Genomic DNA, 977393 nt, shown 5'->3' on the forward strand with positions numbered 1-977393 from the left:
TTGGGTGCTAAGATCAAGTGGCGTGGTCGCGCTAGCAAATGTTGCGACAGTCTTTCTCCACCGGAGCTGGCTTCGAAGACTACAGTCAACTGTCTTCCCAGGTTGCTACTGCAAAACTAAACCATGAGCTTCCACCTGAATTTTTCTGGTCGCACGCGTTTCTAATTACACCCACATTCATCCAAATGAGCGCTCTTCCATATTTATGACAGATAGTACAGATAGTACGAGGGCTGATCAACAAAGACTAAATTTTTCCCGTACCTTCTGTGCCTACCTGTACCACTAATATTTGGAAAGAGTGGGTTTTTATGTATAATGTCCATAGGCGGATGCGCTGTCATGTCGGTAAATTGGTACTAATGCTCGGTTTTCTTGACGCTCTTTGCATTTCGCGTACCAAACAGCGGAGCTGGCGCGAGAGCAGCAGTACGGTGCAATAAAATTCTGTGTGCGTTTAAACCATACAGCCACTGAAAGTTACAAAAAGATGCAGCAAGTGTACCATGCAGATGCAGTACTTCGTGGAACAGAGTTCAGGTGGTTCAAGGATTTCGAAGGAGGCCGATTTGTCTTTACGATTATGCATGATCATCTCCATATGATCCGTGTTAGTGACCTTTGGGTGGCACGTCTGTTTACTCGCGAAAAAGGCTGTGCTAATGGAGACAAGCCATGATGTCCTGATGGAGGGGGTGCGGTTCTGAAATCGATTATCGCCGATGATAAGTCATGGCTGCACCCTTACGGTCGCCAGGTTCTCCAACACCAAAACAGGCGAAGGTTGTTCCAAATGCAGGAAAAGTGAGGGCGAACACTTTTTTTTTTGACTGTCATGGAATTATTTACCAGCATAAAGTTCCCCATCACACTACTGTTACAGCATCGTACTACAAATCAAGCATTGGCTTAAGTGTCCGCAGCTCGTGGTGTACTTCCTGGCGTTGCTGCCTCTTGATCACGGGGTCCTGAGTTTGATTCCCGGCCGGGTTGGAGATTTTCTCTGCGCTGGGTGTGTTGTCATCATTTCATCACCACTACCATCATCATCATCATCATGTGACAGTGGCTAGATTGGACTGCGAAAAAGATTGGACTGTGTAAAAACTGGGACTTTGTATGGGCGCTGATGACCACGCAGTCGAGTGCCCCATATACCAAACATCATCATCATTGGCTAAACTGAGCAAACACATTGCAAGGAAATGATCAGAACTTACTTCGACTGGGTTGCGACTTCACATCACAAATCATACAGTTTCTGGCTCAATTTAACATTACCTTTGTACTACATCCTCCTTATAGCCCAGATTTTCTACCCTTTGATTTTTTATTCCCATTACTAAAGTCAAAGAGAGGCGATTGTCAAGGGCATGACAAAGAATGGCCTGCTCTATGCGATCAAAGAGTGGCAGAAGCGGTATAAAAAGTACGTCCAAGTAGGAGGGGGAGTACTTTGAAAAGGATTATGTAAGCAGTGAAACGGAGTAATAAACATCTGTGAAAAAAATTCGTCTCAGTATTTCTTGATCAGCCGTCGTACATGTTGTGCTGATTATCAATTTTAATAAAAAAAAATATGAAATACATTCAGGTTAGGTTTCGAGGGTGACCTGCCCCCCACTGGCATCGAAAACATAAGCAGAAGAAGCAGGGAAAAGATACTCTGCTGAACTTGATAAAACGGAAACACGTAATGATATGAGGTGGATCGATTGACGCCTTCCAACTGCATTCACCCAGTATCCTGCCAAAGTCTTCCAAATGCTTTACCTACCGCTGAGCCGTGTACATAAAGTTCCCTGTTGTGAGGAAAAGCATCTGCTCCCAAGAACAAATGAAATCTGCGAACTTTAAGTGCTATTATAAATGAGTCGCCAATGTTGAGTGGTTTTAGCAATGACAATAAGAAAATGAATTTCGGTTAAATCAAAATGAAAATAAAGAATGAAATGGCATCACTGTAGTTTGCAGAATTTGGAAAAAATGTTTTGAATTTAGTTAATGAATAAAGAAGATTAACGGTCGACAACTGACTAGGTGAGCAAAATTACTGTTTCTGTAATTATTAATTCGTAATACTGGTAAATTTACACCTATGAGCCAAAACACTATGACCACCTGCTCAGTAGCTTGTTTGTCCGTCTCTGGAACGGAATACATCACCGATTCTGCATATCGGGCATCAGACAGTTTCTTGGTAACGTTGTGGGTGTACGTGACATTAGGTGTCTACGCATAGGTCAAACAATTCGCGTAAACAACGGGCCGCTGATTACCGTACGCTGTGGTGGCGCCCAATAGTGACTCATATGGGTTCCTTAGGATTTACGTCAGGCGATTTTGGTCGCTGACACATCAACGTGATATCACTATACCGCTCCTAAAATCAATGTAACACGGTTCTGGCTCCGAGACACAGGCAATTATAATGCTGAAAGATGACATCGCCGTCGGGTGAGACAAAGTGTGGAGGGATGCAGAAGGTTCCCAGCGTGTCTTCTATTAAATCTCTGTTGACCCATGATCGACAGGGGACAACAGCTGTTTACTTAATTGTCAATATCAGTGAAATTCTCCAACAGTCGTGCAACTGACGTATTTCATTTTGTTTTATTCTGACGACTACCAATTTCGACATTCCTCTATGCCATCTTCAGGCATCTTGATGAGTTACTTTCAAGTCTCCGAAGCACTAGTAAAAAGGTTGAATTCATGACAACCAGAGATATATGGCACTATATGACATTATCGTTTATTTGGAGAAATGCATTAGGGGCCAGAACACGGCACAGTGGAATGCCGAAACTGAAAGCCGTCAAAATAAAATAACATCTCAGTTACACGGTTGTTGGTTAATTTCATTGGTATTGATAATTGGCTCCTATTACTACCAGAGGTCCCATGCCAGCGCAGGAGAATGTGTTCCGTGGTATAACACTGCCCCCACCAGCGTGCGTCCATGCGGCGCTGCACGTTTCGAGCCGCCGTCCACCTTGGCGTTTGTGGAGACTACGAGCTGCATTCAAGTTCTAAGGCCTCCGATTTTTTTTCTAATTAACTACTCACCCGAAATCGATGAAACTGGCGTTACTTCTCGACGTAATCGCCCTGCAGACGTACACATTTTTCACAACGCTGACGCCATGATTCCATGGCAGCGGCGAAGGCTTCTTTAGGAGTCTGTTTTGACCACTGGAAAATCACTGAGGCAATAGCAGCACGGCTGGTGAATGTGCGGCCACGGAGAGTGTCTTTCATTGTTGGAAAAAGCCAAAAGTCAGTAGGAGCCAGGTCAGGTGAGTTGGGAGCATGAGGAATCACTTCAAAGATGTTATCACGAAGAAACTGTTGCGTAACGTTAGCTCGATGTGCGGGTGCGTTGTCTTGGTGAAACAGCACACGCGCAGCCCTTCCCGGACGTTTTTGTTGCAGTGCAGGAAGGAATTTGTTCTTCAGAACATTTTCGTAGGATGCACCTGTTACCGTAGTGCCCTTTGGAACGCAATGGGTAAGGATTACGCCCTCGCTGTCCCAGAACATGGACACCATCATTTTTTCAGCACTGGCGGTTACCCGAAATTTTTTTCGTGGCGGTGAATCTGTGTGCTTCCATTGAGCTGACTGGCGCTTTGCTTCTGGATTGAAAAATGGCATCCACGTCTCATCCATTGTCACAACCGACGAAAAGAAAGTCCCATTCATGCTGTCGTTGCGCGTCAACATTGCTTGGCAACATGCCACACGGGCAGCCGTGTGGTCGTCCGTCAGCATTCGTGGCACCCACCTGGATGACACTTTTCGCATTTTCAGGTCGTCATGCACGATTGTGTGCACAGAACCCACAGAAATGCCAACTCTGGAGGCGATCTGTTCAACAGTCATTCGGCGATCCCCCAAAACAATTCTCTCCACTTTCTCGATCATGTCGTCAGACCGGCTTGTGCGAGCCCGAGGTTGTTTCGGTTTGTTGTCACACGATGTTCTGCCTTCATTAAACTGTCGCACCCACGAACGCACTTTCGACACATCCATAACTCCATCACCACATGTCTCTTTCAACTGTGATGAATTTCAATTGATTTCACACCACACAAATTCAGAAAACGAATGATGGCACGCTGTTCAAGTATGGAAAACTTCGCCATTTTAAGTATTTAAAACAGTTCCCATTCTCGCCACTGGCGGTAAAATTCCATCTGCCATACGGTGCTGCCATCTCTGGGACGAATTGACAATGAACGCGGCCTCATTTTAAAACAATGCGCATGTTTCTATCTCTTTCCAGTCCGGAGAAAAAAAATCGGAGGCCTTAGAACTCGAATGCACCTCGTACTATCGACCTAGTGCAGCAAAAATGTGATTCCCCCACCCCCCAGAAGCAACACGTTTCCATTGATCGAATGTCGAATCCCGATGGTCCCGTACCGACTTCAACCGTAATTGACCAGGTCGTTGAGAGAATATGCAAACAAGTAGGGATGGTCTGCTGCAGAACTCCATGTTCAGTAATATAAGATGAACTGTGTTTTCCAATATTGTTGTGCGTGCAGCAGCATTGTGCTCTTTCGGCATAGATGTCACAGATCAAAGCATGTACCCTACTTTACAGAGCATACAAGTCTCCGAACCTCACCTTCTGTGAACCGTTGTGGACGTCGAACCATTTTTCGCCTAGTGGTAATTTCACTGTCCTTCAACCTCTTCCCACAGATGTTCGCTACAGTAGCACGTGGACATTCGACCAGTTTCGCTGTTTTCGAGATACACCTTCACAGGCTCTGCGTAATAATAATCTGTCCTTTGTCAAAGTTTCTTATCTACATCTATCTAGATCTACTTGGATACTCTACAAATCACATTTGTCTGACAGAGGGTTCATCTAACCGTCTTCACAATTCTCTATTATTCCAATCTCGTATAGCGCGCAGAAAGAACGAACACCTACATCTTTCCGTACGAGCTCTGATTTCCATTATTTTATCATGATCGTTTCTCCTTGTATAGGTCGGCGTCAACAAAATATTTTCGCATTCGGAGGAGAAAGTTGGTGACGGGAATTTGGTGAGAAGATTGCTCCGCAACGAAAAACGCCTTTGTTTTAATGATGGCCATCCCAAATCCTGTATCATTTCAGTGACACTCTCCCCCCTATTTCTCGATAATAAAAAACGTTCTGACCTTCTTTGAACTTTTTCGACGTACTCCGTCAGTCCTATCTGGTATGGACCTCACACTGAGCAACAGTATTCCAAAAGAGGATGGACAAGCGTAGTGTAGGCAGTCTCTTTAGTAGAGAAACGATCACAATTAGTGAGTTATTGTGATTGTTTCTCAGTTTTAGTTACTGATAATAACTTGATACCAGTGCCTATGAGTTCAATTTGTACACCACAGCACTGAAGATGATCACTATGTGATTAAAAATCGATTTTGTTATCAATAAACCATTAATATTACGGCCAACGCTGACCTCCCTTTTAATTTAACATATATGGTCGTTGTGTACACAGCACTCCACGGAGTCGCCAACCAAATAAATAGTTGTTGCTATTAAATTTCCAACCTTCGTAAGTAGTTGTATCATCTGCTAAACGTCACTACGGTTTTCATTTTTAATAAAAACAGTAACAAGTATTTATTTTGTGAACTAAACATACAAATACTTGTTTACAAGTCAACATAACTAATACGCTGTCAAGCCAAACTTATGTGGCAGACAGCGATGATCGACTAACGTCTGGTACGCAGCAGTGCTGCTCCCAACTGCTGCCCCTATGTGAAGCGATTCTGCTTAACATCAGCTCCAGCTGTGTCACTATCACAACATTTTAGACAACATTACTGTCGGATGAAAGACAGAGACACGCGTAAGAAACTGGACTGCTATTCTAAATGGTATCCTGAACAAAAGTCACTCTTTTGATACGGAATCATTATTTACAATTATTTTATTTTATTTGGTCTACGACATGCACCCTACATGTGTCAAACGAGAAAAAAATATTTTTCCCTTCAAAATTTAGAACTATTGCGTGAAAAGGCTCTTCTTGTTGTTAATATCATCCTATGAAGTATGTGATTCGTGAGATGTTTAAAATTTGTTGATGTGGCTATTTCAAACAATTCAGTAATAATTAATAGCCTTTTAGTAGCATGCGATTACCTATTATCAAATGGTTTCCTCCGTGACATACTCTGACATACTCTTGCACGTGGTGCAATCAAAATCTTGCAAACACTTATCAGATGTCACGGATCACGTTAAAGAAGTAATCCTCTACAAAACCTATAATGCCAGTGAATTACTCCCGTCTTCCATTAAATGTACACTTACGGTCCAAAAATCCACCCAGAACACCTTGAACGACTGGAAACAATGTTCATGTTCACAGGGCGTGTACGTCAGAATGTTCTGCAAAAATAATTAGCATTTGAACAACGTTGGCCCGCGGGTTCCACGTCAACATCGTCATCGCTTCGCAACACCACCTACCGGTAAAATGTGCCTATGACTCTCGTTGTCGTTATAAACCGAAGGTAATGGATCAGGGCGACTTGAGAACACGGAAGGATACCTCGCAGACGTATGCGCGAGCTGCACCGTCAAGTCAGGGAATTTGACAGAGGGCACATTATTGGCATGAGGGAATATGACGCATCCATCGAATACATTGCTGCTCGTGTGGGACAAAGAGTTTCGGCATAGCAGGACAATCTGCGTCCTCCTTGGCTCTAGCGCAACAGTGGAACAGAGTAATACATCATACACTACCAAGGAATGAACGGCATCACAGTGACTGCATTCGCACAAGACATACAGCGCCTACTCAGGGCCTTCTGGTTTGGGGTGCTATTGGGTGCAACCACAAATCGCAGTTGATGCGTGTCACGGACACTGTGTCCAGAGTGACCTATGTCAACGACATTCTGCGACCAGTAGCCATACTCTTTCTGCACAACACACCATTCTTCAGCAAGACAATGCACGACTACTTGCTGCTGCACGAACACGTGTCTTCTTGTTTTCACAGGGCGTCAGCTTTTTTCCCTGGTCCTCCAGATCACCAGAATTGTTGCCAGTCGAAAATGTATGGCGTGTAATGAAACGATGGGTGCAGCGCTGCGACCCAGTCATCACAGATGAACTCTGGAGCCGGGCAAATGCAACACGGATGGCTACACCACAAGACACCATTCGCAGCTTATAGGCATCGATGCCATCACGCATAGAACAAGTTATCAGAGACCATGCCGAATCCTGTGCTTACTAGGCAAGAGTACACATGCTGAATCGAGGTGACGTAAATGCTAATCATTTCTGCAGTACTAATGCACAGTCGAGGACAAAACGAGCGAGACCCCTCGCCTTTTCGTTATGCTGATCCGCACAGCTATAAAGTCTGCTACACAGAATAACAGGCAAGGCGACGATGTGCTACCAACATACTACGCACAGGCGTGAAACTGAAAATCTATCTGAACTTTGTCAGACTGTTAGCAATCATGTGTAAGACTATATTAGTGCTGATTAGTGTGTTAAACACAACACGTAAATGTAAGATATAAATGAAAGGAGACACGCTAATTAGTATGAACTGTACTAATAAAAATGAATTTCAGCTTATCGAGATAATGTAACTGTTTTAGTAAGACAAAGTACCCCAGATGGTTACGAATTAGCGAAATATTATGTGCATTCGGCCGCAAAACGGTCTGTGTCAACGTTCAGATCAGTCGTACAAGATTACCGTTGCTGACCTACCATGAGAGCGTGCAAATTTAGCAATGCGTGAAGATTCATAACGAAATTCGGTTAAAAATAATTCAGTGCCACACTTAAGTCAATTCATTCATTGACAGAAGCGGAAAAAGTAGGCAGTAAGTATGAAATTCTACAAGATTTTCATATTTACATCCGCAGGGCGCCGGTACATAATAAACGTAGCAATAAAACCTATTGGGGGCACGAGTATTTCTTACAGTTCCTTTACTGGTAGCCTATCTGCCTCCATCGAGATTAGAACCGAAAACAAACCAGACCTCCCTTGCAGTAGCAAACACCTTTCACAACGCTAGTAGACAACCCAGGCAAACAGCAATCTATTATTACCCCACACATGAATAAGCCGGCAATTTCGCACTGAAAATGGCAAAATGATCTGCAACTTCAGTTGCATAGAGCTTTCTGGAGTCAAAAACATGAATTTTCTGCCTTTATGTCACCGCGTACGTGACAATCATGCGGGATGTTTGTCGAAATAACAAAATGCTGTTATTAGCGAGTAAATTTAGTAGAATAATTCTGCACCACCCCAGGAAATAAACGGCTACATAGCTGCCAAACGTATTCTCCAATGTTTCGAATTCTCCATTAGACTAACCACAGCCAAAAAACGTTCATTAGCTGAAGTGTTTCTTAAGCCAGCTAGCAATGGAAATGCTCGCACTTCTAAAACGCGGTGGCATTAATACTGGGATCTGAATTACCACGTGTATAGGCAAATGGATTTTATCTGCATTCCTGTAAACGTGATTTGGATCGAAAGCGTAGCTACGATTAATATGCTGATGTATCGACAGCAACTGGAACATTTCGAATTAAGAGTGGGGGGAATTATTGATGCGGCCCTCATCTTCAGTAAGTGCTGTAGCTATTTTCGTTGTTAGGATATCGTCACCTAAATCGGTAAAAATGGAACCCAACTAGCCTCACTTTCTTGACCGCTATCTGTCTACCCAATCCTTAAAACCAATTTACCTCGAATACAGGTAGACCTAATATGCGGAAATGTATAGCACGTCCTGCGGTATACGGTCCCTTGGTGGTGTAAGAAACTCATTTTTATTAGTACAGTTCATACTAATTAGCGTTTCTTCTTTCATTTACATCTTATATTTACGTGTTGTTTAACACACTAACAAGCATTAATATAGTCTTACACGTGACTGAAAACTGTCTGACAAAGTTCGGATGGTTTTTCAGTTTCACGCCTGTGCATAGTATGTTGGTAGCACTTGGTCGCCTTGCCTTGTATGCTGTGTAGCAGACTCTAAAGCTGTGCAGATCAGCATGACGAAAAGGCGAGGGGTCTCGCTCGTTTTGTCCTCGACTGTACATGTCCTATGAACATGAACGTTCTATCTATAGTCGTTCAAGATGTTTTCCTAAACATGAGTGTAGGTATAATTTGGTGTGTACATGAAACTGAGACCTACAGGTGGACATTGGATTCACTCACACATATACAAAAGGGTAAATGTTCAAATGTGTGTGAATTCCTAAGAGACCAAACTACTGTTATCGACCCCTAGACCTACGCACTACTTAAACTAAATTACTTATGCTATGAACAACAGCAGCAGAAAATGGTATAACAGGTGTACGATTCGTTATGAATAGGAAGGTAGGGCAGAGGGTGTGTTACTGTGAATAGTTCAGTGACCGGGTTGTTCTAATCAGAATCGACAGCAGACCAACACCGACAACGATAGTTCAGGTATACATGCCGACGTCGCAAGCTGAAGATGAACAGATAGAGAAAGTGTATGAGGATATTGAAAGGGTAATGCAGTATGTAAAGGGGGACGAAAATCTAATAGTCATGGGCGACTGGAATGCAGTTGTAGGAGAAGGAGTAGAAGAAAAGGTTACAGGAGAATATGGGCTTGGGACAAGGAATCAAAGAGGAGAAAGTCTAATTGAGTTTTGTAACAAGTTTCAGCTAGTAATAGCTAATACCCTGTTCAAGGATCACAAGAGGAGGAGGTATACTTGGAAAAGGCCGGGAAATACGGGAAGATTTCAATTAGATTACGTCATGGTCAGACAGAGATTCCGAAATCACATACTGGATTGTAAGGCGTACCCAGGAGCAGATATAGACTCAGATCACAATATAGTAGTGATGAAGAGTAGGCTGAAGTTCAAGACATTAGTCAGGAAGAATCAATACGCAAAGAAGTGGGATACGGAAGTACTAAGGAATGACAAGATACGTTTGAAATTCTCTAACGATATAGATACAGCAATAAGGAATAGCGCAGTAGGCAGTACAGTTGAAAAGGAATGGACATCTCTAAAAAGGGCCATCACAGAAGTTGGGAAGGAAAACGTAGGTACAAAGAAGGTAGTTGCGAAGAAACCATGGGTAACAGAAGAAATACTTCAGTTGATTGATGAGAGGAGGAAGTACAAACATGTTCCGGGAAAATCAGGAATACAGAAATACAAGTCGCTGAGGAATGAAATAAATAGGAAGTGCAAGTAAGCTAAGACGAAATGGCTGCAGGAAAAATGTGAAGACATCGAAAAAGATATGATTGTCGGAAGGACAGACTCAGCATACAGGAAAGTCAAAACAACCTTTGGTGACATTAAAAGCAACGGTGGTAACATTAAGAGTGAAAAGGGAATTCCACTGTTAAATGCAGAGGAGAGAGCAGATAGGTGGAAAGAATACATTGAAAGCCTGTATGAGGGTGAAGATTTGTCTGATGTGATAGAAGAAGAAACAGGAGTCGATTTAGAAGAGATAGGGGATTCAGTATTAGAATCGGAATTTAAAAGAGCTTTGGAGGACTTACGGTCAAATAAGGCAGAAGGGACGGGTAACATTCCATCAGAATTTCTAAAATCGTTGGGGGAAGTGGCAAAACAACGACTATTCACGTTGGTGTGTAGAATATAAGAGTCTGGCGATATACCATCTGACTTTCGGAAAAGCATCATCCACACAATTCCGAAGACGGCAAGAGCTGACAAGTGCGAGAATTATCGCACAATCAGCTTAACAGCTCATGCATCGAAGCTCCTTACAAGAATAATATACAGAGGAATGGAAAAGAAAATTGAGAATGCGCTAGGTGACGATCAGTTTGGCTTTAGGAAAAGTAAAGGGACGAGAGAGGCAATTCTGACGTTACGGCTAATAATGGAAGCAAGGCTAAAGAAAAATCAAGACATTTTCATACGATTTGTCGACCTGGAAAAAGCGTTCGCAATATAAAATGGTGCAAGCTGTTCGAGATTCTGAAAAAAGTAGGGGTAAGCCATAGGGAGAGACGGGTCATAAACAATACGTACAACAACCAAGAGGGAATAATAGGAGTGGACGATCAAGAACGAAGTGCTCGTATTAAGAAGGGTGTAAGACAAGGCTGTAGCCTTTCGCCCCTACTCTTCAATCTGTACATCGAGGAAGCAATGATGGAAATAAAAGAAAGGTTCAGAAGTGGAATTAAAATACAAGGTGAAAGGATATCAATGATACGATTCGGTTATGACATTGCTATCCTGAGTGAAAGTGAAGAAGAATTAAATGATATGCTGAACGGAATGAACTGTCTAATGAGTACACAGTATGGATTGAGAGTAAATCGGAGAAAAACGAAGGTAATGAGAAGTAGTAGAAATGAGAACAGCGAGGAACTTAACATCAGGATTGATGGTCACGAAGTCAGTGAAGTTAAAGAATTCTGCTACCCAGGCAGTAAAATAACCAATGACGGATGGAGCAAGGAGGACATCAAAAGCAGACTCGCTATGGCAAAAAAGGCATTTCTGGCCAAGAGCAGTCTACTAATATCAAATACCGGCCTTAATTTGAGGAAGAAATTTCTGCGGATGTACGTCTGGAGTACAGCATTGTATGGTAGTGAAACATGGACTGTGGGAAAACCGGAACAGAAGAGAATCGAAGCATTTGAGATGTGGTGCTATAGACGAATGTTGACAATTAGGTGGACTGATAAGGTAAGGAATGAGGAGGTTCTACGCAGAATCGGAGAGGAAAGGAATACGTGGAAAACACTGATAAGGAAAAGGGACAGGATGATAGGACATCTGCTAAGACATGAGGGAATGACTTCCATGGTACTAGAGGGAGCTGTAGAGAGGTTAACACAGGAAAGGAATTCGTGGCGGGCGGCATCAAACCAGTCAGTAGTCTGATGACCAAAGAAAAAAAAAAAAGAACACACACACACACACCCATGCCCGAGGGAGGACTCGAACCTCCGGCGGGAGGGGCCGCGCAATCCGCGACATGACGTCTCAAACCACGTGGCCACTCCGCGGGACAAGAGTAAATGCATATAACGAGCCTGGTATCAAACAAATCGGAAAATTACAACCGAATTTTGGCAGTCAAAATTTTAATGAAATATTACGTAGATGTAGGCTATGAACCAAAGGCATTATAGTCTGCACCAGTCAGTGAGTTACTGACGTTGAATATGCATTTCATCCATTACCTGCGAAAATGAGCAAACAATTAGAATTATACCACAAATTGTCTGGCTTGTAAATTTTCCCAGGCATCCAAGTGCAGTACAGTTTCTACGACGTTGGCTGTTTTTGTTGGAAGGTTTCCAAGTTTCTTCAATCTATTTATTTATTGTGCAAGGGAGATTCAGCATAATCAAGAGCATAGGTGTTCAGAGCAGAACGAAATATAGTGTGAAAAAACCTCACCCATCTGCTATTGAATATTCAACGTGCTGCATTGTTAAAGTAACTAGGCAATCACGTGTTAGCTTGTAAACGCAATTGAATGTAGGCGTCTGCGAGAAGACGTAGAAAAAGAAAAATCTGGACTCTTACCACCAATTATTTCAGCACGGCCTGTACTTCAATTTAGGACGGTGGAGGTAATCGAAACAGGTTGTAAATGAGTAACCGACTTTGAAATGGTCGTAAATTATCCCGGACTGCCAATCAGAATGAACAGTGTCTGAATGTATGTACCGTGGCGGAGCATCGGTTGCGAGACCTGTTCAGTCAAATAACCTTGAAGAGGTGATCCCGGCGCACAGAATGCAAACTACAAACTTGTTTTCTGTTTATTATTTTGATCCCACAGCGAAACTTGTTAAGTGTTAACGCAGTCTCGTTCCATGAATATTTTACATCATGTAACACGCAGCAGATAAATGACTGGGGCGCTTCAACCTGCTATTTGGCACGGAAAACAGCTAAGATTTTAATATAATTGCATCGTCCGAATTCAAGAAAATTTAATTGAATTAAAGCGTCATATTTAATTTATCATATAAGTAGGTAATTAATATGTGACAAAAATCTGCATAAAAATTTTGTCTTCCCGAGACGACATTAAGAGGAAGTCTACATTTTGTTATTAAATAGCTGCGAAAGTATCCAAAACTCCTTGCGTGTAAAAATTGCTAACCTGATGGAAAAAGGTAATTAAGAGCCGGGGACGCCTTTAAGAGGCAGGCTGTGATTATTGTGCACAATAGAATGAATAATGCAAGGAATTTAAGGACCTTGCTATGGATCCTACAGTGGAGAATTAGAAAGAATTTGATACGAATGGCAGGCATTAACAGAAACAAACTTTGCATTATTGAATCAAAAGATATATTAAACGCATCTAACTATGAACGAATATCAGTTGATTTTACAAACATCCCGTGTGAAATTCTTCAAAGTAAATTCATTGGTCGAACGAATAAGAAAACATGCCCCTTAGAGCCGCGCGGTACTAGCCGAGCGGTCTGAGACGCTGCAGTCATGGACTGTGTGGCTGGTCCCGGCGGAGGTTCGAGTCCTCCCTCGGGCATGGGCACGTGTGTTTGTCCTTAGGATAATTTAGGTTAAGTAGTGTGTAAGCTTAGGGACTGATGACCTTAGCAGTTAAGTCCCATAAGATAAAAAATAAATAAAAAAACATGCCCCTTAGAAGCAACCGACGTTCTGGAAACTTCTCACGAACCTTTATCCTAACGAATAGAGTGAATGTTGGCCTGACAGGTAAACTGAGCAACTACTGAAGGCTGTAATCACTTGAGCAAATGCGGACCAACAACTGTCCTACGAAGCCGGTGCTGCTAGGTATGCTGACTGGAATGAATCAGTATGTGACGAGCAGAACGCCGCCGTCGTCCGCTTGTCGACGTTTCTGTTTTCTTTCTGTAGTCTTGGCAGCTGTCATACTATACATTGGCTATAGAATATGAGGTAACGACATATTACTGTTCCAAGTAAATGTGATGAACAGTGAGAGCAGGTTAGATGCCGGATAGATCTCTCACAGAAATGAAAGCATCAATAAACGGATGTCAACTATGTTACAACAAAGGAAATCAAAAGTCAAAATTTTATAAGTATTAAAAACATGCGGATTGAAGAGTTCCTAGATAACAGAACGCAGGATCTCATTCTCAATGGAGAGAAGTCTTCCGAAGTAAGTGTGATTTCAGGTGTGCAGCAGGGGAGTATCGTAGGACCGTTGCTATTCACAATATACATAAATGACCTTGTGGATAGCATCGGAAGTTCACTGATGGTTTTTGCGGATGATGCTGCATTATATAGAGAGGTTGTAACAATGGAAAATTGTACTGAAATGCAGGAGAATCTGCAACGAATTGACGCATGGTGCAGGGAATGGCAATTGAATCTCAATGTAGACAAGTGTAATGTGCTGCGAATACATAGAAATAAAGATCCTTTATCGTTTAGCTACAATATAGCAGGTCAGCAACTGGAAGCAGTTAATTCCATAAATTATCTGGGAGTAGGCATTAGGAGTGATTTAAAATGGAATGATCATATAAAGTTGATCGACGGTAAAGCAGATGCCAGACTGAAATTCATTGGAAGAATCCTAAGGAAATGCAATCCGAAAACAAAGGAAGTAGGTTACAGTACACTCGTTCACCCACTGCTTGAATATTGCTCACCAGTGTGGGATCCGTACAAGACAGGATTGATAGAAGTGATAGAGGAGATCCAACGGAGAGCAGCGCGCTTCTTTACAAGATCATTTAGTAATCGCGAAAGCGTTACGGAGATGATAGATAAACTGCAGTGGAAGACTCTGCAGGAGAGACGCTCAGTAGCCTCGGTACGGGCTTTTGTTGAAGTTTCGAGAACATACCTTCACCGAGGAGTCAAGCAGTATATTGCTCCCTCCTACGTATATCTCGCGAAGTGACCATGAGGATAAAATCAGAGAGATTAGAGCCCACTCAGAGGCATACCAACAATCTTTCTTTCCACGAACAATACGAGACTGGAATAGAAGGGAGAATCGATAGAGGTGCTCAAAGTACCCTCCGCCACACACCGTCAGGTGGCTTGCGGAGTATGGATGTAGATGTAGATCTGAATACAGATAACAGTCATGACCGGACGGACAGTTCATAATTTTATGAAAAGAAAGTAGCTCGAGGGAGGTTTCAGTGCGGATCTGTCGCTTTGTAGTTCCACATCGTGACACATAACGACGACGCCGTTGCTTTTCTAATTCTCTCGACGTCGCACATCTTGAGCTTGGGCCGTTCACTGTTTCCATTTTGCTTCTTTTCTTCACGGATCAGCACACCTCCTTCCTGTCTTCATACTCGATCTGTGTTCAGTTTTTGATGAGCTATCTACTGGGCCATCTTACCAGTAAATCTGAGGGGGATGGGATAGGGAGTTTCCCTTGTAAGACACGCGGCAAATGGGCCTCCGAATGGAACGCTGCTTCTACGCATAAAATGCGCTCGCTTCCCTTTCTACCAGCGAACCCCCAGATCCTTTTAGCTGAACCGTACAGCGTGCTGATCCTTCCCCCATGCTCGTCCTAGGCTAGGTTCTTATTTTGCTGCAAGGAAACGTAAGACTCATCTTCCGCAGGTACTCTTCAGAACCAGACAAAGCGCCGGCCTCCATCTGACAAGAGTCGCTTGCTTCCCTGGCCTCGGGCGCGGCTGCAGAGCAGCGTCCGTTCGTAGACGCACGCTATCTGACACCCTCGTGGCTCACGCAGAGACTACACCAGAGGCTGCTCGCCTGTGCAGATACCAAAGGGGCGCTTTTTTCGTTACATCGGTCAGTGCCTTGCCTATCCCAGATCCCGTGTGCTTTCCTTTCCCCCACACTCACAGAAAGGGTAGAGGAAACCAAGCAATACTTGCACAGTGTTAAATGTATTTGATATGAAGTTAGTAAGAAGTCAGTAAGTACAGCCACCGTAATCCAGGTAACTTTAATAAAATATTACTATCATTTTCTGCCCGTTATCATTCTTTAATTAGTGCGTTTTGCACATATTAAGCGGAAAGGGGCGTGTAAAAGGGCTCGCTGCTTTTCAGATACTTTCGATTATTTTAATTTCGATGGAAGTGCTTTCAATTTATAATTGATTTTCACCTGGAGGATGCGATCATTGGAAAGGCTCCTTTACACGAAGGAGAATACCGTGAACACAAGCATACTTCTCTCAGACGATTAATCACCATGCCGCAGCTGGCATCTAGTCGTCGATGACAAGAATGCTACTACGGTCGCAGGTTCGAATCCTGCCTCGGGCATGGATGTGTGTGACGTCCTTAGGTTAATTAGGTTTAAGTAGTTCTAAGTTCTAGGGGACTGATGACCTCAGATGTTAAGTCCCATAGTGCTCAGAGCCATTTGAACCATTTTTTGATAAGAATGCATCGGCCTGGGCGCACAACAGAAGGTCTTTAGTGCTGTACCGTAAATTTAACTAACTGACTAAAGATCGTATGTAAGTGTGTTCTATCTTAGTCCAGAATGTTTGGTTCGTAAGAACACAAGCTCCTTGTAAACCACAGCCAGTAGTGGGCTAATAAGCCGAGAACTAGTTCATACAAATAAAAATCAGTAGAACTGAACCCGCCTAAGTGTTATTCACCCCTCAATATATAATTCTTCTATCAAAAAGTGACGGAAGAATCCACAAATTTATGAAACTTCTAAAACATGAATACATTCACACACACACACACACACACACACACACACACACACACACACACACACAGGCGCGCGCGCGCGCGCGCGCGCGCGCGCGCAAAGAGAGAGTGTGAGAGAAGAGGGGGGGGGGGGAGAGAGGGGGAGAGAGAGAGAGACAGAGAGAGAGATGTGAAAAGTCACACATTCATTCTAAAACCCCAAAGCTAAAAAAAGAAAAATTCAATGTAGAGAATAAAATTATTGCAGCAGACGCCGGAGCTGGCTGATCGCCGGAACAAAAAGAGGAAATCCACTCTGCAACTCACTAAATCTCCAACCTGAAAGTTCAGGCTGGTGGCCGGACACTTTAGAAAATTTTAAAAGTTTCACCACACTAGTCCCATCATCAGCTAAAACAGACGCCTACATAAGTTGCTTCTTCCTTGTCATCACAGTACACCATTCACCTAGTTATAATGTTATGCACAGTGAGTGCGTTGTAAGACACAGAACTTACCTACCTACAGTAAACACTCTGCAACCATAATCAGCCACAGTCGCACGAAGGCTCTGCAATAAATACGGTGTCTATTTATTGGGAAGGTGAACCCTGAAGAGACAGTTAGTTAGGGAATGTGACTCAAAAGCCAATGGCTATCTAAAAAGCTTAAAACAAAAATTTAAAGGTTAAATCTGGAAAATAATTTAACTCAGAGCACTGTGCCTCCTTAGGAACCAAAGAAATCTGTTGGAATCTTGGTGTAAAACTTTAAAATTAGCCGCAACATCCTCTTCGTGGGAGTCCCATAGGGCAGCGTTCCTGTCGACTATTAAGCACTCATTACACTGGCACGCGAGTAACGGGGTGGTATTTGAGTATCTGTACAAGTTCAACAATGTCATGTAATCCTGAGGACCTGTCAGCTGGTGTTCAGTGGTGAACCGTGATTTATTTTCAATGAATATTCTTAAGAATTTCTTTTATTTACTAGCGATTCATCAAGAAGAACATTAACACATTTAATGACACTATGTAAGCATGGAAGTAGTTGCCAGAGAGTAACTGATGAAATCATATCCAAATTCCTTTTAACAAATGGGAATTTTATTCAATTTAATGGAGCCTAAAAGCATATTTTAAACGAAATAAATTTAAAATTATAATCAGAAAGCACCCTCTAAATAGCAAAGTTACAATTTATTCAGAGGCAGAAAGAAACAAGTTTTGACTATGAGCTTTCGGGCAGAGAACCTTGCCGCTCCCTTTTGACACGGCCGTAGTTACGACTGCTCACAACAGCCTCTGAAAGACTACACTGGTGCAAATCTGCAACACACCAGATAACTTTCAACTAAGAGTTTTAACAATTTACACAAGCACACAAACTATACACCCTCTGTAGGAGGTATCAAAGTGGTACAAAACACTAACAATCAATATATTTACCTTGCCACCGAAGGTGCAACTTGATTTTAACTTCTAAAAAAAGTCTTACGTTGAAAGGGTGGCAACTTTATATACTAAAATGATCATTTAAATAAAAGCCCATGAAATGCAATCTTATATAAAATTCTACAAGGTAGGCCAAACAATAGTTACGATGCTCTACAGTACACAGATACCGTCTCTCAAGATCATAGGCAATAATATCAAAGTTTCCAAAGATCAAAACATATTTAAGGTATTAGGCCGTTACACTCCAAGCAATAAATTCGTGAACACTCCAAATCCGACAAACATGACAGAGGCAGCTACTAACGTACGTTAGATTGATAGGGAGATTACCGAACAACCCGAACCGCAGGTTGCTCTATCCCGCCCCTAGTCCACAAGGAAAAAACGGACCACCCAATTTATAAACAACCACCTTCCCGCGGGTGGGCAAACGGAGAAGAATGGTGGGACGACCCCAAAGCAAAACGGCTAGTGACCTCACCAAGAAAACAAGTAGAATTTAACAAGAGTAAATCAAACAGCATATCACCAGTCACTTAACTTCTAATAAACTGCGATTTCTCGAGAAGACCTGGCGCAGCACCCCCAAATAGCTCTCCCGAACCGTCAGCTGCCAGCCGCTTCAACGGACTCAGGAAGGCTCGCCGAACTCCCGTCTCACGGCGTCGCAGCTCGCACCGGCCAGACCGATGTCGTGGGTTGACTCCTGTTGCTCTCGTGTCGGCCGCGAAGCCACTATGCCTCGCTATACGCCGCGGCCCACTTGACTCACGTGGCGACCTCACATGCGACGACGCTCAAGACGGACAAGTCATCTTGTGTCTCACAAGGGGAGGCCGCCAATTGTGAAATTCAGATTCGATTCATACTGCGCATAATAGAAGCTCATGGCCAGAGGTGTAATGTGGCAAAGCACCAAGATGCACTTCTCAGCCGTTGTCGAGAAAATCGACAGTTAAAAGAAACCGTTGCGGTGAAATACTCTCGACTATTAGTAATGTTCTACAGCGTCGTGGCGCAGCGGTAAGCGCTCGGGTTCGTAATCCGAAGTTCGCCGGATCGAATCTCGCGCCATGAATTTTTTTTTATCATTAGTTTCTTGTAATTCAAATATATATATATATATATATATATATATATATATAATTAATGAATTACTTATGCATGTTGGTGAAGGCGGATCGCTCTCCAATTCTACGGCCTCCATTTTTCCGTTTTTTTTAACAGGGTGTACCAAAACTCTCCCGACCGAACTGATTTTCGACAATGTTATAAGTTGCGCTAGGGACCGCATCTACCTTCTTTCGAAGTTAGCAGGCAACTACGCTGTTATGCGGCGGCTCGTTTCGACCCATTCAACATCTGTCATTCAAGTGTAACGAGCGAGTAACGGAGTTTATATTTCATACCGGCCACAGCAAATTTGTGTTCGTGGGGTCTCTATTCTAATTCGAACGTTTGACTTACGCTATACGTATTCGTTTCGGAATATCGTTTCTACGTCTTCCGTTAACTATGCGTGGTTAACATTATGAAGACAGTTAATAACATTTGTGAAATACAACTTTGTTTGCGGAAAACATAATGATGTTCGAAGTCGCCAGTTTTTCCACGACAAACGACTTTCAACAACTTATTATATGCATAATTGTTGCAACTGATTGCCGGGAATTATATATATATATATATATATATATATATATATATATATATATATTTGAATTATAAAAAACAAATACTAAAAAAAAATGTGCATAGCGCGAGATTCGATCCGGCGACCTTCGGATTACGAACCAGAGCGCTTACCGCTGCGCCACGACGCTGTAGAGAATTATTAATCGTAGAGAGTATTTCACTGCAACGGTTTCTTTTAACTGTCGATTTTCTCGACAACGGCTGAGAAGTGCATCTTGGTGCTTTGCCACATTACACCTCTGGCCATGACCTTTTATTATGCGCAGTATGAATCGAATCTGAATTTCGAAATTGGCGGCCTCCCCTTGTCAGTGCGCGACCGACCAACCGATCGATCCAACCGACAATGACCACTGCCTGAGCAAACTCGAGCCAACTGGCGGCCTAACGCGCGGACTCAGATGCAGGAACTAAGCCCCGACCGGGCGACCACTCGCTGAGTTTTCTTACTGGCGGAGTGGAAAGACTCTCATTAAGCCGGCTTTAAAGATTGATCCGAACGACTGACATGCTAGCACTAACTGCCTAACAAATGCGGACGATAGAGAGACTAGCAAGCTGGGGACGAGAGACTGACTCAGACTGACTCTTGGCGAGCTCATAGCGCCCCTTAAATGCACGTGAACAGGCAACCTTTCCCCTTTCCCACCAGAGGGAGACACCAAAGCTGCGATTGCCACAGCGGCGCCACCGCCAGAAACGGAGGGCGACTGCTTTACACTACGCGCTGCGGCGCGCTCTTCAGAACAGAAATTTTTACCACGGCTCAAGTGGAGGCTCAGCAACCTCACTGCTGAGTCTTATTACGCTGCTGGTTATAAAGGTCCCAGTGGGCAGCCTATTTCTTTCATGAGGCATCGCATCCATTTTTAAAAAAAAAAAAGAAGTAGATCTTTTAGACCTATACACTGTACAACCATAATCAAACCACAATCGTACGAAGGCTCTGGAAAAAGGTTTTGCACCTCATGAGCTACGTCTAATACATTTTTAAAAAATTGAGTATTTTAAGGGAGTTCCTTAACATGTTGCAACCAGTTAAGTTTAAAATCACATGCCAGGGCGAGAAAACACACAATTTTCTCAAAATAATAACTAACTCCCTCATCTTCACCTCAAGAAAGGCAATAACAGAATGTGGACGTTTAAAAGGAACACACACAGACTTGAGGAACTGAATCATCTCTTCTCCTTCCATTCGTCCAATCTTCTAACAGTCTGCAGCAAATCATGTAAGGCTGGGGGAGGAACAAAAGAAGTCATCCAGAAACAAAGAACACTGGACGGGACCGTTTAATGTGGGCGTCATGCTATTAAGAGCTGCGGCAAAGACAGTCATTCGTTTGTCACGGGATACCTATTTCTTGTTCACAGTGATCAGAGAAAAAGTCAACGACTCGATATTTAAAATTATGGGAGAGATAGGGAGGTGTAAAGATGGGAAGACATCCTCGAAAACCAAATTAATGGCGCTGTCCGAGTATATCATGCCTCCAAGTAGTAATGTAGGCCTTCTTGAAATCAAAACAATATAGCTACGATTGCGTGCTGGATTGTAATGCCTCCGAATTTTTACTCTGTTTTCATCATCATTTGAGGTATTACACGTCGATTTACACACTTCACTGACGCAATGTTGTAAGCCTGAGCTGCTAGAGGCCTCCGAAATGTAGCGGCCAACATGGGGGTGTGTACAAAATTATTAAGTCTTTCCTGGCATCGTGTTGACAAATTTTCTGTTGGGTTCTCAGCACTATGGGACTTAACGTCTGACGTCATCAGTCCCCTAGAACTTAGAACTACTTAAACCTAACTAACCTAAGGACATCACACATATCCATGACCGAGGCAGGATTAGAGCCTGCGACCGAAGCGGTCGCGCGGTTCCAGACTGAAGCGCCTAGAACCGCTCGGCCACACGGGCCGGCGTTTCGGGTTCTCCGGCCGAAAATGTTATTAACGTTTCGCGAGCACGAGCGGCTGGCACTGTGAAAGCTTCACCCTCGATTGCTGGTGGTGGAGGGTGAAGCTTTGACCAAACCGGCCGCTCGTGCTCTAGAAACGTTAATAACATTATCGGCCGGATAACCCGATACAGATCCCAAAAGGCAATTTTTCGTGGCTGTACATAATGCATGTCGCTGCGTGAGAAACAGCGTGCTGCAATCAAGTTTCTAACTGCAGAAAAGGGGCCTCTAATTGAAATCCACAGAAAAATGAAATCTGTGAACCGATTCCAGGCGGTCGATTAGCTCGCCTACATACATACGCGTAGTGATACATGGGGGAACATGTCGACTTATATCCCCCCCCCCCACGAGGAGTTCTGCACGCTGTCCACTTTCACGGCAACCATCGGAGGTCAGAAAGGCGATAGTGTAGGGTTGCCTTTAAATTTCTGTTTATCCACCTATTTCACTTTCAGAATCGGGATGCCACATCTACGCACGACCGTGTTATATTTCAGATATCTTCTGATTGCATCACACATAACAGAAAGAGGGGAAAAAATAGAGACACGGCAAGTTTGTCTCTTCTGCGCTGCTGCAGCAGACGACCTTTCTCGGCGTGGGCGATGGTCATCGAAGGGCTGTGGTTCCTGTCTGCGTGCAGCACGAGCGACATACGCGCAGCAAGCGAGCTAGCGCCGGAGCCACACCATCGGCCTGCTAATCTCGTCGACTCGAGATCTAAACTGAGCAAGTGGTCAACAGCCGTGCTTGCAACACCTGTCAGGCACCACACACACACACACACACACACACACACACACACACACACACACACACACATACACGCCACTGTCGAAGCGAGAGGAGCTGAAAAATACGGCCGCAGCCCCCGGCAGCTGTGCCCGCCCAGTGACTCAGCGCTGCCGTCCGCATTCGGTGAGGCTGTGAGCTCGAGACAGATCCGTGCGCGACAGAAGTTAAGAAGCCGGCAGTCAGTTCCAGCCGCCCACGTGTCAGATGCCGCTCTGAAATTGGCGACGCCGCCGCAGCAGTTCTCCTGTTCTGTCTTAATGTAGTTTTATCTGTCTGGTGGTCCGAGGCAAGCAGGACATACAAAGCGCACCAGCACGTGGAAAGCGGGCAAACCTCGCCATCGCTACATATTTCTACACCTACGTTATCGGTTGGGGATTTCTAGGACTCGATAGACCAGGGGTGTACTACACAAAGGGTAGCTGAGTACTTGTGGAGTGCACATGGGGGTTTCTTAGCCTAGGCGGTGGTTTGAAGCACTCTGATGAAAACTCGCCAGTCGATACGCAGCAAGGTTCAAATGGTTCAAATGGCTGTGAGCACTATGCGACTTAACATCTGAGGTCATCAGTCCCGTTGGCCGGCGGGGTGGCCGAGCGGTTCTAGGCGCTACAGTCTGGAACCGCGCGAGCTACGGTCGCAGGTTCGAATCCTGCCTGGGGCATGGATGTGTGTGCTGTCCTTAGTTAGGTTTAACTAGTTCTAAGTTCTAGGGGACTGATGACCTCAGAAGTTAAGTCCCATAGTGCTCAGAGACATTTGAACCACTTTTTTTCATCAATCCCCTAGAACTTAGAAACCTAACTAACCTAATAATATCACACACATCCATGCCCGAGGCAGGATTCGAACCTGCGACCATAACAGTCGCACGGTGCCGGACTGAAGCGCCTAGAAACGCTCGGCCACCGCGGCCGGCACGCAGCAAGGGAAATCGAACAGGGTTCGGAATAAAGACACTTCCACAGCCAAAAAAATTTTAACTGTAAACTGTCGAAGTATTCGCAGCAGAGTTTTAAGATCGAAACTGAATATGACAGTGAAGTTATCTGGTCGCGTATAACAGCTCCAGATATTTTTGCCGACCACCCGATTCTGCTGTGACAGTTCTAGAGTCATTCAAAGAATGTCTATGGTCAGTAGATTGTAACTAACCTGATCAAGCATGGCTAGCTGGCCGAAGTGGCCGAGCGGTTCTAGGTGCTACAGTCTAGAGCCGCGCGACCGCTACGGTCGCAGGTTCGAATCCTGCCTCGGGCATGGATGTGTGTGATGTCCTTAGGTCAGTTAGGTTTAAGTACTAAGTTCTAGGGGACTGATGACCTCAGAAGTTAACTCCCACAGTCCTCAGAGCCATTTGAGCCATGCATTGCTAGTTGGAGGCGACATTAACCTACCGAGTATGGACTGGGATGTCTATGGATTCATTGCAGAGCATACGGACGGACAGTAATGAAAAGTACTTTTGAACACATTTTCTGAAATCTGTCTTGAGCAGCCAGTTCGACAGGCAGCAAACAATGGGAACCTCTTGGACATTGTAGCTACAAATAGGTCGAGCCTTACCGACAACATCAATATGGAAACGGGCATTAGCGATCATGTCACAATAGCAACTATGGTTACGAAAGATAATAAATCAGTTAAGAAGGCTAGGAGCGCATTTCTCCTAGAAATAGCAGATAAGCAATTATTATCACCTTAGACTATGAATTGACATCAATTGCTTCTAGTAATACGAACGTAGACGTTGCCCGAAGTTTAAGCTGATTTTTAATCTTGGTCGGGAGGATTGTGTGCCTGGTAAGTGGATTAAGGACGGAAAATATCCACCATGGTTTAATAACGAGATTCGGAAAGCACAGACTATTGTACTCCCGGTTCAAAAGAGAACGCGCAAATAACGACAATCAAAGGTTTCCAGAGACTCGTGTGTCTGTGAAAAGATCTATCCATGAAGTACGCAACTAATATCTTAGAAGAAGATCTGACAGAAAACCTGAGAAAATTCTGGCCCTACGTAAAATCGCTAAGTCGATCTAAGGCTTCCATCCAGTCACTTGTTGACCGTTCTAGTTTGCCACATGAAGACAGCAAAATGAAAGTTTTAAATTCCACGTTTAAAAAATCGTTCACGCAGGAAAATCGTAAAAATATACCATCGTCTGAGAATCGGACATAATCCCATATGGACGACATCTACTGAAAATGGAATAATGGATGCGAATACAGAAATTTTGCTATTCGTACCATCTGTTTCTGAAAGTGCTCCACGCTTGCAAATTTATTACAGAGTAGTTATTGATGTACAGAACAATGACTACAATCTGTCGATCGTTGTAATTTTTTTGCTCTTTCATTGCATCTACAGTGAAGCGCCAAAGAAACTGGTATGCTTATTCAAATACAGAGATGTGTAAACAGTGTCCTTGTAGTCGGCAACGCCTATACAGGGTGAGTCACTTACTATTGCCACCAAGAATAACCCCGAAAGTATGATAGGAACTGAAACGTTTGTGGGACGAATGTTGCATGGGTCTACGGGGGCCATAATATGACGATTGTTTTTTGTTGCTAGGTGGGGCCGCTTCAGACATATGAAGGTCAATTTTATTTTTAAATGGGATGTTATAGTTTAGTACTGTTTTTCTGATAGTGGGTTTCAAGACGAATCCAATGATATGTAACAGTAGGATCTTTGAAGGTCAATGAAGGTCAAAAAGATGGCATGAACATCCATTTACAGAGGTGTTCGAAGTGATGACCATTGGTATCAATGCAGTGCTGCAATCTTCTATCATGGATTGAGTGGTATTCCTTATCACACTACCGAGCGAGGTGGCGCAGTGGTTAGACACTGGACTCGCATTCGGGAGGACGACGGTTCAATCCCGCGTCCGGCCATCCTGATTTAGGTTTTCCGTGATTTCCCTAAATCACTCCAGGCAAATGCCGGGATGGTTTCTCTGAAAGGGCACGGCCGACTTCCTTCCCTCATCCGATGAGACCGATGACCGCGTGGTCTGGTCTCCTTCCCCAAACAACCCCAACCCCCCTTATCACACTCCGTACTCAAGCTACTGAATTCGCCCGCCCCCTCCCCCCACCCCCGCTTTGTGTGAACTCCCTTTATGGAGGATATATCTGAGTGCATTTAAACTGTGTTTTCCTTTGTATTGCAATTTGTTCAGCATTTCGGTGATTTTTGTCACTACTACGTGGATGCGAAATTAATTTGGTTGTAATTGTTCCAGAGCATAACATATGTTAGTGACCAGTGAGTTCGAACATCGAGCCTAATCTTTGAAGTGGCAAGTTCTTGCTTGCCTGACTTGTGCGTGAACTGTAGCATCGGGCATAGTCGTTATAAGCAAAGATGCCCGATGGAAGGTCTCTTCGAGATCCAGCATTTCTCTTTAAAAAAGGAATTTTTTGCTACCGTTACATATTTTATTACTTCTGTGATCTCGTGCTTATGTATTAGCGCTCAAGCATTTCTTCCTACTTTTAAGTTTATTAAAAGGAATTAGTGTTTTGCAGGATTTGCTAACAGTTGTCTGTTAAATCGAACTAATCACTGTGTTTCGTCATTACTGTTAAACGATTAACCGGTAAATCACCTTTGCTACAATTATGCAGTGGTTGTATAAGTTATATTTCGGGCTGTGTCTGCGGCAGAATTTTCATTTTATATTGTTGTGTAAGGCTTTGAGAATTTACTTATTTTGATGCTCAGCCTTGCATGAGTTATGTGTCTGTTTTCCGTCGGCTTCCCGACTTGTTCGCTGCAGCCACGGCTTGTTGTCCACCACCCGCCGACTCGCCGGGCGTGGCTACTCCACGTCGGCTTTGCACGCGTGTGCCGCATGGTTTTCCGCCTCCTGTCTTGCGGCAGCCACTGAGGCGGCGCGCAGTCCTCGCTTGCTACGGCATCTCTCTGTAAGTTCATGGCTTTCAGGCGTAAGTTTAAATCAAAGTGTCCGCTACCCTGAGCCTCCTAGCAAAGCCTTGCCTCGACCAGCCCGGCCTTGTCTTGTTCTTGCTGCCTTGACGTTTGCTTGATTTTAAGATCTTCCAAACCTTAATTGTGGATTACCGTAAATTTTACAATCGTTGTTACCTTTCTGTTCCAAATGGAGCTCCAAATCTTTTATCGTAATCCTGGATCCGCAAATTTTAAAATATCAAATCCTGAACTTGTAAACTTGTAAAATTTTGAGTACTGGTACCTTCCTGTTTGAAAAGTTCCTAACGACAAAGAGCTCCAGTCTTGTGAAACGCTAAACCTGTAACTTCTTTAAAAAAAATTAAAAAAATAAAAAAAAACATGGTCGTACTTCGGTTTCTAAATTGCTGGCGTCAAAAGCACCCTAAAGTTGTTTTGATCCTAATCCTGACCTTGTAAATTTTTTCCAAATGAGGGCGACCTTCTTTGTTTGAAGTTTATTCTCTAATGAGTGGCTCTCAAATAGCTATGGTAACGGTGTTTCTCTAATTTAAAGACGCCACATGTGACTGGTTGAAATTTTACGGTTGCCTAAGGGCTCCCGCGTTGCATTTTTATGAATGTTGAACTTGTTATTTTAAAGAGGCTTTACTTGTCCTGGGAAAGAAAACAAATATTCATTGTAATTCTAGTCTTTCTGGTTTGTCGCCCTGAAATAAATCTGAAGCAGTTACTATTGATTTATATGTTGACCGATGTTTTAAGTATATCCTGTTAAATATAGGATTACTAAGTATTGTGAAGCAACAAATGGCTATCCGTGCACTCAGCCTGCACATTCCTCCAGTCCGTTAAAGTGTTGTCGTATCCTAGTGAAGCAACTTAAATCACTTAACAAAAGCAAGTCTTCTGGTCCAGACTGTACACCAGTTAGATTTCTTTCAGAGTATGCTGATGCAATAGCTCCATACTTAATAATCATATACAACTGTTCGCTCTACGAAAGATCTGTACCCAAAGACTGGAAAGTTGCACAGGTGGCACCGGTATTCGAGAAAAGCAATAAGATTAATCCATCAAATTAAAGTCCCATAACATTAACGTCAATATGCAACTGGATTTCGGAACATATACTGTGTTCGAATATTATGAATTACCTCGAAGAGATATGTCCATTGACACATAGTCAACACGGACTTAGAAAATATCGTGTTTCTGAAACACAACAAGCTCTTTACTAACGTGAAGTGCTCAGTGCTATTGATAAAAGATTTCAAATTGATTCCGTATTTCTTGCGCGGGACACTTTCAATTATTTATTGCACAAGAACTAAACGTTCTACAGATGTCATACACATTGCATTTTGAAGAGAAACTCTGAAAGTTTCTTTTTCTTTGACCAACATTCGATGTGCGAATGTTTGAGTGACGCGGCAGAAGTCAATACGGTAAACGAATTCTTGTCATACCCGTCCCAGCACGGCATAGTCGACTGCGGCGGTCGCTTCCCGTGTTCTCTCCCGGAGCTCTGCTACATCACAAGTAGAGGCGGTACACACACCAGATCTTTAATGTGTCCCCACAGAAAAAACTCACAGAGCGAGATCTGGTGATCGGGGAGGCCATTTCATGAAACAGCAGTCCCATTCTGTAGCATGGCCGATCCATGACTATGTTTGCTACTAGCGCTATCGGCAAATTACCAAACTACGCTGTGCCGATATACTTTCAGGGTTTCTCTGCAAAATGACATATGTATGATATCTGCACAATGTTTGGTTCTTCTGCAATAAATAATTGAAAGTGTTCCCGGACTTCATGCACACCCTGTAATCTGGAGAACATTCACGTCGGCATCCATGGGTCCGTGGATCCTTACGATCACTTTTTCCAGCGGCATTGTCATTGTTCAACAATATAATGCGCCCATGTCACAAGGCCAGGAGTGTGACGGAGTGATTCAGGAACACACTGACGAGTCCCAGATGATGTGCTGACCCCCAACTCGTCAGATCTGAATCCCGTCGAACACATCTGGGATGTAACTGAACGTGGCAACACAGCTCATGTCCCCCTCCTCCGGAATTTACGGAAATTAGGTGACTTGTGTGCGGAGATGTAGTGCCAGCTCCCTCCAGTGACCTACCAAGGACTCACTCCTTCCACGTCACAGCGCGTGGCCGCTGTCGACCGTGCCAAAAGTGCGCATGCCGGCTGTTAGGTAGGTGGCCATAATATTCTTGCTGGTCAGTGTATTGTTGTTGTTGTTGTTGTGGTCTTCAGTCCAGAGACTGGTTTGATGCAGCTCTCCATACTACTCTACCCTGTCCAAGCTTCTTCATCTCCCAGTTCCTACCGCAACCTACATCCTTCTGAATCTGCTTAGTGTATTCATCTCTTGGTCTCCCTCTACGATTTTTACCCTCCACGCTGACCTCCAATACTAAATTGGTGATCCCTTGATGCCTCAGAATATGTCCTCCCAACCGATTCCTTCTTCTAATGAAGTTGTGCCACAAACCTCTCTTCTCCCCAATTCTACTCAATACCTCCTCATTAGTTATGTGATCTACCCATCTAATCTTCAGAATTCTTCTGTAGCACCACATTTCGAAAGCTTCCACTCTCTTCTTGTCCAAACAATTTATCGTCCACGTTTCACTTGCATAGATGGCTACACTCCATACAAATATTTTCATAACCGACTTCCTGACACCTAAATCTATACTGGATATTAACAACGTTCTCTTCTTCAAAAACGCTTTCCTTTCCATTGCCAAACTACATTTTATACCATGTCTACTTCGACCATCATCAGTTACTTTGCTCCCCAAATAGCAGAACTCCTTTACTACTTTAAGTGTCTCATTTCCTAATCTAATCCCCTGAGCAGCACCCGATTTAATTCGACTACATTCCATTATCCTCGTCTTGCTTTTGTTAATGTTCATCAGATATCCTCCTTTCGAGACACTGTCCATTCCGTTCAGCTGCCCTTCCAGATCATTTGCTGTCTCTGGCAGAATTACAATGTCATCGGCGAACCTCAAAGTTTTTATTTCTTCTCCATGGATTTTAATTCCTATTCCGAATTTTTCTTTTGTTTCCTTTACTGCTTGTCTAATATACAGATTGAATAACATTGGGGAGAGGCTGCAACCCTCACTCCCTTCCCAACCACTGGTTCCCTTTCATGCCCCTCGACTCTTATAACTGCCATCTGGTTTCTGTAATTGGAAAGATTGTATTCTACCCCTGCCACCTTCAGAATTTGAAAGAGAGTATTCCAGTCAACACTGTCAAAAGATTTCTCTAAGAATCAGTGTATATAGAAAATAATAGCGGTCCTATGACGCTTCCCTAGAGCATGCTGGCCGATACCTTTGTAGCCGCCGGCCGGTGTGGCCGAGCGGTTCTAGGCGCTACAGTCTGGAACCGCGCGACCTCTACGGTCGCAGGTTCGAATCCTGCCTCGGGCAAGGCTGTGTGTGATGTCCGTAGGTTAGTTAGGTTTCAGTAGTTCTAAGTTGTAGGGGACTGATGACCTCAGAAGTCCCATAGTGCTCAGAGCCATTTGAACCAACCTTTGTATCCGTAGAGGACAATGTACTGAATTCCATTACCTAAGAAGTTTGAGTCAGTTATCTGGGAACCTATAGCATATGCTAGTAGCTTCGCTAGCAATTTGTCCATTTTACCCTCTTCGTTTCTCTATGAAAATTCGTTCAAAAATTTTCCCAGAAATCGGTAATTCAGTTGGTCTTAGTTACGCTGATTATTTTTAAGCAATTACTTCGTTTTGCGCAAAAGCAGACATCACGGTGGAGAATATTTGCCCCATTTATTTCTCAGTCTTCGTTTGGCTATGAAAATTCGCACAAAATTCGATAGTGTAATTTCTTTGGAGGTCTGTTTTCGCTCCCCTCAAACGTTTGAACAAAGTAGTTGTGGAGTGTGGTGTGCATACTGTAAGACCTTCGGCACACACACCATCAGATTATTTGACTTGTCGCTCTAACGAAGTAGGCAAGTGTCACCAATATGTCCGTTGGTCTTATCGTGGCGTGTTTATCTTCTGCCGTTAGGTCAGACGATAGAAATGCCACTTGCACGCTTAGAGTAGCAGATTGACAGTGACCAACTTTAAACAGAACTTGATTAATTTTCATACATATTTATTAAAATAATAAAAATCATAAACCTTACTTAACTTGATTCTGGATGCTATTTACAATTGACAATCTGAAGTTCCTTTGGTCTTGGTACGTTAATCTTATTCTCACATATCTCTGATACTTGACAAAGTGTCTATACATTTCTCTTCATGGCTATGTACAGGAATATGATAATCTTATTAGTCGCAGACTGAAACTTGACTAATCAGAGGTCTGTACACTCGTTATAATACCTCGCGCGTTCAGGTATCACTGCGCGAGTGTGATCCGCGAGGAGAAAAGGTTCAACGTTAGCAGCAATCTCATTGGCTGCGTTACATATTAATACGCGGATCGGCGGAAGCAGAATTTGGTCCGTCTCTAAGGCAGCGCCATCTCGTAGTGCGGAGACGGACGAGCGCTGCGCCTGCGCTGTTGTGCTTAGCGGGGCGCGCTCTAGTGGGAAAGTTGTGTACGCGCTGACTACGCAGAACTATGTACACAACATGGAGCATTAGTTATTGAACGACAGCCGTCGTGATTTTGAACGGGCTGCTGCAGTCTGCGCGCGTCGCCGGCCGCGGCCCAGCCATTGAGAGTCGGGCGGGGAGCGCCCTGCGTGCCTTCACGGCCCGCCGCTGCGCCGCGCTGCTGCAGCGGTGCGAATGAACGGCGCTGGGCAGTCTGCCAAGGCGGACCACGGGGTGGGGCGGGACAGCACAAGTACCTGCCTGCCTGCCTGCCTCTCTCTGTCTGCCTGGCTGCCTGATTCCACACTTGTCGATGACCCTGCGGCGCCTCCCTCCCGGGGACCACGGCGCTGCACTGCCAAGTGCCCGAAGCCGTGCGCCAGCAAACCGCACTGCGCACACCTAACGTTGACCACCGACACAATCTCCGAGTCCGGACACATACGAAGTGTGTTCTTAAAGTATCGCCAATTACCAATTTTTTGGAAATAGTTTTATTTATCTCCTCCGAAGCTGTCCCCATTAGATATTATACATGTAATTACAATGAAATGAATACCCTTAGCTGCTTACAGGAGTTGACATACGTCAACGGGGACAGATGAAAATGTGTGCCCCGACCGGGACTCGAACACGGGATCTCCTGCTTACATGGCAGACGCTCTATCCATCTGAGCCACCGAGGACACAGAAGATAGCACGACTGCAGGGATTTATCTCTGGCACTCCTCCCGCGAAACCCACATTCTCAACGTATTGTCCCGCACTACATTCGTTTTGCCTCCCGCCCATTATACTACGAATGTAGTGCGGGACAATACGTTGAGAATGTGGGTTTCGCAGGAGGCGTGCCAGAGATAAATCCCTGCAGTCGCGCTATCCTCTGTGTCCTCGGTGGCTCAGATGGATGCAGGCACAGTAGCTCAGCGTGTTCGGTCAGAGGGTTAGTTGCCCTCTGTAATAAAAAACTGAGTTACTCTATCAACAACGAACTTAAACGGATGTCTTACGACGTCCGCCCCGAGCAGATGCAATGAATTAAAGCGAACAAAATGAGATTGGAAAAAAAAAAACAAGCCGGCACGGTAGCTCAGCGTGTTCGGTCAGAAAAAAACTGAATGACTGGGTCAATAACGAACTTCAATGGGCGTCAGAGGACGTCCGCAACGAACTATAACGAACAAAATGAGATTTAAAAAAAAAAGATGGATAGAGCGTCTGTCATGCAAGCAGGAGATCCCAGGTTCGAGTCACGGTCGGGGCACACATTTTCATCTGAGCCCGTTGACGTATGTCAACGCCTGTAAGCAGCTAAGGGTGTTCATTTCATTGTAATTTCATTCTAACGAGCTGCTTGGTCAACGATGGTGTCTGTTCTTTCGGACATGTCCGAAAGAACAGATACCATCTTAGTAAAGATATTATACACTTGCGCCCGCGCTTCTTCCAGCCCCAAAACACTTTGGAATCCGATCGTTCGCATATCAGTCAGCTCCATGAACAAAGCACTTTTACGAGGGTCACTCCAAAAGAAATGCACACTATTTTCTTTTAAACTCCATCTTTTGTTCTACATCTTTAAAAGTTTTACAGTGTGTACCTACATCCTATCGGAACAATATTTTCATTTCTCCATATAATTTCCATCCCTCTCAACTGCCTTACGCCATCTTGGAACCAGAGCTCTAAGCCCTACGGGACTTAACATCAGAGGTCATCAGTCGCCTAGAACTTAGAACTACTTAATCCTAACTAACCTAAGGACATCACACACATCCACGCCCGAGGCAGGATTCGAAACTGCGACCGTAGCGGTCGCGCGGTTCCAGACTAAAGCGCCTAGAACCGCTCGGCCACGCCGGCCGGCACTTGTCTTGGAAAAGAAAACAAATATTCATTGCAATTTTGGTCTTTCTGGTTTGTCGCCCTGATATCAATCTCAAGCAGCTACTATTGATTTATATGTTATTGATGTTTTAAGTATATCTTGTTAAATAAAGGATTACCAACTATGGTGAAGCAACAAATGGCTTTCCATGCACTCAGCCTGCACATTCCTCCCGTCCGTTAAGGTGTTGTCGTATCCTGGGGCGTCCACTGAGATCTCAGAAATACTATCGGTGACAGTGCTGCTAAAGCAGAGTTACTGAACACAGCCTTCCAAAATTCCAACACCAAACAAGACGAAGTAAATATTTCAGAATTCGTATTAAGAACAGCTGCCAACAAGAGTAACTTAGACATCCTTGGAGTAGTGAAGCAACTTAAATCACTTAACAAAGGGAAGTCTGGTTCAACTGGCTGATACCTTGACATCTTTTCTGATGTTTTGCGTATGAAACATGTGACAGCAAAATTTGTGCCAATGCACCTGCTCACACTTCATTCGTTGTTCGTGAATTTTTTGCCAGAAAACACACAGTACTGATGCTTTAGCGTTCATATTCGCAAGACAGGCTCCCGTGTGACTCTCTTAAAAATAGAGTCCCTTAAAGGGCCACTTTTATCCAAGCATAAATGATATTACGAGGGTCACTCTAAAAGAAATGCACACTATTTTTAATCAAAATATCCACGGGTGTGCTGCGGACTATATGGCGCCGTCACAGCATGTCTTCAAGATGGCTGCTACACTTGACGTTCGTCAGAAGTAACGTGCTGTCATAGAATTCCTGCACGGTAAAATTCTGGACCAACCTGTTGGAGCCACTGTTTGGCAGCGTGCATCATCTTCAAACCTTGTTCCACAAAGAGAGTCTTTCAGTTTCCCAAAGAGATGACAGTCACATGCACCCAGCTCAGGACTGTAAGGCGGGTGTTTCAGTGTTGTCCATTCGAGTTTAGTGATCGCTTCCATGGTTCTTTGACTGACATGTGGCTGTGCATTGTCGTGCAACACCGAAACATCCTGCTTTTGCCGATGTGGTCGAACACGACTCAGTCGAGCTTGAAGTTTCTTCAGTGTCGTCAGATATGCATCATAATTTATGGTGGTTCCACTTGGCATGATGTCCACAAGCAAGAGTCCTTCTGAATCGAAAAACACCGTAGCCATAACTTTTCCAGCAGAAGATGTGGTTTTGAATTATTTTTTCTTGGGTGAATTTGCATGATGCCACTCCATTGATTGCCTCTTCGTCTCTGGTGAAAAAAGATGGAGCCATGTTTCATCACTTGTCACAATTCTTCCAAGAAATTCATCTCCACCATTCTCGTACTTTTCCAAAAGTTCGCTGCATACCGTTTTTCTTGTTTCTTTGTGAGCCACTGTCAACATCCTGGGAACCCACGTGACACAAACCTTTTTTAACGCCACACTTTCAGTATTCTGCAAACACTTCCTTCCCTTATCCCAACGTAGCGTGAAAATTCGTTCACTGTGATGCGTCTGTCAGTAGTCACCAATTCGTTAACTCTCTGCACATTGTCTGGAGTGTGTGCAGTACGAGGTCTGCCACTGCGAGGGCAATCCTCAATATTGCCGTGCCCGCTTCCACCACGTAACCTGCTTGCCCACCGACTAACTGTACGACAGCAGCATCTCCATACATCTTTTTCAACCTTTTGTGGATGTTTCCCACTGTCTCGTTTTCGCAGCACAGAAATTCTATGACAGCACGTTGCTTCTGACGAACGTCAAGTGTAGCAGCCCTCTTGAAGATATGCTGTGACGGCGCCACTCACGGGAACAAGTTGAACTAAGTTTGAAAACAAGCGGGAAGGAAGTATCTACACACTGTGTAACTTTCACACATGCAGAATGAAAACTGTATTTTTACAAAAATAATGTGCATTTCTTTTGGAGTCACCCTCGTAATATCATTTATGCTTGTATAAAAGTGGCCCTTTATAGGACTCTCTATTTTTGAGAGTGTCTTGCGAATATGAACGCTGAAGCATCAGTACTGTGTTTTTTCTGGCCAAAAATTCACGAATAAGCAATGAAGTATGAGCAGGTACATTGGCACAAATTTTGTTGACACACGTTTCATACCCAAAACATCAGAAAAGATTTCAAGGTATCAGCCAGTTGAACCAGTTCCCATAACATCATCAGCAAGTTCTCTGACTGTGATTCGGCGATCGTTCATAACAATTTATTTCATTTTTTCGACGTTTTCATCTGTTGTCGACGCGCTGCGGTGTGCAAAACGCTCGTCACTTCAACGTCTTCGCTGCCATTTTGGAAAAGCATACATCACTCGTAAACGCTTGTCAAAACCAATATTCCACATTTCTAAAACGTCGTTACATTTTATATCATTTTTACAGCGAAATTTAATGCAAATTCTCACCCATTTGTAAAACAAATCAGAAATCACCACTCGTAATCAGACACATTTAACCTTCTTGACAACTGACGACGGACTAAACCGATAGAGATACCAATGTAGACACACCTTTCAGACATGTTTTGTCAACACAGCAACGAAAAGTCGCGCGAATCAGAATAATACAACCCGCAAAATTACAAAATTACCGACATTTCAGAAAAAATATCATACGCACAATCCAAAACATAGAAAGGGGTGGTAAGTGCGAGAACTGTCACTCAATCAGCTTCACATCCCAGCCATCGCACCAGATGATAATGATCATAAAGATGAAAATGAAAAATTGTGAGTAGTTTGGCTTTCCGAAATGTAAAGACATCAAACAGGCAGTTCTGACATTACGCCTTATAACGAAAGCAAAACTCAAAAGGATCTAGACACGTTCATAGAATAGAAGAAGCTTTGTAATGTTGCAAGATGTTCCTAATTCTGAGGATATTATGCACAAGCTATATGGAGAGAGTAGTACAAGAACCAAGAGGAAGCAATGAGAACGCAAGACCAAGAACGAAGTATTCCGATTAAGAAGGGTGTAAGAAAGGGATTTAGTCTTTCGCCCCTACCCTTCAGTCGATTTATCAAAGAATCCACGTCGGAAATAAAAGGAAGTCTCAAGAGTGCAGTTGAAATTCAGGACAGAAGGTTATCAATGTTAAGATTCGTTGATGACTTTGCTATTCTCAGCGAAAGTGACGAGGAATTATAGGATATGTTGAATGGAATGAACTGTAGGTGGGGTCAGTAGTCAGCTATGAACGGAATATGGGGTGGGAGGTAATCCAAGAAAGACGAAAGTAACGTGCATTAGTAGAAATTATACTAGCGAAAAAGCAAAGTACACGAAATGAAGGCCTTCTGCTACACTGCAAGCAAAGTAACACGACAGACGAAGCAAGGGCATAACAGCCTAGCGCAAGCAAAAAGTGCATTCCTGGCCAAAAGAAATGTACTGGCATTAAACATAAATCTTCATTAGAGGGAGAAACTGCTGAGACAGTACTTCTGGAGCACAGCATTGGATGGTAGTAAATCATGGTCTTTCGGAATACAGAAAGGACACAAATTAGATGGATCAATAATGTAAAGAAAAATGAGGTTCCCTGCATAATCAGCGAAGAAACGGACATATTACGGAAAATACTGATAAAAATTAGAGACGTATTTCAAGATATATATAGGGGTATATATCTTGAAATACGTCTCTAATTTTGAAGATAGACGTTTGACTGACGATATTGTATCAAGACACAGTCTCTTTGGCTGTTTTGACTGTTCAGAGATATCTCTAAACCCATCCAAAGACGTAAACAACCATGCATGAGCAGCGCCTATTAGACGGAGGGGGTCCGACATTCGACCAGGAAGAAGGTATAAGGCTCGTGTTGTTTGCAATTCAACCATGCCTGGATGGTAAATACCGCGGTTGGATCGCGTCTGCATTTTTGCTTTGTGCCAGGAAAGTCTCTTAACAAGGGAAGTGTCCACGCGTCTCGGAGTGAACCAAAGGGATGCTGTTCGGACATGGAGCAGATACAGAGAGACAGGAACTGTCGATGACATGCCTCGCTCAGGCCGCCCAACGAATACTACTGCAGTGGATAACCGCTACAGATTATGGCTCGGGGAAACCCTGATAGCGTCGGCCGGAGTGGCCGAGTGGTTCCAGGCGCTACAATCTGGAACCGCGCGACCGCTACGGTCGCAGGTTCCAATCCTGCCTCGGGCATGGATGTGTTTGGTGTCCTTAAGTTAGTTAGGTTTACGTAGTTCTAAGTTATAGGGGACTGATGGCCTCAGCAGTTGAGTCCGTCAGTGCTCAGAGCCATTTGAACCATTTTTATGAACCCTGACAGCAACGCCACCATGTTGAATAATGCTTTTCGTGCAACCACAGGACGTCGTGTTAAGACTCAAACTGTGCGCAATAGGCTGCATGATGCACAACTTCACTCCCGACGTCCATGGCGATGTTCAGCATTGCAACCATGACACGATAAAGTGCGGTACAGATGGACCCAACACCATGCCGAATGGACCGCTCAGAATTGGCGTCACGTTCTCTTCACCGATGAGTGTCGTATATGCCTTCAACCAGACAATCGTCGGAGCGTGTTTGCAGGCAACCCGGTCAGGCTGCACGCCTTAGACACACTGTCCAGTGATTGCAGCAAAGTGGAGGTTCCCTGCTGTTTTGGGGTGGCATTATGTGGGGCCGATGTACGCCACTGGTGGTCATGGAAGTCGCCTTAATGGCTGAACGATACATGAATGCCATGCTCCGACCGATAGTGCAATCACATTGGCGGCATATTGGCGAGGCATTCATGTTCATGGACAACAATTCGCACCCCCATCATGCACATCTTGGTAATGGCTTCCTTCAGCATAACAACATCGCTCGACTAGAGTGGACAGCATGTTCTCCGGACATGAACCCTATCGAGGAATCCTGGGATAGATTGAAAAGGGCTGTTTATGGACGGCGTGACCCACCAACCACTCTGAGGGATCTACACCGAATCGTCGTTGAGGAGTGGGACAATCTGAACCAACAGTGCGTTGATGAATTTGTGGATAGTATGAATGCTACTGCATATTAGAAGTACCGGCGTGTACAGCAATCTGGACCACCACTTCTCAAGCTCTCGCTGTATGGTGATAGAACATGCAATGTGTGGTTTTCATGAACAATATGAAGGGCGGAAATGATGTTTATGTTGATCTCTATTCCAGTTTTCTGTACAGGTTCCGGAACTCTCGGAACCGAGGTGATGCAAAATAAACATTCCACTTTAGCTCGTTCTGGGTCCATTACAGTAATTACTGTTTCCACAGAGTTCACCAAAACACTGACAGAGCAGTAGTGGATTTCTTCAGATATTTATTTGCGGTACGTTATATTTATTTGCGCTCAGGTAAATTGCCAGTCTCTGTGTACAGAATACCAAAAGTTTCTAAAATCTGGAGCTTTTATAAGGTTCATTGTGACTGCCAACTGGACTGTATGTTCAATATCTTCTCGCGAAGCGATACGGATCTTACCGCAGGTGGACTTCAAACAGCCGTTCCAATCTTCTGTAAATAATTGGTAAGTCGCTTACTGTTTCTCAACAATAAGTTGTTAAGCGATGGGTCTGACAATGCTGACGAGTGTCAGCACCTGCCTTCTTTGGTATTAAGATTGTTCTTCGAGGCAGGGCATTTAGAGTGTGTTACATATCCCTCATTACAGGTAGTTTATTTTCCAGGAATCCTGATAATTCAGAGAGAATCTCATCTACCCCAGACGCCTTGTTTCCAATTAGAAGCCGCGCGGGGTAGCCGTGCCGTCTAGGGCGTCTTGTCACGGTTCGCGCGGCTCCCCCCGTCGGAAGTTCGAGTCCTCCGTCGGGCATAGGTGTGTGTGTTGTCCTTAGCGTAAGTTAGTTTTAGTTTAATTAGTGTGTAAGCCATGGCACCGATGACCTCAACAGTTTGGTCCCATAGCCCTACCACCAATTTCCAATTTTCCAGTGAGACTTTATAGTTTCTCAAATTCTACTCCCGTTTTTGGGTCCATTAATTCGACGTAAGGAAGGTGGGTTTCTAGGACATTGCGTTACCGTAAAGCCGTCCATACTGATTTACACTTGCAGATGTCTAGCCGCAACCAACCTTCGGAGAAACTGAGCGTGCTTAAAACCGTACTACACAGCACTTGTGTACTGTCTGACGCTGCCAGCAACAGCACGACCTGCTACACCTGAAGGATTTATTGAGTAGGTGTGGGTACACAGAACGTCAGATCGAGAGAGAGCTCTGCAGACGAACCAAAGAAAGAGCAAGAGAAAAGAGAAGTAAAGTCTACTGCCTTTCTTACGTTGGTGGGAAATGCCTTCAAAAGCTGACAGAATAATGAAGAAGCATAAAATGGATTCGATCTTTCGCCCATCAGCCAAAAAGTCAGCTCTTGCGCGATCTGTGAAAGATGATCCGCCAGAGCGAAATTTTCACTCTGTAGCGAAGGTTGCGTTGATACGAAAGTTCCTGGCAGATTAAAACTGTGTTGCCGGACCGAGACTCGAACTCGGGACGTTTGCCTTTCGCGGGCAAGTTCTCTAACGCATTTTTTTTTCCTCTGACACACACGTGCGCGCACGCAAAAACACTTAAGTCTCCCCCCCCCCATGCCCCCCTCTCCCTCCCCACTTCCGCAGCAGATGAAACAAAACAAAACCGAGACTGAACATTCAGAATTGGCACCATTCCCACATAGAGCAAAAAGAAATTATAGAATGCATGGGTATGCCGACGGAAGATTTCTCGCAACTTTTGTTTTTGTATATGGAAACGTGAGATGCCAGGTGAGAGGGAAGGGGTGAAAAACAGAGAATGGAGTTCCCGTTGCATTTGTTCGGGGCGGACGTCCCATAACACCCGTTCAAGTTCGTCGTTGACCCGTTCACTCAGGTTTTTTTTTTATTACAGAAGGCAGCTAACCCTCTGATTGAACACGCTGAGATACCGTGCCGGCTTCCTTCAGAGGTAGCTAAGCACGACTCACGCCGCGTCCTCACAGCCTTAATTCTGCCAGTACCTCATCTGCTACCTTCCAAAATTCACAGAAGCTCTCCTGCGAACGTTGCAGAACTAGCACCCGTGGAAGAATGGGTATAGCGGAGACATGCCTTAGCCACAGACAGGGGGATGTTTCCAGAAAGAAATTTTGACTCTGCAGTGGAATGTAGCTGTGAGGACAGGGCGTGAGTCGTGATCGTGCAGCTCAGACGATATAGCACTTGCTCGCGAAAGGTAAAGGTCCCGAGTTCGAGTCTCAGTCCGGCACACAGTTTAATCTGACAGGAAGTTTCAATATGATCTGCTTTATCCGAGTGGCGACTGTTCGTGATATTCCTTGCCACAGTGGTAAAAGTTACACAGAGCAGACAGTACGCGCTGTACGAGAACGATGCACCAAACACCAGAGAGACAGCCGCTTTCTGCAGCCCAACAGTGATCCGTTCTATTCCCACTGGACATTCCATAGATTAAGGGAAAGTCATGATATTGACCACATCCTCGTTCTATCCGTATTCTGTGGTCGAGGAAGTTGTGGATACACAATTAGCAGACAACCTGCTGAACCGGTACGGGTGTTTCCAGCTCGAAAAATAATGGAAACCGCCGATTTCATGTCTGCGTCGTCAGAGGAATTATTATTCTGAGTTCTCTGACTGACGTTCGAACTCATGTCCTCCTTTTTAATAATGAACGGCATAATTCGTAAGCGACGTGGACTTGCTGTCTCGGCATCTCCTATATTTTATTCGAACACTCATTAAGTTCTGTCTGCGACTGAGGCTCTTGCGGCAGCTGACTTGTCTCTCACGCAGTCGCATTTATCAGAAGTACCCAGACATTTATTTAATATGTGATGTCCCCTACCATCGCCTTTCTGACGGCTTGAACCCCGCTGGATTTACTTTCAATGAGATAACTGGATATCTGAGGAGAAATGCAGTCCATTCTCCCTCAAGGGTGTAAACCAGAAAAAGTAGTAATGTTGGACGCAGAGGTCATGCGCGAAGTCGACTTCCTAACTCATGCCATAGGTGTTGTATCGGGTCCAGGTGGGGACTCTGGGCAGGCTAGTCCATTTCAGGAATGTTGCTGTCTTCAGACCATTGCCTCATAGACAGGGTACATTGTCATGCTGAAACAATCACCATTGTCGAACTGCTTCTCTGTTGTACGTAGCAGATAATGCCTGTAAGACGTGTATATTTCTATTGCCTATTGTCAGACCACAATTTATGGAAGATGTTTATATTTTATTAATAGGATTAAGTAGTAATAATTAATATGTGTCATTTTTGTGGTAGCAGGATATGTCTGCAGCAAAGTATTGTTGGCGGGAGAGACCGCACATTGATATAATTTTAAAAAGGGCGGGAGAGACCGCATATGGATACATTTTAAGAAAAGAGCGGGAAAGACCGCGCATTGATACATTTTGTAATGGTAACAGGGATTGTATGCACCAGAAAGCATTGTTGGCGGGAGAGACCGCACTTCAGCGTTGGTAGGAAGTCAGCAGTAAGCGAGAAGTGAAGCGAGTCTGTAGCAGGTCTGAAGCGAGAGGTTGAGGGGAGCAGTGTGGCTGCCAGCCACCAGCAATCATTTACAAGAGATTATAAACGGATGTACAGAGACATCAGCTAACTATTATCATAACAGGAACTAAAATTATTGAATTTTTTTTTTCAGTCAGATGGCGATCCAGTAACAGTAAGAAAAGGTAAGGAACAGTTTTGGGTTATTGCAGGTAACGACTGAGGTCCACGACGACGCACAATGTATGTTTCGTCGAAATAATCAGGAAATCACTCTTAATAAGCAGCATTTAGATTTGTATGAGAAGATTGAACTTGTTATTATTGAAAAAGAGAATTAATTTCAAAGGCGATTTCTTCAGCGCCATAAAGGGACCATGACCTAAGCACAAGAAACACCCCCTTACCCTAACACCACATAGTCTGTACTTCATTGTTGGCACAATATATCACGGTGGATGAGGCTCTTCAGGCATTCGCCCAACCGAAACCCTTTTTATCGCATTGCCACAGAATATAGCGCGATTCGCGGCTCCAAATCGCTCCTCTCCATTCATCCACAGTACGGCGGCGTCGCTCTTTACACCCCCTCAAGTGTCACCGAGCACTGACTAGAGGAACGTACGGAGTTGCTCGACCACTGTAGCCGGCCGAAGTGGCCGTGCGGTTAAAGGCGCTGCAGTCTGGAACCGCAAGACCGCTACGGTCGCAGGTTCGAATCCTGCCTCGGGCATGGATGTTTGTGATGTCCTTAGGTTAGTTAGGTTTAACTAGTTCTAAGTTCTAGGGGACTAATGACCTCAGCAGTTGAGTCCCATAGTGCTCAGAGCCATTTTTCGACCACTGTACCGCATTATTTCCAACTCCCCACACACAGCCATTGTGCCAGCTGCGCTTCCGTTCTCACGAGTGGTTTTTTCCGCTGATTTCATACGATTGGTTGTAACCACCCTTCGCAATGCTCGACAGTCTGCCTGGACTTGATTTGGCTGCGGTCGGTGCTTCGCGTTTCAACTTCGTAGTCACGTCAGCAACAATTGGCGTGGGCGGTTTTAGAGGGGTTTAAATGTCCCTGACGGATTTGCTACTCCGGTGACATCCGATGACCAGTCCACATTCGAAGTCACTGTTTTTCTACTGACAACTCAATACTTCCCGCCTCCTTTTACATTTGCGGGTTTCCCTCTCGTGCCCTACGTAGGGATACTTTTCATAATGAAGTGTATTACCGTGTCAAGTGGTTTTAAGTCAATCAGCGACTAACACTGAAGATGTCTGTATGGTTACCACTCGAAATGTCGGGGGGAGAAATAATTCTGTCCCGGATGGACGAACAGAAGACGACGGGACGCACAAAATCCGTTCAGAAATGCCTCACGTGTATTGTGTGACATTCGGTGGTGTGTTCCACGCACGTGCGTGGGCGTGTGCGCGTGACGTGCCGGCCTTGTCCGTACGCGTAACGCATTCGCAGCCGCACGCAGTGCCGCGTCGTCATAAAGACGGGCCGGCCCTGTCACGGGAGAACGACTCCGCGGCCGTCACCCGCGGACGTAAATCTCGCCGAGTCCCGGAATAGCAGTGAGCCGGCGCTCCCTCACCAGAGATGACGCGCGATCGCTTTCGGGAGCGGATGGCCGGAACCTATAAAAGATACGCGCGCTGTCAGTTCGGTTCGGAAAACAATTGCTTCGCATTTTTCTAAAATCAGCACTGGGTTACGGTGTTCTTCTCGCAAGTGGAGCCCTGTCATACACCGCCCATCTGTCACCACGTTCACACGAGACGCGGAAGACGATCATCTAATTCCGAAATCCGAATACGAGACCCACAGTCGTGTTTACATGTTAAGCCTGAACTTACTTTGCTAACGCTCCGCCAACTACTGGGACATGTGATGCCCTTTCCTGGTCTGAGACGACGTATCAGGATGTCCTCTTTCCATTAATCGCAGAAGTTGCTAGTCTGCCACATTAAGATTAAAACATTCGAGGAGGACTTCCTTTGACACGGCGAACAAATGTCGAAACATGCAGTACCAAATTTGGTGGTGATTGGGTGCAGTGTCACGAGTATCAGACACTGTCGATTCTAACTCGCACGTGGAGAAAGTAGAGTTGTAAGACTCAGAATTGTTGGATCTCTCAAGTCCAGCTTGATCCTCCGTGCAGTGGCATGGTGGCGTTGAGACGCTGGATCGTGGCCGGCATCGGCAGTAATTTTCGCTAAATGCTCCGCCGGCGTTTGAGAGACGGTTCTGGTCGTTGTTTGGAGACACTCCTCTTTCAGCACTGCTGCTTTTTGTAAACGGCTGTCTTTGCCAGAAATCCTCCGGATGGCTTCTCATATTTCCATAGAACAAGTGGAGAGGTTGATGGAGTTCAGGTGCGCTTACCGTGACCTTTTCTGGCTCTTGCGACTGCAATGCCGTGAGGTAGTCTGCTCTCAGGCGGCACTTAAACCGTCAAATACCCGCACGCCTGGCCCAAACTGTTGAGTGAACTCTCTGGTAGACCAAGCTACAGGCTGCCTCATAAGATGACCTGGGGCTTTGGAGATGGATAAGTCAGTGGCATGATGCATGTTCAAATACAGTCAGTCGGATGAACAGTGTCCAGTTAGTCCTGCTGACCATATTCAGGTAATGCTCCATCCAGTAAGTGAATCTGGGGTGGGAAGTGATTACTAGAATGAAGGTCGTCAATGATCTCCCATTGAACAGAGTCTACGAGGGCTGTGGAGCAGAAAGACAGGTTTGAACCTGAGAATGACCCAGCAGAAGCATAGAAATTGGTGGGAGTAAATGTAATCGGGATACACAGTTCGTGAGGTGTCACTTAGAGGTCGAGCCTCACAAAATACTATGGGCATTGAAGTCTCCTAGCAGGAGAAATGGTCGGAGGAGTTGTTGCATAGGATCATGAGAGTCTCACAGTCTTTTGCTTCTTGCAGAGGTAAATACAGGGAAAAACAGTGATCCTCCGACGCATATGAATTTCAGCTTCAGCTGCTTGGAGGTCTATAGCCAGAAATGGAACAAACCTCCGACGCATATGAATTTCAGCTTCAGCTGCTTGGAGGTCTATAGCCAGAAATGGAGCAAAGGAGTGGTGTGCCCTATTCACAAACAAAGCGACCCCTCTCTTGGTCCTTTCCCCTCTCAGCTCATCCTTGCAATGGAGGGGATAGCCCCACAGTACAGGGGCATTAGACGTTTTAAAACACGATTTCTGTGAACACAAGCACAGCGGCGTTCATGTGCTAGTATTTTCAGTTCCTCCACGTGTTTCCTGAACACACGTGTTCCACTGAAATACGGGAGCTATGTATCGTGGCCGTTACACTGTCACCCTGTCTTTTGGACAAGGAAAGGGGCACGTAATGAATGGGGGCTCAGCCTTGGAGGGAGATGATTGCCCCAGTCCAACATCGAGATCCATTAACTCTACCTAAAAGAGAAGAGAGATGTCAGATAGGATTACATCGACGTCAGCGGACAGCTTACTGTCCGTTGGTGGTGCAAGCTTCGCCTTTGATTTTTGCCTTGACAGGCTTCGGAGCGACAACCGTCACAGTGCTGGTCGCAGCGTTGGACGGTGGGTCAGATTGAGCCTTCGGAGAGGGAGGGAGCTCCACAACGTAAGCGATGACGGACTTGTCTGATGTTTTGAGAGGAAGTGTAGGCATTGAAGTAACTGCAGCAGCACAAGTTCAAATGGTTCAAATGGTTCAAATGGCTCTGAGCACTATGGGACTTAACTTCTGAGGTCATCAGTCCCTTAGAAAGTAGAACTACTTAAACCTAACTAACCTAAGGACAACACAACATCCATGCCCGAGGCAGGATTCGAACCTGTGACCGTAGCGGTTGCGTGGTTCTAGACTGTAGCTCCTAGAACCCCTCGGCCACTCTGGCCGGGGCAGCACAAGTGCACTGGCGAACACACGTGCTAACCTCCATTTGTGTAGAAGCATCAGTCTTCTGAACTAACTGTTTAAGAATGGATGCAAAGGAGGCTGCGTGGCCTTGTAGATCGTTTCGACCTCACCATATGAGATAAACTTATTTGTTTTGATCTCCTGTATCTTCCTTTCTTCAAGGAAGACAGGGTGATCCTCAGAGCAGTTTCCACACTTCGGAGGAGACGAACAACCACCACCTTCATCGGCGGCCTTACCACACCTGCCACAAGTGGCTGCTTCCTTACAACCTACTGTGGTGTGCCCAAAGCGCAGGCATGCGGAGCAGCGCACTGGGATAGGAAAATAAGTGTGCATGCTGAAGTGAAGGAAACCAGTCGTAAAGTGCTCTGGAAGTTCCGTGTTGCTGAAAGTAACTATAAAAGTGTCAGATTTAATGAGATTGAATAGGTTATATATATCTGTAGCCAGTTGTGTGGAGTGTGATTATCAGAACCTTCGAAATTTCTTTTTTATTTTATGGAGACGGGAGGTTGCTGAAGACGAAATGTTTAAAACTCTTATCCATGCGAGACTCTTCTGTTACTGCGTCCAGATTATGCCTATAATGGAAATCAATAGCGATGTGATCTCTGGTCTTATTGCAATCAAACATTTTGCACACACAGTAACTAGAGATATGCCGAATGGATAAAGACATCGCGAATGATCAACCAAAAGTATCTCGCGTGAAACTGTACACTCTGGAGCGAGGATGTCCAATCGGCTGCCCGCAGGCCGGACGCGGCCCAACGCAAGTATCAGTGTGGCCCAAGAAGCGAACACCTATCACACGATCGGTATAAACAAAAGTTCCATAAAATTCCATCTTTATAAAGTTACGATAATTTGAATATTTCTAATTTGAAACTGCATCTACACGAAATCATTCTCTCATTACTCGCTGGTCCATCCAAACCTATTCGGTCTTGCCAAAAATGCGGCCAAAAATAGTATTCTTCCAGTGTGGCCCAGATAAGGTAAAAGGTTGGACATATATGTTGTGGAGCGTTAAAATTTTGTTGTCCTGAGCAGTGGCACAGTGTAGACGATATAGTATAGGGTGTATCATAATTCAGCGTGTAAACGTAAAGAGCTGAAAGAGCACGATACTAGGAGCAAACAAATCTCAGTAAGCATGGGTTCTAAAATGCATACTTTAGGAGCTATGCCCACTTGTTCAGTAGGAGATGTGTGTTTCACAGTAGGGATATAAAAACGTGCTCATAGCTCTTGTATACACATCAGCGTCCATGTTTGTTGTTGTACATTCTTTCTTGTTTTGGTCCATACTAACTCCTCCCAAAAATGGAATGCAAAAGAGCTTGCAGCAGAGGAGATTTGTTTCGCTGTACCGAAGACGAAGAAATGTTTTAGCTCTTAAGACATGCGTTTCAGAGCCCATGTTTAGTAGGACTGTTTTGCTTGTAGCATCGTGTCCTTTTAAGTGTATGCGTTTACACCATTAGTTATGATACACCCTGGGTATTCCCGACCACGAATAGCTTGTAAGTACGATCCGCTTCAGATGCTTTGAAATTTTTATTTTTAAATCCGAATGACTTTATCACTATTTTTATTCAATCAATTGTATTCGTTTTATTACTAATCCTTTGCCGTATCGTTTTATTCAGTGTATTAACTTTTTTATTGGTCCACCACCTTATATATTATCAAAGTCCGGCATGTTAAATCTATTTCGATACAGACAGTACCTGCGGCCTTATTGCATACCCTGAGATCTTCGCGTTGAATGCAACAACTAAAGTCAATCGCCATGTATCGGCTGTGTTACGCATTACAGAAGCAGGCGACCTCCCAGAAGGAAGTCAGTACCTGTGTCACACCGCGAGGGGTGGCGCAGTGGTTGGACATTGGACTCGCATTCGGGAGCACGACGGTTCAAACCCGTCTCCGGCCATCCTGATTTAGGTTTTCCGTGATGTCCCTAAATAGCTTCAGGCAAACGCCGGATGGTTCCTTCGCAAGGGTAGGGTCGACCTCATTCCACATTCTTCCCTAATCCGATGGGACCGATCACCTCGCAGTTTGATCTCCTCCCCCAAAACAACGAACCAACCAGCCTGTGCCCCAGTGTTCTCTAGTGAGATACACCGACGGAGTTGTCATTTGTGGACGTTGTACTCAACCAAACAGTGCAATGCCACGTCTCAATGCAATGCAAGGGCAGACTGTTTGATCAAGAAGGATGGACTCTGGGTCGTGTCGCTGCAGATGCCAGTGCTTCTCCATCTGTCATCCACAGGTTGCGGGCGCATTACGGGAGACACAAGGCAAGTTACTGAAGATCGCCCGCGTATTACAGCCCCACGAGCATATCTGTCCAACTCTACGCTGTGGCGTCGTATGGCTACCACCAGAGCACTGCAAGGCGGCCTCAGAAGGGCCACCAGAGCCTCTGTGTCGGGTCGTACTGTAACGAACAGGTTACGACCCAGACGTCTTGTTCGAGTACCCGGCTGGACACGACAATTCGCAGCACACCCTCAGTTCTGCCGTTCCCTCGTGAATTACACTATTGGCCGTTAAAATTGCTACACCAAGAAGAAATGCAGATGATAAACGGGTATTCATTGGACAATATATTATACTAGAACCGACATGTGATTACATTTTCACACAATTTGGGTGCATAGATCCTGAGAAATCAATACCCAGAACAATCACCTCTGGCCGTAATAACTGACTTGATACTCCAGGGCATTGAGTCAGAGCTTGGAGGGCGTGTAGAGGTACAGCTGCTCATGCAGCTTCAACACGATACCACAGTTCGTCAAGAGTAGTGACTGGCGTATTGTGACGAGTCGGTTGCTCGGAAACCATTGGCCAGACATTTTCAATTGGTGAGAGATCTGGAGAATATCCTGGCCAGGGCAGTAGTCGAACATTTTCTGTATTCAGAAAGGCCCGTACAGGACCTGCAACATCCGGTCGTGCATTATCCTGCTGAAATGGAGGGTTTCGCAGGGATCGAATGAAGGATAGAACCATGGGTAGTAACACATCTGAAATGTAGCGTCCACTGTTCAAAGTGCCGTCAATGCGAACAGGTGACTGAGACGTGTAACCAATGGCACCTCACACCATCACGCCGGGTGATACGCCAGTATGGCGATGACGAATACACGCTTCCAATGTGCGTTCACCACGATGTCGCCAAATACGGATGCGACCATCATGATGCTGTAAACAGAACCTGGATTCATCCGTAAAAATGACGTTTTGTCATTCGTGCACCCAGGTTCGTCGTTGAGTACACCATCGCAGGCGCTCCAATCTGTGATGCAGCGTCAAGGGCAACCACAGCCATGGTCTCCGAGCTGATAGTCCATGCTGCTGCAAACGTCGTCGAAATGTTGCTGCAGATGGTTGTTGTCTTGCAAACGTCCCCATCTGTTGACTCAGGGATCGAGACGTGGTTGCACGATCCGTTACAGCCATGCGGATAAGATGCCTGTCATCTCGACTGCTAGTGATACGAGGCCGTTGGGATCCAGCACGGCGTTCCATATTACCCTCCTGAACCAACCACTTCCATATTCTGCTAATAGTCATTGGTTCTCGACGAACGCGAGCAGCAATGTGGCGATACGATAAACCGCAATCGCGATAGGCTACAATCCGACCTTTATCAAAGTCGGAAACGTGATGGTACGCATTTCTCCTCCTTACACGAGGCATCACAACAACGTTTCACAAGGCAACGCCGGTCAACTGCTGTTTGTGTATGAGAAATCGGTTGGAAACTTTCCTCATGTCAGCACGTTGCAGGTGTCATCACCGGCGCCAACCTTGTGTGCATTCTCTGAAAAGCTAACCATTTGCATATCACAGCATCTTCTTCCTGTCGGTTAAATTTCGCGTCTGTAGCACGCCATCTTCGTGGTGTATCAATTTTAATGGCCAGTAGTGAAGTAACTTCGCCGCTAGTGAAACGTTCAAAAATGGCTCAAATGGCTTTGAGCACTATGGGACTTAACTTCTGAGGTCATCAGTCCTCTAGAACTTACAACTACTTAAACCTAACTAACCTGTTGTGGTTGGCAGGACAGCCTACACCGTGTTACTAGAGGAAGCATAAAGGCACGCGTTTTAGCTCACGCAGGCTGGCGTGAGGTCTGGAACAGGACAAGGAAATTAGAATTTAGAAAAAACGGACGTAGCTGGTGGAATACTTAACTTTAACCCATTAATGGTGAACGTCGCTCTTGACGGTACATGATTCACAGTATCAATAGTAACTGGTAATGGCGCCATGCTAGGTCGTAGCAAATGACGTAGCTGAAGGCTATGCTAACTATCGTCTCGGCAAATGAGAGCGTAATTTGTCAGTGAACCATCGCTAGCAAAGTCGGCTGTACAACTGGGCCGAGTGCTAGGAAGTCTCTCTAGACCTGCCGTGTGGCGGCGCTCGGTGTGCAATCACTGATAGTGGCGACACGCGGGTCCGACGTATACTAACGCACGGGGCCGATTTATAGGCTACCGCATAGCAAGTGTGGTGTCTGGCGGTGACACCACATTCCTCCCCCGCAAATCGGCGTACGGTTGTGGCATAAGGCTTCCGCCCGCCGTGGGGAGGACCCCATGTTGACGTATGCGACGAGGTGGGGAGCCTAACAACAGGCGAGGCTGTGCCACCCGCACCCTGCCATTCGGACCGCGGGGAGCTAGGAAACGCCTGAAAACCTGCTCCAGGGTGCACGCCAACATGCTGTGTATGCGCTCGTAGAGAGACAGGAGGGGCCGAAGGGTCGACCAACATCGGGCCGGGGCACCCGACGGGTGGAGACGACACATGGTCCGGAGCGGGCAAGAGTTCCACGTCGGAGGACAACTGGTCACGGGAAGCGATCGGCGGCGCGTGACCCAGGGAGGCGCCCGGCGGTTGCAGCGACGCGTCCACTGCGGGCGTCGCCGGCAGGAGAACAGGCGGCAGCGGCGGCGGCGGCGGCGGCGGCGGCGGCGGCGCGTCGCCATGGGGCAACATGGAAGGCAGCGTCTGTAACACCTGGCGCCGAGACGAGCCAGTAGATGGGTCCCCAGGGCGCTGATCGGACGGCATCGTCGCTGAAAGCAGATGGGGAGCGGCAGATCCCGTGCGACGACAGAGGCGCAGCTGATTGGGATGCCGACGCACCTCACCAGAGGCCCCCAAAACCAGATATATAACGCGGCCGAGGCAGCGAAGAATGCGCCCTGCGAGCCAACGCTGTGAACCTCGATAGTTGCGGTAGTAGACAACGTCGCCTGGGGCAAAAGCTGAAGTCTGCCGCTGCACAGGAACCTGATGAGGCGGATGTAGCAAAGACATCAAGGTTCGATGAGGGCGACTGTGGAGCAACTCAGCCGGCGAGCGACCATCTCGGGGCTGAGAGCGATACGAGTACAAAAAGAGCAATAACGCGTCCTCCCGAGAATGCGACTCTTTCAACTTCAACATCTGTGACTTGAAAGTCCTGACCACTCGTTCAGCAGCACCGTTGGACTGAGGCGAAAACGGCGCGGACGTCAGATGTTGCATACCATTGGCCTGGCAGAATGACTGAAATTCTGCGGACATGAATTGTGGGCCATTGTCGGAAACAATAGTCTGTGGAGGACCTTCAATGTAAAAGATAGCAGATAACGCTTGGATGGTGGCAGATGACGTCGTGGAAGACATCCGGACAACAAAAGGAAAATTACTGAATGAATCTACCACAACCAACCATTCCAGAATGGACCAGCAAAATCGATGTGTAAGCGTTGCCAAGCGGAAGTGGCTTTTGGCCATGCAAAGAATTTCCGTGGTGGTGCTGATTGTTCTTCGGCACACACCATGCAAGAAGAGCACATATTCGTAATCGCGGCATCGATTCCAAACCAAGTACAGTGCTGACGAGCAAGTTGTTTCGTTCTCACTGTACCCCAATGTCCTTGGTGGAGAAGCTGTAAGACAGAGGGCTAACGAACGTGGGACCACGACCCTGGACTGATCATTATCAGAACGCATCAGCAAAACACCACGTCGTACAAAAAGTCTCTCCTGGTGAGCAAAAAATCGGCGAACCAACGGATCCCCGATCCGTGACTTTGACAAGGGCCATTGCGTAGCAACAAAATGCAGAACGGTAGCAAGGACAGGGTCGGCAGCTGTGGCTGTAGCTACACGACGAAAATCAATCGGAAACGATTCGACCACGTCATCGGTTTCCGAATCAATGAACATGCAAGCAAGTTCGGAGGAATCGAATGCTCTATCCTCAGCAACAGGCAAACGGGACAACGCATCAGCGTTTCCGTGCTTAGCAGTGGACCGATACAAGATATCGTAGCGGTACTGCGAGGGGAAAATAGACCAGCGAATGAATTTCTGCACTGTACGTGGAGGTACAGGCTTGGTCAGATGAAAAAGCAATGTCAAAGGTTTGTGGTCTGTGATGATGGTAAAGTGCCGACCATACGAGAAATCATGAAGCTTTGTAACACCAAATACGAGATCCAATGCTTCTTTCTCGATCTGTGAATAATTTCTTTGTGCAGACAAGAGCAATTTGGACGCAAAGGCATTAGGGCGATCGTGCGATCTATCTTTGTGCGCAAGCACAGCACCGATCCCGAAATCCGATGCATCCACCATCAACAAAAGGGGCTTCCGGAGATCGAATGGCGTAAGGCAAGTATTGGAAAGCAACGCCGATTTCAACTGGCGAAATGCGCGTTTGCATTAAGTCGTCCAGACGAACGGAACACCTTTACGGCGTAAGCGATGAAGCGGAGCTGAAATGGAAAAGGCATGTGGAACATATCGGTGATAATAGTTAATATTTTTCCAGCACACTCTGTATCTGCTTCAAATTCTGCGTGGGGAACATTGCGCGCTCTGAAAAATTTCGGTTGCGCATTTACTTTCAGTTCCGAATGTGCTTTATAGTTCTTACCGCAGCCGAGGCCCGGTGCAAAAATGTCTTCAAATTCTTCACAGAGACGAGAACCACTGTCGGAAGGCACAGTCTGGTTCACTGATAGGACCTGATTTACTATAGACAAGTTAAACAACTGAAATAAATCGAAACCAAACAAGTTCACTGCAGAAAAAGAACGAAGGACATAAAATGACACAAGTTTTGTTTGTCCCTTGTATGTAGCAAGAAGGCTGCACTGTCCTAACACAGGGATCTCTTGACCTGAATAGCTAGTTAACTTAACAGTTGCGGCATGCAACCGAGGTGTGCCCAGCAGTTTTTACGTGTCTTGATTGATCAGTGAAACTGCAGCCCCCGTATCGAGCTGGAATGGTATCACTTTGCCATTAATGTCCAAGTCCACAAAAATTTTATTGCCCTGCTGATGACAGAGCGACTGTCTCATGCAGTGTGAACTGACACTGGTACAAAATCACTTGCGACTTGACGGGAGTTCTGGCGATGTCGACACACACTATTTGTGGGACAAACACAGTCATGGTTAGAGAGAGTGGCCCTGGGCGGGGTGGAATGAACTATATGAATTTCCATGGGCGAAGTTTCGTGAGCCTGAGTATCCTTGGTTCGATTCCGATTCCGGCGCGAAGCAAAGGGCCTGGAATGATTTTGAGTTTCCGATCTGAGCTTTTTCTGGCAAACACTTTGATCATGTCGTTTTTTATTACAGTAAAAGCAAATAGCTTGGCGTGACGGGCAATTCTCACGCGAATGTCTAGTAGCGCATCACGGGCATAATTTTAGCACTGCATTTGCTTGCCAGCGCGGTACACGTGGCTGAGAGCCTGGCGGCAGCGGCGCAGCCGGGCGCGAGGGCTGTTTACTGCTCCATGCAGCTCGCTCGGTGGGCCGGTGAACCTGACGCACGGCTGGTGAAGTTTCAAATGATTCCTGAGCAAAGTCAAGTGTGTCCTGCCGATCCAATATGTCCATCACTTGTTGAAGGGAGGGATTGACTAGTTTCAAAATCTGTTCCCTTATACGAACATCAGAAACATTCTGTGCAATTGCATCACGTACCATAGTATCTGAATAAGGGAGTCCACATTGACACTCAAAACCAGAATCCCTAGTAAGGCCTTGCAAGGTTGCAACCCACTCCCAATTAGTCTGACCTGCCGTACGTTTTGTACGAAAGAAGGTATACCGTTTGGCAACTACATTGACTGATTCTTTGAAATATGCATCCAAATGCAGACAAAATTTCGTCGTAGGACAGAGTTGCTACGTCGCATTGGGGAAATAATTTGACTATCACACGGTACGTTTGTACGCCGACCAACAAAAACGGCTGTTGCTCGTAACCTCGAATTCTGTAGGCAGCGAGATGGAATCCAAATTGGCGTGACCACTCCGTCCAGCTTTCCAGTGCAGCATCAAAAGGACGAAAAGTTGGTGCAACTGCGTGTTGTGGCTGCATTAGCGGTGGAGCGGCGGCTGCCACGTCGTTGACCCTGGACGAGCTGTCCAAGGGCATCCAGTAATGCCTGCGTCTGCTGATTCTGTAAGCGATAAAATTCGGACAGTACATCTGGAGATGGTGGCGAAGCCATGACACAAGTAAATCAGGGCAGTATAGTTAAGAACGCGGTACTGCCTCGTCGCCAATGTTGTGGTTCGCAGGAGAGCCAACACAGTGTTACTAGAGGAAGCCGAAAGGCACACGTTTTAGCTCACGCAGGCTGGCGTGAGGTCTGGAACAGGACAAGGAAATTAGAATTTAGAAAAAACGGACGTAGCTGGTGGTATACTTAACTTTAATCCATAATTGGTGAACATCGGTCTGGCGGTACATGCATCACAAGATAAATAGCAAATGATAATGGCGTCTTGCTAGGTCGTAGCAAATGACATACCTGAAGGCTATGCTAACTATCGTCTCGGCAAATGAGAGCGTATTTTGTCAGTGAACCATCGCTAGCAAAATCGGTTGTACAACTGGGCCGAGTGCTAGGAAGCCTCTCTAGACCTGCCGTGTGGCGGCGCTCGGTGTGCAATCACTGATAGTGGCGACACGCGGGTCCGACGTATACTAACGGACCGCGGCCGATTTAAAGGCTACCACCTAGCAAGTGTGGTGTCCGGCTGTGACACCACACTAAGGACATCACACACATCCATGCCCGAGGTAGGATTCGAACCTGCGACCGTAGCGGTCGCGTTGTTCCAGAGTGTAGCGCCTAGTACCGCTCGGCCACCCTGGGCAGCTGGTGAACGTGTTAGTGCAGACATGTCCAGATTTCCTCTAACGCAAGGCGATGACCGTTTTCGTGTGCGAAGATGCCGTGATGAGCAGTACTTGCCAAATATTGTCCAGGAAACCGACAGTCCAGCCAAAGTCCTGTGATGGTGCGGCGAGACACTAGTATTGACAGTGTCGTTGTTCGTGGTCGCCTCACTGCCAGGCAGTACGTCGAACCTCGTTGGACCGCGTGTGGCTGCTGCACACTGCAGTGCCACCCTGACTCCCATCTCGTGCGCGATAATGCTAAGAAGCGTGTGTCGCAAGTCAGCAGCGGTGTCTTCTGGAGCCTGGACAGTTGTGAGTTCCGACCTAAGCTCCAATGACCATGTGTGAAATATGTTCAATGGAACATGTTCGTTGTCGTCCTGTTCCGCCACACACTCTCCAAGAACTCTCATGGGTTCTCATCGAAGAATGGAAACCGGTACCACAGGGCGACCTCCACAGACTTTTACGGAACATACCACATAGGTGGCAGGCGCTGATCAGCGCTCACGGAGGGCGTACACTTTACTGAGGCTCTCATAGTCCGATGAAAAGCACCCAGGATGACGGGATGAATGATTGTTTCCACTTTTCGTTTCTTTTTGTGTAAACGGTCGACGATGTAATGACTTTTTTGTGTACTTAATTCATGAAAAATGAAGGTATAATGTGGTAACCTACCAGGCCCTCAATCATTGCTCAGTGGAGTATGACAGATGAGGAAAATTATGTTCCGTAATTATTATGAGCAGCGTATATTGTTTCAAATGATCGATCCCACCACTTCCCTTGTGCGTTACCAAATATTCTGTCACTAACAAGTTAGTGCAGAGGAAAGAGCTTGGCAGTAAGAGAAAGTGGGTATAATAATCCACAAATTACCATGTTACGAAGGACAATACGGTTCTCACCGATTACGATTTTTTTTTTGTTAATTCAGAAAATATTTCGGGCAACGGCCTTGCCGCAGTGGATACACCGGTTCCCGTGATATCATCGAAGTTAAGCGCTGTCGGGCGTGGCCGGCACTTGGATGGGTGACCATCCAGCCGCCAAGCGCTGTTGCCGTTTTACGGGGTTCAATCAGCCTCGTGATGCCAATTTAGGAGCTACTCGACCGAATAGTAGCCGCTCCGGTCATCAAAAAAACGACCGGGAGAGCGGTGTGCTGACCACACGCCCCTCCTATCCACATCCTCAACTGAGGATGACACGGCGGTCGGATGGTCCCGATGGGCCACTTATGGCCTGAAGACGGAGTGCTGTGCAGAAAATATTTCAGCACTTGTGTATCTTGTTTCATCAAAGAAACATAAAAAGTGATTCACCTCAAATAGATAAAGACATCATGGTCAGCACAACACTTTTTCACTCCATGCATAATCACTTCATCCAAATATTCAACGGTTTAAAAGACAAGCAGAAACCACGCAATTTAGTGATACACATTTGCGAATAGTCAGCTTATAAATTGTTGCCTGAGAACACATTTATCCACATCCTCGACGGAATACTTGTTCTGAGCACTTTTCTTCTCCTCTTTTGGTGCAGAAACTTGATCTCTACTGTGCACGGCTTGGCGTCCCCCCTTCCGCAGTTTACAGACCATACTGCTGTTCAACCTTTAACGCTTCGGCTGCGCTTTCCTTCTCTCATCGTCAACAAAATAAATCGCTTTCACGGCAAACCAGTGCGCCTCTCCGCGAAGACGTTTCTCCTCGCCCACCTTCCACGCTTGCACTGCGACGTAAAAACGCGCGTTGTTTAAACCGCAGCCTGGCTCTGACTGGTCACGTGACCAAGTTAGCTCCTGTTACTTGCCGAACATAAATAGTGTTCACTCGGAAATGCCCGTGTTACTCGAAAACGTGCACGAAGTATTTTCAAAAATAAAGAGAAATTTTTTCTTTTCTTCTTTTGAAAAAGAATTTTATTTGTCTGCCTACTTCAACGTAATCAAAATTACTCAACGGTTAATCCGGTTCATGATGCAAGGTAGCAGTTACAGGTAGATTGTCTAATGGCTTCCAAACGAACAAAAATCTGATTTTCAATCTTTCATATAGTTGTCGACCGAATTTAAAAATTTTAAATGCCATCGTTATCTATTCGTTAAGAAGTGTAATCTTACATTAAAGGTTTAACACACTAGGACAAGAGTTACAGTCAGAAACGGTGTCTGTGGCTTGAGACAGCGCAGATGCTCAGACATTATTTATCCAGGACTTGAGAATGTGACTACTTAGTGACTTGCAACTAGCTTTCCACACAACGCCAAACCTCCCAGAATCTTTTTATAGCCGACACCACCCACAAAATGATGAAAGTGAAAACTTAATACATTTTCGCTGTTCGTGTATTAACAAAAAATGGTTCAAATGGCTTTGAGCACTATGGTCATCAATCCCCTAGAACTTAGAACTACTTAAACCTAACTAACCTAAGGACATCACACACATCCATGCCCGAGGCAGGATTCGAACCTGCGACCGTAGCAGTTGCGCGGTTCCGGACTGCGCGCCTAGAACCGCTAGACCACCGCGGCCGGCGTTTGTATTAACACTGCCGCGTTTTAATCAATTAGTTCTTTACTACCAATTCTATTCGGAACACATTTATCATTGATTGAACTTGCGAAATTATATCGCTGTACGACACATACTTCGGGGATATGACGTCATAAAGATCGAGATAAGTGTCAAACTAGCTTTTGTTTAAAACAAAGCACGAATTACCCAAACTGTATTCATCAGGTATTTCATAATGATGGTTCTTAATGACTTCCAAAAAACCTTACACAAAATTATCAAAACTAGACATGATTGTCTCAATGGGAATTCCGCGATCGTTCATTAAATAAAGTATGGCGTTTCAGTCTTCGATCGCTATTTTTTATTTTCAGTTACCGGTTTCGGGCTAGCTGCCCATCTTCAGATCATATATTGTAGTTACAGAGTAACTGTACGGACAAGTTACTCTGTAACTACAATATATGTTCTGAGGATGGGCAGCTAGCCCGAAACCGGTAATTGAAAATAAAGAACAGCGATCGAAGACTGAAACGCCATATTTTATTAAACAAAATTTCAGACTTTTTCCAAAATTTTTCTCGCTTACATGGTTAACGTCATTCAACACATGGACTCATTTGTTAAGTAATCAGATGAATTGAAGCTGTTTTATACGAAGGACTTAGAATCTTTGAAGAAGGAGTTGGGAGAGACAGATGGAATTTACTGGTTCCCTTCAAAGTACTCTCCTTTGTTATATATTTTTGCCAGAGCTTTTTCGAAACCCCCAAAACACGTCCGGAAATCGATCTATGGCAAAGCATTCAGTTCTATCAGCGATGCGCTTCGGATCTCATACACGCTTGTAAAAGGTTTTCTTTATTTATGTGAACAGCAGGAAGTCACACTGGAGCATGTCTCGTGTGCATGGAACGTGGAGAATCATCACTGTTCTGTACGTGGCTAAAATTTCACGAACAAGCAACGAACTGCGAGCAGGTAATGGCGAGTGGGGAAGCAGAAATTGTGAAGGGTTGGGTCGTTCAAACGAACGCAGGGTGCGGTACAGTAGCTATGCAGATAAGAAAGGCCTTAAACAAGGTTGACTAGCGTGGTGAAATGGATCAGCCCAGTCCCTCGCATAACGCCTGCTATTGATCCTTCTGCTGCTAATACTAAAAGTAAACTCCACCCGAACAGGTCGTGAAGGCCCAACGGTACCGACCAGCCGCCGTGCCATTCTTAGCCCACAGGCGTCACTGGATGCGGGTTTGGAGGAGCATGTGATGAGCACACCGCACTCCCAGTGTCAGTTTACGAGACCGGAGCCGCTACTTCCCGATCAAGTAGCTCCTCAGTCTGCCTGACAAGGGCTGAGTGCACCCCGCTTGCCAACAACGGTCGGCAGACCGGTTGGTCACCCATCCAGACTACTATTACTACATGATATTAATACTTTGCAAATCTTTTCTGACAAAAAGGCATATTGGTGACGATAAAGGTAATTTATTTTCGTGATTAGCTCTCAGCAGTATCTTTCACAATAAACAATAAGCAGATATAAGCCTTAAGTCTTATAATCTCCTTCCATATTCTGAAGATAGTACATCTGTAAATCGAGTTTTCTCACTTTTCTTCTTTTAAATCGTCTATCGCAAGTTGTGATTTATGTGCAGCCCATATAAAACTGTCTACGTCCTGTGTTTCATTGTGTGAGTAAACTTGTAGCTTGTGGAAGTTGTTCTACGAAAGATACCGAATTGCATGAATCGTTTGTGGCACGTATTGTTTAATGGCAGTACATCTGTTTTGAAGAAATTTTGGTGTTTTCAAATATTTTACTAGCTGCCTTTGCAGTAAGAGTACTAACACCACCTTTTATTTCCTCACCATGTCTGCGATATGGCTTTAGAAACGTCGCACACTCTGCAAATTAATGCGACAAGATACCCGAGAGGATTTTATTCTGATGACTCATTTTCATAACGTGTACAATTTTTCAATTCCCTGTGTTTATTGCAATGTTATCGACATGGAACTGATACATTCCGCTTTCTGCGATGCAGATAAAATAAAAACAGCGAACCTTTTGTGTATATTACTCTGTAATATTTTGACTCGTTCGTGATGATGATGATATCGTTTTTGTAGGGTTCAGTCCGAAGACTGATTGACGCAGTCTATTCTCTGCAACCTCCTCCATTTCCGAATAACTGCTACAACCTGCATACATCTGAAAACCTGCTCACTGTTTTCATCGTTTGGTCTCCCTCTGCAATGCTTACCCCTTCCACACTTACTTCCTCTACCAAATTAACGGTTCATTCATATCTCATGACGTGCCCTCTCAAGTCATCCCTTCTTTTACTCAAGTGCCACAAAAAATTTCTTGTTTCTCATTTCGATTCAGTAGCTCCTCATTGTATACTCGATCTATCCATTTAATCTTGACCACTCTTCTGTAGCGCCACATTTCGAAAGCTTCTATTCTCTTTTTGTCTGAACTGCTTATCGTCCAAGTTTCACTTCCACACAAGGCTACACTCCAGACTTTTAGAACTGGCTTCCTACCGTTTAATTTTATGTTAGATGTTAGCCCATTTCTCTTTCTCAGAAGCGCTTTGGGTGCTACAGTGAGTTTGCGTTTCACTAATAATGGTTCAAATGGCTCTGAGCACTATGGGACTTAACATCTAAGGTCATCAGTCCCATAGAACGTAGAACTACTTAAATCTAACTAACCTAAGGACAGCATACACATCCATGCCCGAGGCAGGATTCGAACCTGCGACCGTAACGGTCGCGCGGTTCCAAACTGAAGCGCCTAGAACCGCTCGGCCACACCGGCCGGCGTTTCACTTATACTTCGCCACCATGAGTTACATTGCTGCCCAAATAGCAAAGCACATATATTACTTTTAGTGTCTCATCTCCTACTGTAATACCTTCAGCATTAACCAACGTAACTTGAGGAAATTCCATTGCCTTTCTTTTACTTTTGTTGATGTTAGCAATAAAAAGTCTGAACAAACTCACAACATATTCTCAATAATAATAATTTTATATTTTTTATTCTAGTGTCACATGTATAAACATAAATGTGGCATACTCAGTTGGACAGTCCCTTTTGAAATCAAAATTATTTGCTACTGAGAATGTACCTCTGTACCGTTTCATGCTTTAAAACTCTACACAATTTTGACCAGGGAGTGGCAAACCGCGTTAGACCAATGATAACGTGGCTTCAGCAGTACTCGTTTAAGGTTTCACTCTAAATGTAGCTTTATAAAAGTCCCTTGTAAACGATCAAACTTGTTTGTAAAATTTGCAGGCAACTACCAAAGGGTTTGTCAAAGAAAGGTGCCGACGCACCAACCCAGTTTGTCAAATTTAATGTGACATTTGAAGCAGCTTTCACATTGCAGGTATTGTGTCGCAAACAATTTAGATGCTAGTAGACAATGTAGGATACAAGCTTTAAATTTTATAGATGTGCTCCAGTTGCCAGATATCTCAAAGTTATAAACAACATGCGACAAACAAATGGCAATTGTTTGATTAACGCATACGTAAATGGTCACTCTTATTTGTCAAATCGGCGATCAATAAAAATTTCTAACGGACACGTCAGACGCAGTCTAAGGTTTGACAGACTCATGAAACAAAGCAGCACACTGCCAAATTATGTGACAAACACGTCAAATTTGACAAACTATTAGATCGTCTATGTGGGTCTCTATGGATATCCGGAAAAGAGGGAAGAGAGAGGACAACACTTTCGTATTCTTTCCTTTTCTGAGACATTCCTGGTCGTACCTGAGGAGAAAGCTGAACGCTGTATGTGGGGGCACTGGCTCAGAGCACAGGCCATTGGGATGCCACGCCGGGACACTGGTATCACGCACCCGAGGCGCATCTCAGACAAGCGTGACGTCACGCGGGTCACCTTCAGCCTGCTTGTTTTCTCCAGCTAAAGCTCTTCCGAGCCCGTCGCACTTGACTAAAGCAAACTATGGCCGCAGTCTTTGCAGTAATTAAGCTTGGTCATGCATACAGATACATTTGCTTTCAAGACTAATGCAATGTGTGTTGTTACCTCCGCAATAGGCACTGAGTGAATACTGCAGTAAATAAAACATGTTTTTAACTTTACGTTTGTGACTGCGACTGTTCCCAAAAATTTTGAGGCACCAGGAAAATTTCTGAAACAATGGTGGCCCATATATGCGCAACGATCCTTCTAACATGCAAACGGGTGCATAAATAGAAATTTACAGTCGACTAGTACGAGATGGCAGAGGAGGAAAACCTGACGCCGACGATCAGGATCGTTCTCGGCGAGATTGTGTAATATTTACGTTTTGTAATGTTGCCATTGATGAGTGAAAAAATTCTCATTCCTGATCTACGACTGTTCCAGTATCCAGCGCACTGAATTCTCAGTGAACGATGCCAGAACTGCGACCGACATTGCTTCATCCGCAACTGTTTTGAGTTGTCTATCTTCCGGTTTGTCTGCAATAGAGCCACTTTCCCGGAATGTCCTCGACGGTGAACGTTCATGGGAGCTTAGGGTATCGTCTGAAGTGCCCCAGGGAAGTGTGGTAGGTCCGCTATCTACATAAATGACCTTTTGGATAGGGTGGATAGCAACGTGCGGCTGTTGGCTGATGATGCTGTGGTGTACGGGAAGGTGTCGTCGTTGAGTGACTGTAGGAGGATACAAGATGACTTGGACAGGTTTTGTGATTGGTGTACAGAATGGCAGCTAATTCTAAATATAGATAAATGTAAATTAATGCAGATGAATAGGAAAAAGACTCCTGTAATGTTTGAATACTCCATTAGTAGCGTAGCGCTTGACACAGTCGCGTCGATTAAAAATTTGGGCGTAACATTGCAGAGCGATATGAAGTGGGACAAGTATGTAAGGGCAGTTGTGGGGAAGGCGGATGGTCGTCTTCGGTTCGTTGGTAGAATTTTGGGAAGATGTGGTTCATCTGTAAGGGAGACCGGTTATAAAACACTAATACGACCTATTCTTGAGTACTGCTCGAGCGTTTGGGATCCCTATCAGGTCGGATTGAGGGAGGACATAGGAGCAATTCAGAAGTGGGCTGCTAGATTTGTTATTGGTAGGTTTGATCATCACGCGAGTGTTACGTAAATGCTTCAGGAACTCGGGTGGGAGTCTCTAGAGGAAAGGAGGCGTTCTTTTCGTGAATCAGTAGTGAGGAAATTTAGAGAACCAGCATTTGAGGCTGACTGCAGTACAATTTTACTGCCGCCAACTTATATTTCGCGGAAAGACCAAAAGATAAGAGAGATTAGGGCTCGTACAGAGACATATAGGCAGTCATTTTTCCTTCGTTCTGTTTGGGAGTGAACAGGGAGAGAAGATGCTAGAGGCACCCTCCGCCACGCACCGTATGGTGGACTGCGGAGTATGTATGCAGATGTAGATGTAGATGTCAATAGAAATTTTACCACAAACGCTGTGTGTAATGGGAGGTCTGCTTGGTGGAGTTAGTTGAAGTCTTCTGTCATATCACGAGTACTTCCCTCTTCTGATATCACGACCCTGTTCGACTTGCATTATCACCATCGTTTTTCATTGTCATCTGCAAGGAAGAAACATTACTCAAATCTCGGAAATGAGTAAAGCTATGCTCAAACCCAAGGCTTCGTTCTTTTTCTCGCGTAATCCTCTATCTGTTTGGTATGAAACATGACCACCTTTCCATTGAAAGTCACATGTTGCATCCAAAATGGTGGCTTCCAAGTTGGCCAGCGTGTTGGTGACGTACCTTCACACATTTCTCCCGTCTCCCATCTCATGCTAGTTGACATTAAATTTATATTTACACACCTCTTTTAGTTTTAGAAATGCGCTCCTACACCTATTGCTCACCTAGTACTAATGATGATGTATGTTCGATATTGGAAGAAACCAAGTATCTAAATATGAGTTTACCTTAACACTGCAAACAGTAGAAAAGGTCGCTATAAAAGGAAAGACAGTCAAGAAAACTCACTTTATCCATGAGATTCCATTTTAGAAGGGACTGGAGCTGAAGTGATACCTCACAACAAGGATAAGATTAACTTCAAGGAAAAACACATGGAAGGTGAACACACATACTTCATGATTTGTTGTTTCATGGAGTACACTTAATTGCTTAACAACAATATTATAATTACAATTTAAGAAAACCTTGTTAAAAGAAAAACAATACTCACAACTTTTTTTTAATTTGAACAGGCTCTATTCACTAATAACAAACTTTAACTATTTATACCATTAATAGCAGGGCTTGAAACAAGGAGTATACAACTCTCAAGTACAAGAAAGAAGTCACATCAATCAGGCGTGACTGCAAGCGCGTTCATCAAACAATTTTGTCATTAAAACGAATTACAGCGACAGCCACAAAATGTACTAACAATTTCCAAGAGTGGGTGACAAGATACACAAGTGGACAAACGCCCATTCAAAATAAAGAAATGGAAATCAAGCCATAGATTGTGGCTATTGTAAAGCCCTTAACAATGTATAACTCTTAATAAAAATCCCTTAAATAATAAAATACACAATTCCCCAAAATATAGGCAAAGCAGGGAAGGCATACAATTAAAATACGACTCCCACCTGTTATACACCAGCAGAAACGTTGACAATGACCTTTAATCAATATACAATTGTTCAAAATACAAGGTAAGCTGAGAATTACAGCAGATAGCTATAACAGCCAACAACGAGGAAGCAGGCAAATTTCACAATGATTGGGGTTAGCTAATGACTATTTTATATTGATAAGTAAAATGCCTTAAATCTTAATGCATTCCAGAAGTAGCAACAAGGTTGCAAGGTTTAAACAACTAGTTAAAGAGCAGGAGTAATTTTGGTCATGCTGAACACGCTTTATAAACCTCACGAGCTTACTGAATTCACCTGTTGATGTTATGATTAAGACATACTCATTTTAAAGGGCGCTTTACCTCTGACACAGATTATGTTACAAAATTAATTTCGTCAATTCAGTTTCTAACAGAAAATACTCGTACACTTGCACGGAATTTGGCCTGGAACAATAAATTGCGATCAGCTACATAAACCGATGATAATACGCAATATAACTCGGAGACACTTTAAACCAACAGGTCTAGTTTCACATCCCGCTGCGGGTCCGGAGGTTAGAGTAAGCCCGAGGTACCTTTATGTGATGGACCCCTGCAGGGTTTGACCTCCATTTTTCAAAATTTTCCCGAAGAGCGAGCCAACTGGGGAAGGGCGCCTTACATGGTGCATCGTGTCCATTGTGCAGTGATATCTTTAGCCCACTTTCTCGTCGTGGCACTGCAGTCCCGCTCATCCTCCATCTCTTGAGCGACGACACCTTCCTGGGTCCGTTTTCCTCCACCCACTGTGCAGTGTCGTTTTCTGTGCCAACGAGTAACATGCTATTCTTTGTACCTCATATCAAGCACGGTAGCCAGTCCGTTGCGGTGGAGCCGCCATATACCCTGCTGGCTGTAGACCGCTGAACACACAGGGATCGCTCTGCTGATGCCTGCGCCTTAACTCCCCACGTATGCCAGAGAGTAGATGCCCATCACCCTGGGGCAACGGGACTCCTGGCAATGGCCATCCTCCACATTCGGAGAGCGCTTGCTCTGTTTTCTGTATCTCTGCCTACATGCACGCCTCGTGGACGGCTCCCAGAACCCGGTCCCATCGGCTGGTGGACCAAACTTCGAGCATAGAATTCTTCTCCGGACGTAACGCGTGCTTGGTCCACCCGCGATCCCGATCACGGATGCTGCGTATGGTGGATCCGCCTCTCGGACACAGCTCCGGATATATAGTACGCAGCAGATACACACTCGAACGCTAACTCGGGTATTGAATACTGTGGATCTGCATTCGAATACAGCTTGCTACCTTGCGCGAGGCGGATCCACCTTCAAACACTACCCCGTGCGCGGCGTATTGTGGATCCGCGTCTGAACACCGCTCTCCATATAACCCACCGGCGGATCCACATTCGTACGTTAACCCTACTCTACCGCCGGTCCTGCGAGCCTTCCGCAAGGCGTGCATGTACATAGAGATACAGAAAACAGAGCAAGCGCTCTCCGAATGTGGAGGTGACTGGATACGCCTTGGTTGCATTTAGAGACAATTTCAGAACACAGAACGATAACTTATGTCGCGGTCGCATGGATGGATCTGACATAAAATCGAAAGAAATGCGAAAACTGATTAGCGCATAGGTATAAACTAACCTAATATACACCGAAATGCGGTGAAAATGAGAACGTACTTGCTTATCTTCTGGTTCGCAGGGGGGAATTTGTACATGGAGTCAAGTACGCTGCAACAAGAGGAATGCAGGAAAACGACGACATCGAACGGAGCGGACTAAGGAAGGTAGTCAATTTTTTCTCGTGGAGTTCGTATTATAGTGTATGTCTACTGAGGTAGCAGTGATACACGCGAGTTGAATACTGTATTTGATGCTTTTGAGGAGGACAGAGAATCATTCACGTCTAAACTTACTCACCTCTGTGTTAAAGGATAACAGAAAGTGTACGGGATGATCGATTGAGACAGAGCTGTAACTAGGTAGGATTTAAACATTGACTCATTTATTCTGGAGAAGGACAAGTTGCTGAAGGTCGATTTCTTTTCCAGTGTTCCATCTGGATGCTTTAGTCACGTCATATAGCCTGCGTTCTAGCCATATGCAGCTACAGTGTTTTACACATGATAGATTGGATGATTCACGTAAATATGTATCGAACTACGTTGCGTATAAATATCACGCCGTTCTTGTTCTTCTTAACTGTATGCTATTAAATTAAGGCACTTTGAGATCTGTTACTATAGATCGATATGGTGTGCTAAGCTCCAATACTTGCGTACATCTCGAGAAATGTGGTGCACTTGGAGGGGTTAGGTCTAGGAAAGCTCTATTCAGACAAGAGAGGTGAAGTGTAGCTATATTCCTCCGCTAGGTTCAGGATTAATTGGGTAGCGACGTTGTGGGGTAGAGTGGTCAATGCCGAAGTGAGGATGGTCTTTTATCGTAAGAGGGCGAGATTGCTCTGTGACCGCATAGGCAGAGAGATTGTTCGAGTACTATGCGCGAGGTCTTAGAAATATGTATATCGTTGTCTGGTATACTTTGGTCGTTTTTATGTGTTCGAGAATTAAGTGTGAATGGACGTACTGAGCAGTCATCTATCAATGCTCGCAATGATACTTGCAAAGTAGAGGAGGTGTGGTTTAGCTATGACATTGAAATTAGGAAAACATGCTGTCAGATGATTGGCCAGTGTGCTTTATTACGAGGACAAGGTGTGCGTCGGAATATGGTTATCATTGGTGTATAATATTAAATGCCCTATCCTCAGTGAGAGGTGTGTGTATGTCAGTAAAAGTATTTGCTTATTTGATTACATGTGTGCGTAATTTAGTACATTTAAGTGTTCACCGAATATGGCTGTCTGTGGAAAAAGGAATTATTATGTTCTATTGAGCTGGGTTGTATGTGGGGGCGTAAATGCTTGTTCAAAATCATTATAACAGGGTGGGTGGCATATAAGTAGAACAAGTTCTGTGAAAGTGTGTGTAGAAGGAGTGAGCGAGTGGATGACACGACTCATCTACGACTGTATCATTAGGACACGTAAATAAATGTCGGATAATCTAAATTGAGGTCATTTTTTTTTTCTTTTTAATCATATGTATGACTTCTGCTTGGAGTTATGTTTGTCTATTTGTTCTAAATGAATACTCATCTTTGCTTAGAAAGTGAGTTTTGACAGAATTGTCGGCGCAACGTGAATGACGACGGGTTCGCTGGCTGGGGGAGACACTGTGTACATGTCGAATTGGAGATGCAGGGGAGGATAGAGATCTGCGCTATTCAGGATTCCGTCTGTGCAGTGTATGTCGTTAGACAATAGCTGGAGAGCAGGTACAGAGAGAGAGCCCACTACGGCATGCTGGTCCTGGGGCTTAGTGGACGGCTGTTTAGATGGTCAGATATGTGGCTTTGACATGCCGACGGTGGCGCTTGAAATTCAGGCGAATGGTCAAGACAAGGTCCTGTTGCAGTAACTGAGGTCATTCTGCTTGTAGACAGGCTGCAGAAGGTAACTGATATGTCTTTCTCCGACCTAAATTGCATATATCAGATGCGCAAAGATCTGTAAATGGGATCAGTTGAACGATGTGTAGGGTGTGACTAAAGCCAAGTTGGAATTGTAATGTATCATTCAGGTTCGGGAAAGGTGACACGTTTCGCACTGGGTGCAGCCGTCTTGAATGATGGTAATTGCGTGATCAACTGACGTGATGGCAGAGCGCTCTGGTGGTTGTCATAGGAGCTAAACACAGTTGGAGCCATTTTTGTTACGTAACATGATATAAATAATAATAAATCATAATAAATAATAATAAATGATCATAAATGATAATAAATAACTGGAGCAGCTGTCCGAATGCAGAAACCTGTTGGGGTGTATGGATCTGTAAGAGCGAACTTTGATGTCCTCTGGACGACCGAATAGCAAAGCAATATTATGGGTTGGGTGGCTTTGGTGATCAAGTCAGAATTTGAGAAGATGATTGATTTGGGTTGAAGTGTTATTAGATGGGATGTAGATTGTTCCGTTGACTACTTCTGCACATTTGCTTCCTTTATTTAGCTGAATGAAGATAGATTGTGGTGTGTTGGATAAATGCTTGTCTGTTCTCTAGACCTGGGACTGACCTTAGTTGACGTGTAAATTATAGCCAAGATCTCGAAAATGTTACATGACTGAGACCGGTATTCGAGAGTGGAAATATCATTTTGCGTATGTTTGTTTCTAGTTAGTTAGTGGTTTACAGCATGCTGCACATAGATAAAGTTCGGCGTTTGTAGAGAATTAATTTGAAGTCTATATCTTGGGAATTATGATGAACTAGTGATCGGTAGGGTGTAGCCTAGTGCATGATATTGAGAAGTGCAGCTAAAATGGTGTAATATTATGGAGAAAGTACATGTGTTCTTGCAGTCTATGAGTCTGAGGATGTTTAAAGAAAAGCGAACAGATAAGGAAGGAGAGACAGTAAGGCGTTTGTGCTGAGGGGGAACGATACCGAATTTGTAAAAAAGAGTCCTGAAGGTGACTTAGGTCCGCTGATGTAAGAGGGAAGATTAGCTCTGAGTGCCGGGTCTGTAGAGAGAGCAGGTTGACGGTGCTTTCGTAGGATTGGGGAGCATTGCTGTATATAGACGCTGTAGGGATAGGATATTTTTTTCGCATGCTGTAGAGATATACTGGATAAGTGCACTGTTTTGTGTCAAATGTGTATGTACTGTATTGTGAAGTTAATGTGGTTTACATTGTGTAGCGTTTGTATATACTGCACTATAAAGTTAATATTGACTATGTTATGTGACGAGTAGAGAGGAAGTCGTAAGGACGGTAGAGATATTTCCAGAGAAACAGCGGTCAAGGGAGTGTATTTCCGATACTTAGCTCATTGTGGAATGCCAGTCAAATGAGACCGCGATCGTAAGATTTAACTGTATAAGTATAATGAGATCAACGACTTCGGTATTCGAGAATGCGAATATAATTTTTTGGTCTGTTTGTTTCTAGTTATTGAGTGGTTTAAAGGATGCTGTACTTAGAAAGAAAAATTGGTGTGTTCTTGTAGTCTATGAGTCTGGATAAGTTTGTAGAAAAAAAGCGAGCAGGCAAGGAAGAAGAAGAGAGAGTAACGCATTTGTGTTGAGGGGGAACGATCGCCGAATTTGTGGAACACTTCTGAGAGGGACTTCCGTCCGTTGATGCAGAAGGGCTGATTACCGCTGAGTGTGGCGTGTGTAGAAAGAAAGAGCAGGTTCACAGTGCTTCCTTAGGAATTGAGAGAATTGGGGCATGTAGTGGGTTTTGTGAAGTTAATGTGGTTTACATTGTGTAGGGTTTGTATATAATGGATTGTAAAGTTACTAATGCTTATGTTATGGGACGAGTAGAGAGGATGACCGTATGTGTGTGTGTGTGTGTGTGTGTGTGTGTGTGTGTGTGTGTGTGTGTGTGTGTGTGTAGATTGAGGGGGGCTGTGGAGGTAATTTAGCGATCTCTATAAAAGTAAGCACAGGAAGCCTCAGAAAGAAAAGCAGGATGGTACTTCGATAACGGGTCCTTAGGAAATTAGACCAGTAAATTCGATAAGAAGGAATAATAATGATTAATCGGTTGTGCTGGGATATAGGAGGGCTGAGAACATTTGCGTATGTTGAGAGCTGGAATGGAAGGAGGTGGGGAGCGCATTCAGTATTATTTTGGTGAACAAGTTCTGTTAAGGTAAGAATGTGAATTTACAAATAAGCTTAGAAAACACGAAAGCGACCGTTAACTATTTTTGGGGGCACTATACAATTTCGGAGAGGTTGACTGGGCTCTTATTATTCTATTTTTTTAAATTTTCAAATGATTGTTTTAGATTGAGAGGGGAGAGAAGCGCTGGGATGTGTGCGGACGGTGTGTGTGTGAACTCGCTCTCGGCTATTCTGACAACAGACGTGAAGGTAGAAATGTGTCCCATATAGGCCAGCGAGCAATGGAATGCGGCCTTAACATGTGTGTTGGACCGCACTGAGTTAGGACGGTGACAGACGACTCTCGTGGCCTGGCTTGGATAATGTTCGGCGTGTAGGTGACATGAATTTCTCAGGTGTTCGGTGTGAATGCGGCTGTCATCAAGTCATGTTTGAAGGGTCGAATAGAGGCCTTTGAGCGAATTGAGCACTGTCGGACGTGTGACTTAATGTGGGATAGGTTGATTGCGCGCGTCTGTTGAGTTACTTTGCTGTGCATTATTTGGACATATTACGAGTACTGATGGTGTTTACAGTTATGTGTACTGCATTATTTAGAAGCAATTTGATATTGTGCACTGAAATTAGGAGCTGTTTGCGTGTCGGCCGACTGTGCAACATGACACCAGGTATATCAGGACGAGTGTTTTTTGTATGAGAGTGATAGGTATACTCGATGCGTAAATAAAATGTACGTTAAGTATTTGTGGGACGATATAGAATATGAGAGAGTTCGAGTTGGTTGTTATTTTTTCTACTTAGAGGGTTTGTTAGATCGAATTTCTGAGGTGAGTAGCTACGAGAGCGCGAGGGATGTCATTGCAGCATATCTCTGTCTCTCAGCGGTTAACTAAAGATGGGGCGAGCAATGTTCTCAGCTTAGGTACTGGGGGTGTGCTCTGGCCATGTGCTAGACCGTGTGGATTGAACAACACTATTAGGGTCATAGTTTAGCTAGAATATTTATACAGGAGTATGTCCGACTCCAGTATAAAGGTCCAGACTGTGATGTGGGCGGTCTCGCGCTCATGGTGTGTGAGAGAGGCAAAGCAGACGATTTTGAGTCGTCACAAATGACTTAGGTTAGTGGCTTCGTTTGCCACAATTTTCTTGTGTTTGGTAGTGAAACACGAACTGACCATCAGAATTGAAGCTTGGCTTACTTGTATAGACAGAATGTGATATAATTTAATGTGGGTTAGTACACGTTAGTGCACCTTAGTAAACGGATGCAAGCATTAGTACATGTTAGCCAACGAACATGGGTCGGTAAAAGGACGTGGTAGTCGGTAGGGACTTTAACTATTTCATTTCAAGTCCAGGTGGGTGGGTGTGGCAGTGGCGAAAATTGATTCCAAGTCTAGGTGGTCGTGGCAGTTTTCCGCATCAGAGAGGTTAAATAATTGATCAGATTAATTAAATAGTCATGTGGACTTTGTTACATTCACTTGCGGAGGTACTAAGCTAGGTGCGCGCGATGGCTCATGTGTACGGACGTGTGTTTTCGCCAAGATCCTGGATTAGATAATCGAAGCATGTGTGCTGAATAATGAGAATCAGGTGTTCAGTTAACTTAGTGAGAGCGTTCTTTGTCTGACAGAGACACGTGGTCGATCATGCGTTGTGACGTCAAGGAAGTTTTCAGCTCGGTAGAAAAAACATTCCGTTTACCAGAAACGTGTAGGAAGAGGTGGAGTGCTGGTGGCTTAGTTTGAAACAATTTTCTTAGGTTGGTGGCGGAGGTGCAAGTGAGCTTTGTTTAATGACAGATTTCAAACTTGGAGCTGGTTCCTAGGAGGAGGAGGCGGCGCTCTGGTCCTCGAAAAGTAATTGATATTAGGGAGTTGAACACGTTTGAATATGTGTATGAAATTGTAAATGGAATTATTTAATATAGCGGGGTGGTGAGAGTGAGTTATCGAGCGTTCTCGCGATGAGCAAACGCGCACGGCACGCGGTCGACAGGAAACATCGTGTCCGTGTTAAGTGCTCGCGGCCGACCGTTTGTGGCGCCGCCGCTACCTGGCGTGCTGGCCGTGGGGGCTGTGCGGGCATCATATACCGCTTGACGTCAGCCGGCCAAGGAGCGGGCTCAGTCGCCGCGCGTACGTCAGCTGCGCTCTGGAGTATCGCTGTGTGAGCATGGACCGTAATGTCTCCAGGTATTTACAGAAGGCTATGTCTGTCGTTTGCATGGAGGGTGTGTGACGTAAGCGGGGTGGTGGCGCAGCGATTGTACAGTTATTACGCTCGCGCAAGAGCGAGTCAATTAGCGGGCGTTCTAGTGCAGTCCAAACATGATGTTATATAGTCATGGCGGATTTCACTGTCGAGCTAACTTTGCCGCCAAAATTGTAGCACAGCATTCTCAATCGCACAAGGACACGTGGCGAACAGCTGTGTGAGGTCGGTATCTGCAGGTTCGGACTTGCTCAGGGAACAGTTGACCGTTGTGGGGTTCAGTAATGAGTTAAAATTTCATAGAGTGGCTATAGGTCCGCCATGTTTGAAGCAAATTGAAGTTCTGGCCGCCATGTTTTCTTTAGTCAAGGCATTCGTCTGCTGTGTCCCGCCCCCTTGTAACTGCGTTTGACTTACTTGAAATAGCCCATACTAGCTTTATTTTTTCTAAAACAAGCAATAGACAGCAGTGATTTCAGTGTACACTGACAGCAAAAAGGGATGTTTTTGTCGAAATATGGCTAAACTTTTCGATGTAGATAACACTACAAGACAACTCAAATAAGTCTGTCCATCCACTATAACGTTACTTGTTGCCCATAAATTAATGCAATTAGAGCTGGTACCACCAGAATATTACGGTGAAACTTCTAAACATGCTGTGGTTAACTATTAGAAACAGTAACGGTCGCAAAAATGCGATATTTTTGTCGCTATGCCTTGGCAGAATAAAAGTGTAGGGTCAGGGCAAATTTCCTTATTTGCTGAGAATAATGGCATACTTTAGCACTGCACTGAAGTTCCAATAGCTCCTTCAACGAACCAAATACATGTTCACTGTTTAACATATCAGAAACTGAACTGCATAGCCTTCTTCTCAAACCAGCAACTAAAGTCTGTAACTGCACTATTCTTCTTTTATGTTGTGCACTAAGTTGCTTCATTTGCTTTATCCGCTTCTTTAGTCGCACATTCTCTACTTGTACTCTGTTATATTGTGTTTTCAACTTCTTAGGGCTTGGTAGACAGTAATTGTGGTCAGCAGAAACAGATGTAGGTCCGACAGGCACTGAAAGAATGCAGTTACATCATAAGTTTATAACAGAGTTACACCATAAGATTATAATAGAAAGTATGTAATTCAAAGTAATAAGAACACGGAGTAAAATTAAATTATTGACTTACTTTGTGCTAATGATGTCAATGTAATAGCACTATCTTGCAAATTGTCGAAAGATCGCTTTCTGGGTTGTGGTCGTAATATTTTATCTTGCTTTTGTAAATGTGGTGGGAAGTTACAGATAGTAGGTACTGGTTTTGACAAAAGGCGCCTCTGGACATTTGTGTGGTACATATATTTCTCTTCAAAATGAGCTGAACAGAGGTAACTGGCTGTAGTAGGAAACCAGTTTTCTCGCTTCATATTTATAACCCATCTTTTTGTAATTTCCTTATCTTTTAAAGGAAATCTGTAATCAACGATAAATAAATTACTTCCTGCATTTGTCTTAAGCATAATTACAGTTCCAATGCAAATGACTCTTTAATAAACATTAAAAAACGTGTGTCGTATTTCGTTACTAATATACTTACTTATAATATGAAATATTTGTTGTTTTATCGCTGCGATTTGTGCAGTTGAACGCTGAACACACTGCAGGCATGTTGACTTTATATTTTGTAACAAAAAAGTCAACTAGAAAAGTTAAATATTGCAGTAATATCACAACAGCTGACACACTTCCAACACAAACAACAGTAACGCTTTCCTAATGTTTTGACTAAGGAGAACATGGCGGCCGAGTTAGCGTTGGTTGCCGCTAGGAGCGTTGTAACTAGTATCTCAGCCACTCTATGAAATTTTAACTCGTTGGGATTCAGCCCCGAGGCAGACAATTTTGGCGGGAAACGTGTGGAGGTGACTAATACACGTGGAGAGCGGACAAGGGGCTGCTGTGACGTCAAACTCGACAAGTTCCAGCGTGTCCAGCGAAAACATGTTTACGACGTGGGAGCGATCGCTGAGCTCGCCCTCCACGCTAGTGGCCGGGCGCCTCACGCGACAGGCGTAGGCAGTGTCTCTGCGCGCTGGCCAGGGGGTGGCGAGGACTTGAACTAATTCAGTTGGAGCACGGACGTCGTGGTGACAGCACTGCGATATCAAAGATGTGTGTGCTGACTGTGTTGGAGAACAAGTGATGACCGTACTGCTTCAGTCCCTTCCCCCCTGCAAAATCAAAAGACGTGAATTACGTCACTATTAAGTGCAGTTTATTATTTGACGCGATTATAGTAGGTTACCCGTGGAAAAAGATAAGTGACGGAGAAAGCTCGTACATGCAATCAATTATGGTGTTGGGAATTTGAACTTGTGATAGATTATTGTTATGGATGTAAGGAGAATGGCTTTCTCACCGAGGAAATCGGACATTTTGAATAAATAATAAATGATAATAATACATAGAAGTACAGTTTTCGAGAGAATATCGTGTTGGAATTTGAATTTGGCGCAATTTTCTAGTGGAGGTAGGCCTATAATAATAAATGATAATGAATGATAATAAATGATAATGAATGATAATGAATGACAATGAATGATAATGAATGTTAATAAATGATAATGAATGATAATGAATAATAAACAAAAGTAAGGTTTTGCAGCCATTATCACGTTGGAATTTGAATTTGGAGGGAATTTTCTAGTGGAGGTAGGTCAATAATAATAAATGATAATGAATGATAATGAATGATAATAAATGATAATGAATGGTAATAAATGTTAATGAATGCTAATCAGTAATAATAAAAAAGACAAGTACGGTCTTTGCATGCATTATCCTGTAGGAATTCAAACTTCCTGCAATTTTTTTTTCTTCTGGAGGCTTAGGTTAGTGGACGTAGCACAACTGGACTATTTTCCCGCCAAAATTCAAAGGTCCCGCCATGTTTTCTGAAGGTTAGGTTAGTGGACCTAATAGCCTTTAAGCGGCTCCGTGCCCGCGTTCGCCTGCTTATAAAACGACGGAAACAGGTGTGCCGGCCGGAGTGGCCGTGCGGTTATAGGCGCTACAGTCTGCAACCGCGTGACTGCTACGGTCGCAGGTTCGAATCCTGCCTGGGGCATGGATGTGTGTGATGTCCTTAGGTTAGTTAGGTTTAAGTAGCTCTAAGTTCTAGGGGACTGATGACCACAGTAGTTAAGTCCCATAGTGCTCAGAGCCATTTCAAACGTTTTTGAAACAGGTGTGTTAGGAGAGGTATGTGTCGACCATTGTGTCCCATACGTCACCTTCCCAAGCCTGGATGAAGATCAGACGTCTTTTTGGGTACCAGACCCCAACAGGTGTCGCTGAAGTTAACATTAATGGCGTGCTCTCTACCGACGCAAACGCGATTGCCGGGCACTTTGCTGAGCACTATGCTCGAGCCTCTGCGTCGGAGAACGACCCTCCCTCCCCCCCCCCCCCCCGCGCCTTTTGCACCCTCAAACAGCAGATGGAAAGGAAAGTTCTCTCGTTGACTACACGCCACAGTGAACCCAACTACAGCGTAGGAGCTCCTCAGTGCCATTGCACATTGCCCTGACACAGCATTGGATCAAGAGTCAGATGATTAAACAGCTCTCTCTCGTCTGACTACAAGCGATATCTCCTCATCATCTTCAACTGGATCTGGTGCGATGGCTTCTTTACGTCGCAATGGCGGGAGACCACCATCGTTCCGGTGCTGAAACCCGGTGAAAATCCGCTTGAGGTGGATAGCGATCGGCCCATCAGACTCACCAACGTTCTCTGTAAACTGCTGGAACCTACAGTGTGTCGGGTGTTGGGTCGGGTCCTGGAGTCTCGTGGCTTGCGCCAGGGTCGCTCTACCACTGATAATCTTCTGTCCCTCGAGACTGCCGTCCGAACAGCCTTTTCCAGACGCCAACATCTGGATGCCGTCTTTTTTTACTTAAATAAGGCATACGACACGACATGGCGACATCATATACTTGCTACATTGTATGAGTGGGGTCTCCGGGGCCCGCTCCTGGTTTTTATCCAAAACTTCCTGTCGCTCCGTACTTTCCGTGTCAAAGTTGGTGCCTCCCATAGTTCCCCCCGGTATTCAGGAGAATGGCGTTCCACAGGGTTCCATATTGAGTGTAGTGGCCATCAACGGCCTAGCAGCAGCTGTAGGGCCGTCGGTCTTCGCTTCCCAGTATGCAGATGACTTCTGCATTTCGTATTGCTCCTCTAATACTGGTGGTTGCTGAGCGGCGCCTACAGGAAGCCATTCACAAGGCGCAGTGATGGGCTGTAGCCCACGGCTTCCAGTTTTCAACCGCGAAGTCGTGTGTCATGCAATTCTGAACTTTATATTCATAACGATACACTCACTGTAGTGGAGATGTATCGATTCTTAGGACTGGTTTTCTTCGTCTGATTGACTTGGCTACCTCACCCTTGTCAGCTTAAGGGGGAGTGCTGGCAGCACCTCAATGCCCTCCACTGCCTGAGCAACACCAAGTGGGGTGCAGATCGCTCTACGCTGCTGCAGCTCTACAGAGCCCTTGTTGAATACCGCCTTGACTATGGGAGTCTGGTTTATGGTTCGGCGCCACCCTCGGCGTTGCGTTTACTCGACCCAGTGCTCCACTGCGGCGTTCGCCTAACGTTGGAGCTTTTAGAATGAGTCCGGTGACCAGTGTCCTAGGCCGGAGTACCTCCACTGCGGATCCGACATGCACAACTGCTGGCCAGCTATGTTGCAAACATTCGTAGTTCTCCTGAGCATCCGAATTACCGTCTCCTTTTCCCGCCCGCGGCAGTCCATCTCCAGCATCGGCGGCCCAGGTCAGGGCTCACGATTGCAGTTCGCGTGCGATCCCTTCTCTCCGAACTGGAGTCCTTCCCTTTACTACCTCTACTCTAGGTCTGTTCACGTACACCTCCATAGTGTAGACCTCGGCCGAGGCGTCGTCTGGACCTTTTGCGTGGCCCTAAGGACTCCGTCAACCCCGCCACTCTCGATTCTTGACGTGTTCCGGGGCTCTGAAGTTGTTTACACTGACGGCTCGATGGCTGATGGTAATGGGCTTCTCCTATGCCCACAGAGGCCACATTGAACAGCATTCCTTGCACGCTGGCTGCAGTGTATTTACTGCAGAGCTTGTGGCCATATCTCGTGCACTTCTGTACACCCGTTCCTGTTCTGGTCAGTCGTTTCTTCTCTGTTCTGATTGAGCAGCTTACAAGCTATAGACCAGTGCTAACCTCGCCATCCTTTGCTAACGAACATCCAGGAGTCACCTCTGCCCTGGAACGGTCCAGTAGTTCAGTGGTGTTTGTGTGGCTCCCAGGACACGTCGGAATACCAGGAAACGAACTTGCTGACAGGCTGGCCAAACAGGCTACGTCGAAACCGGCCCTGGGATTGGGCATCTCTGAAACTGACCTACCTTGTGTCTTATGCGGTAAGGTTTTTCGGCTTTCGAAGGCGGAGTGGCGTAACAGTATGTACAACAAACTGTGTGTCATTAAGGAGACTACAAATATGTGTAAGTCCTTCCTGCTGGTTTCTCGCAGGGAATCAGTTGTCCTTTGTCGACTCCGGATTGGCCATACGTGGCTCACACATAGTCGCGAGGACCCACCTCAGTGTCGCTGTGGCTCCCAAATGACAGTCGTCCACCTCTTGTTGGACTGCCCAGTTTTAGCTGCTCTGCGGTAGACTTTTAACTTTTCCAGCACCCTACCTTCCGTGTTGGGTGACAGTGCCTCAACAGCAGCTTTAGTTTTACGTTTTATTCGTAAGGATTGGTTTTATCATTTGATCCGAGTTTTGGCGCATGTCCATTGTCCCTCTGTGTCCTCCACCCTAGAGCTTTTATAGTGGAGGTTTCAATGTGTTGCAGAGTGGCTGGTTTCTCCTTTTTTATTCTCATGGTCAGCCAGCCATGGTAATGTGCTTTCTTGTTTTTTATCTCCTCTCCCTGTTTCTTGCGTCTCTCTGTGGTTTTCTTGTGCTATTTTGTCCATTGTAGTGTTTTTTGTCCTTCTATCGTTCTTCTGGTTCTTCCTTTCTTTTGTTATTGTGCTGTATGTCTTCTTTGTTTTCTTCTTTCCCTTGGGTAATTGTTCTACTGGGAACAAGGGACCGATGACCTCTCAGTTTAGTCCCTCCCCCCCCCTTTTAAACGATCAACCAACGAATTTTACAGACTTGGCCTTGCCATATCAACTACCGAAAAAATAGGAAAACGACACAACTCCACTCAGATATAAAGGAGCCGTGACTTCTAGGATTCCAAGCTGGGGTGTTATTTCCTCGAATCCGTACAGGCGCAGGTTGCACTCGCCGCTACCAGCCGGCAAGGCCGGCCTCCGACCGATTCAACCAGCTGCGGCCTCTCGTGGCCCGTGCCGGACCTGCGGAGTTCCCCAAAACCAACAAATTGTCAGCCAGCCAACTGACTGTCTCAGAACGCGTGAAACCAACAACACACGCTTCGACCAAAGATCCTAGCTCGCGTCAGATAATCAGATCCATATCAGCAGCCCTTGTAGTTAGTGGCACCAGAGGACTGCCATTCCGCCAAAAATTAAAGCCATCACGGTTCATGTGGCAAAATACATAAAGCAGGAAGCAGCTGCAAAATGTTACCTCAGCACATGAAAAACCATACAGGCTACAAAACACTCTGACAGCCTCTAACAATGTTACTCTTGTTCTAGTTCGCCGAAGCACGGCCAGAGACGTAGAGACATTACAGTAGAGTCGAATCAAAACCATTTGTTCAACTTTAACAAATTAACGCTCACCAGACTCAACATAGTCCAGTTGCGTTGATCAAATCCCAGTAAACCATCAGTGAAATATGCCCCAGGAACTTTCAGCGAAGAGTTTAAGGCCTGCTAAGTGGTAACCTTCAATCCACAAAGGCATTACTGTGGCCAAATGCCACCCCCCATCGCCAGCCGTTGTGGCCGAGCGGTTCTAGGCGCTTCAGTCAGGAACCGCGCTGCTCCTACGGTCGCAGGTTCGAATCCTGCCTCGGGCATGGATGTGTGTGATGTCCTTAGGTTAGTTAGGTTTAAGTAGTTCTAAGTCTAGGGGACTGGTGAGGTCAGATGTTAAGTCCCATAGTGCTCAGAGCCACTTGAAGCATTTTGAACCACCCTCCATCCCAGTACCCCGCACTCCAACCCACATGGGATGCCGTCAGTCCGATGCGCAGCATACTGCCTCAGCCCTAAAGCCCAATCTACACCAAGAGGCGCATTGAGCATGACAGATCTCGGTTTAAATTTTCTTAGCTTCCTCTTCACAGCCACGAAGTCCATCACCCAGCGAAAAAGTTACGAGTTATCTGGTGGAAGTACACGGTTCAATTTTCATGTGATATGGGTTCACATGCTAACAAAACACGTCAAATACTATTCTCCAATCATAACGAAGCACGAGGTTTACGTAATGAGTTGTATGTCGTCTCCAACGTGCACAGTTGTTGTCTGCGCAAGCAGAGTCTGTGTCTTAGGCCGCTACAAAGACGAACGAATCAGATCAGCACCAGTCTGAAGAAGGTCAGAACGTGTAATGGATATTAAAGAGAAGCGAGTGTATCCCGGACCATTTGTTGTGAAGTCTCAAAACTATTTCGATTTTCACAGGTGTTCTCCTTGCAACGCAAATTTCAGGTGGCACTGTATTCTAAAAGCTTCCACGCCTACAATTTTGCGGAGTTTTCTCTCGTGTTACCAGTCATTATGAAAAACTACTAAAAATGTGAATATCAGCGTTTTGCTAGAAAAATACTAATATCACCTGCTATATCACCGCATCATGCAGAGCGAGATATGAAAAAACTTAGTTATGATTTACTGTAACTGCATAAAACTATTGTAAAATAGTAAAATACAGAAGAAAAATAGTAAAATACAGAAGACAAAGGTTACACACTGAAGCACCAAAGAAACTGGTATAGGAATGTGTATTCAAATACAAAGACAAGTAACTGGTAGAACACGGCGCTGCGGTCGACAAAGCCATCATAAGCCAACAAGTGTCTGGTGCAGTTGTTAGATCGGTTACTGCTGTTACAATGGCAAGTCATCAAGATTTAAGTGAGTTCGGACGTGGCGTTATAACAGACGCACGAGCGATGGGACACAGCATCTCCGAGGTAGCGATGAAGTGGGGATTTTCCCTAACGACCATTTCACGAGTGTACCGTGAATATCAGGAATCCGATAAAACATCAAATCTGCGACATCGCTGCGCCTGGAAAAAAATCCTGCTAGTACGGGACCAACGACGTCTGAAGAGAATCTTTAAGCCTGACAGAAGTGCAACCCTTCCGCAAATCGCTGCAGATTTCAGTGCTGGGGCATCAACAAGCGTCAGCGTGCAAACAATTCAACGACACATCATCCATATGGGATTTCGAAGCCGAAGGCCCACTCCTGTAGCCCTTGATGACTGCACGACACATATTTTTACGCTTCACCTGTGCCCGTCAAAGCCGACATTCGACGACTGGAAACATGTTGCCTGGTTGGACGAGTCTCGTTTCAAATTGTACAAAGTGGATGGACGTGTATGGGTATGAAGACAACCCCATGAATCAATAGATCCTGGATGTTAGCAGGGGACTGTTCAAGCTGGTGAAGGCTCTGTAATGGTATGGAGTGTGTGCAGTTGGAGTGATATGGGACCCCTGTTACGTCTAGATAAGATTCTGACAGGTGACACGTACGTAAGCATCCTGTCTGATCACCTGCATCCATCCACGTCCATTGTGCTCTCCGACGGACTTGGACAATTCCAGCAGGACAACGGGACACTCCACAAATCCAGAAATACTATAGAGTGGCTTCAGGAACATTCATCTGAGTGGCGACCAAACTCCCCAGGCATGAACATTATTGAGCACGTGATTCTTGAGCTTCTCCCAGCGTATTTGATAATCAAAATATCCACGGGTGTACTGCCGGTCCACAGTGTCCAACGGGCACAATATTTCGGCCATCATACATGTCGCCATCATCAGGTGAACTGACGGACTGAGCTCCTGTGAACGTGCCGGCACGGAGATCCGTACGCTATGGCTGCTCAGAGGGAACTGGGTTCGGTCGCGGCGCCGGCCGATTTAAATACCCTCCGCCCGCGGCGCGCTCACTCCGCCGTCCGCGCCCCGCGCCACGGTTGCGCGGTGGAACAAATTGCGACGGCGTCTGAGATGACGTCGGTGTGATGGCTCTGTCCGCCGTGGTCGTCACAACTATACGATTGCTCGATTTACTCTTGATTAACCCAATCGCTGGTTCCCAAGCCTTGCTAAAATTATAGCCACAGTCGCGGTTTATGAGGTCGTCATTGGTGCGAATTTCGATGGCCTCTTTAACAACGCTGTCCCAGTATCTCGATGTCTGTACCAGAATCCTCGTGCGTTCATACTCCATAGCGTGATTTTCCGCCAAACAATGCTCAGCGACCGCCGACTTCCTCGGATACATCAGTCGAGTGTGTCTCTGGTGTTCACGGCATCGATCCTCGACGGTACGCATTGTCTGACCCATATACGACTTGCCACATTGACACGGAATCTGGTACACGCCGGCCTTCCTCAAACCGAGGTCATCTTTGGCGCTCCCCACCAGTGGAGGACAAAACACAGTTCCGACCCGGTGTTTCTTCAAAATGCTGGCGATTTTCCCCGAGAGTGCGGCTGTATATGGAATAAACGCAGTGCCTACCTCCTCCCTCGTGATTTCATCCATCTCCACAGCTTGTGCTGTAGTGGTTGGGTGGAGAGCACGTTGAATCTGCCACTCTGAGTACCCATTTTTTCGAAATGCCGTTCTCAGATGTTCCAATTCCTGGGGTAGACTCTCTGCGTCAGAGATGCATGTCTTGACTTCCACGTATTTTCTTTTTAATGGAGAATACTACGAACAAACGGAGGGAGTCGCCATGGGTAGCCCACTCTCACCAGCGGTAGCGAATTTGTACACGGAGAACTTCGAGGAGGAAGCCCTGTCGTCATCCGTATGGAAACCTACTTGCTTTTTCCGTTACGTGGACGACACTTTCGTCATCTGGCCACATGGTATGGATAAACTCCTTGACATCCTTAAACATCTAAATTCCGTACACCCCAACATCAAATTCACTATGGAGACTGAAACGGAGGGTAAATTACCTTTCCTTGACGTCTTGGTCAAGAGAAGGGCTGACGGCACCCTAGGTCATGGGGTGCATCGGAAGACAACGCACACTGATCTGTATTTGCACGCAGACAGCTGCCACCACCCTTCACAGAGGAATGGGTTACTTAAAACTCTAGTACATAGGGCTCGCACTATCTCTGACGCAGAGAGTCTACCGCAGGAATTGGAACATCTGAGAAATGTATTTCGAAAAAATGGGTTGTTATCAATGGAGAGACGTCTACAGACGTTAAGGTAACCTCTGGCGTGCCACAGGGGAGTGTTATGGGACCATTGCTTTTCACAATATATATAAATGACGTAGTAGATAGTTTCGGAAGTTCCATGCGGCTTTTCGCGGATGAGGATGTAGTATACAGAGAAGTTGCAGCATTAGAAAATTGTAGCGAAATGCGGGAAGATCTGCAGCGGACAGGCACTTGGTGCAGGGAGTGGCAACTGACCCTTAACATAGATAAATGTAATGTATTGCGAATAGATAGAAAGAAGGATCCTTTATTGTATGATTATATGATAGCGGAACAAACACTGGTAGCAGTTCCATCTGTAATATATCTGGGAGTATGCGTGCGGAACGATTTGAAGTGGAATGATCACATAAAATTAGTTGTTGGTAAGGCGGGTACCAGGTTGAGATTCATTGGGAGAGTCCTTAGAAAATGTAGTCCATCAACAAAGGAGGTGGCTTACAAAACACTCGTTCGACCTATACTTGAGTATTGCTCATCAGTGTGGGATCCGTACCAGATCGGGTTGACGGAGAAGGTAGAGAAGATCCAAAGAAGAGCTGCGCGTTTCGTCACAGGATTATTTGGTAACCGTGATAGCGTTACGGAGATGTTTAGCAAACTCAAGTGGCAGACTCTGCAAGAGAGGCGCTCTGCATCGCGGTGTAGCTTGCTCGCCAGGTTTCGAGAGGGTGCGTTTCTGGATGAGGTATGGAATCTATTGCTTCCCCCTACTTATACCTCCCGAGGAGGTCACGAATGTAAAATTAGAGAGATTTGAGCGCGCACGGAGGCTTTCAGACGGTTGTTCTTCCCGCGAACCACACGCGACTGGAACAGAAAAGGGAGGTAATGACAGTGGCACGTGAAGTGCCCTCCGCCACACACCGTTGGGTGGCTTGCGGAGTATAAATCTAAATGTAGATGTAGATGTACTCAGAGTGGTGGATTCAACGTGCTGTCCGCCCAACCACTACAGCACAACCTGTGGAAATGGATGAAATCACGAGGGAGGAGGTAGGCACTGCGTTTATTCCATATACAGCCGCACTCTCGGGGAAAATCGCCCGCATTTTGAAGAAACGCCGGGTCGGAACTGTGTTTTGTCCTCCAAATAAAACTCGTGCACTGGTGGGGATCGCCAAAGATGACCTCGGTTTGAGGAAGGCCGGTGTGTACCAGATTCCGTGTCAATGTGGCAAGTCGTATATTGGTCAGACGATGCGTACCGTCGAGGATCGATGCCGTGAACACTAGAGGCACACTCGACTGATGTGTCCGAGCAAGTCGGCGGTCGCTGAAAATTGTTTGTCGGAAAATCACGCTATGGAGTATGAACGCATGAGGATACTGGTACAGACATCGAGATACTGGGACAGCGTTGTTAGAGAGGCCATCGAAATTCGCACCAATGACGACCTCATAAACCGTGATTGTGGCTATAATCTTAGCAAGGCTTGGGAACCAGCGATTGGGTTAATCGAGAGTAAATCGAGCAAACGTATAGTTGTGACGACCACGGCGGACAGAGCCATCACATCGACGTCATCTCAGACGCCGTCGTAATCTGTTCCACCGCGCGACCGTGGTGCGGGGCGAGGACGGCGGAGTGAGCGCGCCGCGGGCGGAGGGTATTTAAATCGGCCGCCGCCGCGACCGAACCCAGTTCCCCCTGAGCAGCCATAGCGTACAGATCTCCGTGCCGGCACGTTCACAGGTGCTCAGTCCGTCAGTTCACCTGATGATGGCGACATGTATGATCGCCGAAATATTGTACCCGTTGGAAACTGTAGACCGGCAGTACACCCGTGGATATTTTGATTATTATTGAGCATGTCTTAGATGCATTTCAACGTGCTGTTCAGAAGAGATCTCCACCGTCTAGTACTCTTACGGATTTATGGACAACCCTGCAGGATTCAAGGTGTCAGTGCCCTCCAGCACTACTTTAGACACGTCGTGATAGACACTTAGGAGTGCTTGCGTGGGCCGTAAAAGATATTAGGTTAGCGTACCAATTTCTTTGGCTCTTCAGTGTAGAAGCTTCTTGAGACGCAGAAAGATTTTTGTTTCGTGAATGTGTCACACAGTCTTCTCGCGTGGTGTCCGGTTTGCAGTAGTCCGTGGCCCGGTCCTCGCTCTTCACAAGCTCCGTTGTAATTTATGCTCTTTCACAGGTCGCTCGTGTTGACAAAAGCGTTTACCTCCACTGCAGATTCACTGTGACTGGATTTCTGTCGTCTTTTTTGTGATTCTTGGCATGTATTATCACCAGAACCGCGATAGTTCCGACCAGAAAGTAAATAAGTAAAACCGGATTTGCCAAGTCTTTCAGCTTTCTTACGTCAGTCAGTGCTCGGTTTTACTCTTCTTGCATCACTGTACAATGTGATTTCTGAATGATCAGTCTATTTATTTGTTGCGCAGAGTTATCGCCCGTACATCACAATCGCCAATACCGAAGGTCGCGGAGCTGTATCGTAAACTCCGGTTCGGTGTCCTCGTTAGCTCGCCGCGTGCGACGAGGTTTCTTGTCGCGCGATAGCGGTATCTGCGTGCGCTCGGTCCGTAATTTAAGGGCGACATTTACGCTTCGTCAGGTCGGCGAAGATAAAACACCCGCTGACGTTTTACGGCCGAAGAAATGCGGCCGCTTTTGTGTGCGCTGGGACTGCGATAGTGCGAGGCGCGGACGGCGAGGCGGGGTTATCGCTTAGCATTCACTGCCTGCGGACTCGACTGGGCATTATCTGCGTGTTTTATTCGACACAATAACCAGTGTAGCGTTTGTTTGTCAGTTGCGGCTGGTAGTTACTGAAGTGAAATTTGAGTTACCTCCGCCATATTTATAGATTTAGAACGTCCTCAGAATAGATGGGGTCGAGGTATGTGGTTACGAAAATTATCCTCCTCCTTGTTTGCACTTGGTTGGCATGCAGGTTAGTCGACACCTAATGAGAAGCTCCCGATAAGTAATACCGTTCAGAAGGACTCTCACAATCAACTATGTTCGGTATTTTATTTTTTTACTGCGCTGTCAGACGAGTGTTTGATACGGGGTTGCGACACTTGTGAGGAGACCCGGCCGAACAGGTAGCGGCCGGCCTGCAGGGACACCAAACAGGGCAGCGCGCCGCAGTTCAGTACTGCATCGTCACTGCCGTCACACAGGAGTGCAAAACGATCGCTGCAACGCATCAGGCAAAAAAGCATGGGATCTACACAAGATCCGACCGATGCTACAGGAATATTTCTGCAAGAACATCATTTGCTAATAAATGATGGGAGAAAATTTTTACTTGCAGATGACGACAGAGGACCAAATGATAGGATATTGGTGTTCGCCAGACAAAGGGGAAAATCATGTTTAACAGACTGCAATTCGTTCTTTGTCGATGGAACGTTCAAAAACTCCAGCAAGCAGTTTGGACAGTTATTTATTGTTCATGCCGATATTTCTAGTTCTGAGGAGGAAACACACACAACCGTGTACGCCTTGCTACCCAATAAAAACCGAGAAACGTACGATCGCTTTTTCACAGCTGTTGAGAGCAACGTACCTGGATGGAATCCTACAGCTATCGTGATGGATTTTGAATCTGCAATCATTCAATGAGTAACACGTTTGTTTCCTGATGCAAAGATTAATGGTTGCTACTAACATTTCAACCAGTGCTTGTGGAGGCCAGTGCAGAATTGCTGCCTTGTTGCTGCCTACAAGGATAACGAAGAAACTCTTTTTCACATAAGATTGTGTTCCGCTTTGGCTCACATTCCCCTAGACATGTTAGATGATGGGTGGCTATGCATCCAGGAGAGCACGCCAGATAATGAAAAACTGCAGGATTTTTACGACTGTTTTGTTAAACAATGGCTGGATATTGAAGACATGCCAAGAGATATATGGAACTGCGCAGGAAGGCGTCACCGCACCAACAATGTTTCAGAAGGATGGAATCGGAGGATACATACATTAATTACTCCTTAGTAAAAATTCTCAGAGAAGACGCAAAATATCAAGGGCACCGACTAGTTTTAAATCTAGGTGGGATAAGAAGAAAGAAGTCCGCAATTTAGACAGATGAGATAGTTTCTAAGGCCCTTACAAGACTCCAAGTTGACGGCAATATGAAATCATTTCTTACTTACGTGGCTTATGCAGAGAAATTACAATGAAAAGGAAATGGCTGAAGCTACAGCAACACTTGTAAATATTGAAAAGGGCTTCAGTTCACGCCGATAGCCCTATTGTAAAAATTGTAAATAAATAATCATCCTGTAAATATTGTAAATAAATATAATGCGTGACGAAGAGAGACTACCTCCACGTGGTGTTCCATGGAAATGACACAAAGTCAGCTAAATGTCTCTTGCAAATTGTAAAAGATTCACTAATGAAGTCTGAAAAGTCATAGCTTTTCTAACAATCACAATCTGCATTTTTGTCTAGAGAATTTTAGAAACACTGTCTGCTTGAGTGGACGATGAATACATCTTGTTTCAATACATAAATTGCATTCCTTAAAGCTAATTGCTACCAGGACTCACATTAGACCTCAGTACACTTCCCTGCGTGGTACGGGAAAATTGAGGTTTATTTCGAAATAATTAAAGAAAATGTTTCTACAGAGAACCAAATTCTTTACTTGGTTCCTCTTAATATATGGTAAAAGGTTGCGACTCCTATCATATTAAATTTTGGGTGAGGGGTTGAAAGAAACATTTTCGACTTCTATAGTTTCTGTAAAATAAATCGTTAAGTACGAGGTTGAGCGAAAATTATGCCCTATGTAAGATTAATCAGAACAAAAATTCCAATGAAAAAGGTTTTACGCATAACTGTGCTGCAACTAATGACTGACGTGATATCGTGGGGGCAAAATCAACTCCGATTTTTAATTTGACTAAGGCTGCTCTCCCTTGCCCAAAAAAATTCTGAAATAATGTAACCTGGATGCATTGGAGGAGTGTGAATGTCCCTCGGCAGCTGCCCGGGCCGGCACAAGGCGAGCGCTCAGTCACACCAAGCGGCAGCAGGTAGTGGCCGAGCAGGTGGTGGCGCAGCGTTTGTGACACACCCTGTGGCGGTCCCTTAGCATCCCGGATTTCTCACAAGTGTCGCCACATTCCAGTTTCTCACAAGTGTCGCTTCTCACAAGTGTCTACAACTCGTTTGATACTGCCATAACCAGTTTTGACCAGCCAGTGATTATCTTTATGAGGAGAGATCGCGGCTGTGTGGAAGACTGAAACTTGTGCACCGAAGTCGAAACAACAGGTATACCAGCTTCAGGAAAATCCCAATGACCTTTTTCTTTGACTTTCTGGAACAGGGCGCCGCAATTAATGCACAGCGGTACGTGGACACTTTGCAAAACTTGAACCTTGTCATCAAGTCCAAATGCTGAAGAACGTTGTTGGATGACATCATTCTGCCACAGAATAATTCCCGCCCACATTCTGACAAGGTTGTTTCGACTTTACTGCAGAAGTTCAAATTTGAAGCCCTTACACATCGCTATTCCCATATGATTTCTATATTTTTGAAGTTCTTGAAAAAGACATTCGTGCCCGTCGATTTGCTTCAGACTAAGAGGTTTACACCAGAGTGCAGTGATGGTTCAGTAGACAACTGCAAACATTTTTACATTAACACACTGAACGCCTTGTCTGACAGTGGGATAAATGTATCAGTAGTTACGGTGATTACTTTTGAAATAACAAACAACTTACTTACTTTTTTCCATTTGTCTCGTTTTTCTCGTTTTCCTCTGAGGGTCGCTTATAGTGTTATAACTTGGGTAAATTAACCTGACACATATCTGTTAACACTGTGTTATCACGTATCAATACCACCCCACGGCATATCGAGGTTGCTGAAGGCATGGCAAGTTTCTGTCTGAAACCAACAGCTGCCGCACGGAATCTGCTGGACCCAATGGCGCACGCCCGCTGAGCCACGCCTGAATGAACTCTGGACCTCAGGCGCACTCTGCCACCACAAGAGAGGACGGCCGCCGGCAGACACACAGCCCGCCCACGTTCGCAGCCATTTCATCACGTGGGGCTACGCAGACACCGTACTTCGTACTTAGTACAGCAAGACTCTTCCTTGTTAATATTGATGAGAGGCACTCTGTTTCTTGCTAGCTTGCTTGTAATGAGTCTTCATATGCTTGGAGAAATACAAGTTAAGTAAATCTTCTCTTTGCTGTGTTATCTTGTTCACTAACCATTTCTGCTCCTGTCCAGCTTTTCTACGACTACACTTGCTGTACCACTCTGTAGTCCACCTCCTCTTACCACCGTGTACCAAGTTGTACACAACAAACGCAAAACATATATAATAATTACTTACATTTGGGGGAGAGTTGCCTAAATTGTACCCTTTTGAGATTTTATTTATTATAACATCAAGAATAAATTACAAAATTATTTAAACAATGCCATCCTCACTTGCAAGTTACTCTTGGTACCTAATTTAAAGAATGAGATTACTCAGAAAAATAAACCGACTACACTGGCTTTTGTAAACATCCGCAAGCAGTAAAAATAGCAACCTAGTTCCTAACTTGTACTAGTGGATGCGTAAATGGTACCACGTATGGCTCAGAGCTTGAAGATACGTACTAGTCTTAAGTTTAAGGAATGCTCCACATTTTGTTCTTACATCACTATTTTCAGGCATTACAATATAATTTTTCCTCTCTTTCCGTCGCTTCTGCACACTATCCACAAATGCACATTTCGTATTTCATGCATCTCATCATTTTTCCATTCGATCTTCCTCGATGACCTCGTTATAGATAAACTCTGCTCTCCCTTCCTTCGATCTTCTTCGCACAACTCACTATACCATTCCTACATTTCTATGTATTCCAAATTATTTCCTGTGGTGGTTTCTCCACGAGTCTTAAATTCTCCTTTGCTTCGGTTAACATTGTTTTCCTTAGCCTACTCGTCAGCTCACAGTCTCCTTGACCAAGCCTTGACGATTTGCTTGGAGCTTTCGTCATTTCCCTCGCTTTCGAGATATTTCTTAGATGAGTAACTTAACCTTTTCTACCATGGCTTTTTCTGCTTTGAAATTATGGAGCAGTCAGTATCGTTAAACAGTGTCGGAAGCAAGTTTTCTTGCATCGACAAGCACAACCTGGACATCATCTTTGCAAATGTAAAAACATCCTGTTCCAACTTGTTTTCCATTTCGTTGGAGAACACTTTAATGTGGCCAAAAATTTTCGTATAGCCGTTTACATTTTTATCTTCATTTTTAAGGTTCATCTTAATTGTTGGTTTAGTCACATTCTATTAAGCGAGGACGGTCTCTTAATCCATGTTCCTTCTTTAGATATACTGTTACGGAAAAGTGTTATTGATCTATGCTCCTCTTTCGATTATGATTTAGTGCTGCCATACTGTAATATAAAACAACTATTTAATTAATAACTTATGATAAATAACGCATTAGAAAATTTACCACATCTTTTCTAAACACGCTGTTGCCCTAAATGCCCCAAATGCATTTTTAAAGATCGCTATACGAGCAGGTTTCTAAAACTGTGCTGTTACAATATCAGAAATTTACAGCGGTACATTAGTCGCTATTTTCTCTTTTTGTCAGTTTCCTACAAACGAATCACAACAAAAACAGATCCATCACTGAAAAGAAGATACTTTCATTTATATTCGCCCATAAATAAAACATTATGTTAGCACTTCCATTGTGAAAACAACTCTCTTCGTCACACACACAAAATGGTAGATGACAGAACTCACAGCTGACAATATGGCTCCAAGAAGCACATAGTTCAAGATGTTGGATAGGGCAAGAGGTACGAATTTTGTAGCAGTGCTACAAATTAGAACCTGATGCAACATAGGTGACTCTCCCTTAAATGTTACTTAAAAATTGTCATGCACGTTTCATGTAATTGGATGTACATTGTACTTATTATTGTTAGTATTAATACTGACTGCAAAAAAGTTTGGAAATAGTCACTTATGAATGAACAGTAAATGAAAATCTGTTCTGTTAAAACGTTAAGGCTGAAACTGTTGGAATAACTTTATAATGTAATATTGATAAAGCCGTGTTCTTGGTGGGGAAAAGGTGTGATTGTGTTGAGCATGTGTGGCAAAAAGTAATACGTTTAGCCTCGTGATGTTTAGTTCTACTGTGAGAAGAACTGTATAGAAAGCATTTGTAAAATGTGGAGAATTCTAGAAAAATACAGAAACAGTTCTAAAACCTGGAATAAATATTGCAAGCAGGAATACCAAACCAATTAGACTATAACTGTGCCAGAAACAAGCAGGGTGGACTTGTAGCAAAGCGAACGCGCGTGCTGCTGAGGGATTCAGTATAAAATTGATAAGGTCCTACAATGCCGGAGCCGCAAAATACTGTACCAGTACTGAAATCTGCAGCACGTCGTCGGTAGGCAGCGTCCTGATGATGTAGGCGCCGACTTCTGCAGTGCAGCAACTCTGTGTCAATCCCTGGCCGCAAAGGCTGTCCGAGAATTCAAAGTTTATCCGAAAACAAGCGACCAGGTCGCAAGACCATCCGACTCCGATGAATATCAGACCCCGAATGCCCTGCTCCCGCACAACGCAAGAGCAAAGACAACATTGCTCAGTTCTCTATTATTCTCGAAAACCGAGAATCAGCATTTAGTGCTGATTCCAGAATTCCCCGTCTCAGAACATCATTCGCGCCAATAGCGACCATTCCCTCCAATTTCAAGCAGGGCTTTATGACGTCAACTAGCCTCAGTTTAAGTTGACCAATCATGCCTCTGCTATTGAGCTGGGGGCACTGAACTTGCCGTTTGACCGGCTACGAAAATAACCTGCCTAGACCACCGGCCATCCGGCGCCAGACAGTCGCACTCAGCAGGGCCCGGTCCACAAGTTTTCTCCAAAGCAAGAGGACAATGCAGTCAGTCGGTGCCAGGAATCTTCGTTCCATACTCGCCGGAACGGTAAACACACAAACTGCGGCGACACTCAGACGTCTCGCAGGTCGTTTCGCCCTGCATACAATAGGCGAAACTCGACCGACGTCAGTCGTTCCGCCAGGCGCTTAAGCCTATTGTACGAACCCTTCAGAATTCAGGGAATTGCAGCCTCCAACCGGGAACGCAGTGTGCCGCGTCCTCCGATGCTCACCTCGCACAAGCCACCCACGGAAGTAAAACAATATGTTTATGAATCGAGTGAAAAGTATTTTTTGAGCTCTCAGTACAAATACTCTCATTACAATAACCTTATTCGGTCTGTTACTACCGTGCAATGACATAGAACATTAATAAAATTGATAAAAATGGAAGGAGACATGCAGAAGAGGGCATAGAACTTCTCAATTATAAGGTTATTAATTTTTCATTTATTCTATATTTCTGTAATTCGCAATTGTAGCAGACTCGTACGCTATTTGACCGCAGGATCACAGCTACAGGTTATTACCTGCAGCGAGCTAGCTGCATGGCACGAAAGCACATGGGTGCAGCTCGACCCCATGATTACATCAAGCTATTCTTTTTAAGCAGAGCAGTGGATAGCGCAACAACCTAAGGTGCGAGCAACGTCATGTAAACTCACACCTGCTCTGCACGTCTGGAGTGCTGTTTAGACAGCCACTACTCAGCAGAAAAGCAGCGTCGTAGCGTTGCCATTGCCACATCACAAATGGTGCCTATTTTCATAGCATGTGATGCGAGTTAAGAACTTGGAGAGATGTTCTGTGCTCTTATGTGTGTCTATCTTCTGTACGTCTTGTAGTTTGCACGCAGTCGTCTTCTGAAACAATGGAGTTACTTGCGAATAACTGTGTAGTAACATATGTAACATATAAGAGAGTCCGCGTCTGCACTTGGCGAGCGATGCGGGAAGAACAAATTGGTGCGTAGTTGGTGTGCGTGGCACGGACGTGGATTTACGACCTGCCGCCACGGCTGTAAGTACGTGTGCTGGCAATGTATTCCGGCTCCTTTCGAAGCGTTTTACAGACCCTGCGCGGAGCTCGCGTGTGCGCCCCCACCACATGCATAGCCAGGAGCAGCCGCCCGCTGCGGCCGTAGTAGGTGCGTGCGCGGGTGGGGCCCCACGCAATCGACAAGTCCTCGCTCGCCCAGACAGCCAGGCAGCTGCAGTGGCGGCCACACCACTGCACTGGTGGAGGCCACTGGCGCTTCTGTACTGCTAGAGTATCAGTCGTAAATATTTCTTTTTCCCCACGGTAAAATATTAATGTCTAATATACACTACTCGCCATTAAAATTACTACACCAAGAAGAAATGGAGATGATAAACGGGCATTCATTGGACAAATATATTATACTGGAACTGACATGTAATTATTTTTTCACGCAATTTGGGTGCATAGATTCTGAGAAATCAGTACCCAGAACAACCACCCCTGGCCTTGATACGCCTGGGCATTGAGTCAAACAGAGCTTGGATGGGGTGTACAGGTACAGCTGCCCATGCAGCTTCAACACGAAACCACAGTCCATCAAGAGTAGTGACTGGCGTATTGTGACGAGCCAGTTGATCGGCCACCATTGACCAGACGTTTTCAATTGGTGAGAGATCTCGAGAATGGGCTGGCCAGGGCAGCAGTCGAACATTTTCTGTATCCAGAAAGGCCCGTACAGGACCTGCAAGATGTGGTCGTGCATTATCCTGCTGAAATGTAGGGTTTCGCAGGGATCGAATGAAGGGTAGAGCCATGGGTCGTAACACATCTGAAATGTAACGTTCACTGTTCAAAGTGCCGTCAATGCGAACAACAGGTGAACTGAGACGTGTAACCAATTGCACTCCACACCATCACGCCGGGTGGTACGCCAGTACGGCGATGACGAATACACGCTTCCAATGTGAGTTCATTGCGATGTCGACAAATTCGGATGCGACCATCATGATGCTCTAAACAGAACTTGGATTCATCCGGAAAAATGACGTTCTGTCATTCGTGCACCCAGGTTCGTCGTTGAGTACACCATCGCAGGCGCTCTTGTCTGTCATACAGCGTCAAGGGTAACTGCAGCCATGGTCTCCAAGCTGATAGTCCATGCTGCTGCAAACGTCGTCGAACTGTTCGTGCAGATGGTTGTTGTCTTGCAAATGTCACTATCTGTTGACTCAGGGATCGAGACGTGGCTGCACTATCCGTTACAGCCATGCGGATAAGATGCCTGTCATCTCGACTGCTAGTGATACGAGGCCGTTGGGACCCAGCACGGCGTTCCGTATTCCGTATTCCATATTCTGCTAACAGTCATTGGATCTCGACCAACGCGAGCATACGATAAACCGCAATCGCGATAGGCTTCAATCCGACCTTTATCAATGTCGAAAACGTGATGGTACGTATTTCTCCTCCTTACACGAGGCATCACAACGTTTCCCCAGGCAACGCCGGTCAACTGCTGTTTGTGTATGAGAAATCGGATGGAAACTTTCCTCATGTCAGTACGTGGAAAGTGTCGCCACCGGCGTCAACCTTGTGGGAATGCTCTGAAAAGCTAATCATTTGCATATCACAGCATCTTCTTCCTGTCGGTTAAATTTCGTGTCTATAGCACGTCGTCTTCATGGTGTAGCAATTTTAATGGCCAGTAGTGTGAGGAAAAACATTAACTACAGATTGTTGAAGAACGATGCGAGAAGAACGATGGGATAAGAAAAATCCTTTTTATTAATATTTTTGGAGGACGTCCAATACGTTTCGTCACCTGAGAACTTCCGAGCCACCACCCAGCTTACAAGCCTACTCGTCGTCACCATTTCGTCCAGATTTGCGGATTATGAAAGGTTTGCTATGACATGAAATGGGCAGAAATGGCAGCCGCAGATGGCCGTTTATAAAAAATTGTATGTTTGACGGTGGTCGGGCGCAGCATGAGCAGTTTACATAAATGTTCTTTCCAGGCAGGGCTTGCCATAGCGGAAAGAGTACAGAACGGTAATTCGAGGGTCGTGGGTCGACACCGTATTCAGAATTATTTTAGTTTGAATTTCTGCTTTACTTCCACTGCCAATGAACCGAAACAATGTGCACTATGTTGCATTTACTAATATTTTCATATTAGGCATGGGAAGGAAAGACAAAGAAAAATTTGATACTGAAAATAAATTTCCGAGGACGGAGTTTACGATATAACTTTTCGAGAACGGACCGTAATTAAAGCGGCCGATCCAACTGGTAAGTCGAGAATTCTCAATCGTCAAGGTCAATGAAAGTGCTCTCTTTAACGTCAAGTACAATGAAATGTTTACACTGCTGCGTTCTATTTCTACGTTACCAGTACCAATGGACTCCTAACCGAAGTCTAAATCATCGAGGGTCACAAGCAGTTCTCGTGAAACGACAGGAAATGAATAAAGTAGCCTCCTCGCGTACAATGTAATACGCAAATTATTGCCGACAGTCCATGTATGCCAACAGTGTACGTGTACTTGCAAGAGAGTACAGGCTCTCTCGTGATGAGGATTCAAAACGTGTTGGATGAGTACCCGGCAAGACTTGGGAAATACAGTCATTACTCATCGAAATCTGGAACAATTTACAACAACCCATATAGAAACAATTTTTAACTGATGTCATGGAGTCTATATTCGAGAGAACAAACATATTCTGTTAACTGACTAGTGAGGAGAACAAAAAGGTTCCCCACTACACGATCAGATTTTTTAACATGGAGTGATGGTGCCAATCTGCAGTATGAAACTGAGCCCCTTCACTCCACATTCTGCTAGTGCGATCCTGTTTTTACCTTCGGGTATAGAATTTGATCGAAAAGCTTCAAAGCTCCTCTTCTCTCATCCAGAGAGGAAAATAAATTGCATCCCGAGAACACTGCATCAAAATACATTCCCTTGTACATGAGCAGCTATCACCGCCAATATTTGGCTAGAAGATGCGTTATGCGTGGTTTGCTGCCGAAATGTGCGATGGGAGAGAACCTGAAACAGAAACTTTGAAACTACCTTGTAATTATAGAAGTGTATTGTTTATAATAGTGCAACAGGCCTCGAAAATTACCGCTTCGGCTGTTTTTATAAAGAACAGCAGCCAGCAAGTGGCAATTATCAACGGTAAAATAATAAAAATATCTAATTTCGTATACGAAATTATCGTGTACAGCTTTCAGTTCCTTCTTGGAAATATATTTCCAATCCAAAATCTTCCTTTGTCTTTTCTTATCAAGCCTGTTATGAAAATGTTAATAAATACAATACATTATCCATTACTACGGTTTTTTGCAGTGTAAATAGCTCAAAAACTGAAAATAAAAACATACATTTTATGAAAATATTAATAAATGCACTATATTAACCATTATTAGAGTTTTTTCTGTGTAAATAGTGCAAGAATTGAAAATAAAATAGTCTCTGCACAAGGACTCGACCTCGCCGACTTTCTTTTCCCTAGGTTAACAGACAAAATTTCAAGACCCTCCAGTTTCCCGTCGCAGACGATACTGTTTTTTACGACCTGTTGGCGTGCAGGCACGCGTTTCACCGCCTTTTTTTAAACCTTACAACTTGTTACTGAAATAAGAATAAAACACTATCCAAATTAATCCTACATGGCACTGTCACTGCCTCTGTAGAATATTTTTTCCCTTTCTAGTCACTGTAGACAACGATTTTTTCTTTATTTTTGTTAAAAAAAGAGACTAACAGGACCACAAAAACGAAGTAACTCAACCGATACCTTGACGACGAAACACAACGCAAGCGCAAACACTTCCAGTATGCAGTGGTGCAAAGTGAGTAGGTCCCTCCATCTACAACGTAGTGACCCAGCGACCATGCAGTCGTATCTTGCCCTCGGAAAGTAAGTATGGACGCAGCAGGACACTGGCCATGACAGGTAAATCTATGTTGTAGCGTCTCTATGGCGAGACAGTGACTCCACTGATCCACGACTCTAAGTCCAATACGAAATATGCGCTCAGTGGTGAATAACAGGTTTTGTACCACTTGATGCGACTAGGAGGCTATCCCCATTGGTAGATCAGGAAGGCTAACACGAAACCATACCTTCTTCCAACAAGGTTTCGCCAATGCCCGTTCAACAGGTGCCCTACAGCCAATCCCTCTCCCGTGCATTAACAAAAATGTGGTAGTGAAAAGCTGCCTCAATAGAATATCGGGCTTGAATGTGTGGACTGTACGAGAGACAGTAGCCCGGTGTGCCGAGTAAATAACACGACGCTTCCCTTTGTATTTCGGAAAAACACAAACACCCGAAAGAAGGCAGACACTTAACCACCTCGTATCGTAATGGGAAAATGTGGTTCCATAGACAACCACTAGACAGCAGCTTTAGCTTCCTACCTATCATCACGAGAACGGGGACGGGAAATACGCTTTGCAAAAGACGTAGGTATTGAGGAAGAAAACTTTCCGAAACGGATTAAGGGAACGCCATTCATATTCCAGGGTTGATCATTGTAGCTTCTCCGTAGCCGACTTGGTGTGGAAAGCGATCCGTTATTGCTCCCAATGATTTATATCTAGCACTGTCGCCCACGAAATGTCAGCATTATCCAAACCCCGTAATTTTATCGGTCTACATTTACCTTCGTTGTTGCAGACAACAAGCCACATGACAAAAGGCATCCAAAGTAGGCTTGAGCAATGGTATTTGAGCAGGAGAACGTAGTAACACCTTCACAACACCCGCGTATGGGCGCATATTGAAACTGGGCAACGATTCTTCAAAGAAGTGGCACAAGTGATAAAACAAACAACGACATTGAAAACGGAATCATCTAAGGAAAACATCTGACGATGTTAGTTGGCCATTGGCAGCCACAGATGCTTGGATACCCGTAAACAAATTAGACAAGACCGTGGGCACGACGATTGTGAACCCAGTGGCCTCCAGTACCTGCAAAGGGAAGCCACTGCTGAACCGCTCGAACGCCTTGTCAAAATCCAAAAATGCTAGAGCTCCGGGAACAGAAAAAACAGTGACCACCGATATGAAATCACGACATTCAGCTACCGGGGTGAGAATAGTACGACCAGGAATAGATCTTTAACGGTCAACAACAACTTTCCTCAGGAACGCAAACAACCTGCTATTCACCGCCTTCGCCACAGTCTTACAATCAAAATTTAATAATGTAATCGGGACAAATTTATCAGTTGCTGCCTGACCAGAGCTTTTAGGAATTAACACAATTTTGCCAACTTTAGACGAATCGGGCACAATCCACGCCCCCCCGCAACACTTCGTTCAAAAACAAAAGTAAAAGTAGGACCAGCAAAGGCCAAAACATTAACTCCTTCGGCAGGCCATACAACCCCAGCGACTTACGAGGTGGCAATCTGACAATAAGCTCGTAGGCATCATCACATTGAAAAGCATCTAAAAATGCAGCATTGTGAGCAGGTGTAAGTCTACGATCCAGTGCCAGAGTAAAGGAATCGGATGGTATGTCGACAGAAACGGGTACCTCATACAGTCCAACATAGAATTAACGTAGAGCATGCAATGTGTCCTTTCGTGGGTCGCATCATTGCCCCCTCTGTCTTGACAGACATGATACATGCATGTCGACGAGGAGTCTGATGTCGAGCCAGGTGATACAGAGAAATCAATTCATGCAGCAACACAGAACGTGTATTGGATCGCTTCCTTAGGGTTTCCACTTGACGCTGCCTCAACCGTAACAACTGCACCTTTACACGCCTGACGGCTGCAGTGCCTGAGCACTTCCGTAAAGGTCATGTAAGAGTAGTAAAATTCTTGCGTCGTCTGAAATTAGCGCAGAACTGTATCAACATTTTTTGGAGCCTCGGCTTTGCCAGTTGAACCCACCATTCCCAAATGGAGGCGTATGACGCAGTTGAACGGAGAGTACGGTCCCGCACTTCTTAGAATTAGGGCCGCGCGGGATTAGCCGAGCGGTCTGGGGCGCTGCAGTCATGGACTGTGCGGCTGGTCCCGGCGGAGGTTCGAATCCTCCCTCGGTCATGGGTGTGTGTGTTTGTCCTTAGGATAATTTAGGTTAAGTAGTGTGTAAGCTTAGGGACTGATGACCTTAGCAGTTAAGTCCCATAAGATTTCAAACACATTTGAACATTTTTTGAATTTGAACATTTGAACTTAGGAAACTGACCTACATGATCAACACACAGTTAAAGTCACCACCTACCAAAATACTCTGCTGACTTTTCCGTAACAAATAAACCATGTTTTCCTTATAAAATCTGTAACGATCCAAATTGTGTCTGGTACTAGACGGTACATGAAGGAGAACCAAGGTCAGGTGAAGAAAAGTACACCCTACTCCTTTACCACTATCAAAAACTTCACTCCTTTGAGTGGGAATGCCCTGCCTATAAAACAACGCAGACCCCGTGGAACATTAGGGAGCTACAAAACACAGTGCACAGCCAAGGAGAGAAAAGCGCTTAAATTGTACTTCTTGTGAGAGTACGAAATTCGCACAAAAATCATAGATAAATTGACGCAGCGAAGCGACCCACAGGTGCGTTTCCACATATTAAAAGAAGGAAACGTATAAGCCTGAAAACTTTAACAATAGCAAACGAAATTCGATCTGCTGACCAACAGAATTATGTTCTGAATTCGCTTCAGATAATGAATGGAGCCAGCCGCGGTGGTCTAGCGGTTCTAGGCACGCAGTCCGGAACCGCGCGACTGCTACGGTCGCAGGTTCGAATCCTGCCTCGGGCATGGATGTGTGTTAGTTAGGTTTAAGTAGTTCTAAGTTCTAGATGTTAAGTCCCATAGTGCTCAGAGCCATTTGAACCATTTAATAAATGGAAATGCATCCTGTGGGACCAAACTGCTGAGGTCATCGGTCCCTAGGCTTACACACTACTTAAACTAACTTATACTAAGGACAATACACACACACTCGAACCGCCGAATGGGGGAGCCACGCGAACCGCGGGAGCTGCCCTAGAGCGCGCGGCTACCCCGTGCGGCAGAATTACGTCATCTGTGTGTGTCAAGACCTACTGCTGAGTCCATTGACGAGTCACAGAGGGAGGGGGGGAGGGGAGGGACAGCACCCAAAACCTCTGCGTTTCTTCTTTTTAGCAGCCACCGCACACTCAGGTTGCGTGCATTGTTTACAACAAGGAAATATAGCACCGGCAGTTGGGGACGTAGTTGGTTCTTGAACATTCACCGAAGTAGATGACAAAGAAGGAGCTGCAGGATGAAATCATTGAGATTCAGATCGACGGACAAAAGAGAGGTCAGGCATCACAACAATTGGGTCGACAGCTGCGTCTTCCTGTCCACCACTCGCCGCCACTGGAGTAACAGCAGTTGGTCGTCACATGAATGGGTAACATCAAGGGAACAGGTAATTTTAGGGGCGCCTCAGTTTGCTGCTGTTGAATCATTGGAACACCAAAAGGCTCGACAACTTCCACATTCTTGGGTGGTTCCCGAGAAATTACATCAACCGTGGGAGGAGTAGTAGGCAAAATACTAGAGGTCTCAGCAGGTGTTGTCACACCATTGACTTCGTCAGGAATGCAACGCTCTGCACCACAAGATACATCAATCGACAAAGTTACATCAGGGAGGGGTGGGTGAGGAGCAAAGTAACCGATTCCTCAACGTCCTCCGACGTCTGTATCTTTTCTCGTAAGACACTTGCAACCCAAGGCGGACGTTATGTGCTGACTATGCCGCTACCAAAGCTCGCACACAACTAGTAACGACACGGACCAACACTGAGGAGAAGCTGTCCAGGGGCCCGCAACGCCGCGGTGAGCCAGTAAAGGAAACAATTTTCTCCCTCGGCTCTCGAGGTAGAATACGCAACCCTGTGATGTCTCTTTCTATCAGGTAAGGAATTTGACAGAAAATCTTCAAAACTGCTCAACTCTCTTCGAGATAAGAAAAGAAATCACATCGTGAGAAGACTGCATCAAAGTACATTCCATTGCACACGACCCGTTATCATCGCCAATACTTAGCGAAATGATGCGTTACCTGCGGTTTTCTGCCAAACCGTGCGATGAAAGAGAACCTGTTATACATGTAAACGAAATTTGTTTTGTGTAGAAACTTTAAAACATCCCTGTAATTGCATAAATGCAGCATTTATTACGTGTGCAACATGCCAAGAAAATTACTGCCTCCTCAGTTGTTAGAATGAATATCAGTCAAGCAACTGTAAATCATCAATTGTAAAATAATAAAATTATCCAAGTTTTCAGTAATAATCTCTCATGTACGTTTACCTATTACAGTGCCTTTGTGGAAATTTATTTCCAATCTAGAATTTCCTTTTGCCTTTTCTCATAATGCCTCTTATGGAAATATTATAAAATACAACATATTGGCCATTGTTACAGTTTATTTGCAGTGTAAGTAGCGAAAAAATTGAAAATAAAAAAAAACTCTTCTAACAGGGTGTTGACTCCACTACCGCTTGATTACTGCTCTGTACTCTTTCCACAGCACCAACCGCAACCTGGAAACGACCCTATCAAAAATGTTTCACCCCCCCCCCCCTCGACCTGTGTCAAAAATGCTATTTGCTCTAAATGCTCGGCCATCTGGATCACCCACCTCTCATTCTCATTTCTGTCCAAGCCCGGCATATACCAAAAATTTTGACGAAACAGGTGTGATTAGTAGGCGTGGTTCCCGTGCAAGCGATGTTTTACTTAGTAGCAGTAACAGTACTTTTATCCAGCCGTATACCACTTTCACAAGGATATTGCACGTGTGATGGTATTACAATTAAAGACCTTCTAAAATAAAATAATTCACTTACACACGGACTTACATACTTACATATCCAGTTTGACAATGGTGTGGCAGGTAGTCGGCCGTGCCCTTATATCGTACGATCCATCCTGGCTTGTGCCTGAAGCAATTTAGGGAAACAATGGAAAACCAAAATCAGCAAAACGGGATAAGGACTGAAATGCCCATGCTCCTAAATTCACGGTCAGTCTGTTTAAAACAGTGGTACGTCGTTGAGTTTATCTCTAGTGTACAAAACTGTTTTGCATAGAAGTTGCTTAACAACGTAAAAGACTATCGCTAGACTTTTCATTCCTTTATGACACCGAGACACTGCACACATTACGTACACTATACACACATTATCCCTTAATGTAACATTACACCCTCTATATCCCCACGTTCGAACTGTAGCAATTATATTTGGTTTTGTCATTTGCTGTCCTGAAAAACTGAATCAGCATCCATGCACAATAAGATGTTGAGCTCAGAAACAGGATAAATTATTTTATTATACACTGCACAGCTTTGGGAGTAAGGTTTTCCAGACGAGGAAAAGGTGTTTAATAAAAAAAAAAAAGTACAGTAAAAGCTTTATGCGAAAAGGTAGATATTTTGTTATTGTTTTCGTTCACTTGTTGTGTGTACAACGTCATACACAATTACCTACACAGGTGGGCTACAGAGTGGCGCGGCGAGAGGCATCGTAGGAAAAGTGGACAGGAGCAGAAGTGATTAGTGAACAAGTTAACTCAAATAATACAGCAAAAACAGAGAACAGCTCCCACTGTCAACCAGGAAGGGGCTCCTTAAGCTAAAGCACGAACAATGGTGTCATAGCTGGGACTAGGCGACGTCTGCGTAGCGTTACGTACCGAGAGGGTCCGAGTGCGAATGTGGCTGCCAGTGGCCAACCTCTGGTGTGGCAGCAGTGGTACGGAGCCGCAGGACACATGCTCAGATGGTGTGCTCCACCAGTTGCCGCACGACTGCTGTCGGCGTCTGACAGAAACTTGCAATACAGTTGCCAACTTTGCCATCCTTGGGATGGTATTGATATGTGATACTACACTTGTGTTATGAATGTACTGCTTGACAGGTACTTTCTAACTGTCTTTAACTGCATTTTAGTAATCTTTACTACCTCGTGTGCCATTTATTCTACAGTATTATTCTTTGTTGTTTTGAGTTTTATGTTTAATCTTTCTTGGAAAATGTAAGGTCAGTTTAGGTGTTATTGCATTGCCGTTGATAGCACTGTCAGGGTTACTTTTGATGTGCATGTTGTTGTTGCTGCTGTGGTCTTCAACCCGAAGACTGGTGTGATGCAGCTCCCCGTGCTGCTCTATCCTGTGCAAGCCTCACCGAGTAACTGCTGCAACCTACAACTTTCTCAGTTCGCTTGCTGTATTCATCTCTTGGTTTCCCTCTACGACTCCCTCCCCTCCCCCCCACCTCCCCCCCCCCCCCGACACTTCCCTCCAGTGCTTCACATGGTGCAAATGGCTCTGAGCACTATGGGACTTAACATCGGAGGTCATCAGTCCCCTAGAACTTAGAATTAGTTAAACCTAACTAACCTAAGGACATCACATACATCCATGCCCGAGGCTGGATTCGAACCCGCGACCATAGAGGTCGCGCGGTTCCAGACTGAAGACTCTAGAACCGCTCGGACACTCCGGCCGGCCCTCCAGTACTCAACTGGAGATCCCTTGATGTCTCAGAATGTGTCGTACCAATCGATCCCTTCTTCTAGTCAGGTTGTGCCACAAACTTCTTTGCTCCCCAACTCTGTTCAGTACTTCCTCAGTTACGTGATCTACTCACCTAATCTTCAGCGTTCTTCTGTAGCACCACGTTTCAAAAGCTTCTAATCTCTTCTTGTCTAAACGTTTACCGTCTATGTTTGACTTCCACACATGTATACCCTGCATAGCAATACTTTGAGAAAAGACTTCCTGACACTTAAATCTACAGTTGACGCCAACAAATTTCTCTTCTTCAGAAACGCTTTCGTTGTCATCGACAGTCTATATTTTATATCTTCTCTACTTCGGCCATCATCAGTTATTTTGCTGCCCAAATAGCAAAACTCATATACCACTTTAAGTGTCTCGTTTTTTAGTCTAATTCCCTCAGTATCACCTGATTTAATTCCACTATGTTCCATTATCCTTGTTTTGTTTTTGTTGATGTTCACGATATATCCCCCTTTCATTCCGTTCAACAGGTCTTCCAAGTCCTTTGCTGTCTTGGCAATATTACAAGGTCACCAGCAAACGTCAAAGCTTTTGTTTCTTCTCCATGAACTTTAATTCCCACTAAAATTTTTCTTTTGTTTACCTTACTCAGTGTACAGATTGCATAACATCAGCTATTGACTGGTTCCCTTTCATACCCCTCGACCCTTATAACTGCTGTCCAGTTTCTGTACAAGTTGTAAACATGAGAGGTTCCACGCCCTCTTTTGCACGTCGCCTCTCAGTTTCATCAATTTTATTAATGTTTTATGTCATTGCACGGTGGTAACAGGCCAAATAAGGTTATAGTAATGAGAGTATTTGTACTGAGAGCTCAAAATACTTTTCACTTGATCCCTATGCATGTTGGGTTACTCCCTGGGTGGCCTGTGCGAAGCGAGCGCCGGAGGACGCGGCACACTCGGTCTCCGGTTTGGGACTGCATTTCTGCGAATACTGAGACGTTCGTACATCACGGGCTTAAGCGCCTGGCGGAACGACTGACGTCGGTCGAGTTTCGCCTGTTCTATGCAAGGAGAAACGAACTGTGAGACGTCTGAGTGTCGCCGCAGTTTATATGTTTACCATTCCGGCGCGTCCGGAACGAAGACTCCTGGCACCGACTGACTGCATTGTCCTCATGATTCTGAGAATACTTGTGGACCGTGCCCTGCTGGGCGCGACTGTCTGATGCCGGATGGCAAGTGGTCTAGGCATGTTGTTTTCGTAGCAGGTCAAATGGCAAGTTCAGTGCCCTCAGCTGAATACCAGAGGCATGATTGGTCAACTTAAAAATGTACAAATGTGTGTGACATCTTATGGGACTTAACTGCTAACGTCATCAGTACCAAAGCTTACACACTACTTAACCTAAATTATCCTAAGGACAAACACACACACCCATGCCTGAGGGAGGACTCGAACCTCCGCCGGGACCATCCGCGCAGTCCATGACTGCAGCGCCTCAGACCGATCGGCTAATCCCACGAGCTTCGTCAACTTAAACTGAGACTAGTTGACGTCATAACGACCTGATTGAAATTGCAGGGAATTGTCGCTATTGGCACGAATAATGTTCTCAGACAGTGTGGGGGAATTTTGGAATCAGCACTAAATGCTGATTCGCGGTTTTCGAGAATAATAGAGAGTTGAGCAATGTTGTCTTTGCTCTTGCGTTGTGCGGCAGCAGCGCATTCGGGATCTGATCTTTGTCGGAGTCGGATGGTCTTGCGACTTAGTCGTACTTTTTCGACAGAACTTAGAATTCTCGGACAGCCTTCGAGGCCAGGGGTTGAAACAAAATTGATGCACAGCAGAAGTCGGCGCCTACATCATCAGAACGCTGCCTACCGACGACCTGCTACAGATTTCAGGACTGGTAAAGTATTTTGCGGCTCCGGCATTGTGGAACCTATCAATTTTTATACTGAAGTCCTCAACAGCACGTGCACTCGCTTTGCTACAAGTCCACCTTGCTTGTTTCTTCATGTGATCCCGTTCGAGCTCTCACTACTAATCGCCATAACACAATATACTTAGGAGAGTAATATTTGAATCGTTAGGACCTCCAGTCATTATTGCCAGGTTATTGCATCACAGAGAGTAGGAGCCCATTGTTCTCGAGCCAACTGTTATTCTCATAATAGCCCAGCATACACACTCCTTTAACCTACTGTGTATGTCGATAATCATGTGCCTTTATGTTCTGATGTATAATAAATCTCATTATAATATTTAATCCGCATATCATTTCGTAGATATATGCAGAATCCTATTTCCTGTTGTCTGCTATGATAGAGTTCTCTTTTTTTCTGAGTAGATTACGATTTTTATTAAATTATTGTGAGTGTGCACTCCTTATTTTACCAACTAGTAGGGCACACCATCATTTCCTTTCGTTAGCGTTGTCACATAATTAATTAAGTGGTTTGTAAGGAGAGCTGACAAGTGCGAGAATTATCGCACAATCAGCTTAACAGCTCATGCATCGAAGCTGCTTACAAGAATAATATACAGAAGAATGGAAAAGAAAATTGAGAATGCGCTAGGTGACGATCAGTTTGGCTTTAGGAAAAGTAAAGGGACGAGAGAGGCAATTCTGACGTTACGGCTAATAATGGAAGCAAGGCTAAAGAAAAATCAAGACACTTTCATAGGATTTGTCGACCTGGAAAAAGCGTTCGACAATATAAAATGGTGCAAGCTGTTCGAGATTCTGAAAAAAGTAGGAGTAAGCTATAGGGAGAGACGGGTCATATACAATATGTACAACAACCAAGAGGGAATAATAAGAGTGGACGATCAAGAAGTGCTCGTATTAAGAAGGGTGTAAGACAAGGCTGTAGCCTTTCGCCCCTACTCTTCAATCTGTACATCGAGGAAGCAATGATGGAAATAAAAGAAAGGTTCAGGAGTGGAATTAACATACAAGGTGAAAGGATATCAATGATACGATTCGCTGATGACATTGCTATCCTGAGTGAAAGTGAAGAAGAATTAAATGATCTGCTGAACGGAATGAACAGTCTAATGAGTACACACTATGGTTTGAGAGTAAATCGGAGAAAGACGAAGGTAATGAGAAGTAGTAGAAATGAGAACAGCGAGAAACTTAACATCAGGATTGATGGTCACGAAGCCAGTGAAGTTAAGGAATTCTGCTACCTAGGCAGTAAAATAACCAATGACGGACGGAGCAAGGAGGACATCAAAAGCAGACTCGCTATGGCAAAAAAGGCATATCTGGACAAGAGAAGTCTACTAATATCAAATACCGGCCTTAATTTGAGGAAGAAATTTCTGAGGATGTGCGTCTGGAGTACAGCATTGTATGGTAGTGAAACATGGACTGTGGGAAAACCGGAACAGAAGAGAATCGAAGCATTTGAGATGTGGTGCTATAGATGAAAGTTGAAAATTAGGTGGACTGATAAGGTAAGGAATGAGGAGGTTCTCTGCAGAATCGGAGAGGAAAGGAATATGTGGAAAACACTGATAAGGAGAAGGGACAGGATGATAGGACATCTGCTAAGACATGAGGGAATGACTTCCATGGTACTAGAGGGAGCTGTAGAGGGCAAAAACTGTAGAGGAAGACAGAGATTGGAATACGTCAAGCAAATAATTGAGGACGTAGGTTGCAAGTGCTACTCTGAGATGAAGAGGTTAGCACAGGAAAGGAATTCGTGGCGGGCCGCATCAAACCAGTCAGCAGACTGATGACAAAAAAAAAAAAAAAAAAAAAAAAAAGAAAGAAAAAGGAGGGGTTGATTGCACATCTTGTTCTCATGCAAAATTCGTCTGAATTAAAGAAGTACAAACATTTATCCACCCCGGCACCTTACAAGTATTGCGAAAATCTGCGTTCTACTACAAAGTACCGTTATGCAAGATGGCGGCCATGACGTCATCCAGTATGGCGGATTTTGAATTTTGAATTTTGGCGGGAAAATAGGTCCATTGTGCTACCTCCACTAACCAAACCCCCCTTCCAACCCCTCTACCACAATAATGGAGGGAACATCAAATTCCAACAGGATAATGCATCACATCACGGTTATCTCTACTAACCTAAGGACATCGCGGGAAAATAGTTCAATTGGGACACCCCCACTCTGCAGATAGGTCTTTGCTCCCGTACAGTCGCATCAGCAAAGGTCCCTATGTGAACACATATTCCAAGAGGAATTTCTCAAGTACCAAGTATGAAAGTGATGTCACCACCTCATGATTATGGAACCTGAATGGGCACCTGTGCATGGTTCCTGCATCACTTTGCGTGGGGCTGCCGGTGGCCTCCTCTCCTTTTCCCACCATTTCCCCCACCCCAGACTGTCATCTTGGATTATGTCACAGAATGGACGACAGTGCCCTCTGGTGGTGGTACTGTGTTCTACACCCAGACGTCCTGATGAACACACTGCATCCCGCCATCTTGGATAATGGTACCTGCATCATCAGCTGATGTCATGGTAGCCATCTTGGATTACATCATGGATGAGAGTGCTCTCTGGTGGTGGTACTGTGTACTAGATCAGTTGGAGTCCAGACGCAATGGCAACCACACTGTTTCCCACCATTTCCCCCCACCATCTTGGATTACATGACAGGAGGGAAGACAGTAACCTGTGGTGGTGGTAGTGAGTACTATGTCAGTTGGAGTCCGGACCCCTTGGCTACCATGCTGGATGGTGGTAGTGCCTCTAATTGTTTAAACAAAATAGTGCATGCAAAATAATAAAGACTTTTGTCTAGCACAGGTCGAGTCCTATGCCCGCCAATCCATAGGAGGAGGTGGCAGTCGGGTGACTTAGGTTAGTGGAGGTAGCCCACCTGCCATTTCTTCCCTGACATTTTCTTACGTTAGTAGAGATAGCCCAATTGATCCATCTTCCCAACAAAATTCAAATTTCCTGTGAATTCCTTGGGTGAGTTGGCTGTTAGATGATTTAGGTTAGTGGGGGCAGTCCAATTGAACTATTTTCCTGCGATTTTCTGAGGTTAGTTGAGATAAGTGTGGTGTGATGCATTATCCTGTTGGAATTTGATGTGCCCTCCATTTTTCTGGTGGAGGGGTAGGGGGGGTTTCGTTAGTACAGGTAGCCTAAGTGACCCATCTTACTGCCAAAATTCAAACTTCCCGCCAAAATCCGCCGTCTTGGATGACTCACAGCCACAATCTTGGATGAAGTCATCGCCGCCATCTTGGATGACGTCATCACTGCCACATTCGACAACGGTACTTTGGGGTAGAATGCACATTGTCCCAATACTCTCTCAAACAGCCTTTCATTCCCAATACTTTACCTGTGCTATCCTCAGAATTTCAATGAACTGATGACTAAGTGCACTCAGATGGTGTAGTTACAACCATTGGGGAGTGGTTTGAACAGATCTGTACTCTAATTAACCTTTTCTGTACAGTAGTTTGAAAACTGTGCATTTATTCCACAGCTAAGAATGGAGTGTGAACAGCATATAATTAGGAGACGCTGCCCGTTACACAGTGCTTGCAGCACTGAACACTGAGAGATCCATCAGATCAGTGTTCGGACTGGAGATCACCACAACTGTACTACAGCAAAATCGTACGGCAGTATTGGCTGCGTTGCTCTCATGAGGATGTTCAGCATTCTATTTGCAAGTTCTTTGGACCGAAAGGCATTTTGGCGACTTGCGTGTCCCTAATCTACCCCTGTTACTCAACCGGAGGAAAGCGACGTACAGTTTAACGTGGTATCCGAACCACGTGTCGCTCTGGCGAATCTTCAGATCACTGAGACTTGACGGCTAGCGTAAAGGAAGACCCGTCTCCGGCCATCCTGATTTAGGTTTTCCGTGATTTCCCTAAATCGCTTCAGGCAAATGTCGGGATGGTTCCTTTGAAAGGGCACGGCCGATTTCCTTCCCCATCCTTCCCTCACGCGAGCTTGCGCTCCGTCTCTAATGACCTCGTTGTCGATGGGACGTTAAACACTAATCTAGTCCTACTCTACTCCTACCGTAAAGGAAGAGTGATAAATGCTGCTGTCGGACCAGAATCCGTAGCCGTAACCTTCTGGTACCCGCGGCCACTGTTTAACACGAGGCCCCACGCAACGACGGCGTAAGCTGTGCGGCATCGCCGTGTCCGGGCAGGTTTCCTGCAGTGGTGCGACGGGTGACGGCGGAGCTACCGATTCGCTGGCGCCAGAGGCAGTGGCGCGCGGGCGCCCATCTGCACACAATGGGGTCGCCAGCTGCCGGAGCGCGCAAGAAGCGCGGCGCGGCCCGATAAATCCCACCGATCCCACACGTCGCGCCGCCTCGTGGAGCACAAAGGACCTGCGCTCGGCCGGCGCGTCGTGTTATCGCGCCTCACCTGTAGCCTGACAGGAGCCAGATAATCCTCACTGTCACCTCGTGCACACACCTTACGTGTAAGTATTAACAGAACTTGGCATACTCGTCGCTAGATATGGACAGCAACTCGGGCCAGTTTTTATTAAGGTAAGTACGTATTTGTATACAAAACAGAGTGATTCTCAATTTGAAACTTACATTGGCTGCGTTGGAACGCGCCAGGATAAAGCATCATCCCACCCATCTGCGATAGCAAGGACGAAATTGGTACCTCATTCATCCTGTTCCCCAGGCGTAGTCCCCAGTCACTTCCTCCTGTTCACTGACTTGAAACTTTGGCTTACCGTGAAGAAACTCTCGTGAAATTATGGAGTCATGTTTGCAGACAACAGTATTTTGCAGAGTTTGACAGAACCTATTTTTCCGATGGGACGAAAAAGCTAGAGGGTCACTGGGCCAAGAAAATATCCTTGGACGGAAACTGCGTCGAGAAGTAAGGTGAGTTGTTTACGAAACAAACATTTTTTTCTTGCGTTTTAAACAGACTTAGGCAAACCTAAGTTTCTAGCATTTGTAGACTTACAGAAATATTTTGACAATGTTGATGGGAACACACTTTTTCAAATTCTGAAGGTGGCAAGGGAGCGAAAGGCTATTTACAATTTGTACAGAAACCAGAAGGCAGATACAAGAGTCGAGGGGCATGAAAAGGAAGCAGTGGATGGGAAGAGAGTGAGACAGGGTTGTAGCCTATCTCCGATGTTATTCGATTTGTATATTGAGCAAGCAGTAAAGGAAACAAAAGAAAAATTCGGAATAGGAATTAAAATACATGGACAAGAAATAAAAACTTTGAGGTTCACCGATGTCATTGCAGTTCTGTCAGAGACAGCAAAGAACCTGGAAGAGCAGTTTAACGGAATGGACAGTGTCTTGAAAGGAGGATATAAGATGAACATCAACAAAAGCAAAACGAGGATAATGGAATGTAGTCGAATTTAATCGGGTGATGCTGAGGGTACTAGATTAGGAAATGAGACGCTTAAAGTATTAAAAGAGTTTTGCTATTTGGGGAGCAAAATAACTGATGATGGTCGAAGTAGAGAGGATATAAAATGTAGACTGGCAATGGCAAAGAAAGCGTTTCTGAAGAAGAGAAATACGTTAACATCGAGTATAGATTTAAGTGTCAGGAAGTCGTTTCCGAAAGTATTTGTATGGAGTGTAGCCATGTTCAGAAGTGAAACGTGGACGATAAATAGTTTAGACAAGAAGAGAATAGAAGCTTTCGAAATGTGGTGCTACAGAAGAATGCTGTAGATTAGGTGGGTAGATCATATAACTAATGAGGAGGTATTGAATAGAATTGGAGTAAAGAGAAATTTGTGGTACAACTTGACTAGAAGAAGGGATCGGTTGCTAGGGCATATTATGAGGCGTCAAGGGATCACCAGTTTGGTATTGGAGGGCAGCGTGGAGGGTAAAAATAGTAGAGGGAGACCAAGAGATGAATACACTAAACAGATCCAGAAGGATGTAGGTTGCAGTAGGTACTGGGAGATGAAGAAGCTTGCACAGGATAGAGTAGCATAGAGAGCTGCATCAAACCAGTCTCTGGACTGAAGACCACAACATCAACATCAAACCATTCTTTTGATTGGGTGGTCACTGTATCCAATACTCCAATTCTTGTTTGTCATATCACCGCGTGCTGCCCAGGTGGAACAGAACGGTCATGAGATGGTCAAGCGTTGACTGCAGATGTCTTCAGCAAACCCGCGCGGGGTAGCCCCGCGGTCTTGGGCGTCATGTCACGGTCAGTGCGGCTCGCCCCCCCCCCCCCCCCCGATATATTCGAGTCCTCCCTCGGGGTCGGGCATGGGTGTGTGTTTTGTACATAGGGTAATTTAGTTGAACTTAGATTAAGTAGTGCGTAGGCTTAGGGACCGATGACCTGATGCTGGAGGGATGATGCATTACTGAAACACTTCCAAGAAACGTCACGTGCTGAAAATTCGATCTACATATCACAAGTAAAATAGCTTCAAATTTCTGTTTGCTTGAATGGCTAATATCTTTACTTTTTTACAGAAAATTGAGGCACAAATAGCATTTTGACACTTAATTTGAGGGTGCACAGTCATGATTTAGGTGCCAAGCGCAGTTTACATATTAAGTGAACTCTTCCAGTAGATAACACATTATTTTAACAACACTAGACTTTTTAGAACAATTTAGAAATGGTAATTGTGGTGTCACAGCCAGACACCACACTTGCTAGGTGGCAGCCTTTAAATCGGCCGCGGTCCATTAGTATACGTCGGACCCGCGTGTCGCCACTGTCAGTGATTGCAGACCGAGCGCCACCACACGGCAGGTCTAGAGAGACGTACTAGCACTCGCCCCAGTTGTACAGCCGACTTTGCCAGAGATGGATCACTGACAACTACGCTCTCATTTGCCGAGACGATAGTTAGCATAGCCTTCAGCTACGTCATTTGCTACGACCTAGCAAGGCGCCATAGCATTTGATATTATTTTATATTGTGGTTATAACATGTACCGTCAAGAGAGATGTTCTACAATTGTGGACTAAAGTTAAGTATTATATCAACTACGTACTTTCTTTGCTACTATTAATTACTTTACCTTGTTCCAGACCTCACGCCAATCTGCGTGAGCTTAAGCGCCTGCCTTTCGGCTTCCTCTCATAGTGACTTGGCTGTCTTGCCAAGTCACAACAGTAATGACATTGACAAAACCATTCAGTAGGTGCTTTCGTATTTTTGATAAGTCATAGCCCTAAGACAGGTTATTAACTGTGTGCTCAGTATGTCATTGTAAGCCACATGTGTTTTATAAGTACTTATGTATGGAAATGGCATTTCGGTATCTAATTTGAAAGTACATAGTCATTTTCTAGGTCTTACTCATATACTGCAGTCTTCCAGTAACTGGCAATTACGGAACAGTAATGGTGACCGCCTGCTTGTTTCTTTATTGCATGTCTAAAAGGGCTGTTCACCCTGCAAGTTCTTGATATAAGCATTGTAATTTTGTGTGTGTGTGTAAGGTGTGTGTGTGTGTGTGTGTGTGTGTGTGTGAGAGAGAGAGAGAGAGAGAGAGAGAGAGAGAGAGAGAGAGAAAGAGGGTGGGCGGAGAGAGTGAGACGAATTTCCTGATTGACGCTAATCTGCACAATTCGGATAAAGGTTACATGTTTTTAATACAAATGTAAGGTGTCAGGCAAATCCAACACCTTCCATGAAAACCCTGACATGATAAGCAAATCCAGTAGTATGTCACATAGCTCCGAATAAATCGTGACATTAAATTAACCAAAGTAATACGAGTAACGAGTGAGTAAATGGAATACCACAGACTAACACAAGAATGCCTAAACGCATGTCATACCTTCCCACTGTGAGACAGACGCAGTTCCGAGGGGAGAAACGAGAACAGAAGCCGAGAGCAGAACCGTGTTAAGCTAGAAGGCCCTACGATAAGGGACGGACACCCACGTCGCCAGCTAACCACCAGGACCAACCCCCAGCCCATGTTAAAAGCTAGAACCCTCCAGAAGAACAGTATAGATCTTACGATAACACTAAAAGGGCCACACCAGCCGCAAGTTTTAGCGTGAGACTTTTTTGCGTCTCTGTTACGTTGCAAACTTTAAAAACATTGCTCACCACGAAAAGTATAACGTTTCTCATTGGATAGACAGAATTTTTGTAGGCGGAGCTTAAGGTTAACATTGAGACCCTGATAGGTCAGATGAAAACACAGCCAGACAGTTTTTTTTTTTAAACCAACTTCGGCAAATTGTAGTAAGGAGAAGTTAGGTTGGAGTTGCTTCCGAGACGGCGAGATGCGTGGAGCTGTGCCGACCGCCGCTCCCTGACGCTGACGAACCACCGACAAGGTAATGAACGCACGCGATGCCGCATAAGCGCACATAAAGCTTTACTCAGAACTGCAGAAGTCTCATCTGTTACATCCCCGTTTTACGTACTACTAGTGTCGATAGTCAATTGAACGCGATGATTTTTCTGTTATATAATTATTGAGAAGCCACATCAGCCACTGTAATTTACAACAAGTTAGATAAGTAATTAAAGATAATTGAGGGTCACTGTAGACCATTTTGATAGTTTTCTCTTTTGTGAAACTTAATTTAAACCTAGATTATAGATGTGATATGGCATAGGTCATCCTTCGATCCATTGTAGAACTTGGTAACCCATTCAGGGAATATTCGTCCACATTTTTGTTGAACGCAGTTGGTTTTTATCATCCTGTATTAAAACATTTCCTTTTATCAATAGTGCAATTTATAAACAATGTTTTGTGAGTAGAATAAAATTTGCAAGGTAAACTTGACTGCTTTTCGACGTTATTTTACCAGCTAACTAAAAATAGGAAAGCCTTGAACCCCTTCCACTAAATTTAGTTAGCATTAAGATTCTTGTACAGGGATTGTAGTGGAGCTGACACTGAAATCATTAAATATTTGGTTATATCATCGATAGTCTCACTGAACTCTTCTGAACTCTACATGTCATGTGTGGTCTGTCGTCTCCTTACCAGCAACAGGTCCCAGGTTCAAACTAGTCAATTCCCTAAAAAACACGCTCAGAGCATCATTGCGCGAAAGTGGTAGGGAGACACGACATAGAACAACAGACACCATGCAGAATGTTAGAGAATGGCGACCCTGCCAGGATGGTAAAATACCATGATTGAAGGTCGACCACATGCCTAACTAGGTCAGAAAAATATCTTGTTGAAAAATTTTTGTAACAAATTTTTTTTTTCTTGAAGTTATACATAGCCTAAAACAGTAGCTGCAGCGATAGATCGTAAGAAAGTATTCAATAGAAAGTGAGACATTCTAGCAGAGACAATAGCATAAGTAAGTTATTAATTTTAATATTGTTAGAATTAAGTTTACTCTCCAATGCAAGCGCACAGGTGGCGGATACATCGTTGACAAGTTGGTTCTGACCCAACAAGTAAGTGAATGGTTTGTCAAGTCGTGTGTGCAAAAAGTTTATGAAACGCGTGAGATCGTATGACCGCATGTTGACGCGAAGTAGGGCACGTGAATTGCTTTTAAAACAGAAAATAAGGGATTCGGAGAGATTAGCAATGGCAGATCGAGACCTTGACCGAATTGAGGTAGAGACCCAACATGAAGACGGACAGAGAATAGAGGACAGTACAACAGACGATGCAGTATCGCGAGAAATAGGACAGATAACGCACCATAACGAGGATAATGTACGTCAAGGCATAGAAAACATAAGTCAGCATACGATAGAGGAGCAGGAAAGTAGAGAGACAGCCGATGAGGATTCTAACTTGCGTCTTGAATACGTAGAACCCATAGTACAAGTAATCAGAGCTCCCTCACCACAGAGTACAAGGAATGCGAGCAGAAACGTGTCACAGCACAGTTCAATGCAATCGGTTGCAAACCAACACTTGGGCAAAAACACGCAATAGAACCCACCAATCTGGAAGAATTATTACAATTAGTGACGGAAACCATGACAAGACAAAATAAAGAAATTGCGAACCAACTAAAAATTCAGAATGCAGAAACGACGAAACAAATTGCAGAAACCACGAGACAAATGCGTGAAATTAAAGAACAAAACAAAAAAATTCAGTTACACCTAATTTATAATGAAGACGAGGCAAAAGAATCTCGAGAAGTGATAGGAAACTTAGTAACAGGTCACAATCAATTGAGAACAGACATTGACAAGGTACAAGCGGACGTACAAACATTGCGTAATGACACTCAGGACGAGATCAAAACATTACATAACAACACCCAGGGAGAATTCAAGAAACTAGAGAAACAGATAAACGTAATTACTAGACAAGCAGCAGGTACAGCGCGTGAAATTGTTGAAAACAGTGTGCTACACAAACGTATCACAAAGCAGCGCTGAAAAGATATGATAACCGCATAGTCAAAATAGAAGGGCAAACGAAGCAACAATTTCAGAAATTGCGACCACAGTTGTTGCAAACCATTGAAGAGCGTAGTGAACAGGATCAAACAAGCACACAGTCTGCAACCACATCCGTATCTGTAACAGCACCGGAAAAACAAGCAATTAACGAAGATATTACGCATTTGCGATTCCAATCACAGGCGAAAAGTAACATACGTGAAATCAGACAGCCTGCACAGCAACAAACACGTTTCGAAATTCTTGATGAACAAACGCCACCACAAACGCAAGCGGAACCACAAATGTATGTTTCAAGACAGTTAGGATCGTGCAATGAAGCGGCAAGGTTAGCCATACAAGATACCGAACCAATACCTGACAATGGAAAGCCAGGTCGCGAAGAGTACAGTGCAATGCATTCAGCTACACGTTCACAACCGATGGAAGAAAATTATTGCGTACCATTCCAACGATACTACGCAAGGGTAGGCGAAAGTTACAGTGGACAATATCTAATGGATCTACCACAACCGGAAAGAACGACGGGAGAAATGATCAGAAACAAAAGTGGCGAAGAATCGCGAATTTCATATGGAACTATGGCGAAGTAAAACAACGATCATTTCCTCACAGTCAGAAAATTTCAGCACTTTCGAGAAGGAAACTCATTACATCCACGAACTTTTATTGATCAGTTCCGAGTAGGATTATCAGAACACTGGACGCTAGCGCACAAATTAGACTTTATATGTGCACACATGTCAGGAACAGTCGCAGAAACCATACAGAATGTTGCAGCGACATGCCGATCGTACGAAGATTTCAGAGAGAAGTTTCTCTCACGATATTGGTCCAGCGAAGCACAGAACACAGTGAAGTACGAATTATTACAGAACCCATATTTTGAAAATTCGGGAGAGAAGAGTCCCGTGAAATTTATCGAATTAATGGCAAAGAAAAATCAATGCTTAGATGTACCATACAGTGACGGAGAGTTGATTAAATTATGCGCGATGAAGCTACCATTGAAATACCAGCAATCATTAGTAGGTCGCGGAGGCAATGACGTCGAAGCATTTAAAGGTATTCTATGGGAACTAGAGTTCATATTTTCGGAAGATGACGCAAGAAAAAGACGAAGTGCACGTGAAAACGAAAGCAAAAAGCAGTGGAATCAACAAGACACAGTACGAAGAAACAATAATTACGAACCACGTGATAACTTCGCACCAAGAAACGACAATAGATTTCAACAAAGAACCGGTTACGGATTTAGAAGAGAATATGACAATAACTATAATTCACCCAGGAACGGCAACAACTATTACAGAGGGAATAACAACAACCGGAACGGGTATTGGAGCGCCAATAGACCGACAAATTATCAACAAAAAAACCAATATCAACAAGCGGAGCATGAAAAGAGAATACAGATAGAAGAGGTGTAGGTAAGACCACCAAACCCCGAAAAGCGTTCGAATTGACAGCTAAGCGCCCATACCAAAGAGAATGACGCACCGACCCAGGACAATTGCAGCACCTTGAACAGAGAAGTAAATACCTTATCACGAGAAGAGAAGAAGGAAGAAACAAATCCGCAGGGACCAGATGAAAACGAAGACAGGAAAATAACAATATCGTGTTGGGACGAAATTAATTGGGAGAATACTGACGAGGAAGATAAATTACCAGAGGCATGCACAACGAATGTAGGAAGAAAGGACGAAGTAATGAGTATTGCAGAGCTATTTAAGATGGAAACCAGGGAGGGCGAATTCAATGAGGATAATGCGCAGTCGACAGAAGTTGAAAATAAGTTACTAGTGGGCACACAACCAAACGTATATAATGAAGGACGTTATGAAGCGATAATTAGAGCATTTAGATGCGATTATGTGGAAGTAGCGACGAAGAAGGAGAAGATAGACGAGGATGAGGAAAAAGTAGAGGATGTTGAAGAAAGCATAAATGAAGGAAGAAATAGAGAAGAGGAAATAAAAGAGAGAGAAGTAGCAGTCGAAGCTTATCCTACACAAAGTTCGAATTCACAGGGGAAATTCCTGAAAAGACTCATGTATGACTCAGTGGAGGATTCGTTGATGCAAGAAGAAGAAGAACAGAACAAACCCTTTCAGATTCAACCAATTGTGAAGGCCATGGTAAAGCATATCCCAGTCAATATTTTAATTGATAGCGGAAGTGAACTGACTGCGATCTCAGAAAATTTATTCATGCAGTGTAATGCCAATGAGGAATTGCCAGCTCTGAAAACACGTAAGATTAAAGTAAGAGGTCCTATTAGAAACAATGCTGCGGAAGTTACGAGACAAACAAGGTTAACTCTTTCGTGTCAAGGTCAAAAGATCGAAGCCAACTTCGTGATTATACCTAACTAACTGTAGATTTGATTATAGGTGCAGATTTTTTAAATGAGAGACGAGCGATAATAGATATGGGGAAAGGTAGCGTAACATTCGGGAATGTCGTACTCCTCTTCGAGCAAAAGCTAAAGTTAGAAGAAATACCAGTTATAAACAAACAATTAAGAATGACGCGAGATAAAGAGGATGAAGAATGGTATGCACAAAAGGGGGAATCGCCTCAACTCATGTTAGAAGTCCATAAAGAAATCGACGAAAAATTGCAAGAAGTTCAAGGTATTTCGGAACACAGTAAACGAGAATTAGAGGTTATTTTACGAGATAAAGCAGAGGTATTTTTACCTAAGATTGGCAGTATTAAACACTTTCAGTACAAGTTTGAAGTAAAACAGCACTCTCCAACATCAGAAAGGCAGCCATTAAAAGAAAAGAAAGAGGAGATAGAACAGCAATTAAAAGAACATTCTCAGTACGCCAGAAAGTATTTGTAAAAACACATCCTCTCTCCAGCAAACAGAAACACAAAATACATAAATTTTACGCTGCATACAAAGGACCTGTCATAATTAGCCAAATTGCTCATGATAATGCTATGGAACTAATGAACCCAAAAACAGTCAAAACCTTAGGACTTCATCATGCGAGCCATATCAAAAAGTTTGAAGATTAATTTTATTACCGGTAAATAATCAGCACGATATTTCAAGTTTATGTCGTAGATAAGATCGTCAGGAGAAAGAAGAATGAAGAGAGAGGAAGGTGGGAAAAAGAAAGTAGTTTCAATAAAAACAAAATCAAAAATTACACCAATAGTACCATAGATTAAGGTGAAGGGATAAAGTGTAGATAGTCTAACAGCATGAAATACTAAAATGCTATACACCACAACACTACACAAAAATAAAAAACGAATTTGAGGATTCTTGTAGAAGTTAAGACTCAAAATATCTTAGAATTGTAACATGGAAAGGGCGCCAAAATTTGTAAAGCTTTTTAAGAAGGCGTAAAACAATGTAGGTACTAGACATATGTTAGATGATTATAAGTAAAACTTTTTGTAAGAACCATTGTAAAAAAAACTCCAGCAAATACCAGATGCAACAACCCACAAGTTGCAACGTGAGAAGTATCAAGAAAGAAAAGGACGTAATTAGCAAGACACGATTCCTACAAGGCAGAAGCATCGAGAGAAGGGAAAGGACAGCGAGACCAACAGAGAGCCCTTGTATCTGATGTGGGCAGTAAATATGCCCGCTAAGCAGAACCCTGCTGTGACAGAACATGGAAGGTCAAGAGGGTCTTGGAACGCCCCGACTTAGCGAAGCGACCAAAAAACGGTCCGACGAGAAGACCGCTTGGGCAAGCCACCACTGGCAAAAAAAAAAAATTGTGTAAAAGTCACAATACTGCTATTTAAACAGCACGCTGATGCACGAAACTGAAGAAAACTTCCACAAAGTAAAAATGACACGCCCAAACAATTTATCAAACTATTACTAAGAGGAGAACTTCAAAGCGACTAGTTATCAATAAATATTTCCATATCCTGCCCAGAGAAGAACCAAGAATCAAGTAAGAAGCAGAAAAAAAGCAGGAATAACAGAAGTTGAAGATTCACAAGATTGAGACCAAGAAAGAAGATCGGTGAAGAATAGACGACATACCTTCCAAAATCCCTATCCTATTGTAAACTAGTCGTCTGCGAAGTATTACAACGAAAAACGACCGCTTTCAGCGACACATAACGATGACTTTCATGCATACAAAGCCAGTAAACCACGAGATTCTGCAATCACAGCTCCATTCCATTATGGGACTTCCACAACACCAACACACACTTGCAAAGCCAACAAGGAACGACGAACGAAGCTGTACATCAAATACTTGCCCACATCTATCTCACTCAAGTCCATCACCTTCATGCAAAAACATTCGCCAACCTCATGCTTAAACATTCATAGGATTGTGTGAATGCATGAAATCAAATTATGTGATGTAGGAATTATGCAAAAGAAACGTGTGAAAAACTAAATAAGTTTAGCACACCAGACATCAAATAAACTACAAAATAACAGTCGTTGACTACGGACTTAAGTAAAAAATAGACTATTGATAAAAATAAGTCATTAGTTCTGAAATGGACAGTATATAAAGAACAAAAGTAAGGCATAATAAACACTAAAACTATATGCCACTTATTTTCTCGTCATAAAAATAAAAGAATAACTGTATTTTACTTATTTTCTCCTTATAAAAACAAAGATTAAAAAATTATCTTGTTGGATGTTTTCCCTTTTTCTAACATTTGTACCATTTGTTAGGATAATATCTCAATACTTGTGTATGTATATTTCTTTGTCAAACCAAGTCTTGGAAAGAATTCTTATTTGTTAGTGTAACAATGTTGAAATAAGTGTCTAGAAACAAAAACATTTCACTTGTACATGATATTAAGAAAATGTGTTAGGAATAGATTTTACTTAATTACTACATTTATAAAAAAAAATTTCTAAGAAAATCTATGTGAAAGACTCCTCACTTTCGATAACAAACTTCTTAGAAAACAAACTTCACACTTAAATAAAGAAAGAAAATAATTAAAAAATAATAATTATAATAGAATAAAAATATTCTTCTCTTGTCAATATAAACATATTTTTGAGAATAACGTGGAAGAGTATAAAAATATAAATTAGTAATACAAACTAGCATAGAACCAGAATAACGTGGCTGAATGGTAGGCAACAGAATTTAGATAAAGGAATAATTTTTGACTGACTTAGACAACAATTCAATCATTGCCTAAATTCAGTGCAAAATTAAGTTCGAAGGGAGGTGATATGTAAGGTGTCAGGCAAATCCAACACCTTCCATGAAAACCCTGACATGATAAGCAAATCCAGTAGTATGTCACATAGCTCCGAATAAATCGTGACATTAAATTAACCAAAGTAATACGAATAACGAGTGAGCAAATGGAATACCACAGACTAACACAAGAATGCCTAAATGCATGTCATACCTTCCCACCGTGAGGCAGACGCAGTTCCGAGCGGAGAAACGAGAACAGAACCATGTTAAGCTAGAAGGCCCTACGATAAGGGACGGACACCCATGTCGCCAGCTAATCACCAGGATCAACCCCCAGCCCATTTTAAAAGCTAGAGCCCTCCAGAAGAAAAGTATAGATCTTACGATAACACTAAAAGGGCCACACCAGCCACAAGTTTTAGCGTGAGACTTTTTCGCGTCTCTGTTACGTTGCAAACCTAAAAAACATTGCCCCACCACGAAAAGTAACCGCTAGGACCACCCCCCAGCCCATGTTAAAAGATAGAGCCCTCCAGAAAAACAGTATATATCTTACATTATTACTAAAAGGGCCACACCAGCTGCAAGTTTTAGCGTGAGACTTTTTTTGCGTCGCTGTTACGTTGTAAACTTTAAAAACATTGCTCACCACGAAAAGTATAACGTTTCTCACTGGATAGACAGAGTTTTTGTATGGCTCTGAGCACCATGGGACTCAACTGCTGAGGTCATTAGTCCCCTAGAACTCAGAACTAATTAAACCTAACTAACCTAAGGACATCACAAACATCCATGCCCGAGGCAGGATTCGAACCTGCGACCGTAGCGGTCTTGCGGTTCCAGACTGCAGCGCCTTTAACCGCACGGCCACTTCGGCCGGCCAGAGTTTTTGTAGGTGGAGCTTAAGGTTAACATTGAGACCCTGATTGGTCAGATGAAAACACAGCCAGATAGTTTTTTTTTTTAAAACCAACTTTGGTAAATTGTAGTAAGGAGAAATTAGGTTGGAGTTGCTTCCGAGACAGCGAGATGCGTGAAGCTGTGCCGACCGCCGCTCCCTGACACTGACTAACCACCAACAAGGTAATGAACGCATGCGATACCGCATAAGTGCACATAAAGTTCACTCAGAACTGCTGAAGTCTCATCTGTTACATCCCCATTTTACGTAATACTAGTGTCGATCGTCAATTAAAGCTCATGCTATTCACATTTGCTACGTACGTTAAAATCTGAAACGTGATGATTTTTCTGTTATATAGTCACTGAGAAGCCATTGAGACGATAGGTAAAGTGTTTGACATTTTACTAAACAACACGGGCCGTTCATATGCTTTTCAACGTCAGACCGCCTTGAACTGTATTTTCAAATGGGAGGTGGAGGTGTCTACAATGCACAACTTTTTTTGAAGATCACCATCTAGTATTTTTAAACTTCCCACCACTAGTATCTTCGTTTTCTTAATTTCACACGTATGCCATCTTTCATTTCTTAAATTTCCCGTCACCGTCATATTGAATTTTTTGGCACTGACTAACGGCTCCCACTTGAACTATGCATCAGGAAGTACATTTCCCTACGACTGTTTTCAAACACATTCTGTTGTGTTTCAATATTGTTCCAGTGTAAAAAGGCATATTTCGTGTAGAAACAGGATGTATTTGCAAACAGCGTATTCCACTTCCGATAGCAGTACAAAAAATATTTTAGATGCTGTTTCCACGAATCTTCTGAAAGCGAAATGCTTCATAACAGTCTGATACATGGCCTTAGCAGTCTTGAATGAACAATGAGTCATACTATGCACAGTGCAGTAGAAAGAAGCATTTCACATCAGGAAATGTACTAATGGCACTTATGAGAATTATAAACAGAAATAATTGTAGCAGTGATACAGAATTTGTGATAATAATACATACCTACATGGCCTGATGCAAGTCTTTCAACTGGACGCCTCTTCGGCGACTTGTATGCCCCTCCTCTATCCAACTGAAAGCGGGACCTTAACTGTGATGTCGCATCAGAACCAGGCATCGTTCCCAGTGAACTTTTAGATTAACGATAGGTGAGGACTGGTAGATTAAAGGCCGACTAAAAATTTCCATGGCCCAAGCGGGATTTTGTCCCCCGACTTCTTGCTTTTTCAGTCATGCACATTGCAGCATCCCCCTTCACAAAGTAGCTGGGTTAGCACTTTTTCTAGTGGAAACAGAAATACTCTCAACAAAAAGCAATCAATAATTATCACTTTCAGCTTCAGGGTGTTGCAGACGAGGTGGAAAGACATATCATTGAATGATTTTGATGTACAGTAGGTGTTTATGATAACATTTTTGAAATAACTCCTACTAATCAGTTAATAAAAGAAAAAAATCAAGTTTGTTAACTATAAGATTCTGTTAAAACTGTTAGAATTAATGTAAAGCCAGTTAGATTTGGAGACATAAAATTTAATTCATTTTTTGTATATAAATTGAGAATCATCATCATATCTATTGACTGAAGTGAAAAAAGTTTACTGAAAAACATAATCCTCATAGACTAACAACTAACAAGGGAAAAAAAGAATTGGGGAAGGTATTTGTCAGTTTGTAAAACGAAAAAGAAAAATAGTTAAGAATGTAATGGATTAAGTACTCGTGAACAAATTAGTAATGAATCACATAAGCCAATGAGAAAAATTTTAAAAGGAGAAAGTGTATTTCTTTTTGGAAAACATTATTAATATCAAGCTAATGTAGTAGAAAATTAAAAGGAATTTCCAACATAAATAAAGGATGCAGATATTTAGTAACATTTTTTTCAAAATTTGCTTGGGCTACACCCATTAAAGATATAACAGGTAAAACTGTTCTTTATATATTATAAGATTTAAGATGAGAATACCAAGAAATTTACTAATAGATAATGGTAGGAACACTACAGTAAATATTTTCAGGAATTAAGGAAAAATATAATATTAATCATTATACACCTTTTACAGAACTAAATGCATCCATTGAATAATTTAATGGAGCATTAAAACAAAAGATGTGGAAAAAATTTGAGTTACAAACTGGGTTTATGTAGTTAAAAATCTTGTTGATTAATATAATAACACTAAAAAATCAACAATAAAAATTACACCAAAAGATGTAAACAACGAAAATTTATTGAAAACTGTATATGTAAAAATTTGTTAACCACAAATGATAAATATAAAATTGGTGGCAGAGTAAGAGTAAGTAAATTAAAAAGAATTTTTGAAGCATGATATACTGCAAAATAGGTCAGACAAATTTTTGAAATTGGAGATATTGTTCATTTTAATCCAAGTCATCCAAACTATGTGATTTGAAAGCTGAAATATAAATGGAAATTTTTATGAGCAAGAACTACTAAAAACGAATTTTCCAGCTGTATATCTAGATGAGTAAGTTTCAAATAAGTAATGCAAGAAAGTAATGATAAATGGTTATGTTTCGATAGTTCACAGAATAGTTGGGTAAATAAAAGAAATATATTAAAATATTAATAAAAAGATGTGCATATAAAGATAGTTAGTTACTGAAAAGTTAAACTTGTTTTGTGTTGAATAGCGAAAGTCGTTATGCTTATTCTTTGTTAAAGAATATAGAGTATATTTTGATAATCAAAAACAGTTTAACAAAAATGTATTACTGCCAGAATTATTTGAAATTTTTAAATTAAGGAAGCAACTCGTTTTAATGACTTTGTTTATTAGATGTGTATAAAACTCGTTATGAATGGTATTGTAAGTGTAGTTGTGAAAAAATACTTGGAAAATTACTTCATCACTCAACTGTTCTCATGAAAAATTATTCAAAACATTGAAATAACTTTGACAGCAATTAATTGTTAAAGCTACTTTTATACATTGATATAAACTTTCTGAATTTGGTACATTATTAAATATTTAGATTCTCTTCAGTATGGATGTGTTTTTCTAATAACATTTATTTCTTTTTGAACCTTTTAAAACTGTATTCGAATAATGTAGAAATCATAATTATAATCATATAGCTTAAAAATAACAATTTTTTGCAGAAAAATGTGTTAATAAAGTACTTATTTGTCAATTTTTTCATATACTTCATCTGATTTTCTTCATAATTAACCTTAATTTTATTTAGATCTTTTACATGGTTTTTTGTTAAATCATTAATCATTATTTATATTAACTATACTTTCTTACTGAAAGCAAAATATCATGAGCACTTCAGTTTGTTTCTTCTTTTATGGATTTTAATGTTAAAGAATATAATTCAGCTTCCTTAATAAATTTTGTCATTGTTTCATGTTTAAGCACTTTCCAGAAAACATTTAAAATTTTCTAATAGCATAAAATCATCCATAATATTTTTGCTAATAGTTTGTTTAGTGTCAATACATTCTAAAATTTCTGCAAGGTCTTTGACTTAATACCAAGGACTATTAGTTTCATCAATTATCATTTAAACTATTTCCTCATTATATATAAGTTTGTTATTTTTTAGATCTAAAACGAATCCATTTACATAGAATAAAATTTAAAAGATTCAAATTTTTGGAAATGCCACTTTATTTTTTCTTTAGAAATGAAAAATGAAAAATAAATGTTTCGTCCATTGTGCAAACAAGAAAAAGAACTTAATAAGAAAATAAAAATTACAAATAAGGTACACCTTCAAAAATGGGTTGTACGGATTGTATAAAGAGAAACAAAAAGAATATAAAGAAAAAATTCAGAACATAAAAAAGAGTTGATTAATAAAGCTGGAATAAAAAACAATAACATACGAAAAATGACAAAAATTAAATTCACAATTCTTCTAAATATGTCCATAACTGTAACAGAAAATCAACTGATGAAAACAAAAAATTATTTCGATTACCTGGAACATAAAAACGTGTGATGTTCTTGGGGAAATTGGGTTTGTAAACTGTATATCTGAAAACACTTCAAAAATTACTGTATCATGAAAAAATATTAAAAACCCCTTAATTTTTTCCATTATTAGTTTAGTTAACCTTCTGTACAACTGTTTAAGCCATGTACATCATTATCATCTATTATTTTATTTGATTAAAATTTATAATATCTGTATCATAAAGTATTAATTCCATCTGGTAATATAATATGTGTATTATAGTCAGTACTTAAAATAATTTTATTACATTCGACTTGTTACATTTTGTTTTTAAATGATATAATTAAATTCATGTTTCTATATTGTTTTATTTTGTCATCTAAACAACTTTTATAATCATCAAAAGTAATTTCATATTTTACATCAGATTTATTAACTCATTGAAACTTTTTTAAAATTCTTTTTCTTCTACTTTCTATTTTCACACTTAAAGGAACTAACTCTACTCTAATTTCTCCACGACACTCATCTTTCATAAGTTTTTGAATTTTTAATACTAATTTAACTTCATTTATCACTATTATTGGAATATTTAGGTCACACATTTCAATAATTCCTCTAGATTTTGGTTTTAATATTTCAATGAATTACATGTTTTTAATAATGATCATTAGAATATTAAATCTTATAAGCAAATGAAAATGGAATATTTTTTGATGTTAATAACATAAGGTCCTTCAGGATTTGGTTGACATCTTACAGTGAATTACAGGTGTTTTTATAACCATCATTAGCATATTTAAACTGATAATTAAATTCTAGTGGCTTAACAATATTATCAGTATTATTAATTTCAAAAGTTACTTCTCTTGATTTAGTAGTAGAAACTTTTCAATTTAATTGTTTGGGTGATTTATAAAAAAATTATCAACTAGACTATTGTAACCTGCAAAATTGTTCAAATAGTTCTTTTGTTTATTTTTTGATATTTATCTACTAGAATCTTTTGAAAACAATTCCCATTATCGATGTTGTTAGTATTACTCTCTAACCTGTTGCTAATATAGATTAACTGCTGTTTTTTGAAGTTAGAACAATTTTTAAAATTTTTTGTTTTACAGGCCTGACAAAGTTCTTTTAACGATTTTTTATTCAATTTGACATAATTATTATTAACATTGTTCTCAGATTTTTTTATAAAATCGATTAATTGTCATTTATTAGGATTGGACTAATTCTTTAAATTTTTTGTATTACATATTTCTTAAAGTTCCTATAAAGATTTCTATTGAATTTGTTATCGTTATTACTAACAATGTCAAGAGGATTTAGAGTAAGATCGATAAATGTTTCCTTTATAAAGTGAATTTTTAAATTTCTCGTTTTATGAAATGATCGAAGTTCTTTTATATCTATATAAATCTTAGTTGTATTTTCCTAATGTCTTTCATATTAAAATAATAATTAAATCCCACTAATTCTTATTTAGTTATGACTGAACATCCTTTCTCTTCAGTATAACTTTCATAAGTCAGCATAACTCAATCAGCGGTTTTCTAACAATAACTTTGTTACTTTTGAAATAGCTCACCTTTGGAGCACATGTTGTTTTCCTTTTATTCATATGGAAAAAATCATTTATGATTGAAATATATCTTTTACTTTTTAATTGAAATTTGAATTGATGGTACAAATAGATGGGATTTCACAAAACATATTTACCAAGACATAAAGTTATTATATTTTCCATTATAAAATAAAATGGGAATTACGTTTATAGGTATAGATAAACATGACCATTATTCATAGAGAAAAAATTTTATTATATATTTTTATTTTGTTAAATAAAATGGAGATATCTTTTGTTGACTGAGATAAAGATAATCTAGGACGACTTATTTATAAGGAAAAATAATTATTAGAGTTATTATTCCTTTAAAGAAATAAAAATCTGCCTCTGGGATATAGGTAAACACAATTTTGGAGAACTTATTTATAAAGAAAAAATTATTACATTTTTAGTTTTTGAAATAAATGAAAATTTTTTTTGCACATATAGATAAATTATTAAATGGGCTAAACAACAACACTACAATCTAGGATTGTCATTTATTAGGATTGGACTAATTCTTTAAATTTTTTGTTTTACATATTTCTTAAAGTTCCTATAAAGATTTATATTGAATTTGTTATTTTTTAAAAATATGCTCTTTGCGCCAGAACCGTCATGTAGACACTACTAATAGGGAGTCACTTCCACAATGAACTGTTATACTTTGTACATAACCTTGCCAGACAACTTAGTAAACCCTAGAGAAATCATTACAAGCATCATTTAATACCATGTAATTTGTATAATGGACTCAGTTAGGAAGTGGATTCAGTTAGGAAGTGAGTGCACATGGTTGGACAGGTACACTGTACCCAGGTTAAGTGACTAACACAGGTTTTGATAGTGCAATTCCACCAAATCGCAAAGATGCTGATGTCAGTGTTTTACCCACTGTTCCAGCATGGACCACAGATATTCTACAGACTTCCAGTTAGGTGATTTTGCAGCTCAGTCGAGATATAATAGAGTGGGGGAGTGTTCAGAAAACCATTCACAACTTCTGAAAGGGCAGTGAACTTTGCTGTAGTTGTCTTTATGTACCTTTGTGAGCACGTTGCTAGACGACCAATTCCAAAGGTCCATTGCATACAGTTCCCCTTGTATTGTTCCCTCACTAAAAGATTGGGATGGACCTTCATTCATTCATTACCTGCAGTAATTGCTGACGAGTTTGGAAGGACCACAATTCTGATGTGTTTCATGGCCACATGTGCTACAATGTTTCTTGTTTACATGGTCAACATTCCACCACAAGACACTAATGAAACCAGCAGCTTCACATGGTATGGCCATGAGCACAGCCAAACACGACAGCCACTTTTTGCCACCAGATCTTGGCCTTACATTTAACCATGTTTATCTACAATGTCCACTTGAAACATAAATGTCTCATAAGACTCATTCCATGAAGAACTGATTAGTGCAGCAACCAGTTTCTGCAATTATATAAGTAGACAGTCTTGGTTGCTAAGTTATTTTTATTACAAGTAAAGCCTTATGCCTGGTTAAGGCTTTCTCAGATTTACTAAAAGGAAAGGAAGGGCAAGGAAGTAGTTATACAAAATTATATATTAAGGGGCATGATCCTATACTGCACTTAAGTTATAAAAATTATTTAAAAAATTGAAAACCAAATTAATAGTCACAAAAGGCTAACAAAGCATTACATATTACTCCTCGGGCAGTTAGTCAGAACAATGGTAAGAAATCATCAAAAGGAAGAGCCCGATGTATAATGAATTGCACTGACTGCAATCAACCACATACATACATTTCTCTCTATGGGGTTGTCCATTATGAATATAACGATTTTGCAGTTTGTTAGCCATTGCATGTGTAATACTAGTATTGTACTTTTGAAAGGTTTTGGCTAAGCCATATGAAAGATTTCCTATGAAGTGGATCCTCATGAGATTGGAGACAGGGTTGGAGGTGTAAGAGTTATGATGTCATTTGGCATAGACGTCTTACTGTACAAATTGTTAACTTCCAACTGGCTATAACTGTCACATAAGGCAATGTACCTATGATTAGACAGCTCTTTCTCTATGGAAGCTGGACATACTGGCATTTCAAAGATATTGTGGATCATAACATTCAAGAAAGCAAGATTGTAATGGAACTGTTCTCAAGATAACAAATGTATCTGGTAAGGCAAAGGATTGGTAAGCAAGGCACATAGGCTGCTGGAGCAGAATGCTGAACCCTTTTGAGGATACAAAAATTTATTTTTGTCAGAGCACTGGTAACAACTCAATGATTAATTAGTATTTGCAAATTGCAGTGATCTATACCGATTATTCAATTGTATAAAAGCAATGAGAAAAATTGAAAAAATTTCAAAAGAAGAACAGTCTTATGGCCCCAACGTTAAAATAATAAAAATAACTTTACACAAATATAACTTTTACATAACTGCCGATCTGAGCTCACTAATCAATAATCAGGCCCTGTGAATATGAAAATAACAGTTTGTATAATCTATTAGGTTTCAAAAAAATACTCAAATAGCAAGATCTCATAAATACGTGAATTAAATATTATGGAAAACAATCGGCAATGTGATTTTATGATAGCCTGAAAGGTCTACACGGCAATTAGCACATTCTCGACATTTTTCGTTCACATCGGCCACATTTCTGAATTCCATGCTAGAGATCTCAAGTTTTCATAACAAGCAGGAGGGCCTGCGGACACCAATAACGGCTTCTAGAACGCATAAACCCAGTATTAATACACAGTTCACTAAAATACTAAAACCAACAGCCAAACACTGGGTAGCGCCAAATGCAGGAATAGATGTTCAACATTTTCGTGTGACAACCGCAGTTACTATTAAAGCAATAGTTCATTACACAATCTCCAATGACGTGAAATTTCACATGATAAATTTATAAACCACTAGTAGTTCAAGGTGATAATACCCAAACAATCCGCACACAACCTTAAATACCAAAGCACTGTTCGACGACGCAAAATTTTTACTGTTACAGTCGCCAACATAAATGAAGCTAGCAGTTCCTATTTATATTGCCTGCTGAAGATTTATACCGAGAATAAACTTTGATTCATAAGAATGACGACTTAACATATTAACAATAATAATAAAAGAAGAATCACCGAATAGCGGCCACACTTGCAACTCAAGATAAATGCTACAACACTAGGGCACAGTGCAGTTACATGGACTTGCAGTACCAAGTACCCCAGACCCACGTCCAAGTGGTTTAAGGAATGACAAACGAAAATCAAAGTCACTATACGGAGCAGTCACATCCAGAAGTTAGTCCAGTAGTTAGCAGTTGACATGCACGCCAGGGTAAAGGGCCCTAGCCAAACAGGACTCCACAAAGCACGTAACACCGACAGAGAAACTTATCCTGCCAATAGCATCTCTGGATTCACGGCTCAGTCTCACTACGCTGCTCATAGTAGGTTTTCAGTAAATATCAAAGTGTATACTAACCCAATTGAGTTGTGCTTGCAAAGCTAACCAGTAAAATATGTTATCTTTATCAATCAGTCTGTGGGTGAATTCCACTTTCGAATTTAGTTTAATGAAGGCTTTCATTAACACTTTTATTTTAAAAGCCTACCTCATTTATCAGATGTTATACAAAATACGGCGTTTTTACATGTTCAACTGCTGGGGGGCAGCCAGTTGTTATTGTAGTGCATTGAGATTTGTTCAGTTAATTTTTTATCTGTTATGACATTGTGTTAATGAGTGAAGGTTCATATCCATTGTTTATTGCGGTATATTTTATGATGTTAACTTCTTTTTTAAATTCATTAAAATAATGTTTAAGAGTTTAGCGCAGCTTAGAACTATGCCCCTTAACTTGTAATTTCGTATAATAACATCCTTGCTTTTCCTTCTCTTTTAGAAAATCCGAGTAAGCCTTAACCAGGTGAAACGCGTTATTTGTAATAAAAATAACTTTATGATACTTTTTTTATATTTATTAATTATTTGTATTTTCGGCTATCAGTCACTTTTTTTATTTTATTTTACACATCTAGTTCTGCAGGATCAAATTGAGGAGAAAGTCTCCATGGTCATGGAACGTATCAGTACATGAAATTATAACAGTACAGTAATAACAGACAAAATAAAATGTTTATGAATCCTAAGAAGGCGACAAGCTGCAAATTTATATAAACCGAATCAACAATATAACAGAGTAGTTTAATGTGACATATGACAATGTTTCAAGCCTATTATGTTCATCATAAGGTGTCTATGTATACAGAAAATTATTTCTTAAAGGTAAAATGTTAATCTAAATTAACATAAAACTGTTTTGTTCACAGTTTGTGGGTGGAGTGGCTACGGGGTTATTTGGAAGGAGGTGGGGGCAGTGTGTGGCCAGCAACCGATGTCCAGTGTTGGCTAATAATGGTGTGGAGCTGTAATCTAGCTGTTTCTTGTATTTGACACTTCAGCCTGTGTGGGATGTGGATAGTTTTGATCAGCTGTTGTGGTTCAATAATCGTGTAATACACTTTCTATGGTCAATTAGTCACCACTTCATACGCTCATCAGCAGTACTTTCCCACCGACTTGGATTAATGCTGGCCGTGATCATGTCTCTCTTGGGACATCCTTGAAGCGAAGGTGCGGTCTTATCCACTGGCCTCACACCATCCTGAAGAACTGCGTATAGCAGGTTTTTTCTCGGTATTCGCTCAGGATCCATGCGCCTCACATGTCCCAGCTACCTGAGACGTGTTTGCGTGCTGTAAGACGTCGTGGTTGGACACTCTACTCCTCCAAGAGATCTGAAGGATCCTCTAGAGACAGCGGAGATGAAAGCTGTTCAGTCCACATTCGTGCTTAACAAGAGTTGTCCATGCCTCACAGCTGTAGAGAACGGTGCTGATAACACAAGCGTTGTATACTTGTAATTTAGTTTTTATTGTGTGCAGTCCATTGTTCCGTACACTGTTTCTGAATCTAGTCATGATAGATTATTCTTATGCGACTCTGCTAGTAATCTCGGTGTCGACTGATAAGTTGCTACATATTGTAGATCCCAAGTAGGTAATGTCATCAGCTACTTTGAGAGAATTTCCGGCAATAGAATGTTAGTGGTGTCCTGCAACAGGATCTTAGTCTTTTTCATAATGATGATAACACCAATTTTTTCACATGCATGTGATAATTTGTTAATTAGATACTGGAGCTCATCTTCAATGTTTGCTACGAGAGATGCATCGTTTGTATATACAGTACTGGCCATTAAAATTACTACACCAAGAAGAATCGCAGATGATAAACGGGTATTCATTGGACAAATATATTATACTAGAACTCACATGTGATTACATTTTCACGCAGTTTGGGTGCATAGATCCTGAGAAATCAGTACCCAGAACAACAACCTCTGGCCGTAATAACGGCCTTGATACGCCTGGACATTGGGTCAAACAGAGCTTGGATGGCGTGTACAGGTACAGCTGCCCATGCAGCTTCAACACGATACCACAGTTCATCAAGAGTAGTGACTGGCGTATTGTGACGAGCCAGTTGCTCAGCCACCATTGACCAGACGTTCTCAATTGGTGGGAGATCTGGAGAATGTGCTGGCCAGGGCAGCAGTCGAATATTTTCTGTTTCCAGAAAGGCCCGTACAGGACCTGCAACATGCGGTCGTGCATTATCCTGCTAAAACGTAGGGTTTCACAAGGATCGAATGAAGGGTGAAACGTAACGTCCACTGTTCAAAGTGCCGTCAAAGCGCACAAGAGGTGACCGAGACGTGTAACCAATGGCACTCTATACCATCACGCCGGGTGGTACGCCAGTATGGCGATGACGAATACACGCTTCCAAAGTGCGTTCACTGCGATGTCACCAAACACGGATGCGACCATCATGATGCTGTAAACAGAACCTGGATTCATCCGAAAAAATGAAGTTTTGCCTTTCGTGCGCCCAGGTTCGTCGTTGAGTACACCATCGCAGGCGCTCCTGTCTGTCATGCAGCGTCAAGGGTAACCGCATCCATGGTCTCCGAGCTGATAGTCCATGCTGCTGCAAACGTCGTCGAACTGTTCGTGCAGATGGTTGTTGCCTTGCAAACGTCCCCATCTGTTGACTCAGGGATCGAGACGTGGCTGCACGATCTGCTACAGCCATGCGGATAAGATGCCTGTCATCTCGACTGCTAGTGATACGAGGCCGTTGGGATCCAGCACGGCATTCCATATTACCCTCCTGAACCCACCGATTCCATATTCTGCTAACAGATTGGATCTCGACCAACGCGAGCAGCAATGTCGCCATACAATAAACCGCAATTGCGATAGGCTACAAACCGACGTTTATCAAAGTCGGAAGCGTGATGGTACGCATTTCTCCTCCTTACACGAGGCATCACAACGACGTTTCACCAGGCAACGCTGGTCAGCTGCTGTTTGTGTATGAGAAATCGGTTGGAAACTTTCCTCATGTCAGCACGTTGTAGGTGTCGCCACCGCCGCCAACTTTGTGTGAATGCTCTGAAAAGCCAATCAAAGTGGTTCAAATGGCTCTGAGCAGTATGGGACTTAACATCTGTGGTCATCAGTCCCCTAGAACTTAGAACTACTTAAACCTAACTAACCTATGGACATCACACACATCCATGCCCGAGGCAGGATTCGAACCTGCGACCCTAGTGCTCACGCGGTTCCACTCTGAAGAGACTAGAACCGCATGGCCACACCGGCCGGCAAAATCTAATCATTTGTGTATCACAAAATGGCTCTGAGCACTATGCGACTTAACGTCTGAGGTCATCAGTCGCCTAGAACTTAGAACTAATTAAACCTAACTAACTTAAGGACATCACACGCATCCATGCCCGAGGCAGGATTCGAAGCTGCGACCGTAGCGGTCGCTCGGTTCCAGACTGTAGCGCCCAGAACCGCACGGCCACTCCGGCCGGCTGCATATCACAGCATCTTCTTCATGTCGGTTAAATTTCACGTCTGTAGCAAGTCAATTTCGTGATGTAGCAATTTTATTGGCCAGTAGGGTATTAAATTATGAATGACAATTGTATTTACTTTAGTCTTGGTCTTGAGGCGAACAACGTTGGAAAGATTTCCATCGGAGTTAGTATGTAAATATCCCTCTCCTCACAGTCTTCAAAGGCAAATCTCGGCAGAAGGAAAAAGGAGATCCCAAATAAAGCAGGACCTGACACACACCTCTGCTTTATACCGCTATTAACAGAGAATGCTTCCGAAGCAGATCGTTGCTTGCCTTTTCTCACGGAAAGAGACAGTTATATGTAGTAAGTTCAGGCGGTCATCCAGTCTTCTGCAGTAACTTGAAGAGCCCATTTCTGCTCACTAAGTTAAATGCTTTAACAAGGTCAATCAAAGCAATATAAAGCTGCCTCTGCAGCTCACGGCATTTCGCTTGCAGCCGTCGAAGACAAAAGGTGATGTCCACGGTTGTCGAGCCAGGTCTGAAGCCGCTTTGAGAATTTGAGTAGACTCTGGAAGCTAGGGTTTGTACTCAGATTAAGATGACTCTTGTACATGCCTTCCTGGCTACACTTAGCAGTGAAATGCTTCGGTAATTGTTGCAGTCACTTCTGTCCCCTTTCTGTTTATACAGAGTGACGGTCTTCGAATTCCGCATTCTCAGTGGGACTTGACCTTGTACCTGTTGGTTGTGAGAAGTGAGTGCAAGTGATACGGAAGGACAGACTTGTTAAACTTAGTAACCTCTGCAGGGATCCCATCTTCACCTGGAGCCCTTAGCAAAGGTATCTACTGCTCTGCTGAGTTCTTCCGTAGTAGACGTTGCATCTAGTTCCTCTAGAACTGATACTTGTTTGATGCCATCAGTTGCGTAGCTGCTAACGTCATTCACATCTGCATACAACTCGAGGTAGTTTTTAAGCCAGCATTCCATTTGCTTGCCTCCATCAGTAACGACTTTACCTGTCTTGGACTTCAGAGGAGCTGTTTTTCTGACAGCTGGGCCGTTTGCTTTCTTAATACCATCATGAATTGCCTTGGTGTTCTCAGAATCGGCCGGTTTTTCGTATATCTTCACATAAATTCAGCCAGTATTTATTTGCACATCTCATGGATCTTTGCTGTGCCCTGTTCTTTGCTTCTCGTAAGTCATCCCGAGATCTTCGATTCGGATTTCTTTTGTAAGCAAGCAAGGCTTTCCGTTTAGCCTTAATGATTGGTTCCATCTCTTCCAGATGTTGCTCGTACCAGTCCTTGGTTCTTTTTATTCCATAGGCCAATATTGCCGAGTTGTTCCGATATGTTATCAGTATTTCATTCTGTTTGTAAATTTCCTGGTAAAGCACTTTCAAAATTACTGGCAAATTCCTGTTTTCGTAGTGTCATGGACATGATATGTGTTGATGGGTGATATCTCGGTTTGGTGTGGTGAGCTTCATTGTAGACGCCTCAATCAGCACTATGAGAGCAATGTGGCAGTAACACATTTCAGAGATGTGTACTCCTAGTCACGACAAAATAAGTTTGATAACACTGATGAGAGAGCGGGCGTCTCCAGAACACCTTGTGCCGATCCTTAAACTGAAAATATGGCCGGCCGGAGTGGCCGAGTGGTTCTAGGCGCTACAGTCTGGAACCGCGCGACCACTACGGTCGCAGGTTCGAATCCTGCCTCTGGCATGGATGTGTGTGATGTCCTTAGGTTAGTTAGGTTTAACTAGTTCTAAGTTCTAGGTGACTGATGGATGACCTCAGCAGTTAAGTCCCATAGTGCTCTGAGCCATTTGAACCATTTTTTTTTTGTTGAAAATACGTGTTTGTAACGCATATTTCATAAAAGCAGCAAACATCCAGCAGGCAACGGCCATTTTCATTCATTTTTCCCAGTCCATGATGACCCAGCCAAGTTGGCCACATTTAATTATCTGATACAGCTCGAGCTTTAAGGTCCCCTAGAATATATTATAGTGACCCAAAGCCAGGTAATTTGGCTAAGTGTGGGTGTACACGTTCAAGAGGTTGATAGTGCCACTTGAAGAGCACATTTGTAAAGTAAAAATCTGCCCTGCTCCACCAGATTGTGACACAATACAGTTCACCAGAGTGTTTTTAACAGCGAATTTCATCTCATGAAGTCTTGGCTCGTCTTGAGACTTCCTCTTCCAGAAGAATGTGTAGTTCGCCTTTCTGGTAGAGCCTGTGTCTGGAAGCTGAGTCTCTTGCAGCCCTACAGAGTCCAAATTCAAGCAATGGAGCTTGCTGCCAATTACAACAGTCTTACAAATGAAATTAACTTCTTGTGTATCATCATCGTACCTTGGACACATCATCTCTACTTTGTATGTTACAATACGAAATAGTGATTTCTCTGTTATTTTCTCTTTGCTTTTAGCTGGTATACTATATCAACCCACTTGCCGAAGAATACTTCTAATCTCCGAACACTCTATGAAGCAGGCGGGAATTGGAGAAACGGCACCTTATTGACTGGGTTTTGCCCAGCTTCAGGCGTTCAGTAGGTGTCCAATGTGATCCAATGATCTCTCCGACCGCCTCGTCGGAAGGAATCCCTGACACTCGAGTCTTACGCCAGTGAGAAAGGGCTTATAACCAGTCACTGCCTCTTTCCGTGTTGTGCCTGTGTTCTTGGATGTCGCTGAAGTGTCCTCTCCAGAATGCTACACGCCTGAGCGATAAATATGACGGCACGTGAGCTGCCCAACGATCACAGTCTCCCTCCCAACATAAATGATAATCTCCAGAGAAAAGACGAGCCAGTATATCCCGTATCACTTCGGTTGGAGGAGCTGCTAGGAGGGGACATAATGCCCCTTTCAGCCTCAGATTTTCTTTCAGGATTTTTCTCCCTTAGCCATCATCCTTCTCGAGACTAGCCATAAGGCAGTGGTGCGTAAGGTAATTAGAGGAGGAAAAGGAATAATAACTGAGGAAAGGAAAGGGAGCAGGATATTAGGGTATAAGATGGGTCATAGTGAAGCACTGTCTGGCTCCTCTGCTGAGACCTGTCCAGCTAGACTGGAGCTGCCAGTAGCTATACTAGGGCCAATATAGCTCTCAGCTTCATTGGAGCGCACAAACTCTCCTGTTCACACGGACAGTGCTATGGTTAGGTGGTACCCCCTAGGACAGATGTTTCACTATAAACTGCAGCTTGTTGTATTGGCTGCAGATGATTTTTTAAATGTCAGATTAGTCGTCGTCGTCTCGCGGTAACTTTCTCGCTTCCCGAACACGGGGTCCCGGCTCGATTTCTGGAGGGGTCAGGGATTTTCCCTGCCTCCAGATGACTGGGTGTTGTTGTGTCGTCTTCATCATCATCATTCATCTCCATTACGGTTGGAGGAAGGCAATGGCAAACCACCTCCTCTAGGACCTTGCCTAGTACGGCGGTGCGGGTCTCCCGCATCGTTCCCCTTAGCTCTGTCACGGAGTATCGTACTTCATCATCAGATGAGTCAAAATGCGTATCTAGCGGTTATATATTGTGAATAAGTGTCCCACTTAAGTTGTGTTGTTTTTGCTGTAGCCGATCTTTACACACGTATGTTTCGATGCAGATGTAAACCTAGTTAATTTATGAGTCATTGTACAAAGATATTGTGTTTTTACATATTTAACTGCTGGACTGCTGTCAGGTGTTGTTGTAGTTTGTTGCTTGTTTTTCAGCTCATTTTTTTTTGTTTTGTTACATTGTATCAATGAGCTCTTATCTACTGTTTACTGCGGTACATTTTATGGTTTTCACTCCCTGTTGGAATTGTAGATGTTGAAGTGGAAATTCATGGTCTCTGTATAGCATTGATCTACAGGGTGTTACAAAAAGGTACGGCCAAATTTTCAGGAAACATTCCTCACACACAAATAAAGAAAAGATGTTATGTGGACATGTGTCCGGAAACGCTTAATTTCCATGTCAGAGCTCATTTTAGTTTCGTCCACCTACGCTCAATGGAGCACGTTATCATGATTTCATACGGGATACTCTACCTGTGCTGCTAGAACATGTGCCTTTACAAGTACGACACAACATGTGGTTCATGCACGATGGAGCTCCTGCACATTTCAGTCGAAGTGTTCGTACGCTTCTCAACAACAGATTCGGTGACCGATGGATCGGTAGAGGCGGACCAATTTCATGGCCTCCACGCTCTCCTGACCTCAACCCTTTTGACTTTCGTTCATGGGGCATTTGAAAGCTCTTGTCTACGCAACCCCGGTACCAAATGTAGAGGCTCTTCGTGCTCGTATTGTGGACGGCTGTGATACAATACGCCATTCTCCAGGGCTGCATCAGCGCATCAGGGATTCCATGCGACGGAGGGTGGATGCATGTATCCTCGCTAACGGAGGACATTTTGAACATTTCCTGTAAAACGAAGTGTTTGAACTCACGCTGGTACGTTCTGTTGCTGTGTGCTTCCATTCCATGATTAATGTGATTTGAAGAGAAGTAATAAAATGAGCTCTAACATGGAAAGCAAGCATTTCCGGACACATGTCCACATAACGTATTATCTTTCTTTGTGTGTGAGGAATGTCTCCTGAAATTTTGGCCGTACCTTTTTGTAACACCCTGTATATGCCTCTTCTATCTTTTTGTGGGTTGGTTTGAAAGTTTGGTGTACTGGTGTCTGTACGAGCAGGTTTTGTGTGAACATTGAGAGACACTTGTCAAGAAAAGGTATGGTATTGTTTTCTTCATACATAAAACAAGTAAAAGTACCTGGTAGACGAAAATACAGGTAATTATTCCAGCCAGTCACGCTTCCTAAACTTATCCAGCATGGCTATAATTAATTACCTATAGAGTGACATTTTTGGAACAGTTTTCGTTGAGTAGGCTCTCATCACATAATGGAAGTAGCGAATGGTTTGAGGGGAGGACAATAATCCTTTGTGTCAGCTCTAATCTAATTTTACCTCTTTGGTTTTTTCGTGAGATATAAGAAAGCAAAATGGTGCCTGGTTCTTCTAGGAACGTACATCCTTGCAAATTTTAACAGCAAATCACACCATGGAGCAGAAAGCCTCTCCTGCATCTGCCACTGAACTTAGATGAACATTTCCATGACATTCTCGTGCTTACTAAACGAATCTGTGGCGAACAGCGCTTCTCTTCTTTGGATCCGCTTTATTTATCAATCGTACCCGGTAAGAATTACAGACACTGGAGTAACACTGAAATATTATTCGAAAGGAAGTCTTGTAAGGTACCTGCTTTGTGGATGGATTACCATTCATCAGGTTCTATCAGAGACACGCAACGTGACATTTGCCTGTATGCATATTCCCAGTATTTAACCAGTGTGTCCTCTCCAGTGACTGATCAGCCATCGTTCCTTCCTGCCTAGTTATACACAGTAAACAAATTTTTTTGTGAACTGCCGGTCTGTGCATCAACTTTCGACCCTCGGCATATATTTCTGCATTTCGTATCAGTATTTCTTTTTTTTTTTTTTTTTTTTTTTTTTTTTTTTTTTTTTTTTTTTGATGCTTTTGGGTGGTATGACCGATGTACACATCTTTGATCTGTACTTCTTTGAGGAGTTCGTGACCCAGGTTACTTATCTGGTGACGATGAATGCTGGCTTCTTCCATAGCTACAGAATACGAACATCAACAACTCAGTTGTTCACGAACATGTTGGAGTTCCCACTCACTTTGCACCTGCTGTTTGAGAATTATTTACGATTAAGAACGACTAACTCTACTCAGGTGGCTAGGTATTCTTCAGCCAAGCTACAAATCTGGTCAGATATCCTGTGTGATTTTGTTCATAATGTGACAGAGCTGCACTGTAATCCATGTCTTCCAGAAGTCAAGGAACATGGCGTTAGCCTCACCAGTATTTACTGAAGCTGAGTCTCGTGAACAAACAGAATGTTACTGGACTGATTTCACATGGAACTGCTTTCACCTCATGATATTCGACACATCACAAAATCACTTCTCTCTCAACATTATGAAGACAGTGATACATTAAATACACTAATTGTGGACTGATTACAATTCCAGGATGATATATATGGGGCAGCCAGTTTAAACACATCTCATTCTAAACTACTAAAATTTCCTGGTAAAAAATCGTAGTCATGCAGATTCTTCAGTGTGCCAATTGGCATGATTTCTGACAAAAAAGAGGCTCTTGCATTTGAGTTGCGCCTCACAAATCTAACTGCTTACCCAACTGGAACTCAAAATAAAAAAAAAAAAAAAATAAAAAAAAAGAAACTTCATTCAAGTACAAGATACAGTTTCTTTCTTCTATGGTTATTACACATTCTCCATAAAGAGCAGAAACAGACTAATTTATAGTGTGTAAATGGGTAATGCAAATGTCAGATTAATGACCTGAAGTATTTTCAACACAGTACACCACCTTGTGGGAGAGTTGAAATGTGAAAGTGTATCATGCATGGCTAGGTAACTGCTAAAGGAGACACGAATTTTGCAGCTTATATCTGAAAGTTCTTAGCAGGATTTCTGATTTATTAAACAACCTCGGACAAGAAGGAGTGGTAGGAGATGTTATTTGGGAAATTCTTTAGAATAATTCGAGAAGCATCTATGGAAATATTTGCCGATTTTTGAAAACGAGTTCCTCTTTTTTACTTCAAATGAGTCAAATCTTCTAATATACATTTACACCATATTTTATGGTCACTTGTGTCATGCTGTTATATGAGGTCATCCCTCATCTTTAAAATTGTAACACAACAGAGAACTCTGTCTACTACATTTCCCAAAGCAGTTTGAGACATCCTCTATACATGTCTTTTGGAGGATTTTTTTATAAATAAATAATATCGAAAGTTCCGTTAACTAAAGCATATTTATTAACATATTTTCGTGGCAAATGCATGGTACAGTATATAACACAAAAAGTAATAGTTACCTGGTTATTTATTTGCACATTTGACCAAGACATATTAACTGCATAATATAATAAAATATAATAAATACAAAAATATACAACTTTCAATATCTGTTCTGCAAAACTAAAGTTATAGAAACATGGCCACATTTCCTGGCCACTGGAAAGCTGGGAAATCAGTTGATTTTTGCAAAAACCATACTAATAAGGAAGCTCAAAGAAAATATATTTATTACAATCAGCAAACTGGTACGTTCTCCCAGCCTTACATTAGATGTGATGCAATTCCATTTGCTATCAGTTGACTCTTTCTTACACCTATATATTCAGTTGCTTATAACTGTAAACTTAGGCACCTGTTACACTTTGTTTTTAAGATAAGATATTTTTGTTAAAATACATTGTCTCACAAATGTAATAAGTTTATGAAACTACAAAATATTGGCCTAGAAATATAATGGGTCATTTTAATTGATACAAATCCTTGAGCATTCCATCCACATGGGACTAAAGTTGGGAGCTCTGTTTCTTTAAAAGGAAGAGGTCTCTTATACAAAACAATATATTTTGATAATTCTTGTTTAGTATAAATCTAGGCACAGAACATCAGTCATTTTACATTAGCCGCATCTAATATGCAGAATGCAGCTTAACGTTTAATTTCAATTTTGTTATCTTTTCTCATTCAGTAAATGAAGCTTGTCTTTCACTTTGGGTGTTATGCAATAACACATAAGAATCAGATTAATCACAACTGAACAAAACAAGCAAAATTTCAATGCTCTGAGAACATATTGTTTATTCAACTGACACTTTTGGATAAGAAATTCTGTAAAGACTTACACTGTATATTAGAGTAGTTTTAAAAACATTAATTTTGGTAAGTACAAGATAAGGCGTCCTATCCTGATGTTAAATGGATCAAAAATTGATTGATATTATGGTAAAAGGTATAAAAGTCTGTACCACAATAGTACAATGGAAATTGCCTTCTAGAAGTGTTATGAAACATCTCACATTACTGGAAGAGTAAATGAAGCTTGTACATGTAACAATCACCAGCGTCCTTCTACATAGCTTGCAGTTCATCATGAACATCACTTCATACAAAAATGAAGCCATTTAGCGCCCACTGTTCCTACATTTCAATAAGTCATGGTGGCATGTGTGTGTATGTGTGTGTGTGTGTGTGTGTGTGTGTGTGTGTGTGTGTGTGTGTGTGAGAGAGAGAGAGAGAGAGAGAGAGAGAGAGAGAGAGAGAGAGAGTTTCAGGTTTTGTCTTTTGAATGTCAGTTTAAAAACATTAACACTTATCATCTATCTACATGAGACATTTTAACACATATATTAAAACATTTTAAATTTATAAAAACATTTTCTCTGCCCTTCATATCTTCCACATAAAAACTGGGACATACAAAATACCCAGATACATATAAGAGCATAACAATACAAGAATGAGTCACAAAACATAATAAAAGGTGAAGGAACATGTATTATATAAACATTTTCTTTGTAAATGACTGACATACATTTCTATTTCACACATAACAACAACAAGAAATTTCAAAGTTATTGAAAATTCTGATGAGGTTGTTATAATTAACGGCAAGGTGAAGAACCAAAGTTACAACTCTGCGAAACAATCATTAAAAGGCATGATTTCAGAGTTGTGACTGTTAATCAGGTAACAATAAAAAGTTGGCATAAATCTATTCATAAATCTAACTGTTAATAAAATTAGTTGTATTACAACAATCTGCAAAATAACACGATTAAACATACGAGCGTGCACCATAATTGCAAAACAAGGAACTAAGTTCCGTACGCTTCCATGTTTTCCCACTCGAAGCAAATCTGGAGTCGGCCTCAATGGAAGAATTCCATGATGTAAATATTACTATGTGATGCTTAATCACCACACAGGTACAAATGCAGGGACTACCGAGTAAATACAAATCTATGAATAACTAACAGCATTAAAACTTAACTAACTTGTGAGTTATACAGATAAGAAAGTGTATCAGTAGAAAGCATTTAATGCAAATTTTACATTTCACTTCAAGTATACAGATGGTCTAGGGCTGAAGACCAGGGTTTCGTTCAAAAGCTATTACTATTTCATAGAGAATGTAGAGAAGTGGTATACATTCTTTGTATTCACGAGCCCCTATTTATAACTAATGACACAGCTAGCACCAAGTATATCAACCATGCAAGGGAATTAAGTTACATATTTGCTCTGCATGTAGAAATATTTCTGTCTTGTATTGAAAATCATATTTTTTAATGAAACTCCAGTGTAGCTGTTACAGTATTTACAATGAGTAGCAGTAAGCAAACTAAAAAATGTTTGTAAGTCTTAGAGATTACAGTAAGAATTATAGCATGTAATATAAAAACAACATCCTATCATTAGGAGGTTAGCGATGAAAATTACTTGTGATAAATTTTGCATCTGGTGCTCATGGGGGAGATACGGCCAGGGCAAAGCGTCACTGAGATTCACAGTTCCAGAGTGATAGATATGACATGGGAGGGACGGGAACTGTCTTTCTGCATTTCCCCCGCTTTCCTATGCTAAGAAGTGATGGAGCACTATGGTTTACCAACACACTCAGACATATTTTAACGATACATTGTTCTCTTTTACTGTCTCGTATCACTGCCACACCCACATTACAGTCTTTAGTTAATTCTCCTCATGCCACACGGGAGTGCAGGTTTTGGTAATATTAGACAAATTTCAGCTGGAAAATGGCTGTAGAGTGCTACAAACAGCTGGTAGATTCCTTTCTGCTGCTAACTACATTTCAGATCTGTTGCTCACATATAGATCAATAATTTATCCAAGTTTTACAAAATCCCTAACTTTCTTGATAATCCACTCTGTACTATGAAGTACTACACAAGACAATATAAATATGAAGAACATGAACAGAATGAGATATGTATTATAAAACAAAATTGGGAGTAAGTCTTCACTATAACACAAAATATATATCAACTGGTGCAAATAATTTGCATTTATGAATGTTTATTTTCTACTCACTCTGAATGATAATTATGATGCAGCATATTAAGATGCTAGTTCTAATTACTGATTGTCTTCATAATAACAAAATGGCTTACAGAGAATTGTTTTTATTTTAACAGAAGTTTGAAGTTTCTCAAACTTTGTATCTTTGGACAAGTACTCAATAGAGTTCTTGTAAAGAGAGGCAGAGTGTATACTTACTAACATTATAAAAGTGATGGGTAATCAGCTTTATAGGTCAGGGCAACACGTATGTTATTTCTGATATGCACACTTAGCAAAATACTGTGGTGTTAACACCAGTCTTTGGGTTCATAACAACTTAGCCTTCCTGCAATTTGTGTGACATAGCATATGCTGCAGTGTATCTCATCCATGTGATGAAGACAGTAGTGAGCACAATCTTAAATAGTTTAATGCAGCACCCTAGAATTGCTAGTTATAAGTGAGTTTAAAACTGTGTGGGATTATCAGTTCAACAGATTAGTGCTGAGCGATATGCTGCAGCTAGGAGCCCATAAGCACACAGAAGATACTGTATGGTCACTCTATGAAAGATTTCTATGGAGGGCACTAACCAGAGCAGGTAAATCTAAACAAACGGAATAATATCAAGCAGTATCTGCTACAAACTTCAGCTATTCATCAGCTCAGTGTTGAATGTAGCGTTCTATAAATAGGACATTTTCACAGGCAGTTACATAAAAATTTTCAGCGGCTTTTAACTCTACTTCCACAGATGCAGACATATTAAATCCAGCGGTGTCCGCTATCTTCAGCTGCTAACAACTAGGAAGCAGACAGCACGAGTTGACTTCACTCAGTTTCTGTCAATCGTGACAGTCATCAACTGTCTCCCCGAGACTCTTCTTAAGAGTGTGTGTGTGGTACTGTGACGGGTCAAAAGTGTCAACCGTGTTTTGGAATGGAATGTATCTGTCATCCACCCACCCTCAAAAATCTCACCATTGCTATGTCAGCTAGAAGAAGTGCCTTTACTGCGCAGAGGGAAAGTGTTAGTGCTAACTTCGCTGGAAACCTTTTCTTCGATGTGCTGTGTTTGTCATACGTTGAACCCCCAGGGTAAACAAAACCACACTCAGCGGTATCTTGTCACATGCACTGAAATCCACTGCCCATTTTAACGCCACTGGAAACAGATCCAACTTTTGTATTGGGAATTTTGTTATTCTAGCAGGAATCGTAGAGTAAGTGATGCTAAAGCACTAGAAGACTTCCTTGTGTGTGAGAATGACCGTGTGGAATGTCTAGCCTATGTGGTTCTCATTTAAAATCTCATTTGGCAGTCACTTTGAGTCCCACTGGTGGTATGCATGTAGTATTGTCATTCATGTAGGTTTTCAAAACGGGAAAATGTGGAAAGTCGTCATAAAATGGGGAGTAAAAGATAATTCGTCTTTCTTAATTGTACTGAATGCCAGAATGAGATTTTCACTTTGCAGTGGAGTGTGCACTGATACGAACCTTATTGGCAGATTAAAGCTGTGTGCCGGATCGAGACTCGAACCTCTGGAGCTTTGCCTTTCGCGGGTAAGTGCTCTACCATCTGAGCTACCCAATCACGACTCAAGCCCCTTCCACACAGCTTTCTTCTGCCAGTTAAGTTTCGTACTGAATACCGTTTGAAGTTCTATCGCAATTTGTTCCACGACTGTCAGGATATGTCGATGCAGGCTAGTCCATATCATTCGCAAATCGTACTAACTGGTGGAGAGGTGGAGACGGCAGCACAGGTGCAGGTCTAGTCCGACACATGAATGGTGAATTACGGGCAGCAGGGCCACAACGTGGACCTGGCGTTATGTAGATTTATCCCTAAGTACCTGGACGGTTTCAGAACAGGAGTGCACAAAAACTGCAGTACAACCAGAAACTTGACACCTATCAGTGGATAGAGCGTCTAAAAACGTTGCGATTCGTAACACACACTGTGGAGTAGTTGCCAGTTGCACCACCAGGGGTCAGATACGTCGGAACATGCAGGCAAATCATCCGGTCACACTGACGCGGGCGCAGATAGGAAACCCAGTGAGCATATTTCCAAAGCGGTATGAAGTTGTTATACCTTCCCAGTAACTTCAACGAATTGTACCCACGTACTGGTGTTTTCGGCATCATAAATGTCGCACATACTCAGCTCGTGTAATGAAACTGACGAACTTACTCTTTCCACTGTTATGCGGCTATTTTCTGTACGTCTTGTCGTTCTAGTGTACTCATCTTCTGAAGCCTTAGAGGTACGAGTGAATAACTGTGTAGTCGACGGAGAGTGGTTTAGCTTCTGCAGAAACATATGTGGACGAATAAATAACACTATGTCGAGTTCCGAGTGAAACTTACGACGAAAAGATTACAGTGGCAAGAGCTAGGTGTATGTACGAGCTGTTGCAGCACCCTCGGCAGTGTGGCAAGAGAGGTACGGGGAGGGGACAGGAGTGGACACGGGGTACGGGGTCTGGCGTGGGCTCCCTCAGCGCGCGGTCTTGGCGCTGGCGCCGCGGCGCAGCACGTCCGTCGGCAGTCAGCTGTCGAGCTGGCGGCTGCCGTAGGAGACGAGCGGCAGCGGCAGCTGCAGCGGCAGCGGCGCCGGGATGCGGCTGCCCTTGGAGTCCTTGCGCGGGCTGGGCCCCACGGCCGCCCCCAGGTCGCCCCCGCACACGGAGGCGGCGCGGCGCGGGAGGCTGCCGTTGCCGTGCACCCACGCCGACGTCAGGTCCAGCTCCTCGGAGGGCGGCCGCGCCGCGCCGGCGTCCGCATCCGCGTCGGCGGCGTCGCCCACCAGGTCGGCGTACTGCCGGATGATCTGGCGCATCTTGTTCAGCACCGTCACGTCGTTGTCCAGCTCCTTCACCGACAGCACCTGCCGGCAGCGGCACAACGTGAAACGGCGCGAAAGGCAGCTGCGAGCTGCGAGAAAATACGTGGAACATACAGGGTTGACAATGTTGACCGGAATACTCTCTTTCTAATTCTGAAGGTGGCTGTTGTTGTTCTGATCTTCAGTCCTGAGACTGGTTTGATGCAGCTCTCCGTGCTAATCTATCCTGTGCAAGCTTCTTCATCTCCCAGTACCTACTGCAGCCTACATCCTTCTGAATCTGCTTAGTGTATTCATCTCTCGGTCTCCCACCCTCCGCGCTGCCCTCCAGTACCAAATTGGTGATCCCTTGATGCCTCAGAACATGTCCTACCAATCGATCCCTTCCTCTAGTCGAGCTGTGCCCCAAACTCCTCTTCTCCCCAATTCTATTCAATACCTCCTCATTAGTTATGTGATCTACCCATCTAATCTTCAGCACTCTTCTGTGGCACCACATTTCGAAAGCTTCTATTCTCTTCTTGTCTAAACTATTTATCGTCCAACTTTCACTTCCATACATGGCTACACTCCATACAAATACTTTCAGAAACGACTTCCTGACACTTAAATCAATACTCGATGTTAACAAATTTCTCTTCTTCAGAAACGCTTTCCTTGCCATTGCCTGTCTACATTTTATATCCTCTCCATCATCAATTCTTTTGGTCCCCAAATAGCAAAACTCCTTTACTACTTTAAGTGTCCCACTTCCTAATCTAATTCCCTTAGCATCACCTGACTTCATTCGACTACATTCCATTCTTATCGTTTTGCTTTTGTTGAGGCAGGGGTCACAAATACAGGGAGCGGAAAGCTATTTACAATTTGTACAGAAACCAGATGGCAGTTACAAGAGTCGAGCGACATGAAAGGGAAGCAGTGGTTGAGAAGGGAGTGACACAGGGTTCTAGCCTATTACAATCCACGGGGAAGAAATTAAAACTTTAAGATTTTCCGACGACATTGTAATTCTGTCAGAGACAGCAAAGGACCTGGAAGAGCAGCTGAACGGAATGGCCAGTGTTTTGAAAGGAGGATATAAGATGAATATAACAAAAGCAAAACGAGGATAATGGAATGTAGTCGAAATAAATCAGGTGATAATGAGGGAATTAGATTAGGATATGAGACACTTAAAGTAGTTAATGAATTTTGTTGTTTGGGGAGTAAAATCAATGATGATGGTCGAAGTAGAGAGGATCTAAAGTGTACACTGGCTCTGCTAAGGAAAGCGTTTCCGAAGAAGAGAAATTTGTGAACATTGAATTCTGGAAGTATTTGTATCGACTGCAGCCGTGTATGGAAGTGAAACATGGACAAGTTTAAACAAGGTGAGAATAGAAGCTTTCGAAATGTGGTGCTACAGAATAATGCTGAAGATTAGATGGGTAGATCACGTAACTAATGAGAAGGTACTGAACAGAATTGGGAAGAAGAGGAATTTGTGGTATAACTTGACTAGAAGAAGGTTCAAATGGCTTTAACCACTATGATACTTACCATCTGAGGTCATCTGTCCCCTAGAACTACTTAAACCTAACTAACCTAAGGACATCAGACACATCCATGCCCGAGACACGATTCGAACCTGCTACCGTAGCAGCAGCACACTTCCGGACTGAAGCGCCTAGAACCGCTCGGCCACAGCGGCCGACCTAGAACAAGTGGTCGGTTGGTAGGACACCTTCTGAGGCATCAAGGGATCACCGGAGGGAAGCGTGGAGGGAAAAATCGTAAGGGAGACCAAGAGATGAATACACTGAGCAGATTCAGAAGTACGTAGGTAGCAGTATTTATTCTGAGATGAAGAGGCTTGCACAATATAGAGTACATGCAGAGCTGCATCAAACCAGTCTCTGGACTGAAGGCCACAACATTCTAAATGATGGACCCATTTTCAAAACTTCGTATGCATTCGAGTAAAAATCCAAGATGAACAAGCTTTATGCCAATGAAAAGAGCAAGTTTCAAACTTTTTTTCACAGCGTTTGATATCAATTTAACGGTCCTCCCCTTCTGATGTTACACGTGGTCAACCCTGCCCAGGTCTTCGGGATACAGTTTTGGTCTGTATAAACTGTCACCACATCCCAGAAACAACAGAACGATTCACATTAAGCCATTAGGCCAAATCAGTTTGCGACTGTCCTGTTAGAGGACTGAGGACCTCAGAAGTTAAGTCCCATAGTGCTCAGAGTCATTTCACTGTCCTGCTTGCTTTCTTTCTGTGGCCCTCCACCGCAAAGAGTCTGGTAGGTATCTTCTCTGTGCCACACTGCACGGTCTGCGACTCAGTACACAGCGATTGTGATGTGGGGCTACCCGGAAAACACTACCTCGTTTCACAGATGCCCTGCCGTCATTGTTGGCATGGTTGTCCGTTGACCTGAATATCATCTTCCGTGCACAACACGATCGTACGGACATCTGTTGACAGTATGTATGATAATGTCGTGAACTAGACAAGGGACGGGGAAATAGCGGCTTGTTGCTTTTATTTTAGACATCAGTGTAGAAATACGATTTATGAAAAGAACATCTCAGTTACTCACCCATTATGTCAATAGGCCTGGGAAGTACTATTGCAGCATGAAAATATCAATTAAATATGTAGGATGGTGTTAGATGAATATTTAAACCACCTTATAAAATGGTGAGAAGTGGGATTAAAATTTAGGGTCAAACGTGACACCTTCCATGCGGCTGCGGAAGCATCGCAGACAGCTTGTACGGAGTAGCTTCCACTCAGTGCACACTGCAAATTCGCTGCCGCTGTTCATCCACGTGGTGTGCCTATGCTAACTGTGCAAGCGAATGTGTCAATAGACTGAGGTAGTGTCGATAAGTTTCGACAACTTCTGCCAAGCTGTACAAAGTTTGTTCATCCCTTCTTTCCCGTACACAACAGCCGCGTGAAGGGCATGTGAATCAGGCATGTGCTTATGGTGGTTTAGCACACATTATGGATTGTGAGTACTGAAAAAAAATTGTAAAATGCCATGAGATGTTTTGTGATCTGATTTATGAAAAAGTAAGAAACACAAATGCTTAGAAAAATACTTGACATACGTTTGAATGATGCTCGAAATCATGTACAGCCAATGAGAATGCACAGTCTACGTAACCCACCAGACAAATATCCTCCAGCTTTCTTTAAAAATCGTAAAATTCGAAGTTAAACACCGAACTTCAAATTCTCAATCATCACTTCATCTGTTCTACGTGATTTTTGGCATCATTCAAAGATGCATCAATTGCTTCTCTACATATTTTATTCCTTACTTTCACACATTTCACAGTTTTTTGAGCCCTTTTTATTTCAGAATTTGCTAATTAAATATCACACCAATGTAACTTTTTTATGTGCAAAACACCTTGCTTTAAAGAGATAAAGTTTTTAACAATTCATTTGCATAGCTAGCAGTAGCTGTTCGAGAAACATTTCAATTTGCCCTCAAATCAATAATTATCCCGCTTAATTTCAACCAATTAAATCCCTTTGTCCAAAACTAGACATAACTCTCGTCAGTTTGTTACTCATTTGTTCGCTTCCCACTCTACGGTCGGTTATGAAAACTCGGAAAAAGTCAATTCTATAATTTCTAGGCAGTCTTGTTTTCGCTCCGCTCAAACATTTGAAGAAAAATGAGGAAGGTAATGAGGACTAGCAAAATTAGACTAACGATAAACTTAGGATCGAACGTGAGACACATGAAGTAGACAAGAAGGAATTCATCTACCTTGGAAGCAAAATAACATACGATTGACAAAGTAAGGAGGGCACAAAATACACACTAGCACAGGAAAAGAGCGCATTCCTGCCCAAAAGGAGTCTACCTACAATCAAACACTGGCATTAATTTGAGAAATAAATTTCCGAGGATGTATGTCTGAAGCAAAGCATTGTTCGGTAGTGAATACTGGATTGTAGGAGAATCGAAGGTAATAGGAGTTTTTGAGATGTGGTGCAATAGAAGGATGTTGAAAATTAGGAGGACTGATAAAATTAAGAATGAGGATGTTCTTCGAAGAATCGACGAGCGAGGAAAGGCACAAATGGAAGACACTGACAAGAAGAATGTGTAGGATGAGAGGGCACTTGTTTAGACATCGGAAATAATGTCAGTGGTGCTAGAGGGAGATGTACAGGGTACAGACTGTAAGGGAGCCAAGAGACTGGAATATGATTAACAAAATAACTAGGGGTGTTGGGTGTGAGTGCTCCACAGAGATGGAGAGGTTGGCCAAGAGAGGAAGCGGTGGTGGGCTCCCTCAGACCAGTCAGAAGACTGACGACCTACACCCGAAGGATTCGTCCATTAAATGTGAGTCAGGTGTCTTCCTTCCCCATATCCAGGATCTTGAGGTCGTTCCATCTCAAATCGCACAGGAGAGCTACCCTATATACTTGAAGGCTGCGATAGTTTCACTATCTAATCGCTGACCGGACGGTCTCTGTGTAGTTTCCTAACGATGGCTTCCATTTGCATACAACTGCGTCGTCCTAGAATAGCCTCGTACGCTTACCGACGTTAGCTCATCTACATCTACATGGATACTCTGCAAATCACATTTAAGTGCCTGGCAGAGGGTTCATCGAACCACCTTCACAATTCTCTATTACTCCAATCTCGTATAGCGCGCGGAAAGAATGAACACCTATATCTATCCGTACGAGCTCTGATTTCCCTTATTTTATCTTGGTGATCGTTCCTCCCTGTTTAAGTAGGTGTAAACAAAATATTTTCGCATTCGGAGGAGAAAGTTGGTGATTGGAATTTCATGAGAAGATTCCGTCGCAACGAAAAACGCCTTTCTTCTAATGATGTCAAGCCCAAATCCTGTATCATTTCTGTGACACTCTGTCCCATATTTCGCGATAATAGAAAACGTGCTGCCTTTCTTTGAACTTTTTCGATGTACTCTGCCAGTCCTATCTGGTAAGGATCCCACACCGGCCAGCAGTATTCTAAAAGAGGACGGACAAGCGTAGGGTAGGCAGTCTCCTTAGTAGGTCTGTTACATTTTCTTAAGTGTCCTGCCAATAAAATGCAGTCTTTGGTTAGCCTCCCCCACAACATTTTCTATGTGTTCCTTCCAATTTAAGTTGTTCGTAATTGTAATACCTAGGTATTTAGTTGAATTTACGGCTTTTAGATTAGACTGATTTATCGTGTAACAAAAGTTTAACGAGTTCCTTTTAGCACTCATGTGGATGACCTCACACTTTTCGTTATTTAAGGTCAACTGCCACTTTTCGCACCATTCCGATATTTGTTCTAAATCGTTTTGCAATTTGTTTTGATCTTCTGATGACTTAGTCGATAAACGACAGCGTCATCTGCAAATAACCGAAGACGGCTGTTCTGATTGTGTCCCAAATCGTTTATATAGATAATGAACAGCAAAGGGTGTATAACACTATCTTGGGGAATGCCAGAAATTACTTCTGCTTTACTCGATGACTTTCCACTAATTACTACGAACCTCTCTGACAGGAAATCACAGATCCAGTCACATAACTGAGACGATATTACATAAGCACGCAATTTCATTACGAGCCGCTTGTGTGGTACAGTGTCAAAAGCGTACCGGAAATCCAGAAATATGGAATCGATCTGAAATCCCTTGTCAATAGCACACAGCATTTCATGTGAATAAAGAGTTTTCACAAGAACGATGTTTCCTAAAACCCTGTTGACTGTGTGTCAATAGACCGTTTTCTTCGAGGTAATTCATTATGTTCGAACACAATATATGTTACAGAATCCTGCTGCACATCAACGTTAACGATATGGGCCTGTGCTTTAGTGGCTTACTCCTACTACCTTTCTTGAATATTGGTGCGACTTGTGCAACTTTCCAGTCTTTGGGTACGGTTGTATATGATCGTTAAGTATGGAGCTAATGCATCAGCATACTCCGAAAGGAACCTAATTGGTATACATTCTGAACCAGAAGACTTGTTGCCATGTACAAGCACAGCACATGAAAAAAAGGAGTCAGCCCCAGGAGACGTCACGCTAATACCGGGACACCACCTCCGGCACTGACAATGTCCTCAGTCCTACGAGGACGCCAGTCTGCAAGTAACTTCGGCTATGTCAAACGCACCTGAAGCAAGTCGTCGACGATCAGTTCCTGTAGAGGTTCAGATTCTAGGATGTTCACTGCCACATTTCACCTGCTGTTCCAAATGGTCAGAGGCTTTTACTGCGGGAATGAGAGCGGGTGATTTAGGAGGCCAGTCGTGGCGCCGGGCTGCTCGTCAAAATAGGCCCCCTCTCATCTGAGAAGACCAGAGTGTCAACAACAGCACACTCATCACGAAGATCTAGGTGCCAGGGCAACAACAGCCCACCGACAATATTGAAATAAACATACTGTTTCATGTTCATGGTAACCCCAATGTGTGAGCCCAAGTCTTTTACGAAAAACACCTCCAATACATCACACAACTATCTCTGGCCTGAACTGCACACCACGCACGCTGCGGTTTGAACGCCCGTCGGACTGCTGTATTTGGAAACAGGCAGCCGCTGTCAGCAATGGCCCTCTGCGTTGTACCCCACTTCAAGTGTGCGCTGTATGCAGTTCTTTTCGCAATGTTCGCTGGAAAACTGACAGATGACAGACGACAGCGGCAGTTACTGCCGCATCCGTGGGTTTGGATATTTTTGCGAGCACAGTTCTTACGCTGTATTACACGGCCGCGGATAGTACGTTGGAAAGCCTGCGTTGATACGCCAAGCCAGCGAATCAAGGAACTTCATTCCCGGTGTAGTCACGCGCTACCCGACCACTACAGCTCCTTTATGACATTCCGTCACGCCTCCAGTTCTACGGCACTCACTCCAAACAACCGACTGCGACATTGCAAGAACCCCGAACTTGTACTAAATCTCAAGAAGTGTCTCAGTTTACCCAATGAAACTTCCTGGCAGATTAAAACTGTGTGCCGGACCGGGACTCGAACTAAGTCCCTAGTGCGAGTCTCGGTCGGGCACACAGTTTTAATCTGCCAGGAAGTTTCATATCAGCGCACACTCAGCTGTAGAGTAAAAATCTCATTCTGGAAACATCCCCCAGGCTGTGGATAAGCCATCTCTCCGCAATATCCTTTCTTTCAGAAGTGCTAGTTCTGCAAGGTTCGCAGGAGAGCTTCTGTAAAGTATGGAAGGTAGGAGACGAGGTACTGGCAGAAGTAAAGCTGTGAGGACGGGGCGTGAGTCGTGCTTGGGTTGCTCAGTTGGTAGAGCACTTGCCCACGAAAGGCAAAGGTCCCGAGTTCGAGTCTCGGTCCGGCACACAGTTTTAATCTGTCAGGAAGTTTCATGTAAGCGCACACTCTGCTGCAAAGTGAAAATCTCATTCTGGTTACCCAATGAGTCCGAACAGGATGGTATAAGAGGCGTAGAGTATGACATGTGCTTTCCCATCCATGTTTCGCGGAAATTAAGACAATACGTCCTTGGATTATATCGTCATGTAAGATTATTTCTACCTGTTCTGCCGAGAAGCTCATGCGGTTTGTGTCTGTAGCAGAAGTAGCATCAGCGCCATCTGGTTCTCTGTAAACTGCAATCCTACTCCTCTGATTCTAAGTGATGAAGTTGGAAGCTATAATATTCGAAATAACGTTCTAAATGGATTCTATCGTGATCTATTTATTTACTAACGACCATAAACTGATAAATACGCCAAATTAATAATGAATAAGTGAAAACTATCAATTTCCTGACGACAGAACTAGGTCGGACCCTATAGGCGACTGACGACTATGGCGCGCAGCCTGTACCTCGTACTTTCGCAGCCGTTTGTACATTTTCGTTAGCTTAACCATTACTTATTTGTTTATTAAGATGATCGATTTCTGGTGTTATAATATTGTTGTAAGAAAGTGCTTACGACCTGTAGGTTTCTCGAAATATCTGTATTCGAAAAAGGGACTTCTATAAGTAATTATTTTTTAAACACTATTATTTGCTTCGCACCAGAATAACTATAGTTGGTAACATCAGTGTCATAGGAGGATATAAAATTTCTCAACGCACTCTTGGCACACGCGCATTCTTAATTTGATCTGATATTTCGACTGTGTTTCAGTCGTGAGTTGAGCTATTACTATACGGACGCCATAGTTTCATTTCTGTGAAAGTGTCGTTTTACTTGCGCACACACGTCATCCATATCGTCTCACAGGAGGACATTACTGTAAAGTAAGAATTTTCCTGCGTATGATAGACGAATATTACTTTAAACGAGTACGTTCTTTTTGTGATGTGTTCAAAATGGTTCAAATGGCTCTGAGCACTATGGGACTTAACATCTGAGGTGATCAGTCCCCTAGGACTTAGAACTACTTAAACCTAACTAACCTAAGGACAACACACACATCCATGCCAGAGGCAGGATTCGAACCTGCTACCGTAGCAGCAGCGCGGTTCCGGACTGAAGCGCCTGGAACCGCTCGGCCACTCCGGCCGGCTTTGTGATCCTTACTTTACAAATACCTCTTTATTTATAGATGAGAACTGGTTGGTGGATACCTGGTGTGATACGTGAAGCGAAAGAGTTGTGCAGATGGCTTCAGAGCAGTTCGAGGACAGCGATGACGACTATCATTCAGACGATTCTTACGTTGCTGAACATCGCCTGTCAGATTCAGACCACGACAGTGACTCTGAGGTACATGTGAATGATGTTCTCAACTCGTCCGAGAATGAGCACGTCAGCGATGCCATTGTTCAGGACAGGCCAAATGATGACATCGAAACTGATGTCTTACCATGGCAAAATGAAGTGTTTCACTTGGAGTTCCGGAGCGCCCATTTGCGGCGCTAAGACACCACACAAAAATATAATAAGAATTAGATTGTCGTCATGGTTAGCCCCTGCTGGTCAGTTACGCAACGATCCAGGCCCAGAAGAAGTATGGCGTTTGTTTTTCGACAGTGAGATTTTCGATGAGATCGTAGTTCTTACCAACTGAAAACTGCAAGTTATAAGGAATAAATTAAAGAATTCTTCCTCTTCCAGCTATAAAGCTGCAGACAAAACTGAAATTGAGGCGCTAATTGGTTTGATGGTTCTATGTTTCATTTTCAAGTCTGGGTATAAAAAACTGGTATCACGTTTTGCAAACGACTCTACCGAATGTCCCATTTTTCGTGCAACCATGTCTCCGAAACGATGTGAATTTTTACTGGTGGCTCTCAGATTTGATGATGCATCTACTCGCGAACAAAGAAAAAGAGATGACCCTGTGGCGGCTGTGTCCAACATTTTCAACATCTCTATTCGTGTCAGAAGGTATACTCCGTTGGAACTCATGCTTCTGTTGATGACACTCTACTCCCATTTTGAGACAGATGCCAATTCAGAATACATGCGCCGAAGAAACCTGCTGAATATACCATAAAGGTCATGTGCCTCACAGATGCACAGTCATCATGTTTGTACAGAGAGTAACAAAAATGTACTACACACATTACAGGAAACATTCGTCACACATAGATGAAGAAGTTATTGTACATGAACATGGGTCTGAAAACGCTTTGTTTTCATGTTACAGCCCATTTTCTTCAATTCATTAATCATGGGAAACACACAGGAACAGAATGCACCAGCATATCATGTGCTACTCCTTCTCACAGGAGGTGTTCAGTATGTCCTCCATGGACACTGATAGATGCGTCACCTCACTGTCGTAGAGAATCTCGGTTGCTCTAATGTATCCCGGGACTACTGCACATGGTTTTTCAGCCTTCCATAATAAGGGCATGGATTCTCTGAACACCTTATACTGTGATTCTATATACCAGAGTTTTCAAATGCCCCCCTACCCCCCTGCCCACAAATAAAAGGCCAGTGTGTTTAGGTCCGGAGATCGTGGAGGCCAGGCAATTGGTCCATCTATACCTACCCATCTGTCACCGAAGCTGTTATTTATAAGCCAATGGACAGTGACAGTAAAATGAGGAGGTGCACTATCGTGCACGAGAAACAAGTTTTGTCACACAGTAAAAGGCACATGTGCAACAGATCAGGTAGAACGTTCTCTACGAAACTATAATAACTTTGTCCATTGAGTCTGTGTGAAAGAAAGTGAGGGCCTATCAAACAGTCACCAACAATGTTGGCGCCAAGACTGACAGAAAATCTCTGTTGATGACTTGCTTCAACAGTTGTGTGAGGATTCGCACCTGCCCATACATACGGATTGTCAAAATTAACAATGTGATCTCGTTGAAACTACGCATCCCTGAACAGTACCGTTGCACTAAAATTAGGGTTGACACTTTGCCAAATAAACAATTCGCATAAGAGTACCCGCGGAGGAACATCAGCTGCTGGTAGTGCCTGCACACGCCACAAATGGTATGGATACAGCTGGTTCTCGTGTAACACTCGCCAGAAAGTCATGTGGTCAACACAAACCCGCGTTCATATAACTTCTTCATCAACCTGTAAGGAATGGTCCCGCAATTTGTGCCGCACATTTTTGTCACATCCTGTGTAATGCTTATATTTATTTGGGAAAAGCTAGTGATGGAGCAACACTATCAGAAGAAGATAAAAAATTCCAAGAGTCGGCTCTGTGTGTGATTCGTCTTTCCAAATGTACAGCTGGAACAAACAGGAATATCACAGCATACAATTTGTCTTCCTCCACTCAACTGTGTAAGGAGCTGCTGAAACACACTAAAATCCAACAAAAGAGAAGTTCCAAAAGAGTATCTTCCCGACCCAAAGAAAGAAGTGGGCTCCAGTGTTTATGGGTCCAGTAAACATCTTACACTACTGTCTTTTGTTCCAAAAAATCTAAGGCAATTATAATGCTTTCTTCTACTCTGTGTTTACCGATGAAAACAAAAAAATGGCTCTGAGCACTATGGGACTTAACATTTGTGGTCATCAGTCCCCTAGAACTTAGAACTACTTAAACCTAACTAACCTAAGGACATCACAGACATCCATGCCCGAGGCAGGATTCGAACCTGCGACCGTAGCGGCCACGCGGTTCCAGACTTAAGCGCCTAGAACCGCACGGCCACATCGGCCGCCCGATGAAAACAGCAACAAAACAGAACTTACTGATTTCTACAATGCCACGAAATCTGGCGTAGAAGCTCTAGACTGGCTAGACATGAAGTGCAGCAACTGTTCAGCTAATCGGCGAACGAGAAGTTGGACACTGGCAATATTTCACTTTCTATTTGAGCTGCGAGAATGCCTATGTTACGCATTTATGTAAGGGTACAATGTCAAGATTTGAGCTCACGAAAAGCATAGGAATGAGATTAATCAGAAGACATATACAGAGAATGCTTCAGATTCCAAACTTACCGCATGAACACAGGAAAACTACTTCATATATACTGGGTGGAGAAGAGCAAGATGGTAATCCAACAAAAAGAGAAAGAAGCGACAAGCTAGAAAAGAGAAAAACCTGACGTTACTGTCCTTACACACATAACAGAATGACGGCATACAAGCGAGTGAAATGTGAAAAACCCGGTTGCTTACCGTGTTCCATGGAAAATATGTGCATCAAATTTGTAGCTTTTTCTTTGCTTCCAACAGTGTGTGAAACGTGATAAACCCAGTTGCTTACAGTGATCCATGAGAACAGGTAAAATATGTGAAGAAACTTTTTCTTTCTCTTTACTTCTATATGCAACGTGGGGCAAATAAAGGTGGCCTGGATGAGTGCATACGATTGGACGTGATTGTTTGCATATTGTGCATATCCTAAAGCATCGACTGCACTCCGACCAGCGCAGCGCCGCGAAACGGCATCAAGAAGGCGCTGACCGTGCGTCAGCGGAAAGAGCGGGCAGCGGCACACTTGCAGGCAGACACAGTTCAGAGCCCCCTGCGCTGGTTCGGTCACAGACTTCGAGAGCATCAGTACCGAGTAATAGAAAGACACAAGCTGAGACACGGTCGCGAATTGAACAGCGACCCGAATATACGAGTGGTGGTCACAAATTATTTGTCATCAGACTACCGGTTTCGGTTTATAATGACCATCTTCAGATCTGTTTTACACAAAGATGTCCTAATACACTGTAGCCATTGTGGCATCGTCGACTGCTAATGTTTTTAGCTGTAGTGGGATCGTCAAATGCTGATGTGTTTAGCACTGGACGATGTCACTTTGGCTCCAGTAGATCTCCAGTCGATCTGAAATGGTCACTATAGACCGAAACCGGTGGTCTGATGACAAAACGTTTGTGACCACAGACGTGAACTAAAGAAAATTTGTAATAAGAAGACGATTTTTAGCCTGTCTCATGCGAGGAGATACAAGAAGTTAAGTTTCAATAACTCTTAAAGTGTTTTGTATAGATGATTTTGCATTCCTGCCGCCAACCATCGCAGCTTCTCTCCTTCTTTGTTTGCGTCGGCACTGACTCCCACAGCAGCCGTGGATTCCAGAACCAACACTGCCTTCGCTCTTCGCCGCTCCGTCACAGCGCGTCACTAATATTTATCTCTTTTGTTTCAGAGGCGCGTTGCTACTAATTGTGTTTTCTTGCAGACTCACTGCAACGCTTTCGCTAATTGTGTATCATTACTTTGTTGCGGCGCTCCTCTCATTAAAATCGCCTCTAACCCGCCTCCTGCACCACCTGTTGCTGGGTTTGGTCTAACGCAGTTTATTCGGATTCAGGACCAACAGACGTCGCCTTTGATGTCCGCAGTCGAGCAGCTCATTAATGCACAAGCCGCTGCTTCATCGACTCCGCCACAACAGCCAGCCACATCTATGGCACTGCCGACGTGCATTCGCTGTTCCGAACTTTCGATGAGCAACAAGAGGAATGGAATGAGTACTACGCTCAGTTCGACGCTCATTGTGTTTCGCTTGAAGTGCAAGGTACAGTGAAACTTTCAGCCAACACAGGAGTTTACCTCCTGACTTAGAAGTTATTCCCAACTAGTAGGCCGGAGTAGCTGGTTTTCGAAGAGCTAGTTTCCGCCCTCACTAAGTGTGAGAATCAGCTGTAGGCTGCTGCAGCTCGTTTCAAATTCTTTCGATGGCGGAAAAAGTCAGGACAGACATACCGTCAGTTGGTCACTGAACTTCAGGGTTGACACGACAGTGTCGGTTTCAATGTATCTGTCAACAGGACTATAGTGACGCCATGATTCGTGATGCAATTACGTAAAATGTGGCAGACAGTCGGATTCGTGAACAAATGCTCAAATATTTTAATCCTACTTTGAAACAAGTGTTACAAATTACTGAACATCAGGACTCGTGTCACAGTGCAGTGGAAAACTTCGAAGTAGCTCCCATTTGCAGTCTAACGCAAAGTGACAAACAAGAACGGCCTTGCAATCGACCACTGCGAGCAAATGGGCCACGGCGCCGTGGCTACAGTAAACCAGCGTCAACGTGTGTGTCTTCTGTGAAATCGTGCACCCGCCGCTTTTCCACTCACGAAAGACAAAACTGTCCTTCACGGAACGCGACTTTTGTTTGGGCCAAAGAGTGTCAGGACGCATTCCAGGAACTTAAAAATGCCTTGTTGAATGGCAGATGTCTTGTTTATTTAGATCCCAGTAAGCCTGTGGTTTTGGCAGTGTACGATTCTTCGTACGGAATCGGAGCTGTGCTCTCGCACAGATTTCGCTCACAGCACAGGCCGATTCCCTACGCGTCCAAGTTATTGACCAAGACTCAATGTAACTCTAATACACATGAAAATGGTATCTGTTCTTTCGGACATGTCCGAAAGAACAGATACCATTCGTGACCATGCAGCTCGTTAGAATGAAATTACAATGAAATGAATATCCCTAGCTGCATACAGGCGTTGATATAAGTCAAGGGGGACAGTTGAAAATGTGTGCCCCGACCGGCACTCGAAACCGGGATCTCCTGCTTACATGGCAGACGGTCTATCCGTCTGAGCCACCGAGGAGACAGAGGATAGTGCGTCTGCTGGGACTTATCTCTGGCCCGCTTCCCCTGAGACCCACATTCCCAACATCTCCGAAAGAACAGATACCACCTTCATATATAAGGCTCACCGGCCATTTGATCATCTTTTTCTGTGCGGATGCACAAACAGTGCTCGAACTCTAACGGCAATCGGCGAAAAGCCGCGAGTAATGAGTATAATGGGCAGGGACACTATGAATATAGTGCGGGACAATAAGTTGGGAATGTGGGCCTCACGGGAGGCGTGCCAGAGATAAGACCCTGCAGTCGCACTATCCTCTGTGTCCTCGGTGGCTCAGATGGATAGCCGGCACGGTAGCTCAGCGCGTTCGGTCAGAGAGCTGGTTGGCCTCTGTAATTAAAAAACTGAGTCAAAGGATCAACAACAAACTTGAACGATTGTCATATGACGTCCGCAACGACCAAACACAACGATGAACAACGAACAAAAAAGAAAAAAGAAAGATGGATAGAGCGTCTGCCATGTCATCACGAGATCCCAGGTTCGAGTCCCGGTCAGGGCATACATTTTCAATTGTGCCCGTTGACTTACATCAACGCCTGTATGCATCTAGGGGTATTCATCTCATTGTAATTTCGATGTAACTCGTCGGCTTATTGTTTCATGCCGACACGGTAGCTCAGCGTGTTCGGTCAGAGGGTAATGTGCCCTCTGTAATAAAAAAACCTGAGTTAACAGATCAACAACGAACTTAAATGGATGTCTTATGACGTCCGCCCCGAGCAGATTAAACGAACTAAAGCGAACAAAATGAAAATTTAAAAAAAATTGTTGTGGACTCTTTTAACAAATATCCGTTTGCAATGTCCATTAACTCGACGATGTCGCATAGTACCATTCAAGCTTTGCCATCTATTTTTTGCCTAGAAGGTTTACCTGTAGTGCTGGTTACAGACAACGGACCACAGTTTACGGCCCAGGACTTTGAACAGTTTTATACAGCTAGAGGTATTACTCATCTTACCAGTGCTTCGTTTCACCAGCAGTTGAACGGAGCGAAACGGCATCAAGAGGTTGCTGTGCCGTGCACCAATAGAAACGGCGGCCAGCGCCACGCCTCCAGATTTAACCAGCCGCCCATCGCTGGTCGCCCCGGTTCCGTAGCAGATTTCGAGAGCATAAGTACTGAGTAATATCAAGACGTGACTGAACGTGCCTTTTGTGAGTAGTAATAGTGGATAGATGTTAACGCACGCAGGAGGCAAAAGAAGCTAAGTTTCATTTCATGTTAAATAGTGTTGTGCAGATGATTTTAGATTCCTGCCGCCGGCCAACGCAACTTCTCTCCTTTCTTGTTTGTGTTGGTGCTGACTCCCTCAGTAGCCAACACAACACATATTACTACACCCTGTGATACGCAAACCATGTATACGCCCGCCACGTGATCAACACCAGTTCAGAGGATAGTGCGAGCTGCGTCAGTCTGAGTGGAGCGGTGGAAAGGGGGCGTGGTATTCACAGTGGAGCAGCGGGTGTTCGTTGTGGGCAGTCACGTGACAACAAAGTCGTGCAAACGGTGTGGTCAGTTGTTTGCTGAGAAATATAACGATTCCAAGTGCCAGCAAACAGTGCCATGCAATGCTTAGTCCTAAAACGGTGTCCTTTGAACAAGTGAAAAAACATTCCAAAACGTACCCGCACACGAGGAAAAGTGTCTGCAGTCCACCAGAAAATGCTTCAGAGTCCTACCACATATCCCAGCGCCTGTTGCAAGAGACGGGAATACCTCGACGATCAAGCAGACGAATACTCCACCTGGACCTGTTCTCCAGGCCGCTTTCATTTGTCCCAACCTGTATATCAAAATACCTGAGAAAACCCGTCATATTTACAAACTATTTCATTGGAAACAACAACATTTAATTTTTTGAATGTTTCAAAAGAATAATAAAGTTTATAAACCAATTCATAAAAGACGGATATGTCATTTTTACATACTGTACCGCAAATTATGATTTAAAAGCAATGAAAACATATTTTGAACTGTAATTTATTTTCGATATTCACTAAGTGGCCATAAATTACAAAATTTAGTAATTTTAGGTTCCCAGACGTATGTTACCGTTAGAGCAGATTTTTTACATGTTACCGACTAACGGATAATAAAATTAGATGCTAATAAACCATATTACTTACACTGTGCTGTAGCACATGTCAAAACGTAACAAATACGTGATATGTACGCACATTCCTGTCACAGCACTACACTGCCGTGACTCCTGTATCTACTGTATTCTGGAGCTTACCATGCTCGTCACGTTGTCTTGCAAAAGCCGAGGAATGTCAGTGCTTAAACGTTCTTCTGCCCTCTCATCAAAACATGAGACGCACTCAGTTAAACTGTACGCTACAGGCATCATTGAATGACTCCATGAGTAATGTAATGTCTCTTATTCGATGTGGGTCAGGGTACCTTAATTCAATCAGAGTTAACGGTATGAAGTATTCCATGCCTGGATGGTTGACTTCCAATATAATTAATATAATTACAAACTTTTTATAAGAATAAAAACAATGTTGTTAGTCCTGATGACACGACGATGCGCGTGATGTTTAGGAGCGTAAGGATTATGGTGTTGTCGTCACCTTTGTGAAGGATTTGAGTCAAGGTGAATATTCAGGAGTGTCAAGAGAAGGGATGCAGGTGGTACCGGATGTGCATGATCGCAGGCAAACAATTGATGGAGTCTTGTTTGGAGAAGGAAGAGGTAGGCCAGGGTGTAGCTCGTGGAATGGGTGGACTTCAGAAATAATTTCTGTGCCTGGGAGGAGAGGACAGTTGAAATTTCCCTGGTAACCGACAGAGTGTGTGTAGATGGCAAGGTGGGGTGTAACAGAACGTCAGAGATCTCAACAGTGGGTGACGGGAGGCAGTACTGCAGGGAGTTGGCAATCGATTCTGTGGGGCACGTACACTGAAGCGCCAAAGAAACTGGTACACGTGCCTAATGTCGTGTAGGGCCCCCGCGAGTACGGAGAAGTGCAGTAAAATGATGTGGCATTGACTCGACTTATATCTGAAGTAGTGCTGGAGGAAATTGATGCCGTGAATCCTGCAGGGCTGTCCATCAATCCCTAAGAGTACGAGGGGTGAAGATCTCTTCTGAACAGCACGTTGCCAGGCATCCCAGATATGCTCAATGATGCAGAGTTAAATGTTCAGTCTGCAGCGGCGTGTGTTGTTATGAAACTTCCTGGCAGATTAAAACTGTGTGTCGGGCCGAGACTCGAACTCGGGACCTTTGCCTTCCGCGGGCAAGTGCTCTACCACTGAGCTACCCAAGCACGACTCACGCCCCCTCCTCACAGCTTTACTTCTGCCAGTACCTCGTCTCCTACCTTCCAAACTTTGCAGAAGCTCTCGAGTCTCGGTCCGGCACACAGTTTTAATTTGCCAGTAGGTTTCCTAAGCTCACACACTGCTGTAAAGTGAAAATTTCATTCTGGTAACATCCCCCAGGGGTTAGACACTGGACTCGCATTCGGGAGGACGACGGTTCAATCCCGCGTCCGGCCATCCTGATTTAGGTTTTCCGTGATTTCCCTAAATCGCTCCAGGCAAATGCCGGGATGGTTCCTTTCAAAGGGCACGGCCGACTTCCTTCCCCGTCCTTCTCTAACCCGATGAGACCGATGACCTCGCTGTCTGGTCTCCTTCCCCAAAACAACCAACCAACCAGCCAACACGCCCCAGGCTGTGACTAAGCCATGTCTCCGCAATATCCTTTCTTTTGGGAGTGCTAGTTCTGCAAGATTCGCAGGAGAGCTTCTGTGAAGTTTGGAAGGTAGGAGACGAAGTACTGGTGGAAGTAAAGCTGTGAGGAAGGGTCGTGAGTCGTGTTTGGGTAGCTCAGTTGGTAGAGCACTTGCCCGCGAAAGGCAAAGGTCCCGAGTTCGAGTCTCGGTCTGGCACACAGTTTTAATCTGCCAGGAAGTTTCTTGCTCGATAATGTTCATTTCTGGGGAGTTTGGTGGTCAGCGGAAGTGTTTAAACTCAGAAGAGTGTTCCTGGAGCCACTCTGTAGCAAATCTGGATGTTTGGGGTATCGCATTGTCCTGCTGGAATTGCAGAAGTCCGTCGGAATGAATAATGGACAGGAATGGATGCAGGTGATGAGACAGGATGTGTCCACTGTCGCGGTACACTCGTGAAATGGTTGTACGGGATAAACCCCACTTCATCGCTACCTCTGAGATGCTGTGTCTCATCGCTCGTGCGCTCACTATAGCACCATGCTAAAATTCACTTACATCTTGATAACCTGCCATTGTAGCAACAGTAACTGATGTAACAACTGCGCCAGATACTTGTTGTCTTATACTGGCGTTGCAGACCGCAGCGCCGTATTCTGCCTGTTTACATATCTCCGTATTTGAATACGCACGCCTATACCAGTTTCTTTGCGCTTCAGTGTAGGGCTGGGAAAGCGAGGTAGAGAGCGAGACGCTCGAGGACTCAGAGTGAGCGGCAAGACCGGAGATGGTCGAAAATCCACAGTGGTGTGCGTTGGTGAGTGAGACTCGGCGTGGTGAGCGTACCTGTTCGATTAGCGGCGATATCTTGGTGGGGGAGCCGGACAGGGAGGCGGGCAGGGAGCCCTTGCCGCCCCCAGCGGCGGCGTGCGGCGGCTGCCTGCGCGGGCTGCAGGGGGCGCTGGCGTGCTGGTAGTTGTTGTTGCTGTGGTGCGGGCGGCCGCCGCCGTAGGCGCCCAGGCTGCGCCGCTGCACGGACGACCGGCTGTGGGCAAGCAGGCGCTGCTGTCAGCCAACTAGCCCAGCCTAGCCTACTGCACGGGTCGCCGTTATCGAACTAGAAGCGCCAAGTGGATTGGGGTGTACCGATGTTGTTAACATTTTGCACAAGGACCATAATACCAATATTTGGTGTATTTTTTACAATTTCTACACATTTATTAGTAGCACAAAAGGTGAAAATTTTTCCTTCTATGGATGCAACTCTGAATATGTTGTTAGAGGAACAGTTGCCTTTCAAAGGTAAGCAAGAGTGATGTGAACTGGGAGGCAGCACTTATTGAAATATTGTTTTTCAAAATGTGCCATGGTGGCGCAATTTTCTGTCGAAACCAAACGTTTCGTCCGCTTCCTCAGAGGTGTATTCAGTAGGGGGGGGGAGGGGGGGGGGCTTTCTCGCAGGTCTAATGCACAGTGTGGCTCGCAACTGAGGAAGGGCCTGCTCTGAACCTTTGAAAAAGCCATAACATCCCTTGAAGATGTCCTCTGAAAATGGGAATGAAACATTTGGTTTCGAGAAGAAATTCATCCCACCACGATTTAATATCCCAGAATATTTTATTAAGTGATAAATTTCTGGCCATGGAACTTTATATTTTACAACTGGAATGCAAGATATGTTTGTGACAATTGAATATTCTCCTAATCCATGTCTGTTTATAAAATTAAGAATTGCACAGACCTGCAAAGTGAAACTTATTTAGTGAAAGAAATTCATTATTGCGGTGGTTAGTACACACTTACATACCTCTCCAAAACAGAGGAACAGTGAAAGATTAATTAATATAATCAGGTAAAATTTTGATAAAGAGATGAGAGATATGTGATGTATTTAGTAGGGATGACACATACTAGAGATGATACACACTGCCAGCATCACACTGGCAAACTGATGCAAAACAGTAGGTCTCATATCCCAACCCAGTCTGGCACACAGTGCAGAAAACTGCAATGCAAAAAAGTAGGTGTTTCATCCAGGCCTACATTGCCAAACAGTGGGTCTGATACCCCAGCTCAGCGAAGCATAAAATGTAGACACCAAAAAGCAGAACAGTGAGTCTGATATCCCGGCTAGCCCAGAGTGCAGTGTAAACACTACAGTCCAAAATAGTGGGTCTAACTACCTCTGCATGCGGTGTGAACAACACAAAGCAAAACACTGGGTCTGATATCATGTCTCGATCCAGTGTGCAGTGCGAACACCGCAATGCAAACCAGAGGGACCGTGGATCTGACTCCATGGCCTGGCCCAGCGAACAGTGTAAACACCACAGTGTAAAACAGTGTGTGTTATATCCGGACCACAAGACATGTGTACACTTTTAACATGGGGTGCGATATCCCCGCCAAAGCAGGTACGTATTGTGAACACGACAGTTTCAAGCAGTGGACCTAGTATCCCAGCCCAACACAAATTGTGAAGACGCCGATGCCAAACAGGGTGTCTGATATCTCGGTCCAGACGAGCTGACAATGTGAACACTGCAAAAACAGTAGGTCCGACGTCGTGGCCTGGTCCGGAGCGTTGGGACCATAAAATGGGTGAGCACGTTAAGTACGGAGTGAGCACGTAGGTGAACACGTTGTGGACGTACCTGAAGGTGTTGTCGGTGAGCGGCGGCCGAGACTTGGGCGCGGCGCGGCCCTGCCGGCCGGACCACGTGTTGTAGGAGGAGGGGTGGGGGGAGGGCGCCGCGCGGCCCTTGCTCCCACTCTGCTGCTGCTGGCGGCGGGAGGCGGCGGGGGCGAACAGCTCGGCGGGGGCGTCGCTGAAGCCGCACTCCACGGCGCCGCACGTCGACCGGCTGCGCGTCATGGGCGCCGCTGCCTGCTGCGGCTGCTGCTGCTGCTGCTGAGGAGACTCTGCAGGAGGGCAAAGTGTTCTGCCTCTTACACTGACCCACTGGCAGGCCGCTCTACATAGCTCTCTCTCGTGCACACAGGTTCCCAGATCTCAACTCATAATTAATTACTTAACAAGAATATTCAGCTGATTAATCTTACACATTACAAATGTTTAGCAACCTTTGACTGCTTATTCAAAACAAATACACAAAACAGCAACCAATTGCTTATTTCAAATAGCTACACTACTGTCCATTAAAATTGCTACACAAAGAAGAAATGCAGATGATAAACGGGTATTCATTGGACAAATATACTAGAACTGACATTTCATTACATTTTCACGCAATTTTGGTGCATAGATCCTGAGAAATCAGTACCCAGAACCACCACCTCTGACCGTAATAACGACCTTGATACGCCTGGGCATTGAGTCAAACAGAGCTTGGATGGCTTGTACAGGTACAGCTGCCCACGCAGCTTCAACACGATACCACAGCTCATCAAGAGTAGTGACTGGCGTATTGTGACGAGCCAGTTGCTCGGCCACCATTGACCAGACGTTTTCAATTGGTGAGAGATCTGGAGAATGTGTTGGCCAGGGCAGCAGTCGAACATTATCTCTATCCAGAAAGGCCCGTACAGGACCTGCAACATGCGGTCTCGCATTATCCTGCTGAAATTTAGAGTTTCGCAGGGATCGAATGAAGGGTAGAACAACGGGTCGTAACACATCTGAAATATAACGTCCACTGTTCAAAGTGTCGTCAATGTGAACAAGAGACGACCGAGACGTGTAACCGATGGCACCCCATACCACCACGCCAGGTGGTACTCCAGTATAGCGATGACGAATACACGCTTCCAATGTGCGTTCACCGCGATGTCACCAAACACGGGTGCGACCATCATGATGCTGTAAACAGAACCTGAATTCATCCGAAAAAATGACGTTTTGCCATTCGTGCCCCCAGGTTTGTCGTTGAGTACACCATCGCAGGCGCTCCTGTCTGTGATGCAGCGTCAAGGGTAACCGCAGCCATGGTCTCCGAGCTGATAGTCCATGCTGCTGCAAACATCATCGAACTGTTCGTGCAGATGGTTGTTGTCTTGTAAACGTCCCCATCTGTTGACTGAGGGATCGAGACGTGGCTGCACGATCCGTTACAGCCATGCGGATAATATTTCTGTCATCTCGACTGCTAGTGATACGAGGCCGTTGGGATCCTGAACCCACCGTTTCCATATTCTGCTAACAGTCGTTGGATCTCGACCAACGCGAGCAGCAATGTCGCGATACGATAAACCGCAATCGCGATAGCCTACAATCAGACCTTTATCAAAGTCAGTACTTGATGGTACTCATTTCTCCTCCTTAGACGAGGCATCACAACAACGTTTCACCAGGCAACGCCGGTCAACTGCTGTTTGTGTATGAGAAATCGGTTGGAAACCTTCCTCATGTCAGCACATTGTAGGTGTCGCCACCGGCGCGAACGTTGTGTGAATGCTCTGAAAAGCTAATCATTTGCATATCACAGCATCTTCTTCCTGTTGGCTAAATTTCGCGTCTGTAGCACGTCATCTTGGTGGTGTGGCAATTTTAATGTCCAGTAGTGTGTTTATTCTATAAACTTGTTTTCGAACCTTTTCAGCCTCATCTTCAGATGGTCCACAGGAAGTTACATGACTATTTCAAAGCATAATGTGTAGTTATGAAACTTTGCCAGCGTCCAGCATGTGCTGTACCACTGTTGCTTCTTACAAAGGTGTTTATACAAAGATATAACGTACTACTTTGCTCAGAGAGATTATCGTTTTCGTTTGCATGTAATATAGTTGACGTATGATCAAATACTTAAATCAAAACTGGTGTTAACGTGAATGGCCAGAAATAAAATAATGTAAAGTTACGACATTTGCACAGAATTGGAGCTTTTTGTATGTTTGTAGCAGCTAAAGATAATATGTATATAGCATTGACTTATTTTAACAGTATTGACCTTCTTGAAGAAATCTAAATGTTTATCAAGACAAGAACAGCACCTGACTATCTACTCAATGACCCAACTGAACCGAGAAACCAATTCTTACTTCAGAACGCCGAAGACTTGCTCGTTCAAAACAGGCAATCAGTCAAGAAACCCCTCTACCTTGCCTCCACCCACCAGTCTCTCCTCCAATGGCCCCCTGTGTCCCACTCACTGCATGTTACCTGCACTGATCTCAACATAAATATCCTTCCGCAGAACAAATCCTGTACTATATCTCTCAATGTCCAAGCCTTCTGGTGCTTAAATAGATCTATACTTAGCGAGGCACTCATAAACACCTGCTCATAAACCCTTGCAGAAGGAAGCCATTAAAAATGGTTCAAATGGCTCTGAGCACTATGCGACTTAACTTCTGAGGTCATCAGTCCCCCACAACTTAGAACTAATTAAATCTAACTAACCTAAGGACATGACACACATCCATGCCCAAGGCAGGATTCGAACCTGTGACCGTAGCGGTCGCTCGGCTCCAGACTGTAGCGCCTAGAACCGCATGGCCACTCCGGCCGGCGAGTTTCAGCTCCAAAGGACACCGTTTGGACCCGTGTTTTGAGCTTAACTAGCCGTCTTCTGCTATATCATCCAAAGGCTAACCTCTAGGGGACACCAGTAGACTGCTTATGAAGACCCTAACAGGAGCCGAGTCGGCGAGTTTTGGAGAGGAAACGAGCCCTGAACTCCGGGCGGGCCCGTACCTTGCTGCGAGGGCCTCCTGTACTGCGACTGCGGCTTGACCTGCAGCGAGGCCATGCGGCGCGGCGACAGCGTCACCTCCGGCAGCTGGTCGCGGCTGTCCCTGTCGCTGCTGGCGCTGCTGCAGGCGCTACCGGGCCGGCGCGGGGGCGGCGGCGGGGGCGGCGGCGGCGTGGGGGCGGCGGGGGCGGCAGCGGGCTCCGCCTCCCGCTCCGGCTCTTGCTGCCGCGGGGTCGCCGCCTCCTCGGAGGTGGACACCACCGAGTCTGGCGAGGACGCGTGGCGGCTCAGCTCCTGACGCTCTGCCAACACAGCCACCGAACGACCAGTCAGTGCCAACATCGTGCCGAGTCCTTCTTCGCAAAACCTCCCCCTGCTTCTCTGCACCGTACTACATATGCTGCATGAAGCAGTGGCACACAGGAGTTGCAGTTAAAATCGTACCATCTCGAGCTACCTCAGTCGATCTTTGCACGTGTATGTCCTATTGTGAAATCTTAACGCGATTTCAGTTTGCGGGCGAGAAGGTGGATAAACTTTGCATTACTTGAACGAAGTTAACAACGATGATCGACACTACTTTCACAAGCTGCGATATCGTCGCGAAAAAACAGTGACCCGTATATGTAATAACTTTCCTTTAATTTACGTTTATGGTCACAAACTTTTTGTTAACAGATTACCGGTTTCATCAGATCTGTTTCATGAAAACAAAGTCCTAATGTACTGCAGCCATTTGACGATGCCGAGTACCGAAACCGGCAATCTGTTAACAAAACGTTTGTGACCATAGACGTAAATTAAAGGAAACTTATTAGATCGACACTACAATGAACGTCTTCACGATCAGTTCTCAGTTCCTGCTGAAACTTACGGGTGTACAATTGTTGCATGTGAAACTTTTTTACACCTGACGTTTCGCCCACAACTATAGTGGCCATCTTCAGAGGTGCTCACGGTTCCAATGGGTGTTGCCAAATGAAGAGTTGGACGTGAGACATAAATATCGTAAAAATGGTTTCATTCTCTCACGTCCGACCTCTCAGTAGACAAGACTTGGCGGAATCGGGATAACGTCTGAAGATGCCCGACGCAGCTGCGGACGAAACGTCGTGAACAAAACAGTTTTACGCACCGCGAGCTACAAACAAAAATTTAACTTTGCAAATCTTAGATTCCATTGAAAACATGGACGTGGTTAAGTTCGTGGGACACACGTGGTTAACAAAATCGGTCAACTTATAATCCTTTTTTGTTAGTTAAAGTCCGATGTTAATGAAGGCAGAAAAGAGGTTCTGACCTATATTTTTTAAATATGTGCAAAATGATTGTTAACCACGAATGGGTTAAACGACACAGCTCGCCTACCTGAGGCTTGCGCGTCGGGCGCGACGCCGCCGTCCTTGCACTCGTCCGCGGCGACCTCCGAGTCTTCGGCGACCGCCTTGACCCCGACGACGCCGTCGTCGACGCCCTGGGCCGGCGGCGAGCTGGCGGCGGCCACGGTGCCTAGGCTGCGGTAGCCCTCGTCCGACACCTCGGAGCCCGAGTCGTTGTGGGCGTCGGCGGCTGTGGAGGCGGAGGCGGGGGCAGGGGCGGAAGCCGGCGCCGGCGCCACCGCGGGGCTGGGGTCTCTGTCCTTGCGCTGCAGCGGCTTGCCGGGGCTGGCGTCCCTGCTGCGCTGCGGCCCGGAGCCGCCCCCAGCTCCAGCTCCAGGGGCGAGCGCGTGCGGCTTGGCGCCGCCGGGGGTGGGCGATCTGGAGCGGGAGCGGCCGGCGGCGGGCCGCGGCGCAGCCAGCGACCGGCGGGGCGTGGGTGAGCGCGAGCGCAGGCCCGTGCCGCCCCCACCGCCGGGCGACAGCGGCTGCGGCTGCGGGGGCGGCGGGGGCGGCGTCGGCACTGCTGCGCTCGGCGGCCCGCCGCTGCCTACGCTCGACGCCGACGATCGGCGGGTGCGCGGCGGCGACCTGCCGCAAACACACACACACACACACACACTGAAACCTTCCCGTCTCCTCTATACCTCTTTTCTTCCCTTCTACAATAACCTACGAAACCTTTCCTTAGGATTTCTATCTCTTGCTTAATAATAACAAATGAAATCTTCCCTTTGAAATTTATTCTCTTTCTCATAAAAGTGATTTTCGGATTATTTCGACGAAACATAGAACGTGTTGTCGTCGTGTGGCCCTCAGTCGTTATCTGCAATAACCCAAAACTGTTCCTTACCTTTTTTACTGTTACTGGATCGCCATCTGACTGCTACATCGAACTGCGACATGAATATACTTACTCTGGTTTACTATACTGTATTAACTGCTGGTGGGCTGTCATAATAAGTGGCTGTATATATTACCGAAGCTGACGTTATTCTTTAATAGCAAAAGCTGACGTTATTCTTTAATTAATTTGACTGAAGTTACGTAATTCATAGTTAAACTTTGTCTTGACAACAATAAAATTTTTCAAAGTTTTACGTTCATGGTTTTTGGGATGGATTATAATTAGAAATGCAATATTGCTGGCAAAAGTTAATTATATTCTGAATGAAATGATTTTACAACGTTCAAATGGGACTTACTTTTTACAATAATTTACAACTAGCAATGCGCAAATATACCTTCACTAGTCTTGAGTTTCTCAAAAAATTAATTCAATAATATGAGTTCCTCTTATTGTAATAGTTAGCTGATGTCTCTCTACATCCGTTTATAATCTCTTGTAAATCATAGCTAGTGGCTGACAGGCACACCGCTCCTCCCAACATCACGCTTCAGATCTTCTACCAACTCGCGTCACATCTCGCTTACTACTGACTTCCTACGAACGCTAAAGGGCGATCTCTCCTGCCAACAATGCTCTCTGGTGCAGACAATCCCTGCTGTCATTACAAAATGCATCAATGCGCGGTCTTTCCCGGTCTTTTCTTAAAATGTATCCATACGCGGTCTCTCCCGCCCTTTTTAAAATTATATCAATTTTCGGTCTCTCTTACCAACAATACTTTGGTGCAGACATTCCCTGCTACCACAATTATTTCCAACATGACAAATATTAATTATTCGCACTTAATCCTATTAATAAAATATAAACATCTTTCATAAATTGTGATTTGACGATACACAATAGAAATATAAACGTCTTACAACACACACTCTCATCCTCTCGTAGTCAACAAGCTACTAGGATAGCATAAAAAGTAGTGGCAACACTACCGTAACATGGCCAGTTCGAGCACCCTGATAGTACTTTTTAGGAAACACGAACAATATGCACTGATCGAGGTTGAAGTGGTACGTGTACGGAGCGCACAATGTTTTCAGGAACTGCCTGAGGCGTGTGGCGATGCACCATTGCCATATCGCACAGTGACGAGATCGGTGAAAGAGTTTCGGGATGCCTCGGATGTCATTCGAGATTGGCCCCGTTTGGCAAGTCCCCCCGCGGACAACATAACACTTGTGCTCCTTCCCTCCCTGCTGGACTGCATCCCGTCATCCTTCGTGACAATGCACGATCCCACACTGTGGATCCAGTGCAGGAGTTCCTGCGTATTTGAAGGTGTTATATACTGGAACATCCACAGTACTCAGATGGTGTGAGTCCGTGCGGGCCGGCCGGAGTGGCCTAGCGGTTCTAGTCGCTACAGTCTGGAACCGCGCGACCGCTACGGTCGCAGGTTCGAATCCTGCCTCGGGCATGGATGTGTGTGATGTCCTTATGTTAGTTAGGTTTAAGTAATTGTAAGTTCTAGGGGACTGATGACCTCAGATGTTAAGTCCCATAGTGCTCAGAGCCATTTGAACCATAGTTCGTGCGGTTACGACTTATTCGTCGAAATGAAGGACGACATGCGCTACAACACAAGAGATGACATAATCCGTGCCATAGGGAAGCTTCCTGTGAGACATCGAATGAGATGGACGCACTGGCCGTGTACGGCGACTTCCGTCCGTGTAGCGAAAGGTGATCGGCGAATATATTGCGAGCATGTGATACGGTCAACGCCTGTCAATCAAGTCTCGTATGAACTATAACACTCTTGTCAAATATGATCGATACTACAACGAAGGCGTTAACTTTTTATCCAGTCCATGTGTCAATGGTTACAGCATCTCCCCAAGTGTTTAACTCACATTACAGGTGCTCGGTAGTGGACACCGTTTGTGACGCGGCAAATACTAATACGTGCATGCAGTTCACCAAGCCACTGTTGGTGCAAATCAGTTAATTGTCTTCCCTACCCGCAGGCGCGAACTAATCCGATGCGACTTTACGGAGCACTCGATTTCTTTGGATGTTACGACACACCTGTCCCTTAGCGATGCACCCTGCAATAACGCCACGGCACGTACTGCGATCGAAATTTTGGTAGATGCTGCTATGGGTCTAAATTCTGTGCCTCGTAGTATTCGTACAGACGTCTTCTGAGGCCGGCCAGGGTGGCCGAGCGGTTATAGGCGCTACAGTCTGGAACCGCGCGACCGCTACGGTTGCACGTTCGAATCCTGCCTCGAGCATGGATGTGTGTGGTGTCCTTAGGTTAGTTAGGTTTAAATAGTTCTAAGTTCTAGGGGACTGATGACGTCAGAAGTTAAGTACCATAGTGCTCAGAGCCATTTGAACCATTTGAAACGGCAAAGGTACTCATCCATAACACTCTATCCGGGGTTGCCACAGGTATTGCTACAGGTCCTTTGCTGTTCATAATCTATATAAACAATTTACGAGACATTCTCAAGAGCCGTCTTACATTTTTTAAAGGTCATGCTGTCGTTTAACATATGCTAAAGTCTTCGGAAGATCAAAACGAATTCCTAAATAATTTACGTGAGATATCGGCGGCGTACGAATAATACCAATCGATCCTTTAATCCCGAAGCGTGAAAATCATCAAGTAGTGTACATGAGTATAGAAAAACGTTACATTTGTGTTACATCTTTCACAAATTTTAAAGTTGTGATTCAAGTAAATACATGGGGATAACAATTGCGTTTAAGTGGCACAGTACTTAGAAGACACAACGAATCTACTAAAGAGACTGCCTGCATTACGTTTGTTCAGCCTCTTTTGGAGTGCTATACTCCTGATGCACGGGATCGGGTCCCCAGACAGAATTGACGGGGAACACTGAAAATGTTTAAAGAAGCATGTTTCGTGTTGTATTATCGCAGCATGTGAAAGTTGCTAGATTTGGACGGGTTACTCTTGTAACCGAAATATCAGATCTGAAGATGGTTCTAGTTGAACCGAAACCGGTGATATGAATAAAAATTTTGCAATCGACGGATTATAAGTAACATTGTAAAATTCACTGACTGTGTAAGTAGGCTGTTTAGGTTTTTATGTTGGTAACGCCACGCAGCGCTCTGTATGAAAATCACTGGCTGTGCTGTGTGCAGTCTGTGGCTGGTTTGCATTGTTGTTCGCTATTGTAGTGTTGGGCAGTTGGCTGTTAACAGCGCGTAGCGTTGCGCAGTTGGAGGTGAGCCGCCAGCAGTAGTGGATGTGGGGAGTGAGATGGCGGAGTTTTCAGAGCGGATGATCTGGACAGAGACAGTAAATTTGTAAGACTGGAAGTCATGAACTTATATATATATATATATATATATATATATATATATATATATATATATATATATATATATATATATGACTTTTGAACACTATTAAGGTAAATACAGTGTTTGTTCTCTATCAAAATCTTTCATTTGCTAAGTATGCCTATCAGTATTTAGTGCCTTCAGTAATTTGAATCTTTTATTTAGCTGGCAGTATTGGCGCTCGCTGTATTTCAGTAGTTCGAGTAACGAAGATTTTTGTGAGGTACGAATTCATGAAAGGTATAGGTTATTGTTAGTTAGGGCCATTCTTTTGTAGGGATTACTGAAAGTCAGATTGCGTTGCGCTAAAAATATTGTGTGTCACTTTAGTGAATGTCTGAGTACGTTCAGCTTTGCTCAGTTGTTTGAAAATCGAATAATGTAACAGGTTTATCAGCACGATCATTTTTAATTTTTCTAAGGGATCGTTTCAACTGCTGCTATCCTATCAGACATTATGTCTGTTTTTGCAAAGTTGTGGTATGTTCAATGCGCACACAGCTTACGACAACGTAGCCGGATAATATCTTGAACAGCAGGTGATATTTGAACAGGTGAAAACCCCGTCACTTTCAAGGCACAAACACAACGAAAGAGCGCTTTCTGAGAGAATTTAAACCACTCTACCATCATCGGCTAGACCGACGACGGATCATAGTGCAGCAGATACAGAAACACCACACACATAACGTGAGTTCCGCTACTGCCCCTGTGAAAGGTCACAGCAGATTTCCCATTTATTCTTGCATAATAAGAGCTCGTACTCCGTCGTCGACGGCAGGTTAAATTCTACTTTTCCTTTACGAACCATTCACATTGCACAAGAAACGCATCGTATCCCCCAGCAAGACACAGATTTTGATCGTTTGCGTGGAACGCGGCGGGCACAGGAGAGTTACATACTCAGCCGCCGGGCTTGCAGAAGGCACTCGCCGCCGCGCACCGCCCTCCGCCTCTCTCTGTAATTGCAGGTCAGCAGATTGCGGCGGGGCCGAAGAGAGCGCCCCCGGCCAGCTGGGAACGAGCCGAGAGCGGGTCGAGTGCGCTCCAGTCCAGGCAGCCCACCCCTCGCTCCACCTGGCCTCTGGCACCACTGCAGCGGCCCGGCTGCCTCGGGGTTGCAACACTTGCACGGACTGACATTCGCACGGAGTTACACTGGCACGGAACCTGGGCCTCTTGCCGCGCTAACCGGCTTTTCACAGGTGCAGGCACACTGACAAGTCTAGCAGTTCAGCACAACTGCTCGTGCGAACTGACTCGCGCTCACACCACAGCAGTTAGCAACCTCGCATCGCTTCAAGGTTGCTAATTAACGCGTTTCGTAGCAAAATTATTTTTTAAAACTGATGTATTAATGAGAACAGACAATGAAATTCAACGTCATGAGAAGTGACAATGACATTGAACGTCTCCTTTGTCCGGCAATGTAGCTGAGTCGACAGCGAGCCGGCTTGTCATGCCGGAAGGGCCGGGTTCGATTCCCGACTGGGTTGGCGATTTTCTCCGCGCAAGGACTGAGTGTTTGTGTCGTCATTTTATCCTCATCGACGTGCAACTCGCCGAAGTGCCGTCACATCAAAAGACTTGCACCAGGTGATCGGATCTACCCGCCACACGACATTTCATTTCAACACCTCTTTTAATACTTCGATGATGCAAAGAACGGGGTAAGCTAAGTTAGAAACATGGTATTTCTTACGACTGTTGCAGCCTTACTATAACTGCTGCTTCAGGACGAAATTTAAATTGACATATTTATATTTCCTTATCATTTTACACTGAAGAGTCAAACTGGTACACCTTTCTAATATCCTGTTGGCGCCCGCGAACATGCAGAAGTGCTCAACACGACGTGGCATGGACTCGACTAATTTCTGCAGTAATGCTGGAGGGAACTGACATCATGAATCCCGCAGGGCTGTCCATATATCCGTAAGAGTACGAGGGGATGGAGATCTCATCTGAACAACACGTTGCTAGGCATCCCAGATATGCTCAATAATGTTCTTGTCAGGGGAGTTTCGTGGCAAGCGGAAGTGTTTAAACTCATAAGACTGTCCCTGGAGTCACTCTGTAGTAATTCTGGACGTGTGGGGTGACACATTGTCCTGCTGGAATTGCCCAAGTACGTCGGAATGCACAATGGACATGAATGGAAACAGGTGATCAGACAGGATGCTCACGAACGTGTCACCTGTCAAAAACATGGCTCAAATGGCTCTGAGCACTATGGGACTTAACTTCTGAGGTCATCAGTCCCCTAGACTGAACTAAGGACATCACACACATCCATCCGCAAGGCAGGATTCGAACCTGCGACCGTAGCGGTCGCACGGTTCCAGACTGTAGTGTCTAGAACCGCTCGGCGTCACCTGTCAAACCCGTATCTAGACGTATCACGGGTCCCATATCGCTCCAACTGCACACGCTCCACACCATTACAGAGCCTCCACCAGCTTGAACACTCCCCTCCAAACATGGACCATGGATTCAAGAGGTTGTCTCCATATTCGTCCGACCAGGCAACATGTTTCCTGTCATCAACATTCCGATGTCGGTGTTGACGGGCCCAGGAGAGGCGTAATGGTTTGTGTCGTGTAGTCATCAATGATACAGGAGTGGGCCTTCGATGATGTTTCGTTGAATGGTTCGCACGCTGATGGCCTAGCATCGAAATCTGCAGCGGTTTGCCGAAGGGGTGCACTCCTGCCACATCAAACAATTCTCTTCAGTCGTCGTTGATCCCGTTCTTGTATGATCTGTTTCTAGCCGCATCGATGTCGGAGATTTGGTGTTTTACCGGATTCCTGATATTCACGGTACACTCGTGTAGTATGGGAGAATCCGCACTTCATCGCTACGTCGGAGATGCTGTGTCCCATGACTCGTGTCCCGACTGTAGCACCAGGTTCAAACTCACTTAAATCTTCATAACCTGCCACTGTGTCAGCAGTAACAGATCTAACAACTCCGCCAGACACTTGTCTCATACAGGCGTTTACATATCTCTGTATTTGAATAAGCATGCCTACACCAGTTTCTTTCGCACTTCAGTGTATTTAAACGTCAAACATAAATACACAGAATGTCGACGAAGATTACTTAGTTTGCTTTTCACTAAAAGATCACTGTCTGCCACCACTTTTAGAGTAATGTTAATTCGAAGACAAGCTCGTAAGCTGAGGTCTGTCAGTGAGCTTCTAAGGGTGGATTTCTTCCCCTTATTCCACCTCAGTTACACGTACGCGTACCGCAAATTATTCTACCACGCAAACATTTGGGGTTACACTCGTCTGGTATGAGGCGTTCCCGGTGGGAACCACTGGGGGCCGAACCGCACAATATTCCTGGGTTCGGTGTGGGGCGGTGATGGGGTGGGTGGACTGCTGTGGCCTGTTGTTGGGTTCTGAACCACTGAGGGCTACGGCGGAACGAAGCCTGTCTGTCGTTTCTAGGTTCCCGGTTTAATACTTACATACATACATACAAGTATACATGTGGACGTAATCGTAGCTGGAGACTTGTAAAGTCGTGAAATTTTATGTTGAGGAAACAGAAGTCTACGAGACTAATTCTGCTGTGAAACTAATCACGCGAACGACACACAGTGGGTATAAAAATTCTAATTGTAGCCGAGTCTGCACACTGTCAACGAACCAGAAAATTAGTGAAACTTCGCAACACTTTGCAAGCCGAAAAGCAGTATGGTAACTTGATCTAACTGGAGATTCATTCGTTGAATTTCGTTGAGTGTTCATCCTGAAAATACAAATATATTCACGTCGGCTTTTCGTTGTTTGCCAAGTGTCCGTAATCTTTCGCATGGAATCTATTGTAATGAATTTTTTTGTTGTGCTCAAAGTTTTGAAGACCATTAATAGAAAGCTAACCGCTTCAAAACACCATCGCATACAATAAACATATAGACTAGGTATCGTGCACTGATACGTTGATGCTGATGTGTCAGAACGCTTTAACGTTTGAAACCCGACCATTAGTTACTTTTATTGCCTTAAAAACAGCTACTCTCCATTTAAAAGTGGAGACATCACCCTATAACTTCAATTAAAAAAAAAAAAAAAAAAAAAAAAAAACGATGGCTGCTTTAGATCTTTAGCGTGTTTACTCTTAGATCCGAAAACTATTTGGCTGTATTCGAATTACAAGTACGTCTAAGAAATTTTTCAAGTACGGATTGCGTAAGTGTTTCTGGCATATCAAAAGATACCAAAACAACTTTTTATTTCTACCACCGTCAAACGGAACCATCTTTACTCCGAACCTGGCATAAGCTGCGAAAAACAAGTTGTAACGTTTCCAGGAAAACTGAAGCGAAACAGTTGGCAGCTAGTCATCGGTAATCAATTACTTTGCACGCTGGCTGTGTAAATGTGAATTTAGGGAATACACTGAAGTCCTGTTCGGTACAATCAACAGTCTCCAAAGAAATAGGTATTGACTTCCAACAAAATATCCCTACCGCTGCCCCTCCTCAAGAAGACTGTGAAATCCAGAATGAGATTTTCACTCTGCAGCGGAGTGTGCACGGATATGAAACTTCCTGGCAGATTAAAACTGTGTGCCGGACCGAGACTCGAACTCGGGACCTTTGCCTTTCGCGGCCAAGTGCTCCACCAAAGGTCCCGAGTTCGAGTCTCGGTCCGGCACACAGTTTTAATCTGCCAGGAAGTTTCATATCAGCGCACACTCCGCTGCAGAGTGAAAATCTCATTCTGGAAACATCCCCCAGGCTGTGGCTAAGCCATGTCTCCGCAATATCCTTTCTTTCAGGAGTGCTAGTTCTGCAAGGTTCGCAGGAGAGCTTCTGTAAAGTTTGGAAGGTAGGAGGCGAGGTACTGGCGGAAGTAAAGCTGTGAGAAAGGGGCGTGAGTAGTGCTTGGGTAACTCAGTTGGTAGAGCACTTGCCCGCGAAAGGCAAAGGTCCCGAGTTCGAGTCTCGGTCCGGCACACAGTTTTGATCTGCCAGAAAGTTTCAAGACCGTGAAATCTTTTTTATTCAGAAAATTGAAGAAAAAAGGTAGTCTGATCTTGAAATTACAATTTACAGCTTCATAAAAGCAGGAAGGGAAAACTTTCCGGTGCTGGTGAATTTTAATGGGTATGTGTTTCGTAGTAACATTCATTTTTTGATGAAATGTTAAAACCTTCTTACCCTTAGTTTTTTAACCTCGGCGACAACTTTAATCATAAATATTAACCAATCTGCATGAAATTATTGCAGGAAGTAGTCTTCATCTGTGATTCTTGAGTTTCCCCCGGCGTATTTGATAATCAAAATATCCACGGGTATGCTGCCGGTCTATAGTGTCCAACGGGCACAATATTTCAGCGATCCGTACGGATCTCCGTGCCGGCACGTTCAGAGGAGCTCAGTACGTCAGTTCACCTGATGATGGCGACATGTATGATAGCCGAAATATTGTGCCCGTTGGACACCATAGACCGGCAGCATGCCCGTGGATATTTTGATTAGTCTTGATCTGTTTGCTTGCTTCTATCCATTAATATTATCGGAAATAATCATCACATGTATGTACCGATAATTAAAGATTATTTACGCCTGAAATTTGAAATAAACACTGAAAACAAAGTATTATCCTTCACATAAAATGAAACCACAGAATCGTTAAACTATGTCTTGTGAATATGCCTACAAAATCTGGCACATCAAAGTTTTGGTGGGAGTACGAGAAATTGTTTTAAGGAATACCATTAAATGTACGTTAAAAATTGAAAACTAGAAAATCAATGAAGTTATGAATTTCAAAACTTGGACATTGCTACATCTTTACATGACACACACGATTTTGAAATCCGGTCGCTGTCGGCAAGGTAGAAGAAAAGTTACATTTTTGGGCGGGGTCTTCCATTTGCACTGCGCCCTGTACACTGCACGTTCGTATCTAAGGCTATGCCGAACCTAATTATGGTCATTCGTCTGAGGGCAGCACACAGCTTGCTACTCTCACGCACTACCGGTCGGCCGCGCTGGGCCATGTAACGACAAGCGAGTGCGAGCGTTGTTCCTCGCCTAGCTGCATCAGAAGGCCTGCTCTAGTCTACGGCATGAGTTACTAGAAATTAGTCTTAACATATGCTGAAAGCTTGTAAAATTTCGAAGAGTCTCTTTTTATGATACACTACTGGCCATTAAAATTGCTACACCACGAAGATGACGTGCTACAGACGCGAAATTTAACCGACAGGAAGAAGATGCTGTGATATGCAAATGATTAGCTTTCCAGAGCATTCACACAAGGTTGGCGCCAGTGGCGACACCTACAACGTGCTGACATGAGGAAAGTTTCTAACCGATTTCTCATACACAAACAGCAGTTGATCTGCGTTGCCTCGTGAAACGTTGTTTTGATGCCTCGTGTAAGGAGGACAAATGCCTACCACCGCGTTTCCGACTTTGATAAAGGTCGGATTGTAGGCTATCGCGATTGCGGTTTATCGTATCGCGACATTGCTGCTCGCGTTGGTCGAGATCCAATGGATGTTAGCAGAATATGGAATCGGTGGGTTCAGAAGGGTAATATGGAACGCCGTGCTGGATCCCAACGGCCTGGTATCACTACCAGTCGAGATGACAGGCATCTTATCCCCATGGGTGTAACGGATCGTGCAGCCACGTATCGATCCCAGAGTCAACAGATGGGGGCGTTTGCAAGACGACAACCATCTGCACGAACAGTTCCACGACGTTTACAGCAGCATGGACTATCAGCTCGCAGTCCATGGCAGCGGTTACGCTTGACGCTGCATCACAGACAGGAGCGCCTGCGATGGTGTATTCGACAACGAACCTACGTGCACGAATGGCAAGACGTCATTTTTTGGGATGAATCCAGGTTCTGTTTGCAGAATCGTCGCATCCGTGTTTGGCGACATCGCGGTGAACGCACATTGGAAGCGTGTATTCGTCATACTGGCGTATCACCCGGCATGATGGTATGGGGTCCCATTGGTTACACGTCTCGCTCACCTGTTGTTCGCACTGACGGCACTTTGAACAGTGGACGTTACATTTCAGATGTCCTTCGACCCGTGGCTCTACCCTTCATTCGATACCTGCGAAACCCTACATTTCAGCAGGATAATGCACGACCGCATGTTGCTTGTCCTGTACGGGCCTTTCCGGATACAGAAAACGTACGACTGCTGCCCTGGCCGGCAAGTTCTCCTGTTCTCTCACCAACTGAAATCGTTTGGTCAATGGTGGCCGAGCAACTGGCTCGTCACAATACACCAGTCACTACTCTTGATGTACTGTGGTATCGTGTTGAAGCTGCATGGGCAGCTGTACCTGTACAAGCCATCGAAGCTCTGTTTGACTCAATGCCCAGGCGTATCAAGGCCGTTATTACGGCCAGAGTTGGTTCTGAGTATTGATTTTTTAGGATCTTTGCACCCAAATTGCGTGAAAATGTAATCACATGTCAGTTCTAGTATAATATATTTGTCCAACGAATACCCGTTTATCAGCTGCATTTCTTCTTGGGGTAGCAATTTTAATGGCCAGTAGCGTAATTTATTTTGTCTTTACTAGTTTCATGCTGGTTGAGAAAGTATGGATTGAGTTTCATGCCATCTGCTTGCTTTATCACTGACAACATTTTGTATTGGCTGTCTGCCCGTACAAATGTTGAGTCTAAGAATCCCTCGAGGCTAATGCTGCGAATATTCCCTAGAAAAGGCTTGGCCTTTGAAACAGTCTTGTAAGTCTCCACTTGCGAATATCTAACAAATTTGAAGAGACATTTAGCCGATTTTGTGTCTTTTCTAAGAAACAGCACAAGGAGGTAGCCCTTTTCAGTCCCCCATTACATTTATTTACAATATTTACACGATTGACAATGATTACATTAAACTACTTTTCAATACTTCCGACCTTTTCTTCGTCATTGTAACTTCTGTGTGTAGACTACACAAGTCAGACATGATTTTGAGTTCCCATTATTTTTGAGTTTCTTGAAAGCATTTGCATTCTCTTCGTCAGTCTCCATTCGTGATCTTTTTCTTCTTTCCCCAGAAAAGTTTACAATTCGTCGATTATTAATGTATTTATTCTTCGGTTCCATCCTTTTGAGACGTTATTTGCACGATGGCGCCATCCACTGCGGTTCCAGATGTCTCTTGGCATATGTTCGTTATCGTGCCATTGGTCCAAGGAGTAGTCATAAAAGCCCTGCAGACTTTAGTTTTCAGCGACGTATTCTGGAAGGCCAAAGCCCATTTCCCTCCTCCATGTCCATCCGCCCATGTATTTATTCTTCTCCAGCTAGTTCCATAGTAGCCATATTCTCTCCATCCCGTGAACCCCTCTGAGCCGTGCCTTCTCCCTGACCTTCTTCCACCACCTGCCAGCGATCTGGCCTTCTCGACGCGTTAAGAGCCCACACCACTTCAATCTTCTCGCTTTAATCACTGCCACGACGACGAGCGATTTGTACAACACCTGCAGTTCGTGGTTTTTCCTGTCGGCTCTATCTATCCTTCACTGGTTCAAAAATTATTTCAGTGTTCTCAAATGCTAGGACGTTTCCCTTTGGTCAGAGTTCATGTCTCTGCTCCATACATGTCAACAAGTTGTAGATCCCAATCTCCGTGGATCTCGATAGAAGCCGGTAGCTGAGCAGCTTCCCGACTGGAAACCTCCACCTGCATGCTACTTTAATTCTCTCCATTATTCCCAGGTCTATCTCATTTTCCTCAGTGAGTACTACGCCCAAGATATTTGAACCCTTTTACACTTTCAAAGATTTTAGCAGCCACATCCAGACGTTGTCGTCGTTCTCTCTGCTCATTACGAAATATTTCGTTTCACTCATATTCTTCTTCACTATCCCCCTGCCGCTCAATAACAGTTTCCAAATAACTATAGTTTTTTTCCCAATAAACCAGGCGCTCTGGCCGTTGTACCACATCAGCAGTAATGCATTCGATCCAGATCGTACTCACCTCCCTGTCTCGCGAGCCAGCACGCCGCGTTTTATGTGAGCAGAAAATCTTTCACTCTTTCAAATAGATGTTGCATAGTTCTTTAAATCTCTCTGACTGAAGGGCAGATTTGTGTGTTGCAACCTTTACTATAGTAATTCGTGACTTCTACATGGTCATAAGACATTTAGTCAATAATGATTCGTCGAAAATTTCGGGCTAGAACTAAGTCAGTTAATAAAATGTTCCACAGATTATTCGCAACGATCCTACTGAAATGAAGTGAGTCAACATAGTTATTAGGCTATGTGCATACGATTTGTTTCCTGAATATGGCTCCATGCTAGATATTTACGAACTAAGAAATAGCACAGCGGCTTCTATTTAATAAAAATTAACGTTTTTTTCACCAGTCATGTTCCAAGTTCTAAAATACTGTAATTAAATTTTCGTTTGCACATTAGAAATACTTGTCCAGAATAAATGACTTCTGATTAGATTTGAAATTTGCTTTGCTATCTATCGGACTTTTTATGTTATTTGGCAGACGGTAAAATGACTTTTGCGTAAATGTCGTACTCCTTTTAGAGTGAACGAAGTTCATTTTTTGTTTTAATGGTGTAAACTGTGGACATCATTATGCGTACGCAAATCCTTCGAGACGCATTACATAATGTCGTGTTTCAAGCACCAACCTGTGATAGGCAGAGTGAGCTTCTAATTAACTCTTCTAAAGTCGACATTCATCGAAAATGTTTTGACACTGATGTTGCAATAAAAGGTGATTCAGTGACATGCCTGACTTAATGGAAGAATGTACTGTCCCGTTTCCACTTAACACTACCCATTTATGAAGATAGCTTAACCGGTACTGGTAGCCACTGGGTTTAACGGATAAGCATATCCGTTATGATGAATAAGGCGGAAGCTGCTCGGGGACAACACGCGATTTATTATCCACTTTCCGAGTTTACGAGTTTATCAAATAGTGGCTATCTCGCAGGTCGAACTATCGTAGGCGGCTTTCTAGGAGTGTCTTACACTTTAACTACCCGCTCTACTGAGGCGCCCAGCTACTAGATGCTAGATTCTGTGGCGAAAAAAAAACCAGTACGGGTGATGCTTGAGCGGGAAAAATAGTCAAACTGTAATATAGTTTTCCTACATTTTCGGACATTTGACACAGAAAAAGAAGTGGACAAATGTGTGGCAGTCAATAACAAGAACGCCGAAGGTGCAAATTATGTACTCAAGTCATTGGCAAACTGTCCTAAACGCCCATGAAACGGCAAGAAGGAAATATTTGGGTAAATTTAGACGTAAGTGATGAATTTTATATTACCTGTCTTTTCGATTTATTCAGGTATCTCACGTCGCAGCCAGCATTTTTCCGGCGCTCTCATGTGAAATGTATATACACCAGTGGCGGCCCCTGTTAAGCGTTTCTTACGTACCCCACTGCTTGTCCAATCCGGAGCAGGTCGCGGCGCCTGGACAATACCAATGAGCGGGCCCAACGTGTGTTTTGTGCAGAAACATAATCCTCAAATAAACGCCGCGCACCGGTATTCTGAGAGTGATTCGGATCGGATGGTTACTAACCCGCATACGCCTTGCAAGGAACAACATAAATTGCGGATTTCAAGTACTAAAGCTGCATATGGCGTGCGAGCGGCCACATAAAGATTTCAGGTATTAAAATACGATCAGCTCTCCCCCACTTAATGTAGAAGGAGACCAAGTGGACGTGGGTTGCAGAGATGAACGTGGTCTAGAGTGCGCAGCTGTACCAAACCGAACTAAAAACATCAACAACGCAAATGGTGCTCGGGAACTGTGGGTAAAGTTCTCTGATTTTCCGGCCGTGGTCTTCTCGCGACACGTATGTGGGAGAAAGTGGTATGCTGTCTGCCGCTTCTCACAACGTGCCCTCTCTGAATTTTGGCGGCAAACCTCCCCGTAATGGATAACGCTGTCTTTATGGTGCCCGCCGCGGAAGTTTCTTGAGCATATCAGTGGCGCTCTTGTGCTTTGTGAACGATCGCACCGCAAAATCATCCACTCTTCGGTGGATCTTCTCTGTTTCGTCTGTCCCACACTGCTGGGCTATACTCCAAAGGTCGGTCGAAACAGTGTTTTATACGTCACTTCTTTAGTCAATGCGTTATGTTTCCTTGGAGTTCATCCAATTAGTTAGTTAGTTACATGTCCCGTAGATCATTTGAACACTTCTTTTACCGAAATAATGTTGAACGAGTCAGTGTGCAGAATATATACACTAAATTTGGAATTACACATAAAAACTTGGCTTCTGTTTTACAACCACGGCCTTGCATCTGCTTTCTTCTACAACTTGCAGTTACCTAAATTGTACTATTTTCACTTTGAAACGAACCTAGATTTTCGAAAGGCATTCGACACGGTAACAAATGGCTCTGAGCACTATGGGACTTAACATCTATGGTCATCAGTCCCCTAGAACTACTTACACCTAACTAACCTAAGGACATCACACAACACCCAGCCATCACGAGGCAGAGAAAATCCCGGACCCCGCCGGGAATCGAACCCGGGAACCCGGGCGTGGGAAGCGAGAACGCTACCGCACGACCACGAGATACGGGCACACGGTAACAAAAAAAAAATGGCTCTGAGCACTATGGGACTCAACTGCTGTGGTCATAAGTCCCCTAGAACTTAGAACTACTTAAACCTAACTAACCTAAGGACATCACACACATCCATGCCCGAGGCAGGATTCGAACCTGCGACCGTAGCGGTCGTGCGGTTCCAGACTGTAGCGCCTTTAACCGCTCGGCCACTCCGGCCGGCACACACACGGTAACACATCACTTATATAGCACCTTGCGAACATGTGATTGCCTCGACGAACTAAACTAAATAGAATCTAGAACGTTATCCTGGACAGAAAATGTTCTACAGGAATAACGGGTGTGCCCCAATCATGCGTAAAAATTTGGAAATTTGTGGTAAGTTCCTACGGGACCAAACTGCTGAGGCCATCGGTCCATAGGCTTACACACTACTTGATCTACCTTCAACTAACTTACGCTAAGGACAACACACACACTCATACCCGAGGGAGGACTCGAACCGTGACTAAGCGCCCTAGAGCGCACGGCTACCCCGCGCGGCAATTACGCGTAACAGGGCGTCAAATGCTTTCAGTATTCTGTACACAAACTATTTATCGGAATGGATCAGCTGTAGAATAAGGTTGTTCATAGACGGTGTACAAGAAACTATCGGCGTTGGACAATTGTAGGGAATTCCAGACAGACTCGGAAAAATTTTGCACTTGGTGTAATGAATGGCTTTTCCCTTTAAATGTGGATAAATGTAAGATCATTTGTCCATAAGAAAGAGAAAGGACTGTGTATTATCTAATAACAAGGTTAATTGTGAAAATCTTGACAATGTCACTCCGCGTAAATATTTGGAATAATACTAAGAAGCGACACGAAACGGGGCGATCGCGAAGAATCTGTATTAGAGAAGTAGAAAGGAAAACTTAAATTTGTTGGAACAGTTATGGTCAAAACGCAATACATTTGTAAAGGAAATACGAAACGAGACGTTAGTGCGGCCAGTTTTACAATATCTCACGTAGGGCGTGACTGATTGATTTACGGACGGAGACAAAACATATGCGGCCTCGGCCCACTGTTGTCTCCACCGCAACTGAGTTTATGAGTTTATTGTGCGGTTTCTCTCGCCGTAACTCTGGTAAAGCCAGTCAGTGCCTTTAAAGGGTAGTGGGACAGTTTCTTTATAAGTTAATGACGCGAATATTCTGTGTCCTTAGACCTCCAACGCTTTGTACTGGAAGATTAAATGTCGTGCGGTTTCATCCCGTAAACCGCATAGTGTGCATTTCTTTCCTCTATACCCGTTTTGTGAAGGTGTTTCCGATAGTTCTCGTGGTGAGTGAGCAGTCATACTGCAAGTTTAATCTGTCATCCACTCAGTCTCAGGATTACAGAACTTCTCTTGAAACATGGCTTCGCCATCACTAGCTTGCCGGCCGTTGTGGCCGAGCGGTTCTAGGCGCTTCAGTCTGGAACCGCACGACCGCTACGGTCGCAGGTTCGAATCCTGCCTCGAGCATGGATGTGTGTGATGTCCTTAGGTGAGTTAGCTTTATTTCTAAGTTCTAGGGGACTGATGACCTCAGATGTTAAATCCCATAGTGCTCAGAGCCATTTGAACCATCATTAGCTAGGCATAAATTTTATTTTCGCACCTTATTCGAATATTCTACGTGCAGCCTCCTAAACCAGGTACTTGGTTTTATCCTTAGCATCGCCTTAGTGATGCTTAGGACAGGTTCTGTTACAACAAATCGAGTCGTCACACCTGTCCCGACCAGCCTGTCAGCTTGTTCATAGCCAGTGGTTCCTTAGCGATAAGGGACCCACAACGGATTCGTGGCATTCTGGAACGATGTTCGTTGTCGTTGCAGGGGCTGATAGAGATGTGACAACTGCTTGTTTTGAAAATTCCTGGCAGATTAAAATTGTGTGTCGGACCGAGACTCGAACTCGAGACCTTTGCTTTCGCGGGCAAGTGCTCTACCAACTGAGCTACCCAAGCACGACTCACGACCCGCCCTCACAGCTTTAATTCCGCCAGTACCTCGTTACCTTCGCAAAATAACTTCTGTGAAGTTTGCAAGGTAGGAGACGTGGTACTGGCGGAAGTAAAATTGTGAGGACGGGGCGTGAGTCGGGCTTGGGTAGCTCAGCTGGTAGAGCACTTGCCCGCGAAAGCAAAGGTCTCGAGTTCGAGTCTCGGTCCGACACACAATTTTAATCTGCCAGGAATTTTCAAAAGCAGCGCACACTCCGCTGCAGAGTGAAAATTTCATTCTGGAAACTGCTTGTCTGTTTGCATCAATGCAGGTGCCAGGCTGTACCCCTACTCCCCGGTGTTTAGGCACTATGAGGATCAGTTAAAGAGCGGCTAGCGCGTGTACAGAGGCATACAGACTGTCATTTATGCCTCGCTCAGTAGTTCGTTGGTTGATTCGGGGGAGGGGACCAAACAGCGAGGTCATCGGTCTGATAGGATAAGGAAGGTATGGAGAAGGAACTCGGCCGTTGCCTTTCAAAGGAACCATCCCGGAATTTGCCTGAAGAGATTTAGGGAAATCACGGAAGACTAAATTACGATGGCTGGACGTGTGTTTGAACCGTCGTCCTCCCGAATGCGAGTCCAGTCTGCTAACCACAGCCACCTCGCTCGGTACACGAATGGTCTAAGGGGGAAAAAAACGGTAATAGTTGTAGGATAGTTGTGAAATGTACAGCGGCTTCTGATCTGTAGATATTAAATGTTATATTTTGAATTTTATATTTGCAATTTAGGAGCCGCAAGGCTTGTGGTATCACTTAGTTGATTTCAGCCTTCGGATCCGCGCTGTACGCTGCCATATCCTCTCTTGCTGGATTTTAGAAAATCGTTGTACATATTCTTTTCACCAGTCACCGTGTAAAGCATTCACGTGGATCTGAGCTATACACAGAAGTTACTTTTGGTTGGTTGGTTGGTTTGGGGAAGGAGACCAGACAGCGTGGTCATCGTTCTCATCGGATTAGGGAAGGATGGGGAAGGAAGTCGGCCGTGCCCTTTCAGAGGAACCATCCCGGCATTTGCCTGGAGCGATTTAGGGAAATCACGGAAAACCTAAATCAGGATGACCGGACGCGGGATAGTTACTTTTGAGTTTGTAACTTAGTTTCTTAGTATTTCCTTTTCTTTAAACAGACCATCCGTGCGACGCGGAAGAAAGTAAAGAAGAGCAGGTAGGACGTAACGACCTGTCGGCAGCGACGGCATTGGAGGCGGATGAGAAGGCCAGACTGGTGAAGGAGATCGGCCGGCACTCTCCATAGGAACCATCCTTGTATTTGCTGAGAACGCTTCAGGAAAGCAACTTAAGGCCTACAATTGGATGGGCAGATGGGTACTTGAAACGACGTTCCCCGCCGCAATGCAAGCCGAGAGTCTTACCACGACCCCAGCCACCTTGCTACCTTCGTGTTGTCAGTGGCTGGAAAGACACAATGAGGGAAGAATTTCGAAAAAAAATCTATCTAGCGGATGTCCAAGATAAATGTAGGCGTCAAAATTTTTGTTATTGGAAGTCTGACGTCTGTTCAAATGGTTCAAATGGTTCTGAGCACTATGCGATTTAACGTCTGAGATCATCAGTCGCCTAGAACTTAAAACTAATTAAACCTGACTAACCTAAGGACATCACACACATCCATGCCCGAGGCAGGATTCGAACCTGCGACCGTAGCGGTCGCTCGGTTCCAGACTGTAGCGCCCAGAACCGCATGGCCACTTCGGCCGGCTCTGACGTCTGTCAACATGCCGAAAAACTGTTCTCATATCTTTTCGTATTTAGCATTTTCTTACACGCAATAATGGGACCACACTCTAACCACGAACTACGCCCCCGTACCGTGACACAAGCTCCTCCGTGCTTAACTATTGGCGCTACACGTGTTGGCAGGTAAGGCTCTCCACCCAATCGCCAAAAGCCAAACGCTTCAATAGCATTGCCACAGAGTATACCGCAGTTCATCACTCAGAATCAATCGCCTCCAGTCATCCACTGCGGCCGGCCGGTGTGGCCGTGCGGTTCTAGGCGCTACCGCGTGACCGCTACGGTCGCAGGTTCGAATCCTGCCTGGGGCATGGATGTATGTGATGTCCTTAGGTTAGTTAGGTTTAATTAGTTGTAAGTTCTAGGCGACTGATGACCTCAGAAGTTAAGTCGCATAGTGCTCAGAGCCAATTGAACAATCCACTGCGGCCTGATGACTCGTTTAGCGCAGACGGCAGAAACGTATGGGTTAGGAGCAGCTGCTCGACCATTGGACCCCATTCTCTTTAATCGTGTACGCACATTCACTGCGCTAGGTCGACTGCCGGCAGCACTACGGGACTCGCGAGAGATTCCTGCCACTTATGTCAGGTGATTTTTTACGGTATGCTTCCGCAACGGTCCACGATCCCTGTTTGTCACCACATTAGCTCTGCCTGGTCTCGGTTTAGCTGTTGTTGTTCCATCGTGTTTCCATTCCACAGTCACCAACAGTCGACTTGGGAAACTGTAGAAGGGATTACATGTAGCCGATGAATTTGAGACGCGGGTGACATTCAATGACTAGGCCACGTTCGAAGTCATTGAACTCTGCTGGCCGACTCGTTCCGTTGTTTCTGCGCCTCCAGTGACAGCACAGTAGTCACAGTCTACTTTTACACTGGCAGGTCCTCCTCCTGCGACGTCTAGAGGACAATTCCACATATAAAGCGGTGTGGGGATATTTTCGATGAGATATGCTTCCCACACCGCGTCACGTGCCAACGGCGCTACCAGGCGGGCAGCGGTCACCGTGTTTTGCTTTGTCGTGCTGGAAACAAGCTTCGAACGTCCGCTGCCTGGAGTGTCGCACCGAGGCGGGCAGCGAGGGGAGGCGCAGCCGCTTCCGCTGTGTGTATTGGCCGGTGCCGGAAGGGAGCCAGCCCGCTGACAGCTGACACCGAACGCCACTCTGGGCCGAGGCGCGGCGCGGCGGCGCGCGTCACCCGCCGATACTGCAGGTGCGCGGCGGGCGGCGACCTCGCCGCCGTCACTAACCTGCCCCGGCTTACGTGTCCACTAGCGGCACCTCCTGTGTCTACAACCAGCTCCGTCTGTCCTCGCCCGCCGGAAAAAAGAGTTCCGTGGGCAGCGCAGGCATCGAGACCGAACCAGCACAGTACGCCTGCAGGAAGGGACTCCCGGGAAAATGGAAGAGAAATGCAATCGAAACAATGTCGTTTTGCAGAATTCAAGGGACCAATATTTCTGATTCCTTATCATACCGCTATGGGGACACTGGACGCTCGTTTAGGAGACTGCGATTCTAAACCCATTCCCACCTCCCCCATTCCACCCCTGTCACCCCCCCAACCCCTCCTTCCTCCCCTCCCCCCGTCCCGCACGAATCATCGCATAGCTTCTACATCTAGATCTACAGTCCGCAAGCCATCTTACAGCCAAATGATTGTCGGCGAACATCAAACGTTGAAATGTTCATATCTGTGTGATTTCCTAAGGAACCAAACTGCTGAGGTCATCGGTTCCTAGTCTCACACACTACTTAAACTGACTTATCCTAAGAACGACTCACACGCTCATGCCCGACGGAGGCCTCGAACCTCCAGCCGGACGGGCCGCGCAATCCGTGACACGGCGCCTCAAAGATCGCAGCCACACCACGCGGCACGGCGAACACCCGCGCCACGTATGCTGGAGGTACTAATGTGTTACTTTAACGCTTCTTGCACCGTAATCTCTCCAACTGCCAACAGTAGACCTCTCCGAGACGCAAAACGCCTCTCTGGTAGCGTCGGCCACTGGAGTTTGTCGAGCATCTCCGCAACGCTCCCCCGCAGAGTAAACCACAGACGAAACGCGTCGCTCTTCGTTGGATCTCGCCTATCTCTTCTGCTACCAGGGTTGCCCAGAAAGTAATGCGCAGCACAAGTGAAAGAAAACAGCCCTCGGTCACTATTTTTAACGAATTAACCGGGTTTCAGCACTGCTAGGAGCGTCTTCCTCAGAATTTAAATCAAAGAATGGTCTATAACCTGGTCACAGAATTATGACTAAAAACGTATGTAGTCATGATTCTGTGACCAGGTTATAGACCATTCTTTGATTTAAATTCTGAGGAAGAAACTCCTAGCAGTGTTGAAACCCAGTTAAAAATAGTGACCGAGGGCTGTTTTCTTTCAACTGCAACTATTCACGGTCTCTGAACGTGCATCCATGTGAAAAATATTGTAATGTGCAGCATTTTTTTTTCTCAGCCCGAAACAATGCTACAAATTCGAAATGTTACCTATGTATTACTTGAATTCTCCTGAGTGAGCGCGCCAAGTTTGCGTCACTTCCTACAGATAGTGTAGCTGTAGGACAGTTTCAAAATTGTGTCTGTAGGTGATGTTCAAATGTGTCTGAATTGCTGAGACCAAACTGCTGAGGTCATAGGTCCCTAGACTTACACACTACTTAAACCAACTTAAATTAACTTATGCTGAGGTGGCCGAGTGGTTCTAGGCGCTACAGTCTGGAACCACGCGACCGCTACGGTCGCAGGTTCGACTCCTGCCTCGGGCATGGATGTGTGTGATGTCCTTAGGTTAGTTAGGTTTAAGTAGTTCTAAGTTATGGGGGACTGATGACCTCAGATGTTAAGTCCCATAGTGGTCAGAGCCATTTTGAACTAAATTATGCTAAGAACAACACACACACCCATGTCCGAGGGAGGACTCGAATCACCAGAGGGAGGGGCCACGCAATCCGTGATATGGCGCCTCTAACAACGTGGTTCTCCGCGCGGCCAGGTGATGTACGTTCCAAGCAACGTGCCGTCATTGAATTTCTCACTGCAGAGAGAGAAATTGTGGGGAATATTCACAAACGCTTGTGCAAAGTCTGTGGAGCATGTGTTGTCGACAGCAGTACAGTCAGTCGCTGGGCACGGAGGGTGAGGTCATCTGAAGGCGGTTTGGCGGAGCTCCACGATTTGCAGCGGTCAGGGAGACCATCCACGGCTGTCACACCTGCCACACCTGACCTAACCCCCTCCGACTTCCAGTTGTTTGGGCCATGAAAGGCTGCAATTCGTGGACAACATTTTGAGGATGTTGAGGAGGTGAATCACACAGTGAAGCACTGGCTCCGCCACCAGCACAAGGATTGGTAACGACAGGGCGTACACGCCCTTCTTTCGCGCTGCAGGAAGGCCATAGAAAGGGATGGAGGTTACGTGGAAAAGTAGCGTGTGTAGATAAAGCACCATTCTTTCGTGTTTCTAATCCCATTACGTTCAATAAAGAATTGTTGAACAAAAAAAGGCAGTGCCTTACTCTCTGGGCAACCCTCGTAGTACATGGTAAGAATCCCAGACTGAAGAACAGTACTCAGTAACGGGACGAACGAGTGTCCTGTACGCCACATCCTTCGTGGATGAACTATACTTCCTAACGATCCTTCCTATGAATGTCAATCTGGGATCTGCTTTTCCTACCATGTTTTTATGTGGCCATATCTCATCAGCGGCTCCGGATGGCTGTTCCTGCGTGTTCTACGGTAGTTGTTTCTAGTGATTTGTCGCTTGTAATACACTCCTGGAAATGGAAAAAAGAACACATTGACACCGGTGTGTCAGACCCACCATACTTGCTCCGGACACTGCGAGAGGGCTGTACAAGCAATGATCACACGCACGGCACAGCGGACACACCAGGAACCGCGGTGTTGGCCGTCGAATGGCGCTAGCTGCGCAGCATTTGTGCACCGCCGCCGTCAGTGTCAGCCAGTTTGCCGTGGCATACGGAGCTCCATCGCACTCTTTAACACTGGTAGCATGCCGCGACAGCGTGGACGTGAACCGTATGTGCAGTTGACGGACTTTGAGCGAGGGCGTATAGTGGGCATGCGGGAGGCCGGGTGGACGTACCGCCGGATTGCTCAACACGTGGGGCGAGAGGTCTCCACAGTACATCGATGTTGTCGTCAGTGGTCGGCGGAAGGTGCACGTGCCCGTCGACCTGGGACCGGACCGCAGCGACGCACGGATGCACGCCAACACCGTAGGATCCTACGCAGTGCCGTAGGGGACCGCACCGCCACTTCCCAGCAAATTAGGGAGACTGTTGCTCCTGGGGTATCGGCGAGGACCATTCGCAACCGTCTCCATGAAGCTGGGCTACGGTCCCGCACACCGTTAGGCCGTCTTTCCGCTCACGCCCCAACATCGTGCAGCCCGCCTCCAGTGGTGTCGCGACAGGCGTGAATGGAGGGACGAATGGAGACGTGTCGTCTTCAGCGATGAGAGTCGCTTCTGCCTTGGTGCCAATGATGGTCGTATGCGTGTTTGGCGCCGTGCAGGTGAGCGCCACAATCAGGACTGCATACGACCGAGGCACACAGGGCCAACACCCGGCATCATGGTGTGGGGAGCGATCTCCTACACTGGCCGCACACCACTGGTGATCGTCGAGGGGACACTGAATAGTGCACGGTACATCCAAACCGTCATCGAACCCATCGTTCTACCATTCCTAGACCGGCAAGGGAACTTGCTGTTCCAACAGGACAATGCACGTCCGCATGTATCCCGTGCCACCCAACGTGCTCTAGAAGGTGTAAGTCAACTACCCTGGCCAGCAAGATCTCCGGATCTGTCCCCCATTGAGCATGTTTGGGACTGGATGAAGCGTCGTCTCACGCGGTCTGCACGTCCAGCACGAACGCTGGTCCAACTGAGGCGCCAGGTGGAAATGGCTTGGCAAGCCGTTCCACAGGACTACATCCAGCATCTCTACGATCGTCTCCATGGGAGAATAGCAGCCTGCATTGCTGCGAAAGGTGGATATACACTGTACTAGTGCCGACATTGTGCATGCTCTGTTGCCTGTGTCTATGTGCCTGTGGTTCTGTCAGTGTGATCATGTGATGTATCTGACCCCAGGAATGTGTCAATAAAGTTTCCCCTTCCTGGGACAATGAATTCACGGTGTTCTTATTTCAATTTCCAGGAGTGTATAAGGCAAGATCAGTGGGTCCCTTCGCCTATTTACGCGGCACACCCTACATTAAATACGTTCACCATCAAGTGCAATAGCTTGTACCCATCGTCGATCCTCTGCAGACGTCTTCTAGCTCTTTTCCAAGGTCTTCTGCCGTTGCAACCTTCCTGCAACAGATTCACGTCGGCGACATGGGCCTATAGTTACGCGCGTCTGCCCGACCGTCTTTCATGAAAACGGAAATGTTCGTCTATTTTTTTCCCAATCGTAAGGAACTCTTCGCTGCTCCAATGACCTACGATAAACGAGTGCTAGAAGGGGAACAAGCTGTTTCGCATATTCTCTTAAGAATCTCACAAGTATCTCATGAGATGCATCTGCCTTTCCACTACTGAGTGGCTTCACTTGAGTTCCACAGCGCCCATCAAATTCCCGGTTAAAATGACTAATTTTTTTTAGCACATCTGCCCATGTTCAACTTTTAGTGCATTGATGGGTGTGGACACGTTCTCTTACTAAGGTTCAATCCATCTTTCCGTCATCGAGATCTAGGTTTTCCGTGATTTCCCCAATGCCATAAAGTGAGTGCTGGAACAGTTGCTTTTAAAAAGACATTACCCATTTTCTTCCACATCCTTTCCCAATCCGAAGTTCCAGTCGGGCTCGAATGACCACGTCATCAACGGGACTTTTAATTTTCCTGGTATCCGTGTCGGGCTCATGCCCCTGTCCTGACGGTCAGCGCACTACTTTTTAAGCCATAGTATACCAGCAGATGGCGTTTCGTTTAACATCAACCTTCTACGACTTCTATCCAATGAATATTTCGGAAAATGAGAGTAAGGGTGAATGTGTTTCTCAAGCTATACAAACTCAATTTGCCGCTCTTCATATTAACATGGGAAAAAATTAGCGATTAACAATGGTACAAATTACGATGGCCAAGCGGTGGACGCCGTGCAGGGTAGCTCTAAATTTCCGTACACAATTCCAGAAATTCTATTGCGAAGCGACTAGATACCGTCTCCTATAGAACAAAACTAAACGTATACTTTTTAAATGTCACGTAGTACACTGTGTCTGTTCTTTAAGTTGTGTTCCGCATTTTATTCTTTTACTAAATCAGCGGCTGCACGTTCTATTTCTAATGGAATACGACGCACAGCCGCTGACTTAGCAATGAAATAGAACGCGTTCAGCGTCGGGGACGGATGGCACATTAGTTTTTCTTTTAATTTGAGTCAACAGTATTACGACTGGTTTGATGCGGCCCGCGTCATATTCCTCTTCATCTCAGAGTAGCACTTGCAACCTACGCCCTCAATTATTTGCTGGATGTATTCCAATCTCTGTCTTCCTCTACAGCTTTTGTCTCTACAGCTCCCTCTAGTACCATGGAAGTCATTCCCTCATGTCTTAGCAGATGTCCTATCATCCTGTCCCTTCTCCTTATCAGTGTTTTCCACATGTTCCTTTCCTCTCAGATTCTGCGCAGAACCTCCTCATTCCTTACTTTATCAGTCCATCCAACTTTCGACAATCGTCTGTAGCACCACATGTCAAATGCTTCGATTCTCCTCTGTTCCGGTTTTCCCACAGTCCATGTTTCACTACCATACAATGCTGTGCTCCAGACGTGTATTCTCAGAAATCTCTTCTTCAAATTTGATATTAGTAGACTTCTCTTGGTCAGGAATGCTCTTTCTGCCAGTGCTAGTCTGCTTTTGATGTCCCCCTTGCTCCGTCCGTCATTGGTTAGTTTGCTGCCTAGGTACCAGAAATTCTTAACTTCATCTACTTCATGACCATCAATCCTCATGTTAAGTTTCTCGCTGTTCTCATTTCTGCTACTTCTCATTACTTTCGTCTTTCTTCGATGTACTCTCAATCCATAATCTGTACTCATTAAACTGTTCATTACATTCAGCAGGTCATGTAATTCTTCTTACGAATGCAATAATTCCCAAGTTCACAAGGGGTTGTCAACGCTCTACGGCCCAGCAGACTAAGTCTTTTCTCGTGTCCGTTACTCCAGCGCGGCGTATTCGACAGGACGACGGTATAACTCTGCGTCCGGCCTTCCAGATTTAGGTTACCCGAGATTTCCCAAAGTCGCTTCAAACAAATGGCAGGAAGGTTCCCTTGAGGAAGCACGGCCAATGTCCTTCCTCATCGTAGACACAATCGGAGCCTCCTTCTTCCTTTGCAGTTCGGCACGGCGCACTAGCGGGCAGGAGTATCCGTTGCTTTCGTACGCACTATTTGGCCGTTGCAATCCCTCAAAGTGTATACCGAGAAATTAGAAACACCATATCAAAAACGTCAACAAGTAATTCGGACATGTACAGTGACTGTGTGTACTTGCAAAAACAGAACTGCATTTTCAGTAAATTGCAAAGATACTGAAGGGGATGGCAGACGCTATCATTAAATATTAATTTCCCGGAGTATTCCCCGGAAATTATTCATGGTGCAATCTTCGTATAAATCACTTTTGTATTCCAGTAAAATTCTTTTAAAACGTACTTTGTACATACTATCGTACGAAATTATCGTTCGACAAGAAAAGGTCTATCTCTATTACTTTCTATGCAGCTGTTCCTTGGTTAAACACAGCACTTTGTTGTGAACAAAACGCGAGTAATGCCATTATGTTCCCCATAAGCTGTACGCTTCCCAGTTTAATTAAGGATGGCTCAATTACATATATTTCCAGTTTGGAAACAGCACACACATTTTGTCACGGCTTCATTTCTCTTTTTTTTCATTTATTTCCATTCACAACAGCTAACAACGAAAAGCACAGTTATTCACCATATGACAAGCACACATGTCCTAACAGGAACGCTCCCATGGAAGCAGTGCGAACAATCGCGGTAACAAAGCATAAAGGTACCACTAAGTAATTACATTACATCTTCTAAGAATTAACGGCAATAACACGTATTCATAAGTCGATTTCCAGTATCTACGGCCTGTAAGTTTTCGAATGTAAAGGACGGCAGCTAGTAAACATCATCCTGCTCGCTAAATTAAGTTACAGCGAATACTGCTGGAATGGTAGTTTCATATCACTAGCCGTCACCAGCTCTGATAGCGCTCCGTCTGTAATGACCTAGATGTCGACGGTTCATTAAATTCTAGCCTTCCTCTTTTCTCGAGCGAAAGATATTCACACGACTGTAGCGTATTTGCACGGTCATAATGCACTCACACACGCACGCTGCAATTCACTTCTATCTGTTTAGGGTTTAGAAGCTCACCTTTCATAGTGGACCAGTGCGTTGTTCAACTCGATTGCTCCCGTCTGCTTGAGGATCAGTTTCGCCGAGAGTGGTGAGCGATGAGCTGAAACATGCCAACAACACCAGGATTATTTTACATCAGTAAAAACTTGCGTACCACCTAAAACTATTCTCTAAACCGGTGTTCACGCCGACCTATGTCTAAATGTTCACCTGTTCTCCGTGCGGCATATCCTACGGTGTGCAGGGGAAGGTACTGCAGGTATCACTGTACTACTTTCCCTTTTATGTTCGATTCGTGAATAGTGCTCGGAGAAAATAGTTGTCGGTTGGCCTCTGTATGAAATGGAATTCCTATGAATTTTTTCCACTATGCTCAATTCGAGACACATGTGTCGCATAACTCTCCTTGTGATATATGATTCCGCAAACAGGGACCTTGGGAAAATCAGCTCGCACTGTTGGTCCGCGAATCCAGAGCGCGGTAGAGATCGGCGCCGAGGTCAGTGCCCTGTTGCTTGACGGCATTAGACGTAGTTCCGCACTGCAGACTGGTGTACACAACACGAGTTTAGCGAGTATCACGACAGGGTTTGTGACAGCGCTCAGTACTTTCTTGCATGCAAAACTCAACACGTCGCTCGTCACTGAACGAGATCGACAGATAAAACAGACACATCACTAAAATACTGACAATTATAGTGAACATGATCTCTAAAATGCATACCTTGACAGCTACACGCACTTCTTTATCTTCAATACTGTGAAACAAATGTCTGCTACTGCAACCCCTTTGCTTTCCGCATTATGAGCGGTGGAAAACTGGACCGCTACAAGTTCTTCTTTATCTTCGCTACTGTGAAACACATTTCTCTGCTGAACAAGTGCTCACAGCTAGCAAGGTATGCATTTCATTCGAATGATCCTTCCCGTTACATACGTGCATATTGAACAATCCTCCTGGGACACTCTGTATTTAGAGAGATTGAAGAGAACAGCTGGATGGACACCAAAAGAAACAAAGAGTAAAAAGGACCTAACGTATTTTGGTAAAGTAATACGATTTCGCCGGCACGGTAGCTCAGCGTATTCAGTCAGAGGCTTCGCTGCCCTCTGTAATAAAACTGACTCAACGGTTCAACACTGAACTTGAACGGGTGTTCTGGGACATCCGCACCGAACAAATGCAACGAACAACATCGATATATATATATATATATATATATATATATATATATATATATATATAGAGAGAGAGAGAGAGAGAGAGAGAGAGAGAGAGAGAGAGTTGAGTGGTCAGCGGGGCGGTCTGTCACGCTAGGCGGCCCGGGTTCGACGGAGATTTCATCATCACCAGTGGAAGGCAACCACTGGAATCACTTCCGTAGACGCTCATGCGGTGGACCTCTCTGACGAGGCTTCCCCATGACCAGATCTGCCGTAAGGCAGAACACAAAGTTTTTTTCTGATGTATGTGAAGATCACTTATGGCCTGTTCTAAGATGGATTTGTAAAACGAAAACCCCCAGTAAGCTGAGGAGGCGCATTTTGATAATTTCCATGAAAGGCGAAACAGATCGGAGTACAGACTGGAGTGGTTCCGTAATTCTGAGTATAACGCAAATGAAACTGAAGTTGATAGGTAGCCAGTTGAATGGGTGATCGGTCGACCCAAAATGTTCTCTGCACAATACCGACAGGAAGACTGACTGTAAGCTAATGAAAGCTGGCTGGCTGGCTGGCTGGCACCAGAAGAGATGACGTTTGGGTACAGCTATAGACGGCAGTCTGAGGGGAGCTGCGGCGGAGGCCTTTGTTCAGCGGCACGTGATGATGAATCTTGATTTATCCACTACACGGCAGTCTTTTTTTTCCAAGATCTAAAGTTCCTTCAATCTCTATCCTCTACAGATGGTATTACTCGAAGGGGATGTGGTCAACATGGCTGCTGATGTCGGCTTTGGAAATTGGAATCGTAAGTTCTCCTGCAAACAGCAATTCAGCTGCCATCACAATCCTGATTATACGCCGTTCCACTACCATCAACAAAATATTCTTTTAATAGACAATGATAAGTACTAACACATAGGCCCGTCTATGAGCTACGAAGGCAAAGCCAATTCGTGTGGGAAACGGTATAAAAATGGGCACAGGTGTAATTATGGGCACCCCTCAGGAAGATTGTGTAGGAGGTGCTGCAGTCTGGTGACGAGGACTGAAAACGGTGCCTGTTGATGACAGACGGTAGCAGTGAACAATTGGAAGCACTGGTTCAAGCAGTGTACTTACACCGTCGGTTACTGTGTGAATTGGCGTTTCTTCAAGACTGCAAACGTTTGGCATGTATGTGAAATCGTTTTCTTTTTATATGCTTCTGATTAGTTTAAAACAATTTATCAGCAATATCTGGAATAACGGATACCTGAGCTACTTTTAGAAGGACGTTTTGCGTTACACACGCTTACAGCTTGACGTGACAGTGGTCATGTTGCTTAAGAATGGTTGGTGCAAATAAGGGGCCATTGGGTTGGTGTAAAAATGGGCCCCTATTTAAGCAGGGCCCTAATTACACCATCTCTTCTCTCAAATATCTCTTAAATATCTTCTCTAACGTCTGCAGAAAGAGGGGCTACAATCACAGCATTTAAATAATTTTATGGGTGTATGGTTAGTCGATTTTTGTTTAAAGTTCATATAAACAACTCAAACAGCAACAAACAAACAAATAGAATTTTCAAATTGCGAAAATAGGCATTAGTGCTTTTGTTCGGCCTTGCGGAATGCCGAGAACGAAGAAGCGGTACGATTGTAAGAACCAGAGCCATCAGTGGAGTAAATCTCAGATGGTACGTGCCATAGCAGCTGTGAAAGCAAAGCACGCTTCTGTGAAAGGTGCTGCAAGAACATTAGGAGTGTCTCGTACAGCTTTGCAGAGATTTCTTAAACATGATAAAATCCCTGAGCAAGCGGTTCATGAGACAAAGCCTGGAAGGAAACCGATTTTAAATGCAGACCTCGAAAAACAGCTAGTTTTTTATAGGCTTGAGATGGAGCAAAAGTTCTCTGGGGGCAATTTGGTGGATCTGAGAAGAAGCAGATAGTTTGACAACCCCTTTCAAAGGAGGAGAAGCAGGACGTGCTTGCCTGACCTTTTCCTTGAGGAACACAAGTACAGCTGTCAATTCGCAAAACCTTGTGGAACTTCATAGGCCACAGCCTTAGGCTTCAATGAAGAGAATCAGATGGTATTTCTTATTTATTGGCAGACGCTTTCAACAAAAACTCATACCCAGCAGACCGAGTGTATAACGTGGACGAGACAGGCCTGTCCACTGTCCAAAGCAAATTCCAAAAGTCATGGGGATGAAAGGGAAGAAACAAATTGCAGAAAGAGGGGCTACAATCACAGACAGTCTACAATTACAGTTGTCGCATGCATGAGCGCTTCGGAACATTATGTCCCGTCAATGATAATTTTCCCTAGAACCAACATCTCCCAAGCTCTAATGGTAGGCTGCCCCATAGTCCAATTGGTGGAGCCCAACCTTCAGGATGGATTCAAAACAATTTGCTCACCGAATGGTTCGTTCACTTCATTGAGAAAACACGTCCGACTCATCTTCGATGGTTGTTATAGTAACGTTCGAACTGCAGATGTGACTGGCTTGGCGAAATAACACCACGCGACTGTGATCTCACTTCCTCCACATTGCACTCACAAACTGCAGCCTCTAGATAACACGTTCATGGGATATCTGAAAACGTATTATAGAGAGGCAGTGAGAGTATGGTTGCATGACAATGGACGTTCTCTCACATCTTAGGACCTTATGGACGTTTTTAGCCAAGCCTACCTTCGTACCCAATCACCTGAGATAGCAATAAACGGATTCAAAGTAAGTGGTTTATACCCTATGAACCGTTACATCTTCTCCGACCCTGATTTCATAGCTGCTGAGATAGTTTAATGAAAAACTTGCTCCACAGTGGAACACAGAGCTAATGTTTCTGAATCACATGCTTCTCTACTTGCTATCTCTGGATCATCGACATCATCTGCTTCTTCTTCGAGTTATCCTGATGTACAGTCACATCAAGCTCTATCCATGCCAGTTGATGAAGCCATCTAAACACCGGGAAATTCTCCAGGAACTTCAACAAACGCATTTTCACCATTCGACATATCTCCTGTCCCCAACATTAAGAAGAGAACCACAACGCGGGAACGAAAAGCAGCAACCACCTGCCACATCAACGGAACGCCATACAAAAGGTCAGTTGACAACAGTGCTGTAAAGAAGAGGTCGTTGAGTTTCTCTGGGGTTAGAGGCCACCCTGCTGACGGAGGTGCAAAATCCAAAGGCCTTCAAAAAAAGAAAATTTGTTCCACAAGACTATCTGATTTGTCATCTGACTCTTCAGGCTCCTGCAGCCCTCACCTTCTGGACAGCGATAATGACCTTGATGTGAACGATGGGGATACACGATACTCAAACGATGCAAGCTGCATCTTTTGTGATGAAAAGTTCTCTCGAGACAGGAGAAGAGAGGTGTGGATTAAATGTGCTGTGTGTCAAATATGGCCACACTCACATTGTGCTGGCGCTGAAGGGGCTACTTACGTTTGCGCCTACTGTAAATAATTTCGGATTTCATGCGTAAGTGTACGAAAGTTGCTTTTTGTAGATTAGTCTACCATTTTGTATTGTTTTTACCCATTTCATTAAAATATTTCAAAATATTTTCTTGCACCTTTTTGTGGATGCCCGAATTTTCACCCGCTTTTTTTATGTTCCATTTTACAAGAAGTAATGTATACTAATGATTATTTCGATTCTCATCATTTCTTAAATTTGTTATCGTTGCAAAAGAAGGTATAAAATTTAGAATTTTTACAAAAGAAGGTACCTTTAAGTCAAAAACAAAAGAAGGTGTCCATATGCACACCTTTTCCTACACTGGTGGAAAAAAAATCGCAACACCAAAAAATAATTAATCCAGAGTAGTGAAATTTCGGGAATATAGTTGGCTAGATAACATGCCTCGTGATTAGTATTTCAAGATCATAGGTTAATGTAAACACTAGATAAGCCATAGAAAACGTGAAATGTTCGTACATTAATAACCAGGGTATTCCCCACAATGTTGAATGCAAGCACGCAGACGTGCGTGCATTGTGCTGTACGCGTGCTGGGTGTCAGTTTGTGGAATGGAGTTCCATACCTGTTGCACGTGGTCGGGCAATACAGGGACTTGTTAAAGCTGTCTGTACATGACAGTGGACTTTCCGTCCGATGCTGACCTATACGTACTCGACTGCAGACAGATCTGGTGATCGAGCAGTCCAGCATGTTGGGTTACAACAGCTGTGTGTGGGTGCGCGTTATACTGCTGCAAAGCAACCCCTGGAATGATGTTCATGAGTGACAGCACATCAGGTCGACTCACCAAAGTGACGTACAAATCTTCAGTCAGGGTGCGTGGGATAGCCACGAGAGTGCTCCTGCTGTCACAGGAGATCGCGCCCCAGACCACAACTCCAGTTGTGGATGCAGTGTGTGCAGCACGCAGACAAGCTGGTCGCAGCCACTCAACTGGCCAGCTTCTAACACACTGCCATCACTGGCCCCGCGGCACAACCACCTTTCATCATAAAACACAACAGACCTCCGCCCTGTCTTCCAATGAGCTCTCGCTAGATATCAATGGTGGTGGTTTGGGGTCACTGGAATGTACGCTAGAAGGCGTCTGGCCCTGCCAGCAATCATGTACTATGGCTACAGCCTTGCCAAGTCCTTCTGCAATATGGCAGAAAGAACATCCAGCTTCTTATAGCCCTATTACACCATTCTGTTTGAACTCAGTGAGGTGTCACCTTAAAGGCATCCTTGACTCACTGCAGGTCACCACGTCCAACCTGGTTTGCGTCCAACCTGGTTTGCTTCCTCATAGGGGCGTCTACTAGCGCCACTCTAATGTGACTGGAGCGAAATTTTCCAGATGATGTAGAAACACGCCTACCAACTTTATGCCGCAGAACTGCTTCTTGGTGTAGCAGTTTATTCCCCATCAGTGTATATGCTACTACTACTACGTGATCAGGCCCAGTGGACCGCACGCATCTACAAGTTTCCTCCTCCACTGTATTCTGTCCATTGCTGCTATCTGCCATCCGTTCACATCTATTGACACTTGGTTTAAATCTTCATGGAGTCCATCCCTCCAACGCTTCTTGGGTCTCCCTGGCCGTCTCTTTCCTGTAGGTGTGAAATCCACGAGCTTCCGAGGCCATCTGTGATGCTCCATTCGGGCCACATGTCCGGCCCACTGCATTCGTTTGGCTTTGACAGTTCCTGCTATGTTGGGCTGCTGGTATAGTTTCTCAAGCTCTTGGTTGTATCTGATCCTCCATTCCCCTGTATCTGTATCCAGATCTTCCGAAGCACTTTTCTCTCAAAAACAAGGAGCTTATGAAAGTCCGGATACTCCATGTCTCACAGCCATATAGTACAACAGGCTGGATCAGGGTTTTGTACAGTCGAATCTTGAACTGTCTGGAGAGGTATCTGAACCGAAGCAGTTGTGCTAGGCTGTGGTAAGATCGGTGTATATGCCTATTTCAAATCAAATTTTGTCTAGTTCGACTTAAGGGGCTCCGGAAAGGCTCAAAATCATGAAAAGTTCAATTTTTGCTTTTTTGCGTTTTCTGAATCTGCAGACTATTACCTTCTAGTAGATATATAATTTATTCAATTCCGAAGACTACAACTATTTTTAAATTTTTTTTGAAATGTGTTCTACATGGGCGTGACCCACTGTGGCGCTGTTAAACTGCTGTCAAATGGTGTTAATATTAACGTCCGTGTTCATCAGGTACATTTTAGTGAGGTGAGATAAAGTATGTGTTGTGGCTAACCTGTGATGGTTCAATATATATCGCTGGTGTGATTGTCGATTGTTTCATGTTTATTTACTCTGTCGTTATCTCGAAAATATTCGTAATTAATTCTGTTTCTTGAGTCTCTGTTTTGTTGAAGTATAATAATGAGTAAAAGTAAAGTTATTAGAAATCCTCTGAAGGCTTTTAAGAAAAGGAGAAATGTTGGAAAGCCAAAGGTATGTGTTATTACTGTAAACAATAAAGACGATAACCAAGTGAGTGAACCTAACCTCTCAAGTACACCTGCCCACAGCACTCAAAGTTGGAAAGAAAATACTTCACAGAAGAAGCTTGGTTCAATGAGTGAAAACTATGAACGTTTTATGGGCGAATCGGATGTGAATGAAATATTTGATATGTCAGTTCTCAAAGGAATTTTTTCAAACTGTGTAAGATGTATTCATTGTAGTGAAGTTGGTCTGGAACTCTCCATAATAAAGCACGTAGGACTCGCTAGTGAAATACAACTGAAATGTGACAAGTGTTCATACATGACCACCTTTTGGAACAGTGTTGCAGTAACTGCAACTGAAGAAAATGGTAGCAAAATCTACGAACACAACAACGAGCGATGCTTGCTTTAGACAAGGAACGCCTTCGGGCTGCAGACAGGGCTGTAAAGAGTCTAGAAATACAAGCAAGAGTAAACAGGAGGAGGAACAAGAGGAAGCTGGAGGAGGAGTTTGCAGAGGATAAAGATAATCCATCCTATGGACCTGGAATGCACTAAAAAGTTAATCCAATCTTTGTCGCTCGATTCCCAAAACTTTTATTTTCTCATACTAATTACATGTTTTCTAAGGATCTTCCAAACATATTTGTTTCAAACTTTCAGTAAATGTTACACAGTACCTTCTGCATAATTTAACACAGCCTTTTTCCAAAAAAACTGTATAGTATTGAAAATATAAATAAAAAATTGCAAAAAAATGTTGTGAATTTTCATTACAATTGAAAAAAAATCATCTTTAATAACTGAACTAAAATTTTGTAAAATCCCTGTGTTAAGTTGTAGCCCATATTCCAATAAATAATCTGTAAAAAGTTCAACTTCCTACCTCAAATACTTTGTGAGGAAAGATGTACTTTATAAGCGTTATTTTAACATTGCAAGTATAGGGCGTTCCGGAGCCCCTTAATGTTGTATGACAGTAGCCTTTGAAATAACAATCCGCAGAGAAGGTTTCGAACAAATTTACGGTGTTCCACTATTCTCACCAAGGACAATTCATTAAAGTACCGTGGACCAATAACAACAAATTGGAACTATAACGGCTAAATTTTCTGAATCTTTGGATTACTCGCTCAACAGTGTCACAGGAGCTTGACAGTGAGACAACCACTGTCCTTTAGCAACAGTGCCACAGTGAGGCGGTAAGCGGGCGGCGGGCTACTCACCAGTCTTGCAGCGGCAGGGGTCGTGCTTGTCCAGGTAGTGGGACAGCGTGTCCCAGCCGCCGCCCACGCGGACCATCACGTGACTGCGCAGCACCTGCAACACGACACACACAAACACATACGTACAGTGGCGGCTGACGGCCGGGTGTGTGGAAAGGAAGTGCGGGCTGTTCGGTGCAGGATGGTCGGCAGGGAAAATGTGGATGAGTTTGGAGGTGAGACTGTGCTCAACTCGTGTACAATAATCCAAAGAAGTGTCGTGTGATTTGTGTTCGCTTTAGTTGCACTCTGTCACCTTTATACACTTCAAATGCCACTAGTAATGAGCATGATGGGCAAACATCTATAGGCACACTACGAATGTAGTGGTGTGGACATGCTGGGAATGTGGGTCTCACGGGGAGCGTGCAAGGGATAAGTCCCTGCAGGCGCACTATCCTCTGTGCCCTTGGTGGCTCAGATGGATAGAGTGTCTGCCATGTAAGCAGGAGATCCCGGGTTCGAGTCCTGGTCGGGGCACACATGTTCAGCATGTCCACAATGAAGTATATCAATGCCTGGTTTCAGCTAGGGTGTCCATTTAATTATCATTTCATTCTAGCAAAGCTGCATGGTCACCAACGGTAACTGTTCTTTCGGGAACAGATAGTACCGTCATATATAGTCAAATAACATTTGACTCACTAAAGACGAAGGTAATACCTTTTCAGCTAGATGAATGGAACTTTGCTATTTTTATATCAAACAGCAAATAATCGTCTGAAAAATGTAGAGATACAAATATATTTTTAGCTCTGACGACATTATAAGGTGTAATAGTACATTCAAAACGGACATTTCTGTGCTGTCGTTGCGGCATCGCCTGGAGGTTTACATCATTCTCCACATTCTCGGCGAAGCGTGTAGAATAAATTTCTGTGGCTCGTTAATCGTATAGACAAAGACAACACTTAAACATTTGGTAAAGTGTTCAATAACTTCACTTTACTCTATCTTACGAGCAATTTCCCAGTCTTTGAATCAGACTGGTTTCCCTATTCAGACCTGGATGGATGTTATTATAATGTCTACTGCACCACAGACAATTGGCCGGCCGGAGTTGCCGTGCGGTTCTAGGCGCTACAGTCTGAAGCCGAGCGACCGCTACGGTCGCAGGTTCGAATCCTGCCTCGGGCATGGATGGGTGTGATGTCCTTGGGTTAGTTAGCTTTGATTAGTTCTAAGTTCTAGGCGACTGATGACCTCCGAAGTTAAGTCGCATAGTGCTCAGAGCCATTTGAACCATTTTGAACAGTCAATTCCGCATATGCTGAAAATTCGGAAAGTAACATTAACCATCAGTTCATGAACATATAGTCCGCACATTAATGATGAACGTACCGCAAATGTTTACAGCACATTGGAAATTAGATTTAAGTTGGTGATGGTCATCTTGAACGTCGTACGTGTGGACCGGCCCCTCGTGCAAGTGACTGGTGGGGTCTTCTCGCGTTCCGTCGTTCTGTTGCCAGCTACTTCAGCAAAACCTCTGCAATTTTGTCGTTGCCCATTCGTTCAATACGCTCTTTCCATTACAGTTTATTCTCTGGTATGCTGAAATGTATACCGAAAATATCCAGTTCCTTCCGCTTTTCATTGTGTTCTGTTTTAGGGTTCCTGAAGAACTAACATGGCGCCCTTATGGCATCACTTTGTTGTCTGTTTGTCTTTCCGTCCGTTAACAACCTTTTTTCTCCGGAACGTGTACATGTAGCAAGTTGCAATTTCTGTCAAATACTAAGGCCTACAGTCACATGGCGGTGCGAAATATGTAAGCTTCTAAGTCCATACAGTCAAAAGAAAAAACCATTTATGTCATATATTTAGATACTCGCAAACTCACTCATCAAAACCTGTAGATGAACTACTTATATACAAGGTTATTACAAATGATTGAAGCGATTTCAAAGCTCTACGATAACTTTATTATTTGAGATATTTTCACAATGCTTTGCACACACATACAAAAACTCAAAAAGTTTTTTTAGGCATTCACAAATGTTCGATAAGTGACCCTTTAGTGATTCGGAAGACATCAAGCCGATAATCAAGTTCCTCCCACACTCGGCGCAGCATGTCCCCATCAATGAGTTCGAAAGCATCGTTGATGCGAGCTCGCAGTTCTGGCACGTTTCTTGGTAGAGGAGGTTTAAACACTGAATCTTTCACATAACCCCACAGAAAGAAATCGCATGGGGTTAAGTCGGGAGAGCGTGGAGGCCATGACATGAATTGCTGATCATGATCTCCACCACGACCGATTCATCGGTTTTCGAATCTCCTGTTTAAGAAATGCCGAACATCATGATGGAAGTGCGGTGGAGCACCATCCTGTTGAAAGATGAAGTCGGCGCTGTTGGTCTCCAGTTGTGGCATGAGCCAATTTTCCAGCATGTCCAGATACACGTGTCCTGTAACGTTTTTTTCGCAGAAGAAAAAGGGGCCGTAAACTTTAAACCGTGAGATTGCACAAAACACGTTAACTTTTGGTGAATTGCGAATTTGCTGCACGAATGCGTGAGGATTCTCTACCGCCCAGATTCGCACATTGTGTCTGTTCACTTCATTATTAAGAAAAAATGTTGCTTCATCACTGAAAACAAGTTTCGCACTGAACGCATCCTCTTCCATGAGCTGTTGCAACCGCGCCGAAAATTCAAAGCGTCAGGGCTTATAGCAATTGTAAACGGTAAGGCTTCTGCCTTTGCCTTTTCCATAAGATTTTCCAAACCGTCGGCTGTGGTACGTTTAGCTCCCTGCTTGCTTTATTCGTCGACTTCCGCGGGCTACGCGTGAAACTTGCCCGCACGCGTTCAACCGTTTCTTCGCTCACTGCAGGCAGACCCGTTGATTTCCCCTTACAGAGGCATCCAGAAGCTTTAAACTGCGCATACCATCGCCGAATGGAGATAGCAGTTGGCGGATCTTTGTTGAACTTCGTCCTGAAGTGTCGTTGCACTGTTATGACTGACTGATGTGAGTGCATTTCAAGTACGACATACGCTTTCTCGGCTCCTGTCGCCATTTTGTCTCACTGCGCTCTCAAGCGCTCTGGCGGCAGAAACCTGAAGTGCGGCTTCAGCCGAACAAAACTTTATGAGTTTTTCTACGTATCTGTAGTGTGTCGTGACCATATGTCAATGAATGGAGCTACAGTGAATTTATGAAATCGCTTCAATCCTTTGCAATAGCCCTGTACATAGTTAAATTTGTACGGAACCCTCAGAGTGCGATTCCTATATGTACTTGTCACGCTTTTTTTTTTTTTTCCCAAGGAGAGTATAGCCTTCGACACGTCACAAGAGTCTAAGCTCGGAGGTCAGTAATTTCCTCTTGCGTGATACGTTTATTGTGCAGTTTTCACTGAAACGTGTTTACACCAACCTACCGAGGTGACGCCGTGTTATAGTACTCGACTCGCATTTGAGAAGACCGAGCTTCAAATCTGCATCCAGATTAAGTTGTACGTGATTTCCTTTAGTTGCTTTTGTCAAATCCCGCAAAGGTTCCTTCAGAGAAAAAACAACCGATTTCGTTCCTCGAGGCTTGTGCTCCGTCTCTAACTACCTGTTTATCGACAGGACTCGGCTACGCAGGTACTACCATCATTTCGTACAACTTGATATGTGTTGATTTCTGGGTTTGCACAATAAATATTTTGTTAACTGTACCAAGATTGACATCAACATTATAATTCTGTCAGATACAGCAAAGGACTTGGAAGAACACCTGAATAAAATGGATAGTTTCCTGATCAGAGATTATAAGATAAATATCAACAGAAGTAAAACAGAAGTGATGGAATGTAGTTGAATTAAAACAGGTGATGAACCTGTAAAATGGTTCAAATGGCTCTGAGCACTATGGGACTTAACATCTTAGGTCATCAGTCCCCTAGAACTTAGAACTACTTAAACCTAACTAACCTAAGGACATCACACAACACCCAGCCATCACGAGGCAGAGAAAATCCCTGACCCCGCCGGGAATCGAACCCGGGAACCCGGGCGTGGGAAGCGAGAACGCTACCGCACGACCACGAGATGCGGGCGAACCTGTAAAAAGATTGGACAGAAAGCAGGAGACGATTTTTGGTATTTGCGCAGCAAAATAACTGATTACCGCCAAAGTAGAGAGGATACAGAAAGCAGACTGGCTCCAGCACGAAAGGTATAAATGAAAAGGTATTAATGAAAATTGTTAGGAAGCCTTTTCTGAAGGTGTTTGTGTGAATTGTAGCCTTGTAAGAAAGTGAAACATGAACGATATGCAGTTAAGACAAGAAGAGTACAGATGCTTTTTAAATGTGGTGTCTTGGAAGAATCTTGAAGATTGTATAGGTAAATCGAGTTTCTAATGAGGAGCTACTGAGTCAAGTCGGAGAAAAGAGAAATTTATGACATAACCTGATTAAAAGACGGGATCGGTTCGTAGGGAGACATCCCGACGCACCAGTGAATGGTCAGTTTCGTGATGGAGTGAAGTGTGGAGGGATAAAAACTGCAGAGAGAAACCAAGGGATTAACACCGTAAGCAGGCTCAAATGCGTGTAGGCTGTCGTAGTTATGGAAAGATGAAGAGCGTTACACAGAACAGAGTGACGCTGTGAGTTCATAAAAACCGTCTTTGGACTGAACACTACAACAACAACCAGACATTGTTTGAAATATATTTATTTTTGTCATTTTTATGTTTTCGGCAGTTCATTAGTCGCTTCTATATTATCATCATTAATTATAAAGTAGTTGTTATCCTCATGGAGACGAGATCGTCACGCAACTAAATAAAATTACATTTGTTTTTGTGCCATATGGGTTTCGCTTACTTTTATTTTATTGGTTATCTCCGGTCTCCCGCATGAAATATATTATATCCCGAATCGCCGTCTATAACTGTTGTAGCCCTCAAATGTTGTATCCTTTGGAAGCCTATGCCATTGTTTTTTGTTACTAATGTCAAACCACCGTCAACATGCCTCGTAATGGCTATTAAGAAAATTTCAGTTCAGTCACAAACATGACAATAAACCCCGTACAAACGCATTACCAAAGGCACCGCTAATGTGGTAGTAAATCAAAAGATTTTCAGAAGCCTAGAAACAGCGAATACATCTGGCTGCGTGTAACCGTGTAAAGGCAATGGGCTCGCAGCAAGGAGCAGATGCATTGAGGCGAGTGCCGTATGTGCTGACTTGACAAGTGCCCCACATTCCTTTACGAGGTCAGCCGAACGTATATCTGTAGATCGCGTGGCACACGACATGCTGAGGGGACTCGGTATAGCAAATGAGGTCTGTCGACCGTTTCATCTACAGCGGGTGCCGGTGCCTGGTGGTATTATGATTAACGAACGTTCAGACTGACTGGTGAAAATGGTGCATCTGCTTCCCACACACATACCCCGGCCGTAAAGAGATTTTCACAGAACACTCCGCAACTAAGCAAAACAGAGTGAACAATGTTAGTGGGCATGGACTGTAACATTAAAGCCAATTACATGGTACTGGGCGATTCAGCGAGAGATTCCACACCACCTTTGGATTCTCAGCTCTTACGAGAGAGATATTGTTATTAGTGCTAATATATTACGGGCAGATCGCACGAATACTAAGAAAATGCAACATTTGTTAGAATTAATACCTTTTCCAAGATCTGATTCCTACCTCATTGAAAAAGACATTGTACATATGCTACTACCATGTCATGTATACAATGATCCAAGAACGATTACAGTCAGTGGCGGCTGGTGTGTAAGAGCCCAAGAGTAGGTGAACTCCGTAACTCCCTGCACCTTGTGGATCAGTTGGTTACTTTTCTTTGAATGTCATTAAACATAACATAGATGCGGTAATCTGAAATATACGGCACTAAATCTACCGTGCTGTGCTACACTGCTACTCCTCTAGACTACGTGAAACTTGGCGTCAGGGGCGCGTGCACACTTTCACTTGTGAACGTTTTAAGGAGCTTTTGGGCATGTACAGCTGGCGTGACATAATTGCTTTATGGGCCAAATACACACGGATCTGATAAACAACATGCATAGTTCACGACTCAGCTACAAATTTATATCAGTGCCGCCGGGTGGTAGCACGCTGCAGCATACTTTTATACCCCTTCGCTCGGCATAAATTCCGCTAAGTGACAGCACACTCTTCAGATATGCCAATTCATTCAGTATATTGTAAAATTAGACCAGACGTCAGTATATGTTACGGTTATACTGACAGAAAACCCTGTTATGAGGGTTTCTAAATTAATTATAATATATGTAGTTTTAGTTTTTATCGTATAGTAATCCATTTGAGGCGCTGAGAATCTTAAGGTTCTGGAGCACATCACCGTTGATTGTGAGAGAGTACCATTCATTCATACTTCTCACATCTGTTCACCTTACGGTGAGTCAGGTTTATCTGTGCTGTACGCCCACACTGTGTATATGGAAAGTCACGAACAGCTTTCTCACTGGTTTCTCTGGTTTTCATTTAAATGTGGGATCGACGGCAGTGTGTTTTAGGCACTTATGGATCTCAGCGCCTCATTTATATTCTAGTCAAGTGACGGTGTTGGTAGACATTAATACTTGAGTTTAATGATTTCCACAAACGGCAGTTTGTGTTAGGAGTTGATTGTTTACTGTGCGGAAATCAGCTTTCGTGTGCAGTGCAAAAATGAGCTATGTTGAAACTCTATTAAATACTAACAAAAGAGTGCAGCTGTGAGGACGGGTCGTGAGTCGTGCTTGGGTGGCTCAGAGGTTAGAGCACTTGCCCGTGAAACCAAAGGGACCGCGTTGGAGTCTCGGTCCGGCACTCGTGGACTAATACATCTGTTAGGGATCTTGAACATTTGTCTGAAATAATGGATAAGCACGAAAACTGCGACTTACACAAAAATGCGAAACGGAGAATTGCGAAAGGTTACACATTACTTCGTTCTTGTCCTAAATTGTAGTTTGATTACGTACAAAACACCAAAATTCCACAAAAATAATCCTTTCTTTTGTCAGATATGGTATGTGTATTATTACTATTATTATTATCATTATTATTATTATTATTGGCAGTGGCTGTAGTTGTATACACTTGTTGATAAGCGTAACTATTATACAGCAGATCTCAGATTTACCTGAATCTAAAAATTTGTTAACATCCAGAACGTATACTGATGAGCGGTCAGTGATAACAATGTCGAGTATTTTAAAAATTAAGGATTATTTCTCTCCTATAACATCTCTCAGTTGCATGGATAGGTCCGTTGCTAAACGTGTTTGCAATTTTATCCATCTCATTGAAAGTAAACTTTAAAACCTGAGGAGGTGTTCTTTTGTTTCATTATGAAGAGTCTGGGAAAAATAAAACTGGTCCAGAAAGTAATTTATGTACCTTAAGATAGGCAATGCAGATGGCCGCACTACAGATTAAGTAAGTTTAGTTGCCTACCTTAGGGCGCATCAAATACTTTCAGAGCCAGTATTAAAACGGATGATCAAAACGCTTCAGTTTGCTACAGCGTATATGCAACTTAGTGCCATTCCGATGCGGCTATATGCAGGCAAACCATGAATGCGTCATTTGTATCTTTTCGAGGTGTGTGCAGTAAAACCGGAAACTTGAACTACGACGACGTTTTTACCAAATGCATCGAAACATGACCAGTGTGCTGTTATTTTTTTCTTGGCTGCCGAAGGACAAACACCGCTAGACATCCATCGGAGACCGAAGAATTTGTATAGGTCTGTCGGAAAGCACCGTTGTGGAAGGTGCCCCAAATTTGTTGCTGGTCGTGGTTGGACACAAGACGCCGGTCGATCTGTGAGGTCAGCTTCATCCACTACGCACAAGTCGAAGACACCCGAGCAAGCGCCCTCCCCCCCACCCCCCACCCTGCCACCCTAATACTCTTGACCCCTTCCCTCCCCACGCGATTATCGTGCCTTCGGTCCCTTAAAAAAAGGCCTCGAAGCGTCGGACGAGGATCTACACCAGGCAGTTACGGACTTCTTAATGCAGAAAGACGCGGTTTTACACCAAACGGGTATCTTCAATCTAAATCATTCGTAGGGTTGATTGTCTCAATCTTCACGGCAACTCTGCTCGATTGGCATACCGGTTCCGGATTGTACGACCTTCGAACGGAAACTTTTTCATCGTCATAAACAAGGTGCTAATTACTGAACTATATGATATGCAATCGTCATAACTTCTGAACAGTTTGCGTTAGGACGTTCAGACTGCACAATTGGACGCGGGGCACGATGAGAATTAGTATGCGCATTGTTGTTTGGTTTAACGACGAAGCCGACTTTCATTTGGATGGGTTCATCAGTAAGCAACATTGGCGCGTTTGGGGCACTGAGAATCCGCATTTCGCGACCGATAAGTGTCTTCACCCTCAACGGCTGACTGTGTGGTGTTTAATGACCAGTCACCGAACAGCTGGTGAGATATCCCTTGATGCCAAGGTGACTACCGATTGGTATGTGAAGGTTTTGGAATATGATTTCATCCCCATTATCCAAAGTGACCCTATTTCGACAACATGTGGTCCTTGTACGACGGAGATCGACCCCATCGAAGCAGAGGAGTCCCTCATGTCAGAGGAGTACTTTGGGGACCGCATTCTGGCTCTGGGGCACCCAGAGGCCACTGACATGCGCCTCGATTGGCCGCCACATCTTCCGGATCTGAACACATACGACTCCTTTTTGTGGGACTATATTAAAAACAAGGAGTACAGCAATAACCCCAAAACCATTGCTGAGCTGAAGTCAGCCATTCAGGAGGTCATCGACGGCATCGATGTTCCGACACTTCAGCAGGTCATGCAGAATTTCATTATTCGTCTGCGCCACATCATCGGCAATGATGGCAGCCATATCGAACATGTCATAATCTAAATCCGTATATCTCTACTGACATTTGTAACTAATTGACTGCTTTTCATAGAGTTCAATAATTGTCTCCCTGTAGCACCCATATGCAGTAGTTGGATTTTATATTTCGTAGTCTTTGTTGTAATGGTGGAGTCGGAATAATGTACTTTCTACATCAATTACGTCGGATTGTTTTATTTCGTATTTTATAACGAAGTCTGACAAATGTCCTATTTGTATCTCTTTTATACCTGCCGAAATACGCTTCATCCGAAATCCATACAAAAAGGCGCGTGGCAGTATTGTTCTACTGGAGTGAGTTTCCGGCGCTGGAGTTCACCAGAGCCGGCCTCGGCCGACAGTCAGCTGTGCACACGACGTGTCGGCAGCGGCGACTGCGGGCCCGCGCTAGCCCGCAGCGGGCGGCTACGTAGCCCAGCTCTCGTCGCCGCCAGCGACTGCGCCTCCTCCGTTTTCGTTTTGCTCCGCCGACAACTGTCCGCACGTCGGGCGATGATATCGCACAGGGGCCGGGCTCGCTTAATGAAGAGCCAGTCGCCGCGAAGACTCCGCGGGAAGGCCGCGTCAGCCGGCTGCGTCCTTCACATGCGCATCGGTGGCTGTCCGTATCCAAAGATTGGCGTCCCGCGTAAAGACGAAACACACACACACACACACGGTATAAACATCATAAATAGAAGTATCGAACATATACTCCGTTAGGTTGGCAACAACAAGGCAAACATACCAAAGAAGATGAAACACGTAATGGAGTCGCAATAAATCGCTGTGATAAGCAGTATACGACGAAATAGTTGTATCGAGTGACAAAAGAACAATAGTCCACCACAAACAGAGTGAGAAACATGGTGAACAGCTGTGTGGAAGGAACACAAAGATGTGAATATAGAACAGTGATAAAAGAGGTAGTGCGACCTCCAGACCAGATGTGAGGAAACGCAGATCAGCAAATCGTAAGTAATTACTTTTTTACAAAAAATCGTGAAGTGAACTGTTTGATAACTTATAACTAACAAAACTGTATCATTATAGATCGCACCGATGATGCCTTAGAACAGGAGAAGGCGAAACGCGTGTGGGATAAATAAATTAACTAGCAGCAGAAAAAGGCAGTTTTACTCACAAAACAAGTATCAATGCTGACATTTATTGTCAACAACTGAGACGCCTTGCAGACTCAGTCCAGGAACAACGACCAGGAAGACTGCGGAAAGTGATGCTATTCCACGATAGTGCCCGCCCACATTCTGCTATACTGACAAAAAACTCTATACAGAAGTTGGGTAGGGAAGTTATTCCTCACCTACCACATTCACCTGATCTTGTGTCCTTACATTTTAAACTTTTCCGCTCCCTATCGAACAACCTTCAAATAACTTCCTTTCCGGATGAAAATGCGCTCACAACGAGTTTTTCGCCTGAAAATCATGTGACTTCCACAGTAGCAACTGAAAATGTGCACCAGCGTTGGCAGACTGTTTAAATAGTTAAGGAGAACATCTTACTGATAACTTAAGTCTTTGTTACGTGTCTCTGTTGTGTTTTAATAAACTTATGAAAAAACACTACGAACTTATGACCAACATAGTACTTCTTCACTTGAAATAATTCATTCTAATTTCATATTGCAAACGAATGCTCTTGATTACGTTTTTCCACTTTCAGTTCCATTGCTCAGCTTTGCACTGGGGGAGTCAGGGCCGCAGGGATTAAAGCGGTGCCCCATTTCTCCACGACAATTTGGTTTCTCTGTGTTTACGCTGATCCAGGACGGTTACTGCAAAAATGCCGCGGCAGACTTACTCCATCATCAGCATCCCCAACTAAAGTCTACGGGAATCAGTGTCGACACATTTGACCTCCATTCAATGAATAACACACTCTAGCCAAAGCGTTCATTTTACGATTCAGCAACACGTTTCACATTTCCATACAGCTACAAGCAGATGGCTATGAAGTCCGCTTTCGACTTTGTGGTACAACTCACCATTAATTAGAAAGCATGGCACGTATTTTCCTGCGTACTGGTCGATTCATGCTAACATTTTGGAGTTACATCGGTACAGACGACAATGAATGCTGGAGCATATGTATCTGAGCTATGTCCAATTTATGGATACGCATTCTCAGGCCGTGTACATTGGCGACTATGCATGAACTCTGCAGTCGCATACGACAACTGCTACACAGTTTACAACGATCAGTACACGGAAACAGCTAGTAGTGTTTCATAAAGTCCGATGTTAAAAGGAAAGCCTGACGGAAACAATGTCCTACTTCGAATTTATCGACGTTGTGGCGCCCCTTCTAGAAGAAATCAAAAGTATCTACTAGTATATAAAAAAAACAGCTGCCGCATGTATGGAAGATCGTTGTTTTGTTCGTTATTGTCAAGACAAGGTTTGTATGAAAGAAAATTTTTTGAAAATCCAACGGGAAAGTCAGAAATTAACATCAGTTGTTGCCTTTATGAAATATGATCAATTAAGAGCGGTTCGACAGTTTTCGTTCATTTTTGTCTTTCTTCTGTTCATAACTGCCAGGACAAAGTTTGTATGCTGGCCGCTGGTGGCCGAGCGGTTCTGGCGCTACAGTCTGGAACCGCGCGACCGCTGCGGTCGCAGGTTCGAATCCTGCCTCGGGCATGGATGTGTGTGTTGTCCTTAGGTTAGTTAGGTTTAAGTAGTTCTAAGTTCTAGGGAACTTATGACCTCAGCAGTTGAGTCCCATAGTGCTCAGAGCCATTTGAACCATTTGAACAAAGTTTGTATGAAAGAAAATTATTGGAAACTTCATCAGAAAAGTCGGTAATTAAAATCAGTTGTGAAAGATCATCACTTGAGAACGTCTCGACCGATCTTTTTTTCCCGTATCTGTGGATGGTAATGGTATTTCTGGTATGAAGAAAAAAATTTAAAAAATTGCGTTGAGTTTGACAATTCTGCTGTCACATGTTTTCATAACAAAAAATAATCAGTTTGACGTTTATATATAATATATAAAGATATGTGCAATATATAAAAGTCAAAATGTTGTTACCCAAAATATCGAAAAGGTCATGGCCGATATACTACAAACTTTTACACGACACTAACTAACGTTCGGAAGGACAAAGAGTATATATTTTTGTAATATATTATAGATTTAAATGTATATGTAATATATAAAGTGGAAACGCTGTTTGCAAAAATCTCGAAAAGATCTTGATGGATTTACTTCAAATTTTTACACAATACTCCAGTGAACATTCAGACGGAAATGGACATAGGGTGGGCGGGAGATGGAGATGGACAGAGAGAGGCCGGCAGGTTGTGCACAGAGGGATGGCGAGGGAGAGCGAGGGGCAAGGGATTTAGGACGTATATGCAATTCCCATACATATTTAGCAGTTCCGAAGATTTCCGGTTTCGCTGGTTTATGATATGACAATTCAAGACCCTGCGCGTAACAGGAATACTATTCCAATTACCAAGGAAGCAATGGTCGAATACAAGTAGTTAGTTTTATTAAAATTAACGTACATGATGCAGCAAGAAATTAAGCTCACGGCTGCGTCTTAAAGTGGCGACCAACAGCCGCATTGCACGAATTACAGAATCCACTGACGTACCTGAATAATGGGCTCAAAATAATTTTGGTCCCATAGCCTGCACACGTTGTCTGTGATATGGTACAGCGGTGTAACTGAGGCCCCACCTCGGCTGTCCACAGTGCTTTCTTCAGTCTGTGACGGCTGCCTATCTATGGACGACCTCGCACCTGTGTCTCGTTCCTCTGACTGCAAGTGGCCCCTTGCAGAGCTTCATTTTCCAGACGACACGCGCGACGGTGCAGTAAACATTTTTGGACCTGAACGATCAGCATAGACGGTAACTTTGGAGCAGCGGTGGTAACCTCCGCAGCGACCGGTTCGATAGCCGCCCGGTGCGTGTAGCAGCCGTTTGCGTGACCGACGCACCACACCACTCCAGACCACAACCCTAGCGTTAGCGCTACCGTACATCAAAAGGCCAACAATTCACCAGAGGGTGCTCGGTGCCTGCCCGCTGATCGATGCGAATATCATCCACTCCAGCCCCAAAACGTTAAAGGGCCGACTGTAACATATACAGCACGTTGTAATTTTCCTGTTCACTACTCACTCTTTTCCAACGGCATCTATGAGGATATATTTCGATCCGTCGAAGGCCTGATATCCATGGAGAAAAGTTATACATCGCGATAACTGAAGCACACAGTGATCCATGGCAAGAAAGTATAATACTTTGCTGTTCCCTACAAGTCAAACAAGCGCTAGTAATAATGAAAACGAAAGCTATTGTTAAACGTCTCATGGCTGGCTCTGAGCACTATGGGACTCAACGGCTGAGGTTATTAGTCCCCTAGAACTTAGAACTAGTTAAACCTAACTAATCCAAGGACATCACAAACATCCATGCCCGAGGCAGGATTCGAACCCGCGACCGTAGCGGTCTTGCGGTTCCAGACTGCAGCGCCTTTAACCGCACGGCCACTTCGGCCGGCAAACGTCTCATGCACGTCGCGCTAGTACGTAATAGTGATTTTCCGATACTACTGATATTAGTATAGAAAATAAAAAAGCACTCCGTCTTCAGGCCCGAGTGGCGTACCAGGACCATCCGACCGCCGTGTCATCCTCTGTGGAGGATGCGGATAGGAGGGGCATGTGGTCAGCACGCCGCTCTCCCTGTCATTATGATAGTATTCTTGACCGAAGCCGCTACTGTTCGGTCCAGTAGCTCCTCAATTGGCATCACGAGACTGAGTGCACCCCGAAAAATGGGGAAAATGCTGTTTGGTGAAGACATGGTGAAGAGATGAAAAGAATGCATAGAGGAGTTGTATGCCGGAACACCTCTTTCGGAGGAAGTAACAGTAAGAGAAGAGCAAGTAGACGAAGATGACAAGGGAGATGACATTCTGCAAGAAGAACTTGACAGAGCTCTAATAGAACTACGGGACAACAAAGCAACGGGATATGATGACATCTCTGCAGAACTAATAAAGAATGCTGGTGACAGCACGAAAACGATGCTGCTTAAACTTATTAGGTCCATCTATAACACAGGAGAGATACCGACAGACATCCAGAAATGTATCATTGTTCCTATTCCAAAGAAGGCAGCAGCTACAAAATGTGAACAGAACCGAACTCTTAGCCTAATATCACGTGCATCAAAAATTCTCATAAAAATAGTTCTGAAGAGAATTGAAGAGAAGGTGGAGGATATGCTGAAAGAAGATCAGTTTGGCTTCAGAAGGGGATTGGGACCAAGAGAGGCGATTCCGTCACTGAGACTCGTTATCGAAAAATAAACATTTGATAACGTTATCTGGCAAGAGATGTTCAGAATTCTGAGGAAAAGTGGAATAAAGTACAAAGACATCCGTGTGATACTCAGTTTCTATAAGAATGATGTGGCAATGATTAGGAACTTTCACAAGAAACAAGAAACAAATATTAGAAAAGGGGTAAGACGAGGATGTGCTCTCTCTCCTCTTATATTCAGTGCTTACATCCAGGAAGCTATAGACCAAATTCGAGAAACTACTGAGGTGGGGATCAAAATTTATGGGCAGAAGATAGATATGCTATGTTATGCAGATGATATTGCAATAGTCACGGAGACAAAAGAAGATCTAGGGGAAGCCCTCAGAACAATGGAAAAAATTCTATGCAATCAGTATGGAATGAGAATAAACAAGAAAAAGACAAAAGTGACGGTATGCAGTACAGGAGCAGAATATGAACCTCTGAGAATGAGAATTGAAAGAGAGGAGCTGGAAGTGATAGAGGAATTTACTTACCTGGGAAGCAAAATCACAAGGGATGGTAGAAGCCGGAAAGCAACTGCACGCAGAATACAAAAGGCCAAATTACATTTAATCGGAGGAGGAACTTACTCACGAGCAACAACATCAGTCTGAAAATAAGGAAAAGTATGATGAAAGGTTTCGTTTGGAGTGTGGCCCTATACGGATGTGAAACTTGGACAATTGGAAGAGAAGAGAGAAGACGGCTAGAGGCCCTGGAGAGGAGAGACAAAGTAACAAATGAAGAGGTGCTTAGAATAGTAGAGGAAACCAGATCTCCATGGAGGCACATACAAACAAGACGACACAAACTCGTAGGGGAATGGCCGTTTGTGTTGTTATCAACATTTCTACTAACGGAGAAGTCGTCGAAGTGGCATCAAGTAGAACACTCCGCGGACTTCCGTGATGAGAATCAGTTAACGTGAAAAAAGTTTTCTGCCTATGGTGGCCCGACATTAGGGTGCCCCTCATTTTGCCTCGACTTTGTTTTCGAAAAATTTTACGCTCACCCCTTAAATGTTTTCTGTTTGGTTAGATTTACTCTGCAAAACTTTATTGTCAAGAGGGGGACGTGAACCCATGCCGACTAAAGCGACAAATTTTAATATTGGGACTTTTAGATTTTGTAGTTTTTAGTCAGTGTAAAAGTTATTGAGAACTGCATAATATCGAAATAAAATACCACTTGCCTTTAAGAATGCGCTGAGTATTCTAGTGAATGTTTTCTCTTTTTGCACTCCCGGTACAGTCTACCATGTTCTTGAACATAACGCTCTTCCAGTTTCCTTCACTCAGATGTTCAAAAACTGGTTATGTCAGGACTGCTTTTTACACCATGATACTTCACATTCAAATACATTTTTAAAATAAGTTTGTTTATGTGGTGAAGGCATAGGAAATACAATAACTTCCTGTCCTCTTTATGTTCACGTGAGATTCATGCCCCATTAAGAGGGCCAAAGATTGAGGCAGCCGTGCCGTACAGCGATTTTGAGCAATGTCGTCAGTACCCTAGTATATGAATGCATTACAAACAACGTTCGCTTGTTTTTTTTTTTTTTTTAACTACCTCTTCACTGTCTCCGAATGTAACAACTACTGGAAGTTTTCCTTATTTACGGTCCCTAACATTCAGTGCTGGCAACAGTTCACCATCCCAGTGAACTGCAGACATATCATTCCTCGAGGACGATTTTATTGTTTCAGATAGTTCTCCTATCTTCTTCTGTCTGACTCTATGAAGCGGTGATTTATTAATACGGAGCTCTTCAGTACTGTGACAAAGCGCGTCCGCTGTCTCATGAAGAATATACACACTAAACCTCTTACACTCAGCTGGCACTTAGCCAAGGCAGCCGCCAATTCTTCAGTAACGAAATCTTTGTTTCCTCGCCTTGCAGCGTTCTCCAATAAACTACTCTCAGCATCACCAACGTCAATTTCATCTGATCTTGAAAATTTCTTAACTAAATCTTCAAATGACGAATGAAGTGTGCAGTAGAATATGTAGAAGTAGATACTGTGCACTTCTGTTTCTCTTGCCTTTACTCTTCTTCTTTATCCGCAAGTATTCGGTCTACTCCTGCAAGATAGTCTTTACGCCCCGAATCTTTCTGTCAAGGTAAACCCATCCTGTTTTCTTCCAGCTTCAATGTTTACTGATCATTGGCATGTGCGATAGCAGAAAAATTGTCCAGATTATCAACTTTTCTACACGGCGCTTAGACCTATTTTGACACTTTTCTGCGATTTTTGAAATTTTCTCCACTCCGAATGCAAGCTGTAAACTTCTTATGAACAATGTTGAATAGTTATTGTCGGAATTTTTGCTTTCTCCCAAAACATATGCACTCGCGAGCCACAAGATAAGCACCTTCACAAACGGTTTCATTTACCTCCCGTACGTTACAAAATAACACTCTCAGCACTTTTCTATTTGATGGTAATTTGTGTGCAATGATTTGCTGTTTATACGTCTTACTAAAAAGACACGTACCTTGGCACTTCGTAATTGATGTAACATCTTGGATAGCGACTGTAAAATACCTGCGAAACCGTCGGCAACGAATAAACAGGAGACTGCGCCGCACGTGCACATACTCAAAATCTGAGGTGATGTCTCCGCGACATGTGCCAACATCCGCCCCCAAGTTAGCACGGGTTACAGTGCCTCCATCGCGACAAAATTTTATACGGACGTATTTCGTAGACATTCAAACCATTTTGGAGAGTGAGCGCTCAAAAATATTGGAGTCAGAAAATAATTGACACACCATGGACGTAAAATATATATATCACTGAACAAAAGCGCCATTTCGGCACGAGTCTACTGATCGTTGTCGACGGTCCACCAAATTTTCTCATGACTCCTCTAGTGAGTATGTCATTGCGTCACAACTTCAAACCGTTGATGTTATTAGTTTCCTGTGGTGGGAGGAGCTTTATTAAAATTGGTTTACATTGGTGGATGGAGTGGGCACCTGCTGTTGACTATCAACCTTTCCAGTATGCACCGTGTTGGGCGGTTATCGGCGAATGGGGTGTGGATTCCTGTCCTCCTCATGCGGGACGTGGGTGGCGCAGCGGCGATACATAACAGCAGGTGCCTACTCCTTCCATCCTACTAACTAAGCTTCCCTCTCTTTCCACCATAGGAGACCAAAATATCAAAGGTTTTGTAATTGTGACAAAATGGCATGGTAAGGGAGTCATGACAAATATAAATGAACCATGGAAAACAGGGTACACCGCAAAGGAAGGCCAATGCGAGCGTGGACGTAAGTGACAGTTATTTTACAGTATGGCGCAGAGGGACACCTTCCCCACATTCTTGGCCGGCCGGTGTGGCTGAGCGGTTCTAGGCGCTTCAGTCTGGAACCGCTACGGTCGCAGGTTCGAATCCTGCCTTGGGCATAGATGTGTGTGCTGTCCTTAGGTTCGTTAGGTTTAAGTAGTTCTAAGTTCTAGGGGACTGATGACCTGAAATGTTAAGTCCCACATTGTTGTACATTTTTACCTCTTCACATGTATCCGAATTTATTGGATTGATCGGAAACTACACCGATGGGGAAAAAAATCGCAACAAGAAGACGGAATTGTGCGAGATAAACTAGATGGTCGCCGTCTTTGTACAGAAATACGGCGACTTCTCCAATTTCGCGGCAGTCGCATAAGAGTAGTAGCGCCACTATGGGGAGGCAAATCAGGTTTACTTTAAACACACGCTGTAACGGTCGTGAGCGTTGGTTACTTTGAGACTGGACGTGGTGAGCTGATGTTAGTCTAGAACGCCTTTAAGGCGACAAAGATACCAGTACCTACACCTCACTCACTTTGAACGAAATCGTATAACAGGGCTACGAGAAGTTGGATGTTCTGTCTAAGATATTGCAGAAGGACTTGGCAGGGCTGTAGCCACTGTACATGACTGCTGGCAACGGCGGTCACGAGAATGTACGGTCGCAAGAAGACCGGACTCTGTACAGTCACGTGGCGCTTCCGACAGGGAAGACCATAGTGTTCGGCGTGTGGGCCTGACGCATCGTACTGCATCTGCAGCAGCAATTTGACCACCAGTTGGCACCACAGTGACACAACGAAGTGTTACAGATCGGCTCCTAGGCAGACGACTTTTAGCGTGCATTCAACTGACCCCAAACCACCGTCATTTCCGACTTCAGTGCTGTTAAGCGAGGCCTCATTCGAGGGCACACTGGAGTGGTTTCGGATGAAAGCTGGTTGTGCCTCGGTGCGAGTGGTGACCGTCTGGTGGGTACAAGGAGGGCACTTGAGGGCCCGCAGCCAACCTGTCTGCGCACTGGCTCTGCACCTGGAGTTATGGTCTGAGGCGCGATTTTGCATGACAGCGATTCGGAAGGAAAGAAAAATATCGTTTCTTATAAACACGAACAGTGCGCGCTGACAAATAGGGCGAGCGGAAGTAACGCGAGTGCGAGTATAAAAAGTTCTCGGTTTACTTGCTGCGTCAAATTTGGATAAAATCCCGAGCTTTCGATGACTACCTCCGTCATCTTCGTCAGGGGTAAAACTGACCCCTGACGGAGATGACGGAGGTAGTCACCGAAAGCTCGGGATTTTATCCAAATTTGACGCAGCAAGTAAACCGAGAACTTTTTATGCAAGGACTCGTCGCGAAAGACTTCGTAGTCGTAATGCGAATGGGAGACGGTTTTCCTTCTTTCTTCCCGACTGCAGGCCACACAATCCCCGAGGCGCAGCTGAGCTCGGGCGCTTGAGGCGGCTGGCACCACTCCCCCGCCCTTTCCCTTCCAGCACCCCACGCCATCCTACAGAGCCGCCTCTTTCAGAACTCGCGAGACCCGCTGTGTAATTATTTAAATTACGCGCTGCGGTGCGGACGGAGTTAATGGCCTACACCAGACTCCCCTAAAACTGCGGCGCCTGGCGGTACTCGGCAGACATTAGCAGCGACAAGAAATCAAACACCAGCTTCTGCGACTCAGGAAGCAATTTACAGTGAGTACTGCACAACAAGGGCGGCCGTGTTGTTGTCTTGAAAGATTTCTGCTGGGGCCAACAGCATTTTTTTATTTCAGTGTAGGACTTCCCAGTGAAAGTTAAAACGGATCACTCACGTTTTTTTCACACCTAGTTTCCACACAGTAGCTAGTCCACAACACACATCACTCAGCCATCATAATAATAAATCTCTGGAGAAAGAACGAGCCATCCATTCATTAAGCGTGTGTAAGACCTATCAGTTTCTCTCTTTTTCCCCGTGAATCAACATGAATGACTGTATTTGAGAGCGAATACATTTTGAAACATTCCGCAGGCAACCAGAGTTAGCAACTTAACCCGCTGGAAGGGAACAGCAGAGAGCACAGTACAAAGGGTTATGTCAAGGACGTACGATTGTCCGCTTGCCTCTATTGCCTCTTTGACTCTACTGCCTCCTCTCCACTCCAGTTGCCTGAAGTGGGGGGGAACGGTGCTTTCTACGCGCTTTTCCCTCACTCTTTCGGCGACTTTGTATATGGTCACGCGGACCTATTACGTCTCGGATCAAGGCGTTCGAATGAAATGCTTCACAAGTAATAATGCTTAATCTATTTGTTTCAGCTGCGTTATATTGGAGCAGACGCTCGCGATCCGTCTTTCTGCATCCATTAATTTGATTTCTCTACTGAACGTAATTTGAGCTGCTGTGTTTTTGTTCCTACCGCACCTACTACCGTGTACGGAATTTGTCTGATGTGCTAGGTTCTCATGAACTGCCTACCTTCTCCTTTGATTGCTGTTTATTCTTTCAAAAAACCGTTTGATATTTTATAAATAGTGACTGAATTTACTGTATGAGGGTGTTCTGGTATGTTTGGAAATTTCTATGAAAGAAGAGAATATTTTTGTTGCCTTCATGGTTGGTAAGCTTTATTATTCCACAGATCGTATAATGTACAGCGTACAGCTCATTGTTGACAGCCGTCTGAACCGACCAGTGTATCATCTGCAATTGAAAATGGAGAAAACCGAGTTCTGTGTTGTTACTTAATATTTTCATCTGCAGGGATGGACAGCCGCCCATATCAAAACGTAACTGAAGACTGTTTACTTCTGAATTAATGAATTTAAACGTCATCCGGACATCTACTGAAGATGAGCTCCAGCCCTCCAATTGACGTCACCACAAAAGAAACCATTGATCAAATCCACAATATGGTAAAGCAAGACCACCAAATAAAAGTTTGTGAGATTGCTGACACTATAGATATCTTAACTAAGTGAGTGCATAATATCCTGCACGGAGAATTGATTATAAAGACGCTGGTACGAGGTGGGTGCCGCGATTCGTTCTAATGGTTCAAATGGCTCTGAGCACTATGGGACTTAAGAGCACTATGGGACTTAAACATCTGAGGTCATCAGTCCCCTAGACTTAGAACTAATTAAACCTAACCGACGTAAGGACATCGCACACATCCATGCCTGAGGCAGGATTCGAACCTGCGACCGTAGCAGTCACGCGGTTCCGGACAAGCGGCTAGAATCGCTCGGCCACAGCGGCCGGCGCAACGATTGCTGACAGTCACTCAACAATGCGTCCCGAACAACACTATGCCTGGCGATATTTAATCTAGATTTTTTTGCGCTAATTTGTGACTGTTGATTAAAGATGGGTCCGTCATTACACACCAGAGTTGAAATGGAAGTCAAAACAATGGACGAAGGCTGCTGAAAGTGCCCCGAAGAACGCAAAGACTATTTTGTCAGCTGGTAAGGTGATGGTCACTGTTTGTTGGAATTTCCTAGGAATAATCCTCACAGATTACTCGGAAAAAGGAGAACAAGAACTCGATCTTCTTATGCTTCATTGTTGGACCGTTTGAAACTTGTGTTGGCTGCGTTGGAACGTACCAGGAAAATGCACTATCCCGCACGTCAGGACAACAATGGCGAAAGTGCATGAATTGCGCTTCAAATTGATTCCTCATCCACCCTATTCACCAGGCTTGGCCCCAAGTGACTTCCTCCTTTGGCTTACTGAAATGAAGAATGAACCGTGGTAAAAATTGCTGTTTGCCGCAGAGCGTAATGTGAAGCAGTCGCCCTCCGTTTCTGGGGGGTGGCACCGCTGTGGCAATCGCAGCTTTGGTGTCTCCCTCTGGTGGGAAAGGGGAAGGTTGCCTGTTCACGGGCATTTAAGGGGCGCTATAAGCACACCAGTGGGTCAGTTGGTCAGCCGGGTCAGTGTGGGGCAGTCAGTATCTGTCTGTCGTCCGGAGTGCTAGTATGTGTTAGGCCGCCAATCTGCTCGAGTTTTTTCAGGCAACGGTCATTGGCGGTTGGATCGATCGGTTGGTCGCTCGCGCACTGGGACACAAGATGACTTGTCCAACACGAGAGCAACAGGAGTCAACCCACGACATCGGTCTGGCCGGCGCGAGCTGCGACGCCGTGAGATGGAAGATCGGCGCGCCTTCCTGTGTCCGTTGCAGCGGCTGGCAGCGGACAGTTCGGTAGGTGGGCTTGGTCTTCACCAGACATCGCAATTTATTAGAAGTTAAGTGATTCGTGATATGTTGTTTCGTTTACTTGTTAAATTCTACTTGTTTTCTTGGTCAGTCTCTCGTCCCCAGCTTGCTCGTCTGTCTCTCGTCCGCATTTGTTAGGCAGTTAGTGTTTGTCTGTCTGTCTATCGGTCTGCCGTACGTTAACAGCTGCCTCTGTCATGTTTGTCGGATTCGAATCAAGATGCACCTTCGGTGGCAAGTTAATCTTTTAATGTTAGTGTTTCGTACCATTTCCATCCCTCCTACGGGGTGCATAGTTTATGTGTTTGTGTGAGTTGTTACAATTTTTTATTGTAAAGTAATCTGGTGTGTTGCAGATTTGCACCAGTGTAGTCTTTCAGAGGTTGTTGTGAGCGTTCGTGACTACGGCCGTGTCAAAAGGGAGCGGCATGGTTCTCACCCCGAAAAGCTCATACAGTCAAAATTTGTTCTTTCTGCCTCTGAATAAATTGTAAATTGATATTTAGAGGGTGCTTTCTGATTGTAGTTTTAAATGTGTTTTAAAAAAATAGGCTTTTAGGAATAAAATTTCCATTTGTTGAAAGAAATTTGATTTGTTTTCATCCGTTACCCACTGGCAACAACTTCCACGCTCACATAGTGTGATTAAATGTGTTAATGTTCTGATGAATCGCTAGTAGATGAAGTAAATTCTTAAAAAAAGGTTTTGAAAGTAAATTCACGGTTCAAAGAAATCATAGTTGCAGTCACCGAGTGTTTTGCTGAGTTTGACAGAACCAATTTTTCCGATGGGATGAAAAAGCTAGAGCATCACTGGACCAACAGAGCATCCATCTTTCGACGAAAACTATGTCAAGAAGTAAGGCGTGTTGTTCACGAAACAGACATTTTTTCCTTCCTTTTCAACCAGACTTCTAAAATCATTCTTTTGACTGGGTAGCCACTGCATCCAATATTCTAATTTTTGTTCGTCATATCTCCACGTGTTGACCAAGTGGAACAGAACTAATCATGAAATTGTCAGGTGTTGATTGCAAGTGCCTTCTGCAATGTTATGCCTCACCCATTGACGGTATCTTTTCTCATATTTAGACGAGTTGCTGTTTTAGAAAAACAGATGAGATATCTTTACTTAGTCGCTCTCTGCGATTGCAAACCACGCTACGTCTCCTTGGTTTGATAGCTACTATTCATTGCTTCCATGCACGTTGCAGAATACAAACTTGCGCAATCATTGTATACCTAAATGGTTGGAGTATTTTTTTTTTCTCTCTCAACGTTCTTACGTGAGTGCGAACTAAGTTCTGGACGTAGATGCTACCTGTTCTCATTCTATGTGTGCGCGTGAACTATACGATCCTCGTACCATCCATTGTCACGAACACGAGGCTGTTCCCACTTCCAATAGATTCAATGTTTTCCCTGCATCCAACTGGATTTAATGAATAATTGTCACAAAACGGAATCCAATGTAAAATCACATGTCCTTTTTGTGCCATAAATACTCTGCATCCTGAACTTGTCTTACAATGTATGTCGGTGGTATTCCGTGCTTCATTAGAATAAATTGCGACTTTTATGAGCGAAAAAATTTTTCTTCTTGGAATTTTTGTTATACTACGTAACTCCTATCTCATCCGCTCCCATGTACCTTGTCCAACGTATCAGTATAAACGGAACGGATGTGTTACCTGGAAGGAGAATAAGATGCAAATTAAGGAATTTTTAACGAAATGAACCCTAATACATTCACAATGTCATTACTGCTCCACGCTTGCATAAAGACATCTAAGTAATCCTTTGCACAAAACATTACTGACTTCGTTTTTTCGCCATACTCATAAATATGAATTCATTTAGTAGAAGAAACATTTCAACTGACGTATATGACGTAAGAGGAAATTCATCATCATCAGCTGGTTCTTTAATAGAGGCATTACACGTGTAGTCTTTTAAAAAACCAAAAGCACAGTCCTTTCATCACACGTCCCTTCCTGGGACCATAAGTGAAGTTAATTAAACGTAGCTACAACGTGTTGTGCTCAACGAGAAATCGAACCTCAGACAACAGCTGCTACAGGCCCTGTATGACGTCATTATATTGAAACCATCATCTCGATCAGCTAATTACCGACACCCATTTGCAGCAGGCGACATCGCATTTCAAATATGTCCCCATTCCTATCGACGGCTTAATTTTCACAGCTTACTAATCGAGTAACAGTCTTGCCCCTGATGCGATGTGGAGTGTTGTTTCCCACATATAAAAAAAAAATGGTTCAAATGGCCCTGAGCACGATGGGACTTAACTTCTGAGGTTATCAGTCCTCTAGAACTTAGAACTACTTAAACCTAACTAACCTCAGGACAGCACACAGATCCATGCCCGAGGCAGGATTCGAACCTGCGACCGTAGCGGTTCCAGACTGTAACGCCTAGAACCGCTCGGCCAATACGGCCGGCCCCACATATAATCTACCGGCCTGGGTATCAAGATTAAGCTATTACTCGACGATGCCACGAGAATATTTCAACAGTCGAATTCGAAAAGAAAGTCTGCAGTTTCTCAGACATCGAGGCGTGAAGTTATCAGTACTGGCCACGCCAATTTCCTGTGTCCAAGAACGAGGTAAATGATACCTCGCGGTGCGTTTCAATAAAGTGCCTCTTTGCCCCGAAGCTTCTAGGAGGTTGTTAGTAATACGTTTTATGTTCACATTATACGCGGTGCTTTTTTCGGGAAGAGCACTTGGCTTGCAACTTAATACCCCGTTATAAGCAATATTACCCGATAGAAGAAACGCGCACCCCGTGATGCAGCGCCATTTGCGGGAAAATGCTGCAGCTACGGAGCGAGAGGCGGGCAGAAGGCTCGGTGTGACCTCGTGTCCCGACCTGTCGTACCGCGCCGGGCACTTGCGTCGGAAGGCGAAACGACCGAAACTGCTGCGGCTGGCGCGCGCGCAGCCGCGATTTCGCGCTGGTTCGACACTCATTTGCATGGCGCGTTATTTACGCGCTGCCAAAGCTATTTAATTAACCGCAAGCGCTGATTTTATCGCGTAGTGTTAGCACAGCAAGGCGCGTAATGGCTTCCCAATGTACCCCTCCCCTCTCCCCCACGTCTCTTCAAGGCACAATTCGAATCACAAATTTTCTCAGGAGCAGTTACGAATTTTTAAATTTTTTCTCAATTTTTTTATCACTTTATGGTATCAACTCTAAGAAAAGTACGGCACTAATAAAAGGTGCATTTAAATTTTAAAAAAGAGGGACAAGTGCGAGTACGGCTAGCGCGCTGAGGATACCATAAAAGCTTAACTATGTATACTATGCAGATGATGATGATAAAAATCTCGTGTGGCTGAACTGGCTGATGCAAGTCTTTCTATTGGAATCCGCTTCGGCCACCTGCGTGTCCCTAACCGACCACAGTTATCGAGCTCGGGGAAGAGGACCTACAGTTTGACGTGGATTCCCAGCAACATGTCGTTTCTGGGCGAATCCTTATATCGTTCAGAAGTGAAGGATTGGTAAAAACGCAATCTGAAAAGGCCGTCGGCCGACCGAGATTCCATCCCAGAAAAATGATTTAACTCTGAACAGAACTCCATGTATATATATAGTTCCTCTACAGTTTAGCGAGTATCAAAATATGTGACATTAATCGCCGTATATTTTGACTGCGTTGACTTACAAGCCGAAATTATTCACACAATCAAGGGTAACCAAAAGTATTTTACACAAATTTCAACTTGATATCTCTGCCCGTTCCTCGGGAGAACGGATCTCAACGGACCTACTGAGAGACCAACATGAAACGGAAAAATAACACTGATACAATTATCCGTGGTCTAGGGGTAGCGTCTTTGATTCGTAATCAAAACGTCTTCTGTCCCGGGTTCGATCCCCGCCACTGCCTAAATTTTGATAAATAATCACCATTGGCGGCCGAAGACTTCCGGCATAAGAAGTCAGCCTCATTCTGCCAACGGCCTTGTCAAAGAGGGCGGAGGAGCGGATAGAGGTTCAGGGCACTCTCTTGCCCTAGGGGTGGGAAATTGCCCCTAAAGGCGGAAGAATCAGCAATGATCAACGACATGAGGATGCAGATGGCAATGGAAATCACTGCATTAAAGACACGTAACATGTATCCACAGGACATGTGGCCTGTAATTGAAGAAGTGTCATGATGATCTCTCCATTGGCAAAAGATTCCGGAATAGTCCCCCATTCGGATCTCCGGGAGGGGACTGCCAAGGGGGAGGTTACCATGAGAAAAAGATTGAATAATCTACGAAAGGATAACGTTCTACGAGTCGGGGCGTGGAATGTCAGAAGCTTGAACGTGGTAGGAAAACTAGAAAATCTGAAAAGGGAAATGCAAAGGCTCAATCTAGATATAGTAGGGGTCAGTGAAGTGAAGTGGAAGGAAGACAAGGATTTCTGGTCAGATGAGTATCGGGTAATATCAACAGCAGCAGAAAATGGTATAACAGGTGTAGGATATGTTATGAATAGGAAGGTAGGGCAGAGGGTGTGTTACTGTGAACAGTTCAGTGACCGGGTTGTTCTAATCAGAATCGACAGCAGACCAACACCGACAACGATAGTTCAGGTATACATGCCGACGTCGCAAGCTGAAGATGAACAGATAGAGAAAGTGTATGAGGATATTGAAAGGGTAATGCAGTATGTAAAGGGGGACGAAAATCTAATAGTCATGGGCGACAGGAATGCAGTTGTAGGGGAAGGAGTAGAAGAAAAGGTTACAGGAGAATATGGGCTTGGGACAAGGGATGAAAGAGGAGAAAGACTAATTGAGTTCTGTAACAAGTTTCAGCGAGTAATAGCGAATACCCTATTCAAGAATCACAAGAGGAAGAGGTATACTTGGAAAAGGCCGGGAGATACGGGAAGATTTCAATTAGATTACATCATGGTCAGACAGAGATTCCGAAATAAGATACTGGATTGTAAGGTGTACCCAGGAGCAGATATAGACTCAGATCACAATATAGCAGTGATGAAGAGTAGGCTGAAGTTCAAGACACTAGTCAGGAAGAATCAATACGCAAATAAGTGGGATACGGAAGTACTAAGGAATGACGAGATACGTTTGAAGTTCTCTAATGCTATAGATACAGCAATAAGGAATAGCGCAGTAGGCAGTACAGTTGAAGACGAATGGACATCTCTAAAAAGGGCCATCACAGAAGTTGGGAAGGAAAACATAGGTACAAAGAAGGTGGCTGCGAAGAAACCATGGGTAACATAAGAAATACTTCCGTTGATTGATGAAAGGAGGAAGTACAAACATGTTCCGGGAAAATCAGGTATACAGAAATACAAGTCGCTGAGGAATGAAATAAATAGGAAGTGCAGGGAAGCTAAGACGAAATGACTGCAGGAAAAATGTGAAGACATCGAAAAAGATATGATTGTCGGAAGGACAGACTCAGCATACAGGAAAGTCAACACAACAGATAGGTGGAAAGAATACATTGAAAGCCTCTATGAGGGTGAAGATTTGTCTGATGTAATAGAAGAAGAAACAGGAGTCGATTTAGAAGAGATAGGGGATCCAGTATTAGAATCGGAATTTAAAAGAGCTTTGCAGGACTTACGGTCAAATAAGGCAGAAGGGATAGATAACATTCCATCAGAATTTCTAAAATCATTGGGGGTAGTGGCAACAAAACGACTATTCACGTTGGTGTGTAGAATATATGTGTCTGGCGATATACCATCTGACTTTCGGAAAAGCATCATCCACACAATTCCGAAGACGGCAAGAGCTGACAAGTGCGAGAATTATCGCACAATCAGCTTAACAGCTCATGCATCGAAGCTGCTTACAAGAATAATATACAGAAGAATGGAAAAGAAAATTGAGAATGCGCTAGGTGACGATTAGTTTGGCTTTAGGAAAAGTAAAGGGACGAGAGAGGCAATTCTGACGTTACGGCTAATAATGGAAGCAAGGCTAAAGAAAAATCAAGGCACTTTCATAGGATTTGTCGATCTGGACAAAGCGTTCGACAATATAAAATGGTGCAAGCTGTTCGAGATTCTGAAAAAAGTAGGGGTAAGCTATAGGGAGAGACGGGTCATATACAATATGTACAACAACCAAGAGGGAATAATAAGAGTGGACGATCAAGATCGAAGTGCTCGTATTAAGAAGGGTGTAAGACAAAGCTGTAGCCTTTCGCCCCTACTCTTCAATCTGTTCATCGAGGAAGCAATGATGGAAATAAAAGAAAGGTTCAGGAGTGGAATTAAAATACAAGGTGAAAGGATATAAATGATACGATTCGCTGATGACATTGCTATCCTGAGTGAAAGTGAAGAAGAATTAAATGATCTGCTGAACGGAATGGTCTAATGAGTACACAGTATGGTTTGAGAGTAAATCGGAGAGAGACGAAGGTAATGAGAAGTAGTAGAAATGAGAACAGCGAGAAACTTAACATCAGGATTGATGGTCACGAAGTCAATGAAGTTAAGGAATTCTGCTAGCTAGGCAGTAAAATAACCAATGACGGACGGAGCAAGGAGGACATCAAAAGCAGACTCGCTATGGCAAAAAAGGCATTTCTGGCCAAGAGAAGTCTACTAATATCAAATACCGGCCTTAATTTGAGGAAGAAATTTCTGAGGATGTACGTCTGGAGTACAGCATTGTATGGTAGTGAAACATGGACTGTGGGAAAACCGGAACAGAAGAGAATCGAAGCATTTGAGATGTGGTTCTATAGACGAGTGTTGAAAATTAGGTGGACTGATAAGGTAAGGGATGAGGATGTTCTACGCAGAATCGGAGAGGACAGGAATATGTGGAAAACACTGATAAGGAGAAGGGACAGGATGATAGGACATCTGCTAAGACATGAGGGAATGACTTCCATGGTACTAGAGGGAGCTGTAGAGGGCAAAAACTGTAGAGGAAGACAGAGATTGGAATACGTCAAGCAAATAATTGAGGACGTAGGTTGCAAGTGCTACTCTGAGATGAAGAGGTTAGCACAGGAAAGGAATTCGTGGCGGGCCGCATCATACCAGTCAGTAGACTGATGAAAAAAAAAAAAAAAAAAAAAAAAAAAAAATTATCCATTTTCGTATTATTTCATTTTCTTGTACTGTGAAAGCTTGCATCTTGTCGTAATTCATGGTGCTAGGTCAACTGGAAGTGCTCTATAGGTTTTGATAAAAAATGGAAAAACTGGTAGAAGCCGACCTCGGAGAAGATCAGTCTGGGTTCCGTAGAAATGTTGGAGCAGGTGAAGCAATACTGGCCCTACGAGTTATCTTAGAAGAAAGATTAAGGAAAGGCAAACCTACGTTTCTAGCATTTGTAGACTTGGAGAAAGCTTTTGACAATGTTCACTGGAATACTCTCTTTCAAATTCTAAAGGTGGCAGGAGTAAAATACAGGGAGCGAAAGGCTATTTACAATTTGTACAGAAACCAGATGGCAGTTATAAGAGTCGAGGGGCATTAAAGGGAAGCAGTGGTTGGGAAGGGAGTGAGACAGGGTCGTAGCCTATCCACGATGTTATTCAATCTGTATATTGAGCAAGCAATAAAGGAAACAAAAGGAAAATTAGGAGTAGGAATTAAAATCCATGGAGAAGAAATAAGAACTTGAGGTTCGCCGAAGACATTGTAATTCTGTGAGAGAGAGCAAAGGAGCTGGAAGAGTAGCTGAACGGAATGGACAGTGTCTTGAAAGGAGGATATAAGATGAACATCAACAAAAGCAAATCGAGGATAATGGAATGTAGTCGAATACAATCCGGTGATGCTGCGGGAATTAGATAAGGAAACGAGACGCTTAAAGTACTAAAGGAGTTTTGCTATTTGGGGAGCAAAATAACTCATGATGGTTAAAGTAGAGAGGATATAAAATGTAGACTGGCAATGGCAAGGAAAGAGTTTCTGAAGAAGAGAAATTTGTTAACATCGAGTGTAGATTTAAGTGTCAGGAAGTCGTTTCTGGAAGTATTTGTATGGAGTGTTGCCATGTATGGAAGTGAAACATGGACGATAAATAGTTTGGACAAGAAGAGAATAGAAGCTTTCGAAATGTGGTGCTACAGAAGAATGCTGAAGATTAGATGGGTAGATCACATAACTAATGAGGAGGTATTGAATAGAATTGGGAAGAAGAGAAATTTGTGGCACAACTTGACTAGAAGAGGGGGTTGGGTGGAGGACATATTCTGAGGCATCAAGGGATCACCAATTTGGTATTGGAGGGCAGCGCGGAGGGTAAAAATCGTAGAGAGAGACCAAGAGATGAATACACTAAGCAGATTCAGAAGGATGTAGGCTGCAGTAGGTACTGGGAGATGAAGAAGCTTGCACAGGATAGAGTAGCATGGAGAGCTCCATCAAACCAGTCTCTGGACTGAAAACAACAACAACACTGAAGTGGGTCATGGGCTAGCGATATGCAATATACAGATGGCGGTAGCATCGCGTACGCAACGTATAAAAGGGCAGTGAATTGCCGGAGCCGTCATTTGCACTCGGGTGATTGATATGAAAAAGTTTCTGACGTGACCGAATAACAGGGATTAACAGACTTTGCACGGCGAATGGTAGTCGGAGCAAAACGCATCGGACATTCCATTTTGGAAATCGTTAGGGAATTCAATATTCAGAGATCCACAATCTCAAGCGTGTGGCGAAAATACCACACTTCAGGCATTACCTCTGACCGTGGACAACGTAGCGGGCGGCGGCCATCATATAACAGCGGTGAGCAGCGGCATTTGCGTACAGCTGTTAGAGCTAATAGAGAAGCAATACTGCTTGACCTTACTGCAGAAATCAATGTGGGACGTATCTGTTAGGACAGTGCGGTTAAATCTGGCGTTAATGGGCCATCGCAGCAGACGGCCCACCCAAGTGCCTTTGCTGACAGCACGACATCACCTACAGCGCCTCTCCTGGGGTCGTGAACATAATGGTTGGACCTTGGACGACTGGAAAACCTTGGCCTGGTCAGATGAGACCCGATTTCAGTTGGTGAGAGCTGATGGTAGGCTTCGAGCGTGCCGCAGACCGCACGGATCCGTGGAGCCATGTCGTCAACAAGGCACTGCGCAAACTGGTGGTGGCTCCATAATGCCGTGGATTGTGTTTAGATGGAATTGTACCGACCATGATTATGTTCGACTACTTGGAGACCATTCACGTACCGAAGAACGATGGAATTCTTACGGGCGACAATACTGCCTGATACCGGGCCACAGTTGCTCCCGACTGGTTTGAAGAACTTTGTGGACAATTTGAGCGTATGAATCCCGTCGAACATTTATGGAACATAATCTAGAGGTCAATTCGTGCGGAAAATCCTGAACCGCCACACTTCCGCAGCGATACGCAACTAGTTGTGTATCTTAAGAGAAACATCATTACTCTAACCAGGGGTTCCTTGCCTTTGAAGATGTGATTCTACTGGTGACGAGGCATTGGCTACCATAAGAGAGTCATAGTTATTCCTGCCAATTGCTCACCCAATTACACATTTTTTAGATAATGTGGCCAGTCTGCCTGAAGCGATACGCCACTAGTTTTGTATCTTAACAGAAACATCGTAGCCCTCAGCATGCGGCATAAATTTGAACTTGTTGCCTCTACCAGTTCTTGAGAAACAGGTATTTGATAGTCGGCCAGACAACAAAGTGATCCCGTAAGGATTCCGCTATTACTGACTGAGGCACGGAATCCTAAAAAAGGTTAAATCGTAATTTTAAAAAAGGAAATTTCGAGACAGCACTTTCCGGGAAGAGTCGGACAGCATATTACTTCCCCCTACAAACGTCTCGCGTAATGAGAAGAAAATTCGAGAATTAGAGCCAATACAGAGGCTTACCGACAATCATTCTTCCAACGCGCTATTCGCGAATGGAACAGGGCTGGACGGCTGAGTTAGTGGTAGAAAAAGTACCCTCTGCCACACACCATTAGGTGGCTTGCGGAGTATGATGTAGATTAAGCGGCGTTGGAGGGTCACAAGATCTGCAGTTGTGTCTCACCTGCACTGCGTATTATCTTGGTGAGCTCTGAATCTGAACTTTACACACATATCCAGCATTGCTGCGCTGCCGAGGGAGACAGCGCAGTAATTATCACACTGGAGGCGCATTCGAGAGTAATCGGTTCAAATCTGCGTCCGGGCATCCCTAAATCGCTCCAGACGAATGGCGGGAAAGTTCCTTTGTAAGGGCACCGTCGATTTCCTTCACTATCCTTCCGTAATATCAGCTTGTGTTTCGTCTGTAATGAACTGAGGCGGCATTAAATGCTAATCTTCCCTCCCTTCTGTTTTCTACTGACAGTGAAGGCAGCGATAATGCAATCCGGTACCACTCCGTTAACCTCTCAGACTCGCTGATTGATGCCCTACGCTGCCCTCTATATATCTGACGAAAGGTGAAGCAGAAAACTGTTTTGGCATTTTCTCTCTATCAGACTTACACGACTCACTGGAAATGTGTCCGGTTCAACGGTATTTGAAAAAGAGTTCCCTGTTTCTTCCCTTCACCAACTAATGAGATTTCTTACCTCGGCAACTGAACGGGTCATACAGCGTCCCTGACATTTGAAAAGCAATACGCGGGACACATAGCGAAGATATACTGCAAACGTCGAGCTGTCATCTGCCTGTTATGAGTCACTCCTCTGTCACGAGGGCACGTGCAAGCTGTGTGATGCCCTCAACACTGCGCATTCTCTGCTTAATACTGCGACTCTGGATTGGTGAAGCTTTCCATGCTAGTCCATTCTGTGCAGACCTCTTCATTTCTCAACAACCACTGCAAGCTACATCTGTTTGAATCTACTTGCTGCATTTAAGCCTTGGTCTCCTTCAACAATTTTTGAACCCTTACATTTCCCTCTATTACTAAAGTAACTACCACTTAATGAATCAGGATTCATGTTGTCAACCTAGCACTTGTCTTAGTGACGTTGTCCCACAAAGCTCTTTTCTCCTTGGTTCGGTTCAGTACCTTTGCGCTGCTTGTCCAATCGAACCATCTAGTCTTCCGCAGTCTGCCGTAACACGCAATTTCCAAGCATTCTGTTGGCTCATCTCCATACCGTCTATCGTCCGTATTTCACTTCAATTTTACGCTTTGGTGGCTCAGTGGAAGCCAGACTTCAAAGCACGCCGCCAGTCACTCTGTCCCGAGCCCCCTTCCGCCGATCTGCTTGTAGAAGGAAAAGAATTCAAACCCTGCCCGTGAACTTTCTCCGTTGTCATTTTCATGGCACAGAATATCATTAAACGGTATATGAAAAAATGAAGTAAAGTGCTAGACTACAAATCCAAAGGTATTGGGTCGGGTTCGATCCACGTATTAGTTCCTTCACCTCTGGCAATGTCTGTTGATGTGAAAAGAGTCGAGATGCACCGTGGTTCGGAACCCACATTGGACTGTAGATCCTCGTATAAGTCACTTCACAGGTCGGACAAAGGCAACGGCATACCAACTCCAACAGGACCATGCCGTTCAAAACAATCTTCTTATTCCTGATTGCTTTACTATTAAGACACACTCCAGACAAATACACGTCATCGTAACACGTAAATTTGTATTCTATGCTGAAAATCTTCTCTTTTTGAGATAAGCTTTCCTTGTTATTGTCAGTCTGCATACTGTAACCTCGTTATTTCTGCTGTTGTCTGTTATTCTACTGTCCACGTATCAAACACCATATCGTGTCTCTGATGTGTTTTCTAATTTAATTTCCCGTGTATCGTCTCATTTACGTCGACTACATTCCATTACCCTCGTTTTGATTTTGTTGGTGTTCACCTTATAACTTCCCTCCAAGACACTTCCTTTCCATTTAACTAATACTGGACGTCGTTTCTCGTTTCTGACAGAGCTACGGAGTCTGTGCGCTACAGGTATGAATCTGCTGTGTGTGTGGTACTCACCCTAACGAAGATTAGCACCTTGGTGTCACCAATGCGGTACTTTCCCTCGGAGACGCGTATCATTGGGAACTGCACGGGACACGAACATCGCTCCACCAGGTCCCGCACCTGGAAATAGAAGAAACACATGGTTAGCAAGTCCATACGGCACTCTGTCAAAGATTGTGAAAAATCCACCTAAGAAATTACATTAATTCACTCTGAGACATACGGGCATGAAAACTGGCAACTTTAGCAAGAATCAGAATTACGGTAGGTATACTGTGAGAATTAATACTGCCAGAAAAAGAAAAGAAAGCAGTTTTGTGCATGTAAAGAGGAAAAAAAATCTGGAGATGGAACAACAGTAAAAGTTATGGTGAAAGCAAAACTACATTATTCACAGAACGTTCGCGTACGAGCATGATAGCAGATAATTACAATAATGTTAGAATAATGCTAAAAAATTCACAAGCGAAGGAGGAGGGAAGAAGACGTGAAGAACTGCTATAGGTCCACAGCACACTGGGCCACCTGCAGGCTATCAGCTAAGTTACAGAAAGAAGCAGCTATTACCAAAATCCAGATTGCATGGGGTTTACTCGCATGGACATCAAGGACTCTGTCGCAGTAAAACATGTTTGCTAGCAGCACATGGGAATCAGGGAACATGCCCTACCCACACCACTTTGTTGGAGAGGATAAACAGCAAGGCTACGGCTTCTATTAGACCATGCAACGACAGTGAAAAATTGAGGGAGGAATTCACGAAATCTACTTTCTACAGTCTTGACACTAGACTGGGACGGAGAATGAACAGACGTAGATAGCATGCCTGAACCGCCTTCGATTCGCGGACGGCATTTATTTTGTTTGCTTCGGATCCAGCAAAACTTCATCAAAGGACGGAAGAACCAGAGTTAGCAAGTGAGACAGAAGGCCTGAAGCTTAAGAACAGCAAGACGAAAATAGTAAACAAACGGTAAGCCGTTAGGAGACTAAATACACTACTGGCCATTAAAATTGCTACACCACGAAGATGACATGCTACAGTTGCGAAATTTAACCAACAGGAAGAAGATGCTGTGATATGCAAAAGATTAGCTTTTCAGAGCATTCACACAAGGTTGGCGCCGGTGGCGACACCTACAACGTGCTGACATGAGGAAAATTTCCAACCGATTTCTCATCTGGTAAACTACCAGTACGAGGTTTCCTTCCTAATATGTGCACTTAAACGGATTAACTAAATCAGCCTTCTAGTGATCTCCGATCTCCAGCAATGCCATAATACCCGATAATAAGACACGTCCCAAACTTCGACAATAGGGTGATGTCAGAGGTAGAGGGATCAATATCTGTTCAACGACCCTGTGTTTTGTACACGTCACTAGAAAGTACTTCTTCAAAGAAGGAGAATTATGTTCAGTTTGATGAATCGGGTGATTTCCTAGGACAGGAAGCTGCTGGGGTTCCGGCCCCACTCCGCGGAAGGGATGCCAGCTGACACCTGCTGTCGCGCGAGGTATCTCGTGCAGTGTTTAACGCAGCTTTTTACAGTCGTCCGAGAGTGCACACGACAGAGCGTGGTCGGCGCGCGCGAGGGAGAACCCAGCGGCGAGGCGGCGCGGCGAAGCGAAGCGACCCGAGGCGACCCGAACACGGCCGAGCAGACGGGGCGCTCATTTTCCGGCTGTCTGCCCCTGTATGGCCGCCAGCGCAGCGTCTGGAGGCGGATTCCCGCGGGAGCACTCCGGCGGAAACCGACCACGAGAGCACGGCAGAGCGCGGCGAAGAGACGGCGGCGGCGGCAGAGCCCAGAGGCGCGGAGACCCGGCGAGGGCCGTAAGGAGCTTAGCGGGCCAGGCAGCGGGCGGGCCCGCATCTCGCAGCAAGGGGGGCGCCGAACGAACAGCTCTGCTCGCAGGAGCCTAATCTTCTGGAGCACTTACACTTTGAAGCAGGATCGCTACTGAAAATGCGGAGGGGAGACAGACAGAGAGAGAGAGAGACATGTGGAGGGCACACAGTATTAGTGACTAAGTAAGAAATAGAATCGAATCAAAGAAATACTTCCAATCCATATGTGGCATACAGCAAACCAGTGCTTAACACTATTGGTTAAAAACAGTCTTGGTTGCAATTTTAGTTTTTTTATTTTTCAACGACGCGTTTCGCCTTATTTAGACATCTTCAGGTTATCTTTTCTAGACGGACGCGAGAAGCATCAAGATCTGCATAACGCGTTCCCGTTCACAGGAGCGAGTAACAGTAACATGGGGGCTCAGGTAGTAAGCCGAACCAAAGAATTCGTCCGCGTCCCTTCAACCCAACCGCCCCGACACTGACTAAAGCGATTTACGTGTCCAGTGTCTTAGCAGTATCACATCCACCTTGCTCATAAGAATAGAAACAGAGAAAGACAGAGTACAATAAGCAACTGTAACATCCACAGTACTCGGCGTGATATACACTGAGGTGACAAAAGCCGCGCGACGCCTCCTAATATCGCGTAGTGCAGTAGCTCTACGTGGCATGGACTCAACACATCGATGTAAGCCCCCTGCAGTAGAAATATTGACCCATGCTGCCTCTATAGTCCCCCCTAACACCGAATCTGTTGCTGGTGAACGAACCGACCTCTCCATTACGTCCCATAAACGTTCGATGGGATTAATGTCGGGCATTATGGGTGGGCAAATCATTCGATCGAATTGTCCAGAATGACCTTCCAACCAATCGCGATTACAAGGTCCACTGTCATCCATAAAAACTCCATCGTTGTTTGGGAACACGATGTCATCCAGGAATGGCTGCAAATGTTCTCCAAGTAGCAGAACGTAACCATTTCCAATCAATAATCGGTTTGCACTTGAGGACACAGTCTACTCCATGTAAACGCAGCCACCACCAGCTTCACAGCGTAATGTTGACATCTTGGGTCCGTGGCCTTGTGGAGTCTGCGCCATAATCGTACGGGAAAATCCCATACCTCGGAGATGCCGTGTCGTATCGCTCGTGCGCCAAGACCACGTTCAAACTCAGTTAAATCTTGATAACCTGCCATTGTAGCAGCAGTAACGGTTCTAACAACCGCGCCAGACACTTGTCGTATACCGCAGCGACGTATTCTGCCTGTTTACATATCTGTGAATACGCATGCCTATACCACTTTCTTTGGCGCTTCAGTGTACCTATAATAAGCACAGAGATAATATGTAATGACCTTATCGTATTATCCGACAGTCCTTTACTTTGTCATGCACTACTTTCTCGTTCGTCAGTAAATAAGGTCTTTCACATGTTACGTTCAGCAGCACGGCAACGCATGCCCCTCTGTGATTTGAGGTATCTTACGCTGAAACACTAGTCTACCTTTACTCTTTTCCTTCTACAGTGCTACAGTGCGATTTCAGTTTTGCTTATTTTAGTTGTTGCTGTTTGTAGATCTGGCTAACGCTGCAGACGACACCTGACGCTGGTAATTTTATCAAAGCACGTCTTATCGGCTCTGCGGCAGTGAGCAAATGTCGAACCGCGACTGCGTTCAGCGCTCCGCCGGGAGGCGAAAACGTCGGGCGTCCCTGCGCAGGTTCGAGGATATCGAGGTGCGGTAATGTTTAACCCGGTGGAAGGCACCGTTAATAGTGAGACTAACGTAAGCGCACCAGACGTGGAGTTAGTCACGCTCAAGCCGTTAAACCTCCAGCCTTGATAACGGGTTCAGTTCGGCAAGGAATTTGTTCAGGAGCTGAAATCAGTCACTGATGACTGGATCTTGCGGATCTGCCAAACTGCAAAGTTTTACACGACTGCCGCCACTTTGGAAGAAGGGATTCTCCACAGGATACTCACGACGAATATGTACAGCAAAGGACGACACTTGTCACCGAGAATGTTGCAGCAAACGTCGTGGCTCATCTTCACGGTATGCAAAACACTGCACATATATCACAAAACCACTTCTTCTCTGATCTGTATTTCCCACACGCCGTAGGTTGAACGCCTCATTAGACCGCTGCTGCTCGCGACATCTTGCATTATTAGAGAACAGGCATAACAGTTACTTGTCGGACCACGTTACACGCCGCCAGCCAGCTATTTTTCAGTTCGTGTGTTGTTCGACCCACTGAAGATGTTCAACTGTCTCTGCTGCTGTGGACAACAGTACTTTTGTCACGTAAACGATATATGCGTTCACTGACAGAAACGAATAGTTACGAATTTTGGACGCGGTTGCCACTGATACGGCGCAACCGCCGTCGTCCGGTGGCTGTCAGTTATGATGTTTCCACGGCCAACGTTCTTACGCGATTTAACATCACGACGAATAGTACGTCGTTCCTTGTGTAGATACGCTGGACAGTCCACGTTGACACACCAATAAATCGAGCACCGTCATTCGTGGTACGGTCAAGCGCTCACGCTCCTTTCTGCTACGTTACTGCGCTGGTTCCTTACAACTGACTGGCACATCCAGCGCGCGCCACATCACTGCCACAACTCACGTCAGGGGCGAAGTGTCACGTGACCGCCTGCTGTCACCGGCCGGCTGGTGTGGCCGAGCGGTTCTAGGCGCTACAGTCTGGAACCGCGCGACCGCTACGGTCGCAGGTTCGAATCCTACCTCGGGCATGGATGTGTGTGATGTCCTTAGGTTAGTTAGGTTTAAGTAAAGTGCTAGGGGACTGATGATCTCAGATGCTAAGTCCCATAGTGCTCAGAGCCATTTTGCTATCGCCGCAGCACGGTCTACTGCGCTCCAGAGGGTGACTAATATTTCCCTGGTGAGCATAATTCGTGATGACAAAAAACACTTACAAGGTTTTATTCCGCGAGCATATATACGCGTGGCGACTTCCCGCTAGTTGCCTCGCCGGCCCTGCCGCTAAGACCCCTCCCCTGCACACACTGCAGTCGTGAGGCGGCGTGGACGGCAGACACAGGGCCCGCTACGCCCCACTACAGCAGACAGCGGGGAGCAGAGAGAGCACAGTGGAACAAGGCACACATTGTGTCCGCCGGCACTTGACGGAGGCGCGGCAGATGTCAGCATCGAGCTGCGCGCCTCAGCACACGCGTTCGACGTCCCCTCTGCCACGAGCTGGCATTAAAGCGGACCCATCCGGCGACTCCACCTGCTCCCTGAGGTAACTCTCTGTCGAGCGTTAACCAACTCGGTCATTCATCTTTCTAAATAAATGAATAATGCTTAACCTACCGAAAATGTACGAAGGGCTACGAAACATTACGAGTGTAAGTACGAGGTACAGGCTGCGCGCCATAGTCCCCAGCCGCTGATGGGGTGCCTTCCGATCTAGTTCTGTCGTAAGACCATGTTCTCAGGAAATTGATAGTTTTCACTTAAATTATTATTTACTGTGTCGATATCAACTGGCTAAACGTAGACACATCTGGAGGTTCAGTACTAAACAGTGGTTCTTGTGCGCATACTGCCGCCATATTGTGTTGTATACTGTATTATGATAAATTAATAAATAATCTGGTGAAGTCCATTTACATTTGACCTCAGAGTTCTTACTCATATCAACCATATCACTAACATATGCATTAAAACCTTTACAGAAATTGCGACTTCTGTTGGTGGACTGTGAATTAGTACATCTCAGTTATCGACTGACAGACGAAAAGAGTTAACACTAAGAAAATATTATTGATGATACTTTGTCATCTACATTCTCGCTCATATGGCTTAAAGAACCTGCAGGATGTATTGATATTTAAGCGCCAATATTCTTCTCCAGTTTTGCATGTTGTACATTATTAATTACATTGTTTAAGTTTGTATTATACGCGCCATAGTTTTTTGCCTCTAGTGTTCAGTTCAAAGAATGAATGGAGATGCACTTGGCGTACCTTGTTTCTGTCACGACACGAAGATCAGGACGATGCAGCTCTGCATTAACGTCGCTTTAGCAGTATACCTACTGCGTCCGATACCACGTGCGTTCTGATCTGCTTTGCTTACTCATACTTAGGTCAGCTAATGCGATTCTTTCCTTCAGCAAAACGAAATGATGGGAGATGGATAAGCAGATTATGTGTTGTGCTTTTCCCGATTTAATGAAACCCGTATCGTAAAAACGGCATACGGTCCACAGAGATCCACTCATTCATAGATTACGTTTTCATTTTTCAAATTAATTTTCATTACGCAATCACATAAGCAACACACAGTGCCGTAACCGATTTCGTCCAGCTAGTGGTCGTCTTCACGCTATCAGTAGGTAAATGGAAACAAAGAATCATTATAGAATATGCAAAATCTGTCAAGCTACTATCTACTTAATGACAAAAAAGAGTAGAATTATAGCCAAAGTGACATACTACATGCGGTGGCATCGCTCCCGTCGAATAATTTCGCTGTTTAATGTGTTCGCGTCGTCATTTACACTCGTCTACTCACTAAAAAATTCCTCCTTCCCAACTGTTCTACGAATGCTTATTTTCTTAAAAAATTGTTTACAAAAATCACATCCCATTACTGTAATAAAACCATAGATATAAACATGCATATATGTAACTGTACACACTGAAGCGCCAGGTGTCTGCCGCAGTTGTTAGATCGGTTATTGCTGTTAGAGTGGCAGGTTATCAAGATTTAAATGAGTTTGAACGCAGTGTTATAGTGGCGCACGAGCGATGGAACACACCATCTCCGAGGTATGGATGAAGAGGGAATTTTCCCGCACGACCACTTCACGAGTATACCGTATCAGGAATCCGGTGAAACATCCAATCTCCGACATCGCTACGGCCGGAAAAAGATCCTGCAAGAACGGGACCAACGACGATTGAAGAGAATCGTTCAGCGTGACAGAGGTGCAACCCTTAGATTGGTGCAGATTTCAATGCTGGGCCATCAACAAGTGTCAGCGTGCAAATCATTCAACGAAACATCATCGATATGGACTTTCGGAGCTAAAGGCCCACTCCTGTACCCTTGATGACTGCACGACACAAAGCTTCACGCCTCGCCTGAGCCCGTCAACACCGACATTGCACTGTTGATGACTGGAAACATGTTGCCTGGTTGGACGAGTCTCGTTTCAAATTGTATCGAACGGATGGACGTGTAGGGGTAGTGAGACAACCTCATGAATCGAGGGATCCTGCATGTCAGCAGAGGAGTGTTCCAGCTGTGGAGGCTACGTAATGGTGTGGAGCGTGTGCAGTTGGAGTGATGTGGCACCCCCGATACGTCTAGATACGACTCTGACATGTGACTCCTGTCTGATCACGTGCATCCATTCATGTCCATTGAGTATTCCGACGGACTTGGGCAATTCCAGCAGGACAACGCGACTCCCCACACGCCTACAATTGCTAGAGAGCGGCTCCAGGAACACTCTTTTGACTTTAAACACTTCCGCCGGCCACCAAACTGCCGAGACATGAACATTATTGAGCATATCTGGGATACCATGCTAAGTGCTGTTCAGAAGGGTCTCCACCTCCTCGTACTCTTACGAATTTATTGACAGCCTTGAAGGATTCATGGTGTCAATTCCCTCCAGCACTACTTCAAATATCAGTCGAATCTATGCCACGTAGTGTTGCGGCAATTCTGCGTGCTCGCAGGGGTCCTACACGATATTAGGCAGGTGTACCAGTTTCTTTGGCTCTTCAGTGTATGTATGTTCCACATGAAAAGGAGGTGGTGGGCAGAGAGAGGATGGACATGAATGTGGAGAGACAATGGAAAGAGGAGGAGATGGACCGAGACAGGTGAGAGGACCAAGTGACTAAGAGAGGATGGGGGACGAGGTGGGCAGAGAGTTGCGGAGGAAGAGATAAAAGCAGTGAGGAGGAGATAGGTAGGCAGCAACATATGTACTCGGAGGGGGAGGGAGAGATGGATAGAAGGGAAAGGAAGAGATGGAGAAAGAGGGCGGGGGGGGGGGGGGCAGAAAGAGATAGACAGGGAGTGGGGGTGGGTGTCTTGTCAAAGACAGGAGGAAGGAAGACATGGGCTAATACAATTGGAATAAATACATAGCCGTAAAACTATAAAATCTGCCGAAGTAGCTGTTGCTTTCGCGAATACTGTGCTTTCGCGAATACAGGCATAAAAAAAATGTGTGTGAAATCTTATGGGACTTAACTGCTAAGGTCATCAGTCCCTAAGCTTACACACTACTTAACCTAAATTATCCTAAGGACAAACGCACACACCCATGCCCGAGGGAGGACTCGAATCTCCGCCGGGACCAGCCGCACAGTCCATGACTGCAGCGCCTTAGACTGAATACAGGCATCCATGAATAGACAAAGGCAGAATTTCACTCTGTCTGCAAAGTCTTATCTTCTTGTCAACTGTTAGCTAGTCTATTCTTGACAGTGCACGGGGAATTTGACATTACTGCTTGAAGCATGTCCCTTTAGATATAATTGTATTCTCTTTTCATCATTCCGCAGATTTTAGAGACAATGTAATGCTTCTCTGCTCCTCTTTCTACATGTCGGCAGCCTGGAAGAAAGTGGTTAGGGTACTGGTTATTGCTCATTTGACTGTATGGTATAAAATGCAAAAAACAAAAAGAAGTTGGACTGAAGCAGGGCACGGAGAAGTTTGGAAAAGCCGGTATCCAGCAGTAGATGAGGAATAATTGATGATGATGATAAAACACTGTTCAGGAGAAGGACAAGGGCGTCTAGTTTGCATTCAGGTGCCGGCCGAAGTGGCCGAGCGGTTCTAGCCGCTACAGTCTGGAACCGCGCGACCGCTACTGTCGCAGGTTCGAATCCTGCCTCGGGCATGGATGTATGTGATGTCCTTACGTTGGTTAGGTTTAAGTAGTTCTAAGTTCCCGGGGTCTGATGACCTAAGATGTTAAGTCCCATAGTGCTCAGAGTCATTTGAACCATTTTTGCATTCACGGTTGCTTTCAGCTGCTGGTTACGTCGTTGTGGAGCGGGCGATTCCGGACGGCAGCGTGGTGTATAACACCAGCAAACGGACAGGGGGTGTGTGCGGACGGAGTTCAGTGCCCGCCTATGGCGGCAGGCGCAGCCGCCGGCGCCGGCGATGGCGTCCACTTGCTGTGGGCAGACGTGGCTCGCGTATTGTCGTGCCCCGGCCGCCCCCCGCCAACCGCCCTTATACGGAACGGGACGGGCCCTGCCCGTGGCGCTCCGTGACCGGAGAAAGCCCAGAGAAAAGCCATCCGGGAGGCGGTGTTCCCCAGACCACAGGGGGGAGCCTCCGCGACCTCGGTTAACGCCACGACCCCGGCTAAGCGCCGCGCCGCGCCGGCCCGATAAACGCACGACGCGCCGTCGGCGTCTGCCGACCGCTTGCGCAACGCAACAGCGCCACACCGGCGCTCTTCTCACTGCGTCCAAACTACGACCCGACTTCACAAAGTGTGACCGATCGTGGCTCAGGACGTCACCATTGACTAGTGACGTAGCGGACAAGTGACAGGCGACGTAAGCAACGCGCCGACTATACCTCCATCAATTAAAGAATTCGGTCTATGTAGAAAAGTAATTGGCAGACAGGATGAAGACAAGGAGCTTCACCGTTGTGTGTTGTGTTTAATCTCGCCCAAATTAAAGTCGCAAGAGGAACAGCAAAATTGAAGAGTGTAATGGCCTGCTAATGGGGGGAGGCAGGTTTCAGAAATTTGCCTGAACAGACTATGTAGCTCATGTGAGCGAGGCCGAACAAGGTCTCTGGAAGATGTACAAACTGGTCACCATAGCAACAAGAAAACACCATTACTTACCAATAAACGAAAAACACGACGTACACAAGTAGGCCACTCCCCATCAGTTCGAGCACCAGAGAAGTTGGTACAACTATTATAATGAAGTACCCATCAGCGTAAATAAAAGAATCCCTGCTGACTCCGGATGTCTATATACCCTCAGAGATACGTTCGAGTCTAAAACCAAATCACATTCCGCGAAAATCAAAATCTACAATGCAGTCACACACACTATTATTCTCTACAACTAGTTAGTTAGCAGCACGTCTGTACGATTAATCCAAATGACGTGGAACAGGTCATTTTACATTAATTACAGTCATACGTGTATATGGCTGAAAAGCCTTCTCCTTCACAAATCCTTCTCTTGCATACATTAATTTCTTACTTTCTAACAATATGGGTAGTAATCATTAACTCGCAATAGTACTAAAAAAATTGTAGATCAACAAGTGGCGAAATTTACATACGAATGTGTAATGTGAATGTAAGATAACTCGTTCCACATCATTACTGTTACTCGTACAAATGATCCACGTAACATGAAAGTAAGCAACAAACTTATTAGCCGTAGAGACCATGGTTCAGAATCTTGGACACTAACTGAAAGGGAGATGCAAAAGATTATAACGTTTGGAAGGAACCTGATGTGTAGAATTTTGAGCCCGCTGGGAACGTAGATACCTGGAGGAAAAGGAAGAACACATAGATCTATGAGTTCATGAAACAGCCCAACGTTTTACAGTACCGAAAGAGTACACGACTCCAAAAGGTCTGTCTCAATAATCCGTAGTCCAGAGACCCGACTTCCTGAGCGAGCTATCATTACCCACACGACAACAGACAGACCTGTGTGTAGGTCAAGAATCAGTTGGGAAGACAACAAAAAGAAAGATGCCGAAACTTTCATGTAGTCAGTTGGGAGAGAATGGAAACATTGTTCACGCAGCGCAAGGACCAACTGGACGGTGACCGCTATATAACTCACGATGTACAGTCAGCAACGAACAACGGAGCGTGCGACCATGTTGTAGGTCCACGTTTGTATGTGTACACAGTATGCCGCAGTGTGGGTTTCCTTAGCAGGATGCTAGTAATTCTATCACTTTAATAGTAAATAGTTTAAGACATTCTGCAGAGTAAAATATACCCATCAGCCAGAACATTTCCGGCCGGGGTGGTCGAGCAGTTCTAGGCGCTACAGTCTGCAATCGCGCGACCGCTACGGTCGTAGGTTCGAATGCTGCCTCGGGCATGGATGTGTGTGATGTCCTTAGGTTAGTTAGGGTTAAGTAGTTCTAAGTTCTATGGGACTGATGCCCTCAGAAGTTAAGTCCCATAGTCCTCAGAGACATTTGAACCAGAAAATTATGACCAGCAAGCGAATAACCCGTATGTCGCCCTCTGGCATGGATAACAGCGGCGATGCGTCTTGGTATGGAACCAATGAGGCCTTGGGAGGTCGTAGGAGAGAGTCGGCACCACATCTGCACACCTAAGTCACCTAATTCCCGTAAATTCCGGGAAGGCGACCATGAGCTCTGACGCCACGTTCAACCACATCCCAGATGTGTTCGATCGGGTTCAGATCTGTCGAGTTGGAAGCCCAGCACATCAGCTGGAAATCACCACTGTGTTCCTCGAACCACTCCATCATACTCCTGGCCTTGTAGAGAACATGGTTCAGAAACTTGTACACTAACTGAAAGGGACATGCAAAAGATTAAAACATTTGGAAGAAACCTGATGTGGAGAATTTCGAGCGTGCTGAGGACGTTTATACCTGGAGAAAAAGGAATAATACATAGTTTTATGAGTTCATGAAACAGTCCAACGTTTTTGACGAAAAATGCCACTGCCATCGGGAAACATTATCGTCAAGGAGGGGTATACGTGGTCTGCAACGAGTGTACAACACAACTTGGCCATTTTTATTCGCAAAAAGGAAACTTTAAGTATTTATCAGAATGAAACCGAACCGAGTATCGTAAAAAAATCAGTAGAGCTTGTACGGTTCCCCTTCCGTTCAAGCCACAGTTTATTTCATTATTTTTCAGTTCTACAGTTTTGTATCGTGTCTGCGGACACCACGTAGCATTCAGTGAGTAAAGAGGCACTGTGAAACGCACAGCATCGTCAGTAAGGCTTCAGCTGCCACTCTGGCTGAAGGAGCCGGTGGACCATACGACGCTCCCAGTGCAGGGTGGTGTGAGGTATGAGAACACCCTCTACATCAGCGGCGACGTACGTACGAAAAGCAGAATTATCCTTGCGCGAAACAAGTAATCTTGTTTAATAAGTATTTGCTAATAAAAGTCTCTTTTTCCAATACAGATATAAGCAGAAGCGTACACGTGATAAGTACGTTGTTACAATAGTGTTACAGTGTCACAAATCGATAATCTCAACAAATAAATGAGTGATGTCCAAGCTAAGGAAAATGTGCGAACGGCTACGAAATGCCGCGAGCTGCGCGTCATAGTCGCGGACAGGACGCCTTCCCATCTAGTTCTGTCGTAGGACCGAGCTCTCAGGAAATAGTTTTGAGTTAAATCATTACCAACTGTATCTTCATTACTAGTTCATGGAGCTCAGTAAATTAATATGTCATAATGGCATCCGTTTTGAACGTTATTCCGAATATTATAGATTACTGATTAATGACTTAGAATCACAGGATGCAGAACTGCACTTTACAGAGAATCCGACGGCGTTGACATTGCTTCTACTTTGGGAGCTTCTTGGAAAAACAGGTAGAAAGAATCGTTTACGACGACTCACCAAGTTAGTCCAAGGACGGATTGTCTTAACCTCCTCAAAACTCGGATGGACAAGCACGGCGAGTCATAGTGCACGCCTTTTATACCATTCTCTGCGGACTCGTCGGCTAATCTAAGATATTTCTGGAGGTTTACTAGAAGTACGGACGGTTCTTGGAAGTTGTAGTAGGGGGAAAGATAAGTAGTACGAATTAAAAAAACATATTTATCGCAAGGAAATACAGGCTGAAAAGCCAATAAATACACAAAACAAAAAAGTTTTGCATCACCCCGATTCCCAGAACTCCTGAAGATGGACGTTGATTGTGAGTATTGTATCAAAGACACAGTTCCTTTGACTGTTCAGAGACGTCACTAAACCCGCCCAAAGATGTAAACAACCATGCATGAGCAGCGCCTATTAGACACAGGGTGCCTGACAGCCGAACAGTTCCAGTCATTCCACCGGGAAGGAGGTACACGGCTCGTGTTGTCTGTAGTACAACCATGCCTAGACGGTCGATACCGCGGTTCGATCGCGTCCCTATTGTTACTTTGTCCCTAGAAGGGCTCTCAAAAATGGAAGTGTCCAGGCGTCTCGGAGTGAACAAAAGCGATGTTGTTCGGACATGCAGAGAGGCAGGAAATGTCGATGACATGCCTCGCTCAGGCCGCCCAAGGGCAGTGGATGACCGCTACCTACGGATTATGGCTCAGAGGAACCCTGAGAGCAACGCCACCATGTAGAATAATGCTTTTCATTCAGCCACAGGACGTCATGTTACTTCTCAAACTGTGCGCAATAGGCTGCATGATGCGCAAGCTTCAAGCCCGACGTCCTTGGCGAGGTCCATCTTTGCAACCACGACACCATGCAGCGCGGTACAGATGGGTGCAACAACATGCCGAATGGACCGCTCAGCATTGGCATCACGTTCACCGATGAGTGTCGCATATGGCTTCAACCAGACAATCGTCGGAGACGTATTTGGAGGCAACCCTGTCAGGCTGAACGCCTTAGACACACTGTGCAGCAAGGTGGAGGTTCCCTGCTGTTTTGGGGTGGCATTATGTGGGGCCGACGTACACCACTAGTGGTCATGGAAGGCGCTGTAACGACTGTACCATACGTTAATGCCATCCTCCGACCGACAGTACAACCATATCGGAATGTTATTGGCGAGGCATTCGACTTCATGGACGACAATTCGCGCCCCCATCGTGCACATCTTGTGAATGACTTCCTTCAAGATAACTACATCGCTCGACTAGAGTGGCCAGCATGTTATCCAGACATGAGCCCTATCGAACAAGCCTGGTATAGATTGAAAAGGGCTGTTTATGGACGACGTGACCCACCAACCACTCTGAGGGAACTACGCCGAATCGCCGTTGAGGAGAGGGAGAATCTTGACCAACAGTGCCTTATGTACTTGAGGATAGTATATCACGTTGAATACAGGTATGCATCAATGCAAGAGGACGTGCTGCTGGGTATTAGAGGTACCGGTGTGTACAGCAATCTGGACCAGCACCTCAGAACGTCTCGCTATATGGTGGTGCAACATGCAATGTGCGGTTTTCATGAGCAATAAGAAGGGCGGAAATGATGTTTACTTTGATCTCTATTCCAATTTTCTGTACGGATTCCGGAACTCTCGGAATCGAGGTGATGCAAAACTTTTTTTGATGTGTGTATTATATAATTCCCTTCATAACAGAACACACAGTATGTTGTTTCTCATGCACAGTAGGGATAAAAAGCATATTTTCTCTCGAAACCAACAAAAATGTGACAACAAACAGTACTATGAAGAAAAGCAATTCAAAATGTGCACCAAGAAGTGACGTCACAGGAGCCGCAACGATTACGTCGTTGGTGAGAGGCGACGGTTAGCGTCACAAACTGCTGTTGACCTCGACTCATCCCGGACGGCAGCACCGATTAACCGCGCGAGGTGCGAAGGGAGGGAGAGAACGGAAGTCACGAGCGTAGGCGTGTGAGATTCGTTTCGGGCCCGAATGCTTCGCCGAGGAAAACGTTCGTTTCTCTGCAAAAGGATCAACGTTTCCCGACAAACAGGTACAGCAGTTCGCAAAGGGAGAAGGCCGGCCGCGCGCCAGTCCCTGGGTCTGCGCGCCGCTTACGCTGCAATGCGGTACAGCCTCTGAGCAGCCAGACTACGCCCTCCCCCGCAGGCAGAAGCCTCCGCGCCGCTGTCGCGGCCAGCACCAGACGGTCCGCCCCCGGCCTGCGACCGCCGTGGCTGGCGGCGCGGCAGTAAAGCCGGCACCTTTACGAGCGGAGGAGCCGCCGCTTCCGCTGGATCCGCACGAGCCAGCGCTCTTATCCCGAAGTGCTTTCCGTTTCACACGTGGCACAAATTCGAAGGGTTACGACGCCTGGCTCGCTACGTCTGTATGAGACGCTCCAGATACGCTTTATCGGAAGCTTTTCAAACTATTGAGGACGGCACGTTCACACTAACAGAACTTTGTTCTGTAAATTGTCACTATCCCAGTAGCAGCATGCAACCGAGCGAGGTGGCGCAAAACAAAAAAGTGGTTAGAACACTGGACTTGCATTCGGGAGGACGACGGTTCAAACCCCGTCCAGCCATCCAGATTTAGATTTTCCGTGATTTCCCTAAATCACTCAGGGAAAATCCCAAGATGGTTCCTCTGAAAGTGCACGGCCGACTTCCCTCTCCCATCCTTGACCTTATGCTCCACCTCAGGTGATCTCGTGATCTCGATGTCGACGGAACGCTGAGCTCAATCTGCCTTCCTTCTTCCTTTCTGTAGTATGCAATACCTGACAAAACAAATAGCTATCACGCCCGTAAGAGGAACTAACGATGGACGCGGCATGACGTCCACAACTTAAGTGTTTTTGGTTCATTGTTGTTGTTGTTGTTGTGGCCTTCAGTCCAGAGACTGGTTTGATGCAGCCCTCCATGCTACTCTATCTTGTGCAAGCTTCTTCATCTTCCAGTACCTACTGCAACCAACATCCTTCTGAATCTGTTTAGTGTATTCATCTCTTGGTCTCCCTCTGCGATTTTTACCCTCCACGCTGCCCTCCAGTACTAAATTGGTGATCCCTTGATGCCTCAGAATTGCCATACCAACCGATCCCTTCTCCTAGTCAAGTTGTGCCACAAATTTCTCTTCTCCCAAATTCTATTCAATACCTCCTCATTAGTTATGTGATCTACCCATCTAATCTTCAGCTTTCTTCTGTAGCACCACATTTCGAAAGCTTCTGTTCTCTTCTTGTCTAAACTATTTATCGTCCACGTTTCACTTCCATACATGGCTACACTCCATACAAATACTTTCAGAAACGAGCTCCAGACACTTAAATCTATACTCGATGTTAACAAATTTCTCTTCTTCAGAAAACGCTTTCCTTGCCATTACGTCTACATTTTATATCCTCCCTACTTCGACCATCACCAGTTATTTTGCTCCCCAAATAGCAAAACTCATTTACTATTTTAAGCGTCTCATTTCCTAATCTAATTCCCGCAGCATCACCCGATTGAATTCGATTACATTCCATTATCCTCGTTTTGCTTTTGTTGACGTTCATCTTATATCCTCCTTTCAAGAGATTGTCCATTCCGTTCAGCTGCTCTTCCAGGTCCTTTGCTGTCTCTAACAGAATTACAATGTCATCGGCGAACCTCAAAGTTTTTATTTCTTTTACATGGATTTTAATTCCTACTCCGAATTTTTCTTTTGTTTCTTTTACTGCTTGCTCAATATACAGATTGAATAACATTGGGGATAGGCTACAACCCTGTCTCACTCCCTTCCCAACCACTGCTTCCCTTTCAAGCCCCTCGACTCTTATAACTGCCATCTGGTTTCTGTACAAATTGCAAATAGCCTTTCGCTCCCTTTATTTTACCCCTGCCATCTTCAGAATTTGAAAGAGAGTATTCCAGTCTTTGGTTCATTATTTGTCTGATAACGTATAAACAGCGATCAGAAAAAAACTGCCCAGTGTTATGACTTACTGTCATCATTAACCATTTAACAGACTACACACACAATTTTATTTATACACTGCAAATATTAATGCTGTTATGCTTAGAGAGATATCACCGGATTAATAATTATCTGCATGAGAATGTACTGACGAATGTTATGCTAATCTCTTTTAAACAGGATTTTGTAAATTTCTGTTGTGTCAGCTATATTATTTATGACAAAATCAGCAAAATAACGACGCTCTTGTCTTCTCTGCCAGTCACTATCTGATGTCGCGCGCGGACATTTCATATATGGGCACTGTATCGCCCCTTTGCGCCATGAACACGTCGTCTCTCACTATGGTGAGATAATTCTGTTCGGTATACATGTTCAAACGATCTTCAACTCGAAATTTTACACTTTAGCGTGTGCTGATGTGCTCCTTGTAGCATACAACCGATACAGTATCATAGTCCAGTCCTTGCCGTCATTGGCGAACCTAAAAATTTATATTTCTTCTCTCTGAACTTCAATTCCCTTTCGAAATTTTTCGTTGATATCTTTTTTATTCTTCATTTCTTCCTGGCTGCTCATGTACAGATAGAATAACATTGGAGATAGGCTACAACTGTGTCTCACTCCCTCCTCAACAACTTCTTCCTTTTATTGTTCTTCAACTGCTATAACTGCAGTCTGGTACGTATAAAAATGTTAATTTGAACATTATGGTCACTGTATTTATCCTTCTTTCTTTTATCCTTCTTAGTTTCAGTGTATTGCAGTCAACATTGTCGAAAGCTTTCTCTAAATCAAAAAATGATAAAAACACAGGTCTGCTCTCTTCCACGCGTCTTCTAAGACACGTGGTAGGGTCACTATTGCTCGCATGTTCCTACATCCCGATCTCCGTTGAGGTCGGCTTCTAAGAGTTTTACCAATATTCTGTAAATATTTAATTCTGGCATATTAAAACTGTGTGCCGGACCGAGACTCGAACTCGGGACCATTGCCTTTCGCATGCAAGCGCTCTACCGTCTGAGCTACCCAAGCACGACTCACGCCCCGTCCTCACAGCTTTACTTCTGCCAGTACCTGGTCTCCTACCTTCCAAACTTTACAGAAGCTCTGGAGGAGGAGGAGGAGATTAGTGTTTAACGTCCCGGCGACAACGAGGTCATTAGAGACGGAGCGCAAGCTCGCGTGAGGGAAGGATGGGGAAGGAAATCGGCCGTGCCCTTTCAAAGGAACCATCCCGGCATTTGCCTGAAGCGAGTTAGGGAAATCACGGAAAACCTAAATCAGGATGGCCGGAGACGGGATTGAACCGTCGTCCTCCCGAATGCGAGTCCAGTGTGCTAACCACTGCGCCACCTCGCTCGGTACAGAAGCTCTCCTGCGAACCTTGCAGAACTAGCACTCCTGAAAGAAAGGATATTGCGGAGACATGGCTTAGCCACAGCGTAGGGGATGTTTCCAGAATGAGATTTTCACTCTGCAGCGGAGTATGCGCCGTTATGAAACCTACTGGCAGATTAAAACTGTGTGCCGGAATATCCTTTCTTCTGGCAGTGCTAGTTCTGTTAAGTTCGCAGGAGAGGTTCTGTGAAGTTTGGAAGGTAGGAGACGAGGTACTGGAGGAAGTAAAGCTGTGAGGACGGGTCGCGAGTCATACTTGGGTAGCTCAGTTGGTAGAGCATTTGCCCGCGAAAGGCAAAGGTCCCGAGTTCGAGTCTCGGTCTGGCACACAGTTTTAATATGGCAGGAAGTTTCATGTCAGCGCACACTCCGCTGCAGAGTTAAAATCTCATTCTGGATTCTGTAAATAATTCGTGTCGATATTTCGCAAACATGTGACCTAGTGCCTCCGGAAGTTAGCCGGTGAGGTCGAGGTATGCACGATAAACATTCAGAGGCCTAGCGCGACATCAGATCGGCAGCGTTCAGTAGGCTGCCCCGAGAATTTTGGCCACATGTCGCGTAACGTAACAAACCTACTTGTTCGGACACTCCGCGCAAACCCGTGTCGGTGTGACAGGCAGGAAGTCACTTGCTGGCCGTTGCCGCAGAATGGCGTCCAACACGCAGCAGTCGTTACCATCCGAAACGCCGCGTAGAAAGTGAGCGGCGCGGCTTTGGTCGGCGCGCAGGCGGCCACAAGTAACCGCGGAGACCCCTGACCCCGCGCGCTGTTCCCACAGCACCGCCTGCTGTCTGCTGTCTAGTGTCTAGTCAGCGGCCGGCGAGTTGACGTCGCGGCCGCGGAGGCGCGCGCGCGTGCGCTCAGCGCCGACGGCAGAGGTTAGCCGCGGTTCGCTAATGAGCCGCTGCCGGCGCACCTTACGGTAATTACTGCCGCGAGCGCTCCCTGTCGATTGTTCCTCCGCAATATATGAGATAATTAGTCGCGATATTTTTCAGCAGATGCAAATTGCACCTCTGCGCGATTAATTTGCGCTCTTTCGTTCCGTCTGGACAATGTTAACGAGCATCTGGGGGGGTGGTTATAGAGCCTTCCCACCACAAAGCGCCTTCTCCCGCTTTCCATTATCAGCTAAGTTCATCGCGGACGCCGTCCGGAGAACACTGCTCTACAAGCTGGGCACTACATACATATGTCGTATTTTCTCGCCCACGTGCGTGACTATACTCCATCTGAACAAATGTCTGGGTCTGTGTCGTATGTGTACAGTGAGTTACTTACGCTGTTAACCTCAATTCATTAGTAATTCTGTTCCTTGTACGGTGAACGTGAAGGAGTTGAATTCTATCGCGTTTCACATTCCGAAATACACTAAACAGTGTCGGAGAAACTATAACATTTGGAACTTACAATGTCTCTGTTTTGCACATCAGTCTTATTCAAATTCGTTATTTCATACTTAAATAAAGAAGTATGTGGCGTCGGATAGGAAGACACGGAATAAAGGGTAAAATACCACTATTCTGGGTAATATGGCGCTTCATCTTACATCTGAAACTTGAATATGCAGCATCTGGAACCCGGACCCCCCCCCCCCCCCTTATCGGATCTTTGCCGCGCGGGATTAGCCGAGCGGTCTCAGGCGCTGCAGTCATGGACTGTGCGGCTGGTCCCGGCGGAGGTTCGAGTCCTCTCTCGGACATGGGTGTGTGTGTTTGTCCTTAGGATAATTTAGGTTAAGTAGTGTGTAAGCTTAGGGACTGATGACCTTAGCAGTTAAGTCCCATAAGATTTCACACACATTTGAACATTTTTTCCTCGGATCTTTTGTAGAGTCCCTGCTTGCCTGAACTTACAAGCATAACAGAATGATTCAACTCCGCGATACTGGTATACAAGAGCCTGAGAGAAAAAGCAACTTTTGTCTTCCATGTGCCTTTTCCTTATACGACGTGATTTTTTTTCCGACATGAGCGAATGAAATTCCGCAAGGGAAAACAGTGAGCTCAATTTTCAACAACACTAATCTTATCCGAAACTACTTGTCTGAGTTGGAAGAATGAAACGCCGTTGAAACCATGTTTTCCATATGTATGATACTAGCAACAGAAATTACAGCAGCTCCTTTTGCCGAAACAGAAACAAGCTGATTTCATCGCAGAAGATTTAGTGTGGACGTCCTTAGAATTTATCAGGGTAACCATATTAAGTGACTCGCCGTAAAAAGAGAGGGAGGGAGGCGGCAAATAGGAGACACTTACCCTCCCCTTCACTCTCCTCCCCTCCCCTGCTGATGGAAAATTGAGTACGAAGTTTTTATTCATTACACAATTTTCTTATCTTCCTAGAAGTAATATCCCGAGATTCCGCTAAAAATTTCGTTTAACCAGTTGGAGCATTATGTGGCTGATCGAAATATTGTCGCATCCATATCATTATGATAATACGAGAGTCGTTCATTAACTAATGCCCCACATTTTTGTAAAAAAAGTCATTAATATACATAGACAAATGTCCTTGTTCGTGCTCCACATTTGATGTTTGTTCTGTGCGTCGGTGAAGTTCCGAACCGTTCTGGCAGATGGCACAGACGTAGTACAGCGTCAAAATGGCGTCTATGGAATTCTTGTATGCAGAAAGAGAAACCGTCGTGAACATCAACAAACATTCGTGTGCAGTGTATGGCGATGCTGCAATTGAGAGGAGTACAGTTGGGCGATGGGTAAAGAAAGTTGCAGCCTCAGGAAATGCAGTAACAGAACTCCATGATCAGCCACGCTCGGGACGTCCTGTCACAGTCACTGCTCCAGACATGCTGAATCGTGCGGATGCCATTCTTTGTGTCGACCGGCGCATCACAACTCGGCAATTGGTTCTACAGTTGTCGGTCAGGATTGGAAGTGCGTCTGCAACGATCGGGATCTCAGATATTAAAACACGTGCTCACGATAGGTTCCACGAATGCCCACAGCGGACCACAAGCTTCAAAGAAACACCATTTCATCTGAATTGTTGGAGCTTAAAGATTCTCTACGGGAAACACACTTTGGAGATGACGAGAGTGCCAGTCATACAGTGAAAACATGGCTACGCCTACAGGACATGAGCTTTTACCAGCATGGGGTACATGCTCTCCCACAATGATTGCGTACGGCCACAGAACGTGATGGAGACTACGTAGAAAAATAGGACTTGGACAAGACATGTTGATGTATATTGTCACCAAATTCTGACTCTTAACGATAAATATGTTCTGAGACAAAAAACGTACGACCCTCGCCAGAAGAAGATGTGCTTTGAAGATAATCATGGATTCTTGCTTACCTTTTATTTAGTGGCACGACTCGTCTTGAAACTAACCAAGTCATCGATATCAAAAATTTCTAATTAGAGTGTTGCCACCCCCCCACCCTAGATCAATTTCAGCCAAATCCCATGGTCACCGTACGCGCACTTGTGTGTGTGTGTGTGTGTGTGTGTGTGTGTGTGTGTGTGTGTATCTACATCTACATTTATACTCCGCAAGCCACCCAACGGTGTGTGGCGGAGGGCACTTTACGTGCCACTATCATCACCTCCCTTTCCTGTTCCAGTCGCGTATGGTTCGCGGGAAGAACGACTGTCTGAAAGCCTCCGTGCGCGCTCTAATCTCCCTAATTTTACATTCGTGATCTCCTCGGGAGGTATAAGTAGGGGGAAGCAATATATTCGATACCTCATCCAGAAACGCATCCTCTCGAAACCTAGCGAGCAAGCTACACCGCGATGCAGAGCGCCTCTCTTGCAGAGTCTGCCACTTGAGTTCGTTAAACATCTCCGTAACGCTATCACGGTTACCAAATAACCCTGTGACGAAACGCGCCGCTCTTCTTTGGATCTTCTCTATCTCCTCCGTCAACCCGATCTGGTACGGATCCCACACTGATGAGCAATACTCAAGTATAGGTCGAACGAGTGTTTTGTAAGCCACCTCCTTTGTTGATGGACTACATTTTCTAAGGACTCTCCCAATGAATCTCAACCTGGTACCCGCCTTACCAACAATTCATTTTATATGATCATTCCACTTCAAATCGTTCCGCAAGCATACTCCCAGATATTTTACAGAAGTAACTGCTATCAGTGTTTGTTCCGCTATCATATAATCATACAATAAAGGATCCTTCTTTCTATGTATTCGCAATACATTACATTTGTCTATGTTAAGGGTCAGTTGCCACTCCCTGCACCAAGTGCCTATCCGCTGCAGATCTTCCTGCATTTCGCTACAATTTTCTAATGCTGCAACTTCTCTGTATACTACAGCATCATCCGCGAAAAGCCGCATGGGACTTCCGACACTATCTACTAGGTCATTTATATATATTGTGAAAAGCAATGGTCCCATAACACTCCCCTGTGGCACGCCAGAGGTTACTTTAACGTCTGTAGACGTCTCTCCATTGATAACAACATGCTGTGTTCTGTTTGCTAAAAACTCTTCAATCCAGCCACACAGCTAGTCTGATATTCCGTAGGCTCTTACTTTGTTTATCAGGCGACAGTGCGGAACTGTATCGAACGCCTTCCGGAAGTCTAGAGAAATAGCATCTACCCGGGAGCCTGTATCTAATATTTTCTGGGTCTCATGAACAAATAAAGCGAGTTGGGTCTCACACGATCGCTGTGTGTGTGTGTGTGTGTGTGTGTGTGTGTGTGTGTGTGTGTGTGTGTGTGTTTGTAGCGCAACTTGATACCCATACGAATCAGTAAAGTCTCTAGACAGGTTGCAGGCGATTGATTGAGCTACCTGCATGGGCACTCTACTTCGAGCAGTCTGCTCCAAACGAAGGGCAGAAGAGTAGGCCGAGGGCGGCGGCGAGCGACCACCCACAGGACCTCTGAGTTCCGCCGTTACAACACCGACGGCGCTGACCGCAAGGTACTGTGTTCATCCAGCCACCACTTCCTTAACGCGTGCGCCTAATCTCTGAGAGTCATTTACGTTTACTTGTTACCTGAAGAAGAAAAGACAGTCGCAGCATCTCTGGTAGAGAAAGGGGAGAGGGGAGGGTGGGGGGGTTAGTAAGTTAGGTTAAGCAATGTCACATATAACTGTGGTACAGTCGTAAGTTACTATCACAAAAAAGTTATGTGGAGGTAATCCCCTGATAGTGTCAGGCATATTGGGAACAGGACACCTAGAAAAATAAGCATAGGTCTGATACGTCTAGAGCAATCTGAACCACACGTGGTATACACGACTTACTATCAGTTACGTGCTATGCGTTATTGATAAGTATGTCTGGGGATTCAGAACACGAACGCACGAAAGCGACAAGACGTACAGAAAACAGACACGTTTTAATGGACAGCGCTTCTCTCCATTTTTCGAGTCGTAATGCGAGCCGTGGCGTAGTTGCACTAGGTGGCAGACGGGTCAGGACACGTAGACAAATCTGCTCCGTACTGCCGCGCCGAATTAGTTCGCCCCTGCAGGTAGGCAACTCAATGAACAGATTTGTAAAGCGCGCCGCCGTCGCCCCTTCCCGGTCAGTTGCTGTCAGCGACTTCAACGAACTGCGTTTCCCGCGTCAAAAACGTTCTCCACGTGGAGAACAGTAAAGTGACTTAAAAACTTGAAAAGACGCTCTGTGTACTGATCCTGGAGGCAGCTATGAGTAACGCTGTGCTATAGGAGTTAATCACCCTAGTCCCACTGTGGGTAGTGGTATAGGCGTCAAGAATGTGAGGCGCACTCGTAAAACTAATCGAGAATTGTGTTGAAAGTGCACTCTCGGACATCCTTATGATGTGTGGGGACTACTGGGATGCCTTTTTCTATTTTATTTTAACTTACGGTCTGTAGTCCCGTAGATAGTTTACCAGTAATCAGCAATTCCCGTAATATAACGAGCGTTGTGACGTGATTTAGAAGTGAGGAAACGGGACGCTGGGAGTGCACGCCGTGCAGTGACTCAGCGTATTCGGCGTCATCGGAAGGCTTCCGCCCATTAGGCAGAGTGCTTGCTGTCTGCGCAGGCGTGAGCTCGCCCGTTGTCTGGCTGCATTTCGCGACTGCGGTCAGCGTCTGCTAGCTGTGACCCCTAACTGAGGCATCCGGTTCCTACAGAGCACTTTCGCGAGATTGACCTGTGGCGGGTTTCGAGAGCGTTTGTATGTTTAATCTTGAATAGTTGCAATTATAACTCTGTTCTGCCTACCTTTGCTCATCAATACTATTGCACGTCAGTTGTACGTTATTCTTATGTTCCGCCAACCAGATTCAGTTACTGGTCTCTCTCAGTGTCTTCACTATATGTCATGGATTTAACTTTACGTGCGTTTACAGCTGCGCGCCCTGCAGGCAGTCGCCGTGCGGCTGTAACTTGCCCCACACGGAAGTAGTGGCGCCCAGCGTGAATACAGCAGCGAATGGAGTCACTCGCACGCACATGTTGACGAAGAGGCGTGCAACCCACACGCGTGCCGCGAACAGTAGCAGCTTCGGTCAAGAATACCAGCATAAGGACAGGGAGAGCGATGTGCTGACCCCACGCCCCTCCTATCTGCATCCTCCACGGAGGATGACACGGCGGTCGGATGGTCCCGGAAGGCCACTCGTGGCCTGAAGACGGAGTGCTTAATACTGAGTTATAATTATCTGTTTTTGCCGCACCATTCCGTGCCTGTTATTGATGTACAATGGACAGACAGTTATACGGAAAGGCGCTGCAGTCATGGACTGTGCGGCTGATTCAGGCGGAGGTTCGAGTCCTACCTCGGGCATGGGTGTGTGTGTTTGTCATTAGGATAATTTAGCTTAAGTAGTGTGTAAGCTTACTGACTGATGACCTTAGCAGTTAAGTCCCATAAGATTTCACACACTTTTGAAACATTTTTTAGTAATACGGAAACACCGAAAACACAACGTAGGAAAGCAGTTGGCATTCAAAACACATACCAGCCGTAGTAACTATAAGATAAATACAGGTCCTGTATGGTTTTGAAGGGAATCTTCCATCAAAAAAGTGGAAAGATCAGGTAATGATGACGAAGGTGAATAGCGATCAAGTACGCGTCTCTCCAAAGTAGACGACAACGCCACAATTATTTTGAAGTGCGGTGCTCACAAAACCAGTCCTGGGACGATGCTAGCTGTGTGAACAGGCGTCCTTTTGTTTTGGAACACAGCATGACCGGTGAGGAACAAACATCGTACCACGGGAAGGACTCATCAGCCAAAACTGTCAATCATTCGCAGCAGCTGTCTAGGTCATCACCGAACCCCTGCCATGTTTCACTCTTGGCAGCAAGCCACTGTACGCCAGACGTAAGCTCGGCCAGAGTTTGGAACAAGTCTGATCCGACTAAATGACTTCCATCCATGCTCCACAGTCCAGGTTTTATGGCTTCGGTATCGTGTTTCCTGTTACGGACATTTCCATCGTTCATGAGCTCCTTTGGAAGTCCAGCTCGTGATGCAATTTCCGACTTACAGAGCTCCTGTGCCACTGATAGGATTTCGCGAGACCGGCATTCAGCTCTGCGGTGACTTTTGCAGCTGTCGTCCTCTTGCTTTTCTTCATAATCCTCTTCAATGACCGTCTGTCACAATCACACAGCACACATTTCCGTTCTTTCGTTCGCGTTGTGACTTAGTTGGTGTTGTTTATCCGCTTTTCTGTATACAGTCTAAATTTTCGATACGTTGCCTGTTGAAACAACCATCTCTTCGGCTAGCTTTGTTAGGAAACCACGCATTACAGGAGCACCAACAATTTGTCGACGTTCGGATTCACTTGGTTCCGACACAACGCACTCCCAACTACACAGAACACTGTTCTGGCCACGACTGACGCACGCAGCGCACTTAGCACACGGTGTGCGTGCCGTTCGTGGCCAAGCAGAACAACGCCACCTGCAGGCTTGGACAGCATCTGCATGTATAATCAAGCGTTCACTTCTCTCGATTTTTCCATATACGCTACTGGCCATAAAATTGCTACACCAAGAAGAAATGCAGATAATAACGGGTACTCATTGGACAAATATATTACACTAGAACACACATGTGATTACATTTTCACGCAATTTGCGTGCATAGATCTTCAGAAATCAGTACCCAGAACCACCACCTCTAGCCGTAATAACGCCCTTGATACGCCTGGCAATTGAGTCAGAGCTTGCATGGCGTGTACAGGTACATCTGCCCATGCAGCTTCAACACGATACCATAGTTCATCGAGAGTAGTGACTGGCGTATTGTGACGAGCCAGTTGCTCGACCACCGTTGACCAAACGTTTTCAGTTGGTGTGAGATCTGGAGAATGTGCTGGCCAGGGCAGCAGTCGAACATTTGCTGTATCCACGAAGGCCCGTACAGGACTTGCAACATGCGGTCGTGCATTATCCTGCTGAAATGTAGGGTTTCGCAGGGATCGAATGAAGGGTAGAGCCACGGGTCCTAACACATCTGAAATGTAACGTCCACTGTTCAAAGTGCCGTCAATACGATCAAGAGGTGACCGGGACGTGTAACCAATTGCACCATATACCATCACGCCGGGTGATACGCCAGTATGGCGATGACGAATACACGCTTCCAATCTGCCTTCACCGCGATGTCGCCAAACACGGATGGGACCATCATGAGGCTGTAAACAGAACCTGGATTCATCCGAAAAAATGACGTTTTGCCATTGGTGCACCCATGTTCGTCGTTGAGTACACCATCGCAGGCGTTCCTGTCTGTGATGCAGCCACGGTCTCCGAGCTGATAGCCCATACTGCTGCAAACGTCGTCGAACTGTTAGTGCAGATGGTTGTTGTCTTGCAAACGTCCCCACCTGTTGACTCAGGAATCGAGACGTGGCTGCACGATCCGTTACAGCTATACCGATAAGATGCCTGTCATCTCGACTGCTAGTGATACGAGGCCGTTGGGATCCAGCACGGCGTTCCGTATTACCCTCCTGAACGCACCGATTTCATATTCTCCCAAAAGTCATTGGATCTCGACCAACACGATCAGAATTTCGCGATACGATAAACCGCAATCGCTATAGGCTACAATCCGATCTTCATCAAGGTCGCAAACGTGATGGTTTGCATTTCTCGTCCTTACACGACGCATCACAACAACGTTTCACCAGGCAACGCTGGTCAACTGCTGTTTGCCCGCATCTCGTGGTCGTGCGGTAGCGTTCTCGCTTCCCACGCCCGGGTTCCCGGGTTCGATTCCCGGCGGGGTCAGGGATTTTCTCTGCCTCGTGATGGCTGTCCTTAGATTAGTTAGGTTTAATTAGTTCTAAGTTCTAGGGGACTGATGACCATAGATGTTAAGTCCCATTTGAACCAACTGCTGTTTGTGTATGAGAAATCGGTTGGAAACTTTTCTCATGTCAGCACGTTGTAGGTATCGCCACCGGCACCAACCTTGTGTAAATGCTCTGAAAGGCTAATCATCTGCATATCACAGCATCTTATTCCTGTCGGTTAGATTTCGCGTCTGTAGCACGTCATCTTCGTGGTGTAGCAATTTTAATGGCCAGTAGTGTATTTGTCCAACCCCTGGATGTACTGTGCTACTCTATTCGCAACTTCAGCCTTAAACTGACTGAAAAACCGAAAGCCGGCTCACAATAAAACAAAAATTATGTTTAATTTTTGGAACATTAATACTGTGTTTCACGAAAAAAAATACATCTGAGTACCGGATTAATCAACAGTGGCTGCTTTAGTTTTTTCTTAACACAAACTCGTCATTCCTAACTATCCACTTCTATCTGTGTCACTTGCGAGGGAACACACGTTCGTGTCGTGACCACGATGGCGACTTCATAACCGACCCGTTTATCAACGTCTCGAGAGAAGCACGTTCGTTTACGACAGGATTAAAAGGAGTGTTTTCAGGGGTAATTCCAGGCCTCGTTTTAAAGGCTACTGCAACACGTGGACGGACCGCGCGGCGATTGTGAAAGCTAACGAGACTAACACGGCGCCTACCGGGTGGTCCTGCGGTACGGAAATTATGCCCGCGGTCGCGACGATAGGGCGCACTTTCTAGGGCCATTTTTCCCCCGGACACTTCCCGGCTCCAGACGTTTACCGTGCAGACCGCAAGGAGACGGCTGCTGTTACGCAACGAGGCAGCGCGATCGCCTCGCGTGCCGACGGGCGCGCGGTTCCGCGGGGAACCTCAGAACGGCCATAAGTTCGACGCCGCTGCGTCTTATTTCACGCAGTGGAGAAGCATAACGCCGATTTCCCTCGCTGTACAGCCGTGACGCATTACTGCTTTCGATTACGACCCAATCGCTACCTTTGCAAACAACTTACCGGCGCATTTGGGCAACTAAAACGTGGTTCTGCGCCCTTCCATTTTTTAAAGGGGTCGATGTGTGACGAGGAGGGACGAAAGAGAGTCGCGGAAATACAAACTAAGACGGTAGGATGGTGAACGAGGCAGGTGAATTAAAGGAGAGGTGGAAGGAACACTTCGAGTGGTTGTATGAAGGGGCTGAAGAAGTCAGGAGACGGAACAATTGGAACAGGAAGTAGCAAGTATAATCAATGTACAAGAGAACAGACAAAAGGTTTTAAGGAGTGAACAGCAGCGGATGCAAAACCGAAAGCTACGGGGATTGATGAGCTGCAAGTAGAAATAATAAAAACCTTAAATGAAATCGGAAACAAACAGCTATTGGGAACATGTTGGGAAACATTCAAACCGAGAGCGTGCTGACGATATTTGGGAATCGACCTCGGTACCCCTCGAAGAGAAAACCCGCGCTAGAAAACGTGAAGTAAATGGGGCTCTAAGTCCCACACCAAATGCGGCCAATGTTTTACTGGGAGAAGCAGATATAAGGATGTACAGCAAGCTCAAGAGCACCACAAAGGAACACCAAATAGTTGCAGACGCGGGGTAGGCACAAGAGAAGCTATAGGCTTACTGTAAGTGTTGCGAGGGAGGTGTATTGAAAACAACATATGCTAGGTTTCGAAAATATTGGTAGTGAACATATCATTACAACTGTTCCGGCGTTAACATCAAGCGCCGGCACTTCGGCCCGAAACGTTGCAGCAGAGAAGGCTGTGACGCGACGTCAGCCAGTAGTAAGCTGACAGGAGCGGCCTCTATACGAAGAGAATGTAAGCGCCGCTCCAGCTAGCCTCGGCCGCACTACAAGGCAGGCACGAAGACCCGCACTAGAAGACGATCAGTGATAAAAAGTCTGTAGCAGTGACTTGTGAATTTGTGTGGTTGCTTCCATGGAAATTGTATATATCGAAGGACATTGATTATTTGCATGTCGCCAATCGCTTGCGACAACTCTTTGTAAAAAGGCAAAGTTAATTGCTGCCTATTTACTATCAAAAACAGTCTTGATCACATTTTATTTATTACGGTGACCGGTTTCGACCACTACTGTGGTCATCTTCAGACCAATGAGTAAGAACCTCCTTCTGCTGGAAATCTGTAGTGATTTTTCAGAAGAAGGAGGTTCTTGCTCATTGGTCTGAAGATGACCACAGTAGTGGTCGAAACCGGTCACCGTAATAAATGGTTCAAATGGCTCTGAGCACTATGGGACTTAACATGTATGGTCATCAGTCCCCTAGAACTTAGAACTACTTAAACCTAACTAACCTAAGGACATCACACACATCCATGCCCGAGGCAAGATTGGAACCTGCGACCGTAGCAGTCGCGCGGCTCCGGACTGAGCGCCTAGAACCGCTAGAGCACTGCGGCTGGCCCGTAATAAATAAATTGTGATCAAGACTGTTTCTGATAGTAAATATCTGTAACACATTGATCACTGTTCTCTCCCATTATGTATTCAAAAGTAATTAATTATTATCAATTTAACTTATTGTAATAAACTCCATTAACAAGATTTGCTTGAATGTTGTCAACATTATAGGCACCCTATAATAGACGAGAGGGCAGGATCCCACGACGATATTTTCGAGTACCTGAATCCAACAGGCGATAGTTAAAGAATAAAAATATATCATTGTTGACAGCAGAATATAAGATAATAACAGTGTTATAACCTATCGTTAACAAAGCGAAAAAAGCAATAGTTTTGGTTGAAGGCCTAACATTTCGGTGAATATGCGAAGCATGATACTGAAAAATTCTGATTAACTGCAAATAACAAACTGGAGCTAAATATCAGATATACTGCGAATGTCACACAGCCTAAGAAATCTCAGTATGTGATACTAAGGATTCCCACGTGTTTCAATGTCTGTTGGACACACTATGTTTGGTGACATTTCCCAGCGACACTAGGGGTCCTTCAGTATTCGCCAGTCCTGGGACAGCGAGATTTCACCAAACTAGTAGGGCCTACTGACTAGCTGTGCTGGGCCTTACATGACCTAGCAAATTGGTAGATCAAGTGTCAAAGCCATAAGAGCGAGTTTCTCTAAAATGAAAAACATATTTAGGAAGCACAGCAGTAACGCTGACTGGTTCGGCCTGCCACCCTCTCCAGCGATGCAGACGACTCGATGTTAGGCATGTGTCACTCCTAGGCGTTTGTCGTAAGGACTTTGAAATATCCTGTATATTTTTTTCTGTTAATAATGTTATAATTGTATATATTATGAAGCAGAATTTCTTTTAATGTTATTTGACAGAAAGTAAATAAACACACTAACCTTGATGAAACTTCACTCAAACATGGCTACATATTAAACAAGAAGAGTTTGTATTTTCTCTAGGCAGAACCGCGTTTTGCCTAATTGTGTATTATGGAGCAAACAGGGACAAAAATTGAAGCTCGACCACAAAATGAACATTTATATAGAGTGAAACAGTGAATGTATAGGTTGGAACTAAGGGGTGATAGCGTAACTAAATGGACACCAATGATCTTCTACATATTTATTTGCGTCTAAATATTATAAATTCAGTGGTAAAAGTTATTATGCACTGACCAGCCAGGACATAATGGCCACCTACCTAAGACGCGGTACGTCCACCTTTCGCACGGATAATAGCGGCGACGCGTTGAGGAATGGAAGCAGTACGGACTTAGTAGTGGCGGCACACACAGGTCACCTAATCCTCGTAAACGCCGGGTGCAGGCGACGAGCTCTGACGCCACTTTCAACTACATCCCAGATGTGTTCGATCTGGAGAGTTAGGAGGCCAGTACATCAGTTGGAATTCGCCACTGTGCTCCTCGAGCCATTCCATCACACTTCTGGCCCTGCGACACAGCGCATTATCTTGTTGAAAAAAGCCACGTCCACAGGGAAACATGATCGTCTTTATACTCCTTGACCGTCATGGTGCCTTACACGTGCTCCACGGCACCCATGGAACCCAATGTGAATGTTCGTCAGAGCATAATGGAGCCGCCGCCAGCTTGTCTTAGTCCCGCAGTGCAGGTGTGAAGGAGTTTTTCCCCTGGATCACGAGGGATTCGCGCCCTCCCATCGGCAGGGTGAAGAAGGTATCGGGATACATCAGACCGTGCAACGCTCTGCCACTGCGCCCACGTCCAGTGCCGATGGTCACGTGCCCATTTCAGTCGTAATTGCCGATATCGTGCCGCTGACATTAGCACACGCAAGGGTCGTCGTCTGCGGAGATCTCTTGTTGTCAGTGTTCCGTGCACAGTGTGTTCAGACAAACGTGTACACTACCCAGCATTAAAGACTGATGTTAATTCCCCCACAGTTGCCCAGCCTACGACGTCCGACATCTGTAATGAGGGGTGGCCGCCCAACCCTACGACGTCTGGCCGTGCTTTCAGCTCGGTTTCGCCACGTGTTGGAGACACCACAGCTCTCCTCGAACACCCGACAAGTCGCGCAGTTTCCGAAATTCTCCTGCCGAGGCTCTGGGCCGTCACAATGTGATCTCGGTCCAACTCAGACAGACCGCGCGGCTTCTCCATTCTACACAGGACAGCACGCTGACTGGTACTACATGCACCGTGCTTGTGTCTGACTAGCAGTTGTTCCACGCCGGTAAACGCACGCTGCTGTTGCCTGTACGGGCTTATATCGATAGCAGGTCGCTGATCACTATGTTCTGGCTGATCAGTGTATATCTATTTCGTAGAAATACGTCCGTCTTTAGATCTAAGACTCGATGAATGACGAAGATTTTGCGAGAACAAAATGTGAACATCTTACTAGCTGAATTTTCAGCAGTATGTTCTGCTACTTACAGATGAGTCTTACGTATGTTACAGGTCTAGAGGGACGCGTCCTCTCTAGCTGGCTGGCGGCTTTCCAAGCGGCGGCCGCCAGTTTCCGAAAAAATCGATACTGGCGTTTCATGCTTACCTCCTATAACCGTAACGCTAGTCAGGTTTCGACCGAGTAGCGTAGCGCAGAGACTAAGGCACTTCTTACATGAGCGACTTCCTGGTCAAAATCGACTACTCAAAGCAATCGACCGGTCAGAGTGTGGGCGTCTTTCGTGCCTGGGTGTTACTCAGCAACCGACCGCGACGGCAGTGTGTCTACGACGTCAGTGATCTGTCGACTGTGCCGAGTGTGCAGTTCTAAATACCCGAGTATGCCGCAGGCTGCGCATGCGCAGAGACAACGGAAATGTGGCGGCGTCTGCTAACATCGGAAGTTGGAACCTACTCTGGTCGAGCTCACTCCTATTATAAAAATGGATTATTTGCTTTCGTGTCTTATTAATCTTTATTTTATTATTTATTTTCTTTTTGGCACATTGAAAAGTATTTTTTCTTACTGGTGTTCTCCTACAAGAGAGACGAAATACCTGAATACCTGAAAGCAAAAAATATTTACCTTAGACTGTTCATAAATAAGAACGTAAATATGCAAACGTGTTTTAATGAAAATTATTTCGACAGTGAAAAGGTCGGAATTATTGGACGAAAAAAATAAATTTAGTTGTTATTTAGCAGTTAGCAAGAAAACAAGATATAAAGAATGAAACCGAAAGGTGCTATTTGCTGTGTTCTACATATTTTATGACGTCTTTGAAAGCATATATTTTCTCGAAGAAACAAATGTATATGTACGTGAATGAGTTGGTGACACTTTTCCCATTCTTTCAGTTGTCAGGAGCGTGAACAATTTACCTCACGACTTTTGGCAGGAACTGAATTCTGACTCATTCTCTTGTCATTCCCGGTTCCTAAATTTTGTTACTATATTTCGATTTTTCCGTAAAAATGATAGTCTCTCATAACCTCACTTAACCATTCAGATGTCCGCCCCCGGTAGCTGAGTGGTCAGCACGAGAGAATGTCAATCCTAAGGGCCCGCGTTCGATTCCCGGCTGGGTCGGAGATGTTCACCGCTCAGGGACTAGGTGTTGTGTTGTCCTAATCATCATCATTTCATCCCCAACGACGCGCAAGTCGCCGAAGTGGCGTCAAATCGAAAGACTTGCACCCGGTGGACGGTCTACCCGAAGGTAGGCCCTAGTCACACGACATTTACATTTACCATTCAGATGCCAATACGCCACAGGACGCAACGGTCTCAGTACCCGAAATTTGGGCACTGACGTGTCAATGAAAATGACCACTCGAATCAGACGAGACTCAGTACGGGAATAAAGCGGCAGGGGCGCTGCAGTAGACGCACTTCCCTCGGGTAGTCAAATCGGACAAGAAAGTGGATGGTGTAAGGCACGGGGCTTAAGGCACGTCTACCACACTGGCGGAACGATTTTAAATTGTGCCCGCGTATCCTTTATTTTTCATCGTACAGAACATCATTTAATACTGTATGCCATGCGAAATTGACGACGTCTGTGGCCGAGTGATTCTAGGCGCTACACTCTGGAGCCGCGCGACCGCAACGCTCGCAGGTTCGAATGCTGCCTCGGGCATGGATGTGTGTGATGTCCTTAGGTTAGTTAGGTTCAAGTAGTTCTAAGTTCTAGGGAACTGATGACCTCAGAACTTAAGTCTCATAGCGCTCAGAGCCATTTGAACCATTTTTTTTTTTTTTTTGCCATGCAAAATTATTGAAAAATAGTCATTTTCGCTATGCTGACAGGCACGATGGTCCTCTTTTTAGGTACAATGAAAAGAAAATAGCCCTCGGTCACTAATTTTTAACGAATTAACCGTGTTTCGACACTGCTAGGAGTGTCTTCTTCAGAATTTACGCCGAAGAATAGACTATAACATGGTCACAGAATTATGACTAAAAACGTGTGATACAGAGTATAAGTACGGAATCATTGTGAAAGACTGGTAGTACTTATATCTTATTTATAAAATAATAAATATGCCAAGAGGACATTAATCACAAAGATATTTAAGATACAGAAAGATGGCAAGCGACTAAGGGCTGCTCGTTACTTGCGTGGTGCACCACCATACGTCTTTAGTCATAATTCTGTGACCATGTTATAGACTATTCTTTGGCGTAAATTCTGAAGAAGACACTCCTAGCAGTGTCGAAACACGGTTAATTCGTTAAAAATTAGTGACCGAGGGCTATTTTCTTTTCATTGTAACTATTCTTTTCTCTGAACGTGCAGCCATATACAAAATTTTGCTCTTTTCAGATGTCGGTTTCCCACGTTAGCACGACAGCGACGGGGCCGTGTGCGGTCCGTACAGAACGCGACCGCGGCCTGCGGTCGGCGCCGTGACAGACGCTCCGGTGGGCCGCAGCTCCGGCTGCGACAGCCGCGTTCGCTTCCTGGCGGCGCCTCGATGCTATCGGCGGCTGGCATTTCACGGCCGGAACAATGGCGCGGAGAAAACCCGCCGGCCGGCGATTTACATGAGGCCGGCGGCCGGCGCGCCGTGACGCGTCCAGGCGGCGCTAGACGGCACGAATCGGACGCCGAACAGCCTGGGTCCGGGTGACACCCGATGTCGTCTCTCTGCCTTTCCTCCCCAGCCGCGTTTGCTTTCTCTGTCGCTACGTCTGGCAGGTGCAGGGCCGCACGGAAGGGGTAGCGAGACAGGCGCACGCACAGGAGGGACACACCAGAAAAACAAACGAGAAAGACAGACGGTTTAGGAATTAACCGTGGCAGTTCTCCTCCCCCTCGTGTTCCTAGCTAACGCCTGCGGAAAGAGGCATTCCCTCTGCCCACGTCGGTAAACGCACGCTGGTGTCACAACTAGTGGCGGGCACCGTGGTCTTGAGGTGAAGTGCGTGCCTGGAAACAGACAAATGGCGGGGTCCAAACACGGTCGGAGAGTGGAAATTTTCGATCACCCTTTGAACTCTACATCTACATCTACATCTACTTCCATACTCCGCAAGCCACCTGACGGTGTGTGGCGGAGGGTACCTTAGGTACCTCTATCGGTTCTCCCTTCTATTCCAGTCTCGCATTCTTCGTGGAAAGAAAGATTGTCGATATGCCTGTGTGTGCGCTCGAATCACTCTGATTTTATCCTCACGGTCTCTTCGAGAGATATACGTAGGAGGGAGCAATATACTGCTTGACTCTACGGAGAAGGTGGTTGTTGTTGTTGTGGTCTTCAGTCCTGAGACTGGTTTGATGCAGCTCTCCATGCTAATCTATCCTGTGGAAGCTCCTTCATCTCCCAGTACCTACTGCAACCTACATCCTTCTGAATCTGCTTAGTGTATTCATCTCTTGGTCTCCCTCTACGATTTTTACCCTCCACGCTCCCCTCCAATGCTACATTTGTGATCCCTTGATGCCTCAGGACATGTCCTACCAACCGATCCCTTCTTCTAGTCAAGTTGTGCCACAAACTTCTCTTCTCCCCAATCCTATTCAATACCTCCTCAATAGTTACGTCATCTACCCATCTAATCTTCAGCATTCTTCTGTAGCACCACATTTCGAAAGCTTCTACGGAGAAGGTATGTTTTCGAAACTTCAACAAAAGCCCGTAACGAGCTACTGAGCGTCTCTCTTGTACAGTCTTCACTGCAGTTTATCTATCATCTCCGTAACGCTTTCGCGATTACTAAATGATCCTGCAACGAAGCGCGCTGCTCTCCGTTGGATCTTCTCTATCTCTTCTACAACCCTATCTGGTACGGATCCCACACTGGTGAGCAATATTCAAGCAGTGGGCGAACAAGTGTACTGTACCCTACTTCCTCTGCTTTCGGATTGCATTTCCTTAGGTTTCTTCCAATGAATCTCAGTCTGGCATCTGCTTTACCGACGATCAACTTTATATGATCATCCCATTTTAAATCACTCCTAATGCCTACTCCCAGATAATTTATGGGATTAACTGCTTCCAGTTGCTGACCTGCTATACTGTAGCTAAATGATAAGGATCTTTCTTTCTATGTATTCGCAGCACATTACACTTGTCTACATTGAGATTCAATTGCCATTCCCTGCACCATGCGTCAATTCGTTGCAGATCCTTCTGCATTCCAGTACAATTTTCCATCGTTACAACCTCTCGATATACTACACCATGGTCCGTAAATAGCCTCAGCGAACTTCAATGTTATCCACAAGGTCATATATATATATATATATATATATATATATATATATATATATTGTGAATGGCAAGACTCCTCTCCATTGAGAATGACATGCTGTGTTCTGTTATCTAGGAACTCCTCAATCCAATCACACAATTGGTCTGATGCTCCATATGATATTACTTTGTTCATTAAACGACTGCGGGGAACTGTATCGAACGCTTTGCGGAAGTCAAGAAACACGGCATCTACCTGGGAACCCGTGTCTATGGCCCTATGAGTCTCGTGAACGAATATCGCGAGCTGGGTTTCACACGATCGTCTTTTTCGAAACTCATGCTGATTCCGAAAGATTTGATTTCTATTCTCCAGAAAAGTCATTATACTCGAACATAATACGTGTTTCAAAATTCTACAACTGATCGACGTTACAGGTATAGGTCTATAGTTCTGCACATCCATCGACAGAATTATGAAGCAATAAAGATGAAAAATTCTAAATGCTGCATATGTGTTAATTTGAGGTCACAATAAACATATAGGAACAAAAAAATATATTAAGTCGTATTTATATATTTTGTAGCGTTACATATTTGTTACGTTAGGAATTAAAATATACAGTTGAACTAAATTGTGACTTGTGCAAAATTACATATGAAGGGTTTATTACAATAGTGGTACGTCCATTTTTGTTCATTCGAGTGCTGAAAAATCTGCAGTTGAGATACCAGAAATATTCAACCATATTTCTTCTTGCTAGAAATGAACCTTTCTTTATGTTTGTTTCGATCATTAATTTCAGAAGCATTATAGGCAGAAAATTGGACATAATGGACTTGTACCGCTATTGAAATAAGCCCTTCATATACACTTTTCTCACGTGTTAAAACATTTGAGAGGTGGCATGAGCCCCCTCTCATATTTCTATCTTACGATTTTCCTCTCTAATTGCATGCAGTGAAAAGTCGCTATTCCTTCACACTCGGACTTCCCACGCAGCGTCTCTCGTCACCCGGGTGGTCCGGTGACAGGCGGGATCTGCTGATCTGGAAAGGGTTAAGCCGACGGGTGTGAGGAAGTCGAGTGAATGCTTTGCAGACGCCGACATTGTCAAAAGACACGCCCGGAGGGGTCTGAAGCAGCGGCTGGGCTAGAGGTTCCGTTACTTCGCAGAAACTTAGCGAAAACACTTTCTGGCGGGCTACCAGCGAGGCGTGGGAATGACTTGTGTACCCAGGCAGTTGTGGCGGGAAAATTCCCGCGCTTTCTGCAAAATAGTAACTGTGATTGGCTTGCTCAGGGCATAGCTCCGTGACGTAGCAAAATCAGCGCAGAAATTGGCGCCAAGAATCTCCATTGGTGGAATGGTAGTGCTCCGGCAATAGAGTGGAATTTTCCGCCGGTTTTCGAGTTGCTGATTGGAACGTTTAACCACGGCCACTGTCGTGGGGGCGGGAATGTTGTGTGTTCGGCCTGTACGGGTGCTCTAGGTAGTCGGCCCTCGCCTTTCGGTCGAGGACGTCGAAGCAACCAGCCATCGCCTCCGGTACGCCAAATCGTGTTCTTGCAGTTAAGAACACAGATTGGTAAGGTATGTCCACAGCACCGGCAGACAGGGATTTTTCTAGGTGATAATCAGAGCTCAGCAGAGCGCGCCTGTTCGTCTTTTTCTAACTTTGTTCTGTCTTGAGTAGCAGCAATTAATGTTGGGTTGGCTGTGTGTTTTCTCTTAAGATTTGAGTTGCAAGGAATTGGCTCCACATACCACTTCGTCATAATCCTCACAATCTAGTTTAGGGACAACTTCACATTCACAACGTTTGTTTGAGTATCCAATTTGAGCCAATTTGATGTATTGTAAATGTTTCATGTGTTTTTGTTTATTATTTTGTGTTTAGTCTTAATAAATCATATTGTTATTTTGGACAGAACTTTCATTCTGTTAATCGGTAGAGCAACCCTATCATTCCTCACTATGTTAATGAAACCTTCGTTTATTTAACTTATTTATCAAATTAAATTATTGCAGGTGCCAAACTCTCTTCTACTCCACTGGCAGGGTTGATTAGAGTCAGTTCGCGTATTATTTTTAATCCTTGTGCAACAGCAAAAGTCGGAGTTAGGATAGGGAGGGCTTAGAGCATCATTTACATATGTAGATTCTAGAAGAATTTAAATACGCTGCTAGCCCCGGCACCTCACACATTTAAGAATTGAAACTTTTGACCGCTTTATGAAAGTCCGAAAACAATTCCTTTACTTCCTGATGCACAAATTAACATCACATTCCTTCCAGATAACTGATGGACTTCCTTTGCAGTTTGGTATCTTGCATTTGCCTCATTTCTCACACACAACTGGTCAGTAAACAGCACTGTCCTGACGAACAAACTTCTCGGGATTTGGCTTTGACGGACGCGCTATTTTCTTCTTCTCTGCATACTCACTATGCTACACTTTAAGAAGGTTTTCGTCTATTTCCCCCACTTACGTCCTTGCACACGGCATCAGCTGATTCAGCTTTGAACTGACAAAGTGCCCTCACAGTTTTGGAGGCACCACGAGAGCCACTGTTCCTCCCGTGTAATAGCCATGTATTTCCTAGCATCACATCAAGGAAGTAAAAAAATAGGCATTGGTACTACTTCTTTGATCTGCTGTTGATTCTGTATAACGCAGTTTCAATCTAAAAGACCCACTCCTCCCGTAAAGTCGTTGTAAATAAGAATAACTGATAGACAATCAGCTTCAAACCATTCTTTGGCCTTCTCATCCAATTGGTTCTCCTTTTTGATGCTATCACTAGAGGGCGCACACCGATCAGTCATCAGTTGGCTGGTTAGTTGATTCGGGGGAGTGGACCAAACAGCGAGGTCATCGGTCCAATCGCATTAGGCAACGATGGGGAAGGAAGTCGGCCGTGCCCTTGCAAAGGAACCATCCCGGAGCTTGCCTGAAGCGATTTAGGGAAATCACGGGAAACCTAAACCAGGATGGCCTGACGCGGGCATCAGTCATCGGTCTGTCGACCAGCGTCACGAGCGACAACACTCTTCTTCTTTCCATAATATGCTGCAGCATCTGAGAAAATAACAGTTTGTTTGCGAATACCTTAATTGATAATTCTGTAATGTTCAAAAAATAGGCCCAGAAATTCTAGGAAGAATGTCTACAATTATATTTTTTTACGCAGATATATCTCAAAATTACCTCCATAATGTAATATTTATTTAAAGCTGAATAACTTACGTTTTTCAAGATCAGTATTAACAAATATCAACAGAACTCCACAGATTCAACTGCTCATATAGTCGAAGAAATTCTCACAATGCTGTGCAATTGTAACGATACGAATCTGCTGCGCACGCCGACTGCGAAAAAATGCTTCTCGCCATGCTGATATGGCAACATGTTGCGTTACAAATTTCTCGAGCTCTTCCTTATAGGGTTAACCTAGCCTTTACCTCTCAACGATATGAGGAGACACCATCAAAGACATTCGGTTTGGATTCCATGACTATCAGTACGTCTCCTTTAACAGGTTGGATAACTTGTTACGTTAGGCACACACGAGTTGCCGAAATTACGTGCACCCGGCCACTGAGCACACGAAAGTATTATTATTATTTCCGCAGTGTCGTTTCCCCACGACCCGCCGAGTTACCCGAGAGCGCTACTGCGCTGCTTCCAGGACTCGGGTAGGCGCGCCGGACCCGCATCGAATCCACCCGGCGGATTACCTACGTCGGCCGGTGTACCGGCCAGCCTGGATGTAGTTTTTAGGCGGTTTTCCACACCCCACTGGGTGAATACCGGGCTGGTCCCCACGTTCCGCCTCAGTTACACGACTCGCAGACGTCTGAACACGTTCACACTATTCCATGGATTACACTAGACGCAGACAGCTAGGGTACACTACTAACGACCCATGGGGTATCGAGTGGCGACAGGAAGGGCGTCTGGCCACCCCTTAAACTAACCTTGCCACGTCCGTTCCTAACCATGCCGACCCTGCGAAACCGCGGGATAAGGCACCAGTGAACCACATACTATATTCGACCAAAAGCTTCAGATTTTTTTCGGTTTCTGCCGCGGAACAAGACACTACGCTTGAGGAAGCCAGCAAAAAAGGTGGAGGGTATACGTAGTGTACTTGCTACTGAAGCCAGTACCATGTGTCGGTTTCTACGGTCTAAATTTAAGAATGAGCCTCCTGTGACTGATTGACAAACATTACGGGAGTCAACAGTCGCTGCGCCTACATACGGTTAGTTATACGCTGGAATCCTTGTTTACGCAAATCCACAGAACAGATACATTGCGTTAGTACAACACATTCATGTTCTTGTGGCTGCCTAACATTTGCAGTATAGATATTATTTTGCTCCTGTTTGTCATCTGCAATTAATCAGGGGTTTTCCAGTGTTACGTTACGTAATTCGACAAAATGTTAGGCCTAAAATTATCTTCCTTCTTTCTTTTCCAATGTCGTATTATACTACTAGTGAATTAAATTACGTTCTGCTGTCAACAAAGATTCGTTGGTTTATTCTTTAACTACCGTTCGTTAGGTTAAAGTACCGAAAATTGTTGTGAGATATGCTGATTACGAATGGGCTTTGTAAACTGGTGGGTGAGATGGGGAGGGCTATGTATGTGAATTGACTGAACTTACTTTTTGTTGATTTCGTTTTTTCGTGTTTCTGCAGCATGGCTGAACTGTTCTTCCTCACACACGCTGTTTCACTGTCGACCTGATATTCCCTAGTTCAACGGTTTTGTTCTGTGTGTTCCGGGGCAGGAATTTCGTATTTTTCAGTGATACTGCGCATTAGGAAGAATGCCTTTGTGTGTGTGTGTGTGTGTGTGTGTGTGTGTGTGTGTGTGTGTGTGTTTTCTGACAGTTCTATTAGAGCTGAGAATAGGGATGCATTGGACATTGCTTTGTGTTCATTTACTTTTTTCTTCCACTATGACTCTTTGTATATGATAATTTTCTTCTATTATAAGTTTCTGTGGACGGCTCAAGCCGTAGTTCAGAATTTTTATGTCTGTGTTTATGTATGTTGGGCGGTGTTTCATGTCCGTAAGGTGATCAGCAAATGTGGAATCACTGCTGTTACTTTCAAGCGTCCGACTGTTCTGAGTGTATCTGATGCTGGATCACCTACTTGTCTGTCCAATGTAAATTGAGTTACAGTCTTGACATGTGAGTTGATACATACACTCCTGGAAATGGAAAAAAGAACACATTGACACCGGTGTGTCAGACCCACCATACTTGCTCCGGACACTGCGAGAGAGCTGTACAAGCAATGATCACACGCACAGCACAGCGGACACACCAGGAACCGCGGTGTTGGCCGTCGAATGGCGCTAGCTGCGCAGCATTTGTGCACCGCCGCCGTCAGTGTCAGCCAGTTTGCCGTGGCATACGGAGCTCCATCGCAGTCTTTAACACTGGTAGCATGCCGCAACAGCGTGGACGTGAACCGTATGTGCAGTTGACGGACTTTGAGCGAGGGCGTATAGTGGGCATGCGGGAGGCCGGGTGGACGTACCGCCGAATTGCTCAACACGTGGGGCGTGAGGTCTCCACAGTACATCGATGTTGTCGCCAGTGGTCGGCGGAAGGTGCACGTGCCCGTCGACCTGGGACCGGACCGCAGCGACGCACGGCTGCACGCCAAGACCGTAGGATCCTACGCAGTGCCGTAGGGGACCGCACCGCCACTTCCCAGCAAATTAGGGACACTGTTGCTCCTGGGGTATCGGCGAGGACCATTCGCAACCGTCTCCATGAAGCTGGGCTACGGTCCCGCACACCGTTAGGCCGTCTTCCGCTCACGCCCCAACATCGTGCAGCCCGCCTCCAGTGGTGTCGCGACAGGCGTGAATGGAGGGACGAATGGAGACGTGTCGTCTTCAGCGATGAGAGTCGCTTCTGCCTTGGTGCCAATGATGGTCGTATGCGTGTTTGGCGCCGTGCAGGTGAGCGCCACAATCAGGACTGCATACGACCGAGGCACACAGGGCCAACACCCGGCATCATGGTGTGGGGAGCGATCTCCTACACTGGCCGTACACCACTGGTGATCGTCGAGGGGACACTGAATAGTGCACGGTACATCCAAACCGTCATCGAACCCATCGTTCTACCATTCCTAGACCGGCAAGGGAACTTGCTGTTCCAACAGGACAATGCACGTCCGCATGTATCCCGTGCCACCCAACGTGCTCTAGAAGGTGTAAGTCAACTACCCTGGCCAGCAAGATCTCCGGATCTGTCCCCCATTGAGCATGTTTGGGACTGGTAGAAGCGTCGTCTCACGCGGTCTGCACGTCCAGCACGAACGCTGGTCCAACTGAGGCGCCAGGTGGAAATGGCATGGCAAGCCGTTCCACAGGACTACATCCAGCATCTCTACGATCGTCTCCATGCGAGAATAGCAGCCTGCATTGCTGCGAAAGGTGGATATACACTGTACTAGTGCCGACATTGTGCATGCTCTGTTGCCTGTGTCTATGTGCCTGTGGTTCTGTCAGTGTGATCATGTGATGTATCTGACCCCAGGAATGTGTCAATAAAGTTTCCCCTTCCTGGGACAATGAATTCACGGCGTTCTTATTTCAATTTCCAGGAGTGTATGTCAGATGTATTGAGTTTGTCTGTGATCGTGTTGATTACCCTCAGTTCGTTTAGCATAGACTTGCGTGTCCTGTACGCTATTATTATTATTATTATTTAAGGTGAGTGACTGCCATTTGTTGTTGTTGTTGAGGATGTTTCGTGTTTACGTTGTTAGATGTGTTGGGTGTGTTTGTGTTGTGGATGTTTATATTCTTTGTGATTTTGTCTGTTTGTTGACGCTGATCTAGATGTTGCTGTTTGCCGAATATTACTTTCATTTTTGTTATAATTCTGTGGTTTAGTTTGTCTGGCTTGTTCTTCTTGTATCCATTTTCAACAGCTTTTTGTTTTCTCTGTGTCTCATTTTTGTAGTTGGGGAGTTTTATTTAACCAGTGTAGCATGTATCGGGAACCGGCTTTTTTGTTGGTGATTGTGGGTTTGAGTTTTGACGTATTATTGTGCCTGTGCTGATGCGTTTTGTGAACATGGAGAACTGGCGTTTGCTGTACTGTCTTCTAGTGACGTCTAGGATATGTAGCTTTTTGTCCTTTTCTGATTCTATGATGAATTTTATCTGTGAGTGGACTGTGTTTATGTCACTGTGTGTTCCATCTAGAAGACATAGTTTTGATCTACATAACGATGCTGGTATATTACTCTATGTTGTTTGGGTTTCACTAACTTTTTCAATATTTTAATGTGATTTAATAAAATGCTGTCATTAACAAGTTGTTAAATGCTATTTATAAAACATTAAATATGAATCACTTGCTAATTTTCTAAAATTTATTGAGTCACGGACCAGCTTTCGCCTTCAGGTGATGAGTGAACGTCGCAAACGCAGAAAAAATGACGAGCGTCTTACACAGATATGATTTATACAGAAGATACAAATCGAAGACATGTTGAATGTTTAAGTAGGAAAGTATTACATTTTTAACTCAAGCGGAAATACTTGTATTTAACTAAAAGAGGAAGAATGAAAGTTTTCATGTGGAAGTTTTAATCTACCCTTTGTATTAATAAAATTAATTTAATCCGATAACTTAATCTGAACTGAACATGAGAGAATCTGGAGGTTAACGAAGATTCAACCCTTGCCGAACATCTTTTAACGGAAAACCACACACACGATATGAAGTTTTACATCGTGTTGATAAATGCAGAAAGATGACCCAACTGGAAATACTGGAAATCAATAAACAAATGACACGTAATGCCAGCCCAGTATTTATTAAAAGAAGTACCCTCTGTGGCTACCTGCAGAGCAGAGCGCAGCCATGCACACGCCGCTCCTCTGGGTCTCCCCTCACGACACGACACAGGGTCACTTGTTCCTCTTCCCACTGCGTGCCAGGCATCTCCACAACGGCGACAAGGGTCTTTTCGAGGTGGAGCGTTTCCTGAACAGCCAAACTGCAGCCCTATACAACCATGGTCACCGCTAACTCGCTCGTCACCAGGAAAATGTGTCGCATTGGAAGACGAATACGATGAGGACGCGACCCGTGGACATGTTTCAAGGTCGTAGCTTGATTTGCTCCAGGCGATGATTAGAATTGTACGACTACTTCTACTACGCGAATAAGTGGTGTTGGAAAAACCGGCTCGGTGACGTAAACGCACAGTCGCGAGTGTGACCTCGTTGCGTGCTAAGCAGTCCGGGCAGACAGTGAGAGAAGTTCGTTTGACACGAGCACTAAGAGACATCTCCACTGTGTCTACAGAGAAGGGAAGAAAGTACTACTGCACAGTATGCTCTTGGCGGTTTAGTCATTGATAATATTTATTTTTGTTACAATTTGTTCAATATGGTTGCTTGAAAGTGCCTTTTCAGCCAGTTCGACATGGTATAATAGAATGGAATAATAGATCGTATCTAATGAATAAGAAATCATAAAGAAGAATATAGGAATAATAACACTTACAAATAGATACAAACCGTTAGCTATTAATAAAATTGTAGAGCGAAACTAATTAATTGTATAAGTTTGTGCTAATATACCACACATGAGTGCTGGACGTTGTTACTTGCAATCGTGTTATTTGTAGGCCTATAACCAGTAACCCATACTCTGGTCTGATTTTGTCGACTATAACTGCGCGTTTTTTATATATTGCACTAAAATAAAAAAAATAAAAACAAAGCAGAACCTCACATATCGAAAACATTCCACAAAATGCTATAATACAAAGAAATACACACTTTAAAATGGGAATGATGCTCCGAAACGCGTCGTGTAAAATATGAATAAAAGAAAACCGTAACTGGTAGCAGAAAGTTATTTATAAACAAACTCAGACACCAATTCTTTAAAGAATCGAACACCTATTCATGAAACAGCTTACAAACGATACTGAAAACTATTTACATTTATCAGAAAACCTAGTTCTATTCCTGAAATATATGCTATACAATGAATATGTGGTATATGGGCCGCCCGGAGTGGCCGAGCGGTTCTAGGCGCTACAGTCTGGAACCGCGCGACCGCTACACTCGCAGCTTCGAATCCTGCCTCGGGCATGGATGTGTGTGATGTCCTTAGGTTAGTTAGGTTTAAGTAGTTCTAAGTTCTAGGGGACTGATGACCTCACAAGTTAAGTCCCCTAGTGCTCAGAGCCATTTGAACCATTTTTTTTTCGTATATGAAGTCGAATACGGTCTGGAAAAAGGATTGCAAATAGTGTCGGTGGGAAAGAAGTGAAAAATGGAAGAGTTATGTCCCATACGTTCGAGTTTTATTGCACGAACAGCAAAAATGAAGCAAGCGATAATTCTTATTCGTCGTTTCGTGAGGGTATCGATGGAAATCAGTTTCGTAGAGGTTTGAAATTGTGAGTAAAGTTTTACTTTAAATGCAAACATTTTTAGGTTAGGAGTAAAGTTTGTTGGAAGTCGCTAAATGCTCTCTCATTCTCAAACACTGGACGAATATAGTCTGGGATATTTTCGCGCCGTGAGTTATGTCGCCTCAAGACATCCAAGTGTAGGAGTTGTCTTACTGTGTTACAACTTCAACACAATACCATACCTCGTAATAAGTAGATTATGACGGCATTTTAAATTATTAAATTCGGTCAATAATAACATGAAATACCAAAATGAAACTTTTGTTGCTCCTGGCAGGTGACCTGCAGCTAGGAGCGGTGTTTGTAGCGGTTTCGTAATACAGGTACTCGGCAGCGTATAGACGATGTCTCAAACCTTTTGGATCATATTGAAACAGGTGCGCGTAGGTCCAAAACTGATAATATTGAGACAGGGAACCCATGATCGGAAATGCATATTATTGTGTTACGGACGTACACAGCTAACACCAAATAACAACAACGCAGCCAATAGTAACTGGTCAATGGGACGACCGCCAGTCTCAATGCATGTACTCCAATGGTGCATGCAGTTCTGCAGCGTTCTCCTGCGGATTATCTCGAGTGTCTGTTGTACACTGGAGAAGGCAGCGAACGATAAACAAAAAAATTGTTCAAATGGCTCGGAGCACTATGGGACTTAACATCTGAGGTCATCAGTCCCCTAAAACTTAGAACTACTTAAACCTAACTAACCTAAGGACATCACACACATCCATGCCCGAGGCAGGATTCGAACCTGCGACCGTAGCAGTCCAGCGGTTCCGGACAGCAGTGCCTAGACCCGCACAGCCACGGCGGCCGGCGGACGATAAACAGCGTACGCCCCTAACTACCAGACACATTGTACACAGTTTCGATCATAGCGCGTGTGTCACGTGACGACCGCATTCACCTGTGCTACACGCACACCACTACACCACTATCTCTGGTGCATCAGACAGCTCGTGATGTGTCGATGGTGATGTGTGTTACTGTGGACATGAAGCGTAGTCAAATATGGGACGTTACTCGTCACGGGCTGCCGCGCGGGATTAGCAGAGCGGTCTGAGGCGCTGCAGTCAGGGACTGTGCGGCTGGTCCTGGCGGAGGTTTGAGTCTTCCCTCCGGCATGGGTGTGTGTGTTTGACCATAGGATAGTTTAGGTTAAGTAGTGTGTAAGCTTAAGGACTGATGATGACACACATTTCAACGTTTTTTTGAACTCGTCACGGAAGTGGGCAGATACGAAATGACGCGATTTCAAGACGACGGCGCTCCATCCCACTTCCGCGTCAACGTCGTCGAGCCCCTGAACAACTCGTAGCCTCACCGCTGGTTTGGAAGGGGAGGACCCGCCCCACGGCCAGCGCGATCGCCGGATCTCACCCCCTCCCCCGGACTATTTCCTGTGGAGTGGCGCTCCACATCACACGGCCACTACGCGTTGACCGAACAAGACCGTGAGTTACGATTGCACTGGGCAACAGCATCACTGAGTTTCCACCGTGGGTCAATAGAAACGTCTCGCCTGTCGAATGAATCGCATCTCCTGTTACACCAGGTCTATGGTTTGGTCCTGACACGCCGTCGTCCAGACGAATGGCTCCAAGAAACATGCACCGCGCCACAGCTGCAGGCCACTCGGGGCAGAATTATGCTGTGGGGTGCACTGAGTTTGGCTTCTGTAGCATCTGTGGCATCATACCAGCACCGATTACCCAGTGCGGACGGCCTGCATCGCTTCGTGCTTGAAGTCTGCCCTTACGGCGATGACATCTTCCAGCAGGATAACTGTCCGTGGTGCGAGGTCAGAATCGTGCTGCAGTGGTTTGAGAGGCATTACGGTGAACTCATATTGATGTCTTGGCCAGTAAATATGCCTGATCTGTACCCACTGGAACACATGTCGGGCGCCAGCTGCGTGTCTGTAAACCACCAACCCACAATTTGCGGTAATTGCTTGACATATGCGTATATATCTGAAGCCACATACTTCTGGATTCCTGACAAGGACTCGCAGAATCCATGCCAAGCAGAATCTCTCTTGCACTGCGTTTCAAAAGTGGAACAACACGCCATTAAAGAGGCGATCTCACAGGAGTTAAATACAACGGAAACGACAGTGTTAAAAATATATCGGCTCAACCACTTGTTTATAGTGTAAAACACTAACATTGACGCGTTTCGGAAGTCAAGCTTCCATCATCAGAATAATAAAAAGTAAAAGAACCTGTTAAAACTCGCTAAAATGGAACATGCACCAGGAGCGAGTTTTAACAGGTTCTTTAATTTTTTATTATTCTGATGATGGAAGCCTGACTTCCGAAACGCGTTAATCTTAGTGTTTTACACTATAAACAAGTGGTTGAGCCGATATATTTCTTAACATTGACATTCACAACCACGACCTCTCATCCAGTATGGATAAAATCAAAGAAAACGACAGTGTCAGGAATTCTGGTGTTGTATTTTTTACGTAACGTTGTTTAGCTGCGGTGTGTCACCAGTGGACTGGGCAGATGGCTGCTGTTGCCGCTTCGGCGGCAGGTTTTTCATTCCGGTTTCGGCCGCGGGGCCCAGCGTGTAGGCGCCTTATATGACGCGCAGAAACGGGCAGACAGCCCGGCGTCTGGCAGCGGCAGCCGGCTGCCCCCCCCCTCCCCCCTTCCTCCGCACAGTGGCCGGCCGGCCCACCCACGCCGCCTACTGCAGCAGGTTCGTTAGCCCGGCGCAAGCGATCAGCGCAGCCGAGCGTCGCCGCTGCGGCACGTGAGACGGCCGCTCCACTGGTACCCCGGCGACACACACTGCTCCTGCAGCCGAGTGGAGCGTTGCATTCGCTGGCCTGCACGCCTCGCAACTTCACGGTCGTAACCCAGAGCTCTGAGCATCCACGCGCTCTTCGGGGCTCCACACACGGGCGACGGATCTCAAGCTATAAGGGTCAGTCAAATGAAACGAGACAGGTGGAAAAAAACTACGTAAACTGTTTATTATTTCAAAAGTAATCGCCATAACACACTTATCCCACGGTGAGACGAGACAGCCAGTGCCTGCGTAGAAAATGTTCATGGTTGGCTACGGAACAGGGACTGTAGCCAGGCGTGCATCACGACGGCTGCGAATACTCCAAGAACACGCAAGTCGCATGGGGAGGGATACTCCCGGTTCCGTAAGCAACCGTAAACATTTTCACACGAAGACAGGTAGCAAAAGGACATTCTGTACAGTACTGAGAACGGCTGTGATGTGGCGTCGGAGCGGGGACGATCAAATGAATCCATGAAGACTGCGCCCAACCAGTATTCTGTGAAACCTGCGGCCAAAAAATGCTCCCTCTGTACCACGACTTACCTGCGCCCGTTCCGTCGCAATCACTCTAAACCACCTGCTGCCCAGCCACGGCCGAACTGCGCCCCGATAGACCTCCACTACCACAGTATCTGACTGAACAAAGCCTTAGTACCGCTCTACCTGTCGTAGAGTTGACACTGTATAAATTGTATTTTCCTGTCACGATAGGTCCGTCGCTGGCAGCGGCAGAGCGACATCTGGTGGAGGACGGCTGGCGGTAAGCCATGTTCTTACATAGCGAAGAGAACGAAAGAAGATGGGACTGTGACGCGGCACTGTTCAACACAGAAAGCAAACGACTGTTGAGGAACGCTTAAAACCAACGATTCTACGGTGCTTTTTTCACTCGAACATCGGTATGGAGCTCCAGATGATGCTCGGTTGGAAGTAAGGAAGAATTTCAACCAGGCAAAGAAAAGGGCACCAGAGGAAGAGATTTATATTTGTAAAATACACACATCAAACAAAGTTTCGCATCACCTCGGTTCCGACAGTAAATTGGAATAGAGATCAACATAAACGTTATTTCCGCCCTTGTTATTGCTCATGAAATCCACACACTATATCATGTATTACCATACAGCGAGAGGTGGTGGTCCAGATTGCTGTACATACCTCCAATACCCAGTAGCATTGATGCATGCCTGTATTCGTCGTGGCATACTAAGTTCATCAAGGCACTGTTGGTTGTCGCACTCATTAATGGAGATTTGGCTTAGATCCCCGAGAGTGGTTGGTGTATCACGTCGCCCATAAGCAGCCCTTTTCAATCTATCCATGTTCCATAGGGTTCATGAACGGAGAACATGCTGGTCACGCTAGTCGAGCGATGACGTTATCCCGAAGTCATTCACAAGATGTGCATGACGGGGGCGCGAATTGTCGTCCATGAAGACGAATGTGTCGCTAATACGCTGCCGATATGGTCGGAGGATGGCATTCACGTATCGTACAGCTGTTACGGCGCCTTCCATGACCACCAGCGGCGTACGTCAGCCCCATATAATGCCACCCAAAAACAGCACGGAACCTCCACCTTTCTGCACTCGCTGGAGTGTGTGTCTAAGGCGTTCAGCCTGACCGGGTTGCCTCCAAACACCTCTGATGATTGTCTGGTTGAAGGCATACGCGACACTCATCGGTGAAGAGAACGTGATGCCTATCCTGAGCGGTCCGTTTCCTGACAATGGATCTGTTTTGCAGACAAAACTCAAAGGAGAACAGCCTTCGTGCTATTCTCGCTAGGCACAAAAAATGCAACGAGAGAGGGACTAAGAGGAGGAAAAAGCACGATACGCGCTGCTGTCAGGAGTGAAAGCCAGCAGACGGCACCGTGGTCCTAGCTTTGTTCCCGAGATGTTTGGCGGTGACGTTCCGTGACGATCAGTGTCGATCGACTTTTATACAAACAGACCGAGAAGAGAGCATAAGAGAAGGCGAGGGGAGCGGAAACGGTTGGAGTGCCGTCGGCGGGCGTCGATCCGCGGCCCGTGGGGCGCGCGCCAGCCGGCCTCCACCACATCTCGCTCTGCCGCTGCCAGCGCAACAATCCGGCCATCGCTCTTCACCCTGCGTCCCGGCGGCAAACGAGGTGCAAGACCACGCGTCGTTCTCACCAGTTTCCTGCGGAGGAACCGACATGGATTTTGCAATCAACGATTGTATGAAACACGGCTCCGTTCATACACCACTGCGTGTTCTTTAGTCCAACGACCGGTTTAAACTCTCCGCGCTGAACTATCCTATGCAAGCCTTTTCATCTCTGCATAGCTACTGGCACCTACAACACACGTACACACACCACACACACACACACACACACACACACACACACACACAAGCTTCCCCTCCATTATCAAACTGACGATTCCTTGTTGCCTTCTTTTACCCAAGTTTTACCAGAAATTTCTTTTTTCCCCTATTTGATGCAGTACCCCCTCATTAATTACAACATATACTTACATATAACTGTCAGTGTACTACTGTATCACAACCACAACACTTGTGTTCTCTCCTTGTCAGAACTGTTTATTTTCCACCTTTCAATTCTGCATACACAGGGTGATTCGGCTGCCACTACCGTTGGGTTTTATGCAGCCCTCAACACCTTCAAATACCATGTGCAAGGTTTCCATATTCTCTCTCGCTATGCGCAAATTATTACTCTACAAAAATATGAACAGGACTTTTTTGTAGGAAATTTGCTCTAGTTAAGTTCTGTACTAGGATATGTCTTCTTTGGAAGCGATAGTCCTCCATTTATTCAAGAAAAACACATTTGAAGGTCATTTTTGTATGTTTTTCTTGAAAAATTTTGGAAAGTAGAGCCTCTAGTGAAAACGCATCCCAGTACAAAATGTAATTTCAGTTCCTGCAAAAAGATCTTGTTCATTTTCTCTGTATGACCAACAGTATGCACATAGCAAGAGAGAGAGTATGAAAATCTTGTACGTGTTATTTGAAGGCGTCGCAGGTTGCATAAAACCCAGCTGTAGGGGCAGCAGCTGCTATAGGGCTATCAAGGTGGTGAGAAACAGCGTGAAAAGCTTTCAAGGGTATTGCACGGGAGATTGTGCTGAGAAATAATTGTCAACAACTAATTCGATACTACGTGCCTTTTCCAATCTTGGCACTGAAGTTAACGAATCGTGTCGCTGCACACACAAACCCGAGCACTTGCACGTGCTAAAATACGCTAATGCACACACATTTGAGGATCCACAAGTTACCACTTGTTTAAATACTGATACCAGGTAAAATGTGCCCTCTTAGGAAGTGATAAGTTTAAGCTGGGTGAGAAAAAGCTACATTTGAGAAAACCAAACGAACAACACGTTTGACAACGCTGTCTCTGGCAAGCTGCTTGAATTTACGCGTGCGACGATCTGACTGCCTAAAATTTCAGTGCTAAATACCTCGGAAACGGCGCGACGTATCGAACTTTTTCCAAACAGCTATTTTTCGGCACAACGTCGCCCCGAACATTCTTAGAAGCTTTTCAGACTGTGTACAAACATGGTGAACATTAATAAAACCGACAAACTGCAGCGGCGGATTCCTGACAGGAAATGGACGGAAAAAGGTCACGCAAACGTGTGTCCGAAAATGTATCGTTGCCACAGTAGATGGCACTGACGAATGGCAGTTCCTCTGACCACGTGCCGTATCTTCTTTGTGTGTTGCAGGCCGTGTGACTGACGCAGCGTACTGTAAGCAGTAGAATGGTCCACTATTCATGTCGGGGACAAGTCTAGATGGTGTTTGTATACGGCCAGGCAGATGGAACCGATCGTGAGGTTCAAAAAAAAAAGAAAAAAAAATGGTTCAAATGGCTGTGAGCACTATGGGACTTAACTTCTGAGGTCATCAGCCCCCTAGAACTTAGAACTACTTAAACCTAACTAACCTAAGGACATCACAGACATCCATGCCCGAAGCAGGATTCGAACCTGCGACCGTAGCGGTCGCGCGGTTCCAGACTGAAGCGCCTAGAACCGGCCACCCCGGCCGGCGATCGTGAGGCATCTCGTCTATACCAAAACAAGCAACCTCACATATATTAACTACATCACACACTTCAAGCCCTCCTTGGGCGATTGTATGATCATAAGTTATTTCAAACAGACGAACGTACAGGGAAGCGGGGGACAGTGAATACACCAGATTTGGAGGACCGGCTCTACAGCATATTGAGACGTACCCTAGTACAAGCTCCAGGCAAGTGGCCAACCGACATTTTGTAAGCCAAAGTACGATTCTAGACATCCTGCATGACAACGGCTACTATCAGTATCAGTTGCAATTCCATGGAGGCCACTTTGAATATCTTTTGTGAGGTAGATGCGGTGCAGCTCTGTACTGTGTTCCGGGCCAATTAGTTGTCGTTGCGCTCAAGTCGTCCATTTCCCGACACATGTTCACAGCAGCTATTTTCCTCCATTTCCAGTCAGGGACCTGTCCCTGCAGTTTGTCGTTTTTATTAATGTTTGTCCTGTATAAAGTGTCTGGACACCCCTTCACCAATATGTAATGCGGGACTGGCGACTGAAGTTCACAAGAGTCGGAACCGCTATCACAAATGGACGTGGGGAGCAGAGCAGTAACAGTGGAATGGGTCGACCGGGAAGGATCGGTGACTTGGAATGTGCACCAGTTACAGGATGCAGCATGAGTAACAAATCCATCAGGGACATTTGTAGGCTTCCAAAGCTGCCCAAGTCGATGTGGCTGTCAAGTGGAAACGCGAAGCAACATCCAACAGGTAAACCAAAATCAGGCAGACCTCGTGCAGCCTCTGATGGACATAGACTGTCAAGCATCGTGCATACTGGTTGTAAAATATCGCACGAAATCGACGACAGGAATCACTCGTGAGTTCCAAAGCGCTACCGGCGGTTCAGCTAGCACAGGGAGTTGATAACAACAATAGGGTTCAAATTTGTTGTATTCACATCGGGTCTCCAGCCGGAACATTTCGCAATATATCGGCGGTCCACCTGTCCGCCATCTTCAGGTGAGTAGGCCGTCGCACATCTCGCCGGAACTGAAATCAAACACGCCGCGGCGGCTGCCTTTCACACCGACCGTGGGTCCACCGCGCGGGTGCGAACATAACTGCCCTCTAGTGACAGGTTACAACAGCGCACCGGTGGTGAAAACTCGCGGAAACGATAAATCGATATCAAACACTACTGACAGTTTTTGAAGCCCGAGACAAGGACCGTTGTTTCTTAACGTCAAACAGAACAGGATTCCACCACTTACTTAAAGGATACCCCTTGTTTATCTGTTGTCAGGTAGCCGGATTTCAATGGCTTCTTTCACTGCACAGTCCCAATACCGCGACGCAGCGGCAACCACTTGTGTGTCATCGTACAACATTTTACGTCCTTCCGTAAGACAATGTTCTGCCACCGCACATTTTTGTTGCTCAAAGAAACGCGTGTGGCGCTGATGCTCCACGCAACGATCTCGTACGAATTATGTGTCCAATATAGACTTTCCCGCAAAGGCAGGAAATCTTGTAGACTCCAGGATTTCTCAAACCTAAATCATCCTTCAATGAGCCCAACAGCGCTCTGGTCTCAGCTGGCGGACGGAATACACTTTTAATATTAAATTTCTTTAAAATTCCATCTATTTTTGAATCTGCTCCCCGAAAAAGGTAGGAATGTTACCGATTTGCTTATACAGGGTGTCCCAGCTATCTTGTCCACCCAAAATATCTCTGGAACAATAACAGCTATTGGAAAACGACTTTCACCGGTATCAATGTAGGGCTGGGGCCCATGAATGTACATATTTGGAAACATTCTAAAACGAAAGCATATGTGTTTTTTAACACATGTTTTTTTAAATGGACCTCCTATATTTTTTCTTCAGCAATCCGTAGCATGACAAAGCACATACACAATGGCGTTGATTGCATCGCAATATTCCCATTACATCTCGAGATATTGAGACGCGAAGTTGACGCTTGAAACACCCGACATGGGCTGCTAGCGCACGTCCTGAGGCTCAGGCGTGAACCCCATGCTGCCCGTAATCGCGCAGCAGACTGTATTATTCGTTTCGGACCTCTTGATAAGTATGGAAGTGTGATTACGCATGTCAATCACATCGCTATTACGGGCAGCATGGGGTTCACGCCTGAGCCTCAGGACCTACGCTAGCAGCGCATGTCGCGTGTTTCAAGCATCAACTTCGCGTCTCGATATCTCGGGATGTAATAGGAATATTGCGATGCAATCAACGCCATTGTGTATGTGCTTTGTCATGCTATGGATTGCTGAAGAAAAAATATAGGAGGTCCATTTAAAAAAACATAAGTTTGTGTTAAAAAACACATATGCTTTCGTTTAGAATGTTTCCAAGTATGAACATTCATGGGCCCCAGCCCTACATTGATACCGGTGAAAGTCGTTTTCCAATAGCTGTTATTGTTCCAGAGATATTTTGGGTGGACAAGATAGCTGGGACACCCTGTATACTCCGTTGGTTCCCGCGAAGTCCAACTTGTAGAGCACCACGGACCTGATTGTCAGTAGAACCATTCAGCTTGAACACAGCTTTTAGATGGTCCAGTTCTTGTGTCAAACTATCTGCGTCTGAGATGGCACAAGCTCTTTTTACCAATGTACGTAGGACCCCGTTGCGTTGGTACTATGGATGACAACTTGATGCATGAAGATATCGGTCCGTATGTGCGGGCTTACGATAGACACTATGTCCTAATGCCCCATTATCCCTCCTGTAGACTATGACATCAATTACGGAGCCACAACAGGGTACAGAGGTCGAAGCTAAGCAATAAATTTCTGTAGTGAGTGCTAAGCGACGACTGAGCTGGTGTAAGGAGCGACGCCATTGGAAGCTGGATGACTGGAAATGAGTGATTTGGAGTGAAGGAGCTCGCTATAAGCTATGGCAATCTGACGGGAGGGTTTGGCTTCGGCGAACCATCATCACGTCACAGCAAAGTATGCAGGAGGTGGCCTTCCTGATGTAGCGGTGTTTTTCTCGGAGAGGGTTTGGTCTCTTCATTTCACTTATGAAAACGCTAAATGTGAGAGGAATGAACGTACTTCACAGCACTGTGTACTGCGTACAGTATAGGTACAGTTCTGAGGCGGCGACCATTTGTACAGCTGGCCGTTGTCATAAAAGCAGCATGCACGAAGCGAAGGTTCGTGGACAGCAACATTCTTGATACTGACTGTCCTGTCCTTTGTCCCGACCTGAACACAATGGGACACTTTTGGTGCCAATTATAACGTAGACTTCACCCTGGTTCCCAGCGTCAAAGAGGAATAATGGGCTGCCATTCCCCACTAGAGTTCATGCCGTCATAAAGGCTGGACACTCCGGATGTTAATGTCCACTAATAGGTGTCCGGACTACTTTCATGACAGCGTATATTATTTGTGCTGTCGTAAGCGAACTATAGGTCGAATAACGTCGATATTGCTGCGGCGTCACACCTTAACCTCAGGCCCCGTTCCTTTTTGAGCGTCTTATTAGCGCGGCGCCCTGTGACCGAAGGCGTGCAGGGGCGCGGGCAGCTCAGACAGCGATCCCGGCCCGTGCCAGCGGCTTTCTCGACTTTCAGTGCGGACAAGAAAGCGCGTGCGCAGACGGAGGCGCGTGGTCAGTCGTGCGGCACGGCGCGCCCGCCGGCCTCAATGGCAGCCGCGGCGGGCCGTGACGTCACGCGTGCTGGCGACACCTGCGGTCCACGCCGTGCCTGCGTCACACGTCCTCAGCAGGATAATCACAGCTCCTCCCTAAAGAGACGCTGCCGACGCGACGATTGCTTGCCACCGTGTCGACAGCTCACGATGCATCGGTACTGAGACGTTCCATTCGCAAGATGCAGTACGGTGTTTGGTGGCGACGTTCTTGCGCTTTTCAGTCTGAACATTGCTTTGACGCAGTTCTTAAAGCAACTCGATCTCTTACAAGTTGACACATCTCTGCATAACCAAGCTAACCAAAATTTACCTGAACGTGTTTGCCGCAGTCAGTCCTACAGTTTCTGCGTCCACCCCTCTCTGCCCTGTCTACACTTCCCTCCTTTAATGTGCGAGTCGCTAACTGTTATGTTCCAACGAGCCAAATATTACGTCCTCGCTGCTAAATGTAAGTAGGTGGAATATGACCAGAGGGATCTGTCGACGTAGGAATGTAGATAGGCAAGCAAGAGATTAGTTATTCATGAAATGAAGATAATGGGGAAGGGGCAATACATTAGTACCATATGGATAACTTGAGAATTTCGGTCGGACGGGAAGCGCATTGCAATGACCACTGTGACTGGATGGCTTAGAGGCCAGAGCAGCTGCCTAGTAAGCAGGATATCTGGGTTCGAATTCTGGTCCGACACAAATTTTCCACTTTCCCCACTGATTTCAATAAATATCCGCTCGCAGCCAATGAAGGTAATTCCTTGTGTCTTAGAAGATTAGTTGACGAAAGCGCACTTTAAATAAATATATTGTACTCACCTTGTGGATGATGAAATGCTCCTCTTGACAACTTGTGACAGACGTGGCTAGCTATAAGCAGAGGCGCGTCATGGGCGCATACATCTATACTGAATGTTGATAGTTGGTTGTCGAGAGTATAGTATCGTAGCCTATCGATACTGCTGGAGCCGTTGTATGCTCGACCTGCGCATGTAATCTTTCGCAGTCTTCTGTAACAACACATCTCCTGTCTGTACTGTTTAGCGTCCACATTTCTAACTGAACACAATAGTTTCACAAATTTTGCATTCGATTCAGTTGTAGAACCGCTTGTCTTCCTACTGTTAGTCTACATTGTGCGTCCTCTCTAGTTCTGTCATCGTCAGTTAATTGTTTGCTTAACTTAACTCCCTCGACATCACCTAGTTTAGCTACTACTCTTAATGTTCATCTTATGAAGGCTTTTCGTAACTGTAGCCATTCGATCAACCGCTCTTACGAGTTCTTTGCCATGTTTGATACAGTTATAGCGTCATCGACAAATACTAAACTGTTCGTTCAAAAATGTTCAAATGTGTGTGAAATTATGGGACTTAACTGCTAAGGTCATCAGTCCTTAAGCTTACACACCACTTAACCTAAATTATCCTAAGGACAAACACACACCCATGCCCGAGGGAGGACTCGAACCTCCGCCGGAGCCAGCCGCACAGTCCATGACTGCAGCGCCTGAGACCGCTCGGCTAATCCCGCGCGGCTTAACTGTTCGTTCCTTCTTTATAAACTTTAATTACCTTTCCAAAGTTCTTCTCGGTTTCCTTTACTGCTTGCTCAATGTGCAGATGGAACACACCTCTCACTCAGTTCCTTCTCAATTTCTGTCCCACTTTTCATGGCTCTCGACTGCAGTCTACCTCCTATACATCTTGACGATAATGTTTCACCTTTCAAACAGACATGGCGTCCACGGTGAACTGAAGATCAATTCTACAAGTGGCTGCATACGGTGGCGCAGTGGTTAGCACACTGGACTCGCATTCGGGAAGATGACGGTTCGAACCTGCTTCCAGCTATCAAGAAGGTTTCCCGTGATTTCCCTCAATCGCTCCAGGCAAATGCCGGGCTGATTCCTTCGAAAGGGCACGGCCGATTTCCTTACGCATCCTTGACACAATCCGAGCCTGTGCTCCATCTCATATGACCTCGATGTGGACGCGACGTTGAACCTAATCTTTCTTCCTTTCTTTAAGTCAGTCCAAAGGCCAGAGGAAGACAAAGGCATACCGCCTCCAACAGGACAATGCCTGGTAGAAGCATTCCGGTGTTCTGACAAACCTTCAGGTTGAGACCTCCATGTAAAGTGCGAGTTAATCGTCACATAATACACACTGCATACAAACTATGAAACACGGCAATTTACATTAATGGTCTAGAGAGTAACACTGGAGGCTCCGTGAAGATATTGACAGACGATGGTGTTCTCCGAACGAAGGTTGTAGCGAAATACCGGAAGACCCGCAGAAGACCGACGATAGATTCTACAACTAGCGGTTGATCCTGAACATAAATACATCTAACGTAGTGCGCGTAAATAGGCAAATACTCGCAGTACTGTAGCGTTACGCTATAGGCAACAAATCGCTGAAAATAGTAAATACGGTTAAATTCCCAGGAGTAAACAGCCGGAATGACCTAAAGTTGAATGACACATTAAAGCATATAGTAGAAAAGCACACGCCAGATTCACTGGAATTATCTTAACCAAGTACAATCCATCCAAGAAATGAATGTCTTACAAAACTCTCTATCAACCAGAACTTGAGTACCGCTAATCAATCTGGAGATCTTACTAGGTAGGGCTGATGGAAAAGATACATCGACCAGCGGCAGGAGCGCGTTACCGAGATATGCTGACTGAACTTCAGTGGCAGGCGCTACAAGAACGCCGTTGTGTATAATGGAGAGTTTTACTGCTGAATTGTCGAGAGATTACCTTTCGGGGACAGTCGAACACCATGCTACTTCCTCCGACATATGTCTCTGGAAATGATCACGACGAAAAATTTATGTGCCATACGGATGTTGCCTAAGCCGTGCGATGCTCGTGTTCCCGCCATCGTGTATTTTACACCCTGTTTCTAACGTAATTCCACCTCACTACGTTAATTTAAATTACTTCTGTCACTGAGTTGCTGCTTTGCCTGACCGTGAGCGGCCTTAGCAGCGCGTATCGATGTATCCCCCATCGTAGTATCTTTGCTTGACTGCTATTACTTCCCGCTCGTTGTTAGTTGGTCGCAGTTAGGATAGCGAGTTCGGGTCGCCAGTTCGGGCGGCCAGTCAGTAAGAATGGGTCTGGAGCGCAGTCCGGACCTGCCAGTCGGGGAGTTGCAATGCGGCACTAGTGCAGTCGGGTTGGACCAGCAGCGAGGTCTGCGACGACATGGCTCGCCCGACCATTGCCTCCACGCATCACTTGAGCCGGGCCACGGTCTTGGTGGATCGTCGGTCGGTCGTCCTACCGGACGAGGTGTTTTGGCTCGCCGATCGTTCGTGAGTCGGCTGCGTGTGTGTGTGCATCGACTCCCAATTTGTCTCCGTGCGTGTTACTGTTGCGTATCGTTCAGGTCTTCGTGCATGTGTTTGTCAGGTTGTGTGTGTAGTTGGTGTTATTTGCACTGATGACTGTTTGAGATGTTGGCGGCGTTCTGAGAGGAGTCGGTCAGTTGCTACGGACCAGGGCTACTAACGTAATTTCAGGCAGCGTCCTTTCCTCACCTGTTATGACTGTCCAACATGGTGTGTAATTTTGACAGCTAATACATACATTTGTAAGACATTCATTTCTTGGATGGATTATCACGTTTGTAACCTTTTCGGAGTTCTCATGAACTGATTGACGGGAAGCAAGTCGTTGTGTCGGTCAGTCCGTGGCTGTCCCCTGGTTGGGTTCCGACGGATCAAGTATAGTCGGGCTTCCCACCCGTGTCGCCTAAGTGAACAAGGGCAGACCGACCTCCGTGGAGGCTTTCTGTGTGCCACCGGTGTTTAGTTATCTGTTGTCTGCTATTTTAAATTTTAGGCTTATGATTATTTGTTTGTTTTCTCAAAATTTTGCAGAATTAATTTTTAAATTTATCTGTCAAGCTTAAACACTGCGGCCTTATGCCTTTAAAGATTATGGTAATATATTTAAAATTTTAAAGTTTAATTGTGGCTCTCAGCCATTTGTATTGCACTTTGCGTATGTTGATTTTTAATTATTTTATTGGATTTTTATCTTGTTAACATTTCTTTTTGGAGGCCTTCAGCCGTGAAAGAGATGCATTCGGCTATCTGTCGCTTTGGTTGTAAAGGTTATTAAATTACAATAAATGACAATTAGAACGGCAAACTGACCCCAAACTTATTTGGCCCTTTCCACAGTCCTAATTACCTGTTCTGCCCAGCGGGTTTAGCGGGCGTTTCACTGTCGACAGTCATTCTTCCCACGCGCAATTGCTGAACGGAATAGGGAAGGAGCGATTAGTTAGTGGTACCAGATGCGCTCTCCGCTACATATGTGTAGGTTATGGTCATAATTCACATGCTCCAAAATAATGAAAATTGAGATGCCGACATATTCTCATATAGCTTCATACATAGAACATAATTCACGAAACAGTTATTCACGTTTGGCACAAGATCCTTGAGATAACCGGTGTTACACTTAATGGTTAGTTTAAAAAGTCTCATGATCTGCCTGATCTTGTGAGTTTTGTCTGGTACCTCATCTTGACCAATCAGCGATTAGCTCACTCGGCGCCATTTTCTTGTCTAGCAGTAAATATTGATGCCAGTGGAGTGTATTTTCTGTTCTGTTCAGGTATTTTGGGGAATATAATAATACACTGCAGAAGAGAAAGTGGCTTGCGGTCGGAACCAAAAAGTGTTGCATATCGAGTCGCAACACGATAGTTTCCACGAAACCAACATCGTCCAAACAGCTCAGTACCAAAACTCACAAGATCCAAAATGGGGATTGTCAAAACTAACATGTTCCATAGCTCATTAACAAAACTCTCATGATCCATAATATAAACTTAAATAATGGTAATTTCTCAATAAGCAAACATAATTTGAAATATACATAATGATTTATAACCATCGGTCTTGCACATACTGATGTCAATATATGGGACATGAGAACGACGCATGTAAAACACGTTTTTAGTCATTTGTGAAAATTTATGTTTCTGGAGCATGTGAGTTATGCTTCTAACCTACTCATATGTATTAGTAGATGTGTGACAACGTAAACGTTGATTTGCTGCTTACTTGGAACATTTGGATACAAGAAGAATGTCCTGGCGTAAGCTGTCGCTAGCACACTGGTCAGCAAAGAGGTTGCAAGAAGATCGATAATAGGCGTGAATCAAGGGCGCCTATCAGGAGAGACGCCAAAGCAAACTCGGAGGAACCGCGCCACCAACGCGCTCTCGACGGCCACTATTTGGATCGCCGTCGCGGGCCGGCGGGCAAAAAATCCAAATCTAAACAAATGCAAAAATTAAGAGTGCAGAAGTTTTATTTATTTTACATATGGCTTGGAGCATATGGCTGTTTGGTTTGGTACGTATTCTAGTATTTAATTCTGTTCAAGTCAGTAAAAAAAGGCACAGTTGTTCAGACAATAATATGAAATCCAAAGGGCTGTCAGTCGCAGCCAGTGAGTCTCAGCCAGAGTCACGGCCTCCAGATCAGAGTCAGTCAGCAATTAGCGACCAGAGTGGTGTACACAGCAGGACTTGTACTTCACCAGCAGTGAGACTAACGCGGACTATTACGGAAGAGCTTGTACGACAACAACTTGCTTAAGATAAGTAGTTTTCTGTTAGGTTGATAAAGGACCCTCTCAATACATGCGTACAGTTGTGTTTTAGAAAGAGGATACCGGCCACCGAACAACATCCTCTCCTCGCTTCCCTGTGGCAACGAGACGACACAAAAAAGAATGTTTGAGAAATTGTTTCTTGCATAGTCCCACATTTTCGATGCGCTCCTTTCATTTACAGCGGGTACACGATCGGAGCTGACGCCTCTGACAGGTCCGGATTTAGCCCGTCCTTGGGCGGTCGGCGCGTGCAGGAGCGCCGAGTCACCGCCGGTATTAAATAAGCGGGCGCCCGGCGCACGCCATTAGTGAATCGGGCGGGCGGTAAGAGGAGCCAGCCAGCTCCGAGCTCTGCCCCAGGAACGGCCTCGTCAGCGCAAGCCCGGCTGAGCGCCCCGTGACGTAACGACGCTCCGATCGCGCCGTGTGAGATAGCGCCAGCGCGAGGCAATGGAAGGCGCCAAGTCACCGCCGCACCGAGCTATTGAAGCGCGCGTAAGGCTGGCAGCTCAGGCGGCTGATTGACTGACGTGCTCTGTGCGTCGTTAGTGCCGAAATTATAATAGTTGTGAAGCGGACTGAGACTCACGCTCACTTCCACTGTTATCCCACCAACATCGGCAGCACATTTTTACCACCTATAAAATACTCATTCAAAACGCTATGCTAACGAGGGTCACACACGGATCCTTCTTCCTACCGCACCTTTTTTTCAATCCAATGAAGTGACAGGCAATGGCGCAGATTATCGACAATCACTGAAATTTTTCTGTATTCATTGTATATCATACTACAAACAAGTCGCTACAATGTCTTTAAAATACCTAACGTACGTGACTACAGATCGGAGCAAACAGTCTATTAACAGAGCGGAAAATTTGGAAAGTTCATTGATTTTCTCATGTCCTTTCACTCTTTTGTCGCTTTCCGATAATTATTTTTATTCTTTCACTCTCTAATTTCATTTCTTCCTCCGACAAAGCGTCATTTTCCTCTTCTGCAGGTCCTTAACGCTCTGTAACAAATCACTATGCGTCATTCTCTTTTGTACCACGCCTTGTCTTTCTATTATTTCTTTCTTTGCTCTTTGACTGAATTCACTGGTTGCGACTTTTTGATTTTTGACTTCTTACTTCGTCAAACCAATAGAATAGTCCGACTAACTACAAATGTTTAAGTAGATACGCATACGTTCCGCGAAGGGAACGTAAACATTATTGTACAATAATGGGTCATCGTTTAGTTGTGTGCTATATCAGAAAATGGATAGTGCTCCAAATAAAAGTGTAACTAGGCCACCAGGTCAGTGCCCCAGATAGAAAAAAAGTGGCAAATGTCGATAAGATGACAGTTCAGAATGTGTGAGGAGTAAAAGACGAAAACGGAACTACGGACATTGTCTTAATCCCAAGAATACGTTAAGGCGTGTTCCCGGTCCGACCCTATGGTCGTTCACGAAGTGGTTTTCCTGTCGTTTCGCCAGTACGAGTGGCTCGCATCGTCACAGATTCATCTCCCAATGCTGGTGGTCGAAGATCCGACAAGAGCACCAACATATCAAGAAGTGGCCCACAGAGCCGCAACAATTTTGCAAGCACTTGCGCAGACGAACCTAAAACATCTCGGCATTAACGAAGTCGTTCCGTATCTGCTTACATTCACGCACTGATGAAACTTCACTATACTATACAAACATCGTCAGCGAAAGGTAGATGAAGAGAGAGACAAAAAAAGAGACACAGAGAGAGACTGTGTGACAGGTTTATGACTATTCGATACATCAAAAATACACATATCGCATCTCTGCAAGAGCAGTGACAAAATTCAAAAACACAACTCTGATAAAAAAAAAACTACATAACTAATTCTGCTCAACTTCTATTGAAATAGTATAAGCCTCCTTTAAATTTCAAGTAATTATTTTTGGTAGAAAATTCTACTATATTCTCTACAACAGTAATATTAGTTTGTTCTCATAATCGATTCTTCTCCAGTACTACATTTTTGAGTTATATCACAGTTCTTGACGGGGTGCGATATACAGAGGTAATAACAGGATGTCTAATATGAAATGTTATAAACGAACATCTAGAGTAGCGATGCAATCTGTCGACTTTCGGGTCGTCAGCAGGACGTCTTTTCGTCCGCCATCTTATGGTGTTGCAGGCCATTCTTCTGTGATGTGATAGCTTGTGGCTCTCTGCAGTCACAAAGTGGAGATCGTCGGTTACCCCATTGGTGTAAAATATATGAGCAGTTGCCATGCTAGGCTCTAATTCTGTTTAGCTCTGACAGTGCTCTGCCTGCCTGGCGAAAACCCGCTGGTTTTTTTTTTTTTTGTGATACAAGTCATATAGTTATATTGTTATCTAGTCCATTCTGGAGTGCATGAGTTGGTAAATGTGAACTCACTTTCCACAGGGGACCGATGACCGTAGCAGTCTGGTCCCTTTCATCCCACAAACCAACCAACTTTCCACAGCGGTCATTGATATTTCTGTTGCTGGCCGTGTGGACAGCAATCGATTATGGTTGGTATCATCACTGATCAATTGCTAGGTTTCTGGTATTTACGATATTTTTGTACTCATTCGTGAGATCAGTTATGCTTCGTAATTGAGGGGGTGGAATGTGGCTTAGTACTGGGAGCCGTTGCGTAGCGATTCACCAGCAATCATTCTCCCGGTCTTATTTAGCTGGACGTCTAATTTTATTTTTTATTTTTATTTTTTGTGCTTGTGTGCTTTTTAGCCATGCTAGGGCACAATCATCAGAAGTTGAAAAGGTAAGAGCCAGGCCAGAAGAACAGAGATGCCGATGCTCCCCATATTATGCTACATAGCTTTTCGGTGATGTTTCTCGTTATCAGTTTTTCGGCTGTTTTGGGTCAAACGTTTTAGTGGAGAATTCCTAGAAATCACCCAATGGACTTTGACCTAACTTTCATAACGAAACAAAGAATGGGAAATATACAACTGGGGTATGAAACTGACCACACAAGGTCTAGTTAAAAAAAAAAGTAGCAAGGACATGTTAGCTCCCTTCGCACACACACACACACACACACACACACACACACACAAAGATAATAACCCTAATTATAATAACATAAATAAATAATTAAGAAAGTTAAATAAAGAATAACAAAAAGTATTTTGCAGAAAAAAAGTACTTTACAGGGAAAAATCTCACTCTCTTGCTCGCGCGTTTACACATGTATACACGTGCTAAATCTTTCCCTCCCCCCCCCCCTCCCTCTCTCTCTCCACCTTCCTAGTTAGAAAATATAAACGCTAACAGAGCGACAGCAGACGCCACCATCACAATCAAAACGAAAGCATCCCTCAATAGCAAAGCAAAGCACGCAAAATGACATGAGGACAGTGCACTGAACTGTAAATGTGTTAAGTACAATGAAAGTGCCGTGTGCAAATGCAAATACTCAACACATGTTAGTAGAAGACGAAAAAGAGCGGAATAATTAACAAAAAATCGTAACGAAAAGAATAACAAGTTTCTATAGTAATAAGTAAAGCATATGAACTTGTTAATGGTCAAAACAAACAAAATTGTAAGACAAAAACAATATCGTTACAGTGACCACTGAAGATGCTTTAAAATAAAACGGAAAGCATCTGGTCATAATCTGACTTTCATTACAGTTGCTAAAGAAGGCAATTAACCTATACAACTTGTAAAAACATTATTTGTTTGAAATCGCTGATTTTTTTTAAACTCCCTTGATTAGCAATTTGAGGGTCAATTCAAATATCTCACGAACAGCTCCTGTAGCTATGTAAACGTAGTGTCGATAACTTCATCTCTTCAAGACCTTTTTGCGCATAAGAAGTCACATTGATGCAGAACTTGTGGAGTTCTTCCTGTCTTGGTAAAAATTAAAATTAATATCAAATTACGGCACAAATTGAAACTTCCTTGCTTTCGATCTATAAAAGCTTCATCATAATAGAATACCAATCGATATTTAAACGTATTGTATTTCATCCTTTATGAACAAAACGTAAATATAAGAAAATTTTGAGAAACAAGACCGCTCAATTATTTTGTAAAATAATTTGTCGAAAAATTAAAAATACAGATTGAGAAACATCTGAGGGGCCCCAGTTCTTGTGTATGACTTAGAACCTCGTTCACTCGTTCAAAGACGCGTCATATGCTTTTCTAATCAATTTTATTTCTTAGTTTTAGCAATTTTTTGGGGGGGGGGGGGGGGAGCGTGTGGGTGTTCTCTGACAGAAGTTCTGTGAAGGGTTACACGTTAATGCCAGTCACTTTGATTTTTTATTGTGTGTAAGCGGTGTTTTAAAACTGTATGTTGTGTTTTCTCCCGGCATGTTTATTATTTTGGTGGATGCAGGTAAAGTCCGTTTTGAGGGCGTTTGATACGAGACAGAGATAGGCAGAGAGAGAGAGAGAGAGACGAGCTGTCCAAACACTGATCGAGAAGCAGCCGGTCGCAGCTACGTTAGAAACACGGCGCGAAGGGAAGATGCGGGATGGGTCACGACTCGGCGCGCAGCGTCCGCTGCCTGTCACCTGGGAGACGCAGGTGTGGGTGTGTCGGGGGCGTGGGATCGCAGCCGGGCGTGACCGGCCTCTGCGGCGGCGGGTGGGCCGCTTTCTCGGCCGGCCGTCACTCGCTGGTGCGCCTCATCGACGGCCGGTAGCCATTGTGTGGCGCGTTCCGGCATTCCGGCGCGCGTTATCAGGCGACGGTGAAAAATGCGCGCCCTTCCTGAGCCCAGCGTCCAGATAGGATCGTCTGCGGCCGCGGCTGGAACAGGCGACAAATCACGCTCCTCGTTCTGTCGGTCCCACTTTCTAAACAACGCCACACGTGTGACGCAAGCAACACGACACAGTTTCCGGTCCGTGTGGTGTACGTTCGTGTACAACAAGGTGGCAGCATAAACACCACTGTGTTTTCGCTACTTCCGTCGGTAACCAAGCAGGAAGAGTTTAGGCGAAACAAGAGCTGCATCACAGTAAGAGGTACAGGGGCGAGAGAATGTGCCGGGGCTTATCCGAGTTCACTACTACCAGCGCCACGTCATCATAACGCTCCTGCGCTTAACATACAAAGGGCTGCACCGTACTTTAAGAGAGAAATTCAAAATTGAAATAACTTTTCCAGATTTTGTCAATGTATGCTTAGGTATATTAATGTCAACACTGCAAAGTCTCAGAACGATCAAATGAATGTTGCGCAAAATGTACGCTCTAAAGGAAAAAAATAAGGGGCGCTGTATAATAAAATTACAAAGCTGAAAAATATTCAGAATATGCAAATGTACGTCACAATTAAAACTTACAAGTCTCGCCTTGACAGCCGTTTTTACGAAAAGCTGATGTCACTAAATATTAGACTCACAAAGACAAAAATTTGTATGTAGTCTCAGTTTAATGTACAAGCATTGAATATTTGACACCAACAAGCTACCTCTATTAGTTTTCAAGTAATGTACTAAAACGCAAATTTGGAACGAAAACGTCCTTATTCGTGATGAATTTTTATTTGTAATAGAAAGTTCTAATTATACCACTCCATTACATTAATACAATAATACTGCTGCACCAAGTTTCAAGACCTACTGTAAGTAACTCCGATTACAAGGAATCTTAAAGCGCCAGTTCGGGGATCATGTTCTACTGCCGGTGCCATTCTAAAAATCCTAGAAGGGAAAAAAATCAAATAGCTCTGAGCACTACGGGACTTAACATCTGAGGTCATCAGTCCCCTAGAACTTAGAACTACTTAAACCTAACTAACCCAAGAACATCACACACATCCACGCCCGAGGCAGGATTCGAACCTGCGACCGTAGCAGGCCCGCAGTTCCGGACTGCAGCGCCTAGAACCGCACGGCCACCGCGGCCGGCGCTTATTTTATTATGATGATCGTTACTCTCTACATAGGTCGCCGTCAACAAAAGATTTTCGCATTCGGAGGAGAAAGTTGGTGATCGAAATTTGGTGAGAAGGTTCCGCAGCAATGAAAAATGCCTCTGTTTTAGTGATGTCTACTCAAGTCCTGTATCATGTCAGTGACACTCTCTCCCCTATTTCGAGTTAATAAGAAATGTGCTGCCCTTCTTTGAACTTTCTCGATGTACTCCGCTAATCCTATCTGGTAAGAATCCCAAACCGCAAAGCAGTGCTCCAAGAGAGGACGGACAAGCGTAGTTTAGTCAGTCTCAACAGTAGAGCTGTTACATTTTCTAAGCGTTCTGCCAATAAAACACAGTCTTTGGCTTGCCTTCCCCCACAATATTCTCTATGTGTTCTTTCCAATTCATTGACTTTAGATTTGACTGATTTATCGTGTAACCGAAGTTTAGCACTCATTTAGATGACCCCAGACTTTCATTACTTAGGGTCAATTGCCAATTTCCGCACCATACAGATATTTTTTTCTAAATCGTTTTGGGGTTTGTTTTGATCTTTTGATGACTACTACACGACAAACGACAGCTTCAGCTGCAAACAATCTAAGACGGCTGCGCAAATTGTCTCATAAATCGTTTATATAGATAAGGAACAACAGAGGGCGTATAACACTCTCTTGGGGAACGCCAGAAATCACATCTGTTTTACTCGATGATGTTCCGTTAATTACTACGAACTGTGATCAATCCAGTTGCATAACTGAGACGATAAACCATAAGCACGCAATTTCATTACAAGCCGTTTCTGTGCCACAGTGTCATAAGCCTTCTGGAAATCTAGATATATGGAATCAGTGTAAAATACCTTGCCGATAGCACTCAGCACTTCGTGTGAGTAAAGTACTAGTTGTGTTTCACAAGAACGATGTTTTCCAAATCCGTGTTTACTGTGTGTCAATCGACCGTTCTCTTCGAGCTAACTCATAATGTACGAACACAATATATGTTCCAAAATCTTGCAGCTTATCGACGTTAATGAATGGACCCATAATTTAGTGGATTACTCCTACTACCTTTCTCGGATATTGGTGTGATCGGTGCAAGTTTCCAGTCTTTGGGTACGGATTTTTCGTCGAGCGAGTGGTTGTATGTGATTGTTAAGTATGGAGCTATTGCATCAGCATATTCCGAAAGAAACCTAACTGGTATACAGTCTGGATCGGAGGACTTGGTTTTATCAAGTGATTTAATTTGCTTCATTTCTCGAAGCATATTCTAAGTTACTGTTCTTGATTCAAGTTTTGTAACTTCGTCTTCTTTGGTGAAGGAACTTCGGAAAGCTGTGTTTAGTAACTCTCTTTGGCAGCACTGTCGTCGATAGTACCTCCATTGCTATCGCGCAGAGAAAGCACTGATTTTGTCTTGCCGCTAGCATACCTCAGATCAGAATGTCTTTGGATGTTCTGCCAGATTTCGAGACAATGTTTCGTTGTGGAAAGTATTATAAGCATTTCACACTGTAGGCGATGCTAAATTTGGAGCTTATGGAAAGACCGCCCATCTTGGAGATTTTGGATTCGTTTAAATTTGGCATGCTTTTTGCGTTGTTTCTGCAACAGTGTTGAGACCTGTTTTGTGTACCAAGGGGGATGAGCTCCGCCGTTTGTTAATTTATTTTACAAATCTCTCAATTCCTGTCGATACTATTTGTTTCAATTTAAGCCACATCTGCTCTGCACTCACATCGTTAACTTGGAAGGAGTGCAGATTGTCTCTCAGGAAGCGTCAAGTGAATTTTTATTAGCTTTTTTGAATAGGCTTATTTTTCGTTTATTTTTGGAGGATTTGGGGGTTACAATAGTCAATCTCGCTATGAGTACCCCGTGATTACTAATCCCTGCATCACCTTTGATACCGGTTGTAAATTCAGAATTACTTGGTGCTAAGAGGTCAAGCGTGTTTTTACCGTTTACTGTTCGCTTGAGGCCATGAACTAACAGCTCGAAATAATTGTCGTAGAATGCGTTTAGCAGATTTTCGAACGACGTTTTACGCCTACTTCCGGATTGAAGCATGTACTTTCGCCAAAATATCGAGGGTCTGCTGCGGAAACCGACATTCGACGGCGCGCGCCAAACGGCTCGCTACGAAAATCACGAGGCCGAACTGCAGGCTGCCGGTGCGGTATCGCTGCACAATTCGCTTCTACCGCACCACACACAGTATTCCGGTGGCTGTGTCACCACAGCTCGGCCGCTGGGAAACGAACTCGAGACGCCACCCACGCACGTTTGTCGGTCGACTTAGGCAGAGCAACGCACAACAGTAGGGCGCCACGCTGCACCACAGTCACGGACCTACTGCCTCGCTGATCACGCGCCACCTCCAAACTGTTGGTGTACAGCGGCGCCGCGCGTGCAGTTTGCCAGCCAGCCCTTCGGCCCACAGCCAACCAGGGCCCCACGTTCAGCTCATGGAAAGTTATTTCCGAGAGTGGACGCCAGCAGTCCAAGCAGACAGACCACCTCTACTGACGGACGCGCCTGTGTAGGTGCCCCACAAGGAGCCGTTCTTCGACTGGTCCTCTACTCGCTCCTGTTCTTGGACTGGTCTTCTACTCGCTCCACACTTCGATCCTAACCACGAAGCTTCAAGTTACTCCTTCCGAGAAGTCGATGGCCGTTTGTCATACACCTTCGCTTGCAGGAGACGTGTTTAGATCTAGAGGGCTGGGCAGCGCTCAATACGACTTCAATGCGACTAAGAGCCGAGTTGTACTGTTCGTGGTCCAGTGATGCTACAACTGAAGCTCTTCGGTCGGCCTATACAATGGACTGATGACAAAAAGGTACTGTGGCGTCACGCTCGGCGTTACGCTGACCTGACAAAAGCACGATGTAAAACGGAAGGTGCAGTACCCACTCCTGCACGGTCATCTGTGGCCTCACACCCTTCCTCCCCATCACGGACTACGTGGCACTGCGGCTAACTGCCTCCTACGCTCTCTCCAGAGTCGCAGAATGTCGCAGTACGGAGGATGTTGTGTGTACCTCCACCGCAGGCCATACGAAAAGACAAGGTAATCCCATCCGCCAACTCGGCCGGCGAAATGATGACGGAGATCGGTTTCGGCGGCCCGTGACCTAACGTGACAGATAGTAAGGTCACCTTCCTACGACCCTGCAGTCTACGCCCTGCATCGCTCAGACACACCAATACACTGAGGAAATAAATAAACAGTAATAAACACCGCTGTTGCAGTAAATGCCCAAGAGTGAACACTGCCTTTACGTCCTTCTCCGCAGACAGAGGAGGTGCGGGTCCGCCACCTACGCCGCTCACCCGCCGACTCCGGCCTCGCTGGACGCCGCGCCGCCCCCATACGTCTTCGACTCTCTCGGCTGCCATCCGGAGATCCCGTCGCTCACTGCGGATCCCTGCTTCGTGGGGCTCGGCAGTTTCGAACGCTATACGACAATCCTACTTCAGCGATTAAACATGGACTCCGAATGAACGTTCTCATTGGTGGATACAATGTACCCTTCTTTCTTGTTGCCTAGTAGCGGCTCTTTAGTTTGCTACTACTTGCCTTCCACGTTTACTCCCTTAATAAACTGTTGTTCATCATTACCTGTGGCACATCAATACGTACATATGCAGACTGTAGCGACGAATGAAAAATTTTAGTGAAGCCGGAACTCCAACCCAGATGCCTCGCTCACTAGACAGATGCACTAACCACTACACCGCCTTGGCACACTGGCTTTGCACAGCTGGCCGCACTACGCTGGCACGCCTCCCTCCTCAATCCAAATTTCCGTTCACACCTCATTCCACCCGATAGTCGCCTTGAACTAACTGGGCTGAAGTGTCAATGGACTGAGGAGGGAGGTGTGCTAGGGTACACCGTGCAAAGCCACTGTGGTAGGATGGTGTAGTGGTTAGCACATCTGCGTGGTGAGCAGGACACCTGGGATCGACCCCCGGCCCAGGCACAAATTTTCATTCGTAGTTTCAGTCTGCATATATACATCGTAGATGTCTGACAATTCAGGAGTTCTCTTCTGGAACCATATAGTTTGATTACATTAATAAATTTTCCCTCCTTGCGGCCAGAGACATGAAATGAACTAATGTTGCCCTCTGGCATCGAAACTGTCACAGATCTGTCTCGCAGTGGGCCGTGGTCACAATATTTTTGTCCATTATTGTGTGTGTGCGCGTGTGTGTGTGTGTGTGTGTGTGTGTGTGCGTGTGCGTGTGTGCGTGTGTGTGTGTGTGTCTAGCGGCGGAAGCCCACCACTGAAGTATTGGCCTGACTGCAGGCAGAGGAGCGTTTCTGTTTGGAGGGGCACAAGGAGGACGACATGTGGCGGGGCCATCGCCCTGGCCACATTACACCCAATGCCGGCAGTGATTCCCTTTACACAGCAGGCCGAGTGGATCTGGGGCGTTGCTGGATGGATTGAAACGAGGAAATTTCCCCACCCCAGTCTGGGATCGAACCCAGGTCCTCCAGGGTCGGCGTCTAGTGCTCTACATCCACAATTTTTTTTATTGGAAGGATAATTTAAAAATACAGATCCTGTAGCAGGGCATTGAGTAATTCTTGAGCGAGTCGGCCGTGCACTTCTATGCTGAGTGTAGAAGCGTAATACATGTACACGCACCCTCCGCAACAGTATTTCCGTTTTTCTATCTTATTATACGAAGGCCATTTCTTTTCAACCAGCCACGCGGGATTCGCCGAGCAGTCTAAGGCGCTGCAGTCATGGACTGTGCGGCTGGTCCCGACGGAGGTTCGAGTCCTCCCTCGGGCATGGATGTGTGTGTTTGTCCTTAGGATAATTTAGGTTGAGTAGTGTGTAAGCTTAGGGACAGATGACCTTAGCAGTGAAGTCCCATAAGATTTCACACACATTTTTCAACCTCCGATGGGTCGTGAAATTAAAAGTAGACCAAAATCTGATTAAGCTTTGTGCAGGTGTGTTGTCGAGGGCCACTGCTTTGCCCATAGGTTGCGACACGTCGCTCTTTACAGTTCTGAACGAACAGCGAACAAGTGTGAAGTGTGCGTGCTGTCGTTCGCTCAGGGTTTCTGCCTCATAACGTAGCTGTCATGCGGGACCGCAAAGTGCACCAAAGTTGCAGGAAGCCACTGCAGCTGCGACAAAAGCGCTCTCGGAGAATGTTCGATGCGAGGTGTTTGGCTTCCCACCGTTCATCTCGGAATTTGCTTCCTCTGATTTTCATATCTTTCCCACACGAGCTGGGCTTAGACAATTCGTAGAAAGCACAGGCGGCTCCATTGTATGACGAGTATATGGGAAGGTCAGTACAACGCCAGGGCAAATGTGTAAGTCGGAGCGGCAGCTATGTAGAGAATTCGCCTGAAGTTGTGGCTAAATGTTGTAATGAAAAGCACTTTTAATTTTTACTGTGGTTTTCGTTTCGTGACCGATCGGAGGCCGAAAAAAATACCCTTGTATTCGGGTACAGAACGAGGTAAAATGAGTGTGTACACTCAACGAGCTCACGATCCCTACGCGAGATGTACGATGCTGGCAGCACAATGGTTGCACAGTCTTCTTCGAACAGAAGTTGTTTAAATTCAATGATCCTTCCAAGAAATCTCACTTCAAAACTTCCTGGCAGATTAAAACTGTGTGCCGGACCGAGACTCGAACTCGGGACCTTTGCCTCAGTTGGAAGAGCACTTGCCCGCGAAAGGCAAACGTCCCGAGATCGAGTCTCGGTCCGGCACACAGTTTTAATCTGCCAGGAAGTTTCATATCAGCGCACACTCCGCTGCAGAGTGAAAATCTCATTCTGGAAACATCCCCCAGGCTGTGGCTAAGTCATGTCTCAGCAATATCCTTTCTTTCAGGAGTGCTAGTTCTGCAAGGTTCGCAGGAGAGCTTCTGTAAAGTTTGGAAGGTAGGAGACGAGGTACTGGCGGAAGTAAAGCTGTGAGGACGGGGCGTGCGTCGTGCTTGGGTAGCTCCGTTGGTAGAGCACTTGCCTGCGAAAGGCAAAGGTCCCGAGTTCGAGTTTCGGTCCGGCACACAGTTTTTACCTGCCAGGAACTTTCATATCAGCGCACACTCCGCTGCAGAGTGAAAATCTCATTCTGGAATCTCTCTTAAGTTCCCCGAACATTCCTGTTACACTCCAATATGGACTGTATCGTGCGCCAGCTTGTTTGCCGCGCCTTCTCGATAGCGGCCCCAGACGCTCGAAGGGCAGTACCCTGGCGCCTCGGGTGCGCCTGCCCTCACAGGGGCGTCGGTCGGGAAGGCCGCCGCGGAGCATCCTCGCTGTGACGTCACGTGAGCGAGCAGAGCAGAGCAGAGCAGGGGACCTGGCCAGGTATCGATCTGCAGTCGCGCGGGCAGCCAGCAGGCGGCACGAGGGCGGCGCCGCTTAACGACCGGTAAAAGCCCCGAGAGCCGTTCCCGCGCTCAGCTCGACGCCGTTCGCGCCGTTAATTAAGCGGAGCGGGCACTTAGAAACACACCGGCGGCCCGTGCGAGAGGCTTCGGCCCGTGCCGCGTGTCTTCTGACCTCCTCTAGTCTAAATACTCTCTCAGGGTTTCATGCAGCGTAATTTTTAGGAGGTGGCGCCCCACACTTTGTAAACATCGGAAAAACGTCACGATTCACCGCCACGAGCTGCCAATAAAAATTTCTCTGCTTTACAACAGGTTTCTGTTCGCACAACATCATCGGCTATCCTGTGTGGCAATGCACAGCACTCGTGAAAAGCACTGCTCAATGTACTGTTAATGCAACGCTAACTGGTGTACATGGCTCTGAGCATTATGGGAATCAACATCTGACGTCATCAGTCCCCTAGAACTTAGAACTACTTAAACCTAACTAACCTAAGGACATCACACACACCCATTCCCGAGGCAGGATTCGAACCAGACTGCAGCGCCTACAACCGCTCGGCCACCCTGGCCGGCTGGTGTACATGATTACGAAAAACGCGCATCATAATATATAGTCATATACACTGACGAGCCAAAACATTATGACCACTGCTGAATAGCTCGTTGGGCCATGTTTGTAACTAAATACATCAGTGGTTCGGCGCATCACCGATTCTACAATTGTTTAGTAGACTTGTGGAGCTATGTGACACCACGCGTCCACGCACAAGTCGCGTAATTCCCGTAAATAGCTGGCCGCTGATTTGCGCACTCGGTGGTGGCGCCCGGTAGTGACCCAGATGGGAACCATCGAATTTGATTTCACTATCACGCTCCTCGAAAGATGGCATCGTCGTCAGGGGAGACATCAAGCGAGAAGGGATGCAAGTAGTTCGCAGCCGACACGGTGTCTTCGATTACCACCACAAGTCCCACGCAAACGCACAAGAATATCTCTCGTAGCACAGCACTGCTTCCACCAATCTGCGTCCGTGGCGCGCTGCACGTTTCGAGTCGCCGTTCACCTCGATGACGAAGTTTGTCGAGGCAACCACCAACCTAGTGTAGCAAAAATGTGATTCACCTCAAGAGCCGACACGTTTCCAGTGACGCACGATCCAATCTCGATGGTCCCGTGCGCACTACAATCGTAACTGACGATGTCGTTGGGCCAACATGTGAATACAAAGATTTGGTCTGCTGCGGAGGCCCTTGTACAATGATGAACGCTGAATGGTGTACTTACGAAACACTTGTGTGTGCACCACCATTGAGCTCCTTTTGGCAGAGATGCCACAGATCAGCTAACCCAACCTTACCTACCATCCATCCTACTTAATGGAGCCTAGTGGTAGTTTCACGGCCCTTCTACTTCTCTCCGTCGATGCATACGACAGTAGCACGTGAATATTCGACGAGCTTCGCCGTTTCCGAGACACTCGTTCACACGCTCTGCGTAATAACAATCTGCCCTTTGTCGAAGTCACTTATCGTAATGGATTTCTCCATTTGGAACCCGCATCATGGTTTGGGTGATCCCCCGTCCGTGTCTGCTCCGCTTACATACTTCTGTTACCGCGACACGTGCCTGCAAAGGTACCACTTTGGCTTATCAGTCTATCATATGGTACTGTGAGCATATCTGACAGTCATCAAAGTTTAATGATCTCTACGTTGTATAAGAGGCGTTCAAAAAGAAACGAGCCAGAGGCATAATTACAGAAACCAGTATCTGTTTGTTAGAAGTATTGACCCTGGCTGTTGAGACACTTGCCTCACTGTGACACAAGGCGGTGAATAGTTTAAAATGGCTCTGAGCACTATGGGACTTAACATCTGAGGTCATCAGTCCCCTAGACTTAGAACTACTCAAACCTAACTAACCTAAGGACATCACACACATCCATGCCCGAGGCAGGATTCGAACCTGCGACCATAGCAGCTGCCCGGTTCCGGACTGAAGCGCCTAGAACCGCTCGGCCTCAAGGCCGGCGGCGATGAATGGCTGTCTCATACAATTCCCGGGGCTGCGATGTTAACCAGTTCCGCGCGTACAGCTGGACGTCGTCATCAGAGGTGAATCGTTTGTCCCTCAGAGCCTTTTTAAGGGGACCAAAAATGGTCTAATCACAAGGGGAAAGGTCCGGACTGTATGGAGGGTGGCCGAGAACCTCCCATTTGAATGTCTGCAGAATTGCCGCGACTACGTTGGCCGTATAAGGCTTCGCATTGTCGTGGAGCAGATGACCCCACGGATGAGACTGTCTGGTCATTTTGATTTGATCGCTTGGCGGAGGGCGGTCAACGTTTGCGAGTAACGCTGGGCAATCACTGTTGTCGTGTGCTGCAGGAAATGAATCAGAAGGGGCCATTTTAGTGAAAGAAAAACGTCAGCATAAAGGCTCTGAGGGGCAAACGATTCACCTCTGATGACGACGTCCAGGTGTACGTGCGGAACTGGTTAACATCGCGGCCCTGGGAATTTTATGAGACAACCATTCACCGCCTAGTGTCGCAGTGGGACAAGTGTCTCAACAGCCAGGGTCAATACTTCTAACATACAGGTACTGGTTCCTGTAATTACGCCTCCGCCTCGTTTCTTTTTGAACGCCCCTTATCTGTAACAGCACATCATGTGTGCTACAACAACATTTGCGTCGACAGTAATAAAATGCAAGGGAGTGACTATTTTCACTTATGCAGGGAAGTAAATCTGTATGTATACATTGTCGCTGGCTCCATACAACATAAAATTACAATAGTTTTAGGGTTCTTGTATTGTAGTTTCGTGTCTATCTGTGTGTGTGTGTGTGTGTGTGTGTGTGTGTGTGTGTGCGTGTGTGTGTGTGAATTCCTAAGGGACAAAACTGCTGAGGTCATCGGTCACTACTTAAACTAAACTTATGCTAGTAACAACACACACACCCATGCCAGAGGGAGGACTCGAACCTCCGGCGTTAGGGGCCGCGCAATCCGTGACATGGCGCTTCGAACCACGCGGTCACTCATCGCGGCTTGTTACATCTCTCTGTGTTGCCTGACCAGGAACTCCGTTGCGGACTCAAACTCTGCTGTTTAGAAAACGTAGAGGATAGCCGCACTGACACGGGTGTGCATCCAAGGAGAGGATCCCAGCTGTCATGTCACTACATTTTTCCGTGTACTAGTGTCCTTGCCTTTCAGTTAATTTTCGGGAAAAGGTAGCACCGAAAAGTCTCAAAATGGCTACGTTCCAGGCTGGTTAGAACATTACGTTTCCTGGCGACTGGGGAATATTTTAGGAGTCTGGCTTTTAGCCACACAATAGCTTAGCCCACCATTTCAAAAGTAGTTGTGGATATATGCACTGTGATTTGGAACACTTTAAAGGACTAGTACTTTGTGTTGTTCTTCCAAGTAAGTTTGGGCATTATATATACATGTGTATGTGATGTGTATGTGTGTCGGTGGGGGGGGGGGGGGGGGGAGGGGAGTGGGGGGAGGGGGTGTCTACACAGAACTCAAAATTGTCTGTCGCACGGGCCACACTGCACGGACTTCCTGCCAGTTTCTCTTTTCCGGCATGCTGAAATAAAGCAAGAGATGCAATCCAATCAAACATGAACTTTCGTAAGTTAAGGCATTACGATACCAAAGCAAAATCACCATATTACGATTACGTTACGCGCACATTAGTCGGAAAAAAACCATTGCCGACGTACCTTACTATGATAAAGTGGGGTATACATACACCTTTTTTCGCTGCATGCCTGAATTAAGACGCTTAACACCTCTTTGCTCTATTTCATTTCTAGAATACGAAGCAATCAACAGAAAAAAATAATTTCACAAACAGCTAGTATAAAAGAGAGTCTCCTGACAAAAAATCTTTTTTCTGCATTTATGAAACCTACTTACTGAAAAAAGTACGGAAAATCAAAATGGCTCTGAGCACTATGGGACTTAACAGCTGTGGTCATCAGTCCCCTAGAACTTAGAACTACTTGAACCTAACTAACCTAAGGACATCACACACATCCATGCCCGAGGCAGGATTCGAACCTGCGACCGTAGCAGTCGCACGGTTCCGGACTGCGCGCCTAGAACCGCGAGACCACCGCGGCCGGCGGAAAATCCCCAACACGAAAATCTAAAATTAGCCATTACCCAGGTAACAATAAGCAAATAACAAGCAGAAAGCACTACGGTAACCCCTTGTGCGCATGCGCGAGTTATCGCTGCCTTGTGCGCATCCGCGGATTGACGTCAGTTTAGAACTGCTCTCTACTCTGGCGCACGGATAATGTGTCTGCTAATTTTCGTAGTTTCACCCGTTCTACCGCTAGACGGCTGTCACGCTGGACCAGTGCTAGAGAGCCTATATAGGGAGAGAGTGGCAAACCGAACGATACGGCGGCCATTTTTCTGCCAAACTGCGGGCGGGACTTTTGAATGGCCAGTAGTGGAGTACACACTCACCGAATCAAAAGCACAAGACAATATGGCGAAATCATTCGTTAAATGTCTTTCTCTACAGCTATAATATACTCATAGCAGCCTACTACGTACAGCAAAGGAAAATTTGATACAGTGGCTGTAAAAATTATTCGTTACTTGCCTTTATCTCCTTTAAAACTTCGTTTACTAGACATATTGCAATGAAAGTAACGTAAATAAAAAAAAATATAGTGTATAGCATTTGCTTTGTATCGGAAGTGCATAACGCTAAAGATTTAACGTACCTGTATTACGTCAGATGGATGAAAGTCGTAAGCAGTTGTTTACTTGTGACATGCAAAAAGTGTGAGATGAATTAGTTATTCTTGTCACGTCTTCAAACTTTGAGCACGTCACAACTACTTACGACTTTCTTTCATTACTACGAATAAGGTTTCAGCAAACACGACAACAGCGGAAAACTTGCTTACAACTTGCCTGCGTCAACAGTCATGCAATAATACTGAAATCAAAATAATGCTTTGTGTTCTGATTCGGAACGAAATAAAGTTTGACGCTATAAAGTCGAATGAGCATGGCACAACAATTACAGGAGCTTCCCATTTCCAGCAAGGACTGTCAGGTGTTGGCTTCAGAAAACCTTGTGATGCTACCAGTATGCACGCAAACGCTAATTACGTACTAAAAACGATATACAACTAAATCGAACATGCATGCACAACGCGTAACAAGTTTCTCAATAATTCAAATACCTTTTAATCGTTTCCAAAAAGTTCTCTGAAGTTCAATTCAACTCAAAAGCACAGCGAACATAGGAAGCGCGAGAGACGTTTGGCAGAAAAATGGGGCCAAAGCTAATCAACCAATCACGGGCAACTTCACCTACGGCCACTCTCTCTGTATACAGGCTGTGTAACCAGTACCGTTCGCGGCGGAACGTCGTGTTAGACCCACTTAACGCTATGCTATCCGGTGCCGATTTAAAATAGCGATCGCTGTAAATACCTTCAGACCGTTTACCTCGCTTTGAGGCGCGCTATAAACAAAGGGGGCCAGGGGAGCGTGCGTGTTGTGGGGGCAGGGGCAGTCCACAAAAGGAGCCGGGCTGGCGGCTTTGCGCGTGCGCCGCGCCGCGCTGACAAAGCGCGCGCCTAACGGGCAGGCGGGGCCGTTAGCGCGGCCATTGTGTCCCCGCGGCAGGGCAGGTGCCTCAGTCACGCCGCGAAACGTCGCCCTGCCGCCGCCATTCACACGCACCTGTTCCTCGCTGCACAATCACTCGCGGCGCTCGTTGACAATTGTCCCGACGAACCCGCCTAGGCCTACACAAAGAAAGATTCGTGACGCACTCCGGTATGCAGACAGTGGTCCCACGTTCGCAGGGGTAGCGGATAGTGTCACCGAACGCAGCAGCACGACGATGAGAAATTTCCACGCGTCGACCGACGGAATTCCCCCGATGCTATCTTGTAGAATTTTTGGGGGCGTAACGACCAGTAATAGCCACATACGCTGACGACCACAACGTCGTGGCCACTGCACAACGTGAGAAGCAATGCCGCCTGATTGCTCCGCAAGCGCGTGGCGCGATACAGAAAGTTTGTAAGCGGTGCAGAGGCGAATAGGGAATCGCACTAGCGACGATACGGGCCGCAAATTTGCATCTCCTCTGGGCTCAGCGACTTTCACAGAGCCTGGGAGTAGAGCATCTCAGAAACGGTCAACTCGGTCGGGTCTTTGTGAGCATCTATGGGCGACGAAACCATGACTGGGCGACAAGGTGTTCAAAGCACTATGGGACTTAACATCTGAGGTCATCAGTCCCCTAGAACTTAGAACTACTTAAACCTAACTAACGTAAGGACATCACACACATCCATGCCCGAGGCAGGATTCGAGCCTGCGACCGTAGCGGTCGCGCGGTTCCAGACTGAAGCGCCTAGAACCGCTCGGCCACAGCATGCGGCGATAAGGTGTCGGCCGTCCACTTCTCATTACAAAACGTGGAGGTCGGGTGCTTGGTCACTTTGTAAAGCAGATTCGGTAGCGATCTGTGGCAGATCTGACGACAGAGCACAGTGCTTCTACCGGCGCGCCGTTCAGCGCTCACTGTCGAACGTGGGATTCCGCAGCAGACGACCGCTGCGAGTTGCCGTGTTGACCGGATGACACCGTCAATTACGATTTTAGGGGGAACGGCATCAGTGAGATTGGGCCGTGGACCAGTGGATGCGTGTTACTTGGTCGGATGAACCAGATTTTTTTTGTTACATCAGGTCGACGCTCCTGCCCAGATACGCCGTCATCCAGAGGAACGGCTACTCGAAACGTGCACCGCACACTGGCCAAGGGATGCTGTAGGCAGTATCGTGCTGTGGGGGCTTGGAACTTGTGGTAGTAATCGAAGGAATCGTGGCAGCTCTGGACTACCTACACATTATTGCAGGGTGCATCCTTTCGTGCTTGGTGTCTTCCCAGAAAAAGACCAGTATAACTGTCCGTGTGAAGAGGCTAAAATCGATCTAATGTTCTAAGGAGCATGATAGTCAACTCACTCTGATGTCTTGGCCACTAAATTCGGCTTGTCTGAACCCAATGATCACACCTGCGACTCTACTAGGCAATCCACCAAACCGTAATTTACGGAAGCTGCGTAAGTTGTGCGTAGATATCTTCCCGTGTAGCCCGGCCCGGTCAGTTTAAACACCACGGTGTTTATTGATCCTCCATAGTTACATTTTCCTGTACTGAGTCTTGATTTTACCTTCAATAAGGTCATAAGCTAAAATTTGTGCTATGGCCAGGACTTGAACCCAGGTCTCCTGCTTGCTAGGCCAGATGTGGTGTCCACTACATCAACCTGGTTAAGGTATAAACTGAAGTTTGTGTTAGGGAGGGCATTGGACTTGGGTATTCAGTGCATCTGTACTAGACAAAATACCTGGGTGGTTTAGTGGTTGCCACATCTGCGTAGTAAGTAGGAGACCTGGAATCATACTCCAGCCTTGGTACAAATGCTAATTCATTACTTCAGCTTCTATCCTTAACCATGGAGTTTACTGCACTGGCTCAGACTTGCCCTCCTCTGGCAGGTACACCCGCCTTACCCATCCAGCTGCCAGGGAACGCTCAGTTTAACTTTGAATCTGAACCAAACTACAGGGCGGGATTTTCCATATGTGATACTAAGTAGCGAACCCATGTCCAGAAGCGATCTGACATCTAAGGCACAAGATCCATCAACACTGTGGATGTTGAAGAGTGAATGTACTTACAGGAAAGAAACTTATCGGCAGGAAAAGTTAATTTGATAATGACAGAGATAATTTCTGTAGAGAGACGCAGCGACTGATGGAGAGTTATAGCTGATTGTTTATTTCAGTCACAGTTGCGATTTAATATGAGTGGTTTCTGGTTTAGGCTGTTATCGGCCATCTTTAAACCTACAAAAATTGGAACGAAAGATAATGACAAATATATTGGAAGAGGGAAGATATACTGCTATTTTGTTTATTATAGTCGTTTGAAGTACATGTGTATGTATGATGTATGTATGTATGTGTGTGTGTGTGGGTGTGTGTCTGTGTGTGTGTGTGAGAGAGAGAGAGAGAGAGAGAGAGAGAGAAACTCAAGTGTGTGCGCATACCTTTCCATCCTGTCTTTCACGGCCGCTCAGTGTTTACACACAAGGCTATGGACCGAAAGGTCTAGGGTTAGACCAGGGTCACCTCTGTTTACGAGAAGAAATGTCGAGTCGCACTGGTTTGGAGGCGACGCTGAAGTGTGATAGCTGACTATAGTCCGACCCACGAACGATGGCGGTTTGCGCAGATCGTGACAAGGACGGCGACAACATTGTTTCCGGCGCCAAGCGACAGTTGCGCTACGCACATAGACTTACTCTGCGCTTGATGAAAGCATGTATCCTGCACATTATGTCTCTCGCTTGCATGTGTAGAGTTTAGCGCTCATCACCTTCACCTTATTCTGTAGTTGTAAGGACACTGAAATATTGTTGTGTCATTGTATCCACCTCACCTTTCTGAGCTTACAGTGGTATCCATATTCTCATTAGAATTTGGCTGAGAGTTATTGTCGAATGTCAGAGAGCTGTAAAAACGTCTCTCAGCTTGTCTGGCACTCCGCCATTTACTGCAGCATTGCCTCCTGCACAATAGCCATGCGAGCTGCAGCCGCCCAGATTTCCAGCTTACCCATTTCCGGCGACGCTGCTGCTCTCTGCACCTAGCTGGCCAGTACCGCACGCGGATTGAAAGCAAGTGGTGGCAGAGCCATACAAAGAATAGATTACTAATTTAGATTATACAAAACGTAGAGTGTAGATATTAAAAGACTGACGATTTAAAAAAAGTGATTCTTTCTTTGGAGTAGCTCAGTTTTAACCAACTGTTGGCGTGACTTCCTGTTAATGTTCTCATCATTCTTTTGGAGTGAATTTGCGAACCTAATAAAACTTCAGTCAGATTGATAACCTTGGATACGAACAAGCCGCTGTAGCTCTCGTCTGCCGTGCATCAGTGCTAATGCATTTCGCTTCTTGGGACTGCAACAAGATCCGATAATCCTGTCAGACATGAAGCACACGCCAGTAATTCCTACGTTGGCGGCACTCTATGGAGGCCAAGAAGCAAACTTACATAACAAGAGAATCGTGTGCCATAAAAGAGGGCTGCACTGTCAGTAAACTGCCAATAAACTATCGAAACGAACCAACATAAGCGGGATGTAGGACGGGCGCCTTACCGCTATATAGCTCAATTAGCGGGTATGTTCCACTGGCTGCCTAAGCGTCCAGGCGCCATTTCCGATAATCTACTGCCCTAGCGCGTTCAGCCACCTCGTTCTGGCATCGGATTCTCCACAGAGCAGCCATTAAACGGGATTGCTCTCAGCATGATAATGCTCTAGCCATAGTTTAATTAGGACTTATATACCAGGTTCCTGCCCGCCGGCTTGTTGGTATAACACCGAGGAAGCGAGAGATAGCAATGTGTGGGTGTGAGATCAGCATAACAAGCGCATTCATTTGATCAGCAGATATTTCTAGCTTTCTTTCCTACAGTCTGAATGTACACTGAAAAAAAAGGTAACTCGAACAATGTGGTAACATTCAAAAAACACTCATCCGAATTAATTTGTCAAACCGCATAAACGACAAGCTCTGCGTTTCCGTACGGCCAAACTCGAAACGTCTTCGCTCTTTTCATCGTCTGCGAAGACCTACTGGTGGCAGGGTTCAAAGACTTGATTCGTAATCGAGTGGACTAGGGTTGAAAAACAAGTGCGAGCAGTGATTGTTTAATTCACAGCTGGTGACTGCCATCGTGGTAAATCACCAATTTTCTCTCTTTAAGACAGACTTTATGATGCCACACCCTAAAAGGGGTAGCGATAGCAAGCTAATAATCAATAAATCAGATGAAAGTAGAAGATGTTCCTGAACTAAAAACTAACCGAAAAATCCCTAAGTACGGAATTTCTAATATTAATTTTAGGTACGGTCCCGAGGGGACCGAGAGATGATGGTAACATTCTGATGTTCCTTAAGTGTTGCTGAGGCATGTCTCTGCGTAGTCTAACCTATGAAAGCCCCCTCATCTTCGTGTAACTCCTACGTACATCCCACATCCAGTGCAACCTGTTTACTGCAGTCAAGTCCCGGTCAGTCGCAATTTGTAGCCCACACACTTTCCACAATAATCGACTTAACCGATTTCTTGATGCCACAAAACGTTTCCTGGCCACCGATCCCTTGTTTTACTTAAGTTGTGCCATAAATTCCATGCAGTACTTCCTCATTCGTTATCCGATGTACACATTTAACATTCAGAATTCTTCAGGTATAAAGGTCTAATAAGTGCCGGCGTTAGGAAGTTACAAACTATTGCCAACACGGCGATTTCCTTCGAAACGGAACGTCGTTTCCCAGTCTTCACGCGAGTTCCTGTAAACTGAAACTGACTGCAAAAAGTCGCCACAGCTCGACAGCAAAACTTCACACAGTTGATCCTTCAGAACTCGTTGCGAAAAGGACCCACTTAGGTTGATCACAAAAAGTAGTTCGACCCTGCCCAATCGATGGCTTAACTTGGAATCGACTCTTTAAATAGTTCTGAGGAAGAAATGGAACCCTCGCTTCTGAGCTGGACCTCAGAACACAATACGCCCCTCAGCGATCGGTGTAGTCCGCTACCAGGTGTCTTATGGTGGACATTTTTACTGACTGCGGAATCTTCGGAAGTACTGGGAACGCAACTCCTGCGACGACCAGTCATTTAGGACGTCTTCGAGTCGCCATAAGTTTTTTCCCTAATTTAACGATGGTAGCACGGATGTGCGACCGCAGCTGAGTCTCGAATCGACCGTCCTTCCTCACGGCTGCTGTTGTAAAACTACTCGCATATCTCTCGCTCGCTCATTTCACTGTCTAATGTCTATTATTAGTTTATAAATTCCTTCTTAAAAAAAATTCGGTTTCCCGATAAACATCTTCCGAAGTTGTTCTTATATTCTTGTTTCATAGACAGGGTTGTAGTCTCTCCCCGATGTTATTCAATCTGTATATTGAGCAAGCAGTGAAGGAAACAAAAGAAAAATTCGGAGTAGGTATTAAAATCCATGAAGAAGAAATAAAAACTTTGAGGTTCGCCGATGAGATTGTAATTGTGTCAGAGACAGCAAAGGACTTGGAAGAGCAGTTGAACGGAATGGATAGTGTCTTGAAAGGAGGATATAAGATGAACATCAACAAAAGCAAAACGAGGATCATGGAATGTAGTCGAATTAACTCAGGTGATGCTGAGGGAATTAGATTAGGAAATGAGACACTTAAAGTAATAAAGGAGTTTTGCTATTTGGGGAGCAAAATAACTGATGATGGTCGAAGTAGAGAGGATATAAAATGGAGACTGGCAATGGCAAGGAAAGCGTTTCTCAAGAAGAGAAATATGTTAACATCGAGTATAGATTGACGTGTCAGGAAGTCATTTCTGAAAGTATTTGTATGGAGTGTAGCCATGTATGGAAGTTAAACATGGACGTAAATAGTTTGGACAAGAAGAGAATAGAAGTTTTCGAAATGTAGTGCTACAGAAGAATGCTGAAGATTAGATGGGTAGATCACATAACTAATGAGGAGGTATTTAATATAATTGGGGAGAAGAGGAGTTTGTGGCACAACTTGACTGGGAGAAGGGATCGGTTGGTGGGGCATATTCTGAGGCATCGAGGGATCGCCAATTTAGTATTGGAGGGCAGCGTGGAGGGTAAAAATCGTAGAGGGAGACCAAGAGATGAATACACTAAACAGATTCAGAACGATGTAGGTTGCAGTAGGTACTGGGAGATGAAGAAGCTTGCACAGGATAGAGTAGCATTTAGAGCTGCATGAAACCAGTCTCAGGACTGAAGACCACAACAACAACAACAACTTCATTACTCTCTGACAGCTTTTCATTTCTCTTAATACAATTCAATATGTGTGGTCCAATCGTATGTATTTTCCAGAGCCATATTTCTTTTTTATGCGAGTCTAATTACGACTTTCTTGAGCTCCATTCCTGTTCAGTGAGTTACTTGGAGCTCTAATCGTGTCGAATGGAGTTCAGTTTTACCGTAGCGTCTATAACGTCGCCAGGCAGCGAATATTTTCAATTATTTAGTTGAAATGAAGCGAAGACGTGAGTAGAGCAGTCTTCAGCTGCGATTTTAATAAATTTCAAATATATTTATAAACTTCTCGCTTAGGCCTTCTTTTTTAAAAAAATTAAGATTCTTACAGACTAATATGTTAGTATTGTATCCATGGCAGAAATGGACCTTAGGACAGTACGTAAATATTTACATCACAATTTTAAACTTCCAACTAGAAATATTACGAAATATGACTCCATTTTTAATAAATCAGTTTTATGACATTTTAATAAAAGACAGAAAGACTGAATCTAGCATAGATATATACTTGCACTCGAGTCACAACTCACATATCGATATGATGCCGTAATGCCAAAGACCTCCACAACATCGTTGACTTAGAAAACAATTTTGGTAGTACCACCTTAGCCCATAGAGGGCACACTGACTATACATCGTCTGTACAGTTATTTTAAAGCTTTTAATTCATATTTTATACAAGATTTAAGTAATTCCATGGTTGTTAAGAGATATTATACATAACTATTTTTATGTTATTATTGCACTTTGTTTTTTACGTTTTGACGATTTGTGAACCCATTTTTATACTGATTGGTTGATGTGAGGTGGAGGGAGAAGAGGTAGGCAGAGCATCTTCGTACTTAAGCGTATGCTCGTCACTTGCTGCCACCAGTTGACATCACAGCAGCTGAGAAGAATGCTCCACCTACCATCTTCGAAGGATGCCATGGGTATAACACGTCCTACTGTATTTTATCCTTATAAGCATTTTGTCTTATTTTATTGTAAATCTAGTAAGATTTCTATTACTTTCTAAATTAAATTACAGGTCTGACGATGGTCATGTGATATGACCCAAACCGGTCAACTATGTTCTTGTAACATACGTGGTGTGATTAAGACTGAATTTTAGAAACAAAAAAATTTAATTTGTTATCGCTCTCTGGCACTCTGGTGGCGGTAGTAAACAGATGCATCTGCGCGTTCAGGCACTATTCTGGAGAAGCACCTATCGTCCTTCGAATATAGGCCACAAGATGCTTGTATAAAAATGTTATTTATTAATGACAAATACGAAGGATTTCGAACTAAATTAAGTACTGTAGTCCTAAAGTTCTAGCACTAGAAAAGAGCAGAGAGTGGCCAGTCGTTTCCTGCCGAGAAGAAAAAGACGACAATGAGACAAGAGGTAAAATTTTAATTACCACCGAAGTCCTATTGCCTTCATACAGAGCAGGAATCCAGAGGCAGCAAACACGAGAAAGATGGCACGTTACAAAACGAAATCTGATGTTTTGTTGTCAAGGTCCGGAGAGCTGCAAACCCTTCCAAGAGACCAGGGAGCATTTTTATTTTCGGTTCCAACGACCGAATACTGGAAAAAGTCTAAAATCTCCCTGCGCAGCCAATTGGGCAACCGTGATGTGTCAATCTTAACTCCACGGAGCTGTGGAGGAACTGAGCAATGCTTCAGCGTGTGTCTCCCGCACGTGCACCCGCAGTCTCGCAGCGCAGAGGCCGCTTTACGGCCAGCGAGATAACAGCAGGACTCCTGTGCAGAGCGAGCTAACTGCGGGCTTTACGGGTCTCTGGGCTGACGCCGCGCATTCCCGCAGCCCTACTCACTGGCATTCCTCACGCGGCCGCTCTTCCCGGAAACGCAGCTCCGTCGCGGACGAGTCACGCGCCCAGGATAGGCGCGCGAATCGCTTCGGAGTCCGCGACTACGACTCGCAGACGGGCGACTGTCGACAGCGTTAATGGTGGCTGCCTCGCACTCGTTACTAAAGGCAGCTGACCCACGCATTCACCCGCGGCAAAACCAGCAACGGTGTCCGTCTGGGGCGCCGCCTTCTACTGAAGTCACGGGATAGCGATACGCACACATAGAGGTGATGGTAGCATCACGTACACAAGCTACAGAAGGGCAGACCACTGGTGGAGGTGTTGTTTGCACCCAGGTGATTCGTGTGTGGCCGCACGGCGGGAATTAACAAACTTTGAACGCGGAATAATAGTTGGAGCTAGACGCATGGGACATTTCATTTCGGAAATCATTAGAGAATTCAATACTTTGTGGCCCACAGTGTCAAGAGTGTGCCAAGAATACCAAACCTCAAACCTCACAGCACGGACAACGGAGTGGCCGACGGCCTTCGTTAACGACCGACAGCAGCGGCGTTTGCGTAGAGTTCTCAGTCCTAACAGACAAGCAGCACTGTGTGAAGTAACTGCAAAAATCAACGTGAGACGTACGACGAACTATCCGTTAGGACAGTGCGGCGATATGTGTCGTTAATCGGTTGTGGCAGGAGACTGTCGCGAGTGCCTTTGCTGAGAGTACGTCTCCTGTGCTCGTGATCATAATGGTTGTTCCCTAGACGGGTGGAAAACCGAGGCTGATCAGGTGAGTCCAGATTTTAGTTGATAAGAGCTGATGATAGGGTTCGAGTGTGAAGCTGTGGACCCAAATTGTCAAGAAAGCACTGTGCAAGCTGGTGGTAGCTCCATAATGATGTGGACTTTTTTCCTCGGACAACTTGGAGCCATTCGTGGACTCCATGTTCCAAAAATAACGATGGAATTTTCGTGGATGATAATGCGCCACATGACGAGATCACAATTCTTCGCTACTGGTTTGAAAAACATTCTGGACAATTCGGGCGAATGATTCGGCCATCCAGGTCACCCGACATGAATCCCATTGAACACTGATGGGACACGGACACTTCTTGCACAAAATTCAGCACCGGGAGCACTTCCCCGATTATGCACCACTATAAGGCAGCATGGCTCAAGATGTCTGCAGCGGACTTGCGACTTGTTGGGTCCGTGCCATCCATGCCACATCGAGTTGCTGCGCTAATCCGGGCCAAACGATGTCCGACACGATATCAGGAGGTTTCCCACGACTTTTTTCAGCTCAGTGTATGATGGTCTCGCACACACGGGCAACGTCGCGTCTCGCAACTCGAAGGATGCCCTCTGCTGTCACCAAGCATCAAAATGTCCGCTCTTGTCTGTGAGAGGGGCGCACAGCCAGACCGCTGTTAGCAGTGCACATGCACCATCAGAATGGACGTATCAGCTCGAGAACGCGGAGACTCCAGAATACGACACTATCTTATTACGAATTTGATGCCGATATATTTTTGTAGCACAAATCCTATCTCTCTTCTTGCACCTGAATGTTTTTTCCTCCTGCTCATACTAGGCATCATCAGTGGTCTGTAAAATAAAAGATGATTATTTAAGATAGCAAACAACTAGTTATTCAACATAAAATGTAAGCAATACGACATGTATGGAAGGAGAACTTCTGATTCACAAGCTGCATTCGAATTACAGGTATCTTTATTCACTAATTAAATTAGACGACAGCTAGCAAAAGGAAACTTGACTTATATGTAAATCATATCCGCATAATTTTAAATAATACATGTACTGCCAGGGAACACTACATGTCTCATCATAAAATATGTATAGTTAAAAACTATAAATTGCTTGCAGAAAGGCCAGATGTGGATCAACGCGTTATAATCATTTGTTTATCTGTACATGTAAATCACATCTACATACTTCCGTCCCATTTGGATAACTCCTTCGTAGTGCGTCCTTTTGTTTTTGCCTTAGTGTGTACTTCAGACTTGGTGCAACTGTTTATCTGGCAGTATCACATGAAAGCGTATATATTTCTCCTGTGATGAATCACTTTCTATTCGCCAGACAGCATTTGTATAAAATAAGTCCCTGTTTTTTACTAGTGATATCACATTCCAATCATAACTTGATATTAACACTGCTGTGAAGACTCATTGTGGCGCTGCCAAAGCTGTGACCGCGGGAACAGCTCCCCGCCGCTCAACTAGTGAAGGCGCCTGACTTTAATATTCAAAGATAAAACGGCCTCGGAATGAATGCCCACAACCTGTCACCACAGATGGTACAGGCCGCGCGTGAAGTCAGCATATCGAAACATATCTCCATCACCTGTTTGGTGACGCCATTCATTTGCAGACAACTTCTGGAACACTGTTCAAGTTATCGTACTCATAGTATCTTCACTAAAGATTTCGTTATAACAATGGTCAGACCGTGGTCAGGATTTGGCTGCACCGAAAGATATCTGAAAGCAAGCAATATTTCATTTCACAGATAAATTTGATTTAAGAATAGAAAAAAATCCAAATACATTTTTTAAGTTAGGATATACGTTATCTTCAGTTGTCAAAATTGATGGATGATTAAAATTTTGAGTCAATAAAAGTCAGTCTGTTTATGGTTCTTATCTTGATATTGTTTCGGTGTTAAGCAAAGTAATAAAATATTAACGCTTCTTTTGTGTAGAAACCGGGCATTATGGATAGGAATAAAAACGATTTCTCATAAAAGTATAATAAAATATGTCATAAGTGTCGCTGAGGAATAGTCAAGAAGTTATATGCTTCTTGGCGAACTGACATTTCGTCGTCCGCTCCGCAGTGCAACAAAAACTGAATTTCACAGAAGAACTACATTTATGTCGTTTGTAAAAAGAAAGAAAGGTCAGTACAGTGTTTCCATTAGTTTGATACACTTTCAACTGGCCAAATGCAAGAACTGTAACCCTCGAATTAATGTTTAGAGTTTCGAAAAATCAGATTAAGTGTGCTACTTTCTTGAAATCAGTACTGGATTTCACCTATAAAAGAGAAAACCTGTAACTGCCCGCTCCGCTTGGTACAGTGGCTAATGACGCACTCTAGCTGTTTGCCCTCCGTCACGTGACTCAGATGTTGGTTTCAAACTTTAACACGGCTATACAAAACGCATCTATCGTCTAAGCTTACGCCCCCAAGGGTTGCTTTTAGTAATTCATTTGAGTCTGTACTCGTTCTTATAGAGATATTGATATTCCGCAGTACACTGCCGAAGGCTTCGTCGTGGTCCGCAAACGAAAATAAAGTTTGGAAATTTGTGTAAAGTTCCTATGGACCCAACTGCTGAGGTCATCGGTCCCTAGGCTTACATACTACTTCATCAATTTAAGCTAACTTACGCTAAGGACAACACACACCCATGCCCGAGGAAGGACTCGAACCTCCGGCGGAGGGAGCCGCGCGAACCGTGGCAAGGTGCCTTTGCCGCGCGGCTACCCCGCTCGGCAAACGGAAAGAACAGTACAGAGTAACTGATGTGTATGCAGGATAGTAGACGTACTAACTGTTGTTAAAAGCTGCGTTCTGAAACTGAGGACACAAAGTTTGTTATTGTAGCGAGACGTCACGATAAAAAAAAAAATGACTAAAAATAAAAAGGAAGGTGTGAGGTGTGGAAAGCGAGATGTACGATGCATGTATCGCATAATGGTTCCTCGGAACTGCAGGTTTTCGCATTTGTCGGGAATCTCCCGTGCCGGTTCCAGTCCGACTGGCTGAGGCGGAACCGAGCCGTGCAGACATTTGGCTCGGCTGTCGGTTGGACCAAGGCCGGCCGCGGAGTTACGTAACACCAGGCGGCTTCCTCGTCCGCGAAGCGCCTCACGTCACGGCAAAGTGCCGACGATCGGCATTCAGAACGGTCCAGTCTGCCGCCGGCTGACGAAAGACACCTGTTGTGCGGTACTTACTTTCACTGACTGCTGCACCGAGGGGGGAAAAAAGAGGTTCTGCTACCGTGATACCCGCCGCACGCGAGGTCGTGGAACCGGTATTATTTCAGGACTTCCGCAGGTTAAATTACCCCCTCTCAACGTGAGAGATATGGCACGAACGTTTCAGAACCCGCGCAGCGCGAAAAATTGATTTCCCTCGTCACGCCAGTTAGCGTTAGAGGAATCGAAGAACGAACGTAACGGTTTATCAGGTAAGGAGCTTAATTCTAACGCGGCGGTCGAGGAAGAAAACCGGTAGTATTTTTCGTAGCTTTTGCTGAACACGTTACCATGATATCCTCATTGTCAGTGTTGTTTACAGACAGCACCTCACCAATACTTCGGATTGCATGAAAATGTCTCGCCCTGACACGCAAAACAAATTCACTTCTATACCTGCATATCCGAGGGTCGTTCAATAAGTAATGCCTCACTTTTTTTTAGCCATTAATATACATAGACAAACGTCCTTGTTCGTGCTTCACATTTGATGCTTGTTCTGAGCGCCGGTGAGCCATAGTACAGCGTCAAAATGGCGTCTGCCTCACGAAATGCGGAAACAGACCTCCATGATCAGCCATGTTCTGGACGTCCTATCACAGCCACTGCTCCAGACATCCTGAATCGTGCGGATGCCATTATTCGTGCCGACCGGCGCATCACAACTCGACAACTGGCTCTACAGTTACCGGTCAGCATTGGAACTGCGTCTGCAATGATCGGGACTATCGTATGTTCAAAGAGAGGTGCTCACGACGGGTTCTACGAATGCTCACAGCGGATCACAAGATTCACCGAAACGCCATTTCATCTGAATTGTTGTAGCGTTTTGAGACCGACGGAGAGGCCTTTCTGAACGCACTTTGAAGATGACGAGAGTGTCAGTCATGCAGTGAGAACATGGCTACGCGTAGAGGACAAGAGCTTTTACCAACAGGGAGTACACGCTCTTCCACACCGTTGGAGTACGGCCGTAGAAAGTGATGGAGACTACGTAGAGAAATAGGACGTGGACAAGACATGTTGATGTATATTGTCACCAAATTCTGTCTGTTAACAATAAATATGTTCTGAGAAAAAAATGTGGGGCATTACTTATTGAACGACCCTCACATATGCATGATCTTAAAATCACGCGAATTGCGTGGCGAAAGATACTTATTATTGTATCACAAGTTACTGTTTCCTCCATTCACATTGCGTATGGAGAGTGAAAGATGAATATATAAATGTCTCTGTAATTAGTCTAATTTTGACCATTTTGCACTGCCTGTGTTCTTAAAAAGAACGATGCATAATGAACACTACATCGTTCTTCTTAACAAATCAAATACTGTAGCATTGTATTTATCCGCCGATGTCAGGGAGCGACTTTCGATTAAAATGTGCTCCCCTGTACGGGAATGGCGTGATGGGTGTACGAGCACAGGTTGCGACGCGGGAACGATGACATACGGAATTTTGGGTCTCGCCGTGAGTCGCGCACGGACAGCCCAAGCGGCTAAGGCGATCGCTCGCGTAAAACGCGAAATCGGGTTTCGAGTTACCGTCCGGCACAAATTTTCACCGTTGTCATTCCCTTACACAGCTGACGGTTGTTCGTATTCGCAACTGATGATACATATCATGTAGTTTAATTTTGTCTTCACGCTTGCTACGAACCGATACTTCGCACGTGGAGAATACATTTAGAGTCTTTACTCAACACTGACTCTGAAAATTTTGTAAGTTGGTTTACGCGATTATCTTCAAACGTTTGCCAATTCAGATTTGCTAACATTTCCATGGCGGTCCAGTAAGTCAAATAAACCTCTCACTTTTCCTATCAGTCTTATTCGTTATACGTTCAATATCCCCTGTTACTCTGCTTCGTATATGTCGCACGCATTTGAGCGATATTCTAAGGTGGGTCGCAAAATGAGATGATGCTTTGTAGCATGACTTCCTGTCCGCAGTATCCTACCTGTACACTGAAGTATGCAACCTGCCTTACCTACCACTGAGTCTATGTGATCATCCCATTTCATATCGCCACCCAGGTATTTGTACCATAATACGATCGTAATTCAATAATTAAAGAGACAAATTGGTCTGGAGAAAAAAAGCGTTTATTTTTACAAAACATTCCTTTTTCTACTTTTCAACATAATCCCCTTGAACATTTACGCACTTGCTCCGACGGGCTACAAGCTTTTTTATTCCAGCTGCAAAGAACTCTTTATCTTGATGTTTGAACCAATTTCCAACAAACTTTTTCACGTCTTCGTTGTCCTGGAACCTCTTCCCACGTAATGCCTCCTTCAGTGCACCAAATAAATGGAAATCACTACGTGCTAAATCAGGATTGTAAGGGGGATTATGTCAATGGTTTCACGGGTTAGTTGAGCGATATGAGGGCGTGCGTTGTCTTGCTCGAGAATCACACCTCTTCTCTGAGATCCACGACGTCTCTCTGTCATGGCTGGCCGGCCAGAGTGGCCGAGCGGTTCTGGGCGCTACAGTCTGGAAACGAGCGACCGCTACGGTCGCAGGTTCGAATCCTGCCTCGGGCATGGCTGTGTGTGATGTCCTTAGGTTAGTTAGGTTTAATTAGTTCTAAGTTCTAGGCGACTGATGACCTCAGAAGTTAAGTCGCATAGTGCTCAGAGCCATTTGTCATGGCTGGCTTCACCTTGTACAAAAGCAAATCCGAGTACTATTGGCTGTTCATTGTATGCTGCCCTTCGAGACAATGACAAAAAACTGGACCTTCAGAATCCCAAAACAACATCAACATAACTTTTCCTGCTGATTGCGTTTTGAATTTTTTCTTGACAGGTGAGTCGCTGTCCTTCCACACCATGCTTTGCCTTTTTTTATCCTGGCTCATAATAGTGAACCCAAGTTTCATCACAAGTTAAAATTTTGTTGGGGATGTGCTCACCTTCTCTTTCATAACGTTCCTTTACCTCTGTGCAGACTCTCATCCTTGCTCACTTGCGTAGCCGCATCAACTCCTTTGGGGCCCATCTCGCACATGTTTTGCGGTGCTTCAGCTTCTTACAGATAATGTTATGAACTGTACCACAACTAACATGAACCTTATCAACTATCATTTCCACCTTCACACGGTGGTCAGCACGAATAATGTCATCACTTCGACGTTCAATTGAGGGAGTTGAAACTGCAACTGGTCCGCCAGAATGGTGTTCGTCAGTCACTGTGTCACAACCATTTTTGAACTGCTCTTTCCACTTGTAAATTCATACAACCTTCACCATAAACTTTAGACATTCGACAGTATATATTCCCTGGTTTCTCGCCTCCAGTAAGTAAAAAACGAATCACAGAACGTTATCCAACTAATGTGGACGTTTCAAGCGGACTCGCCATCTTGAAATGTATTTTTGACGTCATAAATAAAACAATGTTGATACATCAGCTGATCAGGATTCATCCCAGTGATGCCAACTTAAAGCCATAAAGGTACCAAACTTGCCCTACAAACAGTTTTTTCCCCAAACCAGTTTGTCTCTTTAATTATCGAATGACCCTCGTAGTTGACTGAATCTAGATTAAAATGGCTCTAAGCACTATGGGACTTAACATATGAGGTCATCAGTCCCCTAGACTTAGAACTACTCAAACCTAACTAACCTAAGGACATCACACACATCCATGCCCAAGGCAGGATTCGAACCTGCGACCATAGCAGCTGCCCGGTTCCGGACTGAAGCGCCTAGAACCGCTCGGTCACATCGATCGGCGACTGATTCTAATCCTAAGTCACTGATACTGTAATATTACGATCCTACGCTTTTTTGTGAAGTGCGTAATTTTACATGTATATATAGTCAAAGCAAGTTACCAATCTTTGAATCACTTTCGACTCTTATGAAGGTACGGTTGAAAAATGTGCATCGTTCGTCAGATAATACTTCATTATAGATAACTGCATGACCTAAGAAATGTCTAGGCGCTACAGTCTGGAACCGCGCGACCGCAGGTCGAATCCTGCCTCGGGCATGGATGTGTGTGATGACCTTAGGTTAGTTAGGTTTGAGTAGTTTTAAGTCAAGGGGACTGATGACCTCAGAAGTCAAGTCCCATATTGCTCAGAGCCATTTATTGAGAAAAGTCTCAGGTGCCTGTTAATGTTGTCTGCCACGTCCGTCATATGTAACAGCCGTGGTCGACAACAAAGAAAAGGGCAACACAAAATAAGATGCTGTCTTTTAATGAACTCATTTATTCCGTCTCCCAAATTCGTTTGGAGATAGCAGAGCTTCTGCCGACAATAAATATTGCTCAAACAGAAATGATGTATTTATTTGACCTGAAAAATATTTTTAGTATAAGAAGTGCCACAAGGAATATTTCTTGAGTTTAAAATACGAGATAATATTCGTCGCAAATGAATTTTGCTTTAACAGTAAGACATTCGCAAATAACGAATATACGTACAACATTTTAACGAATTAAATCTAAATATACATTTCCTTCGGTCCTACGAACAATTGCTAAACTCCATGTGACCGAAGAAATAGAGTTACCGAAAAGGCATTCCACCTGTTACACAAACTGCTGAAATTATGTGCGCAGTTCAGCCTCTGTACCTTCACTTATGTAAATGAGCGCCTTATGAATAATGAATGAAATCCGTGCAGCCATTCATAGAGGAGCTGGTTCCATGCTTCATACATTTCTAACGCAGGTGAACCACTTAATACGGCTCGGATGTGGAGCACCTCAATATTTGGGGGATTTCAGAAAGTTCATTATCGTAGCACGGCCAATAACTCTAGCGCGCGATGCCTTTCTTGGATCGCTCATCGAGTGCAATTTGCAGGTAGTTGCGTTCAGATTTTTATGCAGATGTCCGAGTGGTGGTCATAAAAGCGATGAGACTGCTAGAGCGCTGTCGCCCCTGCATGCTTATGTCCACCCAGTTTAGCACAGACCGGTCTGGAACGCTGTCATATGAATCATACTTGGCACAAACTCCTAATTAGTAAACAGCGAAGATCATACACTCCAGCTGAGTCAAGTATTCTGTAAAATATTTTCCCTACGAACTTAAGCTGAGCTGATTAATTCTTGTTCGCATATAAACAGTAACAATTAGAAACGTCTTCGACAGTTTGGCGCGGCATACGAAATAGTGAGTGTCGTAACAACTCACCCATCTTGTGGAGCGGAACGAGGTTGGGCATGAGAACATTATTGAGCATATCTTGCAACGAGCTGTTCAGAAGAGATCGCCACCCCATCGGATTTATGGACAGCCCTGCACGGTTCATGGTGTCCATTCTCTCCAGCACTACTTCACATTAGTCGAGTCCATGCCACGTCGTGTTGCAGCAGTTTTGCGTGCTCGCGGGGGCCCCACACGATATTAGGAAGGTGTACCTGTTTCTTCGGCTCTTCAGTGTACATAGTGAAGACGCTTTCAGCCTAGGACATAAAGTACTCCTACAAAAAATACAGACATTTCGAGTGCAAGGATATGTGAGACTAGTCGGCAACGTGTTACGTAAACATATGTCTCAAATACTATGTTTTTTCGATCAAATTCACACTGAAAAATAAGAAAACATGAACCAATGGGACAAACAACTATACCACCTTAGTTATTTTGTGTATACGCCCTATTCGGACACTGTGTCTCAAACAGGGAGGACTCAGAGGGTGGCAAATTACTGCTTCTGATAACCGATCCTCAAGAACGTGTTAGAAGGAAGAAAAGTTGTAATACCTGGCGATAGGGCAGCAGAAGAAGTACTGCGTTTCAGTTGCTTTGTCTGGGAGAGTGGAGATCCGAAAACCTCTCTTATCTTAGTAGGATTGCAGTTTCGTAGTCACAGCGTCATCTGATGACCGAAGACATGAGCTAAAACTTCGAGAGAGCCGTAGACTTGCCACTAGAGTGACGTTCCAAGTAGCAAGTTTCCCCCGGAGGGGCGTTCGATCGACTCCTCGACGAAACGCATTTACCAGAGTTGGGCGCCGACCTGAGGGGAGCTCTCGCTTCGGCAACTTCCGCATTTGCTGTGGCGCGCCTTCCGCTTGTGCACTCTGGAAGGCGTACCTGCAGTGCCCGCCAACACTGGGCACCGTATCAACCGTACCTCACATTCCAAGCTCAGAACGACGCACCCGGCGTACAGTTCTTTCCGAAGGCGAAAAGGCGAGAAAGGATTGCCATGTACTCGGCAACTGCCTAATGACTTTGTATCTTTGGTCCGATCTCTGTTGTACGATCTTTAGTACGGGGGTCACTCCAAAAGAAATGCACACTATTTTCTTAAAATCCATCTTCTGTTCTACATGTTTGAAAGTTTTACAGTGTGTACATACATCCTTTAGGAACAATATTTTCATTTCTCCACATAATTTCCATCCCTCCCAACTGCCTTACGCCATCTTGGAACCAGCGCCTGTATACCTGCACGGTAAAATTCTGGACCAACCTGTTGGAGCCACTGTTTGGCAGCGTGCATCATCTTCAAACCTTGTTGCACAAAGAGAGTCTTTCAGTTTCCTAAAGATATGATAGTCACATGGAGCCAGGTCAGGACTGTAAGGCGGGTGTTTCGGTGTTGTCCATCCGAGTTTTGTGATCGCTTCCCCGGTTTTTTGACTGACATGTGGTCGTGCATTGTCGTGCAACAGCAAAATATCCTGCTTTTGCCGATGTGGTCGAACACGACTGAGTCGAGCTTAAAGTTTCTTCAGTGTCGTCACATATGCATCAGAATTTATGGTGGTTCCACTTGGCATGATGTCCACAAGCAAGAGTCCTTCGGAATCGAAAAACACGGTAGCCATAACTTTTCCAGCAGAATATGTGGTTTTGAATTATTTTTCCTTGGGTGAATTTGCATAATGCCACTCCATTGATTGCCTCTTCGTATCTGGTGGATCGTGTACGGCTACCACTGTAAAATAAACCGCAGAATTTTCCTTGGTGTTGACGATGGAAAGGACAATTCTCGTGGCGCTGCACGAGCAGTAGCACTTTAGGGGGACGCGCTGCACGGACATTTACAGCAACGGCAACGTCGTCAATAACTTCCACCAGGAGAGGACGCCTTCCTTTTCCAGGTGCCACACCAACCTCACCCGTGTTCACGAATTTCATTATCATTTTCTTCAAACCAATTAATTGGTATCGTGCCAATCCTCAGACCTTTCAGTTGGCGGTATTCTATTAACGCAGCACTGTGCTGCAGTTCACATAAAACAGTGCACGGTCCCTATTCTCAGTAACCATACTGTTCGCTAACATTATGGCTTGTCAGATGGCAGCGTGGAAATCGTACTGTCATACAAACAAGTGTACAGCGCCAGATTTGCACCTGACTTTGAACTAATTTGATTTCCAGCGCATTAGCAGTTCTACTGTTTCGCTACCATACGATAATTACAGCCCACACTGGACCTCCGTGAGTGGCTACACTTTGATGACACTGAGGTGAGAAAAGCCATGGGATATCTATTAATGTTGCGTCGGACCTCCTTTTGCTCGGCGCAGCGCAGCGCAGCAGTTCTACGTGGCGCTGGAAGTCCCCTGCAGAAATACTGAGCCGTGCTACCTCTCTAGCTGTCCATATCTGCGTGCCGGAGCAGGATTTTGTACACGAATTCACCTGTCGATTATGTCGCATAAATGTGCGATGGGATTCATGTCGGCCAATGTGGGTGGCCCAATGCTTCGCTCGAATTCTCCAGAATGTTCTCCAAACCAGTGGTGAACAATTGTGGTCCGGTGGCATGGAGAATCGTTGTTTGGGAAAATGAAGTCGACGAATGGCTGCAAATGGTGTCAAGTAGTCGAACATAACTATTTGCAGCCAGTGTTCGGTTCAGTGGGACCGAGTACCCACTCCATTCCGTATAAACACTCTCATTCCACTATCGCGCCACCACCAGCTCGCACAGTGCCTTGGTGACAATTTGCCTGCATGGTTTCGTGGGGCTGCGAAACACTGTAACTCTACCATCAGCTCTAATCAAGTGAAATAGGTGACCATCTGACCAGGCTACGGTTTTCCAGTCGTGTACGGTCCAACTAGTACGGTCACGAGCCCACGAGAGGCGCTGCACGTGGTGTCGCGCTGTTAGCAAAGGCACCCGCGCCGGCCGTCTCCTGTCATAACCTACTGACGCCAAATTTCGCCGCACTGTCCTACCGGATACGTTCGTCGTACGTCCCACATTGATTTCTGCGGATATTTCACGCAGCGTTGCTTGTCTGCTAGTGCTGACGCCTCTACGCAAACGTCGCTACGCGAAGGCCGTCCGAACGGCGTTTTCTGTGGTGAGGAGTAATGCGTGAAATCTGATTCTCGGCACACTGTGGATCTCGAAATATCAAATTCTCTGACGATTTTCTGAGTGCAATGTACCATGGATCTACCTTGTAATGGTACTTGAATTACGTAACCATTACGGAACCTCACCTCAACCTCTGGATGCCAGCAATATTTTACTGTGTTTCTGTAAAGTAGTTAACATATTCCTGGTACAACATTCAGATTTGATTTCATTAATGTAGAGGTACTTTGATACATCGATATGTTTATGTTGCAATGATATTATTCTTATGTGTATTGTTTCTTTTGTCACTATGATCTTTGTCGTACTTGTAACTCTGATTTTTGGGCGCGTAAGCGGTTATTACTTATTAAAAAGTCAAGTCTTGGACGTCATGTTGAAAAGACGCAAATTGCAGTCAGTTTATAAAATGTGAACTTTAACAGTGAGGAAGATATTTTCAAGTATGTTTTATATTGTGAAGTGATGTTTTGTGTGTTACGTGATACTGCAACAAAAGTAATAAAACAGAAGTGTAACTTAAATTCGGAGTGCTGAATTCTTCTTTATATCATCGTTGTGCTAACTTTCAAAGGTTTAATCTTCAAGAATGGTTTGTGAAACACATCTATAAAACTTTTGAATGTCGCAGAATAATACCTAGGCCTCTTTGCATCCGAGCTTGGAATCATCACTGCCTAGATTTTCGACGATAGAGCCATGATTTCACAACGAGACCAGCGTGGAAAACACGAAAAGATTAGTGCCTAGTTTATCCATTATTTCATGAAATGACTTTATTAACCGTGCTCTAATGACACCTGCCACATAATATAACTTTGTTGTTGCCCGAAAATGCAATATTTAGCAGCGTGAGCAACACCACAATCGTAATTAATTTCTGACCTTTGTTGTGGTAGGGTTGTTAGAACCTACAACTACCAGTTTTTGTAGGTAGGAATGGGAAAAGGAAAATTACGTCGGTACTGCCAATACAGTTAAAGCACCTTTACTAGTCGATAAACATATGCTAACATATTACATGTCTTGCAAGGTGGTGCGAACTGAAGTGAAGTGTCCTGGCTGTCTGCAGCTGATGAAATGGGCTGAAGCAGTCGCGGAGTTCGTAGACCTCGACAGCACTAGCTAGAGGGCGCTGTCGTCGGTGTCTCTCGTAGTGCCAACCTAGCAGAGAGGCATCATAGCTATTGATACCACACCATTCCCCGTCGTGTAGCCATAATCACGTCGGAAATATTTTCACATGAATCACGTGAGTACAAAAGATAGCTCCGTCAAAGCATTGCCCATTTATACTTCGTGTAGGCGATACTACCGTGATCCGCATACGTGCACAGCGCTATCCCAGACTTTCGTCACCTCGGTATACAGGGTGTTACAAAAAGGTACGGCCAAACGTTCAGGAAACATTGCTCACACACAAATAAAGAAAAGATGTTATGTGGACGTGTGTCCGGAAACGTTTAATTTCCATGTTAGAGCTCATTTTGTTGACATGCGACATGCGACTCATTGCTCTACAGTACTAGCATCAAGCACGTCAGCACGTGGCATCAACAGGTTAGTGTTCATCACGAACGTGGTTTTGCAGTCAGTGCAATGTTTACAAATGCGGAGTTGGCAGATGCCCATTTGATGTATGGATTAGCACGGGGCAATAGCCGTGGCGCGGTACGTTTGTATCGAGACAGATTTCCAGAACGAAGGTGTCCCGACAGGAAGACGTTCGAAGCAATTGATCGGCGTCTTAGGGAGCAAGGAACATTCCAGCCTATGACTCGCGACTGGGGAAGACCTAGAACGACGAGGACACCTGCAACGGACGAGGCAATTCTTCGTGCAGTTGACGATAACCCTAATGTCAGCGTCAGAGAAGTTGCTGCTGTACAAGGTAACGTTGACCACGTCACTGTATGGAGAGTGCTACGGGAGAACCAGTTGTTTCCGTACCATGTACACCGTGTGCAGGCACTATCAGCAGCTGATTGGCCTCCACGGGTACACTTCTGCGAATGGTTCATCCAACAATGTGTCAATCCTCATTTAAGTGCAAATGTTCTCTTTACGGATGAGGCTTCATTCCAACGTGATCAAATTGTAAATTTTCACAGTCAACATGTGTGGGCTGACGAGAATCCGCACGCAATTGTGCAATCACTTCATCAACACAGATTTTCTGTGAACGTTTGGGCAGGCATTGTTGGTGATGTCTTGATTGGCTCCCATGTTCTTCCACCTACGCTCAATGGAGCACGTTATCATGAGTTCATACGGGATACTGTACCTGTGCTGCTAAAACATGTGGCTTTACAAGTACGACACAACATGTGGTTCATGCACGATGGAGCTCCTGCACATTTCAGTCGAAGTGTTTGTACGCTTCTCAACAACGGATTCGGTGACCGATGGATTGGTAGAGGCGGACCAATTCCATGGCCTCCACGCTCTCCTGACCTCAACCCTCTTGACTTAAATTTATGGCGGCATTTGAAAGCCCTTGTCTACGCAACCTCGGTACCAAATGTAGAGACTCTTCGTGCTCGTATTGTGGACGGGCTGTGATACAATACGCCATTCTCCAGGGCTGCATCAGCGCATCAGGGATTCCATGCGACGGAGGGTGGATGCATGTGTCCTTGCTAACGGAGGACATTTCGAACATTTCCTGTAACTAAGTGTTTGAAGTCAAGCTGGTACGTTCTGCTGCTGTGTGTTTTCCATTCCATGATTAATGTGATTTGAAGTAATAAAATGAGCTCTAACATGGAAAGTAAGCGTTTTCGGACACATGTCCACATAACATATTTTCTTTCTTTGTGTGTGAGGAATGTTTCCTGAAAGTTTGGCCGTACCTTTTTGTAACATCCTGTATAATCCCACGGTACGATGACGGCAGTACGAGTGTTATGGGGGGGGGGGGGGGGTAACGGCAGGGCAGTCACCATTAGCACTTTGCAGAGACGGCACGACTCGGTGCGCTTGCCGCCCACTGCTGGAGGCCGGACTCGCTTCCATTAGCGCGGTGGCCGCCGCGCCGGCAGAACTAATCGGAAGGCGAGGCGGCCGGCGGCCACGCGCCACGCGCCACGCGCCGCAGATCTGCCGGATAAGCCGGCGGCGGGCGGCCGCTTTCACCCGCCGGGGCCGCCGCCACTGTGCACTGTGTGGTGGGATTCGCCACATGCGTGGCCGGCCCTCTGTGGATTTTAAGAGACCAACTTCCAGCACTGCGGCCAGCGGAGAGGTAACAGTCCTCTGTCAGCGTCCACCAACTGCTTTTACTGTCCGCCAACTCTAAGAAATACCGGCTGTCGTATGTAAGAGCTGCTCATCGCACGCTACGCAGTAATTACACAACGATCCATCAGCAGCTTTCACCTCCGTGACTCTTTCCATCCTATCTAATTATCTAACGCACCAAAACACATCAGGCTAATCCTAACGTGCAAACGATCCATCCGTAAGCCCAACGTAGACAACAACCATTAAAACTACTGAGCTCTACCATCCTTCACACATACTCAGACCTGATACGTCCTATTGTCCTATCCAACGACCCTGCATGTTCGGTCACCAAAGTTGTGTCACATTCTGCAAATCTGTTTATTCCCCCTTCCACGAAACTGTTGCCAGCTAATCACTTCACCATGACACACGTTAAGTGTCTCTGTACAACCCACACATCTGTGTAACCTATTAACTGATGAATCAAAATATTATGACCACCTGCTTAATAACTTGTTTGTACATGTTTTGAACGAAATACGTCACTGACTCTGCGTATCACGGATCCCACTGATTTGTGTACGCTGTAATGGCACCCGATAGCGATCCAGATGGGTTTCATAGGATTTACATTAGGCGAACTTGGTTGCCGAGACATCAACGTGAGTTCACTATAATGCTCCTCAAACCGCTGTAGCATCCTTTTTGGCTTCGAGACACGGACAATTATACTGCTGAAAGATGACATGGCCGTCGGTGTAGACATCATGCACGTAAACATGCAGCAGGTTCGCAGCTGTCAGTGTGTCTTCGATTACTACCACAGATCCCATGCAAGCACGATGTCTCCCATAGCATAATATTGCTCCCACCACCCTGCGTCCGTGGCGCGCTGCACGTTTCGAGCCGCTGTTCATCTCGGCAACGGCGTTTGTGGAAACGACCATCGACCTAGTGTAGCAAAAAATGTGATTCATTCGATGAGCAGACACGTTTCCATTGATCGACGGTCGAATCTCGTTGGTCCAGCGCCCACTGGAGTCGTAGCTGACGATGTTGCTGCGTCAATATGTCAACAGGTAGGGATGGTCTATTGCGGAGCTCCATTTTCAATAACATACGATGAACGGTGTGGTCCGAAAGACTTGTGCGTGCACCAGCATTTTGCTCTTTGTGCAGAGATGCCACAGATCACCTGCTATCCCACTTCACGGATCAGACAAGCCTCCGAACAGTACGTTCTGTGAAGAGTCGTGGACGTCCAACCATTTGGCGCCTACTAGCAGTTTCACTGTCCTTCTACATCTTTCCGTACATGCTCACGACAGTAGCAAGTGAACATTCGACCGGCTTCGCCGTTTTCGAGATACTCGTTGACAGGGCCTGCAGATAGGCAACCCTATAAACAGACTGCTACAGCGGGCCGTTGTTGCTGCACCTTCCCAGCAAATTCGCGTCAGCGACTTGAATAAACTGGTGGAACCACTGCCGTTTGCTCCTTGATAAATGTTGCCCACATTGACCACTTGAATTAGGAACTCGCAGAGACGCTCTAGTCACTGATACGTGTCTATTTTCTGTACGTCTCGCAGTTTTCACACAGCCGTTTGAAACAAGAGGGAATTCATGTAGAAGCAAAGCTCCGCGGAACCGACGGATCGCCGTGTCATCCTCTGCCGATGACATCAATGGATGCGATACGAAGCGGCGTGGCGCCAGCACAATGCTCTACCGACCGTCGTCAGCTTCCCACATCTCGGAGCCGCTACTTCTCATGCAAGCAGCTCCACTTTTCCAGTCCTCCCATCGTGGAAAAATCCCTGGTAGTACCGGGAATCGAATCTGGGTCCTCCGCATAGCAGCCGGAGACACTGACCACTAAGCTACAGAGTCGGACAGGAACTTATGAATTATCCTGTATTTTATTTTCGAAACAGCAATATTGTTGGAGCTCTTGTTCCGGTTTAACATATATGTATACTGAAATCTATAGTCCTTTAGTGGTGTGAAAATGTTAAGCTTCTAAGTAAATGCGATCAAAAATACGGTTATTTATGTCACGTATTTTGATACTCGAAAACTCACTCACTGAAATCTATAGGGTACTTCCCCCTGACTTACAATGATGAAATTTGGCATAAGGAAAGGATCCACAGCAATAGTAGAGGAAAAAAACCGGAAAACTCTTCATCTGTATTTAAACTTGTTTTCGTCATTTGGTGTCCGACTTCAAACTTGAAATTAGAACATTCTCGGAAGATCGTCAAGAGTGTCGATTTCCGAAATCGATGAACTACGTGTACATATAATTAAGTTTGTACGGAGCTCTCAGTGCGCGAGTTCTGCTCGCATCTGACCATTTCTTCTCTCCGTGGCGGGGCAATTCCGAGAAGGCATGAAGGAGCATCGTAGACCATACAGTGAAATGAACATATGTAAATATACAGGGTGTAAACGATAACTGTTTAGAGCGTAACACAGTGGTGTAGGCAAAGTTGAGATGGGCACATCGATATCATATGGGACTCCAGTGGTCTAGCCAGCTGGGAAACAGTCGAGACGTCTAAGCCATAGCGCATGCGCGCTGCGCCAGATTTTCGACAGCCTTTCTCTCTCCCACGGCAACGTTAACATTACTAATTTAAAATTTCCTGTAACGATAATGAAAGAAAAAGACTTTTGTTAACGCTATGCAACAGCTAATTACTTTTACAATTCTGTCTAAACTTAATCCTTACAAGCACAGTAGTTCCGTAGTGAGAAGACCAGACAAACAAAAAGGATGTAAGTGTTAATTTTATGCTCTGAAAATTTTCAATATGTTTAGGTAAACTGTACACGAAGGTCAATTTTACATTTTTGCGAGTGTAAGAATAAAATGTGTTTTTAATATCTAAAGAGGACTTTAGTCTGAATTATAAATCAACTCCCATAACGCACATACGGCTTTTGTAGAGCGTGACAGGCCACAAGCGTCCCATTTCACTTTATTAGTCCTCACTTTCCCCGCACTACCGTGGCATGCTGTAAACACGTATAGTCTACACTCGACCATGTACATGTATAGAGTATTGAATTATCTTTAGAACTGAGAGTTTAAATAACTTAAGTTACTTCCCGTATAAATTTATTTAAGTTACAACTACAGTATAACATAGGAATCTTGAGAGTTGAAAATATTTACCATTAGGCTATTCTAAGAGTCTATCAATAGTGTATTGATTTTCGCGTCTGTTCAATTCCTTCTACGACAAATCCTAAGTAACGCAGGAGCTTTAGTGATTAATTTTTCTACTGAAGTGGGGACATTTATGTTCGATTTTCTGACTGGGTGGTTGAGTTTCACATTGTGCGTACCTTGCGTGAAAAGGTCGAGGGAAATTTGCAAAAATTGTTTGCTCCAGCTGCTCATTGAGACTGTATGGGGCTAAAGGACGGAAACGAGACTAAATGACCAAAAAATGTTCAAATGTGTGTGAAATCTTATGGGACTTAACTGCTAAGGTCATCAGTCCCTAAGCTTACACACTACTTAATCTAAATCATCCTAAGGACAAACACACACACCCATGCCCGAGGGAGGACTCGAACCTCCGCCGGGACCAGCCACACAGTCCATGACTGCAGCGCCTGAGACTGCTCGGCTAATCCCGCGCGGCGACTAAGTGACGTTCCGAAGAACAAATGTAACTGTACATAAGTCATTCGCTTTACTTGTCGCCAATTCTAGCACGTTAGCATGTTTTTCTGCATTATTGAGGTCACCGGAACAGCACGTAAAATTGCGCAAACGACAGAAAGATTCTTATACGGTGCAAGAGCGGATGACGTGCTGCTGTTTGACATAACACTGAAGGAAGACCAGTGTAGGCACCGCAAGATGATAGTCCGAAATCGGGCGTGGCAATAAAATAAAGCTTTTATTGAAAGCCTTTGTGGCTGTCTGTGTTATCAGTCAACAGTCCTTAATTGAGTAACAATTACGGATTACAGAAAGGAATAGAGGGACATTAAAGCGTTTATTTCAAAGTAAAATATCGGTCTACAGAAGAAAAGGACATGCTTTGAAAACTTTCAGTCTCAGTCTTCTCATCTATTGTCCGACCGAGCGAGGTGGGGCAGTGGTTAGCACACTGGACTCGCATTCGGGAGGACGGCGATTCAATCCCGCGTCCGGCCAACCTGATTTAGGTTTTCCGTGATTTCCCTAAATCGCTCCAGGCAAATGCCGGGATGGTTCCTTTGAAAGGGCACGGCCGACTTCTTTCCTCGTCCTTCCCCAATCCGATGCGACCGATGACCTCGCTGTTTGGTCTCTTCCCCCAAACAATCCAATACAATCCAAGAAAAGAACTTGCTTTGAAAACTTTCAGTCTTATCATCTATTGTCTGGTCAAGTACTGTAGTGAGTTGTTGTGACGCGTGTGCAGGCACGTGGCACGTGGGTGGACGAGAGCTGGAAGTGTGGTGCAGTAAGCGTGCGCCGGCGCGTTGCGCCGGTCGCGGGCGGATGCGCGGAGCCAGACGGGCCCGCCGCAGCGCGCCTGCACCCGGCCGCCGGCTTGCACCAGTCAGTCACGGCCGGCGCGCACCGCCGCCGGCTTTCGCGGCCGCTCCGGCGAGACAGAAAGGAAAAGGCGCCGGTTTCGTCAGCGGCGCCAGTGCCGGCGCCGGCAGGTGCCGTTGCGATAGCCCCCACTGTCTAGCCCACACTAGACCAGCGGCACGGCGGCCTCTTCCCCACAACGTCCGGCTTCGGCTCACGTGTCTCACACCGGCATCTATAGTGAAGTGCCAAAGAAACTGCCTAATGCCGTGTAGGGCCCCGCGAGATGTGCCGCAACACGACGTGGTTATGTCTGAAGTAGTGCTGGAGGCAACAGACACCATGAATCCTGCAGGGCTGTCCATAATTCCGTAAGAGAACGAGGGGGTGGAGATCTTCTCTGAACAGCACATTGCATCCAAGATATGCTAAATAATGTTCATGTCTCGGCAGTTTGGTGGCCAGCGGAAGTGTTTAAACTCAGCACAGTGTTCCTGGAACCACTCTGTAGCAATTTTGGACGTGTGAGGTGTCCCATTGTTCTGCTGAAATTGCCCGAGTCCGTCGGAACACACGATGGACATGAATGGATGCAGATGATCAGACAGGATCCTTACGTACGTGTCACCTGTCAGAGTGATCTAGACGTATCAGGGGGTCCCATATCACTCCAACAGCACACACTCCGCACCATTACACAGCGTCCACCAACTTGAACTGTCCCCTGCTGACATGCAGGGTCCGTGGGTTCATCAGGCTGTCTCCACACCCGTACACGATGATCCACTCGAGACAATTTTAAACGAGACTCGTCTGAAAAAAATGTGTGTGAAATCTTATGGAACTTTAGTGCTACGGTCATCAGTCCCTAAGCTTACACACTACTTAACCTAAATCATCCTAAGGACAAACACACACACCCATGCCCGAGGGAGGACTCGAACCTCCGCCGGGACCAGCCGGACTCGCCTGACCAAGCAACATATTTCCAACAGTACAACATTGGTATTGACGGATCCAGGACAGCCGTAAAGCATTGTGTCATGCAGTAATCAACGAAACACGAGTGGGCCATTGCCTCTGAAAGCCCATATCGATGATGTTTCCTTCAATGGTCCGCATGCTGACACTTGTTGGTGGCCCATCACTGAAATCTGCAGCAATTTGCGGGAGGGTTGCACTTCTGTCATGTTGAATGATTCGTTTCAGTCGGCGATGGTCCCGTTCTTGTATGATCTTTTTCGGTCGCAGCGATGTGGAGATTTGATGTTTTACCGAATTCCTGATATTCACGGTACACTCGTGAAATGGTTGTACGGGAAAATCCCCACTCCATAGCTACCTCGGAGATGCTGTGTCCCATTGCTCATGCGCCAACTATAACACCACGTTCAAACTCACGCAAATCTTGCAATCGAACATCTGCACCAAACATTTCTTGTCTTACATGGGCGTTGCCGAAAGTAGCGCAGTATTCTGCCCGTTTACATATCTCTGAATACGCACGCCTACAGCACTTTCTTTGGCGCTTCAGTGTATCTTGTAGTTGGTGGAGATGTGAGATACATACTTTCTGTACGTGTGTTCTGAGACACACTGGACAGTAACTCAAACGTTCGGTTTAGGCTAGTGATTCATATGATCATCACAAGAAATTTTGGATGCTGTGCACAGAGGGCACATATTAGCCGATAATAGTGCTTCTAGCTTACGGTGTTCTAAAATGTACCAATCACAGTGAACGGACTGAATTATCGTACTTCCCGTATTCTAATACCTATTTTTAAACATTTTATGCAGCGATTAAACACTTTTCATAATGGCACTTGCACAGCCATTCCACACTTTGTTCATTGCATCTGCGTCACTTAACTAATCGAACTTCACTTCTTCACAACCACAAAAGTGTATTCTAAACAAACGGTGAAAAAATTTCAACGAAAATATTCGTTGATGACATTGAGACTGTCAGTCAAAGCGAAGAAGACACAGTGAATGAAATGAATTGTGTACTGAGCGTAGAATATGGATTGACAGTAAATGCAAGGAGGAGCAGCAGAAACGAGATTAGTGATACGGTTAACATAAAAACTGCGGTCCACAAAGTAAACGAAGTCAAGTGAATTTCGGGCCTTCGAACCATAATAAAAACGACGGATGAAGCAAGAAGGACATAAAAAAGAGACTAGTGGAGGCAGAGAAGTCCTTCTGGCCAGAAGAGTTTTAACTATGGCCTTAATGTGAGGAAGAAATTTGTCAGAACGCACGTCTGAGGCACAGACTCGTATGGTAAGGGAATCACAGAAAATCACGGAAAAGAAGGCATTCAAAGTGTTTGAGGTACAGTGGTATACAAGAATGATTCTTAGGTGGACAGGTAATAAATAAAGAATCTGTCAGTAGGATCGGTGATGACAGACATTTGAGAAAAACTGTGACAAAAAGAATGGAAAGCGTCATAGGACAAGCGTTAAGACAACGTAATAATTTGATGTTATGGTAATGAAGTAGGAGCGAGGAAAAAGTGAACAGTTTAACTAGAACGCAGATACCACTACGAAAGTGAAGCATGGGTTTTAAGTTAGAACGACGGATACAAAGTTCAGAGATAACATTTATACACTACTGACCATTAAAATTGCTACATCACGAAGATGACTCCCTACAGATGCGAAATTTAACCGACAGGAAGAAGATGCTGTGATATGCAAATGATTAGCTTTTCAGAACATTCACACAAGGTTGGTGCCGGTGGCGACACCTACAACGTGCTGACATGAGGAAAGTTTCCCACCGATTTCTCATACACAAACAGCAGTCGACCGGCGTTTCCTGGTGAAACGCTGTTGTGATGCCTCGTGTAAGGAGGTGAAATGCGTACCATCACGTTTCCGACTTTGATAACGGTCAAAAATAGCCTATCGCGATTGCGGTTTATCGTATCGCGACATTGCTGCTCGCGTTGGTCGAGATCCAATGACTGTTAGCAGAATATGGAATCGGTGGGTTCAGGAGGGTAATACAGAATGCCGTACTGGATCCCAACGGCCTCGTATCACTAGCAGTCGCGATGACAGGCATCTTATCCGCATGGCTGTAACGGACCGTGCAGCCACCTCTCGATCCCTGAGTCAACAAATGGGGACGTTTGCAAGACAACAACCATCTGCACGAACAATTCGACGACGTTTGCAGTAGCACGGACTATCAGCTCGGAGACCATGGCTGCTGTTACCCTTGGCGCTGCATCACAGACAGGAGCGCCTGCGATGGCGTACTCAACGACGAACCTGGGTGCACGAATGGCAAAACATAATTTTTTCGGATGAATCCAGGTTCTGTTTACAGCGTCGTGATGGTCACATCCGTGTTTTGCGACATCGCGGTGAACGCACACTGGAAGCGTGTATTCGTCGTCGGCATACTGGCGTATCACCCGGCGTGATGGTATGGGGTGACATTGGTTACACGTCTCAGTCACCTCTTGTTCGCATTGACGGCACTTTGAACAGTGGACGTTACATTTCAAATGTGTTACGACCCATGGCTCTATTTTTCATTCGATCCCTGCGAAACCCTACATTTCAGCAGGATAATGCACGACCGCATGTTGCAGGTCCTGTACCGGCCTTTCTGGATACAGAAAATGTTCGACTGCTGCCCTGGCCAGCACATTCTCCAGATCTCTCATCAATTGAGAACGTCTGGTCAATGGTGGCCGAGCAACTGGCTCGTCACAATACGCCAGTCACTACTCTTGATGAACTGTGGTATCATGCTGAAGCTGCATGGGCAACTGTATCTGTACGAGCCATCCAAGCTCTGTTTGACTCAATGCCCAGGCGTATCCAGGCAGTTATTACGACCAGAGATGGTTGTTCTGGGTACTGATTTCTCAGGATCTATGCACCCAAATTGCGTGAAAATGTAATCACATGTCAGTTCTAGTATAATATATGTGTCCAACGAATACCCGTCTATCCTCTGCGTTTCTTCTTGGTGTAGCAATTTTTATGGTCAGTAGTGTAAATATTACTAATCGATACAACAGATAAAAAAAGAGACTTTAAGTTTCGAAAAGTCAGTCTGCAGAAGAAACCGAAAGAAAGTGGAAGAAGCTAGAACTAAAAACGTAATAAACGAGAAGGGAAGAGGGGGTCAGGCAGAGCAGAGAACCGCCGTAAACTTATAGCTGTCCAGAAGTTGGTGGCCACCTTTTTACGACCGGCCTGCGGTCAGGTGGCGCCAACTTCCAGCACTGCACAGCACGACGCGGCGGCGCTTTGGAACTTCTCGAGCGGAAACGGAGGAATAAAGTCGGGGCGCAGCACGACCGCCTCTGGCCGGATACCGCGGCCCGGTTCTGCTCGGTCGGCCACGGAGATGCAGGGACCCGCTCATCGGCACCGAGCTAATGGCTGTCACGATTATTGCAGCCTTCCAGATTTACAAGCTTTTCCGGGAAGCTTATCTGAATATGGTGTAAGACTAGGCCGGTACCGGTTATTTTAATAAAATAACCATCGCGATCTAGTCTGTTTTTTACTGATTTTACATACCTTACAAGATCGCTGTTTCCCAAAAATGTTATCAAAATACAGTGCAACAAAAACCCGCCAGGTTAGTCGATAGCGCTAATGCGCTGCTTCCTGGGCTCGGGTAGGCGCGCCGGCCCCAGATCGAATCCGCCCGGCGGCTTAACGATGGAGGCCGATGTGCCGGACAGCCTGGATGTGTTTTTTAGGCGGTTTTCCACATCCCACTAGGTGAATACCGGGCTGGTCCCCACGTCACGTGTCAGTTACACGACTCGCAGACATCTGAACACATTCGCACTATTCCATGGATTACACTAGACACGGACAGTTGGGGTACACTAATTCCGTCCTGGGGGGTAAGGGATGGCGGCGGGAAGGGCATCTGGCCACCCCTTAAATTAACCTTGCCAAATCCGATTAACCACGCCGACCCTGCGTCACTGCGGGAAAAAGGCACAAGCAAAAGAAAGAAAGAATACAGTACAACGAAAAGTTCCAGCAAACTTTCTGGACACATTTGTCACACATACAAGGACAGAATTGCTGTAATACAGGCCTAAGAAAATTGCAATGCGGGTAATCTTCTATGAATAGCGTAATGGCTGCTTTATCAAGGTACATACAAAGGCAACAGGTACCACAGTAGTACAAGTTTATACGTAAGTTCGACTGATGACGAAGAGACTGAACTGGGCATTATCAAATAGAAGAAATTATTCGGTTAGTTAAGAGGGACGAAAAGTTAGTTGTGATGGGTGACTAGAATTCGGTAGGAAGGGTAAGGAATAAAATGAAAAATAGTAGGAGAACTTGAAAGGTGAAAGAGATGAAATGGCAAACCGCCTTTTAGAATTTTCACAGAGCATAATTTAATCTTAGTTAACTCTTGGTTTAAGAATCATGAAACAAGTTTCTATACATGGTCATTACATCCAGTGCTGGAAAACACACACACACACACACACACACACACACACACACACAAAGGTGCCCACGTACGCACTCACGTACTCTTCGATTTAGTCAGTCTTTTGTTCCCAACCGTGTACCGTCGTTTCGTATACGGTTATTGATTTATTTGTGGCCGCGCGGGATTAGCCGAGCGGTCTGAGGCGCTGCAGTCACGGACTGTGCGGTTGGTCCCGGCGGAGGTTCGAATCCTCCCTCGGGCATGGGTGTTTGTGTTTGTCCTTAGGATAATTTAGGTTAAGTAGTGTGAAAGTTTAGGGACTAATGACCTTAGCAGTTAAGTCACATAGGATTTCACACACATTTATTCGTGTACAGGTGTGGATTGTATGTCAAGAGCGTAGCCTACGGTGACAGGTAAAGCGCTAATTTCCTCTCGGATGCACAGTGGTTTTGGATAAGATGTAAAAGTTGCATGACTGATATGCAGAAAGGTACAGTGCTGTGGCTCTATCTATGAATAGTTCTAAATCTTTGGTAGCCATGCGACCCCGAATCAGTGTGCTTCCACTGTATTGCAATGCTGACTCACTGAGGAAGTCTACTTACATTTAACAGAGGGCCTGGACGCCATAATCTTGCCAGGTGAAACAAACGCGTGAATAAATAAAACTTTTGCAGCCTGGCCATGTTTTGGCCGGTCCCAGATTGGCCGTGACGCGTGCCTCTGTCAGACAGGATGTACGGGGGACCCGCGATCTGGAGCAGACGCCTTCCTATCTGTCGCGATCTGCCCGGCGCGCAGTCACGACGTTCAGCTGCACGATCGCTTTCCCTCTCGGCGCAGCCGCGGGGGTTGTTTAGCATTCGCGGAAACTTCGCCGGCTCTCTCTCTCTATCTTCCTGCTCTTCCCGTTTGATACAAAGAGTCGCTACGAGAAAACACTTGCGCTGAAAAGACGTATTTCAGAGACCCCACCCGTTGTCCTTGGGACCCTGATAAGACATTTATCTACTATGTAGACATTCCTCTACTAAGATTCTGAATTTTATTCCCGTGCTAAGTATTAAAACAATAAGCAGTTCATTTTCATTTAACGTAATTCCTCACAACTTTGTTAGCTTTTACTGAAAGGAAGAAGAACTACACGTATTTTGTTGGTGTAGCCTGAATGAAAATGTGCTATCTACTAAACTGAGTGGAAAAGATGAAAACATAAAATTTCCGTTATTGCTTTAGTTCATGAATGGAAGTTTTCAATTCTATAATTCACACATTACTTCAGTTTCCATAGGATTATACGAGACAGAAATACAAAAAATAACAGCTACTTTTATAGTATTGTGTCAAATATAACAAACTATTTAACAGCGTAGGTTGTGTTTTATAGATGAAGAAATCTCACACGTGTGTATTTATATTTTAGAAAATCTACCATAAAAATAGTTGAAAATCTATAAAATGGCCAAACTTGTTATGTATGGAACTAAAAACTAAGACAAAAATTGGTGTGTGATGCGAAAGAGAAGTATTCGTATCGTATTACTGTCGTGTATAATAAATTCCAACGATTAATGAAAATCACCTAAACTGTATCACTTCACATATGTTGTTTCACGACCGGTCTCGTTCTTAATACGCCCTCAGCTGGTACAGTTGTGCTAAAATGTGCAACGTGAAGATGTTTTAAGAGCAAAACCGGTCGTAACAGACAATACAGCCGAGGTGGTATTTATTAATTACCAAAAAGTAGTGTCAGTTCAGCTGTGACACTCAACATGGTCAAGATTACTGCGTGTGTGATTCATACAATTGTTCAGTAAATGTGCTAACAACTTTTCCCTTGGATAAAAACACGAAATTTTTCTAGCTTTTCAGTTGACAAACTCTTTCAAAACACTGTCTTCATTTCTGCGTAGCTGCTTGAGCTTCGTCCACTTGGACGTGGTTGCTGTAGTCAGTCCTTGGATCCTCCCTACAATTTGTCATCCCTATCCCTGACTTCCTCCCATTACCAAATTCTTAATTGCGTGATCCCTCAGTAAGTCTTCTGTCAACCGATTCCTTGTTTTCAATAGGCTGGACCATAAATTTCTTATCCCCAATTCCATTCCGTACTTCCTCAATAGTTATTTTATCCACCCATCTAATCATTGGCACTCTTCTGCACCATTACATTGCGAAACCTTCAGTTGCCTTCTTGTCTAAATTGTTTATCACCCGCGTTTTGGTTCCTTTGAAGACCATACCCCATGCAAACACGTAAAGAATTCTAAAACACTTAAATTTACGTCTACGTCGATATCAATTCTCTGCAAATCACTCGGATATGCGTGGCAGAGGGTTTGTCCCATTGTACCAGTTATTAGGGATTCTTCCCGTTGAATTCACGTATGGAGTGCGGGAAGAATGACTGTTCAAATTTTTTTTATGAGCTGTAACTAGTCTCCTGTTCTCACTATCGCTAAGGAAACCATACGTAGAAGATTGCAACATATTCCTCGAATCATCATTTAAAGTTGGTTCTTGAAACTATATAAGTAGACTTTCTCCGTGTAGTTTGCGTGGATCTTCAAGCGTCTGACAATTCAGTTTCTTCAACATCTCTGTGACACTCTACGACGGGACAAACAAACCTGTATACGTAGAATGTCCCCTGTTAGTCCTATTGGGTATGGATCCCACGCACTTGAGCAGTATTCTACGATGGGGCACACGAGTGTTTTGTAATCAGTCTCCTTTGCATACTGTTTGCACTTCCATAGCAACCACCCAAGAAACCGAAATCTGCCACCCGCTTTATCTATGACTGGGCCTTTGTGATCTTTCCATTGCATATCCCTATTACTATTACACGTTAGCATTTGTATGAGTTGACCGATTCTCAAGTGTCATTCGTTGATACTGTAGTCATTGAAAATTACGTTTCTTTCGTTTTGTGAATGGCACATTCTTTAACGTTTAAAGCAAGTTGCTAATCTTTGCACCCGTTTTAAACCTGATCAAGATCTGGTTGAATGTTTATGCAGCTTGTTGCAGACAGTACTTCATTATAATAACTGCATCATTGGTAAAAGTGTGAGAATACTATTAACATTCTCTGAAAGGTTATTAACATAGAAAATGAAGATCACAAGTCCCAAAACACTTCCAAGGGGCACAGCCGAAGTTACTTCTACATCTGTCGATGGCTCTCCATTCAAGATAACATGCTGCGTCTCTCCTACCAAAACGTCCTCATGATAATCACAAATCTCGCTTGGTACCTCATAAGATTGTACTTTTAATAATAAGCGTATGTCTGGTACTGAGTCAAATACTTTTCGGAAATCGAAAATACTGCTTTTTCCTGCCTGCTTTCATCCATGGCTTTCTGGGTATCGTGTGAGGATCCTTAATGGGTTTCACATGATCGAAGTTTTACTGGTCGCCACGAAAGAGATCATTGTGTTTGAAGTATCTCGTTACGTTTGAGCTCAGAATATGTTCTAAGATTCTACAACAAAAGGATGTCAAGGATACTGGACGGTAGTTTTGTGGATCATTTCAATGTTTACGAATTTATCTTCCTGTGATCTAAAATGTTACAAAATGCATCGACTTCTGCTCTCAACCTTCGAATTCACTGTGTATTGTAAAGTAGTTGTAAAACACCCTTGTTCGGAGTCAACGTTAAGCTGTATGTCGGTCTGTGGCTGGCTGGAAAAGTCATTTCAAAAGTCGGAGGAAGGTAACGATGTAGCAGCTGCAGTAGGACTGTGTCTGCGATGCTCAAAGCAACCGCTGGGCTGAGGGCGGCTTCACTAAATAAGAAATCTGCGAGCCAGCGCGACGCCTCGGCGACTGAAAAGGCCGAACAAGTGGCGGGGTACTAGGAGAGTGCGCATCTTCGTCTGAGACGCCATCACTGTGTCTTCCCCGACTGGAAGAGAGGCGGCATTTAGCCCCTCTCGCCGAGTTTACTCCTCAGAGGATTAACGCGACTGCAGCGAGACAAAAGAAACAAAGGCCGGCGAAGAGCCGACTGCGCGCGTTTGAAGTCTCGGGCAGGCCATTATGAAAACTTCCACCTTAATGCTTCCGCCAGACGGGCAATAGCGGCCGGCGCGGCAGCAGGGCCCGGCGTCCCTCCCCACGGCGCGCGCCCCCTGCCACAACTGCCAAAGTTTCTCCCCCTCCATCCCTGCCCCAACAACGATACCTTTCTGTAACTTTTCCAAGGCCATTTTGCGAATTTTATAGTTCTGTAAGTAAGTTTCATAACCTATGATCAGCATAGATAAAGACTTCCTACGCTTTAGGATGTGTCGGAGTTCCATTCGCGCTACAATAACAATGAAACACATCATACACAAGTAAGGTGTACTCTTGTCTTGATGCTTGGAAAATGCAGCCGTCCACTAATGGCAGAACATAAATTTGTTTACACGAGTGTTCAAATTAGACGAACAGAGTAAAGTTGTCTATAGACACACCGACTAACAACTCCCGTTGTATTATTTATCACCCACAGAAACTTTTCTCTTGAATTCTCTTTTATTTAAATTGCTGATCATACCGACCGAAACTTGGGAACAGCAAAAGTACTGGCTGGAACGGGACGTATACGACATATCCCCTCCACCTCCTCAGCTTACATTCTCCACCGTTCCGTCTAGCTCTAATCCCCAGTCGGCAAGAATCGGTAAAAATCGAAAGCTTTTGGTCAAATAGATTCAGCACCTGCTCTCTCTCATTTCGGGGCCTACAACACCGTAGCTAAGTAGCAGCAAAAGTTGCTTGCGCTCCTGTACATGATAAGAGCTTGTACGCAGAAACTGTGTGAACTTAGTGCATTGTCGTCACAGTACCTCAGAGAGGGACGACAAAATGGAGCTGTACAAGTGACACGGTCTCGAACTGAGGGAAACGCTCTCGTAGGCAGAAGGTAGCACCCCGAAGGCTGGGAGGCCACCCAGAGAGCGTACAAAATAAGTTACCTGTACCTTCGCAAACTTCGCGGTAGATGTGGGAACAACGCTAGTATATGTGCTGAGGAGGGAGGGTGGGGAGGGGGATGGGGAGTGAACACCCACCGCGCAGTAACGGAGTTGCACTCCAGCGTACAAACTATCTTGCATAACTTGAAACCTGTAGCTAGCAGTTCTAGAAACGATCGTATGAACAGGTTATGTCAGTAGGACCAATAAGTCGACCAATAGCGATGTTCAGTCAATACACTGTCACGAGAGTATCGAAAAAAATAGTCGCACAAAGAAAGGATCGACCAAATCAATATAAGATCGAGCACTTTTTGTTAAAAGAAAATCTCATAACATAAAAAAAAGGTAAAAACATAGAGTAATAGAGAGTCCGCCATCTTTCGTGAAGTGCATAATGTTTACATGTACGTCGAAGTAATCTGTGCTGTGACAAAATACACAGTGAAATAGTGTGCTTTTACTCAACAGCTCCGCCATTACACCAGTGATGCAAATGGAGCCATAAGGCGATAAAATCGCTGTCACGTCATACACAATCAACTACAAGAAAAAACCAGCAGGAGACATCACTGCCCCCCCCCCCCCCAAATGCCACACCAGTCACTACAGCAACAATTGACAAAAGTCATAGGTTAATCTAGTTTAACACAGTTTATTTTTAATCACCACTTCTCTGTATTTATGTATGTACAGGTATATACGCCTGAAGATGAACAGAACATGTTCGAAACGCGTTGTATTATGTTAGATTAAACATAAAACAAAAAATAAAAAAGTGACTGGTAGCAGAAATTACAAAAAAAATAACAGACAGGGTGAATTACCGCGACACTGACGATGCAGACAAAAGAAAATGTGTCACATGAGAATAGCCTGTCAGTCTCCTGACAGCCTGTTCATCAATAATAGCTAAATACAAAATTTTCTTCTCCTTATTCTGCATCTTTCCGAACCATGGGAGCTTTTTTTCCAACCTACGATCGGTTGCGAATTTATAACCACAGTGAAAATCCGATGAAGCTTTGCGGAGACGTTTTGCGCTGTGTCCCTAGTACGTTTGTCGATCACGTCACGTGGCACTTTTCAGTTCTGACTGGACAGTGAACACATATAGATGCTTAGAACAACGGAGGCTCCCGCGAAGACCGAGACGTCTGCTCAGGGGTTCCGCATGATTTCGCGAATCCCACATAACGTAACAGTCACGCGTTTCCTTCCTCTCGACAATGCTCAGCCGCACATTGTAGGTGCAACGAGTGACCTCCTGCAGCGTTCTGAGTAGGAAGCGGTCGGTCACCCGCCGCACGGAAATTCATCTGTTGACTCGCATTAATTGCTGGCTATGAGGAGAGCATTTTGGCACAAATAGCGAGCTGCAGATCACCGTACGGAGTTGGCGGAAAGCATAGGCAGCTGCTTTCTATGACGAGGGTATTGGAAAGTTGTAACCACGGTACAACTAAAGTCTAAGTTGGGACGGAAGGTGTAGCTAAATGGTGAGAATAAAACGTCTTTGTAATTTTAAGGCACAACGAAGTTAAAGACATTAGCTGCCAGTGCGCACTCATATCAATGAGGCAAGTTGAAAAATAGTGCCGGACTGAGGTCCTAAGGCACGTCTCAAACTTACTAGGCAGATGCACCACCCAGAGACAGTGGCCAGCACAACTGCACGGACTACCGCAGTACTCCTCCTGCGAGACCAAAATTCGCAACTGAATCCACACACCACTGAGCAGTGGGCCTGCTCATTAGCAGATAACGTTTTTAATTCCTTTGTGTCTTGATTCATAGTGGCCGCTGCATGAAAACTGTCTGAAAGAACAGACACCACACACACACACACACACACACATATATATATATATATATATATATATATATATATATATATATATATATATATATATAAAAGGTAAGTCTTTCCGCTCCCGGGATTGGAATGACTCCTTACCCTCTCCCTTAAAACCCACATCCTTTCGTCTTTCCCTCTCCTTCCCTCTTTCCTGATGAGGCAACAGTTTGTTGCGAAAGCTTGAATTTTGTGTGTATGTTTGTGTTTGTTTGTGTGTCTATCGACGTGCCAGCACTTTCGTTTGGTAAGTCACATCATATATATATATATATATATATATATATATATATATATATATATATATTATTTTGGCCGTATTTGGCATAAAGAACCGTGTTAATCCACGTGTAGAAAGAGGATACCAGCCACCCCTAACAACATCCTCTTGCTTGCGTCCTTACGGTACACGACTCCAGAACTCTACAAGCAGGTGATCAAGAGAGGCAGCCACATCTTCAGAACAAAGGGGTGTGCTCAGGACGAGAATGCGTTTCTGCGCCGATACCATGTTATCCTGCGAGAGGTCTACGTCCTCCGGTTTGTTCCGACGTCCTCCCTCGTTCGTTCTGCGCCCGCCCCGTGACTCCACCGGCCGCTCGCTGCGGGCCTGACCGCAGCCTCCTGAGGGGTGAGGCGGCGCATACAAGTGGACGGTGCGCAGGCGGCCACAGGGTCCGGGGGAGGGTCTGGCACGCCCACGCCCACGCACCAGGAGATAACCGCGGCGGAAGGCAGCGCGACGCCGCTTCCTGTGCTAACAGCCCGCGGTCCGAGCACCGGGTTCCGGCCGGGCCAGGGTGCGCCCTCGCGGCTGCTTCCCTACCTGCAGAGGCGTCTCTTGTACTGCTGGCGCCCTCCCACACGCTGCCTACAAGTTACACTCGCAGCCGATAAGATAAGGGCGGGCTGTTTCCTGTCCCGGAGTTCCTCCGTTATTCCGTGTGGTGGCGCTCGGAGGTCAATAGCTGCAACGCTCTGCTGTCCTGCAACGGGATCAGTGGTGTACACCACAGCAGAACAGCCTCAACAGCAATCGCACCATTCAGTACGACACTGCGTAACATCACAGGCTATCTAAAAAAATACGCCAACTTGCTGACTCCCAACACACATCTCAACCAGATCTCACAAGGCAGGAAGCATTGCTATACGAATATAAAAAGGTACTGTACAATCGCGAGTTTCGTGTTCATGGGTATATCCCAAGTGCTACATCTGACAGGCTAAAATCCGCCCTACCAGCAACAGGGTCTCAAACGTTCTTGATGAAGGGTTTGATATACGGGATAAGGGGGAGGATCTGTAGTTCCAGCAAGCGCCGACGGGGACAAAAGCCGCAGGCCGGAAATTAGATGGAGACACCAGGTTGCCAAGGATCTCCAGGTACTGGGAGCAAGAGAAGAAGATGCCGAAAACAGAATACTGTGGAGCAGGCTACTTGACGAGGCCAAAAACCGACTGCGGTTTGAGGGCCAGGAGAGCAAGTAATTATCGTAGAACACATAGTATTATTGTACAGATATACAAATACAGTAATAATAAAACATAGAGTACAGATATCTTGGATATATAGCAAAGTAGTTTATAATGTTAAATTTAATTTCTCAATCAAGTGAATAGCATTCGGAGTCACTGTCAAGAATTCCTTGGCTATGATGTTTTGGAACACTCCCACACGATCTGCTGGACGGTCTGTGGCGACGCGGCGCTGCCGCAAAATCAGTCGATCAATTTTTTCAACTTGCAAGAATATGTTCGTGCGGTTTTCATTTGCTGTTTTCCAAGTACAGGTGCCACTCTTGCGCTGGTTTTCAATACACAATGGAACAGGACGGAACAGCCGACGTTTGACGATTCTTGATGCTGCCACGCATCGCCACGCTGTGTGAAAAGCCGCGCGGGATTAGCCGAGCGGTCTAAGGCGCAGCAGTCATGGACTGTGCGCTGATCCCGGCGGAGGTTCGAGTCCTCCCTCGGGCATGGGTATGTGTTTGTCCTTAGAATAATTTAGGTAAAGTAGTGTGTAAGCTTAGGGACTGATGACCTTAGCAGTTAAGTCCCATAAGATTTCACACAAATTTCGCTGTGTGAAACGTTAAATTAGGCCAAATCGTCGACGAGCGTAGAAATTTTCTCGCACCTGCGAAACTGTACAAGTACACGTTCTCCCGAGAAAATGTAGAGTCACAGCTTCACTTATAAGAATATTCAGTCATGCATCTCTTACACGAAGGTAAGTCCCGTCTTTCTAGACTTGCGAAGGAAGTTGGGCATTTCACTTCACTGTCAAGTGATAAGGACTGAGGCTTCTTGTCACGGTCCGCGCGGCTGTCCCCATCGGAGGTTCGACTCCTGCCTCGGGCATGGATGTGTGTGTGTGTGTGTGTGTGTGTGTGTGTGTGTGTGTGTGTGTGTGTGTGTGTGCCGTCCTCAGCGTACGTTAGTTTAAGTTAGATTAAATAGTGTGTAAGCTTAGGGACCGATGACCTCAGCAGTTTGGTCCCATAAGAGCTTACCACAAATTTCCAAAAATTTTCTCAGAATGTTCAAAATAAAATCTAATGACATCTGGTAGTCCTCAAGAAGCGTAACAAGACTATTAATGCTACTCATTTACACAATGGGTCTGTCACACAGGATCTGCAGCACTATGACATTGTCTGATAACAACGCTGTAGTCTATAGTATGTTATGATAGTTCAAAAATATTATGAATAGTTAAAAAAAGAAGCCAGAACGACTTAGTTGACTATGCCAATTATTGTCAACTACACTGAAACGCCAAAGAAACTAGTACAGACGTGCGTGTTGAAATACAGAGATATGTAAACAGGCAGAATACTGCGCTGCGGTTGGCTAAGCCTATGTACGGCAACAAGTGCCTGGTGCAGTTGTTAGACCGGTTGCTGCTTCTACGATGGCAGGCTACTAAGCTTTAAGTGAGTTTGAATGTGGTGTTACAGTCGACGCATGAGCGATGGGACACAGCATCTCCAAGGTAGCGATGAAGTGGGGATTTTCCAGTACGACCATTTCATGAGGGTACCGTGAATAGCAGGAATCCGGCAAAACATCAAATCTCAGACATCGCTGCAGTAGGGAAAAAGATCCTGCAAGAACGGGACCAACAACGAGTGAAGAGAATCGTTCAACGTGACGTAAGTGCAGCCCTACCGCAAATTTAAACAGATTTCAATGCTGGCCATCAACAAGTATCAGCGTGGGAAACATTCAACGAAACATCATCGATCTGGGCGTTCAGAGCCGAAGGCCCACTCGTATACCCATGATGACTGAACGACACAAAGCTTTACGCCTCGCCTGGGCCCGTCAACACCAACATTGGACTGATGATGACTGGAAACATGTTGCCTGATCGGAAGAGTCTCGTTTCAATTTGTATCTAGCTGATGGAGGTACAGGTGTGGAGACAGCCTCATGAATCCACAGACCCACAGATACTGCATGTCAGCAGGAGAGTGTTCAAGCTGGTGGTGGCTCTGTAATGGCGTGGGGCGAGTGCAGTTGGAGTGATATGGGGCCCCTTGTACGCCTTGATACTACTCTGACAGGTGACACGTACGTAAGCATCCTGTCTCGATCACCTGCATCCATTTACGAGGCGCATTCAAGTTCTAAGGCCTCCGATTTTTTTTCTCCGGACTGGAAAGAGATAGAAACATGCGCATTGTTTTAAAATGAGGCCGCGTTCATTGTCAATACGTCCCAGAGATGGCAGCACCGTACGGCAGATGGAATTTTACCGCCAGCGGCGAGAATGAGAACTGTTTTAAATACTTAAAATGGCGACGTTTTCCTTACTTGAACAGCGTGCAATCATTTGTTTTCTGAATTTGCGTGGTGTGAAACCAACTGAAATTCATCGACAGTTGAAGGAGACATGTGGTGATGGAGTTATGGATGTGTCGAAAGTGCGTTCGTGGGTGCGACAGTTTAATGAAGGCAGAACATCGTGTGACAACAAACTGAAACAACCTCGGGCTCGCACAAGCTGGTCTGACGACATGATCGAGAAAGTGGAGAGAATTGTTTTGGGGGATCGACGAATGACTGTTGAACAGATCGCCTCCAGAGTTGGCATTTCTGTGGGTTCTGTGCACACAATCCTGCATGACGACCTGAAAATGCCAAAAGTGTCATCCAGGTGGGTGCCACGAATTCTGACGGACGACCACATGGCTGCCCGTGTGGCATGTTGCCAAGCAATGTTGACGCGCAACGACAGCATGAATGGGACTTTCTTTTCGTCGGTTGTGACAATGGATGAGACGTGGATGCCATTTTTCAATCCAGAAACAAAGCGCCAGTCAGCTCAAAGGAAGCACACAGATTCACCGCTACCAAAATAATTTCGGGTAACCGCCAGTGCTGAAAAAATGATGGTGTCCATGTTCTGGGACAGCGAGGGCGTAATCCTTACCCATTGCGTTCCAAAGGGCACTACGGTAACATGTGAATCCTACGAAAATGTTTTGAAGAACAAATTCCTTCCTGCACTGCAACAAAAACGTCCAGGAAGGGCTGCGCGTGTGCTGTTTCACCAAGACAACGCACCCGCACATCGAGCTAACGTTACGCAACAGTTTCTTCGTGATAACAACTTTGAAGTGATTCCTCATGCTCCCTACTCACCTGACCTGGCTCCTAGTGACTTTTGGCTTTTTCCAACAATGAAAGACACTCTCCGTGGCCGCACATTCACCAGCCGTGCTGCTATTGCCTCAGCGATTTTCCAGTGGTCAAGCCTTCGCCGGTGCCATGGAATCATGGCGTCAGCGTTGTGAAAAATGTGTACGTCTGCAGGGCGATTACGTCAAGAAGTAACGCCAGTTTCATCGATTTCGGGTGAGTAGTTAATTAGAAAAAAAATCGAAGGCCTTAGCACTTGAATGCACCTCGTATGTCAATTGTGTATTCCGACGGACTTGGGCAATTCCAGCAGCATAATGCGACACCCCACACGACCAGAATTGCTACAAAGTGGCTCCAGTAAAATTTTTCTGAGTTTAAACACTTCCGCTGGTCACCAGACCCCCCAGACATGGACATTACTGAGCATATCTGGGATGCCTTGCAACATGCTGTTCAGAAGAAATCTCTACTCCCTCGTACTTTTACGGTTTTATGGACAGCCCTACGGGATTCATGATGTTAGTCCCTCCAGGACTATTTCAGACATTAGTCGAGTCTGTGCTACGTCGCGTTGCAGCGTGCTCGGAGGTCCTACACGATGTTAGGCTTCTGTGCAGGTTTCTTTGGCTCTTCAGTGTACGTTGTAGGGACTGCGAAGTTTGGTCTCGATAATAATCTTAAAATGTGATTTTGGTGGTAATTCTACCCTTATTACATGGCTGCTTACTTTAGATTTCTATAAACGCCGAATTTCATTCACGGTATTTGTTTGCTGCATGAGCAAACTTCTGGAACCTGCCACGCTGTTTGAAAGTCGAACTGTAAAATACGGAGCAAAATGAAATGGAACGAATGCTTGGATCTGTTGGGAATATATAAAGCTGTAAGCAGATAATCGGACTCACACATGTACCCATAAAAACAGGAATGGACTAGATGGAATTTTTCGATCCATTCAGATACAGAATAAGACTTTTCATTGTTCTAGCCTCACCAAACCGCCAGCTGTCTCCGACTTTCCTGCAAGCTACCTTCGTCTCTCGAATTCTGAGCAGCGCTTCATTAACGTTGCATTGTACTTACTCTAGCATACGTTGGGTTACTCGAACTGACGAAGCATGCATGCAAAAACGAAACTGGTAGGAGTTGCATCTTCTTAATTACGTTCCTCTTCTCCAGCAGTGATCGATAGAAGACACCCGCTTCAACCCCCATCAGCAGGTAGACAGACGTTCACTCCAGCGAGTTAGCGGCGGAGCCAATTAGTGGAGAAATTCCGCAGTTCGGCTCGGGTTCCTGCGGCGTCAAATGGCAGACGGGCCTGAAATTGCCACCGACTGCGTTCTGGAATCTTGCTAATTAATTCGATAAACTAAGCTAGCGTCGGACAGAAGTCTGGAGGCGGGCCTCGGAACTCAGCAACCACGAATTGAATGCGTCCTGATAACGAGCAGAGACGCCACATAAGCTCACATGCGTGGTCCGAAAACTATTTGGTAGGGCTGAGAACAGTAGACGACTGTAGCTACCCGCTTCAATATCTAGCTCGTTCGACTCTCTTAACTCGTAACAGCATTCCACTATGTGTAATGAATAGTGGAGACACCTAAAATTGAAACTGACAATATAGCTGTGCTGTTACTTCCTCCCACGTAAACCTCCACAACGAGGGGATTACAGAAACTGCAGCTAATACTATTCGCGACTGCAGCAGGGGAAGTGATGGTAGCGTCACACCGTAAAGTGGCTTGCGGCATATAGCTGTATGCGGGTGGACAACTTCGTCCTGGCCGTAACACCATTTCCTCTAAGAGAAGTAGCCCACACAAATAAATCTGATAAACCGTCGTTTGCTTTACCTGAGTATGAAGAAGACACGTGGTCGTCGAAGGACGAGGATGGTTTCAGGATTCAGTCCTCACACCGCGACGGTCAGAACACCTGCAATCGTCTATATAAGCATCAGATTGCAGTGCTTACCGTTCACTACCAATATGACTGACTCTTTGTGCAGTTCCAAGACGATGAATATTGATCAGAGGTTGATAGTTAACACTTCATTATCGGAAATTTGTTTCTTCCATCCCATTGACGCTGGTAAAATATTAGAAGTATTTATTTATTTTTGTCCACTTGCATAAAATTTTTAACTAGCGTACGCTACTTCTCGCTGAGAACAAATGCACGATATCGAGCGGTCTCAATACGCCTTCCGCAAGCTCTAACTAGTGGTGGGGAAAACAGAGCGCATAAAAATGAAACCAATATTTTAGTTTCAATAACTGATATTTTTCGGTATTTGTTTGGTTTCGGTTGTAACAGTTGCTTTTCATTCTTTACTAACAAGCGAATATTATTTCTATGAAATAACAAAATAAGAAGGAAATTATGGCAACAAATTAAAAATTTATGAATCATTCATTCATAGTATACACTAAACGTAGGAAGTACCTGATCTGCTGCCTGCGCCTACATAATATTCCTTTTATCAGCTTGTAGACACTGAAAAGGGACAAACTAACACGAAAAATAAGAGTTCTTCGTCCTCAGTTTCCATCCTTTAGCGCAGACTATTCGCAATGCCTAAATATTGGTATGATCCCCAATTACAATATGATTTGTGTGTAGAGTTTCAAAAAATTAGAAGCAAAAGGAGAATACCGGTGAATTTTTGTAATATTCAACGACTTATCACTTTTCGAGAAAAGCAACTGAGTAAAATTTTTTCAATCTTTGTTCGATTTCTAAATTTATTACAAGAAGTAATAGCAATAAACGCGGAAAAAAGGTTACTTCAGAGGCTGTTTGTTTTGAGAGGATTTAACAGTCAGGTCAAACTGGGGCGAAGAAAAAACGATAAAACGAAAACCGCTTGTTTCAGCAATAGCCGCCATTCCTAGTTTTAAATCCTTCCCTCTTTGTTCTTAACGCTTTATTTCATTGCTCTTTTCTCTTCTTCTATCTGTAGGATTTTATTGTGTTGCGCTTATTATAAGTGCAGCAGTTATTATGTGAGACAGTTATTACAAGTTAAACAATGTACACTACTGGCCATTAAAATTGCTACACCAGGAAGAAATGCAGATGATAAACGGGTATTCATTGGACAAATATATTATACTAGAACTGACACGTCATTACATTTTCACGCAATTTGGGTGCATAGATCCTGACAAATCAGTACCCAGAACAACCACCTCTGGCCGTAATAACGGCCTTCATACGCCTGGGCATTGAGTCAAACAGAGCTTGGATGGCGTGTACAGGTACAGCTGCCCATGCACCTTCAACACGATACCACAGCTCATCAAGAGTAGTGACTGGCGTATTGTTACAAGCCAGTTGCTCGGCCACCATTGACCAGACGTTCTCAATTTGGGAAAGATCTGGAGAATGTGCTGGGCAGGGCAGCGGCATACGTTTTCTGTATCCAGAAAGGCCCGTACAGGACCAGCAACATGCGGTCGTGCATTATCCTGCTGAAATGTACGGTTTCGCAGGGATCGAATTAAGGGTAGAGGCACGGGTCGTAACACATCTGAAATGTAACGTCCACTGTTCAAATGCCACCCCATACCATCACGCCGGATGATACGCCAGTATGGCGATGACGAATACGCGCTTCCAATGTGAGTTCACCGCGATGTCGCCAAACACTGATGCGACCTTCATGATGCTGTAAAACGTACATGGATTAATCCGAAAAAATGACGTTTTGCCATTCGTGCACGCAGGTTCGTCGTTGAGTACACCATCGCAGGCGCTCCTGTCTGTGATGCAGCGTCAAGGGTAACCGCAGCCATGGTCTCCGAGCTGATAGTCCATGCTGCTGCAAACGTCATCGAACTGTTCGTGCAGATGGTTGTTGTCTTGTAAACGTCCCCATCTGTTGACTCAGGGATCGAGACGTGGCTGCACGATCCGTTACAGCCATGCGGATAAGATGCCTGTCATCTCGACTGCTAGTGATACGAGGCCGTTGAGATCCAGCACGGCGTTCCGTATTACCCTCCTGAACCCACCATCTCCATATTCTGCTAACAGTCGTTGGATCTCGACCAACGCGAGCAGCAATGTCGCGATACGATAAACCGCAATCGCGATAGCCTACAATCCGACCTTTATCAAAGTGGGTACTTGATGGTACTCATTTCTCCTCCTTAGACTAGGCATCACAACAACGTTTCACCAGGCAACGCCGGTCAACTGCTGTTTGTGTATGAGAAGTCGGTCGGAAACTTTCCTCATGTCAGCACGTTGTAGGTGTCGCCACAGGCGCCAACCTTGTGTGAATGCTCTGAAAAGCTAATCATTTGCATATCACAGGATCTTCCTGTCGGTTAAATTTCTCGTCTGTAGCACATCATCTTCGTGGTGTAGCAATTTTAATGGCCATTAGTGTATTTTCTTTAATTGTCACGCAGAAATACGTAATTCTACACTGTAAATTGTGATGCGTCTGATATGATGTAAGAGAGGACATGAAGACAATACTCTAGCAAAAAAAAATTACAATCTTTCATTAAAAACTTCACTGGGACTCAGATCCATATTGGCTATAGAACTGCAGCATTCATCCGACCATTTCATATATGTGCTTTCCAATGGTTATATTCTTTAAAATCGTAATTTCTTGGACGTTATGATAACGCAGTGTGGTGCAACAACGTATGATTGTTATATTACAATATTTTATATACTTCACATTACTTAACTAATTTATTATTATATTAAAACATTTTATATACTTTATTATTTTTAATTTCTTAAAACCATATTCGTCTGAGGCACGTCAAATGAGGAGAAGTCAGTGATATGGTGCCCGCCCCTGCCCTGCCCCCCTCTCCGCCGCCTTCCCCCTCCCCTCCCCTCCCCACAACCGAGCTTCCCGTATCCATGCCTGTTGACGCACAAGGTACACGAAGTCCTAGTGAAAGCACGGCCACGATGTCCGGCGACAAGAGACCTGCAGGAGACTGGTTAATGAAGCGCTGCATTCCCCAGGCACCGGTAAATCGCCTAATGGACGCGGGGGAGAAAGCGACAATTAAACGCGTGGGAAGGGCGGCTGGGCTGGTGCCTGCCTGACGAATCGGCGCCCCCAGCGGAACACAGCAGACCACCCAGCGCTCAGCACCCGGTTGCTGCGCGTCTTCCAGGGACGCCGACTTCCAGCCTGCTTCTACGGCTGCTCCGCAAGTGAATGTACAGCACTCGCTGGAGCCAAACTTACGTCCACATAGTACGACAACCGGTTCTCATAACCCAACACAAGGCGGGCTTTTAGCAAGGCTCACAGTCCGTATCTACACTGTATTACTAAAGAGCTATCCCGGAAGCCGGAAATCGGTACCAGTTGCAGAGGAGAGGGCAACAAAAACTCGATTTTCAAAACTCCGCGTAGTTACTGACTGAATTTAAAATTTTTATGTCAAACGGTTAACACAGTAACTACAAATATTATACAGTGATGTGACAAAAAGTAACGGGATAGCGATACGCACATAACCAGATGGCGGTAGTATCGCGCACACAAGGTATAAAAGGGCAGTGCATTGCCGGAGCCGTCATTTGTGTTGTGGATAGGCAAGAGAGCCAACCCGGTTTTGAGAAGCCGAAAGGCACGCGTTTTAGCTCACGCAGGCTGGCGTGAGGTTTGGAACAGGACAAGGAAATTAGACTAACAAAAAAGGACGTAGCTGTGGAATACTTAACTTTAATCCATAATTGGTGAACATCGGTCTGACGGTACATGCATCACAAGATAAATAACAAATGATAATGGCGCCTTGCTAGGTCGTAGCAAATGACGCAGCTGAAGGCTATGCTAACTATCGTCTCGGCAAATGAGAGCGTATTTTGTCAGTGAACCATCGCTAGCAAAGTCGGCTGTACAACTGGAGCGTGCTAGGAAGTCTCTCTAGACCTACCGTGTGGCGGCGCTCGGTCTGCAATCACTGATAGTGGCGACACGCGGGTCCGATGTATACTAACGGACCGCGGCCGATTTAAAGGCTACCACCTAGCAAGTGTGGTGTCTGGCTGTGACACCACAATTTGCACTCAGGTGATTCATCTGAAAAGGTTTCCGACGTTATTATGGCTACATGACGGAAATTGAAAGACTCTGGACGGGGAATGGCACATTCTACTTACGAAATCATTAGGGAATTCAGTATTCCGAGATCCACTGTGTCAAGAGTATGCCGAGAATACCACATTTCGGTGTCGACAACGCATCGACAACAACCAACGGCCTTCACTTAACGACCGACATCAGCGGCGTTTCCTTAGAATTGTCAGTGCTGTCAGACAAGCAATACTGCGCTAAACAACCGCAGGAATCAGTGTGGGGCTTACGGCGAATGTATCTTTTAGGACAGTGCGGCGAAATCTGGCGTTAATGGGCTATGGCAGCAGATGACCGAAGCGACTGTCTTTGCTGAGACAGACCTATGTTTATAGTATATACAGGTTTAGAGAAAGCTCTTGACAATCTTGACTGGAGCGCAGACTTCGAATATCTGAACATAGAAGGTGTAATGTTTATTTACAACTTGTACACAAAGCACACTGCAACTATTCGTGTCGATGGACGGGAACAAGCCGTTGAGAAGGGAGCGAGGAAGGATTGTAGCCTATCCTTGATGTTATGCAATCTGTACACTAAGTGAGCGGTAAACCAAACTGAGGAGAAACTTGCAAAGTGAATTCATGTTCCCTAAGAAAAAATATAGAGTTGGAAGATTGCTAGTGACTTTCTAATTCAGTCAGAGACGGCAAAGTACTAACAATAGTACATCTACATCTACGTGATTACTCTGCTATTCACAATAAAGTGCCTGGCAGAGGGTTCAATGAACCATCTTCAAGCTCTCTCTCTACCGTTCCACTCTTGAACGGCACGCGGGAAAAACGAGCACTTAAATTTTTCTGTGCGAGCCCTGATTTCTCTTATTTTATCGTGATGATCATTTCCCCTATGTAGGTGGGTGCCAACAGAATGTTTTCGCAATCGTAGGAGAAAACTGGCGATTGAAATTTCATGAGAAGATGCCGCCGCAACTAAAAACGCCTTTGTTTTAATGATTGCCACTCCAATTCACGTATCATGTCTGTGACACTATCTCCCCTATTTCGCGATAATACAAAACAAGCTGCCCTTCTTTGAACTTTTTTGATGTCATCCGTCACTCCCACGTGATGCGGATCCCACACCGCACAGCAATACTCCAGAATAGGGCGGACAAGCGTGGTGCAAGGAGTCTCTTTAGTAGACCTGTTGCAACTTCTAAGTGTTCTGCCAATGAATCGCATTCTTTGGTTTGCTCTACCCACAATATTATCTATGTGATCGTTCCAATTTACGTTATTCGTAATTGTAATCCCTAAGTATTTAGTTGAATTTACAGCCTTCAGATTTGTGTGTCTCATCGTGTAATCGAAATTTCGCGGATTTCTTTTAGTACTCATGTGAATAACTTCTCACTTTTCCTTATTCAGGGTCAATTGCCACTTTTCGTACCATATAGATAACTTATCTAAATCTTTTTGCAAGTCGTTTTCATCATCTGATGACTTTACAAGACATGACAGCATCATCTGCAAAAAATCTAAGACGGCTACTCAGATTGTCTCCTATGTCGTTAATATAGATCAGGAACAATAGAGGGCTTATAACACTTCCTTGGGGAACGCCGGATATTACTTCTGTTTTCACTTTCCGCCTATTACTACGAACTGTGACCTTTCTGACAGGAAATCACGAATCCAGTCGCACAACTGAGGCGATACCCCGTAGGCACGCAGTAGCTGGAAGGACTGAATTTGGCTTGAAAAAATATTATAAGATGAGCATCAATAAAATTTTAAAAAATACACTAATGAAGTGTAGTGGAAGTAAATCAGTCTAATGACAGCGGTCTTTAGTCCTCAGAAATCATCATCACAGCACCGGCACTGAAGTACTGATACCACCACCACCACCACCACCACCACGATACAGCTTCAGATTTGTTTTGCCTGTATGTCCCATATCACAGTAAGATAACAACACCACTTCGCTTCTTTCTTCTTTATCTAGTTTTATCGTCGGTCTGACGACTCCAGCGTTGGCGCCTTGTGATAAAGTCTGTGCAAACGCACTTCCTACGCCTACTCGTATATGCTCCAGACGGGATTAGCTACTGCTGCCCCAATGCAGAAGGCTACTCTCTTATCCATGAACCCCAAATTATTCAAGACACTGACCATAAAAGGAAATACTCTGAACCGTTGGGCATCCAAATGAGGTTCTTTCCTTTCCTTCTTTTGCATCTGGTTACATACCGAAGTAAGCGGCACTTACCACGTAGAGCGCTCACAAAGTGGGATGGCAGCGGTATAGTCCCTTACCTGGAAACAAGAGATAATTGCAATGAGCACAGTGAATTCGTATGGCCATTTACATAAAATTCAATCTAGATATCCTGCTGAAATACGTTCGGTGAATAAGATTTTTAATCACATCTTTGTAACACAGGTAAACGTATAAAATATGATACATATTTTTTAAAAACTTGGAAAAAAACATAAAAGATAACAAATTCAAGTCATTAGTAGTAATTTACTTTCTGAAGATTCCAGTCATCACTGACTCCTCGGCCTGAACGCTCTTTCTGTCCCATTCCCTCGTTCAGCCACTTTCCCGAAGACATTATCAGCAGGAATCCGACTCTGGCATAGGCTCCCGTATTATATTACATAATTGAATAACATCTCCAGCTTCAGAGGACAGGTAATGATATATGTGCTAAAGCAACAATAAGGATCACCATTGTCCTCGTAACCTTCTCAATCCGATCTTCCTCATTTCCCAGTATTCTTAGCGGATGAAGCCTCCTTTAATTTCCTTTCCCGAGAACTCGCTATATCAGAAAACATCTGTTTTGTACACCTAGAAATTCTTCTTACATCTGCCATTATTATTATTGCTATTATGGTCATTATTATTACTATTATTATTATTATTACTATTATCACTACTATTGACAGTAGCTGCAGTAGTACAAGTAGTGTTACTATTAACTTCATTATAGTCAGTATAATTTACTCACACTGCCACTTCAGACACTCAGACCATTTTAATACTACTCGTCATATTAAACTTGTTATTTCATAGGCAAGTGTGATGTAAATAAAAGGTACTGTATGTATGAAACCTTGCTCCGATGTTAAGAGAGGGCCTGTTGGTTCTATCAGATCAGGCTAAATAAATAAATAAAATAATACAAGTTTGCTCTAGAAGATATTTGAAAGGCGATGTAATAACACTTTACATATAATTTGAAGACCTATAATGCATACATTTCTAGTTTTAGACTTTTAAGCCGCCTCACTAGGTTGTAACTCTACTCATCAGGTACTGTGTAGATGAACCTCGTGTGTTTCATTTTTCAGAACTTAATATCTAGATATGTCTTAGGTATATACAGGGTGAACTCAATACAACCGACAAACCGCAGGGACGGACTCCTAGTTGGAAATGGGGGAGAAAAGGTCCTATGAACATGTGTGCGTAAAATGGATGGTGTGCGAGCAACGATAAGAAATCGTCCCGGAACATAGTACAGAGTTACATTGCATTCACGTCACAATCGATGTTCAAAGTGGCCTCCATGGTCTTGCAGATGATAGGGATAGTAATGGTTGTCATGCAGAATACACATAATCGTACTGTGGCTTACACCACGTTGGGGGTGGGGGGAGCTTATACTAGGGTTCGTCTCAGTATGCTGTAGGACCCGGTTCTCCAAAACTGTTGTATGCACAGTCCGCATCCTCCTGCACGTTCGTCTCTCTGAATGGACTCATGATCACACAAACGCCCAAGGCCGGCTAAAATGTTGTGTGATGTGGCTGGTGTCTGTGAGGGCACTTGTTCTGGTGCAGCAGTTCCGCCTCTCGACCGTTTTCATCTGCTTGGTCGTACACAAACACCATCTCGGCTTGTTCCCGACATGAATACCAGACCATTTTGCTGCTTACAGTACGCTGCAGCAATCGCACAGCCTCCAACACAGAAGGATCACATGGCACGTGGTCAGAGGAACTGTCATCCGTTAGTACTATCTACAGTGGCAACGATACAATTCCGAACACATGATCACAGGACCTTTTTTTCTCCACGCCCAGTCAGGAATCCGCGCTTGCAGTTTGTCTGTTTTATTAATGTTCACCATTTTTATGGTGGCCAGTCCCAAATTATTAGTTATCAACGATAAAGCGAACACTCGCTCCTCTTGAATTCACCAGTACCTCCCTAGCTTCTACAGCCCTCTCCGCGACAGAGTATTTACAGTGTGGCCATTTTGTGACATCGACAGGTAATGAACAATAGTTATACCAGTCATATTGGCTACTATACAAAGAGTTTCAAAGTTTTTGCGTCAAACGTCTAGGGCTGATAAGTAACGTCGTAGGGAACAGTTTTTGTTAACATGAATCTCTATCTTATTTATACATTAAGGTGGTTCTTTGTTTAAAAATTACTCTTACTTCGTAATGTCTGTCTAGTTATTGCAGTTCTTCTTTTAATATCTGTTACTCTTCAGTTGCCATCTCTTGTCTTAGTGCCAAAGAAGCAAAATTCATTTGCTGACACCAGTAATTTATTTCCGAGATTTTTTTACTGTCAATTGTGTTTATTTTCTGCTTATGGCTATACAACGTGTCAGAAAAAATATTGTAACACACATATATATACACTGAGTTGACGAAAGCCATGGGACAGTGATATGCTCATATACAGATGGCGGTGTTATCACGTACACAAGGCATAAAAGGGCTTTGCACTTCCGGAGCTGTCATTTTCACTCAGGTGACTCAGGAGAAGAAGTTTCCGACATGATTAAGGCCCCACGACGCGAGTTAACACACTCTGGACGCGGAATGATAGTTGGAGCTAGACGCATCGGACATTCCACTTCGGAAATCGTTAGGGAACTCAATATTCCGGGATCTCCAGTGAGCCCAGAACGCCAGTTTTTAGGCATCACCTCTCACCACGGACAACGCAGTGGCTGACGGCCATTGCTTAATGACCGACAGCAGCGGCCTTTCCGTAGAGTTGTCGGTGCTAACAGGCAAGCAACACTGCGTGAAAAACTGCAGAAATCAATATGGGACGTCCAACGAATGTGTCAATTAGGAAAATACGGTGAAACCTGGCGTTAAAGGGCTATGGCAGCGGACGACCGACGCGACTACCTTCGGTAACAGCACGACATCACCTGCAGCGCCTCTCCTGGGCTCCTGACCATACCAGTTGGATCCTAGACGACTGTAAAACCGTGACCCTGGTCAGAGGAGTCCCGATTTCAGTTGGTAACAGCTGATGACAGGGTTGGAATGTGGCATGGACCCAAGTTGTCAAAAAGGCACTGTGCAAGCAGGTACTGGCTCCACAAGGCTGAGGGCTATGTTTTCATGGAATGGAGTGGGTCCTCTGGTCCTACTCAACCGATCATTGACTGGAAATGGTTATGTTCGGCAACTTGGAGACCATTTGCAACCAAACAACGATGGAATTTTAATGGATGACAATGCGCCATGACACTGACCCACAGTTTGGTGTGAAGAATGTTTTGGACACTTCAGGCGAATGATTTGGCCAACCAGATCGCCCGACATTAAGCGCCTCGAACATTTATGGGGAACAATAGAGGTGTCAGTTCGTGCACGAAATCTTGCACCGGCAACAGTTTCGCAATTATGGACGGCAATTATGCAGTAAAACGAAAAGGATTAAAAGGTTGACACTGCGTTAGAAAGTGATACGCCGTCAGTAGTTCGTGCCGCGCGGCATTAGCCGAGCGGTCTTAGGCGCTGCAGTCATGGAGTGTGCGGCTGGTCCCGGCAGAGGTTCGAGTCCTCCCTCGGGCATGGGTGTGTGTGTTTGTCCTTAGATATATTTAGGTTAAGTATTGTGTAATCTTAGGGACTGATGACCTCAGCAGTTAAATCCCATGAAATTTCACACACATTTGAATATTTTTTCAGTAGTTCGTTATAGAGAGCGCAAAGTAGCACAGGGTCGCCACTTAACAGATGACGATGACGTAATGTCATCAGAAGAAAAACAATTAACTGCAAACTTCCGTGCAAGGTTCGGTGGGTTCTGACAAAAATAAAAAAATAAAAATAAAGAAAATGTAGCTGCAATATTCTGCTATACTTAGGACGGATATTTACGTTTAGAATGCAGATTTCTGATTGTGAAGAGATAGATAACGAAAACATCCGTGTATGATTAAATAGCGATGCACAGGAATCAGAATTTGAGCAGCTAATTGACGTGGAACAAGACGTCATGGTTCACGGTTCAATATTTGCGCAGGGGGCTTTCAACGACTTATGAATCCATGCCACGTCTAGTTGCTCTCCTACGCCGGGCAAAAGGGAGTTCGACAGTATCCCATGTATTTTCTAAGCGATGAGTCATCCCAGAAAATTAAACATAAGAAACGAATGACTGCAAATATGCAAGATATGATAAGATGTCCTTTTAATGCTGTCTTCTGGTAAACAGCAATAATGAAAAGAATAGGTACTGCTGCATGTAGCTGTTTCCAGACACTCAGTAATATGTATCTTCCGGTTAGCATTTTCAGCAGCTTGTACGTAAACCCACAGAATTGGAACATTGTGGCAAATCACTGACTCCAGCTCACTAGCTTCATTAAGCGTTGCTGTAACTGTATTCTATATACGGAAATGAATGTAACGTTTTCTTTTATAATTAAATGTGAGTACGATTCGAATGAAGCACTTAATAATTCTTTAAAAACACTGTTGCTGACTCTCCCACATAATTATAAAACTAATGTAATGTGCAAAAAGTAGTAACTTTGACTGATAAGTGCTACGTATGAGATCAGTAATACAAAAAAGGAGTAACAATGCAAACAAAGTGGAATGATGTGATATTCCATGCGTGATTTCTCCTAGTCGCTAAAATTTTCTCCCCTTCTTGTAGCGTTGTTAAAATTTTTGCAATGATTTTATCATAAATTGTTCAAATTAGTTGTTTTTCCAAGAGGGCATAATTATCTACAAAATTAAATGCTTTGGGCGGATACAGTACGCCAGCTGGTGGCGTTCTGTTATTAGGGGTTGTATTAAGTGGACAGTACAGGTACCCTTCCCAACACGTATCTTTTTCTGAGACCCTGTCACAAGCCAAGATAAAAAGGGGAGTGATGGAGAAGTAACGTCTCCTACAAAAACTTTGTTCCAACAGGTTAGGTGGTCTGTGGGTGCGTGTCTTAGCGGGCAGTCGGCGACACCAGGCACAGGATGGAAGCAACAGCCCTCTCTGTAGGGGCTGCTACACAGCGAAACTTCACCGGGGAAGAAATTGACCAGTTCCTCTGTTTTCCAGCTGTCGCTGCCTGAAGCAGTGGTCAGTGTCAATCAGACTCTCATTGGTCGATTTGTTTCAACAGTGAGGAAGCAATAAATTGAAACGCCATCCATGATACTGATATTTCACTGCGTGAACAGCGAATATGTAGTATGCGAGGAAAGTTTTCTCTTTCATTAATTTGTGGGGAGTTCCAGCGAGAAAAAGTTTCAGAAACGTTTGGAATTAAGTGTATAGTTCGCTGGTAGTCATTAAGTGCTCTCATTCTCAAATACTGGATCAATATAGTCTGTGTAATTTCCGCGCCATGACTTACTCTGCCTGAAGGGGTTTACAAAGTTCCTAATACTGGACTTATTGCGCTAAACTTTTAACGTAAGAGTAGACTTCCTTAGTATTTTAAATTTATAATGTCGGTCAAAAATTGTACGAAATACTGAAAATCAAATTTTTGTTGTCCCTGGAAGCCATCAGTAAGGCAACTGCATGTAGCCGTGGGTGACCACTTTAGCCCTATACTCACAGAGACTTGCCTTCCCTTGCACAGAACTGAGTGTATACAATCAACAGTACGGACAATAACAAAGTAGAAGCTTCTCAAATGTAGGCCTGCAGAAGAACGGTGAATCTTAAAGGCATAGAATGGATAACTAACAAAGAGGTACTGAACTGAATCAGAAAAAATGGTATTGATGGTACAACCTAGCAAAAATTACCTATAAATTGATTCGGTGCATCCTAATAGATAATAAAAACTGTAGACAGAGAACCAAGACATAGCTACAGTAACCAGGTTCAAGTCCACGTAGGTTGCAGTAATTAACTCGGAGATGAAAAGGCTTACACCGGGAAGAGTGGCGCGGGACGCTGCGCCTGCGCCGCACCAGTGTTCGGACTGAAGAGCGCAACAACAGCGTCCCACCATTAGTTGCAGTGACTCGAATAATGAAGCTACTCCAACAGGCCGAAAGAAGGTCGACCGTACGTATAAAAACACGTATATGTTTATTGATCGGGGAAACTGTTCCTTTTTTTTTTTAATTAATATATTTCAGCCGCAGGTCACACAAATGGTACTATTGCAGTTTAGATGTATTACGGAGGCGACCTACTTAAAAAGGAAGGAAAAAAGTGATTAGTAAATTACTAAGAGAGGCAGTGACAAATCAGATTAATTTCTATACACAACTACAAAAAATTTCAGACAAATAGAAGGATCCATAGATCAACATCTTGGTATATGATACTGTTTCCCTAAGTTATGCCATTAGGGTACATTTCAAGAGCTTCAAATTACACTCATTTTGACAAAGTACCGGCAACAGCTGTTAAGTGGACACTGTCGTCTCCACTAGAAGGCCTTTTCGAAAGTATTTTCTGATATTTTACGATGTCTCCATCTCCTGTCGTTTGCTTTTTCATTGTTGGCGTTCCTTTTTCTGCTGGGGGTCTAATAGTACGACCGTGATTTATCAGTTCTCTCGTAGTAGCAGTTTATTGTAGCAACACTTGTAACCGACTGTTACGAGTTTTGTACTCGCGGATGGCGTCTGCAAACGGGCGTCATCTATCCTGCTTCTAGTTCACGTTTAGCTTATCGACACACGTTAGTTAAGAAATTTGTGACTAGTTTTCACTTTCAAATATATCTGCGATTTAAGATTTAATAGCTTTACACTACTACGTAGTCAATGAGAGCGAAGATATGTTTAAACTGTGAGTGTTTCTGGAGGCTTCACCAGACGAATCACTATGCGATAGATTCAAGCACATACAGTTGTGTGAAGGATTTGTTTTGATTTCTGATTTATTTCTCCAGTGTTTTACTGTCCCTTTTTTCCTTTTTTTTCAGGAAGATCGTTTGTTTTGGTAATAAATCCTGCCGGCAATACACCATTTGTGTGACCTGGAACTGAAACATACATAAAAGGTAGACACAGGCGTCACCTCGTTTCCTAAGGCATCAAGCACAGCCGAACTCCGGACTATTCTGGTTACTGCAGACCCGAGACTGCACGGATAACCGAAAAACACTGATAACCCACAATGCCCGTGTTCTTACCAGGCACTACTATTTGCTACATTTACAAAACGTGCAACATGTCATATTTGAAAGTCCACTGAATAAGTCACGCGTTACTCGCAGGAAATTGATAAATTATTTCGAAAATTACACTTCATCCACAGTATATTTAGAATCAGTTGCTTTCAGTTCATAATCCTCCATTTCTTCTGTGTCCGTCTTTGCATACATTTCCTTTCCTGAGGACGGTTCTCATTTTCTGCAGATTCAAAAATAGGTACAACGGAACTAACTTTGTCCTGCACACACCAGTAGCAGACTAACGTACTTCAATGTTCCGCAAGAATGATGGGATTCTTACATTGCCTCGTCTCCGTTCTTTTCCTCCAACAATGACACCTTGTTCCACGTCAATTAGCTGCTCAAATTCTGGTTCCTGTGCACCGCTATTTGACCATACATGGATGTTTTCGTTATTTACCTCTTCACAACCAGAAATCTGTCTTATAAACGTAAATATCCGTTCTAAGTATAACAGGATATTGCAGGCACGATTTTTGTCAGAACCCACCGAACCTAGAGCGGCAGTTTGCCGTTAATTGCTTCTCTTCTGATGACATTACGTCATCGTCATCTGTTAAGTGGCGACCCTGTACAACTTCGTGCTCACTATAACGAACCACTGACGGCGCACCACTTTCTAACGCAGTGTCAACCTTTTAATCCTTTTCGTTTTACTGCCTGTCTGTCATCCGAGCTATCTGAGGTTTTAGCAAGCACAGCTCAGGCTGTAGAATGCGTTCTGCTCTGTATTCATAGCAAAATGGTGAAGGACACTTATTTTTTGACCATGAACAGTATCCGCCTCGGAAACTTCTTATGTAAATTGAAGGTGGAGAGGTGAGAAAAGAAAGGTAAAGAAAGGAACTACAGATGTTAGCTGTATCTGGACTTTACGTGGAATCAGCGGCGACGGTTGAAAAAGCTTGCCGGACCAAGATTCTCCTGCTTGGTACGCAGCTGCATTAAGCACTGCGCCATCCAGACTCACTGTTTACTGCGAGGACTGTCTAAGCGCGTCTCTCGGCCGAAACACACTCCCACCTAGCGGCATCTATCCGCAGCCTTCGTACGTGTCCTCCATGATCGCTAAATTAATATTCCCACAAGAGGTCGAAGGTAACTGTGCGTCCGCACTGAAAGTGGTGCATTCATTGCCCATCGAAGCGAATCAATTATATGAACGTCTGTTCTCGTGGTCATGTCCCAAACAACAGAAATCACGAATCCGTATTTAATTAGAAATTTGTACCGAGGATCTTATTAAAAAGAGTGTACCTTTCTAGTTGTTCATTTTACCTGTCCAGTAGCCTCGTTGCTTTTCCACTAAAGTCGAAGTTCTACCCTCATTAGGCTAGCAGTATTTGACCACTAACTGGTGCCGTTCATACATGATGTACAAGACATGTCACTAAGCATCAGACTTCAAGAATAATGTAATAATTGCTATTGGAAATAAGGCAGTTTCTGAGAGGTTTGAATATTACAGAACTATCAGTTTAATAAATGACAGTTGCAAAATATTAACACGAATTATTTAAAGAGGATTCGAAAAGCTGGTAAAAGCCGACGACCAGGAAAATCAGTTTGGGATACAGAGAAGTGTGGGAAAAAGCGAGGCAATACTGAGATCTCAGAAGATACAAGAAACGAAAGCCTACGTTTATAGCGTGGGTAGGTTTAGGGAACACTTTTGACAATGTTGTTTGTAGTACATTATTGTAAATCCGAAGTGTAGGAGGGATAAAATGCGGGCAAAAAAGGTTGTTTACAACTTGTACGTAAACCAGACTAACGGATGCACTCAGCTTCGTGAAGCCGATTGCGGAGCTACTCGACCGAGCGGTAGCGACTCTGCGACAACGGGCGAGAGAGCGGCGTCCTGACCGCATATCCGTCCGTACCGCATCCGATGACGCACAGTGTACAGGCGGTGTGGACGGAGTTACGTTACATAAACCAACTACAGAAGTCGACAGACACGAAAGGGAAGCTATAGTTGGGAATGGAGTGAGACAGCGTTGTTCGCTCTTTCCGTGGTTATTCGAGCTGTACATTGAGCAAGCCGTGAAGAAAAGAGAGGAGTAACTGGTTAAGGGGATCAAATTTCAGAGAGAAGAAATGAAAATTTTGCGGTTTGTGGATGACACTGCATTCTTGGCAGAGACAAGCACTTTAGAGCAGTCCACTGAAAAGGACAGTGTCTTGAAAACTGGTTGTAATACGATTACCAAAAAAAGGAAAACAGGGGGCAACGGAATGTAGTCGAATTAAACCGTGCCATGAAAACAGAATTAAATAGGAAAATGAGATAGAAGAAGTAATCGATGAATTTTGCTATTTGGGTAGCGGAGTAACAGACGATGGCCGAAGTAGAGAGGAATGAAATGCTCACTGGCAGTCGCAATAAAAAATTCTTCAAAAGGCTACTTTGTAAACATTTAACACATAAAGAGATGTTAGGAAGTGTTATCTAAAGGTGAAGCCTGGTACAGAAGTGAAACGTGGACGGTGAGCAGGTCAGACAATGGAAACATTTCAGGTGTGGAGTTACGGAATAACACTGAAAATTAGATGAGTAGATCGAATAACTAATCAGGAAGTACTGAATCAAACTGCAGAGAAAAGAAATTTGTGAAATGACTCGCGGAGAGGATACATTAGTACAGAGTGCTCCATCGAGCAGCAACAATGGCGTTTAGACCGCTGCGAGATGCACGTAGAACCACCCAGTGCTGTGCCCACACGGCGGGTACTTCTGCGCCCCGGGGGCAGGTGGTGCCAGACGGACGGGCCAGACGGCGACGCCGGCGTCGCTGGCGTGCCCGGGGCGCCGCGCGCCGCCAATCGATGCGGCGCGCCGGGCCTGCGGGCCACAGCCACGGCAGGGGCGACGGGACAGGCTGCGCTGCGGGCTGCCGATCAATAGGCGTCGGCCTCGGACAACACGCCGGCCGCGCCGGGTGCCACCGCACGTACTGGTTGGCTCCACTCCTGTAGCTCTCGCCCGACACACTATCTCGTCGAAAGTATCCGCACACATATTAGTGGACATTAATACCCAAACATGCCCGACGCAAAATCTCCAAGAATGGCCATCTTTTACAGAAGCTCGAAATTTAGCTAGGACTTCAACGCGAGATGCTTATCGTGGTTTTCACAACGAATCTTTGTTTGCAAACCTGGCAGAAAATCCAAAGAGATTCTGGTAGTATGTGAAGTATGCTAGCGGCAACACAATCAATGCCTTCTCTACGCTATAGGAACAGAGATACACTACTAGCCATTTAAATTGCTACACCACGAAGATGACTTGCTACAGACGCGAAATTTAACCGACAGGAAGGAGATGCTGTGATATGCAAATGATTAGCCTTTCAGAGCATTCACACAAGGTTGGCGCCGGTGGCGACACCTCCAACGTGCTGACATGAGGAAAGTTTCCGATCGATTTCTCACACACACAAACAGTAGTTGACCAGCGTTGCCTGGTGAAACGTTGTTGTGATGACTCATGTAAGGAGGAGAAATGCGTACCATCACGTTTCCGACTTTGATAAAGCCTATCTCGATTGCGGTTTATCGTATCGCGACATTGCCACTCGCGTTGGTCGAGACCCGATGACTGTTAGCAGAATATGGAATCGGTGGGTTCAGGAGGGTAATACGAAACGCCGTGCTGGATCCCAACGGCCTCGTATCACTAGCAGTCGAGATGACAGGCATCTTATCCGCACGGCTGTAACGGATCGTGCAGCCACGTCTCGATCCCTGAGTCAACAGATGGGGACGTTTGTAAGACAACAACCACCTGCACGAATAGTTCGACGATGTTTCCAGCAGCACGGACTATAACTCGGAGACCGTGGCTGCGGTTACCCTTGACGCTGCATCACAAACAGGAGCGCCTGCGATGGTGTACTCAACGACGAACCTGGGTGCACGAATGGCAAAACGTCATTTCTTCGGATGAATCCAGGTTCTGTTTACAGCATCATGATGGTCGCATCCGTGTTTGGCGACATCGCGGTGAAAGCACATTGGAGGCGTGTATTCGTCATCGCCATACTGGCGTATCACCCGGCGTGATGGTATGGGGTGCCATTGGTTACAGATCTCGGTCACCTCTTGTTCGCATTGACGGCACTTTCAACAGTGGACGTTACATTTCAGATGTATTACGACCCGTGGCTCTACCCTTCATTCGATCCCTTCGAAAACCTACATTTCAGCAGGATAATGCACGACCGCATGTTGCAGGTCCTGTACGGGCCTTTCTGGATACAGAAAATGTTCGACTGCTGCCCTGGCCAGCACATTCTCCAGATCTCTATCCAACTGAAAACGTCTGGTCAAAGGTGGCCGAGCAACTGGCTCGTCACAATACGCCAGTCACTACTCTTGATGAACTGTGGTATCGCGTTGAAGCTGCATGGGCAGCTGTACCTGTACACGCCATCCAGGCTCTGTTTGACTCAATGCACAGGCGTATCGAGGCCGTTATTACGGCCAGAGGTGGTTGTTCTGGGTACTGATTTGTCAGGATCTATGCACCCAAATTGTGTGAAAATGTAATGACATGTCAGTTCTAGTATAATATATTTGTCCAATGAATACCCGTTTATCATCTGCATTTCTTCTTGGTATAGCAATTTTAACGGCCAGTAGTGTACTTTCGAAGACTGTGCAGCCAAATCAAACACAGCCTTCCGAAATTCCTTCGCCAAAGAAGACGAAGGAAATATTCCAGAATTCGAATCAAGAACAGCTGACAACATGAGTAGCCTAGAAGGAGATATCCTCGGAGAAGTGAAGCAAGTTAAATCACTTAATAAAAGCAAGTCTTCCGGTCCAGGCAGTATACCAGTTAGGTTCCTTTCGGAGTATGCTGATGCACTAGCTCCATACTTAACAATCATATACAACCGTTCGCTCGACGAAAGTTCCGTACCCAAAGAGTGGAAAGTTGCATAGGTCACACCAGTATTCAAGAAAGGTAGTAGGAGTAACCCACTGAATTGGCCGATATCATTAGCAACGATATGCAGCAGGATTCTGGAACATATATTGTGTTCGACCATTATGAATTACCTCGAATAAAATGGCCTATTCACAAACAGTCAACACGGATTTAGAAATCATCATTCTTCTGAAACACAACGATCACTTTACTCGCACGAAGTGCTGAGTGCTATAGAAAAGGGATTTCAAATTGATTCCTTGTTTCTGGATTTCTGGTAGGCTTTTGACACTGTACCACACAAGCGGCTTGTGAAATTCCGTGCTTATGGAATACCGTCTCAGTTATGTGACTCGATTCGTGATTTCCTGTCAGAGAGGTCAGAGTTCGTAGTAAGGTAGTGTTGTAGGCCCTTTACTCTTCCTTATGTATATAAACGATTTGGAAGACAATCTGAGCAGGCGTCTTAGCTTGTTCGCAGACAATGCTGTCGTTTATCGTCTCATAAAGTCACCAGAAGATCGAAACGATTTAGAAAATATCGAAACGATTTAGAAAAGATGCTGCGAAAATTGGCAATTGACCCTAAATAACGAAAAGTGTGACGTCATCCACTTGAGTGCTAAAATAAATCCGTTAAACTTTGGTTACACGATGAATCAGTCAAATCTAAAAGCCGTAAATTCAACTAAATACCTAGGAATTACACTTACGAACAACTTAAATTGGAAGGGAAACAGAAAATATTGTGGGGAAGGCTAACCAAAGATTACGTTTTATTGGGCACTTAGAAAATGAAGAGATCTACTAAGGAAGCTGCCTGCACTACGCTTGTCCGTCCTCTTTTAGAATACTTCTGCGCGGTGTGAGATTCTTACCGGGTGAGATTGTTGGATTACTTCGAAAAAGTACAAAGAAGGACAGCACGTTTTGTATTATCGCGAAATATGGGAGAGAGTGTCACTGAAATCACACAGGATTTGGGATGGGCATCACTAAAACAAAGAAGTTTTTAGTGCAGAGAAATCTTCTCACGAAATTCCGATACATAGGGAGGAACGATCACCACGATAAAATCAGGGAAATCAGAGCTCGCGCAGAAAGATATAGGTGTTCGTCCTTGCCTCGCGCTATATGTGATTGGAATTATAGAGAATTGTGAAGGTGGTTCGATGAACCCTCTGCGGGACAATTAAATACGATTTGCAGAGTATCGATGTAGATGTAGATGTAATATCAGGTGTGTCCTCCGTCTCAATGATGGCTTCAACTGTGCTTGAGACACTCCCAGTGCTGAAGGGCAGCACTTTTTTATCAAGAGCCGAAACCGGAGAATGTACTGATGTCGGACTTTGGGGTCTGCAGGGTAGTGGAAGTTGTAACTTACCCCAAAAGTGTTCCACTGGTTCCAGCTCGGGAGTCTGAGCACGCAAGTCCGCTTCAGGAATGTTACTTACCACAAACCATTCCCTCAGTGATGCTGTTTTGTGGGAGGGTACGCTGTCGTGCTGATACAGTCACCGTCTCGGGACTCTTTCTCTACTGCACGCAGTACACAATACTGTCAAATGACGGATACGCACCATAGGCGCGGCACGGCAAATGGGACTGCGGGCACAGAGCGTCATTCTGAACGTTGATCTGGAAGACGTTCACCAACTGTACGACACCACCAACGCTTGCGAGCGACAGTCTCACTGGGCAAGAGAGTAGCGGATGGTGGAAGACTGCGCGAGTTACGAGTACGTGCTCCTGAGCTTGAGAAACGGGCTCTTCCTACTACTGATGAAATTCTATGAACTAGTGCGAGAAGAATTGCGAAAAGGGAGGCCCTTAATCACTTGACGCGGTTAGGTCTCCAGCATCTCGACAATGTTTCCGAACGGATGGACTTGTCGAGGGGTATTCACCACATGGCAAGTGCGTCGATTGGGAAATAACTTCCAATATCTGTTTACGAGTCACCACAAGAAGTATGAAATATCCCAGCTGGTACAAATGCATCGGAAATGTATAAACATCCAAGCTAAGTTTCTATCCAACTGAGTTCTCACTTCACCCAAGACCTGTGATTGAGGCCTACGGCCGGCCGGAGTGGCCATGCGGTTCTAGGCGCTACCGTCTTTAGCCGAGCGACCGCTACGGTCGCAGGTTCGAATCCTGCCTCGGGCATGGATGTGTGTGATGTCCCTAGGTTAGTTAGGTTTAATTAGTTCTAAGTTCTAGGCAGCTGATGACCTCAGAAGTTAAGTCGCGTAGTGCTCAGAGGCATTTGAACCATTTTGAGGCCTATGGCACATACGTGCTGGGGCAAAAGCACAATTTGCTGTTGATGTAAGACGTCTGACACCCCAGTACGGTCCGAGATGGATGAGTCTGGCGTCCAGAAGTACCCGACCTTAATACACTGGATTATTCCTTCTGAGATCATCTCAAAAGTGATGTGTACAGCACTCCTTTTCATATGATTGAAGAACGAGTGAGCTTATACTTCATGTGAGTGCATGTTTAACCGTAACATGGCGTGACTCATTAGCATACTAGTCGTGATACTTGGAACGTTTTAAACGTATGTATAACGTTGGCAATCAAAAGTACTAAGCTATGCGTAGTGCTCCATATACAACACATGTAAGAGACATGTAGTAAACTTGAGTCCCGACACTCTAAAGCCTGCTGCCCCTCTGTCGACAGGCCTCGCCTTCTCTCCCTCTCGATGCACTCCACGTCCTTTCCCAATGGAATTCCAGTCGCCTTCCAGTCCTAGCCCGAGATCTCATTGCCCAGATCTACTCCTCCTTCAGCCACAATCTACCCACTATCCGAACACAAATAAAGACTCCAACCAATTCTTTGATTGCCTACCCATCATTCCACTATCATACCTGCCAACTTTTGAAAAAAGGTTGTTAAGTACAACTCCCGCACGACAAAAATCTAACGATTCTCGACATACCCCGGCTTGATGAAAATAATAATAATACTTATGGGCTACGAAATACAATAATTCATGCTTTAAAGCAAGATACTTCAATGAAATTACATCTACTTATATCACAGGCCAAAGATTTGTAGATGAACTTAACAGTCAAGAAGAAATCCATGTTATACAGCAGCAAGCGTGGTGACTATTGGTTTGGAGCATACAACACAGTGTCCTTAATAAATTAAGCAGCTATTGCATTTATTCATGAATTCTACAATAGGAACGTAGCGTATGAAAATGTCCGTGAAAAAATGTTTCGATGTGTACTGACGTATCGGAAGGAATGTGAATCATTTAACGTCACATAACATTATGACATAAACACTCAAAGCAGTCAAACACTTCACTGACACATGTCAAAGCACACGAAGTCATAAATCATTAAATTAACACGACGTCAACTTCGTCACCGTTCATGCTGCAATTTCCGTATCTTTTACGGATAAACCGTAAAAAAATTGGCAGGTTTGCACTACTGTCCCAACATCTGCATTCCAACTCTCAGTTCTTTCCCACAAATACATCCCTCGTCCTTTTACACCCACCATCCTGCCCAATGCCTTCCACGCCCCAATCCGTACACACAGTTACGAGGAGTCTACACCACAGATTTCAGAATACACATCACAGTATCATCGTCAAACTTCACTGTCTGTAAAGTAATCTCATAAATTGTTCTATTTTTCATTTGTAGCATGCTTATAAAAATCAGCGGCCGAACAGCTACAACATGACCGCTTCCAGCCTTTTTCCCAACCCATTTAGAGAACGTAATTGACTTTTAAATGAAACTGAAGAAAAAAGACGCAGGCAGCTATAGCAATATTTATCACAGAATTTTGACGGCCAAATAGCCAACGAACATTAGTTAAAAATGAGCTAAGACGCAAACTGTGCAATACTGCACAAATAAACGAAATTCAGTAGTTGAGGCGGCGTGGAGTAATTTGTGCAACCAGTTAGATAAACTTGGTTAGCTTCGCCACCGACATTTTTGAACACTAACGTCGTTCCTTTTCTTGAAAACTTGCAATTAGATTGGATTAGATCAAAATTCAATTGTTTTAAAAGTTCATAAACTCATTGCTGCTACGAAAGTACTGATGTGGGAACGCTCTGAGACCTAGCTTGTTTGAACCTCACTAGCAATGTAATCTGTATATCTTCGCATTTAGACGTTCTCATACGTTTTCGTTCTGACTCAAATTGCTTTTTTCTGTTGGTAGAGGAAGGGTGGCGGTCGTCACGGAATTCTGACTGATTTGATGCAGCCTGGCATTTTTCAGCTACACGCCACCTGTTATGTCCTTAAATCGGTGGTTTCCATTGCCTTCTGCATCCTCATGCCCTTTATCATTGCTGATTCTTCCTCAATTTATGAGCAGTTTCGCACCCATAGGGTTAAAGGTGCTGTTGTTTAATTAATGTCGACAGCGAAAAGTTGACAATAGGCAAGTGTTTCCAGATCTCCATTTTCAGTCTGCGCTATTCATCAGCTACCTTAACGAGGTCCATCTCAAATTTAAGCAAAATATTGATTTATTTTCTCCTCAAAAGCGCATACAAAAAATATGATACCTGATTTAAACCAAAAAATTACGAAACTATTTTGATTCAGACTGCATCCACCGATTTCTGATACACAACTCACCGACTTCTGGAAATCCATCATTAAATTAGAAAAGTGAGTGAAGTATTTTGTCTACGGTTGTAGCGAAAGACAACAAAATTTGGGAAATTTCACGACTGCAGGATAAGATTTTCGTTTCACGATAGAAGGAAGGAAAACTCTGCGAAAGTGCAGGGTATTTCGTCGCACGCACAGTAGTGCTCCGAGCACGGCGGGCTGTGTGACACACATCTGGGGATCCCGCCACCGCCACGGCCCACACACACGCGAGCCGCCTGCCTGCCCTGTAATGGACGGCGTGCGGAGCTGACCGCCTCTCGCCTCGCCTTACCGAGCACAGCGAGCATTCCAGGTTCCAGATCCGACACTCCAGATTCCAGGACGAGGCCCGCACCGGCTTTCCTCGCAGCAAGGCCGGACTTCCCTTGTTCGGTCTCTTCCCTCGCTCTTCGCACGACGTCCATCACCGTCAGCCGCACGTACACAGGACGAGGCCGACTGCAAATTCACGCAGCAGCCTGCAGGTGTGGCTGGAAAAACGGGACTGTTCCGGGTACCGGTGGAAGGAATGCAGCCCATCGGCCAAACACAACGATTCACGCTGTCGTGACATAAACGCGTAAGCGAGGCACCTCAACAACTAGTGTTATTAATCCAGGAAGGTAGGCTTCCACAAGCGGCGCTTGTATCCTCGGTGATGTTACACGTGGGTTGGCCTTGTTTTTGTGCCTGACGTTGCGTCTGTTGGGTCTGGAGACATCGCCAGAGGCTCACTTAGTAGTTTCAAACTCAAACAAGCTCAACGAGCTGCACTGTTTATACGCGGGGGGCCGTCATGTCATCAACCGCGAAGTTGAGCCGACCTGTGATGTGGAGAGTGTAGTGGGGATGAGTTAAAACTGTTTGCTTTATTTTCTACTGAGACCGACAACTAGTCCAACTGAAATCCTTCTTCTTTTCTGTTAAAGATGTTCTCGTGCTGTACTGTTTCTGTAGCCTCTCTGTAGTAGCGCAATAATGATTTCATCTTGAAAAAACCGTAGAATCGGAGAAACAAATTTCGTGTTTGACTGTTCTCACTGTATGACCTGTTGCTGCCGATTTGTCAGTGTTGCTCAAACTGCAGTTGCTAAGATGGCACAGTATTTAAACCAAAAACGAAAGTGCGCGAATATTTGAACACTGCAATGAACCATCACCACAGCACTTGCAGCTGAGTGTACATAGCAAATACAAAAAGACGCATGAATACTCGGCTTAAAAAAACAAAAGAGGAGTTGTCGGCTTGCCAAAAGGGACAAATCGTCAGCAGCAGTTCATACAATGGGACCAGGCAAGCAGCAAACTCCTTTCTCCGCTTCTACGGTTTTATCAGCTTCCAATCATTGCTATGATACCATGTACAGAGAAGTCATAGAAATTCAAAAGCCCAAAAACAACACTATCAGAAAAGAAGAAACATTGGAATTGGGCAAGTTGTGGGCCTTAGCGATAAATAAAACAGACAGTAGCAAGTCCTCTGCACTGTTGTTGTTGTTGTTGTAATAGTCTTCAGTCGGAAGACTGGTGTGATACAACTCTCCATGCTAGCCTATCCTGTGCAATCCACTTCGTCTCTACACATCTCCCGCAACCCGCATCCGTTTCAACCTCCTTGCTGTACTCAAGCCTCATTCTATAGTTTTCACCCACATACCCCATCCTCCCCACAGTTCCGTTCATTAACAAATTGACGATTACTTGACGCCTCAGGACGTGTCCTATCAACCAATCCCTTGTTTTAGTCAATCTACGCGATAAATATATTTTTTGACGAACGCGATTAAGTACCTTTTCATTATTTATTCAGTACACAAATCAAATCAGCTTTCTTCTGTAACGCCACATTTCAAAAGCATCGATTCTAATCTTGTCTCAACTGCTTATCGTCCAAGTTTCACTTGCGTACAACGCGAGCCAAATACCTCCGGAAAAGACTTCCGAAAACTGAAACTGATCTTATATGCTAACAAATTCCTCTTTTTTTGGAAATGCTTTGTTTTGTTATTGTCAGTCTGCATTTTATATCCTCCCTGCTTCGCCCATCAACAATTATTTTACTATCCAAATAGCAAAATTTATCTACTGCTTTAAGTCTCTCGTTTCCTAATCTAATCCCCTCAGCACCGCTTGATTTAATTCGACTATACTCCATTACCCTTTTTTTGCTTTTGTTGATTTTCTTGTCATAACTTCTTTTCAAGGCAGTATCCATTCCATTCAACTGCTCTTGTAAATACTTTGCCACCTATAACACAATGTTTCTACTGCATGAATTTTAATGCCCTTTCTAGATTTTCCTTGGTTTCCTTTCCTGCTTACTCAGTGTATAGTGTAAATAACATCGGTGCCAGGCTACAACCCTGTCTCACTCTACTCTCAACCACTTCTTCCCTTTCACTTCCTTCGTCTCTCATAATTGTACTCCGATTTCAATACCAGTTGTAAGTAACCTTTCACTCCCTATATGTTACTCCTGTCGCCTCAGATTTTCAAAATTGTCAAAAGCTTTCTCTAAATCTACAGGAGCTATAAACGTAGGTTTGGTTTTTCTTAGCCTATCTTGTAAGATAATTCACAGGGTCAGTATCCCAGAGAACCCAAACTTACGTTCTCTGGGATCGACCTCTACCAGTTTCTTCCATTCTACTGACTATATGTCGTGTCAATATTGTGCAGCCATGACATTACACCGATGATTCGGTTGTGTTCGGACCTGTCAGCACGTGTCTTCTTAGGAGTTGGAATTATTACGTTCTTCCTGAAGTCTGATGGTAATTCCCTCTATCGTATTTCTTGCACACCATGTGGAACAGTTTTGCCATGGACGGTACTCCCAAGGATCCTAGTACATGTTAGCGACTGTCGTCTATTCCATGGGCTTTGTTTCCGCACTAAAGGCTCCACAACACACGTCATCGCGACCCCACGATCTTACGCAGCCGTCTGATGACGTCACGACACGATCGTTGCATGTAATCAGTTCGTCTTGCTGAGTTTGTTTGAATTTGAAAATACTTTGTACACTCTGATGATGTCGACAGCGCTAGGAGGCGAAACAGTAGCCACAATAAAGTGTCTTGGCCCACGGCCTACTGCCCATGTAACAAAAATCACAAAAGGTGAGTACAGCTGGCACGTGAATTATCGTACAAATGTTGGATTCGTATGCGTGGTATTTCTGACAGTTAGTGTACATACTGCTGTGCTCTGTGAACCGCGCTACGACGTGTGGTAGAGAGATCCGCTACAACTCCCCAACTCCCCTGTTGCACTTGCTATTGGTGCGGTTGCACGAGTGTCGGTAAAGCCTCCACATGAGCTCCACTTTCTCCGTGTTTTGCCGTCATTTTCATTCTATATAAATGGGAGGCAATAGCTGCTGCTTCATTCCCCTACGCCCTCTCATTTAGGGCAAATGTTGGACATGTTTCGTTGTAGGAGGTTACGGCTAAATTGGTTCCCTTCCTTCTCGAAAAGCTATACTCCGAAATTGTGCTCTGTTTTTTCATCGTCAGAGAGTAAACACCAGTCTTCACCCATTCCAAAGTCCCACATCTACGCCTTCCACAGCAACATACTCAAGGTATGGGTTTGGCATGAGAGTCGCAAATTTAACATTTAGAAAAATGTGTACTCATTGCTATGGATAATTAAAATTCTAATACGAAGCGTGTCTTTCACGTTTTAGCCTAAAAAACTGCAAATAAAACGTATCTTAAAACTAAGCGTTCGGGAACACTTTGTTTGTAAGAAATTCAATGAAGAAGAAACTATATTTGGGTGTAACTTTGGATGAGCATCTCAACTGGGCGGAGAATACAGTCGCAGTGTGCCGAAAGACGTCTGCTTGTCTCTATGCTCTCAAAAAGTTTCGGAACATATTTCCACAGGACTTGAAACGCCAGCTCGTGCAAGCACTCGTTCTACCGAACCTCCACTATTGTGATGTGATTCAACAAGGCATGAGTAGTGAAAACAAAAGACGGCTAGAGCTAACCATGAATGCCTGTGTGCGTTACACCTGCAACATTCGCCGATATGATCATGTTAGTGCTTCATACTCCGAGCTAGGGTGGCTGCGGCCGGACAAATTGCGTGACTACCACACTCTATGTCTACTCCACTGACTCCTCATCGCGCAAGCACCCCAGTACCTTGCTTCAGAGATTAAAAACCTGTCATATCATCATAATCGAAACACGAGGTCACTCTTATTTGGTATCCTAACTGTGCCCACTCACAAAACAAAAACTTTTGCAAACTCCTTCTCAGTTGCCGCTGTCCGCCTCTGGAACAAACTGCCCCTTACCTTGCGCAAAATTCGATCTCCTGCTGCTTTTAAGAAGAAGTTGAAGCATTTCCTACTATCATCCTCACAAAGTTCTCCACAAAATTAATGTACAAGGACAATCCCCTCATATGTCAAATAGCAAAGCTAGCGTCTCCTATCTTGCTCCTGAGATGCCTTCCTCTTCATCTTTCTCTATTAGCCACGCAATCTTCTTTTCCTTTATATTTCCTTAATTATGTTTCATCATGTCTCTATTCTTCTCCTCCCTTCACCATGAGTCTCCCTCATACTCCCTGCTGCCGGCATTCCTATCTAAAATCTGTCTCTTCAATAATGTCTAATTATAACAGTACTTGTGACCTAAGAATATAAACTCTATATGTATGTATATTTCCAGGTGTACCTTTCAAATTGTTTATTTCACTTTTTGTACTAGATGTAGTTTAACATGCCTACTAAAACATATGAATGTAAAATAAGTAGAATGCCTGGTTAGATGTAAGAGAGGGCCTGATGGCCCTAATCTTGCCAGGTTAAATAAATCAATAAATAAATAAAAAAATGAAAAAATATTTTCATTGTGTTCTTCATGTCCTTGTCAAGCCCAAGTCTCATTTCTTTATTGTGTGTACCTATTTACGGTGTAATATGAGACAGACTGTCAGTTTGGAACAAATAATGGATGTCTTTTATCAACTGATGCATAACAATAGCGGTTGAGCTCCACCGCCCTGGACTGAATTTTTCGAAGAAACTCAGCAACCAACTGACCTTTTGTGTAGCTTTATTTTACGCGGACAGGTTTAGGGCTTTCACATATCTTCAACTTGCATTATACGTGTACATATCCGTCAGTATACCATATTATCGACTGCATTTTGTACGTTGCATTTGCTTTTTATTCTGTAGGAGTGTTGCGCTGCATCAGTGAACCCAAAATCGTTTATGCTATGCACATAAAGGCAGAAAAGGAAACCACACATTAGAACAAACAGCGACTGCAGTATTCAAAATGTGCGGCCATACAATAAGCTGCGACATTTGCGCCCAGTATCCCTGGAAACTACCTGCTCACTACGTCATGGTCTGCCTGCACCCCGAGAGTCTTCGTTCTCCTCAGTGGACGGACGCTGGAACAATCACCTGTAGTATAACTCTTAAATTCCGTAGTGTGCAGTTAGTCCGTCCGGCGTGTAGTGTACTTAGTGGTGTGGTATCACGTATTGGGACCACACCACGTGCGTCTTTAAGTTGGAAACGGAACTGCAAGATTCCGTCAAACGCCGATAGCAGTCGAGCGGGACCCGCCGGACCCAATGGGGCGCGCGAGCTGAGTCACGCCTACAGTGACTCTGAGCTAGGTGCGCGCTCTGACACACTCTGCAACCACTCGCACCTGGATCGTGATGCTACGTAGACGCTGCCTAGTCGCGGCTCCGACACCATCGATCGTGTCTTAGTTCAAAGAGCCTCATTCTTGTTAACATTATGGTTGTCGGAGTCTATTTCTTGATGCATTAATTGTGATGAGTCTTCATACACCTGGAGAAATACAAGTTAAGTAAATCTTGTGTTAACTTGCTCGGCGATCATTTCTGCTCCTGCCCAGCTTTCCTACGACGACTGTTGCCGCGTCATTCTGTAGCCCACCTTCCCTTTACATGTGTACAAAGTCATACACAACAATAGGTTCGATATGGAAGTGTGAACTACCGTCCGAGGTAAGCCACGTGACATCTACAGAGATTACACGTATATCATAAAATCTTCGTACATCCTTATTTAAACTGGATGAAGGTGGGACACAGCTGCTATAATTTTTATTAAAAATGGAATTCCTCCAGCTGTACTTAAGATTTTTCATTTACTTAGCTACTAGTTTCGGCGTTGCGTCAAAGTGTACGGGCCTGAAGATGGCGTTGACGCAACGCCGAAACTAGTGGCGAAGTAAATAAAAATCTTAAGTACAGCTGGAGGAATTTCATTTTTAATAAAAAATATATATCATAAAAAACTAACGTTGAAGGGACTGCGTTTAGATGCTGCTCAAAACAGAAATGAATGTATTGCTGCGGAATGTTTCAGGCCAAAGACTGTACAATGCTTACGTCAAACGAGCATCAATGTGAAACTCGAGACTATGGTCGGGCAGAAGTACGTGAGACTCTGAATCAGGCGAAGAAGGGGGCACGAGAGAAAGAGACACGAATTTTTAAAACATATTCCGAGGAGTTAGGTGACGTGCACAATCGACGGTGCGATTTTGTTGCCGCAAACTAAGAACATCAAACAACGAAGAGAACGTTATACAGCCACTGGGACAAATGCGTCAGAAATCATAAAGATCCAGAAACGACGGCAAGAAGCTGTAGCGCTAGGAGCAGGAGCGGATTGCAGCAGACCTAACTGTTCACCGCTCGCCTCTCCAGCGAACACCTGATTCGATTTGAGCGACCCCTGCAAGTGCGTGACCGGCAGTCAGACCGAGCGCTGGTGGAGCCCTGCTTACAACATTCGACTGTTTATCGTTCGTGCGAACGAGAAGAAAGCGCCCGGAGTGGGAGGAAAGGGGCGTTCTCTGATTGGGAGGCGCTCTGTGATTGCAGTGAGGCTTCGTGACGCGTGTCCGGCCTAACGATGCCGCCGTCCAGAGCTTCCAATCAGATACCTGCCGCAGAAGCGCTCACGGCATATTCAGATATTCCGCGCCACAAGATGTGGTGAGGTCTGAGGAGCTCACACAAATCCTGGAATATCTAAATCTGAATGGTCGCACGGCGGTTTCGACCATCGTCTCCCCGAATGCGAGTCAGGCGTACGCCGCAGCCATTCCTTAGATCGACAACAATTATTGATTTCTACCCAATTCACTGCCACAAAAGCTCACTAAATGCAATTAAAAACCTGCAGGAAATGTTCACCCAAATATATAGCCTACATTAAATACGAACACTGAAGAGGTCGACGTGTTAAATTCTCGGGATTAAAAGCTGATAAGAAATTCTGTGGGGAGCAGCATACCACACAACTGCTGAATCACCCAATTACATCTTTTTGCAATGTGAATGCTGGCGGATACAAGTTAAAATTTGAAAGTAACTCGGTTCTCTTCGCTTACTTTATTGCATAATCACACTGTATCACGTTTTATAGTTATTCATCAATCTAAACCAAAATTTCCCAACTGTGAAAGCACGTAATATGAATTATTTGTAGAGCGAATTCAAGGCGGCCGTCCAAATAACTGGATATACTACCTACTGCTTCTCAGTGTATTTTTTCATTGATTGATTTAAACTGAGAGCTCGCTCACCTGTTGGATCAACACTACGAGTAATAACTGTCTTCATATATGATCACTTACTCTGGTTAAGGAATGCGTCCATTATGCACGATCACACATTTTCAGTACCTTTCCAGCAGTTATAAAAAGCTTAGGAGAGTTTAAGAGGATCCTAAAGGAGTTACTCGTGGCCCACTTGTTGTATACATTCGACAAAATTTCTCACCAGAAGCAAATGTCGTGTACGTTACCAGCGATGCAACATAACATGAATATTATATAATACCTCATTTCGGCGCAGCTTTAGTGCGATCTACGTACGTAAGCCACGTGAACTGATTTGACTGTCAGGTAACAACAACACACTATCTTAAGAACCTCGTATTTAAACATCTAAATCTTTGTGGTAAGGTTTTTAAGAGGGTAGACCAGGGTGACGCTCTATTTTTGGAACCGATATTCCAGATTTTTTAAATAAAATAACAAATAAATTACAAAACTGACTTCAGACCTTTCTTGTACGCCCTTATTATGTATTTTTTGAGTAAACAACTTGCACCCAGAGGACGCTACACATAGATGAAAGACCTTCGGCGAGTGCGAGGGCGGTTTGAGGCAGCTCTGAATGCCACAACTTTGAAATCAGAGAAAAATTCTAAAAACTGCTTTGAAACTGATGATATTGTCTAACGTAGTAGGTAGGAATATTTGAAAAATAGTTTTCAATAAAATGGTGCCCCTCTCAAATAAAAGTCAAAGTTTTCGGAAAACAATTGTTATAAAAATGTGCACCAAAACTCGAAATTGAAACATACCGCAGAAGTCCTACGTGCTATAGTAGAAAAGGCGCCGACTCTCAAGTTACGAAAGGGTGTAATGTAATTTCATACATATTTCATGAGTTATGGCTCCCGTCAGCTTGCAAATGTTGGTTTGAAAAAACAAGCGTCTAAAATTTTAAATCGTGTTTTTTAATACTAACATTGAACAAAGAAAGTATTATGAAAAGGATAGATTGCTTTTCACCATATAGAGGAAGGCTGAGTCGCAGACAGGCACAACAAAAAGACTGTCAAACAAGTAAGCTTTCGGCCAAAAGATCATCTTCCGAATTAGAAAACATACAAAATTGAAAAAATTTAACTGCCACCACATAGTGGGTCTCTTTTCGCCGTTGCCGAAACACTCTCACTTCGACGAATTTATATAAATTTACTGACTTCCGCTTCCCAGTCGAAGCGTTTTTTGCACGATTTGGATTGCTTTCCGAACCCTTCCTATCTGCAGAAAATTCAAGGACTCACATTTTACTTCGTGTAAATAAGACGCGAAATGGCAAATTAAGCAGACACGAAACAGACACCTACTTCCAGACTCTTTGCCCTAAATGAATAATGTTACGAAGATAAATCTTATTGAGAATAGTATTTTAGTTGATAGTGATGCCCTCTACGATACTATTCGATGCAAACAGGACCCCTCTTCCGTCGGCAACTATTACGGTATTACAGTGGTTGCCAGACTCTCAGGCAGTAAGCTGCGGTTTTAACGTATTTTAACACTTATGGTATACTTTATGTGGATGAATCCTAAAAGTAAGACTCTCTAAAGAACATTCTGAACCAATAAAAAAATTGGCTGAAAATGTTTTTACCCACGTCCGCCTGTAAATGAAAAAATAACATTTTCACTTTTTTCACGTCAGCGAGATCTTAGTTAGAACCTATGGAAGAACGTTAGCACGTCAGTTATTTTGTAAATATGTATTATTTATTTCTGAGTTTGTGACACGTTCTAGGATCTCTTCATCGTGGGTCTACGGAGTGAACGGTGTCCCTGATCTAATGCATTCTAATCTAACGTCTGTCTACGGTTGCGCGGAGATGCGATTTTGCTTGTGCCAGCCGTGCAACACGGGGAAAGACTAAGTCAGTTTACTCTGGAAATAAGAGGAAAAGAAGGAAAATTAGTGTCTAACGTCCCGTCGACATCGAGGTCATTAAGAAACGGAGCACACGCTCGGAGTGCTTCAAGGGTGGGGAAGGAAATTGGCCTTGCTTTTTCAAAGAATCGATCTCGCCATATGCCTTAACCAATTCGGACAAAACACGGAAAACCTGAACGTGGATGATCGGACGCGGATTTGAATTCCCTCGTGTGAGTCTGCTCGGTTCTCCTATTCACCCAGCACACAAAACGCCGCTAAACATAACGAATACAGGATAAGTTTCTCAATATTGAACAGGATCTGTTGCGATTTTCGGACGAGTAACGGATATTTTTCAGTTTTCTCGCTTTAGTCTGATGGTGTCGATTATCTGCAGACTTTGAATTACAAATCGTAGCCATTTTCAACAGACGTAACCAAGTTTATTCGCCGTATCTGAAGATGTATAACTTGCACCTTTACTCCCATAAGCAACCTGCACGCAAAGATCGTTTGAGCTGAGGAATTTGAGCCTCAATACTGAATATTTGTCCGCACTCGTGGTCTCGCGGTAGCGTTCTCGCTTCCCGAGCACGGGGGCCCGGGTTCGATTCCCGGCGGGATCAGGGATTTTTCCTGCCTCGAGATGACTGGGTGTTGTTGTGTCGTCTTCATCATCATCATTCATACCCATTACGGTCGGAGGAAGGCAACGGCAAACCACCTCCATTAGGACGCTCTGTAAAGAAGCATGGGACTTCATTTCATTTTTTTTTTTCATTTCATACTGAATATTTAGCGTGGTCGTGCGGTAGCGTTCTCGCTTCCCACGCCCGGGTTCCCGGGTTCGATTCCCGGCGGGGTCAGGGATTTTCTCTGCCTCGTGATGACTGGGTGTTGTTTGCTGTCCTTAGGTTAGTTAGGTTTAAGTAGTTCTAAGTTCTAGGGGACTGATGACCATAGATGTTAAGTCCCATAGTGCTCAGAGCCATTTGAACCAACTGAATATTTAGCCAGGCGGAAAAGAGATTTTCAACGAGAAAGAACCTAAAGAAGGATGAATGAGGGAACGGAGGCACCGAGGAAGATTATAGACGCTATCGTGTCGCCGACGACGTCATCATAAAGCGAGGATGGGAAAGGGAATAAGATGTGCCTTTTGAAAATAAATCGTTTTAGTATTCGTTTTAATAGAACTAGGGAAGAAACGTATACATGGATAGCTGTATTTGGAATCAAACAGCCCCCTTCCAATACGAGTACAGTGCCTTATCCCATTCACCACCTGGCTCGATAATGACGAGGGGGCAGAGGAAGGGTGGGAGGGAGAGAGAGAGAAAGAGAGAGAGAGAGGGAGAGGGAGAGAGGAGGGGGAGAGAGAGAGAGGCTTTCGCCAGGGCAGACATACACACACACACACACACACACACACACACACACACACACACACACTGCAGCGGCTCGGCGTGGCGCCCGTGCCCGGCTGCTCGGATGCCGACGCGTCACATCCGGCGCCTTAGTCAGCGGCGAGATAGCGGTCTGCCGCTGCAATTACTCGCTACTCGGCCGCACCACGGCGGCCTTGGCTCCGTTACGGGGGACAATCGCCGCAATTGTGCAAAAAAGAAAGGAAGCCGCAGACAGCTCCCCTTGACCGCCACTTGCAAAGTTCACTTCGCGGAGAACGCGGTCTACCTCTGGCGCCATCAAATGTCGGCCTACACGTTATTGTTCCAACACCCGAAAATCCCGCACGTCTGATGCATTACAATCTACTCCTAGATATATTCTGCAGAACACATCATAATGCGTGGTGGAATGTAATTCTTACTGAAATCAGCGTACTGAGCGACGTAATACGACGGTCTGTATGCCTCTGTACATACCCTAATTTCTCTTACCTCATTATCTTGACCCACACGCGAGTTATACGATAGAATGAACATATACTGTTTTACAAACACAGGTTCCTTAAATTTGCGTCTAGAGGCTTTCGTGAGCACAACGTCACCTCTTTGCAAAGATTCCCATTGAGATTCCGAGGACGCCTCTGTTACAACTTGATACAGGCCACACTGTACTGTTACAACCCTAGAAAGTCGTCAGTGAATTCTTCGTACTTCTGCTATAACGTTTGCTCGGTAAGGACTCCAAATGCCGGAACAATACTCTGTACTCTCAAGCGCCAACTCCTTGTTGTGTGTAAGATAACTGGTGTACCTGCAGACAGCCAAGTTACTCTTTGGTATGGGTCAAAGACCACTGCATCGAATGGGAAAGATCTAGCGCTATCAGAGGACATCGTAGTACTGGAGTGGACTCATATATAGTTGCACTGCACTGGTATGCAGAACGAAAAATACCGAGCAGATCATACGTTGCAATGGCAAGCCTAAAATTCAGTTACGACGCTTTACACATCTACACGGATTGGCCACACTCTGAGCGCAGATAGCACGAGTATATTGAGCACATTGCTCTGGCCTGCAAATGACGAAAACACACAGAAGACACCCACTTCATCAACTGCTGAACATGGGATGCAGCATCACAACCCTTCTGCCTGCAACAACGATGAACTGCTATCAAACTTCTTTACTGTTGATGGTGCGGAGATATGGCAATCAGTCGTTAAAAATATAAAATTACAAAAACTCTGATGATCTACATGTAAGAAGTTACACCTCGTTGACGCAGCAGATGCAGGCGAGTAAAACACAGTGTTTGAAATGTTTGTCCATTAAGTAAATAAATGGCATTTATCACGACATGTTTTGCTGTTCCATGTGATAGCTACTCCGTTACCACTACAAGACCAGAAAATGCACAATAGAAAATACATTGCTTGTACAGGGTGCTGAAAACATCTAGGGTTAGAATTGTAGTTACAGAGTGACAAATGAACGGTCGGCAATGTAGTTGTAGGATAATGGATCAATGGTCATAGGTGTAATTAGACGACAACACGCCAATGATTAGAATCGTACTTAGAGTGTAACAAAACTAGTGGGTAGAAATGTAGTTAGAGGATAATGCAACAATGGTCAGTGGTATAGTTAGAGGATGATGCACCAATTATCAGAAATCTGCTTACAGAACAACTCAACAGCGCTCGGAAGTGTAGTTAGAGGACAGCAAATCAATGGACGGGAGGATTTCGAGGGTCTTGAATCGAAGGCCGTGAGTGTAGTTACAGGGCACCACACCAATGATCGCCAATGAGTATTTCAAACAGTCAGAGCTTCTGAATGAGTGATTAATCAGAAGACCCATTAGTAAGCTTTTCACGTTTAATAACCAACAATGGCCTTCCTCGTCGACGCCTATGGCGCTATCTTTTAAAAGAATGTACAGTCTTCTGTGATGTGCCCAAGACAGGGTTACTCCTGTTTACCATTCACAATGGCTTGTTCAACAATGTACGATTACTTGTTACAGGAATTTCAAGCAACTATTAAATGTGTGGTGCAATAGTACGTAGTGCGCAGAAAGCCCAACGAATGTACAGAGAACAGAGAGAAGGATTTATCGACGTGAATAGAAACTTGCGAGAAAGTGTGTTGTTTAAGCAACAGGGAGCCGCAAGCGTCGGAAACGAGTTGTTCCTTCAGTAGAATTTGAGGAGATATTGTTGGATCGTGTAGAAGAATATTCGCCGTCAATTCTCTCGGGGAACGCATAGTCCCGAGAATATTGTGTGCAAAGTACTAGTGGGGCACAAAGTACACTCCCGTCACAAACAACGTGCGTAAGCCATGAAGGATATATTATTTTGAAGCCGTAATTTATTGTCTGCCAATGGATTGCATCGCAATGGATGGACGGATATTCATGTCGTAACTGAACAGTTGCCATGAGCTAAAATTGCTACTGTAAGCTGTAAGTTGTATATGCAAGAGAAGAATGCATTTCTCGCTATTAGCTCCTTATCTCTTATTACTTAGTGAAGCATCGTGATGATTTGAGCCATTCCGTATGAGACAACTGGCTGTGGCAGCGCAACTTTCAGTAAAGTAAGTGCAATTTGAAAACCCGGGCAAATACGGCCTTCTGTACGACAATGTGAACGCGGTCACATAACGCTATCTCTTCTTCGTTGCGCGCACGTTTAGCTGCTAGTAAGAAACGTTGGTCGATAAGCGTAGCGCCCACATCCTGCTCTCTTGACGAATGATAGGAAACAGCCCGCCTAAACAGTGCCAGCTTTCACATATTCTCGTTTCATTGTCTTTTTGTCTTTAGAACACCGCACTCACAAATATCATCGAAACTTTTGGTCTAGCTATGACCAATCATACTCACACCCTGCTGTCCCACGCCTTGGCTGATTAGAAGAATGAAATGTAAAGAAATAAAATGAAAACGAAAACGTGTAGCTGTGGAACTTCTATTTAAGAAATCCATTAGTTTTTTGCCATCCGTCTCCAGACTGGTTTTGGTTTGATGCGGCCACCACGAATTCCTCTCTTGTGTCAACCTCTTCCTCTCAAGAGTAGGTCCTGCGCCCTATGTCACCAATTATTTGTATATATCCCAATCTCTGCCTTCCCCTAGAGCTTTTACCCGCTAGAGCCCCCTCCGGTACCATGTAGGCCATTCCCTCAAGTCTTAACGCATGTCCTACCAGCCCGTCCCTTCTCCTTGTCAGTGTTTTCCAGGAGTTCCCTTCTTCACCTGTTCTTGGTAGATCCTCTTGATTCCTTACCTTAACAGTCCAACTAATTTTCAACATTCTTGTGTAGCACCACATCTCAAATGCTTCTATTCTGTTGTTTTTTAGTTACGCCACATTCCACAATTCACTTCCACACCGTGCAGTGCTCGGAACGTTCATTCACAGAAATTTGTTCCTCGAATTAATACTGCTATCCGGTACAACTACGGACTAGGAAATAAAATTATCTTTCAAAAATAATGGCGCCTCGACTCACTTAAGGCGAATGCCTGAAGGATTGCTTCGAAAATGACACGGTCGATTTCTTTACACTATCTGAACTTATCGCCCGTCCCTAATGACGTCGTTATCGACGGGACGTTAAACTTTATCCTTCGGCTTGGACTGTGGGGTACACACTGATGACAGTTTCGTGTACTGTTCCTGGCAGGATCACTAACGCTTCGGTCGTCGCACGCTCAGTGAGCCATGCTTCGCCGCCAGACTATGCCGGGCACAAAAGCATCTCAGCAGAGCTGTCTGCCACCTCCAGCCCAACGTACGAAGCCTCCCACCCGGCAGCAGCAGGGCAGCCAATCTGTACACTTAACACAAACAAAATCCACCTAACCTTACACCCCGTGTAATCACTTTATGATCAATCGACCGCTCGTATGACGACTGTCACATGTTACAGGCAGCTGGCCCAGGAGACATTAGATGTGCTCAACATCAGCAGTACCTCAGGTCGACACGGAGGGATACTCTGTAAGACGAACGTAAGCTACGACACGCGTACCGAAATTTGTACGATACCCCGTAACTAACCACATGGTCTGCTGCAGCAACAAGAAAACCTGCTGCTGTTCTTGTTACCCGTGCACACTGTTACAGAGTATTTTTCCCCCTTCCCACTCGCCTTGGCACCTTTTTTCCCTTTGCCCTAAAACGAGCTTCACTTCAAACGCTTTTTGTTGACTTGTATCACCTACATGGGCTCGTGTTGGTGAGCCGCTCGGGGCGCCGCGTGGTATAGGGCTCCTTGTCATGGTTCACGCGGCTCTCCCCGTCGGAGGTTCGAGTCCTCCCTCGGGCATGGGTGTGTGTGTGTTGTCCTTAGCGTAAGTTAGTTTAAGTTAGATTAAGTAGTGTGTAAGCTTAGGGGCCGATGACCTCAACAGTTTGGTCTCACAGAACTTACCACAAATTTCCAAATTTTTCGTGTTAGTGGGTAACGGACATCAGAAACACGCATCCTGTGAACTGAGCGATTAGTACTAACCGACGCAAATCTGGAAGTACAACTTTCGTGACAGTCACTGTCGCCCCCAGCCACACGGCAGCGAAGATGTTATGTGCCGACCGGCTGCCGTGTCATCTTCTGCCGATGGCCTCATTCGCATTCGCTAAGGGGGGGACTACACAAATAAAAAATAAAAAGACTTAAAAATAAATAAACAAATAAAGGTGGAGTCAGCAAGCCGATATCCTGGTTGCTGCCTGCTTCCCAGTCCTCGGTGCCGGTAATTCTCGCTCAAGCAGCTCGACAGTTGGCATTACGGAGCTGAATGCAACCCTGTAGTCATGTCATTCAGTAAAAAGGCCCTGGCAGTGCTGGCCGTAACTGGGGCATCTGCATAACAGACGGACACGCCGCGCGCTTAGCTACGGAGGCGAATTATACACTCATCAGTCAGAAAATGAGGAACCCCATCGCGATGCGTTGCCGCTGTTATCCGTGGCAGAGGTGGCTATATCCATTATTACATAGGCAGTGAGGCCCTGGTAGGTTGATGGCACCACATCTTCACACACATGTCTCCTAATTCCCATAAACCACAGGGAGGGCGGCGATGAGCTCTGACGCCAGATGTGTTCGATGGGGTTCAGACCTGGCGAATTAGGGGGAGGGGGGGGGCGACACATCAACTCACCATTGTGTTCCTCGAACAACTTCATCACACTCTTGGTCTGATGACATAGCGCATTATCTTGTTGAAACATGCCACTGCCTTCGAGAAACATGATCGTCATGAAAGGATGTACGTGGTCTACAACCGGTGTGCGGCTCTCCTTGGCCGTCACGGTGCCCTGCACGGGCTCCAGACTGGTTTTGGTTTGATGCGGCCACCACGAATTTCTCTCTGCCCCCGTGAATGGTCCCCAGAGCATAAGGGGGCAGCCGCCATCTTATTTCTGTCCCACAGTACAGGTGTCAAGTGGCTGTTCCCCACTCGCGCCCTTCCATCGGCATGGTCAAGAAGGTATCGTGATCCAGCAGACAGTGCAACGGTCTGCCACTGCGCCAACGTCCAGTGCCGACGGTCATGTGCCCATTTCAGAAATAGCTGTCGGTGTCGTAGTGTTAACAATGGCACATGCATGGGTCATCGGCTGCGGAGGCCCATCATAATGAATGTTCGGTGCACTCTGTGTTCACATACACTTGTAATCTGCCCAGCATTCAAGTCCGACGTTAGTTCCGCCACAGTTCGCCGCCTGTGCTGTTTTACCAGTCTGTCCAGCATACAACGTCCGACGTCTGTAATGAAGGGTGGCCGCCCTAGCTCACCCTAGCTCACCACGTCTGGACGCGGTTTTACCTCGGTTTCACCACGTGTTGAAAACACCACAGCACTCCTCGAACACCCGACAAATGGTGCAGGTTCCGAAATTCTCGTGCCGAGCCTCCGGTCCATCACATCCTGCCTGCGGTCACACTTAGATGGCACGGTTTTCCCATTTTACACTAAAATTCTGTGCAGGGAAAGTACGGCCAACTTGCCAGTGGCCGCCATGATCCGTGGCTTCATCGGAACATGTCGGATATTTAGTAACAAAAAACTCAACAAATTTAAGTTAAATGAGTCGAAAAGCACTTGTTGTGGCGAGCATGAAACACAGTTTTTTTCTCTGCTATCCTTTATTAATAGCGAAAGTAGATTTCGCAGTCCTTGTTGCGATATCGAGTTTGAACACCTGTTTTCGTAATTAGCGTTAAATTGGTTCTATCCAATAGTCAGAAGTACAAGGAAAAATCCATCGCTAATTTAAAGCTCTATATCGATTTACTTCTTATTCCTGCTACTCGGTACTATGAAAATTCGCCCATGTCTCTTTTGTTGTACGAAATAAAGCATTGGATTCAAATATTTACGCACGGTACCCTAGTAAATATTATTGTTAAGCGTGCCTATATGATTACGCATACTTTATACTTTTGTCAGATCTACCCCACAAAATTATGTCTGCAAATTGTTCTATGACATTAGTAGATTGATTACGAAAGTACAAGAGAATACCATATTTTTAAAATGTGTTCGAATAAAATTTGGCCTACGGTCAAAAGTAGGCTGTACGAAACAGTAACAACTGTATTCGTATTAATAAACTGTAGATTAGCGGACAACTTGGAACAGTAGTAATAGTCTCCTGGTAACGTAAATGATTACTGAAGAAAGATCGTAGGTTCAGTACTTGCCTATTGCAATTCTTTTTCTTTTCGTACATTATACTGCGTGAAAGAAAGTACAATTTATTATTTTGAGCATCGTAAGTATAAGATTCAACCACACTGTACAGTCAATCAGCTCAAATTTTTTACCAGTTATGATAACTTTGTACGGTTCGACACACTATTTTTCGTTTTATCTGCTAGCAGAGGCAGTTTTATCTCTAAGATTTCTATTTTGTAATTAAATTACCATCAAACCATCATATTAGATCTTCTGACTTTTTTTGCTGTTCGAATGGATTGGAAACTAAGTAACAGAAATGTAAAAAGGAGACAAGACAAAAGTCCAGAAACGAATAAAATTAACTGAATGGTTAAGTCGAGTTCCTGCAATCTTTCCCACTGCGACCAATACTCTCCTTCTTGTTATATTTCTCCCTTCCGAAGGAATTCGGTACAGTTTTCCTCCCTTTTCGCCTCGAAATGGCCAAACGCACAGCACTGAGGCATTATTCTACTTAAAACTTCGAACATGCACAACACTTCCTATGCTTCACGTGTAACGCTTTGGCCCACAATGGCTGCTAATGTCACGTGAGACAGTTTCAGCTAATCCTGAACTGCGGCGATTTATATCGACAGTAGGTAAGTGTTCATAATGTTCTGGCTAATCAGTGAATATACTATTGCAACCTGGAAAACGAAGTCCTGAATCAATAAAATTAAACAATATTTACACGTGGTTCAGGTTCTACTGTATACGATCATCATCACAGGAGCTGACAAGCGTGAAAAGGTTGTCTTGCAGAACTTACATCCCCCCCCCCCTTTAGCCCCCATCGGCGAAAAATACGTACTGTACGACGTTTGACATTGCAGTACTGTGCTGGATAACCCACTGACTGAAACGAAATCTACAAATGGTTCAAATGGCTCTGAGCACTATGGGACTCAACTGCTGAGGTCATTAGTCCCCTAGAACTTAGAACTAGTTAAACCTAACTAACCTAAGGACATCACAAACATCCATGCCTGAGGCAGGATTCGAACCTGCGACCGCAGCGGTCTTGCGGTTCCAGACTGCAGCGCCTTTAACCGCACGGCCACTTCGGCCGGCAAACGAAATCTACGTTCCGTCTCATTTTGTACCACTGCATGCAATGCATGCATGCGTTGTCTATGACAGGGCACCAGTTTCTGCTAAACCAGTGCTCTGCACAATGTGTTCTTCCAAATGTGCATCTTGTGTACATGTTTTCGGGTGATTACCGACAAATTTTCCACCACGCGCTCTGACAATGCCTTTTAAATTACAGGAGACGAACAGTTTTTAGTGGAGAATCTGGTTCCGCCCTCCTTGAATGAGCTACTTTCCCGCGATTTTTTAAACAGCAACTGCTACAAACCAGAGGAAAATTACTCGTAAGTCCTCTTTAGCCAGGATACATGTGGATACTAAGAGTACCTTAACACTACATAACACAGGGGCTTCCAGGAAGACAGGAAAACCGCGGGACGGTTCATTTTTTACGAATACCTGCACCTGAGTGCAAGATAGCTGTAAGCGTATACTTGCGGCAGTATATCGACAAATTTAACTGCCGAGCTGGGGCAATGGTTCACGCTACGCAATCGCATTCGGGTGATGCGCAGTTCAAACCCACTATGGCCATCTAGAGTTAAGAAATATGTTACGGGGAACAGCAGAATAGCTCCCTGGAAATGGCAGCTTTCCCGGGTCCGCACATTTCGTGCCAGAACGGGTGCTGCGCCATTGATGATCCTGTCGTCGACTGCAAGCTTGATAATCTTCTCCTTCATTTCTGAGACAAATTCGTCTGCGACTTCGTGTACATTTCGTAACACAGCTCTCGAGAGATGTAGAGAGACTGAAATCAGAATATGCCTTTCAAGTGAACAAACTTTACGCATTGTTGGACTCAAGTTGCACAATGAACGTTCCTGAGCTTCAGTTAAGAGAAAGTAATGTTAAAGCAATTTTACAATTCCGAACAGTTAAAACTTTGAATCGAGAACGCGAGGGGAGATGAGTGTAGAAGCAAGAACAAGTGGGCTACTTGGCACACTATACTGTGTTCTCATTCGCGAGTACGAAGAAGGGCAGTGGCTGGGAGAACTTGGAACAAAGGGCCGGAGCGAGCGAACGCGTCTGCGGCCTATCTGCATCGTCTCAGTCCCTTCAAAGGGCCCCACTTGGAGTCTCATAGGTCGGATGAGGCCCTTTGTCAAATATTGGCTCCCTTTTAATATCAAAGCCGTCCAAGAAGGGCCGCGACCTATCGATTCGGCGCGCTACCTTCTGAGCCTCCTGTTACGCCTCTTGCCTGCCTTCGGGCGCACGCCACACAGCTCGCGTCTCGGACAACGCAGGGCGCCTGTCTTCCTTAGACGTGCCGAGGTCACCTTCACGGCGCAAGTATCGCCCTGAGATGTGGTGTTTTACAATGGACACTCCGAGGCGACCAGAGGCGTAGTAAACGACTTCGGTACTACAGAGGCTTTGAGTGTTTGCCAGTGCAAGGGAGCACTTAATGATTCCATATTAAAAACAACACTGCTGTGATTAGCATTCACTTCTCCCATACACCTGCGACTATTAAAAAGCTTGAAACACATGATCTGGCGTTCAATGAATCTATTCAGTTAATGAATAAAATTAGTCCAATGATTTCCTTACTGGCGGATGTGTTCCCGAGAAAACTTAAAGAAAAAGTCTGAAAACATTTTGAACAATCACCCAGGCTTTGAACCCTTGTCCCAAATTGATAGTTTTATTAATAAGACGGGTGGAATTTGGCTGAAACAGCAAGTGCGAACATAGCATCCAAATTTAAATACTGCCCAGTTACCTCAGTTGATGTAGAACGGTCGTTTTCTGCTTATAACAATGTTTTGAGTGATCGAATACGTATTCTTGCTACCCAACATTTGGAACAGCACCTGTTCGTTTATGTTTTTAGTAACAAAATGCAAAATAATTCGTAAACGATACTTTAGTCCGATAATATTCATTAAACGTTAATGTTGTTGAAAAATTCCTGGCTGTATGTTGTTTTCGAAATAAAATATTACGCAGTTCCTATGCTTGCTCGTCTGCGTGCGATATATCTCGAAGTTCGACCTGTGTACATCATTTCTTCGACGGCGACTAACTCGCATTGCATTCGCAACAATGGCAATGAAAGAACACTCATTTGAAACACCGTATGTGTGTGTCTTCTTTTTTTGCAATTTTTTGAAAACTAATCTCAAAAAGAACCCCGCCTAATCTCTACCACAAAGTATACAGATCACGAGATCAGCATTCTAAACGTTCCGATTCTTCGCGTGGCCGGCGCTCTTCCTCGCAATTTATATGGACTGGTCCACCTTGGAGATATATCGCAGGCAGTAACTACCACGTGATTTATTATTTGAACTTGCATGTTTCGACACTTTTCAAACATATATTTATCATTTTTCATGCATATTTTCATGTATATTTCGATCTTTTTATGTTGCATATAATTCGTTCTCTAATAATGATTATTTCGCCCTTTTATGACCGATTACACGACATTAAGTTTCCGCCAGCTCTTCATTATTTTTGCATAATAGTCTATTCATATTTCTTAAACTAATTGACTTGGCAGAAAGATAAAACGTTTATTAAATATTAGAATGAGGAGATTAATTATTTATAAAATCACTGGATGTAAATACATTCTAGTATAGAAAAAAATGACGCTCCAGGAAGAAATTATGCTAATAGAAGGAATTCGGTAGCTGTGATGCACATATACAAACAAATGCTTAGCACTTCAGAAAAAATTGAATGATTTATTCAAGCGAAACCATCTGAAATGTACCGCTCTGCTGTAAGGATGCCGCGAATGACAACCAAAGGAGTCCTCGTATGTAATGAAATGGTACTCCAACCATCACTGCTGGTTGTTGTGGCTGATGGCGGGCGACAGTCACGTTGGTGTCTCACCAGTGTCTGAAGACACGTCTTCACTGGTTGTCGGAGTTCAACTCGCAGACAGTTCTACTGCAGTCGGTGAGGTTGCACCTGGTGAGCGCCCCGGACAGCGGTCGGATATCGCTTGGATGGCTGGTCGGGGATGCCTATGTCGCCATGCACGCGGCGCAGGGCTGTCACCGAGAAGGCCTATCACGAGGTAGTTTACAGAGCTTGCGGCCGAAATGGTGCAGCAAGGCGCGGCCTACTGCCAGCTGGGCAGCGCTGTAGAGGCGTGTGTAGCGGCGGGACGATGCCTCTGGCCTCGCCCCTCCCTGCTCTCTAATTGGACGGCAGTTTCACGCCGACCCATTCGATACACCGTTGACGGATTTGTCATGCTTTCGATATTAACAGAAGGAAAGCTGGAGAGGATGTCCCACGTCTCGGTCACGGCGGGCACTCAATTACACGCCGGCTCCGACACGACACTTCCCCATGTGGCCCGCTTTCGAGCGAGCCTAATAGCCAGACTTAGGATATAATAAGCGATTTTTTTACATCGTTCTCATTAATGTCCTGGAGACAGTGATGTGGAGTCCTAGGAAGGAACCTAATAGTATCTTGGGAATCACTCAGCAGAGATGTGGATTGCATTAATAGGGACGGTAGTATCGGAACTCGAACCCCCCCACCCCATCTCTTCGCCTGCTGTGCAGGAAGCTCAACCTTTATGATCACCACAGCGGACTATTTTCATGGCCACAAGTCGCAGCTTGATAGAAGTACTTCATGATTATAACCGAAGAGCACAGTATGGTGTTCGTACTACAGTACACGAACGCACCTGCTGGTTGAAGAATTACGAGTCCTCATTTGCTGAGTATGTAGTAAGTGAGGGCCACGGCTACTAGCCACAGTCCCATCTCCTTCACTTAGCAAACAAAGGCCAAAAACTTAACATATTGGAAGCCCTGGGAATCATCTAACATCTGGCCCAGAGTACTGATTTGATATTAAATGACCATACACAGCTCGGTATATCTCCTCTTCAAAGCTTCACTTAATTTTCAGTTTCGTAGTGCCTCCAACACTTTCTGATCCATTCTGTTCCTCCGTTTTTCCTGTATTTATTTATTTATTTATTTAGTTTTGAGGGTTGATTGGTAGATTTTGGGTTCAAAATGGTTCAAATGGCTCTGAGCACTACGTGACTTAACTTCTGAGGTCATCAGAACTTAGAACAACTTAAACCTAACCTCACATCACACACATCCATGCCCGAGGCAGGATTCGAACCTGCGACCGTAGCGGTCGCGCGGTTCCAGACTGTAGCGCCTAGAACCGCTCGGCCACCCTGGCCCGCAGATTTTTGGGGAGGGATCAAGCTGCGAGGTCATCGGTCTCATTGGATTAGGGAAGGATGGGGAAGGAACTCAGCCATGCCCTTTCAAAGGATCTATCGCGACATTTGCCTGAAGCGATTTAGGGAAATCACGGAAAACCTAAATCAGGATGGTCGGACGCAGGATTGAAGCGTCGTCCTCCCGACTGCGAGTCCACTGTGCTAACTACTGCGCCACTTCACTCGGTTTTTATTTTGACTGTCTGCATATTTTGTTGTTACAACTCTCAGTTTTATCGTTTAGTCTGATTCTGTATAACTTTTCATAAAGCGCTCCAAGCAATTCTTCAGTACTCTTCTCAGATATTAATTATATTTTGCTGGGATTCTTAACTTAATTTATATTGCTGTATAGGGACCGTTTTTTCGAGTTTAGTGTTAATGCTTTTTACTTTGTTCCCTTTATATCTATTTATTGTGTAACATTTTAATTGCTGACACAGATAAAATTGTTTGTGCGGTAATATTAGATAGGTTTTCTACAGTACAGACAGACGCTGTAACTGACCTACCAGTAACTAAACAAAATTGCTAGAAATGTGTACTCAAGGGTGCTCGAAAACTTGCCATCTTCAAAGTCAATTTTTCGAGTGTTTTTTGGGATTGCATCGAACTGCTTCGAAAAATTGATGTCCGGTGTTGACGTTAAATTCTAGAAATATAAAGTCGGTATGGTCCCGTTGTGAGTGGACCCACTTGCAGCGTCCTCACTACCACGAAGAACATTTACTTCGGGGTAACGGGGAGTCGAACCAGGTCCCCCTGGAAGCCACAACACCCGAACCTCTCAGCCTGTGAGGCTCACTCTTGACTCCATTCCGGAACGAACACAAGCTGCTGAGTCACCCTCGACAACAGCGCCACCGAATACTTTCAGAATTCGTTTCTTTCTTTTGGCAGCGGTGGGGAGGGGGCTATTTTTCCCTCTTCGCGGACAGCTTTCAGAGACGGCTGAGTCGTGCTGTTTGTTTACTTTTAATAGAGCGCCAGCTCGGCAGTAATTGGGTCAGCAGTGGGCACCACCGGCGCCTCTATTATCTCTCAGAGCTTAATTACACTCCTCGCAAGTGTACCGTCATCGCCCCTCTACATTACTGGATTAGCGCACTTTAATTATGAGACCCAATTAGCATGGTTTTAATTAACTCTGCCGCGAGGGGTCCGTACTTGCCGACTCAGAAATCCGCCTTTAAGAACGAAGAAAGAGCAACGAAATTGGAGTCAAATTCGGAAAGAGTCGGTGTCTAAGAGCGCAGCTTTGACTAGAAGAACGGTCTATTCGCCGTTCGTTAGGCTTACTCCTCCCCCTACTCTTACGTCTCCCCTTCAAATCAATTTGACTGCTGCACTATGCAAAGACCACTGCCGCAGGTTCCCACAGTATTTTTGCTAACTGTGTAGGATTGTGCGGATTCAAGCTTGCACCTCCACTGCCGTCGTTTTGTCACAACACTTTCTGCAATTTACTCAAACATAGAGGCTATGGAAAACGTGTTGCGGCTGAGTTGGTGGGATGTGTTGATGTGGGAGCAGTAGAGTGCAAGAAAAAATTTTTAATTTGTTGTAAGTTCCTATGGGACCAAACTGCTGAAGTCATCGGTCCCTAGGGCTACAGATTACTTATCATAACTATAACTTACGCTAAGGACAACACACACACTCACGCCCGAGGGAGGACTCGAACCTCCGACGCGAGCCTCCGCGCGAACCGTGCCAAGGCGCCATAGACCCCGCGGCTACAGCGCAAGGGATGGAAATTGGAGGGGAAAGAATGGGGCTTCTGGAGTAGAGTTTGCGAAATATCTAGAATATACGGAGATGTTGGATGATCGTGAGGACGTAGGGGAGAGTGATGAGTAGGTAGGGCCTTCTTGTAGAGGAGAAGAAAGGGGTGCGGAAACCAAGGCAGAGTGCGTGGCGTTTAAAGTTTTGGATTGAGTGGTAGCTTCAAAAATGGTTCGAATGGCTCTAAGCACTATAGGACAACATCTGAGGTTAAAAAATGGTTCAAATAGCTCTGAGCACTATGGGACTTAACTTCTGAGGTGATCAGTCCCCTAGAACTTAGAACTACTTAAACCCAACCTAAGGACATCACACACATCCATGCCCGAGGCAGGATTCGAACCTGCGACCGTAGCGGTCGCGCGGTTCCAGACTGTAGCGCCTAGAACCGTTCGGCCACTCCGGCCGGCTAACATCTGAAGTCATCAGTCCCCTAGACTTAGAACTACTTAAACCAAACTAATCTAAGGACATCACACACATCCATGCCCGAGGCAGGATTCGAACCTGCGACCGTAGCGGTCGCGCGGTTCCAGACTGAAGCGCCTAGAACCGCACGGCCACACCGGCCGGCTGGTGAGACGCCAGTATGGCAATGACGAATACCGCTTCCAATGTGCGTTCACCGTGATGTCGCCAAACACGGATGCGACCATCATGGTGCTGTAAACAGAACCTGGATTCACGCGAAAAAATGACGTTTTGCCATTCGTGCACCCAGGTTCGTCGTTGAGTACACTATCGCAGGCACTCCTGTGTGTGATGCAGCGTCAAGGGTAATCGCAGCCATGGTCTCCGAGCTGATAGTCCATGCTGCTGCAGACGTCGTCGAACTGTTCGTGCAGATGGTTGTTATCTTGCAAACGTCCCCATCTGTTGACTCAGGGATCGAGACGTGGCTGCACGATCCGTTACAGCCATGCGGATAAGACACCTGTCATCTCGACTGCTAGTGATACGAGGCCGTTGGGGTCCAGCACGGCGTTCCGTTTTACCCTCCTGAACCCACCGATTCCATATTCTGCTAACAGTCATTGGATCTCGACCAACGCGAGCAGCAATGTGGCGATATGATAAACCGCAATCGCGATAGGCTACAATCCGACCTTTATCAAAGTCGGAAACGTGATGGTACGCATTTCTCCTCCTTACACGAGGCATCACAACAACGTTTCACCAGGCAACGCCGGTCAACTGCTGTTTGTGTATGAGAAATCGGTTGGAAACTTTCCTCATGTCAGCACTTTGTAGGTGTCGCCACCGGCGCTCTGAAAAGCTAATCATTTGCATATCACAGCATCTTCTTCCTGTCGGTTAAATTTCACGTCTGTAGAACGTCATCTTGGTGGTGTAGCAATTTTAATGGCCAGTAGTGTAAATAGCTACTGAGTTTAGTAACTTATAAAAGGAACTTTCCTTAGACAGAGCAAATGTTATCGGTATTTGGCCAGGCGAGTAGTATTCCAAAGCCGTCTGTACCGAGACAGATCGGGACATGCGTTCCTGCGTTATCTTGCTGAAATATCCAAGATAGTGAGTAGCTACCGCCCTTGACACGTGAGAAATGTACGGGCCACCGTCCAAACGACCGGCTGTGCGACCTGAAGATGATCTCGTTGTGTACCCAAGTGCCACCCCTCAACATCACACCAGGTTCTGGGTCTGTAAGACGACGAACAACAGTGAAGACATGGTGCAAAAGTGACAAACTGTAATACAATAATAGTTATCTACTGTAGCAAGCAAGTAAGTTCAGCGGAACATGTCTGGGTGGAAAAGAAGAAAAAGATTGTCTTCGCTTAAGAGGGAATCTATTGGGATCAAACCTATTTGTCAGAAAGAAAAATATATGTTGGGCCACGGCCCAATTTTCATAAAAGAGAATCCAACGAGGGCGTAAATTCCCACCTGCATTGCTACTGGAGCTGATTTCATGTGTACCAATGCACTGAGCAGCGCCCTGGAGACGTGCTACGGCCGTGCCGGCGCGGACACACTCTCCGGCCAGACAGGGACGGCAGGTGAGTCTCGCCTGCCCCCGTGGCCCACAGCGCTCTCGGCCGACCCGCGGCAGGGCAGGGCAGGGCGCAGCGGCCGCCGTAACATCGCGGCTGGCGATCGCCCCGACACGAGACGAGAGCCCGCCACTGGCGCAATCCGTCATTTTCGCAAGAGGACGCAGTTCGCTGCCCTTCGCTTCCCGCCCCGGGAGCTGCCCGTTTCCAGTTCCAGGCGGCCGGCTGGAGGTTGCCTAGGTCAGAGTAGCCGGCCCGGCGCGATCCGTATCCTCTTGCCCAATAGTTGGCTGTCTGGCTCGCTTTCATCCCCTGCAGTCGGAGAAAGCCGGCGGCGTTAACGAAATTAGATCGCAGGCCAGTTTCCGGCCTAATAAGATAATGAATTCTGTGGCTGCTGCGGCCGTTGCGGAATTGTTCTCCCTGGCGGCTGGCCCCGCGAGCGCAGAAAGCGCACCTCCCACCGGCCCACAATGGACGGCAGCGTCGGGTAATTACAGCGTTACTCAACCACCGCGAGCAATTGCGTAAAAGTTGGACTTCAACAGTACGCAAAACAAAGTGAAAAAACGAGAATGCATCAAACTTTCCACGCGAATAAGTGTCGGGTGCACGTCCGTCTTCTGACTCATGACAATATCAGAGGAAACGTAGAACTTGCCACGAAAAGCAAAAAATGGCAGTAGGCAACACTATTCATGAAGGACGGCACGACGTGGACTGTGTTCAGTCTGCCATTACTACCGCGAGGTCCCGATTATCCGGCGATGGATTAACCCGCCTACAGATTATCCGTCCGCAGTTCGGCGATTTGAACAAAAATGAAGAACTCTGCTATAATTATAACTAATGTTATTGCTTAGAATACACTTTTATGGTTGTCAAGAAGTGAAGTTCGATTAGCTAACTCACACGCATGCAGCGAATTAGCGTGTGGAATGCCTGTGCAAGTGCCATTATTTACGAAAAATAATGTGTGTGTGAAATCTTACGGGACTTAACTGCTAAGTCCCTAAGCTTACACACTACTTAACGTAAATGATCCTAAGGACAAACACACACACCCATGCCCGAGGGAGGACTCGAACCTCCGCCAGGACCAGCCGCACAGTCGATGACTGCAGCGCGTGAGACCGCTCGGCTAATCCCGCGCGGCTATGAAAAATAGGTATTAGAATACAAATTACAATGTCTAGCTCTGTTGACTGTGCTTGGTACATTTTAGGACACTGTTAGTCAGAAGTACTATTACTGGCTACTATGTACCCTGTCTTTACAGTACCAAAAATTTATTTTGAAAATAGTATGTATCAATATTGTAAACCGAACATCTGAGTTTCTCTTAAGTGTATCTTAGAGCCTGCCGGAGTGGCCGAGCGGTTCTAGGTGCTGCAGTCTGGAACCGCGCGACCGCTACGGTCGCAGGTTCGGATCCACCCTCGGGCATGGACGTGTGTGATGTCCTTAGGTTAATTAGGTTTAAGTAGTTCTAAGTTCTAGGGGACTGCTGACCTCCGACTTCAAGTCCCATACTGGTTGGTTGGTTTGTGGTGTGCTACGGTCATCGGTCCCAGTCCCTTAGTGATCAGAGCCTCCAAACCATTTGTATCTTAGAACCCACGTAAAGAAAGTACGCATCTGACGTCTCTACCAACTACAAGATACATCTCGCTGCACATCTAAAGGGCCCAGTGTTCTGGACACGTTCACAGAAATGTTTCTTTCGTTGAAATAAAAAAGGTGTGTAACATGCATCGTGTACATACTGGACAGCGACCCAGCTTTGGACGATTAACTCTGCTTGTGGAAAGAGGCGGACGGGTATTCCAAACTGTCGTATCAAGGCGCCCTCTAGAGCCTGCAGCTAGCGACAGCGCTGAGACGAACGGGCGGCTGCTAGTTTACGAGCGGACTTCCTGGGGGAGGGCGGGCAGCGCGGCTCTGTGTCTGGAAGCTCCGCGGCCTGGCACCGCTGCCAAGTCCGTAGCGTGACCCCTCCACGGCGCGACACTGACGCACGGCCGAAAAGTTGGCCGCGCCCTCCCCGCCTCCTACCGTTTCCGTTTCTCTTAGAGAAAGGAAACTGACCCAGATAAATCTTGCACGAAATTTTACAAGAACGGCGTACCATCGACTTCAAAGAGGTAAAGCGGTACACAACAGTTTGTGAAAGCAGTCACTTGACATAGATTCTTATTTGACACTCCGACCTGTAGTCCGATGAAATGAGCCGCAATTGGACAGTCTCCCGGGTTTTCTACTCAATGTAAAAATTACAATACATTATCTCGCATTAGTAAGCTTTACTTGTCGGAGAGTTTATAATATTAAGTTTCCTTTAATTTACGTCTATGGTCACAAACGTTTTGTTAACAGATTACCGGTTTCGGTCTTTAATGACCATCGTCAGATCTGTTTCATAAAAACAAAGTCCTAATGTACTGCAGCCATAGTGGCATCGTCAAATGTTAAATGCGGAGTCAGCACCAAATGGCTCTGAGCACTGTGGGACTTAACATCTGAAGTCATCAGTCCCCTAGAACTTGGAACTAATTAAACCTAACTAACCTAAGGACAACACACACATCCATGCCCGAGGCAGGATTCGAACCTGCGACGGGTGCGGCGCCTATAACCGCTCGGCCACAGTGCCCGGCGGAGTCAGCACCAGCATCCACGATGTCGTAGCTTGTGAAAATGTATAATACTTCTGTGAAAATTTAATGGGCTACACTCCAGTGCATACAGTTGACCTGCTTGTACAGTAAATCCTCTGCTGCTCACACAAAACATATTTCGCGTTATTTTTGCAAAGAGTCACTCAACTTTTCTTTAGATTGACGTGTTTTTATACACGTGAAATAAAGTCTCATGTTCCATCTATTCACTTGCATACCATGCTATTAGGTATTTTCTGCTTCACGTATCTAGCCATTTAGTCGATACCACAATTAACTTTACTATGTACGTGTACGAATTGTTCCTCGCAACTGACTTCTGAAATTTTTCGAAGTAAATGTACTACTTGAAACGTTGTCTTCCTGTACAGCCACGCCATTTTTATATAACGACTCATAAAACTTGTATAGTACCTAACTACATTTGACAGCCCTGTTTCAGATTTTTTAAAGCAGGTTTGTATGGTTTTTTCCTTTGAAACAACTTACATAATTATAGGAGTTTATCATACGCTCAACAGTGTTCACCCTTTACGCGATACTGCAAGAGCACATTCGTTGACCAGGTGGAACTCTAAGGTTTTCACGAACGAAATGCCACTTTTCCGTTTTATCAATGTATATGAGTTTCCATTTTGCATATAAGTTGACCATCGTCATTTTATTTACTTATTTAATTTTGGAAATGTGGAGGTGAAGTCCAACGGACGAAACTGAAAATTTCGTTTGAAGTTCCATGGTACTGTGCCAGTGAAAAGACAATTACTCTGTTTCAGAAATTAATAAAGACAATTTGACATGCACAGCGCAGGGCAACAATAGAGTCGAATGGGCATAGCACATTAAAGACAGTGGATTAACAACACGCGTCTGGCCCCGGCGGAGGTTCGAGTTCTCCCTCGGGCATGGGTGCGTGTGTTTGTCCTTAAGATAATTTAGGTTAAGCAGTGTGTAAGCTTACGGACTGACGACCTTAGCAGTTAAGTCCCATATTTCACACACATTTGAACATTAACAACACGGGGTATCCCCGGATGTATCTTTTAGGTGGTTTGCTAGGTTAGTTTAGGCCAATATCGGGCTGGTTCCCTATCCCGAACCAGAAAACACGGTAGACAAACATTAACGTACGGTAACAAACACAACAATGACTACACGGCTGACAGACAAACTAATCAACCTTTGATCATCCAACGACTGTGGTATTACGGGGGTAGCTCTGTCCCCAGAATTGCAGCAAGCGGTTAATCTATTTTGTGCGTAAAAACAATTTTTGATAAATGGCTGGTTTCCATGTATTCTGTAAGAATGGGAAGAAGACTTCTTGTAATGCAGTAGCTTCGTGTGAAATGGTTCAGTTGGCTCTGAGCACTATGGCACCCCACATCTGTGGTCATCAGTCCCCTAGAACTTAGAACTACTTAAACCTAACTAACCTAAGGACATCACACACATCCATGCCCGAGGCAGGATTCGATTCTGCGACCGTAGCGGTCGCGCGGTTCCAGACTAAAGCGCCTAGAACCGCTCGGTCACAACGGCCGGCTTTTCGTGTGAAGCACAAATCATTCAACGTATAACGCCGTTATAGGTATTTGCGTCGCTGGGTTCATACTGACGGAAAGAGCGTTATTGTGTGAACACTCGAACGATTACAAGGCTTTAGAAGTGATACTCTATTCTTACCAGCGTAAACTGACTGAAAATGGAATGTTTGCCACTATACTCTCGTACGAGTAATGATGTTTCGCATACAGTTACTGAGCGATCAAAAACGTTAAACTCTAATTTAAACGTCCAGCTCTGAGGTTAGTCAGCTACTTAAAGCGAAACGACAGTAAGCGTAGCAGTGCGTGCATTTTCGCTATGAAATCCGTGAGCGCGTGACGCGGGGAATTTCCTGAAGCGCGCCGACTCAGCGGTTAAATTGGAGCGGCCGGCCCATGACTCAGAGTTCACGGGGAATGCGCGGCTGTGTCTGCAGACGAGCCGCATCTGCCGACTCTCTGCTCTGGTCTCTGCATCCACCCGCTGCTGTTCCTCCACGTAGGGTCGTTTGGGAAGAACCGCAGCCAAGTCGAGCTCAATCCATTTTGTGTCATCTCTTCAGACGATTTCCGCGGTTAGTTTACCCGTATGATAAAATAACTATACTAGAAATACTACGGTGAAGAATAATGTAAGTTTATTGAATAAGCCGCCTGCAGACGAATTACGCACGTCAGCTGACCGAGATGTCGGTTGCAGTAAGATGACGTCATTGGCGGCCTACGTCACCTCAGGTGCGGCCGGCTCCCAGCTGAGGGCCGGCACGCCAGACGCAGAGGTCGCCGTGCCTCCGTCAGTCCCGACGGTCCCCGGACAGAAACCAGCGCCGCGCCGTGCGTGCCTTAATGAGGTATCGACCGGGCCGGGACGCCTCATTATGCCGACCGCGTCTTCGCCGGCAGTTGTTCCTTCCACCGGAAAATCCAGCCGACTTCAATGTCGCCTGCAGTTGGCAGGTCCAAACCGGGTGCATTTCCTCCACGCAATGTGGGCCGGGCTGTTCAAATCTGAAGACGTTCTCTCTATCACGATTCCCAGTTACATCACTATGAATCTTTTCGAACATTATATAGTTCTGTCACTTTCTGCGTGACAGCCCCGTACCAATAAGGGACGATTTTAAGCGCATTATTACATCGTGTTTGCTGTTTCATCCTCTGATCTGAATATGTGCATTTTTTTAGCATAACTTATTAATGGATTACTCTTTATAATCTTTTCTCCGCACCCCTCCTTCAATACACAGTACTCCTTTCAAACTTTTTTTAACTTTATTTGTGACATCCCAACTAGTAGTGGAAAAATAAAAGAACACGTAACAGAAATGGTTCGAATGGCTCTAAGCACTATGGGACTTAACATCTGAGGTCACCAGTCCCCTAGAAGTTACAACTACTTAAACCTTAAACACACATCCATGCCCGAGGCAGGATTCGAACCTGCGACCGTAGCGGTAGCGCGGTTCCAGACTGAAGCGCCTACAACCGCTTTTTTTTTATTATTTTAATCTCATTTTGTTCGTTTTCGTTCGTCCGTTGTATCTGCTCGGAGCGGACGTCGAAAGACACCCGTTTCAGTTCGTCGTTGATATATTAACTCAGTTTTTTTTTATTACAGAGGATAGCTAATCCGCTGACCGAACACGCTGAGTTACCGTGCCGGCGAACCGCTCGGCCACACCGACCGGCGGACACATAACAGGGTGAGCCACCTAACATTATCACTGCAAACACATTCCAGACCACAAAACCATTGAATAACCAATTCCGCAGACCGAAAGTGAGGAGAGGGGCTCGTGGAATTGGTTAGTACAAACCACTGAGAAATGCACGAAAGTATGATTTTCAACACATACGTTTTCTTTAATTCGAAACTTATTATTATTTTTAGCACAACTGAAAATAGAAACGAATACTTAATCGATGCCGTTTCTTACATTGGAAAATGTCAATTACATTCGGAGTAATTTTTAACGTAAAGTTGACGCTTGAAACCTCAGACTTTCAGTCGCGTGTTGTAACAAACAGGATCAGAAGGAGTATGTTTACGAGGACTACGATGCTTAAGAAAGGAGTGCGCACAGTAGGAAAGTGAGAAGGTCGCAAGTACAACAGTGTGTACAGTGCAGTAAGAACTGCGAAAATGGTTTATTCTAACTCTGAAAAGGCAAAGATGATATTCACCTTTGGCCAGTGTAGACAAAATGCAGCTGCTGCCTGCAGGTTGAATGCATAAAAGTACCCGGACAGAAATCATCCAACGCGCCGCACATTTGAAAACATCTACAAACAATTGTATGCAACAGGTATGGTTGTAACAAGCTAACGGGTCCGTAACAAACCCGCACAGGAGAAGCAGGTGCAGTTGGTGTGTTAGCTGCTGTTGCCGTAAAACCACCCATGAGTTCACGTGACATCACTAGAGGCAGTGCAGTGAGTCAAAGCAGTGTAATGCGCATACATCATCGTCACAAATTTCATCCGTATCGTGTGTCGCTGCATCAGCAATTACATGGATACGACTAATAATCGAGTGAATTTCTGTCAATGGCCATTAACAGAGAATGCGTTGCAATTATACTTGTTTACCGATGAAGCAGGTTTCATAAACCACGGTGCATTACTGGCCCATGGAGAATCCTCGCTGGCCGGCCGGTGTGGCCGTGCGGTTCTAGGCGCTTCAGTCTGGAACCGCGTGACCGCTACGGTCGCAGGTTCGAATCCTGCCTCGGGCATGGATGTGTGTGATGTCTTTAGGTTAGGTAGGTTTAAGTAGTTCGAAGTTCTACGGGACTGATGACCACAGATGTTAGTCCCATAGTGCTCAGAGCCATTTGAACCATTTGAGCCAATCCTCACTGGCTTCGACAAGTAGAGCGACAGCGACCGTGGAATGTAAACGTATGGTGCGGAGTAATTGGCGACCATCTCATTGGTCCTCACTTCATTGAAAGCACCCAAACAGGTGCATAATACATCGAGTTTCTACAAAACGATCTGCCAACACTGCTAGACAATGTCCGCTGGAAATGCGTAGACGTATGTGGTATCAACACGATGGTGCTCCTGCACATTCTGCAATAAACACTAGGCCGACCCTTGACAGAATGTTCGACGGGCATTTCATAGGACGTGGTGGACGCATAAATGGGCCAGGCCGTTCTCCTGATCTTCCACCTTCAGACTTCTTTCAGTGGGGTACGTGAAAGGAGAACGTGTACCGTGATGTGCCTGCAACCCCAGAGGATATGAAACATCGTCTTGAGGCAGCCTGTGGCAACATTACACCAGATGTACTGCGTCGTGTAAGACATTCATTACGCGGTAGACTGCACATGTACGGTCGCAGGTTCGAATCCTGCCTCGAGCATGGATGTGTGTGATGTCCTTAGGTTAGGTTTAAGTAGTTCTCATTTTAGGGGACTGATGACCTCAGATATTGTCCCATAATGCTCAGAGCCATTTGACCCATTTCACTGGAAATTCTTGCAGTAAATGATGGTCACCAATTTGAACATTTATTGGCCTGAAATATAAGAACACACTCTTTTACATTCTGTAATTGAAGACAAACAACAAATTTGTAAGTTTAACTAAATTTTCATGTTAATGTACATTTTCTTCTAACAAAACAGTGCCGTACAGCATTCTTCAGAGAAAAAGACTAATAAAAATGTTAGCATGTAGACGTAAAGGTTTGGTTTGGTTGTTTGGGGAAGGAGACCAGACAGCGTGGTCATCGGGTAGACGTAAAGCGCTGCTAATGTCTCTTCTGTACCTGCGTTACATCACTGTTCTTTTAGTATTCCTAATTAATTCGGTTCTCTCCGACACACACGACTGGACTGCTGAGATGTTACCCAAGCGTCAGCTTTACGTTACAGATTACTCTGCATGGAATTAACGTTTTACATGTCAGAAACGGCATCGTGTATTTTTTTTCTATTTTCAGTTGTGCTAAAAATAATAACAGGTTTCTATTAAAAAAACCATATATATATATATATATATATATATATATATATATATATATATATATTGATTTGAAACTAACGCCTAAATTTAAAAAAAAGAAACACTCCCCAGAACGACACAGTACCCGAACCTCTTACACACCACCATAGCTCAAAATGCTAATCGCAAAATTTATTCAAGCTATGGAACAGCACGTAAAAAAAAATTGCTTTTGCACTTACAATGAAAGCCATACTGTCCGGTAGAATCTGCGAAATGGGAAGGTAATTCTTCAGCTGCTTCCAGATATCGACAAATAGGTCACGAAGCACTTAAAGCCGGCACGAGAATTAGCGTGTTGGCGCAGTGGCAAGTCACCACACCGGACTCATTTAGGTTTCCCGTGATCTCTCTAAATCGCTCCAGGCAAATTCCAGGATGGTTCCTTTGAAAGGGCACGGCCGACTTTCTTCCACATCCTTCTCTGATTCGATGGGACCGATGACCTCGCTGTTTGGTCCCCTCCCCCAAATGAACCAACCAGCCTTATCCCACTTCCGTACAATGACCAAAAGTTGAGACGAATTTGTCCATTCTGACAGACAGCTTTGAAGAAAAAAACACAAATTACCTAGTGTATAACTTAGGTTGATGCACTCAATATCTGAACTAGAGATTTTCCTTCTCAAGGCTGTTAGATTGAACGGCAGAGTTAGTAACTCTCTCTCTGTTGCACAACACCTGTCTTGTCTCTGTAACTGTTCTTTCTTGAGCATCCTCATACAGTTCACTCGCTTACTACAATATCCCACGTCGAAAAGTGTATCTTCTCTGTCTCTTGTAAATTCTATTTCGAAAGGGCCCCACACTGACGAACAACACTCAAAATAATTGTTTCGTAAGCCACTTATTTCGTCTATGAATTACATTTCCTCAAGACGCCATTAATAAAGCTGATCCGGCACTTCTTCATACGAGGTATGCTGTGGCACATTTTGGAAACTGTGCTAGTTTGTCCCTGCAAAAGGATGTGATCTGAATACGACAGTGCGCTACTCCACAAAGATGTTAAACGTACTGAAAAGACACACCTTCATTCTTGTATTGGAAGGAGAAGCCAACGTGACCTTCCGATCTGATCCCTATACATTTTCTCAAGTGAGATTACATCAAGTAGTTGATGTACAAAACCTTATTGGAAGCCGGCCGTTGTGGCCGAGCGGTTCTAGGCGCTTCAGTCTGGAACCGCGCCACCGTTACGGTCGCAGGTTCGAATCCTGCCTCGGGCATGGATGTGTGTGATGTCCTTAGGTTAGTTAGGTTTAAGTAGTTCTAAGTTCTAGGGGACTGATGACCTCCGATGTTAAGTCCCATAGTGCTCAGAGCCATTTGAAGCCTTTTAGGAAATTGAAGAAACTGGTAGAGTCTTAACTCCCTGTCTGCTTGCACAACAGACAACAGGCATATTTAAAGGGCTATAGCAGAATTTTATGTGTCGTCGCACTGCAACCACGAATGTAAAGACACGTATATTGAAAGAATAATTATGCACAGAGAAAACATGAAAAGCTGCTAATCATACAGTGGGCTTAGCCGAATCTGAAAACAACCTCGAAAGTAACATACGAGGCTTGAACAGTTATTTTCGGAAAGCATTAACACGAAAGTAAATAAGAAGAACATCGAAATCTTTGTAAAGTTCCAATAGCAGCAACTTACGCCTGGATGGAGAGAATATGAACCAACTCACCTGCTTGACATACATGGGTAGCCATCCTGGTTTAAGTCAGAGGAATAAACAGCATTGCACGGTATAAAACAGCATTCAGCAAGAGAAGAAAATACTGTTGTTGTTGTTGTTGTGGTCTTCAGTCCAGAGATTGGTTTGATGCAGCTCTGCATGCTACTCTATCAAATGGTTCAAATGGCTCTGAGCACTATGGGACTCAACTGCTGTGGTCATCAGTCCCCTAGAACTTAGAACTAATTAAACCTAACTAACCTAAGGACATCACACACATCCATGCCCGAGGCAGGATTCGAACTTGCGACCGTAGCAGCAGCGCGGCTCCGAACTGGAGCGCCTAGAACCGCACGACCACCGCCGCCGGCGCTACTCTATCCTGTACAAGCTTCTTCATCTCCCAATACCTACTGCAACCTTCATCCTTCTGAATCTGCTTAATGTATTCACCTCTTGGTCTCCCTCTACAACTTTTACCTTCCACGCTGCCCTCCCATACTAAATTGGTGATCCATTGATGTCTCAGAACATGTCCTACGAACCGATCCCGTCTTCTAGTCAAGTTGTGCCACAAATTTCTCTTCTCCCCAGTTCTATTCAATATCTCCTGATTAGTTATGTGATCTACTCACCTAATCTTCAGCATTCTTCTGTAGCACCACACTTCGAAAGCTTCTATTCTCTTCTTGTCCAAACTATTTATCGTCCACGTTCCTCTTCCATACATGGCTACACTCCATACAAATTCTTTCAGAAAAACTTCCTGACAAATCTATACTCGATGTTAACAAATTTCTCTTCTTCAGAAACGCTTTCCTTGCCATTGCCAGTCTACATTTTATATCCTCACTACTTCGACCATCATTAGTTATTTTGCTCACCAAATAGCAAAACTCATCTACTACTTTAAGTGTCTCAGTTCCCAATCTAATTCCCTCAGCATCATCTGATTTAATTCGACTACATTCCATTATCCTCGTTTTGCTTTTATTGCTGTTCATGTTGTGTTGGCAGAAGAGCCAACACCGTGTTACTAGAGGAGGCCGAAATGCACGCGTTTTAGCTCACGCAGGCTGGCGTGAGGAGGGAAGAAGTATACTGACGTGAGGTCTGGAACATGACAAGGAATTAGAGTTCAGAAAGCGGACGTAATCAGTTTGATACTTAACTTTAATGCATTAATGATGAACGTCGCTCTTGACGGTACATGATTCACAATATTATCTGTTCAGAATACATTCTGGAAGTAACTGAATATGGCGCCTTCTAGGTCGTAGCAAATGACGTAGCTGAAGGCTATGCTAAACTGTCGTTTCGGCAAATGAGAGCGTATGTAGACAGTGAACCATCGATAGCAAAGTCGGCTGTACAACTGGGGCGAGTGCTAGGAAGTCTCTCTAGACCTGCCGTGTGGCGGCGCTCGGTCTGCAATAACTGATAGTGGCGACACACGGGTCCGACGTATACTAATGGACCGCGGCAAGTGTGGTGTCTGGCGGTGACACTACAGTTCATCTTATATCCTCCTTTACCAACTAAAATAAAATAATGGGTTAAACACCAGGAAGCACTATATGAGTTCTGTTGTTTGGAGCGTTGTCCTATGTGGCTGGGAGACATGGACAGGACGGTAGGCAGAATGGAAAAGACAATAGGCTATTGAGGCGTTGTGTTGGAGATGAGTCCTAAAGGTTTCATCGACAGAGAGAACGACTAAATGAAGAAGTTCAAAATGGTTCAAATGGCTCTGAGCACTATGGGACTTAACATCTATGGTCATCAGTCCCCTAGAACTTAGAACTACTTAAAACTAACTAACCTAAGGACATCACACAATACCCAGTCATCACGAGGCAGAGAAAATCCCTGACCCCGCCGGGAATAGAACCCGGGTACCCGGCCGTGGGAAGCGAAAACGCTACCGCACGACCACGAGCTTCGGGACAAATGAAGAAGTCTTCAATAACAAGGAGATAAAAGATGGTTGTAGAGGACTACCACGAAACGGACGCCTGTGGAAACATTAGATCCTCATTGCAAATTTAAAAAAAATAGCTGGGAAGAAGGCACGAGAAAGACCAAGACTTCAGGGAGATGAATCTTTAGTTAAGTTATTAACATACACCCAACAGAACAGACTTGCGAAAGATAAGGATAAATGGACAATTGCTGCCGACTAGTCACCGGATTGAGAACAAAAGAAGAAGTACTGCACGTTTTGGGACTGGTGGGCTTCACTTTGAGTAGTTGCTGTGAGTTTACCTTGTTTCTGCTAACAGTAGATTGTTCCTGTCAAGAAAAAAGAATTCTTTTTCAAGCACTACTCTCTTAGTTTGGGACCAACTGCCACCTGTACAAGTTCGACCCTTACGTGTCGTGGCGCGCTGTCGGTCTGGGCGGCTGTGGAGCGAGTGTCGCGCGTCCGCTTTTGGCCGGACAGGTGTCGGGTGTCCAGTCGGCGGAGACGGCCCGCGACTCCCAGAGCACGGCCAGGTCCCGGCGCCCAGCTGGTCGTATATTTAGCGCCTCAGGCGAACCGCCGCTCCAGGACCGCTCGAGTGCCTCTCCTATTGTGACGTGGTCCTGGCTCGTACGTACCTTCCATCACCAAAGCACTTCCCAAGGCAAATTTTACCATCGCCCAAATCGTCTCTTTCGGCTCTCCCAAAACATCTGGTATTTCAGGGCAGTTAGAGAGTTGCAAAGCTCAGAAAGTACGTACATCAATATCGAGTAGTCGCGCGGACTAGGGCGCCTTGCCACGGTTCGCGCGGCTTCCCCCGTCGGAGGTTCGAGTCCTGCCTCGGGTATGGATGTATGTGTTGTCCTTAAGTTAGATTAAGTAGTGTATAAGCCTAGGCACCGATGACCTCAGCAGTTTGGTCCCATAGGAACTTACCACAAATTTCGAATATCGATATGCAGTAGAGTGTGCTTCCGGTACCACTGACAATCCCTCCCGCCCTCTTTCCATTCTATCCGCCAACAATGCGTGGTAAGAAAGATCTCTCGTTAAGTTCGAGTTGCGACTTTAATACACGCACCAGGACCAGCCGCAATCAGCTTCCGACGTTAAATCACAGATTTATGTGCACACACACCATGACGGCTTGCTTAACAACGTGTTGGTCCACTTTCGGACCTCAATACAGAAGCAATACTGCATGACATGGATTCGACAAGACGTGGATAGGTTTCTGTAAGTGTGTGGTGCCAAGTGTCTACGCAAAGGTCACGTAAGGCCTCTAAATTACCGGTCGGTCGTTTGTGGGGGTCTCCCATCCAGTTGATATCAGGCCAATATTATGACCGAGACGATTGGCTGAGTTCATTATAACGCTCGTTAACCCACTGTTGCACGACTCTCGCCTCGTGACATGGACAGTTATTCTGCTGGAAGATGACCTAACTTTGGGGGAAGACATCAGTACGAAAGGATGCCGGAGGCCCGCAATAATGTTCTGGCAGTCCATTGATATCATGGAGCCTCCGGTTACTACCACGGGTTCGGTGCAAGGCCAGGTGAATGCCACCCGTAGCACAAGCCACCAGCCTGACTTCGTGGCGCGGCACCTGTTTCGAGGAACCGTTCGCCTGTATGACGGCGCATCCCGACACGGTCATCGACCTGGTGAAACAAGAAACATGATTCAGTCGACGAAGCGACACGTTTCCAATGATTCACGGAGCAATTTCCAAGGTCCCGTCAGAACTGCAATCGTAACTCACGATGTCAGTGGATCAAGAGGGCACCCGTAGTGGTCACCCGTTGCAGAGTTCCACGTTCAACAACGGGCGCCGGGACGCTGCGCCCCCAAAACACTTGTGCCTACACCAGCACCGTACTCCGTCGTCAGATCTGACACAGGTGGCGAGCAAGCATCCCGCCTCCACGTTCCGTGTTGAGGGTCGCACGTCCAGCAACTTATCACCTACTCGTGGCTCCGACGTTTTTCCTCAGAAGCTCGCAGCAGTAGCTCACGAAGAGCAGGACAGCTTCGCCATTTCCGACTTGCTCGTTCCAAGTGCTTTAGGTTCATAAGTGTGTATTTAACCATTTTAACTTCGTATTGCTCTTAACACTGATAAAATTGAAAGAACGGGACGAGAATACAGTTCAACACACCTTCGACATCAACGTCATTAGAGATGGAACACTAATTGCGTTGGACAATGGCGTCAAGGAAAAGAGGCTGTGGTGTATTGACAGCAACCACCCCAGCATTCTCTTCTGCTTATTTAAGGAAGCTCCAAAAACCGAAATGTGGATGACTGGACATAGATTTGAATCCTGTTTCTTGCAAGAACGAGTCTGGTGTCTCATTCGCACTGTATGATTCACTGTCACAACGGATCGTAATTTTTATCACATACACTTCAAACACCACAAGGCTCCGAATGCCCTTGGGCATGGGTGTGTGTGTTGTCCTTAGCGTAAGTTTAAGTTAGATTAAGTAGTGTATAAGCCTAGGGACCGATGACCTCAGCAATTTGCTCCCATAGAACTTACCACAAATTTCCAAAATTATTGCTCCGAATGCCAATGTCGTACGAATCGGGACTTCAAACGCCACTACGTTGGTGGTTCGTTCTACCTGCGTTTTAGAATGGGTTCAGAATGACCGTGCCAGACTCTACCTTCTGAAGCTTTGTTTTACATATCTGCACACTTGTACGGATAAAATGGTTCAAATGGCTCTGAGCACTATGGGACTTAATTTCTTTGGTCATCAGTCCCCTAGAACTTAGAACTACTTAAACCTAACTAACCTAAGGACATCACACACATCCATGCCCGAGTTAAGATTCGAACCTGCGACCGTAGCGGTCGCGCGGTTCCAAACTGTAGCGCCTAGAAGCGCTCGGCCACTCTGACCGACTTGTTCGGATCCAAAACAAGTGCACCAGTTCGCATTTTCTACCAGTAGGTAACCGGTTATTGTGCGTCAAGAATTGGAAAAAAATCCGAAGATGTTCGTCAGTAAAAAAAAGTAACATATTTTTTCAGCTTTTAATGAGATACGAAACGGAGTTCGTCAAATTCAATATAATACTTTCGCGTTCATGCATTAAACATCGTGTTAACCTTGTTATAATTGACTGAGGACCTACTTTCATGCCTCTTCTATTATGTTTGGACGAACTTAATAGAACAAAATCGAAAATTCATACGCACTAGAGGTAAACAGTGCAATGTCTTCAGAAAAATTAATACGGTCAACGAGGTTCCAGAAACACGTATCCTTTCCACGTTTCTGCAGGCCAAGGATCTGAAACCTTCTTCTAGTGCCACTGTGAACTGATATACAAGTGTAATGTCCTCAATTGACTAGTCTCATCAATAAATACAGCACCTGTGTTAAGGGTGCGCAGTATGTCGAAATGATGTCTGTTTCTGATAACTATAAAAATGTTCAAAGACACAACTGCTACTAATGCTTTAAATGTCTAAATGTCATTAAAGAAATTTCGGTTCAAATGCAAGTTGGAGAAGGTCCCGAGTGGAACGTAGGTACTGTCAGGAGGCTTATTACCAGTGTCAGTGCACTTTCATTTCATTTTACAGTTCTGGTTACATGTCAGGATATTCACCATTTTTTAAGTACGTCATCGAACAACGAACATAATTTTCGATGTACGGTTAAGTCCATCAACTGAAAGGAAATGCCTGTCTGCAGGTTTCACAATAAGACTCAGTTTATTAAAAAATGCGAAACTCTTAGCGGAAAAAGGAAGGAGATCTCGTCTTTAAGGGCCCTTATAACACACGAGTGCTACGGTCGCAGGTTCGAATCCTGGCTCGGGCATGGGTGTGATTGATGTCCTTAGGTTAGTTAGGTTTAAGTAGTTCTAAGTTCTAAGGGACTGATGACCTCAGATGTTAAGTCCCATAATGCTCAGAACCATTTGAACCATTTTTGAACACACGAGTGAACATGGTATCGGAAAAAGAGAGAAATTTTTTTTCGGCTTACAGTTTGGAACTCGGCAAGACCGAGTAAAGCGAGCGAAGACCAGGAGCATTCGTCATCCGCCAGAAGCTGTCAGTGAGTTTGGAATTATCGCGGCGACACCTGACGGGCCTCCACTGGGCTGGCACGGTCGCGCCAGCCCCATACGTTTCGCCGTTCCCGAATCCCCGATTTACTGCCTTTTAGCCTGATGAGACAGCCGAGTGCGCCAACAATTCCTCTCAGTTTGAAAATAGCTTTCCTTCGAGGGTTAACCGTAAATCTATAAAATGGATGTCACAACTTCAGGTTCTACTTGTTTTCAGCAAAGTCTCAACATCTATGTCTCGATGGGTCCCACTGGACGCATGTAATCTTCAGTATACACGCGGAAAAGAGTTCAAATGGTTCAAATGGCTCTGAGCACTATGCGACTTAACCTCTGACGTCATCAGTCGCCTAGAACTTAGAACTAATTAAACCTAACTAACCTAAGGACATCACACACATCCATGCCCGAGGCAGAATTCGAACCTGCGACCGTAGCGGTCACGCGGTTCCAGACTAAAGCGCCTAGAACCGCACGACCACACCGGCCAGCCGCGGAAAAGAGAGCGCTTGCCGAAATGCCGTACACTGGCTTGGAGACGTGCGTGAAAGAAACAGTCGGACATTAATTAGGCGCGACGTCGACTAGTGTGGGGGCGTAAATTTCCATCTCGTAGGCGAGCACCCGTCACACGACGCAACACGAACTAGAGCGCGAAACTGCGTCCGTGTGAAAGATGTTTGTGCATCAGATCACTTAGACCGCACCGTACTGCGCAGCGCCGAGATACTAGCTATCTGGAATAATATTAGTAGTTTCTTGTACTGCTTGCCAATTATTGTAGTAGCCCCCTCACATTTTTAGATTACCGATGCAGCTAATAACAGGTCATAAAATGTCTCCCGAGCATAGTTTATGACCAGAATGACATGGCTTAGTGAGCACAAAAATGTTCAAATGTGTGTGAAATCTTATGGGACTTACCTGCTAAGGTCATCAGTCCCTAAGCTTACACACTACTTAACCTAAATTATCCTAAGGACAAACACACACACCCATGCCCGAGGGAGGATGCGAACCTCCGCCGGGATCAGCCGCACAGTCCATGACTGCAGCGTTAGTGAGGATAAAGAAAAATTGAAATTAAAGCGAAATTGATGGGTTGGGTACCTTTTGTAGAGTCTATAATGTCCTGTGTATCAGATACGTCGAAACAGAAGAGATGGCGGTGAAATGAGCGAGATACTCGTGTTGAAATTTGAACACAAGATTCATCTGATTAATTAAAAAAAATGTCGAATTACATGAATCCTGATACAATCTATGGTTTATTTTTGTTTTCCTTGAAAACGAATCATAACAAAAGTCGTAAGCGTTAACAGTAAAGAAGGTGGATTTGTCTTCAACTGAAACGTTAGTTTGAACTTGACGATTCGTGACGAGACGTGGTTCTGTTCGAGATGGCTTCGTCTTGGCTTCCACTAATCTATGAGCAAGTCACCACGCTAGGGCAACAGTCACGGTTTATAGAATATCGCGGCAGACGAATCTACAATCGCCGCGCGGGATTAGCCGACTGGTCTCAGGCGCTGCAGTCATAGACTGTGCAGCGGATCCCGGGGGAGGTTCGAGTCCTCCCTCGGGCATGGGTGTGTTTGTCCTTAGGATAATTTAGGTTAAGTAGTGTGTACGCTTGGGGACTGATGACCTTAGCAGTTAAGTCCCATAAGATTTCACACACATTTGAACATTTTTTTAATCTACAATCCTCGAACGCTACTGCTGCACCTGGAATGAAAATTCGCAGAAGAGTGCGGAAGTAATTCTCGTCTACCGAAATGCGGTGAAGCGCCAGCCGCACAACTCAGCACTTCCGCGGCCGGGACGCCTTTAACGAATCAATTTCATGCAGATGAGGCAGAGGAGACGAGAGCAGCTTCATTTGCGCCGGTAACCAAGGAGCCCTCGCTGCTAATGAGGGCCACCAGCTGTCCGGCAGCGTGGGAGTTGGGGGGGGGGGGGGGAGGGGGGCTGCAGTCTCCTGTCCTCATCCCTGTTGGCTGGCCTTGTTCACAGGCAGAAAAGGTCAAGCAAGCGCCCACCAATCGATTTCCGCTACCTGACCTCCAAACAGCGCAAAACGGAGCAAACCGACGATGTTAACGGTTAGCCGTTTCTAATTAGTTCTTTTTCTGACATGGACTGCATGACAAAACCGATGCATACAGAATTCATGGTTGGGCGTCAGTGTAACTTGGACAACGTAACACACCGCCAGCATATGATTAGACCAGCAATCCTCTGTGACGGGTACAATGGCCACCAGGGAGCACTAGTACGGTTCACGTTTAGTGTTCTTACCAGCCCTGCTAGGGCACATAAGGGGCGAGAACGGAGTCAGATGTCGAGCTATCGGTGTGAAGGATACGCAGATGCAGCGTACTCGTGCAGGAGTACTGTATCTGAAACTGTTTGGAAACAGTCTCACTGTGCGTCTCCACTTGGCCGACTGGTCGATTCGTGCAATATCCTGATTTCTGGGGCATTCTGATGTGACAGTAGCTCGATGGTGGACTACAGAGGAATGTGAGGGTTGGAACAGCCGTCGTCAAAGAAGCGAGGATCACTACGTTGTGCACCGAGCATATCGCAGCCCTTCAAATCTGTGCCAGCCACCCGAGAGCACGTAATGAACTTCCCGTAACGTTGTGTGTCATCTCGCACATTGGTCGGGGACTTGCAACAGCTGGACTCGGGAATTGTGTCTCGGGCTGCCATAAATATCTCAACACAAACGGCCGAGCCGGCCGGAGTGGCCTAGCGGTTCTAGGCGCTACAGTCTGGAACCGCGCGACCGCTACGGTCGCAGGTTCGAATCCTGCCTCGGGCATGGATGTGTGTGATGTCCTTAGGTTAGTTAGGTTTAAGTAGTTCTAAGTTCTAGGGGACTGATGACCACAGATGTTAAATCCGATAGTGCTCAGAGCCTTGCCACAAACGGCCGCGTTTACAAAGCCGCAGTCACAGGGAAGCGGGGATGTCTGAACAATGGCGCCGGACTGCGTTGAGCGGTAAATCGCAGTTCTGCACTGCTACGGACGATCACAGTCCGGGAGTGCGCCGACGAGCTGGCGAGAGGTACCGTTCTTCCATTCTTCTGCAGGGGTACTTCGTTGCTGCTCCTTGCGTTATTCTGCGAGGAACAACTGCGTATAACTTCGAAGCACGACTGGTAGATATTCTGCGAACTCTCATGCGGCAACGGTACGTCACGGGTATCCTGCGATCTCGTGTGTTACCTCTTGTGTGACAGTACCGTGGTTCCGTTTTCTCAACAGCACAACGCTCCGCCCACATGTGCCACGTATCCCTGTGGACTGTTTGCGCGATGCTGAGGTACACCTGTGGCCAACAACGCCTCCGAGCATTTCTTCAGTAGGTGGTCAATGGTACCAGCTTAGAAGTCTGTGGCAGCATGCAGTTGAAACAACTGTGGTCCAGCTTGTCTCAGGACAGGACACACCAGCTATATGACACCTAACCAGCGCGAGCATCCACGTCAGAGGGGACGCGGCGTCATACTACACTACTGGCCATTAAAATTGCTACACCACGAAGATGACGAGCTCCAGACGCGAAATTTAACCGACAGGAAGAAGATGCTGTGATATGCAAATGGTTACCTTTTCAGAGCATTCAAAAAAGGTTGGCGCCGGTGGCGACACCTACAACGTGCTGACATGAGGAAAGTTTCCAACCGATTTCTCATACACAAACAGCAGTTGACCGGTGTTGCCTGGTGAAACGTTGTTGTGATGCCTCGTGTAAGGAGGAGAAATGCGTACCATCACGTTTCCGACTTTGATAAAGGTCGGATTGTAGCCCATCGCGATTGCGGTTTATCGAATCGCGACATTGCTCCTCGCGTTGATCGAGATCCAATGACTGTTAGCAGAATATGGAATCGTTGGGTTCAGGAGGGTAATACGGAACACCGTGCTGGATCCCAACGGCCTCGTATCACTAGCAGTCGAGATGACAGGCATCTTATCCGCATGGCTGTAACGGATCGTGTAGCCACGTCTCGATCCCTGAGTCAATAGATGGGAACGTTTGCAAGACAACCATCTGCACGAACAGTTCGACGACGTTTGCAGCAGCATGGGCTATCAGCTCGGAGACCATGGCTGCGGTTACAGTATCATGATGGTCGCATCCGTGTTTGGCGACATCACCGTGAACACACATTGGTAGCGTGTATTCGTCATCGCCATACTGGCGTATCACCCGGCGTGATGGTATTGGGTGCCACTGGTTACACGTCTCGGTCACGTCTTGTTCGCATTGACGGCACTTTGAAGAGCGGACGTTACATTTCAGATGTGTTACGACCCGTGGCTCTACCCTTCATTCGATCCCTGCGAAACCCTACATTTCAGCAGGATAATGCACTACCGTATGGGGCAGGTCCTGTACGGGCCTTTCTGGATACAGAAAATGTTCGACTGCTGCCCTGGCTAGCACATTCTCCAGATCTCCCACCAATTGAAAACGTCTGGTCAATGGTGGCCGAGCAACTGGCTCGTCACAATACGGCAGTCACTACTCTTGTCACAGAGTGATGTTCTTTGGGCAAGTGAGAGACTGTTAGTTTACTCTTAGGACAATGTATCTTTGACTTGTTGTTTTGTATGTTCTGTGACTATGTAATAAAGTGTCAGACTGCTAATCGCTGCTCTACTGTGATACTGTGTTGAAGCTGCATGGGCAGCTATATATGTACACGCCATCCAAGCTCTGTTTGAGTCAATGCCCATGCGTACCAAGGCCGTTATTGCGGCCAGAGGTGGTTGTTCTGGGTACTGATTTCTCAGGATCTATGCACCCAAATTGCGTGAAAATGTAATCACATGTCAGTTCTAGTATAATACATTTGTCCAATGAATACCCGTTTATCATCTGCATTTCTTCTTGGTGTAGCAATTTTAATGGCCGGTAGTGTAATAAGTTAAACGTACACTTGACTGGAGATTGTAATTATACTGAAACGACGTCACGTATCCTCTCGAACCTCCAATTTTGATTTCGTTTCTTCCTTCCCTTGTGGGTGGTTTCGTCTTTTTGTCAGCATTGTAGTTGTATTTTGTTTACGTGTATTTATAGAATGGCAATTTATTCTATTTTACCAAGATTTAAAATTTATTTACTTTAATATAATTGCACTTCTTTTGTCAATTTTACGAACTAATAATAAAGTTTCATCTTACCCCAGTACTGAGGCAAGACTAATTTTACAACGGGACAAAATGACAATATTAATAAATGTCGAACATATTTTTATTCTTAGAATAAAGTACAGTGATACGGAACTACTGCTATATATTTCTTATTATGTAGTATGTAATGAAGCGATTATTGGGCTTAAAATTAATACAACTCAAGAACAGTATGTTTTATTCCCAAAAATCAGACACATATTTTCCCCTTTAAAGTTCCAACATTCCTCATTCCACTATCTGCGGCATTTGCAACATTCTGCTCAGTCTTCTGGTGTAGGGTTAATGCAAACTTTATAGCCTGCAGGACACCACATTCTATGTTCTTTGGAAGTTTTCCTCTGTTACTTTCGGCACACTTGCTCCTTCTAGTGTGCTTCGTTGGTAACCAACACAAGTTTCACAAGTGAACTGTCAAAACACGTACTTTTACCATACTGTGGCATTCCCGTTTCCTTTTATTTTTTTGTTTTTAATCAGAAATACTTCAATGCAATAGCAGCACCATTTGTTGAAGGTTCTGGTTTTTCATTCTGATGTTCATGACGAGATTTCGGTTGGCCTTCAGGTGCCGCATCCTGAACAGGATTATTCTCAGTCTCTGCGTTGTCCGTAACAAGAATACGACATGCGTTTTTCGCCGCGGAAAAATCATGCTCGTTAAATACAAGGGAAACAATCATAAGGCTAGATGCTACATAGTTAGAATCCATTAACTGCATTATGGACTCCGGCTGCTTTGCACAACCAGTGATCAAAAAGTAACGGAGTCGTCATCTTGCCCCAGCTACATTAAAGGTAAGGTACGCGACGATTACCTCACGCACACTGAACTGGCGACACCGCCTCCACTGTGCACAGTTCAAAATGGCTCTGAGTACTATGCGACTTAACTTCGTAGGTCATCAGTCGCCTAGAACTTAGAACTAATTAAACCTAACTAACCTAAGGACATCACACACATCCATGCCCGAGGCAGGATTCGAACCTGCGACCGTAGCGGTCACGCGGTTCCAGACTGAAGCGCCTTTAACCGCACGGCCACACCGGCCGGCACTGTGCACAGTCTTAGCGCCTCAGCCTGTGAAGTGCTCGTAGTACCAGTATGCTGGTGCTACGTATAACCAAGCGTTTAGTCATCTTTCCCTGTCTGCTAACTTGCTCCCGTCTCCACTATATCTGGGCAGACGAGTCCGCTTCGTGTTCGTGAACGACAAATGAACGCGAGAGTGTTCCTTCTCGTTTTAACTCCTTGTTTGAATCTGCTCACCTCAGCACTTACATTTTCGTTAGTTACTTGAGAACAGCACAGACGGACTATTACAGAAGGCTAAATAGAGTCGGGGCTGCTTCCGTAAGAAAAACTGCCAAGAAAACCAAAGAAAATGGCAAATAAGTATTCGTCCAGAACAAACTTTGCAATTGGAAAATATTGAAAAGGACAGATTGTACTGCCTGGAGAATTTTTCGTACGAAGCTTACATATTACCGTTAGCTCAAAAACATCTTCTGAAAAAAAGTACTTGCATTCAAAGATTGCTGTTAAACACTTTCTTTTTTTAAAAAAAATGTTTTTCGTCTTACTTTTGTCAACCAGTGTATTTACGATAATAACGTAGCTCTTTTAAAAAATACAATAAAAATGTCATACCCATCATTGCTACAGTCCTCCAATATAACATACTAACGTGTGTTGGGAGTGACCAAGAGAAAGTAACAGAAGTGTTGCTAGTTGACAGGTTATGTTCTGCTGGTGAGCACAGCTTTGGGCAAGTCGTGGACTTCGGGTGGTGAGCACGCTGAAGTTGCGTAGTTCGTGTAAGCCATTTCAGAATACCAGAAGCAAATATTTGAAAAGTTAAACAGTACAGACTGGCGCTCACTTTGGAAACGAGCAGACCTCTTCCCGTGCTCTGTTACCAAATAAAGCACAAGCATTTCGTCTCTGTTCTGCAACGTCGTTATCTGATAGACCCGCGTTGGGCCGCTTGGGGGAGATCGTGCTTCCCCTATATATAAATTTGTGTGTTTCCCTTGATTATGTGGCATCAAGAGTTGTATAATACCAGCTCTAACACGGAAAACGAACATTTACGGATCCAATGACCGCATGACGTATTTTCTTCTCTACGTGTAGAAACGTATCTGGAAAGTTTGTCGGTATTTTTTTGCTACACCCTACAGATTGATCACCTCAATAGTTTATTCGTAACACTATATTATTAACATTACATAATCAGGTAGCTGAAGGCAGATAGTACAAAGATAGGTGATTCCCCGTCTTATTTTGACACTGCAGTACTACATGTTTACTTAGAGCTTCTCGATAACGGAGGTTATTTTAGTGTAAATACGCCATTCATACATTTGGTGTGGGCATTTACCTCGTAAACATTAATGGGCTTAATTTCCTCTCCGGTTTATATTCCTCACAACTACTCTCGATTGTAAGGAACTAAACAACTAAAAATGTACATAAACATCCAGTGATGTGATCCTCGGTACGTAAATACATCGTAGTCATCTAAACATAAATTTGGAAAGACACGGGGTGTGTGACAACAGTAATGAGATTGACAAAGCTGCGAGCGACCTGGGAACGCTGTGTCGTTCTGCTACTGTAGATCGGCGCGATCATCCCTTCCAGATGCTCAGTCCGAGTTTCAGCTCCGTATAACCATCACGTGTTTTGTGAGAGCACCATCAGTGAAGTTCTGTTTTTCTTGTGTGTTAAAAAAAATAGAACAGCGGAATTTAGAGCAACGTTGTGCCATCAAGCTTTGTATAAACTCGAGGAATCCGCCATTGCGACCTTCGAAAAGTTGAATCAGATCTATGCGGAACATTCCCTATCAAGAGCACAAGTGTTTCTCTAGCACAAATATTTTAGGAAGGCTCAGAATACGCTGAAAATAGACCTTTCGCCCAGAGAGAATTTCAAGTTAAAAAAGCAACGAAAACATCAAATTTGTGCGTGTTCTTGTGAGAACAGACCGACGTTTCAGAATTAGGATAATGGATGATCTATTGAACTTAAAATACTTCCATCGTATATAAAACTTTTGACCAAAGATTTGCACATGCGAAAGGTTTGTGCCAAAATGGTAGCGGAAAGCCTCGTAACTGAGCCGGGAAACAGAAGAAACGTGTGCGTTGATATTCTTGAGAGGATTGCCAATGATCACGGATGGTTCAGTCGCGTGACCACATCCTGAATTTTTGAGTACTGGTGAGACAAAACGGTAAAGTTCAGAGTCACACACCGTGACAGCGAAAAAGCTCGAATGAGCAAATCAAATATCAAAACAATGCTGATTTGCTTTTTGGACAATAGGGATGTCGTGTCCAAAAGCTTTGTTCCTCCAGGACAAACTGTCAACCAACTGTTTAACACAGATGTTCTTGAAAGGCTCGAGAAAGGGTGAATCAAGTGACTACGGACATTGCAGACAAGTAGATGCTGCATGATGACAGCACCCCATGTCACAAGGCAATTTTTGACCTAAAAAGGCACTCCTGTTGTTCCACAGCCCCCCATTCATCTCATCTAATTTCTTTTGACCTTTCTTTTTATGAAATTGAAAAATGTCTTAAAATGGCGTCATGTTAGAATTCCGGAGAACATTCCAAAAATGTGATCGACGTGTTACAGGCCCTGGTAGCAGAAGCCTTTCAGCGCTGCTACCAAGACTGGCAACGACTCCGGAGGTCTACAGCTGCCGAAGAGGACTACTTTGCAGAGGACAATATTGGTGTTGAAAGAAAGGCTTTGATCGATATAAAAATCAGTCTCATTACTTTTCTCACAGACCTCGTGAGTGTTATTTCCAAACAGAAAAACTGAACCACAACACGACGTGGTATGAACTCGACTAATGTCTGAAGTAGTGCTGGAGGAAATTGGCACCATGAATCCTGCAGGTCTGTCCATAAATCCGAAGGACTACGAAGCGGCGGACATCTCTTCTGAACAGCGCTTTTCAAGGCATCCTAGGTATGCTGAATAATGTTCATATCTGGACATTTTGGTGGCCAGCGGAAGTGTTTAAAGTCAGAAGAGTGTTTCTGGAGCCACTCTGTAGCAATTCTGGAAGTGTAAGGTGTCGCATTGTCCTGCTGGAATTGCCCAACTCCGTCGGAATGCACAATGGGCATGAATGGATGCAGGTGATCAGACCGGATTCTTATGTACATGTCACCTGTCAGAGTCGTATCTAGACGTATGAAGAGTCCCATATTACTCCAGCTGCACACGCCCCACAGAATTACAGAGCCTCCACCTGCTTGGACAGTCTCCTACTGACCTGCAGCGTCCATGAATTCATGACGTTGTCTCCATACCGCTCGATACAATTTTGAAGGAGAATCGTCCGACAGGGCAACATGTTTCCAATCATCAACAGTCCAATGTCGGCCCAGGCGAAGTAGTCATCATGGGTACACGAGTGGGCCTTCGGCTCCGAAAACCCATATCGATTATGTTTCATTGGATGGTTCGCACGCTGACACTTGTTGACGGCCCAGCATTGAGATTTGCGGAAGGGTTGCACTTCTGTCACGTTGAACGATATTCTTCAGTCGTCGTTGGTTCCGTTCTTGCAGGATCTTTCTCCGGTCGTAGCGATGTCGGAGATCTGCTGTTTTTCCGGGTTCCTGATATTCATGGTACACTCGGAGATGCTACCTCGGAGATGCTGTGTCACATCGCTCGTGCACCGACTATAACACCACGTTCAAACTCACATAAATCTTGATAAGCTGCCATTGTAGCAGCAGTAACCCATCTAACAACTGCACCAGACACTTGTTGTCTTGTATAGACGTTGGAGACCGCAGCGCCATATTCTGCCTGTTTACATATCTTTGTATTTGAATACGCATGTCTGTACCAGTTTCTTTAGCGATTCAGAGTAATTCCAAATAAAATGTGCTCACTGTCTTCGTCTGTTAACAGCACCACCAAACATAATGTCTAATGCCTTAGTCATTGGCAACATACGATTGTTACCTTCTCTCACCAGAGCGGTAGTGCGTCACGTCGGTGGCCTCGACTGCGCGACATCTCTGCTACGTCGTTCCCCCTCCCCCTCCCCCCCCCCCCCCAACCTGGCAGAAACTCTCCTCCCTCGGTCTTCGCATTATTCCCTTTTCATACCCGTCGTCTGTGCTACTTAGTTAAGGAGGGCGTATACCATAAAATCTGAAAGAGCGTACTTAATTAATAATTAGTTAGTGAAAGCGACTTTTGTAAACTGCGAAAAGAAAATCCTCTCTAACAAGATATTCTCCTCCGAGCTTCTGAGTAAGAAGGTTGAAGTTTAAAGATAAAGCTGCTTATGTCCACACATACCGTTCCGCGCAAAGAAAAATTGTAGTGGAACGAGTGAATTATGGCGGTAATAAGCCGCTGGAGGATGAATAAATCTTTTTTTCTCTTTTTTTCGTGCTCCGCCCGACGAAAGACGTAACGACAATCTGTCCGGTGCAGAGACAAAGGGTTGGACGCGGAAGAAAAACGCGAGCCGTTATGGTAAACAGGTTATTAGGCTGGGCGGACAAGCCAGCACGACAGGCAGAAACCGACGCAGAAGTAAGAATACGGCCATCGCGTCTGTCACATTCCCATGCAGCAGGGCACTCCTCACAAAGCAACCGTCTGTATGCGTACGTGAAAGTTCGGAGCACATGCATTTCCTAGTGTGCGCCGTACTGCAGCAAACGTAGACGTAACGGCGTGGCATCAGCATTATGGTAACTGATTCTTCATCCTGGAATTTTTGTCGATACAGAAAAAAGCGAGCACCTGTATTGCTACTAAATGTTATCAGACCCTCTACAATATTGGGGAAACTTAAGTCATGGTTGAGATTAAATAGAATAATATATTTGATGATTTACCAAGGGCGGCCACCCAATGAGGCACGCGCACAAAAATATGAACTACCAGTACGAAACGTAGGGCATACCGTACATGGAACAGCAAGACGCTAATGGGAATACGAATATTATGTGTCGCGAAATACTAACGGAAAATTTCATGAACAAATACAGCCAAACAGTTTTCGAAGCGCTGACTCCACGCAGATAAAGCAGAAAAAAGTTTAAGTTCCATAATCTGCAACACATTTAATCACGCGTTATCCGTCAGTCATGTCCATATTATACACGTGCGAAATAGTAATACCTGTGAATGAAACGACGTATCAACAGGAGACATAAAACAAATTTAGTCGCATGTGGGCTTGATTAAATGAAGTGATCGGTTGGTAGGACATCTTCTGAGACATCGAGGAATCGTCAGTTTAGGACTGGAGGCAAGTGTAGATAGTAAAAACTACAGAGGTAGACAAAGAGCCGAGTACAGTAAGCAGGTTAAAATGGCTGAGATGAGGTGCAGTGGTTGTTCGGAGATGAAGGGGCTTGCACAGGATAGAGTAGCGTGGACAGAAATTAAATTTGATGTAATCAATCATTACATAGAGGTATGGCAGTCCTCTTTCATCAAAATGATGCATTAACACTAGAAAATGTAGTTTTGTGTGAAACCTACCTTGTAAAAAAAATAAGTACTACCGCAAGTGGGAGAAAGCTACCCAATTAATATTCGAAATGGAGAGAGTAAATATTATGTCAGGAATGATTAAGCAAGAGCATGGTTTGTGCCTTCAGAAGCTCCAGTTCTTCGCACTATTTAAGCAATAACCCGAGCCTGCAATTTGCTACGCCGAATAATACCCGTGGTCTAGGGGTAGCGTCTTTGATTCATGATCAGTTGGCCTTTGGCTGTGCTGCGGTGAGGACGCGCTGTTTGTGTTCTGCCGCGGAGCGAGCGCTCGTGTTGTTTACATAGTACTCGGCCGTTTCGCGCGTGCCGTACTCAGCATATAGATCACTATGGCGCACCAATACAGAAAATGGACGCTCAAATTTACGTTCCGCAACGAATTTGCACGGCCCAAAGCACTCGAAGTCGAACGATTTCTACGAGAAGAAGTTAAAATCCCGGCGACCGACATTCTCGGCATTCACTTGTCCATTGTGAGTAGTATCGTATATGTCAAGATCATCAACGACGCAACATGTGAACGGATCCTTCGGGACACGAAACAGGGCCTCCGTTTCTGCCATGCTGATGGCATTGTGGGGACTGTGCACGTCGATTATTCTGGCATGGGACTTCGCACGATCAGAATTTTCGAACTTCCTTTCGAACTACCGGCGGAGGACGTCGTAACAGCGCTGCGCCCCTACGGCACGGTCCATGATCATATTGCGGAAAAATAGACGCAGTTCCAGACATATCCTGTGCTGAACGGCGTCCGCCAGGTCCGAATAGAACTTAAAAGACATGTACCTTCATATCTGAATATCGGTGGCTGCCGTGCCATCGTCATCTACGATGGGCAACCGAAGACCTGCTCTGGTTGTGGGAAGGAGGGTCACCTCAGATCAGAATGTATGCAACGTCGAATCACTCAACTGTCGCCGGCTGAAGCGGACCCGCCATCGCAGCCGACGCTGCTTCCTGTGACTTATGCAGGAGCCCTCACGACAGCTACCACTTCACCACGACAGCCGACATCCACTGTTGGGTCGCGGCTCCATGCTCCAATACAGGGCGATGATGACACACCCGTTCCACAAGCTACGGATTCAACTCCGATGCCGCCGCCCCCGTCGACGGATAACAACATACATGACGATAGCATGGCCGTAGACTCGCTTATTGTGCCTACGGCTGCCTTTGTGCCGGAACGTCGTGAATCTTTGCCATCGTCTGACACAGAAGGACACACCAGGAAGCAACGCTCTCCGAAGCGACGGAAGCGGAGGCGTAGAGCAACTTCCGAACGAGATGCGACACAGCCTCCAGAGGCTGACGATTCCACCTTCAATGAAGAGCGTTGCTGGCTCTTTAGCCGTCCGTAACGGCGAAAATGTTGCCGGTGTAGAATATTTTGCACGAATTGACCTCTCCCTTCTGTGTCATAAATGCTCGATGGGATTTATGTCGGGCGATTTGGGTAGTCAAATCATTCGCTGGAAATGACCAGAATGTTCTTCAAAGTAATCGTGAAGAATTGTGGCCAGGTGGCATGGCGCACTCTCATACATAGGAATTCCATCTTTTTTGGGAACTTAACATCCATGAACGGCTACAAAATAGTGCTCAAGTAGGCGAACATAACTGTTTCCAGTCCATTTGCACCATAGGACCCAGTCCATTCCATGTAAACTCAGCCCACACTATTGTGGAGCCCGCACCAGCTTGTACAGTTGACAACTTGGGTGCCTGTCTGCGTAGGTTCTGCGCCACACCGGAACCTTACCATCAGCTCTCACCAGCTGAAATCGGACAGCCTCACACCAGGCCTCGGTTTTCCAGTCGTCTAGAGTACCGTGGATGTGGTCACGAGCCCAGGAGAGGCGCTGCAGGCTGTGTCGTGCTGCTACCAAACGCACTCGTGTCGATCGCCTGCTGCCATAGCGCACTAACGCCAGATATCGCCGCACTATCCAAACAGATACATTCGTCGTACGTGTCACATTGATTTCCGTGGTTATTCCACGCAGTGTTGCTCGTCTGTTAGCAATGACATTTCTACGCAAATGCCGCTACTCTCGTTCGTTAAGTGAAGGCCGTCGGCTGCCGCGTTATCCATGGTGGGAGGTTATGCCTGAAATGTGATTCTCATCACACTGTGGATCTCGGAATACAAATTCCCTAACGATTTCCGAAATGGGTTGCGTCTAGCTCCAATTACCATTCCCCGTTCAAAGTCTGTTTATTCCGGTCGTGTGGCCATAACCGCGCCGGAAACATTTTCCACATGAATCACGTGAGTACAAATGACGGCTCCGCCAATGAGCTGCACTGTTACACCTTGTGTACGCGATACTACTGCCGTCTATATATGAAGGGCTTATTTCCATAGTGGTACAAGTCCCTTTTTGTTCATTCTGAGATAGGCTCCTAACGTTAAATGAGCGCTGAAAAATCTGCAATTGAGATACCAGAAATATTCAAGCATATAGCTTCTTGCTAGAGATGAACCTTTCTTTCTGTTTGTTTGTACCATTAACGTCAGAAGCATTATAGGCAGAAAAGTGGAGGTAATGGACATGTACCACTATTGAAATAAGCCCTTCGTATGTGGGTATTGCATTCTCACTGCTGTCTGAGAGTCATTATAACTCTGTAGACACAGCATATTCACAAAATGGTTCAAAAGGCTCTGAGCACTATGGGACTTAACATTTGAGGTCATCAGTCCCTTAGAACGTTGAACTACTTAAACTTAACTAACCGAAGGACACACACACATCCATGCCCGAGGCAGGATTCGAACCTGCGACCGTAGCGGTCGCGCGGTTCCAGACTGAAGCGCCTAGAACCGCTAGGCCACTTCGGCCGGCAGCATATTCACAACTTGTCGAAATACGTGACCACTGTCATCGAACAGGACACGTACGGGGGTTCATTTCGACGAACACGTGCTCGAGCCAGAAAGGGCAACTTGAGCGCAGTGGCATTTTTCGGGCGTTCGCAGTATCGACGAGGCCAGCGGCAGCAGGTAGCTTTTGTTTACGAGGCCGCCGGCGCAGTGCGGCAGTCGCCGTTCTGTCGTTTCGACGTCTCCCGCGGCTTAAATGTCGGCCGCGTTCACACAGGCGGGAGCGCTTCCAGCCGCCGCGCATCAAAACTAATGGCGGACGTCCAGACCGCCGAGATAGAGATATCGCCGTGAGCGGCAGCGCAAGGCGAGTTTATCTTCCCGGCTCGGATGACAGGAATTACGCACCTGATTTGTATCTTGCGTACGCGCCGCGATACCATCTTGTTAATTTTATATCCGGCGCTACGTGTTCCAGGTAGGGACTTGACCAGCCGTTTTGACGACGCTCACTGCGCGCCTTGTTTTACGTTTTGAGCGAGTCGGGCGCAGAGCGGACACTTCCAGCTGCCTCTCCAGGGCGCGCTTCTGCTGGAGGAACCCTTCAGCAGTTCTGTAGAAAATACATTCCAGTGGCCCTACGGTCACTACACTTTCGCTGCGTTCAGTAACAGTCACAGAGAGAGGTGGTAGTGTTTCTGGGTATTCGAGCCACTGCTTTACTCCCACACGCATCACATCTCTGCTGAGCGGCGACACAGTGACAGACGTTTGACTGCATCAGGTGGGCTGAGGCAGAACGGACGGGTGCTGCTACCTGGGTACTACACACCTGGGAAACTGTGTCATCTGAAGCGATTTGCGTTCCGATTGGCTACTGTAATAAAATGGTGGAGCTATTATCCTCTGGTCTGCGGGTCAAAGCTCTTATTTTAAATTATTAATTACAATTAATTTAATATTCTGGCTTTGTTCGAAACAGAATATTGCGATATCATTACGCAACTGAAACATAATTTGTGAACTATACGTAAACAATAGAATTACTTACGAGAGCCGAATCACTTAGAATGTCATCAGCTGAACCTATTCCCTCACGGCAATGGACAGGTTAGTCCATTGATCGTGACGAACGAAACTTGTCTAGCTTGAAGGGGGAAACCAGATGGCGCTATGGTTGGCCCGCTAGATGGCGTTGCCATAGGTCAAACGGATATCAACTGCGTTTTTTAAAAATAGGAACCCCAATTTTTATTACATATTCATGTAGTACGTAAATAAATATGAATGTTTTAGTTGGACCACTTTCTTCGCTTTGTGATGGATGGCGCTGTAATAATCACAAATATATGGCTCACAATTTTACACGAACAGTTGGTAACAGGTAGCTTTTTTAAATTAAAATACAGAAAATACACAGCGCAGTTTGGTAATTTGCAGATGGTCATCGCGAGTCGCAAACATGGCGAGTGCAGGTGCGGAGCGAGTTGTTTCATGAAATGGCGTCCCCGATCACGAGATCTCACTCCGTGTGACTTTTTTCTGTGGGGACACATAAAAGATCTGGTGTATGTGTCGCCTCTACCACGTGATGTAGCAGAACCCCGGGAGAGAACACGGGAAGCGACTGCCACAGTCGACGATGCCTTGCTGGTACGCGTATGGCAAGAAAATTCGATTACCGTACTAATGTCTGTCGGGTCACTCATGGTTCGCATATCTAACGTTTGTAAAAAAAAAAAAAAAAATAATAATTTGAGAGTTTCTCTTCAAAATGCAATATTTATGACATCTGTATAATGTTTAAATAATTGAAAGTGTTTTCGCTATTTATGTACACCCTATATATATATGAGCAAGTTCTCCTTGCGACTATCACATCCGCAAAGAACCACTCAGGATTTAGCAGGTCGAAACAAGAAACGAGATCAACGAAAGCGGTAAAGCGTGTGCCTGGAAACTGAAAAGTCGCAGGACTGATGCCGATCGGTCCACATGTGCTTTCCAGTCTGCCGTTAACCTAACACTCAGCTGTCAATGATGTGAAGATTTGCCAGAAACAACACGCGGTTCAGATACCACATTGAACTATTTGGCAGAAACGATTCATGACTTTGCGAGTGACTTTTGTAGGCGCACACCTGGTTATGCAACATTGTTGTTCACCTTGCTATTGTATATAAAGCAATGGTTCAAATGGCTCTAAGCACTAAGGGACAACATCTGAGGTCATCAGTCCCCTACAGTTAGTACTACTCAAACCTAACTAACCTAAGGACATCACACACATTCATGCCCTAGGCAGGAGTCGAACCTGCGACCGTAGCAGCCGCGGTGTTCCGGACTGAAGCACCTAGAACCGCTCGACTTAAAACAATGTTTATAGTAGAAAAGATAACATCCCTACAAACTACGGACCTCACTATTTCGGTGAGATATGAGCCTTAGCTTGTTTCATTCCATATGTATTAAAGCTTTGCAGCGAAAGCACCGTTTTCAAGATCTCCATGCAACCTCTTTGTTGGAACGACAACATCACTTGTGGAGGCCAGGTTGGTCGAAATGTGCTGTGTGCCGTGTTGTGGCGTAGCAAGACAAACCTAGGTCCCTCACACGTCCAGATGGAGACAGGTGCAATCTATGATAACACAGAGAACGAAATCCACCCTGATTATTTCACTGCGATTAAACGTCGCACGCTGGACTCGTATTTGGGGGACGGCGGTTCCAGTCCCCACCCGTCCACCTAGAGTTAGGTTTTTCGTGATTTCCCTAAATGAGTGAAGGCAAATGATGTGATGGTTCCTCTGAAGACAGCACGACCGATTTTCTTCCCCATCTTCCCACTTTCTGAACTTCTGCTCTTTCTCTAATAACCTCTACAGTAGACCGATTACGCAAGATCTTTTATCTGAAAGCAACGAGACCTCTTCCAAGAACTACGATTAGCTTTTATCACATAGAAAATACCTTTCGGCCGGCCGGAGTGGCCGAGCAGTTAAAGGCGCTACAGTCTGGAACCGCACGACCGCTACGGTTGCAGGTTCGAATCCTGCCTCGGGCATGGATGTGTGTGATGTCCTTAGGTTAGTTAGGTTTAAGTAGTTCTAAGTTCTAGGGGACTGATAACCACAGCAGTTGAGTCCCATAGTGCTCAGAGCAGTTGAGTCCCATAGTGCTCCCATAGTGCTCAGAGAATGCAAAATACCTTTCACCACATCATAAGAACGTGGGATGTAATGAAGCACGAACGACGCCATCTGCACCTCAACTATAGATCCAGTGACGAAATGCAAAAAGGCCCTTCCCAATCGAAATAAACGGCAAAAATTCTGTTAGAGGTAAAGATGTTAGCACTAAACACTAGAGCAAATGACGCATTCTAATCACCTTCTCTTTAACACATGATTGTTGCAAGCAATTCGAAATGAACAGTTTAAGTATGATACGCAAAACAACACAATCATCTCATAAATAAGCAAAAAAATGGTGATTCTTTAAATTGCTATTTGTTCAACACCTTCCACATTTGTTCACGGCAAGAACAAGAATCACAAGAATATATCCAGGATGTAGAGACGACATTTTTAAAAACTGCTTAGGATTCACACAGAAATGCGAATACAAGAAAAGGGCTCTGGTTAGTCATCGTGCAAGAAAATCCGACAGAGAACGTATCCAGATTAATTCCAGTCAAACCAAAGACAAAGTAATGCAATTTTGTCGTATGATGACATGGTTGGAGATTGTGACTGTTATTTGAAGACAAATGGTGATGGTGTTGAGACAGCAACCAGCCACAAATTTGTTTTCGGTTTCTTTATTTAAAGGGTATCGTTACCGGTTTCGAATCGTTATGATTCATCTTCAGGTGGTTTTCATGCTTTCATTACAATATGTGGTGCATTTTTTTTTACTGATTAATTGTCCTAAAATATATATAATACATAATTATAAGCACGCCACACACATGGTTGCGTTACAGATTTTCATTGGCTGTGACATTCGTCCAACCGGTGTGAATACAAATTTGTGGCTGGTTGCAGTCTCAACACCAACATTTGTATTGAAAGAAAAAGTAAATGAGATCTCAAATGGCTCTGAGCACCATGGGACTAAACATCTATGGTCATCAGTCCCCTAGAACTTAGAACAACTTAAACCTAACTAACCTAAGGACATCACACAACACCCAGCCATCACGAGGCAGAGAAAATCCCTGACCCCGCCGGGAATCGAACCCGGGAACCCGGGCGTGGGAAGCGAGAACGCTACCGCACGACCACGAGATGCGGGCAAATGAGATCTCATGAAAAGCAAGAAAAGGACGTGAATAGTAACAGGCAATATGTTGCCTAGTGTGGAAAGTGAAGGGGACGAAGAGCATACGTGACTGAGACAGTCATGCAGGGAAAGGCCTCACAACGCCCCCACTGAAAGACCGTCCACCGCAAGACGAGTTTCTCCTTCTATCGGAGTAACAACAACGCAAATTCCAGACCTCTGCAACTGACATTTTTCGTAGGACATGTTTCAAACGACAGAGAAAATAAAAGAGTTCATAGCTGTATGCCGCGAAGTGGCAACAAAGGCACCTGCTACTTGCTTTAGTTTTCAGAAAAGAAACTAGACTTCAATCCATATTAACCGATACATTACCGTCCGTTAACTTCATAATAACACTTGCTGAATCACTGCTAAGCCATTCTGATCAATGTGTTGTTAATACTCGATTATAAGTTTATTATTGCGATAGTGCTGTTTTCACTACCTCTGGTTACTCCTGTCCTCAGTAAGCTGTCCTAGGCGGAGAAGTACCTCCAGTACCTCTTGTGATGTGTCACATGCACGCTATCTCCAGACACTCATATTAATTACTAACGCTACAACATTGTAACTATAGTTGTTGAACAAATATAGCTGAATACAGTTCTGACTACAAGCGTGTTATTTCTTAGAAAATGGCTATCATACGATTATAAATGCTAGTAGGCAAAAATTATACTCAATCTTCTTTCCAACGCATCCTTTTGTAACAGGTTAAAGTGAGTCCTTCTGCTTCTTATGTGGCAAGCCATACCAAAAGATGGAATCATTCCTTGCTGTACATTAGAAACGTGCATTATGAGTTCTCGATTTCGTTTCGACAACGGAAGCATACGCACACAAATCGTTTCAGATCCAGAGATCTAGATGGCCAAGAACAGAATACGGTGACGTCGTGACTTAACGGTTCAGAAGATGTCCGATTAAAAAATGTGTGAACTTTCTCAGTGAATCACTCCACTTGTGCAACATTCGAAACTATGAACTTTCTTTAACATTCTCTGTGATTCCTATCGATGGGTCGTTATGCATTGAATGGCTACAGCTGTTTCTAATCGCTATAATAATTTTCAATTGCTCTGCATGGTAACGACTGGAGAAGAAAACAAAGTTTTACTTACGTTTCACGAACATTAATCCTAAGTTTCGGATTTCATGCGCATTTTCTAGGCTTACATTGCGTAAGAATAACTGAATGTTTCACCAAGGACACTCAGTCAAGTAAATTAAGATAGTTCATATTAAACCTTCCCCAAAGGACACAGACGTGTAATACGATTGTAGAGCAAGTATTTCCTAGATAAAAGGTTGGGTTCTTGTATATCTCTCTGTCGTCGAGAAACAGATCTTCTGCACACTATGTACGAACTTTTACACCGAAATTGGCTGTGCTGTAGTACTTCGTTAACCATAGACTGGATTGGTTTTGAGATGGAATATATCTCAGTTTTCTCAAACGTGGTTAGCTTTAGCCAATAATCGGCAACATAATATTTGCATGTTGGCGCCAAACGAGGTAGGTAGCCCGAGAGATAAACGAGTGCTCAACTTCGGGACTTCTCTAGGTGGTGTTACCCTGCACCAAGAACCAAATCGTTCGATTAAGCTTGTTATACCACTGAAGCTACATGTCTTTTAAATTTTTGAAAATAGCAACCACTCACAGCTTCATAAATGTTCGTGGGAATCTACCGCATGTTACGGCTGAATCACTAAATGTCTTTCACTTTTTAAGCATGGTCATTTCACTAAGACAACCCTTAACCTTGCAGAAACCAGCCAACCATTATGTTTACGCACTTACGATTAATGTTTTCGAGCAATTGTTCCAACTGCGTTCTTCTCCAGGTCAGATGCGGAGTCCACGACGACTGACGACTGATGCGGTGTCGGCTTGTTCCTGAAGCATCAGGGGTGCACAAAGGAGAACATAGAACAACGCGAGAACCTGCTATCGATCGCTGGAATTACACTGGACATTCCTCTCTACAGGCAGACAGCCACAAGGACGTCTGCGGCGCAGATAATTAGGTAATTTGTAGGTCAATGCAGAGCCGTAATAGTTTCTCAGCCAGTTACCGGGGATCCCGAGCCGTTGTTGCCTGAATAGGAGTCCCCACGCGCCAGATGAGCTGGGCAGGACATGAGTCATGTTCTGGTTTTATGACGCGCAGCCCCGACTTGTCCTGAATGGGCCACATCAGAATGCCATCGGCTCAGGACGGAGCCGCCGATACAGAGAGCCGCAGGGCTTAATTAAACTCATTGTCGTGGTGAAAGCCCGGACCCCCGTCCTGGGCACGGCACCATCGCAGGTGAAAATCAGTTTCACTTCCGAAGCCGTATAAATCGTTTCGTCATCTACACTACCCTTCGTAGTGGGAAACAGTAACATAAGAGGGCTATTCCGCGGTCGCCAAACAGAAACCGTGGCGAAAATCAAAAACACATTTGTCGTAGCGTTATACCAACCTCGTCGTAAAAGGCAGTCGCCTGTGCTTTCACTAAGCTCTCTAGGCTGGTCCACCTGGTTTGTGCCAAAATGTTGTCTTCCTATGCAGCAGTTCATGTGTGCAGAGGTGAAACCCAGGGGTGAGCCAATTACGGGCTGTATTTTGGGTGATCAAACACTTCCCATCGAAAACGCTGCAGGAGCGTCTTCACTGCCCCTGCAGAGTGCGCCAGAGAACGGCCACGAAGAAGGAATTGCACGATAGTTATGCTGTGTGGTCTGCATGACATCAGGCGAAATCTTTCACCAGGCCCTGATGCTTGGCGACAAACATTATTTTCTAGGCATCTTTTGCGTGCTCCCTGTGCGCTCAAAACCGAAAAGAACGACGTGACGCGGTCGACGGTTATAACACATATGTGCGAAGCTTCATCAGATATTCACTGCTGTTTCCATTTCGAGCCACATCGAACAGCCCTTGTAGAAATCATTTATCACAAATGCAATAGAATTTGAGGAGGCAGAGTTGCACTAATAAACAAACGTGTGCTGGTAAAGACTCCAAAGATTTCGATCCCATAATCTGCTTCTGTTAACAAATTATCCAGCGCAGTATTGCAGTGCTGGACTTGTATGTGTTCACCGGCACGCCCCATTGTTTGGTGTTTCAATCCAAAACAGCCACATCTCGAAGTGATAATAATTCATACCTCTCGCTATCAACTTGAGGACTGAAACTATACAAGATCAAAAATACGACCTTGATTATAATAGTGCAGGGTTACTAGTGGAATCCTGAAGAAGATTCCAGTAGAGGGATCGAAACGTCGAGCAGTGAAGAAGTTTGACAAGGGATACGGCATGGCCTAAGTCGTTAGGCCATGCCGTATCCCTTGTCAAACTTCTTCACTGCTCGACGTTTCGATCCCTCTACTGGAATCTTCTTCAGGATTCCACTAGTAACCCTGCACTAGTGATCACTGTCGAAAGACATTGTCGCGCTGACTTATCACAGGCACTTCTTCGGAAAAGTGTCCTGATGAGACGCAGTCACTAGAACCCAGCGGGAGGGGGGGATCCAAATATTATGGCGGTTGTGCCGCCTCGGTTGTTTCCCTTAGCTGTTTATGTTCCTCGCTCGCCGTGGTTCGGTGTTTACTTCCGTGACAGCGGACAGCCACGAAGATGGAAGTCTGTAGCCGTTATCCCTATTGAAATTATGCTCATTTTTTGATACATGGACTGCTTCGTGGGCTTCCACAAATATTACTATGGATAGCATAAGTATGTTCTCAAAATCCGTATGTAGTCACTTTCTTTCGTTGAAGACAGGATCACTTTTGAATCTCCAGCTTCACATTATGCACACTGAGGGCGCCGTCGTGATTCCATGTCGAAATTATGACATCACGTACCATTTTCGTCCGACTACACCAAGGGCTGCGAGAATCTGATTCGTCCGCAACTAGGAGAAACGACTGTACCGCTCCCTCGATTCGATGAGGCCGCCCTCCATCACATGAAAGAGAACCCGACGACTACCCGAAACATTGGTGATGCCGCGGGCTCCCGTACAGTGCACACATTAGACATCATTCTCTGCGCTCTATGAAGCGAGAGTGTCGAAAGGGATTCGATCTTGAAACTTATTTTACATCCAAACAGTGCGTTTCTGGACATGGGTTCTCTACCCCCCCCCCCCCCTCCCCCCAAAGTTATCTTACAAATTTCGCTCTACGGCGCTTTGAAGTCTGAACTAGGAATGTGAAACAATTTACTTACAATCGCAGAAATATATATAATGAAACCTACGATAGGGTCCTCAAATTTTGAAGTTCAGTTTTGCACAGACTGATGAACGGATGAAGTCACAAAATACAGTTGGTAACAGAACTTTCCATTGAACTAAGAGCTGCTTTAAGAGAAAATTAGGACTTAGTTTTTAGAATATGGTACATTCGCGTGTTCTGTTAATAAAAGTACACAAATTGTTTCAATTTATTACCTACTCGTACTAAGCAACAAATTATTTTTAGAAAGGAGTGTACTCACATTGCAGGTAGGCTAACAGCGGAGATGATAGTGGAAAACTCACCTGTAACAAGAGAAGAAGCACAGATGTTAGCATAGTGTTGCTACAAAGTAAAGGTGTGCGTTCTAATGAATGGGGGTACTCCACACAGAATGAGGGGCCGCCTCGAGGGAAACATATGTTCTTGCGTTAACAGAGATGATACAGAGAAAGAACTTGGAATAGAAAAATATCAGTAACGCACCAACAGCAGTTCCTTAGGGAATTGAACTCATATGTACAAAACAGCTTCGAATGTCTGATTACTTCGCAGATGAGTTAATGTATTAAATATTTGACGTCAAGCATGTAAAATCTTTGGGTTGTTTTGAGAATCAGCCTTATGCAAACACAACTAGTTTATTTTTATATTTACCCAGACATGTTTCGGTACTTATGTGTTATCTTCTGTGGGTCAAATATTTACTTCTTAAAATTACATCGCTAAATGGACTGCATTACTAAAACCAGTTTTTGTGCTCTTTTTCGTCGTTTTTTTGACAGCCTGTCATCTGCAAAATTTTTCGTCCTGTCGCCTGTCTGTGGCTGAGGAGACATTTCTGACTCCTTACTCAGAGAGAAGAAGAACATCAAGAGGAGCTTCAAACCTTAGTAAAAGAAAGTAAAATATTTGTTGGCGAAAAATCAAAACCTTAATTTTGTTGGTTTTGTTATTTTTCGTCCATTCACCCATACACTAACGAAAAGGTCAAAACCAAAACTGGTAAACAAAAACAGTAACATTTATGACGTGATTCTGCAGGTACGTACAGTAGTGTAGGTGGGTACTGTCTGCAAAAAGTGTTGTACATAGTTATTAATAAATAAGTAATAAATTAAAAGCTCATGTATCCTACTATAGTTTTACCGCAGGGACAGCGAAACTGTAATAAGCGATAAACTTTCTTCCTTTTATTATTTCGTGGAAGGTTTCGGCGAAAAAAAAATTCGTAAGATTTGAAACTATGTGTAAAGCTCACAGGAAGTCACTAACTGCTGACAGTCTAAAGTAATGGATGAATATAGTCTGGCTAACTTGCGCGCCTTAGGTTATGCTGCCTCAAGTTGTATAGAGATCCAAGTTTAGAACTTGACTTATTGTGTTGAAGTTGTAACGTTGAATTATACCTCTTAAAGAGTAGATTGTGACAATGTTTTAAATATTTAAATTTGGGTAATAATCAAAAATCAAATTTTTGTTTCCCTGGAATTCGTTAGACAGGCAACTTGGTACTTGGACTGGTAACGTTTCCCGTTATATAGTAAGTCGTACTGTGATCATTGGCACCTTAATATGTATCCACTTCAGTGTGACAGTCGTTTATTTTCTGCATCTAACAATCCTCCAACAAGAACGTCACAGAATTTGCTACCTCATGTTTTGTGCACGGTCTTAACTGCACCACCAAGTGGTCTACGCCCGCCAGTGTAGACTTTCCATTTTGTGTGCACGTGTCGACACTTCAGTACCTGAACTGCTGCCCAGGGGAAAAGAAAAATTAACGGATTCTTGTGCCACTGTACTTGGAGAGCCTAAAACTCACTACACGTAATAACTTTAATTATTAGTTCGCAAATGACGTAAATACTGATGTCAGTACACTGTCCTCAGTCAGCAATAGAAATATACGCACTTACACCCATAATACAGTGTGTATACAGGATATGTACAATATAATTTCCTGTTTTGAACAGTATTGCCCTCATATTCGCCGAGAGGAAAGATTAGTTAAGGGATACCGCAAAATTGCAGGCGATTCGCACCTTCCACTGCACAGTGATCTGACTAACACTACCCTACAGATGCTACAATCTAGGTCTGCCCTACTACTCTTAGCACAACTACTTTTTGGGGACAGTTTCAAAATTAACGACATGTGGAGAGAACACGGGGAAGCCTTGATACCGACTCAAGCTCCACTCACTACCGACGCTACCTCACAGCAACCAGGACCGGAACTGCTTCGCCGCGCATGGAAAACACTCAGCAGAATAAGAACATCACATGGCATTTGGCGTGACTCATATTACAAATGAGGAGTAACCGATTCACCGAGTTGCGACTGCGGAAAACTTCCTGAGACTGTTCAGCAAACTGTCACCGAATGCACAGCCAGAAGCAAAATTTGATCTCTTTGGAGCCTCAAACTCCGCACTGGACTGGATTAATGATCTCGACATTAAAATATAAATTGATATGTACTCTGCTTTACCGTTGTGGCTGCATTGTGAAATTTTATCGTTCTGTTCTGTACATATTATTTTATATTATGTATTACATCAAATCCATGTAAGCCACGCGTTAAGTAAATAAACAATGCCCTCTCCAATTAGGGAGCACTCTGTGTTTGGAGATGGTATTAAGTGGCCCTGTCGCAATGCGCTGATAACATCCGGGGCGTTGGATGGCGTCGAAGCTGTCCACTGCTATCAGACGCGGACGGTCAACGTTGGCATTCCGGCAGGCGATGTCCCCCTGTAACGTGCCGGAGTACGCTCTAAGGCATCGTTGGGTGACGTTTCTGGACACGAGTCCCTCTCTTGAATTGGTTGCTCAGGATATGCTCTACAGCCTTTTGAAATTTGTTGTTACCCTATTGTTACGTCCTGCCTGGTGGAGCGAGAAGATTTTATTTACTCACGTCGCGTTGTACATATTGAAGCAAGAGTTCTTTAAGTCAATTATCTCAAATTACGATCCTGTTCCACGTGTAGGCTATAGTTTTGACCCTAAGGTGGCCGTCACAGAAGCTGCGATTCCGAACGTAATGTGCTACTTGACGAGTTTCTAACGTCGGAAAGTGTGAAACGGTCGTTGAAGAGTCTTTCTAAACGTACAATCCCATATGAAGTGGCTGATATTTTCTACACGCATTCGACACGGACCAGCGAAACGGAAGAACAGCACCTACGTCACACAGCTAGCATACCATTGATTCATATAAGTACACTGCACAGCTATCTGTGCAGTGCTTGGATGAGATTTAATCACGGCGCCTTCCCCGTTTTTTGCATTGCTTAAAACTAAGAAATTCAGGCACTCGTGAGTGCTACTCGTATAATTCAGATATTGGAGATTTACTTATTTAATGTTCGCTGGTTTCAAAATTCCAATAAAGTAGAAAACAATTTCTGTTAGGTCGAGAAAATTTAGGATATCATCACCTACGAGCGCTAATAAACGACTATACGGTAATTCCCAGATGTCCGATAACATTTATTTTAGTTAGCAATTTTAAAATTTGACCACACACCTACTGAGAATGTGCAATCACCGTTTGTACTGGTTAATTATAAAATAGTTTGTAACATTAATGACCATACAAACCTGTTTGTTACCAATATTTTTACAGGGGAACGCAATTGTTACTTCTGTGTTGACAAAGTAAGATACTTTTCTTCTTGGTAAAAGTGAAGAAACATTGTTTAGTTGCAATAAAATAATATGTTCAATTTCACGTTAAAATTTTCCACTATTTGGAATTGTTGCTGGCAAAATAGTGTAACTGTCAAAGGCTAACTAGTTGATGGCTAATTAGTGTACTCACGCTGAAGGCCAAATAAAAACAAAAACCCTACGTCACATGCGGGTCGCTTTCCGTTCGAGTAGAGACAGGGCATCCTAGATGCTGCCGAATTTTCTTTGTACTGACGGATACCTTTAAAGAAGGGCAGCAGTGCTGTAGACGTGTCAAGGAGAAATTACCGACACAAATATTGTTGTTGTTGTGTGTGAAATCTTATGGGACTTAACTGCTAAGGTCATCATTCCCTAAGCTTACACACTACTTAACCTAAATTATCCTAAGGACAAACACACACACACCCATGCCGGAGGGAGGACTCGAACCTCCGCCGGGACCAGCCGCACGCTCCATGACTGCAGCGCCTCAGACCGCTCGGCTAATCCCGCGCGGGACAAATATTGCCTCTCGGGGACTCTATCATAAACATAAGCAACGTCAATGACCACGTTTTTCATATTTTCTTTTAGCTAGCATGATAGATACATATCGCACTTGTTTGTTTTCTAGGAATTTTACGGCGCCTTTCGTATTTAATAAAAAATTATTGTGCTTATTCACTTCTTCCCTGTCTGATGCAAGCATCTAATGAATTTATCTTCTTTCTCACGTCCTTAACTGGACCTTCGAGTCTTTCGGAAATTTTCTACCAATCGTATTGTTTTTGCATCGGCATTTGTGCTGTGGATCTCCCGAATCCCAGAACAAAGTACGATATCAATGCTCTTCCACATTACATTTACTTCAGACCACTTAATCTCTCACGCCACTCGCGTCAACGCCGCAAGTGTAGATACGAACAGAGACGAAAACTTTTTGTACTGCTAGCGCGGAAGTGGAGAAGCCGTGAACTTCAATTTTTCATCAAAAGACCGACAACCAGCGCAACACGAGCGAACGCTAGCGAATGTGAGCCGAAAACGACTGCAGGCCCTACGTTGACGCGCGCCTAGTGTTTGCAGCAGGGAGAATGCCGGCGCGCCCGTGTTACGTCAGCTTGAAGAAGCGCGCGACTCCTCGGCGCCTGCGACCCTCGGTCTGGTACGTGCCTGCCGGCGCACCGCGCCGGGCACCTCCGGCCGCCCTCACCTCACACGGAACGTGAGACCCAACGCGCACCCGGCGCCGGACCAGTTTCGCGTTGCCGAGCGCGCGAAACGGACAATCTGGCGCGTCAGGGTCTCGCTTCTTGGCTAGGAACGTGGCCTGCGAGATTGCTTACTAAGTCACAAGCAAAACTTGGAAGGCGCCGGGCTGGATTACGTCGTATGCTGTTGAAGCCCGTATCTGGTGGTAACCTACGTGCTGTGAATATATTTCTCAACACCGGCTTGTCGAGAATTTCTACAAAACGTGACCTTCTTGCTGAGATTAGTTATAATAAAACGACGGAAAACGACATATCAGCGGTTACGGTTTCTCGTATTTGGAGCTTTCGTGTTATGACGTGCACGTTATCAAAGTACGCCATTCCGACGCACCAGCACACTGAATATTTACCTAAGACACGTCGTTTTTGGTACGCATTTTTTTAAAAAGTAAAATGTTACATCAAACAAAGGCTTAAGGAAGGGACGTGGACTTTGATCTGAAATCTGTCGCTTTGTGTCCTGTTTTATGCCAATATTTTTGCATCCACTTTAATTTTATCTAAAATACACTACATCTACATCTACATCTATACTCCGCGAGCCACCTTACGGTGTGTGGCGGAGGGTACTTATTGTACCACTATCTGATCCCCCCTTCCCTGTTCCATTCACGAATTGTGCGTGGGAAGAACGACTGCTTGTAAGTCTCCGTATTTGCTCTAATTTCTCGGATCTTTTCGTTGTGATCATTACGCGAGATATATGTGGGCGGTAGTAATATGTTGCCCATCTCTTCCCGGAATGTGCTCTCTCGTACTTTCGATAATAAACCTCTCCGTATTGCGTAACGCCTTTCTTGAAGCGTCCGCCACTGGAGCTTGTTCAGCATCTCCGTAACGCTCTCGCGCTGACTAAATGTCCCCATGACGAATCGCGCTGCTTTTCGCTGGATCATGTCTATCTCTTCTATTAATCCAACCTGGTAAGGGTCCCATACTGATGAGCAATACTCAAGAATCGGACGAACAAGCGTTTTGTAAGCTACTTCTTTCGTCGATGAGTCACATTTTCTTAGAATTCTTCCTATGAATCTCAACCTGACGCCTGCTTTTCCCACTATTTGTTTTATGTGATCATTCCACTTCAGATCGCTCCGGATAGTAACTCCTAAGTATTTTACGGTCGTTACCGCTTCCAATGATTTACCACCTATGGCATAATCGTACTGGAATGGATTTCTGCCCCTATGTATGCGCATTATATTACATTTATCTACGTTTAGGGAAAGCTGCCAGCTGTCGCACCATGCATTAATCCTCTGCAGGTCCTCCTGGAGTACGTACGAGTCTTCTGATGTTGCTACTTTCTTGTAGACAACCGTGTCATCTGCAAATAGCCTCACGGAGCTACCGATGTTGTCAACTAAGTCATTTATGTATATTGTAAACAATAAAGGTCCTATCACGCTTCCCTGCGGTACTCCCGAAATTACCTCTACATCTGCAGATTTTGAACCGTTAAGAATGACATGTTGTGTTCTTTCTTCTAGGAAATCCTGAATCCAATCACAAACCTGGTCCGATATTCCGTAAGCTCGTATTTTTTTCACTAAACGTAAGTGCGGAACCGTATCAAATGCCTTCCTGAAGTCCAGGAATACGGCATCAATCTGCTCGCCAGTGTCTACGGCACTGTGAATTTCTTGGGCATATAGGGCGAGCTGAGTTTCACATGATCTCTGTTTGCGGAATCCATGTTGGTTATGATGAAGGAGATTTGTATTATCTAAGAACGTCATAATACGAGAACACAAAACATGTTCCATTATTCTACAACAGATTGACGTAAGCGAAATAGGCCTATAATTATTCGCATCTGATTTATGACCCTTCTTGAAAATGGGAACGACCTGCGCTTTCTTCCAGTCGCTAGGTACTTTACGTTCTTCCAGCGATCTACGATAAATTGCTGATAGAAAGGGGGCAAGTTCTTTAGCATAATCACTGTAGAATCTTAAGGGTATCTCGTCTGGTCCGGATGCTTTTCCGCTACTAAGTGATAGCAGTTGTTTTTCAATTCCGATATCGTTTATTTCAATATTTTCCATTTTGGCGTCCGTGCGACGGCTGAAGTCAGGGACCGTGTTACGATTTTCCGCAGTGAAACAGTTTCGGAACACTGAATTCAGTATTTCTGCCTTTCTTCGGTCGTCCTCTGTTTCGGTGCCATCGTGGTCAACGAGTGACTGAATAGGGGATTTAGATCCGCTTACCGATTTTACATATGACCAAAACTTTTTAGGGTTCTTGTTTAGATTGTTTGCCAATGTTTTATGTTCGAATTCGTTGAATGCTTCTCTCATTGCTCTCTTTACGCTCTTTTTCGCTTCGTTCAGCTTTTCCTTATCAGCTATGATTCGACTACTCTTAAACCTATGATGAAGCTTTCTTTGCTTCCGTAGTACCTTTCGTACATGATTGTTATACCACGGTGGATCTTTCCCCTCGCTTTGGACCTTAGTCGGTACGAACTTATCTAAGGCGTACTGGACGATGTTTCTGAATTTTTTCCATTTTTGTTCCACATCCTCTTCCTCAGAAATGAACGTTTGATGGTGGTCACTCAGATATTCTGCGATTTGTGCCCTATCACTCTTGTTAAGCAAATATATTTTCCTTCCTTTCTTCGCATTTCTTATTACACTTGTAGTCATTGATGCAACCACTGACTTATGATCACTGATACCCTCTTCTACATTCACGGAGTCGAAAAGTTCCGGTCTATTTGTTGCTATGAGGTCTAAAACGTTAGCTTCACGAGTTGGTTCTCTAACTATCTGCTCGAAGTAATTCTCGGACAAGGCAGTCAGGATAATGTCACAAGAGTCTCTGTCCCTGGCTCCAGTTCTGATTGTGTGACTATCCCATTCTATACCTGGTAGATTGAAGTCTCCCCCTATTACAATAGTATGATCACGAAACTTCTTCACGACGTTCTGCAGGTTCTCTCTGAGGCGCTCAACTACTACGGTTGCTGATGCAGGTGGTCTATAGAAGCATCCGACTATCATGTCTGACCCACCTTTGATACTTAACTTAACCCAGATTATTTCACATTCGCATTCGCTAATAACTTCACTGGATATTATTGAATTCTTTACTGCTATAAATACTCCTCCACCATTGGCGTTTATCCTATCCTTGCGGTATATATTCCATTCTGTGTCTAGGATTTCGTTACTGTTCACTTCCGGTTTTAACCAACTTTCCGTTCCTAATACTATATGCGCACTATTTCCTTCAATAAGAGATACTAATTCAGGAACCTTGCCCTGGATACTCCTGCAGTTTACCAATATTACGTTAACTTTTCCTGTTTTTGGTCTCTGAGGACGGACGTTCTTTATCAACGATGATAATGTCCTCTCTGGTAAGCCGTCAGGTATTTTATCGTTTCGCCCAAGGGGGGGTCCCTCTAACCTAAAAAAACCCCGTGTGCACGCCACACGTACTCTGCTACCCTAGTAGCTGCTTCCGGCGTGTAGTGCACGCCTGACCTGTCTAGGGGGGCCCTACAGTTCTCCACCCAATAACGGAGGTCGATGAATTTGCAACCATTATAGTCGCAGAGACGTCTGAGCCTCTGGTTTAGACCCTCCACAAGGCTCCAAACCAGAGGACCGCGATCGACTCTGGGCACTATGCTGCAGATATTAAGCTCAGCTTGCACTCCGCGTGCGATGCTGGTTGTCTTCACCAAATCAGCCAGCCGCCGGAAGGAACCAAGGATGGCCTCAGAACCCAAGCGGCAGGCGTCATTCGTTCCGACATGTGCTACTATCTGCAGCCGGTCACACCCAGTGCGTTCAATAGCTGCCGGAAGGGCCTCCTCCACATTACGGACGAGACCCCCCGGCAAGCACACCGAGTGCACACTGGCATTCTTCCCCGACCTACCCGCTATTTTCCTGAGGGGCTCCATAACCCGCCTAACGTTGGAGCTCCCTATAACTAATAGGCCCGCCCTCTGTGACTGTCGGGACCTTGCCGGAGAATCGGCCACTGGCCCAACAGGCGAGGCATCCTGTGGTGGCTCGGAAACGATGTCATCACCACTAGGAAGCACCCCGTACCTGTTGGAAAGGGGTAAGGCAGCTGCCACGCGGCCAGATCCCACCTTTGCCTTTCGGCCAGGCACGCGCGAGCCCACCACTGTCCGCCATTCACCCTGGAGTGATGGCTGACCGGTAAGATGCTCACTGCCGGAAGACGCAGCGACATCAGGGGTTCCATGTGATTCCAAGGCCACCGAAGTAGGCATAGGTCTCACCACAGTTGCCCCAACGCCACTACGAGCCGACGCCTGCGCCTCGAGCTCGATGAGCCTAACAGACAAAGCCTCCACCTGCCCCCGAAGAGTGGCCAATTCTCCTTGCGTCCGCTCACAACAACCACAGTCCCTACACATGACTATGTTTACCCTACTCTATACGGTGACAAATTCCCAAGATAATCTTCTGATGAGCTACTCTGATAATCAAGAAACACTCACTGAAATACGAGACGCGAAAACTACGCTAGGTTTTCCCAGAAAAACTATTTAAAAGCTAAGCGCAGCAAATACGTACAAAAACGCTTTATACAAACAGTACTCGCTGCTGCTGGTGCTCTCGCTCTGCCTGTCACAAGACAACTGCTGATTCAAGTGACTAGTGGCTAACGGCCGCGAAACAAACAAAAGACGGTTTTAGGGCGCTTTCTGTTCTAAACGATCAAGAAAACACTAAGAAATCTAACACGAAAACTACGTAAAGTTTTATCAAGAACTGTTAGTTACTATGCAGAGCAGATAAACACAAATAGAATCCCTTCCTTAGTGGAAGGTCGTAAACAAAATGCAAAATAAACGCTTTATACAAACAGTACTCGCTGCTGCTGGTGCTCTCGCTCTGGCTGTCACAAGACACTAATGGCGATTAAAATTGCTACACCACGAGGATGACGTGCTATAGACGCGAAATTTAACCGACAGGAAGAAGATGCTGTGATATGCAAATGATTAGCTTTTCAGAGCATTCACACAAGGTTGGCAGCGGTGGCGACACCTACGACGTGCTGACATGAGGAATGTTTCCAACCGATTTCTCATACACAAACAGCAGTTGACCGGCGTTGCCTAGTGAAACGTTGTTGTGATGCCTCGTGTAAGGAAGAGAAATCCGTACCATCACGTTTCCGACTTTGATAAACGTCGGTTTGTAGCCTATCGCGATTGCGGTTTATCGTATCGCGACATTGCTGTTCGCGTTGGTCGAGATCCAATGACTGTTAGCAGAATATGGAATCGGTGGGTTCAGGAGGGTAATTCGGAACGCCGTGCTGGATCCCAACTGCCTCGTATCCCTAGCAGTCGAGATGACAGGCATCTTATCCGCATGGCTGTAACGGGTCGTGCAGCCACGTCTCGTTCCCTGAGTCAACAGATGGGGACGTTTGCAAGCCAACAACCATCTGCACGAACAGTTCGACGACGTTTGCAGCCGCATAGACTATCAGCTCGGAGACCGTGGCTGCATCACAGGCAGCAGCGCCTGCGATAGTGTACGCACCGACGAACCTGGGTGCACGAATGGCAAAACGTCATTTTTTTCGGATGAATCCAGGTTCTGTTTACAGCATCATGATGGTCGCATCCGTGTTTGGCGTCATCGCGGTGAACGCACATTGTAAGCGTGTATTCGTCATCACCATACTGGCGTATCACCCGGCGTGATCGTATGGGGTGCCATTGGTTACACGTCTCGGTCACCTCTTGTTCGTATTAACGGCACTTTGAACAGTGGACGTTACATTTCGGATGTGTTTCGACCCGTGGCTCTACCCTTCATTTGATCCCTCCGAAACACTACATTTGAGCAGGATAATGGACGACTGCATGTTGCAGGTCCTGTACGGGCCTTTCTGGATACAGAAACTGTTCTACTGCTGCCCTGGCCAGCACATTCTCCAGATCTCTCACCAATTGAAAACGTCTGGTCAATGGCGGCCGAGCAACTGGCTCGTCACAATACGCCAGTCACTACTCTTGATGAAATTTGGTATTGTGTTGAAGCTGCATGGGCAGCTGTACCTGTACACGCCATCCAAGCTCTGTTTGACTCAAAGCCCAGGCGTATCAAGGCCGTTATTACAACCAGATCTACTTGTTCTGGGTACTGATTTCTCAGGATCTATGCACCCAAATTGCGTGAAAATGTAATCACATGTTAGTTCTAGTATAATATATTTGTTCAATGAATACCCATTATCATCTGCATTTCTTCTTGGTGTAGCAATTTTAATGGCCAGTAGTGTAGTTTGGCACTTTCTTATCAATTTCCCAGATGTATCTCTGGAATATTCCATGTAATATATAAGTAAGAGCATTGTCCGTTCACGAGTGAATTTCTTCCATTCTATGAAGATGCTATGTAACGAGAACCTATGTACTGCAGTATTTGTTGTGTACGTCACTGGGTGACACTTGACAACTCAGTACTGTACTGCAGACAGAACAACTGCGCTATCACGTGGGCAACGAGGCAAACGTGTATTTTAATAGACGAACTGAAAGGGGAGACGTGTTTGTAAAATGATAAAAGTAACAATCACCACAATAAACAATGCAGAGCCGACACGCTTCCCCGCATATTTAAATAAAGTAAAATGCCTTAGGCCGTAGTTAACGCCTCGAGAGGAATGCGAAAGAAAAATTTTAAATACACGTAACAATTCGTTCCTCAGTCCATCGACGTGTCGAAAATCTTTATCGCGATTTTCTCCACCTGTCTTGGCCGATCGCTAACAGAGCTAAGATATGATAGTACTTCTTAAATAACGTCCGTTATAATAAGAAGGAAATACTGCAAACATCATTAAAGGGTCATTTTGTTCAAACTGTACATGCTTTTGTCTACATTTCTACATAAATTCCATCGTTGTTCAAATATTTGTCATGAGGCGCAATACTTTTTTTTTTTTTTTTAATTCTGACATGAAGGAAATCTTTAGCGGCCGCCAAGGAACTCCTTCCAGTACCGAAATAAGGGTCTGGAAATACTGAGTTTCGCATTGTACGGCACGCTGGAGGTTCTTGCATACAATTTTAGAATTTCACGTAGTATCTCATAGCCGGCGGGCGACTCAGGTCTTCTTAAACACTACTAACGTGTAGAGATCAACACACGGACACACGATATGGCTGCAAATGTTGTCTAAACGCGGGGCAAAGAATGCTGAGAGCAGACGTGCATACGCACACCAACGATAGTCTGTCGTTATCACCCTCATTTACAGGCGCACCTTATTTTAAAAAAATAACCTTCGTAGCTATTTTACTTTTGACGATCTTCTCAAACAAATTGCAAGGTTCGTGCGCCAGATAAGGTGACAACCGCCTCTCTGATCGCAAATCACGTTCCAGAACGTCTTCCGTGTGATGCACCAGCTTGTTTGTGAGCGCGCACCAACCAGGATGCAAACGACGCTTGGCGTTCTTCACGATGATAAACACATCCCATATGATGACAGCATTATGCCGGTCAGCAACTCTTCCGTTAAGCCACTTGAGCAGATACAGCAACTCGCTTCTGTTATTTTTCCGTGATGGCCTTTGCTTTCGAAGCATCGAAGGTTGCTTATGCTTTTTCGGTGATCCTCTTTTGTATCCACCCGTTGGGGTGATCATGGGGGATGGCGGATGCGACATTGACAAATGCGTGAATAAAATGCCAAAGGGTTCCACAAAGTCTCCCAGTTCGGCAAAACCCTCGGTGGCACTCGCCCACCTTTATTGAGAATTTTAAAAATGCGGCGAATCCATGGGCGCTTGCTGTCCAGCAACGCCTTCGACACACTCAGTTCTGGATGGCCTACTATGAGGCGCAAGAGCAGCAGCGTAGCATGCCTGCAGGCGCCTGGACTCTCCTCAAGACCTCTACCTGTACAGGTACACTTTTAAGGTACTGAACGAAGACAAGTAGCGAGCACCGAGGGTTTTGCCAAACCGCGGTGTCCTAATAGGAGTCTTTGCCGTTTTATTCGTGCATGTGCCAATGTCGCATCCCTCTGTGATAAATCCAAAGGAGCACATGAAATAATATGAATGAAAAAGCATGAGCACCCTTTGCTGCTTCGAATAAATTTCAAATTTCATCGAATGGTGTTGAGTGGTCCCAAGTGGTCCAAATCTGTACACGAGAGCACAACTAACGGTCGCACTGCGTTCCAAATGAGCGGGATCATGTTCGATGGGGATGCAGTCCCACAATGTCCTTAGCGAAGGGCTGCAGCAGTATCAAAGATTATCAATAACGTGTTACTGCTGCTCAGTATAATGCGAACTGTCGTGTTCGATCTCGAAATACGTGGGAATCAATGCCCCAGGGAAAGGGATGGTCTCATTTCATTAAGGTCCTTTATGCCTCTGAGGCCTTTTCGTGTCTTTTGTGGGCGGCGGTGCGTCTAGAATGTTTTACTCTCCCACTCATAAGAAAACCGCGTGATTACAATGCTGGGCGCCACGGCTCTAGCCCCCATCGCACATGCGTCAAGGGGTGATATGTAGATAAGAGGGCTGTGACAACCTTCCCATCGAGCGACACTTCCACGGTGGCGTTGAGCGGAATTGTGGTGAAGTTTGGTTGTAGGGTGACATCAATTTCTGGAAATTTGTGGTAAGCTTCTATGGGACCAAACTGCTGAGGTGATCGGTGCCTAGGCTTACACACTACTTAATCTAACTTAAACTAACTTACGATAGGGCACACACACACACACACACACAGACACACACACACACACACACACACACACACACACACATGCCCGAGGGGGAGGACTCGAACCTCGGACGGAGGGAGCTTCGCGAACCGTGACAAAGTGTCCCAGACCGAGCGGCTGTGACATCATTAACCGATCTACTGAGTTGTGGCCCTTTTTCCGGATGTGTCGACAAACTGCAGTTTGAAACATCGTCGAGCTCGCGGATGACTTCGCAGGGCGGCAAGCTTATACACCATTATAGAGAAAGATTGTAGGCACCTTTGAGCCAAATTTCAAACTTCTGCATCGCAATGGGTGGGAATTACAGGGTTGTGAAAAGAACAGCCTTTAATTTTGCTGCGCAATGTGGCTTCGTTGAGTAGTTTAGCAACTCACAAAACCGTGGAATTTGGAGGCAGCTGTCAAAGGGGTTAAAAGTCCAGTGATTTCTGGGGCGGAGGCTGTAGGAGTATCGTGTGTTTCTCAAGTCTTTAACTGGTGATCCTCAGCGATCGAAAACCTTATTTCTTCCAGTAGGGAAACTCTGTAAGAATGGAAAGTGCGTTCTCGCGAGCGAGCGTTGAATCCCGATTGGGGCCTTCGCGCTTTTCTAAAGGAGTGTTGCCTCCAAGTGAGCGTGGACGTGCCCAGCGGGCAGAACCGTTGCGTCGCATTACGGAGTCCGTGGCCAGCTGGACGGCAGTACGGTAGTGTTTCGACAAACGAGGCGGACTTGTCGTAGTTTGGCAGAAAACAATAAATCATTCTTGAAACTTCCTGGCAGATTAAAACTGTGTTCCGGACCGAGACTCGAACTCGGGACCTTTGCCTTTCGCGGGCAAGTGCTCTACCGACAGAGCTACCCGAGCACGACTCACGCCCCGTCCTCACAGCTTTACTTCCGCCAGTACCTCGTCTCCTACCTCCCAAACTCTACAGAAGCTCTCCTGCGAACCTAGCAGGACAGCACTCCTGAAAGAAAAGATTGCAGAAGAGCTTCTGTAAAGTTTGGAAGGTGGGAGACGAGGTACTGGCGGAAGTAAAGCTGTGAGGACGGGTCGTGAGTCGTGCTCGGGTAGCTCAGTTGGTAGAGCACTTGCCCGCGAAAGGCAAAGGTCCCGAGTTCGAGTCTAGGTCCGGAACACAGTTTTAATCTGCCAGGAAGTTTGATATCAGCACACACTCAGCTGCAGAGTGAAAATCTCATTCTCAATAAATCATTCTTGTTTTACAGGAAATTTTACAATAATGCATTTGTGTCTTTTTCTTCATCGGCGTTCTTCAACACGTGAGTGTTACAAATACTCTTCGTGATCTCAAATGAGAATCAGTGGAGGGAAGACGAAGCTCTTTTCGCGAAACACAATTGCGAAACATTAGAGAACAGGCATTTGCAGCTGACTGGAGAACGGTTCTACTGCCGCCAACGAACATTTCGTGTAGGGATCGAGAAGAAATCCGAGAAAATAAGGCTCGTACAGAGGCATAGAGACAGTGTTTTTTCCTCGCTCCATCTGCGAGTGGAACAGGGAAGGAATGTGTCCCAGTGGTACAAGGTACCCTCCACCACGCACCATACATTGGCTTGCGGAGTATGCATGTAGGTGTAGATCTTTTTATGAACCAGCTGGAGGCGAATTAGGACCTGTATGCGGGGTAAGTATGCCAATCCTGTGATCGGGTCTCGAAATCTTCTCGAAAGTCTGGTTATTGACACTGGAGTAGTGAGAAGTTTAGCCGCGTCTCGCGCGTCAGAGCGATGTTGATAGTCCTTAGTTAGACTAATCTGACACTGGGACTGGGTCCGTCACCAAACGCTTCGAATTCAATACGGAGAGCAGAACGTCGCGATGTCAAGTGTGTATTCAGGCTGCGATTGCGACTTCCTGTGATGCTACGACAGCTCCGAAATAAAACGTGAAAAACGTATTCGCAGGGTTGCGCAGAGAGGTTGCATCTTAATCTATCGTAACCAATTTTTGGGAAAAAAAGTTCGTTTAGTATTCGGGTGAATACGGTAATTCTTAGGATACTTGCAGTGGACGTGCGTCTGATGTTTGCCTCTCGCCCACGGCTACATTTCCATTTTGGACTGCTACAGTACAGAGGTTGGACGAGGACAGAAAGGGTCATTACGACGAAAGTGGCCTATTAGGCGTTTAAGGAGCTGTTTAGTTTCCTCCCTGCACGCCTCGCACCTGCAGGTTGGTAGGCCTCCGTAATACGAGCAAAGTCGCGAGCTTGGGGGTCCCAGTAGTCTCGCACGTCTGCAGTCGGTCGGTAACTGGAGCTGGCGAAAGGCGGAACGATTGTCGGCCGGGGCTCGCTTTCTGATCGCTTAATAAATGTATTATTGCTTTCACCTGCGCCTTTTGCCATAAAATAGCGGGCGGCCCGCGCGCGTGTAAACCACCCGCCGCGGGGAGCGCGCGCCGTCCATCTCGGCGCAGCCGTGCGCGGCGCGGACTGTTGCCATTCGGCGCGATACCATCTGCATCGGCGGGCGGGCGTGTGTGGGGCGTGCTTACGCACCGCCGCCTAACTAGGGGAAAGTTCCGTGACCCGCTAGGGCGGGCCGCCGACTCGTAATCGGGGAGGCATCGCCAGAGCGGCCCGCCGGCCGATGCGACCGCCGCAAACCTGCGAGGTCTGCAGCTTCGCCGCGCGAGTGTTAAAGGTCGCTCCACGAGCCCTGCAAATAGGCGGCGCGCTGCCGATGGGAGATGCCCTGCGAGCGCAGTCGTGTCTGCGGAGGTGAAACGAATACCCTATCAGCGGCCACGTGTGTAAGGAAGCTTTCTCTGCTGGAGCAGGGGAATGGCCCCGGCTATCTCATAATGTACGCCGCACACGAATTGTGTCCGGGACGTGGCTTCCGCGGAGGGAAGATTCTGCACAGTTGATCGTCAGATGGCAATCTGTAGCACCCCCGTCTTCGATTCTTTAAATCTAACTCACCTGTCTAAAAGAGCTTCAAACGTCTGATTACCTTACTATTGATTCAATGAGAACCATCTGACGTTAAGCACGTAAAGCAATTATATCTGAAGTCATAACCGTAATTATGTTGGTGTTATTATCAAATACAATCAAATGGAAACGAGACAAATAGAAAAATGTATATAAAGAGTTTATTTTAAAAGTAATCACCGTAACAGTTGATATGCAGTATGTGCGAGTGCAGGCTTTCTCGGCGAATTTCATATATGAAGTCTTCACGGGTTATATAAAGCCCGCGACCGACGATATCCCGACACTTCGCCTGAAGATGATGGAGACGCATTCCAACGAAACGTTGCTACGAGACGACGAATTCTACTCGGCTGACAACCCGTGAAGTCTTCATATATACAGTATGTGACCAAAAGTATCCGGACATCTCGCTGAAAATGACTTACAAGTTCGTGGCGCCCTCCATCGGTAATGCTGGAATTAAATACGCTGTTGGGCCACCCTTAGCATTGATGACAGCGTCCACTCTGCCAAGCATTCGTTCAATGAGGTGCTAGAAGGTTTCTTGGGGAATGGCAGCCCATTCTTCACGGAGTGCTGCAATGAGGAGAGGTATCGATGTCGGTCGGTGAGGCCTGGCACGACATTGCCGTTCCAAAACATCCCAGAAGTGTTCTACACGATTGAGTCAGGACTCTGTGCAGGCCAGTCCATTACAGGGATGTTATTGTCGTGCAACCACTCCGCCACAGGCCGTGCTTTATGAACAGGTCTCGATCGTGTTGAAAGATGCAGTAGCCATACCCGAATTGCTCTTCAACAGTGGGAAGCAAGAAGGTGCTTAAAATATCAATGCAGGCCTGTGCTGTGATAGTGCCACGCAAAACAACAAGGAGTGCAAGCCCCCTCCATGAAAAACACGACCACACCATAACACGACCGCCTCCGAATTTTACTGCTGGCAGTACACACGCTGGTAGATGACGTTCGCCGGGCTTTCGCCATACCCACCCACACTCTGCCATCGGATCGCCACATTGTGTACTGTGATTCGTCACTCCACACAACGTTTTTACACTGTTCAATCGTCCAAACTTTACACCAAGCGAGGCGTCGTTTGCCATTTACCGTCGTGACGTATGGCTTATGAGCAGCCGCTCGACCATGAAATACGTTTTCTCACCTCCCGGCTAACTGTCATAGTACCTGCAGTGGATCTTGGTGCAGTTTGGAATTCTTGTGTGTTGGTCTGGATAGATGTCTGCCTATTACACTTTACGACCCTCTTCAAATGTCGGCGGTCTCTGTCAGTCAATAGACGAGGTCGGCCAGTACGCTTTTGTACTGTACGTGTCCCTTCGCGTTTCCACTTCACCATCACATCGGAAACAGTTACTGGTCATTATTGTGATCGTTTCATATCTTCTGTTACTGCTAATAACTAGACACCAGTGCCTATGAGCTTCAATTTGTGCGCTAAAGCACTAAAGATGATCATTATGTGATCGAAAATCGATTTTGCTGTTAATAAATCATCAAAATTACGGCCAATGCAGACCTTCCTTGTAATTTTACTTATTATATGGTCGTTGTGCACACAGCACTCTATGGAGTCACCAATCATTTCTTCTTATTTGTTAGCTCTTCTTTGCCCTCGCAACACACATACAACCAGAAATAAATTAATAGTCAAAATTAATTAACACCGCTGCTTGCCTCAAAAGCTTGTTAATATCTGATTAGCCCAATGCTGATATGGCGATAATACTTTGCCATCACTTGAGAACGTGGCGTCACAACCGGACAAAAAATTACCGTCCTTCTCCCCTCTGGACATGTCACGCTAATACCGCTTAACGCTGCCTGTAGCCTCGATAATGGCCTCAATTAGGAAAGGGGCGGAGTCCGCAAGTTTCTGCAAGTAAGCGACAGCAGATGAAGCTGGTTACACGTGTTTACGTCCCGTAGAGCAACCGAACTGCAAGGATGTTGATTTCTACTTTTTGCCTGCTGTTAAAAATAATCCTCGGTATTTTCCACGGGCTTAAGGTCGGATAATTTAGCGAGCCAGCCAAGTAGCAATACGGTGTTTGAGTAGGAACTTATGAATGCAGCTGCCCTGGAAAGACGACCGTTGTCTCTGTGGGAGACTGGAGTGTCCAGAGCATAGTCATCACGAAGATGTACAGGAAAGGGCAACACCTGATAGATGGCACTGTTGAAGTAAACATCGTGGCGCACGATCACGGTAGCACGAATGGGGGCCCAAGCCGCGGTACGAGAACACCACAGAACCCGCTCCGCCCGGATCTGCACTCTCCACGCAGTGCGGGTTAAATGCGTCACCGTGCAGTTTGTGCAGTAGGCGCCTAGCTTTATTTGCAAGAGAGGGCCAGAATCGCGAAACGTCGGACCACAGTAGACAGCTCCATCCAGCCACTGTCCAGTCTCCGTGTTTTCTGACTCACTGAAGTCGCAGAGCTTTTAGAGAGGTACCCGACTCCAAATGTCCACTCTTCGAGGATTTTCTTCGTAGTGTTCCCTCGGGAACTGGCTGAGTTGCATCTGCATTAAAACCCTGTCGAGTTTGGAACTGATTGTCAGTAGCAAGGCGAGACATCTGGTTCCTGTGGCTTAGGATCTTATTACGAGCACCGTTATTTCCCCGTGTCACACGGTTGCCAGTGATATATCGTTCCTTAATACACAAGTTGGGCAGTCCACGCCGATATCGCAAACCGACACAGCTGACATCTTCATCCACGGTATGGTTAGTTACGCACACGGCAGCTGCTCTCTGCCACTCGGTCACTTCTCCGCATCTATCCTGCCTTACAGTGCTGATTTCGTACAGCCAACTGTCGCATTCACACCACGTCACAGCCACTGCTTACGTCAGCGCTGCAGGGTAAGATGGCCGCCTGATACCGACTTTGCGGCATCTGCACCGCTCGAAAGTGTGATCGTGTAACGCGGAGAGTAATGGTTTGTCCGGAGTTTTATAATTTATGACTGGCTATAGAGGAATAAAATTCTTGTATTCTTTGCAGAATCAACGCTACATTCATCATTCTCGTTTACCTCTCGAATGGTTTGATACCTCTTGACCTTCGCACATACACATAAAAATTTTTATGTACGACACACTGGAGCCACCATAAAGTGTAGTATGGCAACTTGTTTCGGTCAGGCCTCCATCTTCTCTATATATAAAAGACAGTGTCCTGACTGACTGACCCACCATCACACAACGCAAACCGCTAAGGACACAAGCTTGAAATTCGGGGAGTCTGTTGACCTCATACTGTAAACGTCGTTTAAGAAGAGATTTTTCGAAATTCCACCCCTAAGGAGGTGAATTAGGGAACGAAAGCTTTTTTTTTTGTTGAAAATATGTCGCTATTAAGGAAATTCTGGAGCTAGAACTACAAAAGTTGGTATTTGGTTTCTCGGTCAGATATAAATGATTTTTGGAAATTCATCCATTAAGAGGGTAACACAGTTGGCGAATTTTTTTTAAATAAATCATTATTAAAGTACTACTAAACCATTTTTAAAGCTACATCTATGAAAACTGGTATCTCAGTTCCCGCGCAGAAAAAAAACCCGTTTCGAGTTTTTCGAAATTTAACCTGTAAGGGAAACAAACAGAGGATGAAAATTTTTAAGGTCATGTTTCTTCATATTAAGACATTTTTAAAGCTAAATGTACGAAAAATTCGTATTTGACTTCTTGGTTAGAAACAAAGGAATGTGTTAAGGGGATGGAAGTTTCTATGGAAATATGACCACAAGAACTCAGGAGAATTAACAAAACCCTTAGTTAGTGCGAATAATTTAGAAGGTATTGCAATTTGTGAACAACATAAAAATTCTACTAAAGAAAAACAAAAATATGTCTACAGGCCTTTCTGACGAAAGTTACATGGCGTCTTTTTTTCTGGCATCAAAATAAAGTAAGCACGGGAACAGTGTTAATCACTTCTGTATAAAGACAGCCTCAGCGGCATCTCTCTAACTGAAAGGACGGAAGCTGATGGTGAAAGATTCAAAAATCTACTGCGACCGGTGATACAGTATTGCTTCCGGCAGGTGAAGGCCTTCACCCGCGCCTCTCAGCGCCCGTATGTGGCAGCCAAGGCCTGGTCAAAGGACAACGCGCCTGCCCTACATGGACACCTCCAGCACGGCAATGGCGCACGAGGTACACGGGAAGGCCACGCGCCGGGCTTCCAAGCCTTCACTGCTCCGCCATCCAACTGGCTGTCACTTTCTGACGAAGACTCACTCCGTCCTTAGAGACGAAACTTTAGAAGCTCATACGTCACGAAGCAAGACACTGTCGACCAAGACAACGCGATCGACAATGTAAAAGAAAAATAGCTGCATGCTGCAGCGCAACACGCGTAATATACAACACGTGCAAGAAGCAAGATGGAACAATAGGAATGGAAGACCTAGAATAAAGTCCTCCGATTAGGAAAGTCCTAAGATAGGGATCTGGCCTGGTCTGTTCAGTCGATACATCGAAGAAGTATTGTCAGAAATAAGAAATTCAAAGTGAAAGACGCGGTAAGATTCGTGACAACTTCGTTATCCTCAGTGAAAGCGAAGGAGAATTATAGAACGTGTTGAATCCACAGTCTAGTGACCACAGAATATGGATCACGAATAAATTGAAAAAAGGCGAAAATAAGAAGATTAGCAGGAATGAGAAGATGATAAACTGAACGTCAAAACTGATTACCGCGAATTAGAGAAAGAAGGAATTCTGGTACCTTGGAAGCGAAATCATGGACGAGGCAAGGAGGATATAAAATGCATGTTAGCCCTAACAAAGAGGGCATTCTTAATCAAGAGAAGTATACCAGTATCAAATATCGACATAAATCAGATGAAGAAATTTCTGCGAATTTACATTTGGAGCGCAGCATTGTATGGTCCGTGGATTGTGAGAAAACCTAAAACGATGGAAATGGGGTTTGACATGTCATGATACAGGAAAATTTTTGAAAATTATGTGAAGTGATAAGGTAAGGAATGAGGAGAATTCCGGCAGACTCGGCCAAGAAAGGAACACATGGAAAGCAGCGACAAGAAGAAGGGACACGACGATAGGAAATGTACTAAGTCACCAGAGAGTATATTCCGTGGTACTAGAGGAAGCTGCACAGGGTGAAAACTGTAGGGGAAGACAGGAATCGGAATTTATAATAATAATAATAGTTCAGGGCGTTGGTTGAGGGCGCTGCTTTGAGCTGAAGAAGTCGTGGCGGGACAGTCAGTTCACTGACGAAACTCCTCCACAAATGTACAGATCTGCGCTGCTTATGACCGCCGTTGATTCTACATTTAAATTTGTCATAATGTTGCTTTGCACGATTCTTGTCAATAAATTAGATGGTACGAGCGTTCCACCGTCGCATTTTAAAGCGGCGCTCTGAATATTTTCTTTCTGCCTATCCTTTAAGCAGCTTTTCCCTTATCATGTCAACTTCGGCGGCTGAGTCTGCAACAGGTACACGAGTAGAGCTTTAACGCACTGTCAGCGATGAGATTGTCACAGAAGGAGCAGAAGGTCTGGCAGGACAACATTAGAGAAAGGATTGTAGACAGGGATAGTAAATGTGAGCCTAGTGTCTTGACCAGCTCGGTCAGTAGCAAATACAACTTTACTTGTCTACACGCAATACGAAAACTTCACTGCAACTTCCCGACAATAAGTGTGTAGCTTGTGAATAGCGAATAGTCTGTGGTGCTTCCTTCATACTGTCCTTCAGCGATATAGCAAAACTGTCGGGTCCGTGAAGAAGGAATATAGACCGCGTCATTCGCCGAAAGCAGAACTACCGAGTAGAAACCTGTAGCCACTGTCAGTAATGCACCAGGCTGAAGCCTTTTGCTCCGTTAGCCTCGGGCGGCCATTGTTCCAGACTGTAATTTCTTGATTCATCACAACTGCCTACGACGTATTCGCTAACTGACCGATCAAAAGTTAGCTGAAATTGACGAGAAGCGCGTACATTTTCTCACAAGCTAACGTTGGGCGGAAATACGGGCAGTGCAGTTCTTATCACACACAGTAATCCACTGATGAAAGGGAAACCCACTACAGGCATCAGATCTTACTCAGGCAACTCAGGTATTTGATTTTCTCTGCTTCAGATTATTACTGGCCGAAATCAAAAAGATATCACAATCTCATTATGAGCTTCTATCTTACGTTAAAGATTCAACACAGAATTAAAATCAAAAATCTGTAATATGTCTTACGGCAGTGTAACTCGCCGTGCATAAACTACCCAGACTATATTAATCCAGTATTTGAGAATGGAGCACTTAGTGATTTATGAAAAACATTAAATATAATTTCAAACAGTTTCAAATCTTTTTCTCCCAGACACCTTCCACAAGATAATGGAAAGGAAAACGTTTGTCGCTTACTACGTTTCGTCTGTCGGTGAAGTTAAACGACAGTATATGCAAGACGTTTTAATTTACTGCTTATTCACTAAATCACTAGTTTTGAAAGACATTTTGCAGACGTTATTCAAATATACCACTGGATGTGCCTGCAAAACTGTTTCATTGGACGTCACATAGTTCAGGGGAGTTGACGTCACAACCATTGAGATGCGTGAAAAATTAGCTTGTGGCTCAAGTTCTGTTCTTTAAATCATCGTAGTCGGCGGGTTTCTGGTAAATAATTCTATTGCCAAAATGGTTGACGCGCGATTGTTCTCGCCCCTACTGGTGCAACAAATTTTCGTCACGAGATTTTGGCCAGCAAGCAGAGAAAGGTATTGGCGTACAGTTCCTGATCACCAGACCTATGTCAGCAGCCTGCGTTAAATTCCAAACCTCTGAAAAATGTCTCATAGACTGAGGTCATCTGACACTGTTGGTGGTGTTCTGTTTGCCGGACGAGGACATTAGGTCCATCGGTGCCGTTCGTACTATGGAAATCAAAAGGTACTGGAGAGCATACGCGAAGTAACAGGTCTACTGAAAACGCTTATGTACAAGGTAATTGCGCTGCTAGAAGACCCTGCACAAGAAAATTAGATTTATTAGCCCAGATCCGGCCAAAAGGAGCACCGTGGTGTACCTTTACCGCCTGTCTGCTCCACCATTCCGTCAGCCTCTTAGCCATCGAATTCTGCCGACCCGAGTTACACCTTCACAAAACTAACACGCACAGCTTTGGAGTGGGTAGAAATGTTTTACTTCACTTTACCAAAGCCCGAAGAAAAACGTGCTGTTGTCGAAAAGTAGCACAGAGTTTATGCGATAGATACAAGATACACTTGTTTCTTTACTTGTATCACATTTTATTGGCGTTCGGTTTATCAACCATGGAGGCAGCAGCACGTTACTTAGATAGTACATCTGGAGATTAAAACAAATTTTTGTAAGTACATAACGTGCAAATAGTAGCAGGTAACATCTCATGACAACACGTCAAGGTAATGGGCAACAAATATAATTGTTTTAGAATGTTGAGAGTCAAGAAAATGAAAAAAAAAAAACGCGTCCGCGCACTTTCACACGGATAACAACTACATGTACAGTTGGGGTACACAAATTGTCTTTTGAGGAGCGGCAGCCAGGTGAAGTGGCAGCGACAGGAGGGGCATACGCGCATCCCATGGCATCAAGTCTACTGCGGCCCTTGCCCCTACCGGATAAAGGCCAAACAAAAAGAAGAATAAAACGCGACTGTGCCTTGCGGTTGTATCATGGCTTGCGAAAGGTGAACACTAGGCACCAATCTGATATGCAACTATCGCCTGACGAGGAGTTCATGCTGTGGTACAGAGGTTCTAGTAAATTACACAGCGTGTTAAAAAACAAAGTGTCCCACGTTGTTACAGGGAACAGTATTGTCAAAAGTACAATAAAAAAGAAGACCAGTGAACATATCTTCGGAAACGAATACTTACTGAAGTATGGGCCATTCTACTTGGGTCACGTTCACTTTAGTTACAGGATTCGACGATGAAAGCTGCTGAAGCCTATCAATAAATGTCACAGGTAAATAAGATACGTTAATCAGCCAGAACATTACGACCACCGACCTACTATTGAAATAAACCCGTCCAGGCGACTGGAGAGCTGCATGGCGAGGAATCACTGCTGCTCAGACACAATCACGGTGCATGTAGTATCAGTGAACGTGCAGTCCGTGTGCAGAATGGGGAACGTGCGATCTATCGAGTTTCACCGAGAAGGCTTGGAGGCTCGGCACTAGCCCTTCCCAAAATGCTTGTGGAGGAGAACTGTGGTAAATGTCTTCAACACGTGGCCAAACGAAGGTGAAACCACGTCCGGAAGTCGCAGCTTGGGCGGCGAACCCTCATTACAGATGTCAGACGACGTAGGCTGGGCAGACTGGTAAAGTAGAACGGGCGGCGAACTGTGGCGGAACTAACATCAGACTTCAATGCTGGGCAGAGTACAAGAGTGACTGAACACACAGTGCACCGAACAGTCCTAACGGTGGGTCTCCGCATCCGAGGACTCGTGCAAGTGCCAATGTTAACACCACGACACCGGCAACTACTACTGAAATGGACACGTGACCATCCCACTGGTCATTGGCGAAGTGGCAGAGCGTTGCGCGGTGTGATGGATTCCGATGCCTTCTTCATAATGCCGATGGCAGGGCGCGAATTCGTCGTCTTTCAGGGGAACAGCTGCTTAACACCTGTACTGCAAGGAAGGAGACAAAAATGGTTCAAATGGCTCTGAGTACTATGGGACTTAACATCTAAGGTCATCAGTCCCCTAGAACTTACAACTACTTAAACCTAACTAACCCAAGGACACAACACACATCCATGCCCGAGGCAGGATTCGAACCTACGACTGCAGCGGTCGCGCGGTTCCGGACTGAAGCTCCTAGAACCGCTCGGCCACATCGGCCGGCTAAGGAAGGAGACCTGGCAGTGGCTCCATTATGCTCTGGGGAACATTCACGTGGGCATCCATGGGGTCCAGCGAAGCTCATACAAGGCACTATGACGGCCAAGGAGTCTCGAACACTGGTTGCAGACCACATACAGCCCATCATAACGACCATGTTTAGCCGGCCGGTGTGCCCGTGTGGTCTAGGTGCTTCAGTCTGGAACCTTGTGACCGCTCCGGTCGCAGGTTCGATTCCTGCCTCGGGCATGGATGTGTGTGATGTCCTTAGGTTAGTTAGGTTTAAGTAGTTCAAAGTTCTAGGGGACTGATGACCACAGATGTTAAGTCCCATAGTGCTCAGAGCCATTTGAACCATTTTGAACGACCATGTTTCCGGACGGCAGTGGCATTTTTCAAGAAGATAATGCGGTATGGCACATGGCCAGGAGTGTGATGGAGTGGTTCAAGGAACACAATGGCGGGTTGCAAGTGATGTGCTGCCCCCCCCCCCCCCCCAACTCATCTGATCTGAACCTGAACGAACACATCTGGGATGTGATGGAACGTGGCATTAGAGATCATCGTCCACCTCCGCAAATTTAGGGGAAATAGGTGACTTGCGTGGTCAGATGTAGTGCCATCTCCCTCATGCATTGCTTCCATACCACGTCGCTGCAATTATCCGTGCCAGAGGTGGACACAGAGGTGGTCATAATGTTCTGGCTGATCATGAGGCCCCTAGACTGCATTAGTCGTAGCGTGCTGTGACTGTTAGCAGAGCTCGGTGTGCTGTTTGCTCGGCGGCGCGCCCGGTCGCTCTTCCTCCCGCCGGCAGACAGCCCGGCCCTCGCAGCCTGGGGTGTCCGCGGCTGCCGCCGCGGCAGGTGCGTTGTTAGAGGCGGCTAATTAGCGCCGCTCCGCCACTCGAGGCACGCACGCTCCTGCCTACACACGGGCTGGAGGCGCGACACGCGTGCGGGGCGCGTGCCTCGGCCGCCACTTACAGCGAGGGGAGCCGCACCTGTCCCCACAGCGGGCTTCTGCCACCGGCCTCAGCCGCGGGCCGGCTCCCAGGGTATTTTTGACGGATCCCGCCCGCCGATCCGATGCCCCGGTTTCCTTCTAATTTACAACCCCGCCCGTCGGATAAAGTTGTTGGATGCTCTCCTGAGTGATATCGTCAAAAATTTCGTCAGACTGGCGCGTTAGGTCCTAAAACCGCGAGCTGGTTGCAGGGCCTTGCCCATAATGCTCCACACGTGCTCAGCTGGGGAGAGATCTGGCGACCCTTGGTGGGCATCGTAGGATTTGGCCAGCACGAATGAAAGGAGTAGGAACTCTCGCCGTGTGCAGGCGGGCATTATCTTGCTGAAATGTAAGCCCAGGATGGCTTGCCATGAAGGCCAACAAAACGGTGCGTTGAACATCGTCGACGTGCCGCTGCCCTGCACGGATCCGCATATGAACCCAAAGGGCTCCTGCTATGAAAATAAACGGCCATTACTCCTGGCCGTCGTGCCGTACGGATGGCATCCCACTGCTGTTCAAAAATGGTTCAAATGGCCCTGAGCACTATGGGACTTAACGTCTGACGTCATCAGTCCCCTAGAACTTAGAACTACTTAAACCTAACTAACACACACATCCATGCCCGAGGCAGGATTCGAACCTGGGACCGTAGCGGTCGCGCGGTTCCAGACTGTAGCGCCTAGAACCGTTCGGCCACCTCGGCCGGCCCCACCGCTGTTTGGGGCTCTCCGACACGTCTCTGGCCTGGAACCTCACTGTCTTCAGCGACGAGACCCGTTTCCAGCTGTGTCCCGATGACCAACAAAGACGCGTCTCACCCCAGACAGCCGAGGGAAGCCAACCTATCACCTGTGACATGGGCCGACTGCCAGGAGTGTTGCTTGGGGGTGCCATTTATTTTCATAGCAAGTGCCTTTTCGTTGTCATCGGCGTCAACCTTACAGTACAGCGGTACGTCGACGGTATTATACGACCCATTTTGTGGTCCTTCATGGTAAGCCATCCTGGGTTTACATTTCAGCAAGATACTGTCCGCCTGCACACGGTGAGAATTTCTAGTCCTTTTCTCAGCGCTGGCCAAACCCTACACTCGGTTGCAATGTCGCTGGATCTCTGCCCAAATGCGAAGATTTGGAGCATTATCTGCGTGGCCTTCCAACCAGTTCGGGATGTCGACGTTCTAACGCGCCAGTTGGAGACAATTTGGCACGAAATGCCTTAGAAGGACATCCTACAATTCCATCAATCATTCTGAAGTCGAATAACTGCTTGCCAGAGGTGAACCAACGCAATGTTGACATGCTCAAGTTGTGGAGGTCTTTCTCTTTCGTGAATCACCCAATTTTTCGAAACTTGTAATGATTTCTTTTCTGTACAAATCTTTCGATTTCCGTCCCATTCGGATAATTCCTCCGTGGTGCATCGCTTATTATTATTAGCTTTTTGTCTTATAGTGTATTTCTACAAAGAAAAATCGCACAAAATGGTTCAAATAATGAACTGCTGAAAAGCAACATTCCAGAATATGGATCCGATTCATAATCGTTGACATTCGTCTGACACCTGTGAAGGTTCGGCGTTGTTGATTCTTACTAAAGAGCAGCCATCGTAATACCCGCAGAAATGGATGTCATACACTTAAGGCTAATACAATAATGAACACGGTCCAAGGAACTTTTTAATGGCACTCATCATAATACTGTTTTGTAGAATTCACACACACACCCCTCCCCCACTCCCTTCTCCACCTTTTTCAAAAGGCTTGCACCTTTTTGAGCTATCTTCTGAAATTATTGAAGAAATTTTAAATCCGTTTTTGCATCTATAAGGAAATACGTATTTTGTCAGCCAACGCCTAAACTGAAACATTATCAGCGGTTTGTAATGAAACATGAGCAGAGTTCGGCTTGCTTGCTAGATCGTTGCATAAGATATTGATTTCACTTACAGTATATTATGTTGGATTTTCGCTCACATTAGGAAACCTCGTCTGCTTGCATGTTCTTTTCCGTGTAACGCCACATTTCTTTGCAGAAATATAAATTTACTAATGTGAAACTCGACATGCAAGCAGACGGCATTCCCTAACGAAAAATACATGTACTGCAAATAAAACAGACATCGCCTGTAACGAACTGTTTTTCAGATCTAGAAAGTAAACCAACGGTAAATGTGTTTAGTTACAGGCCACCGATGGTGTTTTACTTCAATAAAACGAAACTCATTCAGTGACAGAAACATGCGTTTTTCTGTAGTTGCAAAGACGGATTAAAACATCTACAATAAGTATAAAGCAATTCCGAGTAGTAAGAGAAGAAGAATTAATTTTCTGAAATCGTGTTTCAAATTTTGAACCTTAGACTTCACTTCACTCTGGTCCACATTGGAATACAGTCTAGAAATGATTCAAACATTTCTTCGTCCACCCTATTTTCCACGTTCTTACACAGTCGTGCGTCCATTTCGCGGTACAATAGTATAAGTTTTTCGATGTAATTATTGGTCTGCGACTTCACTGTAGGGTTTACGTACTTGTAGCAACTAAAACTTGCTGTCACCTGAAACCGTGTGCGCCCAGCTGCGGCGCTGGGATCGACAGTTTCGAGAAATGGCCTGCAGGTGGTGCCTCCAGTAAAGAATAGTCAAAGCCCGTGGAATCTCTCAGAAATATCTGCGAGCCGACACTAAAATTCGTTTGTGTGTGGTCAGCTTATCAAACTACTACAGTCTCTGATGTCATCAGTGACAAGGAATTCATCGCTTTCAGGTTCAGAGGTTTTGTTATACTGCTCTTAAAACGCTCGGGAGGAACTTAATTTCCAAATGAACGGCTAAAAATGCTTAACAGTATAGTGAAATCTGGTTGTTTATGCTTACACAGCGTACACAAAACAAAACAAAAAATCAAATGGTTCAAATGACTCTGAGCACTATGGGACTTAACATCTGAGGTCATCAGTCCCCAGAACTTAGAACTACTTAAACCTAATTAACCTAAGGACATCACACACATGCACGCCCGAGACAGGATTCGAACCTGCGACCGTAACGGTCGCGCGGTTCCAGACTGAAGCACTTAGAACCGCTCGGCCACAACGGCCGACCAAAGCAAAACAAATTGATCCGTATCTGCGCCGCCGGCAAGGGGGAGGAGGGAACAGCGATAGTGGTGGGGGCTCCGGCCGCTCCTCAAAGGCATACGTTTAAGTTATAGCCTGCGACAAGCGAGATTGCAAACAATCCAGTTAACAGCTAAGTGTCAGTATGACCAATAATTCCACGAATATAGACGTCCAACGTCAACAGTTGGTCAGCAGCGTATCAAAGACTAAACCACCAAGCAATATAAGTGCAGTCAAGCAATGCCAGAAGAAATTTCATGAAACAAAAAGGAGTAAATTGTAATGTAGGAGATAACATCACTTTCTACAATACTGAAAATGTGAAATAAAGAACAAAGATCTAGAGAATGTTATGCGCCAGTAACCTGACAACCCGTCTGGCAATATCACCTAACACTTCTCCCACGACTTTTCCAAGTAGCGCAGCCTTGTGAAGTACTTGCAGTTATGTTTCTTCTCCTTGAAGTGAGACTGGAAAGCTAGAAGTTCCTGCAATCCTCTCAACTACAGTTTAATGGGTTTTTTATTTGCTCGTTACCTATTCCAACACAAATTTACTGGTACTGCATATAGTCACACATGTCTGACTACGAAAAACTTTCCTGCACCTATGGTAAGCAGAGACCATGCTACACATGGTGTGTCAGGAGGAAAGGTACGTGTTTTGAAGGGTGATAGTGACTGTGAACAAAAAATTTCATACGGACATATGCCTTATTCCGAATGGTTTCCGAGACGGACTTATGCACCCTTCAGCGAAAACGTATCGCAATACAAAAGTAAAGTGCATTAAATTTCCTGCAAAAGAGGTGCTACTAATTTTTCTCTAGGGCCAATAGATCAGGCAAAGGCAGGGCGAGAATACTGAAAATCTCGCGCGACGTGCGTGCGCAGTAACTTAGACAATTTCTGTAGGCCAATTTGAAGTAATTACCTGACGCGATAGACCGCGAGTGTTCACTATTAAGTTTCTCCACTTTCTCTGCACTACTGTGGTTCGTTGTTAACAATGACAATGTTTGAATAATACAGAAAATAAAAAGCAACGTGCATTAGACGTGCTCTATCTCGGAAACCATTCGGGAAAGGGCATATGTCCATATGAAGTTTTTTGTTCACAGTCACTAATACTATCACTTCTCAAAGCATGTAAATTTCCTCCTGACTCACACTGTGTGAGCAGATTGGCACGCAACAGCCAACCCTCGTAACAATGGTGTGGATTCGCCCAGTACTCAGGACAGGTGCCACTTCATTTTACACTAGCTCTAGCCTGTCACAAAGCCTTGTGAAACTTTCCATTGTCACTTAAAGATGAGTGTCGTGTGACATTTTAGCAACAAGGTAAACATGGTGTGGATACGTGGGTAAAGCACATTCTTTGTTCTTCTGGTTCTTGTTATGCTCCTTCTTTTCCTTACCCTCTCCTCTTTTCTTTCTGCTCCTCTTCCCTTTCTTCTTCTTTCTCCTCCATTCTCTTATTTCTCCCTCTACTATTCCCACTTCCAACTCAAACTCCACTCCTTCTCATTTTCTCTTTAGACTTGTTTTTCTCCTCATCCTGTTCATTATTCCGGTTTCTCTTCATTCTCATACTTTTCTATTGCTCTTTCTCCTGTCTCACTTTCTCCTCTGATTCTTCTCGTCCTCTGCATCTTCTTCTACTTCTGTTTCTACTACTTCTGCTCCTACAAATTTTTCCTCATTCCCATTTTTCCTCTGTGCTTTCTCCTCTTCTTTTTTCATCTCCATGTGTGTTTCTCCTCATTGTCTCCTCCTTCTTCACACAACATCTTCCCTTCTCTTCATACATGTTCTTTCTCTTCCTTATCTCTTTCTTCCTACCTCTAAACTCCAGCTTCTATTTTCAAGTTTTCTCTCTTCATTACTAAGTATTCTCGTAGGTGGACTGTCATAACCGAGATTTACAAAGGCTCTTAAGCTACTTGTAAAATGAAATGTGCGCTACAATCTTATTTTCCTTCTAGCCTTTCACGAGGCAGGTAACTTCTGTAAATATTTCGAATTGCGTCGATATAGTATTCCAATGTTCTTGTTTTATTGTAGCTTCAACATTCAATCTTTCACCCATTCTTCTTACAACGTTGACATATTTGATATTTGATTGATTCAAAATATTTGTTACACTCTTCGATACTGCAACAGTTTCAACGCTTGGAAGTTATCAGCATATCTATTCATAAGGCTAGTTGATTGTAAAGTACACACGAGTATTAAGACGATGAAGCATTGTGGCATTTGCATTTCTGTATAGTTCTTTTAATATTCTAGCATCAAAAGAGGACGAATCTCAATAGAAAATGAGAAACAGTGGAGTATGAGTTGGACCTGAAGGGTAGTAGGAGGAGAAATACGGAGGGGAGACGAAAGAAGAAGAAGAAGAAGAAGAATAAGAAGAAGAAGAAAGAAGAAGAAGAAGAAGGGGAAAAAGAGGAGAGAATCGCGGAAAGAAGGAGCATAACAAGAACCAGAATTCCAAGTTCATCAAATTAAGAACATTTTATTAGTGTTTTCTGTTCACAAAATTTGTACCAACAATGTAAACATTGTGTAGATACTTTGGTAAAGCACCTTTTTATTCTTGTGGTCTTTGTTTTGCTCATTCTTTTTCTGATCTTCTCCCCTTTTTCCTCCTCCTCTCTGTTTTGGGTGATATTTTCTACTGATAATACATAGCCAATATTGGAAAGTCTATCGGCATGATAAAGTGACGAGCGTAATATCACTTACCCTGTCGTAGCAATTCCTGTGGTAGCTGTGTAACATTTCCAAAGCTGTGAACAAGCACAACATTTTTCCCAAACGGGCAGACATGTTGTCACCGACTGAAGCTCTCCGGTATTGTCTGTTGACTCGTTTTTCTTCAGGTAACATTGAAATTTGATAGGACGTTTAAAGTTTAAGCACTTTGACTTTCACTAAAAGTGTGCCACCAGCTATGCTATCCGAACACGCCTCACACCGCCAGCCTCTCCCTGGCTCCCCTCTTGCATATCTCAAAGAGGTTCTCCAACAATGCTGTACGCCGCCCAGAGGCATGAAATGGCAGGGATGGTTGGCTGTCTTGGGGAAGGAGACCAGACATCGAGGTCATCGGTCTTATCGGATTAGGGAAGGACGGGGAAGGAAGTCGGCCGTGCCCTTTGAAAGGAACCATCCCGGCATTTGCCTTGAGCGATTTAGGGAAATCATGGAAAACCTAAATCAGGATGGCCGGACGCGGGATTGAACCGTCGTCCTCCCGAATGCGAGTCCAGTGTCTAACCACTGCGCCACCTCGCTCGGTGCACGGAGTTTGCCTCACACACAGTCTAGAACTCTCTTGTTACAACAAGAGTGTATGAGGGTGAATTTGGGTATTTCAAAGTTCCAGTCGGTTTGTAAGGCTGTTCGGGTGACGTAAAAGCTGACACTCTGCTCGCAAAAGGCAGGAATCCCGATACGAGCGGTAGTCCGATGCAGCGTCCTTACTTGTTCCATGCCACAAGGCAGCGCACCCTCTGTACATAATAACACAATTTCATTTCGACATTAATTTGTGCATGTCTATCACTGAAGGTCATCACATTTTCGGGGTTACATTCATAAACCAACCCAGTCCCACCTAAAGAATTTGTAAAGTATGTTGTTTTTAATCTACCAAATAGCAGAAGGCCTATTACAGGACAATTAAAACAATGAACCAATAGCAGAAAAAGATCACATTGTTCCTCGAGTAAGATGGTTATAAAAACAATAAAGACCACTATACGAATAAAAAATGGAATACAAGCTTTCTATGCACTTTCGGTGATGTGCAACATGGAATCAGGAAGGATGACGACGGAATCGGCCGTGTTCTACTCACAGGAACCAACCTGGCATTAAGCAATTTAGGGAAAGCACTGAAAAATCTGGGTGTCTGGACGGAAATGTGACCCGCCGTGCGTCCCATTATTGTACCACATTGCTTTAGCGACATCATCTCGTAAAAACTTTTGCGGGCTTATCATCTTTAAACGTTTTCTTTTAAAGCGAGTCGCAGAGCTATTTCCGTTGACAGTACCTGATGATCTGTCTTTGTTCATTGTCAAAAGCTGGCGTACAAGCAGCAATAATAACAATACATGAAAGTGAGAGAAAGTCACTTGCTGATAAATACTAATGTGTGTCGTACAGTAAAAACCTCCTGCTGTTCGTGGAAGCTTTCCTGCAGCCTTCTAACGCACCAGCGTGCCTCTGTGCCGTTTCATCAGACGAGCCGCACTAGGCAACACAACCATGAAGGCAGTGCCCGGCTAAGTAACGTGCTTATGTAAACGTCTGCAGGTAGCCAAGGAAATAAAACGATCTGGCTTTAATGGTCAGGACACTCGTTCTTATAAGCCAGCCAGAAGCCACAAGAATTTCCTGCGCTGCCAGCATATTGCAGGTAAGCTGACGTGGAAGGTCATTGGTTCGGAGAATTACTTAACACCTAGCGACGTGCCAACGTTGCGGTGGTCCCAACTGGCTACGTCGTTTCCCGTCCATTCACCTCAAGGCATTTCCCCTCACGATGATATCTGATTCAGGTGAGATAAGTTTTCCTGGAAAGTGTACAGCACGCATGAGAGACTAACTCCTTCATTTTAAAAAAACTTGAGGAAAAGTGCATCAGGGGTCAGTGTGGCAGTGGCCATCACAAGGCCGGCGTAACGCTCCTCCCAGACAGTGAGCGCTCTCGAAGACTGCCTGGTTGGGATCAACGGTATTTCTGCTACGAAGCCGAAGCTGTTGGCACTTGGCAGTACGTATTTCCCTACCGATCAGTATATGCTACGCCACTATGAATAGAAAACACTGTTGAAGCAAAATGATGTGTGGCTGTTATTATACTCAGGCTGTAGCTGTAAAATTTATGGCTGCTTCAATTTACTTAACTGTAGTGATCGACACTCATCATAAAGGTACAACAACAGCGACAACAAAAACAAAATTACGATGTCGGTCAGTTGCGCCGACGGCATATTAATGGAACTTCACAACAACGTCCAACGTCTCGCCCGAGATCTATTCTACAAAATTATACCTGGTTAACGAGCTTAACATTTGGTTATTCATTAAACCTTACCATACGACTGACACTGTATCTTAACTATAATGGCATCATATCACAAACTTTTTTTAGGATCGCTGCGTAAAGTTCTCATTTTTAATGTAGGTCCCACACTTTTATTTTCTGTCCGCGACGACTATTTAGCAATGAAAGCAAAAGCCTGACCCATGTTTAGCACGAAAATGATAAAACTCTATAGCGCAGCTTAAGCTATTGAAGATTGTGTTTCTTAAATAATAATCTTAATTTGTTTGTGTAGTTAAAAAAATTAACTAACTGATGATAGAGCAGCATGCCGTGGAATATACACATAATGGATGGCTGAACGGTCGCGAAGGCGAGAGGCAATTTGTAATTTTTTAACAAAACACTAAAGAAACTTGTACACCAGTCAACAGAAAATTATTGATAATTTATGAACATATTTTTCACGTGTGTTACCCTATGATTTCTTTAAAAAATGTACAATTAATTAGTTCCCAGTGTTTGTTCCTATTCGCAGGTTTTCATGTATGTTCAGTAAGTGAAGTGAACGGTTTCGTTTTATTTGACTGTCAGTCATGAGAGTAGACCGATCTTCCCAATTCTAAATTTGAAAGAAATTCTGGGTCTGCTTTGGTTATGCTGCTTTTATCAGTACACTTGTTACTATTTAATCGTTAAATTCTTTACGTGAAAGCTAAAAGACATTACTCATTCAGTTGAAATACTGGAACAAATTCGGCAGAAGGCAGTAAAAAAGCTTTTCATTCGATGTCTGTTGAATATAAGTAAACAGTGAAATATCCGTCGTTAATTGTGACATTTACGAAAATCTTCTCATTATTTAACCTGGCTTTGTCGAGAGGACGCTCAAACAGACCGGACAAAGTAGTCTGAACTTTAATGAGATAAACTGCTGCGTCCGTCCAAATTATGCCTTCGAGTACCTTAAAAGGGGCGCGCCGTGTTTCGTCTGCACTGTTTGCTCTTCTCCGAGGCTCAACATTCGTTCCAGCATGCTTCAAATCCCCAGTCTCGAGATTAACGGGCCGTCTCGTCGCTTGGACCGTCTGAACCTAATGAAGATCGAAGGAAATTGGATTGCCGTCGAAGGTGATTATCTTAACGGCGGCGCAAGTAAATGGATTTCGCAGCGGCTGTCAGGAGCCTCTGTTCCCCGCGCATGCGCAGATTGCCGCTTATCGCGGAAGCCGGTATGGGCGGCACGTCGCCGCTGTTCATCATCAAAAGTGGGCACAAAAATTCATTCTGCGCTGCTACAGGTCTCTCCACAAAGAAAAAAGACCGACGATTTATTAGGGCCCAATCCGCCACATGGTGCAGTTACTCAGGAACCTGGTGTGGTTCTGCCGTGTGTCTCTTCCACCGTTCCCTCAGCCTCTAGCCAATGGAACTGATTCTACGAACTTCAGCACTACGCCGTACCCTCATAAAACTAACGGGCACAGTACAGGGTGTTTCAAAAAGGACTTCACAACTTTGAAAATTCATGCAAATTAATTCATAGCACCTACAGAGATGACTGTACTGTCAATTTGAGGGAAATACATCACGTTTTGTCTCGCGTAGTTGGCTAATGCCGAATCGCACTGTAAGGAGCGCTAGTAGCAGTTGCGTTAAGGATGGACCGGAGCGTGGTAGCAGTGTGTTTTGGTTTCAAGAATCGAAGTCGGTGACAACAGTGCGGCGTAATTTCCGTACCAACATTGCAACATGTTCGTGATAGCCCTAAACTGAACGTTTTTTGTGCACTGAGCAAGAACAAAGTGTACGCCCTTTTTTTCGGCGAGAGAAGCATCAACGGGATATGTTATAACAGTTTTCGATACCACAGATCGATGAGGATTACCGAAAGCGAAATATTTGCTTCATCCAAGATGCTGCACCACGCCACTACCTGGTTGACGTCCGGGATTTTCTCAGTGACGCTCTCCAGATCAATGGATTGGACGTGGTGCCCCCCACGTTCCCGAGACCTAACGCCACTCGACTTTTTTTATGGGTACTCATCGAGGATATCGTGTTTGTACCTACCTGAACATGGAGCAAGAATTTACGCCGCCACTGAGCAAAATACACCTGCAATGCTACAGCGAGCTTGGGAAGAAATTGACTTCTGATGGAATGTGTGCAGGATAACCAACGGAAGCCACGTACAACATCTTCAGTTGAAGGTAAAAAAACTTGATCTCTTTCCCTACAAAATAACACTAACCCCAACTCTATATCTTCTTTCAATAAATTTATATGAATTTTTAAATTTGTAAAGTTCTTTTTGAAACACTGTGCTGGAATCTGACAACAATGCTTTATTACATTTACAGAAGCCAGAAAAAAATTAGCCGCTGTCTAGAAATACTGGCTGATAGGCAGAAGATATACAACAGACAACATGTTTCTTTATCTTAATTTTATTTTATTGCCATTTGATGTATATACCACGCAGCCCATAACAATCTCGGTTATTGTTTGTCCTCGCTGGCAGGTGCTTTTCACATTCTGGTTCATCAATTCTGTCTACACATCAGTGTTATTAACTAATGTTCCGCCAGTTTGTACAAGCCGTCACTCTTCGGACTTGTCGGAAGTTTTCCTCCATCTTTTCGTGTCTCGTGCTACTCTGCTCAGCCCTACGTACCTGCTGTACCACGATGCAGACGTTAAGCCCAGGGGTGCTGGCACCGAGCATCACCTTCTCCATTCTTTCATCAGCAGCATCATCATCATTATCGTCATCAGCACAACAACACAAACACGACGATAGACTGCCCTACATTTTTCACAATAACGTATGTGAAACACTACATTATCTGTCCACCTACTAGTGGGCATTAACACGGGGCGTGCGCAGCCTTAGCCTTTATGACGGCTTGAACTCTGTTGGGGACACTTTCACTGGGGTGTCTAAGATTATGGGGAGGGATGGCAGCCCATTCTTCCCCAAGAGCCGAAAACATACATGGCAGTGATGTTAGACACTGTGGTCCGCAGTCGACATTCTAACTCATCCCACCGCCGCTTCACTGGGTTCAGGTCGGGACTCTTAGGCAGGCCTCCCATTTCGGGAATGTTACAGCCTACAAACTATTGCCTCACACAGGCTGCTTTTATGACAGGGAGATTTGTCATGCTGACATAAACAGTCATCACCTCCAAACTTCGCCTGTACTGTACGAAGTATATAAAGCTGCACATGTGTCCATATCCTTCCGTATTTCGCGTTTTCTTAAGTGCAATAAGGGGACCGCGAGAAACATTAGTAATGATATAACCTACGTACTTCGCTGTTGCCACTATTCACAATGACAGCTGACGTTCTGCAAACATTGGGCAAATCCAAAGTCTTCCGTCGGATCGCCGCTGGATACAATGTGAATCGTCACTGCCAATGACTTGTTCCTAGTCATCCACTGTCCAATGGCGTCGCTATTTACACCACCTCAAGCGTGACTACAGAAACGTGTGGCCTATGTGAAAAGTCCTGCCATTGTACTCCATTCTTTTTTAATTCCCTGAGCACATCACTGTGCCTGCCGAACTGATGGTGGCGATTCGGAATTCACGAATGATCCCTTAAGCTGACTTCACGCTGTTTCTTGCACCCACCCTCCGCAGTGCTCGACGGTTCCTGTCCGCCAGTATTCGAGATTTGGCTGATCTCGATTTAGCTGTGGATGTTCCATCGCGTTCCCATTTTACTCACATCACCAACAGTCGACTTGAGCAGCCTTAAAAGGGTCAAAATGTCCCTGACGCATTTGTTACTCACGTGACATTCAGTGACTAGTCCACGTTTGAAGTCACCAGTCGTCTCCTGACCGGCCCATGCTCCTTTTGCCGCTTCTCTTCTGACAACACAATACTCTCCGCCCCATTTTACACTGACGTGTCAGGTTGTCATGAAATCTATTTGTCAGTTCCGCATTACATACGAGTGTCTGGATAATTTGACCAGATAGTGTGCGCAGGGGCAACTGTACCACACAGTGTTTGAATCCGGATTTCCTGTTTATCCCACTAACAAGTGTCCATGTGGTTCAATGGAGCGAGTCCACCGCATTGCTATTTCTCTGTGTTGTGCCGTGTCCGTCGCTAAGGAATAGTCATCGATGTTAAAGTGAAGTACATACGCAGGAGATGTGCTATTCTTCAGGATGGTTGGTATGATTGAAGTGCGAATCGAAAATCATTAACTGCGCGGAATGGCTGCGCGGTTAGAGGCGCCATGCCACGGATTCCATGGCCCCTCCCGCCGGAGGCTCAAGTCCTCCCTCGGGCATGGGTGTGTGTGTTGTTCTTAGGATAAGTTAGTTAAAAATAGTGTATAAGTGTAGGGACCGATGACTTCAGCAGTTTGGTCCCTTAGGAATCACACACAATATCAATACGAGAATACTGTTAACATAATATTGAATGTGTATGAGCGTGTGGTTGACATAGAGGGTGGTTCCTTGATTATGTCAAAAACTTCCTGAGATGTTAAGGAGAGCAGATGAGTCAGTTCGATATAAGGGATCCTCAGGCTGATACGCCTTTTTTTACGAAAATCGTTCTGATATTTGTGACAGTAGAATACCTGTACCCGTACTGTTGTTGCTAAGATTGCAGGGCAGGAAACATTCAGAGGTGGTAGTATGGACGAAACAAGAAAAAAAGAGTCTGCTAACGTGGCCTCTAAAAGACATACGTCAAGAGCTATGAGTAGTTGTCGATCTTCAGTGCCGTGAAAAACATCTCTTCTACTGCAAGCTCTTCGCTTTCCATATTTTAGGAGGAGGTAGTGTGGATCATAACAAGAAAAAAATGTTCAGTAAACGTGGGGTCTAAAATGCGTTCCTTAAGAGCAGTGGCCACTTGTTCCCTAAACGAAAGGTGTGTCACAGCAGAGAACATGAACAAGTGCTCATACCTCTTTAAGGTATTAATTTTAGAGCCCATGCCTCTGAAAGTTGCGTGTGCTACTATCCCAGCAACAAGTTTACCGGTGCATGTATTCCAATGTCAGAGACAGACTTTCGACTCGGTCGTTTCCGGACCAGGGTCTGTTACCCAAAACTGATACATTTACTGTTCTCCATCATCCCTGAAAGTTGGTAACATCGTTACGGAATCGCCTAGTATTACATATATTACTTACCTTTTCTTCGCGTAGAATAACGTGAGTTTTCGAAAAAGATTTCAAAACCTGCTGACCAGATGTTTCCACGTGCCCCCTCCTCTCGCCTCGCCTTCAACATACGTGAATAGGACAGCTCCTGTTGTCAGTACACTGCACAGTACTTGGCGCTCGGCTTCTGCTGTAATGGGGGCGGAGTGTGGCAAACAACCGGTTCAAAAGCTGTACATTCAGAATATCATAACTGCGTACTATCGGAAGTTTTCGCGCAGCGTTATAGCTGCGGCTGACATCTTATAGGTGTACTTTTTCTGTCCTTAAAATACGAGGCGGAGTTGGCGATGTTCCGTTGTACGAGACAGAGCGGCGACGGGCAGCGCGTAGGCCGGGAGGTGCGTGCTCTGCAGCGTTGGCAGGACTGCGAGATGAAGACGCCGAGGCGGCGCAAGTGGCCTCAACTGCGTGCGTAACAGCCCAGCGCACCGGCACCGGCAAAAAGGCGGCCCGCCGCCCGCAAAAAGGGCCGGCCGCGGTTTAGTGCGAGCGCAGCAGGGCCGAGGGCCGGCCTGCGCTGCTCTGCACGGCCGGCACTAGCGTTGTTTACCAGCCGCGTGCGGGCCGCGCAGCTGTAGACCAGGCGGGCGACTTTGTTCGAAGGCGACAGCGGCCTGACCCGCACAGCCGCGAAGCTTCTGCTCGTGTGCGGAACACGAGGCGACATCAGCGCACCGAGCGGCCCCTAAGCCACGCTATTCCGTACGGTACCTCACTTCACAACGAGCTGACAAACTGAGCAGGTCTGACATCCAGTAATTGCAAGAAAAATTACGCTACCCAAACGGGAAGAAATTTAAAAAGTTTGCCTTAAAGAATATCTTGACTGTTTCAGACGTGGTAAAGCTAACAAATCAGCTAGCGAAGAACACAGACGAAACAGGACAATTTGTGCTACAGATAACGACTTAACAGTGCTGTAGGCCTCAGTAAATAACTGGAAAAGGGACATCTTGTAAGAAATAGAAATAGTCAACCGTGACCAAAAAAGGAAAGACGATATCCTAAATAAAATTACGTGCTTCAAGACCTCACATATCTTCAGCAGCTTCAATACTTGAGAAAAGATATTACGAGTAGTAACACATACAGGCTGATTCAGCAGCCCCTCCCGATAGGTTTTATGCAACCTGCAATCCCATCAAAAACCACTTGCGAGATTATCATATTCTCTCGGTCCCTACATGCATACTATTAATCCTACAGAAAAATGAACAGGGAGTTGTTGTAGGAGATATAATGTAGTTAAATTTTGTAATGGTAGCCTTTTTCCTGAAAAGCACAGTTTTCGAGTTACTTAAGAAATCACGTTTGAACATGTCCGTTGTATATTTTTCTTGAATAATTAGTAACAAAAGTCCTTAGTCAAAATGTATTCTGCTAGAAAATATAACTATATTAAATTTCTTACACAAAGGTCCTGCCCAGTTCTTTTGTAGGACTAATACATTGCCAGAAAAAAATTAGTACACCCTTTTACAAGTTTCAAATTTACTCAAGACTTATTGTTGCAACAGTGCATGAAATGATTACATTTGCAGATCAGTAGCACAAGCGGTTCTGAGGTACCAGGTGCTCATGCTGAAACAGCCATATTACTAAATGGTGTCGCCTCCACAGGCGACAATGCATTCGCTGACTTTGGCATCCAGTCGATCGTACAGATGGCGAATACTGTCCTGGGATACGTCATGCCACGGCTGCTCGACCTGTCCACGTAGTTCTGTAGAAGTTGTCGCCTGGCGAGCTGCCCAAGTCACTTCTCGTCCCGTCATATATCTTCACAATCTAAATTGGAGGCAAGTCCAGAGATTGTCCTGACCAGGGAGTCTCTGCACGTCTTACAGAGCACGCTGTTTCACAGGCAGATCGTGGGCGAGCGTTATCCTATTGGAACAATACATCTCCGTCCTGTTGCAAGAACGTCAAAAGAACGGGTCTAATAACCGAGTGGTGGTTAGTGTCCCCTCTGGAAACACAAAATGTGAACGAAAGTTGTAGCTTATCGCACCCCCGCACATGCAATTGATCGAGTAATCACTGAGGGATTCTCTTCAACGTTGCTGTACGGCCTCGAACGTGAGGCGTCTCCTTCAGCGCCACAGTCACGCCTAATAACGGTGAAGGTACCCCTTTCTCGAAGCTGTTGCATAGCTGTGGCGAGAAGGGAATTCGATGGAGTCAAACGTTGTGGATAACGACCGCTGTGGGTCGATGAAGGCGACGAGCAGCTCTTCCACAGCCGTCAGCTTCGCCTACAGAAGGATCGTGTCAGCGTATCCCGCAAACTTGTAGTCAACTACGTTGGTCTAACTCTCACAGACACGTGAATGAGGCTCGAACCAGGTCGGAGAGATAGGGCAGAATTCAAATGACATCAGCCGATCCCACGTAAGCACCCGCCACCATGACTAACCTGCTGTATATCTACCTAGCAAACATGTTTTCAAACGGCTGTAGCACGCAAATGGTACGTTTCCGGACATGGGTTCGATTGAAAATATTATGAACTCAGTCCCCTCTACAACTCCTACAAGTTTGTAATTGAAATTTCCGAACACCCTGTAGACAAATGCACCACTTACGAATTTCCTTATGAAGCTTCCGACGTCATGCACTAAATCGGTTATATGTGCTGTAGACACTAATGGTCCTATCACACTTCCTCGAGCCAGTCCTGAAATTACCGTTACATCTGTCGCTTTTGTGAGCGATGTGTTGAATATTTACCTGCAAGGCATCCTGAATCAGGCCACAAATTAGGTGTGATGCTCTGTAAGACCGTAATTTTTTTCCACTTAACTGCAGTGTATCAAATGCCTTTCTCAAGACAAGAAACGCAGTATCCGTCCGGTCGCCTATGTCTACAGTGGTGTGGGTTACGTACGAACACAGCGTACTGAGTCCGCAAGTTGTCCGTTTGCGGAATGCATGTGAATTTTTGTAGAGGAGATGGCCGTTCACCAAAAACGTCGTAATACGTGGGTGTAGATCACTGCGCAGCTGTAACCTGAATATACGCTACTGGCCATTAAAATTGCTAAACCACGGAAATGACCTATAGACGCGAAATTTAACCGACAGGAAGAAGATGCTGTGATATGCAAATGATTAGCTTTTCAGAGCATTCACACAAGGTTGGCGCCGGTGCTGACATGAGGAAAGTTTCCAACCGATTTCTCATACACAAACATCAGTTGACCGGCGTTGCCTGGTGAAACGTTGTTGCGATGCCTCGTGTAAGGAGGAGAAATGCGTACCATCACGTTTCCGACTTTAATAAAGGTCGGATTGTAGCCTATAGTGATTGCGGTTTATCGTATCGCGACATTGCTGCTCGCGTAGGTCGAGATCCAATGACTGTTAGCGTCTGCAGCTCGTGGTCGTGCGGTAGCGTTCTCGCTTCCCGCGCCCGGCTTCCCGGGTTCGATTCCCGGCGGGGTCAGGGATTTTTCTCTGCCTCGTGATGACTGGGTGTTGTGTGATGTCCTTAGGTTAGTTAGGTTTAACTAGTTCTAAGTTCTAGGGGACTGATGACCATAGCTGTTAAGTCCCATAGTGCTCAGAGCCAATGACTGTTAGCAGAATATGGAATCGGTGGGTTCAGAAGGGTAATATGGAACGCCGTGCTGGATCCCAACGGACTCTATCACTAGCAGTCGAGATGACAGGCATCTTATCCGCACGGCTGTAACGGATCGTGCAGCCACGTCTCGATCCCTGAGTCAACACATGGGTTCCTTTGCAAGACAACAACCAACTGCACGAACAGTTAGACGACGTTTGCAGCAGCATGGACTATCAGCTCGGAGACCATGGCTGCGGTTACCCTTGACGCTGCATCACAGACAGGAGCGCCTGCGATGGTGTACTCAACGACGAACCTGGGAGGACGAATGGCAAAACGTCATTTTTTCGGATGAATCCAGGTTCTGTTTACAGCATCATGATGGTCGTATCAGTGTTTGGCGACATTGCGATGAACGCACATTGGAAGCGTGTATTCGTCATCGCCATACTGGCGTATCACCCTGCGTGATGGTATGGGGTGCCATCGGTTACACGTCTCGGTCACCTCCTGTTCGCATTGACGGCGCTTTGAACAGTGGACGTTACATTTCAAATGTGTTACGATTCGTGGCTCTACCCTTCATTCGATCCCAGTGAAACTCTACACTTCAGCAGGATAATGCACGATCACATGTTACAGGTCCTGTACGGGTCTTTCCGGATACAGAAAATGTTCGACTGCTGCCCTGGTCAGCACATTCTCCAGACGTTTCAGCAGTTGAAAACGTCTGGTCAATGGTGGCCGAGCAACTGGCTCGTCACAATACGCCAGTCACTACTCTTGATGACCTGTGGTATCGTGTTGAAGCTGCATGGCCAGCTGTACCTGTGCACGCCATCCAAGCTCTGTTTGACTCAATGCCCAGGCGTATCAAGGCCGTTATTACGGCCAGAGGTGGTTGTTCTGCGTACTGATTTCTCAGGTTCTATGCACCCAAATTGCGTGAAAATGTAATCACATGTCAGTTCTAGTATAATATATTTATCCAATGAATACCCGTTTATCATCTGCATTTCTTCTTGGTGTAGCAATTTTCATGGCCAGTAGTGTAGTTTCGATACTGTAGCGTTCACGCGGCTAACCGGAAGCGATATTTGCGAACCGATTGACGCGAAACTGCAGGCGCGGTGACGGAGTGAGTGAGACGGAGCCCGCGACCTGAACAGCTGGAGCCGCAGTGTCGCCGCGCCGCACCGTTACTTAACACAAGTCAGCCCAGATCACGGCCCGGCCGGGCACGCTGCGCGTTAATTGCCCGGGCTCTGCCAAATACCGCCGGGCCGCACCGCCGCCTCTTACGGTGGGCGCCATTTTTTCTCTTTTGTGGTACAAGCATCTCTCTTCCTGCCAAGTGATCGGGTTCGAATACAGCGTCTCGACGTGTCCCGGAAACCTCAAACATGTCCCAGTACACAGGCTCCACCACCACACTTTCAAAATGGAGCAGGTAATATCTCCTATACACGCATTTCTGCTTCTCTGCTTCTGTCGTCTTTCATTGCTAAATACGATGGAGCCGATTAATACAATAAATGTGATACCGGCTCGGATATCCAAATGAGGAACATTTCAGTGCAAATGCATTACGTCGGTGAGAGGGACAACACCGACGCTCACTCAGTATATACGAGAAGATTACGCAGCGCGTTTCTCATTCAGTGACTGTATTCGAAAGTCGCCGTCCGCAGCTCGTGGTCGTGCGGTAGCGTTCTCGCTTCCCGCGCCCGGGTTCCCGGCTTCGATTCGAGGCGGGGTCAGGGATTTTCACCTACCTCGAGATGATTGGGTGTTTTGTGATGTCCTTAGGTTAGTTAGGTTTAAGTAGTTCTAAGTTCTAGGGGACTGATGACCATAGATGTTAAGTCCCATAGTGCTTAGAGCCATTTGAACCATTTGAAAGTCGCCTGTTAGTGACGGGGTCGCGTTACACGTATAGCGGCAGGAACGAGGCCTGTCCATAGTGCGGTTTATCGTTTTGCGATATTGCTGCTCCCGTTCATCGTGACTATCATCCGAATATGGAATCGATACGTCTACATCTACGTCTACATTTATACTCCGCAAGCCACCCAACGGTGTGTGGCGGAGGGCACTTTACATGCCACTGCAATTACCTCCCTTTCCTGTTCCACTCGCGTATGGTTCGCGGGAAGAACGACTGTCTGAAAGCCTCCGTGCGCGCTCTAATCTCTCTAATTTTACATTCGTGATCTCCTCGGGAAGTATAAGTAGGGGGAAGCAATATATTCGATACCTCATCCAGAAACGCACCCTCTCGAAACCTGGCGAGCAAGCTACACCGCGATGCAGAGCGCCTCTCTTGCAGAGTCTGCCACTTGAGTTTATTAAACATCTCCGTAACGCTATCACGGTTACCAAATAACCCAGTGACGAAACGCGCCGCTCTTCTTTGGATCTTCTCTATCTCCTCCGTCAACCCGACCTGGTACGGATCCCACACTGATGAGCAATACTCAAGTATAGGTCGAACGAGTGTTTTGTAAGCCACCTCCTTTGTTGATGGACTCCATTTTCTGAGGACTCTCCTAATAAATCTGAACCTGGCACCCGCCTTACCAACAATTAATTTTATATGATCATTGCACTTCAAATCGTTCCGTACGCATACTTCCAGATATTTTACAGAAGTAACTGCTACTAGTGTTTGTTCCGCTATCATACAATCATACAGTAAAGGATCCTTCTCTCTAGGTATTCGCAATACATTACATTTGTCTATGTTAAGGGTCAGTTGCCACTCTCTGCACCAAGTGCCTATCCGCTGCAGATCTTCCTGCATTTCGCTGCAGTTTTCTAATGCTGCAACTTCTCTGTATACTACAGCATCATCCGCGAGAAGCCTCATGGAGCTTCCGTCACTATCTGCTAGGTCATTTATATATATTGTGAAAAGCAATGGTCCCATAACACTCCCCTGTGACACGCCAGAGGTTACTTTAACGTCTGTAGACGTCTCTCCATTGAAAATAACATGCTGTGCTCTGTTTGCTAAAAACTCTTCAATCCAGCCACCGCAGATCTGATATCGCGTAGGCTCTTAGTTTTTTTATCAGGCGGCAGTGTGGAACTGTAGCGAACACCTTCCGGAAGTCAAGGAAAATGGCATCTACCTGGGAGATTGTATCTAATATTTTCTGGGTCTCATGAACAAATAAAGCGAGTTGGGTCTCACACGATCGTCCAGGACAACTATGCTCGATAGGGCACAATATCGCAAATACCAAAGCAGCTAGCCCCTGACAGGACAAACATATTGTTCGCTAGGCTGCGCACGATCGTCCAATCACTTCACGTACGTTTTTTAGAAAATAGATTTAGAAAATGGGTTGTTCACCGTAAGACACTGTTATTGTATGTCACGTGATCGGATACATACGACGATCACATCTGTTTCGCATGGCCGCTAATTTGGACAGCAGCTAATATGTATCTGACGTGTTAAGGCCGGTGGCTGTGCGCTTTCTTCGAGGTCTCCGCAACGTTATCTTTCAACCAAACATCACAGGGGCACATTTTGCCCGGGCTGTCCCGATCGACGACGACACACAAGCTCTTACACTGTTGTCCTGGTCAGTATCATCTCAATACCTCTCTGAACGCGACTAGTTATGGGTTGCAGAGAAACTAGCATGGTAATATCCTTACACGACAGCGTCTGATGATATGTGCCACAGAACAGAAACAAAATAAAATACGTACTGTACTTCTATGGACACGGAGGCCAGGCAACATAGAGCCGTTGTTACTGTCAGAGGTGTCAGCCATGTTCACTAAATTACCTACTCAGCAGACCGAAATCGCGTATACTGTAATCGAGCAATAAACAAAATTCGCGTTTGTTATCCTTACTCATGTTGCAAGTTTGATGCCCAGCAGTGTAAAACGGCTCGCTTTGTTTCGTCACAGATGCCACCGCTAGGGGAAGCACGAATGTCTCATATTAAATGTTGCCACAAGCACACTTTTACTTTTAACGCGTGTGTTCTTTCACTGTACTTTGTCACAAGGCTACGAAAATAACAAGCAATTTCCAGCGGAGACTTACTAGGCTCTAGAAGACTGTTTAGCATATACTAAATGCTTTTTCAACATGTCTACCTACCGTTGTCGATTGCGTAAGATTGTTTTCACAGACAATTACTCAGCCCCACCCAAACGGGGCGACAAGCTGCGTTCCACAAGACGTCACATCGAGACACGAAACAACACATACTCTGCATGTCTACACCGATAAACTGTTCAACCCTGTTCAACATTTGCTTCCAGAATAAACTGATTCTATGATGCCTCACGATCTCTCTTATCACCCGATCCCTTCTTTTTTAGCCAAGTTCTGCCACATATTTCTCCTCTCCCAAATCGATTGAGTACCTCCTTATGCTATCCACGCATCTAATTGCTACGATTCTTCTGTAGCACCACATTTCGAAAGCTTCTGTTGTCTTCTTGTCTACAGTGCTTATCGTTCGCGTTTTGCCTCCGTACGAAGCTACACTCGAGACATATACAGGGTGTTACAAAAAGATACGGCCAAACTTTCAGGAAACATTCTTCATACACAAAGAAAGAAAATATGTTATCTGGACATGTGTCCGGAAACGCTTACTTTCCATGTTAGAGCTCATTTTATTACTTCAAATCACATTAATCATGGAATGGAAACACACAGCAACAGAACGTACCAGCGTGACTTCAAACACTTTGTTACAGGAAATGTTCAAAATGTCCTCCGTTAGCGAGGATACATGTATCCACCCTCCGTCGCATGGAATCCCTGATGAGCTGATGCAGCCCTGGAGAATGGCGTGTTGTATCACAGCCGTCCACAATACGAGCACGAAGAGTCTCTACATTTGGTACCGGGGTTGCGTAGACCAGAGCATTCAAATTCCCCCATAAATGAAAGTCAAGAGGGTTGAGGTCAGGAGAGCGTGGAGGCCATGGAATTGGTCCGCTTCTACCAATTCATCGATCACCGAATCTGTTGTTGAGAAGCGTACGAACACTTCGACTGAAATGTGCAGGAGCTCCATTGTGCATGAACCACATGTTGTGTCGTACTTGTAAAGGCACATGTTCTAGCAGCACAGGTAGAGTACCCAGTATTCAATGATGATAACGTGCTCCATTGAGCGTAGGTGGAAGAACATGGGGCCCAATCGAGACATCACCAACAACGCCTACCCAAACGTTCACAGAAAATCTGTGTTGATGACGTGATAGCACAATTCCGTGCGGATTCTCGTCAGCCCACACATGTTGATTGTGAAAATTTGCAATTTGATCACGTTGGAATGAAGCGTCATCCGTAAAGAGAACATTTGCACTGAAATGAGGATTGACACATTGTTGGATGAACCATTCGCAGAAGTGTACCCGTGGAGGCCAATCAGCTGCTGATAGTGCCTGCAAACGCTGTACATGGTACGGAAACAACTTGTTCTCCCGTAGCACTCTTCATACAGTGACGTGGTCAGCGTTACCTTGTAAAGCAGCAACTTCTCTGACGCTGACATTAGGGTTATCGTCAGCTGCACGAAGAATTGCCTCGTCCATTGCATGTGTCCTCGTCGTTCTAGGTCTTCCCCAGTCGCGAGTCTTAGGCTGGAATGTTCCGTGCTCCCTAAGACGCCGATCAATTGCTTCGAACGTCTTCCTGTCGGGACACCTTCGTTCTGGAAATCCGTCTCGATACAAACGTACCGCGCCACGGCTATTGCCCCGTGGTGATCCATACATCAAATGAGCATCTGCCAACTCCGCATTTGTAAACACTGCACTGACTGCAAAACCACGTTCGTGATGAACACTAACCTGTTGATGCTACGTACTGATGTGCTTGATGCTGACGAAACTAAAATGAGCTCTAACATGGAAATTAAGCGTTTCCGGACACATGTCTACATCACATCTTTTCTTTATTTGTGTGTGAGGAATGTTTCCTGAAAGTTTGGCCGTACCTTTTTGTAACACCCTGTATACATTAAGGAAGACTTCGTAACACTTAAATCTACACTCCTGGAAATTGAAATAAGAACACCGTGAATTCATTGTCCCAGGAAGGGGAAACTTTATTGACACATTCCTGGGGTCAGATACATCACATGATCACACTGACAGAACCACAGGCACATAGACACAGGCAACAGAGCATGCACAATGTCGGCACTAGTACAGTGTATATCCACCTTTCGCAGCAATGCAGGCTGCTATTCTCCCATGGAGACGATCGTAGAGATGCTGGATGTAGTCCTGCGGAACGGCTTGCCATGCCATTTCCACCTGGCGCCTCAGTTGGACCAGCGTTCGTGCTGGACGTGCAGACCGCGTGAGACGACCCTTCATCCAGTCCCAAACATGCTCAATGGGGGACAGATCCGGAGATCTTGCTGGCCAGGGTAGTTGACTTACACCGTCTAGAGCACGTTGGGTGGCACGGGATACATGCGGACGTGCATTGTCCTGTTGGAACAGCAAGTTCCCTTGCCGGTCTAGGAATGGTAGAACGATGGGTTCGAAGACGGTTTGGATGTACCGTGCACTATTCAGTGTCCCCTCGACGATCACCAGTGGTGTACGGCCAGTGTAGGAGATCGCTCCCCACACCATGATGCCGGGTGTTGGCCCTGTGTGCCTCGGTCGTATGCAGTCCTGATTGTGGCGCTCACCTGCACGGCGCCAAACACGCATACGACCATCATTGGCACCAAGGCAGAAGCGACTCTCATCGCTGAAGACGACACGTCTCCATTCGTCCCTCCATTCACGCCTGTCGCGACACCACTGGAGGCGGGCTGCACGATGTTGGGGCGTGAGCGGAAGACGGCCTAACGGTGTGCGGGACCGTAGCCCAGCTTCATGGAGACGGTTGCGAATGGTCCTCGCCGATACCCCAGGAGCAACAGTGTCCCTAATTTGCTGGGAAGTGGCGGTGCGGTCCCCTACGGCACTGCGTAGGATCCTACGGTCTTGGCGTGCATCCGTGCGTCGCTGCGGTCCGGTCCCAGGTCGACGGGCACGTGCACCTTCCGCCGACCACTGGCGACAACATCGATGTACTGTGGAGACCTCACGCCCCACGTGTTGAGCAATTCGGCGGTACGTCCACCCGGCCTCCCGCATGCCCACTATACGCCCTCGCTCAAAGTCCGTCAACTGCACATACGGTTCACGTCCACGCTGTCGCGGCATGCTACCAGTGTTAAAGACTGCGATGGAGCTCCGTATGCCACGGCAAACTGGCTGACACTGACGGCGGCGGTGCACAAATGCTGCGCAGCTAGCGCCATTCGACGGCCAACACCGCGGTTCCTGGTGTGTCCGCTGTGCCGTGCGTGTGATCATTGCTTGTACAGCCCTCTCGCAGTGTCCGGAGCAAGTATGGTGGGTCTGACACACCGGTGTCAATGTGTTCTTTTTTCCATTTCCAGGAGTGTACATTCGATGATAATTTTTTTTTTTTTCAGTCTGCATTTTACATCCTCATTTCTTCGCCCATCGTCAGTAATTTTGCTGTCCAAATAACAAAAGTCATCTCCAGCTTTGTCTCTCAATGTCTGATCTAATTTTGTCACTCTCACCCAATTTCGTTCGACTACATTTCGTTACCTTAGTTTTTCATTGCTGTACATACATCTTAGAACCTCTTTTCAAGACACTACCGGTACTGCTCCTCCATCTCTGACAGAATTAAAATGTGAACGCAAAATGTTTTTACTGCTTCTCCCTGAACTACAATGACCATGCGAAATTTCTCGTTGGTTTCCTTTAATGTATGCTCAATGTACGCATACTACAATTGTCTTTTCTGTCCCGTAAAAGGAAATTCTTCTGCAATGGTGTAGGCTGCGAATTAAACTCTCGCAAAGTGTACGATGATGAGCTTGGGAATGCTCCCTTTCCCTCGGTTCTCCAATCGGAGCTTGTGCTCCACCCGCAAAGGCCTCACTGTCGAAGGCGCATTGAAACCTGGATCTTCCTTCCTTCGTTACGAGAGAAATACGGCTGTTTTCCGAGAGACAGCAGACGGTACGCCACACAGCCAGCCACTCTGAGGCGTTCCTTACCGTTGTCTTGCTGATCTGCTCCGCGCCTATTATTTGTCCGCACGAGTCCGCACTGTGTAAGTCGGCCCGTGCCTTGCGTCCTACCTGCTGGCGCAACTGGTTCGAGAAAAACTCGCGACCTCGGCTGGTTCCGGCAGGGCTGCTGGCGCTACGAGACAGTGGGCGGGCTGGAGCACTGTACTCCGCGTTATCTCGGCTGCGCGGCCCGGTCTCGTTTTTGCGTCCGCGCTCTCAGGAAGCGCGGGTCAGCGGCGGGTCGTCGCGAGAGTATTTTTAGGTGCGCCTTCTCGCTGGCCACTGCCGCGGTTCCTAGCGCAACGCACAGCAGTGTACCGCAAGTCTCTAGAGGAACGGAAGGTTCCAAATGATTGGAAAAGAGCACAGGTAGTTCCAGTTTTCAAGAAGGGTCGTCGAGCAGATGCACAAAGCTATATCTCTGACCTCGATCTGTTGTAGAATTTTAGAGCATGTTTTTTGCTCGCGTATCTTGTCATTTCTGGAAACCCAGAATCTACTCTGTAGGAATCAACATGGATTCCGGAAACAGCTATCGTGTGAGATAGTATGAAGGCTTTCACGACCGGATGACATATCTTCTGGTAAACCTTCCGGGATGTAAGGTCGTGGTCCATGAAACACTTCAGCTCTTAACGTTTCGTCCAGAGCTTCGCTGGACATCTTCAGAGGGGTGTTTCTCCTCCAGTGAGTTTTGCCGGAGGAGCTGAAGAGTTTCATGGACCACGACCTTACATCCCGGAAGGTTTACCAGAAGATATATCGTGTGAGACCAAACTCGCTTTATTTGTTCATGAGACCCAGAAAATATTAGATACGGGCTCCCTGGATGATGCCATTTTCCTTGACTTCCGGAAGGCGTTCGATACTGTTCCGCACCGTCGTCTGATAAAAAAGGTACCTATTGAAATATCAGACCAGCTGTGTGGCTGGATTGAAATTTTTTTAGCAAAAACAGAACACAGCATGTTGTTCTCAATGGAGAGACGTCTACAGACGTTAAAGTAACCTCTGGCTTGCCACAGGGGAGTGTTATGGGACCATTACTTTTCACAATATGTATAAATGACCTAGTATATAGTCTCGGAAGTTCCATGCGGCTTTTCGCGGATGATGCTGTAGTATAGAGAGTCTGCAGCTTTAGAAAATTGCAGCGAAATGCAGGAAGATCTGCAGCGGGTAGGCACTTGGTGCAGGGAGTGGCAACTGACCCTTAACATAGACAAATGTAATGTATTGCGAATACATGGAAAGAAGGATCCTTTATTGTATGATTATATGATAGGGGAACAAACACTGGTAGCAGTTGCTTCTGTAAAATATCTGGGAGTATGCGTACGGAACGATTTGAAGTGGAATGATCATATAAAATTAATTGTTGGTAAGGCGGGTGCCAGGTTGAGATTCATTGGGAGAATCCTTAGAAAATGTAGTGCATCAACAAAGGAGGTGGCTTACGAAACACTCGTTCGACCTATACTTGTGTATTGCCATCAGTGTGGGATCCGTACCAGATCGGGTTGACGGAGGAGATAGAGAAGATCCAAAGAAGAGCGGCGCGTTTCGTCACAGCGTTATTTGGTAAGCGGGATAGCGTTACGGAGATGTTTAGCAAACTCAAGTGGCAGACGCTGCAAGAGAGGCGCTCTGCATCGCGGTGTAGCTTGCTCGCCAGGTTTCGAGAGGTTGCGTATCTGGATGAGGTATCGAATATATTGCTTCCCCCTACTTATACCTCCCGAGGAGATCACGAATGCAAAATTAGAGAGATTCGAGGGCGTACGGAGGCTTTCAGACAGTCGTTCTTCCCGCGAACCATACGCGACTGGAACAGGAAAGGGAGGTAATGACAGTGGCACATAAAGTGCCCTCCGCCACACACCGTTGGGTGGCTTGCGCAGTATGAAAGTAGATGTAGATTACAGAGAGCTACCGACGCTTCGCGATCCCCTCGAAAAGGGGTCTGTCCTATTAGCCGTAACGATTTTCAGGAAGTTTTGGACTTAAATGTGAATGAAATTGCGAATTTGACAATTACACTCAACCTCTACAATATCGATATACTCGCATTCTTTGTTAGACTGTGCTTTTTGAGACCAGAGATTTTGGTCAGAGAGGTTAACTTTGCTCTGTCAGAGTAAGTGAGAGAGTAACGACAGCAGAGCGTGTCGGACAGTATGGCAACGTAGCTGGTTTAAAAATGATGGAAGCTGGCCTGCTATGGAGTAGAAGCAGCATTATTTAAAAAGGATTTTGTAATGATGTGTTTTCAGCAAATGAGATTATGTTAATGTAAGAAAGATAAAAGCCATCTTTTAAGATAATTCAGTTCTTTCTTTAATATTTGTAGCTGTGTAGCTTCACATTGTGAGAATACTGCGTATGGTTACGTGTTTCGTAATTAAGCGTAGGTCTTGTCTTACAGTTGAAACAAGTCTCAGAGGAGGCAACTGTACACAGGAGAGTTGTTGAGAAATGTTTTGCTATCTAGCTGTGAAAACATTATGAAATGGTGTATTGCTGTTATGGGTTAGTGAAGCATAGTTAAACTTGGAGTCTTGCTTCTCATTTATCAGTCGTTAAGATTACTTCCCCATTTTCATTTACTTTTGTGACTGTTTGAACACTCGCGTTGCACATCGCGGGTTGTGTTCTGAGAAGCATTTTATGAAATCTGGTAAGATACCGTCTTGCGCTGCACATCGCAAGTACGGATAATGAAATTTGATTTTCGACAGTCACATCATTATTCCTACTAGGAACAAGTTGCAGAGCAGACGAGCGTTCCGTGCGCATAGGTAGACCAATAAATTAAATTCCACGAACATTAAGTGACTGATTATCTTACTTTTTTTTTAGGATTCAGTACATCAATCGGCAAAATCGGACTCCTTATAGGATCACTTTTTGTCCGTCTATCTGTATGTTGCCCCGACTGTTCAGAACGCTTCTTCTCAGGAACGAGTACAGCTATCAAGCTGAAATTTGAAGTTAAAATCTTCTGGGTTATTAGGCCACGTCATGTTTCTTCTAAAATGATCGACGTTTCGACCCCTCTGCTGGGACTTCCTCAGGATCTTCTGGTGTCCACTACTGTTTAGCTAGAACACAGTGTTCCAGCAGTAGTGGACACCAGAAGGTCAGGAAGATCCCAGCACAGGGGTCGAAATGTCGATCATTTTAGAAGAAACATGACCCTGCCTAATAACCCAGAAGATTTTAACTTCAGTGACAACGACCACGAAAGCCTGCAGACTTACACAAGTTGAAATTTGTGTCACTAAGGTGTACGGCCTCTTCCCGAAGAAAGAACTTTAAGCTTTCAAGTGAGTGTAATCAGAAGATACGACCACTTATGTCACATATTTTGATGCTCACAAAGCCTACAGATGGACCATCGATGTATATAATTAAGTTTGTACGGAGCCCTCGCACCTGTCCGGTTTTCTTTATGTTCGCCTGACGAAAAATGTGAAGCATCCAGAAGGGGAGGAGGAAACAGAATGAAAGTTCACGAGCTGAGAGGGCACACGATGTGATCGCAGCACCAACTGTGCAAACAAGATGGCAGCACGAGCCCAGTTGTCAGTATGACGTTGCACCCCTTCTGGCCTGTATGCACGCACATATTCGGTTACGAAGGATGTCGTTGTATCATCACCTGGGGCAAGCTGTTCCGCAACTGCTCCTCCACATCAGTACTGACACTGCGATTGAGTTGACGCCCGAGATGGCTCGACAAAAATGGTTCAAATGGCTCTGAGCACTATGGGACTCAACTGCTGTGGTTATAAGTCCCCTAGAACTTAGAACTACTTAAACCTAACTAACCTAAGGACAGCACACAACACCCAGCCATCACGAGGCAGAGAAAATCCCTGACCCCGGCGGGAATCGAACCCGGGAACCCGGGCGTGGGAAGCGAGAACGCTACCGCACGACCACGAGATGCGGGCAGATGGCTCGACACATCATCTGGCGGGGATATATCTGGGCTCCTTGGTGGCCGTCGCAGTACGTCAACATCACGTAGACAGTTCATAGACATACGCCATGCGTGGACGAGCATTGTCCTGTTGAAAAATGGAACCACGATACTGTCTCGAGAGAGGTCGCAGAATATCCGTGACGTAACATTGTGCCATTAGAGTTCTTCAGAACTTCACTACCAGTGACCTGAAGTTACACCCGTTTGTTGCTCACACAGTGACGCCAGAAACAACACCACTGTGCCTCTGCGAGACTGGGACCCCTCCCAGCCCGCCGCGGCACCCGCCGACGTCTGCCGTCCAGTGCGGCGCAGAACCAGTGTTCATCGCTCAACACAGTGCGACACCGCCCCCGATCACGACACCGTTCCTAATGTCGCCGTCTGGTTTGTGGTGTTAACGACAGCCTACGCACAGGGCGACAATTCCCTAGTCTGACCGTTCACAGTCTCCAACCGACGGTACAGGATGACGCGTCATTTTGCAGGATGTCCACTGCTCGTTCCACGGTGGGCAGCAGCATGTGGAGAGGTTACGACACGTTTGTTCCACAGTGCGGCGCTTATCGCTACTGGGGGTCAGACGCGGTCGACCGGAACCTCGACGACGTGTCTGTCTGCCTTCACGTTTCGACCCAGCCCAACATCGGCCCACTGATGCATCCAAATTCCGCACAAATCTGGATGTTGCGCGATTCCACTAGCCGAAAAAATGGGGACTCACAATGAGACCTCGTTCATATCGTATTGGTTCGTGATAGCGCTGTCTCACAAGAGTACGCGACATCTCCTTGGCCTTCAGTCATAGCTCAACGCCCGTTATACAGCCTACCAGGCCCGCCATACACACTATCTACAATAGTAAACACGAATTAGACACTCTGGCGGCCGTTCTACTTCTAACAGAGAATTCCAACTCGTATCACTTACATACCCACCGATGGTGTGTGTAAATTGGAAATTTGCGGTAAGTTCCTATGGCACCAAACTCATGAGGTCATCGGTCCCTAAGGTTACACTACTTAATCTAACTTAAACTAACACACACACCCATGCCCGAGGGAGCACTCGAACCTCCGACAGGGGAAGCCACACGGACCGTGACAAGGCGCCTTAGAACGTGCGGCTACCCCGCGCGGCGATAGTGTGTGTGTGTGTGTGTGTGTGTGTGTGTGTGTGTGTGTGCACCCTCTCTTCTGGGTGTTTCACTTTTCTTATGAGGCTGTGTAGAAGCTAACATTATTTGCACTTCTCTCTAGTGATTCTACGATTGGCAAACAAAGGACCGAAATAGATAGCTAGGAAAACCATAAGTACCCTGCATTGCGTACCTCATCTATACCAGTCCGCAACTCGTGGTCTCGCGGTCGCGTTCTCGCTTCCCGAGCACGGGGTCCCGGGTTCGATTCCCGGCGGTGTCAGAGATTTTCACCTGCGTCGAGATGACTGGGTGTTTGTGTTGTCCTCATCATTTCATCATCATTCAAGAAAGTGGCGATACTGGGCTGAGCAAAGGTTGGGAATTTGTACGGGCGCTGATAACCGCGCAGTTGAGCGCCCCACAAACCAAACATCGTCATCTCCTATAGCAAACATTACAGACGAATCACGAAACAAAAAGAAACATGTCACCTACAGGCCTGCAGACGAAGCCAAATTACGCCACATACCAGATGCTGTCTATCGAGACAGACTCGAAAGGAAATAAACCCTCAGCTCCAAAACTAACATCCGAATCACATATTTAAGCAAGGCCTTGAAGAGGCTCGTAATGGTATGTTTCAAAACAGCCAAAGTTTTGGGTACCATTCGATATATGCGGAAGCAGAAGGAAACGTGTTATATGGACTGGGTCTGGAAGCGCTTTACTTCGAACCTATAGATGAGTTTCTGCAACACTTGATACTGCACTAATCACGGGAAACACAAAGGAACGGAACGCAGCAGGAAATGTTCAGATTGCCTTCCTTTAGCAATGATACACACACCGTCACTTTCAATCTCATACCGCTGGCGAATTACGTCTTGTTTTCCATCTCACTATACGGCCACGAAGATACTCTGCACCTTGTTCGATTGCAGAAAAAGACTTCAAATGCTCGCACAAATAAAAGTCTAGTGAGTTTACATACGGAGGCCAGAAAATCGATGCACCTTCATCTGTTATGTAGAAGCTGACGGGACATCAGTACTGAAATGTGGAGAGGTTCGATCACGCATGAAGTTCATATTACATCACACTCATTAAGTCACATCTTCTAGCAGGTCAGGTAGACTATTCTCTGGCAAACCATCCTTATTTCGTCTGTTGATCCTGGTTAGAAAAACATTAGACTGTAAGAGCATAGACATTGTCAGCCCAAACATTGACAGAAACTTTCGGTGCCGACGCACTTCAACAGTTCCGAGAAAATACTTCCTGATCGTGAAAATTTACAATTTGATTAGGGTGAACAACATGGTTGTAGTACAAAAAGTTCGAAGAAACAATTTAGTAATAAATGTCTACGTAGTTTTACTTCCATGTGCAGGAATGGGTGCTGAAATTTTGCCAGTATGTTTTCGGTGCACCCTGTTACATCCCGGATGGCTGAAAAAAAATCCGTTCCCGACAGAAGCTGCATAAGATAATAGGCTCCTGATTTTGGTCCCATAGAGACCAATAGTCGTCAGTATTCAACTGCTGAATATAATGTTATTAAATACCAAGTATCAAGCATTGGAAAATAACCGAATAAAAAATTATCACAGAAAAAAGACAACATCCAAACCTATCACCTTACAAGCTTTAAATGAAACCAATATACCCCAGCGGTACCATGACAGAGAACTATCTCATTTCTTTCGTAAAGAATTGATGGAAGCAGCAGCTCTTCCGTAGAAAGGAATGCAGCTGAAGAATAAAAGAGACAGAGAAAAGTGAGAAGAAGCGAAACTACAGCGACTCAATCCACGACAAGGCGTTAAATCACTTGTCACGAAAATGTTGTCACTCTTTGCAGAACCAATTCACGTGGTGCGAGGACGCACAGAAAATGCCACTAAGAGTACGGGTTTAAGTATACAGTTTATACAACATGTTTCCCGTATTCAGCTGTAGCCGGGCACATGAAATCGATTGAAACTGTATTGGCATAAACAGGAAATAAAGCCACTGGAACAAAGCCAGAGAGCACACCGAGGGCAATGATCCACATCATAGCGACTTTAATGTTACCGGCAATCAGAACTTGTTACGTAGCCACACAGCCACTGTCTTTGCTAGTCGCGTCTCTTACAGAGAATGGAACATTGTGTCAAGAGTTAAAAACAGAATCTGCTCAAGGAGCCACTGAAATTTATTTTGTTTTTGGCGCGTAATGCTAACCGAGATGTGCGAACTGTCGGAGGACTTCATTTATCCGTTTCCGGAAGCCAATGTTTGTCTTTATGACAGCTTTAACGACAAGACTTTAAAAAAGCAACGTCTTTGTGAATCTTCTTGTGCACCACGTCTGCAAATGCTTCTTCCGATTTTGAAAATATTGTGATTCAGGACAAAGAATTAAGAGATGTCCGTTTCGGACGTATGGCAACATTACAAGTTTAGCCACAATATTATGATTCGTGTTACTAGACAGGAGCTGATACAGATACCGTGAGGTGACAAAAGTCTTAGGACAACGATACGCACACATACAGATGACGATAGTATCGCGCACACAACGTTCTCATGTGACTCATGTGAAAAGGTTTCCAACGTGGATTATGGCCGCACGGCGGCAATTAACAGACTTCGAACGCGTAATGACAGTTGGAGCTAGACGCATGGCATGTTCCATTTCGGAAATCGTTAGGGAATTCAGTATTCCGAGATCCACAGTGTCAACAGTGTGCCGAGGTTACCAAATTTCAGACATTAGCTCTCACCACGGACAACGCAGTGAACGACGGCCTTCACTTAACGACCTACAATAGACCCATTTGCGTACAGTTGTCACTGATAACAGAAAAGCAAAACTGCGTGAAATCAATGCTGGATGTACGACGAACGCGTCCATTAGGACATAGCGGTGAAATTTGGCGTTAATGGGCTATGGCGGCAGACGACACAGAGGCGAGTGCCTCTAGTTCACTCGTAAACCGGCTGGACACTAGACGACTGTAAAACCGTGACCCGGTCAGATGAGTCCAGATTTCATTGGTAAGAGCTAACGGTAGGGTTCAAGTGCGGTGCAGACCCCACGAAGCCGCGTCCTAAGTTGTCAACAAGGCAATGTGCAAGCTGGCGGTGGTTCCATGATGGTGTGGGCTGAGTTTACGTGGAATGGACCGAGTGCTCTGGTCCAACTGAACCTATCATAGACTGAAAATGATTTATGTTCGGCTACTTGGAGACCATTTGCAGCCATGTTCCCAAACAACGATGGAATTTTCATGTATGACAATGCGCCATTTCACTAGGCCACAATTGTTCGCGATTGCTTTGAAGAACATTCTGGACAATTCGAGAGAATGATTTGGTCACTCAGATCGCCCGACATGAATCACATCGAACCTTTACTGGAAAGAATCGAGAGGTCAGTTCATGCACAAAATTCTGCACACTTTCGCAATTATGGACGGCTAGAGAGGTACTACGGCTCAGTACTTCTGCAGGGGTCATCCAAAGACTTCTTGAGTCTATGGCACGTCGAGATGCTGTGCTACGCCGGGAAAAGGGAGGTCCGACACGATATTAGCAGGTTTCCCGTGACTTTTGTCACCTCAGTGTCGTGTACGCTACTTAGCGGTGGTCGACAAGTACTGTAGGTAGAAAGTAGGAATCGTGGTAGAATAGGACCTGTCAGAAGAGATGCGTACGGGACACAGGCGTGCTATGGAACGTCTCAGCTGTAAAAGTTAAAAGAAAAAAAAATCTGTGCCTGTTTCAGAGGAACGTGCGAGAAGCTATGAAGTTAATGAAAGCCCAAATTATGTTAAATGATAATATCGTTAAAAGCTGACAGCTCCGTCGTTTTCGCTTAAAAGGAAGTTCGCTATCAACCACTAAAGTGCATTTTTTTACGGAATTTTCTAGTATGACGAATGCAGTTGGCAGCTAAGCTGCGCAGCCGACTGAGAAGAAAACTTCAACTCCGGAGTCGAGAGAATATTACACTATAAGTATTACTGCCGTTCGATTTTGTGGTACCATGGTGGAAAATGCCCTCGAATAGAGAGATCACTAAACCGTATACCAACGTCCAAGGTTAACTACTAGACCTAATCAAATTCCACAGAGTGGGTAAACTACAGGTCCCCTTCCCCCGATAGGTTTATTGGAGTACGTTATAAACATGCAAGTCGCCGAACGATTTACACAAAATTATCATTATTATTATTATTATTAGTAGTAGTAGTAGTAGTAGTAGTATTGTACGTTACCTGACACGAAACTTCAGCATCTCCTAGTTTTAAGAGTAAAACTTGAAACAGGACTGCTGTGTCGACGGATTTCAGTTAACGCAAATATTCTCTGATTCGGCGTCAGTCCTGCATTTGTCTTTTGTCCAACTGAATTTACGTCATCACCTCATCACCGGTGTGAAATATTTGGCTATTTGAGTATGACATACGAACAACGATGAAGGTCGGCCCTACTGTTTCTACAAATGTTAAGACTAGCTAAGTAATTAATGCGACATTTGCGGTCCATACCAAATATAAGGCGAACCATCTGATTAAAGGATATTAGATGAGGCCTACACTATGATTTATTTTATTTTTATAAAAATTCTTTTATTCTGGACCATACTTAACACGACTGTACTTACCATTCGGAATCTTACTCTGAAAAAATTAACATTCGATCATCATACATTAAGTTTTCAGAACAATGGAGTACACACACAGGCAACTGTAACTAGTCAGCTAGGAAATACTTGTACATTTCCATTGACCAGTGTTTAATGGAAATAAATATTCCGTAAGTCACTGTCGGAGGTATCTGTAAATACATTCAATCAATATGCAGTAGGGTGTTCTTTATTCTGCGACGTCAGTACTGTCTGAATGCCTCTGAAACATGACTGTACAAAATTTTGAAGCGATCGAAGCAGTGTAACGCTTGCCGACTTACGCACCGACTCGAGCGAGGAACATGATCTGGCACACTGTTTGCAGATGTCAGGCTGACGTCATCTCATCTACAATGCAGTCCGTTGTTTATTTGTTACCGATCGCGTCGCATTAAACTTTGGGAGAAAGCAAGAATTCTGTCTGGAGCTATTCAGCATTGTTGGTAAAAACTTATTAACCTGCATTCGGAATGTAGAAAATTGCAAGACGTGCGAAAAACTGTCAAGAAGTGTGTAAGCGCTGTGAAGTTTATGAATAATGTGGACAATTTATTTGATACTGCACTTGCCAATGCTCTACAGACAATCAGGTTGGAAGAAGCCAGGGCGTAAAAAGCTGCTTTGCAGGAGTAGACCGAGTAATTGCAAATACAAAAGTAAGAGCGTGTGCAAAGGAAACTTGAAGAAGAAGAAAAAAGGTATGAGAAACACACAGCAGCATCAATCGAACCTACCGATACTGGATGTCAACTTTAACCGTGACGTAAATGCGACATGTGACGATATGCGTGCGAAAAGAGAAAGAGATGCGGCACTGACAACACTTGTTATGGCCTATATTGTTTTTCGGGGTGTAGCTTGTGGTGTGAGATTGAGCTACAGCGAGGCCCGAGGTCTATGTTAGACTGAAATGTGACAGTTCGGCAGCGAGTCGGAGAAGCGGTATCGAACGCTTCAGTTGACACGCGTGTCACGGATGCCGCCGTGACTGCTGGGCCGGCGAGCTGACGCACGCAGCACGCTGAGTCACGGCCCCGCCGAGCAGCCGGGAAGGAAGGCGGAAGGCCTTACTGGCCGGCAGTGTACGGAGGAGGGCGTGGATTCTAGTGAGACAGAGTTTCAGCAGCACTGCCCGCTGGCGATGCCGTTATCTACAGGGAAGTTTCAACGATTGTTAGACAATGCAAACAGACTTGGATACAATTTCCACTCGGTGTGATGAGTGACAGTTCCTTTGAACCCTTGATGGGACAGGTTGTACCAGTAAAGTAGTGCGCTGTTTTGAGAATCGGGGCATCCGTATCCTACGACCTAGCGAGAAGCTGAAGCAAATTTCAGAAAAATACTACGCACCAAGGACTATATATAATTTTATCAGAGCGAAGAGTACAACATGTCGTGGCCTGCGCGAACAGAAGCCAGTAGATCCACTGGCGGAACCCGAACAGATGCCTGCCTAGGGGGAGCTCGTTCGATGCCCGCCGCTGACCTTACCAGGCTGGGGCTGCCCCGCCATTGTCCGCTTAATCAGAGTGGTGAATCACACAGCCGCCTGGCTCTGGATTTCCGACACCGAACCGGAGGGAGGGAAAAAAGAGTGCGCCTGCTGCTCGTCTGGTGAACAGCTAAGCCCCCGTTCGGGGCACGGCGAGCAGCGCAAGCAGACGGCACCCAGGTCGTCCGCACAATGCGTGCTTCATTAGGCCTCGCGGCGCGGCCCGCCTTTACGCATTCGGAAGGCAGCGCGCGCTAAGACGCGACGCATTGTGACGCGCGACGCACAATGGGTGGCTCTGCGTGGGGAGCTCTGACGTCCCGGCAATGAAGCGACACACACGACGGGCGACAGCCCGCTGCGGCGGCCATACGGTCGTCCGAGCACGCAACGCCTGTCCGTATGCGTCCGCTGTAAGGCGATCACGTCTCCCCGCCGACTACGTGCCCCTGGAAGCTGCATTTGTTCCTCAGGGTACCGGCAGTGTTGACGTATAGCGGGAAAGAATCAACATTTCGCAATCAATAATCACTCCGTCCGTCGGCGACATCCGCAACACAGATTCTAATAGCATTCCTTGACGTCTAGAACGCGTTCGATACAGTTACGCACTGTCGCCTAACGAACAAAATTCGAGAGTACGGCGTGCCAGATCAGCTTTGGTTCAAATGGTTCAAATGGCTCTGAGCACTATGGGACTCAACTTCTGAGGTCATTAGTCCCCTAGAACTTAGAACTAGTTAAACCTAACTAACCTAAGGACATCACACACATCCATGCCCGAGGCAGGATTCGAACCTGCGACCGTAGCGGTCCCGCGGTTCCAGACTGCAGCGCCTAGAACCGCACGGCCACTTCGGCCGGCGATCAGCTTTGGGATTGGATGGATGAATTCTCGTTGTGTAGAACATATCGTGTCGTTTTCAACATAAAGAAATAGACAGGCTTAAAAGAAGCTCTGTGGATACTGTAAAGGACTATTATGAGACTATTACTTTTCACTACATACAGGGTGAACATTAACAAAATCGACAAACTTCAGGAGCGGATTCCTGACTGGAAATAAGGGAGAAAGGTCCTATGAACAGCTTCCGGAAATGAATCGTTACCACGGTGGATGGCACTGACGAATGGAAGTTCCTCTGACCATGTGACGTGTGTTCCTTGCGTGTTGCAGGCTGTGTGATTGACGCAGCATACTGGAAGCAGCAGAATGCTTCGGTATTCATGTCGGGAAACAGTCGAGACTGTGTTTGTGTACCACAAGCAGATGTAAACGGTCAAGAGATATCACAGCTGTACCAAAATAAGTACCCTCGCAGACAGCAGCCACATCACAGAACATTTCAAGCGCGTTTTCGGCATGGGTCCTTTCAGACAGACGAATGTGCAGATTAGCTGCAGACTGTGCTTATACCAGATGTGAAGTTCCGGATTCTACGGAATACTGAGACGAACCCTAGTAGAAGCTCCAGGCAACTGGCCCACCAACACGTTCGTCTTTCTGTAAGGACCCATGGTCACACAAACGCCCAAAAAGGGCTTTAAATGTTGTGTGATGTGACTGTTGTCTGCGAAGGGACTTGTTTTGATATAGCCGTGCTGCCCCTCGACCGCTTGCATCTGCTTGGCCGCACACAAACACCGTCTCGGCTTGTTCCCGACATGAATACCAGACTATTCTGCTGCTTGCAGTATACAAAACTAATCAAATGGTTCAAATGGCTCTGAGCACTATGCGACTTAACTTCTGGGGTCATCAGACGCCTAGAACTTAGAACTAATTAAACCTAACTAACCTAAGGACATCACATACATCCATGCCCGAGGCAGGGTTCGAACCTGCGACCGTAGCGGTCACGCGGTTCCAGACTGAAGCGCCTTGAACCGCACGGCCACACCGGCCGGCAAAAAAACTAATCACAGAAAAGACAGACTGAGGTTCATTGAGGTTGTGACATGGTTTACAAAACCGCTGTTCTGCCAGGTATTGCTCCCCACAATTGGACCGCTACCAGGTATGGCTGATGGTGGAAATAGAAAACACAGGAGCACCGCGCTCCGAAAGGGCCACAGACCCCAACGGCAGACGCTACAAAGGACATTATGCATCTCTGCATCTACATCTACATCAACATGGATACTCTGCAAATCACATTTAAGTGCCTCGCAGAGGGTTCATCGAACCACCTTCACAATTCTCTATTATTCCAATCTCGTATAGCGCGCGGAAATAATGAACACCTATGTCTTTCCGTACGTGCTCTGATTTCCCTTATTTTATTGTGGTGATCGTTCCTCCCAATGTAGGTCGGTGTTAACAAAATATTTTCGCATTCGGAGGAGAAAGTTGGTGATTGGAATTTTGTGAGAAGATTCCGTCGCAACGAAAAACTCCTTTCTTTTAATAATTTCCAGCCCAAATCCTGTACATTTCTGTGACCCTGTCTCCCATATTTCGCGATAATACAAAACGAGCTGCCTTTCTTTGAACTTTTTCGATGTACTTCCTCACTCCTATCCGGTAAGGATCCCACACCGCACAGCAGTATTCTAAAAGAGGATGGACAAGCGTAGTGTAGGCAGTCTCGTTAGTAGGTCTGTTACATTTTCTAAGTGTCCTGTCAATAAAACGCAGCGTTTGGTTAGCCTTCCCCACAACATTTTCTATGTATGCATCGCATACTGTCCAAATTCCGAGAGCATAAGTTCCTTGTAGAGTCCACCAACATACACTGTCCAACTACAATAACGTGATCACTTTTCAGAATCCTAAATAACGAACTTTTGCAGCGCGGGCCACTGCGAGATGTGCAGTTAAAGTCAGTGAGGTTCTGGTAGGTACAGACAGGGGTGTGGAGCCATGCCGATTCACAGGGGTGTGGAGCCATGCCGATTCCAGTGCACTAGGTTGAGGATCTATCGTGCGAACAACCCAATCGAGGTTGTCCCATAGATCCTCGATTGCGTTAAAGTCCGGGGAGTTTGGTGGCTAGGGGAGTACGGTAAAGTCGCCCGGGTGTTTATGGAACTACGCACATACCCTGCGAGCTGTCTGCCACGTCGCATTTCCCTGCTGGTAGATGCCGTTGTGCCAAGCAAAAACAAGCTGTATTGTAAGACGTCGTGGTCTCCTGACCTTCATTGCTTACAAATTCCGCGCTCACAATCATATTCCGCACATCAAGACACTTCATTCGAACCCAAACTCGATAAGATAAAGTCAATGTTGTATGAATTCATGTAAACGATAAACAAATAACTAATAAATCGCAAATGCGCACCGAGATTGAACTACTCGAGGCTGGCGTACACACACACATTCAAGACACGACGGTCGCAGGGGCTTTTAGTTCGGGAGACGCAAACCGCACACCGGGGGGCTAGTCCATTCAGAGGACGACTCAACCTAACTATCTCGACGCGCGACCGCCCATAGAGCAGTCAGCGTTTACCCGAGTGACAGGACGACCCCGTGTTCGTCTTAAAAGCAAATTCCGCTATATTGTGTGGGAGCGCCCAGCCTACACAGTCTTTACAAATATAGCACGCAGTTTCAGAGATTTTCACAAGGAGACAGCAAACGCCAAACGCTGATGCTACAGATTTCCGGATTGGTCGTCTTAAACGAAACGTCATTCTCCCGTTTTAGAAGAGCAATGTTGATTGGCAGACGATATTCCTGACGCCTTGAGCTGAAGGAGTAATGGAAGAGACCGAAAGATTTACCCCTTCACGTCTGGCGTGGAGAGCGGCTGTTCCGTTGTCACTCTTGGAGCGAGAACACGTAACGAGAGTGTGTGCGCTCGTACGTGTACTCAAAGAGCGAGGAACAAGTCTCTCCTCAGTACTCCACTGGGAGAGCACCTCTGTCGAGAGAGAATCGGAGTGCGACTCTATACTGAGTCCTCGAGATTAAGCGTTGTTGACTGTGTTGGCCACCACACTTACTGTGCGGTGTGAACGGACAGAGTTATAGTTAAACGCCTGCAAGCGAATTTTTGAGTGGCATCGCGTTGGACTGGTTATCTGACCGGTGTTCACGCCAACAGACTAGGGCCGAATAGGACTCCTTGACTTCATCAAGGTGTAGGGAGAGTTTGATTGGCAAAGGTCAATCCAGATAGAATGAGAGTTATCTTATTTGTCAGCTGCGAGCGGTACAGACAGCAGTCATTGCAGCTTACGGTATTGTGCACTACAGCTCTTGCGAGCCCCATATTTCCTCCACAACAGTACACTTCACTGCATTTCACACGCGACAGCCTCGACCATACCTAGCAACATTCTAACAGATAATTATTCAAGTTGAGTAGGCGCGGCTCTCAGCCATTCCACCAAGTCAACAACAATCTTGAACTTCATATAGAAATTTCATTAGCGAATCCTATCTTTGAGAGGTAACTTGTTCAGTTCATAACTAAAGGTACCATTGTGATTTCTCAGAATTTTGGCAAAATAAATACTAATTTTCGTTAGTTTCATGTTTTTCTTACACTAACTAGCACTACTCCAATACCCAAGTATCCCACTAGTTACGTAAGAAATTTTGTGTCATTTCCTTGCAGTGGACGACTCCAGAAGATATTTATTGCTGAAAGCTTTTTAAGGCATTTCTCTTTAGAACGTTAGGAACGTCTGTCTGACTTCTTTAGTAGTGTGGGGTTGGAAATTGGATCTTGCAGGAGCCACAGGGTAAAGGGTACATCTCAGTTTAATCCGTTGCGCAGAATGACAGAATAGCACCCACACATCACCACAGAGTATGTAGGGATGGATATGACCCCCAAGGATATGTGCACATTTCGGTTGATCCATTATGCCTTCTAGAATTGCCAGTTCAGCGATGGAATGACAAAAAAAACAGTCCCCAGACCACAGCACTCCCTTCTCCTGCCTAAACCCTCCCAGCAATTGTAGCGGGTTGTTTGCTTTCAGAAGCTTTACGCCGTACACTTCACCTTGAAAGGCCACATGCCACAATTCAGTTTACACCCAGTTGCGGTACTGGCGTGTAAGTCCAGCCTTCGTCGCCTATGAACAGGACTCAGCAAGGGTGCAAAACCGGGCGGCTGCTGCAGAGGCCGAAACGCAGCAACGTTCGCAGAACGATCGTTGAGAGGACACTGTTACTACATCTCGGTTCGTCTGTGGGACGAGTTACTCAACAGGCGACCTTCTATTCGCCCGTACACGTCTCCGCAGACATCGTTCGGCACTTTATCTAACGCCCATGGTGTATCACAGTTGCCTCGGCGTCGGTTTTGCACAGCACCACTTTAACGCGCACAGCATACTTTAACCACGGCACCACGCGAACAGTTTACGAACTTAGCCGTTCCGGACATGCTTATATCTTTGGTCCCAATGCGAATGAACATGCCCTTCGCACGTCAGATAAACAGTTCCGTTTCCTTATTACGACAGCGACTGCACACTTTCCCGCGTCACCCCGACGCGTTTATATACACCCCATGAGAGACATTCCAGCTGAGGTGGAGGCTGATGGACAACAGTTACTGTCGCGTACCGTTCGCCACTGGAACACGAAACGGTAGGAGTGGCAATCATACACAAAGTATCGTCCGCCACTGGCTCTGGGTTTCAGAGTACAGCTGCATATGTAGTACACTCCTGGAAATGGAAAAAAGAACACATTGACACCGGTGTGTCAGACCCACCATACTTGCTCCGCACACTGCGAGAGCGCTGTACAAGCAATGATCACACGCACGGCACAGCGGACACACCAGGAACCGCGGTGTTGGCCGTCGAATGGCGCTAGCTGCGCAGCATTTGTGCACCGCCGCCGTCAGTGTCAGCCAGTTTGCCGTGGCATACGCAGCTCCATCGCAGTCTTTAACACTGGTAGCATGCCGCGACAGCGTGGACGTGAACCGTATGTGCAGTTGACGGACTTTGAGCAGGGCGTATAGTGGGCATGCAGGAGGCCGGGTGGACGTACCGCCGAATTGCTCAACACGTGGGGCGTGAGGTCTCCACAGTACATCGATGTTGTCGCCAGTGGTCGGCGGAAGGTGCACGTGCCCGTCGACCTGGGACCGGACCGCAGCGACGCACGGATGCACGCCAAGACCGTAGGATCCTACGCAGTGCCGTAGGGGACCGCACCGCCACTTCCCAGCAAATTAGGGACACTGTTGCTCCTGGGGTATCGGCGAGGACCATTCGCAACCGTCTCCATGAAGCTGGGCTATGGTCCCGCACACCGTTAGGCCGTCTTCTGCTCACGCCCCAACATCGTGCAGCCCGCCTCCAGTAGTGTCGCGACAGGCGTGAATGGAGGGACGAATGGAGACGTGTCGTCTTCAGCGATGAGAGTCGCTTCTGCCTTGGCGCCAATGATAGTCGTATGCGTGTTTGGCGCCGTGCACGTGAGCGCCACAATCAGGACTGCATACGACCGAGGCACACAGGGCCAACACCCGGCATCATGGTGTGGGGAGCGATCTCCTACACTGGCCGTACACCACTGGTGATCGTCGAGGGGACACTGAATAGTGCACGGTACATCCAAACCGTCATCGAACCCATCGTTCTACCATTCCTAGACCGCAAGGGAACTTGCTGTTCCAACAGGACAATGCATGTCCGCATGTATCCCGTGCCACCCAACGTGCTCTAGAAGGTGTAAGTCAACTACCCTGGCCAGCAAGATCTCCGGATCTGTCCCCCATTGAGCATGTTTGGGACTGGATGAAGCGTCGTCTCACGCGGTCTGCACGTCCAGCACGAACGCTGGTCCAACTGAGGCGCCAGGTGGAAATGGCATGGCAAGCCGTTCCACAGGACTACATCCAGCATCTCTACGATCGTCTCCATGGGAGAATAGCAGCCTGCATTGCTGCGAAAGGTGGATATACACTGTACTAGTGCCGACATTGTGCATGCTCTGTTGCCTGTGTCTATGTGCCTGTGGTTCTGTCAGTGTGATCATGTGATGTATCTGACCCCAGGAATGTGTCAATAAAGTTTCCCCTTCCTGGGACAATGAATTCACGGTGTTCCTATTTCAATTTCCAGGAGTGTAGATGTAGCATGACTTTCTGTGCAGTCACCTGTTGCCTACAGCGTCGCCTCTGGAGACTAAACTGTCCATCAGATGTACAGCGTTAATATTATTACCTCTGGGATTTCAGAAGTCGACTGCGCGTTAACTACAAGACACCACGGGGCGAATGCGTCTCAGAGCATGTATCCGTATTCTGGCATCGAATTACTTCGCGCCTGCACATAGGCAGCCCAGAGAACAGATTTCGCGCGCTGATTGCAGTCGTTGCTCCTTCCCAGGGAGCAGCAGCATCGACTGCACTTAATGACATTTGCCACGCCATAAACAGAGCCCACAGTAAGCACCTCTAATGGGAGTTAAGAAGTGCGAAAGACGCTCTGTACTAATATGTGTCTATATTCTGCATTTCATGTAGTTTTCACGCAATTGTCTTCTGAAACCCCGTTGGCACCTATGAATAACCCATTACAAAATACTGAGATGTATCGTCTCCATCCTACATGACAGCGCATCAACGAGGAATTTTTTACATGCGAAAGAAGCTCATCCGGCAAAGTACAGGGTGTTTCAAAATGAGCATACCGGTTTTAAGGCGTTGTAGTATTTATTACGTTGGACTTACAATTGCAAATAAAACACCAAATGCAAGAGCAGCTCAACCAATTTTGTTTATATATCTGTGCGCAACGGAAAGAGTATAGAATGACAAAGAATGACTGAAAAACGCCTTTTCCCCAAGAAATATCCCCGCGGAAAGTTTATGGGCCTTTCTTTTTCGGTGAATCAACTGTAACTGATGTTTCTTGTCTTGATGTGCTACAGCTATGGCCCGTGCGTCAATGGGAAGAAGCTGAACAACACATCCTTACTTGGGAGCAAGATGGTGCGCCGCCTCACAGGCATAACTCAGTACGCGACTGGATACACGAGGCTGTATCCGACCGGTTGATTGGGCGCAAGGGGGTTGACACAGCATTCTATGCATGACCTCCAAGTCCACACACGATCTGACGCGATCATGTGAATGTGCCTCCGTTACCAGCTGATCTATCCGACTTTAGAAACAGTGTTATTGCAATAGTTATTCCTGACACACTGATCAAGGTTTCAGAACAACTCGTCTATCGAATCGGTGTGTGACCGGTGTTCACACTGGATAAGTGTAAGAAAAACTGTTTGTCTTTCTCTTTCATTTGGTGTATTATTTATAATTGTAAGATGAATGTATTAAGTGCTATAAAGCATTAAACCCGTATATTCATTTTGAAACACCCTGTATTTACTGTCTACATTTTTGTACCGTGAAACACCTAAAAAAGCCCGAAAACAACTGTAGTTCACTGCGTCACGGAATCCACGAGCGTGTGTGGTGCCGGACACAATCGTCAACAACTTCTCATTTAACATCTGCTGCAGGTCTCCCATGCTGCTTGCATACGAAGTGGGCGGGGATCTCGTGAAGAAAAGACTTGTGACAAGTACCCATCTACCCCATCCCGGTCACAGTGGACGCAAGATTCGCTGCTTACGTGGACAGGCACGATATGCTACAGTTCTTAATCTGGCGATCTGTCAACTGAGAAACCATGTTGTACGGGTTTAATACATCCCGCACAAGCCTCAATTAGTTCTCTATTCTCTTTATGGATTAACCGTTTCGGCGAGCAGCATCGAGGGGGGAACTTTATCCCCGGCAGTCATGATAGCTTAAGTTTGTGGCACAGCGTTCTCATAGTTAAGATTCAAGGTAAGGCTTAATGAGTAACCAAATACTAACCTCCTTAAAATAGGATAATTTTGTAGAATTTTTTCGCGGGCGAGTCGTCCCGCATTATTTCATCAGCGCAACGGAGCTGCATCGTAATTTTCTTTTAGTTGTTGTTGTATCTCTTAGACTAATGTCAATTAGTGCCATTGTTGTTGTTGTGGTCTTCAGTCCTGAGACTGGTTTGATGCAGCTCTCCATGCTACTCTATCCTGTGCAAGCTTTTTCATCTCCCAGTACCTACTGCAACCTACATCCTTCTGAATCTGCTTAGTGTATTCATCTCTTGGTCTCCCCCTACGATTTTTACCCTCCACGCTGCCCTCCAATACTAAATTGGTGATCCCTTGATGCCTCAGAACATGTCCTACCAACCGATCCCTTCTTCTGGTCAAGTTGTGCCACAAACTTCTCTTCTCCCCAATCCTATTCAATACTTCCTCATTAGTTATGTGATCTACCCATCTAATCTTCAGCATTCTTCTGTAGCACCACATTTCGAAAGCTTCTATTCTCTTCTTGTCCAAACTATTTATCGACCATGTTTCACTTCCATACATGGCTACACGCCATACAAATACTTTCAGAAATGACTTCCTGACACTTAAATCAATACTGGATGTTAACAAATTTCTCTTCTTCAGAAACGCTTTCCTTGCCATTGCCAGCCTACATTTTATATCCTCTCTACTTCTACCATCATCAGTTATTTTGCTCCTCAAATAGCAAAACTCCTTTACTACTTTAAGTGCCTCATTTCCTAATCTAATTCCCTCAGCATCACCCGACTTAATTAGACTACATTCCATAATCCTTGTTTTGCTTTTGTTGATGTTCATCTTATATCCTCCTTTCAAGACACTGTCCATGCCATTCAACTGCTCTTCCAAGTCCTTTGCTGTCTCTGACAGAATTACAATGTCATCGGCGAACCTCAAAGTTTTTATTTCTTCTCCATGAATTTTAATACCTACTCCGAATTTTTCTTTTGTTTCCTTTACTGCTTGCTCAATATACAGATTGAACAACATCGGGGACAGGCTACAACCCTGTCTTACTCCCTTCCCAACCACTGCTTCCCTTTCATGTCCCTCGACTCTTATAACTGCCATCTGGTTTCTGTACAAATTGTAAATAGCCTTTCGCTCCCTGTATTTTACCCCTGCCACCTTTAGAATTTGAAAGAGAGTATTCCAGTCGACATTGTCAAAAGCTTTCTCTAAGTCTACAAATGCTAGAAACGTAGGTTTGCCTTTCCTTAATCTTTCTTCTAAGATAAGTCGTAAGGTCAGTATTGCCTCACGTGTTCCAGTGTTTCTACGGAATCCAAACTGATCTTCCCCGAGGTTGGCTTCTACTAGTTTTTCCATTCGTCTGTAAAGAATTCGTGTTAGTATTTTGCAGCTGTGACTTATTAAGCTGATAGTTCGGTAATTTTCACATCTGTCAACACCTGCTTTCTTTGGGACTGGAATTATTATATTCTTCTTGAAGTCTGAGGGTATTTCGCCTGTTTCATACATCTTGCTCACCAGATGGTAGAGTTTTGTCAGGACTGGCTCTCCCACGGCCGTCAGTAGTTTCAATGGAATATTGTCTACTCCGGGGGCCTTGTTTCGACTCAGGTCTTTCAGTGCTCTGTCAAACTCTTCACGCAGTATCGTATCTCCCATTTCATCTTCATCTACATCCTCTTCCATTTCCATAATATTGTCCTCAAGTACATCGCCCTTGTATAGACCCTCTATATACTCCTTCCACCTTTCTGCTTTCCCTTCTTTGCTTAGAACTGGGTTTCCATCTGAGCTCTTGATATTCATACAAGTCGTTCTCTTATCTCCAAAGGTCTCTTTAATTTTCCTGTAGGCGGTATCTATCTTACCCCTAGTGCCATGAGGTAAATTAAAGAAGCTATAAATTTTACAGCCATAGCGTCAGTACGACAATATCCAGACACCGTTTAATTTAAAAATGCTTTTTTATTCATAGTGACGTCGCACATACTGATTTATGTCGAACTAATTACTGCCACGTCAAACTAGCTTCAGCTTCTTAGCGGAAATGCTGCCGATGCCAGCCAAATAGCCTTCGAGGGCCCTACGAATGTTTCGCCGGCCTTGTGGGGGCTATGAAGGCCGACAGTTTCCGGGAAAGCTTTCCTCACCTGAATCAGGTATCATTTGGAGGGGAAATGCCTTGAGATGTAAGAATGGGTAACGATGCAGTCAGTTCGGACTACCGGATCGTTGGCATGTCGCTAGGTGTAAAGTAATTCTCCGAACCAATGACCTTCCACGTCGGCGTGCCTACAATTTGCAGCCACTGGAAGACATTTTTGTGGCTTCTGGCTGGCTTATAAGATTGAGTGTCCCGACCATTAAAGCGGAATCGGTTTATTTCCTCTCCTACCTGCAGACATTTACATAAGCACGTTCCTTAGCCGGGCATTGCCTTCATGACTGTCTTGCCTAGTACGGCATGTCTGATGAAAAGTTAGATGGCTTCAGAGAAGCTTCGATGAACGGAGGGAGATATTTACTGCAAAACACAAGTTACATACCCCAAACGAAGTGCCATCAAGTGACTTTTTTTCTGGATATTGTTATTATTACTGCGTCTTTTACAGCCACTCTATACGATGAACAAAGATGGGCCATTAGGTACTCTATGTGATACCTACAATCAACCGAAAACGCTGCCGCAGTTCTAATGAAAAGAAATGTTAGAGTGTGATACACGACAAACGGTGTTTTGTTTGACTTGTATTTGTTCACTGCTAACCCCTCAACGGTTTATTAGGCAAGGATATGGTAACAACTGACCAGTGTTCACAAAGGCGCTGTAACATTTTGTGCAAGGAAACAAACGTTATGACTATACAGTTTCTCGTCTTAATAAGAGATCTTAATGAGTGTTATGTGCTAATAGCATTAAAGTAACTTTCGTTTAGTCAACTAAGGAGTTACCTTACTACAGTGTGGTACAAATTTTGAGAAAATGACGAAGTTAAGAGCGGGTATATTATTACGGTTTAAAGTTCCAAACTTGTTACTTTCATCAATATTCTTAAAGTCTATATTTAAAAAACATCACTCATAGGTAAGTGGAGATAACAAGTAACAATCAGAACCCTCGACATGGCATTGTGAGCTTGCGATATAACTGTCGTTGTCTTCTCGTTGAATAACGCTATGTGCTGCACACTGAGGTGACAAAGGTCATGAGATACGTCATAATATCTCGTCGGACCTCAGTTCGACGTGACACGGACTCAAGAATTGGTTGGAAGTCTCCTGCAGAAATACTCGGCCATGTTGCCTCTACAGCAGTCCATAATTACGAATGGATATTCTGCACGAACTGACCTCTCGATTACGTCATATAAATACTCGAATCGATTCGATTCGGGTGATCTGCGTTCACAAATCATTCGCTCGAATTGTGCAGAACGTTCTCCAAACCAATCGCAAACAACAGTGGCCCCTTAACAACGCACATTGTCATCCATAAAAATTCTACCGTTGTTTGGGAACATGAATTCCACGAGTGAATACAAATGGTCTCCAAGTAGCCCAACATAACCATTTGCAGTCAGAGTTCAGTTCAGTTTGACCAGAAGACACAGTCCATTCCAGGTAAACACAACCCACACAATTATGGTGCTTACACGGTGCCTTTTTGACAACTAAGGTCCACGTTTTCGCGGGGTCTGCGCCACACTCGAACCCTACCATCAGCTTTTATCAACTGAAATCGGGACTCATCTGACCGGGTCACTATTTCCAGTCGTCTAGGGTCCAACCGATATGGTCACGAGCCCAAGAGAGCCGCTGCAGGCGATGTCGTGCAAAGGCTCTCGCGTCCGTCGTCTGCTGCCATAGTCCACTGACGCCAGGTTTTCGCCGCACTGTCCAAACGGAGACATTCTTCGTACGTTCGACATTGATTTTTGCGGTTATTTCAAGCAATGTCGCTTTTCTGTTAGCACTGACAAGTCTATGCAAACGCCGCTGCTTTCGGTCGTTAAGTAAGGATCGCCGGCTACTGTGTCGGCCGTGGTGAGAGGTAATGCCTGAAGTTTGGCATTCTCGGCACATTCCTGACACTGAGGACTGCGGAATATTTCATTTCCTAAATGTACGATATTGGAGTGCATGCGTCATTCCGAAATACGATGCAATGTTCCTTTGGAGATGCATACACACAACATTACATCGTAATCCGGAATAACATGGCCACTGCATTGTCGTATTTGTCCGCCGACTCCAGGCAAGCGACTTTTAAGTAAAACGGCTCCCCTGAATGGATATATATACAGGGTGTTTCAAAAATGACCGGTATATTTGAAACGGCAATAAAAACTAAACGAGCAGCGATAGAAATACACCGTTTGTTGCAATATGCTTGGGACAACAGTACATTTTCAGGCACACAAACTTTCGAAATTACAGTAGTTACAATTTTCAACAACAGATGGCGCTGCGGTCTGGGAAACTCTATAGTACGATATTTTCCACATATCCACCATGCGTAGCAATAATATGGCGTAGTCTCTGAATGAAATTACCCGAAACCTTTGACAACGTGTCTGGCGGAATGGCTTCACATGCAGATGAGATGTACTGCCTCAGCTGCTCAATTGTTTCTGGATTCTGGCGGTACACCTAGTCTTTCAAGTGTCCCCACAGAAAGAAGTCACAGGGGTTCATGTCTGGCGAATAGGGAGGCCAATCCACGCCGCCTCCTGTATGTTTCGGATAGCCCAAAGCAATCACACGATCATCGAAATATTCGTTCAGGAAATTAAAGACGTCGGCCGTGCGATGTGGCCGGGCACCATCTTGCATAAACCACGAGGTGTTCGCAGTGTCGTCTAAGGCAGTTTGTACCGCCACAAATTCACGAAGAATGTCCAGATACCGTGATGCAGTAATCGTTTCGGATCTGAAAAATGGGCCAATGATTCCTCTGGAAGAAATGGCGGCCCAGACCAGTACTTTTTGAGGATGCAGGGACGATGGGACTGCAACATGGGGCTTTTCGGTTCCCCATATGCGCCAGTTCTGTTTATTGACGAAGCCGTCCAGGTAAAAATAAGCTTCGTCAGTAAACCAAATGCTGCCCACATGCATATCGCCGTCGTCAATCCTGTGCACTATATCGTTAGCGAATGTCTCTCGTGCAGCAATGGTAGCGGCGCTGAGGGGTTGCCGCGTTTGAATTTTGTATGGATAGAGGTGTAAACTCTGGCGCATGAGACGATACGTGGAAGTTGGCGTCATTTGGACCGCAGCTGCAACACGGCCAACGGAAACCCGAGGCCGCTGTTGGATCACCTGCTGCACTAGCTGCGCGTTGCCCTCTGTGGTTGCCATACGCGGTCGCCCTACCTTTCCAGCACGTTCATCCGTCACGTTCCCAGTCCGTTGAAATTTTTCAAACAGATCCTTTATTGTATCGCTATTCGGTCCTTTGGTTACATTAAACCTCCGTTGAAAACTTCGTCTTGTTGCAACAACACTGTGTTCTAGGCGGTGGAATTCCAACACCAGAAAAATCCTCTGTTCTAATGAATAAACCATGTTGTCTACAGCACACTTGCACGTTGTGAACAGCACACGCTTACAGCAGAAAGACGACGTACAGAATGGCGCACCCACAGACTGCGACCGAGCGAGGTGGCGCAGTGGTTAGCACACTGGACTCGCATTCGGGAGGACGACGGTTCAATCCCGTCTCCAGCCATCCTGATTTAGGTTTTCCGTGATTTCCCTAAATCGTTTCAGGCAAATGCCGGGATGGTTCCTTTCAAAGAGCACGGCCGATTTCCTTCCCCATCCTTCCCTAACCCGAGCTAGCGCTCCGTCTCTAATGACCTCGTTGTCGACGGGACGTTAAACAACACTAACCTAACCTAACAGACTGCGTTGTCTTCTGTATCTTTCACATCACTTGCAGCGCCATCTGTTGTTGAAAATTGTAACTACTGTAATTTCGAAAGTTTGTCCGCCTGAAAATGTACTGTTGTCCCAAGCGTATTGCAACAAACGGTGTATTTCTATAGCTGCTCGTTTATTGGATGTACGAGTACAGCTTGTAGACACATGGTTGATGACACAGGGAAAGTCGTGAGTCGTTCTCGGATGACCTACTGATAAGGCGACCGCTAGCGATAAGGGAGAAGTCCGGTGCCAATATGTTTAATGTATTTCCGAAATAGAACGGCCCATGCGTCTAGCTCTAATTAACATTCCGCGTTCAGAGTCTGTTAGTTCCCGTCGTGCGGCCACAATCACGTCGGAAACCTTTTGATATGAATCATCTGAATATAAATCACAGCTCCGCCAAAGCACTGCCCTTTTGTACCTTGTGACGCGATACTACCGGTTCAAATGGTTCAAATGGCTCTGAGCACTATGGGACTTAACTTCTAAGGTCATCAGTACCCTAGAACTCAGAACTACTGAAACCTAACTAACCTAAGGACATCACATACATCCATGCCCGAGGTAGGATTCGAACCTGCGACCGTAGCGGTCACGCGGTTCCAGAGTGCAGCGCCTAGAAACGCACGGCCACACCGGCCGGCGATACTACCGCCATTTGTATATTTGCATATCGCTATTCCATGACTTTTGTGACTTCATTGTATTTTTCTTGCGGAATTTATTACTAGCAAGCATTTAGTGGACCGCTTTAGGCTTCATGTTGATTACTGCACAGTCCTGCGTGCCTATGTTACGATCATAAACTTTATTCAGTTGAAAGGCCTTGAGCTTTAGATGTGCTGTTTACTTGCACATTATTCTTTTAATAAATTTATTTATTTGATTTTCTCGTAGAATAATATTTTTATAAGAACGCAAGGCCATAACAATTGCAGTTAGAAATATGCACGTGCCAGAGTGTTCGAACGATATCGGTAAAACGTTAGAGTAGAGTAAGTCGTTAGCAACAAGCTATGGTATTAAATAGTCTGTCAGAAACTATAGTTTATCAGCGGAAATTTGCAAGGTTGACAGAATGGTGTTCGGCGAAATGAAGGCTTTGTAGTGTAAGTAAATCTTGTCAAACACAGAGAAGGTGTGAGAAGAGCAGTGGATACTGTGTGACGTCGTGCAGACCCACAGGTCGCTTTCGTCCCTTGCCAAAGACACTTGCTCTTATCGCTCCGCTAGTTAATATCCTAGTGGTCGCTATCAGTTATTACCTGAACTTACTAAATAATCGAGCCCAGTGGCGACATATTCCAAGTCTCTGGACACGCACTCCGGAGGACGCTGGTTGATATCCTAAGCGCCTGTGCAGATTTCAGATTTTCGGTGGTTTCTCCAAGTCGCTAAAGGCAAATCCCGGGCTGGTCGTTTGAAAAAGAAGAGAGGTTAAACGCCAGTCATCCTTCCTTCTGCGGATTCCTAACACGCCGAAGAGAGGTTTGTACCGGAATCGATAGTAGTCCGAGTAACGCAGTTTGTGCGCTTGTCATCCGTTTACAGAAAACGAACGTTAGAGTGCGACTCACTATATGCAGTTCAGAACTTCCAAGACATTCCTTCTCCTGTGTGTATAAAATGTGACATGGAAATAGGAGAAGCTGAGAGTGTAAAATTTCTGGGGATTACAACTTGATAATAAATTCAGTTGGGAACAACATACTAACGAACTGCTAAACCACCTAAAAGAGTCTGTGTTCGCAATGCGAATGATGTCAGACATAGGACATACATAAAAAAAACTGCCATATTTTGCTTATTTTCACTCCATTATGTCATATGGCATCATATTTTGGAGTAACCCCACAAACAGAGAAAAAAATTTTAGAGTACAGAAGCGTATAATAAGAGTAAAGAGTAGTGTAAATCCAAGAACATCATGTCGAAACCTATTCAAAGAATTGGGCATATTAACCACAACTTCTCAGTATATTTATTCCTTAATGAAGTTTGTTGTAAATAATGCATCTCTTTTTCCAACTAACTGCTTAGCACACAGTATCAATACTAGGAATAAGAACAATATACATAAAGATTTAAAATCACTTACTCTTCCCCAGAAAGAAGTCCAGTATTCAGCAACGCATATTTTCAGTAAGTTACCAGCAACCATTAAGAGTTTAGTTTCAGACAAGGCACAATTTAAACATAATTTAAAATAATTTTTGGTGGCCAACTCCTTCTATTCCATTCATGAGTTTCTCAACAAGTGCAGTAGAACATTTTAATGAAAATTTATTATACTTTAATTTTTGACAATACTTGGTTGTAACAGCCAAGTAACTACCTACCGTGTGAATGATGGATGTATGGGAAGCAAATGTAAGTCTTAAGTCTGTAAATAGTGGAAGTTTAATTTTAAATCTTGTACATAATCTGACTGTTCTTAACTGAGGATCACTGAAATGAATAATTTACTTTAATTTTTGACAATAGTTGGTTGTAATAGTCAAGAAACTAGCAAACGTCGGAATGATGGATTTAATGAAAGCAGATGTAAGTATTAAACCTGTAAATATTAGAAGTTTAATTTTAATTCATGTAGATAATTTTACTGTTCATTGACTGAGGATCATTAAAATTAATGAAACTCAAGTTTTTCCAATTACATGTTTGTAATGTGTTTATCTGACATGTTCCACACCCAGGAGGATTCCCTCTTTTATGGGTCTATGGAATGAATAATGAATCTCATCTAATCTAATCTAATAGGTACGTAAAATATTACCTAATTTGTAAATGTAACCTCTTAGTCGAGTAGTCGCGTGACATTCACTGGGATACATATTGGTGTGACAGAAAAAAAGTGAAGTAATGACGTAGTATACCATTTCCTGATCTCCCTCTCTGCTAGTTGTGACACAGAAGCCAGATTACGGATCCAATGGGAAGGGGGATTACAGGTCGATCTTTCATCGATCCTCATAAATGCGTGGTGTTCGGTTCCGACTAGGACGAGTAATTTTCCCACGAGTTGTGGCGTTTTCAGACACCCACTGCAAAGACACTTTTGAATGTCAATCCAGCAAGCAGCACCTCGCAGAAATGCGTTAAGCAGGAGCGGGAAATAGGCAATGAAAATGACTACATACAGCTCCTAATTCCGACTGTCTTTAACGCCAAAATGTTAAATAATGTCTTGGAGCATTTATGGCAGCTCTTGAAATGGAGGACTGCACTGTCCGTTCGCACGGGGTGTAGAAGTCGTCCACCCCCTGGTGCGAAGGTGTTTTCCTAGCGTATTTTGCGATCAACGGGGCAGTCGAGAGGTGGCGTAAGCGCATTTCCGTTCGCATTCACGTTTTGTAGGGGAGTGTTAACCGTTTGGCTTGTGTACAGGTGCTCAGCAGTCAGACACCTCACGTTTGGTTGTCAAGCCGAGTAGTTAGCTCGGCGATGCTGTTTGGTGAGGTTTTAATTGAACCCAATGAATTATATTCGTTTCCGTGGAAATCTGAGTGTGGTATACTGGTTTGGGTGCTGTGGTAGTGAGTATCGGCGGGAGCCGCTAGAGGCCAGTCACGGGCGGTGTACGAACTGTTGGCGGTGTACATATTACATTCCAGGACTCTCGGAATGTATCTGAAAGTGGTTGAATTGCTACAGGACTTTGCACTATTCGTTTTGAAATGGTTAATAGTGTAATCTTCTCTCGGGCGTCAAAGTGACGGGGAGACCGTTATCTACACTGTACACTGATTTTCGACGTGCAGCAGTGCAGAGAATTCATCCGGGACCGCCAAGAAACATTTCCTATCACATCTTCGCAGCAGTTCGAGGCGTAATCTGTCCCGCGCCACGCACACCGCCGTGGACTGTGGCGGCGAGGCGACGCCGCTGACGCCACAGAGGCTCCGAAGCGCGGAGTCCCGCCGCGGCTGACGGCAGCTGGCCAGCCTGCACGCTGTGCTGCAGTGAGTGGCGGCGGCCCGCGACTACTCACCATTTCGTCGAGGCTCTTGAGGTCGTTGGTGACGATCTGCGGCACGGGGCCGACGGGCGCGTCGAAGTCGTCGTCGTCGTCGTCGCTGTCGGCGCTCTCGGTGGCGACGCTGCTGGCGCGCTGCAGCGCCCGTTGCTCGGCCGCCATCTCGCGGTCGATCTCGCGCTCGAAGCGCACCAGCATGGGCGCCGCCATGCCGAACCTGCGGCACGCGTCCCCAGTCAACAAGAGCTTCTTCTGCTTTGGTCAGGTTGGTTCAAATGGCTCTGAGCACTATGGGACTTAACATCTGAGGTCATCAGTCCCCTACAACTTGGAACTACTTAAACCTAACTAACCAAAGGACATCACACACAACCATGCCCGAGGCAGGATTCGAACTTGCGACCGTAGCGGTCGCGCGGTGCCGGACTGAAGCGCCTAGAACCGCTCGGCCATTTTGGTCTGGGACAACAGACGACACCGTCCCGGGTATAAACTGAAAACAGGACCAAACGCCTGGCTCCGACCTAGGTTTCAGGGAGGCTCCCCTTGATCATCAGACGAATGCTGCAACTGCAAAACCTGTCCCAAATACTGACAATCGGGAACGACATCCTTCCACCATCACTTTACTAGGCTACTATTTTGAAAAGAACAAGTTCCTATAACAGCCACCAACGTCTCATGGGTAGTGAATGATTAAAAAAAAAAAAAAAAAAAAAAGGAGCAACATGGCGGCCACTCCGCGTTGGAGACATTGGCGTGATCTACAGTGCATCATCATAAATGCGCCTCCCTTACCGCCGGCCGAAGTGGCCGCGCGGTTCTGGCGCTGCAGTCTGGAACCGCGCGACCGCTACGGTCGCAGGTTCGAATCCTGCCTCGCGCATGGATGTGTGTGATGTCCTTAGGTTAGTTAGGTTTAAGTAGTTCTAAGTTCTAGGGGACTGATGACCTCAGAAGTTAAGTCCCATAGTGCTCAGAGCCATTTGAACCATTTGAACCTCACTTATCGGAGGAAGAAAATGCTAACGCACAAGAGCGTTCTCTGAGCTGTCGCGTACTTTATGTTCGAGTTAATCAGGGCATAAATAAAGAAACTAAAAACAGTTTATCTACCAGAAAGCGCTTTCTAGCCGTACATAGCGAACTACATGATACTAGCTTGTGGCGTACTCGAAAACACGTCAGGTAAAACTACAATTCTAATCCTAACAAATTTGTGTATTTTCACTTTCTTCTGCCGACCCCTTCAACTGGGAACTGTGTTTCTTTCTAACTAACAATGACAACACATAACGCATATCAGGCTATATTGATTGGTGTCTTCATTCATTCCTGCCACCAACAACTCATTTCCTGACTAATTATATTCCTGCGTACATGTGCTCGTTTGCTTTCTGTGGAGAGGTCATTTTGATTCCAAAAGGACAAACTGTGCGTACTGTTACACCCGATTGTTCCTCATTAAAGGATCCAATTTATTTACCTGTAGTACGAATGACAACTTACAACGTTCAATAGTGATAAAAAATGAAAACGAATATTGGTACTTTTCGTGTTAAAACTGAACTTCCTGTAATAGTGGCGAGTTTTAGTCTCACTTTTCATCGCCAGAGGAGGTCTCTCTTTGTGTGTGTGTGTGTGTAGAGAACGTAGTTGACCAACATAAGGATTTTTCTAATATTGATTATCCACACTTGTTACGGTTATTGCACTGCGCACTGTTTACACTCATTACGGTCTAAATGCATTAATCTTTTTGTGTCGAAATTTGTTTGTATTTTTCGTGAAGACTGTTTAATAAAGTTACTGGATAGGTCTAGGTTAATTCTTTATTAGCTAGGTGTTAAGTCCAATAGCACATATGTCAGACTAAAGTGCATGATTTCTTTAGCATATTTTTGAGGAGATTCAATGCACCGGAAGGTACGGTTGAACCTACCCGTAGGGTATCCGACAGTTTTCACTTAACCCAGTAGCCCGCTAAGGAACCCGCGCCACAGCGCCGCCAGAGTTTTAACAAAACCTCTCCAGTGAGTGACGTCTGCCACTGACGCTGTACGAGCGTCTCCGTAACGCACTAGCGCATGCTGAACGGATTCGTGACGAAACGCGCTGCTCTTCTTTGTATTTTCCCTATTTCCTGTAGCAGACCCATTATGTGTGCGTCTGACGAACTTTAAAGTATGTCGAAGGAGAGGTTCGTAAGCCACATTTCCCATGGGAGAATTACGTCTCCTCAAGATTATTGCAACAAACTGAAAGAAAATAAGCACTGCGCTGCTGAAGTATACAAAACAGACGATCGAATGAGTTGAGGGATTGCAGTATTTATGAACCAGAAGGTCATTCATCGTTTACGACTCAAAGTGCATAACGAATACCCTAACCAGTCAAAAGAGTGGGACACTCTACGTAGCCTATAGCAGGACTCGTTGAGAAATCCGATAAGTCGGAGAACCGTCGTGCCGGCCAATCTGGACGTGGCTTTTAGGCGGTTTCCCACACCCGGGTCGGTACCTATGCTCCGCCTCACTTATGCCATTCGCAAATATTTAAAAAACTCTCGCACGCTTTCATGTGATGCGGCACTAGAGGCAGACAGCTGGGATAGTCAGATCCCGTCCGGCTGGAAGAAGTCGTGAGAGAGGGCAGAAGGGGTCGCGACAATCCACCGACTCTCTACCACCGGCATTGGCGAATCCGCAAATCAACACGCCGACCCCGTGCAGATAGGGGGTAAAGGCCAGAAAAGAGAAGAAGAATAAATTAATGAACATTTCGTCGAAAGGGACGGCATTATGAGGGCTGCGACTGTTGATAAATACAAGTAAAACAGTTTCTGCGTTAGTCAGCTATTTATTTGCCACTACGCGTTTCGATGGTTCACACCATTCTCTTGAAGTGGAGAACTGTTTATTTATATAGTTGGTACGACACTCAGACTGATCGTCAGAGATTCGTGCTTTTTTAACTTCAAAAGAGCCTTTTCTTCTTCTTCTTCTTCTGCTTTACGGCCTCATTGGACCACTTCAGTCAATCATTTCTGGTCCTCTTCTTGGTATTTTCCCCTTCCGAGTGGCCCAGTATCTCTTCATTCGTTCCGATGCTTTTCGTAGTTCCTTATCTGTAAATACCCTTTTCATTGTATGTCGTTTGTCAATTTTTGGTTTAAATCTTATTTCTGTGTCCCTCAACTTCTTTAAATTTGGCGTTTTGTTCTGCAAATCATCCAGAGTTATTTCCAGTTCTTCCATATCCTCTCTTATTTCCTTAAGCCATCCTCCTTGTTGTTTCAAATTCCAGAGTTTCTCAATAATTTTCCTTGATAATCTGGTTTCTGGTGTCCTCAGAATGTGACCACAAAAAGAGATCCTTTTCTTTCGTATAGTATCAGTGATGGGCTCCAGTTCTCTGTATACCACTTCATTTGGAACTATCCGCCATTGGCCAACTTTTTGATATTTCTTATTTATGCATGTTCTAGCAATTCTTCTCTCTACTTTTAAAATTTTGCCAATTCTGTTTTTCTGGGTGACTTTAAAAAGAGTTTCACTTCCGTATGTAACCTCTGGTTGAACCACCGTCTTGTAATGTTTTAATTTTGTTTTAATTGATAGACTTTTTTATTGTACGTAGACCATGTTAGTTTTTGAGCTTTTATCATTTATTAGTTCTTGCTCGCCATGCAGGTTTCTCGTCCAATTTATGTGTTATAATTTCACCCAGGTATTTAAATTGTTTCACTATTTTAATTTCCCTATTGTTCACTGTGATGTGATCTATTACAAGTGGATCCGTTACCATTATTTCAGTCTTTTCAAATGATATCTGGAGTCCTAATTTTTGTGCTATATTTTGTAAGCTTGTTATTTGTTTCGTGGCTTCCTGAATGTTATTAGCTAGTAATGCTAGGTCATCAGCAAATCCCAAGCAATTTAGGTTTATTTTATCTTTCTTAGTTCCAATTTTAATATTCATAGGGTTTTCCTTGTACCATTCTCTCATTACATATTCAAGAGCACAATTGAATAGCAATGGTGATAAACAATCTCCCTGTCTCAACCCTGTTTTAATCGTAAATGGTTCAGATATTTCTCCTCTAAATTTTACTTTGGATTTGGTGTTTGTTAAGGTTAACTGTATCATTTTTATTAATTTAGGATGAAGTCCAAAATTCCTTAATATTTTCATCATTGAAGATCTATGGATGCAATCATACGACTTTTTGAAATCTACAAAGGTTATGACTAGTTGTTTTTGCCTTCTTTTGTAGACATCCATAACTAACTTCAAGGTGATTATCTGTTCTGGGCAGCTTCTCCAGGATCTAAATCCTCCTTGATATTCTCCCAGTTCCAGTTCTAATTGATCTTTACAGCGGTTGTATAGTATTCTTGACATGATCTTATACGTGCAGTCCAAAAGGGAAATTCCTCTATAGTTGTCTGGATTTGATTTTTCTCCTTTCTTATGTAATGGATGTATTATAGCAGTAGTCCAATTTTCTGGTAATTTCTCTTCATTCCAGATTTTTACTATGCATTGGTGTAATGCTATCTTTACTGTTTCTGCTGCATATTTCCAAAGTTCAGCAAACGTTTGATCTTCTCCACTTGCTTTGTAGTTTTTGAGTTCTTTCAAAGCTCTGTAGACCTCATTAATTGTAGGTGGATTTATATTTTCTGCTGGTGTTTTAATTGGGGTTTCTGTGTTTATCTGAGAAGTTCTGGGGGATCTTCACAATTTAGTAACTTGTTAAATGTTTCTGCTAGAATTTCTGTATTTTTACTATTGCTATGGGCTAGGTTATTATCTTTATCTTTTAACATTAATGTTGGAGGATCATATCTTTGTAATTGTCTGCCAAATATTTTGTAATAGTCTCTTGAGTTTGTTTTTTCACTATTTGTTTCTATCATTAGAAGTATATCTTTTTGGTACTGACGTTTAACTCTCCTTATTATTTTTTGTGTTGTCTTCCTTTGTTTTGTGAGTTCCAAACATGATTTTTCTGTTTTTTCATTTTGATGCCTTAACCAGCCTTGGTGTCGATCCAACACTGCTTCATCACATTCATCGTTCCACCACTGGTGTTTTTTCCTTGGATTTATAGGGGCAACTTGTTCAGCTGTTTGTTTCAAACTGGGAATTATTTCTTCCAGATCATCTGTTATTTTTATATCCCTGGTTTGTGCTTCATAATCCTCATTTTGTATCAGTTTATGAGGTTCATAGGTTCTCTTCTTCTTCTGGTGGGATTTTTTCTTTGCTAATGGGGTTAATTTAATTTTAATTTTTATCATGTAATGATCTGATCCGGTATCTGTCCCTCTCAGTACTTTCACATTGTAAATTTCCTTGTGGTAATTCTTATCCATGCAGACATGGTCCAGTTGCCATTCTCCTTTTTTCCAGTCTGGATGTTTCCAAGTTTTTAGTTTACTTGGTCTTCTCTTAAAATACACTCCTGGAAATGGAAAAAAGAACACATTGACACCGGTGTGTCAGACCCACCATACTTGCTCCGGACACTGCGAGAGGGCTGTACAAGCAATGATCACACGCACGGCACAGCGGACACACCAGGAACCGCGGTGTTGGCCGTCGAATGGCGCTAGCTGCGCAGCATTTGTGCACCGCCGCCGTCAGTGTCAGCCAGTTTGCCGTGGCATACGGAGCTCCATCGCAGTCTTTAACACTGGTAGCATGCCGCGACAGCGTGGACGTGAACCGTATGTGCAGTTGACGGACTTTGAGCGAGGGCGTATAGTGGGCATGCGGGAGGCCGGGTGGACGTACCGCCGAATTGCTCAACACGTGGGGCGTGAGGTCTCCACAGTACATCGATGTTGTCGCCAGTGGTCGGCGGAAGGTGCACGTGCCCGTCGACCTGGGACCGGACCGCAGCGACGCACGGATGCACGCCAAGACCGTAGGATCCTACGCAGTGCCGTAGGGGACCGCACCGCCACTTCCCAGCAAATTAGGGACGCTGTTGCTCCTGGGGTATCGGCGAGGACCATTCGCAACCGTCTCCATGAAGCTGGGCTACGGTCCCGCACACCGTTAGGCCGTCTTCCGCTCACGCCCCAACATCGTGCAGCCCGCCTCCAGTGGTGTCGCGACAGGCGTGAATGGAGGGACGAATGGAGACGTGTCGTCTTCAGCGATGAGAGTCGCTTCTGCCTTGGTGCCAATGATGGTCGTATGCGTGTTTGGCGCCGTGCAGGTGAGCGCCACAATCAGGACTGCATACGACCGAGGCACACAGGGCCAACACCCGGCATCATGGTGTGGGGAGCGATCTCCTACACTGGCCGTACACCACTGGTGATCGTCGAGGGGACACTGAATAGTGCACGGTACATCCAAACCGTCATCGAACCCATCGTTCTACCATTCCTAGACCGGCAAGGGAACTTGCTGTTCCAACAGGACAATGCACGTCCGCATGTATCCCGTGCCACCCAACGTGCTCTAGAAGGTGTAAGTCAACTACCCTGGCCAGCAAGATCTCCGGATCTGTCCCCCATTGAGCATGTTTGGGACTGGATGAAGCGTCGTCTCACGCGGTCTGCACGTCCAGCACGAACGCTGGTCCAACTGAGGCGCCAGGTGGAAATGGCATGGCAAGCCGTTCCACAGGACTACATCCAGCATCTCTACGATCGTCTCCATGGGAGAATAGCAGCCTGCATTGCTGCGAAAGGTTGATATACACTGTACTAGTGCCGACATTGTGCATGCTCTGTTGCCTGTGTCTATGTGCCTGTGGTTCTGTCAGTGTGATCATGTGATGTATCTGACCACAGGAATGTGTCAATAAAGTTTCCCCTTCCTGGGACAATGAATTCACGGTGTTCTTATTTCAATTTCCAGGAGTGTACGTCGACTTTGAGATCATGTCATGGTTTCTGCAAAATTCCACTAGTCTTATGCCATTTTTGTTTGTTCTTCTTTGTGCTGTCCATTTCCCTATTATGTCTCTATATCTCTTTTCCCTTCCTAACTGGGCATTGAAGTCTCCAATTAAAATTTTGATGTGATTTTTATTAATGTTATTCGTCGTTTGATCTGAGAGCTCCCAAAGTTTTTCTACCTCTTCTCTGTGTTCTTTTTTATTATTTTTATCATTTGTTGGGGCATGGGCATTTATTATTGTGTACATTTTATTTGCAGCTTTTAGAGTTAATGTTGAGAGCCTGGGAGATTGCGCTTTAAATTCTATTATGGACTCTATTATTTTCAGACTCACTACGAATCCAGTTCCAAATTGTGGACACTGTTTCATGACTCTTTTCCCTGGTATTCCCTTATAAATCCTATATCCTTGTGATTCTATCGGCTCCTGATCAGTATTTCTCATTTCTTGAAGTCCGGTTATGAGAATCCCCTTGCGATCCATTTCATCCATCAGAATTTTGAGTTTGCTTGGTTGTATGAGGGAATTTATATTGTGTGTCGCAATGTAGTTTATTTGTCCTGTCTTGAGTTTTGGTCGTCTGTCCGTTTTGGGTATTTTCAGATGCTCCGACTCATCCAAGTTATCTTTCAGGTGACTGCCCACCGTATCCGAGTGCAGTCTTCCTTGGTTATTGCCAAGCGGTGGATTATTCCTTGAAAGATTTTGACTTTCAAAGGTAGTCAACCTTGTATGGAGCAAGCTCCTTTTCTAAATAAATAATTTTATTATTAGCAAAAGACTCAAAATTACCTATACTGCCTTTGGTCTACTACTGTGCAAAAATGTCTGTACTCTTCACCAACACCAACTACGTAAAGAAACAATTCTCCAACCGAAGATAACGTTTGAACGAACGAAACGAGTAGTGGCAAATTAAACTATTAATGGATTGACTGACGGAGAAACTGTTTTATTTGGGGAATACGTTAAACTTTGATATAGTTCACTTTCTTCTTTTTTTTTGTATCTGGATTTAATCAATGGGTGCCGGCGGAGGTGGCCGAGCGGTTCTAGGCGCTACGATCTGGAACGGCGCGACCACTACTGTCGTAGGTTCGAATCCTACCTCGGGCATGGATGTGTGTGATGTCCTTAGGTTAGTTAGGTTTAAGTAGTTCTAAGTTCTAGGGGACTGATGACCTCAGAAGTTAAGTCCCATAGTGCTCAGAGCCATTTGAACCATTTGAACCAATCAATGGGTTGTATGATCTTCGTTAGTCTATAACTCTATAGAAAACATTTGAAGTTAATTAAATAAAATCTTGGCGCGGATAACGGTCTGGTCACGTGCCTCTCTGACTCTCTCTCTCTCTCTCTCTCTCTTTAGGATGTTTCTCAGCTGCGGTTATGCCACTGTGTTCGGTACTACAGTTAGCCTTGTCCGGTAGCAACGTCAGTAGCATAGCGCCCCTACCGCCTGTGTGAAACCTCAGCGCAACGGCGCCGTGGAGACACGCCGGCGCCCGCCGTCCTCTTACGTGACAGGCAGACGGGCGGACAGGCAACGGGGCGGCACCAGAGCCCCGTCATTATAAACACGCCCCCTGTTTACGGAACGGACCCAGTTGTTTGCTCCGGCGTCAGCCCAGACAGGAAGCGGGCCCTAATGAACGCTCCAGGCTCACCACCGCACGCACGGAAATAAAACGGACCGAGGAGACACCATACTAATTCTCCAGAACACACTTCCTGTCCACAAGGAAATACAAAAACACAAGGCACCCGCCCCGCCCCTTAGTCCGGCAGTTTAAGGCAACGCGCTAGCCGACAGGTCTCTGCCTCACTTCGTCATGGTATTCCCGCGCACAATGCCTGCAACGTTACAAATGCCTGTACACTTTTACATAGCGCTTCTGCCGAGGAGTTGGGAGAGGTAATGGTTGAAAACCTAAAAGAAAGAGTAACACTCTTATTTTTCCTCACGATCGCTGAAACGAAATTACCTCTTGGCGATAAAGTACAGGAAGCAGGTCGAACTGCTGTTACACTAATCGTCGTCGAGTGTCTTTTCTCTGGTGTTTCTGAAACCATTTTTAGTTTGTTTCTTGTGATGTGTAGGTGGATTCCTCACAAACAACAACTACTCGTCAAGTTTCCCAAGCAACACCCTGAAACGGAATATTTGGCGTTCCGTCGTTAATTATAAGACAAATCAATTGATTTATACGATACTGCAACCCCACGGCCAACTTCTGCCACTCCAGAAATAACAGCCATTCTGGCCATGAGCTTCAAAATGTGTAATTATTCAACAAGTTATCCATAATGTGAACTAAATACATTGTAACTTAACACTGAGTTATTGTTTAATAGTAACTGTCCCATAATCGTTATCGACAATGATTTTAGTCTATGTACATTTCTTAATATTTAACGTCCGTAAACATGATCATGATGGTATTTATTGTCCTAAAGCTAAATTAAGTTTCTATTGAGTTCCTAAAAAATAAAACCACCCTGAAATGAAATCATCATATACAATACATTAAATGACACTCCTGATTCCTCACAAGCGTTCCTTAGAACTATCGACTTTTCGCTCCTTCTCTGCCTCTCTCGAGAATTCAATCTCCCTATCAAACTGTCGATAGCAAAACGCCAATCCTGTTTGATTCTTCGCCCGCAACTCGTGGTGGTGCGGTAGCGTTCTCGCTTCCCGCGCCCGGGTTCCCGGGTTCGATTCCCGGCGGGGTCAGGGATTTTCTCTGCCTCGTGATGGCTGGGTGTTGTGTGATGTCCTTAGGTTTAAGTAGTTCTAAGTTCCAGGGGACTGATGACCGTAGATGTTAAGTCCCATAGTGCTCAGAGCCATTTTTTTTTGTTTGATTCTTCGTCTGGTGCAGCCCTCCAGAGACAGAAACAGGGATCATCGGCGGGATGTACGAATGTTTTACTCCATTTCAAAGCAAAATTAATGGCACACGTCGTTCTGTTACTCGGGTAGTAACTGACTGTTGCCTACATGGTGACCGAGCGAGGTGGCGCAGTAGTTAGCACAATGGACTCGCATTCCGGAGGACGACGGTTCAATCCGGCGTCCGGCCATCCTGATTTAGGCTTCCGTGATTTCCCTAAATCGCTCCAGACAAATGTCGGGATGGTTCCTTTGAAAGGGTACGGCCGATTTGCTTCCCCGTCCTTCCCTAATCCAATGAGACCGATGATCTCGCTGTCTGGTCTCCTCCCCCAAACAATCCAACCCAACCCCTACATGGTGACTTTACGAGTCATTAAGCGCACTGTCTCTGGTGTTTCGGTAGGCATTTGCTATTTCGATTTAGTAATGGTGTGTTTAATGCGACATGTCGTTACAATTATTTTCAAACGGTGAGATTTTGTTTGCGCATTCAAGACAGCGGTCCCAGATTAGTCTACTGCGATGCTGGGTTTATCGATAAGTATTAGCAGGGACAGTAAAACGGAAAGAATAAACAGGACTCCATCAGCGCATTAGGAGTGGGCGTGGTGCGGGCTGGCACACGGCGCGAGGGCTAGAGACTGACAAGGACTGCACGCTATTGCAACTGGCTGTCTGTTGATACCAGACAACAGGAAAGTACAGAGGCATCACCACTGCAAATGTTCCTGGTGGCACTCAGTGCACAAGCTGTGATGACAAGAACGTACAGAATTGCATTGGGCGTGGGGGAGATCAGTGAAGTACTTGAGCGCAAAAGTTTTGATCCGCCTGTACGGTTTTTCTGCACACTGCAGGGTGCTCTGCTGTGGCGACAGTAAATTTCAATGCTGGGCCATCAACAAGTGTCAGCATGCGAACCATTCTACGAAACATCATCGATATGCGCTTTCGGAGCCGAAGGCTCACTCGTGTACCCTTGATGACTGCGCGACACGAAGCTTTACGCCTGGCCTGGGCTAGTCAAGATGGGACTTTGATGCCTGGAAACATGGTGCTTGGTCGGAAGAGTCTCGGTTCAAATTGTCGCGAGTGGATGGACGTGTACCGGTATGGAGACAACATCAGGAATCGCCGGACCCCGCATGTCAGCAGGGGACTGTACAAGCTGGCAGAGGCTCTGTAATGGTGTGGGGTGTGTGCAGTTGGAGTGATATGGGAGCCCTGATACGTCTAAATACGATTCTGACAGGTAACACGTACGTAAGTATGCTGTCTGATCACCTGCGTCCATTCATGTTCATTGTGCATTCCGGCGGACTTGGGCAAATCCAGCAGGACAATGCGACACTCCACATGTCCAGAATTGCTACAGAGTGGCTCCAGGAACACTGTTCTGAGTTTAAACACTTCCGCTGGCCACCAAACTCCCCAGACATGAACGTTATTGAGCACATCCGGGATGCCTTGCAACGTACTGTTCAGAAGAGACCTCCACCCCCTCGTATTCTTACGGATTTATGGACAGACCTCCAGGAATCATGGTGTCTGTTTCCTCCAGCACCACTTCTGATATTAGTCGAGTCCATGCCACGTCATGTTGCGGCACTTCTGCTTGCGCGCGGGGGCCCTATACGATATATGGCAGCTGTGCTAGTTTATTTGGCTCTTCAGTGTATTATTCATTCGTTCACAGTACCACCCGTAACTGGGCAAGTACGTGGTACGGCTAATTTCTACTGGTGAGTAACGGGAGCGCCGCCGGCCTGTGATGTGGTCCGCGAGTCGTACTGCTGCATAGCTGACGCCGCGGGTACGCCAGCGGCGTTTAGACGCGTCGCGGGGCCGCAGCTGCGACACGTTTTTTCTGCGCCGCCTGCCTGCCTGTTAATTTCGGCCAGCAGGCCTGCCAACAAGGCTCACAGCTGCAGCTAGCGGAGCCCGTGTCGACGACCCATTCTGGGCGCTGCTGCCGCTGACGTGTGGCGGTGATGCAGGGCCCTCGGCGAAGCAGTGATAACCCGGCGGGCAGGTGCGACGGACGCGGGCCCAACGAGAAAACAACACACCCTCCAAGGCTCGTGTTTGCGGAAACGCGGCGCTCGACTGAATTCACAAAGGACGACAAATTATTCCACGACATCTCGCAGCACTATTCTTAAACTCTACCATCCTTTATCGCACAACTTTCGACACATTATTGGTGCCTCTAGGAAACATATTTCGGGATCAACACATATTTCTACCCCATACCTTTATGGCAATATTGGCGCAAAGGATAGAAACATTGCCTCGCAGTGTCAGATTATTCAGATTTTAAATATTTATTTTGTTCCACTGTAAAATACGCCTCTTTTTATTATTACTTTTTCCAAGTTCCTGTCAGTCGCAAAATGCAGATCTCAATAAAAATCAAATATGTTTCATTTGCAACATTTAGCTACAACTTCCAGCAAACTTACCACATTTGTCGTAGCGTGGTACCAGCTTCCCAATACCCTCATCATTCCGCCCGTTCTCAACGCCAGTTTGAAACTCACTGCCTGACCCAAAATGCTGAACTCATAGCCTGCCGTCCATGTAAACGAAGAGAATGGGAATCAGATGAAGCCAAGTCCAGGCTATATGGTGGGTGGTTAAACACTTCCCATCGAAAACAATGCAGGGGCGTCTTCGTTGCAGCTGCAGTGCGCCCGATCATTGTCATGGAAGACAACACCCCTCTTCTCTCGTTCTGAATTGCCCTTCGTACACGGTTCTCACGTATCACCTGACCCTCCCGCTGAGTAAGGTTATCAGATGAGACTTGCTTCCTTCCCTGATCGCCTGCATCATGAATGTCTATTCATCCTGCACCACTGCCACACTTCTTTGTCACGCATGACAGTTTCGTTATGTGGGCTAATTGAAATCAGGCGGAATCCTCAGCAGGGGAAATAGAATGACAGCACACACTTCACGCTCGATTGGAAACACTGTTGTTCTAGGCTTCTTTGGAATACATATGTACAAAGTGACATCGGATTTTCACTGTGGTTTTAATTTCGCGACAGATCGGACCTTGAATAAAAGTACGATATTTCAATGCCAGTGTTATTCTGATTACGAAGCAAAGTTCCTTTGGACATCAATGCATGTCCAAAGGAACAGGCACTGTGGCGACTACAGTCGTTATGAAATACATTAAATGTATTGGCAGTTGCGAATAAGGACAACCACCAGTTGTAGAATGGAATGCAAATTTTCATCGTCGTCACTGAATAAAAGTAGCCCTCGTACCTTTATTTACGTTCAGTGTAATGTTTGCACAGTGTGTTTAGAAAAAGAGTCTCATATTCCTACGGGAGGCTGTGTTGGTCAAAACTAGAAGAAAAGTTCCAATACCTGACGAGATATGAGCCGTTTTGGATGTAACGACTATTGTATAACATTCTCTAACGTAGGCCGTCTTATTTTTGCACTTCACTGAAGATGTCTGAATCTCTGGATGGTTGTAATTTTGAGGACACTCGTGTCGGCCCTGGCAGCAGGCATAGCCGTGCACAAATCTGTCACGTCACTGAGTTGAGGTTGTGCTGCGCGTCCATTGCCTTACAAGAAGTGATCCGTAGCGGATAAGTCCAGATGCTTCGGTGGCATGACCTCTCCGTCAGCCGGATTTGAATTCGTTGGATTTCTGGTTATGACGATATCTACAGACATTGACGTCCAGCTCATCGACAATATGCAAACAAGACCGTGTGATCCATGCCTGTGACGAATCGGAAGCAGCCAACTGCATTTGTAAGAGTGCGCGATTCTCTGCGGAGGAGGGCTGAAGGACGCGTTGCGATGCACGGTAACCACATGCAGCACAGTCTAAAGCCTCCAGTTCTACGTAGCAGAGAGTTGAAAATCAGGTCACGGATTAGCCCATATATAAAGAGGTACTGATTTTCGGACGCGTCACTATTGGTATCTTTCTTCTAGTTACTACCTTCAGCAAGAATATGTGACGCTGTTTGTAAAACTGCCTGTACATCTCTTAGGTGACCCTAAACTGGTCCGGGACCTCGCGTACAGCCCATAACTTCTATTTTCTTCACATTTATAGGATATGATGGTCAGTTCCCGGATAACAGTTTCGTAAGGCAGTACGGCGATGTTCTCTAACAAACAGTCTTTGAAGATTTAAAGAGTTCGGAACCAGTGTGAAGCACAAACCACTTCGAACGCTTCCACAGAGCCGTTGACAGCCGAGTCGTTAGCGTTAAGTCTTATAAAGGCGAAGATGCAGATCAGATTTTCGACAGTATCAATATTTGTTTTACATTTGATTTAATTCTATACATATTTTCAACCTAAAAAGTCAGTTAACAGGTACTGAATCACATTTTTGGAACAAAAATAACATCTTTCTATTATTTATTAGCTTTTTACCCGTGGCTTCCCCAGCGTGACGCAATGTCACATGTATTACATTCATATAGGCATGATTCTCTGCTGTTTACATCATACGATTCCAAAGATGATGTCAAATTTATGTGTGGTATTCACAAAATTATTGGTTCGCTGCAGTGCTCATTCTCGCAATCTGGTTGACACTCTGAGTAGCACAAATAAGAGACGAATTGGACTTCATAATTTGAAAGTACTCCACGCGCATATAAGGTTAAATGATTCCTACGAGACGATCAACGTCTGGATCCCCTGGACAACTACTTCTCAGTCACAGCCAGTTTCATTTACGTCAAGACGGTAAACACCTAGGTGCGCACAACTGCAATGAATAAGTTGCACAAAAGTTCCAACACTCCAATCGTCACATCGGAGTGATTACATTTGACCACGTGGGCTTGGCCTTTTTTGAACTCACCTTTAGTGTGTCCACCGACGTCGTAACTGCGGCCTTCCAACAGTGAGATTTACGAGGGTTGTCCAGAAAGTAAGTTCCGATCGGTCGCGTAGTGGAAACCACTGGGAAAATCCGGTAAAGCTTTGCACAGACGTGTTGGGCAGTGTCTCCAGATGCCCGACGATCGTGTCGCGTCGCTCTTTCCAGTTTTGAGAGAACAGTGAGCACGTAAAGATGCGTAAGGGATAGCGTCTCCCACCAACGATGACAGCCTGGTTAGAAATTTCGCCTGTGTCATGCAGACCGCATAACACAACTATCGAGCAGTTCCTTCTTCATGCCAATTCTCGGCCGCACACTGCATGGGCAATGAAGACGCTCCTGCAGCGTTTCCGATGAGAAGTGTTTGATCACCCACAATACAGTCCGTAATTGGCTCCCCCTGTGTCTCATCTCTGCTCACAAGAACCGCTGGCTATGAAGACAAAATTTTCCCACAGACAACGAGCTGCAGACCAGTGCAGTTAACTGGCCGAACGCACAGGCGGCTGCTTTCTATGACGATGATATTGGAAAGTTGGTACAACACTACGACAAAACTCGAAGTTGGAGCGGCGACTATGTAGAGAAGTAGGTGGAAGGTGTACCGAACTGTTGCAAATAAAACGTTTCTGGTTTTCACTGTGGTTTTCATTTCGCGACCGTTCAGAACTTACTTTCTGGACAACCCTCGTACAAGGTGCGCAATCGAAGAGACAAAACTGTCCTAACGGGTCACCAGCAGTTTCCATGGGATGTACGATGGCGAATCACGGGATTCCGGTGCAGCAGTGGTTCAGCAACGGAGGCCAAATGATTCTGAACCTGTCGCAATGAACACACTAAGACAGCTTCGCGTCACTTTCGATAGCAGTATGAACGTAACCTGTTGTTTTACGGCATTAGTCGTTTACACTAATAAGAAACTAAATATTCATTTCCGACACAGTTTAGGATCGTGGACTATTTGTATAATTTCCACCCTAAAAATTAGGTCAACTCGCATAATAATACCAACTGATATTGTCGTAGCTCTACAGAGCTGTACCCCAAGAATTATCTACTTACGTGTGAACATGGTCTTATATTCTTTCGGTATGAAGCAGGTGACATATTACTTCACTCTGAAAGAAAGGGGGGAATTCCTCCAACCCCCCCCCCCCCCCTACTCACACTCTTTCTATCGAATGAAGAATACCGCAATATTTCCCTAACTCAATTTTACCCAGCAGCTTCGCTGCCACGGGAATGACAAATTTTCTCGACCTATTTATATACGCTTACATCCGACATCTTGAGCCTTTTACCATGTTTGCCATAAATGTTCCGTTTAACACGCTTATTAATATTTCCACCCCAAGTCCGAAATTCGACAGTGTGTTAGATATGTTGTCTGGACAGAGTAATATATGGTTTGAATGTGGTGAGGCAGTAAGCTTGATACTTCGAGAGTTGCATTTCGTGCATGCTGGAAAATATATGAAGTAACAGGTGAATGTATGTGTGAGACATGCTGCCACTAAATAACACTACTGTAGAACAAGGAAACTTCTTCAAACTAGACATAGTGTCCATCCGTAACTTGAGGACATTCGTTGGAGCATAACCAGGTGTCTGCAGTTATACATGGTGAGTATTAATAAAACCGACAAACTGCTGGCACGGGTTCCTGACTGGAAATGGAGGAAAAATGTTCTGTTAAATGGTTTGCGGAAATCCATCGCTGCCACGGTAAATAGTGCTGACGAACGACAGTTCCTCTGACCACGTGCCGTATGTTGCAGGCTGTGTGATTGACACAGCGTACTGTAACCGGCAGAATCGTCCGGTATGGATGTCAGGAAGAAGCCGATATGGTGTTTGTGTACGGCCAAGAAGATGAAACGGTCGAGGCAATACCAAAACAAGTACCCACACAGACACCAACCACATCATACAATATTTGAAACCCGTTGTGGGCGTTTCAGACACGCGAACGTACAGGGAGGCGTCGGACTGTCCGTGAACCAGATTCAACAGTATATTGAGACGAACTGTAATACAAGCTCCAGACAAGCGGCTCGCCAACATGGTGTGAGCCAAGTCCTGCTTGACAACCCCGCCACTATCCCCCTGTCACCTGCAGCGAGTACAAGGATTATCACCAGCGGTCACACGAACTTTCATTCGTCAGCGCGAACTACCGTGCCAACGATGCATTTGTGGACACATGGCCACAGCACCTTTTTTTCCCCTATTTTCAGCCAAGAATCGATCCCTGCAGTTTCTCTGTTTCATTAAAGTTCACCTTGTAGATTCGTTACAATAACTATCGGCGATTCTCCGATATTGTTCTTTAAATTGATTATCTTCACCTCTAGTCATTATAATTCGTAGTTCGGTTTTTACTCGAATATGTTTCACGCTCTTTACCTGTAGAGAACAGAATAACGCGTTCGCCTCTACAACGCTAGGGGATGTTCTGTTAAACCCGTAACAGTGTATTCCGGCCAGTCTTGTTCCACCGTCGTGCCTAGCTGCATCGTCAGCACCGCCTGTAGCCTTGACCGGCTCGTTCTTGGCCTTATAACGCTCCTGATGAAGTGTATTGCTTCATTATCCGGCACTTGATACAGTGCAGCAGTTAATGGCGCCAGCTCTTCTGAGACCTTAAACGCGCGATACCTGACCGTGAAGTCCGTCTGTTCAGCGCAGGCACGCAATACCGTGGTAATAAACAGGGGAGAGACTTTATTACGGCTCCGACAAGTCCTTCAGGACTGGGGAGGCCGGCGCTTGTAACCTGGATTTGTTCGTTCCTGGGAAAGGGCAAGGTCTCAGTAGAACAGCTCCGTTCAGCACCCGCGCCCGCTAGCAGAAGCAATAGGTTAGTGCAAAGTGTGGCTGCAGGCGGGACCTTCCGACCTGTTCATTTCAAGCAGTCAGACATCAGCCCAACGCAGAGACCGTATGGAAAACAGGACACCACGCTTGGTTATCCGTTTTTGCACACCGCAATAGGTGAAGAAGGCGTATTTTCTGACTCATGGCGAAGACTTTTAAAATAACTGGTGACATGCAGTTTGAGTGTGTTGAATGAAAGTCATTCTCGATATATGTGTATGACAGAAGTGTTACTGTGAAAGACGTCGAATGTAACATAACGATTGGTCTAATAGGGTGACCAGTAACATCAGCAAATGGCTTTTGGAGAAGAAATTAAAGCTTCACTGTAACGAAACGAAATGCTTATAATTTCTGACACGGAGTTCTTGTACGGGCGAAATTTTATTGTCTCAAGAATTTCAAACAGTCAGTGAAATCGACAGTATTCATTTCAAACGACTGATGGTAGGTAGAAGGGTTTCTTGGAAGTATCACGTTCAAGGCACTGTGCAGAAACTGAATGTTACTATCTCGACTGTAAGAATGGTCTCCACTGTATGTGACACTGAAACACGGAGGGTTGTCTACTTTGATTATTTTCCCTATATTGCCTCGTATGGTGTTACATTTTGGGGAAACTCTGTATACTCGTATACTCGTGGAGAATATTCTGAGCTGTCAAAATGGCGGACAGACTGACCAGCGACGTCACTTGGCGAACTTCACGTACGCCGTTGTGTCCAGCCGTCTCGGAATTCTAACTTTGCCGTCCCTGTATGTATATTCAGTCATAGGGTATACTCATTCATGCAGAAGAAACTGCGGTATTCATTCAGACGGAATAACGATATGCACTTGGATAACATGCGTACTTTTCAGTAGGCTTCATTTTCAACAGGCTTCCTGCAGAATAGAAGAAATTGAGTAACAAATCCCAAGAAGTCACATCCAAGTTAAAAGGTTTCCTTGTGCAAAGTTTTTCTGTTCTGTGCTCGAGTTTCTTGTGGTAGTACAGAACGTCCCTCTGTAATGTATTACACAGACGGTGGACAGAAATATGGGAAGGACAAAAACATAGCATACTACCATGCCTAACACGATACAGCAGGAAGCGTCGCCACACAAAACAGCTTCCAGTAGTATCGGAATGCATAAATACTGATCCTGTCTTCAGTAGGCTATGTTTGGAACTGAGGTGGTGTTCATAAATATTTGGAGAAATATGATAAAACATGTACGTGTAATGCATTTTATGCAGCTGAGTATTTTTATGTAAGACTGTTAGTTTTGACAATGTTTGTACGTCTCTGTATTCATTTTTGTATAGCGTTTCTAACAATTTTGGTTCTGTCATATATTAGCTTGCGACTAATGGTGGGAGTAACGTCCGATACTAGACGAAAACTCTTCTATTTGGTGCGCAAGATGTATGAGACAGGGTAAATACCGTCAGACTTCAAGAAAGATATAATCACAACAATCAACAATTCCAAAAGCAGTTGGTGCTCACAGGCGTGAAAATTACCGAACTATCAGTTTAATGAGTCATGGTTGCAAAATACTAACTCAAATTCTTTACAGAAGAATAGAAAAACTGGTAGAACTAGAGCTCGGGGAAGATCCCGGAGAAATGTAGAAACATGTGAGGGAATAATGTCCGTACCCCTAATTTTAGAAGATAAGTTGAGGAAAGGCAAACGTATGTTTATAGCGTTTGTAGACATAGAGAAAGCTTCTGACAATGGTGACCAGAATACCGTCTTTGAAACTCTGAATTGTGCGAAAGGCTATTTACAACTGGTGTAGAAACTAGACGGCAGCTATAACAGTTGATGGGCATGAAAGGGAAATTGTAAATTTGTGGTTAGCTCCTATGGGACCAAACTGCTGAGGTCATCGGTCCCTAGTCTTACACATTACTTAATCTAACTTAAACTAACTTACCCTAAGGACAACACACACACCCATGCCCGAGGGAGGACTCGAACCTCCGACGGGAGAAGCCGCGCGAACCGTGGCAAGGCGCCCAAGACCGCACGGCTACCCCGCGCGGCGCATGAAAGGGAAGTTTTGGTTGAGAAGGGAGTGAGACAAGAATGTAGTCTATCCCCGATGGAAGTGAACCTGTACTCTGAGCAAGCAGCAAAGGAAACCAAAGAAAAATTTGAAGTATTAATTAAAGTTCGGGGAGAAGAAACAAATGCCTTGACCTTTGTCAGTGACTCTGTAATTCTGTCAGAGTGTGTTGAAAGGATGATATAAAATTAACATCAACAAAAGGAAAACAAAAATAATGGAATGCGGTTGTGCTGAGGGAATTAGATTAGAAAACGAGATACACAAAGAAGTAGACGAGTTTTTCTGTTTGGGCAACAAAATAACTGACTCCGGCCGAAGTAGAGAGGATATAAAATGTAGACTGGCAACGGCAAGAAAAGCGTTTCTGAAGAAGAGAAATTTGTTAACATCGAATATAAATTTAATTGCTAGGGAGTCTTTCCTGAAAGTATTTGTACGGATTGTAGCTACGTATGGAAGTGAAACATTGACGATAAGCAGTTTAGACTGAAAGAAAATAGAAGCTTTCTAAATGTGTTGCTACAGAAGGATGCTAAAGAGTAGATGAGTGGATCACGTAAATAAAGAGGAGGTAGTGAATAGAAATGGGGAGAAAAGAAAATTGTGACGCAACCTGACTAAAAGAAGGGATCGGCTGTTAGGCACATTTTGAGATATCAAGAGATCATCAACTTAGTTCAAAAATGGTTCACATGGCTCTGAGCACTATAGGACTTAACATCTGAGGTCATCAGTCCCGTAGAACTTAGAACTACTTAAACCTAACTAACCTAAGGACATCACACACATCCACGCCCGAGGCAAGATTCGAACCTGGGACAGTAGCGGTCGCGCGGTTCCAGACTGTAGCGCCTAGAACCGCTCGGCCCCTCCGGCCGGCCATCAGCTTTAGTATTGGAAGGAAGTGTGGCTGGTAAAAATGGTAGACGGAGACGAAGAGATCAATATTGTAAGCAGGTTCACTAGCGTGTAAGTTGAGTCGTTATTCTGGGAAGAAGGAGCTTGCGCAGGACCGAGTACTATGGTGAGCAGCATCAAACCAGTCTTTGAACTGAAGACCACATCATCATCATCATCAACAACAACCACTATTTCTGGTGAAATGGGCTTTTAACTAAAACGAATTAAATAAAAATAAATGCGATACGACGTTGCAGCCGGTGAGTGGTGTGAGGGGAGAGGCTTGGGACCGCTTTGGCCCCTCTACCTGGTTCGGTAAACTGCGCCATAAAGTCGGCACTGGACAGACTGGGCTGGAGGCGCACGTCGCGCTGCACAATGGCGGCAGGCGGGCGATTTGTTTACCGGCCGGCCCGCCACGTTAGCCGGGCGCCCTGTGTTCACGGTTTTGGGCGCAGGGCGACGCAGAGCGGCAGTGGGGCCGCGAGCCAGCTCGTGATGGAGGGCCGGTAATTCCCGCAGAGTCGCTACCCCGGGGAGGCAGGCCCTCTAATTCCGGCCACCGCCATTGAATTTAATGGGGCCGTGAGCTACGGCCGAGCCGTGTGGGAACTCCGCCCAGCGCCATTCACAAAGAGCTTCCCATGCTGTCCACGCTTTGTGTAGTCCCTCGTTCTGTACTTTACAATAACTACAAGCACTCAGAGTTCATAACCACTGCAGATGCTACACACGGTAACATCCATACCACATGTGCGAACCACCATCCCGTCACAATTCCCCCACAGACGGAGATCTGCACAACACACACACACACACACATTATACATATACCAAAACAACCCACTCAGTAATTTTTGAGATTTGAGAGGGGACAATGAAAAGCTTATGGCTTTGCACTAAAGGAGTGATACGTGAGTTTTGACAGTGGACATCACTTATTGAATATATGTTTCCCTCTCCCCCCGGCCCCGAATCGGACGCCCTAGTCAATTCGAAAAGAAACCACTGTGAGCCACCCCTGAGCAGTATAGCACTGTCAAAATGGCACCCTCTCCGGTTAAGAAATAAACAGCATTTTGCATGGGCAGGAATTAGATTAAGAAATGAGACACTTAAAGTAGTAAAGGAGTTTTGCTATTTGGGGAGCAAAATAACTGATGATGGTCGAAGTAGAGAGGATATCAAATGTAGACAGGCAATGGCAAGGAAAGCGTTTCTGAAGAAGAGAAATTTGTTAGCATCGAGTATTGATTTAAGTGTCAGGAAGTCGTATCTGAAAGTATTTCTATGGAGTGTAGCCATGTATGGAAGTGAAAGTTGGACGATAAATAGTTTAGACAAGAAGAGAATAGAAGCTTTCGAAATGTGGTGCTACAGAAGAGTGCTGAAGATTAGATGGGTAGATCATATAACTAATGAGGAGGTATTGAATAGGATTGGGGAGAAGAGAAGTTTGTAGCACAACTTAACTAGAAGAAGTGATCGGTTGGTAGGACATGTTCTGAGCCATCAAGGGATCACCAATTTAGTATTGGAGTGCAGCGTGGAGGGTAAAATTCGTAGAGGGAGACCAAGAGATGAATACACTAAGCAGATTCAGAAGGATGTAGGTTGCAGTAAGTACTGGGAGATGAAGAAGCTTGCACAGGATAGAGTAGCATGGAGAGATGCATCAAACCAGTCTCAGGACTGAAGACCACAACAACAACATGGGCCAGGTCAGATGGATACGGGAGACCAATAACCCCTCATCCTGCCCCTCAAAAAAAAAAATGGCTCTGAACACTATGCGACTTAACATCGGAGGTCATCAGTCCCCTAGAACTTAGAACTACTTAAACCTAACTAACCTAAGGACATCACACACATCCATGCCCGAGGCAGGATTCGAACCTGCGACCGTAGTGGTCGCGCGGTTCCAGACTGAAGCGCCTAGAAACGCTCGGCCACACAGGCCGGCCATCCTGCCCCTTATTCTTGACAAACATTTGTGCTCACTTTCAAGAAAAACTAGTCTACCACGCATCTCAGTGTTTCTAACGTTATATATATTAAAATATACAGGTGTATCAAGATATATTGTAATTTTGCAGGTAGGGGGGTTGGAGACAAATATGGAAACGCCATGAGAAATGCGTGTTTCAATATAAATGCAAGTGCCAGCCAAGTGTGCAGGTTGCGCTGTTGTATTTGACCAGAGACAGAACCTGTGCAAGGGCCTCAGCATGTCGGAAGTGTCACTCGTGGCGAGAACAGTGCTCTGTGTAGTTCTGACTCCATTGTGTAGCATCTAACAGCACTCAAACGTGGGCAAATTGTTACTGCTCATATGTCGGATACTTTCGTCATCAAGGTAGCCGAAGTGTTTGATCTTTCAAGAGACGCCGCATCGAAGATTTATACCGTGATCAGTGAAGTGGAAAATTAGCTGCTAAGTCACAACAAGGACGAATGTGTGTGTTAAGCGACTGTGACAGACGGTCAGTGAAGAGGATTGTGACGAAAAGTAAGACGACAATAGCAGCAAATGTCATTGCAGAACTGAATGTAGCACTCGCGAAACCTGTTAGTAAGAAAACAACGCGAAGGGAGTTGTGTAACCTGGGAACTGCAGGGGGAATTGGGATTCCAAAACCATACATATGCGATGCAGGTGCACGCACCAGAAAAACGTCGTGCGTAGCGATAAAACCTAGACAATGGAGCAATGGAAGAAAGTCATTTGGTCGGATGTGCCTTGTTGCACACTGTTTCCAACGTCTGGCGGAGTTTACGCGCCAAGGATGAAACGTGCCGGGAGTTCCGTGATGATCCGGGCAGTCATATCGTGGTATTCCGTGGATCTCCATGGTTACTCAGCAAGGTCGCATTATTGCCAAGGGTAATGTGACCATTCTGGTTGATCAGGTCAATCCCACGGTACACTGCTCGTTCCCCAAATGCGATTTTCTGTCCCAAGAGGACAGGGCCCCTGTTCCCAATGCTCGCATCGTTCAGCACTGGTTTTGTGAGAACGAGGATGAACTGTCGCACCCCCCCCCCCTCCCCCTGCCGGTCATCAGATCTCGGTATCATTGAGCCTTTGCGATATAATTTGGAGAGAAGGCTGTTTGGTCACAATACACCGTCACCGTAACCTGAACGTGCCACTATGTTGCAGGAAGAATAATATTAAATTGACTTGAAAACGATAAGAGACCTGTATTTATCCATTCCGAGACGGCTGGAAGCTTGTTTCGATGCCGACGCGTTCCCTGAACCGTACAAGGCAAGATAATGTGTAGTGTTGTTGGTGTCTCCATATTTTTGTGCACCCCATGTACATTCAATGGTGTATGTGGATACTGTCTCCAAAATGTGCTGCGAACAGCACTTAATAGTAAAGAAGTAATAAATATGCTGAAGTTTCACTGTATCAACAGCGAAAAAGTTGTAAGTGGTAAGCATTTTTTTCTTTCATTATTTTCTCCGGTATGTCAGCCAGAAAAAAATTATGAAAAGGTTTCAAACTACGTAGTATAGTGTGAGTTATGCTGTACATGGTTTCTAATTTTAATACTTGACTTGTTGTATTACACCTTTAAGGTACGATGATACACCTTAATGAGTAGCTTATGACAGCATTTTAAATGTTTCAATTCAGTCAATAACTATAGGAAATACTATAAAACAAATTTTTCTTGCCCCTCGAACCTGAAACGCGGGCCGGATGACTTTTTAGACGTTAAGTAATACAGATGATCCACCACATGCAAGCACGCGGCTTCCAGTTTGGCAACCACAGCTTGGGACATGTGCTAAGCTGCGCTGGGCTGTAACAGAAGGATCCCCCAGCCAACGTTTCACGGCGTTCCGTTTCTATCGCTGCTTCAGTTTTTCGGGGAGGCTGGTGAAGTTATCTCTGACTACACCACAGCGCTGGCGTTGACAGTCCACCAACATATTACTCTCTTTGTCCCACGAAAAAATCACAGGAATCCACTCTAGCGACAGCCCTGTCCCTCTGTTTCTGTATGATAGATGTGGAGCAAGGTCTCACAATATCCAAAACGTTCTATTTTGCATCGAAAGTTCTGTTTATCATCAAAATGTTTCAAGTCTTGCATTCCTCGTTTCTGTGATGAAGATGTTAAAAATAAAATCAACACTTCGTCTTACTCAGAGGCTGCCAGTATCGATTTTGTTGCAACTTAGTCAAAAACTTTCTCTAAATCTATGAATCCTAGAGAAAGTTGTAACTCATGCCGTACGCTTGCGTTTATAAATCTAAGACCAGAGACATTACTACGCACTAACAGTGTTCCAGTTCCGATGCGACTAGCTAACTCGTGTTTTCTGTGATTCTGTTAATATTTTCATATAAATCCCTGCGTGCTACCTCCACAAAAGCCCACGTCCCATTCATAGCTCCATGCGTACTTCGTTTATGGTGGCATTGTTATCAACTATACAGGGTGTTACAAAAGGGTACGGCCAAACTTTCAGGAAACATTCCTCACACACAAAGAAAGAAAATATGTTATGTGGACATGTGTCCCGAAACGCTTACTTTCCATGTTGGAGCTCATTTTATTACTTCTCTTCAAATAACATTAATCATGGAATGGAAACACACAGCAACAGAACGTACCAGCGTGACTTTAAACACTTTGTTACAGGAAATGTTCAAAATGTCCTCCGTTAGCGAGGATACTTGCATCCACCCTCCGTCGCATGGAATCCCTGATGCGCTAATGCAGCCCTGGAGAATGGCGTATTGTATCACAGCCGTCCACAATACGAGCACGGAGAGTCTCTGCATTTGGTACCGGGGTTGCGTAGACAAGAGCTTTCAAATGGCCCCAAAAATGAAAGTCAAGAGGCTGAGGTCAGGAGAGCGTGGAGGCCATGGAATTGGTCCGCCTCTACCAATCCATCGGTCACCGAATCTGTTGTTGAGAAGCGTACGAACACTTCGACTGAAATGTGCAGGAGCTCCATCGTGCATGAACCACATGTTGTGTCGTACTTGTAAAGGCACATGTTCTAGCAGCACAGGTAGAGTATCCCGTATGAAATCATGATAACGTGCCCCATTGAGCGTAGGTGGAAGAACATACTGACGAAACTAAAATGACCTCTAACATGGAAAGTAAGCGTTTCCGGACACATGTCCACATAACATATTTTCTTTATTTGTGTGTGAGGAATGTTTCCTGAAAGTTTGGCCGTACCTTTTTGTAACACCCTGTATGTACACTATTTGTTAAAGTTCAAGAATCTTGTATGTCGTCCGTCACTCTGACCATATTTCACTCTTTCATGCAGAGAGATATACCCACACATTCTGTCTGCTTCACAGAGTCAAGATATACAGTATCTCACATCTGTTCTCTACCTTAAGTCTCTTATCACGGAACCACACCTTTCCATCAGGGCGAAATCGTTTCTGCCTCACTTCACCATTCGGCTGCCTTCACTAAACAGATTTTCGGTAGCATAAAAAAAGACTCTGTCCTGTCTGACAACAGCAAAGGCCTTGGACGCATGTCTAAATTGAAAGACTGCTAAGAATCTGCCTGCTACGGCCTGACAAATTTGCGGTGACCAAGCAATGTACTCATCCAGGCCACACTGTCGACTACACTAATGTCCACATTTTAACACCTGTGTCATCCTTCGATTTTCAGAAAGCTGCTGAAATACGTTTGGCAAATGATTTACTTAACAGTCATGATGGTTGTAACCTTGAGAAAAGTGAAGTCTGGCACTGGCAATAGTTACCTCTGACAGACAACGGTGTTGGTCCCCTGTGGACCAGAATTTGTGACGTCACACGCTTCGGAGAGGGCGTCACAGTAGTATATATTTGTACGCCTCGTGTGGTATGTCTCCCACTTCATGTACGCACGCGCATTGGCTCGCCCTACCATCAGCCTTTCCGGCTCCGAGGATGGCTGGACTCTTTACAGCCTAAACGTCAGCAACATACAAAGTTTACATCTGAATTACGGACTATTTTCGAATCAAGTAATAAGCCCTGAGAACATGAACATTCGTAAAAGGTTATCAGTAAGTTAGCTGTACGTTCCAGAAAACCGACGAACTTTTCTACAAGTCTTCAGCTATTATTGTTAGTTGGAATTGGAAATTTGTGGTAAGCTCTTATGGGACCAAACTGCAGAGGTCATCGGTCCCTAAGCTTATGCATTACTTAATCTAACTTAAATTAACTTACGCTAAGGACGACACACAAACCCATGCCCGAGGGAGGACTCGAACCTCCGACGGGGGGAGCCGCGCGGACCGTGACAAGGCGCCCTAGATCGTGCGGCTGGCCCGCGCGGCTACTTCCTAGTCTATACTATTATTTCGAGTAAGCTTTCATACACGCATCCTTCAATTTTTGTTGCGACTGTTTTGTCTTCGTAATGACCAACTAAGAACACAAGACGACTTCAGTTCTTCTTCCTTCCGTATTTTTCCGGCGCTCCTACAATGTCTGGTCCTTTCTTCTCTCTATGATGATCCCAATTTCTTATTTCTTCTCCCTTGAAAGAATTTTAAATTTAATACTTTATTTTTAAACCGGTTTCTTTCTCGGTAAATCCTTATTTCTGTAATCCATGCTATTGTCGATTTATTTTTCCAGAATTTCACGAATATTTGTTTCTTTAGACTGTTTCTCTTCATGTGATTTAGGCGTCCAAAGATTAAGAATCTTCACTTTGGCATTACCTCCGACATTATCTGTCTATTTTCGCGTATCTCCTCTTCACTTCTCATTTTTCAACCATGTGCAGTTGGTATTGACGCATTATTTTCCTAATATTGCGTCTTTCAAGTACCTTTATTTTGTCCATCTTATACGTCATCGTTAAGCATTGAGATGTATACAGATATTTTCCTCTTATCAGTGTCGTATACCGTATTACTTATGTTTTCCTACATCTGCATTTAATTTTGTATACACTGTTGTGAATCCACAGTCTCGTTCCGTTTTTATTAATTCTTACATCTATTGCAAATTTCTCCAGGCCATGCTCCTGTATAGTTTCTACAAGATATTTTAATTTACTAACTTACTTTATTTCACCGTACTTGGCTTTTTATGTATTTTGGTGAAATTCCGAGACCATTTCTATTGGCTGTTCTTCCCAGAGGTTTTCTTTAAGTAACTCTTTGTAGCAGATTTGCCGAAAGTATCGGAAAATCGCTTGCAAAGCTACGTAGTTTACCTGTATTTCATTTCATTTCCTTACCACAATAATTGATTCAATTTTTCTTGGTTTAGTTGTTAGCGTTATTACTATTAATTATAATGTTATACCTGTTATTAATATTTAATCAAATTTTGATGCAGAGAGATCTGTGTGTGAAAGCACTATTAGGTAATGGAGAGAGGTTATCTGATCAGATTAAATCTGCATCTACAGCTAAATCTACATGTATACTCCGCAAAGCGCTGCCAAGAAAATGGCAGAGATTACGTCCCGTTATACGAGTTTAGGGCTTTTTCCATTACAGTAACATGCGGACCATGGGAAGAATGATTGTTTAAATGTCTCTGTGCCCACTGTAATTCATCTGATCTTCTTCTCACGATCCCTACGGGGACGATACTTTCAGGGTTTTAGCATATTCCTAGAGTTATTTAAGGTCGGTTTTTGAAACTTTGTAAGTACGTTTTGTCGGAATAGGTTACGTCTACCTTCAGGAGTCTAGCAGTACAGTTTCTCCAAAATGTCTCCCACGGGTCAATATGCGCTGTTAGTCCCGTTTCGTGCCAGTCCCGCACACTTGAACAATATCTAGGATGGGTCGCACGAGTGTCTTGCAAGCAATCTCCTTTGTAGACTCTGTTTCCGCAGTAGTCTACCAACGAACCAAAGTCTGCCACCTGCTTGACGTAATCACGCCAATTCACATCCCTACAAATTGTTACACCCAGGTATTTGTATGAGTGGATATCAGCGGCTCGCTGATATTATAGTCATAGGATACTACGTGATAATATACACTTCTGGCCATTAAAATTGTTACACCACGAAGATGACGTGCTACAGACGCGAAATTTAACCGACAGGAAGAAGATGCCGGTATATGCAAATGATTAGCTTTTCAGAGCATTCACACAAGGTTGGCGTCGGTGGCGACACCTACAACGTGCTGACATGAGGAAAGGTCCCAACCGATTTCTCATACACAAACAGGAGCTGACCGGCGTTGCCTGGTGAAATGTTGTTGTGCTGCATCGTGTAAGGAGGAGAAATGCCTACGATCACGTTTCCGACTTTGATAAAGGTCGGATTGTAGCCTATCACGATTGCGGTTTATCGTATCGCGACATTGCTGCTCGCGTTGGTCAAGATCCAATGACTGTTAGCAGAATATGGAATCGGTGGGTTCAGAAGGGTAATACGGAACGCCGTGCTGGATCCCAACGGCCTCGTATCACTAGCAGTCGAGATGACAGGCATGTTATCCGCATGGCTGTAACGGATCGTGCAGCCACGTCTCGATCCCTCAGTTAACAGATGGGGACGTTTGCAAGACAACAACCATCTGCAGGAACAGTTCGACGGCGTTTGCAGCTTCATGGACTATCAGCTCGGAGACCATGGCTGCGGTTACCCTTGTAGCTGCATCACAGACAGGATCGCCTGCGAATGTGTACTCAAAGACGAACCTGGGTGCACGAATGGCAAAACGTCATTTTTTCAGATGCATCCAGGTTCTGTTTACAGCATCATGATGGTCGCATGCGTGTTTAGCGACATCGCGGTGAACGCACATTGGAAGCGTGTATTCGTCATCGCCATACTGGCGTATCATCTGGCGTGGTGGTATGGGGTGCCATTGGTTACACGTCTCGGTCACCTCTTGTTCGCATTGACGGCACTTTGAACAGTGGACGTTACATTTCAGATGTGTTACGACCCGTGGCTCTATCCTTCATTCGATCCCTGCGAAACCCTACATTTGAGCAGGATAATACACTACCGCATGTTGTAGATCCTGTACGGGCCTTTCTGGATACAGAAAATGTTCGACTGCTGCCCTGACCACCACATTCTCCAGACCTCTCACCAATTGAAAACGTCTGGTCAATGGTGGCCCAGCAACTGGCCCGTCACAATACGCCAGTCACTACTCTTGATGAACTGTGGTATCATGTTGAACCTGCACGTGTAGCTGTTCCTGTACACGTCATCCAAGCTCTGTTTGACTCAATGCCCAGGCGTATCAAGGGCGTTATTACGGCCAGAGGTGGTTGTTCTCGGTACTGATTTCTCAAGATCTATGCACCCAAATTGCGTGAAAATGTAATCACATGTCAGTTCTAGTATCACATATTTGTCCAATGAATACCGATTTATCATCTGCATTTTTTCTTGGTGTAGCAATTTTAATGGCCAGTAGTGTAAATATTTGTTGTCGGAGCGCGGGAGAGCTATCACATCGTGTGACACTTGCGTCGCCATGAAAGCAGTCTCATCGTTTCGGTGACCGAGCAGGAAAACGTGGAAGCGCCTGTGCAGGAAACGAGTGGTCGAGCTTTACCTGTCACGAGGCTCCCTCCACACGGCCGCGCTGCCCGCGACATCCCACTCTGCTCCACGGCGGCCTCCATACCGTGCACCCGGCCCCTCACACAGGCAGCATTGCTATGCGGACGCGGGCACGCCCAGGCGACAATACGGCGCCGGCCATTATCTGTCGCCTTATGAGTTTCCGAACAAAACAAGCACGTGGACGGGGCTGCGTCCGAAACACACGGAATGCGGCGGCCAGCAGAAGAGGGCACCAGCGAGGCTACGGGCAGGTGAGGCAGTCGCCGTTCGGTTCTGAAGCTGGAGTCCCTCTCCCCGGAATTCACGGGAATTAGGTGACTTGTGCGTGCAGCCACCTAACCATGCGACCTACCATGCCACGCAGCATCGCCGCTGTTATGCATTGGACACAATATTGTGAGTGATGTGTGTATATTGTTTATGAGATTATGGTGATACAACACAAACCTACATCAATATTTTGAAGCTGTGCAGTTCTAAGTAAGATATTCTACACCGCCAATATCTTGAAGATCACGTGCTTAGGTAGTGAAGCGCATCATCTCGGTGTTTTACATGTCGAGTGGCAGAGTTGCGGTACTGTCGGCTATTTACCTGGAGTCATGACTCTTGACGCGAGTCAGTTGACTGGAGAGTGAACGCAGTCAATCGCCGCTTCCCCTGTATTTTATTCCCTGTGCCTTACTTGACACTGACATTAATGCACAGTAAATGAAACCTGACATATTTTTATGTATGACTGCCGTCAGTACTGGTGACAAAAAAAAAAAACACTTCATAGTACAATCGCCGAGCACTTTCCAGCCCAGAGTTCCAAGCATGGTTACTTATCGTGAAGACAGCTTACAGGCTGAAGCGCAGAAACCAGCGTGTGGTCACGGATGGAAGCAACGGAAATGCGATAAGGCGTGAGATAACGTGTTTTTAGAGGCTGCAGGGGTATCCTGTTCCACTCTGATTAGAGGTTATCTGTGTTTGTGAATTTGTCAAAGGTTTGGTCTGGTGAAAAACCGTTCCGCAAACAAGTATGCAGCAAAGCAACTCTTCGGTCATAGATACATACAAAGGAAAAATGAGACATCCTGAGAAAGAAATGGAGAAAAACGAGCCTATTTTTTGTTTCCATAAGAAAGTTTTAGTTGAGAACCGTATTCTTTCGTATGAATGAATTCGGAAAATGCAGCCGATCTGCACGAAAGTGAAATAGTATACTTCCGTTCCGAACTGCGCCACTAAATGCTATTCACGGCTGGACTCGTTTGCAGTTTTCGTAGTTTTAATATTTACTGCGAAAAGAATTCCGCGATTAGTCAAAGCTGAGTAATTTCCATTCACGTTCAGGAGAGCAGGTTAATTCACTATTGTCGGCGAAACACTCTTCAATAATTCTGACAACAGTGAGAATAACAAACGAGAAGTTAAATGTCGTAAGCGAAAAAATGTGAGATTACGAATCTGGAGGATAATGAGCACAGTACAGAACCCGGACATATACTCGTACTTTATTGAACACTGTTGGAGAATTCTCCCCGATCCCCCCCCCCCTTTTCAACACTACCCTAATTGGCTGGCTGGACACGTTCGAAGAACAGGAGAAGGGGAAGTCCTATCGCCTATCACAACTTAGTAACGACAGATAACAAATGCACTGAAGAAACCATTCTGCAAGATTACAACTGTACTACTAGATAATAATCCCAATGTTTCTGTCTGTTACGAGCGCAGCACTTTAGAAGGAGTGGTAACAGTACTACTTTCTCTCTTATATATTCGGCTCGTCGTGTATCCACTGGATCATGGCGGTCGATTAGCGAATGTGCCATACTCTTCGAAGAAGTGACCTCCGCTGATAGTTTCAATGGCCTGCAGTAAAACGAAAACAAGTACAAGTAACGTCGAGAAAGATGTAAATATATCTTTGACCGCGAAAAGCAATAATTAAAAGACATTGTTCTCGTGTTTAGAGGGCCAGGATTCAAATCGCGAATTGGCCATACTTTTTGAGTTTTTCGTTTTTTCCTTTCAGTACTCCATGCGAATGTGGATACTCTACCTTGCACAACTCGATTTAAGATTCCTTCGCACAACTAAACCAAAATAAGCAAGATGTTCATGTTACTAACTCGCTTCCTTCCTTCCATATCAAGTGAACGACTCCACGTGCCGCGTATCTGGAAAGCCATCTGATACTGTGTTTGGTAAGCAAACTGGACAGCTTAAGACTGCAGGAAATGCGATCGGGTGGACCAGTGTTCCTCAACACACGCGCTCCACCGATGAGCTGTTAGTACTGTCCACCAACAAGTCGCTCTGCCTACCAACCCAGTTCTTCTCCTGGTAGTCTTTACATGCCGACTCTTTTCTACATCAGGTTGCTACACGTAGGAGCAGTGCTTCACACTGGCAGGGAAGAAACTGGAGGGCCTGTATGAGTAGAGTGTCTACACATGGCAGCTACGAGCACACGCGCAATACAGCTACAGACAGCTATCTAGTGGCACGTTTCACCTTCCTCGGAACAGACGACGTTCTCTCAGAATTATCGAGATCCTTGGGAGTGCTTGGCATCACAAAAATGTTCCACCTGGTGTGCAAGATGTATGAGAGGCGATACTCTCACACTACAGGGAGGACGTATTGAGGCCAATTCCAAAAGAGGCAGCTGGTGACAGGGGTCAGTATTACCAAACTATAAGTCATGGTCACAAAATTTTAACACTGATTCTTCACACAAGAATGGAAAAACTGGTAGACGCCGTCCTCGTGGTAGTTCAGTTTGGGTTGCAGAGAAATGTAGTAACAAGCGATTTAGCTTGCAAGGCAGGTTGAAGAAAGATAAACCTCCATTTATAGCGTTTGTAAATTTACAGAAATCTTTTGATAATACCGACTGAATCGCAGTCTTTGAAATTCTAAAGATAGCAGGGATAGAGTACGAGCAGACAAAGGCAATCAGCAAGTTGTATAAATGTCCGACTACAATTAGAAGAGTCGTAGGTCATGAAAGGAAAGCAGTAGTTGAGAAACGAGTGAGACATATTCCAGACGTTATCTGATCTGCAAATTAAATAAGCTCTGAAGGAAATCAAGAAGAAATTTGGAAAGGAAAATGCAACTGTGGGAAATAAAATAAAAATTTTGTGTTTTGCCGATGATACTTTAATTCTGTCAGAGATCGTAGTACACGATTTGGATGAACATTAACAAAAGTAAAACAAAATTCTGAAAAATAGTCGGAATAAATCAGGCTATGCTGAGGAAATTATAAAAGCAGTAGCAGAATTTGAGTATTCGAGAAGTAAAATTACTGTTGACGGCCGAAGCAAATGGATAAAAAACCCAGACTGTCATTATCAAGAATACCATTTCTGAAAAAGAGAAATTTGTTACTATCGAATATAAGTTTAAGAATTGGGAAGTCATTTTTGAAGCTATTTGTCAGGTTAAACAAAATAAATTCGTCGACTGCAAATGACGTCAGCTGTATTACGTGCAGATGTTCTAAATGTTCGTAACATGTGAACACCTGTACCTAATGCAGCTGACGTCAAGTTATACGCAGTGAGCGAATCTATTTCGATCTAATTACTAACGGCTGTCGATCATCATCAATGTAAGTATTTGCCTGGAGAGGAGCGTTGAACGGAAATAAATCATAGACGATAAACAAATCGGACAAGAAGAGCATTGAAGCTTTAGAAACGTGTTGCTGTAGAAAAATACTAAAGATTCGATGGGTAGATATAAGTAATGGGTAGGTAGGTACTAAGTCGAACTGGGCAAAAAAGGAAGTTGCGTCATGACCCGACTGAAAGAAGACATTGGCTGGTACGAGGCATTCTGTGACGACAAGGAATCGTTGGCTCGGTAATGGAGGGTGAAGTATAAATTATAAAGGAAGATCAAGGGATGAATGCAGTTAGTAGGTTCAAATGGTTATAGTTTGCAGCAGTTACGCAGAGGATTGATTAGCATGGTCAGCTGGATCAGACCATTTTTTGGACTGAAGACCACAACAGCATGAGTCGGTCATCCTCAGTTTCAGTTCGTGACACTGGGCCTGGACCCCTTTCATCAACATCTCATAGACCACGGTGCCCTGTTTTGGCCGTAGCGCCTTTTCCCGTAACCAGGTAGCCTCAGCACCTTCATGGCCCGACGGTTCACGAAACATCGAGTGTCTGCACGACGTCGGAGATGGAACGTCCCACGTGTCGGACACCCATGACCTGGCTGCCATGAAAAACAATGGTGCTGAGTGTCTTGCCCACACAGAGGTCGAATGTCACACTGACGGCCTTTGCTGTCGCCTGCTCGCGTAGCATGCCGGACTGTTCTATTTCTCACGGCGAAAGAGGTTCTCTCTCCTCAACAGAGGAAGTTTCTCCAATCCAATAGCTTATAAAACTACTTGTTTTAAGTGAGGGCGAAGATGTATCCCACGATTCGCAGTCACGGTGCATAACTTAACTGCGGCACGCGATTGTGATGCACGTCTGTAAATATGTGTGCACAGTTGCATGTTGCTGCTGTGAGATAACTGGGACACGCCAGTGACGTAGCTGTGTGGAAGCGAGCGCTCTGCCCCCCATTACTCTAGCTTGAGGCCGGTGACAAGTGGCGCTCGCATTCAGCCACACCACGTCTCTCTTAATCTGCAGAGATCTCGGGGTCAACACTTGGCGTCCAGATTCCGACTCCATCTGCGCTGCGCTCCAACACCGTCGTGCCTCACAGAACTCGTGTCTCTTTTCGATTCTGGGGTAAGGCTCAGTTTCTGATAACAGAGTAAGTTCACGAGTGTGAGGACACGCACGGAAGGTTACTTGCCCGGCAGGCCCCCTTCCTCAGGGAGACAGTCCGCCAGTAATAGAAGCTCCGTCAAAATAAGCGTCCCTGGGTCTAAGTGTGGCTCCGAACACAACACCGTGCTGTAAGAAGATGATATGGATGGTTTTCTGGACTGATGATATGGATGGTTTTCTGGACTGGTAAGTTGGAACTCATTTGTTGGTCAGTGGGATACTGCAGGCGCGTGGCCTACCCGCGTGGCCCGCGCGTGACTGCGGTGTGCGAGAGAGAGGGCGAATAGACTGTGCGAATGTTGGCGATAGTGCCCGAAGATGACCGATGCTAACTCGCCTGATAACGCAGCCGCGTGAGCGCTTCTTGACAGCCACGCGGAAGTCACAGCTCGTCTACCATCACGCACTTGCTCTTACTTGTATATTGGCTGCGAATTCGTAGTGTGTGCAGGCGCGTTGCGCTACGCTTATCACAACACTTTACGCTTCCTACCTCTTTCAGGTCAGTGCCGTTAACATTATCGACTACAGCCTCAAACTCAAAAAGAAGGCGACGGAAGAATTAGAGAAACAAAATATAGGGGAAAAAATTATCAGGTGATAGGATGGTGTGGACCGAAACAAGTATGCACATAACGAGACCTGGCTGGGGAAAAATTGGGGAGATATTCGAAACGAGTACCAGAAGGTACATAAGCTTTGTACAATGTTTTTCATGTTCCAACAAAAAATTATGCAAAATAGCCACGAGTACCTCCTGACTGTGTGTCCGTGCGAAGACACAACCACACATATGGACACATGTGTGACAAAAGTTACTTCCGAAATGAACCTCAGATTTCGGAACGCTTGTGTGAATATGAGTGCAGGTGACATTCGACCGTTCACCACATTCACAGGTCCATATTTTACGGATGTAGTGAAAGTATGCTTTGAGTTGGGAACAAAATGCAGATGTATGAATGCATCCAAGTTACTGTGAAATCCACCCATTTCGCGCTCAGTTGCATCACGTTCCAATGGTTCTAGAGATGAGGTACTGTCAGAAGTAGTGAAAGCTGTACAGAATTAATGCAACGCGGCTACAACCGACGTTTGGACCAAGAATTTCACAAAAGTCTCTATTTGACTAAGTATGAGTTGGATAGACCAGAACTGGAATCTCATTAATAAAATTCTATTCACCAGAAAATTCTTTAACGAATCTGAGACATCATTACCGGAAAGAGAAAAAATGGGGGTAACATTTGGAATGTCGAGACTAGGCTGCTCGCTGTTTCGCCAGCCTGCCCACCGTCAGTAGCGGAGACGGCGGTCTGTGCGGTGCGCTGAGCAGCAGCAGGAACCCGGCGTGTATCGTGACCGGCAAATGCCAGCGATGCGCACGTGATAGGACGGCCCTCACCTGCCCATCCTGTTGCCTGTTCCTGGTTTCTCGCCTCTCCTCGCACTTTCACCCTCGCTGTCGACACCGTCGAGTTTACATTCATTGTAGCCGATGCATCCGGCAGCCTGCGTGCGCATGTAACACCTTACAGCTACCGTGCCGTCGTCTTTAGTCGTAACACTGATTTCGAGTAGCCCTCGACGCTCCTCCAGCCTGTGCAACTCTCTTCATCTCTGCGTAAAACTGCAGCGTACGTCTATTTGAAGCTGCTTACCGTATTCATCCCCTGATCTCTTCTACAATACTTACTCCCTCACATTTATATTACCAAACTGATTTCCCTCGTGCCTCAGGATATGTCCCATCAACTGATCCTTTCTTTTGATCAATTTGTGCCACAAATTTCCTTTCTTCCCATTTCAGTTCAATACCTACTCATTAGTTGTTGGGGCGATGCATCTTATTATGAAACTACATGTAATGTTTTTTAAATCCGTCTTTGCAACTACATCTCGTAGTCCTTAAATTCGACTTTGCGACTATGTCTTATAGTTTTTAAATCAGTCTTTGCAACTACGTCTTATATTTGCAAACACGGCTTTAAAATACCTTCAACATTTATAAAGAATCTTCGGACAAAATAGACAAACAAGTGAAGAATACTCATATTAGGTTCAGCATTCTTCTGTAGCACCGCATTTCAAAAGGACCTATTCCTGCGATTCCCAAACCCCTCAGAAGTAATACATGCCGCTTAGGTAGGCGTATTTACGTTAAATTTGTATTACCAGGTTTGGGAGAACCATTCAACAACTGACTGTTTGGGCAATTTTTGCTGTGATAGATGCATAGTACGAAGTATATGTGTGGTGGGTGGACTATGTGAGGAACAGTTCAGACATTCATATCACAAGCTGCAGCTACCAGTGTGTTACATGTTAATGCTAGTATTTGGAAAAAAAATTAATTAAAATTAATTATTTGTATCTTACGTAATGAATATTAGAATCTTACGCAATAGTGATAATAGTAATAATCTTGGAAAAAATAAGTTACTTTGACGAACGAAAAACAATAAAACCTTATTGTTATTATCCCTGAAAAATTGGGTCGATGAGCAAAGATGAGATGCATGTTGGCAACTGCGTGTGCTGCTAATATTACTACTACTACTGTCATCAGCAAAGCCGCGCGGGTAAGCTGCGCGGTCTAGGGGCCTTGTCGCGGTAAACGCGGCTCCCCCCGTCGGAGGTTCGAGTCCTTCCTCGGGGATGGATGTTTGTGTTGTCCTTAGTGTAAGTTAGTTTAAGTTAGATTAAGTACTGTGTAAGTTTAGGGACCGACGACCTCAGTAGTTTGGCCCCATATGATCTTACGAAAAATTTCCAAATTTTCATCAACGAGCTTCTGCTAACAGCGCGACTTAGTCTCCCTGGTCTTTAATTCCGTTTCGAAATTTTGCCTTTGTCTCGCTTACCACTTGCTCTGTGCACAGACCGAATAACATGGGGTATGGACTAAAGTCCGCCTCAATCCATTCCCTGCAGCGCTTTCATTTCCGTCAACAAGTTCATTTTTCTTCGTTTGGAGAAGCTAGTGGTGCTAGGGTTTGACCGTCAGTGTAAATACATTAGCAACACATGAAGAACGGACGGGTCTAAAGCATCAGCCCTATCATCAACTCTTACCAACTGAAACCGGGATCCATCTGTCCAGTTGTCTATGGTCCAAGCGATATGGTTTATGACAGTAGGAGAGGTTTGTGCAGGCGATGCCGTGCTGTTAGCAGAAGCACTCGCATCGGTCGTCTGTTGCCAGAAACCCAGTAACGTAAAATTTCGCAGCACAGCCTTAACGGATACGTTCGTCCTACATGCCAAATTGATTTCTACGGTTCTTCTCATTGTTGTTTGTGGGTTAGCTCCGACAACTCGGTCGTTAAGTGAAGGCCCTCGACCACTCCGTTGTCCGTAGAGAGAGGTAATGCTCGGCACACTCTTGACGCTGTGGATTTCCAAATGTTGAATTCACAAACGATTTCCAAAATGGAAAGTCCCATGCGCCTAGCTGCAACTACCATTCCGCGTTCAAAGTCTATTAACTCCCGTCATGCGGCCCTAACAACGTCGGACACCTTTTCACGGGAGTCACCAGAGTACAAACGACACTGTCCTCCTACACCTTGTGTACGCGACTGTAATGCTGCCTGCATATCGATGTCCCATCACTTCTGTCACTCAGCGTGCCTCAAATGGCTCATTTGCGCACCCATGTTTACTGGCCCATTTCTGCTTCTATTATCGTATGCTGTGTCCTACGTTCGTTACCACTTTATAGAAAAAGTTGACAGCAATACCTACGTAATCAAATTATGTGCTGTAAAGCATTTAATTATTATGCAGATATTTTGTAAATGACTCTATGTAAAGAAACAAAAATCTTAATACTTTAGGAAATAAAAATTACCTGGGTTAAAAACGTTGAAATCAAAGTAATTTCACGCACACCACAGTCAGCGCCCAGACAGTAATCGCAGCAGTAACACCGGCAGTGCACGCAGCTGCCAACAAGCACCTCAGCTTTGCTCATTGATCCAAACGGTCACTTGTTGAATGGTTTCCCAAACCTGGCAATACATGTTGCCTGCACAGGGGTATTTACGCTAAATTTGCTTTATAGTCCCTACAAGCCTGCGAAAACCCTCTTATAATTTTGAAACATCCTATAGAAGGAATTGCAACAGAAAAACACAAAAATTTTCATAACTATAGTAGCACTGAAGTTTCAAGACAAATGATTTTATCCATGACGGAAACGGGATTGTGTTGTTAAACTCTATGTTAAAATGTAGGCTAAACCACCTTTCACAACGCACAAGCACTCAAACTGACGCGCGCAAGCTTTCATCACGAGAATAATTTTCCAAGAATCTTAAAAAACTGATAAAGAAAAAATATAAGTGAAATTATAAATGTTTTTAAATTCATGACACAGAGTGGTATCAACACCCTTTCATAGCAAATTGATTTTTTTGAATTTAAAATTCGTAATGACAATGTAATAATACACCTCTGTATCATGCATTTCCAAAAATACGTTTCTGGCGTTGGAAGTCGCCTGCAAATATGTTCAAAAATGTTAAAAATTTCTGATCACTTCCCTTGCATTCGTGTCTTCCTAAATTGTACCTCAATATAATCGACGAGTCGGTAAAACTAAATAAAATGAATGGACATAAGCAGTCCGTGAATATATTCAGTGTCGCGGTAACAGCTATTCACGTGCAGGTTTCATACATGCAGAAAAGACACACCTGTAATTCAAACACATATGTAGCGCGAATGAGCACTACGTGTGCATAATCAAGAAACCGACTGGACCATCAGCGGTAATGTAAGATAAAGCACATCCCTACGGAGATGCCTGGGAGTTCCAATTACGTCAAGCAACGTCAACAGATCACTAAAAAGTAGCTAACCCAGAGATTCTGATATTACAGCAGCTAACCAAAATTTTAAGAAAACGCCCTTTTCGTCCCCTGTGAAGATGAATACACTAAGCAGATTCAGAAGGATGTAGGATGCAGAAAGTACTGGGAGATGAAGAAGCTTGCACAGGATAGAGTAGCATGGAGACCTGCATCAAACCAGTCTCAGGACTGAAGACAACAACAACAACGATGTGTGCATGAAACGTGTTTTCGTTTTTACCGCTTTGTATCACAATTTATAAGTGATCCATTAGATTAGTGTGCAAAACAGTAAGGTGTTTCAACTTCCCACAAAGAGTTGCCCGTCTCATGAATATGCATCGCTACGGCCGACTTTTAGAAATTTGCCGAAAAGCGTCCTTATGCTTCAGCTTGAAGGATCTACCAGTCTGCCCGATTTAGTTCACTATGCAGTTGTTGCATTGAATTTTGTACACACCTGCTTTATAACACCTACTGTTTCCAATTATTTCTTAATTTACACCGTAACGTCTACTTGGTGTTAAACGGACATAACAGAGCACATATTTTTCCAGCGCGTACAAGGACACAGCCAGGAAAAGGACTGTGTCGATTTGGACAGCAAGGAAGCCCAATATATGATGTTTTCTAGATGAAGCCATGGACACAAAACGGGTTAGTTAAATTCCAGACACCAATAATGGCCGATTAATTTACGGCGTGACACAGTCCTGCCCGTCACCTACCGCCTTACCTGGCGTCGTTCTCTCCTGTGGACATTAAGCATTACGAAACTGACGAAATGGTATCCCTCGCCATTAGGTCTCAGCGCAAAGTAAAAAAGAAAACATCGTCTCTCGGTCTGGACCTATGATCCTCAGAGCAATTTGTTTCAGACGAAGCAATTAATCAAGCGTGCCAAACAGCCGCCACGTCGTGATTCACCAAAGTTAGTGATAATTATCTCGTCGCGCCTGAAATACTGCGCGACCCGGTGTAGCGTCGCGCTAGAGAAAAACGACCATGCCGCGTGACGTCACAAGGTGACGGACTGTGATGGATGGCGAAGGCCTGCGGTGGGAGGGCGACTGGGAAGTCGAGCGTATTCGCTACCCAGCAACGCGTACTCCACACTCTCCCAGCTTTCCTTTCTTTATTGACTGAAAGGCTTCGCTACTAACATGTTTTCTTCCCCGCACGCAGTTCGTGCCCTACTCGTGCCAATTCCATAGTTTTCCTACTCTTCCAATTTTTTAATTCTCACTGGAGCAAATCGATAGAGACGCGGCATAACGATTACATGTTAATAAGCTGATGCGGATTGGGTCAACATCGTTCAAGTAGTTGTCAAACAGGGTTGCTTCCGTTTTTTGAGTCATCAGTCTTCTGACTGGTTTGATGCGGTCCGCCAGGAATTTCTCACCTCTGCAAATCCCTTCATCTCAGAGTAGCACTTGCAACCTACGTCCTCAACTATCTGCTGGATATATTCCAATCTCTGTCTTCCTCTACAGTTTCTGTCCTCTAATGCTCCCTCTAATAGCATGGAAGTCATTCCTTGATGTCTTAACAAATGTCCTCTACAGTTTTTGCCCTCTACTGCTCCCTCTAGTACCATGGAAGTCATTCCTTGATGTCTTAACAAATGTCCTATCATCCTGTCCCTCCTCCTTGTCAGTGTTTTCCATATATTCCCTTCCTCGCCGATTCTGCGCAGTACCTCCTAATCTTATCAGTCCACCCAATTTTCAACATTCGTCTGTAGCACCACATCTCAATTGCTTCGATTTTCTTCTGTTTCGGTTTTCCCACGGTCCATGTTTCCCTATCCTACCAAATGCATATTCTCAGAAATTTCTTCCTCCAAGGCCTGTGGTTCCAATGGCTCTGAGCACTATGGGACTTAACATCTGAGGTCGTCAGTCCCCTAGAACTTAGAACTACTTAAACCTAACTAACCTAAGGACATCACACACATCCATGCCCGAGGCAGGATTCGAACCTGCGACCGCAGCGGTCGCGCGGTTCCAGACTGTAGCGCCTAGAACCGCTCGGCCACCACGGCCGGCCCTCAAGGCCTGTGTTTGATACTAGTAGACTTCCCTTTGCCAGGGATGCCCTTTTCGCCAGTGCTAGTCTGCTTTTGATATCCTCCTTGCTCCGTCCGTCGTCGGTTATTTTGCTGCCTAGGTAGCAGAATTCCTTAACTTTATCTACTTCGTGACCATCAATCGCTGTTCTCATTTCTGCTACTACTCATTAATTCCGTCTTTCTTCGATTTAATCTCAATCCATATTCTGTACTCATTCATATCACTCAGCAGATCATGTAATTCTTCCTCACTTTCACTCAGAATAGCAATGTTATCGGTGAATCGTATAATTAATACCCTTTCACTTTGAATTTTCATTCCACTCCTGAACCTTTCTTTTATTTCTATCATTGCTTCTTGGTGCATCCCTGGTAGCTGAGTGGTCTGCGCGACGGAATGTCATGCCGAACGGCCCGGGTTCGATTCACCGCTGGGTCGCATATTGACGGGAACACATGCTGAGGCCACGTCTGCCTGTAGTCAAGGAGTCATCTGCCGATTCAGTCCCGAGTTATTTCGCAATGACAACGAGCTGAACTCTTGCAATTTCAGTTGTTAACATTAATGACAGTCCAGATATTGTGACTGTTCATCTGTGCACAGAAGAGAAACTTCTGTTTCTGTCGTAATGCACTCGCGGCTGCTTCCAAATCGCAGAGCGACTGCTGTTCTTCGCGGCAGTACGAGACGTATAAACACCACGCTTTCTACGTTAACATTACCCAAGTACTATAATTAGGTTGGATGTCATTGAACAGTAAGATTCTACCAGGTAGGCAAGAAAAAACTGGCCCGAAAAATATTTCCTGGACCCTAAGATAAGAAAAGTAATTTGGATTATCCGCTTCTGGGACTGAACCCCTAACAATAAATAGCTATGGTGTTGTCGAGGAATACTGTAAGTCAAGTTTGAAAGTGTGAGGAGCTACTTCATCTATTCCACTTTGGCCGTGGAGAAATCGAAGCGCGCGCGAACGTCACACTGTTAATGACGATATGGCGAGCGCTGTACTCTGCCACCAGAGACAGAAATAAAGTTATAACTATCATCTCGTAGAAATATAAAAGTACGTCATTAATTCTTCGTTGTTTTTTCAGGTACGTGTCTGCAAATCCCCGTGCCATAGTACTGTAGGGTGCCGCTAGAAGAGCCAAAACGAAACGGCTCGGCCCACTGACAGGGAGGCGTGTTGTGCGATGATTGGTTTTCAGTGGCAGCAGAAATGCTGCAGACCAGTGCGGGTGTCTTGTTCCGTCATGTCGCTCGCACCTTTCGTGGCTTGGCACAGCTGCCTGCGTGCCAATCCGTAGAGGCGCCTGCCGCGTAGGCAACCTCCCAAACTCTTACAACAGGCGGCATACAAAACGAAAACGAAAAGATAAATAAATAACGGAGTGGAAAAGACGCCACCGAGACTGTCAATACGCACCATTTTCCTATTCGGAAACTCCTTGCGTAGCAAAACTGTGCAGCGTACTGACAATGACTAAGACACTAAACTTGTTTCAGATTCCAAGTCGGTCATCCTGATTACTCTGTTCTTTCTCTAAATTAGTTCATCACACAAAACATCGTATTTTTCTCATAGTAAGGCCATTGCCCATGGCTCACCACACCGAGTACATCCACAGCTTTCCATTTATCCTACTTTCTTTCTTTTTACCCCCAGATCGCACAGAGAGTATCATAACCGATTTTGACTTATTACCACGTCATAAAAAGATGACCTGTTTGAAAAGAAAGAAAAGGAAGATTACTAGACTACTAGGAAGGTAAATTACACATCAAATTTCTATTCACAGCGAAGCGAACTTGTATACGTTACACAGTAGTTCGTCAACGGAAGAGGGCTGGAGAAGTGCCCAAGATGCTAATATATCTGCACTCTCACTGCTCTCACTGTTGGAGCTGACGGCTTCATTCGACTGCGTTACAGTATAAACTCTTAACAGTATAAACGCTTAAACCGAAATGTAAGATTAAATTATTGTCAACGTAAAACTAAGTGTGTGAGAAATTCTTCCCAAAGTAAAAAGGTTGTAAAAAATTACATAACTACTGCTGTAGATAGATGGGGCCCGCCTGCAGACGTCATTCTCGACTGTCAAACCGTAACTTAGTCGTAATAAGTGACCACTAAACAGTCTGCATCGATCAAGCTACTAATAATCAAGTGCGAGACGGCTGAACGAGGAACGCCTACAATGAAAATTCGTAACTTCATTTAAGGTGACTGCAAAAGAAGGTGTTTCATTCTTTCAGCGCAGTAGTACTTAATAATACATGGCGTTTCATAGGAAATGTCATTAAGACACATTCGGTGTAGAATATTCCGCAGACGGGTTAAGTTATTCGAATGATCTATTCACGCTTTCACCACAAGAAATGTTACATTCGAATGTAAGGACGGAGAATGACTTGTGTTTTGTAGCAGACGCACAATCGAAACACTGCCTCCCCGATCTTTGTATCTCATAGACTTTCAATATTGTTTTCTCGAAACTAATACTATAAGTGAAAAAAAAAAAAGAAACGATGTATGTACGTAAGAAATGTCTCTTTAAAGCCTAAGTCGCAAACTCCCTCGGAGTAGTTTTCAGAATTCTTCTATGGATTTCGAGTGCACGAGTTAACATTTCCACACCCTCTTCGTCCGCTAATGGGCCATACAGAAATTGACGTCTATGTCACAACACTTTCTCGGACTTTCGCCGGGTTCGGAATGGGAACTGAAACGCGCGCTAAATGAGTTTCGCTGAGACCCACGGGGCGGCCGAGTCGCGGCCTGTAATTCCGATGAAGCCTTCTAAAGACCCGGGAGGCGCGATCCCATCAGCGCCTCCTCCGCAGTTACGGCTGACGGCGCCTTTCTCGTGGAGCGCCGCACAGGATCACAGTACGCGGCGTCGCCAGATCTCGCCTTATGTCAGCAGTCAGTGTCCGACAGATGAATGTGAGCACTTTTTTTCTTTCTTTCTTTTTTGCAGTGAGACTGAGAAAGTCCCCCGAACGTTCAGGTTTAACAGATGCCGCGTGGGATTAGCCGAGCGGTCTAGGCGCTGCAGTCATGGACTGTGCGGCTGGTCCCGGTGGAGGTTCGAGTCCTCCCTCGGGCATGGGTGTGTGTGTTTGTCCTTAGGATAATTTAGGTTAAGTAGTGTGTAAGCTTAGGGACTGATGACCTTAGCAGTTAAGTCCCATAAGATTTCACACACATTGAACATTTTTTTTTTTGTTTAACAGATTTTAATTTGCTTGACATGAACCTTGTACCTTGCCTCCGTCGGTGGGGTGGCTTGCATGCCTCAACGATACAGATAGCCATACCGTAGGTACAACCACAAAGGACGGGTATCTACTGAGGGGCCAAACAAACGTGTGGTTCCTGGAGAGAGGCAGCAGCCTTTTCAGCAGCTGCAGAACGAACTGGATGACCGACTGATCTGACTTCGACACACCAACCAAAAACAGTCTTGCTGTGCTGGTACTGCGAACGTCTGAAAGCAAGGGGAAACTACGGCCGGAATTTTTCCCGAGGGCACGCAGCTCTACTGCGTGGTGAACTGACGATGGCGTCCTTTTGGGCAAAATATTCCCGAGGTAAATTAGTCCCATATTCGGACTACACCGGAAGATGTCATCAGCAGAAAGAAAACTGGCGTTCTACAGACCGGAGCGTGGAATGTTAGAGCCCTTAACAGGGCAAGCGGATAGGAAAATTTAAAAAGCCAAATGGATAGATTGAAATTAGATGTAGTAGGTATTACTTAGTGAAGGTCGGTAGCAGGAGGAACAGGACTTCTGGTCAGGTGAATAGAGGCTCACAGATACAAAGTCTCATAGGGGTGAGTTTAATTATGTATAAGAAAACAGGAATGCGGGTAAGCTACTACCAACAGCATACTGAACGCATTGTCGTAGGCAAGATAGACACGAAGCTCACTCCGACCAAAGTAGTACAAGTTTATATGCCAACAAGCTCCGCAGGTGATGAAGAGAGTGAAGAAACGTATGATGAGATAAAAGAAATTATTCACATAGTTAAGGGAGACGAAAACTTAATTGTGATCGGGGACTGGAATTCGAGAGTACGAAAAGAAAGAGAAGGAAAAACGGTGGGTGTACATGGACTGGGGGAAAGCAATGAAAGATGAACTGGACTTAAAGAAGAAGCCATCTGGAAGAATTTTGCACAGAGCGTAATTTAATCATCGCTAACTCTTGGTTCAAGAATCATGAAAGAAGGTTATATACGTGGAAGAGACCAGGACAGCGGAAGGTTTAATATGGGTTATATAACGGCAAGAGAGACATTTCGGAAGCAGATTTTTAATCGTAAGACATTTGCAATGGGAGATGTGGTTTCCGATCGCAATTTATTGGATGTGACCTGTAGATTTAAACTGAAGAAACTGCAAAAAGGTAGGAAAGTAACGAGGTGGGCTATGGCGAAGTTAAAGAACTAGAGGTTGCTGAGAGTTTCAGAGGGAGCATTAGGCAACTGTTGACTACAACAGGGAAAGGAGTGTAGTAGAAGACGTATCGGTACCTTTAAGAGATGAAATAGTGAAGACAGCAGAGGATCACATAGGTAAAAAGAGAAGGCCCACTAGAAATATTTGGATAACATAGGAGATACAGAATTTAATTGATGAAGAGACAAAATATAAAAATGCAGCAAATAAAGTAGGCGAAAGGGAAAACAAACCTTTAAAAAAAAGGAAAAGTATAAAATGGCTAAGTAGGAATGGCTAGAGGACAAATGTAAGGATATATAACTAGGGGAAACATAGATACCACCTACAGAAAAATTACAGACTCCTTATGCATGAAAAGATTAGCATGTGTACGAATATCAAGAGCTCAGATGAAAAACCAGTCCTAGACAAAGAAGGGAAAGCTGAAAAGTGAAAGGAGCATGTAGAGGGTCTATATAGGGGAAATCAGCGTGAATGCAGTACTACAGAAATGGAAGAGGACGTAGATGAATATCAGGTGGGATATGTGATACTGCGAGAAGAATTTAATGGAGCAGTGAAAAAGTCGAAACAAGGCTCCGGAAGTAGACGACATTCCATCAGACCTACTGAGAGCCCTGAGAAACCCAGCCGTGACAAAAGCTCCATATGATGAGCAAGATGTATGAGACAGATGAAATACCTCAGATTTCGATAAGGATATAACAATTCCAATTCCAGAGAAAGCAGGTGCTGGGCTCGGCGATGATGAATCAGTGAGTGAGTCAGTCAGTTGGGACCTTGCCTTGTATGTATCAAGATTACACCTTAAGTTTAAATACACAGATAACGAGGTATTATGTTGATGGATCTCTGTATTTTTATACAGATACGAGTCAGGCTTTCTTGAGAACGGCCTCGAATATCTAGATGTACAGCGTTGTTGAAGAGTACTCCTGGGGTTTAAGAAGACGAACGCGCGGAAAATACAAAACATACAGACAATAGCCACAGGTCAAATGAAACAGCATCTCTCTAATTTTGGCGCAGTTGCGCGAGGAGACACATGTGTAGACAAGTTGCCGAATCTGTACTGTCGCGAGGAATTAGTTTGCGCCTGCATAAAGGCAACCCAACAAACAGACCTCCGGAGCGTGCTGATGTTGCGCCTTCTGAACTCGACGAACGAATTGTACGCTCTTATTGACGGTTGCCATATCACAAACGGTGGCCACATTGAGCGCCCGTAATGTAAGTTAAGAGCTTGAGAAGGTGTCCTCTCTGCTAACACGTGTCTGTTTTCTGTGCGTCTTGTTGTTTTTACGCAGTCTTCTTCTGAAGTCCCAGAGGTATTTACGAATACCATCGAATTTAATGGTCGAATATTGGTGACTCACAGTTCGCTTACATGTCGGTTCGAGCATTATACGCAATGTTTCGAAACGGTTAACAATTGTATTTATGTTGCAAAAACACTTGACAGCAGCCTAAGCGTCGTTATCTGCAGGAGGGTACTGATAAATTAAATATTAGAGACGATGGTAGGAAAATGATGTCCTTCAGAAGAATTCAGTTTCACCGGTGTGCCCGAGCACCGGCAGTCTACATCTGCATCAACATACATACTCCGCTAGCCACCAAGCGGTGTGTGGCGGAGAGCACAATTCGCGCCAAAGTCGTATTTCCAACCCTCTGTTCCGCACGCGGATCGCGCGAGGGAAAAACGACTGTCTAAACGCCTCAGTACGAGGTCTTATTTCCCCTACCTTTGAATGGTGATCATTGCGCGATTTGAAAGCTGGTGGTAATAATATACGCTCTACATCCTCGGTGAAGATCGGATTTCGGAATTTAGTGAGCAGCCCCTTCTGTTTAGCACGCCGTCTATCCGCAAGTGTGTCCGACTTCAAACTTTCAGTGAGATTTGTAACGCTCTTGCGATGGCTAAATGAACCAGACACGAATCTTGCCGCTCTTCTTTGCACCTTCTCAATCTCTTGAATCAGACCCAACTGCTAAGGGTCCCATACAGACGAACAATACTCCCAAGACTGGACGAACCAACGTATTGTAAGCTATTTCCTTCAGGATTCCATCAATAAACAGCAATCTAGACTTCGCCTTACCCGTTACTTGTGTAATCTGATAATACCATTTGAGATCATTTCGAATAATCACACCCAGATACTTGACGAACGTTACCGCTTCCAAAGACTGGGCATTTATTTTGTACTCTTACATTAATGGGGATTTTCGCTTTGTCATACGCAGGAGCTAGATCGCGAGCGCGTCATGGAGTAGGAGTGGGAGTTTTGTAAGTATCCTTTTTGTATGTTGGCAGCGCTATAGACAGTGTTAATATCGCTGACAGCGCTCTGCGCCATCGGCAAGAGATTCTACGGTTGGACGGACTAGCAGTTAGCGAGTGGATAGGAAAGTGTATGGACATGGTATTCGTAGTGGAGACTGTGTTGGTAGGACATGCATTGTAAAGTGAGATGAAATGATGTGTTTATAAGACAATACGCAAGGAAATGTATGACGGTGGATGTCTGGTTGATAATGTGTGGGCAGTGGAATTACCGTCAACTATATAATTTTTTGAACTGGACGCCACATGAATAAGGTAAAATTTTCTAAATATATTGTTTGCTCTTCAACAAATCCTTTCTTTCGCTATGCATATGCCTGCTAGTAGTTAGAGATTATAGTAGTTAGAATCTTTTTATTTAGCTGGCTGTAGTTGGTACTTGCTCTAACTGCAGTAGTTCGTGTTATGAAATTTTCTGTGAGGTAAGTGACTTATGAATGTGATTTACACTGTTGTGATTCGTGATTGAAATGAGTATAGGCAATTAGCAGAGTTAAAGGTAGTTTCGTACTTCCTTAATTTCATATTTTTTGGATTTCTATTATTGTTGGGATTTCTTGCAATTCAGAACCATTCTTTTGTGTTAATTATTAGAAGTCATGGTTGAGCCGTGGCTGGCTCATGCTAGGCGCTGGATTAAACCTTCACTGCGATTCAGTCTTTAGCCTCTCGCGGTTATCTTCTGCCTTGTGGCCGTTAGCGTTCCGGTTACCTACCCTGGGCGTTAACGTTAATATCAGGCGGAGTAGTTTCCTCATCGTGTTGTTGCTGTCCAGCACGGTGTGTAATTTGACAGCTCCGTGTATTACTGGCTGTGGGCGCCAATATCTTCTACGTTGTTTCGTTGAACTCCCTCTTGTGCCCTGGTCGGGTGAAGTGGAAGTTATCTTGTCGGTGGGTCCGCTTACTGACGGTCGGTTGGATTGTCGTCGGATTGTGAATGGTTGGCCCGACTGCCTGTCTCACCTAAGCGTGCGTTAGTGTTTCAATTACAAGCCAACCCTCAAACATCTGGGCGCTCTTGTGTGTACTGCCTTATTTTTTAAATTTGTTCTTGTTGTTGGTACTTGTATGGCTTCTAGCTGGTTTTGTGTTTTAAATTAGAGTTGTTTTACTCTTAAGGCCTTTGGCCTAGTTTAAAGTACTTTCAGGTAAGCGCTTAGGCAGTTAATTTTTTTTTTTTAATTTTTAAGTCTTCGACCTTCAGCCGATTTGAATTTAACTTGTTTACTTAAACCTATTGAATTTTTAAGTCTTCGGCCTTCAGACAGTTTGTGTTTCAGTTGTTTGTTCTTAAGGCCTTGAGCCTAAATTAAAGAACTGTTTCACGTAAGGACTTTGGTATTTAAAAAAAAAATTATGTTTTGGAGTTTTAATTGTTCGGCCTTCAGCCGGTTTGAATTTAACTTGTTTACTTCAGTCTAACTAAAGAACTGTTTTAAGATAAGGCTTGCCTTTTAAATTTCTGATTATGTTATTAATTTAAATTTCTGATTATGTTATTATGATTAAGTTATTGGCCATCAGCTGTTTTTAAGTTAAAGTGGCTTTCAGCCGGTAATTAAGGTCCGAGGATTAAAGCTGTGTGTTTTCTTTTCCTAAAGAAAATATTTTTGGCGATCTTGTAATGTTTAGTCAAATAATAAAGTTGTGTGTGGAGTGTAACTGACAGCCCTTATTTTGGCCCCTTTCCACAATTTATTCAATCTGTCCTGTCCTGCGGGCTAAGCAGGGCATCTCAATGTTGCCAATGTACCGGGTGATGAAAAAGTCAGTATAAATTTGAAAACTGAATAAATCACGGAATAATGTAGATAGAGAGGTACAAATTGACACACATTCTTGGAATGACATGGGGTTTTATTAGAATCAAAAAAATACAAACGTTCAAAAAATGTCCGAGAGATGGCGCTTCATCTGATCAGAATAGCAATAATTAACATAACAAAGTCACACAAAGCAAAGATGATGTTCTTTACAGGAAATGCTCAATATGTCCACCATCATTCCTCAACAATAGCTGTAGTCGAGGAATAATGTTGTGAACAGCACTGTAAAGCATGTCCGGAGTTACGGTAAGGCATTGCCGTCGGATGCTGTCTTTCAGCATCCCTAGAGATGTCGGTCGATCACGATACACTTGTGACTTCAGGTAAACCCAAAGCCAATAATCGTACGGACTGAGGTCTGGGGACCTGGGAGGCCAAGCATGACGAATGTGGCGGCTGAGCACACGATCATCACCAAACGACGCGCGCAAGAGATCTTTCACGCGTCTAGCAATATGGGGTGGTTCTAATAAAACCCCATGTCATTCCAAGCATGCGTCAATTTTTACCTCTGTATCTACATTATTCCGTAGTTTATTTTCAAATTTATACTGACTTTTTGATCACCCGGTATAGCAGTCAGACTGCGTTGGGCGTGTATTTTGTGGATAATAAATGAATAGGTTTAGTCTGAGTTGTCTTTTTCAGGGAAAATTGTGTACGTCAGTGTTAATAAGTAAAAATAATTAAGGAGTCAGTTTGAGTTTGTACTCACTTGGCGCCGCGGCGCGCGACGTCCAGCAGGCAGAGGATGACGTTGCGCTCGTTCTTGCGCAGGATGAGGTCGTCTGTCTCGAAGAGCAGGCACTCGAAGACGCCGAGCGCGTGCCGGCACCAGCGGATGAAGTTGGAGACGTTGTCGCGCGCGAAGAAGGTCCCCGGCTGGGCGGCGGGCAGGAAGTGGACGGGCCCCGCCTCGATGACGGGCCTCGCTATGGAGCCGGTCGCCGACAGCGACGCGCTCATCAGGTTGGCGCTGCTGGCCGAGCGGCGCGCCAGCCGCCGCGCCATGTACTCCTCGGCCGCCGTGCGCACGTTGTTGGCGTGCTGCGGGCACACACGACGCAGTCCGGTCAGGGAGGCCGCGCGACGGGTACACCACACTGAACAATGTTGATCAGTGTTTACTTCACTTGCAGGCTAATGATTACAGCATGTCAAATCAAATACCTTTCACCTGTCTAATTTCCAGGCTATTATTTTATCTGGCAGAATTTCGCCGATTTACTACGCCATCTTCAGGTTCAAATGGCTGTGAGCACTATTCGACTTAACATCTGAGGTCACCAGTCCCCTAGAACTTAGAACTGGTTCAAATGGCTCTGAGCACTATGGGACTTAACAGCTATGGTCATCAGTCCCCTAGAACTTATAACTACTTAAACCTAACTAACCCAAGGACAGCACACAACACCCAGTCATCACGAGGCAGAGAAAATCGCTGACCCCGCCGGGAACTTAGAACTACTTAAACCTAACACGCCTAAGGACATCACACACATCCATGCCCGAGGCAAGCGACCGTAGCGGTCGCGCGGCTCCAGACTGAAGCGCCCAGAACCGCTCGGCCACTCCGGCCGGCGCCGTCTTCAGGCTTCCTGACGGATGTGTATCCAGATTCCAACCTCGGTCCCGGTCAAAATAGGGGCCAGCATTCAGCTTCTGATATCTGTACATTTCTGCTTGATACATCGATAGCTTCACCCGTCATATGCCGTCTCAGATGATGAAACCCAAAATCCCGAGTTCGAGTCTCGGTCCGGCACACAGTTTTAATGTGCCAGGAAGTTTCATATCAGCGCAGACTCCGCTGCTGAGTAACAATTTCATTCTGCAAAGCAATGTTGTTCGGGCATGGAGGAGGTAAAGAGAGACAGGAACTTTCGATGACATGCCTCGATCAGGCAGCCAAAGGGCTACTACTGCAGTGGATGACCGCTACCTACGGATTATGGTTCGGAGGAACCCAGACAGCAACGCAACCATGTTGAACAATGATTTTCGCGCAACTACAGGATGTCGTGTTACGACTCAAACTGCATGATGCGCAACTTCACTCCCGGCGTCCATGGCGATGTCCATCTCTGGAACCACGACACCATGCAGCGCGGTACAGATGGGCCCAACAACATGCCGAATGGACCGCTCAGGATTGGGATCACGTTCTCTTCGCCGATTAGTGTCGCATATGCCTTCAACCAGACACGAGATTGGGAGTAACCCGGTCAGGCTGAACGCCTTAGGACACACTGTCCGGCGAGTGCAGCAAGGTTTTGGGGTGACATTATGTGGGACCGACGTACGCCGCTCGTGGTCATGGAAAGCGCCGTAACGGCTGTACGATACGTGAATGCCATCCTCCGACAGATAGTGCAACCTATCGGCAGCGTATTGGCGAGGCATTTGTCTTCATGGACGACAATTCGCGCCCGCATCTTGCGCATCTTATGAATGACTCCCTTCAGGATAACGACATCGCTCGACTAGAATGGCCAGCATGTTCTCCAAACATGAAGCCTATCGAAAATGCCTGGGATAGATTGAAAAGGGCTGTTTATGCACGACGTGACTAGCCAACCACTCTTAGGGATCTACACCGAATCGCCGTTGAGAAGTGGGACAATCTGGACCAATAATGCCTTGATGAACTTGAGCATAGAATGCCGCTTCGAATGCAGCCATGCATCAATGCAAGAGGTACCAATGTGTCAGAAATCACGACAACCACCTCCGAAAGTCTCCCTGTATGGTGGTGCAACATGCAATGTGTGGTTTTCATGAGCAATAAGAAGGGCGGAGAAGATGTTTATCTTGATCCTCTGCTGACTTATGTATGTTGTATGTCGCACTATGAGACTAATGCTATTACAGACATAAAGGACTTGTTAAAATCGGTTGAGTGGAATGCATCGTGCTTTGAGAAATGGTTGTCAGATCAGCAAAAGTAAGATAATGGACTGTTATCGGATTAAATCAGGTGTTGCCGAGGGTATTAGATTAGGAAAATAGTACCCACATTCTGCTACTTTGGCAGCAAAATAGCTGACAGTGGAGGCAGTACGCACTATGTAAAGTGCAGACGACAATATCAGCAAAATCTTTTCTACAAAAGGAAATACATTATCTGCGAATATCGATTTAACTCTTAGAAAGTCTTTTCTGAAAGTATTTGTATCGAGTGTAGCCACGGGATCATGTGGAACATGGATAAGCAGTTTCATACGAGTAGAGAATGGAACCTTCTGAAATGTGGTGCGACAGAAGAAAGCCGAAGATGAAACGGGCAAGTGGGATAACTAATGAACATGTGTTGAGTGAAATTGGGCAGAAAAGTAGATTCACGGCACAACTAGACTAAAAGAAGGGATGGGATAAATAAATCTGAATGTCGTGTGACTAGGGCCTCCCGTCGGGTAGACCGTTCGCCGGGTGCAAGTCTTTCGATGTGACGCCACTTCGGCGACTTGCGCGTCTATGGGGATGAAATGATGATTATTAGGACAACACCCAGTCCCTGAACGGAGTAAATCTCCGACCCAGGCGTGAATGGAGCCCGGGCCCTTAGGACTGACATACTGTCGCGCTGATCACTCAGCTACCGGGGACGGACAAGATTATCTGAAGGCAACAGCGGATTTGTTTGTTTGCTAATGGTGAAATGTTCGTGCATGCATGTGAGAGTGGGTGTGTGTATATGTGTGTGTGTGCGTGCGTGCGTGCAACGGGGCGGTGGGGATGGGAAAAGGGGCGGTGAATTGTTAACAATACCACATTCTTCCGCCACTATCCATTGCTGATACGTTGCTGAAGGCAGCGAATTATATAGTGTTCACTCTATGACGTCTGCATCTACATTCGTCCATCCCCACTGTGCAAACCACTGTCAAGTGCATGGTGGAAGGTTTTCACCATGGTACCAGTTGCTCTGGTTCCTTCCCGTTCCCTTCTCGTATGACGCGGTCGAAGAGTACCTGGTTGCAAGCATCTGTGCACGCTGCAGCAGTCTAACTTCGTGCTTCATTATAGGAAAGTGAGTCGTTTACACTGATTCTGACCAGTGCCCACCGCGACGTTGGATGCCGCCTGGTGGTGTTGCGAGCATGTGACGTGGTGTTAAAGTACACAAGCAGAGTAAACACGGATGGGGGATCCCCCTAGCGAAGATGTGGGCTGGTAATGGGGAAATCGACTGAGATGAATGTCTTTATCATAGGGCAGATTATGATTACGCAGAGCGTGTGAACGACTATCTAAAACGGCGAAGCCGGTCGAGTGTTCGCGCGCTACTGTCGTGAGAATCTATGGAAACAGGTAGAATGACAGTGAAAGTACCAGTAGGCGCTAAATGGTTGGACGTCCATGAGTCTTCGCAGAATTTCGGATTCGGAGGATTGTCTGCTCTGTAAAGTAGAATAGATGGTGATCTGTAGCACCTCTACCGAACGACGACAATGCTGGTACACGCACAAGTGTTTTGGGGCACACCGTTCATCGTACGTTTAACGCGTACGTGTTCACGTGTTGACAGAGCGACACTGTTAATTACGACTGCAGTGACATGCGACCAGAGGGATTCACCCGTCGATCAATGGAAACGTGCTGGCTCTTCAGGCGACTCACATTTTTGCTGGATTAGGTCGACGGTCGTTTTCACAGGCGCCGTCATCAAGATGGACGGTGGCTCGAAACGTGCAGCGCGCAACGGACGTAGGCAGGTGCGAGCAGTGTTATGCTATGGGAGACATTCTCCTGTGCTTGCATGGGATCTGTGGTAATAATCGAAGACTCATTGACAACTGCGAAGCACCTGCATCCCTTCATTCTTGCCGGCCGGTGTGGCCGTGCGGTTCTAGGCGCTTCAGTCTGGAACCGCGTGACCGCTACGGTCGCAGGTTCGAATCCTGCCTTGGGCATGGATGTGTGTGATGTTCTTAGGTTAGTTAGGTTTAAGTAGTTCTAAGTTCTAGGGGACTGATGACCACAGATGTTAAGTCCCATAGCGCTCAGTCATTTGAACCATTTGAACCCTTCATTCTTGATGTCTTCCCCGACGGCGATGCCATCTTTCAGCAGTATAATTGTCCATGTCTCGGAGCCAGAACCGCGCTACAGTGGTTTGAGCATCATTATAGTGGAGCCACGTCGATGTCTGGGGGGATTAAATTCGCCTGATGTAAATCCTATGGCACCCACGTGGGTCGCTATCGAACGCCATCACCACGTACGCCCGTTATTTACGCGAATTACATGATCCGCGCGTAGACATCTAATACCATATACCTCCGCAAACATAGCAACGAACAGTCGGATCCCTGATACGCAGAACCTGTGATGTATTTCATTCCAAATACGGACAAACAAGCTACTAAGCGGGTGGTTATAATCTTTTAGCTCATCAATGTATGCATAGACTACTGAGATGATCAGCGGTGCGGTCTTGTTTCTACGCTTCGTCGGGGCACAGCCGTCGGCTCTTTCGCTTCCACGGTGATTCTCAAGCGAGGTCTCAAATGACTGAAAACGGTGTCAGTAAGCGAGCTGCTGAGTAAACGTGCGTGAATCAACTCGCGAATCGGGGTCAGCTAATCCCGCGGCCTCGCCGGTTGACGGACGGTCGCCGGCGACACGTGTGCACACGGCACGGGGCGGAGCCGCGGCGGTCCGAGCGGCGGGCCTCGCCGCCCCGCACGTGGCGCACGCGTGTGGAAGAGACGCGCCTTCGGTGGGCGCGGCGCCGGACTCCGCTGCGGGCGGCGACGCGGGAAAAACGGCGTTTGGCGGCCGCGCAGGCGGCGAGGGGACCTAGCCCTGCCTGGCGTTGCCTGGGTGACGGCGCCGCGCCGCGCCGGGAGATCACCGTGCCAAGGACGAGGCTGGCCTGGCCGCCGGAGCGGCAGGCACTGAGCCACGCAAACGGCGCTCCGCCACACTCCTCTCTCCCCTGAAACCATCCTCGGCTGCACTCGCCTCACTCACAAGACCGGACTGCCACGTACTCGTCCTTTGAGGATCCAGCATATCTCTGCGGTATTTCGGCTGCAAAAGGGTCTACGGCCCTCACAGAGTATCTACATTCCGCGCACTGACTGCCACTGGATGCATTAAGACATTCCTTTAAGTTACGCGAATAGTGAAGTGTGCGAAAACCAGAAAAGAAGGGAATCGAAACTTTTGATATGTGGTGCTGTAGAAGGACACTGAAAATCACACGCTGTCATAAAACAGGAAGTGAAGAGGTTCTCCGAGAAATCGGTAAATTGACGGTAAGAAAGTGTACGATAGGTTTGTTTTAATACATCAAAGAGTAACTTGCACGGTGCTATAGGGAGCTGTTGCATGTTAGTAAAGGGACCTGTAGAGCGTAAAAACTGAAGGGAAAAACAGACACTGGAATATATCCAGCGAACAACTGAGGACGTATTGTGCAAGTGTTGCTCCGTGATGACGTGGCTGGCAAAGAAGAGGAGTCGCTGATGGGCCAAATCAAACCAGTCAGACGACTGACGACCTAAAAAAGGTTGTTTTCGTAACTGCGCAGTTCTCACCCTCAGACCACCCAAGATTCGACAAAAGACTAACAGACGTCTTAAGGATATGTTAGAGAAGACGAAAAACAACACAGAAATCCATTCACTGTGTATAAAAGCTCATCACGGAATTTATCGTAACAAAATAATCGACCCCCTACCAAAGAGGAACACTACAAAAGGACAGTTACGTTTAACATCAATCCGTCATACTGATTTGAAACCTACAATAAAAAAAGCTCCTTACTGTGACTGCAACCTTCCGTGTCATGTGTATGAGCAACATAAGGACAGACACTTATCGGACATACAACCGGACATCTCTCCTCGACCGCCGTTCGAGTGACAGACGTCATGTGAGTCCGTCATTCGTATCAGGCTCCGACACTCCACAAAGAGTGCTGTACAGCAAACTGGTTGCAACACTAGTACATACTAGTGTTACCTCCTTACTTCATATATTCGACGATATAAGTACAATTTGGTAGCAGAATTTTAAGAGACGGATATACAGATTTAAATTTTATAGTATAAATACAACTACTTCAATTAATTTTATGGCAACACCCTGACTCTTGGTATACTGCGCTGTACCTTTGTATATGTTTAAATAAAAAATTAATATTTGTATGTGAAGACTCAAACTATCTAGAATAAGGTACTCCATAAGAGTACACTCTAAGAACAGACTTGAACGTTATGACTGTACCTTAATCGCTTACTCTGACAGCTCACTTTAAATCATTCTTTACGTTAAAACTGCAATTTATATTAAATATAAAATTATTTTTCTCTTTTCACAAACGTTTTATTGTTACCACAATTCTGCAACTTATATCCTTCATACTTTTTTTTTCGTCCGAAGTACAAAACTCTTCTCTTAGTTTAAGCATCCCATACCCTAATCTAATTCTATCATCGTCACATTACTAAATTCAACTTCACTCTATTACGCTTACTTTACTTTTTTTGATGTTCGTTTTGTATAATCTTTTCATAGTATCCGTTAATTACAACTGATCCTCTAAATTCTTGTAGCTTACCTACGATATTATTCAATCTGCATATTGACTGAACAGTAAAGGAAACAAAAGAAAAATTTGGAGTAGGAATTAAAGTCCAGGGAAAAGAAATAAGTGTGCTAGGTTTGCCGATGACATTATAATTCTGTGAGAGGCAGAAAAGGACCTGGAAAAACAGTTGATCGTAATGGACAGTACCTTAAAAGGAGGATATAACATGAACATCAACAAAAGCGAAACGAGGATAATGGAATGTTATCGAATTATATCAGGTGATGCTGAGGTAATTAGATTAGGAAATGAGACACTTAAAGAAGTATACGACTATGAGTTTTTGCTATTTGGGAAGCAAAATAACTCATGATGGCCGAAGTGGGGAGGATATAAAATGTAGATTGGCAACAGCAAGGAAAGTGTTTCTGAAGAAAAGAAATTTGTTAACATCGAATATAAATTCAAGTCTAAGGCAATCTTTTCTGAAAGTATTTGTCTGGAGTGTAGCCATGTATGGCAATGCTACATGGACGGTAAATAGTTTGGATAAGAAGAGAATAGAAGCTTTCGAAATGTGGTGCTACAGAAGAATGCTGAAGATTATATGGGTAGATCACGTGACTAATGAAGAGGTACTGAACTGAATTGGGCAAAAAGAAGGGATCAGATTACGGGACACATTCTGAAACAGTAAGGGATCACCAATTTAGTATTGGAGGGAAGTGTGCGGGGAAAATTGTAGAGGGAGACCAAGAGACAAACGCAGCAAGCAGATTCAGAGAGATGAAAGTTGTAGTAGTTATTCGGAGATGAAGGGGCTTGCACAGGGTAGAGTAGCATGAAGAGCTGGATCAAACCAGTCTTCGGACTGAAGACTACAACAACAGCATCTTACTTATTTCAGTGTCCTCAGATCTAGTTATTTAATAAACTGTCTACTCAGGCAAAAGCATATAGCGTAAGCTATGACAACCAGTGTACTATGGTCCTGAGACCTCGAGAGAGACAGATTCTAGGTTGCATCTGTAGTGCACTCTGCGGAGAATACGCCTTTATAGTTTCAGCGGTGAAGGACTCTGGTGTCCCCGTTCTCAGTGCCGTGGTTTCCAACGTGCCTTTAGCTCGCCCGCTAGGCGCAGATACACGGCAGTGAGTTAACGGCTCCGGCCTCTTTCTCTTTCTCTCTCTCTCTCTCTCCCCTGTCTGCTCTAATCGGCCGCCCATTACTGGCGCCGTGACTCGCCGTTTCTGTTGCGGCCACTTCCGCCCGACGCAGCGACACGGGTTCGCGATTGAAAATTAATTGCCGCGTCAGCGGGCCGAACGAGCGGGGCGAATCTAGCGGCAGCGTGCAGCCTGGGCCATTGCCGCCACCGCTGCGGCTACGCTGAGCTGTCCCGCACCCCGCCTCTAAGACTGCAGCGAACTTAGCCAGCCGAAGGCGTAAATAGCGTGCAGCGAGGGGCGTTGCCTACGAGATAGGTAATGCCTACGCATCGAGCTGCTTTTCCGAGCTGTAATTTGGCACCGCGCCCGTAGGTCCGACACGGTCAGTCGACGACCTCGTTATTTCTCTGTACTTAATTACGTGTTTAAATGGCATAATATTGGAAATCTTTATATTATTTCGAAAAGTTGCATGAAAGTTAAAGAGTGCGTCGTACAAGTCGTTACTACCTCCCTTAGATTAGTTTAATGTGAAATATAAACACAGGAAATTAAACGGCAGGAAAATATTGTACTAATTCTGAATACTACGTTTATTACTCCGTATCAGTTCACACTTTTTTTATTTTAATTTTTACCTTGGAGTCTTACCGTTAGTGTTCTATTTTCGGCACGCAGCCTAGCCATGATTTGGTTGTTCCCTCTTGAATAATCCTTCCCCACATTCCCATAAGAAGAGCAGACACTCTTACAAGCTACTCGTATGTCCACTTGAATTCCCGCCTCTATTTTATTGAAAGCGTCGTTGTCAATGTCGTCTGCAGCTTCTATTGCCACACTGTCATGGGCAGCGTGGGACAAATGCCCGAGACTACTTACATGCACACTGAAGAAAGTTTTAAAGTAATTTCGTTTTCTGTGTGGATTTTCAGTTTTTGCCTGCTTATATGATGGGTATCCAGGGAAATTTATTTAAATGAAATTGGGAAGAACTCTACTTTTGGTACAAATGCTAAGGCACCTATCGTCAAAATGCTGACTACGTACTACCGATTTTTTGGAAGGCTACCAAATACTCTTTTTCTCTGGTGCCGATACAGCTTTACACATTTTTTATGCAAGTCGCCATTTGCTGGAAATTTATAGAACAAGGCATCGACCTCTTCTGAGTCTTCGTTTTTAAACAATGGAACGCAACAAGACACCATTATTGCTTCTTTTCTGACCTGTCGTTCAATAAATGTATTTATTAGTGTTACCCTGCAATAAATACAGAAAAGTAAGATCTGTGATTCTATATATAGGACATAATCCAAACTGTATTAAATATCTAGAAATGTGAAGTGTATTATATTGTAAGAACACGTTTTCTTTTACACAACGCACATGGTGGATAAATGTTCCGATTTTATTCAACTCTGTGGCCGAGCGGTTCTAGGCGCTTCAGTCCGGAACCGCGCTGCTGCTGCTGTCGCAGGTTTGAATCCTGCCTCGGGCATGGATGTGCGTAATGTCCTTAGGTTAGTTAGGTTTAAGCAGTTCTAACTCTAGGAGACTGATGACCGCAGATGTTAAGTCCCATAGTGCTTAGAGCCATTTTTCTTTATTCAACTACTTGGTGGCAAAATGCAACTAGAACGCTGTTTGGTGTTCAGTAAATTCTACCATACCTCACAATTTGCATTTTGCAATTAATGTATGTAATGTATGGCTCTACTTAAAATATTAAATGTTTGGATTTTTTCCTCAGAAACACATGCGTTTGTTCCCACGTGCATTTTGCGATGATAAAAATAGTAATTCATATTAAAAATCTATTATGGATTCTGAAAGCAATTATTACCTAAGAACTTGCTTACTAGTAGCCTTGTTGTTGAAGACGAAAATTAAACACCCGCCGGAAGTATATCACTCATAAAATTCGCAATATACACAAGACACGTATACCCACAGCTTTAAACTACAGGGACTTAACATGACATCTGTCGGCGGAACTTGAACTATGAGAAACGGCAAGAACGGGAATGGGGCATGCACAGATCTTTATGTATCACGTAGGCAACGCAAGGTGAGACACGTAACTATCATGGGGCTATCCTGCGGTAGATGCGAGAAGTGAATTTTGTTCAGCCTATAGGGTTACAGGCCGATCATTCGTTTCTCCTACGATCTTCCTGAGAATGAAAAGTAGTATTCGAACTGCATTAGGCGTTTCCTCACGCAATCTTCTATACCACGTAAGGTGCAACTGATAAATAACTTTCTGTCACCACATACACCTCGAAAATGCAACCAATCTCGCGCTCTCGATGTAAGATTTTCATTGTCTTGTAAACCCTAACTAAAGTCGTTGCTAATACAGTCTTACTGTACCTGCACCCCCCGTCATAAAGAAATCTGCATGCCACTTTCGCCGGCCGCTGTGGCCGAGCGGTTGTAGGTGCTTCAGTCCGGAGCCGTGCGCCTGCTACGGTCGCAAGTTCGAATCCAGCCTCGGGCATGGACGTGTGTGATGACCTTGGGTTAGGAAGGTTTAAGTAGTTCTAAGTCTAGGGGACTGATGACTTCAGGTGTTAAGTCCCATAGTGCTTTAGAGCCATTTGAAGCATTTTGTAATGCGTCTTTCAACATCGTTTCCAGTAACGACGTCGGCACAGCACCCATTCGAAATTTAGTCAGAGCCATTTCGCCGCATTCTCTCTGCACTGAGTCAAGCGTACGCAGAAACAGGCTTAACAGACACGCAGCAAGACATATCTTATCTTCCCGGCTCAAAAAGCGATGCTAGTGCTAAAAGAAACTGTTATCGCCTCACAAGAGTTATATCAGTACTAACTGTATCCGCCAAACCCGTCTGTATCAAGAAATGAGTTTAGCAGAGAAATGGAAAACATGTACAAGGTGAATAATGGTGTACTCACAGGTGCAGAGCTGAGTTACTAATTAAGTTGTGTGCTAAAATGGAGCCAACAACAAAGCTATACACTCGAGAGCGCACCGTTAATAAATTACCAGGAAAATAACGAAAAGAATTTTTCAGCAAATGTTAGCAGGGTTGAGTCGCGTGATGTTGTTGTAACAACAGTACCCCGTATGTTTCTTGTCGTCGAAATTTTTCACAAAAATATCCGAGAAATCTACTAAAATTGAAAGGCAAGCCTATTGTGGCGTTAACACAGGCAAGTGAGGCCCCAGAATTTTGAAGCATAGTTTAGAGAAGACATCCCTTTATACGCTCTGTTATTTACTGTTTACGAGACGAGTGACTCAAGAGAATGCACCAGAGACCGTTTCTGAGGCGTTCACAAATATGCTACATCACGCGTTAAGGAGAAAGAAAGCATTTCTAGTTTCACTTGTTTACGTGATGTTTGGGTTCACTCGCCTGAAATATCGCCTAAAAACATCAAAGTCCCACTGAGGTTGTCTGTTGTTTGAATACAATGTTTTATTCGTCAATAATGGCCAGTTCCGACCATAGAGTCAATATCAAGTATCATGCGATAGCAGATCGTATATGTCGTCACAAATGGTGGTCGATACGCTGTTTGCACATGCATATGACAGTTAATAACCATGTGGTCGAAACGAGCCAATACTATAACATATTTTGTAAATAATATTATGGCAGTAGAACTACATTCTCTTTTAACCGTCTTCCTGCGAGATTTTTCTGTCTTAGTTCTGTGCGTGAAGGAAGAGGTTTCGATGTACGAGGGTTGACTGAAAAGTAAAGCCTCCACATTCGCAACTCCTGAACAGTTGGTAGCATTGGTATGCGGCAGGTACTGGCTTGTTCCGTAGCCTCTTCTCTACAGCTCCTGTTGGCGGGAATCCTTAGCATTGAACTGTTGTGTTGTTACAGTGTAAAGCACGGAACCCTGCGCAGACGGTCAGTCAATGTGGTTTAAGCAATGTGCAGTCATTGAATTCTTGACAGCAGAAGGTGTCACCTCAAAGGACATTCATCAGAGAATGAAAGCAGTTTATGGTGATTGTGTTGATGTGAGTACTGTGCGTCGTTGGGGGAGTAAGTTTAAAGACGTTGAGGCGAGAACATCTGACCTGCGTGACAAATAAAGAGTTGGACGTCCTGTGACAGCAACCACCGAGTTTCACAAACAAAATGTTGACAGACTGATTCAGGACGATCATCATATCACTGAGAGAGAAACCGCAAGCACAATCCGTATTTCACAAGAACGTGTGGGTCACATTACTGCTTTGCTTGGCTATCGGAAGATCTGTGCACGATGGGTACCCCGGATGCTGACTCCTGAAATGAAAGCGCACAGACTTGAAATTTGCCAGGAACTCCTCTCGCGTTACGAGAATGAAGGTGGCGGACGCCTTTCTCCATTCATTTGTGACAGGAGACGAAACGTGAGTACACCATTACGACCCGGAGACTAAACGTCAGTCTGTGCGATATCGACACTAAGACTCGCCCCAGAAAAATAAATTCAAGACGCAGCCCTCAGCTGGAAAAATGATTGCCATAGTGTTCTGGGACGCAGGTGGTGTTATCCATGTTGATTTCCTTGATCGTGGAACAACAATAAATTCAGAGCTTTGCATCAAACGCTGCCAGCTCCGAAAGGAAAAGGGAAATGTTTTCCTGCAGCATGACAATCCCAAACCACACGCTTCACGTGCCACTACAGCAGAACTTCGGAGAATGAATCTCACCACCGTACGGCATCCACCATACAGTCCAGATTTAACACCGACTGACTTCCATTTGTTCCCGATAATGAAATACGATCTGCGGGGACATCATTATGCTTCTGATGAAGACGTTGAGAGAACTCTGAGACTGTGGTTGCGGAAACAGTGTCGACTTCTTCAGACAACGTGTTCGTCGTTAGCAGAAATGTACCCATTTGGCTGGTGATAACGTGGAAAAGTGAATATTGGTAATTAAGGATCACGTTCTAAGTGTTATTTCTGCGTTTGATTTATTAAAATATTCCGATCCAAACTCAGTTAACGAAGGTGGAGCACCTAAATGTATAGAAGTAAAGATGTTTACAAATGCTGCACAAAACACAACCTCATGTCTCACAACAACAAAGACGGGCGAAAATGCCGGGAACTGGTTCTGGATGTGTCTGGTTCGCATCCTTTCTCATGATTCTAAAATCGGTCACTAGACTGAAGCGGTTCAGTTCACTCGGGGCTACGGATGATTTAGATATATCACCATCATCGAAGAGATATCGTTTGCCTCACGTCATATGAGCATGTTCTTTTCTCCGCACTTGCTGACTCGTGCATTTTGACATGTTTTAAAATCAGATGCAATAGATGGATTAGTTTTTTCTCAAGAGTTTTTTTTGCTAACCTAGATTATCAGTTATTTTTAACAAAAGCTATGAAATTTTTCCAGTCATCGGTGTTTCCTAGTATTGTTCAAAGTATCGCAGAATTTAGTGTAACTACACATATGTCTGTATCAACAAATATTACGGTGTGCATTTTCCTTGTTCTTGTTTGGTGCAGTGTTTGAATACTACTCCATTCAGCAAGTGTGCCACCTTCTATAATTTGCGCGTCATCGACAATCGCCGTCAGTACGATTAATAATGTTCACAGCAAGTTGTCGTAGCTTCCTCGAACACTTTTCGCGCTCGCAATGAGAGGTAACGACGCATGCTACTTTGTACTGGAACTTGTGCCAAATGAGGTAGCTTCTTTACGCTCACAGTACTTGCAGTCTTGCTCTAACGAACAGGTGAGTTAGCGAGCAGGTGAGCGGTGGGTGACTCACCCGCACTGCCTGGGGAAGGCGCCATTCATTCATACTTAACCGGCCGGCCACAGCTGTAGTGTATGCTGTAGATGTTGCTGTTGTTGTCGTCTTCAGTCCTGAGACTGGTTTGATGCAGCTCTCCATGCTGTGCAAGCTTCTTCAACCCCCAGTACTTACTGCAGCCTACATCCTTCTGAATCTGCTTAGTGTATTCATCTCTTGGTCTCCCTGTACGATTTTTACCCTCCAAGCTGCCCTCCAGTACCAAATTGGTGATCCCTTGATGCCTCAGAACATGTCCTACCCGATCCCTTCTTCTAGTCAAGTTGTGCCACAAACTCCTCCCCAGTTCTATTCAATACCTCCTCATTAGTTATGTGATCTACCCATCTAATCTTCAGCATTCCTCTGTAGCACCACATTCCGAAAGCTGATGTCCTCTGCGGCCGGCCGGTGTGGCCGAGCGGTTCTAGGCGCTTCAGTCTGGAACCGCGCGACCGTTAGGGTCGCAGGTTCTAATCCTGCCTCGGGCATGGATGTGTGTGATATCCTTAGGTTAGTTAGGTTTAAGTAGTTCTTAGTTCAGATATTAAGTCCCATAGTGCTCAGAGTCATTTGAACCATTTTTTTGTTCTCTGCGTCAGCTCTGTGTGGAGACCATCGTTCTAAAACGGGGGACCCCAACCTAACTGAAATTTTCTAAGCCATAAATAAAATGGGGTTCCCATTATCGTTCATTCACGAAACTAAATTCTTTGTAAAAATCATCATTACCGTCACTATTTCGTTTGAGACTAATATTTTTTTCATTGTTGACCTTTGGTTTCGTGACCCTAAAGCCATCTATAATTTACCCTGTACTTAATAACAATAGTCAGTTTTGAGAGTTATATGCGTACCAATATTGCTGTATTGCAGAGGCAAAAAATCATTTCCAAAATAAGTAGCGTAAATTTAATAAATCTGTATCAAAAAGTTAAATTCGCTGTATGTATGCACTAAAATGTGTATGTCCCTTTCGTGTTCTGCCTTTTTGCGTAGTCTGTCGCTTATGACCTCGTTGTCGACGAGACAATAAACTCTGATCTTCCTTTTTTAAACCGACCACATGTACATTTCATGCTAACTAGGGTTGTATGAAATTCTCTTGCCGCAGCTAGCTTTGTATACCAATGAGTTGTCGGGATCACAGCGTAGATTTCTCTATGATGTTCCCTTTCTCCAGTCTTTCCTCATCCCGTTCACATCGCCACTATAAGTTCACTGGAATATTCGTTGGATAAATAATCAGTAAGGAGCTAATTTCAATGTAGCTTTCATTTTTACATTTAACATTCGTCAGATAATCAGCTAAAAGTCTGGAATAGCATCCGCGATGTAACAACATAGCCAACAACTTGTGGAACGAAGTTGTTTGGAATTCGCGCTCCTTGCACGGCGACCGCAACCTACCGCGACCAGCATCTCTGGTTGTTACGTCGCCTTACAGCCACGCTTGCCGCACACAGTTTCACCTGTCGGCTGCTGGCGCACCGTCTGAGCTGAAACAGAAGGTAATTTAAGGTACTTCGAAACTGGCACTTCTCACAAATTTCTTTGAAGAATATGCTGCACTTGTCTTCCAATATTTCGTTAGAATTACTATTGCCAGTTTTCTTGTCACATTTGAGCTTTACTAACTCAGGGCAGAAACTGAGGACAGTTCGATGTCCCTAGAGTTTTATTAGCGGTTAGTTTTCTGAAGTACAAAATCGACAAGAACGTGATGGATATATTATCAGACAGTCACATTCGAACCATTATATGATTCCTTGGCTTTCGCTGCGACAGAGGAAATAGTATTTGGCAGCGGTGGCAACACTTGGGTAGCTAGTATCCAGTGTTAGCGGAAAGCCTTGAGAATATTGATTTCATTCGGCAGCGCTTACAGGTGTGCAACTGAATTTCGGGATATGGTAACAATGAAAAAAAAAATCCAGATACTCGATCAACCTGTAGTATGACTTTCGACGTGCGTTGGCTGACACCAAACAGAATACAGAGAAGGATCTGACAAAGAAGCTCTGCCAACAATGTCACAAACACGTCTATTTTAGGTGAAAAATTGGCTCTGAGCACTATGGGACTTAACATCTGTGGTCAACAGTCCCCTAGAACTTAGAACTACTTAAACCTAACTAACCTAAGGACATCACACACATCCATGCCCGAGACAGGATTCGAACCTGCGACCGTAGCAGTCACGCAGTTCCGGACTGAAGCGCCTAGAACCGCTTGGCCACCGCGGGGACCAAACTGCTGATGCCATCGGTCCCAAGGCTTACACACTACTTAATCTAACTTACACTAACTTACGCCAAGGACAACACACACACACTCATGCCCGAGGAAGGACTCGAACCTCCGACGGGGGGGGACCCGCACGAACCGTAGCAATGCGCCCCCAGACGGGGCGGCTACCCCGCGCGGCTGTCTCGATATGAATGGACGATGTCTTGAGCTCCTTTCAAACGATCGATTTTCTTGATTCAGTTGTCTAGTAGAGACAAATGCATCAACGGCCGTGCCGAGGTGAATACACCGGTTTCCCTCAGATCACACAAGCCTCGTCGGGCATGGTCAGTACTGGGATAGGCGACCGCGCCGCATGCTGTTGACAATTTTCCGTGCCTTTACTGCAGAGAGGACAGGAGGGGTGGTGGGGTGGCAGTCTTTGCGTCGATGTCCTGAGTTCCGTTCCAAACCTCTCCACTGTGTCCCACTGAGTGAGCAGATGCGGCACTCTTGAAGGCGTTTCGTCGTTCGGCTGATGACGTGGAGTTCGGTGGGCTCCATGGTGCTCTTGCAGCTGTGTAGACTTGTGCCGGCTCGGGGGTTCACCTTCTCCCTTCTCTCATAATCTCCAACACGGACACTACAATTCACACACACATCATTCCAGTCATCTACACTTAAAAGATACGCACACGGCTCTCACTCTTGGCGAAGGAAAGGTGTCTGTGGGTGCGGAGGATAGCAAAAGTCCTTCCTGTTGGGCGGGGTCTCCGAGCCATTCATGCCATACGACTTCTCTCTGTGCTGTTCCGTTTGGCACCTGAACGGTGAAACTGAGGTTATGAGTGACTATCCTTTCCTCGAAAAAACAGACTTGCCACCCGGAGACCAACATTCTGCCCCGTTCGAACGCAATCGCATGCCGATGTTGCAGCCCGTGATGTCGACGAGGCATAGTGGCACTCGGTTACGCGTTTCCACTTCGTATGACAGCTCCGCACCGACTGAGCATTGCGTAACCCTGACCTGTCCGGTCCCAGGACAGAGGGCGCTGTTGGGCCTGCGTGCACGCCTCCCCTCACCCGTTTAAACCACTCATTACGGTTCCGCTGTCCTAAACGTCCTTTTCTATGGTGGCGTGTTGTGACCATTGCTTCTGAGTATTTCACTTTTTACAAACAGTAGTGTACATATGTAAATCTATTTTTATAATTTGTATGGATTTGTTATTGCATCATAAAGTTATTCTCGACTGAATATGTCAACTAACGGACGCAGTTCTCCTCATTTGCGGGACGTTTTAATTTTCTGCTTCAACATGAAGAAATCTGCGGCTGACGTTCGTACAAGACCTACGGTGAGGCAGCTATTAGTGAAAGAACGTGCAGAGAATAGCTTCAACGTTCCAAACACGGCGATTTTGTCGTCGAAGACCGGCATGGCGGTGGCGGTGGAAGACAGAAAGTTTTCTAAGCTACTGAAACCGAGGGAAACAAACGCAGGAGATCGTTATCGAAGGCTGCTGATGCGTTGGAGCCAATCACTGAAAAACAAACGGTCACAATACAGCGATCGACACGAAAAAGTGATTTTGCAAAGCCCGTCAAAACATACTTGGAAATGTTGAAATGGGAAGTACTGCTCTACCCTCCGTATTCTCCAGACACTGCTCCCTCTGACTCCACCTTTTTCGATGAATGCCACACGGCCCTGCTGACCAGCACATCTGGCCATGTGAACAAGCGCAAAATTGGATCGATTCATGGATCTCCTCGAATGACGTCCAGTTCTTCCGCCGCGGAATTCGTATGCTGCCCGAAATATGGGAGAAACTAGTGGCCAGCGACGGCCAATACTTTGAATGCTAAATTTTTTGTAATATTTTCACATTAAGGGCTCTAATTTCGAGAAAAAACGGCGGAAGCTAAGTTGTACGCCCAATACGAGGATTGCCCATTTGTTCTCAGCCGAAAACAGTGCTACGAATGCGAAACGTTACGTGTGTATTATCTGAAGTCTGCTGAGTGAGCGCACCGGGTTTCCGTCACTTTCGACGGATAGCATACCTGCAGGACAGTTTCAAAATGATGTTTGTAGTGATGTACGTTACAAGCAACTTGCTGTCATTGAATTTCTCACTGCAGAGAAAGAAACTGTAGGGAACATTCACAAACGCTTGTGCAAGGTCTATGGAGCATTTGCTGTCGACAGAAGTACAGTTAGTCGCTGGACACGGAGGGTGAGGTCACGAGGAGGCGGTTCGGTGGAGCTCCGCGGTTTGCAGAAGTCGCGGAGACCATCCACGGCTGTCACACCTGACAGCCCTGACTTTGCCCCCACTTGTGTGGGCCACTAAAGGATGCCATTCGTGGAAGACATTTTGAGGACGATGAGGAGGTGATTCACACAGTGAAGCACTGGCTCCGCCACCAGGACAAGGATTGGTACCGACAGGGCATTTGACATTTGCGAAGTCCTCTTTTTGTAGTACCTACGCGAATCCGTTTATATTATTTTCCCTGCTTATTGCATAGTGTCGCTTCTTATTTAGAATTTCATCATTAGTACAATCAAATCTCATCCTATTTTAATGTTAAGTATTCCATTATTCTCTCTTCTACTATTCATGGCATTGATTTCAGCCTTCCTTCACGCATTGCGTATCTGTTCGTGTATTTCTCCATTCTGACTGTATCACCACTGTGACCAACACTATTGTATAAACATGTAACTTGTAACCTTTTGATAACTTCTAACATTTTGATAATTAAAGTTCAGATCGCTTGAAACTGATGTAATAACGTTAGACTGTCGGTACTAATGGCACAAATCCAAAAAAATCGTGGTCGTACTCTGCAGATTGTAAGTAGTGGACTCTGGCCGGTATCTCACCGCGGCTGCCCGGACGACCTCGGGCAGACACCGCCAGCCGTAATTCAGCCATCGGTGACCGTGCTGCTGGAAGACTCTAATTGGGTCTTGCTCTCCCGTTAATTGGCCTCGATGACGACTCTGCGCTGATTACAGGCTTTCTCTGAAAGTGAACACAGCCGAGTTTACGGTCACTGTGGGCAGTAACTCAGACGAAGGGAATCGACCGCGGTGCAAGTTGGAGACCCATTTCGTAATGCAGGTATCCACCGGGCGATCAGTGCTCCCCCGGCTGGCGGTGGGCGGCTGGCCAGTCTCGGACGGAGCCCTCCCTGTTGACGTTGATGTAGCGGTCAAGTCGAGGCTCCCACTTGTTCCCGTCTTGTCGAGCGTGAGTGTTGGACCTGTCATTCGGCGGCCGGTCCACGTCACACGGCTCAGGTAATCGAAACTCAGCGAGAAAACAAACGATTGCCGTGGAATAAAACTTTGAAAATGAGACAACGGGTAACGTTTAGCAGCTTGACAGTGTGTCATTCTGTCAAGACGCTCTCGAACTCTCGCAATGCCATTAAATTAATTTGTCGTAATGAGCCCGGTTGTTTGTACGCTCATCGGCCATCCGCACGTCGGTTCACCATTCTGTGCAGCGCCGTTGCTACTCGTCAGTGTCTTCAGACACATCTCTCAGATCTCTGTACAACGAATGTCTTATCGACGTTGTTCTACTCCTATTCTTCCATTCGCTTTTGGTGCTAGAAATTTTAGTAGTTCACTCGACTATAATTCCCGGTACCTATGTATTGTTATCCTCTGGCTATTTATACGACGTTACAAGCTTCTGTTGGTCTTTGGCCGTCATGTATCGCGCCAGTTCTATTGTTGTCATTGTTGCCTTTGTGATCCACAGCCCGAAGACTTTGATGAAGCTCTCTACGCTACTCTACGCTGTGCAATCCTCTTCACCTCTGGATAACTACTGCAACCTGCGTCCACTTACTGTATTCAAGCTCTGATCTCACAGTACAGTGTTTTACCTTCCACACTTTATTTCATCACCAAATTAACGATTCCGTTTTGCTTAAGTATATGTCCTACCAATCGATCCCTTGTTCCAGTCGATTTGTGCAATTTATTTATTTGTTCCCCAGTTAGATTAAGTACATCGTTATTAGTTATCCGACCTGTCCATCCAGTCTTCACCATTCTTCTGTAGCTGCACACTTCAGAAGCTTCTTGTCTGCACTATTCGTTATTCATGCTTCACTTCCATTTGAAGCTACTCTCTAGGCAGATATGTTGAGAAAATACTTCTCAACACTGAAATTTGTATTAGGCGTAAGCGTAAAAATATTTTTTTCTTCTTCTAAAGCTTTTTATTACTGTACCTGTCTGCATTGTACATCGTCTCTACGCGGCGCCCTTCAGTTATTATACTACCCAAACTATAATACTCATCTGCTACTGTTAGTGTCGCATTTCCTAATCTTAACATCATAGCATCACCTGATTTAAATCGACAACAGTCGATTACCGTAGTTTTTTAGTGGTTCCGTTCCATTCATGTGCTCTTCCGAGTCCTTTTTTATTTATTGTGCGTGATTTCTGTGATGCAATAATTCTTCGCCCCTATAGCATGTCTGGTAAGACGTTACGCACGGCTGTGTTTTTGTTATTAGTCGACATTGCCCTGAAGTGTCGCACAGCTCCTTAGGGTTCTCTGGGTTCTCCGCAACACGGAGTGAGCCGCTTACTGGTACACTATTCCCCATAGGCGCTTTGGCGATTCCCCATAGCCGCTTATCGTCACTTTGTGCTTCCCTGTTCAGCGATTAGCCCTTAAAGGATATGTACACTTAAGGGCCAAAACATTATCACTCCGTGCTTAAAGGTTTGCTTGTCCATCTTTGGAACGAAATACACCACTGATTCTACTTATCAGGGGTCCGACAGTTTGTTGGTAGGTTTTGGAAGGTATGTGGCATTACATGTCTACGCACAGATCATCTGATTCGCGTGAAAAATGGGCCCCTGATTCGTGTACGCGGCTATGCCGCCCGATAGCGACCCAGATGGGTTCCGTAGGATTTACATCAGTCGAATGTCGTCGTCGAGACATCAACATGAGTTCACTATAATGCTCTTCAAAACACTGCAACACGGTTCTGGCTCCGAGACACGGGACAGGTATGCTGTTGAAAGATGACATCGCCGTCGGGGAAGACAGCAAGGTTGAAGAAATGTAGGTGGTTCGTAGCTGTCAGCGTGTCTTCGATTACTACCACAGGTCCCATGCAAGCGCAGGAGAATGTCTCCCATAGCATAATACTGTTCCCACCAGCCTACATCCGTGGCGCGCTGCATGTTTCGAGCCGCCGTTCACCTCGATGACAGCGTTTGTGGAGACGCCCATCGACCTAGTGATTCACCCGAAGAGTTGACACGTTTCCATCGATCGACGGTCGAATCCCGATGGTCCCGTTCCCGTGTCCAGTGCTAGCGTAACTGACGACGTCGTTAGGTCAGCATGTGAAAATTTGGTGGTGGTTGCCTGCAGAACTTTATGTTCAACAACATACGATGAACGGTGTGTTCCGCAACACTTGTGTGTGCACCAGAGATGTAGAGAAGTCACAGATCACCTTCTATCCTATTTAACAGTGCAGACAAGCCTCCGAACCCATACGTTGCGTGATGAGACATGGGAGTCCAACTATATAGCGGCTACTGATGGTTTCACAGTACTTCTACCTCTTCGCGTAGATGCTCACGACTGTAACACGTGACCATCCAACCAGTCCTGCCGTTTTCGAGATATTCATTCACAGGCCCTGAATGTTAATAATCTATCCTTTGTCAGAGTCACTTATCTCAATGAATTTCCCCATTAGCAGTCCATATCTGGCTCATGAGTGTATACTTCTGAGCCGATCGCGAGTGATTACTAGTTGCGGGTGCTGTGCAGTCAAGGGCCTCGCAGACCTCAAGTGTCGCGATAGAGCCAGCTGAACACGCACAGTACACGTTTCAGATCGTGCACTCGGAGGCTTACAAGGGGAAGGCCTCAGAGACGGCCAACCGATTTGGCTCAAATTTGGCAGGTCGCTTGAGTACAACCTAAAACGAAGGAATCTAAAATATTTTGGGTCAACACCCCCGCGTTTTTGAGAAAATCATCCCTAAAGGTTATGACGAGCGATTGACACAAAATTGGCGGGATCGATAGATAATTGTAAATAGAGCATTTTTCATAATCAGGTATGGGGTCCGCAAAAGCAAACTTTTCCAGAAATCGAGGAAAGAATCTTTTACAGCTGCCGCTTCTCTACCCACGTAGTACACGCTTTTCGGCGACAGCGCCCTTAGCGCAACGGCTAAGGTAACAGGCTGGGAATCGGAAAACCCTGGTTCAAATCTCGTAGCAGATGGTATTCTTTTCGATTGTATTTTTCCATATCACAATGGATATAGATAGGAGGGTTAATAAGGTAAGTAAATCAATAAGGAATGATAATAATAAGGTAGGCGAACTAATTTCCCAAACGCCGTGAGTTAGTAAAGTATTAAACTTTTAAGCCTTGTCATATGAAAACAACTCCGAGTAAGAGTGCTACGAATTCCTCACGAGGAATCACAGATAGCCAACCGCGCGACGCTTGTTTACAGCGAGGCACGGGACAGAATGCACGTGGGAGAGTTATGTTGTTCCGGTAGCCTCTTCCTCATATCATAGTTGTGAACTTGGAAGAGTGAAGGTGTCCAGCACGAGCCTTATAGAAGTCAATCTGAAAGAGTTGTTTTCCGTCATTAGGCTGCCGCGAACCTGTCGGATGGACGTAGTGATTTTTCCATCGCTAATGCGCCGAATGAAATACGTTTTTGAATGAATACAGTGTTCCTCCGTAAGTAACATATGAAGAGGGTGAGCCGACGTGCACAGTAAAAGTAATACCGCCAAACTGCGCACCTGTGTGCCAGCTGTGTGATGTTTATTTCTATCGCCAGGTTAAAAACTTTATTTCCTGGCTTCAGAGTTGCAGTGTGCTTCTGGAAACCCAGCGGGAATTGCACAACCGCACGGATGCAGTAACTATTCACAGCACAATTCATAACCAACTTTTAGCACCGATTATTCAGGCAATGATATCGCATGCGTGGTGCGCATCGAAATTAATTCCCGAAAAAAGACATATTTTTAAATGTAAACCAAGTTTCTTTCCCGCTGACTCTTCGGAAGGAACAGTGTAGCTGTCGAAAGATTGCATTCATTAGATGTTCTTGGTGCCGTGAGTATATTTGTTTCGAATGTTTGTATGACAAGTACCATCCATCTAGTTGTTCGAAGAAAAGAGAGGACACGTAACAGTGAGTGGAAGAGCCATTGTAAAGTGACCTGGAGTAACATTTTAATTGTTTACTATCCCAAGAGGTTTGAGAAATTTATTTGCCTACCTTATTATTATCATTCCTTATTGGTACATACCTTATTAACCCTGCTATCCCTATCAATTGAGATATGGAATAATACAAACGAAAACAAGAACACCCGCTAGGTTCTTTTGAGATTCGAACCCGAGTTCTCCGATTGCCAGCCAGCCAGTTGCCTTGGCCGTTTTTTTTTCATAACATTCCACAGTAGTACATAATTTTCAACTGACATTTAAAAGTAATAAAACAAACTAGTCGGTGAACAGCTTGTACCATGTGGGTACAGAAGCTGCAGTTGTAAAAGTTTCTTACCTCGATTTCTGGAAAAGTATGCTTTTTTGGACCCCATACCTGATTATGAAAAATGCTCTATTTACAATTATCTATCGATCCCGCCAATTTTGTGTCGATTGCTCGTAATAAACTTTAGGGGTGATTTTCTCAAAAACGCGGGGGTGTTGACCCAAAATATCTCAGATTCCTTCGTTTTAGGTTGTACACAAGCGACCTGCCAAATTTGAGCCGAGTCGGTTGGCCGTGTGTGAGGCCTTCCCCTTGTTAGAGGGCTGGCACGTCACTCGCCTAACGCCCGCAGAAGAACGTGGGCTACAGCGGCGTGGCTGACACGAGGGTTCCGGGAGAAACATGAACCCCGCGTGCCTCTGTTTAGTCTGGCCGCTCCCCTGTTGACTCGGGGGAGGGCGAAAACTTATTTAAGAACGGATAAACACGCGTGTTTTCTCTCACAGACACGGTCCTGCCCTTTCCGATAACCTCCTGATAGGACGACCCTTACGGCGGCGGTGCGAGCTCCTTTACACACAAACAAGATTAAAGGGACACTTCTCGGCAGGTGAGATTAAGTCGTACTTGGAGGTGAACGTGAGTAGTGGAAACAGCAAAAGACTCGGGCCTCTTTTCTTGGTTTTATGCGATGTGTAAATTTTACTCAGTGGCTCTTTGTCTTCTGCTTTTCCTCACATTACGATCTGTAAGTAACATTTGCGGATGTTAAACTTGCGACGTTGCTGTGGCGTTGTCGCAATCTAGACAATTTGTTTGTTTTATTGGATGCCGTAAGAGACCTCTTCGGGCACCAATTAAAAAGTTTGGCCTTAAAGAGAGAGGAAGAGAGACTGTGTATTTGTATAACTTGTGTGTGAATGTGAACGTACAACGACGTACTCGCTTTCTGTACAGTTTTACATAAATAACCTCATGTATGTAATTACAGAAGCATCAAAATAACAAATATGTCACAAAACTCAAGAAGTGATTTGCTACATAAACAACACTGTAGCTCTCAAACCGTTCTCAGATACTGATGTAGTGACACGCAAATTTAGATACAAACAGGCTCTTTCCCTCTGCCTCTCCCTCCCTCCCTCCTTCCCTGTCTGTCTGTCTGTCCCTGTCATATACACTGAAGAGCCAAAGAAACTGTACACGCCGGCCGGGGTGGCCGAGAGGTTCTAGGCGCTACAGTCTGGAACCGCGCGACCTCTACGGTCGCAGGTTCGAATCCTGCCTCGGCCATGGATGTGTGTGATGTCCTTAGGTTAGTTAGGTTTAAGTAGTTCTAAGTTCTAGGGGACTGATGACCTCAGAAGTTGAGTCCCATAGTGGTCCGAGCCATTTGAACCAAACTGTACACGTGCCTGATATAGTGTAAGGTCCCGGCGAGCACGCAAAAGTGCCGCAACACAACGAGGCATGGACGTTTCTGTCTGAGGTAGTGCTGGAGGGAAATGGCACCATGCTGTCCATAAATCCGTATGAGTACGAGGGGTTCGTGATCTCTTCTGAACAACACGTTGCAAGATATCCCAGATATGTTCAATAATATTCATGTCTGGGAAGTTTGGTTGGCAGAGGAAGTATTTAAACTCAGAAGAGTGTTCTTGGAGCCGCTCTGTAGCAATTCTGGACCTGTGGGGTGTCGCATTGTCCTGCTGGAATTGCCCAAGTCCGTCGGAATGCACAATCGAAATGAATGGATGCAGATGGATCAGGCAGGATGCTTTCGTACGTGTCACATGTCACAGTCGTATCTAGACGTATCAGGGGTCCCATATCACTACAACTGCACGCACCTGACACCAATACAGAGCCTCCACCAGCATGAACAGTCCCTTGATGACATGCAGGTTCCATGAATTCATGACGCTATCTCCATACCCGTAAACGTCCATCCGCTCGACACAATTTGAAACGATACTTGTCCGACAAGGCAACGTGTTTCCAGTGATCAACAGTCGAATATCGGTGTTGACGGACCCAGGCGAGGCGTAAAGCTTTGTGGCGTGCAGTCATCAATGGTACATGAGTGGGCCTTCGGCTCCAAAAGCCCATATCGATGATGTTTCGTGGAATGGTTCGCACGCTGACACATTTTGACGGCCGAGCATTGAAATCTGCAGTTATATGCGGAAGGGTTGCACTTCTGTCCCGCTGAACGATTCTCTTCAATCGTTGTTGGTCACGTTCTTGCGGGATCTTTTTCCGGCCGCAGCGATGTCGGAGAGTTGATGTTTTCCCTGATTCCTGATAGTCACGGTACACTCCTGAAATGGACGTACGGGAAAATCCTCACTTCATCGCTACCTCGGAGATTCTGTGTCCAGTCACTCGTCCGCCGCTTATAACACCACTTCAAACTCACTTAAATCTTGACAGGCTGTCACTGCAGCAGTAGTAATCGATCTAACAACTGCGACAGACACTTGTCTTATATAGGTGTTGCTGACCGCAGCGCCATATTCTGCCTGTTTACGTATCTCTGTATTGGAATACGCATGCCTGTATCAGTTTCTTTGGAGCTTCAGTGTGTTTGCTGAGTTCAGTATCAAACGACCAGTCAATCTACGTTGCGCATTCACTAGGGATATAAACAGGAGCATCACAGCAGCAGTTGACAGTGTATGTTGTTGTGGCCCTGGTTGGAGCCACCTCCTCTCGCTACTGCGTCTTGTACGAGCCTCTTCGCCTCTGCATGACTTCTGCAACCTGCCCGGCGTTGGTGTTCCTCCACAGTTGTCACCCCCACCACTTACCTCCTTTACCAAACTTATTATTCCTTAGAACCTCAGGCTGCATCCAACCAGCAAATCCTTTTTTCTGCTCAACATTTGCCATAAATTTCGTTTGCTTCTCAATTCCATTCAGTACCTATTGACTGGTTATTCGATCGACCCATATGATTTACAGCTTACTGCTATAGCACCACATTTCATAACCTTTTGTTTTGTTCTTCTATGAACTGTGTGTCGTGTAAATTTCCGTAAATTCTTCATTTTAGGAAAACACCTTAAGATTTCTAATACCTCAATTTATATTCTGTTCTTCATAAATGCTTTTTTTTTTTTTTTTTTTTTTTTTTTTTTTTTTTTTTTTTTTTTTTTTTTTTTTTTTTGCTATTCTTAGTCTGCATTGTACGTCGTCCCTACTTCAGCCATTCTTACATGTGTTGCTGCCCAACTAACAAAACTCACCTAACACTCTTAGGCTCGTTTGTATCTATACGGGGATTCAACCAGCTTGACGGAGCTTCCAAGGGTCTGCGTCACCGTACAGAGACGTATTGTCATTTAGTAAATGTTTTGTCAGCTACTGACGTTAAGCAGACGGTAATGACATATTTAAAACTGACATCCGTAGGTAAGGTTGGACTGGAACCCATGACCGTAGCTTCCGATGCAACAACGCTACTCCTAAATCACGGTGTTTGAAGCTATTTTGCGGAGTACCTCTACATTGATGTTGATATTTCGGCTAAAGGCTCCACAGAAAGTATAGTACTGAAACAAAACTATTGTTCTATTTTCATGAACTGACTTACTTTATATGTTTTGGAAGTTGAAGGCCAGTTAAATTGCCACTGAATTTTATAAAAGTCAAAGCCCCGTAGGATGTTCAGATTAAAATTTAATGTCATAGAGGTAGCGTGTTTGAGAAGTAATCGAAACGATCTCGGTCCCAGGTTCGAACACCACCACTGCATAAATTACGAATAAAACTCACCAACAATGTTGAACAGCCGGCCGGGGTGGCCGAGCGGTTCTAGGCGCTACAGTCTGGAACCGCGTGACCGTTACGGTCGCAGGTTCGAATCCTGCCTCAGGCATGGATGTGTGTGATGTCCTTATGTTTGTTAGGTTTCAGTAGTTCTAAGTTTTATGGGACTGACGACCTCAGCAGTGAAGTCTCATACTGCTCAGAGCCATTTGAACCATTTTTTGGGTAATTCAGTTTAAAAGTCGGGCGAAAACAAGAAGACAAACTTCCTATAGGGTCACGGCAATGAAGCAGTGTGGTACTCAAATATTCATTCGTATTGTAAACAACTTTACATGCTTATAATATGTCAGCTGACTGCTTGGTCGCTAATAAACTTGCAATGGACCTGAGGAACAATTCTTGCTATTGCCAAGTGGGAAGCAAGGGTTATCCAGTTGCTTAACGACGTAAAAGAAAAGGCACCAGTCCGTTCGGCAGACGGCATTGAGTAATCAGTGGGTGAGTTCCGGGAGGCGTCCTGACTTCCCAGGCAGACTCCGTCTGAGCACAGAAATGGCGGCTGCAGCAGTGGGGGCCGCGTGTTGCGAAACGGCGCGGGCGAACGGAGCAGCGGCGCTAAGTGCGCGTCATTAGCGCTCCGAGGCGCGCTGCATTCACGCTGCACAGGCCGGCGCCCCTGTACCATTCAGCAGCGGCGGCCGTGTCTGCGTGTGTTGCGAAAGACGAGCGCCGCAGCGAGTGTTCTGTTGTAACGTCCCTGCTTACTGCCGTGGAGACGAGCAACTGTGGAGGCGGTCACGTAGGACTGTACCACATTTAGGTGAAGGACTGTAGGTTCAAAATGGTTCAAATGGCTCTGAGCACTATGGGACTTAACTTCTGAGGTCATCAGTCCCCTAGAACTTAGACCTACTCAAACTCAACTAACCTAAGGACATCACACACATCCATGCCTGCGCGGTTCCAGACTAGTGCCTAGAACCGCTCGGCCACTCCGGCCAGCGAAGGACTGTAGGAAAGAGACCCATTTCAGAACTCTGCGTCATCAGTCTCCTTCTTCGTCTTTCCACCGTAGCCTCGGGACCACACAGTTCACTAGTGAGACTCGTGTATTGGCTCTTTCTTCTTCTTTTACTTTTGCGTTGAAAGTGTAATTGCTCCATCCCATCAGGCCTCAGAAGGACCTGTGGCACCGACTGACAGCCGTGTCATCCTCAGCCTCCAGGCGTAATTGGATGGCAATGACGGAGAGCGGCGGTCAGGTCAGTTCTACTGTCCAGTTTCTGTGTTGTTTTGCCCACGGAAGACGTGCAGCTTTATCTGCCACTGTGTCCAAAGGCCTTCCGGAAGGTACCCAAAATCTCCAAATTTCGCAGTACGCTTTGCCATGTTTGCTTGGAAATTGGCTGCGAAGGACCTGCATTCACTGGCGGCAGCAATTCCTGACGACATGCGACAATCGTCTTGATCGTCTTCGGTCAGGATATTCTTACGAACACTGTTGTCACGCAGTGTTAGATGGCTCCCGCTCCTTGTAGATACGTTGTACGGCCCGCGTTGACACACCTACCAGCACCCGGCAGCTGTCGTCACGCTGCTCTATCACATCTCCACATAGCCCAGCTCACTGCGCTGCTTCCATGTACCCGACTGGCACATAAGCTGACTTACGTAAGCGCTGGATTGTCAAACGACCATCTACTATCAATGCTGTACCACCAGAAACACCGACCCCCTCCCACTCTCCCCCCACCCACGATTCCTTAAGGTGAGTAATTCTTGAAATGGGCCTACCTAATAATGGCACACTTTTTCAGAATGTTAACGCACTATTTTTAGATGAAATTATTTTCTGCTATTTTAGTGCAACTCCACTTGTTGAGAAGGAGACGCATTGAAACTGTATTAAATAATCTGTATAATAAGAGTTATAATAAGAGTTAATAGTCATTCTGTTTTCCATGGAATGTGGCAACCATCATCTAGCTGGGTACGAATAGGCCTCGGATTTTCGTAGCAGGCTTTTAGATAATCGCTCCACGATTTATTTAGGAATTAAATAGTCCCACATTTCTTCACCATTTCAGAATTATTACATCGCAACACCGTTATAACTACAACATAAAGTGTTTTTTTTTTCACACGTAAGAAAAACATTTGCGCACAGTTGCAGTTATCCATAGACAGTCTAATCTCGAAGAAACATTACAATAATGTGTCTCTTTCTAGAGCTAGATACAGGCTGCGTTTTTTGACGCGGATTCGGCAACATTTGTAACTTAATTTGGCTTCCAGAGTGTTCTACATATTTCTTTATCAAATTAACTACTGTAATAACATCCAGTTTCACAAACAGTCAAAATATGGATAACAATGAACCTCTTTTCACAATTAGAGAAATGATATTTTACACTGCCCTGCAATAAAATTAAGAAGTTTCAAAATATTGCAAGTGGCAGCGTCTGTTTACATTATAACAAATCATACTTTTGTACCAGGGGAAATGGTTTTAGGCGAAATTAACTGAGTTCTTCGAATACACTGAAGGCTATTTATCTAATGAACAATGAATTACAATTTTCCACATCACATATGAAATTTGCAATATTCATAAGCGGATGTCTCACCTGTATAAATTGCGTAAATAAAATGAAAACAATTACATTTCTTTTAAATATACATATTCTTCTCTATTGTATATTTTTATTTACTTATGAAGTGAAATTCATAGGGTGGCCACCTTCCGTAATTTTACGTTTTCACAATGAAACTTACAAAAACGATTTTGTACATTATAGACAAATTTTGAAAGATATGATTTCGGAAATTGTTTAAAGAATGGATAAAACAGCTTGAAGTTTCTAATTGCATTACAAATGACTTCATGTGCTAAATATTTGCCGTTAAGTATGTAATACCTTATGCTTGAAGACACAAAACCGGAGTTGTCTTGGTTTTATTAATTTTGAATTATTCATCGATAGACTAATGAAAATGTCAGAGCAAAACTAATTTTGTAAGTATCTTCAGTGGTATACTCGTATGCGGATACCGTCTGCAAAGTTGATATTGGAAAGAGTTAGTAGTAAAGGAGTAACATAAATTAAAAGTCACGCTTGATGCTGACATTTGCGACATGAGAAACGAGCATTTAGTATGCGTGGAGTTTGCAAGCAGAAAAAGAGTTTACAATGGATTTGAAAATATGTTTAAAGTTTTCTGGAAACCGCTAAGTGCTCTCATTCCCAAATTATGGATGAATGTCATCTGCGTAATCTGTGTGCCATGTACTACATTGCCTCAAGAGAGATAGTCAGTCTTTAGCTTCAGCACTTAAAATATACGGTAGCGCTTTCACGTAAGATCACATCTCTTAATGAGCAGATTATGACAGCAATTACAATTTTTTAAAATACTGTAAACGAAGTTGCTTCTTTAAGCCGTTACACAGACACCTTGCACCTGTAGCCGTGCACCCTTTCGGCCGTTACGTTATATCTACAGCTCTGCAAGGCAATTAGTGTCCTCTTTCAAATAGCTTTCTAGAACGTTGACTTGTGAGCATAGGTATGCAGTAGTGCCTCGCCCAGTAAACACAATGGTGATCGAGAATCTTGCGACTGATAACTGATACGTTAGCGAGCATGAAATAATTCATAGTTCCAGTATCTGTCTGTGGTAGTACACCGAAGAGCCAGAAAAACTGGCACACCTGCCTAATATTGTGTTGGGCCCCCGAGAGCACGCAGAAGTGCCGCAATACGACGTGGCATGGACTCGACTAATGTCTGAAGTAGTGCTGAAGGGAACTGACACAATTATTCCTGCAGGGCTGTCTATAAATCCGTAAGACTATAACGAGGTGGAGTTTTCTGAACAGCACTTTGAAGGCATCCCAGGTATGCTCAATAGTGTTCTTGTCTGCGGAGTTTGGTGATCAGCGGGAGTGTTTAAACTCAGAAGAGTGTTTCTGGACCCACTCTGTAGCAATTCTGGACGTATAGGATGTCACATTGTCCTGTTGGAATTGCCAAAGTCCGTCGGAATGCACAATGTCCGAGTCGTATCTAGACGTATCAGGGATCCCGTATGACACCGACTGCACACGCCCCACACAATTACAGAGCCTTCATTAGCTTGAATACTCCCCTGTTGACATGCAGGGTCCATGGACTGATGAGGTTGTCTCCATACCCGTACACGTCCATCCGCTCGATGGAGACTCGTTCGAACAGACAACATGTTTCAGTCATCAACAGTCGAATGTCAGTGTTGAGCCAGGCGAGGCGTAAAGCTTTCTGTCGTGCAGTCATCAAGGGTACACGAGTGGCCCTTCGGCTCCGAAAGACCATATCGATGATGTTCCTTTGAATGGTTCGGACGCTGACGTTTGTTGCTGGCTCAGCACTGAAATCTGCCACAATTTGTGGAAGGGTTGCACTTCTGTCACGTTGAACGATTCTATTTTGTCGTCGTTCGTCCCGTTTTTGCAGGATCTTTTCCGGCCGCAGCGAAATCTGATCTTTTACCGGATTCCTGATATACACGGTACACTCGTGAAATGGTCGTACGGGAAAATCCCCACTTCATCGTTACCTCGGAGATGTTGTGTCCCACCGCCTGTGCGCCAACTATAACACCACGGTCAAACGCACTTGATAACCTGCCATTTTAGCAGCAGTAACCGATCTAACAACAGCGCCAGACTCTTGTTGTCTTATACAAGGTGCTACAAAAAGGTACGGCCAAACTTTCAGGAAATATTCCTCAGACACAAAGAAAGAAAATATGTTATCTGGACATGTGTCCGGAAACGCTTACTTTCCATGTTAGAGCTCATTTTATTACTTCTCTTCAAATAACATTAATCATGGAATGGAAACACACAACAACAGAACGTACCAGCGTGACTTCAAACACTTTGTTACAGGAAATGTTCAAAATGTCCTCCGTTAGCGAGGATACATGCATCCACCCTCCGTCGCATGGAATCCCTGATGAGCTGATGCAGCCCTGGAGAATGGCGTGTTGTATCACAGCCGTCCACAATACGAGCACGAAGAGTCTCTACATTTGGTACCGGGGTTGCGTAGACAAGAGCATTCAAATGCCCCCATAAATGAAAGTCAAGAGGGTTGAGGTCAGGAGAGCGTGGAGGCCATGGAATTGGTTCGCCTCTACCAATCCATCGGTCACCGAATCTGTTGTTGAGTAGCGTACGAACACTTCGATTGAAATGTGCAGGAGCTCCATCGTGCATGAACCACATGTTGTGTCGTACTTGTAAAGGCACATGTTCTAGCAGCACAGGTAGAGTATCCCGTATGAAATCATGATAACGTGCTCCATTGAGCGTAGGTGGAAGAACATGGTGCCCAATCAAGACATCACCAACAATGCCTGCCAAAACGTTCACAGAAAATCTGTGTTGATGAAGTGATTGCACAATTGTGTGCGGATTCTCGTCAGCCCACACATGTTGATTGTGCAAATTTACAATTTGATCACGTTGGAATGAAGCGTCATGCGTAAAGAGAACATTTGCACTGAAATGAGGATTGACACATTGTTGGATGAACCATTCGCAGAAGTGTACCCGTGGAGGCCAATCAGCTGCTGATAGTGCCTGCACACGCTGTACATGGCACGGAAACAACTGGTTCTCCCGTAGCATTATCCATACAGTGACGTAGTCAACGTTACCTTGTACAGCAGCAACTTCTCTGACGCTGACATTAGGGTTATCGTCAACTGCACCAAGAAAAAATGGTTCAAATGGCTCTGAGCACAATGGGACTTAACATCTAAGGTCATCAGTCCCCAGAACTTAGAACTACTTAAACCTATCTAACCTAAGGAAATCACACACATCCATGCCCGAGGCAGGATTCGAACCTGCGACCGTAGCGGTCGCTCGGCTCCAGACTGTAGCGCCTAGAACCGCTCGGCCACTTCGGCCGGCATGCACGAAGAATTGCCTCGTCCATTGCAGGTGTCCTCGTCGTTCTAGGTCTTCCCCAGTCGCGAGTCATAGGCTGGAATGTTCCGTGCTCCCTAAGACGCCGATCAATTCCTTCGAACGTCTTCCTGTCGGGACACCTTCGTTCTGGAAATCTGTCTCGATACAAACGTACCGCGCCACGGCTATTGCCCCGTGCTAATCCACACATCAAATGGGCATCTGCCAACTCCGCATTTGTAAACATTGCACTGACTGCAAACCCACGTTCGTGATGAACACTAACCTGTTGATGCTACGTACTGATGTGCTTGATGCTAGTACTTTAGAGCAATGAGTCGCATGTCAACACAAGCACCGAATTCAACATTACCTTCCTTCAATTGGGCCAACTGGCGGTGAATCGAGGAAGTGCAGTACATACTGACGAAACTAAAATGAGCTCTAACATGGAAATTAAGCGGTTCCGGACTCACGTCTACATAACATCTTTTCCTTATTTGTGTGTGAGGAATGTTTCCTGAAAGTTTGTCCGTACCTTTTTGTAACACCCTGTATAGGCGTTGTCGACTGCAGCTCCGGATTCTGCCTTCTTACATATCTCTGTATTTGTATGCGCATACCTATACACGTTTCTTTGGCGCTTCAGTGTATGTAAAGCAAACGTATCGACCTGTCGCGTTCCACGCCGCTACAGCTGAAAAGTAGGCGGCAGCTTGTGGTTTGTAAAGCGTGACGGTCCACGGGGAATGCGGCGCGGGCGTAAACAGCCAATCAATTAGCCGGCCCTCCGCCCCTGCCGGCGCCGTGACGAACGCTAACTGGCCGCCTCCGGCCTTGTCACAACAGCGGCAGCGGCAGCGGCGGCGGCGGCGCTCCCCGCCAGCAGGCACTGCGCCTCACACTGCGACGTCGCCACCCGCTTTCCTCTCTGCTGTACGGTGGAGCTGCAGTGCGAACATGTAGCGACATTTTGAGTAACGTGAACAATACGTGCAGGTTAACGCCGTAAGTGGAGTTAACTTCATTACATCCTGACATCCAGTTCCTGAGTATTGCAGATGACGTTGCAAAAACAAAATCAGAAACTTTTCATTCAGACGCTCGACGTCTACGTTCAGAGCAGACGCTCTAGATGAACTGAGCATAAATGCCGAATCGCGGGCTAACTAATTTTCCCCGCTTGGGGATTCATTCCAGATGAATCTATTGATTGGTACGGATAATGTTAGGAGTCGATGTAATACTTCTAGGAAGATCATATGCAGAATAAAGATGTCATTTCCTGAGAGCAAACGGCACGAACATGGTAGGAATCCGCCCTTCAGAGCGAACGCTCCTTTAATAGCCAAATCCGTTGATGGCTGTGGGTCACCGCGTTTCTCTTAAGCACCAGAATGTCATCGAGAATGTGGTAAATTTGGGAGCCACACCTAATTGCACCAATCTCTCTAGCATCCTCCCATACGAAATTCATAAGGTAATTCCGTTTTCAATAATATACACGCCGGCCGCGGTGGCCAAGCGGCTCTAGGCGCTTCAGTCCAGAGCCGCGCGACTGCTACGGTCGCAGGTTCGAATCCTGCCTCGGATATGGATGTGTGTGATGTCCTTAGGTTAGTTAGGTTGAAGTAGTTCTAAGTTCTAGGGGACTGATGACCTCAGATGTTAAGTCCCATAGTGCTCAGAGCGATTTGCACCATTTTGAATAATATACACACTGCCTGACAAAACAATGTGAAGGGCCATGAAGGGTAAGAGAAAACGGAATGAAACTTTGTGGGTTGAGAGGGAAGGCTATGTTATTTCAGTGCCTGACAAAACAATGTGAAGGGCCATGAAGGGTAAGAGAAAACGGAATGAAACTTTGTGGGTTGAGAGGGAAGGCTATGTTATTTCAGTGATTACAATATCGAGTCAAATTTACAAAGAACTTGACGCTACGAGCCCACTTATCACTACGACAGAGCAAGCCCGTGTGCCCTGGGTAAATGCACTGCTTCAGCTGGGAACTTGTATTCTATCCAGAAGCAAACTAGTCCACAATTGTTGCAACTGGTCCTCGATATCGTGCATTATGGGACACAGGGACTGTGTTAACGTCCGAGATGGCCGCATACGCGTTCCACCAGAAACAGAATTGGAGATCTTGCTGGCCAGGACTACCTCAACGTAACACGGGCGCTGCACGGCGACGTGTGCCGCGTGTCTTGTTGAAAAATGGCACCACGGAACTATAACACGAGACTACACAGGATGTCAACGCACCATTGAGCTGTGAGAGTTCCCTCACCTATTACCATCCATGACCTAAACTCACGCTCGACGGCTCCCCACAATATGACACCAAGAGTAACACCAGTGTGCCTCTCCAAAACCTGCAAGAACTGGACTTTTCGACAGTCATCCCCCGTAATGCGACACCACTGATCAGCAACCCATGCTTTCCGGCCACGGTACCTCTCCAGACACAACCGTCTGTATTGTTACTGATAGCCTTACTACTTTCAGTGACTTTACTTAGGCTGCGGAACCAGTCCTTATCAAATTTTTGGATTCGTTTGTATTCAGGTGTTAACGGGATACTATGCATGGGACGGTAGTTCCCTAGTCCAGATGCTGCTAGTCTCCAGTAAAATGAGTGGGATATTACTCCCAAACACCCCACATATCTAGAGAAATGGTTCAAATGGCTCTGAGCACTATGGGACTCAACTGCTGAGGTCATTAGTCCCCTAGAACTTAGAACTAGTTAAACCTAACTAACCTAAGGACGTCACAAACATCCATGCCCGAGGCAGGATTCGAACCTGCGACCGTAGCGGTCTTGCGGTTCCAGACTGCAGCGCCTTTAACCGCACGGCCACTTCGCCCGGCGCCACATATCTAGAGCTTGTACGTTCCGTCCATCGGAAGAACTGTGGCCCACATTGAGACCTCTTTCATACTCTGTCAGGTGCTGATAACGCTGCCTGGCACCAGTGAATGGTATTTCCTTATGACTCGCAGAGATCACTCAACACCTGACGCTGTTCAAGCTCCTTGTGTCCCCTATCATGCTTGGTACGTTGCATTGGCATCACATCATGTCTTCACTTTTTTGTCAGGTAGTATATATAGACCTCCAACAGTTCCTGTCTCTCTGTATCTCCTGCACGTCCGAACAACATCACTTTGGTTCGCTCCGAGACGCATGGACACTTTCCATGTTGAGAGCCCTTCCTGGCACGAAGTAACAATGCGGACGCAATCGAACCGCAGTATTGACCGTCTAGGCATGGTTGAACTACAGACAACACGACCGTGTACCTCCTTCCTGATGGAATGACTGGAACTGATAGTCTGTCGAAGGCGCTGCTCATGCATGGTTTTTTACGTTTTTGGATGGGTTTAGTGACATCACTGAATAGTCAAAGGGACTGTCTCTGTGATACAATATCCAGAGTCAACGTCTGTCTTCAGGAGTTCTGGGAACTGGGGTGATACAAGACTTTTTTTAATGTGTGTACATAGTTTAATCCTCAATTTTTTCTTTTAAAACAAACTCCTCCACCAAGTCACGAGTGCCCAAAGGACGTCCACCGGCCGCGGGGTCATCCTCTGCCATGTGGCCAGCACGCCGCTCTGCCGTGGAGTCGCTTCTTCTCAAACAAGTAGATCCTCATTTGGCATTGTGAGGCCAAGCGCGTTCCGCGCCAGTCTTCCCGCCAAGTAAGAGTGACAGTACCGGAAATGAACTCTGGTCCTCCGCAAGGCCGCTCTGCTCCGAAGGGGGACTACTCTTTGACGTAAGGTTCAAAAATGGTTCAAATGGCTCTGAGCACTATGGGACTCAACTGCTGTGGTCATAAGTCCCCTAGAACTTAGAACTACTGAAACCTAACTAACCTAAGGACATCACACAACACCCAGCCGTCACGAGGCAGAGAAAATCCCTGACCCCGCCGGGAATCGAACCCGGGAACCCGGGCGTGGGAAGCGAGAACGCTTCCGGACGACCACGAGATGCGGGCTTGACGTAAGGGTGTACCTATTAACTATAGTAGATTATGACATAATTTTAAATTTTTAAATTCGGCAAATAATTATACGAAATAATGAAAATCAAAATTTTGTTGGCTGTGGAAGCTGTTAAATAGATATTCTGCAACTGGGACCAGGTGGGCAGGTGACCGTTTTAGGCGTTTAGTAATATAATCTATAGTGTACACTGTACTAGACAGCGAGGAAATCAGCCAGTCACATAGACACCACTCTTGCAATTCATTGGGCCATGCTCTGCGACACATGCACAAGTCGAAGCGACTGACTTCTGAACGGAGAGCCCTCATATTTATTCAGAATATTTTGCTGTTAGCGCACTTATTTACACGTAATATCGAATTGTTCAGAAAATTTTATTGTTAACACTCGTATGTATCTTATTATCGAATTGTACAGTTATTCATATTTATTATGGAATATGTCGGATCGTTCTGCCGTCAAATTAGCAGGAAAGAACCATAAGCTTTTCGAAACCACGGAGGGGACTAAAAATTGTTTGTAGTGAGGAGGACACGCAACATCAACTATTCAGCACATCAAATGAGACTATAAGATTCAAGAGACCTTTTCAAGTTTCAAACATCAGTGAAGCGATGAATGAAAATTTGTACCAAGACCTGATTTCGATCCCGGGTCTCTGGCTCACTGGGCAGATGCGTTAACTACTATTGGCTTTGCACAACTGCACGGAAAACCCTAGCATGCGTCCCCTCTCAGTCCACATTCCCATTCACGCATCGACTCTCTAGTATTCTCCCTAAACCGAACAACGTTGCAGAGGCTCCTCAACTGTATTGGAGTAGCCCCTTAGCATCGAAAGAAATGTGGGATCCTGAGTGAAACCCAAGCAGAGGTCCTTTAAACAAATGGAGCTATATGGCTCCAAGTCTCAAAGATGTGTGATGTATGTACGCACATCGAAGTCACTGTTCCAGCGTGGCGTAGTGGTTAGCGGGTCCGCCTACTGAGGATTTCAACCTCGGTACAAATTTTCATTCGTCGCTTCACTCTCCATATATACATCGTATTCAGTATATAACCTGCGTCCCTGACCATTACACCACAGTTCACAAATGTTCCGTTAGTCAATGCCTTTGATGTGACTATGGTGTAAGTGCTTTAACAGCCGATATACCACTGCCTAACATTTTATTATAACAGATGGTACCAAAAGCGACAAATTGCTGATAATTCTTCAATGCACTGGCGCCTTCTAACAGCGTACTTTCATAGCACAGAAGTTATAATACGAAAAACACCAAATACGAAAAGGCTCTCACCATCGATATGTCTTTCCCGCCATTCTCTCCCTAAAAGTCGTACAAAAAACAACGCGTTTTAGAATGTGGCGGTACTTTGAAACAGTATGTATTAATTGCGTACGTTTCGTCTCCAGCTTGTAAGGTAGGAAGCGATCTATCATCTTACTGGCAACGTTGCTCTCCGCGATGCAAAAAATGACGCGCCAGATTCTGGCTTTCACGCTCGGGAACGCTCCGCGACGTGAGATCACACGCCGTGGCGCCACACAACTGGAGGAGCTCCACGCGCACGTTTGCTTTCGCGTGCGGTGGGGATCAGCTGTGGCCAGCAGCCAGCCCGCGCCGCTCGCTCCTCCTGCCGCTGTTTGCGAGGCGGTGAGTGTGACAGGTGTCTTGGCACCCGCGGGCGCTGCGGCTGCGGCTGCAGACAATGCGCGCCCGTCTTTTGTCCTGGCTGCAGGCAGGCAGTTGGACGCGGCAGGCCTGCGGACAATGCGGCGGCGGTGAGCAGGTCCCCGTCCCACTCCCACTCTTACTCCGTCGACTTCCCCAACAACATTTTTAATGTAGTTCTTATTATTATTACTAGCGAAAATTCTAAAGTAAAATTCGATGGTCAAATTTCGCAACATTTTGAAATTAAAACAGGAGTGAAACAAGGTGACGGACTCTCTCCACACCTTTTCGATTGTGTCTCGGAAAAAGTAATAAGAGGCTGGGGAATATTTGTATCAGAGCTTAAGATAGGCTGACGAACCAAAGTAGGAATAACCAGTACTAGGACAGACTGCTTAGCTTCTGCTGACGACCTGGCGATTCTCTGTCAAGACATTCATACAGCACAAAAACAAATAAATGATCTTAAAGAAACAGCAGAAAGATTAGGGCTCCAGTTCCCGGTTGAAATATCTAAAGCAAGAAAAAAACCCAAAGTATATGTGTAGCAACAACCTGGCACCCAAAATTGTAAAAAAGAAATAAGCCATAATCAAGAAAGTTTGTCAGTTCAATCATTCAAGTGAAACCATTCGGCCGGCTGCGGTGGCCGAGCGGTTCTAGGCGCTCCATTTCGGAACCGCGCTGTTGCTACGGTCGCAGGTTCGAATCCTGCCTCGGGCATGGATGTTTGTGATGTCCTTACGTTTAAGTAGTTGTAAGTAGGTTGCAGTAGGTACTGGGAGATGAAAAAGCTTGCACAGGATAGAGTAGCATGGAGAGCTGCATCAAACCAGTCTCAGGACTGAAGACCACAACAACAACAACAAGTCTAGGGGACTGATGACCTCATAAAATGAGTCGCATAGTGCTCAGAGCCATTTTTTTTAAAACCATTCAGGAAACTGGCCTGGAAAAGAAACGAAATTCGTTATCAGAAAAGGGAAACAGCTTTCAGGTAAAGAGACGTCTCTAGACAAAAATTCATCTCGAAACGAACCAGAGTGAGAAATTACAACACAGTCATCAAACCAGGGTGTCTTTATGGGACTGAAACATTTTAATCAGAAAGGGGGACATTGAAGAAATCCAAAAGAGAGAACGAAACATCTTCCGCAAAATGTATTCTCAAATTACACTGTACAACGAACATACAGACTAAGAAAGAAGATATTGAAACGAATCCGATATTTACTCCTACAATTGTACGAGCACATTAAAAGGATGGAAGCAACCGGTTTAACTGGACAGGTTTTACAATTCTATGAAATCCTGAGTAAAGCTAAAATGGGAACATTGTGATGGGTCACTGCAGGAAGAGAAGACCTGGAGGAGGCAGGGATAACGCAGCTTGGTATACAAAACTCAAACACTTTCAGAAAAAAACGTCGAGCCTGGACAGTTGGACTGGCAGAAAATCCCAACAAGTCTGCAACAGCTCGGTGTGACGAGCGGAAGAGAGGCCATTCTGAGATACTGAAAGTAATGCCGGCACAAGAAAAACTTAAAAGAAGACCCTCGAAACGCTCCTTGTACATCGCCTCGTCCAGTGGCACCCAGAAGTGATTGTCGGTACTGTTATTAGTCCCTGTCGCCCCGATAAAGAAAACACAGATCATTGTCTATAGCGCTCTTGTTCCTCTTATCTTATAAATACATCCTCTCGCTAAGGGTCTGTCGTCTTTCTGTTTCCGCGTGCTTATGAGATCAGACTCGTTTCCGATGGTGTTTGGATGTGAACTTCGGAGAGTCTGTGTAGAGCCCGAACTTTTTTTTAAATAAATTTATTAATTACAAACTGTAGTGAATCGTTAATTAGAACAAAAATTTAACAGTCAGAATTTTAATACAATTTTTGCCTCGCGATGTACGTATGGTTTCCTCCGTCACGTGAATAAAATCTCGACAACACTCAGCTGTTAACTGTTAACATAGTGTAAAGCTGTAACTGCTCGGTTCAAATCTAATTTTCAACAGCCACTGTATTGTGGGAGGAGTTTAGTGATCTGGCTGCCGCAGGGAGCGGGCAGGTAGGCGAGGCGGGCGGGGAGCTTTTCGCTGGGCGGCAGTCGGCAGTCGGCAGTGGTTGCGTGCCGGGCGTGGCCGCGCATTCCGTCCCCACGCACCGCTCACGCCTGCCGCGCCGCGCGTGGGCCGGTTGCTAGGTTACCAGCCGCAGCCAGGTGCCGCCGCCGGCCTTCCCGGGTCGCACTGGGTCGCTGCACTGCGGCGCCTGCCTGCTCCGTCCAATAGAACACTCTACTGAGTAACGAAAATACCACCAGGTTCCGTGTACCTTTATAAAACTCTTCATCGTCGTCGCCTATGCCTTGTTTATCCATAAGCTGTGATATGTAAAACTCTTCGCCCTCCCTCCCCCCTCGTTCCTATCTTTTATTTAATTGAATGGCTAGGGCCCCCCGTCGGGCAGACCGTTCGCCGGGTGCCAGTCTTTCAATTTGACGCCACTTCGGCGTCCTGCAGTCGATGAGGATGATAGGATGACGATTAGGACAGCACAACACCCAGTCCCTGGGCGAAGAAAAGTCCCCGACCCAGCTGGGAGTCGAACCCGGGCCCAGAGGATTGACAATCCGTCACGCTGACTATTCAGTTACGGAGGGCGGACCATTCCTAACTACGAGGTCGGAAGTCTTCCGAACATCCGGCCGGAAGACCTATATCGTCGCCGTATCTGTCTCCCTCGAAGTTCACTTCCGGAATATTTTTTTATCCTTCATTCGCTGATTTTTCGGCCTACGGGTCGAATTTCTTCTAGCAGTGGACTCGAACTGGCTACCTCCGCGTCGTGGAGCCAGCATACGTCAGGTGGGTTACGTACGACGCGTGACGCAGCGAGTTCTCGCAGAAGAGCTCTCCTGGCGACCCGCTGATCGTCGCCGAGAAAGGTTGCGAAAGCAGGCCGCAGTCGCCAAACGCGAGAGCGCTCGGCCCGCGGGCCCACCTATACAGCGACGCGCGCTCACTTTCTCCCTGCCGGTTGCCTCATTGTGTTTACCGTACACTCGGGAAGTGGCGCCAGCGTTATGGCGGCATTATCCAATGTGCGGGATTCCGCGCCCCTCATCGTGGGCGTTACGTCGCCCGACACCGTGCTGAAGCTAGGTATACACGTGAGAGGGAGCTGTTGCGAGCAATACCTGTCGCATGAACAGCGCCGAGAGTCACTCGCCTGCGGTGTCCGAGACTGGGCCGAGCTCTCAGGTAGTCGCACTCATCGAATTTAGACGACACCGCCGGGATAACAAGGCCGTCCAGCAGTGTTAGTGACGTCACACTAAGCGGCCCATAGCCGACGCAGCAGTCCACGGACACCTCCGTACAGACGCGCCTGATGCTAAAGATCTTCTGTCCGCCATACAGAAAGGAGCTAACTATAATTCGAAACAAAGACCAAATTATATATATTCTTGTAAACAGCATAAAGGTTCATAACGAAATACCGATTACATATACGGGCAGGAATAGGTTCTAGAACTCCTCTGAAAAGTGTTTATCTTCAGTACCAGAATGAACATCAAATTGTCAGGTTTTCTAAATAGAAAAGCACTTTGTTAGTAACAGACAGCAATATGAAACTTGCAGTTGGTGATTTCTACGTGGAAAAGGTGTAGAGAGATTGAAAATGGTAAGTAAAGGGAGCCTCAGCCTTTTGCTCACATTCTTACATGTAATGCACTTGGTTGTTTTTCATTTCCTTACCTTTCATAACATTTTTAAAATTGTTTCAAGAAGTGTATCTTCAATAGCAGGGTGAACTTCAAATTGTCAGGCTTTTCTTAAAGGAAAGAGCAGTCCCTTAGTATCACAGTGCAAGACAGAATCTTGTGTTCAGTGATGTCTATGTTAAAAGGAGAATATTTGATATCTATCTTTTGATTCCATTCTTTATTACTGGGGATACACTTGTAAAAATTCTTGAAAAGAGCTGTCACCATGAACATATGAGTAAATTCACAACAGTCATGTGTTTTATGAGATAAAGCGAACTCTTGTTACCTTATTGTAAACGAAAGTTGTGAGGGTTTTGCTGTGTATGACAGTGTTTAAGATAATTTACTTTCAGTGTAATAGCTTGAAAATGATAAGTCCTGCTGTCAGTTGGCATTTGTCACCACCTGTATGCGAGTTTTAAAGCTAAATAGTGTTCTGACAATTATGAAATAGTGGCAAAGTTCCTCAATCGATTAATCTTATTCCTGCCCGTATATGTAATCGGTATTTCGTTATGAACCTTTATGCTGTTTACAAGAATATATATAATTTGGTCTTTGTTTCGAATTATAGTTCGCTCCTTTCTCTATGACGGACAGAAGATCGTTAGCACCAGGCGCGTCTGTACGGAGGTGTCCGTGGACTGCTGCGTCGGCTATGGGCCGCTTAGTGTGACGTCACTAACACTGCTGGACGGCCTTGTTATCCCGGGGGTGTCGGTTTAGATGTGTCCTGTAGACCGCAACCACCATCTCTCGAGAGCTGCTCGCCGTAGCTCTCAGACAAGAAAAATTTTACCGGCGCTGTTGGCAGAGCTGAGAGTAATCGGAGAGTGCTGAGCGGCCATATTACGTCCCAGATTTCACAGTTTGTACACTACCACATCTTTATAATAGACTTTGCCGGGCACGTTAAATAAAACTGCCTGTTTTGACCGATAATATATGGCCGTGGCATGTTTCTGAGAGAAGGAATCGATCGTTTCACCTCCTTAACGAACAGTACGAGCAACTTGCGTATTTCGTATGTTCTACACTTAAAAAGCACTACGCTGCAAATAACATATAAAATCTCATAGATATTCTGTGCAGAATTAAGAAACGGAAATAAAAAGAAAAAGTTGTTATTGAAGTGACTCGATCGCATGTTAATAAGAAAATACGAATGAAAGTCTAGGGCACTACTTGTTCGCCACATTAACAGTGCAAGCAGCCTCTCTCTACACGTGTAGCGGGATTGTTACTTTTGTGATGGACACGCACCGTGAGAGAAGTCGGCGTTGGGTTGGCAAAAAAGTACCCAAGAAAGCTTCCAGGAAGTGGACTGAGCACGATGGTGTACGTTTAATTAGCTTGTACGGGGAAAGGCCAGCGTTATGAAATGTACAGTTCGCTGGACTACGGGAGAAGCGAAGTTTGTTTGCTGAAAGGGCTACCGTTTTTAACAGCTCCATAGGAGAAATTTACCAGAATATCCATTGCTTAAAGGACTAGGCAGAGTAGTTTTATAACATAGGTTAATTAACAAATAGATCCAAGTGAAGTTATGTTGAAAGTAGTCGTTTTGGAACTCGGATAATTGTCATTAACTTCAAGTAACGCATCTGTGCCTATAATTTTATATGACGTGGTATTTATTATGTTACTACATTGGCTGTTGAAGAAAGGACCTTCAGGAATTTACGAGTGGTTCCTTAAATGAATGCAAGTAGAACGTTTAAATAAATGTACGTTAGGAAATGCTGCCTGTATCAGATATCTGCCCTATTTGGCTTTTGAACTTCTGTGGGTATTGGGATGAAATTTGTCAAATGTTATCTCATCGTCATTGCTATTTTACCCAATATTAAACAGAATAACCGTAGTTGATGCTTTTAACTATTAGTCTCACAAGCAGTCTGTCTTTAACAGTAATGGATTTAGTCATAATAATATTTAGATTGCCAATTTTCGGCCCAATTATGAAGAGTATTTCTTTCATCTCTACCGCTATCATTCTCATGAAATTTGATACTGTTGTGGATTTTCCATCGCGCCCCCTTCAGCGAGGTCCTCGCAGGCTCCAAAATCGTCCCGCCGCCTAATCCGCCCTCTTATCCGACACCAACACCGACGTTCACCTTCTTAACTTTGACACTAAGTGTATTAAAAGTGGAGCTCCAGCCCGACGATCTTACGAGGGTTGACTGAAAAGTATTGCCTCCACCTTCGTAACTCTTCAACTGTTGGCAGCATTGGTATGCGGCAGGTACTAGCTTGTTCCGTGTAAGGTATGGAACCCTGCGCAGACGGTCGGTCAATGCGATTTAAATAACGTGCAGTCACTGAATTCTTGACAGCAGAAGGTGTCACCCCAAAGGAGATTCATCAGGGAATGAAAGCAGTTTATGGTGATTTTGTTGATGTGAGTGCTGTGCGTCTTCATTCTCGTAACGCGAATTTCAAGTCTGTGCGCTTTCATTTCAGGAGTCAGCATCCGGGGTACTCATCGTGCACAGATCTTCCGATAGCCAAGCAAAGCAATATTGTGACCCACGCGTTCTTGTGAAATACGGATTGTGCTTGTAATTTCTTTCTGAGTGATACGAGGATCGTCCTGAATCAGTCTGTCGACGTTTTGCTTGTGAAACTCGGTGGTTGCTACCACAGGACGTCCAACTCTTTGTTTGTCACGCAGTTCAGATGTTCCCGCCTCAACATTTTTAAACTTACTCGCCCAACGACGCACAGAACTCACATCAACAGAATCACCATAAATTGCTTTCATTCTCTGAGGAATCTCCTTTGGAATGACACCTTCTGGTGTCAAGAATTCAATGACTGCACGTTGCTTAAACCACATTGACCGACCGTCTGCTCAGGGTTCCATACTTTACACTGCAACAACACAACCGTTCAATGATAAGGCTTGCCGCCAACTGGAGCTGTAGAGAAGAGGCTACGGAACAAGCCATTACCTGCCGCATACCAATGATGCCAACTATTGAAGAGTTACGAAGATGGAGGCATTACTTTTCAACCAACCCTCGTATATTACAGCTATTTGGAAGATACTGTTAACTGTTCAGTTATAGAATTTCACGGTCAGTAAAACTGTATAATTTTTTTAAAAATACACTCCTGGAAATGGAAAAAAGAACACATTGACACCGGTGTGTCAGACCCACCATACTTGCTCCGGACACTGCTAGAGGGCTGTACAAGCAATGATCACACGCACGGAACAGCGGACACACCAGGAACCGCGGTGTTGGCCGTCGAATGGCGCTAGCTGCGCAGCATTTGTGCACCGCCGCCGTCAGTGTCAGCCAGTTTGCCGTGGCATACGGAGCTCCATCGCAGTCTTTAACACTGGTAGCATGCCGCGACAGCGTGGACGTGAACCGTATGTGCAGTTGACGGACTTTGAGCGAGGGCGTATAGTGGGCATGCGGGAGGCCGGGTGGACGTACCGCCGAATTGCTCAACACGTGGAGCGTGAGGTCTCCACAGTACATCGATGTTGTCGGCAGTGGTCGGCGGAAGGTGCACGTGCCCGTCGACCTGGGACCGGACCGCAGCGACGCACGGATGCACGCCAAGACCGTAGGATCCTACGCAGTGCCGTAGGGGACCGCACCGCCACTTCCCAGCAAATTAGGGACACTGTTGCTCCTGGGGTATCGGCGAGGACCATTCGCAACCGTCTCCATGAAGCTGGGCTACGGTCCCGCACACCGTTAGGCCGTCTTCCGCTCACGCCCCAACATCGTGCAGCCCGCCTCCTGTGGTGTCGCGACAGGCGTGAATGGAGGGACGAATGGAGACGTGTCGTCTTCAGCGATAAGAGTCGCTTCTGCCTTGGTGCCAATGATGGTCGTATGCGCGTTTGGCGCCGTGCAGGTGAGCGCCACAATCAGGACTGCATACGACCGAGGCACACAGGGCCAACACCCGGCATCATGGTGTGGGGAGCGATCTCCTACACTGGCCGTACACCACTGGTGATCGTCGAGGGGACACTGAATAGTGCACGGTACATCCAAACCGTCATCGAACCCATCGTTCTACCATTCCTAGAACGGCAAGGGAACTTGCTGTTCCAACAGGACAATGCACGTCCGCATGTATCCCGTGCCACCCAACGTGCTCTAGAAGGTGTAAGTCAACTACCCTGGCCAGCAAGATCTCCGGATCTGTCCCCCATTGAGCATGTTTGGGACTGGATGAAGCGTCGTCTCACGCGGTCTGCACGTCCAGCACGAACGCTGGTCCAACTGAGGCGCCAGGTGGAAATGGCATGGCAAGCCGTTCCACAGGACTACATCCAGCATCTCTACGATCGTCTCCATGGGAGAATAGCAGCCTGCATTGCTGCGAAAGGTGGATATACACTGTACTAGTGCCGACATTGTGCATGCTCTGTTGCCTGTGTCTATGTGCCTGTGGTTCTGTCAGTGTGATCATGTGATGTATCTGACCCCAGGAATGTGTCAATAAAGTTTCCCCTTCCTGGGACAATGAATTCACGGTGTTCTTATTTCAATTTCCAGGAGTGTAGTTGTATAGGCTGCGGACGTTTAAGCTATACTTCTTCAGCCGTGCACTACATGTACTTTGAAATGAATAAGGTCTTTCACCATAGTATGCGTATTATTTGCAAACAAAATGGGGTTATTTAATGTCTTAACAACTTTATCTGCCGGCTGGAATGGCCGAGCGGTTCTAGGCGCTACAGTCTGGAACCGCGCGACTGCTACGGTCGCAGGTTCGAATCCTGACTCGGGCATGGATGTGTGGGATGTCCTTAGGTTAGTTAGGTTTAAGTAGTTCTAAGTTTTAGGAGACTGAAAACCTCAGAAGTAAAGTCCCATAGTGCTCAGAGCCATTGGAACCAACTTTATCTGCCGTGAGATTGGAAATTTCTGCAATTTTTAATAGTTTCTGTTTCAAAACGTATTTAACTTCTAGCCGGTTTTTGATACGACTGTTACTTAGTTTGATTTCACTTTCTGACTGCTGGTATGTAATAGAGTACTAATGTATCAGATAGACTACTAAATACAGTATTGGCGAGATTTTCTCGATTGCAACGCTTTCAGATTTCAATAGTATATTAGGTACAAGGTACAAGACCATTCTGTAGCTTGGAACAGATTATCACTCTCGGAAAAACGTTACTTACCTGAAGTAATATTTTGTAGTTTAAGAAAAAGACTGCAGCACATTAAAAGTGAATGATGTCACTTTAATTTGTATTAAAAAGCTGGCTAGAGGCGCGGTACAAAACTCTCACCTAGTGGGGTCTACCTCCCCTGCCTGCCTCTCGGACGTAAACGCTAGTGTTCGTACCCTTGGCTCAGTGCCGTTTCCATTTCATAAGTAACTTCTTATGGTTTGTTTGTACTGCAACGTGCCTCGCTGGCTCGGAGGGTGAAGTCCCAGACAACAAGTCTAAGAGTTTGGGGTTCGAGCCCCTGTTTGTCCTACGATTTTCTCTGTTACTTATCGCCGTTGTTTAGAAAATAAATTCATTGTAGGGAAACAACAGCAGAATGGTGGAAAAAGAACCGCCAGGAAACGACGATGGCTTTGTTCAAGGAACCATTCCAGGTTTCGCCTAAAATGACTCATAGAGATCAGATGAGGGTAGTTGTGTGATTGGACACCCGTCCCTATTGCTGAGTACTCGCCCCATAAGATGAAAAACTCATCCAGTTATTATAGTGAAGCTATCCGATTACCTATTTCCGCAGCAGTGAAATTTTCCGATGGAAATATGCGCAAAATGCACTGTGCAATCCTCCATAAACTTAACACCGCTACGCGGACACATAAACTGTTGTTTGTAGCCGAATTTAAGACTCACTTTCTCGCTGCTAAGCCTCCCGGAAGACTGACTAAGCTACTCAGCGTTCCACAAGATAAGGCACCGCCACGTCATCGGCCGACAAACACTGGGGCTCACCACAAACAATGCACCGCCTTACGTCAAACTCGCCTCCACTTCAGCGAGTTGGACATTCCATCGAGCAGCCTCGCCATCATGAAGTGAAGCAAAACAGAATAAATGATACTCCCAAAGTACTAGGAAAAAAACTATGGGCTAGAATACATGAAGCTCCACACAAAATTTGGTTTTGATTCTCTTTTTGATGCGGCTGAATTATATGAGACGTTTATCTTAAGTATACTTTCACACCTCATCAAGCCTTATTTCGAATGCTAAATAATTCTCTGCTGAATGATCTCGAGTCTGAACAGGCGATCAGATATAACTAATTATTTTAGTAATATGCTTTGTTACTAATAAAACTTTATTTTACAATAAAGTACGCAAATTAAAGGGTAAAGTGCTGATCCAAATAACACTTTATATTTCTTTTATACTGTGTATTAAATTAAAAAATGTAATCAATGCATTCCAGAAGTTGTCGAAATTTTATTAAAGATGTTCAAATTAAAATTTATTATTGAGGATTGTAATAGCGTAATTAGTCTTACGAAAACCTTTTTAAAGAAATATGATGAAATCTCAGTGCCTACTATGTGTACAATAACTAAAATCCCTGTACTGGTGAAAGTTATTTATATTTGTCTTGACATACCTCAATAGGTGGGAATTTAAGGAGATGGGACCTGGTTAAACTGAAAGAACCAGAGGTTGTACAGAGTTTCAGGGAGACCATAAGGGAACAATTCACAGGAATGGGGGAAAAAAATACAGTAGAAGAAGAATGGGTAGCTCTGAGGGCTGAAGTAGTGAAGGCAGCAGAGGATCAAGTAGGTAAAATGACGAGGGCTAGTAGAAATCCTTGGGTAACAGAAGAAATATTGAATTTAATTGATGAAAGGAGAAAATATAAAAATGCAGTAAATGAAGCAGGCAAAAAGGAATACAAACGTCTCAAAAATGATATCGACAGGAAGTGCAAAATGGCTAAGCAGGGATGGCTAGAGGACAAATGTAAGGATGTAGAGGCTTATCTCACTAGGTGCAAGATAGATACTGCCTACAGGAAAATTAAAGAGACCTTTGGAGAAAAGAGAAAAACTTGTATGAATATCAAGAGCTCAGATGGAAACCCAGTTCTAAGCAAAGAAGGGAAAGCAGAAAGGTGGAAGGAGTATATAGAGGGTCTATACAAGGGTGATGTACCTGAGGACAATATCATGGAAATGGGAGATACGATACTGCGTGAAGAGTTTGACAGAGCACTGAAAGACCTGAGTTGAAACAAGGCCCCGGGAGTAGACAACATTCCATTAGAACTACATCAGCCTTGGGTGAGCCAGTCCTGACAAAACTCTACTATCTGGCGAGCAAGATGTATGAGACAGGTGAAATACCCTCAGACATCAAGAAGAATATAATAATTCCAATCCCAAAGAAAGCAAGTGTTGACAGATGTGAAAATTACCGAACTATCAGTTTAATAAGTCACAGATGCAAAATACTAACGCGAATTCTTGACAAACGAATGGAAAAACTGATAGAAGCCGGCCTCGGGAAAGATCAGTTTGGATTCCGTAGAAATGTTGGAACCCGTGAGGCAATACTGACCCTACGACTTATCTTAGAAGAAAGATTACGGAAAGGCAAACCTACGTTTCTAGCATTTGTAGTCTTAGAGAAAGCTTTTGACAATATTGACTGGAATACTCTCTTTCAAATTCTGAAGGTGGCAGGGGTAAAATACAGGGAGCGAAAGGCTATTTACAATTTGTGTAGAAACCAAATGGCAGTTATAAGAGTCGAGGGGCATGAAAGGGAAGCAGTGGTTGGGAAGGGAGTGAAACAGGGTTGTAGCCTCTCGCTGATGTTATTTAATCTGTATATTGAGCAAGCAGTAAAGGAAACAAAAGAAAAATTCGGAGCAGGAATTAAAATCCATGGAGAAGGTTCGCCGATGACATTGTAATTCTGTCAGACACAGCAAAGGACTTGGAAGAGCAGTTGAACGGAATGGACAGTGTCTTGAAAGGAGGATATAAGATGAACATCAACAAAAGCAAAACGAGGATAATGGAATGTAGTCGAATAAAGTCGGGTGATGCTGAGGGAATTAGATTAGGAAATGAGACACTTAAAGTAGTAAAGGAGCTTTGCTATATGGGGAGCAAATTAACTGATGATGGTCGAAGTAGAGAGGATATAAAATGTAGACTGACAATGGCAAGGAAAGCGTTTCTGAAGAAGAGAAATTTGTTAACTTCGAGTATAGATTTAAGTGTCAGGAAGTCGTTTCTGAAAGTGTTTGTATGGATTGTAGCCATGTATCGAAGTGAAACGTGGACGATAAATAGTTTAGACAAGAAGAGAATAGAAGCTTTCGAAATGTGGGGCTACAGAAGAATGCTGAAGATTAGATGGGTAGATCACATAACTAATGAGGAAGTATTGAATAGAATTGGGGAGGAGTTTGTGGCACAACTTGACTAGAAGAAGGGATCGGTTGGTAGGACATGTTCTGAGGCATCAAGGGACCACCAATTTAGTATTGGTGGGCAGCGTGGAGGGTAAAAATCGTAGAGGGAGACCAAGAGATGAATACACTAAGCAGATTCAGAAAGATGTAGGTTGCAGTAGTTACTGGGAGATGAAGAAGCTTGCACAGGATAGAGTAACATGGAGAGCTGCATCAAACCAGTCTCAGGACAGAAGACCACAACAACAACAACAACAACCTCAATAGAAGTTTCCTTTTCTCCATTTCTGAAAGAACAATTCTCGTTTGTAAAAATAGTTTATTTGAAGAGTTATTACTGAATAAAACTTTCTCATCCTAGAAAATTATTTTGTAAAATTCAATAATATTTGGATAATCGACATCGTATTTTCGTAATCCTAATTTTCATGTTCCTCAAAAGTTACTGGACTCGCATTCGGGAGGACGACGGTTCAAAGCCGCGCCCGGCCATCCTGATTTAGGTTTTCCGTGATTTCCGTCAATCGCTTCTGGCAAATGCCGGTATGGTTCCTTTGAAAGAACACGGCCAACTTCCTTCCCCGTCCTTCCCTAATCCAATGAGACCGATGACCTCGCTGTTTGGTCCCTTCCCTCAAATGAACGAACCAACCAGCCAAAAATTATACTTTGTCTAAATTAGTGTGCCTCGCATTATGTTATTGAAAAAAAAAAAGGTTTCTTGTTTCGAGGAAATTTTCGAAGGAAATCCGAGATTATAAATACTGGCGCGAAGCAAAAATTCAGGGAGTCTGTGTGAGCCGGCCGCGGTGGTCTCGCGGTTCTAGGCGCGCAGTCCGGAACCGTGCGACTGCTACGGTCGCAGGTTCGAATCCTGCCTCGGGCATGGATGTGTGTGATGTTCTTAGGTTAGTTAGGTTTAACTAGTTCTAAGTTCTAGGGGACTGCTGACCTCAAATGTTAAGTCCCATAGTGCTCAGAGCTATTTGAACCATTTGAACTAGGGAGTCTGTGTTTAGCTTCTGACATGTAATTTAACTATGGCAGACAGTCTGTGGTTGACTTACTACTTGGAAAATAGTATGCCACTCGTCTGATGATGCTTGTCATTTGTCTGACTTGTCTGTAGCAGTTGAGTCGTGAACCGGAGATCTGATGATAATGACTGACGGAAAAGGCGAAAAAACGTATTTTAATCCTCACATCACAAACACGACCTTAGATAAAGAGCAGGAAGCGATAGAAAAGGATAAGTAAATCATACTTTCTAATAATTTTTTTCCTAATGATAATTAAGTAGTACCTAAAATGCATTTACTGCGTCTGATGTTTAGTTTTGTTACATGCTGATTGGAATGGAATACGTACTACAGTGTAATGTGGTGTTCCTCTGGGATCTGTTGGCGCAGTCAGCGAGACTGTGAGCTTTCAGCAGGACAGTGCAGCACACTTACTCGTTACTAGCGTCCTGCCGGTCGCGATGGCCGAGCGGTTCTAGGCACTTCAGTCTGGAACCGTGCGACTGCTACGGTCGCAGGTTCGAATCCTGCCTCGGGCATGGATGTGTGTGATGTCCTTAGGTTAGTTAGCTTTAGGTAGTTCTAAGTCTAGGGGACAGTGCTCAGAGCCATGTGAACCATTTACTAGCGTCCGTGGGCACCTGAAAGACAGGTGCCGTCAGCGCTGAATTGGAAGGGGAGGTTTTCCGTCGCCATACCTAACTGGGACTTCGTCGGGACTCTCTGAGGCGGGGGTGTAGAAACGAGGAAAAATATTTATTCAATATAATTATTTTTAATTTGGAACACAGTTACATGGAACTTGTTGCGGCGGAAGTAGTTAGTACCATATTTTTTCGGAAGATTTCACCTTTTTCAGCAAGTCTATTTTCTCTTTTACGTAGTCAGCTTGTAATTAAACTGGCACTGTAAGATTGATTCCACAGTCCGTGGCGGCAGTCGATTTCTTTAATCGGTCCACTGGGCCGACATCAGCTAAAATACTCTTTCCACACTGGCGCTATGAGCGGGAATAGAAAACAAATACTCGTATAATTTAAGCAGTTCGCATTTGCGTTCAGGATTTTCGGTTTCCTCAAGAAAATAAATCCACCTTTCTTCATCGGAGTGCTTAGACTTAAATTCTTCAGAGTCAAACTTGTTTTCTAAGAAGCTCTTCAGATACATACATTATTGGAAACAATTGTCGTCTGAAATCTTCACACCATTTTCAGTCAGATATATAACAGTGTTTTCAATTATCACCCAATCTGGGGTTTCAGATAGCGTCATCCAATCAAATACTTGATATTTATTGAAAGAAAGGGACCGTTTTTCTAAATAACAAACGTTATGGTATAAAAAGCCATTGTCTCTTCCTCAGATTTCGAAATAAATTATTTCTTGGTTAGGGTTCTCAGTCTTTAATTTGTTCAAATTCATCTTAGTTTGCATGCCAATAAAACTGGTAGCCTTCCGGTCATTTAGGCATCTTTCAGTGTCGATTAATGTGTTTTATATCTCAATTCTCGAGAATTATTCTTCTTCATGCTTTTTATATTTTTGTCAAACAGAGCCATCTTTGGCTGCAGAAACACGAAATAAAATTCACTTATGGGACTAAGTCTGAAATTGCAATTTTGTCATATGATGACGTGGTTGGAGACCGCTGCTGTTATTTGAAGACAAATGTTGATGGTGTTGAGACAGCAATCAGCCACAAATTTATCTTCAGTTCCTTTATTCAAAGAGTACCGTTACCGGTTTCGAAAAGTTATGATTCATCTTCAGACAGTTTTCACTGAATGGTTTCCTTCAGCGATATGAGTTGCAAATGCAGATGTATTCAAGTTGCCAAGCCTTAAAGCATCAACGTGTTCTTTTTATCTAACTTCAAAACTTCTGCCTGTCTGTCTAATGTACAAATTTGGGCACGTATCGAAATTGGAGTTTGTATATTCCTGGTTTACGGTACGGATTCTTGGAGGTACTTACATCATGGATTACTTTTTGTTGTAATTTGTGAAAAAGGTGATTGTGATATTTTTCTTTTTAAATAAGTTTGCTATTTGGTATGATAGTGGGCCTATGTATGGGAGAGGAGCATATTTAGGTTTGGCTTCTGTGGCACACTGATTTGATCTGGAGTGCATGCTGTGTGGATTGCTGTTAAGTGGATCTAAGGTTTTTTCTGCATTTTGTTGTGGAGTTTTTCTATTATTATGGGTTTATATCCATTATTATAAGAAACTGTTTTAATTATATTGATTTCATTTTTTGGTCTGTGTCAATCATTGGTACTTGTTTAATTCGATGTATCATCGCTCTGAAATATGCCATTGTTTTTTGGCGGGGTGGAAAGATGAGTTGATAAAAAAGTACCAAAGTTTCTAAAGATAAAACAGTACTATATAGTGAAAATGAAACATTTACAAATAGATGTATTTATGTAATGGCAAATATTAGGTGAGTAATTGGTAAAGACCTTTTTTTTCAGTGAATTAGGTATTCAACATTGGAGAATTTTAAACGACGTTAATATTATTACTTTCAAGTCTGTCGTTAAGTAACACATATCCACGTACTATGCCATGAATGAATACTGCCAATTGTTCATAAAAGTAAGTTTACGGTCCTGGTTGTTTATTTTTCTATTGCTGATTTATTATAGTTGTTAGTGTGGCATGCATTTATATGTCCAATGTATCTTTTTTTTGTGACTCGCTCGGTTTGGACTACATAGACGGCTTTGCAGGTATTACGTACTGTTTGTTATATAAATGCTTGATTGTGAGTGTTATCTGTATGTGTATTCATATTGTGTCTCATTGTGTGCTGCAGTTTGTTATGTGTTGTGAAGGCAAGCTATTTTATTTTATTTTATTTTATATTTTATCTTTTTTTGGCTGACGCTGTCAAACAGCGCGCCATTTGCTGTAGCGGTTTGCTTTTATGGTTTGACTGTACTAAGCTCATCAAGGTTAGCATATTTATCCATAGGTATACTGCTAGCACTGTTGACTAATGCTGTAAAAGCGGCAAGCTTGTGCGTTTAGGATTGACTCATATCACTGCACAATATCGCGCGAATAAATTCGAAGATGTCCGTCTATCTTCGTCAATCATTGTTGGAACAGGAGCAATATTTACATCAGTAATTACATTTTTCCGGCGTCCTTCATGAAACTCATCACTAAGATAAAACTGATCTCTTTTGAATTCGTTGTACGAATTATACATTGAATTTAAAACTGTAGCAAACCATAGCAGGGAAATGCTGTCCAATCAAATTCATTCTTCGGAGCACACAAAATCTTTAAATGACGAAAATTAATAAACTTTTACAGCAAGTCGAATAAACTACATGGAAATAAACTCGTAACACATAAGGAGACAGCAGTCAAATACAAGGAAATTTCATCCGTTTTAGAACCATAGCATTCCAAACATTTTCAAACTCTTCATCGTAAAGAATACGTCGTGAGCAACTGAATATTTGTGCCCGACCGTGATTCGATCCTACGGTTCCTGCTTGCTCGGAGCAGCTTTTTTCGAACAGTACGTCGTTATACTGGTTGTTTCAGCAATACTTGTACAAACTTTGGCGACAAGTTCCTTACAATAAACCAAGAGAAAGATGTGTAGCAAACATATATGAGCACTTGTTCATCTCCTATGCCGTGAAACATTTCTTTTATCTTGAACAAGTGTTCTTAGCTCTTAAGGTATGCATTTTAGAGCCCACGTTAATGAAACTTTGTCTTCTTGTTTTGCTGTAAGGAACCTGTCTGCAAAGTTTGTGCAAGTATTTTTGAAACACACTGCATCATCCGCGAAAAGTCTACGTTACTATTAACGTTATCTGTCAGGTCATTCATATCCAACACGGACGTCAAGGGTCGCAGTTCACTTCGCTCGGATATGCCTGATGTTGATCGATCGCTAGACACTGAGCTAAGTTGCCAGATTAAACCGCAGACCTCTCATAGCACAAAGCCGTGTGACACTTTAGCGCCTGTCCGTCCTTCGGATGGGGGACGTTTAGCTCTGCGGTCCTCACGGCGCTTTTCGTCAGGAATGTCATGGGTGGAAACGTGAGTGACAAGCAGAGTTTCGAGCCGGGCGTGGAGGCGACCTGTTAGGGCGACATGTCTGGAACGGCTGGAAATCCGGACTGGAGTGTCGCCGTGGCACGAGTTCTTTCCCCTGCCAGGCTGTGGCGTTAGATGCGCTGCGCAGTGCTCCCCTGGTCCCCGTCGCGGCCGGTGGCAGGAAGCGCTCGCTACGTGTGACACACGTGTGTCGCAGCTGGCCGCCAGCTGCGGACCACGCCACGCTGCCAGTCGCAGTCCTTCCACGCGTTGCTTTGTGTCCACAAAACTCAGTGCCTGAAGGTAACTGATTCGTTATCAAACTTCCTGGCAAATTAAAACTGTGTGCCGAACCGAGACTCGAACTCGGGACCTTTGCCTTTCGCGGGCAAGTGCTCTACCAACTGAGCTACCCAAGCACGACTCACGCCCCGTCCTCACAGCTTTACTTCTGCCAGTACCTCGTCTCCTACCTTCCAAACTTTACAGAAGCTCTCCTGCGAACCTTGCAGAACTAGCACTCCTGAAAGAAAGGATATTGTGGAGACATGGTTGTGAGGACGGGGCGTGATTCGTGCTTGGGTAGCTCAGGCGATAGAGCACTTGCCCGTGAAAGGCAAAGGTCCCGAGTTCCAGTCTTGGTCCGGCACACAGTTTTAATCTGCCAGGAAGTTTCATATCAGCGCACACTCCGCTATATGAAAATTTCATTCTGATTCGTTATCCGTTGGTAGTAATTTGTTCTTCCTCCTCAGCTACAAGATTATTCACTTTCTCTGGTTATTGCATAAGCTATCACATAGTGACAGCAGAGACCAATGGCAACAGCACTTGTGTAGAATAAAGAGTATATACTACGCATGGCGTATGTTCGTTGCGAAAAGCACGTTCGTTCTCTACAACGATACGCCGCTGGTCTTCCGTGTCTTGGATCCTAGCATTACGGTGATTGATCCTACAGTTCGTGTAGAACTTCGTCTCATTATTGAGCACTAAATTATTAGTTAAACCATCCTTTTCGAGCAGGTTCTGTATTTCAGTGTAGGGGACAGCTCGTTCTGGAATAACTGCACGCCCACTGCTTACGCATGTTGCACTTTGTATGGCTTACACGATAAGTCTCGGTTCAGACCTCTCACCTTCGCCCAGCTCCTCACTACTGACGGTGAGCCGTTCGTTGGAAGATCATCAGCTTGGCGACCACTTTCGACCGGTAGAGCGGTTCACCTTCTTGTTCCACATTAACAATAGTAACGTAACATAATTCTCTGCACACACACACACACACACACACACACACACACACACACACACACATACATACATACATACATACACACACTAGCCGCGCGGGATTAGCCGAGCGACCTAAGGCGCTGCAGTCATGGACTGAGCGGCTGGTCCCGGGGGAGGTTCGAGTCCTCCCTCGGGCATGGGTGTGTGTGTTTGTCCTTAGGATAATTTAGGTTAAGTACTGTGTAAGCTTAGGGACTGATGACCTTAGCAGGTAAGTACCATAAGATTTCACACACATTTGAACATTTTTACACACACTATCTTATCTGTATCAAAACTCTGCTTATCGTCTTACTACAAATATTTTTAAAAAATCTCATTTTAATGAATCTGTTTTCATTATCTGTACTTATTTATGCTACCATTTATTTCAACATAATTGGGCTTTCCATTCGCAGCAAAAGGAGGCGCAGTCCTGCTGACCTTAACTGTTGATAAGTGCATACCACGGGCCGCGGCCCGATGTGGACACTGGGTTGTGAGAGCTGGTCGACAGCCCAAGACAAGATAAAAATTATCTGGAACTTCACGGGTTTCGCTCGTCAGGCGTCAAGGTTTCGCTTGTCGGTCCTCAAACTCAGCGAGAACATAACGAAACAAGAGTTCAAATGCTTGCCAGTTTCCTAAACTGATGAAAAATGCCGGGCAGTCCGGCGGCTGGAAGTGTGCCCTCCTACAGCCTGCGCTCCTGGGCTAGTAGCGTGCGGCCTTGACTAGCTGCTCATGGCGTTAACTCCTAACGTTACAAAATCCGATCGTAATTTGTCAGGTTGGTAGTTTCTCGGACACAACTTTCCAGAAGAACGACTCGCTTGGAATTTGCTCGTTTAATATCCTGAAACAAGAAGAAGGGAGGACCATTAGTTTTTTACGACTTGTCCACGGCTAAGATTATGAGAGACGGAGCTTTGCTTGGGACTTCTTACTACTTGAGGAGGAGGAAGCAGCCATCGCGGCATTTGCATGGAGTGAAGTGGGCGACCGCAGCAAAACTAGTATCTAGATGGCCGACCCGAGAACTGAACCCGGGTCTCTTGAACGCGTGTTGAGAGCGTTAGCCACTGCAGCACTTCACACAGTCCCCGTGGAGATATTGCTGAATTACTATTCACTGATACACTGCACGACTTTCCCGACAGACTTACTGTGTGGACAAGACTTTTCGACTACACTTTCTTTGAAAAATAAGTACAGGAATAGATTGAATGTAGTTAATGATTTGCAGTTTTAATCGAGGTATTGATTCTCTCGTAAATGACAAAAAATGTCAAAAATTCCACTGAGTTCTTTTTAACACTGACAACCCAAGTTTGATTTTCCATCTAGTTGTAACAGCTACATGACTACAATAAAAATCTTTTCCTTATAAAAAAATATAAATATTCCTCAACCCTTTTCGTACTGCATGTTTCAGTAAATAGGCTTCTGTGTGTGTGTGTGTGTGTGTGTGTGTGTGTGTGTGTGTGTGTGTTTTCAAAATGGCTCTAAGCCCTATGGGACTTAACATCTGAAGACATCAGTCCCCTAGACTTAGAACTACTTAAACCTATCTAACCTAAGGACATCGCACACATCCATGGCCGAGGCAGGATTCGAACCTGCGACCGTAGCAGCAGCACGGTTCTGGACTGAAGCGACTAGAACCGCTCGGCCACTCCGACCGGCTGTGTGTGTGTGTGTGTATGCAGCGGCCCAACCGCTGTTCTTGTATGTCACGGCCTATAATGAAAATACTCTTAAAAGTTATTCTTAAAAGTTACGTGAACGAATAACGGTGGCGTCACAAAACTGAAGCCGTTCGCACCTTTTCAAATGGCCTCTTGCATAGCTGTCACGAGTTTTTGTTTGCCCGCCATATGCTGGTGCCTGTCCACATACCGTCAGCTACCGCTTGACAATGCCGAAATCGACGAATGGTCGAAAATAAACAATAATTTCAGCCCATGTCGTTACTGGCTGGCTCTGAGCACTATGCGACTTAACTGCTGAGGTCATCAGTCCCCTAGAACTTAGAACTACGTAAACCTAACTAACCTAAGGACATCACACACATCCATGCCCGAGGCAGGATTCGAACCTGCGACCGTAACGATCGCTCGGCTCCAGACAGTAGCGCTTAGAACCGTACGCCCACTCCGGCCGGCGATGTCGGTACTGTTGCCGTTTTAGAAACGTCAGGGTCTTTCTGGGTTCCGCAACCGACAGGGGACAGCAAGGCTCTTACGGCCGAATTCTCTTGCGATTCACGCACGAATGATCAAATTTTTTCCGACCGCCGCAATTTGATGTGCTGCTTTCACACGGCTAAGAAACAATCAAACTGGTCTAATTTCAGTTTTTGAAGTCAGCTAAAGCTTTCGGGATCGGGTGTTGTGTCAGCATTCGTACGTCATTATCCTCTCGGAGGCGGAACTCGAGGAAAACAGAAACACGGCTAACCTTCGAACAGCGCGATAAACACGCATCCTGCTCCCGCGGTTGCAACGGGTAAAACGCGCCGCGCGACGTCACAGCGAGTGAGCGCCGGCCACGGCTTGTGCCGCAAACAAGAAAGTGGAGACGCGCGCGTTCTCGTAAACAGCGCCCTTATCTAGATGCTGAATTTTTAGTGAGCCGCGGGGTGAGGCAACTGCCGGACGCCGTAAAGGCTGATCCTTGATCTCCGAGGACAGTGCGGCCGTCCGGTCGCGGCGCAACTCTTGCGAAAGAAGAGTCAGCGGCAGGCACGGGCGGGCGAGCTGAGCTGCCGGTTGCTGGCTGCTGGCTCCCAGCCACCGGTCAAGGCCGTGCACCGCAATACGGCGCACTGCAGGCGGCTGTGCGAACTGCGAATGCGTGCACGCCGTGAACTCGACTTCACACACAGGAGACGAAAATATGCCCGGAAACGTTTTATCCCCATGCTGCAAGTAATCGTCTAGAACCCATCGAAGTAGAGGTTGGTCCACGCGTGTCGAACCGGCCGTGTAAAACAAACATAAATGGATAACGAGAAATTATAAGTCAAGCAGTAGGCCTGTGAGATAGCGGAGGAGTGAACCGATTGAGGCGCTGTGGAGGGAGTTACGGGTATAGGTACTACCCGCCACGGTAGCCGAGAGCGCTAACGCGCTGCTTTCTGGACTCGGGTAGGCGCGCCGGCCACGGATCGAATCCGCCCGGCGGACTAACGACGAGGGCCGGTATGCCGGCCAACCTGGATGTGTTTTTAGGCGGTTTACCACATCCCATTAGGTGAATACCGGGCTGGTCCCCAAGTTACACGACTCACAGACATCTGACAACGTTCGCACTCTTTCATGACAGCTGGGGTCCACTACTTCCGTCCCAGGGGGTTCGGTGTGGCGGCAGGAAGGGCATCCGGCCACCAACTGCAATTAACACGGCCAACTCCGTAATAACAAGGCCGACCCCGCGTTCGAGCGGGACAAAGGCTCCGAGAAAGAACTGTGATAATTGCTACCCTAATATCTAGCTATTTCAGTGCGTTACTTGTTTTTTATCTGCGTCTAACAGTCTTCCCGCAAACACGTCACATAATGTACTATTTCATGTTTTCGGCACGGCCATGACTACACCGTGAAGTGGACTACATCTGCCAGTACACACTCACCGTTTTGCGTCCACGTCTGCACACTTCAGTACATGATCTGTGCCCACGGCAAAACAAACATTATCTTCTGTCACGCGCACGTGGTGGTACCAACCAACCTAAAAACATACTACTACAAATAGCTTCAATTATTACTCTGCAAATGAAGTAAATACTCATTAATGTTGTTCAGTATACTGTCCTCAGTCAACAATACAAATATCTGCACTTATACACCTAACATCCAGTACAGTATTGCAATTTCCACATCCGATGTAAGAAATTCAAATTAAATGAAAATGCGGCATTTACGCCTGGGAGGCCACAACTGGGAAAGTTCGGCCGCCGGTTTGCAAGTATTATTTATGGTGACGCCACATTGGGAGACTTGCGTGTCCGTGATGATGAGGACAACATAACGCACAGTCCACGAGCGGACAAAATCTCCAACGAGACCTGGAATCGAACCCGGTACCTTTGGACGGTAGGTAAACACGTTACCACTCAGCTAGGCAGGCGCGCAGAAATTCAACTTATCCGCTGATACAGCATGTACCTATCTGTTTCCCACGGTTAATGTAATATGTGCAAGTATATAAAATGAGATGTATTTTATTTTTCTGTGCGTGAATTGCGTATTCTAAGCTGATCGCATATAAAAACATCACGCACAAAGTAATAATATTGATAATCGTTATCCATAGTGAACCGAAATTTTGCAGATGGAAGCACTGGTCCTTTGAAAATGCCGCTCAATACATGTCCACATATGCAAGCCACCTTAAGATGTGTGGCACATGGGCTTCTGTGTGATGTTGATACTTGCTTTCAGTTTTTCGGATGTTTTTGACAGGTGGTCTCTGGAACACAGAGTTCTTCTGTCACAGGTTACGCAAGATGGTTTGGTGCTTTATTGTAAGCGTAATGTTTTCAAACTGTATGTTGAGTTTTCTTCCGCCGAGCCTAATACTTAGTTGGAAGCAGAACGCTTCCACATTTGCGAAAGTACTTGCCGGCCCGCATCTCGTGGTCGTGCGGTAGCGTTCTCAATTCCCACGCCCGGGTTCCCGGGTTCGATTCCCGGCGGGGTCAGGGATTTTCTCTGCCTCGTGATGGCTGGGTGTTGTGTGCTGTCCTTAGATTAGTTAGGTTTAAGTAGTTCTAAGTTCTAGGGGACTGATGACCATAGATGTTAAGTCCCATAGTGCTCAGAGCCATTTGAACCATTTGAAAGTACTTGCCCACAACGTCTAGATCCACCGTCACCATTTCTTCTGATTGTGCGGCAGAGCTAAGCATTGTTACAAGTACCCAGCGCCGCCGTAACCAAACTCCCTCGATCTCGTTGCTGACATTTCTGCAGTGTACAAGCTGAAGACAAGTTGAGCACGGACTGATAGTTGAGGAATAGAGTCCTTTGATTGCTGATTTCGAATGCCACGAGTGCTTGGAATGGTTCAAATGGCTCTGAGCACTATGGGACTTAACATCTATGGTCATCAGTCCCCTAGAACTTAGAACTACTTAAACCTAACTAACCTAAGGACAGCACACAACACCCAGCCATCACGAGGCAGAGAAAATCCCTGACCCCGCCGGGAATCGAACCCGGGAACCCGGGCGTGGGAAGCGAGAACGCTACCGCACGACCACGAGATGCGGGCGAGTGCTTGGAATATTCTGTTCTTTTCGCACGATACGATATGTTGAGCAGCTTGTAAGAAATTACAAGAAGCAGCTCGAATTCCGCACCTTCTGTCCACAATTTATCGGAGGTCGCTGGTAGGTCAATGAATTTAGAGGAAGTTTTAAGTTTTCTTTGACATCCTTCCTCGATGCAGAACAGTGCAAAGCTAGTTCGCGTCCGTAGTGGAAGGCTAGACGTGCGCCATCCGTAACGCTAAATGAACTACTAAATACCGGCAACCAGATAAACTTGAGCTCTTCTGACCATAGGACATATTCTACGCAAATCACGACAGCTGTACGGGAATCCAAATCCAGCTTCTGACTCCCGCACATGGGAGCCATAGTGCCTTTCCCAAGCACTGATCCATCCCGCTGTGTGGCACAACATTAGGCCTGAAGTCTTCTAAACTATCATGCTGAGTGTCACACTTTCCTCTGTGTTCATAACATATCAAAATCTGATAATAGTTGTTCCGCGTTGGATAAAATTTTATCACAATCGCTCCCCAATAACCCGACAAAACGACTGTATGACCTGGCATCGGCGGGTTGCTGCCGGCCGGGGTGGCCGTTTGGTTCTGGGCGCTTCAGTCCGGAACCGGGCGACCGCTACGGTCGCAGGTTCGAATCCTGCCTCGGGCATGGATGTGTGTGATGTCCTTAGGTTAGTTAGGTTTAATTAGTTCTAAGTTCTAGGCGACTGATGACCTCAGAAGTTAAGTTGCATAGTGCTCAGAACCATCTGAACCATTTTTTTGGCGGGTTGCTTCCGCGCTGACACTATCCCTATCCCCATTCCACTGACACTGCTTTGCTCCTGGAGTATAACCATTACGGTGATCACCACACAAACCACCAGTCGAGAGACCCATAGAGTTCAATATTTTCCGTATTCCGACTACTTACCGAGCGAGGTGGCGCAGTGGTTAGCACACTGGACTCGCATTCGGGAGGACGACGGTTCAATCCCGCGTCCGGCCATCCTGATTTAGGCTTTCCGTGATTTCCCTAGATCACTTCAGGCAAATGCCGGGATGGTTCCTTCGAAAGGGCACGGCCGATTTCCTTCCCCATCCTTCCCTAACCCGAGCTTGTGCTCCGTCTCTAATGACCTCGTTGTCGACGAGACGTTAAACACTAATCTCCTCCTCCTCCTCCGACTACTTGAGTAGCGTTAACACAGTTCCTTTCCCTATACCTGTAAACTGTATGACCTGTCTCGCGGCGATCAAACTGTCACTATCGGTGAGTTCATATATGACTGGCATATTGTAATCAGCTGTGACAATCGGTACTCTGCCTCGACCTGCCTGGTCCTGAATGTTGCAATCACACCGCTGAGAGACGTGAAGCTATCCAGCATTACTTGGACTCACCGTGCTGTTCCAAAAGAGTAGTAGTAACTTACTGTGAATGCATGTTGCTGGGTAATCGCGGTAATTCGACAACTTCTGACTTCAAGAAGTAAGGTGTTACGCTGTTCATCCGTGAAGGCTTACCTGAAACAATAGGAAATAAAAATTAGTCTTAAGTTCTGTGATGCAGCAGCATTACTTCTACAATATTTCATTTCCTTGGTACTTAGTATTACAAAACTGCAGTGCTGTTTCGTTACTTTTTGGCACAATCCTCTCAGTTTGCTATGAAATCAGCGTTTGAAGTAAATATGGAGGTATAAGAGTAGTAAGATACGGTCCTCCAAAATTGTTTTACATCCACTCTATGTTGCACCTGCCTTTTTCTTAATCACTTTTTAAACTTTTGAACACGTTGCAAAGCCTAGGCCGGGCCAAGATGTTGATATCGTACTAACGAATGTAAAATGTCTCTGCTCCAAAGAATTAGTAGGCTGCCACTGAACTATCTGACAATTCCAAGTGTACACTACGAAAGTCAGTTAAAGCACATTTGAAGCGGATTGTGGGAACTGCACGGATGACAGCCGGCCGAGATGGCCGAGCGTTTCTAGGCGCTACAGTCTGGAACCGCGCGACTGCTACGGTCGCAGGTTCGAATCCTGCCTCCGGCATGGATGTGTGTGATGTCCTTAGGTTAGTTAGGTTTAAGTAGTTCTCAGTTCTAGGGGACTGACGACCTCCGAAGTTAAGTCCCACAGTGCTCAGAGCCGTTTTTGAACGGATGACAGCATGGTACGAGAGCGTGCTGAAAGGTAATGCATCTGAGATTTTTCATGTGTAAGCTATTAAAGCTATTTAAATAAAACAAATGTTGTTCCACGTCTTTACTCTTCATGTCTACATAGTCTACATATTTATTCCTCACCATGGTCACCCCGGCGACGAACACATTTCTTTCAATGAGAGACCCGTTTCTCGGTCAAGTCACTGTAGAAAGTTTGACTTTGTTCACGGACTCACGACCTCATCTCTTCTTGCACCGCTTCATCACTATCAAACTGAAGTCCTCGAAGGTATTCTTTAAGTTTCAGAAGCAGATGAAAATCGGATGGGGCCAAGTCGGCACTGTATGTCGGACGATCGAAACAGTCAACCTAAGTCGCAGGACTGTTGCAGATGTGATAGCGCTCGTGTGTCGTCTGGCATCGTCATACTGAAGGAGACGGTGCCCCATGTGTGGACCAACTCCACTCGACTACAGCCCACTCTTTCTCACGCACCGATGTCTCACACCGCCATCTAACACCCTACATTTCGGAACCCTCTAGGATATGTAGACATGAAGAATAAAAATGTAGAATCGTAATAAAGTTTGTTTTATTTAAAAGGTTTAAAGAGTTTTCTCATAAAAAATTCGGATACATTAGTTGTCAGCGCCCTTGTACGTTTTCGCTGTTCTTGCAATAAAATTTCAGCTTCAGGCATGATGTTTTAGTTTATTACTTCTTTACTATTTCCTCTACTCGCAACACATTCTGCAGACGGTATTCGTATATACCACTGAACGTAGCCGCAAAGTTATATCACTGTACGACGGGTAGTTTTGGAGATACGGCGTCGTAAACGTTGAGATGTGTGAAAACTTCCTTCTGTTTGAAAAGGGGCGAAAAATTACCGGAACTATCTTTACCCAGTGTTTCATAATGAGAGAACTTAGTCACTTCCAACAAACTTTGAATATAGTTTCAAGCATTTTCTAAATTTCTTCTTGCTTACAACTCCGCAGTTTTGATTTCGACTTTCTTTTTACTTAACTGATAAAATGAACATAGCTAACATAAACATGTAACACATAAACTCATTTGCAGATTGATCACACATGTGTTGCTGTTTTACACGTGAGAGTTTGATTCTTTGCAGAATTGTGGGTGGGTGGATTCTGGCGTGAGCAGAACCTCCAGGAATCTCTTGACTCCTGTCTCGTCGAAACAGGTGTTACCGAGGTGGGCCGCTGCGCTCGTGCGTTATCGTCTTGAAAGACGGACCCATCGCCGAAATGTTGACTGTCGGGTTCGGTTAGTAAGTTGGAGGACTCTATGAGGATGGTGCCCAGGCCTCAGAGTACCGTATACGCTATAACGATTAGAAGCGTACGACTCGTCGCTTAAACAATAGAATACATGCAGCACACGTGCACTGACGCCTGGTTACCTCCATTCTCTTCTACGACGATCAACAGGCGTCGGACAAGTACTGCTCTCTTGAGTGAAGAACAGGTGCAACTGTCCGCCTTATTCATATATATCTACATCTACATGACTACTCTGCAAATCACACTTAAGTGCCTGGCAGAGGCATCATCGAACCACCTTCACAATAATTCTCTTTGTTCAACTTTCGAACAGCGTGCGGAAAAAAGATGGTTCATATGGTTCTGAGCACTATGGGACTTAATTCTGAGGTCCATTCCCCTAGAACTTAGAACTACTTAAAGCTAACTAACCTAAGGACATCACACACATCCTTGCCCGAGACAGGATTCGAACCTGCGACCGTAGCGGTCGCGCGGTTCCAGACTGTAGCGCCTAGAACTGCTCGTCGACCCCGGCCGGTGTGCGGAAAAAACGAACTCCTATATCTTTCCGTGCAAGTTCTGATTTCCCTCATTTTATTATGATGTAGGTCTGCGCCAACAAAATATTTTCGCATTTGGAGTAGAAAGTTGGTGGCTGAAATTTTGTGACAAGCTCCTGCCGCAACGGAAAACGCCTTTGTTTCATTGATGTCCATCCCAAATCCTGTATCATGCCCGTGACGCTCTCTCCCCTACTTTGCGATAATACATGCTAAGCATCCCACACCACGCAGCACTACGGACAACTGCAGAGTACGCAGACCCCTTAGTGGCTCTGTTGCTTCTTCTAAGTGTTCTGCCAATAAAACGCAGTCTTTGGTTCTCCTTCCACACAATATTTTCTATGAGTTCTTTCCAATTCAAGTTGATCGTAATTGTAATTCCTACGTATTTAGTTGACTATACTGCCTTTAGATTTGACTGATTTGTCGTGTAACGGATTCATTTTAGCACTCATACTGATGACCTCATACTTGTCATTATTTAGGGTCAACTGTCAATTTTCGCACCCTATAGATGTCTTATCTAAATCGCTTTGCAGTTGGTTTTTATCTTCTGATGACAGAGGGCCTATAACACTGCACTGAGAAACGCCAGAAATCACTTCGGTTTTAATGATGACTTTCCGCCAATTAATACGTTCTGTGAACTCTCTGACGGGAAACAGCGAATCGAGTCGCGCAATTGAGACGATATTCCATACACTCGCAATTTGATTACAAGCCGCCTTTGACGTATGGTGTCAAAAGCGTTTTGAAAATCGAGAAATACGATATCAGTTTGAAACCCCTTGTCGACAACACTCAACTACAGTGGTGACTGAGTTTCTAATGCAGATCGGGGCCAAATTAGTAGTGCGGAGGCAGTTGCGTACTGTCTGCGTCGGCACAGGCGGCAAGCGACCGCGGCTGCACACACACACACACACACACACACACATACAAAACAGACACTTCGTAGCCACCAGACGCGTGGAGACGTTCGCCTTACGGAACGCACCGCAGTACACCGAGTCGCTCATAAAAATGGAAATTTCTGGCGGCGCCGGCCGGCTATGGGCGCGTGCCGTGCAACCCATCGGCCGCCACGGCCGCACCCAAAGCTACCGCCAGACGGCGTTTCATTTACATTCGGAAATTAAACGCCGCGTCGCGCCGATACGACTCGCCCGACTTTCAGTCGACGGCATTCAGAGAGCTACGATCGCTAGCACAGCAGTCTGCAAGTTTCAGGTTCTGCGGAGCGGGTAAGATTAAACTGGCCTGGAAAATATTTCATACATCTTAAGATAGGCATTCCAACTTACGTTCTCAAACGAGAAGTACGAGCGTAAACTGTGCAGTCCCTCCCTACCGAGGATACAACAGAAACCGCGCAAGAGACTGAAACTGAACCACTGCAGCCTCTTCTTAGTCATGCTTCCCGTCTCCTTTCTCATACTACTCTCGCTTCCTTCTCTGTAGCCATGGCCTGCCTTTTATCCTATGTCTCATACGATCCATTTTCCCAGACAATACGTCCACAAATAACACCCCGCGTCTTGTTCCATGGTCATGACAGAGATGTTTCTACAGTGATTATCAACGTTTCTCAAGTGGATAACCAATTAATAAATGTACGACACTATGCACTCTCAAATACCAGTCCGAGTGTTGTTCCACTGCCATGATAGATCTGCGTGTGGAGTAATTATCAAGGTTTTTTATGTGAATAACTGGTTAGTAAATATAATCATACCACCCAGCTAAGAGCGTTTTGAACTGATCTTTACTATATGTTAGATCACCATTTTCGGTTATTATTGTTATCGCTTCTTTTCTTAGTTTACAAATGTGGTGTTCATATATGTTACCTATACTGCACGAGCTTCCTAAAAGGTGGAATGTCATACCCCCTCATAAAAAACAGAACTATATCCTCTCTCTCTCTCTCTCTCTCTCTGTCTCCCTCCCCGCCTCTCCCTCCCTGTCTCTCTCTCTCTCTTTCTCTCTCTCTCTTCTCTCTCTCTCTCTCTCTCTCTCTCTCTCTCTCTCTCACACACACACACACACACACACACACAAATGTGTACACGTCTAGAAGAGTCGGAAAAAATTGCATTCACAAGATTGGTAATAGTCATAACCTACACAGAAAAAAATAGCACTGTGGTGGAGTGAGGAACACGTGAAACTGCCGTATTACTTATCTTGCAGAGTTTGTAAAAGTGAGGTAAAGTGTATGGAAACACAAACGCAGCGTAAGAAAACAGGTGTTCATAAAAGCCGCATAACTGCGAATAGTGAATGTGCAACCAGGGTTTTTCCAGGGTTTTTTCCATTTCAACCTCCACTAACAACGAAGAAAAAAGCAGCGGACTTCAGCACATGTCAACAAGAGGCAAAACACCGTATGTACATTGTGTGCCAGTTTTATAAATAAATACTGTTTTAATGTATAAATATCAACATTTAGAGACGTATTATGGCTACTATATTTCCACATGAAAAATGAAGATACTTCCTAAATAAAACCGAAGTGCATCTGGTGGAAAACACACTTAAACTTCAAAGAGCTTCATACGGAGAGGCTAATAATGACTGTTGCTGGTGGTACAAGCATCATTATTAATGCAGTAAAGGAAAGTCCAATTGAAAATGATACAAATAAGGTGTTTGGAAAAGTCGTGAATTGGTTTTCTGCAAATGGGCTTGCTCTAAACTTCGAAAAAACACAGTACATCTAATTTTCTCCTGCAAAAAGTACAGTTCCTTCAATAAATATAACACATCAACAGAAGTCAGTAGCCAGGGTACAGCATACTAAGTTTTTGGGTGTACATATAGATGAGAATCTTAATTGGAAAATTCATATTTTGGATCTCCTAAAGCGACTAGGTTCAACAACTTTCACGATCAGAACAATTGCCAATATTTAGGATATAGAAATTAGTAAGCTTATAGAAACTAGTAAGCTAACATACTTTGCATACTTTCACTCTCTGATGTCACACGGAATAATATTTTGGGGTAATTCAACATTTAGACAAAAAGTATTCACTGCTCAAAAGAAAGTGGTTAGAATAACGTGTGGGGTTCATAGTCGCACATCTTGTAGGCATCTTTTTAAAAGATTGGGGATATTTACAACAGCCTCACAATAAATCTACTCACTAATGAAATTTGTTCTCAACAACATGGACCAGCTTAAAAACAACAGTGATATTCATGATTATAATACCAGAAAAAAGAAAGACTTACACATCCTTTGCTCAACCTATCTTTGGCACAAAAAAGGGTAAAATATCCTGCTATAAAAATTTTCGACAAATTACCAAATGAAATAAGGTGTCTGACAGACAGCAGTAATAGCTTCAAAAATAAATTGAAATCACATCTCCTTGACAACTCCTTCTATACCATAGATGAACTCTTGAATAGGAATAAATAAATCTATAAATATAGTATATGCATTTTGTGGCATTTAAGGGAATGGGGTAAATAATAGAAATATTAATCTTTAACACTCTAGTAAAAAAATTTGTTTCATGTGTGCATTTCTTGTGCACTTGACACGTTCCACATCATAACGGCTACCTCACCGAGCGACTGATCAATGGAACACGCAACTAACTAACTAACTGAACTCGTTACCGCGGTAGTGTATGTTTGGTTAGCAGATGAACGCACTGCAGAGAACGAGTGGTCCTCAGGAGTGTAGGGCCGCTAGACAGCCGTGCCGGCCCGCCCTGTGAGCTGCGCAGCCGAATCGAATCGGATAGGTGTGGCGCGCAGACGCACACTCACACACACACACACACACACACACACACACACACACAAGGGCTGCGTGCCACGCTCGCGACTGGCGGAGCGTGAAATGCGGCGTGCAGGAAGTCGCAGTCTCAGCAGGGAACAGCGCAGCACAGCACGGCCCAGCCCGGCCCCGGTTCTGGTGGCGGCCGCGGGCGTCGCCCCGCCCAAGAGGCCGCGCCGCATGTCAGTCTCGCTCTCGGACGTTTCTACGCGAAAGAAATACATTACGTGTCTTGTCTACTTGACGGCAGCAGACAGTCAATTATTCGTTTCGTCCAACAACTAGAACATCGGTCGGCCAACCTGTGCCACTCTTGGGAAAACAACTCATACACACTGCATTAAGACGACGCTATCGCTATTGTCCTCACCTATCCCTCTCTCTCCACCCCGCTCCCCACCTCCACCCCACACCTCCACCCCACACCATCTCTTTCTCCCTGTGTCTCGCTATGTGTGTGTGTGTGTGTATTCTCGCCCCTCAGGGAGCATATCTGTCACTCCAGTTTAATAAAAACGAGTCGTAAAATTTCTTAAACAGCGTCTATCAGCTTGGTGCATAAGTTCCTACCGTTTTTCCATAAACACAACATATACACTTAATACAACTTCAGTTATCAATAATACACACATCAAAAAAATTTTGCATCACCTCGGTTCCGACAGCTCCGGAACATGTAAAGAAAATTGGAACAGAGATCAACACAAACGTCATTTCCGCCTTTTCTGTTGCTCATAATAACCACACATTGCATGTTGTACCACCATACAGCGAGACCTTCAGAGGTGGTGGTCTCGATTGCTGCATACACCGATACCTCTAATACACAGTAGCACGTCCTCTTGTATTGATGCATGCCTCTATTCGTCGTGGCATACTATCCACAAGTACATCAAGGCAATGTTGGTCCAAAATTTCCCACTCCTCAACGTCGATTCGTTGGTGCGTCACGTCGTCCATAAACAGCCCTTTTCAATCCATCCCACGCATGTTCGATAGGGTTCATGTCTGGAGAAAATGCTGGCCACTCTAGTCGAGCGATGTCGTAATCCTGAAGGAAATCCTTCATAAGACGTAGACGATGGGGGCCGCGAATTGTCCTCCATGAAGACGAATGCCTCGGAAATATGCTGCCTATATGGTTGCACTGCCGATCGGACAATGGCATTCACGTATCCTGCAGCCGTTACGCCGCCTTCCATAACCACCAGAGGCGTACGTCGGCCCCATACAATGCCACCCCAAAACAGCAGGGAACCTCCACCTTGCTGCACTCGCTGGACAGTGTGTCTAAAGGGTTCAGCCTGACCGGGTTGTCTCCAAACACGTCTCCAACGATGTCTGGTTGAAGGCAAATGCGACACTCATCGGTGAAGAGAATGTGATGCGAATCCTGAGCAGTCCATTCGGCATGTTCTTGGGCCCATCTGTACTGCGCTGCATGGTGTCGCGGTTGGAAAGATGGACCTCGCCATGGACGTCGGGAGTGAAGTTGTGCATCATGCAGCCTATTGCGCACAGTTTAAGTGGTAACACGACGTCCTGTGGTTGCACGAAAATCATTATTCAACATGGTGGCGTTGCTGTCACGTTTCCTCCGAGCCATAATCCGTAGGTAGCGGTCATCCACTGCAGTAGTAGCTCTTGGGCGGCCTGAGCGAGGCATGTCATTGACAGTTTCTGTCTCTCTGTATCTCCTCCATGTCCGAACAACATCGCTTTGGTTTACTCCGAGGCGCTTGGAAACTTCCCTTGTTGAGGGCCCTTCCTGGCACAAAGTAACAATGCGGACGCGATCGAACCGCGGTATTACCGTCTAGGCATTGTTGAACTACAGACAGCACGAGCCGTGTACCTCCTTCCTGGTGGAATAACTGGAAGTGATCGGCTGTCGGACGCCCTCCGTCTAATAGGCGCTGCTCATGCATGGTTGTTTACATCCCTGGGCGGTTTTAGTGACATCTCTGAACAGTGAAAGGTTCATATGGCTCTGAGCATTATGCGACTTAACTTCTGAGGTCATCAGTCGCCTAGAACTCTACATCATTATTATACTTATTCTGTTCTAATAACGTAGCATGTGTGACTAGGCTGTTTCCAATAGTAATCCTGTATTGTGGATTAGTAACTCCCAAAATGGAAAGCTAATTCAAGTAGAAATTCTGCTAACCTTTGTCAGTAACCGTTCTACTTGTCCCAGTATATGGCTCTAAGAACTATGGAACTTAACATCTGGGGTCATCAGTCCCCTAGACTTAGAACTACTTAAACCTAACTAACCTAAGGACATCACACACATCCAAGCTCGAGGCAGGATTCGAACCTGCGACCGTAGCGGTCGCTCGGCTCCAGATTGTAGCGCCTAGAACCGCATGGCCACTCCGGCCGGCGAACAGTCAAAGGAATTATGTCTGTGATAGAATATCCACAGTCAATGTCTATCTTCAGGAGTTCTGGGAACCGGGGCGATGCAAAACTTTTTTGATATGTGTATATTCTCCTTCACTACGTACAACAGTCTGCCAACGCTGGAGTAACTCTTCGATTCCGCGACTGTAGAAATCATGTAGTTTTGAGGCGAAGAACTCGTCGAGCAAGTGCGGAGCGAATTTTCAACCGGAAATGAAGTTCCTTTGAAATATGTTCGATGGAGGGCAGAAAAGGTGAAAAACTGATGGCGCAAGATCAGGTGAATAAGGTGGGTGCGGAATGACTCCCCCACCTAACTATTGTGTATTATTTTTAGTCAGCGTAGCATCACTTCACGCAGTCTTCCTGGTCGCTGTTCTCGGATTGCCTCTGTAAGACATATCTGTCGTTGGCAGTAAACGTCAGCAGTGATGGTTACACCTCGGGAAAGTAATTCGTAGTACACCACACTGTCACTGTTCCACCATACGCATCTCCTGTGGATGCGAGGAGGTGTTCCTACGGAAAGTTGCTGCTTTCTTTGGGCTCAACTGTTCCTTTCATTTCCTTTCCTTACGTTACCATGCAGACACCATTTCTGGTCACCAGTAACGGTACAGAATAAGAATGGTCGATGTGTTTCACCAACCAACTGATGACGAGCAAGGAGAGATGCACATATGATGGCCACTCGCTGAGTTTTGTGATTGTAGCTTAGGGCATGCGGCGTCCATACACCCGATTTTTGAACCTTCACCATTGCATGAAAATGTCGCACGATACTGCAATGATCACATGGATTAATGTGTTTAAACGGTCTTCACTAAACCCCTAAGGTCGTCAAGGACGTAGAGAGGCGCTAATGTCAAAATGACCCTCCTTAAAACGAGAAAGCCATTTCCTTGCCGTGTTCTGTCCAGTGGGATTATCCCCATACTCGGCATAAATGTTTCTGGCTGCGTCCGCTGCTGTCACCCCTCTACCGAACTCAAACAGAAGAATGTGTCGAAAATGTTCCGATTTCTCCACTTGTCACTCCATTTTCTAGCGGCCACAGCTCCTCTCACTGTCTCCAAATGACAATATGTAAACTCAAATAACAACAGTGAAATACAAATAAGAAATGACAATCGATAAATAAACCCGTAGCAACCGAAAGAACAACATGCACGACAAAAACGCTACGAACTTATGCAGCAACCTAATACCACTTTAATCTTCAGACTACTTTTATTGCACGATTTACACTAAGGTTAAAATTTATAGATGGTTGAGGATAGAAAAAGCAGCACTTTACGATACTGAACCAGAGAAGTAAAGAGTATTTAGGTTTTTTTATTCACATGAACATCTGACATCTTACAGCAACTGTTCAAAGTCGCTGCACGCGTTTCAACGGAGTCTGCTGACAGATCCGAACGATGGGCTGAAATTCATTTGTTCCGATCGCTTGCAAACGTGTTTTGGATACTTACTGAGGAGTTTAACCCGCAACATTAAGTCGTGTTGGAGCCCTGCGAACATTGTCCAGAAAAACCAAGCACGTCCTTATCACGGATATAGCTCGCAACTAACAAGAGTTTATTTGTTGTTATACGATGAGCACCAACTTCGTCACTTGTCACGATACTCTGTATTAAGTTTTTCTCTGATATTTTGATGATTGGCTCAACCAGAAACGCGCTAATAACAAAGTTTTACCAAAAAGGGGACTCCTGTCCTTAGCTACTTAAGACGATGGTACCTTCGTTAGTTTCTACCTGTGGCGATAAATTTCTTCCAGTGTGGATGATATGTGTTGGAAACTTTTCTCGGGACCTTCGTTTGGCTTCTTTCAACGAACGGAGCAACTTACAACAATTTTGAAAACAGGCTTGACAAACAGTTGCTACTGGGCCAACGTTAATACATAAGCAGAAGAATATCGAATAGACACTAACCCAATTCAGTATTGCAGTCAGATAATAAACGATAGTTTTCCGTATTTGGAACAAATGACGATGATAAATAGAGGACAGCAAAAGTAATAGACAAGTGAGTACAAGTGCCTTAATTGCTTTCGATAAACAATATACAGTTTACAAAAATTATCGAGTGTAAGACTGTAATTAAAACGCAATCGAAGTGCGTGGGACATGTCGCTAGATGAAGCGATCGTAGACGAATCAAGTAAGTCGTTTGATGGATCACAAGACACAGAACAGACAAGCCCTTGGAACGTGGGCAGGTGACAACAACAACATGCGGGTCCAACAAAGGTGTGTATGTCTGGAGACCATGACGTTCAAACAGTCCAGCGGTTCACGTCAGATCCATGACAATGAAGATGACACATATTATCCAACATTCGCCGTGGTTTACAATTGAATGTCCATCCCGAATTCTAACCCGGAGACGTTTCCCGGTAAGTGTCCTTGTGATTGCGCTATCAGAACTGGCCTCCTTTATATGACTGACCAACAGGTGCCATCGTCGTATAAGATCTTCTCGGTGTGTAAACTGGGTCCAATCTGAGCTATAACTCGAGTCTCCGAAGACAATCACCACCTCTCATTTACACTGACGTGACAAAAATGGTTGAAATGGCTCTGAGCACTATGGGACTCAACATCTTAGGTCATAAGTCCACCAGAACCTAGAACTACTTAAACCTAACTAACCTAAGGACATCACACACAGCCATGCCCGAGGCAGGATTCGAACCTGCGACCGTGGCAGTCCCGCGGTTCCGGACTGCAGCGCCAGAGCCGCACGGCCACCGCGGCCGGCGCTGACGTGACGAAAGACATTGAATATCCTGTAATATCGCGTCGTACCTGCTTCTCCCCGGCGTAGTGCAGCCGCTCGACGTGGCATGGACTCAACAAGTTGTTACAAGTCTCCTGCAGAAATGCTCAATCATCCTGTCGCTATAGCCGTCCATAATTGACAAAGTGTTGCCCGTGCAGTGTTTTGTGGACGAATTGACCTTTCGATTATGTACCATAATGTTCAATGGGATTCTTGTCGGGTGAACTGTTTGGTCGTATCATTCGCTCGAATTGTCCAGAAGGATCGAATTGTCCAGAATGTTCATCGCTAACAACCGAGCTCCAGTGACAGGTCCATTGTCAGCCTCAAACATTCCATCGTTGTTAGGGAACATAAAGTTCATCAATGGCTGCAAGTGGTCTCCAACTAGCCGAATATAACCATTTCCAGTCAATGATCGGTTCAGTTCTACCGCAGGACCCAGTCCGGTCCATGGAAACACAGCCCACACCATTATGAGGCCATTACCAGTCTGCACAGTGCTTTGTTGACAACTTAGGTCCATGGCTACGAGGCGTTGTGCCACACTCGAACCCTACCATCAGCTCTCACTAACTGAAATATGGACTCATTTGACCAGGTCATGGTTTTCCAATCGTCTGTTGGTTATCTGTTAGCACAGACAACTCTACGCAAAAGCCGCTGTTCTCGGTCGTTAAGTGAAGGCTGTCAGCCAATGCGTTGTCCGTGGTGAGAGGTAATGCTTGATACTTGGTATTCTCGGCACACTCTTGACACTGAAGATCACGGAATACTGAATTTCTTGACGATTTCCAAAATGAAATGCTCCATGCGTCTAGCTCCAAGTACCATTCTGCCTTCAAAGTGTGTTAAGTCCCGTCGTGCACGCATTATCACGTCGGACACCTTTTCACATGAATCACCAGAGTACAAATGAAGGCTCCGGCAATGCACCGCCCTTTCATATCTTGTGTACGCGGTACTACCGCCATCTGTGTATGTGCGCACCGCTATTCTGCGACTCTTCGTCACTTCAGTGTACACTGGCGTTCGTGCGCGTCAGTGGTCGGGCGGCGTCGCTCAGTATTCCAACTTGTACGGGCGAGAGTTTGAACGTCCTCTCCAAAGCATCGACTTACTGTGCTCTGTCATAAAAGAGGCGGTAGAAATTCGCACGTGCTCCAACACTTTTCACAAAGACGGAAGTTGCAATCTCAATGATACCTTGAGACGAACAAGGAGCGCCGTCAAAGAAATAAATCCACAAACCGTAATTATTATGGCGATGTGTGACGCAGGAAGTGGTCTCTGTCCCTCTCCGCCTCTGAGTCGCAGCCCGGCGGGGAAGGGGGCTTTTACTGCCTCATTACAGATTTCTTGCAATTGTGCATGCGAATACTGTCCTCCAGGTGACTGAGTTGCTGCTTTGCCCGACCGTGAGCGACGCTAGCAACGCGTATCGATATATCCCCTTTAGTAGTATCTTTGCTCGACCGCTATTACTTCCTGATCGTTGTCTGTCGTAGGGTAGTTCGGGTCGCGAGTTCGGGCTGTCAGTCAGTTGGAACGCGTCTGGAGCGCAGTCCGGATCTGCCAGTCGGGGAGCTGCAATGCGGCACTATAGTTCAATTCTTTTATGTTGGCGGCTCGCGCATGCCCGCCTAGACGCGGAAGATTGCTGCGTTGCCAGTTGCACACGACGCACGCGCCAAGAGAAGCAGCGCCATAGTATAGCATAGTTCGCAAACTTACGTTTAGGGGGGAGCGCGCAGTTTATGAAGTAAAGCCACCACGGCCGCATTAACCCCTTCGCTGATACAGAGACGTGCTCCCCGCATTCCGCGCTGTGGGCGATTTTGTCACTGCACTGCTCGCCTGTGCAGACACATTGCGTTCCGACTGCTTTGACACTCTTTATCATTCGATTCCACAAAAACTATTTGGCTTAAAAATTAGATTTTTACCTATCGTCTTGACTGATACGTTCCCCCCATAAATGACTTAATTTTGTTTCGATGTTCAACGCAGTTATTGTGCAGCATTAAATGTAGTAAACCATTCCACGAAATTTTGAATAGTCCAAATAGTTTTTGTCAAATCGAATGATAAGTGTGTCAAAGCAGTGGAAACACCGTGTGTCTGCACAGGCGAGCAGTGCAGTGATGACAAAATCGCGCACAGCGCGGAATGCGGGGAGCACGTGTCTGGAGCAGCGAAAGGGTTACTGAAGAGACAAAGCACTAGAAATTTCAAAAAACTCCATTCAAACGAATAAAATTCTTGAAGTAAGACACTTCGATATTTTTTTTAAATAAATAAAAATATATACACCGCACAAGGTTTGAACTCATAACTTTTCGCTTAGTAGCTCAGCACTTTAACCGTTCCGCTAACGCAGCTTGTCTAGTAATAATACTCCATAAGGATTCGAATATGTCAAGTAAAATACTGACAAACACTATTGGTATGACTATGAATTACTCATGCTTCGTCGAAGTACAATAGGAAATAAACAATTACCGCTGTTCTTTATTGCGAAAAAGCGGTTCGTGAGATTGATACAAACACCTTCCCTTGTTATCGCCTGAATTAGGAGTCTTATTGCTTGTTTGGTTTAATTAATTAATATAATATGAAGCAATTGGTATAAAGAACACTTTTTACAAACTTTCTATAAAAGAAAGTCTGCTATCAAGACATGGCTTTTGTTCTATTACTTTATTTATGACTGAACGTTTCTGAAACTGAAGACACTCGTCCGTGCTCTGCACTGCAGTCGAGATCTGGCAACGTCGTTCTCTGTTCATTGGCTGACTGTGTTTTGTGACGTCAGATGCGCAGAACGAACCTAAACTCGGCCGCCAAGATATATGACGCGCACTTTAGTGTAGTCGGGTTGGAGCAGTGAGGTCTGCGTCGACATGGCTCGCCCGACGATTGCCGTCACGCATTACTTGAGCCGGGCCACGGTCTTGCTAGATCGACGGTCGGTCGTCCTACCGGACGACACGTCTTGGCTCGCCGATCGTTCATGAGTCGACTGTGTGTGTGTGTGTGTGTGTGTGTGTGTGTGCGTGCATCGACTCCCGATTTGTCTTGGGGTGTGTGTTTAGTTACTGGTGGGTATCGTTAAAGTCTTCGTGCAAGTATTTGTCAGATGTGTGTGTAGTTGGCGTTATCTCCTGACGACTATTTTAGATGTTATCGGCATTCTGCGGCGAGTCGGTCGGTTGCTGCGGACCAGGGTGTGGTGCAGTCGGCTGGGTCCGCTGCCGGTCCCTGCGCAGTGTCGGAGAGTGTGTGGAGCTGTCCGGTCGCTACGAGCTTCGTGGTTCACCGACTCTGCACGTCAAAGTTGAGTAGTGGTTTCAACTACCCAAGCCACGTCCTTTCATGTTGTGTGGTTCCCTGTTGGGGAGGTATTCCTGTGAGCAACACCGAGTGTTTGTATTGCTGAAATTTAGCCGTCATGCGGGCAAATTAACTATTTTGGTTGACTACAATTCGAGTGCACCAGTGGAATTTTCTGCCTTGTGGCCGTTAGTGTTCTGGTTACCTGCCCTGGGCACTGGCGTGAATTCAGGCAGCGTCCTTTCCTCATCTGTTGTCGCTGTCCAACATGGTGTGTAATTTTGACAACTAATACATACTCCATTGTGGATTACCACGTTTGTAACCTTTTGTGTTTGAGTTCTCATGTACTGATTCACGGGAAGCACGTCGTGTCCATCGGTCCGTGGCTGTCCCCTGCTTGGGTTCCGGCGGATCATGTATAGTTGGGCTCACCACCTGTCTCACGTAAGTGAACGAGGGCAGACCGACCTTCCTGGAGGCTTCTGAGTGCCGTTGTCTTTATTGTCTTTCCTGCCGGTGTTTAATTATGTTTTCAGCTACTTAAAATTTAAGGTTTATGTTTTTTTCCTTAAAAATTTTGCAAACTTGTGGGCTTTCAGCCTTGCAGCCTTATTCTTAAAATTATCTTTCAAGCTTAAATATTGCGGCCTTCTGCCCTTTAAAAGATTACGGTAATATATTTTAAAATTTTTTAAAACTTAATTGTGGCCTTCAACCATTTGTATTGCACCTTGCATATGTTTGTTCTATCTACTTTGCTTCGAGGCTTTCCACCTAGCTGTGATATAAGTTTTTAATTATTTTATTTTTCTATTTTAATTGGATTTTTATCTTGTTGATTTTTAAGATTTCTTGTTTGGAGGCCTTCAGCCGTGAAAGAGTTGCATTTGGTTGTTCGGCTATGTGCCGCTTTGGTTGTAAATGTGTTATTAAATTACAATAAATTACAATTAGAAGGTGAAACTGTCCCCAACCTGACCACAATCCTAACTACCTGTTCTACCCAGCGGGTTTAGCGGGCGTTTCAGTGACGTCGTTTTGCCAACTAAATTTCGGATTCTGAGCGACGTCACACGAGCAATGAGAAGCTTGAACGCCACTGTAAAGGAGACCTACTTTGCTCCAGAAACAGTGTTATTTCCCCAGAAAGATAATCACCATTATCTTCAAAAGCACGAGTTTTAACTCCGATCTGACGCGATGTGAACCCCGAAATGATTCTATAGACGGATGTCGCAGCGAAAATCTTCGATAGCTGATTAGACAGAGCTCTGGGAGGCACCACAAGACGTACGTTTCACGATTGCAGTGTGTAATAATAGAAATAAAAAATCATAGCCCCAGTACGGCCGGCGGTAATATTTGCGCCCCTGGTTGGAGACGACGGCAAGTGGACTGCTGTCCAAACGTGGGCTGGGCCGGGCTGTTGACCGGCGTATTAACGCTGGCAGCTAGCGGCTGGCAGCCAGCGCGGTGCGCCCGCGTTGCCAGAGGAGTCAACACGGCAGCCGCGGCCGGGAGAAGCGCAGCGCCTGTTTGTACGTGGGATCGCAGCGGGCACCTCTGTTTGGCGGCGGCTTCCGTCAACACAGGTGGTCGCCTGCCTCTGTCAACCGCGAGCGCTCGCTCGTCAGTGGGCAAATGCACACTGCTGGCCGGCCTGCGGGCGAAAGGATCTCATCGCAAGAAAGCCAGCCGTACACCGAATATTCTGTACGCAGACCATTGGGACTCCCAGTTACTTGACACTTCACTGCCTGGAGCTGGTTTCCTCCAACAAGAGCGCTCAACGTCACGCCCGAGCCATTCGCAGTTGCCAACCTGCCACAACAACAGGTCAGTTCACCTTGACCGGCTTTCTTTCTTCTTTTTGGATCCCGAATCCTCTATCCGACTCGTCAATTTCGTATTCCATCACACATGATAACCACAAACACAAACAGAACGATGCTTAGGATATACACGAGTTTCAGACACAGCACTAGCCAAACGGTAGTGGACTCTTCCGACTAGCCAAACGGTACTGGACCCTTCCGCAGCAGATGAGATTCAGCGCCACACATACAGTTACTGTAATCATTAAGATCGACTTGCGTTCGAAAAGTTTCGCAAGACATTACACGAATCCAAATTTTTGACGGCTGCAATTCATCGTTGCTACTGGATTATCAGAGTGAGAAATATAACGGAATTATGCTTCGTAACGTCCTAACCAGTTGTTAGCACATAAGCTTGCCGTGTAGAAGAAGGTCGTATATTCAAAACTCGTGACACAGCGAATTTTTTAATTTTAGACCTAACCAAAAGATTTTCATTATTTTTTCATTCATTTAATTCATTTATGTGTATATGTTTTAATTTCCGATATTTTGCCGTGTCATTTTCATTATCGCATTGACTGTTTTATTTGTCCTTATTTTTCTTCCTATCATTCTTTTCTTCATTTGGAATTTACCAGTATCGTGTATAATCTGCACCCAAGTACCAACCAAAACTGCTCATCGGTTGGTAATGCGGCATTTCGTGTAGCCAATGTGAGGATAGTTTCAATTAACCATTGGATGTTATCAGGAAAGTACAATTTGTTGTTTAGCGCTGACACTGAAATTTTTCTGTATTCAATTTGCTCGTAGCCGGCCGCGGTGGTCTAGCGGTTCTAGGCGCTCAGTCCGGAACCGCGGGACTGCTACGGTCGCAGGTTCGAATCCTGCGTCGGGCATGGATGTGTGTGATGTCCTTAAGTTAGTTAGGTTTAAGTAGTTCTAAATTCTAGGGGACTGATGTCCTCAGATGTTAAGTCCCATAGTGCTCAGAGCCATTTGAATTTGCTCGTAGAGGTTAGCTGTAATCGCCGTTAACAAACCGATCGTGATTTTAGTTACCGTTTTGTCATATAAATTGCACATTTGTGTTTAGGTTGGCATATGAGTTGAAATGTAGGGGTACAAAACGCGTCGTGTGCTGCAGTTCAGTGACTGGTCACTTAAAATCAGCTGTGGACAGAGACTCTCGTATTTTCATCGTACCTCGCGGGCAACCGCTTCCAGCATTTCTCCGCGTTACAGATTAACAGCATATGTGAAGCGACTTGCCGTGTTTGTGTGTCATCTATAACCGAGCGGTAGCCGGCAGCCGATGTGGCAGCGCTGTATCAGCGAGTGACAGACGTCAAGTGTCGAGTAATTTTCATCGGACCATAGTGACCCAAGTCCTCTGCCGTATACGCTCCCTACACCGGACTTCGCGTGTGCCTGTGACGCCATCACATCGTTACATCATCATCGTCGTCGTCATCAGATGCTCGCGATGTAATAATTTATACCTACATCTGCAGACAGTTATACTCTACCAGTCACTATCAAGTGGATGGCAGAGGGTACTTCGCATCGATACTAGCGATTAGTTTCCCCACTCTACCCGCACAAGTGCCGAAGGGGAAATGAATGGTTGCAGAGGTTACGTACCTCGGCACACGCCCCGCCTCGTCTTATGTTCGTCGACATTACGCGATTTAATTCAGCGGAGGCGGCAAAATTATATGTAGTCTTCATCAGTCAACAGGGCACCAACGAGAACAGCATCGACGGTCATATACAAATTCCCGTCAGTTCCGATTGAGGTGCACTTATATATTACGATCCCGCAACCGCAATCTGAATTTCTTGGATGCCCGCCGTGAGCGACTGGAGCAGTACTAGGAATTGCTCGCACTAACACCCTGTACGTGGTTTGTTTCTCAGGAGCACGGGAGCACGCCACTCTCCCAGGAACTGCCCAAAAAATCCAAGTTTTCCACTCGTCTTCCTTACCACTGATTTGTATGTGTTAGTTGTATTCCACACGCCCCCTGCTACTAGCTCCAATATCTGAGGGCTGTTAATGGACTGCAGAAGTTCAAGATTGACGCTATAATGGGGTGCTACTTGAAAATTTTACTTTCTGATGGCAATTACATTGCACTTATTCTCATTTAAACAAAGCCGTCATTCACTACGTCAAGTGGGAATACGGTCGGCGCACGTTTCCTTACTGTCCGCGTCACCAGCTTAGAGCACAGCGTGTCTTGCGCGGAGAGTCCGCGTTCGATACTGCCAGGTATTCTCCCTCGGTGGGAGGCACTAGGAATCGTGATGCCAATTGAGGAGCTCCGGCTCAAAAGTCTGAGAAACTCACAACGCCAGCAATAGCGGCTGACCCCATTCCCGTCCATATCGCATGGGAATCACGCCAGTGGTAGACGATGACACGGCGGCCGATCGGTGAGACTGTGCTTCTTCGCGTTTCCTTGCTACCACTCAGCGTTCGTATTTATACGTAGAGAGCGGAATCGTCAGCGATCACTCTGAGAGGGCCGCTGCGCCCGTCTGATGATTCGTCCTCGTCAGCAGTCCAGTCCTGTTGCACTCGTTTGGAGCACAGAGGATGTTACTTTGGTATCTGTTGAACATTCGTCGTTTAGTAAACGGGTCGGGTTCTACCGCACAAGATTTTTCGGTGCAATCATGTTTCTGCAGATAACGCTATCTCGTTTATCACTTGACAATATGTACAGAGTCGAGTTCCTTAGGAATATCGAATCTATTTTCATGTAATACTTGCTGGATACTGGAAGTGAATAGCGACAACACTGTTTCGCACGATTTGTATTTGCTGGAAGAACAGTTTTGCACTGGTTATTCGAGACTCAAATACAGCACGAGTCCTTCCGTGATCAAGGATAATCAGTGTTATCAAAACATACTTCCATCGCGTTGTCTTCCCAAAATCTCTTGGCAAAGCTCGAATATTAATACTTGACATACACGACATACAGTACGATTCAGGTCCCACTACCTATATTGTTTTATGCAACCTACAACTCTATATCTAGACTGCAAAAGACAAGCGCGCAAACCATTAATCACATAGAAAAAATGAAGAGGAACCTTTTTATAGGAAATTTAATGTACTTAAATATTGTGCTGGGATAAGTTTCAGCTGCACGTCACGGTTTTCGAGTTATTCAAGAAAACCTACAAAAGTGATCATGAAACGCACCCCCACTCCCACACTCAGCTCCCACCGGTCAGGATTTGTGGTGTGTTGTACGCGGCACTGTACAAAAATTTCCGACTACACGAACAGTTCCCGATAGACGACATTCTCTTGTCTCTATTCATTGAGCTATTACACCACCAGCATAGTCAGCTCCACCGTTAACATTATTAATTTGAACGTGCCCGCCCTTGAAGGCAATGAAAGAAAAACGACTTTCGTAAACGTTACGCTAAAAATAACTACGAAGTTGAACCCTTGTTGTTGTGGTCTTCAGTCCTGAGACTGGTTTGATGCAGCTCTCCATGCTACTCTATCCTGTGCAAGTTTCTTCATCTCCCAGTACCTACTGCAGCCTACATCCTTCTGAATCTACTTAGTGTATTCATCTCTTGGTCTTCCTCTACGATTTTTACCCTCCACGCTGCCCTCCAATACTAAATTGGTGATCCCTTCATGCTTCAGAACATGTCCTACCAACCGATCCCTTCTTATAGTCAAGTTGTGCCACAAACTTCTCTTCTCCCCAATCCTATTCAACACCTCCTCATTAGTTATGTGATCTACCCATCTAATCTTCAGCACCATAATTTCGAAGTCAGAAGGCCTGACGAATACAATTATGTAATTGTTTATTTTATGCTGTTAAAATTCAGAAAATTGTTAGGTAAAATCTACACAAACTTCAGTTTCACAATTGGTAAGTGCTCGACTACGCCGGTGGCGTAGTAAAGTCTGAAGTCGCACATTTCTTTACAGAGGCAATAGGGAGCGCCATGAACAACATACTAGATATCCTGACTGGTGGAGACAGTGTGGAAATGGGAGGAGTTTGAAAGGCATTTTTGTACGTTTTGTTTTAATAACTCGAAAATTATGGCCTCTAGCGAAAACGTATCCCAGTATAAAATTCAACAATAACTTTCCTACAAAACGGTCCCGTTCATTTTTTCCTGTAGAACTAATAGTTTGCGCGTAGCGACTTAGAGAATACGAAAAACTCGCTTGTGGTTTTTGAAGGCCGGGTACAGAACTGCGGGTTGCATAAAGAGACATCTGTTGGGGTAACTGAATCGCTCTGTATACTGGCTCTTTACCGATAACTTCCCTTTAACGCAACGGTCTTTTGGACGAAACTTCTGAAAGCGTATTACTTTTTACTTGAGGCACAGCTATTCGTACAGAGGATGGCTTCTGCATACTATCGGCTTCTACATGCTACTGACCGCCGTCGACGGATAGGAGGAAGCACTGGGAAAAGAAAGTAAAATATACTTCATACGGAGCGGGACAGGAGAGCGTCCGAAAGGAGACGGTGAATTAAAAGAGTTAATCACAAGAAGCTACGAGAGTTGCCCAGAAAGTTATGCGCCGCATTTTTTTTAGCCGAAAACAATGCTACGTATGTGAAACGTTACGTATGTATTATTTGAAGCCTCGTGGGTGAGCGCGCCAAGTTTCCGTCACTTCCGACAGATAGCGTAGCTGCAGGACAGTCCCGAGATGGCGTCTGTAGGTGATGTACGTTACAAGCATCGTGCCGTCATTGAATCTCGCACTGCAGAGAAAGAAACTGTGGTGAGTATTCACAAACGCTTGTGCAAAGTCTATGGAGCATCTGTTGTCGACAGCAGTACAGGAGGGCATCAGAAGGCGGTTCGGCGGAGCGCCACGATTTGCAGCCGTCGGGGAGACCATCCACGGCTGTCACACCTGCCGCACCTGACCTAGCCCCCTCGGACTTCCACTTGTTTGGGCCGTTAAAGGATGCCATTCATTGAAGACACTTCGAGGACGATGAAGAGGTGATTCACACAGTGAAGCGCTGGCTCCGCCACCAGGACAAGTTTTGGTATCGACAGGGCATACGCACCGTTGTTTCGCGCTGGAGGAAGGCCACAGAACGGGATGGCGATTACGTGGAAAAATATGGTGCGGAATCACCAGGAACTTCAGCAGAGGGCTGATGGCGTCTCTTGTCAGAGGCCTTAACTGGACAGAACTGCCTCAGCTCTGAAAGGCAAGCAACTTCTTTCATCACGTAGACACAAATTCCACTAGACGAACGTTTGTAAGCTACTTAAACTGAATCCCTAAATATTCCTTGAGTGGCTGGACATGCTGCACAAATACTTGGGTACGTGTCCCGTCGACGACGACAGCGTTAGAGACTCTCGGACACGACACAATAGTAGCCGGGCCGTTTCTCTTCTGCAAATACACGACATTATATTGTACAGCAGACGCACTTGCTAGGGTGCCGTCTGTGATGCTATTCCAGCACTTGTAGTACTGCTTCAGAGTCTGACAGTATAATTTCAGATCAAAGTTCTGAAAAGCGTACTGCATCGCCACTAAAATCACTGTTTATTGTACCATAATCGAAGTTTCTGGGGCGAGTTTATGTGTAATTCCAAATCTACATACACATAAGTAACCAGCAAGCCACCATACGGTGCATGGCCGAGGGTGCCTTGTACTGCTGCTAGTCATTCCGTTTCTCGCAAATGGAGAGACGGAAAAATACTGATCTATACGCCTCCGTACGTGTCCTACTTCCTCTTACCATCGCGGTCATTACACGAAAAGTGTGTCAGCGGCAGAAGAATCGTTTTGCAGTCTGTCGCAAATGTCGGATATCTGAAGATAATCGCCGGCCGCGGTGGCCGAGCGGTTCTAGGCGCTTCAGTCCGGAACCGCGCGACTGCTACGGTCGCAGGTTCGAAGCCTGCCTCGTTCATGGATGTGTGTGATGTCCTTAGGTTAGTTAGGTTTAAGTAGTTCTAAGTTTTAGGGGACTGATGACCTCAGATGTTAAGTCCCATAGTGCTCGGAGCCATTTGAACCAATCTGAACAAAATCAATGCTGTTTCGCGAAAAGAACGTCTTCTTCCCTCCAGGGACCCCCATTTCAGTTCCCGGAGAATTTAAGCATACTTTCTGTCTCGTTAATGGAAACAACCGGTAACAAATACAGCAGCACCCCAATCGATTGCTTCCATGTTTTCCTTTAACCTACCTGGTATGGATCCCAAACGCACGAGCAGTACTCGAGACTAGATCTAAGAAGCTGTTCTTTAGGCAGTCATTTAAAAAGCAATATATAGATGAGCTACACCTCTAGAATTGTCCCTGTACGCCGAAGTCGACCACTTGCCTTCCCTATAGTCGATCTTATGCTCTCGTTCCACATCAACTCCCTTAGCAAAGTTACACTTGGAGATATTTGGTGGACGTGACTGCGTGAAGCAGCGCAGCAGATATTGTTTTTGCTACTCGTCTGTATTAACTTACGTTTTTCCACATTTAGAACAAGCTGCCTGTCTTCACGCCGAACTGAAACGCTGTGTATCCTACAGGCGCGGCCGGCCGGAGTGGCCGTGCGGTTCTAGGCGCTACAGTCTGGAGCCGAGCGACCGCTACGGTTGCAGGTTCGAATCCTGCCTCGGGCATGGATGTGTGTTATGTCCTTAGGTTAGTTAGGTTTAATTAGTTCTAAGTTCTAGACGACTGATGACCTCAGCAGTTGAGTCGCATAGTGCTGAGAGCCATCTTGTACCTACAGGCGTGCTGACGGGAATTTAAATTGTTATTCTACAGTCACTCAATGACGAGGCTAAAGCCGCATGAGATTACTGCTCAGCCTGTCCGGCAACTCGTTTACGTTCGCGGAGAACAAGAGTGGTCATACCACACTTCTCTGATGCACTGCTGACGATGCCCTTGTCTCTGATGAAAACTCGTCATCCACGACATCGTACTGGCTTCTTTTACTTCACTTTAATGCCACTGCAACTGATTTGCCTTAAGGAAGTGGCGACTATGGCGGCATTTCGTAGCTGGTAGGCCGCCCCGTTACGCGTCCTGAGGCGGCGGCGCGGCAGGTGGACGCCCACACACGTCCGCCTCCGGCAGCCGAGGCCGCCCGCACTCTGCTCGCCGAGGGGCTGCGAACGACGGAGAAAGCAGACCGCCTCAACTTCTGCCTAAGGTCAAGGCGCGCCCTTCTTTCCGGGCTGCGGAAATCGAGAGCGGCCAGCATATTTACAACAGTTATAAACCGCGCGTACGGTTTTTGCGCAGTAAAATTAGCCAAACGAGCTTTCCGCCGCACATAAACAGAGATCAGATGCCGCCAAATGAGTAGTGCACGGCGCACTTGAAAAGGCGGCCGTATTTCACGCGGCAGTGCTATAGTGCTCTGCTCCTTGTGCTCTGTCCTGGCAGCCGGCCTCCGGGGTCACGGACTCGGCCCGCAGTTTGCGTCCCCGCGGAAACAACAGCCGATAACCTCCAGAAGGAGCGCAAGAAAGCTCAGACACTGCCGACGTTAAAGTAACGGCGGTACACTCCTCCTCCACTTCTGTCAGTGTCCCGAGAAGTCAGGCGTCTACCTTCTGCCTCCGCGAGCAAAGCGGTAGGTGCCACGTTTTTCCGACTCAGATTCAGAAACTTCCGTTTCTGGCGGTGTGATATTGTTTACTTGCCATTTTATACATTGTGCAGATGTTTGTTCCGGTTGGCACGGATTGTATCTGCTAAGAAAATACGCAGGATGCAAATATATTTATTTTGTGTGTCAACCAGCGCCTTCCCTATATCCTATATGTTTCCCCGTATAATCTGTGCAAAGTGTGTCATGGAAGTAGAGATATTCTTGTCCATTCTGCGCTATGTAGTACCGGCGTCGACAGTGTAACAAAGCTATTTCCTTACTAATCAGAACGTTTCCCACTTTTTCACACCGAGCATTCGGAGGTGTCCCCCCGCCGCCGTCAACTTAGAGAATCGGACTGCGGGATCGACAGCCTCCACTGGCTTTTTTGAAACACCACTGAAGGAACCGGCGCTGCCGTGCTTAGAAGTGATATTCCTTGGAACACATCTCGGTATAATTTTGTTTCTGTTAGTCGGGTTGTTTTGTTAATCACGAATAGTTTCATTTAAATCGTGGATTATTCGGAAGCACTTTTTTCTTCGTTTTGTTGAGTTTTTCCGCTAATTTTCGTGACTGATGCTCATATTGGTACTTTTACCTGTTCACGCGGGAGCAAGCACGTGTTTCGTTTAAGAATAACGTTTCCTTTATAAGTCACAGAAGTTATGGTTCTGTTGTGGTCATTACGTACGTTTAAACCAGATTGAGGTTCTGAAGGGACGAACCACGCGTAGACGATGTAACGATGTTGCAAGCACAGGCTATTTTAGTGTATACAACAGCACATTCTGTGCAAAATAAACCCCAATTCAAATATCTCTCGATTCGTTAAACAAATATGGAATTTACATTTTTTAGTGGGAGGTTGTGATTTTTTACTTTGTGACAGAATGAGCTGTTCTTTCTTTTAATCATTTATATGTTAGTATAGTAAATACTTAATTCGGGATTATCTACTCTTTACGCGCTTCCTAGCTTCTCTTATCCCCGTCCTTACGTTGAACATGCTGGATTCTCCGTGTAATTTGAGTTTCAAACGCGAGGGTTCTGTAAAGAAGTGAAAGTAGTTTCACTTTGCTTTCAATGTTAGTTCATGTATGTAGTGTGAGATATTAAACACCTAAATAAAAAGTATCAGTGAGAACCGTTTTACGAATAGTCCACATTTCATTTTTTTCACACACAATATTTTTAAATTGAGTATGGGAGATAAGGGAATTTCTTGAGGCATGCGATATCTGTGTGAAGTCAGACCGACTCGTTGGGGGGATTCCGCTGCATTATTTAATATCAGGGTTTTTCATGAACAGTTCTGATCGGTGTGCATTGCACACACGGCAGGTGTGCACAACGTATAACTGCGTAAGCTACTTGTTCCCTACTATTAATGAAACAGGGCAAGTACTTTATCCGTGATATATGGCAGCTTCCTTGTCTACACGACATTGAACTCAGTTAATGTCCTCCAAGTTCATTGATGCAAAGAGAGAGGAATAAACTATAAGTCCCATTAACCAACAGCTAACATGATTTTCATGGAGACAGACGAAGCAGACAGCCTGAAGTGGCACTGGGGTGATTCTGGAAAGAATAATCACTTATCTGTGACAGGAATACAGTGAATTTTTACCCACTAATGAGACTTGCAAATATATCTGAAGGGTGTTTAACGTTAACACATGAGGCTTTAGATTTATCTGAATTACACAATTATCGCAAAAACATTTACATATACGCTCTACGGATCACTATGAAGCGACTGTCAAACTGTATTCTTCATCGTACCACGCATTAAGGTCTATTCCCATTCCATGCTGCACCTACATCTACGTCGCACAAGTTACCTTACGACGTGACGCGCCGGACACCATTTGCCCCTTTCCCTGTTGTGTATGGTTCATGTGAAGAATGATGTTGTTAAGTCACAGTATGAGCTCAATTTATCTCATTTTCTCGCCGTGGTCGTTTAGTAAGAAGTATATTGGACGAAGTATTATGTAGGTGCGTGAGTTCGTAGCGTTTCTGTCGGGCATGTTGGTCTTTCGGTTGCTATGGGTTTATTTATCGATCCTCATTACTTATTTGCATTACACTGTTGTTATTTGCGTTTACATACAGTCATTTGGAGACAGTGAGCGGACGCTAGAAGTGCCAAGTGGAGAAGTCTGAACATTTCCGACATATTATTCTGTTTGAGTTCGGTAGAGGGGTGACAGCAGCGGACGCAGCCAGAAACATTTATGCCGAGTATGGGGATAATCCCACTGGACAGAACACGCCAAGGAAATGGCTTTCTCGTTTTAAGGAGGGTCATTTTGACATTAGCGCCTCTCTACGTCCTTGACGACCTTAGGGGTTTAGTGAAGACCGTTTAAACACATTAATCCATGTGATCATTGCAGTATCGTGCGACATTTTCATGCAATGGTGAAGGTTCAAAAATCGGGTGTATGGACGCCGCATGCCCTAAGCTACAATCACAAAACTCAGCGAGTGGCCATCATATGTGCATCTCTCCTTGCTCGTCATCAGTTGGTTCGTGAAACACATTGGCCATTCTTATTCTGTACCGTTACTGGTGACCAGAAATGGTGTCTGCATGGTAACGTAAGGAAAGGAAATGAAAGGAACAGTTGAGCCCAAAGAAAGCAGCAGCTTCCCTAACAAACACCTCTTCGCATCCACAGAAGATGCGTATGGTGGAACAGTGACAGTGTGGTGTACTACGAATTACTTTCCAGAGGTGTAACCATCACTGCTGACATTTACTGCCAACGACGGAGATGTCTTACAGAGGCAATCCGAGAGCAACGACCAGGAAGAGTGCGTCAAGCGACGCTACGCCATGACAACGCCCTCCCACATTCTTCTAGACTGACAAAAAATATGATACAGTAGTTGCGGTGGGAAGTCATTCCGCACCCACTTTATTCACCTGGTCTTGCGCCGCTCTCTATCGAACAACCTTCAAGCAGCTTCATTGCCGTATGAAAATGTGCTGCGAACATGGCTCATTGAGTTCTTCGCCTCAAACGACGTGGTTTCTACACTTGCGGAATCGAAAAGTTACCCCAGCGTTGGCAGGAGGAGAAGGAGAATATATTATTGATGGCTAAATTCTCTGTTCTGTGTATCCGTTGTTTTTACTAAACTTATGGAAAAACGCTACGCCGGCCGGAGTGGCCGTCCGGTTCTAGGCGCTACAGTCTGGAGCCGAGCGACTGATGACCTCAGAAGTTAAGTTGCATAGTGCTCAGGGCCATTTGAACTTTTTTTTTTTTTTTTTTTTAAACGCTACGCACTTACGCACCAACCCGACAATACATTGCTCCTGTCTTTCTGAAACGTTGTCTCCTCCGTGATACGTAAAGCCTCCTTTGTAACGCTTGCCACTGGAGCTTGTTGAGCATCTCCGTAACGGTGACACGCTTACAAAAGATTCCGTGACGAACGCGCTGCTCTTCGTTCGATCTTCTCTAAGTCTAGTAGTCTGGTAAGAATTCCGGACTGGTGCGCAATACTCAACGATCGGTCGAACACGTCTGTTAATGGTTGAATGGTTGAAGGAGGGGGGGGGGAGAGGGGGAGGATTAAACGACTGAATAGCGGGGTCGTCACTCCTTTGGTTAAGAGCCCGCCAGAAATTTTGCGGCCGCCAGAAATATGATCAGGTCATAAAATTAAGTAGGAGAGGGAAAAATCGAGGCACTGAGAGGAACACTGAAGCCAGAGCCGAGAAATAATGTAAGGCAAAGTGGAGATGTTTGGGTCGGCCGGTACGTAGGTGACGGCACACAACGTGTCCGCCGGGCTTCATTTGTGACGAGAGAAACTCCACCCCCACCTGACACACGTCGACGCGATTGAGGGCGAAGACTGCAGTCATGGGCTGTGCGGCTGGTCCCGGAGGAGGTTCGAGTCCTCCCTCGGGCATGGGTGTGCTTGTCCTTAGGATAGTTTAGGTTAAGGGGTGTGTTCGCTTAGGGACTGATGACCTTAGCAGTTAAGTCCCGTAAGATCTCACACAGATTTGAACATTTGAGGGCAAAGATCGTATAAAGTACAGAATGCTTTCTAGCCGGGAGATTAAGTAAAATCGAAAAGGATAAAAACGTAGCCGACCTCAGTTGGACCGCTAAAAATAAAACAAGGTGAGAGAAATAATCAGGTCAGCAGGAGGGCAGGGATCCCACAACACTGCCAGCCCCGGTCGGTTATTGAGAGCCGCAGCGCCCACTATTCATCGGAGAGCTACCGCTAAAGCTGAAAATAAGGTGCAGCAGAAAAAACGGGACTAACCGCAACCAATTAAAACGGAGGCAGCTGGCAAGGGACGCAGTGTAGAGGGTTCCAGACGCTTCTGTCGCCGGCCGCGGTGGTCGTGCGGTTCTAGCGCTGCAGTCCGGAACCGCGGGACTGCTACGGTCGCAGGTTCGAATCCTGCCTTGGGCATGGATGTGTGTGATGTCCTTAGGTTAGGTAGGTTTAAGTAGTCCTAAGTTCTAGGGGACTGATGACGTAAGATGTTAAGTCCCATAGTGCTCAGAGCCATTTGAACCATTTGAACCGCTTCTGTCGTGAATTAATAATTACTTTCCTCAAGGTTATCCGTACGATCTCAGCCATTTACCTGATCTTCCTGCACTCGCTTTTATGTGATTATTTCACTTAACAGAGCGATGCTCAAAACGAAGTGCGAGAGGTAAGAACTGGAGAGCGTCTCCACAGAATGCGCACAAAACAGTAACTAGTACCAGGGACACGGTAATGACCATCTGTATACATACTCTGCAAACCACTGTTAAAAGCGTATGGCAGTGGGTACTTACCGGGGGATCACACGTGGAGGTTTCTTAACGGTCCAGGTGCCTATGGAGCACATAAAGAATAAATGCTTAAATACGTCTGTGCAATTGGTCTAAAAATGTCTTCATGCTCCTCACGGAAGCGATACGTAGGGAACTGGACGCTATCTCAAGATTTTTCACTTATTACTTATTACTGGACTAGGCCATCACGGGATAATTTACGTCTGCCACGTGTCTGTCGATGCAGGTTTTTCAATATTTCCATGACGCCCTCTGCTCAATGTACATACTGAGTAACATAGGGGATAGAGTACAAGCCTGTCGCACTGCCTTTCCAACTACTGGTTCCCCTTCCATGCCCCTCGAGTCTTACATCTGGTTTCTGTATAAGTTATAAACAGCCTTTCGTTCCCTGTACTTCATGGGTTCACTCTTACACAGAAGATTACAGCAACCAGCCACTTTTTACAATGCTATTTATTTATTTAAACAGCGCCGTTACCGGTTTCGAACCGCCAGGTTCATCTTCAGACGACCAGTTCACGTTTCACATTAGATTTCGCCTTTTGTTTCCCCACCTGACGAAATTTCCTTCGGGTGGTGACGCCCTACACCCAAAACAAGATGTGAGACAACGTCTTTTTAAATGTAACTGTGCCTCACTTCGATTTTAAGTGATGTAAACAAATTGTTATTTTTAAAGGGAAGATGTTTCGGTTAATTACGATGAAAAATCCGCGCCATTGTCTTCCACTGCAGGTTGCTCATCACCTTGCAGCAGCGAAAACTGTATAATGCACTTTTTTGTGTATATATATTCACAAAATGTAAGGCACCACTCACACACTAAGAAGTTTCACATGGAGGTGTGTATACAAAGATGGCGATATTACAACCATAACAATGCCAAAGACTTCCACTCTCAGGGATATTTCACTTATACGTGACAGTAGAAATTTAAAAACTGCTAATTTTACATTACTTACTATTTACTTTGAACGAGAACTGATTAAAATTAAGATAAACAAATCAAGCAGTCAGCTATAAGTGTTACCGCTGTGATATTACGTAAATATTGCGGTATACATTGCAACAAAAGTAAATAATACGGGCTAGATGTACATAAATAAATATTACAACTATGGACATATTATGGCATACATTAAAGCACTGTAAATGGGTTCGGATGTATATGAATATATAAATATTACAAGGATGGACTTTCTTTTTAACTTTAAATTGGAAAGCAGGTGAATGAAATTTTGAAGAAAGGCTGCATTGGCTAACTCGGTTTGTTCATTGAGGAGATTTTGTGGTGATTTGATTTTATGTACATTTCAATCTCCTCACACAAATTCGTATGGCTACCTTTCTCAGCATGGTGCAATACTTGTACCTGGTCTTCAATGCTCTTTATTCCACGACTGTTAGTATTTGTGTGCATGGCAAATGTGGATTTTGAAATGTTGTTTAAACGTATGGCAGATCTATGCTCTTTGAACCGCGACACAATGCTTCTTCCAGTTTGTCATGCGTAGTAAGAGGGGCAACTTTGACAGCTGGGTTTGTGTATGGACGGTTGTTATTCTTTAAGTTGTGAGCTGCTAACTGCTGGAGTTTGTTGTTTGTGCGAAAGCTTATTTTAATGTTTGTGTTTTTAAACAGGGTACTTATTTTATAGGATATGCTCCGTAAGAAAGGTAGTGCAATATATTTTCTGCTGTTTTCTACTGTGTCTTGTGTAAGAAGTAGAAGACATGTCCTTGGGTCGCAATGATAGGTAAATCAAAACGTATGGATAATAGAACAACTGAATACTAAAATGGCAAAATAAAAAATACCCTCCGCAGTTTGCTTCATAGTGTTTTGCGGAGTGTATATGTAAATGCTTTGAAATATTTCTCCTAAATCGGAAAATTCAAAAGTGTCGGAGCGATAAGTTATCCACAGCAGGAACACTGTTCACTGTATTCTCATTACTGTTTTCCCGTCTGTGCAATAGGACCTGAACTTAGCGGTATCAAACTGTAGCGGTAGTTGACCGCCAAGCTAAATAAATCTAACACGTTCGCCGTAAACAGGTATAAGGGGTCATTACTGTTGGATTACACTGTTATGACTGGAAACAGTAACAGCAGTAACATTTCGTTCATCGCTTCTTCCATACACAGGTTGATGAGATTCCATGCGTCTCTTACACCATTTTTAAAGTGAGCTGGCTACATTTCTACTGCCGGGGCGACGTCTCGATTGATTTCCGGAGAACTGCCTCGCAGTGTTACCGTGGCTTCCAGCGAAAACATGCGGGCCCGGCCGACTCAACGTCCGCAGGGCTCATTTGTACAGCGCGAACCGCCATCAGGAGCAAAACACGCGAACGAGGCAATAAATATAACCAGGAGCGCATGCGCAGCTCACGCACGCGACGACACCGCATCAGTCCCCAGCGCGAGGCGGGTCTCTGTATCGTGTGGCTAATGGGTCCTACGGATCGCTACGCCGTACTGGACAGGCGCCCCCTCCGCAGAAGGAAGCCAACTCTCCGGTTAGACTCTCCGGTTAGAAGTGCAGCCACGCCCAGCCGGGTTCACACGCAGGAACGCCCGCGAGGCGGCGTATTCGCCGCCGAAATGAAAATCGCCGCCCCTGGGCTACGTGCCGCTGTGTGAATTCCCAGAAGGCCCGTTGCTGCACATTAATGCCTCCTATTTGTCTCGATAGTGACGACAAAGGCGATTCGGTTATAGCGTTATTCTTACTGAAAGTCAACAAAAATTATAGGACGTGTTAAGTGGAATGAACAGCACTCCATCAAGTGCAGAACGTGAATTGAGAGCAAACCGAAGATAGATGATGTGGTGTCGCCGCCAGATACCACACTTGCTAGGTGGTAGCCTTTAAATCGGCCGCGGTCCGGTAGTATACGTCGGACCCGCGTGTCGCCACTATCAGTGATTGCAGACCGAGCGCCGCCACACGGCAGGTATAGAGAGACGTCCTAGCACTCACCCAGTTGTACAGCCGACTTTGCTAGCGATGATTCACTGACAAAATGCGCTCATATTTGCCGAGACGATAGTTAGCATAGCCTTCAGCTACGTCATTTGCTACGACCTAGCAAGGCGCCATTATCATTTGCTATTTATCTTGTGATGCATGTACCGTCAGACCGATGTTCACCAATTATGGATTAAAGTTAAGTATTCCAGAAGCTACGTATTATTTTTACTAGACTCAACTCCTTTAACTGTTCCAGACCTCACGCCAGCCTGCGTGAGCTTAAACGCGTGCCTTTCGGCTACCTCATAGTGGCTTGGCTGTCTTTCCAAGTCACAACAGATGATGAGTAGCAGAAATAAAATTAGCGATAAATGTCGCATTATCTTGATGCGAAATGGAAACCACAAGGTAGACGCAATGAGCTGCATTCTCCAACCTTGGAAGCAAAATAACACAAGACGAACAAAGGAGGGAGGATTTAAACCGCAGAGTGTAACAGGAAAAGAAGAGATTCCTGGCCAAAATAATCATAGTAGTATCAAACATAGGCCTTAATTTGACGAAGGAATTTCCAGTTACAAACATCTGGGCCACAGCATCTTACGGAGCGAACCACAGAGTGTGAGAAATCCTGAAAAGAACAAAATCGGACCCCACTTAGAAAATTAATGCACATCATTTAATATGATCGACGCAGAGGAGTTATGACCAAAGTTTAAACGGATTGTAAATCACGCCCTGGAGACCTATGTGTCGAGTGAGTGGATTAAGGACGGAGAAAACCCACCGTGGTTTAACAACAAAATTTGGAAATTGCTGAGGAAGTAGAGACTGTCCTACTAATGGTTCAAAAAAGAACGTGCAAACGACGATAGGCATAAGTTAGTAGTGATCTATGGGCGAAGCATACAACAACTACCTCGGTCGTACCTTAGCAAAATATCTTGACGAGATCCCGAGAAAATTCTGTCGTGCGTAAATTCGCTAAGCGGGTCTAAAGCTTCTTCCAGTCGCAGCTACTCTGATGTGGCAACAGAAGACAGCAAAAGGAAAGCTGAAGTTTTAAATTACGCGTTTAGGAAATTATTCTCGCAGGATGATCTGTCTCTTCACCGTTGTACAGACTCCCTTATGGAAGACACAGTAATAGCCAACCCTGCCGTAGAAAAGCAACTGAAAGAATGTACAACCAATAAGCCTCCAGATCCGGTTTGGTTTTATAGAGAGTGCTCTACGACATTGACCTCCTATTAAGCTTGCATTTATCGCGAATCTTTCGCCCAGCTTAAAGCCACAAGCAACTGGAAATAAGAGCATGTGATTCCTCTATATATGAAGCGTAAACCAACGGACCCGCAAAATTACAGACCAGTATGCTCAACATCGGTTTGCTGCAGAGTTCAGGAACATATTCCGAGTTCAAATATAATAAATTTCCATGAAACGGAAATTACAAATCAACACGCACTCATAAGCATCAGTCCTCTGAAATCCAGCTTGTCCCTGTCTTACATGATATCTTGCGCGTCATCGACGAAAGACAACATGCAGATTCCATATTCCGAGATTTCTGACAAGCATGTGACATGGTGCCCCGCTGCAGATTGTTAATGAAGGTGCGAGCGTTCCCAGATATACGAATGGCTACGTTGTCCTCGACGGCGAGTGTTCATCGGAGATAAGGGAATCGTCAGGATGCCCCAGAGATTTGTGATAGGACCACTCTTATTCTCTATATACATAAATAATTTGGCGGAAAGTGTGATCATTAACCTGCGGTTGTTTGCTGATGATGCTGTGTTGTACGGAAAGATGACTTACACAAAATTCCTAATTGGTGTGATGACTGGCAGCTAGCTCTAAATGAGGAAAAATTTGAGCTAACGCGAATGAGTAAGGAAGACATTCCCATAACGTTCGAATGCAGTATCAGTAGTGTCGTGCTTGACACAGTCAGTTGGTTCAGTTAGCTGGACGTAACGCTGCAGAGCGATACGAGGTGGAACGAGCGTGGGAGAACTGTGTAGAGAAGCCGAATGGTCGACGTCGGTTAACTGGGAGAATTGTAGGAAAGTGTGGTTCAGCTGCAAAGGAGACAGCGTACAGAACACTCGTGTGACATATTCTTGAGTACTGCTCGAGTGTTGGGGATCCGCACCAGGTCGGACTGAAGGAAGACAGCGAAGCAATTCAGAGGCGGGTGGCTAGATTTGATACCGGTAGGTTATAGCAACACGCGAATATTACACAGGTGAGTGGTAACTGGATAGGACATGACTAGTAGTGGTACAAGGTACCTTCCGCCATGCACCACAACGTGGCTCGCAAAGATGTATGTAGATGTAACTGCAGTATCATTAGAATGTAACAAATTACCGTATACGGGTGTAATACTCGCTGTTGTGATATAGTGGAACATTCAGTGAGCAGTGCATTTGATTATCGTGTGTGGAGACCGCGAGCGTTCTCGACCGGATACCAAACTCAAGTGTTTTCCTTCACCTAATTTCTGACGACTGTCGCAGAAACTCTTCGCCGCACGAGGAAGTGAGTCGCTGTTATTAAAACCGTGACCGAATGGCGGCTACAGACAACCTGCTGGAATGCAATACGTTTCTCCGCCGTCGACTAAGATTGCTGCCAAGTTGAAGTGAAGAGCCTGCTTTCATAGCTAGAGACCCGCACATTGGGATTGTCAGTTCTCCCTCGCGCACGCATAATGCCTGCGGTACAAACATCGCCGAACAATTTAGAAGCTCGAGTGTTTCATCTGGAAAGCTAATCGTCAATTAAGCATCCGCAGTGGTAGCGCTTACAAAGAAAGAAAATCCATCTTTCATTGAGCGGGCGCGGCTCGGGGCTGCCGGCTGGAAGACAATGGCGCTCTGGATGAGGTGTGCGGCGGCGGGGCCCGGCGACACGGCCTCCGCGAGAACAGGCTGCGGACCTGATGACGCAGCATCGACCCTGACGATACGTCGGCAGCGTCCAGGGTGGTTATAATCAAACTTTCCCTATTTGTGCAGTCTAGACGGAGAACTATTTACCTCATGGTTATCGAACTTGATGCAAACGATGTTCAGACTGTGCGCTGCAGGATTTGAGTCGTTAGCAGTGTTAGTGTCATGACTTGCAGGTTGGAGCCTCTACTGGTACAGCGATGTATGATTGAAACAGAAGCATGAGCGTTTATTACACTTGCAGAGCCGCGCGGAATAGCCGCAGGGTCTTGGGCGCCTTGCTATGGTTCGCGCGGTTCCCCCGTCGGATGTTCGAGTCCTTAGCGTAAGTTCGTTTAAGGCAGAGTAAGTAGCAGCAGCAGCATTCGGCGTGACCAGCGTTACGTCAATGTTTGTACCCTGCCCCCGTCCCGCCACGTAGGTGGGAGGATTACCGGGCCTATTTGCCGCCACAAGTTGGAGAGCCATAATCATCTCCTCCACTTTTCCACCATTTTCGTCCCTTGTGCCACTGTACCACAGGGAGGGGGGGGGGGATTTAGCACGGGGGCGGGATGACGGAATCCTGGCAGGAAACTGCTGAGGTCCTCCTCCGGTCCCTGCTGCCTGATAATGCTAGCAATGAAGATACTGAAGGCCAGCAACAGCTACGAAATGAAGATCCTGCTACATATGAAAATGATGGAGCAGTCCTCCCCTTCTCTGAGGAGGAGGTTGCTGCTCTCATCTAGCCACTAAAAAGAGGGAAAGCGCCCGGGCCAGGCGGCATTGTGGCAGAGGTGGTGCAGTTGATGTACAGCCGTATAATTATTATGATTGGAAATAAAGAATTTTTTTTTAAAAAAAGTAGTGTGCACGCCTAGGGACCGGTGACCTAAGCAGTTGGGTATCATAGGAACTTAACACCACCACCATTTTTACTGTTGCAGACAATCAAGATGTGTCTGGACAAGGTGCAGGGCTTTACTTGTAAAGCTGTTTTATCAAAGCAACACCAACACCGCTGCTGGTCTTCGCGAATATCGACGCGTCAAAGGAACACGGAGAGGTGCCTCTTTCTCCACCGGGGATGAACAACATGATTAGGAAGTTCGAATTAAATGGCGATCTGGGAATTGCTCGTGGGAGAGGCCGACGGCCAACTGCGCCACAAACTGTAGAAGAAGCTGTTGTCACGGCTCAGAACACTGGACGCAAGGTGCGATCTTCAAGCGATGAATAAGGTGTGTTCAACATTCCTTGGTCCACCGTGCTGCGAACAATTGTGCAATGGTATTTCAAAGGGCGGTTCCGGGCTGCCGTGGGTGCACATGGTCGTCACATTGAGCTACGTTTGTTAACTGGAAAGCAAAAATGGTACGGAGTTAACAAATATATCCCTCTCTTGTGGAAATTAGATGTGCTTCTTTCAATGGTTTATTTCTTATTTCTCTTCTGCATGTCCTTGGAAATGTTTCAAAGTTTCATTGTCCCACGATTACTTGTTTTTCATGGGGACCCTCTCAAGTAGCGCACGATTAATTATAACCTCCCTGCACATATAATCTCAAGACACGCTACGGGCAGTAAAGTGCAATGACTGTGCACAGAAATTTGTACCATCATTGTCTCGTGACGCTTATCACCGTCTTAGCATCATCGACTTATGGTAGGATTTTGGAACATACACGGTGTTCCTACATTATGAAGAACCTCGAAGGAAACTATATCTAGACATACAGCTAGCACGGATTCACAAAACATCGGTCTTGCGAAAAACAGCTCGCTCTTGATTCACTCCAAAAAAATGGTTCAAATGGCTCTGAGCACTACGGGACTTAACATCTTAGGTCATCAGTCCCCTAGAACTTAGAACTACTTAAACCTAACTAAGGACATCACACACATCCATGCCCGAGGCAGGATTCGAACCTGCGACCGTAGCAGTCCCGAATTCACTCCAGTTAATGGGAGTTATCGACAGCGAACCTCAAGGTAATTCGATGTTTCTAGGCTTCTGACACTGTTCTTCAGAATCGGATTCTAATCAAATAGCGTACCTGTGGAGTATCGACTCTGTTCTGCGGCTAGATCTGTTATTCCTAGTCAGAAGGACCGCATTTCATACTAACTGATGGAAAGTCATACAGTGTAACCGAAGTTACATCTGAGCTGCCTTCATAGTTTATTTGCATGTTATGCTGTTCTTTACCGTCTACTTAAGACACCAGAAGATGAAAACGAATTAGAAAATAATGTAGATAAGATATCCGTAAGGTGGTAGCTGACTCTGAACAACAAAAAGCGTGAGGTGCTCCATATGTCATGTAAAACAATTCAGTTAAATTTCGTTACCAAACTTAAAGGTTGTCGATTCAACTAAGTATCAAGGGGTTACAATTACGAACAACTTAAGCTGAAATCATCACACAGAAAATATTGGGGAGAAGAACCAAAGAATTCGTGTCATTAGATTAGAAAATGCAATAAATGCAACAAATTTACTAAAGACACTGCCTACACCACGCTTGTCCGTCCTCTTCTTGGTACGGGATCCTAACCAGATATGACTGACGAAGGGGATCGAGAAAACTGAATGGATGGCACCTCTTTTTGTATTATATAAGGGACAGAGGGTCAAGGATACAGTATGATAAGTGAGTTGGGATGGCAATCATTAAAACAAAGGCTCTTTTCATTCAAACGAGATTTTACTACGAACACCAAACTTAGATTCTGAAGCCAAATTTTTACGCCACCTACAGAGGGAGAGATGGACATCGTAGTAAAATAAGAGAATCACATTTCAGCACGGTAAGATTTAGGTGTTCATTTTCCCCACGTGCTATTCGAGAGTGGAGCCGCACAGAAATAGTCTGAACGTGGTTGTATGAACCCTCTGCCAAGCACTTAAGTATGATTTGGACAACAGTTATGTAGATGTAGATCGGCTGTTTTGAATTCTGTAAGGAATTTGCTTGACGTACAGTAACACCTGATTTCGACCCTTGCTGGTTACCAAGTGCTTCACGCACGACACAAATCAAAGCTCTACGGAAATTTCAGAACCCATGGAACAGGACTGTAGTACAAATATAATTATGTACCGCAAGGGCACTATCTCCTGCACATGATTTTAGCTCGTTTCATTTTCACGGTTCCAAGCACTGTGGGACTTAACATCTGTGGTCATCAGTCCCCTAGACTTAGAACTACATAAACCTAACTAACCTAAGGACATCACACACATCCATGCCCGAGGCAGGACTCGAACCTGCGACGGTAGCAGCCGCGTGGTTCCGGACTGAAGCGCGTAGAACCGCTCGGCCACAGCAGCCAGCATGATTTTAGGCTTTGGACAGTATGTTTCAAGTGAAGAGTTTCATTCACACTCGGTGGTTGTTCTAATGATTGTGAACTCTAGAGAGAACTTGGATTTTTATCGCAGATGAAGCAGTTGATAACGGCCAGGGTCGGAATCTCCTGTTAGGATATGAAAATTAAAATAAAAAAAGCATTCATCAAATATTGAGAACACCCGAAGGAGTTAAAATGGTTTAAATGTTCATACAGTTGGCTGTAACTGAGGGCCCAAGCAACTACTCGTTCCATTCCTTTTGTGCCAGGCTCAGTATACGGCAACACAACGGAAGGCACTGCCACAGAGCTGATCCACTGTGACGGACGTGTCACAATGACAGCAGACGGTTCCAGGTTGCCCCGAACACGGCACGGCAAATGAGAGGTGGAAACTGAAGTTAAAATCTTCCAATAATTGACTTTTCGACCCCTCTGCTGGAATCTTCTTCTGAATCTTGTAGTGTCCACCGTAGGCTGTAGACCGAGCACTCAAGTGCTCAGTCAACAGTGGACTCCACAAGATCCTGAAGAAGATTCCAGCAGATGGATTGAAACGCCGATTGTTTGATGAAATATGACGCGGCCGAACAACACAGAAGGTTTTAACTTCCGTGACAACGGCCACGAAAGCCTGCAGACTTATATAAATACAAGGTTATTTATAAGTACGTCTGCGGTTTCAGAACGTGACTGCGCTAAAATTATCAGACGTACAGAAACAATACACACACATCAGTGGACAGAGAACCTCCACAAGTTTCGATTTGTGATACTCGTGACAAAGTTGCACACGGGGGCAGGCAGAAGTGTCAGAACACGTGGGGACAAATCGTCCGATCCGTACTGTCGCATTAAATTAGCTGGCGCCTGCATACATGCGAGCCAATAAACGTACTTCCAAAGCGGGCCGCTGTCGCGCCTTTCCGGGCAGTTCGCGTCAGCGACTTCAATGAACTACGCGCACGTACTGACGTTCATCGCATCACAAAGAGTACCCACGGCGAGCACGTTAATGTGTGTAAAAAACTAGGAGGGCTGAAAAAAAACAGAAGTATTTATGAATAACCCTGCAGTTTAAGCATACACGTTGGTTCTTTTTTTTTTTATCTCCAGACCTCGTAGCTTGTTTTAATGAGAGAAGATAGCGCACAGAAATGCGACCTAAACCAGAGCCAATTAGCAATATTGGATGGGAACAAGTCAGGAAGGCTTGAGCTTAATGTGTCACCGACGTGGATGTCGTTTGAGCCGCAGCACTAGCTCATTAGGACAGTGATGGGGAAGGACACGAGAGTAGTCTATGGAACCACTGCATCACTTGAGATTCCATGGAATTAGCTGGTCGAAAACACGGGAATTTGTATGAACAGCATCGCTGCGAAAAGAGGCTTATTGAGCGTTTGTGCTGAAGCAACAATACTTGAAGCCGGACAGAAAACTATACGAAACCATGCTAATTGGATTCTCGTTGCGAACAACACGTTATTTGAAGTGTTATTTTTGAGGGCACGGCGCAGAGTGACCTCAAGTATGCATTGTGACATACTATGTTCCAAGATGTTTTTGGTGGTGGCAGAAAACCGAAGAACACATAGCAGTAGCAACTGCCTGAGACCTCGCCACAATATAGTCACACTCGGTCGCTGCTGGAAGCGCTGCTTCCTTTCTTCGCTTTTTTTTCTTTAACCAACAACAGAAATCCTGAAAGGGATAGTCCAAGTCCGTATAAACTATCCTCTTCGCCTCCTCTCTGAGACACCTTTCTTTCCACCACCCAATCTCGAGTGAGTTGTGTGTGTGAGCCTTGGCACCAGTGTTGTAAAACGCTTTATTTTGTCTGTCTCCATCGAAAGTTGTTGTTCAGGTAGTGGATACAGTTAGCCAAAGTTCCAATTACCAGCGCTTTCATTGGTCCCAGCACCTAATTTGGAGAACCTCAGCCGACCCTGGGAGACGCGTTCGCCCCGGGCGCACGCACAGCCTTACAATTAGCTTCTGGGCTGACACCTGCGGCGCCTCGTCTGTCACGTGATAAACGGCTATTACATCTCTGATGCAGGCCGTCCAATTCCAGAGGCGCGCCTTATTTTCCGTAACAAGCCAGCGCACGGCAGAACATCACACCTGAGTAGGATCTAATCTGACGAGATCATTATTATTATTATTTCTGGGACGCGGCTGGGAGGATGGCTAAGCAGACACGCAAGCTACCTGATGTACTTCCGCTCCGTTTCTTCACGCTCCACCAAATGCACACACTCATCGCGAGGCCTAAAATTAACGTCCTTCGACAACGGCCGTATTACCACTGCTACACGTCTCCACACCAATTCACTCACAGAATGAAGTAGTGATTTTTCACTAGTCTTTTCCCGTCAGGTCATCTAGTCTCCGTAGCGTTACTAGGTACGAGACACCTGGTGCCCAGATATCGAGCACGTCAGGCATTTCACACCACTACAAATAGCTTCTGCAGCAACTCAAGAGACGGTTATAAGGCCCTCACTGTTCGTGTCGCGGACAAGAATAATATACAGGAGAATGGAAAAGAAAATAAAGGAACTGGAAGGTGAAGATCAGTTGACTTTACGAAAGATAAAGACTTCAAAGGATTGGTTCTGATTTTGAGCTTGAAAATGGAAGTAAGATTTAATAAAAATCAAGACACATTCATAGGATGTTTGCTGATGATGCTGTGATGTACGGGAAGGTGTCGTCGTTGAGTGGCTGTAGGAGGATACAAGATGACTTGGACAGGATTTGTGATTGGTGTAAAGAATGGCAGCTAACTCTAAATATAGATAAACGTAAATTAATGCAGATGAATAGGAAAAAGAATCCTGTAATGTTAGAATACTCCATTAGTAGTGTAGCGCTTGACATAGTCACGTCGATTAAATATTTGCGAGTAACATTGCAGAGCGATATGAAGTGGGACAAGCATGTAATGGCAGTTGTGGGGAAGGCGGATAGTCGTCTTCGGTTCATTGGTAGAATTTTGGGAAGATGTGGTTGATCGGTAAAGGAGACCGCTTATAAAACACTGATACGACCTATTCTTGAGTACTGCTCGAGCGTTTGGGATCCTTGAGTACCGCTCGAGCGTTTGGGATCCCTATCAGGTCGTATTGAGGGGGGACATAGAAGCAATTCAGAGGCGGGCTGCTAGATTTGTTACTGGTAGGTTTGATCATCACGCGAGTGTTACGGAAGTGCTTCAGGAACTCGGGTGGGAGTCTCTAGAGGAAAGGAGGCGTTCTTTTCGTGAATTGCTACTGAGGAAATTTAGAGAACCAGCATTTGAGGCCGACTGCAGTACAATTTTACTGCCGCCAACTTACATTTCGCAAAAAGACCACAAAGTTAAGTTAAGAGAGATTAGGGCTTGTACATAGGCATATAGGTAGTCATTTTTCCCTCGTTCTGTTTGGGAGTGGAACAGGGAGAGAAGATGCTAGTTGTAGTACGAGGTACCCTCCGCCACGCACCGTATGGTGGATTGCGGAGTATGTATGTAGATGTAGGATCTGTAGACCTGGAAAAAGCGTTCGCCAGTGTACTGGAAATGGTCCAAGAGGTTTGAAATTCTGAGAAAAATGGGGATACGCTATGTACGAAGATGGGTGACGTACAGTATGTACAAGAACCACGAGGGAACAAGAATGAAAGAACAGGAAGGAAATACTCGGATTAAAAAATATGCAAGACAGGGATCAATCTTTTAGCGCTACTGTTCAATACACACATCAAAGACGTAATAACTGGAAATGAAGGAACGGTTCAGAAACGGGATTAAAATTCAGGATGAAAGGATATGAATGATAAGTTTTGTTGATGGCATTACTATGAAAGTGAGGAAGAGAACAGGATCTGTTGAATGAATGAGCAACCCAATGCGTACTAGAAGAAGGGATCGGTTGGTAGGACATGTTCTGAGGCATCAAGGGTCCACCAATTTAGTATTGGAGGGCAGCGTGGAGGGTAAAAATCGTAGAGGGAGACCAAGAGATGAATACACTAAGCAGATTCAGGAAGAATTATCTTGTTTGAGAATAAACTGAAGAATGCCGGAAGTAATGATGAGTAACAAAAATAAGATTGGCGATAAACTTAACATAAAAATTGGGCCCAACGAAGTAGGGGCCTAACCGAAATCACGGCATTTTGCTACCTTAGAAGCAAATTAACGGATGGCAGTCGAAGCAAGGAGGATATAAAAAGCAAACTATCGCATGCAAAGAGGGCATTCCTGGCCAAAATAAGTTCATTGGTATCAAACATCGACCTTAATTTGACGAAGTTTGGAGCACAGCACTGTACAGTAGTCATTCATGGACTGTGTGAAAACTGGAAAACAAGATAGTGGAAACGTTTGAGATGTGGTGCTACAGAACGAAGTGGAGAAACAGTGACAAGAATGAGAGAAAAATGGTTCAAATGGCACTGAGCACTATGGGACTTAACATCTGAGGTCATCAGTCCCCTAGAACTTGGAACTACTTAAACCTAACTAACCTACGGACATCACACACATCCATGCCCGACGCAGGATTCGAACCTGCGACAGTAGCGGTCGCGCGGTTCCAGACTGTAGCGCCTAGAACCGAATGAGAGAGAGGATGATAGGACATGTGTTACGGCATCAAGTAATAGAGGGAGCTGTACAGGCTAAAAGCTGTAAGGTAAGACAGGCTGGAATATATCCAATAAATGACTAAGGACATAGGATGTGCAGAACGGTAGGGAGAGGTGAGGTACAGAGTGGTGCAGTAATTGTCGTTGTAGGAAAGCTGGACAGGAGCAGAAATGATTAGCGAACAAGTTAACACAGCAAACAGAAGATTTGTTTAACTTGTATTTCTCCAAGTGTACGAAGCCTCAGTACAAATAATGCAGAAAGAAGTAGAGCCCAGCTCTCAGTGTCAACAAGGAAGAGGCTCTCTGAACTTAACACAAACGATGGTGTCGTAGCAAAGGCGCTCCAAGTGCGAGCGGGCTGTGTGGCTGTGTTTCGGCGGCAGGGGACGCCCGCAGTGCTGAGTTATGGCTCAGTGGGCGCGCACCACTGGGTCCGCCACACCACGCGCCACCGCTGTCGGCGTCAGACGGAAACTTGCAGTTCTGTTTCCAACTTAAAAGACGCCCGTGGGGGGTACCGATACGTGATACCACAGGGTGCAAGTGCTACTCCCATACGAAGAGGCTGGCACAAGAAAAGGAATTTGTGGTGGGCACAACAAACTCTACATCTACGTGCATCTACGTGACTACTCCGCTATTCACAATAAAGTGCCTGTCACAGGGTTCAATGAACCACCTTCAAACTGTCTCTCTACCGTCCCACTCTCGAACGGCATGCGCGAAAAACGAGCACTTAAATTTTTCTGCGCGAGCCCTGATTTCTCTTATTTTATCGTGACGATCATTTCTCCCTATGTAGGTAGGTGGGTGCCAACAGAATCTTTTCGCAATCGAAGGAGAAAATTGATGATTGAAATTTCGTGAGAACATCCCGTCGCAACGAAAAACGCCTTTGCCGCGCGGGATTAGCCGAGCGGTCTAGGGCTCTGCAGTCGTGGACTGTGCGGCTGGTCCCGGCGGACGTTCCTCCCTCGGGCATGGGTGTGTGTGTTTGTCCATTGGATAATTTAGGTTAAGTAGTGTGTAAGCTTGGGGACTGATGACATTAGCAGTTAAGTCCCATAAGATTTCACACACATTTCAACGTTTTGAACAAAAACGCCTTTGTTTCCAATTCACGTATCATGTCTGTGACACTATCTCCCCTATTTCGTGATAATACAAAACGAGCTGCCCTTCTTTGTACTTCCGTCAGTCCCACCTGATGCGGATCCCACACCGCACAGCAGTACTCCAGAATAGGGCGGACAAGAGTGGTGTAAGCAGTCTCTTTAGTAGACCTGTCGCACCTTCTAAGTGTTCTGCCAATAAATCACAGTCTTTAGTTTGTTCTACCCACAATATTATCTTGCTCCTCAAAAAAATTGTAAAAAATGTTCAATACATTTATAAATAATCTGGTGCATAACATAGAGTAAACGGTGAGGCTTTCCATGAGTGGTATAAGGAAAAGTAGCAACGGCAGAAGACTGTTGCGGAATGTAGGAAGAGCTGCTAAGGATCTGTATTTGGTACAACAATTGGTAGTTGATGTTCAGTGTAAATACGTGTAATGTATTGTGCACACATAACAGGAAGATTCTTTTTTTTCAGTTTCAACATTTTGTTGACAGGAAACCAGCAACTTTTTTAAATTTCTTAAAGTGATTATTAACGATTCTACTCAGCAGTTGCAATAATTACATTAGGCGACTAGTTTCGAAGCTCACAGGTTCATTTTCGAGCCTGGTCTACTGAGACTGCACAGACAACGCCTGATCTTAATAAAGAACATCAAAGTGCCAACACATAACTTATTAATGTTTGCAGACTTAATGCCAGACGTCTCTTACCAAGTCAACATCAAATGTCAACAATTCTGACTTTGTAAGAGACGCGTGTGGATTGTGGCATTCACTCTGCAAACAATTATAAAGCATGTGTTGCCATTTTGATGTTTATTATTAAGATCAGGTACTATTAGTGCAGCCTCAGTAGACCTGACTCGAAAATGAACCTGTAAGGTTCGAAACTAATCGCCTAATGTAATTATTGTAATTGTTGACTGGGATAGTTAATAAACGCTTTAAGAAAAACCCATTACTGATTACACTGCTAGCGGCCAGTCACGGGAAACAGTAACAGATATAAAGTACGTAGTTGAATTCTAATGAAACTGTATTCAAACACAAATGAAGTGCCTTACAGATGACTCCGCCGACTGGTTCCTCAGATCTGCTCATGATTGCGGTGTCCTCAGAGAGCAAAGTTAATACAGGAAAGAGAGAAGATTCCGAGAGGAATGGAGCACTTTGACACGGGCGCGTTTGGTAAGCGCGAAGGCGTTGCAGACACGATTACCAGACTTCAGAGGCAGACGATACAGGACAGCGGCACATCGTCGAGAGGTCTGCTGCCGGAATTCCGAGACTGGACGCTCTAGGAACAGCCGGACAGCGTATTGCTTCGCCCTGGGTGCACGGCGCGAGAAGACCGTGGCGGCTAGGTGAAAAGACTTAAAGAGTTCACAGGACGCTTGTGGTCTGGCGTTCCTACCACGCACTATTCGACAAAGCGACAGCAAAGGAAGGGAATCATCCGCCGCCACACACCGTTGAGTAGCTACCAGAATATATTGGCAGACGGAGACAGTAGCTCCTCGTCGTCGACTGCAAAAGTCGACGCAAATCTGCCACCAACGGTTCCTTGTACGAGAAATCTAAAGCGTCTTACCCGCCGTTTGCTGCGACACAGTCTACCGATAACCCACAAGACAGTTTCACTTTCATCATATTTTTTTAATATGAAAATTTTTGCTGAAGTTCTTATCGGAACGACAGATTGTTTGAATTACATCATAATTATTTAACTAAAATTTTTTAATGTAACGTGTTTTAAAACGAACTAAAAAGTATCAAACAATTTACCCTAGCCCCGTGCAGATTCCTAACCCTATACAGATAATCCTGAAAACATGATCTTGTTAATTTTTAATAGCCGAGAATACTCGCAAAATTTAAAATGACAAACGTAAGGCGCGTGCATTACATAATAGATGCATGAATCGTTTACCTAATTCACTAACAATTTTATTGCACCGCATATGACATGTACTTGTGTGTGATTTTTTCAACAACAATTACTCTAAACAATTGTTACTATTATCTACTGGATACGCCACAGGTTATTCGTTTTTGATTTTCACAAAGTAAAATTTTTTAGTACAACCTGTATGGAGTTAGGAATCTATATGGGGCTAGGAGCAACTACTTTATAAGTTTTAGTCTGTTTTAAAAACATGTTACATTAAAAAATTATTTATTTAAGTAATTATTTTCTGCTTTTAGCCTAGCGTGTGTGAGACTTTCCTACCGATTTCGAAATTTTTTTGAAATTGAGAAGTGTGGCAAATTTCATGTTTAGTTCAGCTTCTCTTCAAAACAGTATCCAAATTCAGTCCCCATATCGCTTCCGTCCAGTTACGTATCATCGGTTTCGGACCAGATGCCCATCTTCAGTTCTTTTACAAAAAAAATTATTTAATAATTACAATTACTTCCAATTACAAATGATTTATAATTTCAGTTTGCAAAATCTTCGTGATAATTAAGAAATTTGTGCAACATACGATTCGTCACAGTTACAGAGTGACCTGTCTCGCATTTCCCATCATTCTACACAGGGACAGAACGCTCACTCATTCTACACGCACTGTCATAGCAAGCCGTACACCACCTTCCTGCGCGCGGTTTATCCGAGTTTGACGCAGGGCAGATTGTGATGGCCCGGAGGCTCGGCACAAGCATTTCGGAAACTGCGCTACTTGTCGGGTTTTCGAGGAATGCTGTGGTGAGTGTTTTCAGTACGTGGCGAGACCAAGGCGAAACCACGTCCAGACGTCGTGGGATTGGGTGGCCACCCCTCGTTACAGATTTCGAACGTCGCGTCGCGGGATGGGCAGACGGGTAAAGCAGGACAAACGGCGAACTGTGGCGGAACTAACATCAGCCTCTAACACTGGCCAGAGTGCAAGTGTGTGTGTGAACACACAGTGCACCAAACACTCCTAACGACGCGCCTCCACAGCCGACGACCCACGCATGTGTCAATGTTAACACCACGACATCGGCAACTACGACTGAAGCTGGCACGTGACCATCGGCACTGGACACTGGCGCAGTGGCTGAGTGTTACACGGTCTGATGAATCCTACCACTTTCTTCATCATGCCGATAGGATGGTGCGAATCCGTCGTCTTCCAGGGGAACATCTTCTTGACACCTGTACTGCGGGATGGAGACAAGCTAGCGGTGGCTCCATTATGCTCTGGGGAACATTCACGTGGACATCCATGGGTGTAGTTGTGCTCGTGCAAGGCACCACGACAATCAAGAAGTATCGAACACTGGTTGCAGACCGCATACACCTCTTCATGACGGTCGTGATTCCCGACGGCAGTGGCATTTCTCAAGAAGATAATGCGTCACGTCGCAAAGCCAGAAATGTGGTTGAGTGATTTGAGGAACACAGTCGCGAGTTCCAGTTGATGCGCTGTGTCTCCCCCTCCCCCCCCCCCCCTCGCCAGAACTGAGCCCGATCGAACACATCTGGGATGTGACTGAACGTGGCGTCAGAGCTCATCGGCTCCCTGCCTGTAATTCACGAGAATTAGGTGACTTCTGTGTCCGGATGTGGTGTCAACTCTCTCCAGAGACATACCGTGGCCTCATTGGGAGACGAAAATTTAATAGTCATGGGTGACTGGAATTCGGTAGTAGGAAAAGGGAGAGAAGGAAACGTAGTAGGTGAATATGGATTGTGGGTAAGAAATGAAAGAGGAAACCGCCTGGTAGAATTTTGTGCAGAGCAGAACTTAATCATAGCTAACACTTGGTTCAAGAATCATGAAAGAAGGTTGTATACATGGAAGAACCCTGGAGATACTAAAAGGTATCAGATAGATTATATAATGGTGAGACAGAGATTTAGGAACCAGGTTTTAAATTGTAAGACATTTCCAGGGGCAGATGTGGACTCTGACCACAATCTATTGGTTATGAACTGTAAATTAAAACTGAAGAAACTGCAAAAAGGTGGGAATTTAAGGATATGGGACCTGGATAAACTGAAAGAACCAGAGCTTGTACAGAGTTTCTGGGAGAGCCTAAGGAAACAAATGGCAGGAATGGAGGAAAGAAATACAGTAGAAGAAGAATGGGTAGCTTTGAAGGATGAAGTAGTGAAGGCAGCAGAGGATCATTTAGGTAAAAACACGAGGGCTAGTAGAAATCCTTGGGCAACAGAAGAAATATTGAATTTAACTGATGAAAGGAGAAAATATAAAAATGCAGTAAATGAAGCAGGCAAAAAGGAATACAAACGTCTCAAAAATGAGATCGACAGGAAGTGCAAAATGGCTAAGCAGGGATGGCTAGAGGACAAATGTAAGGATGTAGAGGCTTGTCTCACTAGGGGTAAGATAGATACTGCTTACAGGAAAATTAAAGAGACCTTTGGAGAAAAGAGAACCACTTGCATGAATATCAAGACCTCAGATGGAAACCCAGTTCTAAGTAAAGAAAGGAAAGCAGAAAGTTGGAAGGAGTATATAAAGGGTCTATATAAGGATGACGTACTTGAGGACAATATTATGGAAATGGAAGAGGATGTAGATGAAGATGAAATGGGAGATATGATACTGCGTGAAGAGTTTGACAGAGCACTGAAAGACCTGAGTCGAAACAAGGCCCCGGGAGTAGACAACATTCCATTAGAACTACTGACGGCCTTGGGAGAGCCGGACCTGACAAGACTATACCATCTGGTGAGCAAGATGTATGAGACAGGCGAAATACCCTCAGACTTCAAGAAGAATATAATAATCCCAATCCCAAAGAAAGCAGGTATTGACAGATGTGAAAATTACCGAACTATCAGTTTAATAAGTCACGACTGCAAAATACTAACGCGAATTCTTTACAGACGAATGGAAAAACTAGTAGAAGCTGACCTGGGGGAAGATCAGTTTGGATTCCGTAGAAATATTGGAACACGTGAGGCAATACTGACCCTACGGCTTATCTTAGAAGCTAGATTAAGGAAAGGCAAACCTACGTTTCTAGCATTTGTAGACTTAGAGAAAGCTTTTGACAATGTTGACTGGTATACTCTCTTTCAAATTCTGAAGGTGGCAGGGGTAAAATACAGGGAGCGAAAGGCTACTTACAATTTGTACAGAAATCAGATGGCAGTTATAAGAGTTGAGGGATATGAAAGGGAAGCAGTGGTTGGGAAGGGAGTGAGACAGGGTTGTAGCCTCTCCCCGATGTTATTCAATCTGTATATTGAGCAAGCAGTGAAGGAAACAAAAGAAAAATTCGGAGTAGGTATTAAAATCCATGGAGAAGAAATAAAAACTTTGAGGTTCGCCGATGACATTGTAATTCTGTCAGAGACAGCAAACCACATGGAAGAGCAGTTGAACGGAATGGATGGTGTCTTGAAGTTACGATATAAGATGAACATCAACAAAAGCAAAACGAGGATAGTGGAATGTAGTCGAATTAAATCGGGTGATGTTGAGGGAATTAGATTAGGAAATGAGACACTTAAAGTAGTAAAGGAGTTTTGCTATTTGGGGAGCAAAATAACTGACGATGGTCGAAGTAGAGAGGATACAAAATGTAGACTGGCAATGGCAAGGAAAGCGTTTCTCAAAAAGAGAAATTTGTTAACATCGAGTATTGATTTAAGTGTCAGGAAGTCGTTTCTGAAAGTATTTGTATGGAGTGTAGCCATGTATGGAAGTGAAACATGGACTATAAATAGTTTGGACAAGAAGAGAATAGAAGTTTTCGAAATGTGGTGCTACAGATGAATGCTGAAGATTAGATGGGTAGATCACATAACTAATGAGGAAGTATTGAATAGAATTGGGGAGGAGTTTGTGGCACAACTTGACTACAAGAAGGGATCGGTTGGTAGGACATGTTCTGAGGCATCGAGGGTCCACCAATTTAGTATTGGAGGGCAGCGTGGAGGGTAAAAATCGTAGAGGGAGACCAAGAGATGAATACACTAAGCAGATTCAGAAGGATGTAGGCTGCAGTAGGTACTGGGAGATGAAGAAGCTTGCACAGGATAGAGTAGCATGGAGAGCTGCATCAAACCAGTCTCAGGTCTGAAGACCACAACAACAATAACATTGTTTCCACGCGACGACGCGTCGTCGCTGATATCTGTGCTAAAGGCTATTTGGTAGGTGCTCATATCGTTCTGGCTGACCAGTGTACGTTTATTTACTGTCTACGTTCGACTTGTGTATTTATACCTGGGCAACGTTGTTGTTGAGCTTTATAAATGAAATGAATTATCGTCGTCAGTTCCGAAACAGTGTCTTCTAGTTTCGTATGAATGCAACAGCTCCCAGTACAAATAACTTTGCCCGAACAAACCAATACAAAAATTCGTGAAATATAGATCTATGCTATCCAAATGACGTAATTCATTTTACAACTGAGCGAAACAGCGGGGTCCCAGTGCGTGGAAGGCAATCGCGTATAGAGGAGATAAATCAGGGGCGGGCAGAGTGGGAGAGAGAGAGAGAGAGAGAGAGAGAGAGAGAGAGGCAGAGCAGCAGCGGCCCTTACGAAACAGTGGATGACATTCTATTATGCCGTCTGCGTGTCCCGGTCCGGTTTGCGTCGCTCAATTTATTATCGTCATCACGAACAGCAGTATAGCCAATATGTTGTGAGCGGCACGAAATGGGTCATTGTGTAGCGCGCGTGGATTAATAAATCAGGACGGCCCGTGCGATTCATCATCGGACCTCTAATCCACTGACGCAGTCGCCTCTGGACGGGCAGCCGCGGCTGATAACATGGCCACGCGTGTCCACTTGCCGTCCGCGTAATGCAACGACACGGCACTTGATCTCTGTCGGGGGCCAACTCGCTCACGACGAAGTCATTTGCTTATTCCAGGTTCCGATAGTTTACGTTCCACACTCGGTTACTGCAACCGCGCGAACTGTGTAGCTGGAGTAAAGCACAGGCCAATCCAATTTGTAAGTAAGATAGGATACGTAATGCACTAAACTATTGACCAGTCTTAGAACGTATTCTGATGTTAAACGTATTGAGTTTTCTCCTAAAGAATGACCTATTCAATGGGTATCGGCACGGATTCCGAAAAACATCGGTCATAATAAAGTCGACTAATGTTTTTCTAACACGATAACTTGAAAGCCATGGATCAGACCAATTAAGTAGCTGCAAATCATTTGACTCAGAACAACAACAGGTAGGACTGAGTGGAATATCAAACGAAATATCTGACTGAACTGATAATTACTTCGTAGGTGGGAAGCAGCATGTTACCTCTGATGAAGAGTCATCAACAGATGTGGAAGTAACTTCAAGCGTGCCCCTGGCAGCTGTGTTGGAAACATTGCTGCTCATGTTGTATAAGTAGCAGTGAAATGAAAAAGACACAGATGTAAAAAAATAAGTAAACTGCTTTAGAAACAAATTTCTTTATTCTCCATCTTTATAATATACATATGCAACACGCCACCTTACATGATTAGTGGGTCCTAAGATGTTACAATGTCATTACTGTTAGCAGCTAATTACATTTATTACAAGTGAGCTACAGCACAGTTTCACAATGGGCGCTTTCTATTCTATTAGTACTCTACTTGGTCCTAATGGCTACTTACGAGTAACACCTCTACTGGCTGCAGCGGCACAGGTGCGTCAGTGATTGTATAAACCTACCGTGCGGCCTCGCCCACCGAGCTAACCCCGATGAGCGTGCCCCTCACACCAGCCAGGCCAAGGATGGCTTGAATCGCTGCAGGTTCCTATTTGTGTTTCCTATTTCTACGTCCTACTAACTAAGATCCTATCCTTCGTCAAGTCCGGTGCATGCCTCAATTCGGTTGTTGTACCCTATCCTCCTAGTCCTGCACGTGGCGGATTGTAACCGTATTGTGAGTCGACCTATCCGCGCAAAGGCGGTACTGGATCAGGGTACTGGGACACATTTAGTCATTTCCTGCTACTCCTGGTTTTCCATCAGATATTCTGTTAAAACTTTCCGTGATACCTTGTTGGCTAGTTTGTTCAGAGTTCGAAATGTCTCCTCACGTCTCAGTAGGAAGTACGTGTCATTGTTGGGTAGTTAAAGTCGTAACGCGGCAGCTACAACATTGAAATGGGGGCACTCGTAAACGACATGGTCGGGAGTACACTCTGGTGCGCCAGTCACAAACCGAGATACATATGTCGGATTGGGCCCATGACCAGTGAGAAAGTGGAAATGTTCCCGAGTTGGCTCAAAGTACTTCATTCCTAACCTTTCTTTCACGTCCGGCAGAAGCTGAAATGTTCTACTACCAGTATCATCAGTGTCCCACGATTCCTGCCACAGTTCCTCACCTCTTCTCCTAACCCCACCCTTGTCCCCAACCCGAACACCCAGAATGTATTCTGTTTTCTCAATATTCTCTTTCTTAGCCCAGAACCATGCTGCGTGCTCTCTAATGTTGATGTCCAGAGGGCAGAGCCCCATCATCACTAACAGGACCCCACCTGGAGATGTCCTGTAGGCTCCCACTGACCTTAATATCATATCCTCTGCACCCTTCTCACTGACATGGAGGGCACCACCCTCGCGAGCCTGTGCGCCCAGACTCCCGACCCGTAACCCACTATTGACGTAAAGATGCTGTTGTGATATAGTTTTATCAAATGAGGGGGAAGATGAAATCTTTTGTGACCAATGGAGATAAGGTTATTAAGTACTTGTAGGGCTCTTTGGGTAACAGTTTCGATGTGCTTTCCAGAGTTCCACCTTTCATCAATGATGATTCCCAAGTAGCGTGCCTCGCGTCGCTGAAGAACTGGCGAGCCCCCAATTCTTACTGTTTATTATTTAAAAACTAATGGCCATAACTGTTAATAAATTTATCCACATTGAGATAAGACAGTCAGTGCCTGCTTGCAAAACATGTTCGCGGTTTAACAGGAACTTTGGTTGTACCCAGGGGTGCACCTATTTGTCGGAAGCAAATCGGCGGCCACGAATGTCTTTCTTCAGGGCTCCAAAAATACAGAAATCGTATGGGGAGAGATGGGGACTCTATGGAGGATGTGAAAGGGCTTCCCAGCGAACATGTGAGCGACCCCACATGTCGTCAAACCTGTTTCGACAACGCTGCAGAATTTTCACCTTGAAACTGTTAGACGTGCTCCATAAAATGCCGCTCTCTCCCCATGCGATTTCCATAGGTTTGGAGCCCCGACGAAAGACATTTCTGGCCGTCGATCTACTCCGGACAAAGAGATGCTCGCTGGGTACAACGATGGTTCCGTAACCAAGCGCAGACATTTTTCTACCAAGGTACTGACCGTCTTGTCTCACACTGGATAAATGTATTAACAATTATTTTTGAAATAATGAACAGTTCACTAATTTTTCCCACCTGTCTCTTTTTTTATTTAACTGCCTCTTATATAGAAATTAGTTGACAGAGGATAATAACAGCAAGCAGCCTCAGGCACTTTGCTGATGACGCGGTTACACGCAAGAAGTGTTACCTGAAAAAAGCTTCACTATTGTGCAGTTGTGTCTTGATAAGTTTTCAAAGTGGTTGGCAATTTTCTTCAGGTGTTCAGAAATGTAAAATTGTACACTTTATTAAACACGAGGACGTTTCACGGGACTGTAATACCAATGACTCACGTTATTAGTCGACTCATACCAATACGAAGATGTACCAATTTGAGGAGGTATGGAACGGAATCATCACGTAGACTGAGTGGATGATATAGCAGTTCGCGGACTTCTATTCGTTGGTAGTACTCTAAGAAAATGCAATGGGTCTACAAAGGAGATTGCTTGCAAACGAACTCGTGCGACGTATCCTAGAATATTGCTTAAGTGTATGGGACGCATAACAGGAGATATTGAACGTATGGAAAGAATTGCCCCAGGTTTGTCTGAAACACGAGACAGTGTCACAGAAATGCTGAGAAACCTGACGAACTGTCAGACGCTTCAGGATAGACATCTACTCTGCGCTGTTACGAAGTTTAGACAACCAATATGAAGTGAGGAATCGAGCTCCATACGTCACTGGAAGGGAAAGAACGTGCAGTATGTAGCACAGCGGGCAGAAGCCCATGCCTTGTGATTTCCCGAGTGCTGGTGTAGACGTAGACACAGAAGGAAAAAACGCCATTCCCGCGTCAGACAGACAAGTACGCTACCCTCCCGTAAGGCAGATGGCACGCTCACTTGCAGTCTACAAAGAGAAAGAGTGGTCAAAGGTGATACCAACGCTGAATGGTTGACAGCTCAGGACACCATACTTTTACATAACATGTTTTCACTGTGGCTTCAGTACCGAAACTTACACCGTGGCATGATTATTTGCAGGTAGAAATATAGAAAGTCTTCGTGCATTTTTCCCTATCCTTCTGTCGGTTTATTTAACGTCATTTAACAACGACAAAAGAAACGAGTTGTAAGTAGAATCTGCGGAGACTGATATTACACTTTCACACGAATTTGAGTAGCCCTCATATTCATTGCTAAGGGCTTGAATGAATGTAGCTGAAAAGGCTTACGTAATTTTTGAGAAAAACAAAGAGCAATACCAAATTGATATGTATTTACTGTAAAGACATGGCAGTGGTATTTTTGATAAATGAAGAAAGACGCATCCAATGGGCAGCTAACTTAATGAGGATGATATTTATACAGGGCGTCCCAGAAATGTTGCGATAAACTCTGAGGGGCTGTAGAGGGCAGCTCGAGGGGCAAATCGATTATACGAACCCGTGTCCGGAAACGTCATCCGGCGACGCTACAGAGTGTCGAAGTTAGGGGTGTCAGAGCTTTGGCAGCAAACGTAGCATTGTACACTGACTAAGGGTACGCGGAACGTCTCGCAATGTTGTTCGTTATTCTATGAACGGGACTGATTCCCGTAATCGCCAGTGGAGAAGATGGAGCCAGCTGCTGCTTAGACACGCCACGTCTCCTATGAATGCCATGCTCTGCTGCCTTGCTACGCGACGGTTCCCATCTTTAGTTTTTTTCACGTGTACCGAAAACAATGGAGATTGTAGAGGATTTCTGGAGAAAAATAAACTGCAGCTGGAAACCCTTGTCTGAAACCGTCATCAATCGACGTAAAACAGCATCACGCTCATACGAGACTAGGCCTTTCTACGTCTCGGCTAGCTCCATTTTCTCCAGTCCTATTCGTGGCATTCACCCGCGACCACTCAATAGCAAACAACATTGCGAGACGTCCCGCCTACGGTCCGTCAGGGCACAGTCACGTTTGCTGCCGAAGGGCTGGCCTACTGGCAAGGGCTGGCGCCTGTAACTTCGACGCTCTGTAGCGTTGTCGGATGACGTTTCCTCACACCAATTCCTATCCAGGATTTGTCTCTCAAGACGCCCTCTACAGCCCCTCGAAGTTTATCGCGACATTTCTGGACAGCCTGTATGATCTCATCTGGGACCACATCCAGATATCAGTTCACGGTTCAGCGCTCACACTAATGTTCACTGGCCGCAACAACTTCATGAGTATACTGATGGCATGAGACTTTAGCGGTAGGATGTTCATTTCTTGTCCCGAAACTGAAATATCCTGAGCAATTTCGTCCTGTCTCTGTACTGTTCACTTTTTACCTCAGTAGAAATAGCGACTTGAAAGGCTCTCAAATTTGATTATCATGCGGAGCTAGAGAGTTTGCTGATAGTATCAGACTCGAAAAGCATTTTACAATGTACTGAAAGCCGAAATGGAACAGTAAGGTGAATATTCTAATACTGGAAATTATACGAGAATCTTTACAAAATAGGCCGGCCGAAGTGGCCGTGCGGTTAAAGGCGCTGCAGTCTGGAACCGCAAGACCGCTACGGTCGCAGGTTCGAATCCTGCCTCGGGCATGGATGTTTGTGATGTCATTAGGTTAGTTAGGTTTAAGTAGTTCTAAGTTCTAGGGGACTAATGACCTCAGCAGTCGAGTCCCATAGTGCTCAGAGCCATTTGAACCATTTTGAAATCTTTACAAAATAAACGAAGAGGTACAACGAAAGGGTATGAAGATCTCCTTTCTACAGTCTCCTCCAGCTCAGGTATGATTGGTCTACAATGACAAGGTCCACTAGTTGGTGAAGGAGTTTAGCGTAACGAACGTCATTTTACCATCCTTAGAGTTCATGTTATGAATTGCGGCAAGCGGCCGAGGAAGAATGGACACAAGATTGGCGGCTCTCAGTCTGCCACAAAGATCAACACTACGCTGCAATCCAGTCAGAAGGACCCGCTGGTTTAGAAAATTTCAGTCGAAAAAGCAGCTGATGGCTGCCTTGGTACGAATGCGTACCAGCCGTTGTTCAACTTCTTTCCACCTACATCGCATGAGCACAAGAATAATCTCTTTGCAAGAATCAGAAAAAAGGTGAGGGAGATGTCAACCAGGTGCTGCTTTCCTGCAATTTCGTTGAAACGCAGCGAAACTTCTTAGGAAACGTTGTGTGGCGCTCTTGTTTTCTTATGCCATGACGATCCTCGAACGTAAGAAGCCCTTTTTTATTTTCTAAGAAACTGTAGCCTGAATGTAGGAATTTTTTTTGTTCTATCTCTGGTTGCATTGACACTCTAATCTCCAAGAGTATGCTTCCGAATCTCTGTTGAATCGTTTCTATTCTCTATTGTACTAACTCAAGTTTCCTTAGGTATAAGTATTGTACCTATGTCAAGACTGTAAAATAGTTTTGAATCCTTGCTCAAACTATTTATTTTTGGGATATCTCTCTTTGTATGTTCTAGTTTTTTACCGAGCAGTCTGTACTACGGTTCGATTAACCAAAAAATAAAAAAACTAACCAGGAAGGCGAGAATAGTAAAGGCTGTCTGGAAACCGATATTTTGTGGTGTGACATGGCATTGGAAACGTCTAACCAGTAACACAGCTGCTAGACTATTCACACTTGACGTGGTGACGCTGGCTCGCCGTACTTTTGCCGCCTGGGAGCCGGCCACACACAGGGGCCCCAGCTGTATTGCCGAGGCGGCGCCCGGCGGGCCACGGTGGATCACGTCGTACGGCGGAAGCGGCGCCGCGGATGTGACGACAGCACGGCAGCAGGGAGGAGGGCTCAGCTGGGCTGTGCTGCCCGCGCCGGGCGGAAGGCGGCCGTCCGCGCTGCGCTACGAGCAATCCCTGAAAACTAACTGCAGGCCTAATCAGCCCACTTCAGCTCCTGCAAACATACTTCCACAACGATTTTCTGCGAAGACTACACGAGAAAACATCCGTCTCAGGAACAATCCAGATTTCGCAAAGGCCACTCGTCCACAGTGCAACTTCTTCGTGTGACTGAAGAAATCGCTGTCGCCTTCGACAAGAGGAATATTGCGGCGCTACCTTATTGGACATGCCCCGGGCTTCTGATTTCGTCTGGCCTTAGGGACAGCCCGCAAGCTGTTCACACGCGGGTTTCATACCCAAATATGCTTCGACAGCAGTTCTGCGATGTGAAACTGTTGTTGCAGTTCGTTTATTGTTAATTAATAGCATCACTTTTAAAGGTTCGCACTTTATTACATGAACTCTCCATAAATGTTTATGTCAATTTGTTTCCTTTTTTTATTTCTTCGCCAATTTTTGTATCATATAATCCGACCGCAAAAGGAAATGTTGGTGAGAGAATCTGTGACACGCTATATATATTCTTTCGCACTGACACCCAGAGTTTTAGTGTTAAAAAGAGTCTCGTGGTACGTTTTCTACGCTTAAAGCACGCCTACAATGTGTTCCGTTTAACTTGCAAGTGTTATCTACCTTATCAATAAATTGAGATACATGAGAATAGTCAAACTACGTCTGCAAAGTATCAATATCATGTTGCGGCCTCAAATCATAGGTCATGTCTTGGCGAGAATTGATTTACTGAATGTAAAAATAAACATGTTGATAAGGAGATTGTTCCAATAATTACATGGATCCATGAAATCCTGTGGCAACAAAAAATGTTGACGCATAAACTGCATCAGAAATAGGGAGAGTGCGCGCCGCTCCGCTCCTTTCATGTTGACGTTTTGTGGGAAAACGACTTAATTAAAGAAGACTCCCGCGATTAGTCATAAATTACAATTCACTTTGGGTTTTCGCTATCAGCTGGTAATACCCAAAACTAGGACCGATTGTACAACCTTGATTAATCAAGTTAGACATTTCGTCGAATACTGACACCACTTGAGTATTTGTTGTATCGTTTCACTCGTAACACTCGCGTGTTTCTTCCATCCTCGACATTCCGTCCCAAATGATAAATTTCTCATCCGTCATCGCTGCCCGACTCACCAGCCTGGCACCCCGTCTACTGGGTGCGTCTACTTTCGTTGCACGCTGCTATAATGAGGACAGTACGCAAGGGTTGACGGCAACGAAACATGTACCTTTCACGTGATCTTCACAGCAGTGCAGCAGTCCTCAGCACACTTCCTGTTCTATATTCAAACTGCTAACATCGACGAGGCGAATTTATACATACAAATAAACAATTTAAATAACAAACATATGAAGTGACTGACGACACATATCTACAAGGGAGAAACTGGGCGATTATCGCACGAAAAGCCACTTCAGTTTCCAGACCGACTGAAAACGACGTGCCGCAGGGTTCAATACTTGGGCCACTACTGTACTCATTCCGCACTGCTGACCTGCCCGAGACGCTTTGTGCCACCGGAGCAGTCAGTATACGCAGACGACTTTGCACTCCTAAAGCGTAACATACGACATCAAGCGGTACACCACAGGCTGCAGGAACCATCCACCCATCTAGAAATCTGGACAGCAAAATAGAGGATGGGCGTCAGCGCGACGAAACGCCTGGTCGTAGTTTTCACCGAGCGACGACAATTTAACACAAACACTGGGAAAGAAACGAAATGCTGTATGTGTCTGTCAATTTCGACTCAAAGCTCAGCTGGTGCAACCTTACTCAGGACACCCAGCACGAGACACTGCAAAGATTACGGCACACTAGCCCTTACCTAACGAAAGATCTGACCTCTCCATCCATTGTGGCCTAAGAATCTCTCGTGCCTTCATCAGACCAATGGAGCAGTGTGTGTGAAAACTTAGCGTGGCTCCACAGCTCAACGGTCCAGAAACTTCATAGCCGCGCGGTCTAGGGCGCCTTGTCACGGTTCGCGCGGCTCCCCCCCCCCCCCCCCCCCCCCGTCGGAGGTTGGAGGTTTCGAGTCCTCCCTCGGGCATGGGTTTGTGTGTTGTCCTTAGCATAAGTTAGGTTAAGTAGTGTGTAGACCTAGGAACCGATGACCGCAACAGTTTGGTCCCACAGGAACTTACCACCACAACAGATACTTCAGAACAAGGCGCTAAGACGAATACTTCAAGTGCCACCACGTTTCCGAGGTACCTGCCCGCAGGAGAATCAACAGTCCTTCTACGATTGCACGAAAACGTTCAAGAAGAACTGCAAACAGCCTCGTCAGGAAATTAAGGTCAACCTGGCGGCCCGTGGCCTTACTCGGCAGACACCGACGCCCTCACAAGCTGGCACTTAAAGTCGCCGGTCACACAAGTGTGAATAAATAAACAGTATTCAGTACACAAACAGTTTCAGTAGATGCCACCCAGTAAACGCTTCTCTAAATTGCTAAAGCTGCAGAGTAGACTGCGTGCGCGCGGATCGGTTCTTCCCTCTCACAAACACTGTCTTCTGAAAGGGCAGGCAGCCTATAACCAAAATAAAAGAAAAGGAACTGTGTCTCTATGAAAGCAGAGGCCTCGCGGAGGTAAGGATGCTTCAAATTATTTTATACGCGGCCAACCGATGCACCACCGACAACGGTTTCTAGGAATATTTCCTAAGTATTTTAGTACGGAGAACCCGTGCTCCCCGGTAGCCCGTAACACTGTAATTGCATTTTCCTCCTTCCTCGGTTTGCCTAATACTTTAACGGTGACTGGTTTCTTTAATACTCGCTTTCTCGTCGCATGTCTTTCCATTGTTTCTGTGCTTCACTATTTCTTCATTCAAATTAAATGTTTTTATTTCTGACGTGATATCTTCAGTGCTTTCGCGCAAAGTGCCACTGCTCTCAGAAATCCCACCTGTGCACTTTCTATCCTTCTGATGTGTCGTTTATATTAGTAAGTGTCCAACATTCACATGCATACCAAACATTACTACTCCCATTACTTTGTACAGCTCAAGCAATGTGTCTCTTCCACTGCTTTAAAATGAAATGAAATGTCGTGTGGCTAGGGCCTCCCGTCGGGTAGACCGTTCGCCTGGTGCAGGTCTTTCGAGTTGACGCCACTTCGGCGACTTGCGCGTCAATGGGGATGAAATGATGATGATTAGGACAACACAACACCCAGTCCCTGAGCGGAGAAAATATCCGACCCAGCCGGGAATCGAACCCGGGATCTTAGGATTGACATTCCGTCACGCTGACCACTCAGCTACTAGGGCCGGACACTGCTTTAAAATGACGTTTGATTACGCCACGTACCTACTGGAAATCTGTAGCTTTCTATTGACATCATTTGATATGTAATATCACACTCAAGATAAAATAATTTAACTTGCTCTGTTGCTACGGTATTAATGGCTATTTTGGAACTTACAGATTAAAATCCTCTAAATGCCTCATTGGAGTATTTAACTGCGTAAAATACAAAAGCTCATCAGCTGATTGCATGCTTAAACCAGTAATTTGTACAATTTTCTTTTCGCTGCGTTAATATACAATATTTTAATCTTATTACAGCTCGCTTGGACGCCTGCTGTCATAGCTGCACGCTTCATTTTTTCCGTTATACGTTAAAATCTATTTTCACTAAAAGCGAACAGTACAATGAAAGTGTATGTCCACGGTAGAATGTAACTGAAGAGTTGGGTCTGTTCTAAGTAAACATCCCACGCCTCTCCCTTCTTTCCATTTAAAGGGTGCTTAAAAAAGTGTCGAATTACTCAGATCTAGAAAAAAATTCCTAAAATAATGTCTGGGAAGAAATACCTGTTGAGATATGGGTTGTTGCAGGTCCGCAGATGACAGCCTGCATTTTATTTACAGACGAGGCAGGATTCACGAGAGACGGTCAAGTAAATTACGACAATACGCACTTGTGGGCAGATACAAATCCTCGAGCAATCAGTATCGACGTACAGGTAGGACCTGTCGGTGATAGCCTCACGGGGCCACACTCTTTACCAACCCGATTAACAGGAGCTGCGTATCATCGATTTCCGCGCGATGAATTACCAGCTCTATTGGAGAACGCTCCCCTTGCAGAAAGACAAGGATCGTAGTTTATACGCGGCGGTGCACCGTCCGGTTTTCTGTTGATTGTGGGACAGTCGCTCACCGAAGTTTTCCATGGGCGATGCATCGGTCGAGGAGCTCCTGTAGGCATGGCCTCCCCGGTCACCGGACCTCATTCCCTTAGATCTGTGGTTGTCAGGTCATATATGGGCACTGGCGTATGCCACCCATCGCAGACGGCACAGGAGCGCGTGGCTAATGCACGTGACGCAATCGAAACGGTGCCACGTGTGTTTGCGTGATTCGCCGCGAAGGAGGGCTAAAGGATGGGTCAGGATGCGTGGTAACCACATGCAAGAACTGCCAACAGTGCCTACTTCTGCGTCACAGGCAGATGGGAAAGAGAGATCAGGTACTGGTTTCCAGACACATCATTATAGAAAGTTTGTCTAGTTTTGACAGATACTACCTCCTGCAGGAATATGTGGCACTGTGTTTTAAACACCCTGCAGACCCGGTCCGCCTACTGTCGGAGATATCTGCTTCCTCTCGGATATCTGTGGAATGCTAACTCGGAACGCGTAGAAACATCATACCTATCTCCCGTGACAGCTTTATCGAAGCAAGTTCCCGAAATGAAATTGTATCAAGCGGCAGCCGTAGGAATGTCTCTCTCGTCCCCTCGCTGTTTCTGTGACGCCTTATCTGTAATCTCCAAATCATGACATGTTACCTGCTAAGATTATCATGTTGTTACGCGATAAACATGGCTTACATCTGCTATCTTCAAGTGTAGGGCAACGCACGGATGTTCGAGACAAGAAGCTCAGCTGTTTACGCTGAGATGTCACGAAAACGCTGGAGTGCTAAAACACTGGCACACCGACGCACGCTTCTATTGAGAACTACGCCAGTTACAATTCGTTTACAGAGTGACTCCCGTGGGCGTTCGCGGCACGTATGAACCGCATACCAATTGGCCGGATGAGGAAATGTGGGAGAAACGCTGTCTATAATTTCAATGGACGCAGCTACAGTAACAACTCTGTGATTTCGATTGCGAACCAACCTGACCTATATCAGAGAGTAGCTGCAGAACAGTAACTACCAGTCTGTTCGTGAACTTCACTGCATACTCAGCTGCCTTACGTCATAGTTCGTCGGTTGTCTGTTGTTTCATTCCAATTATCGAAAAGGAAACTATCCGTTATAAGATAACCAGGGAACTCACACCGCCGCAGAAAGTAACTCTATAATCATAAACGCGACTCCGCCGTCACCACTACTTTCCCTAACACTCTTGATTAAAATGACTACTATACCTTAAGAAGTTGAAATTGTCTTTGCCTTGTCACCATGTTTATCTGTGCATTATCATAATTGGGAATCAGTACTGTACTTGAAAATGGGCATACAACCCGAAACCTAAGTTGTGCAATAACATTAATAATAAATTGTGAAACAAGGCTAAGAAACGGTGTTTGTTTAGTTAATGAAGATTTCTGAATATTATGATACGTATATTTACCGAAATGTTAGACGATAATGAAATTGTTGTTTTTCCTAGTTTGCTAATGTTAGATTCAGTACTGTTGTTATCATACATTCTGCTGCCAATACAGAACTGTTATTTTATTCTTTAACTATCGTTTGTGAGGTTAAAGTGTAAATTTTCAAAACTGTTCAGGCATCTGTTGGTCATGAATGTATGATGAAGGATGTCGGTGTTAGGGTACGGAATGGGTAGTACTTTCTGTTCATTCTGCTTTTTCATGCCTCTACAGGATATGTAAGTGTGTGTGTGTGTGTGTGTGTGTGTGTGTGTGTGTTTTATGCGCATTATCTTGTAGTTGTTCTTTTTGAGCTAAGCACCGGGTTCTATAGTAGAGTGCCGCGAATTCATCATTTTATTTCCTTTAACTTTCTATCATGGCTAGTTGTATACCACAACTTTTTATTGTTATAAGTTTCTGTGGAGTGTCTTTGCCGGATTTAAGAATTTTTAGTTCCGTGTTTGTGTCTGTTGGTCGGTGTCTCATATCTATAAATTAGTATGTAACTGTAGAATGATTTCTGTTACTCTTAAGTGCCCTTCTGTGTTCAGTGTATCTGATGCTGACGTTTCTACCTGTCAGTCTAATACAAACTGAATTGCAATCCTGACATGTGATAGATTCCTCAGTTTCTTTTGTGTGGAATTATCAGTTCTGTAGCCTATTTCCAGTCATTCTGGCCAACTCTGTGAGCTGCTTTGTTGTTGCAGATGAATGTGTGTCATTTGTTGTTCAGGATGTTTCTTGTTCAGGTGTGTCGTGTGTGTTTGTGTTATACATGTCTAAGTTTTGTGTGCCTTTGCATGTTGGTGTTGATCTGTTTGTTGTTAAATATCTCTTCCATTTTTAATTAAACTTCGTGGTTCTGATTGTCAATCATGTTTGTTTCTGAACTATTTTCAGTAGCTATTTGTTTGATAGTTTGCAGCTCATTCTTGTAGTTGTCCTCACTGAATAAAGTTTTATTCGACCTGTGTAGCATGCATTGGAAACTGGCTTGTTTGTGTTACTTGTGGTTTGAGTTACTGTGTATTGCTTTGCTGGTGGTGCTGGGTTTCCTCAGGGCAGCACCGTATTAGAAAGTTGCGGCCACAAGATGAATAACTACTGATATTACTACAACTGCCACCACTGGTCTTCAGACGACAGACTTCCCCAGAGCGATTCATTTTTACGTTGGCAAGACCAAGGCATCCGTTATACCCAGCCCAAACAAATAAAGAGCTTTTCATATTCACATAATTAAATTCAGATCAAAGATTCTGACATCTGATGAAATTACTGCAATCACGATTCGGTTACATGTATATTAAGTATGTACATAAGCATAATATGCAAATCTCTGATCGACACTCAATTATGCACTAAGTTCTGAAAGTAAAAATGTATGGTGGAACGATTGAACTATCAGACAACGGCGTGGGAACCATTACGTGGTTATTACAAATGACTTTTATTAAAGTTCCTAATATGGTAGTGGCTGTCAGGAAAAGCAGTTTGCATTGAAATTTTGTGTGTGGTCCAAGCGTTCGTGATGGAAGACTTTTATCTGCGTATCTTCAGGTTGGCCCCATGAGGAGAGTGCAGCCCTACAGCTACAAAGGTCCTCAGTCAGCCACAAAGAGATCACAGAGACAGGTGAATGCAACTGTGCTGTAGGTTTGGGAGCACAAACTACTTTTTTTTAGCTGTAGAGGCACACCACCCACGTTACAAATACGCTGGAGACACCGCGATCCGCCTGGCTCGTTTCTCGTCAAAGCGTAAGTTGGTGCAGAGTCTGCCGCCGTGCCAGGCCGCGTCCGCTACCGTGACTCTGGAGCCAGACTGGCAGAGAGCTTCCTAACTATAAACTCCGTCACATAGCGAGGCTGTGGCATCACCCGACGCCTGAGTAGAGACGCCACACGCCTGGCATAGATGCTACGGTTTGCCGCCCAGCTAATATACTTCGCTGAGGCGTAGGTGAGCGATAGGGTCTTGGTCGCCACTTCCCTCGAATCCGCAGAACCCTCTTGGCTAGTTAACAACTCCCATTCAGTCTCAGCACAGTTTCCCCCACGCAGAGTAATAAAATTCGAACGATTTTCTTTGTTTCTTACACAAGCCTGGGTCTGCTGTCGCCTTGTCGTTCTGTCACTAAAACGCTCTGGACTGGAGTAAGCGAATTTCTCTATCAATATTGTACTTATTTTGTTCTAATAACTTCGCATGTGTGACTTGGCTGTTTCCAATAATAATCCTGTACTGTGGATTAGTGACTGCCAAAATGGAAAGACTACCTCACCTTTCATTGGTACCGAAGAATATAGCTCATTCAAGTAGAAATTCTGCGAACTGTTCTTTGTCAGTAACCGTTCTACTTGTCCCAGTATATGGCTCTAAGCACTATGGGACTTAACATCTGAGGTCAATCAGTCCCCTAGACTTAGAACTTTAAACCTAACCAACCTAAGGACACCACACACATCCATGCCCGAGGCAGGATTCGAACCTGCGACCGTAGCAGCCGCGTGGTTCCGGACTGAAGGGTCTAGAACCGCTCGACCACAGCGGCCGGCTGTCCCAGTATATTGAGGCAGCTTCTTTCGGCAGAAACACCTATAGTTAGACGAGAAATTCGACGCTGCCGCGGTAATGGTGACAGGAGGAACGCTCCGGAGGTGACGCATGACTTACCTGCGACGTTTAGGTAAAGACTGACAGGCAAGGTTTACAAGTTCAGCAGGATCACCTCCCCCCAAAACGCCGTCCACGCCCGCCACCCTAATGAAGGGGACCGGTCTGGACGAGCGGTCCGCCTGCGTTGCGGCTGCCCGCCGTCGCGGAATTATCAGGACACGCCAGGCTGGGGAAACACGGCGCGCCTCCGCTGAAGGGATTCCAGACGTCAGGTCGTCTGAGGAACCGGAACTTACCTCTCTGCCTGCCTCTCATCTGGCATTCTGATCTAGCGATACGTCCAAGCTTACGCTTCTTTCCGCCAGCTTTTAACTCGTCTCGTACAGGGTCCGCTTTTTCAGGATTCGGCAGATTTTAATTTTATCTTACTATTTAACTTTCTGTCAGGATGCCCTTCCTGACGGCACAGTCGTGAAGGTGACCCACAGCCGTTTCTCGCCGCATAGCCCGCCACACGTGGTTGCTGCACGCTCTGAAACCACGTGCCTACGTGTCACTACGCAGCGCGCTCGTCGTCGTGGTATTCGGCCGACCCCCTCTCCAGCGGCAGTTGCCCGCTGCATCTGGCGCGCACATCACACAATCTCCTTACGAAAAGGGACGCACGTTAACTCTGGTGGCGATCGTCGAAGAAATAAAGACTCAGCCACTGACGTAGAGAGCAGTCTTGCAATTTGTTGACCCCATTTTCCCCGGCACTTTGAAAGAAATCGAAGAAACTCTGCCCTGGATAGAGAGCGCTCTTGTTTATAATAAAATAACACAGGGTATTTCAGATCACACTTCTATTAAATTGCCGGCCGGAGTGGCCGAGCGGTTCTAGGCGCTACAGTCTGGAACCGTGTGACCGCTACGGTCGCAGATTCGAATCCTGCCTCGGCCATGGATGTGTGTGATGTCCTTAGGTGGTTGGTTGGTTGGTTTGGGGAAGGAGACCAGACAGCGTGGTCATCGGTCTCATCCGAGTAGGGAAGGATGGGGAAGGAAGTCGGCCGTGCCCTTTCAGAGGAACCATCCCGGCATTTGCCTGGAGTGATTTAGGGAAATCACGGAAAACCTAAATCAGGATGGCCGGACGCGGGATTGAACCGTCGTCCTTCCGAATGCGAGCCCAGTGTCTAACCACTGCGCCACCTCGCTCGGTGTTCCTTAGGTGAAGAAGAAATTTAAAGATGAACATGACGCAACCGAACATCATACAAGATTTTACTTATACTACAGTTAAATTTATCAGATCTCGGAGAATATTTCGGTAAGGAATGTAAATATGACAGACAACACAATGTCCAAAACAATAATGAAAGGGAGTCTGTATTCCAGGAGGGAGCAGGACGGGTCAACAATGCGTTGGCCGACCTTAGGGAGATGGAGAAACGCGGACGACAGAGAAAAGGAGAACACAGAAGTGTGTGGAGAGAGATTTTTTGAGGTGGGCAGGCCTGTAACGTGACAGCGCTGAGCTGCTCGGCCGCCGCGGCTCGCCCTTGGCAGTGACCCGGCCAGGGCCGCGCTCCCGCCCGCCCGCCTCCCCAGGGTGACCCTGGCCGATGAAGCGGAGCCCCCTCAACTGGCAGAGGGGCGGCTAGGAAGCCAGCCAGGCGGGTGGCCGGGACGCCTCCACACAAACAACCCGCACCCCCACACTGGCCCATCCCTCTCCCCGAACGAGCTCCACGCTCCTACACAAAAACTGACTCCCTTCACAAGTAGTATTTATTGCACATTATGCAAGAACTCACAAACATTAAGACTCGCCCCCCCCCCCTCCAAATCCCTCCTTCTTATTTTTCTTCTTCACTTCATGTATTATTCGACTAATTTCGTGTTGCGCTACTGGCTTCCTACATTTCTTCTTCCACTACATTTATAGTTGACAGTCTTTACCGAGAACCCTTTTTCATCCATATAGTCTACATGTTCCTTCCATTTTGTCCTATTTTCTTTTATTTTTTCGTTTAGGTTACATGCTCCTAAAACTTTCCTTATAATTATCAATATTTCTTTAATGATCTTCTCTAGTATATCCTTCCACTCTCCTTACAAACCTCATATCTTCAGCTTGCATTCTACTTTCTTGGTGTCTTCTCATCATGCAAGCTTCTCTTCCAAAAGTAAGGATCGTTACTTCTATAATTTCGTAAAACTTCAGCTGTTTTTTTTTCCTCGTCCTGCTGAGTTTTTTTCCTCGTCCTATTTTGCACATTTTTTACAGTTGTTCCATATACGCAAATAAATTTATTTAATTTTTGGAACACATCGTGGCTGTATTCGTATGCGACGTCGCATCTTAGATATTTAAAATATTTAGCTTGCTCCAAAATTGTTATTATTTAAGACGACTGCTGATCTTACTGGGCCGGCCGCGGTGGCCGAGGGCTTCCAGGCGCTTCAGTCCGGAACCGCGCGACTGCTACGGTCGCAGGTTCGAATCCTGCCTCGGGTATGTATGTGTATGATGTCCTTAGGTTACTTAGGTTTAAGTAGTTCTAAGTTCTAGGGGACTGATGACCTCAGACGTTAAGTCCCATAGTGCTCACAGCCATTTGAACCATTTTTTGATCTTACTGGTTTCGTGCCCTGAAACGCCATCACTTTTGTTTTATCTAGAGACAATTTTAGGTTATATTCTGAGGCTATCTGTTACAAGTTACAGGCTCTCATCTGAAGGTCGGCTTTAGGCTCCGCAATCAGTGTTAGGTCGTGTGGATATAGGGCTGCATTTAGTCTAGTGTCTGATCTAATAATATCGGTATCCAATGCACAAAAACAAATTTCGCGCTGCGAGGCATTGCAAGTCAACGTATCCTTTATCACTATCTCTTATATCACTATTCCAGGAACTTTACTCACGGCTAAATACAGATTCTTCCAATTTCCTGTTTATCTTCCTGATTCGTACATCGTCCCACCGAGTCAAAAAACACGTCATGAAATGAAGTGAACATTAATTAAGTACACTTATTAATAATAATGTGAATATAGCTGAAGTGTTCAACAGACGATAAAGTACGTCAAAGCTAATTGCTGTTCTGCCCTGGTGTCCTGTACAGTATTTCCCTATCGCTGCGCGGCACTTCCCCGGCACGCTTCCACCAAGTTTAGATTCCAATCGCTCCGTATAATACTCAGTTTACGTTTTCGTCCCACTTAATGTCAGTTAACGATGTCGTTTAACGATCTGACGGGCTCCACATGTTCGTCATTATCTTTGTAATCGGATACCATCGGCTTCTTTCTCTCCACAGTTGCGAGTACAGTTCACATCGCAGGCGGCAGGCGCTGTTTCACTATCCTGTATGAAATAACCATAGGTCGGTAAGTTCTTCGAAGAAGAAAAAAACTTCCGATAAACTGTTCATTTATTTATCAAATGATACTTGATATTTCCTTTTCGCGTTTACCCTTTTTATTCACTATTACAGTTTCAGCATTTGTGCCATTTTCAAGCATATACAAAGCATAGGGGAAAAATACCCATGAATGCGCATTTGAGGAATATCCGTAAATATCTGGGTTATTATCAATAGGAAAACAAAATCATTTTACGTTTATATTTATGAACACAAAATCTACATGTTCAGAAAACTATAGCAGCAGGGAGGTAATGCTTTCATTGAACGTTTCAAAAATAAAAAACATAAAAAAACGCGAAATGCGCACGCTTTCGTTCACCTGCGCCTAGGAGTACGCAAAACATGCCCACAGAGCAGGCATTTACCAAATGTCACAAATGAACGCAACATCACCCTCAAATGAAGAGCACTGTTCGTACCACCATTTCCCACACTTAATGCACTGGATCAAGTCATCTGGAAACGGCAAAATCTATGTTCTCTACTCACAGCTCTCAGTGTTTTCCTTCGTACCAAGAGCAGCGGCACCCTTTGTTTGCTGCCTCCATTTTCAATTTCGTTGTCTGACCTCAATGACCAGCTCTTCAGTTTGGATGAGCTTCGTGCCCGTTTTTCGTACTTAATTTGACATCTATCCTACGGACTTCGCAACGCAAATTTGCAGTTGTTCCACAAAAAGAGAACGAGTGGGGTGGCGCGGTGGTTAGCACACTGGACTCGCATTCCAGCCACCCTGATTAAGGTTTTCCGTGATTTCCCTAAATCGATTCAGATAAATGTCGGTCGTACCCTTTTAAAGGGTACGGCCGACCTCCTTCCCCATCCTTCCCTAATCTAATGGGACCGATGACCTCTCCGTTTGGTCCCCTCCTCGAAACTAACCAACCAACCCTAACGAGAACACACGCACTTTTTGGGGACGTTACATGAGCGCTGTTTCGTACAGTAACAATGCTTCCAAGCGAAATCCACAGATGGCAGCACAAGTCACATTTGCAAAACATGTGGCTGCAGTACGGTGGTTCGAAAGCCAGCCTTCCAAAATGCAATCAGGAATGAAAGGCTATTGCTCGTTATGCAGAGACTGCGCAAACGTGCTGCAGTACTGACTTGGAGCCACAGTGTTTGAACTGCTCATTCGACGCAATGGCTTTACTCAGCAGAGTCTGCGAGCTCCCGTTTCCCCGCATCTGCTCGCCTCGCCTAGTCCGGCTACAGCCGATAGCCACATGCCAGAGTCCGAGCAACGAGCTGGAGCGTACAAGGAGACCGGAGACTCCCATCGCCTCTGTGGGACTGACTTCAGCGCAACGCCGTACGTGAAACACCCTGCGATTTCCAACTTACGGAAATGGTCTATTAGTTGAAAACTGCTCTTCTCCCTGAACAGCGTAAAGATCGTTTTAATGCGTATGTTTGATTTACAGAATAAAAGAAAACTTCAGTTTAAGATGGTACTACATGGCGCAATGTTTTTAAATACTAAAATACAAATAATTGTTTTCCAAGAGACAACTACTTACAGTTGCCAGCTGCCGGCAACTTGCTGGCCACAGCGCGGAGTGGCCGCGCGGTTTAGGACGTCATGCCACGGACTGCGCGGCCCCTCCCGCCGGAGGTTCGAGTCCTCCCTCGGGCATGTGTGTGTGTTCTTAGCGTGTTAGTTTAAGTAGTGTGTAAGTTATGGACTGATGACCTAAGCAGTTTGGTCCCTTAGGAATTCACACAGACAGACAGGCCGGCCAGTGTCGCCGAGCGGTTCTAGGCGCTTCAGTCTGGAACTGCGCGACCGCTACGGTCGCAGGTTCGAATCCTGCCTCGGGCATGGGTGTGTGTGATGTCCTTAGGTTAGTTAGGTTTAAGTAGTTCTAAGTTCTAGGGGACTGATGACCTCAGATGTTAAGTCCCATAGTGCTCAGAGCCATTTGAACCATTTTGAACAGACAGGCACTCTCTCCCTCCCTCTCTCTCTCTCTCTCTCTCTCTCTCTCTCTCTCTCTCTCTCTCTCTCTCACACACACACACACACACACACACACACACACACTTGCTGTCCCGATATTTCTCGGTGCAGAGTCTTGCGGCCATCTTCAGGTGAATACTGACGAAAACACACTGAGCTCCCACACTTAACACCTCGCCAGCACACTGCATATCTAATTAGTTATTTATTATTATGTAATCTTGGGGAATGGTATGGAAGGGATTCAGTAGCTGTGTTGTAGCCTGTCCCAGACGTTATTCAGTCTGGAGCAGGCACTAAAGCAAACCGAGCGAAACTTGTAGAGAGTATCAAGGATAATGGAGAAGAAATAAAACTTTTGAGATTTGCCGATGACACCGTAATTCTGTCAGAAGCAGCAGGTGACTTGGAATAATGTTATGGATAGTGTATTGAAAAGAGGTTAGAAGATCAAGATCAACAAAAGTAGAATAAGTGTAACGACATGTAGCTGAATTAAATTATATGATGCTGAGAAAATTACACCAGGCCATGGGACACTAAAAGTTGTAGCTGAATTTTGAGTTTGTGCGGCAAATAAAGTGAACATAGTCGAAGAAAAGAGGATGTAAAATCCAGACTGGCTACAGCGAGAAAAGCGTTCCTGAAGAAGAAGAATTTTTTAGCATCGAATGTGAATGTTACTGTTGTGAAGCCTTTCCCGAATGTATTTGGCCGGATGGTAAACAGGTCAGGCAAGAAGAGAACAGAAGGGCTCGAAATGTGGTGCTACAGGAGTGGGTTGATTATGACACGGGTAGACCGAATAAGTAATGAGGAGGTACTGAACCGAATTAAGGGGAAAATTACAGCACAGCTTGACTAAAGGAAGGGACCGGCTGATACGTCACATCCTGAGGTATCGAGGATTCGTCAAACTGTTAATGTAGAGAAGTGTGGGGAGTGAAACTGGTAGACGGACAGCGAGACACGAATGCAGTAAGCAGGCCCAGCTGTACGAAGGTAGTTAATGCACAGTTGAAGAGGTCCGCACAGGATAAAGTAGCGCGGAGAGCTGCGTCGAACCGTTCATCAGACTGAAGAGCGCGAAAGCAACAACGACGGAGAAAAAGAGGTACGAAGGCGCTCGTCAGTTACAGCCGCAGCGCTACTGCTCCACTGTGGTTGATTTCTTGTGCACCCCTGAACGGGACGCAGGGGCGGGGGCGGAGTGCGCCGGCCTCCCCGCCCTCGGAGGAGCCGCGGGGGCGGTGCCGCCCACACACTGCGCAGCCGGCGGCGCTGGAACAGCTAGAAAAGTCCCGCGGGCCGCCACCCAACACCGCTGCGAACGAGGCGCCCAGCTGACGTGGGCGCTGCTAGTCTAGGTTACGTGGCAGGTACGGGATCACATGACGCTAATTGTGGGCGTAAGTGGTTGCGGATGAGTTTGTTTATAAAATAACTGCTGCCGGACACGATTTTCCTTTTACTTACCTTTCGGAAGACGCATTTAGGGAAATGATTCCAATTTTCAAGGGCGTTTTTTGTCTATTATGACGTTTGCAAATGCAATTGATCAACAGAGGAAATAATACCGGACGCGAGGGAACAGCAGTACGATTCTACATGGAGTATGCGAAAGAACTTCTCTTCTAGCAGCAGTACGCCATGGGTCGTTGGGGAAGCGCAGGTCATTCCTGTTTTCAAGACGTCTCGTCCAACAGACACCTAGAACTATAGACCTATATGTCCGACGTCAGTGTGTTGTAGAATATTGGAACATACTTTATGGTTCTGTATTATGACTGTTGTGGAAACCGAAAATTTCCTTTGTAGAAATAACATGCGTTTCGAACACAACGATCGTGTGAAAACCACGATACCCAGAAAGCTGTGTACACTGCTGTTCTAGTTCATTCACTTTCCTTCACTTCTGGAAGAAGTTCCATGCAGTTCCGCACTGTCGGCTAGAGAACAATCTCAGATCAGAATGAGATTTTCACTCTGCAGCGGAGTGTGCGCTGGTATGAAACTTCCTGGCAGATTAAAACTGTGTGCCGGACCGAGACTCGAACTCAGAAGGTCCCTAGCTCGAGTCTCGGTCCGGCACACAGTTTAGTCTGGCAGTAAGTTTCATATCAGCGCACACTCCGCTGCAGAGTGAAAATCTCATTCTGGAAACATCCCGCAGGCTGTGGCTAAGCCATGTCTCCCCAATATCCTTTCTTTCAGGAGTGCTAGTTCTGCAAGGTTCGCAGGAGAGCTTCTGTAAAGTTTGGAAGGAAGGAGACGAGGTACTGGCAGAAGTAAAGCTGTGAGGACTGGGCGTGAGTCGTGCTTGGGTAGCTCAGCTGGTGGAGCACTTGCCCACGAAAGGCAAAGGTCCCGAGTTCCAGTCTCGGTCCGGCACACAGTTTTAATCTGCCAGGAAGTTTAATATCAGACCAGCTCTGTGAGTGGATCGAAGAGTTTCTAGCAAACAGGTCAAACCCACCGTGTCATTCTGAGCGGACAGAAATCTTGAGATGTAACAGTAACTCCAGGCGAACCCCAACGGAGTGCCCTAGAGCTATTAATTTTCACAAAATATATGTAAGCGACTTAGAGGAGAACGACGGAACTTCTGTGACGCTCTTCGCGGCTGATGCTGTTGGATATACACAAGTCGTAAAGCTACAAAATTGTAGTGAAACACAAGAAGACCTACAGAGGGTCCACGACTGGCACAGGGAGCGGAGGCTCGATATCAACATGTGTATTCCGCATAAAAAGGAAGAAAGTCACACGACTGCAGAAACATCACTGGAAGCAGTTACCTCCATAAAATATCTGAGAGTATGTGTACATAACGATTTAACGTGGGACGACGGCACAAAATTATTCGCACGTAAAGCACAGCAGAGACTGAGATTCATTGGGAGAACCCTAGGGAAATGTAATCGGCCCACGAAAGCGATTCCTTCCAAAAGCGTCGTTCGACCAATACTTGATAATAGCCAGTCACTCTGGGATCCGTACCAGATAGAATTGATCGAGGAAATAGAAAACATCTCAAGAAGAGCAGCGCGTTTCGTCACAGGTTCATTTACATTGAAGCGCCAAAGAACATGGTATACGCATGCGTATTCAAATACAGAGATATGTCAACATGCAGAATACGGCGCTGCGGTCGGCAACACGAATATAAGACCTCCCGGCGAGGTCAGGGATTTTCTCTGCCTCGTGATGGCTGGGTGTTGTGTGCTGTCCTTAGGTTAGTTAGGTTTAAGTAGTTCTAAGTTCTAGGGGACTGATGACCATCGATGTTAAGTCCCATAGTGCTCAGAGCCATTTTTTGGAATATAAGACAACAAGTGTCTGGCGAAGTTTTTAGATCGGTTACTGCTGCTACAATGGCAGGTTATCAAGATTTAAGTTCTAGGGGACTCAACTGTTGTACCCGCAAACCATTCGCGTCTATAACAGGAAGGGAAGGAAATGACGGCGCAAAGTAGCCTGCACCAGAGGCCACAAAGTACAGACGTACGTGTAAACGCTGAAGTAGATGTTATCGCCTGCAAGTAGTCACGCTTCTGACTTAAACCGTCGAAGGTGTAGTCCGCTTTAAGGCGGGCTGTAACTGCCCCAACGTGGGCAATCTGAATACAGCCGCAGGTAAACACAAGTGGGGGCGAGCCGCGAGGCGAGGCTGCCCCTGCGCCTCAGACAGCTCTGGGCGCAGCACGGCCGGAGTCTACTCCCACGCTCCCGCTGGGGGTGGGGGCCACGGGGTGCTAGCAGTGGTGGCAGCCAGCAGTGATTTAAAGGGCGCAAAGGGAGCCGTTCTCCGGCCGCGGTGGCGGTGGCGGTGGCGGCAATAAAACGCAGGCGGCCACCACACCCTCCTCGTCCTGCCGCAGTGTTTGCGTTCCCAGAGGCCGCACCGCACCGCACAGTGTCCATACTGTTCGTCACTGACGGCTGTCGTGCACTGACCTCTATTTGCTTTAGTCTTATCTGGCAACGCTGAGGCTCCGGCCCGACTCCGCGGCGCCCTGGTTGTCAGACCCTGACGCCTTACGAGGCCGGTCTCTCACTGCGAACTCGTCTTTCAAAATGCGGGACAAATTACACATGTAAGGTGTAACAAAACGGGCTGATAGAATTGTTTATTAAAAGTTGAAATGGCTTATTACGTGTCTGTGTGTCTACCTAAACTCGTCTACTGTATAACGCCATGATTTAAACCGGTCAATTAATAAATGATCTACATTCCCCAATTACGGCGGTCGTTCGATACATAATGCCCCACTTTTTTTTCACTCAGTACTTGTTTCCAGTTACGAATTAGAATTTGGTGACAGTCTTAGTCAACATTTCCTCTACGTGCACCATTTTCCTCCACCGTCCCCATCATGTGACGCTTGCGACGTTTGACAGCATGTATCGTCTGCTGGTCAAGACTTCTATGTTGTACTCGTACCCACGTTTTCACTGCACGAATTACGCTCTCATCATCTTCAGAGTGCGCTCCACGTAGATATTAAGTGCCCCCAACAGATACAAGTGCGAGGACGCTAGGTTTGCGTGACAGGGGGAATCGGCCGAGGGTGTCCGACCCAATCTGCCGATGTCTTTCTGGGTTCTGAGATTTGTGTGTGTGGGTATGCACTATCGTGTTGGAGCAAGATTTCTTTCGTTTTCTTGTCAGACCCATGACGTAGGAAACAGTTACTCAGTTTGTTCCGTTCTTGAATTTGTTCAAAGTCTTCAAAGGTGTCTCTGGATTAATGGTTGTAAAACCTGGTGGGAGTCAAGGGAAGGCAGGATTCGGTTACTATTGTGGACGGGGCCGTAATCGGGCACAGCCCCGAATCCTCCAGAAACCAGGTAGGTAAGCCGGTAACAGGACCGAATCCTCCAAAAGTGACACATTGTTCAAATGGTTCAAATGGCTCCGAGCACTATGGGACTCAACAGCTATGGTCATCAGTCCCCTAGAACTCAGAACTACTTAAACCTAACTAACCCAAGGACATCACACACATCCATGCCCGAGGCAGAGAAAATCTCTGACCCCGCCGGGAATCGAACCCGGGATGACACATTGTATGTTGTATTATAGACAATAATATAATTATCTCTACAATGTTCCTTATCTCCTTCCCCTACTCCTCCCATGTTTTAAACAAAAAAATATTGATTCACTTACGCACGCTTTGCGCGTGACCTTGAGCAGGACTTAGTCCCTGGCGCTCAATAAGATGAAAGGTAAAACTTTTAAACATACAAATTTTTACATCTTCTACTGCAACTTCCTATGCTTTACTTTGCCTGCTTGGAGTATTCGTAACGTTTAGAACTGCTACCTGCTTCAAACGGGAGGATTCGGTCCCATCGTTTTCCCGACCCTTGCAGGCTTGGGAGGATTCGGTACCATTTTCTGACCGCGGGAGGATTCGGGGCTGAGCCCCCGTAATCAGTTACTATTGGTTGCCTTTTACAATTACACACAATTTATTTTAAACCAGTAATTGCGGACTCAACAACTGAAAAAAGATACCACACGTTATTAATGAAGCAATAAAGAACAGTGTAAATAATAGTGTTTTCAGTGACTTGCAATTTAGCAGATCACCATTAAATACAAATACAACAGATACTGTTTTAAAAGCAAGCCACTGTGATCTGGGCAGAAGGCCTTACACGCCAGGAATGGCAATAAATTACGAATTGTTTGAGAACTCGCTGCGATTTACAACTTACAGGTATTCAAATGTTAAGGTAAGTCGCTACAAACACAGCAGAAGGCATCAGACGCCAGGAATGGCAGTAAATAAGGCTTTAAGGCTTACTGCTAAAATACAAATACCAAATTAAAATTTTAAGGCAAATGACCACAACCACGGCTGAAGGCCTTACACGCCAGGAACGGCAATAATATAAAAAAAATTTGAAACATGCAGTAAAACAGCAAATACAATAGCAACAATTAATAAAAAAAAAACAAGCAACTGATCCAGACGGTGCTCCAGGGAAGTCCGGCAACAAACACTTTCGCGAGCTATGAGATAGACAGCCAAGAGTTGCATTCACTTCACAAGATGGTAACTCAGACTAGTGGTAGTCTAATGAATGACTAATGACAATCTTGCTGAAGCTACCTGACGTCCGATAAACAAAATGCAACGATAGAACAATACTCCAAAGCCGGAACCGGCAGTATGCACTACGTCCACAGAATACTGTCCTTAGAGCGCCCGAAACGAGAAAGGAATCACTACCACCAGAGTAGAAGAATCACCAACCGGCCTACAATCAAGAAAGCTGTCAAAACTACACACCTTACCGTACAGCAGCGGCAAGGCGAGGAAACGTACACTGCCGTTACATACGCTAACCCCCAGGGCAGGCAACTGGGACATTAGCGGCTACCAGGCAAGAAAAATTACCGCTGGTTGAACTTAACAAATTGCAACAAGTTAAATGCAGTAAATAGTAATAAGACGTCGAGGAAAGCTAATCAGATCCACCTTCCCCAAGCACTCCACTCGCTGCTCTTCGCCTCGGCGACACTACGAGTAGCAACACGAACCCAAGTCACTGGAGAATCGCGGGATATCACAGTGGTGGAGGTTTCTCTACTTGGATTGAAATGTACGCATCTTAAAGCTTGCTGGATCTGGTTTACGACGAAGTCGTGCACCCTTGTGACCACAGCCCTTCCATCCGGCAGTCCATGCTTGCTGCCAGCGGTCCCGGCGTGTTCTTGCACTGTGCGGACCTGGCTCCTCCTGAATCCCCAACCGAACTCGCCACTCACACGACCCGGGCAAACAACGACGTCGCCCCAAAGATAGGGCAATAGTTACTACATATCGATAACTGCCGCTGCTGCCACTAGCGGACAGGCAACGCTTGTGAAACCAAGTGGCGGCAGTCAACACAAGAAGAAGACAAACAACCGCAACCATGCCAACGAAACGATACCGTCTGGCCTCCAACAGAGGGCGGAAACCTACAAGCAGCACCAACGCGAGCTGCAGCACGGCTCAGGTTGACCCTTTTGGAAACACAACCACAAGAATGGCACCAATATTACCCCAAAAGATTGTCACCTTGTCTTTGCCAGCACAAGTAGTAGCCTTAATTTATTGCGTGATGCCACTCCAGCGACTGACTTTTGTTTCCAGCTCACAATGAGGCACCCAGGAGTCGTCAGCGGTAATGATCAGTGACAGAGTTCTGTTCAAGTTCTGTTCACTGGCCTCAAATTCCTCCTACAGTGTTATGAAATGCCCTTCCATAGACTCTTGTAGTCTGGTGTGAGCAATGGTGCTCAGCTTGAAAAAAATGGCTCTAAGAACTATGGGACTTAACATCTGAGGTCATCAGTCCCCTAGACTTACAACTACTTACCCCTAACTAACCTAAGGACATCAAACACATCCATGCCCGTGGCAGGATTCGAACCTGCGACCGTAGCAGCAGCGTGGTTCCGGACTGAAGCGCCTAGAACCGCTAGGTCACAGCGGCCGGCTGCTCAGCGTGAGCACACCTTTGAATATACAAGATTGTCAATCATTACAAGCGGTACAGATTACAGCAATCAGTCGCAAACAATGTTAATTGCAAATCCCGACTTTGGTAACTGTGTGGCGATCTTCAGTGGTCAAAAACACACAAAAATTCAGTTACAGTAAGGTAACATGCACTGGTTAGTTCACACTATTATCACCACATACGTATAGCAGTAAAACTTTTTACACCTTTATTAGTTACAACCACGTTATTTGTTTCATGTGTATACGGTTTTTTTAATCATAAAATAATAAATAAGATGATAAAATATGCGGATTGCAAAATAAAGGTAATATATTTTAGGAATGCATCACACTTAGACAGCATTGTAGACTGGTGTGACGTACACTGATCCCTGCCGTGTAATAAATGTACACAGAGAGATCAGTGCCAAATCGGTCTTTCACATGGTTAGTGCACTTGTTACAATGTGTAAGTAAGACTGGCTGTAATGCTCTAACTTAACATTTGCTGGTAGGTATTTTATTATTGCCTCTCATGTAAAGCTTGTACAACTGTACATACAGTACGACATTATTGTAGCTGAAGGTGGCCACACAGTGACTGAAACTGGGTTTGCAATAAATATTATTTCCGACTGATTGCCGTTCTCTTTATCATTTGAAATAAATACAGTCTCTGGGCACATCTGTTTCCACATGAATCAAACCTGGTTGCAGACAACGTCATATGCGAGTTGAAGAACATCCCACAGAAGGACTTTTCTGGCAGTGTGACATGGTTTCTTGTGCGTTGTACTCCAGTGCGAGCAGGTTATGTAGAAAGCCTGAGGCATTAAAGCGTCCATCTTAACTTCTTTCTATTTTTTATCAACCAAGTCTCGAAAGTTTCGGGAATGACGTGGTGGGATGAGATAGAGTACCTACTTTTAAGTAATACTATACCATAGTATCACGAACTGGTTAACGTGATCAATTGTTCTGGCAAATTAACGTGAACCAATCATAGATTCTTGTGTCACTACATCATGTTCGTGTTCCGTCGACATTCAGGAAAACGTATAACGAGGGTTTTAAGCTAAGCTCCGCTATGCAATACGAATACTGAATGTCTCAATTTACCAGAAACAGTCGAGGATAGACAAGGTAATTTTCATAACACAAACGTTATTAACAGGCATGTCTCGGTTTGTCTGAAGACAGAAAAGTAGCTTTTTGACAGCGAGACTATATGCAGACAGACCAGAGCGACAACGCCTGGACCGACGCGGGACTGATAAGACGACGACCTTTGTTGCAGCTTCCTTTGGAGCGACATCAGTCCGACTTTAGTCACGTCAAAGTGTGCGGCGATGTTTATATATGTGATACAAAATATTTATTTCTGTATCTTTCTGTATCTCTAGTATGCAGCTGAATAAATTTAAACTTTTTCACGAGTATCATCAAAGTGCCTTGTGTACTTGTTGGCACTGAACTAGTCCACGAAGAGAAATCGACTACTGTACAGCTACACTATTGATGACAAACAGGTGCCGTAAAACATCTAGGCGTAACTATCTGGAGCGACCTTAAGTGGAATGACCGCATAAAACAGATAGTGGGAAAAGCAGACGCAAGACTCAGGTTCATCGGAAGGATCTTACGGAAATGTAACTCATTCACGAAAGGAGTGGCTTATAAGGCGCTTGCTCGCCCGATTCTTGAGTATTATTCATCTATTTTGGATCCCTATAAGGTAGGACTGATAGAGGAAATAGAGAAGATGCAGCGAAGAGCGGCGCGTTATGTCACGGGATCGTTTAGGTGGCGAGAAAGCCTTACGGAAATGCTAAACAAACTCCACTGGCAGACGTTACAAGAGAGACGTTGTGCATCACGGAGAGATTTGCTATTGAAATTTCGGGATAGCACTTTTCAGGAGGAGTCGGACAACTTATTACTTTCCCCATATACATCTCGCGTATTGACCACGAGGAGAAAATTCGAGAAACTAGAGCCAATACAGAGGCTTACCGACAATCATTCTTCCCACGCACTATTCGCGAGTGGAACAGGGTTAGAGGGATCAGATAGTCGTACCAAAAGTACCCTCCGCGACACACCATTAGGTGGCTTGCGGAGTATGATGTAGATGTAGATGAAAGAAACGAATTTAGAGCCTACGATCTGCCAAGCAATCGCACAGGTAATTCCTGTCGGCTCGCAGGGCATAGGCGTCAATCGACTTCTGCGTCGACAAATAACGAGCGGCGCGTATACGGAAACCCGAGTTTCGCATTTATTAGCTCGGCTGGCGCGCCGATCCTTCATCGCGGCCATAACGCGGAAGCCGCAGCAGGTAACGGGGCGCTCAACCACATCTCGGCGCGGAACGTGGGACGCTGGGGTGGGCGTCGTGAGCAGTAAATAATGGTAATAACGGCCGAGCCATTCTTATTAATGCGTGTCGTGTGTGAGATGCAAAAGAACGCGTTTCGTATTACGCATTCAAGGACGGAGCGTGGCGCGCCGTTTACAGACGCCCCAACAACGACATCATTGTGTGGCTGCGTCGGGAGCGCGACTGCAGGAACCCGCCACCGGCGATCTCGTTGTGCCACGCCGCACGCATTCAGCGCGACTCGATTTGCATCTGGGTGGGCACTCGTGCCGCCGGATACCGAGGCGTCTCTCACAGCCCGGCACACCCGCTGCGCGATTCTTGCTTTCTCCGAGCCGCGATCTTCCGCTTCGACGGCCAACACCTGTAACTGTTCTCGCAAATACGTCTCCTCCGCGGCTACAGCCGCTACATAAAGCGGTATGACACGTGGAATGATACCGTGGCTGCATCAACATTATTAATCGAGGTGAGAAGCGCTGCTGATTAACTTAGTTACCGAATCCGTGCCCGCAGAGTCCAGTAATCATGTTTCACTTTTGCTCATATTAATCTGATAATTTATTTTCAAGATGCTGTGTCGTCCGAACAAGACACAGCCAGGGCAAAAGCAGCACAGGCGCAAAGATGCGAGCTGGTGCCACTGCCATAGAGACTCGCCACTTGCGCGAGTTCGACCAGCGCCACGGCCGGCGCTGAGGATGAAGATATCGACTTCGTCTCGGCCATTTGCCGGCCTAGTACAATCCGCCAATGACCGGAAGATAACGGACAGAAGCCTACTCGGAAGAAAGGAGAGCAGCTCCTGGCCATTTGGTTACAGATCATCATGCAGGGCTGACTTAGACATGGAACGTCGTATAGTGCACTTAGAAGTGAACAGACAGTTGTAAATTTCATTTGCTTTGTACTGTGAAGTTTATCTATGATTATTTGCACTTATCCTTTGAGGGTCTTTTTGTTATATTACAAGCAGTGCTGCAGACTCATATTTGAACAAGTCACAAAGATAAGTAAACCTTTTACTTCATTTGTGTGACTTAGTTTCCGATTTGTTGGAGTGTTGTAGAACCTTCGTTCTCCTATGTTATTGCCTGACCCTGGGGCATAGCCGTTTAGTAGTTTGGTTGGGTTGTTTGGGAGAAGAGACCAAACAGCGAGGTCATCGGTCTCATCAGATTAGGGAAGGATGGGTAAGGAAGTCGGCCGTGCCCTTTCAAAGGAACCATCCCGGCATTTGCCTGGAGCGATTTTAGGGAAATCACGGGAAACCTAAATCAGGATGGCCGGACGCGGGACTGAACCGTCGTCCAGTCGTGTAATAGTGGCAGGGACAAATCATCCTAGTGGCGTACTGCACCAGAAGCCGTTTCGCGAACTCACAATCTGGACCTACAGTAAGAGCGACAACTCGGCCTCCGCAGCAGTAGTGACGAGGGTTTACAAACAAGAGACTATCCATTACCCGTCAACTGCTCTTCCATCTCCTCTTCTGTCTCTGTCAGAAGTAAAGTATCACTGCCAGTCACCAAAGTCGTTATTTCTGCGACTATCCATTACCGGTCAACTGCTCTTCCATCTCCTCTTCTGTCTCTGTCAGAAGTAAAGTATCACTGTCAATCACCAAACTTCTTATTTCTGCCCCTTCAATTTGAATTCCCCTTGCAAAATTCTCTTCGGTTTACCTTACAGTTTGCTGAATGTACAGGTTCAATACCTTAGGGGATAGGCTACCGCCCTCTCTCACTCCTTTCTCAATTATTGCCTCCCTTTCATAACCTTCGACTGTTATAGATTTCTATACAGCCTTTCGAACCCTGTATCTTCAAAATTTAAAAAAAAATTATATTCCAGTCAGTATCGTGAAAAGCTTTCTCTAAAACTGAAACTGGTATAAGCATGGGTTCGTTTTTCTTCGACCTATCAGCTGAGATTAGTCTTGGGGTCAGCACTGCCTCCGGTGTTGTCTGTAACCGAAACTGATCTTCCCAGAGTTCGGCGTCTAACTCTTTTTCGGTTCTTCTTTAAATCAACGTGTCAGTAATCTGCAAACATGACTTATGAAACTGACGGGGCGGTAGTCACCCGCCCTCTCGTGCACTTGCACTAGTGACAACAGATAAGAGCAGGCCTCGCAACCTGCACTAAGACCAACACCCAGATGGTAACAGGTTACACGTAGGCTACTGCGGTCCCCCGTAATTGTATGACGACAGCCGCTCCCACGCTTCACACCGCAGGGGTCAAACAGTTCTGTCGTTCAAACAGGCCGGAAGGGAACCCTCGACGGCTCGAGTGTCGTCGTACAAATTAATAAAGCGGCGAGGGAGGAGGGGCCGAGCCGTGTGTGCTGCCAGCAGCTGCGGTCGGCCGGCCGGCGACCGCCGACAAAAAATGACGACAGGGGCGAGCAGAGCGGGGAGGGAGGGAGGGGCACCGGGCGACGCCGCGTCGCTGCGCCGTAATTACAGGCGGCGGCCGCGCCGGCACTCAGCCCTGGTGGCGGCTCGCACCTCGCGACGCGCTGTGGGTTTATGCCTAAGTGGCCGCGCCGGCTTCTCTGGGGGCCCGCCCAGTGCCACTGCTCCACCTGCACAGGGCTGTCCAGTATACAGTTCCGCTTTCCTGACCTAGAAGGGCCCGACCGACCGCCGTATCGTCCTCTGCCACTCTCGTCACCGGTTGCGGTATGGAGGAAATTGGAAATTTGTGATGAGGACTTATGAGACCAAACTGATGAGGCCATCCGTCAATAAGCTTACACACTACTTAATCTGACTTAAACTAACTTACGCTAAGGACGACACACGCACACCTGTGCCGGAGGGAGGACTCGAACCTCCGACGGAGGGAGCCGCGAGGACCGTGACAAGACGCCCCAGACCAGGCGGCTACCCTGCACGCGGGTATGGAGGAGCACGTGGTCAACACATCATCGCTCTCCGTGTGGATGGCGCATTTCTTGACCTTGAAATCGCTACTAATTGGTAGAGTAGCTGCTAAGTTTGCGTAACGAGGATGAGTGCACCCCGTCCCAGTCCTCCTACAAAAGAAAAATCGCTCGCATTGGCGGGAATCGAACCTGGCTCCCCCGCATGGAAGTTAGCTACGAAGGCGGGCGTCGTTCATATAAGATGAAGCTATTTGCGCGCCATATTGTTGCCTATAGGATGGTACCAACACGCAGAGGATCAACGATTGTGGCGGTTGTAGTAAGCACCGCGCCTGTTTCCTCGTTTCTGTGGCTATCATGTGCGTCAGGACAGGAGATGCTTTCATAAGGGCCCGCCTTTCCCTGATCCCCTAAACGTGTCGGAGTCTGGCCAAAAACAGCACCTGAGGAAAGTACTAAAATTATGATCAAGAAATAGCAAATGAAAATGCCTACAGTCTGCTCCTGATTCTGAATGTCTGAAAGGCCCAAATGCAAATAATTTCAGAATTATCTTGGGAACTCGTGAAACCGAGATTCGGCGGGCAGCTGTGGTGGGCCGTTTGCGGTGGCTGTGGTGTTGTCGCAGTGCGTTTCACAGCTCAGATGCCGTCATCCGAATCATTTCCTCCAGAATAGAAACTGAGAGCTTCCGAAAATGCGTCCCGTGTGCGGCCGTTGATTTCGGGTCGAACCATTCCGGTTTTTTGGCGAGCGTTCTCTTTAAGTGAACTAGTACGTGCTCGGTAGGCAAATCGCCGATCCAGTAGCTAGCTGGACGATAGAATTCGGCAGAAGTTAAAATGTTACATTGGTTTCCCTGGAAATTTAGGGGTGGTTTTTTTGTGTGACTCTTTTCCCTATTAAAACTGAGCTGTATTCCTTTTTCGGTGTTGTGGAGAAGATCGCTGGCCGGCCGGTGTGGCCGTGCGGTTCTAGGCGCTACAGTCTGGAACCGGGCGACCCATACGGTCGCAGGTTCGAATCCTGCCTCGGGCAAGGCTGTGTCTGACGTCCTTAGGTTGGTTAGGTTTAAGTAGTTCTAAGTTCTAGGGGACCGATGACCTCAGATGTTAAGTGCCATAGTGCTCAGAGCCATTTTATTTTTTTGAAGATCGCGGGCTCAGTGGGAGGCGACACGTGAACTTTCCGTAGTGTGGATATCGCTTCTCTCAATCACCCCCCCCCCCCCCGCCAAAAAAAAAGCAGAAAGGTAGCCCCAGACTTCTGCCATCTTGTTTCTACTAATTAGCACAGTTAATCTTGATGATGTGTTTTAAGAATCCTTTGCAAGTTTCTAAACAGTGGTTAACAATACCCAAGGAGCTACAGCAGTAAAGGTAACAGAACACGGCAAAAGACGACAGCCATTTCGTATGAAGAAAGTCAGCGATTATTCTCAAAAAATATGTGTCAACAGCAAACGAACAAACGAACCGGACCTTGCCTCATATTAGACTATCCTTCTGTTTTTCTGCAGGATGCCCACAACAGATTACCAAGACTGTAAGGAGCGGCGTCAGTACCTACATGCATATTTTAAAAGGAATGTTTTTTTGTATTGTCATTGTAGTTTGAATATGAGGCTTGTGCCACCAGATATGTTGCTTTATTGAATAATTTATGTAAATCGAAACAATTTCTAACTAGTAGTGGTCTCTGAAACACCTGCCGATACGAACACTGTGCTCCGTTCCGCGCCGGTCTACGCTGAGCGCGTGTGTCCGGTGCTGGCGCCGTTTCATACAGTGCTAGTTTACGCGTTCATTTCAGAGCTTAAACAGAATGCGCCGACTGTGGTGCGTCAGAAGACATTTTGCAATATTGCAAAGGTGCCAAGGCGCGCCCAAGAAGTGGCTTCGAGGAGAACCAAGGAAGGATATGGTAACTTGGTGCAAGTGAATGCATTTGTTGGAACAGTATGAACTGAAGCCGCGTCTTTTTGAAATCAGAACTGCAGATTATAAGAACAGGAACAAACTTGCTACAGATTTAAAGGAAATGTGCTGTTTGTTGAGAGAATAGGTCGGAGACAACAACAGACGAAATTCGAAAGAAAAGAAGAACTCTGAATTCACAGAGCTGAAGAAGATAACACGCTATTGAGACAGTGAAGAGAAGAGCCGTTGGCAATGCGGATCTCTACACAGCAAAAGTATAATTTTGAAAAAAAAAAGTATATTTGCGCGGTCAGCTGTGGAATCGTGTATTTATTTTCTACCGGTTTCAGTTATAACAGCCATCTTCACAGGAGAAAAACAGTGTACATGAATGGATAAAAAATTCATTTTCGTGGTGGTGGTAAGTTCCTATGGGACCAAACTGCTGAGGTCATCGGTCCATAGGTTTACACACGACTTAATCTAAGTTAAACTAACGTACGGTTAGGACAACACACAAGATCTGGCAACCTTTTGTGGTATATCTCGTCTCAATTTATTACTGTAGCTTCAGGAACTTAGGTTTGAATCCCGTTTACTGTTCGATTCTCTCCTTTTAATAAAATGCTGCGTCAAGAAACGAAATTTACAGTCTGATTACTTTAATCCTTTAGAAACAAGTACACGGTGAAGTAATCCCACAAAAGGGTTAAGGCTTACCAGGTCTGCGCACAATACAACTGAACTGTGACAAGAATGTGTTCATTTGGCGTTAGGACAACTGAAAGGCGTGTTATGCACTGGTCTATAGTCAGGGATGGGTTTCAGAAATTGGAAATTTGTGGTTCTACTTAATCCAACTTAAGCTAACTTATGCTAAGGACAACACTCACACCCATGCCCGAGAGAGGACTCGAACCTCCGACGGGTGGAGCCGCGAGAACCGTGGCAAGGCGCCTCAGAACGCGCGGCTACATTTTCGTCAAATACAACACAACGTGACGTAGAAGATACGTAACTGTCATAAGAATCTGTTTGAACATAATCGATAGAACGTGCTGTACATCATAATTGCAGCTACAGTTTTTTGACTCAGTCCGATTCCCCTGTGGAATTGCACGGAATTTGAGAGTAAGCGCCAACTTACAGCAATAACGAATCGGTCTTCGCACCATAGTGTCCTCCTGTTTTAACTCCTGCGGCAGGATCTAGTAGGAATTCTCGAAAAGAGTATCCGTCTTCTAAAACAAGTTATTTTCGAAGACACGTCAGGCTTCGCCCTCTTCTCCCGTTTGCTCGTCCATTGTTTTCTCCCATAATGAACGCCTTCTTCTCTTCACGTTGTTCACTGCCACGACATACAGTGCAGCGACTGCAGGGAAAGCAAGAATTGCCGATTCCCTATCACCACTCGACGCGACGCCCGCAGTAGGTCTACTGCCCGACCACGACATTACTGCACTTGCCCTTTCGTGACCGTTACCGGAAACAAGCGGTGACATAGCAGACAATTGCAGTGGTGACTTCCCTGTGGGGCAAGCACGCCCGCACGGCGACTAACCGCAGGGCGCACGGGCGTAAACGCGTCGTAACAGAACACATCGCACTGGGAATCCTTCCAGGACAGTTGTGCATTTACTGTCAAGCGGGAGAGCGTGTCGTCGTGAAACATCCCGACCGACGCGCTCTCACTCCCAGGTAGCCGACTACTACTTGCGCGTAGCCACACGCGACTCTTCCCGCTGTCCCCTTAACAGGTGCCAGCGCTGCACTGCGTAGCGCAAATGGTTGCAGGCGAAAGCAATAGTCGTCTATGCAGCTGCGACAACAATGAGGCAGAAACGTATACAACATAGTGTTACGTGACTGGTTAAAGCAGGCGCGCGAAATAGCCGCTTGGCGCATCTGCATCTGCCTGGAAACTCTAGTCTACGCAAAAGACGAGAACCGTCGGAAGAGAGGCTTCTTTACGTGAACTGTTGCTCTATTTACTGGTTTTGGTAGCGGCCGGCACTCTCCGCTGTGCTATCTGCCATCGGATCGCCTCGTTACGAGGTGGGGCGGCGCGGCGGCAGACACGGCGCCCGCATCAAAGGAGCCGCCGCCGGCCGCCGGCCGCGCCCAGCCGGTGTTTGTCCTGCGGAGGTGGCTGCCCCAGCAGCCGGGCAGCACCGTGGCGGCTGCTCCGTCAGGTGGGCGGGACCCCCTTCTAGCCTGCTTTACACCGCAGCCGAAACGAGCGACTATCACAGGACGTCAATTCTCTCTGCTGGAATGGCTAGGTCTCACATTCGCAGATTGTCGGTCTTTTAGCGAGCTGTCAAAGGGCCGGCAGGGGTGGACGAGCGGTTCTAGGCGCTACAGTCTGGAACCGCGCGACTGCTACGGTCGCAGGTTCGAACCCTGCCTCGGGCATAGATGTGTGTGATGTCCTTAGGTTAGTTAGGTTTAAGTAGTTCTGAGTGCTAGGGGACTGATGACTTCAGTAGTTAAGTCCCATAGTGCTCAGAGCCATTTGAACCATTTTTGGGCTGTACAAGGAAGTTCTCGTCCTCTCCAGTTCTGCGCTAGCAGTAAGAAAAGCTTTCGTCTGCTATCTTGTCTACTTTCGTTGTTGACACGAGTTGGATGAGGTGGTCTCAAGAGACTGTAACGTTGCCGATAGAACAATAACGTAGATGCTTCTGGAATCAGATGGAAAATGAAACACAACTGGTAGAAAATTACCGAAGCATGTGAGGAAGAGGATGGTTTCATTTGATTCTTCACGCATCATACTTTATTGGACTGAATAAGCACAAGCTCTGTATTTCTGTTTATTAAAAAGGACCTGATCTTTCCCGCTGTTTAAGTTCACGGTAGCTGTAATTACGTGGCGTTAGAGATTTTACCCGGGATGACGCTGTCTGTCCTCTAGCAAAATACACTGCAGATTTTATCAAATAATCAATGTGACGGCTGCTACGTGCATTTCTCATTGTATTAACCACTCGAGCAGTACTAGTGTGCTACACACGTTATTGACGTTATTCCCCTTATACGTAGTTTGATAAAATCCTCGAACTGCTTCACATATATCACTGCACTCATCAGAAACTACCTCACATATAGCAGCTATTAAAATGCGAAACAACCACTACCTTAAATTTCTTTCGTTACTAATAACGAGAGCGTAAATGTTTGCGGGTTGTGTTGCTCATCTGTAACTCGCGTTCTGCTTTTAAATTTACTCCTCTGCTGTAACGGGAAGTCACCGGAAATTATCAACTGACATACGGGGAACCATTTGGAATAATGCTGAAGTAAGTTCAGCAGCTCAACGTTAAGTGCACTATCTTCATCCATTTCAAGTTTACGCGCGAATTCCCACATCTAAATACTTTTTTCCTACGTTATTTTGCTTACGTCGTCAAGTACAGTGTGCTCCGAATATGAAAGTTTTGCATCGTGGCTCCAACTAAATATAGAGTTGTATCCCGTCTGCGCAAAAGAAAACAATAACGCATCGTTCACATGCTCTTCTTTTCCGTTCCCTCCAAGTGTCCACGCTTGTTCACGGGATGGCGGTGAACACTGGCGAACTGTCTGCCAGTGCTCGCTCGCTTATTTCAGCCTCCATTCGCTACGGTCTAAATTATTCTTCAGACTGTCTCCACGTACAGTCTACGGACTCGTTAGGTCCTAGTTTTCTCCCAGTTACAAACCGCTTGGAGCATCCGTTCAGACTATCTTCTCAGATCCTGCAGTTTATACACCAAATATTCACCTACGAGCCGGTTCTACTTCAATCACCCCAAATGTGTTGGATCAGGTTCAGATCTGGCGAGAAAGGGAGCCGTCACATCAACTAGCACTCGCCACTGTGTTCCCCGAACATCCCATTACACTCCTGCCCTTTCCACTGCGTTCCCCGAACCACTCCATTACACCCCTGCCCTTTCCACTGTGTTCCCCGAACCACTCCATTACACTCCTGCACTTGTGACAAGACGCATTATCTTGTTAAAAAATGCCACTGCCGTCGAGAAATATGATTGTCGCGAAGGGATGTACGTGGTCTGCAACCAATGAACGATACTCATTGTCCCTCATGATGCCTTGCACGAACTCCACTGGACACATGACACATAGATGCCCACGTGAACGTTCCCCAGGGCATAATGGAGCCGGCGCCAGCTTGCCTCCGTCCCGCAGCACAGGTAACAAGGACCTGTTCCAGTGGAAGACGACGGATTGCACCCCTGCCCCCCACCCCATCGGTATGAGGAACGTATCAGGATTCATGAGACCATGCAACGCTCTGCCAGTGCGCCAACGTCCAGAGCCTATGGTGACGTGCCCATTTTAGTTGTAGTCGCCGATCTCGTGGTGTTCACATTGGCACATGCGAGGGTCGTCGGCTGCGGTGGCCCATCGTTATGAATATTCGGTGGACTGTGTGTTCACACACACTTGTAAACTGCCCAGCATTATAAAGTCTGATGTTGGCTCCGCCACAGTTCCTCTTCTATTTTAGCGGTCCGCCCTGCCTACGATGTCTGACATTTGTAATGAGGGGTGGCCGTCCAACCCCACGACCCGTGGACATGGTTTCGCCTTGGTTTCACCACGTGTTGAACGCACTCATCACAGCACTCCTCGAACACCCGACAAGTCGCGCAGTTTCCAAAATGCTCGTGGGGAACTTCCCAGCCTCCACAATCTGCTCTCGGTCATACTCAAATAGATCGCGCTCCTTCCTCATTCTACTCTGCACTAACGCGCGCACGTCTGACTAGCAGTCATTCCTCGCCAGGTGACGCTGCTATTGCCTAAATGGCAGTCGGTGGTCATAATGTTCTGGCTGATCGATGTATGTCACTATTTGTCGTACAGAACTGAATGTAGTATCTTATTTCAAAATTTTTTGGGGTCCATTTTCAGAGAATCACTTAATACTTCTTTGGAAAATACTGTTTACTAACTCTTCTGTTGCTTTCTATCTAAGACTGTTTACTTATAGACGCCACTAAGCTGTAGAAACAAAAGAAAAGAAGAAGATACGACTGTCACGTACTTAGCAGCATCGTACGCCTACATTCAATAACAAGTAAGAGAAACTGAAATGAGAGGACATCATATTACACGTAAGGCCACGTGCCACTCAGCACTCTTCCGACCATTGTAACTAAAGACTGGCGAATCACTGAACAGATGCACGGAGTTAAATGCGTCGCTAACTGTCCGGTTCCTCAGTTGCACTACGGTTCAAAAGTACTTGCTGTTGGATCTTGCCCACTCGTTGCTTATAGGGTGCCTAAAGGATTCTGCGTTCTCGGAATGCTATACAACAATTCGAACAAATAACATTAGTAGTTTTACAGCTACAGGGTGTTTCAAAAATGACCGGTATATTTGAAACGACAATAAAAACTAAACGAGCAGCGATAGAAATACACCGTTTGTTGCAATATGCTTGGGACAACAGTACATTTTCAGGCGGACAAACTTTCGAAATTACAGTAGTTACAATTTTCAACAACAGATGGCGCTGCAAGTGATGTGAAAGATACAGAAGACAACGCAGTCTGTGGGTGCGCCATTCTGTACGTCGTCTTTCTGCTGTAAGCGTGTGCTGTTCACAACGTGCAAGTGTGCTGTAGACAACATGGTTTATTCCTTAGAACAGAGGATTTTTCTGGTGTTGGAATTCCACCGCCTAGAACACAGTGTTGTTGCAACAAGACGAAGTTTTCAACGGAGGTTTAATGTAACCAAAGGACCGAAAAGCGATACAGTAAAGGATCTGTTTGAAAAATTTCAACGGCTGGGAACGTGACGGATGAACGTGCTGGAAAGGTAGGGCGACCGCGTACGGCAACCACAGAGGGCAACGCACAGCTAGTGCAGCAGGTGATCCAACAGCGGCCTCGGGTTTCCGTTCGCCATGTTGCAGCTGCGGTCCAAATGACGCCAACGTCCACATATCGTCTCATGCGCCAGAGTTTACACCTCTATCCATACAAAATTCAAACGCGGCAACCCCTCAGCGCCACTACCATTGCTGCACGAGAGACATTCGCTAACGATATAGTGCACAGGATTGATGACGGCGATATGCATGTGGGCAGCATTTGGTTTACTGACGAAGCTTATTCTTACCTGGACGGCTTCGTCAATAAACAGAACTGGCGCATATGGGGAACCGAAAAGCCCCATGTTGCAGTCCCATCGTCCCTGCATCCTCAAAAAGTACTGGTCTGGGCCGCCATTTCTTCCAAAGGAATCATTGGCCCATTTTTCAGATCCGAAACGATTACTGCATCACGCTATCTGGACATTCTTCGTGAATTTGTGGCGGTACAAACTGCCTTAGACGACACTGCGAACACCTCGTGGCTTATGCAAGATGGTGCCCGGCCACATCGCACGGCCGACGTCTTTAATTTACTGAATGAATATTTCGATGATCGTGTGATTGCTTTGGGCTATCCGAAACATACAGGAGGCGGCGTGGATTGGCCTCCCTATTCGCCAGACATGAACCCCTGTGACTTCTTTCTGTGGGGACACTTGAAAGACCAGGTGTACCGCCAGAATCCAGAAACAATTGAACAGCTGAAGCAGTACATCTCATCTGGATGTGAAGCCATTCCGCCAGACACGTTGTCAAAGGTTTCGGGGAATTTCATTCAGAGACTACGCCATATTATTGCTACGCATGGTGGATATGTGGAAAATATCGTACTATAGAGTTTCCCAGACCGCAGCGCCATCTGTTGTTGAAAATTGTAACTACTGTAATTTCGAAAGTTTGTCTGCCTGAAAATGTACTGTTGTCCCAAGCATATTGCAACAAACGGTGTATTTCTATCGCTGCTCGTTTAGTTTTTATTGCCGTTTCAAATATACCGGTCATTTTTGAAACACCCTGTATAAGCAGCTTGACAATAACGACTCACGCCCCTTCCTCACAGCTTTACTTCCGCCAGTACCTCGTCTCCTACTTTCCAAACTTCACTCCTTTCTTTCAGGAGTGCTAGTCCTGCAAGGTTCGCAGGAGAGCTTCTGTGAAGTTTGGAAAGCAGGAGACGAGGTACTGGCGGAAGTAAAGCTCTGAGGACGGGGCGTGAGTCGTGCTTGGGTAGCTCAGATAGTAGAGGACTTGCCCGCGAAAGGCAAAGGTCCCGAGTTCGAGTCTCGGTCCGGCACACAGTTTTAATCTGCCAGGAAGTTTCATATCAGCGCGCACTCCGCTACAGAGTGAAAGTCTCATTCTAGCTTGACACTACTTAACTTTGGTTTTACATCGGTGTCGAAAGTGACATGCAAACAGTAATAGTCTTCGCTATAGTCAAAGTCCACACAAGTAACTGATAAGGATCACAACTAGTTGTTCTTGTAGCTCGCTCCGCAAATACGTTCCACTAACGTCAGGACACTGAGGCGATCTGTGACCCGAGGCTGGCAGGAGAGCGGCGCTTTTATTCACTTCTTGCGGCGGCGCTCCTGGCGCGGCGCGGTCCGATTCCGCGCACCATTGGCCGACGTTTCCTCACCTTCTCTGGCCTTGCGTGAAGCATCTTCGTTCCGGCGATTGTGCTTACGCCAGAACACTTGCGTCCTAACATCTGCTACTTCTGCACATTTTCACTTCTGTCTGTTGATACTGGATTCATCCAGAAACATGCGCAGGTGGTAATAAGTTAAATGTGGGTGTAGCTCTATGACGTTTCTGAATATGATTTCATTCAGTAAATGCTTGTTTATTGCAGAGCTGGTGCCGCCAGAATGTTGGACCAAAAGAATACGTAGTCAAATATTTCCACTCAAAATCTGATAAAATTTAAGGAAAAAGCAGAGGCAGGCGAAGGAAAATACGCGCTAGCAGATAAATGCGTAATGAGGTATCCATCTAACAAATATAGTAAACACTACAAAATCTACGTAATCAGCGTTCACAACATCACTTACCACTCAGAACGCGACAGTCTAAACGCGCAATGTCAGCAGCAAATGTATTCAGTTGTCTGGTGGTGTCCTTCAGCCGCAAACTGGTCCTCGACTGAAGGCATCTGGCACCTGTTTCTGTGACCCGATGGCCTTCCTGATGCGCCATTCCGCCATTAGCTTGGCTAAAGGAACGTCGCGTACGCTATCTGCCTGTAAATCGTTTACATTCCATACTAGGTGTCGGAAATCGCATAGTGACGACATATATGCTGTCCAGCGTACTACCACATCTTTAGCCGTTAATGCATCCTGACCATTCGATACGGACCTGCATCACGTACAGATAGAGACACATTCTTCAAACCACGCCGAAATCCTTGTCAGAAGGTACTCACAAGGTACCACTTGTTAGGGTTTGTTTCTAATCGCGTGTAGCGCGGAAAAATAACTTCTAAATGTGCGCGCTGCTGTCGCAGTAATTCTGTCTTAAAGCACCTGCTGAAGCAACACGTAGACGGATGAAGAGTATCTCTAGATTTTTCAGTTCGTACTGATTCTTACATTTAGTAGGTAGCTTTTCGCGGGATAGTTTCCCATTATCTTCAAGAGTCTGCCAGTTCATGATTTTCAAGATGGGCGCAGCGAACAACTTTCACCGTCATAAACTAAACTCTGCCCGAACAGGCCATGAAGGCCCGACGGTACCGACCGGCCGCCGTGTCATCCTCACTATAGCCGTCACTGGATGCAGATATGGAGGGGCTCGTGGTCAGGACACCGCCCTCCCGGACGTCTGTCAGTTTACGAGACCGAAGCTACATCTACATGGTTACTCTGCAATTCACACTTAAGTGCCTGGCAGAGGGTTCATCGAATCATTTTCATTTTTCTCTACCATTCCACTCTCGAATGGCGCGTGGGAAAAAGGAACACCTAAATCTTTCCGTTCGAGCTCTGATTTCTCTTATTTTATTACGATGATCATTTCTTCCTACGTAGGTGGATGTCAATAAAATATTTTCACATTGGGAAGAGAAAGTTGGTGATTGAAATTTCGTAAATAGGTCTCGCCGCAAAGAAAACCGCCTTTGTTTCAGTGACTGCCACTCCAACTCGTGTATCATATCAGTGACACTGACACTGGACTCGCATTCGGGAGGACGACGGTTCAATCCCGCGTCCGGCCATCCTGATTTAGGTTTTCCGTGGTTTCCCTAAATCAGTCCAGGCAAATGCCGGGATGGTTCCTCTGAAAGGGCACGGCCGACTTCCTTCCCCATCCTTCCCTAATCCGATGAGGCCGATGAGCACGCTGTCTGGTCTCGTTCCCCAAAAACAACCAACCAATATCAGTGACACTCTCACCCCTATGGCGCGATAAAACGAAACGAGCTGCCCTTCTTTGCACTTTTCCGAAGTCCTCCGTCAGTCGTACCTGGTAAGGATCACACACCGCGCAGCAATATTCCAGCAGAAGACGGACAAGTGTATTGTAGCTTGTTTCTTTAGTGGGTTTGTCGCATCTTCTTTCTGCCAACAAAGCGCAGTCTTTGTTTCGCCTTCCCCACAATATTATCTATGTGGTCTTTCCAATTTAAGTTGCTCCTAACTGTAATTCCTAGGTATTTAGCCGAATTGATAGCCCTTACTTGTGCGATTTATCGTATACCCAAAATTTATCGGATTTCTTTTAGTACTCATGTAGATGACCTCGCACTTTTCTTTGTTTAGTGCCAATTGCCACTTTTCGCAAAAAAATGGTTCAAATGGCTCTGAGCACTATGGCGCTTAACATCTGTGGTCATCAGTCCCCTACAACTTAGAACTACTTAAACCTAACTAACCTAAGGACATCACACGCATCCATGCCCGATGCAGGATTCGAACCTGCGACCGTAGCGGTCACGCGGTTCCAGACTGAAGCGCCTACCGCACGGCCACACCGGCTGGCACTTTTCGCACCATACAGAAATTCTCTCTAGATCATTTTCGAATTGGTCGTCTGATGATTTTACTAGACGGTAAATTACAGCGTCATCTGCAAACAAGCAAACAATCTGCCGGCTGGAATAGCCGAGCGGTTCTAGGCGCTTCAGTCTGGAACCGCGCGACCGCTACGTCGCAGTTTCGAATCTTGCATCGGGCATGGATGTGTGTGATGTTCTTAGGTTAGTTAGGTTTACATAGCTCTAAGTCTAGGGGACTGATGACCTCAGATGTTAAGTCCCATAGTGGTCAGAGCCACTTGAACCATTTGCCAACAATCTAAGGAGGCTACACAGATTATCACCTAGATCATTTATGTAAATCAGTCTCAATCAAGCAGCTCCTTACTCTGCCTGACAAGGGCTGAGTGCACCCCGCTTGCCCACAGAGCTCGGCAGACCAGATGGCCACCCATCCAAGTGCTAGCCCAGCCCGACAGCGCTTAGCTTCGGACATCTGACGGGAACCGGCGTTACCACTGCGGCAAGGCCGGTAGGTACTACCACCGTCATACCTTAGCAAAATATCTTCCTGGGAACCCGAAAAATTTCTGGTCCTACCTAAAATCGCTAAGCGTGTCGAAGGCGTCTACCCAACCACTCGTTAACCAGTTTGGTGTGGCAATAGAAGACAACAAAAGGAAAACCGAAATTTTATATTTCGCGTTTAGGAAGTCATTCATGCAGGGGGATCGTACAGACGTAATGTCATCTGACCACTGCACAGACATAGTAACAGGCATCGCTGGCGTGGAGAAGTAACTGAAAGAGTTGAAAACAAATAAGTCGCCAGAACCGGATGGGATATCAATTCGGTTCTACAGAGATTACTGTATGGTATTAACCTCAGACTTAGGTTGCATTTATCGCGAATCTCCGCCCAGTACAAAGTGCCAAGCGATTGGGAAAAAGCACAGGTCACTCCTGTGCGTAAGAAAAATAAAAGAGCTTACCCGCCAAATTACAGACTAATATTCTGTCATAGGCTTGTTCCATATTTCTTGAAAACATTCTGAATTTGACAATAATTTATTTTCTTGAGACAGAAGAGCTTCTGTCCACAAATTAGCACGGACTTACAAAGCATCGTTCGTGGAAAACTCAGCTTCCCTTTTCTCATAGCACATCCTGCTAACCACGGATGAGAGGCAATATGCAGTTTTCATATCCCTAGATTTTCGGAAAGTGTTTGACCCTGTACCCCACTGCATACTCTTAAAGTAGGTTCGAGCATACGGAATAGGTTTCCAGATATGTGAGTGGCTCGCAGACTTTTTAAGTATCCTCGACGGCGATCGTTCATCAGACACGAGGCTATCGTCAGCGGCGGTGCAGGGAAGTACGACAGGACCGTTCAGATTTTCTGTATATATAAATGGTCTGACGGACAGGTAGGGGGGGGGGGGACAGCAATCTGCGGTTGTTTGCTGATGATGCTGCCGTGTACGAGATGGTGACGTCGATGGCTGACCATAGGACGAGACAATGACTTAGAATTTCTAGTTGGTTAGTGAAAGACATTTTGCTTTAAGTGTGGACAAGTGTAAGTTAATGCAGGTCAGTAGGAGAAACATACCTGAGCGTGCTGCTTAACACAGTCACATATATAAATACCTGGGCGAAACATTACAAAGTGATACGGAATGAATGCAGCACGTAAGAAAGCTGGCAGGGAAGGCGAATGGATGAATTCGATTTATTGGGAGAACTTTAGGGAAGTGTGGTTGGTCTGTAAGGAAGATCGTGTGTAAGTCACTAGTGAGCCTCATTCTCGAATACTGCTCGAGCTTTAGGGATCCGCACCAGGTCGGATACGGGAAGTCATCGAAGCAATTCATAGGCGGGGTGTTACGGCTTCTTACCGGTAGGTTCCATCAACACACGAGTACTACGGAGATGCTTCGTCAACTCAAATGGAAATCCCCAGACAGAAGATGACGCTATGGAGAAAATTATGAAGCTGACTGCAGAACGATTGTACTGTCACCAACGTACATTCCAGGTAAGGACCGCGAAGATCAAATGAGAGAAATTAGAGCCCGTAAGGAGGCATATAGACACTCGTTTTTCCGTCGCTCTGTTTACGAGGGAACAGGAAGGGAAATGACCAGCAGTGTTACATGATGCGATAAGGTGGATTGTGGAGTACGTATGTAGACGCAGATGTATTCAAGATTTCCGTGACGCTCTCCCACGCGTCAAAGAAACCGGTAACAACTTGTGCTGCTCGTCTTTGCGTACGCCACTATCCCCTGTTGATCATATTTGGTACTAGTCTCACACACCTGAGAAATATCTTAAGATGGAACGCATTTTCACTGTAGACTGACTGCATTTCCCGAGTATGTCTGGCATCTGCCTTACCTACAAGTGAGCCTCTGTGATCACTTCATTTCATATCCCTACAAATTGTTACACACAGGTATTTGTGTGAGCTGACTTGTCGGTCGCAGCACACTACATTTCCTCGTTTGGTATAAAAAGTAATCGTTGATAAGGTACCGAGTACAAATGCTCTAGAAACTCGAGAAATACTATATCAGCAGCTGTTGTGTACATAGTTCTGCGTACACAACTTTCTCACTGGAGCGCGCCCCGCTAAGCACAACAGCGCAGGCGCAGCGCTCGTCCGTCTCCGCACTACGAGATGGCGCTGTCTTAGAGACGGACCAAATTCTGCTTCCGCCGATCCCCGTATTAATATGTAACGTAGCCAATTAGATTGCTGCTAACGTAGAACCTTTTCTCATGGCGGATCACACTCGCGCAGTGATACCTGAACGCGCGAGGTATTATAACGAGTGTGGACTGTAATAGCAATTTCTTGCGTATTGACCACAACACTTTTTGTGTTCTTGAATGTCTGCATATTTTTCATAAGGTATTGGCAGCAGCTCTGATAGTATACCCCTAGAATTAGTTATTTGCAAAACAGCCTTGTTTGCCGTATAATAACTTTCACATTACACAGTTCTTACGATTACATGCTCCATGAGGCAATAACAGTTTGTCAAGTCCCTGCGATTAGTACTCTGGCTCGACGTCTACATGCATAGATCACCAGAATGCTGTAAATCTACTGGTGTCCAGGATCCATCGTAAGTAACCCTCTATTTAAACAGCTTACCTTCCTTCACAACCAAAGCTTCTCTGAGCGGTCGTATCTTGAAATAACATCGGTTTGTAACATGCTTTTAAGACGGTCGTCCAATGTCGTACGATTTCTTGCTGAACTGGGATGACTTTTTAAGATCTCTGATTCACTCTTGCCATTTGAAAAGCATTAAACCATTTATGGGAAATACTACTTTGACACTATCTAATCTCTTAATGGCATGAACGAGATAGTGAACGTAAAAACACTGTACGGTTCTTATTCTGTTCTGAGCACGAATCACAGAATATTACAACAACCCTTAGTTTTGGATCAAGAACTTTACTCACCTAATTGTGCAAAAATCTAATAACTTCATTCGCTGCTTTATTGCCTACATCTTCAGAGTAACTATAAAATACTGCATCTTTGTTGGACATTTGCTGAATGTTGAACCTGCAAATCAATAAAGTCCTTTTGACAGACAGGGATTTCACTCGTAGTATCATTTCGTATTTTTCTTACAGCGTATCGGAAAGAGCCATCTCTGGCATCTTAAATGTCATGGTTAGGCCTCCTACGAGCAACTAATGTCGCAGAAATTAACCTGGTTAAATAGGAAGATTGGTCGTCCACTTACTTAACAAATTAAAAAAAAAAAAAAACACTGAAACCATGAGCATTTGAAGTCACTGTCTAACTCATGTGGCACTGCCCTAAGGTACCTAGGAAGGTTAAATAACAGGTGGCTTCTCGCCTTCATCTTGAGATGACCCACACGTTTTAAAGATCCGAAGAGAACCACATTACTACCGGACTTCAAATCAAACAGTATCACTAGATGGAAACAACACAGAGTAAGAAACTCAACAGATCACATTTTCAGTCGCAACCTACCTGACATAACAGATGTAATGCAAACAGTGGAAACAAACCTTTGAGTTCCCCCATTTTTTTCCTTGAGAAGACCCCATCTTAGAACGTTCTTTCCGTTACCACTAAAAGTAAAACCCTCTGTATCTCGCTGGCTTGCCATGTTATTCGAAAAACATTTCAACTTTGTAGTACCGATGGCTGGCCATCAGACTATGGCATAAACTCATTTCCTAATTAAATGGTTTTACCCCGTTTCTTCCGTGGGTCCTTCATACATCGAATTTCCTTGATCCAGGCTACCATTATGTTGTATCGAAAGCGGATGTTGAGTTCCGGAGGTTCATTGTTTTCGAAATCCACGCTCGTTTGCACGCTACAATTATATGAGAAGGTAGGAAAAATTTTCTGCAAACAACTTGTGGCAGGTAGCTACTTAAAGCTCGCCGTCGGGACCTCCCATCACGCCTGTGGCAAACGCGTAGCTGAGTCAGCGCTGTTTCTCGTAAGCCGCTCCTTCCAGCAGCGATGACCGACTGGTGTCTTCACCGGTGAAAACAGTTTACGTGGGAAACAGTCAGGTAACATTGGAGCGGCGAGGAGCTCGCGTCGGAAGAGAAAGCGAGATGACATCAGCGGCTGCCAGTGGAAGCGGTGCCCGATTATCGGTTAATTGCGGAGGCGGCAGCGGCGGGCGCCGATTTCGTTAATTACACATTTTCGATCGGAATGTCGCCTAATCCCCGGGCGGGAGGTGCGCGGGGCACGTGGGGGCGCCGGGGCTTATTACCGGAGCTGACGCCCGGCGCCGGCGCACCCGTCTGATGTCACCGCCGCTGACGCAACGCCCCGCGCGGCGGCGGCGCTGCAGGTGCTGACCTCTGCCTGCCGCTGTCAACCTGGCCGCCCAGCCCAAGGTCCACCAGGCACACGAAACGTTGCGGAAGAACAGGCTGGACGAAACACAACCTGCCCAGAAAGTACACTGGACAGCCGAAGAATGTAGGGCCCCCGCGACGACGTGCCATGGACGCGACTAATGTCTCAAGTAGCGCTGGAGGGAAATGACACCATGAATCCTACAGGGCTGTCCATAAATTCGTAAGAGTACGAGGGGATGGAGATCTCTCCTGAACAGCACGTTGCAAGCCATCCCAGATATGCTCAATAACGTTCATGTCTGGGGAGTTTTGTTGCCAACGGAAGTGTTTAAACTCAGCAGAGTGTTCCTGGAGCCACTCTGTAGCAGTTCTGGACGTGTGAGGTGTCGCTTCGTCCTCCTGGAATTGCCGAAGTCTGTCGCAATGCACAATGGATATGAATGGATGCAGGTGATCAGACAGGATACTTACGTACGTGTCACTCGTCACAGTCGTACCTAGACGCATTAGGGGTCCCACATCATTGCAACTGCACACGCCCCACACCATTACAGAGCCTCCACCAGCTTGAACAGTGCCCTGCTGACACGCAGGATGCACGGAATCATGAGGTTGTCTCCATACCCGTACACGTCCATCCACTCGATACAATTTGAAACGAGACTCGTCCGACCAGGCAACATGTTTCCAGGGACCAACAGTCCTGTGTGTAAAGTTTTGTGTCGTGCAGTCATCAAGGGTACACGAGTGGGCCTTCGGCTCCGAAAGCCATACCGATGATGTTTCGTTGAACGGTTCGCACGCTGACACTTGTTGATGGCTCAGCATTGAAATCTGCCGCAATTTGCGGAAGGGTTACACATCCGTCACTTTGAACGATTCTCTTCAGTAGTCGTTGATCCCGTTCTTGAAGGATCTTTTTCCGACAACAGCGATGTCGAAGATTTTATGTTTTACCGGACTCCTGACATTCACAGTACTCTCGTGAAACGGTAGTACGGGAAAATCCTCACTTCATTGTTATGTCGGAGATGCTGTGTTCCATAGCTCGTTCGCCGACTATAACATCGCGTTGAAACTTACTTAAATCTTGATAACCTGCCACTGTAGCAGCAGTAAACGATCTAAAAACCGTGCCAGACATTTGTTGTCTTATAAAGGCGTTGCCGACCATAGCGCCGTCTTCTGCCTGTTTACATATCTCTGTATTTGAACACGCATGCCTATACCAGTTTCTTTGGCGCTTCAGTGTATGTACGTTTTGCGATAATGTGGTAACACGCTGACAGGTATTTTACAGCCATCACACATTCATGGCGAGGTGTACTATGTCCTCAAGTCAGTAAAGAAAGCAATGCCATAGTGAATAATCCCTAGATCATCCTAAAGTAGTAAATACTTTTATCACTGCATAGTCCTACTAAAACTGTTATGTTTTAAAACACTACTGGAACAATTAAATCTGAGGTACGTTATGGTCAAAGGCGAAGTGAAAACATAAACCAACTTCTGCACAGACGTTGGACATAAACAGTGAAAACTAACGTCGCGTGGCTGCTTCATGGAGCTCTATCAACATACGAATGGCGATCTGTCAATTCTCGACCTGAGACGATACTGAAAATAGTTTGCGGTCCATCAATACTGCTCGTCAAAGTTTCTAGTATTCACAATACGTCAACAAGCGCCCTCAGACGGTCAGTATGTTGACAGTTTGACAGTGTTATTGAACGTCTGAGAGCCCTTAAAGGGTTCAAGTCGGGGTACCTTGGAGGGTACGGCATTGTCGAATCAAGACCGATAAGCTTATGGCCCATACGCTATTTGCCAGTACTTAGATATGCAACACGATAATACTGTCAATGAAGTCACTTCATCACTTTGTAATTTCGCCTCGCTTGCGATCTTTCGACGTAAACGTAGCCTTGGACATGAACAGTCACGTAACATTGGCAGGACTGCATTTGTGCTTACAAAGTGGTTTCTGGACCTATGAGAATATTTGCTCGCTTCAATGTCCTCTAGTAGCCACTTTTGGTTGTACCTGTGACAGTGATAAACAGCCCGTGTATAAAACGATCTACGGGCGTCTGCGGATGACGTTGTACTGTACGGGAAAATGTCGGCGCTGAGTGGCTGTGGCAGGACGCAGGATGGCTTGTACAGAATTTCTTTTCTACTGTGATGAACAGCAGATTGCTCCAAGTGTACAAAAATACATTACGCAGATGACTATCAAAACAGTCCCATAGCGTTCGAATACAGCATTAGTGGTGTGCTGTTTGACACAGCCACATCGACCAAATGTCTCGGCGTGGCGTTGCAAAACGATACGAAACAGAACGTGCACGTAAGGTCGGTCGTGGAGAAGGCGAATCCTCGACCTCGGTTTATTGGGAGAATTTTAGGAAAGAGTAGTTCATCTGTAAAGGAGACCGCATAAAGGACGCTGGTGCGACCTATTCTTGAGTACGCGAGTGTAACGATGGAATCTCTGGAGGGCACAAGACGAAACTTTTCAGGGAACGCTGTTGACAAAGTTTAGAGAACCGGCATGTGCAGCTGACGGCAGAACGAAGCTACAGCCACCAACGTAGATCGTGCGGAAGGACCGCGAAGCAGGACGAGAGAAATTAGGGCTTTTACGGATGCATACAAATTTTGCTAGTAGAACAGGAAAGGGAATGACTACCACGCGTATAAGGTACCCTCCTATATGCATCATAGATGGCTTGCGGAGCACGTATGTGGATGTATTTAGTCGTTCCAGATGACCAGGCTGTGCTCCAATGACGTGTGTTAACCCCTAAACGCCCCCAATGACGTGTGTTAACCCCTAAACGCCCCCGCAGCATCCCACGTAGTGTGAATACGTGATATTGTCGACTGTGAATCGTTCGTCAGAAAGAAGAGTGAGGCCCGTCGACCTCGTCGATGCTGTGATTGGTTTCCTCGCCACGCTCTATTAATAGTACGCTTCCAGGCGTTCAGACGAGTTGATGGTTCAGTTTTTCTGCGCAGCATCTGGCTTACCGACCTAGTCGCCTTCTTCACGCGCTGCGAGTTGTGCGTTTTCGCCGGCTGTACTCCAACCAGACCGTGAAGTTCATCTCGACACCATCAGTCAATCACGCCACGAAAACCAGAGAGGTCACGTCACTTTCAGGGGAGGAGAGGTTTTGCAACGCACACAATTTGCTTAAGCTCCGCCGGGAGGAACGTCCACTTCTCGGCACGCTGACCGGCACTCGAACCACGAACCTTTGCCTTTCGCTGACAAAGTTCTGCCGATTGAGCTATCCAAGCTGCAATCACGACCCTCTCTCACAGCTTCACTGTATCTCTCTCTTACCTTCCACACTCCACAGAAGTTCTCATGCATGCTTTGTGGGACCAGCAGGCCGGGAAGGAAGGATGTAGTGGAGAAATGGGTCAGAAACGGCCAAGTATGGAAGTAGATGGGTCAAGGTGTTCATGGTGCAACATTTTCCATTTCTGTCAATTTATTAAGTGCAGCGAATATCTATTATAGATGTCGAAGAATGTCACAAGGGCAATTAAACAAACTCATGTTTCTAGAGGCATAATCGTTGTGAAGCATTTATCCGATCCCGCTACATGTTTTGATTACGTTTTCCGATTATATATTCCACTGTATCTAGAAACCAGTCACGTAAATCGAAGTTATTGTTTGAACTAATAATTAATAAGAAGTTGCTGGTGTGGAATTTTAACGTAATTTCACATATTACATTAATATTTCTTTAAATATTTGTATTCAATTATGAAGTCACTTATATTGATCGTTTCTGAAAAATACGTGAAGAATGTTGGTGCCGCGCGGGATTAGCCGAGCGGTCTGGGGCGCTGCAGTCATGGACTGTGCGGCTGGTTCTGGCGGAGGTTCGAGTCCTCACTCGGGCATGGGTGTGTGTGTTTGTTCTTAGGATAATTTAGGTTAAGTATTGTGTAAGCTTAGAGACTGATGACCTTAGCAGTTAAGTCCCATAAGATTTCACACACACACAAGAATGTTGGCAGAGAGGTAACAGGCATCTACAGCATTAATACTGGCATGCGTAATGCACCGCACCGAACGGTGTAAGCTGTGCGGGATTTACGGCGTAGCAAGCAATTACGTTATTATTTGACACTGTTGAATCGGAAGACAGGCGATCTGTTATGTTAAAATGTGTGGATACAAATCGTAGGTCAAGGTCGCTAAAACTCATTACTTGTATATCAGCTCATTGACGAGCCATCTTCATATCTAAAAGAGGTGAACAATAGGAAATTATATTTTCTACTTATAATTTCATACTAAGATACATACCAAGGAAAATGATTACTCAGTTAAGTGTGTATCAGCCACCAGGTATTACATGTCGCCATAACATACTGAGCTGTATCGCCCTTGTTGTCACGTGCTCACTGAAAATTGTTTTAGATCGTGACAAAAATAAAGACATATAAAGTACATCTGTAAGTGGTATAAAGCTATAACCTTACCAAAAGTAGGACATCATGGTTACATAATGGTATTTTAGCTATCTTGACCTAGGATTTTTATTCCCCCCTATTAACAGGTATTTGTTTCAGTGACAAATTCCGTCGAGAATGCTTAACAATCCAAGATATAAGACGAGTAACAGACATACACAAACGATCACTTCGCAGCCTGAATTTATAATTATTACACCATTGCGACGCAGTGTGATTTATATGCGGCTACTGATAGCAGCATATTTAATGTCTGAGTGTGTCTTGTAGGATCTATTCGGTGAAAAATGCTACTAGTAATCACTGACGTCTCGCAACATAACAAACATACATGGTACTCACAATAAAATTTTGATGATCAAGCGCAACTTCCATGTCAAGCAGGCAGAAGTTAACAAACCTGCAACAAAAAGAAAAATACGTGTCACAAGATCAAAAAATTATTAAAATTCAGTGGAATTACAGGTAGCACATCTCTAATAACAGTTTCTGAAAAGAAATTATAGTAGAATAACATTCTCTATAAAAATTGCGAGCCAGGGTGCTCGTATTTCGGCGGTTACTTTCATTTATTTCACTTTGGAACAACGCGGTCCAAGAAACAATTACATGGCGAACTCATTGGTTGCTGCAAGTGCATTATTAATTTCTATCAGGTCGCAGTGGCTTATAAATTGAGACTGAAACAACGATAAAGGGACGTTGAATGTCATGTTTTGGGTGAATATGTAGCCTATTTTTATGTAACATTAGTTTGCTCTCGGCGGAGGTTCGAGTCCTCCTTCGGGCATGGATGTGTGTGTTAGTCCTTAGGATAGTTTAGGTTAAGTAGTGTGTAAGCTTAGGGACTGATGACCTTAGCAGTTAAGTCCCACAAGATTTCACACACATTTTTTCTGTAACATTAGTTGATGACTCTATGTTGCCCTGTCGTCTGTTTACGTCAATTTTAAGGAACATACACGTATGGGAAAGAGATTTGCATGTTTAATTCTTTTAGAAGATTCTGCAAAGTTCCATTCGTTTGCAAAACTTTCCAGAAAAGTTGTGTTCGACTCAAGTTAAGCATTCTCATCCCCAACCACAATTTTGGGAATGCTAAGGGTGTGTCACTTCCATCATACTCGTGTAGTCAGTGACATGTGTGCTAAGCTTGGCTGAAATTGTTTGATGTTTTGCATACTGCATCTCCAAATATACTCTACAAACCACGGTGAAGAGCACGGCAGAGGATAGTTCCCACTGCTCCAGTTATAAGAGCTTCATCCAGTTCCACTTGCTTATGGAGGACGCGAAGAATGAAGGCCTAAACGCGTCTATGCGTGACATAATTACTCTGATCTCGTCTTCAAGTCCCCTACAGGAGTGCTAAGCACTGGGCTGAAGAATGTCTTTTAGTTCTTGAAATTTTCCAAGAAGCCTTTTTGAGGATAAATTGGATCTGTCTTCAACAGCCAGCCAATTGAGGTTTTTCGGCATTCCTTTGGCGCTGTCCCGTGACTCAGACAAACCTGTAGCCATTCGCGCCGCCCTCCTTTGTATATGTTCACTGTACCCTGTTGGTCCCACACGTCTCAGCAATATTCTAGATGGGTCGCACGACTGTTTTGTACGCAATCTCCTTTGTAGCCAAATTGCATTTATCCACTATTATACCAACGAAGAGAAGTCTGCCACTTGCTTTACCTGCGACGGAGCCGTTGGGATTTGTCATTTCTGATCCTTACAACTTGTTACTCCCAGGTATTTGTAGGAGTTGACCGATTCCAAATGTAACTCACTGATACTGTAGTCATGGGATACTAAGCTTTTTTTCCTTGGCTGGAACGCCCACTCATATACACAAAGACACAAATTTACAGATTGAAATTTAGGCAAACAGAAATAGCGCGAGTATACAGAGGGGTCCAAAAAATATATCCACTGTTTAAAAGTCCATAACTTGCAAACTAACTGACGGAGTTGTCTCATTTTTGGTGAAAGAGTAGCTTAAAGTCCAACTTAAAGATATCACTGTACGTGTTCGAAATGGTCACCATTAACATCCACACAAAAACGATGCCGCCGAACTGCAGCACGAACTATTGGCTGCAACGTGTTCAGTTGGATATTTGCACATGAATATACGATGGATTGTCGAAGTTCATCCAATGTGCGTGGCTTTTGACGATAAACGACATCCTTTAGTGTTTTGAAGACAGCAAAGTGGAAATGCTACATCCCACGATTGCTACACGCAATGAACCAGGACGACCCAGATCGTAGAATGGAGTACTGCGAGTGGTTTACTAACACGGTGCGCAACGATGAAGAGTTTGCAGAGATGATTGTGTGGTCTGATGAGGCACAGTTCAAACTCAATGGTATAGAAAAACGCCACAATTGCATCTACTGGGCCGCCGAAAATCCGAACGTCCATGTAGACAAAGCCATAAATTTGCGAGGAGTAAATGTGTGGTGTGGGTTGTCTTACCGGGGCTTGATTGGGCCTTTTTTTTTTTTTTTTTTTTTTTTTTTTTTTTTTTTTTTTTTTTTTTGACGGCAGAGTTACCGGTGAGGTGTACCTTCAGACGCTTCAGACATCCATTTTACCTGCTATCCGAGACTTGTATGGAGACGGACGAGTTCACTTTCAACAAGATGGTGCCCCAGCCCACTACCAAAATCGTATTAGGGCGTATCTCGACGAAAATCTACCAAGAAGATGGATAGGCCGTAGAGGTGCTGTGGAGTGTCCACCACGTTCCCCAGAACTAGCTCCTCTGTGGCGAACACAAAAGGACGTCATTTATCGACAAAAGCCACGCACACTGGATGAACTTCGAGAATCCATCCTACATTCATGTGCAAATATCCAACTGAATTCGTTGCAGTCAGTAGTTTGTGCTGCAGTTCGGTGGCATCGTTTGTGTGTGGATGTTAACGGTGACCATTTCGAACACCTACAGTAATACCTTTAAGTTGGACTTTAAGCTACACTTTCACCAAAAATGAGACAACTCCGTGAATTACTTTGCAATTTATGGACTTTTAAACAGTGGATACATTTTTTTGGACCCCTCTGTATATTCCAATGCCAAAAAGCCCTACGCTAAAGTTGAATAAAATCATCCGACCTCCATGGTTTTTATTTACATTACCCTCGTCTCTTGCTGGAGTTCTGTAACTGCTTTTTGTCCGTTCCTATCTCGTCTTCGCCATTTAACACAGTCCGCCGCTGCAATAAATTTTATAAAAATAAACAGGCACTTCTGCCGTTATTATTATTGTTAATCACGGTTATTTGCGAGTTGGAAGTGCCTGACGCCATTCAATTCAGATGCTACGCGTTTTTCCCGAGAGACGAAGTGTCGCTCGTTGTGCTGAAAGTGCTGGCGTAACGCTACTTAATAAACCGGCGGCGACTCTCTCTGCTTTAGCAAAACATTTGCGGCGCGAGCTGCCGGCTGGGCAAGGCCGCGCCGCCGCGTCCCCTCGTGGGCCGCCTCTGCACCTGGGCCGCGGCGTTGCTGTTGTCTAAGCCGGCGAGCGGCAGCCGGTCGGGCTTGTATGCAAACGAGGCCGCCACAGCCAGTGCGCGCCCACGGCGCCGGCGTCATAGCGCGCATTCGCGAGCAACCGAATCGCTTTTTCTTCTCACTTCCGGATGGCCATCGACACTGTCCCGCAGTGTCGCCTTACGAACGAAATACGAGAGCACAGAATATCAGAGCTGCTTTCCGACTGGACTCGCAATAGAGGGATAGAAAAACAATTAAAACCGCTCAAAAGAGGAAAGGCCGCTGGACCTGATGGGATGCCAGTTCGATTTTACACAGAGTACGCCAAGGAACTTGCCCCCCTTCTTGCAGCGGTGTGCCGTAGGTCTCCAGAAGAGCGTAGCGTTCCAAAGGATTGGAAAAGAGCACAGGTCATCTCCGTTTTCAAGAAGGGACGTCGAACAGATGTGCAGAACTATAGACATATATCTCTAACGTCGATCAGTTGTAGAATTTTGGAACACGCATTATCTTCGAGTATGATGACTTTTCTGGAGACTAGAAATCTACATAGGTTTCGAAAAAGGCGATCGTGTGAAACCCAGCTCGCGCTGTTCGTCCACGAGACTCATAGGGCCATAGACACGGGTTCCCAGGTAGATGCCGTGTTTCTTGACTTCCGCAAGGCGTTTGATACAGTTCCCCCATACTCCTTTAATCAACAAAGTAAGAGCATATGGACTATCAGACCAATGGTGTCATTGGATTGAAGAGTTTCTAGATAACAGAACGCAGCATGTCATTCTCAATGGAGAGAAGTCTTCCGAAGTAAGAGTGATTTCAGTTGTGCACCAGGGGAGTGTCGTAGGACCGTTGCTATTTACAATATACATAAATGACCTTGTGGATGGCATCGGAAGTTCACTGAGGCTTTTTGCGGATGATGCTGTGGTATAGAGGTTGTACATTGGAAAATTGTACTGAAATGCAGGAGGATCTGCAGCGAATTGACGCATGGTGCAGGGAATGGCAATTGAATCTCAATGTAGACAATTGTAATGTGCTGTGACTACATAGAAAGAAAGATCCTTTATCATTTAGCTACAATATAGCAGGTCAGCAACTGAAAGCAGTTAATTCCACTAATTATCTGGCAGTAGGCAGAGTGATTTAAAATGGAATGACCATATAAAAATGGTTCAAATGGCTCTGAGCACTATGGGACTTCTGAGGTCATGAGTCCCCTAGAACTTAGAACTACTTAAACCTAACTAACCTAAGGACATCACACACATCCATGCCCGAGACAGGATTCGAACCCGCGACCGTATCGGACGCGCGGTTCCAGACTGAAGCGCCTAGAACCGCTCGGCCACCCCGGCCGGCCAATGACCATATAAAATTAATCGTCGGTAAAGCAGATGCCAGACTGAGATTCATTGGAAGAATCCTAAGGAAATGCAATCCGCAAACAAAGGATGTAGGTTACAGTACGCTTGTTCGTCCACTGCTTGAATACTGCTCACCCGTGTGGGATCCGTACCAGATGGGGTTGATAGAAGAGACGGAGAAGATCCAACGGAGAGCAGCGCGCTTCGTTACAGGATCTTTTAGTAATCGCGAAAGCGTTGCGGAGATGACAGGTTGATAGAAGAGACGGAGAAGATCCAACGGAGAGCAGCGCGCTTCGTTACAGGATCTTTTAGTAATCGCGAAAGCGTTGCGGAGATGACAGATAAACTCCAGTGGAAGACTCTGCAAGAGAGACTCTCAGTAGCTCTGTACGGGCTTTTGTTGAAGTTTCGAGAGCACAGCTACACCGAGGAGTCAAACAGTATACTGCTCCCTCCTATGTATGTCTCGCAAAGGGACCATGAGCATAAAATCAGAGAGATTAGAGCCCACACAGGGGCATACCGACAGTATTTCTTTACACGAACAATACGAGACTGGAATAGAAGGCAGAACCGATAGAGGTACTCAAGGTACCATCCGCCATACACCGTCAGGTGGCCTGCGGAGTGTGGATGTACATGTAGATGTAGACTCTGTCGGTCCCTCTTCAGGGAGATAAATTCTGAGACGTAAAGGCAACTTCGAGAGAACCACAAGGTAGTGTTATAGGACCATTACTTTCCAAAATATTTATAAATGGCATAGTAGATAACATCGTAACTTCCACAAAGCTTTTCGTGAACGGCGTTGCCGTATACAGAGAAGCCTCAAAGCTAGAAATTTGCAGCGAAACACAGCAAGACCTGGAGGGGATCGACGCTTCCTGCAGCTATTCACGTTTGACCCTCAACATACACAAAAGTAGCGTATTTCGCATACACAGGCAGAAAGACCCATTATTATCAGATTACACGGCTGTAAACACTCACTGGCAGCAATCACATCTTTAAAATACAGGGCGACAATTATTGAACGATATGAAATAAAATCGTCATAACTTCTGCATGGTTGGCCGCGGGGCATGATGGGAATTAGTATGTATGCGCATGCGTGCTTTGCTTTAGCGACGAACCTCACTTTCATTTGCATCGGTCCGTCAATAAGCAAAATTGGCACCTTTGAAGTACTGAGAATCCGCATTTCGCGATCGAGAAGTCTCTTCAGCCCCTTACGCGTGATTGCTTGGGGTGCAAGGTCCAGTCACGGAGTAATCGGTGCGATATTCCTTGATGGCACGGTGACTAGCGAACCGTGCATGAAGGTTTTGGAAGATGATTTCATCCCCACTATCCAAAGTGACCCTGATTCCGACAAGATGTGGTTCATGCAAAACGGAGCTCGACCCCATCGAAACAGGAGAGTGTTTGATGTCCTGGAGGAGCATTTTGGGGACCGCATTCTGGTTCTGGGGTACCCAAAGGCCACTGGCATGGGCCTCGATTGCCCGCTATATTCTCCGGATCTGAACACATGGAACTCCTTTTTCTGGGGTTATATTAAAGACAAAGTACACAGTAATAGCCCCAAAACCATTGCTGAGCTGAAAACAGCCATTCAGGAGGTCAGCGGGTCATGCAGAATTTCGCTATTCGCCTCCGCCACATCATCGCCAATGATGGCAGGCATATCGAACATGTCATAACCTAAATCCGAATATCTGTAGTGACGTTTACATGTTGAATGAAGTGAGTGGACGCCGTAGTTTGTAACTAATGTTCTATGATTGTCACCTTGTACCTGGCTGTATGTCTACGGACCGATGTCAGGTGGAACGACCACATAGAACTAATCGCAGGGGAGGCAGAGACAGATTCATTGGAAGACTTCGTGGGGAAGTGTGTTTCACTCATGAAGCAGTTACCTTACAACAGCCTCGTTAAACTCATACTTGAATAGTGCTCGTCAGTTTGGCGGCCGTACCGTATACAGCATTTGAGGAGGTAGACAATATCTGAAGAGGAACAGCACTTTTCATCGCACATTTAAGTAGTAAGCGCGAAAGCGTCACTGAGAGTCCGAGCCAATTCCAGCGGCAGACGCTACGAGAAAGGCTACAAGATTCAATCAATATGTTGCTTCCTCCTACCAATATGTCGCGAAAATATCACGAACGTAAAATTCGAGAGAGATTCGAGCTGACACGGAGGGTTACCGCCGATCGTTGTGTTTGTGAACCATTCGCGACTAGAAAAAGCAAGGGGAAGTGAGAGTACACTCCGCCACACATCTTAATCTGACTTGTAGTGTATACACTGAGGGGACAGCAGTCCTGGATAGCGATATGCAGATATACAGAGGGCGGTAACATCGCGTACAGAACGTGTAAAATGGCATTGCTTTGGCAGAGCTGTCATTTGTACTCAGGTGATTCACGTGAAAAGGTTTCCGAAGTGATTATAACCGTACGGCAACAATTAACAGACTCTGAACGGGGAATGGTAGGTATTTGGAGCTAGACGCATGGGTCATTCCATGTCGGAAATCGTTAGGAAATTCAGTATTCCGAGATCGACAGTGTCAAGAGCGTGCGGAGAATACAAAATTTTCGGCATTACCTCTCACCACGGACAACGCATTGGCCGATGTCCTCCAACACCGAGAGCAATGGCGTTTCTGTCAGTGCTAACAGACAAGCAACACTGGGTGAAATAACCGCCGAAATCAACGTGGAACGTACGACGAACGCATCCGTTAGGACAGCGCGAGGAAATGTGGTGTTAATGGGCTGTGCCCTTAGACGAATGCGCGAGTGCCTTTGCTAACAGCATGACATCGCCCGCAGCGGTTCTCCTGGCCTTGTGACCATATCGATTGGACCCTAGATGACTGGAAAACAAGGGTTAAATGAGTCCAGATTTTAGTTAGTAAGAGCTGATGGTAGGGTTCAAGTGTGGTGCTGACCCCACGAAACCATGGACCAAAGTGGTCAACAAGCACTTTCCGGCTAGATAATGGTGGGTGCTTCGTTTACACGGAATGGACTGGGTCCTTTAATCGAACTAAACCAATCACTGACTAGAAATGGTTATATTTAGCTACTTGGAGACCATTTTCAGCCAGTTATGGGCTTCATGTTTCCAAATAACGATGTCATGTCTTCGCGCCACAATTCTCGATTGGTTTGAAGAACATTCCTGACAGTTCTAACAAATGATATGGCCATCCAGATCGCCCAACATGAATCCCATCGAAGATTTATGTGACATAAGCGAGAGGTCAGTTCGCGCACAAAATAGTGCAACACTTTCGTAATTATGGACGGTTATAGAGGCAGAATGGTTCAATAATTCTGCAGCGGACTTTCAACGGCTTGTCGAGTCCACGCCACGTCCTGTTGCTGCTCTACGCCGGGAAAAAGGAGATCCGACACGATATTAGGAGGTATCGCATGACTTTTGTCACATCACTGTAGATGTGGAGGAAAACGTCATTTCATACGCATGCAAATGGGTTCCATTTGTCTCGCTCCACGATTAGAAAGAAACGCTTCGTGTTCTGTCATTCACAGAGAATCTTCCTCTGTCAACCTAAGTTTCAACCAACAATGTTTGTAGGTAACTTTAATTTGACATTCGAGTTACGTTTCTAGTTGCATTTTGCAGATATACCCTCCAGTAAGCTCTCAACATATGATATTGGCTGTCACATCAGCAAAGCATCTGAGCCTCACCTCCTCTTCAGCTTCTTACTATTATTTCTTATTATTATACAGGACGAGAAATTAAACCCTAATAGTTCTTCGTTTTTTTTGCATGTGCCTCTTGTAAAGCAATTTCTCCATAAAAAACCTGTAACTTTCCAGGGTTCTGATGACTAATGGGGGCAGTCTGGAGTTTACTTTTCCCACAGCAAGACGCACCTCGTCGTTCACTTTCAGTTACAACAAACCGCAATGCCGAGGTATTCCAGCAATACCACCGTCATGAGTAACTTTTTGCAGAGCCTACTCTCGACTGCTTATGCGCATTACTTTACGCATGACTGTACTTAAAAGACAGCTCCGAGTCGACGTATTCTAATGATACCATCGCCGCGTCATGAAACTTTTTGTATCGAATTTCACTGTGCAGATGTATTTGTTGAAAAATCCCATCGTTGAAATAAGAAACATACTCTGTACAATACCTGCAGTTCGTATACTGGTATTCTTCAACAACTTGAAACAGTGCAGGTTATGCCCGCTTTCAAAACGAGTTGTCGGCTTGAGGTGCAGAGTAATAGGGTTATATCTGTTGGCGAAAGAGGAATACCAACGTCACGCGCATGAGGACACAGAAATAAATCAATGACCGCAGGTGAAAATTTGTGCCGGTCCGGGACACGAACCTGTATTTCCCGCTTTACGCGACTGGTACTAGTAGTAGTTATATCTGTTGAACTTCGCAATATGTTTCATACTCACGCATTGCAATCTTTTTGCAGAACGAATATCTCCTCTACAAAAATCAATATAAATTTCAAAAACAGAGATCTTGAGCTTCCGTCTAGTGAACGAAATACAAGGTTACTGATATCACATCACATTTGGGATTGGGTTCAAGACTTCTTTGCATACAGGCCTCAACAGTCGTTCTCAACGCGACAAAACAGACACTCTTGAAGCTAATTTTAGGGGTCTTATGACGCGGCTGCTGTTTACATCATATACTGTGACAATGCTGGAGGCTCCGTGAGTCTATTTTCTGTCGATGCTGCCTTTTTAAGGGAAGTCTCAATGGCAAAATACTATCACGAACTGCAGAAAGACCTGCGGAGGGTCAATGATTAGTGAGGGGACTGGCAGCTGACCCATTAACGTAAATACATGTAACGAACCGCTCAGAAACAGGCGAGGGACAAAGTGTTGTACGATTACACTGGTGGCGAATTGTAACTGAAGACAGCAACAACCATAAAATGTCTAGGAGTAACCATCCGTAGCGACCTAAAGCGGAATGATCACGTAAAACTACCTGAAGAAAAAGCAGATCCCTTGATGAGATTTACTGGAAGCACCGTAAGGAAATGTAGTTCGTCCACAAAGAAATGGCTAACAAAACACACTGCCGACCAGTTCTTGAACACTGTTCATCAGTTTCGTGTGGTAATGGGTGTGCATTTATAAAAGAGATAGAGAAGATTCAACGGAGGGCGGCGGGTTTTGTCACGGCGTCGATTACTCGGTGCAAGAGGTTACGGAGAAGCTCAACAAATGCCAGCAGCACATGCTTCAAGAGAGGTGCGAAGCATCCCTACGAAGTCAGCTGATCGTGTGAAATAGATCACTGTGATCCCAATAAGATGGAAATCAGAACTGTCTCTTAATAACTTTATGGCTGTGGCACTCGATATGAAAAAAGTTATTTGCAGTTCATTGTGTGACCTTGTTTTCTTGGCAGTACTTTTCTCTTTAATGCTGGCCGTCTCTGTCCGGGACTATTATTAATAACGAAAAGTGATGCCACTGTTTTGACTTTCCTAGAGCGTACGTTACAAAAAAAAAAAATGGTTCAAATGGCTCTGAGCACTATGGGACTCAACTGCTGAGGTCATTAGTCCCCGAGAACTTAGAACTAGTTAAACCTAACTAACCTAAGGACATCACACACATCCATGCCCGAGGCAGGATTCGAACCTGCGACCGTAGCGGTCTCGCGGTTCCAGACTGCAGCGCCAGAACCGCGCGGCCACTTGGGCCGGCCGTACGTTACAGTTAGCCTCGGGCAACATATCACTTACCCTACATGAGGTCTCGCGAAATGACCACGACTGGAAAATGGGGGAAATTAGAGCCCATACGGAAGCTTCCCGCCAGCCGTTCCTGCCACACACCACTTCAGAATGGCAGGGAGAGGAGGGTGCCACTACAAGTATGCCCCGCCACATACCGTAACATGGCAACTGCGTACAGATTTACATACCATGAAATTAATCATCAGTTCACTTTTATTCAGTATGCCGTTAAAGGCGTTTCATAAGCTGCTACTGTCAAAACTCCTGCAGATATATGTGGTAATATGTGTGGCAAAGGAATGCTTCTGTAAACTGTTATTTCACATTACCAAATGAAGAGTTCGGTTGCCTTTGTTTTGAGACGACGCGAGAGAAGGATTGGGCCATACCAGTCAGAGTGGTTGGTTGGATGTGCTACAAGCACATCGTCACCCGGCGGCCCAGAGCTCTGTAATGATGGACGGCTGGTCTGACCTACAAGACGGTCCAGATGACGGATAAAAAGTCTCACTTGGACCGACCGACCGCAAAGATATTCCTTCCACCAGTGAGCACACCGAAGCCGCCAGCCTCTTTAACTTTGGCCATAGCTGGGATAAATATGAGCAATCTTAGATATGCAGATGATACCATCCTAATGACGGAAACTAAGACTTTTAAAAGGCAATGTCCAACGCTGACAATATTTTAAGCCGTAGAGACATAAATTTAACAACAGAGATCCTTATAGTAGGAGCTATGGTGTGTCCAGCCGCGATATACGGATCTGGGCCGCAAGAAAGGCTGATCATGGTACAATAGACTCCTTTGAACCGTGGTGTTGGCGGAAACTCCTTAGAGTTCCATGAACTGCAAAGAAAACGAATAGATAGGTATTACAGCAAATAAAACCAGACTGGCCCGTGGAAGGTCAGATGCTGAAACAATGAGAAGACACGACTTGCGGCAAAAAACCTAATGCTGGGGAAGACTGAAGCACAAGAAGAAGACGACGGCATAGGATGAGACGGACTGATGGCATCATAGGAGTAATGAAGTCCAACATGAAAAGTCTGCAGGATTTAGTACTGGAAAGAAGAAATTGGCTGTCTGGGTTCACGGAGAGTCGAAATAGACTAAACGATGCTGATGATGATGATGACGTTTGGTTTGTGGGGCGCTCAACTGCGCAGTTATCAACGCCTTTACAATGTCCCAAACTTTGAGACCATGAGCTGCGGACTAGACTAAACGAACAGACAGAGAGAGAGAGAGAGAGAGAGAGAGAGAGATGGGTACAACCGCAAAATTTCAGTCACTTGCCGAATTTGGAAACTGATTTCGAAATATAATTAATGAAGTTCTCAAAGGCTTCTGTCGCAGTTAGCCCACATCATCATCCATATCCTCTTTACGTGACCTCATTATTCAAAAGGATAGTCGAGTATAATGAATTCTAAGGAGGAATGGTAAAAACATAAAACACTGGCAGCTCAAAAGGTCTGTTACGTGCTGTGGTGCAAGAGGACACGAATTTATTGAATGCGTGTTGAACAACATTGTACCGCATCGCCAAACATAATCAGGTTCGGAGATACGTAAAGTATTAGACGATGTACTAAACGTTAACTATTTTCATTAACAATGAACTGGTAATGAGTGGATGTGCTGAATGATGAATGAATGTGTATTGTCTATTTTTATGTCGCATCTTCTATGAAGAATCAGCGTTGTATTCTTTTGAAGTTATTGCGACTGGCGTTGGATAAAGCAGCGATTCTTTGGTGCTCCCTTGGAAGAATTCAGTGGGTTCAGTTTTCGGTTAAAAAATAACGTAAATTTAGCAGTATTTCTGATGAACAAATTAACTTTTCAGATACTTAATTAAGCACGTAATTTTACTGAAGTACCTCTTATCGAAAGAGGAGCTGTTATCGGAATATTGAGTGAATTTCCAGTATACTCGCGGATTTAAGTGGAGCAAAATGGACAGCGAAATCCGATTATTCCTCGCGTATTAACGTACTCCAACGAAGCACATATAGCCGAGCGATGAGTTATTAGTCCGTCGCTGGGCTAAGTTATTGTATTACAGAGCCCGCTGGCAGTAATTAGACGCTTTCAGTGTGGGAGGTTCACGTGTATATGACAGTACAAGCCATTCCTGATAGCGGTGAGCAAACAGGCAAGGTCGCCTCAGAGACTGGGGCGTTTCGCATTACAGTTGAGAACCACTCGCTTTTCCGTCCTTTCCAGTACTAGTCCCGCTGTGAATGTTTCAGTCCCAACTGCGCATCTGTGACAGCTCTCTCAAGAACGGCGTGTCTCCTACGGCGCTACTAAAGGATTTTCACCGTTTTAAGACTGCAGATAAGGCGTTCAATGGTTACTCGACGTCTGACCAATCAGAGGATCTCTAAAAATTCAGATGATGTAACAAGCAATTACTGTGGAGCATGTGTGTGTGTGTGTGTGTGTGTGTGTGTGTGTGTGTGTGTGTGTGTTGTAGCACGTTGGATGCAATGACCTAGTGAACGCTTAATAATGATCAAAACTATCGCCTGCAGTAGGTATCCAATGTCAGACATAAGGCTTGTTATTAATGTACCGTCTTTGTGGCTGACCAAGCAAAGCACGTAAGTGCTTAAGTAGCCTTTACATTACTCGTCATTACCTTCCAGCTCCGCTGTGCCGTGCAATACAAACAGCATTTGCGAGATACGTGAGCGAGGAAGGTAATGAGCGAGAATTTTATTCAAGAAGCAAAATTTTTTTTCTTTAAGCCCGTCCTTGCGATTCATTGCCGTACAATGTTCAGAGATCGCATCAACAGGCACTTTCACGTTTGTCTCTCTAGTCTGCTGGCTCTGACGTAGCTTAACTGACCACGATTGCGGACAAAACAGTCGTTGCACGGGAAAGAAATACAGTAATTGCAAATACTTTTATCTGTAGGATCTGTCTTTGCGACTGAAACACAGCCTGTAAAATCGTTTCATTTATTTTTGTAGAATTCTCGGTGTGCTGCACTAGAATGAATATGCACAAGTAGGTATGTGAAATTTTACCTCGCGGGAGTCTCTGTGGTGTCGCACAGTACGGACACGACACCAGTGGTCGGCAGTAACTCGTGCGACTGCCCTGTATGATGTATCATGCAGCGTAACTTGCTGTGACAGTGCGAGATAGAGACAAAGATATTGTTTATTACTCTGTGGCGGTCAGCGCTCACATAATTATTCTTAGGATATAGAGTTTTTTTGTTCTGGTTAAGAGTAATTTTTAGGAGAGGAGAGCCATTCTTGAGATGTAAAAAATCGACGCCATTGCGAGTTTTGATTCAAATTGTAAAATATAAGTGCATATGGAAGGAAATCGGTTAATAGAACAATAAAATATTGTTCATTTCAAGAAGGTACGTCTTATTATACACCCAGCGATATACTGTTATTGTGATTTACTAATAAACACCAGCTGAGAACAGTTCCGACGGGAGCGTTCAGTTCTAGTGAAATAGTTCGATGTTTTCTTCGGAAAAGAAGTCACTTCATGGATCATTCAAATCCACAATAGTAACTGGACATTTCTCAGAACTGAAAGCAATCTGATTGCTATGCAACAGAGCCCCGAAGAATATTTCTCCGTACTGTGGTTACCACTTTCAGCTCAACACGGTATCTGCAGCATCTGGAGCAGATTTCTACAACAGCGGAAGCGTGTAATCGCTATCAGTTTCACACACCGCCCTGTGTACGCTGTATGTATTTACCCACAACAGTGAACATACAGTTACTCACACACATAGAAAGACAATACTAGGTGGTGTGGGCAAACATTTCAGTATAAAGGCCCTGTAGAGCTAAACAGTAATTAACCTAGTAAGAAAGGGAGTCTTTATACCTGCCAGTCAGCGGCCGGCTGGTACTCACACGCGCGAGCAGAGCCACCACCGGGCCGGCTTAAAAGGGGAATGTAATAGATTTTGGTCCAAAAAATATATTTATCAAAAATATTATTTTCTTGATCCACATGGTCTAATCTATGTTATGTGAGAATTTTATCGTGATAGCAGCTTTAGATATGTCTTTAAATTGTTAAACTGATTAAATCTGCACTGGCGGCCATTCCCACCTTTTCCGACATTTGGGAAACTGCTTGCTTCAGCGGATTTTTTGTCACTGCGAACGCTGTTTTCTTTCGATATATTTGGCTGACATCTATATCTTTGTCTGAAAACTTTCTTGCATGTGGTTTACTTACGTTTCGACAATACTAACACATAATAGTAGGTGCAATGTTCAATTCGTCACCCTTTAAGTGGAACTCAAAATTTATGCATAATGGTTGGTGGTAAATCTGTGTTTAGGAAATGGAGGTTTCATGGAAATCGGTTTACCAACAAAAAAGGAGGAAGCAACCCGAAATGAAGAACATAAGCTCTCCGCTTCAGCATCGAAACTTGTACAGGCGCGTGAATGGTGTTGATATGGATTCCACTGGATTCAGACTTATTGATTTAGAGCTTCTCTGCCAGTCTATAAAGTGTTCACATTCATGTGTTAGCTGTAAAAATACGAAGTGTATGATTGTTGTTGAAGAAAGAAGAGTGGCAATAGCTTGTGATTTTAAATTAATTTGTAATTCGTGTGGCTATTAATTTTCATTTTCCTCCACCAAAAACACTGACACTGGTGCCTATGACAGCAATTTTAGGTTAGCATATACTCTGAGATGCCTTGGACAGGGCAGGGAAGGAGGTAATTTATTGTGTGCTTTTCTGAACATGTCTCCTCCTTGTGCAAGGTCTGAAAAAATAAATAAAGAACTGTCTGATTCTGTATGCGATTTTGCCAAACTTTCTATGAAGAAAGCAGTGCAGGAACTGGTGGAAATAAACCAAAAAGAAATAGATCGGGGTAGATATTCATAACAGTGAATCTCCTACAAACGTTACTGACCTGTGTGTGTCTGTAAATGCGACCTGGATGAAAAGGGGTCTCACATCTCTGTATGGAGATGCATCTGTTATTGGTATTGACTCAGGTAAAGTTTTAGATGTAGAAATTATGTCTAAATATTGCCACCAGCGTGCAACAAGGAAAATTTCCAACAATGAAGACAGTAAGAAACCGTGGCAAGAAAAGCATGCAGTAGTATCCTCTAAATATTATAGTGGCTCAAGTAGGGGCACGGAGGTTGCTGCAGTTATGAGGATGTTCTCCAGATCTGAGGACCAGTATGGTGTTAGATATACTAAATACCCTGGTGATGGGGACACCTCTTCGTTCAAAGCTGTAACAGATAAAAATCCGTACCATACAACAGTAGAAAAATTGGAATGTGCTGGCCACATCCAGAAGAGGCTTGGTGGTAGGCTTCGTCCCTTGCTGAAAGAGAAGAAAGGTGAAGTACTTGAGGATGGAAAACCCCTAGGAGGAAAAGGCAGACTTCTCTGAAAGAAACTGATTCTCTTCAGTTATTTTATGGGAGAGCTATCAGGAAAAACACACATAATTTAGAGGCAAATGAGGGGTGCTATGTGGGAAATTTTTTCCCACAAACTATCCACTGACCGAACACCAATGCACAGTACGTGCCCGAAAGACGATTGGTGTAAGTTCAGCAACAGAAATGAGACGTATTCATATAAACACCTGTTATGAATGCAATTAAGCCCACATTCAGTTTTCTTGCAAACCCTGATTTACTGAGGAAGTGTCTTCACGGAAAGACACAAAATGCAAACGGTCGCAGGTTCGAATCCTGCCTCGGGCATGGATGTGTGTGATGTCCTTAGGTTAGTTAGGTTTAAGTAGTTCTAAGTTCTAGGCGGCTGATGACTTCAGAAGTTAAGTCGCATAGTGCTCAGAGCCATTTGAACCATCTGAACCACAAAAAGGACATTCCGTGGACTTGAAGTACTCGAAATAGATGTCTACGACGCAGTTTTATATTACAATAACGGAAATAATGACAGAATTGAAATGCTGAAGAGAGTTGGTATGGATCCCGGTGTGTTTACAACAAAAGCATTTTACACCATCGACGAGAGCACGGTCCAGATCAGTGACTTACCTGCAAATACAGGCCAGGCAGATTCGAAGAGGAGAGAAGAGAAACATGGAGGATGAGGATTATCAGTATGGGGGATTTTAAAATTGAGGTAAGCTTATTGCATGCAGAAGTATGAGAAGAAAATCTTTGAACCTCATTTTCTCTGTTTTACATTTTTTACGTTGTTAGTAGCCTTTTCTCAAAAAGTATATGCGCTAATGCTATGAAATTTTCAGGAACTGTTCGCAACGTGTTGCTGTTTCCCTACAACTATACAATACGAGATCCTGCGATTGCATTCTGATTTTTAGATGATTGTATGCAGAAAAAAAGTTAATTTTGGATGTGCAAAATTAAAAACTCTGTTAATGATACAATTTGTACCATAAAATAATAACTGCAGTTCAGGGTTCTTATACCCTTCTTAGGACACTACAATAAAATTTTCAGATTAATTGCATGATTAGAATTTGAGTTACGGCTTTTTATAAAAAAGACAAAAAAATTAAAAATTAAAAATTCTGGCAAAATATTAATCCTGCATATTTTATTATATTCGTCAGTTAAAACACAGCTCTTTTGCTTTAGAATGCAAAATTTTAGATTTGTACATTAATAAATATAGCTGTAATGATTTTTTTAAATAAATGTTCACATTTTTCGTTACATCCCTCCTTAACGAGACGCCGTTATAATAGTGCATTTCACTTGAAGTCTTCGCAGCGTTGCTAAACAATCTCTCTGTTACTGTTCTTATTTGAGAAGAACGAACTTGTATAACGCACTAGCGTGAAATATTGTTTGGACTTGCAGGATAAAGTTAAGTTTACAACGTTACGTACATATTAAGGGTGCTTCTTATTATTTTACTCTCTGTCTCAGCACGCAACCATTCCTCGGCATCCACCCCCGGATCGACCCATCAGTTTCTGTGATTAGATACTGAGGTAGTTCTATGGCGAGCGCGACCTCCACGTCTGTCCCTGATGGAACGGGTGGCGCACCAGCTCGGACGTCGACTGCGTCCCGGTTCCATTATCCAGGATATCGAGGGCCAGTTACTTGAGCTGTGCGTCAGCTTGCCTGAGGAGGGGAGACAACCGCTTTAGGATGTGCCTCCCAAACGGACCCATCCACGTATCCGGGAGAGAGAGGCTTGCAACGTCAACTGAACAGTGGACTCACACTTCCAAGTGCAGAGTGACAATTATTCAACTATATGAAATAAAATCATCATAACTTCAGAACTGTTTGCGTTAGGACGTTTAAAGTGCACGGTTGGCCGCGGGACATGAATGTGAATTAGTATGCGCGTGTATGGTTTGGTTTAGCGACGAAGCCCACTTTCATTTAGAAGGGTTCGTCAAGAAGCAAAACTGGCGCATTTGGGGGACTCAGAATCCGTATTTCGCGATCGAGAAGTCTCGTTACCCTCAACGGGCGATTGTGTGGTGTGAACTGTCCGGTCACGGAGTAATCGGTGCGTATTCCCTGATGGCGAAGTGACTACCGAACGGCACCTGAAGGTTTTGGAAGATGCTTTCATCCCTGTTATCCAAAACGACCCTGATTTCGACAAGATGTGGTTTATGCAAGACAGAGTTCGACCTCATCGAAGCAGGAGAGTCTTTAATGTCCTGGAGGAGCACTTCCGGGACCCCATTCTGGCTCTGGGGTGCGCAGGGGCCACTGGCATTGCCCTCGATTGGCGGCCATATTCTCCGATGCGAACATATGTAACTCCAATTTAAAGACAAGGTGTACACCAATAAACCCAAAACCATTGCTGAGCTGAAAACAGCCATTCAGGAGGTCATCGACAGCATCGATGTTCCGACACTTCAGCGGGTCATGCGGAATTTCGCTATTCTTCTGCGCCACATAATCGCCAATGATGGCAGACTTATCGAGCATTTCAAAACTAAATCCGAATTCTGTAGTGACGCTTACATGTTGAATAAAGTGTGTGCACGGCATAGTTTGTAAGTAATTTACGTTTTTTCCCCCGTTTAGTTCAATAATTGTCACCCTTCCAAATTGTACTCGACATAGTCATTAGCGAAATAATGTGAAACTCCCTCTCAACCCTTGAAGGTTCTTTCCTTCTTCCAGTCTTTTTTATCACGCAGTGTATGTTAATGTTGAACTTTCTGCGTTGTCTGTGCGTGGCTAAACGATCTCTATTGTATTTATGCACTGTTTTAGGCAGAAGTGATTCTAGTTACTACATTGTGCATGTCCTCCCCTTAATAAAATAGCAACTGGTCGGTGTAAAAGTTTGGACTCATGACCGGTGTCCCTTACTGGGATGTAAAAGGTGTCAACCCAACCGACTGTGCCGTCGGCCATTAGGTATACGTTTCACGTTGTTCTTCGGTGTGCAGCAGTCTGCGGCGACAGCTTTCTGCGTGGGCAGGTTTTTATGTTTCTACAATCATGTGACGTGGCTACAGTGAAACACGTAAGCTTTCTGTTAACAAGCCCGCAACTTCGTAAACTGAAATCTGTACTAGGAGTATGGCAAGTGGCAGGCAGGGAACTGTGCGCCGCACTGTGACGTCATTTACGACTTGTGACAGGCCAGCCGGATCCGGCATCGCGCGCGCCCAGTCGCCCACCGGCTCGTGCTGACGGACGGCCTTGGCGATGGCTTCTGTGCGTGCACAGTACATCCTCCCAATGGCCGGAATTTCGCAGCGGAACGTCGGAGGAACAGAACTGCAGAATCACCACCAACGCTGATAACGTGGTAGAATGTTGGAAAGCTGCACTATAACAGACTCCCACTCTGATGAACCACGACATTGTCACCAAGGCCACTGCGAGATTGGAAGCCGCTTGGGGCGTTGCTGGCACGTGACGCGGTAACGAAAGTATATACGCGGAGCAGTGACGAACAGGTAACCACTTTAGCGACGATGCGGGCCACAAATTTGGAAATCCACTGACATAAGCGACTCTGGAAAAGTCCAGTTTGTTATGATCCCGCTCCTGGAACGAGCCTCTCGAAGCTGGTCAAGCTGGTCACCTGTACGCGTACCACTGTCGTCAGCATCTAGGAAAAATGGTTGAAGGGCGGTGAAACCACGAATTGGCAATAAGACGATGGGCGTCCACGCCTCAACACACAATGAGGAGGCCGGAGGCGTGCCCGCTCTTTAAGGGGCTCCGGAAAGGCTCAAAATCATGAAAAGTTCAATTTTTACTTTTTCGCGTTTTCTGAATCTGCAAACTATTACCTTTTAATGGATATATAATTTATTCAATTCCGAAGACTACAACTATTTTTAAATTTTTTTTGAAATGTGTTCTACATGGGCGTGATCCACTGTGGCGCTGTTAAACTGCTGTCAAATGGTGTTATTATTAACGTCCGTGTTCATCAGGTACATTTTAGTGATGTGAGATAAAGTATGTGTTGTGGCTAACCTGTGATGGTTCAAAATATATCGCTGGTGTGATTGTCGATTGTTTCATGTTTATTTACTCTGTCGTTATCTCGAAAATATTCGTAATTAATTATGTTCCTTGAGTCTCTGTTTCGTTGAAGTATAATAATGAGTAAAAGTAAAGTTATTAGAAATCCTCTGAAGGCTTTTAAGAAAAGGAGAAATGTTGGAAAGACAAAGGTATGTGTTATTACTGTAAACAATAAAGACGATAACCAAGTGAGTGAACCTAACCTCTCAAGTACACCTGCCCATAGCAGTCAAAGTGGGAAAGAAAATACTTCACAGAAGAAGCTTGGTTCAATGAGTGAAAACTATGAATGTTTTATGGGCGAATCGGATGTGAATGAAATATTTGATATGTCGGTTCTCAAAGGAATATTTTCAAACTGTGTAAGATGTATTCATTGTAGTGAAGTTGGTCTGGAACTGTCCATAATAAAGCACGTAGGACTTGCTAGTGAAATACAACTGAAATGTGATAAGTGTTCATACATGACCACCTTTTGGAACAGTGTTGCAGTAACTGCAACTGAAGAAAATGGTAGTAAAATCTACGAACACAACAACGAGCGATTCTTGCTTTAGACAAGGAACGCCTTCGGGCTGCAGACAGGGCTGTAAAGAGTCTAGAAATACAAGCAAGAGTAAACAGGAGGAGGAACAAGAGCAAGCTGGAGGAGGAGTTTGCAGAGGATGAAGATAATCCATCCTATGGACCTGGAATGCACTAAAAAGTTAATCCAATCTTTGTCGCTCGATTCCCAAAACTTTTATTTTCTCATACTAATTACATGTTTTCTAAGGATCTTCCAAACATATTTGTTTCAAACTTTCAGTAAATGTTACACAGTACCTTCTGCATAATTTAACACAGCCTTTTTCCAAAAAACTGTATATTTTTGAATATATAAATAAAAAATTGCAAAAAAATGTTGTGAATTTTCATTACAATTGAAAAAAAATCATCTTTAATAACCGAACTAAAATTTTGTAAAATCTCTGTGTTAAGTTGTAGCCCATATTCCAATAAATAATGTGTAAAAAGTTCAACTTCCTACCTCAAATACTTTGTGAGGAAAGATGTAATTTATAAGCGTTATTTTAACATTGCAAGTATAGGGCGTTCCGGAGCCCCTTAAAGCAGGATAGGCGGCTTTCTGTTGCAGATCTGGCGACAGAGTACAGTGCTGGTGCAGGCATCAAGTGCTTCGGAGCACGCCGTTCAGTGCGCACTGTTCAGCATGGGGCTCCACAGCAGACAACGCCCTACGTCTTCCCATACTAACCCGACGACGACGTCAGCTGCCATTGGAGTGGACACAGGATCAACCAGATTACACTGTGGATCGAGGGAACGTCGCTGCGCACGAGTCTTACTTGTTACACCGGGTCGATGGTTGTGTCCGGATATTCCGTCATCCAGGGGAACGGCAGCTCCAGACAAGCGCCACACCACGGACGCAGGCCCTGGGAGCAGTGCTAGCAGTGGGGCACATTGCCCTAGGTTTTCCTAGGACCTGTGCTAGTAATCGAAGGCACCGAACAGCTGTGAGCTGCGTGAACACTGTTGCCGACCACCTGCAGTCCTGCAAGTTGACGTCTTCTCTGTTCTTCCAGAACGACAACTGTCCTCGTCCCAAGACCAGAATCGTGCTGGAGTGGATCGAGGAGCGTGATATTGAACTCACGTTGTCTTGGCTACAAAACTGGCGTGATCTGAACCCCGTGGTAGCCTGTCGGGCGCCAGCTCCGCGCTCACAAATTACCGGTCTGTGCGGGTGATGCCACACACCTAAAGAAACTCACCAAGCAGCTGTCAATCCATACCACGCAGAATCTCTATTGCGCTTCTAAGGTGGACCGACACCCTATCAAGTAAGTGATGATGATACTTCGGCTCATCAGCCACTGTCTGTCGCAGACCATAACAGTTCAATACGAAATTAGACACGTGGCAGCAATATTGTGTAACACATTCCGGTGTTAGGCCTCTACCGAGACGGTTTTTATCACAGCAACCTGTATAGGACCGTCGCTTCTACATGCCGTAGATAATGTTTCTGACAGGTGAATCTGCAAATATATTGCTCCAGTCTAGCCTTGTATCTGAGAGTGACATACTGCACTGCCGCCCCTAGACACGCTGCCAGCCAGCGCTCACCAGTCCCGACCGCGCCATCTCAATCAGGGCTGTTGTTTCTCTGTATGGTACTTTTATCCAAATATGGGGACTCGCGCCATCACACGCTTTTGTGAAGATCGTGAGGCCGCCACGTCGGGCATCGAATATCTAACGACCCTTTTCCTGATTACCTGATCACTATTTCACCGAACGACAGTAATAATTACTGACGAAAGTGAAATAGTATGTTAGTTACAGCTTGTGCAAATCGTGTTTCTCCTGAAGTAGTCAAGCGACTTCGCGCAACGCAGCCGGGTAACGTCCTCGACAACCGGCGATATTTGCACAGGTGAGCACTCCGTCACTTTCGAGGCACAAGTGGCCTCATAACCAGAGGCGTACGTCTTTGCTTTGGATTCCGTCTCCCTCACCTTTTGAACAGAGGGCCACAGCTAGCGCTATTTGTTCACCTATTGATCGTCAACATTTAATTGTCGATAACACCTGATTCTGGTGACCTGCGGTTGTCACCTGGGGCTAGTTCCCTGCTGTGTGAGTGTGTGTGTGTGTGTGTGTGTGTGTGTGTGTGTGTGTGTGTGTGTTGTCTTTCTGTATACGCCGTGTTTCGGTTGCCTAGTAGGTGCAATCCCGACCAAGAACGATTTCAGTACTTGTTGGAACTGCAGAAATTGAACTATTGATATTTCATTTATTATAAATCACGTGTGCAGCCAAGTCGCTGTATGAAACTTCCTGGCAGATTAAAACTATGTGCCGGACCGAGACTCGAACTCGGGACCTTTGCCTTTCGCGGGTAAGTGCTCTACGAACTGAGCTACCCAAGCACGACTCACGCCCCGTCCTCACAGCTTTAATTCCGCCAGTACCTCGTCTCCAAACTTCCAAAGCTGTGAGGACGGGGCGTGAGTCGTGCTTGGGTGGCTCAGTTGGTAGAGCACTTGCCCGCGAAAGGCAAAGGTCCCGAGTTCGAGTCTCGGTCCGGCACATAGTTTTAATCTGCCAGGAAGTTTCATATCAGCGCACACTCCGCTGTAGAGTGAAAATTTCATTCTAAGTCGCTGTATGTTACTGTGTCCACTTCATTGCACTCTGAAACAGTATAAATTAGAGTACTAGAGCAATTCCAAAGCGAATACTTTCTGTAGCGTTCTTTCCACTGTTTAATCTAATTAAGATTCTTTTTCTTAGTTTTCGTATAAAAGGCAATCAATGGACAGCTGATGAACACTAAAGAAAAGATTAACACCTTTCTTTAACATGTCTCAATTACTCATATCCTGTATGTTCTCTGTTCTTTTCATCTGATTTAAACCACGTTAACAGAAGCACGTTAAATGCGGCACTTACTGAAATACGCGGACTTATACTGTTGCACCACTGTTCAGCAGTGCATTTAAAACTCGAAACAAGAAATATTGTTAGGCAGATCGCCAACATAACTAATGTCAACAGCAATTATCTTGACACCTGTTAATAAACGCCTTGAGACTAGACAGGAGAACAAGATAACTATAGAATAATTTAATTATACAATATATACGCCAGAAACTTTTAGCCAGTTTTTCTTACACCGACGCTGCTATTAAATCTCGGCGCACTGGCGTACGCAGTGACCAGTTATGCAAAGAAGCGACACCCACGGGCGACCGCTCACACTGCAAACACGAGGATGACGAAGTGCCGAGCGCGTGCCGGCCGGGTCGCTTTGTTGCAAACATCACATTTTATGTAATCCTGGTCCGCAGCCGAGGCCGCTAGTGCCGCGGTGGTGCTCGATCCGTGTGTTCCAGTTCAGTTTATGATATTGGAAACCATTTCCATTTTGAGTATTTAGCCGACGTGGGGAGTAGAGGCGATGAACACATGACCTCGCACAAATGTCCTTCGTTCAGTCTCAGACGTCTTTGCGGAATTCCGTCGAAACTGCCATCATTAGTAATGTAACGATCACATTCAGAAGGCATCTTTCCAGACACATCAAACTGTGCTGTCGTCAGATCTCTCGTTACGAGAGGTACTAACACAAACGTTATAAACTATCGGCCTGCTTCACTAACACTTTCCGTCTGAAAACTAATGTACGTCAGAACTGCATACCTATAAACACGAGATTCTAAATCAGTCGCAATATGGCTTCAAGAAGGGCGTGTTCACTGAATATGTCAGCTACTATTTCATCTATGCGCGGTGAATATCTGAATCACAAATCTCCATCTAAGGATATTTTTTTTGCAATTTGTCTATGGCTGTGCAAACCACATATTTCATTAGGAGACATTTAAAGTTTATGCCTACAGGTCCAGTCAATAAGACGCGAACTTCAATTTAACTAATACGAAGGAAAGCTTCATGTTAGATATCTCGTGTACTCTTATTTATGAGTTTTCTTCTGGGAGCCAACAAATTACTAATGGTGTTCCATAGGCTTTAATATTGGCACCGTTCATATTGCGGCATCGTAAACTGAGCAATGTTAAGTGCGCACCAGGCTCACGACACATGATTTGCCGCGACTAGCACACAACTCTAGCTCCTGCAACCACCCTACTACCTTAGCACGCTATCGCCAAGGAGTTTTTTCTTTTCGCTGTAACGCGTTTTATATCATTTAGTTCATTAAACGACTCGATTTTTTTGCCATCCTCATAATTCCCACAGCTTTTTTTTAAAAATCGGAAACTCCTTTCTGAAAATTCTTTTGACCACAGGAAATGAGAAGGTGTAATAACGCTAAAAGTAAAAGTGCTGTTTCAGCGCAGTTTTGAGTGTGCTGGAACTACAACCGTGAATGGTGAAATATTGCTTCTTTGCACTGTTTGCTCTGTTAATAAAGCTAAAAGGTGTCCTTTAAACTGTTCCCAGTGAAATCTGCGCCCATAAAAGGTCGAGGAAAGGTCGGTGAATACCGCTGTCCGAAGCCCGCAACTTCCCCGGCGTTTGTCCAGGGAACACTTCACTGCGGGCGTACATGGCGCTACCATTGGACGAGGAGTCTCTGGATGCAGGCAAGACCTAGTGATCAGGCAGTTTCCAAAAATAATAAGCGCAAATTTCGCAGATTAGAATACGGACGCAAATTTCAGTGGTTATAACTAACCTTTCCCCATTTAACACGTTACAACACGGAAACTAATTACTGTATGAGTATCAAACCTGGTAGCATTAATGTCAAGGACATGGGGAAGAGAAATAACGCAGAATCAAATCGACTGAAACACTTTTAATGTGCTGCTACGGTATATCATACCATTACATTCCGATACCATTACTAATACAAAAAGGGGTCAATATGGCACCATCACTGTCCAGAAGAGTCTAAAAGCGCAGGATTGCATTCTGCACAGCAGAACGAAGCATGTCCATAGGTATGCGGGCTAGCTCTCTTGATATGCTGCGCTTCAGATCAGCACATGTGTGAATGTTCCCTCTCCCGCCGCAGGTTCGAGTTCTTCCTCGGGCATGAGTGTGTGTGTAGTTCTTAGCATAAGTTACTTTACGTTACTTTAAACAGTGTGTAAGTCTAGGGAGCCATGACCTCAGCAGTTTGGTCCCTTAGGCATTCACATAAATTTGAACATTTTTGTGAATGTTCTACTGGTAAACCCTGTCCTTTAGGTAGCCCCATAATCAGAAATCACAGGAAGTGAGATGAGGTGATAGTGCAGGCCAAACATTTGGAAACGGTCGGCTGATAATTCGATCGTTTCCATATGTGTTTTGGATAAACTGTTGAGTTCAATGCGTCTCTGTCAAAATGGTTCAAATGGCTCTCAGCACTATGGGACTTAACTTTTGAGATCATCAGTCCCCTAGAACGTAGAACTACTTAAACCTAACTAACCTAAGGACATCACACACATCCATGCCCGAGGCAGGATTCGAACCTGCGACCGTAGTGGTCGCGCGGTTCCAGACTGAAGCGCCTAGAACCGCTCGGCCACACCGCCGGCGCGTCTCCCTCCTGCAGGGCGGGTATGACATGCTGGCGAATCAAATCGCAGTAACGCTGTCCAGTCTTTGGTCCTTGAGCACCAATCTGTTAATAAAGAATGGGCCAATGACGAACGTAGCCGTGAAGCCACGCCATACGGTGACGCATTCAACATACAGAGCAACTTCATGCCTAGTGACTGCAGGTGAATATCCCCAAATGTGTTTGCCTCACCCGTCGGAGAAAAATGACCTTCGTTTGTCCATAGGATGGTGCAGGGCCAGCCCTCGTCAACTTTGGTCCTTGCGGGAAAGTGAAGAGCGAAATCAGCACGGATGCCGTTTGAGAATGGTTCGAAGCACCTTCCGTACAGTGGACCACGGGATATTCTACTGTCGTGACGCAGCACGCGCACTACCTGACAATCGGGATTTGCGAGCAGCGCTGTTTGCCGTAGCTACAGCGATTTCATCAACCTCTTTCCGGAGCGACGCCCAGTTCTCCAGTTGACTCCAACTTCATCAAGGTCCGCACAGCAGATGGGGAAAGAGGAACCTTCCGTCATCCTTTCAGCCGGCGATACTGTCGAAGTACAGCTGCAGCATTACTGTTGTTTTGATAATAGAGCACCAATAATGCCCTGCTCCTTTTGTCCAAGCTCATGTTGCCGGCCGGGGTGGCCGAGCGGTTCTAGGCACTACAGTCTGGAACCGCGAGACCGCTACGGTCGCAGGTTCGAATCCTGTCTCGGGCATGGATGTGTGTGATGACCTTAGGTTAGTTAGGTTTAAGTAGTTCTAATTTCTAGGGGACTGATGACCTCAGAAGTTAAGTCGCATAGTGCTCAGAGCCATTTGAACCAATTTTTTTCCAAGCTCATGTTAACACGTGAACAAGTGCACTACGAATGGCTAGGTGTGTGAGAGTACGAATCAGGCTGACTGATCACGGCACCTGGTGGCCATAGTTGGAACTGGACGGTGGCGCTGTGACGCATGGAAATCATGCACCCCATACTCTGGACATTGATGCTACCAAGTTCGGTACTCGTGCGGTAATTAGTTCCATGTTATCACACGTTAAACAGGGGAAGTTTAATTATAACGACTCGGCATACGGGCGAGTGGCGGCCTCCGCTGTGTGCCTACATGCTGGCAGCGTGGGGCGCGGAGGCGCGGAGCAGGTTGCGCTCGCAGCTCTGCCCACGCCGGCAGCCGCCGCGCCGTGTGTAAACGCCGACCCGCAGCTCTTCAGCCGTCCGGCAGCTGCCATTAAAAACTATCTTGCCGTGTGTGTGTGTGTGTGTGTGTGTGTGTGTGGAGGCGACGCACGAGGCGCGCGGACGGGCCGAGACGGGTCGTAAACAGCTCCAGAAAAGGCCGGCGTAAATTACGCGCGCGAATGGCTAGCTCAAAGCTACAGCCACAGACAGGTCGCGAACGCAGACAAAGGACTTCCTGCGGTGCGCCGGCAGGTGTCGCGAGGTCGCGGGGTCGCCCGGTTCCCCGCAACGCTGCAGCCCGATACATCCGACATCTGCACAGACGAGTCGGCTCGCAACGCGTCTGCCTCGTGGAATCCCAACTAAGGAATCACAGGCTTCGTTTTCGGGACCGATTCGAGCTGAGTGTTCGACTGTTTCACAGGTCGCAGCAGCCAGCCAACAGATTGCTTTCGAATTTGGGACGCCAAGTTTATAGACGGGTGCTACGTGGATCGACCTGCACCGAGAATAAACTAGTTTTCGCGGCAAAACATTTTATACGAATCTGAACAGATCAAACATACCGAAACCTCAGGAGCTTAAAAGCTACAGTTATACATGGTGACCATGTTCGACGTCGACGTGCAATAACCACTCGCAGACGCCAGGTGGCAACATTAGAATTAGGGCACATGTAAAGCGTGTCGAGAAGACGCGGAAAACAGTACAGTCGTTATCGTAATGGGGATACGGAGCGATTTATCTGACGTCCGAAAGGGCACGATTATTGGCCTTCGGATTAAGGGTGGAAGCATTTCCGAAACGGCTAAGTTTGTAAACTGTTCGCTTGGCGCCGTGGTTGACGTACACCGTGGACGGCACTTTGGTGCTATCCAAAACCGGGGCCGAGGCAATTGTGGTCCACCACTAGCCAGAAATGATACGGGTGCACGACGGCTGCAGATTTGTGTGCAGGCGAATGGACGTGAACTGTTGAGATGAACCAGGAGGCAGCGAAAGTTGCTGCGTCTGAGTCTCGACAGCAGGCGCCTGGTTTAAGCACCCACGCTGGCTGTTATTCACCGCCGACGATGGCTGAAATTTGCACCCCATTATCGCAATTGGGAGTCTACTGTGACTAGCGACATGTGGCCTTTTACAGATGAATCACGTTTCATGCTCAATCGCACAGATAGCCACCTTTGCTTACGGAGGACTGACCATCTCTCTAATGAAAAAAAAAAAAAAAAAAATAAGTGAACTTCTCAATGATGTGATTTCTGTCGTGTCATGCGACATTCGTACAGAAATGACGACGAAAAATGATGAAGGCAGGTAGATAGCACGACAAAAAAAAAGTCGTACAGTGCCACACTACAAATCTCGGGTTCGATCCGCAGTCAGATTTAGGATTTTTATCTGCCACTTACCAGTTCTCTCACCTCTGGCGATGTTTGCCGATGTGAAAAAGGCAGAGTTGCACGGTGGTTCGGAAATTACGTTAAACTGCAGGTCCCCTTGTCAATGGGTGGGTAACTCAGTTCAAAGGCAACGGCATAACACTTCCAACGTAACCATACCTAGTGGAGCAATAAAGTGTTCAAAACTTTTTTCGGGTTGTGCCTGTAACGGCGAACAGTTGCCAGTACTGCGATTGTAAAAATCTGTAACCACTGAGAACAAGTAGCTCACTGGTCAGTTTCAGTGTACGCACGGCGCAACTACGTCGTTGTTGTTGTCGTCTTCAATCCTAAGACTGGTTTGATACATTTCTCCGCGCTAGTCTTCCCCGAGCAAGCCTCTCCCATGTCTGCACAACTATTTCAACCTACATCTGTTTGAACCCGCTTACTCTATTCCAGCCTTGATCTTTCCTTACGATTTTTACGCTAGAGACTTCCCTTCATCGCCAAATTGACGATTCCTTGATGCATCAGAATGTGCCCTGTCAACCGATAAGTTGTTTTAGTCAAGTTGTACCATTTTCGTACTCCTAAAATCTCGGCGCAATTGGGATCCGTTAAGGGCAGGTGTTTACGGAATTCCGTGCGAATGCGGCAAGTCTTACGCAGCGCAAACGACGCGCACAGTGTAGCAGCGTACTCGCCTCCTCCGAGCCAATAAGCATGTTATCGTCGAACATTTTATTTCCACTGGTCATTTGATGAAATACAATCAAACGAAAATTGTGGCCCATACCTCAAAGCTTGTGGAGCTCCGTCATCAGTGAATCAGTGGAAATACAACTGTCGGAGTCCTTTCATGATCGAGACGGCGGTTTCCAGTAAAATTCTGCATGGAATCCCATCGTAGAAAAACTTGTGCTCTCCGTAGCCGGCGTCGTTGACCATACGAGACAATCGACCTGAAATCGATGAGACCAGCTCTCAGCACGCAGGGCGCGCGGCACAGCGCACAGACTCGCACACGAAGAGCGCAAGCGCGACGCCAAAGGGACACACCACGCATGTGCCGGCGGCGCCTTACATACGTGGGCTCAGTGTCTTCCATGTCTGTATTCACCCGAAGGTGGCCAGAAGACTCTGCGCCGAAATATCGTGGCAGTAAGTCGCAGACATTCGGCAGTTCTCCCGAAATTGTATGGAACAAGTTGTACCATAAATTTCTTTTCTCCCCGATGCCGTTCAGTACCTCCTCACTTCTTATTCGATATTCGAATGTAACGTTCAGCATTTTTTTGTAGCAGCACATTTCAGAAGCTTCTATTCTCTTCTCTTCTGAACAATTATTGCCCACATTTCAGAAGCTTCTATTCTCTTCTTTTCTGAACAGATTATTTCCCACGTTTACCTTCGGACAACGCAAATGCTTTCACAACGACTTTCCTAGATTTTAAATTTATATTCGCTTTCAACAGATTTCTGTTTTTGAAAGAACTTTTGTTGCTATCGCCAGTGTGAATTTTATATCCACCCTCCTTTGGCCTCCATCGCTTAGTTTGCTGCCGAAATAGCAAAACTCCTTCACTAGTGAGTTTTAGAGTCTCTTCTTTCTCGCTGCGCAAATATTTCCGTCTGCCTTTGCCATTTCGCTATGGCTCGGTTTACGTACTGTATAGTAGGTGCGACCATGTTAATTGGCATGCCACGGGCGGCCGCATAGCTTCTGGATGAGCACCACGGAACTGCATTAATCCAACAGAGCGCCTCATGACATCTCGGCGTGTTGGACTGTGAAATTTTGTCTTCCCCGCGTAGCGCGATTTTGAGCTGCTGTCGAACATTCTGGCCCGGCTAGCCGGTGCAGTGGTTCACATTGAAGTCGACGAGCGACGACGCAGATTTAGATATTCAGTGGTTTCCCTAAAGGTAAATGCCGGGACGGCTCCTTTACGAAGCCACCACCAGTATCTCTCTCCATCCTTCTCCAAACCGATCTTGTGCTGCGTCTGTAATGACCTCGTCGTCGACGCATCCTTAAACGCAAAAATTTCTTTCTTCGGGTATTCTTCCGAGGCGACGCTACGAGGTGAGTACCAGAAAAAAGTGCAGAAACAACTCGTTGTGTTGTCGAAATACTGTGCTTTCCTGCCAGAGGGATAGGTCACGGGCTCGAGAGACATCCATTCGTGACGAACGCCACTAAGTATGAAAATAAACTCGAGAGAATACCGGCTGACTTGTGGAGATTGCCCCGGAAGAAGTGCCAGGCTACTGCTCGCCGGTAACGACTTAGTGAGAGAAGGAAACAGTAGGTCGGCGCAGACCGATCGCTGCTCCCGCCGCCAGCAGATGACGAAGACGCGCAGAGAAGCTGCGCGTGTTTACAGGCATTCCTGCGCGCAGTGACGTCATCCGCGGGACGGAACGCTTGCCCACGCCGCAGTGGGATCTCGTTTGCAAACAATGCGGCCGCCTAGCCTATCGCGTTATCACTCGGGGCGGCTGCCAATTGCACCGGCGTGCTGTATCGCGAACGACCTCGCCGGCTGGACCCGCGGCTGCTCCCGCTAAACGTGTGGCATTCCGCGACGGCGCGCGCGCCTCACTCTCCGGAGCAGCGCCGTGTCTGGCAGCTGAACCTGTGGCGCGGGACCCGCCAGGGAAACCAGTAAAGTAAAAACCAAATCCACACTCATATTACAAACCTGATTGCGTGGCTCTGTCTGTTACACTTTCACGATTGAACCGATGAACCAATTTCCATACCCTAACGGCGTGAAGTAAGGAATAGAACCTATTTTCTTACATCTATCAACGTAACCCACAGTAAAAGCTTAGCGCACACTTTGTGTAATGTACACCACGACGCTGCCGGCCACACGCCTCCGAACGCAAGGTTCGGCAGTGACGCCGAGCGTGCAGCCGCGTCGTGCGTCCCGGCAGTTGGCGGGGGACGAGGGAGCAGAGGGGCGCACTTGACGAGCTGTCCTTACCCGAACCGGCGGACACGTGAGGGCAGCTGATGCCACTCACGTAGAATAGCTTACTTACTCACCATCACTCATCGTAACAAAACTACTAACGTACAGTGATGACCCAAAACATTATGGTTCAAAATGGCTCTGAGCAGTATGGGACTTAACATCTGAGGTCATCAGTCCCCTAGACCTTAGAACTACTTAAACCTAACTAACCTAAGGACATCACACACAGCCATGCCCGAGGCAGCATTCGAACCTGCGACCGTAGCGGTCGCGCGGTTCCAGACTGAAACGGCTAGAACCGCTCGGCCACAACGGTCGGCTTACTGAGAGACAATTGCTGCTTTTCGCACCATACAGAAATTGCGTCTACGTCATTTTGGAACTCATATTGATGTTCTGATGACTTTAGTAGACGGTAAACGACAGCCTCATCTGCAAGCAGTCTAAGAGGGCTGCTCAGCTTATCTCTTAAATTGTTTATGTAGATCAGGAACAGCAGAAGCCTACAACAATTTCTTGAGGAACGCCGGCTTTCACTTCTGTTTTACTTCATGATTTTCCGTCGATTACTATGTACCTTTCTCAGAACACACCACCGATCTAGTAGCACAACTGAAGCGATATGCTAAAGCCACTCAATTTGATTTTACTATCTTGTGAGGACAAGTGTCAATAGACTTCTGGAAGTCTAGAAATACGGAGTTAGTTTGACATCCCCTGTCGACAGTACTAATTACTTCGTGCAAATAAAGAGCTAATTGTGTTTCACAAGAACGATGTTTCCTGAATACTTGCTGACTGTGCGCCAATAAAGGTAATTCACACCAATCTAAAACAGTATATGTTCGACAACTCTACTGCAAATCTTATGTTTTCACTACACGTATCCACTGAGGAAAAAGTACGCCTCGTCAGTGAACCAAATATGGTACTAGAATGAGATTTTCACTCTGCAGCGGAGTGTGCGCTGATATGAAACTTCCTGGCAGATTAAAACTGTGTGCCCGACCGAGACTCGAACTCGGGACCTTTGCCTTTCGCGGGCAAGTGCTCTACCATCTGAGCTACCGAAGCACGACTCACAACTCACGCTTCGAGTCTCGGTCGGGCACACAGTTTTAAATATGGTACTGTTCTGCGATTCCATGCAGTCAACAAATGACCAAAACCATGTTCTGTACAATAGACACTTTCCTTTGTCAAGCGCCTTCAGTTCCTTTATACTAAGAACACTGTACGTACAACCGTTTTAGTTCTACATCACTTTGTGAGCACGGCCGTACGTAATCTGAGAACGGATTAAGAGCCTCCAACATTTTCCAAGGCGAACACATATCAGATCCCTCACCTCAGTTTAGCGTTCTGTTTGGCGGCTGTCTTATTGGTTGCAACTGATCCACATTCCCGGAAACAGGCAGTTAATCTCGTTACTGCTGAAACGTTCAGTACTTCGGCGTCTGGACATTTTCCCCGAAATGCGTCTACAACACGTGCATACGAACGACTAGCAAAATATTGTTCAGAGACGAAAATTTGTGGCTCTTAGAAAAACGACATCTTAAGCAAGCAATGAACTGAGCGATACAGCGGACGTAATGTGACATGCACCCATTATATTGTTGTCGGTAATATCTGTGGTGCTATATTGCCGTGGCTAATCGAATGACTGCAATGCAACTCCTATTAATACATACATAAATATATAGTTTCGTGTGAGCGACTTTTCGACCGTATTGTATGATATGACCTCATACATATGTATGTTGCTCTTGCGCCGGTTGTTTTAACGTTTAAATCCTACTTTTTCCCCTTTTATGGTGGGTACTTTGTCCTGATACGAAAATCATATTTAGCATTGTCACCATAACATTTTTTTGTGTTACGTAAAGTTATTTTACTATGCATACCCTGTCCACTTAAGAATCTCTTACTTAATACCCAATTTCATAATGCTCTCTTAGCTTCCACTTGGTAGTAACGACTATGATGTGCAGAATTACAATCATCATCTCATACTCATCGACACGCAAGACGCCGAAGTGGCGTCAACTCGAAAGACTTGCACCAGGCGAACGGTCTACCCGACAGGAGGCCCTACTCACACATTTTCAACCTCCTGTTGTAAAGGAACTTTAAACACACATTTAGTGCTAGGTGTGGGAAGAGAAGCTATGTATAACTTACCACTGTTCAGCCAGAACATAGTGACCACCGACCTAGTATCGATATAAACCCGTTCACCTGACAGCAACGTCACCTGTGGAGGAATGGCTGCTAGTCAGAGGGACGCACGTTGCATGTAGTATCTGTGGACGTGCTGCACATGTGTGGAGTGGGGAAGGCGGACGAGCTACCTGAGTCCGACCGAGGCAGTTTGTAATGGTCCGGAGGCTCGTCTCGAGCATTTTGAAAACTGCACGACTTTTCTGGTGTTCGATGAGTGCTGTGGTGAGTGTCTTCAACACGTAGCGAAATAAAGGTGAAATCGCGTCCAGACGTCGTGGTGTTGGACCAGCCCTCATTACAGGTGTCGGACGTCGTAGATTGGGAAAACTGGTCGAATAGGACAGGCGGCGAACTGTGGAGGAACTAAGATCGTACTTTAATGCTGGGCAGAGTACAACTGTGTCTGAACATGCAGCGCACAGAACACTTCTAAGATGGGCATCCGCAGCCGGCGACCTGTGCAAATTCCAATGTTAACACCACGACATCGGCAGCTACGATAGAAATGGGTAGGTGACCATCGTCACTGGACGTTGGCGCACTGGCAGAGCGTTGCATGGTTTGATTAATCCCGATACCTTCTTCGTCACGCCGATGGGAGAGCGCGAATCCCTCGCCTTACACGGGAACATCTCCTTGACACCTGCGCTGCGGGACGGAGACAAGCTGGTTGCGGATCCATTACGCTCTGGGAAACATTCACGTGGGCATCCATGGATCTAGTGGAGGTCATACAAGGCACCATGTCGACAAAGAAGTATCGTAGACTGGTGGCAGACTGCGCCTCTTCATGACGATCGTGTTTCCTTACGGCACTGGCATTTTTCAATAAGATAATGCGCCATCAGTGACGGAGTGGTCGAGGAACACAGTGGCGAGTTCCAATTAATGTACTGGCCACCCAACCTGATAAGTCTGAACCCGACTGAACACATCTGGGATGTGATTAAATGTGCCGTCAGAGCTCATCGGCCCCCTCCCTGTAATTTTGGGAATTATATTCAAATGGCTCTGAGCACTATGGAACTCAACATCTGAGGTCATCAGTCCCCTAGAACTTAGAACTACTTAAACCTAGCTAACCTAAGGACATCACACACATCCATGCCCGAGGCAGGATTCGAACCTGCGACCGTAGCAGCCACGCAGTTCCGGACTGAAGTGCCTAGAACCGCACGGCCACCGCGGAATTAGGTGACGTATGTGTAGATGTGGTGCCATACTGGCTATTACGTACATGGTCATAACGCTGTGGCTGGTTAGTATATGTCATGAACGTATGTGCATAATCCTGATCTTTTTGTTAGTATGACAACGCAGTTTATGTATGTTACATGTGCATCTGCCGACCCACAGGTATGGACCACATTAGTTGTATTTCGTTTCTCATACTGGCACACCTCCTGCAGGTTCATTACTTAAGCCGGTAGTGGCTGAAACCCGTCATAGATAAGAAATAGATTAGTAACCTAGACAGGGTTACTCAGTTTCAGTATACATGACAGCGCAATGCTGTCTTTTTGTAGTATGGAAAAATCAGGAAAAAATCGAGATCACATGGAGGCTTCTCACGCACCATTCGCGAATGATACACGAAAAGGGGAGAAATGACAGCCCAAATACTCGCAGCCGCACACCATCTGGTGGCCTGCGAAGTATAGACACAGGTAAATGTGTGTATGTGAAGTGTGAGTTATGTTTATTAAAGACAAACGCACGAACTTCGGCAGTGATACAGTAACAGCCCTAGCGCACAAAACACAAGATGGAAAAAATTCCGACGACACAGGGTTCTCAATTCGAGATGTACCAGCAGGCCTACTCCAGTACTTCGTCCAATTCTTTCTCAAACATCTATTCTGGAAACGTACTAAAGTTGTTTCTCTTACTCATTATATTTTTACTGTTCCAGCATTCAACGTCGTTTAGATAAGGTTACGACCAATAAAATACTGACGCTACGGAACAGGATAATTAGGATTCACGGTAATAAACTTGACAAAGTATTTGTAACCCGGCATTACGATGCGTTGGCTCACAGTTCAGAGATTTCGTGATTAATGCTAATTGGATAGTCTCCAGCAAAAGGAGCGTAAATACCATGGTTAACACCTCTGACCAGAACGAAATTCTTAGTTTAGCAAATTTATTTCCACTGGCGAGAGGGAGACGAAGTCGTACATCTCCAGACATACGCTTACAGTTAAACGCATAAACACACACCACATTATTATTGGATCCATAAGGTTCAATGAGCAACAGAATTCGCAATGTTAGATTCACAATCGACATTACAGATTATCATAATCTAAAGAATCGTCGCAAAAACAGAAATCACATGTAGATATGGCACGGTTTTACTATAATGGAACTGAACGAATCTACCGAGCGCAAACGCTACGTTTCGCTCGAGGAATATCGCGTTGCCTACTATTATAGGATCGCTCACGGAATGTTGAAACATCAATCACACCGTGATGGACGTACCTCCCTCCTCTGAAGTTTGACGAGTATCTACATAACAAAACGAACCAGTGACGAAACGTGCTGCTTAATTTTACAATTTGCCTCCTTCGTGGGTGGACTGCAGTTGACGCCTGAAGTCACCTGGCACGCAAATTCCGCAACTGACCGTTTACAGTGCCTATTCAAATGTTCAAATGAGTGTGACCAAACTGCTGAGGTCATCGGTTCCTAGACTTACAGACGACTTAAACTAACTTAAACTAACTTGTGCTAAGAACGACACGCACACCCATGCCCGAGGGAGGACTCGAACCTCCGGCGGGTGTGGCCGCGCAATCCGTGACATTGCGCCTTCAACCGCGCGACCACTCCGCGCGGCAGTGGCTATTCGGCGATCTTGTAATCAAATAATAGCACGTCTTTCCGCCTATTAATAGGCAGTACGTGGCATTTGTTTATTTTTAAGACCAACTGCCAGTTCCTACACCAGCCATAGATCGTCTGAAGCTGTTGCTGCTCCTTCGTTCCAATATTCCCGCGTTGCCATGTGTTTGTGTATACACGGCGGCATCGTCAGCGAAAAATCTGAAGAAGCTTACTTCGTCGTCTACTAGGTCAATTATATGTGTTATGAACAATTAGTATGGTCTAACATTTCCTCAGAGAACCGCCAAACTAATATTATGTCTTAAAGTTTTGATTCGTATGTAACGTTCTATTTACTATGAACTCAATACAATTACGCAACTTGTCTGATATTCCGACGACTTGTTTTTCGTTCATTAGTTGACAAAGTGGAGCTTTCGCAAACAATGGCTGTACATGTGATCTAATACATGCGTGGCGTCTTTAGAGCAAACAGCAATGAATGTCCGGATGCAACTAACCATATGGGGTTTGTAACCCACCCCTCTATTTTATTGATTTTTTAAAATGGAATATCTGATTAATACTTGCTGCAGTCTGGCAGGTTGGAAAACTAGGCATCGGACTTTAATAAATAGAGGGCGAACTTACTCCCGAAATACATACACTTATAATTAATTATCTGACCTTGAGCGTGAGACGTACGACCTCTTCATTCCCCCATACTGGTTTATAGATTCAAAAATATTCTATTGATACTAAATAGGTTGTAATACGTAAACAGTTTCGTGCAACACAGTTAATTTTATTCCGCTTTAATTCATGTAACAAGTCATTTATTTCCCTGATTGCAATCACTCTACAGTTGCAGTCGCTCATTTATCAAGAGCTTGTACGAGTTTACCATTGGCGTTTCATTTCTGTACGAACGTCTTTAATAACACAACAACTTCTCCGGATAGGAATATCATTCTGTGCTCCAACATTCTAACTTTGCTCACACACATATGCGTTCTCCTGCCGTTTTGACGCTGGTGCGACGATCAGTATAATTTTTCCACTGAAATACTTCAATTTTATGAGCGATCCCTAGAAGCGCGGACGCTCTGGGTCTGCCCTGTAAGCACGCTCCGGCTCGACTCACTCACTCCTTCACGCCGAAAGCTCTCCAGGCGCCAACTGCTCCCTTCTGGAACGATGGGGCACCCCCGTCAGCCATGTTGCTGCACTTTAGCAAAAGAGGGTGAGGGAGATTAAGTTCTCCAAGTATAGGATAGATACGTGCACCTTTACATGTTTTTTGGGAGTGTGGTTGCTGGGTGCCCAGACTTGAGCAAGAGTCACGGATCTGCTGCGAGAGTGGGTGTGCACTGAGGTGACAGGAGTCATCGGATACCTCCCAATATCGTGTCGGACGTTCATTTTGCCCGACGTAGTGCAGCAAATCGACGATGGACTCAAAAACTCGTTGCAAGTCCCTTGCTTCCTCTACCGCCGTCCATAAATGCGAATGTGTTAGCGGTGCAGGATTTTGCGCACAAACTGATCTCTCGATTATGTCCCTAAAATATTCGATAGGATTCACGTCGGGTGACCTGCTTGGCCAAATCACTCGCTCTAATTGTCCAGAATGTTCTTCAAACCAGTAGCGAACAGGTGTGGCCCGGTCACATGGTGCATTAGCATCCATAAAAATTCCATCGTTATTTGGGAACATAAAGTCCATGAATGGCTGCAAACGGTCTCCAAGTAGCCGAACATAACCATTTCCAATGATCGGTTCAGTGGGACCGGAGGACCCAGTGCATTCCATGTAAACAAGAGCCGACAGCCCACACCATTACTGAGCCACCACCAGCTTGCACAGTGTCTCGTTGACAACTTGGGTCCATGGCTTCGTTGGGTCTGCGCCACGCTCGAACGCTCTTGTCTGATCGCACTGTCAACTCTACGCAAACGCCGCTGCAACGCAAACGCTTTAATACAGTGCTGAGTATTGTACTGTATGTTACGTTTACCGGGGACCTAGAAGCGACGGAGAGGCTCCGTCCCCGCCGCAGCCGCAGTGGTCCACAACCCCACGACGACTACCGCAGTCCACTTCACCCCTCCGCCGCCCCTCGCCGAACCCAAGGTTACTGTGCGGTTCGGCCTCCGGTGGACCTCCCAGGGAACGTCTCATAGCAGACGAGTGTAACCCCTATGTTTGCGTGGTAGAGTAATGATAGCGTACGCGTACGTGGAGAACTTCTTGTTAGCGCAGCAAACGCCGACATAGTGTAACTGAGGCGGAATAAGGGGAACCAGCCCGCATTCGCCGAGGCAGATAGAAAACCACCTAAAAACCATCCACAGACTGCCCGGTTCACCGGACCTCGACACAAATCCGCCGGGCGGTTTCGTGCCCGGCACCGACGCTCCTTCCCGCCCGGATAGCCGTGCGTTAGACCGCACGGCCAATCAGGCGGGCTGTGCAGAGTACGGGACAAGTGAAACCACAGCAATAATTCTGTGACAAAAAGTCTTGTCTTTACAAAAGTGAAGTGCAAATGCAGAAAAAACAACGGATTAGTAGCAACCGAAAAATTGCGAAGGATGGAAGCGAGACGAGTTCCTTTTTTGTGTGTGTGTGTGTGTGTGTGTGTGTGTGTGTGTGTGTTCAATACCCGCAAACAACGTGGGGAAAACCAGTGGCCTTCAAAACATGTGAAAAAGGACTTAAACATCAATGTCCACTGACGGTGTTTTGTAGGTGAAAGTGCAACGGCAATGATAAAAAATACTCTAAAATTGCAGTAAGTTTAAGACGAAAAAAACTGTTTCGGAAATGCGCTGTAATGTCCCGAATGTGGCCCTTTTTGGCACTAGTGCAGCCCAGTGGTCCCGATTCTCACTGAAGGTCCAGAAAGGGTCGATTCAGCGTCAGCTGGCGAACGGCAAAGAAAGGCGGAGGCTGTGGGTCGGACAACATCTTACACACACGTAACCGGGAAGTGGCGAGTAGAGGCGCCTCACAAGGGCAATTAGCGCTCGGCGTAATGGCCCGGCGGCCGTAATTACCCCAGCGATGGCGGGCTTCACTCCACTGTGTTAGCTTTAGTCGTGGCGCCTGCGTTCCACGCGGCCCATTAAGATGCGTATCTCTGGCCGGGAAATCATTCAGAGGTACGGCGTGGGCGGTATCGGCTAATGTCAGAGATCTCGCCGTAACCTGCATGTCGAAACGCGGCTGTCTGAGAACGCCGATCACACGTCCTCACACTTCGCATCTTGTCTAACTGCAGGCTGGGCATAATAAAACTGGACCCGAAAATACGGATGGGGCACTGGCGCTTGTCAATGAACGTCACACACGATGCTGGAAAGTGCCATCGTCGACTTCGACGCAGCGCTCTGCTCGATTTATCGAACTGTGAACAGCTCTGCCTGAAGAACAGCAGCTACAGCAGTTTCAGTGTTCTGTTGTAGCTCTTCCAGTGTGTGAGGATTATTCGAGTACAGCCGACACTTCAATTTGCACCACAGGTAAAAATCGGACGAAGAGTGACCACGTGATCGAGATGGCTGGGATACCGTGCTGCGTTTGCTGGCTGAACTCTCCTCACCGAACAAAGGGGGGCTCTGAGCACTATGGGACTTAACATCTTAGGTCATCAGTCCCCTAGAACTTAGAACTACTTAAACCTAACTAACCTAAGGACATCACACAACACCCAGCTCACCGAACATCCCGTACAATTCGGATAAGGTGATAGAGGTGGTATGTAAATGTTACGTTCCACCAGTACCTCGTCTCCTTCCTTCCAAACTTCACAGAAACTCTCCTGCGAACCTTGCAGAACTAGCCCTCTGGAAGAAATAATATTTGGGAGACATGGCTTAGCCACAGCCTGGGGGATGTTTTCAGAATGAGCTGTGAGGACGGGTCGTCAGTCGTGCTTGGATAGCTCAGTTGGTAGAGCACTTGCCCGCGAAGGCCAAAGGTCCCGAATTAGAGGCTCGGTCCGGCACACAGTTTTAATCTGACAAGAAGTTTCATATCAACGGACACTCCGCTGCAGAGTGAAAATCTCATTCTGGAAAGAGACATGTTTACAGTGTGGCAGCTGATGGATTTCAGGTATAGAGTTACAAACGTATGCCAGTCTTCTGCAGGAAATGCGTCATCACAATTTTAATTTGTAAGTTAGCCCTAATTTTCTGTTGCCATTTGCATGAACAAAATCATATCAGGGAGCGTCAAAAATTCAATGCGAAAAAAAGACGTATTCCGATTACCAGGAACACCCCATCAACCCCCCCACCCCCCTCCCGATTGTTTGTAGAATTGAACTGCCACGTATAAAACACCGTCAAACGTCTTATTACAAATGAGTTAACGTGTTGCTTGACGTTAAGCATATAAAATATTTATGGTTGAAGATACAAAACCTTTAAGTATGTTGGTTTCATTAATTACGGCTACTCCCGCACAAATTGATAAAATTATGTTTAAGCTTTGCTGTAAGTCGCCAAGTGCTCCGTTTTAAGCAAAAGCTAGTTTCTTTCGCATCTTAGTGTTTGTGACGTCGCATGCCCTCTGCTATGTGTCGTACAACGATATAATTTTACAGTTTCAGTCAATGTTATTATGTCAATATTGTCTGCAAAAACTGTTGCGAATACAGTTCGTATTAATGAAGTTAGATATAAATTTGGCTGCAACGGATTTGTGTCATTTCTTTTAGCAGCCTCTCTGTATACGGACTCTCCTTCCCTCCACCCCCCTCTCTCTCCCTCCCTCTCTCTCCTCCAGTATCTTCTCTAAACGCTCTCTCATACGCTGTTCGTTTTTTTCCTATAGACCGCTAACTACGTCTGAGAATACGGGGGAATTCAGTTTACAGATAAGTTATAAGCAAACTGATCCTCGTAATTTTCGGCAATTTATTTTCATTTTTGTTCCTTTTCTTTAACAGGTAGCCACAGTCTGACTGCACGCTGTGAAAGTGGTCAGCTCTAGTGCACGGTAAAAACCAGTCGAGCGAGGATCAGTCACGTCTACAGCAACGGAGAGAAAACTGACTACATCATCAGTTATCTTTCCAAATATGGAAATTCTAAACGCTTTGCTCCGTTAAATCGAGGCGCCTCACACAGTGTGTTAATTGCCAGACGAAACAGACATCATTTGGATGAAATTAAAGCACGTCTGACTTTCGCCTTGGGAACGATGCTGCCTGGCAGAGGTGGTGTACGACACGGGCGACATCATTCTTATGAAATAACGTGACACTGCAATTTCCGTATCCAGTAGCACACAGCATGTCCCACACAAGGTTCCTGAGACTGTTTCTTGCTCGAATGGAAAGGGAATTAATACTACGCCTTGTCACAACACTGCATCACAAGTCAGTCGTCAATGTGCGGCTGACAAGGAGTATAATGAGGGTGGAATTCTGTTACAGGAAAGGTCAGAGGAATGTTACTGGCCTGTGTACCTAGCGCGAAACATGCCTAGGAAGAACTTTTCATCACAACCAGCAAGCCCGACAAGAGGAGGAGATACGTTGGAATAAAAGTAAGCAAGCATCAAGGCGTTTCATCACTATCCTGCCGAACGTCTTCGCTCCCCACCTTACAGATTCCACGCCACAGACTGAGGACATATGGCGCTATTGATGGCGATTCATTTATCGGAAGTGAAAGTTTAGTTCAGCGGATCTCCTGGTGCTAATCAAGAAAAGTGTATGTGTCAGCACTTCTTTGGAGGGGAAGGGAGGCCTCAACGATTTCCACCCTTGTGCCGGTCTTTTTATCTGAGGGTAACTCCTACACCGCACGTCCTCAACTATTTGTCCTGTCTGTTTATTTTAATCTCTGCCTTCTTCTACAATTTCTGCACCTACAGCTCCCTCTAATTCAATGGAAGTATTTCACTGATTTCTTTACTCTATGTCCTGCCATCCTTTGTCTTCTTTTAGTGTTTTCCATATATTGCCTGCCACGTTTTTTATGTTAATAGTCCTCTTAATTTGCAACATACTTCTGTAAGAGCACGTCTCCAATGGTTAAATTTTTTTTCTTCCCCTGTTTTGCTATAATCCATTAATCGCTTCTACACAACACTGTGCTCCAAACGTGCATTCTCAGAAATTTCTTTGTCGTATTAAAGTCTGTATCCGATCGGTGTGCACACCTTTAGGCGAAGAATGCCGTGTTTGCCTGTGGTGGCCTGCTTCTGGTATCCTTCTTGCTGCAATGCGCACGTTTTCGGTGAGTCAGCGAAAACAAATAGAGGAAAAGAAGGACGGCGTAGCGTTCCGTCCAAGACGAGATGATGTAGACGGAGCACTAGCTACCAAGCTGTGAGTAGTAAAGAAGGAAGGTTGGGGTGCAAGACTGTGTCGACGGTCGGACGGAGGGGCGCAGTGAGAGGTTGGCAGGACCCATGCCTTCCGAACAAGTCTCGACACCGAGCCCTCCGTGCCTCCTGGGAGTCGTACTCTCTGTCTAGAGCAGATCGCTTCGTACGAAACATATCATCCGACGCTGTTGCAGATACTGTGAATAGAAACAGAAAGAAAATCCTACTTCAGGAAAGTTACGTTTTCGGATTCAAAAAATTGTAGAAATGTAGTTTAGCGCTAAGGACGCTTAACATTAAAGAGTGCAAAAGTTTTACTAAAACTGCTTCCATTGCAGACACCTGTGGGTCAAGACGACCGCAGTCGTGCAGAAATAACTGGTGATGAAATTCAGAGGCGGAAAATAGTTTGTGATCTGAAAGGAAAAGCTAAGAAATATATGAGCGACCATAAAGGCTTATATATAATCAGCTAAAAGCTGGGGAAGATAATCATTGAAGATGTCGACAGCTTTCTATTCACAAAGCTAGGCGCAAAATGCTATCGAAATTACCTACAAGTATTGAGGAGGTGCACGTTGTTCTCAACGCAGTAAGTGTGAAAAATGCAAATGGGCCGGATTTGGTGTTGCACAATGATGCTGACAAGAACGTTGTAATATTCGATAAAGCTGAAAACTTAAACATACTTAGTCAGTGTGATATCATATATGTTGATGGAACTTTCAAATAGTCCACAAAGTTTTTTGTCGGCTATTTACGATCCATGAGACTGATGTTGCACATTATATTCCAATGCCCTCCAGGCTTTCCCATCTGTACTCCCGAAGCATCTCGGTGGCACGTCCGTGTTGTTCGAACCTACCAGTAACAAATCTAGCAACCCGTCTCTTAATCGCCTCGATGTCCTCCTTCAGTCCTACCTGGTACGGATCCCAAACACTCGAGGAATACTCAAGAACAGGTCGCACCAGCGTCCTATATGCGGTCTCCTTTACAGCTGAACCACACTTTCTTAAAATTCTTCCAACAGACCTTCCCTACCACAGTTCTCACATGCTAGTTCCATTTCATATTACAGTCACTCAACTTCGGCACCTTACCGTACACCACAGCATCATTAGCTGCTCACCCAGTGCGCCAAATCATCTATGTGTATACAGAACAACAGCTGTCCTGTCACATTTCCCTGGGGCACACCTGATGATACCCTTGCTTCTGATGAACTCTCGCTGCCGAGGACAACATACTGGGTTCCATTACTTAAGAAGTCTACGAGCCACTCACATACCTGTGAACTTGTTCCATATCCTCGTACCTCCGTTAACAGCCTGCAATGGGGCGCCATCTCAAATGCTCGGAAAAAGAAGGGAGAACCGATATAGGTACTCAAAGTACCCTCCGCCACACACCGTCAGGTGGCTTGAGGAGTATGGATGTAGATGTAGATGCAGAATCTAGAAATATGGGATCTGCCTGTTGCCCTTCACCCACATTTCGCAGTATACAATGTGAGGAAAGGACAATATCGCACGCGCCATGCTTTCTAAAACGATTCTGATTCGTGGACATAAGCTTAACAACGTCAAGAGAGTTTATTATGTTCGAACTGTTCAAGTATTCTGTATCAAACCTAAGTTAGGAATATTGGTCTGTAATTTTGCGGGTCCGTTCTTTTACACTTCTTATATACTGCGCCTTTTTTTCCAGTCGCTTGGGACTCTGTGCTGGGCGAGAGATTCACGATAAACGCAGGCTGGGTAAGGGACCAACGACGTAGAGTACTCTTGGTAAAACCGAATTGGGATTCCATCCGGACCTGGTCATTTATTTGCTTTCAAATCTTTCAGTCGTTTCACTACACCACGGATCTTTTTTACTATGTTGTCCATACGAGAGTCTGTCCGATGGTGAAACGACGGTATGTTTGTTCGATTCTCCTGTGAGCACGATTTCTCCGTGAACGGGAAATTTAAAACGTCGGCTTTTGAATTACTATCTTCAACTGCCACACCACATTGGTCAAGATTCCCGTATTAGACATGGCCAGGTGTTGTGTCTCCATATTTTTGCCCACGCGCTGTATGTGCGCACGACTTGTAATGTGCTTGAGAAACGACCTGTAGGAAGATGGCCAGGCGGCCTCTCCAGACATCCGGGTGTCCGGCTGCAGCTTCAGCTGGTGCCTGCGGACTTTTGCCGTTCAGTCACGTCGGCGCTCCTCACCGTAATTTTAAGGCTGCGGCGACCTACGGCGGCCATTACGCCGAACGCCGTTTTGCTGAAAAGCTGTCTCCGATTTGGCGACGCGTTTACGACTCCCCGGACCGGCCTCTGGCTGCTGACGGCCAGTAATTACCGATCGGACGCTGCTGGAGACGTCAGCAGGCTGTTGCCTCCCTGTCGCATTCTGGTGAGCGGACTTTCTCCGTCTGGTGCTGACCGTGACGGCTGCCCGCAGGGAGAGCGCACTTGCTGAGGAGACCGTGCTTTAGCGTCTTATGATTCCTTTCAACTTCCTCCCATATAGTGGCCTATCTTTCGATGTGTCTAAAGTCTAATGTTAGCAAGTAACATCTTCTCTGACAACAAATAAGGTTAGCGTTCAAAATGGTTCAAATGCCTCTAAGCACTATGGGACTTAATACCTGAGGTTATCAGTCCCCTAGACTTAGAACTACTTAAACCTAACTAACCTAAGGACATCACACACATCCATGCCAGAGGCAGGATTCGAATCTGCGACCGTAGCAACAGCGCGGTTCCGGACTGAAGTGCCTAGAACCGCTCGGCCACAGCGGCTGGCTTGAGCGTACAGTGGAATAGTTTGCTTGGATCAAATGTACGGAGTCGAGATGAAGCTAATCCGATGGATATCAAAATTGAATCTGGAAACATTCATTCATCCCTCAAACTTCATCGTAAATACCTGACCATCAAGAAGAGGAGAAGCCAACGCCCTTGCCGCAGTGGTAACACCGGTGCCCGTCGGATCACCGAAGTTAAGCGCTGTCGGGCTGGGCTGGCACTTGGATCTCTGACCATCCGGTCCGCCGAGCGCTGTTGGCAAGTGGGGTGCATTCAGCCCCTGTGAAGCAAAACTGAGGAGCTACTTGATTCAGAAGTAGCGGCTCCGGTCTTGGAGAGCGGTGTGCTGATCACATGCCCCTCCATATCCGCGTCCAGTGACGCATGTGGGCTGAGGTCGGCACCGTTGGGCCTTCCAAGACCTGTTCGGACAGAATTAGGAGAGGAGTGGTGGTGGCGTAAAATTCTTGGTTATCCTGTGGTATTATACCCTACGCTTCGACTATCTCTGCGCAAGATTAGTTAACAGTTCCTGGCTCTTTAATGCCTTGGCCAACTGTGCTTGCCCCTCGCCGAGACAATGGAAGCTGAGAGCGCAAGATCGATGTCACTCTGCTATTCGTCAGCAAGCAGTCCTTCAAACCTACGATCAAGAAAGCTGTAACCGTGAACGAAATGTACCTCAGCAACGTAAGGGCACACGCTCTGCCGGCATACAGCACCTGTCGCTGCCTGTGTCACGAGTTACGTGAATTTGAGAAAACCTTATGTAACATCCGTCATTCGTACAAGGCTGGGACACGGATGTTTCCCTGCACGTTTACATCCAATAAAAATTCTGGTTTGTGGAAGTTTTGGTCAGAATCGAACTGACGTGTATCATCTGAATCACATAATACCGGTATGCACGAGGTAAATGAGTACAGTGAGATAGCGTAACGCTGAGTCGGTTATGCAGATTTAAAGTTTGTGCTGTAAGTCCAGTTGGTTCAGGTAATAGTATTGTGACAATCTGATTAGAATCATGCGTTGTAGATATGTATACTGTTTTAAATTCAGAACTTATATTTGGATAAACGAACAAGATACTACATATGAAACCACGACTATACTTGTACGTAATGTAATCATGTCTATAAATAAATTTCAGAGTACTGTATTATTCGCAGTGATGAGCTTCTGCTGGCAGCTTAGTTTAACTTATTCTTTTTGTTAAGCCGGTTGTTGTTGTTGTGGTCTTCAGTCCTGAGACTGGTTTGATGCAGCTCTCCATGCTACTCTATCCTGTACAAGCTGCTTCATCTCCCAGTACCTACTGCAGCCTACATCCTTCTGAATCCGCCCAGTGTATTCATCTCTCGGTGTCCCTCTACGATTTTTTTCCCTCGACGCTGCCCTCCAATACTAAATTGGTGATCCTCGATGTCTCAGAACATGTCCTACCAACCGATCCCTTCTTCTAGTCAAGTTGTGCCACAAACTTCTCCCCAATCCTATTCAACACCTCCTCATTAGTTATGTGATCTACCCATCTAATCTTCAGCATTTTTCTGTAGCACCACATTTCGAAAACTTCTATTCTCTTCTTGTCTAAACTATTTATCGTCCACGTTTCACTTCCATACATAGCTACACCCCATACAAATACTTTCAGAAACGACTTCTTGACATTTAAATCTGTACTGGATGTTAACAAATTTTTCTTCTTCAGAAACGCTTTCCCTGCCATTGCCAGTCTACATTTTATATCCTCTCTACTTCGACCATCATCAGTTATTTTGCTCCCCAAATAGCAAAACTCCTTTACTACTTCAAGTGTCTCATTTCCTTATCCAATTGCCTCAGCATCACCCGACTCAATTCGACTACAATCCATTAGCCTCGTTTCGCTTTTGTTGATGTTCATCTTATACCCTCCTTTCAAGACACTGTCCATTCCGTTCAGCTCCTCTTCCAGGTCCATTGGTGTCTCTGACAGAATTAGAATGTCATCGGCGAACCTCAACTTTTTTATTTCTTCTCCATGGACTTTAATACCTACTCCGAATTTTTCTTTTGTTTCCTTTATTGGTTGCTCAAGCCGGTACAGTTGCATACAAAGATAATCAAGGTCGCCGATGAATGAGCTACTGGGAGACCGTGACTACTTTGGCCGGATACATTCCACGCAGACATCGAGGTAATGGTCTCCAGCACGACCAAGCACAACATCGCCGCAGGTGGAGACAGAGGGCCAAAAGGGCCAGATGTCACTGCATCGTGGACCAAATGGTGAGGAGGAACAAGGAAGAAGAAGAAGACGATGATGATTATGATGATGATGAAGAGCAATCGCTCGTATTATACGAAATATTACCTACAGACAGACTGTCGATCAAGAACGATAGACTGTCGATCAAGAGCCACTGGTTCGATTCTACATGCAGTGTTGAACAGCAGTATTGTGACTGTGGATTGATCCCAGAGCAGCTAAACTTGTGGGTATGGGATGTTCATGCAAAAGGATTTATGAATCTTTCCAAAATTTTCATATACTCAGTGCATTAGCTACGACGAGAAGAACGTAGACTGCATACTTCCAGTGGGCGTGCGACAATTCAGAGGAACAATTGCTATGTGTGGCACTGCCACTCGGGCCCCGCAGCTCTCCTATCCCTCACAGCGCAGGCAAGACACAGTTTAGGATCGCTGCCACTACCGCTGGCGGTGACACAGAAGCAGGCGGAACGGACAGGCGCTCCTCTGCTCGACGACAGCCGACTTCAGGAAGTGAACGGGTAGTCAGAAGCAAAGCCCAGAACACAGAGAAGGTCGCACTGTGTGTGCGCAAACAGCCGAGGGAACGATCCGGACCGAAAAACGTAAACACATCTCCAGGCACGGATACAAGTTTCGTGGTTGGGTGGTGGCTTTACAGTTGGTTTCTGTGTCCCACCTCCACATCCACCAAATATTTCTTCACGTAACTCCAACTTTTTACTCTGTCACCACGTATAGAGTTTAATCAGGTGTACATCAATAAAACCGACAAACTGTAGGGACGGATTCTTGACTGGAAATGGGGTATAAAAAGTCCTACGAACGTGAGTCCGGAAATGCAGCAATGCCACAGTAGATGGCGACGACGAATGACAGTCCCTAAGACCACGTATCGTGTGTTCCTTGGGTGTTGCAGGCTGTGTGATTGACGCAGTGTACTGCAAGCAGCAGAATGGTTTGGTATTCACGTCGGGTGCAAGCCGAGATGGTGGTTGTGTACAGCCAAGCAGATGGAAACCAAAACAAGTACTCTCAGAGACACCAATCACATCACACAACATTCCAAGCTTTTTTAGGGCGTATGTGTGATCATGGGTCCTTCCGGACTGTGCGTACATCAGATCTGGAGGATCGAATTCTACAGGACATTGAGACGGACCCTAGTAAAAGCTCCAGGCAACTGGCCCACCATCTTGGTGAAAGCAAAAGTATAATTACCTGTACCCTGCATGACAGCCGTTACTAGCCCTATCACCTGCAATCCAAGGCAGGCCACTTTGGACTATTGTGACATGGATGCGATGCAGCTCTGTACTGTGTTTCCGGATAATTTGTTGTCGTTGCACGCACACCGTCCATTTTCGGACACATGTTCATATCACCTTTTTCGTCCATTTCCATTCAGGAATCCGCCCGTGCGGTTTGTTGGTTTTATTAATGTTCACACCCGTATAAAGTGTTTTAATATAGTAATAATATGAAATTCAATAATTGCAGTTCTGATACGTGTACAGTTTCAGAAGTATCTGTATTTATCGTGCAACTGATTTAAGAGCTCTAATACCGAAAAACGCAAACAACTCTGACAAAGTCATAATTTAGGGCATGTACATTAGAATCGAAATGTGCACTCACTATTGTCAATATTTCACATAGGGCGTCACTTGTGAACACAGCTCTATACACTATGGGTATGACGCTGATAAATGGGGAGGGGGACGCTGTTTCTTTCAGTCGTTTCCGCCAAGGTTCCGGAAAGTCACTCTACCTGTTACTTTTCCTTAATAGAGGATCTCTTGTTGCTTCTCTTGCTCAATTTTCTATATTCTCGTGGATTCAATATGTGGCCTTTGTAACTAGCAGTATGCTACTAGGTTAGCCTGTAAATGGGCGCCTTTATCTGCCTGCAATGCTTGCTGCAGCCAGTAGACTAACCCTGCTACCGAAATGTGTTCTGCTAAATGAAATCTAGTATGGGATATCCCACGAGTGGGTTCACCCGCCAAGCACATTAGCCCCTTCTCTCGCGGGTATGTGAACTTCCTGTCGCAAGCGTATTTGTGCAGTGTAGGTGAGAGTAACAGATACTTGTACAGTGGAGTGTTGTGGTTCTGTTGTGTGACGATGATGAGAGTAGGGAGTACCCTAGACCCACGAGAAAGGCACGTCTCGGCACGTACGCCGCATCACGTGACACTACAGGTCTTAGGAGCGCCAGCAGCCGCCTCTAGCGGGGAGCAACTAACTGTTTAGGACGAGTTTAATAACTGACTGCATGCAAGCTCTCGATAGCACGCGACGGAGTTATGGCCTACATTGGGTATCTTTTCACTGACATGATTTCCCGTGGGGCCTGTACGGAGTCGAGTGTTCGCGTAGTATGGTAGGCCTGCCGACTTTTGTGATGACAAAAGGGGCCCGTATTTCTCGTGGGCACCGGGAGACACCCAGTGCCGGCACACTGACAGCTCTTCTCGAATAGGGCTTAACGTTCTCATCAGACAGATCACCATCAAGCGCATCACATGTCTCACTTCGTGCGACACTCGCAGAGGTTTGGAATTTAACCCAGGATGGGGAACTTTACGCCAGCAGCTCTCCTCGCAACTACCGCCAGTGGAAGTTTCAGACACCGTCAGCATTCTGACCGCCTCACCTCCGAGTCGCGCGGCCGCACAGGCATACTTGAGCACCGGCCGCCACGGTGCGGGTGCAGTATTCCGTAATAAGCACGGCCCCCAAATTTTCTTAATTTCTAGCCATTTTGTTTCCGTTGAAAGTAAACTGAGAAATCTGGAAATGAATACATGCAATCGTATAAACGCATTACGTGAAGTGTTCTCTCGGGAGGGGTCGCGAGCCCACGATGCCCTCCGCGCCCTCTCACGCGTACGTGTCTCGGCACGTGACGCCGTCGTTGGCGGCGGTCCGCCGCCAGGACGGGCGCGTTGATTTGAACGGCCCTGTCGGAGTCGCCTTTGTTCCTGCACCAGGTTCGACTCTTCTCGCTCTCTCGCATCGATTCGGACAACAGCAACACGGCACTAGTTTTTAACATTTACGTTCCGTGGGCGGCAAATATCTTACACCTGGATGTTCGTCCTAGTCCCCCTACTTCCTGCGGCTATCGTTTATCCCTGTACCCTATGTAGCGAGCTTTCTGTACTTCCCCGCTGCACAGTACAGTTGTAGGAAGTCCGCGTTTGCGTGGGACGAGTTGTCTGATACCCGTGCAGTCCTCTTCCGGTGTGTCACCCACGCACGCAGCCGGCCATTAAGTAAAGTAGGTGAGGAGCGACGCCGAAACGTCTCGGCCGGCCGGCCGGCCAGCCGCTCTCGCGGAAGTGTCGCAACGTCCCACAGCGGCACGTGACGCCTACCGGCGCATCCTGCGTGCCAAAAGCAGCCGCGAAAGCCCGGGCCGCGTCACCACCGGTACGATACAACTCTGCGCTTCTGCCTGGTTAGCCAGCTACCTCGCTCGGCTGTAAGGAGGGAATGTCACCAGGTAAAATAAAGTCTAATAAACTTTTGGAAAAAATTACTGTTTGCGGGGAGACAGAGACTGACTTTTTAACTGTGCACGTAATACTTTCTTTGACGCTGTCACGTAGAATTTTTATACTGTTACCCGGTATCGGCCGAAAACGGCCATGGTTAAAAGTAGAAAAGGGAGTAATTTCCGTTTACTGCACTTAAACGGCCCTGTAGGTTTCAATATTTTCGTTAATAGTTCTGCAGTAGTTGTTCTCCACAAGTTTTACATTCTGACGAAAATTGTAGATGGTAATTACTTTCAGACCCTAATCCTTGTTAACTGTAACGCACATGACATCTGAGAATGAGAGGTTTATGTCTTAAACAAATGGTATAATGATGGTTGTTTGGTCCTATTTTATATTTAAATCTTACAGATTTAATCAGGCGCATGGTTCGATCCAGGTTCACCATCACGGTCAGTAAGACGCGGCGAATAATTTCTGCCCCCTCAACTCGTCGATTCAAGTTTCACAGGCCGACGAAAAACATTAAACACCTTAACACCTGGATAAAAAAGCACTCCGTCTTCAGGCCACGAGTGGCCTACCGGGACCATCCGACCGCCGTGTCATCCTCAGAGGCGGATCGGGATAGGAGGGGCGTGGGGCAGCGGTCAAATGATGGTTTTCTTGACCGAAGCCGCTACTATTCGGTCGAGTAGCTTCTAAGTTGGCATCACGAGGCTGAGTGCACCCCAAAAAATGGCAACAGCGCATGGCGGCTGGATGGTCACCCATCCAAGTGCCGGCCACGCCAGACAGCGCTTAACTTCGGTGATCTCACGGCAACCGGTGTATCCACTGCGGTAAGGCCGTTGCCCTTTAAAACTAAAGAGTATTACAATAAAGAGAAACACCGTTTGCTACAACCTCTTACAGAAACCGTCGCATCGAGTACGTGATACTGTAACGTGTCCGCGTTATGTGGTACAGCTACAATTTAATTAGTTGGCATATGACGTTTAACGTCCAAGATATCGACGTTTCAGCGACAAGCTCTTTCTGCTCTTAGGGGCGATTTAAATTCGCCTTGAAGTCTCTTTCACCTACAAATATCAAATAAAAAATCTTGGAGCGACGTCCGGTATGGAGCTCTACCGTGCCTCTACGAAAATAAGATATCTATTGTTTATTTTAATTAGTGCTACAGCTATGTATTATCCTTTTTCTTTTAAAGAGATGATATTTTCGTGACCGGGAAACAGCTTCAAGATTATCATACCATATCTCGAAACCTACTGTACTTGCGGAAGGAGCACTTCTTTTTCGCTTTGCGTTTTTCTTATACAAGCCACAGAAAACAGTATTTTCGCAAATTTGGTAAAGAAAACTCGCAACAAATGTGAAGTTTAGAGTTTCTATCACCAACAGAAATCACATAAAATTCTGCAACTGACATATGGTTTGAGTAGCGTCTCTAAGCGTGCTTTTGTTACGGCGGGAAGCCAGCGCAGGCACGCCAGTCGGGAACGAGACTGCAGAGGGGGCTGTGAAGAAAACGCACGCGGACCGACCCCTCTCCAGGACGACAACAGGACAGCAGCGGCCCCCGTGTGAAGAGGACATAAGCGCTGCGCCCGACTGGTTACGGCCCAGTTGAATAGCAGCTTCAAGATTAGGCACTCGTATAACAGCGACTTGGGAATCGTTTATGCTGGAGAGGCTTGTTTATTTTGTCTGTCACCCTTTGCTTGCGACACATCTGTGTATCACAAAGTTAAGTATTGTATTTTTTCATTCTGTAATAAAACTCTTTAATACGATTTGTTTCAATTGTCGTCTAGCGATCTGAGAAAGCAAGTTTCCTAGACAACGCTTATTTGACGACGACTATGCTGGATTTAACATTAAATATCTGTTCTTAATTTTGAATAAAACTAGAGCAATGTTTTTTTCGCGAAATACACGAAATTTTCGGATCCAGAAAGGTTTCCTGCACATATGGCAGGTACAAAGCTTTACACAACGGAAGAAGCGACACAGTGGTAGCCGACAGCACCAATACTCATTACGAAACAGTTTTGCATGCTGCGACTATGAATTGACGCCAGCTGTTTGCGAAACACGAAAATTTGTGCCTCACTGGGATTCGAACCCAGATTTCCCGGTTATAGGGAGCAGTGTCCTTGACCACTTCGGCTATCCGAGCACGCCACCAGAACCGATCTAAATGTGCTCACAGTCCTTATGGTCGTACAATTCGTGATTCCCGTACAGCGAGACGAACATTATACCGTCACTGTAGCCCGTCGAGTCATGGATATATCACTGATGGTCACGATATCTGTGTTTATATAGTGTCTGTATCTTCGCAATACAATGTTCTTCATGTCTAAAGGACACTGTATTGTGAGGATACAGACACTACAGACATAGTGGCAATAGTCTGCAGCTGCCGCTGGTGTACCGCTGGCGGCACAAGTCCGGCCCGCTACCTGTCAGTTACCTTCAATGGGGCTGCAGTACATTGAGAAGAGATCCTGCAGTAAGGAGCAGGTAGGAGCGGCCTCCCGGTGCCACCTGTATCTCGTGTGAATGGTTGCAGCAAAATAAAAGGACTACCTCGCTGCCGCCTTTTCCATTAGCGCACACGTCAACACCTGCCACGTGCGTATCGAACTGCGCAACTCGCTAATGGGAAGCACGGTGAGAGGCCAGGCGAAAAGGCTCCGCGGTCGCGGCCAGCTGAGACGTGACCCAGCTACGCCGCCATGCCACTGAGGCGCGCAGCCTGTCCACAAACACGTTCGCCGTCCGCTGCTTGCGTGCCCCACGCACTGTCCGACACCGGACTCTTTAAGTTACAACAGGTGTCGGGGAGCAGCAGTGGTCTTCCGAATACTACAGTGTTGAAATCCTGATTCTGCTGCAAAGGTTGAGGCAGAAGTGCCTAATAGAAGCCTGCTCATCTAGAACTTCAATGTACTCGAATATACAGGATGCCCACCAACTCCCGCTATTATTTTAAAAGAAATATAACTCGGACAGTATTAGAGACAGAGAAATCTGTTTTGTTGTAAAGCGTTTGTCAGCTCTCGTAGTTTCTCCCCTTGTCCTTTGTTGTAGATTTCACTCGGAGTGCATAAAAATGGCGACAGAGCAGGAGAAGACGCATCTGGTATACAGGATCCAAGTCTGAGACAACAGTACTGCGACACCAGTATGGGACGGCACTATCGTCAAAACAAGCACAAATGGTTCAAATGGCTCTAAGCACTATGGGACTTCACATCTGAGGTCATCAGTCCCCTAGCCTTAGAACTACTTAAACATAACTAAGCTAAGGACATCACACACACCCATGCCCGAGGCAGGATTCGAACCTACGACCGTAGCAGCCGCGCGCGGTTCCGGACGTAAGCGCCAAGAACCGCTCGACCACAGTGGCCGGCAAAAACAAGCACAAAATGCTCCCTCGAAGTGGACGTCCCTCTGTACCTCAAGCACGTGCTGACACTCTGCAAACTACATTTCAGCGCACTCCCTAGAAGCCCGTCCGTAAAAAGTTACAAAAGTGGTTAAGGCTGGCAGCCAAACGATCCTCCTTTGTGGCATACACAGATGCTGACTATGACTACCTGAAAAAGTGCCTTTCCCACATGAAGCAACGGTGTGCATCTCCGGACATGCAAATCGCCAAAACATTAGGATTTCGGGATCCGAAAACCAACACAACACGCGTGAAAACATCTGTGACAGCACGAAGCACAACGTTTGGTGTAGCCTACCGCAAGATAGGGGGTCGATGGCTCGCGAGATACCTATGGCATGACCCCCGCGTTCTCCCGATGTCACCCTGTTATACCACTATTTTGCAGGCTAACGTGAAGCATCGGGTGAACACAGCAATGACACTGCTACATTTCTTGCAGGAATCAATGAAGCTCTCAAAACTGTTGATGCTGCAATGTTGACCCCGCACATGGGCAGAACTCAAATATCGCCTTGATATCCTACAAGCAATAAGCGGAGCACACACTCAAATTCTGGGACAACAGAAAAAAAAGTTCTGAGACTCCCTAACCGTTTTTACAACAAACCACAGTACTCTGTCTCCAATGCTTCCAAGTTACCATTGTTTGAGATGACAGCCGAACTTTATGGGTCTCCCATTTAACCAGGGTTTCACAAGACAACTGCACGAAACGTACAAGACATGCTGAAAAATACATAATCTGATAAGTCAGAACATTATGACCACCTGACTAATAGCCGGTATGTCTCCCGTTTGGCACGGATACCAGCGGCGACGCGTCGTCGCATGGAAGCAGTGAGGCCTTGGTAGACCGCTCGATGGAGCTGTGACCACAGCCGCACACACAAGTCGTTTGATGCCCGTAAATTACGGGGAGACAGGCGATGAGCTCTGACGCTACGTTCAATCACGTCCTAGATGTGTTCGATGGGGTTCAGATCTTGCTAGTTGGGGGCCAGCACATCAATTGGAACTCGCCACTGTGTTTCTCGAACCACTCCATCACACTGCTGGCCTTGTGATATCGAGCGTTATCTTACGAAAACTGGGCAGGTGACGCTGGCGTCAGAAAACATGCTCGTCATGAGGGGGTATACGTGGTCTGCAAGCTGTGTACGATACTCCTTGGCCGTCATTGTGCCCTGCACGAGCTCCACTGCTCCCACGGAGGCCCATGTGAATGTTTCCCAGAGCATAATGGATCCTCCACGAGTTTGTCTTCGTCCCGCAGTACAGGTGCCAAGGAGATGATCCCCTGTAAGGAGACGGACTCGCGAACTCCCACCGGCATGATGAATTAGGTATCGCGTTTCAACAGACCACGCAGCGCTTTGACACTGCGCCAACGTCCACTGTCGATGGTCACGTGCCCACTATGACGTGGTGTTGACATTGGCACATGCATCGGCCGACGGCTGCGGAGGCCCGTCGTTAGCAAGTTCGCTGTACGGTGTGTTCAGACACACTTGTACTCTGCCCATCGTTAAAGTCTGATGTTACTTCTGGCACAGTTTGCCGCCGTACTGTTTTACCAGTCTGCCCAGCCAAAGATATCCAACGTCAGTAATCAAGGGTGGCCGCCTAACCCCCACGACATCAGGACGTTGTTTCACCTTGGTTTCGATCGTGTTGTAGACACTCACCACAGCACTCCCCAAAAACCCGACAAGTCGTGCAGTTCCCAAAATGCTCGTGCGGAGCCTTCTGACCATCACAATCTGCCATCGGTCAGACTCAGATAGATGGCACGTCTTCCCCATTCTACTCACGGACGCTCACTGATACTACATGTACCGCGCGTGTGTCTGACTAGTAGTCATTATTGACCAGGTGACGCTGCTATCGCCTGGAAGGGTTTATATATGGGTAGTAATTAAGTGAAGTCTTTGCTAATCAGAGTCTCAAAGAATAGCGCATCTCTCTAAGTTTCGATCCGTAACATGTGCCATGCACTAGTTGCAGCGTGTGCGACTAGGGGCAGGAGTGTGAGAACATCACGTATAATGGAGTGCTGTGAATGTCCTTTCTCCTCGAAACCGGTAAATATGAGTCAGTTGTGACGATTGAGCTACAACTTCATACCAAATAATATCGTGTAGAAGCTCCAACAGACAGAAAGGAATAGTTTGGTACAACACACCCTCGCGAGACTGGCCGCTCACACGTAAGACAGGCTCCAGAGAAGGTGGGGTGGCGTGTGCGGCAGTCACTCGTCACAGAGTCAGAGAGCAGCCCCGAGCACTCGAGAACACGTGGCGAGCACAGAACTGCAGTCAACTGTCTGGCGATCACTCAGGACAATGAGCTGACTTCTGGAGCTACTTGCAGCGGCTACTGGAGAAAGACGGGATTAGACGGAAGTTGGTTTTCAGTGACGAAGCTCCGTCTCATGCGTAAGGAAAGGCGAGTCGTTATAATGCGCGCGTCTGGCGCACCGAGTATCCGTACGAGATTGTGGGACGCATTCGTGATTCACCTGAGGTTAACGTCTTTTGTGCCACGTCCTCCCCTAAACTTTACGGACCACTGTTGTTTGCAGAAAAAACTGTGTGTGGTTTGGACATGCCGGAACAAGACAGTAGGAACTTCACTTTGCAAGAAGTCGGTGCTCCACCACAATTTCTTTCAGACGCTTTTGATTACCTCAGTCTGACTACCTCGGGGATGAACTACCTAAACGTTGGACTGGACACGCTTTCCAATATGTATATTGGATTTATAGGGAGAACTTCAAATTTTAAATTTATTTCATGGTTTTCGTCCTGTGCTCGAATTAACGTAATTATTACATCGGGCTATTATAGTGTTTTCTGAATAACAAGTTCTTTATAACCGTTCCCAATAAAATGTTGTACATATCTTTATAACCACGACACTTTTCATGTAATTTTCATACTCCTTGTTGTCTTATTACAACAATTTTTGGGGCTTCCTGTCACTCACTGTCTTCAGAATTTGTGTTATAAAAATGTTTCGGCTTCGGCATGTGGTGTGCTACACCTGCTGTTTGCTACGGTTGTAGACTGCAGTTTGCATCAGCGCCACCTAGGCGCATTTTTTTTTTAAATTTCTGTTCGCACATGAATGGTGCTCTGTCAGTTGCATGTTTATCCGTTACTGATCGCACACGTCACATCTAATGTGCGTATTATTTTATGTATTACAAAGCCAAACGGCTGTTTTTACGATTGTCAATTTTAATTATGCCTAAGCCTATTGGCGCACATCATTATCAGCATGTAATACGTACATTGTGGCTTTTTTAATAATTAATAACTTTTGGCCTTTTTGAAACGTATCAGTGCCCATCAGTGCTCTTGGCTAATCGGCCACTCTTCTGTGTTCAGCGCGTGGCCATTCAACTTGCATTTATGACAACCTGAGGACGTATATTTTTTGCATATTGTCATACCCTCCACTGTATGTATGTTCTATTTTTATAAAATCCCATTTTTTTAACGTTGCATTTATTTGTATATACATATTTGTAGGTAATAAAACTTCTGATTTACATGAGTTGAAACATAGGTCAAGAGCTTCTCACAACTATCTTCCGCAACTAGCGACTGTTTTTATTCACTATATCATATACAGTGAAGAGCCGAAGAAACTGATACACCTGCCTAATATCGTGTAGGGGCGCCGCGAGCACGCAGAAGTGCCGCAACACGACGTGGCATGGATTCAACTATTGTCTCAAGCAGTGCTGGAGGGAATTGACACCATGAATCCTGCAGGGCTGTCCATACGTCCGTAAGAGTACGACGGGGTGCAGATCTCTTCAGAAACAGCACGTTGCAAGGCATCCCGCATATGCTCAATAACGTTCATGTCTGGGGAGTCTGGTAGCCAACTAAACTGTTTAAACTCAGGAGAGTGTTCGTGGAGCTACTCTGTAGCAATTCTGGACGCGTAGGGTTCGCATTGTCCCGCTGGAATTGCCAAAGGTAGTCGGAACGCACATTGAAAATTAATGGATGCAGGTGATCAGACAGGATGCTTAAGTGCGTGTCATCTGTCAGAGTCGTATCTAGACGTATCAGGAGTCCCACATCACTACAACTGCACACGCCCCACACCATTACAGAGCCTCCACCAGCTTGAACAGCCCCCTGCTGACATGCAGGATCCATAGATTCATGAGCTTGTCTCCATACCCGTACACATCCATCAACGCGATACAATTTGAAACAAGAGTCGTCCGACCAGGCATTAACGGTCCAATGTCGGTGTTGATGGGCATGGCGAGCGTAAAGCTTTGTGTCATGCACTCAAGGGTAACGAGTGTCCCTTCGGCTCCGAAAGCCCATATCGATGATGTTTCGTTGAATGATTCGCACGCTGACACCTTTTGATGGTCCAGCATTGCAATCCGGCAAAAATTTGCGGAAGGGTTGCACTTATGTCACGTTGAACTGCTGTCTTCAGTCGTTGTTAGTCCCGTTCTTACAGGATCTTTTTCCGGCCGCAGCGATGTCAGCGATTTGATGTTTTACCGGATCCCTGATATTCACGCTACGCTCGTGAAATGATCTTACGGGAAAATCCCCACTTCATCGACATCTCTGAGATGCTGTGTCCCATCACTCGTGCGCCGACTATAGCACCACGTTCAGACTCTCTTAAATCTTGATAAACTGCCATTGTAGCAGTAGTAGCCGATCTAACAACCGCGCCAGACACTAGTTGTTTTGTATAGGCGTTGCCGACTGCAGCACCGTCTTCCGCCTGTTTATATATCTCTGTATTTGAATGCGCATGCCTGTACCAGTTTCTTTTGCGCTTCAGTGTATATAAGCCTCGTGGTACAGTGGTTTCTCCTGGTCCGAAATTAATCCTACATGACCACCTTTGATTTACGGTATAGCAATTACTGTGGGGTGGCGCCTGCTCGCTGGCTGGAAACTCACACGAGGCGTCAGCGCGGCCCAGCTCGGGCTGTAAACATTAGCCGAGGATCAACAAAGGAGCGGCGGCCACGGCGCTCCCACGTGCGCAATCAGCACGCTCGGTGCGACTCGGGAAAGGTCGGCCGAGCTAAGCAGCTCGGCGCCTAGTACGCCGCGTCACTGTGCCGGATGACGCAGAGCACGGCGGCAGAGCGCCGCGCCGCAGCTGAAGAGACAGCTTGTTTCCGAGGCTGCTCCCGGTCTTGCTCTGCACACCGCCACCGACAGACGGGGACACACCGCTAAGGGAATACCGACACTGATCAGGCAAAGCGACCCGCATAGTTCCTGGATAACTGCATGAAGACTACAGTGAATAAATGTTTCTGTCCGTTGTCATTGTCGCCGCAGTTCTGCACAGTAGGAACAAAATGCAACCCGGCACATGAGGGAGTGCGGTCAGCATAACGTCAGTTTATGTATCCCTGCAAATGTTGTTGTTATTGTTGTTGTAGTTGTCGTCCTCAGACTTCAGTATGGTGTGATGCAGCTCTCCACTGCAGTCTATCCTGTGCAAGCTTCCTGATTTCTGGGTAACTACTGCAGCCTACATCCATTTGAATCTGCTTACCGCGTGTGTGTGTGTGTGTGTGTGTGTGTGTGTGTGTGTGTGTATTGTGTATTGAACCAGGGACCTAGGAACGACGGAGAGGCTTCGTCCCGCCGCAGTCCCCAGTGGTTCAGAACCGCACCACAGGCTATAGCAGTCCATTCATGTTTGCGCAGCAATCACCGACATTAACTGAGGCGCAAAAAGGGGAACCAGCCCGCATTCGCCAAGGCAGATCGCCTTAACATCCATCCACAGGCAGACCGGCACACCGGACCTCGACACTAATCCGCCGAGCGGATTTTTGCCGGGGACCGGCATGCCTTTCCGCTCGGGAAGCAGCGCGTTAGACGGTGTGGCTAGCCGGGCGGGCCTGCTTACCGTAGTCAAACCTTGGTCTAATGTCATAATTTGTTTTCCCCAATCTGATTTTTATTATCTCTTTATCACTTATCCGATTTAGCCACATAATTTTCAGCGTTCTACTGTAGCACTACATTTCAAAACCTTCTATTGTCTTCGTGTTTAAGTTGTTTATCGTGCACGTTTTACTTCCGTAGACCCATACTTGACACAAATTCACTGATATTATAAACGATTCATTTGTTTTCAAAGTGTTACATACACAGATATCAATGACGCATGAATGGAACCTTAGACTCACAGCTCCCTGTCCATCGACGAGAAAGCGCGCCGGCACTTAATATCACCGAAGTTAAGCGCTGTCGGGCTGGGCTGGCGAAAGCCGGTGCTCCAATAACGAGGTGCTCACACCTTGTTGGAAGATGACATTCTAGGAATCAGCACTCAGTATATCGGCGTAACAGTTACCCATCACATTCTTCCCTCGGAAGAAAAACTGCTTATAAACCTTCGTCTGTGACACTACACAGAAAACTTTACCGTTCGGTGAATCTCATCCACAATTTGATGAGGATTATCACTGCCCCCCACACTCTCACATTTTGGCGATTAACATTTCCCTATAAATGGAAGGGTTCGCCATAGTTCATTATCAACTTGCAGGCGAAATGTTCATCCTCATGTGCTCCCTACATTATGATGCAAAACTGAAGGCGCTAGGCACAACCTCCAGTTTCTAACTGTTGCAATTGCTGCAGACTGTAGGGTTTGAAATGTAATCACCATCGCAAAAATCTTCCTCAGTTTGCTGCAGTACTCAAAGTTTCTCGCTTGCATAGGCTGTGCCTTTTTTTGGACTGCATATGAAATTTTGCTTCCACAATTCCAATTGGCACACTTGATCGACTGGTAGTTCTCCGTTTACAGAGACAATCACAGTGCTCTGTATACATTGTGGTTGTTTTCCAGAAACCCTTCTGAATGCACACTGCACTGTTGTAACAGGGAAACTCCAACCCGCTACAACGTTTTCTTCCATTGCCGCTATTTTGTCAAGGCACTGCACTCGTAATGCCAGCAGATGGGCACAATGCAAATTTGGTTGGGGTTGGGTTGTTGGGGGAAGAGACCAAACTGCGAGGTCATCGGTCTCATCGGATTAGGGAAGGACGGGGAAGGAAGTCGGCCGTGCCCTTTCAAAGAAACCATCCCGGCATTTGTCGGGAGCGATTTAGGGAAATCACGGAAAACCTAAATCAGGATGGCCGGTCGCGGGATTGAGCCGTCATCCTCCCGAATGCGACGCCAGTGTGCTAACCACTGCGCCACCTCGCTCTTTGCAAATTTGGTGACCTTACCGTTCTATTCATGCATTAGTCACATGCATGCAAGTCTGAACACGAATAAATCATTTATAGTAGACCTGTGCCTAAAGAAAATACTAACATTTAAATTTAAATCCAATGAGACATATTTCTTCTCCCAATTAACATATTTCTGTTTTTCACAAATGCTGTTCTAGCTACTGACACTTTGCTATTGCTTCTGGACTTCTGCCGCAGCAGTTCTCTGCTGCGCAAACAGCAGAACACATCCACTACTTCTGGTGTCTCATTTCGTAATTTAATTTTCTCAGCCTCATGTGACGTCTTTTGACTAAATTCAGTCGCCCTTTTTTAACTTTTATTTCTCTTCATGTTAGAACCTCTTTTTCGTGATACTATCCATTCTACTGAACTCATCTTTCAAAAGTTCATGGCTATGTGTTCCACAATTACAATGTTATGGGGAATGTTCAAAGTTTTTATTTCTTGGCCTGAGCTTCAATTACATTTCCAGGTCCCTCCTCGGTTTCGTTTACTGCCTTCTTAATGTAAAGATTGAATAACAGCTTGGAGAAGCTAAAACCCTATTTCACTGTCGTCTCAACTACAACTTCCTCTCGTGTCCTTCGACTCTTTTAACTGCTGTCTGGTTTCTATAGAAGCTGTAAATAGCTTTTCGCTGTCCACATTATCCATGCTACGTTCAGAATTTCACAGAGTGTGTTCCAGTTAAGATTGTCAAACGCTTTCTCTAAATCTGGAAGTGCTATAGACGTAGGTTTGCCATCCTGTAGCCTATCTGCTAAAGTAACTCGTTGGTTCACTATTGCCTCGGATCTTACTACGTTTCTGCAGAACCCAATAAAGCAAGAAAGGTTATCATGACACTTATAAAATTATAGAGACAAGTGCAGAAACGAACACGAGATTCATAATTGCAGTACAAATTAAAATTCACAAAACTTTGTCAACATAACATGAGAACAAAAACTCATATCGGACGGTAGCTATACCTTTCAATGTACTTGCAAACCACGTTGGTCGTGGGCACGCAGGCGCAGCGATCAGTCTCCTGCTGCTTTCATTCGCTAATCGGCATTCTTTAACCTGTCTTGTATACTGACGAAGCACGCCTAATTGCGATGTTGTTGTGGTTAACATTGTACTTGGATACCTATTACAGAGTAAGCGTGGTAATTTTTTTACTATTTTTAATGTTTAAATAGTTTCAGAAAAATGTACGTTTTTTTAAATATTGTGCTGCTTGTTTCCATAGATCGGATAGTGACTGCTGGTCAATCGAAACCCGTTATTATCTAGTTACTATTACACTGTACTGGGAGCAAGACCATTGCCTCAGTTGACGATGTCAGATCCTACCGATTTACTAAGTACCGACGACACAGGGTCCTGCAGACCGCTCCATCTGTGGGTGCCCCGCACAGCGCACACACCCTGCGCCAGCCCAGCTGGCATTTTAGGCTGTCGCGACTCTGTTTGGCCCGCGCTTCGCCGCCAGACGGCGGCGGATATTAAGTGCCGGCGCGCTGGAACGAGCGCCGCGAATGCAGTCAGGCGGGCAACGAGGCGTTCGCAAGCGGCCCGCCGCTGCCGTGTCCAATCTACCGCTCCTCTCCATTTGCTCCGTTGTGAGGATGGGACTTGTGTGAAATCCGCGAAACTTTCCCTAACTGGCGGGAAATGAACGCAGTCTGCTCCTCCAGCAACTATACTTGACTGTTTTAACCGGCAAGCGCTTTTTAGGCCGAATGCATTCTGAACACCTCACGATGACAGTGTGTTGCTGTAACACGAAACTCTTATTACGAAGTTTTCCCTTTTCCTTTTGCCTGCCTAATGACGGAAAATTGAGTCATTTTTAGCTTATTTAGTTTCTTATTATTTACTTGCAATTTCACTCAGCTGTCTTTTTACGTCGTGATGTACCGTGTATACCTCTGTCCCTTTCCACTCGATCGTGCGCCCCCCCCCCCCCCCCCACCGTTTCTTTTGCCTAATCGAGTCTCTAGTCTTGCCTCCAATTGACGTGAACGATTGTGCACGTTCTGCACCGCGTATTTTCTTGTTTACACTGCCACTCGGCGTCAGTAGGTCGAGGCACATGTAATTGAGTTTTGTTGAGACAAAGGCTCAAAAAATGATTCAAATGGCTCTTAGCACTATGGGACTTGACATCTGAGGTCATCAGTCCCCTTCAAACTTACAACTACTTAAACCTAACTGACCTAAGGGCATCACACATATCCATTCCCGAGGCAGGATCCAGACTGAAGCGCCTACAACCGCTCGACCACAGCGGCCGGCGAGACAAAGGCACCACGCCATCGTCACGTCAGTATCCAATAATTATAATAGCGTTAAATTTAGTTGCGTCGGCCATCTGCTAGGTATAGTTGTTAGGAAAGGAGCATATAATGTTGCACTGGCGACAATTGTTGGTAATCCGATGTCTACGCGCAGTAAATTTGCGTTAATTTTGTACTCCTACGATTGTGCGAGTTACGCCTTTACTGCACAACTTTAGCCAAGAGTACACGGTTGTTTGCTCGTTCTTTCACTGCTTCTTATACATCTTTCTCTGCGAACGCTTTGACGCAAATTATATCATCTCACTTATGTCACGAGTGATACGTGACTTAAGGTTGCCTGATTCCCTCGTAACAAACTGCAGCAAAAGCTAAGGAGAAATACTTCTCTCTGCTTTCAAATATTCTTTTACAAACGAAAGTTAAGGAATATTGTCCTAATTTAATTGTCGCACACAAGAGGACTGGAGTTGAGAAGCAGCTGGAACAGCTGAAAGTGACTAAAGCTGCGCTGGCGCATGCAAAACCTGCAAGACTGTGCACAGAATCTGTGGCTCAGTTAGCCCTCTTTTAATAATAATATACCGTAGATACCTCGAACAGAAAACTGTTTCCGTTAATTCGAAGAAGGTCACATTCGTCTACAAGAGGGCAGCAGAAGTGATCCACGGATCTACAATATCTTTGACATCCAACTGATCTACAATTATAAATATGTAATGAGATATCTCGAACAAAGGTATCTCCTCCATGCCAACCAACACCCATTCCGAAAACATCGGTCGTAAGAGAGCCAACTCGCTCTTTCCTCCCATGACATTCTGAAAGCCATGGTTCAACGAAGTCAGAGAGATACGGTATATCTACAGTTCCGAAAAGCATTTTACTCCGTAGTACGCAAACGCTTTTCTGCTGCTGCAAGGTATGAATCTAAATTTGCGACTGCGTTGAGGATTTCTCGGTAAGGAAGGCGTTGTATGTTATTTTGGATGGGAAGTCATCGACAAATCGTCCTCCGTGGAAGATGTAATGGAGAGCACCATGAATGGTCACAGATTTCCCTCACTCACGTACGACCGTCGCAGGAATTCCGAAAAACTTGTACTACCTGACGCTTGATGATGGATGGAGAGGGTTGTATGGGCGCACGACGGCAAGGTCTTCAGCGCCCGCTCAGTAACAGACTGAGATGGGTATCAAGAAAAGACTCAGAACAGTAAGATAAAACAGAACGAGGAGTCCTCCCTCGGGCATGGGTGTGCGTGTTTGTCCTTAGGATAATTTAGGTTAAGTAGTGTGTAAGCTTAGGGACTGATGACCTTAGCAGTTAAGCCCCATAAGATTTCAGACACATTAGAACATTTTTGAACAGGTAACAAACTTGGAAAAATATGTGCCTACCCACACCGAAGCGAGGGACGAAGCATGCCGTCAGCAGTAAAACATGGACAACACAGGAAGAAAGTCGTAGAGGGAGCTAAAACAATATAGCAGATGGAAGTGGCTGGCTGACCGTAAGGAAAAATGAGAGAGGCCAGCCACTTTGCGATACACTAAAACCTCCAGCCTAAAAGTTTAGGCCAGAGTCCAGACACATCACAAAACTTTAAAACCCTAGACACACATTTCTCATCATTAGCTAAAACTCAGGGCAGATCCCCATCAACTTATGCTTCTGCCCTTGCATCACGGTATAAAATGCAGTCTGTTAAAATGTGGTGGACAGAGATGTGCACACCACAAGCATCACGAAACGGGGGATCCTCCCACCGTAATTGAAAGCTATGTCTGAGAGGACAGTGCCCAATCAGAAGACGCGTGAGGGCCACTTCTTCCCGCCTGACGCTTGAAGATAGACGCCAACTATCCTAGGGAAATCTTCTCGCAAAGTTTTCTCATCCTGCAGTTTTGAGTTTAAATGAGGAATCTACGTACCCCACATACCATAGCACCAAGCCTATCGTTTCGGTACGGGCCACGAACACAAGATCAGACTAACTACAGAGAGCATAGAGGCACTTAAGCAGCAATACTTCCCGAATACCATAAGCGAATGTGACGATAAGAAACCCCTATGTTTGGTGCAATGAAAAGTACCCTCTGACATGGGCTTCATAGTAGTTTACAGTGTCTGTATGCAGATCCAGAATGTACATCTTGGCTACAAAGTTTCAAGAAGCAGTATTAAGCGAGGCATCCAGATACACACTACAGCCTCCTACGTATCGCTCCCTTCTGGGCCGTTATACACTGACAGTGTGGTCTAAGCCCAGAAGAATTTTACTGAGGACGGAAGTGGGCAGTGTGAGCAGACGTACCTTGCAGAGTGCGACGCCGGTGTCGAGGCGGTCCATGAAGTTGTGCACGCTGATGCAGAGCTCCGGGTAGAGCGTCTGCAGCCACTCGGCGAGGTCCTCCTTCATGGCGTACAGGTACTCCTCGCTGGACTTGAAGGGCCGCAGGGACCGGGAGTCCCTCAGCACGGGCGTCACCTCCATCGCGAGGCCGGGCTCTGCAACCGACAACACGGAACCACTCAGTCACGGCCACCAAGCGAGTAAAATCGGCGCTCCTGGGTATTAAAGTGTAGCTCTCTCCTGTGGGTTGCAGTACAGGGTTATTCGTAAGTACCTCTGGGATTACGTGAGAGAGCGACACGACACCTACAAGGGCAATGACACGTGTCAGTGCACAGAGCATCTTCCAAGTATCAAACAGTAACACACTGCGTGGCGTAGTTGCAGTGCATACAACCGAGGGGAATGCTTGTCAGATCGTGTAGACCAGGAGCATTCAAGATTACGGATCGCAGGCCGTGCCTAGGCCAGAGTGCCAAAGCACTCAACCTGGGTGGCACATTTCCCCCACCGCCACGCCGCCCTGTCTGAGCGCGAGGAGAGGGCAGAGGGGAAAACAGTGAATGTGCCGCAATTCTATGGCAGTACAGTCGTGCTGCATACGGCTTGTTTTTATATGTGAGATTTGCCAAGAAGATAGGTCACAAACAAAACTAGTTATCAGTATCATTTAATTATTTTTGGCGCGCTCAAGATATAATTCTTATCTGGTGAAAACTGCTGGCATACTGGCAGACGCAGACAATTTCGCAGAGTTTCACAGTCAAGTTGCCACGTAAGCGTTACTTATTTGGTTTTATAATCGAGAAAAGGTCTTTCGCGGAAGTATGTCGATCGAAATATTGTAGCATTTTTTGCCACCTCATTATGGAGACTTGGAAACCCAACTTGAGGGAAGCAATTTAGACATACTGGACAGTTTTAACACATAAGGATTTGTCATTAAAACAGAAATTACCCTGTAGGTAACTAGTTACATTTGCTCATGCACAGCGGCGCTTTCAACTGTAACAGCAAACTGTCTCGAAAACACGTGTAAGACTGGCAGTGTCCTCAAAACGTTTAGGAAACTATCCTCGTAATTCTTTCAAGACCACAATGAATTCCTGAAACTTTGCGTTTTCTTTAATGGCAGTGATCTTAGGGAACTGGATTGTCTTCTTTAAATGTGTCCCTTATACAATGCGATTTTCTTTTTAAATATGTCTCCGTCAAATCAGAAAGAACTTTCCCTGAAATGTATTTCTGTGACCAGTGTACAGCCAAGTCCATTTCCATTCCATTCCGAAAGTTCTAATTTTCGTTCCTGCGCTCCTTTTTCCTTTATAAATTTAACAGTAGCGAGATTTAAACCGGAAAGTCGTTCAGACATGGCCGTTGACTTAACCTACGTACTCTGCAGTAACATGTGGAGTCTATGTACTCTTCGTTCAGCTCCATTAAAAAGCGTTGCAGCTAACAATGAAATAATGAGTGCAACTTCACAAATTTTACTATTCGTACCACCAGTTTCTTCACGTGCTCCAGGCATGCAAATTTAACACAAAATTCTTTTTGATATACAGCATAAAGAATACCGTCTGCCGGTCGGTGTTCTTTTTTGCTCTTTCATTGTCAACTAAATCTTTAAATTCTTTCTGCACGTTATTGTAGCGTCGTTTCACAGCAAATATGCTAATTGAGGATTCTTATCGCTCTCCTCCGTCATTCCTATTCATTTTGAAGAATTGCGACGACAGATCGCTGGACTGTTTCTTTTTCTGCAAATATCCACTAAACCTGTCAACGTCCTTCACGCCACGAACAAGTAGCGAAGATTAAACAGCGCGGACAGCACAATTCTGCCAAACTCAGCGTACTGTGCCGACCGAAAAACGCCGTACCGCAATGCTAAATGAGACGTCGCACGTTCTGGGTACTCCCGAGTAGGACCGAACAAAGCCGAGCGCGGGTCGCAGTAGCTGCAGCGTGAAGTTAGGCACGCTGCGTCCGGCGCTGATGTAGATAAATCACCTTCTCCGTATTCTCACACGAAACTAGTTCGCGCCTGCAGATAGACCACCCAATAGTACGCTACATCCAGACAGCAGCGATTCCAATGAACTCGTGTCACAAATAGTGCCCATGTTGAGCACTTGTAATGCGAGTTAAGAACTTGGACAGATGCTGTGTCCCCTAGTATGTATATATTTTCTGAACGTCTTGCAGTTTTCATGCCGCTGTCTCCTCAAAACCCGAGGGTACTCGTGAGTAGCGCTGTAGCGCTGCCCGCCGGCCAGACGAAACGCCCAGCTACAGCAGCTGCATAACGTCAGAACCGCGGGCAGTTCTACGGCGTAAGCCACAGGGCGTTTCACGAGCGTCTGTTGTATGTCCACCTCAAAGCGGACTCAATGCGTACTGTCAGCCTCGAGTCAAAGCACATTTTCTCAAAGACGGAGGGGGCAAAAGGATACGTCCAAAAGATACGGGACATCAGCACTCAATGCACGAGGGACTACTTGCCAAGGCACTGTGTGCCTTCTAGGAATAACTTTCTTGGCAGTTCTCTGACGTCTTTCTCCCCTGGGAAATGTACGCAGCAGTTCAGAAAGTTGCGTAAATATTTTAACTGGACCGAAAAAGAGCTGGTCATTCGGTAGTGTGACCGCTGGAGATTCTCTTTCTAGTGGCGACAGATAATGGGCACACCGTTTTTCATTAGTACTAATCAAAAGAGCTCAGGTAGTTTGAGAGAAGAATTTCTTAAGTATTTATAGCCTGGTCCAAAGCACTGTTGTCAGTCAGAACAAAACTTTGTGACAATGTAAATACGTTATTGCGGCTGACGCTCCCAATATCTTTATTTGTTATGCAAATGCCTCAACCAAGTGAAAACAAAATTAAATGATATTTAATAAACCCAGTTTGTTTTCCTCGACGACGACTGTTCATCTGAGACAAAGGTATCATCAGGTGTGCCAGAGGGAAATGTGACAGGACCGCTGCTGTTCTGTATACACATAGATGATTTGGCGAACTGCGTGGGCAGCAATAAGCGTTTGTTTGCTAAAGATGCCGTGGTGTACGGTAAGGCGCCGAAGTTAAATCACTGTAGGAAGATACAAGACGACCTAGACAAAATTTGTAGTTGGTGTGATGAATGGCAGCTAGCTCTAAATGTATAAAATGTTAAGTTAATGCAGGTGAGTAGGAAGTACAAAGCTGTAATGTTTGGATACAGCAGTAGTAGTGTCCTCCTTGACTCAGTCAAGTCGTTTAAATACCTGGGCGTGCCGGCCGCGGTGGCCGTGCGGTTCTGGCGCTGCAGTCCGGAACCGCGGGACTGCTACGGTCGCAGGTTCGAATCCTGCCTCGGGCATGGGTGTGTGTGATGTCCTTAGGTTAGTTAGGTTTAAGTAGTTCTAAGTTCTAGGGGACTTATGACCTAAGATGTTGAGTCACATAGTGCTCAGAGCCATTTGAACCAAATACCTGGGCGTAACGTTGCAGAGCGATATGAAATCGAACTAGCATGTGAGAACTGTGGTAGGGAAGGCGAATGGTCGACTTCTGTTACTGGGACAATTTTAAGAAAGAGCATGTCATTCTCAATGGAGAGAAGTCTTCCGAAGTAAGAGTGATTTCAGGTGTGCCGCAGGGGAGTGTAGTAGGACCGTTGCTATTCACAATATACATAAATGACCTTGTGGATGACATCGGAAGTTCACTGAGGCTTTTTGCGGACGATGCTGTAGCATATCGAGAAGTTGTAACAATGGAAAATTGTACTGAAATGCAGGAGGATCTGCAACGAATTGGCACATGGTGCAGGGAGTGGCAATTGAATCTCAATGTAGACAAGTGTAATGTGCTGCGAATACATAGAAAGAAAGATCCTTTATCATTTAGCTACAATATAGCAGGTCAGCAACTGGAAGTATTTAATTCCATAAATTATCTAAAAGTAGCCATTAGGAGTGATTTAAAATGGAATGACCATATAAAATTAATCGTCGGTAAAGCAGATGCCAGACCGAGAATCATTGGAATAATCCTAAGGAAATGCAGTCCGAAAACAAAGGGAGTAGGTTACAGTACACTTGTTCGCCCACTGCCTGAATACTGCTCACCAGTGTGGGATCCGTACCAGATAGGGTTGATAGAAGAGATAAAAATGTTGAAATGTATGTGAAATATTATGGGACTTAACTGCTAAGGTCATCAGTCCCTAAGCTTACATACTACTTAACCTAAATTATCCTAAGGACAAACACACATAGCCATGCCCGAGGGAGGACTCGAACCTCCGCCGGGACCAGCCGCACAGTCCATGACGGTAGCGCCTTACACCGATCGGCTAATCCCACGCGGCGTAGAAGATATTGAGAAGATCAAAGGGAGACCAGCGCGCTTCGTTACAGGATCATTTAGTAATCGCCGTAACGTTTTCGCGATGATAGATAAACTCCAGTGGAAGACTCTGCAAGAGAGACGCTCAGTAGCTCGGTACGGGCTTCTGTTGGAGTTTCGAGAACATACCTTCACCGAGGAGTCAAAGAGTATACTGCTCCCTCCTATGTATATCTCGCAAAGAGACCATGAGGATAAAATCAGAGAGATTAGAGCCCACACAGAGGCATACTGACAATCTTTCTTTCCACGAACAATACGAGACTGGAATAGTAGGGAGAACCGATAGAGGTACTCAAAGTACCCTCCGCCACACACCGTCAGGTGGCTTGCGGAGTATAGATGTAGATGTAGAGTGGTCCACCTGTAAAGGACACTGCATGTAGGATGCTTTAGGACCTGTTCTTGAGTATTCCTCGAGTGTTTGGATCCGTACCCGTTCGCATTAAGTGAAGACATACAAGCAACTCGGAGGCAGGCTGCTAGATTCGTTACCGGTAGGTTCGAACAACACGGAAGTATTACGGAGATGTTTCGAGAACTCAAACGGGAAAGCCTGGAGGGAAGGCGACGTTCTTTTCAAGAAACACTACGGAGAAAATTTAGACAACCGGTATTTGAAGCTGACTGACGAACGATTCCGCTGCCTCCAACATACATGGCGCGTAAGCACCACGAAGATAAGATACGAGAAATTAGGGCTCACACGGAGGCATATAGACAGTCGTTGTCGCTTTTCCCTCGTTCTATTTGCGAGTGGAACAGGAAAGAAAATGACTAGCAGTACGGTGGATTGCGGAGTATAAATGTAGATGTGGATAAATGTTAACAAAATCCGTCCACTACAAGATTACTGAAATGAGTGTGTATATAGTTTAGATCGTGTTTAGGTCGATGGCAGTGGTTGTGATGGTGGTGGTGATGATGATGATAGTAATGAGAGAAGCGGGAGCACACAGTCTGCTTCTCTCTATCAACACGAGCTTTATGACCCCATCCGAAGGACGTAACGCCATCAACAGTGTCAATGCCCTCATTCCACGACACAACGCGCAGGGGTTTCGAAATTGAGACCAGAACCTCGGCGTGGACCATTACCTGCACGACACCACCTCCTCTCCCCTGTGCGCAAGTGAAAATTTTGGCAAACGTGGGACGAAATGGAAGTAGACACTAAGCCAGTCCATGATGCCTGATGACTTAAAAATATGTAACTTCTATCAGTATCTCCCGCATACATAAAGAAAATAAAGCAAATTTAGCGAGGCGACCGACGTGGATCGACAGGTAGCAAGCGAAGATCAGAAGCGCCCCAGTTCACGGCAGCGAGGGCAATTACTCTGCTCTCAGAAGCGCACAATCATTATTCTGTATGGGCAATTTCAAACTTCGCTGCCGCTCCGAGCTGGTTGAAGTAATCAGAACGGCAGTTGGCAAGCGAATAAATTTCACCACTTGAGAAATTATCCTTCGGAAAGCAAGTTTCACATTCCCAGTAGCTACAACGTCAATCTGCGTATGCGTATTCCTTCAGCTTTCGAAAAGAACGGTGCTTTCACGAAAAAGTATAGCAGACTGTAACACAGTATCCTCTGCGCCCCTCCATCCCATCGCCCCCCTTCTCTCTCTCTCTCTCTCTCTCTCTTTCTCTTTCTCACGCACGCACGTCACGTCAGACAGCCTTGTTACGTAGCATACGCTCTGCACGTCTGATGTTATGAACAAGAACTCAGATAAAGAGCTGCCTTTTCCAAACCGAAATATTCATAGTGCGCCCTCCATTCGATAAATAGCAATTCTGTTGCTTGTTCTGTAAAAATCATTATATTGAAATTAAAACTACTGTTCTGTTTGACAGTCAGTTTTGCTGATGAAAGTCAAGTTTACAGATTGCAAAATGATTTAGGCCTGATATCTGTATGGCGTGAAAGATTTCAGTTGACCCTAAGCAATAAAACGTGTGATCACTGAGAAAAGTCTTTTAAGCATCAGTTACACGATACGTCCCATAGATGTAAAGGCTGTCGATTCCACGAAATACCTAGGCGTTACAATTACGAATAACTTACAGTGAAACCCTCATACAGGAAACGTTATGGGAAAGGTGAACCAAAGACTGCATTATTGGTAGAATATTTAGAAGATGCAACAAATCTACTAAATACACTGTCCTAGCGGTACTGACTGGTCAGTCTAGGCTCATTAGCCCGAAATACCGGGGATCCCTACCATATTTAATCCTAAATGGAACGTAAATCAATTTCTATCCCTCAGCAAAAAGAGTCTTGGAGGAGGACCTAATAATAGATGAAAATTTAATTCGACTGAGCACGTAACTGCAATGTGCAAGAAGGTATTAGCATCTCTCCGTGATCTACAAAACTCTTCACCTAAAAAAGAAACTTGTACAAGCACTTATCCTTGCAGTTGCTGATTACGCGATGTTATCCTGCAAATCCTTTCTCGGGAAATCTCACTGAGCCTGGAACTGGTTATAAATACCTTCGTTCGTGACATCTGTGATGTTGGACTCTTTGAGGTCTGAACATGAATGGGATCATCTAAAGCGCGGGTCGCCTCAGGGGATCGTTGATCGTCTTGATACACGTCGATGATCTGACACTAAACACGACAGAATTTGTCTCCAGATCAGAGAAGAATTATTGCGAAAGACGAACAGTGTAATGTAAATGATCTAGCAAATAGGATACCTAATAATACCAGCTCGCTGGCTTTCAGAGAACAGATTAACCGTTAACAACAACAAAAAGCAATGTATACAGTTTCTAGCACGGAGTTCTTCTAAAAGCGAAGCTGTACTGCCCCGAAATGGTCTGTCAGCGAAGTAGGCCATTTTAAATTACACATAAGAGGATGGAAGGCTTTCAAGGAACAGCTAAGTTCAAAATCACTTTCAGAAACTGAACGCTACCATTCCACTACAAGAATGATCTCCACTGTATCTGACACTGAAACGCGAAGGCTTTTTTACCTCGCTTTATCTTCTGTCTGTTGTCTCGTATGATGTTACATTGTGGGCACCTATGTGCGCTCACAGAGAACGATCTTAGTGCGGAAACGGGCGCTCAGACTGATCTGCGACGTCAGTTCGCAAACTTCGTGCAGACCGTTGCTCAGGTCTGTCGCAGTACTAACTCTGCCGTCCCTGTACAGGGCATCATGGAACTTGTTGTTGACAACATTCGCCTCATTCAGAAGAAACTGCAACGTTCACTCAGTGAACGCTATACGAAAAGACGATCCACACTTGGATAACAACTCACTAAGCATTATAGAGAAAGGGGTGAAGTTTTCGGAAGATCTCGTTTTCAACACGTTTCGAGGAGAACGGAAAAAAATGAGTAATAAATCGCGTCTTCAAATCTAAGTTGAAAGGTTTCCTTGTGCCACACGCTTTCTATTCTGTTCAGGAGTTCCTCGCACTAGCTGTCAACTTTTATCTGTAATGTGTTATTCATTACAAAACCGACGCACGATTTTTTGTGTTTTATTAAGAGTTTCTTTCATTTTTTATAAATTTTCTAATCCGCATTCTGTAAACTTTGTATTGCCTGGTTGCACGACCAAGAAGCTTTGGCTCTCACTGTCTCACTGAACCTCACGAATATATGTAAATATTTATTCCCAAACATTAGTTGCTGGTCTCAAAGCAATGCGTGTGGGATAATCCGCCATCTGCTTACACGTATGTCTAAGGCCTCGATTCTCAGTGAACACAGTATCTGCTTGAAGTTTGGGAGAAGAATGTAAAAAAACACTGAAAGATCAACGATGTACGACTTGAAATACAGACACAGGTATATTCACAAGTGTATCTTGGTATCAGAACACTACTGTGCGAAAAGTAAAAGGTGTGCTGTTAAATAACACGAGTGGGTGGAGCATCTTTGCTAGTTTCCATTCGTTATAACTGCCTTGGCGTAGATACACTACAAGGCATTCCTGTCTGAACATGTAGACAAGCCGGCCGGAATGCCCGTGCGGTTCTAGGCGCTACAGTCTGGAGCCGAGCGACCGCTCCGGTCGCAGGTTCGAATTCTGCCTCGGGCGTGGATGTGTGTGATGTCCTTAGGTTAGTTAGGTTTAATTAGTTCCAAGTTCTAGGGGACTAATGACCTCAGAAGTTAAGTCGCATAGTGCTCAGATCCAAGCCATGTAGACAAAAATCCGCCTATTGATAGACGAAACAGTGAACAGACGTCGTTCCTAACTGAACAGTTCGCGTCAATGACTTCCATGAACTGAACGCAGTTTCTGACCTTCGCCATATCACATGTGGTGTTCATACTGAGCTATATACACATCAGTTTTCTGTACGTCTTGTAGTTTTCGAAAAATTCTCTTCTGAATCCTCCGAGATAATTGCTTAGTAACAATATGTTAGTGAAGAAATCTGAAACTTATGGAAAATATGATAAACCGAGATGAGAGTTTATAAATACCCAGCCGCCCAACGCTACTGGATTTCGAACGTCGCTGGCTTCTCACTTACCGACGCAGCAGCAAGTTACGACGTCGAAGAGCTTACACAGCGACACATGCCTCATCAGGCGCGAGTTATTGCCGTCGCCGAGTAGCTAATTGGCTGCTGCGTGCTGTGTCCACCTGAGGACGCCGCGCTCGCGGCACCCGAAACGCGGTACTTCGGCTCGGTGGCCGCGCTCGTTTAGGGTCAGCCGGCGGCCCTTTTACGGGAGCCGGGCGGCAATTAGCCGGCGACATCCGCGGAACCCCTGCCCTCCGGCTAATTAAGCCGTCTCCCTCTCGCCACGCCACCCGCCGCCGCCTCGTACAAGCCCATCCATTATCTCTCGCGGTCGGGACGGTCCTAACAATTTTGCACCTAACAAACAGTGTCGCTACCCTTCAAAGAGCCCATTCCGTTTTATGTCCCGTCCACCGGTCATTGACAAATTGGATCAGCTGTACAGCTGGCGTTTCCCTGTACGTTACGCCTTCCTGGGAACGGGGCAATGCGTGACGCTGTGTTAAGTGCCGGAGAGTAGGTAAACAAGTGCAGTCGTTGTAGATTACACAACAGACCGAGGACGTAGCCAGAGTGTCGGCTAGATCCATTAGGAAGAGAAGCGGGGCTACGACTGCCGTCTGCTCGCCTTCTTCTCGAGAGCGATCCCCACGGTTGTCGTCCTCACACTGGGCGCGTTCCCCACTGTGAAGAAGGCCGAGGTTTGGTGCTGCCCCGCTCTCCAGCGGAACTTGTCGGCTGTATCTGGCTCGCAAATCACACAGTTTGCGAAAATGAGTTCGCTATTGAAACCCACTTCCTCCCTTCTCCACACACCAGCCGAGTCCTTCTGGCTGTATCATACACAAATAAAAGACAGGAAACTTCCCTTTCCAGTCACTGAGAAAATAAGCATTTAAAACTTCTAGTACAAATAGTGCGAGACGTATTTACAGTTGTCTTCCATATAAGATAAAAATTCACAGTTCTCACTTCTAAATAAAACTCTAGATGTGAAGTAGAAGACTTTAAACAAGGAATTGCAAAATCTCCTACAGCAAATAGTGTTAGCTCCCTTGTAGATAAAACCAAAAAATTATTTACTTACTGCAATATTACTGTTAAATTTTGGTGTATGCATGCGTTTAGACGCATGTGTCAGCAAACAATCACACACAATGTTTCTAAAAAACATTACCGACCGCGCGGTCTGCAAAGCATAAATATTGAAAAGCTATCGAATTAGGCAGAGACGTAGAAAGTAACCTTGCAACTCGTTGGTCTATGTTCCCTGGCATGTTCATAGAGCCGAACAAACTCAGTTCTGAGCGAGAGCGCTCTGTATACGTGACATCCAGTATTGCATAATATAGTGCTGTTCACGTAATAACAAATGTACAAGGAGCCGAATAAAATTACATTTAACTTTTCAGCCATCCTCTACACTGCAGTGAACTGCTGTCACGTATGTCTACACTGAGGTCACTCAGTAACAGAACAGCGATATGCACATACACAGGTGGCGATAGCATCGCGTACACAAAGTATAAAGGGGCAGTGCATTGGCGGAGCTGTCGTTTGCACTCAGGTGACCCATGTGAAAAGGTTTCCGACGTGATTATGGCCGCACAGACTTAGAACGCGGAATACTAGTTGGACCTAGAAGCACGGGACATTCCATTTCGGAAAGCGTCAGGGATTTAAATATTCTGAGATCCACAGCGTCAAGAATGTGCTCAGAATACCAAATGTCAGGCGTTATAACCGATCACGGGCGATTCAGTGGCCGACGGCCTTCACTTAACGACCGACAGCAGCGGTGTGTGAGCACAGTTGTCAGTGCTAACGCACAAGCAACACTGCGTAAAATAACCGCAGAGATCAATGTGCGACGTTCGACGAACGTATCCGTTAGGACAGTGCGGCGAAGTCTGGCGTTAATGGGCTGTGGCAGCAACCGACCGACGCAGGTTTCTTTGCTAACAGCACGACATCGCCTGCAGCGCCTCTCCTGGGCTCGTAACCATATCGGTTGGAACGACTGAAAAGATATGGCCGGTCGGATGAGTCCCCATTTCAGTTTGCAAGAGCTGATGATAGGGTTCGAGTGTGGAGCAGAACCACGGACCACAGTTGTCAAAAGGCACTGTGCAAGTCGGTGATGGCTCGATAACGGTGTGGGCTGCGTATACATTGATGGACTGGATCCTCTGGTCCAGCTGAACCGGACTGGAAATGGTTACGTTCGGCTATTTGGAGACCATCTGCAGCCATTCAGGGCTTATGTTCCCAAACAGCGATGGAACTTTAGTAGATGAGAATGCGCCACGTCACCAGGACAAAATTGTTCACGATCGCTTTGAAGAACATTCTGGACAATTAGAGCGAATGATCTGGCCTTCCAGATCGCCTGACATGTCCATCGAACGTTTATGGGACATATCTGAGAGGTCAGTTCGCACTCAAAATCCTGCACCGGCAACACCTTCGTAATTATAAACGGCTATAGCGGCAGCATGAGTCAATATTTTTGCAGGGGCTTCCAACGACTTGTTGACATGTCACGACGAGTCGCTGCACTATGCTGGGCAAAAAGAGGTCCGACACGACATTAGCAGGCATCAGATGACTTTTGTCACCCCGGTATATGCCTCTGATGTTACGATATCCTGAAGGTTCTATCGCCAATATGCATTAACTGACATTTGATTACACCTAATCATACCGAGAACGATGTGTTTTTGATAAATCTTCAGTGCGCAGTAGTCTTTAAACAAGATGCTTTCATAACAAGCAAGTTCTAATACGAAAACCACGGAATACGAAAATTCTTTAATTATCTATGTAACGTTTCCCGTGGTGTTATTACAACAAATCGTACGATATACTATGCATTTTCAAGAAATTCTCGTGTACTGGTGCTATGAGACAGATTACATTCGTAGGACGTAAGTTATAATGTAAAACGTAGTACCAAATATAGTTTACAACCTAATCCATTATGTCGTCTTGCTAGTTCTGCTTGTGACGTAGCACGCGATCCTACATCTTATTGGCCAGGTTACCCTCCACGAATCAAAAATCTGACTTGTCGTTTTCTATCTTTTACGATACGGTGCGACGTGGAACGTGAAGTCCACAAACGCTTTCACTTCCCGTGTGAGGACGGCTTGACGTAAGACAGTGAAGGGACGAACGGCGCACGGTTATGCCCAGTGGTTCGAGCGTGCACCCCTTCCGCCTGACTGAATCCCCTCTACAGAAATCAAAAAGATCAGGCTTCAGCTTCCCGTTGACGACAACGGCACTAGAGACAGAGCAGGAGCTCCAACTGCGAGACGGGTATGCAGGGCAATCGGTCGTGTCCTTCCCAAGCGAACCGTCCCGATACTTGCCTCAAGAGACTCAGAGAAACGACGGTAAAACCTAAATATGGATGACCGGAAGGCATTTCCACCGTCGTAGCCTAGAAACGGAGCATCATCATTAATTTATAAATAGCAAAACTCGTCGACTACTTTCAGTGTCTCATTTTCTAATCCAGCTCCCCCCCAGCATCACCTGATGTAATTCGACTACATTCTAATACCCTGATTTTGTTAACGATCATTTTGCAACCCCTTTTCAGGACACTATCCATCACGAATGAGCCCCAATCTCTCGGATTTTCCTGTCGTGGTCATGTCGCGAGACGTTATCTCGAATGAGGTAATACGCTGCACGACTGTTCTTGCAAAATACACTCCTGTAACATCAATATTAAAACTCTCCGCCACCCACAGACCATCTCTTATGGCACCTGCGACGTCCCATACATCCATTTAATTGACTTTTCTAACCTCTAATCTCGAGGCTACCCTATTATTTCATTAAATTATGTGATTACCTTCGGGCATTAATTTAACATTGAAGGATGAGAAAGAGAGTTGGCTGAGGGGGGGGGGGGGGGGGGGAGTCCACGTATTGCATCACGACCTGGGGAGCCGTAGCCAACCGTGACGGCACCCCTCTGGTGCTACTTGAGGGAACACAGAACACTGCTGCCTACATCCAGCACATTCCGCTGCCTTTGTTACACCGTCAGGAAGATACGGTCATCCAGTAGGTCAACGTCCATGCACACAATGACCATGCTACACAAACGACCTCTCCAAGATTATTCTTTTACTTCCTCGAACAGAACTACACCAAAGCTGACCCACAACGAGTATTTACCGAGCCAACTGCTGCAGTGGACTCCTATCTGGTACGATATTACCTTTGCGCCTCCTTCTCTCGCAACTTAGCGCGCTAGGCGTTATGCTATACCAACAGGTATTGTGCAATGCCGTAAATCACTTAAAAACGGCATAGAATGATCAGCTGAACGGAATAGACAGTGTCTCTAAAAGAGATTATAAGACGAAAATCACCAGAAGTATAAACAAGGTAATGGAATGTCCTCAAATGAAATCAGGCGATTCTGTGGGAATTAGCTAAAAAATGAGGTAGTGAAGCTGGTAGATGAATCCTTGTATCTGTCATGTCTGTCCGAAAGAACAGATACCACGCATATATATATATATAGATATACGCATATATAAAATATACTTGTATACGGCTTGACGGCCTTGGAGATCATTTTGTGCGGATGTATTTTACGTGCTGAACTCCTGGGGGAATGCAGCGTGAGGCTGCGAGCAACGAGTATGGTGGACAGGGCCCGCTACATAAGTAGTATCCGACAAGACATGAATTTTGCGTGGGACGGAAAGCGTAAAGCGAGATAGAGGAAGCGTAAAGCGGGATATCCTGATATAATTGCGTAGGCTTCCGCGGCCAGAGTCAGTCGACGTAAATGTTTTCTGGGTATTGTACTGCGTCGTAATGTAGCAAACTACTGCTGCTGGAGAAAAACCAACGTTTCGGCCACGGTTGAAGTGGCCTTCTTTTGGGTCTACGACGCAGTACAATACCCAGAAAACATTTATGTCTACAGGTTATCCTGGTTCGAGTCCCGATCCGGCACAAGTTCTCATTGCTGCCACTGAGTTTATTTCAATGCCTGATTGCGGCCTATGCCAGAATTTCTGTTTCATTTCATCATGCAACAGATGAGGATCGTTATTTGAGCAGCAAAATAACGGACGAGGACAGAAGCAAATGGTTCAAATGGCTCTGAGCACTATGGGACTAAACATCTATGGTCATCAGTCCCCTAGGCTTAGAACTACTTAAACCTAACTAACCTAAGGACATCACACAACACCCAGTCATCACGAGGCAGAGAAAATCTCTGACCCCGCCGGGAATCGAACCCGGGAACCCGGGCGCGGGAAGCGAGAACGCTACCGCACGACCACGAGCTGCGGACAAGAGGACAGAAGCAAGGAGGATATAAAATAAAGCTTTACAATCTCAAAAAGACGAATATCTATCACAAATTTGTAATCTTTTATGAAAGTAGTCTACTTATCTGAGAATTTGCCTGATTCTGGAGTGAAACTTGGTCAATAAACAGTTCAGGAAATAAGAGAATAGGAGCTTTTGCAATGTCGAGCTACCGAAGAAGGCCGAAGACTAGATGAGTAGCTCGATTAACTAGTGAAGGGGTAACGAATAGGACAGCAGAGAAAATATGATTTTAGCGCGACCTGGCTAAAACGAGGTGTCAATTGTTAGCACACAACCTGAGTTATCAAGGCACCGCCGTTTTGGTAATGGGGGGGAAGTGTGAGGGGTACAAATTATAGAGGGAGACCAAGGCAAGCACTTGTGATGCACAGGTGAAAAGGCTTGTACAGGGAGAAATGGCGTGGACAGCTGCATCAGACGATTCTTCAGACTAATGACCACAACAACGACACTGCCAACACTGATTCAGACGGTTCATTCTTAGTTACTTTCCATATACCAATGGAAACACCGGTCCTTGACTTCGTAAAGTGTTATGAGAAAATCTGGAAAGCTCCTAGCTATCAGTTTTGATGCATAACAACGCAAGATGAGTGTGAGGTAATTATGTACACAAAAACCGAAATTTGAGAAGCAAGGAATATTACGGTCTGAATCATGTCGTCGACGTGATCATTAGAGACGCAGGAAGAGAAACTATGCCAGTGCTCGCGTTGATCGAGCTAGAGAAAACACATAAAACATAATCTAGAGTGGCGGGCATGGATTTGAACTTCACTCTTGCTGAACGCGCCACCTCACTTGGTCAACAGAGAGTTCGGAAGTTCACGCACTATTCAGTCGAGTCTGTGGAAGTGTCTTTTAGTGTGTGGAAGTGTCCTACTGGTGTTTTCCACTGGAAACAAAGTAATTCCCAGTGTCTAGGTCACCACCGACGTATGGCTGACGCAACATGTAAACTAGAGATAAATTTAATTCCGCTGTCGACTGCCGCCATCACGATAGTATCAAACGCATAACACAGCCTTGGATATTGGCAGGAAAATGCACTGACAAAACAGATTAATGAATTCTTAAGACACAGAAGTTCCTATTCATTTCAGGGATTAAAATCAAATGCTGGCTGTTCACTCGTCATACTTGTAACTCTTTTCTTTCCTTCCCTTATGAGCCCACGAAATAAGCAAACCCTTGCCAGAAATGAGACATCTGAAAATGTAGTTACGTACTGAGACACTAAAACGATAAAATACGTGTAATGTCGTTGCTGTTGTGACCTTGAGTTCAGCGACTGATTGGATGCAGTGCTCCACGCTTGTCCGCCCTTCTGCGAGCCTCCTTCATCCGTACATAGTCACGGCAACCTACATGCAATCGAACCTACTTACTATAGTCAACCTTTGGTCACCCTCTATAACTTTTATCCTTTGTCCCCTCCACACACACTTTCCTTCATTATCGAACTGAAAATGCCCTAGTACGCATCTTATCACTTGTTTTAGCCAAGTTGTGCCACAAATTTGTTTTCTCCCCAATTTGATTCAGTAATTCTTCATCAGTCGTTCGATCTACCCATCTGACCTTCACCATTCTTCTGTAGAACTATATCTCATAAGCTTCGCTTCCCTCCCATCTCTTCTTGCTTGTATTGTTTGCCGTGCACGTTTCATGTTCATAAAAGTCTCACACGCGAGAAATGTCTTCAGAAAAGACTTCCTAACACTTACATGTATATTCGATGGTAACAAATTTTCCTTTTTCAAAAATTATTTTCTCGATATTGCTAGTCCGCGTAACATATTCTCTCAGCTTCGGCCATCATCACATATGTTGCCCGCCAAATAGGAAAAATTATCTCTCAGTATCAGTGTCTCATTTCCTAATTTAGTTCTGTCAGCATTGAATGAATTATTTCGACTGCATTCCATTGTGTAGACAGGTGCGTACTACTGAAACTTTGTACGAACTGGACAGTTCGTTGGCATGCTGTTGGAAGAGTGACTTTCACAAGACACGTGTTTCGGTGATACACAAGGAGCAACACTCATTGCCGGGAAACTCATCACGTGTCCCACGGTACCCTTGCCTTCTTTTCACCTTTCATCTGATTTTTCCAGTCAGTTACAGCATGGCAACAGTGTAACGTGGTCCTCGAAACACTGTGCAACATGGCGTATCTTACATAATTGGCAATTGCGAAAGAATCGACGCGGGATAGAAATAAATTGTAGCATCGATTGAGGATTGAACTTTGGACTTTTGGGTTTGTAGTGCGGCACTGGCCCACTTATTGTTCGCACATTGTCTACATCTACATCTACATTGATACTCCGCAAGCCACCCAACGGTGTGTGGCGGAGGGCACTTTACGTGCCACTGTCATTACCTCCCTTTCCTGTTCCAGTCGCGTATGGTTCGCGGGAAGAACGACTGTCTGAAAGCCTCCGCGCGCGCTCTAATCTCTCTAATTTTACATTCGTGATCTCCTCGGGAAGTATAAGTAGGGGGAAGCAATATATTCGATACCTCATCCAGAAACGCACCCTCTCGAAACCTGGCGAGCAAGCTACACCGCGATGCAGAGCGCCTCTCTTGCAGAGTCTGCCACTTGAGTTTATTAAACATCTCTGTAACGCTATCACGGTTACCAAATAACCCAGTGACGAAACGCGCCGCTCTTCTTTGGATCTTCTCTATCTCCTCCGTCAACCCGACCTGGTACGCCTCCAATGACTTAGCAACGACGGTACGTTAAACAGTAATCTCGTTTCTGACATATAGCATACTGCGATACGTTTGCACATAATCGTGAGGATAGTGTTCACTGTACTGGTAATGTGAGAGAACGTTTACTTGCAACAGAGTGACATAACGTTACTTACTGTTTATCTTTAGTTATTAAAAAGTGAGGGTTACCGTGAGAATGGTGGAAGCTTTCGTTTGGCTTCGTAGCGATTGTATGAGTCAGAAATGTAGCTTGAACTGGCAAGAGAGATTGGTTTCCTGTTGAGAAGAATGAGTAGTCCAAGAATGTAAAAGGAAGTAATTGCTTCGTCTTCTGTGAAATGATCTGTTCTGTGAAATAAGTGACGCAACGCAGGGGGCCGCAGTGCGAGCCGGCCTACTTCGAAAGTGGCCGATCGATAACTGGAGCAGGCTGTCGACACACATTACGATAAGTGATGCTGGCGGCAGCGGTAGTGCGAAAGCATCACAATGAGCCGCGAAGGCGAAGGAAAGATCCCCCTTTGGCTTCCCAGAGCTACGTTTGTATATTGTAAACTTACATAGGAGAAAACTGCGGCGTTTACTGATCAAAGTTATTTTTTCCTGGCGACACGCGCGCCCCTGTGTATGTGTATGTGTGTGTGTGTGCGTGTGAAGAGAAAGAGGGATCAACATATAGAAACAGGCAGACTTGTGTAGACAGGTGCGTACTACCGAAACTTTGTACCAGCTGGACAGTTCGTTGGCATGCTGTTGGAAGAGTGACTTTCAGAAGACACGTGTTTCGGTGATACACAAGGAGCAACACCCATTGCCGGGAAACTCATCACGTGTCCCACGTAAACGCTGAGGAGCAAGTGCAAACAAGAATGTTATCTTAGGGTTTAACGTCACGTCGACGACGAGATCGTTAGAGACTGAGCACAAGTTCGAATTAGGGAAGGACGGGGAAGCAATTCGGCTGCGTCTTTTTCGAAGGAACCGTCCAGGCGTTTGTCTGGAGTGATTTTTAACAACCTCGTTCGGTCTCTGTTTTTGTCATCTGGTATTAATATGTTACAGAGACCCATAGGAAAGTGCAAAAAGAAAGTACGTCACGACTAGACGCTCGCATTCTGTGATCGGTAGTGAAATATAGCGTGAAACATTCTGAATATACTTCTGATGCATAATCCGCCGACAGTCAGTAACATAATTGAGTTCCAGCTAAAACTGTTGCTTGTAGAATTAAATTCAGTATGTCGAGTGATCAAGCTGTGACATTAAAGACCATATTCACACGAAACGATGCCATTTTTCGGCTGATATTGCTATACAGTACTTGAGACGGGAGCGACACCGTGTTGCAGCCTGTACTCGATGTTATTAAGTTTGCACATTGAGCAAGCAGTAAAGGAAACCTAGAGGGAATCTGGAAAACGAATTAAACTTAAAGCATTACAAATACGAACTTTAACGTCTATCGATGACACGGTTATTTTGTCAGATATGGTAAAGGAATGGAGAAGAGGTAATAAGATGAGTATTAAAAATGTAAAACGGGAATACGTGTCGAATACGTTGTGATAACTTTCGTAAAGTCGCATCGTATTTCTGATCCTCACTGAACTGTAGGTTCTCCCTGTAACTTGGAGAGTGGTCGATGCCCATTGAACAGGAAATATAAGTTATCCCAAGTCCAGTAGAACCACGTGCATTAAAACACTGCCGACATTCCGGCTTCTCTTACACTTACTGTCACGTCAAACTCCATCGCCTCCAACTGAACTCATTTTTCTGTGTAGGAATGTTCTGTGTCTGACATTCAACAGTACGTGTTTTTCAGTGCGCTCCTGAGGACTAAACTTGTATAAACGTCTGTAGCCTCATCTTTCCTGTTATTCTAATGAAGGAGATTCCTTTCTCTGGTGAGTAAAGTAATGAGATATTACAAAAAACACTAAAATTCTCGAGGCTATTATGATGTGGTCGTCTGGGACACCAGAACAAGAGTTTAGTTAATTCTAAGAGTCAGGAACAGCACTATTCTATTTACGTCCAGTGAAGAGAATGTTTCCTATCTTTAGCAAGTTACACTATAAGGCCAAGTGTCTGAAGATTTTTGGACGTCACACGTCCACGGTGTACTATTCAATTCTCACATCCTGGACGCGATTTCAGTGCAGACAGCATACTGAGAAGATGCTACACCACAGAACGGTTGAACCGTTTTTGTAACGATGCCTAGCAAAAATGAAATCGGAGCAGTAAATTACTTCCTCGCGAAAATCGTGCTTTGCATAATTCGCTCCGCTGCCGCGCTCTAAATTCTTTCCACGTTCTCGGCAGCACGAGTGGAACGCAGAGCGTTCGGCCTGACTGTGTAAATTATTGTAGGAGAGTCCGTGCTAAGAATGCCAATGTCTCAGCCGTATATACAAGGATGGAGGAGGGGCGAGGATGGGGGGGGGGAGGGGGAGGGCGATTCGTGCCCCGTTGCCACTGCCGTGAGAGGCTCGGAGAGTCTCAAAACTGATGGCGCGAAGAAGAGTATCCGCTGGTAATGAAGCAGCTATGTTCCAGCAGATGTAATAGCCAAATGTCCAAATTTCTTACCACATTTTAAAAAGGAGAAGTAACTAATGGTTGCTACCAACTAATTGTATAGTAAGCGACAGGGCGAGAGAAATAGTCAAAGAGGCAATGTAGAAGGAAAAGGAGTAAAACAGTAGGGTTAACAGTGACCTGAGGAAAGGTGAGGAAGGAAATTGTCCGCGACATTTGAAAGCAACCATTCCGGCAATGAATGATTCAGAAAATCACGCAAAACCTAAATCTGGATTTGAACCGCCTACTTCCCGAATGTCAGTCCTGTGCCATACCACAGTGCCAGCTCGTTGAGTCAGAAGGAGGAGAGAATGAGGGACAGGGAGACAGAGAGAGATACAGGGCGTTAGAGAAGAAGAGAGAGAAATGCGAAGAGGGAGTAGGAGGGGAAGAGGAGGAGGGAGAGGGGGAGAAACAGAGACGAAGAGGGATGGGACGGCGATGCAGAGAGGGAGGGTAGGGGGGAAGATTGGGGGAAAGAGAAATAAACGTAACAAGGAGGGAATGAGGGAGGGAGGGAAGGGGAGGGGGAGAGAGAGAGAGAGAGAGAGAGAGAGAGAGAGAGAGAGAGAGAGACAGGTGGGGGGAAGGAGTCTCTCTCACCCACCCACACACACACACACACACACACACACACACACACACTTAAAAAGAGGGAGACAGACAGCAAAGTTAGAGGGAGAGGATCCCACAGAGAATGAGGCAAACAAAACGCACAGACAGACAGACAGGAAAATAGCAACGAGGGAGACGCTGGACAGAAATAGACAGACGGGAACAGAGAGAGGGAAAGAGGAAATATACAGACGAAGACAGAAGAGATAAACAGGGTGCGCGAGAAACGAAGACATGGATGTAAATGCACAGCGATAGAGGTGGGGCAGAGGGAGCGGCTACCAGTCTGGTGATGGGCAGTGTTTCCCTGCGACCTCTTCTCCACTGCTGTCCGAATCCTAGCCATTGAAACTGTTCTTTTTTTTTTCGCTATGGGACTTAACTTCTGAGGTCATCAGTCCCCTAGAACTTAGAACTACTTAAACCTAACTAACCTAAGGACATCACACACATCCATGCCCGAGGCAGGATTCGAACCTGCGACCGTAGCAGTCGCGCAGTTCCGGACTGAAGCGCCTAGAACCGCTCGGCCACCGCGGCCGGCCGAAACTGTTTTCGCCATTGTGATTTGAAATAGATACATACTGGCGAGTGCCGAACCAATAGAGTGCTAACTTGTCCTCCATTATTGACGCATGCCATGAACTATAATTGAAACTTGTTGGGTGTTGAACTAACTCCGTAAGGAGTTCACTGGCTGACGACGGAATGATCACGGTGACGTGATGCTTAATATACAGCCACAGAGCTAGTATGCAGTTACGTGATGAGAATTATAGTCAGTAGTGGAGGTTGGAAATTGTTTGCAAGTGGGCCGGTGACAGTAAGACAAAGGTACCGCCGGGCGCATTTCATCCCTGAGGCTAATCCCGCTGTAGGCTCTGTAATGTGGGGAGCTTCGAATAAGCCTCAATAGTGGATCCTACCGGGCGACCCTGAATGACGGGGACACATCAACATTTCGGTGCGAAAATAACACATTTTCTTTATCATATATCAATTGTTAGAGTCCACTTTTGGTTTAATAACTCTAGGGTGAGCCTAAGAGTCATTAGAGCTTTGCTCCTACAGAGACACTGTATAGTCACAGAAAACAAGTAACAATCATTGTACTCCCTACAATGTACAAACAGCCGCCACAATATTTTCCGAAGGATGGTTTCCCGCCAGGAAAGGCTTCAGGAGGAGTGGCCTTATCGTCACGCTTAATAGACCAATGTTCAGCCAACTGGAGGGGCGACACCATCGAGCTTGACTGATTTATTATACGTTCCCCTCCGACAATAACCCTAGACATTAACAAAGTTGCACTGGCACGTTTTATGTGATTCCGATAACAGATTAGCGTAAGTGTCGCAAAGAGCGACAGCGAAATGTGCGGAGGCAACAAAAGATACCGATATTTGGCATCACATGAACACACACACGCACACGTATGATAGTCTTCATAAAGAGGATGCGACTTTCTTTTGGAGTGTAACGAGGTACGTTTTAACAGCACTCAGAAACTCTTGAAGTGAAGAGTGCAGTGAGATAACGCTGATTAGTGTCCGGTGAAATTTTCCGTATGATTAGCCTGGATATGGTAAACGCGAAGGGCTGGCGTCCTCTTCATACGATATTTATGTGGCAACAGAGATGAAACCCTTCTGTGTTAGCATCCTTCCGTACTGACATTTAGCATAACGGAAACCAACTAAAACAGAACTCGTAATTTTTTTGAAAAAAAAGGTCAAACGTTACGTGGATTAATGTTCTAAAAGTAATAAGTAAAACAGGTTAGAGAAACATTTGACACGGCTTGAATGATGCTCGGAATCCTGAGACGCTCATTCGTTAATGAAATACAGAGACCGCTGAGTGAAATTTCACTAGTCAAATATCTTCTAGTACTCTTTAAAATTCTAAGGTTTTTAGTTAAACATCGAACTTCAAACTCTCAATCGGCTCCTCGTTTGCTGTATTTGACTTTGTGTATCATTCAGAGGCGCGCCAAATGTTTCTGTAAGGTATTTTATTTCTCACGTTTTTGGACAAATCTATAAAACCTTTCACCCTTTTTAAAAGTTTTGTTCAGAAAACGAAATATAATACATTTAAATGTCATTTAAATGTCAAATTGATATTTTTTGACACTTCATTTACATACTGAGCTGCCAACAAGTTGTTCGTAAAATATTTCGATATTCCATCAAATCACTAATAAAGATACTGTTAATTGTCCCGATTACTTTCAAGCAAACACACCTTTTTTTTTTTTTGCAAAATTACACCTACCGCTGTACAATTTTGTGCCCCATTTGAACATTTGATCGAAAGGAGAAAATACGAATAAGATAATGACGTCTCTTTGACATCTAGTTATTAGAGTCGCTGTACTACCTATGACAGGACAACGATAGGAGAAATCCGTCGTGGCTTTATCGAAGGAAGCATCTTAGGTTTCACTAGAATCAATTTGGGGACGCCATGGCATCCTAAATGTAGGTCGTGGAACTCAGATCTAGCAGCCCCTTCCCCGTTACGACGAGTGCAGGAAATATCATCATGGATCCAATCGCCTATTACTCCGTTTCGTCCGCTATGTCTTTTTTTGTTTTCAGGAGTCCGGTTCACCACTCACGTAAATAACGAAAAGTGTTCAAATATTTGTGAAATCTTATGGGACTTAACTGCTAAGGTCATCAGTCCCTAAGCTTACACACTACTTAACCTAAATTGCCGTATGGACAAACACACCCATGCCCGAGGAAAGACTCGAACCTCCGCCGGGACCAGCCGCACAGTCCATGACTGTAGCGCCTGAGACCGCTCGGCTAATCCCGAGCGGCTGTAAATAACGCAAATGCGTTGCGCACATACTCAACGCATGTTCATTACCTCGAGCGTGTAAATAGTATTGTTAATTTCTTTCACCCAGGAATTTATGTCATGCCTTACATGAGGGCGGAAAAATTTTCATGACGGACCGTAATTAAAAAACTTCTTTGTTTCGCTGGGTGTAGAAACTGAGCTGTATTACGCAATTATGAGGGCCCCCGCAGCGGCAGTATGGCGTTCATCCCTCTTTTCGCGAAAATACTGGGCAAAGTTTCTGTAACTGCGTGCCCAGAGGATAAGTCCGCAAAATTAAAACCGCCTCGCTGAACGGCGTGGCCGGGGCGCGCTGGCACACGACACGCTCTCCTCTGGTTTTGTTGTTTGCTGTAGTCAGGCCGAGGAGCGAGCTCTGTCACATCTGTCGCCAGTGAATTTGATTACACTGTGTCTCACTCGTTCCGTTCTGTATGAAACGCCTCTCTTACTCTCCAAAACCTGTCATTTCAGTAATTAGTACGTACAGTGTGGTACTAAGTTCGTTAAAAACATTTTCACAATTAGTTGCTACAAATGTCTGATAAACTGGAAATACTTATACAGCTGAGTTTTTAGCTAGCCAGATATGCATCGCCAACAGTTGTTGGAAACCGTCCGCAGCTCACGGTCGTGCGGTAGCGTTCTCGCTTCCCGCGCCCAGGTTCCCGGGTTCGATTCCCGGCGGGGTCAGGGATTTTCTCTGCTTCGTGATGACTGGGTGTTGTGTGATGTCCTTAGGTTAGTTAGGTTTAAGTAGTTCTAAGTTCTAGGGGACTGATGACCATAGATGTTAAGTCCCATAGTGCTCAGAGCCATTTGAACCATTTTTTTGTTGGAAACCAAAGCGACGTCGATCTGCCACTTGGTAGCAATGAAAATGAGTGAAAGGCTGTGAAAGGTATTTCAGCGGTATTACCAGAGAGTCCCGCTAACTTAACAGTTTGAGAAAAGGAATTCATAATTTCGAAGAAAAGGTTATAGCTTCGAAAAAGAAGCTAGTGGGTGACGTTCGAAATGTACTTCCTTATGAGAATACTGATCCTGTTCAGGTTCCCATAATCCCCGCTATCGTCGGGACAAACCACGTCCCTGGGGTACTGCATGAAACCGTATAAACAAAACTGGGTACAAGTAGTAAATGCTGGAGACTCGTGTGGCGTAAGAAGCTATGCGAACGCATCAAGTTAACGGTGATGTTTAAGAATCCCGCGGATGCCAGATGAATGCTATTTGCGTTTTACAAAATTCGATCTTTCTGTCGTTACCACGGAGTCGTCTGTTACGGCAGAACTGAAACATAGGTTCTGTGCGTAAACCGTCACTTCAGTTCTACAGTAGCGGCTCATTTTGTGATGACGAAAGATCCGAATAAGGTCGCATAGGCCGAAGTCGATCACACGGTAATTGCCGTGCGACCGAGATGTCACGGAAACTGTTGTTAACCGACGATGGTTGCTGATTTTCATGCATATCCTCTGATAAATTTATCACCAATTTAAGGTATTATATCCCGAAATGTATGAAATAAAAACTGTAAAGGAATTTGGATACGAAAGATGGAATTTCAGTATGTAAAAGAATTTCACTTCATAACCACACGAGCAAGTTAAACGCGTTTTTCCCCTATCAAGCCGCAGGAAATTCGTTGTGGTTAGTGAATCAATTGAACGACTTTGATGGACGAGTTAGTTTTTGAGTTAGGACAACAAAGAAAACTTGTTTTCAAAATTAATTCGCTGACTGTCAATTCCTTGACATCAGCTGTATTAGATATAGATCTACTACCCCACAGTGACACATGAAAATTTGTCCTTTACTGGGACTCCAGCAAGGATTACCCGCATATCGCGAGCGATCGCCTTAACCACTTCGGTTATCCGTGCACGCTTTCTTATGTTACACTGTCTACATCCTTATATTGTAGACCTATGAATTCGTCACCTAAAGTAGTCAATATTACTAGGAAGTATTACAAGTTCAGGCGGCCTCACGACGATAACAAAATTGATTTGGACTTCCCATTGTCTCATTTTCCCTGTTACAAGATTTTAAGTAACGTTGCGCGGTTCAAGCGATTAATCCAGTGGACTACGATATAAGGACGTAGACAGAGTGGCATACAGAAGTTTGGGTCGGTGTGAGAAGCTTGCCCAGTTAGCCGAAGTGGTTAAGCCAAGTGCTGACGGTAAGTGCGCAAACTGGGTTAGAGGCCCGGCACAAATCTTCATATGTCACTGTTGTATAGTAGATCTGTATCTTATGCAGCTGGTGCCAAGGAATTCGCATTCAGCGAATCATTTCACACAGCTGTGGATCGTTAACAGTGTCTGTTCTTTCACACATGCCTGCAAGACAAAAAATTGATAAAATTTCCATAATTTCAAAAGGTGTCGATGCTAGACCCCCGTTGCAGTGTCACATCATATGCAGCAACTCTTTATTCCATAAACGCTTTATTTACTGACCTACTGCATTTTTTAAATTCTAAAATCTTGCATTCGTGCTTGTAATGCATTCTGGCAACTGCAGGGCGTTGCCATTCGCTTATTGACAGATTATTCAGTCGTTGACTTCTTGTACCTCAACTGCACCAAGTACTTGCCACGGGATCCTGGGTTCGATTCCCGGCCGGGTTGCGGATTTTCTCTGCCCGGAGACAGAGCTTTTGTATTATCCTCATCATTTCATCGTCATCATTATCGCCATTCGTGACATTGGCTAGATCATATTGCGTAAAAAGCTGAACTGCGCAAAAATTGAGACACTGTGCGGGCGCTGATGACCGCGCAGTTGCGCGCACACAAACCAAACATCATCACCATCGCCAAGCACTTTCAAATCTCTCTCTGGTAATGAAGTTAGCGACTGCTGACATGACGACGTCTTCATAGACAGATGCTGTTAAGAATTTTCCATTGCCTGCCATCGACATGCTCGTAAACGACAGCGAAAGGTATTACAGAGTTCACAAAGATAGTGGTGAGGAAATGTCAGGTCTAGAGCTGGTAAAAACTCGCAAAAACTTTTAAACGCGTCTTAATATGTTATTTTCCACACACTTTCATGACCAAAGATACTGTGCATTTTGTAATACCTCTGATGTTCAATATATAATTCACCTGCAAACTGTCGTACGTGTGGAGTTAAGTCAGTTTTATCTGATAGTGGCTCAATGAGCTGAATCTAGATCTGTAACTAAATAAATCAATGCACAGAAATGAGTCACAGAAACACTACACCACCTTCTTTGTGCATTAAACATCCTGGTAGACAGTGAAACCAGTTTTTAAAAAAATTCAACGTTTCTGTTTGATAAATCGTATTCCAGTGACGAATTTGTGAACAGATAATATATACGCGTGGTTGAGTTATGTTTATTAAATTTTATTGTTGATTAACAAAAAGGAAAAACCCAATTTCGCAAATGACCAGCATACAGCCATATTTGCACTGAGAAGATATATAGCGGAAACTTTCCATCTCTAGTGAGAGTGTTAAATGACAGAACACAGCCAAACCACCTGGGAAAAAAGTTACTTCTGTGACAAGATGATGTACAAGAAACGCCACTTGGACGGCAACGCCCTTTTTTTATCAGGATAAGGAAACAGAGACCTCTTCGTTCGTGTATCGTTACTGAAATCACGGCAGTAGCAACAAAATCTCTTCTTACAGTTGTAAGATACGAAAGCTACCACAATTTGCTTCAATTTTCGCTGTTTTACAGCGAAAACTTGAATGAATGATCTTCCATCATCAAATAGAAATCTTTCTTAAAATGTCTCCTTAAATGCAAAATTAAAAAGTTAATGACGGAGTATTGTCTGACGATAACGAACAGTCCCGTATTTAGTATAGTTCCTCAAATTACGGATATTGGGGTCCCAAAATAGTACTCAAAGCGTATTTGACGAATTTTGAAACGCTTTCAAATCAGTAGCACACCGACGCCTGCTGCAGAAAACACGTTTGTATGGGACAGGCACCCAGGTTGGCGATAGGTTGAAAATTGCTTGACAAGCATTCGCACACCATACTGAATGGCGGAACATTCGCTAACATTGGAGTCATTTAGGACGTGGTTCAGAGAACGTCGATAGGGAAAATAATAAGCATTAATTATCAATCCATAATATTAGTGGCTCATGTTTGCCATACTATCAGCGGAAAACAGCATCGGGCACATTCCTATGAACAATAAAGCTTCCTGCAGAGAAATACTCGCGTAACACCTTCAGTGGCTACACTAGTTTTCACTGAGGCTGCATTTTCAGTAGCTCATGTATAATTCTTGGCTTAAGGCTGTATTAATTTATGCGAGGAGTGAATTTTTGTGTGAGGCTCACAACAGAACTCTCTTAGCTTTAACAATCGGAGGTTTCACGCGCGTATCTGACTGCAATATACAGGGCTATTACAAATGATTGAAGCGATTTCATAAATTCACTGTAGCTCCATCCATTGACATATGGTCACGACACACTACAGCTACGTAGAAAAACTCATAAAGTTTTGTTCGGCTGAAACCGCACTTCAGGTTTCTGCCGCCAGAGCGCTCGAGAGCGCAGTGAGACAAAATGGCGACAGGAGCCGAGAAAGCGTATGTCGTGCTTGAAATGCACTCACGTCAGTCAGTCATAACAGTGCAACGACACTTCAGGACGAAGTTCAACAAAGATTCACCAACTGCTAACTCCATTCGGCGATGGTATGCGCAGTTTAAAGCTTCTGGATGCCTCTGTAAGGGGAAATCAACGGGTCGGCCTGCAGTGAGCGAAGAAACGGTTGAACGCGTGCGGGCAAGTTTCACGCGTAGCCCGCGGAAGTCGACGAATAAAGCAAGCAGGGAGCTAAACGTACCACAGCCGACGGTTTGGAAAATCTTACGGAAAAGGCTAAAGCAGAAGCCTTACCGTTTACAATTGCTACAAGCCCTGACACCCGATGACAAAGTCAAACGCTTTGAATTTTCGGCGCGGTTGCAACAACTCATGGAATAGGATGCGTTCAGTGCAAAACTTGTTTTCAGTGATGAAGCAACATTCTTTCTTAATGGTGAAGTGAACAGACACAATGTGCGAATCTGGGCGGTACAGAATCCTCACGCATTCGTGCAGCAAATTCGCAATTCACCAAAAGTTAACGTGTTTTGTGCAATCTCACGGTTTAAAGTTTACGGCCCCTTTTTCTTCTGCGAAAAAAACGTTACAGGACACGTGTATCTGGACATGCTGGAAAATTGGCTCATGCCACAACTGGAGACCGACAGCGCCGACTTCATCTTTCAACAGGATGGTGCTCCACCGCACTTCCATCATGATGTTCGGCATTTTTTAAACAGGAGATTGGAAAACCGATGGATCGGTCGTGGTGGAGATCATGATCACCAATTCATGTCATGGCCTCCACGCTCTCCCGACTTAACCCCATGCGATTTCTTTCTGTGGGGTTATGTGAAAGATTCAGTGTTTAAACCTCCTCTACCAAGAAACGTGCCAGAACTGCGAGCTCGCATCAACGAAGCTTTCGAACTCGTTGATGGGGACATGCTGCGCCGAGTGTGGGAGGAACTTGATTATCGGCTTGATGTCTGCCGAATCACTAAAGGGACACACATCGAACATTTGTGAATGCCTAAAAAAACTTTTTGAGTTTTTGTATGTGTGTGCAAAGCATTGTGAAAATATCTCAAATAATAAAGTTATTGGACAGCTGTGAAATCGCTTCAATCATTTGTAATAACCCTGTACTTCACTGTTAATATTTTAGTTGCAATCTCAGAACTTCTCGCAGGTGACGCGGTTATTTACGAGGAAGCGACAAGCAGGTCTTAATACTGATAGCTGTAAAGCTGTATTTGGTTGGTGCATTCGTTCGTAGCGTTATTCCATAAGTTTTATAAACACGACAGGTACACAAAACAGCGAGTTCAGTCACCAGTAACATTCACTATTTATAACAGTCTGCCAACGTCGGGGTAACTTTTCGATTCCGCGACTGTAGCAATCACGTGGTACTTATGCGAATACCACGTCGTGCGACGTTCCTTGAAGGCTGTTCGACAGAGTGCGGAAATGTTGAAAATTTGAGGGCGCGAGATAAGATGAATTAGGTGGGTGGAGAACGACTTTCCGACCCGACTCCTGTACAGCGTTTTCAGTCTAGCAGAATGCGCGCGGGCGTTACCGTGGAGTACCATCAAAATAGTTCAAATGGCTCTAAGCACTATGGAACTTAACATCTGAGGTCATCAGTCCCCTAGACTTAGAACTACTTAAGCCTAACTAACCTAAGGGCATCACACACATCCATGCCCGAGACAGGATTCGAACCTGCGACCGTAGCAGCAGTGCGGTTCCGGACTGAAGGGCCTAGAACCGCTCGGCCACCCCGGCCGGCGGAGTAACATCACTTCGCGCAGTCTTCGTGGTCGTTGTTCTAGGACTGCGTCTGCAAGAGGTCTCAGCTGTTGACAGTAAATACTATCAGTGTTGGTTACTCCTCGAGGAAACAATTCGTTGTAGACCACACCGTCGCTGTTCCACCAGAAACATGAAATTATGTTTTGTGGAAGCGCCACGATTACTGTACGAGAAGTTGATGCTTTGTTTCGGCTCAACAATTTCTTTCTTTTCCTCATGTTAGCGTAAAGAGACCGTTTCTCGTCACCAGTGACGACAAAAAAAAATGGTTCAAATGGCTCTGAGCACTATGGGACTTAACTTCTGAGGTCATCAGTCCCCTAGAACTTAGAATTACTAAAACCTAACTAATCTAAGGACATCAGACACATCCATGACCAAGGCAGGATTCGAACCTGCGACCGTAGCGGTCACCCGGTTCCAGACTGTAGGGCCTAGAGCCGATCGGTCACCCCGGCCGGCCCAGCAACGACGCAAGATAGGAGTGGTCGCTGTTGTTAACCAGCCAATTGATGACGTGCAGGCAGATGCGCGCATATGACCACCGGCTTATTTTTGTGAGTTTGGCTTGGAGCATGCGGTACTCATACATCCGATTTTTCAACCTTCCCCACTGCATGCAAATGTCATACGTTGGTGGAATGATCACAGTTCATCACATTTGCCAGTTCTCGAGTACACCGACGCAGATCATTGTGGGTTAATGCGCCTTCCTGAACATGGAGAGTCACTAATGTCAAAACGGCCCTCCTTAATAAGAGGAAACAAATTTCTTGCCGTGCTCTGTGTTGTGACTTGGCAAGGCAGCCAAGTCACAATGAGAGGAAGCCGAAAGGCACGCATTAAGCTCACGCAGATTGGCGTGAGGTCTGGAACAGTTAAAGGAATTAATAGTAGCAAATAAAGTACGTAGTTGAGGTAATACTTAACTTTAATCCACAATTGTAGAACATCTCTCTTGACGGTTTATGTTATAACCACAATATAAAATAATATCAAATGCTATGGCGCCTTGCTAGGTCGTAGCAAATGACGTAGCTGAAGGCTATGCTAACTATCGTCTCGGCAAATGAGAGCGTAGTTGTCAGTGATCCATCTCTGGCTAAGTCGGCTGTACAACTGGGGCGAGTGCTAGTAAGTCTCTCTAGACCTGCCGTGTGGCGGCGCTCGGTCTGCAATCACTGACAGTGGCGACACGCGGGTCCGGCGTATACTAATGGACCGCGGCCGATTTAAAGGCTACCACCTAGCAAGTGTGGTGTCTGGCGGTGACACCACACTCTGCCCAACGGCATTACTCCCATACAAGTAGCACATGTTTCTGGCCGCCTCCACTGCTGTCATTCCTATAGTGCACTCAAACGGAAGAATATGTTCCAATTTCTCTGCTCGGTGCTCCATTTTCTAGCGTCCACAACTCCACTCCCTGCCTCCAAATGCAAAATGACAATATGTAGACTCAAATAGCAACACTGAACTACAAATCGAAAACGACAATCTATAAATAAACCCAGAGCAGCCGGAATACCAACATTCACCAACGTAATACTCCACGTACTGTAAAAATGTAGTACCTTCGGTTACACGATTGATGAGCCACAACTGGAATCAGCCACTGATTCGCGATGATGTGAAGTGGAACGATCACGTAGTCTCAGTTGTACCTAAAGGAAAAGATAAGGCTGCGTTTACTGGTAGTGGACGTGGACACTCCAGACTGTCTGCGGCAGCGCTCGCTTCTGAGACATTCTTATACCGTTTCGTCGAACGGAGCAACACAAACACTGTAACTGGTTCAAATGGTTCAAATGGCTCTGAGCACTATCGGACTTAACATCTGTGGCCATCAGTCCCCTAGAACTTAGAACTACTTAAACCTAACTAACCTAAGGACATCACACACATCCATGCCCGAGGCAGGATTCGAACCTGCGACCGTAGCAGTCGCGCGGTTCCGGACTAAGCGCCTTAACCGCGAGACCACCGCGGCCGGCACACTGTAACTGCTCTACATTCAGATATTAAAGACTTACGTATCTCGCGAAAAAATCTACTTACTGTATTTCAAAGATCCGGTGTTCAGGACGAGGTCTAGGACTACTTCCTTAGTCATGTGCGTACGGTCACGCACAAATACTAAAGCAGAAGTAAGCCACAGCGTTCACAGAAATAATACAAAAACATCTGGAAGAAGCAGCTTAATAAATGGTGCAGTAAAACGTACCGTCCGTTACGCACTGTCTAGAAGGAAACTTGCTCATACAACCATGATGGCACAAAAAAGTCTCTGCACCTGATTACTCGCAACGTTCAGCGAACGACGAGGAGAGGTCGTTTTCGAGAGCGTGCGACCACTGGTCGCCTTTCAGCACCGCTGAGGGCACTGCACTCGCCACACGAGAAGCTGCAGATTCATGAACTGCGGCGCCGCAGACTTACCGGCTGGTGTGAGTGAGCGCCGCTTCGCCCGCCACGCCACACGACGCGACCCACAGCGCTGACAGCACACCACTGTCTGCCCGTCTGTCTAAATACGATTAAGGCTCGGTTGTGTAACGAACGCGGCGATAAATCCCGAATCCGGCGAGCGCCGCGCCTCGCTGATAGCGGTCGCCGGCATCAACTGTAGCTGCTACACACTAACATCTCTGGTCACAGTACCTAGCCATCGCTAGTACCACAAGTAGTACCTTAAACTGAAGAGCCAAGGAAACTGGTACACCTGCCTAGTATCGTGTAGGGCTCCCGCGAGCACGCAGAAGTGCCGCAACACGACGTGGCACGAGCTCGACTAATGTCTCAAGTAGTGCTGCAGGAAACTGACCCCACGAATCTTACAGCGCTGTCCATAAATCCGTAAGATTACGACGAGGTGGAAATCTCTTCTGAACAGCATGTTTCAAGCCATCCCAGGTATGCTCAATAACGTTCATGTTTGGGGAGTTTGGTGGCCATCGGAAGCGTTTAAATTCCTGGAACCACTCTGTAGCAATTTTGGAGGTGTGGGGCGTCGCATTGTCCTGCTGGAATTGCCCAAGTCCGTCGGAATGCACATTGCACATGAATGGACGCAGGTGATCAGACAGGATGCTTACGTACGTGTCACGTTTCAGAGTTGTATCTAGACGTATCAGGGGTCCCATATCACTCCAACTGCACACGCCCTACGCCATTACAGAGCGTCTACCAGCTGGAACAGTTTCCTACTGACATGCAGGGTCCATCGATTCATAAGTTTGTATCCATACCCTTCACGTCCATCTGCTAGATGCAATCTGAAACGAGACTCGTCCGACCAGGCAACATGTTTCCAGTCATCAACAGTCCAATGTCGGTGTTGACGCACCCAGGCGAGGCGTAAAGCTTAGTGTCGTTCAGTCATAAAGCGTATACGAGTAGGCCTCCGGCTCCGAAGGCCCATATCGGTGATGTTTCGTTGAATGGTTCGCACGCTGACACTTGTTGATGGTTGTCGAAGGTTTGGACTTCTGTTCAAAATGGTTCTGAGCACTATGGGACTTAACATCTGAGGTCATCAGTTCCCTAGAACTTAGAACTACTTAAACCTAACTAACCTAAGGACAGCACACAACACCCAGTCATCACGCTGGACTTCTGTCACGGTGAACAATTCTCTTCAGTCGTCGTTGGTCCCGTTCTTACAGGATCTTTTTCTGGCCGCAGCCATGTCGGAGGTTTGATGTTTTACCAGAGTCCTGATATTCACGATATACTCGTGAAATGGTCGTATGGAAAAATCCCCACTTCATCGCTACCTCGGAGATTCTGTGTCCCACCGCACGTGCGCCAACTATAAAACCACGTTTAAACTCATACCGATGCGCCTTGCCATGGTTCGCGCGGTTCCCCCCGTTGGAGGTTCGAGTCCTCCCTCGGCTATGGTTGTGTGTGTTGTCCTTAGCATAAGTTAGTTCACGGTAGATTAAGTAGTGTGTAAGCCTACGGACGGATCACCTCAGCAGTTTGGACGCATAGGAACTTGCCACCGGCACCACTACCACTATCACCATCACTTAAACCTTGATAATGTGCCACGGTGGCAGCAGTAACCGATGTAACAACTGCGCCAGACACTTGTCTTACATAGGCGTTGCCGACCACAGCGCCGTATTCTGCGTGTTTACATATATTTGTATTTGAATATGCATGCCTATACCAGATTCTTTGGCGCTTCAGTGTAATACAGAATGAAAGTTATAAAAAAATTAATAAGTTGTTCTAATAACAATAATATAATCAAGCATTTAATAAATCGAGAAAGACATAAAATTCTTCTGATCAGCTGATCTAAATTATATTTTTACAGTACTTATTTGCAGTCGTAATCTGCGACATAACTACTGTGCCCCAATTTCGTACAATACTTCTATTTGTTGCTCATACTAAGTATTGTGTACCTTGAAACCAGTGACCTGTAGCTAAACTACATGTCGAGCTCAGGTGCCTGAGCGTAACAGCCAAAGCTCCTCGCAGTTCGTTTCTTGCCTCAGTACGACATGGCGGCTACGAAATGTAGCTAGAATTGAAAAGAAAATACTGTCGGTTTCCGCGCCCACACAAGCCTGTTATACCGGATGTTCCAGATGTCTGGAGAACAACAAAATTAGTTGACACACAGCTAGTGAAAATGGTGAAATGGTGACAGTTGTGCTGTACCATTGCAAAAGATGAATGTTATCCCGACACGAACATATTCATCATAAAATTTATTATCCTGTAGTTCACATATGGTTTATTCATACATTCCGTAGTCGTGCAAATAAATAGTAGAAGTTGATAAATCAGGCCCTACGTTCGCCAAACCTTTAAGTAGCTATAGTTCCTAGAATAAAGTGTCGTCAGCAACGCAGAATCCTCTTGGAGAAAGTTTATTTGTTTTATAAGTTAATCTCCTTTTCCTTGCTGTAACATTGATATATAATTTCTAGATGCGTTTCATATTTTATATTACAGGCATTTTCAGTCTTGAATAGTAATCAAGTAGGTTTTTTGCATATGTTACTTCCAGGCTTGAAACAGTTAATCACATATTTTTTACTTAAATTGAATGTTATTTACAGTTATCTTTTAATTGTATTTACAATTTCTGCGTTTTGTCGCAGTCATCATAGGTTAAAATACGCTCTTCCACATAAATTGATAAGTTGATAACACTTAAATAAAATGAATGGCCGTTTCAGCCAGACGCTCAGTGGATAAGCGTGACACAGCAGATCCAAAAACTTACGGTCCGATCAACAGTCGCTCTTTGATTTTATCGCTTTTACACCGCCGGAAATGTACTGTCAATGTGAAAAATGCCGAGTTTCACCACGCATGGCGATCTACATTAAAGTGCCCGTTCCGCTACAAATAGCTCTATACGACAGCTCAAAGACGTGAAGAACGTAACGGCACGTTGCCTCGAACACAAACGTGTCTAGTAAAGCAATATGCTGCTCGAAACAACCTTTGCGGCTGATCACAGACGTAGTTACCTTCGAAACGCAGTTGCCTGCTGTTTTTGACCATAATACTGTGCGGCAATGTTCCAGGTTACATCGCAAACGTCAGCAACAACAGACGTGTAACATGAGAAGTTCGGGCCACACATCAGAGTCATCCAAACGGTCTGTATTACTATTAAAAAAAAAAAAATAAATAAATAAAAAAAAAAAAAATAAATAAAAAACTAGAGACTGTTGCAGGTTGCCTACCCGCCAGGGTAGCCGAGAGCGCTAACGCGCTGCTTCCTGGACTCGGGTAGGCGAGTCGGCCCCGGATCGAATCCACCCGGCGGATTAACGACGAATGCCGATGTGCCGGCCAGCCTGGATGAGGCTTTTAGGCGGTTTTCCACATCCCGATAGGTGAATACTGGGCTGGTCCCCATGTTCCACCTCAGTTACACGGCTCGCAGACATGAACACTTTCGCACTATTCCATGGATTACACTCGACGCAGACAGTTGGGGTACACTAATTCCGTCCTGGGGGGTACGGGGTGGCGGCAGGAGGGCATCCGGCCACCCATTCACCATTAACATGCCAAATCCGATTAACGATGGCTGACCCTGCGTAACTGTGAGACAAGGCTCAAGTGATAGGTAGACAGATAGATAGACTGTTGCAGGTTGCCTAGATAGCCGCTTCAAGGGGCAACAAAGGTTTATCGACAGAATTTCAAAATTTACAATGGTGGCATAATTTACTCATTTAAAGGTATTACGTGACGTCGGAGGCTTAACACAATACGTCAGGTGTTAAAGTTACAAACTGTATATATATCTTGAGGTAGGAAAACATGCCGCGCAAATTACCCACACTACATTCGTCCAGTACTTGAGGATGAGAGCACTATGCGGCTTCCATCAACCGTACACATAGCAAATATTTCCGAAAATTTGCCTCGTTGAAACCCTTCACAAAATACTGAAAGGTAAAAAAGTCTATTGCTTACTGCATTTTCGCTGTTCATGCTATAAAGCTTTATCAGGGATGACTTTTTAATTTATTACTTCTTTACTGCTAACACGTTTTGCAGACAATATTCGCATATATCACTGAATATACTTGCGAAGTTATATCACTGCACGACATATAATTCAGAACATATGATGTTCAAAAAAATGGTTCAAATGGCTCTGAGCACTATGGGACTCAACTTCTGAGGTCATTAGTCCCCTAGAACTTGGAACTAGTTAAACCTAACTAACCTAAGGACATCACACACACCCATGCCCGAAGCAGGATTCGAACCTGCGACCGTAGCGGTCTCGCGGTTCCAGACTGCAGCGCCTAGAACCGCACGGCCACTTTGGCCGGCACAACATACGATGTCATAAACACTGAGATGCGTGAAAAATTAGCTCTTCTTAAAACGGAGCGATTCCATTCGTTAAACAATTGTGGAGAGGGGTTACTGGTACTGTATTAACAGAAATCAACGAAGTATCAGATTTGGAGAAGAAGTTGAGATTTGCAAGGAAGACTGGTAAGTAATGGTGTAAAGTTAACAGAAGTGAAATGCGGAAAAGAAACAAAAATACACAGTGCTGAAGAGATTTAGGTAGCGCTGATAACACGACAGAAGTACTGGTACAGAAACAGAACTGGCGGACAAGGCGCCATGGGGAGTAACGGTTGCAGGCGGTATTTGCTCAGTCTGGTCGGGAACGGCGGTGCACAAGGTTGCGTTCGCGAGCACGCGAAAGGGCGACCCGGTCCACTGAGCTGGCTGGCACCCCGCAGCCGGCCGCAGAGAACCCTAATCACGACGGGTGAGTGCCGGCAGAGGACCCGCCGGCTCGGCCGCGCTACCGCAGGTCGTGCGCCGCCCCTGTCATTATGGCTCCGCCGTGCCGCACATGCAAATCGCGCGATCCCACAAACTCCGAACGGTCTGGTGCAGAGCAGTATCGCCGTGGAAGGCAAACGCGTGCAGTAGCCGGCCACCGCGGCAGCGTAGGCAGATGTGTGTGTGTGTCAGAGAGAGGCTGCGGCCCAGATTGACCAGTGTCAAACAGGCCATGGAAGGGTGGTAGCGGTGGGATGCTGTCAATACGCCGCTGAGACCCGTAAACGATCAAACAGTTTGTCAGACTTAACTGTGCTTGCCAAACAATTGACCCTGTACGGTGCAGTTTGATGTGCTTGTCAAACATTTATCTTGTTTGACGCGTTTGCGAGAAATTTTTATTGACAGGAACTTTGACAAGATGGCGGACGTTGTTTGTCTCGATGTTTCGCCGCATACGTTTAGTGAAAAATTGTTTTATTACAATGATGAGGTTATGAACAAAATCAATCGGCATACAGTGAAATACAAGCGGAGTGGAATGAAATAAAAGAAATAAAAGTTTTTCGGTTCTTCACGGACGTGTGGGCTACTTGTTCCCACGTTGCGGTATTTTAATGACCTGTCATTAAAGGACGAAGAAGAAGAGAATAAGTTTTTACATACTTCTGTCTTCTTCAGTTTGAGTGTGAAGTAACGCTAAACAAGTTATTAAACGTTTAAATGTCCATCCGCAGAAAATTGATGTAATTAATATAATTCTGAGTGAAACATTTCCATTAACAGGTATCCAGTTGTATGTTTGTCATTTTAAACCATTCCTCGGACCAGCGTTTTCTTTTATTATTCTTTAACACTGTGCCAGAGGCAATGTTAAAAATGTTTGAACTGAATTTGTAGACATTCCCACCAGTACACGAAAAGTGTCTGCTTCAAAAGTAGGATTAAATTAACAATCTTTATTAGTAAACGTACGGGTTTGGTTCAAATGGCTCTGAGAACTATGGGACTTAACATCTGAGGTCATCAGTCCCCTAGAACTTAGAACTACTTAAACCTAACTAACCTAAGGACAACACACACATCCATGCCCGAGCGGTCCCGCGGTTACAGACTGTAGCGTACGGGTTTGTTTGACACCGAACTTGACAGGCAAGTTTGCTCTTTTAGGAGGGCCTTAATATGTTTTAAAAAGTTTCTTTGTCCACTCGAAGAAAGTTGATTTAATCATCGGGTTCTCAAAGTAATACACTACTGGCCACTAAAATTGCTACACCACGAAGATGACGTGCTACAGACGCGAAATTTAACCGACAGGAAGAAGATGCTGTGATATGCAAATGATTAGCTTTTCAGAGCATTCACACAAGGTTGGCGCCGGTGGCGACACCTACAACGTGCTGACATGAGGAAAGTTTCCAACCGATTTCTCATACACAAACAGCAGTTGACCGGCTTTGTCTGGTGAAACGTTGTTGTGATGCCTCGTATAAGGAGGAGAAGTGCGTACCATCCAGTCTCCGACTTTGATAAAAATTGGATTGTAGCCTATCGCGATTGCGGTTTATGATATCGCGACATTATTGCTCGCGTTGGTCGAGATCCGTGGCTCTACCCTTCATTTGATCCCTGTGAAACCTTACATTTCAGCAGGATAATGCACGACCGCATGTTGCAGGTCCTGTACGGGCCTTTCCGGATACAGAAAATGTTCGACTGCTGCCCTGGCCAGCACGTTCTCCAGATCTCTCACCAACTGAAAACGTCTGGTCAATGGTGGCCGAGCAACTGGCTCGTCACAATACGCCAGTCACTACTCTTGATGAACTGTGGTATCGTGTTGAAGCTGCATGGGCAACTGTACCTGTACACGCCATCCAAGCTCTGTTTGACTCAATGCCCACGCGTATCAAGGCCGTTATTACAGCAGAGGTGGTTGTTCTGGGTACTGATTTCTCAGGATCTATGCACCAAAATTGCGTGAAAATGTAATCACATGTCAGTTCTAGTATAATATATTTGTCCAATGAATACCCTTTTATCATCTGCATTTCTTCTTGGTGTAGCAATTTTAATGGCCAGTAGAGTAGTTCCTTTAGCATGTTTTCATGGGTAAATGTCCCATTTTAAGGCATTCTTTGGACCAGAATCTTGTTTTCTTCTTTAAATACAGTGCCAATGTCAATGCCAGAATTGCTTTTTCTGCTTTTCTTGCTGTTCATACTCCTCTCAAAACACACACGGACACGAATAGAGTGCTTCAAAGTCGAATAGAGTCTGCTTCAAAGTGAGGTTAAACAGGCAAACATTGTTTGAACGTATAAGGGCTTGCTTGACAAACCCGTGTCTACATAAGAGCGATTTTGTCAAACACGTTTGATCGTTTACGGGGGCCTGAACGGCCGCCTGTTCACCGCCGTCCCGCTGCGAGGTACCAGCTTCCTATCACAGAATCTACTTCCTCACGTCCCAAACCACTGTGAAGTACGTGGCAGAGGGGTACTTCCCATCGCACCACATATCGGAGATCCTCCTATTCCGTTCGTGAATGGAGCGCGAGGAGAATGAGTGTTTTGGGCGCTACAGCTGACCTAAAGTTGTCTTCGCAACCCTTATGCGAGCGATACGTAGAAGCTTGCACTGTATTTCTAGATTCATCACTTCATACTGGTTCTTTCACTGTATAGTTTTCGTCTCTCTTCAAGCGTTCACCAGTTCAGTTTTCTAAGCATCTGCTCTGTAAGGCTAAGCACATACTGAGACACTACAACCGGACGCGCACGTGCCCGCTGGTCCTGCGCATATTGAGACGCGTACACGTTCTTTGCACGAGCCGGTTGGCAACACTCTGCGCTGACAGAATCAAACGATTTTACAGAAATTATTCGGTAAAAAATTTGATTTTTGCCTTACTTGTAGCACTGTAGGTGTTTCCGACCTCGAGAAAATGGATCCTATGTAGCGCGTTCACTTCCGATCTAACGCACGCGAGAATGAAATACTCACCAGATCCCCCATGTCTCCTAAAACGCTAGACATCGAAACGAGATTTTGGCGAATGATAGCACACAAGGAGAAGAGTATTTTGCCAATTCGTAAACACACGGAATTTTCTTATCCATGGTCATATATCACAAGTTGTACTTTCTATTTTATTTTTGTCCCTACAAAACAGTAATTTTTAAGACTTATCGACAGCTAGTGAGTTTCCTAGTACGAAAATGGCCATGAAATTTCTTCTCTTATGTTACTGTAAACCGACATAATGAGATTTTTCGTAAGCTATGAGCTCTCTGGTCGTCAATTACTTGTTTAATGATACACACTGTTTCACAATTCTGTCACGATAGCTGCTGCGAGATGAGTTTGGGCAAATTACACTGTGTTTTGGCAAAAGAAGTACAGTTAAACCTGTCAACAAGAGCAATGTTGGCGTTACTCACAAATGGTGATGCTTCTTAGAATGAGAAAAGACTAACAATTCACACAAAAATAAACCGCCAATTCCGTTAGAATTTTGGTTGAATCCCTGTAACCCAACGGTTTTTTAACACTGAACGACTGGAATGGAAACTTCCCAATGGATTTTATTCCTTTTCTTCATCTGAGCAGTATTAAAATAATGATGAGCGTACACTTCAGGCAGAGTGACACGCACATGCCAGATGCTGGTTGCTTACGTACTGCTTGCCAAACTGACAATGTGTGATTCGCGATTAAAATAGTTGTTATTGAGAAAAGTAAACAATTGATCCGTCACACAACACAGTGGTCAGTGTACTGTCAGCACCTGAGAATAAAGCGCGCAACAGGAATGCGGAAGCTAGCTAGCTACGTGTGCCTTGTGAGTGGACGAGTTAACGTCTAATTTTATCCATATTTCGCAGCTTCAAACGTGATTGTATTAAATACATTGGAGGTATGAATTAAAAAGCGTCTTCTGGATTTCGGATCGTGTGGGTCCATCATCAGGTGTATTTCGTCTTAATACATGCTTGAATGAGGTGAAATGCACATTCCTGTCATGAAAAGATTTGGTGTTAGGTTATGAATTTCGTAAGTCAAACGCGGAAAATATGTGCGAAATAGTGGAAAAGATGAACAGTGTAAACTTATCACATAATTCAAGAAAAGCGTTTTTAACGTTTTCGGACCAGCATACGTCCTTTTCTCCGTCGGTTTTGTTCAAATGGTTCAAATGGCTCTGAGCACTATGGGACTTAACTTCTGTGGTCATCAGTCCCCTAGAACTTAGAACTACTTAAACCTAACTAACCTAAGGACATTACACACATCCATGCCCGAGGCAGGATTCGAACCTGCGACCGTAGCAGTCGCGCGGTTCCGGACTGAGCGCCTTAACCGCGAGACCACCGCGGCCGGCATCGGTTTTGTACACATCATTTCATTCAAGAGGCACATTTGCATACACGTGTTTGTAAACTCTTCACAGATGTTTTTGTAGGATGCATGGTGTGTTCAAATGTGTGTGAAATCTTATAAGACTTAACTGCTAAGGTCATCAGTCCCTTCGCTTACACACTACTTAACCTAAATTATCCTAAGGACAAACACACACAACCATTCCCGAGGGAGGACTCGAACATCCGCCGGGACCAACCGCACAGTCCATGACTGCAGCGCCTTAGACCGCTCGGCTAATCCCGTGCGGCTACATGGTGTGATCAAAGGTGAATTTATTCGTGATGCTAAAGATATAATTATTAAACAATTGACATATGCAAGAAACAGCTTTAGAATAGGTCTTTAAAATTACTGAAGTGACTGTGGCTTGCGAAATCTGTTTGTTCATTTAAGATAAATTCCGGTTTTTTGATTTTGTGGCGGTATATCTCCAGTTGTTCTAACAGATTTAGGGTCTTACCATTGGCTTCATTATGTAGGACCACCAAATTGTTTTCTAGATTGCTGATGACATGTTTCGTTTCCAACGTATGTTGTGCAGTGACTGATTTTTCGAAGTGGTTGAGCCTGAAAACACTTACGTGTTCTTGAAAACGGGTTTTCATGTTTCTGTCTGTTTTCCCTACGTAGTAAGCAGGACAACTGAGACATACTTTGTACACTCCACTGTTGTTGTATGTTTGCGTATTTGATGTTATGTTACAAAATCATAAGATGACACGTTATATTCCGGACAGGCACAATTAAAAGACACTTACACGTCAGAAAAAGAAACAGAGAAACACTCGATTCATTCACACAAGCAAGCACACCTCACGCATACATGGTCGCCGAGTCCGCTGGTCCCTCGTGCCGAAATTGGCGGTCTTGTATGCGTGAGGTGTGCTTGCTTGTGTGAATGAATCGAGTGTTTCTCTGTTTCTTTTTCTGACGTGTAAGTGTCTTTTAATTGTGCCTGTCCGGAATATAACGTGTCATCTTTGCGGTAAGTAGCAGTCTATCTTTTCCCGTCTCGTTTTGTTTCATTTTTCCGAATGGGTTTTCTTCAATCCCACAACCCTGTTATATTTTCCGTTGTTACTGTTCTCTATAGCATATGTCTGTTCTTCCTCTTCTTTACTGTGTTTATTACCCGGCAACAGATATTCATTTCATTTGTGCAAAGATGTGTAGTTGCGAATCGGGCGTCTTTCGTTGGTTGCTCTTTTGTTGACTTCTTGCTCGAATCTACGCCTACACACGTTCGCAAATATGCCGGCGGTTCAAAACTTTTTATGGGCAGGCTGTTCTCTCAGCCGGACAGTGCACACACAGGTTAAGAAACAAGCGAAGGAAGAAGCGGAGTCCAGGATGTGTGCTGCTCTGCAGAGCCACTAGCAGAGGCGAGGCCGTCCCGTGGCGCTCTAACCAGGAGAGCAAACCAGCCGAGGTTTTGCGCAGCGCGGTGCGGCGCGGCGTCCCCTCAATTCAGCGCCCGCAGGCGCGTTCCTCTCCACGTGAGCCACTTTCCTTCACTGAGGGCACTTCTTTTAACTAAACAGCCACGCAGACGGCTTCTCGAGGCTCCGCCAGGGAAGTTACTAAGCTAGTAGCGAAAAGAACAGTCAACAAAACATACGGAAAAAAACTGTGCAAACACTACAGCGCATAAAGACTTGCCAGTCTTCACAAAAACATTTAAAATAAAGAACAGGGCAAGGTCACCTAGCTCTGAGGTACAGTCGACAGAATTCACGAAGCTTGAAGCTTCTTGAAGACACTTAGAAAAACGTATGACACTCAATAAATTAAGCTTAAAAATTTATTTCAGTCAATTAAAACAGAAAAGGGGGCATAGTGAAGAGCCGAAGAATTGCGGGTAAGAAAGACGTAAATGGCGTATCTGTTGACTAGATTTCTGCAACTACAGACCCATATACGCGATGAAAGGATATCAATGATAAGGCTCGCTAATGACATTGTCATCCTCAGTGAAAGTGAGCAAGACTCGCAAGTCCCGTTGAATGGAATGAACAGGCTAATGAGCACACACATTGCATTGAGAGCACACCGGGGAAATCAGGAGCATTAGAAATGAAACTAGCAATGACGTTAACATCGAAAATGGCAACCAAGAACTAGACGAAATGAAGGAAAGTAGCCGGCCGGAGTGGCCGAGCGGTTCTAGGCGCTTCAGTCTGGACCCGTGACCGCTCCGGTCGCAGGTTCGAATCCTGTCTCGGGCATGGATGTGTGTGATGTCCTTAGGTTAGTTAGGTGTAAGTAGTTCCAAGTTCTAGGGGACTGATGACCTCAGAAGTTAAGTCCCATAGTGCTGAGAGCCATTTATCTCAGGAATACAGAGACTGAAATACATTCAACAAATAATTGAGAATGTTGCGTGGTTCAAATGGCTCTGAGCACTATGGGACTTAACTTCTAAGGTCATCAGTCCCCTAGAACTTACAACTACTTAAACCTAACTAACCTAAGGACATCACACACATCCATGCCCGAGGCAGGATTCGAACCTGCGACCGTAGTGGTCGCGCGGTTCCAGACTGTAGCGCCTTTAACCGCTTGGCCACCCCGGCCGGCAATGTTGCGTGGAAGAACTACTTTGAGATGAAGAGATTTGCACAAAAAAAGACAATGTAATGGACGATGGTTAGGCGACTTAAACAAACACGAAAGATTTGGATGCTGCAAGCTGGAGAGATCTGTATCCGGCAATGCGTGACGAATTCCAAATAATACAGGGTGATTCAAAAAGAATACCACAACTTTAGGAATTTAAAACTCTGCAACGACAAAAGGCAGAGCTAAGCACTATCTGTCGGCGAATTAAGGGAGCTACAAAGTTTCATTTAGTTGTACATTTGTTCGCTTGAGGCGCTGTTGACTAGGCGTCAGCGTCAGTTGATGCTAAGATGGCGACCGCTCAACGGAAAGCTTTTTGTGTTATTGAGTACGGCAGAAGTGAATCGACGACAGTTGTTCAGCGTGCATTTCGAACGAAGTATGGTGTTAAACCTCCTGATAGCTGGTGTATTAAACGTTGGTATAAACAGTTTACAGAGAATGGGTGTTTGTGCAAAGGGAAAAGTTCTGGACGGCCGAGAACGAGTGATGAAAATGTAGAGAATTGGCTGTTCCCTCAGCTCGAACAAGAAGCACAACAATTCATATTTCAGCAGGATGGAGCGCCACCACATTGGCACTTATCTGTCCGTAACTACCTGAACGTCAAATACCCGAGGCGATGGATCGGCCGCCAGGCAGCCCGTGACAGCGCACTTCTCACTGGCCTCCAAGAAGCCCTGATCTTACCCCTGCGATTTTTTCTTATGGGGGTATGTTAAAGATATGGTGTTTCGGCCACCTCTCCCAGCCACCATTGATGATTTGAAATGAGAAATAACAGCAGCTATCCAAACTGTTACGCCTGATATGCTACAGAGAGTGTGGAACGAGTTGGAGTATCGGGTTGATATTGCTCGTGTGTCTGGAGGGGGCCATATTGAACATCTCTGAACTTGTTTTTGAGTGAAAAAAAAACCTTTTTAAATACTCTTTGTAATGATGTATAACAGAAGGTTATATTATGTTTCTTTCATTAAATACACATTTTTAAAGTTGTGGTATTCTTTTTGAATCACCCTGTATAATATATGCTGCTCTTTTCCGTTGTAAACAGTTCTCTACATTACGTAACTTCCGCCTGTACCTCTCACAATTGCGGAGAGCCTAATTGTTTTCTTTTGTAATTCCGTTATTTGTCACCGAGCGCAGCCCTTTCAGCCGGACACGACAGAATGGAGTTACCTTTGTCACTGAACACGCCACAAGGTTTCCCGTTTCCCACCGCAGCGAAAAAGCCACAAAGACACAGAAACGGCCGGGGGGTTACGTAAGTGCTATTTGTAGAACATGAAAGAGTTTCGATCCGCCGCACGTACGCCACTCTCCGCCGTGGACCGACTGTCTCCTTATAAGACCGGGGAACGGCTCTGCACGGTGGTGTTCCTAGCGCGCCTAGGCCGGGTAAATAAGGCGACCGGCGCGCCGGCTTTTTCCGTCACGTCCCGCGTCAGCCGACAAGGCCTACCCACTTGCAGAGGATGCACATGTTACAAGACAGAGGCAATTGCTCCCATTCTACACTTATACTCAGCAGGCCACCTTACGGTGTGTGGCGGAGGGTGCTTCTCCCCTTCTCTGTTCCATTCACAAATGGCGCGTGCGAGAATGACAGCCGGTAAACATCGGTATTAGCTCTAATTCTTCAGATTCTCTCGTTGTGGTCATTTTGCGAGACGTATGTGGAAGAAATAATATGCTGCATCACTCTCCTTTAACGTACACCTCTACTTGATACACAACACGTTTGTTGTAACATGTACCACTGGATTTTATTGAGCATCACCGTAACGGTAAAAAGCTTCCTATAGCCAAGATCGCATAAATACTTCCTTATTTTCGACAACCGTTTTCGATAGATTTCGCTATCATCTTCTGGTCTTCAAAAGTTTTTGTCAGAATTTTTGAAGGCCACAAGATGGCAGTAATGTCTGTCGAAACTAAAGAAGTATTTATGCGATCTTGCGTATAGAGAGTTATTTACCAGATAAAACAGGTCGCTCCTTCTCATATCTCAACGTGGGAACATTCAATCTGCGTAATGCTCTCGCGCTTATTAAACGACCTTGCGACGAACCGCGCCACTCGTCGGCGGATCTTCTTTGCTTCATCTGTTAACGCAGCATGGTGAATACTGTTTCACTGGCGAACAGTACTCAAAAATCGGTCGAAAAAGTGTTTTGTAACCTGTTTCTTTCGTGGATGACTTACATTTCCTTAAGATTCTTCCAGATCAAACCAGCAGCTACTTCTCCTTCTGTTTGTTTTATGCGGTCATTCTAGTTCAGATCGCTTCAGAAGGTTACTTCCATGTACTTTACGGTAGTTAATGTTTTGGATTTCCTCGCCTACGTTACATTAGTTTACGTTTACGGTGAACTTCCAATTCCTACACCAACCACCGATCGCGTGCAGATCTTGGTGCCGTCTTCCGGAGTCGCTATCTTCTCACAGGCCACCGCATCGTCCCGTGCAACCTCGCCATGGAGCTTCCGACGCTGTCCACTGGACTCTGATCGTTTCCGGTACAATCGAGTCCACCGGGGTTCACCAAGAGACAAATGTCGACACACTATATGCCGCGCAGCACGGCCTTTCCCAAATGGTGTTCCACAATGGAGAGAACCAACCACGAGATCCGAAAATTGGGGAGAGCTTGAACTTTGAAATCACAGCCTTGAGTGTTACGCCACCGTCGGCGCCATTAGGAACGGAACACTTGCTCGGACGAGGGCCAGGACAATATTCACAGAATTCCCATCAACTGTTTTGATGAAAGGACGAGAAACTGGAGCTGTCTAACTGAATGATGATTTGCACCGTTTCCCACCTGAAAACGAGTCCACTGTGCTAAGAAATGCGACGCGTCGCTCAACAGCACATAAAATAGCCCACAGGCCGTGTTCGCTGAATGCTCCAAACATTAAAACTGCAAGACGGCGTTGGTACACAAAGAGGTACGACCGATTTTTTAAACCTCAGAGGCAGCGAATGGAAGACGATAGTACAGCTCAAGGACTGCAAGCAGTGCCTTGACAGGCGCTAGCAACTGATACAAGAATGAAACCGTGCCCAGCTACCAGTACTCAGGCATACGCATGAAAAGAAATGCAGACTCTTCATCGAGGAGAAAAACATTATGCGCTTCGCATGAATACTTCCTCTAAATTTGACAAGAATTGGAATCATATGCTCGCCACGCAATAAAAATTTCGCTTTTTCTAAATCGATTATGACGAATTCCGGAATGGTTCCTTTGAAACATGTCCGATTTCGCTCCACGGATTCCCCAATCTGTCTCTAATGTTCCTGTCGTCGATGGCACATCAAATCCTATTCTTCCTTCCTAGTTATTTCTGCTATTCAAATGAATTGTAACTCCAACTGGAAACCCACTTCGCAAAATGAATTCACGTCTAAGAAAAATACAAAAATATTTCACTAAACAAAGTCAGTTTCAAACTTGGATTTTGTTTCTTTTAACGAACCTCAGTAGAAACCTATGTCTGTTAATGACATTGACGCTTGCACCTAATACACGAAGAGACCCTTTTCCCCTCACAACGGCAGATACTGCATATTATCGGCATAGCTACTTGTGGAGTACATGATTTCTTACTACGTGAAATATTGTATACAGCTGTGGGCGATACCTGTCGAGCGTAACAACACAATATGGGTGTTTTCCATTACGGACACATGACCAAACGCCGAGAAAGTCATTCGCAGTTCGGAAGTTGGGACCGACGGACCTAGATAGCATACAATAGAAAAGATAGGACACTCTTCCGAAATGAGAATATAAAGCAATACAAATATAGGAATCAAATTATGACGAGGAAAAGATTATTGACTTATTTGCAGTGGGATGCTCTATGACTACAACGAAATGACAGAAATCTGACTACAGGTGTACAACAAGAAAATTGCACAGTTCATCAGCTCCAAGGATACGAACAAATCTGAGGTGAATTGAATTTCGTGTCAGCTTACTTACAACATTGTATTTTAGTAGCAGCGAGTTTTATAGCGTCTCATCCTTTCGGTCGATTACATTGTTGGAATGTAATGACATGCCTGCCACCTTTGAACTCTTGCGTTGTAGGGACGCAAAGCGAATGCTGGTGGGGTTATTGCATTTGCCCAAAAGCAGACACGATAGGAGAAAAATAAGTTCTAGTATGCATACGTCTTCCGATGACCTCAGGCGCAATATCTCATGTTGTGACGATTGTCAGTCCCAAGAAAGGTCTTCAAGACGAGAATGCTAGGATAATCATAATCAGTGTCACGCCAGAATGAGTGCGAACCCTGAAACAGAGCTGATGGAAGGACATTCTCCTGACTATACCGCTGTCTAGTTCTCGGAATCGGAAGCCAATACGAGTCCTCTCCGTAAGCGACGTACAAAAGGAAGAAGAGGAAGTAAGACGGAGAGGCAGACGAGGAAGATAGATGGCCGCAGGCGCCCAGCCACGCAAACAGAGTCAGTAATTAACATTGTAGCATCGAGCAGGCAGTTAATCAAAGAGCACAGTGTTCCAACACCTGACCTCCTTGAAGATTTTATTTTTGCCTGTTAGGACTTCTTCTCGCGACAAGTTATGTGAAAACCGAATCGATGACGGGAAGCAGAAGTAACGTGATAGCAAATAAGAGAAACTGTAGCACTGATAAATCTATAAGCAGATCACTTTGCAGTGCATTTATGTCTTTTAACTAACTATCCCTTACACCACGTTCATGACCAACATCGTGGCTGAAAGATAGTTTCATAATACAGTAACAGACGAAAATATAAAGCCATGATAGCAGAAATTGACTGATCAAATCAACGTGACTGTGCGCTTAGAAACAAAGACCCCATTACATGTCTGGAAATGAGCGGCATCCAATAGTTCCCTGAAAAATCATTTTAAGTTCAAACTTATGTAGCTCGGTAAACTTCGTTGCGGTCCCTTTCATACAAAATATTTGACAAAAAAGTGAATCATGTGTATTTAGCACGTTGCGCTAAAAAACAATAGCATTCGAATTAGACAGGATGTGACACAGCGTTCAGAGAGGTAAAGGAAATAACAACGACAACAGCAACAACAACAACAATAATAATAATAATAATGTAAATCGCTCTAAGTGAAAGGAAAAGCACAGAAAAAGTGATACCAACAAAACTGCGCGAACATATAATTTTAAATAATAAATTAAGTAATTAAAATAAAAAATATGTACAAGAGAGCCTTTCGAGGACGTGACAGACGAGACAGGCAGAAAATATTTAACAGGGAAAATGCCAGAAATAAATGCGTAGGGAGCGAGTGAAAGAGGTTAGAGTTTTAAGAAACAGGAAACGTTGGGAATGCATGTAATTATTGACAGAAAAAAACTGCATGCAAGCATAAAAGACGAATACGAAGCGAAAGAACATGGAAAGGAACGAAAATTGACAAAACCGAAACAATGGTAAAATATCAGGGAACGCGGAAACATTGCAGACTGCTAGTCTTGTGGGTCGACAGTTCAGATGGATTAAAGACCAGTAATACAGAATTCGATAAACAGTTGGTAGTGGCCATTTTTTAAAATTAACACATAAGGATCAAGTTTCAACATCTGTCTTTCCTCCAATGAGTAACCCTTCGAAATTTAGTACTTTACTGTTAGAAAGTGTTTTCCACGCTGTTACGACTTGCGTATTATTCCTCTGCAGATATTTTTGAATGATACTGAATCAAGCTATTTGTGACTCCTTTTTCCTTGAGATAATACTGGAGTATTTTTGTGGTTATTCTCTCCTCACTCAAATATGCCCAGCTATCACTTAGACATTACCTCCGATGTTCTCTTTATATTTTGCTCAATTTACCAAAATTATCATTTTCTTATCATCTTTCACCGTATTATCACATTATTTCCCTTGCAATTTTCCTGTGAAGACTCTATATAAATGAGTTCAAAAACATGCTACAAGAACGAAAATGGAAAACAGAGCAGGCTGAACGATAGTACGTCTACGTTCGCACATGATATTTTTTTAGGCACTTGCTTTAAGGTTATCGCAGTATTTCTTAATTTTTTATTCCGTTTCCCCCTCTTTTCTTAAACCTCTCTACGAGAGAGAAAAGTTACAGCTAAACCTGGATCAACGAAAACCCCCCAGGGGAAAAAAAAAAAACAGTCTGAGCCTCCATAAATGAGCTTCAGCGCAAATGAGAAATCTTTTTACGCAAGGGAAAGTTCCTGGTGCCTTGAACTTTTATTAATCCAGGTTCGACTGTAGATGTGTTATTACAAACGTCCGCGGTTACAACCAAGCGCTATTCCACTTCTACTGTCTTTCTTCTATCGTAAATCCTTCCAATAATTTTCTCTTACAATACCTACCTGATAAACGAATTTTTTTTCACTTTTCTCTGTTACTCGTTTCACACAGCATGTATTTCATACAAATTTTTCCTATTTGTTATGTATTTTATTCTCTTTCTGCAGCGATTGTTACACCGGCTCTGTGGGCTGTTGCCTCTAAAAGTGTTATTCGTTTATTGACGTCACGCACGGATTCGTTTTTTCCCATACTCAATACACGAACAAAATGACCCTTGCAGCGCAGTACGGATTGCAAGCCGAGGCGCTGCATACCGCCACAAACGGCGAACAGGGACGGATTTCCCGTGCATTTCCGCGTCGGCAGCTCTGGTATGTGCAGAGGTGTGCGCCCGCAGGACAGGGGACGGCTGGCGGCAGCCACAAGACTGCCCGTAACAGGTTTCCCGCAAAAACTGTGTACCCAGCGTAATCGGCTGAGCGCACACGCCACGCCGCGCCGCGCAGCCGCTTCTCAGAGCTGCCGCGCTGGGGAGGCCGTCGTTAGAGAGGGACGCCGCCACAGGCCGTGCGTGGCTTCCAGACTGTGTGTCGTCGTCAGCTTCTCTACAGGAGGGAGGGAGGGAGAGGGAGAGGGAGAGAGAGAGAGAGAGAGAGATTTTGTTGTTGTTCAGAGGGTAGAGAACTTTAATTACAGATTCTGGTTGTCCAAAGTTAATGTCATCCCACCCTCCCCTCCCCCACTCCGGAGCCTCCTCCTCCTACCATACACACAAACACACGGAAGAGCCAAAGAAATTGGTACACCTGCCTAATATCGTGTAGGGCCTCAGCGAGCATGCCGAAGTGCCTAAACACGACGTGATATAGACTCGACTAACGTGTGAAGTCGTGCTGGAGGGAACTGACACCATGAATCCTGCAGGGCTGTCCATAAATCTGTACGAGGACGAGGGGGTAGAGACCTCTTCTGAGCAGCACCTTGCAAGGCATCCCAGATGTGCTCAATAATGTTCACGTCTGGGGAGTTTGATGGCCAGCAGAAGTGTTTAAACTCAGAAGAGTCTTCCTGGACCCACTCTGGGCGTGAGGAGTGTCGCATTATCCTGCTTGTACAACTGCGTCGGAACGTACAATGGACATGAATGGAAGCAGGTGATTAGGCAGGATACTTACGTACTTGTCACCTTACAGTGTCGTATCTAGACGTATCAAGGGTCCCATATCACTCCAACTCCACACGCCCCACGGCATTACAGAGCCTCCACCAGCCTGAACAGTCTACCGCTGACATGCAGGTTCCATGTATTCATGAGGTGCTGCGCGTGATTAACCGAGCGGTCTAAGGCGTTCAAGTCATGGACTGTGCAGCTGCTCCCGGCGGAGGTTCGAGTCCTCCCTCGAACATGGGTGTGTGTGTTTGTCCTTAGGATAATTTAGGTTAAGTTAAGTAGTGTATAAGCTTAGGGATTGATGACCTTAGCAGTTAAGTCCCATAAGATTTCACATACATTTGAACATGTCTTCATGAGGTTGTCTCCATACCCGTACACGTATATCCGCTCGATACAATTTGAAACGAGACTCGTCCGACCACGCAACACGTTTCCAGTTATCAACAGTCTAATGTCGGCTTTGACGGGCCCAGGCGAGGCGTAAAGCTTTGTGTCGTACAGTCATCAAGGGTACACGAGTGGGCTTTCGGCTCCGACATCCTATACCGATGATGTCAATGTTTCGCTCGCTGACATTTGTTGATGGCCCAGCATTGAAATCTGCAGCAATTTGAGGAAGCGTTGCACTTCCGTGACGTTGAACGATTCTCTTCAGTTCTCTTCAGTCGTCGTTGGTCCCGTTCTTACAGGATCTTTTTCTGGCCGCAGCGCTGTCGGAGGTTTGATGTTTTACCTGATTCCTGATATTCACGGTACACTAGTGAAATGGTCGTACGGGACAATCCCCACTTCATCGCTACCTCGGAGATGCTGTGTCCCATAGCTCGTGCGCCGACTATAACGCCACGTTGAAACTCACTTAAATCTTTATAGCATGCCATTGTAGGAGCAGTAACCGATCTAGCAACTGCGCCAGACACTCATTGTGTTACGTAGGCGTTGGCGACCGCAGCACCGTATTCTGCCTCTTTACATATCTCTGTATTTAGCTTCAGTGGACAACGTGCTAACACACCCAGTTTTAAGATGTCACAGATGCCTTGGATTTTAATAAAGACAAGAAGAAAGATGGACAAAATCTTTGAAGGTAAAGATAAGGCTACCGTCGACTCGTAAGTTCCTGTGAACATCAAAAAGCTTTAGTAGGTATTATATGTAATATGAAGGTGGAGGTGGGGAGAGAGGAAAGGAAAGCTGCATTCATATAATTTAATAGATATAGTAATGTTGGAGGAAGTATAGCCTCGCATTCCTCTTTAACTGGACTATTGTAGCATTCATCGTCGCGGAATCTACAGCCTCAGAGAATTTCAAACACATAGAATAATCGTTTCTCTGTACTTCGCTATTCAACTTCTTCGAACTACGACAGCGGAACATGTGTCATTCTACGTTCAGATTCGAAGAATGTCATCTTTTCATTGTTTATTCGAGCTTTTACACATGGTTACCCGCCCCTGTGTAACTCGTCAGTCCTTTCCGTAGGCAGACCGTCGATTCTTTCCAAAAACACTTTAGCAACCTTGGTCGTGGATACGCTACAGCACAGCAGACCGAGATATCCAAATTCGTAGTCCGCGCGGCGCGACAGGTCGGAGTGAAACAAATGAATGTCGGGGGCCGGGCAGCTGGAGCAGGTGGCAGGTGGCAGTAGGCGGGCGGTGCACGTGGGTGGCTGGCCACGCCCCGATTGGTCGCGCCTGGATCTGGCCAGGCGCGTGGGCCCATCTCGACAGGGTACCGTTTTGTTGCCGACTGCGCGTTTATAGCCTGGCGTGTCGCGAGCGATAAAAGAAATGGGCTCGTACCGCGGTCCGGTGTTGATAAAGTACTCCCGAAATTCTTGGGGCCAGTAGGTGGCCAGCGTTTGTCTCAGCCGTGGGTCCGTATGATGTATAGTACCGCTACTCGCGTCTGGCCTCGGTTTCCACACGTGGGTACACTCGGGTCGTCGCCAACTCGTCTCCCACGTGCGCGCTTGCTCGCAGCAATTGGCACAGACGACGTCTGGAAGCCAGCAGTAACAACTGAGCGAGGCCTTCACTACGCAGCAACATTTCCATTCGTCTACGATCGTATCGAGCGAAATGGCTTCACTGGCACTGACACTTTCTGTAAGTGTAATATCCGACCAGACGTTTTTTAAATACTGTTTGCATATTGCACCTACACAAAGTGGCAATTTAAATCACAGTTTCTGTTTGCCATCCAGAATGCAGATGACGACTTCAGTCCCATTCTGCGCATGTGAGATACATATCCCCATTGTTCCATAAACATCCTGTCGGATCCTGACAAGATTTAGAAGTGGTGTAAAGATTGGCAACTTGGCTTAAATGTTGAGCAGTGTGAAATTGTGCCTTCAAAAACGAAAGAAACGTACTAAAATGGCTCTGAGCCCTATCGGACTTAACTTCTGAGCTCATCAGTCCCCTAGAACTTAAAACTAATTAAACCTAGCTAACCTAAGGACATCACACACATCCATGCTCGAGGCAGGATTCGAACCTGCGACCGTAGCGGTCACGCGGTTCCAGACTGTAGCGCCTAGAACCGCTCAGCCACTCCGGCCGGCGAAACGTAGTATTCTATGTCTACATTATCAGTCAGTCACATCTAGGTCAACTCCTACAACTATCTGGATCGAGCTGGCCGAGCGGTTCTAGGCGCTACAATCTGGAACCACGCGACCCCTACGGTCGCAGGTTCGAATCCTGTCTGGGGCATGGATGTGTGTGATGTCCTTAGGTTAGTTAGGTTTAAGTAGTTATAAGTTTTAGGGGACTGATGACCTCAGAAGTTAAGTCCCATAGAGTTTAGAGCCATTTGAACCATTTGATTTGGATCGAGCAATTTGTAGGAATATGAAGTGGAACGATCACACACACTGAGTCGTATGTAAAGCAGGTGTCACATTTCGGTACAGTAGTAGAATACACGAGTAGTAGGGGCATGCAGTGCGTCTGGAAAGAGAAAGTGTATAAATACTCGTGCGAGTCAACCTAGAATACTGATCAAGTGCTTGGGGATCATAAAAGGGCAAGTTGATGGGCGGCATGAATGGTTACAGGTTTTTTTTTTTTACCCATGGGACATTGTCCTAGAGATGCTAAAGAAAGTGAGGTGGCAGGCGCCTGAAGCTACACGCGAACTATCCTGTCCAAACCCACTAATGAAGTTTCATGAACCAGCACTAAAAGAGAAATCTAGGAAGAGATACACAAGAATACCCTATGTACCGCTCTTGTGGGGATCGCCAAACCGAGGCGAGACTGATCACAGCACAGTACAGAGACCAGTAAGCAGCCTTCTACCCGATTGGAGTGGAAGACGCCCTAATAAGTACGAAGCGGTTTGCAAAGAACACATGTAGATCTGAGACAGCGGAGAAGCGCGCTCGCGTCAGTTAGTCTCGTAAACTCCTCGGCTCGCACTGGCTGACAGGTGTGACCGCGGTAACAGGACGCCGTCCACCCTGGGACCAGAGCCGCGAACGCCCAGAAGCGCCGCCGCTCGGGCCGCAGAGCCGCCGCTACGCCGACCGCAGCCCGGCTGGGTTCCCCTCCCACCAGACGAGGCGAGCTGACAGCTTCACCCTCCCCTCCCCGCGCTTCTCCGCCCGTCTTCCTCGGCACGAAGGCCAGCAAACCACAATTACGGAGCGCGTTTTACGTCCACGCACTGTGACTATTCGAGAGATGAAAATCCTCTGTATAAAAGTCTACGAGTGGACCTCAAAACGTAAATTAAACATTATTATGGCAGGCCAAATAACTTCAATTAAATACTGCAACACACTTCGAAAGTTACACACAGATAATTGATACCTAATTCAACAAAGTCGCCAAGTCTCTGTAAACAACGGTCGGATCGTTCCACCAATCGTTCAGCTTCCCGACGACAGAGAGTCGCTGCTTGATCGCGGGGCATTAGGGAGCTGCTGTGGACATCGTCATCGTCGCAATAAATCGCCTCCCTCTCCCGTTAGCATCACCCGCTTCTGGGCGGCCTGAGTCAGATTGCTGGCACCGTTCCACTACGGCTTGACGCGAGATTGCATTCGGTTCATATACCACCAGAATTTCACAGTAAATCACTGTGCAATTTACACAACTGGCCATTAAAATTGCTACACCAAGAAGAAATGCAGATGATAAACGGGTATTCATTGGACAAATATATTATACTAGAATTGGCATATGGTTACATTTTCATGAAATTTGGGTGCATAGATCCTGAGAAATCAGTACACAGAACAACCACCACTGGCCGTAATAACGGCCTTGATACGCCTGGGCATTGAGTCAGACAGAGCTTGGATGGCGTGTACAGGTACAGCTGCCGCTGCAGCTTCAACACGATACCACAGTTCATCAAGAGCAGTGACTGGCGTACTGTCACGAGCCAGTTGTTCGGCCACCATTGACCAGACGTTTTCAATTGGTGAGAGATCTGGAGAATGTGCTGGTCAGGGCAGCAGTCGAACATTTGCTGTATCCAGAAAGGCCCGTACAGGACCTGCAACATGCGGTCGCGCATTATCCTACTGAAATGTAGGGTTTCGCAGGGATCGAATGAAGGGTATAGCCACGGGTCGTAACACATCTGAAATGTAACGTCCACTGTTCAAAGTGCCGGCAATGTGAACAAGAGGTGACAGAGACGTGTTACCAATGGCACCCCATACCATCACGCCAGGTGATACACCAGTATGGCGATGACGAATACACGCTTCCAATGTGCGTTCACCACGATGTCGCCAAACATTGATGCGACCATCATGATGCTGTAAACGGAACGTGAATTCATCCGAGAAAACGACGTTTTGCAATTCGTACACCCAGGTTCGTCGTTGAGTACACCATCGCAGGCGCTCCTGTCTGTGATGCAGCGGCAAGGGTAACCGCAGCCATGGTCTCCGAGTCTACAGTCCATACTGCTGCAAACGTCGTCGAATCGTTCGTGCAGATGGTTGTTGTCTAGCAAACGTCCCCATCTGTTGACTCAGGGATCGAGACGTGGCTGCACGATCCGTTACAGCCATGCGGATAAGATGCCTGTCATCTCGACTGCTAGTGATACACGAGGCCGTTGGGATCCAGCACGGCGTTCCGTATCACCCTCCTGAACCCACCGATTCCATATTCTGCTAACAGTCATTGGATCTCGACCAACGCGAGCAGCAATGTCGCGATATGATAAACCGCAATCGCGGTAGGCTACAATCCGACCTTTATCAAAGTCGGAAACGTGATGACACGCATTTCTCCTCCTTACACGAGGCATCACAACAACATTTCACCAGGCAACGCCGGTCAACTGCTGTTTGTGTATGAGAAATCGGTTGGAAACTTTCCTCGTGTTAGCACGTTGTAGGTGTCGCCACCGGAGCCAACCTTGTGTGAATGCTCTGAAAAGCTAATCATTTTGCATATCACAGCGTCTTCTTCCTGTCGGTTAAATTTCGCGTCTGTAGCACGTCGTCTTCGTCGTGTAGCAATTTTAATGGCCAGTAGTGTACACCATTTACCACAAGAATCATACTGCACCGCATACTTCAACTTTGGAGTTAGTTTCAGCTTGTCGCGCCATTTCACACTCGCACACACTAAAGCATCTGTTATCCTTACCCATTGGAACTGCCTCTGCAGGAAACCCGGAACGAACAGCCTTTTCTGACAGTCTGCCACTCTTGTTGTACAGTGGCCTTAGCGTGGTGCGACATGTGTCGTAGGAGTACTAAGCAAACAGCGATCTTGCAAAACTCTGCTCACTGTTCGTCCGTGAGATCGACAGCGTCGTTGACAACGGCGCAAGGTTCGTGCCGTGTTCCTTGACTCCAGGAAGGCGTTCCATTCGGTACATGCAATATCGTTTACTTTACAGAATACAAGCTTATCGAGCGTCGCACCAGATTCGTGATTTGACTGGAGGCTTCCTTGCAGATACATAGCAAAGTCAGAAGAACTGCAGGAAGACCTCCAATGAATCAGTGAATGGTGCGGGCATTGGCAGTTGGCCCTGAACGTAAGTAAATACAACACATAAATAGACGAAGACATCCACTACTGTACAACTACGATGACAAATTTCTGGAAACAAAAACTGCTGTAAAATACCTAGCTGCAACCATCCGGAGCCACCTAAAGTGGAATGACTTCATAAGATAAACAGTAGGAAAAGCAGACGCCAACCTGAAACTCATTCTGAAAATGTATTTCATCCACGATAAAACTACCTTACACAAAAAAACATTCGTTGGCCTGATGCTTGAATATTTGTCATCAGTCTGTGACTCTAACCTCTAGGCGCTCAGTCCGGAACCGCGCGACTGCTACGGTCGCAGGTTCGAATCCTGCCTCGGGCATGGATGTGTGTGATGTCCTTAGGTTAGTTAGGTTTAATTAGTTCTAAGTTCTAGGCGACTGCTGACCTCAGAAGTTAAGTCGCATAGTGCTCAGAACCATTTGAACCATTTTTTGACTCTAACCGAATAGAATTCATTTACTCAGTAGGATTAAAGAAGAAGTTGATAAGATCCAACAAAAAGCGACGTCTTCATCACGCCACCGATCAGTCAGCGCGAAAGCATTACGTAGATGCTCAATAAACTCCAATGGGTGATGCTCCAAAGGAGGCGTTGTCCGTCAAGGAGAAGTTAAGTTCTAAGAAGAGTCGGGAAACATACTAGTCCCGCGAAATGATCACATACAGACATAACACGTAATTATAAATGAAGGTAGGGTCTGTTCCCGAAAGAACAGATACCACTGATGACCATGCAGCTTCTCTAGAATGAAATGATAATTAAATCGACACCCTAGCTGCAAACAGGCGTTGATATACATCATTGGGGATATGTTGAAAATGTGTGCCCCGACCGGGACTCGAACCTGGGATCTCCTATCCTACTTATATGGCAGACGCTCTATCCATCAGCGCAAACATCTATTAGGCTCACTACGAATTTAGTGGTGTGGACATGTTGGGAATGTGGGTCTTACAGGGAGCGTGCAAGGGATAAGTCCCTGCAGGCGCGCTATCCTATGTGCCCTCGGTTGCTCAGATGGAGAGAGCGTCTGCCATGTGAGCAAGAGATCCCGGGTTCGAGTCCCGGTCGGGGCACACATTTTCAATATGTCCCCAATGATGTACATCAAAGCCTATTTGCAGCTAGGGTGTCGATGTAATAATAATTTGATTACGCGTAATGTTTACCAACAATCATTTTTCCCATGCGTGCCATTTGTGAACGGAAGAGGTAACGGCAGGATTGACAATGGTCACTGAAGCACACTCCGCTACACACGCTCAGGTGGCTTACGCAGGCTGTATAGTTGAAGTTGCGAGCCGGAATTAGTGGATTTAAAACAAAGACATTTTCATCATATATAGTTGTACGGGTACACTTCCTGATAAGAATATGCACCAGTTTCCATATTAAGGGCCGAACCTTCGTACTCTGTCCCATGGAGACATCAGTTTCATGACTCATTTGACATCCGCTGCTGAATGAAGGATTGCTCTACAACGTTCTACAGCTATTCGCATCCATGTTGTTCATGCCTGGTTTATGATGTTTAGCTACCTTTCTCTAGACTACGACAACAGAAACCAAATGTCAACAGCAAACAATGTAACAAACCATCAAGTTTGAGCAAATCAGGTACACAGGTAACCCGAAACGTGCTACAACACTTTCCACCCTCGATTACGTATCACAGCCATTTCCTCTCATTCTTAAGTCAAACGTCATTCTTTAACTCGCTCTAATAGAAATGAAAATACATCGTACAGAAGAAGAAATTAAGTCCTACATACAACGCTATTTTTTACAAATGACACGTGCCACTACAGCATATCACCGTCTTTGGCTCTTTATTGTTCAATATCTTTGCGCTTACCCACATAAGGAGCAGGAACTAAAGACCTGAGGAGGAAAAGGGAAGGCGGTAGTCAGCTCACCTCTCACTCCGGCTCGTCCCGGCGGAGGTTCGAGTCCTCCCTCGGGCATGGGTGTGTGTGTTTGTCCTTAGGATAATTTAGGGTAAGTAGTGTGTAAGCTTAGGGACTGATGACCATAGCAGTTAAGTCCCATAAGATTTCACATACATTTGAACATTTGAACATCACCTCTCACGCGGTGGAATCCAGCGAGGAAGTTTTTCGGGCCAGCTTACCAACTCGATCCATTCGTCCGGCTACACGTCCCGCCCACCTTCATTTCTTTTTTCATTACAGTCGTAATATATTTTATAAGGTTCATGCTGTACATGCTGCTTGGAAATGTATAGTTATTCCGCGACCAGTTTCGATCTCATATCTTCCTCACAGCGTTCATACCTTCAATTATACGAATGCATCATAAATTCATAAACTACAGTTGTGAAACCGGCCGTGGAATAAAGATTTAGTTTCGATGGAACAATACAGAGTGAATGAATAATCTACATGATCTAACACGCCTGCTCCTTAGTGGTGTGTACTCTACAACTCAGCCATGGTGCGTACTGTAAATATAAACTTGAAAAGGTGCTCTATCCACTGACATGTGAGTGGATTTTCTGTATGTACCGTAGTTTTTACGCAGCCGTCTTCTGGAACGCTGCAGGCAATCGTAGAATGTAACTGCGGTGGGTGATCGTGTAGTTTGTGCTTGCTAGTGATGGCGAGCCCACGGCATTTGTTTGGGTTAATTCGGAAGAAGAAAGACGACGGTTTTTAGGTTATGGAGCTGCTGACGCGTTTTAACATCCAGTCAAATTTCAATTAGTTTTCCTCCATAAGAAACTAATAAGCTGAAAGTAGCCAGAAGAAACGCCCTAACATGGGGAGAAAATGGACAAACATTGTTAGTAGCAGAATTAGATTTTCACTCTGCAGCGGAGTGTGCGCTGATATGAAACTTCGTGGCAGATTAAAACTGTGTGGCAGGAAGTTTCATTGCTAGTAGCAATTAGAGTACATTAGAAATGAACATCTAGTAAACAATGAGGTCATTAGGGACAGAGGCATATTTTGGGGTGGAATAATTCTGAAACTGCCGATAAGCTGACCTAGATGATCACAAAGTGGCCTAAACCTAGATCCCCCCCAAGGACTTAATCGCTGTCATGAACCACGAACCTCTCTCACAGCGAAACATATGATTTAAAGTATAGGTGTTTTCTTTCCTGAAAGCCCGCCTAAAACGTTTTAGTAGTGTGCACCTGCGGCGGCCAAAAGTAGAGACTGTGTGGATGGGGAATGCGCAGTAGCAAGGTACAGCGTATCACATGACGCTGCGGCCAATAGCGTCAGCCTGCAACTTGGGCTCCAGGCTGAGCGTGGACCATTTTTTATGTATGGTGAGGGTACTTAGCCACTGTAGTGTGGACTAAGAGCGCCATAAGGCAAACAACGCAAGTATTACATAAAAAAACAACAGCGATAGGTTTCTGAGCATATATTATTAATACAGGCAGTGCCAGAAGCAGAAACCGTATCCCACAGTAGTGCTTAGCCCAGCGTTGCCAGCAACCAGGGCAGGCGACAGCTGAAGATGATGATGATGATGATGATGATGATGATGATGTCTGGGTTGTGGGGCGCTGAACTGTGCGGTTATCAGCGCCCGTGCAAATTCCCAAACTTTTCTCAGTCCAATCCTGTCACTTGCATGAATGATGATGAAATGATGAGGACAACACAAAAACCCAGTCATCTCGAGGCAGGAGAAAAATCCCGCCGGGACCCCGAACCCGGGACCCCGTGCTCGACAGCTGAAGAGACAGAGGAAACACTGGCAACGCTGCAAATGTCTCTGTTTAATTACACTCATCGGCTAAAGCAAAAGCTGTGATGTATTACGTATCTATATTTCATCGACTGCTCTCGATAAGATCAGAAATATGGCATCACTGATCGATACCACCCCACAGCAGTTAACCTTCGCAACGGAATTGCAGGTTTCCGTCAGACGCTGACTGCTATTGCGCGGGATCTGGCGGACCCAGTGGTGCGCGCGTCTCCAGCGACGGGATACAGGACGGCTGGTGGCAGACATTCGCTCACTTGCGCGCGGAGCTACCTCGCTATGCAGACGTCACGTAGTAGCGGCTCCGACTCGATCGTTTGTGCTTTAGTACAGAGAGCCTGATCCTTCTTGACAATGAGAGCTGAACTTTATTTCTTACCGTAGTGAGTCTTTGTTCACTTGCAGAAACACTAGTTAAGTAAACCTTCTGTTTGTCATGTTAACTTGTTTGCTAATCATTTCTGCTCCTTCCCGTTGTGTACGGACTCGTACACAACAAAAAATGAAGAGGTTCTCCACAGAACTGGCGCAGAGAAAAACAATGACAAGAAGAAGGGGCAGGGTGACAGAACTTACATTACGACATCTGGGGACAACTTCCTTGGTATGAAGATAGAGGGAGCGGCAGAGATTGGAATACATCCTGCTAATAATAGAGGACGTTGGGTGCAAGAACTACTACGAGACGAAAAGGTTGGCACAAGAGAGGAATTCGTGTTGCGCCGCAACATACCAACCAGAAGACTGATTTCCCCCACTCTCTCTCCTTCCTGCCGCCAAAAAACAAGAAAAACAAACGCTTCGCAGAGTGCATCCAGTAAGCGCCTTCTTTCTACATCTACATCTACATGGTTACTCTGGAATTCACACTTAAGTGCCTGCCAGAGGGTTTATCGAACCATTTTCATACTACTTCTCTACCATTCCACTCTCGAATGGCGCGTGGGAAAAAGGAACACCTAAATCTTTCCGTTCGAGCTCTGATTTCTCTTATTTTATTATTATAATCATTTCTCCCAACGTAGGTGGGTGTCAACAAAAATATTTTCGCATTCGGAAGAGAAAGTTGATGATTGAAATTTCGTAAATACACTCCTGGAAATGGAAAAAAGAACACATTGACACCGGTGTGTCAGACCCACCATACTTGCTCCGGACACTGCGAGAGGGCTGTACAAGCAATGATCACACGCACGGCACAGCGGACACACCAGGAACCGCGGTGTTCGCCGTCGAATGGCGCTAGCTGCGCAGCATTTGTGCACCGCCGCCGTCAGTGTCAGCCAGTTTTCCGTGGCATACGGAGCTCCATCGCAGTCTTTAACACTGGTAGCATGCTGCGACAGCGTGGACGTGAACCGTATGTGCAGTTGACGGACTTTGAGCGAGGGCGTATAGTGGGCATGCGGGAGGCCGGGTGGACGTTCCGCCGAATTGCTCAACACGTGGGGCGTGAGGTCTCCACAGTACATCGATGTTGTCGCCAGTGGTCGGCGGAAGGTGCACGTGCCCGTCGACCTGGGACCGGACCGCAGCGACGCACGGATGCACGCCAAGACCGTAGGATCCTACTCAGTGCCGTAGGGGACCGCACAGCCACTTCCCAGCAAATTAGGGACACTGTTGCTCCTGGGGTATCGGTGAGGACCATTCGCAACCGTCGCCATGATGCTGGGCTACGGTCCCGTACACCGTTAGGCCGTCTTCCGCTCACGCCCCAACTTCGTGCAGCCCGCCTCCAGTGGCGTCGCGACAGGCGTGAATGGAGGGACGAATGGAGACGTGTCGTCTTCAGCGATGAGAGTCGCTTCTGCCTTGGTGCCAATGATGATCGTATGCGTGTTTGGCGCCGTGCAGGTGAGCGCCACAATCAGGACTGCATACGACCGAGGCACACAGGGCCAACACCCGGCATCATGGTGTGGGGAGCGATCTCCTACACTGGCCGTACACCACTGGTGATCGTCGAGGGGACACTGAATAGTGCACGGTACATCCAAACCGTCATCGAACCCATCGTTCTACCATTCCTAGACCGGCAAGGGAACTTGCTGTTCCAACAGGACAATGCACGTCCGCATGTATCCCGTGCCACCCAACGTGCTCTAGAAGGTGTAAGTCAACTACCCTGGCCAGCAAGATCTCCGGATCTGTCCCCCATTGAGCATGTTTGGGACTGGATGAAGCGTCGTCTCACGCGGTCTGCACGTCCAGCACGAACGCTGGTCCAACTGAGGCGCCAGGTGGAAATGGCATGGCAAGCCGTTCCACAGGACTACATCCAGCATCTCTACGATCGTCTCCATGGGAGAATAGCAGCCTGCATTGCTGCGAAAGGTGAATATACACTGTACTAGTGCCGACATTGTGCATGCTCTGTTGCCTGTGTCTATGTGCCTGTGGTTCTGTCAGTGTGATCATGTGATGTATCTGACCCCAGGAATGTGTCAATAAAGTTTCCCCTTCCTGGGACAATGAATTCACGGTGTTCTTATTTCAATTTCCAGGAGTGTAGATATCGCCATAAAGAAAACCGCCTTTGTTTCAGTGACTGCCACCCCAACTCGCGTATCATATCAGTGACACTCTCACGTCTATTGAGCGATAACACGAAACGAGCTGCCCTTCTTTGCACTTTTTCGATGTCCTCCGTCAATCCTACCTGGTAAGGATCCCACACCGCGCAGCAATATTCCAGCACAGGACGGACAAGTGTAATGTAGGCTGTCTCTTTAGTGGGTTTATCGCATCTTCTAAGTATTTCTGCCAACAAAGCGCAGTCTTTGTTTCGCCTTCCCCACAATATTGCCGGCCGGGGTGGCCGTGTGGTTCTAGGCGCTTCAGTCTGGAACCGTGTGACCGCTACGGTCGCAGGTTCGAACCCTGCCTCGGGCATGGATGTGTGTGATGTCCTTAGGTTAGTTAGATTTAAGTAGTTCTAAGTTCTAGGAGACTGAGGACCTCAGAAGTTAAGTCCCATAGTGCTCAGAGCCATTTGAACCATTTTGAACCACAATATTATCTATGTGGTCTTTCCAATTTAAGTTGCTCGTAATTGTAATTCATAGGTATTTAGTCGAATTGACAGCCCTTAGATTTGTGCGACTTATCGCACACCCAAAATTTATCGGAATTCTTTTAGTACCCATGAGGATTACCTCGCACTTTTCTTTGTTTAGTGCCAGTTGCCACTATTGGCACCATACAGAAATTCTCTCTAGATCATTTTGTAATTGGAGTTGATCGTCTGATGATTTTAGTAGACGGTAAATTACAGCGTCATATGCAAACAATGTAAGGGGTCTTTTCAGATTATCACCTACATAATTTATGTAAATGAGGAACAGCAGAGGGCCTATAACACTACCTTGCGGAACACCAGATATTACTTCTGTTCTACTCGATGACTTACCGTCTATTACTACGAACTGTGACCTCTCTGAGAGGAAATCACGAATCCAATCACACAACTGAGACGAATCTCCATATGCGCGCAATTTGATTCATAGTCGCTTGTGAGGAACGTAATCAAAAGCCTTCTGGAAACCTTGGAGTATGGAATCGATCTGAGAGGCCTTGTCGACAGCACTCATTACTTCATGGCAATAAAGAGCTAGCTGTGTTGCACAAGAACGATGTTATCTGAATCCGTGTTGGTTATGTATCAATAAGTCATTTTCTTCAAGGCGATTCGTAATGTTCGAGTACTGTATATGCTCCAAACTCCTACTGAAAATTGAGGTCAGTGATATGGGTCTGTAATTCAATGGGTTACTCCTATTTCCTTTCTTGAATATTGGTGTGACCTGTGCTACTTTCGTCTTTAGGAACAGACCTTTTGTCAAGTGAACGGTTGTGTATGATTGCTAAGAAAGGCGCTATTGTGTCTGCATACTCTGAAAGGAACCTGATTGGTACTCTTGCATACCACTATAGTATGCATCTTTCAATACTTCCTCCGCCTAATTTCATTGCTCAGTAACAACAGAGAGCCCGAATATTTTGTCAGCGCAGCATAGCAACCAGTTTTTGACCTCTGCAAACACTACCTCGTTGTGATCAGGTTTCTCGTAGGGGATTGATTTCTGTTTTCCTCTACTTCAATGTAAGCCATTGAGAGACACTTTGTAAGAATGAGGGCTCCCTCGGATGTTCTGTGGAGTAACCGACCAGGAGCCAACCGGTTATTTCTCTCGGCCTTGTGAATCAAAGAGCGCTGTTTAATTACACTCATCAGTCTAGCCATAAAGCAAAAACTTTAAACAGTTACGCAGACATATTACGTGTCCGTATTTCATAGTGCGCACCTGTCAGCGCATTGGAAAGTGCCTGTCGCTGCGGTAACTGATGCATGTCCTCAGTACTAGAAATGAGACAGCACGCCGGCTCGCCATATCTGTTGTGCCAATCATTCTGTCGACGTCTTATTCTGCCCCTATCCATCACTGTGTTTGCTTGTAGCTGTGTCTCAATTCTCGACAGCTTACTGCGGCGCTAAGACTAACTCTGCATTCTTTATCAATGAATCATTATAATCTTCATAAGTAACGCAGCAAACCAGAAAATTAAAAAAAAAATTTGGTGAATAACGCAACCCGGCACAGATTTGTGGCTGCTTCCATTATTCGTCAACAATCAGTAAAGGCCTGTGAGTTAACAAGATCCAACATCGTTAAAATAACATTAAAAATGCGTGAAAAATTCGCTGCGAACAGTTACTTACGAAAATGCACCTGTTACACGAGGCGCATAGAAATTCAACTTCTCTGCGATACAAATTTGCTATATTTCCATAGAAGTACAGAAAGCTGTATCTTTGATAGAAATGTTTTAAGAATACTGAAACTCACGACCCAGTCCAGCTGATCTGCCTTCCTCGGTTTCATTGCACTCACAGCCTTTTTTATTTCCAGTCCAGTAAAGGGGACGATGAAATGCTAGGGGTTACGGTTAGTGTGACGTCTATTGTCTCGTGGACTCTCTCACATGTCTTACATGCCTGCAATGGTCGTACTGTGCCGAGCTTAAGAAATGGGAACAGTCGCCCAGACAATATATCTAGAGGAATGAGGACGAATTGCCGTAGCAGATCCGGAGAAGCTGAATCAGTATAAATGCGCGTCGGAAGCGAAGTAGCATCCGCCAAAACTGAAAGAAGGCAAAAATGATACTATTGTTCAGAAAATGCGACAAAACAGTTTGCCACAACAACAGAGGAATAAGACTACTTACCACAACTTACAAACCCCACGCCAGAATTATAAACTGCAGGCTCAGAGCAGTAGCTCAATATTTGCTTATTGAAGAACAAATGGGTTTCACGATAGGACGTTCAATCACTGACACCATTTTTACTTTACGACAGTTTATTTGAAAACACCGGGATCTTAACCAAGGAACATACTTGATATTTACTGATTTTTGAAACAACTTTGCATAATAAGGAGAAAACTTGCGAATATAATGAAGTGCGCACGATACCCCTTAGGGCTTAGACTGATATCAACATTGGAGAGTGTGCGCGAAGATACACCATTTGTCTTTCAGGTACTTGCTTGTCACAGTTGCACACATTTCTTAATGATGATTAGTTTCGAAGGAGTCCTTTCATTTTCAAAATATTGCTTTCGTCTCTATTATGTGATTGCAGAATAATTCTAGTGAGATAAAAGGTGTGATCAAAAAGTTTCCGCCTGAGAGCGTTGCGGCAGCGCATATGAAACGTAGCGCGACTCCGATGCGGGTATATAAGCACTAACGTGCAGACAAGGTATTAGTGTGGCATTCGTGACTTTCCGACGTGCGTGCTGCAATTGCGGAAACGTGAAATATGGCGATGTTGTTACCAAATGCGTCCCAACAGAACCAACGTGCTGCTACTTTTTTATTGGCTGCCGAAGGACAAAACCAGTAGACACCCATCAGAGAATAAATAATGTGTATGGGGCAGCATAAAGTCTTTCCCTGATTACAAAAATTTATTTCTAAGGACCTATGCTAGATACGGCTGTGCGGTTTGTTGCAACCGTTAGCTTAACCCACGAAGTTACCACGAGTTATGTTATCATTTGCAAGACACCGGAAAGCTGCATCCAGCATAGTTCCTTAGAAATAAATTTTTGTAGTCAGGGAAAGACTTTATGTTCACCCTGTATTAACGCCCCAGTGACGACCTGAATGGGCAAGAGCTTGAAACCAGAAACAACTTAACAAGGGAATCGGCGGGAACAACCTGCAGTTCACCAGCAGACAGCCTGTCCTCCGCCGCACAGTCCCTAGTGTACAGTGACGCCGAGTGTTGTGCGCCGGTACAGGGTAAGAGTAGGCACGCCAACATATTACATGTGCTCGTAAATACGTCTGGGTGCATTAAAACTGGAACACCGACTCCTCGGCTCCATGCGCCTGCGTCCGCCGGACGTGAAACGATAGCAGAATGTCAGTAGCTCTGCGCCCCCGAGCTGCCTGTACTTAGCACGCCCTGTCCATGCCGTCTAGATTACGCCTGAAATCCCGCAGCCCCGTATGGGAGATGGTTTCTTGCTGGGACGTCAACCGTTTCTCGTGGAGGAAGCACGGAAACAGAGGCAGAAGCCTAGCAAAGCCTTCTATTGTAGCGTCTGCGAAGACGGCACCATATCGAGCGGCAGGGTCCGGACTACCTAGGGAGGTTTGGTGCCGCCCCGGCAACATCTGAACAGGCAAAATCAGCCACGCACATGAAGCATCTACGTGAAATGTAAATCTGGCTGAGGATTAGCCACAGAGAGCGTCATCCAACAGCCCTCCCATTTCTGCCAAGTTCGGAAGGTCGGAGAGAGGTACTGGCGCAATTAAAGCAAAAGCCAACAAAAAAATTAAAAACGAGTAAAGCTGTGAGGACGGGTCGCGGGTTGTGCTTGGATGATAGAGGCTAGGCTCTGGGAGTCCCAGTCCTGAACATAATTTTAACCTGACTTTTTCTCAGTTTCCTTAAATCAAATGCCTTGCGGTAGCGGCTACACTGGTTCCCGTCAGATCACCGAAGTTAAGCGCTGTCGGGCGTGGCCGGCACTTGGATTGGTGACCATCCGGGCCGCCATGCACTGTTGCTATTTGGGGTGCACTCAGCCTCGTGATGCCAATTGTGGAGCTACTCGACCTAATATCTACATCTACTCTACGTCCATACTCCGCAAGCCACCTGACGGTGTGTGGCGGAGGGTACCTTCAGTACCTCTATCGGTTCTCCCTTCTATTCCAGTCTCGTATTGTTCGTGGAAAGAAGGACTGTCGGTATGCCTCTGTGTGGGCTCTAATCTCTCTGGTTTTATCCTCATGGTCTCTTCGCGAGATATACGTAGGAGGGAGCAATATACTGCTTGACTCTTCGGTGAAGGTATGTTCTCGAAACTTCAATAAAAGCCCGTACCGAGCTACTGAGCGTCTCTCCTGCAGAGTCTTCCACTGGAGTTTATCTATCATCTCCGTAACGCTTTCGCGATTACTAAATGATCCTGTAACGAAGCGCGCTGCTCTCCGTTGGATCTTCTCTATCTCTTCTATCAACCCTATCTGGTACGGATCCCACACTGCTGAGCAGTATTCAAGCAGTGGGCGAACAAGCGTACTGTAACCTACTTCCTTTGTTTTCGGATTGCATTTCCTTAGGATTCTTCCAATGAATCTCAGTCTGGCATCTGCTTTACCGACGATCAACATTATATGATCATTCCATTTTAAATCACTCCTAATGCGTACTCCCAGATAATTTATGGTATTAACTGCTTCCAGTTGCTGACCTGCTATTTTGTAGCTAAATGATAAAGGATCTATCTTTCTGTATATTCGCAGCACATTGCACTTGTCTACATTGAGATTCAATTGCCATTCCCTGCACCATGCGTCAATTCGCTGCAGATCCTCCTGCATTTCAATACAATTTTCCATTGTTACAACCTCTCGGTACACCACAGCATCATCTGCAAAAAGCCTCAGTGAACTTCCGATGTCATCCACCAGGTCATTTATGTATATTGTGAATAGCAACGGTCCTATGACACTCCCCTGCGGCACACCTGAAATCACTCTTACTTCGGAAGACTTCTCTCCATTGAGAATAACATGCTGCGTTCTGTTATCTAGCAACTCTTCAATCCAATCACACAATTGGTCTGATAGTCCATATGCTCTTACTTTGTTCATTAAACGACTGTGGGGAACTGTATCGAACGCCTTGCGGAAGTCAAGAAACACGGCATCTACCTGTGAACCCGTGTCTATGGCCCTCTGAGTCTCGTGGACGAATAGCGCGAGCTGGGTTTCACATGACCGTCTTTTTCGAAACCCATGCTGATTCCTACAGAGTAGATTTCTAGTCTCCAGAAAAGTCATTATACTCGAACACAATACATGTTCCAAAATTCTGCAACTGATCGACGTTAGAGATATAGGTCTATAGTTCTGCACATCTGTTCGACGTCCCTTCTTGAAAACGGGGATGACCTGTGCCCTTTTCCAATCCTTTGGAACGCTACGCTCTTCTAGAGACCTACGGTACACCGCTGCAAGAAGGGGGGCAAGTTCCTTCGCGTACTCTGTGTAAAATTGAACTGGTATCCCATCAGGTCCAGAGGCCTTTCCTCTTTTGAGCGATTTTAATTGTTTCTCTATCCCTCTGTCATCTATTTCGATATCTACCATTTTGTCATCTGTGCGACAATCTAGAGAAGGAACTACAGTGCAATCTTCCTCTGTGAAACAACTTTGGAAAAAGACATTTAGTATTTCGGCCTTTAGTCTGTCATCCTCTGTTTCAGTACCATTTTGGTCACAGAGTGTCTGGACATTTTGTTTTGATCCACCTACCGCTTTGACATAAGACCAAAATTTCTTAGGATTTTCTGCCAAGTCAGTACATAGAACTTTACTTTCGAATTCATTGAACGCCTCTCGCATAGCCCTCCTCACACTACATTTAGCTTCGCGTAATTTTTGTTTGTCTGCAAGGCTTTGGCTATGTTTATGTTTGCTGTGAAGTTCCCTTTGCTTCCGCAGCAGTTTTCTAACTCGGTTGTTGTACCACGGTGGCTCTTTCCCATCTCTTACGATCTTGCTTGGCACATACTCATCTAACGCATAATGTACGACGGTTTTGAACTTCGTCCACTGATCCTCAATACTATCTGTACTTGAGACAAAACTTTTGTGTTGAGCCAACAGGTACTCTGAAATCTGCTTTTTGTCACTTTTTCTAAACAGAAAAATCTTCCTACCCTTTTTAATATTCCTATTTACGGCTGAAATCATCGATGCCGTAACCGCTTTATGATCGCTGATTCCCTGTTCTGCGTTAACTTTTTCAAATAGTTCGGGTCTGTTTGTCACCAGAAGGTCTAATATGTAGCGGCTCCGGTCAAAGAAAACCAACGACCGGAGAGCGGTGTGCTGACCACATGCCTCTCCTATCCGTATCTTCAGCTGAGGATGACACGGCGGTCGGATGGTCCCGATGGCCCACTTGTGGCCTGAAGACGGAGCGCTACTTCACCCTCCATTCTGGTGAAAACTACATTAAGTCTCAGAAACGATGCTGAACGCGAATGGAAACAATGACAGCGCAACAGAGATGTCTTTTCCGCTTTCTGAAGTGTATGCAACTTATTACAAAGCCCAGAAAGAGACATTCTAATAAAGAAATTACCTACAACTATATCAACATGCGCCATTTTTCTACTCAAATTTGATCCCAGTTGACGATGAAATAACGTGGAATTAACATTAATACAACGCAGATTTCCGAGTTCAGCTTGCCCGGAGTTCATTTTTTGTGCTAATCTAAGATCAGCTGCTCGATGCAGTCGGCCGTTAGAGTGATAAACCCTTAACCGTAAAATATCTGCCTTCATTTATGTACATTAATAGAGATTTGCTGTCAAATACTGGCACTGACTCTGTTACGAATCTGTTATGCCTTCTTATTCCCAACGCCTGTACAAAAAGTGCGTGGCAGCGAAATCTCTCGACGCGCCGGGCCGTCGGGCCAGCTTGAGTGATCGATACGAGAGCGCGATTGTATAAAAAAGAAGGAGAATGGAAGCTTTGGGGCGCCGTTTATTATTACTGCTGCAAGAAAGAAAGACAGGAAAGAAGAATAAAAGGAGGAGGGAGCGGCTGCGGCTGCGGTCGCGTTGGTGCGGTCTTTCCGCGACCGCCGACCAGCCCCCGGGGGCAGTCGTGGTCAGTGGCGGCGCACGCGCGGCTGCCTCGGGACCCCGGGCAACGAAAAACCGCGCCCGGCCTTCCCAAAACTTCCCTGATGATGTCATTCTCTCCGGCGAAGCTACGACCGTCATGTGGCACACGCAAAAACACCTATCGCTGCCCACTTGCTCGTAATTTCTTCGAATTTCAGTCGCTCTTACCGAACAATCTTCAGAATTACTACCGACACATTTAAATCTGTAATTTACAAACTGAGCGGAAGTCTCATTTGATCCATGTATTCTACCATTTCACACTGTGCTATAGTCAGAGCTCAACTAAACTCAACGCCTTGTGATATTATCCGCCGTCACGGGGTTCGACAGCCGATCAGTTCCAGTCATTCCACCAGAGAGGAGGTACACGGCTCGTGTTGTCTGTTGTTCAACGATGCCTTGATGGACTTGTGGATAGTATGCCTCGACGAATACAGGCATGCATCAATGCAAGAGGACGTGCTACTTGGATTAGAGCTACCGGTGTGTACAGCAATCTGGACCACCACCTTTGAAGGTCTCGCTGTATGGTGATACAACATGCAACTTGTGGTTTTCATGAGCAATAAAAAGGGCGGAAATGATGTTTACGTTGATCTCTATTTTAATTTTCTGAACACGTTCCGTAACTCTCGGAACCGAGGTGATGCAAAACTATTTTTGATATATATAGCACTCCGTGTGCAGGCCACGAGTGGCCTACCGGGACCATCCGACCGCCCTGTCATCCTCAGTGGAGGATACGGATAGGAGGGGCGTGTGGTCAGCACACCGCTCTCCCGGTCGTTATGATGGTATTCTTGACCGAAGCCGCTACTATTCGGTCGAGTAGCTCCTCAATTGGCATCACGAGGCTGAGTGCACCCCGAAAAATGGCAACGGTGCATGGCGGCCTGGATGGTCACCCATCCAAGTGCCGGCCACGCCCAACAGGGCTTAACTTCGGTGATCTGACGTGAACCCGTGTATCCACTGCGGCAAACTGCGGCAAAGCCGTTGCCGGAGTACATATGTAGGGTAACAATTATTGAAATATATGAAAAAATGTAAATTAGTTAGAAACTACGGCGTGCACACACTTTATTGAATAAAGTGTAAACGTCACTACAGATATTCGGATTTAGGTTATAAAACGTTCGATATGCCTGCCATCATTGGCGATGATATGGCGCAGACGAATAGTGAAACTCTGCATGATCCGCTGAAGAGGCGGACCATCGAAGCTGTCGATGACCTCCTGAATGCCTATTTTCAGCTCAACGATGTTTTTGGGGTTATTGCCATACACCTTTTTTTTAATATAGCCCCATAAAAACGAGTCGTACGTGTTCAGATCCGGAGAATATGGAGGCCAATTCCAGTGGCATCTCTGTACCCCAGAGGCAGAATGCGGTCCCCAAAGTGCTCCTGCAGGACATCAAACAGTCTCCTGATTCGATGGTGTCGAGCTCCATCGTGCATGAACTACATCTTGTTGAAATCAGGGTCACTTTGGATAATTGGGATGAAATCATTTTCCAGAACCTTCGCGCACCGTTCGGTAGTCAACGTGCCATCAAGGAATATCGCACCAATTGTTCTGTGAACGGACATTGCACAACATACGGTCACCCGTGGAGGGTGAAGAGACTTCTCGATCGCGAAATGCGGATTCTCAGTCCTCCAAATGAACCAAGTTTGCTTACTGACGAGCCCATCCAAATCAAAGGGGGCTTCGTCGCTAAACCAAACCACATTAACATCAGAGACCTGTTCGTCAGTTCTGTGGACAATTGTGTTGGCGAATCACAACCGCTGTTCCATGGCCATGGGGCTTAATGGCTGATGTGTTTGAATTTTGTATGCGAAGATACCTGTTTCTCAATAAAGTCTTCCTAGCGACGAACATCTTTCTGCCAACGAGAGACCAGTTTATTGATACGGTTCCTGTAGAATGTTTTAGTTTGTTCACGGAGCCTCAACATCATCTCTACTTGCATCGGTTCATCAGTATAGACGTGAAGTCTTCGAAGGTAAACTTTAACTTTTGGAAACATACGAAAAGTCGGATAGGCCTAGTCGGAACTGTATGGAAGGTAATCGATGACAGAGAAGCCAAGGCGTAGGACTGTTGCAGATGTCGACATCATCATACTGAAGAAGAGGATGCTGCATGTACGGACGAATGTGAAACTCGATTACAGCACGCTGTTTCTCATTTCACAGCGCCATGTTACACGCTATAATTTGGAGCCCTCTAGCGGTAGGGCTGCAAATATGTACACGTGAGGAATAAAGATGTACAATGTTAATACCGTTTCTTTTATCTGAAAGTCTGTAAAGCTTTTCACATAAGAAATTTTGGAGCATTACTTTTCAGGAAGCCCTCGTTATAATTTTTATTTTCTTCAGATTTAGTGTTAGGCCAACTTTTTCACTTCCTTCCCACATTTTTGCAGCATATTTTTTATGTCTTCTTCACTGCCATGACCCCCAATGTTAATTCAGCTTGCACAACTGTTGCATATTCAGTTCTCATATATTCCATATTTCTATGTAAAGTATGTTACCTTGCAATAATATCTATGTGTGATAACTATGACGCAGTTCTTACGAATAATCCTAAACAAGTTTCGACTTATTTCCTTGTCAACGAGGCTCTATCATTTATTTCAGTTTTATACCGGAATAAAGTACTGCATTTTGAGAGGACGGAGGTTCAGTATACATGCGAATACACCCTTTCCTGGCGATTTCCACAGTTCAAATCTTCTCGCATTATCAGCCGAGTACCAACGTCGCCTTGACTAAACGTTCCAGTGAGTTTTCTACCTCTTAACTATGCCTGGAGAACAAGTAACTCATGGAAACGTTGCTCCAGTGCTACGATACCACTCGGCTGATAAACCGAGAACATACAATCACAGTTGTGTATATAGGTAGGGAAGATTCGCCTCTAGGGTCGCGAATCGATGAGCGGAGGCTTCCTGTATAGCATATTGAGGTACTTATTTTATCCGTGATAATCGTGATTCAGCTCCGTGACTGTGGATTAAACTATTTTAAGAAACGCCGTGGACGTCCACTTCCCGATATATCTATGCCAAGGGTGGTACGGCGAATGTTGCGCCACATTTGTGTACCAGCCTGTGTAAAGGAGTACATGATATGTGCGTAACACTAGAACGACAGTTACTTGATGCAGACTGAAAAAAGAGCCAGAGCATTCAAAATGCAGCCGCACTGACGATTAACACGGAATCAGAAACGCCTCTTGACAGAAATATATTTAAAAAAAGGTTTACTGGTTGCCGCATTTCTTTAAGTAATTTATTCAGGTAGCGTTTTTAACAGGTTGAGTTTGTAAACTGCAGAGTTGGCGACAGCCGTATCTTTAAGTTTATGCTCTAAAGCAGTGGCGGTCAACTTGGCCGCTACCGCTTTCATTGTAGACGGTATGGGTTTTTAAAGCATTTCATTAGATTTTCAAAAATTTTTGACATAAAGGATTTGTTAAGTATTACTGAATACTTTAATTTGCTGAACTCTGCTTTATAGCTTTATAAAGTAAACTTACTTATCTCCTCTATAAGTCACGGTTACTGTGAAACCGGTGGACGGTTACAAAATTTTACTGCAAACAGAATTACGAAAGTAGGCGGCAGTTGAAAAAGGTTTATTGCTCTACATCGAATGGCGTTTGATTTGATTTATAACATCTAAATTTTGCGTATTTGGGTTAAAAGTCGTATGAAGTCACAGCCGCAAAGAACACAGGTTTTGCCTGTTGCAAGAACATTTTATAGGACTTCAGCGAAACATGGCGTCATATGCGTAAGAAAGTTCCATACGCACATGAAGCACGTAAACTGCGGCTAACACGAATGTAGGTCAAGTACAGAAGGGCACCGTAAACAAAGCAGCCCCAGTGTCCTTCCAGGGAAGCGGCCTCGCTAGGGTTGCGGTTTCCGCCGGCAACTGGAGCGCCGTCTTCAGCACACACTGCGCCACCGGCGACGGTATCGCGTCGTTCGTACGGAAACAGAGAACTCCTGCGGCTTCTGAAACGCACACTCTACGACAACGAAAAGGAAACAACGACGAACCACGAAGGAACTATCCGAATGGGACGTAAATCGGTAGACGTCATGTAAATGTTCAAACAAACAAACGACTACAATTTTTTAAAAAATGGATGATTTATTCAACAGATAGAGCTTCACAAATTGAGCAAGTCAATAACGCGTTGGTCTACCTATGGCCCTTAAGCAAGGAACTATTTGGCGTTGGACTGAAAGAGTTGTCGGACGGTCTCCTGAGGAATACCGTGCCAAATTCTGTCCATCTGGAGCGTTACATTGTGAAAATCTCGAGTTAGTTTGGAGGGCCGTGTCCATAATGATCTCCATGGAGAGATCCCGACGAACTTGTCGGCCAAGGTAGGATTTGGCATGCACGAACATAAACAGTTATCAGGGCTCAATGCGAAGCGGGCTCTTCACTGAAGACAGTTCTACTCCAGTCAGCGAGATTCCAGACCGAATACCTGTCTGGAGACGTCCCGGATAGGTGTGGAACCCTACCTTGACAAGCAAGGTCGCCGGATCTCTCATCAATTGAGAACGTATGGAGGATTATGAGCAGGGACCTCCCACAAGCTCGGGATTTTGACGTTTTAAGGCGCCAACAGGACCAAATTTGGCACGGTATCTCTTAGGAGGGCATGCGACAACTCCATCAGTCTCTGCCAAGCCGAATAACTGCCTGCATAAGGACCAGAGGTGATTCAACGGGTTACTGACTAACTCAATTTGTGAAGCTCTTTCTCTTGCATAAATCATCTAATTTTTCTGAAACTGTACTCATTTTTTCATCTCTACATGCACATCACATCTACCGATTTCCGTCCCTTTCGGGTAACTCCAATATCATGATGTCTTCGTGCTGGGTAAATTAAATGATCTTCAAAACAAACAGATATATACACATCAGCCGTCACCTAAGATCTGGAACATAGTAACACTAACTAGGTAGGAGGACGAACATGTGGTTGCTCTCCTCTCCACGCTAGCCTATGGTGGGCACATCTGTTTATTTCTGTATACATACTGCAACGTGTAACTGCCTGTTATAGTCATTCTTGCTCTTCCTGTACAATTTTTACATCTCCACACTTCCCTTCATAATCGAATTTTCTATTCATTCACGCCGAACAATGTGTCCTATCAACCTATTCATTCTTTTAACCATCTTGCAACACATGCTGTTTTCTACTCGTATCGATAGAGTACCTCTTCATATGTTACTCGATCCATCCATCTGATATTCAGCATTTTTTTGTACTACCACATGGAAAAGATTCTTGCCTGTGCTGGTTATCAGCTATGTTTCGCTTTAAACTACAGACAATTACTTTCAAGAACACGAAAAAATAAGCCTATGACAATACTGATCACGAGACCCCATCTGGAATGTTCGGCCGCCTGGTGCAAGTCTTTTTATACGACGTCATTTCGACGACTTGTGATGAGGACAACACACACACACAAACACACACACACACACACACACACACACACACACACACACACACACACACACACGCACGCACACACAGTCCCTAAAGTAGAAAACCCCCAACCCGGCCGGGAATCGAACCCGTGACACCGTGATCGAGAATCAGCAAGGCTATCCACAAGACGGCAAGTTACTCACGCTATCAGAAAAGACAACCGAACACTACATTTATAATCGGTGCTAACAAATTTCGCTTTTTGAGAAACGCTTTTCTTGCTATTGCCAGTCTGCATTTACTTCTGCCGTCATTGGTCATTTTGCTGCCAAAACAGCAAACCTCCCTACAACTTTTACTGTCTCATTTACTAATCTTATTCACTCAGAAATGTCTAATCTAATTCGATTACATTCCATTACCCTTGTTTTACTTTACTTGCTACTCATCTTATAACTTCTTTCCAAGGACCTATCCATCCCATTGAGTGGCTTTTCCAAAGCCTTTGGCATCTCTGTTAGAACTGAAACACCATCCCCAAACCGCAACTTTTTATTTCTTCCCGCTGAATTTTAATTTCCTTTCCAAATTTCTCCTTTCTTTCTTTTAGTGCTTGATCACTGTGTACACTGAGTAACAGGGGGGATAATTTACAACCCAGTCTGACTCCACCCTCGACTACTGCTTTCCTTTCCTGTCCATCGACTATTATAACTACTGTCTGGTTTCAGTACAAATTGTATTACCATTCTGCTCTCTGTATCGTATTAGTGATAACTTCAGAATTTCAGGCAATATTGTCAAAACCGTTTTCTTTAAAAGGTAAGGCGTGTGAATGACAGATCTGTTGGAAGGGTTGTGGAAAAGTGTGGTGAATCTGTAAAGGAAATCGCATACGAGACGCAAAGGCGGCCAATTCTAGAGTACCGTTCCACCGTTTGCAATCGTTATCAAGTGGGCATTACGGCAGCCGTCGATCGAATTGAGAGACGCGCAGCTAGATCTGTGTAGCTCACGCGGATGTGTAACAGAAACGATCGGGAAATTTGAGTGGGAATCTGTGGAAGAACCGTACGCTGTTCTCGCGAAACCTTGTCGAACAAATTTAAAGACGAGGACGACTGTACGAACATTCTGGTGCTAGCATGGCAAAGCTGGTGTAGTGTTCATGTGAATACAATAAGAGAGGTTGCGGGTCGTATGGGAAGATATATATATATATTGGCATTTCATCCCCGCTACATACAAAAATGCATAGGGCACGAAACGGATAACATTGATACACACTGTCTGTTGGTTTGGGAACTTGGTAAACCATCTAACGCAACAATGCTTCGCAATTGCAAAATATGTGTGGAGACTGGATATACGTCCTAGTCCCCTTCCCTCCCATCTCATCTTCCCCCCTCTCTTTGGTCACCTCCTGTTTCTCCCACTCTCTCTCCGTCCATCACTTCCTCCCCCCTCCCCTCTTTCTATCCAGCTCCTCCTTCCCCCTCTCTCTTTCTCCTCCTCCACCTCCTCCCCCCCCCCCGCCCACTCTCCGTGCATCTCTTCCTTCTCTCTGTCTACGTCCACTTCCTCCCACCGCTCTGCCTATCTCCTTTTTCTCCCTTCTTTCTGACCTTGAGTCTCGTTTATTGTTACAGCAAACGAAAGCTCGATTGGGAACTGAAGTCGCTTAAAATGAATAGGTGAATCAGTTGAGATCATTGGTATACGGGACATGAGACACACCTCTCTAGCTGCTGGATCTGTGAGGGTAACACTGTACCTTCAATGACAGTATTACGCGCAGCTTGAATCTGCGAACAGATTTTCTCGCGATATACACTCCATAGCAGTATAAGCCATAGCTACAACATTCCTGTTATCTCTTAAAACCAACTGCGTAGAAGATAAAGAAATAACAAAATGTTTAATGCTCTGCTATCATAGTTAAGAAAAAGAGAGAGAAACTAAACGAAACCGGAAGTTTTCACAGCACAGTCAATTTTAACAGAAAACCTGTGCATGACTGCTTAAAAAATATATATAGTCTAAGTCCATCTAAATGTTTATTAGGATAACGTACAAAAATTTGAGGTAGATTGGTCAAGAACCTTTCGAGATTTTTGGAAACAATAATATTTATAAGACCATAGTGCAAAAATTAGAAGTAAATCGATCAAGAAATTTTCGAGATTTTTTGGTAAAACATTAAACAACTTTGTGTCTTCATATAGTAGTATAGATGTAGATACAAATGCAGCATACAACAGGTACACTTTGTACAATACATATCGATATATGTTCCACTTCTAAAGATGCGGAATGTTACTTGTTGATCACTCTAATTATTATGTTTGAGAATACTGCATATGGAGAGGATGAGCTAGTTGTAAACCAGTGAAGCATTGGCTGTCATTTTATTCACGCTGGATCTTGCTTAACTTTCAGGCCAGGTGAAAACTCAACCAGCGACAAATACGTTTCAAACGCTATACTTGAATGCAATTACCGGTTCCGTCTTCAGATGGCTAACTTTCTTTAATTACAGTAACGTGTTAGTTAGGAGCATGTCGTCTGCTCCTGAACCGCGTAAGAATATTTGAGTATTTAGCGCCACTTTATCTGTTGTGTAGATACCAAAAATATGCTAATGTGCTCGAATTTGATGAAAAGTAAAGTGTAGCAGTTATTTACATTTACATATGTTCTAGTGAAAGACGTTTTGTCTTCTTTCGGTGATTGTGACTCTTCAGGACGATGCGCAAAGTGTTGGAGTGTGGAACCACGAGACACAAACAGTTCATAGCATCCCTCTTTTCTTTAGTGTACATGCCGTGTCACACTTGTAGTGCCTCTGACGATTATGACTAATTTATGATAGTACATACAGAGTACATGGTAATTGATAATTAAATGTTTCTTTTACAACCTCTTAAAAAACTTGGTCATTAGTTAGTAATTTTTTGCATTTTGCGATGCAGTCTTAACTGCGGGGTGAGTGGGAAAGAGGTATTTTAATTTGGTTACTCTCTCGCACAAAATAACTTGCTCACCGCGATAGTACGAACACGAAAAAATAAAGCGATACAAAGCGTTTTGTCCATGTCTGCGGAACTTTTTTGGCCTTAACTGAGGAAATAGCGGAGATTCAACGCGATTTTTTTTTCTTAAAATAAGGTCAGTCGCTGAAACGTCAGTTCCGAACTTGTCTTAGTCACCTAATGTTTAAAAATTACTAGTGATCATGAAACAGCAGCACGGTTCTTTGCACAATACTCCACAACTATGGTTTTCGACAGACATGCTGTCCTATACACGTCCTTCATCCTCCGATGGATGTCTACCGGAGCTTGTACTTCGGCAGTCAAGTCCTGTTTGGACGCATCTGGTAATAACGTCGTCATAGTTCACGTGTCCGCATTCACCGCACGCACGTCGGTAAGACACAAATGCAACACTAATCCCTTGCCTACATGTCGGTGCTTGTATACCAGCATCGGAGTCGCGCCACATTGCGTATACACTGCAGCAACGTCCTCAAACGGAAAGAATTTGATCGCCTCTTATGTAATATTGGGAGGAATGGACTATGAGATGGAGGACAATTTGTCAGAGGGTCCGTTTGGCTTCAGCAGAGGAAGGGAAATAGGTGAGTTTGTAAGAGATGATGGAAAGACTGAATTCAGTAGATAGATACACGCATATTCTAGAGCAGGGCTTCCCAACGTGTGGTCCGTGGACCCCTTAGGGGTCCGCCGGCTTTTTCTAGGGAGTCCGCGGCCACCATTCACCAAATCGTGTAAAATAATGAGTAAAATTATTGAATAAAAATGTGAAAATCAAATTCATCTCTAAACCAAAGACTACTGATACTTCGGGGGGAGGGGGGAGGGGGGAGAGAGGAGTCATTGGGAACATTGTACTTGCATTAAGAAGCTTTCAGTTCCCATGGGTTTTGCTCTGAAATTTAAAGTTCCTGTGCTCTTGACTGACTAGGGGTCCGCCATGAATTTTCGACTGAAGAAGGGGTCCGCCAGCTGAAACGGTTGGGAGGCCCTGCTCTAGAGGAAAAGCTTTGGTGGAATGAAATGGAAAATATGTTTTAAAAAGTAGAAGGGAACAGGAGTAGACAGGAAGGGTGACGGCCTAACAGAGAGGTGGTAAGGCACAGTGGCTCCCTCTCGCCACTGCCAGCTGCGGACCACGCCTCGCACTGGAACGCGGCGCGGGTCGGTGGCGCCTTCGCTCCGGTTAATCGCCCGCTGCCGCTGCCGCTGCCGCTGTCACAGAACAGTAGCGCCGGGATAAGCATCTCGCATTCCCCGGCCGCCGCGCCTTGCGTCACACACGTCGCCGCCGACACCACAACCACCACGCGTCGCTGCAAAGCAATGCGCGCTTTCCTCCTCCGCATCTGATACGCGCCGAAGGCTGTCGACTGTTTCCTCCATTCTTTCGATATGCGTCTCGGATATCGATATGCAAGAAAATGCATTTGCATTCTATACAGACGTGGCCTAGATTCTTTAAGAACTCGTGGAAACAGAATGGCGTGTACTCAGGCAGGCTGAACGAGTTGCTTTCCGGCTGAGCGAGTAAACCACGGGTCCCAATACGCAACCCGGTCAATCCGAGAAAGTAGCCAGTCAGTTATGGCTACCTTCGCAACAACAATGTTTTGTAAGGACATCGGACGAAATACTGGCCACCCGCAGAAGACATTTCGCTGGTTCCGCGTAACAACGCCTCCGTGCAACACAGCTTCAATATGAATAGGAACAGTCCACAAGTTCCTAGAGGTATGTGACATGCAGCTGAAGCCACTCACAAGCCGACCACACAGCAGTCGGTTTATTTTTTCAGTATTTTTTTTCAGTATTTACTGTTTCATAACTCAAATATCAATCCCCCAAAAGATATCGATCCAACTCTCAAAAATTATTGAGAAAATCGATTGTGTAGTATGGTAAAGTAAGGTCTTTCTTCTCACGAAGCAATGTGCCTCTGTGGTAGAGCCGTCGCCTGATATTTGAGGCACTATCCTATGAGCTTCTCCGTGAAGTATAAAATACGTAAAGATGAAAAAAATTAATTCGTAATGTCTTTATAGACTTAAACACTCTTTATAAACAATATTTTATAATAATCGGTAATTAAAAATTTATGTTTGCACTGAAAATTAACTTTTTGTGTGCAATATGAAATTAGTAATAAGAGGACGTATATTTTTTATAAAAAAGACAATTACATGTGTTAATTAACATATATTTGACGAATTTTATATTTAAATTTTGTAGGTATCGGAAATGAAGGGAAAAAATAAAATGACCGAAACGAGATTCGAACATTCGATTACCAGTTTCGAAAGCTACTGATTTTTCTCGATCTTTATGTGTTTTAAGCTCCAACGAAATGTTTAAAAAAAATTTTCTACCGCGAACAGAATCCAGACTCCCGATGTGAGAAGCGAGCTCTACACCACAGCTGCACGATGTATGTCGAAAAACAGGTCTTATTTTAGCATACTAAAGATAGTCGGAAAACAAAGTTGATGGTTAGAAAATGGTTGACAGTTGCATCGGACTGCGGCGGTGGAGTTCTGAACATAAATATAAAAAAGATACGAAAGTCCGGTTGCTGTGTGGTGACTAGATTCTCTGGAGCTACCACACTGCTGGTATGTGGACTGATACGTTTCACTGCTGTTCCAAGTAGCCCCAGACATTTCCTCTCAAATTAAGCTTCGTCGAAATAGCCGATCAGTCGAGGAGCCATGGGGTGCCTGACAAGTGGTCAAACCAGGAACGTTTGTGTGCTGCTCTGTGAACACGACTCCGTCCGCTTGCATGATGGGAGTGTCTACAGCAAACGAATCATTAAGATGCAGAAGAAAGGGCAGCACTTGGTCACCAAACACGTCGGTTCGCATTCACGGTCAACTGAGCGAGCAGCCTCAAGTCATGTTACGAGAATCACCTCCAAAACGTTACACGATACACGCTGCGAGCTACCCACTACTGTCCAGCTGCTGTGTTGTGCGGTCCACTGAAGAATTCCAGCTGTGAGCAGGTATCTAACTACAAATGTCCACTCATGCAGCTCTCCCCGCAATGTTCGCTCGGAATCTGGTTGAGATGGACCTGTATCCATCCACAACAGCAATTTCTGCCTCGTTTGAAACCGACTATCTTTGACAATGCTTGACGCACGTCTCCGGTCCTTTTCTGTCAGTGTCCTTCTACAAGCACTGTTATTACGCCCTGTTACATGGCTGTGACCACTACATCATTCCTTGTAGACACATCTGACAATCCGAGTTGATGCGCCAACAAATCGGGCAGATTCATTGACGGTGTGGCCATTGGCACGTCCGAACACGACACCTCCTTTCCGCCAACTGTAGCGTTTCACGCCGATACGCCGGACCTCCCCAACCCCACCCGAGTGGCTGGCACATACACTTAACGGTCACCACTTAACGGTCACATTGTCGCCTGGTAAGAGTTTTGCACCATCTGCAGCGATCGAAGGCGAGCGGTGAGCTCTTTTACAGCGGTAACTAATATTTTATCCGATGAGCTTATATGTGAATAACGGGCAACTTACTGTGGTTCGGACTGCACGTGATTCTGTAAATTCTCCGGCTGTATTGACTCCACAACTTTGGACATCAGCTTTAACCTATAACGTAACTATGTTGTGAGATGTGACAGTATACCTATACAAACAGGGACAGAGAGGACACGGACAATACTTATCGTTCTCACACATTACTTTTGAATGCGTGTTGTCGCGGCGACTTGAGGCCACAGCTGGGTAGGAAGGTGACAGTTCGGTGGTGAGTTGTCCAAGCCTACGAATGCAACACAGCAAAAAGTCAAATTCTGAAACGGAAGTTGTGCCCACAGTCTGAACAGTTGCCGAACCCAAAATCTATGTTGCGTTGGAAGCCTCTCTTTGCAAATGTGATACAACCAAGTATTTCCGATCGTCGACATACACGGTTGCAATTTCGCCTTCCTCGATAGGTTCAATTTTCCTCAGGCCCTGTTTCCAATATATGGCAGATTCTGTTGCCTTTGGATCCTGTCTCTTACACTCTCGTTCGTCTGCAGCTTACCGTAGCGGAAGCTGCGTACACACTCTACTACTTGTACATCTACATCTACGCTATACTCTGCAATTCACACTTAAAGTGTTCGACGGGAACAGACTATTTGTCTACTTTTCCATACTCGGTGAGCACATAAAAAAACTGAACACCCGTTTCAGCTCAGATTTCTCTTTCTTTATCACAATGGCCATTTCGCCCAATGTCGGTCAACAAAATATTTTGGCATTAGGAGGAAAAAGTTGTTGACTGAAATTTAGCAAAAAAGAAATTGTTTAGAGTCAACTGCGATTTTTCACACCATACAGACATCTTGTCTAAATCATTTTGCAATTCGTTTTGATCTCCTGAAACGACAGCGTCATCTGCAAACAATCTAAGAGGGCTCTTCTCACGTTGTCTTCCAAATCGTTTATGTCGATTAAGGACAGCAGAGGGTCAATAACCTTTCCTCGGTGAACCTCTGATTTCAGTTTTGTTTCACTCGAAGATCTCCCGAAAGTTAGGATGAACTATGACCTTTCCGACCGGAAATGACGAATCAACGAGGGTCGTTCGGAAAGTAATGCCTCCCATTTTTTTGTGGTGACTTTGGATGTCCGCGTGAGATGTCGTTAGTGTAGTGCTAAAGCTTGAACCTTCCTCTTTCATTTGCAGGTGATTCCGTTGTTCTGCGGTAGTTGGCGCCAGCAGAGGAGTGTTCCAAAATGGAGTCTGTTATGGACGCGCGTATAAAACAGCGAAGTGTGATTGAATTACGCACTGCTGAAGAAATTGCGCTGATTGAAATCCATCGACGCTTGCTAAAGGTGTATGGAGACGACACAATAGACGTGAGTAATTTTCGAGGTGGTGAAAAGGGTGTGCACGACAAGCCACGGTCCGGTCGACCCTACACAGCTGCCATCCCACGCAATAAAGAGCGTCTTGATCAACTCATCCGTACTGATCGGCGGATAACGACCGGATAATTGTGCGCAAAGCTTAAAGTTGGCTGTAAACCCTTGGAAAATGTTGGAACATCTTGGTTATTGCAAAGGCTGTGCGAGATGGGTCCCGCGGATGCTTATAGAAGAATAAAAAACTCATAGAACGGAAATTTGTCTGGATGTGCTGGACCAATATGAAGCTAAAGGTGACAATTTTCTGAATACAGTCGTCACCGAAGGTGAGACGTGGTGCCACCACTACGACCCGGAATCCAAAAGACAGTCAACAGAATGCCGATATCCGAATTCTCCGTCAAAGAAGAAATTCAAAACACAGCCTTTTGCTGGAAAAGTGATGTGCACAGTCTTCTGGGATAGCCAGGGTGAGTTTTTTTGTATGTCATGTAGCCGGAGACACTGTCAATTCAGCACGCTACACGACGTTACTGACTAAGCTGAAAGCTCGAGTTTCCAAGTTAAGGCTAGAGAAAAAGACCAACTTTCACCTGCAACATGATAACGCCAAGCCCCACACCAGTTTTGCGACCACGCATCTCATTGCAAAATTCGCCTAAAGTGTCGTACCCCATCCACCGGACAGTCCCGATTTAGCGCCTTCAGACTTCCATCTCTTTGGGTCTCTGAAAGATGGACTACGTGGAGAACATTTTCAAGACTCGGATGCTGTTGCCAAAGCTGTAAGGAAGTGGTTAGGCTCTGCTCGCTATGATTTTTACAAGCGCGGCACGCAGGCTCCGGTTCATCGTTGGCAAAAGTGCATAATGAATGGTGATACGTGGAAAAATGACAGTCTGTTGCTTCAATATTGCTCTATTTAGCAGTGCTGTTGTGATTTACGTATCTGCTGTAGTTTTCATGAATAAAAATAGGAGGTATTACTTTCGGAACATCCTTCGTAATCACACAGCTGAGGCGATGCCCCGTAGACCCGCAGTTCGATTAGACACCGCTCCTGAGGACCTGTGTGACAAGTCTTCTTGGAATCGAGAAACAAGAAATCGACTTGAATCCCCTGTGGGTAGCACTCCTTACTTCGTGAGTATAAAGAGCTACTCGTGTTTCACAAGAACTGGATTCCGCCTCTAACGCGTGCCTGCTTTGGAGTGCATCGGTGTGTGTGCAGAGGACAGTGGAGGCGGAACCCGTCGCTCGGCGCCCACCTTCAGCGCAACGCGGGACGGCGAGTCGCATGTCGTGTGAGGACCCGCAGAGCCGCTGACGTCGCCAGTGCTGCACCACGAAGGCCCGCAACCGTCTGCAAAGGCGGCGGTGGCACACGCCGCGAGAGCCGGCCAGCTCCAACCCCATCCATTTCAAACACGCCTCTTCTTTTTTCCGTCTTGAGACACTTTCGCTTTCTACATATGTAATCCCGCTTTCAGGAAGGGTAGCCAAAGAGACGCAATAAACTACAGTCCTTTATCGCTGACGACGTGTCGTAGAACAGAACATATGGTATGCTCGCGTATTATATGATCCCTGGAGACCGAAAATGTCCTCTGTAGGAGTCAATATGGAAACCGTAAACAGTGGTCGTGGGAGACCCAGCTCGGTCTATTCGCCCTCGAGACTCAGTTACTGACAACCCGGTTAGTACCGTGGTCCTTCACTTCCAGAAGGCGTTCGATATACACTGAAGAGCCAAAGAAACTGATACACCTGCCTAATATCGTGTATGGCATCTGCGAGCATGCAGAAGTGCCGGAACACGACGTGACATGGACTCAACTAATGTCTGAAGTAGCGCTGGAGGGAACTGACACCAAGAATCTTGCAGGGATACCCATAAATCCGAAAGTGTACGAGGGGTAGAGATCTCTTCTGAAGAGGTCGTTGCAAGGAATCCAGGATATGCTCAATAATGTTCACGTCTGGGAAATTTGATGGCCAGCGGAAGTGCTGAAACTCAGAAGAGTCGTCCTGGAGCCACTCTGTAGCAATGCTGGACGTGTGGGGTGTCGCGTTGTCTTGCTAGAATTGCCCAAGCACATCGGAATGCACAATGATATGAGTGGACGCAGGTGATCAGACAGAATGCTTACGTACGTGTCACCTCTCACAGTTGTGTCTAGACGTGTCAGAGGTCCCATATCACTCCAACTGCACACGCCCATTACAGAGCCTCCACCAGCTTGAACAGTCCCCTGCTCACATACAGGGTCCTTGGATTCATGAGATTGTCTCCATACTTGTAGATGTCTATCCGCAACATGTTTCCAGTCATCAACAGTCCAATGTCAGTGTTGACAGGCCCAGGCAAGCTTTGTGCGTGCAGTCATTAAGGGCACGCGAGTGGGCTTTTGGCTCCCAAGCCCATATCGATCATGTTTCGTTGAATAGTTCGCACGCTGACACTTCTTGATAGCGCAGTACTGAAATAAGCCGCAGTTTGAGGAACGATTGCACTTCTGTTACGTTGAACGATACTCTTCAGTCGTCATTGATCCCGTTCTTGCAAGATCTTTTTCCGGCCGCAGCGATGTCGGAGATTTGATATTTTGCCGGATTCCTGATATTCACGGTAAACTCGTGAAATGGTCATACGAGAAAATCCCCACTTCATCGCTACGTCTGAGATGATGTGTGTGTCCGCAGCTCGTGGTCTAGTGGCTAGCGTTGCTACCTCTGGATCACGGGGTCTCGGGTTCGATTCCCGGCCGGGATGGGAATTTTCTCTGCCCGGGAACTGGGTGTTTATGTTGTCCTCATCATTTCATCATCACCACCACCACCACCACCACCATCATCATCATCATTTGTGAATGTGGCTAGATTGAACTGTGTAAAAATTGGGACTTTGTACGGGCGCTGATGACCGTGCATTTGAACGCCCCCCCCCCCCTCCCCCCCAAACCAGACATCATCGGAGATGTTGTGTCCCATCGGTCGTGCGCCGACTACAACACCACGTTCAAACTCACTTAAATCTTGATAACCTGCCATTGTAGCGGCAGTAACCGATGTAACAAGTGCGCCAGACACTTGTTGTCTTACATAGGCGTTGCCGACCGTAGCGCCGTATTCGGCCTGTTTACTTATCTCTGTATTTGAATACGCATGCTTATACCAGTTTCTTTGGCGCTTCAATGTAGTTCAGCACTGCAGTCTGATGAACAAAGTGGGAGCCACGGAATATCAAACCAACTGCGTGACTGAACCGGAGGGTACCTGCCACACTAAACATCCTGCTGTACGACTCGCTGCGGGTCGCATGTTCGCTCTCGGTAGTCTCGCTTGCCCACACATCCGAACATGTCGGAACGCGGGAAGGGAAGCGAAGACCAGGGGGAGCCGAAATCTCGCATGCTTGCCGCCATCGCAAAGCACCAACTGCTGCAATGTTTGGTGTCCAGCTATCGTGTCTCTCCGCGCGTGCCTAAATGCTGCATACCTCACCACGTAGACATGCCACTCCAACCCTTTGCAGCACCTCTCAAAGTCGCTGAGAGTGTGAGACAAACTGCACATGCCATTCAAGTTGAGTGACGCACCCGATACCAGTTCGACAAAATAAAATCGCTACAAACTGTATTTACCAATTAACTACTCCAGAATTAGTCGCGCAGATCTGTTAATCCATTAAGGGTAAAGTAATTACCGTCCAGTTTTCATACCTTCAGAATATAGTAAACGTTTCAGTGCCACGAACGCCTCACATTTTATCATGACGAAGTTTTACTCCAAACTGTGCGACTATGCGGAGAGAAACGTCGGTGCATTGCCTGCAGAAAGAGAAATCAGAGATAGCGGAACAGACAGGAAATGAGTATTATGTGCAGTGGTGGAAAATGTAAGCAGGAAATGCATCTACCATGTCCTAGTAGTATCCTGCGTACCACATAGACAACAATATAGGCCACACACTAACCGTCCAGTCTACAGAAAACATGGGTGTGATAAATAACTAAAACTCCGTTCACTTCTTCCGTAACGGACGTCTGATTTTAGAATTTAACAAACAGTGAATACCAGACATACAGTATCGAACATTTTTCCTGCAAACGAGTGGGGAATATTTTTCACTTGCAATTATTTTTGCTACTCCTTTAAGGTGAATTGAAAGGTGAACGTCCCATCGCATGGAAAGTGATGCAAACTGCAGAAACTAATTATGAAATGTAATGCCAGTACTGTAGGAAAGAACTCTCAAAATTGAAAACACGTTTCAAAGAATCTTCGTGGTACTGACGCGCTGAACAACTGTTAAAGAAAGAAACAGATATGTGTGGGTTGGTGGATGTATTTAATACATGCCCTTGTTAATAGCGTATTGAGGAATCGACTTCTTTTAGCATACAAAACTTGAAATAATTCTGGAAGTAATGCTTCTAGTTAAAGCTAATTACGCTTGTTACGGTTTTGATGGCTGAGTTTAACGACAGTGACTTCAGATCCGAACACAGAAACTTACGTACGCAACAGACCACTGACGTACCTACAGCTGAATGGTAAAATAACACTGCCGCTGAATGTTTCAGTTTATTTGCACACAGTCCTCCACGTTTACGTCTTGCTTATTGGCTTAAGTGAAAGAGCTGTAGGAATAGGGGTTTCACCGAACCAGACTGCAATCTGCTCCTGGCACACAGTGTCAGTATGGGGAAGAAAGTGAATGATCGCTTACACGCTTCTCGCATAATACGTGTCGAAAGTGGGACAGCGTGTCAGAGCGTATATCGCTCGCTGCGAAACAGATTGCGCGTAATCCGTGCTGCGCAAAGCACACAAGTCGTTAACTGTAGCAGCGGCCGTGCCGTCCATCAAGAAACAGTGTAGTGCGCGGTTGCCCGTTCGTCAGGCGCTACCTCACTCGTCCCTTTGTTACTCGCCTTAGATCTTAGATCAGTGGTTCCCAAGGCTAATTACCCCTGAGGTGTAAAATTAAATTCGTTTCTGGGTACAAAACAAAAAGGTTCGATTACGTTTCAGCAGCGAAAATATTTTTAAAAGATCGTTACTATCATAAATGTAATACTGATAACGTAAGTTCCAATAACGACTTTTTTTCCTCCAAATACTAGCATTAATCCGTGATGGATTCTGTGGAGGTTAGAGCTTGTAAAACTAATGTAATAATATCATCCTCTTCGTTCATTCACTCCCTACACATGTACTTTGTGCTTCTATAAAAATAAAAACGCGACAGACATGTAACAAGCGCTAAATATCTCATGAAATTTTTTCCCAGTTGTAGATGCTCCCCGTAATGGCTGAAAAACTGCTTCATTACTCACTTTGAAACAGATAAACGCACTAACAGATAGCACAACACAACAGCAACTACATAATGGCTTCTGTACAATTATTATTATTATTTCTTTCTTTTCTCAGACGTTATGTCTGGTCAAAAATGGAAAGTGACACGGACCTTGATCAAGCGTGACTTCCTTTTAACTGTACGGTATATGTTACATTGCATTTAGGAACTTTCGGGTAATTGAACATGTATCAATAATTACAGATTTCTGTAGTTGTATATATAGGTTTGGATGTAGCTGTATTACGTTGATGTACTGGTGGATATTGCGTGGTATGACTCCTGTAGCTGATAGTACAATTGGTATAATGTCAACTTTATCCTGATGCTACATGTCCTTGACTTCCTCAGCCAGTTGGATGTATTTTTTCAATTTTTTCTCCTGTTTTCTTCTGTATATTTGTTGTATTGGGTATGGATATTTCGATTAGTTGTGATAATTTCTTCTTTTTATTGGTGAGTATGATGTCAGGTTTGTTATGTGGTGTTGTTTTATCTGTTATAATGGTTCTGTTCCAGTATAATTTGTGTTCATCATTCTCCAGTACATTTTGTGGTGCATACTTGTATGTGGGAAACTGTTGTTTTATTAGTTTATGTTGTATGGCATATTATTATTATTATTATTATTATTATTATTAGTGGCAGAGGTGAGAGACAAAGCATTGGCAGCCTGCAGTCTTTCAGATATCGCCAGTTACGAAGTAAGGACTCCAGTAATCAAGGGATCTACAAACAGTGAGTGCAGGTAGTGGCTGATTTCAAATGGGGTGGCAGGATGTCGGAGAGCCAACTGTCGCAAGGAACAGGAGTGGTGCAGAGGAAGCATGTTTTGTGACTAGTGTCCACCCTCACTGTGGACAGATAGCTGTCTTTGTACGTAGTACTCACAACATACTGCCGGCCGAAGTGGCCGTGCGGTTAAAGGCGCTGCAGTCTGGAACCGCAAGACCGCTACGGTCGCAGGTTCGAATCCTGCCTCGGGCATGGATGTTTGTGATGTCCTTAGGTTAGTTAGGTTTAACTAGTTCTAAGTTCTAGGGGACTAATGACCTCAGCAGTTGAGTCCCATAGTGCTCAGAGCCATTTGAACCAACCGCTACGGTCGCAGGTTCGGATCCTGCCCCGGGCATGGATGTGTGTGTTGTCCTTAGGTTAGTTAGGTTTAAGTAGGTTTAAGTTCTAAGGGACTGATGACCTCAGATGTGTAAGTCCCATAGTGCTCAGAGCCATTTGAACCAATATCTCGATCCGCTGACTAGTAGCAGCAACCATTTGTAGGCGACTTCTGTAGCTTAATTGATGTATTTTCAGTAAACCTTTCTCTATTAGCAAGCGAAATCTTGTGCAGCGTTTGCACAGGAAGATATGTGAAAGGATATAGTATTTCATTCCACATTTAAATCACAAAAAAGTCTATCATTTTCCTCTGCATTTTTCATATGAAGAAATAAAGAGAAAAGCTGAATACTAAGTGTTCGCTGTTCCTCTGATATTCCACCTTCTATTTCGGTGGAGGCGATGAACTAAATGACTCACCGAGTGCTCGCGGAGAGACTGTAACCCTGTCGCTTATAGGAAGAAAGGACGTTTCAAACGGTTCGTTACCGTTTCACGTGGCCAAATATAAAAACGATAACCGTCTCATTTCTACTGAGAATTTCAGAGAAATCAGGTTAATTATTATATATTACCACTTGCGTAGTGGCAATAAAACAAGTCATTCAGTTATTAAAATCAGTACTTGATCTCAGCTATAAATGAGAAAAACTGTAAGCGTCTTGACAGTAAGCAATGACAGAAACTCGGTATTCTCCCTCCGTCACGTGACTGAAATGTTGATTTCAAACGCAGAGGTAGGGCAGTACGCGCTCTGTATGTTCTAAGATCCAAGGTGCCCCCCATGCGTTGTTATTGCTTTCCTGCAATTACCACAAGAAATACCGAGGGACTTTTCCCTCGGTGGTCAGCAGTTCCCGCAAGTCTTGTCGGATGCGGGGAGCGCCCTCCCACCTCGGAAAATTCAAGAGAGCAAATTTAGTCATGCGTGAGAGCCTTTAGTAATGCACGCATAGCTTCCGCCTACAGCCTACAGCCTCTAAATAGTGAATCCCTATATTCCGCAAACTTTGGAGGGGGTAAGTTGGGCTCATCACATACTGTGTAAAGAGGGCTTCACAGCAAACGGGCTCCGCGAGCAGACGGTGTGAGCAGGCTTGTGACACACGCCGGGGAGCCGTATAGATGCTTGCGAAAACGAGCAAATCTATCGCGAGGAAATGCTTGGAGAAATCTACATCTACATCTACATGGATACTCTGCAAATCACATTTAAGTGCCTGGCAGAGGGTCCATAGAACCACCTGCACAATTCTCTATTATTCCAATCTCGTATAGCGCGCGGAAAGAATGAACACCTATATCTTCCCGTACGAGCTCTGATCTCCCTTATTTTCTCGTGATGATCGTTCCTCCCTGTGTAGGTCGGTGTCAACAAAATATTTTCGCATTCGGAGGAGAAAATTGGTGATTGGAATTTCGTGACAAGATTCCGTCGCAACGAAAAACGCCGTTCTTTTAAAGAAGTCCAGCCCAAATCCCGTATTATTTCTGTCATTTCTGTGATACTCTCTCCCATATTTCGCAATAATACAAAACGTGCTGCCTTTCTTTGAACTTTTTCGATGTACTCCGTCAGTTCTATCTTGTAAAGATCCCACATCCCACAGCAGTATTCTAAAAGAGGACGGACAGGCGTAGTGTAGGCAGTCTCCTTAGTAGATTTGTTACATTTTCTAAGTGTCCAGCGAACAAAACGCAGTCTTTGGTTAGCCTTCCTCACAACATTTTTTGTATGTGTTCCTCCCAATTTAAGTTGTTCGTAACTGTAATACCTAGGTTTTTAGGTTAGACTGATTTATCGTGTAACCGAAGTTTAACGAGTTCCTTTTAGCACTCATGTGGATAACCTCACACTTTTCGGTATTTAGGGTCAACTGCCACTTTTCGCACCATTCAGATATCTCTTCTAAATCGTTTTGCAGTTTGTTTTGGTCTTCTGATGACTTTATTAGTCGATAAACGACAGCGTCACCTGCAAACAACCGAAGACGGCTGCTCAGATTGTCTCCAAAATCGTTAATATAGATAAGGAACAGCAAAGGGCCAATCTAAACTGTCTTTATATTCCCTGTCGCATTACGGAGCAGTTTCTTCCGACTGTGAGTCAGCGCTAATTGCCTACTGTATGTTTTTTTCGTTTTCCATTCAGTTTCACTACAAACCCTGTTTTTTTTTCTCAACATCACTGCCGCTAAGTATGTAGACACATAAACTAATAAAGTCTTTCTCAAATGCCGCTAAGGATGCTAGATGTCACACCCATCTGTGCATCTGTGATATTTATACATTCGTAGAGCGCTAAAGAAACTACAATAAACTCTTTGCAAATATTTTTCAAGCTGGCTATGAACGTCGAAAAGCCTTAACATATTTGTGACGCATGATTGTCATGTTTGATAATGGCACCACGTGAAAGCGCACTCAGGTTCGAATCCTGCCTCGGGCATGGATGTGTGTGATGTCCTTAGGTTAGTTAGGTTTAAGTAGTTCTAAGTCTAGGGGACCGATGACCATAGATGTTGAGTCCCATAGTACTTAGAGCCATTTGAACCATTTGAAAGCGCACAACCTGAAGTGGACATAAATCTTCAGCTTGCATCTACCAAGCATTCTTTTATTAAATCAGCATCTATGAAAGGCGCAAGTACTTTGCTATAAGTAGAGCAATTTTGTAGCTCGCCCGCACGGCCGACTTAGTCGACTTTTTTTTTTTTTGTTCTCTTCAGAAAGCTTGGTTTAAATCTTAAAACCTCTTGTACACGTTCAGGTGCTTCACATTTTCCGTTCCCGTATTTATTTAAGCGGTAAGACATGCAGTGCCTTTTCAAAATGAACTTCCTGAAAATATTCGGCGTCTTACGATGCTCTTAACACTTTGCCAACCGTCAGTCTGTGTAAAATGATGAGATTCCTCGCACAGCTGATTGAAGAGCGAGACAAATGTCTGTTTTACACACTCCCGACAAGCCATTGCTGCTGTTACATGGCATCGCTCTCATTCGTAGCTTCTCCCGGTCGTCGCAACGACGTGGTGCGCTCACCCCCCCACTCTCCACCACGCTGTAAACGCTCTGCTCGCGAGCGAGCGTGAGTGCTCCCGCTCAAAATCAGCGAGTTCTTGAACCCTCGTATAAAGTATTGATTTGCCTACAGATTAACGACATCTCCGGCGACAAGAAAATAACATTGTCAAAAACAAAACGCACATAATACAGCTAGATTACGACGACACAGTAGCAGACTTAAGAATTTCGACGTGCATTATTTCAAACAGACAAAATGTCAACTGGAAACTGATTCACAATAAAGGCGCTTCAGTCTGGAACCGTGTGACCACTACGGTCGTAGGTTCGAATTCTGCCTCGGGCATGGATGTGTGTCATGTCCTTAGGTTAGTTAGGTTTAATTAATTCTAAGTTCTAGGCGACTGATGACCTTAGAAGTTAAGTCGCATAGTGCTCAGCACCATTTGATTCACAATATTATTTGTTTTTCACAATAGAATGTTCGGTAGGAATTAATAGTCACGCGGATGTACGCCGCTAAGCATGGCTACATGCCCAGTTTCAGATATTTAATTTTGCCGCCTTGTGTTACGTACTCGAATACGAATCCAGCGTGTTAACCGATGACATACTTGTCATAAAACACTGAGCGGATCTTTGAAATACGCAAACTCTCGAATTTCCATGTAAACGAGTGTAATCCATTAGTTTCTATTAGACCTTGGCGAGTCCGTCTCGTTCACTGGCCCCTGACTCCATAACCTGCTGTAAGGGCTATGCGAACCGGCCACTTACACGCTCACTAAAAAACAACACTCGCCAAGACAATCGAGAAGTGCCTACGTGTAATTCCGTGCTGCCTCACGGGAACCCACTTTCGATTCTTGTACGCTTTGCTTGCTGGGAGAAATCATTTGATTACCACTCACGATCACCAGCTACTGATTTTAGAACACCACTTCCAACGTCACACGACACCACCTACACCCACGGGGCTGCCTGACGATTCCTCGATGTCGCAAGAACTCAAAATACCGGGTGATCAAAAGGTCAGTATAAATTTCAAAACTGAATAAATCACGGAATAATGTGGATAGAGAGGTACAAATTGACACACATACTTGCAATAACATGGGGTTTATTAGAACCAGAAAAAATACAAAAGTTCAAAAAATGTTCGACAGATGGCGCTTCATCTGATCAGAATACCAATAATTAGCATAACAAAGACAGACAAAGCAAATATGATGTTCTTTACAGGAAATGCTCAATATGTCCACCATCATTCCTCAACGATAGCTGTAGTCGAGGAATAATGTGATCAACACTGTAAAGCATGTCCGAAGTTATGGTGAGGCAATGGCGTCGGATATTGTCTTTCAGCATCCCTAGAGATGTCGGTCGTTCACGATACACTTGCGACTTCAGGTAACCCCAAAGCCCAGACTGAGGTCTGGGGAACTGGGAGGCCAAACACGACGAAAACGGCGGCTGACCACACGATCATCAAAAATGGTTCAAATGGCTCTGAGCACTATGAGACTTAACTTCTGAGGTCATCAGTCCCCTAGAACTTAGAACTACTTAAATATAACTAACCTAAGGACACCACACACATCCATGCCCGAGGCAGGATTCGAACCTGCGACCGTAGCGGTCGCGCGGTTCCAGACTGTAGCGCCTAGAACAGCTCGGCCACTCCGGCCGGCACACGATCATCACGAAACGATGCGCGCAAGAGATCTTTCACGCGTCTAGCAATATGGCGTGGTTCTAATAAAACCCCATGTCATTCCAAGCATTTGTGTCAATTTTTACCTCGCTATCTACATTATCCCGTGGTTTATTAAGTTTTCAAATTTATACTGACTCTTTGATCACCCGGTATTTAGCGCTCTATAAGCTGCTGCTTTCTGCCAGGACATTTGGGAATTTCTCTGGAACGGGTGTTGGAAAGTACTGGTCGTCTCGCGAAAATTACTTACCCTGAGAGCAGCTCAAAATGGCTCTGAGCACTATGGGACTTAACATCTATGGTCATCAGTCCCCTAGAACTTAGAACTACTTAAACCTAACTAACCTAAGGACATCACACAACACCCAGTCATCACGAGGCAGAGAAAATCCCTGGCCCCGCCGAGAGCAGCTAGTCGGGTCCGACCACCACCCATTTGGGAAGATTAGGAAAGACCAGCCTATCATCTCCAGGCCAAATAAATACTCCCTTCTTTCCCGCTATCGGAAACAGCTCCTGCGACTACGATAGCGAACGGGACTATAAATAGCGGCACGACCACGGAAAGTTATGTTAGAGAAAAAAAAAAGGACAAGTAATGTAAGAAGGACGATGGACGAGGAGAACAAATTGAAGTAACGGAAGAGGACCATGAGAAGAATGAGGCAACAAGAAGTGGTTGGGGAGCAGAGGGAAACGAATGAGGAGTCGGAGTAGGAAAAAGAGCACGAGGAGTAGATGACAGAGGAAGAAAAGAATAAGACAAAGTCGAGAAAAAAATGAGTGTTCTAGTAGCAGAACTGGTAACAGGAGGCGAAGGAAAAGCACAAGTAGTGAAAGGAGGGCGAGATGAACAAAAGAGGAGCAGAGGAAGTGTCTGAGGAGCAGAAATGGCGAATATGGGGCCAAAAGACGTATGTCGTCGCGTGGAAAGTTCGCCGACCCGATAGTGTGTGGAGTCGCTGGGAAAGCCACGGCGTCACCCGAAGGACGTCTGGAGCGGCGACTTTCGCGAAGCCCGCTTCCGGCCGCCGTGGGCCGTTAATTGGCTATCGTGCTGAGAACTTCCCCAGCAGCTCGGACAATTATTGGGCGCCCCGGAGCGTGTCCCGGAAGGCCGCGGTTACTCCTCCGTGGTAACGCCCGCCGCGGGAAACCATCCCCGCTCTCATCACATCGCGCCGCCGGCTTTTCCACTGTTACCTGCACAGTTCGCTGCCCTCGCGTACGACGTTGTTGTCTGTCCGGGCCCGAGTCGCGATACTCCTCCAAGTGGATCGCTTCCGCCGTCGAGGCCGCTGGTGCACGCTAGTGGCGCGCGTCCCCTTGGGAGGCACCTGTTCGAATACTGGTGACGAAATAAATTTTCTTCACTATTTGAGGGGAGGAAAGCTCGTTCAGTGCAGTAGTCCCTGCGCCGCCGTCCCAATCCTCTCTGCAGTCTCACGGTGTGGAGAAAGGGAATAAGGATAGGATTTAATGTTTCATCGATAATGAAATCATTAGAGACGGAGCACAAGCCTGCACTGGTCCAGTGGTAGACGCTACAGGAGACGCATTGTGCCTCAAGGTGTGGTTTACTGTTAAAATTGCGAGAGCGTGCGTTGCTAGAAGAGTGTTTCTTTTCCTTAGCTTTTAACCCGTGTAATAAAGGGTCCGCTTCTACAGGATCTGGCAAAACATATTTTATTATTTTACTTTGTGGCCGGATGCCTTTACTAACGCAGCATTCGTCAAGGTAAACTAAGGGAGGGAAGACGTGTGCTCCACCTGTGTGCGAATCGTGTAAATTGTGTTCTGTGTGTTGTCATCGTTTGTGTGTCGTATTATCTGAGGCTGAACTTGAGCACCACTCACCTGAACGAGCGTGGAAAGCCGCATACGGAAAAACACTCAGACTGGATGGTATATCACGAGATGGTATTTTCCAAGAAGTTGAAGTCATTCCTTCTCTATTTTCTGATCTTTATTACAATTTTATTTCGGTCCGAGTCTTGACCTTTAAAAGCCACGAAATTTTTTTGAGAGGGGGGGCTCTGAGGGGAGGGGAGGGGGGGAATTCGAGTATATGTACCGTTCGGCAGTTTCATTTATAAACTGCTTTTTGGAGCGTGTCCTCACTGTCAGCTATACGAAGTTGGCCATCAACAAGGAGATAATTTCGTGGTTTAACGTTATAGGTGTAAAACTCGATATTTCTTTTAGCCATTGGCTCAACATATTATCAAGTAAATATTAAAAAGTATCGAAGACAAACTGCATCCTTGTCATAAGCCTAAATCTGTTGTTACGAGGGTGTCGTGAAAAGTAATGCCTCCGAATTTTTTAATGTGAAAACCATCAAAGCTTTTTTAAGTAAAGAAAAATTCATTAACAGTCTACATCTTCATTCTTCATTTCAAATTTTTTATTTCTCAATATAGTCACGGTGCCGACCAACACCAAGACCCTTTGTAGATAGTGACACTATAGAATGTTTGTCTTTGTTGACGGATTCACAACCTCAAAATTGTTTGCAACGCTACATCATTAACAAAGTGAGTCCTCGAAGGCGTTCGTTAAGTTTTGGAAACAAACAGAAATCGAGTGCGGCCAAGTAGGGACTGTATGGAGGACGATCGAGAACAACGAACCAAAGGCGTCGGATTGTTGTAGACGTCGCAGCGCCTGCGTATGGTCTCGCATTGTCATGCGGCACGAGCGGGGTACTCCATGAGTGGACCAACTCTTTGAGTTAGAAACTCAATAACAGAACGTTGCTTCTCAAGTTCCGACATAGCTAAGTTTCACATCGCTATGTTATACCCTAGACTTCGGAGCCTTCTAGCGGTACAATGGTGCAAATATGCAGACATGAAGTATAATATTAATAACATATATTTTATTAAAAAGTTGCGAGAGTTTCCACAGAAAAAAAGAAGGCTTACTTTTCAGCGCGCCCTCCTACTTTAACGTTCTCCTTTCCGTAAGTGGCCATTTTGGAGTAAGCTTGTTTGATTACTCTTAATAAGTGGTGTGGTATGCCTCCCCAGTTCAGTATTCCCCACAAAATGCTCCTACCTACAATGTCAAAGGCTTTCTCGCAGTCTATAAAAAGCAGATTTGTTTCCCTGTTTAGTTCCACATCCTTTTCAACTGTTTGTCAGGTGACAAATGTGTTGTCTGAATACGGCCTACCGCACGGCCGCTACGGTCGCAGGTTCGAATCCTGCCTCGGGCATGGATGTGTGTGATGTCCTTAGGTTAGTTAGGTTTAAGTACTTCTAAGTTCTAGGGGACTTGACCACAGCAGTTGAGTCCCATAGTGCTCAGAGCCATTTGAATACGGCCTACCATTCCTGAACCCAGTTGCTGCTCCACTAAGATATCTTTTAAAATTACTGCAGGTCTCTCCGTAAATATTTTACATCCAGGGTTTCGGAATGTTCAAAATGGTTCAAATGGCTCTGAGCACTATGGGACTTAACATCTGTGGTCATCAGTCCCCTAGAACTTAGAACTACTTAAACCTAACTAACCTAAGGACATCACACACATCCATGCCCGAGGCAGGATTCGAACCTGCGACCGTAGCGGTCACGCGGTTCCAGACTGAAGCGCCTAGAACCGCACGGCCACACCGGCCGGCCGTTTAGGAATGTAATGAGACTATAATTCTCACAGCGTTTGCTTTACCCATCCTTAAATATGTGTGTTTCATTGGTGCATAAGTTCGTAGCGTTTTTGTTTTAAATGTTGGTATTACGGCAGCTATGGGTCTACTTATCGACTGTCCTTTTTTAATTTTTAGTTCACTGTTGCTATTTGAGTTTACATATTGTCATTTCGTCATTTGGGGATATGAGTGGAGAGGCGGATACTAGAAAATGGCGTGCCAAGTGGAGAGATCGGAATATTTCTGATATATTCTTATGCTTGAGTTCAGTACAGGAGTGACAGCGGCGGAGGTAGCAAGAAATATCTGCGCCGTGATGATAATTCCATTGGACAGAGAACGGCAAGAAAATGATTTTCTCATTTTACGGAGGACATTAGTTACCCTTCACGTCCAGGAAGACCTTCGAGGCTTAACTCATTAATCCACAACGATCCACGTCAGTGTACTGGAGAACTGGCAAATTTGATGAACTGTGAACATGCTACTTTCGTATGACACCTGCATGAAATGGGAAAGGTTCCAAAATTGGTTATATGGGTACCCTATGCTGTAAGCCAAAATCACAAAAATCAGCAGGTTGTGATATGTGGATCTCTGCTTGCTCGTCATCAATTGGATCGTGAACAACACCGACTATTCCTATCCTGTGTCGTTACTGGTGACGAGAAATTGTGTCTTTAGGCTAACACAACGAAAAGAAAGCAATGCTTGAGCGCAAACAAAGCAGCAACTCCCCTACAGGGCCTGCAGCCTCCACAAAAGATAATGTTATGCCTCTGGTGGAACAGAGATGGTGTGGTGTACTGCAAATTGTTTCCCCCGCGTAACCATCACTGCTGACATTTATTGTCAACAACGGAGACGTTTTGCAGACGCAGTCCAAGAACAACGACCAGGAAGACTGCGTGATGTTACTCCATGACAACGACCGCATTCTGCTAGGCTAACAAAAAACAGTATACAGGTGCTGGATTTGGAGGTCATTCCGAACGTACCTTATTCACCTGATATTGCGCCTTCCGATTTTCACCTTTTACGTTCTCTGTCGAACAGCCTTTAAGGAACTCCCTTTCCGGATGAAAATGCCTTCCGAACATGTCTCGACGAGTTTTTCGCCGCAAAACCGTGTGATTTCTACAGTAGGGGAATCGAAAAACTACCCCAGCGTTGGCAGATGTAAGCAGTGAAGTAGAATATATTACTAATTGCTAAAGTCCTTGTTGTGCGTATCCGTTGTGATAATTTAACTTATGGAAAACCTAATAGTACAATTAATTTCCAGCTGTCCGGTATTTTCTTGACCGTCAGCGTTTATTCACGAAAAGAAGGAACCTATATTTCATACGAGCAGACGCATACCTTAGCAGTTCGTTGCTTCTGATGTCGCTTTCTGTTGCTTTCCTATGGTTCATTGTTTCTGCTATTTCGGAAGGTACTAAATTTTTCACGTAAATCACGCGTGCTATCTCCCATTTATCCACATTGAACCCATTACCCCAACTGGATATTCTGACCAATTTGTTCGAAAGAAACAGATGAATAAGAATAAGAAGTAAAAGAAGAAGAAGATGGAAGGCAATAAGAGTTCAACGCCCCGTTGACAATGAGATCCTTATCAACGGAGCATAACTCCGATTATGGAAGGATGGGGAAGAAACTCGCCAGCGTAATTTTTAAAGGAATCACCCCCCACAATCACCTTAATGGATTTAGCGAAACGACGGACACCGTAAATTTGGACTGCCGGACGGTGATCGCAACCGTTTCTCTCGAATCTGAGTCCAGCGCCTCAGCCACGGTACCACGTTGCTCGAAATGTCATTCGGATACACTCAACAGTTTCTCAACGAGAACACGTGCCAGAACACGACTGTGTTCTGAACAAGGAATCTGAGCGTGCTGTTCAGCGTCTAACAGGTAGCTTACAAATACTGGAAGCAAAGAAATCCTTAGGGCACTCCCGTCGTTACTTTCGTTCCTGATGGTACTTCAGCCCAATCCAGAAGTTCTGGACCAATGGTAGGACTGGAGGAAATCACGAGACTCTGTTCTCCATGGACCGCCAGACTTCTTTGTATGTTCATCAAAATATCCACGGGTATGCTGCCGGTCTATAGTGTCCAACGGGCACAATATTTGTATGTTGTCTACGCTCGTTTCATCAACACATCAAGGTAACATCTGCAAAAGTATGATCATCATCTTTATAATGTTGCGAGAAACCAGCCTTATCTCTTACCAATATACAGCACTCCCCGGATACAGCACACTCTGCTTTACAGATGGCTTCTCTTTGACCGCTCTCTTCCAGACTGCAAGGAGTTGCGCGGCATTATTGTTATAGTCTTCCTAATCGTTAAATCACTTTAGCCAGCACTTGGTTTTCTTTTACACTCCTTCTTGTGTACCATTTTCTGAGCACGGACTCTCACTTTTAGTTTCAGACACCACAAATCAGACACGGCTGTCAGTCTCGCTGTTCCTGGACTGAACGTCTTCCAGCCACTTTCTCATTTAGCGAAACTGCTCACTAGCTACTCCACATTCAACAGCAGATATTGTCCGATCTCTGTTCGTTTGTTTAGGAGACTAATTGTGCAGCCGTTAAAGTGCACTTCTCTTTACCTCTCCCGCCTTCAACAACCTGCCTGGCATATTCTGATGCACGGCAGATACTTTGGATTCACATTCACGCTGCTGATACTTGTTACGCGTCCTGGTGCATTTATAAGCGACACGGCGGCTTAACCGTTTTTCTCCTTGGCACAGCAAGTACCCCGTTCGCAGATAACACAAGTGGTCACTGTGCGTCAGCACAGCGTATGCTGAATCACTGAAGCGATCTTTTTTGTGACACTCTGTAATCAAGACTTAACAGCAGCAGAATATTTTCCGGAAATGAATAGTCGATTAAAGCCACCCTAATAGTCCCTAGTGTAGGGACACGTATGCGCTGCTATAGTGCCAGAGGTTTTACAACGAAACCTCACCGAATGTCAGAATCTCGACACAGATCTGATACCCGCCTCCGTTTAACAGGATTCGCGTGCTCCTTCGATGACGTCATGGGCAGATGACAATTTATTGAGTGATCTGCGCATGTCATTCGAAGTCTCTTGGTTAGTCTCGCTTCTGCTGCGGACGCGATGGTTAGAAGCAGCGTGCAGTTTCCAGCATAGTATATGTTTATTAATTGTTGCATATAATTACGGCCAAATTAATTTCAACAAAGGGTGCATGTTATTTATTAAAGCACGTCACGCACAGGGTGGTTATGATTAAACTCTCGCTACTTGGGATGGTCCCAACGACAAACGAGATATCGTAGGACAATAAAACTTTGTACAAACATTTGTAAGGACATGCAGAACAGAAATAACGAATAAACTATTGATAGATACCCATTTTAATTTTCACATAAGAGGGTAACATTTGTTAATTTGAGTACCATTTTTACGTTCCAGATTACAAAAGTTGCGCAAAGCGACGACCATCTACATTCTAGACAGCCTAGAATCGCACTAGAGATTGCTCTGCTGCTGTCCGAAACAACGGACGACCGTAGAATGCTTGGTTGTCATGACATAGTTCGTGTACAGCTTGAAGATGAAAGGAGGCTGTTTTATTTGCCATGACAATTTTCGGGTAGTTTTCGCCATAAATGTGAATGAAACTGTGAATTTGTTAAATGTATTCAACCTCCGTAATATCGATACAATCATATTTTTTGTAAGTCCCTTCCTGAGGCCACGTACTGTATCTTGGTCAGACAGGTTAGTTTTACTTTCTCAGAATAGCAGGCAGCGTGTGATAGTCAGTGTGGCAACGTACTTAGTTTGAGAAGGATGGAAGCTGGTCTGCCGTGCAGTGAAGGAAGCCGTATTTAGAAGGGAATTTTTTTTGATGAAAAATACTGAGTATGTTGGATTGTATTAATGAAGGAATTATGTAAGGCAATGTGTAAGGTAATTCAGTTTTTTGTATTTGTAATTGTTTAATAGTTTCTTAGTGTTACAACATTCCGTATGGTTGAAGTTTACTTTAGAAATATCATAAACAATATATGGTTTCGTCTTATAACTGAAACAAGTGTCAAGAAAAGTAATTGCACGCAAGGAAAATTATTAAGAAATATTTTGCTGACTTGTGCAGTTGTGAAAACTTTATGAAAAGGTGTATTGTTGTTATGACTTAATGAAGCGTAGTTATACTTGGCGTCTATGTTCTCATGTGTCAGTCGTTAATTTTAGTTCCTCATTTTTCATTCTTTACCTTTATGAATGTGTTTGTATCCTCGCACTGCACATCGCGAAGTGTGTGTTGCGAAATCATTTTTATGAAAAGTGATCAGATTCCGTCTTGCACTGCACATCAGGGTACAGTAAGTGAAATTCGATTTCTGGCAGTTTCCTGTCTTAATAGTGACAGGTTACAAAACATACGAGCGAGATGGATAGAGCGTCTGCCATGTAAGCATGAGATCCCTGGTTCGAGTCCCGGTCGGGGCACACATTTTCAGCTGTCCCCATCGAGGTATAACAGTAACACCTGTCGGCAGCTGAGGGTTTCAGTTAATTACCAGAAGAAATAAGGACTTTGAGGTTTCCCGATGACATTGTTAATGCCCTTAGAGACGGCAAACCACTTGGAAGATCAGTTGAAAGGACTGGATAGTGTCCTCAGAAGAGTATTTAAGGTGAACATCTACAGAAGTAAAACAAGGGTTATGGAATGTAGTCGAATTACATCACGCAGTGCTCAGGTAATTAGATTAGGAAGTGAGACAGCAAAATAACTGACGATGGCCGAACTAGCGAGGATATAAAATACAACCGGCAATAGCGAAAGAAAGGAGTACCTCAAAAGGAAGTAATTTGGTAACAATGACTATAAATTTATATTTTAGGAAGGCTTCTCTGTAGCTATTTGTCTCGACTACAGCCTCGTACGGAAATGAAACGTTGGCGTTAATCACTTCTGACAACAAGAGAACATAAGCTTTCGAAATGTGGTACTACAGAATAATGCTGAAGATCAGGCGAGTAGATCAAGAAACTAATGAGGAATTAACGATTTTGATAACATATTTGGAATAACAGGTATCTAAGTTCCTGATCGCCAAAAAGAAGAGATTTTATTAATGGTAACCGGTTTCAATCCATACAGATCATCTTGAGATCGTAAGGCATCTTCTTCAGTGATCCGCATTGTGTGGTCGAAGCCATTTTCGTCAAGGGCTCTCTATGATCCGGCAGCTGACGAATGCGTCCCCGCTCAGCGTCTGCGTGGGTCACTGGAGGAGATGCCTTTATGGTATGAAGATGATCTGTATACATTGAAACCTGTCATTCTTTTTTGCAATCAAGACTGCTTATTTTATTATAATGAAGAGGTAGTAAACCGAATTAGCGAAAAATAAACATACGGCACAGTTTGACTAAAAGAAGGGATCGGCTGATCGGAAACATTAAGGAATCATAAATTTATTGTTGGAGGGAAGTGTGGGGAATAAAAATAGTAGAGGGAGACCAAGATATGAATACAATAAGCTGTTCAAATTGATGTAGGTTGCAGTAGTTATTCAGACGGGACGAAGCTTGCACAGGATAGACTGGCGTAGAGAGCTACATCAAACACATTTTGCCAAGATGTTAGTTACACAGTCAAAAGTTTATACGACATTTTGAACTGTTCATTTACAGTTCCATGGTCTGAGCGAACTGTTACCTGTCTGTGATTGTGCGCTATCCTCAAACCAGACAGTAAGGCTCCTATGGTAAGTGCAACAGCAGTAAATGTAGTAAGGCAACTCAATCTGACAGCATTCAGCGGCTAGGGGCTGGAGGGATGTAACACAGTGCAGAAGTAGTGATTGCAGAATCGTCACTAGTGATTTACCGAAAGCGTTATGAGGCTGGAAACGGCGCTACACCGCTAGTTCAAGCCGAACATCCTACCGCGGAGTCACAGAGTATCTATAAGAGCTTAAGTGCTGTTTCTCACGCCGAGTTACTGGTAAACAGTAGTAAGCAGTATTTACGCACACTAATCCGCGTTAGCACGTCTCCGTCTGAGGTAACAGGGTACTCGATTTCGCGCTCAACGATTTGGTCTATGTTTCGCGCCAGGGAAAGGCGGTTGCGACAGCATCACTCCTTCTGACCTCAAAGGAATTCTCGCAACGGTTTCGGCAGGCTTTTGATCGAAGGTGTGTACTTACGATTGTTAGTGGTTGTACGGCATTCGCAATATCCTTGGTTACTCAAGAATGTTGTTTCAGCTTCCTTCACCTGTTATAATGGAAATGGAAATGAGCGTTTGGCGTCATTGGCCGGGAGTCCCTTACGGGGCAGGTCCGGCCGCCTTGGTGCAGGTCTTATTACATTCGACCCCACATTGGCCGACCTGCGCGCCGGATGGGGATGAAATGATGATGAAGACAACACAACACCCAGTCCCTGAGCGGAGAAAATCGCCGACCCAGCCGGGAATCGAACCCGGGCCCACAGGACGGCAATCCGTCACGTTGATCACACAGCTATCGGGGCGGACACCTACTATAATGTGGCAACTAGTTTAGAATTCAGGCACAGAACTTTTTTAAACTTGTGTTTTCATGAGATTCGAAGCAAAACTGATCCTATACGATGGCAAAAGTTCAGAAAAAGCAAAATTTGCATTCTGGCGAATAAAAATAACGGAAGCAGTGCTAAATGTTCGTACAGTTTTTGCTCCACCCTATAAACAATCAATACATGTAATCTATATCACCACCATCATACGTGGTATTGAATCTCTTGAACGAATGTCGAACTGTTAAAGTTGTGTTCACTACTTCTACGATGTTACGAAGAAAAATTGGAGAAAGTACGTCTTAGTTTCTATAAGGCGAAGTCAAATGAAGAAGAAGCTAGAAAAAAAGGTAAGTAAAGTGTTTATCATTTCGAAAATAACGGCCATAACTGTTAATACATTTATCCCATAACGAGACAAGATCGTCAATGCCTTCTTGGACAAATGTTTGCAGCTGTCTAGGGAACCACGATTGTACCCAAGCGTGCACCTCTCAGTCGACGTCGACGAATGGGGAGAGATCGAGGCTGTGGAGCGTGTGTAAGGGCTTCCCAGCGAAACTTTTGCAGCGTGGCGGAAACAACCTTGGCAACGCGTTTAAACCTCCACTGCCACAAACCGAAGTAGTGGGCTAAGGTGTGACGGGACGCGACGGCAGCCTGCAACTGGTTCACTGCTTGCAGGCGGCTCTTATCTCGGGGGGCGGAACCGGACGGATGACGCCGCGATAAGGCGGAGCTGTTTCTGCCGCACAGCACTCGCGTGTGAAGAGGACTTCGAGTCAGCTAGAACCACGTTCTCTTGTAACTCATATTGTGCACTTAAAGTGAGGAACGTAATAAGGGTTCGATTTTTTACAAAAAAATGGCTCTGAGCACTATGGGACTTAACATCTATGGTCATCAGTCCCCTAGAACTTAGAACTACTTAAACCTAACTAACCTAAGGACAGCACACAACACCCAGCCATCACGAGGCAGAGAAAATCCCTGACCCCGCCGGGAATCGAACCCGGGAACCCGGGCGTGGGAAGCGAGAACGCTGCCGCACGACCACGAGATGCGGGCCCGATTTTTTACAGTTATTCTGTGCAGCAGCATATTACTAAACTGCTCAAGGAATCCGTCGAGATGTCCTGGCACATTCTAGGGAGTGCATGTTTGAACAGCTTGAGGACGACCGCTCACCACTGCTACAGGAAAGTGTAAAACGCCATCCCACCCACCTGCTTTACACGCACTGTACAAGCAAGCTGGCGCTTCGTGCGTCGGATGCTGCGAGCGGACCACAGGCACAATTCACTCTCAAATCCCTCTTGCGAAGAGCCAAGATTTTTTCTTTCTCTACAGGCAGAAATTCTGTTATCATATTATGAATGATAATCTGTGTAAGCACACCAGACAAAAGAACTGCCTGCCAGGAGTAGAGTCCACGAGATTCTTTACGTATGGTATCGCCAGCTGAACCGTCACTGACGATTAGGTCCTGTAGAGCTCCCAAATTGCACGGATGTTGGCTGCAACGCTTACTCGCTGTTCCAAATAACCGTAAGCATTTTCTTTGGGCTTACCATCGGATGATTTAGCGGAACAATTGAGATCTAAAAGTATAACTGAGTTTTCGTGAAACTATCAACGTATACGTGCAGAGCGGAAAGGGCAACACTTGGTCAACCAGGATGTTAAAATAAACATCCCCGTTCAAGATCATGGAAACCTCAATCAATGGACCCCAACCGTGGCACAAAAGGACCCAGAGAACATGACAGAAAAACCTCCGGCCGTAGTTCCACTCACTGCTAGTTAAACGTCACACTTTGCCGTAGGTGCACTCGACACCTCGCATCATTTGAACAGAGGCACGCCTGCATTGAGCAGCCGTCCAGTTTCATTGGTATTCGAGCAACTGAAGACGTGCAGCTCTATGTGCTGTTGCGGACAATGGCCTTCTGCAAGGTACACGACTCCATTCCTCTCGCAATGTTCACTCAGAAACTGGTTGAAGCGCACCTGTACTCACAGACAGCAGCAACTACTGTCATGTTAGAAAGCGATCGTGACTAACAAGGTACGACATTTTTCTCTGCTCCCTGTCGATTAGAACATTTTTCGCGGCCTCAGTTCATAAGCGATGTTACAACGCTGTGAGTGCTTCACCATTCTGGTCAATTTCCATAACCATGTCATGCACACGCCCAAACACGACAGCTCTCTTCTGCCATTCTGCCGCGTCTCCACGTTGGCACACCTTACTGTGCTGATTCTATTCAACCGACTGACCGACGTACACACCATGTCACTGTCGTCACACACGTCACTGCTGGAAGGTTACATGACCACCTGGTTCCACAACGCTCAAAGTGACCAGCGTGTCCTTTCAAGCGGACTAGCTTACTTGATACCAATGTTAATATGTACAGATTACGGATGGATCTACTCTGATCAGCCAGAACATTACGACCACCCGTCTAATAGCCGGTGTGTCCACCTTTGGCACGGATAACAATGGCGATGCGTCGTGACATGGAAGCACTGAAGCCTTGGTAGGTCGCTGGAGGGAGTTGGCACCACATCTGCACTCACAAAATTAATTTGCATAGATTCTCACACCACGTTCAATCACGTCCCAAACTGTTCGATCGGGTTCAGATCCGCCGAATTGGGTGGCCAGCACACCAATTGTGAAACTCGCCACTGTGTTCTTCGAACCACTCCATAACGCTGCTGGCCATGTAATATGGCGCATTATCATGGTGAAAAATGCCACTGCCGTCGGGAATCATGATCGTCACGAAGAGATGTACGTTGTCTGCAACCAGCATACGATACTTCTAGGTCGTCATGGTGACTTGCACGAACTGCACTGGACCCGTGGATGCCTACGTGAACTTTATCCAGAGCGTAATGTAGCCGCAGCCAGCTTGTATCCGTCCCGCAGTGCAGTGTCAAGGAGCTGTTGCGATTTTCATCCCACCGTGCAACACTCTGCCACTGCGCCAACGTCCAGTGCAATGGTCACGTGGCCGTTTCAGTCGTAGTTGCGGATGTCTTGGTGTTAACACTGGCACATGCGCGGGTTGCCGACTGCGGAGGCACATTGTTAGGTGTGCTCTGTGCACTGTGTGTTCACACACACATGTACTCTGCCCAGCGTTAATGTCGGAAGTTAGTTCTGCTACAGTTCGCCGCCTGTCCTGTTTGACCAGTCTGCCCAGCCTATGACGTCCGACATCTGTAATGATGGCTCGTCGCCCAACCGCACAAATGGGCGTGGTTTCATACTGGTTTCGCCACGTGGTGAAGAGTAACGGACCCACTTCCGTTGCCCACTTCGCTAACGCACGCTTGTGTGGCGGCGCTCGACTCGGACGTAAGCCGGTTCGAATCTTGGTGGTGGAAAATAATCACAGCCAGTATTTGCTCGACAGAGGAATGAGAAGTGGCGGCGTAAAGTTCCTAATCACTAATCTTTGCGCCAGTATTCTGCATTAAATTCCGAAACTCTCTCATAAAGTGTGAGCACGTAGCATCCATCCATCCATCCATCCATCCATCCATCGGATGGGGACGTTAACCTCAGCGGCCCCCCTTGGTGTTATTCGACAGGAGTAGACCTTGAGCCGGCACTGGTTCCACCCTCACTCTTCTCTTGAGCCATAGCAGCACAGACCCAACACAACACAGTGCGAGCATTCGTCCCACTTATCCACACGTCTCACATACACAGCTGACACTTCATAGCAAGTCAGAGGAAAGAAATGAAAAACCCTTCGCATGGGCGGCGGTGCAGGATTCCTGCATCTGCTACCCTACACTCATTCCCTCAGTAACTGACCACTTTGACTTCAACACTTTTTTGTGTGGCCATGAAACGAAAAACTAATAATAAAGAAAAACAAGCTAAAATGCGCCTATAGTACACACACAAAATAGTGAGAATTGGCTTATGTGCAGCACCTCCACGACATCGTAAACGGTTCATTGACGAGAGCCACGATTTCTTACGTCAGACTGAAACATTTATCCTTGACCTGTGAAAGGATAATTAATAATTTATCATTGTCGGTTTACACTTCCGAAAGCATGTATGTCCGAGGTTCTCGACAAAGAATATTGCTTCCGTAGTGTGTTCAGTGGCCGTGAAGCGAAACAGTATCCATTTAGCAGGACAAGGCTAGAGTGACCACGAAACAGCCAATCACAGATGAAAACTGCCCGGTAACGGTCGGCCTCCTGAACAACACCGGCCCGCCATCTTCGCCTAGCTCGGGGAATCTGAAGTACGGTGGGGTGGGCAGCGGTGCTGCGAGTCAAATGCACCGCCAAGGACGCGTTCACACGGACCACATTTTACGGCAATGTGTGGTCGCGGTAGTGTTGCCACCAACATTGCACAACACGGCAATATTCCTGTGCGGTCCGCCCACACTGCTGAAGTAGCTGGCTGTTGTTGGTGAGGTGCTGTCCACCAAGCGTCGAGAATATTTCGTATGACCATGCCGTACACACTGCTGCCCTTGCCTGTAAATGCTTCCCTCCCTCCCTCCCTGTCTCTCTCTCTCTCTCTCCCTCCTTCTTACGCTGACAGCGCTGCACGTACTCTGTGCCGTGAAAGTGTATTATTTTGCTTCAGTTCGAAAGTTAGCGCGCAAACGAAGAGGCACTCGATACGCATGTTCTTTATAAGAGTGTGAAAGTGGGGGCCTAAGTTTCGTGCGCACATCTACGGCGAGAGGTACGGAACGTTGGAAGAAATATGAGCGAAGACTGCAATCTGAAAAAAGGATTTTGTGGCAACGAGAGACGTAGTACATAATCTGCAGCAGTGAGCCATAATTCCATCTTAAATAGGTTATGAGTTCCAAACTTGTTAAAGTTTCGTCCCTTGGATTTCCGCGTTCATAGATAGCAACTTGCCAACTGCACTAAAAAAAAGGAAAGCACCACCAAGCAGTTATTTGAATGGGACAGAATCGGTAGATGTCATGTACATGTACGATTACGATTTCAGAACAATTTGGTGATTTACTGAAGACAAAGACCTTCACAAATGGAGCAAGTACGAACGCGTTGGTCTACCTCTGGTCCTCTCCGTTTCGAGACACGTCTTTGCTCATCGTCGGAGCTGAATTCGAAGCGGGACTCATCACTAAATTCTTCTCCAAGAGAAATGTTCTCAAAAATTAGTAATTCTACTCCAGTCAATGAGATTCCAGGCCGACGAGTGTCTGGAGACGCCCCCGGACAGTGGCTGGATACCAACCTGATTGTGGCACGACAACAAGGACTGATAGTCTGGGGTGCCATTTCTTTTCATAGCACAACCCCTTGTTTGTCATCCGCGCCATCCTCGCAGCACAGCCGTACGTCGGCGACATTTTACGCCCCGTTCTGCTCCCTTCATGGCAAGCCATCCTGGGCTTACATTTCACCAAGATAATGGTCGCCCGCACACCGCGAGATTTTCTACTGCCTGTCCTTGTGTCTGTCAAACCATACCTTGGCTATCAAGGTACCCGAATCTCTCCCCGACTCTATCAATTAATGCCAAGCCGAATAAATGCTTTCATAAGGCCAGAGGTGGACCAACACTCTTTCCCTTGAATAAATTCTCAAATTTTTCTGACATTGTAATCATATATGAGCTTCAAATCTACCAATTTCCGTCCCATTCGGTAATTCTTTCGTGGTCTGTCGTTTTTTTTTTCTTTTTAGACTTAGAGTGTATTTACATAAGCATTATATCGTTAATTCAAACTAACTTAACGAATTCCTTCAGTCCAGCCACCAAGGTGTGACAAACATCTGATACCAACAGGCACATCAATGCGAAGTGCAGTTTGAAGAGGTACATAAAACTTCTGTATCAATCACGAGTCGTCAAACACCGATAGGCAATTCTCAATTTTGCTGTCAGCTGCTTCACAGTGTTTCACTTTGGTACTGATCTTAACACTAGTCGGACCAATTGCTTTTACCATATAGTCAAAACCGAGTCTCGACATTCTGGAACGGGCATCTATCCAGCATCACCTCACGAGTTACAAAGTTTCGGAAGCAGTTAGCTTACCTAAAAATCACTGGACAAGTGCGAGTGGCACTCGCGCTCTGGGGGTTTCGTACAAACTTAATTGGTTCAAAATGGTTCAAATGGCTCTGAGCACTATGGGACTCAACTTCTGAGGTCATTAGTCCCCTAGAACTTAGAACTAGTTAAACCTAACCAACCTAAGGACATCACACACATCCATGCCCGAGGCAAGATTCGAACCTGCGACCGTAGCGGTCTCGCGGTTCCACACTGCAGCGCCTAGAACCGCACGGCCATACAAACTTAATTATGTATATTATTAATAACAATTCATTGTGGCTCAGTGCCTGGTGCAAGTCTTTCTACTGGTCGCCAGTCGGTGACTTCCGTGCCCCTAGCCTGTACCTGTTATCCAACCGGGGAAAGGGGACCTAGAGCGTAACGTGGAATCTGAACCACGTGTTGTTTCTGACGACTCCTCACGTCACTGAGAGGTCAATGCTAGGTTAAAACGAACACTGGAAAATCCTTGTCCGGTCGAGATCTGATCACGCAAGTTTTCGGTTTCCAGGCACGCGCTTTACCGCTAAACCAGCGAGCTCGACATATATATAGGTAAATAGGTACCGTACTTCAGCTATACGTTCTGATGAGTGAGTCCCCGAGTATCACAATATGTGACGTATACGGCTGTATCTTTTTGCTGCATTAGCTGAGAAGCTTAAATTTTTTAGACAGCGAAGAGATCGTACAACTTAGTGTTGGACATAAATTTCAACACCTCAACCCGTTCCTGACAACAATTGGTCATAACAGGCGGATGGACAGACAGACGGACGGACGTATAGACAGACTGACAACAAACGGCAAAAAAATATTTTGTATGTGATGTAATTACAAATTAACAATTTTCGGATTTTTTCCCTTTACTTGTACTTTTAAACCTTGCTTCTTGCCAAATTTCATGATTCTAGGTCAAGGGGAAGTACTCTACAGATTTTGACGAGTGCGTTTGTATCAAAATATGTGGCTTAAATGACCGTATCTTTTGATTGCACTCACTCAGAAACTTAAAATTTTTACACCGCTAAATGATCGTAGCCCTTAGTATTTGACATAAATTTCAACTTGGTGCCACTACCCGTTCCTGAGAGAAGGGGGTTTTAACACTCACACATATGGAGAGACAGGCAGACAAGAAACTGAAACTAAAAAGAACTCGCCCACAAAATGAGATTCCTCTTTTCCTTGCTAACTTTTTTCCCTGTGGAAACGCAGGAGAGTCCCAGTCTTTCCCCACAGATCGCTTTCGCCTGTATCACTGTGATACTGTGGCACGTGTTAAAACTTCCGGCCCGCAAACATTTCTGAACAGCGGCCGGCTATGTTGCAATACGAGTGTTTGGCAATGTTGCTGGACAACACAGACTGGCTATACTGTCGGCAAAATGCGATTACTACAGCCCGCAGAAACGTACCCTGAGGCTCGACGGGTTTTTTCACGGTCGCCGGCCGGCGAGCAGCGAGGATGCATCACAGACGTGCCCTTTCGGTTATCCGTCCACAGGGGCCTTGCCGTAGACGGGGCGTTACGGCCGTAAGAAAGACGGAATCACGACGCACACTGAGACTGCGGGCCCGGCGTCGGCGCGAGGCCAACTCAGCGGGGGCCAGTCACGGCGAACGCGCTCCAAATAAAGTCAACTGGAACGAGCCAAGGCGCCGGCCCCGACCAGCGGCCCTCTCGCTCTCATCTGCCTGCCTCTCACACTCTCACCGTCTTCAGTGAGAGGCAGCGTCCGCTCCCTGCCCCGAACGTAAGCAAATCATCCGCACTGGCTGCGAAGGGTCGATTAAAAACGAAGATGGAGCTCACAGGTGGAGAGCGACCTTGAACACGAGGGCACTCTCAAGGTTTCGAAAATGGTCACCCGTTGGAGGCTGACCTGCTTCCAATCAGCTGATAGGCTGCTCCAAATCGGCTAGATTTGGCGATTTAATCTTCCGAAGAGCATTCGGTACGGCAGCGAATTCCCCCCCCCCCCCCGCCCCCCCCCCCAACAAAATACGATAGCACGGCGAAGTTCCGTATCCTGGCTTCGCTTTAAATATCCTCGAGTCCTCGAGAAGTGGAAATCTGTCGTCCACTGACAGAGTGTGAATTACAGATACACCGCAGCGAAATGTCATATGGACATTACAGTTCATATTATACCTCAATGATGTAACTAAAAGCAACTAAACATCAGGATTGATGGGCACGAAGCAGATGAAATTAAGGTATTCTGCTACCTAGGCAGCAAAATAGCCGATGGTGGACGGAGCAAGGAGGACATCAAAAGCAGACTAGCCATCCCAAAAAGGGCATTCCTGGCCAATAGAAGTCTACTAATATCAAACATAGGCCTTCATTTGCGGAAGAAATGTCTGAGAATACACGTTTGGAGCATAGCATTGTATGATAGTGAAACATGGACTGTGGGTAAACTGGAGCAGAAGAGAATCGAAGAGTTTGAGATGCGGTGCTACAGACGAATATTGAAAATTGGTTGGACTAATAAGGTAACGAATGAGGAGGTTCTGTGCAGAATCGGAGAGGAAAGGAATACATGGAAAACACTGACAAGGAGAAGGGTCAGGATGATATGACATCTGTTAAGACATGAGGGAATGACTTCCATGGTGCTAGAGGGAGCTGTAGAGGACAAAAACTGTAGAGGAAGATTAGAATACATCCATCAAATAATTGAGACGTAGGTTGCAAGTGCTACTCTGAGATGAAGAGGTTGGCAAAAAATGGTTCAAATGGCCCTGAGCACTATGGGACTTAACATCTGAGGTCATCAGTCCCCTAGAACTTAGAACTACTTAAACCTAACTAACCTAAGGACAACACACACATCCGTGCCCGAGGCAGGATTCGAACCTGCGACCGCAGCGGTCGCGCGGTTCCAGACTGAAGCGCCTTGAACCGCTCGGCCACACCGGCCGGCGAGGTTGGCAAAGGAGAGGAATTCCTGGCGGGTCGTATCAAACCAGTCAGAAGACTGATGACATGCAACGTTAGACTTATATGGAAACGATGGTCTGAAAAACGTCTTCCACAATTCCAGGTCAGTGCAGAGTGAGGCTACTAGCTCAACAGGCACAGAAATGCAACGCTGTGCAGTTCGCGAACGTGAAAATATAACAGCATTTGAATATACACTTAAGGAAACAGCTCTGTCATTTATATTGGACGTATGAGGGGTGATCATACAGACGAGGTTTTCGGACAACGCAAATTGCAGATTTTGATTCACTAGTAGAATACGCGAAACTATAATCTTTTTACAGTAGATATTTCTTAGAAAACACTTTTATCACCAGAGCTGCTAACTGGAATGAAATCTCTCTCTCTCTCATGCACACGCACGCACTCACTCACTCACACACACACAAACAACAGTAACGACACACTTAAAACATACGCTCATGCCTGGACCAGTAATTAACCCACTACCTTCACTTAACGACGCGGCAACTGTTCCCCGAAACTCAAATATCCTTCAGCCTCTATGTATCCCTCTCTTAATTGACCAAGAACCTCTCTTAATACTAGTTAACAGTAAGTGGCCACAAAGAGTAATGTGATACATAGTCCCTATAGCAACACATCTAACGGTTTGAATGTCATTAGAATTTTAACTTAGGTTGGTGTAACGTCCGATAGTACATTCAACAGACATGCGACAAATAAAGAGAACTCCTGCTTGATAATGAACTCCACATGGAAATCAGCGTATAGCATTATACAGGGTGTTACAAAAAGGTACGGCCAAACTTTCATGAAACATTCCTCACACACAAATAAAGAAAAGATGTTATGTGGACATGTGTCCGGAAACGCTTACTTTCCATGTTAGAGCTCATTTTAGTTTCGTTCTTCCACCTACGCTCAATGGAGCACGTTATCATGATTTCATACGGGATACTCTACCTGTGCTGCTAGAACATGTGCCTTTACAAGTACGACACAACATGTGGTTCATGCACGATGGAGTTCCTGCACATTTCAGTCGAAGTGTTCGTACGCTTCTCAACAACAGATTCAGTGACCGATGGATTGGTAGAGGCGGACCAATTCCATAGCCTCCACGCTCTCCTGACTTCAACCCTCTTGACTTTCATTTATGGGGGCATTTCAAAGCTCTTGTCTACGCAACCCCGGTACCAAATGTAGAGACTCTTCGTGCTCGTATTGTGGACGGCTGTGATACAATACGCCATTCTCCAGGGCTGCATCAACGCATCAGGGATTCCATGCGACGGAGGGTGGATGCATGTTATCCTCGCTAACGGAGGACATTTTGAACATTTCCTGTAACAAAGTGTTTGAAGTCACGCTGGTACGCTCTGTTGCTGTGTGTTTCCATTCCAAGATTAATGTGATTTGAAGAGAAGTAATTACATGAGCTCTAACATGGAATGTAAGCGTTTCCGGACACATGTCCACATAACATATTTTCTTTCTTTGTGTGTGAGGAATGTTTCCTGAAAGTTTGGCCGTTCCTTTTTGTAACACCCTGTATGTTTTGAACTAAGTGACATCTGTTAGAGGATGTGAGAACTTAAGATTAATAAGCGTCTCATTAAGATATTGACGGACCTACATGATTACGTTATGAACCACCCCGATAACAGCCCGTATCGTCGTCTACAAACTGCAGACTCCGAATATGGAGGTGCTGACTTCGATTCTAGGTGACCAACTGCTTTCTATCTGGTAGAAATTTCTGGTACGGGTACACTCAGCCTAGTGAAGCCACATAAGCAGTTCACTAGTAAAATAAGCAGTGATAATGAAACGGAGGGAGCCGAACTGGTGTCAATTCGAAACTCTTTGCACCAGACTCGTGTGATGTACTGTTCTATAATCTCATCCCTATATGCTTATAACACACAATCTTAAAAAAATAAATAATGTAGGGGCGATCACTCCAGCTATTCTCGACGTCCGAACGCAGACACTAGAACACTAATAATTCAAATGGGCAATTTCCAAGAATGGTTGCCTATCGAAGCCGCGGGCTCCAAACGATGCATATCGAACGTGCGATTCTAAATCGATCACAAGACTGTGGTGGCGGGCGTTATGAGCATGTTTATAGTGGTCACTACAGCAACGACAAAAGAACAGCGTTACTAAAATAGTTGTAATTACAAATGTAACGTCTTACCTCACTCGTCGTTGACGTCGTCATGAGAAAGTCCATTTGACGTGTATGCTACGGGAAACATTCCATTCTTGCCATAACCTGGATAGGCTCTGCTAATGTCACGCAAAAATGTGGGTAGTGTGTCACATTTTCGACAAAAATTCGAACAATTTTCTACATTGCATAAGCATGGAATTAGATTCTTCCACTTCAGGCAACCGGCCGAAGAAACGTCTACAACACCAGACATCACACTCCCTACCGTCACAATTCGTTTGAGTTTTCCTAGCATCTTACAAATAATTTATCATAACGTCCGTCACCACCGTCGTGTGATCGATTTAGAATCACACGTTCGATATATATCGTTTGCAGCCTGCGGCTTCAATAGGCAAACATTCTTGGAAATTACCTTCAAATGTTATAATTTTGAAATAAATAGTCTGAACAGTAAAATTATAAATGAAAACTCACCTCTTTTATAAAGCTGGTAATGAAACAGTCACAAAACATCAGAAATTGCCGGACAAGTCTTTTCACTAGCAATGAACAGAAGAAATGTGAGAGAGATGTACTATCATCTGTTGAGTCTCTTCCAGCGAAACAATTGAACGTGATATCGCAGCAAAGATACGAGCTGTAAATGAGATTTCTAACTGATCTCTGAATTAAATGTTGCAAATCATCTACAATGCGTATTTGAAGGGGAAGGTCCCTCTCGAGGTTTTCAGGAGATTCAACTGGAAATCATACTACATTTATTTATTTTATTGAGATAAAGGCGACAACTTCGTTTTCGTAAATGGAATTACCATCATCAATAGAAATTCTCGATGGAAAAAAATTCACATTTCGTAATTACGAATACCGCATCACTCATGAACAATGCCATTCTCATCGAAAATGTGCAGCGCTGAGTGAAGATATATTTGATTAATAATGTAGTGCCATTCGAATGATTTAAAGGAAATACAGGGGAACTTCTGTTTCGTAGATCATTGGTGTTGCGAGGTACGTCGAAGTTCACTTACAGTATGCTCTTTATAGCCCATTAACATTATCGAAATATTAATTTGTAAATCAGTTTCAGATACAGGACTTTTTTAAAATGAAACTTGGTTGACATGGTAAGATGTAACGACGGCTAAGTTTGTTGTGAACTTGGTCGTTAAGCACGAAACGACAGATGTCTCTAGAGGCTGCTCACTGCACTCACGGTGCTGTTACCTTTTGCAGCGGAAGTATTCAAAATGGATTTCGTGGCGAAGTACTGAAAGAGTTTTGGTAGTTCCCAAATAGGTGTGTCGCATGTTAAATGGATCCACGAAAGTTTTCGTTACCAATATAGCATCCTTCGTCATTGAAGTTTCCGTGATGCATTTGATTGGAGGTTCCTGTTTTTTCGGTACATGAGAAGGTGAACGCCTGCGAAAGAACTGAATTGTGCCCAGTTTGCGGATGCAAATCAGAAAAGAAAAGTTCTCCATAACATAGCCAGCAACATGGGCTTACTATGAGGACAGAGACTCTGAGATAACACAGTGTAGCCTTCGAAAACAAATCCAAATTGAATAATTGCAGGTTTCTGAAACAACGTGCTCAAAAAATAATAAAGATATTGTCTAAAATTAAGAATGCTTACAAAACACTCGCGTACCTCATCTTAAAATTTTTTCTCAAACCTGTGGGACCGATACCAAATAGGACTAACAGAAAATGCCAACCTAACCATAAAAATGGCTTATCGAAATTAAAGCGGACTCCGTACTAAGGTGGCACTTATTTTTTTCATCGACAAATCGTTGCCAAAGGAGAAAGCAGCAATAAATGAAAAAAAAAAATACGGAATCAATGCAGTATTGAACCCCAGACCTTTAGGTCAGCGACGTTTGCTGATCGACCTACCAAATCTGGTATCAATAGATTAACATACAGATACAGTTGTTAACTAGGCTGAATGAAGTTGGCAGGATCTCAGTTCTAAACTTGTAATCAAAATGGTACCTGAGTTTATAACGACCTGTTGCTTTACCTCGGCTGAAAAAATGACAATCGCAGAGTAGGATCAGTATACTCTTGGTCGAAGAGACATCTGGCGGTGTGTCTGATAGTCAGGGCCCGGAGCCGTGTCTGCTACTGCAGCGGTGAGCCCATCCATCACGTGACACCCAGAGAAACAGCTGCCGACAGCGAAGCGATCTCTCACCAAGGACGCTGGTGACACAGCTTGGTCTCTGCCCAGTCACGCGCGATGCTCGCATCTGGGCGGCTTCGCCAGGTCGTCACATCGCGGAGGATATTGCAGTGACAAGGACGTGCTCGCCTAAGAATAGTGTTCTAGATAGTCTGTACAGCCACGAACCTAAGTGTGTACAGTGTGCCACAGGACTCTCATTAGATCAATGTCATAAATAAAGCCCACACTATCCGGACGAATGACTAAGAATCAGAAATGTAAGCATTCTTTATCAGCTTCCTCTTTCATCCAGAAGCAAAATTTGTATAAAGTAAAAGTTGTTTAGCTGACAGGGGAACATTAACCAGCATGATGGTTGTACAGTACTGTCATAATTTTACGCGAATTCTACGACAACAGCGTTGCTTTGGTTTGAAATATCCCGTTTCCTGAAGCGTCACGTCGAAACGAGAAAACATCCGCCCGAAAGGTGCGTTTCTGTCAGGATATCGTTTTCCGTGTTCTTCTGCTCGAATGTCATTGCGCATACCTCCAGTAAAACAATAACTAAACATAATGATGCAGCTTTTATTCGAGGACTCCTTTTATTGTACACAACACTTCGTTTAAAAGTACTACAGTATTTTACTAGATATACCTGTATTGTAAATAACTTTTGGTGCTATCTTACATTTTCCAAGTATGAGTACCATTTGTACTTTCTCTTCGCCGGTGTCCACTCCCCTCACACAAACATTCAACTGAAGACTGTTGGCAGAAAGCCGGTGTGCATTTTCCTCGTGTTTCCATTAGTTTACTGTCAACTCCAGCAAGTGGACGAGTTACCTTACCCCGTGTATGTGACTGTGCGCTGATGCAGGAGTGTCGAAGTCAATTTTGTTTTACGTTTTTGATAGTGCCCCGTTTATGTGAACGGTACATTTAATGCGTTTTTCAACTGGTACTGCGGAAAGGAAATGAATTACCAAATAAAAATATATTTTTTTATTTTGGTTCCGGATAAAAAATTATTCGGAGCTAAACTGTTACACAATTGCAACGAGTATAAGATCCGATATCTGATATTTTTGTATGTGGCACCTTCATATGTACACACATGAGTGTGTTGATTGTGTTTTCTAAGACTTGATGTTTTCTGCGAGGTCGTAAATACACCGCTACGTGGAGTACGCCTGTCCGTATATATATATATATATATATATATATATATATATATATATATATATATATATAAACAAAACCTACTTTTAATAGCTACGGTGTAGTTCTTAGTTTGCAAATGACGTAAATACTGACATAATGTTGTTGAGTACATTGCCCTCAGTCACCAATAGAAATATCTGCACTGATACCCGTTGCGCCCTGCATATAATCATCATACAGGAGGCTGCCTTCATGCTGCGTATACAGCATTTCACTCACATTTTCTGTAGATCTGAAGATTGCCCTTAACGCCCGAAATCATTAAGTGGATTATATCATAACTGTGCCTGCGCGCAGAAACCGTTTTCTGTAAAACCAGTAACAACCAACTCCCGTTTCTTAAAGCAATCAAACTCTCATGTATAAATCACCTTCAATTGTCGGATTACTCTACAAATGACTTTATGTGTTAAACATTTCCCGTTAAGTATTTAAGCGAGAAAAAGGTTTGAAATTATGTTAGAAGTTTGCTGGATGTTGCTAAGTACTTTCATTATCAAACTCTCGATGTTCTGCGCTCGCTTTTAAGCAAAATCTAGTTTTCCACGCATGTCAGTGTCTATGACATCATATCTCCTAAACTGTACGTCGCGCAACGATATAATTTCACAGCTACGTTCACTGGTATATTTGGGTACTGTCCGCAAAATGAGTTGCGAATAGAATTAGTAGCGAAGAAGTAATAAATCACAATGTCATGCCTTAAGCTGAAGTTTTAGTTCATTAACAGCTAAAATGTAGTAAACAGTGTTTTCCTTTCATCATTTTGTAGAGGGGTGTCGGTGAAAAGAAGTTTCGTGAAGATTTGAAATCGTGTGCAAACTTTCTCGAAAGCCGCCAAGTGCTCTCATTCTGAAATACTGCTACAGTCGGGTAATTTGCGCGCAATCAGTTGTGCTGCCTTCAGGACATATACGCAGTTCTACTGTAATACTTGCCTTACTGTGATAAACCTTTAATATGAGACTATGCCTCTTAATGAGTAGATTATCGGGACATTTTAAATTTTATTTTAATCCAGTCAAGAATTATAAGAAATAAGACCAAACGTTTGTTGTGCCTGGACGCCGATCGATAGGCAACCCGCAGCTGGGCCTTGCACCGTACAGCGGGTTAGACACGACATTCAGGCCGTAGGAATTCATGCAGTCATTTTCCCCTGTATCCACGCACGAATGGAACATTTAAGGGAGTAGATACTATTGGTGTGAAGAATCCCGCAAAAATTCATACAGGGGTGGGGAAAGACTGCCATCTTTCATATTAATAAGTTGTCATGCAACAAGAGCTAAATTTTATAGGTGACGCAAAAAGCTCTTTATATATCAGAGAATTGCTGGTTATGTACTCACTTCCAGAACTGTGTGACGCTTCTGTAATCCAGATTCTAAGGGTTGGGGGGGGGGGGGGGACGCAAGTGCTCCCCCTTGCCGCCGGCTACGGGCATTGTCAAGTACCAGCCGTACTATGGCTCGCTCAGTTGTTTTCTTTTCTCATGAAATCATCCGTGTTCCGATTATACCGATGCTGTCCACTGCATTTCCCTGTACTGCGCTAACCTTGTGATCCGCACATAATTGCCACACCCCGTGTCGTGTATAGCCTGGTCTTCGTCCGCGACTACTCTTTTCCCCATGCACTTCTTCCAGCGCCAGATGGCTGCCTGTCCCTTCTTCCGACAGTGTCTACATCCATCCACACACACACACACTCCACACCACAGTGAAGTGCGTGGCAGAGGGTACTAAGAGTCTCTTCCAGATCGAACTGCGTATGGAACGCAGGAAGAAAGGGCGCTTAGACGCTTCTGTCCGGGTTGTAATTAACCTTATTTTGTCTTCAAGCAACCTACGGGAGCGATACGTAGGCGGGTGAGGAGGATCTCCAGATTCTACACTCAGTACTGGCTCTCGAAAATTTGCAAGTAGGCTTTCGCGGGATAATTTGTGTCTATTTTCAAGACTACGCTATTGAACGTTTTTCGACGTTTCCGTGACGCCCTCGCACGAATCACAATCCTGTGACCACTCGTGCCGTCATTCTTTGTGTACATTTAATGTCCGCTGTTGGTCCTCGTTCGTGTGGCGCCCCAAACACGTAAGCAATGTTCTAAGATGAGTACAGAACAAAGTCATAGGAGAGCGATATGCACATATACAGGTGGCGATAGTATCGCGTAAAAGGGCTGTGCATTGGCAGAGTTGTCGTTTTTATTCAGGTGATTCTTGTGGAAAGGCTGCCGACGTTATTATGCCCCACACGACGTGAATTAGCAGACTCTGAACGCGGAATGGTAGTTGCAGCTAGACAAATGGGCACTCAGTTTCGGAAACCGTCAGGGAATACGATATCCCGAGAACCACGGCGCAAGAGCGTGCCGAGGATGTCAAATTGCACGCTTTACCCCTCACCACGGACAACGCAGTGGCCGACGGCCTTCTCTTAACGGCCGAGAGCAGCGGCGTTTGCGTAGAGCTGTCAGTGCTAACAGACAAGCAACACTGCGTGAAATAACTGCAGAAATCAATGTGGGACGTGCGACGAGCGTACCCGTTAGGGCAGTGCGGCTAAACCTGACGTTAATGGGCTGTGGCCTTTCCTAACAGCACGACATCGCATGCAGTGCCTCTCCTGAGCTCGTGATCGTACCGACTGGGCGCTAGACGACTTGAAAGCGGTGGCCTGGTCAGATGAGTCCCGATTTCAGTTGGCCAGAGCTGATGATTGGGTTCGAGTGTGGCGCAGACCCCAGCCTATGACCCGAGGCACCGTGGAAACTGGTGGTGGCTCCGTGATGTTGTGGGTTGTGTTTACATGGAATGTACTGGGTCCTAGTTATGTTGGACTACTTGGAGAACATTTGCAGCCAGTCATTGACGTCGTGTTCCCAAACAATAACAATGGAATTTTTATGGATGACAATGCACCATGTCACCAGGCCACAATTGTTCGCGGTTGGAGTGAGAAACATTCTGGTCAATTCGAGCGAATGATGTGGCCACCCCAATCACCTGACATGAATCCCGCCCATTGTTTATTAGACAGAATCGAGAGGCCAGTTCGAGCACAATATCCTGTACCGGCAACACCTTCGCAATTATAGACGGCTGTAGAGGCAGAATGGCTCAACATTTCTGCAAGGGACTTGCAACGACTTCCTGTGTCCATTCCATGTCGACTTCCTGCACTACTAGGGCAAAAGGAGGTCTGAAACAATATTAGGGGGCATCCCACGACTTTTGTCTCCTCTCTGTATATTGTAAGCAGTCTCCGTGGACTGTGTGCATTTCCCGAATATCCTGCCAATGAACCGATTTCTGAGACTCAACTTACCTACGACTACGGATATCTGATCGTTCCATTGGATACCTCTATAAATTTTTGTCCAAACCATCTTCCGGAGTTGGGTGATTCTAATTGTGAAGCGTTGATACTGCAGCCATTGGATACTACGATTTTTCTTTTGTGTAGTCCGTAATTACACATTTCTGTACATTTAATGGTAGGTCTGAACGGTCCCAAACAACTAACGCAGTTCAACAAGGCATGCCGTATCCCCATTACTTTTCATCACTACCATGAATGAAATTACAAAAGGAATAAAGCGGAACGGCAATAAGGAAATCGACCCACTTCCATTCACAGATGATGCAGTAATTTGGAGTATACGGAAAAAGATGGCGAAGATTGGCTGAGCACCTGGAATGACCATCCAAAAGTACACGGATTAGCAGTAAGTAATTCAGAAACGGTTTGCGATGTCAACGGGTAGAACAAGAAAGGCAAAATAAAAACTGGAAAAAAAAATGCTGCTGGAGATAGCAGACCAGTACAAATATCGTTGAGTGCATCATTTCAAGCCATAACAAAACGGAGCATGAAATCAATACCGAACTAAAAACCGAACTCACTTCTACTATCAAGTTCGGAATCTACTCTACAACGATTAAGACCCCTTAAAGCCAAAACACTCTCTCGATAACAATATAGGGCGTAAAAACCTCCACAACAATCAAACACCTCGACAACAAACTGCAAGCCGTAGAAATAAAGTTCTTTCGAACTATGGTTCCAGAAAACTAGAAGGGATAGTATAAGAAATGAAAAAATTGGGGAAGAAGCTGGAGTGTACACATACTTGAAAGAGACCGTTTGAGATGATCTGGCGACGTCAAACGAATGGACGAGTGAAGCATAGCATACACTTAAATGTGGCTGGTAGAAGACCGATAGGAAGACGAAGGAAGATGGTGGCCGAACCTAGTGAAGGAGGACATACAAACAAAGGGACTCAACTGGGATGTACTGCTGAGAGAAGAATCAGATATGGACGGACACAAATGAACAACGGAAAACCGATGATGAGGACGTTAACTTAAAGCAAGTTGTCAATCTTTGCAGCTCTTTGAAATGTTACCAAGACGTGAATGAATATTTGTGTGGCCTTTCCCAGAGAACTTAATTACAGACAACTACATCATCTGCGAGGAGTCTGAGCTCGCTATTAGCATTATCTGCCAGGGACTGATATGCAAAATGCACATCACTGGTCCTAACACTCTACCTCAAGTTAGTACAGTGGAAATTCGCGTAGCGAGTATAATTCGTTCCAGAATCTTACTCGTAGTGCGAAACACTCGTTAAGCGAAACAATTTATCCCATATAAATTGATGTAAAATACGATAATGCTTTCTATGCAGAAAAAGTACTAAAAGTTTTATCTTATTCGTGCCATTTATTCAAAGAAAATTTACATCCAGTATTACGTACTTTATTAATCACGATACATAACTAATTCATTCTTACTAGGAAGCTATATATAGACATTTGTTTCTGCTGACGCTTCGAGACCTGGCGAAAACGCAACATACTAATATCGTGAAATAAATTTGTAGCTCGCGTAGCCACTGCTTTATTGGGGTGATAGTTTTCAATGTACGATGCAACCGATTCCCACGCTTTCAGCATTTCTCTTGTTGCGCCAGAAGATTGCTGCTTTGTTGTTACTGCCTCCACCTCCTCCTCTGAAGAACTACTCTCCACAACTTCCTGCTGCGAAACACACTGCAACTCCATAAGCTCTTCGGTGGACATTTCTTGGCTGTGATCTTCCACAAGTTCATCGATATCATTGTTACCCACATTTTGTCCCATGCTCTTGTCCAAAGACACGATCTCGTTCACTACAGTCTGAACAGGTATTGACTCAAATACCTCAGAGTCATATTCGACAACGGACTCCGGCCAACACTTCTTCCCAGCAGAAGTGGGAGTTCTCTTGGTAACCCCTTCCCACGTCTTTTCGATCATCTTGATGCAGGCAACGATATTGAAGTGATACTTCCAAAACTCTCTGACAGTGATATTGGTAGCTTCAGTCAACTCGAAGCAATGCTCGAAGAGTGCTTCAGTGTAGAGCTAGTTACAGTTAGAAATAATGTCCCGGTCCATAGGCTGGAGTAACGGAGTGGTGTTGGAAGGCAGAAGTTGGATCTTGATGAATTGAAATTCTTCAAGGATGTAGTCTTGTAGGCCTGTAGTATGGACAGGAGCGTTGTCCATAACAAGCAAGGCATGGTGTGGCAAATTCATCTCAAGCAAATAATTTTTCACCAAAGAACCAAACACTTCATTGATACAATTACAAAAGATATCGCGTGTCACCTAAGCCTTGTTGCTGGACCTGCACATCACATTTAAACTGTTCTTCTGGACTTTACACTTCTTGACGGATCGTTTCTGTATGGTAAACAAGCAGCAGTTTGATTTTCAAATTGCCGCTTGCGTTGGCACAGAATAGCTGTGTGAGACGGTCTTTTATTGCCTCGTGACTAGGCAATACATTCTCCTCTGCTATTACGAAGGTTTCCAAACTAGACCCGTCTTGTCGCAATTAAAAACCAGTTGTGGAAAATAGCCCTCAGAAACTACGAGCATATTAAAAAAAAAAAGGTTCAAACGGCTCTGAGCACTATGGGACTTAGGTCATCACTCCACTAGAGCTTAACCTAACTAACCTAAGGACATCACACACATCCATGCTGGAGGCAGGATTCGAACCTGCGGCCTTAGCGGTCGTGCGGTTCCGCACTGAAGCGCTAGGACTGCTCCGCCACACCGGCCGGCTACCATGTTGAAGATGCTGATGAAGTTCTCTGCTGCCTTTGTGTCGGAGCTCTCTGTTTCGCCATGCCTCACGACGCTGTGGATGCCGGTTCTGTTCTTAAACTTCTCGAACCACCCACAGCTTCCTTTAAACACTTCTTCGGCCGCTGATGATCCTGGCGCCTTCTTAACAAGGTCGGCGAAAATCATTCTCGCCTTCCCACAAATGATATTGTCGTAAGTAGCATCGCCTTACAACTGCTTTTCATTTATCCGTATAAAAGGCAACAATTCGACATCATCCAGAAAACGAAACCGTTGTTTAGATAGTCTTGTCATTCCCTTTGAAAAACGTATCTTCTTGAACTTGTCCTTATTCTCGAGGGTAGTGTAAATAGTTGATGTAGGCCGATTGTATGTGCGTGCTAAATCAGCAACGCTCACACCACGTTCGCCTTTTTAACTGATTTTACGTTTCATTTCTAAGTTTTTTTTTCTCTTTTACGATCCTCTTATTGTGATTTTTTCTTCCGGGATATTTCTACGAAAGTTATTAGAAAATACTGTGTCAACACAATTTTAGAAAAATGTGTGACCATAGGCTGCACTAAAATGATAGCAGAAAGAGCACTGAACCCAGACTTGCAGTATGTACTAAAGGCATTGCTCGTACGCCACTGCCGACAGCGAAAGGTGTGTTCATATTGTTGAACGTACCCTCCGCCGCGCGTGAGCGGCTGGTGACATCACACTAAACTGTCGTCACAATTTATGTGAATTGCGCGTTATGGGAGGTGCTCGTTAAGCCAGTTTCCACTGTACTTCTGGCGATGAGTCACCGTCCAAGCAATCCTCGACCGTGTCATAAATTCAGTTTTGATACCTCATATTGTGATCTAACGACTGACAACAAACTAGGGTGAGGTACCGTGTGACGCTCGCTTGTTGGGATGCGGGCGCCACACCCTCGCTGCGGAGCCGGCCGGCCGCCGAACGACCGGACCGGAGTGTCCGCCAGCTGGCCGTGCGACTCTCGCTTTCGTTACGAGCCAGCCAGCTGGCCGGCGGGGGCGGGGGCGGCGGTCCGGCCGCTTCTGCCGCCGAGCCGTGGCGCGGGGCGACGCCACCGACCCCCTCCCCAACCATCACACTACGGCCGGTCCCACGACACTCCCCCTGTACGCTGCCCGCTCAGCAAGAGCGGTCGCTGCCCTCCGAACCGCCGTTGCCTCAGTGCTGATGCAAACAAACGCCAGTCGTTTTCGTGTAAGTAGGGAGCAGAGGCCCAATAATGACGACAAACAGGTGCATATGCTTATCGGCTAGCAAATGTGGCGAGAGTTTTTAACACTCGTAAATAAAAATCTTTAAACTACACTGAAGAGCCAAAGAAACTGCCTAATATCGTACAGGGCCCCCGCGAGCACACAGAAGCGCCGAAATACGACGTGGCATGGACTCCATTGATGTCTGCAGTAGTGCTGGAGGGAACTGACACCACGAAGCCTGCAGGGCTATTCATAACTACGTGAGAGTACGAGGGGGTGGAGATCTCTTTTGAACAACACGTTGCAAGGCATCCCAGATATGCTCAATAATGTTCATGTCTGGGGAGTTTGGTGGCCAGCGGAAGCGTTTAAACTCAGAATAGTGTTCCTGGAGCCACTAGAAATTCTGGACGTGTAGGGTGTCGCATTGTCCTGCTGGAATTGCCCAGGTCCATCGGAAGGCACTATGGACTTCTCAGAGTCGTATCAGGGGTCTTATATCACTCCAACTGCGTACGCCCCACACCACTACAGAGCTTCCACTAGCTTGAACAGTCCCCTGCTGACATGCTACGTCCGTGGATTGATGAGGTTGTCTCCAGACCCGTAGACGTCCATCCGCTCGAAACGATTTGAAACGAGACTCGTAGACCACACTAAGGATGCCACGTTATTATAGGAGGAGACTTGAAGGACTAACAAGCATTTAAGGTACCATCTGTTTCAGTTACCCATGTGTTTAGTGAACCAGTCGGAATAACATGGGACAGTGTATTACAGAAACAATACAATCAGAAAATTGAGGCTATTTTGCACTCTTGCAGGTTGTTCAAATGTGTGTGAAATCTTATGGGATTTGACTGCTAAGATGATCAGTCCCTACGCTTACACACTACTTAACCTAAATTAACCTAAGGACAAACACACACACCCATGCCCGACGGAGAACTCGAACATCCGCCGGGACGAGCCGCACAGTCCATGACTGCAGCGCCTGAGACCGCTCGACTAATCCTGCGCGGCTGCAGGTTGTTATGAATTCTCTAGTTACAAAAACAACAGCCTCAGAAGTACACTATTTCCTCACATGACCAGTTGCTAGATATGGGTAGAAGTGTACATAATAACTGAAGCAGATACAACCAGAGAGGATATGGGCGAAAAACTCTGCGGATAGTCTATGGGCTTGTGAGTGTGGAAAATACAAGCATGAATTACAGTAGCCTATACAGAGGAAAGATATTCTTATATCTATATGTATGGGGATAAGCTGGTTAGGACACATGACGAGGATGGCAGGTGTCAGGACAGTGCATAAAAGGAAGAGCCGATGGACTAAGCGTTGGCTGACCTTACAGAGCTGGAGGAGAAAACGGAAAAGCAGAAAACAGAGACGTACTAGAAACATGCTGTCAAGGAGGCCAAGGCACATCACATACGTCAAGTGCAACGGCGACACAGAAGAAATCACTTTCACGTCCAAACTATAGCTACGACTGCCGACTGAGGTAGTTCGGCCCGAGGTGAGACAAGGAAATCGACAAACTCTTAATTTAAAGTATTAATTTAATCGCTTAATAAAGAGATCATCTCCCATCCCCCGCCTTTGGCGAGACCTTTGAAGCATACAAACTGTGGGGGTACAATGTTTTTAATTGTGCAACTAGTCTAATAAGGTTGGTTGGTCCGTGGGATTAAAGGGACCAGACTGCGACGGTCATCGGTCCCAGTCTAATAAGGAATTTTCTTTCACTATACGCGTTTCTTTTTATTGAGGCAAAACGCGGTCAACGATACGAAAGTTACAGGTATTTTTTCTACTTTGTTATCTTGAAATTTTAAATATTTTTACTGGCTGAAATCCAGTAACCGTGCGTTAACTTAATTACAGAATATATGTGCAGCCACCTCCGTTGCGTAAAATTGTTGTCAAATTTCGTTATCTGTGAAGAATTTGAAAAAAAAAAGTTTTGTTTTCAAATTAATGAGGTGGAATTCGTTTACCTGCGGCATATACTCGTATGTTTCGCAGCTACGCTGATGTGTCGCCTACTTGCACGCCTTACAAGATTCTTCACTTTTTTGGAGTGGTGTCCCTGACCATCTGCTTTGTTTACGTAGCATTTTTCGCACATGGTGATAAGTTCTGGGTTACCCTCTACTCTGGACTACAGGCACCCTTTCTTATACACAAGTCGGCAGTGAGTGGAAGTCTTGTTGGAGGGTCCATCCCGCCAACCACTGGAAACGATTTAAACGAGGCATGGAAAACATAAGTCGTGGTACCGTTGTACGAGAACTGAAACCACTCTTCAGAACACAACCTTCCACATCGTAGAAGGTATCTGGCCGCGGTGACTAGACGTCAATTTCAAGTCGCTATGCTCACTGCGAGTGGCAAAACAATCTTCGGCCACGATCATTCCACGACTTCTTTCCCCAAAATTCACACGGTGCGTAATAATAATATGCAAAAGCATCTTCGATTGTGTGTCAGGGTCACTACTCTTCACTATATACAAACGATGTGCTGGAGATGGCGTTGGGAACGTCAGTGTGGCTTCTTGCGAATGATTCTGTTATAAAAGGTGGACCGGAATTCCACTGCCAAAATTTCGTCACGGCAATCTTCTGTTGGTAACTTCTTCCGTTTCAAGCTTGCATTCAGTACTGCTCTGTTCTGTCTCGGGTTTATTTTGTTTCCAGCCGTATTAGTTGTACGTTGACAGACACACAGCAGTACTATAGGCGCTTCTACTGATGAAAAGCTGTCCGATACGCGCCTCGTGTGCTGTTCCACACAATACGAACTGTTCCCATAGCTGCAGCCTCCACACCACAGCGCATTCGCACCTGTCAGTGTTGTTGCCTTAGTCTGTATTTAGTGTTGTACGTTTCGGTAACCGCACATTACAGGCCTTTTCATCGTTGAGAAGGTACGTCGAAGAGCCAAAGAAACTGGTACACCTGCCTTATTTCCTATAGGGCCCCCGTGAGCACGCAGAAACGCCGCAACACGACGTGGCATGGACACGACTAATGTCTGAAGTAGTGCTGGAGGGAACTGACACCATGAATCCTACAGGGCTGCCTATGAATCCGTAGGAGTACGAGGGGTTGGAGATCTCTTCTGAAGAGCACCTTGCAAGGCATCCAAGATATGCTCTATAACGTTAACGTCTGGGGAGTTTGATGGCCAGGGGAAGTGTTTAAACTCAGAAGAGTCTTCCTGGAGCCATTCTGTAGCAATTCTGGACGTGTGGGGTGTCCGTTGTCTTGCTAGGATTGCCCAAGTACATCGGAACGCACAATGATATGAGTGGATGCAGGTGATCAGACAGGATGCTTACGTACGTGTCACCTCTCAGAGTTGTATCTAGACGTATCAGGGGTCCCATATCACTCCAACTGCACACGGCCCACCCCATTACAGAGCCTCCACCAGCTTGAACAGTCCCCAGCTCAAATGCAGGGTCCATGGATTCATGAGGTTGTCTCCACACTCGCAGATGTCCATCCGCATCATGTTTCCAGTCATTAACAGTCCAATGTCGGTGTTGACGAACCCAGGCGAGGCTTAAAGCTTTGTGTCGTGCAGTCATCAAGGGTACACGAGTGCGTTTTCGGCTCCGACATCCCATATCGATGATGTTTCGTTCAATGTTTCGCTCGCTGACACTTGTTAATGGCCCAGCATTGAAATCTGCAGCAATTTGCGGAAGCGTTCGACTTATGTCACGTTTAAGGAGTCTCTTCAGTCGTCGCTGGTCCCGTTCTTTGCAGGATCTTTCTCCGGCCGTAGCGATGTCGGAGATCTGATGTTTCACCGGATTCCTGATATTCACGGTAAACTTGAGAAATGCTGTGTCCCATCGCTCGTGCGCCGACTATAACACCACGTTCAAACTCACTTAAATCTTTATAACCTGCCATTGTAGCAGCAGTAACCTATCTAACAACTGCGCCAGACACTTGTGTTGTATAGGCGTTGCCGACCGCAGCGCCGTATTCTGCCTGTTTACATATCTCCCTATTTGCTTGCGCATGTCTACACCAGTTTCTTTGGCGCTTTAGTGTATTTCCACAGAAACAACTGGGCTGACAAAACAGATAAATTATAATTTCATCATCACTGTGAAACGTGCTACCAGAGACTACGGGTTCCTTATAGTAAAACACTCACAAAATATCACCGAAACATCTAAATTTTATCGATGGAATGAGATGAAATGATTAGGGCAAGACATATAAGCCCATTCCCCAAGCGAAGAAAAATCTTCCACGAATCGAACACAAGACCCTGCCGTCAAGAGGTAACGATGCCAACCGCTACACCACGAGGTGCGGAAAAAACGCTAGAATATCGTAGCAACACGCAGATAAACCTCCAGAGCACTCGAGGCCTGGTGCAGAAACTGGCAGTTGACCCCGGACAAAACGTAAGGTATTATGACTAAATATGCGGAATGAGCCACTACTGTTCGGTTGAACGTCTGAAAATGAGTCGCTGGCAATAACAACAACCATACAATACCTAGAAGCATGCACGACGAGAAATCTAAATTGAAATGCGGGTAATAAGTGAGACTTGTTGAGCACTCCTCGGCACTTTGGTATCCGTATCCGGTAGAGTTAGTACAGAAGATCCAAAGAAGAGTATTGCATTTCGTCGCAGATTCTTTTTGGTAAGCACGTGAGCCTCGCGGAGGTTGTCATACGGCTCCCCCGATACACGGCAAGACGGGCGCAGCCCGTCAAGGGAGGGTTAGGCTCGCTGCTAAAATTCCGGGGGCATATCTTCCAAGAAGAGTGAAGCAACGTACTGCTCCTCTCCTTGTACATCTCGAGAAGTGACTTAACGGAAAAACCAGTGAGATTCCAGTTCATAAAGAGCTTTGCCCGCAAATCTTTCTTCGCACGCGCCATCCGCGAACCAAGCACGTAAGATGATGGGAAACGCAGGAAAACTCAAAAGTATCCTCCGGAACATACCGTATGGGGACTTGTGGAGTACACATGTTACACAAGAAGAAACTTTTGCGCTCGTCTTAGACAACTGTAATGCCTGATAGTATGTTCCCTCGAATCAAGCCTATCATTCTTAACAAAATTTCTCTTGCCGAAATGTGCCCGACTGTGTACACGTATAATTGCTGCGAAGAGAGGGAAGAAAACAAATCTCATAAGAAGACTATGATGGTGACAACCACATAATGCCAAGCGAATTTTCAACGTATGAACTATTAAAACAAAACGCACAGGGCCAAGTTTTTACGGTTCGCGATCATTGATGTACATGATTGATTATTCATCCCATAGTAAGTTAAATAACGATGCGGGGACAGGAATGAGTGAGCTTCGAAGATGGTTCGGTTCAGAAAGAGAGTCACTTCAAGCAACATACGGTATTTACTCTCCAAATTAAAAGAAGCGAAAAAAACTTGCACTTGGGGCGTATTACTTCGCTTAGAATACGAATTGTACAGCAGGGGAAAACATTAGGCACAATTTATGGCTCCCCGCACTTGGGACAAGCGACACCGGACTGTTTTAGCGGGCGACGGTAACAGAGTTTACGCGATACTTAAGAAAATACAGAGGGACCCAGTTCGCGCAGGAACACAAATTGACGAATAAGTATCGTTCCCACCATCTGCGGCGCTCTGTTCCATTTCTCTCTTTGGAGACGTTCCACATGTCGGCGGCAGGCGCGAGAAATGTAATACACGCAAATGCGGTGAACCGCGTCTTTAGCGGACAGAGAAGCCAGGCTCTTTGGCTCGTATAATCCCAGCGCGCCAGTCCGTTCTTAAAAGGGTGTAGCCGGTACTTTTTGTCAAAGGGAGGATCCGATTTGTTAAGGATGACCTTAATGAGGCTCATATTTTTAATTTATTCTGATAACACTTTATTTATTTATTCCGTGTACATAACAAAAAAGTAGAATGCGATTACTACAGTACATTTCGTCGCCAAGCGAATTAAAATTCTAGTATCACGTATTCCCTCTTTGCAAACAAAGCACAGCTCAGTCTTCTACCATAACGTCCACTACCCCGACGCACAAGAATGTTAACGTTGGAACTTCCAAAATTAAAAGGCTTCATACCTCTTTTGACAGTAGCTATCTTTCTCCTATTACATCCTTGTACTTAAATTTATGGCTTATCTGAAACTACATCAAAGCATCCCAAGCTTTTCAGTTCAGTCTCAAACTTTAAATTGAAAGTCTTCAATTTTCTTGAGTGATAAAGAACTTCTTTTTAAATTATTATTTCAACGGTCAACTTGAAACTATAGTAAGCAATTTTATTTATACAACAAAATTGAATACAAGAATACCAAGAGCCATAGTTTTGGGATCTTAACATTGATTCACGTATTGTGCTCAATTAGACGTCTTCTAACGCGACGCCGTAAAAGAGTTTGTGTTTATCCATAATAATGTGGGTAATACAGTCTTTGGAGCTAATAAGCTCCTCTACGATGTACAACAGACGTTGTTGTTTATTTACAAATACGTTAGAGTTGCGACAATTAGCTTCAATGTTCCTAGGATATTACGAATAAGACATTTTACAGCGGAACAGACATATATCGCAGTTCCAGAAGTGAACCATTTTTATGCACAGATACATCGTACAAAATAACGACCGCTAGCTGCCTTCCAATGTAAATATCGCTGGACTACGCATACTGCGTAAACCATACGCACCAACGTTAATCTTAAGTCCTGTTTGCCCGAGAAATAAATAACTACTCCTGAAACCGAGAGAAGTACGATCACAAAAGAAACGAAAAAATTATTATTCATATCACGATATCTACAACTAAAAAAAAATAAATTTTGAAGATAATCAGAGATCATCTGAAAAAGCTTCAGTTATTATAGTGTTACAAGAGCGTAAATAGATTATCGACCAATGGTGTGGGTGCGGGGGGGGGGGGGGGGGGGGGGTGGCGAGCGAGGGGGGGGGGGGGGGTGTTGGACGGGGATGCAGGGCGCAGACGGCTACGATGATTTCAAGCAATCCGCTAAAAAAACACTCTTACAAACGAGAACGTGCTGTCATCACATACTCCTAATGCTCTCCATTAAGCCCATCCCACCGTTCCGTATCGGAGCAAGTTTTCATAGCTGAGTACTGCCCGGATGTGCAGATTGCGCGATATTTTGCCATTTCGGCCTACAAATGATAGAATTTTGTCTGATTATTTTAAAGAAATGCAAGCATCGCCGACCGGGCGATACTTTTGTTGATAGACGCTATTTTTGGGCGACACTTGTAAACCCAAGCGTATTTTACGACACTGATTTTAGTTTAATGTTATTTATAGTGACGTTTACGGACTCCGCTGCCTTGTGAAATACTGAAATATTGCTACCTCCGAAGTTCTACCAGCCTCTAAATAACGACTCCAGTGCTAACATTAAACTGCTATAGATAGGTAATCAGACTATTATAATAGTGCATGCATATTTTTAGCTTACCATAACGCTAGTGGAGGAATCAAGCGGTTTTCAGCTTCTTTCTTGTTACAAACTTATCCATAATGAGACACTTATCACAACAGCTCACTGAACAAAAGCTATAAAAGGCAGCACTTTCATTAAATTCAACTGCAAGTAAGAAGAGAACTAATTAACAAAACTGCAACTAAGCACAAGTAAGGCCAAGAATTAATTACTATAATTTGTGTTGCTAGTTTCAATCTATCGATGGCATTGTAGACTATCGATAGTGCGTAACCCTTTCTCATCATCTGGCTGAAAATTAAAATATCTTTTAATTTGTCTATACGGAACTAGGTCGTGTGTAATTCAACTTAGGTGATGGGGGGTCCAGATCCCCCCCTTCCCTCTTTGGCTATGTCCTTGGTCTGCACTGTGAAGATGTTTATGAACGCAATTATTGCGGTACGGCGTAGCACCTAGTACTGCTATCACTACGAACAACAGATTGTAGTTGCGTCGAACTCTGCTCTTCCGGCTCGCTCTTTAGCGTTAAAAGCACGGCGCATAAATTATGACTGTAATTTACGAATTTCACCACCAGTTTCACCGGGAACTTGTTTTACGAACGTTGAACGCAGTTCCCCAGTGCTCGAGTTAACAATAGTCGACTATAGAACACTGCCGAAAAAAAAACAACATTCAACCGTATAACAATCATCCGTGTTTCTACACATATGAATGATTATCTTCGCCATTGAAATGATTCGAAAACAACGGCAGTGTTTACGTCTGCAGTCGTGCCGCGGCCTCCCAACAATGACTAGTTTTTGCAAGTTACGCCCAGTCCCGGCATCGTCACAAGATTGGCTGTCCTCGAAACACTCGTATGTACTGGGACAACAATGATCGTCACATCAGTTTTATTCCGATAATTTTGAAGCCACCAAATATTCTGTATCTTTATATTGGCGTACTGCGTGTTTTTGAACCTACGTTGTTGCCGTTTGTTGCCTACAATCTACATCTCGAACTCGCAGACTCGGTAATCCCCTCGGACAAAGACCAATCATTTTTCACGCAAAATGGTGTATTTTTAGAAAAAAAAGCTACACTTTATCGGCATTTACAAGGGGAATCAGTGACATTTTTCAGCTAGATGTCTCTCACACAACAGATCAAACGCGCTTCTGCTTACAACTCTGATCTCACATGAGCGGTATGGCATCCCTCTTCTACATGCGAAAAGAACCTTTAAAAATACAGCGTAAAAATTACAACGTACTTGTACTTACCAAATTTTGTTGACAATTTTATTTCCAAAAAGGTGCTACGACGTCCGCTCCTCTGGTTTTACGCACAGACAGTATTAAACCGAAGCACTTCCCATTACAGTAAACGCAAAATACACATAAAAGTAACGAGACGTTCTCCTCAAAGAGCACGCGACAGCGCCATAACGTGAAATTCGCAACGCGCCGCAACACAGTCGAGCCTCCGCAATGGCGAAACGTGAACTGAACTCGCGCTGTCTTCGGCTCGTGTTTTTGTATACCGCCGCCAGCTGACTGGAGACCGACCAGTGAGCGCAACGGTGCCACCTAACGGCCGACCGGCGAACTAGCAAAAAAATCAGCTGATTGTAGATCCTTACTGACAATGTACACTGCCATCTGTTGCCTACACGCGGGAACTGGCCAGTCAACGAAGTGGTACCAGCGAGACGCTGGCAGGTTACGGCATTAGATCTACAGGAGATTCTTTCCCTGGTTGATGTGCGTAAAGGCACTGGCATCTGTAAAGCATTCGCCCACAAAGCTGGAAATTATTGCTCCTCGTGAGTTCACGGACGTGCAATGCAGAATATTCGTCAGCAGAAAGCATATAATAATGTTCTGCAAGTAATTACGTTTGTGCAAGAAGTCTTGTAATGCAAGGACAATCTTAAACGCATAAGCTTCCCACAAATGCATAAAAATGAAAGATTGCTGTTTTTTTTTTTTTTTTTTGCTTATAACAAACGCAAATATACTTTTACATTCGCTTGACACAGGTTACGAGAGTCGGTTTCGCTTATGCGCAACTTAACAACAAATTCTGTCGGAAATTTCTGAAAAACATATGAATAATGTACGCCAGACGGCAGCTTATTGTAAAAGACAGCAATTGTTGCCGGCAGTTGCCTACACATTGCACGTTGCACGTTACGACTGGCCATAAAAGAAGGGGATGCCAGATTTACTTTTCAGTTAGTTAGAGCACAGTTCGAGTAATAAAATACCACCCAGGGAACAGAGTACTGCCTGCAACAGCATTACTGTTACAATTACTGTGTAATTCAACTGTCACCTTCAAAAGCTAGAAATATTATGCCCCAAACGACTGAACTACAGAAAACGAGTACCATCATACACCAGCAAGTTAAACATATGGATGAACTGAATTGATTATGGCGGTACGAGGTAACTCTTGGAAAGAAGTGCTAGACGCCGGGGAGGGGCAACTGTTACATCTCATGCGGTGGAGGAAACAAAGTACAGTTTCTTGCAAAATAAAATTAAAAATTATTGACCAACTGTATTTTTCAATAAAAAACATACCAATGCTACCACTATAAAATGAGTATTTTGTGCAGTTTGTATGAGGTTTGTACATAGTTTTTTACTGTTAGGCAAGTAATGTTCAGATACTTGCAAGTCCTTTCTATGTACACATTTTAGTATATTTTGACACTGCATAGTAACATCATTAAGTAGAAGAATTAGAATCTATAGCCATCACACACTTCCAATTACATGGAGAATAATCGATAAAAAGTTATGATATTTCATGAGATACAGCTCTGGGCAGAGTCGGTAGCAGTCAATATGATCTGGCTCCCTTCAGACTGATAATGAATAATTGTTACATCTGTTTGTGTGGCAGGGGAGGACGCGAGTACAGTTTGCAAAGTTTTTTTTCTTTTCCAAGGCTTGAAAAGCATCTTACAGACTGTATCCACAAGCCATTACTCATTTCTTTGCAAATGACTGTCACCATACAGCTAAAAACAAAACTGTATGATCCTAGGCTATATCTTTCGTCTTCATTGGGCAGTTCTTTCTTATTTATGTTTCAGGGGAGCACAAATATACAAAGATTTCCCTATTGGCAAATGAGTACAAGCAAATTATCTACATCAGTAAAATATAGTATTATGATGCACCCGATATTCTGCAACCTGTCGGTCAAGTACATGGCCAATTCCTTCACAATATAAGCCCTCTCACCACCAGCATTTCTCAGCTCTATGAGTGCATACTGTTCTATTGTGTGACAGTTCGATTCCTACCGTACACTTGCCATGCTAGTGGAAAGTAGCAACACCTGCCATAGTGGTATTCATGTAGACACACTTGTATTTAAAAACATGAAGTACACTTGCCCAATGTGACCAATATCTATGGTATGAATTACTGTAAATATAATACCAGATAACAATTGATTAGCATGTCAAGTTTTAAGCTGTAGCATAAATATGACATATCATCTAATTACACCAGAAATTAGAAATCTCTTGAGACCAGAAACCTTTGCAGTGTTGGTTGCAAGTGAGAATAGGCTGAAGCAATGAATCAAAATTTATACAAAGACCATGATTCAAATCTGTGTCTCCTGCTCACTAGACAGATGCTCTAACCACTGTCCCACCTTCCCTAATACAAACTCTAATTTGTGATGGCCCAGCCAGATTTAGCACATATAATGAGGACCTTGCCAAATGTCAAGGATTCTGAAAATATTGATCATACAAAAACCCCAACTCACACTTCTCTAACATTACAGCCTGAAAGCCATGAATTGCACCATCAGGTTGATGTATTTCTGGAGTTCCAAAACATACTGGACTCAGTACCATATGAATGCTCGATAATGAATGTATGATCGTGAGTGTTATTAAATGAGATTCGTGGCTAAACTGAATATTTTTCGATAGAAAGAGTAGAATATGTCATCTTGGATGGGGAGTTGTGGATAGATGTAGAAGAAGTAACTGCAGGAATGCCCCAGGGAAGTATGTTGGGTCCCTTACTGTTCATGTTGTACATTCAGGGCCCTGCAGGCAATATCAGAATTTCTGCATATGATGCAGTTACTGATAATGAAAAGTTGTGTGACAAAAGTTGTTGAAACACTCAGTTCAATCTCGATAAGATTTCAAAGGTGCACAAAGACTGTGACCTTGCTTTAAATATTACTGTTGTGGTCTTCAGTCCAGAGACTGGTTTGATGCAGCTCTCCATGCTACTCTATCTTGTGCAAGCTTCTTCATCTCCCAGTACTTACTGCAACCTACATCTTTCTGAATCTGTTTAGTGTATTCATCTCTTGGTCTATGTCTATGATTTTTACCCTCCAACCTCCCTCCAATACTAAATTGGTGATCCCTTGATGCCTCAGAATATGTCCTACCAACCGGTACCTTCTTCTAGTCAAGTTGTGCCACAAATTTCTCTTCTCCCCAATTTTGTTCAATACCTCCTCATTAGTTATGTGATCTACCCATCTAATCTTCAGCATTCTTCTGTAGCACCACATTTTGAAAGCTTCTATTCTCTTCTTGTCTAAACTATTTATCGTCCAACTTTCATGTCCATACATGGCTACACTCCATACACATACTTTCAGAAATGACTTCCTGACACTTAAATCTATACTCGATGTTAACAAATTTCTCTTCTTCAGAAACGCTTTCCTTGCCATTGCCAGTCTACATTTTATATCCTCTCTATTTCGACCATCATCATTTATTTTGCTCTCCAAATAGCAAAACTCATTTACTACTTTAAGCGTCTCATTTCCTAATTCCTGCAGCATCACCCGATTTAATTAGACTACATTCCATTATCCTCGTTTTGCTTTTGTTGATGTTCATCTTATATCCTCCTTTCAAGACACTGTCCATTCTGTTCAACTGCTCTTCCAGGTCCTTTGCCGTCTCTGACAGAATTACAATGTCATCGGCGAACCTGAATGTTTTTATTTCTTCATGGATTTTAATTCCTTCTCCGAATTTTTCTTTTGTTTCCTTTACTGCTTGCTCAATATACAGATTGAATAGCATCGTGGATAGGCTGCAAGCCTGTCTCACTCCCTTCGGGACCACTGCTTCCCTTTCTTGCCCCTCGACTCATAACTGCCATCTGGTTTCTGTACAAATTGTAAATAGCCTTTCACTCCCTGTATTTTACCCCTACCACCTTTAGAATATGAGAGAGAGTATTCCAATCAACATTGTTGAAAGCTTTCTCTAAGTCTACAAATGCTAGAAATGTAGGCTTGCCTTCCCTTAATCTATTCTCTAAGATAAGTCTCTAAGATAAGATAAGTCGTAGGGTCAGTATTGCCTCAGCTTCAAATATTAAGAAATAAAACTTGTGCGCTTCACAGAATGCAAAACTATAGTAGTTTATGATTACAATAACGGTGAGTCACAAACAGTATCAACCAACTCATACAAATATATTACTGTAACCACTTGAAGGGATATGAAATGAAATTATCGCATCGTCTCAGTCACAGGTAAAACAACTGGCAGACTTCAATTCATTAACAAACTACTAATAAAATGCAATCAGTATACAAATTAGATTGCTAAAAACCACTCGTACGTTCAGTCTTAGAATATTTCTTTAGTGTGTTACCCCATAGCTAAATGATGAAAATGAACATATGGAAAGAAGGGCAACGCAGGTGGTCACAGGTTTCCCAACCCACTGGAAAGCCTCATCCAGACACTGAAAAAACTGAACTGTTGGAAGCTTGAAGATTGTGCCAACTATCTGGCAAAAGCTTAATTACAAAGTTTGCAGAACCAGCATTACCTGAAGAATATACGAACATACTTAAACCCCCAACATAATCACTGTCAAAGGGACCACTAAGACAAGATTACCTAATTACAGCGCACCGAGGCATTTACTATTTGTGCACTCCAAGCAGACATTCAGAGCATTGGCTGACAAGAGTGACCGTAAAGCAGTCTGCCATTTACGGTCACTTGTATCAACCAATGTGTTGATTACTATTTCGGATTGCACGAATAGTATGCGATAATTCTTTCAGCACTCCATGCGCTTATGGAATGGGGAAAAAAGAGACTTTGCAAGATGTGTTATTAATGGATGTAACCTCTGTTATGTACTTCACAGTGGTTTGCGGAATACAGATATGGATGTAGGTGAGTAGAGGGGATGTTGCTGAGCGTTTCCTATTGTCACTCTAGTGATGATAAATGCAGCAATTACCACCTTACAGGTCTATGGGACACTGTTGGATCAATGGTTTATAGGAAGAAATTGGTAACATCTGTAGTAACATGACAGGGGCAGATATATTTCTGTTAAGTTTTGTGAAGTTAAGCAGTTACTTCTTGGTCGAATATGTCTATGACTTTCAATGATATCACCTTATAATGAGCAATGCATTCACATTCATGTGTTATAATATAGAGGCATATTTTGTAAAGAAGATTCTACCACAACACAGTGCTGGTAACTGCTACCCACTGTTCTAGGCAGCAGTGGAGAGATTGCCTCTTCATTATTAACTAAACATAAAAATTCCTGTACAAACTGCATGGAAGAGCCAAAGAAACTAGTACACCTGCCTAACATTATGTAAGGCCCCCGTGAGCACACAAGTGCCACACCACGACATGATGTGGACTCAACTAATGTCTGATGTAGTGCTGGAGGGAACTGACCCATAAATCCTGCAGGGCTGTCCATAAATCCATAAGAGTACGAGGGGATGGAGATCTCTTTTGAAAAGCATGTTGCAAGGAATTCCAGATATGCTCAATAATGTTCATGTCTGGGGAGTTTGGTGGCCAGAGAAAGTGTTTAAACTCAGAAGAGTGTTCCTGGAGCCACTCTGCAGCAATTCTGGACATGTGGGGTGTTGCATTGTCCTGCTGGAATTGCCCAAGTCTATCGGAATGCACACTGGACACGAATGGACACGGGTGATCAGACAGGATGCTTACGTACATGTCACATGTCAGAGTCCTATCTACGGGTCCCATATCACTCCATCTGCACCAGCTCGAACAGTCCTCTGCTTACATGAAGGGTCCATGGATACATGAGGTTGTCTCCGTACTCGAATACATCTATTTGCTCAATACAGTTTGAAGCGAGACTCATCCAACCAGGCAACATGTTTCCAGTCATCAACAGTCCAATGTCGGTGTTGACGGGCCAGGCGAAACGTAAAGCTTTGTGTTGTACACTTATCATGGGTACATGAATGGGTCTTCAGCTCCAAATGCCCATATCAATTATGTTTCGTACACCGACACTTGTTGATGGCCCCACATAGAAATCTGCAGCAATTTGCGTAAAAGTTGCGCTTCTGTCCTGCTGGATGATTCTCTTCAGTCATCGTTGGGCCGTTCTTGCAGGATCTTTTCCCGGATGCAGCGGTGTCTGAGATTTTATGTTTTACTGGATTCCTGACATTCACAGTACACTCGTGAAATGGTCGTACAGGAAAATCCCCCACTTCATTGCTACTTCTGAGATACTGTGTCCCAGCATTCGTCACATACTATAACACCACGAGCAAACCCACTTAAATCTTAATAACCTGTTGTTGTAGCTGCAGTAACTGATCTAACAACCATGCCAGACACTCTTTGTCTTACACAAGTGTTGCCGACCGCAGAATTGTATTCTGCCTGTTTACGAATCTCTGTATTTGAATATACATGCCTATAGCTGTTTCTCTTGCACTTCAGTATATTTTAATACATTTTTTGTACCTCACTTTATTGTCTGTCTGTTCGGTACAGCTCCTTTCCTCATGCCATCCGCCATCTTCCCCACTAACTACTATCATACTATCAATAATTGATAGTTGGTCTCGCTGAGGCTGCTGCAGTGTCTCTTTGTGATTGTCTACGTGATTGTGTATACTTTTACTACAGAAAGAGCAAGAGCTCAAAAGCCAGTATAAATACTGTTTTCTGTTATTTGTTTTTATGTGCCACATATAAGTAAGCTGCGGGTGAATGGTTGCCTTTCCTTTTTTTTTTACATATTATTCTATCCAGGAATTTCCACTGTTGTTACGAATAAGCATCTGGCATTTTCATTTGCAAGGAGAATTGTACCAAATGACAAATTAGTTTTGAAAAAGGGAAAAGGTGTGTGTGTGTGTGTGTGTGTGTGTGTGTGTGTGTGTGTGTGTGTGTGTGTGTGTGTGTTTTATTAATTTATATGCACCATGATCTGACAAGCAACTATTACTAATCTTATTTGTGGATCTTAAAATTATAATATTACAGGCAAAGATATGATCACTTGATTAGAGTGTTGTGCATCAAACTTGTCTCTTAATGTTGAAATTAAACTTTACACAGTGGACAATGTTAAGCTCAATAAATAATTGAACTACACACTATTACAGGTTAAATGGATTTTTTTCTGTGGTACTGTTAAATTGAGTACTTTTCATTTATGTTGTGCAAAAAACTTTTTATATTGTAAACTTTAGAGTATTATACACAATAATTAGAATACATAATCTTTTGTTATAACAAGATATATGGTTATGATGCCATAATTGAGCTCTAGCAACTTATATTGAGAAACAAACATGTTTTGCATTGTAAATAAGTTTATGCAGTGGGCTAATATAACAACAAAAACAATCAATTATTGATATTTATGCTTTGGGCAATACTGAACATAGTACACGGTTGAAATACACAGTGTTAAAGTATTAGAAGTTATATTGTTGAAGCTTGTGGGGTAAGGAACAGGATAGTATGTTACGTTTTAATTTTGTGTAGCAGCATGTACCATTGTGGCAGTTTGTGGGTATGTGCCTGGTTGATAGTATCATGCGTAGCTCATAAGTGGGGACGTAGCTAAGCTGTAATTGATCTTTCAGAACCAGCTGGGGATTTTCAGCTAAATGTGTGGATTTGGTATTTGTGTTATTCCTTCGGAACATGTTGGTTTCTGACTTATGCAATCTCCAGCTGCATTTGTTTTCAATCAGCCTAGTTGTTATGGCCCTGCCTGTCTGACCAATACACAGTTTGTTGCAGTGATTGAAACTGATTTTCTAAACACAACTGTTGCTTAATAAATCTGTTTCATCCTTGCTGTTGACTAGAATATGGCCTGTAGCGCCTCTTACATAAAATGAAGTTTTGTGATTACAGGATTTGAGGGTTTTGGCTAATTTGCCACATAGCTTCTCTAAATATGGGATAGTACAACAGTTGGCTTCAGGTACGACTGCTTCTGTTGCAGAGGGGCCATACTCATGGGGTAACATTTTTCTTCTTTTTTGTGTAAAATATTGTTATTTAATTCAGGGGTGTAGCCATTGTTTCAAGCAATACATTTATTGGTGTCTAATTCTGTTGGCTCTTGGTAGAACAACATTATATTAAATGAAAAGCACTAGTTTGCTTTTGTTCTACTGTAGAATGCCTTTCATTTATTATTCTGTTTTGACATTGGTATGGATGTAAGACGCTGTACTGTAGAATGGAAGGCAGCATGTTTGCGTGGTATTGGGTGTTGTGAACGCGAGGATATTACAGTGTCTATTTTTGAGATGGATTTTCTGTGAATTCTGAAACTGTGTTTATTTGTAGTGACATCTATGTTGAGCCTCCTCCATGAACCATGGACCTTGCCGTTGGTGGGGAGGCTTGCGTGCCTCAGCGATACAGATGGCCCTACCGTAGGTGCAACCACAACGGAGGGGTATCTATTGAGAGGCAAGACAAATGTGTGGTTCCTGAAAAGAGGCAGCAGCCTTTTCAGTAGTTGCAGGGGCAACAGCCTGGATTCCGGTACTGCGAACAGCTGAGAGCAAGGGGAAACTACAGCCGTAATTTTTCCCAAGGCCATGCAGCTTTACTGTATGGTTAAATGATGATGGCGTCCTCTTGGGTAAAATATTCCGGAGGTAAAATAGTCCCCCATTTGGATGTCTGGGCAGGGACTACTCAAGAGGACGTCATTATCAGGAGAAAGAAAACGCGTGTTCTACGGATCGGAGCGTGGAATGTCAGATCCCTTAATTGAGCAGGTAGGTTAGAAAATTTAAAAAGGGAAATGGATAGGTTAATGTTAGATATAGTGGGAATTACTGAAGTTTGGTGGCAGGAGGAACAAGACTTTTGGTCAGGTGAATACAGGGTTATAAATGCAAAATCAAATAGGGGTAATGCAGGAGTAGGTTTAATAATGAATAAAAAAATAGGAGTGCGGGTAAGCTACTACAAACAGCATAGTGAACGCATTATTGTGGCCAAGATAGACACGAAGCCCACACCTACTACAATAGTACAAGTTTATATGCCAACTAGCTCAGCAGATGACGAAGAAATTGAAGAAATGTGTGATGAAATAAAAGAAATTATTCAGATAGTGAAGGGAGACGAGTATTTAATAGTCATTGGTGACTGGAATTTGGTAGTCGGAAAAGGGAAAGAAGGAAACGTAGTAGGTGAATATGGATTGGGGGTAAGAAATGAAAGAGGAAGCTGCCTGGTAGAATTTTGCACAGAGCACAACTTAATCATAGCTAACACTTGGTTCAAGAATCATAAAAGAAGGCTGTATACATGGAAGAAGCCTGGAGATACTGACAGGTTTCAGATACATTATATAATGGTAAGACAGAGATTTAGGAACCAGGTTTTAAATTGTACGACATTTCCAGGGGCAGATGTGGACTCTGACCACAATCTATTGGTTATGAACTGTAGATTAAAACTGAAGAAATTGCAAAAAGGTGGGAATTTAAGGAGATGGGACCTGGATAAACTGACTAAACCAGAGGTTGTACAGAGTTTCAGGGAGAGCATAAGGGAACAATTGACAGGAATGGGGGAAAGAAATACAGTACAAGAAGAATGGGTAGCTCTGAGGGATGAAGTACTGAAAGCAGCAGAGGATCAAGTACGTAAAAAGACGAGGGCTAGTAGAAATCCTTGGGTAACAGAAGAAATTGAATTTAATTGATGAAAGGAGAAAATATAAAAATGCAGTAAATGAAGCAGGCAAAAAGGAATACAAACGTCTCAAAAATGAGATCGACAGGAAGTGCAAAATGACTAAGCAGGGATGGCTAGAGGACAAATGTAAAGATGCAGAGGCTTATCTCACTAGGGGTAAGATAGATACTGCCTATTGGAAAATTAAAGAGTCCTTTGGAGAAAAGAGACCCACTTGTATGAATATCAAGAGCTCAGATGGAAACCCAGTTCTAAGCAAAGAAGGGAAAGCAGAAAGGTGGAAGGAGTATATAGAGAGTCTATACAAGGGCGATGTACTTGAGGACAATATTATGGAAATGGAAGAGGATGTAGATGGATATGAAATGGGAGATAAGATACTGCGTGAAGAGTTTGACAGAGCACTGAAAGACCTGAGTCGAAACAAGGCCCTGGTAGTAGACAACATTCCATTGAAACTACTGATGGCCTTGGGAGAGCCAGTCCTGACGAAACTATATCATCTGGTGAGCAAGATGTACGAGACAGGCAAAATACCCTCAGACATCATGAAGAATATAATAATTCCAATCCCAAAGAAAGCACGTGTTGACAGATATGAAAATTACTTAACTATCAGTTTAATAAGTCACAGCTGCAAAATACTAACGCGAATTCTTTACAGATGAATGGAAAAACTGGGAGAAGCCGACCTCGGGGAAGATCAGTTTGGATTCCGTAGAAATGTTGGAACACGTGAGGCAATACTGATCTTACGACTTATCTTAGAAGAAAGATTAAGGAACGGCAAACCTACGTTTCTAGCATTTGTAGACTTGGAGAAAGCTTTTGATAATGTTGAATGGAATACTCTCTTTCAAATTCTGAAGGTGGCAGGGGTAAAATACAGGGAGCGAAAGGCTATTTACAATTTGTACAGAAACCAGATGGCAGTTATAAGAGTCAAGGGACATGAAAGGGAAGCAGTGGTCGGGAAGGGAGTAAGACAGGTTGTAGCCTCTCCCTGATGTTATTCAATCTGTATATTGAGCAAGCAGTAAAGGAAACAAAAGAAATATTCAGAGTAGGCATTAAAATCCAGGTAGAAGAAATAAAAACTTGCCAATGACATTGTAATTCTGTCAGAGACAGCAAACCACTTGGAAGAGCAGTTTAACGGAATGGACAGTGTCTTGAAAGGAGGATATAAGATGAACATCAACAAAAGCAAAATGAGGATAATGGAATGTAGTCTAATTAAGTCGGGTGATGCTGAAGGAATTAGAGTAGGAAATGAGACACTTAAAGTAGTAAATGAGTTTTGCTATTTGGGGAGCAAAGTAACTGATGATGGTCGAAGTAGAGAGGATATAAAATGAAGACTGGCAATGGCAAGGAAAGCGTTTCTGAAGAAGAGAAATTTGTTACCATCGAGTATAGACTTAAGTGTCAGGAAGTCGTTTCTGAAAGTATTTGTATGGAGTGTAGCCATGTATGGAAGTGAAACATGGATGATAAATAGTTTAGACAAGAAGAGAATAGAAGGTTTCGAAAAGTGGTGCTACAGAAGAATGCTGAAGATTAGATGGGTAGATCACATAACTAATGAGAAGGTATTGAATAGAATTGGGGAGAAGAGGAGTTTGTGGCACAGCTTGACTAGAAGAAGGGACCGGTTGGTAGGACATGTTCTGAGGCATCAGGGGATCACAAATTTAGCATTGTAGGGCAGCGTGGAGGGTAAAAATCATAGAGGGAGACCAAGAGATGAATACACTAAGCAGATTCAGAAGGATGTACATTGCAGTAAGTACTGGGAGATGAAAAAGCTTGCACAGGGTAGAGTAGCATGGAGAGCTGCATCAAACCAGTCTCTGGACTGCACACCACAACAACAGCAGCAGCAGCAGCAGCAGCAGCAGCAGCAGCAACAACAACAACAACATATGTTGAGGTCTAAGAAGTTAATGGATTTTTAACCAACCTCCATGGTGAACTGTATGTTTTTGTGTTGTGAATTTAGATATTCAAGAAATGTGTTCAGTTGTCTTTTGGTTCCAAACATAGTACACACACACACACACACACACACACACACACACACACACACACACACACTACTTTGGTTCTGAAGGACAAAAGTGATTATGTTGAGAAAGTGGAAAAACTCCTCACACCCCATTCCTACCACATACTCACCAAAGATCGCATCAGAACGTTTAACAAAGAAATCCAAAACATAACCGAGATCTGCAAAAGTATATTACCTTATTATGAAGCTAAGTATTTGTTCAATATGAACCCAGCATCTCCTAAACTATGTGGACTTACTAAACTACACAAGGAAGGCCAACCTTTACAACCTCTTCTATCAACCTGCACCACACCAAACTACAAAATTACCAAAGAATTACTTTTCTGTATCAAATATAAGTTTTAAATTGTAAATTCAGTGGACCTCATTAACAAGATTAAAGACATTCCATATAGTGTGGAACTAGTATCTTTTGAAGTTAGCAGCTTATTTACAAACATACAAGGGAAAGAATGCCTCAATATACTGACAGAACTACTATACAGGGGCAGGTGTCAACCCTGAACGACTAGAAGATATAAAATTATCCAGCCAGACATATTTACAACACAATTATTTTCATTTTGAACGTACTCTATACAAACAGATGGCTGCCTTTGCAATGGGGTCTCCTCTCAGTCCTCTTTTAGCAGAAATTTTCATGGACCATTTTGAAAATCAGTTCCTTCATAATGAGCCTATCAGTGATAATATTAAATACTGTTACAGATATGTAGATGATGTACTGTGTCTGTGGACTGGAACCAAAACACAACTGAACACATTCCTTGAACATCTAAATGCACAACATAAAAACATACAGTTCACCATGGAGATTGGTAGGAAATACATTGACCTCAACATAGATATCATGACAAATACACAGTTTCAAAATTTACAGAAAACCCACCACAGACAAACACCGTTTAAGTAATGAATTATACTGATACTTAGAAGTTTTGGCGATATTGAAATCTGATGATAAGTTAAAAAAAAAAAATCTGTAATAGTGTCTAGTTTAATTATTTATTGTGCTTAACATTGTCCACTGTATAAAGTGTAATTTCAACATTAAGAAACATGTTTGATGCACAACACACTAAGCAAGTGATTGTGTATTGCCTATAATGTTTGGTTACCTAAGAACCAGTGTCCCTTACAGACACTAGTCAGTTGTTTCGTGAAGTTGGCCTAATAAGCCCAAAACTAGTTCGAAATGAACAAAAATCAGTAGGACAAATTAGTGTATTTATTAGTCAACCTTAAATAAATTATTACTAATTTTAGTCGAGAGGCCCAATGTAAGAAAAATCTATGAATGTGCTACAGTTTACCTACACTTTGGTTGTGAAGTATACTGTCCTTATGAAGTAAGAGGACTTGAGTAGATCCATCACAAAATTGGATAGATGTCTTTCATAAGGGTAAAATTCAGCACAATGCCAAGTTTGTAGAAGAAAATCCTATAATATGAACCACGGAGATTGGTAGAGGATCAGTTCCAAAAGGTTATTCAATGAAAATTACAACATTTTTGAGCAGCCTTAAAATATTTTGTCCTTTGTAGTGTAATGAACTGTCAATACATCTGAATGAAAAACTGCATTTACTTTTTAATAATGCCTTGCATAGAAAGCAGGTAAGGTACATCTGTCTAATGGAAGCCTTAGTATTTACACTCTACATAAGTGACTCTCTGTGTAAAACATGTGCCAGACAATAACCAACTTGAAGAGGGTGTGCCACTGTTCTCTGATTCTACACTGTTGAACACTCTACTGGAAGGGCTTGGAAGAGGCTTCAAAACAGCTGATGGATTAAAATATTATGCGCAAAATCATTCTTTCAATAAAGGTAATTGAA

General features: G+C 45.2%; 1 protein-coding gene and 1 non-coding gene across 2 annotated transcripts; both read right to left on the minus strand.

The window, feature by feature from the left end:
* Window positions 1–146240: 146240 nt before the first annotated feature.
* Window positions 146241–963944, minus strand: LOC126419733 (GAS2-like protein pickled eggs). Its single transcript, XM_050086911.1, has 13 exons — window positions 963747–963944; window positions 826714–826907; window positions 590384–590715; window positions 539192–539393; window positions 241417–241524; window positions 207673–207766; window positions 199353–199437; window positions 171271–171869; window positions 170107–170204; window positions 169905–170031; window positions 166906–167173; window positions 165098–165296; window positions 146241–146579 (listed from the first exon to the last, which is right to left on the minus strand). Exons 2-13 carry the CDS (start codon window positions 826891–826893, stop codon window positions 146241–146243), a joined length of 2631 nt encoding a protein of 876 aa, XP_049942868.1. The 5' UTR covers window positions 826894–826907; window positions 963747–963944.
* Trnap-cgg (transfer RNA proline (anticodon CGG)) lies at window positions 163770–163843 on the minus strand. Its single transcript has one exon. It is a non-coding gene; the product is annotated as a tRNA-Pro (tRNA).
* Window positions 963945–977393: the final 13449 nt, after the last annotated feature.

This window comes from Schistocerca serialis, chromosome 9, assembly GCF_023864345.2.
Source record: "Schistocerca serialis cubense isolate TAMUIC-IGC-003099 chromosome 9, iqSchSeri2.2, whole genome shotgun sequence".
Classification (NCBI taxonomy): Eukaryota; Metazoa; Arthropoda; class Insecta; order Orthoptera; family Acrididae; genus Schistocerca; species Schistocerca serialis.

What these genes read in the sequence shown, in the direction of transcription:
- LOC126419733 (XM_050086911.1), bottom strand. Translation starts at nt 826,893, where the DNA reads ATGGAGGTGACGCCCGTGCTGAGGGACTCCCGGTCCCTGCGGCCCTTC. An exon ending in CCGGCGTCGCACTCTGCAAG is followed by an intron (nt 590,716 to 826,713) that starts GTACGTCTGCTC and finishes GTGTGCCCGCAG; the next exon opens with CACGCCAACAACGTGCGCAC. An exon ending in CTCACCGACAACACCTTCAG is followed by an intron (nt 165,297 to 166,905) that starts GTACGTCCACAA and finishes GCTTGCCCACAG; the next exon opens with CCGGTCGTCCGTGCAGCGGC.